Here is a 1,153,433-nt window from a genome sequence, read left to right as displayed (position 1 = left end):
GCCCGGCCAGGTAGAGTCTTAAACAATTCATAGACGGTAGAAGTGATCTGTTTTGCAGATCACGTGATACAATTCGACATAAAAATATGGTCTGGGCCTAGAGACAGGTGGAGGTGAGGATGGTTAGATGTTTGACTCCAAAATCAGGCACTTTGACAGCTTCACAAGTCTTCTCCCTCCTCTCATGTCATGTTGGAAACTTATAATTTTTTCCAGATAAAAGAAGTGTCCATTTTACATAAGTTTTCAGATTTGTTAGCATGAAATTACACATAATTATTCTTCCAATTTTTTAAGTCACTATTCTGTATTTAATTATGTCCTCTTTTTTTTCCCCATTTTTTTTTTAATCCTGTGCCTTCTCTCTTTGTTTTTAAGTCTTGCCAGACACTGGTCCTCCTTGTCCACTGAATTCATCTTTTAAAAAAACTGGCCTTTGCTTTTTGTTGATCACCTTTATTGTTCATTTTCCATTTCATTAATATTTGCCCTTATCTTTATTCTACTTTTTCTTCTTTCTACTTTCTTTGGGTACACTCTTTTGGGCTCATGACTTTTCTCTTGTTTTTCTTTTTGACTATATACACTTATGGTCACAGAACTCCCCTCTGAGTATCTATCTAGCTGTATTATACATGCTTTGGTTAATGTAAGAGAGATTGTTAGTTGTCCTCCTGATTTTCTACCCTTCATAAAATATACTCAAAATTTTAGATGAACAGATGTCTTTCCAAGTAAGGATCATATTTGTCAGCCTTTCTTGCAGTTAGGGTGGCTGTATGGTGAAAATATACATATGGTCCAGGTCTACTAAGGTGTTTGTTCCAGGGCTTTCCGAAGTCTAATTTGCAAGCAGTAATGTGTTACAGAGACTCCAGGCTGGTCAAGCGTACAGTCTGCCTCATCAGCTTTGAAACCTATTTGTCAGGCCGAGAAAGGCCTGAAAGTTTGTCAGGACAATGGATGTGGGGAATGCATTATTGGAAACAGAAAGGAAGAATGGATATTGGGAAACTGCTAGCACTGGCTGCTGTAACTCTACCCCAACACACAGGGAGGTGGCCAAGTGATGTCACTTTGGGTATGGGACAAAGGAACAGAAGTCATAGGTGCACCTTTTAGTTCATGTCTTTGGAGGATCTGAGCTGGCCCTTTGCTTGCCTTCTTCTCGTTCCGTCCTGGCTGAAGGTCAGCACAATGGCAGGAGCTGGAGTTTATGAATGAATGATCGTGAGATGAAATGAACATGTCAAGGATGGCAGAACAACAAGCTAAGAGGCTCCTAGAAAGATATGACACAGTTAGAGTCCTCCTGAAGAGCCTCCTTAGATGCTAGATGTTCCCAGCCTGAGAAAGTGATGCCAAGCGTGGCCAAGGCCAACCTCAGGGGCTGGTCATCCCAAAATAAGGTAGTCGTGGTAAGCAAAGCAAACTCGAGACTTCCCTGCAATGTTTCGTTTTCTTTCTATTTCATTTTCAGAAAATGACGTATGTAGGCATTGCTTGCAAAACAAGGAGTGATTTAAAAAATCTAAAAGTCATCAAAAAAGGGAACGGAAGAAAGATTTCGAAAGAAGCAGCTACTCCAAAGTCTGCCTGACAAACTTTGGTTGCACAAGAGGAAAACACGGTTTGCTGGATCATGGCATGGAGCTACAGGAGGAGGTTTGAGGGTTTCTCCAATGTTTCAGAGAGGGTAAGAGCTCTGACATACCTGAGTAGACCCTGCCTCGACTCTCCCCAGCTTTGAAATCCTTAGGGAAGCCTGTATGTTCCCTAACCCATAGAGATAGTCCGAAGTTTCAATGACATTGTGACTATGAAGTGCTTTATTGAGCCTGACACATAGTGAATACTCAATTAGTGCCAACTGATTTTATTTCCAGTACTTTATAACTCCTTCCCAGCTCTGCAGGCTTCTCTTTATCATGTCCTCACAAGCTCCTCAGCATTTTTCTTTTCTTTCTTTTTTTTCCCCCACTCTCTCTCAACATAAAAAGGGTTGACCCCTACTTGCTACTGAATTCTAACACTGTCAGAGGTTTATGAAGTTCAAGAATTCAGCTTCTATAAAAATAAATCAGTACCCTGTTTTATGGAAGCTTAAGGCTCACATTCTATAAAACGGGTTTACATTTAATGACAAGTTACCTACGCCATGAACGTGTCGTTGTGAATACGTGTTTCTATGGCCAACTGCACTCAACAGTAAGGTATTCAGACAAATAGTCTGATGTCATGGAGTAGGGGGGAAAAGCTTTATTTACTCTTCAATTCTTAACTCCAAATGCCCTTTGCCCCCTCCTTGCTCACTATTAGATCAGAGTAGTTATGATTACTGAAACATAAGGTTAGCATTTCCATCGTCACTGGGGTTAGAATTTGCATACCCCTGCATAATTCTTCTGCACAGCTGCTGTATCCTTCATCTTTCATCTTGGTGTGCTCCAGTCATCTGGAATTTCTTAAAACTGAACTATTCATAATAACAGCCTTGAAAGGACTTCGGGGGGAAGGTTGAGTTCAACGTTTTAGCAAGCATCTTTCCCATACATAGAAAGCTTCAGAGCCTCGCAAAGACATGAATGGTTCTGGCCGAAAAGTCTAATATTGACCACATGGGCTAAACGATTGCAGAACTAAATTTTTATTGCATTATAAATCTTCCAGGGACAACAACAAAAAAGGTCATCAGTCTCTTCCTTACTTACTTTTTGGAGATTTTTTTTTTAATTGCTCTCTTTACCTTCTCTGTTTCCCAAACAAAATTAGGGCACTCAACATTGTCATGACTTCCATTTGTCGATGACGTTTCTCTGATAAGCTGTTGAAACCCGTAGGCTAGAGGAGAGGAAATCACATGAAAACTGAAGCCATCTTTGAAAATCAAGATTGGCTGGAGGAATGAAGTAACTTCCACTTTCTAGCGGAATCAAAAGACATTGGCCAGCAGCCAATTATGTGAAATCAAGGAAAGGTAGCATAAGAGGGTAGCTCGAAAGGAAGAAGGCATGGATTCTAACCTTGACTTTACTTATTATAACTTGATGCATTTCCTTTAGCAAATCACTCGACTTTTCGGTAGATAGCCCTCTTGGTGGCAAGTGTCAGAATCCAGTACAATTGGCAAAAGGACAAGTGAAAGCAGAGGGAGGTCAGAACCACTTACTGGCTCCCATAAAAAGCCCAGGAGTGTATTTGGTCCAGTTGAGGCTGGATCTAGGCACTTCAATGATGTCACCAAGAAACATGTGCTCCTCATCCCTCAGCAGGTTGGCTCCACTCTCAGGCAGGCTTTTTTTGTGTGTGTGTGAGACAGAGCCTCACTCTATTGCCCAGGCTAGAGTGCCATGACGTCAGCCTAGCTCACAGCAACCTCAAACTTCTAGGCTCAAGCGATCCTCCTGCCTCAGCCTCCCAAGTAGCTGGGACTACAGGCATGCGACACCATGCCTGGCTAATTTTTTCTATATATATTTTTAGTTGGCCAATTAATTTCTTTCTATTTATAGTAGAGATGAGGTCTCGCTCTTGCTCAAGCTGGTTTCGAACTCCTGACCTTGAGCGATCCTCCCGCCTCGGCCTCCCAGAGTGCTAGGATTACAGGCATGAGGCACCGCGCCCGGCCATCAGACAGGCTTTCTACTTCCCATGAAAAGAGAGTTATTAGCGCTTTCTGTTTATGTCTATCAGTTTAGCTATCCCAGTGGGAAGAGAGCTCCCCCCTCCCAGTAGCTCCCATAAAAGACCTATGGTCTTTGGAGAACCCCTTCTGATCTCAGACTCCACCTTGAGCCAACGGAAGATATAGATTGCCCAGGTTTGGGCTGCATTCACCACATGTTACGTGGGCTGCCATTCGAGGGGGTTTTTGCCCAAAGGATAACCAGAGTAGCACTGCCAGAAAAAGTGGGAAATGGATGTGTGAAATGGTGGGCACGCAAAACCAATAAACGTCCACTCCAACCTCTCTTGGAGCTCAAAGCACTCAACAAAATGCAGAATTTGGAATTGATGACACTGGGGAGATTTTTACTCTAAGATTCAAACGACAATACCTTTAAGAAACTTTCGAGGAAGAAAGCTGAAACCCAATATCCCCTTCTCCTCCTCTATCTTTAGTAATGGAACCCTAATTCTATAGGGCACAGCTGCCCAGCAAAAGATTATTATTCGTGTGCTCCTAAGTAGCTAAATACGGCCATGACTGACGGGGTAGGCTGAATTATGGCCTCCACAGACATCCCGGTCTCGGTCCCTGGATACTAAGAATGTTACCGTACATAGTAACAGGGTCTTTGCAGGCCCCGTGACGCTGAGGATTTTGAGATGGGGAGATCATCCTGGATTATCCTGGGAGGCCTAACTGCAACCACAGATGCCCTCATAAGGAGGCAGAGGGAGATCAAATACGGGAGAGGAAGACACTACGTGACTACAGAGGCAGAGATTGGAGAGACGCCATCACAGCTGAGAAATGCCAGCGGCCACCGGAAGCAAAAGAGGCAAAAAGAAGATTTTCCTCCCCAGAGTCTCCAGAGGGGAACAGCCCTGCTAACATCTTGATGTCACTGGCGAAACTGAAAAAGGACTGCAAGAGAACGGATTTATGTTGCCTTAAGCCACTGAGTTTGTGATGGTTTGTTGCAGCAGCCATCGGGGGCTATTAACAATGCAACTGAGTTCCGGCAAATAAAATACGAGCAGAAGGAAGGCGGCTCACTTCCAGCTCATGCCCCTCAAGGGAAAGGTGATTCCCTCTTTTTGTTCAGCGGGCTGGAATGCAGGCGCAATGGAGGGAGATCTTGGCCCTCCACCCACCCATTATGTGAATAAATTCAGCCGTCCTTGCATTGCAGAGCAACAAGATAGAAGGAGCCTGGGCCCGGAACATCCAGTTTGCGCTTCCAATTTGAGACATACATAAAATCCTACCTTGTTTAAGTCACTGAATTTTGGAGTCTCTTATCTATATTCTAACAAAATATTACCATTTCTGTCTGCCATGAGACTGCACCCCAAAGACTTCCAATTACAGGGAGTGTCATTAACCAACAGTCAATGGCTACCATCTGAAATTTGCTACCACGTCTGTACCCAGTCCAATGCTTCCCACGAGCAGCTTCCCAGAAAATGACTGGGCATGGTGGAGAAACTAAAGCAAGGCTCTCCCATCCTTACCAGCTCCTGCCCCATTCTCTCTCTCCCAAGTGCTTCCTGTAATTAGATCCTTGCTCATTTCATCTCATTTTGTCATCTGCTTCTCAGACTCACATACCATCTTTTCTCAAAAATTCAAACACAATGAGATCTTCTGGCAAAGTAAGAAAAAAATAACAGGGATCTTATATCAAGCAGTGGAAGTGACTTGGTGTAAACATATTTTGTAAATACCCAAGGTACCGTTCCACGAAACCAAAGCGGAAGACTTGGCCATCTTAAACAACTTTATTTTTCCCCAAACAACCTCTTGCTTACTTCTAAATTCTCCTCTACCACTTGGAAATAAATTAGGAGGGCAATACAGCTTTCTGTCAAGATTTTGCAAACAATATGTTATTGGCTATTCTGAACAAGAGGATAGAAAGTAAAATTTCATCACTTATCCAGCTGCTTTATCTAAATTTCAAACACGTCGTTGGCAAATGCTAACCAAGTGAAGGATTCAGGGTGGCCGGATTTTTTCATTCATTCTCGACTTGATTAAACCTAGTGTAGATGCAGTTGGTTATCTCTGAGTCTCTGCATGTTTGTTCCTTTTTGTCTTGCTGGGTGCCGGTCCCTCATGCTGGTTTTACAAATGTCCACACGGTGTGAAGTTTGGCTTAACTCCTCCGCCTTGTGTACACACAACCGCTGTGTGTTAGTCGTCTTTGGGGAACGAAAATGGAGGGAAAACGACACACGGAGACAAAGATGGGCAGAAAGGATGGGGACCCCAATTGCTGGCAAGAGACGATTGAGATGCAAACCCCCTTTCCCCAAAGAAAGGGACTTCTTATGGGAACCAGGCAGTTCACACACGCTGACACGCGACGAGAGCCTACTTTCTCCTTGGTGGGCAATTGCAATTCACTTTTCCACACACAGGAAAAGTGGGTATGGCTTTTACTTTCACATTTCCCACCAAGGAAAACTCCCCCCGGCTACATTTTCCACTCTAAAAGCACTTGTTCTGCAAGTCACAACATTTGAGGAGTGAAAATATTCCATCATCCCTCCCTTCTACATGCGTTTTTCTCTTTTACCTGCGTCGGAACACAAATGCAACCTGGTCTTTGCCCGGCCTCACATTTGCCATGGAAACAGGCCCATGTGGAAGGCTGATTAATCCTCAAAGAAGCCATGGCAGAATCTGATGAAAGCCGAAATGTATCTTCACAGATGGTTGTGCTCTGATGTATGCGGTCTGAAAAATATCAAGCAAAGCGATATTCCATTTCTGTTTTATCTGTTCCCTGAAAGCAATTAGACATGAAAAGGTAGACAGGCAGGACACAGTTAACAAACAAAGACTAAAAGAGTTGTCATCGGGTTCGAAATGTTCTAGAAAATTAATGAGGGCCACTCGCCGATGTGACTGGAAAATACAGCCATGAAAAACCTATGTTGCGAACGTCCACATACTTACAGCCCACATCACAGTTCTGGGAAGCGGGAGATAAATGGGCCAACATTGATTGTTTCTGCAGGAATAGGACAATCCCCCAAAGAAGAGAAACAGAATGTCTCTCCCTTCACATAAAAAGCAAATTACAGATGGAAGAAAAAAAAAAAAAAAGAAAAGAAATTTCACTGCTTTCCAAGCAAGATTCAATTAAAAAAAGATGTCTGGCTTTGACAGGGCAAATTCCAGGCGTGGAGTATGTTCATAGACGTTGTTGGTCCTAAAGGAAAGATTTGAATGCTACAAAAAAAACCACAAAAAACTATGGAACTCTTCACAGCTTGTCGTAATTTTTTTTCTATTAATACTAAGGAAGGATTTCCTCCTCCTGACCTCGTATTTCCCCCCCTAGCTGACCCCGCAAGGTGGTGGTATGCGAGCAACAGTGCATTTCCTTCCTGAAAAAAATCACATCGTCTAATAGCTGCGACGCAGACATTGGACGGCGGTCAGCACTGCCTTACGGCAATGCCGTGACTGGAGGGCGCTTTACGGCGTAGTACGTGCGAACACGAGGAAAATGGCGGGCGGAAACTGCGGGGACGAGGGCCCGAGGCCTCTCGCCCTGCCTCCCCACGCCATACCGCGAGGACCGAACAGATGGCATTGTTGAATTAGAAGGCAGCTCGCACTCGGGGGATACCCACTCCCATCTGCAGGAATATTAGGCAGAAGCTGTCGCCTTGGCGCCGTTTCCAAGGTAAAAGCCAAGAACCGCCGGACGTCGCGCGATTTTCTTGTGAGTCGACACTTGCGCGCGCACGTTCCTCTCCGCCCCTGTCACCTTCCGTCCGCCCCGTGCAGGGCATCGTGAGGGGTTTTAGACGCCCTGCTCTGGATGTTGTTGCAATGCTCAGGACGCCTGTCAGGGGCAGGAATGGAGCTCCAAGAGTCAGGCCATAATATATACACCTGTTTGGGTGTTATCAGGTTGCCCCATTTGCCTTTTCTTTTCTTTTCTTTTATCTCAAATTCTGTGGGTACAAATATTGTTAAAGGTCACATATCTTGCCCCTGCCCCGCCTCCCCACCCCGCTCTGCGAGAGCTTCAAGGGTGCCCAGTCTCCAAGGGGTGCGCCCTGCACCCACCATGAAAGTGCGTGTCCTTCCCCTCCTCCCCCCTTCCACCTGTCCACCTCCCATCAACAAATTTTTTTTTTTTTTAGACATTTTGGTTGCAGTGTGTTTCTTTGCCTCTCTCTAAAAAGGGATAGAGGTAATCCTTTCCTCCCCCTTACAATGCTCATCACATCCTTAAGATGTGGGTCTCTCCCCCCCACTCACCCAGATCCCTGTTGAACACTACAGTTTTTTTTTGAGCACCATAGTTTTAGGCTGTCAGTACCTATTTGATGGCGAGTAGATGTGTGTAGCCCATTTTCCAGGTCTTGTGTCGTCTCGCTTTGTATGTTACAGGCTTAAGCTTAATCCAAGATAGCATAAACGGTGCTAGTTGACTATCGTTTCTTAGGATTGAGGAATATTCCATTGTGAGCATATACCACATTTTAGTTGTCCACTCATGAATCGACGGGCACTTGGGTAGTTTCCATGACCGTGCAACAGTGAATTGTGCTGCCATAAACATTCGGGTGCAGATGTCTTTAATAGAGTGACTTACGTTCTTTTGGGTAGACGGCCAACAATGCTATTGCTGGGTCGAATGGTATTTCTATTTCTAGTTGTTTGAGATATCTCCACATTCTTTTCCGCAGAGGTTGCACTAATTTGCAGTCCCACCAGCAGTGTAAGAGTGTTCCTGTCTCTCCACATCCTCGCCAGCATTTGTTGTTTGGGATTTCTTGATATGGGCCATTCTCACTGGGGTTAGGTGGTATCTCATTGTGGTTTTGATTTGCATTTCCATTTGCCTTGTCATGCCATTCCTCGGCTGACACCAGGACCCTTGAAAATCCAGAGAAAGCATTTTCCTAGTTCTGTCTCCATCAACCTCTGGGCAGCACGGGCTTCACTCTCTGTCCCCTCTCGCCCTTTGCAGATAATCGCCTACAAAGTTTTGGTGCCCATATTACATATGTTTCAACCTGTCCTCCGAACATTAACTGTTTGGGATTAAAAGAGTTTCTAAGAAGTACTTTCAGCCTTCACTTGAACTCCTGCCAAATCTACAGCTCTCCACACAGAAAGGAAAATGCTGAGCATTAAAAAAAAAAAAAAATGAGGATTAGTCAGAAACAGATAATAAATAGCACACTACTGCATGTGGCAGAAGGGAAAAAAAAAACACACAAAAACCCAAATTGTTTGTATTTTTAACAGTTTAACCATGACAACGGGTTGAGGTCTTAGTCAAGGTAAGAGGAATACAGGTCTGTGGCAGAAAGCAAGAAAAGAGAGAGGCTTTACCATGGAAACCATACCAGACTATTGATGTTGTTTATGCAGCCAGATGAAGAGAGTCTACTTAAAAACTCTCACAAGGCATTATTTGCAATGCAAATATTAATAGCAGTAATAAGCAATGTAATAAATCGTGGTGAGGATAATAACAAAACTAGGAGTTGGACTAAGGTCTACAGGACTATAGTTTTCTTACTATTATGCTAATAAAGGGGCGCATTGGCTCACACCTCTAATCCCAGCACTCTGGGAGGCCGAGATGGGAGGATAGCTCAAGGTCAGGAGTTCAAAACCAGCCTGAGTAAGAGCGAGACCGGGTCTCTACTAAAAAAAACAAATAGAAAGAAATTAATTGGCCAACTAAAAATACATAGAAAAATTAGCTGGGCATTGGTGGCACGTGCCTGTAGTCCCACCTACTCAGGAGGCTGAGGCAGGAGGATCACTTGAGCCCAGGAGTTGGAGGTTGCTGTGAGCGAGGCTGACACCACGGCACTCACTCTAGCCTGGGCAACAGAGTGAGACTCTGTCTCAGAAAAATAAAAAAATAAAAATAAAGGGGCAGGGCGAACTCCATGAGACCTTGGTCAGAGTCTCTGCAGGTTTGGTTGGAGAGTGGCCTGGCCACCACTTGAGAAGAAGAGAACTGCAGTGGTGACATCATAACAAACACCACCAGCACAACTTACGTATTCTTAAAAAAAGAAAAAGAAAAACCCAACCCCATTAAAATGAGAGCATCAAGGCCCAAAGAGAGGTTGAGCAACATGCCAAAGGTTACGCAGCTGATAGATGGTACCACAAAGATGTGAACCCATGCCGCACAGCTCAGCGAATCCCCACTTGACCCCCCCCCCCACTATCCTGCCAACATAGTGGCTCGGAGAGTTGCAACGTGTGTGTTCCATGTGTCACTACAGAAGTGGGCATTTACCCAGTGGCTTGCATATTTGGTCATGCATTCAACAACTACGTGTTGAGCACCTACGATGCGCCCGGCATTCATGCTAGAGTCTGGGGCTTTCGTGATAAACAAGCAGGTGAGCTCCCTGCTCTTTTGGAATTTACAGTCTCCTTAGGGAAATGGGTGGGGAAAAAATCAAACTACCTGCAGAGCTATGGCAGGAAATACTCTCAGGTAGTCCTAGAAGGTTGACATGCTTCAGAATTGCTTATTAAAATACAAACTGCTGGACCCACAGTTTCTGATGTAGCAAGGCTGTGTTTAAGCCCAAGAATTTGCATTTCTATCAATACCAAGTTCCCAGGTGACGCTGTTGGGCCAGGGACTGTCCTTTGAGCTCTGCTGTTCTCAAGGTCATTGGGTTGGGGGAGGAATACTTCTTTACGTTGTATTGCACATATCTTGGAGGCAATCCTGTGTTTAAGAAGAAGAGTCACTGACCTCTACAGGTATGAGTTGAGGCTTGCCAGCAAGTCTCTCACCCTGCCTTAAAATATCAACATGCTCCTGAGATGGGTCACATTCGGCCACCAGCTGCCACCGACATGGGGGATGTGACAGGCTGGGACGGGACAGGCAAGTCTGGATAACACAGTGCTGAAAGGAAAAGTAAGATGTGAGGCCTGGGTATGAAGTCTTGACTACATCATTGAGGAATCGGAAGGAAACAGTCAAGATATTGACACCCTAAGAGCTGGAAATGCTCATGGGAAGAAGAGAACCACTACGGGGGAATTTTTTTACTCATCAATCCAAAAAAAAATACATCTGATCTTTACAGGTAATGACGCCCTACCTAAGTTTAATCGACACGATGATTAAAATTTTCTCCAGTTTCCTGGGTCAGGGTCTGGTTCTAACACATGTTATAAATAAATAGATAAATAAATAAATAAAAAGGAAAAAGAGAAAAAGCCTGAGAATTTCTTGTTTTCCAGATTCATGGCCTTCGTGTGTATTGGGAATATACACAGCAAGAATGAAGGGCAGCACTGGGAAGGAGCCAATTTCTCTGAAATCTATATGCGGATATCCGTGGGAACAATACTATACATACACACACAGAGAATGATATTTTTTTCAGAAGCGAATTGCAGGCTGAATGCTACACCAGCGGTCCCCACCCTTTCTGGCACCAGGGATCGGTTTCATGGAAGACGGTTTTTCCATGGATTGGGGGGTGGGGGGTGGGGTGGAGGTGGAGCTCAGTGGTGATGCCAGCGGTTGGGACTGGCTGTATAAATGAAACTTCTCTCGCCTCCTGCCGTGCGGCCCCTGGTTCCTAGGTTTCATGGAAGACGGTTTTTCCATGGACCTGGGGGTGGCTGGGCTGCAGAGCTCTGCCGCCTGGGCCCGGCGAGGCCCTGCACCGATACAGCCCAAGGGTTGGGGACCGCAGTGCTACAGGACATGAGGGCTTGTCCTGCTGGGTTATAAAACCACGTGATGCAGAAAGGAGCGACTCAAGTGTCCGCAATCGGCCGGCCTTCCCTCTAGATCGAGCAGAGTGGATTTCTAACACCAAGATGTCATTTTGCTGTGCTCTCCAAATGGCCTTTCACCGGAGCCAAGAAAGAGCACATAACAAGTTGGACAAATAAACATCCAGCCTTAAAGACAAATGCAAGCGATTCGGAAAGTCATTTAGGAGGTGATCGTCTATGTCATCAGCTATCTAGATCACCTATTCCTTCTCCTGGCCCCGATAACTAAAAGCTTAACTAGATTTTTTTCAGTGACCAAGTTTCTAAGCTGATGGCCCACAGGCCAAATATCACATATAGATGTGATCTGTTTGACTTGCATATTTTTCTGCTTGTTCACATACTGTATTTCCCCAAAAATAAGACACGGTCTTATATTGATTTTTCCTCAAGAAGACACCCTAGGGCTTATTTTCAGGGGATGTGTTATTTTTTTTTTAAGTACGGTACAACCATCCACATTGATTCAAATACAGTTAAGTTGTCTTCTTCTGGAACATCATCATCACTCTCCAAACCCCGAATCCCATCCTGAATGTCTTGAGACTCTATTTCCTTTAGAACCACTGGCCTCAGTCTCTCATGTCGAGCACTAGAGCTCTCATGGGGCAGATGAGAAGGGCTGCTCGTCTTCTTTCCCACTCCCAGACGACATGCATGGGTTGTGCAGATGTGCTGCATAGCCACGCCCATCACTAGGGCTTATTTTCATAGCCACGCCCAGCACTGGGGCTTATTTTCATAGCCACGCCCAGCACTAGGGCTTATTTTCTGGGTAGGGCTTCTATTGTGCAAATGCTTAGAAATCCTGCTAGGGCTTATTTTATGGGTAGGTCTTATTTTCGGGGAAATACGGTACTTTTAAAGAGTGAACTTGAATGACTTAAATGGAGTACTTGGTCTCCTGTACACAACCTTGCCCACTGGTCTCCAATATCTTTTGCTTTGACTGAATGAAACCTTTAAGTTACTGGCCAACCCCCTGGAAAGATTTGCGGTTTTGACCTTTGCTATATAGTCTACAAAATTTCCAGTCAATTTCAGCATGAGCATTATGTTCCTATTAATTCTAACCACCTCATATTCTTTTTCTCATTTCACCAGCGAAAGATCAAGTTTTTCCATAAGAATTTTAATTGTTCCTGGGTGAGCGATATAATACTATACGAAACTTGGGAGGAAATAAATATCTCAGTGGAAGTACAGAATTACTTTGTTGCGTGGCTCTAAGCATGGTCGATATGGTTGACCTGTTTGGGTAGGCTTGAACAAATGAAACTGGGCAAGACTGGGAAGTGTCTTGATTTTTTTGGGAATACAAGACTGTCACCACCAGACCCAGATGAGCTCAGAGAATCCATTAAGTGTGAGGAGGTAGAGAAAGAGCTTTTTTCTTTTTTTTAACATGAAGAAGGCTTGGAGAATGTGAAGTGCCCCGAGGCATGTTCATTTTTATTCTGTAATGAATAGGAAATCTACTGCAGTAAAAGCAGAATTAATGATTCAAAAACAGCTGGAGAGATTGAAACAGAAATTAATCCTACTTACCTAACTCTTAAAAATGGTGAGAGGGCAAGGCGGGTCGAAAGCCAGCACCGGAAGGGAAGTGAAACGTTGATGTTAAAAATCGCTGGCTAGGCATTTGCAAGACAGTCACACACAGCTACAGCAAAGCCCCTAAGTGACAGATCTCACTAATTAGGGACAGCGGAGTGATGGTCACTCGGAAGCACTATAAAACTTGACGTGTGGGCACTCTCTAAGGACACATAGCGGTATTGCTCTCAAGGGCAGAGAATAACAGAAAATGACTTCCTAAGGACTAAAAGTTCCCCTGGAGCTGCCAAGAGATGGAAAATAATTTGTAATTGGCACCTTCCTTGTAGGCCAGGAACTGGTGCTCAGGTTGTACCCATCGCTTTAAAGCAATTTGATTTTAAAAAGCTATACATGTCTCCTGCTGTCTTATCTGTGCTGTTCATTTGACTGTTTTCTTCAACCATGATAGAAAAGTTTGCTTTAGCCCAAGCTCTTTCCCGAGTGACAAATTCACATTGGTAGTGTATGATGCATTGAAGCTGTCCCATTGATCTTAGACATTCTTACTGTCACAGTCAGGGATAAGGCCGAAAATTGAAATGCATGTATGTACATATGAACATGTGGGTGCATGTATGTGCATGTAAGGCCTATCATTGCCATCTTCTATGTTGCTTAATTTTTTTTTTTTTTTTATTGAACTCTTGGAGGCAAGTCTGCAAACCCAATGGTTCATTTTTGTGGTTTTCGTTTTTGAGTGTACTGAGACATTATGGGCATAATGACCAGGGCTTTTCTTCCCTAGTAAATTTGCTGGTAGCTTTGGACCAAATAGAGAATTCATCTGGCAGCTCTGTTCCCCCATCATATATATCCTCAGACCTATTCTGGGTGGGAAAACAGTGCTCACGTCCAAACCTACCTCAACATCAGCTCTTAAGCAAAAGAGGTCTTAATAGAATGTCTAAGTCCGAAGCACTTGTTTATTTCCATACCCAGTGACTTTCAGAAGAGAAGTGCCTGAGAAAAAAAACACACTAATTCAGGATGTTGGCAAACATCTTTATGCATTTGGGGGTCAGTGTACACAGGGCTTGCTCAGAGACGCTGGAGAATTCTTCCTGCGAAGTCTCTAATCTTCCTAAGAAAACCCTCTATGGAGGAAGGAAAAGAACTTGCATCAAGCATATTCTCAGTACTGGGCCCTGAACGATGAACCCTATGTTTGGAATATGCAAAATGTCATCTTCTCTGGCCGGACGCGGTGGCTCACACCTGTAATCCTAGCACTCTGGTAGGCCAAAGCAGAAGGATTGCTCAAGGTCAGGAGTTCGAAACCAGCCTGAGCAACAGCGAGACCCTGTCTCTACTAAAAATAGGAAGAAATTAATTGGCCAACTAAAAATATATATAGAGAAAAAATTAGCCGGGCATGGTGACGCATGCCTGTAGTCCCAGCTACTCAGGAGGCTAGGGCAGGAGGATCGCTTGAGCCCAGGAGTTTGAGGTTACTGTGAGCTAGGCTGACGCCACAGCACTCTAGCCTGGGCAACAAACAGAGTGAGAGTCTGTCTCAAAAAAAAAAAAAAAAAAAAAAAATTATGTTTGTAATCACTTGTCTAATACCTGGCTCAGTAATAAACAATTTTTTTTATATCACTGTATTTGTGCCACAGAGCACAGACCTAAATCACAAGAGAGGCTCAGAAAATATTAATATCTGTCAAATATGTGAATAAATACAAAGTGGACATGAACTGAAATTTCAGGTGAAGATTGAAATTCATTTAGTTTTTTTATGTCAAAATATTAAGGGGGTACAAATGTTTTTGTTACACGGGTATCTTTAATAATGCTTAAGTCAGGGCTTGAGTGTGCCCATCACCAAATAGTGTTCATTGTACCCAATGGGTAGTTTTTATTTTCCCTCCCCTCCTTCCCCCTGTCCCTCTTTGATATCCTGTGACTTTTATATCTCATTTATTTTTTAAATGAATAAAAAATACTCAAAACTCTTTTATTCAGTGACTTCTCCCCTTCTAAAGATAAAACCAATGTGTCAAAGTTTCTAATATTCCTTTGCATAATTATTCCACAATAACATGGGGAAATTCAAGCAATTGTGCAATGTATCCATTTATTATTTTCTTCTTCCACTAAACAGCTGCGTCTGTCTTGTACACTTTTACCTCCTTTTGCTTCTAGTTCTTCGTGGGTGCTTGGCAAGTCTGTGTGCAACAAATCAATGAAAAATACTGCTGATCAGCTGTTGCTGATAGTTTAATAAAAGTCAAAACGCTGGCATCTTTATAATCGCACATAAATCTTTTCACATAGATGTAAACTCAGAGATTTCCAGAGAGAGTTATTTTGTGACTTTATCACATTCAAGACACACCAGAACAACGTAAATCTGATTCAAGGAAGAAACTCTGTGGTCATGAACCAAGGCTAATGAGAAAAAGTCCTGCTGTTTTAGTTTGGTTTTTCCCAAACAAAGTCGGGAGGTAAACCTCAGCTTCTGACCACGTATTTAAACATTTGGAAAACTGGCTGAAATAGCTCACATATAAACAGCAAGAAATTAATGCTATGCTTTTCGAAACTGACTTTCATGAGTTCTGTGAGATTTCACCACATAAAACGTTAAAATGAGCCTCCCCAGAAATAAATAAGAGGAAAGTAAGAATTTATCGTATTCTTCCTTCCCCCTTTGCTCAGCCAAAAGCAAAACAGACAACACAAACAAAAAGCAAAAGGAAGAAGAATCTTGAAAGGAAAGAAGTGGCGATGAAGTCTAAGGATGTAGAAATGAGCTGGGAAGTGGGAAGAAAAGTATCTCGGTGAAATGCGAGGGAAATGCTGAATGAAAGATGGGAATACGGTGTCAGACAGAATCAAGGAATGGCAAGAGGCTGGACCCAGAAGTAGAAGAACCAAGCTCCAGGGTGGTGACTCAAATGCTGCTCTAATCCAACTTTAATTACACACGAGCCTCTTCTCTGCTATTTGTTTAATTTCATTCTCCTCTGCAAATACAGAAACAGCTGTTTCCCTTTTGACACAATTATCTTGGTCCAGAAGCTTTCGAAATGTCCCCTTTGAAAGGTTTGCAGAACTTGCAAGAAGCCCAAACATATTAAGTGACAGATATTTTGGATTTTAGACAAGGAAAGCATTGAATCTAAAAGCCAGAGGACCCAGAGTGAAGGAATAAAGCGTTCTGAATTGCAAAGCCAGGATAAATAGCAGCACTTATTTGACCCTGGAAGTCCACAACTGGACCATTAACTTGATTCTGTTATAAGTGACAAATTGACCCAGGGTGTCAATCCATTGGTTGGCCAGCAACCCATCGAGTTGTCTTTATTGAACTTATTTTGAACTAAGATATTCAGAATCTTTAGTCAATGGTTTATGGGCACCAGAACATACAGTCAAGTAGATTTAGGACTAGTGGTCCTATTGGGCCACATCATTCGAGACAGAAAGAGAAAACTGAGGAAGTCCATCGAGAGAGAAAAGTCTGAAAGGAAACAAAAGGACGAAAGGCTATGAAGGAGACAGAAAGAATCAGTGTGTAGCCCCAGAGATATGAAAGTGTTTTCCATTCCTACCAACCTTCCAGCTCTTGTCTCCACAAAGATAACGGTATCCAAACTTAGTATCCAGCCAACAAACACTGGCCAATATTATTGGGCACACACCCAAGGCACTGTGCATGCGCCGTTTCATTTCATCCTCAAACAACCCTATAAAGTAAGAACTATTATTATTATCCCCATTTTACAGGTGATACAACTGAGGCTTGGAGAGCTTAAGTAATCTGCCCTAACTGGTCTCATGGTTAGTGATTGGTAGCAATAGGATTCAGACTCAGTTCTGCCTTATTCCGAAGTTCACATTCTTACAGCTCTGCACTGCATGTTGTATCCTTAAATTACCTCCCTCTGTCCTTGAGCAAGCTTGAGCGTTTCTCTTAATAAAAATCAGCCATCCCTGATTAAGACAGAAATGAAACAGTTCAAGACGTTGGGCAAAGAGGGCGTCCTCGTTATTGAGGTTGTGAGGTAGTGGCAGTTCTGTAACTTAAAACTCCATTCCCTTTGGGTCTAAAGACTCAACTCGAAATATTTTTGTTTCCACTTGCCTTTCCTCCTCCTCTGGATTTGCACGTTCGGCGAGTGGATTGATATAAAACACACTTCTTGGTAGACGGAGCCTTCTGTCCCACTCCCCAGTGTTCTGGCACTTTTAAAACGATGTCCTTTAATACAATTTTTGAAACTGGGTAAGAGAAAGACACAGAGAAGAGTATGCTTTCAGTAATGAAGCATAAGAAGCTGGGGAAAGTTGGATGCTTATGTTTACTACCAAGTGTCAAAAGGACATTTAAATTTGCCAAATTCATTGCATGTGTCTCTTTAAGCTGTCCGGATGCATTAGAGCAGGGGTCCTCAAACTTTTTAAACAGGGGGCCAGGTCACTGTCCCTCAGACCGTTGGAGAGTGCGCACTGTGGGCCCGGGACGAGTCGGCTGCTAAGCAGGACAGGCAGCGGCGGCAAAATCACCTGGCGGGCCGGATAAATGTTCTCGGCAGCCCACATGTGGCCCGAGGGCCGTGGCGATGGTCATGCCCTGCTCTGTGCTTCCCTCCTGCACTTTGAATTGCCCGAATATAAACGAAGTCCAGGGCGTTCATTTAAATACTGGGTCTAATTAATTAACAATTAATTAATAACTAATTAAATAATTTTTTGAGTAAGCTGTCTAAAGACATATTCCTTTTCATCCACTGGATTTTTCCTCCTCTTTTCTTTGGCTGTTTTGGTTTTATGTTGTAAAGAAGTAAAGAGATATGAGAAGGGATTTTTCAGAATATTAGACTTGCTCCTGGAGTAGCCAACGGCTAGCTGTGGGACCTTGAGCCAGGTATTCACCTGGTGAGCCAGGCATTCACCTGGTGACGTTGACAACCATTATTATTTACATCAGGGTAAAGAAGGTAATAATAAGATTGTAACGGGGATAGAGATGTAAAGGGCCATCATGAGAGTCTTTAAATGTTTGTAGACTTTATTGGATGATTACCCAATAATTGAGTAATTATTATTACCCAATAATAATAATAATTGGACAATTGGATGGTTAACCAGGTAGAAATCATAGTTTCATTGTTTCAGTATCACATTCTTTTATTTTGTTTCTAACATCAAAGGCAAGTCTTTTATCACCTATTTATAGATACATACCCATTTTATATGAAAAATATTTTATAAAAGATTAATTTCTAGGCCGGGCTCCGTGGCTCACACCTGTCATCCTAGCACTCTGGGAGGTCGAGGTGGGAGGATTGCTCAAGGTCAGGAGTTTGAGACCAGCCTGAGCAAGAGTGAGACCCTGTCTCTACTAAAAACAATAGAAATTAATTGGCCAACTAAAAATATATAGAAAAAAATCAACCAGGCATGGTGGCGCATACGTGTAGTCCCTGCTACTCAGGAGGCTGAGGCAGGAGGATCGCTTGAGCCCAAGAATGTGAGGTTGCTGGGAGCTAGGCTGACGCCACGGCACTCTAACCCGGGCAACAGAGTGAGACTCTGTCTCAAAAAAAAAGATTACTTTCTAAACAAATGAGACTTTCACCAGAGAATGTGTAGATATTCAGTGTTCTCCTTCCTCCTAGCGCTAGCGAGTGGACGGGCTATTTCTAGGGAGGGCGCCCAGCTTGAGAATACCCATTGTCATCTGCGATCGTGAACTTCTCAAGAGCAGAAACACAGCCCCAAAGCCAGCTCGTGGTGTTTCAAAAACGAAAGCGGACGATTTTCTGGAATCAACAGAGTACGGGTGCGGAGAGCCAAGGAACAGACGCCAGCAGGGGCATCCAAAGCCGTCACTGGTCACGTCCCCGTGGCAAGACGGCCATGTGGGGAGTGGGAACCAAAGCAGTGTCAGAGCGGGCAGAGGAGCCCGAAGGTGGATGGGGGGTGCCGTGGCCAGCAGAGGGGTGACTACGGCGCCCGCCAGAGCTGGCGCAGTGCTGGTGACTCTGCGGCAGTCTGGCCCTAAAAGGCGACAACACATGGGAGTGGAGGAAGCTCGGGGCATCATACGGTCATACGGTCGGCGATAAATGCAGGAATGGGATGGGAGACAGGATAAAGGAGTAACCCAAGACGAACGCGGCCGTCGGATTTATCCTCCAGCCAAGGCAGGGACGGTTTCAGAAGTGAAACGGGGTGCTGTCAACAATGATACGAGGCGTCAACCGAGCTGTCTTGGCGACTCGGGACAGACGGGCTCTCTGTCGAGACCAGGCAATGCTTCGGCTGCATGTTGGCCCTCATCAAGCCGTGGAGGCCGGGAGTTAAGGCCCTGGGGTCATCCGCCCTGGTTCAGACACTGACGCTGCTGCCTGCTGACTGTTTGACATCGGGTGGGCTATTTAACCTCTCTGGGCTGAGTTTTCCTCACCTACCCATTTTACGGGGAGAACACCGAGGCCCTAGAGAGGTTTAGTGAATCACCCAAGGCCGTTGAGTTAGCAATCAAACGTATCTGGTCTTTTTTTTTTTTTTACTTTTCTCTCTCTTTTTTTTTTTTTTAATTTTAGCGTATTATGGGGATACAAGTGTTAAGGTTACGTATATTGCCCGTGCTCCCCTCCCCCGCCCCCCAGTCAGAGCTTCAAGCGTGCCCATCCCCCAGACGTTGCACATCTCTCTCGTTGTGTTTGTATACACTCCTCCCCCCCTCCCCCTCCCACCCGCCCGACACCCGATAAATGTTACTCCTATGTGTCCACTGAGGTGCTGATCCATTAATACCAGTTTGCTGGTGAGTGCATGTGGCGCTTGTTTTTCCATTCTTGGGATACTTCACTTAGTAGGATGGGCTCCAGCTCCATCCAGGAAAATACAAGAGGTGCCAGATCACCATTGTTTCTTAGAGCTGAGTAGTACTCCATGGTATACACATATACCACATTTTATTAATCCACTCATGAATTGATGCGCACTTGGGTTGTTTCCACAGCATTGCAATTGTGAATTGTGCTGCTATAAACATTCGAGTGCAGGTGTCTTTTTCATAAAGTGTCTTTTGATCTTTTGGGTAGATGCCCAGTAGTGGGATTGCTGGATCAAATGGTAGATGTACTTTTATCGCTTTGAGGTATCTCCATATTGCTCTCCACAGAGGTTGAACAGTTTTTCAGTCCCACCAGCAGCGTAGGAGTGTTCCTATCTCTCTGCATCCACGCCAGCATTTATTGTTTGGGGCGTTTCATAATCTGGTCTTAAACTCAGGCACTGAAGCCCCACCATAATAAATGAACACACAATTAGTTGTAGCCTTTGGATTCTCAGATTAATTCACTATGAGCAGTACTGGCCAGACCTGTGCAGGTTTTCACTATTTTCCTCCTGGACTGGTATTTTTGGTCTCACCAAACCTATCTCTGCCCCCAATTTTGTAAGGCCCTCAACCAATATCCCTTCCCTCCCAAATGCCCAGTTGAATCTCCCAGTGGAAGGTTTTACTCAAAATCGGCTATTCCTTCTATCGGTAATTCCCCTGCCTTACAGAATGTTCTCTCCCTGGCCTCAAAAAGAGAAGGTAGTACCTGTTTGGTTGTAATCGTTCTCCTTAGAATCCCAGCTTAAGGGGATACAGGTAAAAACAAGAAAAGGAATCAGCTGAAAAGACAAAGTTCTTGGCTCCAAATTAAAAACAATTCTGAACGCTCCAAATCTGAAAAACGTGCTAATGATTTCGGGGAGGGACTTGGAAGAGAGCTTGGCTCTTAACAGTCATCTGTCAACTGTCAGCCTCTTAGCACAGGCAGTTTAAAGACACACTGTTCTTGTTACAGAAGACATGTTCTTGAAGGTACATTTGCAGCAACTTAGGACTACTTCAAAATCAGTTGCAAGTTTCACCTCTGTTTGAAATCCAGCACTTATGTGTGTTTTAGGAGACATTTAAAATGATCTTAAGTGAAATAGTATGTACAAAAGCCAGTGAAAAGTTAAAAGCAGATTATAAATACAAGGTATTGTTATTATTGGAAAAACATGAGTTATGCAACGCATGTCAGCCTCTTAGCCAGTATTCTCCTGCAGAAATGGCTTATGCCTTTAAAGCTATTCCAGCAAATCTAACTTTAGATGAGAGACAGGCAGACATTATTTTCATATCTCTTGTTTCTCATTCTTTGAGTGTTGACATATTTCAAATCAATGAGTGACTCCATAAGGTGCTCAAAGAAGTAGTCTGGTCTTCTCACCCCAGAACACCAATGATCTAGAACACAGCTGACCAGGACAAGAAATGCAGAGCATAACTATTATAATATTACATGTATAACCTTTTCAGCTCAGGCCCCACTAATGCGGATATTTCAATTATTCAGCTGCTTCCGTGCTGAATTTTTTTCTTTCTGCTCTCTCTGATAAAAAACCAATTGCTAAGCCAATGGAAGTATAAATATAATAAGAGTTCAGGGGAGAAAGTTAAAGAATATTTTTTACATTCTAAATGCATCCCACATAAAAGAACAAGAAATGTGATGATTAAATATAGGTAATCACATATTACCCATAACTTTATGCCTCTTTAAAAGGACTTTATAGTGGTTGCCCTAGGGGTTACATCTTTAATTAACCAATCTACTTTCAAGTAATATTATACTGCTTCACCTGACATACGAGATGCCATGTGAATTGCTTTCCTTATTTAATAGATGGAAATGAAAATGCAATTAGAGGTATAATTCTCTACATTTTAGTCTATTTTTCATAATTCAGACTGACTACTCAATTTCTCTTCCTTTACTCTTAATTTACTCTTAGATTCTGGGGTACTGGAGATGTTCTATATCTTGATTTGGTTAATACATTGTTTCCCCGAAAATAAGACCTCCCTATAAAATAAGCCCTAGCAGGATTTCTAAGCATTTGTGCAATAGAAGCCCTACCCTGAAAATGAGCCCTAGTGCTGGGCGTGGCTACACAGCGCATCTGCACAACCCATGCATTTAGTTGCAGAGCGGGAAAGAAGATGAGCAGCCCTTCTCATCTGCCCCATGACAGCTCTATGGCTTGACAGGAGAGATCGGGGCCAATGGTTCTAAAGGAAATAGAGTCACAAGACATTCAGGATGGGATTCTGGGTTTGGAGAGTGAGGATGATGTTCCAGAAGAAGACGACTTCACTATATTTGAATCAATGTAGATGGTTGTACCGTACTTAAAAAAAATAACCCATCCCCTGAAAATAAGCCCTAGGGTGTCTTCTTGAGGAAAACTAAATATAAGACCCTGTCTTATTTTGGGGGAAACACGGTAGTTACATGGGTGGATTCACTGTGTATTTTATTTATATGTGTGTCATACTTTGATTTTTAAAATGTGATGCAGTTTAAACCTACATCGTTGTTCTCCCAGAAGGAGACCTTTCTGTGATGGCATTGTGTGTATTACAGAAAATATGAATGGAGCATATTTTGAAGGTCGTCTACACGCCTTGTGTCAGCATTCAAAGCCTCAAGAGACTGGAGTCTCTATTGATCAGTTATCATCACTCTGATTCTAGAATGCCTTTTCATGCCAGCCAGCCATCTTTCAGATACCATCTGTTGCCTAAAAAAGCCAAAGTCATATCAAAGAAGGTGTCTCTCATCCAATGAAACATTAATTTACAACCCTCATGCGACTGGTGGTTGATGGTAGATTTTTTTTTTTTTTTTTTTGTATTCCAGTCAGGTATCAAGAATGGCATCTTGTTAATGATGAGAAATTCCAGCAAACTGAGACTCATTCACATTCACTGATTCGTCAAGCATCTGTGAATGATTATTCATGCACTCATTTATTGTGTGCCCATTGTGTACCTGACTCTGTTCAGGAATGTACCCAGTCATTGTTTTTAGGAGCTCACTGTATTTGGAGATATAAAGGCAATTACAATGCAGCACAGTAGAAAATAATCTTAGAAATAATTTTAGATAATTCTAGAAAATTCTTGGCCATTCAAATATTGCTTCTTCCGTGTTCTTTATCTCTTCTCTTTCTGGGATTCCAATCACATGGTACATTAGACCGTTTGATATTGTTCCACGACTCTTGGATGCTGAATTCTATTTTCTTTTTTTATTCTTTTCTTTGGTTGTGTTTCAGATTGGGTAATTTCTTTTGGCCAATTTTCAGTTTCACTGATTCTTTCCTCAGATACATTACGTTTACAGATGAGCTTGTCAAAGGCAATTTTTAATCTGTTTTTCATTTTTAGCATTTCCCTTTGCTAAAGTTCATTATACAGTATTGCGTGTCGTCCATTTCTCTACTAGAACCTTTAACCTATTGACCATATTTATTTTAAATTCCATGCGTGATAGTTCCAACTGAAGGATATGGGTGGGGCTTCATGCCTTTGCCACACGGGTTGCTATTTCACTCCTCCATGCCTGGACCACGGGGGAGATTTCTTCCAGACTCTCACCTGCCTCTAATCCTTTTCATGAGTACCCAGTGAGATCCTTGAAGAAGAGCCTGTGAGTGGGTATCAAGTAACCTTGGGTTTGCAGCTCCCAAGGGGTTCTAGACTCTTACCTTAGCCACCTTCTGCTTTAGCTTGTTCATTAAAAATTTTCAGCTGAAATTCCTCTTAGAGCTTGTATGGAACATGTACTGCCTTTCCCTGAAGGCAGCTGTCTTTGCTTAGATTTCAGATTAGTTGGTTCCCCTGAGACACCAGCAATCTGAGGGATTCAAGAAAAGTTGTTTGTAGGCCTCTGGAAAGCTCCACTGTGAGCTCATGTGAAAAAGGAAAATAATATTTTGTTTATTATGAAAATAATGTTCACTTTGTATATTCTCTGGATAGTTTTGGCGACTTCCGGCAGGGTCTCCCACTGTCCTCCATGATCCAAGCTCCACCCACCTTCCTAACTTCACCGTCAAACACTAGCCTGCCTTCCTCACCGCACTCTGCCATACTGGTCTGTTAGTTCTGCCCACACACCTAGGTCTCTGATGACCTAGATTTTTGGCTGTATTTCCTCCACACAGAGTGCTATTTCCTGGATCTCAAATTTCAGCTTGAAAATATCTCCTCCAAGAATTCTTCCATGATCACCTTGGTCTAAAGAACCTACACACAGACACCCCACTCTACCATGTTTTCTATCACATCACACCATTTATTTTCCTTTATCAAAAAATTTTGGATTCTCAATATATTTATTTTCTATCTTCCTCCAGCTTTTCTGTTTGTTTCCTCCAATATCTAGAGGACCTAGAACAGCACCTGCTATATAGTAGTAGCTCTTCAAAACGTATATGAATAAGACGGTCTTAGACTATTTTAGTGACCAAATTGCATCAATTACTATCAAGCTAATTGTGGCTTTTAAAGTCACTTAAAAAAAAAAAAAAAAGACTCCCATGAGGTTGTTTCATCGGCCAGGTAGAGTTAGTACCTAGGTTTAAATGTGCTTTGGGCCGAACAGGTTTCTCATCAAGGCCCAAGTTGAACTCACATCAGAGGCAGGTTCAGCCTCAAGACACACGGAAACACGGCTGGGAATCTGGACTGTGATTTCAACACATGATAACGCAAGGTTGTTTCAGCATGGGAGGTGTGATTCCCTGAACAGCCAGCACTGGCTTTCCATAGCACACTACCTGGCAAAGCATTGTTTTCTTTTCAATAATCCTTGGCTTACCATCCTGGGGCAATGTGAGAAACTAAAAGAGAAATAGTCGGGCCAGGAGGCTGTCGGAAATCCCCTGGTTTTCATTTCTGCTCTACTTGGATCCCAGAATGATGTTTCCACAAATAAAGATGTCAGGAGTTAATGTAGACTCCAGAACCAGGCAGAAACCTGGTTAGATGCCTGATAAATCTCATGGGGCATTTCCCCCCTCCTTATGGAAGACTATAGAAAATGCAAAAAGAAGAACCGCAATTCTTTATTAATTTTGGATTATTTAGCAGCAAGTTAAATGCTGTTAATTTGGGGTTTATTCACAAATCGAGTAGATGTCTTAGAAACAAACTCTTACTCAATTCTCTTCCTATGATTGATGACTTTTCCCTCTGCTGATTTTAAATGTGTGTTACCAACTCGTTGAATCTTTTCTCGAAAGCTTTAATAAGGGCACATAGGGAAAGAAGGAAAAGGCCAGTGATCCGTGCCAGTCTTCAGTGATCTGAAAGTCCCTAATTCAGCCTTGCAGAAAGGGCAAAATATGGTGAAGAATGAGTAATAAGGGACCAAAATCTAAGTCATATTCATATATGTGTTTGTGTGTGTTCATTAATGCAACATAAATTATTGAGCCTCTGTCATGTAGCAGGTAGTATGCTAGGAGAACAACAGTGAGCAGGACAGATACAGCTTCTTCCTTAATAGGTTTCAGAGTCTAAAAAAAAAAAAAATGAAGATATAATTAGACATGCAATAACCAGCCAGGGCACAGTGGCTCATACTTGCAATCCCAGCACTCTGGGAGGCAAAGCAAGAGGATTGCTTGACACCAGGAGTTCAAGACCAGCCTGGGTAACATAGCAAGACTCTCCGACTCTACGCACAAATTGAAAATTAGCCAAGTGTGGTGGCACACTCCTGTAGCCCCAGCTGTGTGGAAGGCTGGGGCAGGAGGATCCCTTGAGACCAGGAGTTCGAGGCTGCAGTGAGCAGTGATCTCATCCTTGCACTCCAGCCTGGGCACCAGAGGGAGACTCCAACTTGAAAAGAAAACAAGAGAATAAGAGAAGAGGAAAGAGGAGGGAAGGGGAGGGAAGGGGAGGGGAAATACCTATATTATATAAAATAGAATATGCTATGAGGAAAATGAATAATTGGATATGTAAGACCAAAACTCAGAGGAGAGATTAATAATGGAGATAAAAATTGGGAGGAATCAACACACAGGTGTGAATTCTTAGGGCTATGATGCAAAGGTTGTTGATCTAGGGTAAGAGGAGAAAGAAAATAAATGCAAGACACAAAGAACACTATGATTCAGAGTGTGGCTCAGAGGTGGAGAAGCCAGAAAGTAAGGCTAATTTTTGAAAGGTAGGGGAAAACCCAAGAAAAAGCCACACTGCAGAAGCCAAGACAGTGGTTTCAAGGAGTGGATAGATAATGGTGTCACATGGAGTCAAGATGCTCAGTGAGGTGAGTAACTAAAACAGACGTTGAATTAGATGCCTGGATGTCAACAGCAATGTAAATAAGATCACTTTTATCGGTGCATTGGAAACAGAAACCAGATCAAAGCAAGTTGAAGAATAATGGGAACTGTTGGGGTCAAGCTGATGGACTGACCACGCATGTAACTGATTTTCTTTCAAAACCTCAGTAAGACAATAAAAAGTTGTTTGTTTGTTTGTTTGTTTGTTTAAAAAGGCATAAGCCTACAAGGATAGGGAGAACAGGAGAAAAGACAATAGCAGCAAAACTTCGGGAGCTCAAAAGCAGATGAATGAGTGGTAACTGGCTCAGCAGCCTGCTCCGCAGAGATGAGTTCCAAGCTAGCCCTGGGGAAACCAAAGCACAAACCAGTTTAGACCACAGAGTCCTCAAAAGACACAGGAATTATCATCACCCACAGGTTAACACCAGAACTGGGGGTTGGGGTGAAGACCTGGAGACTCTGCTAAAATGGAAAGAAAGGCCGTTAGATTTCCTACATTCCCTCCCCTGTTTCACCCTGGGGGGTAACTGTCCCTCCTGTACCACACCGAAGTCTAGAGGTGTATTCTCGAGTTGATAAAGTAGACGCCGTACTGAGAACAAGGAATAGCGATGACCACATGGCGTATTGGATGCTGACTGCAGAGACTCTATTCCCTCTTTTCCCACCTGGCTCCAAGATCGCAGGGATCCAGACCTTTCTCCTCGACGCAGGTGGTGGGGAGGACCTGGGAAACCTGATCGAGTCAAGGGAAATGAACCTAACGATACTTACGTGACCCCTTCCCCCCAGATGCCCCGAAGCCCTGAACCTCAGAGTTGACAAGCCCTGCCCACACGCTCAGCCCATCCAATCAGGTCAGCCCCTCACTTTTGATCAGGAGCACGTGACCAAGACATTGGGAAGAAAGTCTCTGACATGGGAGACGGAGGTCACCGAAATATAGTCACTCACCACTTAACCATGGGGCTGCATCTTGAAAATGTGTCATTGGGCGATTTCGTTGTTGTACACACATCCGCGTGCACTTACACAAACCCAGGTGGTATATAGCCTACTACACACCTGGGCTGCGGTGTAGCCTATTGCACCCAGGCTCCAAACCTGTACAGCACGCCTAGCACTGAACACTGCAGGCAACTGTAACACAATGATAAGTATTTGTGTATCCGGACATATCTAAACATGGAAAAGCTACACAAGAAATACAGTATAAAAAATAAAAAAATGATACACCTGTATAGGGCACTTACCATAAGTGGAGCTTGCAGGACTGGAAGTCGCTCTGGGTGTGAGTCAGTGAGTGAATGAGAAGGCCTAGGACATTCCAGTTTACTACTATAGACTTTTTAAAAACTGTATATTTTAGGCTACACTAAATTCATTTTAAAAATAAAGTGATTGTGCTACAATATTACAACAAGTTACAAGGTCACTAGGTGTTAGCCATTTTTTGGCGCTGTTATAATCGCCCGGGACCATCGTATCTGCAATCTACTGTTGACTGAAACGTCTTTATGCGGTACGTGCCTGTATCTCTAGCCAAAGTTATACCAGAGGATTCATGAATTAGCATCACAGATACTAGAAACAATCTGTTCACCGATGAAGTGAATGGAGTGGATTAAAAGTGGTATATAGGTGCCTCCTCGCCCTTGCAAAGACAGGGTAGAAGAATCTGGCGGTGGGCCCAACAGTAGCCTAAAACAGTGCTGCTGTTCAGTCTTGTGCAGGCCGACATCATGAGTATTTCTGCTGCCTGGTGCAATTAGGCTAGTTAATGCTACCTGAGATCACAGCCACGGTCACGGCCAAGTGACCCTTCCGTACAAGGTGTTAGCTGGAGAACCTAACAGAGCAGAGAGCAGAGTCAGCCACAGGATGATAGAGGAGGCTCGTAGATAAACGTTTGCAAGTCAGGCAGAAATGGGCTTGAGCTTTGCTCTCACAATGCCATAGCACTTGGTAGAAAAATTTACACACAGGAAAAAGAACATCTACTTCCCACGCAGTTCTCATTGTCAGAGGCTAGCAGTGTTTACTAAACGATCTTGGCAAATGTGACCAAACATACAAACTGGTTTTAGATGCGTTTGCAACCCTGGCCTGGCCCGCTCACTGGATAAACCATGCTTGGATTCAACTTTCTCTTTGGATTCGAGCCTTTCTTTTAGAGCCCTCTGCTCAAAATGTCCTGGCTTCTCTTACACACCAAGTGCACTCATCTTACTGGAACTGTTCAAATACCATGTTTCCCCGAAAATAAGACAGGGTCTTATATTTATTTTTCCTCCAGAAGACACCCTAGGGCTTATTTTCAGGGAATGTGTTATATTTTTAAGTACGGTACAACCATCTACATTGATTCAAATAGAGTGAAATCATCTTCTTCTGGAACATCATCCTCACTCTCCAAACCCCAAATTCCATCCTGAATGTCTTGCGACTCTATTTCCTTTAGAACCACTGGCCCCGATCTCTCCTGTGGAGCACTAGAGCTCTCACGGGGCAGATGAGAAGGGCTGCTCGTGTTCTTTCCTGCTCGGCGACAACATGCATGGGTTGTGCAGATGTGCTGCGTAGCCACGCCCATCACTAGGGCTTATTTTCATAGCCACGCCCATCACTAGGGCTTATTTTCATAGCCACGCCCACCACTAGGGCTTATTTTCATAGCCACGCCCATCACTAGGGCTTATTTTCATAGCCACACCCATCACTAGGGCTTATTTTCGGGGTAGGGCTTCTATTGTGCAAATGTTTAGACATCCTGCTAGGGCTTATTGTATGGGTAGGTCTTATTTTCTGGGAAACACGGTACCTAGTGAATTCGTATTGCAACAACTCTTGACAACTCAACTGTAAGCTCCCCAGTAGGAATTCTGTTGCTCAATTTTTATAGTAGTAACTATTATAATAATAAGAATCTTCCCCCTCCCTGGTACTTACAATGTGCCAGGCACATTGTGTTTAATATGAATTAACTTTTATAATTTTTACAGCAACCGGAAGTGGCAGGTACCCTCAATATCTGTATTTTACAGAAGGAGAAACTGAGTCAGAGAATAGTTCATTGAGTTGTCCAAAGTCACACAGTTGTCCTTCAAACTGAGCCAGGTGAGCTCTAAGACCCAAACTCTTGACCACTGTCATGAGACTTCTAACCTGCGGGACCATAAGATAATAAATTCATGCTGTTTTGAGTTACTGGGTTTGTCATCGTTTGTAGCAATAGCAATAGAACATGAAGGCAACTGTGCTATTCCCACATCCATTATTCAAGAATAATTCTTTGCATATTGTAATCTTTTAAGAGTAAAAATGTGAATGAATATGTATAATTTTAATTTATTACAACTATCAAAAGGACCTACGGATGTGGAAAAACAACAACAACAACAACAAAAATAGAGTTATAAGGAAAAATTGCATAATCATGAATTTCAAAGAAGTGGCAAGAAACCAGGGACCTTGATTCCAGACCAGATTGTGCACAGAAATGTCTGTGTGACTTGAACAAGTCTTTTAATTTCTCTGTTGAAGTTAAGGGAGTTGAACCGGGTCATCTTGGCCTTCTTCCTGGTATAAGAATGATATTCTAAGTATATTTTTCTTCCTTTCCATTTATTTGGATCAAATAATAATGGGCCCCAATATTTCCTCTGAGAGGGCCCAAAATACATCATCTCGGGCAGGGCTGATTATCAGATGCATGATGAAATGCCCAAGGAAATGCCCTGAGCTGACATTAAGGGGAACCATACAATATCACCTTGAGGTTCCCTCCTTCCACTTTCACTGATCCTTTTTAGTGGTCTGCCATTCATCACAGAAACCCATCACACAAACCACAAGGGCGTCCATCATATTTCTTGAGTCTATGCATTTGTATAACCTCATTGTCTCTATAAAGCGCACAGAATGAGAACTTCTGACAACGTCTCTTTCTCTGCTGCAAAATAATAGACATCTGTATTGGTCTTGATACTGGTCTTCTGATGGCCACGCAGGGGTTTATGGCTTCCAATAGAATATGCCTTTATGTATTGTTTTCCTAACAATACTGTCGCTATAAAATATAAGAGAGTGTGCTGAGGGGAAGGCAGAAGATAGGGGAGGGATAAGAGAGAGGAAGCAGAGGCCACAGTTGAGGAATGCTTGATGCTATTTGGCCTTCTGTCCACAATCGATAAAACCATTTCAATTATGAATTGCTCACCTCTAGCTAGAATTCAGCAGAGATGATTTAAAATAAATATATGAAAATTAGGTGCAGAGAACTGAGCAAAACAATCATTATATGCAGAAGATTAGAGGCCCACAGACCAGCCTTTGTTGCAAATCTTTGGGCAGATGACATAATTGGGCACAGTATATGTCTCTCCCAGCCAAGCCCATGAGAACGGAATATCCAAAGGGAAACCCTGGGAGCTAGATGAAATTCTTTCTCACCAAACAACGGGACTACATCCAGGGTAGTCTGTGCAAAGCCCAGCCAAGGCATTCTCCTTTCTTTGAGTATCTTAACATAATGAAGAGATAGGGACACAAGAGGGGGCAAAGAGCAGGAGAAAACTTCATTGTAGAGAAGGAAATATTGTTGGATGACTAGACAGAAACTAAGACATAGGTTATACAGATTTCCTAAGATGCAACGCTTGGAGAGAAAAAGAAGCAAAATCTAGGCTGGAAAGAAGACAAAAAGAAAAAGGAAATCAGGGTACTGTCAGGAAAGGAACGTAATGTTGGACAACGAGAATACAACCAATATTCACACAGGATTGATTCCCCGAGTTACTCTCGTCTTGCACTGAGCTCTGACCACTCACAACTTAATGAAGGGGGGCTGAAAAGCAGAGATGCTAAAAATAAGAAAATATATATATATATATATTCAAAGTTTCATAAAAGATGACGGAAAGATTTCCCTAAGCGTAGATCAGAAGCATACATAAAGGCTCACTGTAGCTTTCCTGTACTGTGAGTCTGTTGCAACAATAAAATCTCTAGATTAATTGAACTCTGACCTCTTAATATTTCCATTAAAAATATAAAAAATATTGTTTTATCATCCTTCGAAAATTAAAATGAGCTGTAACCTTCGGGCATTTTTATAGACTTTATATTTGTTTTCTTCACATTTTTTGCTGCCCCCCACTTTAAGAATTATTACTAGGTATCCTACATTTTATCTTTCTAGAAACAAATTGATGCTTTTCTATGCCATTTCCTAAAAGACAAGAGGCTGGGTGTTTTGTGGGGGTTTTTTCCCTGTTGGCTCATTATCTGTTGCATTCTTATTTTTTTTTTTTTAATCTGGAGAAAATTTCTTTTCAACAGTTTTTCCTTTGTGAAAATGCTGTTCAGCCTTCTCTGAACCTGTCGTGTTGTCCTGTTTTACATATAAAATTACACATAATTATTATAAACGCATTTGCAAACGAGTAAATGACACAGACTTGCAGGTGCATACTTGCAGACATGTATATATTCAATATTTACCTTATGCATAAATTTTGTCAGACTCCGCGTTAAGTAGGTGGTTATTAACAAGTCAAAATATGGCTCTCAGACCATGGTTTACAACTGCAGCAGAGTCGTTATGTACTGACAAGCACTGATGTCTAGAAATGTTAAGTGAAAAAAATAAGCCACAGATTATTATACGTGCTATGATCCTGTTGCATTTTTAAAAAAACACATAGCTATAGATGTATGTATCGGGTTATAATTGGTTTTGCTGTGGTAACTAATCCTGAAATCTTAGTAATTAAACACGATGAAGATAGATACGTTTTGCAAACGATGCATATATAACACAGATATGCAGGGTGAGAAAGGAACTCTAATCCACACAGTCACTCGGGGAACCAGGCTTCCATCGTTTTGTTTCTGCACCACTGAAAACAGAGAGCCTCCTCGGTCTGTGCAACAAATCAAGAAAGTTCACGGAGAGCTCGTTCTTGCTATTATATGTGTCAGCCCAGCAATGACACATGTCATTTCTGTTTACAGCATACGGGCCTAAGCTGGTCTCATGGTCCACCTGAGCTGCAAGGAAGCAGGCATTCAGAAGAGCACATGGGTATGCAGAGAGTGGTAATTGTTTCTGATACAACATGGATAGATGCAAAATGCAAATGAAAAGCTCAAGAAGGAAAAAAAAAGATTTCATAGGTACATTTCAGAAGGGAAGGGAGTTGAAAAGAACAAAGAAAAATTCCACTTTTTTATATCATATGCTCCCCAATCTTTTACATTTTAAAAATAAAATTCAGGTCCCACATTTGCTAATAAATAAAAATGTTTTAAAAACTCCTTATGAGCCATTCTGAGATAATCCAGTTAAAATAAAACCGGAAAGTAAGTGGTTAAAAGGCAACACAAAATAGTTTCCATCAATGGCTCAGCGTCAAGCCAGGGCATAGCTCTCAGGGATCAGCCCGGGCTCTCTGTGATTTAGTGGCTGTTGTTTGATCAATGGCCGGAATGATAGATTGGAGAGCCTGCTGATTAAGTTCACGGATAAAGCTATGTTAACTAAAACTTTGGGGGCCGTGATTAAGATCCAGCCCGGCCTGTCAGACGTGAGCTATGGCCGAGCGTGGGGTGTGAGTGTGCTTGGGAGGGAAGCATGAATCTCGGAAGACTGCAAGGGTCAGGCAAAAGTACTTTGGTGCCCCTGGATCCTGTGTAAATCACACGCCAGATGGAAGTCTGGAATAAATGGGGTTGCTTCAAGAAATGGAGCCCTCACTCCTCAGGCATCTCAAGTGTTAAGAGAAGACAGGAATGGGAGGAAAGGAAGATATATTCAGAGTTCAAGATTGTCAAAGCAAAAAAAAAAAAAAATTCACTGAACGGGATGGACTGTGCATCCGGTTGAGTGCTAAGGAGCAAATAAAGGAGACATTGGTGCTCTCTTTGTATCTGGGACTTATCTTCCCTGGTCTCTGGCTTGACCTTTCTTCTAAGTGCTTGCTCATCGAAGTGTGGTTCAAGCACCGGCAGCAACTGACCCTCCTGGGAGCTTATGGGAAATGCAGACTCACCGGATCGGAATCTGCCTTTTAACCAGGTCCCCCCCACCCCCCACCCCCGCAGTTCATGTTCAAATAGGGAAAGCACAGGTCTGGGTTATATCTGCCCCCCTCAGCCCCACCCACCCACTCTCTCCTCCTTACTTTGCAATCTCCTCGCCTTTGATTTGGTCTAACTTCGCAGAGGCAAGAAAGTTGAAAGAGATACGAGAGCCTCAAGCAGACACCCATCATGGAGAGGTGGATAGAGAGGGGAAATGCAAAGGCAAAAATCCAGGCAGGGGGAGTTGGTGGGTGAAGTTCAGGGAAAAGGAGAGACAGGAAGGAAAGAGAGATGAAGCACATTTGCAAATAAATGTAGAGAGAGATGGGAGATGCTTTGAAGAAGTATTGCTATACAATGTCTCCATCAGCCATTCTTTGAGAGCCTTCATAAAAGATTTAAATTGCTTTTTAACTATCTTTGGGTATCACAACTGATTTTTTCTTTATATGAAACTAGATGAGCTGAGGCTACTATGAACTCTGGCTTTATATTAGTTACATAGTTGCAGGCTTTCCTAATCCTTTTTTAGGTAGGAGGGTGGGGAAGGCAATAAAAAATTTAAGATAAGTCCTTCTATAATCTTAGAATATGCAGTTCCTATTCTATACGATTCCAAAAAAGAAAGACTTTTGTTCATGATTTCACAATGTTTCTGTTGACTCTCACAGATCTCTGCACTGAATTATTTAATGATGTGAAATTACAGCTAGATCCCCAAGTAGCTGTCATTTAGCAGTTACGCTAAAGAGGGATGGATCAGATAGAATGGCGTCCTCAAACTACAGCCCGCGGGCCACATGCCACCCGCCCAGGACATTTATCCGGCCCGCCAGGTGTTTTTGCAGCCGCTGCCTGTCCTGCTTAGCAGCCGACTCGTCCCGGGCCCACAGTGCATTCTCTCCAATGGTCTGGGGGACAGTGGACTGGCCCCCTGTTTACAAAGTTTGAGGACCCCTGAATAGATCTTGAAGCTCATTTTATTAATGCTTCTGATTCTCTATGACTAGTGTGAATGAAAAGAAAATGAAAATAATCTCCAATTTGTGGAACAACAGTAGAAGTAAGAATATTCCGCCCTTGGTTTTTAGCTACATGAATTGTTTCAGCATCAACAGCTGTTGTTCTTTCTATGTACGTAACAAAGAGTATTGATATTGTTTGGCTCTCATCTTTAATCCTAGCACTCCAGGAGGCTGAGGCAGGAGGATCACTCAAGGTCAGGAGTTCAAAACCAGCCTGAGCAAGAGTGAGACCCTGTCTCTACTATAAATAGAAAGAAATGAATTGGCCAACTAATAATATATAGAGAAAAACTTAGCTGGGCATGGTGGTGCATGCCTGTAGTCCCAGCTACTCAGGAGGCTGAGGCAGGAGGATCGCTAAAGCCCAGGAGTTGGAGGTTGCTGTGAGCGAGGATGACACCATGGCACTCTAGCCCAGGCAACAGAGTGAGACTCTGTCTCCAAAGAAAAAAAAAAGTATTGATTTTGGAGCCTAAACGAGTTAAGGTGATAGTAAAAAAGGGAATTCATAAACTAGTTGGTAGAATATAATAACCCCAGCACTTGTGATTGCTCTGCATAAACTGTGCATATAAAAAAATAATTACAAAACAACAAAAAAATACGCATCTTGAAAAATCTTGCGTGCTTACAGGAAATGAAGTGATGGTTCTCCTTAACTCTCCTAACATTTATTTTAAAAATAGTTTTCAGGTAAGGGGAGAAAAATCAGAAACTCTTCCTGGCTCTTTGTGGTGTTTGATTTGAGGATTCTTTTGACAACAAAAATAATTTTGCTTTAACTTAAGCGTAGCCTTTGATGCTACATTGCCTAGATGTACTTGACTTAGATACATTACCATGCATTCAACTTCAGAACAATTTCAAAGACTTCCAAGGAACCAGGTGCCCTTTCTCTCCAAGGTGGTATCTGATTAGCTCACATGCACACACAGAAGATGGTAGGGGGAAAAAAGTGTAAATTTCATCAAAATATGGTGCATGTACTCAATTTTTATAGGATTTGTCTCTAATTGAGGGTGTGGATATCACATCTGAATGCACTTTCTAGAGCATTTGTCAAGGCTGCAAGATTTCAAGTGTGTTGCAGACTGTCACACAAACATGGTGAAGGCAAGGAACTGTGTTGGGTTGATTACTTCCCTCAAAGGTCCCTATGTCACCTTCCAAAACCGGGGCGCCACACCTTTCAGTGGACTTGTAAGTCCTCGGGCCATTCTCCAGTCTCAGGGTGTTTTTCTGGCCTGGGGTGTCAGTATATGAGCTCTAATTACAGCTAAGACACTAATCCTAGGTCCTGATCTCCAATCTCTCAGCTGCCAAATCCACTGCAGAAATTGGCTGGAACTCAAGGACAGGGAGTTTTAAGGGAAAGTAAAGTGCTGAGAAGTGCAAGATGCTGTCTATCTCCTGCTTAAATGGTTTCTCACGGCTCTTGGGATTAAGGTCAAGATCGGTGGCGTGAATTACACAGGCCTGCACAGCCTGGCAGCTGCCTCGCTCCCTACAAGACATTTCCCCACTAGCTCGCCATACTCAGCCACACTGGCTCTCTGCCTCACCACGGGGCTTTTGCCCAGACCCCTGCCCCTCACCCCTGCCTTGCTAACTCTCTCCTCCCTCCATCCATCAACTCACAGTGTAAATGTCAAGGCCCCAAAAGAAGCCCACCTTCAACATTCAGACTCGATGTTGTGTTCCCTCTGCTGTGTGATCTCATGGGAACCTCAGCTCTTCCACGAGAACATATACCACCATTGCAATTTTATTGTTACATATGCAATTTTTTTTTGTCCTTGCCTCTTACCCTAGGTTTTAAGCCCCATATTTCTAATACCCTGTTTATCCAAAAATAAGACAGGGTCTTATATTTATTTTCCCTCAAGAAGACACCCTAGGGCTTATTTTCAGGGTTTGTGTTATTTTTTTTTTTTAAGTACGGTACAACCATCTACATTGATTCAAATAGAGTTAAGTCATCTTCTGGAACATCATCCTCACTCTCCAAATCCTGAATTCCATCCTGAATTTCTTGCGACTCTATTTCTTTTAGAACCATTGGCCCCAATCTCTCACGTCGAGCACTAGAGCTGTCATGGGGCAGATGAGAAGGGCTGCTCGTGTTCTTTCCGGCTCTGCGATGACATGCATGGGTTGTGCAGATGCGCTGCGTAGCCACGCCCATCACTAGGGCTGATTTTCATAACCACGCCCATCACTAGGGCTGATTTTCATAGCCACGCCCATCACTAGGGCTTATTTTCATAGCCACATGCATCACTAGGGCTTATTTTCATAGCCACGCCCATCACTAGGGCTTATTTTCATAGCCACGCCCATCACTAGGGCTTATTTTCATAGCCACGCCCATCACTAGGGCTTATTTTCATAGCCACGCCCATCACTAGGGCTTATTTTCATAGCCACGCCCATCACTAGGACTTATTTTCATAGCCACGCCCATCACTAGGGCTTATTTTTGGGGTAGGGCTTCTATTGCGCAAATGCTTAGGAATCCTGCTAGGGCTAATTTTATGGGTAGGTCTTATTTTTGGGGAAACATGGTAGTATCTGCTGGGCACATAGAGACTCCATAAATATTTGTTAGCTGAATCAATGAAGAAAATGGAGAAGAGATAGAGGTCAGATAGTCTCATTAGCCACCTTCATACTTCATCTGTGTATCTGTGAGAGTCCCCTTTATAAATATTGAAATTTCTCTTTTCAGAATCGGTCTCCCCCATTTAATTATATGACCTTCAGGTAGAAGAGGGTCTCTCACCAGGGGCTGGAATATATAAAGTGGCTCAAAGATAAAGTGCTTGGAAAAGAACAAGAGGAAGACATGGAAAGAGAAGATGAAGGAAGAAAGGAAGGAAGGAGGGAGGGAGGGAAGGTAGTAATGTGGTGGAGCGAGAGAAAGAAAGCAATCAGGGTAGAGTTAGTAAGTCTCTTAAACAAGTCAGATGGTATACAAGAGAAAATTCCTAATTAAAACCTTCCCTTTAGCCGGGCGCGGTGGCTCACGCCTGTAATCCTAGCTCTCTGGGAGGCTGAGGCGGGCGGATTGCTCGAGGTCGGGAGTTCGAAACCAGCCTGAGCAAGAGCGAGACCTCGTCTCTACTATAAATAGAAAGAAACTAATTGGCCAACTAATATATATAGAAAAAATTAGCCGGGCATTGTGGCACGTGCCTGTAGTCCCAGCTACTTGGGAGGCTGAGACAGAAGGATCGCTTGAGCCCAGGAGTTTGAGGTTGCTGTGAGCTAGGCTGACGCCACGGCACTCACTCTAGCCTAGGCAACAAAGCAAGACTCTGTCTCAAAAAAAAAAAAATAAAAAAAAAATAATAATAATAAAACCTTCCCTTTGTAAAAAGAAAGGCCTTCTGCAAACCTTTTTGGAGTGGATGCCAAACAAATGGGGTATGCTTACAGCATAGTATAAATAATACTGATTAAAAATTATTTTTATGAAGACAAACAGAACATTAAAATTCCTGCTGGTAAGACTCAAACTATTAATAATTTTGATTTCAGGTTAATACTTTTGTGGAGGGAAGATGAGAGGACTTCAGAGTGCATTTAAAATCATAAGAAGCTCATGTATTACCACTGGTATTAACAATCGTTGGGAAAATTCATGATGTCACTTGCTTTGAACAATATGAGGACCAGCTGTAAGTGGTACAGAATGAAGACTAATGACTGTTCACATGCAAAACTCAGTCTTGTTGAAGAGGACTTCTTAGGCAGCAACAGATTGTTAGGCTAAATTATTAGCTCATTTTAATTGAAAGTGTGAAAAGACAGTGCATTTTGCAAGATGGCACTCAGACAGCCATCTGATTCTTAGCTGAAAGAGCTTCACCCAAAGCAGCATCATAGATATGTTACTGTCCATAGTCTGTATTTTTATAATATGTGGTCAGATTGCATTTGGCTATACAGTATTCAATAAGTGCTCCATGCCAGAAAGTCTTTAATCATCTTATACTTTTCACACTTTGTACTTATATTTCAGTTATTCCATACAATGCATTTGTTCACCTAGCCTTCTAAAAGGAGTATTACTCATGTGTCTTAACTCCTTGGGCTTTTTGTGTGTGTTTTTTTTTTTTTAATTATTCCCAAGCCATATGTTTTGGTTGACAGTCTCATGCTCTGGAGAGCAAAAATGGAAACGATGAAGTTTTTTCTTAGGAAGTGCTTTATTCACTTTCAAATCGAAACAGTGCTCCTTCACTCTGGTGATTTGAAAGAGTCTCTTAAGTCAAGCCCAATAACTTTCCGACAGGTAGATTTTTTTTTTTTTTTTTTTTTTTTTTTTTTTTGCCAAAAACAGGAAAAAGCTAAGCTCTGCATGTAGAATCGGATGAGGACAATGAGCTGGACTTGGAACTGGCTCTGAAAGAGGCCACATTTACATCCTGCGTCGTAAGAAACGACACCTCGCACAGAAGCTGATAATTAGGAATCAACCCAGAGTCCTCTCTTCCCCTCACCTTTCCCGGGTCCGGGCCGACACCTGTTAATTTTGCTCCCAAAATACATTTTGGATCTGCCCACTCCCTACCATGTGAGCTACTACGGTGGTCTCCCCCGTGGGCTGCCTTTTCCCAGCCTTGGTTTCTCCAGTGAGTTGTCCGCATGGCAACCCACGTGATCTTGTAGAAACACAAATGTGATGAGTTCAGAACATCGATCATGCAGGGTGGTGACCGTAGTTGATAATAATGTTTTGCATACTTGAAAATCATGAAGAATAGACCTTAACTGTTCTGACAACAAAAAATAAGTATGTGAGATGACGGATATGTTCATTGGCTTGATTTAACCATTTTTACAATGTATACATGTATCAAAACACACCTTATAATGTGATTGCATTAATATATGCAATTTTTTTTTTTTGAGACAGAGTCTTGCTTTGTTGCCCAGGCTAGAGTGCCATGGCGTCAGCCTTGCTCACAGCAACCTCCAACTCCTGGGCTCAAGCAATCCTGCTGCCTCAGCCTCCCGAGTAGCTGGGACTACAGGCACACGCCACCATGCCCGGCTCATTTTTTCTATATATATTAGTTTGCCAATTAATTTCTTTCTATTTATAGTAGACAGGGTCTCACTCTTGCTCAGGCTGGTTTTGAACTCCCAACCTCAAGCAATCCACCCCTCTCGGCCTCCCAGAGTGCTAGGATTTCAGGCATGAGCCACCGCGCCCGGCCAATATATGCAATTTTTATTTGTCAACAGTACCTTAGCTTTTTTAAAAATAAAAGAGAGGCACTCCAAAAAAACCCCACACCAAACCATACCAAAAATCCACAGATGTGATCCTAATGCCCTTCTGCATAAACTATTCAGTGATTTCTCTTGCACTCAGGATAAAGCAAAACTCTTTGTCTTTATCTAAAATGCCTCGCCATTCTACCTGAACCCATCTTGTATTAATCTCCATCAGTCGGCTTCATATGTATTTTTACCTTAAAAGTTAAGGTTCTGTAGCACCAGTGCACACTCTCACGTGGGTGCCCCAGTCTTCCTGGGTCATTTGACGTGTAAGCTTGGCACCATTAGGGAATCCTACATCCTACATCCTCCCGTGTCCATCTGTGACCCTTGCAGTCGGAAGTGAGGACCACCGGCCACCTCCATGCTGGGTGCCAGCCAGGCCTACGCTCCTATTTCAGACAGAGTGCGTTTTATGATTAATCGTAATCCTCCTGCCTTCCGTGGGCGTGAATCACCTGAATGTTCTCCTCGGGGGAGGAGGGAAGAGATGGTAAATGATGTCTCCAAACATACCCTGTAAGCTTCTTTGGATGAAAGCAAACGTTGAAACCCACACATTCAAGCAGGAAGGAAAGGGTGGTAAACAGAGACCCAACTTCCGCCCACGAGCTCTTGGAGGTGACCCTGTGTCTGTCATCACAGAATGAAGGTCACAAAGGTTATAACCACAGGCAAGGTCTCTGCCCTCGTCCCTCATAGCCTCGTCCTTGCCTCCACTTATAGCCAGCAGGAGCGAGAAGCTGCCCAAGTCAAGCTGTGAGATTGCTGGGGTCTCTTCCACCTGAGTTCGTTCGTAAGCACCTTCTATTCCTTCTGCGAGCCTTGCTTTTTCACTCTCAACGCGATGCCTCTCTCTGATTTGCAAATCTCCTTCCAGAGTCTGACGACAGGGAAAGTTTTTTTTTTTTGATCGATAGCCTAGTCAAAGGTAGGCTCTGTATTCCCAACACCCGGTGCAGGCTGCCTCCCTGTTGACATTAATCTTCTGACTTTGCCGGGTCTAGACAATGCAGGTTGGAGAGTGTTAATCTAAAGATGCACGAGACACCGAGCCATAAATCTGCCCAGGGGTAGATAGACTTGTGGCATTTTCTATTTGCTCCTAAGACAACTCTGGGCTTGTGTGATCCTCCATCGCCTTTGCCCTGAAAGATTGAATTACCCACAACATCGAAATTTACTTCCTTCAAAGCATCTCACACCCAGAAAAGCACCATCCATTTGCTTCGGGAATTGAGTCAGAAAATCCAAGGGAAGACATTGTAGAGATATGATACTTAACTTTTATTTTTTGAGATGTTATTTCCCAATCGAGAAAAACAAGATGTGTCTCATTTTATTATATAATCATGTTTCCTCATGAGCATAACTGAGATTCTTCTAATTGCAGTAACCATGGGTGGTTGCTTTTTTTTTTTTCATAATCTAGGTCAGGGTGAAAGTTCTCAATTAAAACTCAGACTATAAGGTGTTTGTAAGAGAATACCACCAGTAAGCAGGATATTTGCAGTGCATTTTTCACAAAATCCAAATATTAAATAGCAAACCTGAAAAGTCTCCTGTATACAAAATGAAAGATTAGGCAATGGTGCCTGCAAAACCAAAGGCATCATTATATCTTGTCTGCATACAGAACTGATAAATGATTCAAAGAGTAATTTAGAATTTTTGTTTTGACTTTTGTTTCCCCTGAGATTAACTGGACTGTCAGCATATGTGGCTATAGACTTAAAGATCATTCTCTCTCTCTCTCTCTCTCTCTCTCTCGCATATGTGGCTATAGACTTAAAGATCATTCTCTCTCTCTCTCTCTCTCTCTCTCTCTCTCTCTCTCTCTCTCTCTCTCTCTCTCTCACACACACACACACACACACACACACACAGAAACCTTAGTCATAATAAATACGTTACATCTCTTAACCTTTTACTTGTTCTGGCTTAAGGGAACACATCTTTCTAGATGCTCGTGCTATGGATAAACTGACTAGTTGAGATACCTTCCAGTTAGAGAGCTTCGCAATCAGTAGATAATTCCTCGATTTAATTGAAAGTATTCTTTCTTGCATGTCTCCAGATTGAGTTGGGGCCCCTTTATACTCCTGCGATCAATCATAAGCTGGCATCACTTTAAATGAACGTGCCAATGTGTGCAGAAAAATAAGCTTCGTTTCATGTGTCAAGATGGAATTGGTAGTGGCTTCTTGGAGCTCTGTGTTTAGAAGGATTCTGAGGCTCCTTCCTTCATTAGCAGGAAAGAGTGCCAACAGCATCCGCTCTGACTGCTACGGAAATGGGAAGTTGAACAGTGGCACACGTTACCATGTTTCCTCGAAAATAAGACAGGGTCTTATACTTATTTTTCCTCAAGAAGACACCCCAGGGCTTATTTTCAGGGGATGTGTTATTTTCTTTAAGTACGGTACAACCATCTACATTGATTCAAATAGAGTTAAGTCGTCTTCTTCTGGAACATCATCATCACTCTCCAAACCCTGAATTCCATCCTTAATGTCTTGTGACTCTATTTCCTTTAGAACCACTGGCCCCAATCTCTCATGTGGAGCCATAGAGCTCTCACGGGGCAGATGAGAAGGGCTGCTCGTGTTCTTTCCCTCTCCGCGACGACATGCATGGGTTGTGCAGATGCGCTGCGTAGCCACGTCCATCACTAGGGCTTATTTTCATAGCCACGCCCATCACTAGGACTTATTTTCATAGCCACACCCACCACTAGGGCTTATTTTCATAGCCACGCCCACCACTAGGGCTTATTTTCATAGCCACGCCCAGCACTAGGGCTTATTTTCGGGGTAGGGCTTCTATTGCCCACATGCTTAGAAATCCTGCTAGGGCTTACTGTATGAGTAGGTCTTATTTTCAGGGAAACACGGTACCTTTTTACAATCTGTCCCGTCGTGTGTTTTCTATTGACAGACTTTATCTGGAGCTCTTACTTCGCCCCATCACCTGCTAGACTCTCTTAGCCAAATGTTTGGCTCCCACTGTGTCACCTTCCCTCTGCACGAGGGCATAAACCCTGGAGTGCCTCTTCAGTCTCCACTGACCTGTTTTAGACTAAGTGAGAAGGTCATAATGCATTATGCTTTCGAGATGATATATTTGCCTTTTAACTCCTGTTTCAGATTCTAAAAGGCATTAGGAATACACTTTTGCACACACAGACTTTGGGTGCTTTGCTGCAGCATTTCAGAATGGCCAGTCCCACCTTATTATGGCAGCTCAGGAATTGTATTCTAACTTTCTCTGCTCATGAAAGCAATGCTCAAAGAAGTCCGGTTGGCAAAGGACATGAACAGAAACTTTTCAAAAGAAGACAGAATAATGGCCAACAAACATATGGAAAAATGCTCAACATCTCTCGTCATCAGGGAAATGCAAATCAAAACCACAATGAGATATCACTTAACTCCAGTGAGAATGGCCTTTATCAAAAAGTCCCCAAAGAATAAATGTTGGTGTGGATGCGGAGAGAGAGGAACACTCCTACACTGCTGGTGGGACTGCAAACTAGTTCAACCTCTGTGGAAAGCAACATGGAGATACCTCAAAGCGATACAAGTGGATCTACCATTTGATCCAGCAATCCCACTACTGGGCATCTACCCAAAAGATCAAAAGTCACTTTATGAAAAAGACACCTGCACTCAAATGTTTATAGCAGCACAATTCACAATTGCAAAGCTGTGGAAACAACCCAAATGCCCATCCATTCATGAGTGGATTAATAAAATGTGGTACATGTATATATCATGGAGTACTATTCAGTTTTAAGAAACAACGGTATATTCCTGGATACAGCTGGAACCCATTCTACTAAGTGACGTGTCTCAAGAATGGAAAAACAAGCACCACATGGACTCACCAGCAAATTGGTGTTAACTGATCAGCACCTAAGTGGACATATAGGAATAACATTTATCAGGTGTCGGGCAGGTGGGAGGGGGGAGGAGGGGATGGGTGTATACAAACACAATGAGTAAGATGTGCAACGTTTGGGGGATGGACACGCTTGGAGCTCTGACTCGAGGGGGGAGAGAGGGCATGGGTAATATATGTAACCTTAACACTTGGACCCCCATAATATGCTAAAATAAAAAAAAATTAAAAATATAAAAAGTCCGGTTACCCCAGAATTAAGATCTTATATAAAAGTGAGCTATCAACCTATGCACAGAGGGGGCCAGGATCTTGTAAGCCCATGGCAAAGACTAGGGCTGCAATTTTTACTGTAGTGCAATTTGCCTATTAAAACGAACTCAACATTCCCCATTAATTACTCACGCAGATTTCAGCTCTTCCAAACATTGGTAACCAAGGAACACAGCTTAAGAAATAAACCACCTATACAAAAATAACCTGGGAGGAAGGCAAAATGGTCACATGTGTGGCAAATACCTATTTGTATAGGACTATAAATCACGAAACAGATTAATTATCCAGGAACATACAAAATTGTCCTCCAAGTTGTTCTCCTAATGTTATTAGGTCTCCACTGACTCATCACTAAGTTATTTGCCAGTGAATGAATTTTCTTTTCTTCAAATGCTTTTTGAGCTGGGAGGAGTTGGCAATGACAAAATGCTTTCTGAAAAGAGAGAGGTTGTATCCACAGAATTCTGAATCGAAGAATTCTGTCGAGCCACCAGAAAGTTTTCTCTTTGTGTAAACCAGTGGTTACCACCATTTATTTTGGGACGTCCTCTTCACTGTTCTGAAATAAAATTCACAGATACTATAACCTGCCCATATGCAACTTGAATAAATAAATAAGTATGCCCTAACTAATATAAAGGAAGTGGACAGCCAGACGGCCAGGTGCGGTGGCTCACGCCTGTCATCCTAGCACTCTGAGAGGCTGAGGCGGGAGGATTGCTTAAGGTCAGGAGTTCGAAACCAGCCTGAGCAAGAGCGAGACCCCCGTCTCTACTATAAAAATAGAAAGAAATTAATTGGCCAAATAATATATACAGAAAAAATGAGCCGGCCATGGTGGCACATGCCTGTAGTCCCAGCTACTTTGGAGGCTGAGGCAGGAGGATCGCTTGAGCCCAGGAGTTGGAGGTTGCTGTGAGCGAGGCTGACGCCACGGCACTCACTCTAGCCTGGGCAACAAAGTGAGACTCTGTCTCAAAAAAAAAAAAAAAAAAAAGCATAAGTTTTACCCTCTGGCATGTCCTTCTTAAATTACCCTGGAACAAAAAAATATCGGTTTGAATTTCTCTCGTGGTGAATCAGAGAGATGAAACAAAAGAAGTCAAAGCGCTTGAAAATGTCAACAGCCTGTTTCCTCCTCGGCTATGGACCTGTGATGAGATATCATGACTGCTAACAGCATCCTTGATATTTTGCATTCCTGGGGCACTTTAGAAGTGTCGCTGCACATTCCACGCACACTGTCCCGCTTGATCCTTTACAGCAAGGGGGGGAAAAGTCGGTGTTATTAACTTCATTTTAAAGCTGATGACTGGGAGGCTGAGACAAAAATAATTTTGTCTGAGGCCCCATGGCTGCCACGTGGCGGTTCAAAGAGAAGGATCCATGTACTGGGGCTAGGAATACTTGGTTCTTTTTCTCCCACTGCTCATTTGCAAGAAGATGCCGTTTCGCCCCTCAGATCATTTGCCTCTTGAAGATGGCAGATAATTTTCAGGATTGGCACCCCCCATGAAGAAGCAGGCAATAATAGCTAAGATTACAAAAAAAAAAAATAGCATAAGCCAAGTTCTAAACTTTCCATGTTGGAAGAACAGGGCAAGGACGTACACGGCTAACGTTGGGACCCAAGTTTGGCACGCAGCAGATTTCAGGAGAAGCAGGTGGCATCTAAGAGCACTGCCTGCAGTGGAGACATCACCATCTCTGACTCGCAGACCCCCACGTAAGAGCTTTTAGCTCAGGCTGGCCCTCCTCGCCGCCACACGATGGCTAACACACCGTTTCAGGCTTCCCGCGAGGCAGGAAAAGAAGAAACTGTCTCTTCCTGAGCTGATCTAGAATGTTCTTCTGGAAAAATTCTTTCTGAGAAGTTGCCCCAGCCAACCTCATTATTTTCACTGGTCGGAACTAGGTCTCTTGCCCACCCCTAAAAGAGATGGACCCTTTGGCTGAAGAGAGGGTCTTCCTCCCTGAAGAGGGAGATCTCTGGGGGTGAGGGTGGAGTTCTGTGGTAAAGGAAAATGGCGCCCACCTCTCTCTCTCTCCCTCTCCCTCTCTCTCTCTCCCCCCCTCCCTCTCTCTCCCTCTCTCTCTCCCCCTCCCTCTCTCTCCCTCCCTCTCTCTCTCTCTCTCTCCCCCCCTCCCTCTCTCTCTCCCTCCCCCTCTCCCTCTCTCTCCCTCCCCCCTCTCTCTCTCCCTCCCTCTCTCTCTCCCTCTCTCTCTCTCCCTCTCTCCCTCTCTCTCCCTCTCTCTCTCCCTCCCCCTCTCCCTCTCTCTCCCTCCCCCTCTCCCTCTCCCTCCCCCTCTCTCTCCCTCTCTCTCTCTCTCTCTCCCTCTCTCTCTCCCTCCCCCTCTCTCTCTCTCCCTCCCCCTCTCTCTCTCTCCCTCCCCCTCTCTCTCTCTCCCTCCCCCTCTCCCTCTCTCTCTCTCTCCCTCCCCCTCTCTCCCTCCCTCTCCCTCTCTCTCTCCCTCCCTCCCCCTCTCTCTCTCTCCCTTCCCCTCTCCCTCTCTCTCTCTCTCCCTCCCCCTCTCTCCCTCCCTCTCCCTCTCTCTCTCCCTCCCTCTCCCTCTCTCTCTCCCTCCCCCTCTCTCTCTCTCCCTCCCCCTCTCCCTCTCTCTCTCTCTCCCTCCCCCTCTCTCCCTCCCTCTCCCTCTCTCTCTCCCTCCCTCTCCCTCTCTCTCTCCCTCCCCCTCTCTCCCTCCCTCTCCCTCTCTCTCCCTCCCTCCCCCTCTCTCCCTCCCTCTTTCTCTCTCTCTCCCTTCCCGCCCCCTCTCTCTCTCTCTCTGGAAGAATACAAACAGTGTTGGCTGCTATATACAAGGATCTAAAAGCTACCAAAAATTTTCCATTTTTTTAAGTTTTCTTCTTTCGAAGCTCCTTCAAGCATTTCTTTTACACCTCACACCTTCCAGATCGTTTCCCGGGCTGCGTTCCCTCGCAGCTCTGTCGTTTGTAGAGACCTTCGCCCAACCGCCTCTTCTCTGAGGCTGCCAAGCCAGGGGATTGGGCCCGTGTCTAAGCTCGGTTCCATGGGAATCGGACTTTTAGAGAATTGGACTCAGAAATCTGAGAGACGAAAAATCTGAGGGTCTGTGGCCTCACGGTTTCATCGATGGCTGGCCCAATGGTGAGTCAAGCCAGGAAACAGAAATACCAACATCTGGTGTGTTAAAAAGAGTTCTTTCAGTTGCTAATCATTATTATTAATAAATTATTATTAAATAGAATATTTAATATTATTATATTTTAGTTATATTATTATAAATATATGTATATTATTTATATATTATATTATATATAATATATTATATATTTATTTATCTAATATTTATTTATATATTTATTAATATATTGATTTATTAATAATGTGTTGATTACTTATTAATATTTATTAATAATTTGTTGGGTTTTATTGATGGTTAAGTTAATTAATATTTAGTAGTGATTTATTAATATTTAGTAGTGATTTATTAATATATTATTTATATATTATTTATATATACTTATAAATAAATATATTTAATATTTATTATTTAATATATTTATTATTATTTAATATATTATTTATATATTATATTATAAATATATTTATATTATTATATTATTTATATATTAATAAATTTTAAAGTTGCCCTTTTACTGAGTATTTATTAGGCACCAGGCGTTGTGCTAAGTGTCCCACCTGCGTGGACTTCCTTAACTGTCACTTCGCCCTCAGAGGAGGGTGCTGTTCTTCTCCTTCTTCTGGGGCAGATGAAGAAAGCGAACTCAGAGAGGTTAAGGGACTTGCTCAAGGGCAAACAGCAAAGAGTGGCAGAGCAGGTCCTCAACCCCACGCTCTCCTCACCCTGCGGCCCACGCCCTTCCCCGCTGTTGTAACATCGTCTCTCAGATTAGAAGCCGTGTGAACCAGCGGATGCCACGATCGATCGGCTTTCCTGTTCCCGATGACTCACAGCCCTGGCCTCCGTCACGGCCCAGCGGGTGTAAACATCAGACAGTGATGCGAACCTCGATGGAAAGAAGCTCGCCCAATGAGGGAGAAGGGAGGCGGCGTGTCCATGGCAACAGGACCAGTCGGAGGCGGTGGGCGGGCCCCGCAGGCACAACTGGTACCCAAATGCTCCTTCCGCACCCTGCTTACAAGTCTCTCGTAACTCGCTCCAGTGAGAATGGCCCTTATCAAAAAGTCCCCAAACAACAAATGCTGGTGTGGATGCGGAGAGAGGGGAACACTCCTACACTGCTGGTGGGACTGCAAACTGGTTCAACCTCTGTGGAAAGCAACATGGAGCTACCTCAAAGCGAGACAAGTGGATCTACCATTTGATCCAGCAATCCCACTACTGGGCATCTACCCAAAAGATCCAATGACACTCTACAAAAAAGACACCTGCACTCGAATGTTTGTAGCAGCACAATTCATAATTGCAAAGCTGTGGAAACAACCCAAGCGCCCATCAATCCATGAGTGGATTAATAAAATGTGGTATATGTACACCATGGAGTACTATTCAGCTTTAAGAAACAACGGTGATCTAGCACCTCTTGTGTTTTCCTGGTTAGAGCTGGAACCCATTCTGCTAAGTGAAGTATCCCAAGAATGGAAACACAAGCACCACATGGACTCACCAGCAAATTGGTATTAACGGATCAACACCTCAGTGGACACATAGGAGTAACATTTATCGGGTGTCGGGCGGGTGGGAGGGGGAGGAGGGGAGGGGTGTATACAGACACAACAAGTGAGATGTGTAACGTTTGGGGGATGGTCATGCTTGAGGCTGCGTCTCAATGGGGGAGGGGAGACATGGGCAGTATATGTAACCTTAACACTTGTACCCACATAATATGCTAAAATTAAAAAAAAAAAAAAGAATAGAGAGAAGCAAGGGAGCTGGTTTCACTTTGTCGACAGGACGAGATTGCTGGTGCCACGTCTGACCCCGATCCTTCAAAAGAGCATCTTGTCCCCGTCAGCCCCAGGGAATCAGACAAAGTGTCGCCGGGGAAAAGGAGAAAACAAAGTCAGGAGAGATGAACCGTACATGCCAACTGTTGTAAGCGCGGCCTGCAGTCCAATAACAAAGTCTTAATTTCAGAGTGCGAAGGGAAGGGTGTCCTCCCAGGCAGGGCGAAGTGCAACTACTCTGTAGGAAAGGGGCCCACGCAAATTATTGCTTTCCCTTCCCAAGCATCCATCAGCCACTTTCCAAAAGGGCGAATCAGCGTTACCATGGGGTAAGGCCACTGCGCCAGTCTGCAGTCTATGATTTGCAAATGGAGCTTGGCAGGACGAACCACAGAGTCTGTCATCAAACAAAACACCAATGCACTTACCTCTGGTCACGGGTTCACATTCGGGGTAGCCTGCCCCTGTGGCTGGGGGGGAGAGGAAGACTTTGGTAAGTGTTAGGAGTGTAGGGGTGCAAGTTTAATAAGCCGATGTCCTTTGGATATCTCTCTGAGATTCCCCTTCTGCTATTTGTACGCTAGAGGATGTTTTGTGCAGTTAAGTCAGGCTACACAGGGTGGATCTTAGCGAACTGCACCACCATAGACCAGACCTTGACTTTCCACTCCTTTTCCCTGTCTAGGACCACACCAAGCCTTTCCTGAGGGACCCATGCCCATGACCCCAACTCCTCCAACATTGGGGACTGCATTTCAACATGAGATTCAGAGAGGGCAAAAACCCAAACTATATCAACAGAAAATAAAGGCCAAAAGAAGTCTATCAAATGAAAATGAGAGGATGCATAGCAATCTTTGGCTTATACCCCAAGAGCCCTCTCACTGGTTGTAAAATGAAGACCTGACTCTTTAACATGGCCCGCACAGTCCTGCATCATCTGAATCTCCCGCCCATCTCTCCAGCCTCATTCCACTCTCCTTCTCTTCCCTCCCTCTTCTGGCTCCAGCTGTCTTGACTTCCTTCAGTTTCCAGAACACTCTGGCCTCTCTGCAGGTTCTCTCCAACCTAACACACATGCTATTTATTCTGCTTGAAATGTGTTCTTCCCCCACTTTTTTTTATCTAGGCATTTCCTACTCTTACCTTCCTCCTTTTCTATCCATTTCCTAGAAAAGTACCCAGGACATAGGAGATGCTCAACAACTACTTCTTTTTTTTTTTTTTTCTTTTTTGAGACAGAGTCTCACTCTGTTGCCCAGGCTAGAGTCCCGTGCCATCAGCCTCGCTCACAGCAACCTCCACTCCTGGGCTCATGCAATCCTCCTGCCTCAGCCTCCAGAGTAGCTGGGACTACAGGCATGCGCCACCATGCCCGGCTAATTTTTTTTTCTATATAGCTTTAGTTGGCCAATTAATTTCTTTCTATTTATAGTAGAGACAAGGGTCTCGCTCTTGCTCAGGCTGGTTTCGAACTCCTAACCTTGAGCGATCCACCCACCTCGGCCTCCCAGAGTGCCAAGATTACAGGCGTGAGCCACCACCGCGCCCCAGCCAATAGCTACTTCTTAACTGACTGCACTTACACGTGTATTCCTTCTGGGAGGGTTCCGTGACTCTCCAGACTGAGAATTGGATCCCATATTGTATATTCCCACAGCGTCCCGGACTCTCCCCTTGTGACACCCGTTACTCTTAAATTATTGACTTGACTATTTAGAAGTAGTTGTTGGATGTCTGGGGAAAGGATTACATAAGTCTCATTCTCTGCTCTATGCCAGAGCCTGGCAAAGCATGCAGCACATAGTGGGTGCTTCATAAATATCTTCTGACTACGAATGAATGCCACAGTGCAAGCTGCTCTATGAAGCTTTAGGTGAGTCCATTCAAACACCCATTCTTTGTTCTCATGGAGAATGCTCTAAGAGGAACACATGGCCGTAGAGACACATTGAGGAAAAGTTCCTGCGATAACATTTGATCGAATTAAGCAGGCATTTAGTGAGCGCTTGCTTCGTGCCAAACAAGTAAAAGTACCGCCCCTCAGGGAGTTCACCGTGTAATGAGGAGTATAAATTGCTAATCATCCTGCGATGACTGTTTTCTCCTTTTCTCTGAGATAGAATCTCTACCACCAACTCCAGTGTTAGCAGGGAACATGGCTGCCTTGCTAAAATGTCTCCCTTTCCCAGTCTCCCTTTAATCAGGTCACATGATTAATGCGGTCACATGACCGGACACATGACCAAATCCGGCCCAGGGCATGCGAGCAGCATTGATGCGTGCAACTTCTAGATCTGATCGTATAAGACAAGCTGCCTACCCTCCACTCTCACCCTCCTCCCCCTCCCTGTGGCTAAGACAGTGACTCTGGACACTTCCTCGGGCCCAAAGAAAGATGCCCCACCTTTAGGACGGCACAGCCACTCTGGACTTTTCATCGATGAATTGTTCTGTAAGAGAGAAATAAAACTTGCATCTCATTTAATCCACTATATTTGGGAGTCTCTGTTATTATAATGTAACATATCCAAATAGAAGGATAAACAGACACAATACGGTATGTTGAATAAAATAACAACGGAATTATAGAGGTAGAGCCCAATCTTCCCAAGACATTGGGTCTATAGATAAAAATTTGGCATGATCTAAATTAAGCCACCCGGAAATCACAGTAATGGTCAGTGTTTTCTGTGGCCTTTACATGATTCTTCAGTGTAAATTCCTCCAGAATATCGGGGGAGTCTTAAGTACCTCCCAAGCAAGGTATGTGACGTCTCTGTTCGTGTTGGCAACACCCCTGGAATTGTTCGCTCGGTCTTCGTGTTTTGCTTTCCTTCCCTGCTAAATTTCACCCACTGCCTGTTTGCGAGCAAAGCCCCAGGTTTCTCCCCAGATATGTATACTTGAAGTCATTTAAGTCAGATGACACATCTAAGTCAGAGGGACACTGTGGAGGTGGCCCAGACGACTGAGCATTTAACTGTGTCTGGGGAGTGGAGCATGGGGGGACTTCAAAGAAGAGCTTTGTAGGATTTCACATGAAAGAAAAAAAAGTGAGTCTGTTCCTATCCACACTGTGACATGAGGTTCAAGGGGTCGAGCCTACTGGATTTACCAACGCTCTTATCTGATCCTCCCTGGGATGACGAATACTCATGGGATCCTCTTCAGAAGTTGCGACTCATCCCAGCCAACAAGGCCATGGGTGCACCTGCATGGAACGTGCCCACGTGTCTGGTCCGTGTCACACGCTGTTGACTCGGGTGTCACACGCGAAGAGCAGTGGACAAAAAATATCGCACATGGTCCAGAATAACCGATTACAAGAACCTTGGTCCGTTCCTGATGTGTCGGACAAATAAGCCTTTTTCAAGTAACAAATTCGCCTCTATGAGACTAATTCTTTATTTTTCTTGTGAATATATTTTATTTATTTATTTATTTATTTTTATTTTAGCATATTATGGGGGTACAAGTGTTAATGTTACTTGTATTGCCCATGCCCCCCTCCCCCCTCGAGTCAGATCTTCAAGCGTGACCATCCCCCAAACGTTGCACATCTCACTCGTTGTGGTTGTATACACCCATCCCCTCCTCCCACCCTCCGCACACCCGATAAATGTTACTCCTATATGTCCACTTAGGAACACTCCTACACTGCTGGTGGGACTGCAAACTAGTGCAACCTCTGTGGAAAACAACATGGAGATACCTCAAAGAGATACAAGTAGATCTACCATTTGATCCAGAAAATTCCACTACTGGGCATCTACCCAAAAGATCAAAAGTCACTTTATGAAAAAGACACCTGCACTCGAATGTTTATAGCAGCAGAATTCACAATTGCAAAGATGTGGAAACAACCCAAGGTGCCCATCAATTCATGAGTGGATTAATGAAATGTGGTACATGTATACCATAGAGTACTATTCAGCTCTAAGAAACAACGGTGATCTGGCACCTCTTATATTTTCCTGGATAGAGCTGGAGCCCATTCTACTAAGTGAAGTGTCCCAAGAATGGAAAAACAAGCACCACATGTACTCACCAGCAAATTGGTATTAACGGATCAAGACTAATTCTTTAAAGCCCTCATGGAAACTGAATTACAGTTGAGATGGTGATGAGGGAATTTGCTGTTTGGAGAAGCTTGGCACTGCCAGGGAATTCCCGCCCTGCTCCAAATCTGCACTTGGAGCAATCTCATTTCATGTCGGAATAGAACCCCATAGTCTACACCTCATTCTACTTTTCTCCTGCTAGCTCAGGAAGTGGTTGCGAGGATGCAGTGAGTCGGTATTATGAACTACCTCCCTCAACAACCCAGTGAGGAGGGATCATTCATCCTCCCTGTAGCGGACTGTCTGCAGAAATGGCCTCCCCAAATGTCACCCATGCGCCATTTCTCCCACCAAGAAGTGGAGTCTTTTTCTGGCCCCTCCACCTGAGCTAGCCTCATGACTCTCTTTGACCAATAAAATGCAGTAGAAAATGGGAAAATCTATGACAGGTCTACACCTTGAGAGACTTGGCAGGATCTGCTTTTGACCTCTTGGGATCCAGCCTCCCTGGCAAGAACCCTGGGCTAGATTATCGAGTGATGAGAGCTCACGTGGAGAGTGAGAAAGAAGGGTTCGGTGAGTCTCCTCCTGTTCCCTCTAGCCCAGCTGAGGCCCCAGGTGTGTGAGTAAGCCATCGTGCTTGCTCCATTATCAGCCAAGCTCTATCCACCCCTGGCCCCTGGCCCCGGCCCACCTGCCCAGCCAGCAACTCATGGAGCAGAGAGGATCTGCCCACGCCAAGCCCTGGCCAACTTGCAGAATTGCGTGCAACTAAACGGTTGTGATTGCTTTAAGCCACGAAGTCGTGGGTGGTTTGCTAATAGTCACTAGGACAGATGAGGAAATGGAATCACAGACGGCCAGCGAAGCCCATTGCGAGTAGCCAAGCTGGGATCTGAACCCAGGCAGCCCAGAATCAGAAACCACACCTTTAACCGCTGTTCTGTGTCGCCTGCTGAGCTCTAAACAAAACGCAAGGCAGAATGAGAAGGCAGATCAAAACCACAGTCTAAGAGGTGGGTACAAATAAAGGAAGGGAAAAGGACAATAAACAAAACCCAAAAAAGACCAGGGCAGGGATCCGAGGTAATGGGGACAGAAAACATGGTTTTCAACGTGTATTTTTGCCCTTTTACTGCTGCCTGAGGCAGGGTCCATGTTTGCCTGAACTTCGTGCACATGGTCTATCTTTTAGGGGTCCCCTGGGAGAGGCAGCAGTTGAGAGCTTCAATTCTGCAAGAGGCATCTCAAATCTCACCCCCCTTCCTCTTAGCTGTGTGCCTTTGCCTCATCCGGCTCAACTCTGAGCCTCAGTCCCTCCGTCTGTAAAATGGGCGCAAGCATTTGATCTAACTCATAAATTGTTATGAGGGCTAACTCAAATAATACGCTCATGGTTTAACCTCCGTTAATGGAAGTTAATATTTTGATGGAAACCTAGTCTGGCCCAGAGACCTTCGCTCCTGAGGTTTTCAGTATCATACTTCGATTTGGTTTTGTGTCTTCTAAAATCCATCTCTAAATCCATGTGACGTCTATCCTCTGCACGGCTGTAGGCTAATCCCTCTTTGTGCTGAACCGCCACACCTGCTTGCCCTACAGGTTCGAGAAACTCTCTTTTAAGCCCCTAACTGATTGCCAAATCTGAAACCCTCCCTTGAAACCCAGGAATCTCATTTTGCATCTCCTGCCACGGTAAGCGGTAAATAAATTACCTCCTGATCAAGGACGGCAAAAACCACTTTCAAAAAAGGCCCTTCCTTTTTCTTTCTTCTCTTAGCATCAATCTTTGTTGCTAGCCGGGTCATTTTTTTTAATGACATCTGAGCTCTCTGCTCCCGTGGTTATCCGATACAGTCCGCTCTCTACCAGCCTGCTATATACTGCAGTCCTCCCTCTTTTTTCCCATTATCTCAAATTCCCAGCCCACTAGGGTGATATCAACAAGCCAACAACTCACTTGGCCACCAGGCCCCTTCCAAGCGCTCATTAATCCGGCTGGGTCGAGCGTAACATGCCTCACTACCAGATGCAATTCCTGTTCCCTCGCTTTTAATTTTCCAGGCAAGGTGCCTGCATGTTGGAGTGGCCGTGATGGATTAGTTTCTACCTTAATTTATTCCAGCGTGCATAAAGAAAGCAGGAGGATTCCAATTTCCTTGATGGATGGATGTCCCATTCCATTCCGCAAGAGTCTTCATTTCTTGCTCCTAATCACTCTCAGAAAGATTCGCCCATGACAGGCGGATACTGGTAGCTACAACACTCCACCCAGGGGTTACTCTTCTTACCCACAGTTTCCTCAGACTCAACTTAGAGCTCCATCCAACTGAGCTGGGGCGTCTTGAAAACCATCCTTCACCTTCAGATCCGCCATCAATTTTGTACCCTTGCCTCCTTCTTGGGAATAGCATGAGCAACCTGAGTTTTAGAAGAAACACGGACCACGCTCTAAGAGAATCTGGTGCAATCCAATGACAATGGCTCCCATTTACTGTGGGGAGAGACCCCTTACAGCATAAAGAATCAGTGGCTTCTACCAAAAAAAATAATGGTAGCTCTTCAAGAGGGTTTCCATAGAGATAGAAAGAATATTTTCACTAAGGGAAAGAAAGGGGAACAAAGTCCAGTGACATTTGCTCGCTGTCTGGAAATGTGAAAAATAACAGATGAAAAGACAAATCAAAGGTCTTCTCACACATCTCTTCTCCTTAAATAGATGAGAGAGAGAGAGAGGAGCTCAGATAGAGCTAACCCAACCCTACCAGCTATCGGAGAATAACAAGGAGAGGAGATGAAAGCATCAGAAAAAAAAATATATAAAGATGATATTTTTGTTTCGAAGCCACTTTTCCATATTTTCATTGCAAGGTGTGCAAAAATTATAGAGTAGGTCTGGGGGCTGGGAGGAAAAGGCTTTCTCTGTTCGCTACACACCAGAAAGAACCAGTGAGAAATGTGAGCTGCTTCCTTCCTTTGGGATCTGGCACATGATAAGTGGGAGGAGAGAAGGGGGAGAGCCACGCGGGGACAGGGACCTGGTGACAATTGGGGTGCACCTTCGGTCTAGTTGCAGACAGACTTTTCCATCAGCAAGTTTTAAGGCTCGAGACACTTCCCTCGTGGGGATTCTCATCTCTGCCCCCTATCTGTTTCTGGTGGCCTGGCCCCGTATGCAGTTGCCCCCTTCACTTGTGACGTTTGTGATGGCTTGGGAACATGATTCATATTCATCCCTGATTTTCAATTCCCCACGTCTTCCCTTCTGACTACTGTCTATACCCCCCTGCAATCCCTTTTGTCCTGTGCAGCCAGTTCAGATGCACTCGGCATCTCCCCGAAGACCCCTCTGGGCTACATGCAGCTGCGATTTACTGCTCCCTCGTTGGAACCCTGTTGTCATTACCGTCATCGAAGCTAGCACTGGATGAAGGCTGGCTTTGGGATTTTTTTTTTCCTTTGTGTTCTATTATTCTGCAGATTTAGAGTGCATTTATTATGCACTAATAAGTACCTGTTGGTTTGTGGAGGGGGAGGTAGGGGTGAAGTGAAACTTCTGCTCTCTTGGAAATATCTACAGTGTTTCCCCGAAAATAAGACAGGCTCTTATATTTATTTTTCCTCAAGAAGACACCCTAGGGATTATTTTCAGGGGGTGTGTTGTTTTGTTTAAGGACGGTACAACCATCTACATTGATTCAAATAGAGTGAAGTCGTCTTCTTCTGGAACATCATCATCACTCTCCAAACCCCGAATTCCATCCTGAATGTCTTGCGACTCTATTTCCCTTAGAACCATTGGCCCCAATCTCTCCTGTGGAGCCATAGCGCTCTCACGGGGCAGATGAGAAGGGCTGCTCGTGTTCTTTCCCGCTCCGCGACAACATGCATGGGTTGTGCAGATGCGCCGGGTAGCCACGCCCAGCACTAGGGCTTATTTTCATAGCCACGCCCATCACTGGGGCTTATTTCCATAGCCACGCCCATCTCTAGGGCTTATTTTCATAGCCACGCCCAGCACTAGGGCTTATTTTCATAGCCACGCCCATCACTGGGGCTTATTTCCATAGCCACGCCCATCTCTAGGGCTTATTTTCATAGCCACACCCAGCACTAGGACTTATTTTCATAGCCACGCCCATCACTAGGGCTTATTTTCATAGCCACGCCCATCTCTAGGGCTTATTTTCATAGCCACACCCAGCACTAGGGCTTATTTTCGGGGTAGGGCTTCTACTGCGCACATGCTTAGACATCCTGCTAGGGCTCATTTTATGGGTAGGTCTTTTATGGGTAGGGGGAAACACAGTATAAGGCAAACTTAAATGCAAGAAGAGAAAGAACAAGGGACAAATCCACACACTTACTAGAAGTCTCAGTAATCAGCCTTCTCCTGCCTGTGGCTGTTATACCTTGCCTGATCAGGTAGCTGCCAGACACGTGTGACTTTATATTTCAATTAATGAAATGCAATGAGAATTTGCCACGTTTTAGTAGCCACATGTAGCTAGTGGCTACATCTTGGACGGTGCAGAATAGAACATTCTAGCACTGCGGAAAGTGCCATTGGATAGGAATGTCACCTCCTAGCTGCCTTAATACCCCAGGTAAGACTGCAGACACAGGAGCCAAATGCCAAGGGGGTGTTATTTTCCTTTCCTCGTATAAAGGATTTCCAAAGCTGCATTGGTAAAAGAACATTCTTAAAGATCCCTTTATCAGCAGTAAACATAAAAGTCAGCTCTTATCACAACTTCAGATAGAATGCAGAACGACTAAGAATTTTGTATCTGCAGTTGGAGATGCTAGAAGCCATGGATTGCAGTGTGTATTAATCATGTCAATACCAGGGTATGAATAACTTCTTTAGCAGTATCCACCAAAAAAAGAAAAAATGGAAAGGGCTTTGAATGCTGGAAACAAGAATTGGTACAAGCACATGTAAACCAAGCACCGAATTCACTCCAAATAAAGAGAAGACATTCTGCTGTAACATGTTGACCACACAAATAATATTTTTAAGTTTCGACACCTGGAATGGATTAAAAACCACATGGAGGACTGTAGCCAAAGCAGGGAACATACACATTAATAAGTGATAGAACAGAAATCAGAATGACAGAATAGTTTACAAGTTTCCAGTTAGACATCACTTAAAATGTTTTGTTCACCTTAAGTGGCTTATCGAGAAGGCATTATGCAATGAACAGTTCAAGAGACAGCCCGTGATGTCTCCAATGTTGGTGCAGTTTCCAGAAGGGGAAAGAATATAATCAGCAAGTCACTTCTGCCTCAATCAAGAGGGGGAAATCATGGTTTAAGAAAAAGAAAACAGGCCAGGTGCAGTGGCTCACGCCTGTAATCCTAGCACTCTGGGAGGCCGAGGCGGGAGGATGGCTCAAGGTCAGGAGTTTGAGACCAGCTTGAGCAAGAGTGAGATCCCGTCTCTACTAAACAAATAGAAAGAAATTAATTGGCCGACTAAAAATATATATAAAAAAATGAGCTGGGCATGGTGGCGCATGCCTGTAGTCCCAGCTACTCGGGAGGCTGAGGCAGGAGGATCGCTTGAGCCCAGGAGTTGGAGGTTGCTGTGAGCAAGGCTGATGCCACGGCACTCTAGCCCGGGCAACACGGTGAGACACTGTCTCAAAAAAGGAAAAGAAAAGAAAAAAAATAGAGAAATAAAGTTCAGTTTCCTACTAATCAGAGTAAAATTCGGAAGGACTATTGAACTTTTAGAAGACAGCCCCAAACGTCAAGGAAACCGTTTAACACCAGGCGTAAGTGGGCCATCGGGTGATGGTACTGCTGAGCAGGGGTGAGGACGAAATGGGGTGACGGTCCCCTCAAGCCTTTTACAGCTGAAGAAAGGCCTGGCCAATGAACGGGAGCGACCAGGCACATGGCGTTGGAAGTAAACAGGAAGAAGCCAGGCCTCTCTGAGGCTGCCTCTTTAGGCAGAGTCTCTACGATAAAGCAGAGGGACACGGGAGATACCATGAGTTCCATGTTATCTCGCCAAGATCTGAGCTCATGGTTCAAATCCTGGCTCCATCAGTTACGAGCTACACTGCCTTGGGCAACTCACTCAACTTCTTCTTCGCCATATTGTCATTGTTGACTGTAAAATGCAACTGTCATGACGTTTTGGGGCTCCCTCCCCCGTGACGTTGTGGGGGTCGTGATTTTTCACAGGGAGCCTGCTTGGTGGTATTCTCTTACACTTGACCCCCTGTTGACACTCTAGGTTTTCTACTACCCAGCTGTCCCTGAACGGTGGCACGGCACAGCCAAAGGGCATCCATGTGGGGGTACCAATCTGAGCCCTCAACCTAGCCCCCTTTTTTTTTTTCCCAAATCAAATCCTGGTTTAATAAAATAGAATGATAACGATGTAACTCTTATAGCTGCTGCATGGCTTTGGGGGCTATATGGAGGTGATGAAGGGAGGAAGGGATGGACTCTTTATTACCAGCGAGGGCCTCTGAGCACCCATACCTAACGCCTCTGACCCCGGTCATGGCTTAGCAGACGTAATGCCTTAAGAAGGCATTAAACTGGGGCCCCCAGATTGTCACCTACAAAAGGAGGGACTTGGAATAACCGTCTCCCGGTTTCCTCCCAGCTTTACGCTAAGATCACCCCATAACAGTTATGTCAAGGCTGGACTCGAGGTAACCGAAATGTGACTGTCGTGGAAAATTTAACATGCTCCTGTTAAAAACGAGGAAAGTTCCAGGATGCTGTCAGATATGGCATTCTCTTATATAAATGTGGCTGGAAAAAAAAAAAAAAAAGAAAAAAAAAACATGTAAGGGAGCAACCTCTCAGGAAGGTTTCCAGAAAGTTCTCTGAGGTAATATCCTGAGAGGATGCGGCTCCTCATCGAGAGGCCCTGCCCAACACAGCAGGAGGAGGAAGGATAAGCAACATGGCTCTCCTTGCGCTAGACCTGTGGGGTTTTTTTCCCTCCCTTGTTTCCGTCCCTTCCGTTTTTTTGTAAACTACTAATAGCTTCCCTGGGCTGGTGGCAAGCCCCATTGGTGATTTATAAAATGGATTTCAAAGCAATCTTTGTTTTGCTGGAAGCTGAGAAATTGGCTTGCTGTGCCCCGTGGCCTCTGGGTTCTGAGGCAGGCTTCGCCCGGGCAGAATATCACGTCTGGGTAAGGGACACAGAGTGGTCCCTGAGCTGCCACCACGATGGGTCCATGGTAGGAGGCCAGGAAATATGCTTTTGTTGCAGAAGCATTTTCAAGTCACCGCCCAGGCCCCTGCACAGGGGCGAGTGCCCGTCTGTCGTTATTTTCTCCCTGGCCTGTGGGTGGTGCAAAGACATGACCCCGTTCCGTGGGGACCCCGGCTTCAAACCATCCTGTCAAAGACACGAATGCAGGACGCCTGGCTGCACAGAACTCATTTTGAGCAGCGGCCCTGTTTTGTGAACCTGATCCCATCATCCATGCGAAAAGCAGGACGCTAGGTATGAACGGGCACGATCTCTCCCAGTCCAGAGAAATAAAGGAGTGGAAATGTTATTTTCTGAGCACTTTCTACTGGCCAAGCTTTAAATGCATTGTCAGATTAAATCCGCATAGGAACCCTGCAGGGGGCAGGGTGGGGGGTATTTCCTATTTCCTTTTCACAGGTTCTCAAGCAATTTGCTCAAGACCACTTGGCTACAAATAGCCGAGCTGGGATCCAAACCCAGGTCTGTTTGTCTGCAAAACCTGTGCTTGTTTTCCTTACCTCCAAAATGCCCCGATACCGTTCGATACAACGAGGGGAACGCATGCCCCATTTCCTAATTTCACATCGATGTACCTTATATGAAGTTTCCTATGGGATGAGCAGGGCTGTATTCGGTAGCATTTTTCATAATGCCCCCCACAAGGTGAAATTTTTCTCAATTAAAAAAAAAAAAAAAAAACTCCAGAATTTTAATAATCTTGCTTACTCTAAAAAGGCAGATTGCACATTGCATTCCAAACAAAATAGCTCCCCCTACAGTTTTCGTTCTATCCGCAGCCTCATCTTTGGCAAGCGGCGCTGAGAGCCCCCTACCTAGCTCAGATGATGGAAGGCAAGCAGAGAGGGGTGCATTTATTTTGCTCCTTATGCATGGGAAGGATCGTCAGCCCGTCTGCCTGGGGCAGACCAGGACCAGCGCCTGCTACCCGGGACAAGACGGCCCTTCAGTGTTTCTTTGGCGGTGGCAGCAGCTGGCAGGACAAATGTGCAGCTCAGCCCAGAGTCCTGCACGGGCTTTGACAGGCCCCGGGCTGCAGTGCAAGCGTGCATGGTTGCAGGCCTGGCTCCCTTGTGACTTGCGGGCCGTGTCTGGCAGGGGAGGACGCTGTCGGCCGGCCAAGTGCTGAGATTCCTCCGTGACGTCACCAGCCCCAGCCGGGCCCGGTGCCCGCTGCCTAACCCGGTACCCGGTGGGAGTCTTGCAAGGCCGTGCCTGCGTCAGCACCGGGTAAGGAAGTCAGCGCCAGCGTGCGCTCCCATGGGCCTGCGACAAGAGGCAGGGACCCGTGGGAACTTGCCCACAGCGGCGCGACACTCAGCGGCGGCCGTCAAGGACGGGGACTGGCCTGATGTCATTTGCTCCCATCGTTCGCCCGTCCAGCGGCAAGCGGTCTCGACCCCTCTGCGATCCGATCCCTTCTCCTGCAGTAATTCCCAGGGAGTGCTGGGGCGAAAGGGGAGAAGACCCTCCGTGTAGACGACGGGAACCCTACCTCCGTGGGTAAATCAAGTAAAATAGACGATGATCAGCCCTCCCCACTGGTGTTAACCCTTCGCACTCGGATGTCGAGTGTGGATGATGTCGAGTGGAAAATGAGTAAAAAGCAAGCCAGTGCAAGTAAGAATGATTAGATGAGAAGATGTAGCTACAAAGTACCCTGCAAACTTTTTTTTTTTTTTTTTTTTTTTGAGAAAGAGTCTCACTCTGTCACCCGGGCTAGAGTGAGTGCCGTGGCGTCAGCCTCGCTCACAGCAACCTCCAACTCCTGGGCTCAAGTGATCCTCCTGCCTCAGCCTCCCCAGTAGCTGGGACTACAGGCATGCGCCACCGTGCCCGGCTCATTTTTTCTGTATATTTTTACTTGGCCAATTAATTTCTTTCTGTTTTTTAGTAGAGACGGGGTCTTGCTCTTGCTCAGGCTGGTTTCGAACTCCTGACCTTGAGCAATCCTCCCTCCTCGGCCTCCCACACCACCGCACTCGCTCGGCCTTGTGGCTTTTTAAGCATTTCCACGCATGCCATTTTATTGGATCCTCCCTGTGATGCCACAAGAAACACAGGGCAGAAATTACTATCCCCGCTTCCTAGACAAAGGACCCGAGGAAGTGAAGTGACCTGGCCAAGGTCCCATCGTTTAAATAGGAGAGTCTCCTGATTCTCCGTTCACTGCTTTTTCTACTTTCCCCGAAATGCCCGGCTTGGGAACAGATGGTGACTTCAATCCTTCTGGCTCTTTCCCGAAGCAAGCCCCACCCTTCGGATCTGCCTTCCTCCTTCTCCATTCAAGACATAACTGTCCTTCCGCCCGAACACCTCCCTGCCTCCGGGGACAGGGCTAAGTCACTCACTTGCACTGACCCTCCCCTGCCTGCCAATATTTGATGGGTAACTTCTTCAGAAACTGCCCACGTTTTCTGGACCAGCTGTAAGAGGTGGCAATTTTGGAGGGAATAAAAAAAAGCAGGATGCATGAATGGGAGTTTGGCAGACTAAATAGAGTGGGGACAGTATTGTGGGTCTGATTATTACCCATGCAATATCCGTGGGGATGATATTGCCAAAATTGGCTAATTTATTTTAATCAAGCAGCTCAGTTAAAGCCATCCTTAGCTCTCCCGTGTCAACGCTATGGATGGAATGACCTCCTAAAATGTCCTGCTGCTCCCAGCCAACTCATTTGGATCAGGTTTTTTGTTGCTGTTTTTGTTGTTGTTGTTTTAGCAGCAAAGCCAGTGTCATCTTGCAAAAATGCAAGTCCCCTCTGCTTTAAGCCTTTCAAATGCCTCCCAGGGCTTTTAGGATTAAGACACCAAATCCTTGTAAGAACCTGGGACACTGGTCTACCTGTCCAAACTCGGCTCGGGTCACTACCCCGTATTTTGCCTTTCCCCTCTACCCGGTGTGTGAGAATTCCCTTCCCAACATACCAGACACTAACCCTCCACCCTGGGCTGGAGCAAGCTCAGGAGCAGCCTGGCAGGACAACCATTCCCCTTGCTAGACACATCGAATTATCATCGTTCCCTAGTTCTGTCCCAATCGGCTCCCTTATGACTTGGAGCCAGGCGTCTTGGAGATCTGGGTCCATGCTCCATTCCATTTACACGCTAGCTGTGTGAGCTCTAGCTCAAAGCCTCAGTTTCCCCACCTGAGAGACCGGCAACCTCATGAAGTTGTTGTAGCAATGAAATGAGAACATGTGTAATATGTTTCCAATAGAGCCTTAAACACAGTAAGCATGCAATAAATAAATACTAGTGCTCCTGCTCATCGTCACTTCTGCCACATGACTTCCTATCACCTGGCTACGCGTCCCAAGTTTCTCCCACCAATGCATAGTAGAATTAACTATTTAAAAATCAACTAACGTTGGCCGGGCGTGGTGGCTCAACACCCGTCATCCTAGCACTCTGGGAGGCCGAGGCGGGAGCATCGCTCAAGGTCAGGAGTTCGAAACCAGCTTGAGCAAGAGCGAGCCCCTGTCTCTACTAAAAGTAGAAAGAAATTAATTGGCCAACTAATATATATAGAAAAAATGAGCCAGGCATGGTGGCGCATGCCTGTAGTCCCAGATACTCGGGAGGCTGAGGCAGGAGGATCGCTTGAGCCCAGGAGTTTGAGGTTGCTGGGTACTCTAGCCAGGAGCAACAAGAGTGAGACTCTGTCTCCAAAAAAACAATAAATAAATAAATAAATAAATAAAAATCAACTAATGTTTATCAAGTCCCCAAAAGACATACACCCCAACGCCCTCTTGTTCATGGAGGAAAAAGTCCCGGATCGTGGTTAGATGTTCCCTGGCCTTGCTTCCAAGTTATAGGGGGGTGGGTTACTGAGCGGAACCACAAGTCACCTGCCACATTCCCCTCCGCTAAGCCACGCCCACACCTTATGCCCATGCATACACCTCAGAGAGCCTATTAATGTCTCGGCCCAGTGACCCTTGGAAACGGAGTTTTAATCTAGCTCGAGTCTATACCACTTCAGCACTTAAGGTCTACGGGAAATAGAAGAGGGAGGTGATGACAATCTAAGACCCGGGAGAACTGCACAAGGACTTTTCTTTTTAACAGGAAGATAGAGGGGAAAAAAAAATAGATAGCAAGGGAAAAAAAAAAAAAAAGCAACCTGATGTAGTGTTCTTATTCGTCCTTCAGGTTCACAGTGAAAAATCAATACGGTCTCCGTCTTCCCTTTCAAGAACTCAAACGCTTCCTACTTCAAAGCGTATCATCTCCTGAGTTACTGCCTCTCACAAAGACACAAAGTGAGACATTAATTTGTGCAGCATGAGCTGAATTTCCGAAGGAAATACATGGGAGGTGGATTTGGGGAGGGACTGTAGACGGCAAGGCAGGAAAACACGCCTCCCTGCGCTGGGCCAGGTCTGCAGACCACAAAGAAGTGTCACATTTTCTTTGCACCCACAGCCTCGTCTAGCCATAAAGAAATACCTAAGCAACTGACAAAACCTGTGGACCTGTATTTTTATTTTTTTTTTTTTACTCAAATGTAGCAATAGCAACTATAGTGATGCAATAGAAATAGAGGGAAGAAAGATCGCTCTTTGGAGCATACATTTGGATAATTCAAAATCAAATGACTATCCCAGGAACCCTGCTCTTCTTGCCTCACCCCCCCCCTCAGGAAAGTAGCCAGTTCCAGGCAAAGAGAAGACGTTAACTGCTCAGTTCTGGCTCTCTTTGTGATTGCCACCTCTGCTCACACCTTCGGCTCCTGCCCCAAGTGAATGGGGCTCTTGGGAAAACAATGCCTTCCCTCTCACTCCATCTGCACGGCCTTTCTCCCTGATCACAGGTGTCTGTCTATACCTTTCTGTCCTCAAAGCAGAACCTTGACTCATCAGGAATCCTTTGCTCACAATGTCAGAAACTAAACTGAAATGAGCCGAGCCAAGCTGGAATGCTTGGCTCAAATAATGGGGAACTTCCCAGGGTAAGCTGGCCCTGGGAAGCCCAGTGACTTGGATGATGCGATTACATGTTACCATCTCCCTCTGTCTCCCAGCTCAGGCTCTACCTGTGGTCCTCCTCCTTTTCTATAGATTAGCTTCTTCCTCGCAGCCAGGTAGGCTTTCGCCGTTCCTGCCTAGGGGAATACCAGAGCTTCTCTCCTCCATTGCGTCTCTCTATAAAATTGCAAGGAAGGACTCTGATTGGTCTGAAGTGGGTCACGTGCTCATCCCTGTGGCCATGGAAACGGGGCACTAGGACTGGCCAAGCCTACTTTGTGTGCCCATTTCCGAGGTGGCAGGGTTGAGTCCTCAGAACCAAGTGGAGCAGATTCTAAAAATAGGGTGTTTGCTATTCGGAGACGGTAGATTAAAAAGACAAAGAACGGCAGCTATTCACTGTAGCATCCCATTCTATCTTCATTTCTGGGATACTCACATTCTCTGACCCTCTTTCACCTTAACCCACGACCTCTGTTTCCCATTAACTATTTTCTATGATAACTCTCACAAACACAGGCTTTTTGGATTCCGCCTTAAAGTCTCACTTCATCTCATTTTCATATTTTAAAAAAATCTATCCCAGCAACCGTACGTAAATTTTAAAAAAAACACTTTAAATGTTTGCTTCAGTTTGACAAGAAAAAATGCCAATTCAAGAATTACTCTCATAGCACTCAGAAAAACGCTCGATCCCCCACTCTTCCCTCTTTCTCGAGCCCTACGGTGCATGAAGGCTGCTCTCACGGCCATTGTCTGCTCTGTTCAAACACCACGTTGCTCCACTTTTCAGTTCTCCTTTGATATTTCTATTCTTGTTCTCCAACCCTTTACTCTTTGACGTGTTTAGAGTAATGAGCTCGCAGCTCCAGACCTCTTACAGTGATGTGTAATAAACAGCAAGACATTGGTGATCAAGCCAGAAATCTACCTGGTGGACCAGGAGAGGTTGTGGTTTTTTTCCCCAGCAGTGAGGGAAGGAAGGGTCCATGAATACGCACATGCGGATGTGTTTTCCCGGCTAGGTCCCTTTCCAAGTCAAGTCCAGACAGTTTGCAAACATCCATTCCTTTCACAAGCTCATCCATGACGAGGCAGAGTTATCCAAAGCACGGGCCACGCTCTTGTAAAATGCTACCACGCAGTAAAGTGGTTTCTGGAGTCAAATACATCTGAGAATGTCTTCCTATGATTTCCCTCTATTTGAGATATGCAACGTACCTGAAAGACACTGACAAGTCCTGCAGTAAAGGGATGTCTTTCTCTTGTTTCACCTTGCATTTCAACAACTGACTTGTGCATTAAACTTTTCAAGTTAACACCCATTACAAGTCTTCGGAATATACTTTGAGGATTCTACCACCGAGAGATTTGTCGATGGTAATGGCACCTCTGGGAGAATTTTTGTCTTTTCTGAAGAGTTGCTCTAACATCAGCGCTGTACTGAAGTAGGTGTGGGGCGTGCAGCTGGCCTTCGGTGTGGGGTATTAGGCTGTTAAGCATGAAACGTCCGATTTCCTGAACTGCTAAATTTGACGGTTGCTACCTCTGACATTACACTCTGGCGCTTCTTGTTTTATGTTTACTGTGAAGGTACATTCTCAGTCTTTCAGATGCACATTTTGGCTTGTGCTTATCTTTCAAAATTTTTTTAGAGCAATTTTTGTGAGACCATGGATAGGTCAAAAATTCATGTTGTTTTCGAATATGAGTTCCGTCCTGGAACCAATGCAGCACACACAGCTTCAAATATCAACAAAGTGTTTTGGAAGGATGTGGCTCATGAACACATTGATGGTTTGAGAAGTTCCGTTCTGGTGATCTTCATCTTGAAAATGAGCCACGTGGGCAACCTGGGACCAGGGTGGGTAATGATTGAGCTGAAAGCTACAGTGGAAGCGAATCCATGTCAACCTGCACATGAATTAACGGAAAGGTTTGACATTGCTATTCCAACAGTATTGGACCATTTGAAACAACTTGGCAAGGTAAGGAAGCTGGACAGATGGGTTCCACGTGAATTAAACAAGCGTCAGAAGGAAAATCTTCTAGAAGCTTGCCTTTCTTTGCTGTCACGACATAAAGGGGAACCATTTCTACACCACACTGTTACATGTGATGAAAAATGTATTCTGTCTGACAATCACAAGTTTTCAGCACAATGGTTGGATAAAGACGAAGTGCCGAGACGCAGTCCAAAACCAAATATTCATCAGGAAAAGCTAATGGTGTCTGTTTGGTGGTCCAGCGCTGGTATTTTCTACTACAGCTTCATGAAACCTGGTCTGTAGATTCCAGAGGATGCCTACTGCAACCAATTGGATGAAATTATGAAGATGCTTGTGATTAACTAGCCAAGACTGGTCAATAGAGACAGGCCAATCCTCTTGCAAGACGTTTGACCACATGTCACACAAACAAGGTGGCTCTAACTACAGAGACTTGACTTGGAAACCCTCCGACATCCACCATATTCACCAGACTTGCAAGGACGACCGTTGGACACCTAGTCTTCCACTGCCGTTGTTTGGCTCGTAATTTCTCCCCATACCCACTGCTGAGTTACTGGGTGCCATAAATAAGAGGAGAATAATTCTGGTTCCATTGGAAAGTTTTCCCCTCCCAGTGTGGTGCTTTTATTGCTCCCGTTGCACCATGGGGCCATGAGCCAGTTTTCCTACCAAAAGGGCCAGGTGCTGTTTATCAGAGTTTCAGGCTGTTCCCTTTTTGGTCCTCTTGAATATGCTGCCTCCCCACCCCCCGCCGCCACTTCCTGCTACTTCTGGTTGAGAACATTTCACTTCAGATTGCGGGGGCCATCTCTCTGACTAGCCCCATTAGACTTGATGTTTTGTTTTAGAAATCCAGTTCCAACTCCAGATCTACTCTCATAAGCCCAAACTATGGGTCAAACTCACCCTATCAAATCCAGCTACCAGAATCCCAGCTCAGGGATGAGCTTTCAGCCCACACATTGATCTGCAAGGGAAAAAAAGAAGTTCTTCTTTTCAATGTCTCCAAAAATCGTAGCTCTTTCTTTTGTCAAACTTAGTGCCTCCTATGTGCATAAATGCCTTAAATCCTTCCCCACCCCCTTTGACATCTCAAGCATCCTAAGGACAAAAAAAAATCTTTATTTTTTCTCTGTATCTCCCCAAAACCCTGGTAAAGTCTTTGCATGGGATCAGCACTCAACGAATGTCTACTAATTCAATGAACAGGAGAATGAATGATCTTATACGGCATACGAAAAGACAATGTGTTTATAAACTTAATGCCTAAAAAGTAAGGCAGCATTACATCTTGTTAATTGAAGATTCCCTAATTCAAAAGCTATGTTGATTCCGAGAATTTGGTGATATTTCCTCGCTCCCCTGAGTTTATCTGGCAACGTCTAGAAGCATAGTTATTTGTCAAAACTGGGGTGAGGGGGCAGGGAGCAGAGCTACTGGCCTCTAGTGGGTTGAAGCCAAAAATGCTGCTAAACATCTTACAATGCACAGAACACCTTCCCAACAGCAAAGAATTACCTGACCCAAAATGTCAGTAGTGCCAACACCGAAAAACACTGCCACAGAGGTTGAGCAAAAGCCCACCTTTTCACTGCTCCAAAACAAAAGTTTACTAAAGAAATGGCCAACAAACATATGAAAAAATGCTCAACATCTCTAATCATCAGGGAAATTCGAATCAAAACTGCAATGAGATATCAACTATCTCCAGTAAGAATGGCCTTTATCAAAAAGTCCCCAAACAATAAATGTTGGCATGGATGCGGAGAGAGAGGAACACTCCTACACTGCTGGTGGGACTGCAAACTAATTCAACCTCTGTGGAAAGCAATATGGAGATACCTCAAAGTGATACAAGTAGATCTACCATTTGATCCAGCAATCCCACTACTGGGCATCTACCCAAAAGATCAAAAGTCACTTTATGAAAAAGACACCTGCACTCGAATGTTTATAGCAGCACAATTCATAATTGCAAAGCTGTGGAAACAACCCAAGTGCCCATCAATCCATGAGTGGATTAATAAAATGTGGTCTATGTACACCATGGAGTTACTACTCAGCTCTAAGAAACAACGGTGATCTAGCACCTCTTGTGTTTTCCTGGTTAGAGCTGGAGCCCATTCTACTAAGTGAAGTATCCCAAGAATGGAAAAACAAGCACCACGTGTACTCACCAGCAGATTGGTATTAACGGATCAACACCTAAGTGGACACATAGGAATAGCATTTATCGGGTGTCGGGCAGGTGGGAGGGGGCATGGGTATATACAACCACAATGAGTGAGATGTACAACATTTGGGGGATGGACATGCTTGAAGCTCTGACTCGAGGGGGGAGGGAGGCATGGGCAATATACGTAACCTTAACATTTGTACCCCCATGATATGCTGAAATAAATAAATAAATATTAAAAAAAATAATAAAAAAAGAAATGAATAGCCTTAAAAGATTGCAAGTAGAATTCGAGGTTTATCAAATGCTTAAAAGTCGCCTGGCTCTGTTTCCATCAAAGAGTGATCTCTGTCAGTGTGGTCACTACTCCCCTCTGTAATCACCCAGAATGCTTTGCTGGTGTGATGTGTTCCACCAATTGGTGAAGTGACTCGCTTAAATGCTTTCTCTTCCTGGTGATGCCTCTGTCTGTATCACAGGGTAGGGCACCAAATTTAATTCCCTCGTCTAGGACAAATATTTACCGCAAACAATAGCATTCCAACAGTTTGAATCCTTGACTGGCAGGGTGGCTTCTATAAAAGAAATTGTAAGCACAAATGTTCAGCTAGCATTTAAAAGCCCAATTGTCCAGAAGCCAGACAGCACATGCACAAATTACCGTTTTCTTCGCCTGACAACTGCTGTTTTTATCTTGACACATCCACTTAAAAATTATTTCTGACAAGAATCTTAACAGCTCTAAATCAGTCTAATTAAAGGTAATACGTTTTTTTTTTCCTAGAAAAGCGTTTGAAATTATACAGTGTTGCACGGTTCGCTTTTTCCAATCAAGTTACCCAGTGCATTAGCAAACGCCAAAAAAACACCTCCGCTGACATATGGTCTCCCTATCAAAGGAAAACGTTCGTAATATTCTTATGGAAGTTTCTAGTGGCAAAGTTGTAGGTAGCAAAAAAAAAAGAAAAAAAAGAAAAAAAATTCTTAGAGTTTTTCCGTAGCGTTTCAGTACCATGTCTAGAAGCATAGAAATATGCTGAAATAATTAATTAATTAATTAATTAATTAATTAAAAACCGTAAAAAAGAAATGAAAAGCCTAAAAAAGATTGCAAATAGAATTCGAGTTTTTTCAAATGTTTAAAAGTCTCCTGGTTTTGCTTCCATCAAAGAGTGATCTCCGTCACTGTGGTCATTACTCCCCTCTGTAATCACCCAGAGTGCTTTGCTACGTAGATGTGATCAGCAACTTTGACCGGGCTGCCAATGACCCCCCGAGTCGTGGTGCTCGGGGCCCCCTGGAACCCCCTTTCTTTAAGGGTGCACGGGGCCTACTATTTAGCTTAACGACACGGGTGACTTTCGAAAACACAATATTGAGAGCAAAAGGAATCAGGTACAAACGAGTAACTACTGCAGGATTCCATTGTGCGCGAAGCTTAAGAACTGACGCGACCCATCTGCGGTGACAGAAGTCATAAAAGGGGGTTTGTCTTAGGGGACAGGGGCTACAGACTGGGAAGGGGCATGAAGGAATCTTCTGGGGCATGGGATCTGAATATTCTATGCATTGATCTTGGTGGTGGTTATATAGGTGCATCCACATGTAAGAATTTCTTAAACTCTGTGCTGAATATTTGCGCACTGCAATGTGTGTACATACTATAGCGTTTTATAAAGGGGAAATGTAAGTGTCGGCCCAAACAAAACAACGATTATCTCAAACAGAAATGTGCCCATCTTCCTTGGACAATCAGCTAAAACTATAGCCACTTTTCAACATTTTTCCCATTTTTCTAGCAGTATTACAACAGAGGGGTTGCCCTCCTCCCGTAGGTAGGGAAGGGTAAAATGTAATGGAGGAAATGGCATGAAAGAAGAAAGAAAAATAGCAAAAATGTTTTCTGTCTCTTCAAAACTTCCCCCACTCCTTTCGGAGTACTAAAACCTGCACCCCGGCTTACACCTGTAATCCTAGCACTCTGGGAGGCCGAGGCAGGAGGATCACTCAAAGTCAGGAGTTTGAAACCAGCCTGAGCAAATGTGAGACCCCCGTCTCTACCATAAATAGAAAGAAATTAGCTGGACAACTAAATATATATATATAGAAAAATTAGCCGGGCATGGAGCATGGTGGCGCATGCCTGTAGTCCCAGCTACTCGGGAGGCTGAGGCAGGAGGATCGCTTGAGCCCAGGAGTTTGAGGTTGCTGTGAGTGAGGCTGACGCCACGGCACTCTAGCCCGGGTGACAGAGTGAGACTCTGTCTCAAAAAAAAAAAACCCAAAAACCTGCATCCCTACCTCAGGCCAGTGGTCGGGAGGGGCAGGGGAGTGCCCTTTGTTCTTTGTGCTCTAGGAGAGGGCTCAGCCAAACTGTCCCCCTGAGGTCCCTGTGAGGTCCCAAGGTTGTCTTCACTGGAGATGGGACGGATCGTAATCACCAACCGTACTTGAACAGCAGTTGCCTGGAGCTGAGCGGCCTCCCTTTAAACGCTCTGCATTTCTGCTTATGTTTAGGAAAATCGGCACTTTTAGACGGGAGTCTGCCATTTTCCTCATTTGCTGGCAAATGAATAAAAATCTCCTCTTCCCTTCCCCTCAAACCACATGTCCTCATTCTCCTGAAGCAGCCTCGGGGACAAGTGCTGAGCTTTTGGTGACAACACGTGCACCCCTACTCCTAAAGTATGGGGTTCATGTGCCAATGGGAAGAGAAGACACCTGTGCACGTGTCCACACTAGAAACGTCTGGCCACTTTCATTGCGGGTAATTCTCACATTCTCTCTTCTCTATTTGATTTTCTAAAATCAACATTGATTTTTTTTGTGTGTGGTAAGCGACAGAGGTTTTTTTTTTTTTTAATGCATTATAATTTATTGAAGAACAGGCTAAAAGAGAAAGGCAATGCAAAAAAGTGAGGTCGTATGCGCCGTAATCCTTAAGAGTATGGAAGGACAAAAAGGGGGGCAAAAGGGAACATCTTTTTTGAGGACCCACATGAGAGTGAAGATGGGCACAGGAGACCCATGAAGCAAAGGTGCCGTGTTAGAAGCAAGCTGAAAACGACCCAGGAGGAAGTGACAGTGCCTTCACATGGGAATGTCCCACTGGAAGGAACACAGCAGAACCGCTGACGCCCAGTTAGGGATTTCTGGCCAGACACAGGTGGTCCCAGCAGTAGGACTCTGATTTCTCACGAGGACGAAGGAGGGCCCAATCCTCCGACGGTGACAAGCTCTTCCTGGGGTGGCAGCCGCTGGCTGATGCTGCAGAGAAGACAGGCTGGAGAGACACAAAGCAAGAGAGCCGCGCAGCGCGGTCATTTCAGATGCCAGAGGACCGGGACCGCCAAGCACACTGGCCGGGAACACCCGGAGTCAGCCACAGCGGCGGGCAAATAAAGAAGGGGGTGAACATGTCAGATTCCGAAGGCTTCCAGATGCTCTTGACTCAGAGCCTGCTGCAATCATTTCACGACGATCAGACTATTTCCAGAGCCCCTCACGGGGAAACATCGTGTTGTCTGCCAGCGAGGTGCTGGGTTGTGAACCTCCAGGCCCAGCTGGGACAGCACGGAGGTTTCAGCGAAGAACTTTCGTAATAGGAGAGAAAAGAGTCTTTCCCTCCAAAGAACGCTGAACGCTCACAAAAAGAAAAAAAAAAAGCTTCATTTTTTTTTATCACCCAGTAGAAGCAAAAATAATCATAAAAACAAATAATTTAAGGATTTGTATGTGGGGAAGGCACGATGGCTGTGAAAGATGTCATTGGCCACCGTTGGAAGTAAAAATAGCCTTGGGATGGGAAACTCGGCTACTAGCTGCACGATCTTGGCGATTTACCTGTCTGCATAGCAGCTTCCTCTAGTATAAAGTGGGGAGAGCGACCACGCCCAACGCCTAGGCTGCTGTGAGGAGCAAATGCAAACAGCAGGTATTTAATAGTATGTGTGAGCTGGTGCAAGGCCTAGCATTTGCCGAGCACGTGCTGGTCTGTGTCACATGATCCACGCCGTTGTCATGGTTACGGGCAATTCCCACGATAGCCTCTTTCTAGACTTGGTTCCAACCTCATTCCGGCTGCAGTATCTTCCTCCCATGCCTCTTATTGCGTGCTTTCATTTCAAAGATAAGGTCTGGCTCTATAAAAAGTGTGCGTGGCATGGGCTGGCACAGTGAGGTCACAGTAAGTAGAGGTGGGTTATTATTAAGTCATCACAAACCCGGACGGAACAAAGCCTAGCGAAGACAGAACCGTGTTAAATCAGTTTACCTGGTTTTTCACTCTGTGCAGACGCTAGAATCTTTTATTGTGTGTTTTGAGACAGAGTCTCACTCTGTCGCCTGGGCTAGAGTGCCGTGACATCAGCCTCGCTCACAGCAACCTCCAACTCCTGGGCTCAAGCGATCCTCCTGCCTCAGCCTCCGGAGTAGCTGGGACTACAGGCATGCGCCACCACGCCCGGCTAATTTTTTCAATATATTTTTAGTTGGCCAATTAATTTGTTTCCATTTTTTAGTAGAGACGGGGTCTCGCTCTTGCTCAGGCTGGTTTCGAACTCCTGACCTCGAGCGATCCTCCCGCCTCGGCCTCCCAGAGTGCTAGGTTGACAGGCGTGAGCCACCGCGCCCGGCCTGCACCAGAATCTTGACACGTAAAGTTTGGTGTGATTTACTTCTCCAAGTCCCTACATAGGAGACTACCCCAACGTGTTCTTTAATCACAAACTCTGAGAAGCTCATAGAAAAATGATGGAGCCCGTATTCTATAAGGAAACCCGCATTTTGTAAAACTGGTATTAAATGACACATGGTCTTGCTGAGACCATAGTTGGTGAGGAAACAGAGTAGTCACCACTTCTAGAGACACAGAAATGTAAAATTGAGAGTGGGCAACATGTAACAGAGGGAAGAGCCTGGGGGAAAAGTGGCAAAAGATGTTTTCTATCTCTTTAAAACTTCCATCACTCCTTTGGAGAACTGAGGCTGGTATTCCTGCCTCAGGCCGGCCGTCGGAACAGGCAGGGGAATGGTTTTGTTCTTTGTTTCACGGGACACAGCTCAGCTGAAATGTCAGCCCCGTCCCAGGCCCAGGCGGACAGAGGTCTCGGGCTTTGTCTTCGGCAGAAATGGGCAGATTTAGAATCCTTAACTGTAGTTGAACACAACAACCCAGACCTGACGGCCCTCCCTTCAAGGCTCTGCAGAAGCTTACGTAAAAGAACTTGGATTCTGAGATGATAGTCTACCGTTTTCCTCCTCTGCCTGCAAAGTAATAAACGTCTCTTTCCTTCTCCGCACACTGCTCCTTCTCATTCTTGTGATGTGGCCTCCAGGACAAGTGTCAACCTTAGGTACCGTGTTTCCCCGAAAATAAGACAGGGTCTTATATTTGTCTTTCCTCCAGAAGACACCCTAGGGCTTATTTTCAGGGGATGTGGTTTTTTTTTTGTTTTGTTTTGTTTTTAAGTACGGTACAGCCATCTACATGGATTCAAATAGAGTGAAGTCGTCTTCTTCTGGAACATCATCCTCATACTCCAAACCCCGAATCCCATCCTGAATGTCTTGCGACTCTATTTCCTTTAGAACCACTGGCCCCAGTCTCTCATGTTGAGCACTAGAGCTCTTACGGGGCAGATGAGAAGGGCTGCTCGTGTTCTTTCCCACTCCACGACGACATGCATGGGTTGTGCAGATGCGCTGTGTAGCCACGCCCAGCACTAGGGCTTATTTTCATAGCCACGCCCATCACCAGGACTTATTTTCATAGCCACGCCCATCACTAGGGCTTATTTTCATAGCCACGCCCATCACTAGGGCTTATTTTCATAGCCACGCCCATCACTAGGGCTTATTTTCAGGGTAGGGCTTCTATTGCACACATGCTTAGACATCCTGCTAGGGCTTATTTTATGGGTAGGTCTTTTTTTTTTTTTTTTTTTGAGACAGAGTCTCACTTTGTTGCCTAGGCTAGAGTGAGTGCCGTGGCATCAGCCTCGCTCACAGCAACCTCCAACTCCTGGGCTCAAGCGATCCTCCTGCCTCAGTCTCCCGAGTAGCTGGGACTACAGGCATGCGCCACCATGCCTGGCTAATTTTTTCTATATGTATTAGTTGGCCAACTAATTTCTTTCTATTTATAGTAGAGATGGGGTCTCTCTCTTGCTCAGGCTGGTTTCGAACTTCTGAGCTGGCGCAATCCACCCATCTCAGCCTCCCAGAGTGCTAGGATGACAGGCGTGAGCCACCACACCTGGCCACAGTAGGTCTTATTTTCGGGGAAACACGGTAGCAGTGATGACCTCTAACCAAGGAACTTTAGCAAACTGCTTCTCATACTATATCTGGTAACAGAGACCTTTTACTTTCTGTTTAGGCATTTGCTAAAGTGTAGCATAGTTATAGCACAGCATGGTTATTATAAAAGAGTGGACTGTGAGAGCAGACTAAACCCTGTGGCGTATTTGCTAGATGGGTAAATTGGGTATGTTATTAACATCTCTGGGCCTCAATTTTATCAACAGTAAATGGAATTGATAATAGTACCTGTCTCAAAGAAATGGTTGTAAGCATTAAATCAATTTATTTATAATAAGGTAAAGCACTTAGTGTCTGACACACAGCAGGTAAATCTTCAGCCATTTTTTATTAATTCTTGACTAATGGATCACTTTTTATTAACTTTTTGCTTATATTCACTTTAGAAATGTCAAGGAAAAAACTAAAAGGGAGAACATTTTAAAACTTCTACTATTCTAAAACTTCTACTACTACCAGCCTCTCAAAAATAACCAATGTTGACATTTTAGAAAAATTTTCTTCTAGTTTTTTTTTTAAATAGACAATTTCAGCATTACTATCAAAGTATACGTGGTATTTTGCCATCTATTGTTTTTCCTACCTAATCATCAATTAAGGAGAAGAGGAATGTCATATTTTTTACTTAACCATATATCATGGGGAAAAAAAAATCCTTGTTGTTAAACATTTCTTCTACAACATTGTGCTTAACACAAAATATTGCATTGCATAGGAGTAATTATTTAACCATTCCCCTATTACTGGCTATTTTGAAGGGTTCCAAATTTTACTATTTTGTTGAAATGTCGAACACCCCTGGAGCTAAATGTTTGCACAGATCTCTGATCTTGTTTTCCTTAAGATAAATTCCTGGGAGTAGAATTTCCGATATCCAAAAAGAATAAACATTATTAACGATTTTGATTTATTTAATGGATTTCTATCGGAATGCATTGTTTCATCCAAAATGCTCTTTCCAAATCTGGCTGGGAATATGAGATGCTGCAGTTCTCTCTCTAACTGATAGGACCTTTTATCAGTTCCATTGTAAGATGCACATTCTTTTCTGTGTGGCCGTAGGAAGGGCTTTTAAAACTCTTTCTCATTAAAAAAAGAATCCACTGGGGTGTGGTGACATGTTCTTGGGGAGGATGAGGTGGGAGGATCCCTTGAGCCCAGGATTTGGAGTCCAGCTTGGGCAGACATTCTGTTTCTGGAAAGAAAGGAAAAAAATATTCTTTCCTCTTGCCTTGAAGCTGGAGTTGGATTATGCATAAATATGAAACCCACAATATTTGTTGTGCAACCTTTGGCAACAGCACCCCTGAGTTTTATCTTTTAATCACTTGAAGCTTCATATTTTGTGTGGTTTCTCTGTTTACCGGTTGGCTGCTCAACTCAAGTGGGCAGCTTCATGCTTCCTCTTGACCATTTCTCCATTTTTTTCCGCTTTCTGGACTGATATATTACTTTCTTTACAGGCAAAAACAAACAGACACACAAAATCCCCAGACTCTAACCCATTTACAGACTAACACACATGTCAAATTTCCTCTCGTGGCTTTTAAAACTCTTGCCATATGAAGAAATCTCAATGCTTTCCACTAACACGCAAAGCCATGGGCGATCGAGCCCCTGCCTACCAAACTATAGCCACAGCAAATTCTTCAGATTGCTGGACACTCCAAGCACCTTCTGACACTAGTCCAGGCATGAGCTGCTATTTCCTCTCCTGGGGATGCTTTTGTGCTCTTCCTTGTCATTCAGATCACCGTTCAAATGGCATCTCCTCACCGAGCTTCCCTGCCCACCTGATCCTAAGCTGCCTGTCACTTGCTGTCTTTGCAGTACACTTGTCATTCTCTGATCTTACATCATACCAGAGTCCTTGCACTGTTCTAGTCTCTGCTAGGAACAAGTTCTTGGCACGTAGTAGATGCTCGACAAGTAGTTATCAAAAACGTTTGTGGAATGGAATGAAACGTTCAACGTTGATTCCAACGTCAATGGAATGAAACGTGTCATTCAACGTTTGTTGAATGAAAAATTCGGTTGTTACATCCCGCTGAAAATTGCTAGCCACACTTCAGTTCTGGAAGGAGGGTTGGGAAGGTCACAATGAGCAGAAGCTGAACCTCTGTAAGAAGAACATCTATTGCACAACTAGCCTTACTTAGGAAACAACGTGTGAACAGAACTGTAGTTACTGGATAGGAACAGAGAAGTTCGGAGGCTTTAAAGTGGCAGAGGAATCTGCCAGTCCTTTCTGATTGTCAAAAAAGGGTGGAGGGAGAGAGAGAACAGGAGCCGGAGAGAAAGAGGGAGAGGAAAGGAAGGAAGAAACAAGGAAGGAAGGGAAAGAAGGAGGGAGGGAGACAAAGAGTGAATTCAAAGTGGGTCTTTGAAATGCTGGGTGGCTTAGATCTTGCAGAGGCAAAAGCCACAAGTCAGGGGCCTCCAAAAACAATGATAAAAATAGAAATAAAACAAAGAGAATGATATACAATAAGGCCAGGTAACCAAAGAGAGTTTCAAGGAGGAATGTGAAACTGAGCTTATAGAACTAGTGATTTTATTTTTCTAATAGAAAGAGAAGAAAAACAAAAACATAACAGAGCCTGAGCAAAAGCAAGAAGAAATAAAAGTACCTGGCTGGTCCAGAGAAATGGCAGGTCATTTTTTGGGGGGAGGGGGTGGCTGGTCTGTGAGTTATGGAGGGAGACGGGGAGGGAATCCTACCTGCTAGTACTTAGGTGTTGGCACATTCATTCCCCAAGAGCAATTGCAAGACCCAGCCATGCTGACTGGTGGCAACAAGAAAGATCAGTCTTATAACCCACCTTCTTACTGGTCTCCCCTCTCATTTATCTTTTTCTTTTTTTCTTAACATCTTTAATAAGGCACAGTTCGCATACCACCCAATGCACCCATTTACGTGAACGATTGAGGGGTTTTTAGTATTTTCACAGAGTTTTGCAACCACCACCACTAATTCCAGAACCATTTCGTCACCCCAGAAAGAACCCTGTGCTCATTAGCAGCCATCCCTCCTGCTCACCCATCAAGCCCTGCAAACTCTAACCTACCTTTTGTCTCTATGGATTTGCACATTCTAGACTTTTCATATACAAGGGGTTCTATGCTATGTGGCCTTTTCTGACTGGCTTCTTTTACTCAGAATAATGATTTCAAAATACATCCATGTAGCATATGCAAACTTCTTTCCTTTTATGCCTGAATAATCCATTGTATAGATATATCACAGGTAAGTGGATAGATAAAATGAGGTGTATCTACAGAATGAAACATTTGCATGTTTCATTTGGTTGATTTCCACTTTCTAGCTGTTACGGATAAGACTGCTATTCGCATTCATCTACAAGTGTTTCTGAGAACATGTGTTTTCATTTGTCCTTGGTATATACCTGCAGGTAGACTGCTAGGGTGTCATATGCTTAACCCTGTGTTTAACATTCAGAGGAATTGCCTGCTGCCCAAAGTGGCTGCACTATTTTGCATTCTCACCAGCAATTCCTCCACTTTCTTGCCAATACTCTATCTGTCATTTTGATTATAGTCTTCCCGGTGGATGTGAAGTGATATCTCACTGTGGTATCTCATTATAGTTTTGATTTGCTTTCTCTAATGACTAATGCCGTTCAGCCTCTTGTATCGTGCTTGCCGGCTATATCTATTCTGTCTAATCTATCCTTCACCCAGTAGCAAAATTACAGTCTTTAACCTATGCTGGGTCTCAATACTCTCTTGCCCAGAACTTTACAAAGCCTACCCTCTTCCACTTAGACTAAAATCCAAATCCCTCTCCCATACACCACAACTTGCGATTATTTTACTAATGTGCATGTTCCCCTGGGGTATACATGTCAGTCTTGCCCATCACAGTCTCCAAAGAGCCCTGTCTCTTGCTGTGATATTCTCTCAGCCAGCAAACTCACATCTGCATGCTGTACATTTCCTACTCAGCAATATTTGAAAAAAAAATAAATAAATAAATGTCAGGCAACAGGCCTACCATTGTGCAGGTTTATAATGCAGGTTTCATTGCACTTTCTGCTAACGAGGCATGTGCACGGGCCAGATGAAAGGGTCTCTAACTCCACTTCAAATCCATGTCTTAACACATCCCGTGGACGTTGTCATTCTCCCCTAAGCCAGCCTTTTGTTCAATAAAACATAAAAGTCATTTGGAACTGCGCTACAATGTTTAAGTTTCTTGGGGGTTACGAGGTTACTACTGCCACACTGTAAGAAATTAAAAGTGATTGGAAGTTAATAGAGAAAGAAATTACTAATGTGTTACTTAAAATGAAAATGTATCGGTTTCATGGCTTGTGATGTTTGGCATGGAAAACACCCTTTTTCCTTTGCATTTCTAAATGTCTGACGTTGGACATTAAAAGCAAAACAAAACAAGTGGTTTCTACCCAAACCTTGCTGAGCTAGTCCTTTCCAGAGCACGCTTTTCTACCTATTGGTCCCCAAAAAACTCATCTTGTTCTTTAATGACTTGATTTTTTTTTTTTTTTTTTTTTTTTGAGACAGAGTCTCGCTTTGTTGCCCAGGCTAGAGTGAGTGCCGTGGCGTCAGCCTAGCTCACAGCAACCTCAAACTCCTGGGCTCAAGCAATCCTCCTGCCTCAGCCTCCCAAGTAGCTGGGACTACAGGCATGCGCCACCATGCCCGGCTAATTTTTTGTATATATATTAGTTGGCCAATTAATTTGTTTCTATTTATAGTAGAGACGGGGTCTCGCTCTTGCTCAGGGTGGTTTCGAACTCCTGACCTTGAGCAATCGCCTCGGCCTCCCAGAGAGCTAGGATTACAGGCGTGAGCCACCGCGCCCGGCCTAATGACTTGAGTTTTAATCACCCCCATAAAGACTCTAATCAGTGCATTCTACCTTACCTTGAATTCACTTCTTTCCACCTCCTTTGTCACCACCATTGTCTGGGACACTCTCATGTCTTCCCTGGACGACTTCAGCCATGACCATGGCACTGTGCCCCCATGTCCACCTGAGTCCCCTCCGATCTGCTCTCCACCAGCAAGGCGGGTCATGTGATCCCTGTCTTTAGTGAACGAAAGAACCAGGGAATGAATGGTTACCCATGGAGGGAGGAGTAGCGATTCTAATCATCTTCTCCTGTGTATAAAGCTTTTGTTCATGTCCTCAAGCCAGCACTTTGATGGAGATCAGTGGGGAGTATTATTATTATCATTATTATTATTATTTACAAATGAAGAAACCAAGTCTGGAAGTATTATTATTACTATTTACAAATAAAGAAACCAAGTCTGGAAGTATTATTATTATTATTTACAAATGAAGAAACCAAGTCTGGAAGTATTATTATTATTATTTACAAATGAAGAAACCAAGTCTGGAAGTATTACTATTATTATTTACAAATAAAGAAACCAAGTTTGGAAGTATTATTATTACTATTTACAAATAAAGAAACCAAGTCTGGAAGTATTATTATTACTATTTACAAATAAAGAAACCAAGTCTGGAAGTATTACTATTATTATTTACAAATAAAGAAACCAAGTCTGGAAGTATTACTATTATTATTTACAAATGAAGAAACCAAGTCTGGAAGTATTATTATTATTATTTACAAATAAAGAAACCAAGTCTGGAAGTATTACTATTATTATTTACAAATAAAGAAACCAAGTCTGGAAGTATTATTATTATTATTTACAAATAAAGAAAGCAAGTCTGGAAGTATTATTATTATTTACAAATAAAGAAACCAAGTCTGAAAGTATTATTATTATTTACAAATAAAGAAACCAAGTCTGGAAGTATTATTATTATTATTTACAAATGAAGAAACCAAGTCTGGAAGTATTATTATTATTATTTACAAATGAAGAAACCAAGTCTGGAAGCATTATTATTATTATTTACAAATAAAGAAACCAAGTCTGGAAGTATTATTATTATTATTTACAAATAAAGAAACCAAGTCTGGAAGTATTATTATTACTATTTACAAATAAAGAAACCAAGTCTGGAAGTATTATTATTATTATTTACAAATGAAGAAACCAAGTCTGGAAGTATTATTATTATTATTTACAAATGAAGAAACCAAGTCTGGAAGTATTATTATTATTATTTACAAATGAAGAAACCAAGTCTGGAAGTGTTATTATTATTATTATTATTATTATTTACAAATGAAGAAACCAAGTCTGGAAGTATTATTATTATTATTATTATTTACAAAGGGAAGAAATCCAAGTGCTTGGATTATGTGGACGGTTTGGAGACAGACAGAGCCAAGATTCTAACTGGGAATTCCAAGTTCCGTGTGCAGAGCTCTCTGCAGAGCACGTGTTTCCCCTGACCCAAACACGCCACACGCTCTCACGTGCACCCCGGTTCAAAGGATCCAGGCTAGGGTGTCTCCTCTGTTCCTAAACAAACCCGAAAGCTATTTATGATTTTCCGTCTTCAGACGGGGAGAAGCAATTGCTTGAACATCTGCGATGGCAGGCGTGTGCAAGGGACAGATTATCTCATTTCTAAGATATAGCCGATCACGATTGTCACCAGAACCGCCCAAGAAGAAATCCCCCCGATCTCGGAACAGGCACACGACCAGAATTATCGGGAAAGCCGTTGAGATAAGAAATCCATGATCTCCTTTCTGAAAAGGTGCCTCACACTGATGTTCCGCCGAGTGTGTCTAGCAAACGGGAAAGATTAAAATGCTCCTAGACGCTTTGCTTCCTTTCGAGCGAGTTATTAAATGAGGCAGAGCTCTTTGGGAGGCCTGTTTTTCTTGCAGCCAAGAGAAAAGAACTCACAACCTGGTGAGACAGCACACTGATTAGCCAGCGCGAAAAAGCTGATGATTAAAAAGGGGGCTGGGGAAAAATGTTGAAAATAATAATAATTAAAAAAAAAAAGAATCATAGTACTCCTTTGTACCAAATGCACATTAGAACAGAAGGCAGGCAGGGTGCATGGCGCCACCAGACAATTTCACCGTGTCATCTTATTCCTTGGGACTCATCTTCATCTCCTTCCTGGTCTGGAAGAAGAAGGACAGCCTCTAGAAAGGACAACCAGGGGGGTACCAAGGACAGAACGCGTCTGCCGGTGACATGAAAATGCTGGCTACCATATGGGCACATTCCCTACGACTCTGGTCCAAGGGCAAGCTCAGGAACTAAGGGGAACTAAAGGGTAATGCAATAAAACAGCACCAGACCAAGGAGTCAAGTGCAGAAGATAAAAGAGATGAATCAAGGCTTGAGTCAGAAATAGGAAGTCAGGAAGTTGTTCTTGAGACCCGTGGTCCCCAATGCCCCAGGGTGGGGACCGGTACCGGTTTTCCGTGGCCTGTGAGGGACCAAGCCACAGAGCTGGAAAAACGGTCTTCCATGAAACTTGGAAAAGTGGGAGCGAGCTCAGCGGCGAAGCTTCGTCTGTATTTACAGCCGCTCCTCACCATGGAAACATTGTCTTCCATGAAGCCGGTCCCTAGTGCCAAAACAGGTTGGGGACCCATGCTTGAGACCACCCTCCTTGCTCCCACAGTCTGTAGCTTCCTCTTCCCTCTACAGTTTCCTCTTTGCTAGTGCCATGCCTCTTCCGGTTCAGTCCTCTTGTCTTTTTTGGGTTCTATGAAATGGGAAGAGGGGGTTAAAGGCAGCCTTCAGGTGCCCAGGTAAGTGAGCGCTGGTCTGCCAGGATGCCCCTAGCACCCCACTCCTGGCATGAGTCACTGTCCCCTGGCCCCCAACTTTCACTGGGTAAAAGGACATCGCTTTCAGTTCTTTCAACACTGCAATACCTTTGGTTTCCTGGGACCTCCAGAATTGCTTATTCCCTCCTCCTGAAATGTTTTCTTTTCCTTCTCATTGCCAACTAATCACTGAGGTCTCCACTTAAGCTGCTCTTCCCCGGGGGAACACCTGGGCGCCCACCTTGACCTTGACCCTCTGCCACAAGAGCAAATTAGCTCACATGGTACTTAGCACAGAAACAAAAATAACTAATGAAGCCACTATCATTATTCGTTGTCTGTCTAGACTGGGCACTGCAAGAGGGCAGGAACATGGTCCAACTTTCCCTACTATTGGAATCCCAACGCTTAACTGATTGCCTGGCACATAAGTGCTCAGTAAAAATTAGTTTCTTTTGCTGCTGGTCACCCTTCATAATCTCTGCACCCTTAGCTACTGGTCACCTTTGCTACTGGTCACCTTTCAAATCTCAAGTTGTGGCTCAGCACAGACTGACTTGGAAATGAAACACAGACCAACAGAGGGAGGCTGTCAAAGACTGATGGCCAAGGTGGGGCGGGATTGTCCCCACTTTGTAATAACCCATGTCTCTGCCCCATTCCACCATCCCTTCTAGAAATCTAGGAATCCTTCTTCTATTCTTGACACAGCCCTGACTGTCCTTCACGTTATACCTAACCATGACCTGCGACCGTCTGTTGTGTCTTTCGTCTATTGGCTCTGCCGACCACTCTCCTAGTTCCTGTCACCAAAGTAGTCCAAGCTCTTGTCCCCCCCCCAGTGACAGCCTTCTCCTGGTGGCCTCCCTGCCTCCCTCCTGCTCCCTTCCCCTCCGTTTTCCCCTTAGCAGCCAGAGTGTCCCTTATGAGACATCTGCCACGTCACGGCACCGCCTTCTGCTGATGTTCCTTCCATGACTTCACGTGGCTCTTAGGACAAAGAGCAAAAGCCTTCGTTGGCCGATGAGACCCCCATGGAGATGGCCACTGTGCGTGCACCCCACCGTCTCAGATGGAGGGATTCCATTCCCCATGTGCTCAGCTGCTCTGGCCATCTGACTGCCGGTGGCCACGCCACACCCCTGTTGTCACACGGCCTTGTGCTCACCGCCCCTCGGTCCACAGTGTCCTTTCATGCTCCTTCTTCAGATCCCAGCTCGGTTGTCCTGCTGGGAAGAGTTTTCTTTGGCCACGTTTCTTCCCCTGGTCTACAGTCAGTTTCATTCCTCTATGAGGAAACTTAAATATGTGTCTAAGTGTTACTAATTATGCATTCACTCACCAAGATTGCTGGAGTCATCCCTATCTTTTGCTCCAGACTCCAAATTCCCGGACAACAGACATTTTGGATAATTTGATGCTTGCCATTTCATCTTCAACATGTAACACAGTGCCAAGCATATAGAAGGCACTGAATAACCTATTGATGATGGTGGATGGGTGGATGGATGGATGGGTGGATGGGTGGGTGGATGGATGGGTAGATGGATGGATGGGTAAATCGATGGGTGGATGGATGGATGGGTGGATGGGGGATGGGTAGATGGATGGGTGGATGTGTGGATGGATGGAGGGATGGATGGATGCATGGATGCATAGGTGGATGGATGGGTGGATGGATGGGTGGATGGATGGATGGATGGATGGATGGATGGATGGATGGATTGATGGATGGATGGGTGGATGGGTGGATGGATGGATGGATGGATGGATGGATGGATGGATGGATAGATGGATGGATGGGTGGATGGATGGATAGATGGGTGGATGTGTGGATGGATGAATGAGTGGATGGATGGATGGGTGCATGGGTGGATGGGTGGGAGGGTGGATGGATGGATGGATGGATGGATGGATGGATGGATGGATGGATAGATGGATGGATGGGTGAATGGATGGGTGGGAGGGTGGATGGATGGATGGATGGGTGGATGGATGGATGGATGAATGGATGGATGGATAGATGTATGGATGGATGGGTGGATGGATGGATGGGTGGATGGATGGATGGGTGCATGGGTGGATGGATGTGTGGATGGATGGATGGATGGAGGGATGGATGGATGGATGGATGTGTGGATGGATGGATGGGTGGATGGATGGATGGGTGGATGAGTGGAGGGATCGATGGATAGATGGGTGGATGGATGCATGGATAGTCTGGGGTGCCATTTGTCTATTCTCTAAGCTGGACATTATAACACCCCCACGTAGACCAAGCAGGTAGAATAAATGAGTGGATTTTGCTGAGGATGAGTAAATATAAGTTGTCGAGAGTGTACATTGAAATTAGAAATTTTTCTGATACCCTAGGTTAGCCAACCAAAACATGTGCTCATTTTTTTTTTTGCAGCTTTTAATTTAGGCCTTTTAGAAGATTGTTCCAGGAAGCTATCCCCCCAAATCCCACCTGCTTAAAAACCTTTCAGAGAGAAAGGAGGGCTTGACAGCCAGCAGGTGACAACCACGTCTGTTCCTCAAGACCTCCCACTTCAGAAGGCATGCTCTGTTCACAGGGAGGAAAGGGTATGTGCACAAGTCCAAGTCCAACAAAGAGGGGCTGCCTCATGTCCTGGGGGCCAGGAACTGGAACCCCCTCATCCATTTGCTCCGATTCATTTCATGAAGTTTAAATGACTTTAAAAGAGGGCAAAAACTTCAACATGTGGCATAACCCCAGCAATTCATTTGTTCAAATAAGAGAAAAAAAGTTTAGCTTTGTAACAATAAGATGAACACAAAAACATTTCCTGGGAGCAAAAGAATTATCGCTTTGAAATTCTGAATCCTTTTATCTTCATGGGAAAAGCAAGAGCTTACAAGCTGAAAAAAATGAGCTGCTTCTCGGTAAACTCACAAGACCTTGGCTATTGCTTCCCCCAACCCTCAACTGCTTCTCGCTGATCCACGCACTCACCTCGCAGAAATGTTCAAATGGCAGCACGGGATCATTTTCACTTGTTTTTCTTATTATTGCACGCGAAGAGACTTTAATATAGTCTAAGTTTACACGTGACTCTGCTAGATATTTTTGCCATTAGGAATCCCTGTTTTCCTCCAACTGCAAACCACCTGATTCTGATTTTCCCTAACCATAAATCTGAATTTTTACTACATTTTATCTGAGAGGCATGAACAGATGGGCTATGGACCAAGAAAAATACAACGGGAGGAACGAAAAGATAGAATGATTGGGCAAGAAGTGCACGGAAGACGAAACAACTTTTCATAGCCACGCCCAGCACTAGGGCTTATTTTCATAGCAACGCCCGTCACTAGTGCTGATTTTCATAGCCACGCCCAGCACTAGGGCTTATTTTCATAGCCACGCCCATCACCAGGGCTTATTTTCATAGCCACGCCCAGCACTAGTGCTGATTTTCATAGCCACGTCCACCACTAGGGCTTATTTTCATAGCCACACCCATCACCAGGGCTTATTTTCATAGCCACACCCATCACCAGGGCTTATTTTCATAGCCACGCCCAGCACTAGTGCTGATTTTCATAGCCACGTCCACCACTAGGGCTTATTTTCATAGCCACGCCCATCACTAGGGCTGATTTTCATAGCCACGCCCAGCACTAGGGCTTATTTTCATAGCCACACCCATCACCAGGGCTTATTTTCATAGCCACGCCCAGCACTAGTGCTGATTTTCATAGCCACACCCATCACCAGGGCTTATTTTCATAGCCACGCCCAGCACTAGTGCTGATTTTCATAGCCACGCCCAGCACCAGGGCTTATTTTCATAGCCACGTCCACCACTAGGGCTTATTTTCATAGCCACACCCATCACCAGGGCTTATTTTCATAGCCACACCCATCACCAGGGCTTATTTTCATAGCCACGCCCAGCACTAGTGCTGATTTTCATAGCCACGTCCACCACTAGGGCTTATTTTCATAGCCACACCCATCACCAGGGCTTATTTTCATAGCCACACCCATCACCAGGGCTTATTTTCATAGCCACGCCCAGCACTAGTGCTGATTTTCATAGCCACGTCCACCACTAGGGCTTATTTTCATAGCCACGCCCATCACTAGGGCTGATTTTCATAGCCACGCCCAGCACTAGGGCTTATTTTCATAGCCACACCCATCACCAGGGCTTATTTTCATAGCCACGCCCAGCACTAGTGCTGATTTTCATAGCCACACCCATCACCAGGGCTTATTTTCATAGCCATGGCCAGCACTAGTGCTGATTTTCATAGCCACGCCCAGCACCAGGGCTTATTTTCATAGCCACGTCCACCACTAGGGCTTATTTTCATAGCCACACCCATCACCAGGGCTTATTTTCATAGCCACGCCCATCACTAGGGCTGATTTTCATAGCCACGCCCACCACTAGGGCTTATTTTCATAGCCACGCCCATCACTAGGGCTGATTTTCATAGCCACGCCCATCACTGGGGCTTATTTTCATAGCCACGCCCATCACTAGGGCTTATTTTCATAGCCACGCCCATCACTGGGGCTGATTTTCATAGCCACGCCCATCACTGGGGCTTATTTTCATAGCCACGCCCATCACTAGGGCTTATTTTCATAGCCACGCCCATCACTAGGGCTGATTTTCATAGCCATAGGACGGTGGACGAGGAGAATTAAGGAAACAAAACATGGTCTGACAACTAACTCTAAATGGAGGGAAACATTTTCTCAATAAAACTATAGAAACAGCAGCATTTTCCTTAAGTGTTGCCATAATTCAGAGGCAGCGAAGGTATCTTATCATTACGTCAACAATGTTTTTATATCCTAGCTTCAAGGATTCTTTCCACCGCCTTTGGACACTTCTCGGGTCATCAAAGAAGCCAACCGTTCTCAGTGACATCAAATTCACCAACTCCTGTGTATCTGACCCAACACTGCATTTTTCCCTGAGTCGAAACGCAGACATTTTTTTTATCATCCATACAAAAAAGACGTTATGAAAACCAGTGGCCACCCAACCCTGAGTGTATCCATCCAAGCATTCTAATGAGAGAATAGGTCGGGGAAGAGTCGACTGATGGAAGAAATGCCTACAACTTAAAAGGCTATGCTAAAACTCATGACTAAAGGCAGAAGAGCAATTTATATAGTACGATACAAAGTGTTTACATGGCAAAAGTTCAATTCATCGTGTTAGTGCTGTTATATCTACAAGATCACCACCAGATTACTTGAAAGTAACGCATTAAAACAGCTGTCTTCTCATTTCCCAGTTGCTATCTAATTTCTATAGGGTCCTGGCCCTTCAGTAGAAATTCAAGCTGTTGACTACTGGGATCTGATAGAAGAGTTCCATCTCTCCTGAGAAAAGAACTGAGAAAATCCAGCTTTCAATCAAAACCAAAATTTCCCTTCCAAAAATCTCTAAGACACAGGTTTCAGTAAACTTCAGAAAGACATTCAGACCAAATTTGGAGGTTTTGTTCATTTTTTTTTTTAGGAGGATTTATCCCTTTTATGTTAAAAGCTCTTTTGGTCACAAGTAACAGGAATTCATTGACTCTTGCTTTGGGGCAGGGGATGCACAAAGATCTACTATGGAACTCAAGGGTAGGAAATAGCTCAGCAAGGGTGGGACCCAAGCACTAGCAAGCCAGCGTAAACCAAGACATCCAGTCCCTGCATCTCCCCATCTCTCTGCTTGGTGGTCTCATGGCAGATGACCTTAGTCTTTTCTCTGTCGAACGGCTTTCTCTGCCACTGTAGATATGCATGATGGAAGCAGGCCATTCATTCCCACATCTCTCAAGATTGCAGGTCCCCAAGTCAAAAGAGTAGACGGACTGCCTTTGCTGACTCTAAATTTCCAGATGAACTCCAACTGACTCAGCTACTATCAGGTGTCCACCCCAGGCAACCAGAGAAACCTGCAGAGAGGCAAGTTTTCATAGAAGAGGGATCTGGAACTGCCGTGTTTCCCCCAAAATAAGACAGGGTCTTATATTTGTTTTTCCTCAAGAAGACACCCTAGGGCTTATTTTCAGGGGATCTGTTGATTTTCTTTAAGTACAGTACAACCATCTACATTGATTCAAACAGAGTGAAGTCGTCTTCTTCTGGAACATCATCATCACTCTCCAAACCCCGAATCCCATCATGAATGTCTTGCAACTCTATTTCCTTTAGAACCACTGGCCCCCGATCTCTCCTGTCGACAAGGGCTGCTCGTGTTCTTTCCCGGTCCATGACGACATGCATGGGTTGTGTAGATGCGCTGCATAGCCACGCCCATCATTAGGGCTTATTTTCATAGCCACGCCCATCACTAGGGCTTATTTCCATAGCCACGCCCATCACTAGGGCTTATTTTCATAGCCACGCCCATCACTAGGGCTTATTTCCATAGCCACGCCCAGCACTAGGGCTTATTTTCATAGCCACGCCCACCACCAGGGCTTATTTTCATAGCCACACCCATCACTAGGACTTATTTTCATAGCCACGCCCATCACTAGGACTTATTTTCATAGCCACGCCCATCACCAGGGCTGATTTTCGGGGTAGGGCTTCTATTGGACTCATGCTTAAACATCCTGCTAGGGCTTATTTTATGGGTAGGTCTTATTTTCGAGGAAACACGATACTCAGGCAAATGATATAATATATATACACACTTCCTACGTCCTAGCAATTCTACTCTTCTACTCCAGGGGAAATTTCACAAAGGTTTATAAAAAAGACAGGGGGATGCTCTTTGCACACCGTTTGTGGTGGCAAGAACTTGGATGTCGGTTGCTGGGAGAGGAGATTGGGTAATCGGGAGATGCACATCACAGAGTTTTACACAGCAGGTAGAAGCAAAGGGCCACACGCAGCGGCATGGAGTGCAGGGCTTTGTCGCATGCTTCGGAAACCTCAAATGGACAAGCTAGAAGTCCCGGGAAGAAGGGCTGCAGCAGGATGTTGGATGCTCAGCAGTTCTTGCCCACGGCATCCCACAGAGAGCTGCTCTTGGGCCCGAGTGCAGCCAAAGGTGTCACAGGCTGAACTCCAGGGAAGGGACTCGCAAGAGCCCTTGCAGAGGGACAGAACAGCCTGTGCTTGGGTGCTGGCCACTCAGAAGAGTTGCATGCTCATGCCGATGGCATCCAGAGAAACTTTCGTGAAAATGAGGCTGGGTGCATGCAGCCCATCTGATCGGGAGAGCCCAATCTCAGCCAGTGCATTTCCAGTTATTTGCAAGAGAACATGCCACTGACATCCTCTTGGCCAATGCAAATCTTAAATGCATAGTGCTTAGTGGGGAAAAAAGATATTAAATAGAAAAAAACATCTGTAAGATAATACATAGTAGCATTTGCACACATGGGAGTGCGGCATGTGCAAATAAAAGGAGTGAGCAATGAACAAACAGAACAAAAAGGGGGTCTTTTCAGGGAACAGGGAGATTACGTGGCAGCAACCGAAGAGAGCCATGAAGCTGAAGCCATTCTGCTGCAGATCCTAAAGCAACAACAAATTTTTAAAGATATATACGTAAAAGATTAATATGGCTACAGTTTGAGAGGGGCTGGGAAGACAGCTTCCAAGCTGTGCATGAAAACCTGTCGCTAATCATTTGCACAAACATTAAATGCTGATTCTGAACCGGGAATGGAGGTTGTTCCACCCTACAGCTGGAATGACCTTTCCTGAAACTTCATCTTTGCCACTAGGACATTTTTCACTTACGGGTGGACTGCTAGGAAATAAGATTAACTCTTCCTTTCTTTGAAGGTGGTAGTGATGGCGGGATCCAATATCCTCTTGACCTCAAAAATCACATAAATAACAACTCGGCAATGCAATGCATCATCGTTGTCAAGGAAAATCTTGTCCGCGAGCGGTTAAGCATTTGTAGAAGAAAAGGGGGAAAGAGTATCTGCAAACGTTTTAATAAATCACTACAGCTTAGAACTGTGTTTGAGGGCGCATGACACAAATTGATTTTTAGATTTCTTACCTTAAAGTCTGAGCATGCTCCGTAACTGCGAGAACATGTCTATTTCAACTCTCACCATTTTTTCGGATCGACTTAAAATGAGTCAAAGTGTGGACTGATGTCAAAGAACATCTTGGACTAATGTGGAACAGGACAAATTTCCCGTGTCAGAGGACAATTACACACCGATTTCTAAGGATGAACTTTCAATTATACACCAACTTACGTTTCCAACTTTTGCCTTGGATAAACAGGCTGGGGTTGCCAGAGGGAAGGGTGCAGGGGGGAAAATGCTGATTGAAGCCAAGCTGAGCTTGGGAAAAAAAACCTTGTTCTTTGCCCTGGAAATTCTTGGGCTCTCAGGAAACAGAGATAGTTGGATCTGCCATGGCCACCAACAGTCAAGTCGCAAGTGACCGGTTTAGTGATACACAATGTCAGGGTGACCCCTCCCGGGGGACTCAGGCCCCCCAATTTACAGTTCGGATGTTATGTGACCTGTAGGAGTTTATGGAGAGCCATTAGCGCTCATTAGAAGACCTTCTATTTACCCTAAGTTTTTTATTGTTCATCTCTAGGATTTTTACAAAGGGCTCCATGTTTATAAGATATCTCAACACGCAAGAACGTGGCTGAACCGAGGCCTCCCTGGGAAGTAGGGGACGTCAGTTTTTGTATATCAAACCTACCGTGTTTCCCCGAAAATGAGTCAGGGTCTTATATTTATTTTTCCTCAAGAAGACACCCTAGGGCTTATTTTCAGGGGATGTGTTATTTTTTTTTAAGTACGGTACAACCATCTACATTGATTCAAATAGAGTGAAGTCGTCTTCTTCTGGAACATCATCCTCACTCTCCAAACACCACATTCCATCCTGAATGTCTTGCAACTCTATTTCCTTTAGAACCACTGGCCCCGATCTCGCCTGTTGAGCACTAGAGCTGTCACGGGGCAGATTAGAAGGGCTGCTCGTGTTCTTTCCCGCTCCGGGACGACATGCATGGGTTGTGCAGATGCGCTGCGTAGCCACGCCCATCACTAGGGCTTATTTTCATAGCCACGCCCATCACTAGGGCTGATTTTCATAGCCACGCCCATCACCAGGGCTTATTTTCATAGCCACGCCCATCGCCAGGGCTTATTTTCATAGCCACGCCCATCACCAGGGCTTATTTTCATAGCCACGCCTGTCACCAGGGCTTATTTTCATAGCCACGCCCATCACTAGGGCTTATTTTCATAGCCACGCCCAGCACTAGGGCTTATTTTCAGGGTAGGGCTTCTATTGTGCAAATGCTTAGAAATCCTTGTAGGGCTTATTTTGTGGGTAGGTCTTATTTTGGGGGAAACGCGGTATTAGCGTTCTGTCCAGCGCTGCTCTGTTATTAAACTCTTCCCTCCCCAACTGGACAGCCAGCCACACACCCTTGGTCCTCAGATGCTCTAAACTGCCTCGTTTCCTCCCCTGACTTGGGGTTTTGCTAGGAGACTACTGACTGCAGCATGAATTCCCAGTGTAAGAGAATCAGCAGGTGCCAATGTCTTTATACTGAGATTCTCAGCGTTAGGGGCAGAGCAGCAAACAGACCTGGCATCAAGTAGTATCTGCTCTGCCACGTGGATCACTGGTCACTTTAACGTCGGCCCTGCTTATAGAGCTTATGCAAGCTACGTGTCCCATTTCTCCCCTTCCACCCAGTCGCTCTGTTCCCCTACCCCAGCCCAAGATTCTGTTGCCTGAAAAATGCCAAAGTGGTCACTGTGACTGATGAAGATGAACAGGTGTTTTGAAATAGAAAAAAAAAAATATCCAAAGACCGGAGCTGAAATTGTTACTGCAATAGTTCTCAATCCTGGTTGCAGATTAGAAAATTATATGGGAGAGTTTTTCCATCCTGATGCCCGGTCTACTTTAAGCCAATTAAATTATATTTCCTTGTGAATATTGCCTGGGGGTCAATAACTGTTTAAAGACTCTCCAAGTGATCCTAATATGCAGCCAAAGTTGATAGCCACCGGGTTGGCATTCCCTGATAAAATACCATATCTGGACTTCGAGTAGGGTTTAACCAAGGAAAATTTTGCAGAGGAATTTCGGGTACACTAGCTGGGTGGAAGGAATAGTTTGGATCAGTTTGGATATCACAGGATGCAATCAATTTCTTCTCCCATCTAGGCATGAGATGCCAACACTATGTCTTAAATTCTCATTGTATTTAACCAACGGAGAAATCACAAAGATCTAAGAGTCTGTCAAGGGGTGCTCTTGTACTCACTGGTGTGTGTCTGATGAAATTCTTCTCTAGGCAGTTACGTTCATGCATGGAACTATGAACTCCATAGCACTGGGCTATTGAGCACTAAAATTAAAAAAAAAAAAAAGAAAGAAGCAAAACCTATACCCTTAAGACTCTCCACCTCTTCATGCTTGATTTATTCTACTTAGGTTGAGTCCATACTGGCATTTCTATATTAAATTGTTTTTCCCCGCTGTCTTATATTTTAAAGCCCTTTGAAAAGTTCCGACGTCAAATTGGCCACACAATAGAAAAATTGGGAGAGGCAGACCCCCTGCCCCCCTCTTTTGTTGGCGTGATTGTTTTTGATTAAGTCAAGTCCAAAATGAAAACCGCAGGGGCCTTCCATCACGGACAGCCACCGTAAGCCACGGTGGAGGCGCTCTCCGAATTCTATCAGCAGCTCTGCTCGCGTGAACGCGGGGAAACTTGCTTGGAAACTCTGCCATCTCAGAAACTTCTGGAACGTCAGGTTAGGGCTGGAAGGACAAGCAAGTATCGTCAGGCTAACTGGCTCAAGATTAGAGCACCATCTCCCTGAAATAGCATTTTCGTCTAATTACAGTTTTTCCAAAATGCTATCGCCACGAAATCCAAGAGATGGTTGAATTTTTATTTTTTTATTTTTTATGAGTTTGGCTTTTCTTCTCCTCTGGGCTGCTTTTTTGTCTGTAGTTGTGACTATTTCCTATCTTGATTTCTTATTCCTCCCTACCAAAGATCACACACCACCCAGACGGCACAAGTTTTCCCCAGGGTGGATGGTAGTCAAGGGGGGGTTTATTGGACACAGAAACTGCCATCTATTTTCCTAACCACCTGCAGTAAACAGAATTCATGCAGCAGTCACTCGTTCTGCTTAGCACAGGTGCTCGCTGGCGGTGCGTGGTAAAAGGCTTAGCTGGTGCAGTCTAGCCCTGGCTATCTGTGCAACTAACCCTCTTTCAGTCTTACTGTGGGGCAGAAACGGTGCTCTGCGTTTTAAATCCACTGTTCTTGTTGAAGCGTCACCACAGGTGTTGCTTTCCTTGTTGGCCAACAAAGAGACAGAATTCATCGCAGTTAAGTCACTTGTTCAAGGCCAAACCGCCAGGACTCAGAAGACCCCAAGAATGGAGTTTATTTCACTCCAAAGCTTATTAGCTCTCCCCAACAACTCTACATTCCCTAGTGGGACAGAGACTATTAAACAACATCTAGCCCGGGCCCGGTGGCTCACGCCTGTAATCCCAGCACTCTGGGAGGCCAAGGCGGGAGGATCGCTCGAGGTCAGGAGTTCGAGACCAGCCTGAACCAAGCCCGAGACCCCATCTCTACTAAAAATTAGAAAGGAATTAATTGGCCAACTAAAAATACATAGAAAAAATTAAGCCAGGCATGGTGGCACATGCCTGTAGCCCCAGCTACTCGGGAGGCTGAGGCAGGAGGATCGCTTGAGCCCAGGAGTTTGAGGTTGCTGTGAGCTGGGCTGATGCCACGGCACTCACTCTAGCCTGGGCGACAAAGTGAGACTGTCTCAAAAAAAAAAAAAAAAAAAGTCTAATAGTAAAAGAGAGTGTATGCATATTTTCTATCCTGACTTCTTCCAAGGCCACGTTGAAGGATACTGAGGTGGGGGAGAATTGGAGGGCAAAGCTGGGGTCAGATCTCTTAAATAGAGCAAGGTTTGTCCACTTTTTTATTGCAGGTTTGCAGCAGGGTGAATTTTGCTCAGTCAAACGGTAGGGGGCGCTGTCCTGTGACTCACAGAATGTTCAGCATCCTTGACCTGCACCTCACTGCCTGCCAGCAGCCCCCTTCCAGTTGCAAAAACTAAAAGTGACCCAGACATAGTCACATGTCCTCTTAGGAGCAAAATCACCCCCGGTCGAGAACCAGTGACATAGACTAGAGTGAGAACAGAGAGTTTATGCAGGCAGAGCAGCCCTGCTCCACCCCTCCGGCTGCAAAAAGGCTCCAGATGAAGATGGAGATTCAGACAGAGCGAGTCACCTCTAAGGTGGATGGATGTCGCTAGGGGAACGGAGGGCTTTGGGGTCCCTAGAAAGCATGCATGCACCCATCGGATTGCCTAGCCCGGAGTGCGTGCCACTCCCAAAGTCAGGAAATCGTAATCACAGGTGGTCCCTGTTCACTGTCCTTCCGAGCAGCGGTCCTGCCGATGTCCCCTGCAGTGTCCGCTGCGTGTGGCACCCTGAAAGATCATTTCTGTTCTGCGCTGTGGTCCACATTTCCCATCTTTCAAGGGGAGAACAGAAGTGGAGGCGGTGAGCGAGTTGGCAGAGGTGAGATTCAAGGGCAACGAGCAAAGTCTTGCTACTTGCCGGTTTCCTTCACAGCGTATACATCACTCTTGCTCCACGAGATGTCGCGGTATCATACAGCCCAAGGACATTTGACTTAGCATAACGCAAACACTGGTCCCCCAACCCGCCAGAAAAAAAAAACAAAAAAAAACTAGGCAAAATAAACCAAAAATAAAAAAAAAACAAAGGCAGTTATTTAAATCTTGGAATGTTAGGCTCCAGTTGGAATTAAGACCCTGGGAGGCTCCGCGCAATGGATTTTAACCTGAGCACCAGGTCGTGTTAGCAAAACAGAGAAAACGCAGCCCAGATGTGGTTTGTCTGCTGGTCTCGGCGTGGTGATCGTCTTATCTCCCCAAGTGTTGGTCCTCGTGGACTTGCAGATACTTTCCACTCCGGTTCCAGCCACACCTGGGATGAATGCAAGAAGTCATCTCATGAACAGCTGATAACCAGGACCGAGGGAGGGGACGCAGGCATGCTCTAAGATTCCAAAGGCATTTGCTCTGGAGTGGCCCTCTGGCAAGTTCACCTGCGATTCATTTTCCGTTTCAAACAGGCTCGAGACAGAATCACACTCCACACGGGAAACGCTTTCTAGCTGGGGTCTTTTCAGGGTCCTTTTGCCTCTAGCCATCCCTGGATGTCGCAGGAGGTCTGGTCCCCCCTCGTTGTCATGGTAACAGGATGCTACTAGGTTGGCGGCCGGCCACTGGGTGCCTGGAAATAATATTCACTCCGCATGGACACTTCCCACCCCCTCACCCCCCGGCACTTTGGGGTCCCCAACGGAACCTGCTAGAATCAAGCGATTGCTGGGGTTTCCTTCTAGTGAGAGGCAGCCCAGACACCAGCTTGGCTTTGAAACCTCTCCCTGCCACGAGGCCAGAGCCGACAAAAAAAGAGTTATTTCAGGCAGAAGAGCCTCCTCTGAGCTCAGGACCTCTCTGCCTTTGCCAGATGACTCAAAGGATGAATGTGACTTTCCCTCCTCCTTGCTAATCTCCCTTCTGATGTCCAGGCCATGTGCGTGCCTCCCAAACGTTTTTACAAGAAGGAGAGCAAAGGAAGGAAAAACAGAGCAGCTCATTCTCCCACTCCGGCCTTCTTCTCAAAACCTTCTAGTACCGTGTTTCCCCGAAAATAAGCCCTCCCCATAAAATGAGCCCCAGGATGTCTAAGCATGTGCACAATAGAAGCCCCACCCCAAATATAAGACCCCCCCATTAAACAAGCCCTAGCAGTATGTCTAAGCATTTTCGCAATAGAAGCCCTACCCCGAAAATAAGCCCTAGTGCTGGGCGTGGCTATGAAAATAAGCCCTAGTGCTGGGCGTGGCTATGAAAATAAGACCTAGTGATGGGCGTGGCTATGAAAATAAGCCCTAGTACTGGGCGTGGCTATGAAAATAAGGCCTCGTGATGGGCGTGGATATGAAAATAAGACCTAGTGATGGGCGTGGCTATGAAAATAAGCCCTGGTGGTGGGTGTGGCTATGAAAATAAGCCCTAGTGCTGGGCGTGGCTATGAAAATAAGCCCTAGTACTGGGCGTGGCTATGAAAATAAGGCCTCGTGATGGGCGTGGATATGAAAATAAGACCTAGTGATGGGCGTGGCTATGAAAATCAGCCCTGGTGGTGGGTGTGGCTATGAAAATAAGCCCTAGTGATGGGCGTGGCTACGCAGTGCATCTGCACAACCCATGCATGTCATCGCGGAGCGGGAGAGAACACAAGCAGCCCTTCTCATCTGCCCCATGACAGCTCTAGTGCTCGACAGGAGAGATTGGGGCCAGTGGTTCTAAAGGAAATAGAGTCGCAAGACATTCAGGATGGGATTCGGGGTTTGGAGAGTGAGGATGATGTTCCAGAAGAAGACGACTTCACTCTATTTGAATCAATGTAGATGGTTGTACCGTGCTTAAAGAAAATAACACATCCCCTGAAAATAAGCCCTAGGGTGTCTTCTTGAGGAAAAATAAATAGAAGACCCTGTCTTGTTTTCGGGGAAACACGGTACATGGAACTGAAAAGTCATTGGCTGAAATAGGTGTAGCTGAAAACTTGCAACTTTTCCTTAGTCAGGAGTTTGCCACTTTTGGATTTGATCAATAACCATGGGCTGCCAAGCTGTTGCCCTGGTGCTTGGTGTTGTGGCCAATACATCAGGAACGCTCAATGCATGCGTAAACCAGAAGTGTCCAGCAAGGCCGGTCTTGCCAGAGTTGAGAGACCAGCTGTCGGTGGGACACAATTCAGAAATGAAAAGGGAATTCAAAGCACCTGCGCTCTTTACGCAAAGAAATGTCGAAGGAGGAGCCCCCTAACTGGTCTCTCTGCTTCCTTACTTAACCCCCTACGGTCTGTTTTCCAAAAAGCAACAGAATGATCGCAAGGAAGGTAGGCTATGAGAACATTCCACCTCCTTCGGTAAAAGCCAGAATTTTATCACACTTCCGTGATCCGGACCACGATCGGCTCTCTTGCTGATCAGATCTCTCGGTAACCCCAACCCAGCCCTCGGGCTTCCTTGCTTTTCTTTGAATGCACAGACCAGGCTCCTGCCCGCCCTTCTAATGTCAATTATGAGGGACACCTTTGCTGACCGGCCACTAGAGCCCTCTCCCAGCCTATTTTGTGGCCCTTTCCCTTAATTTCTTTCTTATCACACTAAACATTAAACATTAATCTACTTATTTGTCCCCCTCTGCAAGACCAGCTCAATGAGAAGCAGGAACTTCAGCAGCCGTGTGGCCAACCAAGGAAGGCTTCTCTGAGGAGGTGACATCTGGGCAGGCCCCTCCGTGATCCCTGAATGACACAAGGGATCAAGCTGGGGAAGAGAGCTCCTGTCAGGACAGAGGTGCAAGGACCCTGAGGTTGAACCCGGCTGGGCCGTGGCTGAGAACCAATAAAAGGAAAAGACTTAATCGATCATTTGTAAATGTTGGCTCCCTTTTTCTTACCCAGAAAACAAACAAGCTTCTCCTTGAGGTGCTGTTAATCTTATTACACAGTTAGATGAAGGCTTTTGGTTTCTACAAGCTTGAACATCCTCTGAGCACACACGTGGAGAGACTCATGGGGTCAACAGCAATTTTGTGAAAGACGGTGATTCCAGAGAAAAAGAATCCTGGTCTGTTACTTTGCCCCTTGTCTAATTCCCAGGAAGAATCTTTTGTTTGTTTGTTTGTTTGTTTGTTTGAAACAAAAGTCTCACTCCATTGCCCAGGCTAGAGTACCATGGCGTCAGCCTCGCTCACAGCAACCTCCAACTCCTGGGCTCAAGCGATCCTCCTGCCTCAGCCTCCAGAGTAGCTGGGACTACAGGCATGCGCCACCACGCCCGGCTCATTTTTTCCATATATTTTTAATTGACCAATGAATTTCTTTCTATTTATAGTAGAGATGGGGGTCTCGCTCTTGCTCAGGCTGGTTTCGAACTCCTGACCTTGAGCGATCCTCCCGCCTCGGCCTCCCAGAGTGCCAGGATGACAGGCGTGAGCCCCCAGGAAGAATCTTATCTGGGCTTTCAAAATGCCAGCCCACCTCTACCACCTGCAGAAAATTGAGATTAAGCAAATGAAGCGTCGTCTTAACCAGCACCGAAAATACCAGTGTACAGAGAAAACTGAAGTTCCTGCTTCTCACATGCGTAATTCTCGGGGGCAGGAGGGAAAAAGGACAACTCAGGGGCCCCTCCTGGGAGAGACCAAGTGCTAGTTCATGGTCACCCCAAGTCTCCACCTTAGGGATGCATTTCCTTCTGCTAGGGAGGGAGGGGAGGCGAGTTGTTGTGAATACTTAAGATTACATGAGATACCCGTATCAAAGCTGAGCTCGGAGCAAGGAATTACCCGGCAGGTAATATCTTTGGTGCAGAGGCGACAATGTAGGCTAGACATCTGTAATTCACTTGTGCCAACGATTTGGGTTAGTCATGTTTTTATATATAGCTTTGACCTCCTGCGTGCCTCTCAATAAGGATATTGGGGGTAAGGTGATAGCAGGCCTATCCACCTGTCACCGAGTGTCCAGAAAGGGACTTTATAAATGGTTTCACTCCAAGATGATGGCATTTTCATCTGCCACCTTCCCCACAGATCTCTGCATTACCATTTTGCTGAAAAACTTATTAAGCATCTGCTATGGACCAGGCTTCCTGTTCACTGACTAAGCTTGTCTTCTTCAATCATCCTTCATAGAGTAAGACTATTAGATTTAGATTTAGTGTGAAGGCAAAGGTAGCTTGATAAAATATGTATTTTTAATTAACCTATAATTTTTTTTTTTTTTTTTTTGAGACAGAGTCTCACTCTGTTGCCCGGGCTAGAGTGAGTGCCGTGGCGTCAGCCTAGCTCACAGCAACCTCAAACTCCTGGGCTCAAGCGATCCTCCTGCCTCAGCCTCCCGAGTAAGCTGGGACTACAGGCATGTGCCACCACCATGCCCGGCTCATTTTTTCCATATATTTTTAGTTGGCCAATTAATTAATTTATATTTTTAGTTGAGACGGGTTCTCGCTCTTGCTCAGGCTGGTCTCGAACTCATGACCTTGAGTGATCCTCCCGCCTCGGCCTGCCAGACTGCTAGGATGACAGGTGTGAGCCACTGCACCTGGCCCAATTAACCTATTATTTTCATGAGACATGCTATAAAAATGAAAGCTCCACCAAAAGCTTCTTGGCATGTGGGCTTGTGTCTACTGACCCCAGACCCTGAGCTTTAGTGACCTGCCCACACTCTTTGTCCCTCACCCCAGGGGTGGTGTGAGCTTCTGCTGTTGCTTCTATGTGGCTTGCCTCCATGACTCCTGTTGGCGTCTCAGTCTCTCTGCATCACCTGTATAATCAACCAGTCCTCTGCACGATGTCCCCTCAGTTGGAAATACACAGGGTGATTTCTGTTTTTCTGGTTGGATCCTGACTGATACAGAGAATACACATAACACTTCCAATGTCATACCTTTTTTCCCCAAAAATAAGACCCACCCATAAAATAAGCCCTAGCAGGATGTCTAAGCATGTGCGCAATAGAAGCCCCACCCTGAAAATGAGCCCTAGTGCTGGGCGTGGCTATGAAAATAAGCCCTAGTGGTGGGCGTGGCTATGCAAATAAGCCCTGGTGCTGGGCGTGGCTATGGAAATAAACCCTAGTGATGGGCGTGGCTATGAAAATAAGCCCTAGAGCTGGGCGTGGCTGTGAAAATAAGCCCTGGTGATGGGTGTGGCTATGAAAATAAGCCCTAGTGATGGGCATGGCTATGAAAATAAGCCCTAGTGATGGGCATTACTACACAGCGCATCTGCACAACCCATGCATGTCGTCGCGGAGTGGGAAAGAACACGAGCAGCCCTTCTCATCTGCCCCGTGACAGCTCTAGTGCTTGACTTGAGAGATCGGGGCCAATGCTTCTAAAGGAAATAGAGTCGCAAGACATTCAGGATGGGATTCGGGGTTTGGAGAGTGAGGATGATGTTCCAGAAGAAGATGACTTCACTCTATTTGAATCAATGTAGATTGTTGTACCGTACTTAAAAAAAATAACTCATCCCCTGAAAATAAGCCCTAGGGTGTCTTCTTGAGGAAAAATAAATATAAGACCCTGTCTTATTTTCGGGGAAACACAGTGGTTAAAAGAGGTCACCCTAGGAATGAAACTCAAATCTGTCCACATCTGACAGCTATACTCTTTCCACTACGTTTTGCTGCTTGGATAAATTAATTCATCCAATGAATATTTATTAGGCTCCTATTGTATGCTGAGTGTGCTGAGTGCTGTACCAGGAAGTAGACAAATGAGATTCTGAAAGCAAAGGCTTATTGCTGACCAGGATCTCGGAGGTGCCCCTGGTTTAGTCCTTTGTTTACAGATGAAAGACGTTAGAGTCAGCTTGGTTTGCTGCTCTGCGTGCATTTGTGGGCTCACTTGCTGTACCATCGGGAGAGGCAACTGTGCTCAGAAATGGTCATTGCATTGAACTCCAGAAGTCCCGCCACCCCCATTCACAAATATGTCCTGCTTGAGCACACTCTTGCATGCTCCTCTTTGGTTGAGTTCCCTGATCCATCCCTGCCTCCACCTCCCCATGGAGATACACCAGCCTGAGCACCAAAAGGCTGTCATAAAACTTGCATTTTGTTGTTTCTTGCACCTACAGCAGGTAATCTCAAACGATAGCATGAAATCCATCTCGTTTTTCCTCTTCTTCCTGTACCTTGCAAGTAGGGGGTTAAGGGTACCCTAAAACCCAGCTCGCGTCCCCCCTCTCTTCCTATGACTTCTCAGCAGGACAGGCGTGACGGCACGTGGCAGTGACACAGAGGTGGTGGGGAATTCCCCCTGCACGTGTCCATTTTAAGGTTTGTGGGATTTAGAAACATCCAGAAGGAATTTGGTGAGACACATACACAGGAGGGCTTTTGTTTCATGTGCATGAGGCTGAATGCCTCAGGTTTTAAGGTTTGTGGATTTAAATGCATGCTCCTGAATTCCTTAAACTCCATAACTAGAGTTATGTAACTCAGAGAAACTGAGGCACATAAACATGACACAACTTGCCCAAAGTCATAACCCAGGTTTGTTGCAAATAGAGTTGATAAAGCCAACCATTAAGGTTTTTCCCAGACAGAGAAGGATGGCTGCTCCCCTTGGCTTTGCTAATAAAACATTTTAAATCATTTATTTACACACACGTTTACAATTGTAAGTTTAGAAACCCTTCGGGAAATATACTACAAATAATGGCATGAAAAGAGATTAGATAAATTTACAGAGCAAAAAGCAATTCTACTGCTTGGAATATTTTTTCCTCAATAAAAAATGATGATTTGCCCAAGGAAATGAGCCCCTGAACATATCCAGAATCCTTTGTATGCATAAGACATACAATGATTTATAAATGAGCAACTACACCATCTTCCTCTCACCATGGGGACTGCTGAAGTTGGTAGAAGAACAAACAAACAAATATCTGCGTGTGTATAAATTCTCAGTATTGGATTGCATGTTTCACTGGGATTTGGAGTACTGATTAAGGAGATTAAGTTTAAAGTTTTTTCTAGTCCAGAAATTAAAACCCTCAATCTCTAGATTTCATGACTCTATCACCTGCCTCTGTCAAACACACTTGGGTCTTAGTCAACCCTTGACCTCACCAGGGAACGATTCATAATTACATGCTGGTTCAGAGGGGAAGAAAATAATTTTTAAAATTTGCTTGTGATGGTTTTGAAACATGCTCACAAATACTTTCATGCTCCCCTCGTCAAAAAGTGGAATATCATTTCACTCCCCTATATACGGCTCAGTTCTAGTTACTCTGTAAGTCCTATACGAGAGAGGTCATGTAGAGAGACAGGAGAGAGAAAGACAGATCGAGCGAGAGAAAGGGGGAAAGAGAGAGAGAAGGAATTTCCAGCTGTTTGAGTCTTCCTGGTCCAAGCACCAAATATACGTGAGGATGCCTTTGAGATGACTCAAAGCTCAGCCACCATTTGATTGCAACTGCCTTAATGCCCCTGAGTGGGAGCAATCTAGCTGATCCCATTGAACCCAGAAGACTATGAGAGATAATAATAATAATAATAAACAATTATTATTACTTTATGCCATTAAGTTTGGGGTGATTTTTATGTTGCAATAAATAACCGGATCATCCTAAGAAATAAATTCTCTTTCTACGTAGTGGATTTCTGGTACTTTTTAGCTGCCTGGGACCATTTTTCCATTTTAGGAACTCTTCCCCTCTCCAATTCCGTATGATTTTTTTGTCTGGAGTTGTCCTCCAGGTAACTCAGAGTCTTCTGCCTCATGGGCAGAGGTGTGGTCCAAGCTGGCCAATCAGAATATCTCAGCCCGGATCCAGTGATTGGTTCAAGGAAAGGGTCACATGATCCAGCAGAGTCAATCGGAAACTCCCAGGGATCAATGCACACTTTGGAGAAAGATGTTGCCCCTTTCTCTTGATTCTCTGTATGTGGGTATCATCTTTGCTGATGGGAAGAAGAGAGTTGGCCTGGGAAAAAAAGATACAACAAGAGAAGGCATGTGCAGAGATGAAGGCATAGGAAACAGGGATGGGGGAGAGTGGATATATAGAGAGAGTGATCAAGTCATGTATTTAACCCCCATTGAAGCCAGAATCCACCTTCTTGAACCTTTCATGCACATGAGTGAATAAAACCTCTTTCCTTAAGCTAGCTTGAGTTTCACTTCTTCCAATTGCAAAAAAAGAGTTATGTCTAATTCGATATGATTTTAGGAAAAAAGGGACCAAGAAAGAGTGAAAGACATAGCTATAATTTTAGCCAGAAAAAAATTACAATTATGATTATTAACACCAATGTGGAAAAACAAAATATGCGATTCCTTTTTAATGCACATAACATACTTAATCCAACTAGAAACAAAGGAATAAAGAGTGCAAAATTGAGGGGTCAGGAAAAGATTGAAATTTGTATCAGTAATTATAATTACTTTATAATCATTATGACTTTAGGATAAACATATTACTTTAAGGTCCAAAACTTAGTGGTTTGAGACACTTCTTATCTCACAGTTTCAGGGGGGGGGTCAGGTATCCAGGATCAGCTTAGCTGGGACCCCTGTCTCGGCATCTCTCACGCTACAACCAAAGTGCAAGCTGGGGCTGGGGTCTCATCCGAAAGCTCAGCTGGAGAAGGATCCACTTCCAAGCTTACTTGCATTATTGTTGGCAGGATCCGTACCCCTGTTGGTTATGGAATGCGAGTCTCACTTTCTCACTGGGGGCTAGCAAGAGGGTTCCCTCAGTTCCTTGCCACATGGACTTCTCTGAAGGGTAGATCACAGCATGACAGCTAGCTACCATCGGGACACACAAGTGAGACAGAATGAAAGAGAGAGAGAGAGAGAGAGAGAGAGCAAGACAGAAGCCACAGTCTTTTATGACCCAATCCAAGAGGTGACACCCCATCACCTCACCCTCTTCCTCAGAACCATGTCACTGGGTCCACCACTCTCCAGGGGACAGGACCACACAAGAACATGAAATAGCAGGAGGCAAGAATCATCATGAACTATTGTAGAAGCGGACTAAATTTCTCTCCAAGAACATTCTCACTTTGCAGAGGGTCTCCGAGACCAAGCTTAAAGCTGCAAGTGTCTTACAAACCGAGTTCTCGGTACAGAAGTGGATAGTGCAGGAAAATCTTAGAAATTTGAAGGGAAGGGTTTTCCGAAACCCAGGACACTATAGAATTTTCATATATTAGGGGATTGTGGTCAACGGTCTTAGAAGGCGAAAACCAGATTTGTCTTCCATTTGCATTTACCTGCGAAACACGTTCGTTTTACTTAGCTTGCTAGTGAGCAGTTGAGGGGTTTAGGCATGGTGGATGGAGAATATGATGATTTAGACATTTCCCAAACCCCAGGTGTGCTGGCATCAGAATTTTTTTGGGTCATGACACAAAAGCCATAACTTTCTTGCTCTAAAACAACAGTCCCCAACCGTTTTGGCACCAGGGACTGTTTTTATGGAAGGCAACTTTTCCATGTACCAGGGATTTGGGGGAGGATGGTTTTGAGATGATTCAAAGGGCATTGCATTTATTGTGCACTTTATTTCTATTATTATTACATTGTACTATATAATGAAATCATTATACAACTCGCCATAGGTCGGGGACCCCTGGTCTAAGAGGTGATTGACCTTGGACCCAGGTCTTCTTATCCAAGTCATTGAGCTCACTCTCACCTGGCACCTCTGCTTAGGAACATAAGGGCATTTGAGCCCATAGAAATGACAGCTCATGTTCAGATTGAGCAACTACGGTGGAATGGGAAGAACATTGCAAGCTATCCGCTTATCAGAGGTGCTCGGGTCCCTTCTATTTCAAAAATATGTTTGTGCTTGAATCTTTCTAACCACTAATTACTCCATAAAAATCCCGTTCGGCTATTGCAAACACGTGCTTGTAGCTAAATGAATCCATGAAGGCACGCAAACACCATCAGATCAGCTCTTTGTTAAGCTTCAGGAAGGGAATATCATTATTCAGAGTTGGCACGAGGAAAAAATCACTTGCATAAATACTATTGAATGTAGAATCTTTAGAAGAGGCTTCAGACTCCAGGATCTAAAGATAAATGGGTCATGGTAAAAATAGTTTCATGTTTTTAGAGAAGTATCTATAGAAGGATCTGTTATTTATCATTTTTTAGTTATTGTTTTCCCCACTAGAGAGGTACATTGTAGATTTTGCGTGTTGGCTCCTTATTTGTGAATAAGTGCCTCCACTTTCCTGTCTATATAAAAGGCAGCGTTGGTTGTCACTGGGGAACAACAGGAACTAGCAAATGGCCTGAAGATCTCCTCTGTGTGTTTGTTTCCCATGGGGAAGGCCAAGGTTAAGGTAGAGAGGAAAACAGCAATAGAGGATTGGTTCTGAAAACGTAAGAATTTTCTCAGTTGATTCAGGTTGTGTGCAAGACAAGTTCACTCAAGAACACAACATATAACCCGCCATCTAATTATTTAGCCAGGATATGCGATCTGCAGAGAAATAGTGCACGCCAGTAGAACTCTACTGCAAAAATGCTTCCCATCACCGAAATGCCAATATAAAATTGATGCTTCATGTTCAGGTTCTGACCTTCAAAATTGTAATCAACCTCCCTTAAAGTTATGTCCCAAGCTAGTTATGAACAACCTGAGCACAAGGTCTAAGGCTTGGAGTTTTCTGTGAGTAACATGCCCGTCTCTTTCTATTCGCTTCAAACCCAAAGGATGGAAGCAAGGTAGGAAGGGACAAGTATCCCCTCCCTGTTGTCTCAGTCGATATTGTCCATGAATCGTGGGGTGGGGCTGAACTCGTCGGAGCAGCCCTCAGGTTTTGTGACTAAAGGAATGACACCACGAGGACACACATCTAGGAACTCCAGGATGGAAATATTTCTCGAAGCCATTTTGAAGTGGCTTGCTTGAATATACAACTCAATTCGACATAATTTTGGCCAGGAGCATGAGAGCCAAAAGCTTGAAATAGTGGTCTTAATTGTCAGATCCTCCATCTTCCAGGATCCTTCCTGTCCCCATGGGAGCACCATAGCTGTCACCTGGGCCCCTACCATCATAAATGGTTCTTAGTTATGAACTACTGGAAACTTGATGCATGGACTCAAATTATTTTTAGTAGTTTTACCCAAAACTTTACCCTAGATTAGATATGGTGGTTCTCCTTAAATACTCCATTCCTACCCAATTGGGAAGCAGACTCACAGTTGGGGAAGCCAAACCTGACAACCAGGGCTCCCCCTCCAAGTGGGGGGTACTGAGCTTCTCAGCCTTGCTGTTACCATGGGGCAGGGGTCGGGCCTGGAGGCAGGGAGTCCAGGTGCTGGTGTTGGAGACTCAGTTCTAATCTTAGTTCTGCCTCTTACCCTCTCTCTGGCCTTCATTTCCCTCATCTCAAACAGTGGCGATAACAATGGTACCCTCCTCAAGGGGGTTTCTGGCGGAGGTCATGGGATTGTCTTCAGCGGAGATGGGACAAGCACAATCGTCAACTGTGGTTGGACAGCAATTGCCTGAAGCTGAGAACCCACCCTTTATAACGCTCCGTATTTTTGATTATCATTAGGATTATGGCATTTTTCAGACAGAAGTCTCCATCCTCCTCCTTTGCCGGTAAAGTAAACTTCTCTTTCCTTCTCTTCAAAAAAAATGGTACCCTCCTTAAATTCCTTAAAGGCATGTCGCGAGGGCTAAATGGGACCATCTGCATAAAATACTTTCAGCAGCACCTATAGGACGGATTCAAAACACGACGTAACAGGGATATTGTAGGGCTCAATGCAAGATAGCGGGTCTGATCCTTACGATCGTACTTGGTGATCGTGGTTATGAACAGGACTATGGTGAATCAGAGCAAAGTGGTAAAGTAGTTGTGTAAAAGGTGAGTCCTTCCTTGAATTCGGAGATTTCTGAGAGAACAGAGAGAGTAGCAAATTGTAAGGCTTCAAATGGGAGTGTACATGGCGGGTGGGAAAGAGAAAGGTTGGACAGGCAAGGATCTGGGGCACTTGGGTTGAGTGTCCCAGGGCTGGAGGGATGGGTGGGACAAGGAAAACACAATCTCATGGACCTGCCATGTCACTCTTCTACTCTTAGCCCAACCTCCGGGCGTCTGAAGAGGTCATGACCAAGTTCTGGTCCTGAGGTCATGGAAACTTAGAAGTATCAAGTCCAACCTTCTCATTTTTCAGATGGAGAAATGGACGGTCCGGTGAGGCAAAATGACTTGCCCAGGGTCACACCACTGGCTTGTGGTGGAAATAGTGATGTAATCAAGATTGCCTGCCAGCCAGACCAGCATTTTTTAACCCACCCACCAGATGTCTAATTGGCTTCTATTATAGTACTCTCGTGAAAGTATTGAAGGTATCTCCACCTACGAGACAACTTTATACTTGAGTTTAAGCTTTTACCATTGAGAAGGCACGTGTGGCACCATGAGTCCCTTTGCATCAAAGAATAGAAAGCGATTATTGTTATACTAACATTTTCAAGCCATTGAATCAGCAAATAGAATGCACTTGCATGAGGGAATCAGTCTGCACATAAAAGAAGAAACCACAGAACACAAACTGGGTGCAGGCAGATGGGGAAGGGTGGGGTGTTGATTAAGAAAAATGGCCCTAGATAAACCAGAAGAACTAGAAGTTTCTCTCGCTGTCTCAGATTTACCGCTTTGACCCTTACAACTGTCAATGAGAGCTGGGGCACAAAGACCCGAGTTTCAACTCCCCTCCACTTACGAGCTCCGTGAGCTGGGCCAGCTACTTAAGCCCTCAGGACTCCGGATTCTGCTTCGATAAACAGAAGATAATAACGTCTGACTCACAGGGCTGTTCTCACGGGGCATCAGAGAGAAATCGTGGATGGTGCAGGATCCCCAGTGCTTGGCATGGCCTCTCCCAATCCAGGTATATCCGAAGGGACTAATTTTCAGAAAAAGCAGTGATTATCTGTCATGCAGCGGGTCTCTCCTAATTGGCCTCTTGTTCTGTTTTGTTTTAATGATTTTTTTCCAAATTAAATAGAGAGCAGGGAGCTGGTTTAGATTACAGGGTCACTGCGAAATAACCGAGACAGTAGATACGACCTATTTTTTTAAGCTGCCACAGCATAATTGGGGATATTTTCTTTGTCTTGGGAAGGATCCAGAGCCATAAGCCCACTTTCCTCTGCTTTGTGTGTCTTATCAAGCAGGGAGCCACTCTGACAGCTCTGAAGCCCTGGCCCATGCTTGGGAGCTTCCCTTCCTCCCACCTTCCGGAGGTCTCGCCCCAGAAAGCTTGTTTTGCACACTCCTCAGCATTATTGAAATTTCCTCTCCTTCCATTACGGCTCCAAGCAAGGTCATTGGAAGTGCATTTATGATGCTATGGATGAAACCTCCAATGCCATCTGTTGGTGGCGCATAGTGTTGATGCGCTTCTGGTCCAAGTGCACGGCCTTATTGAATTCTATAGCAATTTGTGCCAGAATGCCTCCAACCACTGTCACCACTCCACTGTACAAAAAGCACTAATGGAAATTATTTAGGCTGCAAGAAAATAACCCCAGACAGTACTTCCAATCCTCATTAAAAAAAAAAAAAAAAAAAAAAGTGCACCAGTAAAGGTAATTATGTAATTACAATAGACAGTATGGATATGTCTTGTTTCTCCTCTGAACTGATTTGAAAAGCAATTGTACAAAGCATGTGGACATCACTGTATCGCTGTGGGCCTATGAGACATAGACGTGTAGAATAGTTGACAGTAAAGATGGTAGATGAAAACAAAGCCGTATTGGAAATAAGAAATGACCCTAGATGGTAACTTGAGTCCACAGAAACAAACGAGAAGAACCAGAAATGGCAAATAGAAAGGTTAATACAACAATTTCTCTCTCTCTCTCTCGATATATATATATATATATATATATATATATATATATATATAATTGCTCTCCTTTCTTTTTTTTCATTTCTTTTTTATTTCAGCATATTAGGGGGGTACAAATGTTGAGGTTATGTATATTGCCCTTGCCCTCCTCCCCCCTAGAGTCGGAGCTTCAAGCATGACCATCCCCCAGACGGTGCAAATCGCACTCATTACGTATGTATACACCCCTCCTCTCCTCCCCTACACCTGCCCGACACCCGATAAATGTTATTCCTATGTGTCCACTTAGGTGCTGATCAGTTAATACCAATTTGCTGGTGAGTCCATGTGATGCATGTTTTTCCATTCTTGAGATACTTCACTTAGCAGATGGGTTCCAGCTCTAGCCAGGAAAACACAAGAGGTGCTAGATCACCGTTGTTTCTTAGAGCTGAGTAGTACTCCGTGGTATACATGTACCACATTTTATTAATCCACTCATGAATTGATGGGCACTTGGGTTGTTTCCACATCTTTGCAATTGTGAACTGTGCTGCTATAAACATTCGAGTGCAGGTGTCTTTTTCATAAAGTGACTTTTGATCTTTTGGGTAGATGCCCAGTAGTGGGATTGCTGGATCAAATGGTAGAACTACTTGTATCACTTTGAGGTATCTCCATATTGCTTTCCACAGAAGTTGCACTAGTTTGCAGTCCCCCCAGCAGTGTAGGAGTGTTCCTCTCTCTCCGCATCCACGCCAGCATTTGTTGTTTGGGGACTTTTTGATAAGGGCCATTCTCACTGGAGCGAGTTACGAGAGACTTGTAAGCAGGGTGCGGAAGGAGCATTTGGGTACCAATTGGGCCTGCGGGGCCCGCCCACTGCCTCCGACTGGTCCTGTTGCCATGGACACGCCACCTCCCTTTTTTCTCTGTATTTTTAGCTGTCCAAGCAATTTCTTTCTATTTTTAGTAGAGACGGGGTCTTGCTCTTGCTCAGGCTGGTTTCGAACTCCTGAGCTTGAGCAATCCGCCCTCCTCGGCCTCCCAGAGTGCTAGGATTACAGGCGTGAGCCACCGTGCCCGGCCTCTTCTCCCCCTTTTTTAAAAAAAATTAGGCTGCCATCTCTAATATAGTTTTAATTTCAGGTTTTTCACCTAAGTATTTTATAAAAATCATGGGATAAACATTTTAGCTGGCTGGGTACTACATAGGAGAGGATGACAGCAGAGATTCTGGTTTTTGCTCTGGTTTGATCACCTTCCTTTGTTTCTTGGACAGACAAAAGCCTTGAGAAAACTCAAGGCAGCTGAGTCTTCGGGGTAGAGGTCCATTCTGGGCCATGAAACTAGAAATGCTGCCATGATAATGCTATGAAATTTTCCCCGAGGAGCCAGCTGGAGTATATTTTCCTGCTTAAGTTCCAAGTCAGCAACCACGTCCCTCTCCCGTCTCACAAATGATTTGAAGGCACCACGGATGACTCAGGGCCTTTATAAACCAAACTGATTGAAGGCCTCCAAAATGCTCATCTTCTTTTCAATTTGTGAGGAACTCATCTCTCCGCCCTCATGTTGTCTTTGTAGGCAGAAATGAGCTTTCTCTAACGCCAAGCCCCGCAATATTCCTTTATGTCCTTTCTTTTCCTAGTGAACAACATTGATTTTCTTTCTAGTTTTCACTTTGCTTTTAGCGAAAATATTCTGTTATCATAAATGCGATTGGTTGGCTTACAACTGGTTCCTGTCCATACTTATATTCTCTCTCTGTTCAATGGAATGACCCATTTGAGCTAGTTTGTCTTCATTGATGTAAAATGATACCATTTTCCAGGATTCAGGCTAAAAAAAAAAAAAAAAAAAAAAAAAAAAAAGGTACCTAAAATAAAATAGCTTGAGTTTTCACAAAGAGTGAAGAAACTTTTATATTCAAAAGAGAGATCACCTTTCCTCTTGGCATTTCACACCTTGGACCTAGAAGCAGCTATGTAAGAAAAAAAATCCCGGGGAAAAAGCTGCAGAATTAAATTTAAAACGCTCAGCCGTTTTTATTCGGTGAGTTTCCCAAACCCCATTTTGAAATCTTACTTTCACACCCTGAAGCTAGTGCTAGAGTTTGCCACAGAAACTAGTGATAAATGGCTTTGTTGGTTCTGTTTCAAAAATACTTCCTAATGAAATAATAAAGGTTTGCAAACAAGGATGGGCACACCAGCATTATTTATAGTGGTGACGTATTGCCAATTTACCTAAATAGTAAACAATAAAATATTGGAGCTACATATTATGTTTTCCTTATTTTTGCTTATATGGGATGTGTTTTTTCTATTTTTCCACCAAAAAATGTATATTTTTTGTTTAATTAGGAACATTCATGGGGTGTCAGGCAGGTTGAGGGGAGGGAATGGGTATATTCACACCTAATGAGTGTGGTGCTCACTGTCTGGGGGATGGACACACTTGAAGCTCTGACTTGGGTGGGGCAAAGGCAATATATGAAACCTACACATTTGTACCCCCATAATATGCTGAAATTTAAAAATTAAAATAAGATTATATTAATTTATCAATTCCAGGAGTCTCTTGGCAGAATCTTTGGGGTTTTGTAAATATAAAGTCATATTGTCAGCAAAGAGCAATAGCTTGATCTGTTCATTCCCCATTTGGATACCCTGGATTTCCTTCTCTTATCTGATTGCTCTGGCTAGGACTTCCAGCACTATGCTGTATAGAAAGGGAGACAGTGGGCAACCTTGTCTAGTTCCAGTTCTAAGTGAGAATGCCTTCAACTTTTCCCCATTCAGTATTATGTTGGCTGTTGGTTTGTCATATTAATATCTTGCTTTTATAATTTTTAGGTATGTTCCATCTAAGCCTATTTTCTTAAGAGTTCTTATCATAAAAGTGTGCTGAATTTTGTCAAATGCTTTTTCTGTGTCTATTGAGATGATCACATAGTCTGTTTTTGCTTCTGCTTATGTGGTGAATCACACTTGTGGATTTACTTAGATTGAACCATCCTTGCATCCCTGCAATAAAGCCCACTTGGTCATAGGGGATTATTTTTTTGATGTGCAGCTGAATTCAGTTTGCTAGAATTTTATTGAGAATTTTTGCGTCTATATTCATAAGGGGTATTGGTCTGTAGTTTTCTTTTTTTTGTTGTGTTCATTGCTGGCTTTAGATCAAGGTGATACTGGTTTTGTAGAATGAGTTGGGAAGAATTCCCTTCTTCTTGATGTTATGAAATAATTTCTGCAGTTAGGGTACCAATTCTTCTTTGTAGGTCTGGCAAAATTCAGCTGTGAAACCATCTGGTCCAGGACTTTTTTTTGTTGGAAGATATTTTTATTGCTCCTTCAATTTCATTACTCAATATTGGTCTGTTCAGGAATTCTATTTCTTCCTAATTAAGCCTAGAGAGGTTGTGTGTTTCCAAGAATTTGTCCATTTCCTCACCATTTTTTGTGTTTGTGTGCATAGAGATTTTTATAGTATTCAAAGAAGTTATTTTATATTTCTATTGTAATCATTTGTGGTATCTAGAAAACTCCAAAGATTCTGCCAAGAGATGCCTGGAATTGATAAATAAATTCAGCAAATTCTCAGGTTACAAAACCAATGTACACAAATTAGTAGCATTTCAATACACCAACAACAGTCAAGCTGAGAATCAAATCAAAGACTCAATATCTTTCACAGTATCAACAAAGAAAATAAAATGCCTAGAAATATAACTAACCAAGGAGGTAAAAGACCTCTATAAGGAGAAGTATGAATTACTGAGGAAGAAAATTACAGAGGATATAAACAAATAGAAAAACATATGCTCACAAATCCGCTAAAGCAACACAGTTAAAAGGTTTATAGTACCCAAAGTGATTTGCAGATTCATTGAAATCCCCATTAAAATATGAACATCAATTTTCACAGATCTAGAAAAAATAACTCTGAGCTTCGTATGGAACCAGAAAAGAGCCTGTATAGCCAAAGCAATCTTAAGCAAAAAGAACAAATCAGCAGACATCACTTTACTGGACATCAAGCTATACTACAAGGCTATAGTATCTAAAACAGCATGTTACTGGCACAAAAACAGAGACATAGACCAATGGAAGATAACAGAGAACCTAGATATAAAATCATCCTCATATTGCCATCTGATCTTTGACAAAGCAGACAACAATATACACTGGAGGAAAGAATGCCTATTCAATACATGGTGCTGGGAAAATTGGATAGCCACGTGTAGGAGATTGTAACAGGATCCTTGCCTCTCACCACTCACAAAAATTAATTCGAGATGGATAACATACTTAAACCTAAGGCAGGAAACTATAAGAATTCTAGAAGGAAATGTTGGGAAAAAAACATATTTCGGTTTACTCACAACCTTCTGTGGTAGGTGGCATAATACTCAGTTCCCATGTGAAATTCAAAATATTAAACAATGCCCAAGGTAACAACAATAGTGAGACGCAACACTGGGATTCAAAACCAAGTTTGTCCAATAGCGAAGTGTGCCTTTATTTTTTAACAACCTTATTAAAGAATAGTTGACATGAAACAAACTGCACGTATTTAAAGGGTATGATTTCGTGAATTTTGAAATATGTACATATCTGTGACATTATCACCACAATCGAGAAAATGACTATATCCATCTCCTCCAAAAGTTTCTCACACCCCTCTGCCACCCTTCCCTTCTTGTCTCCGCCCCATCCAGGTAGCCACTGATCTTTCTGTCATGTTACCTTAGTTTGCATTTTCTAGAGTTTTATGCAAATGGAATCATACACTGTGTACATTTTTGGCATCTTTCTTTTTTTCACAGCTCATTGATTTTGAGATTTATTCATGTTATTGGGTTTATCAATGGTTCATTCCTTTTTATTATTGAGTAATAGTCCATTACATGGATAAATCATAATTTGTTTGCCTATTTGCCTGTTGATGGACAATCAGATTGTTTCCAGTTTGGGACTATTAGACATAAAGATGCTGGGAGCATTCACGTAACGTCTTCGGGTGGACATAGGCTTTCATTTCTTTTGGGCAAACACCTAGGCGTGAAATGGCTGGGTCATATGGCAACTATATATAACTTTTTGAGGAGCTGCCAGACTGCTTTCCAAAGTGGCTGTACCATTTTACACGCCCGCACAGCCTTGCCAACACTTGGTAAGTGTCAGACTTTTTAATTCTAGCAATTCTAATGGATATGTAGCGATATTGTGGTTTTAATTTTCATTTCCCCCGGGGACTAATGATGTCGAACATCTTTTCATGTGCTTATTTGAAGTACAAGCTTTTACACTCAACATCCGTGTTTCCTAAATGTAGTATGATGCTTCTTAAATGAAAAAAATAAAAATAAAACCATACCAATCCCCCAACTTGATTTAAATAACTTTTATAATGCTATTTATTTTTATTATAACATGAGCAAAATACATAGCAACATAAAACGAGGCAGTTTGTTTTTTGACTTATAAACTTTACATGACTATAAAAAATTAAAAATGAAATCCAAACGAGACACTACCAATTCCCACGAATGTGAATAACCATATGGGATAGGGTGACATCAGCTGACCCCAAGTCACCACTTGTGAATTAACGTGAGCTGCTCATATAGTGTCCCATGGTATGTGGCCTTGGCAGGAATTGTCATTTACGTGTAAAGGGTGCCTTCTCTCCTGGCCTGTGGTAATCAAAGTAGTCGTTCTTGGCTCCGGGACAGCTGTAAACACCACTGCCAATGTGGGCACGGACATTGCATGGCAGTGCTGGCTTCTAAGCAGAACCAGATGACCCAGGACAGGCTTATATTGTTCTTGTTAGACTTTCATCACAATGAAAAACACAATATTGAAATACCCTCCTGGCAAACGAGCCACCCTCCGAAGAAGACAGGGCTAGAATTCCGGGCTTTTCAAACATGGCCTAGTTCGGAAAAGCTCCACTCCGCGATGTGTTGTCCTGTGCTATCTTTATTTGACCAAACACTTCCCCCACATCCAAAACTCTTTTTGCATTACCCCACAGTGCAAATGACTCTTCCAACAGTTCATATTTCATCATGTCCCTTGATTCCTCCCGGCTCCCAAAATCCTGCAAGCAAGGCACCGCACGAGCCTCAAGTGCAGATGAGGAAACTGAGGCTGACAACTCTCAGCGGTCCCTCCCCCCTAGTCTCATCCCAAAGCCTGGTGGGTTCGAGGGTCGGGTCTGATCTCCCAAGTCTGAGTGACATCTTTTTTCCCTCCATCACATGACTTCCTGGCATTATTTACTAGGAATAAATATTCTGGGGAACATGCAAACCTGGGACTTTTTAAAATAACTCTTCTTATGATCAAACAACCAAATGTTTTCCACCCACTTCATTCCCACTAATCCGAAACAGGCCCAGCGCCCTTTTCCCCGTAATTCATGTCTATTTTTCTTTGGTTGTCTCTTTGTGCTCCTCAATAGGAAACACAAAGCTCCGGGTGCACAAACGGGGATGACACAAGCTAGCTGCCACCCACCACCAAGCTACTGCCCATCATGCAAAAACGAGGACCCCCTCCGCCCTCCCTCCCTACCAGGGACGATCCCCTGGTGCACTTCCAATCACACCAGATTTCAGGAGTCTCAGCACAGTCACACATGCCCTTAAGGACGTGGCATTTCTTTCCCAGGTGGAACTCTTCAAATGCAGCTCTAACGACGATTACAACGCAGCCATGACACCTGCCATTCATCCAGCCTTTGTTTCCCGCCAGGCCTCACGCTGAGAGCTCACACGTGCCTCACCTGCGAGCCACAACCCTACGAAGCAGACACCGTCTTGCTCCCATTTTGGGGGACAGCCAGATGAGTTTAGAGAGTGTCACTTGCCCATTCTCACACAGCGAGTAACCGATGGCGCCAAGACTCAAAGGCCCTGGTCTTTTGGGTGCAGAAATGGACGCATTTAGTCGTTGGACCTCTGAGAAAGCATCTCTGATGCCCCAGCTGTGGGAAATAGCTCCCTCCCCTGAAACTGTGCAGCCCTCCCACTACACCCGTCTTCCCCTACTTAGCACTCCTGACTTTGCATTACCTTTATCTGTGAGTTCTGCATGCTCTTTTAATGGAAATACTTCTGCCCAACACTCCTTGGGAGTTTTACATAGAACTTAGCACACTGCCTTCACTGTAAATATAATAAAAGCTTTTAGTAAATGTCCTTTTTTTTTTTTTTGCTAGTTGGATGGGCTGGATGGATTGGATGGGTAAGTGAATGGACTCAGAGGGCCCTCTCGTCTTCACCTGCCCAGCATCCTTGCTTCTAGAACTGGTATCCACCACCGTGACTGCCTGTTCTAAGAGTGGTCAAGCATGGTGTCCACCCTGGTCACCTGGGAGAAATTATTTCCAATTTCCCTGCAACTGCGATTGATCGAGAAGGGACTTCTGCGAGAAGCTTTGTCGGCCTATCTGTGATTCTCCATGTTCGGTTCCCACTGCTGCAGTGATCACAGAAGTTTAGGTAGAGGCGAAATCTCCTTCAACCTGAGTCTCTGAGAGACTACAGGAGAACAGGGCTCAGACAAATCACCATGGACATGCATCCAGGGGAAAAAAAAATCATTTTTTGTTCAGCACCACCAAGATGTTGGGGTTGTTTGTTACAGCAGCAAAACCTACATCATCCTGACTGATATAGCATAGATGCTGTGCAAAAAAAAGAAAAAAGAAAACAATATCTCATCCTCTAAATTCCTGGAAGCTTTAACAATGCAGCCTCAACTCTACACGATTCTCAAATACGAGCTTTCAAGAACACACTCAGAGCAGGCCACTGTATTGATTTTCTTCTTCTTCTTCTTCTTCTTCTTCTTCTTCTTCTTCTTCTTCTTCTTCTTCTTCTTCTTCTTCTTCTTCTTCTTCTTCTTCTTCTTCTTCTTCTTCTCCTTCTCCTCCTCCTCCTCCTCCTCTTCTTCTTCTTCTTTTCCTCTTCCTCTTCTTCCTCTTCCTCCTCTTCCTCCTCTTCCTCTTCTTCCTCTTCTTCCTCTTCTTCCTCTTCTTCTTCTTCTTCTTCTTCTTCTTCTTCTCCTTCTCCTCCTCCTCCTCCTCCTCTTCTTCTTCTTCTTTTCCTCTTCCTCTTCCTCCTCTTCCTCCTCTTCCTCCTCTTCCTCCTCTTCCTCCTCTTCCTCTTCTTCCTCTTCTTCCTCTTCTTCCTCTTCTTCCTCTTCTTCTTCTTCTTCTTGTTTCAAAGGATCAGTTAAATTGTGGCCCAACATTAAACACGGCGTGCTCGCTCTCTTAAGATACCTTTGCTGTTAAATAGTATTGGGAAGACGATTCCGATTGCTATACGTCTTTCTTTCTGAACCACCAAGAATGTATTCTAGAATGGTGTCAGAGCTGTGGGCAAGAACCTTTACAAAGCTCCATGATCTGTCCCATCGCCCCGTTGCCTGTGAGTCAGAGGGAAGAAGAGCAGCCTGCACATTGCACAGCAGATCCCTGCCCATCAAAACAAATCTGTGAAACTGTGAGACAAAGAAAAAGGGAAAGTGTACCTGTCCTTAGGAAGTTTCAAGGAGAGGTTAGAATAGGTGAGTGGTCGTAGAGTGGATTCCTCGGCAGTACTGACCAGAGAAGCAAACAACTTCTCTTAACGACTAGAGAGAATCTTTCTCAACCCCACTCAGAGCCCTTCCCACCAGCTCCACGAGCATCTTCTGTTGTGGCAAGTGGCCCTTGATGGGCCAGTACCGGATTTTTTTTTTTTAGAAGTAGCTCAAGTGACCTCTCCAAAGAGAAATCATTTAAAAGTGGAGAAGTCGGCCGGGCGTGGTGACTCACGCCTGTAATCCCAGCACTCCGGGAGACCGAGGTGAGAGGATCGGTCGAGGTCAGGAGTTCGAGACCAGCCTGAGCAAGAGCGAGACCCCGTCTCTACTATAAATAGAAAGAAATTAATTGGCCAACTAATATATATAGAAAAAAATTAGCTGGGCATGGTGGCGCATGCCTGTAGTCCCAGCCACTCGGGAGGCTGAGGCAGGAGGATCGCTTGAGCCCAGGAGTCTGAGGTTGCTGTGAGCGAGGCTGATGCCAGGGCACTCACTCTAGGCTGGGCAACAAAGTGAGACTCTGTCTCAAAAAAAAAAAAAAAAAAAGTGGAGAAGTCACTATGAGTGCAAATTCAACCTGAAAAAAAAAAAAAAAAAAGATTCTCTGAGAACAGAGGAAGAATGGGTAGGTGGATTGATGGATAGGTCGGTATTTTTTGGAAGGAAAAACTCATGGAATCTCTGCTCAATGGCGGCTCCGTGCTAGCTGCAGTGTATGAGTGTCTGTTGCCCACTTTGGAGCCTCACTGCCTGTGTTATCTCTGAGCAAGTGCTCCAGCAGCTCTCTCTGAAACATTCAGTGCTGATCTGAATTGACGTAGTAGAGAAAGAATCTAAGTCAAGCTTCCCAAAATCTGTAACTCTCTCAGTTTCCCCATCTATAAAACAGGAGTAAGACCATTATAAAAATGAAAGGAAATAAAAATGTAAAGTGCTTAGCAAGTCCTAGCTTGCTAAGAGCTCGACAGTGTTCAGTTGTTATAATTACAGATTTTACGTCTTGCTTAGAAGGGTCCTGTCTTGGCCGGGCACGGTGGCTCACGCCTGTCATCCTAGCACTCTGGGAGGCCGAGGCGGGAGGATCGCTCGAGGTCAGGAGTTCGAGACCAGCCTGAGCAAGAGCAAGACCCCCATCTCTACTAAAAATAGAAAGAAATTAGCTGGACAACTAAAAAAATATATAAAAAATTAGCCGGGCATGGTGGCGCATGCCTGTCATCCCAGCCACTCGGGAGGAGGCTGAGGCAGGAGGATCGCTCGAGCCCAGGAGTTGGAGGTTGCTGTGAGCGAGGCTGACGCCACGACACTCACTCTAGCCCGGGCACCAGAGCGAGACCCTGTCTCAAAAAAAAAAAAAGAGTCCTGTCTTTATGTGCATCACCTGGCCTTTTCCTTTCTAACTCTTCAAGGGTTCAAGTCATTATTCTCTTTCCTCTTTAATTCCAGAATATTAAGCTGTGTGCCAGCGACTGTCCTCACGGTTGGTGACAATGACGGATGAGACAGAGCCCTTGTCCTGCATGGACCACACACACAGGAGGGTATGCAGTTGGTGCACCAGGGAGCCGCCCCAGAGGAGTGGCACCTGTGCGGGCTGGGTTCAGGAGTCCCCCCCCGAGAGGGTGACATTGAAGGGCATCTTCTCTGCAGGCCCAGCTCCATCCACAAAACCATCTGCAAATGCAACGGCACGGGATAATGCAATAATAATTGTATTGTCACTATGACACGAATGATGTTGAGAATGAGCTCGGCTTCCCTTTTTATCATTTGAAGATATTTTCAGAATCGAACACCCTTAAACTTAAAAACACAAAAATGTTGAGAGAGATTTCACCAAGATTAGGGGCCACCCCGTAAGTGTAATTTGTCATTCAAGCTGAGACACGGGAAACCGACGCGAAACCTCTCCACCCAGATCTGTCCCATGAGAGCTGACCTGGAGAAAAAGGTCCCCGGGAGGAGGAGAGCTTGCTATCTTAAGACACGGAGCTTAGGGGCTTGAGACAGTCACGTTTCCGTGGATTTTTTTTTTCCCTTGCATATGGGAGATTTTCACACCAGAAGCCCTAAGCATATAGGGCTTCTGTCCCAACAAACATTTCCCATCGCCTGCTTGCGTAAAAAAAAACGTTTCATTTGTCCATATCCCTGCATTTCCAATCCGAATTTATTGCTTCAGGAAAACCTGTGCCTTGCATTAGCGCGGCCATACATCCTGACTTGGCTAGAACAGTCCTGGGTTAGGCTGTAGCCCTGGTATAATTATTTCCAGCGTTGCCTTTCGCTTTCCAAGGTGTCTCGGCTTGAATGATAAATTACACTTATAGGGTCACCCTAATCTTGGTAAATCTCTCTAAACATTTTTTTTTTTAAGTTTGAGGGTATCTGAAAATATCTTCAAATCATGAAAAGGGAAGCTGAGCTCATTTTCAATGTCATTCGTGCCATAATAATAATAAAATTAAGTATCATTTATTAAAAAGCGCTTCTACCCTAATCGTTATAGCAGGCACTTTCCTCGTTTTGTTTCACGTACAAACACCATAGTTTCATTCTGGGGCATTTTTCCAGAGGCGGGCAAATGAAGGACAGGGAGTGGCTAGTCGGGGAACCGCCGGGGAGTGGATGGAAGGGTGCCCTGGAGGAAGGACACAGGTGTGGGGTCCAGGAGGGACAGCCAGACAGGGACAAAGGGAAGACAGACAGGGGACTTTGCTTCATTCAAGGAATCAGTCATTCTCCTTGGCTAGCACCTTGTTGGAACGTGAATGTTTCCTGGTTTTGTTGCTTGAGTGACAATGACATCTGCCCAGACGCTTACATGGAGTCCACTGACCCTGGACCATTGAGATACAAAGCTTTGCATGAATTAGTCTCCATCTCATCTCAACCATTTATAACCCATCCCCGTTCCTTGGCCCCATGCCATCTCTCGAGAGCTCTCTAGAGCAAGTAATACCAAATCATAAAGCTAAGCGAGACTTCTGAAACCCAAGGGTCATTCCAAGAATATTCTAGAATGGCCCGCAGAATCCCTGACGTGGCTCAGCTGCAGAACACTCACTTCCTATCTGGTCTCAGATCCCTGTCCACTGGCTAATGCCAGGAAGCAATGATCCACGGACCCGAGCCGGGGGACATAGGGCCCCGATCTCTCCTCTTCCGTTGTTGGTATTCTCACCGCCACTAGCAGAGACGTCTCGTTTCCAACATTATGATTCATCCAGTCCCTCCAAGTTTCCACCGCTAATCACGTCTTCAGAAAAAGTTTAATTTAACGTAATTTAACGTAACACTGCCCTCTGGTGCCTCCCCACTCACGGGGCCCTTGTGGGGAAAGATGCATTTTTTAATTTAAAAATAAAATGCACAATTTCTGCACCCGATTGAACGTTATCCTGGGAGAAAGGATCTATTTCTTGGTTTTTCTCCCTTCACCGTCGACCCTGGGCTTTTGTTGCATTGCTTTCCGTCGCTGATAGCTGCTGGCCGGGGAAACCAACCAGGAGGACCGACTGCAACATAAATCCACATGTGATTATTGCAAAGCAGCATATGGGCGGAAATAGCAAACAATGAATCCAGGCTGCCCCGGAATGAGGAGTGCCGGAGAAACTGAGTAAGAAATCAGGAAATGAAAAGAAAATTATTAAATAGGCTTGCCACAGCTGGCTTAGTGATTTCAATAGACTCGGCTAATGGGGAAAACAATCACAGAGAGCCCCTTAATTGCTTTTCTGTTGACTTCCTTCCTACATCTCCACGTTTGCAGAGATTAATTAGGAGTTCCAATCACAACCTAAAGCTAAACTTAATAAGACAGATCAGAGAATTGGTTTTTTTTTTTTTTTAAATGGTGGCATGCTCTGGAGACTTCTGAGCAGTGTGTATTATAAAATTGACAGTCACTGATTATGGTTAGCAAAAAAAAAAAATGTTTGTAAGAAATAAGTTATATAGGGGCAGAACTCTTTGTCAAATAATGCACAAATGGTCACCTTCTGAGCCTTATTCTTAGCTCAAAAATTGAATCTTGGCCAGGTACACTGGCTCACACCTATAACCCTAGCACTTTGGGAGGTTTAGACAAGAGAATTGCTTCAGCTCAGGAGTTCGAGACCATCCTGAGCAAGAGCAAGACCCTGTCTGCACTAAAAAAGAAAAGTTAGCCAGGCGTGGTGGCGCGTGCCTGTAGTCCCAGCTACTCGGGAGGCTGAGGCAGGAGGATCGCTTGAGCCCAGGAGTTGGAGGTTGCTGTGAGTCATGATTACCCCACAGCACTCTAGCTGGGGCCACAGAATGAGACTCTGTCTCAAAAAAAAAAAAAAAAAAGTGTTAGTCTTAGTATTTTTCTCTGTATTGGCCACTACTCAGCACTCTGGGCAAAAAAAATGGTGGGCAGGAAAACAATCCGGAAAACTTTGTTCTACAAATCACTAAAGCAGAAGCATGCAGGGAAGCTGAACTCTCCGGTAAGATGACAAAGACAGGAACTGCACAAGCTGTACCTCTGGAGGTGGCTTCTCACTGCTCTGGGGACAGAGGTTCTGGGAATTACTCCGTTTCCATTTGGTTTTCTTTGTCTGGACTCCATCTCTGCGATTATCTCAGAAGATGGACACTTCGGCCAGCGATGGATGTCCGAAGATTAGGTACACAGCAGGGGGTGCCTTTAGAAAAAAAAAAAAACAGTCCGTGAGTTTTTCTCCCTCCCTTTCTCAGCCCCTGTTAGGCCAGACTTTGCTTTCTGATGTGTTCTTTCTGCCAGAGCTACACATCTCAGCCTTGCCTGAGGCTCTGAAAATGTTTGATGTCTTGAATCCCTAAGAAGACTTCTTGGACAGAAATGATAGTATTTATCTTGGAAGAGCCACTGAAACAGCTTCCTTTTTCTTTCTTTCTTTCTTTCTTTCTTTCTTTCTTTCTTTCTTTCTTTCTTTCTTTCTTTCTTTCTTTCTCTTTCTTTCTTTCTTTCTTTCTTTCTTTCCTTTTTTTCTTTTTTTGGACTGTATTTACTAACCCTTCAGTAACGAACATGACATGCTTTTGCAATAAGAACAATAAGCATGCTTTTAAAATTTTAAATTAAAAAAACACAAACTTTTCATTCTTTGAAGACTTTTTTTTATGGATTTAGATCCTTGCGGATTTTTTTTATTTAAGAACTTTGAACCAGCCGGGCGCGGTGGCTCACGCCTGTAATCCTAGCTCTCTGGGAGGCTGAGGTGGGCGGATTGCTCGAGGTCAGGAGTTCGAAACCAGCCTGAGCAAGAGCGAGACCCCGTCTCTATTATAAATACAAATAAATTAATTGGCCAACTAATATATATATAGAAAAAATGAGCCGGGCGTGGTGGCGCATGCCTGTAGTCCCAGCTACTTGGGGAGGCTGAGGCAGGAGGATCGCTTGAGCCCAGGAGTTTGAGGTTGCTGTGAGCGAGGCTGACGCCACAGCACTCACTCTAGCCTGGGCAACGAAGTGAGACTCTGTCTCAAAAAAAAAAAAAAAAAAAGAACTTTGTACCAAATGTTGGATGCCAAAATCCGTCTCTTTCCCTTTTTGCATGTATAGGAGTGACATTTTTCTTTTGCGTCGTTTTTGCCCAATAAGTCATTACCTACGATGATGATGTAGAGCCCTGAGGTAGTCAATGCGCATGTGTCGGGAATCGGAGAAAGTCCAGAGATGGATGAGATAGAGTTTTAAATCCAGAAAGGGAGCCTGTCCACTGGTAACAATGTCACTAGGTAGAAAGTGCCAGTGCCACCAGAGGTAGGGCTCAGCGGCTCTTAGCCTCCTGTGCGTATCAGAATCACTTGGGGAGTTTTTAAAAACATGCAAATGCCTCTTCCTCACCCCAGAGCTCCTGATTCCGGCTGTCCGTGGCATGGCCCCGAATATCTGTGGGGTTTTAAAGGGTCCTCAAGTGATTCTGGTGCGTGGCCAGGTTTGAGAACTACTGGTACAGCTGGACAGACAGGGAGACTCAGAAAAGTATGAGATTATTTGCCCTGGAAAAGAAGGAGAGGGTGGCTTCGTGGAGGAGGTGACATGTTTTTATGCATATAGTTGTAATATGATCACTGTTATAACATATATGTTATATATTTATATATACACACATATATCCATATTCCCAGGTCCAGATAAGCATACAATTGTGGTTTTTCTTAACTAGAGAAGGGAGATAGACGTCTAGTTCTTAAATAATCTGGTTCTTAAGTAACCACCCAATGTGAGAGATTGGGGACACTGAAGGGCAATTATCAAACTCAAATGTGCAGGGAAGCATTTGACATTCCACCCACCCAGGGCAACGCACTGCTTGATGGAAAACAGAGAGGACTTAAATTGGTCGGAAGTTTGGAATGAGTACAGCTCTGCGGTTCTAGAACTATAAAACGGTAAAAATGTAAAAGCAGATGCTGTCGTTACCAGAAATGCTGCTTTCGGCCTTTCGGCTGAGGAGACGAAATGGGGCAAGCAGGCGGTGTGGACGGGGCAGGTGGGCGGTGTAGACGGGGTAACACTACTGACACGCACGCGCTGTTTCCCTGTGAGCTTCCCAAGGTGCATTATCGAGCTCTGCCTGCTTCTGGAAGCTTTTGCTCTGCTGGGAGGGGGAAACACAGGAGGAGGCAGCCAGACTCTGACAGCAAAAACAACCGTGTTTACATCACTATAAACATTTTACCTTTCTTGAAACTCAGCAAAGAAGCATCAAGATGAACCTTCCAAACCTGGCTTGCTTATCCAGAGTCCCTAATCTCAGCTAAGCAAGAAACACTAATTTTTATTTTTTTATTTTTTTTTTACTTATTTAAATCAAACTGTCTCATTCCCAGTGCCCAGCGAGCAGTGGGGTTGGGAAATTCTCAGTCATTTTGTTGGTGGTTTAAATTTCGGTTTAAATTTCTGGATCTCACCCCAGATTTACTTGTTCAGAATCTCGGTGGTGGGCCCTGGTGGCCGTACTTTTAAAGATGTATATTTATTTTTGAATGTGTGTGTATTGTATACATTTTAACAGGCTCCCCTGGTGGCTTCTATGCTCCGGAGTGTTTAGGACCCATTGCTCTGGGTTTACCCACGATTAACTGCCCAAATTATTTATTCCTTGCGTACCTCCCCCTTGCCTGCTCCCAGGCCTTTGCACAAACTGAGGATTCCTTCTCCGATCCTCTCACCCAGGATCATTCTGCACACTGCACCTGCAAGATTCCTACTGACCCTGCCGAAGCCTTCTTGGCCCACTGCCAGTCTGCAGCGGGTACCACTCCGTGCCTCTTTCGAGCAGAGAATACTTTGATCCTAACACTCTGTCTACTTGCATCTCTCCCTCGCAGCTTAGGAGTGGCCTGAGGGCAGGGAATCTTCACCATTTATACCCCCTGGACACGACTCAGTGCCAGGGACAGACGGATGGATGGACGGATGAATAGATGGATGATCAATGAGGCAGATGGTTGATTGACGGATTAACATGAATGAACCAAGTGCCGATCAGTGTTTTGATCCAGACACACACACAGAAGTTTAACTTGAATGGAATTCTTAGGAGTTGTTTCCATTGGATGACTGATTACCTGGCGGAGCAGTGATATTTTTCTGCATCGAGCTTCTGAGATCTCAGGACTAGCCTGGTGTCACAGCACGTATGACTGCTCAGCCTGATTAACGCAGCCAAATTGCTTGAGTGCTGAATCAACCAACCCCGAAGTCTTTTTCCCTCTAGAGGGCCTCTTATGGGACAGTACTTTACTTAATCTTTAAGGTCATTGGGGGAGGATATCTTTTTCTTATTTTCAGCCTAAAACATCTTAACAGGGTAATTCATATCTCTGCAGCTCCTACTTCCACAGGAAATCCATCTGGATGTTTACAAAACCAACACTGGCATGCACTTCCTTAGAGAAGATTATCAATGCATGCAAGAATTTCGTTAACACTCTCCAGGGGTGGCCTGGTCTCTAATCTTCGCCGTGTGTGATGCCGGCCCTGTATTGGGAAGACCTACTTCTGTGCTTATTTCTGCATGACAGTTCCAATGAATTTTCCTTAAGCAGCATGCCCCTCTCCAGCTAGCCAGGAAGTCTACAGAAAGTGGGGTTTAGGGGCCGGCATTCTGGGATGTCCCTCCAGATAAACCCACTGATAACTCCCAGAGCAGTGTCTCCTTAGATCTAGCAATACCTGAGATTTTTCTCCTGAGTTGTATCCTCTCTGCCTTGGTTCAATGGCTTCCGCTTTGGGGGGAGGAGGGTCTTTGAGTGATGAGACCCTCCTTCCCTCACGTGCCCATGGTGGAAGGGCCAACAGGGGTGACATTTGCCTCAATGCATTAGTTCCATCCTGCTCAGCCTGGTGGCTACATTATCCCACCTAGATTGATGCATCAACAGGACCTGCCTACATTTGAAGAGCTACCAGGCTACCTCAGTTGGTCCATGCATATATATACAACATATATACAACTATATACAACATATATGCAATATATATACAACTGAGGTAGCCTGGTAGCTACAATCCTATATATCCAACATATATACAACTATATACATCAATCCTCAGTTGGATTGATGCATCAACAGGACCTTGTATATGTTTAGTTGTATATATGCATTTGAAGAGCTACCAGGCTACCTCAGTTGGTCCGTGCATATATATACAACATATATACAACTATATACAACATATATACAATATATATACAACTGAGGTAGCCTGGTAGCTACAATCCTATATATCCAACATATATACAACTATATACGTCAATCCTCAGTTGGATTGATGCATCAACAGGACCTTGTATATGTTTAGTTGTATATATGCATTTGAAGAGCTACCAGGCTACCTCAGTTGGTCCTCCTGCAGCTCCCAAGGGATTCTGGGACATGCTAGGCAGATACAGGACATGCACAGAGGAAATAAAATATTTCCGACCAACAGGAGTTGCAGCACTATGGCTATGCACGCCAAGCATCTAGTCTCCCTCCTTGTTGCTATTTTCCCCTAAAAACTGAACAACTTTATCTGAGCTCCAAAGCCTTTTCTGAAACTCTTCTTGCTCCTTCCCACATTAGAACTCAGCACTCCTTCCTTTATGAACCTTGTCATGGTACCCGAGATTTGGAGCCTGGACTCGAGCTTCATTCCCAGTTCTAGCACCTAGTGGCTACGTAACCCTGGGTGAAGTAACCTCTCTGTGCCTCAGTTTCCACATCTGTAGAAGGGGAAAATAATAATAATAATACTGACTTCACTAGGTAGTGCATGAAATTCACTGAACCTGATTATAAAAGAGTACCTGGAACAGACTGAGTGCTTGATAAATATCCATGCACAGCTATGTGTGTTACCTGTCTGTCCCTGCTTTCTCGTAGATTCTAAGCTCCCTGCGGTGAAGAACAAAATCTTACCCATCTTTGTAACCCCAGAGTTAGGCCGTCAATAATGCTGGTGTTGGTTGCATGGATGGATGGTGAATGAATAAGAAATAAGTAACGGAATGGACTTCCAGGTGTGTCTATGGCTGACAAACAATCATTTGGAGATGGCCCCACGGAAAACCGTAGCTTTATTGCCAGAACATTCAGTCTTTGTGTCATTTGCCATAATAACCCACGCTAAGCTTGTTTTAGTTTCCCCTGCGTCTGTGAGCTTGCTTTTTGTTGTTGTTGTTGTTGTTGTTTGAGACAGAGTCTCAACTCTGTTACCTAGAGTGCCGTGGCGCCAGCCTCGCTCACAGCAACCTCAAACTCCTGGGCTCAAGCGATCCTCTTGCCTCAGCCTCCCGAGTAGATGGGACTACAGGCATGTGCCACCATGCCCGGCTAATTTTCTCTCTCTCTGTATATATATACATTTTTTTTTTGAGACAGAGTCTCACTTTGTTGCCCAGGCTAGAGTGAGTGCCGTGGTGTCAGACTCGCTCACAGCATCCTCAAACTCCTGGACTCAAGCGATCCTCCTGCCTCAGCTTCCCGAGTAGCTGGGACTACAGGCATGTGCCGCCACGCCAGGCTAATTTTTTGTATATATATTTTTAGTTGTCCAATTAATTTTTTTCTACTTTTAGTAGAGATGGGGTCTCGCTCTTGCTCGGTCTGGTCTCGAACTCCTAACCTTGAGCCATCCTCCTGCCTCGGCCTCCCAGAGTGCTAGGATTACAGGTGTGAGCCACCGCGACCAGCCTGCTTTCTTGATGCCAGTCTGGATGTTTCAGTTCTTTTTCTGCCCACACCCTCCCTACCCCACCCCCTCCCTGACCCAGGTGAAAACACCCTGCCTATCCAGCCACAAGGGAATGATTAAGCAAACTAATTATACTATGAGGCCATTAGAAAGATGGGCTAGAGCTCTCAGCCTTCTTCAGAAAGATGTTTGCAACAGACTTAAATAATAAAATCAGTTAATAAAACAGTATTCTCTATAGAATGCCCATTTTGGTAAAATATACATTTTGTGCATTAAATGTCTAGACCTGTGGCTTCGCCTATGACTACATGTTAGACCTTTAAGACTTATCTCTGCCCAGGCCCCTGCAGACCACCTGCAACTCTGATATCTGGGAGTGGGGGGCAGGCATTGATATTCCTCAAAAGCTCCCCAAGTAAAGATACAAACTGATACGTTATCACAGCTGTCTCTGCCTGGTGGAATTGTTGGTATTTTTATTTTCTTCCCTTTGATTACCTTTTTTTCCCCTCCTATAAACATGCATTGCTTTCGTGATAAGAAAAACACCACACATACAGTCAAAGTGCAAATGGGGAGGAGGGTAGAGTGGGGACAATTTTTTTTTTTTTTTGAGACAGAGCCTCACTGTGTTCCCCAGGCTAGAGTGTCATGGCATCAGCCTTGCTCACAGCAACCTCAACCTCCTGGGCCCAACCGATCCTCCTGCCTCAGCCTCTCGAGTAGCTGGGACTACAGGCATGCGCCACCATGCCTGGCTAATTTTTTCTATGTATTTTTAGTTGTCCAATTAATTTCTTTCTATTTTTAGTAGAGACGGGGTCTCGCTCTTGCTCAGGCTGGTCTCGAACTCCTGACCTTGAGCGATCCTCCCTCCTTGACCTCCCAGAGTGCTAGGATTACAGGCATGAGCCACCATGCCCAGCTAATTTCTTCTATATATTTTTAGTTGTCCAGTTAATTTCTTTCCATTTTTAGTAGAGACGGGGTCTCACTCTTGCTCAGGCTAGTTTTGAACTCCTGACCTTGAGTGATCCTCCCTCCTCGGCCTCCCAGAGTGCTAGGATGACAGGCGAGAGCCACCGCGCCCGGCTTGGGGACAATTCTGAACACCAGGTAGCCCCTTCCCGGAAGGCAGAGTGCATAGAACTTCCACGCCACACTGTCAAAACTGCAATTCCACAAGGATTTGTAGGGAGTGGGGTGCAAACACATCACGCCCTGTCGATCAATCGATGCCAACAAAAAAAGGAGACAGTTAAACGACGAACTGGCCAGCCCTAAAACACTGGACTCACTTTTGAGGTTTACTCACGTTCGTGTCAGTTAGTTAAAGCCCAGCTTTAATTGTCAACTGCCATCAGACCGTCGCCAAAAGAAGACACAGCGGGCACAGAAGCCCCCGGAAGTCCACAAAGCTGACTGATGACAAAGTAGAGGCCAATGACGCCCATGCGAACAAATCCAATCCCATCTGAGGCACCGAATTTGAAAATAATCTCAGTTGTCTCTAGAGCTCAGGATACTCATAATTTTAGGTGGTAATATAAGTGGCAGGGAGTTAGGCAGATTCAAGAAAGCCCTTCTATAACATTTGCAGGGCCCAGGGCACGGGTCCTCAAACTTTTTAAAACAGGGGGCCAGTCCACTGTCCCCCAGACCGTTGGAGAGTGCGCACTGTGGGCCCGGGACGCGTCGGCTGCTAAGCAGGACAGGCAGCGGTTGCAAAAACACCCGGCGGGCCGGATCAATGTGCTAGGCGGCCCCAGCTTGAGGACACCTGGCTAGGGCAAGAGTCCAAATGGAGACCCGTGTACTTACTATGTGTCTATTTTATAAATCAGGCCGATGAACTGTTAAAATACGTTCTATCACCCCACCTCGAGGAGTATGCCTTTCTCGAAGACAAAACGGAAAATACGTGCAAAACCATGCCCTTTAATGTGACCAAAAAAAAAAAAAAAAAAAATCAATGAAATACCAAAGAGGGTTGAATTTAAAGATGATTGTACAGATCCGGGCGTTCTGTAGATGGACCAGAAATATTTAGATGAGTAAATAATTAGAGTCAGATGTATTCAAAAATTCTTATATGTCTATTTTATAAACTTTATTTTTCTGGCAATTATTCCTGCAGAATCACAGTGCCTCCCATATGGTGGGCAGTGCATCTCGTGGAGTGGATTAATTAATTAAAGAAATTTCAACAGGATATCAGATTCCAAACATTGTACATAAACACACACGGGTGATATACAAAATAGTTTCAACCTGTAAATTTACAGACCAATCAAAATGGACTCTGCTGTAGAATTGGGACAGAGGGGCCTGAAGTCACCATTCAAGGGACAAGTGTCACCACTTAATGCTGGACAAAGGGGACACCTTGGGTTGGGTGCAGCAGGTAGCAAAGGGGAGCAGGTATTTACCGGGTGCCGTGGAAATACTTCACTATTTCATCAGCTGGTACAGTTGTGGTACAGTTGTGCTAGTGCACACTTGGTGATCGCCAGTTGTGTATCTATTTGTGTATATTTATATGTACGATATATTTGAAATATGCTGTAGTGAGACCCCGTCTCTACTAAAAATATAAATAAATTAATTGGCCAACTAAAAATATATATACAAAAAATAAGCCGGGCGTGGTGGCGCATGCCTGTAGTCCCAGCTACTCGGGAGGCTGAGGCAGGAGGATTGCTTGAGCCCAGGAATTTGAGGCTGCTGTGAGCTAGGCTGATGCCATGGCAGTCCAGCCAGGGCAATAGAGTGAGACTGTCTCAAATATGTACACACACACACACACACATACATATACACTGTATACACATATATGTATGAAATACAAGATTTCCATCAGTTGGCCTTTTACACATTCTCTTATCATAAAATTTCCAACAGTGTCCAGAAAGATTTCTGGGAAACGTGTCTCAGCTGGGAAAAAATACAATAACTCTCTTTCCCTTTGAACTCTCCATCAGAGAAGCATCAGCTCGGCCGGGCGCGGTGGCTCACGCCTGTCATCCCAGCACTCTGGGAGTCCGAGGCGGGAAGGATCGTTTGAGCTCAGGAGTTCGAGTCCAGCCTGAGCAAGAGCAAGACCCTGTCTCTACCAAAAATATAAAGAAATTAATCGGCCAACTAAAAATATATATACAAAAAATTAGCCGGGCATGGTGGTGCATGCCTGTAGTCCCAGCTACTCGGGAGGCTGAGGCAGGAGGATCGCTTGAGCCCAGGAGTTGGAGGTTGCTGTGAGCGAGGCTGACGCCACTGCATTCTAGCCCGGGCAACAGAATGAGACTCTGTCTCAAAAAAAAAAAAAAAAAAAAAGGAGAAGCAGCATTTTCTCTGACTTGAGTGCCCAAAGCAAGAGTCCCCAAACGATCTCTTTGAGACGGCTCAAAGACGAAGCTGTTCTCAGTGGCACCTGCTCCTCTTATAAACCGTCTGGCCTCCCAACAAACCTGCATTCACCTCCCAAGAGCGTTCAATACTCTCCTCTACAAAAGATGGGACAAACACTAGGAGTCTTAAGCCATCTGAGGGCCACCGGGGTTGGGGACCCTACAGGGAGGCCGATTTTGTATTCACAAAGAAGGAAACAGCGGCCAGGTCCTGGCAGTGGGTGAATTTACGACGTGTAATTCTTCCCAAATGAGATATGCAAATTAAATCAATTAAATCCTGCCCGCGCTTGGCCATCCCGGTGGGCACACTCGCCACCGCGTTAATTGAAGCGGCGCTGAAGGGGCCTTAAATTCCGGGTAATAAGTTGTGTCTGAGATGATGAACAGGCAACGCATTCGTGTGAGGGCTGAGCAGGAAGGGCAGGCTCTAAATCATTCCAGAATCCCAGCGCCGCATGCGACAGAGGCTGGTCACTGGGTGCAGGTGACCGCAAAGGAGCTCTGCTTTCCAATGCTGTTGACCAGAGGCACGGCACACCCAGAAGAGGAGCTGTCCCCACCCCCCTCTGGACACCAAGCAGGCATGACAAGTAAGGGGAAGAGACTCTGACTGAGACTCTGACTTTGCAAGCGCTGAAGGGATAAAACTCCAGCCAACGGGCCGGGCGCGGTGGCTCACGCCTGTCATCCCAGCACTCTGGGAGGCCGAGCAGGGAGGATCACTCAAGGTCAGGAGTTCCAAACCAGCCTGAGCAAGAGCAAGACCCCCGTCTCTACTAAAAATAGAAAGCAATTAATTGGCCAACTAAAAAATATATAGAAAAAATCAGCCGGGCGTGGTGGCACATGCTTGTGGTCCCAGCTACCAGGGAGGCTGAGGCAGGAGGATCACTTGAACCCAGGAGTTTGAGGTTGCTGTGAGCGAGGCTGACGCCACGGCACAGAGTGAGACTCTGTCTCAAAAAAAAAATAATAATAAAATAAAAAAACCGGGCCAATGGCTAGAAGTCAAACCCAGAAAATGACTGTTCCACACACCAGTGGTCTCTAGAGGGAGAAACTCGGGCATAACACTTCTGGTTCCTCAAAGACACCAAGCTCTTTCCTCTCTCAGAGTGTTTGCAATGCTGTTCCCTCTTCTTGGAGCATTCTTCCCTAGTCCCCCAAGCCTCGCCCTAACCTCTTTGTATATCTGGGTCCTTCTGATCTTCCTGGTCTCTCACCCTAAATATGTCACCCCTCAATGACCCTTTTCTGACCCCTCTACCCAGAGAGCATTCCTGTCCTCCTCCAAATCCCAACATCTGGGAACACCACCTCCCCTCCAAAAAAAGCTTATTACCTTCTCCTAGGGTTGTTTCATTCTTCACTTGCTGCAAGAGCCCAACAAACAAGAAAGCCCCTTTTCCACCCTGGCCGTCTGGATCCTGCAGATGCTGCCAGTCCCAGTGAGAGATTAAACGCTCGCAGATCTGCTCCCTGGCTACCCATTTCCTTTCTCAGCAGGCAAGCTCCGAAAGCATTGGCGGGAACCCACTTGAGCTGACTTGCTTCCAATCCGGTCAACAAGGCGCGGCAACGGAGCCTGGCATTTAGTGCCACTTGCTTTGCTAAGTGCATTCTAACAGAGTTTTAATGACCTAACCCAGGGAGCGCTCTATCTACATGTGAGTAAATTGGTGGAGAACTCTGATTTCCCCACTGGAAATCTCACCATTAATCCATGATTTATTAAGCCATTAGTCAAAGATCTCAACCCCCCCAAACGTGCTGTCATTAATACTGAAACTGCCTCCCTATCCCTCCCCCTCCTGTTCCGCTTCTTGGAATGACTTCCAGGGGGCCGTTGCCACTGGCAACGGCAGAAGCCACCGGCATGCCCGTCTCGCCACAGATTCTGCACACGGTCCCTGCAGCCTTGGACTCCGGATTACCCAAAGAGGCCGTGACGGAATCGCCACCGTAGTCTCAACCGACTTTCCTACTTTTTTTTTTTATATTTCGGCATATTATGGGGGTACAGATTTTAAGGTTTCAATAAATGCCCATTTCCCCCCCTCCCCCCAAAAGTCTGAGTCTCCAGCATGACCATCCCCCAGATGGTGCACATCTCACTCATTATGTATGTCTATACCCACCCCCCTCCCCCTCCCACCTGCCCAATACCCTATTACTGTAGTTCCTATGTGTCCACTTAGGTGCTGCTCAGTTAATACCAGTTTGCTGGTGAGTACATGTGGTGCTTGCTTTTCCATTCTTGGGATGCTTCACTTAGTAGAATGGGTTCCAGCTCTAACCAGGAAAATATAAGATGTGCTATATCACTGTTGTTTCTTAGAGCTGAATAGTACTCCATGGTATACATATACCACATTTTATTAATCCATTCTTGGATTGATGGGCACTTGGGCTGTTTCCACAGCCTTGACTTTCCTACTTTTAATTTGACTTCACCCATCTTGGCCCGGTAAGTGATTGTGATGTGCCCAGTGGCGGCATCCCATTTTTCTCAATGAAATAACCCACTTCAGTGAGGTTCGTGTTGTGCAAACTCACCCACTTTTGCAAATATGCTTGAGACTATGATGCAAAAGAAGCGTATGTCTTTCGCCCACTTTTGGATGGGGTTATTTGTTTTTTTCTTGCTGATGTGTGCAAGTTCGTTGTAGATTCTAGATATGAGCTCTTTGTTGGCTATATAGTTTGTGAATATTTTCTCCCATTCTGTAGGTTGTCTGTTTACACTGTTGATTATTTCCTTTGCTCTATGGAAACTTTTTAGTTTCATTAAGTCCTCAACATCACTAATTATCAGGGAAATGCAAATTAGAACCACAATGAGATACCACTTTACCTATGTCAATATTGCCCTTATTAAAAAGTCAAAAAAAAAAAAACCCAATAGATGTTTGCATGGATGTGGTGAAAACGGAAACTTATGTGCTGTTGGTGGGAATGTAAACTAGCACAACCACCATGGAAAACTGTATGAAGATTCCTCAAAGAGCTAAAAGTAGCCGGGCGCGGTGGCTCACGCCTGTAATCCTAGCACTTTGGGAGGCCGAGGCGGGCGGATTGCTCGAGGTCAGGAGTTTGAAACCAGCCTGAGCGAGACCCCGTCTCTACCAAAAATAGAAATAAATTAATTGACCAACTAAAAAATATATATACAAAAAAAATTAGCCGGGCATGGTGGCGAATGCCTGTAGTCCCAGCTACTCGGGAGGCTGAGGCAGGAGGATCGCTGAGCCCCGGAGATTGAGGTTGCTGTGAGCGAGGCTGACGCCACGGCACTCACTCTAGCCTGGGCAACAGAGTGAGACTCTGTCAAGAAAAAGAAAGAAAGAAAGAAAGAAAGAAAGAAAGAAAGAAAGAAAGAAAGAAAGAAAGAAAGAAAGAAAGAAAGAAAGAAAGAAAGAAAGAAAGAAAGAAAGAAAGAAAGAAAGAAAGAAAGAAAGAAAGAAAGAAAGAAAGAAAGAAAGAAAGAAAGAAAGAAAGAAAGAAAACCAAAGACTAACCAAGGAAACTATTTTCTCAGTCTCCTCTTGGCTGCTGCACTGTCTCCCGGTCTCTCCCTTCTGCTCCTCTCCCTGCACGTGTACTCCTTTCTCAGCCCCAGCTTTCCCTGCCTCTGCATAACGACAATCCAACCACGGCTGCCGGGGTGCTTTGCACCGCTGCCCGAGTTCCATGTGTCCAACTAGCTAGCTGGCATCCCTGCATCCCGGTTCCCTCTTCCCAGGTGAGAACATCTGATTGGCTGAGACCAGCCAATGGAGTGGCTCGCCGTCCTCAGCTGTCTCTCCTCATCCAATCCGCTGCAGTCATGGAGGAGACTAGGCAGGCGATGTCATCATGACTGCAGGGCTGTGCTTCTTTATCCCTGGAGAGAGCCAATTTCTCAGAAAATGGGCAGCCCCGGAGTAGCTACTGGAATAACCCTGGGTGTTCATGCATCTCCATTTATGCACCGTGACCGTCCATCCAAGCGAGACATGTGACCTCTACAGTGCCTCGGTCATGGGGGTGCACCACTCAGCTCTCCCTTCAAGAGAGATATTTGCACACCCGTGCTCCCTGTAGAATGAACATGGGACAAGCAGAGACGGAAGCACATGGCACATGGGAATGAACACGAATGAACATGGCACATCCCAGAGATAGAAGCAACCTAACTGTCCAGCAGCAGATACCTGGATAAAGAAAATTTGTATGGGCTGGGCGCAGTGGCTCACGCCTGTAGTCCTAGCTCTCTGGGAGGCTGAGGCGGGCGGATTGCTTGAGGTCAGGAGTTCGAAACCAGCCTGAGTAAGAGAGAGACCCCATCTCTACTATAAATAGAAAGAAATTAATTGGCCAACTAATATATATATACAAAAAATTAGCCGGGCGTGGTGGCACATGCCTGTAGTCCCAGCTACTTGGGAGGCTGAGGCAGGAGGATTGCTTGAGCCCAGGAGTAGGAGGTTGCTGTGAGCTAGGCTGACGCCACGGCACTCGCTCTAGCCTGGGCAACAAAGCGAGACTCTGTCTCAGAAAAAAAAAAAAAAAAAGAAAGAAAATTTGTATGTACATGCAATGGAATATTATTTAGCCTTAAAAAAAAAAAGAAGACAAAATCCTATAATTTGCTACAACCTATGGATGGATTTGAGGACATCATGTTAAATGAAATAAGCCAGTCCCAGCAAGACACACACGGCAGGATTCCCCTCACATGAGGCATCTAACGGGGGGTGGCCAGGGACTTGGGGGAGGGGGAAAAGGGCGGAGGTGTTCAAAGGATGCAGAGTTTCAGTCTTGCAAGATGGCAACGTCCTGGAGCTCTGTTAAGACGGCAATGTGCATATCGTTAACACTATTGTGCTAGAAACTCAAAAACGGTTATGACAGTAAATGTCATGGTATGTGTTTTTGACCACAATAAAGGAAGAAAAAAAAAAAGAGAAAGAGGGAGACAGACGCTGACTCAGGAAGGGTTGTAAGTTGTGGGTCTCCAGCGGTGGGAGCCTCCAAAATCTGCATCCATTTTTCAGCAAAGACCACCCAGTTCTCTCCGGAATGTTCCGGCCAATGACAGGGCTCCCCGACGTTAGATGGCTTCACAGGGTGCTCCCGCTCTCTCCCGCTCTATCTTTGGTAGGCATGACCCCCCCAAAAATCTCTTTGCTCTTCTGCCTCTACTGTGACGTCTGCTTCTCGAAAACCCCGAGTGTCATAACGCACTAAAACTGCACACATGCAAGTCCCCCCACGCACCCACGAGAGGAGACGGCATTTGCATGCGTGCAGAGCTGCGATGACATACACTCCAGCAGGATTCCCAACCCTGTGGTGAGTTGCATGACTGTTTCATTCCATATTACAACGTAATAGTAATTAATAGAAATAGTGCCCAATAAAATGTACTTGGGATGTACTTGGGATGGGATGTACTTGAATCATCCCATAAATCATCCACCCCCTTCCACGTCCCTCCCACTTAGTGCAAAAATTGTCTTCCATGAAAAACAAAACAGTCCCTGGTGCCAAAGAGGTTGGGGACCGCGGCCGTGATGAAGACCCCTCCCCCAAAAGCCAACCTGGCAAACGCGTATTGATTTCTGTATTCACAGCACCTGTCAGGGTAGCTAGCGGGTACGAACGCTCAGCAAACTTCTGGGGAAAGGAAGGAAGAGAGGCGTGAAGGAGGAAGGGCTGGAAGATTGCAGCACACAGCTGAGGTCCAGAAATGCTCAGCCACAGGCCAGCATGTGCCGTGTTTCCCCGAAAAATAAGACCTCCCCATAAAATAAGCCCTAGCAGGATGTCTAAGCATTTGTGCAATAGAAGCCCTACCCCGAAAATAGGACTCCCCCATAAAATCAGCCCTAGCAGGATGTCTAAGCATGTGGGCAATAGAAGCCCTACCCTGAAAATAAGCCCTAGTGCTGGGCGTGGCTATGAAAATAAGCCCCAGTGATGGGCGTGGCTATGAAAATAAGCCCTAGTGCTGGGCGTGGCTATGAAAATAAGCCCTAGTGATGGGCGTGGCTATGAAAATAAGCCCTAGTGCTGGGCGTGGCTATGAAAATAAGCCCTAGTGCTGGGCGTGGCTATGAAAATAAGCCCTAGTGCTGGGCGTGGCTATGAAAATAAGCCCTAGTGATGGGCGTGGCTATGAAAATAAGCCCTAGTGATGGGCGTGGCTATGAAAATAAGCCCTAGTGCTGGGCGTGGCTATGAAAATAAGCCCTAGTGCTGGGCGTGGCTATGAAAATAAGCCCTAGTGATGGGCGTGGCTATGAAAATAAGCCCTAGTGATGGGCGTGGCTATGAAAATAAGCCCTAGTGATGGGCGTGGCTACGCAGCGCATCTGCACAACCCATGCATGTCGTCGCGGAGCGGGAAAGAACACGAGCAGCCCTTCTCATCTGCCCCATGACAGCTCTAGTGCTCCACATGAGAGATCAGGGCCAGTGGTTCTAACGGAAATAGAGTCGCAAGACATTCAGGATGGGATTCGGGGTTTGGAGAGTGATGATGAAGTTCCAGAAGAAGACGACTTCACTCTATTTGAATCAATGTAGATGGTTGTACCGTACTTAAAAGAAATAACACGGCCCCTGAAAATAAGCCCTACTGGGGTGTCTTCTTGAGGAAAACTCAACATAAGGCCCTGTCTTATTTTGGGGGGAACACGGTATACAGCAGTCCGCCCTTTCCTGTGATCCACCGGACAGTTGACACACACATGCTGAGCGCTTGCTGTGTGCCAGGTGGAGAGCCGATGGGGAACTTGGTCACGTGGTCTCGTCCTGGGCGTTTGGTTCTGTTGTGCACAGTGGGGACCGTTTTCCCCTGCACCGTTTGGACAACGGAGCATCGCGTGCACACCGCAGAGTTTGACAAATGTGAGGAGGGGTGACGCCATGGCTCAGGAAGATGGGCACCGATGTCACTGGCCGTCCTCCCAGGATGGCACAGGGAAACATTCCACTCAGCGACTCATTAGTCATCGTCAGGTACGACCGAGCCTGCTCTTCGCTAATTACAATGACCTTTCCGGAGACAAAGATTTATACCTCGAGTATATTCCCTGTTTCAAAAAATCATGTGTTTGTAAATTCAGTGGTGCTGGGATGCCTGGTAGCCTTCCTTCCATTTGGAAAACCATCCCATTTAAGTCATTTAAGACTCTTAAAATAATTGCCCCAGCTATTTCAAAACCTTGGGGCTTTCTCGGAGAACAAATACTACTCTGCTAAATGCAACCCCAGTTTTAAGCCAATTTGTTTAGCATTTGTTTTGCTGACTCACCCTTGCTCCGGCTGGGTTTCTGAGTCCCAGCGTGGAGTGACCAGCAAAAGATGGAGATTGCTTCGATGCCTTGTCCCTTAGCAACCGTGATTTCACTTCCCTGTTGCCATAACAACTATAGCGAGAGCGCATCAAGGTCATCAAGCCCACAGAGCCTCTTTCGGGGAGCCGAGTCTCTCTCTCTCTCTCTCTCTCTCTCTCTCTCTCTCTCTCTCTCTGTCTTCTCTGTTTGCTCTCACCGGGGACGTTTTTTATAGAAAATGACACCTGCCTGTCCCTTCCTCCTCTCAGGTTACTTTAGAGAGCAATCTATGTAAATACGCAAGCTGTAATGATGGGAATGCAAAGACCTCACCTGGCAGGTTGATGGGGCCGCTGCTGCCAGGCGTTTAAACTGTGCTATGGTCTTCAAATGGGTCCGTTTTAAAAAGAATGGAGAGACCGCATGGCAGGGGGAAGGACTGCGACATTATGCGAGCCTTGGGTTCCAGTATGACCGTTGTCGCGATTCTTAGTACTCACTTAGGTTGTTTGGCTTGCGGTTTCTGGAAAAAGATGGGGGAGGCTGAATTTGATGGTCTCTGGGGTCCCATTCGGTTCTCGCACTCTGGGGGTCCACACCTTTCACAGGGCGAATTTTGCAAGGGCTTGCTCGTAAGCAGTAAACCAAAGGCAGCCCCTGCATAGCCTTGTCCTCATCACGTAAACCAATCAGCTTAGTGGAACCAAGGCCAAAGGCCCCTCTTGATGGTGGGCTCTTGTGGTCATTCTTACGTGCACATGCTAGAGTTGGCACTCCAGAAATGGTGAATTGCCGAGAGTAATTACACAGCAAGGAAACTTTCCCTTCTGTGTGTTCTCTTAAGACTTACAGACAGTCAACAGTAAGAACGGTTCTTCGCCTCAGCTCTCACCCAAACTTCCGGGGAATTAGCTAGATATCAAAATTTGGTGACAGCATCATTTTATAGCTCTATTAAGGCATGCAAATAAATCTCCCAGCAAAAGTTGGTCTACCTTTCGACTGGGAAAAAAAGGTCTGGTTAGGCTCTTACAAGACCTAAGTGATCCTTAGCACATCCCAGATAGACCCCACTTGCCAAACTTTCCCAGCCATCGTTGTCAACCACAACGATCTCCTGGAATTCTCGATGGTTGATCACACAATGGGGTGTTCAACGTGCAGAAATTTGACTTTAGGACATACGCATTATGCTCGTTAATTGAACTGAAGACCTTGTTTTGTTTTGTTTTGCTTTGCTTTTTTATCACTTTTTGTTGCTTGCTAAGTAAGCCATAAAATTCTTAAAATATACATATTTCAGGCCAGGCACAGTGTCTCATGCCTGTAATCCTAGCTGTCTGGAAGGTTGAAGCTGGAGAATCGCTTGAGGCCAGGGGTATGAGACCAGCCTGAAAAACCTAGCGAGACTCTATCTCTAAAAAAAATAAAGAGAGAAAAAAATTAGCCAGACATGGTAGCTTGAGCCCAGGAGTCTGAGGTTGCAGTGAGCTACAATGACACCAAAGCACCCTAGCCCAGGTGACAGAAGGAGACCTTGTCTGGAAAAAAAAAAAATAATATATATTTCATCAGTTGAGAATAGTTCTTACATTCAGTCTTGTGCTTAAGAGGTTGGTTTTGATGTTTTGATTTGCCAAAGTGTTTATGATATTGTTATATGGGTTTTTCTTTTCTTTTTTCCCAAAGAGCAGTACCGGCTGGGGTTTAGGTTTGGAATTCGCATCTGCCCGCTGGCTGGGTCTGCTGATCCTTCCTCACATCAAAGCCGCAGCGCTGGTGGATCGTGGCTTCCCTCCTTCGCCAACACGCACACCTTCGGAAGCTGCCCGCGGGAAACACAGCATTGAGAAGGCCACCTACATGCTTGAACGTTTGTTCTTTGGGGAAAGGAAGAGCATGGCCAGAAAGAAAGCCTGCTTCCCGGTTGCCTTTGCTTGTTCCATCGGGGTTTTCTCAGGAGCTAAAGCTGACTCTTGGCAAAAAAAAAAAAGGCGGGACACCCGGACACTTGTCAGTGACCTCCTCCCAGGGCCACAGAGATCTGGGCAGTGTAGAATCGGAAGAAGCTGACAGGCAGACAGCAAACCATACATTTAATTTTTTTATAAAAATGCAAACTCAAAGCTGGCATCTGGCACATAGTGGGCGTTTAATCAATTTCTCTAGAATGAATTCATGCAGGAATCCCAATATCAATTATTAGCGTGTACCGACTAGGGGTAGAATGCAATTGCAACTCGGTGTTGTTGAGAGAACGCGATTGCAACAGAGAGTTGCAACTGCATCTGCCTCTACTAGGTGTGTTGAAAATAGCTCCAGTGTTCTTTAAAGAAATAAGCTTCCATAGAGGCTTGCATTGGTCAAGCCCCACCCCCACCTACAACTTCTGTCATAAAGAATTAAATCGCATCGATCCGCTCATGGATGATCCACGGAATGGTGTCGTGCATTTATAGTGGATGTGGCATTGGTGCTTCTCGGGGCCCTGCCACACTCTCTTGTCACTCACAACAGCCCCGTGAGCAGAAAACTTTCCTGCTCCCATTTTATAAGTGAAGAAACCGAGACAGACATGAAATAACTTACTGAGCATCAATCTTGCTAACTGGCCACAGAACTGGGGTTCAGATTCAATTCTCCCGACTCCCAGCCCAGGGGCTTTATCTAAAGGTGGGAGTTTTTCTCCGAAGGGGGATGAATTTGGAATTAGAATTCTTTCCCTACAAAATACAGTTAAGCAATTAAAAAAAAAAAAACAAAACAAAACTAGATGCATCGGTTGGGATTCCCAGCTGCAAGAGAAAGCAACCGCAAGCACTTCTAGGGGGAAGGCTATAAAAGGGTTGGCCGCAATGGACGGCTCAAGGGAGGGAATTAGGAATAGCACGGTTCCAGGACCAAGCAGCACCATAACCACCTCCCTTTGGAAATAGTTGGGTCAGAATACTCCAGGTGACAATACTGTTGTCACTGCCAATGCCCAACTGCCGTGGAAATTCCTCCATGTCTTTTATGCTTCTGTCACCAGTCCAAGATTTAAAGTCCCAGGAGGGAGTGTCTGGTTGGCTGAGCTCAAGTCACAGATCCAGCTCCTGGCCAGGGGTGTAGACAGAGGAGGAATCTGCTCTCCCTCTCCCACCCTCACCCCCCAGATCTGTAGTAGGGTGCAGGTACACGAACCCCACCCTCGGTGGAGGAAGGGTAATTCTCTACCAGGGGGAAAAAAAAAAACTGTTAGAATTAAGCATTGGGAAGGTGACCGATTACTGAGCCGCCAATCAAAGCCAAGCGCCTGCTAGCCCGGGTTACAGATAAATCTATTTCCCAAGAGAATTTTACTGGGAAGTCAAAGGCTGAAGTAGAGAGCTGGGCCACCCACCATCCATGGGGATCCTTCTTGGGGTCTCCCAGGTAGGTTAGTGAAAACAGAAGCTTGAAGCACACACAGAACCCTAGAACACCTGGCTGATGTTGTGGGATGTGCTGGCCTCAGAGAAGAAGACGTCGCCTCTGTCCTTTAACGAAATAAGCTTCTACGAAGGCGTGCATTGGTGACGTCCACTCCCCAATGCGACATAGCACCTGATTCTATGACAGGGGACATCCCACCTCCTCTACTCTCTGACCACATTGTTCCGGTGGGTCCGACCACACCCTCCTTTGATCCCGTCTTGGGCATGGCCCAAATCCGGACAACTCGCATAATCCTTACTCTTGGCAAGAACGACTGGTTGAGGAAATGGGCACGATGCCCAAGTTGGACCAACGACACTCAAGTCTGGGACTTGTAATGGAAGAATCAAAGAAATGTTTTGACATTCCGATGACCAAAGTGTGAGGATGCCATCCTGCAGGGAGTGGCAGTCTATCCCCCACGAGGCAACAGAATGCGTAAGAATGACAGCAACAGAGAGGGGTGGAGAGACGTGAACTGCGACCCTCCCCGTGTGAGCATTCAGACGCAAGCACCCTGCACCCATTCCTGAATCTACGCCTGGATTTCCAATTCCGTGAGCCCACAAGTCCCTTCTCATGACTGAGCCCACTGGGGCTGTATTTCTGCCCATGCTTATTCTCCACAAATAGAAGAATAACACGTCCATTTGTTCATTCATCCATTCATTCAGCAAGTATTAACTGGGCATCTATCACGATGTGCCAGGCCCACCAACGGGCAGTGGGGGTGCTGTACCTACCGTGCAAAACAGACTCGATCTGGAGCCAGAGGGAGACACTAGACAAGCAAACACACGCACGGACAGGCTTGGAATCTCGTGATGAGTGCTAAGGAGGAAGATGCAGAGCTCTATCAGACTATAAAGCAGGCCTGTCCGAACACTTCGTGAGGACAAAAGGAGATTACGAAATGTCTGGAGGTAAAAGAGAACGTTGACATTACAGAGTCATCGTCAAAAGAGACCGAGCGGAGTGAGAGGCTGGCCAACCCAGCCCGGGTAGAGCAGGTGCAGGCCAGTTTCATTGGAGTCGCTTCCTTCTTAAGGATCCTCACCATGGACCAGAGATATGCTGAGAATAAGCAAAGTTAAGTCTTCCAGAGCAGGGAGCACGGCCTATTCTCTGAACAGCAAAAAACGTCAGAGAGAAAATCCTTAGCGAGCCCACACCTGGTCAGCCTGTTTCCAGCGAAGGACTCTCTGAGCGTCTGCCTGTGGCCTCTTGGCTGGGCAGGGCCCTGGGGGAGGTCAAAGGAGGACCACGGAACTTTGTCATTGTCCTGAAGACGCCCACAGCGTCTGGACAGAGGAGCGAGAGGAGGGACGCGTTCATCCCTGGGTACAGCGTGGGAAGCAGACCGATCTCTTGAAGGACGGTGACTTCCAGGAGAGAGAAAGGAGATGCAGGTATTTGAAAAACCATTCCACGCCAAACACGCACGCGCACACACACACACACACACACACACACGCACACGCACACATGCACACACACACACGCACACAATGGCAAATATTTTGCTGGAACAGAAACACGGAAGACAGTGAAAAGTACTAAGTAAACTTGGGTTTTATAAAAGTCTAGAAATTCTTCATCTAAAGCAAAGGCCCAGGGTGGGTGATAGAAAGTAGCACTCTTGGCCGGCGCGGTGGCTCACGCCTGTCATCCCAGCACTCTGGGAGGCCGAGGCGGGAGGATCGCTCGAGGTCAGGAGTTCAAGACCAGCCTGAGCAAGACCCCGTCTCTACTATAAATAGAAAGAAATTAATTGGTCAACTAATATATAGAGAAAAAATGAGCCGGGCATGGTGGCACATGCCTGTAGTCCCAGCTACTTGGGAGGCTGAGGCAGGAGGATCGCTTGAGCCCAGGAGTTGGAGGTTGCTGTGAGCTAGGCTGACGCCACGGCACTCACTCTAGCCTGGGCAATAAAGTGAGACTCTGTCTCAAAAAAATAAAAATAAAAAATAAATAAAAAAGAAAGTAGCACTCTTGAGTACAAGGGCTTTGAGGTTAGAAAGACCAGACTCCAAATGCCAGCACCACCCCTCATGAGCGGTAAGGGGTGGGACTCTGGGCATGTTCCTTCACCTTTCTGAGTGCCAGGCATCTCTTTTAAACAAAAGAGATAAACCAGACACGGTGGTTCACGCCTATAATCCCAGCACTTTGGGAAGCCAAGGTGGGAGGATTGCTTGAGCCCAGGAGTTCAAGACCAGCCTGGGCAACATAGCAAGACCCTGTCTCTACAAAAATAGAAAAATTAGCCAGGTGTGGTGGCTTGTATCTGTAGTCCCAGCTACTCGAGAGGCTGAGGCAGGAGGATTACTTGAGCCCAGGAGTTTAAGACCAGCCTGGGCAACATGAAAGACCCTGTCTCTACAAAAATAGAAAAATTACCCAGGTGTGGTGGCGTGCATCTGTAGTCCCAGCTACTCAGGAGGCTGAGGCAGGAGGATCGCTCGAGCCCAGGAGTTTGAGGCTGCTGTGAGCACACCACTGCGCTCCAGGCTAGGCGACAAAGTGAAACCTCGTATCTAAAAATAAAAAAAAAGAAAGAAAAGAAAAGAAATAATAACACTGCCTGATTTAGCGAGTAGCCGTGACGACAAGATGAGATAATAATTGGAAAGAACTTTGTGTTTCTGGTACACGACCAACACTCTTAGCTAGAGCCAGCACTGTCTTTGTTCTGGGTTTTGATGGATGGGGAAGGAGTGGATAGATTTGGCTCTTAAGGACTAACATTACCTTAATAGCCAAGTAACAGTTAGCTTCTATAGTGTGTTGATTGTGTGCACCAAGCTCCTCCTAACATTCATCCTCACTCACAGTGCAGTGGGAGTGGGGGGTTCTATTACCCCTACGGGACAGACAACAGCTCTGAAGTATAAACAAGTTGGGGGTTCTTATCATAAAAGGATGTTGAATTCTGTTGAATGCTTTCTCTGCATCTATTGAGAGGGTCATATGGTCTTTGTTTTTGCTTCTGTTTATATGGTGAATTACATTTATAGATTTGCATATGTTGAACCATCCCTGCATCCCTGGGATGAAGCCCACTGGTTGTGATGGATTATTTTCTTGGCAAGCACCTGGATTCGATTGGCTAGGATTTTGTTAAGAATTTTTGCATCTATATTCGTAAGGGATATTGGTCTGTAGTTTTCTTTTTTTGTTGTTGCATCCTTTCCTGGTTTTGGTATCAGGGTTATGTTCGCTTCATAAAATCTGTTGGGGAGGATTCCATCCTTCTCGATGTGGTGGAATAATTTCTGCAGCATAGGCACCAGTTCCTCCTTGTAGGTGTGGTAAAATTCGGGTGTGAAACCATCTGGTCCAGGACTTTTCTTTTTAGGAAGGTTTTTTATTGCTGCTTCAATTTCGGTCCTTGATATCGGTCTGTTCAAGAATTCTATTTCTTCCTGGTTGAGCCTTGGGAGGGCACGGGCGATATACGTAACCTTAACACTTGTACCCCCATAATTCACTAAAATAAAAAAATAATAATAAATAAGTAAATAAATAAAGCAAAGAAGTTAGGTTACTAGTTTAGGCTCATGCAGCTGACAAGCAACAGAGCAGGCTCTGACTCCACCTATTCCAGCTCAAAGTCCCTGCACTTTATCCTGAGATAGATTCCTGGGTCTGCCCAACCCCAGGGATCAGCCTGGAAGCTTTTCCAAATGCTTTATCTGCAAGTCCACACTCAGAGTCTCCCACACATCGAATCTCACAGGGAGCCCAGGAATCGGTATAGCTAAAGCTCTCCCGGGCATTCTGGAGATCAAAGTCATTCCGAAACCCCAAACCTTAGAAGACCATGTCCCTGGAAGGGCCGTGGGCTTCAGAGTAGACAGAGCCAGTTTCCCCCCAGTAAAGACTTGTTTTCCTGCAATACTAACTCATCTGCAACCAGGTATGACCCAGTAGGCAGGGACTCATTCCGGGTGCCAATTGTCTGTATTGCAGTTCAGAGTTTTCTTTGCCCAGACAGAAGCGTCACTCGAATACTGATCTCAGTTTCATTATAAGTCACCAGTTGTAGCTCGTGGCCACAGTCCTTTAAAATACCTTGAGCTTCCTCAACTCCTGAAGGCTGTCACTCAGCTCTCCCTCAACTCATGCCACTCCCTCCCAAAATGTCAGGCTGTCCATTAATAAATCATCCCTGGTCCCCCAGACCATAGTCAGGCCAAGGACATAAACAATATGCTCCATGCAATTCGAAGCCAGAAGAGCCCACCGTGACTCTCTGCGTGGGCTCGGAGCAGAGACGTGAACTGCTTAAGTGGTCTTGCTGCATGCTCAGCACAGACTCACCGCAACAAGTAAAAGCTCTATTGATTTTCCGGGAACACTTAGAATGAACTTTGCTCTCGGCAGGCAGCCTAACCGAGACTAGACATCGTTTACGTAGTCTGTAAAAACCACCAGGGCTGCGGGCTGCACGCGTGTAGCTGTCAGCTCAGTGCAAACGAAGCTATCAGTTTCACCACACGATCCCAGCAAGGCATTAAAGTTGCGTGGTACCAACGCCCATAGAATGAACTACCCAGCCAAACATGTCCAACAGCGTCCAAAGCCAATGGGCGCCAAGTGAATCCACGCCACCAATGTGTATGCAGGGGACCCATTCAACTGCTGAACTCATTCTCCCTTTCCCCAGATAAAATCCCAGCAGTCATTGCAGCCCCCTGCAGCAGCAATAAACCTTGTTTAGACAAGTGTTTGAAGCACATTGTTCACCCAACAATGGGAAGAGAGACACTGAGCAAAAGCTCCCGGCTTTGACTGATGTGTGATACAGCCTAAGGTGACATCTTATAAAATATTGAGTTGAAACAACGCACATAGCTGGGGCTCTTGTGCAAATATCAACACTAGCATGTGCGTGGCGATTTCTGCATTACCTGCTGGCGGTTTTTCTGTGCTGTTGCTTTTGTTCCATCCTCCTTGATAAGAGTACTTTCTGGAACTTCCCCCGCCCACTGTCCTGCGTGTTTAATATCGATTTTTAATCCTATTCGAGAAGTCTAGGGGCAATGCCCTTTGAAACCGGAAAAGGCTTATTTTCTGCACAATGGAAGGTCTGCGGGTGAGCAAAGCTATTTGGTGGCAACGTCACTCTGTGAGATGGGTCTCTTTGAGGAGGAAACTACCTTTCAGCTCCACTCCCCACCCCCTGCCCTATGATGTGTGTTTGCAGCACATTCTCGGCATGCTAAATATCCCATCCCTCGATTGACATAAACAAGCACACCCTGAAATTAAATATAAGCAGGTGAACTCGAAGCATGCCTACTCTAAGATTTTGCTGCCCCTGTTTCTGATTTCTCTCCCTAAATGTGTTAAATATAACTACACGTCCTAAACCTACGCTTGCGTGCTATTGGGGAAATGTATTCTCTTTTAGCAAGAGTTATTTACATATTTTTACGATTTATTCCTTGTCCCTCTTTTTCTTGGTTAATGGCACATCCAGGATTCACTTCACAGGGCCTGATTAATTGTCAGCGCAGCAGTGATTAAGCACATTCAAGCCACAAACACGTAGTGCTCAGATCCTCTGTGGAGAAGACACAGCCCCGACTCCTAAAAACCTAAAATCAAAGTAAGGTACGCACCTCCATCTTCCCTCCTTCTTCCAAAGGAGCATCCTGTCCCTCACGGCCATTACCAGATCATCTTTAGAGCGTTGCCATTTGGCCAGGGTATTGTGGCAACCTCCGGGTTATTGTCGTTTGTTTCTCTGTTTGTGCTACTGAACGCCAGCAGCAACCTGTGGGTTGCAGGCGAAGTCGGTCATGGGAATTAAAACCAGAATAACAGAGAAAGAGAAAGGGAGAGAAACGAGAGGACTATACGGATGGTGCTTTGACATGCTTCCTCCCTCCTCTTCCTCAGCAGGCTTCCACTTTCATTTAGAGACCCAGGTGGCTCTGGGCGGCTGATTCCACCCCAGACCCCATCAGTGCAGCACGTGAGCTCAGCTGAGCCCAGCCCCAATTCCACCCACCTGTCACAGCTCAGGGACAGGGACGTATATAAGAAAAGGTGTAGGTTTGGCCATCAATGGGACAGAGGGCCAAGAGGAAGAGCGGCTTAAACGAGATCAAGGTTTATTTCTCTATCAAATAAAACTCAAATTGGCTCTCTTGGAGTCATCGGCAGCCCGGGCTCCTTCTATCTTGTTGCTCTTCCATTCCTGGCGTGCTGCTCTCTTCTGGGTGGTCCCAAGGTTGCTTATGACTAAGAAAGCCGCCATGTTTTCTCCTCTTCACTGTAGGGGGGAAAAACACCAAAATCGCAGGCAATACTCTCACTTATATTGTGTTGGCTAGAATTTAGCTACATGGCCACACACTAGCAGCCAGGGCGGGTGGAAAATATAGTCTTTTTTCAAGCATCATAGACAGACCTGGCTAAAATCGCATTACTAGAAAAGAAGGGGGGAATAGCTTCTCCCAGGGGTGTGATCTAGACTATTCCAGAGCCTCATGTTTTGACGTGGTATCCAGAAAAACAGGTGCATCTTTTCCCTCTGGACACGTGGCTTGCTGAAGAGGGAACTCGAGTGACACTAGCCAATTTTGAGACCATAAGGAAACCAGTTTTAGGTCGAAGCTGACACCCAGAGGAAGACAGAGCCAAGGAAACCCCAGAGAAAAGTTCATAGACACAGGGATGATATCATGAACTTCTAGATCAAACCTAGATCCAAAACTCTCCCTATCTCTGGACTTTTCTCTATGTCGGCCAGAAAATTCTCCTTATTTTCTGAAGCAACTTGACTTAAGATTTTCCTATTTGCAATCAAAATGTCCTAAGATACAGAGTGAGAAAGGGACAGACAGAGAGAGAGAGAGATGAAGAGAGAGAATGAGAGAGAAGACAGAAAGATACCAGTTAGCCAGTAACCCAAAATCTTGACAAAAGCCACTTTGAGAGACACGAAGGGTGTAAACTATTTAAAACAGAGAAGCTAAATATTAACAGAAGCAGGGACTGGTCCAAATATTACCAAAACCCCTTAGGACAGAGAATAGATGACAAAGAATAATTGTATTGAGCAGCTAAGAAGCATGTGTTAAATAATTTTTTTTCCAAAAGTGCTAATACGAGTTGAACTCCATTGCAACAGGAACCCTTTTCCACCTGCTTCCATAGAAAAGACTTTGATGGGTAAGATAATGCCCCGAATATAAAATCCTCATTCGATTAACAATTCTTCTAGATCAAAGCTTTGGGTAGATGCCCTGGCCTTGATTCTTTAGCCAATTCTATTGTGGCGGTCAATGTGAGGTCTTGAAAACTAACTTTGTAACCGTCCAAATATTTAGTCTACGTCTCCTTCAACTTGTAGCCTTGGGGACAAGACCAAGCCATTACAACCCTTCTGGGTTTTATTCTTTTCTTAAGATCATCATCAGGAAGTTATTAAGCAAATTTTATAGTGTAAATGCAGATGAAATCGGCACAATTTTTAGAAAATGAAGTAAGGAGTTTGTTTTTACTATACCATAACTTAAAGCTGAGTAAGACAACGTGTTTGGAAAAACGAAAATTTAAGAGATGGAAAAAAAATAAGATGGAAGAGGTGGGTTGTGTTCTTCACAGTCACAAATGAATCAGAGGCAAAAGCAAAGAGCATCAGAATTCTTGAATTCTGAGCCCTGTCCAGCAATAAGCCCTCAGGCATTGATCAGCAATTGATTTATGTGGGGCTGAGGTATTTCCTGCTAATACTACAGGTTTGGTGGGGAGCATGAGGTTGACCAAGAAACACAATATATTGCATGGAAGTGCTTTCTAAATACCTATGTTTTATTATGTGGCTTCTATGTGAGAACACTATTACACAATGCACACTTTATTCTCATCGTATTTGAACCCCATCCATACAGGAGGTAATGCTGTCGCCATTTTATACCTGGGGAAAATGGAGACCGGAAGATACAGGCAGAAAATCATGGAACCAGAATTCCAATTTTGATCCATGGGGTTCTTTCCACCAGTGGCTTATTATTTTCAGTTCAGAATCCCTCTGTCTCTCTGTCTCTGTCTCTGTCTCTGTCTCTCTGTCTCTCTGTCTCTTTCACACACACACACACACAGGCCATTTGGGGGTCTTATAGTTTGGGGCGAACTATCAGAAAGTGAATAAAGTAACTGAGACAGAGATAAAATTTTTGAAAAGGGAATTAAATGACTGATCAAGACATTTAACTGAAGCTACAAGACTTTCAGAAACCAACACTCTTGGGACAGAGCAGCATATTGACATTTTTGATAGATATGGGAAATCAAAGACATTTGGAATTTTTTTCTCTTTTGGAAAATCAAAGACGTGGAAATTATAAAGAGAAAATGATTCTGCCTTTTAGAAACGGGGGGCAGGAGTGGGGCAAGAGCAGCCTAAGCTAAGGAACTAATGATAATAGGGCACAATAGAGAAAGTTCTTTGATACCCAGAAAACACCCCATTATAAAGTTAGAGATTTAATACTCGCACGTCCGTTGCAGATCGAGAATCTTTACCATGCTGGAAATAACTGAGAAACAGAGGCATGCAATTGACCACCTTCTCGCTTCTTTGATTTCTCCAGGCTGTTTGAAGAGTTGAATTCTGGAAAGGATTTGAGATCGGGGCATACCGACCCTAACCATCTAATTGCCAACGAAGAAGAATGAAGTACTTTGCAATTACATGAAAGATGAAACAGGTCCCAAGCGATCAATGCTAGCAGAAATTGTACTGGCATGGGATGAAAGCTTGGCTGGTGACAGCCCTGACTATTAAGGTACTGAGCCTGGGTTCAAAGGCAGGACAAGAGCCACTCTACATTTGGCAATCTCGAGACAAGGTCACCGTCCCCTCTACCAAGTACGTGCCAATGTATTCAGATCTGACCTTCCGTTTCACGTGTCCCTTCTTTACTCAGCAAAGAAAAAAAAGATGCTATCAGATTTGTTTCATTTACATGGACCTGTCCTTCCGTTTTGCATCCGAGCCATTATTTTGGCCATTGTGCACTGACATACACATTTGCGACGGAAGCACACGGATGGACTCACTGTTCTGCAGCCGTGGGTGGCTGGGCACCTCGTGGAACTCACTAGCACCAAGAGCCGACAGAGCCTGGAAACAGAGGTAGATTGCAAGCAGGTTTTGACGATTCTGGGACGGCAGATCGTAATGGGTTATCAAGGAAAAAAGAAGTCCAATGATCACATAGGAAATGCAAGGCACCCTATTACTTTTGAGTTTCAGATAAATAATGAATATTTAAGTATGTTCCATTCACTATTGGGGGCATACACTAAAAAAAAAAAGATATTGTTTGTCTGAAATTCAAATTTAGCTGGTCATCTGTTTACTTGTTTGCTTGCTTATCTGTCTGTTTTTGCTAACTCTGGCAACTCTAGCCTCTGTTGGTGTAACAGTGCATCTCACGTGGGGTTAGTTTCTTAGTTGGTAAAGAGGGAAAAAATTACCTATCTTAAAAATGATCGTGGAAAACCTCTTAATTCACTCAAGGTCACATCTGTCTGATTTTATGTCACTGTATTATCTCTCAATGATTTCAAAATAAATTCCTTTCCTTCAGTGTTGAAAAAAAAAATCTGTTTAACACCAAATGAAGTTTTTAAATGGTATGGAGAATACGCTATAAAATATAAAGTGCTGTGATAACAACATATGTTGTCTGCCTTTCTAAATTAATTTTAATGCTTATCAAAACAATATAATGCATTGTTTTATATTGTTTAAATATATCGAATAGTATACTAACTTAATGACACAATGAAAAATAGCATTTCTCTTTCCAACCTCTCTTTATACTTCAGATCAATTGTCCTTCCTAAGCAACAAGCCCTCAACCCTTCTAGCTGTGTTCTTTAATATTTACTTCCATATTCATAAATAATATGCTTTTCTTTTTTTTGCTTTTTTTCTGGTATGATGAAAATTTAGTTGTTTTTATTTAGATAACTGATATGAACAAAACACTTTAATGCCATTACAGTTAAAAGTTTTAAAGTTAACATTTTCCTAATACTAACTGGGAGATTTTCAACTGCCCTGTGAAGTTAAATTAAAGTGAACGCTCTCTTTTTTTTTTTTTGAATGGAGTACAGTGTAATATTTTGATACATGCATATAATGTGTAATGATCAAATCAGGATAATTAGCATACCTATCACCTCGAACATGTATTATTTCTTTGTGTTGAGAACATTCAAAATCCACTCTTGTAGATATTTAGAAACATACGATGAATTGCTATAGACTGTTGTCACCCTATAGTGCTATATAGATTGTGGTCCCCACACCCCAGGCTGTGGCCAGGTGCCATTCCACAGCCATTAGGAACTGGGCTGCCCGTCACCTGACCTCCACCCACCCATCCCATCCTGCGGAAAAGTTGTCTTCCATCAAATTGGTGCCTGGTGCCAAAAAGGTTGGGGACCCCTCCTATAGAATGCTAAACTTATTCCTCCTAGCTAGCGGCACTTTTGTACCCATTAAACAACACGTCTACTATTTGTTCTTAACAATTTTAGACTTTATCTACACATTTTGTGTTACTTTTGAGCCAATCTGTGTACCGTAACCATGTCTTCTTCCTTGGGCACTTCTTGATTTTTTTTTTTTTCCTGGAAGCAATCATTGCCTGGAGTTTTGGGTTTTGTTTTTTAATTTGCCTGGTTTTCTAAGCACAAATTGCTAATATTTTCCAAATGCTCCAACATCTCTGCCACTCACCTATGAATAATATTTTCCATGTACTCAAACACATCAGTTCCATTTTTTTTTCTCTCTGTCCCAATGACCTCTCTCCCAGAGCTTTGTATCCATTGGCTCCTTTCTGGAACTTTCCTTCTGGGCCTGCTATCCAAGTCTCCATCTGGGTCTTCTTCCCCTTTGCAATTCTCCTGTGTTGGAGGACCTGCTTCTGAATTCCCCGTTTGCTTTTGTTGTTGTTGTTTACCCCATTATGAAAGCACATCCTTCCAGAATCTTCCTCCAGAAGGCTGCCCTAAAGGGAAATATTTTGAACCCTCACAAGTATGACAATGTCATTTGTCTATTCTAAGTGGACCGACTGGATAGAATTTTAGCTTGAGAGTCATTTTCCCTCCGAATTTTCTTGCTCCATTGCTTCTTGTTTTCTGCGTTGCTGCTGCTGAGACAAAATTCCTGACAACTCATCCACGGCTTATTTTCTGCCCTCCTGAAGCTTGTAGAACTTGCTCTTCAATGTTTGGGTTCTGAAACATCACGAAGATGTGCTTCCATGCAAATCTGATCTCATCTGTCACCCTGAGTACATATGTTAGTTTCCTCGAGCGATCGTTAAAAAGTGCCACGAGCTGGGTGGCTTAAAGCAACAAAAATTTATTCTCTTACAGTTCTGGAGGGTGGATATCCAAAATCAAAGTGTCAACAGGCCTGGTTCTTTCTGGAAGCTCTGAGGAAATGCCTGTCCCCTGCTCTTCTTCTAGCTTCAGTCGTTGCTAACGATCCTTGATCATTAAAGTCATGTTACTCCTCCAATTTCTCTATGTTTTCTTTTTCTTTTCTTTTTCTTTTTTCTTTTTTTTTTTTGGAGACAGAGTCTCACTCTGTTGCCCAGGCTAGAGTGCCGTGGCGTCAGCCTAGCTCACAGCAACCTCAAACTCCTGGACTCAAGCGATCCTCCTGCCTCAGCCTCCCGAATAGCTGGGACTACAAGCATGCGCCACCATGCCCGGCTAGTTTTTGCTATATATTTTTAGTTGGCCAATTAATTTCTTTCTATTTTTAGTAGAGACGGGGGTCTCGCTCTTGCTCAGGCTGGTCTCGAACTCCTGACCTTGAGCGATCCTCCCACCTCGGCCTCCCAGAGTGCTGGGATGACAGGCGTGAGCCACCACGCCTGGCCTCTGCCTCTGTTTTTCCCTCTGCTGTCTCACTGTCAACAGCAGTCATTACAGAAGACTTCTGTGACCAAACATGGGGGACTTCTCCCCCCCCACAAACAGGCAATCAGTTCTGCAATGGACACCACCCGGATGTCCTCCAGCTCAAGTCTCTAGACACTGTCTACCTGGAGGCAGCCTCGGTTGCCACAGGTTGAGGGTTTGGTCCCACAAGATGCCCCTCATGTCCCCCCTGCCCCACTTCAGATATCAGTCCCAAATCTGAGCCTCCGGAACTTCTAACGGCTTCAAGTTGGGGTTCCCACGACCTTCTCTTTGGGTTTGACTACTTTGCTAGAGCAAGTCCCAGAATGCAGGGAAACGTGTTTGCTGGTTTATCATAGAGGAGATTGCAAAGGGGAAGGGATGCATGGGGGCATGCATGCATGTCCCTACCTGGGTAGGACACCCTCCAGGAAGTCGCAGGTGTTCAGCTGTCTGGAAGCTCTCCAAACCCTGTCCTTCTGGGGTGTTTTTGGTTTTGTTGTTTTTTTTTTTTTTTTTTGTAGTTTAAAGGTCTAATTTATTAGGAGATTAAGAGATGTATTATACATGGACGATAAATACTGCACAGCTGATGTTATTCACAGTCAAGATCAGAGATATAGGCAGTGCCAACCTATTTTGTGGATGCTCTTGTTCTTTTGTTCCAAGAAAAGTTTGCACCCTAAGACTTGGACTTGGGTTTTAGAACCTTCCTCTCTTCAATGTAATAGCTCCATCCATTTTTTCCAAGGCAGCTGCATCTTCTTCAGTACTAAAGGTTAGAACCATGTTGGACAAAGGATCCACCGTTGATACTCAACCCATCAAAGGATTTTCCCATCGCTCCCTGGTATCAAATTCCACCTTCCATGTCTTGGTCTTGGTTACCCCATGTTATTGCGAGCAGGAACAAAGATCCTGACTTTTCTAGTTTTGATGTGTTCCCCTGGAACAGCAGTTAAAGTAGTGACATCCAATTTTTCATCAGTTGGTATGAGTTGCGTGGCTTGAGTTTGGTCCTGAGCCAACCTCCATGGGGAAGTGCTCAATGACCTGGTGGGGACCCCGGAAATGGAATTAGCCGCTATAGCTACTGCCCTTTTGCACTGCAGAATCTGCTTCAGTGCCCTGACATTGAGACTCCTGCCATCTTCTGGGGTTTTATGGAAGCTTCATGACGCAGACATGATTGATTAAACCACTGGTGATCAACTTCACCTTCAGCCCTTCTCCCTTCCCCTTTAACTGCTGTTCCAGGAGAACATATCAAAACTAGAAAAGTCAGGATCTTTGCTCCTGCTCGCAATAACATGCAGTCGTCTGGGGTAAACAACACAAAGAAATGGAAGGTGGAATTTGATAACAGGGAGCGATGGGAAAATCCTTTGATGGGTTGGGCATCAATGGCGGGTCCTTTGGTCCAACACGGTTCTAACCTTCAGTACTAAAGAAGTTAGTCCTGTAATCCTGCCTTGGTCTTTCCCGTGACCAGCCCCCGTCCTGAAGCTGCCTACAGGGGGCCAGCCACCGGTCAACTCATTAGCATACACTAAGGCATCGCTTTGGAGATGCTAAGAGTTTTAGGAGTTGTATGCCCAGAAATGAGGTTGAAGACCCTACCAGTATATATTTCACAATATCACTCATTCTGAGGTTCTGGATCAAAGTAAATTCTGGGGGGATATTATTCAACTGACATTTAGTGTTCACGAATCCCTTTCGTTCTAGAACTCACTTCCTTTACTTCCAGATGTTTTTCTTGATTCATCGATGCTTCCCTTCCCTCTCTTTTCCCTAGTTTTGCTCTCTGAACTTTCTCTTCCTTGCACCCTGGACCTCCTGCGATTATCCTCTGATTTCCCTATCTTTGCTCTCTTGTCCATTTTCTTTATTTTTGTTATCCCCTTCTATGGAATTTTTAATTTCAGCCTTAGTTTCCATTTCCTTTCAGCTTTTAATTTCCAAAAGTCTTTTCTTTTTCTCAGATCCCCCCACCCCCCTTTTTTTTTTTATAGCCTTTAGTTATCATGTTGTGGATATTCTATCTTCTGACATCTATGAGGATATTAATTACTGGTTGTTGCCACTGCTGCTAAGTTGGGCTTTGTTTGTTTGTTTTTAAGTGTTCTTTTGTTCTTGCTTTGTCCCTGTTTCTTCTAGGAAAATAGAATTATCTCTATCTTTCAAGTCCAAGTCTCTCTTCAAATGTGTGTTGATCATTTGCCATCCTTAGTGCAAAGTATGGTGCTAAAAAAATCAAATGAGAAGCTCTGTGTGGATAAATGGGAGAATTTCACTCTACAGGGTTGGCACGCTAAGCTACTTCTCACATTCAATTTTTGGAAAGAAATATCTGGTCTCGATGGGTAGGGAAGGGGAGTCTATGCACAGAACAGAGTGGAACAGGGAATCTGGGCTTTAATAGCTCTCTCTCTATTTTTTTTTCAATGAGTCTCTCTGTTTCTTCAATCCCATTAATCACCCCTGCCCTTAGTAGTAACATGTTGGATGAATACGGAACAAAAAAAAAAAAAGAAAGAAAGCAATTTTTTAGAGTTTGCTGCGTACCAGGCACTTTGGCTGATTTTTTTAAGTTCCATGTCTAACATTTGAGGCTACAGTCAACCAGACCTTCTCCTTAAATATTGCCTCATGAATGGAGACGGACGACTCAGAACATTCGTATGGGTGCAAAGGAAGAGATGATGGCATTTGCTGATGACCCATCAGGGCTTTGCTAGAAAATTCTAGAACAGGTGTAGTAGGGTGGAGCTGAGAAATGCCTACCTGGCTAGGGCTGCAGTACCACTGGGAAGTAACGTTAGTGCTGGATGACACCGAAGGGCAGCAGGAGGCGTAGGGAGGGTGGCTGCCACCACGCTCCGGACACCTGCAGGGATTTGGTCTGCCAGGAACCTGAGCGCGGGTGCAGGCCGACATGTCTTCTCACCAACTCGGGCTCCCATTCCTGCCAACGCCGAGTTCCCCATCGCTGCTCCGAATCTCCCTCTTGCTCAAACTTTTCTGGAGAGTGGCAGGGCCACGTGGGTGCCACCCAACCCCTTCACCCCACGACACGCCCCAGACGAGAGGCTGGTAGATGAGCTGCCCCTCTACAGGTGGCTTAGAGAAGAGTGCCAGGCAGAGAGCAGAGGTGGAGGAGAGGAGATCGGCTGGGGATGGGACGTTGGCCATCCAGGACTTGTCAGTCATCGCTGTGTTGCTCTCTCTGATCCCTCCGCAATGGCCACTGGCCTTTAGTTGGCCTCTGGCCAGCCTTCTGGCCCCCAGAGCCCCCTGCCTCTGCCCCCAGTCACTCCTGAGAGCTCTCAAACTCACATCTTCATACGAGCAGAACTTACTTCTCTCGTTTCCGTTTCCTACCGTAAAGAAATCGCACAGGGGCCGAGATTTCATGGATAAACACATTTTGCTAATCCAAAAGGTATTTGGTCCACAAACAAATGGGACACAGACGTGGCTGCACATGCTTTTTAGTAAAGAACAGCAGGGGCCGGGCGCGGTGGCTCACGCCTGTCATCCCAGCACTCTGGGAGGCCGAGGCGGGAGGATCGCTCAAGGTCAGGAGTTCGAGACCAGCCTGAGCAAGAGTGAGACCCCCCGTCTCTACTATAAATAGAAAGAAATTACTTGGACAGCTAAAAATATAGAGAAAAAAATTAGCCAGGGATGGTGGCGCTTGCCTGTAGTCCCAGCTACTCGGGAGGCTGAGGCAGGAGGATTGCTTGGGCCCAGGAGTTTGAGGTTGCTGTGAGCGAGGCTGACACCACGGCACTCACTCCAGCCTGGGCAACAGAGCGAGAGCCTGTCGCTCAAAAAAAAAAAAAGAACAGCTTTGTTTTGCTCACATCTATGTATAGGGTGGTCACATTGTTGTAGATATATATGTATGGACACATACACACTTCATATACATGCATATATGTATGTACTACATATGCAACATATATATGCATAGATACATATATATTACGTATATAATCAAGCGTAGCTTAACGACAGGGACATGTTCCAAGGAATGCATCGTTAGGTGATCTCGTCGTTGTGTGAACATCATAGAGTGTACTTACACAAACCTGGATGGTGTAGCCTACTACACACCTAGGCTATATGGCAGGGGTCCTCAAGCTTTGTAAACAGGGGGCCAGTCCTCTGTCCCCCAGACCGTTGGAGAGTGCGCACTGTGGGCCCGGGACGCGTCGGCTGCTAAGCAGGACAGGCAGCGGTGGGCAAAAACACCCAGTGGGCCGGATGAATGTCCTAGGCGGGCGGCATGTGGCCTACGGGCCATAGTTTGAGGACACCTGCTACATGGCATAGCCTAGTCTGCAAACCTGCACAGCAGGTGACTGTCCTGACGCTGAAGGCAACTGTAACACAATGGCATGTGGATGGGCACCCTTGTAGCTCCGAATCGGGCGGGGCAAAGGCAATAGATGTAACCCAAACATTTGTAACCCTGTAATATTCTAAAATTAAAAAAAAATTGGAAAAGGTATAGTACAAATACGGCATAAGAGATTTTAAAAACATACACCTGTACAGGGCAATGACCATGAGTGGGCCGGGCGCGGTGGCTCACACCTGTAATCCTAGCACTTTGGGAGGCCGAGGCGGGTGGATTGCTCAAGGTCAGGAGTTCAAAACCAGCCTGAGCAAGAGCGAGGCCCCGTCTCTACTATAAATAGAAAGAAATTAATGGGCCAACTGATATATATATAAAAAATTAGCCGGGCATGGTGGCGCATGCCTGTAGTCCCAGCTACTCGGGAGGCTGAGGCAGGAGGATCGCTTGAGCCCAGGAGTTGGAGGTTGCTGTGAGCGAGGCTGACGCCACGGCACTCACTCTAGCCTGGGCAACAGAGTGAGACTCTGTCTCAAAAAAAAAAAATAAAAATGACCATGAGTGGAGCAGGACTGGAAGTTGCTCTGGGTGAGTCGGTGAGTGAGTGGTGAGTTATTATGAAGGCCTGGGACATTATCGTGAACTCCTGTAGACTTTAGAAACACTCTACACTTAGGCTACACTCAATTTATTTTTAAAAATTTATTTAATAATAAATTAAGAATTAAAATTAATTAATAATATTAATTTTTAAAATTAATAAATTAATAATTTTAATTTATTTAATAATAAATCAACCTTAGCTTACTCTATAACTGTTTTACTTTATAAACTATTTTTTTACTTTATAAACTATTTACTTTATAAACTATTTTTTACTTTATAAACTATTTTTGATCTTTTTTTTAACTTTTCGACTCTCTTGTAATAACATAACTTATTGTACAGCTGTACAAAAATATTTTTTTCTTTATAATCTTTGGTTTTTCTGCTTTTTACAGGGACATATCGCTCAAATAATGAGAAAATAAAAGCACAACTATTTCCATTTAGGAAAAAAGAAAGCAAATTGAGTATGTGTGAGATGAGTAATGAACATAAAACGTCTAAGGAGAAGCACAGAGAATTTTTAAAGGAAGGGAAAAAAAAAAGACATTTATAGTCGAGAGGGAGGGAGGAAACCATAATCTTAAAAAACTCATTAAACAGAAGGTAACACATCTTCTGTAACGTTTCCATAATAACAAAACTGGGGTCCTAAGTGCATTTTATGGAGCATGAAAAAATACAGCTACAGGTTAATGAAAAGCCTGAGTGAAGGCAGTTAGTTTTAAGACCTGCAAGATCTTTGCAGCCTGGAACCATGTTCATATTAAGGAAGCAGGTGTCTTATACTTCCCTTCCCAATTTACCTCTTCATGGCTACCTCTGCTTTTTCTGCCAGATTAATCCAGCTCAGATCTTTTTTCCTGGAAACATGTTAAGTAAGTTACATAAATTAGGCAATTTGGCCAATTTTACGGAAAAATGGTGGTTATGTATGCAGTCCCACATCCGGTATAGATTGGGACTAAAGGCCCACATTTCATCACAGTGGTTCCCAGTTGCTCACCTCATTTCCCCGTAGCATTCTGCAGTGGTTGGCGCCATCGGAAAAGATCCCAAGAAGTAAGAAATTATCTCAAAGAAAGAAAAAGAAAAAGAAGAAAGGAAGGAAGGAAGGAAGGAAGGAAGGAAGGAAGGAAGGAAGGAAGGAAGGAAGGAAGGAAGGAAGGAAGGAAGGAAGGAAGGAGAGAGAAAGAGAGAGAGAGAAAGAAAGAAAGAAAGAAAGAAAGAAAGAAAGAAAGAAAGAAAGAAAGAAAGAAAGAAAGAAAGAAAGAAAGAAGAAGAAGGAAGGAAGGAAGGAAGGAAGGAAGGAAGGAAGGAAGGAAGGAAGGAAGGAAGGAAGGAAGGAAGGAGGAAGAAGAGAAAGAGAGAGAGAGAGAAAGAAGAAAGAAAGAAAGAAAGAAAGAAAGAAAGAAAGAAAGAAAGAAAGAAAGAAAGAAAGAAAAGAAGAAGGAAGGAAGGAAGGAAGGAAGGAAGGAAGGAAGGAAGGAAGGAAGGAAGGAAGGAGGAAGGAGAGAAAGAGAGAGAGAGAGAAAGAAAGAGAGAAAGAAAGAGAGAAAGAAAGAAAAGAAAGAAAGAAAGAAAGAAAGAAAGAAAGAAAGAAAGAAAGAAAGAAAGAAAGAAAGAAAGAAAGAAAGAAAAGAAGGAAGGAAGGAAGGAAGGAAGGAAGGAAGGAAGGAAGGAAGGAAGGAAGGAAGGAAGAAAGAAAGAAAGAAAGAAAGAAAGAAAGAAAGAAAGAAAGAAAGAGAGAATAGAATAGAAGCCACATAAAGGAAAGAATAATCCCCTAATGTCTTTCTTTATAGTCAGAAAAAGTTATTATCATAGGAAAGAGTGATTAAAGATGATTCTTTTACAAGCTGACGAGTTGACCATGACAGACCAGGTTATTTGGACTAACCTCTCCCAGTGAAAAACAACTTAAACTGATGTATTAAACACTTTTAGCCTTTCGAACATCAAAGAGCTGGCAAAATGTTAATAGAAAGGAAATACCAAACAAGTACCAAAGAAGAGACGTAAATGGAAAACTTCAGAGTTGCGCTTTAGTTCCGAAGCCACTTGCCAATCCGAAGGAAACTAAGCTGTGTTTTTGACGGCCTCATGGCACGAGGGAAGCAGAAGTTAGAGGATGAGGCCCACTCGTCGCTGCCTGTCGGGTAAATCACCTCTTTCTACATCAGCCTGAGCAGTCAAAGGTATAGAACAGCTGGAAAAGATAGACCAGCAGCATATTCATTCATCTGCTTCCACCCCAGTGGGTGGCAGGGGGAGAGACCCCAGCCCTGGGCAGAGCGGGAGAAAAGATGTCAAGAGAAAGGAAGGAAAGAGGAAGCAAAGAAAAAAAACTGTTGCTGAAAAGATGAACCATGGGCAGTTTCTCTCAAGGATTTATGTCACCAATTTTGAGGCATTTTAGCATTCCAAAAAAATAGAAACTACGATTTTAACTTCAAATGGCTCTTCAGTCACCAGGAAGACCTCCACAAATAGTTACTTAGGAAAAGTGAACATCACACAAAGACAACAAAGTGCATAAGGAAATAATGCACCATGAGCGAAAACCAGCGGAAATAATGGACACCTAAGTATTTCAGATATTGCAATTATCAGACATGATAATTATCCACTCGACATCGAGTGCAAAGGGTTAAAAGATAGACTGCAGGCCGGTGGCTCACGCCTATCATCCTAGCACTCTGGGAGGCCGAGGCGGGAGGATTGCTCGAGGTCAGGAGTTCGAAACCAGCCTGAGCAAGAGCAAGACCCCATCTCTACTATAAAAATAGAAAGAAATTAATTGGCCAACTAATATATATATAAAATTAGCCGGGCATGGTGGCGCATGCCTGTAGTCCCAGCTACTCGGGAGGCTGAGGCAGGAGGATCGCTTGAGCCCAGGAGTTGGAGGTTGCTGTGAGCGAGGCTGACGCCACGGCACTCACTCTAGCCCGGGCAACAGAGTGAGACTCTGTCTCAAAAAAAAAGAAAAAATTAACTAATTGATGCTCAGAACACCTTGTGAAGTTTGTGTTATTATTTAACGCAAGGTGAGGCTTCAGTTGGTGGCTGAAACCTGAACGAAGCCACTTGGTAGGGAGAAGTAGCCCAGCTTCCTATGTGACCAAACTTAGGATGGCTTGTACACGTCACCAACTGTTTCTCCCGGAATCCTGTGTGTGATGACTGAGAAATTGAACACGCAGCTTCAGAAACTATCCGGAAAACATAAAAGGAAATTGTTGACCGAGATGCCCATTCAAATCAGCAAACTTGAAGGAATGCAGCCTTGTATCTAAAATGACATCTTCTGCGCAATGAAGATGTCAGTATTCTTTGAAATGCTTTTCTCCTTTGCAAGACCCCAGCAAATATCATTTTGCACAGAGCAGAGTTTGTCATCCTGGCAGGACTGACACTTTGGGCTAGAGAATTCTTTGTTGTGGGGACCGTCCCGTGCATGGTGGCATGTTTAGCAGCGTCTAACCTCTACCCACCAGATGCCAGTAACATACCACCCTGTTGCCCCAAGTTGTGACGATGAAAATGTCTTCAGATACTGCTAACTGTCCCCTAGGGCAGGGGCAAAATTGCCCCTGGGCAAGAACCACTGGCTTAGGCAAGAGGGCCGAGTATTTCTGTCCGGTGTTACACACATGTCCAGAGGGCCCCTCTGGATTTATCACCAAAAAAACAAAATTATTTTTTCTTCCTTGAGTCACTAGTTTTTGATGCAAACGAACACAGAAATTCACAGGTTTTCCGATGACTTAAGGGGACTTGGGTGAGATGCACCCGGAAGGTTCTTTAAACATACTCAGAACGGTGAATGTTGCATTTTGGTAACCAGAGGCAACTCATCCAAACAACTCTGTCTGTCTAGTGACTGGAAACAGAGCTGGGGGGTCCGCCTGTGGCCTGGAGCTTTTAAAATCTTTTCAGGCAATATGGAGGTACCTTAAAGCTGCAGAGATACCTTAAATATGGAGATACCTTAAAGCGATACAAGTGGATCTACCATTTGATCCAGCAATCCCACTACTGGGCATCTACCCAAAAGAACAAAAGACATTACATAAAAAAAGACACCTGCACTCGAATGTTTATAGCAGCACAGTTCACAATTGCAAAGCTGTGGAAACAACCCAAGCGCCCATCAATCCATGAGTGGATCAATAAAATGTGGTACATGTACACCATGGAGCACTATTCAGCTATAAGAAACAACGGTAACATGGCACCTCTTGTATTTTCCTGGATAGACCTGGAGCCCATTCTACTAAGTGAAGTATCCCAAGAATGGAAAAACAAGCACCACATGGACTCACCAGCAAACTGGTATTAATTGATCAATGCCTAAGTGGACAGATAGGAGTAACATTTATCAGGTGTCAGGCAGGTGGGGGGGAGGGGACGGGTGTATACACACATAACGAGTGAGATGTGCACCGTCTGGGGGATGGTCATGCTTGAAGCTCAGATATGTGGGGGAAGGGGGAGCAAGGGCATTATATGCAATCTTAAAATGTGTACCCCCATAATATGCTGAAATATTTTTAAAAAAAGTCTTCTCAGGCTCCCCACTGGCAATGCTAATTTTGAAGGACAGCTTGCAGCCCACGCAGGACATTTTTGGCCTTACCTGCCTCCTCCTCCTTTGCATCCTCAAATGCCAGATTCTCCCACTTTGCAGCTCAGCAGGGAGGGAAGCAGCTAAAAGCTCTGTGGGCTGCTGAGAATGAGTAACTGGGTAATAGCCTTTGAAAAAGCCATCTCTTGCTCCCTGTCCTTCCCTACCTCTATTTCCCCACTCCTGCCATACTCCCTCCTCCAGCCCCAGAGGTGGAGGAAACCTTGGTCACTTTTAGACCAAGGGACAAGGTCATGCTGTAGAGAAGCTTAATAAAAATGTAAAGGAATTTATCCCATAGCAGATAAAATTGAAAAGATTAAAGTATTGGCCAGGCGTGGTGGCTCACGCCTGTCATCCTAGCACTCTGGGAGGCCGAGGTGGGAGGATCCTTTGAGGTCAGGAGTTCGAGACCAGCCTGAGCAAGAGCGAGACCCCCGTCTCTACTACAAATAGAAAGAAATTAATTGGCCAACTAAAAATATGTAGAAAAGAAAATTAGCTGGGCATGGTGGCGCATGCCTGTAGTCCCAGCTACTGGGGAGGCTGAGGCAGGAGGATCGCTTGAGCCCAAGAGTTTGAGGTTGCTGTGAGCGAGGCTGACACTGCGGCACTCTAGCCTGGGCAACAAAGTGACACTGTGTCTAAAAAAAAAAAATAAAATAAGATTAAAGTATAAGATATATATACTATATGTTATGGACTGAACTGTGCACTCCCAAATTCATATGTTGAAGGTCTAACGCCCAGCGAGACTGTACTTGGAGATAGGACCTTTAAAGAGGTGATTATGATTAAGTGAGGTCATAACCACAGATCGAAAATATTTGGGGAAAAAATAGCATCCGTACGGGCCTATATAGACTTTTTTCTTGTCATTATTCCCTAAGCAATACAGCGTGACAATTATTTACATAGCATTTACATTGTATTGATATTAGGTATTATAAGTAATCTAGAGATGATTTAAAGTCTACAGCAGGATGACTGTAGGTTATAGGTCAATCCTACACCATTTGGTACCAGGGACTTGAGCATTTGAGGATTTGGGTATCTGCAGAGGGTCCTGTGGGAACCAATCCCACACAGATACAAAAGGATGGTTGTACTATTTAGCATTGTTATTATTTTTTTATTGCAGCATATTACGGGGGTACAAATGTTTAGGTTATGTATGTTGCCTTGCACCCTCTCTCCCCCCGGTCAGAACTTCAAGCATGTCCGTCCCCCCAGACGGTGCACACTGCACTCATTATGTATGTACATACCCCTCCCCACCTCCCCCCTCCCACCTGCCCAACACCCAATAAATGTTATTCCTATGTGTCCACTTAGGTGTTGATCCGTGAAACCAGTTTGCTGGTGAGTCCATGTGGTGCTAGTTTTTCCATTCTTGGGATATGCCACTTAGTAGAATGGGTTCCAGCTTTAACCAGGAAAATACAAGAGGTGCCAGATCACCGTTGTTTCTTAGAGCTGAATAGTGCTCCATGGTATACATATACCACATTTTATTAATCCACTCATGTGGATTAACCAAACTGATGGGCACTTGGGTTGTTTCGACAGCTTTGCAATTGTGAATTGTGCTGCTATAAACATTCGAGTGCAGGTGTCTTTCTTTTTTATGTAATGTCTTTTGTTCTTTTGGGTAGATGCCCAGTAGATAGCCAGTAGATACAAGTAGATCTACCACTTGATCCAGCAATCCCTGGATCAAGTGGTAGATCTACTTGTATCTCTTTGAGGTATCTCCATGTTGCTTTCCACAGAGGTTGAACTAGTTTGCAGTCCCACCAGCAGTGTAAGAGTGTTCCTCTCTCTCCACATCCACGCCAGCATTTATTGTTTTGGGACTTTTTTAAAAAAGGCCATTCTCACTGGAGATAAGTGATATCTCATTATGGTTTTGATTTGCATTTCCCTGATGATTAGAGATGTTGAGCATTTGTTCGTATGTTTGTTGGCCATTCTTCTGTCTTCTTTTGAAAAGTTTCTGTTCATATCCTTTGCCCACATTTTGGTAGGGTCGTTTGATTTTTCCTTGCTGATTTTCCTGAGTTCTAAATAGAGTCTAGTTATCAGCCATTTATTGGAGGTGTAGCTTACGAAAATTTTCTCCCATTCTGTGGGTTGTCTGTTTGCTCTCGTGACAGTTTCTTTGGCTGTGCAGAAGCTTTTTAATTTGATCAGGTCCCATTTATGTCTGTGAAAAATGATGATGGTATTTTAATAGGGATTGCGTTGAATCTGTAGGTCACTTTGGGTAGTATAGACATTTTAACAATGTTGATTCTGCTGACCCACGAGCATGGTATGATCTTCCACCTGTTTACGTCCTCTGCTATTTCCTTCCTCAGTGTTTCATAGTTCTCCCTGTAGAGGTCTTTTACCTCCTTAGTTAAATATATTCCTAGGTACTTTATTTTTTTGTTGCTGTTGTGCAGGGAATTAAGCATTATTTTGTTTAAAAGGCATGGATCTGGAATATGAAGTGAGTGGAAGAAAACTACATCACCAAACAATAGGTACATTCCCACGTGCTCATTATTTTAGAAATGCACAAAAATTACACACAGGGACACATATGTTTTTGTGCATTTGCATGCCCATAGTGCCGTGTCTGCGAAAAGAGCCCTAGTTTGACAACAGTGGTTAGCTCTGAGAGAAGACTGGGATTTAGGAGGGGAGTGGTCAAGAGGGGTTTTTATCTTGCAGTATTCTGGATTCATTTTTCAACGAAGTTAATGTAGTATGCATTGCTTGCATGCTAAAGCAAATTAAAAATTAAGATTTTTATCTCAACTGGTCTTCTTAGCCTTCTCAAAGCCTGAATCATGTTCCCGGTGATATCTACATCTGCCCTTGCTAAAAGTAGCATAAAATTGTAGAGAATATGGAATTCTTTCTGGTCTAAATTCTATCAACATGCCAGCAGATTTCCTACATTTTAGTGTAAGCATTCGCGATACAGTGGGAAAGAGGCACAAATAAAGAACAGTTACTTCAAAATCCAAATTAAAGTTCATTATCAGGAACAAAAACAGACATTTTTATTATCCAGGCATGTGCTGTTGGGATTTCTCATTCATTTCAGTGGAATCCAGGAAGAGAGAGGAAATAAATTCTTAATAATAAAAGTGAAGAATGAGATAAAAACCAATCCAGACAAAATACACCAAAGTAATAAAAACAAACCCCCATGAAATAGATGTCTGAAATAAACCCAAAATAGGTAGAGGGGAGAAAACATCTTAAGCCAGGCAAGGTGATTTCCCAGGGCTCACGATGGTGCTCAGTAATTTTGTCCACCTCTCTCCAGCCAAGAAATGTCTCCCTGTGTTACGGATTTCCAATAAGTTGAAAGAATGTGACTGGAAGCAAAGGTACCCCCAGCCCAAGCGTGCTTTCTAGAACCCAAGCGTGCTTTCTAGAACCCAATCGTTAGAAAGAATAAATAAAAGATTTTATCCTTTGTAAAAAGGAGACCAACGGATGATTTCCCTTTTCCATATTTTGTTATTAATCCAATAGAGTTTTTTTTTTTTTTTTTTGAGACAGAGTCTCACTTTGTTGCCCAGCTAGAGTGAGTGCCGTGGCGTCAGCCTCGCTCACAGCAACCTCCAACTCCTGGGCTCAAGCGATCCTCCTGCCTCAGCCTCCCGAGTAGCTGGGACTATAGGCATGCGCCACCATGCCTGGCTAATTTTTTCTATATATATTAGTTGGCCAATTAATTTCTTTCTATTTCTAGTAGAGACGGGGTCTCGCTCTTGCTCTGGCTGGTTTCGAACTCCTGACCTCGAGCGATCCTCCCACCTCGGCCTCCCAGAGAGCTAGGATGACAGGCGTGAGCCTCCGAGTCCGGCCTCCAATAGGTTTTGAGGTGACCCAGATGTTGACTGTGGGCTGTTCTTGTGGCTTTTTGTTGTGTGAGTTATTTTAGCAATGGGGGGGTTATATTGGCACTTGGTCCTCTGTAGATAGCTTTTTTTGGTCTCTCTTTTCTCCTCGTACTGTTACAGCACATGTCACAATGGGTGGTCCCGAGGACAAACCAAGTGGCACACGGAAAGTCGGAGAATCAAAGTTTATTTGCCCAGTGGGCTCAGAGGGGTCTCGCCACCAAATTCTGAGCCCTGTCTACCCGATTTTCCACACACTTTTATTAAGTTGGGGTGGCCCGAGGGGTGGGGTGCCAGGTGTAGGTTAGTTGATGTGTCAGCTAATAGGTTAGCATTCTGCTGATGCACCAGGTACTGGATTCGTTGATGGGCCAGGTAATGGGTTAATAATATGCTGATGTCGGGCTTCCATGAGGGGTGGGGGGGCCTCAGGTGCCTGATATGCCCCCAAGTAATAGATGAGGGTTGTCCTTATCATTCCACCCTTTGGTCCCCTTCCATGTCTACTCTAAGGCATCATTTCCCTGTGGGTGACAGCCTCGTAGGGCCATTACGCGAGCTGTTGCTCTCTGGGTTCCAGTTGTCTCTACGAATCTCATAGTAACCACGCTCAGTATGCAGGGACCTACAGTGACAAGGAGGAGAATAATAGTTATTAGCAGCCCGGCCAGAGGTAGTAGCCATGAAGTCCATTGCCCTAAGTGGAAACCCCAGGTTTGCTCTAATTCCTTGTTTCTTTTCTGGATTCTTTCTCCTCGCTCCCTGAGTTTTGTGGTTATGATTCTGGTGTATATGGTGGCAGCACTATTCCCCTGGAAATACACAAGTCCCCCCCACCCTTTTCAGCACTGAGTAGGTCTAAGGCCCGTCTACTCTGTACGGTCACACTGCTGGTGAGATCAGTTGACTCTGCAGGGCCAGCAGGGAACCTGCTCCTCGTTCCATGTCTCCATCCAGTTCTTGGGATAACTTCTGATAGATGCTCATGGATGGTTCTAGGCCTCCTACTCCGGCTCCCATGCCAGCAGTGATTCCTCCCCCTCTGAGGAACCATGCTAGGAAGGCCCCGTCTCTTCCGGGTGTTTGGGTGGGAGCTCAGTGCAGCTTCCGGTTGCTGGGTTTCAAAGACAGAAACATCTAGAAGGAGGAAGACCTGGGTGCAGGTCCCGGTCCAGTTTCTAGGGAGACAGAGTCAGGCAGCGTCTCCACAAAGAAAGAACCTGCCATCCCGGGGCAGGTGGCAGGTGGCCTTGCTGGGTAGGGTCTGGGTATTGGTGCAGAGTTCACCCGGTATGAATCCCAACGTTTCCTCCTCTTCGTGCATTAGTAATGCAAGTGACATTCACATGGGAAGTTGGGGCTAAGCAGACGTTGGATGCCACTGGGCCCACCAGGGACGTTTTGTTGGGGCCTGGGATCAAGATGCTGGAGTTCCAGCCTGTAGGCACGGGGACCCCAACATAGACTCGTTTCTGGAGGGGTGAACAGACCCGACGTGAGGAATGGTTGGGTAGGGCCTGGAGGGTCATACCGAGGAACCGGGTTTTTAGGGGAGAGGTGTCCAGGGGTTTAGGGATCTTTCATACGCCAGTAAGATCTGGCCTCTTATGAGTTGACTGTGTTCCTGGGGCCATCTTGACTAGCTGAGCTTTTGTGTCTTCGACCTGTTGGCCTCTAGCCTGGTCTTGGATTCCTCCCCAAGGAGGAGCCATCCCCAGTGGGTGTAGGAAGTCCAACAAGATGGTTTACCCCATGGGGCTATACAGGTTCAAATATCACCTCTAATGGTGCCAGCCTGGTATTTCTTTGCCCCGCTGCGGCACACCTGAGCCTCACTATGACATGTCTTTGGCGTGTAGGTGCAGACTGTGAAACCTCCCGTGGTCCAGAAGCCTCCAGCGATCCCGTTAGTGGAAGGAATCCAAGTCCTAGCATAGCAAGCCTCAGGGCAGGGTTTCTCTGTCCCAGTTGTTAGGGTTAGCGCCCCAACCAGGAGGAGGGTGGGGACTGAGGCAGGAGTAGACATCCAATAATGAGCCAAAATGCCACAGTTAGAGACGCCCTCTGCAGCCCAGCCCAATCGCCCAGAGCTACCAAGAAGAGTCCAATCTTTAATAAAGTCACTACAACCCCAATGAGGGCCAGGGCCAGCGGTCCCATTTAGTCCTGCTTGGTCCTAGGGGTGGCTGTTCTCTTTGGGAGACAGTTAAGCGGGGTCTTTAGTGGCTTCTGCTGGCCCCGGTGTGCAGCCCAGAGACCAGTTTCGTTGTCTGGTTCAGCCTTTTTCACCCGGGAGTGAGAGATCCACAGGGTGATACCTGCAACTTTAACAGCAGTGGGAGTACCTAGTATCACAATATGGGGACCCTTCCAGGTGGGCTCTAAGGGTGTCCTTTTCTAGTCCTTTACCCAGACTAGATCCCCTGGCTGGTGGGGTGGACAGGGAGACCCAGGGCGATAGAGTTTTCTTCTAGGACGGTGTGGTGGATATGATGCATAGTTTTGGCTAAGGCTTGGAGCTGTGTGCTTACATTCAATTCCCCTAGTTGTCTAATGTCTCCCCTTCATTGCTTGATGAGTCGGGGAGGTCTACGGAACAGGACTTCAAAGGGCTCTTCAAATATCCTGTGGGCCCCGGTGTGCACCTGACTCCAAACAGGGCCAGGCTTAGCGCCTCTGCCCAGGGTCTTTGTGCTTCCTGACATAGCTTCGCTGGGGTGGCCTTGAGGGTCTGGTTCACGTCTCTACTTCCCCTGAGCTCTGTGGCCTGTAGGCTGCGTGCAGTTTCCATTTGGTTCCTAGTGCCTTGGTGGGGGTTTGCATGACCTCTGCAGTCAAGCTCGGTCCCTTGTCACTGCCAAAGGAGAGTGGCAGATCGTACCTAGAGATGACTTCTGTCTCAATAGAAGCTTTGCCACCTCCCTAGCCTTTTCGGTCCGGGTAGGGCCTGCCTCAACCCAGCCTGGGAAGGTGCATATCACTACCAGCAGGTGTTTATAGCCCCGGCATGGCTTTACTTCTGTGAAATCAACTTCCGCATCCTTGAATGGGGACATTCCAGTGTGTCGAATTCCCGGGAAGGGTCTTGGCCTGACCACGCATTGTTTTTAGCCCAGGTCTGGCAGCGATGGATGGAAGTTTGGCCATAGGGTAGTACCAGGCGAGTGAAGCGACATGAGGGCTGTTTTCCCCACGTGAGTCAGGTTGGGATGTCGGGAGACAGTAGAGTATGCTAATTTATTGGGGATAACGATGTCATGGTTCTGTAGGTGCCACCAACCGTGTGCGTCCTTCTTGGCTTTCTCCTGCTCGGCCCACTGGCTCTCTTCTGGGGTATACTTCGGTTCTTTGGGCCACTCAGGTGCCAACAAGATTTGGCATTGGGTTGCAGTGTTGTCCTCGGAACATTCTCGTGTGGCTGCATCTTTGGCTGCTTGGTCCGCCCGGCGATTGCTGGTGGCAATTGGATCTGTGCCCTTTTGGTGCCCTTGACAGTGGATGACCCCAATTTCCTTTGGCTCCCAAACTGCCTCCAGCAGTTGGAGGATTTTGTCCCTATTTTTGATCTCTTTTCCACCTGTAAGTCAGCAGTCCCCTCTCCCTGTATATGGCCCCGTGGATATGCATCGTGGCAAAGGCATGCTTAGAGTCTGTGTGTATGTTTGCCTTCTTGCCCCGGGCACACCTGAGGGCTTGGATGAGGCCCAAAGCTCTGCCTTTGGTGCCCACCACCCTTGGGGCAAGGGAGCTGACACGATGACCCCAAAGTCATCGTGATTGCAAAGCCCACAAGGCATTTCCCATTCTGGACAAGACTACTGCCATCCGTGTAGAGTTCTAAATCCAGTGCCAACAGAGGACTGTCTTTCAGATCTGGCCAGCTGGCATAGACCTCCTGTCCCGCCTTGGTGCCATCATGGCCCGGGGGCCCTGCCTCAATGGGTAGCAGGGTGGCGTGATTCAAGGTCTGCAAAGTCTCCAGGGTGACCCTCAGATTTTCACATAGCTGTCCCTGGTATTGTGCTAACTGGTTGCTTGAGAGCCACTAGTGCCCTGAGTTGTTCATTAGGGACACTACTGAATGAGGGACTTGCACACGGAGATTTTGTCCCAGTGTGAGTTTCTCTGCTTCCCTAACTAGCAGGACAGTGGCCGCAGTTGGCCATCCTGCTGCTACCGGGTCCAACTGTTTTGACAAGCAAGCCACTGGTCTCTGCCACGGGCCCACAGTTTGAGCCAAAACCCCCAGAGCCACTTGTTTCTTCTCGTGTACAAACAGCTTATAGTCCTCGGTGAGGTCAGGTAGCCTTAGGGCAGGGGCTCTTTGTAGAAAGTCTTTTATTTCCTGGAAGGCCCTTTTCTGACTCTCAGCCCATTCCAATTCTTTGTTTCCAGGCCCGAGTAGGGCCTCGTACAGAGACTCGGCCTCCAGGGAGAACCTGGGATCCACATGTGGCAGAATCCAGCCGCTCCGAGGAATTCTCTGAGTTGTCTCCGGCTGGTCGGCCTGGGAATTGTACAGATGGCGTGTTTACACTCGTGTCCCGGTGTCCGGCGGCCCTGAGTGACGGGGAAACCCAGGTACGTCACCTGTCACCTGCAGATCTGTGCCTTTTCCTGGGAGACTTTGGATCCTGTGTCAGTGAGCAATTGGAGCAGGTACCGGGTTCCCCGGTGGCAGTCCTCTCTGGCTGGGCTTGCTAGAAGGACATCATCAATGCACTGTAGAAGCGTGCAGCGGGTTTCTTCTTGCAGAAAGAGATGGAGTCAGTGTCTGGAGCCTCCCCGAATAGAGTTGGTGGATTTCTAAATCCCTGTGGTAGCCGTGTCCAGGCCAGCTGGGCTCTCCTTCCAGTCTGAGGATCCTCCCAGTGGAAGGTGAACAGGGGCTGGCTCTTCGGAGCGAGCGGCGGGCACAAGGAAGCATCCTTCTAGCCCAGGCAGGAGAACCAGGCGGCATCAGGAGGAATGAGGCCCAGGAGGGCGTATGGATTTGGTACCACTGGGTGGAGAGTCACTGTGGCCTCATTAATCAGTCGCAGGTCTTGGACGGGCTGGTGTCCACCTCCGTTGGGTTTTGACTGGCAAGAGGGAATGTTCCATGGGGATTGACACGCCACCCAAATCCCCTCCTGCTTGAGCCTACCGATGTGTTCCGGAATTCCCTCTCCAGCCCCCCCCCCCCGGGATGGGGTACTGTCGTCTCCTGGTCGGTTGGGCTCCCGGTTTCATCTCAGTTCAGCAGTGCTGCGTGTTGGTGTGCAAGATGGGGGCTGGTTGTCCTCCGCCCAGAACAGTGGAAAATCCTGCCGGAAGTCAGGCAGGTTCTCTTCCACAAAATGGCGGGTTCTCTTCCACAAAATGGCAGTTGGTGCCCATTCATTTCTGTCGCCAAAGTCCTGCCTGTTGCTGAACCTGTCCCTGAACCAGTGGCTTTAAGAGGCCAGCACCACGGTTGGTTTTCCCAGTCAGGGAACCAAAATGTCACAGTGGGTGTCACAGCAAGGGGGGGGGGTCCTGAGGACAAACTGAGTGGCACACAGAGAGTCAGAGAATCAAAGTTTAGTGGCTGGCGGGCCCAGAGGGGCCTCACCACCAACTTCTGAGCCCCGCCTACCCGATTTTTCCCACTTTTGGAAAAGTGTGGAAAATATACCCTCCTGGGCCTCATTCCTCCTGATGCCGCCTGGTTCTCCTGCCTGGGCTAGAAGGATGCTTTCTTGTGCCCGCCGCTCGCTCCAAAGAGCCATTATTAAGTTGGGGTGGTCCCTGGGGTGGGGTATTAGGTGTAGGTTAGTCGATGTGTCAGGTAATACCGTGTTTCCTGAAAATAAGACAGGGTCTTATATTTATTTTTCCTCAAGAAGACACCCTAGGGCTTATTTTCAGGGGATGTGTTATTTTTTTTAAGTACGGTACAACCATCTACATTGATTCAAATAGAGTGAAGTCGTCTTCTTCTGGAACATCATCATCACTCTCCAAACCCCGAATCCCATCCTGAGTGTCTTGCGACTCTGTTTCCTTTAGAACCATTGGCCCCGATCTCTCATGTGGAGCCATAGAGCTGTCATGGGGCAGACGAGAAGGGCTGCTCGTGTTCTTTCCCGCTCTGCGACAACATGCATGGGTTGTGCAGATGCGCTGCATAGCCACGCCCAGCACTAGGGCTTATTTTCATAGCCACGCCCATCACTAGGGCTTATTTTCATAGCCATGCCCAGCACCAGGGCTTATTTTCAGAGCCACGCCCATCACTAGGGCTGATTTCCATAGCCACACCCATCACTAGGGCTGATTTCCATAGCCACGCCCATCACTAGGGCTTATTTTCATAGCCACGCCCATCACTAGGGCTGATTTCCATAGCCACGCCCATCACCAGGGCTTATTTTCATAGCCACGCCCAGCACTAGGGCTGATTTCCATAGCCACACTCATCACTAGGGCTTATTTTCATAGCCACGCCCACCACTAGGGCTGATTTTCATAGCCACGCCCAGCACTAGGGCTGATTTCCATAGCCACACCCAGCACTAGGGCTTATTTTCATAGCCACACCCAGCACTAGGGCTTATTTTCATAGCCACACCCAGCACTAGGGCTTATTTTCATAGCCACACCCAGCACTAGGGCTTATTTTCATAGCCACGCCCATCACTAGGGCTTATTTTCATAGCCACGCCCATCACTAGGGCTTATTTTCATAGCCACGCCCAGCACTAGGGCTTATTTTCATAGCCACGCCCAGCACTAGGGCTTATTTTCATAGCCACACCCAGCACTAGGGCTTATTTTCATAGCCACGCCCACCACTAGGGCTGATTTCCATAGCCACGCCCATCACTAGGGCTGATTTCCATAGCCACGCCCATCACTAGGGCTGATTTTCATAGCCACGCCCAGCACTAGGGCTTATTTTCTGGGTAGGGCTTCTATTGTGCACATGCTTAGACATCCCGCTGGGGCTTCTCTTATGGGGAGGTCTTATTTTTGGGGAAACACAGTAGTTGGTACTCAGTTCATGTCAGCACTCTATTTCTTAACAGCTGCGTATTCTGAAGTTGGACATGCAATTGCTATTATAGAAAGATGCCACAATGCACAACCTCACAACGTCAAGCCTTGGCACCCTCGAGTGGTTTGTTCAGATTCTCCCAAGGGATAAACTGTGCCTCCTAGTCCTCCTGTGTTTCTAGTGACAGTGACATGGAGAATTTGCTGCTTTTATCGGGAACAGCTGTTTTCAGCAAAGTGCTTGCAGGCCGTGGGATCTATTTCCCCACAGACTGAGTAGGATTGAAAGGCTCTGCTTTGCAGCTTTCTCTTCTCCTCATAGTGTGTCTACTCTTGCCTTTTTTTTTACGTTGCAATGGTACAGCAGCTCTCAAGAAAGACGGTTTCAGAGTATTTTCCCCAACTAAACTAAAACAATCTTCCTACTTGCATAAAGTTATTGGCCAAGTAGAAACATGGCGGGCATGCATCAATTGTGAATTCTGTCTTATATTCCTGTAACCGCCACATGGTTCATTAGTGAGGATAGTTGAGAGACTCCTACATTCTCAACAAGAAGAGGTCAGAAGCACCCTCATTAAACCAAGAGTTAGCGGAGTACGACTTTCACTTAATTTGAGCAATATTTTAATGCTCTTATTTAAATAGAACATGGGGTATGTTAAAACTGAACAAGAAAGAGAATGTTGAATAATTAGCCATTGGAAGTCATGGGGAGGGAACATTCTTTTCTAGCAAGTTCTTAGTTTTCCAATGTGTTTATGAGGCCTCTGCCCCATCCCTACCCACAGCTAATTTTAGCAGACAACTTTGGGGCTGAAAAATAATTGCGTTGTGACTGAACAAGTAGAGCATGGCATTCCCCGTGACCGAAATAACATACGAGCCTTAGAATTTGAGGGGAAAAATATTGGTGGGAGAATGTTACTGGCAATAAATGCCATTTACCTAGAAACTCTTGAATGAACGTAACAGACTCTAACATTGGCCCCGCCCAGGGGCCCGGAGACCAGACCACCACTGTTATGGCCAACCCCAACTTGGGACCAAGGGGAACTCAAGAATACATTTGAAATAGTCATGACATCTAGAATGGGGTAGTGTCCCTCTTTCACTGGCTGCTCAGTGTGGCAAGATGAGTGACAATGTCATGTCTCTCCAACTCATCCATTTGATAGGATTCCCGACAGCTTCCCCTTCCCGGAGGAATTTTGCGAGGCAAATTTTTCCACTTATCTTTGGGGAATTATACCTTGGATGATTTTTAACTCTTTCCATTATCTCCTAAAAATATAGCTTGGTCCCGAGCACTTTGCTAACAAATATGTACTGAGTACTCTTTCCCAAGCTTGGTGCACCCCAGCCTTCCTGAAGTTTGGAGTCTGGCAGGAAAGCCAGGCATTGGATAGTTGAGTTAAGTTGTGGTAAGGTCTATGGAGTGTATGGGTGTCTTGAGTGTCTATAACTGGGAGACTTAATCTGGATGGTGCAAAAAAAAAAAGCAAGAGGAAGGTAGATGTCTCCAAGAAGCAAGGAAGACCTAGGCAAAGGCCTCACCGCGGCAAGTGTTCAGCGTATTCCAAGAGTGGACGGAAGGAAGGCTGATGGGACTAAGGACCTACCATCTCAAGGGAGGAAAAAAATAAATGCAAGACCCAAAATGTGAGCCTTAGGGAAAAAGACCCACTGCCTAGTCCCATACTGATAAGGAAATTCCGCATCTATTACCTGACACTTCAGCCACCTGGGATCCCCACCCCTCATGGAAGACCCGCATCAGCATAATACTAACCTATTACCTGGCCCAGCAACTAGTCTATCACCTGGTGCATCGACTAACTTATTACCTGGTGCATCAGCATAACACTAAACCTACCGGGTTTCCCCAAAAGCAAGACCTCCCCATAAAATCAGCCCTAGCAGGATGTCTAAGCATGTGCGCAATAGAAGCCCTACCCCGAAAATAAGCCCTAGTGATGGGCGTGGCTATGAAAATCAGCCCTAGTGCTGGGCGTGGCTATGAAAATAAGCCCTGGTGGTGGGCGTGGCTATGAAAATAAGCCCCAGTGCTGGGCGTGGCTATGAAAATAAGCCCTAGTGATGGGCGTGGCTATGAAAATAAGCCCTGGTGGTGGGCGTGGCTACGCAGCCCATCTGCACAACCCATGCACGTCGTCGCGGAGCGGGAAAGAACACGAGCAGCCCTTCTCATCTGCCCCGTGACAGCTCTAGTGCTCGACAGGAGAGATCGGGGCCAGTGGTTCTAAAGGAAACAGAGTCGCAAGACATTCAGGATGGGATTTGGGGTTTGGAGAGTGATGATGATGTTCCAGAAGAAGACGACTTCACTCTATTTGAATCAATGTAGATGGTTGTACCGTACTTAAAAAAAATAACACATCCCCTGAAAATAAGCCCTACTATGGTGTCTTCTTGAGGAAAAATAAATAGAAGACCCTGTCTTATTTTCGGGGAAACACGGTATGTGCCTGGCAGCATTCCAGGAACTCAGAATTCATCGGGGTTCCCTACAATGATCCTTGCCCTGGGGAAGCATGTGTTCTAGACTAGGCCAGTGACATTGCTGGAAGGACCCAGTGCAGATTGAAAATGTGGGGCTCCTTGTTCAAACATTACTAAAAATTCGAGAATGTGACAGCCGAGCATTCAACCAAAGTCCTTCTAGGTGCGGAGCCCCATGTGCCTGTAGGTTGCATGTCAGTATCGCTGGCCCCATTAGGAGGGAGGCAGGTAATGAACAATAATGAGTGAGCGTGCAAATGACACAGCGGGGGAGAAGGCGGCTAGTGCTATGGAGGGGAAAAGAGTGGAACAGAGCAATCGAGTTGCAGTTTCAAGCAGGGTGCTCAGAGTACAATGCACTGGAAGAATGAGGATTGAGCAGGGATTTGAGCAAAGCGAGGGTGTCAGCTGTCTGGGGTCTGGGGAGACAGTGTTGCAGGCAGGTGGCTAGCCGGAGCAAAGCCCCAAGGCAAGCAGCGTGCAAGCGTGCTGCAGCAGAGAGTGGGAAAGCAGGCAGAGAGGAAAGGAGGGGGGTGCTCAGAGCCCACTGCAAGGACTTTGACCTTTCCCTTGACATTTTAAAAGCATTGCTTTGGCCACTACAGGCAGGAGAATCTGTGGGTGAGTTAAAGGCAAAGGTGGGGAGAACTGTAAGAAGCTACCGCAGTAATCCCAGAGAGGGGGAGAAGAGAGAATGGGAATGAATGACGTCTATGAGGTTTTATTTTCATGTGTGTGTATGTATATATCATGTATACATACATGCTCCTAACTTGGAAAGATATCCACACTCTACAAGATAAAGCAGCAGTTCATAAAACAGTAAGGACTTAATGGCCCTTACTACATATCTATATGTCTATATGTCTATATATGTGGAAAAGATCAGGAATGTCTACATATATACATATATGTAGACATATATACATATATGTATCTTCTACATATATATGCATGTAGAAAAGATCAGGAATGTCTCGAACCAAGCTGTTAATAATCGTTACTTCTGTGCATCGGCATTGACATGTGGTGAAGAATGCCACTTTTCATTGTCTAGTCTCCTGAAACGCTTGAGTCTTTTGTCACAAGCATGCATCTGTCTTGCAAATTAAAAACAAACCACCACTGCTCTTCAAGATGGGGCAGCCTGGGAGAGGCTCCTTTCTTCACACTTGAACATGGGGAAGGCCTGGCAGAGACTGGATGATGCCTAAATAGGCTTCTGGCGTTTAAGATGTGGGCAACCTCAAAAAAAAAAAAAAAAAGTGAAAATAAGACTACAAGGTTAGTGAGATGGGGATTTGCAAACGTGGAGAAAATCGGGTAAAACAGTAAATGATGGGCTGGGCGCGGTGGCTCTCACCTGTCGTCCTAGCTCTCTGGGAGGCCGAGGCGGGAGGATCGCTCGAGGTCGGGAGTTCGAAACCAGCCTGAGCAAGAGCGAGACCCCGTCTCTACTATAAAAAGAAAGAAACTAATAGGCCAACTAATATATATAGAAAAAATTAGCTGGGCATGGTGACACATGCCTGTAGTCCCAGCTACTTGGGAGGCTGAAACAGAAGGATTGCTTGAGCCCAGGAGTTGGAGGTTGCTGTGAGTGAGGCTGACGCCACGGCACTCACTCTAGCCTGGGCAACAAAGCGAGACTCTGTCTCAAAAAAAAAACAAAAAACAAACAAAAAAAACCCCAAACAAACAAAACAGTAAATGATGACCCTAATAGAAGCAATCCAGGTACAAAGTGTTTTGCGTGTATTAACCCTTTGCACTCAGATGTTGAGTGTGACTCGACACGGTTGGCATCGGTAGCAGCAAGAGAGAAAAGCCAGCGAGTGCCAAGGGTTATTAACAAAGGTATGGCAGAAAGAAGGATGATTTAGGTTGAGAAGCAAATGAACTCTTCTAGTAAGAGGATGGGAACCCCGGGCCAGTGGACTTCAGCACTATGAGAATTCGGGTGACCTAGGATGGGTTTTCAGGGTTAGGGCTGCAGCCTGGACGGCACCTGTGCCTAAGTGGGTTTCCTGCTGTCCGTGGTACTGAAGCCCAACCTTCTGCGAGCTGAGCTGGTCACCGCCACTGTCCCTAAGCACATACACACAGCTTGCTCTTCAGTGTTGTGCTGCTATTTTGAAGTCTAGAGTTTGGAAGGAACAAGGCTACCTTGGCCCTTTGTGGTGTGCAACCCTTCCATTTTGGACCACACGCCCTCGCAGCTGGGTCTGGCCCGGCCTGCACCGTGCTCCTTGTTTTTGTTTTTTTTTTTCTGGTTAACTCCTTCTCTTCCTGCTGGCCTCAGCTGAACGATAACCTTCCTCCTCCATCTGGCTAAGTCTCTAAATTACTATCACAGGATCCTGTGCCTCTGCTTGGTTTTGGTTTATATGCATTTGAGTATCAACCCCCAGCCAACCCTAAGCTCTTGAGACCAGGATCCCGGTATTTCTAGCCCTACCTACCATGTGCCTGGCACAGAGCTGGTCTTCGATAAATGTGTTGAGGAAATGAGTAACTGACAAGCAAGCCTTGCTTATTACACAAAATAACAGCCTTTCAGAGCTCTTTTCCCTTCAAATCTTCAATCCTGAGATCAAAGAGAATTTGTTGTCTGAGGGGTAAATGCCCCTAAAAGCACAGTGCTCGTAGGAGCGGTGTTTACAGCTTCCCTGCTTACAAGCTGTTACGAGGTGTGTTCCAAAATCTCTCGGATCTTACTGTGCTAGATATTCACAATGCTGATAGTTGTCGAGTCACTGTAAGAAAAATCACTTGGAGGAACTCGAAGGGCTTTTCCTTTCACAATTAGTGCAGGCAGGGCCCGGATTGCCCACCAGCAGGAAAAATCCTGATGGCTGTAACCGATTCTTAGCACATTTAGCGTGACTACTTATGGCAGGCAAAGAACTTGCATGACATGAGGGCTTTACAAACAACTTCGATAGTTGGCTAAGCCAGGGACCACTGTAAGGAAAGATACTAGGGGCCAGGCGCGGTGGCTCACGCCTGTCATCCTAGCATTCTGGGAGGCCGAGGCGGGAGGATCGCTCGAGGTCAGGAGTTCGAGACCAGCCTGAGCAAGAGCGAGACCCCGTCTCTACTATAAATAGAAAGAAATTAATTGGCCAACTAATATATATATATATATATATATATATATATATATATATATATATATAGAAAAAATGAGCCAGGCATGGTGGCGCCATGCCTGTAGTCCCAGCTACTCAGGAGGAGGCTGAGGCAGGAGGATCGCTTGAGCCCAGGAGATTGAGGTTGCTGTGAGCGAGGCTGACGACACGGCACTCACTCTAGCCAGGGCAACAGAGTGAGACTCTGTCTCAAAAAAAAAAAAGAAAAGGTTTGTGTCCTTTACTGAGGACACTTCTGATGGACTCTGAGATGGGCTAAAACACTCTGCACTTTTAGGCCCTTTACAGACAGGGGAAACTGAGGCTTCAGCAGAGGTTAAGGGTTTGCCCAAGAACCACACGGGAAATGAAGAAGCTCTGGGCTTGGCAGGGTTTGCTTGTCGGCAGGGTTCTATGCTATGCCGTGCTGCTCGAACTTCCCCGGGCGTGGGAATCGGCTGCGGATCCCGTTGGACGTTCTGCTCTGACTCTGGGCGTCTGCGGTGGGGCCTGCGGTTCTGCGTTTCTAGCCAGCCCCCCAGGGACGAGGAGGCAGCCGGTCCGCAGGCAGCACCGTGAGTAGCGAGCCCCCAGCCCGCTGCCAACGCACAGCCCCTTCCCTTTCAGCACCATAGTGTCGGGACGAGTGGAGTGAGGTGCCTTCAGCTGACCGCCTGACCCTGGGACATTTGGGACAACGGGGAGACGAGGAAGACACCAATCCAGAAGCAACCGTGGTTATGGAATGCATACACTTCCATGTATTTTGTACAGTAAAAATGCATTAAAAAATCTTTCACAAAAGAAACCTAAAAAATACAAGTAGGGTGTCGAGCCCCCCCACCCCACCCAACATTCTCTCAGGCATCCACTGCGTGATGGAGGGGAATCGGATTGATTTAAACGGTTTGATTTAATCATACAAAATACTCATCCATCATCTCTCACCAAGACATTTACATGAAGTGGGGGGTGGGAGGGGGAACGAGGAAAGTAGGCTCACAAGAATCAGTTTCCAACGCAAGGTTACAGTAGTTCGAATGAGACTAGATCGTTCTGCTCGATGCATGGTCCCTGCACAGCACGATACTGCCAAAGCAGACCCGGGGCGTGGCAATCCAGGTGAAACTGCCGGACCAAAAGTCTTCAAACAGAGACAAGCCTGGGTGGGTAGAACACGGATTTTTAAAATGTCAAATATCGTTTCTTACAAGAAAGATGTCAAGATGCTAACTTTAGGATGCAGTCCAAAGACCCACTCTGATCGCATTTATTTAAAACTCTGGACCGCCAAGGAGAGCATCAATCATTGAACATCACAGATTTTGCTAGAACTAGGGAGAAAAATCCTAGCAGAGGGGCCTTAGGAATAAAATCTCCAAGTTGGCTCTTAGGAATTTGATGCAAAATAGCGTCATAATTCAGTTGTATTCTTCCTCGGCCCTGATACACCACAGCTCAATGTATGCTTTGTATGGAAAACTTTAATAATAAAAATAGCATTCACAGACCCTTTCTGCTCCTTTTTAGCTACAGAATGTACAAATTGTGTCTTCTTCCAGGAAAGTAGCTTGTTTTATAAATGTCCACACAACTATAGCTACTCATTCTAATGTTATGTATAAACCCATAAGTCAAATAAAGCTATGAACAATGTAATATTTATATATGCATAGTGTTTTATAAAAAGATTGGCCCACATACTGCTTTTCATCAATACAGAAAGAGCATTAAGTCCATAGCACGCTGCAAGAAATAAATGAGTGAAGAACAGAGAATGCAAACAAGTGCTTAATAATTCACAAGCGTCTCACCATAGAAGAAATGATTCAAACCAACTAAAGCTTTAGAGAATTACTTATAGAGTCTCCCATTTTAAAACAACTTTACATACCTGATTTAGTTTACATTAAAATATATCCCCATGAATCAATTTGTTCCATATTCAGAAATATAAACACATATCACATTCCTCACAGCTAAATTTTTGTCATAAATTCTCTTTTATACAAGAAAAAAAGGCAACAGTTGTTTTTTTTTTTTTCCAACAGGCTCTGTTAGTTACAATTTTTAACTCTGTACACACAATGATTGGCTGGTTTTCTGTCTTTTTTTTTTTTCATTTTTTCTATCTTTTTTTTTTTTTTTTTTTTTTACAGTACCATGGGAATAACAGTGATTGACTTGCAAAGTTTTGTGTCGGTGTGGAAGGTGCAAAACAGTACTACGGAAATACACGACGCACTGTAAGCAGCGGTTTGCTGTAGTGGTCCAACAGGTACAAGCAAACGTTTTGGCTCAGCTAGGCAGTAATCCATTTCAACCGCAACCCGGGGCTGCGGCCGACCCAGCCACACCTCCTGCGGGATCAAAAAGAATGGGTCTTTGTAAAAAGAAAAACGGTTATGTTTTGTGCTGCTGTCCAAAGACTCCAAAGACGGCCAGGAGGCAGAAGTCTCCCAACCGGATCTAGAACCACTGGGATCGCTTCCTTCCTTCCTCTTCAAGCAACCTAGAGACCTCGATGATGGTTTCCAAGCCAAACTGGCATTTCTAAGAATGAGCACCCTGCCCCAACCCTCACTCCCTTAAATATCAACAGAAAGGTTCCTTCCGCCAAGGCTCATTCCCTCCTTCCCTCCTTCCCAGCTGGGCGAAGGGCAACCGTGGGCTTATGCCAAAAAGGGGGGACACACTTTCCATATAGGGACACCTGATGTGTCCCTCACATGAGCACCCTGTCCCCATTCCACCCAGTATTCAGCCTCAAATCAGACAACACAGGAGATGTTTGTTGTCCAGTTCCTTCTAGCAGGTGAGCAAAGCTGCGGTGGCCTTGCCTTAAATGAGATCTTACTACATGTTGGAGAACCTGTCTGTGCGTGGGCTGTTTGGGGGCGACAGTGGCCAACTGTCTTGTCTCTGTGCCTTCCTGGGCCAGGGCGAGCACAAACTGTCTTCTGAACCAACCAGAACTCAAGAACACCTCATTTCTTTGTGCTGTGTAGCTCAGCGATAAATACTCTTCACCTGCGATAGTAGTCTCGTCACACGGTTTGCTTCATTTCAGGGTCACTGGCGATCCTAATTCATCCCAAAGGGTCCTCGGCTTTCACAAACAGAACTTTTGCCTTTTTGCTCTTGGCTTTTAAGAAAAAACTCCTGACTACAGTATAGCACTACATCACTACATAACAGTCTCTATCAAATTAATTAAGCTTTTGATTTCCCTTCCTTAGAGAGAATGATCAACAGCCCCATTTAACCAGGAGAGGAAAAGATCGCCCAAAAAAAGGGAACCGTTTTTGACAACTCTACAGTTTACATAGAAACAAAATTTATATCCCTTTTGGGGCCAGCATTTGGCAAGTAATTTCCAAAAAAAGTATGCATTTAAAAATACTTTCTTTTACTATTATACATCAGGCACGACACTTTTTCATATATATATATTTTTTTTTTTTTCTTATAAGATTTCAAATGCATAAAGTGTTTGTTGCTATATTCATAGGGTCACCAGGTGTCAGACGCTTCGTTTAGGTAAGAAACTAAATAGTTATCCCGGGTTTGTGACCTTAGCCCGGTTGACACGGGTCCGGGCAGGACCGGTGTGACTGGGGGGTCTCAGATGCTAAGGTCAGTGCTACATTCTTTGTAAGGTCGCCTCCTGTGCTCCGGCGCGTGTCTGGAGCTCCTGCCGGCCTCGTGTCTCGGATGGGCGTCGTCCCTGTCCCTGTCCCGGGGGCCGGCTCTGTCCTCCCCGCCGCGTTTGTCCAGGGACCGCTCTCGCCTGCGGTCGCTGGACTTGGCCCTGCGCTCGGGGGACCGCGGGTCCGGTGGCCTCTCCAGGGACCGGCGCCGGCGGCCGGGCGAGCCGTCCCTGCGGCGGGTCGGGGACCGCTCGCGCCTCCGCTCGGGCCTGTCCCTCCTCTCCAGGGTGGTGTCTGCGCTGCGCGTGCCGTCCGCGCGCTTCTCCGGGGGCCGCCGCCCCGGCCCGGCGGTGGCCGTGCGCTCGGTGGCCCGCGCGTCCCTGCGCTCCGGGTCCCTGCGCTCGGTGGCCGTGCGCTCGGTGGCCGTGCGCTCGGTGGCCGTGCGCTCCGGGTCCCTGCACTCGGTGGCTGTGCGCTCCGGGTCTCTGCGCTCGGTGGCCGTGCGCTCCGGGTCCCTGCGCTCGGTGGCTGTGCGCTCCGGGTCCCTGCGCTCGGTGGCCGTGCGCTCTGCGTCCCTGCGCTCGGTGGCCGTGCGCTCCGGGTCCCTGCGCTCTGCGTCCCTGCGCGCCCCGCCGCCCGGCCGGCGACAGGCCCCGTTCCAGGTGTGGTGCTCCCGGCCGCCCCGCGCGTCCTTGCCGTGCGCCCGCCTGTCCCCACGCTGCGGGGACGCGCGGGGCTCGGGGGCACAGCCGGACTCCGGGGACGCGGGTCGCCGGCGGCCGCCCGGCGCGGCCCTCACTTCCGCAACGCCTGGTGGCCCGGCGGGGCCGCCGCGCTCGCTGCTGGGGTCTGCGGGAGAGAGACAGAGCAGACGTTGGTGCCAGGCCCCGCGCCCCGTCCCCGCGCCGCCCGCCGCCCCATTAGTCATGACACACAGTTAAACAGCAGTCAGAATCAGAGCCAACGCAACCTCGGTTAATAACTGCAACTAGTTACGGTTAACAACTAGTACTTGTTTGTGGCTTTCAGGATCCGGCTGACTCTAGACTCAAGACACAGATCCTTAATAAAGACCGTGCACGATCAGTCATGAGTTTAGCCTTTAAAATCACAACCCAAATAGTCTGTCTAGAAGCATCAAAACTCCCCCCCTCCCAACTCTCCCCTCTTCTCCCCTGCCCCTCTCCTCCCCCACCCCAACAAAGAAAATATTCCTTCCCCTAAAGGTTTGTTGTGCTTAAAAATAATCGGGGGTACTGGTCTGGAGGGGCAGGAGGAAGAGTCTGTGTCTCATGGGGTGGTGATTAAGTGGGCGTGCATGGAGGTGAGAAGTCTGCACTGTGTGCTCAGGATTTACGCTTTTTACTGTGTGCACGGTGGGCTGCTATTTTAAAACATAATCCAGGGTGGCCGGCACAGGGCCTTATGGAGGCGACACGCTGGCCGCTTGGTAATGACGGGCAGGTACGGTGACAGGGTCATTCAGCTGTCCTCTCTACTTCTGTGCGTGTCATTCAACTACTTTCTCTGCTTTCGTGTGAATTTACAAATAAGGAGCTGCCTGTAAAATGTGGCCCTTTCGGGGAGATCAAATGGAAGTTAGAGAGGTTGTTAGGCACACATTTGAAGTTAGATGGGGCTCAGATAAAATCCTTAAGCTTAGAGGGACTTCTCCTTTGACACACAAGGCTGCCATCATGGTATCTAGGAGCCTGGAGCCACTGGACTGAGGCTTATGGCCTCGAGCAGGGCAGCCCACGACGCCTTCTGTTTACCATTATTAAATTGTTCGAAATGACACTGCGCGTGTTTTAGGCCGCGTCCTGAATTCAGGAGAGCTCTCTTCAAAGCAGGGAGGCTTTGTGGCCGCTAAGCCTGACAAAGTCGCTCCCACGACACCATTCCGGGAAAGGCGCCTGAAATGATCATGTCCCAGTCTGGAGATCGGACTGGCGGGACAGTCAAAACGCAGGGGCCACTGCGGCTCTTTGAGGATCTTTCATGAGGCAACGAGATCCATATTTAGCGATTTATATGTTTCATGAGTGATCTCCCCAAACCTAGGGCAGGTTTTAACAAAAGCAAAAAAAAAAAAAAAAAAAAAAAAAAAAAAAAAAAAAGCCTAAAGTAGGGGTCAGCAATTTTTTTTCCAAAGGGAGAGAGTAAATATTTGGGGATTTTCGGGCCAAGTGGTGTCTGTTCGACTCTATGAGTGCAGCATAAAAACACAGGCAACACATAAAAGCAGTGGGTGTGGCTATGTGCCAATCAAACTTTACTTAAGAAAAAACAGGGTGTGGACAGGACTTGGTTTGTAGTTTGCAAAGAGATAGCTGAGCCACCAGGGAATCTCATCTTCCTATCTCCCTGGATGAGAGCTCTGTGATATTTCATTCTTTCTAAGTGGGCTACTAGCGTGGACAAGAACAGGTTCTTAATATGGGTCATCTGACGATGCGGGTGAGGGAAGGTACTTATGTCAGTATTGCAAATCTAATCTTGGATTCCTTTCCTACGCTTTTAAGACGAGGGAGAGCAACACTTCAACAGGGTCGGTGGTGTACTTACAATTCCAAGAACGCAGGGTGCTCAGAATGAATTGCCAAACATACCAAAATAGAGCTAAGCAGAAGCAATGAGGAAATTAGGCCACAGCACAGAAACACCTAGTATTGATTGAGCTACAAACCGTAGTTTGATTATGGCCCATAAGGTGGAAGCAAGCCTCCCCTGGCTTTTCAATTCTCATGCATGCAGCGATATTAGGAGGTATCATTGCTGTGGGAGGGCCCAGCACCAAGAACAGTCAGAGAGAAAGAGAAAGAGAGAAAGAGAAAAAGTTGAACATTTAGATTCCCTATAACAAAGAGGAAAGAAAAAAAAATCTGCATTTGTTAACATAGGGCAAAGAGAGTTTATTTGTCCAGTCAGACAGTCTAAGGCAACACTCAAATAAGGCTGCAGAGACCGAAATCAGAACAGTGACGTTTTTAGACAATGGATGCATCCTCTTTTTTTTTTGTTTGTTTGTTTTGCTTTGTTGTGTTTCAAACAACTGGAACAATGACAGGCTGGCATAGGAGAGCATTAACAATAAACGACCAAAGAACAGAGTCCCCCCCCCCCCAAGACCGCGGCAGTTAAATTAAGTACAAAAAACTCATTACAAAAATAGCCTCACAGAGAGGCAGGTTCCAATCAAGCCAGAAAAATATTGGAACTTAACATGTTATAACCCATTTGTGACTCTGATCAATAGAATGAGATTTAGTCCAAATGACGCATGGAGACATCATAGCAGCACAGCCCTGGCACGTTCCACCCTTCTTGGAAAACCGTGGATTTAATATGATCTTTATTTTTAGCCCAAAGAACATTTGTTAGTGTCGGATTTCCATCCTCAGTGCAACAGACACAGGTTTGGAGAAGGTACACAGGTTACTGATGATGACTCTCAAATGAAAGATCTCATCCGACAGGAGCAGAGGGAAGACAGAAAAGGGAGACAATGTTACACAGTTTCGGTGGCATCCATAACACCTAACGGCCAGAAGCTCAGCACGGTGCACGGCCATGGCATCTTAACGTTGTCGCAATGTTTCCCCCTGTGCTAGGCCGTGACTCAGGGGGCCTCGTTTGCTGCCTGCCCTCCCACCCGGTTCCTTGCACCCCTTGTACTTTGCACCTGTGCAAACCAACACGTGGGAAGGCTGCCCTTCCACTCAAGCTGCACCTGCATTAGGCATCTCATCAGACTCCAAATGCAACCGGGGCATTGTGCAGAATGACTTTTGGAAAAGCGGGTGATCAACAGGTAAATCCCGAATAAAGGGGACCAATGTATAATGGGGACCATTCCATCACAGTTTCTATAGAAACTTTTGTAGACCTTTGGTTGGGAAAAAAAAAAAAAAAAAAAAAAAAAAAGCCCTACATCTAGGGCATAGCTTCTTTTCTTTTTTTTTTCTTTTTTTTTACATTTTAAACAAGAATCTCGAATAAATAGGACATTGTTATAATATACAAAATTTTGCCATCAGAACACTAAGCTACGTAGAGACCACTGCTGTGTACTCAAGTCGAGCCTCGAGACAGGACGAAGGAGCTCTGTGCATAACCTGGCTTCCCTCGCGTTTCCCGCAAGATGAGCATCACCATCCAAAAACATATGGCTAACACAGCGACAGTTTTTGCTCGTTTGCTTGTTCGACAGTAGTGGGCTCGGGTGGTCTGATCTGGGGGAAGAGACCAGCCGTACACAGAGCATAAAGGAGGTGAGCAGAGCCCCCCGCCCCAAATCTCTCAAAACTCCACGCCTCTTAAAATAAAGAACATCAAAGTAACCAAAAAAGAGGAAAAAAAAAAAAAAGAAATTGTGCCTCGACATATCACTCAGGACACCTGCTTCCCTGCTTCGTGAAAGCAGTGTGTAGTCATATATATATATGTAATTTTTGTGCTAACAGTTGGATTGGAGAAAACAGTTTGGCACAGTTCGAACAAACATTCCTTCGCTCCTGGCCGGACTAGACAAAACGTTCTCTCTGATGACCAGAAAGGGGGGCTAGAGAGACCTCGTCTCGGGCCGCGCCCCGGTCCACGTAAGCAAGCAAAAGGATGAGATGTGGAGAGTTTTCGGGACAAGCGAGGCGGATGACCACACGGTGCGCGAGGCCGGTAAGACACTGGTGAACGGGGACAGGAGGGCTTGCCCGCTGCCACTGCAGGCGGGGTCACGGGGTCATGCCAGGGAAGGAAGGAGCGTTCTCATAGTTTGACCCACCGTATTCCGGGACCGAGCCGTCTCCTCGCATCAGGAACAGGCGGACCCTGCGGCCGCCGCTCTTGATCAGCTCTATGGCCCGCGAATGCTTCATGTTTTTTGTGGTCTCGCCGTTGATCTCCAGGATTTCATCGCCAATCTGCCAGAGCGAGGGAGAACAACATAAGGTTTGAAATTCACTTACTGGCCGGGCGCGGCGCAGCCCACGCCTGTCACCCTGGCACGCTGGGGAGGCCGAGGAGGGAGGATCGCTCGAGGTCAGGAGTTCGAGGCCAGCCTGAGCGAGAGCGAGACCCCTGTGTCTCTACTATAAATAGAAAGAAATTAATCGGGCAACTAAAAATATATAGACAAAATGAGCCGGGCACGGTGGCTCGTGCCTGCAGTCCCAGCTACTCGGGAGGCTGAGGCAGGATGATCGCTTGAGCCCAGGAGTTTGAGGTTGCTGTGAGCTAGGCTGACGCCACGGCACTCACTCTAGCCTGGGCAACAAAGCAAGACTCTGTCTCAAAAAAATAAATAAATAAAAATAAAAAAAATAAAATTCACTTACTGATTCACTGAATATTTATTAATAAGCATAAGCATGTTCTGGGAAATCTTCTATTGCTTTGGCAATCAGTGAAAAAAAATCCCTGCCCCTCATGGAGATTATATTCTAATGAGCAAAAAAAGAAAAAAAAAATTAACAAAAAAATTTGAAAAATACATTCATGCCAGTGTTAACTGCTACACAAGGAAAACAAAGCAGTGAGGGGATGGTAACTGTCGTGGGAAGGAAGATGCGGGGGGTTGCTTCCAGGATGGTACCCAGTGATTTCCGATTCACACCCTGTGCAGTCTTCCCTTTGAGTGTGGGACAGACCTGGTGACTTGTTTCTAGCAAGCAGAACATGGCAAACACGGTACGATGTCAGTTCGCAGACCACGTTACGAAACGGTTTGGCATCTGTCCGACTTGCTCTCTTTCACTCTCTTACAAGTTCACTTTGATGCATGCCATGGTCTGTCCCGTGGAGTCTCATGATAAGGACATGAGGGCGGGCTCCGGCCCACAGCCCAGTAGGCACTGAGTCCTGTCAATCACCACGGGCGGGAGCTTAGAAACAAACCCTTCCCCACGTGAGCCTTCAGATGAGACCGTAATCCTGGTCGACACATTGCCTGCAGCATTTACTCCGTGTCGGCCACCCCTCAAGGCTCTGGAGATAAAGGAGTGAAAGAGACAGGCCAGATCCCTACTCAAATGGAGCTTATATTCTATAAGGAAGGACAGGAAAAGCTCCGGCTTTGGGGTCTAAAGCCCTGAATTTGAATGAATCCTATCACTTGCTAGCTAAGCAATCTTGCTCAAAGTCCTTTGACTTCCTACAGCCCACTTTCACATCTACATCTGTAGAAAGGGATGATAAAGGGTTCAAACTGGATAATATATGTCAACATGTCCTGTGAGCCATATACACCCTTGTCCAAAATATCGTGATAACAATATTTCATTCAATTGTAAACTTTAAGTGATTAAAAAAGACAAGGAAAAATAAATCCCTTGTGTTGGAAATTCAAACAAAAGACAGATACACCAATGCAATCTTCCCTTGTATATGTACAAACTGTGCATATATATGCAAAAAGGAAGGACATAGAAGAAACTGATACACTGACACTGGAAACTGTATTTTTTACTATGCGCCATTTTTCACTGTTTAATTTTCTTAAACCACATTCACGGTCCACTTTCTTAATTAAAAGAAATGTTAATTCGGTCTGAAGAAAGTTAAAACATCTAGATTGTGGCGTACGCACACGTATTAAGTTCCTCGACCCTCGGTCAGTTTTCCCGTTTTGCTGCTCAATTTCATTCACTGTTTTCCTTTCCTGATCTGTCTTGATTTCTTTTACTTTGCTGCAAATGGCTCTCCCTGTGTAACAACTTAATCTATGTGACCTGTCTATGATGAGTAGATGATTTATCTTTTCTTAATCATCTAATCTGCCCCGGAGAAGAGCACGTTCATCTACAGTAAGAGGTATCAGACAGTGAAACAGAGCAGAGCAGACTTTTTGGGATGTATGTATGTAAAATTGGCAGCTTTGCCTGCTACAGTGCGACTCCGAATGTTCCCGCCGTGGAGCCTCCTGCCCTTTCCTGAGGCAGAGGGGGCTTGCTGTGGGAGGCTGGGGTGAGACAGCTGGGGACTGGCAAGAGAATGACTGCAGTTTGAGTTTGCCACCCAGAATGTGCAGAGCCACATGGCTCTCCTGATCTCTAAGTACTCTGGGATACCCCGGCATTCCTGTGACGTGATGTACCTGCCTCATGAAACCAATCGCAAGAACTGTGGAAATGGAATTTAGAAAATATCTACTTTTAATATGTTTAGAAGTCACTTGAATCTTTCATTCAACCCCAAAGAGTTGGAAGGCCTCAGCCAACGTTAGCAGCTACAACCAACCACGCTTTAGGGGGAAACATCCGGGAGGGTGGGAGTCACGCATTTAGAGTGTCTTGAAAGCGGCAGAAAATGTAATCCTCCCGAACAGGAACATTCTAACCATGCATGTCAAGGAGTCACGGCAGTTGGCTCACTTGCATCTACTGCGGACTCTTCTCCCTACTTACCCTCATCTTTCCACACCTTTCTGCAGGACCATCTTCTGCTAAGCGCAGAACATAGAGGTCCATGTTATACTCTCGGCCCCCTCGAAGACTGAAGCCAAATCCCTTGGCTCCTCTTTCCAGTTCCACAGTGTAAAAATCTTGCTCCTATTTGAAGAAACGAAATGCAGTCATTCTGGGAGAACTTGTAGCCACACGCATTACTCTCCTTCTCTTCCCAAACATTCTCTATTATGCTGATTTGCCAAAAGGGCACGGTCCCTATCCCCCTCTTGGTGACTCTTAATTATTTATTAATCATCTTGATTAATCTTCATTAATCTCAAGAGTTGGAGATCCAGAATTTGAAAACATTTATGAGCATGCCTATATACATAGATAGGCATGTTGTATATATATATAGGCATGCTGTATTTAATATAATCTGCATGCATTACAATTTAATCAGAGAGACTGCATTTCACATTTGGGGCAGGAAAATTCTTCATAACATGACACCATCCCACTGACTGCTGGATGTTCAGCCTCCCTGACCCATGTCTGATAAATGCTAGCAGCACCCTTATTAGGATACCAACAACAACCTCTACAGGTGTGGAGAATGGGTCTCCTCAAGGTCAAGGAGAATCACAAATAGACTACTAAAGGCCCTGAGACAGCTAGGAAAAAAGGGACCTAGCCAGGCACTGCCTGTAGTCCCAGGTACTAGGGAGACTGAGGCAAGAGAATCATTTGCACCCAGGAGTGTGAGTCCAACCTGGGCAACACAGTGAGAACCCTGTCTCTAGGGGGAGAAAAAACACACACATATAAAGAAAGGAATCTGTTTAGCTTTGCATTACCCAATGTTTCTCAAATTTGTTTCACCTATCATTATTTCCACACCCTCTTTTTACCATCCTGAGGGGCAGATATTTTGCTTTGTGAGTCTCACCTGAAATTCACAAGCCTGAGAAACATCTTATCAAAAAGACAACTTTTTAAGCAGAAACACATTTATGAGTGCTATGAGTAGAGATTAGCTACTCTGCTCTTTCTCTGATCACCGATCCTTGTGACAATTACAGGTTTTCATTTTCTTTGTTTTTTCCCCTTAAAAAAGGATGTCTAGGAGTATTTTTCAAAGGTAGTGAAATAAAATGTCATTTCCTTAAGCAATCACACAAGTATGTTATTTGGTAAATCCCCTCACAAAAGGATATTTCTTTTAAATCAACTTTGTTTTTAAAAATATCTTACAAAAATAGCTTCAGAAAGTTGGAAGGAAACCTGCAAAGTAGACAGAGAAAAAAAAAGAGGCATGACCCTCACCTGTGTTGATGCTTTGAACTCGAACTGAGATTCCTGCTTTGGTTTGGTGGTACTCCTGCCAAAGTGAGAGAAACAAATGTAAGGACAACCCATGGGGAAACTGAGGCAGAACCAAAGGCATCTACTGTCATGCTGGGAGTTACTCCCCCCACCTCCTTGAACGAAAGAAACCAAGGCCATGCCTGACCTCGTCTCCTGGGCCCCTTGTTGGGAAGGGGCGTGTGTGGTGGTGATGGTAGCAATCTTCTCCGCGTTGGTCAGCAAAGTGGCATTCGAGGACTCTGTAGGGAGGGACAGAGCATAAAGGAATGAAGGCCCTGAGGAAGACCCCAGCTAGGAGGCATGCAGAAGCCTTGTATATCTGAAGAATAAATAAGTCTGACTTCTCTGTCACCATTTCAACAGCTTGACTCAAATTCCTAAACAGGTGGGAGTCTGATAAACCATCCCAAGATCTTCTCTGATGTGGGCCAAATATGCCCCCGTGACCCTTACCTCCCCAAAAGACATCCCCACAAATGAAATAAAGAGTTTGCAAAAGAAAACACCACTCTAAAGTCGTGGCGAAGGCAGATGTCCCTCACTCCCCCCCTGCCCCCCCAAAACACAAGTCCCATCAAAACATGGCACCACACCAGAACTATCTTCCAGAATTTTACAGGCTGATAACCAACGTCTTAGCTAATGTTGCCTGCAATTTATCGGCAATATGTAGTGAGTCTGCTTGACTTCAAGTAAATATTAAAATCGGAAGTGTGCTAACATCTTGTTAAATGCACATACATTATATCCACTTTCTTATCCATTGGTTTTAATGAAGCACGACTGAAAATATGGAACTTTTGACAGATCTCGTCTAGTATCCTTCATGAAAGATTAATTCTAAAACTTGCATTATTCAGAGCCAGAGTTTGTCAATATAAGTTGCATAAATCATGAAGCCATCCTGATGTAATGAATATGATTATATTTCTATATAAATTGACTTTCTTCTTCACTAATAACATTCATAAGCAACTTCATTAATCTCCAGAAGTTTGGAGACCCAGAATCCGAAAACACTCTTGAATAAAAAACTATAGACTGCACACTACCTTGTATGCATTAAAATTGAATCATTCATATAGTAATGGTTATATATTCTTTACTAATAATTTCTCCATTTTAGATCAAGGCAGGCAGTAACCAACTGAGCACGTTGTATTTTAATTTTAGGTTGACTGGAACTTGGCATTTTCTAATAAAGACAATGCTAAATTTAGTGTTTAGCCTCTAAGATTAGCCTATAAATGCCCACTGAATTCATAAAACACCATGAAGTCTAGAAGTTTCCAGGAGACCTAGTTCATAGTAGACATACTGTTTGTCGAATACGTATATCTACCTGTCAAGTATAATAAGGTTTCTGTAGGAAAATATGTTAGGTACTCCAAACTGAGAAGCACATCTCTCTCCCCACTGGAGTCCTGAACAAAAGACATCCCACGAATCCCAACCAACTTGTGGTCTATCTTCCATTTTAATTTCCTAAGGATATTACTCAGCTTGGGTCTGGCTTCCTGTTATTTTTTTTTTTTCATTGCACGTAGTGGTTAAAAGAATGGGCTTGAGATTCAGACCTGGGCTCAAACCCCCTTTTCCTCCACTCATTAGCTACGTGCCTGATTTTTCTTATCTAGTTAAAGGGGATGATGACAATAATCTCCTTCTCATGGGTAAAAGTATATGAAATGTTTCATATAGTGCCTGCGATACAGTTAATAGTCAATACACACTTGCTATGGCCCTTGTCACTACTGTCACTTTTTATTTATTACTATGGCAATTTATATAAGTGGCTGAGACTTAAGCAAAGTTACTTAAACCTTCAGTAGCTCAGTTTTCTCATCTGCACACGGAGGATAAAACAGAATTATCTAAGGAAATCGGAACAAAGATTAAGAAGAATATGCATTTGGGATTGTACGTAAAAACTGCTCAAAAATGATTAGCATATTTTTGATAGCATGTATTATAATATTAACCCTTTGCACTCGCTTGCTTTTTTCTCCATTCCTTTATTCTACTTGGGATTTAATTTTTTAAATACCCCAGATTTTACAAAGCGTGGCAGTAGAATAAAAAACTGGAGTTCCTTTTCATACAAACTTATGTATTTGGATTTTTTTTTATATATTTCAAATTGTAGATACATTCAAAGAGTCATTTTAATCTCTATCATTTTTCACGGTGTGACATTTTTTGAAACATTCACCCACACGAAGACCTGGCTTACATGCACATGTTTCGCAAATACAGATCGTCTCTCTGCTTCCTCCTTTGATTTTTTCTGTTAGAGCAAACAACACGATCTTCGTGTTTTTTGTTAGGGTGGGGTGAGATTGTATGGAGCTTTCCATCTACACGTTGCTCTAAGTCAGTAGATAACAATCCACCCCTGGAAGTTAGTGGGCCATCTCTGAATTCTCCAACAAGATCATGTACTAGTTTCCTAATAAATTTCACATGCGTTATCGGTTTTTCATTTTTTTCTTTTTTGGCATTCTTTGGGGAAGAAAAATAGACAAAAATCCTCCCCTCCCCTCCACCGTGGTGACACTACGCATCCAGTGTGGCTCGATACGCGAGCTACTGCTGATGCCAACCGTGTCGGGTCACACTCGACATCTGAGTGCAAAGGGCTAAAAGCATGTTATAAGTACATTTTTAAGACTACCATTATAGTATAAATTAATTTTGTTTTTCAGAGCCTTGGGAGGGACACTATTTCCTTTATGTGAGTCCCATTCGAGGGCAGTTAACCAGCAGGACCAAGGTGGTGGATCTGAGTGGTACTTGATAAAGCGTGCCCACTGTGTCAGTAACTGTGTGACTCGCCAGAACTTTCATAAACACACGTGTTGGTCTTTTAACAAACTTCATCTTGCTCACTGTAACTAATTTTGTGGAGGCTCTCTGAGAAGTCACAAGGGTTGTTAGAAATCATAATCAGGATACTAAAAAGAATGTTACCTTGTTATTAAGGTGATTACAATTACTAAACCGTATGGAGGCTCCCCTTTGGTGTTCTGGCGTGTTGCTCTTAGCCAGAGTTTTCTAGGCAGGTCAGATCCTATTCTGAAACAGTTTTTGTCTTTCTTTTGCTTTTGTGATTTGATGAGATATGACAGATAATCACTCCACACACATATAGAATTCCTTATTATTAATTTTCCTCCTATCCTTTATTTGCTATTTTTCCATTTATATGAACTTTTCTTTGGGTTGAAGCTTAACTTTTTTTTTTTTTTTAATTTCAGCATATTATGGGGGTACAGATGTTTAGGTTATGTGTGTTGCCTTTCCCCCCCGCTTCCCCCCCCCCCCGGAGTCAGAGCTTCAAGCGTGTCCATCCCCCAGACGGTGCACATCTCACTCATTATGTGTGTATATATCCATCCCCCCTTCCCACCTTCCCGACACCCGATAGATGTTACTCCTATATGTCCACTTAGGTGTTGATCAGTGAAACCAGTTTGCTGGTGAGTGCATGTGGTGCTTGTTTTTCCATTCTTGGGATACTTCACTTAGTAGAATGGGCTCCAGCTCTATCCAGGAATATACAAGAGGTGCTAGATCACCGTTGTTTCTTATAGGTAAATAGTACTCCATGGTGTACATATACAACATTTTATTAATCCACTTATGTACTGATGGGCACTTGGGTTGTTTCCACATCTTTGCAATTGTGAATTGTGCTGCTATAAATATTCGAGTGCAGGTGTCTTTTTTATAGAGTGTCCTTTGTTCTTTTGGGTAGATGCCCAGCAATGGGATTGCTGGATCAAATGGTAGATCCACTTGTATCGCTTTGAGGTATCTCCATCTTGCTTTCCACAGAGGTTGAACTAGTTTGCAGTCCCACCAGCAGTGTAGGAGTATTCCTATCTCTCCGCATCCATGCCAACATTTATTGTTTTGGGACTTTTTTAAAAAAGGCCATTCTCACTGGAGGTAAGTGATACCTCATTATGGTTTAGATTTGCTTTTCCCTGATGATGAGAGATGTTGAGCATTTTTTCATATGTTTATTGGCCATTATTCTGTCTTCTTTTGAAAAGTTTCTGTTCAAGTCCTTTGCCCACTTTTTGATAGGGTTGTTTGATTTTTTCTTGCTGATTTTCCTGAGTTCTAACTAGTTTCTAGTTATTAGCCCTTTATTGTATGTGCAGCTTGCGAAATTTTCTCCCATTCTGTAGACTGTCTGTTTGCTCTCGTGACAGTTTCTTTGGCTGTGCAGAAGCTTTTTAATTTGATCAGGTCCCATTTATTTATTTTTGTTGATGCTGTGATTGCCTTTGAGGTCTTCTTCATAAATTCTTTGCCTAGGCCAATGTCTGGAAGAGTATTTCCAATGTTTTCCTCTGGAATTCCAATAGTTTCACACCTTAGGTTTAAGTCTGTTAACCAGTGTGTGTTGATTTTTGTGAGAGATGAAAGGTGTGGGTCCTGTTTGTCTTCTCCATGTGGCTATCTAGTTTTCACAGCACCATTGATTGAATAAGGATTCTTTTCCCCAGTGTATGTTTTTGTCTGTTTTGTCAAAGATTAGATGGCTATATGAGGATTATTTTATATCTGGATTCTCTGTTCTGTTCCACTGGTCAATGTCCCTGTTCTTGTGCCAGTTCAAAGTTGTTTTAATTACTATAGCCTTGTAGTATAGTTTGAAGTCTGGTAAATTGATATCTCCCATTTTGTTTTTATTGCCTAGGATTGCTTTTGCTATACAGGGTCTTCTCTGGTTCCATACGAAGCATAAAATTATTTTTTCTATATCTGTGAAAAATGATGATGGTATTTTAATAGGGATTGCGTTGACTCTATAGGTCACTTTGGGTAGTATAGACATTTTAACAATGTTGATTCTGTCGATCCATGAGCATGATATGGTCTTCTACTTGTTTACATCCTCTGCTATTTCCTTCTTCAGTGTTTCATAGTTCTCCCTGTAGAGGTCTTTTACCTCCTTAGTTAAATATATTCCTAGATACTTTATTTTCTTTGTTGCTATTTTGAAGGAAATTGAGTCTTTGATTTGGTTCTCAGTTTCACTGTTATTGGCGTATATGAATGCCTCTGATTTGTGTGTATTGATTTTGTATCTTGAGACTTTACTAAATTCATTTATCAATTCAAGGAGTCTCTTGGTTGAATCCTTGGGATTTTCTAGCTATAATATGTTGTCAGCAAAGAGTGAGAGTTTGATCTCTTCTGCCCCCATTTAGATGCCCATAATTTCGCTCTCTTGTCTGATTGCTATCCCAAGGACTTCCAGCATTACGCTGAATAGAAGTGGAGATAGTGGGCAACCTTGCCTTTTTCCAGTTCTAAGTGGCAATGAAGCTTGACTTTAAGCATTTTAAAAATTAACGTTTAACATGCAAATGTCTGGTTGAGGTTGCTGAATTTTCTTCCCTTCCTTGTTTTTCCTCTTTTATGAACCACCACCATTTAATGATCATTTACAATGTGCCAACCACTGTGCTAATAAGATCATCACCACACCTATTATTCCATTTGATTCTTACCACTCAATAAAATTAGGCGCAATTATTGCCCCCAGTTTACAGACGGAGAAACTGAGGCATAGCAAATGTTAGGTAACAGGTCCAAGGTCACCGAGGGAGCAAGTAGAGTTGCCTGGATTAAACCCAGGGCTCACCTGACAGCTAACATTTAGTCTTATTCTGTTTCTGTAGAAATTACGTGCTGGTATCAAAGAAATCATATTTAATTGATACATTTCTTTCAAATGAGAAACATTTTTATTTTACTGCATAAATACCACTAACTTCACTAAGCAGTAGCGTAGATTAATTAAAATACAAAATACCCTGCTTTGCCTGCTAGATTTCATGGGCCATCTTCAGGGTACCAAAATCATTTTTAGCATGCCCTAGATTTCCAGGATGATTTTATAGTATCAAGAATGTTATACCTGTTTTAAAAAAACTTTTAAGTCTTCATTTGGAATTAAACCAAGATTGTATCTGTTGAAATGCTCTCTGGCTTTTTAAAATACAGAGATGAAGCTCATGATCAAAAATTTATAGCTTTACCCTGAAGCCAAATTTGCCCCTTATAATATTAATAGAAAAAATTAAAAAGTGTCTGAAACAAGAACATGAGCCCCTCTGCCCTCCAGGAGCAGTTTCTAGGGAGGTGTCACTGTATTTGAGTTTTAAAACCGTAAGGCAGATGGACAGATTGGACATTTTCATGACAAATTCCAGAAAGCACTCTACACCCTTTATTAGACAGTGTTTATACCTACGTTGGCTCTCCCAGAGGAGTGGAAATGGATATTACTACACTTTCCAGAGCAATCAGGAATCAGGGAAAGCACACCCTAGCTCTCAAGACACTGCAGGGGGCTGTTCTAAATCACAGCACTTGCTCTTGTGACAGGAGTTTCCATCTTGGGTTTCAACCTATCAACGCGACAACTGATTACAATTCTAACCTTGTTCCCCCGTGTTAATATCCTTGGCCTCCCTTTAGGAATCCACATTGGAAAGCCAAGCAAATCAACAAAAGATGCACTCATTCCTTTCATAAATATTTTAATGCATAAACACACATGTAATAAGTATCTAAGGGCAGCACTGGAAAGACTGAATCCCATAAATATTTGAGAAGTTTTGGAAGCGTTTTTACTATTCTACGCCTTTCGCCAAGGGTAACAGCAATATCTGTGTTGCCAAGCTCTGCCTCCTACGTAAGCAAATTCTTTGAATCAGAGTGACCCGAAGTACAAATTTAAGACCGTAATAACTCAAATAGTCTATCTTTAAGCTCATCAATATTTCCATTCTCTTGAACTTGATTCAGTCTTATAGCTCCGTGTTAGTCTGGCTCTGTGCAGTTCTGCTCTGTCTGATTCACGTCTCACTCCCACTCCATGGGGCATTTCCATATAACGCAAACGCGGTTTGACTTCTCAACTTCCAGGTTCACATTCCGCACGTCCGGCGGTGCTCTGGGCGTTTCTGTGCTGCCATGATGTATTGATTGATACCTTGTGCACATCTCCTCGGAGAAAAGGTTCTGTGCTCATCCCACCTGCCACCCTGGGCCAAAGATACTCAAAGCAGAGAGGACTCCCCTGACCTTGGCCTGGCCAAGAACTGGGAAGGTAGACCTTTTAGCTGTACGACAATGCCAAGGAAAGGGGAGTCATGTTTTGGAGCTTTTGTTGGAGAGATGAGGGAGAAATGGGGAAAGCAGGTTCAGAGGGGATCTGAAATGACAGTATTTTCTCAAAGTGCTTCCTAGGGCTTCTGAGAATATCTAGGGGCTCAGAAACCACTCTGAGGAGCTAAGAACTTCAGCCCCTCTCCCTTGCAGATACCATGAAACAAAATGTCTTTGGCTACCTGATGATATAAATATTACAGTGAAAGATCTGAAGGAGACCAGAGGCCCCTAACAGCGAGAGAGCACCTCTCTTTCCCCCTAAATTCAGCCATGCCCAACACACTTTCACAGAGAGGAAGTGGATTCAGCATGGTTTTCTCCTAACAAACTATAATGCTCACTGGTTTCCAAGGTGTTTGCAAAATCCTCCTTTCCAGAAATCTAACTTCCCTGCCTCAACTTCTAAGACTATAATTTTTGTGGTTTTGTGTATTTTTTTTTTTTTGTCTTTGTTTGTTTCTTGTTTCTAGGGATAGAGACGGGGTCTCACTGTGCTCAGGCTGGTGTCAAACCCCTGAGCTGCAGCGATCCTCCTGTCTCGGCCTCCCAGAAAGCCAGGATTACTGAATCCAGTCTGGCAGAGGGTGAACGTGTGAGGCTCCTGTTTTAAAAAGGGAGCCTACTACAATTTTTAATCCCTTTTACCTGACACTTACAAAGCCATTGGTGAAGAGCTTATCATCATCATAGCAATGAATTCCTGAAATATCTCAAATGAAATCACATCCTCAGTGGAACATATGCTGCCTTACAAATATATCAATCCTTAACTACATTGTACCAATGTTATGTTTACTTGTTTCTAACCAAGGTAGCAAATGAGATGTCTATTTGAATTTTAGATTTTCTAAGTATTGACATTTTTAATTTGCCTTTTTTACTGCCAACTGTTATTGAATTACTCCACCTTGTATTAAGGTTTTTAAAAATTTTTTTCCATTGCACTTTATTAAATTAACACCTACTATGAGCACTGTAGTAGTTTAAGTGTCTTCTACATATTTATGTCTTTCCTGATTTCAAACTCTTTTTCTAAGCCCTTCCCACAAGCAGAACTTTCTCATCCTTCCTTCCTTCCATTTTTGGATGTTCTCATTCCCACATTAAGATTTACCAATTATAAACCCAGCAAGTCAATTCCTGTGTCCAGTTCTTTGGGATTCGTTTTTTTTTTTTTTTAGAATCTTTCCATGGCATGTAGAAAAACATGTCTAAATATATACACAGGCATACCTTTGAGATATTGTAAGTTCGGTTCTAGACAACCGCAATAGAGTAACACAACAAAGTGAGTCATGCAAATTTTTTGATTTTACCATATATATAAAAGTTATGTTTACACTATACTGTGGTCTATTAAGTGTGCAATAGCATTATGTCTAAAAAATGTATGTAACTTAATTTAAAAAGACCTTATTGCTTAAAAAATGGTGACAATCATCTGAGCCTTCAGCCAGTCGACATCTTTTGGCCGGTGGAGGGTCTTGCCTTGTTGCTGATGGCTGCTAAAGCTTGGGTGGCTTGGGCGACAATTTCTTAAAATCGGACAATGAAATGCATCAACTGACTCCTCCCTTCATGAAAGATTTCTCCGGAGCATGAACTGCTGTTGGATGGCATTTTATTCACAATGGGAACTTCTTTCAAAGCTGGAGTCAGTCCTCTCAAATCATACTGCTGCTGCTTTGTCAACTATGTTTATGGAATATTCTAGATCCTTTGCTGTCATTTCAACCATGTTAACAGCATCTTCACCCGGAGTAGATTCCACTCCAAGAAACCACTTTCTTTGCTCCTCTATAAGATGCAATTCCTCATGTGTTCCACTCCAAGAAACCACTTTCTTTGCTCCTCTATAAGATGCAATTCCTCATGTGTTCCACTCCAAGAAACCACTTTCTTTGCTCCTCTATAAGATGCAATTCCTCATGTTTACCATTGAGACTATAGCAATTCACATCTTCAGGCTCCGCTTTTGATTCTATTAATGGTTCTCTTGCTGTTTCCACCATATTTGCAGTTACTTCCTCCACTGAAGTCTTGAACCCCTCTTCCGGGTCATCTGTGAGGCTTGGGGTCAACTTACTCCAAATTCCTAAATGCTGACATTTTGACCTCCTCCCATGAATCATGCATGTTCTTAATGGCATTTACAATGGTGAGCCCTTTCCATAAGTTTTCAATTAACTTTTCCCAGGCCGGGCGCGGTGGCTCACGCCTGGAATCCTAGCACTCTGGGAGGCCGAGGCGGGAGGATCGCTCAAGGTCAGGAGTTCGAAACCAGCCTAACCAAGAGCAAGACCCTGTCTCTACTAAAAATAGAAAGAAAATTAATTGGCCAACTAATATATATAGAAAAAATGAGCCGGGCATGGTGGCGCATGCCTGTAGTCCCAGCTACTCGGGAGGCTGAAGAGGAGGATCACCTGAGCCCAGGAGTTGGGAGGTTGCTGTGAGCTAGGTTGACGCCACAGCACTCTAGCCCGGGCAACAGAGTGAGACTCTGTCTCCAAAAAAAAAAAAAACACACACACAAAAAAAATTAACTTTGCCCAGATCCATTAGAGGAATAAGGAATAATCACTACCTATGGCAGCTATCTCCTTACAAAATATATTTCTTAAAGGATAAGACTTAAAAGTCAGAATGGCTCCTTAATCCATGGGCTGCAGAATGGATATTATGTTAGTGGGCATGAAAGCATCATCCATCTCCTTATACATGCCCACCATCAGAGCTCTTGGGTGACCAGGTACATCGTCAAAGAGCTGTAATATTTTGAAAGAGATCCTTTTTTCTGAGCAGTAGGTGTCAACAGTGGGCTTACGATACTTAGTACACCATGATGTGAAAAGATGTGCTGTCATCCAGGCTTTGTTGTTCCATTTGTAGAACACAGAGTAGATTTAGCATGATTCTTAAAGGCCCTAGGATTTTCAGAATGGTAATGAGGACTGACTTCAACTTAAATCATGAGCTGCATTAGCCCCTTACAAGAGAGTCAGCCTGTCCTAATGAGGCTTTGAAGCTGGGCATTGATTTCTCCTCTCTAGCTATGAAAGGCCTAGATAGCATCTTCTTCCAATAGAAGACTGACACTCTCTCTCTTCTTTCTCTCTCTCTTCTTTCTTTCTCTCTCTTCTTTCTTTTTCTTTCTTCTTTCTTTCTATCTATCTTTCATTCTTTCTTTATGACAGAGTCTCACTCATCTTCTTCCAATAGAAGTCTCTCTCTCTCTCTCTCTCTCTCTCTCTCTCTCTCTCTCTCTCTCTCTCTCTCTCTCTCTCTCTCTCTCTCCTCAAACTCCTGCACTCAACCCATCCTCCTGCCTCAGCCTCCCAAGTACCTGGGAGTACAGGTATGCACCACCACGCCTGGCTAATTTTTTAAATTTTTAGTAGAGACAGGGTCTCACTCTTGCTCACGGTGGTCTTGAACTTCTGACCTCAAGTGATCTACCTGCCTTGGCCTCCCAGAGTGCTAAGATTACAGGCGTGAGCCACTGTGCCCGGCCAGAAGGCTATTTCATCTACACTGAAAATCTGTTACTTAGTGTAGTCACCTTTATCAATGATCCTAACTATATTTTCTGGATAACTTGCCGCAAGCTTTTACATTTGTATGTGATGCTTCACCATGAATTTTTATGTTATAGAGACAGATTCTTTCTTTAAACCTCTGCTAGCTTCCAATGATTCTTCTGCAGCTTCCTCACCTTTCCCAGCCTTCATACAATTACAGAGAGGGCCTTGCTCTGGAATAGGCTTTGGCTTGAAGGAATGTCGTGGCTGGTCTGGCTTTCCATCCAGATCACTCAAGCTTTCCCTTATCAGCAATAAGCCTGTTTTCACTTTCTTATCATTTGTGTGTTCCCTGGAGTAGCACTTCTAATTTCCTTTGAGAACTTTTCCTTTGCATTCACAACTTGGCTAACTGGTGCAAGAAGCCAAGCTTTTGGCCTGTCTCAGCTTTCAACATGCCTTCCCCACTGAGCTTCATCATTTCTAGCTTTTGATTTAAAGTGTGAGACAGGTGACTCTTTTACATGATCACTTGGAGGCTACTGCAGGGCCTAATTTTACTTTTGCTGCATCCTGGGGAATAGGGAGGGCCCCAGAAGGGAGATGAGGGGCAGCTGACTTGTGGAACAGTCAGAATACACACCACATTTATCAAGTAAGTTTGCCGTTTTAATCGCCATGCTTCATGCTACCCCAAAACAATGACAATGTTAGTATCAAAGATCACTGTTCATAAATCACCGTAACAGATACAGTAACAAAAAAAGCTTGAAATATCGTGAGAATCACCAAAATGTGGCCCAGAGTGAGAACACCCTGCTGGAAACCTGGCTCCTATGGAATGGCTCGACACAGGGTTGCCATAAACCTTCAATTCGAACAAAACCTAGTATCTGTGAAGCGCAATAAAGCAAAGCTCAACAAAACGAGGTGTGCCTGTACCACATTTGGCTCTCTCAATCACTTCTCACTTTAGTTTCTGGCTTCCTTCATCCTTTCCATTAGGAACCTATGTTCTGTCATCGTGTGACCACTTTCCCAAATTGCAATAGCTTTCCGGAGCGGCAAATTGGTGGAATGGACTCCAGACCAGATGGTAAATTACTAACCGTAACTAAGCATTTAGAAGGAGGCTGAAGTTGACCACTATTCAAGGAGCTAATTTTTTCCTCCACATTTGGCATAGGGTATTTTTGGTGCAGAGAAAGTAATCTGGGAATCGACAATTTTCAACTATTTACTGTTTGGTTTTACATTTACCTCTTCTATAAGGCACTGAATAAATACATCGCCTCAAATCTTGAATTACAAGGCTCACCTTCTAGTAATTAGTATAGAAAATGTTCATTTGGTGAATAACCTTCAGATAAAATCTCTAATCTGCTTATTTTACAGATCTGTAACACAGAATTTTTATCACACTGCCTTTATATAAAACCACATCTTCTCTTGAGAACTACTCACTGACTTTTAGAACGTGTATTTTATTTTATGACACGCATAGCAAGAATGAAAAAAGACATCTGAAACGTTCTGGAACAAGTCTCACTTGCCTCCCTGGGGCAGAGTCAGCTTAGAATGAAGTGGATATTCAGGACTTAATTCTCGAAAGAATCTATACTTACTGACATTAGTGTATCAATTTCATTTTTATTAAATATGACTGATAAAATGAATATTGATAGTTTGTGCTGGGTAACTTTTTATTGCGAGGGACTGTTTTGTGTAGTCCTGTAGGATGTTTAGAAGCATTCCTGACCCACTAGGTGCTACTAGCACTCAACACAGACAACGTCAAATGTTCCTGGGGAACAGAATTGCCACTTATACAGAAGAACCAAAGATTTAAATTTAACCAATCAAACAACCAACCAACCAACCAAGGCTAGGCCTAGTTTAATGCACATATAACCTATCAAAAATACAGATATTTTAATTTTCTTTATCCACACCCAAAAATTAGGGACAAATCAAGCAGGTATAAACCCTTAGATTCTCCTATTAAATCAAAATCAATCTTTGATACATTCACTTATTCTGGGGGGGGGGGGACAAACCATAGTATTGTCTCAGTATTGCCACCATGTAGGTTTTGTAATGTCACTATATTATACAGTTGAATTTCAGTAACTGTGCAGAAAACTTCATTAATGATCTCCAGATAAAAACACCAGGCGGATCTTTACCACCTGTATCAAAACCATTTTATGGTTTTGAAGACGAGGACGCCAAAACCGAAATAAATTGGGGGGGGGGGCATCTGAAGATTTTTCTGGAACTTTTATATAGGCAGTGAGACAGGATCGCAGGGCTAGAGGATTAATTAAACAAGAGGGTGAGTAACAATGGTCACATTTATTTAAAGGGGGTGTTCAGTTAGGGATGGATGAAGTTGCCTCTAAATCAACACTATTCAATTACATGGACACTAATAAGAGAGAGAGAAGAGAGAGAGAGAGAGATAGTAGGTATACTTTACCATCCCCAGGGATGATGCGGAGGGTCACCGTGTTTCCCGCTTCCTTGATTAGGTTGACGATATCTGAATGGGATTTGTTGGTGATGGAACATCCATTTACTGCCAAGATCCGGTCTCCCACTTTCAGCCTGCCGCAGCGGTCTGCAGGGCTCCTCTCAATAATCCGACCTATTTTGTGAGGCATAGCCGCGCATGCATTGCCTGCTTTTGGTATTGAGTTTCAATTTTTTTTTGTTTGTTTTTTTAAAGTTACGTGAGAACACAGCGAAGGGAGGAGAAAAAGGGTTGAAAAGGGAAAGAGAAGGTTAAGTGTTAATTAATTAATGCATTAAGCAAATGTTATTAAAGGAGAGCTCTGAGCTGATGGTCAAAACATGAGCAATATTGGGGGTGCTGGCTGCCCTGAAACTACAGTTCACTGCTGCCAGTCCCTTCCTGACTCAAAATTAAGGGAACACCCCCCCCAGCTTCCCTCCTTAAATCTATCATAAAATGCGGGATTTTTGGCAACTTCAAAGATTCTCAAGAGCCCCCCCCCCAAAAAAAAATAACTAGCCGTTGGCTTATTTGGGGACTGCAAATGTGAAACTCAGAGTTGGGATAATACTTTCTACTCATTCTGTATTCACATCACTTCACTTTTGCCAGCTGTTGTTTAAGCTTCTGCCAATGTTTGATTCTTTCTCCATTTAGAAAAACAATCACCAGGTTCTAGTGAGGCATGAGAGTCTGGTAGCACCAAAAAGATTCAATCGCAAAACACCTAATGAACAAACGCTTAGACTCTCTGCCTTCTACCAGGATGATGAAAGCTTCAGGAAAAGGGCATAATTATGAAGACATGAGCCAAGGGGCCACCCAACCTTGAAACTTCTGTTTTCCTTTTAGGATCTTCACTCAATCAGTCCATCCCATGTGCTTTTAGGGTAGGACCTGGCTCGTTAGCTCTGAAATCATCCTCCTGCTTCACAAAAATCCCCTCAAAGGAATATGAAAAAATCTACCACGTATTTGGGCTGAGGACAATGATCCAAAGGGAGGTTCAAGTCATCCCTTGATCCTTTTCCTTTAATTGTCTCCTTTCTCATCATCATCAGTTACTGCACATTCATAAGAAAAACCAGGACAAGTATGTCTGAAGAGGAAGGTTTCCTGTGCACTTCGAGGTGCTCCATGTCGCTGCCAACTTCCAGAGAGAGGTGGAAAATTGGCTTTAAGGCCGGGCTTTTCCATTATAATTTGGACCTTGAGGGTTTACATGCACTTTAATCCTTTGAATTTCTGGAGACTTGCCTGAGTTTGTGTCACAGGGTGTAACATCAAGATCAAAGAATTTTTTAAAAGGAAGTAAACAGTCTACTGGAATCCAACAGGCAGGTGTGGTGGAAAAGCGACCACAGTCAACGGCAAGGTTTTGATTAAGTTTAGCTCATTTCCAAGGATGAGCTGAATGGCAAAGGCTCAAACAGCAGGTATGAGGAAAGCGCTGCATAGCTCAGAAGTCTCATGCAAAGTATTAGGGAAAGTTTAATTTGTCGATTGCCAAAGAGCCCAAGGGAAACAATCAAAGACCAAACTGTGAGTGCGAATACGACATCCATTATATAACGCAGAGCCTGCCACTTGACATGTTTGCCGTTCCTTTCTAGAAAGTGAAAACTGACAACTCTGAAATAGCTGAGAACATCACAGGATGCATGAAGAAATAATACCGAAGAAAATAACTTGGGACTTTCCCCCCTTCTTCCTTTCTGTTTATTTTTATATGAAGCAGAAAAGTACCCAGAACTCATGAGAAAACAAAACTAAAAAAACCAAAAAAAAACAAAAACTGGCCTTGATGTCAGGCTATCCGTGCACGACACGCCGTGACACCTTTACGCATGTGGCTCACAAAAGCACTGTGAGTGATGGGCGGTTGTCACCGTGGCCACACGTGTGCAGACCTGGCTGAGCCACTGTCCCCTGCTGGACCTCGACCCCAGCGGGGACAGACAGCTGTGGCAGGAAGCAGCATTCCAAGACTAAGTGGACGCCAGGTGAATTCGACTGGATCAGAACAGCGGAAGGGCTGTAGCACCTGGCCCGCCCTGGCCAGCGTGCGGCCCACAGCCCTGGGCGTCACACGCCATGTGAGTAAGTCCTCGGGGGACAGAGCTGGGGCAGAGGAAAAGCCTGCACGGCCCTTCCCTTCTGTCGCTTTCCAGTCTCAGTAACAAACGTGCTTGGAGGACAAACTTTCTATCTAATCAGGGAGGCGGGGGCTCCTTTTTGGGGTGTCATCTATTATCCACTCTCACGGGAAACTGGTTCACAGATGACTAGTTCCTGGAATCCTGTCTCTGCCAGTGCACCCAGCAGAGAGTCACCTTTCCGAGAGGGTGACAGCTTTGCTCAAACCCCCAACGTCTGGATGAGACAGGAAAAAACCACACGACCCTTAACTCAGATTCTTAATCAACCAATAGTAAAACTATTTGAAATTAAAATTTCAAAGCAACTTCTGACGGTGATGCAGAACACAGATGAGGTGGGAAGAGGGTCTCACGCGGTGTTTTTACTCCTTATACCGCTACGGTTCCTAGAGCGTGTTGTCCACAATACTCTGGCTCCTTTCAAAAACCCTTAACACTTTGAGGTCCTGGCTGTCAAGGATACCCTACTCAGGAGCCCTCCAAAGTCATTCTCCAGCAAAAATGACTGTCAAGGGGTTCCAATGTCACACAAATTTCATGTAAGCTTAAAGTTGTGTGTATGTGATCACATGTTCTGGATGGAAGCTGAAAGCATTTTTTTTTTTTTTTTGAGACAGAGTCTCACTCTGTTGCCCAGGCTAGAGTGAGTGCCGTGGCGTCAGCCTCGCTCACAGCAACCTCCAACTCCTGGGCTCAAGCGATCCTCCTGCCTCAGCCTCCCGAGTAGCTGGGACTACTACAGGCATGCACCACCATGCCCAGCTCATTTTTTCTATATATTTTTAGTTGGCCAATTAATTTCTTTCTATTTTTAGTAGAGATGGGATCTTGCTCTTGCTCAGGCTGGTTTCGAACTCCTGACCTCAAGCCATCCTCCCGCCTCAGCCTCCCAAGTAGCTGGGACTACAGGCATGCGCCACCATGCCCAGCTAATTTTTTTAATATATATATATATATATATACACACACACACATATATATCTATACATACATATATATGTATATAGAAAGAAATTTAAAAATTAAATTTAATTAAAATTAAAATTTAAAAAAATAGAAAGAAATTAGTTTCCAGCTAATTTCTTTCTATTTTTTTTTTTAACAGAGACAGGGTCTTGCTCTTGCTCAGGCTGGTCTGGAACTCCTGAGCTCAAACAATCCTCCTGCCTCAGCCTCCCAGAGTGCTAGGATTACAGGCATGAGCCACCATGCCCAGCTAATTTTTTAAAAAAAATATATATACATATATTTTAGTTTTCCAGCTAATTTCTATTATTTATTTATTTATTTTTTAACAGAGACGGGGTCTCGCTCTTGCTCAGGCTGGTCTGAAACTCCTGAGCTCAAGCCATCCTCCCGCCTCGGCCTCCCAGAGTGCTGGGATGACAGGCCTGAGCCACTGCGCCCAGCCTAAAAGGGCTTTTTTTTAAAAAAGAACACTCCCTATCTTCAGAATGGAAAAAGCTCCCAGGTAAACTCCATCCCCAATGATGACTAGCGTCACCCCAAGCCAGACGGGGGCAGGACAGGATCTGTTACCCTTGGGACTGGGGCACCCTTGACCTGCAGGAGGTCCCCAGTGAAGACTAGCGTCACCCCAAGCCAGACGGGGGCAGGACAGGATCTGTTACCCTTGGGACTGGGCCACCGTGACCTGCAGGAGGTCCCCAGTGAAGACTAGCGTCACCCTGAGCCAGACGGGGGCAGGACAGGATCTCTGTCACCCTTGGGACTGGGCCACCCGTGACCTGCAGGAGGTCCCCAGTGAAGACTAGCGTCACCCGAGCCAGACGGGGGCAGGACAGGATCTGTTACCCTTGGGACTGGGCCATCCTTGACCTGCAGGAGGTCCCCAGTGAAGACTAGCGTCACCCGAGCCAGACGGGGGCAGGACAGGATCTCTGTTAACCTTGGGACTGGGCCATCCTTGACCTGCAGGAGGTCCCCAGTGAAGACTAGCGTCACCCGAGCCAGACAGGGGCAGGACGAGATCTGTTACCCTTGGGACTGGGGCACCCTTGACCTGCAGGAGGTCCCCAGTGAAGACTAGCGTCACCCGAGCCAGACGGGGGCAGGACAGGATCTGTTACCCTTGGGACTGGGGCACCCTTGACCTGCAGGAGGTCCCCAGTGAAGACTAGCGTCACCCCAAGCCAGACGGGGGCAGGACGGGATCTGTTACCCTTGGGACTGGGGCACCCTTGACCTGCAGGAGGTCCCCAGTGAAGACTAGCGTCACCCGAGCCAGACGGGGGCAGGACAGGATCTGTTACCCTTGGGACTGGGCCACCGTGACCTGCAGGAGGTCCCCAGTGAAGACTAGCGTCACCCGAGCCAGACGGGGGCAGGACAGGACAGGACCTCTGTTCCCCTGGGACCGGCCCCCCCTGACCCGCAGCAGGGGGCTCCCCACGCAGCAGCCCGGGGGCGCGCCGCCCGCTCACCGAAGGTCGTGCCGGCCTCGGGCCTGCTCACGGAGGACACGATGACGAAGCCGAAGCCCTCGCTGTCCCCGCGCCGGATGTCCACGTCGTAGGGCTGCACGAGGGCGGCGCTGACCACGCCGCTGCCGCCGCCGCCGCCGCTGCCGATGCCGCTGGTGCTGCCGCTGCCCGAGCTCACGGTGCTCAGCGAGTTCTGGCTGCCCTGCGGCGTGCGCTTGCCCTCGGCCAGCGACGCGGGCTGCGTGCCGCTGTGCTGCGACGACGCGGGCGACGGCGCCTCGCTCTCCGCCTTGGGCGCTGCGGGCGGGCGGGCGGACAGGCGTGAGCACGCGGGGACGCGCCCGCAGCCCGCGCCCCCAGGTTTTATTTTTGCAAATATAAAAAAATACAAACACAAATAAAATAAAATAAAAATAACAAATAAAAAATAAATAAAATAAATAAGAAATAAAATAAATAATAAAATAAAAAATAAAATATAAATAAAATAAAAAATTTTTATAAAATAAAAAAATTAAAATTGAAATTAAAAAATTAATAAAATAAAAATAATATAAATAAAAATAAATAAAATAAATAAAAAATAAAAATAAAATAAAATATAAATAAAATAAAAATAAAATAAATAAAAAATATTTATTTTTTATAAAATAAATAAAATAAATAAAATAAAAATAACTTAAATAAAATAAATAAAAAATAAAATAAAATAAAAATAAAATAAAATAATAAAAAATTAAAACAAACAAACAAAACGAGCGCAGGGCAGACAGCACTGGCCTCGCAGACGTACGGGCTGGAAGCACTGGGGGACACGGGGATTGCAAACCGCTTCTCCTGCTGGACACCTGTTAGCCGTTCGGGGCGCACAGACGTGATCCCAGCCTACACACCAAATGGGGCTCCCCAGGGGTGCGTGGTTTCTAGCACACTGGCGACACGCACGCTCAGGCGCGCGTTTGCACAGGCCGCGCCCGCTCTGAAGCACCGCCCGGCTGCGCAGAGGAGACAGCGGCGCGGCCCGCGAGGAAGGCCAAGCACGCACGCACCCTGGCTGCGCACGGACACTGCCATCACATTTCTGCCCAGCGTTTGCTCTTCCCACCGGGCAAGAGACTGTAAGGTGACAGTACCAGGAAGGCTGCCCGCCATATGAGGGATTTGGGACGACACCTGGGAGAGGTATGCACATGGAAGCTTCCAGATGTCAGCCTCTACTCTCATCGCAGAACTGGATGCATTAGCCTCCTCCTTTTTTTTTTTTTTTTTGAGACAGTCTCATTCTGTTGCCCAGGCTAGAGTGAGTGCCGTGGCGTGAACCTCGCTCACAGCAACCTCCAACTCCTGGGCTCCAGCAATCCTCCTGCCTCAGCCTCCCCAGTAGCTGGGACTACAGGCATGCGCCACCATGCCCAGCTAATTTTTTCTATTTTTAGTTGTTTGGCTAATTTCTTTCTATTTATAAGTAGAGACGAGGTCTCGCTCTTGCTCAGGCTGGTCTCGAACTCCTGATCTCAAGCAATCCGCCCACCTCAGCCTCCCAAAGTGCTAGGATTACAGGTGTGTGAGCCACCGCGCCCAGCCAACATTAGCCTCCTTCTGAAGTTCCTCACTACGCCAGTTCCATTGCTTTGCCAGGCAACAGGGTAAAGTAGCCCTAAATAGCCAATATACTAGTGGGACCAGCCATGGCAAAATCAAAATGTGTCATGTCCAAGTTTTGGATAAGACTAGATTAATTCCCCAAAGCTTCTCTTTTCATAGATTTTAATTGTGGAAAAATATGCACAACAAATTTTTAAGTGTACCCGTTGAGTGGCATTAAATAGATTAACTCCCCATTTCCCCCTCCTAGCCACTGGGAACCACCGTTCTACTTTGTCTCCATGAATTTGACTATCCTAGGTACCTCATATAAGGGGAATCGTACAATAGTTGTCCTTTTGTTACCCTAATAGCTTATTTCATTTAGCATCATGTCTCTTCACATATTTAACATGCTTTTTTACACAGAGCTAAAAACTCAAAAAAATTTAAGATTTTAAAAATAAACCTGAAACAAATTTTTAAAAATCACCTTGCGCCTTACTGTTTCTATTTGGGCCAGGGAAGTCAAATACTGTTTGCCTCGTTTCAAAAACCAATTCTATAATAGTTGATTGCTTTTAGCTGCATGGGATTCTATGTTAGGAAGGATTCTGAGGCTGTACATGAGCTCTAGGGACATAATCTATGGCTGATTAACACTGTTTTCCGTGGCTGCACTAGAATTTAACATCTTAATTCTATAATTAGTTATATACCATTTTTAATGGGCTATATGAGTTTTTTTTAACAAGGTACCAATTAATTTTGTCTGACAGGTATTTGTTTTGCTAATATTAATGCTATGGACAATTTATCATATTTCGTGTCACATTCCTTCAGTAATTTGGCTGATACTACACTTTATCTGCTGCTTCTGCGTTCTGGGTTCTGTCTTAATTTCGAGGTAGGGGCTCGAACAATCAAAGCCAAACGATCACGGTGTGTGCTTCCAGCAAGCTGGTAAGAAAACAGGAAGGACAGACTCTGGCACAATGAGCTATCTCCAAATGGCAGATTCTGATCCAGAAGTAAATCATGAGTCACAAGAATGGCAAGGAGGGAATGCTAAAATCTGAAGGCAGTGGGAGGAAGAAGGGAATTTCCAAGGGAGGAAGGTTATATTTGAGCTGAGCCTGAAAGGATATGTAGTATTTTGAGAACTAAAATTTCAAGTTTGCAGGCAGGAGGATGGAATCAAAAATGACTGAGAAATGGCCAGCTCTCACAACTTTCTTAAAGAAAGCAAACAAAAACCAACCCCCCCCCCAAAAAAAAAACACCAAAACCAACTTGGTTTAAAACATATGACAGTCAGCAACAGAGTAAGATACCATCAACTTTTATGGGCTTATTTTGCAGCCCCAATCTATTTTTTGCTCTCTTAATATAAAGCTACAACTCTTCTGACTTTTAAAATTACCTTTTTTTTTGTTAAGGATTATCACCAAATGGAGAGGACGGCTAAATTCTGGTTTGCAAGGGAATGGGAGGAAGGCAATATATATTCAACTAACCTTCTTCTAGAAGCCTTTGCTGAACATATGCAAATAGGACGTTAAAGTACTCCAGAATGACAGTAGTTTTGCAGGGTTTGAGAGAGAAGCAAGCCATCTGGAAATCTCTGAGCTTGATCACATTTGCAAACATTTGCTAAAATAGATGCTTGAGGAGGCAGACACAGGAAGGAGGGCTTTTCTGGGAATAAAGTGACGGTGCACTGTCTGAAGGATTGAATGAAGAACATACCCGCAAAAACCGCTTTGCGCCGCACGGTGAGATTGACGTGGCCTTGCTTGGCAGCTTGTTGCATGAGCTGGACCACAAGCTGGTGTGACTTCCCAATCACTGGTGTCCCGTCCACACAGATTAATTCGTCTCCGGACCTCAGGCGGCCGTCCGTGTCGGCCGCACCCAGCGGTACAATGTGACCGATATAAATCTGTTGAGTAATTGGATGATGATTAAAACATTGCCCTCTTGAGTTACTACTGCACCAAACAGGAAACCATCTCCTGGAACACTTCCATTCAGTCATTAAAGTCTGTCTGCACTCCACAAACATTTATGGAGCACCCACTGTGTGCACGGAATTCTGCTAGGTGCTGCGACGATTCTCAAGGGGTGGAAAGAATACCCATTTCTTGCTTGGTTCCTTGACGTTTTATCTGTAGCCTACTGATGACTCACTCTTTCTTTTTTCCTCCTCTGCAAAAAATAAGTCACATGGCTCCTCTATTTTGTAAAATCTTTTCTTCTTTCCCATCTTCCTAAGAATCCTCCTTTCATAAAACTCCGCTAATTAAAACATTAATATTACTTTTCTCTAAGGGTCCCGCGCTATGACTGACAATGAGGGAATGTGCAATGAATACTGTTAAACAAATGAATGGATTTTAAGAAAAGTCTGGTTTGATAGCCCCATTTCTGAGGTCTTCCAGCACCTAAAAGCAGACAGTTTTTCTGTTTAGCATCTTGCTGCTACAGTCACCATTCACTAAAAGTCAGCTAAAATATTTGTGCCTGCCTTGCCTTCTCAGCAGATAACAACGCTACAATTACCTTTATATGGCATTTATAATTTACAAAAAACTTTAGACAAAATAGTGGTTAAGAATATCGACTCTTTAACAGCACTGTGATCTTGGGCAAGTTAATTAACCTTTCTGTGTTTTTATTTTCTGATTTGGGAACTGAAGAGAAATTCATGAGTTTGATGGATCAAATGACAGAATGTATGTTAAAAGCCCTATTAGCATAGCACCTGGTACATAGTGAGCACTCCATGAATATTAGCTGTTATTATCACAAGGAAATTAACAATACTTTTCTCCTTCCAAAAGAACTCTATGATGTTAGACTAAATTTATTCTAAAGCTAAGGAAACTGAGGCCCAGGGAGGTTAAATGTCTCCTGACCCTTGTTCAGGGTTCTTTCTCTGCTTTTTGTAAAGATAGGGGTCCTACTTTCTCTACTCTCTCTGTCATAACACCTTGTGAAGTAGTCTCTGCCCACCAGGTGTTCAACACACAAAGCTCACTCTACCTGCTGGCAGACTGGTGAACTGGACAGAAGGATCAGGCCATTGTTTTATTAGTTGATGCCTATTCCTATTTTACTTTCTATTTTTCTTTCCCTTAGTGAAGAGGGGGTCAAATGCTGCAGCTGCCACTTTTCACAAACGCTAATACAAACTTTTTATAGAAAGAATCTCGTCCCTTCTTCCTGAAGACAAAGAGAGCTCCACAAAACCCAATGAAAAACCCACACTGCTCAAGATGAAAGAGTTGGTGTTGCAGCTAGCTAGACTCAAATCTTGGTGATTTGTCACTGCTGCCCATTTGCTTTGAAGTCTTAGGAAAAAACACTGGCGAAAGACTCACAGGTTCCCCTGGTTCATTTCCACCCAGAATCCTAAATCCAAATCCCGTCTCTTTCCTCCAGAGGAAGATGTCTTGTTCCTGGTAATCTGGAACTGCACGGAGGAGAGAAAGAAGAGAAAGATTATTTCACAGATAAAAGCAACAGTATTGCTAAGATGAGCACGATTACAGACAGGACCGAGGATGATGGCGCTTGAGTGGATGAAAGTTTCCGACACAGGCTGAGACACAATTATCTGGATGGTTGAAATAACGGACCACACGGGGTCAAAGTAAACGGTGGGGACAGTCCCTGAGCCCTAAAGTTCTTCAAAGGACTAACCACTGCTTGATAATTCCTAACCAAACTCTAGCCACTCCATCTCCAAGCATGTGGATGTTGGCCGTTAACCGCTCTACTCACTAGTCTTGCAAGAAACATTAAAATTATTCCCCAGAACAGAACTCATGCTAAGCCAGAGTGATCTCTGAAACAGAAGCTAGCTCTAAGGATTTCGAAGTCCTGTTCAATCACCAGATGTTTTATCAACTAGACGATGAGAGAAAAACAACTTGGTTTAAGAAGGGTTTCTAATTTTATTTTTAACTCACGTTTTTCTTCCTTAAAATAATTAACAGCAGCAATACTAATAATTTGATGTTAGATTATTTTTGCCAGCCAGATAACTCTCAAACATCCTAATACTTCCAAATATATACTCGGCCCTCCATTTCCTTGGGTTCTGCATCCTTGAATTCAACCAACCACGGATAGAAATTTTAGTTAGGCCTAGACTGGCTGCATCTGTGCTGAACATGCACAAACTTATTTTCTTGTCATTATTCCCTAAATAATACAGTATAACAACTAGTTACTTGGCATTGATATTAGGTGTCATGAGCAATCTAGAGATGATTTGAAGTGCATGGGAGGATGTGCATATATGTTAAGACTATGCCATTATATATAAGGGACTTGAACATCCATGGATTTTGACATCCTTGGGGGGTCATGGAACCGATCCACAGCAGATATCGATGGATGGCTGTACAAAGTTTACTAGGGTTTCAACATTATTACCAAAAAGTAGCCAGCCTTCCATATTTTTAAGATCAATGGGTGATGACAAAAAAGTTCTGTAGTAATGGACCGTATCTCATTGCTAAAATTAGGGCTTTACTCCAGAATTTGCCTATGATATTTCAACACTGTAAGTATTAATTTATTACCCAATAACTTGATATTTTGCTTTTAATACTCAGTAATGGTCCAGGGCTTTAAAATGAAAATCTCATTTTTTTAAAAGAAAGGTAATTTCCATAAGAAAATGCTTACTACACATGAAATTGGTCTATATACCACTCTGTTATTTCACTAAGGCAATAAAAAGGGTTATTTCTATTTAATTCTTATTTAGTATGTTAGCATATACATAGGGTGTTTTATGACCTTTAAAATGATCTATCTTTTATTTAAAGAGAAAAAAAAACATATAATTCAGTTGCAGTGAATCCTAAAGGAGATTTTTAAATGTTGTTCTGCACTTTCTGGTTTATTTAGTTAACTGAATTTTAGGCTAAAGGAGTGTGTGGCCCCGAGAATTTAATTCTTGTATTCCTCAATTTTGTACAATGGAATAGGGAAGAAGAAGGTGGATGTTTAGATTTCAAGTTGGCAGGAAATGTCCCTTTTTAGTGACTCACCCACAAGCTGAAAATGTATAGTGAATGAGTACACCAAGAGAGAAGAAACTAAATTAACGATAAGTACAAATCAGAGGAGTTGGAATCTGATATTTTCGCTTGAGCTGTCTCAACGCAATGGCTTTAAACGGGTGCTTTCTATCCATGGCTTTTTTTTTATTATTATTACAATTGCCAAGGCTAAGCTGCAAACCACCAAGGAACAGGGAGCTGAGCTGCAGCCTTGGATGCCCATAAACACAACTGGGAGAGAGATTTTTCTCCAGCACACGAAGGTAACAATATTTTCTTTCCATTTGAGTAGGTGGCTAAAAGGGTATTTGCTATAATAGCCTCATTGAAACAACAAATTAAATCAAGTTGTGTCTCCATCTTTGCTTCACTCAAGCAGGAAGACTGTTACCAAAATAGACGGCTGGCGCTTGCCAGCCAGCGCTGGGCTCCTGGCAGAGCCTGTTTTGGGTCTGCTGAGCGTGGGGGGTGGCCTTTCTGTGAATAACAAAAGGGCCTCTGCAGAGACCTCCAGCCCAGACCCATTTTCCCCCCAGCGTCATTTAACACCAGAACATTTGCCCATCCTACGGTGACACCAAATGTAGCAAGTCTCTGCCTTCTGTTGCTCATTTAGGTGAAGCCATCATGGTATGGGAGACTGTGGCCAAGAGACTTAGGCTTATCACACAGTTTAGTCCACAGGGGAGGGAGAAAAAAAGCATTTGGTGCCTTCTGAGAACCAGTGGGGAAAAAGTCAAATTTATTTTTAAAGTTTTCTGTTGAAAAGGAAGATGCCCAGGGACACCAGGAATGTTCAAGACACGGACGATGAGCCACGAAACACAGACACAAACATGGACACACGGACATGTTCCAAAGAAAGCCTTTGGGGACTTGAATTTTAAGCATTGTTAACAATTTTACTCTTCCAGCGACTAAATGCCATTTACCCAGATATATAACTTTGTGATAAATCAGTACTGAAACATATTGTGGGATTCTAAAATTCCTCTCCTCTGACATCACTTCTTCATAAAGGCTTTGAGGTTTCTAAGCCACTCGCCCCACATGGTTTGCTCTCCTCTTTATTCCAGGTTTTATTAAGTTTTTAGGAGAGTAGGGAAGCATCATTTTTCTGACATTAATATAACTTTTTTTTTTTTTGAGCGAGGCTAAATTAAATAGAGCTAAGAAAATCTTGTCCAGTTTTCTTCATTTTAAGCCTCTGCGTAGGGAACAATCTCTGCAGTTGACCCTTTGCGCTAGGATGCTGAGTGTGGCCTGACACGGTTAAGCAGAATAAAAGGAATGAGAAAAAAGCAGGCGAGCGCAAAGGGTTAATCTCCTACTGGCATTACCAAACTCAGTAAAGCAGTCCAAAGACTTCCTTTGATAGAGACGATGGAATCACCAGGTTTGCAGGGAAACCTCCTGGGGTAGCACAAGACCAGACGTGCTTATCACTTTTTATTCCGTCTTGTCTTTGGTTTGCATTTGGTCAACAAGGGTGCCCAAAGCACTCCCCTTAGAGCTGCTTTTTTTTTCTTCCCTCTGTTTTCGGAACTTCTCCCCAGACCCCCTGACCCCCAGACGGATGGGAACACCAAACAGGATGAATGATAATGGAGAAACACAAGTTTGCGGCAGGTCCTTACTCTGACATTCTCCAAAACTGGTGGAATTGACTTCTCTCTCTCTCTCACCCTTGCTCAATCCCGATGCAGGCGAAGGTGACATAGCTGGAACATTAATTTCATAATTTTGCAAAGCTCAACGTACGTTCTTTCTCTTAGTTCATTTTCATTTAGTTTTGATGGATAAGGAACAGGCAGTTCAATTTTCCCAATAAAGGTCATGGCTGCCAGGGATTTCAAAGGACTATGGTCTGGTCCCACTTTTTCTTTTTTTCCCACAGTGCTTTACTTGTCAAAAAGCTAGAATTTACAACTGTACCATCGAGGGTTTCCTATAACTCCCATTATCACCTTAAATTCTTCACATTTAATTATACCCTAACGTACACATTTTCAAATGGCCTTGTTTTAATCATGTCATGAAGGTTTGTCTAAACTCTCACTGTCTTTTGAAAAAATTCAAGTATGTTCATGCTACTGCTACTCCACAGCATTTATTTTATTTTTTGAGACAGAGTCTCACTTTGTTGCCCAGGCTACAGTGAGTGCCGTGGTGTCAGCCTCGCTCACAGCAACCTCCAACTCCTGGGCTCAAGCGATCCTCCTGCCTCCGCCTCCTGAGTAGCTGGGACTACAGGCATGCACCACCATACCTGGCTAATTTTTTCTATATATATTAGTTGGCCAATTAATTTCTTTTTATTTATAGTATAGCGGGGGGGGGGGGGTCTCGCTCTTGCTCAGGCTAGTTTTGAACTCCTGACCTTGAGCAATCCTCCCGCCTTGGCTTCCCAGAGCGCTAGGATTACAGTCGTGAGCCACCGCACCCGGCCCCACAGCATTTATTAATAAAAGGGTATCAAGTTCCTAATGGAATGCATTCTAGTACTAACAGCTGGTTGAGGTGAATTCTAGGCAGTTCAAACCAGAATGGTCTTATTTTTAGAGATGTCAATCATTGGATCTGTTCAAGATCTGAAAAAACACACAGATAGGAGCTTTCGTAATAGCTCTTAAAATAAGTACACCCAAGCTTCCTAAACTCACTATGATAACGGAAGCTCATTCACCCATTCCAAACTCGTCAGCAAGTCTCTCCAAAGCAGGACAGGTTTACAGAGTTGGTTGATATGACAGCTTTGAGCTTTTTTCTTTTCAAACTGTATTGTGAACAGGCAAAGTTTCAACTACAAGCTTTAGAATTTCTTTTGTACTAAACACTACTGGACACTAGCTTATTTTCCTGAACATTTACTACTAAGACTGCATCAAAGCCATTTTTAAAGACTTGCGCACAATTTCTGTGTTTCCCTAGAGAAAACACAAAACAGGCAACATGGCTTTTAAAGGACATGAATGCTTGTGTTTGTTTTTAATTAAACATTGAAACCATTCAAAGGAATTCATTAACATGTCTGCAATTCAGATCGGTTCATTCTGACACTGTTGTTTCGAGATGGCCATATCAAAAATATGGGTATTCTGCAAAACATTTTAGATCATGTGAAGGAAAGTGATCCGAGATGGTGTTCATCTTCACATTGCTCTTTACAACAAAATATAAGGAAAATATACTTTCAACACACGAAAATGTACAGTTATTGCTCTTGCTGATTTCAATTTTCCTATTTCTCCCCGAGTATTTTGATCATTTTACCATGTCTTGGGACAAAGGGCAGGGAGTCACATCTAATAAGGCTATGTACTTTTTTTTTTTTTTCCTTCTAAAAGACAAGATACAAAACCACCTGGGGAATGGCAGAAACCGATCTGGGATAAAGGAACATACTTATTTGAAGACCAGATTGATGCAGATTCATTCCTAGGTACTGTGAAAAGAAGAAAACCTGCGATAGATACCGAGTGATTATCGGGTAGGGAGGAGGGAAATCTCACCATTACCCTTAGTTAGTAGTAAGGAAGGGATCCAGGTGAATCTTAATCCACGAGGTCGCTACTCTCACTCAATTACAGAGCCTCCAATCACCAAAATGAAACTGATTCTCACTTGGGATGCTATATCCAATTTCTCAGATGTTACCAAAAAAAAAAGTGAAGCAACAAAAAACTGCCACCATTCCAGATATTTCAGCCTGGCTAGCACCTGAGCAATTTCAATGCTTTATAGCAGCTGGCTGTGATCACAGTACTTATTTCTCTTATTTGTTTTTTTTTTTTTCTGATAACATTTGAAATAATTGGATTAAACACCAAATTTGTAAGGAAGTCTGCTTCCACGAGGGTGAAAATGGCATTTGTGCGGCAGCCTCCTACGAAACATGTCCCCGTCAATCTGGGGTGCCCCACCGGCTCTTCAGAGCACGATTTATTTGATCACTAACAGATTACTACGTGGAAAACTCAATCATAAGTGTGCACTGCATTGAGGAACGCAGGGGCACAGTCGATAAAGCAATATCTCAACGGTGACTGGGCTGGGCCACTGGGTGGAGGGGCCGCACAGTCAGAGAAATGTGGAAGGAATGTGAAAACACTCCAGTCTGGAACACGGTTCTTCCATGGTTTTCTTCCGTGGAAATCACTACAATTCATGAGGAGACACAGTAAGGACAGAGCCCGGTTCCTGCTTAGCATCTACTATGTAACAGGGATTTCTGCAGATGCAATTTAAGCCCCTTGGCCTGGCCTCCAGGTACTTCAGGGGTGACTTTAGCTGGCTTCCGTCTGCAGGGTGAACTTTTAGCCAAAACAGCCTATTGGATTCCATGCTTTGTTGCAGTCAGAAGGTGATGGTATTTCGCCTTTGATGGGGAAACAGGTGGCAGGGAGCCCCAGTGACTTTTTGCCTTTGGTAATAGGCTCGCCTGCGCCCCCAAATTGCTGGGCTTTAACCCTGTGGAATGGGCAGCTTTCCTCCTGAGACAGGGTGTCCGGCCTCACTCCCCTGTTCTGTTGGGACTGTGGAAGACCTGAAGTCTCCCAACACACACTTCCCGCAACAAAGGAAACACAGCCCAGCTCAGCCCCAGTGGTGGGCAGGGGGCTGGGGTGTACCCCTCCAGCTCAACACAACTCACGACCCTCTCCATCACAACTCTTCGCAGGGTGACCATGGTTGTTGGTCACTAGGGAATGAAACCTGCGGTGCGGGGAGGCAGGGACCAGGAGCATGGGCACCACGACTCCTTTCTCTCTTCCGCTTTTCCTCAACCCTTCAACAAAGCCAACATCTCCCCCATCGTGATGCACAAACTCTATACCTGCGTCACCCTGACCAACTATACTCATGAGAAAACAACAGAAAACAAACATCAAAAAACAGCAATAGCCCCTACCCCAAAAAGCAGTTGGCATCCCCTAAAATGAAAGCATTTGGGGAACTTTCATTGGTAAGATGAACGAGTATCACACTTAGGGTGAAAACTCTTTGGAAATCATTTCAGGAGAAAAAGTAAGAAATTAAAAATGAAGGGCATACTTAGGCTTGCAAGAATCAAGAAGTTACAAAGGCTGCCCTCACCGGCTCCTATTTACAGAAACAGGTAAAGCCAATCAGTGTGCTTATCCACCGCATAAATAATTAAAGCATGAACCACTCACTCACTGTTGTTCTGTTCTTTTTGAGGGGAATGTTTAGAAAGACTGATAATGGTTTAAAAAAAAAATTAGCGGTGTTTAAAGAAAAAAAACCCAAGAGACCACCAAGAAAGCATTTAATTCCTTCTCATTGCCCCTATATAATCTGAACCCGTCATATTTATGCTCTACTGTAGGCCAGGTCTGTTTCACAAGACATGAGCTCAAAGCATGCCCCGATCCCCACTCAGGGCAGAATTAATGAGACAGCAGCTCTTATCTGCCACTTCTTTTAACTGAAGGGAGAAAAAAAAAATCCATTTTTATCCAGGACACTTATTTGATGGCCATCCACTTCCACCCTCTCCTTAAACTGAAGGGCTGAGGGAGCCTTGACGAATATCCGGCAGGGTCTACTCTACTCGCTCCGAGAAGCTTTTGCCTCTCTCTCTGGTTTCCCTCTATCCGGTTTACACGCTGAAACTCTTCTATTTTCCAGAAGCCTCAGGAGAAAGGAGTCCCGGGGAGGGGCCTGGGGGAGACAGGACCCGGGGTGTTACTCACGTCGGTTCTCGTACATGCTCCTGGACTGGGCCCAGATCTTAAAAGGATCCGGTTTTTTCTGCCCGGAGCTGTCCGTCTGATCTGCAGCGGGGGCCTCCGCAGGCGGGAAGGCGGGGAGCGCCTGCGTGCTGTGGCTGGGGGACGCCGTGTGCAGGCTCCGGTGGCTGGAGACACTGTGCTGGGAACTGTTCTGGCTGTCTTTCCTTTCCAGTGGTTGCTGAAAGTACACAAGCCAGGGGGGCAAGGAAAGCAGATTATTCCTGGTTTTCTGAGTGGGTGTTTTCCACCAGCTTGTCTCTGTAAAGCACTTCTGCACACACACACACACACACACACATAAATATATCAACAACACTCTGGCTCCCGCCTTTCTCCAGCTAATGCTGAATGCAGATAAATCCCCGGGTGATTGGCGGACAGACAGAGGGGCGGGCCAGACAGAAAGACATAATCACAAACCGTACTTGCTCTCTGGGCTGGAGCAGAAAACAAATCCAATTTTCATCACAGGTCCTCAGCTAAGACACAGAGCTCGTTTATTGCAAGGTGTATCCGTTTTTTGACAAAAATATGTGACACAAAGTACCATGAGTGGTTTAGCGGACAGGCTATAATAATATCCAGAAGAAATACAATCAGGGCTAAAAATGCCCCTTGGGACCCGATGTCTTGCATCTTTTAATAATAAAACACCTAACTCCTCTCTAAGGGTTTGCCGTTAGTCCTTCTAAACTCTAAGAAATAGAGGTCAGATCTTCTAAAAATCATGCCTAGCACTCCATGTGCACTGGCACTTACATGTACATAAATAACTATCATATGAAGAGCTTCCATAATTCCTAGCTAATCAATTCTGCAGGCATTGCATTTCACCTCTTGAACTGCCAACACTACTGCTGGTTGAACACCCGGATCAAACTTTATATATGGGTTGACCACTGAGGGGCTCAGCCTTCTTAGATTTGCAACTTGCCCAAAGTCCAAGCAATATTCAAAGTGGAAGAGTTCCACTTAACTTTCAGTAGAATGAGCAAGCCCCTGATCACTGAGAGCTGCTCATGAAAAACCCTTCCCATTTTATGAAATGTTCTTTGTTTGAATGGTGAATGAATGGAGAAGCAAAAACCTAGTGGGAGGAAAAATACGGGGTGGGAAATAAAATAATTTTAGTTCTTGTGTTTTCCAATGGAAGACTGTGGTCATTCCAGGTATTTAGTTTCTCCCATTCAAGATAAAAATCCTAGAGGCTGACTCCTATGTAGCAGTATAGACACCATGTCACTATGCTGCTCTGCTTAAGAGCTTGTGTAGGGTAGGGGACAGGAAGGGTCTCTCCATCCTCTCTTATAGATCCTGTAGGGCTCATGTTTTTAAAGTAGTTTAAAAGAACTTTGACCTCAAGCATTCCAGTTCCCTAAAGTTCCCTACAGCGCCCCAATCTTCCTCCAGGTGTTACCATCACTCCTATCATGACAGTTCCTCCTTGCTTTCTCCCCAGGAATCCTCATCTTTCAATCCCCTGGAATTCCACTGGAAATTTCCAAGGCCCTTTGCATTTAATCCTCAGGTCCCTCCACTTCTCCTTCCAGTCCCTGCTTTAAAAGAAGCATCTGAAGAAACCCCAAGGAAGACAAAAACTTCATTTTGCTCATGACTATCACCATAGACGACAGATCGGAATACAGGTTTTGGCAAAGATTCCAAGCTGAGAAAAACGGGGCGTGTATTTAATGATGGTAAGATAGAACATTTAAAATTGTGCTCGGTGCACCTGCGGGAGAAATGTGAGGACCATATTCTAAGCTAGCTCAGAGGTCTTGGGAAAACTGTTAGGAGAGGCCTAATTCACGCGGATTCAAGGGGAAAACATACACAGGTGAAGATGCCAGGAAAACACACTGATGTTTGGGCGGGGACAGACACCATCATCACCCCATGTCACCATGTTTCTCTTCTGAGGACCAAGTGCTCAGCTCAGGTCCAGACAGATGAGCATTCCAAAGACTTGAAATAGAAGCTGGCTCTGCCAACTTCCAACAGTGTCTTCCCTGTCGGGTATCTGGTCCTGCCCCACAAGTGCAATAATACCTGTCGCTTCCCTGGGCGACATGCTAAAGACTTCCAGAGTCAGAAAATGTTGATAGGAGAATCAATACCCATTCTGTTCTGCATGCACATGGGCATTGTTTTTTTTTTCCCTCTTTAATGTGGTCTTTACAAGGGTCTTATGTATAAACCACTATGTATAAAATCAGTCCATTTTTGGTGTGGACACACACTAGAATACATAGACAAACATGCCATTATGGTGGGTTTTCCCCTCTGACCTTTATACTTTCCTGTATTACTAGAATTAATGGTGACTGTTACTTTCTATTTTTTTTTTTACATTTTGCTGGTGTTTTGCTTTTGTTCACCTCTGACAGAGGGGAAGATATTTTAAATGCAAAAGCAAATAATTCAATATCGGACCTCCGAGTTTATCCTGAGTCACACGCCCCCCCTACCCTTCAAATGCCCACCTCTCTCTTGGTTCCTCAAAATGAGTAGCAGACGCCCAGTTGGAGGATCAATCCATCAACCCCAAATTCAGTTCACATTAAAGGCAGGCTCTAACCCTGGAAGCTCTAGTCTCCTTTGTGTTGAAACTGCTCTTCACAAGGCCCTTGCACGCTGCCATTACCTGAGAGAAGCTTCTTTAGTGAGGTTACTTCGCAGTCTCTATCCCATTGTCTTCTTGGGCAGTTACCCTGGAAACCTAACTCAAACCTCCCCCACTCTATCAGAGAAAAATAGAGTGGAAGAGGCTTCCTGAAATCAGAGAAAAATATCTTCCTGAATCAGAGAAAAATATCTTTCTGCCAACTCTGGACCACTAAGAGACTTTGGTAAAAGTCCTGGACCTTTCTCCAAAAGAAAATGTGTATGAGCTTTTACATACATACCCCCCACCCACACACACACACACACACACACACACGCACACAGATTCAGGATATCACCTAAGGTGTTTCTGAGACCCTCGAATGTCTGGCCTAGTGTAACAAATCTCTGAGATGGAGGATTCTAGATCTCTTAAGTTTAACTGGAGAGATGGCTTCACCATAAACAGAGGGTGCAAATGAAGTCTACTGGAAACACTTGGGCCATTTTTCAAATTATAACACTCCTTCTCACCTCCCCAATAAACGACTCATTTAGGTCCAATCTAATACAAAATGACAGATACAATCCGGAATGAGCTTGCAAAATTGCCTCAGTTCAACTACACCTCTGAGTCCCTTTTTAAATGCCACCTAAACTTTATCCCTCAATTTGGAAAATAAAAGCAAAGGAGCACCCTGAGGATGTGCTCTCAAAACTGTGCCACCAATAAACCACCACTAAATGGCACCTATAAATGGCATACTAATGGGCCAAACACACGACAGTCTGGAAGCTTTTTGGATTTTCCCCCGGTTAAGACTTAATCTCACTCTATGTTCCCTCTGGAGTTCAGTGAAGAAAATGCCTTCATTTGAAGATGCATTCTGTTCTGAATACGTCGTTGGCACTCTGGGTTGTTTGAAGCTATGCTCTGTTTGTGTATGCGTGAGGGGTGGGGGCAAGAGGAGTTCAAAAACTGCCTTTTTATTTTCTGTGAGCGTGCTAATTAGCTATGATGTTGTCCTTTATCTGTTTAGAGCCCTGGATTGTTCGGGAGAAAAGCTGTGTTTATATATCTCCCAAATTAAAGTCAACTTGCATGCCCTTTTGGCAGTCTGGATTACCTCCCAGAAGGCTTGGGCATGAGAATAAATTTACTTGTGAACTAGTTATAACACAGGCCCAGATTTACAGCTAATGCAACTGTCTTTCACTTCACTTTTCTAGGTGACACACTTGCCCAAAGACAAGCAGCTGCAGTTAACAGCACACTTTCAAGTGTGTTAAGAGAGCCCTAGGCCTGCTAAGAACAAGGATGATGGAAGCTCCTAGAACACCAATGTAGAACGTCCAGGCCAGGCTCTCCTGAGTGGACTACCTGCAATACGTTCACTCATTCACCCAGTAAATACATGTCAATAACCAACCGTGTGCCAGAAACTGAGGGATTCAAATAGTGTAACGAATGAGAAAGAGATGGTACCTGGGCTCTTGGAACTTACTCCTGAGTGTATATCTCTGTGTGTGTGTATGATAATAATCAAATATGCATAACATTAACAACAACATACTGTACTGTCCTTCAGACAGGTGGTGAAGAGAGGACTCAGGAAGAACACCCCACCGATGGAAAGAGGATGTGACGGGTCCCCAAGGAACAAATGAGCTGGACTGTGTGTGAAGAACAGAAAGGTTAGAGTGGTACAGCAAGCGGGTGGGACTACCGTGAGGAGTCTAGGTTTTATTCTTAGTTCAAGAGGGGGAATCTATTAATCAACTTCAAGCGCAGGTATGCGCCAAGAGCCAGTGAATTTCCAGAAAGTTTGGTCTGGCTATTGGGTGGTAAATGGATCAGTGGGGAAGAGGAGTCAAAGTGGAGAGGCCAGTCGGGAGGGGCCAGCTGCTGTCCCCGTGAGGTGGCCACAGTGACCAGGAGAGGAACAAGTGAGATCAAAAGACACCATGGTGCCAAATGCAATAGGCATTGCCGGACGATTGGATGAGGAGGAGGAGATAAGACTACCTAACCCTCAAAGTCTCCAACTTGAGTAACTGGCTGGGAGGGGGTGTCACTTACTGAGATGGATATTCCCAATGCTGTCACTATGCTGATAGTTTTGAAGTAAGAATTTTATGTGAGTATCAAATCACAGCCAATTAGAAAGGAGGAAATGGACTCAATTTTAAAAACTCCATAAAATGTCCTTTGGCCACACATTGGCCGTGAACCTGTACCACGAGACCTTTTATAATAAAACCCTACACCAAGCCCTCCCTGAAATGATGATTCCCTTACTGCTGCCGGGCCAGGGGCACTGGGAAGATGCAATGGTTTTTATAAATGGAAATGGGGGGATAAAAAAAAAAAAATCAGCTCACCAGTATTTCACAGAATGATTTCGAAATGCAGGTACTTATAAAGCGAACTGAAAATATTTGCTCGGAAGAACAAATGAATACAGATAGCACTTAGGAGCTTAAATGCTGAAAAGAATTCATGTGGCTTAAAAAATGACAAATCGATCCATTTTAAAGCAAAATTATTTACAGTTCACTTATCTGCCAAGACTGAAGGCTACTGCAGTGATTTACATGGACAACAGGAAAAACTCCAAGTGCTGATGAGGTATTAGGCCAATGTCATTAAAGGTTGTGTGAAAATCAGAGTCTCCAATCCAAGCCAAAGCAGAAGATGGGTCCTTCTTTCTGTCTGTTTATGGGTCTAAGCGAAATGATTTTTTTCTTGCAAAAAGGCAGGCAAGAGGAGTTAATGGAGAAGAAAAGGAAAGCATTGATTTGGCTATGGAAATAAATTCTGGTTCACGCTGGACGTTTAAGGAATCTAATACAATGGCAGAGTCTGTCTTCCAGAGCTCCAAAAGGCGGGGAACTTGAGTTGTCATGGAAGGCAGGAGACAAGGAGACAAACCTAAGTGACTCTGATTCCCTCCCCCATCTACTGTTACTCTCACTGCTGCTGCTTGTAGCCTGTAAAAGCTTTGACGGGATTGATTTTCGTACTGGTTGTTCAGGCAAGTGGCATCAGGGAAAAGTAGGAGGACAGGCAGGTGCCAGGCATGGGGAGAGTCTGAGAAAGGGGGCATAAAACTGAGTGACTCAGGCTGGAGCCACCCAGCACGCACATCATGTAAGAGGGGTCTCTCCCTTACATCTCTTAACGACTAGTTTGTGGCGATTTCCTCCAGTTCCCCTTGCAGGGGAAAGAGATGGGGGACTGTGGAATAAAAACCTGTCACTACTGCTGCCTTGCAGCTTGCTACATTTGCCATAAAGGGGTTGCTGAAGCGACTGTCTCGCCCACCATCCAGTGTCCCCCTACATGAAAACTTTGTGTAGGACTTTTGCAGTCACTAGGAAGGTTTTATCTCGTTAGTGAAACGGCACGATTTCTTTCATCTGACGAATAATAGCTAAGCATATAATGTGGTTTCCTGGGCTGCCTGGGAACTCCAAAGAATTCCACGGCACTTAACCCAACCTTGGGGCTTGGCATTGTATGAGGGCTTCCAGGACGTAAATAAGAGCCGGATGATTTCCATTATGTGTGTACTTGGTTCTCTGTTATATTTCTGCTTTTGTAACGTTTGAAAGCACATCCTCATCAGATTTTAGTCCCCATGAGGGGAGGGTCTGTACAGATCTGCCTGTTGATGGGGTTGCTATTTCTCTCCCCCATGAGCTCCACAAAGGCAAGAATGTCCTCTTAGTTCCTGGTGGACACCGGCACTGGGTCTGGGACACAGAAGGAACTCGACGAATTCTGGTGGAAAGAATACATGGACATCTTTGGTAATCTGTGATAATGAACCCTTTCTGTGGAAAGGAGCAGTCGAGAAACCCCGTGTATGCAAGCTGCAAGAAGAGAGGTGCCATGGCCATCTTATTTGTTCTAGTAATTCCAGTGCATCGCACCAAACCTGACTCTGAAGAGGCTCTCAAAATCAGTTTGGTAAATAAGTGGATGAGGCCGGGCGCGGTGGCTCACGCCTGCAATCCTAGCACTCTGGGAGGCCGAGGCAGGAGGATCGCTCGAAGTCAGGAGTTCGAAACCAGCCTGAGCTAGAGCGAGACCCCTGTCTCTACTAAAGATAGAAAGAAATTAATTGACCAACTAAAAAATATATATATACAAAAAATTAGCCGGGCATGGTGGCGCATGCCTGTAGTCCCAGCTACTCGGGAGGCTGAGGCAGGAGGATGGCTTGAGCCCAGGAGATTGAGGTTGCTGTGAGCGAGGCTGACGCCACAGCACTCACTCTAGCCTGGGCAACACAGTGAGACTCTGTCTCAAAATAAATAAATAAGTGGATGAGTGTATGCACGGATAGATGACTAGAAGAAAGATGAATGTATGGATGGACAGACGGACAAATGGACAGATGAAGAGAGGGAGAAAGGGAAGGAGTAGTTGGGAAATGAATTAGGAGGAAAGCACAGGTGGATAGTGACTTAAAATTCAGGGTTTGGTGTGACATTTACAGTTGTAAATTCTCATACACTAGATCCTTGTGTGTGATTTAGACTGAGAGTCTCAAGTTAAATAAGTTTTCGGTCAGGATGAAAAAGTTGGGCCACAGAATCAGTTTCCCAGAGAGGTCTGGAACCTGACAGCAAATATGTTTTATTTTTGTCTCTGCTATTTGGCAAAAAAAAAAAAAAAATCCCTAATGTAATGGAAGTCCAGGTATTAAATTAATAAAATTTTATTAATATACTGCCATGGTCCCCACTGAGTATATAAACCAGAAATACAACATTTAAACTAAATCTAGTAGGTGAAATTGCTTATTAAGGGTAAACTATAGGGACTACCCAGGAGGAGAAACAAGATAAAAAAGAAGTCCTTCTGTTCTAATAAAAACCCAACTACTTAATTATTGAAAACCTTAAAAAAAAAAAAAGGTACAAAGACAAACAGAAGCTGCTGGTCATATGAGACGCCAACAATGCCAATAGCTTCTAAGAAAAAAAAAAAGACAAAACAGAAAAACAAAACCCACGGTCCTGATTTGCAGAGAGCTGTTGCTAAGTTTCAGTGAATCACACTTAGGCGCAATCAGTGTGCTTTGAATTACGCATCCTGCATGACTGACCCTGTCATTACCTGAATGGCTTTTTAGTACCAGGACATCCAGCTTCCCCATGGATTCCCTCCAACCCTACAAAAAAAAAAAAAACAAAAAAAAACCCACCCTCATAATCATCTGTCTCTCTGGCAGGACATCATCAAAATTCAAACAGGGAAAGGAAAACAGCTTTCGACCCACCTGTACAGAGCTCTCACTGATCAAAGATGTGAGCAATGCTTTACTGCCAACAGCAGACCTTGGCTGAGAGCTTTCAGATTCTGTGCAGCAGCTGCCAGAGTGTGCCAGCCACACTGTGAAAACCATCATTCCTGTCCTGGCACAGAAATCAGGTAAGGACAAGCCCCACGCTGGGGGTCTTATTCTTTGCCGACCCAGCAACATACCATTTCTCTTAGCTCGCGGTAACTAACAGCCAGCAGACTGTAGGCAAAAGCAGCGGAGAGCTTTTTTCCTTAGGAATGCAGCCCGAGTAATTGGCTTGCTGCTTCCTAATGACATGGCTTCTACAAGAATTAACTGTCACAGGGAATTCTCTTCGCTGACTTGGTGAGCCGCTGGCTCCATACCTGTTGGCTGCCCTCTGAGTTCGCCAGGTAATTCTAGAACACTTTGGGGAAGAAGCAATGAAAGTGCATTGCAAAAATCCTTTTGCACACTAAGTTTAAATGGGATGCAAAGCAGAAAAGAACGCCTTGCTACTTGATGCCATGCTACCTGCGCAAAACTGCCGTATCTCTCCCCCGGTGTGCTTCTTGTCAGAACTCCACTCCATGTGGGGTGTATAAAATAAGTCCACGAGAAAAGGGCGGCTCATGCTAACTCAAGCTTATGAGGCACATCTTCCAGATTCGCTTCCATTTTTCTGAAGGCTGAATGGGCTACTATGGCCCAAGGATAAAGCGACACACATGCGCACATGCCACACACTTCGGCATCTCTGTGTCCTGATGTGGGCACCAACCAGCACGTTTCCGCCTAGACACTAACGCACACTGACAAGGGAAGCAGCCCTGAAGTCAATGTTCCAATCGCCATGGCGCTATGCCATCGGAATCACGTCAATTATTGCAGGTTTTTCTGTTTGGAGAACTTAGGAGTGGGCTTTAGGAATGCAGGGAGCTCGCTCTCTCATCTCCTTAATAAACTTCTGCCTCGTGCTGCCAGGCTCGGAGACAGGTGGAAAGAATTCAGCTGCAGCGCGTACAGCTGCAAAGTTTTAAATATTCTCCTTTCCCGGGTGGCAGAAAACTGTAAATATTCCCTCCCCTCAAATCTTCTAAGCCACAAGGAAGCATCCCTCTTTATCCTAATGTTAATGAATTGGGAAGCCCCTTCCACCCGGATCAATTTCTCAGGCACTGGGAGTTCCAGATTTTGAGTTTTTAAGTAGCATTTTAATCTGTCATTAGTGCCCGGGGAGCAAAAAACCCATACCACCAAGCAAAACACTATAGCCTCCAAGCTATTAGCTAACATGTCAACTAGGTAATGCATCTTCAGGGAAACCAGATTAGAAAGGACAGCAAAACATTGATTTTTTTTTTTTTTTTAAAGAATCCTATACCTGCAGCATAATGCTGCTAAAGCTAGCAAAACAACAAAGGACATTTCCACAGCAAGGAAATGTCTTATTCTCCCAGTGCTGGGGCAATGAACATTTTTCCATCTGGGCATGGTCATATATACAGGGCAGGGCAGAGCAATTCTTCCTTAAATATGCAGGGTTTTTAGTTTGTAAATAATTCATCCTCCCGTGCATAGGAAAGCTGAGCGAGAGAACGGGTAGCCATGTAAACGGCTGGGAACACCAGTTGAGAGCAATGCTACTCACGGAGCAGGTGGAAGCTTTTTTTTTCTCCCCCTCTTTCCAAAGGGAACAATAGCATTTTTTTTTATCAAGTTAAAACAGCTAAGAAACTCATCCATTTGAAGGTGAGTAGGGATGCATTTGTACAGAGAAGATTCCAAACATGCATTCTTTATTCTGGCTCCCGCAGGCAGCCCACAAATCACTACACAGTTAAAGACAAGCCCAAATGCCTTCTATACTAGACAGATCCCCAGAACTTAAGAAAATGAGCCCCAGCTCCTGGCTCTCTCCATCCACTCCAAAAACACATTTAGCGAAGTGAAGCTGGGACAACAAACCCTCCCCCTCCCCCAACCCCCCTGCCCCAGCCCCCAGCCCCAACCCCAACCCCAACCCCAACCAGCACCAAGTAGCTGACAAGTCCTTACCGACTTTGGGCTCTTCTTGGGAACTGGCAGCCCTGGAAAAAAAATGCAACAAGGAGGGGAGGGAGGGGGGAAGAAATCATTAGCATATAAATGTTACCTTTTCTTTAAAGAACAATCCCCAGGTATTCCATGGCAACCTAGCCATCTGCAGAGTTATGTCAGATTTCTCCCCAGCACCGGAGTTACCAGGCTGTTCATATCGAATCAAAGCAGAGGGAGGAGGAGAGCGAGAGGCAGATCTATCTGCATTAGCTATGCTGACTTGTACTGCAGCAGCCTGGAGGCTGGGAAAAGAAATTCACAGACCTCAGCGGCCTGGGAAATTGAACACTTGGACAGAATCTCAAATGCTCTTCTGGATTAAGAGAGACTTAACTTGCAATTAAGTCCGGGATATTTCCTTTCCACGCGATCCACTTGTCAATTGAAGCGGACCAATCAGGACAGAGGATGGGGTATATATTTAGTTTCAAAGGAGTGCATGGTTAAAATTAAATTTTTTTTTCCTTTTTATGTCTTTTTCTTTCTTTTTTTTTTTTTCTTTTCCTCTGCCTTTTCAGGAGAGGAAATGCCTTCTTTATTTGGATGAGCTCAACACCAAAACAAAGACGGATGCTCTGTTGCCAGTGCAGAACGATAAAGATAACGTGTGAACGCAGATCCAAGTTGGTCTAGGAACCCCCTCTGGATCCGTTCACGGCAGGCTCCATGCCTGCCAGTCATCCAAGCAACTGCCTATCGGGCTTGCTGGAAAGGACTAGAGCTCTGGCTCCAGAAAGCATTGTCGTTTGGGAGTGGAAAAGAAAAATTTCACAGAGCTCAGAGAAAAGATAATAATGGAGAAAGAGAAAGGCAAAGGTGGTCACGGAACCTAGCTGGCTCTTCCAAAACCCCGTCCGTCCCCGGTGGGAGGGCTGGGGCTGGAAGGGAGGGGGATGTCCTCACTTCTAGGAAAGGCAGCAGCAATCAGGGGCAGACTTATGGGAAATCCGCCACCAGGGGAGTGTGGGAAAAGGGAGGCGAGAAAGGAAAAAATGAAGCACATATTGGTGTTCCAAAAGTAATCATTCCTGCAAGCTGCTCGCGCTCTCTCTCTCTCTCTCTCTCTCTCTCTCTCTCTCTCTCTCTCTCTCTCTCTCTCTCTCTCTCTCTCTCTCTCTTTTTAAGCAAAAAAAAGGGGGGGTTAGAAAGCAAAATGCAGATTCCATCTGTATAAAGTGCGAAAGATAACACTTGGGATCTGGTGATTTTGCACTGGAAGATTTCAACCTGTTTTGGAAAGCGATTCCTATACAGCGTGATGATTTCAACTTTTTAGAAGCGACCTGTCAGACCAGGAGCCCTGGTGAGGTTGAGTGCAAATAACAGGAGGGGAGGGACGTGGGTGAGGGAGGAGGCGGCTGTCCAGGTGAGCACGGCTAATGTGCCCCCGCAGGTGAGGCGTGAGGACAGCCACTTGCCCTGGGGGGCGTGGGACACTCTCTGGCAAGGCTCCTCACATCACCAAAATGAGGTCACCATGATCTAGCAGAGTGGCTCACAGTGCGTAAGGAACACTCGGCAGGTTGCTAAAAATGCAGAATCCTAGGCTGGGGAACCTGCAGTATGAACAAGTATTCCAGGAGAGATTCTCATGCAGGGGGCTGAGGACCGTTATTCAAGGAAACGAGAATATAATAGAGTATTGGTCTTCCAAGCCAGGCAAACCCAGATAAGCAAGGTGCTTTAGAGCTGTCTCAGTTGACCCATTTAGGAAGTGGAAATGGGATAACTCACTTCACAAGATTGTTAAGATCATAAGAGAAAATGTTTGGAAGCCTCATAGACGGCACAGACTAGTTACTCGAGGTGAAACTCCACCCTTCACCCTCCTTGGCTCATTTATAATCATTCAAAAAGGAAGTGCTTATGGGTACCTGGCTCTAACTAGGGAAAAACCATTTGCTAAAGCATGTCAAAATACAAAAAAGATTGTAAGAGAGACATTTTACCTACAGATAAGAAAAACTGTGTTGAACAATTTCCATATGTCTTTATTCTTAAAAATAATTATAAAATATTATTAAATATAAACATTAAATTAATATTAAAATATTAAAAATAATTATTAATCATTAAAAATAACTATTAATTTTCTTGGTTCATTAATATGATTCTCTTAAGGGATTTTACCAGGTTACATTAGTGTGGGTCACTGCATAAACTTCAAAATTACATAATCTGACATGTTTAAGTTCGTATTTTCTCCTAATTCAGACTGACCTTAGTTAATTGAAATGAGCAATGTTTCACCTTAGTTATCTTTTTACTGGCTCTGCGAAGGATTCCAATGACCTGCTACAAAAACTTGTAAAGGATCCACAACCAGGTAAGGTAGAAATCCGGGGAAAGGGTTTCAAATCCACACTCTGCCAATCATTTCCAAGACCCTGGCCAATTTTCAAGTCTCTGTCTCTTAAGATCTTCATGTACAAAATAAAGGGCATTTTTCGCTGTCTAGCATAAAGAAACACTTGCACACATATTCAAAGGTGCATTCCCAAGGATGCTCATTGCAACACTGTTGGTATAAAGGAAAACTGGAAGCAACTGGAAGTTCTAAAAAGCCGTGGGGCAGCCAACCTATAAAGCAGTCTGCAGAGGTTAAAAGGAATGTGCTATCTCCACGGGTGACAGCATGGACGGTCTCCAAAACATAGTGTGGAGGGAAAACAGCAAGCTGCAGAATGGCAAGTACATGCTGGCGTTATACACAGGTGTTAAACACACTCAAACACACGTGTGGCTTTTGCCTTCCATGAATGTCCACACCAAACTGATAACGGATATTTCTGGTGGGGCAAAGAAAGGCAGGGATCACAAGGACTCAAGACTTTAGCTGCATTTAGAACATTTAGGCCGGGCATGGTGGCTCACGCCTGTCATCCTAGCACTCTGAGAGGCCAAGGCGGGCAGATCGCTCGAGGTCAAGAGTTCGAAACCAGCCTGAGCAAGAGCAAGACCCAGTCTCTACTAAAAATAGAAAGAAATTAATTGTCCAACTAAAATGTATAGAAAAAATGAGCCGGGCATGGTGGCACATGCCTGTAGTCCCAGCTACTCGGGAGGCTGAGGCAGGAGGATCGTTTGAGCCCAGGAGTTTGAGGTTGCTGTGAGCTAGGCTGATGCCAAGGCACTCACTCTAGCCCGGGCAAGAGAGTGAGACTCTGTCTCAAAAAAAAAAAAAAAAAAAAAAAAAAAAAAGAACATTTAGAATTCTTTTTCAAGAATGGCCATATTTACATCTCATGGAGGCACTAAAATGTTAATTTAAAAATAAACATTAATTGAATCACACTTCCATTGTTACCTGCACAGAGCCAACCAGTCTAAAGGATGTGGCGGTGACCAATTAAGTTCTGTTTCCTCCAAGGAAACAGTCCATGGAACATTCCAAAAGATCCCAACTCAATTGACACAACAAGCTATATATTACAACAAATAAGAAAATCTTTTGTTTTTAATTTAAAGAGGCATTAGTTCCTCTCTGCTAGCTAGATGCTGAAAACCTTTGTTTTGAAAAGCCACACCTTTTACAGGAGCCAACAGTGGGTTAAGACCACAAATTGATATTTAAGTAGTCGAAATCAAGAGACTCCACTTGATTGCTTTAAAAAAAAAAAAAGGAGAAATCAAAGATTTGTTTTTTAGGTCCATATGGTGACTAAATCTTAAAATCTAATAAATATGAATGCTGGAACAAACCTTATTACAATTTATAATTTATTTTAGCCCAAATCGGGTAGATTGAAAACAGCTGGGAGACCTAACGGAAAACACTCAAAAGGTCACTGCTTGACATGGTGGAATTCTCCGAGACTTAGAAATAGGATATAGGATATAGTTCTTAGGATATAGCTCTGGTCTAGCCAGTTCACTGCAGGTATTGGCTTACTGGCTGGCTTATGGGAAGTAGCACTGTCCTGCACTTGAAGTCATGTCAGTGGTTTTCCTTGGACACTTTGGGTTCCCTGGCAGCAGAAGGTTGTATCCTATAAGTCATGCTACGCATACTACGTATGAGACACGTGGGTAGAAATGGCACCAGTCTAGGGCTCATCTATCTGATCCACTCAAGGTTAGGAAAGGGGAGCTTTCAGAACAGGCAGAAGAAAAGAAAGAGTTCATGGCTGGCACCACCTGCTCCCTGGGTCTGGAAGGCAGCGAATGTGAGTTACTTCCAAGGGATCCCAGAAAACTTTGGCGGGCGAGCGTTAAGTTCAAAGCGTGGTTTCTAAGTGGGATCTATAGAAGCCAGGGAAGCTTGAGACCTGAATTTGTAAAGGTGCCCCCCTCGGAAAAAACAAATGGTAAATTCTCTTGCCAGTGACTGGGACCCAACCAATTAATGTGGGGAGGGGAAATCTGTTTTCCTTTAAATATCAAGGCCATCAACTGTGACTAAATGGCAGAATGTGATATACTTGGTGAGATTTTGTAACGGTTGTACGGGAACAGTTTAGATGAAAAAAATAAAGATATAACAGGATACATATGCATTTGGAAACAAAGAGTAGAAGGTTACACACCAAAACAGTATTTTCTTTGGCTCATAAGATCACAGGTCACTTTATTACCTGTTTTAGCATCTCTCCAACAAGGAAAGCTTTATTTATTTACAAACACTCACATATAGATACACAGATATCACAATAAACAGAATTCTATACTGCCTTTTAAAATAAGATAAATGCGGCAAATTTCAGAACACTTTATTGCACTTTTAAATCTCTAGAGCCACCACTGAGCTCTGTATCCTCCAAGAGTTGCTTAGTTTCCTCCAAAATGAATGTATATAGTTTCTTTTTTTTAAGTATTCTCTTTAGATTAAGACTTGTGCTTGTCCTATGGACTAAATGGAAACAAGGAAGAAACAAGAGAGCTGAGCTGGGCTGGCAGGGAAACCGAACAGAAGCCAAGCACTGCCATTTCCACACTGAGATTAACAAAACCGGGGTCGCTGGGAAAAGGAGTGGACTTCTCCGGACCTAATTTCCCCCGGGGATTAAAGGAAGTGAGAATGCCAACCAACCTCACTAACTGAAATAATCAACAAAAATTGTGCAAAGGGGTTTGAAAGGGTGAATTCTAAAGTCATGGTCACATACAAAGTGGATCTACAAATAACAAAAATGCACTATGTTGTTGATTTAAATTTCTTTCACTGTGATAGTCATTCCTCTTTGCACTTGGTCTCAAAATCTGAGCACTTTAATGGAAACGTTTTGGTTTCCTCCTAAGCATTCCAACAAATGCTGTATCACTACTCCGCATGTCATTGAACACGTGCTTCCTTAGGGTTTTGCAATGCAAAATGTTGCACTAAAAACTTTACTAGGGCTGAATCGGGTAATGCAATCTGCAAGGAGCAGGGAACTATGTATTTATTGAGAGAGGAGGGTTTGAGGGTGGGGGGAGAGAGGTCAAGATCCTAGGGACCACCGAAAGCCACTGAAAGGAAAAGACTGCAAGAAATGTGAGATCTTGGGAGAGCAGAGGGGCTAGGCTCAGGTACCAAAGAGGACAAGAGTCATTCCTGGGCTTTCTCTGTTATTCTAAAACCCATCAATGTGTAATCCTGAACCCTAAAATTACAGCTAATTCTAACTCGGTAAACTCATCATTAGGAGTCTGGGCTAAGGAAATAGCCAGAGTATCTTGCAAAGATTCATATAAAAAGATGTTCAACACAGCATTGCTTAAAAAGAAAAGGGACAATCTGAACTTCCAAGAACAGAGTACTGAGCAAACAGACTGTTGTGATACCAATAAAGATGAAAAATTATGGAACGATTAAAAATGAGTACAATGAAGAATATTTAGTCACAGGGGACAATAGCAACAATATAAGACATAAAAGCAGAGTAAAAACTACACATAGAATATATACACTTTGTTAAAAAGCAGATACACATATATATATTTGTACACCATACATCCAATGACTGAAGGGGATGTATTAAAACATTGTTTCTGAACATTAGGATTATAGAGTGACTGATATTCTTAAGTGTTTTCAAAGCTCTCTAGATCTTACATTCAAAGCAGCTACAATCATGAACAGCAAAGCATTATCAAACGCTGCAGCAAATACTCAGTGTGCTCGCGACAATGGTGCGTACTTACTGGCCCTAGTGCAGTGCTAGATTAAAAAACAACTGCGGTTTGCTCTGGCTCTCTCTGGCTCAGTGACTGCCACTCCTACTCCAGTGTCTATGCTGCTGAAGTATACTGGGGCATGGCCTTGGTGGAAAGTGTGATAAAAAGCTCTTGCAGCTTCTCCCAAGCAACGCTGCACAGATGCACAGAGTGTCTGAAACCTTGACCAGCGCCTCTCAGAAGCCCACTGCTGTCATCCTTGTACAAGCACGTGGCTATGGCGTTGGCAGCAACTCCCAGGGTGGGGTGCACGCTAGCTACGTTTTTACCTTCAGTAAGGGCAGCACATATAAAACCCTGTATCTGCAAATAGAGAGGACATGGAGGAGAATCAAGCAGAAAGGGAAAGCTGCACTGCCTGCTTCTCCTCCTTTCCTGGGAAGGTCTAAAAGACACGTCTTTAAAAAAAAAAAAATTAGGAGAGAAACTGCATTAAAGAACACGCCAGAATGCTAATGATTATCAGCAAAAATGCTGCTCCATGAAAAAAAAAAAATAATGTGCTTCCTAGGTGGTGCTTTTATTTGTGGGGGGCAGTATGACAAAGGGTCAAAGCAGCAGGAGATCACTGAGAGAGACACCCGTGGAAGGCACAGGGAAGACAAGCAAGAACAATCTGTGCCTGCCCCCGCCGATCCAAACTAATGCCTGTTTGACAGCAAACCAGCGGTTCTGAACGGTGGACACCAACAGCCAGCAACCCTTCTAAAAAAAGCCACCTGCATCATTTCCTGTCAACCAGGGTTTTTTTTGTTTGTTTTGTTTTCTTTAATACAGAATATATAAGCCATTGAAATAAATTTAAACTGCCCTCTCCTTACGGATAAAAATGCTAAGAACAGTCCAGAAAACAGGAAAAGGAAGGTACAGTCAGCCTTAACTTTTTTCCACTGAGGGCAGGAAGGAAAATCAGGAAAATTTCACTCATTCATTTAACCGAACTGTGCTGAAGGCCTATTATGGGCCCAGAAGTTGGCATGAAATGAGGCAACGAACAGAACCTACAAGGTCCTGCTTTTGCAGTGCTCATGTTCTGCGGAGAAGCAGAGAAGAAACAATGGAGCAAGTAATTGCAGAGAGCGATAACTTCCATGATAAAAGTGAAGCAGGGTAACAGAACACGCCTGGGACGCACAGCTATTGCATACTGGGTGATCGAGCAAGTCTTTCTAGAAGAGGCTGCATTTGAGCTGAGACCCGAATGAAGGATGAGAAGGAAGGAGACTCACTGAGCTCTGCCACGTGCCCAGCAAAGCATTACTGAAGAGATAAAGGTAAATCAGACATGGCCCCTTCCCTGGAGGACTTCACGGTCTGTTTTAAAAGACAAAAAGGCAATGCAACAATTCAGAGCGGTGAGTTCTACATGCCATGACAGAGGGAGCACCATCGCTCTTAGGAGTACAAAGGAATCTAATCCAGGATGTAGAAGGGAGCGGCTGAACCTCCAAGGACCCAAGGGCGGCCAGTGGCCAGCATGAATAATTAAACAGTCATGGGGTGGGAACAACATTCCATGATTGATGCTTGATTGAATAATGATGCTGACTTTTAAGTTTTTTTTTTGTTTTTTTTTTCCTTTAGGCTAAATCGGAGTACCAGCACAGCCTCAAGGCCAAGCTGAAAGTAGAGTACATTTTCACTGAAGGGACTTTACAAACACAATATATCACAAAACTGAATCCATAAAACAAAATGAAAAAAATGATCCTTGTTTGGACATGTTTGATTTTTTTTTTTTTCTCCTTCCTCTGGCCAAATACCATCGCCAACCCGGCGGTAATAATTTTTCAACGCAAATATGGTATTAGCTGCCAAGAACAGGAGCATCAGACCCCGATGTGTCCAAAAAGATGAAGACATTCTCTCCTTTGGGGACTTCAAAACGGTCACTGTGAAATATTGTGGCCATCATAATTTAGAGGGATGGTTGGACTTTGGATGTCTGGAATGAGTAGTTCCCAATGCGGCGTCGATGAAGAAGATTAAGAACATGGTTGTACAGCTACGGAGAAGTCTGCTTTAGTTACACACTACACGCAGCCCAACAAATATGTCCCCAGGAGGAACAAATAGCTTGCAGAGTTGGTGGCTGCTGGTGGCTGGTTCATGGAGCCTTTCACCTCAGAGTCAGAAGCCTTGAACTGGCCCAGGCGAGGGGAGTCCCCAAGTCACTAAAACCTTGGGCTGCTCAAAGACCTCGGCAAGATGAATGATCTGTCTCCATGCAATTCCTGAGAAATAAATGGTCACTTCAGAAATGGTGTCATTGAAATGACATCACACTAGTGTCGTTATTCTCAAAATCATGTGGACTACACCTAGAAGGCTTGAAAACTCGGCTTCTCTTCTCATTTCTAAATAAAAATGGGTCTTCGCAAGCAAGGGCTGGGTGAGTACAGAAATAACTAACAAGTCTTGAGAACCTATCTGGTTTTTTTTGAGACAGTGTCTCATTCTGTTGCCCAGGCTAGAGTGAGTGCCGTGGCGTCAGCCTCGCTCACAGCAACCTCAAACTCCTGGGCTCAAGCGATCCTCCTGCCTCAGCCTCCCGGGTAGCTGGGACTACAGGCATGAGCCACCATGCCCGGCTCATTTTTTCTCTATATATGTTAGTTGGCCAATTAATTTCTTTCTATTTATAGTAGAAACGGGGTTTCGCTCTTGCTCAGACTGGTTTCGAACTCCTGACCTCGAGCAATCTGTCTGCCTTGGCCTCCCAGAGTGCTAGGATTACAGGCGTGAGCCACCGCGCCCAGCCTTGAGAACCTATCTTTGACACACATTCATTCTTCATAACTGCTCTTCGAGGTCAGCAATACTATCACCTCTATTTTGCAGATGAGAAGACGGAGACATGGATGGTTAAATATTATGGCCAAGGTCACATGGTTGGGTGGACAGCTGGTGATTGGTCTATTGCCAAGCTTGTGCTTTCAAATACTGAACTGTACAGTCTCCTTCCAAGGTGCTCAAACTATTTTGAATTACAGCCCACTACGAAGGGATGAAAACTATAGTTTATACATACAAACTGCATTCGACAGGAAATTTCTCATACAGCTTCAATGGAGTACATGGACCTACCATGGACAACTAATAGATCAATGGGTCAAGGTATCTTGGATGCATAATTATGAAACAAATTTAGGAGGACAGTTTCTTCTCTACAGATGGCATGGCAGTGTACTCACAGTCAATTTCTTAACACCTCCCTGATATTCCAAGTCACAGTACCTAAATCACTGACCATTCAAGTCTATCCATGCTAGAAGTATGAGTCTCTGATTTGGGGCAACGAAGTCAAGTCTTTAAAGCTACACAACCAACAGGTTGGCCAGCCACCAGGCCTTACAAAATGCAGTTTCAAAAGTGGGAAAGAGCTTTTTGTGACTAGCAAATGTTTCTTGACACCACCTAATGAAAGGATTTTAAAAAAAAACAAAAACTGGGGTTAGGGAAAAGACAGAGTGGGTCAGAAGTAGAGTGAATTATGTATGGTATTGTCTCTCTAGAGGGGAAAGAAAAAGAACCATCAACGTAAAAAGACCACGAATTCACCAAGACCTACCATGAGACTAATCTTCTTCTCTAGGAAATATTCCCACCAAGATGTTCTTAACGGTAGGATTAAGCCGGTGTCTCATATGGTTCTAGGAAAGCTCTCCTGATCTATACAGGTTAAAAATATTTGTAATTAAGGGTGTTTGTCTGAAAATGTTTCCACTCTGAGGAAGACTTCTTCTCAACTGACTGGCAGCCTGATGTTGCTCCTACCTGTATTTCAAATTTGAATCGCTTTTTTATGCGAATGCTTATGGGTTGGCTCTGCCTCCCAGTCCTCTGATCAACAGTGAATGCACAGAGGTTTCCCTGGATGGGTGAGCCTGGAAACTCCTCAGCAGTTCCTCCAAATTTGAACGTTTGACTTTTAACTGCACAGGACGTCTAAGGAGGGGGTCATGAAACAATAGCTGAAAATAGCTTGCTGAAAGAGAGAACTGACAAGGGTTCCTTTTCTGGCTTGGCAAAACAGGACACTCTGCGGGGCCTTATTTTAAGGTCGCTGGCCCTGAAGGGGAACCTATCAACCGTAATTGGCTCTGAGAAGCTTCTGTGTTAAAAAAAAATACATGCCGGGACCCTTTTCTTCATTTCTGACTTGAGGTGGAGTCTTATGCTGACTGCTTATTTTTAGCAACGTAGGTTAGGCACAGGACCAAGACAGAGATCCGGGACGATACCCTGACTTTCATCCTTCCTTAAGGGCACTAAACCCCTGAAACGCAAGGCCCCTCTTGAGGCTTCTTTCTCTCTCCCATCACGTGACTCCAAAACTCCAAAACCCACCCCGAATCCATCTCCGTTGCTAAAATGCCTTTTCTTGCCCAGATGACCACGGGAGCCTGAAAACTGGTCTCTTTGCTTTACTCTTCACCCCCTGCAATCCACTGCCCACCTGGAGGCCCAAGACACCTTTTTACAGCATAAGTCAGACTACAAACTCTGTTTTCAGCGTCCCACACCAAGCCCTCCCGACTCTTTATTTTATCTCCTACCACTCTTCCTCCTGTGCGGGCACATTCCGGCCAGGCCAGCAGTCTCTGCCTCTGGTCTACCTGCTTGCAATCCTGCAGGCATTCCTGCTAGCTGCTCCCCTCTGTCTGGAACACGATGCCTGCAGCTCCATCTATGAAGGTGACATCTATGGAGGTACGTGGGTAACTTCTGGTCACCCAGTACCCTCCTCCTCCAAGAAGCCACCCAGCGACCCAGGCCATTTGCAAGTCCGGATGACCCTTTTTGGACACACTTTATTCAGGCAGCCTACTTCCTTTGCTTTCATAGAGCCAACAACTTCTAAAATCACCTGTGTGTTTACTTGTCTATTGTTTATGTTGTTTATTGTTGTTGTTGACCGTGTCTATTTCAGGGACCTGGTCTATGCCATCAGTCTATCCTTAGAGCAGGATCGGGTTCCCAGTTCTATCGATACCTGTATCTATGGCCGGGCACGGTGGCTCACTCCCTGTCATCCTAGCACTCTGGGAGGCTGAGGCAGGAGGATGGCTCAAGGTCAGGAGTTCGAAACCAGCCTGACCAAGAGCGATACCCTGTCTCTACTATAAATAGAAAGAAATTAATTGGCCAACTAATATATATAAAAAAAATTAGCCGGGCACGGTGGCGCATGCCTGTAGTCCCAGCTACTCGGGAGGCTGAGGCAGGAGGATCGCTTGAGTTCAGGAGTTTGAGGTTGCTGTGAGCGAGGCTGACGCCACAGCACTCACTCTAGCCTGGGCAACAAAGTGAGACTCTGTCTCAAAAAAAAAAAAAAAAAACCTGTATCTATGAACGTGTAAATGTGCAGAACTCAGAGGGCTGCAGGAGGTGCTAACGACCAAGGGAGAGGGGCTGCAGTGACTATTTAACAGCTGTGATCCTTGGTCTGCCCCTTGATGTATTGGCGAGCTGCCAGGCCCTCCCGTGCTCACTCAGAGCGGAGAACAAGGTTCCACTGTGCCACCTTGTGTCCTGACTTCCCATCACAACAGATGAGCTCTCTCCTCCTCTCAGAACAAACTGAAAGCTCAAAAAGAAACCCCAAGCCCCATCAGCTCCCAGCCCCAGCACACGGATGTGTTCCCAAGGATTCTTTGAGGTCTAAATAACGCTTCAGGGAAGGGTACCTTCCTGCCTTTACTTATAAAAGCAACTTTTACTATCACCCTGGGTCAAAAGGTTCCAAATGCCCCACCTTTCGCCCCAAAATGCAAACACACACACAGAAGAAAAACAGTTTTTTGAGCCCTTTTCTCCAGGTAAATCCATGAACCTCTTGAACCTCAGTTTTAACAGACTGACAGGTGTGATCATCACTTTTTTTTTTTTGTCACAATGTCCTTTTGCAAAAGAGGAGGGAAATTTTCCAGCTTGCTCTGTAAGGGCACATATTATTTGGCAATTTCAATTAACTTTATTACTGAACTGCTTAATTGCAACTGAGTCCATGCCTGGCACCGTCTCAGATTTTTACTCTAGTATCTTAAGTTTAAGAAACCACATTAGCCTTAGAAAGCACAGGTCGCGGTTAACAGCAGCAAGGCAATTGGACTCCGGAGTCCTGCAACACTGCATTATTCAAAGTGTTCACAAGTCCGACCTAAAGAAGCCAGTTACTGAGGGGTCAGGTTTTTCCAAAGAGCAAGGACGCAAGACAAGCAGCCCCATTTACCTCCCGTGGAGGTATTCAATGTCTTCAAAATCTTCCTGCTGGAACAATATCTGAACTGGTCTAAGTGTTCATGTGAATTACAGAGGGAAAAAAAAAAAGCCGTTTCCTTGACTATGACAACTTCTAATGAATTGCTGCCCCCAAGAGCCGTGAGGAGCAGAGATGCTTATGTTCTGTTCAGCTACTAGATTTCCGGTTTCAGTGAGTCAATGCTCATTATACCAATTGTATTTAAAAGCAGAGGACAAAAATCAGTTTCACCCACACAGAATCCTACTCAGGACAAGTATCCATTAGAAACAACTTTTATAGGTCAAGTGCATTTGAGATGCAGGGATAGTCCAAGGACTGCAAGGCCACTTAATGAAATATTTTAGCTGGGAACAAGATGTATAACAGAGCGCTGTATTTATGGCAGGGAAGAGTAAGTACCTTGGCAATGAAATACACGCTGACCCAGTAAGCATCTGAGTGAGTCAACGAGTTTCTCACTGTGGAGAACAAATGCTAGGATTCTTTTGTTTCCTCCCCTGCGTGATTTTGGCTGTTTCCTGTTTTTGGGGTGGGTGGGGTTCTTGGTCAATGAGGCTCCAGTCAGGCTTACAGCTGGAGAACTTAATGCAAGCACACACACTCGAAATGAATCTTTAAAAGCTGTTATGAAGTTTCTCAGAGTGCTTTTATATCCAAGAAAGTCAGCCATGGATATTTTGGGGTGCCCTGGCACGTTAAGTGTGTCTAGTTCACCCGATTTTTCTCTTGCTTTTGGATTGAACATTCTCTGCATGATCCTGAGAACATAGCAGAGGACAAAACAATTCCATAAAGGGGGTCTGACCAATAAATGTTGTATTACGTAAGAGTGACCAATCTAACCCTGGCCTTGAATTCAAACTTGGCTTCTCCCTAAATTAAGAACCGGTTAAGGCAATGGTAAGAGAAAAGCGGTAGTTCCTCTTGTCCTTCTGTGGTTTGCATTCCAGAGCCCCATTCACTCAAACTCACACACTCACACACACACAAAACACACAACTTCAGTGTGCCCCTCTCCTATCCTGTTCTATCCTCGACCTCCTTCGGGGCTCTGCCCCACAGCAGTGATTCTTGGCCTTAACATCTCATAAAACAGCAAATTTTCATCACACAGAATTGAGCAGCTGAGCTCCTCAGTTGCCAATTCCTTATTTTGTAGACTAAGAATATTAAAATGGGGGAGACTAATGACAATCAACTATGTTTTCATATGCAAAAAAAACCCAACATTTTTTTTTTAAGGGAGGAAGAACAGAATCTACAAAGGAGAGCTGTTCACACTGGGAAAACTTCACTTCATGGGAAACCTACTTCTCCACCCTAATTTTTCTAATTTGGTTGTTGACCGAAAGGCACACCTGTTCTGCCACTTTTTCCCTGAGGCTCCTCCTCCTTCCCTTCCCTTCCCTTTTCTCTCCCGCAGACAACCGAGTCAACAGTATTAAAAACGGTAGGACTGCCACATACAGCCTCTCTGCCACCTCCCTTCTCTTACGCCCCATCCAATGGGACAGAGCAATGGGCTGCAAGTGACAAGCCTCTGCCAAGGCAGGGCAGTCGCATTCCACGCTTAGGACTGGCTGAGAAGGGAGCAGTTCCACCCATATCTCAGATGACAATCTGGAGGCTCAGAGAGCTGCCCCAGGCTGGCTGGGGCTGCTGCCACCTAGGGGCAGAGCGGGGCACTGCTGGGAGCTGGTCACCACTGGCCAAGCTGCGGCTTCCATTACTGTGCAGGTTATGGAAGCAACGCTAAGAAGAAACGGGGGATTGGCAAATAAAATTGCTTCCCTTCGAAACCAACAAAAAAAAAAATCGAGAAACGGATTTCATTTGCACCTAAAAAAAAGAAAAATACAACACAGCATTTCCAATGTGCAGAAACAAGTGGGTGTCCAAGGAGCTAAAGGAGCAATTCTCAGTCGTGGCTGGTCTTGTCCTCTAGGGGACACTTGGCCATGTCATGACTGGGGGAGGGGGTGCTACGGCAGCTCGTGCTGGGTATAAAAAACAGCCTTTTATTTCTCCTTCGACTCCCAAAGTCTTACGTGGGAGCTGCTTTATGGGGCAGACGACCGACATAAACATAGAATCCCATTAATTCACGGGCAGCCCAGTTATTTTTCTAATGCAATCGTCTGCCGCTTCGCTAAGTGGTATCTATGGCAAAAGTAACTACAGAGACCGTAAGCCATTTTTAGATTTAGAAAGAAACCAAAATATCTAAGACACAGTGTAGACCTGATTTCAACTATCTCCAAATGGTTTTTAAAAACTGATTAGTGTTTATGCTAATTGCTATTAGGTTCATCATTCCAGGGCCTGTGAATACACCAACTGCCAAAAAATAAACGCCTAATTCAAATGTCGGGTTGCTGAATGAGGTGAGTTGATGGCCGATGCTGATGCCAAGGAAATAAAAGAATTCCCTGATGGCCGGGCGCGGTGGCTCACGCCTGTAATCCTAGCACTCTGGGAGGCCGAGGCGGGAGGATTGCTCGAGGTTGGGAGTTCGAAACCATCCTGAGCAAGACCCCGTCTCTACTAAAAATAGAAAGAAATTAATTGACCAACTAAAAATATAGATACAAAAAATGAGCCGGGCATGGTGGCGCATGCCTGTAGTCCCAGCTACTCGGGAGGCTGAGGCAAGAGGATCGCTTGAGCCCAGGAGTTGGAGGTTGCTGTGAGCTAGGCTGACGCCACGGCACTCACTCTAGCCAGGGCAACAAAAGTGAGACTCTGTCTCAAAAAAAAAAAAAAAAAAAAAAGAATTCCCCGAGAGTCACAGAGTCTCCTCTTGAAGCTTCCCTAGTATTATGGCTGCTACTCTATGATACAGTGCAAAAGGATCTTTTGAACAATCTTGCTTGAAATATGAAGATCACAAAAATGTTATGGTAGAATTGTTCATGGCAAAGGTGATATAGAAAATGAGGCTTCTAGAAAAAGATTTAAGCATGAGAAGAGGGGGAGGATGCAATTAACCACATTATATTTTAGATGTTTACTTGCATGTTACTCATCTGTAAGGAGAGACTAGCACAGGGCTGAAGTCTGTTGGATGAATAAATGAATAGCATTTATTACATATGGTGAGAAACCAAAAGTCTTGAGAACATTAGAAACACAAAAATGAACAACTATTAAGAGGAGTCTGAAAAAAGCCCAGGTTAACAGCTTGGCACAAAAAAAAAAAAAGGCATTTTCCATGTTGTCAGTGGAAATAAAATACTCTTAAGAATCCAATACTATTTTTGAAGGCATTGAGATTCTACCAACGAGATCTGTGAACCAAAAAGGATTATGTTCACAAACAGGGGACATGATTAATATCTGAGTAGAAATGCAAACAGAAGAAATACCAGGCAAAGTACAAGTTGGGGAAAATTTTTTAAATCTGCAGGTGACAATGCCAAGACAGACTCAATAAGTAGCGAGGCACATACTTAACTCCAGATGGTGGTAAGGAATGTGTGATTTAATTTAAGGGAAATGAAGGAAGGTGGGAAAATATTTGAAAATGCTCAGAACTGAAAAATGCTTACAACAGAGGGTGTAGCAAGATACCTTTTGCAATAAAGAGAAACTCAACAGAGTGAGGCTGCAAAACTAATAAAAGAGAAGACAGAAGCTATCATAATAACATTCCCCATAGTGGGGACCTTCCACGTGGAAAACATCACCCCAATTTTCATATGGAACCAAAGTAAGGGTAGAAAATACACTCTAAAATTAAGGAAAAAACTATCTGAAGATAGTTGGCTTGTTTTTTTGTTTGTTTTTTAAAGCGTAAGTTAAACCAAAAAGGAAGGAAAAGTAGCCAGTTAACTGAAATTTCGAGATGGTGATGGTGAAAAGAAATTCCTAGGAAGTGGGTTCGTAACCGGTCTGCAAATTCATGTATTCTATCCTTACTTTAGTGAATCCATGCATGCTGTCTTTGGGTCTCAAACTCAGCTGCCTGTGAGCAACAGACAGGTAATGCACAAGAGTAAGAACACATATAAAGAAATGGCAAGCCTGTGGCAAACTGGAATTGTTGGCTCCAGATAAATGCTTTCAACATTTAAAATAATTTTTTAAAAGACTGCTAAAAAATACATGAGTGGATCACGCCAAATACTGCCAACAGACCAGTTCTCAACTCTAAATCCTTCCTATACTTCAAAGCATTGCTTTAGTCTAGAAGTTCTCATCAGAGAGTGATTTTGTACCCTGGGGAACGTTTGCCAATGTCTAGAGACATTTTTGGTTGTCACAGTCGGGGAAAGGGGGCAGGTTTGCTACAGGTACCCGCTGGGTAGAGGCCAAGGATGCTGTGAAACATCCTACAATGCACACGATGGACTCCGGCAAAAAAGAATAACCTGGCCCTAAATGTCAAAAAGTGCAGAGGTTGAGATACTCTGTTCCAGTTCATACAGACTATGTTGTCACCCTCGTCCTTCCTGATTCAGCTTTTTTTTTTGAGACAGAGTCTCTCTTTGTTGCCAGGGCTAGAGTGCCGTGGCGTCAGCCTCACTCACAGCAACCTGGAACTCCTGGGCTCAAACGATCCTCCTGCCTCAGCCTCCCGAGTAGCTGGGACTACAGGGGCTTGCCACCACACCCAGCTAATTTTTTCTATTTTTAGTAGAGACAGGGTCTTGCTCTTGCTCAGGCTGGTCTCGAACTCCTGGCAAGCCTCCCACCTTGGCCTCCCAGAGTGCTAGGATTACAGGTGTTGAGCTACTGCACCTAGCTCCAATTTAACTCGTATCCAAATCTGCACAGCACAGACTAAGACCTGTTAGTCAAATTCACTTGTTAGTCTTGTCTCCCAAGTAGATTGTGAGTGCTAGTTTCTCTCTCCTCATTCCAGAGCTGTGCACAAGGAATGTCATCAGTCCTTGATTAAGGCCACGAATGGGTCAAATGGGAAGAGGTTAATCACACCTGTTAATAGGACAATGAAAACAAACAGCAAAGAAAAACAGCTCCAGTATAACCTCAATTGATTCTACTAAGCGAAATATATAGAAATTTCAATAGTTTACTTTTAGGGGAAAAAAAAGACTGATCTAGTCCCATTTTCTGCATAGTTTACCCTCTGCTGTCTCCTATATCTCCTCTCCCTTCTTAAAGACCTGCGAGTGAGTACAATCAATTCTCCTTTCTCCCCGATCACTAGTTTCTCCTGTCTTCTGAGTCACTCCTATCCACATGCAAGAATGCAACGGGAAGTCCCATCTTAAAAACCGAACCAACCCCCTCCTCTGCCTCCACTTCCCTCTCTAGCATACATTCTCTTGTTGGTTCCACTGCATGGCAAACCTCAAATGGCTTGTCCAAATCTCCATGCCACTCCCCCGCCCCGTACCACCTGCCCCCTCCAAGGTCTCCATGCCACAAGCAGCACCTCCACCCTCACCGGCCTCCACCTCTGCACCTACCAGCGCTGCTAGGATCTCCTGGAGACACTGTCTTCTCTTGGATTCCATGACACCACGCTTTCCTGCTCCTCCTCCCGTCTACACTGGCTGTTCCACCTTTACTGGGGCCTGCGGCTCACTCGGAGCCCTAAACGGTGACATGCCTTCGGGTTCTGTCTTGCTTTCCTCCTCTCCTTTGCACCCTTCCCCTCTCTCAGTAACCTCACTCGGATTCGTGGCTCTAATCACCATCCATATGGGTGTTTTGTGAACTTTTGTGAATATGGCCCACGATGAGAAGAAATACATCTTGGAACGTGTTCACCCTCGCGCCTAGATGTGGGTGCATGCGTGTGCACAGGCACAATAAACGTTCCATGAAGAGAAGACGCCTCTTTACTGAGTGTGACACACTCTGATACTTTCTGCTCTGTTTCACTTTCAGGAAAAGCACTGGCGGTGGCCCGACCCATTGATTTTCACGGCCGGATGATGGGTCACAGCCCACAGTTTGCAGAACTCTCACTGATACGATAATGGCCCACAAACGTACATTTCTCCTGCCCTGGCCTCACCCCACTAAACCCCGGATCCCAAACAACTGGCTGTGTTTCTGCCTCACCTGCATGACAGATGGTCACGCCACGATTAACGTGCGTGGGAAGGAACCTTGATTCCCAAGCTCGAGCCCTACCCACTGCCACCCCGGCGCTCAAACCTCAGCAAAGATTCTGCCCAGGTCAACAACTCAGGGGCTGTTTTTTGACTCCTCCTTTTTTCCTTTCCTTCAGCTGGGGGCAGCAAACTACAGCCTGCGAGCCACATAAAGTTCTAGAACACAACCGACACGTCTGTTTACATAGCACCTGCTACAAACAAGGGCAGAGCAAAGTGGTGGGGACAAAGACCGATGGCCCATAAAGCCTAAAGTGTCCACTGTCTGGCTCATTACAAGACAAAGTTCGATATTTGACGTACGGAGCCCCCTGTGACTCTCCTTAACATGTCCCCAACACCCTGTCATGACTACCGCTCTAGTCAAACACTTTTGCTCGAACCAACCACTGCAAGAGCTGCAATAAGGTCTCCCCCTTCTACTCCTGCTCCCCGAAAATATAGTCTTCACATACATGCCAGAGGGACTATCTGAGCATGTGACTGACAGCTTGTCCCTTGGTGTGTGGGACTGGACATCACACTAAAATGGAACCTGAACTCCGGATCCTGGTCTCGTCTCTGACCTCAGTCACCACCACTCTTGCTCACCTTTCTCCAGGCACCCTGGCCTCCCTTCCAGTTCTTTCTCGGGGTCTTTGCACTCACCATCCCTTCTTGCTGGAATATTCTTCCCTTCCCTGTAGTCACACCACGCCGCCTAATCTTAAAGAGCCCTCTCACCTCACCTGCTCACCGCACCTGGTTTGATTTGCTTCAGAGCACTTTCTTCTGGCTGATGCTTTCTTGTTCATCTGTTTAGTTTTGCCCTTTCCCCCCTTCCCCCAGAATAAAAGCTCCATGAAATGAGGAACCTGTTTGTTTCACTTGCTGATGATCCTGCCCTATTCCAGGTCTGCCAGAAAGGAACAACAAAGCAACTCTTTACATTCAAATTTAGCACTCAAGTAGAAGCACAAAATAGTAATTCCACAGCCTGCCAAGCCAAGCTGATGGAATTCTACCACCTTTCCCCAAAGGGGCGGGGCTGCTACCTGTCCTTAATGAGAATCCTGACTCACACGCACGCACACATTTATAATAAATAATGCATGTAAGCAAGGAACTTGGAGCATTAAGTGTAACTTCAAGGACAATGAGACATTGCCTTGTGGAAGAAAAAAAAAAAAGGTAAAAGTTTTAGGTGTGCCAACCACTTTGTATTATGAATACAACATGAATAAAACTCAAATCATCCAATAATGTTTGAAATTGCATATAAATGTTAGAATGAATAAGTGAAGCTTGCTTATGTTTCAAAACTATAAGGCCAAAAATCAATAAAGAAACCAGAGTTCCTCAAGATGTGAAAGTGAGGAGTAACTTTTTATGCATTACATAATGAAAGAACCAAAACAGAAACATTTTTATATTTGTCTCACCTCTTGCTGTAAGTCATCTCAAATACAAATGTGACCTACCACTCTAGAAAGAATTCTCAAATAAAATCCTTGATAACTTTAAACCATGGCAAATAAATCAAAATAGCAACTCAAAACTGCATTACTAATAAAGGCCAGAGGGCCCCTTAATAGCAAATTCGAATGCCATCCTGTTTAGCACCAGGGAAGTTAAGTGCTAGGGAGTTTGCTAATTTTAACTTGAACAACTTTTAACAGCTAGGAAGATCCGCACAGCATGCTGGATCTGACAAGAGCCCTCAACTTCTCAAATGGTTAGAAAAACCAAGTACCGCAAGTAAGCGGTGAGGTCAGTCAGTTTGAGACGCTGAATCGCTGAATCAGATAAACACACCTAGGAGACTTCAGCACCTTCCTTTTTAAATAGAGTTCTGACAAACTGCAACTTGCTGATACCCTCATGTGGCAGATTATACATATTTGATACATAAGAATTTTAGTCAAGTCTTCCCCGCATTTTCAAATTTCTTCCGCTTTTTGGATTAAAGGTACTTTAATAAAATAATTTAAATTAAGCTCCTTAAACAAATCAGTCCAGTATAAAAGCTGAGACGCTCCCCGGCCAGGAGGAGTGCTGTAATCCCTTTGAAAACTTGATGAGACCATGCCAGGATTGGGAGCTCGGAGACTGCTCCAAGCACTTAAACTTTAAAAGTCACAAATTCTCCGAGTCTCAATTTTTTTGCAGCCTTTTAGTATCTAGTTAACACACATAAAGAGCTCAGAGCAGCACCTCTGCAAGGAAGGAATTTAATAAACAGGACTTATTTTTATTACTATCTGGATAAAAAGAAATTAATTAGCCATGAAGTTACCTTCCATTCCATAATTTTCTTCTATTCAAAGGTATCAGAAAATAAGAGAAATGGTAAAATAAGGGATATTCGCTATCTCGCTTCTGAGGATAAAATAATTTTAAAATTGTTAGAACTGTGCTGTCCAACAGAACTTGCTGTGATGATGGAAATGTTCTCTACCTAGTCTGCAATTCAGCAGCTACCAGCCGCATGTGGCTACTGAGCACTTGAAATGTGGCCAGTTGGACTGAGGAACTGAATTGAGTTTTACTTTATTTTTTTTAGAGACAGGGTCTCACTCTGTCACCCAGGCTGGGGTACAGTGGCATGATCATAGCTCACTACAACCCGGGACTCCTGGCCTCAAGCGATCCTCCTGCCTCAACCTCCCAAAGTGCTGGATCAGATTACAGGAATGAGCCACCGTGCCTGACCTGAGTTTTAAATTTGAATTTTAATTCATCAGATAGCAGCTACCTTACTAGACGCCAGAGAACATGCTTTTGGACTTGCACGATTCGCTGGTGTGGGGTGCCAGTATCTTGGCCCATGGACACACTGATCAACGCATTTACTTGTCATTTAGGGCAGCTCCCAGAGGGCACCGGCTTTGCAAACAGAACCTGGGTTCAGATTCAGACTTTGTCAGCTTTGAGCTGTGTGATTTCCATCTCAGTTACCATGACAGCTCTTACACCTCCCAACGTTCTCTCGAGGCTGAGCATGTGTTGGGGACTGACATTATACTTTCCTGGTTTAAGAATTAAATTTTAGTGAGTAATGTACGTGCCCTGCCCAGAGCGTTTGAGAGTAATGTGTTCCGGACAGGGTCCCTGTGACAAACACGGTTGCTGCCTGGAGGCATAACAAAGGGCCTGAGTTTCTGCACTAAGGCAAGAGCTGCCCAGCCCCACGGCAGTAGGGGTCTAGAAGCCACATGATAAACACATTGTTCCTGTGATTGCTGCTTAGCCCCGTAAGATGGTTGGTTAGTCAATGACGGGTAAGAGTCCTCAGGCAAGAACAACCTAAGACAGGCAAAGCCTCCGGGGGCCAGCCTAGAGGAACTGGGGCCGGAAAATGTCCCCCGTGGCTGCCTTGCCTAACCTTGCTAATCTCAGTCTGTGGTCTATGCCTGGCGCCTATAGCAATCACCTGGAAACCCTGAGTCAGGGCACATCTGTGTCCTTAAGGCTATGTGTTCCGGAATTTATGGCCATTGCTGTAACGTGTGGGTGGTCACGTACAGGGAACTAACTTTAATTTTTTAGAGTATAAAAATAAACTGACCAGTGCATTGGGCACTGGAGTCTTGTACCGTCTTTGTGTGTGTCTGTGTGTTTCTTTGTGTTCTGTGTTCGTCCCCTGTCCTGCAAATGGGCCACGGCAAGCATGCATGAAAGCAAAGGGCCTGGCATTAACGCATTTTTGCATTCAATACCCATCATTTCCTGAATACCTACCATGTGCCAGGCACTGTTTTAGGCAGTGGGGATGGGCAGCAATTGGGACCAAGCCCCAATTCTTGTGAGCATCACAACTGGGCGTGAGAGCACGAGGGAGATCACAGGGCAGGTGGGGACGGTCGGGGACACTGCTGTGTTCTGCGTGGAGCAGACAGAGCAGGTTTCTCACATGAAAGGGGACGGAGGGGCCTCTGGGCAGAGGCCTGAGGGACGTCAGTGACGGGATCCTGGGGCTACATGGGAGAAGAAAGAGGCAGACAGAGGGAGAAGCAAGTGCCGGGGCCCTGACTCGGGACTTTGGAGTCTGCGCCCAGTGACGGCAGGCCATTTGGACACGAGCAGTGCCTTGATCCCATTATTCACTTTAAATCACTCGAGCCGGAGGAAGCGCCGAGCCCTGCCGCGAGGCCACTGCCAGGCCAGGCGCCACCTGATGGTTGGAAGAGGCGGGACGGGAGCTGGGTATGGACACGCTGAGGAGGGAGAGCTGTCAGTATCTGCTGATGCGAATACACAGGGCTCCAACACTGTTAGGACGTCACTCTGCGAACACCCCGGGCTCCCCTTTCTGAGGCCCTGCAGCTCAATCTGGGACATCCTGGCAGGCAGACACGTAAGCAGTGCAATTTGCAATTCATCCTCCAGTCCCAGAGCAGAGGACCAAAGAGAAGACGGGCACCTGATACCCAGGGTTTAACTCGTTGGTGCATGGCTCAGGGTGGCCCTAATCACGATGGGTTTGCATCATTTCAGAAGGAAAACACACACACATGAGCTAATGCTAATGGTGTGCTTAGATGATGAGATTAGATATTGCTTTTTCCCTGTTTGGATCAATCACAATTTAATGAACTAAATAAATATCATCAATAAATTCTGATGAGAATTAAGTGGCATCAATTTGCCCACAGACTTCGTTCATACTTTATTCGTTCCTTTATGCATAAGACGCACTCTTCAGCAGTCACGGTACGGAAGCGGTTCCTTGCCCATGAGCCGGGAGGCTGTCTGGCAGAGTGGCAAGCATCACCCAGAGCCAGCATGCCCGGGTTCAAATCCCAGCTTTGCCGCTCACCAGCTGCGTGATTTGGGGTAATTCACGGAAACCTTCTGTGTCTCAGCTCCCTCTTCTCTAAAATGGAGCCGAGAATGTACTTACCTCAGAGGGCTCCTCTCAATCATGACATGTGCAATGTTTAGAAACACGCCTGGCACATTGTAGAAGTGCTTATTTATGAGAAGTCTCATGCATGCTTTCCCAAACGAACCACAATTTTCTTCTTTGCTGTCTAGTAACCAAATTCAGTTGTGGGGTTTCAAGACCTAAAACAGAAACCTTTTCTTCCCCACTAGCATAGAAGCTAAAAATCAACACCTTCATTTCACAGAGGAGCACACACGTGGCAAATTGGCAGCAGTCCCAATGTGGTCGCCACGGTGAAGGGTTGAGAGATTTTATTTACATATGTGTGTGAGCATGTGTGTAGGTGTGCTGCAAATACCACGGTAACATGCCTGGCACACGGTAAGTACTCAGTAAATGATGGTAGTAACATTAGCATTATCATTGCTATCCATTAGTAATAATAGTAGTAACAATACTAACCATATTAATAGTAATACAATTAGCACTAATAGTACTACGGTCAGTACTAATAGTACTAATAGAACTATGATCAGTACTAATAGTACTACAATTAGTGCTAATCGTACTAATAGCACTAATAGTACGATTAGTACTAATAGCACTACGATTAGTACTAAGAGTACTAATAGTACTATGATTAGTACTAATAGTACAATTAGTAATAATTGTACTGATAGTACTATGATTAGTACTAAGAGTACTAATTGTACTAAGAATACTTCGATCAGCACTAAGAGTACTACTATTAGTACTAATAGTAAGTACTATAATTAGTACTTACTAATACTTACTAATACTAGTACTACTAATACTAATAGTAAGTACTACAATTAGTACTAATAGTACTAATCATATGATTAGTACCAATAACAGTACGATAGTACTATTACTAGTACTATTACTATTACTAACAGTACGATAGTACTATTACTATCATTACTATCCACTACCATTTTCATATCAAATTTTTGCTGTTTAACTCTTGCTGTCCAGAGTTATGAAGTGTGACCGTACAGCTCTCTGATTAATTTCCTGCCGTGACTTATGGATCAAGCTTAATTTATTCAGGGAGTATTTAGGGAGACCTTACCACTTGCCACGTTCCCCCACGAAGCACCAGGGAAACAGGAGTAAAAGTCAGTAACGGTCCTGCCCTCCGGGAATGTTAACATTTCATGACTTTGTAATAAGACCCTAAAATCGCTTAGTGAGCTGATAAAAAGGACTCAGTACATGGTCTGTGCAAACTGGGAAGCAAAGGCCCGTTCCGTACTGCGGCGACCAGGCAAGGCCGGCGGGAGACGGGGCTCGCAGGGAGCACGCCCAGTATGCAGCCCTCCCTCTGCTCTCCTCTCGCGTTGACAAATGGGGAACGTGGGAGCCGAAATGGGCCTTAGGGAAGACTGAGACATCTGCCGCTGAGAAAGTAGGCTTTAAAAGGAGAATACTGCGCCAAAATGAAAAAAAAATGTTTTATAAATAGCTTTACAAACTTATTTTTCCACATGTTGGATGTCATAGAATCAAAACTAGAAAGCACTGCGGAGGCATGCGCCTAACATCATTTGCAACTCTAGTTGTACATCAGAATCACCAGTGGAACTACTAAAAAAAAAATACAGATGCCCAAACATCATATATTAGAGCCTTTTTTTTTTTTTAAATAAAAAGTCATCCACATTCTACCGCTTCTGGTATTAGGCACTATCAGTAAAACACCACTGATTTATTAGGTCATTACCACTATGTCAGCGATTGGCACAAATGCTACCTTATTTAATCTACGTATACCGTATGCCCGTGCAAGGCAAGTATTATCATTCCTGTGTTTTTCAGAGGGTGAACTAAGCTCAGAGAAGGTAAGTGACTTGCCTAAAGTCACACAGCAAGCAAAGGAGCTGGGATCCAAACCTGCATCTTCTGGGTCCAGAATCTTGTGTTTTTTCCTCTGTACAACAAATAAAGCCATTCTTGGCATAAAAGTAGAGCCAGAAGGGGCTTCTCAAAAGACTTTCCAGTTCAAAACATCCATTTTTTTTTTTTTTAAATAAAAAATGAGCGTGTCAGGGCAGAAGTAGTAACCTGCTCAAGGGTATACAGCAGGTTAGAGTTTGAGGCCAGCTCCTGACACCTCTAGTCAAGTTTTCAATACATACTTTCTCTCGAAAGCAAAGCATATGTTGTCCACTTTTATAAGGTATTGACAAACCTTCTCCTGAACCAGTGTTCTGACTCAACACAAAATCACATTTAAAGAGTGTCACGCCACTAACATGTGGCAATTAGCTGAATATACAAAATATTTTACATAGAGGGGCACAGGTAGTTATGCTACCTAAATATTTCTTTTTTTAAAAAAGTAAAAACCTTTATGGGATAAATTTTGTATATTTTATTAATTTTTTTTTTTTTAAAAAAAAGCTCTTTAGTAATCACCTTCTAGCCTGATTTTTCCAAACACCTCAAACAAGTATCTAGATTCACACTGGTATCCGGTGGCTGGATTGCTAAAAGCAAATGCTGTGTTTAAAACAAAACAACAATCAGAACCCAGACAGTCGTTTTTGAAGTTGAAACCGGCATAGTAAGAAACATAGAAAAAATTACTATTAAAAAATTGGTTTTAGTATTTTCTGCTTCTCTTCCCTAAATCATCCTCCCCTACTTGCTTGACACATCTGTGTAAAGGAGTTTGTTTGTCACATGTTTTAACTTTACCTTGCCCCGTGTTATAGTACTGGCTGACATGTGTAAGACTGGATGTGTATATTTATTATGGTGTCTAAAAATCATGAAGTTCATCACTTTCCAGGAGCTTAGATAAAATCAAATTGGTAGTGCATCAGAGTTACTTTTCAGCGCACCATGACATCACTAAAATGAGTGCTATAATGCTGCAGGCTTTTCAGGTTTGTGAAAACATAACCATAAATTACACTGACGTCAGATATGAGTTGAGTATCTATAAAATATCACGTGTATCTCAAAATATTGGACTGCTGTTTTGATGACTGGATATTGCTGCATAATTTTCTTCTATTGCCCCATATCCTTTTAGAGAGAAAGATCAATGGGATTTGAAATGTGCAAGCCGTCTAAATAAGATGCAGTCAAATAAAGTATGGTTAAGTTGTGTTTGCAAAATAAATAAATAAAACAAAACAACAAAAAGCACTTTCCTGACCCAAATGCAGAGAGAGGAGGAGGGCGGGACACGCAGGATGGGAAGACAGGAGCCAGGCACAGGAAGAAGGCACCATGCTTTCAGCACCTGCGTGATGGACCAAAGGGCAGGGGGCTACTCTTGCAGATGAGACGTGCAGGCGAGTCAGGAATGGGCACGTGGAGGAACGCCCCCTGCAACTCCAAGCCTGACCCCAGAAATTTACAAATGGTATTTCAACCCCTGCTTGATTTCCGGATGGCGGGAGGGAGACTGACTAAAAACGCTAAAAATGAAACGTACTGGATCCTGACAAGCACCCACGTCAAAAATGGGCTCCGGAGATGAAGAATTAAAATAGATGCTACAAACACAGAGAGTTCTGCCCCCAAAGTAGGAAAAGCCATTCTTTAAGGCATAGAAAGCTTCATCCTCGAGGTAGGAGCTTCTGAGTAGGGTGAACCGTGTGTATGGGATGAGTTTACCAATCTGCTTACTAGCAGTTGCAACAGAAATGAGATTTGCTAAAAAGAATCAGTGAAGTGGCCATTTATTTATGTTCTCGTTTAACCTGGCAGTTGTCTTGTTCCTTCCTCAAACCTTCTCCTTATACCCCCTCCATGCAGGAGAGATGATCAAATGTCAGCCCTGATTCAAGCAACTAATGTATGGCAGAAACAAATATATTTATATGCTTTTGAGAATGATTAATAGTAGCTGGTGTCAGCCTGCCAGCTGCAGATGTACAAACTTTCTATCTTACACATAAATCAAACACAAGACACATGGTGTATTTTAAAGACTGCTGACGTTACGGTGATTTTTAAATTACTCAGGTACTGGAATAAACGATGTAGATGTTGACTAACGTGACAATATATTCTGGATCTTTCCATATGAATGCCATAAAATATAATAGCATTAATAAAAAGAAGGTCTTAGGAATTAAGAGATCACAACATATTTAAAATCAAGGAGTATGTTTCTACCATCAATTGTTTGCTGGTGTAGACAAATTCACTGCAGCATGGTTCCAGGCAGTATCGTAAGTTAGTAGGTTGTAATCAGACTTTCTATTTGGTCTCCTTCGAAGGGAATCTAATGGGATAGAAAAACTCAACACATGGATAGCAGAAGTGAAGGAGCAAATAGATGAAGTAGGAGAAAAGGGTGGTTTGTGGCTGTCAAATGAGCAGTGTCTGATGTACCAAGAACTATTGAAAAGTTTCCAGGTTGTTGGCCACTGTATTCGGCAATCATGTAAAAAATCAGTGCTATTCAGAGTTATTAAGTAGGGCAGAGCACTGGACTGGAAGCCACAGAGCAAGGGTGCACTTCTCAGTCCTCCTGTGGGCTGGACCTTCTATCTCCCAGGGAAGCAGCGAAGATCGGAGGAGAGGCACGTGCAGGGGTGAAAGTGCTCTGTAAATTGCCGGTTTGTCTGTAAGTGCCAGGCACCACCACCACCACCATCATCATCATCATTCTTATGTTCAAGTCATTTCCTACCACATCTTGGTCACTGTTTAAAAACCAATTAGCTGAGCAGTCGATTGACCCAGGTACAAGAAGAGACTTCAAAATTGTTTGGTGGAAATAACGTTCTTAAAAATAAAATCTGCCCAGTGCCTTTTTTTTTTTTTTTTTCTTTTGAGAGACAGAGTCTCGCTTTGCTGCCCAGGCTAGAGTGAGTGCCATGGCGTCAGCCTAGCTCACAGCAACCTCAAACTCCTGGGCTCAAGCGATCCTTCTGCCTCAGCCTCCCAAGTAGCTGGGACTACAGGCATGCACCACCATGCCTGGCTAATTTTTTGTATGTATTTTTAGTTGGCCAATTAATTTCTTTTCATTTATAAGTAGAGATGGGGTCTTGCTCTTGCTCAGGCTGGTTTTGAACTCCTGACCTCGAGCGATCCTCCCGCCTCGGCCTCCCAGAGTGCTAGGATGACAGGCGTGAGCCACTGTGCCCGGCCCCCAGTGGCTTTTATAATTGCTCACGAAGAAGGGTTGGTTGAGCATTTTGGTTCACATAGACAAGTTGCTCTGTAGTTTGGATTCCCTTCCAAGGACCCCCATCATTTCGATCACAGAACACGTGGCTGCTGTCACAGAAATGAGCCCCACTGTGGCAGCAGAACAAAGAAGAAATCAAAGTGTGGTTCTTGATCTCTTTTCAGAGGAGGGCCCAAGCATGTTGTGCATGAAATAAATCACACTGGCCAGGAATAGGGGAACAACCATTCTCAGGCCCACTGTGTGAAATGAGCAGTCAACACTAGCACAAGTACACATCCCAGGAGGAAGACATTTCATTATGGTGGAAAATATTTCTTAATGTGAGGTCGTGGGATTTCACGCAGAGGAGTGGCCGGCGGGGGTGCAGGCGAGGAGAAAGGAGAAAGCTTCATGTCTCAAGACTTAGAATTTCTCAGATCTCTTGAGATTCTCAAGCACTTGATTAAGATGTGGATATGGTGAAGGACATTTTTAATATAATTAGTGGAGCCACTGTTCCTGCCAAATAATATAAGCAATCACACACCTTCTCATTCATTCAATACCTAACACACCTATTCGTTCATGAACGCCTAGAAGGAGTCAGGTGTCGTGTTAAATGCTGGGGATGACAGCTGTCCACGTGCAGGCATGGGCCCTGGCTTTACGAAACTTATATTCTAGCGAGAGAGAGACAAAAATAAATAAATATACAAACTAAGACCTTGTGCTAACAGCAGTGATCATGATAAAGGCTAGGAAGAAACGGGGTGACGTGGTGAAGATTTCGTGGAGGTGCCAGGAGTCAGCTACTCTAGATAAAGCGATCAGAGAAGCCCTCTCTCGGGAGCCCTGCATGAGACTGAGCCAGCCGGGAAGAGCTGGGAACGGAGCATTCCAAGCAGAGGCGATAGCACGTGCAAAGGCCCTGAGACAGGAAACGGCTTGACACGTTAAAGGAACTCCAGAAAAGAAGCCAGAGTGGCCAAAGCACCCAAAGAAGAAGGGGAGGAGTGCGAGATGAGGTGGAGGAGTGGGGGCCAGAGCCACATTTTGTAGGTCGTAGGTCGAGCAGTCCAGGTTCAGGTTCAGGAGACTTAAAGGATACAGATTTCAAACCGCAACGGTTCCAGAAATCTGACTCATGTTTTAAAACATCGCTCTAATTGCGTATGTATAAATCACAGCCTTTTATATCAGGGGTCCTCAAACTTTTTAAACAGGGGGCCAGTCCACTGTCCCTTAGACAGTTGGAGAGTGCCCTCTGTGGGCCCGGGACAAGTAGGCTGCTAAGCAGGACAGGCAGCGGCTACTAAGCAGGACAGGCAGCCCTGGCAAAAACACCCTGTGGTGGGCCGGATAAATGTCCCCAACAGGCTGCATGTGGCCCTCGGGCCATAGTTTGAGGACACCTGGTTTATACGCTAAAGAGGCTATCAATTAGAGAAATCAGAAGGCATTTGGAATGCATTTCCAAACATTTAAATAAAAATGAATTCAACCCTTTCGCACTCACTTGCTTTTTTTCTCGATTCCTTTATTCTACTTGGGGCTTAATTTTTTTAAATGCCCCAGCATACTATAAATACTGGAGTTTCTTTTCACACAAACTTATCTATTTGGATTTTTTTTTGTTTCAAATTATCGATACGCTCAAAGAGTCATTTTAATCTCTGCAATTTTTCATGGCTTGAGCCGCTACCGATACTAACCCGTGTCGAGTCACACTGGACAAAGAGTCACCTGAAGACCAGTAAGTTAAGCAATGATTTGGGGGCTAAAAAAAAAAGAACAAACCCACGTACCTCCTCGTTGCACCAACAGCGTGACCTCGCTTCCCTTAGGGCACTCGATGAGCATGTCCACCACCTGGTTGTGCGTGAGCGCCTGCACGTTCTTCTTATTGACTTCCACTATAAGGTCCCCTTCTTTCAGGCCTCGGCACCTTGGGCTGTCAACAATCTGTTTCACTCTTTGGCCGCCGCCGCCGGGACTGTCTGCGATGGTGAAGCCGAAGCCCATCGGGCCCTTGACTATGTGCACAGTTATGAGTTCCGGCTGAGTGGCTATGGAGGAGGCCAAAGACACAGTGTCACTGGGGTAGCCGTGGGGGCCGTCCGGAGCCATGTCCGCGGGGCTGCTGGGCCGGGCGTCCTTGGTGCCGTTGGCCTTGCCCGTTTTGCTGCTGTGGCTGGCTGGCGAGTCATAGGTCTCTTGCCCGTTCACGATGATTGGCTCCTTGTCCGAAATGGCTACCGAGGTCACCAAACTGGTGTTGGGGTCGTCCGGGTCAAAAGGCAGCGGATAACCCCGGCAGAGTTCAAGGTCCACGCTGGCACCGATGGGAATGGACTGGAAGATTTTCACAACTTGAGCATGCGTGTGTCCCAGAACACAGGTGTCGTTCACGCTGACGATTACGTCCCCTGTAAAAGGTGAGAGTTGGGGGGGCGAGGTTTGAAAAAAACAGCACCTGGAAAAGTGGCACCGATACTGCAAAGTGACATTCTACTAATGCAAAGCTGAAATGAAACCGGATCTGCAGGTGATACGATTGGGCGTAAAGGGACTGCTTCTATTACTGATCTGTGAAAAATTTTTCATTCTTAATTATTATGGGTGCATAATAGTTGCATATATTTATAGAGTATAAGTGATATTATTTTTAAATATATTTTTAATATTATTTTTTTTCAATTTACATTTTTCAATTTTAAAGTTTTTAATTTTTAAAAATGTTATATACACTTTAATATTGATTTATTTTTCTTTCTTTTCCCTGAAGCATATAAAACTGAACTGTAAGATAAGTGATATTCTGACACAGGAATATTAATTAAACCAGGGTAATTGGCACAACCGTCACCTCTGGCATCTATCACTTGTGTTAGGAACAATTCAATTTCACTCTTTTAGCCATTCTGGCTGTTCATAAAGCATTCTTTCAGCGTCCAGTGTCTCCCCTGCTAATGAGAATGTAACAGTCACCGAAAGAACACTGCGGCTTTCCTTAAAAAAATATTCTCACAGCAGAAATCCAAGTTTAGAATTCATTTATTCAAGCAGGTCTACGTATCACTAAATTACTGCTTTACTATGCTCAAGAACACCCTAAGTTTCCCAAAGTTACAATGGCTTCCAAGGTTTTAACAAGCACCAAGGGATGGATTTATGCAGTGGAGGGGTCTGGCTCACTCTCAAGGTGCTGGAAGGACATAGATACACCTGTGCAGCCATGATGTTGCCTGTTCGTGTTCGAAGGCCGGGTAGAAGCCCCACCGCCCAGAACACGCTAAGGCCACGTGGGCTCTACCTGTCTCCATCTTGCCGTCCAGCGCGGCGGGACCATCGAGGACCAAGCTCTTGATCTGCAGAAACTCGTCCGGTTCGTCCCCTCCGACCACGGTGAAGCCAAAGCCACGGCTGCTTTTCCGCAGCTTCGTGTGAATGAACTTGCCTTTCAACTCGGAAGGGTTTCGTGTAAAAAAGGGTTTGCCTGGGTCAAAACAAGAGAAAAAGCACAAGGAACCATGAGTGAAAAGGTGAACTGAATAGAAAACACACAGATAACTCTCAGAGGGTGCGTGCTGGAGTCTCTGGGCATATTCATGTCTTGAGAAAGTCCTCTCTTGGCCGGGCGAGGTGGCTCACGTCTGTCATCCTGGCACTCTGGGAGGCCGAGGCGGGAGGATTGCTCGAGGTCAGGAGTTTGAGACCAGCCTGAGCAAGAGCGAGACCCCGTCTCTACTAGAAATAGAAAGAAATTAATTGGCCAACTAATATATATAGAAAAAATTAACCAGGCATGGTGGCGCATGCCTGTAGTCCCAGCTACTCGGGAGGCTGAGGCAGGACGATCTCGTGAGCCCAGGAGATTGAGGTTGCTGTGAGCGAGGCTGACGCCACGGCACTCACTCTAGCCTGGGCAACAAAGGAGACTCTGTCTCCAAAAAAAAAAAAAAGTCTGTCCTCTCTTGATTTCAGTAACAGGGGTGTCCCTAGGCACCACTGTTTTGGACAATGGTACCGTATTTAATACACAGGGTGTATCATCAACTGGAGGGTCCAGAAGAAAATACTAGAGAAGGATGTAACTGGTCCCAATTGTGTGACACACTTCTTAGGTACAGTTCACATCCAGCAACGGAGCTGTCATGTCACAAGCTCCTTCACAGATAATGGGATTGGTCTGTTTTGTGTCTTTTTTTGTTTTTGCAATATAGATTCCAATATGCTGCCTTGGGCTTGGCTTCCTCTTATAAAAGCAACGGAGCAAAACCTTTCGTTTTTATTATTATTATTTTTTTATTTATTTTTTTGAAACAGAGTCTTACTTTGTTGCCCAGGCTAGAGTGCCATGGTGTCAGCCTAGCTCACAGCAACCTCAAACTCCTGGGCTCAAGTGATCCTCTTGCCTCAGCCTCCTGAGTAGCTGGGACCACAGGCATACCATGCCCGGATGATTTTTGTATATGTATTTTTAGTTGGTCAATTAGTTTCTTTTGATTTTTTTAGTAGAGACGGGGTCTCGCTCAGGCTGGTTTCGAACTCCTGACCTCGAGCAATCCGCCCGCCTCGGCCTCCCAGAGTGCTAGGATCACAGGCGTGAGCCCCGCACCCGGCCAACCTTTAGTTTTTAATCAAACAGAAAACTCAGGCTGAAAATGCACAGACAATACCAGAAAATATATTATGGTCACAAAGAATAATGTCACAAAAATGCAGAATCACTATTTCAAAATTAAGGGTCATAACTTTAAACTCTAAATTCAATTGATTTTCCCTACTTATTGGCACTTTTTAATGATCTGTGAAATAGTCAACACATACCCACTGCTAATATTTACTGTTTTGAAAAGCTTAGGACATGTAGCTTAGGATATTAAAAAAGAAAGAAAAAAAAACAACAAAAAACCAAAAGCAAACCCCAACTAACCTAAGTAGTTACTAACAAGAGCCACACAGATCTAAATTCAGCTGTCTTATTTAAGATAAATTAACAGATATTTAGATAATACAGCTAAATAACTTCCAAACATGCTATCTAAAGTTTTATTGAGTTTTCTTGATACATTCAAAAATGACATTTTAGGCACAAATCAAAAAGTTTTGGGGGGAGGTTTTGTTAGATACTTCTCTGCAACTGAGAAACTCACGGGAATTGTTCCCATTATCCCAAGTAGTGGACCTAATTATTCCGCTAGCTGACTCTTCCCTCTCTCCTCATTTCACTTCCTATGTCCTGCTCTGGCTACAGTTTCCCCATCACCCCATCGGTTCTATTTCATTTCTATCAAATATGTTATAAAAAAAAAAAAAAAGGAGAGAGAAAAAGTAGTTCTCTCATATACCCCTGGCACCAGGAGCCTGGCACCCAGAAAGGAAGGTTATTTTTGGTTAGCTCTATCTAAAAAGGCCTTAAAAAGGTCTCTGGGCATGCACACAATTTTTAATTGCATATTTTAAGGGTTTCTGGCTCTTAAAAAGAAAGCTCTTTTAAATTGCCTGCAGTCAGAGGTCTGCTCACTACTACCTCTCTAGTGCAGTCGCAAAGCTTGCTGGAAGCTTGACAAACTACAGACCTGTCACGGCGGCTAAAGAAAGGCACGGCTTAGTAGGATTTGCCATGCAGAGTCACCTGCCAAGGCACCAGGAGGGTGATGTCACTTGCAACAAGGGCTTTGGGGACACGGCTGCCAAGACAATGACCAGACGGAAAACTGATGAGATTGGTGAGACAACCCCCCGACTTTACTTTGGGGGTGGGAGGTGAACGACCTGCACTCCTGCTGCAGCAGAAGCTGCTAGAAATTTCCGGAAGCTTGAAAAAAACCCATTTTGCAGTTATGCAGAGACGTCAACAGCCATTACCTTCTCCGTGAGACCTTTCCTAACCATGTTATTAAAAATTACAATTACAAATTACAAAAAAAAGAAAATTACAAAAAATTACAAATTACCTCCTTCCATTATTCCTGATCCCTGCTTTATTTTTGTCCTAACTACTTTCTACCTTCCCACAGGGTATACATCTAACTCACTGGTTTGGTTTCCTGTCGGACTGCCCCTCCCCCTCACGCACGGGGGCTCTGCGTGTGCACACACATAAACCCACTAGAACGTTCCACGAGGAGCTCTGTTTGCATATCCAGCGTCTAGAATACCGTCCAGCGCATTTATGCGCTTCTAAAATTTTTGTTGAGTGAATGAACAAACAGAAGCGCACAGAAATGAGATTGAACGTGTCTTTGAAAAGAGGTGTTTGAGTGTTGGCGCCTTTCATTCTTATTACCGGCAAAGTTAGAAAATGTGAAAATGTGTCTGGCAGTTTCTCTAATTTTTTAAGAAAATCCATTAGCATATTTTGTGCTTAGAATGTTTTCAACTTAATGCAGACGTGAGCAGAGCTTTGAAATTATATGACTGACTTCCCTTCCCAATGCTTATCTGGGGAGGGAAGATCAGAGAGTTTTCACGTTTATGCTCATTTCATTACTTTTCATGTATGGGTAGGTCATTAGTTAACGTATCTTTGGGGAAGAAATCCTTTTCTCCCCATTAGCAAGTGGAATTTAGAGCTCTCTGCTGCAGCCCTGTGGTGCAGGTAATTTTGGGGAGACCCCAACCTTTGTTGACTAGTCACAAGCTGTATGTAAGACCTGATTGTGTATAAAAATCAACTGAGTAGCTTTTTAACCCATGTTCATTTCTAGTTCCCATTCTAGACTCACTGAATCAGGACCTTCTGGGTCTTGGCCCAAACTTCTGCACGTGAGCAATCCTTCAGAGCTTCTTTCCCTGCCAGGCTGGCCCTATTCCTGACACCAGCGTTTGATTGAATACCCCAGACCGGTACCACCCAGCAGCACTTCCTGTGAGGGTGGAAATGCTCCATGCCTGCACTGTCCAATATGGCAGCCGCTACTCATAGGGAGCCATTCGGCCCTTGAAAAGTGGCTACTGGAATGGAGGAACTGAATTTTTAATTTTTTTTTTAACTGTAATTAACTTAAATTTAAATGGCAACATAAGAGTGGTTCCATACTGGACAGCACAGACTTAAGACTATGCAGTGATGGGTCCCACACAAAACCACCACAAAAATCCTTCCGCCAGAAGTTACAGCTATTCCTAATGAAAATGGGTGTTCAGATCTCAGCTCTACTACTTAACATGCGGCCTAGGGCAAGTTACTAAGCCTCTCTCTGCCTGGGTGTCACATGTGTACACAGAGGTGTGATGGTGACACCCTCCCTCACGTGACAGCTGTGAGGAATAACCCTGACAGATGTGTGCGTGAAGGGCTTAGGATGGTGCCTGGCGTGTAGCAAGAGCTCAGTCAGTGAGTTATGGCACCAATGAGTGGTGGTATGAGAAGGAGTACAGTGCAGAGGTAACTGCAAAGATCTCTCTCCAAGTGCAAGTTTGAAGCTGGAGAATTTTCCTAAGAGCACATCACTAAAATTATCATGTGCCGGGATGAGAACTTTAATCTTGGCCAGAGGAGAGTTGAGTTGAGCAGTGGAACTTAGCAAAATTCACACCAACCAATCTAAACAAGTTAACTGTATGGCTTCTTCCTGATAGTATTACCAACACTAAATACTACCCAAGACAAGAAAGACTAGATGGCTGATCAAGACCCTTAACCAGCAGGTAGTAACCTATAGTCAAAGCCAACAAGGCTACCATCTAAGTTGATATTGATCCCAATCGCAGCTTGGAGTCAAAGGGTATGGATTGTAACTGGTCTCTGTGATATTGACTAGATTCCAAAGATTATTATGTTTGAAAGACAAAGATCAACACGGAGACTATACAGAAGAGTTGTAAAAGTAAGTGAGTTGATCCCAGGGACAGTTCTGTGAACCTGAACTTTCCTAGACCACTACTAGATCCAAGAGGGATAAAAAAGAAGAAGAAGGAGAAGGAGAAGGAGAAGGAGAAGGAGAAGGAGAAGGAGAAGGAGAAGGAGAAGGAGAAGGAGAAGGAGAAGGAGAAGGAGAAGGAGAAGGAGAAGGAGAAGGAGAAGGAGAAGGAGAAGGAGAAGAAGAAGAAGAAGAAGAAGAAGAAGAAGAAGAAGAAGAAGAAGAAGAAGAAGAAGAAAGGCCTAGAAGACAGGAAAGTTAAGAATCTGAGACTAAGTTTCTAATACAGATAAACACCATCTGGACTCTTAGTTGGTACAGTAATATTTGGCAACCACAATCTGAAACTATAAAGCTTTAATTTATTTAAACTCTAAGACATACAGTATCTTACATTTCCAAAAAATAAAATAAAATTAAAAAACAAAACAAAACAAAAAAAACCCTCTAAGACAATAATTAAAGGAAGCCTGGCTATCCTATGTATATTTGTAGATGGATGGATAGATAGTGTTTCACGCAGGAATAATTTCAGCAGAAAGTAGGTATCGAAGCTTTATGCTTCGATTGAGGTTATCCCACAGTGGAGAGAGGGATCCAATAACCAAAAAACCATAGTCTCCTGCCTCCATGGCATTTAAAGTCTAAAGAGGAAACTATTGTTAAATAACGGAACACAAGTGAGTGTCAGTTGTAACCATAAAAATTCTATAAATGAGAAGTATAGGAGGCTTCAGAGTGACTATGATAGAGAAATCTCGCAAAGACCTGACATGAACAAGAGTTAGCAAAGCAGCCAGGCGCAGTGGCTCACGTCTGTCATCCTAGCACTCTGGGAGGCCGAGGCGGGCGAACTGCTCGAGGTCAGGAGTTCAGAACCACCCGGAGCAAGAGTGAGACTCCGTCTCTACTATAAATAGAAAGAAATTAATTGGCCAACTGATATATATATATATATATATATATATATATATATATAGAAAAAATTAGCCGGGCATGGTGGTGCATGCCTGTAGTCCCAGCTACTCAGGAGGCCGAGGCAGGAGGATGGCTTGAGCCCAGGAGTTGGAGGTTGCTGTGAGCGAGGCTGACGCCACGGCACTCACTCTAGCCTGGGCAACAAAGTGAGACTCTGTCTCAAAAAAAAAAAAAAAAGAGTTAGCAAAGTAAGGAGCAGAGGAAAAGACCACTGCAAAGGCTTAGAAGTGGCCCACAGTTCTGCAGGCTCAAGGAATTAAGAGGCTGGTGAAGCTGTGGACTGGGACAGGGGAGAAGGGACAAGTCTGCAGAAGGAATTTTATGTTTAAAAAATACTGAAGAGGCCACAGTCATGTTGATATTAATTAATATTTCATTATCTACTATGTCCTGTATTTATGAAAGCCATTATCACCATTAAAAATGTGTCTATTCTGGAAGAAGTTGTTTTATGTAAGTTGATATTAATACTAATCTTACGACAATGTTAGCTAGTAGAGAAATAATTTCTTTCGTAGGAAAAATACGGAGGAATCAGAATTAGAGAAAAGAGTTATTCTACCTATTAGATCTCTTTAAACATGTAGAGAGGATTTTAAAGTAGAGGCAAATTTTAGAGTGTTTTCAATGGTTCTGTATCATAAACATTCCCCGACTCCATCAAGCATGATGCTTATTTGATTTTTCTTATTTAAAAGAAAAAAAGAAAACTAAGTGAAAATAATTCCTATCATTTCAGACTAATGAGGCCTAAAGTTGTGAAGTTCCGGAGCTTCTGATTTTCAAGAATGACCCTCTCGAGAGGCCTCATGCAATGTATGAATGTGAATGAGTGCGGCCCACTGAAACATAAACGTGCATAAATGCTGAAACGCAGCAAGAATAGGGGTGAGAACTTAAGACGTAACATCTAACCATTTACACTTACAGGAAAATCTCTGTCAAAAGTAAATGTGTCCTCAAACTTCTTAAACAGGAAAATAAGAAAAATAAAAAATAAAAAAAAAAAAAAAAAAAAAAAAAAGTAAATGTGTTGGCTAGAATCCTGAAATATCTAAGGCTGAGTTTTCAATTTCTCTTACTTAACACAGGGTTAACTATTTGTGGTCTCTTACACTGATTCCCAGCTCTGGGATGTTTTTGCCCCCAGGGGCATCTGTCAATATCTGGGGACACTTTTGGTTGTCATGGTGGGGGTGAGAGGTGGGCTGTGCACTATGGCATCTCGCGGACAGGGTACATCCCACAATGCCTAGACAGCCCCACACGACAAGGAATGACCCAGCCAAAATGGTGGCAGTGCTGAGGTTGAGAGACCTGCGTTTCAATGATCATTTAACAAGCAGTCATTACTTTTAAAGTGTTACAAATAGTTGAAGAAATTTATTCCAGAAAGGATTCCGATTTTTTTTGATAGGTCTAATTAACGACGCATTTAGAATTCGCTTTCATTATTTACAGTTCTCACTATCAAAGGAACGATCTGGGAGTTTAAATGACTTTAAAAGTCATTTAAAGTCATTCACTATTTAAAGGACCTTTAAAAATTTAGAGTTTTGGTAAGGCAGGGGGTGGGGGGAGGAACGGCAGGGGCAGTATATGTAACCCTAACAATATTTGTACCCCCATAATATGATGAAATAAAATAAAATTGATAAAAAAACAACTTTAGATTTTGAGCTAAAACCATGACACCATTCTAAAAGCCACGTTACCCTGAAGTGGAGGTTCTCTGGCTGGCTCTGGATTGCTTGGGGGGTGGTTTGGAATAACAGGAGGCACAAGAGATGAATGCTCTTCTGTCCATTCTGAAAGAAAGAAGAGAAAACAGTTTCCCGTTTTTTCCTTCAAATGGCTGGTCGACTTCCTCACAGCTCACCTTCTTCTCAATCATACCCAAACCAATAAAACCAAGGGCACACAGCTTAGATTAAAAAGAAGTTGGTATCTGGCCTCACTCTGTCAAGATCTTTATCTCTTGTCTAAGACATTGGGGGAAAGAAATATTGTGATATAACCAATAAAAACTTCGGTTCTCTCTGACTGGACGGTGCAAACTGAGAGCAGGCAAAAAATGTCAGGGAAGATCTAGAGTTATGCAACCGGGGTGTGGGCTGGGCTGCCGCAACCTGCTTGTCTAAGGTGGAGAGGCGGATAAAGGAGGATTTCAGCAGTTTGCTAAGGTGCTGTCTCTGTCATCTATGAAATCCAAACAGGACTCATTACAAATACTCCTGGCTCCTAACTACAGCCTTATTCACCTGGGAGGCCCAGGAATAACTCACAGCAAGTGACCCTGGAGAGGTTCCCCTGAGTCTCTCTCCAGCTCAGTTACCATAATCGGCTGCACACTCCCATCCCCCAAACTGCACTTGCTAATGCTACCAAATGTCACCAGCTCAGAAAAAAAAAAAATATATTTTCAAAAGTTCTTTTTAGATCGAAAAGAGAGATCTTTTCCATGAATTACTATACAGACAAAATACACACACATTGTCTCTTTCTCTCTATATATATTACATAACCTAGGTCAGTGGTTGGCAAGCTACGGCCTACTGGCCAAGTTGGGCCCAACGCCTGTGAGCCAAGAGTTGTGTTTATATTTTCAACTGGCTGAAAAAAAGAAGAGTACTTTGTGACACATGAAAATTATATGAAGTGCAAATAAATGTTTTATTGGAATGCAGCCACACCTATTCATTTCTGTATTGTCTGTGGCTGTCTTCATTCTACAATGGCAGAGGTTGAGTAGTTCTAACAGAGATGATGTGAATCACAAAGGCTAAAATATTTACTATCTGGTCATTTACAGAAAAAGTTTGCCAACTGGTTGTCATTATATTCAATAGTATCATAACAGAAGTGTTACGTTTGATATTCACATATTATATTAAGGGGGTGTCACGTCTATTATTTTAAAAGATCACAGTGAAAAAGAAACTGGGGAAAAGTGTCTATTAATACGTGGATGGTTAAAGTGGAGACATAAAATGAAACGTTACGCAGCTATTAAAAATTATAAGCTAAATCTATATTAACTGACTCTGAAATATGCGTAAGAAATAAAAAGTGAGAAAAACAGGCCTCACACTCAAACTCTGTGTGTGTGTGTCTATATAAGTTATGATCAGATTTTGTTAAAATATGCATATCCGTGTATCCCTAGAAAATTTCTGCATAGTGTTTATTTCTGAGAATGGGAAGGGGGCATGCTGGGGAGAACTCAGTGTTCTACACTCCTGAATTATTTATATTTTTACAAAGAACATGAATCTGTAATTTTTAGAAAGCACTCAAAGCCACCAGCTCTTTCTGATTCTTGCATGAATGTTCCAAAAATTAAGCATTACTTTCGTGCCCAGTAACTCTACTTAAAGTAAAAAATACTAAGAGCGGTTTGGATTTAGATGCTAGTTGCAACACAAATGCTGCAGGGAAGGGGGGGGGCGGGGAAGAGAATTCCTTCACCATCAGAAAGACACTCTTTTCTAAATCGAAGTGGAGACTGGGGTGCCTGTGGATTAGCATCTCTGTTTCAGCTGTCCCCCTGTGACATGGAGAGGGGACTCCAGCAGCAGCTCTGTATTGCTCCCTGCAGGACGTGAGCTCCTCAGCCTGGCAGAGGACTTGGCTGCCGAGGCCAGCTCTGACCACACGGGGGTGTCAGCTGCCCTGCCCGAGAACAAGCCCAGAAAGAAGAGGCCAACCTTCTGTCTTCTGCTGCGGCTGAGGCTGCTGTGGCTGCTGCTGCTGCTTCTTCCGTTTGGCTTCTAGAACTGGGTTCTCATACTGCGTCTTCCTGTTGATGTGGCTGAGCAAGAAGGAAAACAATTAGGAAATGTCTTGTCCCGCCGGCAAAGTGCCAATCAGGCCACCTGCCCTGATGGAAAGTGAGCAGAGCAGGTGGCGGCCTGACACGCTGACCCTCAAGGGGTCAAAGTGGGCAGCTAGAAAGAGGACGTAAAAACGAAAAGCTTCTAGTCCCCACTGCTTGTATGTGCCAAGCGCTGTGCTGTTTGACATGCATTTTATTTTAAAGCCCTGAGCAAATGCCAGGAGGTGAGTCCTATTTTTATTCCTACCTTATGAAACAAGGAAAGTAAGTTTCTGAGCACACAAATAAAATGATTCACCTGGCACAAGACAGCCAGTCAGCAGTGAGCAGGCACGCAAGCTCAGGCTGGCCTGCTTTCGGATCCCAGGATGTTAACCACTCACTCTCCCCGCATGTCCACGATCTCACCCGACAGGAGAAGCTGCTTTAATTCAAGAAGCAGCAGACTATGGAATCATCGAAAAATGAGATCAAAGTGGAAAGGTGATGTTGTCTATAACATATGATGTCAGAACTGCTGTGTAACTTTCTGCAGTAGGGTTTACAAAAGCATCCACATTCACTCGAGGAATAAAGTTTAAAAAAAAAAAAGACCTCTACTAACATGTGTCAACTATTTGGATCAATAAACGTGGATTAAATATATAGGCCTTGGGCACAGAGACTCCAATATATTTAAACATGCCGATGTGATATGTTCAAAGTAACAAAGACACTGCCACTTTAGATGGCTACAAAACTAACGAGCTATGGCAAAAACAAAAATACACATACACACACACACACACGGGTGCATATGAATACATGTATATACATGTTTTTTAGCTACAACCTCATATTTAGTGTATAAGTGTATATGTATATATACATACACACCACACAAATATCACATCACACAGGCATATATACTTTATTCATATATGTGTGTGTGTGTATATATATATATTTTTTAATTCAAATTAATAGTTCATTTAAGTTTAGGAATATACTATTGTGATTATTTAGAACTCTAAATATTTTTTAAAGCCAGGCTTTATTTTTTAATATCAGGCTTGTCAAATAGGGTGGGGATAGATTGATTGCCCTTAATTTCTATTAAAGGCATGCATGTTTATTTACTAATTCTTACAGGCCATTTCTTTCTAAGAAATAGTCTACCACTAACAGGCAGGTGGATCTGAAAAGACGCAGGAAGGAGAACTGTACAGTAAGATAACAAATTGCCCCTTCAAATCAAGTCTCTTTATCCACCAAAGCTTGTGTTGCCTGTTTCTGTTCTTTCTTAATGCACAGACTAGTTGAGCGACAAAGGAAATTTATTTTATAAGGGTCAGAGAAACAGCCAGGCTTGCCTGTCTGATGCTCTAGATTGCCCATCCTTCTTGTTCGGTAAAGGGGAGGTAAAGTTAGTATTGGTCAAGGACACTTGCTATACTGAACTCAATATTTTACAGTAAGACACTGAGCATTTTATGGCCTGGCATTTTTGTATCATATGTTCCTATTAGCAGGTATTATACAAATGACTCTTCATTGCCAGCAATGCAAGTGAAGTGTGGCAGTTATCTGAACGCACAACATTTACATGACATCTGTTCCTTTTGAAGGATCTTTCATTAGTTCTCTCTCGTCTTTCTCAGAGGAAATGATATAAAGCCTATTTTTTCAATGCTCTAATCTTGGGTTTCTTTTCTTTCCTTTTCTTTTCGAATCATACCATTAATCAGTAGTTCCGATAAAAGGAAAAAGTGTGTGCCCCGATGCTAGAATAAAGCACACGCTAAAGAAGTCATGATGAAAATTTGAGACTTTTAAAAACAGGCTGGGTGTGGTGGGTGGCTCACGCCTGTAATCCTAGCGCTTTGGGAGGCCGAGGCGGGCGGATTGCTCGAGGTCAGGAGTTCAAAACCAGCCTGAGCAAGAGTGAGACCCCGTCTCTACTATAAATAGAAGGAAATTAATTGGCCAACTAATATATATACAAAAAATTAGCCAGGCATGGTGGTCATGCCTGTAGTCCCAGCTACTCGGGAGGCTGAGGCAGGAGGATCGCTTGAGCCCAGGAGATTGAGGTTGCTGTGAGCGAGGCTGACGCCACGGCACTCACTCTAGCCTGGGCAACAGAGGGAGACTCTGCCTCAAAAAAAAAACAACAAAAAAAAACAAAAAAACAGAAAACAAAAGCCATGTGCACGCTCCTCAGGCAAGGAGGCAGAAAGGCACAGGAAGTCCTGTAGCGTAGGCGGGTTCTCCACTTCCTCCCTGATCTTGGCAACATTTCATAAAGTATTAAGATCTGTCAGACTCTTTCAGAAAGCCTAAACAAATAAATAATGTATTGATAATTTCATAATTAATTAATTTTATTAATTAATTAATTAATAATTTATTATGATTAATTACTGAGATGTTCAGATCTGGGCAGGGCATAAAGTATTAACAGTCAAAACAGACACTCCTCCTAAAGGCTAAGTAGCCCCTCTTCATCTGGTCTACTGGATCCTGGATTCTCTCATTCATTCAACCAAAACTTATTAAGTAGCGGCCATAATGCCAGGACTATGTTGGGCCTTGGTGATACAGTGTAAACAAAACACACGGAGCCTCATGAATTTAATATTACGATTGACTATCCTGAGTCACTGATTTGTTTCTCATTCATTAAAATGTGCACACGTATTTTTATTATACAATTAACAGCATTAATACGTAGTTTGTATCTTGTAATGATGACAAGCTCTATTAACATAAATGTGCATCATTACAGAGGGGTAAGAACTAACTTGTGGATTGTGAAGAGGCACTTACTCTACATAGTAGATACCATAGACAGGGTCTTCAATCTTTTCCCAACCAGCAGGCAGTTCTGAAAAATAAAAAAAATGTTTAAAGCGAGAAGAGGAGCCTGGGAACTAAATCCAATTAAAACTGAGTACCCTAACCAAAATAAAGTATGTATTATTTTTATTTTATTAGTGTATTTTCCAACATGAAGAGCAATTCCTTATCCACTGGTATTGTACTCAAGCAAATAAAACATAATAAAATACAGCCCCAGACAGCTTGATTCTAAATCAACTATTAAATTAGATCTTAATAGAAAAATAGTTAAAACGTGCCTCGATGCCTAGTTTTGCCCTTAAATGTTTACAGTTTTCTCATTTTGTTTCTAGACTACCTTTATTTCACTACCAAAAGGGATGAAAATTAATGCTTCTTTTCATTTTCAAAACAATAATGCTGTTTTGCTCCCCTTGGACTAAAATCAAATCTGCGTCTTATTTTCTCCTTATTCCTAATTAAAATGGAGTTGCGTTTTTGAACTGCATGCATCTATCGCTCAGTTGCTGTATTTGGGCTGGCCCATGTTCCCCAGCAATTTTCCTATGAAAGCAGCAGCACACTCCTACTCGCAGAAAATGGACAAGGGATATTTCATCTCTTTAAACGTGGTGGTAAATGGCATTGGGGGTTGGATGGATCTGCCTTTCGGAAAACTCAACCATGCTCTATTAGACCTCATAAGGTTTCATAACCTCATAAGGTTTCATATCAAAGGCTGAAACTTTATTAAACAGGTAATAGTGAGTTCGGTTAGAACAAGAATCTATTGTGGAAAGGGCCAGTGTACCATATTATTTTACTTGGTGAAAGGAGCAAGGAGGTTGCGTTTTGTGTCATTAAACAGTCCCTTCAGGCAGAGCCGCAATTACTCGACTTAATTTTAAAGCTACCCTGATCTATGTGGTTAAGCCAAGCTTGTATAATACCATACTCAAAAGTGAATCATTATTCCCAGAAGCAACTATTAAGACCAACTAGAATGGAATACTACAAACACTTGAAATATCGCTTATTTTAAAACAGATTTTTTTTTTTAATTCAAAGAATTACGTGGTCACTATTTTCAAATAATGACCATGTCATTGGGGCAGAGGGCTTATGTATGCCACAAACAGTTCCAGACTGAGATGGAGGCAAGAGCATGCATACAAACACGCACAGACTAATTACTCAAAGTTTATGTTTTGTTCAGATTTGGCTGCACATCAAGAGACATTAATATCATGGTTTTTGCTCCACATATTACTTGTTTGCAAACAAAGAGACAGGTTTCCCCCTTCTTTTCTTCTAATTAAAAAAAAAAAAACACTTAGCAGGTTTTAAGGAAGTCTTTGAATTCTAGGAGACATAAGTTACTAATATGCAAGACAGGTCCAATTCGCAGATGTTGATACGACTTGGCGTTTTCATACACGGAGTCTTGCAGACCGATGCAAATTAAATGCCTGGGAAATGGTTTCCCCTTACAAAGCTGGAAATTACCATTTAAATGAAAATGAACCCGGGAAAATCTTTCCAAAAAGTCAGGAAATCGAAGATTAAAAAAATGCAAATTGGTGCAGTTATACATTTGCATGGGGCATAAGAGCGGGTGAGTGAGGAGACCACATTATGTTTAATTGAACCAAACCCTCCTACCAAAATCTGCAACCTTTAAATAGTAGGCCTGATTATCTTTAGATGAAATAGGGAAAATATTAAGCATCCAATTCACTCAATTATTCATTTGAGAGACATCTTTTGAGTGCCTACTGTTTGCGTGAGGATGTATTAGGCCTCAGGGACACAAAGATAAACGCAAGTACATCCCCTAAGCAGAGAATTCAAACACGTGGCGTGTGCTCTGGGGGAGGTCTGAGGAGGGGTCAAGAAAAGAAGCTACCCCTGACTTTTGTCCTGTTGCTTAGTGAACAAATCACTGTTCTAGAGTTGAAAAATGGGGCCAGTTCACTGGCATTGCTGGGCATGCCATCGATTTGAATACATCTTCTGGGAACAGATTAGCAAACGCTAGAATCTGTCCAGTTTTTCAAGTCGAAACTCATATTATATTGAAAAGACAGATTTCTCACTTCCAACGTGGTGATTAACTTAATAATAGAAATTAGTCTCCTAGCACCTAAAATAGAAATAGGTCATCGATTTAATTAAGGAAGATGTTTGTCCTAGAATTTGCCATTTGGTTCTAAAACACTGAAAATGGCAGAAAATATTTAAGCCCAGATGGTGATTACATTATAATTTTTCTTACCAAACATGCTGAGGAATCCTAAAGGGGCATCCCTCCGTGTCTAACCGCGGTCAGGGAGCAAACCAGACTGCATGAGCTACGGCAGAGATCCGAGGTGGCTGAAAGCCCTTTGGCACTGCCCAGATCTGGGATTGAGCCCTGGCTCTTCCACATAGCTCTACTGCTCTGTGGCCCTGGGCTACTTACTTAACATCTCTGAACCACATCGTTCTCCAGGGTTTACTTCAAAAGTCAACAGCAGATTAAATGAAGATGCTTGTAAAAACACTGAGCACTCAGTGCCTGGCACACAGCAAGAATTCAACAGATGGCAGGTGCTCCAGGAAAGCACAAAGGGCTAGGACAGATTTCTATGACCTGCATGCTTGCTACTACTGCCCCCGAAAATCTCATGCTGCACCGTGTTGTCAGCACAGAAGCAAATATCGAGCAGTCAAAGATTCTAAGTTCTTTCCAAAAGAGATTAGTCAGCGCACAGACTGAAAATCATGTTCAAAATCAGAGATGAAAAATCAAAACTGTGACTTAGTTTTGCTTGGGAGGGGAACTCATTTTTCCTGCCTCTGCCTCCCCTGGATGGTTTCAGCACGTGAACAGCCCCATAATTCCAAAAGGTTCTGCAGGTGCTTTTTGATTCTGGGGAGATGTCTGCAGAGGGTGTGATACATTCTAGAAACCCAAAGTGCATAATGGAGCTACTGACCCAGCTCAAACAACAGAGTTCAGAAATGACAAGTGTATAATCAAACGATCTGTGTCCAACGCCCAAGCCAACCACCCACGCCTCTCAGAGGCAGATCACAGAAAGGGTTTCTTTGTCACATCTGGAATTGCATTGTTCACCACAAACCCTGACAGCTGCTATTGTTTGAAATTAGGACCCTCTTATTAAGAAAATGAGCAGTGATCTTGTCAATAGAATCTGGAGGGAATACAACAGAGAACAGTGTGTGTGCGCTGGTAAAAAAAAAAAAAAAAAAAAAAAAATCAAGGGTTATATCTCTACCCTACCTACAAAGAACGCATGTGGGCCATTTCTACAGGACAGGATATGTTCCTGCCTTGTCCCCTGTTAAAAGGACAAAGTGCCAACAGGAAGTACTGCAAAGTTCAAGCAGAGGAAATTAGGTAATAATAAAACTCATAATAGGAACAACATACGTTGGTTACAGGGACAAATACTAAAACGTACTCTCACTAAGTGTTCTCCCAAGCACCATGAGAGCTCCTCTTTCAGCCCCTCTGTACAGATAAGGGAAGCTAAAAGAAGGCGATAACTTTGCCTACTGTCACATGGCCAGTAAGACAGGAGAACCAAGCACCCTGTTCTGACCACAGGGACAAGCACCACAAATGCACCAAACTGGCCCCGGAATGACAGCCGTGGCCACAGGAAGGCGCGCCATTGCAGCCGTTCGAACTCATTTTTTTAGAATCTTTAATGGCCTAAGGAAGTCCCCACGAAAATCAAAGTTAAACACAGAGAACCGTCTTTCCTGAAAATGTCAATATTCAAACTTTCCTAAAAGCAAGTGGGGCTGTGCGCCTGTGTACACGGCTGTGTCATCACCACTGGCCAACCGCAGACAGTGGAATGGCCACCCGCACGGTCATTCGGGTAGCAAGACTGACTGAAACCGGCTAAACAAATGGTTAAGGCACCTATTCTGCGTCTGGGAAACCTAGTTGTCTTTTTCAATCACTTTGTCTAATATCACTGAATCGATGAATTCTTTTTTTGATCAAATTAGTTTCGAATTATTCTATTACTCAGAGTGAACCTCAAGCCATTCCTAACACAAAGATCACAAAAACAACTTATTAAACATCTTTAAAAATAGATTTACCGATAGTTATTGACCACTGTTGGCATGTGCATCAATTACAACAGGCTATGTTCCAGATATTAAGAAAAATAGACCTAAATTCTATTATATCATAATTCTAGTCAACTATGATTATCTTTACCTATAGAACCAAATGAAAGCAATAACCTGTATTGAATATATTTTCATGTCTTAAAGTCAATCTCAAAAACTGACTGGGCACGGTGGCTCAAAGTGGTAATCCTAGCACTTTGGGGGGCTCGTAGTGGGAAGACTGCTTGAGGCCAGGAGTTAGAGACAACTCTGGGCAACACAGTGAGACCCTGTCTTCACAAAAAATTTAAAAATGAGCCTGTCATGGTGGTGCATGCCTGTAGTCCCAGCTACCAGGGAGGCTGAGGCATGAGGATCGCTTGAAACCAGGAGTCTAAGGTTGCTGTGAGCTATGATGACACCATTGTACTCTAGCATGGGCAACAGAGCAAGACTCTGTCTCAAAAAAAAAAAAAATGCAGGCAGATAATCTTAGGACAGTTCCATTCATGCTGATGTTAAACAGTTTTCTACTTAAAATAAAATTATTACCAATTTCAATAGCAAAGGCTTTTATCTGCAATTCAGATGAAGCTTGTGCTTTCCTATCTATCCATCAGAGGATACATCAAATGGAATGCAAACTCATTTTAATATTTTTCAAAGCTGAACAGAAAGCACTGAACTTAGCAGGAAACATAATTCAATATATTCCAACAGCAAATACAAGAGTTTGGCATTATCTGCTAATGTAAATTATTCGTAAACCACAATAGCTAGAATACTCAAGACTTAATTTACACTAATACACATACTCTAAGGAAAATAGCACATATAAACACCGCATCACTATATACACATGCCATTCACTATAATGACATGGTCAACATGTGGTGTGTGACTTAATAACAACATGATCCTAAGACTTAACTATGTAATTAATCATTGAATTTATTTTACTGTACCTACTCCTACAATGCTCCTTACCTTTGCCTTTGGGTCTTTGTTTGTTTTGCTTTTGTGCATTACCCAAATAACCACCCGCACTAAACATATAAAGAAATAAGGCCAGAACAGGTTACATGAAAGTTCAAGGAACACGGCAAGCATCTTTTCAGGTCTTTCCCAATCCTCAAGTTACAAGACCACCTATCACCGATTTGCTGACTCTGGTTCTAGTTTCCACTGGCTCAGAACTCTTTGTAGACGCAATGCATTACAACCCTGCCTGATGCTTGCAGTCAGACACAGGATTGTAAGATTGACCGTTCGTGGATAAACTAGAATGAAAATCATAATTGGAGAAGTGCAAACTGAAAAGGAACAGAGGGATGAAGCAATTCACTGGAGACAAAACCATGCAGGGCAATCACGCAGCAGCAGTAGCAGTGGGCAGGCAGGGTTTACCTAGTTCACTGTCCAGCTCCTCGGTGTGTACCCCTTCTTCTCCAAGGGAATAGCAGGAATGAGACAGAAAAGAGAGAAAGCAAAATTCAGACACCAGCACCAAGACGGAAACTCCCCTTAGAAAAACAGCAGCAAACACGTCGATTTAGTTTGGCCTTACCTGCATTGTGGCTTATTTCACTGGCGTGGCTAGTAAACTCACGACCTCAGTGGAAATTGCAAAACGGTTAAGAGCTGATATTGGCAAAAGAATTCTATGGCTCATTTCCTTGCATGTCAAAATCAGATTTGATTGGTTGTAAAAGATGACAAACACCTTGGCGGTTTGAATGTTCTTAAAGTGGGAAGTCGCTTATTACAGATCTTACTGGGAGTAAACAAAGCTGTTAGACCTTTCAATATCAGTCCTTTTAATTCTTCAATAATCCTCTAATCAGTGAGGCAATTACACTGGCAATTAAAGCATTATTTAACTTACAAGTGATACTGCTGCTTGGAACATGGAAAGTGAGGTCAACTTGAGAATGCAGACTGTACAGTGAGTTACACTCCAATGCCTTTCGAAGAGGAGCCAGAAAGATGCACTATGTCATGATGATGTGCAACAAGGAGGCAAGCCTTGAAGGCTGCCCAGGAGGAGTACTGGGAGGCAGAGCTTATTGGCCTTTTGTTTATATGTGTGTAAGTTTTCTGAGTCAAACAGCTCAGAAATATGAGAATGAAAAATAATCTCAAAAATTTCAGTGAGCAAAACAAGTCAAAATCCTTTGCATTCTTGACCTCCTCCTCTTGCTATCAGGAAAACATTTCATTATGAATGAGAACACAGGACAACATGCAAAAAATCATTTCATACCTAAAGTTTTCAGGGCTACAGGGCAGGTGGCCATACCACCCCTCCTCCACTTTAAGCTCCACAAACACAGGGAAAATAGGGATTCAAGCCTGTTTTTACCATCCCATCATGCTCAGTGCCCAGTGTGGTTTCTGGTACATGTTAGGCACTAAGTGTTTCTTGAATGAATGAATGAATGAATCAATCAATCAATCAATTATTCAGTTAAGTAACCAACATAGCCCTCCACACCCTGTAACTCTTGATTTAAAAAGATCCCATTGCCAATAGTAAATGTTGACTGGCATTGTTTATTAAAAGGGGAAGCTGGCCAGGCACCCTGGTTCACACCTGTAATCCCAACACTCTGGGAGGCTGAGGCAGGAGGATCACTTGAGCCCAGAAGTTTGAGGTTGCAGAGAGCTATGGTGACGCCACTGTACTCTGGCCGGGGCAACAGAGCAAGATCCTGCCTCAAAAAAAAAGGTAGGGTGGGGGGATCTGATTTACACAAAATCATCCATGAATATGCCCATTTGGATACTACCTAATCATGTCGTTGGGAACATTCGTTTGTTTCTTTATTGTGCCAGTCACTGTAACAGGTGACAGAGATATATATCACAATGAGCTCCATGAGACATATCTCCGTCCTTCTAGAACAGGAGACAAGTCCAAAGCTCCTATAAATAAAACTAGAATTAAAACTGTGATAAATTCTCTACAGGGTAAGGTACATAATAGTGTGACCTAATTGCATCTGGGGGCAAAGTTTATGAAAAAGTCCCTGAGCCATAATCTGAAGAATAAACAGAAAAATGACAAAAAAGACTTTGGGGGAAAAAGGACTAGAATTTAAGCTCTACGAGAACAGGGCTTTTCGCCTGTTGTGTTAACTGAGAAATGTGAAATGTGAAATGAACACATTTGACATGCAGAAGGTATTCAATGACCGGCTGCGAGGTGGAAGAGGATTCTAGAAGACAGAGCTGCACATGTAACTGACATGAAGCAGGAACTCAATGAGGACAGGTGAGGATGAAGGGCAGGGAGGGGGAGGGAGGGAAAACCGAAGAGGCAGAGAGAAACAGGCTGTGGACCTGACATTTCCAGAGCAGCCCACCGCTTTTACCCTTTAGCAGACTGCTCAGAGTGCAGCTAACGAGGAGAGCAGGCAAGACTGCACGAAGGATGATCATGACCCTGAACAGACAAGCATGGCAGAAATGGTGGAAAAAAATAGTGAATGGATCTAGAGCTATTTAGAAGACCAAAGTGAATCCAGCTGGTTCATAGGTTTCAAATGGGTGTAAAGAAAAGTGACAGATTGAAGGGGTCTCTCTCTTGAGTATGCATGAATTGACCCTAAACTGAGACAGGGAACACTTGGAGAAGACCAGATTTTGGAGAGAATGATCATGAGTTTGGTTCTAATCAGAATGAGTTTGAAGTCTCTTCGAGACAACAGTTAGTGTTATGAACCAGGTGGATTGAAATATTGGCTTGGAGCTCAAAGCCCAAGTCAAAGGTTTCTGCTTGAATTAGACACAGCAATGACAGAAGGAGTTAGTCACTAAGATCAAAATCCCAAACTAGTTTTTCACTTTTTTGGGATAGGAAATAAAAAATACAAAATCTTTACAATAATTAGGTAGGATGCTATACTGTTATACTCCATGTATATGTGAGCTATATAGAGAATCGAGTAGAAAGAAATAGAGGAACAATATTTGTGACCAATATGTTTTTCTGCTTTGTGTCATAATATAAACAATAACACAGGTAGCTTTATGTTAACTGGCAACAGAAAATGCGAACTGATGCTTGTCACAGCCTGATTATATATTTTATGCCGTTTGTGTGTACAGGCACATAAACATATATATACTTTCTATTAAAAATAGGATATATTGATCTTAATGTTGAAGGGATAATTACTAAACTAATTGCATTTGGCATAAATAGACACTTGTTCCAAAGGAAATGTTAATGCAAATAAGAAGAATTAATAATTACTAGATCTGGTAACAAAAATGTTCAATAATTCTACTCAATACTTACAGTTTTTCAGTAAAACCTATTGCAGAATTCTATCATTTATAAAATTATATTATCAGGTATTTTCATACATTCCCAAGATAATTACAATGGATATTGACATTGAAGATCTTATGGTAGTAAGAGTGCCTAAATTGCCTTCAAAATCATCAAGTATCAAATAAAGATTAAATTTTGTTCCATGAAGTTCTATGGTTGAATGTGTTTTAGGTTCTGATCTTTGAAAACTGGTTACCTATGTACAGGCTGAATATTCCTTCTCTGAAATTCTTGGAACCTGAAGTGTTTCAGATTTTAGATGTTTTCGGATTTTTAGAATATTTGCATTAAATACTCCAATTCAGCATCCCTGATCCAAAAATCCAAAATCTAAAATGTTCTAATGAGCATTTCCCTTTGAGCATGATCATGTTGGCATTCAAAAAGTTTTGGATTTTGAAGCATTTTGGATTTTCAAACCAGGGATACTCAACCTGTATTATATATTAAACAGATATTTAAGTAATTCAGACAGTCCATTATCCCCCAAGCATACAAAATACCAGTGCTGACATCACCTGTTCCATTCCCTTTTCGGGAACAAGACCAAGCAACCAAAATAAAACAAGCATCTCAGCCATGCCTCCTAAATTAGAAGGACTTGTACTTCCACTTGAAGTCACTCAGATGAACATGGACACACAATTCTAAGTTCACTTCATGTAACCTGCAAACCATGCATAAGGAAAAATCACGGAGTACAGGTTTCAATAATATACTTTAAAATACTGGCTTGCATTTTCAAAAAATCCTCAAGTTCATATATACAACGATTCTGCACTATATAGGACAAATTAATAAAGTTTTGTTATATCACTGTAAAAATGTATTCAATGATTATACTGATTCAAATGCCAGAATTAAATAGTGAGGACCACGGCAAATCATTTCCCTTTTCATTCATCCAGGCAGGTCAAAAAGTAATTTTGGTAGAACTTGGGAGAGACTTCGGTGTACCTAAAAGGGACACACTCGTTCTGTCTGAATTTTTCTTCTCATTTGGGAGAATTCCAAAGCCCTAAAATCTTTTTCAGCCAAAACTCTTACAGCCAGTTAGTCTGTTTCTGAGATTAAAGGGGAGAGTGAGGCTCTATGTTAACACCTCATTGTCTTCAGGAAAGAACACACTTTTCAGGTATTTGGGGTGTACTCTAAGTGACACAGAGATTCCCAAATGTGTCAAGATCTGCTTCTCCTACCCCCCAAGACTGGGCAAGTGACAGATAGAGTTATAAAGCATGTAGAGTTCAAGAAAGGCTCCTGATTTTTTTTTCCCTCCCAACATAAGGTCTCATAACGTAGTGTCAGGGTTCACTAGGTGTGTGTGACCAGAGCTACTTTGGTTTCTATATTCCTAGAGACTTTCTGGAGTCTTCTCCAAGTTCCTGAAGGCAGAGGATGTTCTTGAACAGTTTCTGACTGTGCTGAAGTTCAGTTTCTAATGGAGTTATTAGTATGCATGTACCTCTGTATGAAAACAAATCTTTCTTTTGAAACGAATCTACTGACCTTCCTCCTGCTTTTGTAAACCACAGCACAATTTGGATTACCTTTTAAAAGCACACTGTTAAAACCAATTGACCTTGCTTGAACTGTTTAAAATCTGCACATGTGAATGAGCCCCAACTCACTTAACCCAAGACCTTCCTGTTCCCTTACCATCATCTTCACACTCTTCCAGAGGCTTCTGCTGCTTGTTCAGGCACCGAGGGTCTAACCAAGATGTTGTTTTTGTGTTATGGCTGCAACCCAGAAACAAAAAAAAGAATTTTTTTGAAAAGAAAAAATGCAAAAAGCCCAATAACAGAATTATACACTCTTGAATATTTGCACCCCAACCAAAGCAAAGATACTTTTTAACAGCAAACATAGGGACCAAAGGCCCCTGGCCCCCTAAAGGTTTGCTGAAAAAACACTGACACGAGGCCTTGATTAATAGGAGAAAAAGACAAATAAATTTATTTAGCATGTTTACATGGGCACCTTCAGAATCAAGACCCCAAAATAGAGCATCTATTTTTATGCTTAGATTCAACAAAGTATGAACTTTGTAGAAATATGATTGGACCACAAAAGGGTATGATCTAATGCTAGCAGACTGAGTGGGAAAACCCAGCAAGGCCTGTCTAGATTCTCCTTGGCCTCTCTGAGCTGCATCCCTTCTTCTGGATACGGGCAGAGCCTGTCTGGAATGCGGGTCTTAACATCTACAGTCCAACAAGGTAGGTCAGGTCATTTCTTAACAGCCAGTTTTTACACAGAATACTTTTAGGTTTTACGGATGGCTTTTGGGGAGATGGGGTTCTGGCTTTCATGATTTGCTCTGGAGAAGAGGGATGCTAGTTTCTACAGCTAGCCTCAGGGAAGAATGGGACTCAGAGGCAGGACGACAGGACAGGAGAAGGTAAAGAAAAACGTGCTTCTGAGGCCTTCGTTTTGGGGTACTGGCTTTCTGAGGCTCATCAAAACCCAAACCAGAAGAGAGCCTGAGAATAGAATGACAAAATGGCTTGGGGAGTGTCTTAGGCAGGCTTTTTACTTACTTAAGATATAATCATTCAATTACTGAAAGCTTAAAATGTAATACCAGTTTTATTTTTGCAAAATGAGTTATAAATGACACCCCTTGCCTATACTGTCTAAACTTGTCTAGACTTATTCTAGTCTTCACATTTGTCAAAGAGCAAATTCCAATTCATTTTAAATTTATCTATGACTTAAATCTTGGATGCTGGAATTCACAAAGAAGGTTGTTATTTCACTCATTAGATTACATAAGATTTCTCATGACAGCGTGAAAACCACCTCAATTCACATAAATGACTCAAAACTACTAGTACACATCATTAATCACAGGGTCCTAAAGCATGCTTTGGACAGACTGAAGGCAACCCCAATTTACCTATCATAAATAGAACCTGGGCCAAGAAAAAGCTAGGATAGGCTAACCATGTCACCCAACTGCCTTCCTGAGGGCATGGTTTAATTCTAGATGAAGTATTTCAACAGACAGTAACTGGGCCTTGAAGACTGAAAGTGTACAGAGACATTCCCAAGGATATTGCTCTTCAATCATGTTAGAAATGTCACCAGAATGTCTAAAAGCATTCAGACTTCCCAAAGCAGTGTCTGGCACAAGATTCTGCTCTGCTTGAGCCCTTCATCCACTATGCAGCTAAGTGGGTGGAGTACAAAAACACTCCAAGTCCAGTAGTTTTGGCTACAAACCAGACATGAAAACAAGAAATTAAAAAAAAAAAAAAGTTTTTTTTTTTTTGAAGTTTAGACTGTAAATACAGGAGGTGGGAGGATTGCCAAAGGTCTTTATTTTAGAGTCAAAGGTTGTTAGTCGGCAAAGAAAAAATATTATGGCTTCAGTGAAAAACAATGTGCAAATGTATACACGCCATCTCAATCGTATTAAAAGAAAAATAACAAATAAAAGGTAATATAGCAATCACCACCACCACTACTTAACTACTTACAACTATCAGAATCTATCCTAAGTCTTTTACAAATATATTACAATTTGTTTAATCCTTACAAAAACCCCATGAGGGAAGTATTATTAGCATTAAAATTATTAGTTTCGGCCGGGCATGGTGACTCACATCTGTAATTCTAGCACTCTGGGAGGCCAAGGTGGGCGGATTGCTCAAGGTCAGGAGTTCGAAACCAGCCTGAGCAAGAGCGACACCCTGTCTCTACTATAAAGAAATTAATTGGCCAACTAATATATATAGAAAAAATTAGCCGGGCATGGTGGCGCATGCCTGTAGTCCCAGCTACTCGGGAGGCTGAGGCAGGAGGATTGCTTGAGCCCAGGAGTCTGAGGTTGCTGTGAGCTAGGCTGACGCCACGACACTCACTCTAGCCCAGGCAACAAAGTGAGACTCTGTCTCAAAAAAAAAAAAAATAAACAAAAATTATTAGTCTCACTTTACAAATGAGAGAAGTAAGGCCAGGGAGGTGAGAAAATTTGCCCAAGAACACTCTGTTGATACACAGCAAAACTGGGAATCGAACCTAGGGAGTTTTGCACTAGAATTCATGGTCTACACTATGTCTACACAGTAAGATAGAAATAACTATTTATTTTGAAATAACTGTAGATTCACAGTTGTAAGAAATAATACAGAGAGACCCACTCGTTCTTTACCTAGATACTATCAATGGTAACATCTTGCAAAAAACACTGTGATAATGAGGACACTGTCATCAATACGGCCAATATACAAAACATTTCTCTCATGTTACCTTTTATGATCACATCTGGTTCCCTTTCAACCATTCCCCTCAACCTTCTTCTTAACCCCTAGCAACCACTAATTTGTTCTCCATTTTCATAATTTTGTCACTTTCAGAATGTTATATAAATGGAATGGTAGTATGTCATATTTTGGGGTTGGTGTTTTCACTCAGTAAAATTCTCATCAAGATTGTTGCATAAATTGGCTGGGTGCGGTGGCTCACACCTGTAATCCTAGCACTCTGGGAGGCCGAAGCAGGAGGAATCGTTTGAGGTCAGGAGTTCCAGACCAGCCTGAGCAAGAGCGAAACCCTGTCTCTACTAAAAATAGAAAAAAAACATTAGCCAGGGGTAGTGGCGGATGCCTGTAGTCCCAGCTACTCGGGAGGCTGAGGCAGGAGGATCACTTGAGCTTAGGAGTTTGAGGTTGCTGTGAGTTAGGCTGACACCACAGCACTCTAGCATGGGCAAAAGAGCAAGACTCTGTCTCAAAAACAAACAAACCCCCAACAAAAACAACAACAACAACAACAAAAAACTAAAAAAATTCTGAGCCTTCTAATCCATGAATAGCGTATATCTCTCCATTTATTAAGGCCTTCTTTGATCTCTTTTATCAGCATTTTGTAGTTCACAGCATAGAAAATACATGTTTTGTTAGATTGATGCCTGTGTTATTTTTTTGAGCAACTTTACATTATATTCTCTTTTTAATATTGGTGTCTGAGTGTTCATTGCTAATATCTAGATGTATTAATACAATCTATTCGTATGCTCATTTTTATCTTGCAATCTTGCTGAATTGACTTATCACAGAGTTTTTTTTGAGGGGGGTACATTTCTTGTGATGTTCTACATAGATAATCATGTAATCTGCAAGGACAGGTAGTTTTATTTCTTCTTTTCCAACCTACATGGTTTTTATTTCCTTTTCTAGCCTAATAAACATGGCTAGACCCTTCCAGCATGATTGAGTAACAGTGGTGAGAGCTGACATCCCTGGCTCGCTCCAAAACTTGAAGGGGAGACATTTCATCTCTCACTAGTAAGTATACTGTTGTGCTGAATTTTGTCAAATGCTTTTCCTGCATCTTAATATGATCATGTGATTCTTTTTCTTTAGCCTTTTAACGTGGTGGGTTATGCTGATTTTTCTGAACACTGAGCCAGTTTGCATCCCTGGAATAATTCCCACTTAATCACAGAAGAGTCTACATTGCTGAATACTATTTGCCAATATTTTGTTGATGATTTTTGTATCTGTATCATTTTTGTATTGCTTTGTTTAGTTTTGGTATCAAGGTAATACTAGCTTATACAAATAATTGGAGAGTGGTCCTCCTCTTCTATTTTCTGGAAAAGATTATGTAGAAATAGTATTAAATCTTCTTTGAAGTGTTGGTAGAATTCGCCAGAGAAACCATAAGGGCGTGGAGATTCCTTTTTCAGCCTTTAAATTACAAATTCGTTTTCCTTAATAGTTATAGGGTTATTTTAATTACTAATTTCATATTAGACAAATTATGACAGTTTGTGATTCTTGAGGTCCATTTCATCTAAATTGTCAAATTTATGTATGTCGATTCATTGGGAGCATTCCTTTATTATCTTTTAGATGCCTTTAGGGTCTGCAGTAATTCTCTGTTTAATTCCTAATATCGATAATTTGCATATTTTCTCATTTTTTCTTTGTCAGTCTTGCTAAAGGTTCTTCAATATTATATAATCTTTTTGAAGAACATGCCATTTGTTTCATTGATTTTTTTCTATTATTTTAGTGCTCCCGATTTTACTGATTTCTGCTTTCATCTGTATTATTTCCTTCTATCTGTTTGAGTTTAATTTACTCTTCTTTTTCTAGGTTCTTGAGTTGGGAGTTTAAATTGTTGATTCGAGACTTTTCCTCTTTTCTCATATAAATGTTTAGTGCTATAAATTTACCTCTCATCGCTGCTTTAGCTGTGTCCCGCCTATTTTGATATGCTTTATTTTCATTTTCTTTCAGTTAAATTGATTTACTTCTTCTTTATTTCCCTTGAGACTTTCTCTTTGACCTATGGATTATTTAGAAATGTGTTGTTTATTAAGTGGGGATTTTCCTACTTTATCTTCTATTGATAATACAACTCTTGTTGTCTTCTGATTAAAGTTTGCAAGATATATTTTTCCATCTCTCTACTTTCAACATACTTACTATATTGTTATATTTGAAAATAAGTTTTTATAGATAGCATACAGTTGAGTCATGTTTTTGTAATCCACTTTGCCATTTTCCATCTTTCAATTGCTGAATTTAGTTCACTTCATTTAATATAGTTATTGATATGTTAGGGCTTAAGTCTTCCATTTTCTTTATTGCTTTTTTTTTGTTCTATTTTCCTTTTCTCTGTTTTATTTTTCCAGTCTTTCTGTGGGCTGCATGCATATTTTAGAATTCTGTTCTATCTACAGTACTTTTGAGTATATCTCTTTGTGTAGTTTTATAAATGGTTGCTTTAGGTATTATATAATATTACATATACACTAATTATATGTTATTTATAAATATATTTTTACATATATCTTATCACAATCTCCTAGTGTAATTATTTTACCAATTGACATATAGAAACCTTATCTCCTTTTATATGCCTTTTTCCTCCCTTAATAAATTATCTTAAATATTCTCTTTGCATACCTTTAGAAACATATTAAACTGTGTTATTTTCACTTCAACCCTCAACTCTAACTTAGAAAACTCAAGAGGTGACAATTATACCTCAGTAAAACTGGGGGAAAAAAAAGAAAACCAAAAAGTGAATAAAAATGTATTTCATTTACCTATCTTTTTACTCTTTCCATTCTTCTTCTTTCCTGTTGTTCTAAGATTTTATTTTTCATTTTCTTTTTGTTTAGAAGATATTTTTTAGCCATTTACTTAGAGTAGGCCTGCTGGCAACACATTTTCTTACTTTTCTTTCATCTAAGAATATCCTGACTTCCCCTTCATTTCTAAAGAATATTTTCACTGGGGTAGAATTCTGGGATAATTCCTCTTTTTTTTTTTTTTAGCACTAGAAAAATGCTGCCCCACTTCCTTCTGGCCCCTGTGGTTTCGCTTGAATTGTTTTTACCCACATACATAAAATATCATTTCTCTTGTTGCTTTCAAGATTTTTCTATTTTTAGTTTCAGAAATTTGACTATGATGTATCTCAGTAGTTTTCCTTGGGTTTACTCTGTTTGGGTTCACTCAGCTTCTTGTTTGGGTTCACTCAGCTTCTTGAATCTTTAGGTTTATTTCTTTTGCCAAATTCAGGAAATTTCCAGCCTTTAGTTCTTCAAGTACTTTTTAGTCCTACCCGCTTTTTCTTCTCTTGGGATTCTGATGACATAAATGCTAGATCCTTTGTTATTGTTCCAAAAGCCCTGAAGCTCTGCTCATTTTTCCCCCAGTCAGTTTTCTGTCTGCTGTTAAGATTGGACAATTTCTATTTTCATGTTCACTAATTTTTTCCTCTCCCCACTTCATTCTGCTATTGAATTCCTCTACTAAGCTTGTTATTTTGGCTACTGTATTTTTCAGTTCAAAATCTCCTACTTTTTGTACTTTCTATTGCTTTACTGAGACTTTTTAATTTTTGCTGAAACTTTCCATTTTTTCCATCTGTGCTAGGTAATATTAACACTAACAACCCTGTCATCCTAGTGTTGGTATCTACTGATTGCCTTTTGTCAATCAATCTGAGAAACATAATGAGTGAGATGTGCAATGTTTGGGGGATGGTCACGCTTGAAGCTTTGACTCGAGGGGGTAGGGGGGAAGGGGCAATATACATGACCTTAATATTTGTACCCCCATAATATGCTGAAATAATAAAAAAAAAAGAAGTGATTTTCTGATTAATCTGGACATTTTGGGTATTACGTTATAGGAGTCTGGATCTTATTTAAACTTTCTAATGGCTTTTCCTGATACTGCTCAAAGAGAGGAAAGGGAGGTACTATATATTACTTCTAGGGAGGGTCCCCACTTGGCTTCTGTTGATACCAGTGGGGGGATGGGCACTCTGTCACTGCTGGGTGAGGAGGCAGTATCTCACCAATGCTCCTAACCTGGCCTCACCGGCTCCACAGGGAGAGGCCGGACCCTCCAACTGCGGAATTGTAAGGGACTGACATATATCTTCCTAGTCTAAGAATTAAAGTTAGTGAGTAATGTAGGTGGTTCTGCCCAGAGTGTTTGAAAGTAATCTGTTCTGGACAGGGTCCCTGTGATAAACAAGGCTGTTGCCTAGAGGCATAACAAAGGACCTGAGCTGTGAGTAGCAAGAGCTACCCCACCCCACAGCATTGGGGGTCTGGAGGCCACACGATAAACATATTGTTCCTGTGGTTGCTGCGTACGCCCCATAAGATGGCTGGTTAGTCAATGACGGGTAAGACCCCTCAAGGGAGGGGCGACCTAAGCCAGGTACAGCCACCAGGGTTCAGCTGAAGATCTTAGGGGGTCACCTAAGAGAAGCTGGGGATGAGAAATGTCCCCTGTGGCTCATCTTGCCCATCCTTGCTAATCTCAGTCCTTTATCTATGCCTAGTGCCTAGAGCAACCACCTTGAAATTCTGAGTCAGGGGATATCTGCTTCCCTAAGGCTATGCATTCCGGGAATTTATGGCTATCATTGCCAAGCCTGGGTGATTATGTACAAGGAACTAACTTTAATCTTTCAGAGTATAAAAATAAAACGGACCCGGTGTAATATTACTTGAGTCAACCATTTGTACGTGTGTCTGTGTTTTTCTTTGTGTTCTGCGCGTTTGTGTTTTGTGTTCTGTGTTCATCCTCCGTCTTGTAAACGGGCCACAACACTGAATGGTGGTGAAAATCCTCAGTCTCCTCTAAACCTCCTCTAATACCACCCCAGTGGTGGTGGAGAAGGCTGCCTCATTACCTCCAGGTGGGGATGGAAGTCCAGACTCCCCTGAACGTGGTCTGCACAGAATCCATGCAGGCAAAGGGGGGATACTGCTTACTGCCTAGCTGCATCAACATGCTGGTTCTACACTTAGCTTTTTCTGACACCCACCCTGGCAGGCAGGGTTGGGCTCCTAGTCACAGCCTGTGGAGGTCTAACCTCCCCAGCTGACCACTGATGGAGGGGGGTGGGTGTGGGACCACAGGTTTTTCTATGTTGTCGGCTAAAGTAGAATGGTTGTTGAATAAAAGCTCTCTGTCTCATGGGATATGCTTTTCCTGATCCTTTGGCTAGAGAGAGCAGGCTTTTATTTGTCGCCATCCATTGGTGTTTCTGGGTTGCTGGCTTCTTCAGTCCACGTCTGGGATAAATGGAGTAAAAGAGAAAAACTCAGGGAACTCACCACCGATTGTTCCTTTCATCCCAAGCTCCCTAGCCAGTGTGTCTTATTTGCTCCTCCTTTCAAAGTCTTATGTTCGTTTTCTTCTATACAATGTCCAGAGTTTATAAATCCATGCTTGATTTTTTTAAATGTTCATTTACATTTCCAGTATTTCCTAAAATTCCCTCAAACTATAATATATATATATACATACACACATATATATATAATGCATAAAACAAAGCAGATCCAATTCTAATGAAATTTAACTTGCTATTCCATGTAAAATACTCTAAGAAGTTTTTCAGAATGAAAGATAAATAAAAACTCAGTTACGGGGATATATAACTGAGGCTAAAATATAAACGGTATGTATCCAATCACTTAATTTCTATAGAATTTGACAGTTGCAGACCAAATCTCATAGTTGTCATAAGCCACATTTTTCTATAATTTTCTATTAAACACTAGGATAGTAAAATATTTGCCTTACCTCAGCTAAAAGCTAAGTTATGAAAAGTAGGTGAATCACTGTCTTCTCCTCTTGCCAGTCACAGTTTGGGGGCCTAGCATTCCATAACCATCAACATATCAAACTTTGTTTTCAAATTTGTCAAGTCAGTCTTGATTGAGAAAAATTACGGATACATTCTTTTCCAAGAATTTCAACTGCACACATTACTCTGTACCAAGAACGCCTCTATTATCCTTTCCTTTTCACAGTGCAATTCTTCTTTACTAATGGACATAATTCCAAAGGCTACTTATTGCAAAATCTAGGTACAAAATCCTGAGCTCTAGCTGGAATCCATTTTTATCACAATGTTTAAACTCCTCTTGTAATGCCCACAGATGATGATGATGATGAAAATGGAAACAACAACAGTTATCACTAATTAGTACTAGCCCAGGGACTTTACATTCACTACCTCCTCTAACTTTCACAGCAGTCTGACAAGGGAAGTACGACCCATAAAATTCATGTCCTCCTTATACAGATATGAAAAATTGAGATGCAAAGAGGTAAACTCAAGTTCCTGAGGTCACACAACTAGTCAGAGATGGAAGCAACAGGACCTTTTAGATGAGCTGACTCCCAGGAAAAGACTACATCTTTTATCCCTTTCTTTAACAAGAATTTGTCATTAACATGAAGACAGGAAAATGGAATGTCCCCTCCCTCTTGTTGGAAAACAACACAGCAGCTCTGGATTATTTGTCTCAAACCTCTTCCTAGCTAAGTTCTCAAAGAGGGTGTTCTGAGATTCAAGCCTTTTCCCTCACTCCTGTGTCTTTAGGAAAATTATACTTTATTATCATCATTGCTTTTTCTTGTTACATAATATGCACCAAGTATGAAAATTTCAAACCCCACAGAAACGTATAATGTGGTTAGGAAGTAAATTCCTAACTTAACTCAAACCTAATTGTTAATAGATACTTGTAGAATTTTTCTATATATAGAACTATATCTACATATTCACAGAAATAAATATACATACAGTATATGTATGTATACACACATACATTTCACAAAAGTGAGATACTTCATATATTCTTCCCCAATGCCCTCATTTGTTATTGTTCACTTAATAGCAGAACTTCAATTTTAATCTATGTGACCATAATAGATTAATCAGGGCTTTTATTTTTTTTATAGTATATTTGGCCATTTTATTTTTCCTTCTTAGTGTACATAAAAACATGGTGAATCTCAAGGGCAGGGTAATAGAGTTAAAGAACTACCTTTAAAAATTGACTACAGTTGGTTAGGAAAATCATATTAGCTCAGATTTTCCAAAAGGATTCCAAATGTTTCTTTTCAGAAAATGTTACTTATGAAAGTTTTAACTATACAGGATTTAAGATTTTATATAATTCTTTTTTTTTTTAATTTTAGCGACAGGGTCTCACTCTGTCACCTGGGCTGGAGTGCAGTGGCATGATCACAGCTGACTGCAGCTTCAAACTCCTGGGCTCACAATCCCCCTGCTTTAGCCTCCCAAGTAGCTGGGACTATAGGCACAAATCACCATATCCAGCAATTTTCATAATTTTGAAAGACTTTCTCATCTATATATTCTCAAACTTGATCCGTACACTTTTGCACCATGTAAAAAAAACAAAAAACAAAAAAACTAACTTAAAATGGATCACAGACCTAATGAATTGTAAAACTACAAAACTTCTAAAAGAAAGTTTCTTTTAGAAACTTCTAAAAGACTTCTAAAAGAAACTTTCTTTTAGAAACTTCTAAAAGAAACTTTCTTTTAGAAACTTCTAAAAGAAATTTTAGAAGTTTAGAAACTTCTAAAATCATAAGGAAAATCTTTATGATTTGGGGTTAGGCAAAGATTTCTTAACTGCTACAGCACAAGCACAATCTACAAAAGAAAACTGATAAATCAGGCTTCATCAAAATTAAGAGCTTCTGTTCTTTGAAAAACATATTAGGATAATGAAAAGAAAAGCTGGACTTGGAGAAAATGCACACAAATCACAAATATGATAAGGGAATTATACCCAGAATATACAAAGAAGTCTTAAAATGCAACATTAAACTTTTAAGATAGCCAATTAAGAAAAAATAAACAATGAGTGTACTGTTTTTAATGGCTAATTATTTATATATTATACCATAATTTCTATATGCCATAATTTAGCTATCTAAAACCTTAGGAAATTATTAACCTTATGCTTCCTGGAACTCTCCAGACTCAGTAAGTAGGATGAGTTGGGCTAATTACCTTTTTAATACAAAGCTTGTTAAACCTTATTCAAAAATACCATCAGTGGGTCATCAATGATCATTCCTTCTAGATTTAATTTTGTATCCGTAGCTGCTAGACAGACAGAAAGAAGGGGAAAGAGAGGGAGAAATTTAGGTAGATATATGGTATACTTTACTCTATAAAATAGACTTCTCCATTTTCGGTATAGGCCATCTCCCAGTTCTCAGGTAGAGGACCTAAATTATCCTCTGCAGAAAGAGGTAGGTATTGAGGGAACTTCTGAGAAGGGTCCGTGATGGGAGCGGCGAGGATGCTACTATTCGCAGGCGGTAGTGCTGTTTCCTGGAGCGTGTGCTCGTCTTGTTCACCAGAATCGGCTGCTTAATCATGGGGGGTGGGGAGGAAAGGAGAGAGAGAAAAAAAAAGGCATTCAGCAATCATACCCCAAACCTCAGAAGTACACTGCTGGACACACCTATGTTCCTAAAAGTACTATCCTTTCCTAATTTCCAGACACTGACTATGGCTTCTTTTTTATTCAGATGAAGGTTCCTTAAATAGGAAGCATCAATGTGAACAACAAAACTTATTTTACTTAAAAAGAAGAGGATCCCACTACTGGGTATCTACCCAAAGGGAAAAAAATTATTTAAAAAAAAAGGACACCTGCACTCAAATGTTTATTGCAGCACAATTCACAAAGACGCAGAATCAACCCAAGTGCCCATCAATTCATGAGTGGATTAACAACATGTGGTATAGGTATACCGTGGAGTACTACTCAGCCCTAAAAAGGGATGAATTAATGCTTTCTGCAGCAATTTGGGAGGAACTGGAGATCATTATTTTAAATAAAGTATCTCAAGAATGGAAAAAAACGCACCACATGTACTCTCTAATAAAACTGGAACTAACCAATGGGCCCACAAGTGCACAGAGGGAAGTAAAAATCACAGGAAATCAAACAGCAGGAGGGAGGAGGAGGAGAGGGGCAAAAACCTCACCTAACAGACACAATGAACACTATCCAGGTGATGGGCACATTTACAGCCCTGACCCACGCCATGTACCCCCTTAATATTTTGAAATAAAAATAAATAAAAATAAAAAATAAATAAAATAAAAAAGTTATAAGTAAATATTTAAAAAAAAGGAGAGAAGGAGAAAAAACATGCCCAAATAATGGATTGCTCATAATCTTGGAAACGTCAAAGAAGAAATCAATTCATGACTCAAACCCTAAAGTCTCTTAAACTAAGAAGGCCATCAAAACAGTGATCTGTACCCTCATTCCACAGGAATCATTTGGTTTCATGATTCAGAAGATATCTGAGGGCAAAACAAGTGTCCATGCCAAAAGCACAGGTAGAGTGACATTATTACTCATTTTTGTGTAAATTATTTTAAACATTTTTGGTAGCTACTGGCAAAGATCAAAGGCTGGTAAATTAAGCTGAAAAGATTACAAAAGTTTAGAGTATGGAGACGGCTACACCCATGAGTCAGATTTGAGCCTCTTTAGGAAAAGTAAAGAGAATGTTCCCATGAAAAATAAGACAGTTATTACCCCTAGAATGGTATTGTATCATATAGGTGGGCTGATTTGACTTGGGTCTTAAATGAAGGCTTGGGGTATACAAGTCTTCTTCCCTTCTTACTAACTAGAAACTTCAGGGGTGATGTCATCGGAGTGTCCACAAATGGCATTGTTGACATTCTAGTTGAATTTTTATAGGAGCCGATGATATTAAATGTGAGTCTCTATGGGGCTTTAAACATAATAATCAAGGCATGGAGTGGATTTCTATCTCCCACAATAATTCTCCTGCAGACATTTCTAATTTAGTGAGAGCAGTCTAAAGAGTAATAAAAGGCTGTTTTCAACGCCTTCTCTGATGAGCACCTCCCAACGACACACATGGGAATGAAGGAAATACAAAAGTTGGATGAGGGCATGCCAAGCCTCTGTCACAATCAGCCACCACCAAGGAGGCTGCCTGCAGGCTCTCCCTGCCCTGCACCTATTCCCTCTGCTTTTGGCACTGCCTCTCAGATCTCCTTTGCAAACCACCCTCTCCATTCCGGGGCCAGGTGAGGACTCAAAACGACTCCTGGCTCCAAAGTCACAATCTCTGCCAATCAGGAGTTTTCTTCTACCCTTTTTGCCCTTTGTGATTAGTTCAGGAATAGGTGCACGATCCAAGGCAAACCGATGAATGTCAGGCAGTGAAGTTCTGCCAGAACTACCACGCAAAAGGTGCCCTCAGGATGCTCGGGTTATTTAGCTGATAGGTTCTCACGCTGTAGGTACCAGTGGCTCTCTTGATGTAGTTTGGCAATGCTTACTGGAGAATTAAACCCACACAGAGGAAAGCAGAGATGAAACATGGAGAGAGTGGCTTACTATCCCTGACGGAGACTCGGATTTGATGTCTGAAATCGAGGCTACCCTTGGTTCCTTTGATTGCGTGAGCCCCCAAATTCACTTCCTGCTTAAACCAATCTGAGCTGGATTTATGACTCACATCCAACAGTGCAGATTAATGGAACCACTATAAGTTTGAAAGGACAGGAAAGAAATAAAAGCACCATGGGGGAAAAAAAAAACACTTTGAAATTAATAATCAGTAACAAAATAAATTCAAAACCAAGCAAGAATTAAAAGATTCACCCTTAACTCGCTAGGAGCCAAGATATATACATTTCTGGCATATCTCCGTGTACTTTTCACACTTAGGATATTTAAGAATCACCCAGAGAGATTGTTAAAATGCCTATTTCAGGCTCCATACTCTAGAGAATAGATTCGGGTGAGGTTCCAAAATGTACATTTTAATTTTATTTATTTTTTTTTTTCAGTTTTGGTAAGGAACCAGGCAGACTTCTCTTTATTTAGTTTTCATTGTTTAAGGCAGAAAAATGAAGGACTATTTTTATCCTTTATTATTTCTATTATGTTTACTTAAAAAGTAAAAAAATCAAAAAAAGGAAAACTATAAACAATTACAAGCTAGTTTAATAATACATAATTTTAAAATTTGAATATATCTTTTAATTGATTTTTGTGAAATATAATATTGCCTAATATGAGCATCTATTTTATTTTTTAAATTTTTTTGAGAGACAGGCTCTGACTCTGTTGCCCAGGTTGGAATGTAGTGGCCCAATCATAGCTTACTGTAACCTCAAACTCTTGGGCTCACGTGATCCTCCTGCCTTGGCCTTCTGAGTAGCCTGGACTAGAGGTGTGCACTACCACACCTGGCTAAGTTTTTTAGTTTTTACGTTTTTGTAGAGACAGGGTCTTGCTATGTTGCCCAGGCTGCTCTCGAACTCCTGGCCTCAAACGATCCTCCCGCCTTGGCCTCCCAAATTGCTGGGATTACAGGTGTGAGCCATCGTGCCTGGCCAAAATGTACATTTTTAAAGTACCCAGGTGATGGAGAGTCAGGGAGTATAAGAACCACACTTTGAGGACACAGATACAAAGAGATCTCCAAAGAAAGGAAAGAAAAAAGTGAGGGGAAAAATCAGTTGTTTAGAAAGTCCTAATGTCACTTGGGGTTCACTCCTCTCTGCATTAGAAGAACCTGCCACGTTCCAGAATCGCTAGACCCTCTGGCTCCTGGGAGAGGTGTTGTCCTGCACCAACGGGCCAGGGGTGAGAGAATGGCTCATCCTCAGGCTGCTGAGTCCTCTGCCCACCAGGCTGAAGACACAGCGAGACGTGCGTACAGACGCACAGAAGGCGTCTCCAAACAGCCTGAAGGGAGCCGGGGCCTCGGTTCCAGACAGTTAGTGGACTCAGGGTTGCCAGACACCTGATTTTTCAAGAGAAGATGGAAATCTGCATTTCTGTGCAAACTACCCCAGTTTTTCAACCCTAATTCCCTTAAAAAATAATGCGGCATGGCACAAGGAAAAACGTGAAAGGTAGTGACTACAAGCACTGACTCACTCCGGAGGCACGCAGAGTTTAAATCCTGGCTTTATTAATGTGGGCAAAGGTACTGGACCTCCGTGTGCCTTCACTTCCTCATCTGTAGAATGGGGCAATAACAGGACGCAGCTCATAGTGTTGTGGGGAGATTAAATGGGTCATGCACGTAAGGCACTCAGGACAGTGTCTAGCACACAGCAAATACTATTCAAGGGTCAGCAACCAGGAGCATCGGCACCCTCTGCGTCCAAATTATGATTAATTTTCGTCTTCAGTCCGGGTCTGGCCCCGGGCTGCCAACATTACCGACAGGTAGAAAAAGGATAAGTTAAGATACTGGACCAGAAACCAAATCCTAGTTCTGTTTCCAGCTGTGCAGCTTTGGAAGGGACTTTACCTTTCTGAGCATGTGACTCTTGATCTGTAAAATGGGCATAAAGCACATGCCACAAGAACACAATGACTTTTTTTTTTTTTTTTTTGGAGACAGAGTCTCGCTTTGTTGCCCAGGCTAGAGTGAGTGCCGTGGCATCAGCCTAGCTCACAGCAACCTCAGTCTCCTGGGCTCAAGCAATCCTCCTGCCTCAGCCTCCCGAGTAGCTGGGGCTACAGGCATGTGCCACCGTGCCCGGCTAATTTTTTCTGTATATATTAGTTGGCCAATTAATTTTTTTCTATTTATAGTAGAGACGGGGTCTCGCTCTTGCTCAGGCTGGTTTCAAACTCCTGACCTCGAGCAATCAGCCCGCCTCGGCCTCCCAGAGAGCTAGGATTAAGGCATGAGCCACCGCGCCCAGCCCAGAATGACTTTAATACATGTAGAGTGCTTGGAAAAGTGCCAGGCACACCCAGTCCCAAAATGCTTGGGACTAGGACCTCTTATTAGAAACACAAAGGTCCAAAGTCAGTGACTTTCTTTAAACATAACAGTTAAGAAGTGTCAAACAGCCAGGAGAATGGGAGACATTAATATTTTCATCTAAAAATTTTCATTAACCTATTTTAATAGAAACTGAATAAGAAAAGGGCAGTGGTAATGGGTGAGCCACTACAATTAAAATGAAGGACACACTCAGTTTAACATTAAGGGTATACATGTTTTACAAAAGCCCTGCCAGTGTTCTAAAACACTATATAAAGGGAACATTAGCTTGCTGAGAAAATATCTCAAGTAATCTTAATTTCCCAGAGGGGGAAAAATCCCTCCAGCAATTAGACTTTATTTAAAATTACCTAAATATTTGTTTTATTTTATATGCTTTTCATGTCTTCTTCCCAGCTCAACACAACCTTAAACAATCTCATCCTCTGAAAGAAAACGCAAGGTCCAAAGATTCTCATCTTTGCAGCAGACACAGGGCAGGCTCAAGAATTCATAGTTTCAGTCATGGCTTTGACTTTCACACACGTTCAGATTTTAACCCTTTGCACTCGGATGTCGAGTGTGGATAATGAGAAAAAAGCAAGCGAGTGCAAAGGGTTAAAAATTCTCCCATTTAATTTACTTAACACTTGGTAGTCCTGTTATTGCTTTCTTACTAAAAGTTGCCAATGAATCCAAAGAGGACGGGTAGAATGGAATATTGGAACCAGACTGGAAGGGGCGGAAGGGGGCTTGGCTCTCCCATTACTCACTGGTTCAACATGTGCTTGTCCTTCAGAGTTTTGATCTGCAAAACTGGGAGGGTAACATCTGTGTTACTCATCTCTCAAGATTTCCAGGAAGTTTACCGGATATATGTGAAGATGGTTTGTAAACCATAAACAAACATGCATGACATTTTTATTCATAGGGTTAACCAGAAGCTTCCAAGAACTTATGAGCATGTGCACACCTACATACACACATTTAACATACTCTTGGGGATTTCAGGAGGTGACTTCAAGAACCTGAGTTCACGTCAAAAAAAAAAAAATTTCCAAAGCTTATTTTAAATTATACATGCTTTTAGTTTTGTGTGCATCTCTCACTGTGCAAAACCACTCTGCATCTTGGAAGTTTTCACAGAGCTGATGAACTTGATTTAAAATGCAAATGGCACAGTAGATGTACGCGCAGGTTTTGGAGTCATACTTTTTGGGGTTGGAATGGCAGACTTGACACTCACTGGCTTTGTGATATTGGACAAGCTATGTGACCTCCCTAGTATATTCACAAAAAGTTTAGCAAAACGCCTGCCACAGTCTGCACTTGAGAAGCATTAACTCTTGCAGAAATTCTCTCGACATTCCAAAGCAATGCTTGATCACTGCCTAACAGTAAAAAGGAAGTGTCAGAATCCAGTATGTGACAATAGGGGACTTTTCTGGGGGGAAAGAACCCTAGAAACACAATTAAATAACTTCTTAATGTCTCTTGGAGGTGTTCATTGATGAACCAGCTATTTTTTAGTTGTGGTGGTTTGTTATATACCTTCTAAGTTGTCTGTAATGAACAAAATATTTTCACAAAAGCTTTTATTTGTATAGATCACTATGTGCTTTGGTCAACAATCTAACTCTACTTTTCATTAAGCTCACATAAGAAGTGTTTTCTCTCAGGGGCTCTCTGTTTAGGTCCATAATTTAGGCACAATTTGTAGAAGACTGCCCTTTGTGCTCAGCTACTGCCTCAATCCTTCCCAGGATGCTTTTGGCCACTGGGCTCTCTGTCTTTTGCCTCCAAACATTCCCAGTGTTATTCCGGCAGGTTGTTGAGACACGTCTCCTTCAAAAGACTCAAGCAAAAGGCAGCTAAAAGAGCAGCCACAGCAGGTGAATAAAAATATCCTGGAAAATATAATTTTTATTGGCTCCATGGTATTCCTGCATCTCAATATGACGCCCATGCCTTTATCACTGTTGGCCCGACCGGAAGTCAAGACCTCATTATGCTATTGTCACTCTGTGCTCCAAGTGGATTGCTACTGAAACTGATTCAGGGTACAAAATGCTGTGACACCCCTAGTTTTAAATACTTATCATGAACTGGGTAGTGACAATTACTTGAAAGAATCAGAATGAGTCAGTGCATGCCAGATTGTCAGCTGTCATGGGATACTTCTGTAGGTGAGGGGACATTCAACATACTCTGTACACAGTAAGGAGGTCCCATCACATGAATATCTCAAGGACACTTCTTTCCCAGTGCATCCTACTGGCCTTCTTGGTGTTAAGTCAGGAACTGGAGGACTTGACATCATCGGCTGCCACCTGGCTTTCTGTTTTGCGCAGAAACTAATAATCAGAGTGACTTTAGCAATGATGACCTGGGCCCAGGCATTATTCTACGGTGCCAGGATTTCAAGTGAGGATTTCAGGGGGTCGGATTTTCTGGGGCATGTCTTCTAGACACAGAGATTTATAGTAGTTAGAAATCGGAAATGCATCAAGACCTACACTCAACTACCTCTACTTCGTTTTTGCTTTCTACCAAGAAATCTACTTAATATGTGGAGGATAAACAATGGCACACGAGTTTCTTGGGGACAACCCAATCTTCGGGACAGGGTTGTGCTGCTGCACTTCGTCCACAAGGTCTTTGGTTTCTGTGACCACAGAAACAGGGTTTCTGAGTTGTATCATGGTTTCGTATTTTTATTTATAAAAAATATCAAGACATTAAAGTGTAAGTTTTTTTTTAAAAGAAATGTTAACACTTTTTCACAATCTGTTTTCATTTCAGTAACGATTACTATAAATGGATGAAATATTCCTGAGTGGGTGAAATCAGCTGATTTCAATAAAAGCACATGTAAAAGATTACAAATTTCTTCTAGATGTTACAACTGTTAAGTCAGCCACTGGCCTAATTGAGAAAATGGGATTTTCATGGAATCGAATTCTTATGGCTAGAGGGGAAACTCAGAAATGATCTAATCCTAGCCAGTCATTTCACAGATGAATGAGGACAGGCATAATGGTCACAAAAAGACCACTACCAAGAGCCAAGCCAGGGTAACAAATCTCCTCTTTCTTTACCCAACACTTCTTGCATAAGGGTTGGGCTATGCTATTCCTGTGACAACAAAGTCATCAAAAAAACTTTTGTTACCACCCTGATCAAATTTAGGCTTCTGAACTTAGTTAATGAATGCTAAAACTCCAAAGAGGCCCATATAGGCTGTAGACAGCATTCGACAACGACAAACTTTTTCCTAAAATTTAAAGGAAAATAGAGTCCCCTAGTCTCCCCCTTCACTTGGGCTGACTCTTATCAAGTCATGACCAAAGTACGGTCAATGAGCGAGAGGTCACCATGAGACAGGATGATATCCAATGTCGAAAATGGGTAACTTGTCCATAGCTACAACTCTAAAACATTAAAGAAAATATTTGAGTACAGAAAAAAATAGAAGAAACAAGATGTTCTTCTAAGTCACAACATTATAGGCTGAAGTTACATCTTATTCGGCTGTTAAATTTTGAGATACTATGTAAGGTCAAACCCTCATACAGGGAAAAATATTTTTAAACAGTTCTGGGTCACTGTATTAACCCAAGGAGCACGATTTACAGCCTCTGTGAATGGTGCTTCCCTGGAATTTTACAATGTCCAACCTGTATGGCCTCACCCAGGGGACCTGTCCTTGAAAAGCCCCTTAATGATATGGCATATCTAAGGTTGAGGATAGCCCTGAACACAGATATGAATATACAATTCAATCAGTAATATATGCTGTATAATGTAGGATGCATATGCAACATATAATCTTAGAATTTGACTTTTCCATCTTTTCTCCTTTTAGGGCATATAGTAAAAATATACAAACGTTAGTTAATTGTACACATAATATACTTTCTATTTACAAAGGTATAACAGGATGCTGCTAGCTTTCTATACAGCATCAACCGAAATTAAACTAATAAAACACATTTTCATTTTTTGCTTCACAGCAATCAACCATAATGATGGAGATGTTGCCAAAAAAATAAAGAATAAAATAAAAGCAATGAGTAAAATACAAATATTTTTATATATGTCATTTTGAAGAGAAACAAACCATGCTGGTTATTCCTGACTCTCTTCCTCACACATTTACCCCCAGCTCCTTTAAGATACTTGGGTGAAGTCAAACTATTCCAGGTAGGTAAGGAGTATGAAAAGGAGACCAGGGAGAAAGGACCACCTCTTCCCCGAGCAGTATGTGGTCCAAGTTCGAATTCTGACGACTGACTTCCTCTTGAGAACAGCATCCTTCTCAAGACTCTTTGCAAAAGCCTCCCTTGCTGCCCCCTCTCCCCACATCCACTGAGGGGGACGTGGCCTGGCCTTTACCTGTAAAGCTGCTGTTCATCTCAGGGACGTCATCCTCCTCCTCATTCTCCGCAGGGACTACGCCAGCATTTTGCATGTCATTGTAGGACTTGGTTCGCTTCGGGGTCGCCTGCTTGGAGCCAGACTGAAGGCTTTGCAAGGCATCCGTGGTGATCACTTTCCCACTGACTGGCTGGTTAGGAGGTTTGGGTGTCCCATAATAGTTTCCTAGGAGACGAAGAGACACATTTGCATGTTTCAAAAGGAATACTTTGTGGTGTTGTTTTTTTTTTTTTTTTGCAAGACTTCACATCCAAATCTCTAGGCACATTAAAAAAAAAATTAAACTGGAAAACCAAAACAAACTGCATTTCATGTCTGGAACGGGTTGGCAAAGATGTCTATCCTATCCAGCTAGATACCGAGATTTCAGAAGGGAAGCGGGAAGCTGTATTGTTTCAGTGCTAAGAACTTACCAGGGCTAAAAACAAAGGAGGTTGTACTGAACAGCAAACCTTCCTCCTCATTGCATCTGAATGTCAATTGGTCATCTTTTTACATATATGCACCAGCACAATGCTGAATTCCACTTAGAGTGAGCCTCACAGAGAATAAAAAATTCATTACTGCCGGCATCCTTACAGGCCTAAAACGTGGAGGTCGCCTTCTCTTAATAAGGGGACTCTTGAAAAAGGAAGCAGGACAATATTTAAAAAGGAGGACACTGAACGCCACGTGGAGCCTCTTCAACTGAATGGCAGGCGCGACTCTTAGGGTCGTGCGGGGTGGGTAGGAACCCTTGCCAAGTTGTAATAGAAACCCCTGTGCCAATGGTGCCCCCCTTATGGGTCACTAGCCCCGCCGTGGCCCGTGTGCACGTTCAGCCACTATTCCCAAAGTTTGGTTAAGGGCCCACTGCAGTGTGCTATGCGATTCTCAACGGTACATAAATGGATTTTTTGCATACTTGCTTTTAAATTTTAGTAGATGTGTATATTTTTAATATGCAATAGAGAAATCTCACTAGAGAGCTATGGTAGTGACATCAAGTTTGCCTTTAAAACTTAAGAAAAAAACAATTCTTTAAAAAGTGGACTTATGTTTAAAGTCTTAAAAGGTAGCTCTATATAATAAGAAATTATTTAATAATCAATTGAATAAATAATAGCGATGACAGTGATAAGAGTTCCCTTTTGAAAACTTAAGTTAAAAAGTTATTTTTAAAAAGCAATATAAGTAACCTTAACATTTGTACCCCCATAATATGCTAAAATAAAAAAAAATGTAAGGAAAATGCTAAATAAATGATACCAAAAAACATAAATAAATAAAAAAATAAAAAGCTGTATTAAAGAAAACATTACATAAATAATAGATGTGTTCTGATACAAACATTATAAAGGTAATTCATGAATGATCAAAATTTAAAGAACACAGTTTATATCAATAATATTCAGTGACTACACCATAAAAGATGTCAATGTTAGACTGCTATGACTGCTATTGATCCATTCGCCATTTGGTATCTTTTAGAGTAAGGCCAGGAAGACAGGAAATGATGTAGAGTCTGCAAAAAAACCCTAACCAGTATTTGTAATTCTATGCTTAGTAAAGCAGAATTTGTAAATTATAATAGATTCTGTATACACTGTTTCTTCCCAACGATGCAAACTCATTGTTTAACCACAGTACGCAGTTACATAACACACATTTTATTATACATGCACCAAAAGACGTGCAAAAGGAGACTACTATATTAGTCTTCATGAGACATACAGATGTTTTCATGAAGCTCTATCCTTATAATTAAGATTTCTTTTTTAAGATAAGAGGGTTTCATATTATTTAACATGCTTGTTTGAATCATCAAATTTATGAATGTACACACTCACTTTCTTGGAGAGAGGTGTAATAATAGAGTGTATCAGCAGGGGAATGCTGAACACACAGACTTGTAAAAACACATCGATTAAACGGTACCACATTGAAATTTGAAGAATCCCAGGTAGAAATCTGATAAGCCCATTCTGATGGCTTGCACTGTACTCAATGGTTAAAGTTTTTTCACGGAAGATGGTCTACCAATTTCTTCAAAAGACTTCTTCATAAGGTTTCATACTTAAAGGCATAAGAATACAGCAGAACCAGCTTGGTAGCTTTCTAATTAACTGAGGACTATTTATGTAGTTAAGTTTAGGAAAGTAAGATAATTAACTATTTAGAAAATAATCTCCACACTGAGCCAAAAAAAAAAAAAAAAAGGGAGAGAGAGAGAGACAAAGCTGTACTGAATTAATTAATGTAGGTTTTTTGAAGGTACTCTGTAAACTACTGGGTGTTATAAATATGAGTTGGTGTCATTATTCTTTCCAGTATTTCTTATTTCCCATACTGTAACCCACAGCCTTTACAGAAAAGCTTCTATCGAGTGGTTTTCTAACTGCAGAGGGTTCAAACTTTCCTTCATAAATATGTTTTGGGAGATTTTTTTGGTTGTTGTTGTTGTTTTTTTTTTTTTTCTACACATTGCTTTACAATAATTTGATTTCATGAGCAACATCTAAAAGTGGAATGTTTCCAATTAAAATCTGGATTCTCGGTGCCACTTGTTGAACTTCCAAGGTGTGGTCCCAGGGACTCCATCTCTTATGGGCAATGCTGACAATAAGCAAGAATGTGTCTATAGTCAGCTCATATGAATCCGCTCACCGAGTCAAAGAATTCTGCAGAGAAGTTTTTGCTCCTACTTTTGGTTCTGCCCCAGGCCCTGCCAAACACCCCCAGTCCAGAGCAGCGAGTGCCCAAAGGCTGAACGCAGGGACATGGACAGAGGCATGAGTAGGAATGTGAAAAAAAATCTCTAACTTCAAACAATCCTCGATAACTCACAAATCAGTCTTTGAGTGAGTTGATTTTTGGTGAATCTGCATGTGGCCATGGGCTTTTGGCCGATTGGGTATTCTGCTGTGAGCTGTCCTTACTGCCCAGCAACAGGCGGTTGGTCACCCTCTCTCCAGTTTGCCACGGTCACCACTGGTCCCCACTGCCTTTCCCCAGCCTATTATCGCTCTTACACAACCTGTCTGGCCCCTTGGACATTTGAGCTCATGACCCCAACCTTCCAGAAAACTCCAGGCCCCTTGGACACTTGAGCTCATGACCCCAACCCTCCAGAAACCTCTGGGCCCCTTGGACATTTGAGCTCATGACCCCAAGCTTCCAGAAAACTCCAGGCCCCTTGGACATTTGAGCTCATGACCCCAAGCTTCCAGAAAACTCTGGGCCCCTTGGGCATTTGAGCTCATGACCCCAACCTTCCAGAAAACTCCAGGCCCCTTGGACATTTGAGCTCATGACCCCAACCCTCCAGAAACCTCTGGGCCCCTTGGACATTTGAGCTCATGACCCCAAGCTTCTAGAAAACTCCAGGCCCCTTGGACATTTGAGCTCATGACCCCAACCTTCCAGAAAACTCTCCACCTTACCAATAGTCCCCGCTCTGTTCATAATCAAGCGAAGTGTAGCCACGGCAGAAACACTAACCTTACAGAGAGTATGCACCATGCACGAGAGACTCCAAAGGGAAGAATATATGGATTATTTAATGGTACTAAATAAAAATCATTTAAAGAATTATAAATGGTTAAAAAATTAATTGGGGTTATCATTGGCAGGCAGCACAGCGCCTAGGAGCCACGAGCCTGACTGTCCCACAGGCTCTGCATCCCGACACAAGCTTCCTGGGATGGCCTGGCTGCCTCCCAAGCGGGAACACGTTCCTCTCTGCTGCTATTTTCAGAACTGGCTCTACAACAAAGCTCAACAGGGAAGGCGGCCAGGGAGGGAAGCGGAGGGCAAAGGAGGACTTCAGAGGAAGCTACTGCTGGCCTTAATTAACACGCACAATCTCTGGCCACGACAAAGCCAAAGAAAATATTTTCTGACACACATTTAAAAATTAATAGGGACTGCAAATCAATTTTTAGAGCTTTATAAAATATTTAAGGGGGACCGTGACCCTGGATTTTAGGCCAGAATGAATCAAATCTGCATGGCCTCTCAAACGTGTACAAATTTAGTATTCAGTCATTCATTACCCTACAGAGAACGTGTTTAATGCCAGGTACGGCACTAGGCACTGGGGGGAAAAACATGAAAATGGAACTGAACCGTGATCTTCACAAACATTCTATATGGCATATGTCGGTTTTCTAGAACTTCCATGCGCAAACAACTGAATTGTATTACATGAAGATTCTGATTCAGATGGTCCAGGGTGGGCCTAAGAGTCTGAGTTTCTAACAAGTTCTCGAGTGATGCTGAAATCAGTTGGTCCACGGATCACCCTTTGCACAGCAAATGTGCAGAGAACAGAGAAAATTCTTCTTCTTTTGCAGATGAGGGACATGGAGGCCCAGAACAGCAGAAACGCCTGTCTTAGGGCCACATGGCTGGTCCAGGGCAAATGGGGGAGTGGGACACTTGTCTGTCTTCTTCCTACAGGACAAGCAGGAGACCAGGATGGCAGTGGCACCGCTGGGAATGCAGAGCACACCTACTCAGCCGGGCTGCATCACCCTCTAGGGGCAAAAATGGTTTTGTTTTGTTTTTTTTATCCGTATGGGGGCAGGGATGGGCATAAAAACCTGACTCTCTTCATGTGTAAAGTACAGATGTGCATACAGTCCTGGAAGACACAGACATCCAGCACTCCTGATTTTGCTTTGGCCTCAAGGCCCTGAGTAGTCTGATCCTTGTCTACTCTCTGGGCACCTGTTCCATTCCAGTTCCCTTCGCCTTGTTCTTTCTGCTCTGGCCTCACTGGTCTTCCTTCAGCCCCCACAAGTAAACTGTGCCCCCTCCTCCTCTTGCAGCTCTTGTACACACTGTCCCCTCGCCCCTCTGCTCCTCACCCTGGCACTGCCTGCTCGGGCTCAGAGGCAGCATTCCTGATGCCACAGGCCACATCGGAGCCATCCTCATCAGTTCTTCTATGTACTCAAGGCTCCGTGCACCTCTCCTTCTTTGCAGCATGCGCCAGACTGTGCAATAATCAGTATCTGTCTCCCCCCAGCCCTGCTCCACGAGGGCAGTGCTTTTGTGCACCACTCTGTCCCCATGCCTGACACCGTGCCGGGCACGTAAACATCGCTCAGGGGTGTGATGCAGGAGGAGTAAACGAACAAGTGGCAACAGTGCCCGTGAGTTCCAGCCTGGGACCCTCCCAAATGCCTGGATCGTGGATCCGGTTTTTAATAACATGACTCATGGCAGCTTCTTGCCAGTTACATCAGTTACATCTCAATTACCACTGCACTTGGCCACTCACTTGCTCAATACACGATGGCGTCATTCATAAAACTGCGAGCACTTTCTCTTTACTCTTTCCGCCCGCCCCACCCTGCAAACACATAATATAATATGATGGGCATGCACAGAAGGACAATAAGCCAGTGTCCTATAATTAGAAGTCTGTCCCTGACAGTGCCATTTGGCGTCCACTCTAAGACCAAAAGGACAATGTAAGTTAACAGTTTAATGACCTGGGCAAGGCAAGGGACGTCTCTCTTTTCAGCCTTTGTTCCCACAGTATGAAGCCAAGATGAAAACAGTACCTACCTAATCGGGTTTTTGTCAAGATCAAATTAGATAATGGATGTAAAGCACTCAGCACTGTGCTTTGCGCGATGCTAGCATATAATAAACCCTTGCAGCCTTCAGTCATGCCTGATATTGTGGACAGACAATAAATAGCCTCAACATGTGGAAGAGTGTACTATCAAAATACACATTGAAAGATCAATATTTGAAAAGTTACCTTTGTTGTTCACCTCTTAAATGCTACTTCTTGGCTAGGCGTGGTGGCTCACACTTATAATCCTAGCACTCTGGGAGGCCGAGGCGGGCGGATTGCTCGAGGTCAGGAGTTTGAAACCAGCCTGAACAAGAGCGAGACCCTGTCTCTACTATAAATAGAAAGAAATTAAATGGCCAACTAATATATATAGAAAAAAAAAATTAGCCGGGCATGGTGGTGCATGCCTGTAGTCCCAGCTACTCGGGAGGCTGAGGCAGAAGGATTGCTTGGGCCCAGGAGTTTGAGGTTGCTGTGAGGTAGGCTGATGCCATGGCACTCTAGCCTGGGCAACAGAGCGAGACTCTGTCTCAAAAAAAAATGCTACTTCTCATACATTCACTTACTCTAACCTTACAAAGAAGCACCAATATTCCCACTTTCAGAGGAAGAAACTGAGATTGGCACAATTTATAAATGATGATTGGCTTTTAAACACAGATTGTCTATTTCCAAACATCTATGTTCTTAACTCCAGGAGTCTCTGAGGATCCCGGAACAGGAAAGTAAGCAAAACTTCCCGGGCCCCAGGACCCCCATCTTCATATGCAGAAGAACAGCCAATCACAGCACAGATTTCACCTGGTCACTTCCATCATCAACAGAGAACATTCCACGGCAGAGTCTGCCAGCAGAGCTTATCACAGCAGACTGCTTCCCAGGGCCTGCCAAAGAATGGGACTCCAGACAGTCTCGCTTTCTCCAATGACCAAGCAAGAATTCTCTTCACCCCTGTTGTATCTCTGTACCCCCAAAAAGTATACTGTTGGCAGCTGCTTTTTTGTAGACCTTCTAGGACGCAAAACAATAATATTATTGAATGCCGACATCCCCTTCCTAATTAACATGCAGAGATATGCAACCCATAACTCCAATCTGAAATGTCACCCTGGCGCTGAAGGAAACCTTTGCAAGGCTCGAAGTGTATAATTAGCCTCTTCTACCCAGAGGCATTTGTAAAACAGGCAATGTTGGGGGCCACCCCCCCCAATAGTTCATCCCTTGTAAACTCTCCTCTTGAGAAGTCCCAAGGGCTGGCTGAAGCAGCAAGCTGTCTTACAGAGCGAAAATGTCAACAGAAAAAAAAAAAAAGGAAAGCAAGGCAAAGGGGAGATGGTTCAGCTGATTTATTTTAAGCATGATATCAAATAAATTAGCTCAGTGCCGTAGTTAGGAAGTTGGTCTAAGGAGGAAAGACAAGTCCATTCTTGTCTTCTTTGCCTTGCTTTGATGCTGATTCTGTCCAGTGACAGAATGCGGAATTGGTTCAAATTGCAAAGTAGAAATCAATGACAAACTCAACCGATGACTTCCATTCCCTGTGAGGGATGACAGTCAGGTTGCTTCTGCAGCCAGGAAGGGGCTCTACTTTATTGGGGGTACACGCAGCTGTCGGTACTACAGCTGGTAGAGGGTGGAAAGTTTCATGATGAGACTCCTGCCCCCACCCGCAAGCCGGCCTCATGACAGCCTTTCTTATTTTAGCAAATTGCACCACTACCTATCCGGTTATAGAAGACAGAAACAAGGAGTCATCCTAGGATTATCATCACCTGTTTCTGTCCTAGGTCTCTCTTACAATAACCAATGCATTACCAAATCCAGCTTTTTGATCACATAAGTATCTCCAGATTAAGTTGACTCTTCAACTACCGACCACCACCAATGCAGCCCACAGTTAAATCCAACTGTGGGCTGGATTGACAAAATGCAAATAAAATGCAACACAGAAAGGTTCCTTGTGTTTTTATTTGCTAAATCTAGCAACCTAATTCCAACTTACAAATCAGATTTCACGTCAACTACTACTTCTACGGGGACTGCTTTTCCCAACCCAGTTCCAGAGACATTCAGTCTGCCCATGTTATGGTTTCCTTTAAAGACCTTCACACATTTACAGTGTGTATACTTGCTAATATTTGTCTGATTATCTGAATAATGCATCTTGTCCACTAGACAGTAAGACCCATAAAGACAAAGGCCATAACTGCTTTTGTCCTGCATTTTATCTTTAATGAATAAATGAATGAAGGCACAAACTAAGAAACTGAGGCTAACAAAAGAAGTATCAGTTTTCAGGCAGCAGGGAAATAAATAGCATCCCAGTTCTGCCAGAGACATGTCCCGGGCCTGGACACTTGGCCAGGCTTTGTTCCCAATTCTCTGTAGAATTGGTCTACAGGAGATTGGTCTTAGACCAATCTCTCCCTGGATCTCAGTTCTGTCATCTGCAGAGAAGAAATTTACCGCGTTTCTAGCTCTAAAATCCTACAATCCTGCCTGTCTAAGCCTCAAACAAACATTGGGCCTGAAAGAAAATTCTGAAGGTCACTGGGCCTTGGGGTTTTATTGGTTCAGTCTACTTCTCTGCCGTCTCTGTGTCACAGGATGTATCCACAAAAGAAGATCACCGCTCCTCTAACTATCCTCTTTGGGAGGATTCAAAATGATGATTTTTTTTTTCTTTTTAAAGGAGCTTAACTCTTAAGACAGGCTTAGCTTTGTGAAGTCGGCTCGTGAGAAGGGAGATCTTGCTGAGCAGGTCCTCGCCCTTTCTTTCAGAAGCTCTATTCTAAAACCACACTGTAAAACATGGCAGCCACCAGCCATGTGCGGCTACTTAAACTTTAATGAGTTTATATTAAATTAAAATTAGTTTAAAATTCAGTTTCGCAGTCACAAGAGCTGTATGAGGTGAGTAGCTACCAGCGTGGGCGGCTCGGAATACCGGACATTTCCAGCACGGAAGGAAGTTCTGCCTGGATAACAGGGGCTCAAGGAAGCAGGCAGTGGCTGCCTCTCCTCCCTTTCTAGAAGCCACCCTTCGAGCCACCTCTTGGTTCATCACGCTCACTTTCTCTGGGTTCGGGCCTCGTGGCCCATGCTGACTACTCCAACACCCTGACTTGGCCTGACGTAACCCTTCCACATCTTCTCTTCCTCTAGGAGGGTTTCCTGACACTAGACTAGATGGAGCACCCTCCTTCTAGGCTCCTCTCAGAACACTCATCACTTTCCTTAAAATTGTTTGCATTTCATTTGCCTCACAAGGCTGAGGGGCAGTAGACCCTAGAGCCGAAGGGCCTCAGTTTGAAGCCCCGCTCTCTCTCTCTGGCTTAGCATGCAAACTCAGAATAGATCATCAGCATCTCTGGGGCTCATACTTCTCCTTCTGTGAAATGGACACAAATGGCACCTGCCTTACACGGTTGTTAGGAAGATTTAATGAGTCGGTACCTAAGACGCACTTTGAAGAACGCCCAGCAAAGGTAGTATGCACTGCACAGATGTTATCGAAAATAAATAACTAAAGAGCACAAGCGCCTTCAGAGGCCTGTACATTCTGTCCTGTACGTCGTGTCTCTTGCCTTGGGACAATGTTTGACTTAAAATAAATGCTCAATATATACTTGATGAAATTAAATATATATGAATAAAAGGGCTTGCTTTAAAACTCCACTACCAGAAACTTACCCTGCAGTTATACTAGCCCATCGAGATATTCCCCAGAAATTCACTACAGTTATACTAGTGCATGGAGATATTCACCAGAAACTCACCCTACAGTTATACTAGCGCATTGAGATATTCACCAGAACAGTTATACTAGTGCATCAAGATGTTCACCAAAAAGTCACCCTACAGTTTTACTAGTGCATCAAGATATTCACCAGAAACTCACCCTACAGTTATAACAGTGCATCGAGATATTCCCCAGAAACTCACTACAGTTATACTAGTGCATGGAGATATTCACCAAAAACTCACCCTACAGTTTTACTAGTGCATCAAGATATTCACCAGAAACTCACCCTACAGTTATACTAGTGCATTGAGAAATTCACCAGAAACTCGCCCTACAGTTATAATAGCCCATCGAGATATTTGCACAAGGATGCATCACTGGAGTGCTGTTTATACCACCACCAACAAAAAAAGGGGAGGGGGAGATGAGCTAGGGGACCATCTGAAATGTCCATCCACAAAGGGTTAAATAAATTATGTCTATTCATACACCAGAATTCTGTGCAGCATTTTAAAAGAATAAAGCAGAACTGTATCAGGTAATGTGGAAAGATCTCCAAGGTATGTTAAGTGCCAAGGGCAAGAATAGAGAGAAATACATAAGAATACACATCTACGCTGTTTATACATAAGTTTTATGAACATTCACACTAGATTCTTTAACAATGGTTACCTGTAGGGAAAAGGGGAAGCAATTTGATCTTAGATATTTTTAAGTTCTTCACTATAAGAATTACTCCGCCATGTACACTTATTATTTTTACTTAAAAAAATTTAAAGGCTCCTGCTTTAAAGAGTGCTTTTGTGTTGTGGTGATATACATTTCCTTATTGGAACCAGTAGAGGCCAAAAGAAAGAAATTGGAGGAGGGAAATAAAGATGGAACAAAAGAGTACTTTAACTGGCAAATCTGCTGGTTTTCTGACTACTAGAGGGGGAGGGAATGCAGGAGGGTGGCGATTTCGGACTAGTTGTGCGTGTGTAAATGCAAGAGCTAATGCTGACGGAGAGCTTACATGTGTCACAGACTCTGCTAAGCCCTTTCCAATTATTGTCTCATTCAGCCCTACCTCTGAGGAAGCACTATTACTATCCTCATTTCACCAAAGGGAAAATGGAAATATGGAGCGTTAAGTAACTTGCCAGAGGGTGCAGAACTCGACAGCAGAGGGGCAGAGAAGACAGACAGCAACCACCACCAAGGGACTCATGGAGAGCGGGGGCCAAAGACAGGGGAATCTTTCTAAAGAACTCTCCAGCCCTATTCCTATAACGATATCTGGCATTTAATAAAAATTCCATTTTGCACTCAGCTTGTAAGAGTCAACATAATATGCTCCAGTTGGTTCCAAGAAATTATGAGCCATCTCCTATGGCCGGGGAAATTTCACTGCCGAAAGGTCAAAGGCTGAAGAACGCTGTACAGTCAAATGGATTAAAAGGAGAAAGGATTAATCTCGAGCATAAGAAAATTCGAACTCCAAAATGACCAAGTTGCATTCACAAAACCATCGCTTTATGACAGACATTTTCTGAAAAACGTTTCCCTATAGCTACACACCAGGAAGTTTGGTTACAGTACTGATGGGTTATTTTCCATAATTTTATAGTTACATCCAAGATATTCTTCTTGGGGTTTTCAGGAAACATCTAAAGGGACAAACTGAGCTGGGTTTGGTTCCTGTTCCAGTATTCTAGAACTGGCTGTACAACCTTGAAAAAGTTATTTAATGCCTCTTGGCCTCAGCACCCCCATCTAAAAATTTGGTGATGATAATAACTACCTCTGTCACGATGATAAAATTAAATGAGAAAAAGAACAGACTCATTTCCCACATAAATATCTGAGTAAGGTGAGTTTAGTTTCCACATTCCAAGTTAATCACAAGCTTTTCCTGTTCAACCCAATAATCTTTTGCTTTGGTATCATACAATCACTCCCACCGCTAACCTCTCCAAAAATGCAAACGAATGTTTTGCACATCAGGGGACTCAAGCTTCCCAGATGGGCATAATATTAATAACTGATTTCAGATAAAGACCATTCACTCTCTGCAAACCAAAGAGGACTCACACTTGCTCTGTTCACTGCTGCTGACTTTTCAGGTCAATTCACACGAACAACATGTGTAGGTAACATGTTGTCAACATGCTGAAGAAACTCTTTGTACATACCTTCAGCCCCCGCCTCCCCACACTCCTACCCCTTAATCGTTCTTGGATCTCACCCAGCCCCCTGGCCACCCAGTTACATCCCAACACATACTTCCAGGAAACTAAGCCAACTGATAATTGGGAATACTAAAAAAAAAAAAAAAAATCCTGAGTTCAAAGGCAGGAATTTGATTAGCATCTAAACACTGCCCAATGCATATTCACAATTTGGAAATGAGCAGCAGGTACAAAGATAATAAAAGCACCCTCCCTTCTAAAGAATATCAAACCAGAAACTGCATACCCAAGATCCATGATCATCGCTTGACTGTTAGCCAGCGCCTGTCACCGGGGCTATTATCGTGTCAAAGCTGTAACGTCTCTGAAGTGCCCAGGAGACAAGCATATTCATGGCCTTGTGCAGGTAAGCTCACCTTCATAGGTTCCGACTTCCAGAAGAGTCCCACTTTGCTCGAGGTCCAAGAACTCCTTCACAGTCAGAAAGTTATAATCCACGCCAGGGACTTCTCCTTCTCTCGGGGATCGGGTTGTGCCTGAACCAGAAAAGACAAAGGTACCAGAAACCATCAGTCAACTAAAACAGGAAGTTCCACATCCAGTCGTAATTAAAATAACCTGTTCAGTAAGCTGGCGTACCTGAGTGTCTGCCAACTCATCTGTCCAGATAAAGACACATTAAAAGCCATTTCCTTCTAACAGAATAGCATCCTCACTTCCACCCTCCAGTGCCTGGGACCCTCAAGTGAAAGAAAGAGAAAACCAAGCACACAGCTCAGGTAATCTAGAGAGAGTGTCACTATTTCTCAAAATGCACTGAATAAAAAAGGTGAACTGGATTTTACACAGACAACAGTCATAATCAGCAGCTTTTAGGACTCCAGTAAATGCTAAAAAGTTATCCACCTTAAGCTCAGAGCCTGAGGGGTTTATATTTTTTATCACAGGCCTCAAAATTCTTGTGCTCCTCCATACCTCCAGCAAGTTCTGATGTAATAAGCCCTTTGAAGAAAATGACACCCACTGCGTCAACACGCCACTGGAGAAATGCGATTGCCCAAGATCTGTGGTTGGACATCTCCCAGGAATTCAAATGCTGCTGCTCTTCATGTAATTAATATGTTTGGTAAAAAGAGGCCACCCATGAGTTCTGACTAGAGAGAGAGGATGGTGCAGTGCATTTGCTAGAAAATTCTCCCTCTGAATTTCAGGTCGTCTTCTCAATGGCTAATAACTGTAACAATTCATCTTCTGAAATAACACAGGACCTCCAGAGTAAGAAAGTAGCCCAGAGCAGAAGCTAGGCTGTGGACCTATCATTTTAGCCCAGTGTCAACCAAAAGCATAGAAGCCATGAGCAGAAAAGGTGGTTTACACACAAACCAAGAAAAGAAAGTAAACTAAGAAGCAAGCATGTAGCACGTACTAGGAGCCTATGTTAAATATTATGGGAGACTGAAAAACGTGATTTCTACTCCTACATTCAAGTTAGGGGGTGTGATCAAGATAGCTTAGTTTGCAAAGCATCGTTATCAATGGTGGTGGTTTAAAGGTCAACCTTTTCCTATATAATAAGGAACAATTTTTTCCCTATGCCTAGGATCTCTTTGTTGAACTTTAATGCAATCGAATAACCAACTGCACATACCTAGTGGCTCCAATGCTCCTAGCACTGAGAAGTCTCTGATCACTTACTTGCCTATGGGTGTGGCCACGCCCAGACATCTACATTGGATACCCATAATTCCCAAAAGTCAAGAAACTCAACACATGTTGCATGTACTTTACTCAGGCTGAATACATTTTTAAATGCACCCCATTTTTCTAATATTTTTTTTTATTTTATGATCTGCAAAGGAATAACTTTGTCAAATTTTTCTAATATTAATATATAAAATCTGAGTCTTTTAAATAGCTGCGAATTGTCCACAGAATGGTTATATTACACAAGTTTGCTTCTCACACTCATCATACCAGGGCTTTCTGGTTAAAGAAACCTGCTACTGTATTGTCCAAAACTCTACTCTTAAATAGTTTCCTAATTTGTTCCTATTTCTGCCACCCTGGGCAGAGGATGACAAATCCCTGGAGGTTGTTCACAACTTTTAAATTTACATCTCAGGTGTCAGGCACAGGAAACATAAAGATAGTATCATGCACTGTTGCAGAGCAGCGATCTGGAGGGGGAATAATGGGTTCATGGTCTGGCTCTCCGGTTTGTGTTCCCAGACCAGGAGTCCAAGCTTCCTCAGCTGCTGTTATTTCCCAGGGTACTTGTTTGCACAACAGGGATAATAACAGTTCCTGACCCATAAGTTTGTTGTGTGTATTAAATGAGATACTACTTTCAGAGGGCTTAGCTCAATTATTGTTAGTAGATTTCATAGTTTATGTTATTGTTAGAATAAAGTGGATCGCTCAAGGTCAGGAGTTCGGGATCAGCCTGAGCAAGAGCGAGACCCCGTCTCTACTATAAATGGAAAGAAATTAATTGGCCAACTAAAATATATATTTATATATAAAAAATTAGCCGGGCATGGTGGCACATGCCTGTAGTCCCAGCGACTTGGGAGGCTGAGGCAGGAGGATCGCTTGAGTCTAGGAGATTGAGGTTGCTGTGAGCGAGGCTGATGCCACGGCACTCACTCTAGCCTGGGCAACAGAGTGAGACTCTATCTCAAAAAAAGAAAAAGCATAAAGTGAGTTGATAGAATCTTAGAGTTGAAATCCCACTACAATAATCTGATATCATATACATAAGTATATGTATATCATATATATCATCTATAAGTAGATGTATATCATATACATCATATACCTATCATATACATCTATATGTGTGTGCATGTATGTCATTATATGTGGTATTTATTTACTAAATATTTACAGAGGCCCTAACACTTGCCAGACGCTAATCTAGGTAGGAGAGAAACACTGGTAAACAAAACAAAGCTCCTGTCCTAGTGGAATTTGTATTTTACTGTGAGATGCAGAAAATAAATACGTATGGTGAGTACACAGAGCATATAATTTCAGGTAGAAATAACTCTTCAGTAGGTTAAAGGATTAGAAAGTATCAGAGCAATGTAGGTTAAAGGGTTAGAAGGTGCCTGGGAGGAAGGAAGCAAGGTGAGGAGTTGGGAAGCTTTTTAGACAGGCCATCAAGAAATGCCTGGCTAGAGCACAGGTGACGAGGAATGTGTCCCCAGCAGAGGGAAAGGCCAAAGGCTCGGATGTGGGAATTGATCTGGCATTGGAGGAGGGCAGAAGGCAAGCGTAACTGCAGCAGCAGGGTGATAAAGAAGAGGCTGGAAAGGAGAGCGAGAGGCCAGAGTAGGCAGGCCACAGAAAACACTTCGTATTTTATTCCAAGGACGACAAGAAGTCATCCTTACTTAGAATGGGTTTTGAGCAAGGTGGTGCCTGGATTCGATTTCCATTTTTAAAAGATCTTTGGCTTTATGGAGAACAGGCTGTGGGCACCGTAGGGCAGGACACGTGGGCAAGAAGAGAAGCAAGGAGACCCGTGAGGAGGCTATTACAGAGTCCAGGTGAGCGATCCTCAGGGCGTGGACTTGAGTAGCAGGACGGGAGTGGTCAGAAGGGGTCCGATGCTATTACAAGGCATGAATATTTTAAATAGCTATGATAGCATAGAGGTATTCAAAGTACGTCAACTCATCACACCACACCAGGCCTATGTTTTCAAGACAGAACTAACAGAACTTGCTGATGGACGGGATGTAGAACGCAAGACAGACAGAAGAATAAAGACGGAAATGCGTATTGTCTGACTTGGGCAGATGGCTTGCGCCACTCGCAGAGTCGGAGAAGAGTGGGGCGTAATCTGGGGCCGGGGGAAATGAAGAGTTTACTTCTCGGTGTGTTATGTTTGAGATGCCTGGTAGGTAGATATCCAGGTGCAGGGAGCTGGGGGACAGCTGACCCATTCACCCTTTCGAACTCGCTTGCTTTTTTCTCGATTCCTTTATTCTACTCGGGATTTAATCTTTTAAATACCCCAGATTTTACGAAAACTGGAGTTTCTTTGCATACAAACTTATTTGGATTTTTTTAAATGTTTCAAATTATTGATACATTCAAAGAGTAATTCTAATCTCTACACTTTTTCATGGCGTGAGCTGCTACCCATGCTAACCGTGTCGAGTCACACTCCACATCCGGGTGCAAAGGGTTAAGTCTGAATGAAGGTCAGAGTGGAGGGTGGAACATAAACTTAGTGACACTAGGGGTGAGCAGTGGATCAGTAAACCAATGGCATTTGAAGGCAAGATAAAGAGAAGATCTAGGAAGACAGGGTAGAGAGAAAAGAAGCCAAGAAGTTTGGACTGAACACTAAGACCTTCCGACTTTGAGAAGCTGGGAAGAAAGAGGCAGCAGACCCGCCAAGCAGACTTCAGACGCCACAGCACCAAGGCAGAGGCAAAGGAGGAGGGTGCCATGTCTTGGAGCCAAGAGAAAAAGCTGTTCTGCCAGCTCCTTGCAAAGCACGAATGGTCTACACCACACTGGGGAATCCCAGTGCGGGGCAAGAATCGAATCTCTTTGAAACTTGCTGGGAGAGGGTCTGCCCTAAATATGTGCTATATGGCAGCTCTCACACACAGCCTCATACCCAGGTTTCCACTAACTCAATCCGTTAAAAAACAAATGAGGATTAAATAAGGCCAAACGAACAAACAAACGAAAAATTCCTTGGGTTTTGCAAGTCTTCCTAAACCAGGAAATGTTGGATATTTTTTTCCCTCCCCCTGGAGTCATCTCTATCTCTGCCATTTCTTTCGACAGTGTTTTCAGAACCAATTTGTCAGATTTTCTACGAAGATGACAATCATCCCCGGGGTCTTAATTTCCTAGAAGGATACAAAATAATCAAGGAGCTCGAAAATGCTCGATTTGAGAGGAAAAATCAAACAAGCAGATACCATTTTCCCATGTCAATAAAAAAAATACTTAAAATGGCCTCTGATTGAGCTGCAGGGGCAGGGGGTGGCTGGGTGGGTAGATGGGTCTCCACTCACAAACCCCCTGGGGTTTATCACCCAGACAAAACCTTTCCACGCTGCAGGCTAGCAAGAGGTTTATTCCTGGTTATCCTCCCAGCAACCCGCCCTGGGCCTGAGCCAACCTGACCAGGCTCCACTGAGCAACGCCGTGGAGAAAAAGGATGCAGGGGGGGAGAAAAGGACGCAGGGAGGGGACCCCGCCTTCTCTTTTCTTGCAGCAGAATGACGGGCTGCCGGCTGGACACACGCCTGGCAGATGGCATTTCAAAGGGTTTTCAGGAGCCATCTGGGGTGGGTACAATTATTACAAACCAGGCTTCTAACAAAGCCAGAAGGGTTACTTCCTGACAGAAGAAGAGTAAAACAAATTCTACCATGTTTCTCAGAGACAGCATATTAAAAAAAAAAAAAGCCACTAGGCTGACAAACTGGAGTTTTCTTCAGCCTACAATACTGCCTTCTGTTTGTCTAGAAATTGGGCCAACAATATCCTGCAGTTGTTAGCTTTCAGCTAATAAACCCAGTGCCTTCCCCCACCCTCCACCTTGCAAAAGAAAAAAATAAATAAAGATTATCAAACATTGGGAAAATAATAATAGCTTCCATTTCTTGGATGTTTACTTATGTCCCAGGCAAGATGTTAAACACTTAATCAACACGATGGCATTCAATCTTCACGAGAAACACAGAAATAAGAATTATGACCACTCTCATTTTATTGAGGAGGAAGCTCAGACTCAGAGAGGTAAAGTAACCTGCCCAAGGTCACACAGCAAGTAGGCTGGGCATAGCCATGAGCTGAATGCAGTCTGACTGTAGCATTCCTTGTTCTAAACCATTGTTGTTCAATAGAACTAACGGCCCTGACGGAAATGTTCCGTTATCTGTGCTGCCTGGCCACATGTGGCTGTTGAAAAGTGGCCAGTATGATTATGAAACCGAATTTTAAGTTTTATTTAATTTTAATTACTTTAAATTTAAATAGCTACAACATGGCTAGTGGCAACGGGGTTGGCTGGTACAGCTCTAAACCATGGGAGCATTTGAATTGCTGCTTCACACTATGTTCAGTACCACGCCCCAAAGCACTCTTAGCTCTCAAAATAAAAACAAGAAACATCTATTAAACAACAAGACATCTTGAACTGATACAAGAAAACCTTCCTCTTAAACAGACAAACAAAAAAAAACAACCCTCGCCTGCTTTGGAAATGATCTACTCAAACTCTACGCTTTGTCCTAAAAATTCTATTTGCTTCCTACCGGCTGTGGTCTCTTGGGAAAAAAATCTCTTTAGATACGTGTGGAAGCATGGTTTGTAGCAAACAAAACGAGACCACAACAAAAGCAGCCCTCCAACACACAGAAAATCAATGTCCATGAATATGAGAATGATTGAATGAAATTTGGGCCACCCACCCTCGGGAGAATGTCTTAGTTATGTAATGGTAAATGGTAAAGAATGATTAGATCTGCGTCCCAATACCAGAATGAATGCCTATAACGTGCACTGAAGTGATGCAAACAAGTTAAAAAATAAGATATCAATGATCACTGCATTTCATCGAAAAATAGAAAAGGGAAGCCCTATGTGTGCTGCATGTTTTATGACTTCATATTCACAGAGTTCAATGGGTGGAATGATACTAAACCCTTAAAAGAGGTAACCTCAGGAAGGTGGCTTCAGAAATAAGAAGAGATGAAATGACCATTTCCTTCTTTAAATACCACTCATATTCTGAATTGCTGGATTGTACCAACAGGCATGTAGTTGCTTTGGCAGTTTATAAACTGAATACAATAACAATGTAAGAAATATTTTAAGACCTGATTCTTGGGCATTCTACTCAAATATCTTCAATATTAACTTAGTTCTGGCAAAAACATGCATTTCATGTTCTATGATCTCACAGTAAGCCAGCATCAAGGTCAATAACAGTTGCCTTTAGCTAGAAATAGGAATATATATATACTACAAGGGGAGAAGGTGGTAATATTTTTCCACTTGATTTTGTATTTAAACATCAAACTGTTCATCACTTAAATAGAGTCTTTTTCAAGTGTTGAAGTACCTATAAGATTTGCACCAGAATAGTAAATACTATCAACTCTTTCCACCCCTAGATCATAACTTAATTAATCTGAGCTATGCCCTACTAAATGTCTCAGAATGAATTAGCAGTGCCCGCAAAGTTTGCCCAGCAAAGCCTGAGTGGCTACTTGCTTCTTATGCACATTTTATGGTTCATAAACTTTTAGTGTACCTGGCTTCAGTGACCCTGGCTGAGGAAATCAGAAAGTGACCTTCCTTATCATCAAACTCCACAAATCATAGCTAGAAAAGGAAACTGGACTGGACTGGGAGCTCATTTTCTCTCCTTATTCTAGAAATTCTCTTGAAATCCAGTTGAGGCAGCAAAAGCATCTTAGTGGTGAAAAACAGATGAGCCATTTGCTCCTGCCTCATGTCCCCACACCATCGGGATTCAAGACAAGTCATCTACGTTGAGATCTCACTCAGCAACTGTCCACATGGTCTCAAGGCCAGATTGCTAATAAGGAAATCATCACCACACTAAGATTAAATTGTCAATGCCCAGTGAGAGCGCCTGCTGTTAAATTAATCTAGGTCCTGCTTATCAAAATCTAACAGGACTTCAAAAAATTATAGTCGCTGCAACTACCGTGTTTCCCCGAAAATAAGACCTACCCATAAAACAAGCCCCAGCGGGATTTCTAAGCATGTGTGCAATAGAAGCCCTACCCCGAAAATAAGCCCTAGTGATGGGCGTGGCTATGAAAATCAGCCCCAGTGGCGGGCGTGGCTATGAAAATAAGCCCTAGTGGTGGGCGTGGCCATGAAAATAAGCCCTAGTGATGGGCGTGGTTATGAAAATAAGCCCTAGTGATGGGCGTGGCTATGAAAATAAGCCCTAGTGATGGGCGTGGTTATGAAAATAAGCCCTAGTGATGGCCGTGGCTATGAAAATAAGCCCTAGTGATGGGCGTGGCTATGAAAATAAGCCCTAGTGATGGCCGTGGCTATGAAAATAAGCCCTAGTGATGGCCGTGGCTATGAAAATAAGCCCTAGTGATGGGCGTGGCTATGAAAATAAGCCCTAGTGATGGGCGTGGCTATGAAAATAAGCCCTAGTGATGGCCGTGGCTATGAAAATAAGCCCTAGTGATGGGCGTGGCTACGTAGTGCATCTGCACAACCCACGCATTTCGACAGGGAGCGGGGGGGGGGGGGGGGGGGGGGGGGGGGGGGGGGGGGGGGGAACAGGAGCAGCCCTTCTCATCTGCCCCATTGTGACAGCTACTATTCCAGAGGTGACCAGAAGGGTGCGGGCAGCCCCACCAACAAGATCGGCTCCCCCTGTCAGGTCCTGGCCATCCTGTGCATGCAACAAGCTGAGGCTTTGAGGGGAAAATAACACATCCCCTGAAAATAAGCCCTAGGGTGTCTTCTTGAGGAAAAATAAATATAAGACCCTGTCTTCTTTTCGGGAAAACACGGTACCTCTATGTTAAGGACAGATCATCATTTTCTACTGTAACCCAATCATCTGCATTTGGTACCCATCCAGGAGGGGCTCGTGCTGTTGTTTCTTTAGTTGTTGGAGAGGAGGGACAGTAGCACGTGCTGGCCCCCAAATTCATCTAGCTACCCACCTCTCACTCAATGTTTGCCATTATCTGAGGACCCGTAATACTATTCACTTAACATCTTTCCCAAACTGCTTTAAAAAAAATTAAATATATTAATGTAAAGAGGAAATTCTATTTTATTTACAGTAATTATAGTAATTAACAATTATTTACAGTATTAATATAATTTACATATAATAATAATAATAATTTACAGTATTAACCTATTAGAATGGCTTAAACATTTTTTTTTTTTACAATACCAAATGCTGGCAAAAACATGGAGCAACCAGAACTTTCATACCTTGTTTGTAAGAATGCAAAATGGTACGACCACTTGGGAAAAGAGTTTGGCAATTGGTTAAAAAAAAAAAAAAGAAATATATCAGATGACTTAGTAATCATACATATATATATATATATATATATATATATATATATACACACATATATGTGTGAAAACTTACGTTCACACAAAACCCTGTACACAAATGTGTATAACAGCTTTATGGATCATCTCCCCCAAATGCGGAGAAAACCCTAAATGCAGCTCAACTGGTGAATGGATGAATGGTGGTACGAGCCAACAAGGAACTACCTACCACTCAGCAAAACTACAGATTCACCACAACGGGGACAGATCTCAAATACGCTATGGTAAGCGAAAGAAAAGCCAGACTCCCTAGGCTGCCATGTGTGTGACATTCTACAGGAGGCAAAACTACCATAGGGAGGGAGGGTCAAGCAGTGGCTGCCAGGCACAGGGGACAGGGGTTGACCACAAAGAGGCAGCACCAGGGAGCTGGGGGAAGAGGAGACAGAACTGTTTTGTGTCCTGATGGCCGTGGTGGTGACTGAACAACTAAGCCTTTGCCAAAACCCACAGCACATGCCACAGACGGTGAATGTTACTGCTTATAATTTTTTTTAAAGGAAATATTTAGCATTATCTCAAATGAAGAATCAGTTTCGTCCTGTCTTACACAGTCACTAAAAAATCAATGCAACAAAAATAAAATAAAGCCATTTCATTTTATCTGGGACCCAGGGCTCTGAGCTTGAGGTCCGAATTCTCTAATTATTACAAAGAGAGATTAACAAATATTAGAGGGCCAGGCGCAGTGGCACACGCCTGTAATCCTAGCACTCTAGGAGGCCAAGGCGGGAGGATAGTTTGAGCTCGGGAGTTCGAGACCAGCCTGAGCAAGAGTGAGACCCCATTTCTACTAAAATAGAAAGAAATTAATCGGCCAACTAATATATATATAGAAAAAATTAGCCGGGCATGGTGGCGCATGCCTGTAGTCCCAGCTACTCGGGAGGCTGAGGCAGGAGGATCGCTTGAGCCCAGGAATCTGAGGTTGCTGTGAGCTAGGCTGACGCCACGGCACTCGCTCTAGCCTGGGCAACAAAGCAAGACTGTTTCAATCAATCAATCAATAACAAATATTAGAAAGGTATTAGAGACCTATTAGTACCACATGGAGACTTTTTCCTTAACATAATTATAAGGGTTTGTCTTAGTCAGTTTGGGTGGCTAGAACAGAATATAATAAACTGTGTGCCTTAAACAGCAACATTTATTGCTCGCAGTTCTAGACGCCAGCAAGTCCAAGATCAAGGCTTTGGCAGATTTGTTGTCTGGTGGGGGCCTTCTCCCAGGTTTGCAGATAACTGCCTTTTTTGATGCATCCTTGCATGGCAGAAAGTGAGAGCTCTCATGTCTCTTCCTCTTTTTACAGGGGCATGAATTCCACCCTGAGGGACCTACCTGACTGTAATTACCTCTGCAAAGGCCCCACCTCCAAATGCCACCACAGTGGGGTCAGGGACACAGAGGGGAGAGAGAGAAGGCAGTGTGGAAGTGGAAACAACGCCAATGGGATGAGGAGAGCTGGGCAAGGGGGTCATGGTGCCACGGAAGGGGTTGGAAGAAATCTGTGTCTCAGTCTCAGATTACCTGGGGGAGGAGGAGAGAACAGGAAAAAAAAAAAAACAGTGGAGAGGAGGAGTGAAAATCCATGACACTGGTGGTCCCAGACACAACAGCTCGGCAGACTCAGTACAGTCACCAGAGCAAATGTGATTCCAATGGCCAGTTGGTGTCACCGAGCAACACGCACACACACGCACGCGCGCACACACACACGTGAGTACTGTGGTCCGTGTCTTCAGAACAGCTTGGAATCTGACTGCATCTGGGTGGAATCTGAATTGATGCGCCTTTATACAGGGGAAAGACACTTAAAGAAGGGACTGGACTGATGATCATCCTTACAGCACATTGTGCAATGCACAGGAAGGGAAGTCAGCCTAACCCTAGGGGATAAGGGGAAGTTGCTGAGTTATTTAACGCTCCATACGTGATCAACAAATCCCTCCTGCACTGCACAAGGAAGCCCAGCAAGGAAGGACGCTCACTCGGGGCACCGTGAACGGATCCTGTCTGGAGCACCATGCTGACCAATGGGGCATTCTCTCTCTCTCTCTCTCTCTCTCATTTTCTTTCTCTCTCATTGTCTCTCTCTCATTCTCTTTCTCTCTCATTGTCTCTTTCTCATTCTCTTTCCCTCTCATTATATCTCTCTCTCATTGTATCTCTCTCTCTCATTCTCTCTCATTCCCCCTCATTCCCTCTCACTGTCTCTCTCATTGTCTCTTGCTCATTCTCTCTCTCTTTGTCTCTCTCTCATTCCTCTCTCTCTCATTGTCTCTCTTTCTCTCATTGTCTCACTCTCTCATTGTCTCTCTCTCATTGTCTCTCTTTCTCTCATTGTCTCTCTCATTTTCTCATTCTCTCTCTCTCATGGTCTCTCTCTCATTCTCACTCATTCTCTCTCTCTCATTGTCTCTCTCATTTTCTCATTCTCTCTCTCATTCTCTCTCATGGTCTCTCTCATTCTCACTCATTCTCTCTCTCTCATTTTCTCATTGTCTCTCTCTCTCTCTCATTATCTCTCTCTCATCCCGTCTCTCTCTCTCTCCACACCTCACGACCATGACAACAAAGACCACAAGCAGTAGCCTCATTTTTTCTATCCCAGATCCTAACACAGAATAGTCAGTAATTACGTCTCAAACGGAACACTGCCAAGCTACTCAGCAGCAGGTGTGTAAAGACAATTACTTCGTTCCAGCGACAGCGCCCAGGCTTGGGACCAGCCGACACTCCCAGGTTCCATCTTGCATGTGGGCACACCGTGACACCAGGGCACAGGAATCTTATTCGTAAGTCACACCTAAAACACTTGGCATCAATAAGGACTCGGCATTTATTCCAATTTGCTGATGATTTAGAAGAGTGGTCCAGACACCAGAGATGGAAAGCATCCGATCTGGTTTTTATGATCCTATTTCTAGCTCCTCTCTCTACAATTGTGACTTGGGATGAAAGGGGGAAAAAAGAAGTTTTAAGTGCTGAATTTATGTAGTTCAACAGGAACTACTCAAACTGCCCATATGTTCTTTTCACGGAGACCAGTTGCCTTCAGTGAAGTCTGAACGTGTTATCTTTCAAGGAGACCCACATATGTCAAGGAAGATGTGGTCCCTGTAGACTGCTGGGTGAATCGCATCATGGCACAAAAGGAAGGTATACATCTGCCTACGGCAAGCAAATGGCTCCCAGCCATAAACAAAGTAAACAGCTCAAAAGGAAGGAGTTGGTATGAGAAGAACCAGTCTGGTTCTAGCTCTGCCACTAAATTAATTATGTGACTGACCTTAGGCGATTCTTTTTTATGCAATCAGTGTCCTTATCTATCTGTAAAATAGAAAGGGTACCCATGGCTCTCACTATATCCCAGAATGATTGTGAGATATAAATCAACCCATGCACAAGGATGCAAATTCCCCAGCAAATTGAAGGCATTTAAAAATCATGTCAGGATGGGCGCAGTGGCTCCAGCCTGTAATCCTAGCACTCTGGGAGGCTGAGGCGGGAGGATTGCTTGAGGTCAGGAGTTCAAAACCACCCGGAGCAAGAGCGAGACCCTGTCTCTACTATAAACAGAAAGAAATTAACTGGCCAACTAATATATATAGAAAAAATTAGCCGGGTGTGCTGGCGCATGCCTGTAGTCCCAGCTACTCGGGAGGCTGAGGCAGGAGGATCGCTTGAGGCCTGGAGTTGGAGGTTGTTGTGAGCTAGGCTGACGCCACGGCACTCTAGCCTGGGCAACAAAGTGAATTCTGCCTCAAAAATAAAAAATAAAATAAAAAATAAAAATCACGTACATTAAAAAACCCATTTTAGGCCAATATTTATACTTCATATGAATGATCTCATTTAAGCCTGCAGCAGCCCTATGAAGTAGATAATCCTATCCCCACACCACAGATGAAAAAACATGCACAGAGAATTATGTGATTTGCCAAAACCGACACAGCTGGTAAGTGACAGGGGCAGGATTCGAATCCAGGATTTTAGTGCCACGGAGCAGGGAGAATTTCTGCACACGAAGGAGACACGGGGAGGGGGTGTGAGGACAAACAGGCGGTGGGGACGGGCAGCTGAGCTTGCACAGCCGTTCACCAAGGTTCAGTAAATGAGCACTGCTCTCAGCAAGGAAAAGCAACAGGGAGCTGACAGAATGGAGGGTGGGGGAGAAGAAAAAGGGTAAAGGCCTCCCCCATAACTGTCGTGATCCCACACCTGAGCTCTCGGGAACTACGTCTTACTGTCTCTTAACCAGAATACTGAGATTACTGGAGCAGAAATCGCTCCATAGGACAGTGAAGTAATAACCTGATCCTGCACATTACCCAGGCTTCCTCTCTTCGTGGGGAAGAGAACTCTGGCAGGTATAAACTCGTGGAAACCCTACATTCATCGAAAAACAAGAACGTGAAAATTCTCAAGCTGTCACTGATCCATTTCAAACAGTATTTAAAAGCACTCAGGAAAGAATGGGTAAGAATCTTCGACGTTACATACACGCTGAGCAGGAATCAACTAATGAGGATTACCTTGATGCATTTTTGTTCCAAGAGGAGCACGGGAAATCAGTAATGGCTAGCCCAGCACTAAAGGCTGTCTATGATAAAAGGGGATTAGAGCAAAGAGACTTTTTTCTCCATTACTACAGGTAATACGTTAACTTTCTCTGAATTAATTACAGCAATTGCTTGTATAAAATGGAATGAACTAATTCCAATGATTTCAACCAGATAATTGTCAGAAGCATGTTAAAGAAAATGATTATTTTGGTGAAAAGTTGTGATTACTTAAAAATATCAAGTTTCCACAAATTAGGTGATTTTGTGTGCTCAATAGTGAATGCTGAATGTTTCTAATATTTGACAATTTTTTTTTAGTTAAAAAAATAATTGGGAGTGACTGCTAATGGCCACATGGTTTCTTTTGGGAATAATGAAAATGTTCTAAGATTAGATAGCTGCAGTGGTTGTGCAGTTCTATGGATATAATAAAACCCAATGAATTGTACACTTTAAAGGGGTGAATTTCATGGTTGTAAACTGTGCATCAATAAAGCTGTTAAAAATGATATTATACTATGCAGAGGCAGAGATAGGCACAAAGTGGCCTCTGCCCTCACAGATATTATAATGTAGTAGACCAGCTGTTACAGTTCCATAAATAATAATACACAGTATAAGTCATTCCTCACCAGTTTAACAGCTGCTTCCTTTAGTCCTCCCAATATAAGAAACCAGAGCAAATGTGAGATCAGAAATCACTGACGATGTTACATCGTTCTCCTAAAAATTGCAGGGTTCGTTCTAGAGTTCTTCCAGAATGGCAGTATAGGAAAATTATTAAAACATCGAAAACCAGACTTGGTGAGTTCACACCTCAGCTCTGGTATTTACAAACTATGCAACCATAGCCAAGTCAAACACTGTGGGCCTTGATTTCCTCAACTCTAAAATGGGAAGGATAACAACACACGCCTCCTAAGATTGTGTGAGGATTACATAAGAGGACACGTGTGACATGCTCAGCTTGGGCATAAGATGCAATTTCTCCAAAGAAGACAGAATAATGGCCTGCAAACATATTTAAAAATGCTCAACATCTCTAATCATCAGAGAAATGCAAATCAAAACCACAATGAGATACCATCTAACACCAGTGAGAATGGCCTGTATCAAGAAATTCCAAAACAACAAATGCTGGCGAGGATGTGGAGAGACAGGAACACTCCTACATTGCTGGTGGGACTGCAAATTAGTGCAACCTCTGTGGAAAAGAATTTGGAGATACCCCAAACAGCTAGATACAGAAATACCATTTGACCCAGCAATAGCATTGTTGGGCATCTACCCAAAAGAGCATAAGACATTCTACTATAAAGACATCTGCACCCGAATGTTTATGGCAGCACAATTCACTATTGCAAGATCATGGCAACAACCCAAGTGCCTGTCAATTCATGAGTGGATAATTAAAATTTGGTACATGCTCACAATGGTATACTACTCAATTCTAAGAAATGACAGTGAGCTAGCACCGTTTATGCTATCCTGCATTAAGCTTAAGCCCGTTATCCAAAGTGAGGTGACGACACAAGATCAAGAAAATGGGCTCCACATCTACTCGCCATCAGATTGGTACTGACTGATTAACACTATGGTGCTCAAATGGTGACAGTGCCCACCAGGGTTTGGGGGAGGGGGAGATACACATCTTAGGGTTGTGGCAAGCATTGTGGGAGGGGTGGGGGAGGGAATACCTCTAACCCTTCCTAGGGAAAGGCAAAGATATGTAAGCCAAAGGTCAAAAAAAGAAAAAACAAACAAACTTTTATGGGGTGGCGGCAGATGGGAGGGGGGAGGAGGGGAAGAATTTACTTACAAAATAGGTGCTATGCACACCACCTGGGGGTAGGACACGCTTGATGATTTGGTAAGGCAGGGGGTGGGGGGAGGAATGGCAGGGGTAATATAAGTAACCCTAACAATATTTGTACCCCCATAATATGATAAAATTAAATTAAATTTTAAAAAATGCAATCAGTAAGAATCAGCCATAACAACAAGAACGTGAGCCCCTCACCACAACGTGCTCCGTGCTTTTAAAGGGCAATGATTATGGAAAAACGAAAAGAACCTCACTATTGACCATTTACTAAGGGACCCCACAAAGAACACAGGCTTTCTATATGTAATGCCTAATTTAATTCTTCCAAGATGGGTATATTTTTCCTGCTATTTAACAACATTTTCCATCCTTTATCACCATTTCTCAAAGTCTCTCACAAAAATGTACGTAACTCCTGACCACAACTCTTTGGATCATTTTTCAATAATAAATCACGAAATCAACACAGTCTGTAAGTAACATTGTTTTGCTTCATCGTTTGTCATTAAGCACTTGCATCTATCCATAAGAAAACGCCTATGTATTGGAATATAATGTCTAAATTTGAGGACCTGAATTACCCTAATTCCATATTAACCATGTTATTCTTCACACGATCAAATTTTTCTAATTGCATGAATGTAATACTTATTTATTAAATAAATACCATACAACCGGATATAAAGAGAGAAATCAAGTTTATATCTAGAACCAAGACAGAGCAACTCAAGCTGGGCGAGGTGGCTCCTGCTTGTAGTCCCAGCTACTTGGGAGCCAGGGTAGGAAAATCACTTGAGCCCAGGAATTCAAGGCCAGCCTGGGCAACCCAGTAACACCCCATCTCTAAAACATAAAATAAATCAAATATAAAATAAGAGTAATTCAAAATGGATACAAAAAAAAAAAAAAAGGAATTTATGTATTTATAAATACATTGGTTCCCAGCGGACCTAGGCATGATAGTTCTTACAGTGCATTCAAGTGCATACAGCCAAATATTCACGAACATGTAAATTTTATTTTGGCGTTCATCATGTATACACATGGCTGTGTCAAAGTAAACAAAAGAGAATATTGTATAGAGTGGGATATAACATGCTGAAACAATAAAGAAGAGTTGGGTACAATATTAACCTTAAACCCAAGAAAAGTGTACCACATGCGTATGGCCTTTATAGTATAAAAGAAATCACAGTAGGAACAGCAAAATTGCTACCCAGACAGAAGCGTAGAGCTGAAGAAGTGCTACAGAGTGAACAGTGTAAAATCCGAGTATTTCTTTTCATTTTTTTTAACACGGGCTTTTTTTCCCCTCTTATTTATACCGGTATTTAACTTGAAAAGGTTTTAAATTTGGCACCAAAAACTCTCAACATTCAAAAGGTGTCTCATGAGCAAAGACTGAGAAACATGAGCATGTGAACATCGCATAAAGGTGGGTTCCCAGGCAGCTGAATTCACTCTTGGGACTCTCTGCCCGGGTTCGCAACCCACTTACATGTTTCCCCCCCATAAATGATAAGACCAGCAGATTCCCAGAAAACTGAATTACAGCCTTGACTCCCTGCCCTCATCCATTACCTTACCTAGCGCTTGCCAATGATATCTGTAACTATAAATCACAATCCAAAAATATACGGGCTTGGCACGACTGCAAAATGATCTAGACATAGCCGATTAACCCTTACTGCCCTCATCTCAATTAGCTCATGTCTCAATGAGCAATTATATCCTCACATTATGTAGTACTTCTCTGTCCACGACTATAGGTCATTTTACATTATAGACTATACTCCCTAGATAGATGAGTCATAAAAATTATTATTTTTCACTCTTGCTGTTAAGCCAAATTAGGTAGCTATTAGAAGTGAAATTAAAAAAAAAAAACCCAATTACTAATGCTTCTAAACATTTGCATGGAAAACGTAGGCAGTGCAGAACGGAAACCCGTGCTGACTTGATTAAACAAAATTCTGATCTTCACCCACACTGACTTTTAAAAAGTTCTCTCACTGAAATACTACGTGAGGCATCAAAGGTATTATCGGAAAATTTGTGGCCCGTTTTTAAAAACTAAAATCAAGCAGAAGTCTTTATTATTATAAGTTACTTTGCATAATTACTGCATAAAGACAATGAATTCTTCTATAGATTCTAAGAGAAACTGGTCCTTTTCAAATAAGCCTTATATCCGAAATGTCTGGTGAGTGCTTTGCCTTCTAAGATGGTCACATCATTTTAAGCCTACAGGGTTCTCAGTAACCCAGGAATGCGAACTACACACTTGTCATCTATACAATTTGCCTTAATGTGAGCCCAGACAAAACCCAACTGATGATCAAATCGATTCATTAAAAGGTACTGGAGACTTGTGTTGGGAGATGTAAATAAGCTGCTCTTACAGAAAAAATTGGGGAGTTTTGTGTTTTGTGTCACACTTATTAATTAAGTGTAGTATCACCCAACACATGCTGGCTCTCACTTAGGGTCTCAGCTGATCCGTCACTCTTGTCAAAAGCACCTGCTGACCAAGGGCAAAGAGAAGGCAAAGGCCGTCTTCATTTCTTCACTGAGCAGCAGGGTACAGCTGCCATGAGCTCCCGGTCAGTCGCTGAGGACCTGGAGCTCTTAGGAGAAGTTTTCACCAAACACCTGCTTCTTAACCTACTTACCTAGCAGTGATGCGCTCGTCCTCTGGGAAACCCAAAATTTTTGCCCAGAGGGAAGTAAAGAGTCAAAATCTTTAATACATCTAGAAGCTGCTGCCATTGCCTTCCATGGGCTCAGCTTTTCAAAACAAACAAACAAAAAGGTATTTAAATGAACCAGCTGGGAAATCCACAGACTTCCAATCTCAACATTAAGTAAATATATGGTACATCTGAAAAGAGTAAGAAATAAGAAATTCAAGTTGGTAATTTTAAAAGTTAACCACTTCACAAAATGTCATGTAAGAAATATTTTTTGTTTGCTTTACGTAAGTAAAACAGAGAACAAGACATCTAAGAAAAAAGAAGTGGTGTTCAAAGTGCTTAAGTGAACACCAACCCATGTCAGTTAATGGTATTTATACCAAAAGCAAGCCAAGGAAAATATAAAAAAATCACAAAGTCGGACCTGGTCAAATTTTTGATAGAAGTCTCTGATTTCTCTTTTCAGATATAAAAAGTACATGCTGTAGGAAATATAGATTCTGGCCAGGCGCAGTGGCTCACACCTATAATCCTAGCACTCTTGGGAGGCTGAGGCTGGAGGATTGCTTGAGGTCAGGAGTTCAAGACCAGCCTTAGCAAGAGTGAGGTCCCCTCTCTATTAAAAATAGAAAAAATTAGCCAGGCGTTGTGGGCATGCCTGTAGTACCCACTTGGGAGGCTGAAACAGGAGGATCGCTTGAGTCCAGGAGTTGGAGATTGCAGTGAGCTATGACAACACCAGTGGGCTCTAGCGCAGGTGACAGAGCAAGACTGTATTTAAAAAAAAAAAAAAAAAAGTATAACCATAAGCCACGTGCAGTGGCACATGCCTGTAGTCCCACCCACTTCAGAGGCTGGGGCAAGAGGATCAACTGAGCCCGAGAATTCAAGTCCACGCTGGACAACATAGCAAGACCCTGTCTTTTTAAAAAAAGTTAACAATAGTAATAAAAAAAATAGCAGGTGTTCAATTAATAATAGAGGCCTATTATTATCATCCTATCACCATAAAATAGTTATAAAGCACTTACTCTATGTCAGGCATGGTGTGAGCACTTTAGATTCCTTTTTTCCCCTCAAAATCTCATGAAAACCATGAGCACAATACTAATAATGCCCACTTGTTGAATGAGAAAATGGAGGATTTGGCAAGAATATATTATTTGCCCCCTCTATAAGGGGGCTAAACTGGGATTACAGCCCGGGATTTCCTGATTCTGGAGGCTAAGCTCTGAAGTTTTATACCACAGGGCTTCGTGTCCCATTCTGTGTCAGCCACCTTGCGTTCTCGTTCCTGGAACGCTGCAGGGAGAATCCTGCCTCAGGGTCCTTACACCTGCCATGTGTCACAAGGCGGCCTCATGGTTGCTCCCAAACCTCCCTCCAGAATTTGTTCAAATGTCACCTTCTTGGTAAAAGTTCCCTAATGCTTTATTGCAAATGGCAACCTCCTCCTCCCACTCCTGAAATACCTCTCCTGCTCTATCTTTCCCCTTAGTGCATATCGCCATCTGTGCAGGTTATCAAAGTCGTCTCTTGGCTCCAAATCCACCTGCCAGCGCTCAGCTCTGCGATGCTGAAGTTACGAGTCTACCAACTGTATTCCCAGCATTCTCGTGCAATCAGGAAAAACTGAGGGAGATGGAGTGGGAGGGGAGGAGGCAGGACTTGCTACTTCCTGTCTGTCTGCTGCTCCTGCCAGGGCACCTCCAGCAGGAGCCCTGCACCCTGGGTGGGGCTCCCAGCACCAGCCTCATGGCACCCCAAGAGGGAACAGGGCCGCCTCCTCAGACACCTGAGCTCTCAGCCACAGGTTTCCCCCCTCTGAGCTCTGAGAGGCAAATAACTCCAACTCTTCATTCTGATCCTCCCACCCAAAGCGTGCAAGCTGCTTCCTGAACTTCTTCCCTTGTATGATCTCAGAGCTCTCCTTATGCTTTTTCAGACCCCCAATGCCAATTTCCTGTAAAAGATTCCCTCTGTTGAAATACCTAGTGTGATCTTTGCTTACCTCACTGGACTCTGAATGATAGACTGAATATAGTATAATTTTAGATTCATAAGCAACATTTAGAAATTAATATTCCATTCTAGCATGTAAGCTCCATGAGAACAGAGGGTTTTTCTGGCTTCTTACCGTTGAAACCCTCCCTAAGAACCTGGAATGGTGTCTGGTCCCTGGTAGGTGCTAAAGAATATGGCCCTCTAGTTAATAGCTTAAAACTAACCAGGAGCCTAAAGAACACCTTGACCCCAAAGCCTTCCTTGACCCTGTCTATACCAGGTTTCCCCCAGTTTTACCTTGCAGATCACTGTATGTTTCTTTCATAGACCCTTTCGTGATCTGTAAAATCACCTTCTGCATCTGTATATTTATGTGTTATCTTTATTGTTCACTGTAACATGAACACCACTAAGGATCAGGGTTGTGTCTATCCTACCATAGCCTCAGTGTTGAGCGTGGGCTGGGCACACAGTAGCTGCACAGTTATTTGTGGAAATAAAGGCACAGAAGGGCGTGGATAACTTCACAAGAGAAGGGGCCCTATGAATGTTTCATTGCCTTCCAGAAAGAAAAGGTAGGAGGAGATGGGAATTAGTCCAACCCTGTACTCTGAACTCCTCGATGTGACTTGGAATCCCAAATGGCTATTTGTTAAACCAAATTTGATCTGGTAGATGAGACATTAAGTTATATTCACAAATTAAAATACTTCATAAACATCAATACTATAAACAATCAAAACCTGCACTGACATTCTCCACGATTTCAAAAAATATTTTCTGAACACATACAGTGTTTTCCCCCAAAATAAGACCTACCCATAAAATAAGCCCCGGCAGGATGTCTAAGCATGTGTGCAATAGAAGCCCTACCCAGAAAATAAGCCCTTGTGATGGGCGTGGCTATGAAAATAAGCCCTAGTGATGGGCGTGGCTATGAAAATAAGCCCTGGTGCTGGGTGTGGCTATGGAAATAAGCCCTAGTGATGGGCGTGGCTACGCAGCGCATCTGCACAACCCATGCATGTCGTCGCAGAGCAGGAAAGAACATGAGCAGCCCTTCTCATCTGCCCCATGAGAGCTCTAGTGCTCGACATGAGAGATCGGGGCTGATGCTCCTAAAGGAAATAGAGTCGCAAGACATTCAGGATGGGATTCGGGGTTTGGAGAGTGATGATGATGTTCCAGAAGACGATGACTTCACTCTATTTGAATAAATATAGATTGTTGTACCGTACTTAAAAAAAGTAACACATCCCCTGAAAATAAGCCCTAGGGTGTCTTCTTGAGGAAAACTAAATATAAGACCATGTCTTATTTTCGGGGAAACATGGTACTATGTGCCAGGTACTGTTTAAAATGGAGGGATACAGCAAATAAAAAACTACAAGTCTTGTCTTCACGGAGTTTATATTCTAATGAGTGGAGGTACACAATAAATAAACTAATAACTATGTAATACATCACTCAATGTAAGGAAAGAAAGGCAGTAGAGAATTCTCAGTGGTCGAGGTCAATCTACAGTTTTACATCGTCAATATGCACATTAGACTAAAGGCAACAAGCTTAGAAGCCATAAAGAAAACCCGAAAGAGTGTTCTCGCACAGCACGCTACACCAAGCGTGAGTGCCCTAGGCAGGGACCAGCTAGGTGTGTGAACTAGCACTGCAAAGAGCAGAGGGGGTAAGAGTAAGATGTGACATCAGAGACGTAACAAGGACCTTACACCACAGGGACATGGGGCAGTCGTGAGGACTTGGGGTCTCAGGAGGAAGATGGGAAGCCACTGGAGGGTTCTCATCACAGGTGTGTGTCATGCTCTAACTTAGATTTTAAAGAGATCGTTCCATCTACCAAATGGGGAACAAACTCCACGATAAACTAGAGCAGAAAGAGGGACAGATAGGAGGTTATCACAGTGATCGAGGATGCAGATGGTAGCTTCTTGATGGGAAGAATCTGTAACCTTGAACCTGTGCTGACCTTAGTGACTTGCTCGACTGAGAGAATATGGCAGTTGTGATGCTGTGTCACTTCCACGGGGAAAGTCAAGGAACATCTGAAGCTTCTGCTTTGGTCTCGTGGCACATAACGGCTACGCAGGGAGGAAGCTGGAGAGACCCACGTGGAGAGGAACCGAGGCTACCAGCCAGCCAGCACAACTCTGCAGCGACAAGGGTCTGCTATCTTAGCAGCGGACTGGCTAGCTCCACTTGAACCACCTTACCTACTCTTCCTGGAACACACAAAAGCCACCCCACTGAGCCCTAGCCAAATTGCGGATGCATGAACAACATAAATGCTTGTTATGGCTTCAAGCCACTAGGTTTTGGAGTGGTTTGTGACATAGCAGTAGATGACCAAAACAGAACTCATGAAGGAGCAGACCAGCCATAAGGGAAAAGATAAGTTCCTAAGCACTTATTTGGAAGATCCTATATTAATATGGTTAAGAGCTAGGAGTTTCAGAATTAGGAAGACTGATATTTGAACATGGCTACACCAACTTAACAAGGTGACACTTGGCAAATTAATTTTGTAAGCCTCAGTTCCCTCATCTGTAATTGGGAATAATAATAGGGCCTACTTTCTTGAGATGTTGTGAGGTTACGTTGAGATAATGTATGTAAAATGCTTTGCCCTGCGCCTGACACTCAATGAGTATTCAAAAAAAGAAAAAAGTGAGCTATTAATAGCATTGATTTTTTTTCACCTTTTAAAAAATGGAACCATACCATTAAACCTCAAAACCTTCAGGGGCATGACTTCCTGATTTCCATTATATAAAGCCCAGATGCAAAAAGAGTTGGTCCCAAGAGAAACAAGATTCACAGGTGACTAGCCAACTTCTAGGCATCAATGGTGTTTATTAAGATGTCGTATGATTGTCTGCAAACCACCTTCCAGAAGCCTCTTGTGAGTGTTATGAAGCATGGCGGTCTTGGAAGGAGCTATTAATTACATAGTACCAACCTTCAGCTTAATGTTTTCCCAGAATTTTAACATTATCACATCTATTTTGACAAAGACTTTAGCCAACTCAGCGGAGAGCAAACTATTATGCCACAAATTTATGAGATTCTGCAAATTCAGGGGTAAAAGGGCATGATTTTGTCATTCCACCCTAAACCTTGCTGCTGACAATTAGTGCAAACCCTGTATAAAAGCCTATATGTGAGATATGATATCTACCACTGAGAGTGGAAAAGATTTCAAACAGAAGGATCACTTTACCACTTTATTAACCTGAGCTCGATAACAGATCACTGTTTGAGATACTCACATCCCATTTCCACTTTATTACAGAGATTACACTGAATAGAGAGCTGATTTTAACAATAAAAGTCTTTCTGTGGCCTTTAGCCAGAAGCAGTAAAATTTTGACCTAACAGCTACAGCAAAACAGAGAACCCTCCTGCCATATATCTCTAGATAAAAACAGCCAGCCTTCAAGATGCATCATTGGAAAGACAATGGAAAGAAAAGCTACTTTAAAAACATCAATAACCCACAATTTAGGAGCAACTACAACAGATATTTAGAATTGGTTTAATAAATAAATATATATGCAACATGACGTTAGTTTGTGCAATACAGATTTCAGAAAATACTGACTTGAGCCCTATATTACTTACTGAATAAATATATAGTACAATACAATGAATATTCATGAACAAAGAAAATTCACTATTTTAAAGTAAATGTGCATATCTGAGTTCCTCAATGATTTAGTTTCCTATTAGGTGGCTGTTAGATGATGATATATGTTATACTCTTTATGATATGTTAATTAGTCATTTTAGGTACAAGAGCTTTATGAAAAGTCGAGTCTTATGTAGAAATGCTTTAGAAAGTCATTACAGTCTCACAGGCAGAAAACTCATTTTTACAAAGAAGCCACCATTTCTCTGCTGATGCATAAACCAAAGATTTGTTATTTTAAAAACGTATGATGGGTATTAGCCTTACTGCTTATTTCAATGGGATTCGGTATAAGAGGATGTGTTCCTCTCGCATTGCCATCATTCTTCTTTGTAGCTACATGAGCTTACGGTAGCAATGTGTTCTCAAATCGCTCTTTATTACAACCGAAAGTTAGCAACAGAGAGGAAATACCAGATGAAGAAAAAAACCCCAAATAGAATTTTAGACCCTCCTTCACTCTCACCATGGCCTTCACCAAGAGCAGCATTTTCTCCTACATCATGGACTACAAGTGTTATATCCTCAGCAAAAATGCGATATGAGTGAAATAATGTTGAAAAGCACTAGGTCCAATCTGATTAAACAGAATTCTTCAACTGCGAGACTTATCAAAGATCCTTGATATGCAGATATTAATTGACAGTTTCCAAAAAGGATAAACCATGCTCTGTTTGCCCAACGGACCATTTCACAGGACCAGCGTTCCTTGGCACACACTTTGGGAAACACAAACACAGACTGGTGCTGTTTGAGAACCACTTTCCCTAATCCCATAGGTAGCTCACTCATATTTCTCAAGGGAGTCCATATCAAGAAAAGATTCTTGTCCTTATCTTCTTCCCCACATAAAGCCAAGTTTAGGATGGAATCTCCCCTTGATACATGCGATGGGGCGCACTTTCTAGAACCAGGAGACGAGAGCAACAAAGTCAAACCTAGTTACATCTTTCACCTGTGTCAAGTCCTCCACAGCTTCCCAAAGTCTACAAGGTAAAATTTTTGAAAGTTCTTCCAAAACCTGCTCATCTTTTCCTCCCCAGTCATAGCTATCAGCACTCGGAACCCCAACTGGGGCATTTCCTGCTCCCAACAAGCCCCTCCAAAATAAATGCTTCAAAGGCAGAGAAGTCTCCGCTAATTTAGCTGTACATGGCACATACTATGATCGTCTGCACTCAGAGACCTTATGCCTGTGATTCCTCTACCAGAAAACACTTAACACCACCAATTCCTGCTGGGGTCTACGTATGGTCTTTTGTAGACATCACTTCCTCAAGGAACTTGGCCTGATGCACAAAGGCTGGGCTGGGTATCATGACTATGGGTTCTCATGGCGTTCATTCCTTCCCTGCTCTCCGCCAAAATGACCGGTCTACTTGTCTCCTCAACCAGAATACATACTCCCTGAGGGCTCAAGGTGGGGTCTGGGCACACACATCCTCTCTAACAGGGGCTTTTACACCACAGCAAACCACTACAGTATATGCAGTCTTAGTGTGTATGACACTCCGTACTGGCCACTTGAACTATTGTTCAACCAATGCAACACCGCCACTTATCTCAAGAGTAGAACACTCTACTTCAGATGCTACGAATGGTGAATGGGGCAATGCTCTATCTAGTCTACACAGCTGTGAAGGTGCAAGAGAGGGTCAGTAGGGTCATTATAAACATCATTTAACATGGGCAACCTTAATATGAGCGAGTTCAGAAATTTTAAAAAAAGGAAGGGAGGGAGAGATGAAGTGGTGGAGGAAAGAGAAAACAAAGAACACAAGAGAAAGAAGCAAGGTGAACGGTGGTGTTCTTTCTCCATTTAAATGAACTTCTGATGGAGTGACCATCAGATGGCAGGCCATGCTCCCACTGGTCTTTTGTTCCACGTGCTCCTCAAAGTGAGCGTCTTGCCCCGTGGAGTGTTAGTCATTGCCCAAATTAAGAGAATTTCAAGGGAAATCTCGACCTTAAGCAATTTTGTTTGCCTCATGCGCTTAGAAACTGACCTATATATAAGTGAGAACTCAACCGCATAAGCATTCTGAGAAAGAGTTCTCCCAGAGTTGGAAAGAACTGGAAATAGTGGTTAGACCCGAAATACAAACAGGAATTAGCTACAGGAATTAAAATACCCTTTCCACAATTTTGAATCATTCAGGATAACAAGCACAAGCACTTCCAGAGTACAAGTCCCAGGGGCCTCACCTGACACCGACAGAAACCCAAATTTAAAGATCACGAAAAGCACAGACCTCAAGGAAGTAGTGTCTGTTCCAAAGCAAATGCTCAAGGGAACTTTGAAAAAGGAAGGGAGGAAATGAGAAAGGGAAGGAAAGCAAAAAGGAGAGAAAAAAGGAAAAAGGGGGCTGGGGAATGGAAAAATGAAGGAGAGAAGAAAGGGGAGAAGGAAGAAAGAAAAGCGGGTTTTAGTCTTTCCAATTATTTGGAATTAACAAATAATTTTGTTATTCCATAGCAACCTTTCACAAACAGCATTTTATTCCACACTCTCAAACCACGACACCTGGTGTACAATGCAAATAGATAATACCATCCAAAATATCCGATGTGTTCTACGATCCTACAGGTTCCGTGAAAAGAAAAAAAAAGTGCCACAGGTCAAGTAAAAGTATTTATTTCTAATCAAGCCCCTAAAATTGCTGTACGAATTCTATCAGATAATAAATAGAAAGTGGCTCTTACACAGGGCTTGGTATTTCATAGTGCTTAATAAATGTTAGCTTCCAGTTCTATTACCCGGCTTTTGCTATAGAAAAATGACAGGCATGTAGGGTGGCCGGACTGCCTTGTCAAATTCCAGAAGCAAATTTGGAGAGTTTCAGGACATGATTCAATTCCACAGCTGACCACGTGAGAACTTGAATGGGACCAGGTAAAGACGGGGCTGTTGTAGAAACAGCGACCAAATGCAGCCCGGTGGGCAAAGTGTCAACATGTCCTATTCTTCTGCCCTGGTGGGTGAGTCTGAAAACACTGGACAATACTGAATTGTGTACACACCTTGGCAGGAGATCCAAGAGGAGCTAAACAAGAAATCACAACAGGTGGATACCTGATAAATCAGGCCATGTAGAATTCCTTGTGGTCACTCACATTCTAACTCCCTCAGCTCCATGGGGCTCTCGCTGGAGGCTGGAGAGTATCCAGAAGGTTCTGGCCGTGATCCAGAAATATGTAATAGGAAAACTGGCAAAGCTCCTGGCCCGGCCTATTAATGACCTGCAAACGGTGCCCTTCAGATCAAGCACTCAAGCCACAGGACGTGGAGGTGCAGCCTCGTGTATGTCTTCCAGAAGCAATTATTTGACAATGGAGGTCCACCTGTGCTGTTTGCTAGACCTCACTCTCCTCTCCCCTCAGTCCTACATTCCCCTCAGTCAAAACAGTAAACATCTGTTTGGAACTGCACCCCCAACATTCTCATCTCCCTGCAATGAGTCTGGGGTCCCCTTTCCAGCTCACTGCCATCATTAAGCAAGACCTCCAGACACTGCTACCCCCTTACCCCAATGTCAAAGCCACTTCGACTGTGGATAACCTTTCCAGAAGAATTCCAAGCCACCCTTCTATGGACAGACACATGCTGAGAAGAATGCCTTCCTCCTATCTGTAACTCCAAAATTATCCTCGCCAACCCCCATCGACCCTCTGTAAGTTTTTCTTTTCTCTCTTCTCCCTTGGAGTATTTATGACCAAGCACATTTATCTGCTGTACTGAGATAATCTGCAGAGAAACAACGGACTGATCTTTGGAATGCTTTTCAAATCTGCAGGACTATGATAAACACATGGCACCCAAAGATTTTTCATTCTAAGGAATCAGCAGTAATATGAGAGACGTTAAATATTCTGTTTAGAACGCTGACTTTTCAAGTCCACTAGCATAGCTTCTAAAAAGGTAAAACGAAATGGCATCGTTGCTTTCACCGTGTGTTCCCGTCTGGAATAACACTATATTATCCCCGGAGATTACCATCATGTGGTATTCCAGTTACAGTTACAGAGAGCCCTCTGAGCTGTAAAAATTTATGAAAAACAAAAAACAAAAGGAGAACACTCATCTTGTCATTAATATAGTGGTAGGATGTGCCTAACTCTTAACATCCTCAGGTTCAACTGTGGGAAGCCACTTACTCACTATACAAGTATTTCCCGAGCACCTACTGTGTTCGATCAGCGTGCCCAAGCAGGGTGGCACACAGACATAGTCCCTTGTCCCCACTACTTATTGTGCTGGGGACTTCGGTCACTTCGCTGAATCACAGTCAGGGCAAATCACAATTTACAGAAAATTTGTGCAGAAGGCAGCTTCCTAATCTTTCCAAAAACAACAAATAATATTTTGTTACATATAATTAGCTTTTAAGGAACTCATTTTACATTCTCCAGTTCCATCATAATTCATATTACCTAATTAACGAGACCTACAAGTGAAAAATATTTATTGTGCTTTTCTACTCCAATGGCAGGGTGGAATATTTGATTGCCCCCCCCCCATGTTCACTTCACTGTGAAGGGTGAAGGTGTTGTGGACATCTTTGCCATTTTTTTTTTTGCCAAAATGACTGCTCAAATTAAGGTAACTTGGGAAGTTATTGCCTGTAAAACAAATGGGGCGTCACTGAAATGGCTACTTCTTGCTTGTATTTCATCTGAAATTTAACAAAGTCAGGGAGATGGGTCCCATGAGCACACCTCTAGTAAAAAGCTCCAGCTCTCGTGAGCAATGCATGGGATGCGGTAATTATGCTACCAAGCTGTCCGGGATTCTTTATCTGCATGCAAATTAGTTCATATGTACTACAGCTGCTATTATGACAGTATGAAAGCAAGAATTTGATAATGAAACTACCCTCTTTATGGAAACACAGTTCAATTACTTTAGTAACACATTGGCTCTACCTGCAATTGCTCACCATTTGAAAAGCCCAAGTCTCTACTCACATGCCCAGGTCACTGCACTTGAGCTACCCTCTCACTGCTTTAAATGAATGCAAGAACAACCGAGAGGGAACTTTCTGGGCTACCTTCTACAGACCTGACTTATACAATGCTATGACAGGCACATTCCCTCAACTGGCAGTGTGGGTAATTGGGTAATTAAATATCCCACAATCCTCTAAAGGTTAAAAAACTAAATGGCCATCCAACCCCACAGCTGTTAGCGGCACCCGGCTTTGACATCAATCATTAATATTATGTCCTGGGACCTTCAAAAAGCAGGCAGGAGTGAGGAAGGAAAAAAGAATATCAAGTCCTTAATTCTAGGCCTAAAATACACGCATAAAGCTAAGAATGCAGACTTAAAAAAAAAAAATCAGAATGGTTATCATATTGCAGGAAGGCTTAATAACAGTCATACAAACTCTCTTCCTCCTCTGGTAATTTTTTAGATTTCTCAAACAGCTATCCTAAATCACAGCTTTTTGGCTGAAATTGCAGAGGAGAAGCGACAGCTATTCTGTCTCGCCAGCAGCCCAGCTTTGGGAAGCAAAGTCTCAACCCTCAGTGCTGGCACTTCCTCGGCTTCATGAGCTTGGGACGCTGCCACAAGGGCACCGACTCTCACACTTCGACCATGATGTTTTCAAAGTCAATTCTATTTCAGGGAAGAGAGCGAGCATAAGTACCAACTGGCAATTTTACAAAAAAGTGGCGAGTATTGATCTTTACATAAAATATTTTTCAAGACTATCCTTTTTTGTCAACTGAAAGAATATAAAGATTTGAAGAGTACCTTAAGTTAACTAAAAACTGCTTATTAATTGCGCCTTGCTCCACTGCTACCATTTACATCAAGGAAAAACTGAAACACCTTGAAAAAAGTGGTCTTGAAGCTTGGACTTTGTGAAACTAAACGGAAGTACCATATATTCATTCCCATCGCTTTTGTTTTACTCTACGCCAATTGATACAAATTTCTCTAACGCTGGAAAATTTATCCAATAGCACAAAACTCACCTAGGGTTTTCTCAGAACTGTAATAATTTTTTCAATGCAGCGCGATGGCCTTCAACCACCATGCGACCATACATTGCTGCAGTATTTCATCCATTCACTGAACAGACTCAACAGGTACACATACAGGACAGGAACAGGGACTAGGGCCTCAGGCCACCACCAATACACAAGGGGGTGCCTGCCCCCATGGAGTGGAAAATCCAGGGACCCTGGCACTCACAGAGAGTAAGGAGAAGACACTGGGTAGCTAACAGAGCCACCTGCATCTCAGTTGCTGAATCTGCAACATGAAGAAAATGTCACCCACCACAAAGGGCTGTGACAATAATTTAAACATGATAATTCAGTTAAGCACTTTGCACAGTGCCTGGCAGAGAGCAAATACTCAGCAAATGTCAATTCCCATTTCTTTCCCTCCTTCTCAAGGTAAAAATTGGCCACTGTGCCAGTACGTTATTTTGCCATTCAAAATAGCACCACTGGCCGGGCGCGGTGGCTCACACCTGACATCCTAGCACTCTGGGAGGCCGAGGTGGGAGGATAGCACGAGGTCAGGAGTTCAAAACCAGCCTGAGCAAGAGCAAGACCCCGTCTCTACTAAAAATAGAAATAAATTAATTGGCCAACTAAAAATATATAGAAAAAATTAGCCGGGCATGGTGGCGCAGGCCTGTAATCCCAGCTACTCGGGAGGCTGAGGCAGGAGGATCGCTTGAGCCCAGGAATTTGAGGTTGCTGTGAGCGAGGCTGACGCCACAGCACTCACTCTAGCCTGGGCAACAGAGTGAGACTCTGTCTCAAAAAAAACCAAAAAACCAAAGTAGCACCACTAATGTCTAATTGGAATATATTCTTTTTTTATTTTTAACAACAATAAAAAAATAACCTTGGAATTTCTGCTCCTGGTTTAAAAGAAAAAGATTTTGAATACTTTTTAAATTGTGGTAAAATATGCACAGCATAAAAGCTACCATTTGCACCAATTCGGCGGCAGTTAGTATGTCCACAACATTGTCCAAACATCACTGCTGTCTAGTTCCAGAACATTTCATCGCCAAAACAGAAACTCCATACCCATGAAGTAGTAACCCCTCTCCTCCCAGCTCCTGGCAACCACTGTAAATTGTCCTATTCCGGATATTCGTATAAATGGAATCATACAACATGCAGCCTTTTGTGTCTGGCCCACAGCGTAGTGTGCATCAGTATTTCATCCCTGTTGATGGCTGAATAGCATTCTGTGTGGACGTTCCATATTTCCTTTATCCATTCATCAGCTGATGGACTCTAGGCTGTTTCCCACCTAGTGCACTGTGAACAGTGTGCTGCCATGAACATCCATGTAGGAGTTTGTGTTTGAACACCTTTCTCAATTCTTCTGAGTACGTTTATGACTGGAAACGCTTTTGGATATTTGAGCATATGTACATATATAGACACATACATAACACACACAAACATGTATATACATATATGCCTACATATAATATACACATAGAGATCACTGATAGGTAGTTAACACTGGACGCAAATGCACATACACACAGCAGCTAATTTCTACAGCTGTATTTGTTTGGTGAAGGCCTTTTCCTCTTCCCTTTCCCCATCATTAGCTGATCTTGACCTCTCTCACTTTTACATATATATATAGGTATATATGTGTGTGCGTGTGTGTGTATAGATAGACAGATTTTTTTTTTTTAAACTAGATGGCGTCTCACAATGCTGCCCAGGCATGCACAGTAGCTATTCACAGGCATAATCACAGCACACTACAGCCTTGAACTCCTGGCCTCAAGCCATCCTCCTGCCTCAGCCTCCCGAGTAGCTGAACCCACAGGCACTCGCCACCACGCTGGGCTTCACCTTCACATCTGAAATCTCTGCAATGACTTTAAGTGCTCTCCTTATGCACCCCCCCACCTCATGTTTACTTACCAACCATATGTCTGAGAGCACACCTAATGTGTATTAGGCATTCAGTAAATGTTTATTGAATAGATGAATGAGTGGATGAATGAAACACCACCTCCTTGAATATAGCACAAATAGAGTGAGCACCTGCAGCAAGATCAACTCCAAAATCATATCCAAGGGTAAAACAGAAAAGGTCATCCTTCAGTATGCTACTTTGAATGTCACTTACTAAATACCTGTCGTCAATGTCACTCACGTTGTTGAATTAGGCGAGAGCTAAGTCCGACCTTGACTTCCCTTTTCCGTCACAAAAGTCCTCCAGGATGGTCTAGCACAGCGGTTAAAAATACAGGTTTACAGGCAGACAAGACAGTGTTGGAATTCCTGCTGGCCGTGTTAGTATTTGCCATTCCTCTAAGTTGCTATTTGTCCTTCTCAAAAATAAGGACAATAATCTCCATGTCTTCAAGCTGCTATGAGAACTGAATGACATAACTCACGTGACAAAGTGTCTGCCACATACGTAGGGCAATTAATAGCACCTCTTGTGATTAATTAAGTGGGTTCCAGGCATAAATGCAATCAGTCTCTCTTCTTACATTACATTTTCTCAGGATACATAAAAATCTCTGGGAAAAAAAAACACCAACTGCAAATGCTCCAATCCAGACCCATAACTTTATAGCAACATCAATTTACATCTCAAATTCATAATTAGGGTTGCCGTCTGAGCTACAGACTTGCCTATTATGCAACTGCCTATGTGAAATCTCCCCTTAGATCTCTAAGAGACATCTTAGAATTAACACAACGCATACCTGAGAGATTACCACGGGGCAAGCTGGGGGAAGGGATCACAGAAACTCTCTTTAAGGTCTCTGCAACTTTGCATGAGCCAAACTATTTTAAAATTATACATAAACAACAATATTGATTTATAATAAAAGTTATAATACTTATAACAGTTTGTAGTTATAGTGTTTATTTATAATAATAAAAAGATTAACAGGGCCCAAACTGAGCTACTCTGGATTTGTTCTCCAGCTCCCATTTCCCCATCAGTCTCAGTCACCAAGCCACCGTCCCCGGAAGTGCTCAGGGAAAGCACTCGGACATCACCCTTGGATGGTACGGAGAAGAATTCTTAATAAGAACGTGTGCGCTGGTGCCAGCCTGCTGGGTTTGAATCAGGGCTCCTCTCGTTTCCAGCCGTGTAACCTTGGGCAAGGTACTTGACCTGCCCACACTTCAGTTTCCTCATCTATACGATGAGAATAAATAGCGCCTACTGCACAGAGTTACTATGCGGATTAAATGAGTGAGTCAATACACCAAAGCGCTTCAAGTGGTGCACTGCTCATTGCAAGCTTTCAATGAAAAATCAGCTGTTGTTATTATTAATTTCCCTTAACTTTACACCTACATCCGACATGTATTTTAAACCTTCTCACTCTGTCTACTGCCAACGACTCTAGTGTAATACAATCCACCACCACCACCACCGATTCTCATAAATCTGCACATGCTCCCGTCACATGTCTCTGCTCCCAATCTTCCCCGCTAGAGTTCATTTTCCATAGCAGTCAGAGAAAACTTCCTAAATCCTAAATCAAGTCATCTTATCTTCCACTCCGATGGTTTCTATTCAATGCTCCAGTGGGTTTCCACTGAGAACAAAATTAAAAAAAAAAAAAAAACAACTCCTAATAATGGCCTTAAAATGCTATATGATCTCTCCCCTGCTTTCCTCTTTCATGGCTTTGAACAAGTTCATGGCCGCAAACACATCAAAGCTTTTGCACTTGCTGTTTGTGCCATGGACTGCCACTCAATCTCCAACATCCATTACCTCCCATCCCCTTCTTAGTAATAGAACTCCCAATTTCTCGGGGCCACAGGGTGTCCTGGACCTGCCTTACAGCTATACGTTACCAAGGGATTACATTCTAGCCAAGGGATCAAAGCAGAAAGACAGAGTGTGACTTTCAGGAAAAGACCTAGAATAAATAGAGAAGACACACCTCTCTCTAGCTCTTCCCGTGTCTGACTGGCCACTGTGCAAATACGGCAGCTCAAGCTCGGAATGTGAGTTGGGAAAACAGCAAACCAACAAGACAGAAGGGAAAAGCTGGGGAGGGCAAGGCAAAAACACAGACGGACTCTGAGTGTGGGTGATGGTCAAGCTGCATTATCAGCTGCAGGTTACTCAGCTCTGTGAAGGGGAAACAGACAACATCTTGTATAAGCTGCTTTAGTTTGAGATCGTGCCCCCTTTCTTTGCAGAACAATTGTCCCCACGGGTACCTGCATGGCGACCTCCTTCTCACTGGCCAAGTCTCCCTTCCGATGGCCCCACCTTGGGGTGCCACCGGTTCAGTAGGACCCTTCTCTCTTCCACGTGGCTCAATGCTTTCTTCTTTGTAGCATGCAATCGCGCGATGAACTAGTTATCTACTTCTTTAATGTCTGTTTCCTTACACAAAAAGGTAAGCTCTTTGGGGGTCCCCTGTACCCCCAGCCCTTAGAACTCCTGGCTCACAAAAGGCATGGAATCCTTATTTTTTTGACTGGCTGACTTAGGATATGTGTGAATGGCATGGTTTTCTGTTTCCCCCCAATATTGGGTAGTTTTCTTTCTCTTCTCAAATGGATGGATTTAATTCAGCCCAACATTTATTAAGCACCTACTCTGTGGAGAGACTGTGGGAGACACTGGAGAAACAAGAAGGATGTAGGGTCACTGCCTTGAGGGGCTTCATAGTATAATGACACTGCATTCCACTTCTCGGAACAGCATTAAATATCCAAGGAGGAAAGGACAAGTTGATGGTGACTTCTGTCCTGGGTATACTTAGAAAGCAGCTCGATCTTTACCTTAGTTTTCATTTCTGGATCCACTTTTGAAACACACTGCAATCGTTAGTGTTTTGACTATCATAAAATATAAACATCTTCCAAAATGCAAAATGTCATTAAACACTGAATTGTTGAAAAATTCTATCATTGCACCACCATCCCCTCAAAATCAAAGACTGTGACTACCCTCTGAGATTAACAAGTAGGATTCTACCAAAATCATACACAAAGTTACCTACACAGTCCTTTTAACAAGACCAAATATTCCCCAAAGAGGCAGCTCCTAAAAGATCTCCTCTATCAAAACATTCTCTGAACATTTGAATATGGAATTATCCATGTGGTTAATATGGTTAATATGAATATGGAATTATCCATGTGCTTAAGGTGGAAGGTCTGAAAATTGAACCTGCAAAGTCTTGTGAAATCATCCCAGATATTACATCCGTCCAATCCAAAATTCTCTGCTGCTGCCTAAGATTACCTGTGAGAACTTACAGTGCTTGTGTGGATTCCAGACTTGGCATGTTTCATAAAAAGCACAACCGCTAGGTTAGAAGGGAATTCTCTGGCCAAAGTCAGCTTTGGGATGACTGAAGCCTGACAGCTCGATGGCAAGCTTGTGAGAGAGGGAATGAGCCAGAACCACCCAGAGCTAAGCTCCTCCTGGACTCCAGACCCTCAGAAACACTGTGAGATAATAAATGGGGTGTGTGTGTGTGTGTTAGTTAACAGACAGGGATCTTTGTGATTTTTTTAAAGCATAATCACTGGCAGTGCTACTTCCAGATTATGTGATATCGCGGGATACAGTTTAAAAGCACAACTTAATATTCATTTTGGATAATGTTTCAGAGCTAGAAGGCATCGTTGGCTAAGAGTATGGGATCTGGAAAGAGAGAGAACAGAGTTTGAGACTGGCCCACGCCATGTGACTTGGTTAAGTGTCTTCATCACAATTCCAAGCCACAGCTCCCTGAGAGCGAACGTGACGAATAAATGAGATGAGGAAATGAGATCGCCGTGCCTGGCATACAGCAAGCACTCGATAAATGTTCGCTGGGACGTCAGTGAGAACATTGACAATGACGGCAAGAGTGAGTCGGGATCTGAACCCAGGTCTGGCTGAGTCCAAACTCCCATCTCATTGCATTATTTCTTGCTCAACTTTTTTCATTCCCCATCTACAATCTCTAGGGCATCTAGAGGAGGCTTCGGCTCTGATTTTTAAGGCGTGGAAGCTTCAAAGCCTCTAGGGTAGGGGGTGAGTGTGTTCAGCCCCATCACCGTGGCAGGTAATCTGTGCAACGGAAAGGACAGGATTGAATGGAGAGGAAGTGCCAACTCTCCACGTGGGGGACAAGGCACCGTATGGCCTTGCAATTAAGGAGGAAGAAGACTGCCAAGGACAAAAATAACCCTGGCAGAATCCGACACGGCTGGTGGGAGAAGTCAGCCCGGGTCAGATGCTCGTTGGGGTTGTCCCTCTTCCCCAAGGGACTCTCCTGTCACTCCTTCCCATTGAGTTTGAAAAGGGTTCGCAGGATGAAAAGGAAGTCTGATGATAGTGGATATTTCTAATACTGGGTCATTAAAACAATTTTCCCCTTTCCTAAAAGCCTGGTGCATGAACAGCTCTTCAAAGGGAAGATCTGCTTCAAGAGAAAGATTACTGTTAACTTTGAAGACGTGTAACAACCTCACTCTCCTTGTCGCCAAAAGAAGGCAGGTAAACTAGATGAGATGCCTTGTCGCTTGCTGCTCTGACATTAAGCTTCTGACTGCAGCCAAGAAGCCAGGGGGGAAAGGGGTGGGGGCAGGGAAGGAAGCCATACAGACACAACCCTACCCAGTCCCTGCTAGTGAGGTCTGTGTTCTAGGAAAAGAGCAGGGAACAGGCACTAAACTGAATTTCTCCAAGTACACAGGTAACGCTTCACACCAGGAAAACAATGAACACGGTCATCTTTTAAATCTGGAGAGCAATCCAAATGTTCAGATTAGTTTCCTCTAATGGAATGAAACTATCAATGACATTGGAGTACCGTCATTCATTCAACCGAAAGCTATTTTATGCACTTGACTACGGGGGGATGCTTTAAAGAAGAAAAGGTAAAAAAAAGTCTGTATTTTGGCAAAGGGAAAATTAATATTTCTTAAAATAGAGATCAGTTAGGTAATCTCTATCTTAATTATGACACCTCAATATTTTTTCTTGACAGCTTACAGTCAAAATCACCCTTGACTGCTTGCTGCTTCTTTGGTTAAACAGCAACTGAGGAAGTTGGCTTGAACTCAAGGACCATGTTGAATTTTTTTAAATACATAATAAAGCAACAGAATCACACCCTCTTGGCGAGATGCTCACAAACCGAGAGGGGCACATGGAAAACGAAAACAAATGGGAAAAGCTGACTCACGCCTGAACTCTTTCTCACTCTGGGACCTTCGCCCACCATGTGGAAAGGCGGCTGGCACGGAGCGCAGTGTCTACATGCTTTTCTCTGACCCTTCTGCCAGCACATACTGTTGATTTTGTGTCTGCTACACGCATATATACTAATGTGTCACTACATATTATTATTATTATTTTGGTTCTAATCTTATCTCCCTTACCAAGCTGTAAGTTCTGCGTAGACCGGATATATATATATATATATATATATATTTTTTTTTTTTTTTTATCATAACTCCTAACGTATTGTAGGTTCCTGCCTTCTAGAGCTTCCCACATAGAAGGGTCTTGGGGAACTTGCATGGGATAATATGAATGAAAAATAAAAGTGATCCGCATACATACAACTCTCTCTCCCTGAAAATACTGCCAGAGCTTACCCTTGCTGGGGGTTTCTACAAAAAGACTGTGAGCCTTCTGGCTGGCCCCTTTGCAATAGGTATAAAGGTAAAAGGAAGCAAAAAAGAATCTCAGTGTCTTTTCAAAGGAATCAATGTTTTTAATAGGATGGAGTATCATTTTTACTGGAAATGTACTGTTTTCGTCTATCTAGTGGTTTTTGTGGTTTTTTTTGAGACAGAGTCTCACTTTGTTGCCCAGGCTAGAGTGAGTGTCGTGGCATCAGCCCAGCTCACAGCAATCTCAATCTCCTGGGCTCAAGCGATCCTCCTGCCTCAGCCTCCCGAGTAGCTGGGACTACATGCATGCACCACCATGCCTGGCTAATTTTAGATAGATAGATAGATAGATAGATAGATAGATAGATAGATAGATAGATAGATAGATAGATAGATAGATAGATATTAGTTGGCCAATTAATTTCTTTCTATTTATAGTAGAGACGGGGTCTTGCTCTTGCTCAGGCTGGTTTCTAACTCCTGACCTTGAGCGATCCTCCCGCCTCGGCCTCCCAGAGTGCTAGGATGACAGGCGTGAGCCACCGCGCCCGGCCCTATCTAGTCTTTATTACCCATTTTCCTGCAAGAAGCTCCCGGCTCCACAGGGGCATGTGATGCTGACCTTGCTCATCAGCACAGCCCATTCTCAAGTCCAAGTGTTTAGGGATGAGCGTACGACCCAGGTTCATAGGGGTCTCACTGGATTCAATCTTTGGCTGTGACCACTAAGAAAAAGAAAGTCATTTTTCAGGCAGGTTGCTAGGCTGCAAGGATGCAAGTCTAACACTGCTAGGAATAATCTCGCTCCCACCAGAGATGAGACTAAGAATGACACCAACACAGCAGAAGGCAGATCAGAGATGGAGCGACAGATTCCTAACATGCCTGGGGCACTTGGTCCAGCCATGCATGGAGGCAGCATACTCTTGGACTTTCCCATTAGGTAAACCAATAAATCCTCTTTTCTGTTTGAGTCAGTTTGAATGCACATTCCGGATGTGGCGATGGAAAGAGTTCTAAGTGAAACACAGGTGTTGCTGTGGACTGCACAGGTTTCCAATGCTCAGGTCCTTCACAAGATACCCCAACCTACTGTCTCTAATCTCATCGGCCGGCATACCTCATCCATGATGTGAATCTAAGTTCTAAATGCACTCCATCATATACTGTCCATGAACAGACCAAACACATTTATGCCAACATGCCTTTGCTCATGCTGTTACTGTTACTCTCTCTGAGATCCTCCTTTCTCTGCCCAGCAAACTCCTATTGATACTACAAAGCCCATTTTCCTGTGGAAGCCATACCCAACACTTATAAGCAGGAAAAACCACTCCTTCCCTCCATGTTCTCCCCATGATTTATGGCACCCTATGGCATTTGCCATGTTTGTTTACGGTTATTTCTTCATGAGTCTATTCCCAAACTATAAGGTATTCACCTTTGTCTCCTCATAGCTTAATGTTCAATAAATGAGAAGAAGGAAAGGATTGGGGTGGGGGAACAGACAAGAAGAGTGGATTCTGAACAAGAATTTCTAGAACCTGGCTATAACCTTGTGTAAAAAAAAAAAAAAAAAGCAAAAAAGGGAAAATCATTATTGGATTCAAGCATTTCCAAAATAACCTTCCAACCTTCTGCCTTCCACTGAAGAACTACTGTGGTATTAAGTGAATACAACAGAAAAACAATCACTGTTTAATAGTCAAATTAGGGCGGGCTCGGTGGCTCACACCTGTAATCCTAGCACTCTGGGAGGCTGAGGTGGGCAAATTGTTCGAGGTCAAGAGTTCGAAACCAGCCTGAGCAAGAGCGAGACCCCGTCTCTATTATAAATAGAAAGAAGTTAATTGGCCAACTAATATATATAGAAAAAATTAGCCAGGCATGGTGCCGCATGCCTGTAGTCCCAGCTACTCGGGAGGCTGAGGCAGAAGGATCGCTTGAGCCCAGGAGTCTGAGGTTGCTGTGAGCTGGGCTGACGCCATGGCACTCACTCTAGCCTGGGCAACAAAGCGAGACTCTGTCTCAAAAAAAAAAAAAAAAAAAAAAAAAAAAAGGTAAAATTAGGATTCCATGCTCTCCCCAGTCCCCAAAAATTATATATTTGAAGAGACAGATCATGAAGTTAATGATCTTTTAAATGTAAACAAAATTGTTTCTCTTTCTCTGCCTTTTTCACTATCCTAGAGGTTGCAGTATAAGGATAAAATCAGAAGGCATCACTACAAAGAATCAGAGAAGCAATGGCGTCAAGACTTCCAAATTCTCAATATAGACCAAAACAAACAAACAAACAAACAAACAAACAAACAAAACCCACAGCTAAGAATAATGCTTTAAGTAGGACTCAGGGGATATTCTTTGGCCAGACTAGAAGGTACACATCACCCTTCGGTGTGGTGATGAAACACCAATATCTATCTATTTTTCTCTCTCATCCAAAAATATTTCTTATGTGTTAAGAATTTTCTGAAAGAGATAACTACCCAGAAATCAATCCCCGATAGATAAAGTCATAGCACGTTAGGCTGGGTTTAACTGTAATATTACTAAAGCTCTTAGAAATCCAGCAAATAAAATATTACAGTTATCACATAACTGGGCTGAAAAATCAGTTGTAGCCTCAACGTGATTCTCTTCCATCGGGAAGATCTGCTAGACGCTGTGCTCACATCTGACCCTGCAGGGCAAGGTTCACCTCCAGGCCAGATGACAGGGAGGGCCACAGTTGAACCCAGAGCAGCCACTTTCTCTCCACTTGTCCCTGGACTCTTTTCTTTTGCGAAATAAGTACCAATCACCATCAAAAAGGAAACACCCTTCCCCACAATACCTCCAAGGGGCCATCTGAAAGGAATCCCATTCCCCAGGGAACAAGAACGACAACAGAAAAGATGCCGCGTGACTGTGACCGAGCATATGTGTGCAATGTCCAGAGTGTCAGCAAGCACGCTGCATCAAGAGCAGGCAAGGCTGTCTCTGGCATAGCCTGCTCCCCCTGCACTTCAGCAGACTGTGGCAACTAGGTAGCATATGTAGAGAGTCCTGGGCCTGGCCCCACTTTTCTGGAAACAAAAGCAGTCTGTCCTCAGTATAAATACAGTTTACATACTAATGGTTTCTAATTAACCTTTCTTTCCCCAGTAGTTTGGACCACAAGTGCATTTTCCTTCTTAGCCTCAGGAACCTAGGGAAGCACTAGCCCTAGACTTCTTAGCCCTCGCTAATGTCAGGTTTAGAGGGGCTTTAGACAGAGCCTGGACGTGAGTGTTGGCTCTGCCACTTGCGAACTGTGTAGACGTAGGCAAGGAACTGAACCTCTCTCCCTCCCTGTACACTGGCTTCCGCAGAAAAGGCATAACAGCTTTCTCATGAGATCAGTGGCAGCTTTGTGAAATATTCGACAAATATTTGAAAATGGTAATGATTCATCAGAGTGTGCCCCTAAAACGGTTTTTGGTGCATGCACGCTGGGTTGCATTCTCAGTGCACGATCATTCTTCCTTCACTCCTAGCTGCCCCTTCGCCCTTCTTCCTTATGGTGACCACAAATGCAGCCACGCCGGTAACATGTAATAACCAGTCTGCTGGGAGAAGGAAGTAAGCAGACAGATGCCCCAGGAAGAGCAGTGAGGCTGAGAGAGGGCTTTAGGTTCCCCCAGGAGCAGCAAGCCCCAGGGGCCCCAACTGTGACTAAATCCAGATGGTCTCCCCAGCAAAAAAAAAAAAAAATTTTTAATTATCAAGCAATATACCTTAAGACCTTTTCAAAGAGGACCTATATCCTGGCCGGGCGTGGTGGCTCACGCCTGTAATCATAGCACTCTGGGAGGCTGAGGTGGGAGGATCGCTGGAGGTCAGGAGTTCGAAACCAGCCTGAGCAAGAGCGAGACCACGTCTCTACTATAAATACAAAGAAATTAATTGGCTAACTAATATATAGAGAAAAAAAAATTAGCCGGGCATGGTGGTGCATGCCTGTAGTCCCAGCTACTCGGGAGGCTGAGGCAGGAGGATCGCTTGAGCCCAGGAGTTTGAGGTTGCTGTGAGCGAGGCTGACGCCACGGCACTCACTCTAGCCTGGTAACAAAGTGAGACTCTGTCTCAAAAAAAAAACCAAAACAAAGAGTATATCCTTTTCTAGGGAACTATAAAGAAATAATCAGAAATCTGAACATATATGAAAACATGAAGATGTTTATTACAGCTATTTTAACAGATTGATCATTTGATAGAATAATTAATGAGCAGATTTCTATTCTCATAGGACAAGAGACTATTTAACAGTTAAAAATATATACTTGAGGAAAGCCAGATTATATAAGGAAATAGTCACAATATCATGTTAGATGAAAACTGCAGGATACAAAACTGTATATACAGTAAAGTAGCAATTAACACCAATTATCTATGCCTTGTGTGTTTGACCCTGTGTGTGTGTGTGTATGTGTGGGTGTATAATGCGGGGGAGAGACATGTAGATATTGTAAAGGAGATATATTCAAATGTTCAACATGATTATTCCTGGATTACGGAATTAATAAGAAATTTTCTTTTATTCTTGATACCTTTTTTTTTTTGGAGACAGTGTCACTCTGTCACTCAGGCTAGAGTACAGTGGTGTCATCATGGCTCACTGCAACCTCAAACTCCTGGGCTCAAGCGATCCTCCTGCCTCACCCTAACTAGTAGCTGGACAACAGGTGTGTACCACTGCACCTGGTTAGTTTTTCTGTTTTCTTTTCTTTTTTTTTTTTTGAGACAGAGTCTCGCTTTGTTGCCCAGGCTAGTGTGAGTGCCGTGGCATCAGCCTAGCTCACAGCAACCTCAAACTCCTGGGCTCGAGCGATCCGTCTCAGCCTCCCGAGTAGCTGGGACTACAGGCATGCGCCACCATGCCCGGCTAATTTTTTATATATATATCAGTTGGCCAATTAGTTTCTTTCTATTTATAGTAGAGACGGGGTCTTGCTCTTGCTCAGGTTGGTTTTGAACTCCTGACCTTGAGCAATCCGCCCGCCTTGGCCTCCCAGAGAGCTAGGATTACAGGCGTGAGCCACCACGCCTGGCCAGTTTTTCTGTTTTCTGAAAAGATAGGGCCTCCCTCCCTGTTGCCCAGGCTGGTCTCAAACTCCTAGGCTCCAGTGATCGTCCTGCCTCAGCCTCCCAAAGTGCTATGATTACAAGCGTGAGCCACCATACTTGGCCCAATTCTTGGTATCATTTTTTGTGTTTTACAGATTCTCTATAATGAGTAATTACTGTTTTATTTTCAAATGTGGTATTCTATCTTAAAATATTACTCAAAGGCTTCTGGAAAGTTCTTCCGTTTGTGAACAACTAAATAGAAAATGCATAGAGATGATTAGGAACATGCTTGCAGTGGAACTAGCTGATTTATTGCTCACCGCGACAGGAGAACGCACGCCACGGAGAACCGTGTGGGGTGTCAGTAAGAGGGTGCTGCAAAGGACTTTTATAAGATTTGGGCAAGAAAATCAGCAAGAAAAAAATCAAATAACCCTATTAAAAAGTGGGCAAATGACTTGAACATTAACTTTTCTAAAGAAGACAGAAGAATGGCCAACAAACATATGAAAAAACGCTCAACATCTCTAATCATCAGGGAAATGCAAATTGAAACCACAATGAGGTATCACTTAACCCCAGTGAGAATGGCCTTTATCAAAAAGTCTCCAAACAATAATGCTGGCGTGAATGCGGAGAGAGGAACACTCCTACACTGCTGGTGGGACTGCAAACTAGTCCAACCTCTGTGGAAAGCAATATGGAGATACCTTAAAGCGATACAAGTGGATCTACCATTGGATCCAGCAATCCCATTGCTGGGCATCTACCCAAATGATCCAATGACACTCTACAAAAAAGACACCTGCACTCGAATGTTTATAGCAGCACAATTCATAATTGCAAGGCTGGGGAAGCAGCCCAAGTGCCCATCAATCCAAGAATGGATTAATGACATGTGGTATATGTATACCATGGAGTACTATTCAGCTCTAAGAAACAACGGTGATATAGCACATCTTATATTTTCCTGGTTAGAGCTGGAACCCATACTACTAAGTGAAGTATCCCAAGAATGGAAAAACAAGCACCAGATATATTCTCCAGCAAACTGGTATTAACTGAGCAGCACCTAAGTGGACACATAGGTACTACAGTAATAGGGTACTGGGCAGGGGGGAGGGGGGAGGGGGCGGGTATATACATATATAATGAGTGAGATGTGCACCATCTGGGGGATGGTCATGCCGGAGACTCAGACTTGTTGGGGGAGGGAGGGAATGGGCATTTATTGAAACCTTAAAATCTGTACCCCCATAATATGCCGAAAAAAAAAAAAAGATTTGGGCAAGTGTTGGGTAACTTTAGGTGATCTGGGCTCCAATAAGCAGGGCGTTGTTCTGGCCTGCACGCTGTGAAGAAGGAAGGTAACTCCATGGCTGCGTATGCTAACCTGCCTTATCAGAATGCAGGAGGAACTAAGCGATGCTATAATAGTTGAAGCAGCGGCAATCACTCATAATAGGCAGAACGGGAGAGTGTCTGGTCATTTTTGTGGTCTGGACAATTTTTGTGTTTTGTCTATGTTAAGACACGATTATGAGTTGTGTCATTTTTGCCCTAATCCATCAACAAGCTACTAGCAACACCAATGCCTAAACGATAGTACCCGTGGATTGGAGACAGACTGGTGTGTGAGGCAGAAAAAGGTTTTGCCTGCAGGGAACTAATACTGTTGGGCGAGGTGGCTCACGCCTGTAATCCTAGCTCTCTGGAAGGCAGAGGCGGGAGGATTGCTCGAGGTCAGGAGTTCGAAACCAGCCTGAGCAAGAGAGAGACCCCGTCTCTACTATAAATAGAAAGAAATTAATTGGCCAACTAATATATATAGAAAAAAAATTAGCCGGGCACGGTGGCACATGCCTGTAGTCCCAGCTACTCGGGAGGCTGAGGCAGCAGGATTGCTTGAGCCCAGGAGTTTGAGGTTGCTGTGAGCTAGGCTGACGCCACGGCACTCACTCTAGCCTAGGCAACAAAGCGAGACTCTGTCTCAAAAAAAAAAAAAATACATATGGTGCCAGAAATATTGAGAAACAAGTAGTGCGATTAGTGTTACCTCTGGTTACAAACATAACGTAAACCTGATGGGGTTACTTTGTAGATTAAGTAATACTTTGGAGTGTGACTTATAAGTTATGATCTGCTATACACGTGTTACCACAATGCTAATATTTTTGCCATCGTTGCCATTTATTAATATTTCAATCCCATCTAGTACAAAAGAATCTGTCTTTGGGAAGGGCTATAACAGAAACTTGAACAGCAGTGCTTTAGTTTGCTGAGACAGTAAAGGATGATGAAAATTAGGACTCAAAGGCTTAGAAAAGAACACATACTAAAAATGCAGACACAACTCTGAAAATATACATCCCTTCACAACTATAGCATGCTACTACTGACAAATCCATAAGAAAGAACAAGACTAATTCCTACCCCAAAATACAGTAACCTCAAAGAAACTTAAGAAATATAAAAACTGGGCAAAGGTAAAGTGAAATAATGTCAACACCTGACTTTCAATAGTTCAGCCAAAAACATAACAAAAAAGAAGAAGAGCAAATATGGCATAATAGTAACATCCGCGGTATATATGATATTAAAAAGGTAACATTTACATAGAACTCCTGGCAGTTTCTTTCTGTGTTCTCATGGGTCCTTCTGTACTTTGAGGACCACTTCCCTAAATGACCTAATTATAAGAGGTCAGAATTCTGGAACTGCATGTAAGAAGTGTCTCAAAGGCCAGGAGGTACTCATTTTGAAGCAAAAACTGCTTAACTTTGGGACTGGCCTTCACTGGGATGAAATTACAAATTCTTAGATGACTCATATTCTAGCTGTCTGGTTCACTGCAAAGTATCTATGGGGTTCTCGAGAGGGACGAGTTCTGAATAAGGTGTCAGTGGTCTATGAAGACTGCCCCCAAGGTCTCCCTAATGAGCAATCTCCTAGGACAAGATGATGTACCATTTATTATATAGGAATTCCATCCAGGGTACACCTGCCTCCTGTACAGACAACCCCCCCCCACTCCCCGAAGAACGTGCTTATCATCCCACGAAAAGGTGGCAGGTACTTTGCCAAGGCAAGAGTATTAAGAAGCCTATACTAAAAGGGTCACAGAAAGGGCAGGTATGCAAATGAAAAAACAATAAGACCAACAGGAGTTCAAGACCAGCCTGAGCAAGAATGAGACCCCGTCTCTACAAAAAACTAGAAAAAATTTAGCCAGGCATGGTAGCACACACCTGTAGTCCCAGCTACTCGGGAGGCTGAGGCAGGAGGATCGCTTGAGCCCAGGAGTTTCAGATTGCAGTGAGCAATGATGATGTTATTGTACTATGGGCAGCAGAATGAGATTCTGTCTCAAAAAAGAAAGAAAGAAAGCAAAGAAAGCAAAGAAAGAAAAGAAAGAAAGAAAGAAGGAAAGAAAGAAAGAAGCAAAGAAGGAAAGAAAGAAGGAAAGAAGGAAAGAAGGAAAGAAAGAAAGAAAGAAAGAAAGAAAGAAAGAAAGAAAGAAAGAAAGAAAGAAAGAGAAAGAAAGAAAGAAAGAAAGAAAGAAAGAAAGAAAGAAAGAAAGAAAGAAAGAAGAAAGAAAAAGAAAAGGAAGACCAAACTAAGAGGAAGCAGGTCCTCTGAACTCTTTTGCTTTTAATTAGTACATGCCCATAGTGGAATATGATGTCAAAAAACTCCCAAACAAACAAAAAAACCAAATCTCCCTCCCACGCCTAGCCCTCTAGTCCGTTCCCAGAGACAACCAAATGTTTTCTATACGCATGCACACCTGCACACATATCCATTTAAAAACACAAATAGCAACTATAGATAATGTTAAATACTTCATTTTGTTCTCAATGAACCATACTCATTCATTCAATCTTTCATTGAGCAACTAATGAACAGCAAGTATTATACTATTCTAGGAGCCACTCAAGAGGTGATCAAAACAGACAAAAAAATTCTTGCCCTAAAGGAGCAATGGACCTCAGTGGTCCTTCCATGTGAGCATATAAACAACACCTCATTATTTTATTTTATTTTTTTAATTTTTTTTTCAGAGTCTCGCTCTATTGCTCCATCACAGCTCACTGCAATCTCAAACTCCTGGGCTCGAACGATTCTCTACCTCAGCCTCCCCATTAGCTGGGACTACAAGCACACACCACCACACCCCGGCTAATTTTTCTATTTTTAGTAGAGATGGGTCTTTTTCTTGGTCAGGCTGGTCTCGAACTCCTGGGCTCAAGTGATCTTCCTGCCTCGGCCTCCCAGAGTGTTAGCATTACAGGTATGAGCCATTGCACCCAGCCCACCTCATTATTTGAATAACTGCCTATTCACTCCATTGTAGGTATATGGTACAATTTATAGTCCCTTACTGATGGGCATTTAGTTTGTTTTCCACTTAACACATTCTTTTTTATAAACAACATTGGTCTTACAGCATCCTCATTTTTTATAAACAAATATTCTGGCCAAACTCCGAACAGCTGTTTAAAATGTGCTAAAATATGTCAATTGTATTTTGACAATGTTTCAATGACTTATTTTTCACTTACTAACATCTATAGCCACATCAGAGAAGATACTCATTCTAGAATTCTTTAACTATGTTAAGATTCTAGTTGATTATTTATAACAGTTTAGCAGATTATATTACAGTTTTTGAGAGTCTATGAAGAAAGTAAATGTCATAATCAATTCATTTTGTTTCCTTACAACTGTTGGGTGTGATACTAATTCTCCCAGCTGGTTTTCAGACAGCTTTAAGATTAACTTTGAAGTTTCCCTAACACTTAAAAAAGTCAGTGATTACTTTGCCAAGAGAAACAGAGCCCTTACTGAACAAGCCAGAACTTACTAGGTTCTTATCATTTCAAATGCAGATTTTCTGGGCTTTCTGTGCATATGAGTGTATGTGAACATGTATGTGCAAATATATATGTACATAAGCTAACATTCATAAAGGGTCTATGATGTACTGCAGCCAAAGCAGTAATGCTGAACCACTGTTACACTAACCCATATTACAAAATAAAAACATATGCAATAAAGGAGCCCCTACTTATTTACAAAACAATAACCCCAACATTTCTTGAGCACTTAATGTGTGCGCCAGGCCTTGTGTTGTTTTAAGTGCATCCCCTATGTGCAAAACAACTGGATGTGAAAACTAAGGTCCTTTGCCAAGTTCATTCAACCTCTAAGTGATACAGTTGAATGTCAATGTATACAGCCTCTGCTTTAAAATCCATAACTGACAGGGCACTGTGCTTTGTAACTCCAAATACCCCTGATAATACCCGCTTATAAATTATGTGCTGGCATTTTATATCTATTACTGTGGAATAACATATCATGTAAGATTTATAGAGGTTCACCTGTGAATTTTCTAAGTGTAGGATCCAAGAGTCAACCCACGTGTACCAGACTCCACAGTTAGTATTCTTTTTTTCTACCCTAAGGTACTCCAGAATGATGAAGCCACGGAGAAGTTCTACTGTCTACTTTCTGCTAAGGCACGAGCTCTGGAGTGCTACTGTCTGCATCCCAACCCCAGCATAGTCACACAGTAGCCTGTACACTGGACAAATGCCACTGTGCCTCAGTTTATCTGTGAAGAGGGGACGACATCCTTGGTGGCTGTGTGTAAAGACCTGAAAACAGCGTCTGGCCTATGTTTAGGTTCTCCAGGGTTATCTGCTCATAGTCACTCCATATGAGAATTACAATCACCTATGTTCTAACCCCCCCCCACACACACACACACAAGATCTCAGAGCACAGCCTGGAGTTCAAACACACCACATATTCTAGAAAAGGTCAACTATGAAGCTTCATTATGAGCAGAAAAGTAACGACAATGCTCAACCAAGAAGTGACTGAGGAATTCATATCTCTCATCCAAGAGCTCCTCAAGCATTCTGGCCTCCAATAACCTCCCAGGCCAGACTGGGACCCAGGCAGCCGCTGATGTGGATCCACCCTGCCTGGAGGAGGAAGCTCTGCTCGGGGCAGAGACAAGCAGGAGTGGCAAGAGTTACGTTTCCTGCCGGCGGGCAGGGAAGTCATGGAAACGGGAGCCGCTGAGGATTCAGGGCATCCCAGGTGAAATGCAGCCCTCTCGGGTTCTGAGCAGCCTTCTGCTCACAGATGAAGAATCGCAATGGGGAGAAGAGGGGGGCAGGGGCGCACAGCAGGCCAAGGCAGCCCGGGGGACCCTACCGTCCCCTCCTCCGGTACTGGGGACCCCCAGAGGCCCAGGACCAGGGGAGAGAGAGATGGCTCTGCAATAGAGCCTCACACAAAAGGGCCTCCCCCTCCCAGGCCCTCTCCATTTTCTCCAGCCGGGCTTTATGCAAACCGCATTCTTAGAGAGGCCCAAAATGCAGGGAGCAGCGGGGGAGCCAACAGTTCACCGAGTGGCAGCCGGCCAGCGGGGAAGTGGGGACGGCAGGCAGCAAGGGGGAGGGAGGGGACCCCGGCTCTGCAGCCACTGGGGCTGTTGTCAGCTGTCCCGCAACGGCCCGGCCCGGCCGGCCGGGAGCAGAGCGAGCCGCGCGGGCAGACGGGCCCGCTGCTCTCCTTCCACCTGCGCCCGCGCCGCAGCCCAGACTGTCCCCGCGCGGGTCCGCGGGAGAGATGCTCGCCTGGAAAACATGGCTGGCGGGAGCGTCCCGGCGCGGGCGCGGCTCGCGGGGATGCGGGGCTCGCGGGGCGCGGAGGGACGCGGGGCGCAGTGCCAGCCCTGGAGCTGGGGAGCCCGGACTTGCACCTCCGGGCTGGAGGCAAATGCAGCTGCTTCCTTCCTCCCTCCCTTCCTTTTCCTTTCTCTCTCTCCTGCTTTTCCCCTCTGCCCAGCCTCCCCCCCGCCTCCTCTCTGCCCAGCCTCCCCCTGCCTCCTCCCTGCCCAGCCTCCCCCTGCCTCCTCCCTGCCCAGCCTCTCCCCTGCCTCCTCCCAGCCCAGCCTCCCCCCTGCCCAGCCTACCCCCTGCCTCCCAGACCCCCGCCCTCCCTCTCCCTGCCGTCACCCACAAGCCCAAGGACGACACGGTTACCTGCAGCCCGCCTGGGTCACCAACCGGTCCCGCGCGCTCCCCGCGGGCCGCCCGCCTGGTCCCTGCCCCGCGTCTGAGCGCCCGGCCAGGCGGCAGCTGCTCCTTTTATGGGGCGTGCTGCGCGGGCAGAAGGCACAGCCCGGGTGTCCCCAGCCCGCCCCCGTGGTGGCGGCAGTGGCACCAACGCGCGCTATTCACACTCCGGGTCTGGGCCGATGCGCCCCCCGCGCACGCACCCCCGCCCAGGGAGAGCGCGCGCGGCTGCCCGCCTGCCTCCATCTGCGTGGCCTTGGGGGAGGGGGGCGACACGCGTGGCTTCCAGGGCACCCACCAGGGGTAGAGGGACACGTTGGCCCGGCCCAGGGTAGCCAGGCAATATACAGGGCCCACTGATGGCTGCCACAGCCTTGAAAGAGACGTGAAGCCCTGTGTCCAACCCGCGGGGCTGTCGGGTTCACTTTGAAATAAGGCAGGAATAAAGCCAAACCCATCATCATCATCATCACTGTTTTACTTACAGTAATAACTATTAAATAGCACCTGCCAATTTTAGTAAGTGATTACTGTGAGCCAAAAAACTCTGTTCTGGTGCAGACCATTTGGAAAGCAGCGTGCTGCTCCCATCCGCCACCCCCTACTTTGGTTAACACAGATCCGCTCACACGCTCACTATTATTCCTGGTGGGAACCCAAGCTGGCCACCCCAACAGGAGAAAACCTAACCACCTCAACCCAGTACTCAAGGGCCGGTACATTTCTTTCCTGGCCTGGCTCTCCAGCCCCAAAGCTGATGCCTCTCACCTTCATCCAAGCCCAGGAAGGGGTTAACGATTTGCCTCTCCTTTTATAGATGAGAAGATGAAAAGGTTAAGTAACTGCCAAAGGTCACTCAGCTAAGAAATGCTGCTGCCATGCCCAGGTCTGTTCAAAGTTCAAAGTCTTGGATCTTGGGCTCCCCAGGCTACTGACTTTTGTAAACTTTTAAGGCCAAGAGGACAGCTCACCCTTTTGAGTGTTGGAAGCTATTTCACCTCTTCATTAGCAAGAATAAAACTTGAAAAAAATTGCACTGCCTAGGCCAAGTAAAGAAATCCCCCCAAAGCCCCCTTTGAACCTGTAACCCCGGCCAGCTCTTCCTTTTGATTCATAGATAATTTTAGCTCTAATTTTGGACGGCAATAGTGAGTGGGGAGAAATAATCAAGTTCACTAAATTGGGACTGGCCCCCAGCATGCTCATATCCCTGCCCGGAATGGCAAATCATCTCCCAAGAAGAAAGCCAAAAAGCAATTGTTTGTTGTACTTCACTTAATATTAAAATGACTGCTCCATGTGATTTTTAGAAGCAGGGGACAACAAAATCCACATGGAGCATCTGAGGTAGGCTTCCTTTCAAGGATGTGGAAATACATTAGCTCAGAGAGCAACACCACATTTACTCCCATGTCTTTTTTTTTTTTTTAAGCAGCCAGAGGAAGGGTTTGACACGAGGGGTTCCCCAAATGAAAGCTGGTACAATCTCCCTATGTGCATCTCATCAAAGGACCAGATAAGCCTGATTCTGATAAGATGCAGAAAAGGAATGTGTAAGTGAGTAACTCCACGGGGGGGCTGGGGAGAGGCGGTGAGATATTCCTGTCGGAGTGAAAGTGACTTTCAATTTCGAATAATTATATTAGGTCATTCAGTGCAGGAATGGAGTGTCTGTAGTACATGGCATTCCTGCTGAGAGGGTTCTCAAAGGCTGAGTGTTAGAGGTAGAAAGCCTGTAATTAGAAGCCCTGAAGTACCCACCCTCTCGGGCAAAGAGGATAGGAGAACATCCTGCCCAGGTAATAGGGCTCTGTGAGTGCGCACTCGTGCACAAATGCATGTGTTTATGTCATGAGTCCCCATTTCCTATCTGTCCCTATATCTCCCAACATTAACATCTAACTGTTAATGGAAAAGGAGAATTAAAAAGCGAAGGGAAACAAAAACTTTAGGGGACTCTAAAAAATGTGAGTTAGAGAAAGATATTTGAACCCACATCCAAAAGAAGCTTGCATTTTAACATGGGGGTGGAGAGGGTGGCTTACCCTTGGAAGCAGCCAGCGAAACACTAACCACTCTCAGATTGTGAGCTAAACAACTTTCTGGTTTCATTTGGAGTTGTGGTAGATTTTCTTAGAAGCCCTCACAAGGCTACGGGTAAATGCCACCGGGAACAAGAAAATGAGACCGTATTGGTGATGTCACCATCCTGTTGTATTTATCCACTCATATATATGAAAACGGGCTTTCAAATTAACTCCAAATTAAGTCATGCATTTGGAGTTTGAATAGCTAGAGGCAGTTTGCACATCAAACTCAGCTGGCCACCCAGAACTTACTTTCTCTGCGGTAGGTATGAAACTTGTCCTGTATTTTGGTTGTTTTGTGTTTACTTTTTTTTTTAAGTGCAAAACATTATAGCTCTGACATCAAACAGAATGAATTCAGTTTGGCTTTGAATTTTTTTCCTTAAAATATAATATCCTTTTTCCTATATTCATTCAACACATATTTTTAAGTACTTCCTATGCGTTGCATTGTTTCAGACAATGGAAATACAACAGTGAACAGATAAAAGCCTTTGGCTTCACGCTGATGATATACCTGTTCCTGATGAGAATCCTAACATCAATATTATGAACATACATAGAGTTGACCCACAATTATCAACCCTAATGATGGTAGTACAACAGGAAATACTAATGATGCAACAGGCCCAGAGTTTCTCCTTGGTTTTATAATATGCTATATATTTTTTCTATTGTCTTCCTAATTGGTTTTTAATATGAATAAGGTTACAAACTGGCAGGGATGAACAATATTTAGACCTTGTACTGTGGAATCTGCCTGACCTCAACACTTATTCAAAAGTGTCAAGGTCATGAAAGAAAAGGAAAGAGAAAGGAACTGTCCCAGCTTGGAGATGCGACAACTAAATGCAATGTGGGGCCGGGTGTGGTGGCTCACGCCTGTAATCCCAGCACTCTGGGAGGCCGAGGCGGGAGGATTGCTAGAGGTCAGGAGTTCAAGATCAGCCTGAGCAAGAGCGAGGCCACGTCTCTACTAAAAACAGAAACAAATTAATTGGCCAGCTAAAAATATATAGAAAAAATTAGCCGGGCATGGTGGCGCATGCCTGTAGTCCCAGCTACTCGGGAGGCTGAGGCAGGAGGATCGCTTGAGCCCAGGAGTTTGAGGTTGCTGTGAGCCAGGCTGACGCCAGGGCGCTCTAGCCTGGGCAACAGAGTGAGACTCTGTCTCAAAAAAATAAATAAATAAAAATAAAAAATAAAATAAATAAATGCAATGTGGGATCCTGGATTGGATCCTGCAACAGAAAAAAAAATGACATGAGTGGGAGTGAGAATGGTCAAATCCAAATAGTCCATAGTTTAGATCAGCCGTCCCCAACCTTCTTGGCACCAGGGACCAGTTTCATGGAAGACAATTTTTCCACAGACGGCGAGTGGGGGTGGGGGGTGGTTTGGGGGTGATCCTTTGCATGCGCTGTTTACAGTAGGGCTCGCATTCTTATGTGTATCTAATGCCACCACGGCTGATCTGACAGGAGGTGGAGCTTATGTAGTGATTCCAGCAATGGGGAGTGGCTGTAAATACAGATGAAGCTTTGCTTGCTGGCCTGCCTGTCGCTCACTTCCTGCTGTGTGGCCCAGTTCTTAACAGGCCACAGACCAATACTAGTCCTCGGCCTAGGTAGACTATTTTGCCAATGCTAATTTCCTGGTTTTGACCACTGTACCATGGTTATGTAATTATCACCATTAGGGAAGGCTGGGAGGAGAATAGGTAAAAGAACTCTCCATACTATTTTTGCAACTTTTTTTCAAGTCTAAATTATTTCAAAATTAAAAGTGTTTTAAAAAATGGTGATTTGCTCTTCAATCCTTTTAACAAATATGTGTTAAGGGCTAGGCCCTTCTAGAAGCTTGGGAATCGGTGATTAACAAAAGATGATGAAAGCTCTAACATCATGGATAACATTGTATTCTAAGGATGTGTTCCTCCTCAGAGTAGCTAAGGGGCAATACCTTCTGCACCTTGTCCTGTCTCCTACTGCCATGACAAGTTCATATACACCTGTCACCTCTGCCCACAGCAGGGGTAAGTTTAGTTTCTCACACGCAGGACATGGCTCTTGTTCTCTTTCACTCAGGGGAGCAGAAATGGAGAGGAGAGCTCTTAAGTTCACTGCCTGGCATGCATCGCTGGCCTAGAGCACTGCTTTGTACATGCTAGATCTTTGATAGCTAAGAGGAGCTGCCATTTAAAAAAAATGCAAATGCTCTTGACACAGAGCCTGGTACAAAGTAGGTGTTCAATTAACAAGTTTCTTGCCTAGAATGCAAGAATGATCAGCTGTTGGTCCTTGTGAACTCTCAAATGCTGTAATTTTATGACATGCCATGCTTAATTCTTTGACAAGAGTGTATGTGTGTTTGTGTGTGAGCGAGAGAGAGAGGAGGAGAGAGAGAATATGTGTGAGAGCGTTAGTGAATGAGTTTGGAGGCAGTGAGAAGGAGGGATAGAGATCTGAACTAATACACCCTACCACTTCAAAAAATAAGCTGGGATTTAAAAAAGATTTCATCAACTCACTTTAAAAGACAAGAATGATCGTCAAAAGAGAAGCACCAAGAATTCTCTGTCATACTTTGCCAGACCTTAGCTATTCACACATACATTCAAGCAAAAAACAAAACCTGTTGTATGGTTTTAAATATGCAATGTGCTTTTGTGAATCACGGTGGAATTACATTTTTCTTGGCAAATATCTCCCTGCTTATCCGCATACCTTCAACCACCTGAGACATTTTGCTCAGCGAATGCAATGATATCTCAAATTTCAGAATCACTTCTGATCCTTGTCCAGGGCTCCCTTTATCAGTGAGTGTCCCCTCTATCCATCCTACCCTAAAAGCCAGAGCCTGAGAGATCACCCTGGACAATTCCTTCACTGCATCTCTAAATTCTGACAAATTTTCCTCCTAAATATATTTCACGTCCATCCACCTACAGGTCTACTGCCAACGTTCTCCTCCACCATGATGTCTTGCCTGGAGTACTGTAACAGCTTTCACGCTGGCTTCCCTACGTATGATCCACAGTGCTTGCAGAAGGCAGAGAGATCTTTTTTTTTTCCTTTTTTAAAGAATAAATCTTATTATGTCATTCCCAAGCTTAAGTCTCCAAAGAACAAAACCCTTAATTTGACCTCAAAAGACATGCGTGCTCTGGCCCCTGCTGACCTCTTCAGCATCATCTCTGAACAGATGATTCCAGACTCTTTCTGCTCTAGCTACACTGGCATTCCTTCACCATTGTTAAAACACTCCATGCTCTGACCAGCTGGGAGAGGCTCCTCACCAAACCACCCCTCACTCCACCGTCTCATCCTTTATATGTCTCAGCTTGAGCGGTACCCTTTCAGAAGAGCCTTCCAACAAGCCCCGAGACTGGGTGTATTGGTGACCTCCAAGATGGCGCTCAAGGAGCCCCATTTCCTGGTATGCAGGAATACAGGAGAAGTTATGGACTGTCACTCCCAAGATGAGGTTATGAGACACCATCACTCCCACCTTGGTGGTGTGCATACTCTCTATCTCCCCGTCGGACTGTCTGCTTTGGGGCAGGCCGGCTGCCATGTCTTGGGCTGACCTCTGGGTGACCCCACACAGTGAGGAACTGAAGCCTCCTGCCCACAGCCACGTAAGCCACCTTCAGAGTCCCTCCTTCAGCCCCGGTCACACTTCTGGATGACTGCAGCCCTCACCACCAGCCTGACCGCATCCTCATTTTTAGAGTTCCTGAGCCAGGACCACGCAGCTCTACCACTCCTGTATTCCTGACCCTCCAAAACTGCGTGAGATGATAGAAGTGGGCTGTTTTAAGCTGCTGAGTCTGAGGGCAATTTCTCACGTAGCAACAGACAATGAGCACGCTTGGTGAGATGCCACTGCCATAACTTCTCGAAGGATCTTGTTCCTCTCCTTCCAGGCATCTCACGTAGCAACTGTATATTTGTCGAATTACACTGATCAAATGTCAGTGACCTCGTCTCTTTTGTCTCACAGTCTCGCCACAGTATTTCCAGAACTTTGTGACAGTCAAAAAGCAGGCCCTCAAAAACATCAGGTGGTTGAATGGATTGTCATATCCCGACACCTGGAAGACGATCCATCAATAACGTAATCACCTTACCGAGCGTGCTTCCAGTAGGGAGCTAACGTGTAACGCGAGCCCTAAAACATCAGCCAGTAATTAATACGAGATAACCGTGGAGAGAAGCCCCCCAGTCACAGCCTCATCCACCATTAATGTCACTCTGCAGTACGGCTTTAATAGAGAACACTGGTGCCAACCTGCCTTCCACCAGAGAGTCAATTAATGACAATAAAGTAGGATCTGATGCAGGTCTGGCCAGACTGCAGTCTCTCTACTGTCACTGTCTTGCAGATCTATGAAAGTACAGGGCACTAACAAGCCTTTTCACCCTTGAAGGATAACTATCATCTTTCCCATGTTACGTACAATGTCTTGCTAAATACTAGAGGTAAACACCATCAATGCCCAATCAGGGGAACAAGTGCCCCCTACGTGTGTCTGGAAGTTTCCATTTTTAACTGGTTGAGTTTTATTTCTCACGAGTGACAGATATTTTGTGGGCCTCCCCTCTGAACTGTTATGACTGTTCATTGCAAGTGATATCATGTTTTAAGTAAAATACAGCCAGTAGTGCCACAGAGAGAGTTGACAGGCCATCAACACACCATGTTTAATCAACACGGATGACACATTTTATTGTCTTCCCATACCATTCTCTGTCATCCACTCCCCCAAATTCAGGTACTATGGTTACAGAAGGCCCACGTTTCACTTCCAAAAAACACATGAGTTTTAGCCAGCTCTTCCAAAGGGTGTCCCAGTCTTACTCGAATATAGATTTTCAACTGAGTACTTGAAAAAAAAAAAAAAATTCTGATTTAGGACCCCCAACCTGGGCTACTGACTCAGAATTTCCAGAGGAATAGCCCAGAAATTTATCATTTTAACCAATAACTCAAGAAATGGACTGTATTACCAGGCATAAAAGCTCACAGATGACCTAAAACCACTTCCACTATAATGGGCTACAAATGACAAATACTTGCTCTCATACAAATGACAGAAAACCGAGGAGAGTAATAAACTTCCTAAGCAAAAAAAACTTGAGAAACTTCATACTCAAGTACTACTATTCTGCTAGATTAGGCTTCTTACAAAGGAACCACAAGGGCCAAATGACACACATTGTACACTAGACATGCTTAAACCCTTTTCACAACAGGTATAGGGTTTTAAAAAAATGCCTTACACCAATGAAAATAACAATATCATTCTCGGAGTTTACCTTGCTTTTCCTCAGTGAATTCACAAATAAGGAACCCACTTAATCTCTCTTTGAGAATATCCATTTCTGAAGGTGAACATTTAAGGAAAATTACCGGAAAGATTTTTTTTTTCATGTCACTTTTCTTTATATATAAAAAAGAAATTACGTTCCAAAGCAGAGGACTAAATAATCTTTACACTTTTCTCAGCCACGCTTTCTTACCCTGTGATGTGTCATGAAGAAGTGGGTTTTGACCACAAAACTTCCAAACTACTTTTAATCCAACGTATCTGAAACCTTAAGCCATCTTTCCCCATGACTGAATGACTGTGCAATGTTTTCAGTTCCTGAAATGCCCATTATCTACACGAAAATATTTATGCACATACTACTTTAAATTTACTTTAATTTTTCCCTTTGCTATTGAAATTATGTTTATCTCTAATATTTCTTTTTTCTAATATTCTCATTTTCCTGCACTGCACTATGTGATTTAATCCATTACTTCTTTTAATCTGCCCCAAACTCCTATAAAGTAAGGATTGTTACTCCCTTTTTAAAGATCAGAAAACAAAGGCTCAGAGAGGTTCTAAAACTTGTCTAAGTTCATTCGGCTCATGGGTGATGAACTAAGAGGATTAAAACAAATCTGACTTCAAAGCTTGTTATTTTAGCAAAATACCAAATTCCATGAAGAATAAAATAATACAATCTCATAGTGATGTTACAAAATTGTCTTAAGACAAATATACAGGGTATTGCCTGGTACACATCACCGTTGATTTTCTATCACTTTTGTGAAAGTGACACACTCTTGCCACTAAATCAGTCTCTTTTAAATTCAAAGTGTCAATTATGATGATGCAATGAAAATGTACTACTATCACTTATTCTGTCCTTTGCTAAGGAGAGACTATATATAACTGCTAGAACAAATTCTCTACACTATTTTGGGCTCCAGAGAAGCCAGCCACCTGCAATTAATTTAATTTTCCCAACAAAACCAGTAAGGCAGGTACTTAAAGATAAAAAACAAGCTGTTCAAGGTACTTAAACGTTAGACCTCAGTGCCTTCCCTATTTTTCTAATTAACTGTACCTGAGATTTTGGGGTAGACTTTGTACAAGAAAGATCTGCACAATCACGGATCTCCAAACACTACTAAGAAAACTTGGAAAGTATAACAATGATTTTCTTTTTTTCTATCAACAACTCTTCTCTATGTGTCAGAGCTATGAGTTATAGAGAAAAGAGCATTTCATTAAAGTATTTTGACAACTATTGTTTCCCCTCCATACTTGTATTATATTCTCTCCCTTACCCTCAGCAACAGGGCACCCACTTAGAGTATCCACGGCTGAGCCAAATGAAAGTAAGGACTCCAGCAGAGGTTAATTAGCAAAGGTTTGAGCTCTAGGGAGCAATCCATAAACTCAGAATGCAAAAAGTTCTACTTGCATATCTTTACAAAGAAAAAAAAAAAAAACACCACACAGAAAAAAAAAACCAAACTCAGGAAGCAAAATTCAAGGTGCATAACTTGAGTTCAAAGGATCTGGAGAAGTTCAGGAACAAGCTTGGGGAGCCTACGAACCCCCTAAAGTTACAGGCAAACTTTAGGAACAGGCCCCTCACAGGCACTGTTAATTGGAGAGGGTTGATGAATTTCATCTCCTTATAAAGCACATCTGAGACCACGCCCCAACAGATTACGAATTAAGTCCTCTCCCCTCCCCTAGAAAAGGCTGGGAATCTCAGTATATACAAACTAAACGGGACTTTGGAAATAACTCACATCATTTCTCTTATTTTTACACATGAGAAAACTGAGGCAACACAGATTTAAAGGAAATCATTTAAAGACAACCAAATATGAGTTTCTCACTTTTTAAATCAAGCCATTGCTTTGTAAAACTTCATTAATAAACTGAGACGGAGTCAGCCAAACCCACAGCTAGGCAGAAATACCCAATTCAAGTCTAACAAACCTGCAACTTGCATGCATTTAACATTCAGCAGTCCTCGCAACCCAGTTTCACCTTCCATGGTTTGTTACCCACAATCGTAGTTCAAAAACAGGTTAGTACTTTACAGTAATGTATTTTGAGAGAGAGAGAGAGAGAGAGAGAGAGAGAGAGAAACTACACTCGCATAACTCTTATTACAGTATAATGTTATAGAATTATTCTATTTGATTATTATTCATATCTTACTGTGCTTAATTTATAAATTAAACTTTATCATAGGTATGTACATATGGGAAAAACAGAGCATATACAGGGGCTTAAGTACTGTCTGCGATTTCAGGAATCTACAGGGTGTCATGAAACGTATCCCCATAGATAAGGAGGCCTAATGTATTTTCTAGAAAACAAAATCATAAAACATACCATGTTTTATTAAATCTAAGGCAACCATGAAAATTTATGAGGCAATAAGGGAGAAAAAATACTGCCAATTAAATTATAAAACACCACTCATCATAGAATGCATTTTGATTTCTGAAACATTAAAATGTAGAAAACTATGCATCTTAAAATTGATAGCTACGGTGCTGCAAAAAAGTAATGCCTTGATTTCTATGACTCTAGGAAGAACAGAATGTGGTAAACTTCCTTTTTAAATAATTAACAAGAAAGAACCTATGGGACATCTTGTACATTGAAAGCCCACTTTCTAACACATTTCAGACCAGCATATGACGAGCTAATCAAGATTCTTGCACGAAGCAAGATATACAAAATAATCCATACATTCTATATATCTTTAAAGCATTTTATTAACACATACACACATAGTGTTCATTCTTTCATCTATCTTTTAAAGTATATTGCAAACTTTTTTTTGAATCTAGGGTCCCTGTTTAGGATGCTATAGTATCTTTCTTGGCATTAACCATACTTAGGCTAATAATTCAGTGTCTATGACTTCCAATTTGGGTTTATTTGAAATGGAGTGATAACGTAAAGACTCCTGCAAAGCAATTTGAGTGCTTTAGGTTTTTTATGACTTCCCTTTTTATTTTACAGTCCTTACCTACATCTAATTTAACAGCAATTTTTAAGCAACAGGCCTTTATCAAGTCTACCTAATGGATTCAAGTAAGTTTTCGAGGAAATGGCAGCTCTCTTCCCCCCTCCCCCTTACATTTCACTGGTTTACATAATATTTAATTAAATTATATTATTATATAATAACAGATAAAAGCAGGATTGGGAGCAAACGACAGAGACTACTGGACAGCATGCAACTCACACTGGGAACATCAGTGTGTAGATAGACAACAGCTTTCGTTTTTTTTTTTAGACACAGAGCCTCGCTTTGTTGCCCAGGCTAGAGCGAGTGCCGTGGCATCAGCCTCACTCACAGCAACCTCAAACTCCTGGGCTCAAGCGATCCTCCTGCCTCAGCCTCCCGAGTAGCTGGGACTACAGGCATGCACCACCATGCCCGGCTCATTTTTTGCATATATTTTTAGTTGACCAATTAAATTCTTTCTATTGATAGTAGAGACGGGGCCTCGCTCTTGCTCAGGCTGGTTTCGGACTCCTGACCTCGAGCAATCCGCTCGCCTTGGCCTCCCAGATTGCTAGGATTACAGGCGTGAGCCACCGCGCCCGGCCTGACAAGAGCTTTCAAGATGACACCGGGTGATTCCTGGCTCCAGGTATCTGAGCTCTGGGGTAGGTCCCTAATACAGGAAGAGGGCTGGCCTGGCAGTGCAGAAATGATGGAGTGTGGTTTCTGAAGTGAGGTCATAAAAGATAATTATAACTCCAACTTGCTCCCTCTTTGGTACCTCACTCTGGGGAAGCCAGCTGTCATGTCATGAGGTCAGTCAAGCAACCCTATAAAGAAGTCCACATGGTCTCCTGCCAACACCCAGTGTGGACGGACCAGGCGTGTGACACGCCTTGGAGAGGCATCAAAGGGTGTCACATCAAGCCTTTAGACAACTGCGGCAATCCTGGCTAACGCCTCCACTGCACTGTCACGACAGATTCCGCCCCAGAGCCCCCTGCTAAGCCACCCCCATGTTCACGATCTACAGAAACCGTGTGAGGGAACAAGTGTACCACTTTAAATCCCAATTATTTGGGATAGTTTGTCATATTGTTGTCAATACCACAAGGGGGTTTCAGTCTGGATCCAATTGCTCATCACACAATGATCCAGTGACTGAGACACTGAGGATTGATTGCCAAGAAAAAAGGAACTTTTAATGTGAAGAAGTCTTGCTGGGAGATCCAGAGAAGCTGCCTCAAATCCATCTCTCCGACAAAGGGAGATTGTGCATGGACTTTTAAAGGTGGGGCCACGTGCCTTTGGCAGGTCACGACGTAACTAACAAGGGCTACCTGCATTGGGACGGGTCACGTGCATTGGGGGCAGGTTGTTGGGCACAGTGACTCTTGGCATCAGGGATCTTGCTCAGGGGCCTTCGGAATCTCAACTCCTTTGTCTTGCAGAAAAATCCACCATCTCTAGGAAATAACTCGAAAAAGCCCAAGTAGTTGGTAAAGGGAAGAGATCATAAAAAAAAAAATAGAGAGGTCATTGAAGTTTGCTCAGTGGGGGACCGGTTACAGCACAGGAGGACATTAAGGAGCACAGCAGACTGCCCCAGCCACGTGCAGGAACGTGTCAGAATGAAGGGCAAGTCGGCTAAGTCCAGGTTCCTTAATAAGAGGCACTCTGGGTTTCTTTACTGCTGGGCGTTACTAAACATCCCTCTATATGAGAGACTCTCTCTCCTTTCCTAATTCCCTAGTAAGGCACTAATCCAGGGGTCCTCAAACTTTGTAAACAGGGGGCCAGTTCACTGTCCCCCAGACCGTTGGAGAGTGCGCACTGTGGGCCCGGGACGAGTCGGCTGCTAAGCAGGACAGGCAGTGGTGGCAAAAACACCTGGCGGGCCGGATAAATGTCCTCGGCGGGCCACATGTGGCCCGCGGGCCGTAGTTTGAGGACCCCTGCACGAAACTAAAGAGAAGTAATAAATTAAGAGAGTATGATCATGGCACCAGGAAGCATCAGGGCTGGGTTAAAGATGAGTGAGCCTTGTCCACAAATGGAACCTGGGAAGAAAGGTGAACATGGGAACATCAAACCCACCCTTGGACTTGCAGCCTTCGTGATGGGCAACCAGCGCCCTCAGCCAGACATTTTGCTGCCACACCGACAAGTGGGTTCGGCTTTCCCCTCTCCTTGCACTGCATGGCAACTTCAAAAGTCTACACTGGTTGGTGATCAGTCTTAGGATTAGTCAGGCTTGAAGGAGGGGGTCTCTGAAGCCCCCCTGGCAATCTGATCACAACAAAACCAAACCAGGAGGTAGGGGGCAGGGAGGAGGTGGCGTGGCGCAGAAGAACCAAGGAAAAAATGATCCAGAAAATGTCTACGTTTCAAAACATCCAATCCTCCCAGTCCATCTTTACATGCAAAGTGAATCAGTCAGTGGAATCTATCAACATTCTATTCAAATCTCCTGGTGAAGGCTTTAGCTAAATAAATCTGCTTTGTAAAGCACAAAAGCAGGCTCGAGTATTTTATGAGCACGGGTTGGGTGGAGCAGGCCTTTAAGACCGCTAAAGTCACACCAGGGCAAGGTTGGGTTTTGACTCGCAGGAGCAGAAATGGATGTCATGGTTGTGATGTAGCCGACATATGCTTTTTTCTTACGACTACTCTATAAAGTGACATTATCATCCCAATTTTACAGACAGGGAAACAGAGGTGGTGCAGATTAAGAATTTATCCAAAATTCCATAGTCGGCCTGACTCTGGACACCCACTTATTCTGCCACCCCCTAAGAAGGGCAGCTGGTGCGTGAACACTGCTGTCCCCTCTGCCTCTGGCACCTGAGAGCCGGGCGTGCGAGCTGCTGGCTCCCTGGGATGGCAGTAGAGTCCCTCTAACCATCGCCTACTTGGCTGGGTGTCAGGAGGGGAGAGACAGAAGGCTGCAGGGAGAAATCAGAGCTGAACTCCGGCTCAAAATCAGCAGCCTGATTTAGGTAAGAACACAGACCATCCGAATTAAAAACTCAGCCCAAGTGACCTCGGGTAAGTCACGCAAGACCAACATCATAAAGATGAAACAAGAATACCAATAAAGTAGCCACGAATTGCAAGCACCCATTCAAAAAATGGCGCCCATTGCTAATATTTTTGGTGCTTCTGAGCAGAACTTTTGTAATCAGATCCACCTGAGCTGGAACCCAGACTTAGTAGCTGGTTAAGCCTGGGGGAGGTATTATTCCATTCCCTCAGAGTCCATGTTCTCATCAGCAAAATGCAGTCGACAATTATGCTGATTTATTGGGTTGCCGTCAACAGAAAATATAAATATTGCTAGCAACTAAATGTTACTGAGTGCTTAACTTGTAGAAGACGACTATGCCAAGCCTTGATATTCATATTCATATTATCACCATGGTGGTAAGCCTTAATAGGCCTTACCTTCTCTTTGACCAGGGTAGATACTGGTGAATGGCACTCAGGAAGCGCTTAATAAATGCAGCTTCCAGCAACAGCACATATATCATCATTTAAGCTCTCATGCAACTGGAAGCTGGGCTCCTGGGGAACAAGACACAGATCCCTGCTGGCCAAATGGGCTGCCTGAGCTCCTGCCATTACCCTTGTCCTCTGCTCCGCTCCTCTCAAAGCTGCCCTCCTAGCAGGTCAGGAAAAACCAACTGGAATAGAATGCATGCCTGGCAAGTGACCTCAAGAAGCCAGGACCAGCTCTCCTGCCTTAGACAAGCCTACAGAAATGCATAACAAATCTTTTGAGGAAAAAAAAAAGGCAGAACAAATTTATTTTAAAGGTTCTTCCCTTCCTTTTTTTTTTACAATCGCAATGTGCTTCACAAGTGCCTTGATTTTGATTTTTCCACTGTCATCTTCAGCCCCTGTTTTTGGCCTCCTTCCACATCTAATTCTGATTTTTCTTGTTGGCTGAATAGATCTAGCCAAGGCACAGAGACAATTAGATGGCATAAGAATAAATGAGATTTAAAAAAAAAAAAAAGATCTCTTATAAATAACTCCCTGCAGAAGTCTTGAAATAACTGTGGACAAAGAATTGTCATCCAATTTACAATACTAACATGAAGACGCCGCCTCCCCCCAAAATAAATAAAAATAGTGGGCTATGCAATGGCTATTCCTGAATCCACTGGGAAATTAAAAATAGGCACAGCCTCATCTCATGTTCAATAGCAACCTAAAGGTTTATTTGCTTAACATTTTGATGTCCTAACAGTATTCTAACCTGCAGCCAGGGTCCTCAGCAGACAGACTACTTGTCAAACGTGCTCTTAAACGGCATCAGTAATGTTTTATCCTCACTGAATGCCTGTGAGAGAATAAGTTAACTGGCCCCTCACTGCCCACCATCAATGACAGAAACGCGGTATTGTTTCCAAAGGCTTTAGACCAAGTAAGAAGACAACAACTTAAAAACAGAGATGAGCCAGCAGGCTTCAAATCCAGGGTACTGGTTCTCCAGAGAACATAAAAACAATATACCTTCAGGAGAGGGCAGCTGAGATAAAACATAGAGACTGCTGTCTTCTTCCCAAACCCGGATACTACCAACAGGCCACCAACACAAGCTTGCACTCACAGGTGTGTGTGTGCACAAGCAATTCATTGAAGGGTTAAATACATCTAACCGAGCAAAAGAAAAAAGGTGCATGATTTTTCCCAGTCCTTTTTTCTCATTAGCAGATGCCATACAGCCTCTAGCAGATATAGGCTAACTCCAAAACAAAATGTAAATTAAGTAATTTTACCAATGGTCTATCACAGTCGTTGTTAATCCACAACATGTAGCCAAACCTGGCATGTCCATACTAATCAGAAAGTATGTACGAACACTCGTGGCCAGCAAATATTTTAAGACTGCTAAGGAATTGAAAAAAAAAAAAAAAGAAGGCAGTAGCATTTGCATTTATGGTTAAGTTTAAAGTGTTTTGGTTAACTTAACTTCTCAGACCCTCACTTTCTCCAGTGTGCCAATGTGGGTCAGTTTGGGCGGCATCACTCTCATTAAGAAACACTGCTCAGGCCGGGCGCGGTGGCTCACGCCTGTAATCCTAGCACTCTGGGAGGCCGAGGCGGGCGGATTGCTCAAGGTCAGGAGTTCGAAACCAGCCTGAGCAAGAGCGAGACCCCATCTCTACTATAAATAGAAAGAAATTAATTGGCCAACTAATATACATAGAAAAAATTAGCTGGGCATGGTGGTGCATGCCTGTAGTCCCAGCTACTTGGGAGGCTGAGGCAGGAGGATCGCTTGAGCCCAGGAGTTGGAGGTTGCTGTGAGCGAGGCTGACGCCACGGCACTCACTCTAGCCTGGGCAACAAAGTGAAACTCTGTCTCAAAAAAAAAAAAAAGAAAAAGAAAAAAAGAAACACTGCTCAGAACAACCTACATGCCTTAAAGTACGGCATTATGGCAGTTACCTTTCCAACACAGTAGGTTTGGAGGAAGTCTTTACCAATTACACAGCAATTATATAAACTGTCAGAGAAAAATATCATGATATTTTAAGTTGAAAAAAAAAGAATGTAAAGCAAGTTTGATTAATGTAGGTGTACATGTTACTTATCTACCTTGTCAACAACTATATACTCATGGAAAAAAAACACGAAAGACATGAATGCTATCAATATCAGAACCTTAATAGTAACTAAGTAGTGGGATTCAAGGTGATTTTTACGTCCTTGGTTTTGTTTACCTGTGTTTTCTTTCCAAAGTTAACACAAATGATAGTCACATTAACTGTCAATGGCAGCAAAGGCAAAAAGTATACACTTCACACTAATATCCTAGGGAAGTTTGTTTCTAGAGTTACTTAAGACTTTGGCTAAGGCGGCTTGCTAACTCAGGGGTCAGTTTTCCCAAGCCCATGATACCGGGTATTTGTTTACTGTTTTAGAATATGGATCGTATACTTGTGCTCAAGAGTTTAGACATTTAGCAAAAAGCAACCCAAAATATCATACAGGTATTTGTAATTAGCAGTCCTTCTATAAAATCAGGGAAAAACTGGCAGGGTCTCTGAGATCTTTGAAATATGTGAGAAGAGGCCCAGGACACTGAAAATGTTTAAGGTTTCTAGCAATCCTAGCACTATGGGAGGCCGAGGCAAGAGGATCATTCAAGGTCAGGAGCTCGAGACCAGCCTGAGCAAGAGCAAGACCTGGTGTCTACTAAAAATAGAAAGAAATTAGCAGGACAACTAAGAAATATATATATAGAAAAAACTAGCCAGGCATGGTGGCACATGCCTGTAGTCCCAGCTACTTAGGAGGCTGAGGCAGGAGGATCGCTTGAGCCCAGGAGTTTGAGTTTGCCATGAGCTAGGCTGATGCCACGGCACTCTAGCCCGGGCAAAAGATCGAGTCTCTGTCTCAAAAAAAAAAAAAAAAAAAAGTTTAAGGCTTCTAGTACAAGATATCAAAACAGGGTTATAAAAGTTGTGGCATTATCTTTAGAGATATTCATTAAAATCTTGTGAATGTATCTATGTGGCTGTACATCAGCCTTCATTTGCAGATAAAGATAAAAAATTTGAGGCCACTCCTACTCCCTACACGCCCACTTCTGACCCTAAGGACAGTGTGACAAGGAAGGCCCCCAAATGCCCCTGGAAAGAAAAAAAAAAAAACCACACAGGCAAGGCTAATGGGTAAAAAAGACTCGAAAATGCCTTTTACGCGGACAACTACTAAAATTAAAAAAAAACAACAAAAAAGTCCTGGTGGAAAAAGCACTGGTGGGAAGCCCTATAATTGTGTCCCTAACCATCTCATCAAAACTAACTGACTGATTTAGAAAAGGAAGAGGAAGAGGAGGAGGAGGAGGAGAAGCAGCAGCAAGCAATCTTCACACACTGCTGTAACATATACCAGTGGCGTGTTGTATTTACATTTAATTTAGGCTGAACAAGACTCCGCAGATCTCTTTAGCAGCTAAACGTTTCCTTCAAAAGGATGTGGGGACATAAATCCGAATGTCAGCGTCCATGTCAACACCAGCACAGAAACCTTTCAAAGCTGAGCCCCAAGAGAACCTATTTACCAGGGAAAGGACACAGCCAGAGAGCAATTAATATGACAGCCTGGTTAAGGGCCAACCAGCCACCTTCAGACCCACTCTCCATTAATTCTTCGCTGTCTGTGCAAGGAGCGAGCGCTGTGCTTGTTGGCAGAGAAGCAGGAACTGCTTCCCCACCTCCCCGGCTCATATCCCACACTTTGCAGTAATAAAAATAATATTTGCCTGGACAAACGCACATTTTTTTTCTTTTGGTTGTGCATAGGAGCTTAGAGAGCCTTTGTTATACCCATCCAAGCAATGCGAGTGATTCCTTGGTGTGGCTTAGCATGCAAGTCCTTAACCATAATGACATCAGGGCACATGGCGGAGTCACCTTTGTGAAGCGCTGAGTCGGGGAGTCACAGCACACGGGCAAGGAGCTTTGACTCGATTCTACCCGTGCTCTGCTCAGGTTGGCTGAGTTTCCAGTGGATTTAATTTCCATGGCGGTGTCTTGGATAACAAAGGCTGCACACGCTCAGGTCTGAAGCGTGCTCATTCATTCTACACTTGTTGAGCGCCTGCTTTGGGCAAAGCCCTGTGCAAGGTGGTGTGTGCTGGTCCCCAAGTGAGAAGGATTGCCGCCAAGTCTGCTTTAGGGTTTTGGCTACGTTGAGCATTAAAACATAAGTACAGGGTGTCACGAAAAGTCTGATAATGCTCCACAAACTTCTAATTAGTCAACCTCTACGTAGAAGGAGGTCTCTCCTTTGAGTGTGATTTCTAGGGTTCCTTTATCTTCTGCATTGCCAAGGTTTCTATGACCCATAGCAGTGAGTTAATAATAACAACCCCATGGAATTTAATTTTTTGTATAGGGCAGTTGACATCAAATAGCAAACCACCTGCTAAATCTACCCAGGTGAGAAAATTTTTGTTTGGCTCACACAGTCCATTAATTTTTTTTTTTTTTTTTTTTTTTGAGACAGAGTCATGGCTCACTCCAACCTCAAACTGCAGGGTTCAAGTGATCCTCCTGCCTTAGCATCCCAGGTAGCTGGGACTAGACGTGCACACCACCATGCCCTGCTAATTTTTCTGTATTTTTATATAGACAGGGTCTCACTCTTGCTCAGGCTAGTCTTGAATGCCTGACTTCAAGCAATCCTTCCTCCTCGGCCTCCCCAAATGCTAGAATTTTACAGGCACGAGCCACCATGTAAAAGAATGTAAATTCTTTTACAAAATTAGCTGCCAACCAACACAAGCGTCTATCGATGGATGAGTGGATAAATAAAATGTGGTATATACAGTGGATGAACCTTGAGAACACTATGCTAAATGAAACAGTCCAGACACTAAGAGACAAATATTATATGATTTCTCTCATATGAAGTACCTAGGAGAGTAAAATTCAGGGACAGAAAGGAGAATTGTAGTTATCAGGAGCTACAGGGAGGAGGAAGTAGGGAACTGCTGTTTAATGAGGCCATGGTTTCAGTTTAAGATGATGAAAAAGTTCTTAAGTTAGATCTTGGTGCAGGTGTCAAGTATGAATGTACTCCACTTGACAAATGTACCCTTAAAAATGGTTAAAATGGTAAATTTCATGTTTTGTATATCCTACAATAAAAACAGCTTTAAAATCTTTCCCCATTTATAAAAATGAATATACACATATATGCACATTGTGGACATAAAAAATGTAGATAAATTAAAATCCTTCCACAACTTTTAAGGAGGCTTTATGATTTAAAATGTTTAAGAAAACATTGGCGAATGTTTTTACTGAAATACTCAGTGGAAGCAAGGCAAGGAGGACTTCATAGCATCAGGAGGAAGGAGAGAAGGAATACTCTGAACAATGAGCTGAGTGCTTTCCATTTTTACTATGTTTCTTAAAGAAAACCTGTTTAATCAGCTCAGATTGAAAACGTAACAACAAAAGAAAATATATATGTAGCTTAGAAATCAAGAGTTGTACTAAAATATAAAGAATATCCAACATGAGGAATGTCCTTTATTTTTAAGGCTTATAAATCAGATCAAACTTACTGAAATGTTTACAAATGAAATTACATGACATTCAGGATTTGCTTCAAAATAATCCAGTGACAGGGGGAATAAACAGAATGGAGATACAGATGAAATAAGATAGTCTGAGAGTCAGCCATCATTCAAGCTACGTGATGGGTCTCTAGATTCATTACATCATTTTTTCTACTTTTATATAAAAAAATAGAAAGCAGAATAAGAAACAAAGATTAAAGTCTTTTTCCCACTACCCCCACCCCATGTCAGGCTGTCTGGTTGTGTGGGATCTCTTTTAAACTCAATGGTTCAAAAGAACTGCTAAGAAAAAAATCAAGCACACCAAGCTGTCAACTACTGAATAACAAATTCCATTTTGCCAACTGTCTCTGTAGAAAGTAGGTTTAAATGTTTTTATTTTTAGAAAACCTCAAAAATCAGATGCATTTTTGCCACCTTGAAGAGGACAGGAAGGTCATCTCTTTTTCCAAAACCTATAAACCAGTCTGCTTTTGTTTTTCATTAAAATTTTAAACATGAAATATGTTCTGGCAAATGAAAAAACCAAATGCACCTGCCCACATTAGAGATTAACTTCTTGGAAAATTCCATTTTAAAAACTGCAGTGGACGGAAACTAAGAGGCATTTCCACCCTTTACTTAATTTTCCATCCACGCAACATAATATATAAATTTTTCCTCAAATTTTGAGATTTAGAAAATACAGAAGAAACAAGTGCTTTTAAAATCGTTAAATGCATGTAATGAAGGCCTAACACTCAAAGAAAATGGCATAGTATTATTTATAAGAACATCCAAATGATCTTCAGTTGAATCCCTAGCTAAAACTTCAGAAGACTAACAAATCTTTCTATTTAATAAGTTCATTAAAGGTATCCTGCAAAAGCAAGTAATGAATACTAGAACATACCATGGATTTATCCAGAAAAAGGCATAACCAACCAACTTCTCTAAGTAATTTATTATAGATGATAGGTCAAAGAATGCAGCAATGGGTAACTGGATTCCATAAAGACATCTGGTAGAGTTTCCCTATGATAGCCCTGATAAGACAGGAGCCATGGGCAACTAGACAAGCCCACCTAACGGGTACTGATTCATGGGTCCATTTTGAGAGATGTCACCAGCCTCCAAGTCTGATTTTTTTCCCCATTCAGTGATATACTATAGTAATAAATGAAAACACAAATGGCATGCTGACCAAAATAGCTCCTTCGAATTGGTTATGCAGAAGAAAGAGGCCACCTGTCCAACACAGAGACAGTACTCAGGCACTGAGTGTGAAGTTGAACTAGAGACTTTGAACTTCTTTGATCCTCTAAGTAGAAGCAGCCATAGTAGTGGCACTAAGAAATTACTATTTATTATATGCATTGCATTATACACTATTTTCCTTTATCACCCTTTATAATAATACTGTCTGATAAGTATGATTATGCCCATTTTAAATACAGGGGAATCAAAGGCCCATAGCAAGTCCAAGATTCATGATCAGATCTGTTTAATTATAAAAAACCATGCCCACTACTACACTATTTTCCTTCCCAAAGTAACAACCAGAACATACTAACATTTAATTTGTTCAACAGTTTTTTGGAAAGGTCACACTCTGGCCAAAAAACAGACTGCTTCTCTCCAACTTTCACAGTTCCCAGAGGTGTAGCCTACCTAAAAAATTTAATTTAGACTTGTACATTTTATTTCAGTATATTATGGGGGTACAAATTTTAAGGTTTCAAATAATGCCCTTGCCCCTTCTCCCCTCACAAGTCCGAGCTTCAAGTGTGTCCATCCCCCAGATGGTGCACATCTCACTCATTATGTGTGTATATACCTGCCCCCTCCTCCCCCTCCCACCTGCCCAATACCCAATTAATGCAATTCCTATGTGTCCACTTAGGTGCTGATTCATTAATACCAATTTGCTGGTGAGTGCATGTGGTGCTTGTTTTTCCATTCTTGGGATACTTCACTTAGTAGAATGGGTTCCAGCCCTATCCAGGAAAATACAAGAGGTGCTCTATCACCGTTGTTTCTTAGAGCTGAATAGTACTCCATGGTATACATGTACCACATTTCATTAATCCACTCATGAATGGATGGGCACTTGGGGTGTTTCCACAGCTTTGCAATTGTGAATTGTGCTGCTATAAACATTTGAGTGCAGGTTTGCTATAAACATTTGAGTGCTATAAACGTTTGAGTGCACTCTTTTTTGAAGAGTGTAATTTGATCTTTTGGGTGGATGCCCAGTAGTGGAATTGCTGGATCAAATGGTAGACCTACTTGTATCGCTTTAAGGTATCTCCATATTGCTTTCCATAGAGACTTGCACATTTTTTTTCAAGTAAAAAGAAAAAGTTATAGAGATATTAAGACAAAATTAACCATCATATATGCCTGAAATAACTAATGCTATTATTCCAGTGTTTGATATTCATTCCTTCCACAAAAACTATATATACATGTCTATATATAGTTTTATTATATATGTAACTATAGGGTTAATTTATTTTAATCAAAATAGAATCAAACTGTACATATGACACGACTTAATTCTGCACTTAAGATTATAGACATATTTAAAAGTCATTAGAACAAAAAAACTGTAAACCAATACTTCACACAAACACAGATGCAAAAATTCTAAATAAAATTCCAACAAGTTCAATACAACAATAAATAAAACGGATAATACATCATAAGCAAGTAGGGTTTACCCCAGTAATGTAAGATTGGTTTAACATCAAAAAATCTGTCAATAATATAATTCACCATACTAATACACTAAAAAAGAAAACCCATGTACTCATCTCAATAGGCACAGAAAAAGCATTTGAGAAAGTACATCATAGACTGCTGATAAAAACTTTTGGCAAACTGTAAATAGCAGGGATCTTCTTCAATCTGGTAAAAGGCATTTGTAAGACAAGAAATATCTGCTCTCCCTACTTCTACCTAACATTTTATTAGAGGCTGTAGCCAGAGCAATAAAGCAAGGAAAGAAAATAAAAGTCATCCAGATCAGAAAAAGAAAATGTAAAAGTGTTATTTTTTTTTTTCCTAGATGGCTCGGTTATCTCTGTCAGGGGGTGGGAAACTGTAGCAATTTTTATAATTAAGTTTTGTCAGAACATAATCACCCCGACTTAATGTGCTAGCTATGGCTGCTTTCACCCTACAACAGGCAGTTGAGTAAATGCCACAAAAACCATATAACCCACCAGCTTAAAATATGCACAATCTGGCCTTGTAAGAAAAAGTTCACTGATCCATGATCTATGTAAAAAAATCTGATAAAATCTACAATGAAACTATTAAAATCAATAAACAAATGTGGATATACTACAGAATATAAGATCAACATACAGAAATCAATTATATTTCTATCTACTCACAATTTGTTATCAGAAATAGAAATTTTAACACAGCATTTATAATAGCATAAAATATATATATGAAATACCCAGAACAAATTTGACTACAGATGTGACCAACCTGTATAAAAACTACAAAAATTTACTGAGAGATATTTTACAAGGTCTACCTTGTCCATGGGCAATACTTTTAAAATGACAATTCTCCCCAAATTGATCTGTTTCTGTTAACAGATATTCAATGCAATTTCAACCAAAATCCCACCATACATTTTGTAGAAATGGACAAAGTGATTCTAAAATTCCCAAGGACCAGACTAGCCAAAACAAATTTGAAAATGAAGAATAAACTTGGAGGACTAATACTACCTAATTTCAAGACTCATTATAAATCTCCAATAATCAAAACAGTATTATTGTGCTGGTATAAAGTCAGGTGAATAGACCAATGGAACGGAATAGAGAATTCAGAAATATGCTCTTATGTGGAAACAACCCAAGTGCCCATCAATACATGAGTGGATTAATAAAATGTGGTATAAGTATACGATGGAGTTCTACTCAGTCACAAAAAAACAATGGTGCTCTAGCACCTCTTATATTATCCTGGATAGAGCTGGAGCCCATTCTACTCAGTGAAGTATCAGAAAAAAGGAAAAAACAAGCACCACATGTACTCAACCATCGAATTGGTACTAACTGATCAACACTTATGTGTACACATACCAGTAGCATTCTCTGGGCGTCGGGCAGGTGGAAGGGGGACGAGGGGATACTATATTCACACCTATTGCGTGTTGCACACCTTCTGGGTGATAAGCACGCTTGAAGCTCCGACTCAGGTGGGGGCAAAGGCAATATATGTAACCTAAACATCTGTACCCCCGTTATATGCTGAAATTAAAAAAAAAAAGGAATATGCCCTCACATATATGGACAACTAATTACTGACAAACATGCAAAGGCAATTCAGTGGGGAAAGGAAATTTTTTCAACAAATTATGCTAAAACTATTGGACTTCCATGTTAAAAAAAAAATCAACTCAACTCAAAATAGATCATATATAAAGTAAAAACAAAAACCATAAAATTTATATAAGGAAACAGAGGAAAAAACTTTTATGACCTTATATTAGGTCACCTTAGATTAGGTGAAAACATCTTGGGTATGACAGCAAATGCAAAACGCATAGAAGAAAGAACTGGTGATTTGGATTGAATCAAAGTTAAATTAAAACTTCTCCAAAAGACACTGTGTGAAGAGAATGAAAACACACGGCACACGCTGGGAAAAAATATGCCTAAATTACATATACCTGATGAATTCCAATAACTCAATATGATAATAAGACGCCAAATAAAAAGGGAATAAAATACCTGAATAAACACTTTAACACAGAAGACATATGGATAGCAAATGACCACATGAAAAACTCAACATTGTTAGTCATTTTAGAAATGAAAATTAAAACCATAATGAGATACCACATATGCTATTAGAAAGGTTAATATTAAAAAGACTGACCAAACCAAGGATTGGTGAAAATGTGGAAGAATTGCAATTCTCATACGCTGCTGGCTGGGAATGTAAAATGATACAACCATCTGGGAAAGTGGGTAGGTTTCTTAAAAAGTTGAGATGAACATATGACCCAGTCATTCCACCCTTGATATTTACCTAAGAGAAATGAAAGCATACATCCATACAAAGACTTATACACAAATGAGCACTGCAGCTTCACCTGTAATAAACAGCCCCAAACCGGAAACAACCCAAATGTCCATCAGTGGGTGAATGGATAAACAAACTGTGGTCCATGCATACAATGAGGTAATACTGAGCAACTCAAGTAATGGATTACTGCTGTACGGTGTAACATGAATGGATCTCAAAAAATTACGCTAATGAATGAAGCATAATTCACTATTATGCCGTAAATGAAGCCAGACACCTCCCCCACAAAGAGAACACACATGATTTCATTCATGCAGAATTCTAGGAAAAGCAATCTAACATGCAGTGACAGAAAACATAGCATTGGTGGACTATTGTCCAGGCCATAAAACAAAAAAATAAAAAAATAAAAATCTGTCATTGGGAATGGGGAAGGTATAGAGTGGTTGGGAGTGATTACGAAGGGGTTTAAGGAAATAAGTGTGGGGGGCTAACGGCCTAATTCTACCACAATAAACATGTTTTAAGATTAGATATCCATCTAATTTTGTTTTCTAATTGCTGTCTGCATATATATATATATATATACACACACACAGATTTTATAAAACTGTATTTATAGCATGCACGCTCAACATTTTTAGCTCGAGTTTTCTGCTTTCCTTGTATGTTTGCTTCTTCCTCCCACTCTCCCATCAGTCGAGCAGCACCTATTAATAACCTGTTCAACAGTAATCCTAGCAGTGGCCCTCTAAAAATTCAGCTCAGGGCACTGGGACCATCAGCACGGTGACACCAATATCATGACGTGTGACACAAAGCAGCATGAAATGTGGGGTGATCCTTGTCAGTTCCACAGAGACAATGCTAAACAACCGCTGCAGTCTTCCTCTCTGAGCCTGGATAACTGATTTCAGTTCCAACAGATGGGAGTAGCTGGTAGAGAAGGCAAACCTGCTCCACCATTCCAGAAACCTAGTAGATTCCACCAAGTGAAATAGGTCCACACTTTGTTACCGTCATCTTTTTACGTGGGCTCCTCTGTGCCATCTTCTTGCTTTGCTAAAAATCAAGGAAAATGGGTATTGTATTGCTGCCTCCATTTAGTCCTGCATTTAAACAACGCTTTCCTTTACAAGCCAATTTAGGACGAAAATATTCCAGGAAGACTGCTATTGACTAAAGCACAGGTCATGATAAACTTGACTTTTTTCTGAATCCTTTCAACACCGCCTTCTGTGCTAGACAATGCCACGCCTGGTTACCTGCTGTCAGGATTATCCTCTCTCTGAGTCTCACTTTTCTCACCTGTAAAATGGTGAAACTGGTATCTTTATTGCAGAGTAGATTCCGGGACTAGAGAGGATCCAGGTTTGTAAGCTCCACCAATACAAGGATTTTGCCTAGTCTGTATAACCTCAGCACCCAGAATAGACCCAGCCACACAGTGTTAAATAATTAGTGAATGAATATGCAAATAGCCTATTAAATGAATGAATGAATGCATATGCAAATAGCCTCCTGATATCCTAGCACATAAAAAGGAGTTCAACCTGCATAGACTGAATAGTTAATATTCTATAAGAACTGACCTCCTTGAAGACAGTCACCCTGGATGGTCTTTCTGTCTCCTGGAATTGTATCTTATTCAGGGTTTCTAAAGTTAAAGGTCAAGGCAAATATCATGGGCAGAGCTGGACCAGGGTGAAACAAATGAAGCATGAGCCTGGGGCATACATTTTAACCCTTTGCACTCGGATGTCGAGTGTGACTCGACATGGTTAGCAAAAAAATTAGAGAGATTAAAATTACTCTTTTAATGTATCAATAATTTGAAATAGAAAAAAAATCCAAATAAATAAATTTATATGAAAAGAAACTCCAGTTTTTTATTCTACTGCCTCAATTTGTAAAATCTGGGGTATTTAAAAAATTAAATCCCGAGTAGAATAAAGGAATCGAGAAAAAAGCAAGCGAGTGCAAAGGGTTAAGGGTGTGCCAAAAAAAAAAAAAAAACTCAGAAAATGAAAGACACAGCATTTCATGAAAATATATTTAAAAATCAAAAATAATGCAAAGAATCCATGAAGAACCAAGTATTGGTTTTGAACAAGGGCAAAATCAGTCGCAGTGCATGAGGAGCCGTACTAAAAAGCAAGCTGCAAAAGGAAAAAATCAGTAACAGCAATCCTACTAAAAAACAGTGACATCGCTAAAAAACAGCGATCTTTACTAAAAAAAAAAAATTTTTTTTTTTTTTTTTTAGAGACAGAGTCTCGCTTTTTTGCCCACGCTAGATTGAGTGCCGTGGCGTCAGCCTCGCTCACAGCAACCTCCAACTCCTGGGCTCAAGCGATCCTCCTGCCTCAGCCTCCCGAGTAGCTGGGACTACAGGCATGCCCCACCATGCCCGGCTAATATTTTTGTATATATATTTTTAGTTGGCCAATTAATTTCTTTCTATTTTTAGTAGAGACGGGGTCTCGCTCAGGCTGGATTCAAACTCCTGACCTTGAGCAATCCACCTGCCTCAGCCTCCCAGAGTTAAAAAAAAATTTGGATATTTTTCAAAGTATTACATTAAAATATTACTTATCTTAAGCACCCCCTTATCTTGATAAATATTATTTATCTTTAGCACCCCCTTAAAATGTGTGCCCAAGGTAGGTTCCTCCCTCGTATCACCCCAATCCCAACCCTGCACAGGGATCGAACCGGGTCTTGAAGACTCCCCCTTGAACGATCCATAAGATACAGTGCTCGGTTCTCAATCAATTCAACGCGGCCAGTCTGTGTCCAGGGCTGGAACGGCGCGACATTTCTCCTGGCTGGAGGAGCTGGCTTGAGTTAAAAGAGCTGCAAGATGCTGATGCTGCCACTGGCCCTTGGGGACTGACAACAAGCAGGGTCACCTCTCCCAGCCCACCTTTGACTTCAGGCACAGGGGCCAAGGCAGAGGGCTCAGTCACATGGGTTTGTCTTTCTTGTTTGTGTTCTGAGTCTCTGTCTGTCTGTCTGTCTCTCTCACACGCGCACACACACACGACCTGTGCAATCTGCATGAATAAATACTGTCGCCCCCCTCCCAGAAGGCAATACCCCCTCCCCCTGGCAGATCCCCCCTCCCCCAACCAGCACACCTGTCGGGTTCTGACTCCAGCCCCAGGAGCCTCAGTTTCCCCGACTCACTTAAGCGAGTGTGCCTTGAGCCGCCAAGACAAAGGCGACTCTGGCAGCCGGCTGTGTATTCCTTTTGCTTTCCCTAAGTACCCATACCATGTTGCTTCCCATAAATTCACAGTTTTATCCTGAGACGCAATCGCACCATTTCTGCCAGGAATCACACACAGAAACATGGTTCTGTTTTGTTTCTGGACATACTGTATTTGATAAAATTAGAAGGAAGTCACCATACCAACATTTTCACACAGAAGAAAGAGGAGGGGAAAGAAAAAAAAAAAGAGAGAGAGAGTAAAAATCAACCAGCTATGAGATCCAGTAGAGAGAGGATAGAAGAAAACATTGTTGGCAGGCTCCAAATTTTGAGGCATAAAATATCCTTTCCTGTCCCTCTTTGTCGCCACTTGTGGCATCGAGCCAGTCACCAACAAGCACAAGAGCAGGATGCCAGTTCCATTAAACAAATTTAAACCTACAGGAGAGAGAGTCAGGAGGGAAACGAAGTCTCCCTGGCTCCGGTAAGAACAGACATTCCCTGCAAATCAGTTAATCATTTTCCTAAATTGGCTGCATTTTTTTTTTTGGGGGGTCACTGATACAAAACATCGACTTAGCAGTCAGCCTCCCAAGACAGAAAGAAGGCTGGATAATTATGTTTTTATAAATATCCATGAGGCGAATGTTCTTGAAGTTGAGATCACACTGTCCAGCTCTGCCACTGCGTAAATCTTGGAGTCAGAGAGTGTCACATTCTACCAGTTCACCCCAGGCAGTTTCCAGATGAGCTGACACAGACTTGGCAAGGCCAGGTGACTCGTTTTGCTGAGGTCATGACCACAGCAGGTGAGACCCTCCACCCAGGCTTCTGACAAGGAACCACGATGCCTCCTGCTGCCTTGGGGGAGGGACGATTTTAGCTCAAGGCTGGTTCATGTGTAAGCCTATGCAGTTCCACTTGGTGGTGAGTGGAGTGGGACCCTACTTCCCATTGCCACAAGGTTCATTCACCACACTGCACAGGTGGCTTCTCAAATGCAGCCAGGAGTCAGGTAGCCACAAATGTCTACTCCTGAGGCAGTAACAGGGAGAAAGGTGGGTGGAGAGTGACTCATAAAGAGCTCACTCAGTATTGGTATATTCAAAAAGCCAATGAAACTAGACAAGTTCATTTGCACTCTTTCTTCACTAATGTGTCGTTTTTCTGAGTAAAAAAAAAAAAAAGCTATCATGATCTTACAATACTATTTTTTTTCTGAGACAGAGTCTCGCTTAGTTGCCCAGGCTAGAGTGAGTGCCGTGGTGTCAGCCTAGCTCATAGCAACCTCCAACTCCTGGGCTCAAGCGATCCTCCTGCCTCAGCCTCCCAAGTAGCTGGGACTACAGGCATGTTCCACCACGCCCGGCTAATTTTTTCTATATATATTAGTTGACCAATTAATTTCTTTCTATTTATAGTAGAGACGGGGTCTCGCTCTTGCTCAGGCTGGTTTCGAACTCCTGACCTTGAGCAATCCTCCCACCTCGGCCTCCCAGAGTGCTGGGATTACAGGCGTGAGCCACCGCGCCCGGCCCCAACAGTATTAGTTCCCTGCAGGCAAAACCTTTTTCTGCCTCACTCACCAGTCTGTCTCCAATCCACGTATGAATCTAATACTGAATAAACATTTCCTGAGTAATTTTTTAAAAGAGAAATATATTTGTTCATCCCCCAAACATGGAAAAATTATTTAAAACGAAGCAAAACTCTCCCATCACTTGATGACACAGAGATAGCTAATGTCACTGTTTTAGCATATTCTTTCCAGAATGTACTCTATCCACGTACATACGAGTTTTCAACCTCATAGGAGATTAGACCATATACAGAATTTTATATCTTTTTTTTTTTTTTTTTGGTCTACAAACATCACATCTTGCTTTAAATTTTAACCTTCTCTTCAGTTCTCTCTTCTTCACTGGCAACTACAGGCACCAGAAATGAGCAAAGACACAGTGACCAAAAGCCAAACAGAATACACGATGACCAAAAGTCAAACACCAAAAGTTCTTCCTGGAGTTAACCAACCTTGGTGGAATAGAGTCCCACCGAACCAGCTCTTCCTCACTCCTGCTACAAGTCATTTTTTCCCATTAACAAGTCAAGGAAACACCACAATTAGGGCTATATTGAACTTTGTAGTATTCTCTGCATACAAAGGAAATGCATCTTTTTACCAAAGAATGGATAAAGAAGTGAATTGAAGAACCGTAAGAAAAGATTTGGCAGGCAAGAATCTTGGGTGTCCCACTGCTCAAGCACCTCAGAATGCTACAGACTGACAAGTAGTTCCTATGAGAACCACAGATTTTGTTTCCAACTGTTTCTCTCACAATGTGCACCTTGGTGTTTACACATTAATGTGTGTGTTTCAATTCAGCAGAACTCCCTGTGGACATCTCTGCCTGGATGTCTAACAGGTATTTGGACTCAAAGTGTCCAGAGTTGAACAATAATCCTCTCCTTCAAATTGGCTCCACCGGCAGCCTGTCCCATCTCAGTAAATGACAGCTCCAATCTTCCTTTGGGCTCAGGGCCAAAGTCAATGAGGTCATCCTTTTCTCCTCCCTTCCTCTCACACCTCCCCCATCAAACGTCTACCCTCAGAACAGACCCAGGATGTGACGACTTCTTGCAAACCCTGGGCAAGCTCCCATCCCCGCTCGTCCTGCTGGCCCCACAAACCTCCAGCCTGGCCGTCTGCGGCCACGCCTGCCCCTCTGCAGTCCACGATTCACAGAACATCCAGAATCATCCTTTGAAATGCTAAGTCAAAAAAGAGGCGACACAGGGAGCTTTTCCGGAGTGGCAGAATGACTTCGTATCTTCAACCGTGATGGTGGTTACAAGACTGCGCGTTGTAAATGCTCACAGAACTGTATACCAATAAGAGAGGATTTTATTCTAGGTTAAAAAATTCAAAAAAAAAACAAAAAAAAAACGAAAAACAACTACTTAAAAAGAGGTCAGAAATTCTCTGCTCAAAAACTTGTAATAGCTAAAGTTCCCACGTGGACTCAATTCCTTATTACCTCTTTGACTCCATCTTCTAGTACTTTCTCTCCCATTGCTCACTTTGGCCCTGCCACACCTTTCCCCCACCCCCACCCCCACTGCTCCTCAAACAAGTTAGGGTCTCCCTACCTAAGTGACTCAGGCTGTTCCATTTACCTGAATGTCCGTCCCTCCCATGTGCAAATTAACACTCACACAAGTATCACCTTCCCAATCAGGCTCTATTTACAACTGCCACTCACCTCCCATCAGCATGCCCTTGTTTGTTGAACTATGCCTTTATTACATTTTTGTTCCACTTTTCCTTTTCGTTTCATAGTTGTTATCAATTTCAGACATACCGTACAGCTTACTAGTCTTCCATGGTCATTGTCTAACTCTCCCTTACTCACCTCCAGCTGGAATCTAAACTCCCTGCAAACAGCAATCTTTCTTCCATTTATCAATATATTCCCAATACTTAGAAAAGTGCCCAGAGAACACAGTAGGTGTCTAATAAATCTCTCTTGAATAAATGAGCATGCACAATTGGTGTCTACTATGTGTGAGGCATTGCACTGGCCCCTGTGGTAGACTCAACATGCAAAATGACAGTTACTCTGTTAAATACATGGGTTGGTCTACATAATCCCCAAGTCCCTCTCTAGCTCAGAAATTCATTCCAGGTAGGTGTTATAAACTATATTATAGGCTCTACCCGAATGTGAGCTCCCTAAAGGCAGGGATTTTAGTCTGCTTTCCCCTCCCCTAGGAAAGTACATGGCGCATAGTAAGCACTCAATATTCAGTGGATGAATACGCTCCCTGTGGACAAGGAGAAAAGCTCTTGGATGTTGTTGAGTTTCTGATTCTACCCAGCACGCAGGAGAACCTCAGGCCTGGGTAAGCTCTACTCTCCTGACAGTTGGCTCAGAACATCACCTTGACAGCCATACACACAGGCCTCCCTCAACACTCCTGGAATATTAGCAAAAAGGACGATTTTAAACATGCTACATAAGCCTTCAACTTCAGGTGGTGGCCCTTTGGGATCCCAATTAGGTACATCACATCACAGATAGGCTCCCTGATGTCAACGTGCTTGAGGATTCTGAGCACGAAATTGAGGTCAAAGAAGAGGCCTGTGGGAAAGTAGGCTTCTCCAGAGAAATGGCTGGGATTTCCCTTCCCATTCCAGCTTTGTTATTTCATTTCCCTGACTTGAACTTCACACCGAGGCCACCGTGAGCCCCAAAATCCACAGATGGCAGCTCAAACCATCACCATCTCCACACCCCTCTGACCTTCCCTGACCCTCAAAAGCTTTGCTTCCACACATGTGAGCTTTCCAAGGATACACTTCGTCAGCAAATGAACACTGGCGTGAGATGTGACTTCAACTCTACAACATTTGGAATCACGGGTGTCACTGTCAACCAGTCTCTCAGCACCGTGCAATAAAGACATGACGCAAGCCACATATATAATCTTAAAATACACAGACAACATTAAAAATAAGTCAAACCAAATTTAATTAAACCAAACTGAAATTAATAATATATTCAAACTACTCTAATTTCGACATGAAACCAATATAAAAATTATTAATGAGATAGTTTACCTTTTTCCCCCTCCCATACTAAGTCTTCAAAATCAAGAGTCTTTTTTACACTGACAGCAAATCTCAAACCGGATGCACCATATCTGCAATGCTGCAAGAGTTGCATGTGGCTAGTGGCTTTGGGCCTGCACAGCTTGAATGTCAGTATCAAGCATCCTCTTTTTCAAGACGCTATTGCTACTCTCGCAGTCCCATTAGTTAAAGATCTTGGACCTGATTTTAAAATGTCTTCTAACCGATAGAAGAATGGCCAACAAACATATGAAAAATTGCTCAACATCTCTAATCATCAGGGAAATGCAAATAAAACCACAATGAGGTATCACTTAACTCCAGTGAGAATGGCCTTTATCAAAAAGTCTCCAAACAATAGATGCTGGCGTGGATGCGGAGAGAGGGGAACACTCCTACACTGCTGGTGGGACTGCAAACTAGTTTAACCTCTGTGGAAAGCAACATGGAGATACCTTAAAGTGATACAAGTAGATCTACCATTTGATCCAGCAATCCCATTGCTGGGCATCTACCCAAAAGATCCAATGACACTCTACAAAAAAGACACCTGCACTCGAATGTTTATAGCAGCACAATTCATAATTGCACGGCTGTGGAAACAGCCCAAGTGCCCATCAATCCAAGAATGAATTAATAAAATGTGGTATATGTGTACCATGGAGTACTACTCAGCTCTAAGAAACAACGGTGATAGAGCACATCTTATATTTTCCTGGTTAGAGCTGGAACCCATACTACTAAGTGAAGTATCCCAAGAATGGAAAAACAAGCACCACATGTACTCACCAGCAAACTGGTATTAACTGAGCAGCACCTAAGTGGACACATAGGTACTACAGTAATAGGGTATTGGGCAGGTGGGAGGGGGGAGGGGGGCGGGTATATACATACATAATGAGTGAGATGTGCACCATCTGGGGGATGGTCATGCCGGAGACTCAGACTTGTGGGGGGATGGGGGGAAAGGGCATTTATTGAAACCTTAAAATCTGTACCCCCATAATATGCCGAAATAAAAAATAAATGTCTTCTAACCTATGACGACGTCACGTTCATTATTCTCTGCTCTAAAACATGCTTCTTGTAACAAAGGAGGCAATGTTACGGGGGAAAGGGCTGCTAAGAATGGTAAAGTTAGCTTGGCTGTGTGGCTTGTAAATAATATGTGTTTCTCTGACCTCTAACTTGAACCCGTTTCACTGAATTCCAATGGCTTCCCTAAGTTTCCAAGAGCGGTGTGTGTGTTTTATGGATGCAAGGTTTCTTGACACGGCTACGCCAACACCATCGAAAGATTAAACCAGCAGCAAGGGAAAGGAGACTGGAAGCAGGAGAAAGTTCAAGTGCACCCCTGCTGGCCAGCTCTTAGTCTTCTAATAGGAATAACCACCACGATGAGGCTTAAGAAGAAAAGGGCTCTTTATGGACTCAGAGGAGTGTTCTAACCAAGCTTTTAATGAAAAGCAACTAAAAAACACATCCAGGTTGGGTGGCAATTCACCAGGTGAGAGTTGCTTTGAAAATCTGTCCCTAGAAGAGCTCTGTCATTTTCTCCCTGAAGGTGAGATGATTGCCTCCACCAGCCTCTAAAAGGTGAAATGGATCACCAGACTGTGAGAGGCAGTTCAATTTGGAGAACTTTCCAGAACGACAGAGGTGTGAAAATTTCGTAGCGATAAAATAATAATTAACACATCACAGAGCACCCAGACTCTGACATTCTCTACTCCTCTTTCCACTACCCAGGGCCTCAAAAATCTACGTTTGCAGCAAAAGAAAGCAAAGTGGCTTAAAGCTAACTTTCTTCCTTCAGTTGGAAGGTTGGTTTCAAGTACTGCTCGGCCTACAGAATGAGCTACACTGGCCTAGTTCTGGCAGCTGACTCAGCAGGGACTAGTTGGAACAATGGTTTTCGGGAGGCCAAGGCTGGAACTGGCGAGGCTCTGACAGCACTCTGCCAAAGTCAGCAATTTCTTAAAAATGAGGTCAGATTAGAGGAACCCAGATGCTGTATCTACTGGCCCTGTCTCTTGGAGAAAGAAAATACCAGACTATAATACACACACTGTCCTAAAATCAGCCAAGAAGCAACTGGCAGCAACCTCGGTAGTAGACCTGAGTGATACAGCAAGATTTGGCAAGGAGCTGGGAAACCATTGATTCAGTCTGCAATTACTCCTAGATTTCATGTTCACGTGGAGGAGAATCGCAGCTCTTTTGGCCTTTAAGAAAGCATCTGCGAGAAGAAGGAAGTACACCACATCTCCAAGACCTTATGCCCCCAACCTCCCTAAAACTAAATTCAAAGTGTGTGAAAAAAAGTTATCCATGATTACAGCACTAGAAGAAATGGAAAATGTAATAAAGGCATATAGTTCAACCAACACTCCTAAATGCAGGACAGTGCCTACCAAAACTACATTTGTGATATTTTTGCTGAGTCAAGCAGAAACAGGGCTCCTTCTTTAATTCATTCATTTATCCGCCCAACCAGCTCACTCAAGCCTTTGACGCACTGGGTGCTATTCTAGCACTGGTAAAGTGAATCCAACAAGGAACTGCATTCAGGGACCTAGCCATTGTGAGGAGGACAGACAAGACAAATAAATTCACCTAAGTCAGTAACACCTGTAATAAGAACAATCATTTAGCTAATGCTTAGTATGTTCGGGTTCTATGCAAGGCATTCATTTAATCCTAATAAATGCCAGCAATTAAGCATTCAGATCATTTACAAATGAGGCAAGAGAGCCACACCGCAGTCAATTTGCCAAGATCATCCAGACAGTCAAGGACAGAGCCAGGAGATAAGCCCAATTCCTATCATAAGATTAATGTCTGAAAATAAGATACCACCTTTATATTTAAAAAAAAAAATCACACAGGCCAATGATGAGCTGGAATGACTGCCAGTTTGTGCACTGCATTAAAATGTGTAATCACAAACAATCCAATTTAAAAACATGGATAAAACATTTGAACAGACATTTCACCAAAGAAGATATACCTATACGATGGCGAAAAGCACGTGAAAACATGTTCAACGTCTCAATTATCTGCAAAAGGCAAGTTAAAAAAATCACAATTAAATACCACCACACTATTACAAAGGCTAAGAAATTTTTTTTTTTTTTTTTTTTTTTACTTAAGACAGTACCAAGTGCTAGTCAAAAATGCAGGGCTACTGGAACTCTTCCTTACATGTTGCTGGGGATAATGAAAGATGGTATGGCCACTTTGGGAAAAGTTTGACAGTTTCTTAAGAAGTTAGACACATACTCTGTATATCTGTGTAGCCCATGGCGCAAAGATATCACTCCTCAGTAGTTACCAAGCACAAGGAAAATCTATGGTGACAAAAACACCTCTGCACTACAAATTTAGTTCTTTCCCTAGGCCTCTGAATCTATTCCCTAGCTTTCTTTGAAGGTTCCTTTAACAACTTTTATTCATAATCCCCCAAACTGAAAACAATTCAACTGTCCTTTAACTGGTGAATGGACAAACATACTGCAGTGCATTCATACAATGGAATAATACGCAACACAAAGGAAAAAAATAATGCTATAAGCAACGACACAGATGAATCTTAAATCCATTTTATTAAACGAGAGAAGCTAAATCTAATACCTTTATACTAGGTTATTCCATTTATGTGGCATTAAGAAAAAGGCAAAATTATTAGGAACAGAAAACAGATATGGTTGCCTGAGGTTGGGAGAAGGGGTTGACGACAAAAGGAAGATAGGCAGGGATTTTCAGGGGTGATAGTACTATTTTGTATCTTGAATGGAGTGGTAGCTCCATGGCTACGTGCAACTGCCAAAACTCAGAGCAGTGCACCTCAAAAGGGGTGACATTCATTGTAAGTAAATTTTAAAAGTGAATAAAATTTCTTTCCAAAACAGTGATGTTTTTCTTTTGTTTTTTATTTCAGCATATTATGGAGGTACAAATATTAAGGTTACATATATTGCCCATGCCCCCATCCCCATCGAATCAGAGCTTCAAGCGTGTCCATCCCCCAGATGGTGCATATCTCGCTCATTATGGATGTAAATGCCCATCTCCTCCTCCCCCCTCCTCCCTGCCCAACACCCGATAAATGCTATTCCTATATGTCCACTTAGGTGCTGATCAGTTAATAACAATTGGATGGTGAGTGCATGTGGTGCTTGTTTTTCCATTCTTGGGATAGATACTTCACTTAGTAGAATGGGTTCTAGCTCTATCTGTGAAAATACAAGAGGTGCTAGATCACCATTGTTTCTTACAGCTGAATAGTACTCCATGGTATACATATACCACATTTCATTAATCCACTCATGTATTGATGAGCAGTTGGGTTGTTTCTACAACTCTGCAATTGTGAATTGTGCTGCTATAAACATTCGAGTGCAGATGTCCTTTTTGTAGAGTGTCATTGGATCTTTTGGGTACATGCCTAGTAGTGAGATTGTGGGATCAAATGGTAGATCTACTTGTATGGCTTTAAGGTATTTCCACTTTAACATTGGACATTAAACACCTGTCAATGATACACAAAAATACTAAAAAATTTGCCTAGATTAAAGCCAAAACAAGAAGTTTTCTTAATGAAAAAATGTTGGAACAGGCATATTTTCAAACTGTCATGCAACGGACTTTTTTTTTTTTTTTTTTAACACTTTCTCACTGCTTGGCAAGGGGAACGGTTAGCTCCAACACCTTCATTCTGCATTCTGGAAAATGTAAACGTGGCGCAGGGAAAGCTTTGGGATAGGAGATGTGGGTTTCTCCTCTGCTTGTAATAAGCCACAAAAGCTTGTGCAGATTCAGAACATACGTCTTTGCAGAGGAGAAGCTAAAATGTCCCAAAGGCTTGCTGCTTTCCCATTAAGGAATATGCACCGTGAGTCCACCTTCATCTGCTGTTCAGTAAGTGCTTTAAGGTCGGGGTTTGATATCTTATTGACAATCTTACTGATATATTTCCCAAGGAGATATTGCTGGACAACCCAAAACCTTGTTTTTGTTTTGTTTTGTTTTGTTACTGTCATTGGAATACAGACACTCTTCCACTTAAACCCACTGAAAATTGAAAGTGTGCCTAACCTACATCATAGCTTAGCCTTGTCTGCCTCAAATGTGCTCTGAATACACAAAGCAGCCTACAGCCGGGCAAAATCATTGAACACGAAGCCTATCTAACAATGAAGTTTTGAATATCTCATGCGATTTATGGAACGCTGTACCAAAAGTAAAAAACAGAAGGCTTGTATGGGTACTGGAAGTATGGTTTCTACTAAATGTGTATGGCTTTCACTCCATCGTAGAGGCAAACCATAATTGATATTCACCACACCCTCCGCCCACTTCTTTGCATTATATGTTACAGTACAGGGAAACCAACCAGCAGAAGCACTCTATCAGCCAGTAATTTTACAAAGAGTCTGGCAAGCGGGAGAGAAGCTCACCTCCCCAGCGTTTGGGGAGCAACGCATCTAGATCTATTCTCCAGCTCACATTTGGTTCTTTCCCCAGCCTCTAGAGCCTATTCTCTCCCTTCCCTGAACAGCCCCAAAGCTCTGGCTCATCTGCCTACCAAAGGCTCGCTAAAAACCCATATTACAAGCAATTCAAAGCATGAAATGAAAATTGATGCTTTCAACTCCTGTAAAGATGAAAACGGGGAAGCTGCCAGAACGCTGTGTTCCTTCATTTTCCACATCAGTTTTCAAGAATACAGATAGCAGCATGTCATATGAGATAAGAATGTGCAATAATGGTGATGCATTCCTCCCTAAATTTCACCCATTAAGGCAGAGCTTTTGCATTAAAAGGAAAGTCTGCTAAGGGCTGTATTTTAATAACAACAACAACAACAACAAATGCAACCTTCAGAATCAACACTGACCAGAGTAAAGATGACAAATGACTCCCTCGTATGTAAAAGGCACACTAAAACAATGAGTAACTGCACCCCTCAGCGGGAATCAAATCACACTGTTTGATCTGGACAACACAGATGAAAGTCTATGCAACATCTATAAAATGAGACGATTAAGCAAAAATAAAATCTTAGAGTTCTTTTGCAATATTATGTTCTATAGCTCTAGGACTTAGAAAAGTACAGGGTGCTATTGTATTGTCATCCTTTATTAAAATATTAACATAAGTTTTCTTCTGAGGGCAAGAAATGTTTACCATTGTACCCTTGGTACCTTGCAGAGTGCTTGGCATATGCAACGTGCTCAATAAATTTCTGATGAATGACAGCAGGGCAAGTTTGCCTTTTTCCATCACTTGACTATCAGGATCCAAATGCAAGAAATATTTATATACCTAAATTGTGATTTCATAGTAGACCCAGGTAGGCAAACAAAAATGTCTGAGACATTTTTGTCTCTTAAACTAACTTACATTCTTAAACTTACATGAACTTAAACTTACATTCTAAATAGAAATATAAGAAATGTTTGCTTGAGGCCGGGCGCGGTGGCTCACGCCTGTCATCCTAGCACTCTGGGAGACCGAGACGGGCGGATTGCTCGAGGTCAGGAGTTCGAAACTAGCCTGAGCAAGAGCGGGACCCTGTCTCTACTATAAATAGAAATTAATTGGCCAACTAGTATATATATATAGAAAAAATGAACCAGGCATGGTGGCGCGTGCCTGTAGTCCCAGCTACTCAGGAGGCTGAGGCAGGAGGATCGCTTGAGCCCAGGAGTTGGAGGTTGCTGTGAGCCAGGCTGACACCACGGCACTCACTCTAGCCTAGGCAACAAAGCCGAGACTCTGTCTCAAAAAAAAAAATAAATCATATAGGCTTTGGAGGCTATACAGTCTCAGCCATAACTACTCAACCTCCCACTGCAGCACAAAAGGAGCCAAACACAATACATCAACCAATGACTGTGTTCTGATAAAATTTTATTTATAAAAACAGGTTGAGGGGAGGGGCCCAAATTTGGCCTGAGGACCATAGTTTGGTGATCCTTACCTTAGATGGCTGCCAGAGTGGTTTGCAAAAAAATACAAATAGCAACATGTTACCCCTGCCTAAACTCTTCCAAGACTCCCACTGCCCTTAGGATAAGCTCCAGGCTCCTTGGAGGATCATACAGGCATCTGTGTGGGCATCTTTCATGCCTGTCCTTCACAACTCATGCACGTACACATTCAACAATCGATGACTTGACTCTTCCCAGAAACGCCAGCCTCTCGTGCCTCGATTTGCACGTGCTGGAGCCTGCTTCCAGCACGGTCTCTAGCTGTCCCCTGGCAAACTCCTGCCTGGTCTTTAAAACCCATCACCAGTGTTTGCTCTGCCATTAAACCTTCCCTGACCTGCATTCTAGGCACAGTCAGGCAGGTCTCTCTGTTCCCCCAACCACCACCTTTACAGCCTAAGCAACACGGAGAACCATCGGCCATGTGTGTCTCCCCCAGCCACCGCCAACTCCACTGGACCTGTGTGAGGGTGAAGCTGTGTTGTGTACATCACATCCATGCGCCTTGAGGATTTAGCAGAACGTCCAGCTCACGGACATAGTTCAATCACAACGACTTCCTTTAATGAGTAAAAAAAAAAAAAAAATCATAAAAATTTCAACTTGGTGACCATTTGACCTTGCATAACTTTAAAGAAATCTCAACTCACTCACAGCTCTTAATTATCTTGGTTGTGCCAACTGCTTTAATTCGGCACTTGCTATTAAAACTTATCCAAATGTCGGAATGAACTGTTCTTTCTGAGGATGATATAATTCAAAATTTCCCCTTTCAAAGGAGATGTACTTTAGAACTGCTACTTAGCTGTCTCCCCATTAGTCTTTAATTAGCTGCTTGAACAATGCTGAATGTGTTACATTTCCTTACAGAGAGCGCACTGGTCCTCAAGCAATTAGTCTGTCCTACCAAATATGACCTACATCACACGACTGTGCCCATGGTAGGCCAACGTTCACAGAACAGGGCAAATCCCTACCTCTCCCAGAACCTGGACACATGAGCTCATAGTAAGGACTATAAAAAGCACATGGCTCTTCACCTAGCAAACCAGAAAAGCTTTAAAAAGACTGACTATGCTTGGTTTTAGCAAAGATGAAGGGAAACAAATACTCTTGCACACACTGATGGGAATGTAAATTATACAATTCTGTTAGTAGAGTAATTTGGAAGTATTTCTAATTCTAAAAGGTGCATACACTGTCTTTAACTCAGTGATACCACTTTCAGGAATTTAACCCACAGAAAGATTCACAGTTGGGCACGGATTGTGCAAAGACGTTCTTTTCAGCATTGTTTTTAACATTCAAAAACGAGGAAATGATGGGCTAAATCACGGTACAGCAAAGTCACGAATGTCACACTCTGTGACCATAGCCTTCCTGACAGTCCATTTCCATTTCTAACAGAGAGCTCAAGCTCACCAAGTCCAAATGAAACTCCTGACCCTAAACCAAAAAATAACTCCCTCCCCCGAGCTCCCTCTATCCAGCAGATAGTAACTCCGTCCTTCCAACTGTAAAGGTTAAAAAAACCAACCAACCCACCCTGGTCATTCTTGACTTGTCTCTTTTTTGTCAAACTCTTTATCTAACCCAACAAGGCAATCCTTTCAGGTCTACTTTCAAAATATATCCAACAACTTTGTATTCCTCCACTGCTATTACTCTGGTCTGGCCACCAATATCTCATACCAGGATTATAATAACAGCCTCCTGGCTGTGCTCTCTGCTTCCACTCCTACAGCAACCTCATCACGTTACCTGTAGTTAATTACCTCACGTTAATTAGAGCATGCCATTACTCGGTCAAGACCCTGCAATGAATCTTATTTCACTGAGTAGTACAGTTATGCCCAGCATGATCTGTCTTCCTTTCCTCACACTCCGACCTCTCCTCCCACAATTCTACCCTTGTCCTCTCTATTCCAACTACTATGGCCACCTTGCTGTTCCTCAGAAAACACAGGTACCACTTCTGCCACAGGGCCTTTGCACTGGATTGGCTTCCACCCAGATATGCATGTGGCTCATTCCTTTACTTATTCAAGTTTCTTCTTGAACGCTGCTTTCTCAGAGAGGTCTACCCTGACACACCAACAACTCTGTTTAAAATTGCAACATGGGCCGGGTGCAGTGGCTCACACCTGTAATCCCAGCACTCTGAGAGGCTGAGGCTGGATGATGGCTTGGGGCCAGGAATTCAAGATCAGCCTGGACAACATAACAAGACCCCGTCTCTACAAAAAATAGAAAAACTAGCCTGGTGTGGTGGCACGTGCCTGTAGTCCCAGCTAGTTGGGAGGCTGAGGCTGGAGCATCGCTTGAGCCCAGGAGTTCGAGGCTGCAGTGAGCTATGACTGCACCACTGCACTCCCACCTAGGCAACAGAGAAAGACCCTATCTCCAAAAAAAAAAAAAAAGGACAACATGCTCATGCTCAATATTCACACTCTTGATCTCCTTACTCCTCTCTGCTTTTCCCCCCATATTATTTACCACCTTCTACCATACTGAACAATTTATTTATTTATTACATGTACTGTTTATTGCCTGTCTCCTCTGACTAGAACATAAGCCCGAGGAGGGCTCGTCCCTTGTGTTGACTGATCATACATCCCAAGCAACCAGAACAGTTCCTAGCATGCACAGGTTGCTAAATAAATATTTGCTGAATGAATACCTTAGAGTTTCTATGAGGGCTACATCAGCCAGCCCTGCACACAGCAACCTAATAAATGTAGGTCCCAGTTATTGTTAGAAAGAATGAAGTAGGCATACAGGTAGTGACATGGAAAGTTGCCCGGATGTAATGGCAGTAAGAAAAACCAAGCTGAACTAGTGAGCCAAGATAGTTATCACAACATGGTATGAGTAATAATGGAACAGGGGAAAACAACCTAAAGTCTCACCATCAGGGTGGTTAAATAAATGATACTACCCTCCACCCCTACTTTGGAGCACGAGGTAGTTGTCACCAAGAGTTAGGTAAGAGAGTATTTGTAGTATCATATTAAGATGTCAATTTCAGGTGGGGAAAAAAGTGACTGAATATGATGTACGGCGTAATATCATTTTCTTTGAATGAAAAAGCTGTGTGTGATATATTAATGCAGAGAGGTTAGAAAAAAACACACACACATACACACAGTTGCATTTGGGGATGGGAACTTCAGAGCGAACGAGGGCTAGTGTATCATTTTATATGGTATTGGTCCATTGCACTTGAGTTTTTGTAAGCAATCAAGCCAACTTTTCTGTTTTGCCACCCACAGTAACTTTTAGGAACAAACTTCTCCCGGCTGAAAGATTTCACTTTGACTAATCATTTCTACCTTATTCCCTATTCCCTATTATCCGGAACACACTGACATGGGTTCTGATACAAGCCCCAGGAGGGTAGGGGAATTTTCACTGTTTTGTTCATGGAGCACCCCCAATGCTTAAAAAGTGCCTAGCACACAGCAGGCACTCAAATATAAAATAAGTTATCCTCAATATGAGATCACCTCCAGGTAAAACTGTAAGCAGTGAATTAAAGGGTCCAAAAAGCTAAAAAGAAAAATAGCAAAGGCCTCCATAAACTGGAGTGTCGAACCTCATAAAAAGGAGTTAAAACGTTTACAGACTGGGTTCCCTTTTGGGTCTCTATAAGTACATATTTTTAAAGCAACTCTCTTTGGCATGGCTCCACAATTAATAAGAAAATCGTCGTACTCACTGTCTTACGGGCAAGTTATTTCATCCAGCTATTGTCAAATGTGTAGATCCCCACTGATCTAACCTTTATCACAGCAAAGAAACATACCCAGTACGATCGTTGGGACCCAAGGCCTATTGGAGTGTGAAGGGGAGCAGGGTAGAGGAAATTCTTTAATCAGGAGATCAGCATCAACTTTTAAGATCAATTAAACAGTGAGCAGAACTCTAAACGATTTTTTATTTCCAAGAGAACATAGGACAAACTATCTGGTTTGTGGAACAGAATATATATCATTAAATACAAGCAAACCGGTGTTTCCTTTTCTATTTTTAAAATGATTTTTCATGGAGTTGTACTTTTTGGCTTTGTTTTGGTATCAGCAATAACCCTCTAGAAAATAACTCAAACTTGCTAATGACTGCTCAAAGTTGTTGATTCGCCCATTCATTCATACATATGTGCTAAATTGTACTTAGAACTGGGATATAGACAGAGAAATAGCAAAACCCTTCACAAACAAGAATGTTATAGAATAGCATTAAATGCAATATGCTTTTTTCTGTCCTTTGAGGTCAGATAACCACAGACAGTAAGCTTTTATCATCTTTTCATTCAAGAACGTTCAGTCTAGCGAGTCACTTTCAAGCTCAAGACCTCCCCCTTGGCTTCAGCGCCTAAAATCTTCTTTTGCAAACATCTTAGTAAAAGTTTTGGTAACATTTTACCCATTCTGTTTTTGTTCTTGAATCTGACAGTCTATTGAAACTTTAAAGATGTCAACCTCCATGCAAGACGAAATAAAAATCTGCAACAGCAGCTCAAGGATTGTATTACAAAACAAAACAAATCCAGAAATCTAGATGGCAGTCAGTCATCAATTTGCTAGAATTGCAAAGCAGATTTAGTGCCACTTTTATCAATATGGAACCACTTGTCAAATAGATTTACCAATGAAAACTGGCACATGACACTATTCAAAGGCACTATTTAGGCAAAATCTTCCTGACTGTGGGCATCCCAAATTAATCAAGTAGATGTGCTGGAGGCCAACAATGGCACAAACTCACCAACAAGACCCAGGAAAGCAAGGGAAGGCAACAGCTTTGCAGTTAGTGTTTACAACAACTCAAAAAGCTTAAAAGTCATCAGCAGCCGATCTGCTGTCAGAGAGATCTGTAGAATTACCGAATTAATGGCTGGCATTGTTGCCTTTTCTTCCCACCAGACATCTCAGAAAATGCTATGACAGTTTTTCTGGTGCCAGAGGGTGTCAGAATGACTGCAAGGGATGTGCTTACATTCAAATATTTGGAGTCTGATTATCAACACATAGTTTTTTTTTTTTTTAAAGGAAGAAACAACCAAGCTGATAAAATGGTGATTACCAAACCCACAGGATTTCCATGAAAATATAGTTGCAAAAACAAACAAAAAAAACTGGAGGTTTTTTGATGGGAGTAGGTCTTTTGATTTAGCTTTTTCTAGTATGATCATCTCTGTATTTACTTTTAACTTCGGAAATCCTTTCACCTGTAGTTATAGGTGTCTCCCAAATTCTGTTCTCTACAACAAGTCTAAAAGCCAACATCAGAAACATGCATGGGTCTATATACTTAGTGGAATTATTAAATAGGCACTGGTTTAACATAGCTTACTTTATATGATACAACACAGGGTCAAAGAGAAATTGCAATTTAATTTTTCCATAACTGTTGTCAATTAATCACGGTGTTTAGCTCTTTTGTAAGTATGGAGATCACATTCCCTCTCTCCTCTTTTTCCTCTCCTCTACCACCATCCATTTGCCAAGAGTGAATGCAAAACAAGGGGAGAGGAGAGGGTGTCCCATGGCAAGATTCTGCTAGACATGCCTTAGTACTATCAGCTATAGTCATTACTTATAAGGTGCTGCTAACTCACAGGTACAGTTTCTGTTCCTATATACACAGAGTGTCAAAAGAGCTATAACTGTTGATCACAAAAGCAGTCTTAGCTATCAAAAAATACATAGTGGCTTAAGGGGCTCCTTTCTGTTAATAAAGCCCATATAAAACTGTTATCCCAAAGCTTTTAGAGAACATGGGCTCAATAGCTTGGTAACTCCAGCGAATACACACATATCATGGGCCACATCACAAACTGCCTCTTCTGGTCAGTTAACCTGAGAGGCAGTGAGCCTTTAGTCTCCCCTGGGGGAGGTTCCAGAACAAATCCAACTGCCCATGCTTCTGCTCAGCAAGGACCAGCAGGTAAGCCTTAAGTCTAAAGGTAACAACAGACCCATTTAAGAGCTGTAATGCAAAGAATAACAGAGCAATTCCACATCTCTCCAGCACACACACAACAAACACAAACACCAAACCTCAAACATCTTGTTAAACACTCCCACAGAAATACAACTTGAAATATGCAGCCTAACAAAGAAACTACATAGAGAAGCAAACCTGTAACCTGCAGGACTTAACTCCAAGGGGTGAGATGAGGTAGGGTGGGGGCGAGGGGCGAGAGAGGAGTGTTCTCAGCAGGAATCCTTTCTCTTGGCCCCACACCCTTTCCCAAAACCAAGAGGAAAGGCACAGAAGGAAGAGGCAGGGGCAGATTGCTTTGGTTTGCTCAGTTGAGAAATGGAGGAATCAAGTGTCTGTTGATACCATTAATCTGCTAAAGCTTTCAACAGCACTAAAATTCACTGGCAAGTGATGAGCCGTGCCTTGTTGACGAGCTACGGTGCAAGTTAAATCATGAAAAGAATCCAAAAGCATATCCAATTAATACGGGCTTCAAAGTTACCACAAGACACCAATTTTCAGAAAGTATTAGCCTTATGGATGGATAAAAGACAAGCCTTTCTCAGCTAAGAAATGCACTTATTTTCCCAGAACACAAAAGACAGTATGTTATTCTGGGGGTTACCATGTGCATAATATAGTTTTTACGTTTTTCAATATAAGTCACAAGACCCTCATGCAAAAGCCCCCAGTTTTATTCGAACCCCCAGCAAATACGTCTGAACCTTTTGAAAGCACTGGACACCCACTGAAGAAGAGGAGTAAAACAAACAACAAAACACAGCCATGGTTATTCTGCCAGTACACGCTCACAAGCAGTCTCCTAACCGATTCTGCATTGACAGGGCCCTGAACATGGTAAACTTTGGGAAAGAAGGCGGCACACAGCATACCTAATCCTTACAAATAAGCTATGCATACCCTCAAATAATTTAGTTCAGGCACAAATCCACTGCTTTTGTGTGCGAGGCAAAGTCTGTGTACCAACACTGTGGACAAGACAGCTTCCTTATATACTCCACTGCCCCTTGGTACCCAGGTCACTTAGACTTAGGACTTAGGAGGAGGAAGGGAGGGATAGCCCTCCTGACTCTTAAAAAAATAAAATAAAATACCCCAGCCTTCCTGGCTTGGTCCACTCACTCACTAGCACGAGACAGGGAGAACAGCCTCTCAGCTCGCAAGCACTCAGCAAGGCAGGCTCGAGGATGGCTATTTTCTGACGCCCACAGACATGCATACCTTACCTAGACAAGACAGCCTCTGGCATGTACATATGAATTTCCAGGAAGCAAACTTACAAAGCCTTCTGCATGTGCATTCTTCCTTTTAAAAAATACGGGAGAGGGGGAGAAGGGAACCGCAGTTCTTTCCTTTTTTATTTCCTCCCGGGGAGCCTGCAAAGCCCTCCAAAGCGCAAAGGCATTAGCCCACCGCGCTTGCAGGGGAGAGGCAGCTCTCTCCCCCTCTCCCCCTCCCCCGCCCGGCCGGAGGGCGCAGGAACAATGCGGGGACATACATTCACCAACACCTGCTGGAGCCTATGAATATGCACGGGGACGTATCGATTTTTCCCGCTCCCTCCCTCTGCCCTGCACACTGAGCAGGCTTTCATCTCCTCCTTTGCCATCCATCCATCAGGAACTCGCTCCGCTGGCCCCCTCCCCCCTCCGGCCCCCAGTCCCCATTCAGCCGAGCCCCGAGCCCCCCAAAGCCAGCCCGGGCAGGCTGACGAGCACGCTTAGGAATGCACTTCATTAAAATGTAGCTGCCCGGCTGCAACCTGCAATGCGGAGGAGGCGACACAAAGCGCGCGCCACACTTCCTCCGCTACCCCTTCAAAAGCCCCATTGTTCGCGCCAGGCATCTGCTCGGGAGCCCGGCCTCTCCCAGCCCACTGACCCCTGATTTTTTTTTCTCCCCCCTTCCCTCCCTCTTGCACCCAGCCAGGCCTAGCCGGTGCGTTAGGACGCAGCCGCCGCGGCCATCTGGCCCTCCCTCCCGGGCTGGCCGGTCCCCGCGCCCTGCTCCCGGTGCACCGGGGCGCAGGCAGCGTCCCCTCCGCGCACGTCCCCGCCGCCGCCCGGCGCAAACCTCGGTGGTGGCCCGGCGCCTCTGCACGTCCCCAGCTTCCTCCCGCGGCCGGGCGCTTGGATGCACAGGGTGCAGGGGTGGCGGGGGCGATCACGGCCCCCTCGTACTTGCCTGCAAGCCCCAGCCCAGCCGCCAAGATTAATCCTTCCCTTGGAGAGCCTGAAAGAGCCTCTTGCCGCCGCCACCACGCAGGTCCTGGGCTCCGCAGCGGCTGCACCGAGAGGCGGGGGTGGGGTGGGATCCGAACCCCTTTCCCCGGCGAGCTGGGGGCGCCCGGGCCACCTGACCACGGCGCGGCTGGGCGCGGAGGGCCGGGGCCCGCTGGCAGCAGGAGCAGCTGGCGGTGCGAGGAGGAAGAGAGACGATGCCCAGGATTGCGCCTTTTATATCACTGGCGACATTTCCAACGCATGACAACAATTTCCATCTGTATTTAAGCCGGGAGTGTGAAAAAAGAGCATTACATCACTGAGCCCGGGCTCCTAGAGGCTGCCGGATATCTAGGCCGGGGGGATTAGGGCCCGGGCAAGCCTCTCCCAGCTGGGCGTGCCAGGGCCCTGTCACCTGGTGGCCCTGGGGGAAGCCAGTGGCCAAGGAAAGGCGGGAAATGGGGCTGCCCCCGTTTGCAACCAGATGGAGGCTGGGTGGGTGGGAGCCTGAGGGAGGGAGAGTGGTGGCCCCCTTTCTTGGTTAGAGAAGCGACCCTGACTTCCTAAGAGCAAGGGGCAGAAGCCTCCCGAGTCCCCTTCTGGTGGGACTGACTTCTGCCCTCCTACCTCTTCCCCAACTTTGGAAGGAATGTCACAGATAACTCTAACGCTTGAGATAACTGTTTTCCTTGGAGTTACAAATGAAGAGGATGGAGTGACTTAGAATAAGAATTTGAAGAATCCACATCCAAGGAACTGACACTTCAAGAAGGAAGGGGAGAATCGGGTTCAGACTCAAGCTGTTTCTTTACTGTTCCTCTCTATGGCATTCAAACTCACTCTTTAAAAGGTTCTAAAAGAGCCAGTGGTATAATCTCCATCCCATTTCTTAGGGGGGGCATCCTGCCTCACCAGCCCCCTGAGTGAGAAAGCTTTAGTGAGAGACATGTAGTTTTGGAAAGGTAAATTTTCTCTGTTGTTACTCATTGGCTCACTCAATGGTGAGCCATTGGACCACTCAATGGTCACTCATTGGCAAGGGAGCAAGACAGTGAACTGTCAAAGGAAGGAGGATGTCCCTGCCTGCCTTCCCATAATCCGGGTGTTACAGAGTCATGTGCAGGCATCCTCCAAGAATTAATTACTACAATTTGGACTAGAGGGAATAAAGAGGCTAAAAGATATTCTGAGATGAAGAATGACAACAGGGAAAGCAGGTAAAGGAAGCAAAGGGCATTCCTTTTTCTGAAGTGTAGTAAGGGGAAGAACCTAGATTACAAAGGGGTGGGTCGCAGGATGGCAAAGCAGTCTTAAGGATGAGAGAAGGCCCAGCACAGTGGCTCACGCCTGTAATCCTAGCACTCTGGGAGGCAGAGGCGGAAGGATCACTTGAAGTCAGGAGTTCGAAACCAGCCTGAGCAAGAGCGAGATCCCGTCTCTACTATAAATAGAAAGAAATTAATTGGCCAACTAATATATATATAGAAAAAATGAGCCGGGCATGGTGGCGAATGCCTGTAGTCCCAGCTACTCAGGAGGCTGAGGCAGGAGGATCACTTGAGCCCAGGAGATTGAGGCTGCTGTGAGCTAGGCTGATGCCAGGGCACTCACTCTAGCCTGGGCAACAAAGTCAGACTCTGTCTCAAAAAAAAAAGAAGGATGAGGGAGAAAGGAGGTAAGGTGGCAGGGCCATTCAGGTAACAAAGTGACACGGATCTACAGAACTTTCCTTCCAACACAGCATCAGCTGGATTTCACAGCAGATGAGAAAACAAAACTTGTTCCTTCACATTTGCTACCCAGTAAACGTGTGTGTATACACCCGCAAACTCCGGGGTGTGGAAGGCCTGCATTTCTAGTGCTCCTCTTCCTTCTGGTCACTCCCGATGGTCAACAAAAGACTCAACAATGGAGCCAGACTCACCGGGTTCCAAAACCCCAGCTCTCCACTTTCCATCTACATGGTTGCAGATAAATTCCTCCAGCGTACAAAATGAAACAAAAACTATCTGCTTGTTGTGAGGGCAGTACATACAAAGTACCTGGCACAGTTTGCCATACGTAACAGGTGCTCGCTGTAACCTGCTATTACTGTCCTTAGGATGACGTCATTTCTATGTAAAGCATCTCAACAAACCGAAAGCGCTCATCCTCAGCTTCCCAGGCAACCTGCAAAACGGAGCAACTCCCAAAGCTCCAATTAGCAAAATGCAGACACCAGGAACCTCCAAATCACTAGACCTGCGTCAGAAAAAAGTGAACGAGATGCCTTTGGAAGAAAAACAGACTCGTCTGCATCATTCTTGACTCACAGCCACTTTTGGGGAGGTGAAAAGGCCTTGAGAGTTAAATGCAAAGTGTTCATTTTGGTTTGAGAGAAGCAAAAAACTTATGGGAATATAGTTTCTTTATCAACCATGTACATAATACATGGGAGCATTTACATCATTTCCCCCCCTCAATCATCATCAAAAAAAAAAAAAAGAGAGAGAGGAAAAGCAGATACTACATAAAACTTTAAAAAGCCTTTAGCCACAACCTAATGCTTAAAAATGCAATTTGTATTTTATTAGTTTTCCACAAGAAAATGATTGTATAGCACAAATTAAATTGCTCTTTCGCAAGGAAGCTGCATAGAGACTGCACTGAAGGGGACAGAAATACAAAAGGCACTCTCTTTATGAAAGAAAGAAGGGAACTTTTATTCAATAAGTATTCAAGGATGTAGCTTTCCAATCTTCAATAGGGGGAGAAAAACAGCTGTCATTTGGTTTGGAAATATCCCTAACAATAACAAATTATTTTCAATCAGAGCTCTAAAGACCAGGTTTCTTTATGCACGAGAGAAGCACAAGGAAAAGAAGGGTCCATGAAAATCTCCTCAGTTTTTATCAGAGACTACATACTCGATCTCAGAAACCAAGGCTCTCTGAGCTTGTGTGGCCTCCAGCATAAGCCAGGAGAGACGCTTCTTAATTGCATTGCTTCTGAAGTCTCTTTTGTCACATGCAAAAAAAAAAAAAAATTAAAACCAGTAGGTCTTGGGCTAGCCTTCCTTCATGTGTGCCTGACTTCTAGGGCTCAAGGGCACAGTGTAGAGAAGCAGTGAAGTGTAGACTCTTCTCTACCAGCAATTCTTAAGAAATAACTGTGAGAAAAAGGCCAAGAATGTCCCTCACTGAACACACGCAGAGTAATTAGAGAAATCTTTAGGAAGCAGATGAAATGCTGCAGAAAAGCGACCGCTTGGGAGGTAGCAGAGCATACTGGTTATGAGAGTGGGACTAACCTAACCCTAACCCTAACCCTAACCCCAGCTCTGGATCTTTCTTAGGGTGAATCACTGGGGAATCAACTTTACCTTGCAACTCCTCTGCTTTCTCACCTGTACAATGGGAGTAAAGAGAGTTCCTGCCTCATGGAATTTTTATGAAAACTAAGTAGCTGAAGACGGGACAAAGGCCTTAGATGAGTGCTCAGTATTATTCCTGGAACATCAATCCCTGCGAGCTCTTGGGCGTGGATTTCCTCTAAGCTCCTGCTCTGCATATGTCTTTCTGGAAATATGTACTGATTCACACGAAGCACATAGCTCTGTTGGCTATAATAAACAGCTATATAAGACATCTATGGGGCTGGTAAAGGGCTTTATAGTTATTTTTTTAATAGAAATGTCCTTTGGATAAAATTATATTAAACTCACATAATACAGGGCTGCATTTTGCTGAGTAAAATGCAATAAAAATAAGCATTAGCAGTCAAAAAGAAAGCAAAAAATGAACAATCATAATAAAATAAAATCTGTGGGCTAGAGCAGCAATCCCCAGCCCTTTGGGGATCAGGGACTGGTTTCATGGAAGATAATTTTTCCATGGACTGGGGGTGGAGGAGGGTGGGGACGGTTTCAGGATGATTCTAGCACACTACATTTATTGTGCAGTCAACCAACCTCTCTGCTAAGGATTATTTGTCTTTGCAGCCACTCCCCAGTGCTGGTATCACCGCCTCAGATCATCAGGCATTAGATTCTCACGAGGAGCGTGCAACCTAGATCATGTGCAGTTGACAGTACTGTTTGGTCTCCTATGCAAATTCAATGCCACCTGCTGATCCAACAGGAGGCGGAGCTTATGCAGTGATGTGAGTGATGGAGGAGGTCTATAAATGCAGATGGAGCTTAGCTTCTTGGAGGCTGCTCACCTCCTGCTACGTGGCTGGTCCCCAACAGACCACGGACCAGTCTAGGGCCTGGGCTTGGGGACCACAGGGATATACCCAAATCCCTACACAAAAGGGAATTATAGCCTTAAATGCATTTATTAGAGAATTTGAAAGAGACACAAAATAAATGAATTATGCTTTCTACTCATAATGCTATAAAAATAAAAAGGAAAAAACTTCTAAAAAAAAAGTAGAAAATTCAACATTGTTGGGACAACTGGATATCCACATGCAAAAGAATGAAGTTGGACCCCTTACGTCACATGAAACACAAGGATTAATTCGAAACAAATCACAGACATGATGTGAGACCTAAAATTATAAAACTCTTAAAAGATAACAAAGGAATAAATCTTTATGATACTGGGTTACGCAATGACACTAAAAGCAGAAACAACAGGAGAAAAATTGGATAAATCAGACTACATCAAAATTTAAAAGCATTGTGCTAAAAACGATAATACCAAGTTAGTGAAAAGACGACCCATAGAAAATATTTGTGAATCATATATCTGATAAGGGACTTGTATGAAGAACACATGAAGAACTCCTACAACTAAACAGTAAAAAGATCAAATGACCCAATTAAAAACAGGCAAAGAACTTGAATAGATATTTCTCCAAAGATGATACACAGGTGGCCAACAAGCATATAAGAAGATACTCAACATCATTACTCAATAAGAAAACACAAATCAAAACCACAGTGAGATACCATTTCATACCCATTAAGACGGCTATAATCAAAAAGACGATTATTAGAAAAGTACGTGGAAAAACTGGAACTGTCAATACATGGAAATATTAAATGGTGCACCCATTTTGGAACACACTTTGGCAGTTCCTCGGAAAGTTAAAAGTTGTGATATGATCCAACAATTTCACTACTAGGTATACAACCAAGAGAAACTGAAACACATGCATCTACACAAAAACTTTTGCTTGGGCCAGGCACTGAGGCTCATGCCTGTAATCCTGGCACTTTGGAGGCCAAGGCGGCAAGGATCGCTTGAGGACAGGAGGAGTTTAAGATCAGCCTGGGGAACATGGTGTGAGACCTCGTGTCTACAAAAAATAGAAAAAATTAGCCAGGCATGGTGGTGCGTGCCCACAGTCCCAGCTACTCAGCAGGCAAAGGTGGAAGGGTTGCTTGGGCTTAGAAAGTTTGAGGTTGTAATGAGCTCTGATGGTGCCACTGCATTCTAGTCTGGGCGACAGAGCAAGAGCTTGTCTCAAATAACAAATAAACAAAACAAAAACTTGTACATGAATGTTCATAACAGCATTATTATTTATAATAGCCAAAAAGTGGCAACAACTCAAATGTCCACTAACTAATGAATGCACAAAATGGCGCGCGACCATGTAATAGATTGTTGGGCAATATAAAAGGAATGAAATACTGATATGATACATGCTACAACATGGCTGAACCTTGAAAACATTACACTAATTAAAAGAAACCAAACACAAAATGCCATGTGTTATGTAATTCCATTTATATGAAATGTACACAATAGGCAAATGTATAGAGACAGAAAGATTAGAAGTTACCTAGACCTGTGGGAGTTGGAAGGAAATGGGTTACGACTATTAATGGATACAGAGCTTTTTTTCTTGAGGTGATAAAAAAAATCCTAAAATTAGATCGTGATGACAGTTGTACAAACTTGTGAATAAACTAAAAAGCAATTAATTTCTTAACACAAATGGGTGAATTGTTTAGTACGTGAATTATATTTCAATAAAAGCGTTTTTAAAATGTAGAAAGAAAGAATAATGAAATTAGGTAGAAATATAGATGGGAAATTATAGTCAATAAAGAAAAAAAAATTAACCCTTTGCACTCACTTGCTTTTTTCTCAATTCCTTTATTCTACTAGGGATTTAATTTTTTAAATACCCCAGATTTTACAAAGCACGGCAGAAGAATAAAAAACTGGAGTTTCTTTTCATACAAACTTATTTATTTGGATTTTTTTAATATTTCAAGTTATTGATACATTCAAAGAGTAATTTTAATCTCTATAATTTTTGCTAACCGTGTCGAGTCACACTCGATATCCAAGTGCAAAGGGTTAAGAGAAAAAATTATTTCTATAAAAACACTAATAAAATAGAAAAACCTTTGGCAAATAGCACCATGAGTAAGGGAAGGATAAATCATATATCATCACCTTTGGGAACCAAAAAAGGCACTAATACAAACATAAAAAAGATTTATTTTCATGTATAAACGAATACCATGTAAACTTTACACCAATTAATTTGAAAATTTAGTCAGAATGGATCATTTTCTAGGATAAAAAAGTAATGAAATTGTCTTAAAAAGTAGGAGAAAACCTGAGTAGAGGAACGACTGTAATTAAAATGAAGCGAAGTTAAAGAACTACCTCTTCCCAGCCACTACAATGAAAAACACCAATACCAACCAGAGTATTTTTGCGGGCAGATTTTACAAGACTTCAAAGAAGACCACAGCACCCTTTAGGTAAACCCAGTTACATATAGTCTCTCATTATGTATTTTCTATCGGTTCATACATATTTATGAATGATTAAAAAACATCACAGCAGAGTATTTTTAAATGATGATCTGTGGTTACCAGACAAAGAAAATAGCATGGTGCTGAGATGGTCAAAGGGAATATTGAAATTTACTGGGCTGCTTCTATTTTTAATAAAAAAATTTCATATGTATTGCTTACATAACAAAAAAAGTAATCTGACAATTACTTCAAATGAAAAAAATGAAGCTCTTATTTGGAAACATGTTTTGGATTTTCTGCCTGGTTGACTGAACCTTGGAGGGCAGATGAGAAGGAGGCATTATAGCCTTCCAATGGCAACTTAGTCTATTCATAATTGCAGGCAAAATCTCTAAGGAACTAAAGCCTCCCATACGCTGGACTTGAAAGACTGGTCATAAATTTAAAGCAGAAGTAATAAAAAGGAATAGCCTTGGATCTTAGTCCATTTGTGCTGCTTTAACAAAATACCTGAGACTGGGTAATTTTGTAAAGAACAGAAATGTATTTCTCCTAGTTCTGGAGGCTGGGAATTCAAGGCACCAGGCAGCCTCTGGTGAGAGCCTGGTTTCCCACTCCAAGACAGCACTCTGCTCTAACATTCCCTGGAGGGGACGAAAGCAGGGGCCTCTTATGGCGGAGAAGTGGAAGGGAAGGAACCCACTGTCTCAAACTCTCTTTACAAGGGCCCTAGTCCCATCCATGAAGATTCCCTCCCTGACTTAATCACCTCCTACAAGCCCAACCTCTTAACACTATCATGTTGGCCATTAAGAGTCTTGCCCCCAGCCCCCCTCCCCCAGGCCATGCTATCCTTCAGAAATGAAAGCCACTAACTGTCAACACATGAATTTGGGGGGGAGGGGGACATATGCAGACCACAGCACCTTGTAATGCTCACAGTACCAAAATGTCCTTGGTTCTAAAGATGTCATTGATTACAAGATGCATCTTTCAATGAACAGCTTTTCAGGAAAAAGGAAAATTAGCACATTAAATATTCACATCTAAGCACCACATGGACTCACAAAGCAAATTGGTATTAACTGATCAACACCTAAGTGGACATATAGGAATAATATTTATCAGTTGTCAGGCAGGTGGGGGGGGAGGGGTATGTACATACATAAAGAGTGAGATGTGCACTGTTTGGGGGATGGACGCGCTTGAAGCTCTGACTCGAGGGGGGGGCAAGGGAAATATATGTAACCTTAACATTTGTACCCTCATAATATGCTGGGAAATAAAATATGCATATCTATGTTTAAAAACAGCCAAATGTAAAAAAATATATCTGAGAATCAAGAAATATTGGTATTACGTGACAAAGGAGACACGGATGAAAATGAAAAACTCCCCCCAAATGACAACATTTTGAGCTGTGTTCTTGGGATCCTGCAGCAAATTGTGCCTGTTTGGTTAGATATTGACATTAATGTATGATGATTATTTAAGAAATAACAAATACAGCTGGGGAAAGGGAAGTGAAATGAAAAAAGTGCCTCAATTTATCCGATGCCTTTTAAATTGGCTAAGGGCCTAATTATAATATCAACATATAACAAAGAAGGGATATCAGGGTTGCTATTGTTGATGTTTTTTCCAGGATTATGGAATATAAGGACTTTCATATAATGCCAATGAAGAATAATAAATCACAGTTATTTATATGTCCATAGAGATGTGCGTTTTCCTTATACTAACCTTTGATTTCTTTTTTTGAGACAGGGTCTCACTTTGTTGCCCAGGCTAGAGTGAGTGCCGTGGCGTCAGCCTCGCTCACAGCAGCCTCCAACTCCTGGGCTCAAGCGATCCTCCTTCCTCAGCCTTCCTAGTAGCTGGGACTACAGGCATGCGCCACCATGCCCGGCTAATTTTTTCTATATATATTAGTTGGCCAATTAATTTCTTTCTATTTATAATAGAGACGGGGGTCTCGCTCTTTCTCAGGCTGGTTTTGAACCCCTGATCTTGAGCAATCCTCCCGCCTCCGCCTCCCAGAGAGCTAGGATTACAGGAGTGAGCCACCGCGCCTGGCCCCTAGCCTTTGATTTCTGCCGTAAAACAGAAATAAACCAAAAGATCAGCTTGAAATGCTATTTTTTCATCTGTATTTCAACTTGAATTGCCACGAATGTGTGAGGAAGTGGCCCCTTATAAAACGCAATTCCACTGAAAACTCTCTGGCTTTTGTTAGTCAACTGGGGAACCAAACAGAAAACGGAGAATGAACAGAATTCCTATGACTGTAAATTTCAAGAAGAAATGGAAACAGAACAGACATGGACCATTTCCCTGAAAGTGTCACTTTTCTAGTATTGCTTCTCTCCAAGGTGCAAAAGATGACCATCTTCTTGAGTGGTACTCAAATGACCTTTTTTACAGCTTTCCAAGAAAACATAGAAGTGGCAAACTTCCAGTTGTTATGCCCCAAACATCCCATGCAATGAAAATATGCAACTTAAGGTAGCTAATGAGAAAAGAACAATTCTACAATGGCTCTATCAAAGATAAATGATCCAGAAACTTCAAACCTGTATTACACAAGGGATGTTGTCAAAACTGATGCTTTAAATTTATATGACTAAGGCCTGCCCAGGGCTCACGCATAAAATCCAAGCACTTTTGGCATGTGGGAGGCTGAGGCAGGAGGATAGCTTGAGGTCAAGAGCTGAAGACCAGCCTGAGCAAGCAAGAGGAAGAGCCCATCTCTACAAAAAATAGAAAAATCAGCCGGGTGTGGTGGCATGTGCCTGCAGTCCCAGCTACTCGGGAGGCTGAGGCAGGAGGATCGCTTGAGCCCAGGAATTTGAGGCTGAAGTGAGCTATGATCATGCCCCTGCACTCTAGCCCTGGCAACTGAGCAAGAGGCTGTCACTAGAAAAAAAAAAAAAAGTATGACTAGACCTTACTACAAAGGATACCAAAAAATCACATCCCCCCATCCTTAAAACTAATGTACGACCTACTTTGAACCTCCGGTCATGTCGTCCTTGTCTTTTGTGCCGTGACTCTCCATGGCTTCAGAACACAAATTAGGGCTCTCAGCATAATTTTCACCACGTGCATATTAGAGCTTGTCACCTGTAGAACTTCACACTTATACTCACAAGCCAAATGAGCTCCTGAATAAATCTGCCATGACAAATAAATAAAGGGGGCAGAAAACAGAGCTCTGATACCGGGTGAGGAGCATGATGTGAAAGGCTATCGTGTTTCAGGGGGACCCAGGTGTCACTGTAGGAAGAGCTCTCTTCTTGCAGACGGACAAAGACTCGGTGATGGAGAGAGCCCAAGAGTTGGCAATAAAAGCAAAAAACAGTCCTCACAGGACGACCAGACCCTTCTAGAGAGCCTGACCTACTTTTAGAGCATGCTGAAGGGCTTTCAGCAGATCAGAGTTAATGAAGGGGAGAGAAAAAATAAGTCCACAATATCACACTCAGCATTTTAATGTGCCCATCAGTGTACCTTATGTTAGTAAATTATAAATTGTGTGACTTTGGCTTGATAGTAGATTTGTTATCCAGTAGACTTACCTCAACTGCAATTGCTCTAGCAAATACCAAGCATTTGGGGAGCAGTAAGACAGAACCGAATTCTGAAATAAAGCCTACTTTTTTACCCACAACACAGAGCTGAGGTCCAGCAAGGCCTACTGTGGGGCAGGGTAGTTACATTTAAGAGACCCCACTTCCTTCCTCCTTCACATCCGCTCAGGGTTAGGGTTAGGGTTAGGGTTAGGGTTAGGGTTAGGGTTAGGGTTAGGGTTAACAAATCTACTATCAAGCCAAAGTCACACAATTTATAATTTACTAACATAAGGTACACTGATGGGCACATTAAAATGCTGAGCGGATGTGAAGTACACTTCTACTCATCAGAGATACATGGATAGGCCAGGCACGGTGGCTCATCTGGGCTGACCAGAACCCAGATCTGGTCAACACTGATCTGGGTTCTTAAGGCAAGTTCTAGTAACTGCCTATGCCACCATGATTTGTTTTCCACCCTGATTGTTTTTTTCTATATATTGTGGAAATCCTAGCTCTCTGGGAGGCCAAGGGGGGCAGATTGCTCAAGGTCAGGAGTTCGAAACCAGCCTGAGCAAGAGCGAGACCCCATCTCTACTATAAAATAGAAAGAAATTAATTGGCCAACTAATATATATATAGAAAAAATGAGCCGGGCATGGTGGTGCATGCCTGTAGTCCCAGCTACTCGGGAGGCTGAGGCAGGAGGATTACTTGAGCCCAGGAGTTGGAGGTTGCTGTGAGCGAGGCTGACGCCACAGCACTCACTCTAGCCTGGGCAACAGAGGGAGACTCTGCCTCAAAAAAAAAAAAAAAAAAAAGATACATGGATATAGTTCTGCAGTTTGCTCACCTACTATGCACAAGGGCCTCTCTTGGTCTTCTCATGTATTATGTTAATTAACCCTCCCTGCAAGTCTATAGGGATAATACTATTGTCCCACTTTTTTAAATTAGGAGACCTCAGCGAAGTAACTTATGCAAGATCAAAAATCCAGAGAACAGAGGGGCTGTTGAGTCAAACACTTATCTGTCCACACCCAAAACCCATGTTTGCTCAGCAACCACAAGACCGCCTTGCCATGCCCAGAAAGCTGAAGAGGGCGCTTTCCCCCAACAATGACCTTGAATCTCCCTTCTGGTCAACACTGATCCGGGTTCTTAAGGCAAGTTCCAGTGACTGCCTATGCCACCATGATTTGTTTGCCACCCTGGTTTGTTTTTTCTATATATTTTGGAAATACACACATCAATCACTGTGACATAACTCACTGTCATTAGGTTTGAGATGCCCGGGTCATCACCAGCATAGAGGAGAGAGAAGAATCTCGCTGTCAGACTGTCGGCACCCACGCTGGGTCCTCCCAGAGCACAGGATCCTTTTCTCCTTGCTGACCTTCCACCCTTCCTGCTGCAAGTCACACCGCTAACACGCGGTGTCTTCCCCAGTGCTCGCTCTCCCCATGACCACTGTCCATCAAAGCAGTCCCCACGTATGTGAAGTGCTTTCGGGAGTCCAAGCCCTGGGCTACACCTCACTCCAACCCTGGAAGAGAGACACCGCTATCCCTACTTTGTAAGATGAGGAAACTGAGTCTCTGAGAAGCTAACCGACAAGGTAGGGAGAGGCAATCAAAGGCGAAGCCCAGTTAGTGCTCCTGTGTGTGACTGGGGCAGGGAGATCTCTTTACTTGGGTCCTATGTCTACATTTTATTTTATTCTCTCCTTTTCATAAACTCACTTCTGGTTTTCACGTCCCATTTGCAGAGACGAAATTCTTAGGCGAATTAATATGACCTCTAGCGCTCCTTTGTAAAAATCCGTTGCTTTATCCTATTGAGTATTATGCACGCAGTCACTATCTTTCCTTTTGTACTACAAGTATAGGGAAAAAAAAAAGAAGAGCACAAAAGGAAAGAGAAGGAAGAAAAAATGTTAGACTATCTTAATGGGCTGTTCGTCTGATATGAGAATATTTTATAAGTTGTTTTTTAAATTTAGATACTACTCACCCATGTCTTCCTTGTGACTGGAATTATGCTAGAGATGAAGATGTCATTCTTGTCACAACCTATAAAGCAGGTATCACCAGCCCCATTCTATAGGTGAAGTTCAGAAAGGTTAGGCAACCCGTGCAAGCACAGCTAACAACCAACAAAGTCAGAATTGAAAGCCCAGTTCTTTCTATAAATCAGAAAGAAAAAGACAATACCATTAAAAAGAAAAACGAGAAAGGACTTGAACAGGATATCCAAAGAGACAATAAGCATTTGAAAAGGCGTTCATATCATCCTACATCACAAAAATACGAATTAAAATCACAGTGAAGGGCCATCGTACATTTGCAAAGGTGACAAAAAAATCAAAAAAAGACTCATAACCCCAAATGCCTGTGATGATGAGAAGCAATTGGAACTCTTGCACAGTGTAGTTATGAGTGCAAATTGACACAACTACTTTGGAAACCGTTCGGCAATATTTATTACAGCTGAACATATGTCTGCACTGTGATCCAGCAATCCTACTCCTAGAATTGAGCACATATGTCCACATGTATAAAAATGTTCACTGCAGTAGCTAAAAACTGGAGACAATTCAAATCCAATCCAAGAATGGATAAACAGACCACGGTATAGTAATACAATGAAAGACTGCAGAGCAATAAAAAAAAAAAATCAAACAACATGTACAAATCTCATAGAACAATGTTAGCAAAAGAAGTTAGAACAAAAGAATGCATGCTTCATGATTCCGTTTATATGAAATTCAAGAACAGGCAAAACAATCTAGGGTGACAGCATCAGAATCATGGCTACTTTGGGGACCGAAGGGAAGCGTACAACAGGGGGAGACACGAAGGAGCTACTGGAATCTTGTTGTTTCATGTATTGATCTGAGTAACAATTATGTGGATGGATGTATATGCAAAAATTTACCAAACCATACGCTTTAGATTTATATACTTACTATCTGTATTTTACGCCTAAACTTTTATTTTAAAAGGTCTCTGTTAGAACCCAAATATACCTAGCACCAGTAAACTAGTCACAACCTTCACACTCTTCTGCCAGAATCTGGAATAAGGGAAAGAAATGGACCAGTGGGAGGTGGAAAAAGAGAGAGGAGAGGAGAGGAGAGGAGGGGAGGGGAGGGGAGGGGAGGGGAGGGGAGGAGACGGGAGGGGAGGAAGGAAAAGAGAGAAGAGAAAGAGAGAAGAGAGGAAAAGGGAGAGAGAGAAGAGAGAGAAGAGAGAGAGAAGGAGAGAGACAGAGAGAGGAGAGAGAGAGAGACAGAGAGAGAGAGAGGAGAGAGAGAGAGAAGGAGAGAGGAGAGTGAGAGAGAGAGGAGACAGAGAGAGAAACAGAGGGAGAGAGAGAGGAGAGAGAGAGAGAAACAGAGGGAGAGAATGAGATATCTAATGTACCACAACAGGCCAGTGCTCTAAAGCACATATAATATAATATAAATTCAGAACAAAACAGCAAATATGACATCAACAAGCTATTTTTTTGTCAACTCCTCCATGTTCCTTAGAGATAGCCTATGTTTTAGCTCTAGTTGAACATTCCTCGATTTGTAAATGATCCACTCTACAGTAAACTAAGAAGGTAAGAAATTCCCCCACAGGATCCCTGACCAAAGTAGCTTTGTATGAGGTGCAAAATTCTAAGGAATGCAGGAGGCTGAATGCCCCACCTTTCAACAGGTGGCCGCCTTTGGGAGGGCTAGAATTGAGCGGCAGACACAGAACTCAATCATATCTTCCATCCACTGGGGGAAAAAGCCATGTAGCTCCCCAGATTTAGCCAGGGTCACTCAGAAAACAACTTCAGTCCCCCTAACAGTTTCACATGATCTCTCGTTTTCAAAGTCAGAGCACACTCTGAAAGAACGCTGTACAACTCACCCAACATTTTTTTTCAAAATTCCACCAAAACAAGTATGTATATTTTTTTCCCCAAGTCACTAATTAAATCGAGACTGCATAAAACCATTTGGAGATGGAAATAGGGGCTGTGTATTCCTTAAATCGACTGAATACTAGGAATACAGAAACTGGCAACTCCAATAATCCTGAAAGGTCTGTTTGTAAAATGATCTTATCCTATGAGATGGGAAAGCAGAAAAATGTCAAGTTCATTTATGTACAGCAACTATGATCAGAAAGCCAAAGTAATAAATCTTAACAGGTCAGCAGCTTGGTGCCCTTGGAAATGATTTCATTTCTAGTATAACCAAATTTTGTCTCACTTTTCAAAGCAAGGCATTTAAGACAGTAATAGAACAGCCTCGCTCTTAATAGGCAGGTCATAGGAGGAGAGATGCCCCAACTTCAAATATGGCAGAAGAAACGTTCCAAGGAACAAAGTTTTCCTTCTGATGATGGAAGAAGGGCAGTGAGAAGCCTGAGCCCTAGTAAAAGCCTGGGGCTCAGCCAGCAAGCCTGTCTCACTTGCTTGGACTGTCCTTGGAGACTTGTCCCCAAGGCTTCTTTCCTTAACAAGTTTTGAAGCTGGGTCTGAAGCAGCCAAGCGTTGGTCCAAAGGAGACACTCCACTGCACCCCACAACTATCAAGGGTGCCACGGAGCGGTAGGGGCAAAGGGGGTCATTGGCTCAAATTCTCCTCTTCAAGAAGGGCCTCAAATTTAAACTTTTATTGTTCTCTTTCAGTTATGTCTGCAGTACAAAGACACACTAGAAGGAATGAAAGATATTTAAACTTGGGGAGCATCACCACACTATACTGTCTTTACTGTATTTTGAGTTAATGTTTTCTGCATGATACAATTAGAGAACAGCACAATTATACTACATTGCTGTGTGTGTTTAAAAACATTAATTAAATATAACCATTAAAAAAAAAAAACATGTCCTAACTTTTGTTGTAGCACTGTTTTTCTGTTTTTCAATATTTCTGAAGTCTCAAAAACAGAAGTGGTCCGTCAAGACTTAAGAGGTTGAAGTCTTAAGGCCGGGCGCCGTGGCTCACGCCTGTAATCCTAGCACTCTGGGAGGCCGAGGCGGGTGGACTGCTCTAGGTCAGGAGTTCGAGACCAGCCTGAGAGCAAGACCCCGTTTCTACTATAAATAGAAAGAAATTAATTGGCCAACTAATATATATAGAGAAAAAATTAGCCAGGCATGGTAGCGCATGCCTGTAGTCCCAGCTACTCGGGAGGCTGAGGCAGGAGGATTGCTTGAGCCCAGGAGTTTGAGGTTGCTGTGAGCAAGGCTGATGCCACGGCACTCACTCTAGCCTGGGCAACAAAGCGAGACTCTGTCTCATTCATTCATGAATGAATGAATGAATGAATGAATGAATGAATGCATTAATTAAATATAACCATTAAAAAAAACATGTCCTGACTTTCGTTGTAGCACTGTCTTTCTGTTTTTCAATATTTCTGAAGTCTCCAAAACAGAAGTGGTCCGTCAACACTTAAGAGGTGGAGGTCTTAAGGCGCAAACCCCTCGCACAGGACTACCCTATATCTTGGGTCTGGGCCTGGGAGCTGAGGATGCTCAGTGTGTCTGCTGCTCCCTTAATAAATAGATTCCTCTGTAAAGAGGAAATAGAGGTGTTCAGTGGAGACCCACTCCCATGGTCACATAAGTAGATGTTTCCTGATTCTCCCTAGGAAAGAGGTTCTACTGTTTGCTTTTGTCTCCCCTCTTGGTATTTATTTCACTTTTTGGGAAAGAGATGCAGTGGTCTCGAGACTGAGCTTGGTGGCCCTCCTTGCATGGCATATTCTCCTGGCCTCATCCCGTCACGGGATGGACCACACTCTATTGTCACTGCCTTTTATTTTTCTGCCCACTGCAACTGTAAGCTCCTCAGAGCAGGACATGTACGCAGCTTACCGCCAAATGCTGACCACCCAACACTGCCACCTGCTCGGAGTGGCATTCAATATGTGTTTGTTCGATGGGCAGAGAAGTGGATTAATAGAGAAAGGTTGAATGAGTAGATGGATCAACTGATGGATGGATGGGAAACAGAAAGAAAGTATAGCCTCTACCCAGTAAGATCCAATTCTAATACTTTCACCATCCTCTAAAGAGCTGAATTAAGAATGGAGAGATCTTGTAACTAGATTGGGTTAGGTTTCTGGTCAAGTATCCAGTAGATATTACCTTCAGTGGAATAAGGTACTCCTTAACCCTACTTGGAAAGCATGGTTGAGAAACATACCCTCTAAATGAATGGCGATTTGATTCCATTCATCCTTCAGGTTTTATATCTAGCTGTGTGTCTGCTAATTGGAACTTGGCCACTGCATAAGGCCAGGCAGTCAGGGCCCTGCCGGTACCATTCACACAGATTACGAACTGAATACTGCCCCCTGGAGTTGTGCAATGTGGTGGTTTTGATGGGATCTACGACTAGGAAAATAAATATATTAGGGAAGAGAGAATAAAAAAATGACACCCCTTCCCCCAAGAAAAAAAATGTGTTTAATTACTTATTCTTTTTCCTCTAAGTCTTTATATTCTCTAGAGCTATAAATAAGAGGCAGTATGAGCCAATGATTAAGAGTAAAATTCCAGGCCGTGCGTGGTGGTTCACACCTGTAATCCTAGCACTCTGGGAGGCCAAGGCGGGTGGATTGCTCAAGGTCAGGAGTTCGAAACCAGCCTGAGCAAGAACGAGACCCCGTCTCTACTATAAATAGAAAGAAATTAATTGGCCAACTAATATATATAGAAAAAAAACAAAAAACAGCTGGGCATGGTGGCGCATGCCTGTAGTCCCAGCTACTCGGGAGGCTGAGGCAGGAGGATCACTTGAGCCCAGGAGTTTGAGGTTGCTGTGAGCTAGGCTGATGCCATGGCACTCACTCTAGCCTGGGCAACAAACTGAGACTCTGTCTCAAAAAAAAAAAAAAAAAAAAAAAAAAAAGAGTAAAATTCCAGAATGGCACAGCACAGACCTTAGCTGTGATATCTTAAGTTATTTTACCTTCTGGGCTCTGGTTTCCATGAATGTGGAGAAGAAAAGCATCTCCATCATAGAATCATTGTGAGGGTTAAATGAGATATTCTGCTATTATAGAATAAAAGCCAGCACATGGCAAGTACTCAATATATGTTAATAACAATTATTAATAAAAATGAATGACTTTAATATTCATGTAGAATCCCCTTAGCGGATACTTAGGATCCACTGAAAATCACTTTTCCCAACTTACTTTCTAAATATATTCGTGGATGCATATATGTGGCTATACTTATATATATATATGCACACACATATACAGTCTGATCAAAGAAACCATGGTGGTTACTACATGGGAGTTCTAGTGTCCAACTGGACTACCTGGGTTCTAGTCCTGTTCCATAATTGTAAGGCAAGTCACTTAACTTGACTAGCCTCAGTTTCCTCATCTGTAAATGAAGATAACAGCAGTAATTACTTTCTTCCTAAGATTTCCACAAGTTTTAAATGAGAAACTATAATTAAAACACTTAGCATAAACTTGATATTCTGTGTTAGATATTTGTTTTAATATATGCACAACACTTTCCAGGCTAGTCTCTCTATAACTTAATGAACACAATTTATCAAGATACCAATAAAAATCTCAATTCTATGCTAAAAACATTGCTATAAATAAGGGCAGGAGGGAAAGGGCATAATATTCACCTATAGCCCCCTTCCTCCAAAACTGTAATTGCTTGCTTTTTTTCTTGGTATAGGATGATTTTCCTTTTTCAATTTTTAAAAACATTTGGAAATAACTTCAAGTTTACAGAAAGTTGAAAGAGTAAGAACAGCAAAAATAACATCAGATACCCTTCACCCAGGCTTACCTATTATTAACATTTTAACCTGCTGGGTAGTCATTTGTTCTCTCTCTCCCTCTTCCCACACAAACTATATTTTTAACCACTTTTATGGCCCTTTACCCCTAAATATTTTAGTGTATGTTTCCTAAAAATAGGGTTGTGTCATGGGTTAACTTTAAATGCAAGAGGAAAACATGTCATTGAATCTTTAAAAAGTCTACTTTATTCATATTGTGGTAGAAATAACACAACCGACATTTTCTTGTTTAAACTTAAAGCAACCATTTTGGGCATTTGGTAAGCCAATCAGCCAGTGAAGTGCCCTTACTTAGAACACAGCATAAATGCACACGGTCCATTAGAGAAGCCAGAGCATTCACTCGCACTTATTTTTATTGAACACATTTGATACAAGGAGATTTTTTTTAAATATATATACTGTAAAGCTTGAACCCATACTATTAAGTGAAGTTTCCCAAGAATGGAAAAACAAGCACCACATATACTCACCAGCAAACTGGTATTAACTGAGCAGCACCTAAGTGGACACATAGGAACTACAGTAATAGGGTACTGGGCAGGTGGGAGGGGGGAGGGGGGCGGGTATATACATACATAATGAGTGAGATGTGCACCATCTGGGGGATGGTCATGCTGGAGACTCAGACTTATGGGGGGAGGGAGGTAAATGGGCATTTATTAAAACCTTAAAATCTGTACCCCCATAATATGCCGAAATAAATTTAAAAAAAATAAAAAAAATAAATATATATATTGTATTTCATTCTCTTGACTTAAATGATTCTTGGGAAACTAAAATATGGTAAAAACCTTTCCTTAAAATAAATAATAGATGGTAAGAATACTGTGAAAACTTCCATATACCTTCATAAATCGCTGTGGAAATTGCTTTATAATTGCAACAAATCTTGATGAAAAATGTCAGCTAAAATTATAAAGCAATTAAATAAATTAACACGGCTGCCAAATAGATATATTAGTATCCTACACCCGGCCAAGGACTAATCCATATGTTATTAAGAGAAGACTCTTTTTAAAATTTAATGTGCTAATTTTTAAAACAGTCTGTAAGGTGACTGCAGGCAGAAAAATAAACCAAGAGCTTAGACTCTGGTGGTGGGAAGAACTGGGATTGAATCTGAGTTCTATCATTAGTAAGCCATGTCCTTAGGCAAGCCACTGATCTGAGCTCTCCACAGTCACATGCCACACTCATAATACATAACACAGACTACAAGAATGATAACACTGTCCCCCTGGCTTCAGAGAGGGTTAAAAGACACAAAGCTTGTAAATTACTTAGCACAGTGCCTGGTGCATACAGTAAGCACTCAATTAATGATAGATGTTATTATTAAGTGGTGAGGCCTAGTCTAACGTGTTTTCATAAGAAGATTATAAATTACAGCAACTCTAATTAAACTTAATCTAAACTCCTATTATGGCTTTCCCTTTTTCTATACCCCTGAGAACCTCAGAATAAAGACCACCAGCACAACCATGTTTATCTGAATCTATTAACAGTCACATATAAATCAAGCCCAGTGTTATGAGCTTCTAACGTTTGTAATTTTTTTTTCCATTTTTTTCTGCAATATGACTCTATCCGTTCAGCAACTATACAACAGCAATTAGGGTTAACAACATATAATAAGAAATACAAAGAAAAAGAACATTGGGGAATTAGCTGATGCTGGGAATACGCAGAGAATGTGCTGTTTCAAGCATGTTTATTATTGGCTAAATCATCCAATTATTAATCTTCACTATATCCTTGCCTAGCATTTGGTGTTAGGTGGTTACTCAACAAATGTTGGGAAATCATTTTTTTTTTAAACTTAACTTGTTAAAAACAACAACAACAACAACAAAGAATCTTTATATAAATAAGGCCCAAAGCCTAAAAGGAACTTGAAAAGAGAAAGGAAGAATGCTGGGCTTGGAAAATCATGTTAGAAAGGGAAGGGGGCTGGGTGCCGTGGCTCACGCCTGTAATCCTGGCACTCTGGGGAAGATGAGGTAGGAGGTTTGCTTGAGTCCATGAGTTTGAGACCAGCCTGGGCAACATAGCAAGACCCTGACACTACAAAAAATTTAAAAAATTAGCCAAGCATGGTGGCACACACCTGTAGTCCCAGCTACTCGGGAGGCTGAGGCAGGAGGATCGCTTGAGCCCAGGAGTTCGAGGCTGCAGTGAGCCGTCATTAGGCTACTGTATTCCAGGCTGGGTGACAGAGTGAGATCCTGTCTCTAAAACACACGTACAGCAAAAAAGAAAGAAAAAAAAGAAAGGGAAGGGAAAGGGGCAAGGAAGGAGGAGGGCTGATGGAAACAGCGGGCCCATGGAGAGCCAGGTTCACAGTCAGGTGCACATGTTCTCCTACATGCCAATAAAGATGACAAGGAAATGGGACACCAGAAAGCCAATCAAACTGGTAAATGGAAAAGCCTGCTGGCCTCCCAGGTCCACCATCCCTAAAAGCCCATCACACCGGAACTTTCTAGACCCGACACCTCACGCACCAGTGACACACAGAGGCAGAGAGCGAGTCCACGTGAACCGAGCTGAATGGGCTCGAAAGGGTAGCTAGCCTGCGGGTGACGGAACGACCTTTCCGATGGTGTCCCTTGCCGTGCCATACTGCATTTTGCTAAAGCAAACTAACAGTAGCAATGGCCACGAAAATGCAATGGTTTAAGATAATGACTTGGGCATCTATCAGATTAGAATGAGCTCAACACTGTAAGGATATGAACTTGAGCCTCTCTAAGTCTCATTTTCTTCATTGGAAAATGGTTATAATGATGGCTTACGCTTCAAAAGATTAAGAGGATTAAAGGAAATAATATAAGTGTTTTAATAGAGTTCCTGACTCATTGGGGATACTTAATAAACAGAATTTGGTTTTTTTTATTATTATTAATTTTTAACTTTTAAAACATGGTATTGGGTGAGTTACTCAGCCTCTCTGCTCCCCTTTTACTGGATATATAATGACAGGGACACCCACCCCTGGCATCATGCTACAACTAACCAAGTGAGACTTAGCAGTGCTTGGCTTCTCTGTTAGCACAGAGTGATCAATGACAGCCGTCTGTCAAGCACAGAATTTAGAACCTCAGAGTAGATCTCGAAGCTTAAAGAAAAAAAAAAAATCAGTCTAGATACCCACCGAGGAGGACTGATAAAATACATTAGGAAGGAAAAAGAAATAAAAAGGTAAATAAGAGAGAGTATCAACAGAACTCACTGACAAGGACTGGAATAAACAATGCCTTGTGACGAACAGCACGACAACTTCGCCGATCAAACTATCACTTTTATTACTGATAAAAGTTACCTTGGAGGAAACAGTTTTAGATGTTTGCTAACAATGGGCTTGTTATAATAATAAATCTCCCCCAAATTAAACTCACCAACCCATTCCTGGGTGGACCTCGCGAACACAATCTTTCCAGTTATTCCTGCCCAAATGAAGTCGCTCTCATGGAGGGACAGGAAGGTGGCACGCTTCCCTGAGGGCAGGCAGAGCTCCACGGAGAAGACACATTATCAGAATTAGCAACATCCAGATCCTTCTCATAAACTAACTGATCGGAGAGCTCACCTCTTTCCTGGTAAGAAGTAAAGAGAGATTCCACATCGCTGCCTCCTCCAAAGCTCTTAAAGGGATGCTTTAGAAATATAAAGCGGTGTTTTGTTCCAGGTTGTCATAAATATGGGGTGTGACATTTATCAGGCCAGCTCCAGGGACGCTAACGAATGACAAAGTCCAGAGCAACAAAGAACCTTCCTGCTTCCTTCTCAACCGTCCAATGAGCCCCCAGACAGGTGAGGGGATGGAAATTTGTTTATAGTTATCTGATCCCAGACTCTCGCTCCAGATCACATCTAAACAGAAAGTATTTTTTTCCCAGTGACTTTTTAATTTGGCACAAAACTTGCTTAGACTATTAAACTGCTTTGGGAAACACAAATCATATCTCACCTCACACGTGGTGAGATGGAAACCGTGTATGAGAAGCAATACAGCAAGCAGAGGCGAAAATACCCTACACACGCAGTCTCGTGTTTTGAGTGTTTTGTGACGTTACAAAAAGCATCAAAACAATTCAAACGCTTAAGAATTCATTGCTACCCACAATTTGCCTTTGTTAGAACATCCTATCACATAGGGTGTTTGCAGCAGAACCTCATTCATTCATTCATTCATTCACTGAGACAGAGTCTCGCTTTGTTGCCCAAGGCTAGAGTGAGTGCTGTGGCATCAGCCTCGCTCACAGCAACCTCAATCTCCTGGGCTCAAGCGATCCTCCTGCCTCACCCTCCCAAGTAGCTGAGACTACAGGCATGCACCACCACGCCCACCTCATTTTTTCTATATATCTATTAGTTGGCCAATTAATTTCTTTCTATTATAGTAGAGGCGGGGTCTCACTCTTCCTCAGGCTGGTTTCGAACTCCTGACCTCGAGTGATCCTCCCGCCTCGGCCTCCCAGAGTGTTGGGATGACAGGCGTGAGCCACCGCGCCCAGCCCAGAACCACATTTAAAGTCACTTGTCAAAATGTACAAATTATGTAGGATGGGGAACCCTATATATGAACCGTTCACTTCTTTGTTCTAATTCTTGGTTTCTTAAAGGAAGCCCAATAGCAAACCGACGCACAGCAAGTAAGTTGTGATGGAGAAGGAAGGAGAGGCCAGGTGTGAGCAGTAAGGGGATACAACAGAGGACAGGAGGGGTCCACAGACCACAGAGATGCTAGGGGCACATGGGAAAATACAATAGTGATGGGTAGAAGGGAAGGGAAGAGAAAGAGTTGAGGACTGATGAAGAGAAATACTGACTGCATTGCAGGCAAGAAGCATTTGTGATTAAATAGGAAAAAGGCAGGGTTTAAGAGGCAAATGGGCTTGAGTTCAGATCCTTAAGCATCCGTGAGCCCTAGATGAAGCCAAAGTTAGGGACGACATGACAGGTAGGTCAGCAGGTGGACAGACAGAGATAGATATACATAGTAGATCATCGCAGAGTACCTGGTACACAGTAGGTATCCAAAACCTAGAGCGCTATTATTACTGCTCCTAGTCACAGTTTGGCCACAGGCTTGGCTTTGTGAAGGCTAAAGCAATCCTTTTAATTTTAGACAGCACTTACTTTGGCTAGAGAACAAGGGCAATAAGAACAGTGGGAGCATCTCCAGCAACCTTTACTGTTCAGTCCTACGGCTGCTTGCAGCACTCTGCAGTTCGGGAATTACAACCGGAAGTCTTCCAATAGTAACAAACACAACCTGAAATCAGGGATGCACATCCTAGCAGACAAGCTATTTTCCAACATCTACGTCTGTAATGCTGGCCTCTTGCTGGTGCATGTCCTCAGTTCCAACTGCTAAAGACCACGGCAGAATGGACTGATGCTAGGCAAGCTGTACTGGAAACAACTGTCCACAAGAGAAAATAATAGGTTGAAGTAGGGCAGACAGACAAGTATGGCCCAGTCAAAATAATAAACACCGCCAAATGTCAGCAGACGCAACTGTATCAATAACGCCCAGCATCATCGATGATTACCATATCCGATTTAAAATGTCTTGTAGATCAAGCACTTTTAATCCTTTTGTAAACTCCTTTAAGTCACTGATCAATACCTCTTAGACAGGTAAGTTACAGCAGCAGCCTCAGAATCAGGCGGAGGCTTGATCAACAAAGTGTTAAGCCACAGAGCTAAACCGACTCATCCTCTCCTCTTTCAGGTGACCTTTGCTCGAAAAGACAGATGAGTTCCGGAGAGTTGAGTGGAAGAAGGGACTCTCGGCACTCGGAGAGCAGGCACCACCGGCTGAGCCGTGTCTCGTTTTGACAGCAACAGTGCAGCAAATGACAGGCGCTGTCAGGTAACACGTTCATCTCCATGGGAAAAGCGGCCATGCCACAAAGCAAGGATCTCGGGTGTTGTCGCATCAGCCGGGACAAGAAGTCACAAAATGACTATCGATGCAGGAGGCACGGCGATATCTAGACTGCGATTAGGAGGAGGCGTAAACGGGTGCTCCCGTCCAAAGCTCAGAGGAGCCTTGACACTTTCCCTCCGTGCTTGGATTCCTGGCCAAGGAACGAGTGAAGTCCTTATCAACCACCTGTGACCCTTCTTGGGGCCCAAACCTCTGAGATACACCTTTAATTCGGGAAGCCTCGTGGCAAAAGCAACTTTACTGAGTAACCAAAAAAAAAAAAAAGAAAATGAAGGGCATTTTTTTTCCCATTTCTTCATTTGTTCATTCATTCAACAAACATTTCTCCTGTGGTCCAGGCACTGAGCTAGGTGCGGGCTGACCCTGAAGCAGACTCTGGCAGGACAGGCAGACACGCAGCCAACGGTACAATCAGGAACAGAAATGTGCTCAAAGGAGGTTACAGAGGGTGGATCAGGAAGCAGGGAGGAGGGCAACAGGCCCAATCTGTGGCAGCCATGGAGGACTTCCTGGAGGAAGCAGCATCTGGCTAAAACTTAAAAAAAAAAAAAACCATAGGGCCTGGCACGGTGGCTCACACCTGTAATCCTAGCACTCTGGGAGGCCGAGGCGGGAGGATTACTCGAGGTCAGGAGTTCGAGACCAGCCTGAGCAAGAGCGAGACCCAGTCTCTACTATAAATAGAAAGAAATTAATTGGCCAACTAATATATATAGAAAAAATTAGCCGGGCATGGTGGCACGTGCCTGTAGTCTCAGCTACTCAGGAGGCTGAGGCAGGAGGATCGCTTCAGCCCAGAAGTTTGAGGTTGCTGTGAGCGAGGCTGATGCCACGGCACTCACTCTAGCCTGGGCAACAAAGTGAGACTGTGTCTCAAAAAAAACCCAAAACAAACAAACAAAAAAAAAACGCAGAGGGGTCAGGTGGAAAGGTAGGGAAAACAGGAGGAAATAATATGTGTCCAGTTACAAGAAGATGGAACGAGGCTTGTCAGGCGGAAACACGCAGCAGAAATGGGTTGAGAATGTGGACAAAACCAGAGGTGAAAGGAGACAGGAATATTATCCACATGGTTCTAAGGAACGAGAGAAGCGAGCACATTTACACACATTTCAAACCCATTTATCTATAGGTAGTTTTCCATGGGCATGCAAAGAAAAGATCGAATGGGAAATAAGATAAACCTAGATATCCTAATTTTAAAAATCTGAATAAATCATTAACTATGAACATTCTACTGAACACACCAGAGTATGTCTTGAAAATCAGAGAGAATATTCTCATTTTTAAGGTATTGTGCTTTACATTACTCTTACTCTGAAGCCATAAAACCTCATCGTTTTAAACAGCTGAAACTGTAACTTCAGCAATGAGAAACACTGTTTCTTTTTTCTTTTACTCTCAATGGTCTCCTTCTATGTTCCTCTAATCAGGCTATTGTCAATCACACCCAAGTGGGGAGTTAAAGCAATCTGGTGTAACCCTGACCATGCTACTTGCTGTGTGACCTTAGGCAAGGTATCAACCACTCTGAGCCTCTGTCTCCACTAAGGAGACCCATCTCAAAGGGCCGCTGTGTGTCTCTGGCGAGACAGTGGCTGAGCAGGTACGACTATTTCCATTTTACTAAAGAGAGAGTGAGACTCAGAGAGGCGTCGTGACTTACGCCAGGCCACATACCCAGCAGGGCAGCCCTCAGACTTCACGCCGAGACTTCTGACTCACTCTGCATCTGGTTCTCTTTTCCCTCATAATTTTTTTTTTTTTTGGTGATGCTTTTCAATGGTAAATATAATTAAATTCCAACTAAGATGACCTTTCTTCATACCGTAGAAATAATAAGAGTTCTGGAATAAAGGGGAAATAAAAGGGGAGTGGAGAATAATAATTAACTGTAACAAAAATAGCACTGAATGGACACTTTAAATGGGTAAATTGCATAGTACGTGAATTATATCTCAAATAAAAAAATAAAAATAGCAGTGGATGAGATGTGAGTCACGTGGCGTTTAGAAGTGATATGATTTTGAGGAAGTTAAAGTTTGCTGCTTCATCTTCTTATCAGTTAAACAGGGGTGCTGTTACATGCATTACCTTTGCCAAAGAATTAGGGTAAAACTTGACCCCTAAGTGGAAAAGATGCGCATATAGCTCTATTGCATTGCAATGACACTAGAAACAATTTGAGAATGAAGGAGCTTTTTTATCTCTTCGTTGCTAATAACCCATGAGCCTCCTGAAATGTACAGAAAAAGTCTACCCTCAACTGCAAGCACCTGTTCATGAGGTCATCCCTTCTCAAAATGCTGAAGTCACTGAAATATCAGTGGCAGGAAGTTCTGGAATATACAGATTCCACGAGCGAGTTTCCCGGCGGCCCCTGTTACAGCATAATCAGGACGATCCATTCTCCAAATCGGGGCTCCCTGATCCAGAAAGCACGGAGAGCTCTCCTGCACCAGGCCACAGGCCAGAGAATCAAAATAAACACAAATGTGCCCAGAGTAACCCAAGCCCGCAACAGAATCCCAGGCGAGCCCTGGTCTGCTCACGTTCAAAGGCGCACACACACACCAGACCCGGAAACAGACCTCTCCTGAATTTCCTTCCCATTTTATGAAGGAAACGTAAAATGAATTGTTACCTGTTTTCTCTTTCAGCAGGAACAACACTTCTGTTTTCCAAACTCCTGGGTTTACTGGTTTCGTGGAAACAAAATGCCAATACCCAGGGCTTTATACAAGCAAAGGCAAACGTGGTTTTTTTTTTTCCAGTGTTTTTTAAAAGACAGAAGTCATTTTTGCCCTAATGCCTACATAGTAGTAAGCTTAAAAATCAAGCCATTTAGCTCACAGTCAGGTCCAATAAATCAGTGGGAAAAATAAATGGGCGAGCTTGCCAAAAACGTAGCCATGGTAACACCACAGATGCACCAAGAAATGGTGTGCTCATTTGCTTCATCCCCATTTCTTAAATTGGAATTTAAGTAGGGGAAAAATTGCAGAGAGAACAATCATGATTCTGCAATTACTGAATTGTGCAAAATTGCATTCAACCTGCCGTACTATAACTTCTGAGGCAGCCACGATGCAGCCACAGGAACAGCCCTAGGTGGCTCAGGAGTTCAAAAGACCAGGATCTGCCACTTACTGGTTACTTAATCCCTGTGGCTCTGTTCTCCCACCTGTAAAATGGGTGTTAAAAGACCCCCAACTTCACCGGGTAACTGTAAGAATAAAACTCGACACTGTGGCAGAGGCAGGGAACTGGCAGACTCAGGAGACCTGACACCTTGGTCACCTTTAGCCTAGATTTTATTTATTAGCTTACCTCAGTGTCTCAGTTTCCCGATCTGTAAAAGGGGGATAATCCTGCCCCCCCCATCCATGCGATTAGCATTAGGAATTATTATTAATCCAAAATATAAGGAATTGCGGTGAGGATGTTATTAGGATTACAGTTTTCAGCTCCAATCCTGAAAGACTAAAAGAACCAAGGGCCACAAATTCACGTTAACACGGGATCACCACTTTTTCTCCGTCAAAGGCTGTCCCACTCCGGAGTCGGACACAACCCTGGGGCCCTGTCCCAAGTGACTTACAGGAAATCTCTTCTCCTCTCAGTTTTATTAATGAGTAAAGTAGAAGAATGGGGGCTGTTTTAGAACCTCTTTTCTCCAAGTCACAGGTTAGACTCTAGACTTACAGTCTAACTCACTAGATGAGTTCCACTTGCTGTTTTCACAGTAATATCTGGAAACATTAGCATTCTATCATATCACTTGCAAGATATTATTGTTTTTTTAAGAGAATCCTTTGTTGCAAAGAAATCACAACAATAAGCAGAGTACCTTGAATATTAAATTATTGCTCCTTTCTTTTGCTGGTTAAAAAATGGTACTTCTTAAAAAAAAAATTTTTGTTTGCAATCTCTGAAAGACCAGATAATAGACAGGAAAAAGAAAAATTCCAAGTAATAAAATCAGAATCATTCTTTCCTCATAGGAAAGAAATTAAACCCACCACACATCCTCCCAGGATCCATCCCTTATGTTTAGCTGTACATGAACACCGTGCGGCAGGACACAATGACACTTCTCCACAGTTGAGCTGCCACTTTTATCTACCTGTAGACAGACAGACAGACAGACAGACTGACTGTCTGGCTGCCTTTAACTCAAAAACTCCGCTTTCAGAATTCCTATGTTCTGTGCCTTGCTTTCTAGGATTTGGTCTAATCCAGTAGTTTGGGGGATTTGGGTTTTTTTTTTACTCTGCAGACAATATTTCCTCAAACAAAATCGGACACGGAATCGTGATTTATGAATCCGATAAAGTTGGCCGAAAGGAGGAGAGGCCTGGGAAGGAAGGGAGAGCCCTGAGGTTTGCCCCTCACCAAGGGGCTGCCAGCACCCGCTGGTCTCCACAGAGGCCGGTCTAAAGGCCCCTGGCCTGGGCCACCCATCAGTAATGGTGACAGTTAACATGTACAGAGACTCGCTCCAGGCCAACACGTTCCAGAACGCCTTGAGTACCTCATCCCATCATCTCCTCCCAGCAGTTCCATGAAGCTCATGTTACTGACACGGCCTTTCCACCAATGTGGCAAGAGTGGACCTCACAAAGGGCCAGTCATTTGCATGTCACAGGCATGACAAACCATAAGCAACAGCACTGGGACCAAAACCCACGCACACCACGACGCTGTGCTGTCTGTCCCACTTGTCATGTATGACCCTCCCTAACTTTTACTGAGTCGCGTGGTGGGCAAGCCACCAAGTGTCCCAGAGCCAGCACCGAGCTCTTCCTTCTCCCCTGGACATTTCACACCCACCCACCCACCCAGCGGTGACACGCCGAAGCTGAGTTACTCACAAGGCACAGCGTGGCGGTAAAGGTTATCCCGTATGGTCTGCTGCAGCTCGTGATCAGGAGACCCTTTCTGGAACCGCTGACTGAGGAAATGTCGCAGGTCCTTGTTCAGCCTTCCTCCTGCAGGAAATACCATAAAATAGACAGAGCACATCAACAACGGGGCCTCCTAGACACTGAGCAGCTCATAGCGGGGAGCGAGAAAGCCACGCAAGGCAATTCTAGTCCTCCACCCACAGCAACTACGAGTGTGCACTTATGGACTTTGGATTTTCCTCTGCAGGGATCAAGGCAAGCAAGAATGTATTAATATTAATAATAAAGATGAAACGGCATTGAAATAGCATTAACGTGGGGGTCCTATCTCGCATAATACTGGAAGGCCAAAATAATAAAGAAATTAAACTAGGCTATTACATTTAAAATACGTGCCACAGACACATGTAGACACTATTACTGCAAGAATAATGAAGACAATCCGGCAATAACTGTCAGATTATACGATGTTCTTTGACCAGGGATTCAACTGGCAGGAATTTACCCTGCAGACAGACTTATAAAGGTCTGCTCAAACGTCCAGGATTGTTTATTATAGCATTTTTTTAATAACAGTAAATAAATAAGAACAAAAACCTGAAAACAACCAAAAGGGATCAATGGAGCATAATCCGCTCATATCATAACTATTCTGACCTTCATGGGCTTATATAGAGGGGAAATATATGGAATTGTACATGATGTCTGATTCCTTTTATGTGAAAAAGAATTCAGAAAAGGACAGACTTTGTATTAATAGAGGGAATAATAAGAAAATTTAACAGAAATTTCCTTTAGGGAAAAGGAAGTGGCAAAATAGAGGAGACTATTTACTCTTCTTTATACAGACAAACAGATACACATGTACACACACACACACACACACACATCTCCCACCCTGTGTTGCTTTGCACACACGAGATACATATTGCTTTTTAAATTTGTTGTTGCTGTTTAAATCATAGTTATCTAAGTGAGTCTATGTGTTTATTTCTTTGCAATTCTCCACGCTGAATAAAAGAAAAGCTAAAAATATTACATTGTTACAAAAATGCGTCATAGAAAAGAGATGTTTTATAAAATCATAATCATAAATTATAGTCTACAGGATCAACAGAAGGCTTGCAGATCAACGTAGCTAGCTGACGGAGAAAGATGCTTCGATGGCAGGCAAAAATAACAAGGCTGAGATTGTCCTTCCATTTTTAGACAAGACACAAACTAGGTGAGAGCATTTTCAGCCTCAGAGAAACAATGGAGCAACCTAGTGACCACGTGAGCCACAAAACTCGTGTCTTCAGATGGCAACTTCCCCATGGTCAAAAAGAGTAAATCATGAGGATGACAATGATGGCTAAGATGATATTTCCTACCTAGGGCAGAAAACTACTGCTCTTTATTTTAATATCATGTTCAAAATAATATCCCCTGCTATAGCTGCTCATTTTGGAATGTGCTAATAAAATCCAATTTAAACCATTTTACTTGGGTTGTATTATCCCCAAGGTTTCAACTGGCCAAAGGAAAATACATATATGGGAGTCAATCTTAAGTCATTCAATCACTCGTCAAGTTATCTATGGAATAAAAACATCCACCCACCCCACATATGGGCACAAGGTTTGAACAGATAGTTCACAAAGGAATATATACGTGACTGGCCATTAAACACATGAAAAAGTGTTAGATATCACATAGTCATCAGGGAAATACAACTTAAAATCGCAATGAGATCCCACTACATGCCCAACAGAATAACAAAAAATGGAAAATTCCAATAATATCAAGTGTTAACAAGGTTGTAGAGGAACAGGAACTCTTACAAACAGCTAGTGAGCATACAAAGTGGTTCATTGATCCTCTTGGGAAAACAATTCGGCAATATCTTACAAAGTTATACCTTCGCTAGCCAAGTGATCCGACAATTATACTCACATTTACATGATGGGGAATGAAAACAAGTCCCCCCCAAAAAAGAAAAAAACCTGTATATAAATCTTCACAATAACAGTATTCACAAATAGCCCAAAATTAGAAACACCCCAAATGTCTGTCGGAAGGTGAACCGATGAGCAAACTGTGGTATATTCAAACGATGGGATGCTATACCGTAATTAAAAGGAACAAACTAGTAACACAGGCAATAACACTGGTGAATCTCAAACACATAATGTTGAACAAAAGGAGACAGACACAAAAGAGAAAATACTGCACAATGCCATTTATATATAAAGTTTTGCAATAGGCTAAACTAACTCATAGTGACAGAAAGCAGTTCAGTGGTTACCTGGAGCTGAGGACAAAGACTAACTGCAACGGGGCAGGATGGCATGACATCTATGGAGCATAGAATGCTGCCATGGAGGAAACCAGGTCAGGGGTACACAGGGCCTCTATACTATTTTTTACAACAACCTGTGAGTATATAATATTTTCAAAATATATTTTTAAAAACGAGGAACAGGCCGGGCGCGGTGGTTCACGCCTGTCATCCTAGCACTCTGGGAGGCCAAGGCGGGTGGATTGCTCGAGGTCAGGAGTTCAAAACCAGCCTGAGCAAGAGCAGGACCCCGTCTCTACTATAAATAGAAAGAAATTAATTGGCCACCTAAAAATATATACAAAAAATTAGCCGGGCATGGTGGTGCATGCCTGTAGTCCCAGCTACTCGGGAGGCTGAAGCAGGAGGATTGCTTGAGCCCAGGAGTTTGAGGTTGCTGTGAGCTAGGCTGACACCATGGCACTCACTCTAGCCTGGGCAACAAAGCAAGACTCTGTCTCTAAATAAATAAATAAATAAATAAATAAATAAATAAATAAATAAATAAATAAATAAATCGAACACAAGAGAACTTTTGGGAGGAGATACTAATATAGTATTTCTTGATTATAGTAGTAACAATGTGGGCTTATGTATTTATCCAAACTCACAGCACTGTGTACATTAAAGGAGTGCGTTTTTTATATATAAATTGCATTACAATAAAACTGATTTCAAAACTGTAAAATACACATAAGGACTGAATGAGGACTACTTGCTAGGCAATGTCTAGATCAGGCGTCCTCAAACTGCAGCCCTCGCGCCACATGCAGCCCACGGAGCACATGTATCCGGCCCACCGGGTGTCTTTGCCACCGCTGCCTGTCCTGCTTAGCAGCCGACTCGTCCCGGGCCCACAGTGCGCACTCTCCAACGGTCTGAGGGACAGTGAGCTGGCCCCCTGTTTACAAAGTTAGAGGAGCCCTGGTCTAGTTCCTTAGTTCTATTTCCCATTAGAAAGTTGAGCCAACTGAAAGGACAAGAGTTAATACTGGCAGTTAAGACAGACCGGCTAGCACACCTGAGCACAGGGCTTCATCTCTCAACCTGACTTTCCTCATCTGTAAAAACAGAACAACTGATACAATAGTAGCTCCGGCACAAAACTGTTGTGGGATCCCATTAAATGGGATGATCCATTTGGCCAGTGCTTTACAAAAAGAAATCACTCAATGGAAAATGGAAATAATAATTATAATGTCGAATGGGCAATTATCGAGATAAGTGAGGAAAGACCTAAAATCAATCCCCACTGCGAACTGTTAATCTTTAAAAAAAAAAAAAAATGCACATAAACATAGAATCTATCCTGTTGGTTTAGAAATAGCCAGGAACAAAATACAAGCCTAAGGAGATTTGAATTAAAGGCTATTTCTAGTGTTTCTAGAAGCGAATAAAAGTCTACTTGTGCTAAAATGGAGCAGGCATATGGAAACTTGCTAATAAACATTTAGTGTGGGGTTAATATATTCCAGGCACTGTGCTGGAGCTCAGTTCAGGAAACAAAATCAACTGGTAAATCACTGATATTGGACAGTCGTACCTGGTAACTCTAGCTTGAGGTACAAGGCACTCTAGAATTTGATTCAAAAGATAACAATGTTCACCAACAAAATTCCCATTGCCTCTAATCTAGGATTTGATACTCTCCTTAAGAGACAACAGTTCTTGACATTAAAAAGACACTGACAGGCCGGGCGCTGTGGCTCACGCCTGTAATCCTAGCTCTTGGGAGGCTGAGGCGGGCGGATTGCTCAAGGTCAGGAGTTCAAAACCAGCCTGAGCAAGAGCGAGACCCTGTCTTTACTATAAACAGAAAGAAATTAATTGGCCAACTGATATATATATAAAAAAAATTAGCCGGGCATGGTGGCGCATGCCTGTAGTCGCAGCTACTCGGGAGGCTGAGGCAGAAGGATCACTCGAGCCCAGGAGTTGGAGGTTGCTGTGAGCTAGGCTGACGCCACGGCACTCACTCTAGCCTGGACAACAAAGTGAGACTCTGTCTCAAAAAAAAGACACTGACAGCTATCAGTTGAGTGGCAAAGATGTCCATGATACCCAAATATATGGCCTGAGTCAAAAGAAAAATCCCAAAGGAGATTCAGGATACGGTATCTCTTTATCCCCATATACAACGTAGACTCGTACATCCTTGTGATTCACATGCAGTAAATGTCAGGATAAATCAGGGGAATGTAGATTGGAAGGCATTCTTAAGTGTAAGCCCAAGAATGGTTTGCACTTGAGCTCTGTGTTCAAACTACCCAAGCTAGCTAAGGGCTTATGATCACCAAACTAAAACTCCTCTCTGCCGCAGATATGCAAAAGGGCAGGCTTACCTATGCCGCCGGTTAACATTTACTCCGCGTTCTGTGACATTTGGAAGTAAAAAGCCTCAGCCTTCACATTCCATTAAGAACACTGTACTTTTTGGCATCCAATCTCAAATTAATTGCCAATTATTCAGGAGACATGTCTCTAAATCTTATCCTAATTGTCAAGGGCAGTGAGCCAATGAAACAATAAATTGCAAGACAGTCTGTCATGGCATCTTCACTTTCTTTGAAATTCAAGATTTGTTTTGTAAATGGGAAAGAGAACACAGGTCGGGAATACAGTTACGCCAAGCATAATCAATCCTTGATGGTGGACCATACATACAACAGCGGTGCCATCAAATTATATACTGTATTTTTACTGTACCTTTTCTATGTTTAGATACATGAATACTTACCATCGTGTTGCCTACAATATTCAGGACAGTCCCATTCCATACAGGTTTATAGCCTACAAGCAACAGGCTATACCACACAGCCTAGGTGAACAGGGCATACCATCCAGGTTTTGCACAAATATGTATCTATGATGTTTACACAATGACAAAACTGCCTAAGGCCACAGTCCTCAGAATATATCCCTGTCATTAAGGGATGCATGACTATACGCAGAACTTTTACCAAGAAAAGGGTTCAGAGCTTACCGTGAGACAATTTTATAATTTAACGAGAGAAAAATGGGGCTTAGATTCTATCTGGATTTGAAATTATTTTATATTTCTGTATCTTTATATTTCTGTAATTCTGTCTCTTAAACTTATACTAATATACCTCTGCTTTTTTCACTCATTATTTTGTAGAATTTTAACCATGTCTGATTGATGTAATTTCTGTTATTTTAAATGTTGTATCATATCCAATTTTAAAAATTGAATAACTACTGAAATTATTTCCCCTTTACGGAAAATTCAACTATTTCCAATATAAACAATATTCCTACAAATGTTACTGTAATGCCTTTTTATTAGATCCTTTTATTACACAAATGTGAGGTTTTTTTCCCTCTAGAAATGGACACAGACATCTTCAATTTATCTTGTTATTACTGAATTCATCTCCAAAAAGGTGGTGACAGTTTTGGAGGTCCTGTTTCCCTGAACCGAGGCCAACATTTGCTGTTGTCACTGTATTGTGGGCCCCCAAGACCCCTCTAGATTTAATGAATCACCAGGAAGATTCAGAAAAATCAGTACATATTAGTAGTTGTACTCACAGCTGTAATTTATTGCAACACAAGGACAGAAAGCAAAATCAGCAAAGGGAAAAGGCTCATGGGGCAAAGTCCAGAGGAAATCAGGTGGAAGTTTCCAGGAGTCCTCTCCCAAAGAAGTCACACTTCCATCCCTCAGGAACATGTGTGAAAAGCTGCCCACCAACCAGAGAAGCTCCTTGGACGTTCAGGGCCCAGGGCTTTCACTAATAGTTGGTTGCATAGGTTGCTTCTGCCTTAGCACAAAACGGAACTCCACACTCTCAGGGGAAAAAGCATAAACAATAGCATTTGGATGGACAGTTCAGAAACAGTGGTGAACCACTCTTATCACTTCCAGGAATACAAGAAATCCCCCAAAATCCAAGTTGCCAGATGCCAGCCAAGTGCCAACTTTACCTTCAAACCAGCTGCCACTAACTCTTTTCTGCACAGTCCAACTTTGTAAATGCTTCCCATTCTAATAAAGATAAAATGATACGTGGGCATTACATTAATTCACAACTAGTAAGATTAAGCATTCTATTACACTTTAAAAATTGTCTTTCCAGGCCGGGCGCAGTGGCTCACGCCGCTCACGCCTGTAATCCTGGCACTCTGGGAGGCCGAGGCGGGCGGATTGCTCGAGGTCAGGAGTTCAAAACCAGCCTGAGCAAGAGCGAGACCCCATCTCTACTATAAATAGAAAGAAATTAATTGGCCAACTAATATATATAGAAAAAAATTAGCTGGGCATGGTGGCGAATGCCTGTAGTCCCAGCTACTTGGGAGGCTAAGGCAGGAGGATTGCTTGAGCCCAGGAGTCTGAGGTTGCTGTGAGCGAGGCTGACGCCACGGCACTCACTCTAGCCTGGGCAACAAAGCAAGACTCTGTCTAAAAATAAAAAATAAATAAAAATTGTCTTTTCTGTTTCCTTTTCTGTGATTTGCCTATTCATATTTTTGTGCATTTTCCTAATGGACTGTCTTCATATTCTTGATAAAAATGTTTTTTATATGTTCTAGAAAGGGTTGCTTTATCACTTATTTATGTTGTGAATTATGCTCGTCACTATTTAAACATGAAATGATCCCCTAATATAATTGAGCTGTATAAAGTTTCTCTAACTTTTCTTCTCCCATGCTATAAAGTTTTCTGCCAATACTACCAGAAGCATCATTTTTAAAGTGATAGATTATGCGGGCACCTTGCTTGGAGTGATCTCTATCTCCTAGGATATAGATCCTAAAAGGAATGTGAGTCAACAGAAATAATCTTCCTGGTCAAGAAACTAGGTTTCCCAAAAGACCACTTTGAATCCTTTTAATTCACCCATTTCTGATGTAGAGGGCAAAATGCAATTCTCTTCATGTACATCTACATCCGCATCTAGAAGGTCAAAGAACAGGGTTCCATTACAATGAGAACTGACACTTTAATACATTTCAAATTTTCAATGCTGAGGGAAACCTGCATAAGGATATTTAAACTAATCACACTTCCAGGTGATTCTGCCTTAGCACACAATTTCTTCAAGGAATGATTACAGTTGTGGGAAAGGTCCATTTATTAAGGCAACACAAATGGTTTGCACTGCAGTGGAGCTATTACAGCAAAAAAAAATCTGTCCGTTCAGCACTTTAGGTTTATAAAGAATAGGACCTTTTTTTTTAAACACAAAACTATAAATTGAAAAACAAATTAACTTGTTTTACAGTCACACTTATAATCCGAAATTCATTTAAGTGAAATTTGTCTGAAAAAAGATGTTTGCTACTTGTTTTCTTTTCTTTCTTTCTTTTTTTTTTTTTTTTTTTTTTTGCCCAGGCTAGAGTGAGTGCCGTGGCGTCAGCCTCGCTCACAGCAACCTCAAACTCCTGGGCTCAAGCAATCCTCCTGCCTCAGCCTCCCGAGTAGCTGGGACTACAGGCATGCACCACCATGCCCGGCTAATTTTTTTCTATATATGTATTAGTTGGCCAATTAATTTCTTTCTATTTATAGTAGAGACGGGATCTCGCTCTTGCTTAGGCTGGTTTCGAATTCCTGACGTTGAGCAATCCGCCCGCCTGGCCTCCCAGAGTGCTGGGATTACAAGCGTGAGCCACCGCGCCCGGCCATTGTTTTCTTTCTAATATATTTTTTCTAACATTGTTCCTAACATTCATAAGTTACTGGGGAGTTACTGTTTAATGGGGACAGACTTTCAGTTGGGAATGACAAAGAAGTTCTGGAGCTAGACATCAGTGATGATTACACAACAATGTGAATATGCATAATGCCACAGAAACGCATAGAACTTAAAAGCAGCGAAAGTTATAAATTTTTATGTTATGTATATTTCACCACAATAAAAAAGAAACACAAATTACAAGATTTGAAAAATGAACGATAGCACAACAAAGAAAGTTAAGTCACCTGTAACTTCATTTGCAGCACAATGAATATTTTGATACTGGATGCCCAGTGTAGGCATACATATGTACACACATGTACAGTAATTATACACTTATGCACACGGGGAGGTTCATTTACTCATTCAACAAGTATCATATTAAGTACCTACAGCCAAGGATACTACAAGGACAATACAGAGCCCCAAGCAGGAGGTGACATGCCCATGTTGGGAAGAATGAAGAAGGGGATGGCCTTGGGGCATGGGCAATTGTTAAGATGAAAACTAAAGGAGATTAAGAAGCTAGTTTGCTCTGCAAAGTGTCAGAGGAGGAATGTTCCAGGCGGAGGGAACAGCATGTGCAAAAGGTTCGGAAGTAGGAAAGAGGTTAGCATGCTAGAGAGGTAGCATGAAGCTACAACAAAGGGTGGCATAGGTTGGGGATAAAAAGAGAAGCAGGGGCTAGACAAATTTGGGTCTTGTGGGCCACCATAAGGAGCTTGTATTTTGTTCCAAGCACAGGAGGAATGCGCTGAAGAGGTTTTTAGCCATGGAGGTGGAAGGTGTGGTCTAAATTCTGAGGTTACCTTCAGTTGTTAGGTTACTTGAGCTGTGCAGTGGGGTGCAAGCTGTTACAGGTTGAGGTTACTTGAGCTGTGCAGTGGGGTCGCATGTAGAGGCAGGCAATGGGAAGAAGCCAGGAGAGGTGATTGTACAAGACCTGGAGTGGCCTGGACTAAAGGAAGAGCTGGGACGAAGGGCAGGGAAGGACAGAGAGGAGATGTAATTTAAAGCTGGAACTGATTCAGTTTGTCAGTATGTTGGGGGAAGATACCAACTGCAAGGGAGGAGTCAAAAATGGTTCCAATGTTTGTGCTTAGCTGGTGGTGAACAGGTCTGAGTGGAATACGGAGTTCCATTAGGAACCTATGAAACATACAGAATCACTGACTTTGGGAGGGAGGCAGGAGGATTGCTTGAAGCCAGGAGTTTACGAACAGCCTGAGCAAGATCAAGACCCTCTCTCTACCAAAAATGGAAAAATTTAGCCAGATGTGGTGGCACATGCCTGTAGTCCCAGCTACTCGGGAGGCTGAGGCAGGAGGATTGCTTGAGCCCAGGAGTTTGAGGTTGCTGTGAGCGAGGCTAACGCCACGGCACTCTAGCCGGGGCAACAGAGTGAGACTCTGTCTCAAAAATAAAATAAAAAGTTACTCTTTTACCAAGGATCATCACAACGCAGCACACGTGAGCTGGACTGGATCCTGAATGTAAAACAGTAAAAACACGAGGAAAGACATTCCTGGTTCACACGGGGTAACGTTGAGGACGGACTGGAAGTCTGATGATGTTACTGAAAGAATGCTGAGATGTGACAACCGTCTCATGGCTTGTAGGAAAATGTCGTCATTTTGGGGCAATGTTACTTATTTAGGAACGGAGTGTGACATCAACAGCCTAAATTCAGATGATCTGGCAAAACGGAAATATGCGCACATACAGAGAGATGGAATGAGTGTGGCAAGATGTTAGCAGCTGGTGAGTCTTGGTGATGGCGTATACGTTATGCTGTTCTTCCGATGTTACTATCTTTCAATGTTAGTATGGCTTTGAGAGTTTTTTCAAAATAAAAACAATTCACCATTTTTCTAGAACAGTCACACTGACTACGATACTAGAAAACACCTATGTGAATCTCAATGTGAAAACCAAAGACTGACTTCCCTTCTCAACTGCCCCGTCTTAAAGCTGTGCCAATGTTCCTCTCGATGCTGACCATACCGAGAGACCGGGAAGGTGACACCTGAATGACACTGGCTTCCAGAGAACGCACCGCCTGGGCTTCCCCCAGGAGCCAGCACCCAGGATTATTACAGCCTTGCACTCTAGGGTTTTGGGAATCTGAGGACAGGTAGGATGTTTTAAGTGTTTTTATGCAAATGCAACTGAGATCTCATTGGTATTCCATAGCCTCAAACATCCGTAGTAATTAACACAGCTGTTCCTCTACCCGCCCAGCCTCACCCAGTGTATTCTCAGACAGGGATAGATAATACGGGTTGCAAACTCTTCCCCAAACATGGTCTGTTTTCATTCGTGCAACAGTTGGCTGGGGCCGGAGTTCAAGGTGGGACATCTCACACGAACATGCTGCAGTGCCGCGTGCCACTTCCATGTCTACTGGACCATGAGAGCAAGGGCCAGCAGTGACACCCACGTCATTTGATGGTTCTGGAAAAAGTGCTACTGTTTCCCATCCACAGATCGCCCCTGTGAGTCTATTCTCTGCACGGCACCCCTCTTTAAACACGTTTCAAAGTGGGAAACACAAGAGAGCGCCACTAGTAATTGCTACAGTCGCAGGAGGGAGGTGGAGAGACAGGACCTATTTTATATGAATTGTGGCTGCATGCAGGTTTCCTCTAGTTATTTTATAGGCTGCAAACCCATTACGTCAAAAATTATTAACCCATTAAGATTTATCTCCGCAACTGATCACAGCTCTCATTTTTAAAGGCTGTGGTACATAGTGTACCTGTTTAAAAAATATTTAGGGGAGCGAGTTCTAGGCTGATCATCAGATATTCCTAATCTCCATAATTCCATAAACGGTTATAATTTTCACACTCGACTACTGTCTCTCCACCTCACTGTAGTGTTCCAGCTGCTATTCAAAAGTGATTATAAATAATGGGGCTATAAAAGCCAATCAGTAATTAGGACACTCACTGGCCATATGCCAGCCCCCACGACGGAAGGTGATTTACGGCAAGACAACCGCGTCACATCTGCCAGCCTGGCTCCCCCTCCCGCTGGCTCTCCGGTTGCAGGTCAACGTTGCGATTCACAGACTTTTTTTCCTTGACTGGAGAGAAGACTGGCAACCCAAAGGGCCACAGCTTTTTAAACTTTATATAGCAAAAAAAAAAAAAAAGAAAGAAAGAAGGAGGAAGAAGGAGGAGGAGGAAGAAGAAGGAGGAGGAAGAAGGAGAGAGGAGGAAGGAGGAGGAGGAGGAAGAAGGAGGAGGAGGAAGAAGAAGGAGGAGGAAAAAGGAGGAGGAGGAGAAAGAAGGAGGAGGAGGAGGAGGAAGAAGAAAGAAGAAGAAAGAAGAAGGAAGAGGAGGAAGAAGGAAGGAGGAGGAAGGGGGGAGGAAGAGGGGGAGGTAGGAGGGGGGAGGAGGGGGAGGAGGAAGAAGAGGAAGAGGAGGAGAAAAGCAAGAAAGGGGGGGGGAAACCCAGATCAGCTTTTTCTGGTCTTGCTAATTTCACATATCCAGAGGAAGAAGGAAAAAAAACAGAACAAAATACACTGGGAGCAGGTCAAAGTCCTGGCCTTTGCCATAGACTGGGAAAGAACGAAATGAAATCCAAGGTCAAAACCCTCCAAACCTCATCCCCTCGGCACAAGAGGCTTCGACACACGTAAGCCTACGCCCACCGTGTGCCTCAACCAGCATTGCTCAATAGGAATGCCACTGTCATCTTGGCCAGGGCGAGTCTTTGGTACTGTGAGTTTGTCCCACGAACCTCTGGACATTCAGCATCCCTGTTCTTGGCAGCTCCACGCTAAATGCTGGGTCATTGCCACGACCCCCGAGGGCCAGTCCAACCCCAGAGATGGGGGAATGGAAAGAAACCACGGACAGTTACACTGAACCACCCTGTAACACATACGACGAATCTTCTTTGTTATTTGTCTTTTAAACCCAAGAGCAGGCCGGGCGTGGTGGCTCACGCCTGTCATCCTACCACTCTGGGAGGCCGAGGCGGGAGGAGCGTTCAAGGTCAGGAGTTCGAAACCAGCCTGAGCAAGAGCGAGACCCCGTCTCTACTATAAATAGAAAGAAATTAATCAGCCAACTAATATATATATGAAAAATTAGCCGGGCATGGTGGCACATGCCTGTAGTCCCAGCTACTCGGGAGGCTGAGGCAGGAGGATCGCTTGAGCCCAGGAGTTGGAGGTTGCTGTGAGCTAGTCTGACGCCACGGCACTCACTCTAGCCCGGGCAACAGAGTGAGACTCTGTCTCAAAAAAATAAAAATAAAAATAAAAAAATAAAAAATAAACCCAAGAGCATACCAGAAAAGAATACTGCAAAAGGGCCCATTATTCAGGATGGTTCCTAATTGCAAAGATCATATTGGACACGCACTTGCTTAAACACACATACACATCTTCCAACACCGGCCTGCTGACAGGGCAGCAGCGGAGCTCAGTGCTGGGAACACAGGTTTGAGGCCATGCCCACCACGAGGGCCGGCACAGGCCCTCCCTGACAGCCCTCTCTAAAGGACACTGCTCCACCAGTGTCAATTCTGTCACTCCAGTTTATTGTGTCCATAGCCGTTACCATGTCTAGACATTCTCTTACTTTCCTTTTTGTTGTTTATCATCTGCCAACCTCCTACCGCCCAAGGAGTGTTTTCTATGAGATCTGAGGCCCCTCAGCCTAGAAGAGACCCTCTTGGCCTAGAGGAGTAGCTGGCATAGCCTAAGTGACAGATTCAGGGGTCCTCAAACTTTGTAAACAGGGGGCCAGGTCACTATCCCTCAGACCATTGGAGAGTGCGCACTGTGGGCCCGGGACGCGTTGGCTGCTAAGGACAGGCAGCGGCAGCAAAAACACCCGGCGGGCTGGATAAATGTCCTCGGTGGGCCGCATGCGGCCCACCGGCCACAGTTTGAGGACCCCTGGAAGTGAATGCATTTAGGATGATAACAATAATGAAAACACCACAAGCAGTGACTAGCCCAACCAGAACCAAGCAGACCTATAACCCCATCCTGACTTTGCCATTTGCTACTTCTTTTTTTATTTTTTTGAGACAGAGTCTCACTCTGTTGCCCGGGCTAGAGTGACTGTGTGGTGTCAGCCTCGCTCACAGCAACCTCAAACTCCTGGGCTCAAGCGATCCTCCTGCCTCAGCCTCCCGAGTAGCTGGGACTACAGGCATGCGCCACCATGCCCGGCTAATTTTTTCTATATATACTAGTTGGCCAATTAAGTTCTATTTTTAGTAGAGACGGGGTCTCGCTCTTGCTCAGGCTGGTTTTGAACTCCTGACCTTGAGCGATCCTCCCGCCTCGGCCTCCCAGAGTGCTAGGATTACAGGCGTGAGCCACTGCGCCCTGCTGCCATTTGCTACTTCTGTGTGCTCTTGGGCAGGTTCACTGTATCACTCAGGGTCTCGATTTCCTCGTTAGTGACACAGGGATAACAGCAGCAGCCACCTGACGGGGCTGTCGCGCGGACTAAACGAGCATGCGCGACACAATGCTCACTAAAAGTGGGCCACACTTCCCGCTCATCATCTGACTCCAAAGTAACGTGCTTCCAAAACACATTGTGTAAAATTTTCTTCTCCAAGGAGAGAATGCTTTTTTTTTTTCCAGATTCATGATGATGATATAATGTATGAAACAAAGAAGTTGAACAAGCCACTCTTTCCGTGTCTCCAGACTGCAAAGTAATTAAAACCGATGTGTTATCAGCAGATTGCATTCACACACCCACTTCTGTTCGGAGCAGGCTGCGTAGACGAAGGTGTGCAAGTGGAAACAGGATTACCTGCGAGGTCCGTGTGAGCTGTGATTTTGCCCTAACGACCAACATGCCGAATATCTCGTCAAGCGCTAATGAAGTGTCTTTTCATCTATGAAGTTTCTACTCAAATTGTTTGCTAACTTATGTGAGGTGGTCCTCCTCATACTGACTTGTAAGAATCCCTTCTATACCCTGGGTACCAGTCCTTTGCAGAAATACGTTTTCCAAATATTCTCTCCCAGTCTGTGGTTGACAATTCCTTGTCTTAATGATGCTTTTTGGCAAGTGGAAGTTTTTAATATCTAATTTATCAGCTTTATGGAGTTTTTTTTTTCATTTTTTTACGGACAATCAGAAAATAGCATAATGAAATAGAAGAACTCTGGGCAAAGATCACGAGACCTGGATTTGTGACCTAAATCTGCGTGGGTATCTGTGTTTGGGAAAGTCAAGTGTGAGCATTAATTTTATGTGTTAACTTGACTGGGCCACAGGGTGCCCAGATATTCGGTCAAGCAGTGTTCTGGGAGTTTCTGTGAGGGTGTTCTTGGATGAGACTACCATTTAAACTGGCAGACTAAGTAAAGCAGATTGGCCCTCCCTGACATGGTGGGCCTCATTCAATCAGTTGAAGGCCTGAATAGAACAAAAGGGCTCACCCTTCCTCGAATAAAAGAAAATACTCCCGCCTGACTGCTTTGAGCTGGGAATCGGTGTTTTCCTGCCCTTTGACTAGAACTGAAACATGGGCTCCTCCAGGTCTGCAGCTCGCCAAGTGCAGGTCTTGGCATGTGTCAGCCCCCATGACTGTGTGAGCCAATTCCTTCTAATAAATCTCTGTCTCTCTCTGTATATATACATGCTATTAGTCCTGTTTCTCTAGAGAACCCTAATAAATCATCTACCTCCTTTTGCTCCAACACGGCACGAAGCATTCTACTCGGTGCTGAATGAACGTCGCTGGAATCTTCCAATAAATTCGTCCTAATTCACATATCTGGAAGCGGACAGGTTGGATTCGACAACCCCACAGGTCTCTCCCACTCTAAAACATTTGGTCTCCCTTTTCCCATCCTTCGCCACCTTTTCCCTCGGGTGCTCTCTACCAAAATTAATCCGGCTGTGCCTCTCAGAAAAAGTGAGAAAGCCCCCTCCATAGCTAATCAGCTCAGAAGGAATTCTCTAGGCTACTGCTACGCAATGCCCCCGTTCTGGCTTGCTTGCCTACCTTTTTGGAAGCAATGCAAGAGTTCAAACAATTCAAAGTTGTTTCACTTCCTCAAATGACCCTTACTCTCGAGAAAGACTGCAGGAGACGAATGCTCCCAGCTTCTCCTGTGTATGTTACATGCAGACACGTTTGCCACACTGCTAAAATAAAACTCCTGCAAAGATGCCAAATGCACCAATAAACCCACCCACTGAGTGCTCCTACCAGGCAAGCAGGTCCCTGACACCCCAGGGTCACCAAAACATAGAAGAGGATCAAACGCTCATCAGAGGAACAAACCGAAACACGTCCACACCTCAGCCTTTGGGAACTGCGACACCTTCTTTTTTGTCGCTTGCTTCCAGACCAGTTGTTATGAGAGAGGAATTTATCTGCAGAAATTAAAATGACCCTAAAGAAATTCTGCAATGCCCTTGTGGGACCAGCTCACATCCTGGGGAGATGCCAAACCACAACTGAGAATTTTTGCTGTATAATAAGCCTATTGGTTGTGGACCTACCAGTAAGAGCACAGAGCTGCTCTGTCCTGGGGTTCAGAGGGTGTTCTAATAACACGGCACCAGTCACTCAGGTGACTGGACATCGTGACCGCTAAGACAGGGGCCTGAACCTCAGTGAACAATAGAATCACCTGGGGCACGTCTAAAATAATACCAATGCCTATGATGACTCCAGCTCATACCAATTAAGAAAGAATCTGCCAGAAGGACCAGGCACTGGTATTTTTCCTCATCTGCACTAGTGGTCCCAGGGTATACATAGCCAGAGTCCCAAGCCTGGCCTACTTCTCAGATTCTAAATCCACAGCAGATTCACTAATTGTCACAGTATCTGTGCAGAACCTTCTGTGTACAGAGCAGCCCGCCCTGTGATCTTCTAAGATGAAATGCCCTTAGCTTCAGAGAAGACATGCAAGACTCTGAACCAGGTGCAGAGTAGGACGGGAGTGAAAAACATCAAGGAGACAAGGGAGAGAAGAAATCCTAACACCCTCTCAAGAATCACAGCCCCGGGGAATTTAAATTGCGGTTTTGCCTGCCCCAGCTAGGAAGGAAAACTCAAATTAGCTTTGTGGAAATTTTGTCTCAAAGGACCAGGAGCCTCTGAGCGACCTGTACTTTGATGTCCCTCTCTGCGGCTCAGCCACACTCCCCACTTTCACACCAACTCCTGGGAAAAGTCCTGTGTTACTTGTAGTGTGAAGAATGGAGATCAGATGTAAAGGGTGGGCCTGGGGCTGGGGGGACCGAGGCTTCCGCCTGGCTCTGATGGATGGCGAAGAGCAAGGTGCCAAGTCCCTGCTGGGAGCACACGCGTGGGGCTTTCCCACGCCTGCAATTGTCATGATGATGTCTTAGAAGCTGCATAATGATGTCTTAGAAGCTGCAACTCAGAAGTTGCACAGGGTGACTTCTGAAGCTGCACGAAGCACCAACACGTTTAGAAAGAGCTAGAGAAGATGAAAGAACACACAGAGGCTACCCCAAATTAACCATAGCTCAATGTGCACACATGCTGCGACCCAGGCAGCCACCCCACGGATGGATCCTGCACTCAAGCCAACACTGAACCACGAGCTGCCTCAAAAGGCTTCCTCAAGCACTGGCACCCATGAATGAATGAATGCTTGCAGCATTCATTCCTATTCCGACCAAGCCCGCCAGTGTGCACAGGAATAATCAATTTCCTTTAATGAGTCTGCCACTGGTGGAAGACACAGGTGCTATGACAATCGTGCGCTCTGTCCAAAAGGCTCCCAGGGAATGAAAAGGATTCGGGAATTTTCCAACAGCAAACCAAAACTCTTTAAGCCTAACAGAAAACCAGACTTCTTCATCCAGACTCCAAAATGTTGCCTGAAGGGTTTTTATACTGGCTTACCTAGACAATGACCCTATCTAGTACCTTGCTACGTAAGCTCTATTTATACATTTCGAAGTCACCCGGCATCTTAAAAGTTCAAGCAAAATCAAATTGTAAAAGTAAACCAGTTACACTTTCTTTCCCTTTTTCTTGATAAAAGAAGGCTAGCTTAACATTTGCTTTTCTCCCCATAATTAGAAAGATTCTGAAAGGAGAAAATGTAGTCAAACAGGCTTGAGCAGAAAATAGCTTTTAAAAAAAAAAAGTCCCCTATATAAAAGAATAACAAGGAATAAAGCTCCATCTCTCATTTGATAGGTATTACCTGCCTGGAAATTAAATCATACTTAGTGCTTTCTCTAGAGAGGACTTCTGTTCCAAAACGAGGGTCTAATGTTTTGAGTTGTGCAAGCCAAACCAGCTTGAAGAAACAGAAGGCTCTGCTAAGCTTTAGCAGAACAAGCCCTAACATAATATGCCAGGGAACACGTTTGACAAAACAGAAGTAGAAAAATATTTTCAAAATCGGCTCTTGGCTTAAATATAGCATTTGGCACCTCAAGTAAACACAGAGAAGAAGATAGAGCTTGGCAGCGAGCGCCATGTGACTTTCTGAACTGCTGCAGGCCAGATGGTGGGATCCGTTATTCATTTCTCAGCTACTCACCGTCTCTGCCCTTCCATGAATGACTTCTCAGCTCAGGGACCCTTAGAAGGGCTGGAGAGAAAAGGACTGGATAAATGCAGAGAACTAGTTTTTTCTCAGAAATTATTATCTCCTTTAAGATGATGTGACTAGCAAACAGCTCATGCCAACTCAACAGCCCCCATCATTAAGTATTCTGGATTACACGGCCAAGTCCACGTCTCACCTGCTGTCGACAAAAAGGAAAGGAGTGATACTTCCCCTCCTGGGAAGATCTGGCAGATTTACATTTCCCTACTCCTCCCACTTAGTACAGCTATAGACCTTGGATCTATAATCCAAACAAGAAGACTCTGAAATGTAAAGAGAAGAAAACAGACCTTGAGACAGACCTCAACAGAGAGATTATTTTCTCGGGTTTTCTTTATGTCTCATATATCCCCGAATTAGAGCTGAAGAAGCCAGCAAGAGGTTAAAAAAAAAACAAAAAAAACCAATGAAACGAATAAACAAAAATGCCCAACAAAAGCCTGCTGTTTCTAGCTAAGGAATCAGGAAATTCACAGATCGGGAAAAAAAGAAAAATTTTAGACAGTGACTGCTCTACTTCAGCCGAACACCACAGAAAAAAAAAAAAAAAAAAAAAAAAACTATTGTTCCACTACCACCCAAGCCAACAATGACTGAGGATGGTGCCTGGACTTCCCCGCTTTCCAGGATGTAATGGGGTACCCGGACGTCTGTTCCCCACTCCAGTGTTGTCAGAGAAGACTCAGTACAGAGTTAGGATTTTCAACCCCACTGTGTAGAAACTCTTTTCTTCCCATATCTTTGGGGACCCCATAGGAATTCAGAGTTCCTGCCCCACCCGGCAGTAATATGAAGCCACTCCCCCCCACTGACTGTCAATGGAAGAAGCAGAGTGGGGAACCTGGACTTTTACCCCCAGTTGTAACAAGGGGTCATCCCCCCACCTTCCCTTGCCAACGTGGTGCCAAACAAAACCATCTAAAAAAGAAGGTGTGAGTAATATTCAGAGAATCATAACATAATATCCTAAATGCCTGGATCTTAATTGAAAATCACTCATCATACCAAGAATTCTAAAAATATCTCAAACAGAATAAAAAAGACAATCAATAGGCCGGGCACAGTGGCTCGCGCCTGTGATCCTAGCACTCTGGGAGGCCAAGGCAGGAGGATCGCTCGAGGTTAGGAGTTCGAAACCAGCCTGAGCAAGAGTGAGACCCCGTCTCTACTAAAAATAGAAAGAAATTAATTGACCAACTAAAGCTATATATACAAAAAAATTAGCAGGGCATGGTGGCCCATGCCTGTAGTCCCAGCTACTCGGGAGGCTGAGGCAGGAGGATCACTTGAGCCCAGGAGTTTGAGGTTGCTGTGAGCTAGGCTGACACCACAGCACTCTAGCCCAGGCAACAAAGTAAGACTCTGTCTCAAAAGAAAAAAAAAGACAATCAACAGATACCAACATTGAGATGACAGAATTATCTGACAAGGACTCTGAAAAAGTCATTATAAAAATCATTCAAGGGGCAACTATTGAACACACTTGAGACAAATAGAGTATTAAGTCTCAGAAAAGAAATAGAAGATACACTCCAGGAGGCCGAGGCAGGAGGATCGCTTGAGGTCAGGAGTTTGAGACCAGCCTGAGCAATAGGGAGATCACATCTCTACAAAAAATAGAAAAATTAGCCAGGAGTGGCATCATACACCTGTAGTCTCAGCTATATGAGAGACTGAGGCAGGAGGATCACTTGAGCCCAGGAGTTTGAGGTTGCTGTGAGCTAGGCTGACGCCACAGCACTCTAGCCTGGGCAACAGAGCAAGACTTTGTCTCAGAAAAAGAAAACAGAAACAGAAGACATAAAAATAAAAAAACATAGAAATTTTAGAACTATAAATTATATATGAACTAAAAACCCAACTGATGAATTAAAAACCCAGCATAGTGGAGGGGAGAAAAAAAAAATCACTCAACTTGAAGGTAAAATATCAAACATTATCAAACTGAAAAACAGAAAATGACTGGGAGGGAAAAAAAATAAAACAGAGCCTCAGGGACCTGTGGGACTATAACAATAGGTGTTAACACTTGTGTCACTGGAGTTCTAAAGAAAGGAGAAAGAGAGCAGAGCTAAAAATTTCCTTGAAGAGATAATGACTAGAAATTTCTCAAACTTAGCAAAAGATATAAACATACAGATTCAAGAATGTGAGCAAACTGAAAACAGTATAAATTTCCTAAAAATCCACCCCAAATGACATCATACTCAAATTTTTGAAAATCTAAATGGAAAGAAAAAAATCTTGAAAGTAGTAAGAGAAATGACACCTTACATAAAGGAGAAAAATAAAATGACTGAATTTTTCACCAGAAACCATGGAAAGCAAAAAGAAAAGGGTACAGCATTTTTCAAGTGCTGAGAAAAAACAACTGTCAGCCCAGAATTCTATATTCAGTGAAAATATTCTTCAGGAATGAAGGGAAAATCAAGATATTTTCACATAAAGGAAAAATAACAGACTTTGTTTACAGCAAATGTACACTAAAGCGATATCTAAAGAAGTTCTCTGAAGAAAAGAGCTTATAAAAATAGGAATTTGGGAACAAAAAGAAGAAAGAAAAACAATGGAAAGCAAAAATATAGGTAAATACATTATTCTTCTTCTCTTAAGTTTTCTAAATTAGATGGTCAAAAACAAAACACTGTAATGGGTACCCCAATGTCTTAACACTGTCAGATGTGGTTCTAATTGTACACAGAGGAAATGTTTCAGACAATGACATTATAAATAGGGATAAAAAGGGAGGTAAGGTTTCAACAATTCATCCTAGCAGTAAAATGACCACAACAGTAGACTATGATATGTGTGTGTATACACATAAAGTGTAATACCTGCAGCAATTACTAAAAAGCCTACAAAAAGAGATAGGCTCAAAAATACTTGAAATAAATCAAAATAGAATGCTAATAAATGCTAGATCTACAGGAAGGAAGAAAATGTGTAAGAGAGAATAAAAAAGAAAAAAGAAAAAGACAAACTTAAGCTCTACTATGTCAATTACATTAAATGTAAATGATCTATAGAAATCAATCAAAACACATTAGCAGAATTAAAAACATAACCCAACTATATTCTGTCTACAAGAAACTCATTTCAACTGTAACACTGTAGGCATGGTGAACATTAATCAAAAGAAAACAAAAATACTGTATTAATATCAGACAATATATACTTTCAGAGCAAAGAAACTTAACACAGAGAGCCATTATGTATTGATAAAAGGGTCAAACAGCCAAGAAGACACAGTAATCCTAAATGTGTATGCCTCAAACAGCACAGCTGCAAAATAAAGAAATACTGATAGACCTCAAAGAAGACAAAAATCCACAATTACAGTTGGAGGCTTCAACATCCCTCTCTTATTAATAGAATTTGACAGAAAATTACCAAGACGTAGAAAAATTCAACATCTTCAAACAACAGACTCAACAGACATTTAGAGAACACTCCACCCAACAAGAGCACAATGTACACTTTTTCAAGTGCCCATGTACTAAATGCCATGCACTAACACAGACCAGATTGTGCATGATAAAACAAACCTCAATAAATTTAAAAGAATTGAAAGCACACAGAATGGGTTCCCTAACCACAAGGTAGTCAAACTAAAAATCAAAAAAATAAAATTCAGAGGAAAACCTCCAAATTCTTGAAAACGAACACGTCTCAAAAACAAAACAAAACTCATGTGTAAAATAGAAAGTCTCAAGTAAAATTTTAAAAAATACACTGTACTGAATAAAAATAAAAATACAACTGAAAAATAAAAATATGAATTTTAGATGTCTGTCCCCTCCAAATCTCATGCTGAAACTTGTTCCCCACACCTGCCCCCCCTTCACCTTCTGCCTTGATTCAAAGCTCCATGAAACCCTCACCAAAAGCAGATGCTGGTGCCATGTGTCTTGTACAGCCCACAGAACCACGAGCCACCTAAAACTCTTCTGTTTGTAAATTACCCAGCCTCAGGTGTTCCTTAATAGCAGTGCAAAACAGGTGAGCTCACCCAGCAAGAATCCAGCCTTCACCTGTAGCTTCAGAATAAGCTCAATGGGGTGAGCAATTCTATGCTTTTTTTCTTCCCCAATGGAAATATTCATTAGAGTCAAAACTAGAGGAGGAAGAAAGACCACCTTCTTATACCTGAAAGTCTCCTCTGACTCCCTCCATCTCTATATCCCTCACAGCAAATCAGCTGCCCAGTTCTTCCAATTCCACCTGTGTAGCTCCTATAAGGGCCCACTTCTTCCCAATACACCTTCCATGGCCGGACTGTTACAGGTGGCACCTACCTTCCACTCTGGGCTCTCCCACTGGACATGAAGAAATCTTTCTAAAGCACAAATCTGTTTGCTCTTCTCCACCTTGTATTTCTTCATGGGCTTCCCAGTGTGCTTAGAATGAAATGCAAACACCTGGGAGCTTCTGCCTTCTCAGGACCATGACTGAAGGTACGGGGTGGGGGATGGGAGCACAGAACACAATGTCATGTGGGATGGCACAGCACTCATGCAGGGTTTGGTACTAAAGGAGTTTAAGAAGCCCAAACCACTGATAATACAAATTACCTCTAAAAATTCCCTAAACTGCTAGAACCTGGGCTTGTGGAAGCTCAAAAAGCCAAGAATCAACCTCACCAGTTTCTCTTTTTTTTTTGAGACAGTGTCTCACTTTGTTGCCCAGGCTAGAGTGAGTGCCGTGGCCTCAGCCTAGCTCACAGCAACCTCAATCTCCTGGGTTCAAGCGATCCTCCTGCCTCAGCCTCCTGAGTAACTGGGACTACATGCACACACCCCATGCCCGGCTAATATTTTCTATATATTTTTAGTTGGCCAATTAATTTCTTTCTATTTTTGTTTTAGTAGAGATGGGCTTTCGCTCTTGCTCAGGCTGGTTTTGAACCCCTGACCTTGAGTGATCCTCCCGCCTCGGCCTCCCGAGTAGCTGGGACTACAGGCATGCGCCACCATACCCGGCTAATTTTTTCTATATATACTAGTTGGCCAATTAGTTTCTATTTATAGTAGAGATGGGGTCTCACTCTTGCTCAGGCTGGTCTCGAACTCCTGACCTTGAGCGATCCGCCCACCTAGGCCTCCCAGAGTGCTAGGATGATAGACGTGAGCCACCGTGCCCGGCCTCCAGTTTCTTGGCACTTCTGTTGTGCCCTTCCTTTCCTAAAGACAGGGAAAGGAAGCTAAGCCAAGGTTATTTTAAATCTTGCAGGGGTGGGAGTTGGTGAAGAATAGGGGTAATTAAAGGAATTTCACTTTCTCTTTCCTTTCAGAAAGTGTTTTAGTTACATTGGTGGAGTCTAGCTGCACTTGTGATGTGACTCCAGTATATAAAACACAACTCCAACTATGTTCAAAATATGCACACACACAGATGTTACATTTCTGTTGGGAGGGAGACGGGGTTACTACACGCAGTGATATATGCAAGGTGAATGAACTAGAAATACAGCCGCATGTTAACAGGAATATCACTGGAAGATGAAATTAGAGATGGCTAATATTACTCTCAATACTTCCAAGTATTTTCCACTACCGATAATGGAATTTTTTTAAAACTCTAAAAGGTTACTTTAAAAAAATAAATCTTTAGGCCAGGCGCAGTGGCTCAGGCCTGTAATCCTAGCTCTCTGGGAGGCTGAGGCGGGTGGATTGCTCGAGGTCGGGAGTTTGAAACCAGCCTGAGCAAGAGCGAGACCCCGTCTCTACTATAAATAGAAAGAAACTAATAGGTCAACTAATATATATAAAAAAATTAGCCGGGCATGGTGGCTCATGCCTGTAGTCCCAGCTACTTGGGAGGCTGAGACAGAAGGATCGCTTGAGCCCAGGAGTTTGAGGTTGCTGTGAGCTAGGCTGACGCCATGGCACTCACTCTAGCCTAGGCAACAAAGCGAGACTCTGTCTCAAAAAAAAAAAAAAACTTTATATACAGACCTGGATATAGAACAGATGGCAAAGGTAACATCGAATTGTTTTAGAACGGAGAGATTGCTCAACTGTCCCTATTCTTATAAGACACAAATCTTAATGCCCAGAAAATGAGCCCCAGAATGGAAATAGTTGTTATTTGGTATTTTCACAAGTTATCTCCAAAATCAATTATCACTAAGGTTTTTAACACACACACTTACAAAGATATGCAAAACTGAGGGCATAGAAATTTCCAGTAAAACTGTTAAATAGCTGCAGTGGAGTATTAGCACATGTGTAAAGTGCTTTGGAATGGTCACCTATCTTGAATGTAAACAAAGAGAGAGAACAGTTATGAAGTATGGCAGCCTTATAACAATCAGAGAAAGGTTCTCTGCCAGCACTTTCAAATCGAAGGTTCCATGAATATTAAAAGCTTCCAATCCAAATCTTCATTCAACATACACTACTGAGTCTCCTGTGTGCTAGTGACACATGAGTAATGACTATTTTTTGCACTGAAGAATATCTTTTTCATTATAGGTATGACATGATGGGTGTGATTATATACCCATTTGCCAAATTTTACATACCATCCCCTCTACTTTCCCAAAAGCGACAGCATGAATCTTGGTTAGGGCATGAAGGGGACATTTGTATGTTGCCTACTGACCTCTCTGTTTCCTGCCCACTGCATTTCTTTTACTAAATTTCTGAGCGCCAGGCCCAGAACACAAGCTACATTGACTTTATTGCCCAGTTGTTAGAGAAATGTGAAATTTTAAGCACAGACTGCATATGGAATTATTATATGTATTTTGCAACCATCAAATAATTTAAATGTAAATATGAAAATGCCTCTTGTCATTATCCTGTCTCTTTCTTATCAATTTCAAAAGGTGAAAACTGTCTCCTGCCTTGGGGCATCAAGTCCAGTTGCAATCATTCCAGGAAACTTCACAAGCTCCCTTTATTAAACAGCGCATCTTCCAACGAGGCTGGGGGGGGGTCTCATTCCACTCCCCAGCCTCCTAGCATTGTGACAGTGTGACAACTGGGAGGACACACAGAGTACAGAGGGGAAAAAACAGCATCTCACCACCTGTAGTCCCAGATGGCAGCGGAAGACACTTCACTGCAAACCCATAAAGGCTTAAAGAAAACACATAAAGCAATGCACTAATTAAAAGGAAAAAAATCTACATCCAGCCACACACAGTTATGGTACAGATTATTACACACACAGTCAACTGTGACTCCTGAAGCATAATCGAATCGAACTCCTGCAAAACACAGATGACAAAATAAAGAGCTCTTCTGTTCTTCTTTGCACTGACCGCACAATGGAACTCATACAGATTCATCAATCCAAAGAGTTTTTTTCCATTTTTGCTCCATCTGACATGTAGAGGAGAATTCCTGTGTTGTCAGCATGCATCACCACGGATGTCTACAATGTATTGCAGGACTATGCTAAGTGCTTGCATACATTATTTAATTCAACCCTCCACACTCTTGGAAATGGGAGCTCTCATGATCTCTGCTATAAAGAGAAACTGAAGAACAGACAAGTTGAGAAAATTGCCCAAGTTCACAGAGCTTAGAGCTAGAAACTGGATTTGAACTTAGGCAGCTGAATTCCAGTTCCCAGCCTCTGCCACGCTTTTTGTGAAAAGTCATATTATTCAACAGAGAAATCATCTTTCAAGGTTTTTTTTTTGTTTGTTTGTTTGTTTTTCCTTTTCAGTCTGTTCTCAAAGCTTGGCTATGCCTTGAGCTCACTGACAACCCAGAAAGCTCTTGTGTCAAAGATATGAGCGCTGTCTATGCATAAAGGTGTGGGTCTCCTCACTAACCTTTCCAAATTTTAGTTTTGTAATAAAAACATAATCCTCTAATGTCATCAAGTCTGCAACAGGGGAAGGGAAATGAAGTTTCAGAAGTGCTAAATTAAAAAAAAAAAAAAATAGTTTCCCTCAATATCACCATGGAAATTCTGGGGCATACAATGAGAAAATTCGTTCTTCTTAATCAAAAGTTTGAAAACTTGCAGCCACCCGAAAGCCCCTTTGCCTCTGATGCACCTGTCTCTTTGACTCCCCATGGCAGGGACACGCCAAGGGTCTGCGCCATTTGTGTTTTCTGCCTGGCCTCCCCGAAGGCGAAATGTTGGAGATCCGGTGAAGTCTGCTGTCAGCGTTCTAAGTGTGTCTCGGATTCAGGGGAAACCAACTTCTATACACCAAAACCATCATTAGATACAGAACAATATACATGTTTTTGGCATGTTTAAATTCCAAATATAATGCATATGAAATGTTATGGAACATAGCATAAAAGAGGTTTAATGGAATTAAGACAACCAAATGAAAAAGGACTCTTGAAATTTTTTAGTATAAACTTCTTATTCTGGGGGTGGGGGGAATATCAAGAAAGGCCATCTTTCTTGTAAGCTTGCATTCTGGGCCCAACACTCAGAAATTTAGTGAAAGAAATGCAGTGGGCAGAAACAGAGTGGTCAGTGGGCTCTATACAACTGTCGCCTTCATGCCCTAACAAAGACGGGAATAAATTTAAAAATGTCTATTATACACCGCAACAGACATAAGATGAGGAGGTATCAAAAAGAAAAAAAAAAAAAAGACACAATAGCAAAAATGATGATCATATCAATAACTAATATTTATAAAATGCCTACTATGTGCCAAGTATTGGGCTAAGAAATTTATATCTTATTTATTGATTGATCAATTGATCGATTGCAACAGAGCCCCCCCCTCCCCGTCTCTTGGGCTATAGGTGCAAGCCACCATACCCAGCTAAATCTTTTTATTTTTAATAAAGACAGGGTCTCGATCTTGCTCAAGCTGGTCTCACACTCCTGACCTCAGGGGATCCTCCTGCCTCAGCCTCCCAGAATGCTACGATTACAGAAGTGAGCCACCACGCCTAGCCCCACATCCCTACCACGAATCACCACAAAGTCCCCAGAAGGTATTCTTATCCCTAATTTAGAGATAAGGAAATAGAGGCAGAGGCAGGCAAAGTGTCTTGCCCGAGGAGATACAATAAGTGCAGGACTCGGATTCAGACCCCAGAGCCAGTGCAGATATTGCCTCCCAGGTAGAACAAATAGAAACTCTGTCTTTGAATTAAGAAGGGTGGGAGAAAGTGCCCTGTATTTTGTTCATGCAACAGCAAGCAACTTGGAAAAGCACAGGAAGCTACTTACTTAGGGAGCCAATTGTACTCGTTGTCCAATAAACGCCTCTATTGAAGGGGTAAGGCAAATAAATCCCTGAGCAACTGGGGAATGACAGTGCAGTGAAACGAACCCTGCCTGAACAGCCTGGCTGAACTTTGGTTTCTTTTAAAATCTCTACTTGGCTGCATTCTAATCTGAGCTCTGTGCAGCCACAGCCTGGTAGTTATGAAACTGGCTCTCGAGTCTGGAGCAAAGTCCAATAAAAAAAAATCAAACCACCCTGCATGACCGCTCCCAGTGGAAGTAACAGAGCTATGACCTGGTTTAAATCTTAAGTCTGCTACTGAATAGCTACATGATACTGGGAAGGTCGCTTATGTTCATGGAGGGTCATTTTCTCATCTGTCAAACTAGCACAACAATACTTTTCTTAGAGGGTCATTGATAATAGAAATAATGCATGTGAAACAGTTTGCAAAATGCCTGGTGTAATTACCAATGAATCATTAAGTGTGCACACAGAAAATAATCTGGGGTTTAACATTAATTCAATATGCTAGGACCTTAAAATGATGTATAAGTCACACCAAGGAAAACCATGGACTTTTATCACATGTTCTCTGGGGAAAGAGATTTACTGCTGAAAAGAACAATTTGTATTAAGACGATAGAAGGAGGTGTTGATTAAAATTAACTGATTTTTTTTTGGGGGGGGGGCTCAAATTCACTTAAAGTTCCTTTTGGGCTCTAGAGAATTTTAGAGTTCTCTTTATGAATATCACTACTGACCTTTAGTAAGGACATGACAGACCAAATATCAAGCATGTCAGTGCAAGAACAAAAGCCCCAGTTTGCTATCCAGATAAAACCTAAAGATCTGGTAAAATGCTGCAATTTTAACAGTCCAGTTTAATTTTTTCTTTTCCAGTTTAACTTTTAAAAGCTATTGGGCTGCTCTTTTCTCGAACACAACATATAAACACCAAGATTCCAGTTGCTGGTAACCAAATTTAGATACTGAACAAATGAATTCCTTAGGCCAGCTCTGAGGCAGGAGGACTGGCTTGAGTTCTGAAATTCTGCATTTCTAACCTGCTGCTGGGCCAGAGAACACATCTGAGAGCAGTAAGGCTGTGCGACACAAGTCATCTCTCTACTTCCCTTTTTTATTTAGTCTATTTTTTGCCCTCCTACCTTAGAAGAAGTTTCTGTCCAATGCCGAAAGCAAATAAAATACCAGCAAAGCACAAAATTGTGTCCCGACTAAATATGAGGGTTTTCTTGCCCTATACTTTGATATCCCCAGATTAGGATGAAGTGACGCATAATAATTACTAGAAATCAGCCAGAACCTTCTCCACACCTCCTTTCCTTATGGAATAATGACGGCTGCTCCCTTTTTATGTGCTTCCTGCCAGTCCTTTATGTAAATTTTTTCAAATTTTGTTTCTACCCTCATCCTCTACGTGATGGTACCTTTATGTAAATGTAACGCTTACAACTGGCAGGTGTCATTTTTATTCCTGTTCCATGGAAGAGAAAGGGAGTCTCAGGCAGATTAAATAACTTGCCCATGCTCACCCAGATGGAAGTACAGAGTCTGTCTCCCAAGACCATGGTCTTAACCATATGTTATGAAGTAAAATTACCCCAGAACTTCCAATTGTGTTTCTAAAGACAAAGGGAGCCACACTACTCCCTGTGTCTTAGCAATGTTGGCCCTGGGCTCCACATTGCTCACCCCCTGAATCTCCAAGTGAGTGGATGGCAGAAAGAACAGGTTCCCGGGGCCTGGCTGCAGTCTCTCCACGTGCCACATCAAGCTCCTGCCTTATGACCAGCCCAGAACAATCCTGAAAAGACGCAAATTATAAATCGGCCACATAGAAAGCACTCACTTATTCACTTTATCTGGTATTTACAAAATGTCCCCACCATGCCCGTTGTTACATATTGTGGGGCAAACACAAGAAAGGGGAGGCTAGGCCCGGCACGATGACTCACACCTAAAATCCTAGCCCTTTGGGAGGTTAAGGTGGAAGGATTACTTGAGGCCAGGAGTTCGAGACCAGCCTGAGGAATCATGAGATCCCAGCTCCACAAAAAATAGAAAAATTAGCCAGGCATGGTGGCACATACCTGTAGTCCCAGATACTTGGGAGGCTGAGGCAGGAGGATCGCTTGAGCCCAGGAGTTTGATACTACAGTGAGTTAAGATGACACCATTGTACTCTAGCCCAGGGAATAGAGCGAGATCCTGTCTAAAAAACAAAGGAAGAAAACAAGAAAGGAAGGAGAAAGGAAGGGGAAAGGGGGAAAGAGAAAGGAAAGGAAAAGGAAGGCATTCCTTTTCAGTTTCAGCCTCCAAGGGAATCACTGTTTTTGGCCAGGTAAAAGTTCTTTGACTTATTGATTCATTTATTCCACAAATATTCACTAAGTGACTGCCCCATGTCATGTACTCTGTAGGGCATTAAGGCCATGAAAGTGAAGATGTCACGTGGGTTTTACCCTCTCTGAGTTTATAGTCAAAAAGGAGATAAGACATTAAATGCATAAATATACAAATAAACACAATGGTGGCGAGTGCCACAAGGGTCAAATACAAGATGCTCTGTGAGACTTGGCCCTGTCTAGGGGCACAGACAATGTACCCCTGGAACATTCACACGATGTTAAGATAAGTACTCAAGCACCCACACTTGTTAAACTTTTTTTTGGACGTGGAGAGTCTAGCCTCACAAAGTGACCTTTCCCTGGACAACTCCGAAATCGACACATTCACTGGAAACAAAGAACATTATTGTCTTTTGAAAAGGTTTCCAGATCTCATTAGAAATTAGAAGAAAACGGGCCAGATTTCTGCTCTTATCATAGGATTACTTCAAACCATGGCTAAAAAAAAAAATCACAGAAAGCTGATGTGTCCGGAAGTTTTTCTGACGTCTGTCCTGTCTTCTAATGCTTCTCTGCACTTTCGGAGTAAACAAATTTTGCTATAACGAAACAAAATGAACAGGGAACATGCTCTCCATGGGGGGCCACCCTGTCTAGTCTTCCATAACGAGCCATTACCACATTTTGGGATCATCTGCACAATGCCAAAGGACCAATTATTATAGACTCTTAATTCTGGGAACAAGATTGATAGGGGAAAATGCACCACACTCAAACAAAAATGCATTCATCAAACTGGCACCGCACAGGCACATCAAACAAAACACTAAACTATACCCCAGGATTCCAACAGGAATGCTCAGTTTGTCAAGTAAATTAGTCACACTTCAGGACACAGACCCATCTTTCTAGATATCATTTTAGAGCTCGAAAAAGCAAAAAACAAATTAAAAAGCCCTGGCCAGGTGCATTGCCTCACACTTGTAATCCTAGCACTCTTGGGGGTGCCGAGGTGGGAGGATAGCTTGAGGTCAGGAATTTGGGACCAGCCTGAGCAAGAGTGAGACGCCAGCTACAAAAAAATAGAAAACTTAGCCAGGCATGGTGGCACATGCCTGTAGTCCCAGGTACTCGGGAGGCTGAGGCAGGAGGATCCCTCGAGCCCAGGAGTTTGAAGTTGCTGTGAGCTATGATGATGCCACTCACTGTACTGTAGCCAGGGGTGACAGAGCAGGCAAGACTCTGTCTCAAAAAAAAAGAAAAAGCCCCAAATGTATATTCTTATGCATATTTGCTCAGGGGTTGGTTTAGAACTAGATTAATTGTGAGTATATATCCCCCAGGGGGTAGAACCAGCCTTTTGAGATCGCCAGTCTAGAATCTAGAATGAGTGGAGAGAAAAGCAAATTCCAAGCAATACTTCCATTATCATATGTAAATTACAGAATAAATTATTCCCTGTCAACAAAATGAATTCTGTATGTTGTTTGGGAAGTGGCATCTTATTAAACATACAAGTCATTTTCATAATTAAACAAGGACAAATTCAGAGGGAAGAAGCCATTTAAAATGGCATTTTGGTTTTCAGGAGGGGAAAAAAAGGCTGAAAATTAACATTCTAAAATGTAAGGTTCAAAATAGACCATAGCAACATATCAATAATCTACAAGCCATGCTGCACAACTGTAAAAGTCTGAGACTTAAGTCAAGATATTCGAGTTGGAAACTTGGTTCTGTGCCTTCTAAGCCAAGACACCTTGAGCAAGCTGCTTCTCATTTCTAAGTCTCGGTTTCCTCATTGGAAAATAGAGGATGATAAACTTACTGTGATATGAAGCATATTAAGTTCATGCCAAAGGACCAATTGGCCTAGCAGCTGGTATTAATAATTGTCACCTGTTTTTACTTTTTTTTTTTTTGAGACAGGGTCTTGCTATGTTGCCCAGGCTGAACTCGAACTCCCAGTCTCAAACAATCATCCCACGTAGCTGGGACTACAGGCATGTGCCATTGTGCTTGGCCTGTTTTTACTATTACTATAATCATCTTTGTATTTCTGTATTATTGCCACCAAGAAAAAACACAGGAAGTGCCAAGAACTCTACCAACAAATTCAGGATAGAAGCTAAATCAGAACAAACCAAAAGGTGAACGAAAGGAGAAAAAAAATAATCAGAAGAATGGGGTACGCTCTGCCCCCTCTCTCTCTCCCCTAAATAAACAAGACCTACTCAGGCCATGGAGAAGCCAAATTGTTTTACACCTGACATTCAAATGAGCATTCTGGCCTGTTTTTTTTTTTTTTTTTTAAAGTACTCATCTAAATTAGGGATCAGCAAACTTCATTTCTATAAAATGCCAGAGAGTAATTATTTCAGGCTTTGCAAACCACGCGGTCTCTAGAGCAACTACTTCATTCTGCCATTTCGCATTTCACATGGGAGACAATATGTGTAGCCAAACAGGCATAGCTATGTTCCAATAAAACTTCACTGGAACAGGTGCGGTTTACCAATCGCTGATCTAAATAGAAGTTTGAGAGGTCAGTCTCGTAGCTATGTTTTTTGTTTGTATTTCTTAATGATGTTTCTTTTTTTTTTTTTTTTTTTTTTGGGACAGAGTCTTACTCTTTTGCCTGGGCTAGAGTGCCGTGGCATCAGGCTAGCTCATAGCAACCTCAAATTCCTGGGCTCAAGCAATCCTCCTGCCTCAGCCTCCCAAGTAGCTGGGACTACAGGCATGCGCCACCATGCCTGGCTAATTTTTTCCATATATTTCTAGTTGGCCAATTAATTTCTTTCTATTTTTAGTAGAGACAGGGGTCTCACTCTTACTCAGGCTGGTTTCGAACTCCTGACCTTGAGCGATCCTCCCGCCTTGGCCTCCCAGAGTGCTAAGATTATAGGCGTGAGCCACTGTGCCCAGCCTGATGTTTCTTATTTTAATTGTATAAATATAAGGTATACAACATGATGCTTTGATATAGTTATATATAGTGATTAATACAGTCAAGCAAATTAATATACCCATCATTTCACATAATTATTTTTCTCTTTCTTTTTTTTTTTTTTTTGTGGTAAGAGTCCCTAAAATCTACTCTCTTGGCAAATTTCCAGCCTATAATATACTGTTATTGACTACAGTCCTTCATGGTGTACATTAGATCTCTATACTTATTGGTCCTACGTGAGAACAACTTCGTAGTTTTGAACCTAAGTCTCCGGTTTCCCCCACCCCGGCCCTGGTAACCACCTTTCTACTGAGAGACATGATTTTGGTCACTGTTTTCCTAACCAACAGTTCTGTCCACCTCCTGAGATTCCATCTTCAGTTGCAGACAGGGGTAGATGGTGGAGCAGAGCTGGGGTGCTGAGCAAGGCAACAGAGGACTGGTGTCAGAGGAGGGGCACCTATCTACCTGCGCCCACCAGCACCTCCTGGGACCTCAATAAATATGCCCATAATATTGCATCTCTTTAAAAGAGGACAAAATCGAAAAGGAGATACAAGCAAGTAGTTAACACAGCAAAATCTCAACATCCGTGAAATCTGAGAAGTGGGAATCTGAATGTTGGTTATCTGTGCTTCTGAAACTACCAGGGCTTTAAATTTCTGCACTGCTGCAGACCGATACTTAACGGATATATAACAGAAAGGTCACGGCGTTGGCCAATTGCTACAAAAATGCCTGAAATCTTGCTCTTGATTTCTCTTCTGGCCTCCTTGTGGACTGCTAACAGTCTTGAGAGTAGCACGAGTCCACGGACCACAGTCTGAGCACCGCTTATGCTGTTTTTGCCTTATGTTTGAAATATAGCACGGTTAACATTTTAAAAATAAGAAGAAGAGAAGAGTCAAATATTGAATCCTAAAATTCAGAGGTCATGGAGCCAATCGGTGGAAATGCCAAACCAAAAGGCTAAGTGTGTTCACAGCTTCCTTCATTCAAGAGCTAGCTATTGAGGGCCCACTGGGTGTCCATTTGGCGTCAGGCTGCAGAACAGTGAGCGAGCCACGGTGCCCGTCCTCAGGGAGATCTGAGTAAGATCAGGGGTTTTTCACCCTTGGCACTAATGACATTTTGGGCTGAACAGTGCTTTCCTGTGGGGACTGCCTTGTGCTTTGTAGGAGGCTGAGCAGTTATCTTTGACCTCTACCTATCAGATTGATTGCTAGTAGCACCTCCCCACAGTTGTGACAACCAAAAATGTCTCCAGACATTGGCAAATGTCCCTTGGGGATCAAAATTACCCCCCACTGTGAAACAGTGACCTTAAGCAATGATAATTACAGTTAATAAGAACTATAATATGCCAAGTACAGTGGACAGAGCTTTAACCCCAAAATGTTAAATGCTCATGCAAAACTAATGCCCATTATAAAGTGTATATCCCTATTTTCATTAGGAAAATGGCAGGCTACATTCATATTGCACCACGATATTGCAACAGCTTCCAACTCCTGCTGTGGTGGGTTTTCAGAGCTGACCAAATTCTGTCACCTATGAGAGTTCATGGAATGCTTACAACAGCTCTGCCAAGAAATTATTACAGTATGTATCGCATGAAATAGAAAACAAGAGATCCAGAAAAATCAAGCCATTTGTCTAAGGTAGCCCAGACAGACACTAACTCAGTTTATCTGTCTCCAAGTCTATCATTATTACTACCAATAACAAAGGGTGATAACATTTATTCAGTGAATATGCACATGTATAAACTATTGTTCTAAGCCCATTATTTCATTTACTGCTCATAACAACCCTATAAGGTAGCTTCTGATATTGCCACATTTTAAAGATGAAAAAATCAAGGCTAAAAGACATTAAATAACTTATTCAAATTCACACCACCATTAAGTGGTGAAGGGGGGGGGGTTGGAGGTGGTATTTGAACTCTACCGCACCAATGGTTCCTCTTTCTATTAATAGTTTCATATGGAGAAATGCAGTCAATCCCCACTATTGATGGATTGCATATTTGCGAATTTGCCTGCTCACTAAATTTTATTTATAACCTCGAAACCAACACTCGTGGCGCTTTTCTGGTCATTCACACACATGTGCAGAGAGGTGAAAAATCTCAGCACCCAACGTGCATGTTCTCAGCAGAGATAATCAAGACAATGCCCTGTCCTCCTGCTTCAGCTCTCGTGCTGTAAATAAGTGTCCTGTTCATGGTCTACTTAGTGCCATGTTTTCGTACTTTTGGTTGGTGATTTTTCTGTTTAAAATGACCCCCACTTGTAGTGCTTAGCGTCTGTACAGCGTTTCTAAGTGCAAGAAAGCTATGAAGTATCTTACGGAGATAACGCTGAGTTAGACAAGCTTTGTTCTTCATGAATGACGGTGCTGCTCGCTGGCTGCGAGTTCAATGTTAATTCAATCGACGACAAGGTATGTCCAGAAAAAGCAAGGGGGAATTCACCGATCTGAGATCACACCACAAATTGCTAAAGTAACAGTTATAGTGCATGTTGAGGCTATGGAAAAAAAAAAATAGAAAATAGGCTAAATTTAGGGGCTTACAAGATAATAACCGATTTGAAAGAGCACGGTGAACAGCACTATTGTGAGGCCGAAAGCCAAAGAAATTCACTCGCATTGCCCAGGGTCAGGAGAATGTTCGCCCCTTCTCAGTGACATTTTGTTATAAAGAAATACTGCACAAATGATTTAAGAAATACGTATTAGAATGTCTTTAAATGTAAATACAGTACAAATAAAAAAAAACAAACAGATTATGCATTCATCAGTTGGTAAAAATGTCACCAGAGACTCCCAGGAACCGACTCCTGAATTTCCCTTAGGAGCAATGGCTCAGTATTTGCTAATTCAACGTTCATGGTGATTTCACAGGACCTAACATCCATGAAAAACAGAACTGACTGTAGTATCTGGGCCGTGCTTAGAAAATAACGTATTTCTGGGCTTCACTTCAACTTCCTGAATTAAAATGCTCAGCAGTGGGGCCCAGAAATCTGAATGGTTTAAAAGCTCCTCATCCCCTATAGGTAGGTGGGTAGGTAGGTAGGAAGGAAGGAAGGAAGGAGGAAGGAAGGAAGAGAGGGAGGGAGGGAGGGAGGGAGGGAGGGAGGGAGGGAGGGAGGGAGGGAGGGAGGATCCAGAAAAGAAAAATCCAGAGAGAGAAAACAGATTAGAGGCTGCAAAAGGCTGGGAGTAGGGGGAGAGGCGAGGGAATGGGAAGAAACTACCTAATGGGTAAGGGGCTTTATCTTGGAGTGATGGGAATACCTGTAACTAAACAGAGGTGGTTATACACATTGTGAATGCACTAAATGCTAAGGAATTGTTCACTTCAAAATGTTTAATTTTATTATGTCAACTTCACTTCAATAAACTTTAAAAACCATTTCAATTTAAAAGAAATCAATCAATCAATAAATAGAAGCTCCTCATCCACAGACTTGTGTTTAGGAATCGCTACAACTACAACAAAAAACCAATAGAACTTGGTTAAAAAAAAAAAAAAAAAAGATTCTTTCTAGCTTTTGACATCTGTGACATCACGCTGATTTGATCCGTATGCTACAGAGTGCCCTACTGCTGCGGTCCCCACGCCCCAGGTGGGAGATAGGTCCCAGTCCGTGGCCTGTTAGGAACCAGGCCACACAGCAGGAGCTGAGCCGCAGGCCAGCCAGCGAAGCTTCATCTGTGTTTACAGCCGCTCCCCGAGGCTCACAGCATCACGTAAGTCCGCCTCCCGTCAGATCAGCAGCGGGATTAGATTCGCATAGGAGTGCAAACCCTGCTGTAAACTGCGCATGCGAGGGGTCTAGGCTGCACGCTCCTTATGAGAGTCTAGTGCCTGACGATCGAGGTGAGGCTGGGGCGGTGATGCTGGCGCTGGGGAGCGGCTGCAAACACAGACGACCATTAGCAGAGAGGTCTGACTGCACGGTAAATATAACGCACTTGCATTGACACGGAAAATGTCGGGCGCCGGGACGCGGGCGCTTGCCGCCTCCCCGACTCTCCACATCTCTTGGGCCAGCGCTGCTCGAGGCCAGTTGGAAGGCACGCTGCTGGGGCTGGGGCAGAGAGCCGCTGGGGCCCCACCAGCTGGAATGCAGCCAGGCCCACGTGCTGCCGCCTGTTTCCGGCTGCGCTGCTTGCATGATCCTGATTGGGTAATATTTGAATCCCACTGTTTTTGATTGGATATTAAAGCTTGTTGTTGATTGGATGTTAAAGCTTGATGTTGATTGGATGTTAAAGCTTGTAGTTGATTGGATGTTAAAGCTTGATGTTGGATATTAAAGCTTGATGTTGACTGGATGTTAAAGCTTGATGTTGATTGGATGTTAAAGCTTGTTGTTGATTAGATGTTAAAGCTTGCTGCTGATTGGATGTTAAAGCTTGCTGCTGATTGGATGTTAAAGCTTGTTGCTGATTGGATGTTAAAGCTTGTTGTTGATTAGATGTTAAAGTTTGTTGCTGATTGGATGTTAAAGCTTGATGCTGATTGGATGTTAAAGCTTGTAGTTGATTGGACGCTTTTTGAGCCCTACCAAGGGTATAAAAGCAGGAAGAGACCGAGGAAGCAGAGGCAGAAGGTCAGAAGATAGGAAGAGTGCTGTAACACATGCTGTGCTGAGTCTGCCAGAGGAATAAAGGCTGTTCTCCGACTCTTCGCTTGCCGCTTGGTTCTCTCCCCAGTCAAGAGCTGTACACTTGCCGCAACAGCAGTATCCCCAAACCACCCTCCCCCAACCCTGACCGTAGAAAAAATTGTCTTCCATGAAACTGGTCCCTGGTGCCAAAAAGATTGGGGACCCCTGACCTACAGTTACACAGGGCTCATGCTGTGAAACTGTTTGGCCTGTATCGTTGCTTCCAAGGCAGCATCTACACTAAATCATTAAGGGGAAAAAATAAAATAAACTTCAAACCCCTTCCACGTGGTCACTGAAAAAGTAACCCCACACAAAATTCTAGCCAGAATTCTACCCACTGAGGCAGAAGCCTTTCTGCGCTACTCACAGATACACTGACTCCTGTTGGTCAACACGTGGCAGCAATTCACCATCAACCCCTGTCACGCTCAGCAAATTCCCTACCTCTTTAAAACTTCCCATCTGTACGTGTGCATTCGCTATGTGCTATTATATGAAGACCAGGGCAACGTACAGATAGCATTAAAAGATACCCAGAATTACCGACATAACTACAAATAGTGACTTGGAAATTATACTTCCTCAGGAGAACGACGGCAGACTCTCGCTCAGGGTGGGTTTTATGGTCATCCCCAAATGCCCAACAATCTTTCTCTCCAATATTCAATTCCCCAAAGGCTGGTCCACTGAACACAAGTCAAACACACTGCTTTGAGGACAAAGGATTCTGTGGTGGGTGAGTTTGGAAAATGGCCATTATAAAGCCTTGCAGACGCTCGAGCACACATTAGCATGGCAAAAGCTCCAAGAAGCCCGGAAGGAAAGACTGGAATGAAAACATGTATAAAATATATTTCAGTGAGCAGTTCCCAGGCTTATCTGAACCTGGGTTTCCTTTAATGGCCTGTAAATTCCAGGGGACGATGTTGAGAAATGTTATTTTAATATCTTGGTGGTAGAGGCCACAGAAAAAGATGAAAGCACCCACCACTCAGGGCCTTTTCCACACTGTTGTTTCAACCCCCCGTTACTCCTGACTGCTACGCTTCGGGGGGAAGGACTCGGCACGGGCCAGTCACGGAGACAGCTTCGGGCTCCTTAAGAGACTCACCAGCGGCACGACCACGGCCAAGGCCCGCCGTTGGGAGGTGGTAATAGGCACCAGGCTTCACTGCCCTTCTCTACCTGCTGATATCCATCCCAAACTGCTGATATGGCCCAGGCTAAGCCTTCAGAAACACCTGCAATCACCCCATCGGGAGACGTGAGCATGCAAAGAGAAGGTTCCCGTGCAAGAAAAATGGCATGTCCTCCTTATTCACAGCGAGTGAAAATGGCATTCCTTCTGCCCAGAACGAGAACAGAAGGGGAAAAAGGTCTTCAAATTAAGACATTTTCATTTGCAAAAGGCATTCATCTAAATTATTCGGCGACATCAGGAGGGCTCCCACAAAGAAAGAAGAAAGCAACGAGTTGGGCCTGAGGGACAATTCAAACACAGACAAGTGGGACTAGTGTGTGGGTGTATGAATTGGGGGTGGGGAGGGGCAGGATGGCACAGGGAGCTTTCAGATTGGCTTAAATAGAACAAACACACGTAACGCAGAGAAGTTTGGTTCATCAGGATTCCACGATGGCCAATTCCTGCGAGAAAGGCAGCCAGAAGGTAAAACTTAATTATACTCTCCAAGGCCGTCAGAGACGCTTGGCATGACGTGCACTTGGCACAGGCAAGGGAAGGACGGGCTGCACCTGTGGGAGAGAAGAGAGAGCCAGGAGGAAGGAGGAGCTTCTCATGAATGATTCTGGACTCTTAAAGCAGCAGCCAATTTGCTAAGACATCCCCTCCCCACCAGCAGCTACATGTGAATGGGAGCGTGCAAGAGATTTTCATCCAGTTTATGCATGTACTAAGAGCTTGCTTCCTGTATGCCTTTTTTTCTTTAACTTAAGGAAAATTCAAATTAGTAACATTAAATTTTTCTGGGAGATAACAGTACAATGTTGAGGCCTGGGCCACATGTCCCATGCATTTCCAAATAGCCCCCATTTGAGAACCACTGGCTATAACTTAAGAGAAACGGAACAGAAGAACTCTTAAACCTGGCTACATGTGAGAAGTGCTGAGGAGATATTTTTATAAATGAGATTAATAATGCACATACTGGCCCTTATCACTGATCCAGAGAATCAGAGTCTACTCCAGGGGTCCAAGAAAAGAGTCCAGGAAAAATTATTAGAGTAGTCATTTACCACTGATTGATCATGTCATCTTGGGAAATTCATTTGTACTCTCTGTGCCTCAGATTCCTAAAATTCCAATTTTCAGAGGTACAGCTAGACTACGTGTCAGACTTTCCCTAACCGTCCAGCCTGAGAATTCCCCCAGACACCATCTCTCCACTCCTGACAGGCTTCTTTCTGCACTGCACAAGGCCGGCCCAATGCCCAGAGGAAAATAGTCTGCACAACTCCAATCTTCATGAAACTACGAGGAAATGTGGCCAAAGACAGACTCCTAGATAGAAATACAATCAATTCACCGTAGATACAACACTGGGCAGGATTAGTGCTAGAAAAAGGTTGCTTTCCACTTCACATCCGAGGTACATAAAAATTGAATCCCAAATTGCAGGTGCAATTTACCCATTATGCAAAGTGGCTGTCATGTCCCTGGGAGGGCAAAAACGTCCCCCAAACCAGGACTGCCGTAAGCTGCAGTCACTAGAAATCCGGACTCACTGGGGAATGTGCTCGTGCTTTCAGATTCATAAAATCCTTTCATGACATTTATGCAGTCAAATGCTGAAGAAAAAAGTAGGGATTAGCCTATAGACATGCAGACTTTGGTCTTCAAATCCCAGATTCCATCCCCAGCCCCACAAAAATTCATTCCGTGGCAAGAAAGTCCTTTAGGGAATCAGTCTTTGCCATAACTGTGTATGCTAATTAAGCCCCAAAGGAAAAAATTGCTGAAGATACTGATTGCTTACAAATAAGCAATTTTTCTCTGCTTTTACCAATTTGTGAATATCTACAGGTTATATCAGTTTAGGCCAAGTTTACTTTATGATCCTATGTGTAGAAATAGAACAAAAATGGTTACATTTGAAAGTGCCTGGGGTTGTTAAAGTGAAAGTAAGAATAACAATTCTTCAGCTAGGAAGAAGAAAAAAAAAATCCTACAAGAATGCTGAATAGCAGGGGATCTTTAATGGGTAGAGAAGAAGATTTCCTGGATTATGAGACCGTAATACAATTCTGCTCAGAAATCGCACATTATCAATGAAGAGATGATCAGATACCAACAAATCAATTTACTAGATACTGATCTCAGAAGAAGCAGATTTATAACTATAATTCAAATCCATTCCTTTAGAACATGCACTACCAATACACCCGACCCCATCAGGGGCAGGCCCTACCCGCTATTAAAGTGCTAAAATGAAACATTCCAATGTTCTTGATGAGTATGAAATTACAGAAGGGAATCAGTTGATCTTAAGTGATATGCCACCAGGCCATGATCCAATATGATAAATTGCTTTCTCCTACCCTGGTTTCCAATATAGATTCTGAAAAGCTGAGCGTGAAAAGATGCTTATTCCCCAAACCAAAAGGGCATCACATAAACGACCACTGGCGCCATCTGTTGGTGGTACACGGAGCTGCCGCACTCCTGCTCAGGCTTGTGACTTTCTTTGCTCACCTGAGTCAAGACCCCTTGACCTCAGTTTTACATGCGAGAGAGCATCTTTATAGTATTATAAGTGGCGTAGTGCGGAAGCTCTTAAAACACTTCTCCTGATGTATATACCCTTTATATAGCCGAGGAATGGATTTCTACTAATGATCTGCAGGTCAAACCTAAAGCTACCGCCTCAAATTCCCCAGTGTCTCGTATTTTATCTTAAAAATCTCATATGAATTTTGTGCTGTACACCAGAGTAATCAGTGTCTGTGTTTAAGTAAAAATATTTTAAAATTACTTATACTTCAACGGCTTAACTTTTATTGCCACATATTCAGTTTACATGGATGATTCTCGTTTGTACCATGTTTAGTCCTTGGTTTCACATATAGCAACTCTAGGTATTTATTTACAATCTCCAGAGATACTCGTCCCCTCGTTTGAGAAGAACAAGTAGGATCTCAGCTCAGCCTGGCTGCAGGCCTACTGTGTGCCCACACTGGGCCTCAGTTTCCTTATCTGTAAGGTAAGGACCACGCTGCTGCCCGCTCTGCCAGTCTCTGAAACAACCGTCACTCAGATCTTCAGACACACGCCTGGCTCCTCTCTCTGCTGGTGAGCCCTGTGTGCACATTCTTATCAAATACGGGCGCAGAAAACTGTAATAATTCTATTATTTTATATAGTATAACTAACGTCATAAATACTATAAGGAGACATTTCCAATTTCATGTATAGTCCTAAAAGCTTACGTGGTCAAGCTGGCAGAATAAAAGCTTTTTCTCCCTCATTCTGCTCATTAGCAAAACGGGGAAATAAACGCCTTTTATGTGGGATCGCCTCATATTGGAGCATACGCAGTAACTCAATAAGAATGAGCCCACAAGGGTGGGACAAAATGTGACCTAAAGACGTAAGCAGAGACCGTATCCAAAGAGGTCTCAAAAATGATGTTAACAGCCTATGCAAGAGCGAGACCCTCCCTCTACAAAAAAATTAGAAAGTTAGCCGGGCATGGTGCCTCATGACTATAGTCCCAGCTACTTGGGAGACTGAGGCAGGAGGATCATTTGAGGCCAGGAGTTGGAGGTTGCAGTGAGGCATGATGACGCCACTGCACTCTAGCCTGGGTGACAAAGCAAGACCCTGCCTTCCAAAAAAAAAAAAAACAACAACATTAAGTAGCTTAGCCATCTCCCTGTGATGGCCTGAGGATACAGCAAGCAAGGCCAACAAGATACTGCCCCAGCACAGAAAAGCCGATCTCGGCGTGATCAGCAGGAAGCCTCCAGCCCAGGTTTTCGCCAAAGCTGAAGACATCCAAGCCCTCAAATGTATTTTCAAGAACAAAATCAGTCATTTTGTATCTCCCCACAATCACGGACCTTCCTAAGCCCATGAGGTGCCTGTGAAGCTCCACGTGTGGGAAGTATATTTTTAGGAAAGAGGCTGGCTATCAGAGGCCATTATGCCTCACAAGGACAATTCCTTCTCTCTCTCTCTTTTACTGACACAATTCAGCCTTCTCTAGTTTCTCGCAGCAGCTATTTCCAAGGCTTTTTTTTTTTTTTTTTTTTTTTTGAGACCGAGTCTCACTCTGTTGCCCAGGCTACAGTGCCATGGCATCAGCCTCGCTCACAGCAACCTCAAACTCCTGGGCTCAAGCGATCCTCCTGCCTCAGCCTCCCGAGTAGCTGGGACTACAGGCATGCACCACCATGCCCAGGTAATTTTTTCTATATATTTTTAGTTGTCCAGCTAATTCCTTTCCATTTTTAGTAGACACGAGGTCTTGCTCTTGCTCAGGCTGGTCTCGAACTCCTGAGCTCAAACAATACTCCCGCTTCGGCCTCCCAGAGTGCTAGGATTACAGGCGTGAGCCACCGTGCCTGGCCAAGGCTTTATGTTCTTAAACAAGTGTTGCAAACACTGTCTTTCCCCTTAAAGTCATTACCAAAATAAGAAAAAAAAAATTTGCCATGTTCCTTTCGCCTTTTCAGCACTTTTACTCTGGCCCAGCTCCGGGTGTTTTCTGGTTTTAAGGTTGCCCACTACACAACCTGCTACGGAATTCAGACCCTGTACACCTCTCCCAAGCACGTCAGTAGTCCAAATTTGTACTACAGCAAAAGCTTCAAGTGATTCATCAGTTACAAATCAAATATTAAAAATGAGGATTAATCTCATCACTGCAGTCTGACAGATGCATTTAAGTGTTAATAAATAAACTTCAAGCTTCCTGCAGATGCTATGAAGTGCATTCCCAATTCGCTTTTGCTCCTGATTTCTAATAGACAGGCAGAGCTCCATTGATATTCTAGGGCTGCACGCCCCAAGTATTCAAGCAGCCAGCTCTGCTGTTATCTCCTAAGAAAAAAGAATCAGAAATTAGAGGGGGAGACACGTTCTGACCCGACGCTCTCTGATCTCCCCAACGAAACTTCAATCGCACAGCCTGTCTCCATCACAACGTGTGGGCGCTGAGATTCACGGGGCCAAACGCAAATAAAATTACGATCTTCGTTTGTGTGGGTGACGGAAGGGTGGATGAAAAGCTCCATATGTTCGGAGTTTCAAGTATAATTTGAAACAGCAACATATCAGCCTTAAAAACAGAACTCCCATGGCCTCTAAATTTCGAGAATAGCGGAAGATGCCTGCTCAGAATAAATCAATTTGGAAAGCCACAGTCATCAACCTCAAAGCAATTTCAGCCAAAGCACAAAGGGCGATTTGAAGATGAAGGGGGGAGGGGTAAAGTGCCAGAAAAAATACCACTTGAAAGTTTTATTAATAGTAATAGTCTATTATAGTAAAAAAAAAATAACAAAATTATTTATTAGGGAATTTGTGAAGGAGATTTATGAAATTGGGGTGTATCTATACAAAGAAATTCTACGTAACCATTAAAGAAAAAGGAGGCACACTCACATAATGACAAGAAAAGATGCAAACTGATGAAAGCTATGATCTCATTGTTATCAAAGCCATAATATGTACATATGCATGTGTTGTGTTTTTTTTTTTTTGGGAGGTGGGAGACAGAGTCTTGCTCTGTTGCACTGGGTCTAGTGCAGTGGAGTCATCATAGCTCACTGCAACCACAACCTCCTGGCCTCAAGTGATCCTCCTGCCTTAGCCTCTCCCGTAACTGGGACTACAGGCGTGAGCCACCAGGCCCGCCTAATTTTTTTCCATCCTTAGTAGAGACGGGGTCTCGCTCTTGCTCAGGCTGGTCTCGAACTCCTAAACTCCAGTGATCCTTCCTCCTCAGCTTCCCAGAGTGCTAGGATTACAGGCGTGAGCCGCCGCACCCGGCCAGTGTCTATATTTAAAGTATAAAAACACGAAAATATATATACATCAAACCATTAATAGTTAGCTCTGTAGAAAGTAACTGGAAGGCCGGGTGTGGTGGCTCACACCTGTAATCCTAGCACTCTGGGAGGCCAAGGTGGGAGGATCGCTCGAGGTCAGGAGTTTAAAACCAGCTTGAGCGAGTCCCCGTCTCTACTAGAAAGAAATTAATTGGCCAACTAAAAATATATACACAAAAAATGAGCCGGGCATGGTGGCGCATGCCTGTAGTCCCAGCTACTCGAGAGGCTGAGGCAGGAGGATTGCTTGAGCCCAGGAGACTGAGGTTGCTGTGAGCGGGGCTGATGCCATCCATGGCACTCACTCTAGCCTGGGCAACAGAGTGAGACTCTGTCTCAAAAAAAAGAAAGAAAGTAACTGGACCACTGGAGCACAGGGGGTGGGTGCACTTTTTATTTCATAAATTCACGAAATCTCAGAATGTTTAAACGTATGTACTTCTTTTGTAACTTAAAAATAATAAAAATAAATCTGGAGAATAAGGAGGAAAAAAAAATCCCTGAATTAAAAACACAGAATTGGACCAGGCCAGAGAGGTCACCCAGAAAAGGCTAGGTCCACCGTTGCCCTCCAAGGAGACAGTCCTTTTTGTTAAGACTCCAGGGAAGAGTTTCGCAGAGTTCCTGAGCAATCCAATCTATGGTGAGATGGTTATACAACCTGAGGAGTGGAAAAATGCTCCTTTTTATCTACCCCCTTCTCTCTGCATTCTCCGCTGGAAGCCCAATCCTTTTGTTCTTTCCTCAGGAGCTATAGGAAACAGATGGTCGCGCCATCCTTTGAATCTGTCAATGAATCACACGGGAAACCAGCAGTGCTTTTCTGGAGGGACAATATTGTGTTCCACAATACAGAATGACACGTCCCAGTTTGCTCCCGACACACACAAGCCTACCAGACTCCACTGCTAATGAGACAAAGGAATTTTACCAGATGTATTTAATTTAATCCAACAAGTATTAATCCAGTGTCTCCCATGTTCTTGGTGTTTTATTATGAGCTGTGGAGGGCCTCTTAGAAATTTAAGATTTTAATGGTGACGCGGGAGGCACATGCTTATAAAGAAGTGAACCATTCAGGGCACTTTAAGATCAACTAGGAGAATGTGCACACATTATTGTTTTAGAAGCACTAACAAGATCTTTAGGGTTGACACCAGGCTAAAAAAGAGTAAGGAGAAAAAACATTTATGACTTCAAAATTCACTTTCCTGGTTGCTATTTTTACATTTTATCTTGTATTCCTTTCTTTTGTTTATTTAAATAAGTCTCTTAATGTTTACTATTTGCCAGCCAGGGTTAGCCCAGGAATAACAGCAAGGTGGAGGCAGGAAGATTCAACAGTCGCCAAGAAAGAAGCACAGACAAAAGGGACACTTGGCCTGACTCAGGGACAGACTGGCACGTTTGGGTCTCAGGACAAAAGGGGGTTTTCATGTAACCCACAGGAACAATGAAGAAGCATGCTAGATTTGAGGAGGGCGCAGAATCTCAGCACACAGAAAACAGGAAGGCAGTTTAAAAAGTCAACATTGGACCCAGATTTAACGGGTACAAGAGAATCTCCACTTTGTGCTGCCTCTTCACTCTCTACACCTCACAGCTCGCTGTGGTGAGGACGAGTTCAGTGGCAACTTCCCATTTTCTCTCACTCTTCTGTATCCATGTTCAAGGCAGAACTCACTCCTCACATGCCAAGCGAACCAGCTCCGCCCAACCCCAATCTATAAAGAAGTGCATGAAATAATAGAGCACATGCCACTGACAGGGACAGAAACCCAACACCAGATTAATCACTGGCAGGTTGTACTTCTTTCCTTAAAAAGAATTACCTACTTCTACCGCAAAGCTATAGTATTATTGCATTTTCCTTAGATATCTACTCTGCAAGTGAAGAAATTAAGTCAAACTTCATCGCTGCCAAAACAGAAGTGTTACTTGAGATCAAGTAAAAAATGCAACGGGATTAAGGGAAACATACAGACGTCCTTTGGTCCTAAGTAGAGGGAACAGATGAGGTCCGGGAAGAGGTATCTGACACTTCCTCACTTCGACTGTACATTCTTGCACTTTATAAAGTCACATGGGAACACGTTCATATCTGGCCGCTCTGACACACTAACCCACAGCTCACTTTGCTAAATGCAGGAAGCCCAGAGCTACCTTCTCATTTTTCCCTTTTGTTCATCAGCACTCTTCTTTTCAAATGTCGTCAGCCTGTTGGGCTCTCGCTCCCTGAACAAGAAAATTGTCAACTCCTGTGACATCTCTCTCCTACCCTGAAACTCAACAGGCTCCCGAAAACCTGCAAAATTCCACACATGCTTATTTTCTGGATTTGAAAAACGTCTTACTCATTTCAATTCATCCTTCTTCTAAGATAGTTATTTTTCTATTCTCATAGACACTCAAATAATTACGCATCATCCAATCTTCCAACTTGAATAATGAGCTTTAAATAGCGACAGAACCCTTTTTATTTCTGTGTTCCACGTGCTTTGGTTTTTTCCTCCTCGATCATGTTTAATTTCTTGTTGGCTACGCTTATCTTTGGACTAACAAAAGCAGTTTTCCTCCACAGTGTTGTTATTTCTACAGTGAAGCTTTTGTTTACCTGCCGACTTCCTCTAGCACAAAAACATGAATGTACCATAACACTCAACTGCCATGCGTATTCTGAACTTTCACTGTGTTTGATACATGAATTACATACAGTGAGCAGGTCTTAAAATCTAGTGACTGCTTTATCTGAGGACCATTCCTTTACAGGTACCCATGGGGATAGGAACTATAGCTGACATTTCCTAGGAATTCTTTGATAAATCTCACCATTTCCTTAACAACAATCCTATGCCCTAATCAAAGCACCCCTGGGCCACTCAGAAAGACCACCAAGAAGAAAAGAGAACAGGTCCAAAGAACATGACCAGAGGTAGAACCTTCCAGAAGGCTCTGCATGCTACCTGTGACTCAAGGGACACAAATGAGTAACGTCTCCTCTTTTGTTCAGCAGCAATCAAACTCACTGTCTTCAGACAAGAGTGGAGGAAACGTCACAAGACATTTTTAGTAATCAAGGGTTCTGGGTTGCAAACTTATTTCCTATTTTCCCTACAAACTAGAATGAATTTCTAGTATCAATAAACTTGAATTTGGAGCATATTTATCTAAAAAAAGGTACTCTCAGACTTGAATGCTGATACGTCTTGAGTAAATGAGAAATGTATGAATTTGTAACTAAAATTTCAAATCACACATAGCTCTTATTTATGTCGGAACCAATAGTCACAAATACTTCCTAATGGAATTTTTAAGATGTCAATTTAATAATTTTTAATTTGTTTTTTTTTTTTTTTTGCTTCTAAAATATTTTTTGACATTGTGATATTTGAATTGCTGGTATCTTTTATTTATGTAGTTAAAAAAATAATGCAAAAAAGTCTGTAACAAAAAAAGGTAGAAGTAACAATGCCACTCTAATCTTGTTTTGCCTGTAGGAATGGCAAACATTCCTGAAGGGCAGTAGAATGACCAAGGCTACTCACCAAAAGTACGAGGTACTTGTGGCTTTTAAGAAAATGCCTCACTTCTTTCACCTTTATTCTCTAGAAAGAAGGGTACTGGCCAGGCGCGGTGGCTCACACCTGTCATCCTAGCACTCTGGGAGGCCGAGGCAGGCGGATTGATCGAGGTTAGGAGTTCAAAACCAGCCTGAGCAAGAGTGAGACCCCATTTCTACTATAAATACAAAGAAATTAATTAGCCAACTAATATATATAGAAAAAATGAGCCGGGCATGGAGGTGCATGCCTGTAGTCCCAGCTACTCGGGAGGCTGAGGCAGGAGGATCGCTTGAGGCCAGGAGTTGGAGGTTGCTGTGAGCTAGGCTGACGCCACGGCACTCACTCTAGCCTGGGCAACAAAGCAAGACTCTGTCTCAAAAAAAAAAAAAAAAAAAAAAAGAAGGGTACTGCAATGGCTGGATATTTTACTGCTATCCATGACTCCGTGGGGTTTCAGGGCTTGTTAGGAGTTTGAGTGCATGGGATTGCAGAATCACTCACATCTGTCTAGTCTCCATGAAGCTGGCTTTGGCAGTGACAAGCGCTAAGATTCCTGTAGGATGAGGGCATGCCCAAACAATGCTTATCTTTTGGGCTTCTTTCTTCTCTTGCCAAAGACAGATGAAGGCATACAGAGTTCTACTTAGAAGGCAGAAAAACCAGTTCTCTTTCCCCTTGATACCAAAACTTTTTCCCAGTACAGAGATAAGAAAGGCAGAAGAACATCCTATAGAAAAAGACCTTACATCTCAAGCTTTTTGCTTTGTATACTTTCTATTCTTCCATGAAAGTAGGTAGTACAGGTCTGGCATCTCCCTTGGGTTCCCATGCCCTCCCCCATCCTCACCTTTGCCAAGACCTGCCAATGTACACCAACCTACAGCAGGTCTCTTCCCAAAGCATGCTGCCATTCATGCCTTCCTTTAGATCTGTCTCTGATTTGAGTGTGAGGGGTTACCATATCATTTATCATTCAAACAGGAACACTCTTGAGAGTAAAAGGGGGCACTTGAAATAATATAATGATATTTTAATAATTATTAAAATAATAATGATAATAATTATGGGACACACCAGGCATATATACTAGAACTGTCCCAAGCAAACCAGAAAAAGATGGTGTAAGTTTTTTTCATAATGGAATGGAAAGACTGGATATTTGAATGTGAGCTTCGGGGAAGATGAAGGATTGGTTTTGGCCCACTTTAGTTTTTAAGCCATTCTGGCAAAGAAGTTCTCCACGAGTGCATGGATCCAGACCTACTTAATCAGGACCTGCAGTAGGGCTAGGGACAAAGCATCGATATTCTTGTCCTTTGATTTATCAGTTGTGCATCAATATCTAAGAGACTTCGAAAACAGGACTTCAGTACTACTCCTTGGCCTACTGGCTAGAAACACCATTATAGACACTTAAAAACAGCCATTCCATTATTTATAACACTAACGGTAATTCTAAATCCTTTCTCCCTGAATTTATCCCTTCTCTCTTCCAAAGACCTGGGTCTCATTCACAGACCACAATCTAAAAACATCTGCCCCAAGGAAGCTATTCCTTTAATTCCATTTATCACAAGATTCCCTGAAAAGTAACAAAGTACCCTATATGATACTGAAAGATAAAATTATTTTATCTTGCCATTATTTAGAATGTGGGTTATAGCATTTTCACTCTAAATGAATAACTCAAACATTTTTAAGAAAAACTCTTCATATGTTTACATATCCAACTAGGACAGACATTACAATTTATACTGTCGTTTTGCTGCCACATTGGCTGCAAACATTTTCTACAGAAGATAACACCCCCCCTCCAAAACTTTCTGTTTAAATAAACACTAAGTAGACCCAGTGCACTTATATTTACACTCAAGTTTGCTGAACTCAGTGCAAAGCCATCTTTCTTCAGAGCAAAGCACCGGTACAGCAAGTGAGTAATTTCCATCTCTTCTCATTCTCAATCACGTAACTAAATCTGAACAAAACAGAAAGAACTTGAGAACTAGACGTCCGTGTGAGTAGACTAAGACAAAAGCAGAAAAAGTTCACAGCAAGGATGTGTAAGAGTTTAGAAGGGTTAAGTGTGCATAAATAAAATCATTCATGTGTTCACATGTTTTAACTTTTAGGATACTCAGAGATAAAAAAAAAAAGAAAGAAAGAAAGACAGGATCCCCTAGAAAAGAGGGAATCATTTTACTAATGATCTAAAACGTTTAGATCATTAGTAAAAAATTTACTACAACATCCCTTTAGTAAAACACCCTCTGGAGAGAAAACCAAAAATTGAGTCCAGGATTAAAAATTAACATCGTGGGTGGGCAAAAGCAGAAAAGGGACCCAGTGAAAATAAGCAGCCCAGCCCCAGACTAGCTGAAACAATCCAAACAAAGAAAAATAAAGTGGGAGGGATCACTCTATCCAATATTAAGGCTCATTATATGGCTACAATAATCAAAATTGTCATATAGGCAGAGGGAGAGATACACAGACGAAGAGAACAGAACACAGAACCCAGAAATAGATGTAGAATAAGCCCAGCTGATTTGATAAAGGTATAAAAAGCATCCAAGAAAGGAAGGAAGGAGAGAGCCTTTCAACAAACGGTGCTAGAGCAAGTGGACATTCATTGGCCAAAAAACAAACTTGCCTCTTACACCTTATAAGAAAATTTACTTGGGGGGCTGGATCATGGACATAAATATAAAACATAAACTATAAAACTTTTGGGGGAAAATTAAAACAAAAAACATTAGCGGCAGCTTTAGGACACAAGGCCAGAGAAGGAGTTACTAGGTGCGACACCGAAAGCATGATCCACCAAAGAAAAACTAATAATCTGAACCTAATCCAAATTTAAAACTCTTGCTTTGTTAAAGCCCATGTGGAGACAATGAAAAACACAACTAACAGAGGGGTTTTGGGGCGGTGAAAATACTGTTTATGATACTACAATGGTGGGTACATATCATTGCACAATTTTCTAAATGCAGAGAATGAATATCACCGAGAGTCAACACCAACGCAGACCGCGGACTTTGGGTGGTAAGGGTGTGCCAGTGTAGGCTCATCAGCTGTCACCAAAGCACCACCGTGGTGGGCATGTTGACAGTGGGGCAGTACACAGGATATCTCTGTACCTCCCTCTCCATTTTGCTGCGAACCTAAAACTGCTCTAAAAAAAATAAAGGTTTTAAAATTGAAAAAAAAAAAAATAAAGACAAGTTATTGACTAGGAGAAAATGTAGGTAACAACAAACTAGTATCTAGAACATGTAAAGAACTCTCAAAAGTCAATGCTAAATAAACAAACAATCCAATTAGAAAATGGGCAAAAGTAGCCGGGCGCATTGGCTCATGCCTGTTATCCCAGCACTTTGGGAGACCGAGGTAGGAGAACTGCTTTAGGCTTTGAGTTTGAGACCAGCCTGGGCAATATAGCAAGACTCCATCTCCACAAAACATTTAAAAATTATCCAGGTGTGGTGGAGTGCATCTGTGGTCCCAGCTACTCGGGAGGCTAAGGTGGGAGGATTGCTTGAGCCCAGCAGTTCAAGGCTGCAGTGAGCTATGATCATGCCACAGCACTCCAGCCTGGGCGACACAGCAAGACTCCTGCTCTACGAAAAATGTTAAAATTATCCAGGCATGATGGCACGTACCTATAGTCCCAGCGACTTGGGAGGCTAAGGCAGGAGGATCGCTTGAATCCAGGAGTTCAAGGCTGCAGTGAGCTATGGACATGCCACTGAACTCCAGCCTAGGCAACAGAGCAAGACGTTGTCTCAAAAAAAAATAAGAAAATGGGCAAAAGACCCAAATAGACATTCGACTGAAGACAACATACAGATGGCAAGTACATGAAAAGATGTTCAACATCATTAGGCATTAAGATAATGCAATTCAAACCACAATGAGATCATTTCACACCTAATAGAAAAGATAAAATGAAAACAGTGACAACAGTAAATGCTGGTGAGCATGTAAAAAATGTGGATTACACTCACATATTGCTGGTGGGAATGTACAATGGTACAGCCACTCCGGCAAACAGTTAACACGTTTCTTACACAACTTAACATTCAACCAACAATTGCACTCTTGGGCATTTATTGCCAAAAAAGAAAAACTTACATTTAAAAAACCGTAACCATTTATACACCACTGTTCGCAGCGGCTTTATCTGCAACAGGTAAAAAGTGGAATCAGCCAAGATGTCCTTAATTTAACAGGTAAGTTGTTAAACTGTGGTATCTACATGTCATGATATACACGACTTAGCGATCAAAACGTTACACTCCAGGAACGTAAGATGCCTGAAATGACAACATTTTAGAAGTCGTAGTCATGTTGAATTTAGAAGTGGTAATCCCTTGAATATAAATAATACACTCTTTTGACTCAAATAAATAATAAAAACTCAAAAAAAAATAATAAAACCAAAAAAAAATAAAATAAAAACTCAAAAAAATAATAAAACCCACTCTACGTATTGCTATTTTCATTCGGTCCATTCCATCAGTTGCTATTTTAGCAATGATAAGTCTTTAAGTTAGGACTGTAAGGTGCAAACAGAGAGCTTAGAGGGTCTCTCTGGCTCTTGCAGGGCTGGGAGAACGCCAGTGGTCTCTTATTCTGGAACTCCAGGGTGACTGGGGGGAACAGAAAGCAAGCTGGAAACACACAATTCAGTCTACGGTTACCAGGAAGGGAGACATTCTTATTTTTCCCCCCCAAAATTATCTCCATTTGCTCAGGATTCTTCACAGGCCTACATCTAACACCCTCGCGCAGAACGGTGCAAAACAAATCTGTCGGCTGCAAATATGGCCATAACGACTTTCTCCCAATTACTAGGGGAACAAAGTGAACAGCAGGGAAAACACTTCCAGAAAGACCATCCCGCCCTGCTGTCACGTTCCGGGAAATGACCGTGACTCTCCACTTGACACTCTTCGGGCCCCGGCTCGAATGGGATGCTCTGCCTGGATAAACTAGGGGCAGTCCTGAGACACCTAGAACCCCCTGTGGCCTCCTCCCATGCATCGGCCTTTGGGTTCAGGGGTTCTTGGCAGATGGTACCCCCTCCTGTTGAGAGGCATTTTGGAAATGTGTATGTGGGGGGTGTTTTCTGAAGGCAGAGAGGAAAAGGATTGTCAGAGCAATTAGAAAGCAAAACTGGGACTGGGTAGGCAGGGTCTCAAAGAATCATGCCATGGCTATGCTTGACTTGGGTCCGTCCCAGCTCACAGTGAAAGAAATGCCAGGAACCCAAGCCAAGAACTTTCCTTCATGTCACATATAAATGCAAAGTATATTTCTACAGTTCTAACACACACAGCATGCTAAATTGTGTGAATTTAGAGAAAACTATTACTTTGTTTTGTTTGCAATTTTACTAAGGTTACCATTTCAGAAAGCTGCATCGCCCAAAGCCCAAAGGCCATTCTATGAGCCTGTAGCACATTTACAGCTGAGCTACAATTCAAAGTGATTCTGGGTACAGGTAGAAGCATCTGACCACTTCACTAAGTCTTCTAGAACCTTGCTATTCAAAGTGTGGTCCCAGGCCAGGTGCAGTGGCTCACGCCTGTAATCCTAGCACTCTGGGAGGCCGAGGCGGGCGGATTGCTAGAAATCAGGAGTTCGAAACCAGACTGAGCAAGAGCGAGACCCCGTCTCTACTATAAATAGAAAGAAATTAATCGGCCAACTAAAAATATACAGAAAAAATTAGCCAGGCATGATGGCGCATGCCTGTAGTCCCAGCTACTCGGGAGGCTGAGGCAGGAGGATCACTTGAGCCCAGGAGTTTGAGGTTGCTGTGAGCGAGGCTGACGCCAGGGCACTGACTCTAGTCTGGCCAACAAAGCGAGACTCTGTCTCAAAAAATAAAAATAAAAAAACTTTTAGAAAAAAAGTGTGGTCCCAGATGAGCAGGACTGCCATCACCTGGGCACCTGTGAGACATGCACACCCCACGCCCAAGACCAGAGCTGCCGAATGAGCACCTGCCTTTTAACACAGTCCCCAGGGAAAGCGTTCTACTGAACTTGTCCCCACGCACGCACGACACACACAGCACCTGCATCATCGCTTATGTTACTTTCATTTTATTTTTATTTTCTATAGGTTCTAAGTGAGTCACTATATAATTTTAAACATTAGGCATATTAATAGCACGCATTATCTATTAATTTCATTCTAGGATAACCAAGGGAAAAGATTTAAATATTTATCGTAAAACAGAGAGGCACTGAGTTGAGAACTACTGAATGAGATACTCTTCGCACGGCCAGCTCTGTCTGTAGCTTTGTTTTTCTACACTAGCCCTGGCTCTAGAAAAACAGATGAACTGCAGATGACTGCACAGGAAATAAATGTGAATTTTCCTTGATGACTATTTTTGTGCCCCAAATTGTCCCCATTGAGGCAATGTGATGTTATGTCACCAAAACATGGCATCGAATGCAATTTGCTGCTCACAAATGGAAACATTTGGAAACACATAATCCTCTGAGCCGCAGACAGCAGGGTCTTCAAGAGAAAACAAATGCCCCACTAACAATTCTCTCCAACAGTCCTTTTACGTGATAAAGCATTCCACCTACTGTCACTCACAAAGAAATATACCTTCGCTTTTATCAAAGAAAGTTTTGTTTTGAACTGAAGACAAGATTGGATTTTCCCAGGATATAATGAAATGGACCTGGATCCCATACTCCCAACTGCCAAATTCTACCAAAATGTCCCACCAGCAGCTCAAATGCATTTCGCCTTCCAATTCACACTCGGCATCTTCTCTCCTAGATCTACTTTTTCTCCTTTGTTCCCTTATTTCAATTAATGATCCCTTCCACCACACCACCCTCAGAAGGGGAAGGGGAAGGAGAGAGGGGAGAGGGGGGAGGGGGGAGGAAAGGAGAAAGGAAAGAGAAGGGGAAAGGAGAGGGAAGGGGAAGGAGAGGGAAGGGAAAAGGAGAGAGAAGGGGGAAGGAGAGGGAAGGGGGAAGGAAAGGGAAGGAAAGGAGAGAGAAGGGGGAAGGGAAGAGGAAGGGGGAAGGGGAAGGAGAAAGGAAGGGGAAAGAAAAGGAAAGGAAAAAGGAAAGGAAAGGAAAGGAAAGGAAAGGAAAGGAAAGGAAAGGAAAGGAAAGGAAAGGAAAGGAAAGGAAAGGAAAGGAAAGGAAAGGAAAGGAAAGGGGAGAGGAAAGAGGAAAGGGGAGAGGAGAGGGGGGAGGAGAGGAGAGGGGGGAGGAGAGGAGAGGAGAGAGGGGAGGGGAGGGGAGGGGGGAGGAGAGGAGAAATCCAGCCCAACTTCCTAATTCTACAACAATAAAATACCATTGAGAATTAATTATATGACAGGCCACGGTGACAGCAAGGCAAAAGAGACAGGCCCCTGGTGGGGAAGCTCACAGGAGGCAAGGGAAACTCCTAGGCTAGTCACATAGTCTGGAATAAAGTCATCCTTGAATTCCCCCTCTCATTTGCTTCCCAACTTGAATTGTCAGGACCTGTTGAGTTCATTTTTGAGACATGCACCCATCAAGTTTGCTCCATCAGCACCTAGTTAGTTACCTAACAGACGTAATTAGCTGCCGCTTCACTGACTGGAAGGTGGATTAACCGAAATCTTTTTCAATCCATTTTCAGGAAAGGAGGTTCTTACGGGCTGAGAAGCTAAGGGCAGGTGCACGGGATACAGGCACACATTTACCTGCCAGGCACACGTTTCTGCTGCTTCGAGCCACAGCATCCCTACTTTTCTCCCGGAATCCGTACCCCACCCCCTTCCTTAGCCAAGCACATGCGGTGTCAACGAGGCTGACCCCACAAACTTGGCACAAGACATGGCGCACAATCCAAGCCTTGCCTATCACGGTGACAAGAGGGCTTGAGAGGAAGGGAGTCCCAGGCCCCAAACCAGGCCAATGAGATTTAAATCTGGGACTTCGTTGGAAAAATGTTAAAGAAAATTTCGATTCCACTGCGAATGCAGAGTAGACCCGATGGTGTCTATTAGCTTACATGCGCAAAGATCTTCATTGAGAATCAAATGAATACAGAAGAAGAGAAAACCTAGAGACAGAGAGGGGCTGAGTCCTGGGGTAACACACTCTTAGTTTAAAAATCCTTCTGTCCGGGTGCAGTGGCTAATACCTGTAATCCCAGCACTGTGGGAGGCCAAGGCAGGAGGATTGCTTTGAGGTTAGGAGCTCAAAACCAGCCTGAGCAAGAATGAGACCCCCATCTCTACAAAAAATAGAAAAATCAGCCAGCCATGGTGCCATGCACCTATAGTCCCAGCTACTCGGGAGGCTGAGGCAGGAGGATCACTGGAGCCCAGGAGTTTGAGGTTGCAGTGAGCTATAATGATACCACTGCACTCTATCCTAGGCAACAGAGTGATACCCTGTCTCAAAAAAAATTTAAAAATACATAAATAAAAATCCTTCTCTTGACAAATTTCCACTGTTTTTTTTTTTTTTGCTTTAGCCAGTGCGAGTTGGCCTTCTGACACTTTCAACGAAAGTCTTAACACAGATGTTCTGAAGTTCTTTTAAAATTGCTAAGTTTTTACATATATGCGTGCGTGTGTGTGTGTGTGTGTGTGTGTATTTATATATTAGAGCCATATCTGCAAACTTTAACCACTATAATGGTCTATGTTAAAAATTGATATTTGGGCCAGGCATGGTGGCTCATGTCTATAATCCCAACACTTTGGGAGGCCTACTTGAGGGAGAACTACTTGAGAAACCAGGAGTTCAGAACTAGCCTGAGCAACACAGTGAGACTTTGTCTCTATAAAAAAATAAGAAAAATTAGCCAGGTGTGGTGGTGCATACCAATAATCCCAAATACTCAGGAGGCTGAGGCAGGAGGATCGCGGGAGCCCAGGAGTTTGAGGCTGTAGTGAGCTATGATTATGCCACTGTACTCTAGCCTGGGAGACAGAGCAAGTCCCTGTCTCAAAAAAAAAAAAAAAAAAAAAAAAATTGGTATTTAGAATGATGCCTATGGAATACCATGATGTAATTAATACTATGATATCCTGAATAGTAAAAGACAAAATACTGATCAATATACACCAACTTACCAAGCTAGCAAAATATATGCCTAATTTTATACTGCCTGGAGCAACCATCCGGAGGGTATTTCTCAGAATGATGGTGCCTTAAAACAAAAAGAGTTTGGGGAGCAAATGTATGCGGCAAAGTCTGCATACCATATTCCCTTCTTCGAAAACCAAAATGTACATTAATATATTAAGGGATCTCTCACACTCTACATTTAAGAAACCTACTTTCCGTCTTTAACCACATAACTTTCCTTTACAATTATTTTGTATTGATTTATTTTTAAATCAATTTATTTTTTAAATCAAAAAAACAGCTAATGGAACATTACATTTGGGAAAACACTGAACTCAAGAGCCCACCAGCTCTGCCTTGAACACACTTCTGCGGTTGGTTCCCTCAGTTTGTTGCTGTATTGAGAAAAATGTAAGAACCTTGATTTTCCAAATCTAATGGAATTTAAATCTCGCCACCCCTGCATATCCCAAAATGATATACTCCCAGAAGTTGTACTGTCAGCACACGTTACATTTCTCAATTTTGTATTTGAGACTGCTGTGGGTACCTGAGTTTACATCTGGATAAAAAGAATAAAGTTATGCATAACTGGACTGAAATCATTCCAGGAAAATAGGTGCTTAAATCAGTTCCAACCTAATTAGCTTCTCATAGAAACTAAAATGCTGCTTTATGCAACCAAATAGCTATTATTAAATCAAAGTCCAAGTGCTGCATTTCAGAACAGAATAAAATTCAAGTTGTACCTAATTACTCCAGAGTTGAAATTTACATATTCTGTATTTGTGATTTAATTACATGACTCTAGCGCTACTTAAGCTGAATCACGTAGACAAGCGTTAAGTACATGAGATTTTTTTTTTTTTAATGTGATCTGGACATTCCTAGATCAAGAGTTAGAGGCCAGGCGCAGTGGCTCACGCCTGTCATCCTAGCACTCTGGGAGGCCGAGGCGGGCGGATTGCTCGAGATCAAGAGTTCGAGACCAGCCTGAACAAGAGCGAGACCCCCGTCTCTACTATAAATAGAAAGAAATTAATTGGCCAACTGATATATATAGAAAAAATGAGCCGGGAACGGTGGCGCATGCCTGTAGTCCCAGCTACTCGGGAGGCTGAGGCAGGAGGATCACTGGAGCCCAGGAGATTGAGGTTGCTGTGAGCGAGGCTGACACCACGGCACTCACTCTAGCCTAGGCAACAAAGCGAGACTCTGTCTCAAAACAAACAAAAGAAGAGTAACTTAGGCACAGTGAAACATACAGCTCAAGGAGTAAGTGCTCACTGAGATCTCTAAATGTGAGAACACGACATACAAACCCATGTTCTAAAAGTTTCAACTGTCAGCATATTATGGTGTTATTCATTCATTCATTCTTGCTTGCTTGCTTGCATCAATGTATTCACTTATCAAACATTTATTGATGGCATGCTTTGGGCGAGAGTTATGCCTGGTGATGGGAACCGTGTGGTAGGCAAACTTCTTCCCTCCCCTCATGTCTTGAGTGCAATTCTGGTCCCCAAAACTTGTATGCTGAAGTCTTAGCCCCAAGCACTTCAGAACGTGACTGTATTAAAGAGACAGGGTCTTTGTAGAGGTAATTAAGTTAAAAATGAGGTTATCAGAGTGGGCCCTCATCCAGTAGGAATGGTGTCCCAAAAAGAAGTGGAGGCTGGGACACAGGCACGCAGAGAGGGAAGGCCACGTGAAGACACAGGAGGAAGACAGCCACCTGCAGGCAAAGGAACAAGGGGACAGTGTTGGAAGAAACCAACCCTGCCGACACCTTGACCTGAGACTTCCAGCCTCCAGAATGGTAGGAAAGATTAATTTCTGGTGTTTGAGCCACCTGGTCTGTGACACTTTGTCAAGGCGGCCCAAGCAAACTGATAGACTCATAAAGCTTAAGCTCCGCTCGGACAGGCAGACTTTGACCAAAGAGCCACACACATCAACACAGCCCTGTGGCTCTGAGTGTGGGGCACTGAGACCCAACAACGAGTGCTGGAAGAGAAGAGAGTGACCTCGTAGGGGAGGTCAGGAAGGTCACCCTTAGGAAAGTGACACTTGATCTGAGATGGGAAGGAGAAGAGTGGACACGAGGTGAGAAGGGATGGGAAGCACCAGCATGTGCAAAGGCCCTGTGGAGGAGAACACGCAGGACCAAGAGTAAGCAGTGCGGCGGGGGAGGAGACAGCCTGGAGTGTGGGGGTGATGTAACAGAGGCCAGGGCCACAGAGGTCAACACAACGAAGGATTATTATGAAGATCACATTCCAAGGGTCTGAGGACATCGATGAAAAAAATTACATACTTATTTTCACTAACCTTTAACTGAAATCCAGCATTTCCTTTCATTGTGATTGTGGGCAACAAATCACAAGCAATATCTGCAACTTTTCAACCAACAGAAATGAAAGGTATTTTCTTACCATGTTAAGGTTTGTGCAGATACCTTAAAATTCACTGTGCTGATCACTACTTTGAAATTAGAGCAGGTATCTCTCTTACCTGTAGATCTTTTTTTTTTTTTTGCATTTAAAGAAGCTCATGTATTACTTCTATGATCCATATTTTACAAATTCGTTTAAAATGCCTTGCTAACTGTATCTAAATATAATTGTTTCCTTCATAATGCTATGCATTTTATTTTATGCATTTAAAAATAGTATTCTGAGATGGTTTCCCTAGATTTCACCAGAGAGGTCTAAGAACAAAAAAAGGTTAGGAATCCTTAAGAACCTTGTTTTGCCTTTATTCTCAGATTAATTGTCATCACTTGGGCAAGTGACTTCATGTCTCTAAGTCTCAGTTTCCTTGTCGTAAAATGGGGATTCATAACACAATCTAACAAACAGAGGATGAAACGAGTTAACACATAGAATGCTTAGAATGGTGCTAGAACATAGTAACGCTCAGTAAATAGTAGATATTGTTTTTATTTTTGATGGGAATCCATCGTGATGTTTTCAGTAGAGGGAGTGACATGAGAGTTAGGCTTTTACTTAAAAAGATCATTCTGGCTCTGACAGGGAGAATGTCTGCAAGGGGCCAGAGACGAGACCAAAATAGGAGACTACCACAGCAATGCTCCATTTGAAACACTGGTAAATCAAATACTAAGCTATTTAGTGGGGGAAACCCCATTCTTTAAATCAGATCTTAAGCAGAAGCCAAGATACATAAACCAGATGGGAGCAGGAGCCACTTGGACTGAAGTTGGGTGTCGTGTCGCAGCCCATTGTCACGTGAGCTTAGCACTGCTCTCCTCTCCCAGAAAATCAATTGTGACACTTATAAGAAAGCCCCAAATCTACAAAGACCATAATGGGAAACATCTATATAGCCATGATATTGCAGCTGGTGACCGCATCTTACGAGTTGAAATCATAGCCTAATAACCAACGACATACTAGACTTGCTCCCTGAATTTCTTACACCTCATGAACTTTTCTTTTATTATAACATTTGTTGCTCTTTAAACAAAATACATCCTCCCATTTGCTTATCCTAACTTTATTTTAAATGCCCCCTTCACAGTGATCCCTTCTGTTTTCCAATTTTTCTCTCTCCTCCTAATATGTTTTTTGTGCTTCTTACTCTTCAGAAAACATCCTTCCTGTCTCTTCCACTTCCAGCCAGACAACCAGCTCAGGACCTCCTGCTGAAATAGCACGGCAGACACCTCCATCTTCGATCTATCCACAGTGTTCTCGGAAAACCCACCAACTCTGATCCCTGCCCTAGAAGACGAAAATCGTATTTAAATTCCTAGGCACAAAGGGACCGAATGGGAAAGAAAGTTCTATGAGAGTAAGCTCTATGCATCTGTTTTGTTCACTGTTATACACCCAGAGTGCACAAGGGTATCAGGTCAAAGTAGTACTCGAAGTTGAGGGGAAGGATGGATGGATGAATGGATGGATAGATAGATCGATGAATGGATGGATAGATAGATGGATGGATGGATAGATAGATGGATGAATGGATGGATAGATGGATGAATGGATGGATGGATAAATGGGTGAATGGATGGATAGATAGATGAGTGAATGGATGGATAGATGGATGGGTGGATGGATGGATGGATGGATGGATGGATGGATGGATGGATGGATGGATGGATGGATGGCTAAATGGATGGATGGCTAAATGGATGGATGGATGAATGGATGGATAGATAGATGGGTGAATGGATGGATAGATAGATGGGTGAATGGATGGATAGATAGATGGATGAATGGATGGACAGATGGACAGAAGCAAAGAATGGAAGGAAGGAGAAGACAAGGAAGGTGGAGGAACATTGTGAGGCAAACTAGGGAAAAATGGAACATATAGGAAAGTTGTATGGAAAAGTAGAACATATAGGAAATATGGAAAAGTAGAACATATAGGAAATAAGACATATTATTTGAGAGGAGGAATAAAAGCCTATAGTGGCCTTGACTTGCCCTAGATATTAATAGTTTATGTTAACCACATAACCTTGTAAGATAGCTAGATCATCAACATCATCACCACAATCCCCATTTTGTAGTTAAGGAGGTTACTATGATTTGAATGTGTACCCCCAAAGTTACAAAAGTTCATGTGTTAGAAACTTATTCCACAATGCAGCAGTGTTGAGGTGGGACCTCCAAGAGGTGATTATGTCATGAGGACTCTGCACATATGAATGGATTAAGAGATTAATGGATTAATGGCTTATGGAGGGAGGGAGGTAGTGATGAGGAGAGTGAGCCTGTCATAAAAGCCAGTTTGGCTGTGTCTTATGAGCCCCCTGGCCTTGTGATGCCCTGCACCACCCCGAGACTCTGCAGAGAGTCCCCACCAGCAAGAAGGCCCTCCCCAGATGCAGCCCCACTAGACCTTGGACTTCCCAGTCTCCACTGCAGAACTGTAAGAAATAAATTTATTTTCTTTATTAGTTGCCCACTCTCAGGTATTCAATTTATAGCAACAGAAAACGGACTAAGACAGAAGCTAATACTCAAAAAGGTTGAAATACTCTCCTAAGATCATGCAGCCTCTAAATGCAGAGCCAGAACTTGGACCCTTGTCTTCACTGCCCCACACGACCGGGTTTCAAGGCACCTGGAGCATAAAATACAGCACAAGAATGGGCCACGTTTTCAAGAAGGGCAAGCGAGATTCTGAAGACACCAAAAATCGGAAGAAGTGAGGGGAATGCCCATAATCATAATTTCCTGGAGGACCTTTAATGCCTTATTTGAAAGTCTACCATCCTGTCATCAAAGTGGAATTGAGGTGACCCTCCTTGGACATACCAAGAAGACCCGATCCAAGAGGACTGGCAGAGGCTGAGCTTTGACAGGTTACCCATATTCAGAACACTTACAGGAGAAGAAGAAATGGGTAAAAAATTAAAACAGGGGTTTTTTTCCCCCTAATCAGCAAGGAACAATAAAGATGAAAATTAGCGCTGTGAAATGCAACCAGATAACTAACTAAACAAACAGAAAACAAGAGGCCTTGAGAATCTGACCTCCTACACTCTGTAATATATTCCAGCAACTTCTTAAAAATAAAAAGAAAAGGTTAAATCCAAGCCATAACAGCTACAGTTATTACCTTTGTATTAATAAACACTTAATATGTGTCAGACATTGCACTTAACAGTGGCCTTTGAGCAAACCACTTAACCTTTCCGAGCCACAGTTTACTCCACAGAACAAGGGAGTGACAGTTTCTATGTCACCAGGCTGTCGTGCAGATGAACCGAAACAGTCTATGTAACGTGATTTGAAAAATGCCTGTCGGGTGGTAAGTGCCCCAAAATGTGAACTGTTCTCATCGCCGCCACCCCCGGTTCATTCTCAGAGCCACACCAGAGGGTGGCTTCAGTCAAGCCCATCTCACAAATGAGCACACCAAAGCCTTGGTGAGCCATCCTCAGGGGTCAGAGAGCAAAACGGACTCGCCAAAGTCACTCAATCAAGACAGCAGCCTCAACACCAACAGCGGATTCTTGCTGAGCCATTGGCTCCTCTCCAGCCATACCTGGAAACTTTTTTTTTTTTCCCCTTGAGATAGGGTCTTGCTCTGTCACCCAGGCCACAGTGCAGTAGCATCCTTATAGCTCACTGCAACCTCCAACTCCTGGGCTCAAATGATCCTCCCGTCTCAACCTCCTGAGGACTCCCGACCTCCCTGGGACTACAGGTATGCACCACCATGCCAGGTTAATTTCTCAAAAATTTTTTTTTGTAGAGACAGGGTCTCACTGTTGCTTAGGCTGGTCTGGAACTCCTGGCCTCAAGCAATCCTCCCACCTCAGCCTCCCAAAGTGTTAGGATTACAGGCGTGAGATACCACGCCCGGCCTACCTGGAAACTCTTCTGCTGTAAAGAGCAGGTGCCCTGACACTTCCCCTGATTGTGTTACTGTGACTAATCCCTGAGCTGCACTTCTCAAAGCAAAGCCCTCTAAGGGATAATAAAACAAATGTACTAAAAAGCAGAAATCTATTACTTACAACCAAAGACTTCCATAATAAAATACTACAATTACTACTCACTACTCTGGCTGGGCTTGTCTCTTTGAACAGGCTGAGATAATTGGTTTTCTTTATATTTTATTTTTCCTACTGAATGACTTTTTTTTTTTTTTTGCATGGGCATAGTTTCGCAACTACTACAATAGGGTACAAAATGAGAAATTTCTTTTGTATGTAAGGTTGCTCATGCTCAAGGGAATGTTCGGTAAATTAGATGGGCATTTATTACAAAAAAAATTATGTAAGGAAAATAAGAGAGAAGAAGGTCCCCAAACTAATAATCTTACTAACACATAAATTCCATGCGAAGTGCATTCCCATATATTCCCTGGAACGATCTTCTCCAACGGAGGCAACTGGTGAGATGGAAAAAAGGAGAGTCAGATAAGAAATGAATCAGAGGAAGAAAAACAAAATGGAAATGAGTACAGGAGGAGAGAGGTGTTTGGGGTGGGAGACTCATTCAGGCATCCCCCCCACCAGATGATCCGGAGATTTGCCAATCTTGTCCTAGGGAGACAGGATGGCAGAGCTCCCCCTGATGGAAGCAAGACCTGAACCGAGGGAAGGCAGGAAGGATGTCCCCTTTCGGGCCTCCTGGCTGCAGGGACCTTGTACCCCTAGTCCCTGCTAGCTCTGGATCCAACCCTGGCCCGCCCTGGGTCTTTACAGGGCCAACTCCTCACTTCCCAGTTCTCAACCACATCCGATTTCCTCCAGGAACTTATGATCTGAAATGACCAGGCTTATTTCTTTATGGACTTTCTTTTCCAGAGCTCACCAGGTTATCACTGATGGATGAACGAATGAATTTGGACCAGATGCCTAGACCATCCTGCAAGGCTAGATAAAGCATTATTAGAAAGCCGTTCAATTCAACACATGGACTGCTGGGACAGACATAAGGAGGTTTTTGTTTCCTGTGCAGACTCCAAGGGCTCAGGTCTAGCTGCCCGCTGGGTTGGGGAGTTGTCCCAGTCAACACCCAGGCCACCATGAAAAAGAACACTGCGCTAGATTTGTGATGCCTGCCATGACTTTGGCCACCAGCGACAGTGGTGGCCATGCATTCACTCTGTATTCACCCCGCATCACTGAGGGCTTTTCTTGTCCCCACCCTTCACAAGCAGCCGGACTGATCCTTCCAAAGGCACAGTCTCAAAACCCTCCGATGGCTCCTTCTCTTAATCACAAGAAAATCCAGTGGACAGTCACCGTCCCCCTTCTCCTCCCTCCCAAGGGGCTGCCGCTGCACGGGCCTCCTTCCTCTTCTCCAAATACAGCAAGCCCGCCCCGGCCTCCCTACCTTGGAAGCATTTTCCATCAGCAACACCTGCCTCCACCAAACATCTCCGTGCATATCACATCCTTCTCGGTCTGCAGCACCCGCTCAACTGTCTCCTCATCGGGGAGGCCTCCTTTGCTCACCCGATGTGAAACAACCTTCCCTCATCAGCACTTCCTGCCGTTTCGCCCTGTTCTAGCCTTCCTGGTAACACTTCAGTTACATTTTATCATCCACGTCCTCCTTCCGCTCTTCCCAGCCTCCGTCCAATACGTAAAATCCAGCAGGGAAGGACTTTTTATTCATGTTATGTTAGGAGTAGCCCTAACATTTAGCACTTGATACATAAAAAGTACTTGATACATTTAGTACTTATACATACGGTACTTGATACATAAAAAGTCCCAAATAATTATTGAACGAATAAATATATTTCCACTTATAATTAAAATGACTAAGGCCATTTTCATCCAAAGCACTGCTTATCCGCCCATTAAAATATGTCCACAAATCTGATTATTTTGCATTCTCCTACCAGATACCATAAACTGAATTTCCCATTTGGAAACATTGGTGGTAAAAAGCCACCTAAAAATACATTTAGATTCAACAAAAATCAATGTGTCTCGCCACAAAACACATGTAATAAAGCAATGAGAGTAGGGGAAAAGCTCTCCTTGCATAAATCCCCATAAATTTTCCCTAAAGCAGGGGTTCTCACAATGTGATTCCTGGACTTAGCATCCAGTAATGCAAGTTCTTGGGTCTAGCCCCACACCTGCTGAACCCAAAACTCTGAAGGGAAAGCGCTAGAAATTTGTGTTTTCACAAACCCTCCAAAGGATGCTGATTGCACACTCAAGCTTGAAAACTACTGCCCTGAATTGAAATGTGAGAGTTTAGAAATTTATTTTAACAGGGAACAATTTTGATATTGGAGCTCAGAAATTAAAAACATGATCCCTTATAAAACGGTTGAGAGAGACTTTAAATAATAAATAGCAAATTTTATGTTATCATCTTACTGTCATTTGGAATAGCAACTATATGCGAACTGATCTATTCATGTTTTAAATACTTTTCTAAAACCAAGTTTTGTATTCCATGGCTGCCCTGGATCCAATTATAAATAAAACTGAACCACCACATCTAATTTCATCCTAATGTTGTGATTTTTCAGGTAGCCATTCTTTTTTTATTATTATTTTAGCGTATTATGGGGGTCCAAGTGTTAAGGTTACATATATTGTTCATGCCCCCCTCCCCACTCGAGTAAGAGCTTCAAGCGTGACCATCCCCCAAATGTTGCGCATTTACTTGTGGTTGTATATACGCATCCCCTCGTCCCCCCCTCCCACCTGCCCGACACCCGATAAATGTTATTCCTGTATATCCACTCAGGTATTGATCCGTTAATACCAATTTGCTGGTGAGTACATGTGGTGCTTATTTTTCCATTCTTGGGATACTTCACTTAGTAGAATGGGTTCCAGCTCTATCCAGGAAAATACAAGAGGTGCTGGATCACCATTGTTTCCTAAAGCTGAATAGTACTCCATGGTATACATATACCACATTTTATTAATCCACTCATGAATTGATGGGCACTTGGGTTGTTTCCACAGCTTTGCAATTGTGAACTGTGCTGCTATAAACACTCGAGTGCAGGTGTCTTTTTCATAAAGTGACTTTTGATCTTTTGGGTGGATGCCCAGTAGTGGAATTGCTGGATCCAATGGTAGATCTACTTATATTGCTTTGAGGGTAGCCATTCTGATAATTAGCAGGAATCAACAAATTATAAATGACTACAACACGGCATGTAAGAAAGCCTCAAAAGGACAGAGAACATGAAAGTCTAACACCCTAGCGTCCAGAAATTTCACAAACTGTCTTTACCTGAAGCTGTTTCTTTAATTGCTTCTACCAAAGTCAATGCATGTGTTAATCAAATATTAAGTGCAGATGTGAGCACTACTAAGATGCAGCTCTTAAGATTACCAAAAGTCTCACATCACCCCCCAACCCTACAGAACGTGAGCGCCGAGACCCCCAAATCACTCGCTCAATGGCCGGTTCTTCATGTACTGAGGCCACCTCCATCAGTAGGACTGTTACCAACTTGGAGAGACAAAAACTGCACCCACAATACTGCTTAAGGGCAGTTTATAATAAAAACAGGTTTAGCAATATTAATTGCTGGCCTTGCACTAAGTGTTGTTCACTTATTATGTAATTTTCATAATAGCTCTACGGGGTTTTCATTTACCCTCGGTTGACTACTGAAAAAAACTGAGGTCCCAATAAACTAATTTACCTCAAATTGCACAATTCATAAGAAAAAGCCTGAACTTAAATCCAAGTAGCTTTCAATGCAAGGTTCACTTTTTCTTTTTCTCTTTTCCCCGTAACACATAGGGCTCCCTTGGGCTTCCAAGACAGGCCCCAAATAAAGGCCTGTCTTTAGTGTAGAACTGAGAAAGATGAGACTAGGAAGAACTGGAATAAGAACTTCATTTGCCAAAAAAATGGTCTCCGGTGGACCCAGAATTTTCCCTTTTTTTCTTCACTGATGCTCAGAATCACAGCTGTACATTTCTAACAAAAAGATATATGAATCGGAGACAGCCAGTATGAGCAAAAGAATAAAACAGAGGGGGGAAACAGCAAGAAATGCCTGCACTGGTAGCCGTGATAAAATTTTAATTTGAACATTTTCTGAGAGCAGATTTCAGCTTATCAAGCGCTATGCAAATCACATGCAAATCCCACACGATGCCTGCGCAGACTCTCCCACGCCTGTTTTATTTTACTTTATTGTTATTATTATTATTTTTTTTTTTTTTTTTTTGCTTTCCCTACGATATGGCCCCTTGGGAAATGCAAGCAGAAAGAGAGGCACTCTGATCACCCCCTTGGTTCAGTGCTCTGGATGGAACGTTTGCTGCACTAGAGATGACAAATCCGAAGGGGGGTTCTGATCAGTATTCGGGACCTAAATTCGCGAGCACCCCCCCCCCATTCCCTGCAACCGCAGCGTTAAATGCAAACGTCAGAAGGAATCTGTGTACATATATTTTTGCAGGTGTCAGCTTACAAGGCCTCAGCCCAGTTACAGGCAGTCTTTACCCACCCTGCTTCTTTAAAAATCAAAGCACAACAACTAATATATATAGAAAAAATTAGCCGGGCGTGGTGGCGCGTGCCTGTAGTCCCAGCTACTCGGGAGGCTGAGGCAGGAGGATCGCTTGAGCCCAGGAGTTTGAGGTTGCTGTGAGCAAGGCTGACGCCACGGCACTCGCTCTAGCCTGGGCAACAGAGTGAGACTCTGTCTCAAAAAAAAAAAAAAAAAAAAAAATCAAGGCACAAGCGCAACAAACCACCTTTTGGATGGACTCACTGGGCAGAATGACTCATAGTGCAGCCCGAAGCTGCCATAACCTTTTGGGTTAATGCCGTAATTTATGAGAGGGCAACTGCAGGTGGCCCTGGGGGGCATCCCTCACAAAGCACAGGTGAGACACACTGCAGTAAGGTGTGAATTTTAAAACACACTTGCAGAATCCTGACCAGAGAGTCTTGCTAGCCACCTCTCACTTCCTAGAACCAGCAAGCCCTCTCCGGCCTTGGCTTATACACTATTTTTTAACTGCTCTTGACTCTCCATCTATCCCCTTTGCATCCTTCGGGGCTCAGCCTCAAGGGCCCCTTCTCTGGGAGGCCTTCCTTCGCTAAAGAAGATAACCCAATTATTTTCTATCAGAGTACAACCACCTGTAATTATTTTATTTATTTTACCTTTTTTTTTTTATCTCTTTCAGAATCTGAACTCCTTGTAAGTAGGAACCTCATTAGTCTTGGCAACCAGGGCATCTCTAAAGCCTTAAGGCACACTTATCAAAGAAATGAATCAACAAGCAGCTGCCCCTTTTTTAAAATTTCTACTCCTAAAAGCTTGGGGGAAACTTTCTTCCTTAGATCTCTGAGATGCAAGACTTCCATCCTGCTAAGAACGATGGGAGGGACCTGCCTTCTTAGAATACTCACAGGCAGAATCTGCAGCAAAGACACGCACTGGAACTGGGAGTGGCAGCCCACCCTCCAAGCTCAGGAGCAGTCTGCCTCATTTGGCCTCCAAGGCATGATGTGCCCTACTGTTTTTGTTGGTGTAGGGGTGGCACGGGAGAGCTGGCTTTCAGTCTTTGCTGCTATGCGTGCTTCCTAACCTCCAAACCAGAAGATGAGCAAATCAGACAAACTGCTCCAATCTCAGCTGTGAGATTAACTCGGGTAACGAACACCACGAGGGCATTTGCTGGACCCAGCAGAAGGATGTACAGTGAGGACACGAGTCCATTATCTATTCGAATGCTAGCAAGACTGCCCTCCACAACTTTTCTCACTGCTTAGAATAAAGACCCAAGAAAAATTAGTCTAGGAAAATTTAAATAAACTCCAGGTGCCCTTTCTCATTTCATTAGATGCATTGCCCTGAGGCAATCCCATCCAAGCCCAAGGCTGTCAACTTCTCTCTCCCTGCCGATGAGTCTGCTGGCCTGGACCTTTCTCCTGAGCTCCGCCCACAAATCCAGCTGCCTTTTAGACACTGTTACTTGGATTATCTTGCAGGCATCTCAAACTCAAAATGTGCAAAACTTGCTTAAGGTCGCGCTGATAGAAAGTGGCAGGTTAATTTCAGGTTTGGGGGACACCAAAGAATATACTGCTTCCCCCTGTTTGATGGGGGTGCCTATGGGAGAGGGGGACTGGGTGCTGTACCGGCTTGCTTGGGAAAATGAGTTCTAGATCGGTAATGGCATTGAGGACTGTCAATAAAATGCGACCCAACCAACCTCGCACTAACTCTGGGAATCGTGAACTTCAGCGCTAGCTGGGGGATTTCTTGTACACCAATGGGCTTAAAATTGTTTCAAGAAATTCGCTCACTTAGAACTCAGTGGGTTTTGGGGGGGAAGCTGGTACAATCTCAACTGCCCCTTTTATTGCTTACTTTGCTTTTTAAGGGTCTCAACTAATGAAGCAGCTCCTAGCACAGGAGGTGAGGTGAGGAGAGGAGGAAGAAGGCAAGGCATTACCAATCCACTGTTCTCTTTTAACAATCCTCGTAGGAAAATACCATTTCTTGAGCAATATTCTACAAGTCCAGCTGGCCATCTGTTCTGCCTCATTTCTTTTACGTTTCAGCTCACGAACACAAATAGGCTTCGTTATCCTCGGTCCCGAGCTGAACTCTGTGGTCCTTAGGAGACACTTCACTTGCAATTCGTTTCCAAGTTGCAACTCATTCCGATGTTCTTAGACACAGGTGTCGTCACCAAACGGGCCCCAGGCCCAGGTATCCATCAACTCTGCTTCCGTGGAGGGAAGACCATCTACCCATCCCAGTGGGAAGCTCACTTGAGCCTGGCTGTCCTACATTGCCTCACTTCCTTGGGATTTTTGGACACTACCATTTGCCAGGTTTCTTCTGCCCTTGATCTTTTCTGTTTCAATTATCTCTGTTGACACAGAGTATTTTGAATTTTTTTTTTTTTTAAGAGACAAAGTCTTGCTCTGCCACCCAGGCTGGAGTACAGTGTCACCATAACAGCTCACTGCGGACTCGAATTTGTGGGCTCAAGTCATCCTCCCACCTAGCCTCCAAAATACTGGGACTATAGGTATATGCCGACACACCTGGCTAATTTTTTTTTTCTTTTTTTTTTTAGAGATAGGGTCTTGCTATGTGAATTGGAGGTTGGTGAATTGGAATTTTTTTTTCCTTTGTCATCTGACTTGGCACCAAGAACTGTTGACACAAGAGTCAATGGGGCTTATGAGGTTTTTTAAAATTTAAGAAAGCTACTGTACTCACTTCAATTTTCTTTTTCAATAATCATGTTAATCAGTTCCTGCAAATCTCTGTGCATTTGAGTGCATGACTACAGAAAGATTCATTTTCTTTAAATGGCGTAAGTAGCTAACATTGCGTACAGAGATGCACCTATATGGTGAGCTAAATATTTCTCCTCCTTTTCAGACATCAACTAGACCCCATCTTGTTCCATTCTGAAGTAAACGTGCACTTTGAGCTACTTCTCATATTTACCTACCCTTCCCAATAATCCTTACTTTCCTTCTAGACTCAAAACATGGCTTTCTACTGCTGTACAAACTCCTCAGGGGCTTTCCCAAATCCCCAACCAATTAAAAATGGCTCTGCCTGGCTGAATTTCTGGAGACCTTTGCTGAGGTTAAGGATCAGTCACAATTCATCTTATATTACCTTCACACAAACACTAGGCAGGACAGCGATGCGGAGAATTTCGGGAGATTTTATAAAAACTTTCATTCTTATGGTTTTAAGTCAAGCTATGTTCTTATCAAGATCTATTTGAAGTAAGGAAAAAATGACTTCTGAGCTTGCATTTGGATAATAAAGTGTTATTTTAAGTAACTTCATGTTTTTAGAGTCTGTTAGCTTAACCAAATATTTTCTCTACCCTATAAAATTTCACAAAACAGCGCTCAGTGGCACACCAAGACCAAAATGATGATGTGCTTCCGGAATTTACTGAAATTTTAATTACATACAGAGTGTCTTAATAAACCCTCAAGAGGAGCAATACCAACAATATAGCTCAGCCCTTAAAAAGCAACTGTGAGGCTGGGGGTGGTGGCTCATGCCTGTAACCCCAGCACTTTGGGAGGCCAAGGCTGGAGGATAGTTTAAGGCCAGGCGTTTGAGACCAGCCTAGGCAACATCTCAAGATCCCATAACTCCAAGAAGAAAAAATTAACCAGGCCTGATGGCATATGCCTGTAGTCCCAGCTACTCGGGAGGCTAAGGCAGGAGGATCGCTTGAACCCAAGAGTTTGAGGTTGCAGTGAGCTATGATCACACCACTGCACTCCAGCCTGGGCAACAGAATAAGACTCTGTCTCTAAAAAATAAAATTTAAATAAATATACTGTGTGTGTATACTGAAATTTTACACTTCAAAAATTAAATTTTATGTTAAATGTGAATTTTCCCCTACTTTTCACAAAAAGCAATTATACAAGGTGCAAGGTGCAAATCAGTCTAAATAACCTCTGATGATAACACTTCTTTGTGCAGGTGGAGATCAGCCCACGACTATCATATTCAGTGGCAGAACCTCCAATTTATGGCCTTGAATAATTCTCAAATGCTAAATCATAGTAGATTTTGGATATCTTCACATAGCCCAAGATTATCAGACCTTAATGTGCCCCATTCTAAAGAACGCCTGAGTGTGGAAAAGAAATTTCAAAATCAAATCACTACTAAACTTTGAGCTCACTGATGTGAAACAAACGTTCAAGTTTCTTGTTCAGACAGGGCAATGTAAAGTTTTGGAGCTAACTGTCCTCTCAACAGAGAATCTAATGGTACGTTGGCACTGATATTCTTATTAACAAAGGAAAATTCGTATGGTGGAGAGAGATTTCCTTATCTGCAGTATATTTCTGTGGATGTAATATGGTTTTGCATAAATCCCTATCCTGAGTCTGCAAATAACAAATACTTCTCTAGCATACAAACTCTGTACGTGTAAGAACATGCCTTTCGGCACTTTCTATTCAACAGTTCAGCCAACTAAGTTCTCCATTTAATTTTTTTCTTAATCAATGTAATGAAAATATTAGCACTTCTATGTCGTGTTAGGAAAACCACTAGTAGATGGCACACTGGTAAGTTTAAATTTCACCTTGCTTTACAAATGGAATTTAAAACAAAATAATCTTAACTTTACCAAACTGATGCTTCTCTCTGAAAGGACCAAAATTTAGGTTTTAAAAAAATGCTCTGGGCCAGGCCTGGTAGCTCACACCTGTCATCCTAGCACTCTGGGAGGCCAAGGCGGGAGGATCGCTCAAGGTCAGGAGTTCAAAACCAGCCTGAGCAAGAGTGAGACCCCCGTCTCTACCATAAATAGAAAGAAATTAATCAACCAACTAAAAATCTATAGAGAAAAAATTAGCCAGGCATGGTGGCGCGTGCCTGTAGTCCCAGCTACTCGGGAGGCTGAGGCAGGAGGATGGCTTGAGCCCAGGAGTTTGAGGTTGCTGTGAGCTAGGCTGACGCCACGGCACTCACTCTAGCCTGGGCAACAAAGCGAGACTCTGTCTCCAAAAAAAAAAATTAAAAAAAAAATAAATAAATGCTCTGAAATAGCAAACCATGGCAACTGTTGACGTGAATGAGCAAAATCTGAGCAGAACTCTCAAAAGCTTCGCTGGAATACTTAGTGAATATTCCAGAAAGGATAAGGAGCCATCCCGTGGCCTCTGCCTTCCCTGAAACTACACAGGCTCCCTTCTCTGACTTACCAAACGTGCACTGAGCACCTGCAGGGTGCCAGGCAGAGTGCTCTGGATGGGGAACTGTCACAGGTGAGCCAAGGTCCCCTCTTCTCCATGAGCTGGGAAACAGCGTCACAAATGAGAAAGACAGGGGAAAGTCTGGAACGTGAGCAGCCCAGAGCAGGCTGCAGAGAGGGACAGATGAGAAGGACCCAGGCACAGGAAGAGAAGGGAAAGCGATCTGGGAAGGAAAACGGAGATACGGAGCCCCTGCGACACAGTGAGTCTGAGGGTACCATGCATTCCTGTTGGCCGCCGTGCGATGGATGGGTGGGTGTGGGGAACAGCATGGGATGGAACTGGACAAGCAGGCAGGGGCCAGGACCACAGGACCCTCTGGGCCATGCTAACAGGTTTCAGCGTTTTATTTTCATTGCAGCAGGAAGCCACCGAAAGCCTTTATTCAGGACGTTCCACTGGCTTCAAATCCAGTCCTACCATTCCGTCTTTGCAAGGCATAAACAAAAAATCCCCACACCCAAACCACCTCTGGGTTTCATTTATCATTGCAAGCGAACCACTGTCTTGGCATGGCAGCAGGATGCAACTAAAACTTGGCAAAAGATTCCGAGGGATGGCAGCTCACTGATCAAACGTGAACGTGTTTGCCGTAGTTACTGCAGATGGATGGTGTAGAAACTTCTATTCCCAAAGTCCTGCCGAACCTTGGATGTAGCTAGGCAACTCTCCTTCAGTACTGACTGGCAGGGCTCCTCAGGTGTAACGGAAATTGCCATTTCACACTTCCAAATTAAATATTTCTCTACTCATATGTTTCAGGGTCGATGCTACACCACACAGAGGCACTTTGTGAATAAATCAAAATATGCTATCGAGATGGCAAAAGAATTCCTGGAGAAGAGAGAGTCATTAAGCCACAAAGATAAAAGACATTTTGCCAGCCGTGAATTTCAAACTTCCCTCTCAAGTTTTTTTTTCTAGTAGAGCCTTTAAACTATGTTGATAGCTGAACCAGAGGAAAGCAACTCGATAAAATATTGACAATTAAGAGGCTTTTAAAAACCCAAAGTCACAGCCATGCCGGTCCAGCCTGGGGCTGTGACTATGTGAAGAATATAAAACTGGACAGACATAAAGAGTGAAACATCATTTGGTGGAGCCTCAATGTCAACATATTAAAAATGCATTTCATCACCAAAGAGTACGGACCCGGACATAGGTCTACATATGTTCTGTTTACTAAAAGAGTCACCCCTATAAATGTAACCCACTTTCTACCTGTTGAAATATAATCGTCACAATCAGCCTTACAAAACCAACACTTCTCTTATAACTAAACTTTCTCCAACCTGAAGTTCAAGTTCGCTCCAGAAATTTACAGAGGGGACCCGACCTGTCTTTTCTCCCCTTTAAAAAAAAAAATCAGTGGCATTCATATATGGAAGTGGATTTTAGAACCATGAACCAAATGCAACAAAGAGAAGGCCAGCTGTTTTGGGGGTAAGCGTCCCCTGCTCTCTTGCAATTCCAAGAGGAGCCCGGGCTGGGCCCCTCTGTGCCCACAGAAAGAGATAGGACAGGCTCAGAGGGGCATTCTCTCGCTGATGGAGGTGAGACCACCATCAGAGCGGCAGAGACTCGAGGGGAGATGCCACTGCCTCATCAATCCAGAACATCGTATCTTCCCAAAGCTGAATTCAGGGAAAAAGCATTCTATCACTTATTACCTCCAATTAGGACCTGGGGGCAGTGAGGTGGGCAAGTGGGCTACTGACGGTGGGAGGAGAGAAAAAGGAGGATGATAAAAGGAGAAAGGAGGGGGAAAGAGTAGAAGGGTAGGAGTAGAGAAGAAAGCAAAGGAAGAAAGAAGGGGAAGGGAAAGAGAAAGAAGAGGCAGGGGCTAGCATTCCAGTTCTTCTGGCAGTTTCCAAAGAGACCTTGCCATTCTTCTCGGTCCACCCTCCCCTTCTTTTCTCTTGTTCCCCACCAAATTTCAGGATATCTCAGGAGGTAAAGGATATGAGGGGTGAGAAGGAAGGGTAAATCCACCCACAAAGGGAGGAGTAGTTTCCAACTCTATCAACCCATCTCCCAAAGCTTCTTAAGTTCTCCGACCTTAGAGGAAAGAATCTGAGGTTTCCTAAGGGCTAACAAGTTGTTCTAATTTACCTGGACCTCAGAACAGGGGACAGACCCTCCACACACCTGGGCTCTGGGGTGATATAAATTAGGCTTACAACTAGTCACTCATTTTAATTAGAGACAAATATGAGCCAGGTGCAGTGGCTCACTCACACCTGTAATCCCAGCTCTTTGGAATGCCTCGGCAAGGGGATCGCTTGAGGCCAGGAGTTCAGGAGCAGCCTGGGCAACATAGCCAGACTGTGTCTCTACAAAAAAAATTTTTTTTTTTAAATTACCCAGGCGTGGTGGCATAATCCTGTAGTCCCAGCTACTGGGGAGACTGAGGCAAGAGGATCGCTTGAGACTAGGGGTTCTAGGCTATGGTGAGCTATGATTGCAACACTATACACCAGTCTCTGTGACAAAGCAAGACAGAAGGAGAAAGGAAAGAGAGGGAGAGAGAGAGAGAAAGAAAGATAGATAAATAAATATGTATACATAATACATCTCTGCAGTCTCTGGAGTGACAGAAATGGGCTCTCCATTCACATCACTCTTGGTTTTGTCCAAGTATGAAAAGGGGCCAGGAAGAAAATCTGCAGCCTGAAACATTTCCTGAACCAATCACCAAGGCAGAAGCAGTTAACAACATACCAGAAATGAAATCCCTCTCTTTGTTTCCAGTCCTATGCTTAGCACACTGGATTACAAAGCCTTCAAAAGTTTCAAGACAACTATCTTTGAAGCTCTGTCTTTTGCCAAGTCTCTGTCGTTAAAAGTGAGTTGACTCACCCACCTCTATTAATATTTCTGAGGTCTCTCCACGTCGTCAAGAGCCACTGAAAGAGCAAGATTGGATGCCAAACTATTTAAACCTCTCTTAGAAATATCATGGATGAGTTTTGGGAAAACAAAGATGCAAAATTAGAGACAATGAAAAGACGTCAGCGATCTTACAGCACTTTCTTTTGCCAAGGTGATCTCTTAGTAAGATCACATGCCTGTAGTACCTGCCTTGCCATATCTTATCCATGAGAGGTGTGTTTAAGCACAATGACATCCAATTGTGCCACTTTAATCAGGGGATGAGAAGAGTGCTCACTGCACATGTTGCATCTGACAGGTTACAAATGGAAGATATGCTTTTGTCAAGCAATTTGAAAAGAATTTGAATAGCTCTAACTGACCTACAGAACTAGCCTCTGTATTAATTGAAACATAAACTATAATTGGTATAAATCAGGTCATGCTCAATACACTCTTGCTTAGAAGTATCTGGTAAGATTTAAGTCATGAGGAATACCTTACAATCAAAGCTCCTCCCAAAAGCCTGCTTGATGAGAAAATCATGAAATGTGACACATAAAAGCTCAAGCTTTTGACTTTTCAAAGTTGTCTTTTGTAGAAAACCTTGCTGTCAAAGAAAGTATGCTAAGAGGTTATTCCCCCAAGTTTTTACAAGCCTTTTGATGCATGGTTTTAAAAAAGCAAAATATTGTAATATGGCACAATGGAAGGGAGACAATTAAGGCATCATTTAAAAGACAGGGTCAAACCAGGTAAGTTTAGAAGATTCTTGATTTGGGAAATCATCTTTTCCCCCTTATTTTTCTAAAGCACTTAGAAGTTTCTAGATTTGGGCTGGGTGCAGTGGCTCTAACCTGTAACCCTAGCACTTCGGGAGGCCATGGCAGAGAGACTGCTTGCGGCCAGGAATTGGAAACCAGACTGAGCAAGAGCAAGATCTGTCTCTATAAAAAAACAGAAAAATTAGGCAGGCATGGTGGCACGTGCCTGTAGTCCTAGCTACTCAGGAAGCTGAGGCAGGAGGATCGCTTGAACCCAAGAGTTTGAGGTTGCTGTGAGCTGCGATGACATCACCGCACTCTAGCCTGGGCAACAGAGCAAGACCTTGTTTCCAAAAAAAAGAAACAAAAGTTTCTAGATTTCCTTTAAAACTATCAACTCTTTTGCAGCTCCCACAGGCTATGAGGTAGGTGATGCAAATAGATACAGTTATTCCCATTTCAGATATGAAGAAACTGATCTTCAGAGAGACTAATTTGCCCAAGGTCACAAAACAATCAACAGTAGAAGCAAAACTTGAACCAATATCCCCTCATTTCCAGTTCAGCACTTTCAACAAGGCACTTCTTGACTAATGGGTCCATCTTGAGTATTTTCTTTCTCAACACCCATGGACATAGACCTTCTTAGAGTCCCGCCTCCCTGCCATTTCTCCAACTGTTCCTTTTTCACTCTGTCCATTCTCCATGCTCTCTCCCCTACACACAGATCTTCTACCTTTTGCCTTTTCTTTTTATATATTCATTTTACTAGATGTTCCTATCCATTTTCATGGCCTCTGTGTCGTTGAATCCAACATCTACTGGTTCCAATCCATACACTAAACTCCAGTATCACACCTTCACTCAACAACCATTCACCAAATGCCAACGACATCCTAGACACAATGTTTAGGTTTCCAGAGATGATGCTATGAACAAGAGAATAAAAGTTCCTGCTCTCATGAAGCTTGCAGTCTACCAGAAATAATTATTAGGAGGAAGCAATTATCATACAATCTATTATGACACGATCGCTGGACACAATAGATTCTTCCTGAGTATACAGCCAGCATCAATCAGATGAGCAGTTCCAGAGGAAACAAGGTTGAAGTTTGAAAGCTACATTTCCTTGAATACACTTTCAGATTTTACTTTGGAACCATGTAAACATTTTATGCAAACACAAAGAATTTTTAAATAAAAAGAGGGATCTCTAAAAACAGAGACTAGCCCAAATAATTTAAAACTCAGCAATTTGAGTTTATATCCCTAGCAAGATATATCCATAGATGGAAAAGCCTGCAAAAACAAACAAAAAATCTTTGGTCAAATCCCTGTTATGAGCTTTAACTGTGTCTCCTCAAAATTCTTATGTTGAACTCCTAAACCCCAGTACCTCAGAATATGGCTGTTTTGGGACACAGGACCTTTAAAGAGAGAACTAAGGTAAAATGAGGTCATATGGGTGGCCTTCATCCAGTATGAGTGGTGTTCTGGTAGAAACGGAAGACTGGGCAAGGACATGCACACGCACAGAGAAAAAACCACGGGAAAACACAGCAAGCAGGCAAAAAGGTCTGCAAACAAGTAGAAGGGTCTCACAAGGAACCAAACCTACTGACACCTTGATCTTGGACTTCCAGCCACCAGAACTGAGAGAAAATAAATTTCTGTTGTCTAAGCCACTTGGTCTATGGTACTTCGTTATGGTAGTCCTAACAGATCGGATCATGTGCCTCTCATGGCCCTTACCATATTGAAATTTACCTTTTATTTTTGTGATTTTATATTGGCATCTACCTCCCAGGCTACACACTCCATGAGGACAGAAAGCGTGTTTCTCTCAAGAGCCTAGCACATAGTTGGCTCTTATGGTGGTTTAAAAACACGGCCTGTATCCAAAGGAAAAGAAGTCATTTTATCGGGGGGGGGGGGGGGGGAAACACCTGCACCTGAATGTGTGTATGTTTATTGCAGCATGATTCATAACTGCAAAGATGTGGAATCAACCCAAGTTCCCACCAATTCATGAGTGGATTAGCAAAAAGTGATGTTGTGTGTATGTATATATGTACACACACACACACACACACACACACACACATACACACACACACACAGCATGGATTACTAGTCAGTCATAAAAAGGAATGAATTAATGTCTTTTCCAATAATTTGGATGGAACTGGAGACCATTCTCCTAAGTGAAGTATCTCAAGAATGGAAAACCATCTATAAACTGGCTCAAGTCTAAAAAAGAAAAAAAAAAAAAAAAAAAAAAAAAAGAATGGAAAACCAAACACCATATGTACTCCCTAATAATTTGGAACTAATAGATGGGCATGCATGGGCACAGAAAGAAGTCAAAATCACTGGAAATCAAGCAAGAGGGGACGGGGGGGGGGGTAGGGGAAGGGTAAAACCTACCTAACGGGTACAATGAACAAAATGCAGGTAATGAGCACACTGACAAACAGTCCTGACTAAAGCATCATAAAGCTATCCATGTAACAAAAAACATTTGTACTCTCTTAATATTTTGAAATAAACAAATAATTAAAAAATAAAAAATGAATAAAAAACACAGCCTGAAAATTCTTTGATGTGTCTTCCATGGGAAGTTAGGGTCTGTGTGCAGTCTTCTTTAATTTGGGCTCTCAAACTTGACCAACAGGATGTGGTACAAGTGATTTTTTTGCCAGTTTCTAGGTCAAGGGCTTAAGAAACTTCCAGTTCCTCTCTCTTGGAGATTCACTCTTGGAACCCATCCACATGCTGTGAGGAAACCAGGACACACAGAGAAGGGCACGTGTAGGGGTTCTGGCTGACAGTCCCAGTTGAAGTCCCAAATAACGCCAGCAAATCTGCCAGGCACGTGAGTTAGGAAACCTGCAAGATGAATCTGGCCATAGCTACCCTCTGGCTGCAACCACGTGAGACACTCCAAGCCTGAAACACTCCCAAACCATGCGAAATCATAAAATTGTTTTAAGCCACTATATTTTGGGTAGTTTGTTATACATGGAAGAGATTACCTGACCAGTATTCTATATATATATATATTTTTTTTTTTTTGGCTTGGTGAAATGCTTTCTGGGATATTTCTACAAATTTTCTCCTAAGTGCCTTGAGATATCTCTGGGAACCTCAGCAGGTGACCAGTGTTCTACCTTTATGCTCTCACTGGTAGCCTCTCCAACTATTCATTCGGGAAAGTCATAGTTAGAAAAATAACCCTTCTGTTAATTTTTGACCCCAAATGTAGTAAGCTAATTGCTCAAACATGCAACAAGGACAGAAAGTTCCACAAACAGAATAGCTTTGCAGGACCCCTTTCTTCCGCTCTTGAGCCACTTTCTGTCCATTGTCATTTGCACCAGCCCCTACTGATTGTGGGCATAAAGAATTCTGGTTGCTGGAATGATGCAAAATCACTCAGCCTTCTGCCTCCTCTCCCTGCCATCCAGCTTTATCAAAGCTGCAGCCATCACCATGGAAACTAGCCTGGGAAGAAACTGAACATTCTTGGTCAAACCCTCTATGCTGTCACCCACAGGGAGCTCTAGAAAGGGAGCCTTGTATTTCAGCAAAAATGCTTCTTTCAGATTCTGGGAGGTATGCATTGTTTTCTTCCTATCAAGCTGCAAGAAAGATTCAAAAAAATCTAAATAAATGAAACTGTTTCATTACCAATCGCATTCCAAAATAATACTGACTGCCTACCTTATGGGAACTAAAACAAGTCAGACAGAACCCTAAGCCTCAAGGATTTTTGAACACTGGGCTGATTCTACCACTCACTGAGAAGGGCAGAGATTAATAATAGTCCAATACAAGGCTGAAGAGCACAGAGAGACCTCAGTTCAAGTCCTGGCTCCACCCTTCAGTACCTGAGCAAGTTCATTCAGTCAACAAGTATTTTGTGTGCACCTACTAGGTCCCCAAGCACTTTGGTGACACTGAGACTTTGGGTACAAAACAGATACAGTCCCTAAATATTTACCCCATGCCTACCACTCACAACCAGGTACTGATCTAGCAGCTGGAAAAACAAAAGTGAACAAAAATGAAGTCCTTGACTGTAAAGAGCTTCTGTTCCAGTGGTAGAAACAGAGAAAAAAACAAATTAAAATGGCATTATTACAGGAACCGTGAAAGACGCATGCAAGGAGCTCACACAGAAAATATTAGAAAGAGCCTCGTTTTAGGGCTGTGGTCAGAGCAGGCAATGTTGTTTAAACTCTTTAAGTCTCGGTGTCTCCATTTGTAAAACAGGCATGCCACTACTGCAAGGATTAAAATTCACACGTGTAGAGCACTGAAACAGTGCTCGCGCGCAGAGGCGCTCGGTAAATGGCAGCTGTTGTTATTATTAATGTAACATGCAAGTACCTTGAGGGACTCCTCTTGGGAGAGGCAGTCAGCCATGCACCCTGCCCCCTGCCTGTCCCTGCGAAGATTGCTAAGCCCCCAGTGCTCTCTGCCTGGACCATTGCTCAGGCTCGCGTCTCAGTGAACAATCTTGAGGGATGAGGTAACGTCTCTACCCAGGGCAGAGAGCAGGCTTGCAATAAAAGAGGCAGATTCCCTGAGCTCAGGGTTCCTCAGCCGTGAAGCAAGCTCAGTGCACACGATCTCCACCTGGGCCCCTTCAAATGGCTTCCCCCCCCCTCCTCAGGATTTGGGGAGCATGGGAGCCTACAGAAACATGAGGCCCATGCTGCTTGCTGTGCTGTGAGTGATAAAGACTTTCATCTCTCACCCTAGCATCTCATGTTTGTTGCCAGTATGCATGAAACTCTAACAGGCACGATTATTAGCGTAGAAGTAGGGTAAAATCCCAGATTCTGACAGTATCCCTTAAGAATCATCAAGAATCCTTAACTTTGTTTTCTACAGATAAATCAAGTCCTCTGTCATTTCTTCCCTGACATCACAGTCTCTTTTAATGATAGTTGTCAGGTGCCATCGTCATGAAATAAACACACACACACACACACACACACACACACAGTCCCCATGATGCCAAGCAAATCACCCCAAATTTCTGTTTACTACCACCACCAAGCATGGCAATTTCGGTTCCTCACTACTGTAGAAAAATTACTGGTATTAACGATGGTGTTTTGTTCTCCCCAAAACTCATAAAGAGTAGGGACCAAAGACACAGCTTTAGAATCAGCACACAGGACGAGAACGAAGATATAGTCAGAAAGACAGAGGGAGGGACAGAGTGAAGGAGAGACAGAGCCCACACAAGAATCATAAAAAGAAAGAAAGTGAGAAATCTGCAAATGTGGTGTAGCGCATAGATTTGCTCTCAAGTGGAGACCTACTTAGGAAGAAAAATGATCTTAGACACTTTCATCAGCAATGCCCTGCGAAAAGGCATTTCATCAAGGCCGTATCACTTTTATCAGATGGTAAAATGGTGCAACACTCTTCTGTATCCCACAACAAAGTAAAAAACGCACAGAGAGCAATTATAATGTTTGCAAGTCATAAAGATTTTCTTGATGCCCTTATAGCATTTTCTTCCTTCTCTCAGCTCCGCCCCCCTTTTAAGCATAAGGATGTAAGTTCAATTTGCTAATTCTTGCTATATATGCCTACAGCTCAGAATTTGAAATGCATTTTTAATTAAGAACACTGCTGGGAGTTTAGAAATTCCAATCGGACCAGCAATTGTCTGCTTCATCTTGACTGCAAGCTCAACACTGCTCTTCCCCCTCTCGTGGCCACTTGCTCTGAGTGGTCACGTGGAAGTCCCAGGGAACGACATGGCAGGTACAGGCAGACATGTACACACAAGAACCACAGCTTCAGACACACATTTTGTTTGTTTAGAAAAGAAATCACTTGGGGAAAGGAAGCAGATTTATCACTTCTCCCAGGCACTAGCCATGCTTCGGAATTATTTCACGTCAAAGATAATTGCATCAATGAAATATTTATGTGCACTCGTTATATGAAAACACTCCATTCCATAACCAAAATTTTGTGCTACTTAAGTAAAAAAAAAAAAAAAAAAAGCAAGTAGAGTTTAGGTTGTAGATTTCATCCTGCTTAGGATTCGTAAATTTAGTAAACCAAAGGCAAGTCAGCTGTACATCTCAGCTGTCATTAGAAGTCCCTTTGAACAACCAGAGGTGTTGGAAGCAGTCTGTTAGAGCAGAATGTTCAAGAAGTTCACGTTATAATGGAAGATATGTGAAGTGCAAGTCTCTCTGTTCTAGAGGTCTCTGGAAACAAAAAATTAGACTCCAAGAAAGCATTTATCTATACTCAACTAAACCATTCGGGCTCCCTTGGATTGTTTGAAACTAAATGCATCCTCTTGTCCTCATCTTTGAGGCTGCTGCATCACACGCCGGCTCCACAGGGGTGAGGCCCTGCGTCTGATGCAGGCCCAGCCTGAGGATGTGGGACAGTTTCCGAGGACATAAACGGTGTTGCCGGGACTGCAGGATGTGCAACGGGCCAGTGAACTGTAACCCCAAAGGGATTTGTGTCATCTCCCTGTTAGAAAACCCACAGACCCCAGAATACACAGGGCTGAGGACATAAATTTATTTCCTCCTGAGATACTGCCCTGCAAAGGAAAATGAAAATAATAAATTCTTCTCCACCCGGGATGGATTTCTCAGTCACTTACCTCAAGGTGTGCAATGCACAAAAATGAAGGGAAGGGGAGAGCAGCAATTAGGCCAAGACAGAGGCAGAACAGTGGGGGGCTGCAGTTCCCTCCTTGCAACCTGGCTCTGAAATCCCCAGCTCTTTAAAATCCCTAATTGCTTCCCTTTGCAAGGCTTGTTTACTCCCTGTCTCAGCATTTTCTGTCTCAGAACCCTGCCTAACAATCCATGTGGCAAAGTTTCTAATAATTCTTCTTCAAGGGACCCAACATGCAGGGGGATACTCAGCCCTGCCTTCACTGAGTGTACATGGAAGGCCTGCCCCGTGTATGCCAGGCTTTGTGTTTTAAGTGCTGAGAGTTTGGTTTTTTGTATGTTTTTTTTTTTTTTTAATCTGATTCTATCAATTGTAGCATGATTTCGTTTTTCTGATTTTGTTTGGTTGGTTTTTTTTGTTGTTGTTGTTTTTGAGATGGGGGTCTCACTATGTTGCCCAGGCTGGTCTCGAACTCTTGGCCTCAAGTGATCTTCCCACCTCAGCCCCCCAAGAAGCCTGGATTACAGGCATGCAGCACCGAGTCTGGCTCCTGTAGCATGATTTAAAAAGTGGTTTTCCAAACCGTGTTACAAATATTTTATCACTAACTACTGGCTGCAGTAACTGAAAGTCAAATCAACTAGCTCAAGCAAAAAAGAAATACATTGGTGGATGCAGTAGGAAGAATAATGCCTCCCCAGATATGCCCTGCTCCTTGGAACTTGTGACTATGTCACCCAAAAGGGACTGTTCAGGTGTGATTAAGTAAAGAACCTCAAGACGGGGACACTATCCTGGATTTTCTGGGTGGGCCAAATCATATCGATCTTTAAAAGGGAACACCCTTTCCTGGCTTTGGTCAGAGAAAGACATATGACGACAGGAGCAGGGTCACAGAGATGATGGTAATAGAAAACAAATACAGGACAAATAACTGAAAAGGCAATGAGCTGTCTTCAAACCCAGTTACATCCAGTTGTTTCAACCAGTGGTTCCCAGGTGAAGACAAATTTGTCCCCCAGGGGATATTTGACAATGCCTAAACACAGGTCTGGTGATTACAGCTGGGGTGGGGTCTATTAGAATCTGGTAGGTAGAGGCCCAGAGATGCTTGTCAACATCCTGATATCCCCCTACATACAGCTTCAAGACTGCAACTTCCAATCCCAGAAATTCCTTCTTTGATAGGCCTGGCGAAAGTCCTTGGACTGATTCTGATTGGCCCGGTGTGGATCATTCTCTGCTTCCTGAATTAACCACACTGACCAGGAGGATGGAGCACTATCCTGACCAGCCAACCTGGGTCCCCTGCCCCCCAACCCCCGGGGGGGGGGGGGGCCAAAAGGGCAGAGTCAGCTCCCCAGCTCCATATAAACCAGAATATAATAGCCGAGGGTGGCCACCAAAAGGACGCAATGTAAGAAAGATCCTCTGTTTCAAGGGTCTGCTACCCTAGCAGATTCTGTCTAACCGAGTGGACGGAGTAATTGTGGAGAGGAACATTCTGTGACATCTTCCACCCACAAGTCTCTGTACCTCCACTCAGGTCTTCGAATTGACTGGTCTGTGACTCTAACCCCTGATCAAGATGTTGTGCAAGGTCACAATGACACACAACTGACGGTCTGTGTTCTTTGTGGTTAATGAGACAACCACTCTGGTCAATGCAAACTTTTTTTTTTTTTTTTAAAGAAAGCCCTGACCAGGCACTCTAACAGTGCAAGTAAGTTATACAGCATTGCCAGAAGCATTTTGGCTGCGAAAAAAAGGATCACTCTGAGAACTTGATGCAATTCTCTTCACAGCACATGTTTCCAGCACCAATGGGGATGAACCGATCTTTGATCAGTCCAACCAATGGACAAGAGAGACAGCAATGACCTCCATGCCCCGGTGCAAATCCTACAACGTTGTGCCTTTGCTTTTTCTTCTCCAATCTACTTCTATCACACCTCTTCTCTCTGCAAAGCATAGGCGGTTCACTTAACTTACATACTAGTGATGCACCTTGCCCTTAAATTTCTTCACATTTTCATGACTGGTATAAACAGTCAAAATAGGCTGTGATGAAAGAAGACAAAGATTTCTGAGCACATTCTAAGGTCGGATTATTATAGGATTCAACTATACAACTATGGTAGATGGACCCAGAAATTGCTATAATGCTAAGGAAGACCATATAAAAAACTGAGATAAATAAAATCCTCTTTTTGTCATATGAATCTTCCAGAAACAATGTATTTGTCATGTTTGAAATCGCATTTCCCCCACTCAGGTCCCTTTATAGATTCACCAATTTCCATATAGTCTTTCAAGCTGGGCAGTATTTTCCCTTCTTTTATTTGTTTCCTTCCTCCCTTTCTCCTTTCCTTCCAAAAAGCACTGAAAGACATCGTCAATCTCTCCCCCTGCCCTCTCTCTTTTCCCCTCCCTGGCTTACACGTGGTCTTTCAGATCTTCTGCCAGGAACACACAGTCCTACAAAGAAATGGACACAAAGCAGATACCCTAAATTGGTGCATACTAAAAGTAAGAAATAAGTCATCTGAAAAACTTCTTTAGCCAAAACATTATATATTCATAACAAAAACATCAGAAGACACAGATAAATACAAAGAGATCCACAAACAGCAGTCTAACTACATAAAGATAACCAGTGTAAACACAGTGCTATAGATTTGCTCAAACTGTGCACATATGTATACATATTATATAACACATATGTACACATATATATATCTGGGCTTGCTATATATAATTCCATTGTCATTAAATATAGTTTACTAAACATATACTATGTTTAGTAAACATAGTATACTATGTTTAATACTAAACATATGTTTAATGTACATATTACATAGTTTTAATTAAAAATCAGTATTATGTGTTTTATAACTTACTGTCTACAATTCACACCATACATTGTGAACACTGCTTTGTATCAACATGCATCTATGATATCATGAATATTTTACTTAAGGAGTACCATAATTCACCTACCCAATCCCTTATCTTGTATATTTAGGTTTTTGCTAATTTTACGATAGAAGTGTCTAATTTTAAAATGCTACCATTCAGATGGGCAAAACTAAATGCAGCTTCTTAACTTTCTATACTTTATTTAACCTTCCTTAAGAGCTTGTCCGCTCTCTGGTAGTGAAAGAGCACTAATTCATTATTAACAGAATCTCAACGTCTTGCGGTTTAAAAGGGGTCCTTGGGTAATGCCACTGGAATGTGAGCTCTACTAGGGCAGGGACTGTCATCAGTTTTGTTTCCTGCCATATCCCCAGTGTCTACAGTAGTCCCCAGCACAGGGTAAGTGCTCGGTTAACACATTTTAAATGAAAGAATTCATCTCAGTTTTTTAAGTGAATGCAAGTCCCCCGTCCTACTTGTTCTGTCCCTGCCAATCCCGAAGATAACATCCTGGTGTAGGAGAGGCTCTTGTAATCTCGTGGCAGTGGGGAGAAAGGATCTATGCTGGTCTTCTGCTCTCTGGGTCCTCTGTTCTCTGCTGCAAAGTCCCTAATCTGCCAGGTTGTACTGTGTCCCACTGGCATTTGACATGCATGTCTGCCCCGGGTGACCGGGCTCTGTTCTCCCTGCCCACCTCCATCCTACTGTGACCCTCTCAAATTCTGATGAGTTGCCTGGCCTCGGTCCCATCCTCCAACCAATCCTTGACATGTCCTATCTCCCTGTACCCTGCAGGATGTGACCTCATGAATGGCGGCCCCTATGGCAAGTCCACTGGCTCTCTCCTCGGGACCTTATATACACACCCAAGAAATACGTACAACTTCCTTCATACCAGGAGGGAGCCTGCAAGCTCCGGAGTGACAGATCTCTCAGGCCCTCTCTCTGCCTCATCCTGATATACTGCTGTTCTCACCGAGCTATCTTGGCATGGGATGACCCTGCACCATGTCCTTCCAGAGTGACAGAGGTAGTGACAAGACCCTGTTGCTTTCAGCTATTATGTCCACCACCCCGGCCCCAACACACAATGGGATTCTGAGTCCAGGGTATAAGATAACACACGTGCTATATTTAAGGCACTTCCCTCCCCCTCCATCTTCCTTCTCCTCTCCTACACTCTACGGGCCTGAAGGGTTGGGCTCCAACTCACTCCTTCTCCTCTAGGGTAGGGACTTCCCTTATCTGTAATCTATCCTTCAAACCAGCTTGCAGCTGGGAGCAAAGAGGGTGCTACTGAAAATTAGGTCAGGACAATGTGCATGAACTGGAGCTGTCCCGGGCAAGCTAGTGAGTGTGGTCATCCTAGTTACATTAATATTAAACTTGACATTCAAGTTCACAGGGCCTAGTTCTTGATATGCTAATGGGGGCTTAGGGGATTTAGAAAATCTTATTTCGGTAGACAAAAGCCAAGCACTGACTCTTTCTTGCCATCCTGCTTTAAGAATCCTAATCCCTTGAGGCAATGGGTGCCCCTGGGTGATGGGAAAGAAGGTCACATACAGGGAAATGCAAAAGAAAAACCATATTAATATGCTCAAAAGTATTACTCCTCTTATTAATGCTAAAAAAGAGGCAGTGGACATTCACGGCGTTAAATCATTGCACACTGCCTCAGTTATTTTCTTATGGCTGTCAGTGGGTTTTTTTTGGCTTTTTTCTTCAAATAGGCTTCCAAAGACTCAATGGCTGATTTTGGAGGCGTACTAAGGAATCCGTAGTTCCCTACTTGCCATGGTGTTTCTCAACTCGGGGCCTTTGTTCACGCTGTTTCTTCTTCTGGGAATGTTCTCCTACCTTCTCACTGTTGACCTCCACCGTGAAGTCTTTACTTACTGTCCTCCCTGCCACCCCCAGTGCTCCTGCTCTTGGCCAGCTCCTCCTTCCACTGTACTCCCATGGTGCGACATAATGAGAGTTCCTTCCACGAGTGAAGAATGGAGCCAACCAACTTCTGCAGCGATCTGGAGAGGCAGCTGCAGCACCCCCACCTTGCAGGTCAGGAAACTGAACTCATCATGCCATGGCATACGCATCCTAGCCAAGGCTCACTCATCATTGCCCACCTCACCTGGTTTTGATTGCTTCAGGACTCAATGGCCTAGTGGATATAAAACTCCGGGAAACAGTACAGGAGCTGGACAGACAATACAAGGAATTACTTTGGGTCCGTCTTCTTTCCAGCTGCACGTTTAACTCCATGATAACAAAGACTAGATTTTGTCTAAATTATAAAACTTTAACATGACACGAAAGCCTCAGGAAATTCTGAATATGTGTTAGCGGAAGTCTCGCCTGGGCAAACTCAGCCCTCCCCGGGTCTGTATTTCTGGCAAAGGAAGAAGAGCATTCAACATGTGAGTTTCCAGCCTCTTCTGTTTCTAGAAGTGGATATTTGGGGACTGGGGTCAGGAGGATGTGGATGGTGTCTTTGATTCTTATAGATATGAGCGGTCGATATCCATGGTTCTAAAGGAAAGTCATCAATGGGAATTTGGAGCTCAAAGACGGCTGAGAAGGAACAATGATATTAGGACTGACATCAGAAAGGATGTCAGGAAGGTCCAGGGGAAACCCACCTTAGAGCCTGGACCAGAGACCAGTGCTTGACAGAACCCGGATGGACTGAGAAAAGAGACAGCTCAGGACAGAGTGCGGCTAATACTAAAACCCCCTGTGGCCACTGCAAGTACACCTGGGACGGCAGCGTGTCTGTGTGTGTGCATAACAGAGAGCTACATGAGCAGAACGCCTTCACGCTGCACCTCTCGAGCCTGATGCCCAGCATGTGGAAGGTGTTAAGAGTTCCCCCACCCCCAGGTGGCTCCAAAGGAAAGCTGAGAATTCCCGGATGCAGAAGCAGCATCTTGGCACCTGTGGCTGGGCAATCTCCAAGAGCAGCAGTCCTCAAGGTGTCAGCACCCCTGTCCTTTCCCTCTCCAAAATGATTCTTCCAAGCCGTTTTCCCTGCTCACTGTGTTTGTCACAAACGGGCCTGGATTCTATCGGTGCTATATTGGTGGCAGATCCAGCAACTTTGGGCAATGTAGATAATAAACTGGGGTCTCTGTCTCCTCCAACACACAGCCTCCTCTTTAAATAACTACTTGCTCATTAATTTTAGAAAGTGAACGACAACAGACGACAGAATTAGCGATTTTGACACGTAACATGCGCATAATAATCACAGTTTTGGTAGCAAACTTATGCTAAAGTGAGAGTAACAATCCTAATCACATAGGAGGGCCTCATTAGAACCTCGAGGATTTAATCTTTAGGGAGAGTGAGCAGAAGTGCCAGAAACTCTGGGTGAAATATAGTGTGTTTTCGGCTTAGAGAAAGTGAGGATTTGCCAGGCGTGCCTGTGACCGACCACATACATTTCAAAAATCCTATAGATTGCACACACACCGGCATTTTAAATAAAGCAATTTGATATGCCAAGAAAAGCATTCACAAATGTAATAAGCCTGTGCAGACTGAATTAGCCCAAACACTGTGTAATTTTGCAAAAGACAATTCGTGCATTATTACAGCTTTTTTCTACCCCAACCAGGCTTTCTAAAAAGCACATGGGTTTGTATATAAACTCACACTGTCCTGTCAAAATGATAATGGAGCGGCAGCAAAGGATGCTAAGAGAAGTGGTTACCATAGCAACAACAAAAAAAGCACCACCACACTAAAGATGTCTGAGTGGTTCTGTCTCATCTCTCAAGGTTCTTGTCAGAACGACTTGCTCGAGTTATCCTTCGGCTGTCCAGAGGAAAGTCCCTTGGGCATAGAACTACCGCTGTCCTCAATCACCTGAGGATGGTCAGGACTACAAAGTCTTTGGGTAGCAAAGTGACAGCACACCTGCACTGGACCAGCCAGAACTGCCCACTGGGATGCATCTTACCTGGCAGGAGGGATGTTCCCCACTCTGTTCATTGGTGAACCCCCTTTACCTAGGACAATACCTGGCACATAACTGGTGCTTAACCCTTTGCACTCCCTTGTTGTTTTCTCGATTCCTTTATTCTACTCGGGATTTCATTTTTTAAATACCCCAGATTTTACAAAGCACGGCAGTAGAGTTAAAAACTGGAGTTTCTTTTCATGCAAACTTATTTGGATTTTTTTTATGTTTCAAATTATTGATACATTCAAAGAGTCATTTTAATCTCTATCGTTTTTCATGGCGTGCTATTTTTTGAAACATTCACCCACATGAAGACCTGGTTTACATTCACGTGTTTTGTAAATATAAATTGTCTCTCTGCTTCCTCCTTTGACTTTTCTGTTAGAACAAACGACACAATCTTGCTGTTTTTGGTTAGGGTGAGGTGTGGTTGTATGGAGCTTTCCATCTAGCGTTGCTCTAAGTTAGTGGATAACAATCTACCCCTGGAAGTTAGTGGACCATCTCTGAATTCTCCAACAAGATCATGTACTAGTTTCCTAATACATTTCACATGCCTTATCGGTTTTTCATTTTTTCTATTTTTGGCATTCTTTGTACAATATATAGGAATTTACAACACTGACCTTAAGCCCCCAGAAAAACAATGTACGCCACCATTTTAGAGTCAAAAAGCTCAAAAAGGCATGATGCCACGACTCATGCCCTGGACCCTCCTACTCAAGACTGCTGCCCATGCAAAAGAGAAGCTTAGGTGGTGGCACCAGCTGAGACGGCATTTACATTTTACTTGTCCTTTCATGCTAATGAAAACAAGAAAAGATACTGGAAAAATAGACAAAAATCCCCCTGCCCCCCAGCGGTGACACTACGTGTCGAGTGTGGCTCGACATATGAGCTGCTACCAATGCCAACCGTGTCCAGTCACACTTGATATCCCAGTGCAAAGGGTTAAGACTTGTTAGGTAGGTGAATAATCACCACGAAGAACACAACACAAACCACAGCTCAGATTCCCCTACTTCATTTTCAAAATCACAAGGCCCAGGATTTGGGTCAAAAGAACTCCATTTTTCAATCTGCTCAGAAGGAAACAACTCCACGAAAGATTCCTACGCAACAGTTTGACTCTTTATCCCTTGCAGTTGTCAGGAGGTCATTCGATCGAAGCAGGAGAGTACAGTGCAGGTTACGTGCATGGGCTCTGGAAGCCTGTCTGGGTTTGAAACCTGGCTCTGTCACCTCATGACCTTGAAGGGCCCACTTAACCTCTGTGTGTCCCAGTGTGTCCCCCTGAAAATAGGGAGAGTAATGGGACCTACCTCCAATTACAATTTGAGCACACGCTGTAAATACAAAGATAAAGAAAAGCGCCCTCAAGTTCTTATTACAGCACCACCACATGGTTATTATATATCCTGTTACAAGTCTAACAAGACAACAGGAAGACAATCGTCCGCTGCCTTCCATTGTCTCAATTCTGCCAAATGCTGGTGGCAGGGGCTTGACAACCTGGTCACTCAGAAACTAAAGCTGGAAGGCCAGGTGTGGTGACTCACGCCCGTAATCCTAGCACTCTGGGAAGCCGAGGCAGGAGAATCACTTGAGCCCAGGAGTCTGAGGTTGCAGTGAGCTATAACGACACCACTGCACTCTAGCCAGGGTGACAGACCGAGACTCTGTCTCAAAAGGAAGAAAGAAAAAAAAAAAAGACAACTAAGGCTGGCATGCGGCTATGTGGGCTAGGTGATTAATCCTCTTCGGCTCAGCATGGAAAAGAAGGAATGCAAGCGACAAGGGACTTGAGTAAGACCAAGCTAAAGGTGGTGAAAAACAGGAATTAGTGCATCTCCTCCTTCACTCTTGGCCCAGATCCTGGAGTAAGTGCAGCACATTTCATTCCAGCCAACTTAAAATGGGAGCAGCACGGCCTTAGCCAGGGATCACAGACAAAAGATCTGAAGGTTGGGATTCCAAGACTCTCCAAGCTGGTTGCTCCAACTTCAGAAAAGTCTGCGTATAATAGGAAAAACACAGAAACTCAACCTCTCAGAACACCTGATTCCAGGTAATTTAATTAGTAATAAAAATAAAAGAAAGAAGAGGACAAGAGAAATTATTATTTAAAGGGTTAATAGTCTAGTTGCTTCTCAAATATTTTCTGATGCCAGTTTAGCAGGGGAAAAGTAATTTACATGAACATATTCTTGGCAAAGTATGGTAAAGAAATATAAAATTATGCAAAGACTTGTTGAGATTAAATGAATTACTGCTGCATATGAATCAGTCTTTTTAAAAGAAGTTATATAGTATAAAATAGACATAGTCTTATAGTTGATTAGATTTTACATCTCCATCTTAATTTAAGCTACACCACCTGGAGAATAAGATAATTCAATGCTTTTTATATAAAACACCTTGGCTTAATATTTCACAATGAGAAATCTTGATTTTGAATTAAATTATGTCAAAAATGGAAGTCTAGGAGAATAGAATATTCAGCATGTGGCATGCTAACCATTCGATCCGGTAAAGATATTGAGTCTCTGACAGTAGATAACTATTGTAATGTACGTTTTTCTACAACTGAGAAGCAGATTTAGAAATTCTCCCAAATCTTTGAAATTATACCACAAGGCAGGCGCATACTGCCCTGGTGTTGGTGACTTTGTCGGGACACCAAGGTTCTGCAGCATTCGCAAAGCTCAGAAATCTCTAAATAGTGCCATTGTCAGTTCACAGATACCTTAAAAATGGCTAGGGAGAATTACAGTCTCTCATACAGGCGGATCTGAAAGAAGGCCGTAATTTCTCTAGACCACCATCCACAGATGTGCTATAAAGCATAACTTTCCAACCAGGGTTTTCCTAGAAACACTGATACCCTCAGCTCTTGGGGGCCTGGGGGTGGGGCTTCAGGCAGCTGGGGACCTCAGGATGTTCCCCTGATTCCCTGAGTATCCTGACAGAGCTCCGAATCCCCTCCAGAAGAACAGGCAAGGGTCACTGTCATCGATCACAGCCAGGCATGCAAAGGGCAAGAGGCAGAGTGGAAAGGACACACGAGGTGAGTATTTTTAATCTGAAAATTCAAAATCCAAAATGCTCCAAAATCTGAAACAAATCCAAAATCCGAAACACTCCTGGTCCCAAGCATTCAAGGTAAGGGATGCTCAAGCTGTAATTTCACATAATTTAGGAGAAAACAAAATTTAACAAGAATTTAGGAGAAAACAAAATATATGAGATCAAGAAAATTCTGTGGCCAAGTATGTAGAGCGAAAAGGGAGACAGAGTAATAGAAATTTCTTCACTACAGGATTTATAAGAATTATTTAATATGCCGATGGCATGTATTGTAAGACTATGATACTGCTGCAGTTCACCAACTTATTAATATTTGACAGCATACTCATTTTAATGGAGTTTCACCAGAGTTAAAAATACTAGAACACAGTTTGAGAACCACTTCCGTAAACATTTAATTTGTATTACTTGATAAGAGAACTTCAACAAACATGAGTTACATTTGAATAATTTTTTAAACAAACAAATTAAAAAGGGGGAGTGATTCCAAATAGAGCTGCCAATGAAGTATTAATAAATGTTTTATGATAAACCAAATGTAACCAGGGAGAACTGAATCATATATTTGGAGGGCCTAAATTGATTCTGTCATTTTACTTCTAAAATATTCCAGTTGCACTTACACATTGTTTGTCTCCCTTCCTTTTGTTTCACTCAAGGAGTAATCATGAGTGCCTCAGTGTGTGCCCCAGGCACTGGGCATCTGGTCTCTCTTGTAGAGACAGGCAAGATGGAACGTCCATTTTCACAGAGGCAGACAGGCCACAGAAATGCAAACGCATAAAATTCAGAAGTGAAAATTACGCTACACTTTTAAGTACGATATGTCAACCAAGCGATGGAGAATGCCTGCATGTGGGGATGGGGGGGACGTGACTTTAGACTGTTTAAGGAGGCTGGAAGGCCACTCTAGGGAGATGGCGTAGGAGCCGAGTTTGGGACTAGGAAGAGGAGACAGCCAAGCAAAGATCTGGGAGAAGAGATTTCCATACCAGGCAAACCACAGGTGCAAATTGCTTTTCGAGAGCAATGAGCTCGGGGGAAATGAAGAGCAACTGGAGCTAGAGCACTGTGTGGGTGACAGAAGGTGGCATGAGGGGAGGCTGGAGACCAGGAGGGACAGGTCAGGTGGGACCCTAGACCCCAAGATATGGGATTTGGATCTTAATCTGCGGGCAGGAAAATGCCAGGACATGATTTTTGTGGTTAAAAACAGCTGCTGCTGGCCGGGCGTGGTGGCTCACGCCTGTCATCCTAGCACTCTGGGAGGCCGAGGTGGGAAGATTGCTCGAGGTCAGGAGTTCTAAACCAGCCTGAGCAAGAGTGAAAGAAAGAAATTAATTGGCCAACTAATATATATAGAAAAAATTAGCCGGGCATGGTGGCACATGCCTGTAGTCCCAGCTACTCGGGAGGCTGAGGCAGGAGGATCGCTTGAGCCCAGGAGTCTGAGGTTGCTGTGAGCGAGGCTGACGCCACGGCACTCACACTAGCCTGGGCAACAAAGTGAGACTCTGTCTCAAAAAAAAAAAAAAAAACCAAAACAGCTGCTGCTGAGTGGTATGAAATAGCAGGAGGAAAGGCTACAGAAATGAAGAGAACTCACTCACCTCTAAACATAGTAGGTTACTTCCTCAAACCCCAGGGCCTAAAATTCCAAATCCTCCAGAAATGAGTCAAACTTGGTGGTCACCCAGCTAAGCAAAGAACAGACATTCTTCTGTCGCATGGTTCAATGTTTACTCTTCAAACAGTGTTGTCAGAAGAGACAAAATCATCCCAAAGAAATGATGCAAAGAAATAACACATTTGCTTTAATACTAGGGCACCATTATTCTTAACAACCTTCTTCTGACTCTTAAAGAAAAAAAAACTTCAGGCTAAAACTTTTTTAACTGCATAAGCACTATTCCTCTACTAGAACTTGAGTATATCGAAGTCAATTATTTTTTTAAAATAGTAAGGCTTTCCTCTTGATTCCTAATCAATACCCGCATGACCTCTCCTTACAAAATGATAATTTACTGTGTTTAATAATGCTTGAGATTAAAAAGCAATGACATATAGTAAAAATCGGATTATTTCTGACCTGAATAAATCAGGTTTTGTAAAAATTTGGACCTGGGGTGGTCTGAATCTGTGTTCTGCTTTAATCAATTAAAAAAAAAATCTGTTCTAGAAATTAGCAATTAAAGAATAGGGTGTGGAGGTCAGTATTCACTCTAAAAAGAACAAGCTATATAGAAATGTACTTACATAGAACACACTAATTACAAACTGCTTATCTATTCATTATAGCAAGTCAAAAATATCTATCACATTACGCTAGCTTACTGTGAAGTTGCTTGCAATCATAATCAGTAAATAAACTATCTTCATTTAAAAAGATTTCTTAGTTGACAGCTTTCGATGATTCCTGCTAACGTTACTATACAGTTAGTACGAAAGTTTGAAGTTGGCTCAAATCATGTGAAATCAATATTAATATTCTGGGTATAACACTGTGCACAGTAAAAAAAAAAAAAAAAAAAAAAACCACAGACATATTTTATACAGTCACTTACAGATTTGGTTTTATCTGAATTTGTAAGTGGCCTAACCTCCTGCCAAAGGTTTGGAAACAATGCTGAATCTAACCCACAGAGAAGCCATCTTGCTTTACCTAAACATTATAAGCCATCACCTAGCAAGGCCAAATTCCTCGAGCAAATCTGAGCTTGCCGTCCCTGGAACCCACCTTTGAGGTTCCCCATCACTAATGAAAGTGAACTCTACCCCCTGACATTTTCAGCGGCTCTGGGAATCTGGCCGTAACCACAGTCCCCCGAGAGAACCTCTGAGTCAGTCTAGTGTAAATATAGCACTGCAGTCTAAGCAGCAGACTGGACTAGATTTTAAAGCAAAGTGGTTAAGAACAAAAGACAGCATCACTGAAATCACCATGTAATATAATCCTGCCACCTCTGATCTTTGGTTATACAGCAGTTTAGAGTGATTATATTAAATAAGAAATGGCTCGATTATTTTTCTTTCTTTCTGTTGCCAAACACTTCGGGGCCTCATGTTCAATTAAAAATTAAAATTTGGCCACCCATACCAACAGTCTAATTACATTTCTCAACATCTGCCTTTCTTTCCAGGCCAAAAGAAAATAATATTTACAGAAGAGCAGATTGAGACAAAATATTAATATACTGCCGTCTTTTCATCTAGTTGAATCGGTGAGTATCTCCATGACATCATCATTTGTCTTTTAGGTGGTTTATCTTGAGGAATGCTTTTGGCTGCAAATAAGAGAATCCCTGAATGAATAACAGTGGCTTAAATAGCTAGCGGCTTATTTATCTCACAGAAATCTGGAGGGAGGAGGTCCTTGGGGTTGATTCAGCTATTCCCCAAGCTGTCAAAGACACAGCTTTCTTCTATCCCACCATACCCATGTTAAGTTTTCTTCCTCAAGGCTGTCATCTCATTTTTACTAGACAGTTGCTGCATTTCCAAGCAACATACCCTCAGTGAAAGCAGGAGAGAGGGGCAACATGATTTATCTTCACAAATGTCTGTCATTTTTACTAAGGAAGGGAATCTCTCCCACTTCCCCCCATGTCTCCACTGGCCAGAGTTGGGGCACGTGCACAACTCTAGACCAATCACTGTTGAAGCAGAATGGGCTGACCAGACTGGCTTAGACCAATCACGATGGATGGAGCAAGACTGGGGACAGGGTGGCTTTGCCTGAGATCGAGGAACTGAGCCGACTAAACATAAAGCCAGGGTTCTGTTAGTCAGAACAAGGGCAGGCAGCTGCTGAGTAGACAGGGACAAAAGTGTAGCCCCCAAGTGTTTCCTAGGATGGGAGCATCTATGAATAAACAGATGAACAAATGGCCATTAAAGGAGGAAAATTATAGCACATCTTCTGTTTCCCCTAACACCTGAATATGGTGAGAAGCCAAAGTGTTGTCAGAGCTGTAGAAGAGAATGAGTTATTATCTAACTCTTCCCCTTGGATTTTTTTTTTCTGCTTTTTAATAAGAAAAACGGTCACCTCTCTGTTGCAAGTTTTACCATAATCAATGAAAAGCAGCAGGAAGAATCGAGTTACATCCGGAAATATCTTCTAGCCCCCAGATTTAGGGATTGGGTAACTCAAAAAGTAATCACAAAGCAACCAGGCATTTCTTTCAGTCCCCCTAGAGGGTGACTTAAATGTCCATTTAAAACATATAACCCATAACCCATAATGATTTAATGAGTGATATAGAAAGGAAAGGCTGAACTCACAAATATTCTCAGGAAAGAAACCCTGTCCCCAAAGTTTCACAGCTCTGGAACACATACAAGAATGTCTGCTGGCCAAGTCAGCCTCACAAAGAAGTAATTTCCATGTTGTGGCTAAAAACACCATTACAGCCAACCTTAAAATTTGGCTGCAGTTTGGCCAAAACTGAATTTTAGATGCATATAAAAAAATTTACATTATCGTGCAAAACTTAGCGATTTTTAGTGCATTAAATAGTAAACAGTGCTTCTTAAAATGCAGCTAATAAGCAAACTGCACTTATTTATCTCCAGGATTCAAGGGCTGATACTAAGAAGAACATTAAATGTTGACAGTAGCCAGAATTGATGTAAGTGTAATCCCCATTCTCGCTAAGTGTACAAACAAGCACAGGGCAGAATGGGTCTCTAAATTCAGAAACTGCCATATGTAATACTCTTGGCAGTGATTATTTGTGGCTGGGATATAATATCAGGATGATAATAAAATGTCACAATTAAATGATTCTATTTTCGCTCTTGCGAAAAACTTTCCGTTGTAAGTTACATTGCTTCCTGGTAGGAAATATTCGTGCAAATCAATTCAATGTAGCAGATTAGCTCCCACTAACCTGTTCAGGGACAAAATGCATTCAGTGCTGGCCTAAAGAAGATGAGACCACAGACCTCAAAGAGACAAGAGAATCAAGAGAGGAAAAGCTCCTGCCTTTCTTTTCCATGCCTCTGTGCTCGGATCGCAGTCCAGCTGTCTGGCACTGAGCAGCCAAACAAAATGCACAAGGAGGTGGGATTTGGCTGTCCTGATTTAAAACACACAAAAACGAGCAAATATTTTCTATACACACACTCACATTTCTCATTTGACTGATTCTTAGGGATACCAATCAACAGTGTATAGTAAAGAGTGCAACTTTCATCCTTCTTCTCACATTTTCCAAAAGCTCCCTGTACTCTCAGGATTTGCTACGCCGGGAAGACAGAGAAAGAAAAGGTTTCTGAATTGGTTTCCGAATTATTTCAAACCAGCAGCCTTCCTGCCCTAGACATTCTAACATCAGGCTGCTCTCTATTGCCCTCTACAGGACCTCAATATTACAGCAGGAAAAGAAGAAATCAATACTGCTAAAACTCTCAAACACCTTTGCATACTTATACACTTATTTCTGATAACTTAGAAAAGAAGAATGTGACAAATAAAAGAAATGAGGATTTCTTGAATATAACACACAGAACTCTTCTGAGACTTATGTTTGTACATTTTAACTATCATAAGAAAATCATGCAAAAATCTCGCCACAAATTATACATCATCATTAAGCATAATTAATGCATACTTTCTCTCTTCCCCCAGGTCCGGTCCACTTCCTGGAGTTTGCACTAACTGAAGACATTAGACGCTATGCTAACAGTGTCTCTGAAGTCTAAAAAATTCTATGTCTCTGTGATTCTTTAATTAAAGAATTCACAGGTCAGACACTCAGATGAGAGAAACGAGCCAGGTGCAAAGTATCAGGGAATGGTAAGGACTGTGGGGAACAGTACATCTCATGCCCCATTAAAGGGGTAAGAATCTACTCAGTTTTCGCTGATTGTCAGGGTTGCAAGACCACCTGTTTTGTTTGTTGTGGTCACAGGCTTTTGTTTGTTTGCAGAAAAGCAAGCAAAATAATTGCATGTCAAATCTCCGTATTTTCGATGTTTGAACGACCTCAAGACACTGTACTGGGAAAAAGAAATCAAGGCACTATATTGTATTTAGCCCACTAGAGCAGACATTTCTACTGTAAGATCCTCTGTCGATGACAACTGCAATCCAAGAAGAAAATCAGAGAAGGAACCTCATCCATCTCTCCTACAATGAGATTCATCCTATCAGAAAACCATCTGGTTTATAGGACAGATGTCGCAGATGTGGTAATTGGGAGACTGCTTAAATCTTCAGCCAGCCCCTTCCTTGGGTGTTTCATCTTCATTCTGAAACAAAGTGGCTTTATATGGCATATTAAAGCCCAGATAAATCACTGCAACGGTCTGGGCTATTTCTTCCGCTGCCTGCTCAGTCCAGACACCCAGAAGATAGATGGTCAGATGGACAGTCCCAAGCAGGGGATGAGGCAATGAAGCTGCAGTCACATGTTCGTACGAGGCCATGTCACCACTGCTGTCACTAATCCTCTCCCAGGGAAGGGCAATGCAGGTTTGCTGTTTAATATAGAAGTTCCCACTCCAATTCTGAGTGTGACTTTTCCCCATTTGGGGTCCGATTTGAACTCCAATCAACTCTTCCCATGAGCATAATATCCCTTTCTTAGGTCCATTTATCTTTTTTCAAAAATAAGGACATATTCTCAGTCCATTTTTTCCCTAGCTGACAAAGGGTTGGGGAACAGATTTAGCAGATGAGAATGAGCTGGCGAGATGCCAATTCGTTTTCATTTGCAGGTTAAAATACATGGTCTCATCTATATAACCTTCACTGGCATTAGTCAAATCTCTATCATCAACAGCACTGAAAACTCCTTAGTGACTGTTTCCAGCTCAAATACATGAACAATGAACACTCCTGGAGGAAAGAGAATTCCTAAAATCTCATAAAAGGACTCAATCCCCTTGAATATTATTAGAAATTTCTAATGGGGAATAAATCCAGTATCGTGTCTGAAAGAACAGGTATGGAATAAAGAAAAGGGAGAAAGAAAAGAAGGAAAGGCAGAAAGAAAAAGAAAGGAAGAAAGGACGGCAGGGAGTCTGGCCAACCCGCCTAAAATCATCCTACTGGATCATTACAATTCACACGAAAACTTCTCTTCCTTGGGTGTTTCATCTTAATTCTGAAACAAAGTAGCTTTAGATGGCATATTAAAGCCTAGATAAATCACTGCAACCGTCTGGCCTATTTCTTCCGCTGCCTGCTCAGTCCGGACGCCCAGAAGATAGATGGTCAGATGGACAGTCCCAAGTAGGGGATGAGGCAATGAAACTGCAGTCACATGTTCGTACAAGGCCATGTCACCACGGCTGTCACCAATCCTCTCCCAGAGAAGGGCAAAGCAGGTTTGCTATGTAACATAACTTTACAAAAGTTGTTTACACTATACTGTAGTCTATTAAGTGTGTGATAACATTATGTTGCAAAAAACAACGTGCATACTTTATTTAAAAAATGCTTTATCACTAAAAAACACTAAAAATCATCTGAACGTTCAGTAAGTCAATCTTTTTCTGGTGGAGGGTCTTGCCTCGTTGTTAATGGCTGCTGAATGATCGGGGTCGTGGCTACCAAAGAAATTGCCATGGCCACCCCAACCTTAACGTAACACAACAATGAAGTCTGTGGCATCACTCCTTCCTTTCATGAAAGATTTCTCTGTAGCATGCAATGTTATTTGATCGCATTTTACCAATTCCTTTCAAAACTGTAGTAAATTCTCGCAAAGCCTGCTGCTGCCTTATCAACTATGTTTATGCACTATTCTAAGTCCTTTACTGTCATTTTGACAATTTTCATGGCATCTTCACCAGCAGTAGCTCCCATCTCAAGAAACTACTTTCTTTGCTCATCCATACAAGCGACTCTTCATGGGTTCAAGTTCTATCATGAGATTGCAGAAATTCGATCACATCTTCATGCTCCACTTCTAATTCGGGTTCCCCTTTCTATTTCCACCAGATCTGCAGTGACTTCCTCCACTGAAGTCCTGAACCCTCAAAGTCAACAAGGTTGGAATCAACTTCTTCTACACTGCTGTTCATGTTGCTGCTTTGATATCCTCCCATGCACTGTAAATGTTCTTAATGGCACCTAGAATGGTGAATCTTTTCCAGGAGGTGTTCAACTTACTTCACCCAGATCCAGCAGAAGAATAATCCCTATGGCAGCTACAGCCTTACAAAATGTATTTCTGAAATAATAAGACTTGAAAGTTCAATCTACTCCTTGATGCATGGGCTACAGAATAGATAACTGTATCAGCAGGCATGAAAACAACAATAATCTCCTTGTACGTCGCAGTTAGAGTTCTTGGGTGACCAGGTGCATTGCCAATGAGCAATAGTATTTTGAAAGAAATGTTTTTTTCCAAGTAGTAAGTCTGAAGAGTAGGCTTAACCCTTCGCACTCAGATGTCGAGTGTGACTCAACACGGCTAGCAAAAATTATAGAGATTAAAATGACTCTTTGAATGTATCAATAATTTGAAATATAAAAAAATCAAAATAAATAAGTCTGTATGAAAAGAAACTCCAGTTTTTTATTCTATTGCTGCACTTTGTAAAATCTGGGGTATTTAAAAAATTAAATCCCGAGTAGAATAAAGGAATCAAGAAAAAAGCAAGTGCAAAAGGTTAAAATATTCAGTAAACCAGCTGGGCATGGTGGCTGACGCCTATAATCCTAGCACTCTGGGAGGCTGAGGCAGGGGGATCGTTTGAGCTCAGGAGTTCGAGACCAGCCTGAGCAAGAGCAAGACCCCATCTCTACTAAAAAAATTGAAATAAATTAGCTGGACAACTAATATATATATATATATATATATATATATATATATATATATATATATACACACACACACACACACACACACACACACATATAAAATTAGCCGGGCATGGTGGCGCATGCCTGTAGTCCGAGCTACTCGGGAGGCTGAGACAGGAGGATCGCTTGAGCCCAGGAGTTTGAGGTTGCTGTGAGCGAGCCTGACACCACGGCACTCATTCTAGCCCGAGCAACAGAGTGAGAAAAAAAAAAAATATATATATATATTCAGTAAACCATGATGTAAAGAGATGTGCTGTCATCCAGGTTCTGTTTTTCCACTTATAGAGCACAAGTAGGAGAGATTTAGCAAGACTGCTAAGGGCCCTAGGATTTTCAGGATGGCCCATCAGCATTGGCTTCAACTTAAACTCACCAGCTGCATTAGCCCGTGTCCTCTGAAGTTTTGAAGACAGGCACTGACTTCTCCTCTTTAGCTAGAAAAGTCCTAGATGGCTTCTCCCTTCATCCAACAGAAGGCTGTTTGTCTCTGTTGAAAATCTGTTGCTTAGTGTAGCCACCTTTACTGATGATCTCAGCAGGATCTTCTAGATAACTCGCTGCAGCTTCTCCATTAGCACTTGCAACTTTCACCTTGTACTTTTGTGCTACAGAGACAGCTTCTCTCCTTAAACCTCATGAATCAACCTTCATTAGCATCCAACTTTTCTTCTGTAGGTTCCTCACCTCTCTCAGCCTTCACAGAACTGAAGAGGGTTAGGGCCTTGCTCTGGATTAGGTTTGGGCTCAAGGGAATGTGGCCGCTTTGATCTTCTATCCAGACTGCTCAAACTCTCCGTTATCAGCAATAATGCTGTTCAGCTTTCTTATCATTCATGAGTTTGCAGGAGTAGCACTTCTAATTTCCATCAAGAACTTCTCCTTTGCATTTGCAACTTGACTATTTGGCACAAGAGGACTAGCTTTTGATGCATCTGGAATTTCCACGCGCCTTCCTAAGTTTAATTTCTAGCTTTTAATTAAAAGTGAGAGACATGAGACTCTCGCTTTCTCTTGAACAATTAGAGGCCACTGTAGGGTTATTCACAGGCCTCATTTCAATACTGTTGTATCTCAGGGAATAGGAGAGGGCCTGGGGGAGGGAGAGGGGAGAGGAGGGGGGGGGAGAGGGGAGAAGGGAGAGGGGAGAGGGGAGAGGGGAGAGGAGAGAGGAGAGGGGAGAGGAGAGAGGAGAGGAGAGGAGAGGGACAGGGAACTGCTACCCAGCAGAGCAGCCAGAACGCACGCGACATTTACTGATAAATTCATCATCGTATGTGGGTACAGTGGGGGTGATATCCCAAAATCACAGTAGTAACACCAAAGACCACTGATCACAAATCACCATAACAGATATAGTAATAATAATAATAATAAAAAGCCTGAAATATCAAGAGAATTACCAACATGAGACAAAGAGATAGAAAGTGGGCACACGCTGTTGGAAAAATGGCACTGTTGGACTTGCTTGGCGAAGGGTCGCCCCAAACCTCCAGGTTGTGAAAAACGAGGCATCTACAGAGCACAACAAAGCAAAAGCACAGTAAAATGAGGTGTCATCATCAATGGCTTTCGCGTGCTAGTTTTTCCGAAGCCTCCGATAGCAATGCACCTTCAGTGCACCAGGCACCTCCTCCGTGCCCCCCAAACATAACACACACAGAAATATGACAACCCATATGTGTATTTCTGCCAGGAAACACCATAGATCAACTTCCAGCAGAGGTGCCATTTCAGTTTTTGTAATGACCAACTGGACTGACAACGATGCTAATAATGTTTCCTGAGTGCCAGACATTATATAGGCATTGCATACAGCACCCCATTTAATTAAACCTCACATTAATCCAAGGAGGTCAGACAGTGACTGTCCCCATCGCACAGGTGCAGAAAGCACAGCTTAGCATTGTTGATGAGCGTGCGGAAGGTCACACACCCAGTAAATCGAGACGCTGGGACCTGAACCGAGAAAGCCCGAATCCAAACCCCGTGTTTCTATCAGAGAAGGCGGGTAGGGCACTGGTAAAGGTTTCTAGTTGTGGGGCCACACATGTCCTGTGTACTGTTACTCAGGGTCTCAGCAAAACCCCGGAGGTGGCAGGGAGGACGGATGGAAAATTTAATTGCTGTTAATTACTTTGTATCCGTGAAGAAATAATCTTCTCTTGGCCATTACTAGTAGACATTTTGAAAACCTCAGTAAACATGTACTTTTGTAAAATTGTTGCTTTAAGCCACTAAAGTCAGGTCATGAAAAACATATTAACGTGGAAAAGTTGCAGGTACATATTGCTAATAAAGATGCAGTTACAAATATATGATCCCATTTTTGTATGCATTATGTCCACGAACACCAGAAAATATACACAAAAATGTTCCCTCATTATCTCTGAGATTACTGTTTTTCCTTCATTATGCTCTTCTACCACTAAGTGTTGCAGATTTACAGTTTTTGTAATGGGGGAAGCATGTTTAAATGACAGCTTTGGGGGCATAGTGAAAACTTTAATACCATTTGGGCTGCTTCTGAAATGCATATTTTTGAGGCTCCTTCTGTAATGATTCAAAAAAAAAAAAAAAAAAGGAAAGACCATAGTTATGACCAGACAGACCTTATATTTCTGATCAACTGTGGAATGTGCAGTCCTACCAAAATAAAAGCGGTTGCTATCTTTGCTTCATTTATTAAGCTACAACATTTGATGATCACATTTGATGCGAAAGTACTCAGAAACTTAAGCTTCAGCTCTTGTGCTGATACTTAAAATTTACAAAAGAACTTGAAAACCTACTATGGGGTAGTTCTATCTTCCTTGAGCTACAATTTGAGGAGTTTTAAGGAAGTCACGTTGAGAAGACCCATTGTACACCAGGGCTCTGTACTGAACCAAGGTAATGGTTTCAATGCTGAGGGACATTCCCTAGGATCACTCCACGTCACAGAAGTCAAATGGTGTGTTCATTTGTGAATGGAATTTATTACACATTGGCAGAAAGCTTTCAACAAGGAGATTCACACTCCAGAAAAATATACACACAATGAGACTCTATCCAAGCTGTAGGCAGCTAATGCCCATGACCTATTTCAACCATCCATTCACTCAACAAATATCTGCTAAGTGCCAGATCCTGAACTAGGTTTAAACTATCAGGTATAGCATAGGGGAGATGCCTATCCTTCACCAAATAGGATATTCAGAATTTACTGGAATAAAGTCTAGAAAATGGATACTAACAGGATCACCTTGCACAGCTTTCATTGCCTTTGTCATTCATGTATGGTGACATGACATTTAAATATGTTTATATCAAAATGCTTAGAATTCCACAATATTTACCACTATATTGCAGTGCAAGAGGAACAAAGGCTGTTGTTCTTCAAAGGCTTCTGTTGTTGCATATCAATAACAAAAACAATAATAATAATAATAGGCATTACCTAGGAAGCACTTTCAATGCATCAGGTACCAAATATTTCACATTATGATTTAATTTTGAGAGAGAGAATTTTGAGAATCCCTGTGCCCCTGTTTTGAGACAATGCAAGCACTTTCTTTTTCTGTTTTGAAAATCCACTACAACACAGAGAGTGCTTCTCATTTCAGTAAGGCCTTTTATAGAGAGAGCAAGTTGGGGCTTCGGAGCCTGACACTTCAGGATGTGATTTAGGGTCCCCCCGAACATGTTGTGTGGACTTTGGCAAGTACTCTGGTCTCTTAGCTTCTCTGTCCTCATCCCCGAAATGAAGATCCCAGTTTCCTTTCCCAGAAGGTTTCAGAGTATTAATGAAGACACTACGTGTGCACTGTCCAGTACCTGATGAGGGGTATACACAACCTGACCTTATTCAAGTTACAACCTACAACCAGCGCTCTCAACCTTTTCCCGAATCCCATTTTATAAGAATTGTACTAAGACTCATTATCTGATTTCCACTGGATTCTGCTGAGCTGGTAAACTTCTCTCTCCCTGCATCTGTGAAAACCTATGTAGCATTTGTCACATAGTCAATCGGAAGGTAGAAAACAGGCTTAAGAGGCGGCTGTTAATTGCAGAAGCCTGCTGATCGACAATATGTCTGGGAAATGTTTGTAAACAAACTCTGAAACATCTGCCCACATAAAAGTCTGGAAACAGATACGAAAATCAGCTTTTGAAGAAAGGGGGTAAATGAATGAGAGGCAGGGTAAAATAAACCTCATTTTATCAACTGCTGGGAGAAAAGAGACCCTACCTGTTTTCTGTACACAAAAGTATCTGCACGTTTTCCTGGATGCTCGATACAAACAGGCATTCTGATCCACAACACACCATCCTGTTATTATCACTCTTGAGATGACATGTTAAAGTGAATAATATATGCTTATTCCTGTGGTGATAATATTCATATCCCAGTGTAAAGAATTCTGCCTGTTTGAATCCATTCATTCACTCAACTATATATCAAGTCTCTACTGTGTGCCTGGTACTATCCTCATAGTATCCTATCCTCTCCTCAGACAGTCTAGAAGATTCCTAAGAGTTTGTCTGCCCAGTTCTTCATATTCCGTCTAATTCAACCAAGAAAAGATAATTCTAAAGCAGTCCTAGTCTCTGTCAGTATTTTAAAAGTCTAAAAAAACTTTCCACTCATCTCATTAAGTCTTTTGTTAAAATAAAGAGTTTTCTTCTGTATCTGGGGTATATGTAATATATATTCATTTTTTTGTGCTGGTTTTCAAATCTTGAGTGGGAGATATTTTAATACAAGAAAAGAAAGTCTGAAGAAAATTAATTTACACATAAGGAAGATACATATTCACGGAGACATCACTGTGTGTGAGCTTTGTCCTTCCACTACTTTAAAAAAAATGAGACTTCACACTCCTTCATCACAATTCTAATAAGGGGATGCACTTGGGTGTTGTTATTGTTGTTTTTGCCAATGATAATTTCAAATGGTTCATTATATCACAAACCAGTCTTTAGGAGAGGCCAAAAGCATCTTGGGTATTTCACTGACAACAGAGATAAGAATGAAAGCTGACTTCAGAAAACGCTTATGATAGTTTGTTCATGGCTGGATGGCTTTCAGATGGTTATCAGAACCAGATGCCCCATAAAGGGAATTGTAACATCAGAATAATGGTATAGAATCTACCGGTCATACAGCCCAGTGTCTCCCAAATACAGCACACAGAACGAGTCTGCTTAGGTAAATGATAAGACCCCATGGCTTAAACCCCATCCCTGGCTTCTACCCGCCTGCGAGAGCCCAACAGGGTAAATGGCACATAGTATGTGCTCAATAAAAATCCGCCGATTGAATGAAATAGAGAAGTCAGCATAAACAGGGATAGGCTGAGAAAGGTCATGGTGGCACTTGGTCTTTAATAAATGCATCTGATTAGAATGAAACCTCAAGCAACTGACCACATTGATGCAAAGGCCCCAATGGTATGAAAAAGATGCGTAAGGAGGAAGGCTGAATTAAGGAAAGTGAGACTGTCTTATACTAGATGATCTTAACTTCAATAGTAAGAAAGACTATCAGGGAATATATTTTTTAAAGCAAGGAAATATGCCAAAGTATCAACAGTAAAATTTCTGAGGGGTGGGATTATGGGTGACTGATGGTTTTCTTTTTTTTAAAATTATGTAAAAATATATAAAATATAAAATGTAGCATTTTAAGTGTATAAGTGAGGGGCATTCATTACCCTCACAACACTGTACAACTATCACCACTATCTATCTTTTTTATTACCTCCAAGAGAAATTCTGTAACTATTAAGCAATAATTCCCCATTCCTTCCCTCCCTCCAGCCCGTGGTAACCTCTAGCCTACTTTCTTTCTTTACGAATTTGCCCATTCTAGACATTCCACGCCAGTGGAATCATACAATGTTGGTCCTTTTGTGTCTGGCATATTTCGCTTAGCATCATTTTTTCAAGGTTCATGCACAACTGATATTTTTTTTTAAAAAATATTTTTGTCTATTTTTTTTTTTTTTTACAATAGAAATGTTACATACAGGAAACTGGAATTATGTTTTAAATAGTGAGTAGGATACAGTGAAGCAGACAGAGAAGGCATCCCAACAGGAGGAATGAGACAGGCAAAGGGACACCAGGCAGAGGCTGGGTAGTGCTTCTAGAATGGCGCAGGGAGTGGCAATTAGTGGCAATTAGTTAACAATTAGTGGTCAGTAAGCCAGACTGCTGCTCTGAAATCAACCTAAAACAGAGAACACGTGAGCAATAACCCGGAGCATCCTGCATGGCTCTTACCGCAAGATCCACTCCACTGACAACAATATAGAGCATATTACTTACAATCGGAAGCCCTAATTTTGCAGTCGAGCATATTTTACATCACATGGCAGGTTACAAATGAACACGAGAAGACAGCATCTGTCAAGTCCCTCAGGAAACCAGGCAGAACCAAATGTAATTCCTTACCTGAAAAACACAAACGCATAACGCATATTAAAATTCAATAGGCACACAATTTTATCCCTTCCTTAGTAGTTTAAGCCACATGTTTAATCAATTATTTCTTCTTCTCATGGCAGGCTGGCCACGGCAAGGGGGTCTTAAATTCTTAATTCAACACACATTTTTCCCTGATTTGAGACAGTTTTGATGTAAACATTCCTATCTGGGATGTACGTTTAACACACGCTCCTAATGCATAAGTATGTGAAATTACTGTATCAAACATGACACCAAGTCCAAGTTGATGGCATTATTAACAGTATAACCAGTCATTTCCAAGGGCATGGTCATCACATAATCAAATGTACCCTTAATTCCCACTTGAAATCCCATCCAACCCATGAATCCAACTATTCACTTGTTCAATATCCGTCCATTCCCTCGACATATCTATTAAGCGATAAAATATGTCTGTTGATGATAAAGAGGGAAAAAGCATGATTCCAGCCATTAAAGACTTTAAAACCTAGTGCAAAACTGAACTATGTTCAAGCCTCTTCCCTCTTTACCAGTGAATTACCAGAAAATAATTATATTAGTTTACACTTCTTTTGCCTAGTCAATCACTGATTCACTAAGTATATTCAGTGCATTTCCCTGTGCTAGTGTTATGCAGCAAAGCAGTAAAGCCCCAGTTTCTGCCCTTAGGAACTTAAAGTCTAGTAGCAAATACAGACATTCTAGCATAAGCATAACAAATGCAAGGGCCAAACAGGGCGGTCTAGACTGGGCTAGAAGACACCTCAGTGATGAGATGCGTTTAAACTGAGACCTACAGAATGACTAGAAGTTCAAGGAGGCATCAAGGTATGTGGAAGTGGCTTTCAAAATGTGGTCAGGGGACCCCCAAGGATTCCTGAGACCTTTTCAGGGGACAAATTAGCTCAAAACCATTTCCTAATCATGCAAAGACATACATGGCCTTTTCACTCTCATTTTCTTACGAGTGCACAGTTTTGTTTTCCAAAAGCTACCACGACAGACTCAAGGCAGAAGCAGTTGTGAGAATCCAGCTGGCTTCCATTAAACCAGACCGTCAAGAGACTGGCAAAAATGTAGAGATGCTACTCTTCTCACCAAATATTTTGTTCTGAAAAATATTTCTTTAAAAGAAAAAAAACAACATTATGGCTCAAGTTTGTAATCCTAGCACTCTGGGAGGCCAAGATGAGAGGATCACTTGAGGCCAAGAGTTTGAGACCAGCCTGAGTAAGAGTGAGACCCCATCTCTACAAAAAAATAAATAAATAGAAAAATTAGCTGGGCGTGGTGGTGCACACCTATAGTCCCAGCTACTCAGGAGGCTGAGGCAGGAGGATCACTGGAGCCCAGGAGTTTGAGGTTGCAGTGAGTTATGATGGTGGTCTCAAAAAAAATGTTATTTATGTTAACATGTAATGGGTATATTACTGTGATTTTTACTTTTAATTTCTCCATTTCAATTTCTAAAAAGGTAAATACACAAGAAACAAAAAATCTTTGGTGTTCTCAAATATATTTAAGAGCATAAAGAAATAAACTATGGACTTCAGGTAAATGACATATTGATACTGGTTCATCAACTGTAATAATGCAAGATGGTAACAAGAAAAAGTGGGGATGGGAGGAGAAAGTATTTGGAAACTCTCAGTACTTTCTATGCAATTTTCCTATAGACCCAAAACTGCTCTTAAAAAGTCTATCTTAAAAAAAAGAAAAGAAAAGAAAAAGAGAGAAAATAACAGAATGCCAAGACCATAAAGTTTGGGAACCAATGACCTACAGAAAAGCACAAGGGAAGCCATTGGGTGAGCCAGGGATGGTGAGCAGAGAAACCACTGCGTCAAATGTTGGATAGCCAAGATGCATGGTGGTGGTAATTAGTACTGGGAAGTGGCTCTAAAGTGAGTTTTTTAAAAAAGATAATATTTGACAGTATTGCTGCCAGAAACAGGACTCCTCATCTCTCCTACAATGATGACAGCTAAGAGAGACCAAGAAAAGAGTCTCAGACACAATCAAACTCCAAGCAAGGGCCACGTGTAACAAAATTTGGACATCAAGACTTTTCAGGTTTGCTCTCATCGAGACTAGGAGAATTAAGGTTTTCTTGTTGTTGTCTTAACATACACAAGGTAAACTGAAAATTGCCCTCAAAGAGTTCCTGATAACAGTGGCATTAACATAGCCCCATGTCCCCTAAAGTTACTTTCTCCTGTGGCAAGGAGGAAATGAAAACTGTGAGCCACAGGGACAGTCTGCTTCCCAAGTTCAAGTCTTTTGCAGAAGATTAATATAAAGCCCAGGAAAGGTATGAGACTTTAGATCTTCAGGCTTTATACTGGGTTAGGATTTTTTAAAAACTGAGCAGTAGCCCCTTAGAGAGTCCAGGATATAAGGGGAAATATGATCGTGTATGTTTTCAGACATAGGATGATAAGAATTTGTAGCTGCTGCTTTGTATTGCTACACAGCGTGGGGTAGGCTAAGTTCACCTGTCCATTCATTGTTTCAACTGGTACTTATTAAACACCTACTGTGTACCAGACTCAATATCAAGGGCCTGGTGACTGAGTTGAAGGAACTGATTTGAAAAAAAAAAAAAAAAAAAACACAAGACCACCATTATAGAGCTTGGCGTATGTTACCAGAGAGAGAAAGAAAGGATGTTGTGGGTGACCAAAGGACGGATGTGAGGGACACATCCTTCTAGAGAAAGTGTCATCAAGATTGAGGCCTGGTGGGCAAGTAACATCTGGCCAGGTTAAAAGCAGAGAGTGAGGTCTACTGCAGAGTTGAGACTGGAGGAGCCACAGGTACAAAAAAGTAGAAGCAACCAGAGATCCCAAAGCAGCTCTGGGAAGGGGAAAAACCAGAGGCAAGGGAGTTGACAGGGCTGGGGGTGGTGGTCCAGATGGCATCTTCAACTGGGCCAGCAGCAGGAGGGTTGGGAGGGTAGGCGTGCTAACAATGGCAGAGCTCTGGGAATAGCGTAATCGGATATATGAGAGGGAAGAGGACTTGGCACAGATAGCCACGTCTCTGCAGCGGGAGAGCCCCTGGGTTTCCAAGAATTGGTCACACAGAGTGGAAGACGCTCAGCGGCAGCCAGCAAGCCCCAGAGATGGTGGCGGTGAGGATTAAATAAGAGAATACCCAATGCCTGCAATTGCCTAATAAATGCAATTCATAATAGGGGTTGTTACGACTATTATCATAGCTGTCCTTACAAATGAGCACCTGAGCACATAAATAAGATGAATTTGATTTGATCCTATGTAAAATGTGTGCAAAGCCAGTTGCAAAGCTATGCCGTCGGACAGTCACCTGTTACAATGGTGAATTTGAGGATCACAGAGATAATATTACTGAATCAAATGTTAGCCAAGCAACCAAAGAGGCGGGCCTCAAGTTATGTTCCGGAAGTAAATTACAGAAGTAGGGACGGGATCTTTAATATCGCTTCTCAAGCAGAAACACAGCTCCCTCTGAGACAGAATCTACCATTAACAATCAAATCGACAAACTAGATGGATTCTAGGAATGTGTTCATAAAGTTTATGAAAGACCTCACACGACACAGTTCCTCTAAATAGTGATTCGATTTACTTAACAAATACTGGTTTACACATATTTCTGAAGCATGGGCAATGTAACTAGTGACTATGAGAATTCAAAATGGGGTGTGCACATCAGAATTTCTCCAAATACGGTCAATGGACAGACAGACAGCCTGTGTTGCCCTCACTTAGGTAAAATGCATACTTTAGCGTCCAACCACAGTTCTATAACGTTCGAATCTCAGGTATCAAGGATGTGTATTTTTCATGAGCTCCTCTCGAGGCATTTCACATGCACCAAAACTTTTTTTTTCTTTTTTTTTAATAAAGACAAGAGTCTCGCTCTGTCACCTGGGCTAGAGTGCCGTGGCATCAGCCTAGCTCGCAGCAACCTCCAACTTCTGGGCTCAAGCGATCCTCCTGCCTCAGCCTCCCGAGTAGCTGGGATACAGGCACAGGCCACCACGCTCACCTAATTTTTTTCTATTTTCAATGGACATGGGGTCTCGCTCTTGCTCAGGCTGGTCTTGAACTCCTGACCTCAAGACATCCTCCCAGAATGTTAGAATTACAGGCATGAGCCATCCCGCCCACGCTGAAACTTGAAAGCCACCAAGGGAAACCAGGACTTTTACATATTCGATTGTTCTCAATCAACGAGAAGCAAAAGATCCACAAACCATCCCAGTAAGATTAGAATGAACAGTCCCTGGGGGAAGAGCACACCATACCCCAACGTGACATTTCTGACCTCATTGTCCATATCCCAATAAAAACAAATTCTCACTCAACAAAGAAAGAATATTGTGACTAGGGGAGGAGCCATTAGTCACTGAAATAAAGTTACTAAAGAAGCTTTTAAAAATCTCTGAAACTTCCTCGATACACAATGCAGTGGGCAGGTTAGTTAACCTCTCTGAACCTCATTTTCCTCATCTTTAAAATGGGAATTAAAAATAGTTCCATAAATTTGTTATGAGGATTGACCCAGCTGATGTGTTTACTATGTGCACAAGTACCTCGCACAAAGTACCTGATGACCATAAGCTGTAATTATTTGGGGAAAACATCTTGGTATAACAAGTCCTGCATTCAAACAATGGAAAGGGTAGCAATTACACTTCTGCCCTTAAATTTGCCCTTGCTCAGGCTCAGAGCCTGAAATAAATGTAGAGATCCTTCAGCTGGACGCTTCTCATAGGGAAAGAAAAAACCATCCTGCCCCCTCCTGGGCGACTGAGCATTAACAAAGAGAAAGTGCCCAGAGAACATTCTAGCATCGCACTCAGGCGGCAGCATCCCCGTTGTGTGGCAGGGTCAGCTTCAAAGAGCAAACAGTGTCTGCCTTTGTCTACTTTGATGTCTCCTTTCAATCTAAGACGATGCTGGCTGCTGACCTTTACACAGAAGGTACCGATAAGCCGCTTTCTAAAAAATCACTTCCTGGATGCTAGCAGTATGTACTTCTTACTCAGGGGACAAGACGATGATCTTGTCATTTAATAGTGGCCTCGGGAAAGAGAGATGACAAAGGCAATTTCCAAATGTCACTGAAAAACGGCCTTTGCAAGTGTCACTGAGTCAAACGTGGGCAGCATGTGTGTAAAGATGTATATATGTGTGCATTTACACATGCATGTGCCTATCACATACTTTTTCTCTCCCTCACTAAAATGCATAAGAATTCTACACTCCAGTTCATTTAACAGTTCCATAGCTTAGAAGATGTGTAATACTTAAAGTCAAAAGACTTGGTCTACCCAATTTTTTTTTTTTTTTTGAGACAGAGTCTCACTTTGTTGCCCAGGCTAGAGTGAGTGCCGTGGCGTCAGCCTAGCTCACAGCAACCTCAAACTCCTGGGCTCAAGTGATCCTCCTGCCTCAGCCTCCCGAGTAGCTGGGACTACAGGCATGTGCCACCTAATGCCCGCCTAATTTTTTGTATATATATTTTTAGTTGGTTGATTCATTTCTTTCTATTTTTAGTAGAGACAGGGTCTTGCTCAGGCTGGTTTTGAACTCCTAACCTGGAGCGATCCACCCACCTCAGCCTCCCAGAGTGCTAGGATTACCAGCGTGAGCCACCACGCCCGGCTCTACCCAATTTTTTTTTAAAAAAAATCCTTCTTTATTCTGTTTTGTCTTTTACAAACACAGAGTTCCTTATGAAAGAACTTTTTAAAAAATATTTATTAGCCAGGGGGGGGTGGTACATTCCTGTAGTCCCAGTTACTCAGGAGGCTGAGGCAGGAGGATCACTTGAGCCCAGGAGTTTAAGGCTGCTGTGAGCTATGATTGCACCATTGCACTGCACTGCACTCCAGCCTGGGTGACAAAGCAAGACCCTGTCTCCATCTCTTACCAAAAAAAAAAAAATGCCTACTTAGGTTTATTGCAAGGAATAAATGAAATAATGTATAGAAAAGTGCTTTATAAATGGTAACCAATCAAATAAATGTAATTTAATCAATAACATAATTAATCCAAAACGGTTGCTCTCCACAAAATTTTAGAAACGATCTTACAAAATTACAGTTGTAATCCCAGAGGTACGATTCCTGCACACACAGAAGCAAGCTACCATGGTTCTGGTGCCATGCGGGCATATATTTTGGGTGGCGCACAGAGCCTTGATGTGTGCTGACAAAGACTCTCTTCTAGACCAAACTTTAGACAGGTTCCTATGAGCTCTGGACCTTGAGCCCTGTCCCGTCCTGTCCCTGGCCTGCCCAGCCAGTCTTAGCAAAGAATCCTACTAAGTCATCCCCCAACCCTTGGTAGCCAATCATCTTGGCCTGCCTTCAGCAAGAATCCTGTTAGGTCAGGTGAGCCACTATACGCCTGGCTTTGGGGTCTCCCATTAGTAATTTTCCACCCACTGACCCTCCTCCCACCCTGCTCGTTGGCTATAATCCCCATTTGTCCCTACTGTATTCAGAATTACCCCTATCTCTCTCCTCTATTGTAACAGTCTTGAATAAATTCCTCCTGATCATTTTAACAAGCACCAGAATAGTTTTTTCTTCAACTGTGTGTAAAAGGGAAATGGGGACAGAAGGAGGAAGCTTGTGTCATAATGCAACCCCAAAAGACGGCAGAAACGGACAGAAGAAAATCAGGAAAGGTCCATATATCCTGACTTTAAATTGAGCATCTGAGAACCACAGGGAAGCATGTGCAAATACACTCAGTTGACTCACTCAGCCCTAAACTGTCCCAGCTTATCAGACTTTGTGGTGTCAGAGACTCACTGCCACCTCCAACCCAATGAGAAGAAACAGGGGAAAAAACTAATATGATGCATTCTTACATGTATTATCTCATTGAATCTTCACCAAAAAAACCCATGAACTGGGTATGATTATTATCCCCATTGTACTGATAAAGTAACTAATAGTTAGAAAGGTAATCTGTTCCAAGTTATGCAGCTAGCAAGTGGCATAGTCTAGACCAAGCATCCTCAAACTACGGCCCGCGGGCCATATGCGGCCCACCAAGGACATTTATTTGGCCCACCAGGTGTTTTTGCTGCCTGTCCTGCTTTAGCAGCCGCCGACTCATCCCAGGACCACAGTGCGCACTCTCCAACAGTCTGAGGGACAGTGACCTGGCCCCCTGTTTAAAAAGTTTGAGGAGCCCTTGTAGACTCAAGCCCAGGCAGGTTGATTCCAAAACCCATTCTTTTAACAGCCACACAAAACTGGCTCTGAGTGAGCAACAGCCAGGATAAAGGAGGAAAAATGAAGGTGAACTTCTAGGGAAAGCAGTAGGGCCCAGAAGTAGAGAACCAGTCACCCTCCAGATCACAGGCACGGGAAACGAACTCATGGCTGCAGGCCACACACGGCTGAATGGACACACTGTCTAACAGAAATGAATAACAGCGTGTGCCCACCAAATCAGGTATAATCACAAAAAAACAAAAATCATCCTTCTCATTGATCTTTAGTTCTCTTCCCTGTCCCATTTTCTGTTCACTTGAAATCTATCACACATCACAGATATTGCTGTAAAACAGTAACTTCTTGCCAATTATTTTAAAGCATAAATGCAAAATTCACAATTCCTTTTTATCACTAAGAGACAGAATTATAACCACCACAAAGAGTAAATCAAGCAAGTACTCCAGGATCTGATGCAAAAACAATGGCGCATTCAAAATTAATTTCCGTCCCCATTCAACTGACAGTTGCAAAAGAGGGAAAGAAATGAGCTAATTACTGAAGAAAAAAAAATTAACTATTTAAAACATATATCAATGACTTATGGGGCACATGAAAACCACAATCACCTAATTTTATGTTCACTCACTTGTTTCGGTCTTCAGATTTTTACACACAACATCATTTTTCAAGAGCCAAGAAAGTGATTCCACGAGCAACAAGCATTTCATTAGATGTATTTTAGGATTCACTTTTTGATGCTGTCGAGCCTTGTCTTTTTATCAATGCCATTTGGAAAGGCAACATCTTAAGGAAAACAGTTTCATGTAAACAAGGCTTTCCTTAAAGGGAGTATTAATTCTAGGTGGCCAAAAGAATTAAACCTTTGGAAAAGAACCACTGGACTTCAAATATAATTTCAAACCAAATATGCCAAGTTACCCATAAACTTGGAAACTTTTTAGCCAACCAATTTGGACAGTAGGTATCTTGGAGGCTAAACCTATTTGGAGTAAAATACCAGCTAGTTGCCATTTTGCATGCTTAAAAAGGAAATCTTCTATATAAAGGGAAGGTGGAAAGGAACCAGCCAATTACACCAGTATTGCACCTCAAACGGTGTAATTACATTATCTGAATTAATGCTTACAACAATTCACCTAAGGAGGTAGTTATCTCCTCTTGACAAAGAGAAAAAACTTAGAAAGGTTGAGTCATTTGGACAGGTTAATAGTCCTAACTGACCAGGTCCAGCCTGTACTCTTTGCTTTATACCTGTGGTCTCCAGTATTAGCATAATCGTTCAAGCATGTGGCAATTTATTTGAAATAAAAATCACCATTTTGTACAGACTAGTGCAGGAGACAGGGAGAGTGTGGGTGGTAATCAGAATTCATTTCTTCTAGACAGTCTGCGACAAGGATTCAGCATGAAGTGGTAAAAATTTACATATAGGCATATAAAATGAATAAGTCTTCTAAGAAAATGTAAATGAGGCCCAAGGATACAACTATATATATTTATGACCTTCAGGAAGATTAGCGTAATGTCTTAATATTCTCTCATGTGAATAATGAATTAACTTACCCATCATCAAGCCAGTCTCAAAAAAATTAAGGCAAACAGCTCTTCCGCAAAGTTACCAATAATTATTAAAATAAAATCTCATTATCTCTGTGCCAACTTATTTCAGATAGGACCAATTTGAGAAAACCGCTACCCTAAAGGCAACTTTATGCCTTATCATGCTGTAATACAAACACTGAATAATCTAAACCTAGATAATTCAAAAATCTGTCGTTTCTGATCTCTTACATTTCAAATTCATACAGTTTTACCATTCTCCCTTCTCCACTTCCGAATAAGCTCTCTAAGTCTTCAAAATAATTTCAACTTTCACCATGAAAGATTACAAATATATTCTAAATCAGGGAACAACTATACAATGTTCATGAAGTTAAAAGTTAAGGGGGCAGGGGCAGGACATCTCTTTCTCAACTTAGTTTCTCCTCCCTGATTGCGCCTCCCACCAAACTTGCTGAAAAGTAAAAGAACAATCTGATGTAGTTTTCTACTGGTGAGTGAACCCCTGAGAAAAAAAATAGAGTTAGAATGGAAGCTGGGAAAAGATGGACAGTTGGGGTGAAATCGTGCACATTTTTTCACAGCATAAATAAGAAAGTGAAGTGGTGGTACATGCATGATGGTGTGAATGAGAACAAAGTTCTCAAGTGATAAAGAGCTACAGGAGAGAGAAGCCGGAAGATTCCAGTAAGAGTTGCACGTCCTGTATTTCCCCGAAAATAAGACAGGGTCTTATTTATTTTTCCTCAAGAAGACACCCTAGGGGATGTGTTATTTTTTTTAAGTACGGTACAACTATCTACATTGATTCAAATAGAGTTAAGTCATCATCTTCTGGAACATCATCCTCACTCTCCAAACCCCGAATTCCATCCTGAACGTCTTGTGACTCTATTTCCTTTAGAACCACTGGCCCCGATCTCTCATGTGGAGCACTAGAGCTGTCACAGGGCAGATGAGAAGGGCTGCTCATCTTCTTTCCCACTCTGAGATGAAATGCATGGGTTGTGCAGATGCGCTGCGTAGCCATGCCCAGCACTAGGTCTTTTTTTCCAGGGTAGGGCTTCTATTGCACAAATGCTTGGAAATCCTGCTAGGGCTTATTTTATGGGTAGGTCTTATTTTTAGGGAAACATGGTAGTGGTAAATTTAGAACACTAAATATCTCATAAAAGCATGAGTGAAGACCATAATTCTCCCTGGGACCATGCTTCTTTAAATTCAACTCTATTCCAGGATTGAACAAGAACATGGCTTTATAAATGTCACCCCTCTAACCTGGCCTCCAGCCCCTGGGGTCCGCAGGGGACTTTGTGATGACAAGTCTCTCATAAGCATCTCTGCACATCCTGAGATAAGTCTTTTGCCAGCTGTACACACTCTGAAGTGAATTACAGTCTCTTCCTGTAAACTACCTCTATGAAAAATTATGGTCATACTCCCAAATGACACATTTCTGAAGTCATCAGGAGATTGTCTTATCTTTCTTCAATACCAAGTATTCAGAGAACAGACCTAAAATGAAAGCTATAGAAAACAGCATCTATGCTCTAGTTTTAACTAAAACAAAACAATATCCACATACACAAACACACCATCACACAAGTCGGACTCTTAACTCTATTACCCATCCTTGATGAAAAACAGAATGCCCTTGGAATGAGGAGCTTATTTCTGAACCCATACATGAAATGCCAAATTTTAAAGCATTTTAGTTCGAGAAAATAACTCGAAAACCACACTGAAATAATTCTATTCACTTAAAGAAAACATACTTCAGAATGTCAGAATCTATCACAGCTTTGCATTGCTACCTTTCTCCATGCAAAGTTTATAAATCACTTCAGAGCCCTTCTCAAATTATGTAGCTTACCATTTCCTACTTCTTAACAGTAACTTGGAGAGAAAAACATATTTGATTGTCTATGCTGACTTAATTTTTACTGAGTTTAGGGGTACAAGCGTTAACTTACAACCATTATAGAGGACCAAAGCTGGGCCAAGAGAGAAGGCTTTTACAGGAAAGCGATTTTCGGAAATTTGAAAACTCTACTATACCTACCTATATAATCAGTTTTTCTTAAATGTACTATAAATTAAATTCTATAAATGAAATCATGCCCTCCTAGTGACTTAAACCATCTCCTTAGAAGTATTTCACATTACACAGGGGCCACTAACTTCTTCAACTGTTAGGTTTCCCTGCCACCTGATCTAAGAAAAGAGGAACCCTGAAATAAACTGTTTTAGATAGGAAAGAATCAAACAGTCTTTTATGCTTTCTCTAATTTGTAAGTGGAGATCTTCATCTTTTGATATGGAAAGCAAGACATATTTCAATTTTAACTAACTGCATCACCTAATTTCACTTGAAAAAGACAGATACATAATCTGCTCTAGGGGACGACTTCAGAGATTTCTTCTCTTTCCAGAAACTTCTTTCGGCAGGACTGGCTCGAGAGGCCCATTTATGTGATGGCTCGTCACGTTACACACACAGAGCTTTAAGGCACCTAAAATCCTAGGGTCAAATTAAGTGGGTTATAACAACAACAACAACAAAACCACTAGCTGACTTGAAGAGTTTATTGATTCTTGAAGGATAAATCTTCTAGTTCTAGTTGAGTCTTTTCAGAGAGGCACAGAAAAGGCCACCTAAAATGGAATTGTTGAATCAATCATCCTTGCATGGAAAGAAAACAAAGTGGAGCACCTCAAGAGACAGGAAAGGTTACTCATCCTTTTCAAAGATGCTTACGCTATTGATTTCATCACCTTCAAAACTACCCACATATCAGACGTCCAGTCTGTCTCACTGCTTTTTTTCTTTTAATCACTTGGAGCTCATTTCTGAGAATGGCTCTCTTGAAGTACCCGGGGGAAAATGTCCTCTTGCCCACAGTGAGTCAGCATTGCAAACTACCCACATGGGTCCACTATCACATTTTACCCAGCCTACAGTATATTTATTTTTAAGTAAGTTAATTGCCAATATATATTCCCAGAGCAGTGCTTCTCACCTGGGGGTGACATCACACCCCAGGGGACACTTGGCAATACCTGGAGACATTGGTTGTCACAACTCAGGGGATGCTATTGACACCTAGCGGGTGGATACTGCTAATTATCCTATAAGACACAGGACAGTCATCCACATCCGGGATGAACTGGCCTAAAATATCTACAGTGTCAAGGCTGAGAGACCTTGAGAGATCAATTTATAGTATTTTCGTCGTCTTTATTCACTGAGAGCAATGTTTCTCAAAAAGGTAAACTTTCTAACTCAAACTCATCATTGGCTCCAAAGTACGCCTCCAAGAATTCTGAAAAATAGGCAAATATTTACTTGTTGCCCACATTTTAAAAATAAGACACGCAATGAACACACATGCTTGTGAACATTAAATTTCAAATTTTAAATCTATGTAATCCTTTCAAGCTTTCTCATACATGATCTCATACATGTGTACTTTTCCACAACCCCAGAAGGGGAGAACTGTCATGCCCCTTGTGAAGAAAAGGAAATTGAGCTTGAAGGAAGCAAAGCAACTTTTCTGGATTTTCCCAGTGGGTGAGAGCAGGAGAGCAAGGAATTGAACCGAGTCCCTAATTTTGGTTTCTTCCTCTTATAACGTGATACTCTCCTCTAGGTCAATTTTTAAAAATACTGAACTGAGCTACTAAAAGTGTAACCATGTCATCCAATGTCAAACATTCACAGATGTCACACTTTACCTTTCTCCAAGTCTCAGTTTCCTTTTCCATGAAATGGGGACGTGTTATTATGAGGACTAGACAATGTTCCATAGGTCTGTGCTTAACACAAGGGAGCTCCGGACAAGAACAAGCAGCTGCTATTGTCATTCGTGTTAGTGGGATCCCAGGCCAACCCGATATGTGTAACCATAACTGACTATAATATCTGAGCCAGCAACCAAGAGGGTGGAATACAAAACCCAACACAAAAAAAAACATCCGTTGCAAAATACTATCTGAGCTGACAGCAAAAGAGTGGTGGATGGGGGTCTGAAGAGGCTAATTTCAGGTTATAAGAAGCACAAAACAGAAGTCTTTGGCATTTGCTTTTATTTTATTTTCTGTTATTAAAGGCACAAAAGAAAAGTCTTGATTTCAAAGTCATGGGGCAATGCTAGGGCTAACAAATGGACATTTGTGAGTAAAATTGATTGAGTCTATTCCTCTTTATTTAAAGGGATAGATGAAAAGGACTCAAAATGGAGCCCATTTATATTTGATTGATACGGCACTGAAATTAAGACCCAGGGCTCTAGAATTAGCCTGGATTCAAATCTTGGCTTTACCATGTACTAGCTCCAACTAGTAGAAACCCACAGAAGCTTTTTTTTCTTTTTTCTTCTTTTTATAAATTATTACATACATTTCTTTTTCTTTTTTTGTTTTTAAAAGCTAGAAATTATTAAGCTTAGCGACCTACAGAAGCTTTCTAACTTTCAGTTTCCTTGGCAAAATTGGAGAGGAAAACAGTACCTCCCTCCAATGAACTGCATTGAGAGTCAAATGATACAATGCACGTCAAACTCTGAACACAGGGTCTGCCATACTGCACATGCAGAATAAACGCTAACCATCACTACCGTTATTGCTGTTGTGATCATTCTGTTCCTTCTCCTCCTCTAGCCCTCCCTTCGTTCCTGATGTCCAGCTACAGATCTATCTAGCTCACAGCAGGTTCATCGCGGTAAATGCCTTGGATCTCAGACTTCATGGCCATCCAATTTGATCATCTGATGGCAGACCCAAATAAAGAACAATAATTATTAGAGACAATATAGAAACAGGAGACTCCTGCCCTGTACAGCTAGCTGGAGAAGCCAAATGGCGTCAAATTAGCAACACCGTTAGACATTTTTCACTAGGAATCAATTGTATTTCCAAGAGACCTGGTACTAGGCTTGTCAATTAAGAGACTCTTAAGAACTACAGCAAAAAACGCCAAATTCCAACACTGTTAAGCCATTTCCTATGGTAATTACATGAGCTTTCATTTCTAACCTCTCAAAAACGCTTTCAAGTCTGTGTCTTTTCTAAGGGCAAAGGCAGGGAGGTTAAGAGGAACAAGCCATTTTGTTTCAAACAAGCCACAAACCGAATGCACCATGCCACAAAAAAAAAAAGAAGTCTTTATTCCCTCAGCCAGCGGGTTGCTCATTAAGCAGCCAAGAATGAGCCTGGAATGCACAATTTTGCGTTAATCACAGAAAACAGATGCCGGTGGTGGCTGTAGGTAAAACGGATTGCTTCTGCCTCTTAGGACCAATGTTTCATCTCCACCCTCCTCCCTCAAGGACTGCTGCACCCCCAGTGCTCGTGAGAACGAGTCAGGTGTGGGAACAAAATCATGAGAGATGGGACACAGGCTTGGCACAGGGAAAAGCTGCATTTTCCATCTTCTTCTTAAATGCACCTGGACAGACCCAAAATGAGGGTTACTGCGTAAGCCCTCCAGCCCAGCGCCTCAATAGACAAACTGGGTTAAGAGCCCAGAAAGTTTCTGGGAGGTGGTGGGAACTGCCCCGTTTTTTCTGTACAGTAACTTACTATCATTTATCCAGGGCTTAGGAATACTCCAGAATGATTGCATTTCACCAGGTAAAAGCCACTTCCAACACCCAGGGCCTTTCAGGAAGGCAGTCTGTGAACAATCACAGCTCAAGTGGCTCCTTTTTTTCCCCCTCTCTAACAAGCAGCACAAATGCATGTAGCCTGAGAGGGGGCGTCTACTGACGGCTCCTTCAACATCCATTTCTCCCTCCTGAGAATTTGAAAGTCTGAACAGTGGCTGGGGACTGCTGATGAGACAGAGAGACACATGCCGCAGAGGTGACTCCCAGGCCTGGCCTCTCTCAGGAATCTCATTACTGCACAGCAGGTGTACAAGGGAAGTACAGAGAGTGGGAAGGGGGACAAAAGCCAGGAAGCAAAAACACACAGAGCTCAGAGGAATGCCATCATTATTTTACTTTATCATGATCCCAAAAGGAGGCTGAACCACTACTCACTGTCCATGTATTCATTCACTGGACAAGCCCCAGCACAGCCCTGGGGAAGCAAAAATGTTATTCGGAACCATAATGACTTTGTTTCTCTCTGTTTCTTTAGTCACATCACATCTGGTGTGTCATTACGGGATAATAACACATATTATCCCATATGCAAAGCATTGGGATTTTACATCGGGATTTTTACATTGGGATCATTACAAAGGGGAACAAAGAGCTAGGTGAGATGACAATGAAGGGTGGGAGAAATATGCCACCCCAAAAACATGCCACCTTGGCATAAGGATTATTTTGAACTAAAGGCATTTAAAACATCAGGTGCAAGAGCTCTCTGCCCCTCCCCTTGTTTTCCTGAAAGCAGGGGACAAAATCCCCATATGGAAGGTGTCCTCCCTATACCCATATGCAAAGCGTATGGGATAAGCATTTAGGACTCTGCTAAATGCTTTGCACACTTTTCCCATTTAATTCTTACAACCACCCACTGAGGTAGGTACTACTGTTTCCCTCATTTTGCAGATGAGAAAACTGAGCCCCACTCCCCCCAACCCCAAGGTCAAACAGCTAGTAAATGGCTGCGATGGGACTGAAACTCTGGTCTGCACTCAGAAAATGAAATAGAGCAGCATTCTCCACACGGTAATTCACGCACAAGTCGCTCTCCCACTTCCAGAACGCGGTCTAAACGCAGGCAGAACCGTGAGGACAAGGATATCTACTGCGGGCACAATTTGGGGAGGGGGCAGATGGAAACATGTATTCCCCAATGTAGGGATGGTTCCAGAAATGACGGTACAGCCATACCTGGGAATACATGCGGCCTTTACAAAAGGGAGCAAGGAGCTAGGTGAGATGACAATGAAGGGTGGGAGAAATATGCCACCCCAAAACATGCCACGTTGGCATAAGGATTATTTTGAACTAAAGGCATTTAAAACATCAGGTGCAAGAAGAGCTCTCTGCCCCTCCCCTTTTTTTTCCTGAAAGCAGGGGATAAAATCCCCATATGGAAGGTGTCCTCCTTGTACTGGAAGGAAAGTCACATTCTTATCATCAAGGATGGAAAGTTGAGGCCAAGAGAATTCCGTACAGACTTTGTTAAAATAATTTTTATCTTCCTTTACCCTCCCCACATAGGTTAGCTACTTTCCCACAAATGCCTGCCTTGGTTCAACCAATTATAAGGGCATCTAGGTTTTGCCACTTCTTTGGGTCATTTCCTTATGAGGCCTCCTTTGTCACATAAAGCTGACATTAAATAAATTGGCATGCTTTTCTCCTGTTAATCTGTCACTCGTCAGTCTAATTCTCAGGCCCAGCAGAAAAAAAAGATAAAAACCCTAGGACGATAAGGTAAAAATTTGCCTCCCCTATAATAATACCAACAGTTACACTGTACTCGTGGCTTGTCAAGCACTTTTTATACAGTAACTCATCTAATCCTCACAAGCACCCCAGAACACTGAGGCACAGAGAAATAACATTACTCTCCCAAGGCACAGAGCTGCTAAATTCAAGAGCTAGAAATCGACCCAGGCTGTCTGGCTTTAGCTTCTACACTCTTAAGCATTTCCTTACACTAATGGAAATAAAACAATACAATCTCCTTGTTGTATGTGTACACAAATTTCATATCATTCATATGCTTTTTAAAAAAAATCCTGGTTTTCTCTTGTTAGGTTTTTTTATTGTTTCTTTTTTGTTGTTTTTGTTTTTTGAGCACCTGTCACCCAGGCTGGTGACAGTGGCGTGATCACAGGTCACTACAACCTCCAACTCCCAGGCACGAATGATCCTCTTGCCTCAGCCTTCTGAGTAGCTAGGACTACAGGCACGCACCACCATGCCAGACTAATCTTTTTATTTTTTGTAGAGACAGGGGTCTCACTATGTTGCCCAGGCTGGTCTCAAACTCCTGGCCTCCAGCGATCCTCCTGCCTTGGCCTCTCAGAGTGCTAAGATTACAGGCATGAACCACTGTGCCTAGCCCAATCCTGGTTATTAACAAGGGTTACAGCTGGGTATTAAGATGGTCTTTTTTTTTTTATGATGAACAAAAAATACTTAAACACAGTTAGTGGAATTTCTAGCTTCGTGCCCATCCTACCTCCACCATAAAAAAGAACAGAGTTGTGAAAATGGTATGATACTTAATTATCAAGAGATTCGCAGGTAAAAATGTAATGCAAGCCAGTATAACGCTACTTACTGTTGTGATTCATTCTCTGGCTGCTTCGCTCCCTTTTCCCCTTCTTCCCCTCTTCCCCTCCCTATTCAAACAGGAAAGGCAATCTGAATGTCTAGCTTTGACATTCCAAGGATTGCAACTGCTGATATACTATTTTACTATGTTTGCTATGTTTTCGAAATAACCGACATTTTAAAAGAAGCAAAGGAAAAGCAGTTTATTTAATTTGATTCTTCACTTTTTACTCTAAATCAAAGTTCAACTTACCTTAAAGTTTCAAAAGAAGGGCTCACAACTGAGGCCTTTTGGAAAGATCACCTAACTCAACAGGATGCTTGGGGGAAAAATTCATCAAAAGCCCTACATTTTTCAGACAACAGACATCTACCATAAACAGCTGTGTTTTTTTGTTTTTTTTAAATCATCCTCTTTAGAATATCCTGTGAAGATAGTATCATTTAACATGACTTTCTGAAAGGAATTTCAGAAATTACTTAAGTTTCCGGAATCGGCACACGTGCACACACCAGCTTTGGTAAATGCGTGGGGCCTGTTGGTTCCTTCTAGACGTTTAAAAACAGCACCTCTTGTTTTGTCCTTTTTCTCTTGGTTCACAAAGCGACATAGGAACAGGCTGTGTACTAACTCCTTGGGGTTTCAGCACCGAGCCAAGAAGATGGCAGAAAAGTGAGTACTTAATCATCGAGGAAACTGTAAGAACTAAATTAACTCAACCAACCAGTTGCCATAGAGCGGCTGTATCCCTAGGTAAGCAATGCACCCTTTCCACTGTTGGAGGTCAACAGAGGACCCTCAATGTTGGCATCCCCAGTGCTATAAAATTTAGTGACTAACATTATCGCCTGTTCTCATTAAAATGTAGCATACGCAACTGGGAGCCGTAGCTCAAACCAATCATCCCAGCACTTTGGGAGGCCAAGGTGGAGGATCGCTTGAGGCCAGGAGTTCAAATCCAGCCTGGACAACATAGTGAGACCCTGTCTCTACAAAAAAAAATTAAAAGTTAGCCTGGTGTGGTGGTATGTGTCTGTAGTCCTAGCTACTTGGGAGCCTGAGGAAGGAGGATCACTCAACCCAGGTGATCGAGATTGCAGTGAGCTAGGATGATGCCACTACACTCCAGCATGGGTGACAAGGCAAGATTCTAGCCCCCCCCCCCAAAAAAAGAGAGTATAACATATGCAATCAACTCCCATAGAATAAAATCCTTTGGCAAATACAACAAATCTCATAAGTCTGTCAAAAATGAACTAAAATCAAAAGGAAAGTCTACCCATTTTGTAACAGGCTGCTATTAGGGACCTTAATTTTTTTTTTTGAGACAGAGTCTCCCTTTGTTGCCCAGGCTAGAGTGAGTGCTGTGGCGTCAGCCTCGCTCACAGCAACCTCCAACTCCTGGGCTCAAGCGATCCTCCTGCCTCAGCCTCCCGAGTAGCTGGGACTACAGGCATGCGCCACCATGCCCGGCTAATTTTTTCTATATATATTAGTTGGCCAATTAATTTCTTTCTATTTATAGTAGGGACAGGGTCTCGCTCTTGCTCAGGCTGGTCTCAAACTCCTGACCTCGAGTGATCCTCCTGCCTCGGCCTCCCAGAGTGCTAGGATCACAGGCGTGAGCCACCGCGCCCAGCCAGGGACCTTAATTTTTATTTGAGATAGAGCTAAGCATTTGGTGCTGACAAGTGTAAATAAACCAATATTCAACTACTCATTAAGCACCTGAGTTCCATTAATGCTCCTAACAACCTTAGGAGGGATATATTAATTCTTCCATATAATAAATAACATTGAATATTAAAGTTTTGAAGTCATTAATCCAAAGCCATTAAGCTAAAGACTTGGAACAATCAGGATTCAGGGCCAGGACAACATAACACCAAATCCATTAAGCTTGGTGCCTTTCTTCCATCCTCAAGTTGTCTCGAAAAGACTTGAGCTCTTGCTCTTTCGAAATGCTCAACCAGAGCCTGCATAGCCTTTTGGAATTCATTCTGTGGAGGGAATTTAAACACTGGCTGGGGAATGCCAAGCGATTCCTCCCCCATGAAATCAATTCATTTTTCCATTATGCAAGTCACTGGGCAATCTTGAACACGGGGTGCCGTTTTCGGATTTCTCTGTCCTTCCCAACTTTGTTTCTACGCAAGGCAATGATTCTTCCTGTACAACATTCACGTTTCTGTAATATCTGCTTAAATTGTTAATATATTTGTGAACTCTGCAAATATAACCAAAATATTTATTGCCCTTAACTAATTTGATCTGACCATCGCAACCCTTGATCCCATCTGTGGCTTTCTTCTTGCTACTTATTAAATGGAGACGAATAGGGAGGACTGAACCATGCCTAACATTTTCCTGCTTAATTAACAGCAATGGATATTTACATTTGCCTTCCTAGCACGTGTAATACTAATTAAACTGCACAGATGTAGTACAGCTCTTTCTACAAGGCATGGCACAAACTGACAAATTAATCTTCAGAAAAACTTCCTTCAGGTAAGTGGGGAATACCTGCTTCAACTCAGAAATAGAGATTTTAATAAGCTTTTATTGCATTCAATGTAGTGTATTACCTAGAACAAGGAAGAAAAAGTCTTGACGTGATGAGCTAAACTACACTCAAGCTATTGTGGTCCCTTCTGGGTGCCATATTTTAAGGGGAACACAAACTGGATTATAGTCAAAGGAGATGTGGAGGAAAGAAATTTGAAACCAAGTTGCAAGGGGTTCCATGGCATATCTCACGCAGTATTGTTAGGTACATATCTAAAGCAGTGTCCCTTAAATCGGCCCAAAACATGAGTTTAATGGAATGTACAGAAAGCAAGGGGCAGGGGTGTGGAGCTCTTGTAGTCAACCAGTTTCAAATTATATGAGGTCAACCTCTTGGGGTTTAAAAATTACTAGTGCTCTAATGAATTATGTTTAAGAAATAGATGCTAGAGTTTATTCATGTTCTCTAGACATCTACGACCTAACCCCAGTTATATACCATAATTGGCAAACGCTGATCAGCAGCAAGGAGTTCAAAGCATCAGAAAATGATAACCTGGAGAGCTCTTGATAAAATGGAAAGTATGTGGAGTGTGGCCTGCTGAAATCAAAGAACAAGCATCACTGTAATCATTTACTGTCATGGATTAAGAGAAAACACACCAGCCTGAGGGAAAAGATGGTTGGGTTGTGGTCCCAATTTGGTTGGTAACAGACCACCACCTTGGGCAGGTCGTATCTCTCTCCCTGAGTTTCAGTTTCTCTCTCTCTCCCCTCTTATGAGTGCTTGGGTCTAGATTACACAGCCGGGATGGCAGAATCACAACCTGTAAAATCAATCCACTGGAATGTTCTGTGTGGCCAGCATGCACTCTGGCCACCCTGGCCACCTCTCCATCTTATCAATAATCACCTAGTCAAACATTTAACCTTCCTGCCTGACCCTAGCAAGTATGTGGCTCCCCCAAGTTCTAGATTTTTTTCCAGACCCCAAAATACATATGCTATCTCTTTCTGAATCATCCATACTTTTGTTTGCTTTATAATAAAGACTTTGCTTTGTCAAAGCATTTACAAACTTCTCATCATGATAAATTGAAGAATATTTTTATAATATTTAGAAAGCTCAATCCCATCTACTCCTCCTACCAACAAAATAACTCCCCCAGAATGAATCGCTGACAATAATTAAACACAATTTATGGGAGGGCCATTGTTTTGGACTGCTCTCCTGCACCAATGGAACAGACCAAACCAAAATGGAGTCACTCGTGGCAAAGTTGCACATGAACAAAACAAAGCTGAGTTGTTTATCTGACCTTAGAAGAAATCAGGAGAGAGATGACAGACAAATCCCCAAACAGGCCAGTTTTAGCTGGCAGGATAAGGAGGTTCCCTCTGCTTTAACCCTTACAAGAAAAGTAACCTGAAATAGCTCGATGTTAGCCAAACCGCTTTTAGTATTAAGCTGTTTCCTTGTTCCTGCTCAAGCTACTATAGAAAAACTGACTGTTCTGCCACGCCATGCCTAATGGAGGTGTCTTTTCTAAGTTTTTTGATGAGACGCTCCCCAATTCATGAATTGCTCATAAAAGCCAATTAGATCCTTAAGCTAGATTTGTTGACATTTTGTGTTTTAATACAACTGAAATAGGCAAAGCATCCTATTTCTACTGGAAACCATTTTAAAAAGTTGCTGAGATTATTATTTAAGGCTATCGGTTCCACCATATCCATTCCAAGAACTAGTGAAGCAAAGGTCACTAGCCTCAATCAAGGTTTTTTTTTTTTTTTACTAAAATAAAAAAATAAAAATCTATAGAACTTAAACAGCATAAAGTTAGAATGCTTTCTGAAAAACTAATCACTCCTGCAAGGCTCACATAATAACAGCCTGCTGTGGAGTAGAATGCCTTTATTCACATCTATTAATAAATGGCAAAGATGAAACGCAGCAATGGAGGCTCACATTTTCCAGTCGAGGTGGAAAACACCAGAATCTGAGTTTGAACCTTACTATGATTTAATTTTTAATATCTCTGGCTTTAGAAAATACTACAGTGGCATTACTTTAAAGAAATCATTATCTTTTGGAAAATGTGAGAAACGTGTTTAAAAAGATTTTAAAAAAAAACACCTGCTCCACATAGAGAATAATATTTTCCCCTCTAAACTCCAGGGACAAAGCGAGTTTTTCAGTGTCATCTCACTGCAGCCCACCAGGATTCTGACAAAGCAAACTTAATACTAAGAGCTCTCTAAACTTAAAACCAGCAGACAGCCTCTTTCTTGGTCACTTAAATAGATGAATTTCAACTACAAAGCCGACATGCCTTAATAAGACGTGGCCCTCAAAAACATTTCTGCAAAACCTGAACTCAGTATTTTGCTTCATCGTGAAAGAAAAGTAATAGGACGATATTCTTTAAAAGTTGTCAGTCTTTTTTCCTATGACAAATGGGCTCGCATTATACGTGCACTTTGTCCTTGCTACTAAAGAAGTCATCTGCAGTCACAGTTTACTAGAAACAAACAACCCCAGGCCCCACCCAGGTACCAGCTGCACGGATTTCAAGGTGACTGGCATGCAAATGAAAAGTGAAGTAGCCCTGGGCTTTGAGACACTTTCTAAAGCACCATCCGATATTTATTTGTCGTTGATGAGAAGATCCAGATCGTCGCATACCTCTGGACACCAAAGAAATAAGTATCTGCCCTGGTGTAAACGTGTGGTCGCTATCTTTATGCAACAGTGCCTGTTAAAAGGCAGTGAAGTCAAAAGGCCCCTTCAAGTTCAGGTTTTGGAGGCGGAGAATGGCTGGGAAGAGCTTACCCAGGTTGCATCACTTTTGTAATCAACTTGAACATCACCAATGAGAGGGCCTCTCCTGTCACAACCGCGGAACAAGTCATTGCATGCAATGGGGCCCAGGAGTAGAGATGTTCATTTCCAAAATCCATCACGAAAGTCTCAACTTGCAGTTTTACTCGCCACCTAGGAGGACTGCAATGTGGGGCCCGTGCCACTATTACTGCTGTCATGCACCTTCTCATTGCGGGTGCAAGAAAGATGAAGGAGGCAGAGGAAAATGGATCACTGGGTTGAAACCGCTTTGCCTGCTTACCAAGGGTTTGTTCCAAACTCCTGCCTGCAGAGATGCAACCTCTGTTGCCATTCAACGCTTCCCAGAGACTCTATACTGTCTTGTAGTTCCAAAGAAGATTGTGTTACAGCCTTCCCAGGTTTATTGCCCGCCGCTGCTCAAGCAGCAGCCAATACAGCGAGATAGCAGGGATTCCAGCAGAGAAAGACTGTAACATCACAGGTGCCAAGAGAGGGGACAGTGGGAAGTTCTCAAACCCATCTCCCTGAGAATTTGGAAGAAAGGGTTTTTAAAGACAGTTTGTCAGGCAAAGGACTAGGCAATTGGGTCTGCTAATTGGCTCAGTTCGGGCCGAACCACAGGGGTACAAATTGTCTTCTTTGCTGCATCAGTTCTTGGGTAGGGGTCACAAGACCAGTTGGCTCAGTTCCTCAGTATGGACCACCGGTCTGGGTGGGTCAGCCCTTCCACTGGCATGCAGGACCCAGAAATACCTCAAAACACTAGCCTTAAATTTCACCAGGGTAATGTTATCTATGGGAGCAATGAAGAAAGCTAAGAATCTTTATAACCATCAGCTACATGACTCCTGAGTAGTAAGAAATTATAGGAAAGCAAGTTAGGGGACAATGGCTGGAGATATATAGATATACATCACAGTTCCCGTTATTAATTTTATTAATATTTATTAATTTTACAAAATATAAAATTAATTTTATTAATTTTATAAAAGGAGGTCTCAATTGCCTCGTGGAAAACGGGAATCAGGATTCCCAGTCCTTTCATCAAAACTGGTCAAGCACTATTTACTTTTATTCATGTGAACAATGCCCACATCCATTCGTCACTACTCTGTAGCCGTAGGACACTGCCTGGTCAATTTAATCTCCAATCCATCTTGCAAAATGCAAAAAGAAACCACTGGAAAGAAGTCTGCTGGTCAGTCCTTGCTCCCATTATTCCCAGCAGCCCTCCACAAGGGCAAGTCACTCCACGTGCCTCAGTTTACTCTTGTATAAATAACTCTGTGCCTCAAGTGTTTCTCAAAATGTGATTCACGTTCTGGGTGCGGCCTGAGGGGCAGGTATGAAAGATGCTTTTAACAGTTAATGAGCATTAGAAAAATATTGGTTGTTCATATTACAAAAGTACGTTTTTGGGGGTTTTTTTAGGAAATTATTTTTAAGGAAATCAATTTCTAAAGAACGTTATTAAGCAAATGCCAGCTCAGATGGCAGGTGAATTTTGGGGGGAAATGCTGAAGGTGTCCCTCAGAATTTTCGGGTGGCAGAGCACCTGGCGGTGAGTATCTTTGCATACAACACAGGGAAACACGGAGCTATTTTATTTCATCATAAATATAAAAAATTTTACAACTGTGTAATATAAAATCACAACATTCAGTTCATGTGCCTGCAATTTAAAAAAACAAAAAACAAAAAACTAGCTATCAAAACAAGGCCTAACCAGCCTGCTCCAAATGTGTTGATTAATAGTTATTTGCTATTAGCGCTTATTGTTTTTTTTTTTTCTGCTAGCATTCCAAAGCAAACAAGCTGGAGTCAGCACCAGCAATTCGAAAACCTTTCATAAAAGACAAGACTTAATGAATTTCTTTTTTTTCTATCCAATAAGACTATCATTGTTTTACTCTTGTTCAGCCCAAGTCAGGAATCCGCAGTGCTGTTTGGAGCATGCCATGGGAAATCAGGGACAAGCTGGTTCCAAGTCCATTTTGCAACTCTGTATCGTGTAAGATCTTAATTTATGGCTGTCAATCTCTTAAAAGAATGGAACTTACTAGGCCCAAGCACTTCCCTGTGAGAGTCAATTTCCTCTTTCCCTATCAAAGCAGAGACATTATGATCCCCCGTCTAAACCCGTCCCCGTGTCAGACTTCCAGGGGAAAAGGTATCCTTGTCCCTTGTGCATGATCCCCTGGGATTCCGGCACAGCTGTCCCTCGTGGGACCCACCACAGGGGTGGCCACAGGGCCCAGCATGGCTGATCCACACCAATGCGGGCAAAAAAAAAAAAAAAAAAAGTCCCAAGGGAGCCAGGTGAGCACTTGTCAGAGAGTGGTAACAAAGCCAGAAGCAGGTGAGCCTGCTTCCTCAGATCAGGAGCCCCGAGAACGAGGTGAGCCGGGAGCTGCCACGTGGAGACACTTCCTGAGACTGATGCAAACAGGGAGCCGAGAAAAGGAAAAGGGGACAGCCTAAGGACGAAGCCTCACACACCGGGAAGCCAGCAGACTCCAGGCAAACCAGGGTCAGGGTTAGGATTAGGCTTAGGGTTAGCAAATGAGTCTGTAACGTCAGCGAATGACGTCTGTAAATGAGTCAGTGTTTGGCGAAACACACATTTCCACGGACCTGGCTGGGTTATCCATGAGTGAGTCAGTTTTTCGTGTCCATAAAGGAATACCTGAGGCTGGATGATTTACAAAGAAAAGTGGTTCACTTGGCTCACACTTCTGCAGACTGTATAGGAATCGTGCTGGCACTATCTGCTCATTGTGGGGACTTCAGGGAGCTTCCAATCAAGATGGCAGGAGAAGCGGGAGCAAGAGAAGGAGGAGGGGATGCCAGGCTCCTTTAAATAATCAGTTCTCATAGAGCCCTTACTAGTTCTTACTAATTATCTGTTATTATGCTAATAAAGTTCTTATTATACTAATAAAGTTTTTTGGTTTTTTTTTTTGGAGACAGAGTCTCGCTTTGTTGCCCAGGCTAGAGTGAGTGCTGTGGCATCAGCCTAGCTCACAGTAACCTCAAACTGGGCTCAAGCAATCCTCCTGCCTCAGCCTCCCCAGTAGCTGGGGCTACAGGCATGTGCCACCATGCCTGGCTCATTTTTTCTATATATATATTAGTTGGCCAATTAATTTCTTTCTATTTATATTAGAGACAGGGTCTCGCTCTTGCTCAGGCTGGTTTTGAACTCCTGACCTTGAGCAATCCGCCCGCCTCAGCCTCCCAGAGTGCTAGGATGACAGGCGTGAGCCACCATGCCTGGCCATAAAGTTCTTACTAATTATCCTGGGGAGGGCACCAAGCCAGGCATGAGGGATCTGCCCCCTTGACCCAAATACCTCCCCTAAGGCCCCACTTCCAACACTGGGGATCCAATTTCCATGTGAGATTTGGAGGAGCCAAACATCCAAACCACACCAACCCAGTTCTTGATTACTGAACAGGACAGTGAGCATTTCTTGCCTTCAAGATTGACAGAGAAGATGCACAGAACACAGTTAATAGCATGAGAATTTAAGTAAAAGTAACAATAGAAGTTGGGAACTGAAAGACTACCAAAGGGGTGAGGGTCATGATGTTTGCATAACCAAGTGAAGATCCAGAGCCCCCCTCCTAGCAGCCCCCCTACTTTGCAGCAGTTCTCTGACCTTTCTGGGCCTACCTTCCTCATCTGTTCAACAGGGAAACTCCACCTGCCCGGCAGGGCTGTTGTAAGAAATAAATGAAATCACGTGTATACAGTATTCAGAAAAGTACCAGAGTAGTTCTCCATAAATATTAGCTATGATTACTTTCACCCTCATAAAATGTAAAGTTTAAAAATAAAAAAGGGGCTGGGAGGCGGGCGGATTGCTCGAGGTTAGGAGTTCGAAACCAGCCTGAGGGAGACCCCATCTCTACTAAAAATAGAAAGAAATTAATTGACCAACTAAAAATATATATACAAAAATATTAGCCGGGCATGGTGGCGCATGCCTGTAGTCCCAGCTACTCAGGAGGCTGAGGCAGGAGGATCGCTTGAGCCCAGGAGTTTGAGGTTGCTGTGAGCTAGGCTGACGCCACGGCACTCACTCTAGCCAGGGCAACAAAAAGTCTCATTTTTTGAGACTCTGTCTCAAAAAATAAAAAAAATAAAATAAAAAAGAACTCTCAAGCTCTCACCAACCCTAATTTACTATAATAACCAAGGAATAACATATCAAGACAACAGCCAGCACCCCCAAAAGAGCCATGGCTTGAGCAAGAGTGGGATGGCCTGCAGATAAACTCAGAATATTCTGGCACCAGGTGGATCCACGCCACTCTGATTCTGAACTTTTCACAGAGATGAATTTCTGGGTCTGACATAGAATTCCAGCTAAACCAAAATTCTCCCTGGCCTGGCCTTGGAATTCTAAGTTGCATTCCCCCTTGACCTTGTACATGGTCTACAAGTTCACAAGCCTGCTTTCTGGAGAATACGGTGAATTCAGAAGGAAAGTGTAACTGTATTCTAACGTGCTTTCCCCACGTCTCAGACTGCCTTGACTCGCCTGCTTATGCCTTAATTATACTTAAGTCATTAATTTTAATGACTTTTTTGGTAATTAGATACAGAGATTAGAATTTTTATATCCCATTGTGTTTTCCTTTTAATACAAATTACTTTGTGGTTGCTGAACGAGCTACAAATTAGAATAATTTCTTCCGGGGAACAAATGCAAAGGAGAACTCACAGGAAGAGAGAAAATTCCAAAAGGGTAAATAGTTCTGTTGCAGAAATTCCACACTACAGACGCCCAGAACGTTAAGGGACCCAGTCACTAAGTGGCACGTGGACATTTGTTTTCAGAGCCCCAGATTATCTTGCTAATAAAAGAATTAATAAGTTGGTAATCATTAAATGTTGTTCTAACATTGCACAAAACTTTCCATTGTTACAAATTTCTATCCCTGACGCACAATTCCAGCTAGACCCCAAATTCTGTTTTTCACAAGCACAGAAGTCCTAAACAGGGTGAAACGGCAGCTAACACCTTTAATGTTGCTTTCAAAGGCATGGAAGATGTTTACTGCAATACTACTGTTGCCTCGACCCTCTCCCTGTGACTTTTTTTTTCACCCATGAATTTACTGATAATCTGTTTGAAATGAGCAAATTTTTTCTCCTGTATTCCTTTTGGATTTGTATCCCTTTTGGATGATTTCTGAAGTCCAAATCTTTCCTATAATTAAAAACTTCTTGGGGGCAAAATCCTTCTCGTTTTCAATGTCCAGGTTTTGGCCAGGCGCAGTGGCTCACGCCTGTAATCCTAGCACTCTGGGAGGCCGAGGCGGGAGGATTGCTGGAGGTCAGGAGTTCGAAACCAGCAAGAGCAAGAGCGAGACCCCGTCTCTACTATAAATAGAAAGAAATTAATTGGCCAACTAATATATATATAGAAAAAATGAGCCGGGCATGGTGGCGCATGCCTGTAGTCCCAGCTACTCGGGAGGCTGAGGCAGGAGGATTGCTTGAGCCCAGGAAGTTGGAGGTTGCTGTGAGCTAGGCTGATGCCACGGCACTCGCTCTAGTCTGGGCAACAAATCGAGACTGTCTCAAAAGAAAAAAAAAAAAAAAATTTCCAGGTTTTGGTGGAAAAGAATTCATGATAAGTGCTGGCATACTTTCCTTGTAACCCCATTGGCTTGTGTCCCCTAAAAACTCAGAGCCCATGAAGCTTTTGTTCGCAGTTTATGGACACACTGTGCACCCATTCCCAACTTTTTTTTTTTTTTGAGACAGAGTCTCGCTTTGATGCCCAGACTAGAGCGAGTGCCGTGGCATCAGCCTCGCTCACAGCAACCTCAGACTCCTCGGCTCAAGCGATCCTCCTGCCTCAGCCTCCCGAGTAGCTGGGACTACAGGCATGTGCCACCACGCCCGGCTAATTTTTTCTATATATATTAGTCGGCCAATTAATTTCTTTCTATTTATAGTAGAGATGGGGTCTCGCTCTTGCTCAGGCTGGTTTCGAACTCCTGACCTCAAGCAATCTGCCCGCCTCGGCCTCCAAGAGTGCTAGGACCATTCCCAACTTTGACATTCATCTCCTCCACTAAGAGAAACGGCAAACTCAAAATCTTTCCCCCTCTCAGTGATGAATGAGTACAAGAAACATAAAGATCACAAGTGATCTTAAAGTAAGAGACAACCAAGATATTCAAACAGTCAAATAACACTCGGTATATGTTCTGTGCCTAACACAGGGTTCTAACATCCACCAACTCACCTCTGGAACCAGAAAGGCCGAGGTTTGATTTCTGTTTTTGCTACTGATAGCTACATGAGGAGAGTTACTTAGCCATTTGAAGCTTCAGTTACCTCATTTACAAAATCAGGATAAAAATATTATCAACTTCACAGGACATTAGTAAAAATTTATATGAAGTACAGAGTGCCTAGCACATAGTAAAAGCTCAATAAATTAGCTACAACTTTTATCAACATTATTCTTATCATCCAAAACAGCGATATTAATATAACATAAACATAGATTGATCTCTAATGCATTTTTTATTCTAAAATTTCTAATATAAAAAAGTTTTGTCTCCTCTTACTGACTCTGCAAAAAAAAAAAAAAAACCTGCTACATGCTTTGGTGAACAATACACATTATAACAGACAGAATCTTATATTAAAGAAAACATAGTCTATATGTCAATAGATATACGAAGAAAAAATGTGCAGTTAACATAAAGTACTCATTGTGGTTATAAGTGGTAAGACAACAGGTCTCTTTAATAGCATTTTCTAATTGTCCTTTGATAAACTTACATTATTTGTAAAATCAAGAAATTCGTTGCCATGAAAGAAAACATAAACCCCCAAATTAATTAAAGTACCCAAAATCTAGTCAAATAAATGATGACACAAATGCATTTTCTGGTCACCCTTACTATTCAGTTTGCAGTTTCTGCCCATTCTCTTGAAATACAAATACTCATTCCATAGGTGGTACAGAAAGAGTTAAAAAAAAAAAAAATCAATGCAGCCTTCTTTACTGCTTGCTCCATGAAACACTATTGGCAAATAGCTGTTTTTTTTTTAATGCCTTCTAAATGTTTTACCTTCCATTAATTAAACCCTAGTCGCAATTAAAAAAAAAAAAAAAAGCCACACAAATATTAATGCCAAAAAAAGTGATGAAAGAACAGAAGATACATTTCCAAAAATTTTTTCATGATCCCAGAGTCTCAGGAAACATAATTTTCTTAAAAAAAAAAACCAAAAAAAAACAGTGACCCCTATTTAAACACTCAATAAAAAAGATCTCCTTGTCAAACTTTTAATAAGTTTATTAAGGTTTATTTATTATTATAAATCGGACATCAGTTTTGTTAAGGCTGACTTCTAAATTCTAACAGAACACATCTGGGGCGATTTTTCTGGCTCTCCTCAAATATTTGGTTTTCTTGGCAGCTACAGGAAATCTCTGGGCAGACACGCTGCGGTGATAATTAATGCCAGCTTTCAGGCATCACCATGAAAAAAAAAATCATGACAGCAACAAAAAACGGTACCCCACCACCACGCCAATAACCACGGATTTAATGTAAAACATGAATCTCCGGGCCTCCAGCCTGGAGCAGCTGAAAGGCATCTGTGTGATTCATGAACAAAGAGGCGTTCCATCTCCTCCATCAGATCTTTTCTGCATCTCGGCCACTTTTGTTTCCACACGTCACTGGCTGCTCCATTCGCATGCCGGTTACACCCGTGCAGAACAGGGCTCCCCATTCCCACTACGGGTTCCAGCACCGAGCCGCCTTCTACCTTCTCCCAGCTTTAATCTTCCTAGGGCCTCTCAAGGAACCCAGAGCCTAGTGCAGTGCCTGGAACATAGTAAATGCTCAACAAACGGCTGTGGATAGATGGATGGACTGTAGCGTGGGTGAGCGTGTGAATGGATGAAGAATGTATGAACAAAACACATCTCAAAAATAAATGCAAGGAGGGGGGCCGGGCGCGGTGGCTCACGCCTGTAATCCTAGCACCCTGGGAGGCCAAGGCGGGCGGATTGCTGGAGGTCAGGAGTTCAAAACCAGCCTGAGCAAGAGCGAGACCCCATCTTTACTATAAATAGAAAGAAATTAATTGGCCAACTAATATATATATATAAAAATTAGCCGGGCATGGTGGCACGTGCCTGTAGTCCCAGCTACTCGGGAGGCTAAGGCAGGAGGATCGCTTGAGCCCAGGAGTTTGAGGTTGGTGTGAGCGAGGCTAATGCCACGGCACTCACTCTAGCCTGGGCAACAAAGTAAGATGCTGTCTCAAAAAAAAAAAAAACAAAAAAAACAAAAAAACTGAGACTTTGTCCCAAACCTAAATAAAATAATAAAATAAAATATTAAAAAATTAAAATAATAAAAAATAAAGACTAATTCTAAAATTTTGAGAAATGTAGGAAGGGATATGCCAGGCCCCAAAGAAGGCCCTTTACATAAGCAACCTGTGTCCTCACCACACATCAAGAGGACGGAGAACATTACTCCAACTGCCCAGGTGAGGGAAACAGACTAAGCAACTTGCCAAGGCCACTCAAGTCAAAGAGCAAGAATTCCAACTCGGATCTACCCGACTTTATGATTTTGTGTGCCCATCGTAATATCTGCCAAACAGAAGAATATAGAGATGAACAAAGCCAGTCAAAAACTGCCCTCATTTTTAGTAACTTTAAAAAAAAAAACAACCAGCTCTCTTCTCAGATCAAGTGCCTATTAAGAAGTTTCTGAAAATTCCAATATGTTCCGGAGATCCTCAACCAGGGACAATGACGCCCCACAGGGGACATTTGGCAATGTCCAGAGACATTCGTGTTTGTCACAACTAAGCAGGTGCTACTGTTATCCAGGGGTAGTTATCCAGGGGTAGAGACCTGGGGTAGAGACCAGGGGTAGAAATATCGCTTAGCATTCTACAATGCACAGAACAGCTATCTATCCCACCCGCCCCCAAATGACGAATTATCCAGTCCAAGATGGCAACAGAAGAAGACCTGAATTAACAAACGAAATGAACATTTTTTGACTTCCAAAAGAGTTGTACTATGCTTAGTCATGCTCGAGGATTCCACACGAATAGCCACTTAGCCTTGCTCATTTTTTTCTCCACTATCAAGTTTATGCTTCAGCGCCCGTTACTGCCAATCAGACCTCTTTCATCACAGCCTACACCCGGCCAGCATTTAATGTCAGGCCTTCTTCTGCATGTGGGTGTGCACAAACGGACATATTCTGGTCTCACGTGGACATCTGAAGGCCCCCAATTAGCATTGGAAGGGCTCAAACTCAAGTTAAGAGGACCACGACAGGATTATTTCAGATGCCATATACTGAGCAGCTCGACGTTTTTCCAGTGATAATACATCTTCAGCCCAGAAATGCAGTTTTCTTTGCCCATGCTTTCTGGCACAAGGAACTGTGACATGATTTAAAACTAAACTTTAGAAAGGTGAAGTTGAATCTGCTTTCAAAGACCAAGAATCACACGATCACCTGATAGATTTACCCCTTAATTTGATAGCCTCTGCCCCTTCCTAGGAAAAATTCAACTGAAGATTTGTAGGTCTCCTGCAATGAACAGTTTTCTCCTGTGGGAACACAAGCCTCTTTTACAGTCACAGTGTAATGAATTTTATTCACACCAGGAAGGGAAAAAGATCTTGATTCCTTAATGTCTCCAAGAAAGATCTCTCTTTTCAAAGTGACAAGTATGTAGGTAAGGAAAAGCAGTAGCAATGAACTCTAACTTTTATCTTACTAGCTAGCTTTATTATCGATTATATGTGATGGGAGCACTTATTATCAAGCAAAAGGAAAAAAAACAATGACACTTGTAACACAGTCTTTCATTTCCTAGCACATTTGAAAAACTTGAGAAAGGAGTGGCTCCAATGTTTTTGAGACTATGCTGTCATTTTAATATGCCACAAGAGGTGGCAGAAAGAGGAAAACAAGGTTTACTCACCACCAAACATGCCAGAGACAAACATGTTTCCCTCTCAAACATATATGGATTAATTTAAGTAAATATTTACAGCTAAACTTACTAACTTGCCCTAAAGACTTGCAAAGCACCAAGGAAGGTTTAAAGCAGTTCTACAACCATGGCACTAAAGAGATTCAAAGACCAACAACCAGACCTGAAACTATTCAAAAAGGACACTCCGGACAAACGTGCACATTTATTCCCAGAAAGTTTTAATACTCCTGATTACACAGGGTCAGAGACTGTTAACAGCTGAGTTAGAGTTTTCTCCTCCAGAATCTGTTTTTTAATAAAAGGTTCTAACATTTAAAATAAATCAAAACTTTGATGCAGTAGATGAATAAGCCCACCGTATAGTTGGAGATCATGCTCAGACTTGCTTGTAAAAACTTAGAAAAATGAAGGAAGGATGGGGACCAAATTATTAACAGTGGTTCACAGAAGGGGGTTGAAAGGAGAAGAATTCAGCCCACACAGGGCAGAAGATACATGCACTGCTTATTTTGTTCTATAAAATAAGCGCTGTGCCCAGGGGTGATTTTTTCCATTTTTATGTTCCTTCACTCTCCATATTTTACTTTTTAAAAAGTTTGGAAGGAAAACAGAATGGTGCCTGCACAGCAGCCTCAAAAACAGACAATAATGGCATGTTACTGGATCTCTTACAGAATTCATTGAGCACTCGTGTGTGCCAGGCACCAGGCTGAGGGCTTCATCTGATCATCTGAGATTCGATTATTTCATCTTCACAACAGCCTTACCTACCTTGATCAGGAAACGGAGTACTTTTTTTTTTTTTCTAACTAAATACAGTAGTTTGTGTCCCAGAAATAGGTTCATTAAAAAAAAAAAAAAAAAAAAAAAATTAGGCCGGGCGCTGTGGCTCACGCCTGTAATCCTAGCTCTTGGGAGGCCGAGACGGGCGGATTGCTCAAGGTCAGGAGTTCAAAACCAGCCTGAGCAAGAGCGAGACCCCGTCTCTACTATAAATAGAAAGAAATTAATTGGCCAACTGATATATATATAAAAAAATTAGCCGGGCATGGTGGCACATGCCTGTAGTCCCAGCTACCCGGGAGGCTGAGGCAGAAGGATCACTCGAGCCCAGGAGTTTGAGGTTGCTGTGAGCTAGGCTGACGCCACGGCACTCACTCTAGCCTGGGCAACAAAGCGAGACTCTGTCTCAAAAAAAAAAAAAAAAAAAAAAAAAAATTATTCTGCAAAATACATAGCAATTGCCACTTTTCAAAGAGCAAGGATATAATGAAACACACTTCACATTAAACTCATATAGATAATTCAGTATTTATCTAACGACTGGATCACAAACAGCTTCCAGCTGATACTAGCAACACCTATAGTAATACCCACCACGGAAGGGACTTGCTAAAGGCTTTAACTCAATCCTCTCATTCATCTCTATCACCCTGCTTCTCTGAAACTGCAAAAGAGAGTTTGCAACGGAGAGTTTGGGTAGCTTTCCCTGAAGTCAGAGTCGGCAGGATCCAGAACCATATGATGGGAGAGCCCCTCACTGTAGACATAAGATTTTTCTGTAAAAATAGCATCCTGGGGAGCCTGGTAGATTTCACCGTCCCATAGAGTTTGGGGATGGGATGCATTTCAGCTCAGTTCGTCACATGTCCCAAGTCTAGAACCCCTGACTGTCAAAGGGGAAGTATTCCTCAACCACAGCTGGCAGAAATTATAATCAGTAAGTGTGGCGGGCATAACAATCACCCCCAAAGACGTCCACATCCTAATCCCCAGAACCTCCGAATGTGTTACATGGCAAAGGGGAATTAAGGTCACTGTTTAAGGTGACCTGAAATTGGGATCTTCTGGCTGGGCCCAAGGTAATCACAAGGGTCCTTAAAAGTAGAGCACGGAGAAGAGTCGGTGGGTGATGGGAGGATGGAAGAAAGGCACAGAAAGAGGCAACTGAGCTGGCTTTGAAGATGGAAGAAAGGATTCTCTAGAAGATACGGATTCTCCTCCTAAGCCTCCAGAAAGGAACACAGCCCTGATGACAACTTGATTTTAGTACCGCATCACCCTGTCAAAACTGCAAGGTAATAAATCCGTATGCTTTGAGGCACTAAATTTGTGCTGATTTGTTATAGCAGCAAATAAAGAATTAACACAGGAAGTGACTGCCGAGCTCTTCCCTAAACCTTTTGGGGAAAAAAGGGAAAATAAAAACTATTTTTAAAAAATAGTTTTTGAAAACTAAATATTTTTTAAAACTATTTTTAAAAGAATTATATGGATTGTTTTTTTTTTTCAGGCAAAAATAAAAGATCAAAAGTTAAGATGCAAGGTTCACTTTATCATGATTGTTTCCCTCAAGACATCTGCCTTCTACAGTAGCTGATTTTTAACACTGAAGTCGAGGGCATAATCTTGACAGCTTGAAGGGCTCTATTTCGGCTAAGGTGATTTGTTTTCAGGCTCAATAACCACGACGATAAACATTTATTGAATGTTTTTTAGTATGTTTGAGATAAGTGTTGTCTCATTAAGTCCTCACGACAACCTGTGAGGCAGATACTGCTATCACTTGGGCCACTGGCGAAAAGTGATTTAATGGATCATAAGCCTAAATGTAAAAAATAACTTTCAGCCGGGCGCGGTGGCTCACACCTGTAATCCTAGCACTCTGGGAGGCTGAGGCTGGCAGATTGCTCGAGGTCAGGAATTCGAAACCAGCCTGAGCAAGAGCAAGACCCTGTCTCTACTATAAAGAGAAAGAAATTAATTGGCCAACTAATATATATATATATAAAAAAAAAAATTAGCCGGGCATGGTGGCACATGCCTGTAGTCCCAGCTACTCGGGAGGCTGAGGCAGAAGGATTGCTTGAGCCCAGGAGTTGGAGGTTGCTGTGAACTAGGCTGACGCCACGGCACTCACTCTAGCCTGGGCAACAAGCGAGACTCTGTCTCAAAAAAAATAAAATAAAATAAAATAACTTTCAGAGGCAGTCTCAAAGTAAAAAAAAAAACTATAAAACTCTTAATGGAAAACATAGAAGTCAACTCCATGGCATCAAGTCAAACAACGGTTTCTTAGATATAACACCAAAGCACAGGCAAGTAAAGAAAAAAAAAACAAAAAACACAGATATACTGGATTACATCAAAATTTAAATCTTTTGTGCTGTAAACAATACCACCAAGAAAACAAAAAACTCCACAGAATGAGAAAAATATTTGCAAATCAAGGCCCATTATCCAGGATGTATTAAAAAAAAAAAAACCTTACAACTCAACAACAAAAAGACAATTCAATGAAAGAACAGGACAAGAATGTTAACAGACATTTCTTCAAAGAAGATATACAAGCAGATGCTCGGCATCATTATGCATTAGGTACATGCAAATCAAAATTACAAGGAGTCACCTCTTTGCACCCACCAGGACGGCTAAAATCAAAAAGGCTCAATAACAAGTGCTGGTGAGCATAGAGAGAAACCGGACCCCTCACACACTGCTGAAAAGAATGCAAAATGGCAAGGCTACTTTGGAAAACAGCCTTGGGGGTTCTTCAAAAAGTTGAACAAAGAGTCACCACACTGCCAGGAGGAATTCCACTCCTAGGTGTAGATGCAAGAGAAATAAAACTATATTGTCCATAAAGACACTTGCACGTGAATGTTCATAGCAGCGTTATCCACAGCAGGTCAGAAGGTGGAAATAATCCAAACAATCAACTGATGAATGGATAAAATGTGGCATAGTCAATAGAATATTTATTCGGCAAAAAAATCAATGAAGGATTTTACAACATGTAAAAGAAGATAAGCTGAAGTAGCAAATCACAAAAGACCACATAGTATACAATTCCCTTTATAGGAAATGTACACAATAGGCAAGTCTATGAGAGATAGAAAGTGGATCTGTGATCACCTGAAGCTTGAGGAGGTGGGGGGTGGAGAAGGGAGTGACTTCTAACAGATACAGGATTCCTTTTGGAAGGGACAGAAATGTTCTAAAATTAGATTATAGTAACAGTTGTACAGTCCTGTGTATCTATTAAAAACATTAAACTGTGCATGTTACATGAGTATATTGCATGATAAATTAGTTATATTTTAATGTGGTTTAAAATGGGATTTACCTTCTGTAGCCCACAGGTATTCACAAATGACTGTATGATTTTTATTTCAAGAAGCAGGTATTTAAGAAATCATTTCACAGTCAACCACAAGAGGGCGCATTCTTCATAGCTACAGAGAAAGGGGATTCTGAACTACCTGAGTATAATTTACCAACTTGATGTCATTCCTCCCCTTTTTTGAAAGAGATGGGGTATCCATATGTTTCATGGAATACAAGTAAGCCAACAGTGTGACCAAGTTGGTGACAGGTTGGAAATGACTTAGATATAGATAAAAAGTAAATGTTTAAATTAAACTTCAATAACCAACTACAGATACGGCTGCATTGCACTCATTTCCTTCCCTTCTGGTCATGCGAGAGATTATACAAAGTTATTTATTTAGGATAAAATTCATCAGGATAATATAAATTATTATGAGAAATGAAACATGTTATAAATTCTTGGTCTCTGCCTCTCTGCTCAATTCCTAGCCCTTGGAACAATGTCTGACATAATTGGAACTCGATAAATATTTATTGAATGAATGAGATAAATGAATGAATGGGTGACATCAACATTTCTTAAATTTCACCTGCCTTGGAGACCAGGTCAAAACATTTCTTTATTCATCCATACTACGAATGAATAAAAACATCACATTCATTTTCACTGAGTAATATCCCTCAGACAAGTTCGTGGAGATGCTCTATGATAGTAAGTATAATTCCTTTGGCCAAGAATCCTTTAATGTTGACTGACGCCTCTCTCACTGTGTTATCTTTAGTTTTCCTACTTAAAAGTTTTTCCATCGATGCACCTATTAACCCTTTGCACTTGGATGCCATGACTCCACATGGTTAGCAAAAATTTTAGAGATTAAAATTACTCTTTGAATGTACCAATAATTTGAAATATAAAAAAATCCAAATAAATAAGTTTGTATAAAAAGAAACTCCAGTTTTTTTATTCCACTGCCGCGCTTTGTAAAATCAGGGGTATTTAAAAAATTAAATCCCGAGTAGAATAAAGGAATTGAGAAAAAAGCAAGTGAGTGCAAAGGGTTATTAATAAACCACCAGCGCAGAACATGTCATTAGAGGAAACTAGATTCTTCTCCTACCTCGTATTTCAAGTGGTTTGCTGTCAGCATGGTGTCTGGAGCAACAAGAAAACAGGCCCTATTTCCTCCCCAGCAGCCAAACTCAGCTGCAAAAATTCTGTTTTACTCTAAGTTCAGCTGCAGTAAAAAGCAGGCATGGAAAGGCAATCTCTGACAGGTCTTTCCCTGGGGACAGGCAGAAGGGGTGAATGACAAGCTGCTGCAGACACAAGCCTCAGTCGTCTTGAAGACACCTTGCGTTTATTATAAGCCACTGGTGCATTTTCCTAGCAAGGTGCTCCAAAAGAAACCGGATCACCAAACAATAAACTCAACTCGAAAAGTCTTCCTTCTGCCATTTTTTAGCGAACAAGCTACTGTCAAAACAGAGACGTTATGTTTAGCCGGTTCTAGGCAGCCCAGAAACTTTAAATAGAATGCTAAAACAAACACATTGCACTTGAGCGACCAGGAAACTAACTCTCACAACATCACTCACTCGCACACCTAAAAACGATTCCCTCTAACTAAAGGACAATACTAGATGCTGGAAATGACACCAAATGGGACACACTCCCTGCCCTCCACGACTGCACAGCCCTGTAGATCAGACAGCCAGATAAATGGATAATTACAAAAAGGAGGAGCCGGTCAGGGACAAGTACATGGTGTTATGGGGACCCAGGGGTGGACAGCTAATTAGCCTTGCGTGGTTAATAATAACCATAAAATCAATGTGATAGAACAGCTGAAAAGTTAGGAGCAGGAGTTAACCATTAAAATATGGGTCGAAAGGCCTATTGGCCAGGCAGAAAGAATAGCCTGTGAAAAGGCCTGAAGGAGGCATGATAGCTTAGCAAATTCAAGAAATAAGACAGGGTTCAGTAGGCTTGAAACCAAGTGTGGAGACTAACAGAGGTTAAAGAAGTTAAGTTTTTAGTCCTTGGAGAGTCATCCCTGCAACGGCCTGCAAGTCTTGAGGTTGCATGCATCCTCCCGTCCCACCCCTACATTTTCTAGAACCTTCTAAATGTCCTCGTGGTCAAACTAGAAATCTTAAAAAAAGCATAAAGCTTTTTAGGTGTGTGGGGGGAGTACTATGTAACACACATTTTTACTCAACGATACTCAAGTAAACTCATATAAAACCAATCATGAGAATTCTCCAAAAGTCCATTTGGGCGGGTCTGGCAAGTCACACGTATGTCAAAAGTGCTTTAAGGTTTTGGAAAGGGTTTCCAAATGGAGTTTTTCCTGGGAATACAGCCATCAGATGAGGTGGGTGCTCTCTTCTCAATCTTTCAAACACCAGTGAGGTTCAGAAAGGAGAACAGACTAGCGAAGTTCATGGATTCAGTAACAGGACCCTGGACTCCAACTCCGGTCTGTCTTACTCCAAAATTCTGTCTGTTTGCCATCCTCACGGCTGCTGGCCTCTGGAAGCAAACTGCTAGCACGAACATAAGTTACGACCATTTCCCCCCATGCATTTTGGATGATTCATCTTGAGCTATTTCTAGGGAACTGCTTCTGCAGCTTGCTCTGCCCAAGTTCACTCCCGAGGAGCCCCGCAACCAGCTGTGCTGCAGAGGTCGGTCCATGGACCGCTGAGACAGATTTCCAAATCTGGCTTACACTCAAGACCCTCCACTGCAATGAAATCAACTCTACGGGAGCTCTCCCTAAATTACTTTCAGTTCCCATTCTTCTTTGGACTGCAACCCACACCCAACTGAGGTGGCTCAGAAAGTAAATCCGCGGTCAGAGAAATGAAGCATCCTCAAAGGGAAATAGTATTAGCCCAATATTAGCCATGAATCAATAGCTACATGGGAGGGGGGATTGCTCAGCAAGAATAAAAGGGAAATTTAGAGAAGTTTATTTATTCCCAATGCACCAAACTCAAACAAGAAACAAAAAATTAAAAATAAATAATGACTCGAATGTCCTGTCAGTGGGGTAGGAACAAAAGCAAGTAGGTCCAGCAGTCCTGTGGAATTCTTTCCTCCTTGTCACTGTCAAAGGATGCTTAACATTCCTCAGTCAAGAGCTCCCACAGGATGTAACAAAAGCCCTTGAAAATCTCAGTGAGGTGGCCAAGAGATTGGCAGCGATCCTGGAATTCCCTGCCACGTTCTAGAGTCTTGATTTGCAGAATATTTTGCTTGGCTGTAAACGCCCTTCAGTTCAGGAAATTACTGAGTATCATTTCATCCTTCAGCCAATCCAGAGAGATTTAAGTAAAAGTAAGCCCCGTTTTACACTTGAGGCAGATGATCATCAGAGAGGTTAGGTAAGTTAAAGTCAACCAGCCAGTCTAAGGAAAATTCAGAAATAAAACCGAAGTCAAGGCTGGGAGAGGTGGCTCACACCTGTAATCCTAGTGCTCTGAGAGGCTGAGTCCGGAGGATCACTTGAGCTCAGGAGTTCAAGACTAGCCTGAGCAGGCTAGGCGTGGTGGCTCACGCCTGTAATCCTAGCACTCTGGGAGGCTGAGGCGGGCAGATTGCTTGAGGTCAGGAGTTCGAAACCAACCTGAGAAAGAGCGAGACCCCGTCTCTACCATAAATAGAAAGAAATTAATTGGCCAACTGATATATATAGAAACAATTAGCTGGGCATGGTGGCACGTACCTGTAGTCCCAGCTACTCGGGAGGCTGAGACAGGAGGATCTCTTGAGCCCAGGAGTTTGAGGTTGCTGTGAGCTAGGCTGATGCCACTCTAGCCTGGGCAACAAAGCAAGACTCTGTCTCAAAAAAAAATTAAAAAATTAAAAAAAAAAAAAAAAAAGACTAGCCTGAGCAAAAGTGAGATCCAGTCTCTACCAAAAATAGAGAAAATTAGCCAGATGTGGTGGTGCACACCTGTAGTCCCAGCTACTCGGGAGGCTGAGGCAGGAGGATCACTTGAGCCCAGGAGTTGGAGGTTGCAGTGAGCTGTAAAGATGCCACTGCATGCAGCCAGGGCGAGACTCTGCTTCTCCCGCAAAACACCAAAAAACCCAAGTCTTTGAGCCCAAACTATCAAGCCACTTCTGTCAGTTTGAATAAGAGCTGCCTCCACTCTTTTAATTCCAGCAGTTCACATAAATGGGGTGCTCTCCACTCTCTCAGGCCTCTATAGAAAACCTTTTTCTTAGATGGCCCCCGAAAGTACTCGCTGGGCCCATTAAAGATTAAGCAATAGAATGCAAACACCTCGAGAGTCTGATTTCCCATCATTTCCCTCCCAGGATCCAACTGCTGTAATTAACAGCCCCCAATTGATGAGGACGATGTGGGATTTATGAAGGACTTTCCAAATAGAAACGGATCAAAAAACTAAGTTTGTTTTTCAAAAGTTCTTGAACAATGTGCGATCTCAATAACTTGGACAAATTTTCCTGTCTTTGTTCTGTTTTCCACAAAAAGGAAGGATCTTGCACACAAACAAAAATCTCAAAGTCCATTAAAGTTCTTGCCCAGAGTGCTCAGAACAAGAAATATTATTATAAGTATAATCATGCAATGAATATGTTGCATATCTTTTATTTAAACACTTGCAGACCTAACGATGATACAAAGATTTTCTTCTTAAAGACCAAACAAGTATCTAGGGAGAAAACTACTTCTATGCTTTCTTAAGTAGGAGCCTAAGCAAGCTTATGCTAACCCCCAGTTTCACCAAACAAAGCCAACATTTAAAAAGCAAGATGCAATATTCAAAATTAAGAAAACTCTAAGACCACTGGATCACGCAGTAAGAAAAAGAGGAAAACGAAAGATAAAATATTTTGCCCTTTTGATCTAATTGCCTTCTTAATTCCAGCAGTTCACATAATCAGGGAGGAAAGAACAAAAAGGACATGGAAGTCCACTGAGGCCTCCTTGGAAAATATTTGTCCAGCAAAGCTCTGCCTAAATTAATCTTTTATTAACCCAGACTCACAAGTTCTTAATCCAGTCCCTTTGAAGTCTAGTTGGGGTCCTTCTTCTGCCTAAAAGCCAAATTGGGTGGCCATTTTAAGGGTTAATGCTCATGAATAGTGAGGCAGAAGAGAAAAAGACAGCCCTATTTTTTCCCACCATCCCACAGAGTTAGATCTTGATATTAAAATACCAGGTTATTAGTCCTGTAGAGTTAGCTACCGAATTTTAAAAAAAAGTTAAGCCTAAACTAATAAAGCGAGAAAGGACAGCCTGGATCCATAGTACCATCACATTTCAACTAACAACTTAAACCTCCTAGGAAAACACGGTTTCCCCTTTCAATTCTACGGTAGCAAGATATTGGTACAATAAAGAATGTTCCAATCAACATGTCTCATACATATGATCCTCACAGTGTTTGCTGTCTACGTCTCCATTAATGTCAACTTGTCCTCACTCCACGCCCCCAGTGATTGGTGCAAACCCAGCCTCCATGGGATGAACATGAAACAAAAGGGACACAAATTCTAGATAGAGTCAGCCCTGTCTGCAGGCTCTGTATCCAAGAATTCAATCAACCACAGATGGAGAATATTCAGAAACAAAATTAAAATTAATACAATAAAAATAATACAAATTTTATAAACAGTATGTTTACACAGCATACACCTTATATTAGGTATTATAGGTAATGTAGATGATTTAAAGTATACAGGAGGGTGTGCATAGGCTATATGCAAATACTACACCATCTTTATCAGAGGCTTAAGCATCTGTGGATTTGGGTACCTTTGGGAACCAAAGGACAACTGTAAGTGGTTGTAGGCCTGCTGTCGAAATGTCCCGGAGGGGCAATGACCATTTCTCTACCATGCAGAAAGGAACACAGAGAAAGCTGGTTTGCAGGGGAGAAAAATGGAGAAGATCCAATAAGAGATGAAAGAAAAGTAAAAAAAAAAAAATCAAGGAAAGACAAAGTGGAACTCTGGTTACTGAATTTCTGGCCAACCGGCTCAAGTTCCCCACACTGAGGCTCAGATCTTTCTCTTGCTCTTAGGTTCTAGGAGCTTGGGTCTCTGTGTCCTTCAATACATTTCCTTTAGGGTTTCAGCTAGTTTGAACAGGTTCCTCTGCTCCTTAAAACACCCTTTGATCTGATAACTTCTACATTGATGTAGAAATTCTACCTCGAGGTACGATTTTCTCAAGAAACTGGTTAGATAAATATGCAAATACATACATGTATACAAGTATGTTCCCTGAGCTGTTACAGTAACAAAAATTGGAGAAGAACTTAAACAACAAGCTATATGAGACTGGTTAAGCAAATTATGATTCATATATTCTCATGTTGTTCAATAGCTATCTATTTATTTACCATCTCTTAGGGGAAACTTTGCAGGCACTGGGCTCAGCCGTGAACAAAATGAGCTCGCTGCCTCCATGGAGCCTACAGCCTAGTGACAGAATGATAGGCAGCAATTTAATAGTACACTGTTGAAAAAATACTAATATTAGAAAATATTTAAGGGACATTAAGTGGAAGATGGTTACAAATGAGAATTTCTCTCATTTGGGTATACTGTTAGCTATTTTAAACACAGCAGGGAGAGAGGGAAGGAGGAGACATAAGGAAAGGAGAGAAGAGAGAGTCCTTCAGGAATAAAATCTATACCACATATTACCCTCCAGCCCAAATTTAATTAACGAGGTAAACACTCTTACCGGTAGCTTATGGGCAGTGTTTACTCTCTTTCCTGTGCTTTTCTCCACTTGCCAGATTTTCTATATCGAAGACACATTACTGTCACAGTAGGAAAACAATTCGAATATAAGCATGCATGTTCTTGCCATTTCTTTAAAGCTTCCGCCAAAAGGACACATTGAGCAGGGACCACAGGCCACAGAACTGCCTATGGGGATCTTTTCAAAACAGAGTTCTGATCCCCATCTGAATCCTTTCACGGGAGTCCCTCCTTATCTGAAGGGGACATGTCCCAACTTCCCCAGTGGATGCCTGAAACCGCAGATCATACAGAAACCTCATATAACCTATGTCTTTTCCTGCACGTACATAACGATGGAAACGTCTAATTTATAAATTAGACACAGAAAGAGATGAACAACAGCTAATAACAAAACAGAGCAATTATAACAAAACACACTGTCATAAAAGCAAAACATGGGGCTTTGAGATTTCATCACATTACTCGGAATGGCACGTGACTTAAAACACACGAATTGTTTATTTCTAGAACTTTCCATGCAATACTTTCAGACCACAGCCTACACGTGTAACTGATCCCGTGGAAAGCAAAACCGAGGATCAGGGAGGAGTCCTGTAAATCAGAACCTCTAAGGTGAGGCCCTGGCTTTGCGATTTAAGTCCCTCAGTGAATCTCAAGCACAGCAGAGTAGCAAAATGACTGCATTTTTGCAAACTCAAGTTTGAAAGATGAGTTATTTATGAGGCTACATTCTGACCCTGAAGTTTTCTCTTGGTAATCGGCTAAGTTGCATATGTTTCTTTTCTTGCTAAAAAGCCCTTGGAAAACGGTCTCTGGGGAAGCCAAGCTCAGGAAGACAAGGCCATAGGAAGGCACTGAGAGGGGACCCCAGGTGGCAACTGCTGACAGGACTCCATCACATTTAATCAGGTGTGTACCATGCAGCCACTCTTGGGCTTAGCTGAGGGGAAGAAGCTAGTTTAGGGAGGAAGGATGGAATAGGAAATGACACTACCTGTGACCACCTTCATAAAGTTATTCAGGCCCCAGCAAAAGATAAAATGACTGATACATAAATTGGTCAGCTACAGACAATGGTAGCTAGTGAAATAAATTCTCAACCCCAGAGGCTGGGGTGATTCGATGAATTCCTTACTACCACTGTGAATGCCAGAAACTCAGAATGCTGAAGGTGGACAGGAACTTAGAAACCATCCAAACCCCTGGCCTTTGACCACAAGAAAAGCACTACCACTGAGGCATGGAGCTGCAAGCTTCACCATTCAAAGTACTGAGCGGCGGTGAAAAGACACCATGAATAAATAAGTCAAGAAATTAGAATAACCATTGAATCTACTTTAAGGGTTTAGCCTAAAAATGTGTGATGAGATAATGATGAAAGTAGCTGAGAAAACACCTGATCTGGGTGAAGCAGCTCGAGGCCTGTGCCTGGCAGAACTGCATTCCCAGGGGCAGCCTGTCCCGGGGCCCTCCCTTTGGTTTGCCACCTCTAAACCCTGAAGGAGAATCAGGTTGAGGAAAACATACAGAAAACACATGAATGGCTGTATCCCTGCACCAACACCACATAAATAAAAACAACTCCATTTTTCTGCCACTTGATGCTAGTCCTCTGTAGACAAACAAGTTGCTTAACGTTTCCGTTGTCTGAGAATCATCCAACCTTCTCCCCAGGCGTTGACTCGCCACCGTGACCCTGCTAACGCCACCTCAAACCGTTCCCCTTCTTTTCTCCTAACCAAGGGGTTGGCAAATGGCCACACAATACCTGACATTTATTGCACTTCCTCCATGCAAAGCATGACTGCGGTCCCAAGTCTCTTCCTGGACCACATGCTACGTCTAGAAGATGCCAATGACAGTAAAAGGATGACATGAGAACCACGGCCAGAATCCACATCCGTCATAATCCAGATCCAGAATGGCCAACATGCCCTATCTAAAAGGAAAACTGGTAAACTGCACCTGACCAAAATGGAAAACTTTTGCTCTGCGGAAAGAGGATAAAATCAGAGAACTACAGACTTGGGAGGGCAAGCCACGTACCCAACAAAAGGCTAGGATCTAGAATATGAAAAGAAACTCTCAAAACCCACCACCACCTTTTTTCTCAGCTGCTGCTAAGCCATATCTGGTCCTGCGGAGAAAGGGCAGGCCATGTTGGGACGTGGCCCTCTCTGCATCCGGGGACTAACACTGCGCTGGCAGCCACCTCCCCGGCACTCTCCTGCACCACAGCCTCCATCTCTGAGCTCACCCGCATCCACGTGGCCCTCACCCTGCATGGTGGTGAGGTGACAGTCATAGGGATAAAAAGCAACACCCTCCCTAAAGCAGCCAGTGTCGATGGTGACCCTTCCTGGCCTGGCCTGGTCAGAAAAGCCCTGCCCAACATTGACATCAGAGATGGAGAGGATGTTAGCGACTGCCGGACGTCTGCCATCTCCCACACAGGGAACTATGTGAGTGCTCTGTGAGCCCAGCACCAGGCCACCCTCCAGACAGGGCAAATGTAGAGCATGGCGGCTAGAAGACATGTCAGACGATGGCTGGTAGTGGCAGAAGCAGGCTACCACGGGACTGGGAACTCTCACCTGGTTCCTATCGATACATGCTTTACATGCAACCCTTGACAATCCTCACAGCAGCCACTCGAGATGGATCCCAGTATCCCCGAGTTACAGTTAAGAAAACCGAGAGAGACTGAATAAATGATTCAAGGTCACATAGCTGACGTGCCTGATGGAGCCAAGATTTGAAATGAGACTGGTCTGACTGCTGAGCTGAAATTGCTTAGAGTACAATGATTTTATAGGTCAAGGCACAATGATGATGTAAATAGCCACTGTGCTATCAGCAGCAACTCACACCGGCTAGGTACCCTTGGGACCCAGTGCGTGGTGAGACCTTCCTAAGACCAATAGAACTCCGGCCTCACGCTCCATCTGCCTCACAAACTGGGGACCAACTGCTCTCCCGTCACTTAAGATGACATGCTCTGGGCTCACTCAAGACCTATATAGGTCTCACCTTTTTATATCTCGTTTTAAGTGGAACCAGATTTTTCAAAATGCATTATTTCCTTACAAGAACATTAATTAACCTCACAGCTAAAGCTCAGCCGGGACGTCTGAGGTATAGCAATGAGGCGTCTCATGGATAATCTAAACGGGAAAGGAAATAAGGGGAGATTTATGCTGGGAAAATAAGAGCAATACTCAGGGTGGGAATAATCTAAAGTACAGATATTTAATCTGAGAGAAATATTTGGATATGGGGAATTGCAAGGGAAAACTGAGCCCACGATTATGGTGCAGGGGCCCACGGGCTGGTCATTAAGAAATGCATTTACACTGAAATACTACGCTACACATACATACCCCGGAGCAGTGTAAAAAATACTGTTTGAGGTTTCACACAGCATTCCCCTCGCAGACAGTGATGATATGCTCTAATAGCTGGGATAATTGACCACACTGGGACCCTCAGCCTGTTTCCGGACATTTCGGCAGGTCAAACGTAGAAGATAAATTTAAGGCCGTCAGGGACGCAGTAACAGTTGTCACCGTTTCCAGGGGGAGGGTGAATAAGTAGGTGAGAGAGTTTTATGTAAACCTTTACCAGGATCACAGAAATCCAATTCTCAGGTGCCATCCATTTCAAGTTCCCTTGCAATATGGAAAAAATACAGCTTATGCAAGTCAAATGGTTCAAGCCAGTAAAGGTGAGAGAGAGAGAGATGTCAATGGGGTGGGAAAGAATGTCGTCAGTCATGGGTCTTTCGGAAATAGTTTCCATTCACTCCCACCATCCTGCAGAAATCCTGAACAACCAAAACACTTTCAGCTGTGATAGGGAAAGAGCCAACTCAAACTGAGGCTGGGACGTTTGCCTTTGCAGACTTTGTCACTTTCCCAGCACTAGAGCCCTGAAGCCAGGCGAGGCCACAGGCCATGGAGAGGGTCTGCCACCCACTTTACAAAGTAAGGAGGAGTGGATGTCATGCAGATTAAACAGAGACAGTGGGAATTCAGTTTTGTCATGTGCACACCACAGTGAATATTGCACAGTTCCCCTCTCTGGAAGAGTTCTCAGTCTTCAAAACCCACCTGTGCTTCCTCCCTCCTGTGTACACATCATCAATCTCTCTCTCTCTCTCACCCTTCTCTCTCATTTTCCTTCATTTCAGTATCTTATTTAAGCATCTCGTGATTTCAGTATGGCAAAAACATGAGCCAGAACATATTTATTCGTTAAAAGGTTCTACCAATATCTTCCTTGCCTCTCAAGCCAGATGTTAGGTAAAGCTATTGTAACTCGAAGGAATGCATGCTAATGGTGGGTTTTTAGATACTGTGGCACTTTGGGGGGAGACCAAGAGTAAATTTCTTCCCAATGGCCTTCAAATCATGCCGCAGAGACAGACTGCCTCTGAAGTCTAGCCAGCAGGAAGCCTCTCTCTATCTTATCCAATCTCCACCCCATACACCTAAAAGGCCAATTAGCATGGCAGTAATGCCTCTACCCAGAAAAGTAATTCAGTACTTCCAAAAGGTTATTTCAAGACAGACTGTTAAACGAAACATGAGTAATTCCATTACAGTGTTGATTAGGAACACAAGTCAGAAACTGCTCCAGACAAGAAACTAGTAACCACCACAACAAATGGAATACGAGCTCCAACTTGGCTCCCTGGAGAGAACAGAATGAACTGATGGGTATTTTCCTTCTCTAATTTCCAAGAATCCAGTAAAGGTTTCACCTCTATCACTGATGTTAGAAAGTCTGTCTCCGGGGAAGAAGATGTCAGCCCTCTGTTGGAACTCTTGCATTTCTGCAATCAGCAAGAAAGGAAAGCCCAACCTCCCATAAGGCAAGATGTAGACTCCCTTCCCAGGTCCCCCGACTCTCAACCCCAGCAACCTATTTATGTCCTTCATGGCACCTACACCTTGCAATTATGTTTGTTTTGTCAGTAGTGCTCCATAAGACAGTATGTTTTAGGAGGGCTCCAGGCATGACCTTCAATACTTTGCAAGTATATGGCATATAGTAGGCACTTAACACGTATTTGTTGGGATAATTAAGCCACCAGTTTTAACCAGGGGGTTGATAAATTATTGAATGAATGATTACACGTGGACAAAGGAAAGCAGGCTTTTCTTCTCAATGGGGTATCAAATTTTAGGATCTGGAAACTAAATGCAGAAATCGTTCTACAGTATCAAAGCTGTATATAAAAAAGCAAAATGTTACCATGCGGGCTTCATTATTTTTCCCTAGGCAATTTCATAGAACAATCTTTGCATCTTGGCTCTTCAACATTTGAACAGTATCTAATGTTGTGGTAACAGTTTCCCTCAGTCTTATCCTTCAGCTCCTACTGGCATGGACAAAGACTACAGTCACTAACATTTCCTGCTAAGAGGCTAAGAGATGAGTGTCTAAAACTTGGGTTGCTTTTTTCTTATTGTTATTAGACATCTTTTGGAATGTCTGCCAACTCTCTTCCTAGGAAGCTTCCCACCAGATGTCTCCATGGGGAGTCCCGGGTGGCCATATTTGGACTGGGGGGTCCAAGCTACACTCATTGGCCAAGAGCGGTCACCTGACCCACGCTTGGCAAAGCAGGGTCTCTTTCCAGGGAATGTGGAGCCATGACTGAGAGCCAGCTAGTCATTCTCTGTGGGTGGCTGCAACTGCAGAAAGAGCTAAGGGTTATTCATGTTCTCTTCCACAAGAAAGATGGGCTGCATAGAAAAAGAGAATGTAGCAAAAACAAAAAAGCAGAGCCAAGTGGGAGACAGGAAGTCCTGATAATGTTCCAGATCTAGACTCAGTGTCATTTTCAAGTACCAGCTCATGCCTGCCCCTGAGTGGCGTGAGCTAACCCTGTGTCTTTATTATAAAAGAATCCCCCCTTTTCTTCTTTGACTTAAGCTAGTCATTGCCAGCTAGTTCACTATAATATATGTATTCTAATATCCTGAGAATCTGAAAGTCTTTTGTATATTTATATACACATGCACGTACACACACAGCTATAACACAAAACTATTTCTTTTGTGTGCAAACTCCCACAGAAGCTTGGGAGGGGGAGAGGTAATCTCATGGTCTCTGAATTAATCCAGCCTGAAACTGTTCTGTGTCTTTCCGTAACTCAAAGCCAAGCTATCTAAATAACTTTCAGGAAGAATTTTTTTTTTCCCTAGACACAAAACATATGATAAATATCAACAAATTTCTTAAGTGTAAGGGGAGAAGAATAATGTACCACCAAGCTGGCTATTCTTACCACGTTTCTGACTTAGTACGGATGCAGTAGAAAAGCTGGCATAAAATAGATTGTTCTAAAAATGTTACCTGTTGTTATTGTTCACCTGCTCCTAACCCAGTAATCCTCACACAGTGCTATGACCTTCAGTCCATAAGAACACCTTCTCCGAGCAAGGACTGAATAAAATTCTAGGAGCTAGCCATGACATTTGGCATTCTATTAATACGTTCCAAAGAAATGCTAGAGTACACAAAATTAATGATAGACACTAATAAGTTAAAAATTGGTTTTACATTTTTTAGAAGAAAAAAGTCTCTTTTTTTTTGACCAAATCTCACACCTCCATGCTGCCCACCTTGCTCACAGATCTAGCATGGGCTAGGGTGAGACCTGTGACAACTGAGGCTCCTTTTATTCTTCACTCCTTACCTGGCTGCTCCAAGAAATCCTACAGCATGGCACAACCACCCTCAAGGAAAAGCTGATGGAAGCCAATCTGGGGCAAAAGAGGGAAAACAAGGAAACTAGAAGGCGGTGAGATTTATGAAAAAAAAAATGACCACTAACAATCAAACAAATCAAATGGACACAGTGAGATTCTATTTGGGGCCTGTCAAATTAGCAGCTATTATGGCCTGGCACGGTGGCTCACACCTGTAACCCTAGCACTCTGGGAGGCCGAGGCGGACGTATTGCTCAAGGTAAGGAGTTCGAAACCAGCCTGAGCAAGAGCGAGACCCCCCATCTCTACTATAAATAGAAAGAAATTAATTGGCCAACTAAAAATATATAGAAAAAATTAGCCGGGCAAGGTGGCGCATGCCTGTAGTCCCAGCTGCTCGGGAGGCTGAGGCAGGAGGATTGCTTGAGCTCAGGAGTTTGAGGTTGCTGTCAGCGAGGCTGATGCCACGGCACTCTAGCCTGGGTAACAAAGTGAGACTCTGTCTAAAAAAAAAATGAGGAGCTATTAGGAAAAGATACATCCCACATAGCCCTGGTGGGAATATAGAAAAAGAGCAGCATGAGGGTTGATGAGTGGGTGAGAAACTTCCTTCAACTTTTCTGGAGGGAGTTTTGGCAGTGCACATGTTTTTGCCCAGCCACTGCACTTCTAGAAACTTATCCTACAGGAATGAGAAACACAGATGTTCAGAACGCCGAAGACCATAAAATGGTATTTATGATAGGGAGAAAATGGCACCACAATAGTGCAGCAGTTCCATGAAATATAGCACATATAATTCAGCCCATGCCTCTTCAAACTTTGTTCTGAAAAACTCAAGGAGTTGCTGGGATGTATCTAAAGGTACCCAGCAGGAGTAACCAAAAAAATTCCAGCATGTGGGTCTCTTCCCCATTCACTGCAGACTGAACCAAGGTGAACCTGCATTATATATTAGCCATCCCCCTAAAACGATGTGTAATAAAATGATTCTCGGCTCATGTCTCTAATCCTAGCACTCTGGGAGGCCAAGGCAGGCAGATCATTTGAGCTCAAGGAGTTCGAGACCAGCCTGAGCAAAAGCGAGACCCTGTCTCTACTAAAAAAAAAATAGGAAGAAGTTAGTTGGACAACTAAAAATCTATAGAAAAAATTAGCCGGGCATGGCGGCGCATGCCTGTAGTCCCAGCTACTTAGGAGGCTGAGGCAGGAGGATCACTTGAGCCCAGGAGTTGGAGGTTGCTGTGAGCTAGGCTGGTACCACAGCACTCTAGCCTGGGCAACAGAGCGAGACTTTCTCAAAAAAATATATAAATAAATCAAATGATTCTACTGCTTAAGAAACAAAAAAATGGTTGGATACCAAAGACTATGACACAGCTGGTATAAATCATGTTATATAAAAATATACACAGACTAAAAAGAGTGGATATCTCCCCAGTATCTAATAGGTTTCAGCAGAAGACAGGTCTTTAGTACCAACTAGTTAATGGAATAGACCTCCCTGCTAGACACCAGAATTTTCATCTCCAATAAACTCTTAATAATAGTATATTCTTCTTTTATATTCATCTGCATCAGGCAATAATGATAAAAATCTCACTCTTAAGGGGGTAGTAAAAATTACTTGAGATGATGCATGTAACAGTGTTTACCTGAGAGGTACACAATATTCCATAATAGAAGTTCTTCTGATGTGTATCAACCTAGGGCTCAGAATCTCACATTTACCAGTATTTATCCCTCACCTCTCATTCATGTAGCACTGGAAACCATCATCAGTTCAGACCTGCCAGAAGGCGCCCAAGCAAGTCTTTTACAGAGTCAAAAATTACTTCTCTTGTCCAAAGGACTCCCATCTTTGAACTGTGCAATTTGAGTTTTTGGTTTCATTTTTCAGCTAAGGTAGCAAGCACTCCATTTCTCGAGCAACTGCACATCCTCACCCACAACCCCAGCCGGTCACCTCTCCCACAACCACAGGGCCACTCAAAGAACACGCAGAGCATCACAGAATGATACAGGAGCCTTTTAAGGAGAAAAATATGGCTGTCGTGTTTTTATGTCTGTGGGAAATGACAATAATTCAGGACTCATTTCAAATAGTGGTTTGATCATTTTAAAACACAGACATAAAATGGTTCATTTATATAACCAGTTGCTAAGAGCCTTGGCACTATAATGGGCGGCTTATGAAAACATACCTTTTTAAAGAAAATACTAGTGTCTACAAGGAGGAAAGGGACAGATGAAGCTCATAAAATTTAACTGCATTTTAGTTTTGATCTGGGAAAGCTGCAAGATCATCCACTTGGGAGATGCAGACCACAAATCCAAAGAATAATGTATTTCTAGGTCCTACCTGTGGAGTTCCCAGGCAACTGCCCCCAGGAGAGCCCTCCCCTACAGGGCCCCAGGGGCCAGCAGCATTCCGATCTGCCTCTGTCTCCCCACCTGTCCTTCCAACCGTTTGAAAGTCTCAATGATTCTAGAAACTGGAAAGGAGTTTCTCTCCTAAAAGAAGTCTGACAATTCTGGGCCCCATGGTCTGGGAATGAAACGATCTGTCCTAATAATCCAGGCTAAGGCCACAGCCTGGTTGCTGACTGCTTTAAAGAATGAAGGTACTGCCAGCCCTGGTCTCAAGAGAAAACACCTGCTAAGGGCATTTAACACATTGACTGCCATGTGAGTTGTATTTAACTCAGGCTAGTTTTGAGGCCGGGGCCTCATGAAGCAAAACCCTGCAGTTGGCTCATGGAAAACCTTACTTGTTGATGTTCTTAATGCTACCATGAATATTGACAATTTAATTCAATTTAATTCAAATTCAATTCAAAACGTGGATTGTATTGCATCTAACTCACACACACAGAAAACAATTTAAAAAACAACAAATTAGAAAGGATCGTTTTGTTTTTAATAAAACACCATGGCGGGGGGGGGGGGATTTTTTCTTTTTTCTCACGTGGTAGTCAATACCAACTAGTTTAATACCAACTAGTTAATGGTACAGACCTCCCTACCAGACACCAGTCATTCTGACTGAGCAGTTTCACGGTGTTAACCAAGAAAGCAGAGTGAGTAACTTCTGGCAGATACAGCAGACTCCGTAATTCCTTCCTGCCCCAAATATTTCCCCATTCATTTGACAAGATTGCCTAAATTCCCACCTCAATTTGCCATAGGACATGTTAAGGAAAATATTTAAAAGTTCCCTGACAGAGAATGCAAAATCCATTAAGACAAATCATATGTTGTATTATCGTAGCAAGAATGTTATTTTATATTATTTTACTTGTTATATGAAATATCTTAAATATTATAAAATATATTTTTATTAGGGGCTATGTGCCAAGGATTGGCACCAGGGTTTTATATACTACATCTTAATTAATCCTCGCACGTTCAGGGCAGGTACTATATAGCGTACATTTTACACATGATGTCCCAAAAGCTTAGATTGAGTTAAGCAACTGACCCTAAGTTACTCAGCCAGTAAGAGGCAGAACCGACTCCCAAATTTCACCTCCAAAACTATACTCTTCTGCCTCTCTCTCCCCAAGAGTCAAAGGATAAAGACAGTAATAGGTACCAAGTTCAGGAGACAATGATTTATATGTGAAAAAAATAACGTGTTATTGTCTACAGCGGTGGTTGCTAAGTGTTGGCAGCTGACTGGAATCACTGGGGGAATTTTTTTTTAAATAGTGAAGCCCAGGCCCCCACCCCCTCCCAATTCTTTCTGATTCTAATTGGCTTGAACACCAGAATTTTCAAAGGCTCCCCCAGGTGACCTTAATGTGGAGTCCAGGTTGGAAACCACCATCTGGAAGGGTTTGGTGTAGAACTTAAACGTTAAACAGAGGACGCTCAGTTAACAAATGAAGTTCTGGAGATCTCTAGAACAGCAATATCCCGAAAAATACCTTCAGTGATGACAACAGTCTGTAATCTTCGCTGTCCAGCGTGGTAGCCGATGGTCACAAAGGCTAGTGTGTGTCCCCACGTGGGATGACCAAACTGGACAGCACAGCTCTAGAGACTTGGGCAGGTGCCTCCGGTTTGTTGGTTTGAAGTGCGTTAAGTAACACGCTGATTGTACACAAAGAGACAAAGGAGACGAGCTCTTAAGGTCCATATCAATCACCTGACAGTCCAAAACGGAGCTTTGTTGCCAATTCCCCCTCGCTGAGTAGCCATCAGAGGGGGGAAATGATCAATGCCATCGAAAATATATCATATACGTTCTGCAAAATATGACTTAAGGGTATACAGCTCTTCAGGCACCTTAATGTGGTAGCTAAAATGCAAGAACCAATTACTAGCCATGGCTTTCATAAACACCGTGCCATCACAATAATGCAAAACAGGGAAGGGAATTTAGGGATGTGAGGTATTGTGTCCAGTATTAATTTTACTGTCAGTCAAAAAAAAAAAAAAAAGTTTTATTTCATCTTCCTATTGTCCATGGCTTACTCAATAATTTAATGGTAGAGCAATAATAGAGCATTTATCCATTATCTCACATATTTTAGCTAATCATACATAAGGAATATAGGGCTTAGACAGTCTAAGTTACCGTCTATAGAAATTACAATAATACAATATCACTTTTATTTCAATAAAATTTTTTAAATTCTTAGGTATATAAAATATGCCTCTGTGCCAAGTTATTACATGTTCCTTAATTTTTGTTTGTTTTTGTTTTGAGACAGAGTCTCCCTCTGTTACCTGGGCTGGAATGCATCATCATAGCTCACTGCAACCTCAAACTCCTGGGTTCAAGTGATCCTCCTGCCTCAGCCTCCCAAATGGCTGGTAATACAGATGCCTACAACCGCACTCAGCTAATCTTTTTATTTTTTGTAGAGTTGGAGTCTTGCTCTTGCTCAGGCTGGTCTCAAACTCCTGAGTTCAAGTGATCCTCCTGCCTCGGCCTCCCAAAGTGCTAGGATTATAGGCATGAGCCACAGTGCCCAGCCCACATTCCTTAATTTGAACTACAAGACTACATATGTCAGAGTGGACTATCATAATTCTGGAAATGTCCATATTCCTCTAAATTTTGCCATAAGATATGCTTTTATTTAGAAGCCTCAAATTATTTGAATTTTGCATCTCAAATGTTGTCATATTATATAATCTGAATTTAATTTAATCTAGAGATACTTTGCAGTCAATTATACTCAGCTAATTGTATGTGTGAATGCCTCCACAGTTAAAAAGGATTTATTATATTCTGAACGGAGCTTGCAAAATGGAAACATCATCTATGGCTCTGAATTTACCTTTACAACGCAATAATGCTAAAACCCGAGCCCCGTACTAATCTAAAACAAGAGCTTCACCTCGTAAATTAAATTGTCTGGAGATAAAAGGCAAAAAGTATATTGATACACTTCTTGTTAACCCAATAATATACTTGGCACTTCCTCTCATTTTCCAAAATGAAGCCAGATTAACAACTGAGCAGTGTTAGAAAAGAGAGAGGGAGGGTGATTAATGGCACTGAAAATGTGTCAAATGTGCACAATTCACAGTAGCTTTGAGGACAACTCTTTTGGACCATTCCTATTCTGTTCTATGTCATCTAAGTCATAAGTACCGCTCTGGCCTTGGTAAATATCATTTTTATGACAGTAATGAAGAGTTTTGCCTGTGTTGCTAAGCTAATGACATTGCAAATGTAACAGAACAAAACACAATGGTCTAATACAAAAGCAAATCCTAAAAGAAATTTGGACAATGATAATGGCTTAACACAGTCAATTCCAATTCAAGAGATCATGGTATCTCTTAATTGTTCCTTTCTAGTTACACTTTGGAAGCCAGAAGACTTACTACATTAACTGCAGTTAAAGAACTAAGTGAAATTGAGTGTCTCTCTCTCTCTTCGACTTTCTTTTTTTTAAATAGAATTTTTTTTAAACCCATAGTCCTAAACAAAAAACAAAACAGACAAAAAATCCCCACAGAATGTTCCATATTATTCAGACACTGAACCAGCCTAGACAATGTCAGTTACTTAGCCCTCTTGGAACTATCTCTTACATTTTTCTAGCAAGCATTCACCGCACTATTTTGTAGTTAGTTTGCGCATCTATTTCAATTTAATTCAACATTTAACTCAACAAATATTTACTGAGGCTTCATTTGCCAAGCACTGCAGCAGGTGCAGGAGATCTGATAACAAACGTGACAAGTTTCCTGGCCGGAGGGAAGAACATACAGATTTGGGGTGGAATGAGGGCTGGGGTAAGTGCTGGGTACAGCCAGAACCCACAGAAGAGTGTCAGCCCAGGCGTGGCAGGGAGGAAGGGCTTCCCAGAAGATGTGGCCTGAACAGTAGGTCCCAGTTAGAAGCTGCGGCAGGGCCCAGGGAAAGGAAAGTTAAGAGCATTGCTGGAAGGCCAGGTGCAGTGGCTCATTCCTGTGATCCCAGCACTCTGGGAGGCCGAGGCGGGCGGATCACTGGAGGTCAGGAGTTCGAAACCAGCCTGAGCAAGAGCGAGACCCCGTCTCTACTATAAATAGAAAGAAATTAATTGGCCAACTAATATATATAGAAAAAACTAGCCAGGCATGGTGGCGCATGCCTGTAGTCCCAGCTACTCGGGAGGCTGAGGCAGGAGGATCGCTTGAGCCCAGGAGTTTGAGGTTGCTGTGAGTGAGGCTGATGCCACGGCACTCACTCTAGCTGGGCAACAAAGTGAGACTCTGTCTCAAAAAAAAAAAAAAAGCATTGCTGGCCTGAGAAATGACAAGTACGACTGCTCAGCGGGGGGCAGAAGGCATAGGAAGGAGGAGCCAGTGTTTACTGAGCTCAAAGGGGACAGGAAGGGGTTCAACATGAGGCCGGCCAGAGAACAAGCAGGAGGTAATCACTGCAGGACTGGCACATCCTATTAAAGAGTGTCAGCTTTCATCCTGAGAGCACTGGGGCACCACATTTGAGTTCTATAGGACAATTGTCACGGCAGCCTTGGAAAGAGGGGAGAGGAGGGTGAAGGAAGCCAGACTGCAAAAGACCACTAGGAGACCACCTCCCAGGATGTAGTTTATCATGGTTCAATCCACCATCAGCAACGTTAACTAGACTTCAGTTTTACTGGAAAACAGATCCACTGCCCTGTTCCCTCAGAAAAATTTATATTTCTACCCTGCTTTGTTAACAACGCATACGCTCTCCCAACGATAGGATAGGGAAGGGATTCGAACTGTTTTACTGTCCTAAATTTTATGCCCTGTACATCCCTCCCTCCACCCACCCACACACACGCTGGTCCTCGTGGACACAACGACACAGCAGCAGGACACAGTTAGAGGTGGAGAGACCTTCCTCTGAACCAACTTAAAGCGTTTCTTTGCAACTTCTGACTGCATCAACCTAATGCTGAATCCGCCCCATCATCAGGGCAATAAAAAGCAAGGCTGGGGAATAAAGGCTGCTTGGGTCAACAGAGCTTATCCATTCAGAAATCGGTGAGCGGAATTATACACGTGCATGTTAAGCAAATTCACTACACATCGCCAGAGTCATCCCACTGCACCAAGCCGGGCACTGTCCCAGCAATTTATTAATCAGTTCATTGACCTTCATATAGACTTACTAGACTCTGTGACAATCAGCACCCAAACAGAAACAAATCTTTACTGCTGCACAAGCCAAGTATTTCAAAGTGAGAACAAAAAAATAATAATAACCACCACCACATTTGAAGGTAGTATTAATTTACGGTGGCAATTTTTTTTTTTCTGCCTTTCAGCTTCCACTGCATGAAATTTCCATTTTCTGGGAGATCCTCAGAGATGAGCCCTTGGTGCTCCTGTCACAGGAGGGGACAGTTTTGCAAGCTCGCTTGTTATCATTTGAGACTCATCCAGGATTTCTCACTGTTCACGGCCCGTCTGCGGGGGGGGGGGGGGGGCAGGGGGTCATACCCGGTCTTCAGTGCCATCGGTAGTGTCACCCTCCACGTCAGGGGCTGACGCAGGCAAAGGGGTAGTGATCGCTTGCATTTAAGTCAAGGAATGCTGCTGCCACTCTAACTTGGAAACATCTACATCAGGGGGCCTTAACCTTTTGGGGCCACAGACCTATGGGGTCATGACACCTCTGAATCACAAAATCTTGAAGCCAATTCGTGGGCACCCAAATGCATCTAGATCAGCTAGGATTCTTCAACTTCCAAGAAACGGGTAATCTAAGTCAAACTGACTCACGCGGTCCACATCCCCGGGACCCCACCGTCTTGGGTAAACAGCACGACTTTAGGCACAGTGTCATTCAGGAGTACGACGTGCATCACCAAGGCAGTCTCTCGCATCTCTGTGCACATCAATCTCGGGTCCCTGTGAAGCACCACAGTGGCCCACTGCTCCGGGCCAACAGCATCCAAGTGCAAAGGAAAGGAGATGGTACCCTTTTCCCTGCCATACCCACAAAACTCATGATGATAGCTCTAATTTATTCTGTGTGCCCAATCTTGGCCACGTGCCTACCACAGGAGCTAAGAATCCAATCAGCAGAGGAGGTGGGGAGGGGGTTTTTTTTTGGGGGGGGAGATGGTGCAAAGTAAATACTATGAGGCTCTTGCTAGAAGACAGGGAAGTAGGCACTGGTTACAAACTCCTGATCCACACAGTGAACTGAGATAGACTGAGCCTTTGCATTACAATCTTAGAATGGTGGGATCAAAGAAACTCAAGGAAACAGAGTGATCTAAACCAGCCATTCTCAAAATATAAAGCAGAGTCCCTGTAGGTCCTGAGACCTCTGGACTCCCCAGGAAGGAATCATTCCCCTGCACTGTTTCAGGCCCGGAAGGTTCCTGAACTTTTGCCATGGTGTGTCTGTTTACAGGACTGGCGCCCTACACACTATAAGCCCCATGTAATTAATGTCCATGTTGGTATCTCTCCCCACTGTCTGTCCACATCTGGCCCCTGGAAGTCCCCAAGTGTCTCCTGAATGAGAAAATGAACAAATTTAAAAATAAAAACACAACCACAATACCTGGGTATTTTCCTTGGATCTTCATTCGTGAATGCTCTTTCTTACCAAACACACCACTGAAGATTTTGTCAATCCAATCTACTCAGTGGCCAAAGATGTTACAAAAGCAAAAAGGCCTGATTCTTATCCACCAGCTCGAAGCACAAACAGGTTGTCACTGCATGAATGGGAATCACTTACACCCTACAGCAAACGCCAAACCAAAGGAAGCAACATAATCCCAATCCAGTCAATCCACAATTTACTTGGCCAAAGGGCTGTGACTTAACGCATTCAGACGGGGGCAAAATTTAAGACGAGCAGCTAAGATACAACAGAGGACAAAGGCTGAGAGGATAGTGACAGTGAGACAACTCAAACCCTAACAAGGCAGCCAACTGGGGAGCCATGGCTTAGATAAGCTAGAAAACCCTGAGACAAATACACTTTTTCAAAACATCTTTCCTACACTTCAGGGTAACCATGTTGACCAAATCGTTCCTGTTTTCATCCATACAAAGAAGAAGCTATCAAGGGCCTCTATTCAACTAGAGGGCAGAGGAACATGTAAACTAACACCACAAGGATGGGATCGTGGGAAACCACGGGGCAAACCATCTAGTTTCTTCAAAAATAAATCGGGGAGGAGAAGGAAAAGAAAGGAATGGAGAAGAAATTTAACAGGTAAAAAGAAACATAAAAGACCAACCAAAAGCAAAGTGTGAACATTACTTATACCTTTATTCAAACAAAGAGGAAAAAAAAAAACACTGCATAACATTTGGCAATTAGTTATTTGAACACTGATGGGATGATAATTTGATGACTAAGGTATTACAGTTCAATTTTTTTTTAACTTCAAATTGTATTAATTACCTATTTTTTTAAAAAATCCCTCTCTTTTAGAAGTATGTACTAAAGTAAGTGTATAAAGGGATATGACATCCAGGCATCATTTCAAAATAAAATAGGCAGGCTGAAGTGAGTAGGGCTGGGCAGAATTAAGAAGCGTTTTGGGGAGTGGGTGATGGCACAATGAGGGTGTGTTACATTATTCTGTCTACCTTCCCATGTTCCACCATGTTTGCCAGAGAAAAAGGAAAAGAGAAGCCTCGAATGCAGGCATCTTAGCTATCCTGTTCTCTGTTATATTCCAGCACCGTTTCCCATACACAGTAGGGACTCAATAAGTATTTGTTAAATGAAGGAGAGCACATTTCTTATTGACTCTCTAGTCCAGGGGTCCTCAAACTTTTTAAACAGGGGGCCAGTTCACTGTGTCCCTCAGAGCGTTAGAGGGCCGGACTATAGTTTAAAAAAAAAAAACTAGGAACAAATTCCTATGCACACTGCACATATCTTATTTTGAAGTAAAAAAAAACAAACGGGCAAGAACACCCGCATGTGGCCCGCGGACCGTAGTCTGAGGACGCCTGCGTTAGTCTGCGGCTAGTGGGAGCAAATGTGGAATGCCATAGAAACCTTCCGCAGCCCGATTCTACTAGCATACAACACACACACACACCGTTGTCAACCGCATCTTTTTACCCTGTGTCACCGCTCTTACGACTCCAGGTGGTTTCTCCTGCAGCAGTGACAGCTTTTGGAGATAATCTCCATTTTTTGTAGGAATGCAATAAAAATGAGAAAAACCCTACTCAAGGCAATCACATTTTTTAAGAATGGATATTTACTGAGCCTGTACTATGTGCCACAACTGACCTTGGCAGTGAAGAAACTTCCAGAAGCTTGCATTTTTAATGACGGACACATGCCTCCTTCCCCAACTGCACCATATAAGAGGCAGTAGTTCATATTGGGCTCTAGAATTTAAGAAGCTGGGTATGAATCTTGGTTTTGTCACTTGCCAGATGATGGGACATGGGACAAATTATTTAAACTTTGCCTTCCTGTCGTCACTGGTAAAACGGAGACACTTTTAAATCTACTTCCTAGAGTTGCTAGAATTAAACATAAAGGGCTTATTAGCACAACGTCCTAGCTCAAAAGAATCGATAGTTACCGATTGTTATATCAGTTTTTTTCCTTAGGAAAACTTTAAGAATTAGCTTTTTTTTTTTTTTTTAATTAAAAGAGGACTAAAAGATATTTGGCCAAGCCACCTGCGCCTACCCAATGTCCCTGCAAATTTGGAGTTTGGCATCGTTGCAGGAATCCCTGCTCTGCCTTTTCCCTAAGCCTTTGTGGGATCTTGGAGGACAGATATAACTAACCGCCAAAGATGTGCAAATAGCAGGACTTGTTTGCACATCCCATCTGGCCTCCTTTCCAATTCCTAGGTGGCCGAGAGCAATTTACAGGTTCCAAAGCAAGATGTCTTCTTTGCACCCTTGCCCCCCAGGGTAGATGAACATATACCACTGCGTGGGCGGACGTGACCAAGGGGCCCAGCAGGTGTAAGGCTCTGGGTTAATTTCCCAAACTGTAGCTGTACCAGAACATGTGAACGGTGCTGGAGACCTTCAGAAAGCTGCACATACCAGCCAACTAGGTTGTAAAAAGGGTTCAGCGTTAAGTGTCATCATCCTCAAAAATAAATCTGTCCTCTGCTTTCAGTTGACCCAACCTCTTTCCAACATTAGTGAATCCATGATCAAAGAAACAGACACAATAGCCCTCTATTTCCTCCTGAAGTTGGCTGCCTAAACGCCTGTCCCATCTAGGGCAGCATTCAGAGCTTGGGGTTTTTACCCAGGAAGGCAATGGTACTAGAAGCCAAGGCTAGTCTCTTGCCTATCAATAATTCAACCTCTTAGCAATTTAGAAGAAATATTTCCTTACTGAAAAATGCCATGTTTCTTTATGTCTCCATCTCTTTTGCTACCAGCCCCCAAGTCATTCATTCAAAAATGCTGAGTATGCAAAACTAGAAGATTAAAGGTATACTGAACATTTAAAAATGCTTCCTGGGAGAGGAAGGGTCCGCACTCCCTGCCCTCGACCAACAAACATCCCCACACAAATGGCTTAAGGTAAGACAGCCATGAAGCCAGGAAGAGGGAAGAGCAACTGATCTTCAAAAGCACAGAGAGAAATCTATTAACCACTCTTAAGGAGCATATTGGTCTGAGATGTCTTAAAAATTTATCTTTGAAAATCTAAGCCTGCGGTTAACTTTTGGGAAAAGTAATTTAAGCAGAGAAAAGGAAACGAGCTTATAGCTTATCAATGCAACATTTTGGCCAATGGCATGTTCTTTTTTTGCCCTAGCTGGCAGGGTCTCTTATCATCTGTAGGGTCTGTCTTGCATTTGAACAATACTTCTCTTAGAACCAATTGTTTCAGTATTTTAACCTAAGCATTGGTGTGCTGACGCTGGCTCACAAAGTAGAACCTCTTCCCAACTCCCATTCAACTGTCCAATGACATTGTATCTGTAGCCTGCAAACCACGGAAATCAGCAAGTGCTAGAAGTCAGGGCTCTTTCTTCCCTACAGACCCAGCTGTTAAACACTTACGGGCACTACTGAAGCTAAATGCCCACCGAATGGGAAATGTTAGTTATGGTACATACAATGGATTTCTAAAACATTTGGAAAGGTAACCTAAAGCTATATATTTATCAAAAAGGAAAGATATCCACAGGATTTTCATGTTAAAATTATACATAATTTAAAAGTTATGTATGCATATGTATTTTTACATGTATGATCCCATTTTATTAACAAGATATATGGACGTGTGTGTACATATACATGCACACATATATATAGGAAAAAAATCTGGAAAAATATACACTGAATGGTAAAAACACATAATCAGTAAGTGGTAAGATTATGATGGAATTCTATTTTTTCATGTTTACCTTTCTGAGTTTTCCAAAGTTTTTTGACTAAGTAGATACTATATTTCATACTGGGTAGGGGGCCACGCTAAAACTTAAATAAGGAGACTATTATTACACTAGCATAAGCATATGCATTTCAATGATAGCATTACGAGCTACTTTATGTGATCATTATGAGTACTTATATGTGATCAAGCCAGCATTATGAACTACTTACATGTGGAGTAAGAAGTACAGAGGAGCATTATTTTAAAACTCATGCTGAAATCAATTAGATACCAGCATTCTGCGCAAATTCTCGCCAGTTATTTTTGCCCAAATGAGCCTTTCGTCTGCTTCTGGGCTGATTAAGTACAGCTACTCAGCCTGATGAAACACTGAGAAAAAATCAATACTGAGAAGAATATTTTTCTTAGTAGCCTTCCCTGTTATGACATACACTGATCTACCTCGCTCAACACTTGGTACATTTCGCACCCAACTTAGGAGACCAGACCAACCTGACATTTATCAGCATCAGGATTTTTTTTAAAAAAAATTCATTACATTAAAGGCACTGAGATATCAACACTTTTGCAATAATTAGGATATTCTAACCATTTCAGATCCTCCAGAAACCCCTTGTGGTAGGTATTGTGGCTTTGTTTTTTAAGAGACAGGGTCTCACTCTGTCACTCAGGCTGGAGTGCAGTGACAAAATCACAGCTTACTGCAGCCCCCATCTGACTCCTGGGCTCAAGCAATCCTTCCACCTCACCCTCCTGAGTGGCTGGGACTACAGGCCTGTGCCACCATGCCCGGTTATTTTTATTTTTATTTTTTTTTTTTAGACAAAGTTAACTAAAGAGCCAAATTGCCTCACTCCAAAGCGCTTTCTCTTAAGTAAGATACTGTATTACATCCAGGGTCTAAGCCTTAAAATGGGCTGGGCACAGTGGCTCTCACCTGTAACCCCAGCACTTTGGGAGGCCAGGGTGGGAGGATTTCTTGAGCCCAGGAGTTGGAGTTTGCTGTGAGCGAGGCTGACGCCACGGCACTCACTCTAGCCTGGGCAACAAAGTGAGACTCTGTCTCAAAAAAAAAAAAAAACAGAACCACAAGGAACTCAATTTTGCCAACAACCCGCATAAACGAGGAAAGGGCCCTTCCCCTAGAACCTCCAAAAAGGCATGTAAGCCCTGCCAACACCTTAATTTTAGCCCAAGATGAGCCATGTCAGGCTTCTGACCTTCAGAAATATAAAATAAGAAATTTGTGTTGTTTTAGCCACTAAGTTTGTGGTAATTTTATTACAGCAACAACAGAAAACGGATATATAGGTTCAGGCAAAATGAACCACATTTCTGAACTTCTTAGGCTCTCAGTCTTCAAATTCAAAAGGAATCAATTGCACAGTGCTACGGTCTGAATGCTGGTATCCCCCCTGAAATTTCTGCATTAGAATCTAATATCCAGTGTGGTAGTATTAAGAGGTGGGGCCTTTGGGAAAAAATGAAGTCCTGAGGGCTCCTCTCTCAAATGGGATTAGTGCCCTTGTATGAAGGCTCCTGGGAGCTCCCTTCCACCCTTTCTTCCACACTACGATGCACAGATCGGCTGGCACCTTGATCTTGGACTTTCTGGCCTCCAGAAGTGTGAGACATAAATTTCTGTTGCTTATGAACTACCCAGTCGAAAGTATTTTGTTATAGCAGCCTTAAAGGACTAAGACATAGTATATTGCTTCCAAATGTTTTTGATAGGCATGAGAGTTGCCCCAAACCATATTTGCAATGCCAAAGATAGCTGCAATGTTGGGGGAAATCTCTGAAAGATTGCTACCAAAGATAGTAAATCATTGCAAACTATTATGAAAGGCAAAGATAATTAGGTTTGATCAAAAATTCCAATTTTTTTCAAGTATAATATGCTTTTATAATGGCAAAAATATGGCAGGGACCCTTACATGAACAATGGTGCTTTCATTAAGTGTTGATTAATAAAATGCACAATCTCCCAATTCTACTCTGGATTCATCAATGTCTGTCAATGAATTATCTTAGTAATCACAACAGTATCTACATACAGTTGAAAAACTATATTCCAGACACAAGTAAAATCATCACGTATGTGGACAGAGCCTGGTACATACCTGGGTAGAAAGACCCTTCTGAGTTCTGACCCCCAGCACCGCCCAGATCCGTAATATTAATAGTGTCACAGCCAGGCTCATGCCTGTAATCCTAGCACTCTGGGAGGACAAGGTGGGAAGATCGCTTAAGCTCAGGAGCTCAAAACCAGCCTCAATAAGAGCCAAAACCCATCTCTACTAAAAACAGAAAAAATTAGCCGGGCATGGTGGCACATGCCTGTAGTCCCAGCTACTTGGGAGGCCAAGGCAGGAGGATCCCCTGAGCCCAGGAGTTTGAGGTTGCTGTGAGCTAGGCTGACACCACTGCACTCTAGCCTGGGCAACAGAGCGAGACTGTCTCAAAAAAAAAAACAAAACAAAAAAACAAAACAAAACCAGTGTTATGGACTGAACAGGACCACAGTGTCTTGGCAATACTGTGTCAGTGGGAATCTCTGCTGGAGGCATCAAAGTTTTTCTAATTTCCATCTTAAAGATTCATCTGATTGTTGAATAATCACAAGTCTTCCCGAGGCTACTTGTATACTGCTAAAACCACACCTGGGAATAATATTGCCTGTAATCCTAGCTCTTGGGAGGCCGAGGCGGGCGGATTGCTCAAGGTCAGGAGTTCAAAACCAGCCTGAGCAAGAGCGAGACCCCGTCTCTACTATAAATAGAAAGAAATTAATTGGCCAACTGATATATATATAAAAAAAAAAATTAGCCGGGCATGGTGGCGCATGCCTGTAGTCCCAGCTACCCGGGAGGCTGAGGCAGAAGGATCACTCGAGCCCAGGAGTTTGAGGTTGCTGTGAGCTAGGACGCCACGGCACTCACTCTAGCCTGGGCAACAAAGCGAGACTCTGTCTCAAAAAAAAAAAAAAAAGAAATGTCTATCAGAAAAAAAAATTTAAAAAAGGAGTTCACTTTCAAATAAAGATACAGGGTAGCAGTAGCTGGCATGGTCAGGGTTATCACCAACCACTAACTGGGGTTCAACTACGGCTGCAATAAAAGCTCTCCAGGAAGGCACAAAGTAAGTTTTAAACCAGTGCTAATGTGCTGCCACGACCCACTTCCTCCCGGCAGACGTCACCACGATTCCCACAGCCAGATTCCAAACCAGCCACCGCCAACTGATCACACAAGGCTGACATACTTTTGCGACCAATTTCCAATGTCATATTTATGATTAACAGTATCATGTTATGCAATCTATTAAAAATAATCGCAAGCGTCCAAGTGCTTAAACACTGGAGTGCTTGTCCAAACATTATCAAGCCTGTCATGTCCCCAATATTCTGGGGAAGTTAAATATAAAGAGACAATGATACCTCTACTGTTTATCAGGGATCCCACTTGTGATATCTGGTAATACAGATGGAAAGGTTTATAGGACTGGATTGAAGCAAACAAGCACGCCAAACTGTGCAGAGGAGGGCACTGGATGGCTTTAGGAAGATTATATGGCATCTTGAAGACAAACATTCACCTGGCATTTAGACTCTGCCAATAATCAGCTGAGTACTTCTAGGCAAGTAACTGGACCTCTCTCTGAGCTTATGGGATTTTCCCTTTCATCTGTGACATGAGGAGACTGGTCTGCATGTCATCCTGCATTCTGAATTCATGAATGCTGCCTGGATTAGCAGTGTCCCTAACAGCGACCTTCTCCCCCTCACCTCGACCCGTAAGGCAGAAGCCAGCACTCATCTCTGAACCCTGCCCCGGACCTGAAGGACAACTTCAAGCAAGGGTCACTTCCCCAGCAAACCTCAGCTTTTCCTCTGCTAAAAGCTTCTCTTCTAATAATCAGGAGGAAGAAGAATAGGGCAATTTGGGGAGAAATTTCTATATAATCCAACCAGCAGCATTGCTGTTTACAAAAACGAAAATCAAGCACAGACTAAAACCCAAAGCTAGTGAGTTCAGATTCCTCTATACTTTTAAGAATGGGGTGTGTGGAGGGGAGAAGTATAGACATAAACCATCTCGTTGTAACCAAGTACATGGCTGGACTTGACTGTTCTTCCAAAGTATACAAAATAGAATGCTAAATCCACAAAGTAGATTTGAAGATTGGCTTCTAACCCTCGACAGTTGACATGCAACCACAATAAAAAAAAAAAAAAAAAGTCAAGTTTTTGAACAAAAAGGTAAAGAACTAAATGACTCTTGGTCTTAAGATTCAGGCAGGAAGACCAGGCGCGGTGGCTCACGCCTGTCATCCTAGCACTCTGGGAGGCCAAGGCGGGCAGATTGCTCGAGGTCAGGAGTTCGAAACCAGCCTGAGCAAGAGCGAGACCCCATCTCTACTATAAATAGAAAGAAATTAATTGGCCAAATAATATATATAGAAAAAATTAGCCGGGTGTGGTGGCGCATGCCTGTAGTCCCAGCTACTCGGGAGGCTGAAGCAGCAGAATTGCTTGAGCCCAGGAGTTTGAGGTTGCTGTGAGCGAGGCTGATGCCACAGCACTCTCTAGCCTGGGCAACAAAGCAAGACTCTGTCTCAAAAAAAAAAAAGATTCAGGCAGGAAATACATGAAGCCAAAACAACAACAAAAAAAATCCACAAAGGCTTTATGTAATTGAGTACTTAAAAAGTACCTACTGGGGAAAATATACTTGTGCAAATCAGAGTTTTAGATAAAATGCCCATTTATTTGAAACACACTGACTTTTTTTTAAGGTGGCAGTCTCTACTGCGGAATTGAAAAGGGCAAACCTGAAATGTGCCACCACACATGTGAGACACGAGGTTACAGGGAGAACACGGCCAGAGTGGCGATTTACATACTTGGGATTTTGCAGATGCTGAGTAATAATTATAGAAGCCTTGCTTTTCATATTGTGCCAATACTCTCTCTCAGGAGACCACAGACTCCCATTTATCAGGAGATCTTTAACATTTCATTGTCATCATTCAAGAGTGCCTTTGGGTTTCTGATATTTCCACCCACCATGCCTCTTTTTGCGAGCGCCTCTCTCTCTCATCTGCCCATAGATGAATGCTTAATCTCAGCTGGCGTGGGAGCAACTGCACAGCCATCAGCATAAATCACGCTACAGACCCGCTAACCACCGCATTCAACTGGCAGAACTGATGCCGCCTACATCGGTGCCCGCAAACGCAGCTGGTTCTGTACAGCCCCGTGCCTTCTAATGTGGTTGAGCCCTTTACAAATGACGCCCAGGGAGGAGCTAGGAGAGATTCTTCAAAACAATAGTGAAAGACTGTCAGTGGGTTTTTAGCACATATAAAAACGAAAACACATTGAAAATAAAACTCCTACAGATGGTAAGTCACAAAAGAACACAAAGCTCCCAGGCAATTCTTAATAAGCAAACTGCCAGCACTTCTCTGAATGGGACATGCTGTTCCATGCCTGTCTGCTTTGCCCTTCTCTGTGCCACAACTGGAAGTTGAAACTTCCGTTCCAACAATAACTACCTATTTGTTAGCCATTCAGTTTTCTTTTTCTGTCTTCCTTTTTTTTTTCCAAAGATCACATTTTAATGGGAGATATAAACATAACATAGTAATAAATTATTTATATATTAGAAGAAGACCAGCACTCCTGCTATGAGAGGAGTCACAATTATACATAAAGTGAAAGGTAACATCTGAGAAAATCTTCAAAGGAAAGGCTGATGCCTGAGGAAAACATTGCAAGCAAAAGCAATAGCAAATGCAAAGACTACTGTAGGCAACTGGGATGGAAGCAGAGTCAGCAAAAGGAATAAAAGGAGAAAATAAAGTCTAAAAGGTAATAGGACGTAGTAGGACTTTGGCTTTTGACCGGAGAGAAACAGGGAACCACTGGAAGGTTCTGGGCTGGGTTGAGATTTAAAGAGAATACTTTGGCTGCTGTCTGAGCAAAGACTGTAGAGAGGCAAAGGTGACCATCTCTCTCAGAAGACCCACGCTTCTTGTTTATTTCTATACCTCCACAGCCTAAGGCAGCCCCAGACATACAAGAGATACTTAATATCTACTGAAATGGCTACCAACCAGGCAAAGCATCTGCCTTAAATGTGACCATCCTGGTCTCCATTTGCTTTGGTGAAAATGGCACACCACTGTGGATGCCATTTGGTTTTCAAGTCCAGTTACCGTTATAAAGAGCTTGAACTCACTGCTTTCACCCAGTATATGATAGCATCAGGGGAACAGATTAAAACATGCATTATTATTGTATTTATATTTCATTTCAATCCTTGCAACAACTCTACCATGGTGCAATTATACTCCCATAGGGCTTGGGAAAGAAAATAAATGAATTTTCCAACATCTCCCAGCAAAACAGTGAGAGAGGGCAAGGCATGGGACTAGATCTACCCAAGTTACCCAACACCATGCACAATTCCAGTTCAAAACAGACCTGAGGACAACTTTTCACTGAATGTGGTTGTATATGTTCGAATATCTATTTAATATGGTAACCAATAATCACTTACCCATTTGCATGTCTTTTGCTAATATAGAGAATATTAATTTTACAGTTCCAGGCTTTACGAGATTTTTCTGATTATGACTGACTTTGAGGAACCACTAGCTTTTTTCCACAAGTTAAGCTGGTAGGCTTCCGTATGCTTTTGAGTATATTCGACCCACTGAAATATGAGCTCCCATGAGAGTACTCTTAGCTGCGTACACAGTTACACGAAACAAAAGGTGAGCTGAAAAGAGAGGGGCTAGATCTCTCTTTCATTGGCATGTAGGAAAAAGTTGGTTTACAGACTTTCACAAGCTCCCTAGTGGCTTACCTGTGCCAGTGAGAGTATCTTCAGATTACTAGTACACATCACTAACTATGGAGGAGAAATCTACAGTCCGTCCACAAATTCTAACTCAGCCCTGTGTGCTGGAGATACTGGCGTGAACATGTAAATCCTGCATTTCTGGAGCTGATATTCTTGCGCCTAGCATCGGCCAATATATAAACCAAAAAGGTAACTTTCAATTTTGTAAGTGCTAAGCAGAAAATGACAAGGAAATATGAGCGAGAGAGAGCGTGGAACTGGAAGGGAGGAGCTGTGTTGAGATTGAGTCATTTCAGCAGTTCCTGAGAAGGTCCTGAATTTAAAGCCCAGAATGAGTGAGCCAGGAGAAAAATCTAGGGGTTTCCATACAGAAACCTTGCACAGTGTGAAATGAGCTCAATGTGTTTAGGTAACAATACAGGAAGCCCAAGCAGCTGAGGCTTGTCCTCTTATTGATTTCTACTTTGATTCAACTATAGTTGGAGAATACACTCTGGATGGTTTCAGTTCTTTTAAATTTCATGAGGTTTGTTTTGCGGCCCAGGACATGGTCTATTTTGGTATGTGACTGAGAGGAGCTTGGAAAGAGTGTGATTCTACTTGTATTGAGTGGAATGTTCAACCAATGCCAATTAGATGCTGTTGGCTGACGGTGTTGCTGAGTTCTCCCACATTTTTGCTGATTTTCTCTCTAGTTGTTTTATCAATTGTTGAGAGAGGGGCGATGAAACCTACAACTACAATTAGAAAGGTCTACATCGGTTCCGCTTCACATACCCCGTAGCTCTCCTGTTTGGTGCAGAAGCATTTAAAATTGCGATGTCAACTTGGTGGGATGACCCTTTTATGATTAGAAAATGTCCCTAATAATTTTATTTGCTCTGAAGTCTGTTTTATCTGATATTAATATAGCCACGCCTGCTTTCTTTTGATTAATGTTTGCATGATATACCTTTTTCCATCCTTATACTTTGAACCTGCCTATATCATTTCATTTGAAGTGGGTTTCTTCAAGACAGCATACAGTTGGGTTATGTTTTAGTCCACTCTGCCAATCTCTGCCTTCACACTGATGTAGTTAGACCATTTGCTTTTAATAAAATTATTAAGCTGTTAGGGCTTAAGGCTAGCACTCTATTTTTTGTTTTCTATTTGTCCTCTGTTTTTCTTCTCTCCTATTTCTTTTTTCTGCCTTCCTGTGAGTTACTTGAACATTTTTTTTTAAATTCCATTTTTGTCTGTCTAAAGTATTTTTTAGTACTTCCCTGGTATATTTATTTTATTTTACCTAGGGACTTCCTGTGTGCTGATACTATGTAACTACTTTACTCACATCAAGGAAACAAGAAATTATGGTTATAAGGACATTAAAAAACTCATTTAAAAAATTCACTGGTTCAGACATGTCTGACAGGAAGAGAAAACAGTATCAAAGGGGCCACTTAATAGCAATGACAAAGGAGCATAGCAAACAATTAGAGAAAAGATTCACTTTTAACCCAAAGCCAATGCATTTTTTAATCTCATACACTTCCATTTCCTGGGTTTCTGACTCTTGCCACATTAACACATACAACTAGTAAGTATTATAAAGGCCATTCATGATAAGCCAATGCTTGAGATGAAATGACTGTGTACGAAAAATTAATAACTCTGGTGTATTTACCTCCATTGTCAAGTAAGATTTGCATTAATATTACAGTTTTATAGTGAAATCTAAGAAATCTAAACTATTTAAATGTAAGTGAGAAGATTCTTATTTGACACTAAGAATTTACAGACCATTATTTGGCAGATTTAAGAATTTATCTTTACAATTTTAGCACCCACTGCACCACTTATAGACTCTCCCGCCCTGTGCTTGAAACCAGAACGCAGCCCTTCTGTTCAACTGCTGTTTCTCTCTCGCAGATTACATTACGCTTCTTGTTTATTCCCGCCTCGATTATGAAATTGGTACCCCAGATAAGAGATGGGAGCAGAAATGAAGTCCATATCTCCACAGGCAAGCTGGGCGTTACCTGCTCAACTAAGGACCCAGGATCAGGACGCTGGCTCGGTGGCTTGTTGCATGTCACCTACTTTATCTCAGGTGCATACTGTCACCGTGTCATCTACCAGCTCGACATTGCATTGAGCAGGTTGTCATTCAGAGGGTGGAAGGGAAGCACATCTAGTCCCGAGTAAGAGGTAAAAAGGTACAGCACACAACATCGCAAAGCCAAAGACAGATGACACAGTCGCTAAAAAATGTGAACACTTTGCTCCATGAATACATACATGAGAGATCTGAGTCAGAAAAGTAAACCACTTTACTTAGTGACATGCTGGATGAAATAAAGGAATAAATCTAATTCTGCAGGTGCAGTGTAATGGCCCGTCAGTTTTTCTAGCCTCTTAAAGAATCTCTAGAACATAAAGAGATTAAGGCTTAGTGACAAGGATGGCAAAGAAAGGAGAAGACATGGAAGTTCAGGACAAAGACAGGATCGTAAACAGGAAATAGGACGGTTGTCTGAAGAAAGAGAAAAGAGTTGTACTTTCCAAGAAGTCATCACTTTCGTAAATGTCTCCTGCCACAAACACCACACCTACATGTACGTCATTTACCCTGACTCACTGTGCCTGACACTATTAAACTGTAATGCGAGGTGTTGTAATAACAAAAATAATGCCACCGTCTTACATTAACACAGGGATTGCCTGTTTGGATTCCTATGACCTTTGCTCACTGATGGGTCCTGAACGTGGCACCTGTTCGAAAACGTTCCTGTGAAATAACTACCAATGAATCAAAACGAGAGAACATGAATCATTATGACATCTCAGCTCCAAGGAGACACAGGTGGGATAAATGGGAGTCGCTTCCTGCTAGAAATAATCGGGGCAAAGTGCAGTTCCCCAGGCAGAGCCCATCCCTGCTGGCTCTGTCTGCTGTCTCTGAAACAGCTGTCGGGACAGCCCCGTTGGCTCCTGCCACACACAGCTGCCCTGCCTGCTAAGGGGAGACAAAGTATGACATCAAAATGGGGACATGGGAGCAGGGAAGACACAACGACCTCCCAGAGGCAGGAGGACAGGGCTCCTAGAATCCTCCAGTGCCAACACCTGCAAAGTGCAAAGTGAGACCACCGTTATTATGTCCCTCCAGCCCGCCATAAGGCAGCACCACGCCCAGCAGGTGCCTTCGCCCTCCGTGTGACAAAATACACAGCCACTGCAGCGAGCTGCTCACCTGAGATGCAGCCAACCGCCAGATGATGCTTGGTCACCATGAGCATCTTCTCCACGGTATAAAAACTACATATGGGCCAGGCGCGGTGGCACACGCCTGTCATCCTAGCACTCTGGGAGGCCGAGGCAAGCAGACTACTCGAGGTCACAAGTTCGAAACCAGCCTGAGCAAGAGCGAGACCCCCATCTCTACTATAAATAATAGAAAGAAATTAATTGGGCAACTAACATATAGAGAAAAAATGAGCCAGGCATGGTGGTGCATGCCTGTAGTCCCAGCTACTCGGGAGGCTGAGGCAGGAGGATCGCTTGAGCCCATGAGTTGGAGGTTGCTGTGAGCTAGGCTGACGCCACAGCACTCACTCTAGCCTGGGCAACAAAGCGAGACTCTGTATCAAAAAAAAAAACCTACATATGAGTGTGTAGCACAAAATAACCCAACTTTGCCACTTTCCTTCTTTTGTGCTATACGTTTTTCTCTGGAGTGGTGCCGGTTAGCATTTTGACCTATGTCGACCTGCTTTGCTCACCCTATCATGCCCTGTTTGATATTGTTTTCTGGTTCCTTAAATGTACAACTTCAAATTTCACACTTCCTTAAACACAGGGTTCCTCAAACCCAGACTTTCTGACATCTAAAGCTAGATACTTCCTTATCGTGGTGGCTGTGCCACATACGACAGGACGTTTACCAGCATCCCTGTCCTCGACGTGTAGCAACCCCCTTTCCCACCAGTTGTGACAACTAAAAAAACTCTCTAGACACAGTAAAATGCACCTGGGATCGGGGGGAGGAGTGGGTAAAATTTCCTGCATTAAGGATCACCCATCTTGTATAATGTCTGGCCAACGAGGAAACCCATGAAGGTCTCATTTTTAAATATTTTATGTTGAAAGATTTTACATTCACAGAAAGTGGTTAAGATAAAACAGAGAAGTCCTGTGTACCCTTCACTCAGTTTCCCCCATTGGCTGCATCTTATATAACTATAGTATGATTCTAAAGCCAGCAAAATGGCACTGGTGTACATATATTGGTGTATGCATTTTCTGTTATTGTATCACGTGTAGATTTGTGTAACCACCACCCCAATCAAGCTACACAACTATTCCATCACTACAAAGACCCCCACCAAGCTACCACTTTAAAGTATACACACACACACACACACACACATGCACTTCTCCAAAACAAGATCCTGGCAACCTTATATGCAACCTTATCTTCAACTCTATAATTTATTTCAAGAATATCATTTAAATGGAATCATACATACAACATATGACCTTCAGAGACTGGCTTTTTTTCACTCAGCATAATGCCTTTGAAATCTATCCAAGATACTGTACCAATAGTTGGTTCGTTTTTATTGCTGAATAGTTAAGTATTCCGTGGCATGGACGTACCACTGTTCGCTTAACCATTCACCTGTCGCAGGACATTTCGACTGTTTCCAGTTTTTGCTCTTTTTTTTTTGAGACAGAGTCTCACTTTGTTGCCCAGCCTAGAGTGAGTACTGAGGCGTCAGCCTAGCTCACAGCAACCTCAATCACCTGGGCTCAAGCGATCCTACTGCCTCAGCCTCCCGAGTAGCTGGGACTACAGGCATGGGCCACTATGCCCAGCTCATTTTTTCTATATATATTAGTTGGCCAATTAATTTCTTTCTATTTTTAGTAGAGACAGGGTCTTGCTCTTGCTCAGGCTTATTTCGAACTCCTGACCTCGAGCAATCCACCTGCCTCAGCCCCCGAGAGTGCTAGGATTACAGGCGTGGGCCACCATGCCCGGCCTCCAGTTTTTGTTTTGTACAAATAAAGTTGCTAAGAAGAATCACACATATGATTTTTGTGGACATAAGTTTCCATTTCTGTAGGATGAATGCCCAAGAGCGTGATTGCTGGGGTCCTGTTCTAAATGTATGTTTAATTAAGAAATCAACAAATCATTTTCCAGTAGGGCTGTACCATTTTACATTCCCACCAACAACGTTCAGGACATTGAGTCTCTCTGCATCCTCACCAGCACTTTGGTGTTGTCACCATCTATAATTTTAGCTGTTCTGTGTGTGGTGACAACTCATCACAGTCTTAATCTGCATCCCCCTAATGGCTGGTAATGCTGAACATCCTTTTAAGTGCTTATTTGCCATCTGCATATTTTCTCTGATGATACATGTGTTCACGTCTTTTGCCCATTTTATAACTGAATTGCTTGATTTATTTTTTTATGTTCAGTTTTGAGAATCTTTTACAAATTCTAGAAGAGTCCTTTATTAGATACACTCATGCCCTGCAAAACAATATTTCGGTCAAGGACAAATCAAATATATGACAGCAGTCCATAAAATTATAACAGACATGAAAAATTCCTATGGCCCTAGTGACATCGTAGCTGACGTAACATTCAAGCACAAGGCACAGAACTCATGTGTTTGTGGTGATGCTCGTAGACACAAACCCACTGCTCTGCCGGTCATATAAAAGTCTAGCACGCACAGTTATGTATAGCACATAATACTTGATAATGATAATAAACAAATATGTTACTGGACTAGGTATTTAATATATTATACTTATCATTATTTTTGAGTATGCTCCTTCTACTTATTAAAAAAAGGTAACCACGAAAAACAGCCTCAGGCAGGTCCTTCAGGAAGAGGGCACTATTATCATGGCAGATGACAGCTCCATGCGTGTTACTGCCCCTGAAGACCTTCCACTGGGACAAGTTGTGGAAGGGGAAGACAGTGATACTGATGATCCTGACTCTGCGTGGGCCTACACTAATGTGTGTGTTTGTGTCTTAGTTTTTAACAAAACAAGTTTTACAAAGTAAAAAAGACTAAAAAATCTTAAAGACAGATAAAAGCTTACAGAGTGATGTAAAGAAGGAAACCATTGTTATACAGCTGCATAATTTCTCCCAGAAAACAGAAGAGGAAGCAATAATCTCAAGTCATTTATGACTTATTACACTGATGCCAAAACTAGACCAAGAATACAGAAAAAGAGAACTACAGAACAATACTCCTCATGAATACAGACAAAAACTCCTTGAAACATATTACCAAATCGAATTCAGCAATATATAAAAGATTTCTACAACAGGACCAAGTGGGAATGCAAGGCTGGTTCAATATTTAGAAATCAATCAAGGTAATCCATCTTACTAATAGGCTAAAGAAGAAAAAAAAATCACATGATCCTATCAACTGATGCAGAAAAATTACTTGATAAAATTTAACACTTGTCCATGATAAAATCTCTTAGAAAAGTATGAATAGAAGGAAACTTCTTTAACTTGATTTGGGACATCTACCAAAACCTTCAGCTACCATTGTATGTCATGGTGCGAGTTTAAATGCCTTCTGCCTAAGGCAGTGAGCAAGGCAAACATGTCTTTTTTCCACTGCTCTTCAGTGTAATACTGGAAGTTCTAGCCAGAGTAATAAGACAAGACAAGGAAATAAAAAGCATATGCATTGGAAAGGAAGAAATAAACCACATGCTTCCAGATGACATGTTTATCACCACTGAAAATCCCAAGGAATCTCTCTATATATAAACAAAAAATCCTAGGGCTTATAAGTGAATTCAGCAGTGAATTCACAGAATACAAGGTAAACATGTAAAAATCAGTGGTATTTCTGGCAATGTACTGTACTGGCAACGACCACATGGATACTGAATTTAAAATACATAACATTTATAGCTGTACAAAAAATATATATACCTAGATATAAGTCTAACAAAACACCTACCAGATTAGTATGCTGAAAACTAAAAAATGTTAATGAGAACAAATCAAACGAGCTCTAAATAAATGGAGAGATGTATCATTTCATATATCGAAGACTCAACATAGTAAACATGTTATATAGTATGATAAAAACTCCCCAAGTCAATATATAGTGACACAGTGAAACCATTTGGGTCTAGAGACTGGAAGCGGTAGTTAAATTACAAATCCAATTTCGTTAATATTTATAGAGCTATTCAAATTATCCATTTCATATTTAGTCAGCTGTGGTATCTTGTGCTTTTGAAGAAATTGGTCCATCTCAGTCATGTAATGTATGTGTATAGGGTTATTCACTGTATTATTATTCCCCTAGACATTTTTTATACCTAAATGGTGGCCATTAACACTGATAGGCTGGTTCATTTTTGATAGTAGTAATTTGTGTGTCTTCTCTTTCCTATTTGTCAGTCTTGCTAGATGTTTGTCAGTTTTATTGCTCTTTTCAAAGAACTTCATTTTTGTTTAATTAATTTTCTCTACTGTTTTCTGTTTTCAATTTCATTGATTTGTTATCTTTATTTCATTCCTTCTGTTTACCTTGGATTTATTTTGCTCCCCTTCTGTTTTCTTGAGATAGGAGCTTAGATTTCTTTTTTATTTGAAATTTCCTCTTTTTTAATGTAAGCATTTAGTGTCATAAATTCCCCTCCTCCAGCCTTGTCGAGCCAACACAGGGTTCATGAGAACCTAACCACATCCCCTGGCACCAGGTCCCCAAATCTGAAGAACAAAGGACCCCATATTACAACTGGTCTGACACAGGCCAACTCAAAATGCCTAAGGGACATCTGAAGGTTCGTTTCAAAAACAGGGTCATTATCTAGTTTGAGAATACATTAATACACAAGAAGGAAGCCAATCCCAGTAATAAAATATTTAAAAGAATTAATGACTAAATAATTAAAGACTTAAATGCTGGTTTGAGCATTTTTATCAGTCCACCCTTCAAGTTCCTGCTCCAGAGCTCTACCACATGAAGGATTTTGCCTCGATCACATTTTTATTGCCCTTTCCCTAACATCAAAACAGATGTCACAGCCCTGAGTTATGGAACAGTTTCTAGAGAGCAGGAAGGAGCTGATTTTCCCTCCTGGGTGTCTCAAGAGATAGCAAGTCAACAATACCACCTTTCTGTAACACTATCATCCATACTCTAGTAGGGCAGGAAGCATAAAAGATTATTTAATCAAGTAAAGAAACACATCTGTTTTCTCTTTTTTCAGTTCTGTGTTCCCTTGAATTTTATAAATGTGTAGTTTTAACCTAAAATTGTTTCCTGCTGGAAGAAATATTTGGACCACAGCAAAATGCTTCTCTGTAACTCCTCCCTTCTCCCTACTAAGCTTCAGAGCCCACGGGTTCCCAGAGGCCAAAGTGCTGGCGACCAACTGTTCCCTGTTCAGTTCTACATGTGCCTTAATCTTCTCTGCTTACTCTGGGACCCTGAAATATGACCCTCACGATGGGAGACAGTAGCTTTTTTGTTACATTGTTCTCTGTCTCTTCGCTATAGATGAAAATTGAAACATGTCTCCCCTACCAAGAAAACTCTATCTCTTTTTCTACATCTGTGACAAGGAGCCACCACAATGGTCCTACATGACCCCCACCTCCTGGTATTTATGTCCCTGAATAATCTTCTCCCAGGAGTGTGGTACATGTAGACTTACTGACTCTATTCTAGCGAAAGGAATTAATTGGGCAGAAGTGATGAGATGTCACTCCCAAGGTAAGATTATAACAAGCCTGTGTCTTTTCTGTCTTAGTGCGCGCTCTCTCTCTCTCCTCTCTCTTCCCCTTCTCCTCTCTCCTCCCTCCTCTCTTTCTCCCCTCTCCCCTCTCTTCTCTCTCCTCTCTCCCCCCTCTCTCTTCTCTCCCCCTCTCTCTTCTCTTCTCTCTCCCCCCTCTCTCTTCTCTTCTCTCTCCTCTCCCTCCTCTCTCTTCTCTTCTCACTCCTTTCTTCTCTCTCTCTCCCCCTTCTTCTCTTCTCTCTCCTCTCTCCCCCCTCTCTTCTCCTCTCTCCCTCCTCTCTCCTCCTCTTTCTCCCCTCTCTCCCCTCTCTTCTCTCTCCTCTCTCCCCCCTCTCTTCTCTTCTCTCTCCTCTCCCCCCTCTCTTCTCTTCTCTCTCCTCTCTCCCCCCTCTCTTCTCTTCTCTCTCCTCTCTCCCCCCTCTCTCTTCTCTTCTCTCCTCTCTCCCCCCTCTCTTCTCTCTCCTCTCTCCCCCCCTCTTCTCTTCTCTCTCCTCTCTCCCCCCCTCTTCTCTTCTCTCTCCCCCTCTCTCTCTTCTCTTCTCTCTCCTCTCTCCCCCCTCTTCTCTTCTCTCTCCTCTCTCCCCCTCTCTCTCTTCTCTTCTCTCTCCTCTCTCCCCCCTCTCTTCTCTCTCCTCTCTCCCCCCCTCTTCTCTTCCCTCTCCTTTCTCCCCCCCTCTCTTCTCTTCCCTCTCCCTCTCCTCCTCCCCCTCCCCCCCCTTTCCTGGATCCCTCTCCCTGGGAGAAGCCAGATGCCACATTATGTGTGCAGACCCACGTAAGGAGGGATCAAGGCCTGCCAACCAGGAAAGTGAGCTCAGAAAGCAATTCACATGACACCCTGGTCAAGTCTTCAGATGAGACCGCAGCCCCTCTGACAGTCTGACTGTAAGTTCATCAGAAACCACTAGGGCTCAAGGTACCAGGTTAAGCCATGCTCAGATTACTAATTCACAGAAACTATCAAATACTAAATGTCTATTGCTGTAAGCTAATAAATCGTGGGGTAATTTGTTACACAGCAATAGATAACTAATATACCTCAGCTAGAGACCTCTACAAGTCTCTAGCTCTCTAGTCTCTACAAGTCTCTAGTCTCTAACCAAGATAAGACTTAGTCACCTGTCACTTAATTCATGCATTTCCAAAGATGCCTCTGATCCCAAAAGACCTTCTTCATTCCAACTCTATTCATTAGGTTCCTGGCGTAGGGAAATAAGTCACCATCATGACTTAAATGGCGTGGAGTAGTTTTTTTTACACTGAAACAATCAAACAGAAGTAACAGAAAGCAAAGTTCAAACTTTTAGTCTATTTCCAACACCTAATCTCAAAGAAGCTCTGAGAAAAGACAGCTTCATGGTCAAGTATGTTGAAGGAACACTACAAGCTGTGTCCTCTTCTTGAGGAACCCCTAAGGTTTCTTAGCATATTGGAAGTTCTGATCCTGCCGAAGGAATTCTGCTTAACTTCAGTATACCCTCCACGTGCACAAGTGTGTGCCATTGCGATTTTACTGAACTAGCATTCTAAACAGCACACTCTGGGCAAGGGCAGCAGTTCTCAAAGTGCAGCCTAAAATGATGAGCAAAAATCCAATTCACAGACGTCCTAGGTCTCACTTTATGATGTGTTTTCCAGTGCAGATCAGATCCAGCCTAAACACATAAAAAACTGAATCTGAGTGAAGTGATACTGATTTTTATTTACCAATCTTCCACCAAAGAACAGGCCAGGGAGCCGTAAGTCTACTCTAGCTGCAGATTAAAAGTTTAGGAACACATCGGCATTCTTTGTAGCCATGCACACAGTCCCTCAGCCCTTTTCCACCTAAGTATTCCTTCTGCCCGTTGAAATTCTTGGGAGCACACACTGTAGCAGTTAGGAAGACGGGCCTGGAGTAACTCTGAACTTGGTATCTGACCATTGCTTACAACACATGCCAACTAACCTCACTGAGCTTCACCACCTTTATCTGTAAACTAACGATGATAACAATAATAATATCTATTCATACCGCATTGGAATACATGAGATAATCCATGTCTAGTTCCGGCACAGTGTCTTGCAAACAGCAAGCACTGAATAAATGCCACCTACTGCTACTGTTTTCATCATCCAATGCAGATCTTATCTTAACCAATTTTAATTTCCAGAAGAGTCCTAACATCTCAGTATGTTTCCACCACATCACTCATTCACAGATGCACAGATTTCACGTCTTTGCTACCCCCCTGCCTGTGTGTCAGGGTGAAGCGTCTGGCGTTTTAAGTGCATTCCCACGTGGCGGCTCTCAGCTCCTCATCCCTGGCTGTGTTCCAGCCGCACCTGTCCCGACCGTGCCTGGTTCCAAACAAGAACCTCAATTTTAGACGTCTCCCAGTCTTTTACAAGAGGTAAGCTTTGCTTTTTTGCTCCCAACATCATCCACGATGCCGGCCAATATTTTGCTGGCCTTATGATGCAGCCGACAGGTTAACTTACGGACTCTATTCAGATGCTTCTGTCCTTCTTGTCTGCTTCAAAGACATAAAAAAAAAAAAAAAAAGCAAGTAGATGGCCAGGCTAAAAAAAAGTGTATATCTTTTCTTTCGTAAGATTTGGGAATCAGAGCTACAAACCAGTAGTGACACTGCCACACTCAACACTTCATCACGCAAGGTCAGGAGCTGCAGAAAATGACCTTGTGCACAGGTGTGCATGCACAGAGCAAAGGTGCAGGGACCAGGCAGCCACGACTGCAGCACCTGCAGTCCCCACGAACAGACGGCAGTGATCCTGCAGAAGTATGACGTTCAAGATCCTCACGAGAATCTCTGAAGAAAGACTCCTAAAGCTGCCTAGATAGAGCCTGCCTGAAAACTAGTTGCATTTGGAAGGCAAGCTCTGATGAGAAGTGGTCTCACGTGGGTAACGGCTGAAAAGGAAGACTTCACCCCCGACTTCACAACCCTGCAAATCTAGGGCAGGCACTGGAAGCAGCTTGGCCTTTGAGTGGCCTTAGTAAGTCACTTAACTACACCGACCACGCTTGCTCATTTGTAAAATGGGGGTCATGGTCTAGATCTTCCAGGTTGTTAGAGTTAAATGATGCTCTGCCACCAGGTCACAGAGGGTCCTTATAATTAAACCTAGGTAGCAACTACCTCAAAGTATCAACATTCATGATCACCCATACGCTGTGATCACTTTATTCTGCAAATACATGCGCTTCGTGTTTTCAGCCTTGTAACAACCCGTAAGTAGGTTCTGCTGTTTTCACCACCACAGACAGAACAGCTGTAGGTCTAAGAAGTAACTCAACCAACGCAGCTAGGAACTGTGGAGCTAGGATTCAAATCCAGCCAGTCTGACTCCAGAACCTTCAATCTTAGCCATCATAACACGCTGCCCCCTTGAAGAAGCATCTAATACATACTTGAAAGGATGGATGGGTTGACAAATACAATTCTCTGGTGTTTTAATCCTCTGGGGTTTCCCCCTCAAACAAAAGGAAAAGAAACATTGACTTTTTCTTACAAAGAGTAGCAGCATTATTCCAAAAAAAAAAAATATTAAAGCACCTTTGTTTATACCAATTTTAAGACAATTATTTCCTGAACCAAATTTCTGCCACCCTGAGGGTGGGCACTCATTTAAACACCGCCACATAATGAAATGACCCGTGCAAAAAGCAACAGCTGATCCCTGGCAGCAGTTTTTTGCTTTGTAAACACAAAAATCCTATCAGCTAGAAGAATGCAGCATGACAAATCACAAATCAGACACGCAGTCACCTACGTGAGGATTTAAAGCTCAAGAATTTCAATGTACTTAATAACATTAAGTCTGAGGCAGATGGCTGAATGCCTTAGAAATCCCAAATTGTGAGGGGTATCTGAGTGGAAATTCCCTAGCTGGGTTTGTGTTTCTTCTCGTGGATCAGAAAATGGCTGGCACCACCTGGTGGTTCTTTTTCTTCTAAAATGTGAGATCCCATGAGCCATAAAAATTAAGGTCTGGACAGCATTCTTGCTGTCAAAGTGATCCAGATAAGACATCTTTAACAGTATTGTTCATATAATCTAATTAAAGTGTTAAACAAATTCAGTTTTTATCCATATGAATATTGGGTAAGATATTCTCATTTCTAGAGCATTTTCTTAAATATGCTTGATATATATGACGAGTATCAAAATACACAAATTCAAAATGCCCAGGGCTCATACTCAGCACAGTGTGAGCACTCGTGAGCTCACATGGCATGGGGAGCCACTCACACCATTCAACTGTTAGTCATTCATTCACTCAATCATTCATTCGTTTATGCTGAGGCTGTAGAGATGATTTTGTGCAAGTGAATTGTGGGGTTTTGGGTGACGCACCTCCACTGGGTACTGGGCTTGTCACCATTTCACAGATGAGGACACTGAGGCTCCGTGTCATTAAGGAACCTGTCCCAAGTCACAGAACTAGTAAGTGGCGGAGCTGGGATTTAAATGCAGTTTTGCCTGTTCTCATAGCCCTCCCTGCTATTCTGTGATTTGCTTTATCCTCATGACTATGAAGCTGATCAACCCTAACATATCTGCATGAAAATGGGACAGGCCTACGGAACTTCCAAATCCCAAGAACTAAGTGCAGTTATGCTGCAACTCTCCTCCACGGGCAATCCCAATAAGTCAAAGAAAGTACAGTTGTGCCAGGCACATGACAGGCGGTCAAACATTTACTGATGAGTTTAAAAGTTCAGCTGAGCTTGGAAAGCTCAAAAGGGCTAAATAAATACCCTTCACCGGTGGGTGCGCAAAAGAGAAAATCGGACGACAAGAATTACCCAAAGGACAGGAAAAATACATTTGTCAGATTTATTGCCACGATCGGGAAGGAGAAGAAGTTAGAAGAAACCCACTTTGTCAGACCACGTGTCCCTGTCTGGGTTACTGTAAGGAGGGTGAGTGTGGGAACTGCGTATTATCCTAAATGAAATTTCAAATTTAAAAAAAAAAAACAGAAAAACCAAATGGGAAACATATGGGAAAGTTAAAGAGGTGGGCTAAGCGAAACAAAGCGAAGCAACCTAGAATGTTTCAAATCCCATGCTGGTTCTTGAAAGTCTTAACAACATGCTCAGGTTGACACCCTCTGGCCTGGGAACGCACTTCAGCACTTAGGTACACAGACTCCTGGCTCCTTGGACCCATTATTATTCAGCTTGCAATAACACAACACTTACAAGGAGCTGACAGGCAATCTTTAATTAAAATACATTGAAAAATGGCCGGGTGCAGTGGCTCACGCCTGTAATTCTAGCATTCTGGGAGGCCGAGGCGGGCGGATTGCTCAAGGTCAGGAGTTCGAAACCAGCCTGAGCAAGAACCTGTCTCTACTAAAAACAGAAAGAAATTAATTGACCAACTAAAAATATATATAGAAAAAATTAGCCGGGCGTGGTGGCACATGCCTGTAGTCTCAGCCACTTGGGAAGCTGAGGCAGGAGGATCCCTTGAGCCCAGGAGATTGAGGTTGCTATGAGCGAGGCTGATGCACTCACTCTAGCCTGGGCAACAAAGTGAGACTCTGTCTCTAAATACATACATACATACATAAAATACACTGAAAATAACTTGAGGCAAGGTTTGCAGAGAGAAAACTATTTGTTCTCTTAGTAGCAAAGTTACTCAACTTATGTTATACATTCTATTTTCTTTTTTGTACTTTCTTTCTAAGCTGAAAGTTTCCATTGGAAGGAAGAAACCGATCTTACAATTTACTGAGAGAGGAAAAATCTATAAAGGTGGGGGGGGGAGGAATGTCAACAGTGCAGTTTAGTGTTCAAAGCTTGGGTGCTAGACCCAGATAGTCCTGAGTTTGAGCCAGTCACCTGCAAGCTCAATGCTGTTGATCAACTCTCTTAGCCTCAGGCTCCTCACGTTCAAATGGAGAAGACACCCTGCTATGGCAGACATCAGAGCAGCTCAAGGGATATTTGCAGCTCTCTGCTGTTAAGGGTTAACACTTCCCGGCCTCCTGGCTTGAGGGTGGGTGGGGCCATGTGATTGGTTCTGGCCAGTGAGTTGTGTGCAGAAATGAAGCATGTCACTTCCAGTCCAAACACAACTCCAGCTCAAGACCATCTAGGACATTCTTTTACCTTCTGCATATCAACCAGCAATGCCAGGTGGCTTCTCTGTCAATCCCAGTGACTGTGATGAGCAGAGTCCCCTACCCTACTGCTAGCCCATTTGATGCATAAGCATCCTGAGCTAGAAACAAACCTTTATTTATTATTTGTTTGTTTTTACAACACTGGGATTTGGGGGTTGACTGTCTATTAGTGTTAGTTGTTTAATAATGACTTATAGACTTTCATAAGCTGGCCATAAGGACTACATGAAATAACACCTAATACCATGCCTGTAAAGTGTTCAAGAAATGACCTCATTGTTAAGGAACAAGCATTTCTTCCATTGAGGCACAAAATGTTTAGACTGTATATTTTTCATCACACCTAATGGAGAAAGTGCTTAACTGACTTAAAATATAAATCTATAAACATTTTCTCCTTTGCTTTTTTTCCAGGTTCCACTAAAGCTTTGATGTCCGTGTTTAGGAACCTGTAAAAGTTTAACCCCAGCAAAACCATCTCTCCCTCTGTAGACTCAGCTCTAAACTGGAGAATTTCCCTGCAATGCAGATAAGTTACTTTACTAATTTGGCACAAAGCAGAAATACACAGCTAAAATTAATTTATCAATTATGTACTATTATGATTTAGGGCCACATCACTTTTCTCTTCTAAATAACTGATACTAGAAGTGAAATAAAATATTACTAACCAAACTCATTTGAATACACTGTTCCTTTATAAATAAAGAATGTTGGCCGGGTGCAGTGGCTCACGCCTGTAATCCTAGCACTCTGGGAGGCCGAGGCGGGAGGATCACTCGAGGTCAGGAGTTTGAAACCAGCCTGAGAAAAAGTGAGACCCCGTCTCTACTATAAAGAAAGAAATTAATTGGCCAACTAATATATATATATAGAAAAAATTAGCCGGGCATGGTGGCGCATGCCTATAGTCCCAGCTACTCGGGAGGCTGAGGCAGGAAGATCGCTTGAGCCCAGGAGTCTGAGGTTGCTGTGAGCTAGGCTGACGCCACGGCACTCAGTCTAGCCTGGGCAACAGAGTGAGACTCTGTCTCAAAAAAAAAAAAAAAAAAAAAAAAAGAATGTTAAATGTACTCTTTTGGAGGAATGAGCTAAGATTTTTGAACCCACGTATTGTGCTTTGAATGTAGGGCCATTCCTTTGGCTACATGCAAACTGGGCTGAATAACTAGTCACAATTCACCTGGGACTTGACCCATTTTAGCACTGAAAGTCCTGCAAACCCAAGAAACCCCTCAGTCCGAGACAAACTCAGTCCCAGTTTGCCCAGCACTGTCCAGGATTTATAACTCGAAGTCCGGCATCCCTAGAACACCCTCAATCTACAGCCGTCCTAATGCAGAGACGTCCCTGAAGTGTCAAGATAAGCAAGATCCATCTTCCTGGAGTGTCAAGATGCAAGGGAGGGACATTCCATCATCTGAAAGAGTTTTCCATTAAAACAAAGATACGTAACAGAATACGGTGTAAACTCTGGATGAACTTTTTAGGAGAGAACTCAAGCTGTCAGAGCAACGTTGAGCTTTCTGTCCTCTGCTTTTATAGGGGTACGCTAAAGGGGAGACTGATAAAGCAAGACTGTAGCAGAAAAGCCACCGACGTAGAAACAACTACTGCGCAAGGTTTGCTCCTTCCCCGACTTCCTCCGTGAGTTTAGACCGGTCACTTAACTCCTCCGGGCCTCGATCGTACTGCTTTTATTTGACAAACACTCAGGATTCGAAGGCAGGGGTTTTGCTCTGTTCGCTGCTACAAGTCTGGTGCCTACAGCTTTCCTAAATGAGTGGCTAAATCTCTCAGCCAGCAATAAAACTAGTATCTATGGCAGGATTATTGAGGCTACCAAAAAAGATCATATAAGTAAAAGTGCTTTGCATATTAATAAGAGCTGACTGAAAAGTGATTTCCATTATTTTACAAATCTCTTTTTTTTTTTTTTTTGAGACAGAGTCTCGCTTTGTTCCCCAGGCTAGAGTGAGTGCCATGGCATCAACCTAGCTCACAGCAACGTCAAACTCCTGGCCTCAAGCGATCCCCCTGCCTCAGCCTCCCTAGTAGCTGGGACTACAAATATCTTTATTATCTTATTTTCTCCCATGCAGTGACCTACTGAATTGTGAGTACCATGTTTGTTCCCTCATTTGGATCTGGATGGGTGGTAATGAAGCGTAACCTTGCAAACTAAGTTGGGGAAAATCTGTTTTAGGCTGAGTACAGACACATATGTGTTTAATATGTTATACGTACATACATACAAATATATACTCATATGGTCACCTATGTTTGAAAATATTTTCTAAAATGTATAGGCAGAAATGAAATGTTTATATTCAATATTATAAAACAAAGTTTAATCAAAAAAGTTGGAAGATAAGAAGAAAGAGATTGCACAGTTCTGATCTACGAAAGAGGAAGGAATGGGGGATGAAGTTGAAAGGAATCTGTATAAAGGCCAAAAGCTGAATCCTACGGGGAAGGTTTTTAAGTAGGAATAAAAGAGAATATATTCGCCTGTAATCCTAGCACTACTAAAAATAGAAACGAATTAATTGGCCAACTAATATATATAGAAAAAAATTTAGCTGGACATGGTGGCACATGCCTGTAGTCCCAGCTATTCTGGAGGCTGAGGCAGGAGGATTGCTTGAGCCCAGGAGATTGAGGTTGCTGTGAGCGAGGCTGACGCCACGGCACTCACTCTAGCCTGGGCAACAAAGTGAGACTCTGTCTCAAAAAGAGAATACATTGGTTGGGCATGGTGGCTCACGTACGTAATCCCAGCACTTTGGGAGGCCGAGTCAGGAGGATTGCTTAAGGTCAGGAGTTTGAGACCAGCCTGAGCAACACAGCAAGACCTCATCTCTACAAAAATTACAAAAAGGAGTAGGTGGTACACCCCTGTAGTCCCAGCTACTCAGGAGACTGAGGCAGGAGGATCACTTGGGCCCAGAAGGTTGATGCTGCAGTTAGCTATGATCATGCCCCTGCCCTCATGCCCAGGCAACAAAGCAAGACCCTGTCTCTTAAAAAATAAAGTAAAATAAAATAAAATACATTGAGCTGGGGGTGCCAAGGCTTGAGAGCATCTTGGGCCCAAGGCAAACCTGTCATTTTTCCACTCGATGGGACTATGAACAGCCTAAATACCAAGTGAGTTCCTGGATCAATGCTATCTACTTCTGACCTTCTCTTTGGCCCTATCATACGGGAGAAATCCTGGCCACGGTCAACCTCCCTGATGGCTTCCACAGGTGCACAGGAAGCTAGTGACAAGAGCAGCACTGATGTCTTGGATGGCCCCCCTGGCTCTTGCCAGACCCAGGGTTGAGCCTGCCCAGAAAGGCAGAGGAGGAGTGAGCAAACATCTTACTTGTTACCACTGCCCCAATAACGTGTTTTGGGTGGTAGAACAAAATGTGAAACTCTACCTAACAAACACTAGACTTGTGTGTACACATGCTTCTACTAGCGTTTAAAAAATGCTCTTAGACATACCTAACATCCAGATTTTAAGTAATTGGCAAAGTATTAGAAAATATATGTGGTTGCTACTCTGAGACACCACCAGCATCCTTTGTTGACTCATAACTCAAGGTTTTAAAAAGTCTTCATGTTAGTGACACCCTCCAGACAGCCCAACCCAACATGAGGCAATAAATAGCTCAAAAGAACCCGTAAATATTCATAAATATTACCTTGTTTGTGTGATATGAATATTTCTACAAGTATGTGTCTAATGCACTGATAAGGAGTTCCTAGGATGGGGGCCAGATCTTAGCTCATTCTTTTATGCAAACCCCGTGCCGATAAAATTTTGAACACAAGTTTCATCCCTTAAATGCTTCAGTATCAAAAGTCTAAAACACAGGCTACACTGTTCTCAGCTGCTGCGAAGTTCTGGTGCATCAAAAATGTATTACTGGCCGGGTGCGGTGGCTCACGCCTGTCATCCTAGCACTCTGGGAGGCCGAGGTGGGCGGATTGCTTGAGGTCAGGAGTTCGAAACCAGCTTGAGCAAGAGCAAGACCCCGTCTCTACTATAAATAGAAAGAAATTAATTGGCCAACTAATATATAGAGAAAATATTAGCCAGGCATGGTGGTGCATGCCTCTAGTCCCAGCTACTCGGGAGGCTGAGACAGGAGGATTGCTTGAGCTCAGGAGTTGGAGGTTGCTGTGAGCTAGGCTGATGCCATGGCACTCACTCTAGCCTGGGCAACAAAGTGAGACTGTCTCAAAAAAAAAAAAAAATGTATTATTCATTTCTCTGTTCTGCCCACAGTGTCCTCCCCACTATCTTAAATACAGGGTGAACTTCTAGAACAATAAATAAATCTGAAGATGTCCCCCAAAAGGGGCAAAGGAATGCAAAAAAAATAAAAGTAGTTTCTATCTACATGAGATCATATTTTATTAAACAGTTTTAAAATGTTTCCCTCTGCTTGATACATTTTGTTGCTAACACTATAAATGGAAACATTCCTGGGAGAAAATACCCATCTCAATCAAGAACTATGAGAGATACCCTGATAAACATAGGTTGGTTGTGTGAAAATTCTAACCTCTTAATTTTTTTTATTTTTAAGCAGAAACAAACAAGGAAACATGAGTGAATACAACACACTTTCTCCTTTTCACCCAAGGATTTTGCTACCCCAGTAACTTAGTGCTTTGTACATACAAGACAGCTAATCTTTGAATGAATGCGTGCATGAGGCAATGGTGTGCATTTATCTCTCTGTTCTCAAAAGCTCAGGAATTCCCATGCCAGTGTTTCTACAATCACCATTTCCATGATTAAAATAAATAGCCCACCAGAAAAATAAAAGTGGTTTCAAAGGCCAGACTTCGAAGAACCACTTCTGCAAATTAGTAACTCCCAACATATTCATGGAAAAGCTCAACACACCCGTCTTACAAATTCCACTCCAGAAAGTTCCGTTTGGGGGAATTTGCATAAAAAGTCCTACCAGAGGGTGCTCGGCCAGTGGGTTTTGCCAATGAGGCACACAGCTAAAAACAAAGCTAGTCTCTTGTCACCAAAACAGGTTGTCGTAGCTTGGCTCACCTGGTCACACCGAGATTCACAGATGCCAAAAACCTCCCAGGGTACCAAGCCATGACAGATGGTCACATTACTTGAAAGGGAAATGCCTACTAAAAGCCCACAACTGAAGGGAGAAGTGTGGCACCTTGGAGACGTGAACAGCAATCTCTGGACAAGGGTTGCAAACGCAAACGTCTACAGGGCCCGGGAAGGTAACACAGAGAAGCACATACAGCATCTGCTGGGTATGAACCAGAGGGCACCGTGCTGGCTGCAGCTGCAGCGGTTGTGCCAGACCTGGAGAATAAAAATCATTACTTAAACCCTGGGCTGATAAAACACAACTGCCCGAATCCATGGGGTGTGAGTTTGCAACCGGCAGCACTTAGCAAACCTAGCGAGCACACAGGATGCACTGTGTAAAAGACGCCATTCTGAGCAGGAACCCGGCTGAGCCCACAAGCGGGAAAGGGGCTTGTAAAATGTTTGCTTTGGGACCCGAAGAAAGAGATCAACACTGCTAAAGAAATGGGAGGAAATATAATTAAATAAACGAAATTAGAAAGGGGTAGATGGCACACAAACTTTTGTTTGTTTGTTTGTTTTTGAGACAGAGTCTCACTCTGTTGCCCAGGCTAGAGTGCCGTGGCGTCAGCCTCGCTCACAGCAACCTCCAACTCCTGGGCTCAAGCGATCCTCCTGCCTCAGCTTCCCGAGTATCTGGGACCGCAGGCATGCGCCACCATGCCCGGCTCATTTTTTCTATATATATTAGTTGGCCAATTAATTTCTTTCTATTTATAGTAGAGATGGGGTCTCGCTCTTGCTCAAGCTGGTTTCGAACCCCTGACCTCGAGCAATCCACTTGCCTCAGCTTCCCAGAGTGCTAGGATTACAGGCATGAGCCACCGCGCCTGGCCCACACATAAGCTTTCTTAAGGCTAGAGCCTGGATAGCCATTTCCCGCCATGGAGACACTGGCTTGGGTGAGGAAAGGTTCAGGGCCAACCTAAGCAAACACAGAATGCAAGCCCTTCATTCGTTTGTTCACGGATAGCCACTCACCGGCCTTCCACTCACTCCTGCAACTAATGCTCACTGGAAGCTTCTCATGCACTAGGCACCCCAGGCCCTGCCCTGAGGACATGATGTTGGGGACACACACACACACAGAAACACACATGTATACACACAGAAGGCTTTGCTCTTCCAGAGTTTGCTGTCTTTAGCACTGCCCCGCAGAAATGTCTGTGAAGATGGAAATCTTTTAGACCTGCATTGTCCTATATGGTAGCTACATGTGGCTGTAGATTGCTTGAAATATGTCTATTGCAACTGAGGGTTTTCTTTACTGTATTTCACTTTAACTAATTTATATTTAAATTTAAATAGTCTCTTATGGCTAATGGCTACCACACTGGATAGTGCAGGTCTAGGCAGGGTGTCCTGGTGAAGCCCTCAGATTAGAGAGAAGAGAAAGAAAAGCAAGAGGAGTGGAAGATTCCAGAAATATGGAAAGCAGGTCTTCCCTGAATGCCTCTCTCTATACTCACAACTCTCTACACCGATCCAGTGCTCCGTGTTCCCATTCCTACCCCCCCCAGCCCTGTAACATGCCCTCCCAGGAAAAAGTTAGAAATGCATGGCAGAGGGTGACACACACTTTGTTGTCATCACCCTATGATGGTTTGTTCAACAACGCAAGACCAGAGCACAGAGCCGACAGACTCAGGCACCCAATCCGCTGCGATCCCAACTGCAGCTACTTAACGCTGTGCCCTTCCCTCACATCCCTGCATGGAGAATGACACGGTCCCCTTTGTGTTGGGTGACACAGATGCTGCCATGTGAAAGAAAACGAGGATTCTAAGACAACACGCCAGGCTCTGCTCCCTGCATTACGACACATTTCTGATGAACAAACGAGGACATCATGACCTGTATCCCTCACTTTTCAAGAGGCCAGCTTGTCCCCTGTGCATTGATGCCCGGGGCGCAGAAGTTGGGAGCTGATGGTGTCAACCCCTTCTGCAAAACTGCAGCAGCCTCCTGGCTCCCACCAGCAGCATGAAAATAAGATTAGGTCTCAAAGGCAGTTCCCGTGCAGGCTCAAGTTCACGGGATGCCTAGTGGAAGGGGAACTCAAATCGCCCGTAGATCTAGACTTCCTTTTCTCTTAATCCAGTGACATACTAGAAATTGCCAATGAGCCTACCAAAAACACAGGAATCCCATGAAAACCAATATGCCCCGACTCCCCTGTTTGCTTGGCAGGAGCTGGCAGGCCCAAACAGAGGTAATGGGGCTCAGCGGGGCTCACGGCCGCTGCACAGGCACAGGCCACGCCTGGCAGAAAGGCAGCCCTTCCTTCTGGCAGGACTTGGCCTCTGCTCATAAGGCCAGCTGCCAGAGTCACGTCAGAAACATCCAGAACAGGAAACAGGCCTAGTCTTTACGAGGACTGGCAGGCAGTTTCCTGGAGGCGAGAAACACGAGAGAGAGCACTGCACAAAATCTGAGAGTGGCTTAGGTTTCACGAACCATCAAAACACAGAGACGCTGCCAAGTCATCTGACGGCAGATATGTCCGATTTTTCACACTGCAAGAACTTAAAAACTGATGGCGTTTTGTTATTATCACCCTATGATGGTTTGCAAATGAGAACACTCCCACAGCTCGTCTCTAATTTACACCTGCTAATCCTCGGGTTACTACAGGCAGAGCAGGTACCGTCGCCCCCAAAGCACATTGGGGAAAACAAGAGTGAAGAAGGGTCCCGTGGGGCCCCAACTTCCCTAGCAGAGAACTGTGTCACCGTAGCAAGGTGGTCAGACCAGGCTGTGATTTTAGCTCTTCCGCCTAGCATTTCCCTCTAGAAGACTCTAAAAAGGTATAAAGCTCAGAGGCTGTCTTTGGTGAAATTCTGAAAACTGCTATGCACTAGGAAGTGAGTTAGGTGGTGCTGTAGTCTGCCACCCACTAGGACGGGACAGACACCAGGAGGCCTGCTTTAACCTGTGTGACACTCTTTTTGGGAGGGACATGCTGAAAACACCCCTTCGGCATTTACAAAGAGATAGGAAGGGAAGAAGGGAGGGAACAGACGGGTCTAACTTGACAACATTCAGGCGAGTATGCAGAGATTCATGAAAACTTAGTGTTTTCAATAGTACTGATTCTAAAATGGTGATAAGTGTAATATTTTAACATCAGCCTGAGCATAAATGTCAACATTACCGCCGAACCAAAAATACATGACAAGCAGAAGTTTCCAGATGACTTAGAACTCACTGCTCCATGTTGACATAAGATGAAGTGATGTTGTCATTTGCAGAGCTAAACAGTGTGATTAGGAAAAAGAGCTCTGCCTCCCATCCGTGACACAAGTCAGTTGTTAGAGAGACAACACATCCCAGGGTCTCTGCGGCATTCAGCTAATTTTTCATCTTGTAGATTTGTGACTCTGCTTGGCTGCGTAATGCTATTAATAAATTGCAAACGATGAGAACCAGGATTTTCGAAGTTCTAATAAGGGATAACTAAATCTCTGCTGCTCACCAGCAGGAATTAAAAATTCCTTTACCTTTAATTCCATTACTCTCGTTATCTCATCATGGGATCTAATTGTGACTATCTCCGTCCCCGGGGAGAGAGATGGACCCGAGAGCAGAAATCTCTGCTTTTTAAAACCCACTAAGGGCCTTGTCATCTCTGCAGAAAACTCCTCATCTGTGATGACCCATGGTGAAACCACGCTGCAATTTTCAAAAATCATTTCATGCAAATATGGATGCCCCGACTGCATCTAAATTAAAGTAGCAATAAATCAAACCCTATTTTCTCGTTGACTTGTATTATTATTTCACAGTCAATTCCTCTTCCTTTCCGAATAAGCTACCACCACGTTTCTCTGTAGCCGCCACAAACATCACTGGAGCCGTCAAACATACACAGAGCAAGAAATTCTGACCATGGGCCAGGACGGGTGAGAACAAGGAGGCATGAATGTAGGTTATGTGCCAGCCATCATGCCATGTGCTTCGAATCTGTTAAACGGATAAAAAAAATCCATTAAACAGTAAAAAAAAAAATGCATGGGAGGTTGCTGTTTGGGACTGGGCTCCACAGGAGGCCCCCACCGAGCAGACCGAACCAAACTGAAGTCACTCACGGTAAATGCCACATTGTCAAACTGCAACTTTAAGGAAGCAGACAGGTCCCAAAGCAGGTCACTCACTCTTATAAACAGGAGACTCCAGTCTACCAGAGTCAAAGTGGTGACAAGTAGATCTCTCTGCTTTAACCCTTACAAGAAAGTAACCTGATATGAACCAGTCAAGGTTTATTTTCCCCCGTTATTCCGTTTCCTTGTTCCCATTCTGCCACCTCCCAATGGGAGCTCTCGTAGGTCCCTAACGAAAGTTCTTGTGATTCTGTCTTTTGACAAGTATGTGGTTTTATTCAACACTTCTACCAGAACCGCAGACAAGCTCACTGACAGACGGAGACAGGAAGGGGAAGAGTACATCGGGGCCGGTGGCAGAAGCCACAGAGCCGGGCAGGGTGAGTGTCGTGCAAGTGGCCCCACAGCTCACATGCTTGCTGCCCCGCCAAGCCAACCCCAGAGGAGGATGAGCCCTTGAGGTGGGCTACAGGGACCTCTGGACACGTGGCTAGCAGAGCCCTGCGGACCTGCCGTGGCAATGGCATCTTCAGCCCGGTGCTGCAGGAAGGTCCCTTTGGATCGTGCCACCAAACCGAATCCTCGGGGGAGAAAGGCGGGGGGTGGGTGGCAGGCTCACAGTGAGGAATGTCCCTCTTCTTCCATTCCCACCAGCTCCTATGAGAAGGGAGACTGTCCTTGATACACTGAAACCGGGTCTGACACGACAAATATATCCGTCAAACCATTTCAAAGTAACAGACGATAATCACTACTCCCCCGCCCCACTTCCCCTTTACTAACAGGGGGGCACACAGAATTCATGTAAGAAGGGCACAGGTAGGCCAGGTGCGGTAATCCTAACACTCCGGGAGGCCAAGGCGGGAGGATCGTTTGAGCTCAGGAGTTTGAGACCAGCCTGAGCAAGGGTGAGACCCCGTCTCTACCAAAAATAGAAAAAATTAGCCGGGCGTGGTGGCTTGTACCTGTAGTCCCAGCTACTCGGGAGGCCGAGGCAGGAGGATCGCTTGAGCCCAGGAGTTTGAAGTTGCTGTGAGCTAGGCTGATGCCACGGCACTCACTCTAGCCTGGGCAACAGAGCGAGACTCTGTCTCAAAAAAAAAAAAAAAAAGGAAGAAGAAGAAATAAATTTCTAGCAGATTAAGGCACAGAGGTTCTGAAGTTTATCTGTTACAGACGCTAACATTACTCTACTCTCTCCATTCCTAAAGCTTTTGCTATATTCCAACTACCTACAGAATAAAACCCAACCTCCCCAGCATGGCATTCGAAGTCTCCCCCAATCCAGCCCCAGCTACTGTCCAAGCCCCTTTCTCACCATGAAGCCAGTACTGTGCCCACTATTTTCCATATTTACCAGGACCTGACAGACCTTCTCAATCCTTTGAAATCTTCGCCCTTAGAGTTCCTTCTATCAGAAGGTACTAAATCCCTTAATAATTGACAAAATTCCGATCAGCCTTCCAGAGCAGTTCAAGTACCACCTCCTCTGAGAAGCTCCCGTGACGCTGGCCACCCTGTCCTCTGGCTACCAGAACAGACCGGGTTCACTCCTTTACTACAAGAGCACTATTTATGATACTACATTTTTAAAAGTCTCTGTATTTTCACACTACTGTGTGCTTCTCTGGAGGGCAGAGGCTAAGAGCCCTTCAACTTTATATTCTCAACCCTTACACACTAGCTGGAATGAGTAGGGACGACGTAACTGTTACATGAGAAAAGTAATAAGTACATAGAGAAATAAAAGCATATTCCATTTACTGTTAGATAGTATGCCCAGGTATGACTACTTGGCCTCAAAAACACAACAGTGAGACCACTTTCTTAGTGTAATTTTTTTTGCAGGTCAATGACCTTTGTCTGCAATCCAGACTGAGATTTGCAATCTGGATCACTGGACACAAGAAAGCCACGTAAGAGTGTTGGTAAATTCAGGCAAACCCATTCCACTGCTAGACCAAGGGTTCAAAGTCTCTAATCCACCCATCAAAATAGACAAAACGGAGGAAACATCAGCAATAATCTAAAGGCTTCCCCAAATGACTTGATACATAGCTATAAAAATGAAAACAGTCCCCTCTTTTACTCTCCCAATTCTACCCTCCACATCTTAGTCTTCAGATTATAGCTGAAGTGTCAGTTCCCTAAGAATCAGTCCTGTCTGCTAAGCTACTGGCAGAATAACTTTCCTTCAGAGCTCGTTGATGTTCATTGGCATGACTGATTGCTGTCTGTCTTTCCATTTCCTGTTAAATGAATGACAGTGGAAAGAATATTTATCTTTTAAATTTTTTAAAGAGGTGAGTGAAGGAATGGCTGAATAGTCAACAGAATATGAAATGACATGAAAAAACATACTTGTAAATGAAAAAAAAAATTAGAATACAAAACAGCAAGTACAAGGCGGGGCACAGTGGCTCACGCCTGTCATCCTAGCACTCTGGGAGGCCGAGGCGGGCAGATTGCTCAAGGTCAGGAGTTCGAAACCAGCTTGAGCAAGAGCAAGACCCTCGTCTCTACTATAAATAGAAATAAATTAACTGGCCAACTAATATATATAGAAAAAATTAGCCGGGCATGGTGGCGCATGCCTGTAGTCCCAGCTACTCGGGAGGCTGAGGCAGGAGGATTGCTTGAGCCCAGGAGTCTGAGGTTGCTGTGAGCTAGGCTGACGCCACAGCACTCTAGCCGGGGCAACAAAGCAAGACTCTGTCTCTAAAAAAAAAACAAACAACAACAAAAAAAAACCCAGCAAGTATGCATAACCCTATTTTGTTAAGAAAGAATATTCTACCCACCTGTCAACCTAAATGCACACAGAGACAACAGAGAAGAACATCTGGAAGGTTCTTCACCAAAATGTCAGCAATGGATTTTTTTCTAGCCACGGTTAAAAGAATCCATGTGGGGCGATCATGACTCATTCAGAAGAATCGAGGCATTTCTTTCTCCCCAGCCACACACAGAGCAGGGCAGCCTCCTACCAAGTGACGGGTGGAATGGACGGCCTCCATGGGCAGGTGGACAGGAGCCTGCTTCCTGCTTTGCTCGCCAACCCCGAGGACAGCAGCTGTGATGGGCGAGTCTGGACCGTGGAGGCCACCCGCCAGCCCCTGCGAGATGGCAGGCTCCCAGGCACGCGTGGAGTGGCTATCCCAGCCACATCCAGCCCTGCACAGCTGCATGGCAGCATTGGAGAAAACAGCGCTTTCCACTCCAGTTCCCAGCTTGAGCTGGCTTGCCATGGAGGGGAGGGGAGGGGAGAGGAGGGGAGGGGAGCGGGAAGCGTGGAAGGGGCAAAAACACTTTGCACAGCCCTTCCCTGCCACTTGCCTCCCGGCTGCTTGGAGGAACACCAGGTGGCCTTTCGTGGCTAGTCACCAGAAATACTGGACTCATGTGAGCATCCTGCCTGCTCCCCCTGCCACTGTCCAAATCCAACTGCAGTCACAAAATGGAGAGTGTACTGAGGCTGCAGATATTGGGAAAATGAAGGTTTTTATAGAAAAGGCTGGCAGGGATAAAGGAATGTATGCAAATGTTCCGCATAATCATGATGACAGACACTCAGCAGCACTTACCTGCGACATTAGAGATATGTACACCTGTAACTAGGCCACACATACATACGAGCACACATACGTAGGGCATGTGGAATATATGGTAATGTTTATTTAAAAAATCAGAAGGAGGGGAAACTAAGTCAGCATAAACTCATATTCTCTGCCCTTTGATGGTATCATTTTCTCCCAGATATTTACCAAATAAACATTCTAAATGTGTGCCAATATGCAAAATCAGAAAACTTAAAACCACAAATGCCAAGCAACTGACACAGAATGATGTTCATGACATGTTACTGAGAGAACAGATTTCAAAACACCACATATTGTTTGATTCAGTATTTGCAAACATTCCCTTTGCATATATAAACATATACTGTATATGAACATAGTAAATACATAAATACAATATGGAATACAAAACAGATAAAGAAACACTATATATATGGGGAAAGTAATTGTAGCTGGAAGGGACTGTTGATATCTGCTGTCTTCAATTTTTTTCCCTGTATTTTCTACTTTTTTTTTTTTTAAATGAAATGTGCATTTAAAAGAAAAGAAAAAGGCAGTAACAAAAGAAAGCAAACTAAAAAGGGAAAGGGAAACGGGAATCCTAGACTGAGATTTAGAAGAGCTGGTGGATCCAGGAGCTCAGCAGGACGCCCTGAGCAACTGTTCACAATCCCACCCACCCAGCCCCACGGTCTCCTCCCAGCACAGAATGGCCAGGCGATGATGGAACAACCTCTGCAACATGAACTCTAGAACGGAAGCACTAAAGAGATGGAGCACCTTATAGAGGCATGTACCGAGCCAAACTAGGAATTCCACCGGGCGTGTTGCCTACTAAACCTTCCCTACATATTCCTGCTCCCCTCCTCTCATCCCAGAGGTCTAGACTTCTCTGTCTTCTAAGGTTGAGTTTCCTAATGCAGGAGCACTACCACGGTTGAGCAAACAAACTAGAATGACAACGTAACGTGCAGACGACAGGCGCCAGGCGCTCGGTGAACGCAGAGGAGGGGGCAAGGTGTCCCAGAACAGTCGCCGGGGCCCGCTGTGGCCAGCCAGGTGCCACAGCCGCCACTCAACTGCCACTGCCTGTCCCGGGCAGGACACGAACTTCTGTCCCAACCTAGTTTCACACCTTTTTGAATAGAAGCTGAAAACCCAGACGTCCGTGAAATCTCCCTATTTTTTTTTTTGGTGTCAACCACAGCATGAGCACACCCTTGCGTGAGCTGCTCAACCTCTCCTGGGCCCAGCTTCCTGATCTGGAAATAGAGATGATGACAATGCCTTATCTCTCGGGGCGACTGTGAAGTTTAAATGTGCCAATTCACCCAGGGTTCTAGAAAGTACCGAGGCCAGAGGTAAGCACTCGGCATCCATCATCATCATCATCATCCAACCAGCACCATTCACAGGGCACCAGTTTGCAGTCCCTGGGTCACTGCGACCTAAGGGCCAAAGGCCACCAAGCGCAGGGCTGTTCCCGGCGCCCCCAGACCTTTCTCCGTCCACTCCTGGTGCAGCGGCCGCCACACGGCAGGCAGCAGAGTTTTCTGAACGCCTGAATCACTCGTGGAACGATTCCAGAAGAGCTAAGTTCCACGAAGCCCTTCTGGAACAAGGAGTGAGAGAGTTACACAGCAAGCAGCCCCCATAAGACCGCCCACACCCTGCTCCCCAAGGACCCCTGCCATTTACTGGCGTATTCTGAGTTCCACTCTGTCGTGGCAGGTCTGGGGAGGATGGGGACAGATGGCCGTCCCGGGGGTGCCTCCTTGTAACCACTGATCTATGAGGAATCCGCAAGCCACTTCCCCCTGCCCTGTCATTTGCTTACAAGTCTGCCTGCTGGGAAAAATCCCCGTGAGCTCTTGCAGTCCATATGCTGTTCTGGAAAAGCTGGCCCTGTGTCGGTGGGGAAAAGTAGGAAGCTCCGGCGCTTTCCTGCCACAGGCGTAGGTTCCAGAACCCGGGGAGAGATGAGCCGCCAGCACGCCCACCTTGCCTCAAGGCTGACCCTGGGACAAAACCCCAAGTCACCCTGCAGACTGAGCCGGGATGGACTACAATGATGACTGTCACACAGCGAATACTCGGCAGGTGTCGAAGCCCAGACAACAATCCCTACATCAACTTTTGTGAGCTAAGTGTCAATATTCCCATTTCCCGGAGGAGGAAAGCAAATCTCCAAGAGGTGATATGACATGACAGAGGTTGAACAGTGGAGCTCAGATCCAAAAGGTGGCTGGGCCGGATGCAGGGCCTGCCACGACTTGGCCACCAAACCTCCCAGACAGGCTCCCTGCACCCTGGAAAAACGTCTCAGCAGCCCCCCCATATCAGTCACGGGGCCTCAAATGCAGCACGTGGGACCACACTGCCATCCTGCCTCTCCTCCTCTGAACCCCACTGGAAATCTGCCAGCACCGTTCCCTTGAGCACCTAATCTTTTCGGGGGGACAAAGTAACTTCCCTCAAAAAACTATAGGCCATTAGGGAGCAAAGATGATAGGAAGCATTCCTGCATTACCCAGCCCAGAAAGACTTGCTAAACGAGCGCAGCTAGGTCCTAGGACAAAGTCCTCTTTTTCAACATTTCTGCGTATTTTTCTCAATTATTGACTTCTCGAAGAAGTCCACCCCGACTACCACATGTAATTAGTCTGCTGCAGCCCACAAGCCTTTTCAGTCCCCTGACCTGCCCCAGTATTTCTGTTACCCGTAGCCCTTACCGACTGCTAACATACTTCATAATTTACTAGCAGATTATGTTCCCAGAGTGTCGCCTGTCCTGCCTCCCTGCCACCCCCGCTAGAACGTGCAAAGGCAAGACTCCGTTTTCTAACTGATGCATTCCGAATAGTTACCAGAGCCTGGCATGCTGTAGGCACTCCATAAATACTCCTAAGTGAAGATCCTCCAGGCTTGGTGTCTCACATCCCTTGTCTGCAATTTTATTTTTTTATTTTAGCGTATTATGGGGGTATAAGTGTTAAGGTTATATATATTGCCCATGCCCCCCTGCCCCCTCGAGTCAGAGCTTCAAGCGTGTCCATCCCTCAAACGTTGCACATCTCACTCGTTGTGTTTGTATATACCCATCCCCACCTCCCCCCTCCCACCCTCTGGACACCCAATAAATGTTACTGCTATGTGTCCACTGAGGTGTTGATCCGTTAATACCAATTTGCTGGTGAGTCCATGTGGTGCTGGGTTTTCTATTCTTGAGATACTTCACTTAGTAGAATGGGTTCCAGTTCTATCCGGTCTTGTCTGCAATTAAGTGGCCCTAGTGATGGTCACTTCATGCACTGCCATGAAAATGAGGAGACAGAAGGTAAGTGTGGAGCATGTACCCAGTGCTGGAATGCAGTGAGCGTTCAGGGCATCTTCCCTACACTCAACCCAAAAATGAATTCTGCATTGTATTCTACACCTGGCTTCGGAGCTTAAGCCATTGATCGCTGCCCTTACAATGGATCGAGCTGTTTCTGAAGCTGGGAGAGCCATTTTTCATTAAATGCAATTCCTCTCAGGAAGAGCAATTTATTCTACATGGATGCTGAACATTTATTTCTACCATAGACAGGAGCCTATAATGTTGACAAATGTCTGTAATGACTGGTAAACAAACAAGGGAAGGGTAGAGATTGGACTTAATTTAATAGGCTGCCTAAGCACTGGGATACTTTTTTTTTTTCCCAGGACCCCAGGTCAACTCAGTACTGGAAGCCTGGGCCTTATAAGGAAATGTGGAGCCTGGGCCTTATAAGGAAATGTGGAGGATTGTCCAAATGAGAGGAAAAAACCTGTGTAGCAATTAGTTATCCACATCCTGATTTCCCCAGAGGACCTTCCTCTCCTCTGTCTTATGCATCTTTATACCCATCCCGGGGCCCCAGCTCCAGGACTGAACCAAAGCAGCAACTCACTGAAATGAGAGGAAGAGGGAAAAAGGGAGGAAGGCAGAAAGGGAGAGGGTAAGGAACAGTAAGGTCAAGCAGGGAAGGAGGAAAGAGGAAGAGAGGGATAAAAGGAGTGAAGAAAGATGAGTGAGGAGAGACAGTGAAAAAGGGAAAGAAAAGAAGGATGGAGGGGAGGGAAGAAAGGTCTATGTTCAGAGTAAGCCTTTATCATTTTAGTTAAAAAAATAAAGAAAAAAATGTAGAACAGACTATGGTCTTTATGTTTTTATATGTTCCTACAGCTGGGAAAAGATATTCGACACGGTAACACTGGACGCCTGGGGTGGGGGTGAGAAGAGTTGGAAACGAGGGTGGGAGCATGCATCCACCTGTTCTCCACGCTCCCCTGTAGCAGGCGGCCTGCTGCAGGACTGGGACGGTGCGACCGCAGCAGGGCCAGCCAGCTGACAGCACGGCACAGAGAGAAGAGAACTTGGTAACAACTGAGGGAAAGGGGAGGAAAATAATCATGGAACTCTGAGCACTTCCCAGGAGGCCAGAGCTACAACTCAGAGGCCACAGCGATCGACAGTCAAGAGAGCGTGTACAGCTGGTAAGACAGTGAACGGAGTGAGGTGGCGGCGGGAGGAACATGGAAGACACTTTGAGCTAGAAGCAGACCCGTGGATCCGACTTCAGAAAGAGCAGACTGAGGGACCTCAGATGAGAGTGATGAGAGATCTCAGCTATTCAGCACTACCTCTATGCAAAGTTCCTACTCAATGCTGGGAAAGAAACTCAAAATCTTGCCCTAGAGATAAAGCTACATACTAGAGAAAAAGACTTCTCACCTTTCCTTTCTCCTTCTCCCCATGCAGTCATTGGTCCTTCTTTTGGACCAGCCCAGAAAACCCTGGATGGATCACTGGCTGGCATGCTAACCCACCCGTGTCAGTGATTGCTCTCTATCCGTCCCTGTCTGTAAACAAGGACGTCCTTTCTTGTGTGTCTGCCTCCTGTAGTCTTCTGCAATCGATACACTGATGTCAAGCTACCAGAATTCCTGCTGTGCTAGCTTACCAAGTTGCACATTACTGAGCCTCTCAAACCTTCACCATCCTAATTCAGAAAACTGTGGAAACTGACGGTACATAGCTCATAGGGTTGTTGGAAAGATCAAATTGGATAATTCCAATAGCATATTAACCAGCAATAGAAGGCCCTCAATAAATACGAGCTGTTACTTTTAAGCAGTGCTTCATAACTGTTCACGGTCCCTATAATGTAAGTGCTTGTTATCAGACCCATTTCACAGGTGAGGAAACTTTTCCCCCCAGGTGAAGCTTCCCAAAGTTAAACAGCTAGTAAATGGCAGAGCTAGAATTTAAATCTGTTTTAAAAACTTGTGCACCGAACTAATAATTATACCATCTCCTATTCTCTCTCTCGACCGTCTTCCCTATCTTTCTTTAATACTCATTACCTGTCCCCTTTCTCCAATTTTCATTAATCAATTTTTCTTCCTCTCTCCTGTCCCTAACCCACAAACGCTTCACGCCACAAACACAGACTCTGAGCACAGAGCTGGGAGAGAGATGGAAACGGGAGAAGACCATAAAAAATCAGAGCCCATTGGCAGTATCTTCTAAAGCCAAACACACAGCTACCATAAGGCCCAGCTCTCCCGTGCCTACGTAAATGCACAAAAGGAGTGTTTATGTCTAACAAAACACTGAGATAAGAATAAACGGATACTCTTCATTGAAAATAGCCCAAAACTACAAACTGCCCAGATACCTATGAATAAAAGAATAAATATATTATGGTATGGTCAAGCAATAGGATATTATACAACCAATAAAAATGAATTACTGATACACATGACAAAACAGATGTATCTCCCAAACATATGGAACAAATTAAGCCAGACATGAAAGAGTACATACCACAGTTTTTATTTATTGCAAATTCATGAGCAGGCAAAACAAATGTATGATAAAAGAAGCCAGAACATAGCTCTCTGGGAGGCCGAGGCGGGCGGATTGCTCGAGGTCAGGAGTTCGAAACCAGCCTGAGCAAGAGCGAGACCCCGTCTCTACTATAAATAGAAAGAAATTAATTGGCCAACTAATATATACAAAAAATTAGCCGGGCATGGTGGCGAATGCCTGTAGTCCCAGCTACTCGGGAGGCTGAGGCAGGAGGATTGCTTGAGCCAGGAGTTTGAGGTTGCTGTGAGCTAGGCTGACGCCACGGCACTCACTCTAGCCTTTGGGCAACAAAGCGAGACTCTGTCTCAAAAAAAAAAGAAGCCAGAACAATGCTGACCACTTTGGGAAGGGGGTTCTGAGTGGGAAAGGGCAGAAGGGAACCTTCAGGAGTACATTCAGTGTTCCATCTATTTTCTTTTCTTTTTTTTTTTTTTTTTTTTTTTTTTTTGAGACAGAGTCTCACTCTGTTGCCTGGGCTAGAGTACCATGGCATCAGCCTAGCTCACAGGAACCTCAAACTCCTGAGCTCAAGCAATCTTCCTGCCTCAGTCTCCCAAGTAGCTGGGACTACAGAGGCATGTACCACCATGCCTGGCTAATTTTTTCTATATGTGTTTTTAGTTTTCCAAATAATTCCTATTTTTAATAGAGATGGGGTCTTGCTCTTGCTCAGGCTGGTCTTGAACTCCTGACCTTGAGCAATCCTCCTGCCTCGGCCTCCCAGAGAGTGCTAGGATGACAGGCGTGAACCACCGCGCCTGGCCAGTGTTCTTTATCTTAATCTGGTCATGACTATACAAGAATACACAGATTAAAAGGTCAACAGGCCACACTTGATATCAATGAACTTTATGTACTTTATGTATTCTAGACTCTAATAAGAAAAAGAACAAAGCAGTAATAAAAATAACAGGATCCATTCCACTGCAGAGATTTCCAAGGTCCCGGGGCCAGGGCCAAGATGGCGGGCTTTGGCGCTGTCCACAGGTAAAGTGCTGACTCGTCTCCTGGTGGAGACCTGAAACAACCTTGTACGTGGGCGCAGACCAGGACACATCCAGTGGAGTCACAGCCAAGTGCATCTGCTGCTCTCTGGTCTCTCAGCAAGCTCTCAGGCCTGCAGAGGTTTGCAGCAAAAGCTGAAGAACAGCTCGTCCACAGCCGAGCTGCTTGTGCTTATTTTACAGAGTGTTCCTGTGACAGCCCTCAAAATGAATTCCCATCCCATATTTTCTGGCACATTTGACAGTCCTTGGTTGGTACATTGCGGTACTTTGGTTCTCTATCTTCCCCTTATCTAAGCAGAAACGCATCCCTCCAAGATGTTTATTCCCTCTGGTCACAAAGAGGGATTGCTGGAATCTATTCTCTTTATTACCAGGTCCATTATTATGACATTAGGTGCCCACACTTTGTGGGAAAGAAGGAAGGCATATGCTGAGACTGGACAATGACAGTGTCAAAACCCCTGCACATTTGATTTCTGCGAAGGTGCCAAGAACAAGTCACTAGGAAAAGAGTTGTTTTTTTCAACAAATCGTGCTGGGGCAACATCATATCTACATGCAAGAAAAATGAGGTTGGAACTCTTTTCTCATGCCATACACAAAATTAACTCAAAATGGATAATAAACCTAAATATAAGATCTAAAACTATAAAAGTCTTATAAGAAGATATAAATCTCCCATCCAAGTACCAACCAGGCCCGACCCTGCTTAGCTTTTGAGATCAGATGAGATCGGGCACGTTTAGGGTGGTATGGCCATAGACAAGAAGATATGAATCTTGATGATTTGGGGTTAGGCAAAGCCTTCCTTGATATGAAGGAACAAAAGAAAAAAACTGATAAAACTTTTGTAGTACAAATGATACCATCAAAAAGATAAAAAGATAGCCCACAGGATGGCAAAATTATTTGCAAATCACACATCTGATAAGGAATTTGTATCCATAACATATAAAGGACTATTACAACTCAAAGCCATGCACAGTAGCCCGTGCCTCCCAGCTACTGAGGAGGCTGGGAGTTTGAGCCCAGGAGTTTCAAGACCAGCCTAATGTAAGGAAACCGGTAATGTAAGGAGACCAGGTAATGTAAGGAGACCCTGTCTCTAAAAAAAGAAATAAAAGTAAAGAAATATTACGACAATAATAAAAAACAAATAATACTATTTAAAAATAAGCAAAAGGCTGGGCACAATGGCTCATACCTATAATCCTAGCACTCTGGGAGGCCGAGGGAGGAGACTCGCTTGAGCTCAGAAGTTCGAGACCAGCCTGAGCAAGAGAGAGACCTCATCTCTACTAAAAATAGAAAAACTTAGCTGGGCAACTAAAAATAGAAGAAAATAAAATTAGCTGGGCATGGTTATGTGCACCTATAGTCCCAGCTACTCGGGAAACTGAGGCAGGAGGACTGTTTGAGCCCAGGAGTTTGTGGTTGCAGTGAGCTATGATGATGTCACTGCACTCTAGCCTGGACAACAGATCAAGACCCTGTCTCAAAAAAAAAAAAAAAATAGGCAAAGTATCTGAATACACCCTTTCCCAAAGGTGATGCACAAAGAGATAAATACACACATGAAGAGACATTCAGCATCATTAGCTTCAGAGAAATACAAATAAAGCACAGTGAGATATCACTTCATATATCCTAGACTGGTCTATGAAGACAAGTAACAAGTGCCGGTGATGATGTGAAGAAACTGGATCCTTCATATACTGCTGGTAGGAATGTAAAATAGTGCAGCTGCTTTGGAAATCAGTCTGGCAGTTCCTGAAAAGCTAAACATAGAGTTTCCATTTTAACTAGCGATTCTATTTCTAAGTACATACCCAGTAGAAATGAAATGAAAACATATGTCCACAAAAAATTGTATATGAATATTCATAGCAGTATTATTCATAATGGCCAAAAAGTGAAAACAACCTAAATGTCCATCAACTGAAGAATGGAAAAAAAAATTTGTATCTATATAATAGAACATTATTTAAAACCACTAAAAGAAATGTGGTACTGATACCTGCTACAACACAAATGAATCTTGAAAATATCATGCTAAGTTAAACTAAGTCAGTCATAAAAGACCTCATACTGCAAGTTCCATTTATATGAAGTGTCCAGAATAGACAAATCTATAAAGACGGAAAGTAGATTAGTAGTAGCCTAGGGTTGCGGGCAAGGAGAGTGATAGCTAAAGGGTGTGCAGTTTCTTTTTGAGATGATGAAAATGTTAAGTTAGATTTTGGTGATGGCTACACAATTCTGAATATGTTAAAACCATTGAATCATAAACTTTAAATGAGTGATTTGTATGACACCCAAATTATATCTCAATAAAGCTGTTATATATTTCAAAAAAAGGGGCTGTATCAACCAGCCTCATGACCACGGTAAAGACAATGATCTCCTATAGGCCTCTCTGAAAAGGAAAGACTACAACAGACCACATCTTAGTTTTCTTCCAGCTCTACTATGTATTTATTTTTAGAAGCGTTACAGATTAGTGATCATTGCCTAACATAGTAACGAAGAGGAGAAGGAGAAGAAAGAAGAAAAACAGCAGCTAATACTGACAGAGCTCTTACTTCATGGCACTGTATATATGTTTTAGCTCATTAAATTCTCACAATACCTCCCTAAGATAGATCTTATCCCAAATGTGCAGATGAGTAACTGAGAGAGGACAAGAAACATTCACTCTCAAGTATATTATGAAGGGAAATTACAGGATGACAGCTATGAAATGAACGTAGAAAGCAATTAGTCCACATTAAAGCAGGGGGACAGGAAACAACATGAGGCAGGAAACCAAGAATTTGTTTGTAAGGGACTAATGGATTCTTTTATCACTCTGGCTATGCTAGGAGGTTTGTTTATTTTTATTTGTTTTCTTTCAGTTCTGCTGGAGAGGTTGGGGAAGAATTAGAGATGGGCACAAAGAAAATAAAGCAAAAAAAAAAAGCATTTTATTAATGTCATTTAAAAAAAGAGCAATATAATTATAGTACACTATGTGGCTCAGCTGTGAAAATTTTCTGAAAAATGCTGATACACTGATACTGATATGTAGTGATACACTGATATTGATATGTGATATGTAGGAGGGTAGAAGAAGGAAAGTGTAGGTTTGGGGCAGTCTAAGAAAATTAAATCCTCAACTTTCTTACTACGAATGATAATAGATAACAATAGATAATACCTAAATTGAAAGTGCAAGAAATAGAAATACACAAATATGGTTTATATGGTTTTTAAGTATGGAAAGAAATGCCAGAAGGAACAGCTTATAGAGTGAAAGGTTGTACCCTCTGAGACCTCACATGAAAGAACAAGAATGGGGAGGCAGTGATGTTGGAGATTGGTATTTTTTGTGATAAATGTTAAAGTGCTTTCAAAATTCTTAAAATTGTCTATATGTATTACTTTGGTTTTTAAATAAAAATATTAAAACAAAACAAAAACACCTTATCCAAGTTTAGGCTTGGACTCAAATGGAGGTCTGAGTCCATTTTCCATGCTGTGATCAACACACTCTGTAGCCTAACTTCTGGGACCTTTGTCCATGAGGGGTTTATCTAAAATGCTCTTGGTTCTATAAGGATGCAGACCTTAAAAAAACAAACAAATAAAAAGATAAAATGCTCTTGGAGATGCCTAAGAAAACATCTTTACACAAACCCAGTGGTTTCTGACATACTCACCAATATGAGTCAATTCACTGAGGAGAAAAGATGGAACCCTTTAAGACACTACTCACTCTCTACCAATAAACACTTAACTGGGATGAGTAACACTAATAATTAAGGCATGGACATAAATGCTGGCAGCCTCCCTGTAAGTATGAGCAGCTCTCAAATGCCCACAGATACTTTAATGTGTTTTTCTCCACGTCTACCCATGGGGACAGGTTCCCCATGGGATGACCTCAGTTTGAATTCAGCAGCAGAGAACAGGCCTCATTGTTGGAGAAACTGTCTTAGCTCTCAGACACAGAGGCAGTAAGGTGAGAGGAAGGTGGAGAAATATTTTCCCACCCAAACAATCACCTGTATTTTCAGTGGACTATTATTCAGCAGCTTTCCGATCATCACAAAAGAACCTGATCACCTGCAAGAACAGAACAGCGCATGACAAAACAAGAACATGGGACATCACAAAACCGTCCTGGGCTTTGGGTGACATCCTCACCTAGCAGGGTTTTCAGGCTTCAAGTCACAAGTCTGGACATAGGAATGCAGCTCCATTCTTTATTTAAAGAAAAAATAAATTATCATCCCCTCCCATCCTCAAGTATTTATTATACCGCAAGATTAGAAGGAATAAATAAAAGTAAAAGATAAAGCACACCAGTGACAAAATGGATGGGTTTCCCACCATGATTGCACATTACGTTTGTGACAGTTTAAATATTGCACTTTGCTTCCATGCTGTCAGCCCGTTTACAAATAGCCCAGAGCCCCACTCCCGACCACAGCTCGAAGGCAGGCTGCCTGGACTGATTTAATGACCAGCTCTGACCAGAAGCTGCCTCCAATTTATCTATGAAACAGGTGGGCACGGCAAGAGCAGAGGTGAAAAGAGTTTTCTGCACTGGGCAGATTCCTTTTCCAAGGCCCCCCATCATTCAGCCCACCTGACCCCTTGTCACCTGCCCCTGCTACCAGAGCTCCAGCTGGAGTTGCAGGGATCAAAGTCAATAGAGGTCACACTTTGAATGGCTTCCATGCCATCAATCCACCTTCAAAAAACAACAACAAAGAGAAGAAAAAAAGATAGCCTGCTCCTCGGTAAACAAGAGTATCCCCACCAGGCAGGCCCACACCCTAATTGGGGTTAGTCAGATAGCTCTCAAGGCACCAGGGACTTGGGCTCCTTGAAAATTTCTCAACTTGTTGATACAAAGCCAGACATTAAGGTGGAGGCAGAGAGGAAACAGAGGAATTTAAGTTTCGGTGGGAGCCTCAGGATCCACTGTTAAACCCCTGAAAAGCAACCATTCTGCACTTGCTAGGGACAGTGGAATATACCAGGCCCAACTCCCGCAGCAGGCAGAATTTGAAAACGGGAGCAAAGGCTCCAGGCAGAGAGAAGTCAGGGCTATCTATCTCTATCAGGGAAGAAGTAGGTCTCTTTGACAATTAAAGCCTCGCTTATGATATTGATGTTACACTCGGAATAAATGTCACAGTGCACTCAGTGACACCATGCTCAAAGCTGCACATATTGTAACAACCCTGGGCAACCAGACCTCCTGTATCCCAATCCCAGCCCCACTATGTGCTGGCTGTGTCTTCACGGGCAAAGTCCTCAACCTGTCTGTGCTCAGAACCATCTGTAAATTGGGCATAATCATGAGTCCTACAACTCAAAGGAGAGCTAGAAGGTTTGAAGCAGTCCAGGTAAAATGCCTAATACACAGGAAGAAGTCAAATGGTGGCAGCATCACTGTACCGTGGTTGTTATTATTCCCATTTTACAGATAAGGAAGCCAACCTTAGAACAGACCATAAATTTGTCTATAGTCGCACAGCTGGCAGAACTGGGTCTGATGGATGCTGAAGGTCACGCTCTGGTGACTTAGTACAGTCTCTGCTCTCCCTTGTACCTTTTCCCCTCATCACCCGTGGACGGACACATAACATCAGTTATTAGATGTCTACGTGATTAAAACGTCTTGGAAGAAATTTCCCTTCAAAATCCATCCAATGGTAATAATGATAACAGAAGTAATAGCGGGAGTCCTGATGGCTGTTGTCATCGTCACTAGTTAATAGTAGTAGTTAGTGACCCTTGGCACACCACCGGGGGCTAAGGTGTGCATATCCAACTTCTCATCTCCACTGTCAGGACAAACTCCATGTGTCACAGTTCTGGCTAAAACACCAAGGATTTGGAAGTGGTTTCCCAGAAGGACAGCTATGTCTTGGCAGGACAACCCTGAACAAGAAGTATCGCTGCGGCCAGGCGAAGTGGCTCACGCCTGTCACCCTAGCACTCTGGGAGGCCAAGGCGGGAGGATTGTTTGAGCTCAGGAGTCCGAGACCAGCCTGAGCAAGAACGAGACCCCGTCTCTACTAAACATAGAAAGAAATTAATTGGCCAACTAAAAATATATAGACAAAAAAAAAAAAATTAGCCGGGCATGGGGGCGCATGCCTGTAGTCCCAGCTACCCGAGAGGCTGAGGCAGGAGGATCACTTGAATCCAGGAGTTTGAGGTTGCTGTGAGCTAGGCTGACGCCATGGCACTCCAGCCCGGATAAGAGTGAGACTCTGTCTCAAAAAAAAAAGAAATATTGCTTAACGGTCCCAAAATAAGTATCTTTATGACAGATGGGGTGGGAGGATCAGCATATCAAATGGCCATGTCATAAAAGCAAGCGCCCCACGCCTCCTGTGTGAGGAGATGATGAACGGCCGACAGCTACACATCACAGCAGCAAAGGCAGGAAAGAAACGCCCTAAATTTTTATCCACTTATTTCCACTGCACTGAGGATAAAATTCAAAGAAATAGTTGCAACCTCCTAAATCAAAGATGAAGATGGTACTACTGGCCTGGGACCCATCTCAACAATGCCTCATCCCCTTTCATCCTCTTCCACATTTTCATGGGAAAAGAAAAACATATCTGGCTTCTAGTTTTAGCTCCTCTTCTGCACCCTGAGATTAAAGCAAGCACTGGGCCTTGTTCTCTGCTGTACACCCAATATTTAAGAGTGCCTGGTACTCGCAGGTAGATGAGAAACATCTGCTGAATGCATAAATGCTGCATCTAAATCTCTCACGAGGACTTACTAAAACACTCGATAAAAATAAATAAATGGTAACTGATTATCTTTTTTTAAAATAATATTTATCTAGGGAAGGGTTGATCTATTTCTTTGGATCTCTACAATGCTAATTAATGCAAAGTGTTTGATGAATAAACAAAGAAAAATGATGAATAAGTCACTCTTTTGCCTCTAACCATTTCACAAACAGGTCCCTGCTACCATAAGTGAATGTCTTAAACTAAACACACATGTATAAACCCTGCAATTTATTGTGTGTCTATCGAATACTTCCTTCCCAGAGAAGACAGAATTCACACAGCAGAAAAGGTGATTAAGCAGAAGGGATCATTCTTTTCTCAGCCTCCAAGTTCATCAATGTTGATTCCTCTCTTTCAATCAGAACTCAAGCTCTTTGAGGGAAAAAGTAGATTGCTTCTCCTTTTGGCCAGAGGCAGATGAATCCTAAGGATGAGATTTAGATTTTAAAGTTTACTAAACACTTTATTTGAGGGGAGAAATAATGATATTTTAATAAGAAGGAGATGCTTCTCCAAGTTTTTCTGTTACATACTCCTCCCTACTTCTAGCTTCATTAAAAAATTCATAGAATTTCATAACTAAAAGAAATATCTGGTTGGGCGCAATGGCCTGCACCTGTAGCCCCAGCTATTTGGGAGGCTGGGGGGGGGGGGGGTCACTTGAGCCCAGGAGTTCAAGATTGCAATGAGCTGTGGTTAGGCTCCTGCACTCCAGCCTAGGCAACAGACTGAGACCCTGCCTATTGGGGGGGGGGGGGAGGAGACTGAAGGAGACATTCCCCAATGAGGAAAAAAAGAAGGAGAGGGAGGGAAAGACAAAAGGCAATCAGAAAAAGGAAAAAAAAAGTTCATGCAGAAAACGCACACATTCCACCATAATCAGTCAGGTTATCTAAATGCCCCATACCAGTGGCCATATCACAACTTAACACAATCACTTATCCTCCCAATTGCTTTTAAAATCCCACTTATTTTGTGACCTGAGCTACAGAAAAAAGGATGAAGTCACACAGGTCTGGAAACACAACGGACTCATGCAAAGAACATAGTCAAAAAGCATTTGTTAAAAATGACCCCAAAAAAGTCAGCGAATGGCATTTAAAAAAGATCCAGGTGTTAGTAAAACCTCTATGGAAAACATTAGGGAAACTCCTCAAAGAAGTAAATGTAGACTCACCATTTGATGCAACAATCCCATAACTGGATATCTACTCCAAAGAAAATAAGTCATTTTATCAAAAAAACACCTGAATGTTCATCGCAGCACAATTCACAACATTCACAAAAGATGTGGAATCAACCTAAGCACCCATCAATTCACGAGTGGATATAGAAAATGTGGTGTATAAACAATGGAGTACTACTCAGCCATAAAAATGAATGAAATAATGTCTTTTGCAGCAACTTGGATGGAACTGGAGACCATTATCCTAAGGCAAGTATCTCAGCAATGAAAAACCAAACATTATATGTTCTCATCAGTAAGTGGGAGCTAAACAATGGGTACAGACACACACAAAGAGAGATAAATGACATTGGAAACCAAGAAAGGGGAAGGGTAGGGAGGGGGGAGGGATAAAAATGTACCTATCAGGTACAATGAACACTATTCTGGTGACAGGCATGCTAAAAGCCCTGACTTAAGCATTACACAAGGTATTCATGTGACAAAAACATTTGTACTCCCTTAATATTTTGAAATAAGAAAATAAAAAAATAAAAATGAATATCGTACAAGTATATCTGCAAAGTCAAGAATCACAGGGAGCTGCTAGGTAGCTAATATGCTGTTGTTTTCCTGTTTCTTCACTTGGTAGGATGAAGGGTGAAGACTCAGACTTACGGTTCTCACTGATTCCTGTGCTCACCCCTTTCCTGCCTTAAAGTTCGCCAAATAATTAACAAATAAAATCAAAAGAGAAGGGAACAACAACAAAACCACTAGTTTTAAACCCTAAAAGGCAATACATATCAATAGCACCCAATCTAAATTATCTTTTGAAGACTAACATGCCAAATGTTATAATGAAAAGATAATTGACTCCTCAAATAAAAACTGATATATACATATGTGAACATAAGTCCAATAGACTTTTATTTTAGTTTTCTTTTAGAAACAGGGTCTCACTCTGTCATCCAGGCTGGAGTGCAGTGTCATGACCATAGCTCACTGCAGCTTTGAACTCCTGGGCTCAAGTGATCCTCCCCCTTCGGCCTCCCCAGTAGCTGGGGGCGGGAGGAAGGATTACAGGACAGTTATTGAAGTTGGGCTTTGTGTTACCTAAACAAGCTGGAAATAATATTTCACAAAATCCTCCCATGCTTAAGTTGCACTAGTGACTTTTCATCTAAAAGAAGTAAAATCAAATAATTCTGAAAAATGACCTTCAAGAATGAACAAGTGTATATATTTTTTAGGCAGGGTGGGTCACAGTAAGGAAGAATTTAATGTTAGGCAAATAATTCTTTGCAACAATTACAACAAAGACTTATTTCTGGAATTCTACGGAAACTGGCAACTTGCTAAGAGACTCTACTGCAGGAAGACCACCCAGTTTAAATGGAATGTGCCAATTAATGAATTATAAATATTCACAGTTTTCAAAAGATAGTCTATGAAAGAGATTTGTTCCTTTAAACACTGGAATTAGACTATCCAGTTGTGAGACAAATGACACATTCCTGAATCGTCGCTGGGTTTCCCACTGTCCTAACGCTCTCCTTAGTCCATCTCTCACCCTCAGACAGGAGGAGGCAGGATGGCTGCAGCAATAACAACTGTTTATCTTGGGTTTTATATACACATGAATCGCCCATGGGCATTTTGTAAAACGTGACTTGCCCGAAATAAACTGCTGGGGCCAGTACATTTCCTGTTCATCAGGAAGAAATAAGCTTTTCAGTCTTAATTCTCCCAGCAGAAAGAAAAAAAAGAAAGGAATTCTTTCAGAATCATTCCCTAAGCAGGCAAAAAAAAAAAAAAAAAAAGCCAGAAAAAAGGAAAATGAGACTCTAGTAGAAAAGCAAGCTAGAATGCACCTATCTTAAAGGGAAAGAATGAAAAGAGTAAGGTACAAAGGTTTTATTAAAGGAATCTCAAGGCAAAGGTCAACTAATTAGATTCCAGAATTCACATTATAATAGACAGAAAAACATGTGGAATAAAGCCTATGAACGCCCTCCTCCCACCCCTGCCTCTCCTTAGATACAACAGGCGGCTGTAGACAGTACCTGCAGAGCATGAGGTATCCAAGTGCAGGCTCATTATCCATATGAAAGGATACACTATACCACAAGTGGTACAAGAACAAAGGGAGAACCAGCCCAACCTCCAGTCTAGACACACACAAAACAGGTGAACAATGGCCAAAAAGTACTTCCCTCAAATACAAAAGGACATAGCTTCAAAATATGGAAAAAAATTAAGGAAGAGTAAATTTAAGACAACTTGAACCCATTTTCTAACTACTAAAATACTGAGCTATCAAACAACTAATTTTGGTATCAGATGAACAAAGATTTTTTTTTTTAATTTTAGCATATTATGGGGGTACATGTGTTAAGGTTACATATATTGCCCATGCTCCCCTGCCCCCTCGAGTAAGAGCTTCAAGCATGTCCATCCCCCAAATGTTGCACATCTCACTCGTGGTTGTATGTAACCCTCCTCCCCTCCCAACACCCGATAGATGTTACTCCTATATGTCCACTTAGGTGTTGATCCATTAATACCAATTTTCTGGTGAGTACCTGTGGTGCTGGTTTTTCCATTCTTGAGATACTTCACTTAGTAGAATGGGTTCCAGCTGTATCCAGGAATATACAAGAGGTGCAAGATCACCATTGTTTCTTAAAGCTGAGTAGTATAGATGAACAAAGATTTAAGTGAAAGATAAAATTCCTGGATTCAGCAGAGCACAAGGAAATTTCTACTAGCAAGATGTGTATCAACACCATTAAAAAAGGATAAATTCCATCACCAAACAATTCTACATGTAATATTTGCTTAATGCGGCCAAAGCACGATGGCTCATGCTTGTAATCCCAGCACTCTGGGAGGCCAAGGCAGGAGGGTTGCTTGATCCCAGGAGTTAAAGACCAGCCTGGGCAATAAGCAAAGATCCTAACTCTACAAAAAATAGAAAAATCAACCCGGGGTGGTGGCGCCAGCCTGCAGTCCCATCTACTGGGGAGGCTGAGGCAGGAGGATCGCCTGAACCCAGAAGTTTGAGGTTGCAGTGAGCTGTGCTGGCACCACGGCACTCTAGCCTAGGTGACAGAGCAGGACCTTGTCCCAAGAAGAAGAAGAACAACAGTAATAATATTTGCCTTAAGGAAATATTCAGAGAAATATATAAGACTGTGTATACAAAATTGTTCATCACATCATTGTTTATGAAAGCAGAAGTTCAGGAACAACATAAATATTCATCAAAATACACATATTAAATAAATCAGAAAACATCCACAAAATGGATATCTGGATAGTGATGAAAAATAATCTTTTTACATGTATTTTGAAGATCATTTCCTATCAAGTATATATAATATGGAGGAAAAAACTCAGGCTACAAAATAGTTACAAACTATGTAAGAAATGTTCATGTACTTACAGGCAATATATGTATGTGTACGTACACATATACAACTCATATATTACAGAATGCTATTTTTAAAAATCAAATTTGGTGGTTATTTCTGAGTAGAGACATTGCAATTTCATCTATATTTTCTAATTACAGCAAATAAGTTTGATAGGTTAAGCAAAAATCACTTTACAAGCATATAGTATAATAGGCTATACACTTAAGTAAAATCAACTGTGATGTCCAATCTTTCATTGGATTGAAAATGAACTGTTATATTCCATCTCCCTTTTTTACATGGTTTCACTACCTAATAAAATCTTGCTTCACACCTATCTGCATAGAACATTCATATAATATTAATATCCTATTATTAGCAAAAATAATGTAATATTTTTGACAGTCTAACATAAATGAATGAGAACAAGAAAATCTGAATAGCAAATTGTTTTTTAAATTTACATTTGGTACATCAATGGGATTGTTCATTTAATCTCAAATAAGTGTGTCTCCAGGTTCCCTCTGAACAAAGTGATGAAGTTATACTCTTCAGCAAAGACTGTGCCTCCTAAAATGTATTTTCTGCTCCCTCCAAATTCTCAGTTGAGCATATAGTTGCCCTAATTAAAGGCTTTCCTTGCAGCTGGGTATAGTCATAGGTCAAGGTCTGGCTTATGAGATGTGAGCAGAAAAGTGGTATGTAATTTCCAAGTCATTTCTACAATGAGAAGAGAACTTCCTTTCCTTTCTCTCTGTCCCACCAGCCAGAATTCACATGAGGTCAGTACCTTGGCAATGTCAGAGCAATACATGAGACGGAATCCAAGTCCCCAACTCTGCAGAATCACAGTAGTCATGGATTGTCCAATGGCTAGACCATTACATGAGACAGAAATGAACTTCTACTATAGTGAAGCCACTGTGAGTTGAAGGTATCTGCTAATGCAGCCAAACCTGTATGTTGGCGGATACACAGAAAACTTGACCGCAACAGAACTAGTTAGCTATTTAATTCCTACAAGCTGATCCTGCATATCTCTTCTTTGAAAAATATTTCAGAATGGGTATATGCCACTTGTATAAAAATTTAAGAATTATATATTAACTATATGTAACTTAATAATTCTATACTTAATTATATATTAGTATATATAACTTAATAATTTTATACTAAATTATATATTAAGTATATGTAACTTAATAATTCTATACTTAATTATATATTAGTATATATAACTTAATAATTTAAGAAAATAAAATACTTAGTAATGTCAAAAGCTTCTGTGTAAACACAAACTACAAAGTACACTTAAAATACCAAGGATAGTCTAAATTGAAATCAAGACTCTCAGACATGAGTAAAACAAGTATACCTGCCATGCAGATAAAAGATTCCAAAGATTATATGCATATTTTTATATGTACAGGAAAAATATTTTTAAAATATATCTCAAGCTGGTTACCTCTGGAGGATTAGAATTTTAGGTTGGGGACAGAGGGAGGTAACAGGGAAAATTTATTTTTCCACTTTTATATATGTGTTTCATTTGAATTTTTGCAATAAACATGTATTACTTTAATAATACACAAAAACTATCCCCAAAAAGCATGTACTAGAACTCTATAAGGTATATTGGTACAAAAAAAGGTAGGGGCAAAGGCAAGCAATGAAATTTCCATCTACAAATAAAACCACAGCCTTCTGAATTCAATAATGTAAATTCATAAACCTGTAACATCCACTGTACATAAAAAACTATAACATGCCATAAAACTTGAATATATTTCTTTTAACTTCCTTGCCTTTAATGGATACCACAATTTCTCTTAGAGACAGTAAAGAAAAAGAAAGAAAGAAAAAGAAAACTCATGAAAAATTTAAGGGACAGAAAAATAAACATTCTATGTCTGGTTAAGACATTAATAAGCTCACAATCACAGGATACCACTGCCTATGTAAGGCATGATGTTTTCAATTTGGGTGAAGTCAGGTCATTTTTGAGTTTCAATCAATGTTTTATGGCTATCAAGACCATATGAGAACAGGGTGGGCTGCCCATTATCAAACCCATGGATGGATTTATTATTCATTGTAAAGTACTTACTGCCACACAAGAACATCATGGATACACTATCCTGAATGATCATACACATCAAATACACATTAATGCCATACACTCTGAAGGTTAGCAACTATTAGAACCTTTATAATATGCTCTCAATAACCAACTATATCATTCAAGCTGCCATTACTTCAATATGGCAGATTGTGTTTCAGGAAAAACCCATGACCAAACTAACATTTTTTGGAGATCAGCAACACTCAATCTTAAAAAAAATGTGTCCAGATGATCAGCTAAATTACCTTCTCACTACAGTAAAAACAATTCCCACTTCCCAACTGATAGTAAGAGAACAGCCACATAACTGTGTGTGAAGACCAGAAACTACTGTTCCTAATCTTTAAGGAATTTTCAATCTTAGGAGCCATATTAAGCATCTAGAATCTATCTCAATAACTTTTCAAGGCCGGGCGCGGTGGCTCACACCTGTAATCCTAGCACTCTGGGAGGCCCAGGTGGGCAGATTGCTCGAGGTCAGGAGTTCAAAACCAGCCTGAGCAAGAGAGAGACCCTGTCTCTACTATAAATAGAAATTATTTGGCCAACTAACATATATATAGAAAAAATTAGCCGGGCATAGTGGCGCATGCCTGTAGTCCCAGCTACTCGGGAGGCTGAGGCAGGGGGATCGCTTGAGCCCAGGAGTTTGAGGTTGCTGTAAGCTAGGCTGACTCCACGGCACTCACTCTAGCCTGGGCAACGAAGTGAGACTCTGTCTCAAAAAATAAATAAATAAATGAATAAAAATAACTTTTCCGAAGCACAAGGATATTCACGGAGAGGTTGAGAAGGGAAGACTATTATCTTTCATCTCCAGGACCAGAACAAAGGAAAGTACTGAGCAGAGACTTTGTATATATCTAATGCTGGGAACCAAGAATTCAAGAGACCCATTATAACCCTCCACATCCAAAAGAACTCCTATGAGGCTAAGTTGAGTGGAAAAAAAGGTTGAAGAACACTGCTAGTTACCACTGGCAGAAGTTACAAAAATAAAATTACTCAAGTAGTAAATGGGATAAAATTTCTAATGAAATTAGAAATGAAAGCAGATTTAGAAACTACCAAAACCAGAAACTTCATTCACAACAGTCTTAAATACACACATACACACAAGCACACAAACACACACGCTAAAAGAATCTTAAGATTAAAAAAAAAAAACCTCAGAAATAAAATCTCTAAAACTGATTTTAGAGAACTAAAAGCTTTAATTTCTGCTATCTAAAAGAAATAAGAAAGAAGATTGTCCAGAATGACCAAGACATTCCTATGCTCCCACAAACCATGGGCCACAAAATCTGGCAGATGGAAAACATTTATCTAAGAATTTTTGGATCCTACGTGCATATTGGGAATTATCTCTACACTAAATGAATAATATGATTAAAATATAAGTACTTCCTATAACATACATAAATGCCATATATGTATGTATGTGTATGCATAAATATATGCATTTATGTATGTGTATATGTATATATGCAACACATGCAATACTACATAGATGTAATATATAATAACCTATATACACTATTACTAATTCATGATCAGATTCATAGATTTTCTAAAACCAAGAGATCCTAAAAGTAAACTACTAAGTGAGTATCTGTGAAATTTTTTGAAATATAGATATTAAAAGAATGGAGCCACCACCCTAACCTAGAGTGGTCTTCCAAGTGACCTGGATAATATCATGTCTGTAGATGGAGATGCTATCCAAATTAGCCCTGGGTCAGGGTGAGATGGCTGAATTAACTAAGCAAAAAAGCAATCATCTGGTAAGTAGGAGGAAATGTGCGAAAGGAGAAGGGAAAGATCCATCACTTTAGAAATACAAGAACCCCTTTTGTTTCCAGGAGACTTTTCAGAAGCTCAATTGCTGCTGTGTACTTCAGATCGGCACAGGCCATTCTCTTCTGGGCTTAGCAATACACTCAACGTTTTCTGCCCAGAATCATGATTCTCTGTTCTCTCAGCCGTTCAGCTACATGATGAGTCATGGTAATGACTATCCTTCAATATCAATGGTGACGTTCAAAAACTTCTAAGCGTATGCCAACCAACTTACAAACATCTGTGAGGCAGGGGAGAGGCATTCGCCAAGGAGCTGCAACTAGAAATGAGCATCTGTATTTCAATGTCAAAGCAACACTAGAGTTTAGCTTGAGAGCCCTTCAAATAACAATAATTAAAATAATGCAAAAATTTGTACTAAGGAGGAAAATAAAAGTAATGCTGGCAGAGACCATCTATTGAGAGCTACCATATTGAATAAATTTATACTCACTGATTGGGGGCAGGGTGAGTGGTTGCCAGGTAAGGCTCCCTGAAGGGGGGGCCACCTGAGCCGATACCAAAAGGATGTTGCACAGAATCTATTGGTATGTGTTCACAAGAGATATGGATGAAGATGGTCACGTATGCATGAAGAGGGTCACTGCAGTGGCCTTTATAAACGTCAAAACATAGAAGTAAGTTTTATATCCTTCAATAGGTTGTCACCTTAATGTCCATCTCCAGCTGTTCATAGAAAAAAACATAAAAGTTGGCAACTCTGAGTCAGTTCCCAGGCCCATATGACATTTAAAACTCACTATAGGCCAGGCGCAGTGGCTCACGCCAGTAATCCTAGCACTCTGGGAGGCCAAGGCGGGAGGATCGATCAAGGTCAGGAGTTCGAAACCAGCCTGAGCAAGACCCCGTCTCTACTAAAAAATAGAAATAAACTAATTAACCAACTAAAACTATACATACAAAAAATTAGCCAAGCATGGTGGTGCATGCCTATAGTCCCAGCTACTCGGGAAGCTGAGGCAGAAGGATTGCTTGAGCCCAGGAGATTGAGGTTGCTGTGAGCTAGGCTGACGACGCCATGGCACTCACTCTAGCCTGAGCAACAAAGTGAGACTCTGTCTCAAAAAATAAAAAAATAAAAACTCATAAAAATTTTTTTTTTTATATTAAGTGCTGATTTTTTTAGAGGCACTTGTTTTATTTATTCCTTCGTCCTTCCCTCCATGGTGAAAGTAAAATCTCTAGCTCCAAACTCAGGTGGCTTTAGCATGCTCAATACACAGGTAAGTGCTTAGCAAACCAGTGGATGTCGGAGCTACAAGCGATCATAAAAGTCCCCTTTACAGATGAGAAAACTGAGGCCCAGAGGGGCTGTGTCACCAGCTAGTTTGTAGCCAGAGTGGGGGCCAAAACTCACATTTCTCAACATCCAGACTGTGGGAATTCATTTAAAAAGAGTCAACATAAAAATGTTGATAGCACGAGGCAACATCTGATTTCTGAGAGTCCAATACCTTCCATGGTGTTCATGTATGCAGGACACACAGGCGTTAGCGCGTGCGTGTCCATGTCCGACTGTGTGTGGAGTTGTTGGTTTCAATGGATATATTAGCTAGATTTGATTTTTCCCTTTACACTACCAGGAAGGAAATAGATGTGAATGTTTCGAAATGAGGATGGCAGGAAGACAAGTTTTCCAGATTTCAGAAATGACTCTGCCCTTTGTTTGGCAAGACTGGCCAGTCTCAAGCAAAAGAACTCATCAGGGGGCTCAGCTGTTCTCCGGGCAGGAATTCAGATTTGCCCCTTTGCTTCTTGAGCCAGTTGCCTTCAGACACACACTCACACTTTCTCAAGGAGAGAGAGACAGAGACAGACACAGAGAGAAGGATCAGAAACACATGCCGGTGTATCCAACTTCAGAATATTAAGCTTTATAAAAATCAAGAATGCTTTTCTTATTTTTCTCATTTCATATCTGAGCGGGGCCTAGCACGGACCCAAGAACCTTTACTTGAGAAACAACTTTCCAAAGGACTTGGAAGAACATTCCACCTTCAACACTACATCCAACCCAAACACTTCTTCAAAAGAACAAGTGGATTCATGCAGCCGAGAACTTGTGAGTTGAACAAATCACAAACTATCGAGCCATCCATTTGTAGAGGTGCAAGCTACGGACCACTATGGCTTCACAAACTTGCCCAAGGCCAGTCATATAGGTAGAACTACAGCCCAGATCCCAGTTTTAGACCTCAATAAGCTACACTGATTGAACTCCTCCCATTATATCTGTTAAGAGCCAGATGAAACAGCACCAAAAAAAAAAAAAAAAAAAATGAACTTGGAAAGAAAAAAAAAAAGAATGAAATTGATCACCTCATTTGTTTAGACAATAAAACCTACTCTAATGGGTTTATAACTTGGACAATTACTTGTTCTTTAAAGAATGAGACCAATAATTATAATGGCAAGAAATAATTTATTGAGCTCCCACTGTAAACCTGGCAATATGCCAGGTCCTACGATGCACCACCAGCCAACCACTGAGCTAGGCCTTAGGTATAAGTATAATCAATAAAACCATTATAGCACAAACTGTAAGAGGAGCCTAGGCTGCCAGTGTACTAAGACCCAATAAATTAAAATGTTAGGTTAAAGGAAAGACAGATTCCCTGTTTTATAAGTTAATTATATAATACCAAGGTTATTTTTCTCCATTACTTTGCAGGAGTCATCGTGTGATACACAATGTAACCAAGGGGGACAAAAGCAATCACACTTCAAAGTTGTCAGCAAGATACTTGACAAACAACATGTCATGCACAACAGCCCCATGGAGGTGGAAGACTTGGATGCACACCTATGTTGGTCCAGTTCCAATTTGTGACGAGTAACCAGTTATAATAGGAGTACGCTGTACGATGGGATACATCCACACATACATTGCTTTAAACAGATACTTTATATAGAAAATTCATTATAAATTCAGGTACCTATTACATAGAAAACACACTGTCTTTAATTAGAGCCACCAATGTAGCTATTCTCCATCCCTAATTATCAGGCAGCACACAACAGGAAGACTTCTAGTCACAGTTGGACGGGCAGCCAGTGGGTAAATTTTCTCAGGGTTTAGTGACCCTAACTGCAAAGCTATTTCTCTTTAATTATGTTACAGAAATAGATGTGTCTTTCTATGGTCCTCCTAACCCTCAAGAGGTTTGGTTGGTTGAGAGGAAACTCATACACTTACTTATGATAGTTGATACTCCAGAAACAAAAAAGAGCAAGCTATGTGTTTTCTGATGGCTATAAAATAATAGCGAGAAAAAGATTTTTATTTAAGTGGTTTAGCAACATTTGTAGGCATTCTGGAGTTTATTTTTCACGAATTGTCAAAAACTGCAGAAATTAATTTAAAGGAAATAGTAACTTAAAAGAACTTACCTAAAACATTAAATTATGATAAGTATAATAACAGCTAACATTTATTTATTAAGTCTTAACCAATAGACTTTACATGCATTGCCTTGGTGTCTCCCAAATCAGCCTGACCACAAAACTTACCTGGACACTCAACCACAGAATGCCTAAAAATTCTCATTCTGTAGCTCTGGGTGGGGTCCCATGATTTTAACTAATGCTTTATGGTGATTCTTATGATCCAGCAAGGTTGGAAAATAGATTCTCGTGGAATCTTCCTAACAACCCTAGTAAGTAGGAAACACTCTTTTGGCATCTGAAGAAACCAAGGTTTAGAGAGGTCACAAAGCTACTCAAGGGTCAGAGGCAGAAACGAACCTAGAACTAGGAGCTCAGACCTGCTGCTTTTAGCCTGGAAGCAAAACTGCAGTTGCTGTTCCTCTTTCCCCATTGTAGTACAATAGAGAAGGACACTAACAAACTCAATTTCAGGGACAATAAAAAGTTAGTAACAATCCATTCTTTTCTCATTATCTGCCTTAGTGTATGTAAGATGACTACACTGGCAAAAGCCTCTAGTGCAGCTACTGGTACATAAGATGCTTAAAATAAGATTCCCTTTGCAGCCCTATCCTTTTTCCCTCTTCTACTGACATCCTCTAATTGAGTCATTATGCCTCTTTCTATCAAGCAAAGCCAAAGTTTCCCAGACATAAACAGCCTTAGCAAATTACATGAAATAGATGTTTGGTGGTTACTAATATCAGATTTCTTTTTAATTTTTTTTTTTTTTCATTTCGTGAGAATTGCATTCAAACTGGTTCTTGCCTAGAGAAAGGCACTTAAAATTTGCATAACTCCTTTAACAATCAAAGTACAACTGACAGCAAGTCTCTCCATGCATTCTCAAACTCCAACAATACATAATAGAAAATAATAACAACTAACATTTACTGAGCATCTCATAAGTATTAAGTCACTAATTCTCATAAGAAATCCAGAGTGAGGTATAGTTAGCCCTATTCACAGTTAAGAAAATAAACACAAAGAAGTTAAACATCTTGCCCAAGGTCAGACAGCTGAAGGTATTCAAACCTACAAGGAGAACTACTGTTTCTTTGTATCTCACAGTATCTTTATTCCAATTATCTGCTGTGTAACAAATCACCCCAAGACATAATGGCTTAAACTGACAACCAGCATTCTGTTATCTTTCAAAATGATTCTTTGTTATGCTTCAAAATATATCTTTGTACGTTTCTGTGAGTCAGGAAGTTGTACAAAGCGCAGTTGAAATGTCCTATCTCCACACCCTGGGAAGACTGAAGGTGACTCAATTGCCCAGGGCTGGAATCATGTGAAAGCTCAGCTGGGTTTCACCTCCACAGAAACACCTAGATGTGGCCTCTCACAGCCTACTGGCTGGATTCCAAAATCTAGTGTCCCAAAAGAATCAGGTGGAAGATACATCACCTTTTACGGACCTATCTTGGAATCCTCATTGCACTGCTTCACCATAATCACGCCCCTCTCCCCATTCAAAGAAAAGGAACCGAACACCCACCTCGTGGAGAAAGCAATGTCAAAGAAAGCCACACTGTAAGGACAGCGCGATTTCCGCCACATCCCCTAAAAGACAATGAATATTGTTGATCCTACCTAACAGTGAGAAAATGAAATTTCAGAGAGGCCACATGACTTGCCCAAGGCCACACAACAGATAAATAATGACACTAAGATGGCAACACAAAATCCCCAACAATCCCCATTACATCACACTTGTAAAACATTCCACAGAAACTGCAAGGCTCACTGGTTGAAGCTAGGGCAGATTTATGCGTAAAATAAATAAATACAGTAAAACACTCCTCCAAAAGCATGCTAAAAGGATATCCAAATATCAATTAATCAGATTTGGAAAAGTAGCAAATGGAAACCCTATTACAGAGTATCCTTACTTCATCAGTGCTGTAGAACGTTAGGGTCTTTGTTGTTATTATTGAGGATTAGTGTAAGAAAAGAGAAATGAAATACCAAGAGTATCCTGCAAGGACAGTTCTTGAGAAGGACCGGAACCACCTACGACAGGGATGCGAACCATCCAATTAAGTCTAATAGGACCGCATTCAGGCAACACAATGAAGCCAATGAGCCACAAACTCAGGCTGGGGCCAAGTCAGAAAGGGGAGCTATCACTCATCACCATCAACGGCTTTTAAAAGGGCCGATCCCAGCTATGAGTGTCTCCTCTGGCATGGGGAATTTCGCAACACATCTTTATTGCAGGCCGAGGCCTCTTGCATCATCCAGATTTATTGCCTTATGAAAACTCGCAATATGAATGTTTACTGTTGTCATGGAACTGTCGCATGAGGTCAAAATAACACACACCCATCACTGTGGCACTTCCACACGGGGCTGGATGACAACAAGGATCGGAAATGGAGGTGATAACAAATGTTATGGATTGAAACAAATCAAACTTCTCCTTTCCTTAGGTATCTGAGATGTTCGGGGAGATTTGGCAAGATGTGCGTGGTCGTGCATAATATGGTAATAAACCCATCAGTCCTTTATTCTGCCACTGGTGGACTAAAATGCCAGGCATAAAAGGGACTATATCTCTTTAACAAATGTGTCCGATTGTAAGTAGACAGTGTCAGCACTTGCTCCCTGGATGGGTTCACAGAATGCCTCATTTGAAAATTCAGCATCTCTTTTCCAGCCCCTTTTCTCTACACTCAATGCCCTGACGGGGGACATTAAAGAACACAATATATGAAATACACAGGTTTTGCGTTGATACCTTAGGGTTTCAGAAACTAAATTTCCATCTCGGAGCAAAAGACCCTAATTCCCAAAATTACTATAATGCATTCCAGAAGGTAAGGCCCAGCAGACACCATCTTTGTCTTCAAAGAGTAATCAACTCTTTGTCTTTCCAAATTCCTGCAAAGAATCTTGATAGGATTAATGACCAGCTATCCTCCAGCTTTCTTTATCAAAGGGAATAACTTAACCTAAATTCATTATAGTTTGAATTGCCAAGTGCACAGTGAAAAAATGAAAATGGCAAAAATGAAAATGAAGTCATTTACATGGTGAAGCCTCATCGAAACTTATGCCAATTACTCTCCATGTTAATGCTGAAAGACATCTATCTATACCATCAATACACTCATTTCTAAACATCTACCCTCTGAAAGGATTCTTCCATAATGAAACTATCATTGGCATTAAGCCCAAAAGAATATCCAACCACAGCAATTAATGCCTCCCTGGGAATCTATTAATTATTCAGCATTCTTTAGCTGCCTAGAAGCAGACAGATACTCTGGTTGTTCTTCCTGGGAACCGCTCAGCACTCCCCCAGTTTGGAGAGGCATACAGACTGACTCACTGTCATTGCATCCTGTAACACTCAAGAAGATGCTGAAAGGGCATCAGATCAACACCCAACAGCCTTGCTGGGGTGGGGAAGCCCCAGCCAGGGGTGGGGAACCTGCAGCCTTCTGATTTCAAGATTGTTCCTTTTTTAAGCACCAACGGAGGCAAGAAAAGCTTTACCATTCTCTACTGCACGCCTTCTGATAAAAGGATTTTTTCTGTAAAATTTGGATACAAAGGGCCACACTTAAGGACCTAGAAGACCACATGTGGCCTTAAGTCTGCAGGTTCCGCAAATGTTGCAACTGATCTTAAATTCAGGCATAAGTAACAGACTTGGGCAAAGAAGAAACCAAAGTCCCAGTCAAAACTGAAACTACCAGGATACAAATAAGTATTATTATTAATTACTTCTACTAACAAAAGTAGTCACAACAATAAAAGTACAAGCATGCCCAGGGCTGAAAGGAATATCAATGGAGAACAATTCGGTTATATGTGATTAAAAAAAAAAAAAAAAGCTTTGAAATCATCAAAACCTTGGACTCGCCAATTTCCATATCTGGCTGGGGAGCTTGTGCAAGATACTTACTAATCATACAAAGACTATACTTTCAAGGATTATTTTTATAATTTGTTACTATTATGCGGATAAACAATTAGCTGATGTTCATCACGGAGTTATTTAAAACATGAAAAACTGGAAACAACCTAGATACCCAACAATAGTTACATGGATAGTATAGCCATGGAATGGAATACTAAGCAAACCTTAAAAATGACAGTTTAAAATCATGTGGGTTTTTGTGACATGACAACATGTTCGTGATTTAATAGGAAGTGAAAATGCAAGTAACAAAACATATACGTCAATATAAATTTATTTTATATATCTATACACATCTGGAATAATACAGCTGTCCCTCAGTGTCACAGGGATTGATTCCAGGACCCTTAAGAATATGAAAATCCATGGATGCACAAGTCCCTTATGGAAAACGGCACAGTAATTGCATATAACCTAACCTACATCCTCCCGTGTACTTTAAATCATCTCCAGATTACTTACAATAGCCACTAATACAATGTGAATGCTATGTAAATTATTGTTATACTGTATTTTTAAATTTCTATTATTTATAAATTCTTAAAATATTTTTGACACACAGTTGGTTGTGGAACCTGCAGATTGGGAGGGTCAACTATATATACCAAAAGGATAACATAGGTCATATTTGATTGGTGGGATCATAATTGATTTTTTTCTAATAGTTGTATAATAAAGATGTACCACCCTTTCGCATTAGAAAATTAGTAGAAAACACTTAAACATTTCAACAACATTCTGCCATTTGGATCACTTTTTAAAGCATATTGTTTTCAGAGAAGGCAGATATTTGTTCCCTAAAATTAACTTACAGCCCAAATCCAAATATTTAACTAAAGATACAGTCTTAAATAGCTTTCTCTCTGTAGAATTAAGCATAAATGATTAAAACCGACCACTAGCCAAAGAGTTGGATATACAAATTAATGATTGTTTCCACAAAATCCCTGATCAAAAAGACTCTTCTCAATTTGTTTATTTCTGTTTCCTATATCTGTCTCACCCAGAAATCTAACCTTTCTTTGACATAACATCAAATCTTTATTCTTTCCTAATAATGGTACATTGACAACTTTAAATAAAAGGTGGGGGGGGTAGGTAAATTGGGAATAAGGTACTTTTGTCTATTTTTTTGAGACAGAGTCTTGCTCTGTTGCCCGGGCTAGCGTGCTGTAGAGTCAGCTTAGCTCGCAGCAACCTCAAACTCCTGGGCTCAAGTGATCCTCCTGCCTCAGCCTCTCAAGTAGCTAGGACTATCAGGTGTGAGCCACCACGCCCAGCTAAATTTTTTTTTTTCTAATTTTAGCTGACCAGCTAATTTCTTTCTATTTTTAGTAGAGACAGGGTCTCACTCTTGCTGAGGTTGGTCTCCAACTCCTGACCTCAAGCAATCCTCCCACTACGGCCTCCCAGAGTGCTAGGATTATAGGCATGAGCCACCACGCCCAGCCCATAAAGTACTACTGTGTTTAGAGTGGTATTATATAAAGTAAGCATGTACATGTAAAAATTAAATATACATATGTGTGTTTGCTTGTATGTATACATGTGTGTATGTGTGCAAAATTATTTAAACACAAAACAAAACAACCTGAAATTCAAATTGCTTTAAAGTACAGAAAAGAGGAGTAAGTTGATGGCTCATCAATTTGTATGATTCATGTCACAAAAGTTCCCCTTATTTTCAAACTGCTTAATACACAAAGTCCTTCAAAATATAATCATACAAAAAAAAAAAAGAATATGCTGATACAGAACAACGAATGAAAACAACAGCAAGAGAAGACAAAAGTAATACATTCTAAATGGATTCCTAAATGGAAAGAGAAAATGCATTCACAGTATAAAAACTAAGCCACGAGGATTCAGCTCCATGAAAATAGTCATTAGAGGAAGGAAGTTCATAATTACTCCGTCCCATTTTCTCTCTGTAATTCTTATTAATAATACGTACCTTTATGATCATTCCACTGAAGAAATCAGGCCTATCATGAAATGAAAAGATCACAGGAAGGCAGGGGAGGAAATGTCAACCTCAGAAAAAACTGGGATCATCTCAGAGGTGTTGACAGATAATGGAAATGTCACCATGGCCAAACACTATGATCCCTTTTTGACGTGACTGGGTTAAAACCCCTTACAGACAACAATACCAGAGGAATACGGTTAAGAGGACTGGAAACAGAAAGAACAATTATGAGCTGTCCTCATTTTTTTATGCTGGAAAATAAATTCACAGAAGGACCCTGGTGTCAATGCTAATTCTCCATATATATGCCAAACCCCCAAAGAGATTTTTAATGTAGTTTCAAATGTACTTTGTCTAACTTGCTTACGTTTTGAATTGGACATGCAAAGGGGGATTAAAGTTAAACTGGATTAAGGAACACAAATTAAAATAAACCCTTTCTGAGGCATTAATTTTCCAGATACCATAGAAGTCTTGGTCAAGTTTAAGATGAGAGTGCTAAAATGGCCTAAAAACCACAGAAATCCAGATCTTGCTTCCAAAGAAGAGGGGAAAGGAACGTTTTTCATAGATTTCGCAGTTAATCACTTGCATGCTTACATCAAAGAGAATAAAGTTCCAAAAGAATTTCAGATTAGTTTTCACATTATCACATGTCCCATAAATTACAATTACCAGGACCAAAAATGTAATGAGCTTTCGATCCTACTGGGCTGTGTCTTTGGGACAGGTGATGGACAATATACACCCCATCATGATTTGGAAGTAACTGCAAGGACATACACAATACCTTATCTTTCATGTCAGGCCTTCTTGGACTCAACTTTTAAAAATCTCATCCATTACCCAGGACATAAAAAGTATTAACTCACAACCTCACTAACCAACCTTCAAAATAACTTCTCACTCACTGCAATGAACATGAAAAACACAGGGTTATAATTGGGAAGAGGTAATAAAGGTATAGAGGAAAATTAAATGAGTCAGGTATTTTTCATTTAGTATTAGATTTGAAACAGGGCTTAGCATACAGTAGGCACTCAATAAATGCTCACTTAGTAATAATGGACTAGCACACAATTACGCCCTGTCTGTGTATCCAACGCCACGCATATAACTACTTACCATTATCTGACTAGGTTTTGATGAACTTGAAATTGGGGAGGAGAGGGTGTTAACGAGAAGTCCCACAAAACATAAAATACCAACTGTGGCAAACACTATTGGGTTGCCAGCCCCACAGGAAAACTTGATAACGCTGAAAGTCCTTAGTCCCAGGGTGTTTCTAAGGATTGACTACATGGGGAAACCCCTACCTTGGGTAGCTCTCAAATACCCTATACCCCGAAAATATACACCCTCTTTTTAGTTTCACTCAAGAACATTATACTTACTGCTAAGTGTAAAATGCAGACTCCCACACAAAGACTATTCCTCTCTAACCTAACAATCAACAGACAAGGAGGTTAAAGAAAAAAATGAGGCCACACAAAGGATTGGGCAAATAAGCCAGGGTGGTCCTTGAAAAGATGAGGACCCCACCGCAAGAGCCCAGAACGGAGACACAGGAGCTCGGAGAAAGTGTCTGAAAGACATTTCTGTTCATCCTCGGTGGAACGGTGAGAGTGATGTGGTGAGGAATTGGCTGGAGATATCAGCGTTGTTTTTACAATGTTTTAGTAGCTGTGAATACCACATTCTTTTCCTTTCTTGTGCAGTCTTGTTTCAAACTCTGGCAAAATGCGGCATCGGGGAAGCAATTGAAAGTTGGCTGAGATGAAGTTCTGTGATTTCAATTAAAAACATTCTCTCACTTGCTGCTTGCTACCACTGTGGAAAATAAAGAACTGCAATGGCAAGTTTTTTGGTTTTTTTTTTCCTATTGAAAATATTTCTGTTAAGCTTCAGAATGGTGAAGATCATTCATCTGCATATAGACATAACTTCTGTTCAAGCTATACCAAGGCTGGGGTCCGATCCCCAGGTTCTACGCAAAAGGCAAATTTTGTACAGACTGATTTCTACTGTTTTCATTTCCTCAACACCCTCCACAATTTTGCATTTATACATCTAAGAATGCCTAAAACACTCTTAAAAAATGCCTGGGATCCCTCACTGATCCAATAATTATCACTTTTACTAGTACATGATTATTCTGCTTCAGAAGATACCAGGTTTAAAAATCCATTTTATTTTTATTTATTTATTTAAGACAATCTCACTCTGTTGGCCAGGGTAGAGTGCCATGCCATCAGCCTAGCTCACAGCTACCTCAAACTCCTCTCAAGCAATCCTCCTGCCTCAGCCTCCCGAGTAGTTGGGACTACAGGCATGCACCACCATGCCTGGCTAATTTCTTCTATATATTTTTAGTTGGCCAATTAATTTCTGTTTTTAGTAGAGACACGGTCTCGCTCTTGCTCAGGCTGGTTTCAAACCCCTGACCTTGAGCGATCTGCCTACCTCAGCCTCCCAGAGTGCTAGGATGACAGGCATAACCCACCACGCCCGGCCCCATTATTATTTTTTTTTAAACCACTTTCTTTACCATACAAAAAGAATTGCCAAGACTGTTCTCCTGAAAAGAACAACCTATCTCTTATTTTTCCAGATGAAATTTATTAAACACCAAAGAATGCAAAAAATAGCATGGCTTTTCGAGAGTTCTCTGACATGGATTAACAATAATTTCTAATATAGCAATAGCAGGGAGTAAGTACCTGGATTTGCTTCTTTGTGATGAATAATAATCTTAGGGGTTGGCATTTTACTACTCTACAATTTCAAGGGAGGCAAACAAGCAAAGCTGCAGGAGAAAGAACTTACACATCTCTGAGTTATATCTCCCCAGAGAATCAGTCTCCATCTCCGATGTATCTGACGAGAGAAGCCACAGACTGCCACCAGTCTGAATGCAAGCCCAACCTCCAATAGCAAAATACAAACAAGATGAGCCAAGATGGCTCCTAAACAATAAAATTACCAGCAACCTAGGAAGACAGCATCCCACAGACACCGTCTTAAGAAAGCAGTGGATAGCCCAGCCGGAGCCCCTTCAATATCCAAATGTTAACCCCCATATGGACTCATTCCTTCCTGAAGGAAGCAGCCATGGCCCTCCTAGAGTCACAAGTACAAGGGCTGAGTCTCAGCTGTGAAAAGACAGATGCAGCTCAAGCTCTCTTACCTGTACCAACCTGCGGCTCCCCTCCCCCTTATTCCAATTTGGGACAGGGAGCCAGGGCTCTTCCTGCCACTCTGGAACCGGGCGGGACCTCCCGAGTTTCTGCAGTACCTGAGTCCAGGAAACTGAGCATGCTCACGCATCTGGGAGCCAGACACACGCCCTTATTATCTCGAGCTTGTGAGTAAGACCAGACCTGCAGCATGGCCCAGCCAACCTCACTAACAGCCCCAGTAAACAGAAGGAAAAGCGCCTTAAGGAGCTTTAACAGAAAGCAGAAATTAAGGATCAAAAGGGAGAGAAGGAAAGAGGTCAAAGGTGTCACTAAATGGCTGCAATGGGCCAATCTGGTAAAAGTCATTCAGAGGTTCCCAGCTTGAAGTCCTGATTCAGGGCAGGAGTGGTGAGTAGCCTGGGCGTGAGTACTGGCTCTGCCATTTCTTACTCGGGCGTGACCATGGGCAAGTCCCTTCTACTCTCTAGGGTTCAGTTTCCTCATCTACAAAATAGGGATAATAACAGTGCCTACCTCATAGGGCAGTGTGAGAATTCAATTCCTGGCACACAGAAAGTACTCATGAAATGTCACTGTCAATCCAAGAGAATCTACAAAACATGCACACACGCCCCTTTTGCAGAGATCAGTTTCCTTAAAAGAGAGGGAAAGAAAGTACCTCCTGAAAGGTTTTGTTTTCATCCTTGCAGGTCAGTTGTTTTCATCAAAGTTCCTAAGTGCTTTCATAAATGGCACTGTCTTCAATTTTACTAAAATCCAGCACAGAAAACAATTCTAAATTCCCCCAAAGCCATATAAATCTACCAAATGAGAAAGGAGCAGAGAACGCTTCATCTTTGAGAAAGCTGTAGAGATTGTACGATAACTTTTTGTCAGTTTTCACCTTTCCAACTAATTATAAGACAGTGCAGAGACATTACCACGCTGAGAGCTGATATTGCCACAAATACGCAGTAAGGAGAGCCAGGGAAGGCCGGAATGTCCTGGACTAACCAACCCTGCTTTATTTTGTATTTCGCCTATTTGATCTCAAACTGCACACTCTCAGGATAAGAGGCTGTGATAAGATCAGCTGGTCTCAACCCACCAACCCATTCAGTTCACACACACCATCGGCCAAATGGTAAATTAAGGGTTTACTTGTTGACAGCCTACCTCCTTACCCTGCCTGGCCTGGAAACTCCCGACAGGGGGCAGGGCTGTGTGCTGATCACCACGTGGACGCAGAACCTGCCACGTGGCAAGGGTGACCGGGCATATGTGGTAGTGACCACCCCCTGAGGCTGCTATCTCCTCTTTGGACACCATTTTGAGACAAAGCTTAAGCAGGTAACAGGAAACAGAAAGGCCTCAGCCTGGAGACTTTCCATCTTTTGGGGAAATCATCACGTATTCACAAACATCCCTGCAAAATTAGGCACTCCATATAAAGGATCTCAACCATATCCCTGCCTTACAATACCTGAGGCAGCTTAAAAACAACACTAAAATAATAGTAACACTGATGCCTATGCTATAGCCACAAGATTCTGATTTAACTGACATTAAATCAGTTCAATTGGATTTATCTGATTTAAATAATACACTATTCAGCCAGAGTTGAAAACTACTGCTTTAGAGCACTGCTGCTCAGACCATTTGTGGGAAAGAACCAGCTGTTTCTTATTTCCAAAAGTATCAGAGTACCATAAAAATTAATTGCTGGAAGTAAAAAACATAAAATTCAAGGCCCAAAATTTTTGTATGGAAATTACATATATGATTGCTCTGTGCAATTACTATTAAATTTCTAAATGCTGTCAATTTCTGTATTTACACCATTGTGTACAGTAACAAAAACACAGTTTGCAGAGCACTGTCTACAGCAGACATTCAAAGTCGCACTACTCAGAGAGTACAGAAAAAGGACAAAATGTTGTCTATCGGCCAGGTGTGGTGGTGGCTCACACCTGTAATCCTAGGACTCTGGGAAACCAAGGTGGGAGGATCATTGAAGGTCTGGAGTTCCAGACCAGCCTCAACAACAGTGAGACCCCATCTCTACTAAAAACAAAAGTAAATTAGCTAGACAACTAAAAATATATAGAAAAAAATTAGCCAGGCATGGTGGTGCATGCCTGTAGTCCCAGCTACTCGGGAGGCTGAGGCAGGAGGATCGCTTGAGCCCAGGAGTTGGATGCTGCTGTGAGCTAGGCTGAGGCTAGGGCACTCTAGCCCAGGCAAGAGAGTGAGACTCTGTCTCAAAAAAAAAAAAAAAAGAAAAAGAAAAAAATGCTGTCTATCAACTTAGTCAAGGACAGCACCACTGGAATTACTCCACACATTAGTAAATACTACAGATCTAGACAGGAACACATCATATAAATCAGAATAGACTGGTCATCTGACAGATTTCTGTGCTACTTCCGGATATAAGGAACAATTCTCTGAAATGTTTATGGAATGCTGCAATGAAAGAATTTCTGGAATGGTTTATGTATAATTAAGGCATTCTCTTTCTAAAAACACAACCTTGCTTTTTGCTCACTTGTTTTTTTTAACATCTCTATATACCTATTAACATAGAAGTGTGCCATTCTTCTCCCTGAAAATATGCTATTACCATGAAGGCACGTCTTGAAAATGAGAACATCTAATAATGAAAAGAACATATTACCTGAAGTAGGACTAAACTGGGAAAGGGAGACTCATGGCCTTAAGTGAATTCAAGGATGGGAGAGACCAAGGTAGGTAGGAGTAGCAAGCAAAGGCTTCATGAAGAAGGACACAGCTGGGCTGGGGGGGTGAGGCAGGCAGGGAAGTAGGGAAGGAATGTCAGCCCAGTCTGAAGGACAGAAAGGAGGCTGATTAGCTGTCGCTCAAGGGCTGAACCCTAACCCCGGACAGACGCAGTGGACAGGCTTCTTTTCCCAGAAGGGATCCTTCCTCCCCCCCACACACACCTCCCAGGCCCATTCCTACCATCCTCAGTATCCACAAGTCACTGCTTTCATTAAACCCTCAAGGGAAATACCAAAGACAAAGTTTGAATATGATCTAAGCCAAAAGCCATAGTCATCCTAGAAAGTTTCAAAAAAGGAGAACTTGATAATGTACTTGTGCACCTGAACAGTAGTGACAGAAATGAAATTTCCCTAGTGTCTCTAGCACTTATCCACAAATTCAGTGAAAAACACTTGCCTGTTGTTTACTTAAAAAAAAGAAAAAGAAAAAAAGCTAGAACAAGCTCCACTTGGTAAAAGCTAAGGATTTTTTTTTTTTTTTGAGACAGAGTCTGGCTCTGTTGCACTAGCTAGAGAGCACAGTGGTGTCTTCGTAGCTCACTGCAACCTCAATCTCCTGGGCTCAAGTGATCCTCCTGCCTCAGCCTCCTGAGTAGCTGGGACTACAGGCAAGAGCCACGGCACCCAGCTATTTTTTTTTCTTTAGTAGAGATGAGGGTCTCGCTCTTGCTCAGGCTGGTCTCCAACTCCTGAGCTCAAAAGATCCTCCCACCTCGACCTCCCAGAGTGCTAGGAGTACAGGCGTGAACCATGGCACCAGGCAAGGCTAAGTATTTTTAAAAAGAAATGGCTTGATGACAAAACTAACATTAGTTCTACTCTACTGACTAAAGAGAGCTCTTAGATTTTCCAAACTGCTAAGAATATTACTGCCTAACTCCCTTTGGTTTTAACTACGACATGATGCATAATATTACTGATAATAAACACTTTATGTTATTCCCAGGCGTCCTTCAGATAACCCTAGGAGGTGGATGTGATTATCCTTTCCACAGACTGAGACCAAGTAACTTGCTTAAAGTCCCACAGCTAGTCACTGACAAAACCAAGACTCAAACCCAGGTCTCTGGTGCCAAATCCTTTGAATGTCACCACATGTAAAGTGCCTTCACCCCCACTGCCTGCCTAGACCTCATAACAACTCAGCCAGTCAAGCTTCGGCCATTGAAATATAAGCAACTTTGGAAGCGAAGTGGGCACATTAAAAGCAAAAGCACAGTTTGGTTTAAAATCCAGGAACACTCTGTTCTTTGGAAAGGGACCACCAAAAGGCTATGTGCACTTCTCAGGTTGAAATCTTCAGCAGACCTGGTGTTTCCTGTTGCCCAGTCCTGAATCCTTACTTACAGTCACCCTGCCACCTGGGGAACTTCAGTTTAGTGTCCTTTAAGCCTATTTCAGGCTATTCCTTCTCCACCCCAATTACCTTCCGCAAACACCCAATGATCTTTGCTGTCTCAGGGCCTCGACACTTGGCATTTGCTTTTTGGGAAACACTCTCATCCCCAATATCCATATGCCTGACTTGGTCCCATATTTGTGTCTCAACTCAAAATGTCACCTCTGCCAGGCAACAGGCTCACTAGGAATTCCCCTGTCACATGTTACCCTCACTCTACCACTCTCTGTCAGATTTCTCTGTTTTACTTTCCCTCCAAGTTCTTATCCTTATCTGAAATTATTATTACTCGTGGGACATGCAAACTCCAGATGAGCGCAACTTTAAAAAGAGAGAGACAAACTGAACACAGAAAAAACAAACCAGATGCCACATGTAAACAAACACGCCCTAAAGGAAAACTTCTTGTAAATAAATTCAAAATAACAGAAGAGACCAAATATTGACTATTTTGCCAGCTCATGTCTAGCACACAATAAAAAACACTGAAAGGTGGTATATACAGAAAATCTACCCAATGACAAAACACCCACCTCTTCTTCCTGCTGTTTAACACTCTTCCCTCTGCCAATATTGTCCATGATAATCTTTTAATATTTCTAAAATGAACAACTCCTGTACTTTTCCCTCTATGAAACAGGCTAGGTTGCAAAAATCAGCTGAGAAAAAAACTGATAATCTAAGCTGTTCAATATAAAGCATACTAGGATGCCCTGGCCAACCTCCCCCTCTAGAAAACGTAGATCAGTCTTCCCAACAGAGTCCTCAGAACTTTCCGGAATGCCTCACCATCAGAGGATTCTCTTGGCCATTAACCATGATCGCCACTCCCGGGCTACGTTCCCACCTACAACACAGTGGAGCTCAAACTCAGAGGTATGCTCATTTCCGTTATGCTGACGCAGATCAATTTTTTTAATCAAAAGTAGAAGATTTACAGTTTTAAAATAGAGGATGACCTCCAGCTGTGTGACCCATGTTGTAGGGATGGCCTTTTATGACGCCAGTTCCATGCACAATTGGGAATCAAGTGGAAGTGTGTCTATGTCTCATTACAAAAAGCCTTCCGATCACAGTGCCTCGCCCTGAGCCTGCCCTCAGACTGTACCCAGGTAGATGAAATCTCTCTTCCTCTCCTGACACGATCAGTGACGTGCTGGTGTCCAAGTTGTTTTCTGTAGACCATTTCTTAAAGTAGCTGCTGCCAACTTTATTTCAGGGATTTGGGGATTCCAAGCAAGATAAGCAAACCCAGATAATATCTACACAATGCTCACTAGCTCTTAGCCATATGTCTATGTTTGGATAAAATTACCTTAGGTAACTGAATATAAAATGATTAATTTTTTTAAGTAGTTTTGGCTGTTGAAGAAAAGATTTAAGGAGTAACTACCTTTCTTTAGTAAATAGGCATAACTATGAATGTCGAATCTGGGGGAAAATCTTTTACCCCCCCATGAAAATATATACCAGTTATCACAAATAAAAAATATATATATATTTTTTTAATTTTCTTTCTTTTTTTTTTCTTTAATGAACCCGGGCCACGGCCGTGAGAGCGCCGAAGTCTAACCACTAGACCACCAGGGAAGGAAAATATATTTTAAAATGAGAATACACACACTGCCGTATTGTTGACAATATACAACTCTTTCAAATGCTCAGTCCGGAGAAAAACCAAGCACACTTGAAAATAAATCACTGAAAAACCACCAATAAAGTCTGCCACCATTGTTAACATAATAATCAAAGTGGTTGCTGCCAAACAATGACAGGATGGGGGTCATGGAGGCATGAGGTACCTAGGAAAGGGATAATCAAATCTGAGGAAAGAGTACCGCTTTTTCAAGAACTACCTATTTAAAGTATCTTGCTGCAAAAAATCAAGAAGTAACCCTCGGCTTCCATCAGAATCCTACAGAAGGATGGCCCACATGGCCATCTGGGCAGACTCTCTCACCTCTCCAAACTTCCTTCCAACATCTTCTGACACAAGGGACCTGACCCAGTCAAATCTCTGCTCGTCACCCCTCCAACCCCACGGGTAGATGTTGACCTCGTGGCCTCTTACAGACGTGGATTTCTGCGGTCCAGCATCTATCTCCCGAAACCTGCTCCTGAGAGAAGCAATTCCATTTTGTCGAAAGAAACCAGCTTATCCCCACGGGCTATGCTTTAGGGGGACCACCAGTCAAGGTGCTCTGTGTGGGCACCTTACCCAAGCTGGGACACTTAGACATTTGTTCATGGAACTGGAATCTTGAGCAGGAAAAGACTGAGAAGGGCTGGAGGGTGCTCACCCTCCCAGGAGGCTGTGCAAGGTGGTGCACCCAGGTCCCTCTACCAGCAGCCTGGGGGCCCAGACTCTTACCTTTCTGACCCCCGTTTTTCAAGTGTTCCTCAGATTCTATAAGCCACTCCATGCCTCTTGTTTCTTTTTAACAAATTTACCTTCTGCTTAACACACTGACAGCCACAGTAGGAAAAAAAAATTTTTCCTTGGGGCCACGGTGTTTTTCTATTTTTTTGTAGAGATGGGGGGGGTGTCTCGCTCTTGCTCAGGCTGGTCTCGAACTCCTGGCCTCAAACGATCCTCCCACCTCGGCCTCTCAGAGTGCTAGGATTACAGGCCTGCCCCTGAACATTCTTGGTAATTTAGAAAACACTCACATACAGCCAGAAAGCAATCAGCCTAAAGCCGGAGAATTAATTAGCAAGGAAGGGAGGCAAGGAGGGAAGGAAAGAAAAAAGGATCACAGACTTTCCCCCCCAACTTTTTTCCTCTAATGTTTATTGACAACGAATCTGCTTTCATTTTTTTCATTAGATTTAGCCTTATGATCAAAATCACTTCAGGGCATGTTATAATCAACCAAGCACGGGCCTTGAGGAGATGCACCCTAATGACTACAGCCACAGGTCAGCAGGCAGACACTCAGCAAGCATAAAACAGGCAGGGAATTCTACCAACAGAGAGCCTTCTGTCTGTGGAAAACATTAAAAGTGAATTGGTAATAAAGTCAACTCACTGTTTTATATTGAGTAATGTAAGCACCAGCAATGTTTACTTCGGAGCAAAACTCGATCAGTTAATGTTAATTAATCTAAATCCACAGATGAACACATTCTCATGGAAATACTTCCTGGTTTCCTGGTTTCTGCCATCACAAAGTCAAATGCCACCAGGAGCCATGCAGACACTTCACTCCTTAAGGAGTGAAGCAGGGACATTAGAACACAGGGAATTACAGGAACTACGGGGGAACTTGAGAGTTTACGCCAAGCCTCAAGGCATTCATGCTCAATTCATTTCAAACACCAAGCTAACTCCAGCTCCCACCAGACAAAACAAAACAAAACAGGTGCATTCCAAATTCAGCCCGCAGGCTACCGGTTTGAGACCTCAGAGAGAGCTACCATCCTTAAGGGGACTTGAACCTAATGTTCTACAAATGCCTAATGAGCATATTAAATTTACAAATCGTAGCCGGGCATGGTGGCGCATGCCTGTAGTCCCAGCTACTCGGGAGGCTGAGGCAGAAGGATCACTCAAGCCCAGGAGTTTGAGGTTGCTGTGAGCTAGGCTGACGCCATGGCACTCACTCTAGCCTAGGCAAGAAAGCGAGACTCTGTCTCAAAAAAAAAAAAAATAAAAAAAAAATAAAAAAATAAATTTACAAATCACCAAGCTGAGAATAGTGTCAACCGAAATGTGTCAAACTAATTCCCTTATGGTGGTCGGATATTTGCAGGGTGCATGTACAAAAAAATACAAAGGCTTTTGGCATTGTACCACCGAGTTCAGTGCCTTACAGTAACCTGTTGAGTGACTCTGGGTAAGGTGTGTCACCTCTCTGAGCCTCAGCTTCCCCATCTATAAAATGAAGATGGCAATACCAGCCCCTTGGGATAGGAGTGAGGGTTACACAGGAATAAATTAGTAAAGCTCTTAGCATAAAGTAGGCACTCAATAAATGGTATTAAATAATTTTTATTACAAGTATGTTTAGGTTAGTATTATAATCCAGGTTTAGAACAATTCATGTGAGGACAGAGTGAATCTCATAGGCAAATTGTTTGGTAAATGATGATCAGTCCCTTAGAGGAAGCTGCTGATTGTGTGACCAGTCCCAGCCCCTTACCAGGCAGAAATCATGAAAAGATGCTGGTGCCATTTCATGGAATCACTCAGAGCCCAAAGGAGATAAAAAATACATATATATATATATATATATATATATATATATATATATATACATACATACATACACACACACACACACACACACACACACCAGTACTGTTCACATCTGAACAGCTTGCCCACATTTAGCATTAATTCCATTAAATATTTTTAAACACTCAATGGAAAAGTGCAACTCCAAACACACACGGAATGCTAATACATACCTCCTTGCCAAACAGCCTGCAATGTGCACAGTCATTTGCCCTCCACAATTCACACTCCTTAGAGTTACTATTCCCACCTTGTCTTCCAGCAGATGATCCGTGTACACTTGCCCTTTTTTTAGGCACTGAATGCTATCCCCTACTGAAAATTTAAATTCCAGCTTCTTGGATCTTTTTTCTTATTTTTAAGTCCCTGAAGAGACTGGACTGGGAAGAGGAAAAACGATGAAGTAATGACACACAGGTGCTTCCTACCTAATTAAAAGAGAAGTTTACAGCTGCACTGGTGGTGAATCATCCCTGCGGGTTATCCACGTGTATCCTTCAAGTGGCACGTAGTTCCGTCAAGAGCCATATTCCACATGTTTTCCCAAAGACTGCCTTCTCTTTGCTTGGTAAAATGATGACTATCAGGTAACTAATGGTATTTTCTGCTTCCCAGCTTTCCTCCCTATAGACAATCAAGTTCATCTGTGTTTTCCTTAATTCTAAAAATAAATAACCCTGAAAAAAAGACGATAAGAGCTTAGTAAATGAAGCTTTGATTTATAATGAATCAAAGTGTACCATCAGTGGGAAAAAGACGCAAATTTATGTATATGTTATCATTTCTGTATGTGTAAGAAACATATTTATATTACATAAATATATGAGTATACCTATATAATATGCATAAATGTTAATATTTAAATGTTTACATAATTTATAACAGTACATAAAATATACATCATACAAACACACACACAACCTGTCAATGCCTCCAGAGAAACCAAATAATAGAATTACGAGGGTGGGGGTATGCCAGCTATTTGGGGTAGGACCCACTCTTCTCACTGTATACTGTTTTAATCTTTGATAATTATACACCTGATGAATATATTAGTGGTCCTAAAAAGTAATCTGACTTCTTTTAAAATTTATCTAGACTACCAACTGTTTTCTTATATTTTAAGTTTATAATGTCAAAGGTGAATTAATCTGTTTTTAGTGCTTAAAACAGACATTTCCATTTTTTTTGCATATGACTAGAAAGACCATTTTTTGTTGTTTTGGTTTTTTTGCACACAGAGTCTCCCTCTGTCACCCAGGCTAGAGTCCAGTGGTATCCTCATAGCTCACAGCAACCTCACACTCTTAGGCTCCAGGGATCCTCCTGCCTCAGCCACCTGAATAGCTGGTACTACAGGTGCACACCACCACACCTGGCTAGTTTTTCTATTTTTAGTAGAGATAGGCCTCACCCCTTCTCAGGCTTGTCTGCAACTCCTGACTTCAAGCGATCCTCCCAGAGTACTAGGAATATAGGTGTGAGCCACCACACCTGGCCAGCCATTAACCCTTAAGGATGAGGAATTACCTAGGGGCTAGAGATTTTGCTTTCTCCTCCATTAGAAATTGAAAAATGAAACGAGATACCTCTACACACATATCAGAATGGCCAAGATCCAGAACACTGACACCACCAAATGCTGACAAGGATGTGGAGCAACAGGAACTCTCATTCACTGCTGTTGGGAATGCAAAATGGTACAGCATGGAAGACAGTTGGGCAATTTCCTGCAAAAGTAAACATAATCAAATGATCTAGCAATCACGTTCCTTGGTATTTATCCAATGGAGGTGAAAACTTATGTCCACACAAAAACCTGTGCATCAAAGTTTATAGAAACTTTATTAATAATGACCAAGACCTCCTTTAGTAAGTGAATGGATAAATGAACCATGGTACATCCAAACAATGGAAGATTATTCAGTGCCTAAAAGAAATCAGCCATTAAGTTGAAGATCTATTAGTATCATCTAGCTCCATAACATTTTTTTTTTTTGCACTGTTGATCATGATTTGGCAACAAATGAGCTGTCTTCATCCTATTGCTTGGTGGCTAAGCATGTCAGCTTAAAATTATTGTTTGCTTAAATTCAGAGAACTTAAAACATTCTTCCCTTCAAATTGTCCCACCAACAAGTAAATGTAAGATAAGAAGAATGCTTATAAAAAAGAGTTCAATTTACTGCAGAGAGATTTGTATGTCTTAAGGAAGGATAATAATCCTCATTTTCATTAAAAAAAAAAAAAATGAAAACTAGCCAAAAGGATATAAAATTGAGACTCATACTGTTCGGTCAGACAACAATGGTATGTCCACAAGGTCATCAATGCACAAGAAACTAAATTAGATGGTAAACATTTATTTATGAAGACTGAAGACTATCGGTTTTCGTGATCCATGCACTCAACAAAATTTCAATGATTTTTTCCTTTGGAGAACACTGAATTATTTTCATTGAATTTTGAGTGACTTCCCCAAACCCCCAGGAGATGAAATGCTGACCTCTCATTCTGAAATTATAAATGTCAGAACAACCTGGTTTTCCATTCCTTAACCTCCAAAATGCTTACACAAGATGTGTCAAAGAGGTAACTTGGATATATTATCATTGTCATATTTGTTCTATCTCTCTCTCTCATTGTGTCAAGTTAGAAAAAGGCAATTTTAGGCCGGGCGCGGTGGCTCACACCTGTAATCCTAGCACTCTGGGAGGCCAAGGCAGGCGGATTGCTTGAGGTCAGGAGTTCAAAACCAGCCTGAGCAAGAGTGAGACCTCGTCTCTACTATAAATAGAAGCAAATTAATTGGCCAACTAATATATATAGAAAAAATTAGCCAGGCATGGTGGCACATGCCTGTAGCCCTAGCTACTCGGGAGGCTGAGGCTGGAGGATCGCTTGAGCCCAGGAGTTTGAGGTTGCTGTGAGCTAGGCTGATGCCACGGCACTCACTCTAGCCTGTGCAACAAAGCGAGACTCTGTCTCAAAAAAAAGAAAAAGGCAATTTTTCCCCATCTGAGGTTTTGTTACCAATGAACCATTATATACTACTGGAATGATTTCCCTCTTTAGCCTCTTCCCTAATAACCAGCTACTGCTTTGAACATTAAAACTCTAATTTTTGGCCAAATATCTCAGACCTTCAATCATCTTTGCCCCCTTTTAACTTTTTTCAATCTTGTCCCAATTGTTCATAAACTTAAGATTCCTGGAAACCCAGGAATGAAAGAAATCTAAATGGTCACCTGGTCCAACTTCTGACCCAATGTTTGGGTCCATGCACGACTTATTGGGGTACTCCAGTCTAGGCTTGAAGAGCTCAGAGGCAGTGAACAAACCACATTTCTAGGCAGCTGTGCTCAGCTGTGATCAACAAAATACCCCATGGTGCTGTTCACATCTTTTAGGGCCACAGGAAACAACGTGAACCTCACGTACATACATTAGCCCTCCACCCATTTAAACTGTTGGTCTCTACCTCCAACCTGCTGTATTTTATTCTTCCAATTAAACACCTCATCTATGCCCTCAATTTCTCTAAGACCCCCCTGTGACAGTCATTAAAGACAGTGATATTAAAAAACATGATTCTAAAAAAGCGCTGTAGAACAAAACATATTGCATCTTCCATCAAATTCTGATAGTCACACACAAACACCCTATGAATTTCTAATCTTGAATCATTTCTTTTTAAGGTTATCATACATGTGTGTCAGGTGAAAACCTAATCTCGCTTCTCCTAGAATCAATCACCTCGAGGCGTTCCATATTTATAAGTTCCATCCTCTCCTGGGACTGGATATTTTTAAAACAATCCAGCATAATTAAATTTAGTCCATTTTGTCCCCTCTCAGAGATTTTTTTTTCTTTAAACTTTTATCCATTCATTCTCCCCAGTAGCTTTTATTGCCACTCAACAGAACTCTCCTCCCCTCTCCCATAACCTGTTTTCCAAAGATAGTATACAAGGCTTCTGAACCCCGCTGGGGAGGGATAATCACTCTTCTGTGTACACATTAGTAAATTTGGTACACCTTTTCTCCAATTAATCTGCCTTTTGTGCATTGATTTTTCAGCAAACCTTCACAGGGTGAAGGGGAAGTTTTTCCTTGGCCTCTACAACGGATATTCCAAAATTGCTATCCTTTTCTTATTGGGAAGGGATTGTAATTTGATCCTTAGAATTTTTTTTTTTTTTTGGACACGGGGTCTCACTATGCTGCCCAAGCCAAGGTGCAGCAGCAATGTCAGAACTCAGAGCAACCTCAAACTCCTTGGCTCAAGCAACCCTCCTGCCTCAGCCTCCTGAGCAGCTGAGACTACAGGCCAATACAGAATTTTTTTTAACACCGAAAACATGTTTCAACATTAACCCAAAAAGTAACTGCTGGCTGGGCTGCCCGGTGGCTCACACCTGTAATCCTAGCTCTCTGGGAGGCCGAGGCGGGCGGATCCTTTGAGCTCAGGAGTTCGAAACCAACCTGAGCAAGAGCGAGACCCCGTCTCTACTATAAACAGAAAGACATTAATTGGCCAACTAATATATATATAGAAAAAATTAGCCGGGCATGGTGGCGCATGCCTGTAGTCCCAGCTACTCGGGAGGCTGAGGCAGGAGGATCGCTTGAGCCCAGGAGTTGGAGGTTGCTGTGAGCGAGGCTGACTCCACGGCACTCACTCTAGCCTGGGCGACAAAGTGAGACTCTGTCTCAAAAAAAAAAAGAAAGAAAGAAAAAGAAAGTAACTGCTTAGCAAGAGAAACTTCTGGGTGGAGAACGTTTCAGTCACAGAAATGTGTTTGAATATATACTTTATTGTATTTGAAAGCTTTGAAACGTTCACAGCTACTTAATCCCTGAGTGAGTCTCTGTCCCAAACTGGTTTTAGTAAGACTCTCGTACTTGTTAAAAACAAGGAAGCGAGGGGTACTGGGAGCAAAAGACAAAACCGTGAGACACAAGTTAGATCCTACAGGGCGGCAAATCCAAGGCACTAAGGAGGTGGGGCAAACCAAATTCACATTATTAAAAGACCAATCGTAGAAAACTATAGACAGGAGCAGCAAAAAGCAAGGAAGCCTCTTGCAAATACTCACTTTACCAGGTGCTCAACATTTGTTTATTGCTACTAGAAAACGACCAACTTTAGGATTCAGATTATTTACAATCAGTGGAGCTAAATCAACAATTATGTTCGTTAAATAAGCTGAATAAATTCTTACGGACTGTTTTACGATTTTGCCACTGCAGTAACTAGGATCCGCCAACCGAGATACCAAAATTAAGAAAAATCGTTATGCTTGATCTACCTGAGACAGCAGGAAACGGGCAAAAATCAAAGACGAAGCTCCAGCTAACAGGTGCAAAGGGAGGGGAAAGAGAAAACCTGGCGTGCGCGCTTTTTTGTGAATTTAAGGACACATCTTAAGAAATGACATGCCCATCACTTCCTTGAGAGAGGGAAGTTAAAAAAAAAAAAAAAAGGAAAAAAAAATTAAGAAATGACATGACGAGAAGGCATCTGGTGCGATTTTTAAAAACATAACCCTTTCACTCTGGGCTGGGCAACAGAGCAAGACTCTGTCTCAAAATAAATAAGTAAATAAAAAATAAAAATAAAATAAATTAAAAAATTAAAAATAAATAAAATATTGACAGTAGTTATCTGAGGTTGGTGGTTGGGACTAACTCGCATAAAGATAATGGTCATTCTTTTCTTTGTGCTTCTTTTGTACAGATTTTTTTCCAATGAGCATATATTATTCTTATAATTGTTTTAAAAATCATTAAAGAAATATGGTTCCCACCCACCCCCACAAAAAAAAACAAAAAAACATAACCCTTGCTCTGAACTTTCCAGGAACGAAAATAAAAAAAAAATTAAAATTTTTAAAAAAAAGTAAAATAAAATTTAAAAAATTAATAAATAAAACCATAACCCCTAACACTTGCCGATAAGGACTAGACGGAATAAGGACAGCAAGCAGTGAGCACCGGGGTCTGGGGCGGAATTCCCACTCAGAACCCACAGAACTTCACACAGAACTTTCTAGAAGTGCCTGTTCACGCTCACCCCGAGGGCGAGCCGGCCCCGAGGGGACGAGGGGACTCGGCGACAACCGACAACCGCCCCAAGGGAAGGCTCCCTCCTGGAGCTAGGGAGCGGGCCGGTCTGAGGGCGCGCACGCCGCGGCTTTTACCTCAGGAGAAGAGGTGGCGGGGCGCCCCTCACCTCGAGAGACCGGGCAGCCGCGGCCTCGCCGCCACCCCCTTTGCCCTGTGGGCATGCCGACTGCCACGCCACAATCTTGCCGCTGGGGCCGGACCCCTGCTCCCTCTCACTCTGCCAAGCCCGAGAGCCTCGCCTCTCTCCGCTGAAAGACTACCGGGCTCGCGTTCCCGCCACGGCGGCCAAACTCCATGCGGACACCGCCCACTTCCGGGAGAAAGCGGAAGTCCACTCGCCGCGCAGGCGCAGTGGCCGCAAAGAGATTCTCAGCAACATTTATTTAATTTCACATTTCAGAAGAAAATGAAAATTAAGATTAAACTGACTAAATTTGACTGGCTTTAAAAAAAAAAAAAAAAGATTAAACTGAATTGCCCTCCCCCCCATGGGTTATAATTTATATGACAGCATTTACATTGGTGAGAACAAAATACAGTTATAATCGATTCCACTGCCAAACTGAGGCTGAGTTCAGATTATAACTGCAAAGAAAATGCAAACATGTGATTTTGACTTTTATTGCCATTTCAACCCATGGCAGAATTATTTAACATTGTTTTTTGCCTTGTTGGAAGAGCCCTACCACAAGATGTTTTTGCTCAAGCCAACAAGTAATCAAACAAACCCGATTTCACAAAAGGTTGTCCCTAAAGTCAGCCTGTATTTTAGCACTGACTTACGGTTTTCTTAAAAACTAAAACAGAGGCTCTTTACCCCCCTCGTAATCCGTTCCTCCTCAAGGAGTGGTCATTCCACAAAATTAATCAAAAGGAAAAATTAATCAAAAGGACTGGTCACTGGCTATAGTCTACAAGCAAAAGTTAAAGGAGCACAGAAAAAAAAATTAGATAAAAAGCAATTAGAAAACACATTTAGGTTCAGGGGGGTTAGGTATGAAATAAAAGAATAATAATAATAGGGTATATATCAAGTGCATCTATGTGGTAGCTATGTATTAACATGGTTTATCTGCATCAGCTCATTTTATCCTCAAAAGCTCCTAAAATACGGGTACTATTATTAGGTCCCTTTTCCAGAAACTGCAGCTCAAGAGAGGAAATCACACGCACGAGGTCACACAAACAGCAGCAGGGACTAGACCTAAACTCATAGATTAGCAGTCGACGTAGAGTTGGAACCTGACAGTCTAAGTTGAATGGTGTCTCCCCAAAATTTATACCCACCTGGAGCCTCGGGTGACCTCATTTAGAAACAGGATCTTTGCAAATATAATTGGTTAAGATGAGATCATAATGGATGAGAGGGCCCTAAAACCAATATGACTAGTGTCCCTTTAAAAGAGGGGACCCCTTTAAAAGAGGGGAGTACACTCAGAAACAAAGACACAGGCAGAGGGAAGACACACATGTGACATGGCCACAGGGCAAGGAATGCCAAGGATTGCTGGCAACCATTAGAACCTAGGCAAAAACAAGGAAGGTTTCTTCCCTAGATCCGTCAAAGGAAGCATGGTTGATTTCAGACTTCCAGCTTCCAAAACAGTGAGAGAATAAATGTCTGTTGTTTCAAGTCACCCAGTTTGTGATACATTATTACAGCAACCCTGGGAAACTATGACACCTGGGACGAGAATGTAATGAACCCAGCATTGCGATGCCAGCACCCCATCCCCAGAGAGAATCTGTGCGCAGAAAGCAGAGACAGTAACAGAAACCAGCCAGTCCGAAGATCAGCAGGTTAGTATCAAATAACAACGACAGGTGTATATCCAGTCCCTTCCAACAGCCACTGGAAGGCCCAGCATGCAACTGTGTCTGTGAAGAGCTCCAGTATAACTACACATAATGGGGAAACATAACATTTTTTCTTGATAACAGGAACATCTGGCTATGTTAAACACAAGAGAGATTCACAACAGAAGGGATTTGCAAATTATAGCCAGGGCTCAGAAGTACTTAGATAAAATTTTGATTATTCCGTACCAGCCTGCAAGTTTCACTCCAAGATCCCAGGGTCATGTGCCCCTTGGCAAAAGATTTCTAATGCTTCTTCTTTTTTTTTTTTTTTTTTTGAGTCAGAGTCTCACTCTGTTGCCCAGGCTAGAGTGCCGTGGCATCAGCCTAGCTCACAGCAACCTCAAAGTCCTGCCTCAGCCTCCCTAGTAGCTGGGACTACAGGCATGCGTCACCATGTCCAACTATCTAATTCTTCAATGTAACACCTATTCTTCCTCTATCCATTCAATATGTATCCACACACACACTCATGCACAAAAATGTACTCAATAGACATCAGAAAGAACCTACTAGGTACGTGGCATTGTGTTTGTCTTTAGAGATACAGTGGTGAACATGACAAATACAGACCCCTCCCTTAGGGCGGCGGTCCCCAACCTTTTTGGCAACAGGGACTGTTGACATGGAAGACAATTTTTTCACAGACCAGGGAGATGGGAATGGTTTCAGGATGATTCAAGTGCATTACATTTATTGTGTACTTTATTTCTATTACTATTACATTGTAACATATAATGAAATAATTACACAACTCACCATAGATTTAGGGAGTCTACCATCTAGGAAGAATGAGGGACATTCAACAAGTAATTTCAAGTGAGATGAGAACTACCAAGGAGACAGAAAGGGTGCAATGGGAGACACGAGACCAGGCTGGCCAGTGCTGCGTACCACACTAGGGCACCTGGCCAAGGAACACACTGGGGCTAAATAAAGGACAGCCCTGTTCACATGCACAGCCTGACCAAACGAGTGCTGTTTGTTCATCACCTCAAAGAAGCAATTCCTACTAAGATCAGCTCTGAAGCCCTGCAGGGCAGGGGCCTGATCTTAAAGGCAGCATCAATGAATCTAGATTTTATATTAAGAGTAATGGGGGCCAGGCGCAGTAGCTCACACCTGTAATCCTAGCACTCTGGGAGGCCGAGGCGGGCAGATCACTCTAGGTCAGGAGTTCGAAACCAGCCTGAGCAAGAGCAAGACCCCATCTCTACTAAAAAACTAGAAAGAAATTAATTGGCCAACTAAAAATATATAGAAAAAGTGAGCCGGGCATGGTGGCACATGCCTTAGTCCCAGCTACTCGGGAGGCTGAGGCAGAAGGATTGCTTGAGCCCAGGAGTTTGAGGTTGCTGTGAGCGAGGCTGACACCACGGCACTCACTCTAGCCTGGGCAACAGAGTGAGACTCTGTCTAAAAAAAAAAAGAGTAATGGGAATAATTGAAAAGTTTTTAAAGTATTAGACTCAGCTGTCCACGGGAGCAAAAACAGTAATTTATCCAACATGATTTCATCACTTGTGTAATACTGAAATAATTCAAGGAGATGTATAAATAATTGAAGCTAAGACCATCTGTAAAAAAAAAAAAAAAAATGCCATTTGGGCTCTTTACCAACTGACATGCATTTAAAGCCTCGATGAAAAAGGTAGCTTTTTCTATCCTTTTTAACTTTAGGAGGATTTAAATGATTTATTAATCAAGTGCTCTTTCACTAAAGTAGGATCACAAGCCCTATTCAAAGCTGTCTTCCCTTTCCACATATCAAATTCTTGCCTTCAAGAGAAGCTACTGAAATGCCCAAAATAAGAAGGGTCGGAATGCAGACGAGAGATTGGATCTCCCCGTCTGGGAGACTGTAAAACTGGAGAATTAAACTTGTCACTCTAAGACATACGAATCCCACTACAAGAATTTCTAGCATCGAATCAAGCAAGACTATCCGTGGGAGACAAATCTATGTAACCCAGGGATTCTAAGAGAAGCCATCATTTCTGGGACAGAAATCAGGATGCCTAACAACATGAGGTTATAGTGAGGCCATCCTACCACCAAAATCATCCCCCAGTAAGTCACAGTTTGCTTACTTGTGAGAGCAGGGTTCCCACAGTCGTTTTGGGGGGGCCCTGATTAAAGAATATGCAACACAAACCTGCCTCTGGGCAGGCGAGTTTACAAAACCTCACATTCTATGTTGCCCGTCCCTGCTCCCTGCTTTGATGGAGTTTCCTCCTACATCAAATGGGAATAAAGTAACAGGGCCATGGCCTGGGGGTTGGGGACCGCAGAGTTCATGCTTGTGAAGCGCTCAGAATCATACCTGGCACATAGTAAGTGCTAATTAAAAAGTAACTATTGTGGCTGGGCGCGGTGGCTCACGCCTGTAATCCTAGCTCTCTGGGAGGCCGAGGCGGGCGGATTGCTCAAGGTCAGGAGTTCAAAACCAGCCTGAGCAAGAGCGAGACCCCGTCTCTACTATAAATAGAAAGAAATTAATTGGCCAACTGATATATATATAAAAAAAATTAGCCGGGCATGGTGGCGCATGCCTGTAGTCCCAGCTACTCGGGAGGCTGAGGCAGTAGGATTGCTGAGCCCAGGAGTTGGAGGTTGCTGTGAGCTAGGCTGACGCCACGGCACTCACTCTAGCCTGGGCAGCAAAGCAAGACTCTGTCTCAAAAAAAAAAAAAAAAAAAAAAAAGTAACTATTGTTATTTTCGTTTTGGAGGCCTCTTAATGAATTTCTGTCCCTAAAACCCACTGAGAAGTCATGCAAATAAATAAATCTGTTGAGCTTTAAATAGTCTAGTCGTAACCAAATCTGGCTGGCCACAGGATCCTTTTATCTCCCTGAGAAACACTTTTTTTTTTTTTGAGACAGAGTCTCACTTTGTTGCCCAGGCTAGATAGAGTGAGTGCCGTGGCGTCAGCCTCGCTCACAGCAACCTCCAACTCCTGGGCTCAAGCGATCCTCCTGCCTCAGCCTCCCGAGTAGCTGGGACTACAGGCATACGCCACCATGCCCGGCTAATTTTTTCTATATATTTTTAGTTGGCCAATTAATTTCTTTCTATTTATAGTAGAGACCGGGTCTTGCTCTTGCTCAGGCTGGTTTCGAACTCCTGACCTTGAGCGATCCGCCCGCCTCGGCCTCCCAGAGTGCCCGGATGACAGGTGTGAAAAACACTTTCTGTCGCTAGGGGAGCTCCAGCCCTACAGGGCTCGCTGTGGGACGCCCCGCTCCAAGGCTGAGTCTCTGCCCCATTTACTTCCATCGCTCCTCCGGAAATTGAGACTTTATCACTTAAATCGTGAGATGGCAGAAGAAGAAAAACAGACCCCTGTTTAAGCCACTTTTAAATGTCCAGTCCCTTGCCTACTGGTCGTCCCTGATGGTTCTTTTGGAATTTAATTCAAAGTAATAAAAGGCCTCAGTACAGGTGGTGTTTTTATGTATTTATACATAAACAATTGGCCGAAAGGTCAAATGAAACGACAATGAAGGGCACCTTGCCCAGACTTGGTGTAAAAAAGCCCACCTTGACCCAACAAGGACAATTATAAACAACCCAAGGACAGTAACCTCGCAATTGCCCAATGCAGAGCTGGGAGGAAAAACAATGCAAACTTTGTTCACCGTATTCGCACAACACAGATAATTCCTCTTTCGATTTCTTTTTTTTTTCCGGGAGCCGGTCTCACTCGGTCACCTAGCTAGAGTGCAGTGGCATCATTATAGTTCATTGCAACCTCAACTTCGTAGGCTCAAGTGATCCTCCTGCCTCAGCCTCCTGAGTAGCTGGGACAATAGCTGTGCACCACCATGCCCAACTTATTTTTTCTATATTTTTTTTTTAGTAGAGACTGTGTCTTACTGTTGCTCGGGCTGGTCCTGAACTCCTGGCCCCAAGATATCCTCCCTCCTCAGCCACCCAGAGTGCTAGGATTACAGGCATGAGCCACCGTGCCCAGCCCCTCTTTCTATTTAAGTAACATTCCTTTAAAATTAGAATATGTTAGATTGATAAAACTGAAGAACCCCTATTCTCTCAAAATAAATAAATAAACAAATAATGGCTCATGCTCATATAACCTCAACTATTATCCTTAATGTACTTGCCTACTTACCCCTCACAAATACCCTTTGCCGTAAATACTTTTATCCCCATTTTGCAGACATGTAAACTGAGCCACCAAGCATTAAGTGCCTTACTCAGCATCACACAACAGTAAAAAAAAAAAAAAAAGTACTCAAATCAAAACCACCTGTTATTTATTTAACATTTCTTTAAATTCATTCATTTTTTTTTTAACTGGACAAGATTAAATTTGAAAGGAAATTTTGTTTCATGATTGGGAGAGGAAAATCAGCATCGCTTACCCCACACAGAAAGTAGCCCTAAAGATAAATACAACGTAAGTAAAAGAATGTTATTAATTTCTAGCTAAAAACTGTCATCTGCAGAGGATCTGTGACTGAAGTCAGTGTGTGTGTATGCCTCTCTCTCCCCCTCCCTCCCCTGAAAAGGTAGATTTGCAAATGCCAAAAAAGTATTAAAGACTCACTGGCACCAAAATGACACTTTCTCCCGGACATTGAAAGGAAACTATGAGAAAGGGTGTGACTATCTGGTCCAATGCCAGTGGGAAATGCTTCCACGCCCCTCACCTATCTAGGGTGGTCCCACCCTTTGGAAAAACACCGCTTCAAGGAGCATTAAGAACTAGGCATATCACAAATGCAGAATTGCTTTGCCAATAAATCAAGCTGCCCCTGCAGGTCTTTTACATAATGAGAAACCGCAGAGATGAATGCTTCTAGGTTCAATCAATCAGCGGTAAAATGATACGATGAGGGAAACCTGGCCCGGCTGGCAGGTGTTCTTGTGGCGAGGGACTTGTGGTTTTTGGCTGACCACAGGATCAACACCAGCTAGGAGTGTGACAAGGGTTCAAGTAGAGAGCAGGGACTCTTAGGCTCATTCCCAACCCATTAGGGGCCGAATCAATGGAAGGGAGATAGATCCTGTCTGCACAGTGAGCCAAGCAGACCACACCTGGTGCTCAGGAAACTCAACTACTTAACACAGCATGTCCCTTTTTCAGAAAAAGCAATCAGGAACGGAGAAGTATCTGAAAATTAAGCCATTTGCGGAATACGATCAGCCTATTTAAAATTACAACCCAAAGTGTTTCCAATATACATAATCCTCCTTACTGTGTTCTATTTTTTCATAGCATTTTTTTTTCCCACCGGCGAATGTGCAACATAAATTGCTTTTGCATGGATTTATTGCCTGTACTTCCTCCAAGAGCACTAGGATTTTTTTTTTTTTTCCGATTTTGCTCACTGAGGCACCACTGGCATTCAGAGCAATGCCTGACACACGCTGACACCGGTAGGCCAATGGGTGTGCAGCTCTTCTCAACTCTGTGTTCAGTGACTTCAAATGGGTCACTTAATGTGGGCGTTAGTGGGAGTATTTACATAATGGGAACTGGCAAACTCTACAAAATCAGTGCCCCCTGCCCACAGCTGGTTAACCATTAACCAGCACGCCAGCGACGACACCCCCTAACCAGGTGTGAGGCAACAACAAGGTAAGAACAGTCTTAAAAGTAAGAGAGTATTTTGGATTGAACCAACAAGCATTTGTTGGTGCGACAGAATCTGGGTGGCGTCACTTGTCGGGAGTACATGAAACCAAACCAGCGCGTTGTTTTCTCCCTGGACTCAAATCTCAGCTGCCCACATCTCTGCATTTCAAGACTGCCACAGTGGCAAAGCTGTATGCAATTGTTTCCTTCCACCTGAAAGACTCTAATACTCTATAGTACGTGCCAAACTACATTAAGTCTGATTTCCCTGGCTCTAATCGCTACAGAAAATGGGTCAATACCTTCTTTTGAATATGAAAGGTGTAGTGTCTCCTTTTCAAACCCACCTTTTCAAATAAAAATGCAACCACAATGGGAGCTGTAACATAAAGAAAACTTTGCACTATGCAGGGTACCTATTATTCCGGCCTCTAGGCAACACAATGAAATCTTTTCTGCTCTTCAAATGGACCCTGAAAATGACTAAAGCAGTTTTAATTAAAGACGCGATTAGCATGAGTTTTTTTGAGATACAAGGATGCTGGGTGGGTGGGACTTAAGAAGTTATCTCTGATGCTTTCAATGTATTTAATGAAAACCACCTATGACAATGAGCCTCAGGTGGGGTAGACCAGGGGTCCTCAAACTTTTTAAACAGGGGGCCAGGTCACTGTCCCCCAGACCGCTGGAGAGTGCGCACTGTGGGCCCGGGACGAGTCGGCTGCTAAGCAGGACAGGCAGCGGCGGCAAAAACACCTGGCAGGCCAGATAAATGTCCTAGGTGGGTGGCATGTGGCCCGCAGGCTGTAGTTTGAGAATGCCTGGTGTAGACCATCTGTCCTCCAATCTATCTATATACTTCATTCATCCTTTCTCCTCCATCTAACTCAAAGTTCATTTCTTGCAGTAGCCCCTCCCAAACTGATGAAAACCCAGTCATCAAGCAGGTAGAGATCAAAGACGGAATCAAAAAAGTTTTCTATCAAGAATTCAATGCAATCCATGTAAGATACTAGATAGTTCTACCTTGAGTAACTCGAGACCCTTTCGGGCCGCAAAAGCCATGCAGGTTTAAAACTACAAAACATGCCCCCAAATGAGATACCACAAGCCACAAACTAAAGGGCCTTGCAGAGCAATCCACAGAGGGTAAGGATTCAGGGTAAGAAGGCGAGGGGTGCACCAAAGAAAGGGTGTAGGATACAAAGTGGATTGGGCAGAAACCCTGGGTTCTGGTCCATTCCGATTTCCTAATCGTCATGTGACTCTGGGCAAGTCACTTAAACTAAGTTGTAGTTTCCTTTACTGGCCAAAGGATACACTTCCCCTACGTATCTCACAGCTTTCCTAGAAGGATAAATCACACACAAAATTATACTTCTAGCTAAAGGAAAAACCAACTTCTTCCCATTGCGTCTCAGCCTTTACTCACAGCTGCTCAGAGTCAGAAAGACATGTGTTCATCGAAAAGTCCATTCACAGTCGTGTACACTCTTCAACTTCTTTTCAAATTATATGACAGGGTTAAAAAACAGGTTAGCCATGATTACTCCAGGGCACATTAAAACCTGCCATTATGTCTGGATTTGAACCCAATTCGGTTACTGCACATTGAAAATCCCCATCTGCGTTTTCACACCACTGACTACCGTATTTTCACACCACTGACTTTTCCTTGCCCTGTAACTAGAGTAAATGTGAACACAAAACGCACAGAAAAGCTTGATGACACTAAGCCATGTGTTTCAAAATACTCCCCACTGGAATGCCATCACACTTTAAAATGCCGCACTGAAACTTGGAATTCCCAAATATTCCAGAATATAAAGCACAAGAGACATATCAAGAGATTAGAATCCAAGCATTTTGCAATAGAAAGAAATCAAACTTCCTTTTTGTGGAAACAAATGCTTACAAACATTTCAAAAGATTTCACTGAACTATTTTACTTTTTAGTGAAGCACACCTTGAATTTGCACTTTCATGATCTGATTTGTATATTATTTTATTTCTTTATATATATATATATTTTTATTTTAACGTATCATGGGGGTACAAGTGTTAAGGTTACATATATTGCCCATGCCCCCCTCCTCCCTCGAGTAAGAGCTTCAAGCGTGTCCATCCCCCAAACTGATTTGTATATTATTTTCTTGCTCATTTTCTCTTCCTCTAGGCTTAAAATAATGCAAAGAAGGCCTCTTTTGGAGACCTATAGATGATGCTGTATTTAAATGACTTCATTCTATTGTGCTAGGAGGAAGTAGTTCAGATATCCTCACCCTAAGTGGTAGGTGGCAAATAAGAACATTAGAGTTGCCATCGTTGGCAGGGTATGGTGGCTCACGCCTGTCATCCTAGCACTCTGGGAGGCCGAGGAGGGAGGATCACTTGAGCTCAGGAGTTCGAGATCAGCCTGAGCAAGGGCGAGACCCGTCTCTACTAAACATAGGAAAATTAGCTGGGCATGGTGGCATGCACCTGTAGTCCCAGCTACTCAAGAGGCTGCAACAGGAGGATCACTTGAGTCCAGGAGTTTGAGGTTGCAGTGAGCTACGTTGACACCATTGCACTCTAGGCAGGGCAACAGTGTGAGAAAAAAAAAAAAAAAAGTCCAGCAAAATTTGAATCAAACCTTTTTTTTTTTTTAAATGTCTACCTAATTTTCTCTAGAGACAGTATCTTTCCCCCCGATGATGAGCAGATCTACACAGCTAACCAAAAACCCAGCTCAACCAGAGAGAGAACCTCAGCAGGAAGGTAAACAGGCAAAAAAGGCAGGGAGGCCTGTATTCTGTGATCCAAACTCCAACCGCGTCTTATTACCTCCAGGGATTTCCAAGAGCAGTCAAAAGAATGGCAGACAGACAGACAGACGACTAGAAAATGCTAGCAACCTACCTGCAGAGCTGGGCGGGCCCCTCCCTCTCCCTTCTCTCTCGCCCTTTCGCCTCCGATTTCCAAGGCTCCCTGGCCTTGTCTGTTTTGAATGGCCATGCTCGGTGTCCGGCTAGGGAAATCCTCTCCTTCCCCAGCTGGCTCACCAGGAAATTGTCTAGAAGGCAGCTTTTTCCAGGAGGTGGCCGGCCTGCCCATGCCGAGAGAGAGAGCTTGTGGCCGGGGCTCCTGTGGCCGGCCAATTTGCAGAGCATGGTCTGACCACGGGGCCACAGGCGGCCTCCATGGCTTGCTTTGGATAAGCACCACCACTCACCACGCCCCACCTGCTAAATAGAACTTTTAAGCCACATCTTTCATTTTTTATTTTGTGCATTTTTTTTTTTTAACTTACAACTTCATTAACTTCTGACAAACAAGAGAGCCACCGCAGAGAGTGATGCTTGAGACAGAAGAGGGAAGAGACAGATAATGAAATTATACCAAAACTAAGTAAGATTTTTACCCAAGGGACATTGTTCTTTTAGATGATCGCTTTAGGCTCAGAAGAGTTACCAATAGGTGAAGTCAAGCTATCATTCCACTTATGGGAACTAAAATACAGCAATTATTTTAATTTTTTTTTGGGGGCCGCCCAAAGAACTTGGCAATATCTTTTATTATTTTTTTATTTTATTTTTTACTGTTTTATTTTTTTTAATTTTGGCATATTATGGGGGTACAGATTTTAAGGTTTCAATAAATGCCCTTTCCCCCCTTTAATTTTTAATATACTTAAAAAAAAAAAAACAGCAGTTGCCAGAACCAAGAGAATATGGACAAAATAATGCTATTTTAAGGAATAAATGTTTGACCAGATACTTTGACCTTCAGAATATATGTGCCAATACAATCATCCTTCCTACAAGGTTCAAATACATACAAGGAAGACAAACTTTACTGAGAACGTTTGTCATTTATCTAAGCTACAAATGAAAATGGAGCTTCCATGAGAAGTAAAGAATTTTATCAGTAGATAGGAACAAATTCTTTCAATTTAACAAAAATGTGATTTGGTGGGGGGAATTTGAAATGTGCTTGTTTAGGGGACCTGGAACAATGAGCTCTGTTGGAGGTAATTCAAGTGCTACCTGCAGGCTGGGGGGATGGACAAGGTGACTAACCTCTGAGTGTCCCCTTGGGTCTTAGGATGACATCGTGTGGGACTTGATGCTTTTTCCTTTTCTGCATTGCGACAGGACAATTTAAAGCGCAGAATAAAATAAAATAATTTAAAATATCTAGCATGCACTTCTTTTTTTTTTTGAGGCAGAGTCTCACTCTGTTGCCCGGGCTAGAGTGCCGTGGCATCAGCCTAGCTCACAGCAACCTCCAACTCCTGGGCTCAAGCGATCCTCCTGCCTCAGCCTCCCGAGTAGCTGGGACGACAGGCATGCGCCACCATGCCTGGCTCATTTTTTCTATATATATATTAGTTGGCCAACTAATTTCTTTCTATTTTTAGTAGAAACGGGGTCTCGCTCTTGCTCAGGCTGGTCTCGAACTCCTGACCTCGATTGATCCTCCTGCCTCGGCCTCCCAGAGTGCTAGGATGACGGGCGTGAGCCACCGTGCCAGGCCCAGCATACACTTCTTGAATGAAAACCTCTTGTAATAAACCCAGGTGGGACATCCTAACCATCCAAGGCTTGAAGATGTCCTTGTGCATTGGTGTACCAATGACATAAGATTTATTTATAGTTTTCCTGCGACTCATCAGACATTTCTTGCAATGAGACCACGTCACTGAAATCCCTTTACGATGATAGGCTGGCGGAGCACAAGGGGAAAACTGTCCTCAAAGACAAAAGAACGAGGTTCTGGCTGGCAGGCGTCTTTGCAGCAGAAGGCAGTACGTATTTTTTTAGTGAGGATGCAACCATTGTAGGTAAACAGCAGGAACTCTCCTCTCATGCTGCATCCTGTCCTGTTGAACTCATTAATTGAAGAGACCCTAAGCCACTAGAGCAAAAACACTAGCAATGCTTTTGTGACTCCACCCTAAAGCCATTTTATTATGACTATGTAATTGAAGAGAAAAACACACCAGTCTACTTTTATTTTAAACTAACATAGACCATGCACTAAATGGGCTACTCAGATCATCAATGAAATATACTCTTTTGAACTTACTGTGGCCCCACAGTCGTCCATGAAAAGCCTTTTTATTTATTTATTTCCCTATTTAATTGCCTTACACATTTATAATTTCTGCAAGTTTCCACATGTCCACCACTATGAGCAGGAAGACCAAGACAGCCAAACTGCCTGACGCTAATTATTGAAAAACATACAAGCTACATTTCAACCAACGAGATTGCTATTTTATAGTCTTTTGTGTTTACACTGTGAGGAATAGAAAAATCAATAACCCAGTGCTAATTCCAGACAAATTATAATCAGCTAAACGGAAATGACTGCACTTGATCTTGAATCACTCATTAACAGAATAATAAAAAAGTATCCCAAAGATACATTGTCGAACAAACCCTGAAGATGGTTCGTTTTCTAACTTCACAGAAGATAATTTCGATGGCAAAAGTTCAATTTGCCATGATTACCTAAATCATGATGTAGGAGTGACATGGGCTATATATAAAACTCCAGCCCCTCTGATCTTCCTCGGAATGTGTCATTTGCATCTAAAAACCTTTTGGAAAGGAAAGAGGGATTGATTTGGGGAGTGAAAAGACACAAGCAGTCATGGCATCCAGTCTAATGAGGGTTTGGAAGCGGAGCTGACATTCCTCCTAGTCTTTGAAGCCTAGAGTAAGTAAGAGCATTGCAGCCACTTGATAAACGGTTGTCCCTAATATTACTAAGCTTTGGGATCATTTTATGGTCCCCGGAGATCAAGGAAGAATAAAACAAGAAAGAAGAATGTTAAGTGACAACAATGAAAAAAAAAAAAAAATGAAAGAAGAATCTTGAACTATCCATGTGGCAGAGACAGTAAACTGCCTGTTGTCCGTACTAGCCCCTTGTCCCTTAGTAACAGAACGGGTACATCATTGGCAGCCACATGCCAGCAGCTGGGCCAGGTGACCATTCGGGAGGAAAAGCCTTAAAGCATCAGAGTGACACGCAGGAGGTTGCTCACCAAACCCCACTGCTCATTCCAAGCGAAGCAGAGCTTGCAAGCAAAGCGACACCAGGAATGGTCACTCTCTTTACACCTAAGGGGAGCCAGTCAGTCAATCCAAGCTGCTATAACAAAGAACCATAGACTGGGGAAGCTGATAAACTACAGAAATTTACTTCTCACAGTTCTGTAGGGTGGAAGTCCAAGATCAGGGTTCCGGCATGACCGGATTCCGGTGAGGACCCTCTTGTGGGCAGCAGAGTGTGACTGTCTCATTGTGTCTTCACGTGGGGCTGAAAAGGACTTGAGGGAGCTCTCTGGGGTCTCTATAAGGCCACTAATCTCATTCACGAGGGCTCCACCTTCATGACTTAATTACCTCCCAAAATTCCCAAAGGTCTCACCTGCCAATACTATCACATCGTGGGCTAGGATTTCAACATGGAAATTTGGGGGCAACACAAAGATTCAGTCTATAACAGGAGTACCAGCCTTTCCTACTAAGGTTGTTTCCTCATCTTTAAAATTGGTAACATTTCAGCTGGGCAGGGTGGCTCACGCCTGTGATCCTAGCACTCTGGGAGGCCGAGGCGGGAGGATCGCTTGAGGTCAGGAGTTCAAGACCAGCCTGAGCAAGAGTGAGACCCTGTCTCTACTAAAAATAGAAATTGGCTTGTTTAGTTAAAAAATATATAGAAAAAATTAGCCAGGCATGGTGGTGCGTGCCTGTAGTCCCAGCTACTCAGGAGGCTGAGGCTGAGGCAGGAGGATTGCTTGAGCCCAGGGGTTGGAGGTTGCTGTGAGCTAGGCTGATGCCACAGCACTCTAGCCCAGAACACAGCGAGACTGTCTCAAAAAATAAGTAAATAAAATTGGTAACATTTTGAATTTTATTGGACTGTTATGAGTAAACAAAATAACATTTGCAAAGCACTTATCAGAAGTATTAACCATGGTTTATTCACAGCACATGGTTCAGTGGAAGGTCTCTCAACGCCACACAAATCCCAAACCTCAAACAGCCCCTTTTAAAGTTCAACACTTAGAGAAACTCTAAGAGGTACTACAATGTTCCCGGCAACTGATACCATTTTTTACTTCTTCCCTCTGCCGTCCCTCCCCACAAATTCATAATTTGGCACAAAACAGTGTTCAAGAAAAAAAAATTGTTAATGGAATTAAGGTACAAAGAATTAGAATTCCATGACCCCTAGTTCAAACCAAGAGAGTTCCCTAAAACAGGCTTGCATCAAATTGCTCCAGAGCCAGTTTGCTGAACACTGCAACTATGGATGTTTAAGGCTAGACATTTCTTGGTTACCAGGATTGCTCTGTGCATTGCAGGATGTCTAAGCAGTACCCCTTGGCCTCCACCCTCCGGGTGCCAACAGCACCCTCTCAGCTGTGATCACCAACAACATGTCCACGCAGTGCCAACTGTCCCCTGGGGGACACCATGACCCCCCTTTTTGAGAACCATTGCCACTTGACCACCACCAAAATGAGAACCCAATTCTAAAGTCCAAAGCTCTTGGGTTTGACTTCTCTCCTAAATGCAGAAAATAACCTCTTCAGGAATAAGAAGTGTCTCCCAATGGCTTTGGGGTAATAAAGGAAGAAAAGAGTATTCACTTTCTTAGAGAACGCCACATTCTTCTTGACTCAGCCTAAAAATGTGCCTATCTGTGCCTAACTCAAGGTAAGTGCTTCAGAATCCTGCAACTCCCTTAAGCACTTTTGCAATTTCTTAGCAAAATGTAATGAAAAGTGACCTTGAGTTGTTTTTCTCTTAAAAGGCAATGTACTTGTTAAGCATGCAAGACAGCTGAGATGGAAAGTGCTATATAAATGCTAATAGCTTTCCAATTCCTTTTTTGTAAAGAAGAAAGAAAAAAAGAAAAGAAAAGAAAAGAAAAGAAAAGAAAAGAAAAGAAAAGAAAAGAAAAGAAAAGAAAAGAAAAGAGAAAAGAAAGGAGAAGAGAAGAGAAGAGAAGAGAAGAGAAGAGAAGAGAAGAGAAGAGAAGAGAGAAGAGAAAGAAGAAGAAAGGAAAGGAGAAAGGAAAGGAAAGGAAAGGAAAGGAAAGGAAAGGAAAGGAAAGGAAAGGAAAGGAAAGGAAAGGAAAGGAAAGGAGAAAGGAAAGGAGAAAGGAAAGGAGAAAGGAAAGGAGAAAGGAAAGGAGAAAGGAAAGGAGAAAGGAAAGGAGAAAGGAAAGGAGAAAGGAAAGGAGAAAGGAAAGGAGAAAGGAAAGGAGAAAGGAAAGGAGAAAGGAAAGGAGAAAGGAAAGGAGAAAGGAAAGGAGAAAGGAAAGGAGAAAGGAAAGGAGAAAGGAAAGGAGAAAGGAAAGGAAAGGAAAGGAAAGGAAAGGAAAGGAAAGGAAAGGAAAGGAAAGGAAAGGAAAGGAAAGGAAAGGAAAGGAAAGGAAAGGAGAAAAGAAAACAAAGCAAAGCAAAGAAGAGAAAGAAGAAGAAAGAAAAGAAAAGAAAAGAAAAGAAAAGAAAAGAAAAGAAAAGAAAAGAAAAGAAAAGAAAAGAAAAGAAAAGAAAAGAAAAGGGAGCCCTTTGGATATTATAGCTCCTCTGCCCAAGAAACTTCTAGAAAGAAACCCCAGCTCACCAAGGAAATAGCTAAAAGAGTTATATGCCAATCTATTGTCTTGTTTAGCTTAAAAAACTAAACACGTTATATGCCTAAATGGCTTACTCTTTGCAACATTACAGAATAAGAGAAGATGGGGGTAATCCCACAACAAGGGGGTGGTTAGGTAACAAAGAAGAATGCCAATTTTGTTGGACAGCACAGAAATGTATAAGAGCTAGGCAGAGATTCATCATGTAGTATTCGCACCATGCATCATACTGAGGATGATCATTATATGGTATTGCCGGGGTGGGATGGGAAACATGGAACAGAGAATACAAACTAAACTCTTCATGTTATACACGAAAAGCAACAGGGAAACTGGTATGTCATTAATTCAACAGCACTCAAATTTGACAGCACCGATGACAGACCTACTGGGGAGGCCTATTACAAAATGCAGATTCTGAGGCCAGTCCCCAAAACATTCTGATTCTGAAGGACTCGGCGTGCCCAGGAATCTGCATTTGTAATGACCGCCCAGGAGATTCTGAGCCCAGTGACCTGTGGACCATACATTCATCCCATAACAATTTATTGGGTGTCCCGTATCTGCCAAGTCCTGTTCTAGGAGCTAGAGGCAGAGCAGTGAATAAAAGCCACACTTGAGAAACAAGCGCGAGGGTGGTAATAATTCCTTTAAAATTCTTTAATATTAAAATAGTATTTCTCAAATAAATTCCACCCCTGCCAAAAACAATTCACGAGCCAAAATTTCCCTGCTCACCAGCTTATTTTTCACTTAAGAGGAAAAGCACATGAGACAGCTCTCTGGGGCTTGACCCTAAGGCCAGCCCCCAACGTGGACATGGAGGGCATGGAACTGGCTAGCAGAGAGGGAGAACAGCCACCTGGGGTGGCAATCCAAAGGAGACTCAGGAATTTCCTGCCAGCCCTGCAAGCTCTCCAGACCACCGAGGGCCATGAATGGGAATCAGAAAAGGTGATAATGGAGGAGGAAAAAAATATGTGTTACTTCATTTCACAAGACGCACAAGTGAGAAAGAACTTCTGGAAACTCCAAGCCCTGGTCATCTGCATCTTGCTGGCTGCAGACACTGACCTCCCAACTCACAGCCAGGTAGAATCTGCTCCCTGCCTTTTCTGCATTTCATCCCTTGTTCCCTGGTTGGGAACAGCAAAACTTCACTGCATCCTGTTTTGGTCCTTTGCCCTACCCCACCCATCTGGGGTAAAAATTTCAGCAAGCTTCTCCAGGTCTGAAAAAAGCAGAGTCAAGGGTGGCGATGAAATTGCACACAGACCAGAGCAGCCACGGAGAGGTGGCTTGGCCCTGTTTGCCTTGGCAATGGCATTCAGTAAGCTGTTGGTCATGTCATCTGCCCACAAGTAGGCCTGGCTGTTTTGCTGTCATCCTTTTCCCAAAAGTGGCATCCTGACACCAACACACACACACACACATACATACACACGTGGACCAGCCTGCCCCACCACCAGACACGGTCACCATGGACAAGGAAAGGGAAAACAGAAAGGATCCAATCCACGTGGAACCAAACACATAAGAACTTTACATACTAAAAACATTTCTCACCTACAGAGTAAGAAAGTGCAGGAAAAAGTGGGCAGGTGGAGAACTATTATCCAGCTAATGAGTTTACACAACACATTTCTGAAGTTAAATCTAAAATGACAAAATAATGAAAGCTAAGCAGTTACCCCCTAAATTCTATAACTCAAGTGTTTCATCTCAGGTATTTTATATGAATTAATTTCAATTTACAGCTAAACGTCAAGGAAAACTGGTTTGGTTTCTTTGGTGCCTTCAGGTGCTGAGAAACTTATAAATAAATAACATTTTATCCTTATTGTTATGTAAAATAATTCCCCCAGCCTGTGCTTCCTTTAAGTTCTTAAAGGAAAGAAAATCCTGGGATTGCAAGTGAGTTGGGCCTATAAGCTGTGCAGCAAGCAGCTCCTAAAAGCAAAAGAGCAAAAAACCAACAGGCCTCTGTCCTTCTGTATTTATGGTTTTATCTCTACTACCTCGGGGATGAGAATTTGTAAAACCCCAAACAGAACACGCAAGGTACAAATACACACTAAATATAATGCAACACGTGGAAAAATTATATGATCAGCGTAAGATGGGGGGAAAGAGGGAAAAAAAACATGCCTCTTAATTCCAACTTAAGATACATCATAAGGATGAAAATGCCTGTATTTGTATCTTAAGATCATCAAATAAATACAGTGAGATAAATTATAATGGAATTTAAGGTTCAACTTACACTAATTATATAAACTGTACATTTCAGATTAACTGGTGAGAGTTTCAATATTTCTATCTTGGCCGGGCGCGGTGGCTCACGCCTGTAATCCTAGCTCTCTGGGAGGCCGAGGCGGGCCGATTGCTCGAGTTCAGGAGTTCGAGACCAGCCTGAGCAAGAGCGAGACCCCGCCTCTACTATAAATAGAAAGAAATTCATTGGCCAACTAAAAATATATATACAAAAAATTAGCTGGGCGTGGTGGTGCATGCCTGTAGTCCCAGCTACTGGGGAGGCTGAGGCAGGAGGATCGCTTGAGCCCAGGAGTTTGAGGTTGCTGTGAGCGAGGCTGACGCCACGGCACTCACTCTAGCCTGGGCAACAAAGCGAGACTCTGTCTCAAAAAAAAAAATATTTCTATCTTTTCAAAAATAATTTGTAATGTCTACCCTGACAGTGTTATATTTTATCTGTGCCCTGTGATCGAGGAACACAGCCCTGTTCAAGGCATGCCCACCTTGTTTTATGATCCTTTTGTACAGAGAAAAAAAGACTAATGGACATCAATGGACCACTGTGCCCTGGAATATTCTAAGGCAAGACCCACCCACCTCTACTCTTCCTAAATGGCTCCCTTGTTTTATAAGACCTCAAATTTTCTCCCTCTCCTTTGAGACTTTCCTCATTAATGAAAGTTCTCCCTGTTGTACAAGGGTGAATAAAATGCCCAGTACATCTGACCTTTCATTATAATGGAATCCAGACAGCCCAAGTAGAGCTTAAGGTAACTTTGAAACAAGATGACAAATTACTTGGCCAGCCTCATTACACTAGAGTTTGAGTTAGGCCCAGAACCCTGACAATTCTTGGAAAGTTTACTCCAGTTAACCCCAAAAAAAGAAAACATCTAAATCCAGCTTCAAATTTTGGAAATCTTTTCTTTAAAAGAGAAAAAGACAGGCCGGGCGCGGTGGCTCACGCCTGTAATCCTAGCTCTCTGGGAGGCCAAGGCGGGCGGATTGCTCGAGGTCAGGAGTTCGAAACCAGCCTGAGCAAGAGTGAGACCCCGTCTCTACTATAAATAGAAAGAAATTAATTGGCCAACTAATATATATATACAAAAAATTAACCGGGCATGGTGGCGAATGCCTGTAGCCCCAGCTACTTGGGAGGCTGAGGCAGGAGGATCGCTTGAGCCCAGGAGTTGGAGGTTGCTGTGAGCGAGGCTGACGCCACGGCACTCACTCTAGCCTGGGCAACAAAGCAAGACTCTGTCTCAAAAAAAAAAAAAAAAAAGAGAGAAAGACAGAATTCGAACTGGCTCAGCTTGTTTACTATATTTGTAAAACAAATCACTATGGCCCAAGCAAAGACATCTACCACAGGTTTAAAAAGCTACCCATGTCTAGAAATAATATTTAAGCTACTGTTCAAATCTGTTATGACTTTAGCATCATAAAAATCCCCTGGCAGTCATTTAAAAAGCAAATCCGATGGGGCATGAAGAAGATGCCACGAATACACTACCCATGAATCATGCAGCTCCATTTTATGTCCCAAAGCACAAGGACGGAAGTGAATTAGCCACAGTCTCTTCCAACCGCCCAGTAACCAGTCTAAGAAGGTGACAAGAGCAGAAGGAATGAAGCACAGAGAAAAAGACATGCAAAGCAGGTGGCTGTCATCAGACATGTCACTTCCGTATTCCTCAAACCACGTATCACTTTCTGAGCCTACTTCCCTTGCAGCGAAGACAATGACATTTGCCTGTAAATTTCCGTTCACTCAGCTCATTAAAATGCAAGTGCCACGGTCCAGTGCATGTCACATCGGTGACACTCCCAGCACCTGCAGGATATACCTGACGCAAGCTCTACGTCTCCATCTCTTGTGTCACTGGATTCTAGAAGGATGCTCGACAGACTCAGCACCCGCTAAACATGCTTGGATGAGTCCTGAAATTTTGCCAACTGCTGTTTCCGTTAGGTGCAGACTTAAAAATCAAAACAAAACAGGTAGCCCCCGGTTCTCTCCAGGCCTTGCAGAACTGGCGGCCCAATGGGAATCCCAGAGTCAAGAAGATCTAACACTTCTAGGTCAACTTCAGAAGTGTACAAGGTCTGGGAGGCCTGGAAGTCTTTCACCAGAGCTTCATACCCTGCCTTACAGAAAGAAAGAGAGAAAGAGAGAAAGAGAGAAAGAGAGAGAGAGAGAGAGAGAGAGAGAGAGAGAGAGAGAGAGAGAGAGAGAGAGAGAGAAAAAGAGAGAAAGAGAGAGAGAGAAAGAGAGAGAGAGAGAAGAGAGAGAGAGAGAGAGAGAGAGAGAGAGAGAGAGAGAGAGAAAGAGAGAAAGAGAGAAAGAGAGAAAGAGAGAAAGAGAGAAAGAGAGAAAGAGAGAAAGAGAGAAAGAGAGAAAGAGAGAAAGAAAGAAAGAAAGAAAGAAAGAAAGAAAGAAAGAAAGAAAGAAAGAAAGAAAGAAAGAAAGAAAGAAAGAATCCACTGACACATGTACCTTCTGTCTCAGTCATCATTTAGGCTTGTTCAAGTTTACAACTTCATTTTGCCAAGACTACACACAACTCCTCAAGAGCAAGCAGTGCACTTTTTATTCTCTTTTACAAGCCTTAGCACATTATAGTATTCAACAAACAGGTCCAGCACTCGGCTAAAATCGGCGACATGCTTCCAGGTTTCTAAGCCCCCAAAGAGGCCAACTTTCTCTCTACAGTATCGAGAAACACGGCCAGAGCCCACTTACACTGTTAAGTGTCTAAACTTAAATTTCGATATCTACCTAAACCCCAAGTTTCTAAACTTTTATGCCTAAAGAAAAAGTTTTCTTGAACTTTTCTAAGGTCCAGTTTTTAGATTTAAACTCGATCAGGACCAGCAATATTACTGGTTCACAATTTTTTTTAATATATAGCTTGTCAATTTTAATCAAAAGAAAAAAAGAAAGCCACATTCAGTATTAAAGTAAGACCAACAAGTTAGGAGATGAAAGTCGAGCAAGACCGCCCAAGTGGATAACTTAGTACTGGCTGAGATTATCTAGCTTAAGTTCAGAGACCACTTCTGGAAAGGAAAAGACATTTCTAACAACTTTAGCCAGGGGTCTGGGAGCATGAGGCCTCAAGGAACCTTCTGGTAAGGATCCTATAATATGTGGATTTGCATACCCTCCCAAGCCCCCCAAAAAACTCAAAATCCAGCTAGAGCTGTAGAATGATAAACAAAAAAAAAAGGGCACTGTGAATGCATGAATTAAGAACCCATTTAAAAGACTCAACTGTGTCCTGCAACTTATCTGAAAGACACTACAAGTGAAAAAAACAAATACTACAAACCAAGTACTAAAAATCCCTATGTAAATTAAATTCCATTATTATGCCAAGGATTGTTTAAGGAGGGGAAAAAAAAAAACAACACTAAAATCTTTCCTCTCCAAGAATTTGCAAATCCCTCTTTAACTCCAAGGAATGGAAATTGCAAAATTCCATCTGCCACTGACCTGCAAAAGCCACCACTTAAAGAGGAAATCTTTTCCCTAGAATCACAAAAAGCCCCAGAGGGAGCTCAGGGCTGTATGTTGTCACCTCCAAGCCAATACATCAGGGGGCCCAGGCAGGGACAGGCAGAATGGGGGGATACCTTAAGGAGGGGACCCCAACAAGCACCTGTTTCCCTAAACAAATCAAAGTAACAAAAGAGCATGAGCTCTGTCAGTGCAATCTCTCCGAGGGCCAGTCGGAACCACGGCGCTCTCCTTCCAGAAGGTACCGTGTGGAGCCAGGCTCTGGGGCTGAGTGGTCTAACAGGGTCACCCCCAGCCCCATGCAGCCTCTGAGGACTCGTAATGTGGCCCTTGAGGCTGAGGAACTGAATTTCTCATTTTATTTCATCTTCGCTGATCTCAATTTAAATTACTTAATGTGGTTAATGGAAAACTTTTTCATGGTGCTTAGAACCGCCTGGAATCTGCTTTTCCAACACGATTTTGTTCAATGTAACTACAGATCAGGTATTTCCAATGAACCATTGGCATCCCAGCTGAGATGCAGTCTGAACATGAAACGCACACTTGATTCAAAGACTTAGCATGCAAAAAAGTCAAATATCTCATAACTTTTGATATTCACCACCTGTTGAAATGATATTATTTTAAATATAACCAGTTGAATAAAGTATATTATTAAAATTAATTTCACCTTCTCCTTTTTAAAGTAGCAACTAGAAAATGGTATCTTACAGATGCTTCACATTATATTTCTACAAAGCTCTAGAGATTCAAATCAGCTTAAACCTTCAGCTTTCAAACTCCATCTTTTTGGTGCCTGGACTCTGTTGCCAGTCTGGTGAAGACTATTCTTATCTCTGAATAATGTTCATAAATGAAAAAAATAAAATGTGTACAAGTACAAAGAGAATCAATTATACGGACATACAGCTACAACAATATCTGAAAAACAAATTTATGATATGATACTTTTTCTTAATTATGGAACTGAAGAATAAATAGTGGTGAATCTAATAACTGCTGTAATTGATAAGTAGCAATAAGCACAAATGAAACTGCAATGCAATATTAAAACATCTGAGATTCCTGCCGATGACAAAGTCAAGAGTATTGCTCATGCCACTGTGGTTTGGTGCCTACATTCATAATTGAAGGAAATGCTCAAGTTCAGTTAGGGGTTAGTAAAAATGTGGATGTAACTTTTCCCCTCCCCCAATGTATGGATACCCTGATTTCTGTCCATAGGCCTCTTGGGGGGTCCATGGACTTCAAGGTTAAGTATGTTGTTTTAGGCCGGGCGCTGTGGCTCACGCCTGTAATCCCAGCAATCTGGGAGACCAAGGCGGGCGGATCGCTCGAGGTCAGGAGTTCGAAACCAGCCTGAGAAAGAGCGAGACCCCATCTCTACTAAAAATAGAAAGAAATTAATTGGCCAACTAATATATATATAGAAAAAATGAGCCAGGCATGGTGGCGCATGCCTGGAGTCCCAGCTACTCGGGAGGCTGAGGCAGGAGGATCGCTTGAGCCCAGGAGTTGGAGGTTGCTGTGAGCGAGGCTGACGCCACGGCACTCACTCTAGGCTGGGCCACAGAGTGAGACTCTGTCTTAAAAAAAAAAACAAAAAACAAAAACATTGTTTTAATATCTGATGAATTTGTGTGTCTGTTTGTCAGAGATGACCCTCATCCTTAGGATGTCGTTTCACCTTGGCTTATTCCTGTAAATTTGGTGTCCATGACTCACAATTCCTGTTTTTGACCACAACCAAACCAGTATTACAAGGAAACGCTTGCACTTGTTTTTTCCCCCAATACTTTTGCTCTGCAAAAGGAACAGGAAGAACAGCAAGGAGTGTAAATTTAAAAGAAGAAAAAAAAAAACACAACCCTAACAACGGAGGAGGAAAAAAACAATTCTTTTGATCGAATGATTGATTTGCATGTGTTAGAACATTCAGTAACCAGAAAGACCACAGTGGCTCTTCATATAACTGACCGTACAAAGTATTTCCCATTGTTTATTTTCACTTGCAAATGCTTCTATAACACTCAGCTTGCCCAAGTACTAAGTACTGCAAATATTAACTACTTAATCCTCAGTACAACTCTACGAGTTGAGTACTGCTAGTATTATTCCCCTTTTACAGATGAGACAACTGAGGCTCCCAGAGAGGTTAAGTAACTTGCCCGAGGTCACACAGCTGAGATCCCAACACCAAACCAAAACAGACAACCCCAAGCCTCTGCTCGTTACAAGCCGAGCAAAGGTTTTTATTGCCATTCCTGCTTCCAAATCTCTCCCTGAGAAATTAAAACTGGATGGAGGGAGGTAAGGAAGCCTGGCCCGTTCGTAGGCAGGTTTCCAAATTAAGCTGAACGCCTTTCTCTGGGAGGAAGAATAAAGCTCCTCTGTATCTCGGGGCAGCTAATGCTGGCTCTGGCATTTTGCCACTCTTATCTGAACTATGCCGCAGCCCGGTGATAAGCCAAGTTTCGCCTTCAGCACGCTGGCTTCAGGGAGATTGCACACATACTTGGGATTTAACCAGCAAGAGGAGGACACAGAAGCCTTGGTCCCCTTGGAGTCTGGTCCCTGTTGACACACTGTTGCCCTTGCCAAGCAAGAGCTCAGCGCCGAGTTTGCTCTGCAGGGAATCCAGCCCTACAGGTGTGACCAGGAAGGCAGGTACACACACAAGGCCACATTCTTTCCTGCCCTGAACAAATGAGGGTTTGTCTCCCTGCAGAGCCGGGCTCCCAGGCCCAGATAAGCTTCCCCAAGATAATAGTCTCAGCACAGAAACTCTGCAGCCTGCTGCCACTCAGCAGCACCGAAACTAAAACGGTTTTCCAAATGCCAACCACTAAAATCGAGAGGCAAATACTGCCACAATGACATTCATCTGGGAAGAGGACGCTCGTTAGGGAAAATGTAACTCCAGTGACAATCTTCAGGGCAGGTGCCTGGCTCAGAAAACCCAAGCTACCTTTGAAAGGTTCTCTTGGACTTATTTTTAAAAGCTTCGTCCTGCCTGGCCGTGTGAACTGGCAAGGACAAGAGTCCCAGTGGTAGCTCTAATACGAAATCAAATGACTTCATTTCCTCCAGAGGAATATTTCCACCTCAGCCCCCACAGGCCGGCAATACCAGGGGAGGGTGCAGAAAGTCAGGCCTGTGAGGCCTAGAAGGTTCTCAGATTAACAACCTCGGGGTGAAATATTTTCAAGATTTCGGGTAATAACATTTCGGGGCCAGATGAAATTCGTTAAGAGTTTTGCACTTTTGTTTCTGAAAAACCTCTGAAGTCATTTGTTTCCCACAGTTTTTTGTTTCTTTTTTTTTTTTTTCTCTCAGAAGCTATTTTGTGGGAAAGCAGGCCGGGTCCTCGGCAGGGAGCCAGGGAGAACCGGCCGGCCCGCCACTAAATGGCTGACCGGGCAGCTCTTGCCAAGGTGGTTAATGTTTTACCTGGGGGAGAGCTGGAGGGGCTGACAAGGGACATATCTGTGACAAGGAGTGACACAAGCAAGACACACAGACAGTGGACTGTAGGATGCCCAGGCCTGTTGCTTCAAACAGCACAGGAAGTCAGGCCAGACTGTCAAATGGTTCCCTCTGGAGAGAAGACAGCCGAGGGGTGGGGTGGGACGGGCTGTTAGGAGGGACAGTAGTGACAGAGGACACACACTCTGGACCAAAGCGCCTCTTGCATCCAAATCTCAGCTCTGCCGCTTGTCACCAGAGCAGTCTCAGTTGACTAAGCCTTCTCTGCCTCAGTTTCCTTACATGTAAACTAGAGCCCCCTCCCCCTCCCAACCCACAGGGATGTCGTGAGGGTTAAAAGGATTGATACACGCCTGGCACTGAGTGCTAAGGGAGGCAGGTGTGGTGATTTTTGCGACTCTCACATTTGTCCTTCTCAGCCCTCATGACAAATGGGGTCCTTGTCTCTGCTGAGAGATGAAAGAATTGAGACTTTTAGAGAAATTAAGGAACTTGTCCCAAATCATGCAGTTAATGAGAGCCTACCTAGAGGGAGGTGTTCCTGTCCTGTGAATTCAGAGCCCAGGAGTCTTAACCTGTCACTTACCTGCTTTTCTTCCCTTCCCTACTCTCTGAAAGACAGAGACAGAGAGACATAAAGAGAGAGAGAGAGAGAGAAGGAGGGAGGGAGGGAGACAGAGAGAGAGGGGGAGAAAAGGAGGTGTGGGGGCAGGGGAAAAGAGAAGGCAGGCAGAAAAAGACAAGAAAACGTACTAGGGACATAATTGTTTTAGCTATTAAAAAATAACCTTGGCCAGGCACCATGGCTCACGCCTGTCATCCTGGCACTCTGGGAGGCCAAGGCGGGAGGATCACCCAAGGTCAGGAGTTCAACACCAGCCTGAGCAAGAAAGTGAGACCCCGTCTCTACTGAAAAATAGAAAGAAATTAATTGGCCAACTAAAAATATATATAGAAAAAATTTGCTGGGTATGGTGGCACATGCCTGTAGTCCCAGCTACTCTGGAGGCTGAGGTAGGAGGATTACTTGATTCCAGGAGTTGGAGGTTGCTGTGAGTTAGGCTGATGCCACAGCGCTCTAGTCCGGGCAACAGAGTGAGACTATGTATGAATGAATGAATGAATGAATGAATGAATGAATGAATGAATGCATGCTTAACTAATTGCAAATGAAATTCCACCACCAGGTCAAACTGTGGGCAGCTCCCTTAAAACAGGCTACTCTTCTCCCAGCCTCCTGGCCCTCGATTCTAGCCGGGTCCTACTGGGCAGGACAGATGAAGTCCAGGGAAGGGACAAAATCATCCACCTGCAACGACATCCCCTCTCGGGCCCCGGAGTGGCGGCATGACAAATGTGGGCGCCAGGGGGGGAAATGCAAACCCAGCCACCTCCTTCCCACGCTCTCCTCCTTAAAATGCCCCACAGTTACCCTCAAAGAAAAATGCATCTTTCGGTTCTTATTTTGCTTTATACCGCTTTTTCCTTTCTGGGATTGCTACGGTTCTCTTCCAAATATCAGGGTGGCAGCCGCTGCAGTCTGATCTTTCACGACGCCACCCTGGGTCCCCAAAGCAATCGCAGAGAGGGAAGAACAGCAAGGCGGGGGCTGCCATGGTCACAATATTTACCCACGCTGCAGTGTCTTGTTTGTTTTCGGTGGAGGACGCAGGGAGCTGACAAAGGAAAAACAAAACTCCCCAGTGTCAAAACACAAGCTGAAGATGATTTCCTTCCCTGCCCCCGCCCTCATGTCAAATGCACACAAATCCAGAGCGGCCCAGGGCCCGGGGAGTGTTTATGGCTCAGCGGAGCCATAAACACGCCACCCTTCAAACCACACGGAGACATCCGAACATCAAACAAACAAGGGAGTTCCAGTAAAAGATCTATTGGCCTTGGACGTCCTATGCTCCCAGTGCAATAACTTTGTTTCCCCTAAAAATAGATAAACTAAAATAAATACAGGAGGGTTCCAAAGCCATGCAGCCAGCCACTTCTTCTTGTGACTCAGAGTGACCTCATAACTTTTATATATATATATATATATTTAATGACTATGGGCCAGGAACTCAGTGCTTTTTGGTGGAATGACTGATAACGCTCTTCATACCGACTCTGCGAGGAATTATTTGAAATAATTCCCATTTTGCAGAGGAGGAGACTGAGGCTCAAAGATGTCGCATAACTGCGTAGGTTTGCACAGTGTGACGATGGCATACATGGGATTGTGGAGCACAAGGTGTAAGAAGACAGCCCCCCATTCAGTTCAGGCTTCCCAGAATGGTTACCCAGAGGCCCTTCAAACCAGGGTTCAAGCTAAACTCATTCAGCGTCCTGGGCTCCAAATCGCAGACCCATTTCTTTTCAACAAACCACATCGATTTGTAAAATTAAAAGTAGGCATATTTTTAGACGGCCAAAATTAAACTAGTGTCAATACCAAGTGCTGACAAGGATGGTAAGTAATAGAAACCCATAGTAGACTGCTGGTGGGGAGGTAAACTGGAATAATCTTAGAACACTGTTTGCAATTATCTATTGGAATTACAAAAATGCACAGACTATGAACCGATACTACGATTCCACTCCGGGGCAAGCCCCAAAGAAATGAAAGTACATGTGTACCAAAAGGCACGTATGGCCATAATCACAGAAACGTTATTCACGATAGTCTCAATCTACAAGTAACACAAATGTCAACCAAAGTAGAACATGTGCGTAAATATAGATACGTGCATGCTATAACGCTACACAGAAATCGAACTGAACTAACTATGGCTCCATGCAACCTGGACAAACCACAACACAATGCTGAGAAAATGAAGCCAAGCACAAAAGAATTCACGGTGAGTGAATTCACTGATGCAAAGTTCCCAAAGAAGCAAAATTCGTGAGTGGGGACAGAGGTCAGGAACATGGTTATCTTTGGGAGAACAGAGCGAGCCCACGAGGGGACTCCTGGTGGCTACAGAGTCCTAGTTCTAGAGTGAGCTGGTGTTAGCAAGGAGGGTTGACTTTGGGATAACTCCCTCACTGTGGTTTAAGTTTCTCTGTCACATGATCTTCCCTTTCCTCTCTCAAAAAAAAAAAAAAAAACAAGGAAGGACGTGCATAAAACCCTGAGGTCTAAACCAAGTTTTTGAGACTTGCACAGGAAAAAATAGGTACAACATAAGAGACCCTGAACTTAGCTCAATATTAACAGCCTCCAAAGCTCAACCCAGCAGCATGTTCAACTATGTTTACCTTCAATAAAGACCTATTTATTGTGTCATCAAAGAGACACACAACCCATCTCAAGAAGACGCTGCTATGCACAGTGCCTAGGGTTTATGATAATGGAAAAGTCATTTAGCGTCTTGACACATAATATAGCCTGACACTGGGTAAAACCTGAGCATTCTCTGCAGTGGCCACTAAGAAAAGCAGGGGTTACTAGTCTGGTCTTTAATGTCCTTCCCCACGTGGTAGACTTCTTTCCAACAGTCACACAGAAGATGACAGATCTGGGTAACACAACCCACATACCTGGGGTAAAGAGCTGATACCCGTCTTAGTGAGCAAAATTACACACTTTATCCCTCGGCCACTGCAGAAAGAATTCTAGTGTTTTGCACAACTGCCAAAGCACAAATACGTCTCAATCCTTCTGGAAGTTCTCTGAAGGGCACGGGGTAGCTCCAAAACTTGCAAACCCCGGGTCTCTGAACTAGCTTAGCTTGCTCTGCCAACACCTTTATGAGGTTAAATTTTTCAAATATCTCAGACTCCCCTGAAGCTCACAGTGTTCAAACTTTCCCTGATCTCCCCTTCCGCTGTGTTGGGTCCACACCTCTTCTACTCCCTTAGATGGTTGCTCCTTTCCTACAAGCCCTTTACTCGGCTTGCCATACCTGTATGGCATCATGCATACACAGAACATCACCTTTCTGGCCCATCATCGATTCCCCAGGGCAAGGCACAATGTCTGTGCCAAGTAGGTGCTTAACAAAGTATATATATATATATATATATATATATATATATATATATTTTTTTTTTTTTTTTGAGATAGAGTCTCACTCTGTCGCCCGAGCTAGAGTGCCGTGGCACCAGCCCAGCTCACAGCAACCTCCAACTCCTGGGCTCCAGCGATCCTCCTGCCTCAGCCTCCTGAGTAGCTGGGACTAACAGGCATGCGCCACCACGCCCGGCTAATATTTTTTTCCTATATACTTTAGTTGGCCTATTAATTTCTTTCTATTGTTTTTTTTTTTAGTACAGTCGGGGTCTCGCTCTTGCTCAGGCTGGTCTCGAACTCCTGACCTTGAGCCATCCTCCCGCCTCGGCCTCCCAGAGTGCTAGGATGACAGGCGTGAACCACCATGCCTGGCCCTTAACAAAGTCTTAATGGACAAATGAATACATTCTCTTTTAATGCCAACAATAACAAGAGAGGCGAGCATCTTTCTGTTCTTCTCAAAACAATGACTACAGCCCTGTACGTTTCAGGGAGGGATCTGAGCTCGCCCCAGAGGGGGTTTTAGCCAGTCACACGGATTTGCCTTTGAGCCTGGATTCCTCGTGGAAAAGCTCCCAGAAAGGCTTGACTACATAAGGAAAAAGTGATGTCTAGACGATTCCGCTTTAGCCTTCCACTGGGAAAACCTCCAGCTATTTCGCAGAGCCTCATCTAACCAAGTCATAGTTCATATTTCACAGATTCCTCACCAGGCTTTTCACATCCTGGGAGAAGAGAGCTGGGGGAAGGCTGGGCAGACGTCTGTCTACACAGCGACTTCTCACAAACCGGTAAGTACAAACAGTTCCAAGAAGTCCAGGCTGTCACTGGTCCCTGTGATCACCCAAGGAAAAGGAGATCTATCCAATGGAAGGACATCAAAGCGGGCCAGGATAATTTAATTGCAATATTTATTTCTAAAATGAGAGAGGAGAAAAATCATTCACGTTTGAAGCTGGGATTATAAATCTCATTGTCCACACAAATATACACAAGATCTCCCTTGAGCAGAACTGGCGAGAATCCCAGCAGAACTGGGCAGCTCACTCTGTTGCCCAGTCTGGAGTGCAGTGGCGTCCTATAGCTGCTGCTAGCCCACAGCGGCCTCAAACTCCTGGGCTCAAGCCATCCTTCCGCCTCAGCCTCCTGAGCAGCTGGGATTATGGGCATGCACCACAACACCTGGCTATTTTTACATATATATATATATATACACACACACACACATATATACACACACACATATATATATATATACACACACATTTTGGAGAAATGAGGTCTCACTATGTTGCTCAGGCTGGTCTCAAACTCCGGGCCTCCAGAGATCCTCCCGCCTTGGCCTCCCAATGTGCTAAGATTACAGGCATGAGCCACCCTGCCCAGCCTAACTCTCCCATTTCTCCTTGCAATTTTCCCACCTTTGTTTCCATCTAATGTCCCCATCTTTGCTGCTATGTGGCCACCAGGGGGAAAAAAAACCTCTGAAAAATGAGTTTAAATGCCCCAGTTACATGGATTCCTTCCTAGTCAATTAAAAACACATCACTCTTATTATTGGCTCTGAGATCGTCTGTCTCTTCTTGCTACAGAGAGCACAGAGCACAAGGCAGCCTCACTCGGCAGGCATGCAAATATTGACAGGCAAAATGGATAAATGAGTGAATTAGTTTCCTTTTATGCTTTGAACCAACATGAAATCCCAGAATAACCTTCTTAACTTCCATAATACCATGCTTCTAGGGACAAGAAGTGGAGGAGGAAGGGGCATTCTTGCTTTGGATCTGGTATGCCCCTCCAAAAGGCTATTTCCACCTGCTAAGATGCATTAGACGTCCGGGCGCGGTGGCTCACGCCTGTAATCCTAGCACTCTGGGAGGCTGAGGCGGGAGGATCGCTGAAGGTCAGGAGTTCGAAACCAGCCTAAGCAAGAGCAAGACCCCCGTCTCTACTATAAATAGAAAGAAACTAATTGACCAAATAAAAATATATATAAAAAAAATTAGCCGGGCATGGTGCAGCATGCCTGTAGTCCCAGCTACTCGGGAGGCTGAGGCAGGAGGATCGCTTGAGCCCAGGAGTTGGAGGTTGCCGTGAGCGAGGCTGACGCCACGGCACTCACTCTAGCCTGGGCAACAGAGTGAGACTGTCTCAAAAAAAATAAAAATTAAAAATAAAAAGAGAACAAAGTCAGAAGCTGAACTGCTATCACTGGACGATATCCATTGGTGTCAGTTTACATGTTTCAAAAAAACAAGTTTTCCAATAAAGACAGATTCCGTTCCTCTTCTCCTGACCTTCCTGTCGGCCTTCCCCTATTAAGCTCCTGCCAGATAAACATCATGAACATTCCACAGAAGCACCTGAGCCATCAGTTAAGTGGTTTGGAAAAAGTTATTTCTCCATTTGGGATAGTTTCTTTTTTCCTTTTTTTTTTGAGACAGAGTCTCACTCTGTTGCCCGGGCTGGAGTGAGTGCCATGGCATCAGCCTCGCTCACAGCAACCTCAGACTCCTGGGCTCAAGCGATCCTCCTGCCTCAGCCTCCCAAGTGGGACTACAGGCATGCGCCACCATGCCCGGCTCATTTTTTCTATATATATTAGTTGGCCAATTAATTTCCTTCTATTTATAGTAGAGACGGGGTCTTGCTCTTGCTCAGGCTGGTCTTGAACTCCTGACCTTGAGCAATCCTCCCGCCTCAGCCTCCCAGAGAGCTAGAATGACAGGCTTGAGCCACCATGCCCGGCCCATAAATTCTTTACAATTTTAAAAGAGCCCTAGGCCATCGGCTTTTACTTAAATCTCACAATTCTAAAAGAGAGGGGAAATCTCCACAAGGACAGAGAGAGCTTGGCTTGTGTCACAGATCTATTTATCTCAAGATCGGCAGGATGCCAGGGACAGAGTAAGCACTTAGTAAATCTGTCGGCTGAAGGTCGACACTTCTTCATACGTCAGACACACGCAGGGCAGACAAACAGTGACGACACTGGTCCTAGACCTCAGGGCTGGCAGGTGGCTGGGCCAGGCTCCCGGAGAAGAGTCACATTCCTGAATCCTGGCATGTAACCACCCGTAAGTCTGGTCCTTCTAGTATTCTGTTCCTTTTTTTTTTTTTTTGAGACAGAGTCTCACTCTGTCACCTGGGCTAGACTGAGTGCCGTGATGTCAGCCTAACTCACAGCAACCTCCAACTCCTGGGCTCAAGCGATCCTCCTGCCTCAGCCTCCCGAGTAGCTGGAACTACAGGCATGCGCCACCATGCCCGGCTAATTTTTTCTATATATTTTTAGTTGGCCAATTAATTTCTTTCTATTTTTAGTAAAGACTGGGTCTAGCTCTTGCTCAGGCTGGTTTCGAACTCCTGACCCCAAGCAATCCACCCGCCTCGGCCTCCCAGAGTGCTAGGATGACAGGCGTGAGCCACCGTGCCCGGCCAGATCAGTGAGTGCCATGACGTCAGCCTAGCTCACAGCAACCTCCAACTCCTGGGCTCAAGCGATCCTCCTGCCTCAGCCTCCCTGCTGAGTAGCTGTGACTACAGGCATGCGCCACCATGCCCGGCTCATTTTTTCTACATATTTTTAGTTGGCCAACTAATTTCTTTCTATTTTTAGTAGTGCAAGCGACTCGCTCTTGCTCAGGCTGGTTTTGAACTCCTGACCTCCAGCGATCCTCCCTCCTCAGCCTCCCAGAGTGCTAGGATGACAGGCGTGAGCCACCGCGCCCGGCCCATACAGACTTTTTGAGCAGCTGCTCGCCTTCATCTCCCCGAACGGAATCTCTAGGCATCATGCAAATCCTCAGGCTTATTCAGGATTTACTTTTAGGGGATTCTCTGAGGGTGCCCCTTTTTGATGTTCCCCAGCCTTGTGAAGCCACGCCCAAGCACGACAGATACACGTGGCTGTCCAAGCCACGTAAGAAATGGAAAGAATTTCCGGGAGAAACTCTTCTGGAAGCCACGAGCATCCGACTCCCCGAGTCCTGGGTGCGGATGACAGCAGGGAGCACTGCGGAGAGACGGGCGAGCTCGCCCGAAGCCCCAAGGCATAACTCGCCTTGCTCCAGGACCTTCCAAAGAGGCCAGAGTCCGCTGCATTTATTTTTCTTAGGCAAGAAACAGATGCAGAGTGAGGATGCTTTTCCACTGAGCACCCCCAAAACAGATGCGACTGGGCAGCAAATGTTCACGCTGCCCGGAGCACCCCCTGTCAGTAGAGAGCAGACAGACAAACTCCCAGGACCATTTAGCTCTGTGTTCCAAAAAAAAACAACACAAAACACGCCCATCATGTGTAACCCTGCCTCTCGGTACCACTTCTACCATTCTACCCCAGCCCTTTTTTTGAAAACACTTCCTTTTTTTCTTTCTCTTATTCTCTTCTTCTCTTTTTTCTTTTCTGGGTATCACTTCTACTATTCTACCCTAGCCCTTTTTTTTTTAAACATTTCCTTTTTTTCTCTCTCTCTTTTTTCTCTTCTTTTTTTTTTTTTTTTTTTTTATGGGATGCTCACCATGTGCCTGATTTTTTTTTTTTTTTCCGGCATAGGGGGTACAGATTTTAAGGTTTCAATAATCATCTTCTCCTCTTTTTTTTCTTTTCTGGGTATCACTTCTGCTGCTCTACCTTAGCCCCTTTTTTTTGAAAACACTTCCTTTTTTTCTTTCTTTTTTCTCCTCTTCTCTTCTCTTTTTTCTTTTCTGAGTATTACTTCTACTATTCTACCTTAGCCCCTTTTTTTTGAAAACACTTCCTTTTTTTCTCTCTTTCTTTTTTCTCTTCTTCTCTTCTCTTCTTTTTTTTCTTTTTTGGGTACCACTTCTACTACTCTACCTTAGTCCTTTTATTTGAAAATGCTTCCTTTCTTCTCTCTTTTTTCTTTTCTCTTCTTTCTTTTATTTTCTTTTCTTTTTTCACAATAGGGTCTCTCTGTGTTGGCCAGGCTAGAGTACACTGTCGTCATCATAGCTCACTGCAACCTCAAACTCCTGGGCCCAAGCGATCCTCCTGCCTCAGCCTCCCGAGTAGCTGGGACTAAAGGCGCATGCCACCAAGCCCAGCTAATTTTTCTATTTTTGGTAAAGATGGAGTCTTGCTCTTGTTCAAGCTGGTCTCAAACTCCTGGCCTCAAGTGATCCTCCTGCCTCAGCCTCCTGAGTAGGTAGAAATAAAGGCACATGCCACCAACCCCAGCTAATTTTTCTATTTTTGGTAAAGATGGAGTCTTGCTCCTATTCAAGCTGGTCTCAAACTCCTGGCCTCAAGCGAGCCTCCTGCCTCAGCCTCCCAAACTGCTAGGATTACAGGGGTGAGCCACCATGCCCAGCCTAAATGTGTTTTAAACAGAAACTTGGCATCACCCCGGTGAGTAGACATACAGAACCAGCTGCTATAAAAAGAAGGCAACTCTAAAAGCAAATACAATGAAAGCAAAATGATGTCACTAAAAACTATGGCATCCCAGTTAAAAAGGGAGTTCAACAAATGTTAGGGGGTGTTAAAGACAGACTGGCAGCTAAGAGCAACTTCTGTGACGTTAATCTCAAGAACTGAGAAGGATTAATGAAAAAGGGACAGAGAACTGAATTTGAATTGAGCTGGGAATTCAAATGAGAAAACAAATTCTGAATCCTCTGTTTGACCCTCTTCTTTATAACCTGCGGTCTGTGTGTGACACCGTTTACTGTAGGCTACTTCTCAGAGACACAGGATGGTGACAAGGCCACAACTTTTACCCTAAATGACCAACGAGGGTGTGGCTTCACCTCCAATCACAGCATAGAGTCAATAGTCACATTTACTTTTTTATTTACTGTTATTTTTTTGAGACAGACTCTCACTTTGTTGCCCGGGCTAGAGTGAGTGCCGTGGCGTCAGCCTCGCTCACAGCAACCTCCAACTCCTGGGCTCAAGCGATCCTCCTGCCTCAGCCTCCCGAGTAGCTGGGACTACAGGCATGCGCCACCATGCCCGGCTAATTTTTTCTATATATTTCTAGTTGGCCAATTAATTTCTTTCTATTTTTAGTAGAGACGGGGTCTCACTCTTGCTCAGGCTGGTTTCGAACTCCTGACCTTGAGCGATCCTCCAGCCTCAGCCTCCCAGAGTGCTAGGATGACAGGCGTGAGCCACCATGCCCGGCCCACACTTACTTCTATTTTCTTTCTTCCCACAAAAGATTTTGCACAGTGAACTAGGGGTAACTTTCTAGCATCTCAGATGCTATAAACAGTTGACAAATGATGGCACTACCCAAATACCCCGTGGTGATTTCTGTCGCACTAGGGCAGGCAGGGCCCAGACAACAAGAGGACCCTGAACTTGAAATGCTCATGGAAGAGAAAACATCTTAACAAGACACAAGAAAAAGGAAGGTTTTCTCTCTCCTGCAAGATCGACCTCCAATAGCTCAAGTCGCACCAACGTAATCAAACCTTAGGCGCTTCGGCCTGTTTTCCAGAATTCAGATGAAGAATTTTTTTTCAACCACAGAAGTCTCTGTCTCCTTACAGAATCCTGAAATTTCTGCATCTTGTGACTAAAAGAGAAAGGGCAGAGATAAAAACGAAAAGAGAAAGGCCTGGAGACAGAGGAAGACAGATTTGTGATCAAACCCCACTGCTGCCAATTACTAGGTTATCAGTTTGCTCATCTGCAAAATGGGAGTAATTTGCTTAAGGTGGTTTCGAAGATCCACGTACGAGGCCACGTACATGAAATGTCTGGTACAGAACCACGCATACAGGTGCTTCTCCCTAAAATCCATGACACCCGTTAAATTCGTTTTTTAAAATCCTTGACATTACTATTAGTGTAGCATTTACTACACTAATGTACCAAATGGTTAACATGCAGTAGCGTCTGTTTTAAATGTTGCCTATGTACTCAGTCATTTAATTTCACAAAACCATACGAAGTTGGCACTATCATTATGCCCATTATACAGATGACAACACTGAGATACAAAGAGGTTCAGCAACTTGTCCAAAGTCACAGGCTTAGTAAGCAGCAGAGCCAGGATTCGAACCCAGGCAATCTGGCTCCACAGTTTGCTATCAAAAGTGGAGTTTGCTATCTAATTCTTTCAACTTTGCGGAATGTTCATATTTTGTCATAGTAAAACATTGGGAGAGGCCAAGCGCGGTGGCTCACGTCAGTAACACTAGCACTCTGGGAGGCTGAAGCAGGAGGATCGCTGGAGCTCAGGAGTTCGAGACCAGCCTGAGCAAGAGCGAGACCCTGTCTCTACTAAAAATAGAAAGAAATTAGCCAAACAACTAAAATATAGAGAAAAATTAGCCGGGCGTGGTAGCTCATGCCTGTAGTCCCAGCTACTCGGGAGGCTGAGGCAGGAGGATCGCTTGAGCCCAGGGGGCTGAGGTTGCTGTGAGCGAGGCTGACGCCACGGCACTCACTCTAGTCCGGGCAACAGAGTGATAAAATAAAATAAAAATAAAAATAAAAATAAAACAAAAAAACATTGGGAGTATCAGGCACATGGCTCATGACTGTAATCCCAGCACTTTGGGAGGCTGAGAAGGGAGGATCACTTGAATACAAGACCAGCCTAAGTAAGAGCGAGACCCTGTCTCGAAAAAAAAAAAAAAAAAACTGAAAAATTAGCTGGGTATGGTATTTGGGAGTTTGAGGTTGCTGTGAGCTGTGATGACCCCACTGTGCTCTACCAGGGTGACAGAGCAGGATTCAGTCTCTAAAAAAAAAAAAAAAAAAGATGGGGAGAGCAAAGCAAGGAAGAGCCCAGAATGTCATTTTCTCTCAAAAATGGAAGAGCACCAAAGACAGCACATACCAACAATGTAAGGGTAAAAGGATTTCCCCACCCCAGCCAACTACTCTCAAAAAGTACCCCAGCTAGGCCGGGCGCGGTGGCTCACGCCTGTCATCCTAGCACTCTGGGAGGCCGAGGCAGGTGGATTGCTCAAGGTCAGGAGTTCGAAAACAGCCTGAGCAAGAGCGAGACCCCGTCTCTACTATAAATAGAAAGAAATTAATTGGCCAACTAATATATATAGAAAAAATGACCCGGGCATGGTGGCGCATGCCTGTAGTCCCAGCTACTCGGGAGGCTGAGGCAGGAGGATCGCTTGAGCCCAGGAGTTGGAGGTTGCTGTGAGCGAGGCTGACGCCACGGCACTCACTCTAGCCTGGGCCACAGAGTGAGACTCTGTCTTAAAAAAAAAAAAAAAAAAGGGACCCCAGCTAAACACTATAGGCAGGGGAATCCAGTTACAGATTGCCCCAACTGGAGTCCACGGCTGGGAGAGAGAGAGAAGTAAATGGGCTGTGAAACTGGGGCTGCTGCCAGCTAAAGAAACCCTCTCCCCACTGCAAGTGTTAATGGAAATGCCAGGCCGAGCCAGTCAACTGGAAACCACTTCTTGACACCATGCATGCAAACTGACACAGGTCCTCTCTCCGGAATGGTGAAGAATGCAGTGGTCCCACCAGGCTTATCTGTAAGCACTGGCAGGGGCCCAAGACAAGTTAGCAGAGTCCAACTTCTAGGGCTCTGCAGATTCCAACTGCTAGGGCTCTGCAGACGGGTACCAGCTCTTAAAAGCCTGCCTGGGAACGAGAGGGAGGAAAGAGAGAGGAATGGGGTGTCAGGCAGATGAAGCTGAGCCAGCCAGGAAGGGGGAGGTGGCGTGACACCCCCCCACCCCCAGAGGCCAAGGAGGAAGCCTGGAGGCCCTGTTCTCAAAGGGGACAGGTTTGTGTCTTTCAAAAACTTTCCTGTGGCCAATATTCTACAGGCTTTGCTAAAGATAATCCTTTGAATCCAAGGCTTGACAGCTTCTAGACTGGGCCCAGGGGTAGGAAGGGAAGTTAGAGAGAGAAAGGGGAAGGAAAAGATGGCGAGAAAATAAGGGGATTAAATTTTAGGAATGTTCATATACAGTTGGTAAAAGTGGAAAAACGGTGCCTCCTTTTTAAAAGGGCCATTCTGCAAGATCTAATAGAAACGTGAAATGTGCACAAACTCCACTACTGGGATTTTATTTTATAAATACAATTATACATGCATAAAGACCACAGTATAGGTTACGTGACTCATTGCAGCATTATTTGTAAAAAAAAAAAAAAAAAAAAAAAAAAAAAAACGCTAGAAAGAACCTTAATGCTGATCAGCAGAGAACAGTTAAATGAACTGTTAATGGAACATTGATTCAAAAGTAAACTCCAAGTCATTGAAAACAATGAAGTCAACTTTGGTGCTGATGGAAAAGGAGCTCTAAAATATACCATAATTCCCTGAAAATAAGACCTACCCATAAAATAAGCCCTAGCAGGATGTCTAAGCATGTACACAATAGAAGCCCTACCCCAAAATAAGCCCTAGTGCTGGGCGTGGCTATGAAAATAAGCCCTAGTGGTGGGCGTGGTTATGAAAATAAGCCCTAGTGATGGGCATGGCTATGAAAATTAGCCCTAGTGATGGGCGTGGCTATGAAAATAAGCCCTGGTGGTGGGCGTGGTTATGGAAATAAGCCCTAGTGCTGGGCGTGGCTATGAAAATAAGCCCTAGTGCTGGGCGTGGCTACGCAGCACATCTGCACAACCCATGCATGTCGTCATGGAGCGGAAAGAACACGAGCAGCCTTTCTCATCTGCCCCGTGAGAGCTCTAGTGCTCCACAGGAGAGATCGGGGCCAGTGGTTCTAAAGGAAATAGAGTCGCAAGACATTCAGGATGGGATTTGGGGTTTGGAGAGTGATGATGATGTTCCAGAAGAAGATGACTTCACTCTATTTGAATCAATGGAGATGGTTGTACCGTACTTAAAAAAAATAACACATCCCCTGAAAATAAGCCCTAGGGTGTCTTCTGGAGGAAAAATAAATATAAAACCCTGTCTTATTTTCGGGAAAACATGGTAGTATTTTCTATTCCTTTTTTTAGCTTCAGCACCTTTGTAAGGAAGTAGAAAAAAGTTCTTTTGGGTTGCACAGGATTCGAAAAGATATTCCATTTAAAGTTCTGACTCTCAGTGACCCCATGACACTCTGATACGAATTTAGCCAGACCAGGCTTTAAGGGCTCTGTGGAATGAATGTCTCCCGTCCCAGCTATAAACTCCGGAAGGCTGCACTGTGCTGAGTGTGGCATGCAAGAATTTACAGAAATGCTCAACAGAGCAGCTAAGAGCTTCAGATCCAGGTTTGAAATTCACCTCCAACTTACTGATCTTTGGACTTTGTGGACTTTGTGCTAATTAACCATTCTAGATCTTAGTTTCGTTATTCATAAAACAGAGATAATAATCATGATACCTTTGGGGGATTAACAGAAGAAATGCACATAAATTGCATGGCACAGAATTTGGAAGAGAGAAAAGCACTCCCATCAATATTAGCACTTATTATTGATTTGGCTCAAGTCTCATTTTCTTTCTCAAATCCCTTAGTACTCTTTTAGTTTCAGAACAATTCATATAATCAGGGGGAAAAATATATAAACAATAAAGATAAATAACCCACTTAAAGCTTGATATGATTTATAAATACTGATGCCATAAAACATAATTTACATTAATTTCATCTAAAACTTCATTTTATAGCATATACCAAATATGGTTTCAACTAATGCTGACTGTTCCTTTTCCAGAATTAGCACAAGGAATATAAAAAAGGAAAGGTATGGAAAGATAAAAATCTATCTTTCTTTAGATACTTATTTCTAAAAGTCAAGTTTAATCCTAGGAAAGTGACGAGGTAGAATTCAACTCCAGCTTTACCAGGGAAAACTAGTCGTCGCAAGCATGGATGGTGGCAATCATCTGAGCATCCTAGTCACCAAGCACTGCTGCTGGGATAAAGTCCCTCAACCCTTTGTTGAAAGCATGAAGGAGACTGACAGGGAGGGAGACATGCATGGATGAATTGATCGACCTTATGTTGCCAGTTTGTATCAGTTACACCTTGCTGCGTAACAAATTATCCCGGTCTTATTGCTGGAAGATATCCTTCTATGCTTACCCACAGCCCCTCACAATGTGACCTTCTGCACAGAGCTGCTCATAATACAGCTCCCCCAAGAGTAAAGGGATCCAAGAGAACAGGGAAGAGAAAAAAACGCCTAGGACACAAGGCAGACATATAAGCTACTCTCAGAAGTGACATGCCATCAATGTGCTATTGGGCACACAGACCAATCCTGGCACGGTATGGGAACAGACCCACAGAGGGGTCCATACTGGGAGGCAGAGGTCATTGATAGCCACCTGGGAGGCTGTAGAGTTCAAAACCATCAAATCTTCTAAGTCCTGAAATGAAGCTCAAGACAGTGACAAACTGTCTAGCACAGCACCATAGGCAGGGGTTATTTTTGCACAGTTGCAAAAACTTACACAAATCATTCATATGATTTTGCAAAGATAAAAATGGAAGCATCTATTTAAAAAAAAAAAAAAACAGTAAATATCCAAGACAAATATCAACTTGAATTTTCTTCCTAACCCAAAATATGACTGACAAGTTCTTGCCGCCCAACTTGCGACTCCTGGCAATAGCTATTTTGATTCTAAAAATTCAGGACTACACTCAGCAAAATACATCAGTGCCCAGGGAGAGTAAATTTACGAAACCGCATCTCTCTCCTTCTGGAGCACAGGCTAGACCTAAAATGAAACAGAGTTGTAGACCACAAAATGACCTGTCCCTTGCGGCTCTCAAACTGGCACGCTGGAATGGCTGGGTCTCCCGCATCTTGCGTAAGGCATAAAATATTTAACAGAAGAAAACAATTTCTAGAATGCCTTATTACTCAAGTCTGCATTGGAGGATGATTTTTTACATCACCAAAGGCGTTGCACTGATTTCTCTCGATTTCTTCGTTTGTAATCAAATGTCACTCCGATTTGGACAAAAAATAAGTCATAACTGATGGATTCTGACTCTCCTGAGTTTGAGCTCTTCTCTAACGGTTCCAAGCCCCGGGTGCACTTATTATGCACCTTCTTCCTTATTTAAGACGTTTCCAGAGGAGGGTGGCTGTGGCCAACATGCATTAATACCAGGTACTCCAAATTGTGCTTCTGAGCTGGGAATTAAAGAGGAAGCAAATGCCAGGCTGAACTCAGTTGCCACTGAATGATGAAAAGTCTCTGTCCCACAGGGCAGTCTTTATTTCTGGCTGCTTCCTAGCCTGGTGCCTTCGAAACTGCCCTTTGCAAATGTTTCAGCACAAATTCTACCCCAAGTGCAAAGAAGCCGGAAGCATCTGGTGAACTCAACCGTGTCTCTCTGCCCTGGTTAGGATCTGACACTGCCCCTCCCTAGACAGCCCACATGTGACACGAGATGACACTGTAAGAGCTGCTGAGTCACAAGATGTTCATAAATAAAGCAAACCATCACCAACATGTAAATGTGGTTTACTTTATTTTTTAAAAAGGTGTGGGTGGTATTAAAACATAGGCCATACGGCCGGCTGTGGTGGCTCACGCCTGTCATCCTAGCACTCTGGGAGGCCGAGGCGGGAGGATCGCTCGAGGTCAGGAGTTCGAGACCAGCCTGAGCAAGAGCGAGACCCCGTCTCTACTAAAAGTAGAAAGAAATTAACTGGACAACTAAAAATATATAGAAAAAAAATTAGCCGGGCATGGTGGTGCGTGCCTGTAGTCCCAGCTACTCGGGAGGCTGAGGCAGGAGGATCGCTTGAGCCCAGGAGGTTGAGGCTGCTGTGAGCTAGGCTGACGCCACGGCACTCACTCTAGCCTGAGCAACAAAGACTCTGTCTCAAAAAACAAACAAACAAAAAAAAAAACACCTATTATCTGCCATGCACATATACAGCAGACGGTAAGGTCTACAATAACAGCAGTTAATAAAAACTAAGGCTTACATTGTACAGAGGACCCACTGTGTGCCAGGCAACAGTACGCACTTAGGTTCTAACGACAGTTTCTAAGCACTTTAGTTGTCACAGCAACCCTAGAAGGCAAGTGACAGCGTTATCCTCACTCATCTTGTAAATGAGAAAACTAAAGCACAGAGAGCTCAAGTAACTTGCCCAAGACACACAGCAACCAACTGGTAAAGCTGGGATCCAGACCTGGGTGTGCGTGGCTCTAGAATCCATGCTCTTAAGCGGGACATTCTGTCACTCCCCACTTCCCATCAGACCACGGACCTGCTCTGTCCTGCCCACAGCTGAATCCCCTCCACCCTCCCAGCCTAGAATGCTGGGAACAAAGGGCTATGGGGAGGGAGCTGACCTGTCCCCTCCCCACGTCCTTCTCTGTCATACCCAATCCTTCCAACTCTGGGATGCCATCTCCCACCCCCACCGGTATGTATACTCGGTTCTTTCCTTACAAGTCTCATTTGGAATCATGTAACGGGGGCGACTCTGCTCCGAATCTCTTCATGCACAGAGCAATGACTTTAAGGATCCAGGAAGCATCTTTTCATTCAAGGAGCCCAACTCTCCACCTCACTCACTCATGCCTTTTTTTTAAATTCCAGAAAAAGGAATCAAGCCAGAGAGAACAGCCAAGTGGTTTTTTTTGTTGTTGTTGTTTTGGTTTGGTTTTTGGCCACAGCTACCCACAGAGATGTCAAGATCTCTAGAACAATAAAAAAAAAAAAGAAGAAGAAGAATTGAACACTAAACCCAACCCAATGTTCTTGCAGTAATTTATCAACGAAGGCACAACCTCATCCCGCAAGTCCTTCCTGCCACTCCAGCTTCTATTTGGGTCGTAATCTTTCTATCTTCCAAAGATCGCATTCCCAGGGCTTGGAAACAGCCCATTGCTTCATCAAAACGCCACCCAACAAAAGCCACTAGCGGTTAAATTCCATTTCCTGCGGGAGCAGTTGGCTGAGAGCTCACTGGGCCATGTGGTTGCAGCTAGTCTGACTCTTCAGGGTAGCGCTGTTTCTCCTCAAAGTAGCCCTGCCACCCCAAGGAAGTCTGATTAACTTCTTTGGGGACATGCGTGTAAATTTCACTGCCCTCCTGGCTCCAGGGGATTTTAATGACACCACTTCTGTTCCACTAGAACCTCAAAATACCCCCCCCAAAAAAATATGAGCAAAAATAGATGCCTTAAATTTGACTGGCTTTTAAAAAATTTTTTTTAATTTAAGTTTATTTAGGTCACAGAATATCCTAAAGTATCACTTAGTTACATTTTTCAGTCAGTGAAGACTGGGTGGGAATGTCAGGGAATTGGTTTGAATGTACTACGGCAATTCACAGGTCTAGCCAAATATTGAAATAGGAGTTTAGGATTTAATTTGCCATGTGATGTTCGGCATCCACTGTTTATACTTTAAACTAAGGTTATATTTTAAGCTATTCGGGATTGCTAGATTTGTGGAGGAATTAGTCACAAGTGACCTTAGAAAATACTGTCATATAGTTCATTTCATCATTTTCTGTTGCAGGAAGCCACTCCACCACAGAATGCTAATATGCCAGTGGTACCTAGTACCTCTTGTATAGAGGTTATTGCAAATATTGTTCTGAAATACTTAACTTCAGAATTGCATTTTTTTTAAAGTAAATAATTGTTTTAAATCTATTTTATAAAGACATAAAGTACAATAGAATCTCTGGAGAACAAATTAAACTATTTGCACTAACACACGTGATGTGCATGATTTAATAAAATAACTTTACTCTCCCTACCAAAAAAAAAATTTAAATAAAAAATAAAAAAAAAAAAAGGACACCTCTCTCAGGATATTCTCTTTGTTCCTCACTTTGTTTTCAGAACACAGGAACTCTGCCTTACCTTGCATAGCGACTTTGATAAACTTGGCGGTTTGGGCTCCAAAGGGGTTTGCTTTTTTGGCTGTTTGTTTGAGGCAGGGTCTTGCTCTGCTGTCCAGGCTAGACTGCATCACGGCTCACAGCAACCTCAAATTCCCGGGATCAAGTGTTCACGTGGCTAATTATTTTTATTTTTTCATTTATTTGTTTATTTATTTTACCAATATTTATTTTTTTTATTTTGTAGAGGCAGCAGGGTCTCACTAAATTGCTCAGGCTGGCCTCGAACTCCCGGCCTCAAGCGATCCTCCTGCCTCAGCTTCCAAAGGGGTTCTTACCAACTGAAAAGCATGTGTGTTCACAGGACGTGCCAATTACTCCAATGTCTGGGGCTGCAACAGCTTAGGTGGTTCTAGCACCAGGCCCCAAGACCAAAAATGCAGAATCAGAGTCCTTAATAAATGGAGCCTGGCAATATTCCAACGTTAAGCTGCACTCTTGACCCCAGAGAGTCACTTTTTTTTAATTTTTTTTTTTTTTTTTTTTTTGAGACAGAGTCTTAGGGTTAGGGTTAGGGTTAGGTCACTCTAGCCCGGGCAACAGAGTGAGAGTCTGTCAAAAAAAATAAAATAAAAATAAAAAAAACAAAATAAAAAATCTTCTTTAGCCGGGCACGGTGGTTCACGCCTGTAATCCTGGCACTCTGGGAGGCCGAGGCGGGAGGATTGCTCGAGGTCAGGAGTTCAAAACCAGCCTGAGCAAGAGTGAGACCCTGTCTCTACTAAAAATAGAAAGAAATTAATTGGCCAACTAATATATATAGAAAAAAAAAAAAATGAGCCGGGCATGGTGGCGCATGCCTGTAGTCCCAGCTACTCGGGAGGCTGAGGCAGGAGGATCGCTTGAGCCCAGGAGTTGGAGGTTGCTGTGAGCTAGGCTGACGACGCCATGGCACTCACTCTAGCCTGGGCAACAAAGCGAGACTCTGTCTCAAAAAAAAAAAAAAAAAAAAAAAAAAAAAAAAAAAAAAAAAAAACCTTCTTTAAATGCACTACCTACCTTCACTTGAAAAGAAAGGGCAGGTCATAGAAACATTAGTCTTGAAGGACCAGCCCAAAAACCGCTTGTAAGAAGACTGTTGGACAATCGCAAGCTAAACGCAAGTAATGTAACCCCTTATCCTTAAAAGAACAGTTAAGCAAACAAGATTCCAAAGTTCCAACTGACATTTCCACTAGATTAACACACCATGGGAGAAAACGATCTCAGCTGCCCGACCTGAGCCAGAGCCAGACTAGCAGAAATGCTGGGACTGCAGACACACACCTTAGAAAAGGAAATCAAACACATCAAGGGCAAAAGGCTCGGGTTGTGTGCATTTGCACCCAGGGAGCAGGAAAGCAAGAGCTAATTTTAGGATTGGCTGGCCCGCTCCATCCCTTTATCTTAATTACAGACTTCTGCTAACAGAGCTTAGCGACTGGCCCCGATTCAGAAGCAAGAGAGGAATTCAGGTGCACAGCCCGACGCATCTAAGGATAAAATTAGTCTAGGTTGTAAATGTATTTATAGAATCTATTTCTTCAGCTGAGCTAAAAAATGTCTATGAAGATAACTTAAGATAACTTTTTAAAAAAAAAAACTTAATCTGTATAGATAAAATCCAAAGCACATCCACAGAAAAACACAATGTAAGATATCAGGAATGGTACGTACAGGGTTCATTGCACGTGCCAATTCAGAGAAATGGAGAATGACATTGAAAATACATCAATGCTTGGTGGTAAGAGGTGCCAGGATCCATCAGCATGGGGCAGGAAATGACCACAGATAGGTAGCCTTTTTTTTTTTTTTTTTTTTTTGAGACAGAGTCTCGCTTTGTTGCCCAGGCTAGAGTGAGTGCCGTGGCATCAGCCTAGCTCACAGCAACCTCAATCTCCTGGGCTCAAGCAATCCTCCTGCCTCAGCCTCCCAAGTAGCTGGGACTACAGGCATTCGCCACCATGCCCGGCTAATTTTTTGTATATATATTAGTTGGCCAATTAATTTCTTTCTATTTATAGTAGAGACGGGGTCTCGCTCTTGCTCAGGCTGGTTTCGAACTCCTGACCTCGAGCAATCCGCCCGCCTCGGCCTCCCAGAGAGCTAGGATTACAGGCGTGAGCCACCGCGCCCGGCAGATAGGTAGCCTTTTGCTGCCTCTATCTTCTACTCTTGCCCTTGCTTGAGCTGATTATCCAAAAGCCAATGGAAGGCAGAGAATCTATCAGCTAGGGTAGAAGTCTTTACAAATGTTTGCAGCACCTAACACATTCTTCTTGACCTGACAGTTCTAAATCAACTCACTGAGCACGTTCAACATGGGCACTATTTTAACTGCTTTAGTTTCAAGATTTCCATTTTCCATCTCCAAGTCTCTTGGCCTTTCTGCAATGCCCAAGTTCACCTGAATGCAGAGATGCAAAAAAATGCGGACCAAACTGGGTCCGTCCCAACTCAGCATCTGAACTCCTCGTCCTCTTGGGCCCACGGCTTCCATTGTTCGGAGACAGTATGACATTTCCCCCAAACAGGTGGCTAGTAAACAAAACGATCAAATACTGGAAATGAAGTTTGCTTTAGGTTCTCAAAGTACCAGTGGAAAAAAAATGCAAGAGATTCCTACTCGATACGGTCTATTAGTCTTGTACTCCAACGATCTTCAATTCCACTTAACCCGTGGGAATGTGACACCTAAAGGAATTGTCGGTTCGAGTTGGACCAGATGCATTTCAAAACTCTTCTCAAGTGATCAGTGTGTACATTTCCAACAAGGCAGAGCCTTATATAACTCTCAGTGCCCACTGAGAACGTCCCTGCCTATGACCAAAATGATCAGGGTATCAAACTGGCCACTGTGACCATGCTAGAAGACATTAAATCCATGAACAAGGTCTCATCTTAAATGCTTCTTCTACAAAAAGCCTTCCTTGACCAGCTGCCCCCATGCAGATGATGGGAAGAATAACCTCTCTCGTGTTTCCAGAAAACTTTAAACTTCTCCATCCAAAATTCAGCATGTTTCTAACAACATGGTCGGGGTAAAGCCATGGCCACCTTGTTGCTCATAGAAACCAAGAAACCAACATAGCCTTTTCAAATCACGCATGCTCGATGAGGACACGCTGGGGTTGCCCCCAATACCAAAGGTGGGGGCAGAAGGCCCACTGCAGAGGGCTGGACTGAGAGGAGGCCCATTCCACACCTAACTTTAGGCAACACCTTCAAATATCTGTCATCAAGTTGCTTCATCTGTAGAGCTAAGGGAAAACTTCCCCTGTCTCCATGGCCCCAAATTAATTTAAGAAATAAAACAGTATTATTATTATTTTATTTTGCTTTGTTTTTTGAGACAGAGTCTCACCTTGTTGCCCAGGCTAGAGTGAGTGCCGTGGCGTCAGCCTCGCTCACAGCAACCTCCAACTCCTGGGCTCAAGCGATCCTCCTGCCTCGGCCTCCGGAATAGCTAGGACTACAGGCATGTGCCACCATGCCCGGCTAATTTTTTCTATATATATTAGTTGGCCAATTAATTTCTTTCTGTTTATGGTAGAGACGGGGTCTCGCTCTTGCTCAGGATGGTTTCGAACTCCTGACCTGGAGCAATCCTCCCAGAGTGCTAGGATGACAGGCGTGAGCCACCACGCCCGGCCCAGAATGGTATTATTTTGAAAAAACAATTTTTTTTAATTTTTTTTATTTTCATGAAGGGAGGGATGAGAGTTCAATTTCCCTTTTTATTTTTTGAGAGAGAGTCTCACTCTGTCACCCAGGCTAGAGTGAGTGCCGTGGCGTCAGCCTCGCTCACAGCAACCTCAATCAAACTCCTGGGCTCAAGCGATCCTCCTGCCTCAGCCTCCAAAGTAGCTGGGACTACAGGCATGCGCCACTGCACCCAGCTAAGTTTTCTATTTTTAGTAGAGACCGGGTCTGCTCTTGCTTAGGCTGGTTTCGAGCTCCCCAGAGTACAAGCAATCCTCTAGCCTCGGCCTCCCAGAGTGCTAGAATGAAAGGCGTGAGACACAGTGCCCATTGTCACTAAACCCTTTAACTCATATTTTTTTTTTTAATGTAAAAACAGGCGGGGCACGGTGGCTCACACCTGTAATCCTAGCACTTTGGGAGGCGGAGGCGGGAGCTAAAGGTCAGGAGTTTGAAAGCAGCCTGAGCAAGAGCGAGACCCCTGTCTCTACTAAAAAGAGAAAGAAATTAATTGGCCAACTAATATATACATATATATATATATATATATATATATATATATATATATATATATATATATATATACACACACACAAAAAAAAAAAAAAAATTAGCCGGGCACGGTGGCGCATGCCTGTAGTCCCAGCTACTGGGGAGGCTGAGTCAGGAGGATTGCTTGAGCCCAGGAGTTTGAGGTTGCTGTGATTGAGGCTGACGCCATGGCACTCACTCTAGCCTGGGCAACAAAGCGAGACTCTGTCTCAAAAAAAAAAAATGTAAAAACAATATTTATCTAAAAACAAAATGTATTTAAAGAAAAGCATTTAAATATGCAGTTATGCTATCTAAATCTCATTGTCTGTTCAAATTCTTTTAACCCAAACTATGTGAGCCAATCACAAAAGAGAGAAAAGTCCAGCATTAAAATGCTCACCATTGTTTTTTTATTATTATTTTACTTTTTTTTTAGCTGTCCAATTAACTTCTTTCTATTTTTTTGGTAGAGACGGACGGGGTCTCACTCTTGCTCGGGCTGGTCTCGAACTCCTGAGCTCAAACAATCCTCCCTCCTCGGCCTCCCAGAGCGCTAGGATTACAGGCGTGAGCCACCATGCCCGGCCTCACCACTGGTTTTTTTCTTTTTTTTTTTAAATATAATTTTGTATTTATTCTCTTATATTTATTGTTTTTTTTTCTTTTTAAATCAAACGTTCTCAGATCAAAGATCACCATTGTTTTTTTTTTATAGTTTTTTTTTTTTCGGCATATTATGGGGGTACAGATTTTAAGGTTTCAATAAATGCCCTTTCCCCCCCCCCCCCACAAGTCTGAGTCTCACCATTGGTTTTTAAAGTTATTTCCCAGAAAGGCCTCGGAGAAGCCCAATGTACTGTGCAGTATTCAGATAAAAGGACTTCACTTAATTTCCACCACTTCAAAGGGGAGCACTACTAAACAGTGGTCTGTAAATCAGTAACTACCAAGGCAGAAAGCAAGACCAGAGAAATAAATAGTAAGTCCACATAAAGAAAAGAGAAGCAAATATTTATGTCAGAAAGCAAACACGTGTTTACTTTATGATATGTCCTGAATTCTTCCTCTTCTCTAAGAAACCCCATGCATTAAAATATCTATGTTCCTCACTGTTAAAAAAAAAAAAAAGCAAACAAATTTTGAAAATAAGGTAGAAGTTGCATTCACAGGGCCTAACCTGAGAGCTTTCGGTCCTGGGGCTGGCGAGTCACCTGGGGCTGCAATCTGAGACTTGTGACACTGGATCCTACTGATCTGAGATATACAGTCACTACAATCCACTAATCGGACAGAAATTGCACTGCAATCATCACAATGTTACACCCGAGCCCTGTTAGCAGACCACACACTCTACAAGACATCGATAATTAATATTTTTTATGAAACCATAATTATCTCATAACATCAGTCACTCCACATGGCCTATTATGCATGCATTAAAAGCACTGATTTATTGGGCATAAATATTTAAACTATACCGTCACTTTTGACAGCTGCGTTTTGGCATTTCTTCCCTTTTGAAATGCACCGTGGGGGCTGCCGAGGTGACTCTGGGCATCTGCCCAAGACCCAGGATGGGATGAAGCATTTTTCTGGAAAGGAGGCAAAGGGAAGGAACAGGGCTCTCTGCCTTTTTTCTGGAAGCAGCAGATTAGGATCAAGAACCAGAGGAAGGGCGTGTGGCTTGCAGGGACGTTCTCAGTGGGCACTGCGAGCTGTTAGCAGGTGCACGGGCTCTGCCTTGTTGGAGATGGACAGACCGATCACTTGAGAAAAACTGAAATGCATCTGGTCCAAGTCTGGCTGGAAATTCCTTTAGGTATCACATTCCAACGGGCCGAGAGATAAGCAGAGGCTGGGAGCTAAAACCCCAGGCCAGTCACAGGTTCGAGTGGTCATGGAAACCCTCTTCCCAAGACCTGTCCCCAAAGCCACCAGGAAAGGGCCAGATGCCCAGGGTACAAAGCCAAGAGGCCATGAGATTCAATCCAGCTCTGGTCAAAACAGCACTGCAGGGAAAACAGTCCTTCACTTTTTTATTGTCAATTACACAAGCAAAGTCTCCCATCCTGCAAGGTTAGAAAGTGTTTTAAGAGCTTGGCCTCTGGAGGCACACAGATGTCCCCAGTCACAAGACCTGGTGCAAGTGACACACTGTATGTAAAATGCATGCCATCTTCTGAGCACACAGTACTAACCGGCTCGCACACACATAACACAATAGCTCCTAGGACATTTACAAGCCCATGAGGGGCTATCATTATACCAACGTTACAGATATCAAATTCAAGTTCAAGGAGGCTGAGCTGTTTGCTCAATGTCAGTCAGTTACGATTAGAGAAACCAGGACCAGAAACCCAAGTAACTCCATAACTCCAAAGATCATATTTTATTTACCAACTCCCCAAAAGAGCCAAAGTGGGGGCCATAAGGCTCACCCACAGCACGGTCCGCTAGAACTTTCCGTGACGTTTGAAATGTTCTAAGGCTGAGTTATCCAACATAGTGCCCAGTAGCCAGTTATGGCCACTGAGCTCTTGAAATGTGCTAGCATGACTACGGCGTTAAATTTATAATCTTATTTCATTGCAATTCATTTCATTGTAATTATTTAGCTTTATGTGGCATGAACACTGGACAGAACAAGCTCTAGGGCCAAGGCAGAGCTGGCACTAATGAGTGAGCACTCCGACTCTCAAGCCAGTGCTCTTTCCACAATACCAAACGTTAGGAGTCCCGTGTACCTTCACCCACGCCCATCACTTAGCCAGTCTGAACCTCAGCGACTAATTAGCAACTCTGTACTAAGTCGCAATGGCTTCTGTACGTTACCCATTTATGTCTCATGCACTCATGGGTGCTATATTCCTAACAGTCTCCAAAAGCGTGGCTCAGAGAGGCTAATTCACCCAATGACACACAGCTAATAAGTGGCACAAGCCAGGATTTAAAGCACCCATTTCCAGGCCAGGCACGGTGGCTCACGCCTGTCATCCTAGCACTCTGGGAGGCCGAGGCAGGAGGATCGCTCGAAGTCAGGAGTTCGAAACCAGCCTGAGCAAGAGCGAGACCCCGTCTCTACTAAAAATAGAAAGAAATTAATTGGCCAACTAAAAATATATAGAAGAAAAAAGGCAGCCGGGCACGGTGGTACATGCCTGTAGTCCCAGCTACTTGGGAGGCCGAGGCAGGAGGATCGCTCAAGGTCAGGAGTTCGAAACTAGCCTGAGCAAGAGCAAGACCCTGTCTCTACTAAAAATAGAAAGAAATTAACTGGCCAACTAAAAATATATAGAAAAAATTAGCCGGGCATGGTGGCGCATGCCTGTAGTCCCAGCTACTTGGGAGGCTGAGGCAGGAGGATCGCTTGAGCCTCGGAATTTGAGGTTGCTGTGAGCGAGGCTGACGCCACGGCACTTTAGCCTGGGCAACAGAGCAAGACTCTGTCTCAAAACAAACAAACAAACAAAAAAAAAAAAAACACTGAGATACAGTGTAAGAAAGTCTAAGCTCTAGCTACCATGATAAGACCAGCCTGTAGTTTTTGCTTTCGCCGAAATTAGCAGCTGTTGTTCAGTTCAAGCATTAAGACAAGCCCAACTGCCTCATTCTGAACACAATCAAAGATCCGGGAACAAAAAATAAGCAGTAGGTTCTTGTCATTATAATTAGCAAGAAGTCATTTTTTAAAATGATCACCACTAACGTGAAATACTTGCTCCTCATACTCCATTTTTTATCTTCCCCCAGACTTGTTAATTAACAATATTTATATGCCCAGATGCCCTTAAGACAGTTACCAGAGCATTTTTTTTTTTTTGAGACAGAGTCTCGCTTTGTTGCCCAGGCTAGAGTGAGTGCCGTGGCGTCAGCCTAGCTCACAGCAACCTCAGACTCCTGGGCTCGAGTGATCCTTCTGCTTCAGCCTCCCGGGTAGCTGGGACTACAGGCATGCGCCACCATGCCCGGCTAATTTTTTTATATATATATCAGTTGGCCAATTAATTTCTTTCTATTTATAGTAGAGACGGGGTCTCGCTCTTGCTCAGGCTGGTTTTGAACTCCTGACCTCGAGCAATCCGCCCGCCTCGGCCTCCCAAGAGCTAGGATTACAGGCGTGAGCCACAGCGCCCGGCCTACCAGAGCATTTTAAAAGTGCATTTTCTCCACTGACCCTTCCTCAACTCTGGGAGACATGCCCGGTAAGGATCAGTCTCTCCATTGGACAGTTGACTTAAAAGGCTCAGAAAGATGCAGGCAATTAATTGCCTGTAATCCTCAAATTCATCAGCGGCAGAACTGAGCTTGGAAGCTAACTGTGCTCAGTTTCACTCCAAGGTTCTATCACAAAATCATATACTTAAAATGCTGCCTGTGCCGACAATATTCAGAGCACTGTAATTGTTCCTGTGCAGCCAGTAAGTCCCAAAAACGGCAATTTTTAAGAGGATGAATATAGAAATAATGTAAAACATGGATTTGAGCAAGTAGAGAGTAAAAATAGTAAGGATATTTGACCACATTCTAGGCTGAAGTGTTTTTCAATGTTGGCTGAATACAAGGCTAGACTCACCCAAGGAACTTTCTAGAAAAAACTAACCTGTGCCCCATGCCCAGAAGTTTGGTGTAGAATCTCTCTTTTTCTCACCGAGCTTCTGCCCTAAAAGGCATGCTGGGATCAGTTTAACACGTCAACTGCCATGTGAGTTATATTTAACTCATGGTAGTTTTAAGCCCTGTGGCCCTCGTGAAGCAAAACCCGGGCAAAACCCTGCAGCTGGTTCCTGAAAATCTTACTTGTTGATGTTCTTCTTCTGGTTATAATTAATATGGACAAATTAATTCTAAAAATGTGGATTAAATGAATGGAAGTCAATCGATTTCATTTTTCATTAAATTAGAAAGGATCATTTTGTTTTCAAACATTTTATTCTATTTTCATAATAAAACACCATGGCCCCCATGAAAAAATATTCTTTTCCAGTGCGGCAGTCAATGTGTTAAAAAATAAATTTTAGCCAGGCGCGGTGGCTCACGCCTGTCATCCTAGCACTCTGGGAGGCCGAGGCGGGAGGATTGCTCAAGGTCAGGAGTTTGAAACCAGCCTGAGCAAGAGCAAGACACCGTCTCTACTAAAAAAATAGAAAGAAATTAATTGGCCAACTAAAAATATATAGAAAAAACGAGCTGGGCGGTGGTGGTGCATGCCTGTAGTCCCAGCTACTCTGAAGGCTGAGACAGGAGGATTGCTTGAGCCCAAAAGTTTGAGGTTGCCGTGAGCTAGGCTGATGCCACGGCACTCCAGCCCGGGCAACAGAGTGAGACCCTGTCATCCATCCATCCATCCATCCATCCATCCATCCATCCATCAATAAATAAATATGAAAGCCATGTCAATCAATCAATAAATATGAAAGCCATGTCAATCAATCAATAAATATGAAAGCCATGTCAATCAATCAATAAATATGAAAGCCATGTCAATCAATCAATAAATATGAAAGCCATGTCAATCAATCAATAAATATGAAAGCCATGTCAATCAATCAATAAATAAATATGAAAGCCATGTCAATCAATAAATAAATATGAAAGCCATGTCAATCAATAAATAAATCTGAAAGCCATGAGGAAGAAGCATGCAGGAAGATGGCATGGAAGGGCTTGGTTGCCAAAGAGATGTGGAGTTTGATCATGGCCAAGTAAATTAATCTCACGAAACCACGTCCTCATGAAGTTGCAAGAGGATCAGATGAAATAACACCCAGAAGGCTGCCTCATACACTAACTGGTATACAAGAGGCGCTTCATAAATGTCACCTCTCTTTTCTTGCATAACCCAGAAAATTGCGAATCTCAGGAAAAAGGGCCTCACCAACGTGGTGACAAAGACGTCCCTCCTAGGAACAGCGCAGCACCAGCATTCACCCGCCCTCCAGATCCCTGAGGACAATCCTTCCATCCCTGCGATGAAACAATGTGGATCGGATACCGTCCACACTGCAGTAAACCTGGGTGAGAAACCGGGAGCAGGCGTGCAGTCGCTGTGCCTTGCCTGCACGCAGAATTTTTCCTTGCATTTCCAGCACTTTGCCTTCCTTCCCTCCAAGCCCAGGACCCTCTAACCAAAATGCCCCCCACCCCCTTTCCCTTCCAAGGGGGTCTTGCCAAAATGCAGATTCTCATCTGACAGGCCTGAGACTCTGCATTTAGTAAGCCCCCAGGAGAGGCTGAAGCTGGCGGCTGGCCCGCGGGCCACATCTGGAGTCATGAGACCTTCAACGCCACCAATGCCCCCGAGATCCCTGGGAGGGAGGACAGGAGGAGAAAGGGCCATAGACCTTATCACATTCTCCCAAATTCCCTTCTCTTTCCAAGAGTCTAGGTATCATTTCAGCTTCATTTCCAGTTGCTCCAGACGGGAAACGAAATATCCAACAGAGCACCCCATTTTTTTTATTTCAGCATATTATGGGGGTACAAATTTTAAGGTTTCAAATAATGCCCTTGCCCCCCCACCCCACAAATCTGAGCTTCAAGTGTGACCATCCCCCAAACAGTGCACATCTCACTCATTATGTATGTATATACCCGCCCCCTCCCACCCGCCCAGTACCCCATTAATGTAGTTCTTATATGTCCACTTAGGTGTTGATCCGTTAATACCAGTTTGCTGGTGAGTCCATGTGGTGCTTGTTTTTCCATTCTTGAGATACTTCGCTTAGTAGAATGGGTTCCAGCTCTAGCCAGGAAAACACAAGAGGTGCTAGATCACCGTTGTTTCTTAGAGCTGAGTAGTACTCCATGGTGTACATAGACCACATTTTATTAATCCACTCATGTATTGATGGGCACTTGGGTTGTTTCCACAGCTTTGCAATTGTCAATTGTGCTGCTATAAACATTCGAGTGCAGGTGTCTTTTTTATAGAGTGTCATTTGATCTTTTGGGTGGATGCCCAGTAGTGGAATTGCTGGATCCAATGGTAGATCTACTTGTATCTCTTTGAGGTATCTCCATGTTGCTTTCCACAGAGGTTGAACTAGTTTGCAGTCCCACCAGCAGTGTAGGAGTGTTCCTCTCTCTCCGCATCCACGCCAGCATCTATTGTTTTGGGACTTCTTGATAAAGGCCATTCTTACTAGAGATAAATTATATCTCACTATAGTTTTGATTTGCATTTCCCTGATGATTCAAGATGTTGAAGATTTTTTTCATGTTTGTTGGCCATTATTCTGTCTTCTTTTGAAAAGTTTCTGTTCGTGTCCTTTGCCCACTTTTTGATAGGGTTGTTTGATTTTTTTTTTTCTTGCTGATTTTTGAGAGTTCTAAGTAGATTCCAGTTATTCTAGATGTGCAGGATGCAAAAACTTTCTCCCATTCTGTGGGTTGTCTGTTTGCTCTCGTGACAGTTTCTTCGGCTGTGCAGAAGCTTTTTAGTTTGATCAGGTCCCATTTATTTATTTTTGTTGCTGCTGTGATTGCCTTTGGGGTTGTCTTCATAAATTCTTTGCCTAGGCCAATGTCTAGGAGAGCAGAGAACCCCACTTGACCCAACAAGCCCCACGGAGCTGGTGACAATGACATATTACTCATCTGCTTGCTCTGACATGACGTTACCAACAACCAGTCCGATGCCAGCCTCCCTACGACACTTCCACGTCCCTGCCTCACTTATCCCTCGGGCCGTGGACCTCTGCTGGCAGAACTAGCAGCCACAGTGTAGCCACACGCCAGAGATTCGCTGCAGGAATCCACTGGCAACTTGAAGCACCAGCAAGCCCTTAACGAACACCTCCGGAACAAGAATGACACGCAGAGAAATGCACTTGACACAACAGTCATTCACCCAACAAACATTTATGGGGCACCAACTGTATGCCAACCACTGTTCCGGGCCCCAGGGACTAAACCCCAAAACTTGTAGCATTTCCACCCTTGGTGGACACTTCATTTTTATTTTTATTTTTGATCAAATTAAAAGAAATTTGATCACAACAAGTGAGTTAGGCGGCTCAAGTGCTATCTCATCAGACACTGGGTGTTACATCGCCCTACCTCATTTTCAGACTCCAAGAGGTAAGCGTGGAGTAGTTAAGATCTCTCTCTTGTACACACTCACACACACATGCTCTCTCACACACACACACACACACACACACACACACACACACACACACACACGGCTTGGGTCATTAAGTAAGCTTCTCCCAGCTAACACAGCTAATAAAGGCCAACACTCTAGAAACAAAATAAAATCCCACCTCGTTGCAAGAACCACGCTCTTAACCTGTGGTCTATGCATCTATGTTTCCTTCTTGGAGGAGAAAAACAATTGCCTCCCTGCCCCTCAAGAAGTTTATCATCTCAGGAAAAAGGAGAGCACAACCCACAGCCGGGAGGCACCAAAACAAACTTACAAAAAACAGCAAATGACTAAAACACCCTAGTGAATCGGTTTCAAGGCAAAACACTCTAGGACTCAGCAAGAAACTCACTGCCTCTCCCACTTGGAAATGCTTAGTAAACTTCTTTCTTTTATTTATTTATTTATTTATCTTTTTGAGACAGAGTCTCACTCTGTTGCCCAGGCTAGAGTGAGTGCCGTGGCGTCAGCCTAGCTCACAGCAACCTCAGACTCCTGGGCTCAAGCGATCCTCCTGCCTCAGCCTCCCGAGTAGCTGGGACTATAGGCATGTGCCACCATGCCTGGCTAATTTTTTCTATATATGTTTTTAGTTGGCCAATTAATTTCTTTCTATTTTTAGTAGAGACGGGGGTCTTGCTCTTGCTCAGGCTGGTCTCAAACTCCTGAGCTCAAACGATCCTCCCGCCTCGGCCTCCCAGAGTGCTAGGATGACAGGCGTGAGCCACCGCGCCCGGCCAGTAAACACCTTTCTTGCTACTCACACTCTAAGCACTCTGGGGTACAGACACTAGCCCAGTGACAAGCCCACCCTAGGTGCTGGCGAAATATTTCTTGAATTTATTTGTTTCGATCATCGACTGTTTCATACCAAACTACCCATAAACGTAGTGGGGCTCGGAACCAACCACCGTGTCCTGTTTGTCACAATCCTGTCCATTCAGAATTTGGAAAAGGGGACATCAGGCTGTCCTGTCTCACCTCCCCCAGCTGCCTGGGGGCCTCTGCAGCCACAAGTGGGGGGTCCCAGCGAGAATGGCCCAGACAGCCGGGGGGGGGGGACTGGCTAGAGTCGCTCAGCTGGAGTTGCACAGGATCATCCCCTGCCACGCTTGGCAAAGCAGTGCACCAGCCCTCCCTGCCTTCAACGGGAGGGGACTCTCTAAGCGTGTATCACCTGCATGCAGGTGGCGCTCACAGGGGGCCATCTAGCTAGCAGCGCCCCCGTAACTCACAGGCACGAATGAACAAATGAATGAGCCACAGCCACTGCTGTCCTCCATGAAGATGAGTCATCTGCACAGGCAGGAAATTAACTCATCATTTCCCCGGGTGATGTCACAGGAAAGGGAACAAAGGGTTAAACGGCCAGGTGCTAAACATAAAGGACAACCAACACCCCACCTATAAGCGTCTTGGGGACCAGGACACTGTCTGCTTCCCATAGATGCTTAACGCCCGCCCCTGTCACAGGCCCGGGACAGGCGAGGAAGGAAGCGTGACTCTCCGATGACTCACAGAGCCTGCCCTGGCGTCTCCCTGGGGCGTTTCCAGAAAGGTGCAGGGCAATCAGCAGCCCAAGTAACAAATGCAACCCACTCTGGGGACGGATTCTTCGCCCCACAGTGCTGTCCAGAGGGGCTTGGTGACAACCAATAATGACAGTGAGTCGCTGGGAGGTTAAGAGGCTCACTCACACTGTCCCAACACCGGGGAGCCCAGGAAGAATAAGACAGACAGACACAGTCGCTCCCACTGAAACCTCAAGTTAGTTAGAAATTTAAGGTAGTTTTTAAATGGCAGAGCTGATAGAGATAAGAGGACACAGACTTGTCACCTGTTTTCCCCAGGGGGGTATACAGCTTTTTTTTTTTTTTGAGACAAAGTCTCACTGTGTTGCCCAGGCTAGAGTGAGTGTCGTGGTGTCAGCCTCCCTCACAGCAACCTCCAACTCCTGGGCTCAAGCGATCCTCCTGCCTCAGCCTCCCGAGTAGCTGGGACTACAGGCATGCACCACCACGCCCGGCTAATTTTTCTCTATATTTTAGTTGTTTGGCTAATTTCTTTCTATTTATAGTAGAAACGGGGTCTCACTCTTGCTCAGGCTGGTCTCCAACTCCTGAGCTCAAGCGATCCTCCCGCCTCGGCCTCCCAGAGTGCTGGGATGACAGGCGTGAGCCACCGCGCCCGGCCAGGTTTTTTGTTTTTGTTTCTTTTTTTCTTTTTTTTGAGAAAGAGTGTCTCACTTTCTTGCCTAGGCTAGAGTGAGTGCCGTGGCGTCAGCCTCGCTCACAGCAATCTCCAACTCCTGGGCTCAAGCGATCCTCCTGCCTCAGCCTCCCAAGTAGCTGGGACTACAGGCATGCGCCACTATGCCCGGCTAATTTATATATATATATGTGTATATATATAATATATATATATTATATATATATATATATAATCAGTTGGCCAATTAATTTCTTTCTATTTTTTATAGTAGAGACGGGGTCTCACTCAGGCTGGTTTTGAACTCCTGACCTTGAGCAATTCGCCCGCCTCGGCCTCCCAGAGTGCTAGGATTACAAGTGTGAGCCACCGCACCCGGCCTGTTTCTTTTTTTTCTTTTTTGAGATAAGGGTCAGATCCAAAGTGTGTCACCAGGCGCCAAGCAGCGAATTCGAATCCTACTCAGGTAACGAGGGGGAATGACAGAACCAGCAAGCAGAGTCCTCAGGTAGCAAATGCCACAGCTTCCCAGGGTCTCTCCCTCTGTCCCCTGCTGGCCCCATCTGCAGTCACCCGGGGCGCTTCTTTCCACAGGACCCAGCGCCGACCCAAGTCTGCTCCCTGCAATCCTGGAATGGATCCTTTCAGGCAAGACCATGTGCAGCAATTACAGAAGATCTTTCTACGCTTTCTAAAAAAACAAATAACCAGAGTTCTCAGAACTTGGATCCCAAAGCCTACACACGTGCATTAGAACCTAGAAGCCACCACTCATTAGCTTAGATAACCGTGGGCAACTAGCCAACCTTTCTGAGCCTCAGTTAACTCATCTATAATATGGGCGTAATGATAGCACCCCTCTCATAGGGGGTTACGAGGATTTTTTTAAAAAAGGAAAGGTATCATGAATGTCCAGTTCTGCACACACAACACGGTACACAGTAAACTCTCAATAATAGCTAGTTACTATTATAATTTGTCTTTTTTTTATTAAGACAGAGTCTCACTCTGTTGCCCAGGCTAGAGTGAGCACCGTGGTGTCACCCTCTATCACAGCAACCTCAAACTCCTGGGCTCAAGCGATCCTCCTGCCTCAGCCTCCTTAGTAAGCTGGGACTCCAGGCATGCGCCACCATGCCCGGCTAATTTTTTCTATATATTTTTAGTTGGCCAATTAAGTTCTATTTTTAGTAGAGACAGGATCTCGCTCTTGCTCAGGCTGGTCTCGAACTCCTGACCTTGAGCGATCCTCCCACCTCAGCCTCCCAGAGTGCTAGGATACCAGGCGTGAGCCACCGCGCCCGGCCTAGTCAACTTTTCTGAACCTCAGTTCCCTCATCTATAATATGGGTGTAACGACAGCAACCCTCTCATAGGGAGTTAGGAGAATTTTTTTTTAAAAAAAGGTATCATGTATGTCAAGCTATGCACACACAACACAGCACACAGTAAGCTCTCAATAATAGCTAGTTACTATTATAACTTGCCTTTTTATACTGCACCTAACCCTAAATTAACCGTGCAACACTTCATTTTTTTTTAAGCCTCATAATTCCACCCCATTCAATCTAACTGAATTTTAAAATATACACCAAAAACTAAAAAAGAGATACAGGCACAGCTGCCAAATGGCAAGTAAAAAGCCGTAATTTTCCATCATTGAAATATATTTAGTAATAACTATAAATGAAAAACTAAAGGGGAGAAAAAAAAAAAAGCCCCCACTTAAAGCCATCCTCCCAGTCTGACAGTCTGAAAACCAAAAATGAAGTTAGACTTCCGCTAAGCTTCGCTGCTTTCCACTCCCGTCTGTCAAAGCAGGGTGGAGAACACCCACATTTTCCTGTTTGAGCCGGGAGCTCTCTGCCAGACAAAGCAAGAGACGCCCAGGCTTGTGTGTGGGGCAGCTGGAACCACAGGGGGCCGGGCACTGAGGAAACGTCCTGTGGTTCTTTCTAGGTTAGTCCCGATGCTATCAGCACCCTGAACTGCCCGAGGGCTCCCTGGTGGCCAGGGCGAAAGCTGAAATTATCAAAGACTGGCATACTTGCAACTTAACAAGTACCTCTTGATGCTGTCATACACAAATGATCAAATGACATCATCCCAAACACACACCTTGTCAGGTGTTCTCAACTTCTAGTCTCACCTGCTGCCTTCCCAAGTCTCCTTAGTAGAGGCAGAAATTTAATTAGAATCTATGTGGTTCTTTATTTTCTTTTGCTCCCTAGAACAGCAGAGCAGAGTTCTTTTTCTTTCTTTCTTTCTTTTTTTTAATTTTTATTTATTTATTTACTTATTTATTTTGGCCTTCCCAGAAATCTAGATATCCAAGTACAGAGAAGAGTTTCGGTCCATGGTAGGGAGAATTTCAAAACATGTCTCTGTACACACCCTGGCCCCAGTGGTCACTGTCACGCAGTACCTGCCCAGGTACACTGGCCAGCACTGTGTGGGACTTCACTCGAGATCCAAACCGGTGAAACCTCCACCGACTTGTCCACCCACCAAAGTTCAGATGTGCCAAGCTTTATAAAGCGACAGCAATGTCCTGCTAGCAAGAAAAGAATCTCAGCCCTAAAGAAGTCAATAAATAGACCAGGGTTGGTGAGGGTGATAAGAAAAAAATAAAAAAAGAAAAGAAAAAATATTCAATCAATAAATAAATAAATGAGAAGTCAATAAAAATGAAGAAAATATCACGCACGGGACTAAATGTCACTGAGCTCTGTTCTACGGCATCACCGTGTCCACCTTTGGAAATCGACCTGCTCCCCTGTTTGCTTTTGTGTTTTCTGTCTTTTCCCGCCACCCTGTCCCCCCATGACAAGAACATAAGATCACGACAGCCAGGACTTTATCGGTCCTGTTGGCCGCCTGTCACTCCAGCCTCACAAGATGCGGCAAACAGCAGTCGTGGTGGATTCAGTTGTTTCTTGGCAAATATTCTGTCCCTCCTTCTCGCCCGATCCCCATGGGAGGACAGTATTTCCCTGATTTGCTCCGGATGTGAGCTGAAATGACAGAGTGCCCTGGCAGGCCCAAGCCCAGGCTGCAGAATGGGACACCCAGAGTACAGTCTCCAGTCAACCTGCAGGCCTGGGAGCGTGAGAACAAAGACTTAATGTCGGCCGGGCACGGTGGCTCACATCTGTAATCCCAGCACTCTGGGAGGCCGAGGCAGGAGGATCGCTCGAGGTCAGGAGTTCGAAACCAGCCTGAGCATGAGCAAAACCCCATCTCTACTAAAAACAGAAAATTAATTAGCCAACTAAAAATATATAGAAAAAATTAGCTGGGCATGGTGGCGCGTGCCTGTAGTCCCAGCTACCTGGGAGGCTGAGGCAGGAGGATCACTTGAGCCCAGGAGTTTGAGGTTGCTGTGAGCGAGGCTGACGCCACGGCACTCACTCTAGCCTGGGCAACAGAGTGAGACTCTGTCTCAAAAAAAAAAAAAAAAAAAAAGACTTAATGTTGAATGCCAGAGTTCAGGGTGATTTGTTACACAGTGTTTTTGTGCCCAGAGCTGACTGAGACAGCAGGCTATCAACAAACATTTATTTAAGTAACAAATAAAAAATTTCATTCCAGTTAGTACTTCCAAAAATCCATTGATTATTATAGTCATTCTAAGCCTGCTTTTTGCTCTCGGATATACTCCTTTAATAAAGAATACATGTTTAGAAATTAAGACTTAAGGGACCAAGACTAATCTGTTAGGTCTTCCTTATTTAACCAGAGCCAAAAGATAATAACCACTTATACCATTTGTGGATTGTACTCTGACACCATTTGATTTTTTTTTTTTACCCTCTCTTTTCCTGAAATGCTGGTGAAAGCTTCAAGCCCATAAGATACCAATATTTACAGGGTAGTATTCCTTTCATCTAGTGCAAAAAGCCTTGAAGCTCATAAATCGAGGCTATAAACTTTTAGGCCACATAGCTACGTAGGGTTGGTGCTGATGTATTTCTATTACTTGGAACATTTAATGGAAGTAGTCTTACAGTTCACTTACATATTGTGTTTACAATTACTTCGTTTCTTAACAGAAAATAGAATCACATCTAAATGGGGATAAAAACCACGTTACATTTTATGAGTACCTTTTCATTCCGACCCTTAATCGCTCAAGGCAACGGCTATAAAAGAGTCTCTTTTCAATGAAATCACAATTTAGGGGGCAGGAAGAGGACAGACAGACAGAAAGCAGACAGGACCCATAAAATCGGAGCCCAATATGCCTCCCCATCTACTGATATGCTGATTTTCAAGGTGCCAGGCATCTGAAACACCAAAATTCCCTATGTGCGTGTGATTATCATATAGTAATACCTTTCCCCCCACCCCTCAGGTGTGAACAAAATACAGAAGGAGCACCTAACAGAGGACCCAGGCCTTATGGCAAATATATGGTGAAATACTCTGTGACTCAAACGAGTCTATTTTAACCTATGTTTTAATGACCGAAAATTCAGATTAATTCCAAATGTTTCCCATGCCACCTTGGGAAGTCCACTGTTTTGTCCCCGTTGGGACGCCCAAGTCGCTTTCTGACACATGGTATTCATGTTGATTCAGGCCTTTCTTTTATTATCTGGCTGCTAAGTTGCCTTTTAAGCCATGAGAGCATGCATTCCCAGCGATGCACAATCGTTCTGCCATCAGGAATGAACTGCATGGTGTTTCACGAACACAGCCCAGTTTGGGAGCAGCCTGAGCTGCCCAGTGCAATTAGGAGGTCAAGAGCAACCCCCCTGCTCCGGACAGGCCCCATGTAACCTCACAGAGTGGAGACCATGCCTTCTACAAATAAAGAAACTTGACATGTCAGTTAACCCAGGTAACCACAGCTTTAGAAAATGTACTCTTATTCATCATGTCTGTCTTTTAATGACCCATCAGCTTGAGATTCCTTCCCCAAATGGCTTTTAAGGACTCCAAATGCACTCAGTAACCAGGCTGGAAACCAACGTTAAGTTTTAATCCCAATTTCCATTTTTTTTTTTTTTTTTTTTTTTTTTTTTGAGACAGAGTATCACTCTGTTGCCTGGGCTAGAGTGCCGAGGCATCAGCCTCGCTCACAGCAACCTCCAACTCCTGGGCTCAAGCGATCCTCCTGCCTCAGCCTCCCGAGTAGCTGGGACTACAGGCACGCGCCACCATGCCCGGCTCATTTTTGCTATATATACTTTTAGTTGGCCAATTAATTTCTTTCTATTTTTTTAGTAGAGACGGGGTTTCGCTCTTGCTCTGGTTTCGAACTCCTGACTTTGAGGGATCCTCCTGCCTCGGCCTCCCAGAGTGCTAGGATGACAGGCGTGAGCCACCACGCCTGGCCCATCTGAAGCTTATTGTGATTACTACCTGCCAGGCACTGCCATGAACCACTTGACAGACAAGATCTCTCTTAATCCTCACAACAACTGGAAGAGGTGGGTCCTATAATTATCGTTAAATTTACAGAGGAGGAAACCGTGGCTCAGAGAGGTTAAATAATGCCACTTAAAAATCACGTGACAGCTGGACTGGGCAGCTCACGCCTGTCATCCCAGCACTTTGGGAGGCCGAGGTGGGAAAAGACAGCTTGAGGCCAGGAGTTTGAGGTCAGCCTGGGCAACACAGCAAGACTCCAGCGCTACAAAAGATTTTAAGACTCAGCCAGGCATGGTGGTGTGCACCTGTAGTCCCAGTTACTTGGGAGGCTGAGGAAGGAGGATCGTGTGAGCCCAAGAGTTCAAGGTTGCAGTGAGCTGTGATGATTCCACTGCATACCAGCCTGGGCAACAGAGTAAGACCCTATCTCTTAAAAAAACAAAAACAAAAAAATCGCAGGACAAGTAGATCACGGTTCAGACTCCATTGCTATATAACACAGAAATCAACATGATTGTAGCCCGAGTGTCACACGGTGAGTCTCATAAACAACACAAATGCCCAGCACAGAAACCTCTTGCCCGTCAAGTGACTTGCATTAGTTCTCCTGAGACAGAGCATCCAATTCAATACTTAGCTTAGAGAAATAAGGTGTTTTTAATTAGCATTTTTTTTAGAAACTAAGGGCAAATTTGCAGACATGAAAAAAAAAAGGCATCTTGATCAGGTAGGGGAAATCTCACAATGCTAAATGTCTCTATAATAAAGAATTCCCTAAGCTCCCAATTTCAATCACTTGACATTTTGTTTCCTTTTAATGCAAATATACAGAAGCCAGGCACGGCAAGCTACAAATTTGATTAGTAAACACACAGCTCTTAGGCAGGACTTAGAGGCTATTTTTTCAAGACATTTTAGAGGAGGAAAGAAGAGCTGTCTTTTCTGAAATGACTTGGTATTGCCTAAGCCTCATCTGTCCCACGGGGTCTATTTTTCAAAAATAGAGCTTGTGATGCCTCACACTTCAAAGTTGGCCTCCCTGATATATTAAGGGACAACGGGCACAGGAAGGGCAATTTGCCCAGGCAGGTAAATTACATCTAAAGATTGATATTAACAGGAGAATTAGCGCAGAGTTGGAATTTCTTTTTGTTTTTTTTTTTTTTTTTTGAGACAGAGTCTCACTCTGTTGCCCAGGCTAGAGTGAGTGCCGTGGCATCAGCCTCGCTCACAGCAGCCTCAAACTCCTGGGCTCAATAGATCCTCCTATCTCGGCCTCCCAAGTAGCTGGGACTCCAGGCATGCACCCCCATGCCCGGCTCATTTTTTCTATATATTTTTAGTTGTCCATCTAATTTCTTTCCTTTTTTTTTTTTTTTTTTTTTTTTTTAGTAGAAACTGGTCTTGAACTCCTGACCTTGAGCGATCCTCCCACCTCGGCCTCCCGGAGTGCTAGGATTACAGGCTTCAGCCAGTGCTCCCGGGCCCAGATACAACTTTTAAAATGCATTTACTTATTTACACACCAGAAAAGACAGGAAGGTATTAAGTGCCAGGACCTCCCGTGCGAATGCAAACACGCTTTACTGACACACAGTCCGGGCTCAGGGGAGTCCCGGCTTAAAGGACAGTGTGACCTCCCAGGAAAGTGCTCACCTGCAAACTAAGAGGCCAGAGCCACGTGCTAGCCGGGGGACCTCAGGCAAGTCACTTGTCCCTGGGCATTGGTGTCCGTGAGACAGAGGCAAAGATGAGGTGACCCCAGGATTCCCTCCCAGAAAATATGCTACCAAATACTGATCAAGCCTGGCAAGGAAAGGTCCCCACGGGCAGGAAGCCAAGAAGGAAGATAACTCAACACCAGGAACACAACAGGTCTATGGGATGTCACAAAACCAAATGCTTTCAAGAGCCAAGTTAGGAAGAAACCTCAACCGCTTTTAAGGCTAATCTGGTGACGGCCTGGGACAAATTCTCACTTTTTTGCTTATTTGTCTTTAGCAATGGAACAGCACCAAGGGAAGCTTGAGTTCATTGCAACAATCTACCCCCATTCCCTGTATAAACTCACCGTGCTACCTCCCTTGTGGCTGGGAGGGGACCTCACCCAGTTCGTAAGGTGATGCTTCATGCTCCCAAAAACATACATGGAGAAAAAAATCCCACTGACATTTCATTAGGATGTAATGTCTTTCCCCAGTCTCTCTCTCTGGTTACTAATGCTCCAAAATAAGGCATCCCAAAACTTTGTGGTTAAAAAAAACACACAAAAAAACACCATTTGATTATGTTTATGGCTCTGTGGTTCGAGAAGTCACATAAGAACATAGTGGAGACCAGGCGCGGTGGCTCATGCCTGTCATCCTAGCACTCTGGGAGGCCGAGGCGGGCGGACTGCTTGAGGTCAGGAGTTCGAAACCAGCCTGAGCAAGAGCGAGACCCTGTCTCTACCATAAATAGAAAGAAATTAATTGGACAACTATAAATATATAGAAAAAATTAATTGGCCAACTAAAAATATATAGAAAAAATTAGCCGGGCATGGTGGCGCGTGCCTGCAGTCCCAGCTACTTGGGGAGGCTGAGGCAGGAGGATTGCTTGAGCCCAGGAGTTTGAGGTTGCTGTGAGCGAGGCTGACACCAGGGAACTCCAGTCCAGGCAACAGAGTGAGACTCTGATTCAAAAAAAAAAAAAGAACATAGTGGAGATAGTTTGACCCTCCCTAGTGTCTGGAGCCTCAGCTGGGGGTGACTTGACAGCTGGGCACAGGAGTGTCCGGAGGCTGACACTGGCTGCCGGGCGGACCACCTACCTGCAGGGGGCCTCTCTGCATGGGCTGGTTGGGCTTCCCTGCAGCATGGCGGCTGGGCTCCAAGAACAAGCATCCCAACGGCAGCAAGACGGAAGGAAGCACACGGCATCTTTCCGGTCTAGCCTCGAACGTCACACGAGGTGACTTTCTGCCATACGCTGTCGGTCCGGCTAATCACCAAGGTCTGCCCAGGTTTAAGAGGAGAGCACACAGACACACCTCCGCCAGCCCCACGGAAGGGCAAAATCTCGCCGTCGTATGTGGGTTCGGAGATATTTTCGCAGCCGTCTTTGGAAAGATGGAATCTGGTGGGAGAATCCCACACACAAGGTAAGCCTAAAACTTCTGGGTCTCAGGCATCCTTGACCGTTGCAGATTTAAAGCAAACACTTCAACAGGCAAAAGATCACAGGAGAGAGCTCGAGGCATGGGACGTCAGCCACGGACGCCCACCAAGGGGCCTTTGAGGCCGTGATTACAAACACTACCGAGTTTCCCCCAAAATAATCCCTCCCCATAAAATAAGCCCTATCAGGATTTTTAAGCATGTGCACAATAGAAGCCCCACCCAGAAAATAAGCCCTGGTGATGGGCGTGGCTATGAAAATAAGCCCTGGTTGTGGGCGTGGCTATGAAAATAAGCCCTAGTGGTGGGCGTGGCTATGAAAATAAGCCCTGGTTATGGGCGTAGCTATGAAAATAAGCCCTGGTGATGGACGTGGCTGTGAAAATAAGCCCTGGTGATGGGCGTGGCTATGAAAATAAGCCCTAGTGATGGGGCGTGGCTATGAAAATAAGCCCTTGTGATGGGCGTGGCTATGAAAATAAGCCCTAGTGATGGGCGTGGCTGTGAAAATAAGCCCTTGTGATGGGCGTGGCTATGAAAATAAGCCCTAGTGATGGGGCGTGGCTATGAAAATAAGTCCTAGTGATGGGCGTGGCTATGAAAATAAGCCCTAGTGATGGGCGTGGCTATGAAAATAAGCCCTAGTGCTGGGCGTGGCTATGAAAATAAGTCCTAGTGACGGGCGTGGCTGCGCGCATCTGCACAACCCATGCATGTCGTCGTGGAGCGGGAAAGAACACAAGCAGCCCTTCTCATCCGCCCCGTGACAGCTCTAGTGCTCCACAGGAGAGATCGAGGCCAGTGGCTCTAAAGGAAATAGAGCCGCAAGACATTCAGGATGGGATTCGGGGTTTGGAGAGTGATGATGATGTTCCAGAAGAAGACGACTTCATTCCATTTGAATCAATGTAGATGGTTGTACCGCACTTAAAAAAACCAACACATCCTCTGAAAATAAACCCTTAGGGTGTCTTCTTAAGGAAACGTAAATATAAGAACCTGCCTTATTTTCGGGGAAACACGGTAGTCCTGGTGACAGTTAATGGGTCCCCAATGTGTATCGCTCTATGTACCTTTGCTTTGTCACTGTGGCTCCATTCCTTCTGTAGCCCACTGACATTTGATTGAAATGTACAAGAGCATTAAAACATCTGCTGAACTGAAATTCCAAAGTTCAGATGGCATCAAGATGAAATCTATGAGTCTGCCATGTTAAAGAGCATTTTTGGTTTTTGTGGAACACAGAGAGCAGCTGTTTTGAGAGCAGCCCCATGTGCAACGCTGCGGGTTGGGTTTAACTCGGAGCTGATGTGAACCTAGAGATCTTTGGATGTGATGCAAGGGAGACCCCAGTCTTCAATAATGTCGCCTCTCCCTGCAGGCTGCTCTGGGGAGAGCAAGGAGGGGTGGGGGGAGGGGATCTGCAGCGAGTGGCCCACGCCCTGATTTTCGGCATCTTTCCTCCCAACCTAAGAACCAGTCTCCAGGGTTCTTCCCTCGTTTTTTGTTTATTTGAGTCAGAGTCTCACTCTGTCACCCGGGCTAGAGTGTCAGGGCATCAGCCTCGCTCACAGCAACCTCAAACTCCTGGGCTCAAGCGATCCTCCTGCCTCAGCCTCCCGAGTAGCTGGGACGACAGGCATGCGCCACCATGCCTGGATCATTTTTTCTATATATTTTTAGTTGGCCAGTTAATTTCTTTCTATTTTTAGTAGAGACGGGGTCTAGCTCTTGCTCAGACTGGTCTCGAACTCCTGACCTTGAACGATCCTCCCACCTCGGCCTCCCAAAGTGCTGGGATGACAGGCGTGAGCCACCGCGCCCGGCCTCGTCCTTTGTTTGAAGGACAGAACAGGCTCACCTTCCAGACTTGCGGTTACATCACTAAGCACCTCTGTATTATAAGTAAAGCGCCACCCCCAGCTGTTCAGCGATCAATATTCACAGCCTCTCTGCCTCTCCTCGTCTGCTAAGAAAATCTTCGGCACCTCCCACTCAACACTCACCCCATTCCTGAATCTCCCACCGCTTCCCTTTGGTGCCTTCCTATCCATCTTGAGGCCATCGCCGGGTACGAATGGAAACGGAGAATCCAAGGGAGAGAAGAAAATAGCAGCTGAAGGACAGGGACAAAGACAGAGAATGGCACAAAGAGGAACAGCAACATCACGTCAGGGGAAGATCTGGTGGGGAAGACCAGTCGCATGGAGAAGGACCATGCGACAAGGAGACCTCCCAGGTACCCGCCAGGTCTCTAGAACTGGACCGAAGTCAAGCATGCAGAAAAGGAAAGGGCACTTAAGAAGTGCTGTAGAGGCCGGGCGCGGTGGCTGACGCCTGTCATCCTAGCACTCTGGGAGGCCCAGGCAGGAGGATCACTCAAGGTCAGGAGTTCGAGACCAGCCTGAGCAAGAGCGAGACCCCGTCTCTACTAAAAATAGAAAGAAATTAGCTGGACAACTAAAAAATATATATAGAAAAAATTAGAGGGGCATGGTGGCGCATGCCTGTAGTCCCAGCTACTCGGGAGGCTGAGGCAGGAGGATCACTTGAGGTCAGGAGTTCGAGACCAGCCTGAGCAAGAGCGAGACCCTGTCTCTACTAAAAATAGAAAGATATTAATTGGCCAACTAGAAATATATAGAAAAAATCAGCCAGGCGTGGTGGCACATGCCTGTAGTCCCAGCTACTCGGGAGGCTGAGGCAGGAGGATCGCGTGAGCCCAGGAGTTGGAGGTTGCTGTGAGTGAGGCTGACACCACGGCACTCACTCTAGCCTGGGCAACAGAGTGAGACTCTGCCTCAAAAAAAAAAAAACTTCTAAAAGTAAAAAATATCTGAATTCAAGACCTGGTTCCACCACTGACTGCCTGGACAAGGTAACTTCTCTGAGCCTCCATCGATTAAACAGGAATAAGAATACCTACATAATAAGGGTCCCGAGAGGATCAAACAGTAGAGTCTACCAAGCCCTGAGCATGACAATCACACACAGCAGGTGTTTAATAAAAGATACACTATCTTTACCCAGCACTGTGGTTCTCAGCCTGCCCTCATGAGCACATTAACTCTTGAAGCTAAAAAAAAAAAAAAAAAATTGTTTCTTTATCCAAAAATAATTATGATTGACATGTAGCAAATGCTTACTATGCACAACACTAAGCAACCCGTATATTATTAAGCCATCGCAATTAATGCTATCAAGTGGGTGCTGCTATTATTTAACTCTGTTTTACGAAAAAGCACAGAGAGAGCGGGTCTTGGCTGGGCTCCCAGTGGACGTGACCCTGGGCGGTAATTTGGGCAATTCACGAGGGCTTCCCTCACTCACTCCTGGCCTCCTTGAAGCATGGGACTCTCAGTCAACATGACAGTCTCTGGCACCCAACGAGGCCTGGCGCCCTCACATGACAGGCTGAGCGACAGACGCTGCCTCCCAAAAGAACCCCAACCTCCGACCAGGGTGGAGACAGGTGGACGGTGACAAAGGCGGAAGGCAAGTGCACTTCCAAATGGTCCCCACTCGCTCCTGTCCAGCGACAAGACGCTTCCTGTGGCTTGGCTGCACTCCGGTGTCATTAGTAAAGGCAGTTTCCTGAAAACCCCTAAGGACTGTATTTTGGTAAAATGTCACTTTATACGTTCCAGAAAACTCCAGGTTTGCGGCATTCAGAGGAGCCGCCTGACTCCTACTTTATCTCAACCGTGAACTTGAACCCTGCTTAGTTTCAAATTGTTCTGCACTCGAGTCACCACTAAGCTGGTGTTTACAGGGCACCTTTGCCCTGGGGAATCTCCAGGCAGTGATCAAAGCACAGAGCAAATATTTTAAGGCTGGTCTTGTCCTAGTGTCGTGGAGTGGGGGGGACAGAGAATGCCAGCCAGCTGCAAACACAGGAGCAGGACTCTTGAAAGCTTTCTGCGGGAGGAAGCCAAGTGTCACCGGTGGTATTTAATCGGTAAGGGGCCCCTGAGTCAAGTGCTTCCCCCAGGGAAGTGGAGGGACACCCGTTTGCTCAAAGTCACCCCTGGGTTGGGGACATAACACAGGGCTTGAGTTCAGACCTTCCCTCCCGCTGATGATTCATCGAGGACAAATGAATGTACCTTTCCTTCCGACTTCCCATGACAAAAGGCTGCAGACGCCGGAGACAGCCAATCCAGCCACCCTCAAGACTGTCCCCCACGGCGGCACAAGTGCAAAACGAAAGGGACTGACCGCCCCGAGCATGCTTTCCTGGGCAGCCAACACTGCGACAGCCACAGAGCAGCACAAATGTGAGTTTGGGAACCAGTGGAACGTGAGTTCAAATCCAAGCACATCGGTTTCCCAGACGTGTGCCCGTGGGCAGCGTGCTGAGTAAAGGGACACTTATTATTAAGTCAGTTACACGCAGACACACCCCTAGGTGACATGCTCACGGGCGGTGAATGCCATTGCCGTACTATGCCACCGGGCTCCAGTGTCCCCCTGCGGGACTTGTCTAAGGTCACGTGCCCTGCCTAGAGCAGACCCTCCAACCCGGGCTGACACGGGTGTAGACAAGCCCAACAGGACAATGCTGAAGACCTGTCTCGACTTCAGAGCTTCCTGTGGGGCCACCGAGGCCTGGCGGCCACTGTCCCACAACCTAGCCGCCCCTCCCTCAGCCCAATTCCTCCCCCGGGGCTTGAACCCATGCACATTCCCTAACAAATGCCCTAGACGGTAGCAGTCCGTGAGCTTCCCTTCCAAGAAGCCAAACAAATGCATGATTCACAACAAAACGAGGACTGGAAGGAGAGCTAGTGAACCAGGACCAGGTAACAGTACTAAATTAGCTGATTTGTCACTTCGCCAAGGTCAAGCAAAATGCAAATATAAAAAAACAAAAAAATCTGACTTTTTTAAAGGGCTGATACGATACCCAATAGATTCTCAACATTCCCTTTCTCCATAGTTCTAACTCTCGCTACATCACATGAACTTGTCTAAATCAGAAGATCCGCTTTGGTTTGTGTTAATTAGGATGAGCAGCAAAATGAGTATACGAAAGTTACATCCTTTAAATTCAAAAGAATACCAGACACTGAAATATGCTATAGTCACTGAACCTGAAACATGCAACTTTAAAATGCATATAGGTTTTAATCTGTCAAATTTTTAAGTAAGCCGGGCGTGGTGGCTCACGCCTGTCATCCTAGCACTCTGGGAGGCCGAGGCGGGAGGATTGCTCGAGGTCAGGAGTTCAAAACCAGCCTGAGCGAGACCCCGTCTCTACTAAAAAATAGAAAGAAATTAATTGACCAACTAAAAATATATATACAAAAAATTAGCCGGGCATGGTGGCGCATGCCTGTAGTCCCAGCTACTCAGGAGGCTGAGGCAGGAGGATCGCTTGAGCCCAGGAGTTGGAGGTTGCTGTGAGCGAGGCTGACGCCACGGCACTCACTCTAGCCTGGGCAACAAAGTGAGACTCTGTCTCAAAAAAAAAAAAAAAAAAAAAAAAAATTTTAAGTAAAACTCTGCTTGGACAACTCATCAAGCAATAAGTATCTCAGCAATTATTTATTTTAGCAGAGGTCAATAAGAGGGATTACACCATGATCCACTCAACTCGATACTTTACCCAGTAAACATTCGTTCCAAGTTTTTCTTATAAGTAAAAATATAAAGATGGGGAGAGAGAGTATGATAAGTTTCCCACCAACCTTGAAACACAAAACAAAGATATGAAGGCTCAGTAATAACCAGCCAATTACAGAAAAGCAGAGGTGGAAATGGATGAGAAGGCCGGGCATGGTGGCTCACACCTGTAATCCCAGCACTCTGGGAGGCTGAGGCAGGAGGATCGCTTGAGATCAGGAGTTCGAGACCAGCCTGAGCAAGAGCCAGACCCCGTCTCTACTAAAAAAAATAGAAAGAAATCAATAGTTGCACACCTCTAAGCTGGGAGTAAATTAAAAAAAAAAAAAAGAAAGAAAATTAATTGACCAACTAAAAATATAGAGAAAAAACGAGCCGGGCATGGTGGCGCATGCCTGTAGTCCCAGCTACTCGGGAGGCTGAGGCAGGAGGATCGCTTGACCCCAGGAGATTGAGGTTGCTGTGAGCTAGGCTGATGCACGGAACTCACTCTAGCCTAGGCAACAGAGCAAGACTCTGTGTCAAAAAATGAAATGAAATGAAATGAAATGAAATGAAATGAAATGAAATGAAATGAAATAAATAAAATGAAATAAATTAAAAAAATAAAATAAAATAAAATGAAATGAAATGAAATAAATGAAATGAAATGAAATGAAATAAAATAAAATAAAAATGAAATGAAATAAAATAAAATAAAATAAATAAAATGAAATGAAATAATTGAAATGAAATGAAATAAAATAAAATAAAATAAAATAAAATAAAATAAAATAAAATAATGCAGAGGTTAAGAAACTAGTGGAGTGGAGTGAGCATTAAAATTCCAAACCAGCTGTGGCTCACGCCTGTAATCCTAGCTCTTGGGAGGCCGAGGCGGGCGGATTGCTCAAGGTCAGGAGTTCAAAACCAGCCTGAGCAAGAGCGAGACCCCGTCTCTACTATAAATAGAAAGAAATTAATTGGCCAACTGATATATATATAAAAAAAAATTAGCCGGGCATGGTGGCGCATGCCTGTAGTCCCAGCTACTTGGGAGGCTGAGGCAGGAGAATCGCTTGAGCCCAGGAGTTTGAGGTTGCTGTGAGCTAGGCTGACGCCACGGCACTCACTCTAGCCTGGACAACAAAGTGAGACTCTGTCTCAAAAAAAAAAAAAAAAAAAAAAAAAAAAAAAAAAAAATTCCAAACCAAAAGGAGCCTCATTTGAATCTCGCGTACTTGTGGCAGGTACTCAGCTACTCTGAGCCTCAGATTCCGTAGACAGAAAATGGGAATTTATCCTCCTAGACAGTTTCGGGAAAGAATAAATGAGGCGACAGATGTGAAGTCGCCTAGCACAGTGCCTGGCATGTTCAAAGTGCCCCGTGACGTCCGGCAACTCTGAATCACTGCTATTTTTTAACTCCAGCTATTATTTCCCACCCGGCCCCACTTCCTCTGGGGTAGCAAAGAAAAGAGGAATCCAGCCAACTGAGAATGAAGCCCACTCCAGGTCAACAGTTTGCACGCAGCTCATTTAATGATTCTGATTCCTATTGTGTCTAAATTTACGTCTGAGGAACCAGGGGGTGGGGAAGTTCACAATCTTTACGTTTTCCAGAAAGGTGTGTTGTTTTTTCCAAAGAAGAACTTCAGTTCAACCAGCTAGAAGCCAAACCAAAGATGGAAATCCCCACTAGGTATCTGAAAAAGCATGCTAGTGGCAACCGCTACACACTTTTTTTTGGACAATGAAATCTTCACCCATTTAATTGAAGGCTTACTTAAGTAGAGCAAATGAACCACTATGGAATGTACTAGAGCCAGTTGTAATGACAGTCGGCTTCCCGTTTCCCGTGCCCCGTGCTCCGATCCTCAGAGCAAGGTAAGGTAACCATATAACTCACCACCCAAAGCAAGACACCAAAGGCTGAAAGAGGGCACTATAAATAATTACACCAAGACAACAGGTGCAAACCAGATATTTCTCAAACAAACCGGACATATGGTCACCCTACTGAGAGGTGGCCGTGGGTAACAGATCCACATTGTTCTAGACCTTTTCTTTTCTTTTTTTTTTTTTTTGAGACAGAGTCTCACTCCTTTGCCTGGGCTAAAGCCTAGCTCACAGCAACCTCCAACTCCTGGGCTCAAGCGATCCTCCTGCCTCAGCCTCCCAGGTAGCTGGGACTACAGGCATGAGCCACCATGCCCGGCTAATTTTTTTTATATATGTTAGTTGGCCAGTTAATTTCTTTCTATTTATAGTAGAGACAGGGATCTTGCTCTTGCTCAGGCTGGTCTCAAACTCCTGACTTCGAGCAATCCGCCTGCCTGGGCCTCCCAGAGTGCTAGGATTACAGGCGTGAGCCACCTCGCCTGGCCCCACCTCATTTTTTAATGGACTATACAATATGCCCCCATAGGGAAGTGCCATATAATTTTTCAACCACCTGCAACACGTGTAAGTCAACTCAAATTGCTGTCTTTACAAGCAATGCTATAGAGAACACAGCCCTAAATATATCTTTGATGGGTTTGATTATTTACAGAGGATAGGTTTCTAGTAGTGGAAAAAGATAGGTCAAATGTTAGCATTTTTAATGTCTTCTTCTCGAATCCTCTCCAAAAAAAAGGCTTTGTCAAATCATTTCAAGACCAAGAGTTAATGAAATTCCGCCAATCTGGTAAAGGACACGAGCTCTCTCATTCCATTCCTTCCTTACATGTTCTCCCAATTCCAGATGCTCTGGGTCCGGGGAACACTTGGGATTTTCCTGCCTCTGGGCCTTTGCACCTGCTCTTTAGGATGACATTGCACCCCATCCCTACAAATATCCTACTAATGACAAACACTACCTCTTCTGTAAGGCTGGTTGTGACCCTCACTGAGGACAAGCCGTCTTCACAGCACAGTTTCGTCCTGGGAATGCCAGCGTCACTGTTTAATCCACTCCACCCGCCCCACGACCCAACGCAGAGTCTATAGCCAACCTGAAATTATGGGGACCTAGAGACAAGTGGCTGCACGCAGGAGGCCCAGGCACAGAGTCACAGAGACCTAGAAGAGTTCATGTAAACCTTTTCTGGCAAAGCGTGGCACACAGTAAGGGCTGGCTATGTAAATGCTAGATATTAGATAGCTATTACTTATAATCACGATTAAACGAGAAAAAAAGGATACCACCAAATGTATAAGCAACAAACGTCCAGTGGCTTCATTTTCATCTCATTCAGAGCTGGGACGATCAGTAGAAAGAAAAACTGACCAAGACAGGCAATGACCCTGAAGATAAAGTTTATTTGGAAATGTCTGCATGCATTCTCTACCCTGGCTTTACATCAGTCATTCTAGAACACTAAAGACTCAGGGATCATTTCGTTGCTCTATAATCACTCGCAGCTCCCCACAGAGAGTGGTGACTAAATTCAGACTTCAAGAGATCTCAGGGAAATAACACGAGGACGTAAAAGACAGTATACTTAGAATGTGTTTCTATCAAATATGCTCCACACAATTTGGTCCAACAAATTCGGCTCCATGAAATCTGAGAGGAGGTGGCAGTGCCAGGGAAGAAAAAGAAAAAAAAAAAAAAACCCAGAGTGTTAAACAGAAGTGTTTTGAGTCAATTACGTAGTCAATTCAGCGCCTCCACAAACCTAAAATCAAGTTATCAGATCAAAGGAGGGAAAGTGACAAACTTAATATGATAATAACCATCAGCGGCTCAGTGTTGCCTCTGCTCTGCGTCCCAGGCTGAGAGCTCGCCGTGTCATTTCCTTTAATCCTAGCAGCGACCCTACAGGTATGTGTTCCTATCACGGCCACTTCCCAGAAATAAAGTCCTGCACCCAAGGTCACGTGGCAAGGAAGCGGCAGGAGACCCGATTTGCACCTGGAATGCTTGAAATCCAAACCCCGTGCACCTAACTGCTGAGCACACGGCCCGCACCCCAGAAGGGTGCAAACGTCGAGTGGCAGGACGGGAGGCCAGGTGACCCAGAGGCACACCCTTTGCAAAGATGCAACAAGGCCAGGCTGCTGGCAAGGCTCTGCCCTGGCGGGATGCCCCCAAATCCAGAGCTGGAGACAATTAGGTGCTCCCGAGAGACCTGGGAAAGCAAAGCAAAGCTGAGAAAAGAAGAAAAGCAGAAGGAAAGAGGCCAAGACATCAAGAAAAATCTAACTACCTCTGCTTTGAGGGCAGTGGGAGGGCAAGAGGCCAACAGAAACAGGTGGACCATGCACAGACGAATGGATGCACAAACTGCTGTGCAAATGCACACAAAAGAGCACGATTCCGCCTTGAGGAAGGAAATTCCCACACTTGCTGCAACACGGATGAACCTCCAGGACATTGTGCTAAGTGGGATGAGCACAAGCACAAAAGAGCAAACACTGCAGGATTCCCGGGGTACCCAGAGTAGCAGACGTCACTGACACAGAAACTTTTAACACAGGTGTTACCAGGGGCTGGGAGGACAGGGGGATGGGAAGTTCCCAACGGGGACAGTTGGGGACGATGAAAGCATTCCGGAGACGGATGGTGGCGACAATCGCAAAACAGCGCGAGTTTTACTTAAAGCCACTGAACTGTGCGCTTAAAAGGGTCAAGTTTATGCTATGCGTATTTTGCATACACATTTGTAATTTGCATACACATCTGTAATTTGCATGCACATTTGTAATTTGCATACACATCTGTAATTTGTATACACATCTGTAATTTGCATGCACATCTGTAATTTGCATGCACATTTGTAATTTGCATACACATCTGTAATTTGCATGCACATTTGTAATTTGCATACACATCTGTAATTTGTATACACATCTGTAATTTGCATGCACATCTGTAATTTGCATACACATTTGTAATTTGCATACACATCTGTAATTTGCATGCACATTTGTAATTTGCATACACATCTGTAATTTGTATACACATCTGTAATTTGCATGCACATCTGTAATTTGCATACACATCTGTAATTTGCCACATTAAAAAAAAAAGTTGCATAGACCCCTGTTATGTGCATGAAGTGCAAGTTCACTACCTGCAACCCCAAGAAAGCGGGCACTGGTTGGCACTGGAAGACGCCAGCACCTGTCGTCTAGACACGTGCAGGGCACGGCCACAGACCAGCAGACAGACGGCTCTGTCCTGCCACCCGCGTGCCAGGCTCTCCAGGAAACCGCCACCGAGGCAGAGACACTTCCCAAGCGAGCAAGCGAGGGTGCAAGCACGGTGAGGGGCCCCAGTTCCCTCCGACGTGACTCCAGGGGGTCCCCCGCCCTGGGTGCACACAAAGGTGCAGTGGCAGCCCTAAGGGGACGGCGCTGCCTCCCATGCAGTCATAATGCCACGCGTGGAGGGGTCCACGCTGGAGGACACCCATTGCTGTCACCCGCTTGGCCGGGAAGCCTCAGGCACTCAACGACTTCTCCAGGCTCCGCGTTCTGTCGTCCGGACTAGGGGACAGCATGTACACGCCACGACGCGCACACGCGTGACAGCTCATGCTGAGGGTTAAGGATGGCGCACGTGCGGCCCCAGAGCACAGCCCGAGCCGGGAGGCGCTAAATCGAGCTCTGCTATTGTTGTCACCGTCCGTATGGCTCCTCTCGCCCCAGCCCCCACGCTCCCACGCGGAGCCCAACAGGCAGGTGACGGTGACAGGACAAAGGGGGCCAGGTGACAGCTGGATGGCTTCCCGCCTTTGGGAAGAAACACGAGTGAGGCAGAGAAAGCCACTACAGCAAGCCCAGCAAGGAGGATGCATAGAAGCAACATGACAGAAGAAAAAGCAAACAGCTTTACTCTTTTTTGGAGAATCGGTGTCCGTAAATTGCTTTCTCTTGCATTCATCTCTTTTTCCGCTTTGATCCTGGTCTGAGATGGGTCCCTAGTTACTGCTGGTTGTGCTTCCCGTGTGTACACACGCACGACCGAGAGACAAAGATAAGGTAGCATGCTCTGGGGTGCGGGGGGCTTTGCACGTGCACATTTAATGTTGTTTTCTTTTGCAAACCTTCCCTACACACCCCACCCCCGCAGGATGCATACATGAACAGAATGCATACATGTACAGAATGCATACATGTACAGAATGCATACATGAACAGAATGCATACATGTACAGAATGCATACATGAACAGAATGCATACATGAACAGAATGCATACATGAACAGAATGCATACATGTACAGAATGCGTACATGAACAGAATGCGTACATGAACAGAATGCGTACATGAACAGAATGCGTACATGAACAGAATGCATACATGAACAGAATGCATACATGAACAGCCCCTGCGTATGTTTCACTTTTAACTTGCTGCAACCAACAGGATAAAGGCAGACGATCTTCCTCCAAAGACTGTGCTACCGATTAACAGTATTTGGTCACTCTCTCTTCCCAATACAGGCTCATCACGCCTGTGATCCTTGCACTCTGGGAGGCCGAGGCGGGAGGATCGCTCAAGGTCAGGAGTTCGAGACCAGCCTGAGCAAGAGCAAGACCCCGTCTCTACTAAAAATAGAAAGAAATTAATTGCCTAACTGAAAACATATATAGAAAAAATCAGCCGGGCGTGGTGGTGCATGCCTGTCGTCCCAGCTACTTGGGAGGCTGAGGCAGGAGGATCGCTTGAGCCCAGGAGTTTGAGGTTGCTGTGAGCAAGGCTGACGCCACGGCACTCCAGCCCGGGCAACAGACAGAGACTCTGTCTCATTCATTCATTCATTCATTGAGAGAGAGAGAGAGAGAGAGAGAGAGAGAGAGATGAGCATGGTACCCAAGGAAAAGGAAAAGGCCCCTCTCAATTACCAGACCGATGCTAGCACCATGAAGCATGAAAATGACCTTACACACACACACACACACACACACACACACACACACACGTGTGCACCCAGCATTTGCCCCCTATAAGAACTAGCAGCTCAAATCACTCCACTTGCCTTTCTACCCCTGATCCCCTCCCCTAACCAGGGTTCAGTCAAGTGCACAGCAGGGTCTGCTTCTATCAGGGGTTAGGTAACTGCAATTGACCAGGCCAGGACCTGAGAACCTGCAGCCTCCAACTTTGCACACCCCCCCCCCCCCCCCCGGTCAGCCAGAACTTCTTTAAAGGCAGTGGATCCACCTAAGATTCTGGTCCCGTAAGGTCTGGGCTGGGGTCCAGTGACCCCCCGACGGTTCCAACTCAGTGGCTATCTGGGGACCATGCTTTGCAGTTGGGGCACAGGGACTGCTGAGCAGGGACGCCTGAGTCAGAATCACTAACGGAGCCAGCCCCAGACGACCTGTAACTTGAAAACTCTCCCAAGTAATTCTGATGTACCCCAAATCCAGTGTGTGGGCCCCTGTTTCCGAAGCTGATCAATTTCTTCTTTTTTTTTTTTTTGAGACAGACTCTCACTGTATTGCTCGGGCTAAAGTGCTGTGGCATCAGCCTCGCTCACAGCAACCTCCAACTCCTGAGCTCAAGCGATCCTCCTGCCTCAGCCTCCTCCCGAGTAGCTGGGACTACAGGCACACGCCACCATGCCCGGCTAATTTTTTCTATATATATATATTTAGTTAGCCAATTAATTTCTTTCTATTTTTAGTAGAGACAGGGTCTCATTCTTGCTCGGGCTGGTTTGGAACTCCTGACCTTGAGCGATCCTCCCGCCTCGGCCTCCCAGAGTGCTAGGATGACAGGCGTGAGCCACCGTGCCCGGCCTACAAAGCTGATCATTTTCTTCAAGCAGCTCTGCCTGCAATCTGTTAGCAGCCATCAGGTGAATATAAGTGCCTGGGAACAGGTGCACAGGACCACAAATCTCCCCTGCACCCTTTTCCCCAAATGTGTCTCTTCCCTCCGGAATTCAAGCAACAGGGTGACTCACCATGTTTGTTAAGCCTTCCACCAAAAAAGCCTCCCATCATAATGACCAGCTATCACATTGCCAGTAATGGCTTCTCCTTACAATTATCTTTAAGATAATTCATTGCACAGAGAATAGCTTGAGCTCACATTTTTAGATAAAATGTCACAGAAACAGATTCCCATTGCTTAAGCAAGCCAGGGCCTTTCTTCTGTACGGCAGTATTTTCCCACAGTTAAAAACACATAAATAGGCAATGGCTACATGAATTCTTCCTTTGCTTGGGCACTCTACTTCCCTGACTCATCTCTTGCAAATAATGATATGTGTATAATATATCAATACTGAGATAACACCCTGCACTTTCAACACCCTGAGTTTTCCTTTTTAAAAATTAAAAGGAAAAATAAATGTGTTGGAACAATAAATGAGGCCCACAGGTTCAAACAGGCAGAAGCAAGGGCATATTCTTGGATGCAAGTATCAGAAACACCAGTTGCATCTGACGGTCTTCAGTTGGAATGAATGATTCTTGATTTACTTTTCCCATCTTTGCATAAACTCAAGATTTAAAGTCCAAAATTGGGCCAGGTGCGGTGGCTCGTGCCTGTAATCCTAACACTCTGGGAGGCCAAGGCAGGAGGACCGCTCAAGGTCAGGAGTTTGAAACCAGCCTGAGCAAGAGCAAGATCCCGTCTCTACTAAAAATAGAAAGCAATTAATTGGCCAACTAAAAATATATAGAAAAAATTAGCCGGGCATGGTGGCGCATGCCTGTAGTCCCAACTACTCGGGAGGAGGCTGAGGCAGGAGGATCGCTTGAGCTCAGGAGTTGGAGGTTGCCCTGAGCTAGGCTGACGCCACAGCACTCTACCCTGAGTAACAGAGTGAGACTCTGTCTCAAAAAATAATAATAATAAAATAAAAAATAAATTAAAAAAAGAAACAACAGTTGCATCTGCAATTCTTCAGTTGCAATGAATGACTGTTGATTTTTGTTTCTTTCCATCTTTGCATAAACTCAAGATTTAAAGTCCCGCATGGACCCAGTTTTGGGTCAAGTGTCAGCAATTCACACAGGGAATCCCACTGCCTCAGTTACCTACTGTCATCATAATGCCGGTTGATAAACAACCGTGAAACTGCAGTGACGTTCAGCAGTAAGCATGCATGACGCATGCGCCTAGGGTTCACTCGGGGTCAACTAGCGAGCCCTGCTCATCTTAGCTGCAATTTCAAAGTTTTCAGATGCACTGTGAACGTGCTTAACTGTGACGCACTGTGGCATGGCTAGACTACTTTTTAACAAAGACCAAAGCACAGAAACTTTACCAGGGATCGCCCAGCCTAAAACACCATGGGACATATACCTTCTGTGCAACATCTTACCACTGAGCATTTTATTTTATTTTATTTTATTTTATTTTATTTTATTTTATTTTATTTTATTTGAGACAGAGTCTCACTCTGTTTCCCAGGCTAGAGTGCCGTGGCATCAGCCTCGCTCACAGCAACCTCAATCTCCTGGGCTCAAGCCATCCTCCTGCCTCAGCCTCCCCAGTAGCTGGGACTACAGGCATGGCCACCATGCCCGGCTAATTTTTTCTATATATTTTTAGTTGGCCAATTAATTTCTTTCTATTTATAGTAGAGACGGGGGTCTTGCTCTTGCTCAGGCTGGTTTCGAACTCCTGACCTTGAGGGATCCTCCTGCCTCGGCCTCCCAGAGTGCTGGGATGACAGGCGTGAGCCACCGCGCAAGGCCTCATTGAGCATTTTATAGCAGCAGACAGAAGCCAAATTTCATGCCAAGCTGGGGGGCTCCCAGGGGCCCCAAAAGTAGTTATCGTAACGAAAGAAGTGGATCAGGGCACACAGTAGTCTAAACTTGAAAATTCTCCTTAGTTTTGTCTCACATCTGAAATCCTGGATTATGTACAGCATATTCTATGTAAAATTTGAATTCCTAGACAGCCTATGGGAATGTTCCATTCGGATATGGGAATGGAGGGGAAAGGGGACAGGAGAAAGAGGGAAGAGACACACAATCCAACATCTGAACCCAGCAAAATTTTAACTCCATGAGTTGGGCTTTTGTGGACAACCTTATAGTTTCCATTTTGCGAAGGCCCTTCCTTGCTTGGCTCCTTGATAGAAAAACTGCATCGACTAAACTTCTCATCTGAATTACCTGAGTCCCTTTTCTAATCCTGGTGCGGCAAACCTGGTGCCGGGCATGAATTATGCAATGCACAGCAATCCATTATGCAGGCAGGAAAGCCAGGAGGGCTGGCTGCACTGTTTTCAAAAAAAAAAAACACAAAATTCCACCACGTTAACACTGGCATCAAAGAACAGATGCCTGTTCCTCTTAATGATCTGACAGCAGCCACTCTTGGAGGGAAGGTTAGGGTCCTAATTATACATAGGATGCCCAAACGAGTTGTGTTATGTGGCACTTTCCTGCCATACCTAAAACGTCCCTAAGTGGTATATGTAAAATGCATCCATTCTTTTATTTGTAAAGCCATGCATTTCACAATAAAATCACTTCAGAGAAGAGAATGGATGGCATCCATGTACTGAGAATTCATACCCATATGCACATGGGTTTCAAGATGTGATTTAGCACCCATTCTACAACCCAGCAGGCTGGGGGGATAGGGCGTGCGGGGGGGGGGGGGGGGGGCCAAGACGAAATATTCCAATTGTGATCAGCTGTCAAAATGCACACTCTCTCCAGCTCTCCGTAACTAGAATCAGGGACCTGTCACCAGCCGGGCCTCTAGTGAACCTACAAAGACCACCAGTGCCAAACGAAACCACTTCCAGAACATACTATTCACGTGAACACGTACCTCTTGGCCCATTTTTTGGGGGAGCCGGTCACTATTGTGGGCCCCGAGAACACAGACGTGAGTCATGCTCTTGGAGTGATGGAGTGAGAGACACAAATACATCCACAGGAGGTCCCAAGCTTGTCGCCTGAGGCCCAAATGTGGCTCCCAGCTGTGTTTTGCTGGCTTCACCCATATTTCTGAAAGAACTTGCAACCAACATTTTGAAACTGACAAAGTTCATTTAAAAAAAAAAAAAAAATTTCCAAGCTTCTGGGTTGTCTTGAAAACCTGAAAGATCTAGCAAGGCCAAGCCAATGTTCCTATAGGGCTGCAACAGGCCAAAGAAGAATGGCAACTTTCCCCTTGGAACAAGATAAACCCTTCTAGTTCGCCCCAGTCCCCACTGCTCCCTATTGTCCTTTAAGATAGCTACTTCGGTATTTGAGTTTGTAATGACTGTTTATTAGAAATAAACAATGCCCATGGAAGGTGTTGCCTCTACAAGTGAGACAAGAACTACAGGACTCTGGTATACATGGGGCAAGGGCATACAAGTTGATATATTCTCTGGAAGGTAACATGATGGTGGTGGTGGATATTTAAAGTCTTAAAAAGATATAATGCACGTGAGCCAACAGCTTTACTTTGAGACATCAATTTGAATTAAAATATCTGAAGATGTTCACTACAGTGTATATACAACGATATCCATCAATATGCTGAATAAAACAGGGAACAACTGAAAACAAGCTAAACGTTCATTCTCAAAGCATGCCTTGATAGACGATGAAGCAACCAAAAATAGGTTTTGCAGGCACTGAAATAGTAAACTTGATCTATACGTAGTATAAAAAGAAAGTCCATGATATACTATTAGGCACAAAGAAAAATCCCACCAAAAGAGATGTAGTGTAGAGTCCTATTTTCATAAGAAAAAGACCCCCCCACAAATCTACATACACACACATATATATTTATATATATATACGTATGTGTATATATATATATATATATGATATATATGGTATGTGTATATACATTTGTATGTCTAGATAAAATACATTGTTAACAAATGTATTTCACCGGGGTGGGGTTATGGGCAATGTGGACACATTTTTCTTCTGTATTAACATCTTTCTGCATTGTATACATTTTTTTTAACCTAAATCTAATGCCAAACATTGTTTAAATGAGAAAAAAAAAATTGTTACTTTCACCAGGAAAACACATAAACTGTGGAAGCGCAGATCAACTTTGGATTGTGACTGGTGGTCAAACAAGGTCCCAATAGTATTTAAATTTTTTAACAATCAGAGACCAAAAATCTATTTGTTTATTATTATTTATATATATATATATATATTTTTTTTTTTTTTTTTTTTTTTGAGACAGAGTCTCACTTTGTTGCCCAGGCTAGAGTGAGTGCCGTGGCGTCAGCCTCGCTCACAGCAACCTCAATCTCCGGGGCTCAGCAATCCTCCTGCCTCAGCCTCCCGAGTAGCTGGGACTTACAGGCATGCGCCACCATGCCCGGCTAATTTTTTGTATATATATTTTTAGTTGGTCAATTAATTTATTTCTATTTTGGGTAGAGACGGGGTCTCGCTCAGGCTGGTTTCGAACTCCTGACCTTGAGCGATCCTCCCGCCTCGGCCTCCCAAAGTGCTAGGATTACAGGCGTGAGCCACCACGCCTGGCCTATTATTTCTATATTTTTAATATAATTTATTTTTCATATTTTTTTAGCACACAACACACCTGGGAAAGAGACCCCCAAAAATCTAGATGCCTCTGCTTTTTATAAACACACACACACACACACACACACACACACACACTCTCCAACACCAGAGAAAGTTATTTTTTAACAACTTGATCTTGAGTTCTGAATTCTTTACCGAATCACACAGGCTTAAACAGGCTGATAGCTGGAGGAGGAAATGAACATGCTCTCCCTATCAGATGTAAATTCTAACTGCTTCGCCAAGAATCCAGGTGGTTAAGATACTGACTCTATTTAAATCAGGCCAAGGTGGTACATTCCACAAGCCACACTGCACAAACAACAGGCTCAACCACTGTGCACACATCTGGCCAGAATAAAGTCCCTCTAAGACCTTCGACACAATTAACTCAATATTTTCTCTATAGTTCAAAATGCCACAACAACTGGCAGAGAACCATCTTACATCATCACGGGAAAGAAAGACATATGGCTAAGTATATTTAATATGCCTTAAAAATAAGACGCAGATTTTTCTAGCCAACAAGATCTTAGGCAAAAAAAAAATGTTGTTTTTTTTTTAAATTATGCCTACTCGTTACCCTCAAAAAGAATTCAATTCAACAGATATTCCTGAGCACCTACAGAGGCCAGAGATTGCAAAGATCCAGAAAACGAGTATGCTGTCTTCAAGAAACACACAATCAGTCCGGGCGCGGTGGTTCACGCCTGTGATCCTAGCACTCTGGGAGGCCGAGGCGGGAGGATCGCTCAAGGTCAGGAGTTCGAAACCAGCCTGAGCAAGAGCTCTATTAAAAATAGAAAGAAATTAATTGGCTAATTGAAAATATATATAGAAAACAATGAGCCAGGCATGGTGGCACGTGCCTGTAGTCCCAGCTACTCGGGAAGAGGCTGAGGCAGGAGGATCACTGGAGCCCAGGAGTTGGAGGTTGCTGTGAGCGAGGCTGACGCCACGGCACTCACTCTAGCCTGGGCAACAGAGTGAGACTCTGTCTCAAAAAAAAAAAAAAAAAAAAAAATCCCCCTTCCCCCTGTGGTGACACTACGTATTGAGTGTGGCTCCACATACGAGCTGCTACCTGTGCCAACCGTGTGGGGTCACACTCGACATCCGAGTGCAAAGGGTTAATCCTCACAACCACCCTGCGACGTAAGTATAATTCCCCTTTTCAACTGGGAGAATTGATGGTCTGGGCCAGTGGTCCTCAAATTTTTTAAACAGGGGGCCAGGTCACTGTCCCCCAGACCATTGGAGAGTGTGCACTGTGGGCCCGGGACAATGCAGCTGCAAAGCAGGACAGGCAGAGGTGGCAAAAAACACTGGGTGGGCCGGATAAATGTCCTAGGTGGGCCACATGTGGCCCACAGGCCGTAGTTTGAGCACCCCTGGGGTCTGGGAGGTTCGCCTGGCCCATGGTCTCTCAGCTGGGAAGTGGCAGAGTGTGGATTTGAACCCAAGCAGTCTTGACTCCAAACACGTATAACCACTAAGCCTCACTGCTTCCCCAGCCATTCATTCCTGATGAATGTCCGGGCGCCTGGACATGGTCCCAGGAAGATGAGAGGACCACAGAATGACATTCTCCAGCATCATTGTTGCTTGGGACACCCAAGGACTCTCCCTCCCTCCACACCTGACCGCCACCTGGGACCTAAGGACCGTCATTACAACCAACCCATCACCGGTGACAGCGTGGGAGAACATAAGAGCACCAGGCAGCTCATGTCACGTGGTCTGCTCACAGCTCCTCATCCTATTCCTCTATCTGCCCTAGAAAGTAGGGTACCATTATTACCCCCATTTTCAGAGGGGGGACAACCTGGCTCAAAGAGGCGACGTATTCTGCCCCAGGTCACCCGGCGAGCCAATGGAAAAGCCCGCCTTCCCACCTGGGCTAGCCTGAGCCCAAAATCTGAATCAACGACATATCAATCATTTGATATTTGTTGTGGATTATTTAATAAGCATTACAGTCCTGTTGACACTGCACATAGCGATAATTTTGAAACACGGCTTATGATCAAGGTGTGATCGCCTTCTAATTGCACCATCATGCCACTGTCCATGAAGACAGCTCCAAGATTAGCCTTATGGTGGGAACATCACCATTAAAAGCACACACAAACGCCTCCATCTGCAATAATGATGGGGTAGATGCCTTAGCCGGGACAGTGTAATTCTCTTATGTATGTAGCTCATTCTCATGACGGAGATGGTAACAGGACACGTCTACACCCACGGCCAAGAAGAACCTCTCAACAGTCTGTTTGAGGGTGACGTTGCAAAGCTCCGTGACACCCTGAATATTTTCCCCACAGTGGTGACCTGCTCTTTAGACACCTCTGTTGGCCTCTTTTGACACCCACGTCTCATTTCTCCCTTCTGGTGCTTCCTGGGAGCATCTCCCAAATAAGCCACTTGCTCTCAAATCCTCATATGGAGTCTGTAGCTAGAGAGTCAACCTAAGAGGCAAGGGTGTTGGTGGCAGGCTGCAGGACTGAAAGTGGACTGCTTGGTGTCAACGACTTGCCCAGGTAAGGGCACAGACCCGCTCCTAACTCAACGAGGTCCTCATGGGGACTCAAGTAGCCTCAACTCCCCTGTTTGGATCGACTACTTGGTAACCCTTGTCACTGCCATATCCCAAATCCAAGTAACCCCGGGAATCAGGACACTCAATTGCTCTTAAAGGACCTTGTTCATGCAGGGAACTAAAACTGGATGCACAAGTTAAATGTGACCTTCTCTCTTGACTCCAAAGAGACACTCATGGATTCTTCCCTCTTCTTCTTGACAGGAGACCAAGGATCTTACAGGCAAACCCGTACTATGAAGACCAGTTGAAGCAGGCCAGCAATGCTCACTGTCTTCAAGAATACTCCAGGATTCTTGGAGTATCCTGTCACGCCTGTCATCCCAGCACTCTGGGAGGCCAAGGCAGGCAGATCGCTCAAGGTCAGGAGTTCAAAACCAGCCTGAGCAAGAGCGAGACCACGTCTCTACTATAAATAGAAAGAAATTAATTGGCCAGCTAAAAATATATAGAAATAAAAATTAGCCAAGCATGGTGGCGCATGCCTGTAGTCCCAGCTACTCAGGAGGCTGAGGCAGGAGGATCGCTGGAGGTTGCTGTGAGCGAGGCTGACGCCACGGCACTCACTCTAGCCCGGGCGGCAGAGTGAGACTATCTCAAAAAATAAATAAATTCCGGCTTCTGGGTCACTGACCTCCACGGGGTTCAGCTGTGAATTCACAAGAACTGCCACCTCGATGCCAACATCCAGAGAGGCACAACAGAGCAAAGTTCTGGTATTTTCCAGGTATTTTTTTTTTTTTTTGCAAGGTTACAGATCTCACCCACGAGCTGCACGAAGACAGGCAGGCACGAGGTAACCTACTTTTCTCGGAGGTGAATGTCAGCCCTTAACGAATCTGACAGCCTTTGTGCTCAGTGTATACAAAAATCAGTATATCCTGTTACGCGTATACCCAAACTCAAGGGAAGGACCGCTAACATCAGAGGGTGATGTTTTGCATTAAATAACCATCGTTTACAAAGCAACATCCTTCATGTAAACCCTTGTGGGGAGAAGATGTCAGAATGTTTTCTCTTACAAAAACCACTTCATCCCCCTTGGTGGGTATCATCGATCCTGCCATCCAAAACTAGCTGGGCAAGGAATGCCAACAAATGCAGTGAGCCAACTGCATGCCATCGCCTCAGAAGGTCAAGCTAATCTATTTTTTTTTTTTTTTTTTTTTTTTTAAGACAGAGTCTCACTTTATTGCCCAGGCTAGAGTGAGTGCCGTGGCGTCAGTCTAGCTCACAGCAACCTCAAACTCCTGGCTCAAGCAATCCTCCTGCCTCAGCCTCCCAAGTAGCTGGGACTACAGGCATTCGCCACCATGCCCGGCTAATTTTTTGTATATATATATTAGTTGGCCAATTAATTTCTTTCTATTTATAGTAGAGACGGGGTCTCGCTTTTGCTCAGGCTGGTTTGGAACTCCTGACCTTGAGCGATTCTCCCGCCTCGGCCTCCCAGAGAGCTAGGATGACAGGCGTGAGCCACCGCGCCCGGCCAAGTTAATCTATTTTTAAATAGCTCAGCCAATGGCAAAGAGTGGCCACCGGAAACAATGGACAAGTTCGTTGGGTTGTGCATCCTTGCATTATTTTTTGCAAAAGCTGTAGAGTGTTCCCACAGCGTGACCTTAAAATATCGCTCTGAGAGTGGTCTTTTGGCACCAAGAACAAAAACAGATTGATTTTTGCAAGTTTAAGTTTAAAAAAAAAAAAAAAAAAGATACATAAACACAAACACAATGTAGGAGACAGTGAGGGCTGGAATCGGACGGTTTCCTGCAGCAAAGATGCAACCTGCTCAGTTGGCTAGAGAGACGGTCCCCAAGGACAACGCTGTAAGGACACGGAGGGAAAGTGTCATTCTCAGAGAGGCTGACACTAAGCAGGTACCCCCCCATCAAGAGAAAACACACACCCCCCTCATGTCCTGCCTGCCCAACATCCGAAATTTCCCATTTGGAGAATCACGTGTTAACACCGCAGTTGCAGCCGACAGTCACAGATACTTGAATTCGCTAAGCTTTGCCATTCGTTTGCAGCCAGCATAAACCGGTAGGCAAGGGGAGTCACCAAGTGAACACATGAGGACCCTAAACAAGCAGCAGTAAAAGATGAGCAGGAAGAAAGGGAGGAAAGGCGTGGCATCGTGCTTGCCTTCTGAAACAATGGGAAATTCATTCTCACAGCCAGCAAATTTTAGTGAGCACCTACTATGGGCTGGGCATTATGTCAGACACTGGGCAATGGACGGATGAACAAAAGAGATGAGTTTCTTTCTTTTTTTTTTTTCTGAGACAGAGTCTCACTCTGTTGCCTGGACTAGAGTGTCGTGGTGTCAGCCTCGCTCACAGCAACCTCCAACTCCTGGGCTCAAGCGATCCTCCTGCCTCAGCCTCCTAAATAGCTGGGACTACAGGCACATGCCACTGTGCCCGGCTAATTTTTTCTATATATTTTTAGTTGGCCAATTAATTTCTTTCTCTTTTTAGTAGAGACAGGGTCTCACTCTTGCTCAGCCTGGTCTCGAACTCCTGACCTCAAGCGATCCTCCCACCTCGGCCTCCCAGAGTGCTAGGATTACAGGCATGAGCCACTTTGCCAGGCCAAGAGATGAGTTTCTTGTTTCCGTGGAATTTCCACTCTAGTGGTAGGGGAGATCGTATATTCCAATTGGTCAACACACACACACACACACAACATCAAAACAAAACAACAACAAAAAAAAACGCACAAAAATACTATGCCCAACTGGATGTGGTCACAATTCCCTCATTACGGTGAGGGGGAAGGGACTGGCAGTGGTTTTCTGGTTTTTAAAAAATTGTGTCTTATTTATTGTCTCCATTCTGCCAAAAAAAAAAAAAAAAAAGAAAGTGGAAGGACAGTTTCTGTTCCTAAGGAATTTAAAAACCTCAAAATCCACCTATAAAAACATGTAAGCACGAGCTATAACACACCAGTCTGGAAAACTATAATCACACCCTTTTAAACCTCTGGCGTCTGGGTTATTCGTGGAAGCGCAGTGTTTCAAGCCTGCAGAGGCGCACCCACTTATTTTTGGCATGAAGAAATGCAGAGGGCGACTTCCAAGGCATGACAGCACCACCTGGCAGAGCTTGTTCTAGAACTCACATCACCTGCCTCATTTGATGCCATCTCCGGTTCAGTCTATACCCCAGGGCGATGGTTCTGATGGTTCTCAAAACTCAGCAGCAGAATTACCTGAGGACTTGTTGAAACCTCCCACGGGTGCGACCCCCAAACTTTCTGAATCAGCAGGGGGAAGGTTGAGGCCTGGGAATCTGCATTTCTAGCCGGTTTGCAGGTCATGCCAATGCAACTGGGCTGGAGACCCGCTGTGCCAGGAATTACGAGTGTGGGCTTTGGCATCAGATACAGCCGAGTTCCAGCTCTACCTCTGCCACCTGTTTTGTGACCCTTGGAAAAGTGACCCAAACTCTCTAAACTTTGTTTCTGACATCTGAGTCCAGTTGTGAGGACTGAAAACAAAAATTATCATAATGCATCAGCTAAGCCAAGCGCCTGGCATATTCTAAGGCAAGAGCTTAATAAATACTAGCTACACCCTGTATCAAAGTTTTCTTTGATATATTTTGCCCTCCTAGAATATACTAGAATGGCTAAAATTCAACAGACAAAATCAAAGATTGGCAAACAAGTAAAGCAACTGAAACATTTACGACAGCTTTATTTATAATAGCCCGAAATGGTAAACGGTCCAAATGTCTATCAACAAGCAAAAGGACAAACTGATAGGTGTATGCAATGTAATACCACGAAACAATAAAAAAGAACCAAATAAATTATATACACGATAATGTGAAATCTCCAATTTCACTTTGTAGAGTGAAAAAAAGCCAGACACAAAAGAGTACAAAACTGCATTATTTCATTTTTATAAAGTTTAAGAAAAAGAGAAATCTAATCTAATCTAGTCTCAGGACTAATCTCTGTCCTGAGGCAGGAGGATCGCTTGAAGCCAGTTTAACATTGCAATGAGCTATGATTGCACTCCAGCCTGGGCAATAGAGCGAGATCCCATCTCTAAAGAAAGAAAGATCCCATCTCTAAAGAAAGAAAGAAAAAAAAAACTTATCTATAACTATGGCAAAAGAAATCAAACAGGCTTTGCCTCTGCAAGGAGTGAGAGAAATTTCTGGGGTGATGCAAAATGTTCTGTATCTTGATTTGAGTGATGATAACATGAGCATGAGTTGTCAAAAACCGTCAAATTACTCGAATGTTTATAGCAGCACAATTCATAATTGCAAGGCTGTGGAAACAGCCCAAGTGCCCATCAATCCAAGAATGGATTAATAAAATGTGGTCTATGTATACCATGGAGTACTATTCAGCTCTAAGAAACAACGATGATAGAGCACATCTATCCCATACTACTAAGTGAAGTATCCCAAGAATGGAAAAACAAGCACCACATGGACTCACCAGCAAACTGGTATTAACTGAGCAGCACCTAAGTGGACACATAGGTACTACAGTAATAGGGTACTGGGCAGGGGGGAGGGGGCGGGTATAGACATACATAATGAGTGAGACGTGCACCATCTGGGGGATGGTCATGCTGGAGACTCAGACTTTTGGGGGGAGGGGGAAAATGGGCATTTATTGAAACCTTAAAATCTGTACCCCCATAATATGCCGAAATAAAAAAAAAACCGTCAAATTATAGATTTAAGATCTGTGCATTTTACTATAGGTAAACGATACCTTAATATGCATATACAATGACATACTCTATAAATTTGTTTAGGCATTTGTAACAAAGGCCTGTCTTCTCCATTTAAAAATGAACTAACTCCAACCTGGTAGATCCATTTACTTCGATTCCTTCACAATCCAGTCCTGCTTCACATAATACCATTTGCTGCAGACTATTTTGGTCCATGCATCTTTCCAGAGAAGTGCCACGAAATAGAAACAGCAGAATCTTCCCCCACGAGAAGATCGTGACATTTCCATACAGACAGTACCCAGAGTTAACCCTTGTCCCTAGGAGAGTGGCTAACCCGGGCTGTAACCAACACAACAAGTAATATTTTTCTTTAACCATATCCCAAGCATGAGCCTACCTGATAGGATTAAGAAGGGACACACCGACAAAGACACAGTAAAAAAACAACACTGGCATGCAATTTAAATCGTATTCTCAACAGGAAAGAGGGAAGAGAAGATGGGTGCAATGGTTTGTTTCTAGGGCCATCTTTACTGGCGATGACAATGTCAGTAGATGCAACTGTGTCATGATTAGATGAAATCATAGCTTTCACCTTGCAGTGGGTTCCAGGCCATTCAAGTTTCCCAATCAAGCATCTTTTTTTTCTACAAGTACATTCACACACACACACACACACATTTGCCCAGCAGCGAACATTCCTGTGCACAGAAGGGAATTAATACTTGGACACACGACAGTCTCCTTTGAGTCCTGGGGTGTCTGATGCCAAACCCACTGGATTATCTCACCCTCCAGGGTGGTTCCAGGCTGGGGCAACCCCAAGACCATGCCTCCTGGCTCTCGGGTAACTGGGGGAAGGAGGCAGCTCAGCCACCTGGGCCTTCTTGCACACTGCAAACAAGCCACCGTTCAGGACCTGCGAGATGCCACCAGACACCCCAACAGAAGGCAGGTACTCCTGCCTGTCACCCCTCCACCCTTCCTCCAAATCGGCCTTCCACTGAGTCCTGCAGCTGCTCCCATCAAATGCCTCCAGACAGTATTTTTAAAATAGTTCTCGATAGTTCTACCAAGTCATAATCCAGGTTCCTGACATTAAATTCAAAACCCGGGTTCCTGAACCCTGTTCTAGTCTTGGAAATAAATAACTGCTCGATTTCGATTCAAACATAAAGCTAATCTTGAATGAGGGCTTACTGCGTACCAGCACGGCTTGGTGCACTTTCTGAGCAGCACCTTATGTAATACCCACAAGAAAGCCAGGTTTCAGATAAGGACACTTTGTCGTTGTCCTGCCAGGCAAGGTTTGGAGCCCCAAGCAAAGCCGGGGAGATACGCAGTGAATGAGGCCCAGTCTCTACCTTTAATGAGCTTACTCCCCTGAAAGGGAGTAAGGAAACAGAGACCTAACCACGCACGGTTCAGAGTAAGTGAAAAACCACAGGCTATAAACGAAGGGAGCTGAGAGGAGGAAGAATTTGTTCATCCTGGCAGGATGCCGGAGGGCTTCCCGGAGGAGGCGTCCAAGTGGAGAATGGAGTCATCAATAAATGAATGGAACTTTCCACAGCTGCCAAGCCCCTTCGGCTCTCAAAGCTACCAGAAGGCCAAGCTATTCCCCCTGACCCCTTCCCTCCCTGTCACCTGGAACATGCCTGTTTCTGAGAGGGGACCGGCTTGCCCCAGGCCAGGACTTGTCTTCCACACCTTCCTCCTGCCTGTCCTTATGGGAACTTTTCACCACGTCCAACTTTGCCACCTCCTTTGGTGCAACGTGGCACTTGGTAGCACAAGTGACCCCTTTAAGGCCTCCTTTACTGGCCTGACACAGGGACAGCCCCGAGCCTGCACCCAGCTGAGGAGCGAGGGACCTGCCACCCCGGGCAGCCATCAAATGCGTCTTTTCAGCGGCCACCCCTCTTTGTCTACAGACTTCCCAGGTAGGAATCAGCCCCTCCAGTCCCCTCGGGTCATCCCCCCTCCCTTCCTCCTCCTCCTCCTCCTCCAGAGCTTAACCTCTGCAGCCAGGGCTCAAACGCTCAGTGACCTTGGGCAAGTCACCTAGCCAACGTCAAAGTCTCAGTTTCCTCATCTGTAATATGGAATTCACAAGAACAACCGGATCCCAGCACTGCCGTGGATCGGAATGCGAAATCGTGCAAGCGAAGCACTTTACACGGAGCCCGGGACGGAGCAAACTAACGGAGAATAGCGGCTGTCATTATCATCAAACATAATGACGGTGGCAGTGGCGGCAGGGTAAACTTGGGACTCGATTTGCGCTAAAAGCAAACAGCCCCTCCCCCTCCCCGCCCTCACCCCACCTGCACCCCTGCTGGCGGCAGGGCCGCTCGGTGGAGACACCTGCGTCACCCAGCCCAGGGGTGCACGCAGCTCTCCCGGCCGGCCGCGGGCTCGGGGACCGCCCCAGCGCGCCTAAAGGGGTCGCGGGGTGAGACCCACTTCCTGATGGAGGGGGTGCCACAAACCCCGGACCCCGGTCTCCCGCGCGCCCACCCGCCCGGTCTGGAAACTCACTAGTGGCAAAAGGCCGCCGGCAGCGCCGGCCAGCTGCAAGCCCGCGCCCCCAAGGAGCCAGGGAGCGCGTTCACCTCGCCCCTGCCTCAGTTTCCCCACTCTCCTGCAGACGCCAGCGAAGCTGCGCGCGCTGCACCTGGGGGCCGAGGGAACAGGTTGGCAGACCGGGGCCCGGGACACGTTGTCCCCGCGTCCCCCTGCGCAAAAAAAAAAACCAAGTCCCCTCTCGCAGACGCAGGTTTGGGCAGGCAACACGCGACCTCACGACAACTTGGCGCGCGTGTCGCCGCCCCGGGGCGCACGGCCTCGACTTCTCCTCCCCGCGCGCGCTCCAAGGAGGAGGAAAGCGGGAGCCGGGGCCGCGCGGGGACACCCCGGGCACCGGCCCCCCGGCGCAGGGGCGCGCGCCCCGTCCTACCTTGTCGGACGGCCTTGAAGGTGACGGCGTCCCCGCAGCTGCCGAGGACGCCCAGCACGTCGTAGCGGGGCAGGCCGGACACGCGGACGCCCTGCACCTCCAGCAGCAGCTCGCCCTCGCCCAGCCCCGCCGCCCGCGCCGCCGCCTCGGCCGCGCCGACGAACGCGAACTCGCCGTGCTCCGCGCCCCCCAGCACGGCCAGCCCCAGCTCGCCGCGGGGGCCCCGCCGCACCGTGCACTCGCGCACGCGGCCGGTCCAGTGGCTCTTCTTCTGGATCACTTTCGACATGACGCCCGCTCGCGCCCTTCCTCCTCCTCCTCCTCCTCCAAAAAAAAAAAAAGAAAAAAAAAAAGAAAAAGTCCAAAGAGAGAGACAGGTGCCCCCGCCGCGCGCCCCGCGGGTCCCGGAGGCGCCGCGCCCCGCACGGCCCGCGCACTCAGGCCATCGCCGCCAACAAACTTTGCGGGCTCCCCCGCGAGCCGTGCGCGGCGCCCGCGAGCTTTGTCTGCGCCCCGGTGCGCCCGCCCGCCGGCTGCGCTCCCTCGCCCTCCTGCTCCTCCTCGCCGCGCGCCCGCCCGCCCGGCCCGGCTCGGCTGTGCCCGCGGGCGAGGGGAGCCCGTCCGGCCGGCCGCCGGAGCCCCGGGCACGCGGGGCGGCGCGGGCGCGGGGGACGCGGGGCGCAGCGCGCGGCCCCTTTAAGCCGATACAAAGGCCCGGCTTGTTTTGTTACAGTTCATTCTATCCCCGCCGCCGCCGGCCCGGGGAGACGCGCGCGCATGCGCCCCGCGGCCGCCCGCCCGCCGGCCCCGCCCCCGCGCCCCGCCCCCCGCGGGCGAGACTCCGGCGCGCTTCCCGCTGGGTCCTAAAGCCGGCCGCCGCTCCCCGGGAGCCGCCGAGTCGCCGGTGCTCCCTGCACGCCGGCCCCGCCACCCCGGGCGTGCCTCCTCCCTCCCGCGCCTCGGGTGGCCCCGACTCCGCGGGAGCCCTCCGCGGGCGGCCGGCGGCGCGGGGGGCGCGCGCGTGCTTGGCGCCTACTGTTTGCAACTTTCGAGACGCGGGCGGGCCCGGCTCCGGGCGTCTTAAAAGCCAGTCTCAAACAGGTGGGGGGTGGGGAGCGCGCACGCGCACGTGCGCGCGCGCGCGCGCGCGCCGGCCCGAGCCCGCAGGCCGCCCTCCGCCAGTGGCCGGCCGAGCTGTCGGTCACGCGGCCGCGTTCCCCTCTACCCCGGGACCGGCCCCCGGGCGCGCGCCCGCCCTGCGCCCCTGCCACCCCGGGGAGGCGCGGTGGGGACCCCGGGACACCCTGCCGGGGTCCCTGCCACCCTGGGGAGGGGCGGTGGGGACGTGGGGTCGCCCCTGCCCTGCGCCCCTGCCGCCTGGGAAGGGCGCGGTGGGGACCCGGGGACGCCCCTGCCCTGCGCCCCTGCCGCCTGGGGAGGGCGCGGTGGGGACCCGGGGACACCCCGCCGGGGTCCCTGCCACCCTGGGGAGGGGCGGTGGGGACGCCCCTGCCCTGCGCCCCTGCCACCTGGGGAGGGGAGGTGGGGACCCGGGGACGCCCCTGCCCTGCGCCCCTGCCGCCTGGGGAGGGCGTGGTGGGGACCCGGGGACACCCCGCCGGGGTCCCTGCCACCCTGGGGAGGGCGCGGTGGGGACCCGGGGACGCCCCGCCGGGGTCCCTGCCACCCTGGGGAGGGGCGGTGGGGACGTGGGGTCGCCCCTGCCCTGCGCCCCTGCCGCCTGGGGAGGGGCGGTGGGGACCCGGGGACGCCCGGCCGGGGTCCCTGAGCGCGTTGCGCGCGCCCTGAAACTTTGCGGCCAACTTTGCAGGACGCGGGGGAGCGACAGGCGAGGGACGGCAGCCACAGGACCGGCGCGGGGCCGGGTCCCCAAATGCGGGAGAGCGGCTGGCTCTTAGCCGTCCTGCCAGCAAAGGCTGCTGGCCCGGCACCTGCCCCGCACTGGCGTTCCTGGCGGCGCCGGGGAGCCTGGCCCCCTGCCCGGCCGGGAGGTAAGGTCGCCCGGGTAGGGGACGGGCCACGCGTCCTGGCGCCCGCGGGGACGTGCGCGCCGGGGCCACCGCGGGATTCGCAGCCGGAGGACGGGCGGGACGGGCGGAGCTGTCGCCTGCGGCGCCGCCCGGGGTGGCTGTCGAGTCAGCTTCTGTCCCGGTGAGGTTGGGGACAAGAAGAATATTCTAGACTGGGAAGGCTGCCCTTCCCAAATCAACCCCACATCGGCCTGCTTGATCGTCCCCCAGGCAGTCTCTTTTCCTGCTTGGTGATGTGTCAGTTCTGTTCGTTTTTTTGGGTCGCAGGGGAGATTCCAAGAAATAAAGGGAGGTGAGTTGGAGCGACTCGGAGAGGATGCGGTGCCACCGCGGTGCGGGACGCACGGAACCCCCACCCCGTGTCACCCCGAGCAAGCCCCGTTCCTTCTCCAAGCCTCCTTTTCTCGCAGGTTAGACGAGTGCAACACTAGCTCTCAGGGTTCTCGAAAGTACTACATGGGAGGACACTGATAAACTGAATTCTTGTGAAGTGGCATATCATAAAAAGTTATTTATGGTAGCATTAGTGCATGGGAAGCGAATAGGAAATCATTTGGGGTTTCAGATTAGGTGATGATGAATAAGTCCCCTCTTTTCTAGAACTTAAAAAAAATATGTGTACATTTATATATGCTTTTAAAACACTGCTTGCAGGGTACTATTCTAAGCCAATAAAAATAAGGGGAGAATGTTGATGCTTTCTAGAACTGAAAGTCCCATTGCTTTGTAGTATTTCTGAAAGAAAGAGGTGACCAATTATCTTGGTGATAGGAACTTCAGCTTCTTTCTTCAGAAAAGAAATCGTCTTAATCCCATAACAAGACCCAGTCTCTACAAAAAAGAAGAAAAATTAGCTGGGTGTGGTGGCGTGCACCTGTAGCCCCAGTTACTTGGGAGACTGAGGCAGACGGATCGCTTGAGCCCAGGGGTTCGAGGCTGCAGTGAGCAATGAATCCCACTGCTGTGCTCCAGCCTGGGCAACAAAGCAAGACCCTGTCTCCAAAAAAAGGAAAAAAAAAAAAATGGGCAGGCACTTCAAAATGTAGATAACCAAACCAAACGCAGATCCAGCCAGTTGGAATCTCAAGGGTAGGTTCTAGCACCATCTGGACTTTTTTAAGGTTCCCCTTAAGTAGTGCTGGAAAATAAAACTGCGAACCACATCTCTTTGCGGAATATAAGCTCAAGGAGGGCAGGGAACATAATATCCCCCCGTTCTTAGAACAGTGGCTGGTACCTAGTAATGCTCAAATGAATCTTCCCATAGAAATGTACATTTTTTTTCATAGCATCTTAGGGGGGGGGCTCACAGATTCCCCTACGAATCACTAGTAAGTTTGACCTTGTGTTTCCCAACTTTGCCAAGCCATATTCTAGTAAAGTCTAATTATTTGCCAAGAATACCCCTAACCGACCTTGAATTAGTGGTCCCCCACCTTTCCACCTGACTCTCACTCCTGCCTGGGAGAGCCCAAGAGATGGGCGAGGCCATCTGTGATTCCTTCCAAAGCAGCAATGCCCTCCTGTCCCAGGAGTCCAGGTGTCCCTACCGCAGCTAAGAAGGCAGAAAGGACTTGGGATTTTTAGCAAACCTCAAGGTTTTAGATGTGGAATAGTCCCAAGAGAAGAAGGAGAGCAGGTGGGTACAGAAGGAAAAACAAATAGAGATGTTATTATAATCCAAGAAAATAAAAGAAAGAAAATTTGAAATGTCATCAAAGCAGCCAAGAATGCCAAGTTCCAGACACTAAGTTTGGGATGTTCTGTCTGCTCCTTTCTCTCTACTGTGTCACCTTATCTAGTGCCTGTGTCTGTCCCAGACTGGAAACAAATTTCAGGGCAGAAATCCTATGTTTCCAATGTAACCTTTCAAAGCCCAGTGCCAAAAGCCGCGGCTTGTTTGCAGTGTGTAACATGCACAGCTGTTGAACGAATGCATGCATGAATGGACGAAGTGTGAGATGAAATTGACATACGACCTTTGAACCCAAAGCCAATTTCGGTTGGGTGGCTAGAACCATGTATTTTTGGTTTTCTTGAAAGCACTTGCAGTTCTCTCATTTTGAAGTAGATTGTTCTCGAAGAGATGTCAAGTGGGATCCTTGTGTTCTGACTTCTCTCGTTTATGCTGTGAACGTGGCAGTCCGTTCTAAAGGGATGAATAATAAAGCTAAACTTTGAAGCTCACCGTGCATGCCAGGTATATAGTTACATGAGTGATTTTATGCAATCATCACAACAACTGGGTGAGGCTGGAATTATCAGGGACGACCTTGATTTTACAACTGAGGAAAGTGAAGAAACTTGCCCAAGAGCTTAGAAAGTAACAAAGCCCAGAAGTGACCCAGAGGCATGACCCCAAACCTATGTTTCCTATGCAACCTTTCAAACCTCAGTACCAAAAGCCATGGCTTATTTGTAGTGTGTAACATACACAGCTGTTGAACGGATGCATGAATGAATGGATGAAGTGTGATGTGAAATTGACATATGACCTTTGAACCCAAAGCCAATTTAGGCTGGGTGGCTAAAACGCTCAGAGCAACTGTGCTACGCCGGTAATGCGACCATTTAGCATACTTGGGGCTCTTGAATCTGCCACGTGGTATGTGCGCAGTAATTAAGTCCCTTTCCTCTCCATCTCTTCCCTTAAATCTGAAATAATCCAGTGTTCCACTCCAGAATCCAATCTTTGGGCTCTCAAGCTCGAATAATTTACAAGAATGTAAGGGGGATCGATTTGCAAACGTTCGTACAGTGCTTGGGCTGGAGTACAGGTGGCGTGCCAAACATCCTAATATTGTTGTCATGTAAACATTTCAACGATGAGCTCTTAATAAACAACAGTAGATCTGGCAGAGATTTCAACTGGAACACAATAAACTCTCAACAAATTGAGAGCTTAGAGTTCTGCTAGAGGAAAAAAAAAAAACACCCCACAAATGTGAAAGGTGCATTTCTTCTGCTCCCAAATACATTTCTTCCCAAATTTTTCCAGTTGTGATTAAAAGAATTTTACAGTTACAATGGTAATTATAGTCTAAAGTGGTATTTTTCTTCATTTTTCTGAAAATGTGAGGTTGGTCAGCTCTGGGGCAAAGGAGGACATATAAATTGTTGTCTTTTAATTTCTTTTTTTAAATTTTCAAATATATTACTTATTTTTCTTTTCTTTTTTCTTTCAAAGCTTTAAGAACTCTTCCTGTGTCATCTTTTTTTTTTTTTTTTTTTTTTTTTAAGACAGAGTCTCACTCTGTTGCCCGGGCTAGAGTGAGTGCCGTGGTGTCAGCCTCGTTCACAGCAACCTTCAACTCCAGGGCTCAAGCAATCCTCCTGCCTCAGCCACCTCCCAAGTAGCTGGGACTACAGGCATGCACCACCATGCCCGGCTAATTTTTTCTATGTATTTTTAGTTGGCCAATTAAGTTGTTTCTAATTTTAGTAGAGACGGGGGTCTCCCTCTTGCTCAGGCTGGTTTCGAACTCCTGACCTTGAGCGATCCTCCCGCCTCGGCCTCCCAGAGTGCTAGGATTACATGGCCATCTTTTAATTTCTAAATAAAGCCATCAGAAGGTGTGCATGGGAGATGTCACTGTAACCATGTTGTATTCAGTAAGGCAACTGACTCCAAACTGGTGCCTTAGAGCAAAAGACCAGTGGGGAGATTGAAGCCATTGGGGCAGGTGACAGATGGCAGGGGGGACCATATTCCTGGTCATCTCATGGAGGCATCTTTGTGGCTTCCTTGATAACTTGTTCTCTTCCTCATCAGGGAGGCAGATGGACAGTTTCCTCTGACCATGGTCTTCCTCCCTTTAGTACTTTCAGCTAAGCAAGAATAAATAAAATATTACTTTTTGTGACCTTTCAAGATATCATATACGACCTATTATTTTAATACCCCAGAGAAGAAAGTCCAGGAAGAGGGTTTAAATCCTGGCTACTGTTCTAGTTCACTTACATGCAAAAAAAATGAATAATGGGAACTGGAAGATTTGAAGTTAGACGGCAGATCAGAGGAACCAAGAGAAACTGGAAAATTTATCATTAGTAACTCTCCTAAAAATTCCCAAATGGTTCAGCTATGTAAAACACTAAGTATCTCAAATTAGCATATCATCCTCCGTAATTCCACTGAAAATATACCTGATGATATTGCTGATTTCTTTGAGAACAGGAAACTTTTTTTTTTGAGAACAGACATTTATGTATCTCTTTTATTCCATCTCCCACCAACTCTGTAAAAGTATGGCAATTTGAACATAGTAGATGCTTAAATAAAACAACATTTTATTATTGAAGGTGTTTGCCCTATGATATTTCTTCCTTATTGTGTGTCTTTATCAATTTACTACACCAAAAAAGAACTGAAAAGGGAAGGAGGAAAATATGCATTGAAACCAAGGATGGAATGTCCATGTTTTTAAAAATACCCTATTGCCAAGTACAGTGGCCCACGCCTGTAGTCCCAGTTACTCCAGAGGCTGAGGTGGGCGGATCACTTGAGCCCAGGAGTTCAAGGCTGCAGGGCACTAGGATCTCGACTGTGAATAGCCACAGCACTCCAGCCTGGGCAAGATGGTGAGACCCTGTCTCTTTAAAAAAAAAAAAAAAAAAAAACCTGGCAATATGTTTTTGCAGGACAATTTTTAACATATATAAGTAAAAAGACAGCATTAAATCAGTCATTCACAATCTTACTACCAATAATTAACCACTTTTTAAATTTGGGCATGCACATACTCTTGAAGTTCATCTCTCTGTTTCCATTTGGGATTTATAGTTAGTTTATGGAGTAAAGTAATCCACTTTTAATCCACTTTAACCTTTTTCCCCAACATGTTAATTTTTTATTTGTAAACATAGACCTACGTTTATCATTTTGAATAGCTGAATGATATTCCATTCTTTGAAGGTTTCAAAATGTATTTAACCAATGTCCTATTGATGATCATTTAGGATTCTGAAGAAGGCTGAAATAACAGCTTGTATTGGGATGGTTTTGGCTGCCAGTGACAGAAAGCCAGTGTAACTATCTTAAGTGGAAAAGGAAATATTTTACTTGGTGTAACCGGCAAGACCAGAGATGCAGCTAGTTTCCAATATGCCTGGATGAAGAAGTTCAAGCCATGTCCTCAGCTTCCTCTCTGTCCATCTCTTGGTTCTGTTTTCCCTTATCTGTGCCCTCATCTTCTACTCCCTACAGCTTGGCCTTCCCCACCCAGCCAGGAAAGATAGTTGGCTGCTAGCAGCTTAAACGGTGCACGTCTAGCAATCCCAGCTTGAAAGGAGATTTTCACTAACAGGGGGGGAAAAGAAATCAGAGAAACTTCAGTCTCTAACAAAGTCATTTTAATAGTTGAGAGTAGAGGTATAAGTAGAGGCTGCTGCTAACTTTTCAGTGGCCTTGACAATAAACTGCAGGTGTGGCCAGGCGCGGTGGCTCACGCCAGTCATCCTAGCACTCCAGGAGGCCAAGGTGGGTGGATCGTTCAAGGTCAGGAGTTCGAAACCAGCCTGAGCAAGAGCAAGACCCCGTCTCTGCTAAAAAATAATAGAAAGAAATTAATTGGTCTGGCCGTGGTAGCTCATGTCTATGATCCTCACCCTCTGGGAAGCCAAGGTGGGAGGATCACTGGAGGCCAGGAGTTCGAGACCAGCCTGAGCAAGAGCAAGACTCCATCTCTAAAAAAAATAAAAAATAAAATAAATAAACAGATTGGCCAGTGGCCCATGAGTTTCTAAAAAAAAAAAAATACAAATTAATTGGTCAACTAAAAATATATAGAAAAAATGAGCCGGGCATGGGCACATGCCTGTAGTCCCAGCTACTTGGGAGGCTGAGACAGGAGGATCGCTTGAGCCCAGGAGTTGGAGGTTGCTGTGAGCGAGGCTGATGCCACAGCACTCTAGCCTGAGCAACAGTGAGACTCTTGTCTCAAAAAAAAAAAAAAAAAAACCACCAACAACAACAAAAAAAACGCAGTGCGTCAAAAAACATCATCACCAGCCTGCTGGAGCCTGGCAGAGACAGTATGTGTAGACTTGGGACTATCTAGGGAAACCCCATCAAAGTGGGTCCCTCTGCAGACTCTTATCAGGGTCACCTTTTATACAGTTACCTAAAAATTCCAAGGATTCAAATATAATGGGAGTTTGATTTCAATCAAAGCTGCCGTGGTTGGCCCATATTTTTTATCGGTCTTTTAAAACTATTCTAAAGCTGGCAACAGGGCGGGATTGAACCCCTTTTACAATGGGAGCGAGTCAAGTATTATTCTTGTTTAATACAGATGGCTTGTTAAAATACATAACATCAATTGCAAAAGTTCCAAAATGAGTCTTGAGTTGCTCTGAGGATGAGCTGAAAAAGACAATATTCCAAGATCACGCGAGACAGTTGGTAGATTGTTTTTATTCATTCATTCGTTTATTCAACAAATATTTGATAAATACTCATTTTGTCAATTCCTAGTAGACACGGATGGTACAGAACTAAAAGACACACTTCTTTTCTTTTTTTTGAGACAGAGTCTCACTGTGTTGCCCAGGCTAGAGTGAGTGCCGTGGCGTCAGCCTCGCTCACAGCAACCTCCAACTCCTGGGCTCAAGCGATCCTCCTGCCTCAGCCTCCCGAGTAGCTGGGACTACAGGCATGCGCCACCATGCCCGGCTCATTTTTTCTATATATTTTTAGTTGGCCAATTAATTTCTTTCTATTTATAGTAGAGACGGGGTCTCGCTCTTGCTCAGGCTGGTTTCGAACTCCTGACCTTGAGCAATCCTCCCACCTTGGCCTCCCAGAATGCTACAGCATGACAGGTGTGAGCCACCACGCCCAGCCTAAGATATGCTTCTTTTTTTTCTAGTAGAAACCTACCTCCTGATTTGGTACTCAAGACAAGAAAAAAGACCAATGTTTGGTAAATTCAATGACAGGAAAACCCAGGAGTCCTGTTTTTTGACGCATCTGCATTTTTTTTTTGTTGTTGTTGTTTTGGTTTTGTTTTGTTTTTTTTTAATTTTATTTTAATTTTTTTTTTTTTTGAGACAGAGTCTCACTCTGTTGCCCGGGCTAGAGTGAGTGCCGTGGCATCAGCCTCGCTCACAGCAACCTCAGACTCCTGGGCTCAAGCGTTCTTGGAGAACATGTTTTGGGGGAGGATTTTAATTTCTAGACGTGGCTTTAGAAATTACAAGTGCCATTGCTAGGAGAATTTCTTGCCTCTTCCTCTCTCATTTATTTTTAATAGTATTTTAAGAAGTGAAAGAGGAAGTCCAGTTTTATGATCACATAATGGGTCTCAAAGGTGTGTTTTATGGAGGCATTCCTAGAGTTCTCAGGTGGTTGACCCTGCCCGTACTGAGCCCATGACAGTGTGACTACCCACAGCGTGCACGGTTGCATAAAGACTTTATCTGGCCCCAGAGCTGACCCTGCAACTACTAGGTGGGGCTTTGGGAAATGACTCAGAATAAGGAAGCAATCTGGAGGCTGAGCAACCTTGCTCCTTGAACCGTGCCATCCCTGGAAAATTGTCCCCCACCAAATCGTGTAGCCAGATGAACGAGGACTCCAAAAAATGTATTATTATACACACTTTCCAGATTTAGCAAGTTCCTAGAATTTGAAACTCGTTTTTTATGGGCTGCTGCCCACGTGACGGGAGGCTTAGCCAAACCCAGAGAGGTTATGAACAACATCCCCCAGGGAACCAGCGCCCAAATTTGGAGTCCTTGTATCCTGAGCACTCCTGCCACTCCTGGCTGAGAAATTCCGCCTGCCCGAGTTTGAGTACCCCAAGGATTTTGGAGGCAGCTGAGGACTGCTGAATTAAGCCACGTGTTGGAAGATACTGCTGTTTTAATTATTAAGTTAGCCCTCCACTTTAGTGAATGCACAAGCTGGCATCTGCTTGCGAATGCGTCTGCCTCCAGACTCACAGCATCTGCATTTTTCAGATGTTTGACCTTGATCTTGTGACCTTGCCTCTAAAACTCTGAGAGCACTGGGAAAACTCGCAGCTGAGGGATGGGAGCAAAAACTAGACAGATAGCAATCCTCTCTTTTTTCTTTTTTCTTTCTTCTTTCTCCTTTTTTTTTTTTTTTTTTTTTTGTTCACTTAAACCAGGGTTGCCCTGTTTCAGACTAGGCTCAACTTCCTTCATTTATCAATTTGATTTTAACATACAGTCTCAGTATGACTTTACTTTTTGAATTGACACCACTAAAGCCTAAAACTATTAAAGCCATGCAATCTGCTTGCTAAGGCAAGCTGGCATTTCCTGACACTGCTCTCTGGACAGCCGAGAACCTTCTCTAGGTTCATGTTTTTCAAACTTTTGTGATTGCTGTTCACAATGGGAAATGTGGTTTTTTTTGTTGTTTGTTTGTTTTTATCACTATCTAGCGCACACATACACGTACAGGTAGGATTGAAACCTTTGCCTGAAGGTTTCATGAAGCTATACTTATCCTTTCTGTGTGTGACACGTCATGGCAGGAATGACAGCCTGCAGCCAATGCATTCCTCAACCTGTCTTGTCCCTGCATGACTCATAAGCTAAGAATGGCTTTACGCTTTTAAATGGCTAAAAAACAAATCAAAAGAATATTATTTATATGGAGACATTTACATTTACATGGCATGCACTGCTCTACATCTTTGCATTTATTGTCTCGTTAAATCTTTACAATAATTTTTCTTTGTCTCAGTCAAAATCATGACCATAATAGCAATGGCAGCTAACGTTTTTTTGAGTGAGTGCTCATTGTGCTGAGCACTTTGGTCAGTACTTTACATGACGCATTTATTTCATCCTCTGCACTTTTTATAAGGCAGGGAGGACGAGTATTCCCATTTTACAGGTGAGAAAACAGAGGCTTGACTAGGCTGTGTCACTTGTACAGGGTCCTATGCCCAGGAAGTGGCTGTGGGATTTGATCCTAGCTTTGTCTGCTTCCGGGTCAATGATACTGACTATTATTCACCTTGGTAGCTCTTTGCCCACAACTTGACATGTAGCGTGTGCTCGGTGCATATTTGAAGAATGAATGGATATATGCAGGCATGCATGAAGGAAGGAAATTGAGATGGAATGATAGTCTCTCGGGGATTCTAACCAACTAGGTGGACACAGACAAATTAGGTGATTGCTCTGTGCTTTCTAATGCAACCAAACAAACAAACATCTCATTTATTGAATGTTTACAATATGCCAAACACTGCCTGTATTTTCTTTTTCTTTCTTTCTTTCTTTCTTTTTTTTTTTTTTTTGAGACACTTTGTTGCCCAGGCTAGAGTACCATGGCATCAGCCTAGCTCACAGCAACCTCCAACTCCTGGGCTCAAGCGATCCTCCAGCCTCAGCCTCCCGAGTAGCTGGGACTACAGGCATGCGCCACCATGCCCTGCTAATTTTTTCTATATATTTTTAGCTGTCCAATTAACTTCTTTCTATTTTTAGTAGAGATGGGGTCTTGCTCTTGCCCACGCTGGTCTTGAACTCCTGAGCTCAAACGATCCACCTGCCTCAGCCTCCCAGAGTGCTAGGATTACAGGCGTGAGCCACCGCGCAGGGCCAGCATGCATTTTCAATATGCTTTCTCATTTGATCCTCATAATGACCCTATGAGGTAGATGCTATTGCTGTTTTACAGATGAAGAGAAAGGTTCAGAAAAGTTGAGTGTCTTGTTTAAGAAGACCCAACCAATATTCAGACGTGGTGTCGCTGAGACTAAGACCAAAACCATGTTCCCAACCACTTTACTTCCATTTATTAATTTCTAACATCACTGTAATATTGTCTACCCTACAGTTGTGTAGGCAAAGAAAGCAATATCATAGAGCCTTCCTCAATAACTATAATGTGCTTCAGTGATATATTTCTCTATCGAAAAGGTTAAAACTCAAGGTGGCAAAAATAGAGGAGGCACAGGGACACCTTCTAGCACATTCTCTATGGGGATGATGTTACTAAAATATTATTATGTAATCTTTGCAGGTTTTCTGTAAACCTAAAAATATTCTAAACTTAAAGTTTATCTTTAAAAAACACTCTGAGGCACAGGAAAATATGTGCTGCATCATTAGTCATTAGGGATATGCAAATCTAAACCACCATAAGATGCCATTACACATCTACCGGGGTGAGTATACTTCTTTAAAAATGGAAAATAACAAATGTTGGTGAGAATGTGAGGAAATTGGAACCTTTATACATTGCTGGTGAGACTATAAAATGGTATAGCTGATATGGAAAAAGGTTCGGCAATCCCTCAATAAATCAAACATAGAACTACTACATAACCCAGCAATGCTACTCCTAGGAATATATACCCCAAAGAATTAAAAACGGTTGTGCAAACAAAAACTTGTTCCCAGTGTTCATAGACATAATATTGACAATAGCCAAAAGGTGCAAACAACCTAAATGTCCATCAATGGATGAAGGAATAAATTAAATGTGGTATATTCATACAATGGAACATTATTTAACTGCAAAAAGGAATGAAATGTACTGATAGCTGCTAAAACATGGAAGAACCTTGAAAACATGATGTTAAGTGAAAGAAGGAAAACACAAAAAGATCACATATTGTAAGATTGCATTTGTATAAAATGTCTAGAATTGGCAAATCCATAGAAACAGGAAATAGATTAATGGTTACCAGGAGCTAGGGGGAAGGGAGAGGCAGAAATGCTGATTAATGGTTTTGAGATTTCTTCTGGGGGGGGCAGGGATGAAAAGATTCTGGAACTAGATAGTGGTGATGGTTACACAACAGTACGAATATATTAAGTGCCACTGACTTGTATAGTGTAAAACGATTAAAAGGGAAACTTTATTTTAGGTGAATTTTACCAATTTTTTTAAACCAATTTTTTATTTAAAAACAACTCTGACACTATTGAAAATGATGATATACTAAAATAATGTGGAATGTGCTGTATAATGTAACTTATAAATCAAATAATGAAATATGACAAGAAATACCAGTGCTTAGTATACAGCCTCTTGATTTACAGCATGGACTTTTATAACTGGAACCAAAGTGGTGTTTTGACACATAATGGCTAGATGTCCCCAGACAAATTTTATGACCTATCTGAGCGCCACTGTTTTCGATCATAAAATGTGTGTGGTTACTATTAGTTATCACGAAACACTTTTCCCATGAAGTTGTCATCTAGCCTAACTATAATAATGAGGATGGTTAATATATACTTCATTCTTTTTTTTTTTTCTTTGTATATAAATTGGGTATTGCTAATCTTCCTAGTGATCATTACATTCAAAGCAAACTGATCTGTTTTTTGGGGGGAGATAACAATCACATTTTGAATGGCTTTTTATCTCCATGTGAGGATTTCTGCAGCCTGGGAAAATATTCTGTGCACAGCTCTTTAAAGTAGTTTCCAAAGGAGTATACAATCCACTATAATGATTATGCAGGATTATGTTGAAATTTAGGCTAAATTGCTATCACTAAAATTTCTAGTCTGGTCCCAGCCTGTTACCATGTAAGAACAGACATGGAATCTAGGAATTAAGGGGAAAGACTTTATTAAGGAAAAACATACCTATTTCTCCTTCCCTTCCCCTTAAGGGTAACTAAGCTGTCACCATGAATACCAAGACTGCTATTTCTTCTCGAATTTGCATTTGGCATCCTCCCAGGTAATTTCTGGAGCACATCCTGACCCAGCTCCGGAAGAAACCATATAGCTCCTTTAGTATCATTAGTAACTAAAAAGACCAAAATGTTTAAAGGCAGAGGAAATTCATCTCCAAAAAGGAGTCATGCACAGAACTCTCTGCTCTGTACCACACACGATTTCTCTACCCACACAAGCCAGCCATCGTAGGAAAGAGAACGAGACTTCTAGAACCCTGCCCTCTAACCTCTGCTTTTCTTTTCTTTTTTTTTTTTTTTTTTTTCCCCCTCTCTGCTTCTCCTGGGAGTTGAGGAATTCTGGAAAATTGCTGCAGGCTTTAGCTTCCAGTTGGTCCACCGCGATGCTGATTTATCTATGGGACATTTTCCATCTCTATTCTTGGCAAGAAACTGCAGAATTGCACAAGCTGTCACCTGAACGAAAGTATGTCGAAGAGCAAGGGGGTGGGAGAGATGGAAATTTGTGAAGTCAGGGTCTAACAGGGTTCCATGCCTGCTTGTACATCTTAGCCCCCCCCCACCAGCTGTAAGAAAGTTCGATTGACGTTTGACCTGTTGGGCTCACAAAAGCAAAAGGGCTGAAAATCTCTTTCTTATTCTGTATAACTTACGAGACTCCTCCAACTGTGCAAAACTCCTCCCAAATGCCCCGTGTTTGTTTCAGTAGCACCTGTCCTTCCTTATCAGCCATTCATTCATTCCAAAATATTTATGGAGTGGCTACAGTGTGCGAGACCATCTGCAAAGCCTGAGTTACTGATTCATCCTTTTATTCGATAAATATTTACTGAGCAGCCAAGACACATCAGGTACTTGATGAGTCAGTGGGGGAAAAGCAGTCAACTAAATGGGCAAAGGCTTTGTTCCCATGGAGCTTACATTCCAGTGGGGAAAAACACGAATGAGAAACAGAGGCTTTGAAGACAGGTGCAATGATCCTAGCACTCTGGGAGGCCGAGGCGGGAGGATCGCTCAAGGTCAGGAGTTCGAGACCAGCCTGAGCAAGAGCGAGACCCCGTCTCTACTAAAAATAGAAAGAAATTAGCTAGGCAATTAAAAATATATAGAAAAAATCAGCCAAGCATGGTGGCGCATGCCTGTAGGCCCAGCTACTCGGGAGGCTGAGGCAGGAGGATCGCTTGAGCCCAGGAGTTGGAGGTTGCTGTGAGCGAGGCTGACGCCACTGCACCCTAGCCCAGACAACAGAGTCAAACTCTGTCTCAAAAAAAAAAAAAAACAAACTGAAAATAATATGCAAATGCTCTTACCCTCATGGGGCATAGAGTCTCTGGAGGCCAGAGCTGGGAGACAAACAGTAATCAAACATCTCCCTAAGAGGTGTCTAATTCCAAAGAGGCTGGTAGGTGCCAAGAGGGAAACGCAGGTGAAGCTGGAAGACCCTATAAAGACATCTGATCGAATCTGAGGGAAGGATTTATCGGGAAAAGTAGTCAAAGTAAAACCAGAAGGGTAGAGGCTGACGTGGAGAAGGGGAACGAGACTGGGGAGGCGTGGGCAGGACATTTTTTTTTTTAATAAAGGGACCGGTGTGTGTTCGAAGGGGAGAAAGAGAACTAGATCTAAGAACTAAAAGATCCAGGCTTGCAGAGGATGAGGGAGAAGGCATCCTCAATAAGCTGCAAGACAGGCCGGGCGCGGTGGCTCACGCCTGTAATCCTAGCTCTTGGGAGGCCGAGGCGGGCGGATTGCTCAAGGTCAGGAGTTCGAAACCAGCCTGAGCAAGAGCGAGACCCCGTCTCTACTATAAATAGAAAGAAATTAATTGGCCAACTAATATATATATAAAAAAATTAGCCGGGCATGGTGGCGCATGCCTGTAGTCCCAGCTACTTGGGAGGCTGAGGCAGGAGGATTGCTTGAGCCCAGGAGTTTGAGGTTGCTGTGAGCTAGGCTGACGCCACGGCACTCACTCTAGCCTGGGCAACAAAGTGAGACTCTGTCTCAAAAAAAAAAAAAAAATAATAAGCTGCAAGACAGCAGCTAGGGGCAAATCCCATAGACCCTTCCACAGTTTTGAATTCACTTAGCTGTCTAAATAAACAGGTGCACTATCTGCCTTCCCCGATAGACCAAGCTGCAGCGGGGAGGGGTGGGGGGCCAGGACCCTGTCCCGTTCCCCTGCTGTAGCCCCAGTACCCACCAGAACGTGGCACACAGCAAGGGCGCACAGTTTGTGTTTATTGACTGGCTGTTTAACGACTCAAACAATCTGACACGACCATCTGAAAGCCTCCATGGTGAAGATGCAGCTTGCGCTTGGTTCTGCCAGACTCTGGGTTTAGAAAAGGCTAGCAGACTCGGCAGTATTCAAAGCTGTGATTTCTCTGTTCCAAAACCACAGAAGTCTTTGTATTCAAAGTAAAATGGGCGGGGCGCAGTGGCTCAGGCCTGTAATCCCAGCACTTTAGGAGGCTGAGGCAGGAGGATCGCTTGAGGCCAGGTATTTGAGACCAGCCAGGGCAAGACAGCAAGATTGTGTGGCTAAAAAAAAATGTTTTAAAAATTAGCCAGGCTCAGTGGCATGCACCTGTAGTCCCAAGCTACTCAGGAGGCTGAGGGAGGAGGATCGCTTAAGGCCAGGAGTTCAAGGCTGCAGTGAGCTATGATAGCACCACGACACTCTGGCCTAGACAACAGAGCAAGACCGTGCCTCTAATAAAAAGTAAGGCTGGCCGGGCGCGGTGGCTCACGCCTGTAATCCTAGCACTCTGGGAGGCCGAGGCGGGAGGATCGCTCAAGGTCAGGAGTTCGAAACCAGCCTGAGCAAGAGCGAGACCCTGTCTCTACTATAAATAGAAAGAAATTAATTGGCCAACTAAAAATATATGCAAAAAATTAGCCAGGCATGGTGGCACATGCCTATAGTCCCAGCTACTCGGGAGGCTGAGGCAGGAGGATCGCCTGAAGTTAGGAGTTCAAGACCAGCCTGAGGCAAGAGCAAGAACATATAGTCCTAGCTACTTGGGAGGCTGAGGCAGGAGGATCTCTTGAGCCTCGGAGTTTGAGGCTGCTGTGAGCTAGGCTGACGCCACGGCACTCACTCTAGCCTGGGCAACAGAGTGAGACTCTGTCTCAAAAAAAAAAAAAAAAAAGTAAGGCTGGGCGCTGTGGCTGACACCTGTAAATCCTAGCACTCGAGGAGGCTGGGGAGGGAGGATTGCTTGTGCCAGGAGTTCAAGGCCAGCCTGAGCAAGAGTGAGACCCCTGTCTCTACAAAAAAAAAAAAAAATTAGCCAGGCATAGTGGCCAGTGCTTGCAGTCCCAGCTACTTGGGAGGCTGAGGCAGGAGGATGGCTCAAACCCAGGAGTTGGAGGTTGCTGTGAGCTATGATGACGCCACGGCACTCTAGCCTGGGCAACAGAGTGAGATCTTGTCTCAAAAAAAAAAAAAATTAAAAAGTAAAATGAGGCCGGGCGCTGTGGCTCACGCCTGTAATCCTAGCTCTTGGGAGGCCGAGGCGGGCGGATTGCTCAAGGTCAGGAGTTCAAAACCAGCCTGAGCAAGAGCGAGACCCCGTCTCTACTATAAATAGAAAGAAATTAATTGGCCAACTGATATATATATATAAAAAATTAGCTGGGCATGGTGGCGCATGCCTGTAGTCCCAGCTACTCGGGAGGCTGAGGCAGAAGGATCACTCAAGCCCAGGAGTTTGAGGTTGCTGTGAGCTAGGCTGACGCCACGGCACTCACTCTAGCCTGGACAACAAAGTGAGACTCTGTCTCAAAAAAAAAAAAAAAAAAAAAGTAAAATGATCAGATCATTTTTGATCTGATCAAACAACATCATCAGATCATGATCAGATCCGATCATTTTGATCTGATCTGATCAAAATGATCGGATGATCATTTTTTGATCAAAATGATCGGATGATCATCTTTTTGATGAAAAAGATGATCAACATCATCTTTTTATTTTGAGCACATGTGGGGTGTTACCCAAGATATCACTGTTATCCACCCGGCAGACTGATTGTCAAGGCATCTTCACCAGGAGAAAAAAGGTATGTAACTTTGGGACAAAGCGCAGAGATTTAGCCAAGCGTTCTCATTGTGGTGAGCCTGAAGATCAACGTTGTGAAGCCAATTCTGTGCATTTACCTTTGGGGTTGCTGGAACGGGTTTGGTGCCTGCCTCCCTGCCCTCCTTCCCGCAGCCCTCATTGTGCACGAGAGGAGACCGGGGGTCCTGGGCAGGTGGATTTGGCCCAGGACAGGAGCAGGCAACCCCAGGTGCAGCCAATGCGCACGTTTGGTTCACGTGGCCGCAGTTCCCGATTCAGCTGCAAATCTAAAACAGGCTGTTCCTTGCTCCTTAGAGTGAATCTCTCGTGTTGTAATTGGAGTGTGAGACCTCTGTCTTCATTCTGCAAAGCGTGCTGAGGTTGCAGATCCAGGGCCTGGAATGGGGGGTGGCCATTTTTTGGCCACCAACTGGATACGCCTGCATGTGGCCAGTGCTAATTTGCAGGAGGTCACAGTTGAGAGGATTGAAGGGTAACAGAGGTGGAGCCTGGAATCAACCGCACCTGAAGCAGGCTCTACTTCCGGACTCCTCTGCGAAGTAAGTCCATGCATTCCGTTTGTTGTTTAAATTGGGATTTCTGTAATCGGTGGTCAAGTTGTCCTAGCTGGTAAGGGCGATAGAAATTCAGAAACAACTTTGTGCTCTTTAAAAATATAGCAGCAGCAGCATGGAGGCCGGGCACGGTGGCTCACACCTGTCATCCTAGCACTCTGGGAGGCCGAGGTAGGAGGATCCTTTGAGCTCAGGAGTTCAAGACCAGACTAAGCAAGAGTGAGATGCTGTCTCTACTAAACAAAAAAAAAAAGAAATTAGCTGGACAACTAAAAATATATAGAAAAAATGAGCCGGGCGTGGTGGCGCATGCCTGTAGTCCCAGCTACTTGGGAGGCTGAGGCAGGAGGATCGCTTGAGCCCAGGAGTTGGAGGTTGCTGTGAGCAAGGCTGACGCCACGGCACTCACTCTAGCCTGGGCAACAAAGCGAGACTCTGTCTCAAAATAAATAAATAAATAAATGATACAGCAGCATGCAGAGAAAATTAGAATGAGGGTGGAATAGCTCCAAAATCCATCTTCTTTTAACTTGTTTTTCTTTTTTTTAAGTGAAATCTTCCCAGAGTTAATGCCTTAAATATATAAGTGATCTTTGGAATAAGTAAAAATGTATTTTTTTAAAAATGCCAACAGTACAAAGAGGTGTACAGTGAGAAGTGTCCATACCACTCTTCTCAATTCCTTTCCCCAAAGACAACATTTTTTGCACAGTTCCTCGCATATAGTTTCTACAATATTTTGTGCATAGGTTTTTTGTTTTTTTTTTTTAATTTTTTTTTTTTTTTTGAGAAAGAGTCTCACTTTGTTGCCCAGGCTAGAGTGAGTGTCCTGGCGTCAGCCTAGCTCACAGCAACCTCAGACTCCTGGGCTCAAGCGATCCTCCTGCCTCAGCCTCCCGAGTAGCTGGGACTACAGGCATGTGCCACCATGCCCGGCTAATTTTTTCTGTATATATTAGTTGGCCAATTAATTTCTTTCTATTTATAGTAGAGACGGGGTCTCGCTCTTGCTCAGGCTGGTTTTGAACTCCTGACCTTGAGCGATCCTCCCACCTCGCCCTCCCAGAGTGCTAGGATTACAGGCGTGAGCCACCGCGCCCAGCCTGTGCATAGGTTTTTTAATTTATACCAATGGTACTATACCCTGTCGGCCCCTTGCTTTTTTTTTTTTGCTTAGAAATATATCTTAGAGGTTGTTCCATATCAGTAAATATTCCCGCTGCTGCTTAAATATGGCAACATGGCTAGAAGTTTTTCATTCTTCATTTTATTGCTACGAACTCTACCTGCAAATGGGGGTGAGTGGATTAGTTTATTTAATCAGTGAAATGAAGCAACAGCAGCATACACTTTCCCAGGTGTCTGAAATTCATTTAAAATTGTTAAACAGCTGCAAACTATTTCATTTTTTGGGTTCCGTAACTTATTTAACCAAGCTCCTGCAGAAAATCATTTCGGCTGGGACCTTTAGCTGCCTTACACAAAGCTGAAGCAAATGCGTATGCTGCTTTGCTTGAAAGCTATATAGAATGTTCTGGACGACAGCCTAGGCCAGGGGTCCTGACACTTTTTAAACAGGGGGCCAGTCCGCTGTCCCTCGGACCGTTGGAGGGCCGGACTACCATTTAAAAAAAAAACTATGGGCCGGGCGCGGTGGCTCACGCCTGTCATCCCAGCACTCTGGAAGGCCGAGGTGGGCGGATTGCTCGAGGTCAGGAGTTCGAAACCAGCCTGAGCAAGAGCGAGACCCCGTCTCTACTATAAATAGAAAGAAATTAATTGGCCAATACATATATATGTGTGTGTGTATATATATATATATATATATATATATATATATATATATATATATATATATATATATAAAAAAATAGCCGGGCATGGTGGCGCATGCCTGTAGTCCCAGCTACTCGGGAGGCTGAGGCAGGAGGATCTCTTGAGCCCAGGAGATTGATTGAGGTTGCTGTGAGCTAGGCTGACGCCACGGTACTCACTCTAGCCTGGGCAACAAAGTGAGACTGTCTCAAAAAAAAAAAAAACAAAAAAACTATGAACAAATTCCTATGCACACTGCACATACCTTATTTTGAAGTAAAAAAAACAAACAGGCAAAAACACCCTCATGTGGCCCCCGGGCCGTAGTTTGGGGACGCCTGGCCTAGCAAACACAGGCTGGTGAACCAAAACTTTTGAATTTGAGATGCTGAGCAAAAGAATTCCAGAACTGTTTCTTGTTGGTTTGTTTTTGGCATGTAACAAATAGATTCCTTTTTCTTTTCCCCTACAAAGAGATTCCTTTTTCTCACTCATGGATCCATCCATTCATTTATTCAGCAAATATTCGGGGGCACTCAGTAAGTGCCAGGGAATATTTTGGGGTGCTGATCCTTGCCTCCGGCGCCTAGCCTTACATGCTCATTTGAGAAGCAGGTGATGGGTACAATGACTGCCCAGTTGTCTGTGGTTATTTATTTATTTATTTATTATTGAGACAGAGTCTCACTCTGTTGCCCAGGCTAGAGTGAGTGCCGTGGCGTCAGCCTCGCTCACAGCAACCTCCAACTCCTGGGCTCAAGCGATCCTCCTGCCTCAGCCTCCCGAGTAAGCTGGGACTACAGGCATGCGCCACTGTGCCCGGCTGAATTTTTTTGTATATATATATATATATATATTTTTTTTTAGTTGGTCAATTAGTTTCTTTTTATTTTTAGTAGAGGCGGGGTCTCGCTCAGGCTGGTTTCGAACTCCTGACCTTGAGCGATCCTCCCGCCTCAGCCTCCCAGAGTGCTGGGGTGACAGGTGTGAGCCACCGCCGCACCCGGCCTGACCTGTGGGTATTTAGGCCAGTCCCCAACCCTTGGGCTGAGGACCCAAGGTACCGGTCTGTGGCCTGTTAGGACCCCCCCCCCCCCGACAAACAGCAGGAGGTGAGCAGCTGGCAAACGAGGGAAACTTCATCTGTGTTTACAGCCGCTCCTGGTTGCTCACATCACCGCCTAAGCCCTGCCTCCGCCAGCTCCAAGCAGCCGCAGGAAAACGAGCTCAGGACTCCCACCGATTTTGCAGTATGGTGAGTTGTGTAATTATTTCACTATGTGTTACAATGTAACAGTAATGGAAAGAAAGTGCACGATATGTGTGATACACTTGAATCACCCTGAAACCATCTCCCCCACCCCCCACCTGCCCTGGAAAAATTGTCTTCCATGAAACTGGTCCCTGGTGCCAAAAAGGTTGGGGACTGCTGATTTAGACACAGTTTTGCAGTCATGTGCTTTGTCAACACCAACAATGCCAACCACGAACCACCTACATGGTCCCAGGAGATGACCAAACCATATTTTTACTGCGTCTTTTCTATGTTCAGATATATTTAGACACACAAATACTTGCCATTGAGTTACAGTTGCCTACAGTATTCAGGCCAGTAACGTGCTGTGAGTATTTCTGCCCTGGGAGCAATAGCTACAAACCATATAGGTGCATAGAAGGCTACAACATCTAGGTTTGGGTAAAGTCCACAACACATGTCTCGGAATGTACCACCATCATTATGTGACAAATGGCCTTACTTAAAAGACTTTGGTTATAAGAACTTTCCAGTTATTTCTATACGAACCAACTCAGTCTTGGATTTGTATCAAAGAGGTCATTTCTATGTTGGATCATTCAATGTTTCTTTCTGTTTTTTTTTTTTTTTTTTTTTTGAGATAGAGTCTCACTTCTGTTGCCTGGCCTAGAGTGCCGTGGCGTCAGCCTCGCTCACAGCAACCTCCAACTCCTGGGCTCAAGCGATCCTCCTGCCTCAGCCTCCCCAGTAGCTGGGACTACAGGCATGCACCTCCATGCCCAGCTAATTTTTTCTATATATTTTTAGTTGGCCAATTCATTTCTTTCTATTTATAGTAGAGACGGGGTCTCAATCTTGCTCAGGCTGGTTTCGAACTCCTGACCTCGAGCAATCCTCCTGCCTCGGCCTCCCGGATTGCTGGGATTATAGGCGTGAGCCACCTCGCCCGGCCAGATCATTCAATGTTTCTAAGTGAAAAAGGCAATATGAGCCTAACAAATAGAACATAGTAACAGGCATCATTTATGGAGCCTTTGCTTTATTAGGGATAGAAACAAATTTAATAACTAGCTAGATGTTATCTCAGGAATGGCAATGAGTCTTGCAGTGTGTTCCTAAATTCATTACTGTAATATTGTTTATTCTGTGCTTTTAAAGAATATTTAATTTCCTCTTGATTTTTACCATCAAGTATGTAGGAACCAATTCTGGCTCAGTATTTGCAGTTTTTTCTACAGTTGCAATATTTCATTGTACCATACAATCCTCAAAAATATTAAAACACTGAGAAAATGAGAAGTGTTGCCAAGAAAATGAAGCTGAACTCTTCCTGCAGCCTAGATTCGCTGTTGTTGACGAATTAGTGCAGTACTAAAATGACGTAACTGTGAGGAAATTCGTGATCACATTCATTACAATCAGAACTGGAAAGCTCTGTTAGAAGTATTTTATTTTATTTTATTTTATTTATTTATTTTTGAGACAGAGTCTCACTCTGTTGCCCAGGCTGGAGTGCCAGACTCCTGGGCTCAAGCGATCCTCCTGCCTCAGCCTCCCCAGTAGCTGGGACTACAGGCATGCGCCACCATGCCCGGCTAATTTTATATATATATATATATATATATATGTGTATATATATATATATGTATATATATATGTACATACACATATATATATAATTTTAGTTGTCCAGATAATTTATTTTTAGTAGACAGGGGTCTCCCTCTTGCTCAGGCTGGTCTTGAACTCCTGACCTTGAGCAATTCTCCCGCCTCGGCCTCCCAGAGTGCTAGGATGACAGGCGTGAGCCACCGAGCCCGGCCTAAAATTAAATATTCATTGTTTGATTATTTCTCATGTTTCTCCTCCACTGCACCCTGACCTTCATGATATCAGTGACTGGGTCTATTTGTGTATCAGTTTTCTCAGTGTCTAACACAGATAGGTGCTCAATTTGGTGGAATTGAATTTATTTGGTGGAATTGAATTTATTTGGCCATGTGCTTATTATCCAAATGGACTAAGGCAAGAGTAGCTTGTAGAATCAAATTAAAAATAATAAGGCCAGGCGTGGTGGCTCACACCTGTCATCCTAGCACTCTGGGAGGCCGAGGCGGGAGGATCCCTCAAGGTCAGGAGTTCGAGACCAGCCTGAGCAAGAGCGAGACCCCGTCTCTACTATAAATAGAAAGAAATTAATTGGCCAACTAATATATATAGAAAACATCAGCCAGGCATGATGGCGCATGCCTGTAGTCCCAGCTACTCGGGAGGCTGAGGCAGGAGGATGGCTTGAGCCCAGGAGGTTGAGGTTGCTGTGAGCTAGGCTGATGCCACGGCACTCAGTGTAGCCTGGACAACAAAACGAGACTCTGTCTCAAAATTAATAATAATAATAAGAAGAAAAAATTCAAATGAAACAATCAATTGAAAATAAAATAGCTCATTAATCAACTAGTGAAAATGAAGCAACAAGGCTAGGCATAGGAATTTCTTTTATTGTTTGTTTCGTTGATAGGAACCCTGTCTATGGCCAAGGGCAAGTAAATTCTTTTAATTGTTGAAATGAGGCAACCACCTTCATAGGCTTCTGTGGAAATAGTCTAAAATGAACATGCTCTACATACTTTCAAAGAAATGTAGGAGAACTTGTAATAAAAATGACAGAGTGACACACCCAAGTGACCCCTTTTATCTCAAGACCTTGAGACACTGTACAAATGGTAATTAGCTCTGACATCATCCCTCTGAGGTAAGAATTTTTTTTTCCCTCCATTTATAACTGAGCCTCCATAAAATTATTTCTCCCGTAGTCTCAAGTCTGGTGTCTGAATACTTCACCTCCTAAGATATATGTGTGAGTTAGCCCATAAATCATCATGTTAAGAAAAATTTTAAATCGGGGCACAGTGGTGTTTGGGCTATCAAGAGACTAAGCTCATTGGGGAATTCAGATTTAAAGCAAAAATTCCCCTGTCATCAGTGGAAATAGGAAAGAACTGGAGGAATTTTAAGATAACAGTCTGTTTAGTTCTATTTCATATTTTAATGACACTTCCAATATTTGGATGGCCTAAGAGCTGAACTGACCTCAAAGCACATTCTGAAATGGCAGGTGACCGAAGCCAAAAGAAAGACCGTCTGACCAGGCATTCATTCCCAGGGAAATGATAATAAAATCCTAGGCTGGGAGAATGTTTCATTTTATTGCCCAAATCCATGGAAATTCACCATGGCGGATCGAACTTTTAATATCTGGTCACAACAGGACGCCATGCTTAATGGCAGCCAGCTGCAGAGATTATGTGCTTGGACTTTTCATCCCTACGTTTGTGCTATGATAGATCCTGCATTTTAAACTTGCACAATTTGCAAACTTTTCTTTGCAAATAATTACAAGTGTCAAGAGAAATTACAAGAATAGTACAAAAAAAACTCCCACATACCTTTTTTGCTAGATTCGCCAATCATGAACGGGCTGCCCCATTTATTATACTTTGTCATTTGTCATCTGAAAACAATTTTGCATGCATCCTGCCGCCTTGCCCTTGAATTCTTGAGTGTGTATTTCCTAAGAGCAAGGACATCCTCTTACATAACCACCATAGTTATCTTCTTCAGGTAATTAAACGTCGATCGATACTTTATGAATCTACTGTCCATAGTCCAATTTTCTTGAGCGACACAATAGGGACTTTCATTGCATTTTTTTTCCCTCCAGAACTAGATTATTATATTTTGTGATTGTCTCCTTTAGTTTTAATCAGTTCCTCAGCTTTTCTTTCTCTTTCATGACAATGACATTTTTGAAAAAAAGCCCATTTTTAAATGGTTTACATAGAAATCTTTTTGAGAAACCTAGGTTTTATGGTTGTTGGTCTTTTCTAATGAACAGCTTTTTTTTTTTGAGACAGAGTCTCACTCTGTTGCCCAGGCTAGAGTGAGTGCCGTGGCGTCAGCCTCGCTCACAGCAACCTCCAACTCCTGGGCTCAAGCGATCCTCCTGCCTCAGCCTCCTCCCGAGTAGCTGGGACTACAGGCATGCGCCACCACGCCCGGCTCATTTTTTCTATATATTTTTAGTTGTCCAGCTAATTTCTTTCTATTTTTTTTTTTTAGTAGAGACAGGGTCTCTCTCTTGCTCAGGCTGATCTTGAACTCCTGAGCTCAAAGGATCCACTTGCCTCGGCCTCCCAGAGTGCTAGGATTACAGGTGTGAGCCACTGTGCCTGGCCCCCAAATTTTTTAAATCCACTGACATGGTGTGTGTTCTGTTATCTTTTTCCTTAGATCATTTTATATATATATATATATATATATATATATATATATATATATATATATATATATATATATATAAATATAAATAAAAGTTTCTTTCCTTATTTGTTCATTCCTTCTCTCCACACTATAGGATACCAAAAGCTCAAGTTGGATTCTTCTAAATTAAAATTGGTGGAGTTTTTTTATTAATTAAATTAAATTTTATTACTTAATTACATCTCTGTAACTTTGTGAACATCATTCACACTTGATTACATTTAAATTTGAAAAATTCTTTATGTTCTTTTGTCCACAAATTATAATTGTAATCACATAAATTATTAGATAATATAATTGATTTGTTCTCTCAAAGTTGACATTTATCCTACAAATGGTATATTTTTTATTTATTTTTTATTTTTATTATTTTTTTTACCTCAAAGATCAAGATCATTGAGTAACAAATGGTATAGTTTTAAAATTATTATTGTCTGCTTTTTTCCCTTTACTTCCTTTTTTTAATTATATATCGTGTTTCCCCCAAAATAAGACAGAGTCTTATATTTATTTTTCTTCAAGAAGACACCCAAGGGCTTATTTTCAGGGACTTTTTGGAGTTTTCGAAAAGGTTTTTGGCACCTGAACGTGCTAAGCAAAAAACAATTATATATATATATATATATATATATATTTATATTTATATTTATATATTTATATATATATTTAATATATATAAATATATTTTTATATATTTAATATATATAAATATATATTTTTATATATATATATAAATATATATATTTTTTGTTTTTTTTTTAAGAGACAGAAGTCTTGCTATGTTGCCCAGACTGAAGCCAAAGTAAAGACTATCTGACCAGGCATTCATTCCTAGGGGAATGATAATAAAATCCTAGCCTTGAGAATGTTTCATTTTATTGCCCAAATCCATGGAAATTCACCGTGGCGGATCGAACTTTTAATATCTGGTCACAACTCGAACTCCTAACTCCTGGGGTCAGGCCATCCTCCCATCTCAGCCTCCTGCATGCCACTGTGCCCAGCTGCTAAGCAAATTTTGAAAACGAAAAGATTAGTAAGGGTACCAGGCTACTCTACTTAAGGAAGTCAGTAGGGCTTTGCTTAGGTGCCATTTGTATACAAGTGTTGGGTTAATTGCAAATAGTTGCTTGCTGTTATTTAGTGACCACTTAGGGGACACGTAGTGTGTTTCAGCTTACCTGCTAGAACCCCCACACAACCACGTTTCAACCACAGACAGGTAACTGATGTTCCGAGGGAAATATTATAACTAGCCCAAGGTCATGGCGCCGGTAAGTGGCTCAGCTGGGATTTGCATTCAGGCCACCCAGTTGCACCTTTGTCACCCTGCTCTGTACCAGACTAGTTTGGTGTGGGTAGATTTCTACGGTCTTGCATCTCTGTTAGGCAGAATAAAAGTGTGATTAGGTACCAGCAAAGCAATTTCACCCCCCCAAAAAAAACCCATTTTTTAAAGAATTAATAAATATTAATTAATTAATGGCATTAATTAATATATGCCATTTCAGGAAAATCAACTAGGTAGCATTTGCAGGAAAACTAAAAAACTTCAGCCTTCTTTTTCCCTTATTTAAGGCTGTTTTTATTTTAAAATACAAGGTAGGGTATGGAAATGGCCCTCAGAAACTCTTCAGTCTTTACAGCCCCCTGAAGCCCTAACTCCAGCCCCGGGTCCTTTAAAAATAATAAAACAGCGTTTCATTTAAAGATATTCTTTTTCATTACTCTAGAGAAAGCTTCGCTTACGTTGAGTTGATGAGCTTTTCCTGCAAAATTCGGTTGTGAGATTTTGCTTTTGAATTACCCGAGTTGGAGCACATTCTGAGCAATTAGAACAGCTCTTGAGATAAAAAAAAAAAAGTGATCACTTGGTAGAAAACACCCACATTTGTGTTGGGGGGCAGTTGCAATGCAGATTTCGGGCGCAGCAGTACTTTGACTTTTTATTATTTATATTTGGTCAGCTAAGGATTAACTTCTTCATATTCTGATAAAATGCCCATCTGAATACTTAATAGCCCAATCTACAGATAGGTGATTTCTTTAAAAATTCTTTTGCTTTTTTTTTTTTTTTTTTTTGAGACAGAGTCTCACTTTGTTGCCCAGGCTAGAGTGAGTGCCGTGGCGTCAGCCTAGCTCACAGCAACCTCAAACTCCTGGGCTCAAGCGATCCTCCTGCCTCAGCCTCCCGAGTAGCTGGGACTACAGGCATGAGCCACCATGCCCGGCTAAGTTTTTGTGTATATATATATATTAGTTGACCAATTAATTTCTTTCTATTTATAGTAGAGACGGGGGTCTCGCTCTTGCTCAGGCTGGTTTCGAACTCCTGACCTCGAGCGATCCTCCCGCCTCGGCCTCCCAGAGTGCTAGGATGACAGGCGTGAGCCACCATGCCTGGTCTAGATTCATTCTTGATTCCTTCCTCTCTCTCTCCCCCTCTCTCTCCCTCTCTACCTTGTATATCCTATTGATTGCTAAATCCTAATGGTTTTACTCCTCCATATTTCTATATTAGGGTTTTTGTTTTTCCCTCTGCGTTAGTTCCCTATGACTACTGTAAAAAAAAAAAAGAAAGAAAGAAAGAAAAGAAACAGACACTTAGTGGTTTTGCAGGACACAAATGTATCCTCTTACAGTTCTGGAGGTGAAAAAGCTGAAATGAGTCCACAGGTCTAAAATCAAGCAAGGGGTCAGCAGGAGACTCTAGAAGAGAATCTGTTTCCTTGTCTTTTCTAGTTTCTAGAAGCCGCCTATACCCCTTGGCTTGTGGCCCCTTCCTCATACCACATTACCTCTTCTGTCCCTGCTTTTGTTGTCCTGTGGCCTCCTTCCTCTTCTGTAGCTGAATCTCCTCCCTCTGCCTCCCTCTTATAAGGACAAGTATAATTACATTTTGGGCCTGCTCAGATAATCCAGAGTCATTCCTCCCTCCCAAAGTCCTTAACTTCATCATAGCTACAGAGTCCTCTTGTCCATATATGGTAATATTCACATGTCCCAGAATTAGGACGTGGATATCTTCAGGGGGCTGGTTTTCAGCCTACCACAGCCTCTTAGCCTGGCTCACACCCTCCAGATCTCTTACCTCCTAGCTGGTTTTCCAGCCTTTAGTCTAATTCATCCTTCCTCCCTCTACCCGTGACTTAGAGCACTGGGTCCCAAAAGCAGGCCCATAAAGTGAACCCGTGGGAGGTTGTTAAAAATGTAGGTGCCTGGCCTCTATCTCTGGAGATTCTGATTGAGAAAGTCTAGTGGATCTATATTTTATTTCTTTCTTTATTTTTAAGACAGAGTCTCACTCTTTTGTCCTGGCTAGAGTGCCGTGGCGTCAGCCTAGCTCACAGCAACCTCAAACTCCTGGGCTCAAGCGATCCTCCTGCCTCAGCCTCCCAGGTAGCTGGGACTACAGGCATGCACCACCATGCCCAGCTAATTTTTTCTATTTTTAGTTGTCTGGCTAATTTCTTTCTATTTTTAGTAGAGACGGGGTCTCGCTCTTGATCGGGCTGGTCTCGAACTCCTGAGCTCAATCAATCAACCCGCCTCGGCCTCCCAGAGTGCTAGGATTACAGGCATGAGCCACTGCACCCAGCCTCTATGTTTTATAAATCTACCACCATGCTGATTGAAGTAAATAAAATGAACAAATAAAACTTTATGCCATGATGACAGCTCCAACATTTTTATATAGGGAAAACTCGGGACAGGAGTTCGGGGCAGTGACGCCATAGGGGAATTGCCTTGTAACTCTGTTTGCATAGCAAGCATTACATTCACTGAATGTTACATCATGAAAAGAGCAATTTCCCATTGCTAAGAAGCATTTATTCATATATTACATTAGTTGTTAAACAGTTCTGCTTTGTTTTGTTTTATTTGAGACAGGATCTCATTCTGTCACCATGGGTAGAGTGCAGTGGCATCACCATAGTTCATTGCAACCTCAAACTCCTGGGCTCAAGTAATCCTCCTGCCTCAGCCTCCCGAGTAGCTGGGACTACAGGCACGTGCCACCATGTCCAGCTAATTTTTCACTTTTTAGTAGAGATGAGGTCTCACTATGTTGCCCACACTGGCCTCCAACTCCTGACCTCAGGCAATCCTCCCACCTCAGCCTCCCAAAGTGCTGGGATTACAGGTGTGAGCCACCACACCCAGAGGTACTTGTTTTTAAACTAGAAGTCACTTTATGGGATTGATGGAAACTGTTGGGAAAAGGGGGAGAATGCTAAAACCTTCCTTCCCGACACCCCACCCTTTCACCCTGCTGTTTCTCCGGGTCATTCTGATGCCCCGTGAGCTTTGAGAACCTCTGATTCTGACCATGAACTTCTTGAGGACAGAGATTGTGTCTTGTCCTCTATTTCACCCCCAGCACCTATGGCTCTATCTGGCACATGGTTGGCATTCAGTTAACGTGTATTCAATAAATGATGCAATGAATCGATGAACAGATTAATGGAATAAATGCTAGCACAAAAGGATTTGTCAAATTGTTGATAAAAACAGCCTACAGGCCGGGCGCTGTGGCTCACGCCTGTAATCCTAGCTCTTGGGAGGCCGAGGCGGGCGGATTGCTCAAGGTCAGGAGTTCAAAACCACCCTGAGCAAGAGCGAGACCCCGTCTCTACTATAAATAGAAAGAAATTAATTGGCCAACTAACATATATATAAAAAAAAAAATTAGCCGGGCATGGTGGCGCATGCCTGTAGTCCCAGCTACCCGGGAGGCTGAGGCAGAAGGATCACTCGAGCCCAGGAGTTTGAGGTTGCTGTGAGCTAGGCTGACGCTACGGCACTCACTCTAGCCTGGGCAACAAAGCGAGACTCTGTTTCAAAAAAAAAAAAAAAAAAAAAAAAAAACAGCCTACAACAATAAGGAACTGAGGTGAGGGATTAAAGGAACTGTTGGAAGAAGCATAAACAACCAGATTGTTCAGAGGTCAGTGTGAGTGTTTATTGTTGCAGAGTGTTACTGAGGCGGCTTGGTAGTGACTTGTGTCTAGTGTGGGCACAAACGTTTCCGGGCACTGGACAGCCAAGCAGGTGCACATTGCTTTGTATCCGTCTAGATATGGGATCTACTGACAATGGTGAACACCCAAGAAATAGTTACAGGCCGGGCAAGGTGGCTCACACCTGTAATCCCAACACTCTGGGAGGCAGAGGCGGGAGGATCGTTTGAGATCAGGAGTTCGAGACCAGCCTGAGCAAGGGCAAGACCCTGTCTCTACTAAAAAATAGAAAAAAATTAGCTGGACAACTAAAAAAAAAAAAAAAGAAAAGAAATATATATATATATATATAATTAGCCAGGCATAGTGGCGCATGCCTATATTCCCAGCTACTCGGGAGGCTGAGGCAGGAGGATCGCTTGAGCCCAGGAGTTGGAGGTTGCTGTGAGCGAGGCTGACGCCAGGGCACTCACTCTAGCCTGGGCGACACAGTGAGACTCTGTCTCAAAAAAGAAAAGAAAAAAAAAGAAATACTTTCAATGAGTTAGATACTGTTCCAGGCACTGCGTGTATATTAACATATATGTGTATCATCTCATTTAATTCTCACAAGAACCTTAACATCACACAAAAACTCCATTTTCTCATGATGAAAAAGTGTAATTGTATAACATGCCCATGGTCATAGAGCTAGGAAGTGGATTAAAACCCGGGGAGCCCGGTTCCAGAGTTCTTACCCACTGCACTGCAAGGCCCAGAGACCTGTACCCCATAGCCAGGCAAAGAACAAGAGAGACAGAGAATAGGCCCTGAATGCATGATCTGTTAGGCTGAAGGAACACAGCATCTATGGCATTTTGGGACTAGGGGCAAGTAGTTTAATAATGCAAATGCACCTGTACCCTAAAGTCTTAGAGACTTACATAGGACAAGTGACTTGTCCAAGGTCGTGCTAGGAAAAGGCACAGCCAGGACTAGAACCCAGCTCTGTCTGAGACCAGGTTGAAGTGCTTTAAAATAATAATGAGAATTTCTAAATTGGGTGCCAAGGGAATGCATACCCAAGGCATTTTATTTAATCTTGGGCCAAAAAAAAAAAACAAAAACAAAAACAAAAACCTGGCCTCATTATTATGGTTTATTGTATAATGCAATGATTTTGATTAAATGTATTGAGTTGTATCATTATCACCACGATCCAAAGTAGAATATTGTCATTACCCTAATAAGATCCCACATGCCCATTTAGTTAAACCCTGTTCCCACCTCCAGTCAGAGAAAACCACTCATCTACCTTGGGTCTCTATAAATTGCTTTCCCTTAGCTGGCAGAAAAGATTCAGACCCATGAATGTGTCTTAGATTCATCCATGCTGTGGCAGGTGTCAGCATTTCTTTCCTTTTTATGGCTGAGTACTATTCCACTGTGTGACTAGGCTACATTCTGTTTACCCAGTCACCAGTTGACGAATATTTCACTTTTTGGCTATCATGGCTAATATCGATATGAAGATATGAATGTTTGTGTGCTTTGCATGGACAGGTGTTTCCATTTCTCTTGGGATAAATATACCTAGAAATGGAATTGCTCCGTTGTACGGTAACTTTGTTTACTTTTGCTTATGTTTAATTTCAAAGAAACCATGGCCCGGCATTGAAGCCAAGATCTGAAGGCTGAGGAAAGAAAGAACCAAGGGGAGAGGGGAAGGGAAAATGTTCTGGGTAGTGACAAAAGCACTAGTTTCTTTGTTTCACATGAAATATCTAAAAGGAAATAATTATCACATTTTGTATCTAAAACCCAAGGCAGAATAGTGTTATCAAAGGACATTTGTCAATTTCTTGAAGGTGATAAATGTCCTGCATCACAACACAGTTGCCTTTTCCTAGTTCGAATTGAAACATTCTATGAGAATTCACTTAAAAAAAAAAAAAAAAGCAAAAAAACCCTCCAAACTAATTAAAACAAGACAAAGCAAGCAAACAAACAGAAACCCAAACTCCTGGGCCTGATAATCTGATATGAGAGGGGTGTTTGCCACAAAATCCAAGGCTATTCCTCCTGTTTCTCTTTTTTCTGTGTCTCAGCAAGTTAAGCACCCCAACGCATAGCAATAATATTTAAAGAGTCTGAAAGCCACCATTCTGTTTGCATTTCTTCCCGGAAGACAAATGGTGTTCAGCAAAATGCAGGAAAAAAATAATCATACCCAAGCCATGTTTTTGCAATATGCATTCTCCCCTTTTTGTTAAATTTTGTTAAAGGGGTGTGTGTGTGTGTGTGTGTGTGTGTGTGTGTGTGTGTGTGTGTGTGTGTGTGTGTGTGTGTGTTTTCCCTTTCTATGTACTTTTCAGCACAAGACAGAGCGAGTATTCATGACTGCAAGCAGTTCAGCCAATCAGTTGTGTACACAATACACTGGTCGTTAATCCAAGGTGACCTGCAGGTTTAAACTTCGTTTGCAAAGGCAGCTACAGTATAACCACAGAGGCAATTACGGCATTACAAACCATGGGCATAGAGTCAGAGAGATGATTTCTAGAAGACCCCAAAGAGAGTTTTTCCTTCCTAGGCTTATGACCAGAAAGAAGTTCATGGCACATTAAGTTTTCCGTCTGAAAGCTAGGACAATCACTTGCCACGGCCTTTCCTAATTTCTAAAAGTGATAGGAGGTACAGCTGCTTGTTCTTTTTCAAAAATAAATAAATAAAAAATAAAAGTGATAGGAGAGACAAAAATGTCAGAATTTCTCTCTATGAAAAGCATTCTCCAAGTACGGTGACACTCCAGCTTCTTTTCGGGACTTCTAAGACTGAATCGAGGGAGGGGTTAGTGGTCTACACGGTGCTATAGTTTGGATATGGCGTGTCCCAGCCAAAGCTGCTGTTGAAATTTGCTTGCTGTGTGCTGGTGCTGGGAGGTGTTTGGGTCACTCAGACCCGCAGAACAGTCTTGCTCTCTCGGGAATGGATTCATTCCTGCCAGAGTGGGTTGTTATAGAGCCCTTGGTCCCTCTTGCCATGTGCCCATTTCCTCTTTGACCTTCTCCTCCATGTTTCTTTCTTTTTTTTTAATATTTTTTTAATTTATTTTTTTCAGCATATTATGGGGGTACAAATGTTAAGATCACGTATATTGCCCTTGCCCCCCTCCCCCCTTGAGTCAGAGCTTCAAGCGTGTCCATCCCCCAGATGGTGCACATTGCACTCATTATGTGTGTATACACCCGTCCCCTCCTCCCCACCTGCCCGACACCCAATAAATGTGATTCCTATGTGTCCACTTAGGTGCTCATCAGTTAATACCAATTTGCTGGTGAGTCCATGTGGTGCTTATTTTTCCATTCTTGGGATGCTTCACTTAGTAGAATGGGCTCCAGCTCTAGCCAGGAAAACACAAGAGGTGCTGGATCACCGTTGTTTCTTGTAGCTGAGTAGTACTCCATGGTGTACACATACCACATTTTATTAATCCATGTTTTGATGTAGCACAAAAGCCCTCAGCAGAAGCCAAGCAGGTGCCAGCACCACGCTTCCTACACAGCCTGCAGAGCTCTGTGCCAAATAAACCTTTTTTTCTTTATAAATTATCCAGTCTCAGGTGTTCCTTTGTAGCAACACACAAAAAAGACAAAGGCCTCTGGTTAGAGGTCACTCACCAGGGGCTGTCGTGTTCATCCTCTACTTAAAATTATGGTCCCTAACTTTTAGAAATGGCTCCTCGATTTTTCCTTTGTGCAATGCCCCCATTCTCAAGTGCGTGTGCTTTGCTGGGTCTGACCCCACCAACACCATGCACGAGGGGTAGACACGGGACCCAGACCGAACAACTGGAGCCAGGCATGTCCCTGTTCGCAGTGAGACCCATTTCTGGGGTAATGAGATGCCTGGAGCTTTTGCCGAGATAGTCAGCGAAGAGGCAGGTACCCTCTCCCCTGTGGGCTGTTAGGCTGGAAGAATTTAAGTCTAGAGTTGCTGATAAATATTTTCCCCGGCTTCAAGGAGGCGTCCTGTCTACAACAGGACAGAATAAAGCCACCAGAGAGCCATCATCTCAGGATCTAGAACCAGAGCTGCTGAAACCTACTGAGCCCTTGGCCAGGGGTCCTCAAACTACAGCCCGAGGGCCACATGCGGCCCACCAAGGACATTTATCCGGCCTGCCGGGTGTTTTTGCCACCGCTGCCTGTCCTGCTTAGCAGCCGACTCGTCCCGGGCCCACAGTGCGCACTCCCCAACGGTCTGAGGGACAGTGACCTGGCCCCCTGTTTAAAGAGTTTGAGGACCCCTGCTTGGACTATTTAAGTTTAAGCCAGTAATTTCTTTCGTGAGCGTTTGCATGGTAGGAGGTTCTGTTACTGGCAACCTAAAAAATTCTGACTGATTTAGGGGCCACCCAAAGCTGTGTTGTTTCATGCTGGAAGAAAATGGGCTTCTCCCCTCCTTTTTAAGCCCCGGCTCTGAATCAACATAGAAATTCCAAAATAATCGCATCACGTGAAGTTGGCGTCACCGTGCTTTTGCTTTTATTTTTATACAGGTGCCATGCGTGAACATCTCAGCAGGTTAAAAGTGGAGAAATCCCAGAAGATTGGAGCCCTAAAAAGGTAAAGTGACTGTCCAGGGGCACGTGCTGTGGTATGAAGGAAGTGTCATGGTGTTGGAGTCTTCTACTGTCTTTCGATACCTTTTGGTGGAATGCATTTCAAAATTTAAGATCCTGCGGAGAGGTGGATTGTAAAATCGAGCATTGTCAACGTTGGCTAGTGATCAGCTTTTTTTAAAAAAAAATGTGAGATAGAAGCCGGGCGCGGTGGCTCACGCCTGTCATCCTAGCACTCTGGGAGGCCGAGGCGGGAGGATCGCTCAAGGTCAGGAGTTCGAGACCAGCCTGAGCAGGAGCGAGGCCCTGTCTCTACTAGAAATAGAAATTAATTGGCCAACTAAAAATACATAGAAAAATTAGCCAGGCATGGTGGCGCATGCCTGTAGTCCCAGAAGGATCGATTGAGCCCAGCAGTTCGAGGTGGCTGTGAGCGAGGCTGATGCCACGACACTCTAGCCCGGGCGACAGAGTGAGAGACTGTCTCAAAAAAAAAAAAAAAATGTGAAATAGAATCGATAACATGAGAATGCACGACACATCGATTCTCTGCCTCATGGCTAAGGTCAAAAGCAGGATACATCACATACAATAACGGTAAGAAATATTTTGCAAAGTTTTGTTTCTGTTGCATATAAAAATCAATGTCTATCCACGAATACATAGTTATTGATGCAGTGAGTCTGATATGCACTGTGTATTTTTTATTTTTTTTATTTTAGCGATGCACCGTGTATTTTTTTTCTTTTCTTTTTTTTATTTTGGTGTATTATAGGGGTACAGATTTTAATGTTTCAATAAATGCCCATTTCCCCCCTCTCCCCCCACTGTGTATTTTTTACTGTAGTTCATAGTCAAAATTTGAAAGCTGCTTTAGTGCATACTTGGGTTTCCTTATGAGCATGTTTTCACCTGGAAGGGAAAAAAAAAGTACATTTTTCATAACAGTAAAGGGCCCCTGGCATCCCAGCCAAGCTGGCCCATGTGGATGGCCTGGATTCTAAGGAAGCTTCTGACCCTGAGTTATGAACACAGCATTTTTCTGTTTGCCTTCCGCCTCGCTGGGGCTACCGGCAGCAAGAGTGAACTTTTGGAATGCATCTGGGATTCTTTGGAGGGTGAAAGCGCCGCATAAAGTTGAGTCTGGTCTGGATGTGATTCGCTGTGCCCAGAGATCAGGCCGTGCAAGGCGGTCTGAATTGCACCGCATCTGATTTTCATTAACTGCCCGCGATTTCCCCTCCCCCGGATCCGGTCTGTCTGCCCGCTCTGAATTGCTGTGCACGTGGCCGGCTCCCACAGATTGCTCAGCCCTGGTTGTCTGCAGCCGGGTCCGCTGCTCTGTTAGAACCCGGGCTGCAATCGGACTGGGCTCGTGTCTGGCGCGTTTTAGACATAAAAATTCTGTCTAGTGGTGAAAGAAACTCCCCTAAGCTAAATGCTGCTGCTTTAGAGAGTTTATTACCAAATACTGTGGAAAAGGGGGAGATTTGATTTCTGAGGCCTAGAGAATGACAACTGTACAATAAATGTTTATTACCAAAATTTGTATGGTGCTATTGCCTGAATTGTGTCCCCCTAAAATGCATACTTTTTTTTTTTTTGAGACAGAGTCTCACTCTGTTGCCCGGGCTAGAGTGCCATAGCGTCAGCCTCGCTCACAGCAACCTCAAACTCCTGGGCTCAAGCCATCCTCCTGCCTCAGCCTCCCGAGTAGCTGGGACTACAGGCATGCGCCACCATGCCCGGCTAATTTTTTCTACATATATATTTTTAGTTGGTCAATTAATTTCTTTCTATTTATACTAGAGATGGGGTCTCGCTCTTGCTCAGGCTGGTTTTGAACTCCTGACCTCAAGCGATCCTCCTGCCTCGGCCTCCCAGAGTGCTAGGATTACAGGCGTGAGCCACCTTGTCCAGCCTAAAACACACATATTAAAGCACTAACCCCTAATGTGATTGTATTTGGAGAGGGGGCTTTTAAGCAGTAACTAAGCTTATATGAGGCCATAAGGTTGGGGTCCTAATTCAATAGGGTTTGGGGCCTTATCAGAACAGAAAGAGAGAGATCTCACTCCTTTTTCGGGTGTACACTGCATACACCCAAGGAAAGGCAAGGTGAGCACACGGAAGGTGGCCATCTGCTCACCAAGGAAAGGGCCCTCACCATAACCTGGCCACGCTGGTAGCCTGACCTTGGGCTTCGAGCCTCCAGAACTGTGAGAAAATGGGAGTCTATTGTTTAAGTCTATGCTCTTTTGTTATAGCTGCCCAAGCTGACTCATACGGCTAGGAAGCATTGACCTATCTCAATTCCTTTTTAGTATCAAGACAGTATTGCAGGCCAGGCATGGTGGCTCATGCCTGTAATCCCAGCACTCTGGGAGGCCGAGGTGGGCAGATTGTTCAAGGTCAGGAGTTCGAGACCAGCCTGAGCAAGAGCGAGACCCCATCTCTACTATAAATAGAAAGAAATTAATTGGCCAACTAATATAGATAGAAAAAATTAGCCGGGCATGGTGGTGCATGCCTGTAGTCCCAGCTACTCGGGAGGCTGAGGCAGGAGGATCGCTTGAGCCCAGGAGTTTGAGGTTGCTGTGAGCGAGGCTGACGCCACGGCACTCGCTCTAGCCTGGGCAACAAAGTGAAACTCTGTCTCAAAAAAAAAAAAAAATTAAAAAAAAACAGTATTGCAGGCCGAGCATGCTGGCTCACGCCTGTCATCCCAGCATTCTGGGAGGCCGAGGCGGGAGGATCGCTTAAGGTCAGGAATTCAAAATCAGCCTGAGCAGAAGCGAGACTCCGTCTCTACTGTAAATAGAAAGAAATTAATTGGCCAACTAAAAATATATAGAAAAAATTAGCCGGGCGTGGTGGCGCATGCCTGTAGTTCCAGCTACATGGGAGACTGAGGCAGGAGGATGGCTTGAGCCCAGGAGTTGGAGGTTGCTGTGAGCCAGGCTGATGCCACAGCACTCTAGCCCGGGGAATAGAGTGAGATTCTGTCTCAAAAAACAACAACGATAACAACAACAACAGTATTGCAGACTTTTTCTTAACCTAATAAATACTTAGGTAGTGTCAGGCATGTTCTAAATTGTTAGCAGTCCTTAACTCATGCAGTCTTCATAGCTCTCAGTCAGGGTCAGCTAAGTTATGCCGCAGTAACAACCAACTCCAAAATTGCAATTGCAAAGCAATTGCAAAAGCAATTGCAAAATTGCTTGTTGCAAAGCGCAAGTGTGGATTTCTTCCTCACACTTGTGTCCTCCTTTGGTCTGGTCGGGGGAAGGCAGGAGAGGGGACTCTCTGGAAGTGACACATCCCTCCATTCATTTTTCATCGACTATAGCAAGTCACAGACTTTTCCCTGAACTTCAGGAGGACATGGAAGTGCTCTCCTGCCATCTTTCTGGAAGGAAGAGAACCAGGCATATTTGCTGAACAGCAGAAATGACTACTGCACCCGGAATATTCTTTCATATTCCCATTTTACAGATGAGAAAACAGAGACACAGAGAGTTTATATAACTTACTGTAGATCACAAAACTGGTAAATGCAGTAGGGTTACCAAGCTTAACAAACCAAAACACAGGACATCTAGTAAAAATTTGAATTTCAGATAAACAACAATTTTTTCGTATAAATATATCCCATATGCAGATTTGAGACATTTTTCTGCTAAAAATGTATTTGTTGTTTATCTGAAATTCAAATGTAACTGGCTGTCCTGTATTTTATCTGGCAACCCTAAACCAGGCAAATCGTCATCAGCCAGGATTTTTTATTCAATTGTTTTTTTTTTTTATTTTTTGAGTAATTATTCCTTCACTACCAAGTCAGCCAGGATTTGAACCTGAGTAATTTTGCTGCAGAAAAGAATATTCTATTCAGTACCATTGTCTTGTGTCTCTGATCTTTTTTTTATTCTTCTTCCAGTGTTAATTTCATATCTGCTCCTTAGCCATATGAATAGGGCCGAAAGCAAATTTGGGGACTTCTCTGTCAGAGGGGGCAAAAAGAACTTTGCAAATGTTTTCTCACTGCATGTTTTCTCAGGCAGAGTCCTGGGAGCTGGGGCGTTCAGGAGGCTGGAGGAATAGGAGGAAAGGGAATCTCTGGTGCAAACATGAATCGTGCACTTTCAGACCTGTCTGGTGACCTGCCCCCTCCTGCTTCTTAGCCAGTGGAAGCAGATAATCAAAGTGACAGTTAATCCCCCAAACTTTCCCCTGTGACTTGGAGATGCGGAGTGTTTGCTTTTACGATCATGCAGTGCTTAGGCTGATAATAAAATTAGCTTGCGTGCTCTGACCATAGTATGCAGGCTTGAGAAGTTGGTTCTATACCACTGGTAGACAGTGGGCGCATAATTATGTACGTGGGTGAGGATTTGAGCTTGAGAGAGGGAGTGTAAAGCCAGCTGAAGACTCAAACTTTTTCAGATACTCTCCCACAGGGTGGATGGCAGACATGCAAATAATTAAGTGTCGATAATGATAATAGCTGATACATGATTAACATTTAATAAATACTTATTAATTACTTGGCTCAGAGCCTGGCGTAAAGCGGGAATTAAATATTTGTTGCATCAAGGAGTGATTGATACCCTGTAAGGGAGATACCATCATTTGCCCTAGTTTGCAAATGAGGAAATGGAAGTCAGAGAGGCTAAGTGACCATCTGATTAAAATCAGGCCATCTGATTAAAGTCAGAAGAGCTTTGAGTCCAGGCAAGAATGCTGATTTGTCCAAGCATTGGTTTGAAGAGCTCCTCATTACTACTTCCCTTGATTCCACTTGGCCTTCGAAGACCTTCCATCAGCCGGCTGAAGCGGGTGACTCATCACCCCTATTAATAGGGATAATGGCTAACGAATAATTAGGAAGAATGATCAACATGCCTGAGCCCCTGGATAAAAAGATAACCAAGTACAGAAGATTAGCATTTTTGTCATTTCTATGTGGCCTAAAGTTCCACTGCTTAATTCCCTGCAAAAGGAGACCAAACTTTTCCCAAGGCAAGGTTTTAAAGCCAAGTACAGCTGTCCCTGGAGGAGTGGGTTCAGGACACCTGTGGGTATCAAAATCTTAGAATGATCCCTCATATAAAGTGGTGCAGTGTTTGCGTAGAACTTACACACATCCTCTGCGCCTTAAAATCATCTCTAGATTACTTGCAATATCTAATACAGTGTGACTGCTTCATAAATAACAGTCACATGCCGATTAACATCGGGGATATGTTCTAAGAAACGTTCTTAGGTGATTTTGTCATTGTGCAAACATCACGGAGTGCAAAATCTAGATGGTATGGCCTATTGTCCCTGTGGTATTGCCTAAGCCAGTGGTCCCCAACCTTTTTGGTGCCAGGGACCGGTTTCATGGAAGACAATCTTTCCCATGGATGGTGGGGGGATGGCAAGCAGTAGTGGCTATAAATACCGATGACACTTCACTTGCTTGCCTCTCTCCCACCTCCTGCTGTGAGCCTGTCCCTACAACAGGCCAAGGACCAGCATTTGTCCTCGGCTGCGGGGACCGCAGGCCTAGGCTATGTGGAATAAATAGCCCTTTGCTCCTAGGCTACAAACCTGTGCAGCGTGTGATTGCAGAGAACACTGTAGACAATCGCAATACAATGGTTAAGTATTGATGTATGTAAATATAGGGAAAGTACAAGAAAAATATAGTATAAACGATAAAAAATGGTATGCCCGTACACAGTACTTATTATGAATGGAATCTGCAGGAATGGAAGTTGCTCTGGGTGAGTCAGTGAGTGAGTAGTGAGTGGATGTGAAGGCCCAGGACATTGTAGACTTCAGAAACACGATGCACTTAGGCTACACTCAATTTATAAAAAATATTTTTCTCACACCTGTAATCCTAGCACTCTGGGGGGCTGAGGCGGGTGGATCGTTTGAGCTCGAGGAGTTCGAGACCAGCCTGAGCAAGAGCGAGACCCCGTCTCTACTATAAATAGAAAGAAGTTACTTGGACAGGTAGAAAATATATAGGAAAAATTAGCCAGGCATGGTGGCGCATGCCTGTAGTCCCAGCTACTCGGGAGGAGGCTGAGGCAGGAGGATTGCTTGAGCCCAGGAGTTTGAGGTTGCTGTGAGGGAGGCTGATGCCACGGCACTCTAGCCCGGGCAACAGAGGGAGACTCTGTCTCAAATATATATATATAAAAAATAAAAATAAAAAATATTTTTCTTTAATAATAAATTAACCTTAGCTTCCTGTAACTTTTTACATTATAAACCTTTAAAATTTTTAAAACTTCTTAACTCTTATAATAACATTTAGCTTAAATCACAAGCACATTGCTCAGCTGTACAGAGAATATTTGCTCTGTATCCTTATTCTAGAGCATTTTTTATGTTTAATAATTTTAATTTTTTTAAACTGTTTAACTTTTTTTTGTTAAAAACAAAGACACAAACACACACATTAGCCTAGGCCCACACAGGGTCAGGATGATCAATGTCACTGTCCTCTACCTCCACATCTCGTCCCCCCGGAAGGTCTTCAGGGGTAATGACACGAATGGAGCTGTCATCTCTTATGGTAACAATGCCTTCTTCTGGAACACTTCCGGAAAGAACTGCCTGGGGCTGTTTTGCAGTTAAATTTTCTTTTAATAAGTAAGAATAAGGCCAGGCACAGAGGCTCACACCTGTCATCCTAGCACTCTGGGAGGCCGAGGCAGGCAGATTGTTCAAGGTCAGGAGTTCGAGACCAGCCTGAGCAAGAGCGAGACCCCGTCTCTACTAAAAACAGAAAGAAATTAATTGCCCAACTAAAAATATATATACAAAAAATTAGCCGGGCGTGGTGGCGCATGCCTGTCGTCCCAGCTACTCGGGAGGCTGAGGCAGGAGGATCGCTTGAGGCCAGGAGTTGGAGGTTGTCTGTGAGCGAGGCTGACGCCACGGCACTCACTCTAGCCTGGGCAACAAAGCTAGGCTCTGTCTCAAAAAATAAAAAATAAAATAAAATAACAATTAAAAATATAATAATATCTAAACTAGTAACATAGTGATTTATCATCACGATCACGTTTTCTGTGCTGTGCATAGCTGTACGTGCTAAACTTTCACACGGCTGGCAGCGTGGCATATGTGTTTACCCCTAGTGTCACCTGGGTAACGCATTGCACTGTGACATTAAGACAGGAACAATATCACCCGACTATAGGAATTTTCAGCTCCGTTATAATCTTATAGGGTCACTGTTGCACATGCAGCTCATCATTGTCCTAAATGTCACTATGTAGGGCGCGACTGTAGTTGTTGTGCTGTTTAGGGAATAATGACAAGGGGAACAAAGTGCATACGAGTTCAGCACAGATATAAGGTTCACAGGCCTCACTACATACATCTGCGGCTGGTTGAACCTGCCGACGTAGACGTCAGCCACACTCCTTTGCTGATCCAGCAGCTGAACTGCCTTTCTTTAGATTTTTGTCTTGCAGAGACACAACCTGAGTGTTGTCTGTTCCAGGAATAACTGCTGTATGCAAAAGGACCCGGGGTGCTTTGTTTCAATCCTTGTACCTGGCTGAGTTCAAAGAAACTACCTTTCTCTGGGGGGGCCTGTGCAGACTAATTTCAGATATTAGCGTTGGATTTCCCTTAGCATCCTCCTAGTGGGAGAATTGGTGCAAAGGCCAAGCAAATGCAAGTCTGAAGAAGTTGTTCTTGGTCAAGAAGCTGCTCAACATTGATGTGTTTCTTTGGCTATTAAATAGATCCGGGCTACTCACTATGGATATATTAATAAGCTAGACATGCATACCCCATAGATTTCAATAGTGTAGCAGCAAATAACACTCCGTATTAACTATTTTTATTTAGTTATTATTATATCCCAAGTCCTGTCCTAAGTTTTTTTTTTTGTTTTGTTTTTGTTTTTTTGAGACACAGTCTCACTCTGTTGCCCAGGCTAGAGTGAGTGCCGTGGCGTCAGCCTCGCTCACAGCAACCTCCAACTCCTGGGCTCAAGCGACCCTCCTGCCTCAGCCTCCCAAGTAGCTGGGACTACAGGCATGTGCCACCATGCCTGGCTAATTTTTTCTATATGTATTAGTTGGCCAATTAATTTCTTTCTATTTATAGTAGAGACGGGCTCTCGCTCTTGCTCAGGCTGGTCTCGAACTTCTGACCTTGAGCTATCCTCCTGCCTTGGCCTCCCAGAGTGCTAGGATTATAGGCGTGAGCCACCGCGCCCGGCCCTGTCCTAAGTTCTTTATCATGATTTTTTTTTTTTCTTGAGACAGTCTCATTCTGTTGCCCGGGCTAGAGTGCCATGGCATCAGCCTCACTCACAGCAACCTCAAACTCCTGGGCTCAAGTGATCCTCTTGCCTCAGCCTCCCGAGTAGCTGGAACTACAGGCATGCGCCACCATACCCGGATAATTTTTTTCTATATATTTTTAGTCGTCCACCTAATTCCTTTCTATTTTTCATAGAGACAGGGTCTCGTTCTTGCTCAGGCTGGTCTCGAACTCCTGACCTTGAGCGATCCTCCTGCCTCGGCCTCCCAGAGTGCTAGGATACCAGGCGTGAGCCACTGCGCCCGGCCAGGATCTCTACTGTGTTGTTGAGGATCTCGAAGCTTTTCAGAGATGCCCAAACCCAGATCCACTGGAGTCCAGTGTGCTCTGCCGTCTACACTGTAACCTGTTCCTCCCGATGAATGGTCAGGCATTAAAAACAGCCCCTGGCCGGGCGCTGTGGCTCACGCCTGTAATCCTAGCTCTTGGGAGGCCGAGGCGGGCGGATTGCTCAAGGTCAGGAGTTCAAAACCAGCCTGAGCAAGAGCGAGACCCCGTCTCTACTATAAATAGAAAGAAATTAATTGGCCAACTGATATATATATAAAAAATTAGCCGGGCATGGTGGCGCATGCCTGTAGTCCCGGCTACTCAGGAGGCTGAGGCAGAAGGATCACTCAAGCCCAGGAGTTTGAGGTTGCTGTGAGCTAGGCTGACGCCACGGCACTCACTCTAGCCTGGACAACAAAATGAGACTCTGTCTCAAAAAAAAAAAAAAAAAAAAAAAAAAAAAAAAAAAAAACAGCCCCTTTGTGGTGCTACTTTTGGTGAAACACAGACCCAAAAAAAAAAAAAAAAGAGAGAGACAAAAGAAGAAAAAAGGAAGTTATTAGTAACTCTCTAGAATGAATCAGACCTTTGAGATGTGTCATTTCGATCGTCCAGGGGACCCTGGTACTAACTGCAGTTCTGTACTGGTACAATGAGTGACATCTGATAACTGTGTCCAAGGCCATTGTCCGTTGCTGCCCACTGCCACTCCCTTTCTGGGGACCAGCAACAATTGTATCTACTGCAGAGTCTGACTTTTCCCCCTCCTGTCACCAGCTGAGAAGGAAGGACCAGCGAGATAAAGAAGGATAAGAAATCTCCAAGGTCTGTTTGTTCAGGAGAAAGCGTCCATTAGACCAGCACTTTCTTTACAAAACAGAACAAACGTGCAAACCAAGATAGTGACTGTGGTCTTTTAAAGATTACCAATATGGCCGGGCGCGGTGGCTCAGGCCTGTCATCCTAGCAGTTTGGGAGGCCAAGGCAGGAGGATCGCTCAAGGTCAGGAGTTGGAAACCAGCCTGAGCAAGAGCGAGGAGACCCCTGTCTCTACTATAAATAAAAAGAAATTAATTGGACAGCTAAAAATATATAGAAAAAATTAGCCGGGCATGGTGGCACATGCCTGTAGTCCCAGCTACTCGGGAGGCTGAGGCAGGAGGATCGCTTGAGCCCAGGAGTTGGAGGTTGCTGTGAACGAGGCTGATGCCACGGCACTCTAGCCTGGGCAACAGAGTGAGACTCTGTTTCAAAACATAAAAATCAGCCGGGCATGGTGGCGCATGCCTGTAGTCCCAGCTACTCGGGAGGCTGAGGCAGGAGGATTGCTTGAGCCCAGGAGTTGGAGGTTGCTGTGAGCGAGGCTGACGCCACGGCACTCATTCTAGCCTAGGCAAGAAAGCGAGACTCTGTCTCAAAAAAAAAAAAAACAAAAACATAAAAATAAAATAAAATAAAATAAAGATTACCAATATAATGTGCAGAATCAAACAACTTCAGAAATTAAAAACCTAAATGTATGCAGATGTAGGAGAGGTCTAAAAAAAAAGAAAAAAAAGAAAAAGAAAAAAAAAAACCCTAAACGTGAACAGACTCTCTTCCCTAAAAATACCCACTGTTAACTCTTGAGCATGTCTTGTCTTTCCTTTTTTTTTTTTTAATTGTCATCCATTTGAACTAAAAAAAAAAAAAACAGTGGAAAGTTACAAAAAACCAGAATTGTGTGGAATGTTGGCACACTTTATCTAAAACGGTATTGTCCAATATTGTAGCCAAATGTGGCTACTAAGTAGTTGAAACACGATTGGTCTAAATTGAGATGTAAAATACACAGAGGATTTCAAAGTAGGAGAAAAATTATGTAAATATCTCAGTGATATTATATTGGTTATATGATAAAATGATAATTTTTGGACATACTGGGTTAAACATAATAAGGTATATGACTCGATTACTAGAATTTATACAATTTTATCTGTGACTCATATTTTTACTGGATGGGCTAATCTGGCATATTGCTTGGCCTTCATAAAAAGATACAGAGGAAAACACAAGGGCTTTAATTTCATGGCATCATTCTTTGTCTTTTGATAATCTTTTTTTCTGATTATAAATGTATCAGAACATAGTAAAAAAAAATTGGAAACACAGAAAAGCATAGATTAGAAGGCAAAAGCTATCCCATAATCTGAATTATCATTTTTTATTAACGATACAGTTTATATTCTTATGAACTATATATACACCTACATACTGTATGTAGCTCTTGCTACACAAACTTTTTTTTGGCTAAATCTATCATGGACTTCTTTCTATAATAACATATAGGTGGATATTTCACTATATTAAATGTACTTTGTTTATCCAATCTGTTATTGATTTAGGTTGAAATTTTTTCCTTTCTTATGAAAACTGCTATTGCTTTTGATGACCCTCTAGTCTATATACATCTTTTGGTATTTGTTCAATTCTTTCCTTAGAATCCATTCCTAGAAGTATTGTTCTTGGGTCAAAGAACAGAGATGATAAATTTCAGATTCGAACACTTCCTTGTTTATCGTTTGTGTTTTACTCTTAATAATAATAAGTTCCCAGGCTTAGGGGTTATTTATTTTTGGTATAATTCACCCTTGCATGTTTATGGGCAGGGGTCAGCTTTGTTGGTTCCCCCATTCCCAGACCCCTATCCCCTTTTCAGCTTTTGAACAAGTTGAGGCTAAAAGATCATTTAGGTTTTGATTGATTGCAAAAGAAGTTGGTTGGGTGCCCTTGGGGAAAAATCTAACTGACATAACTCTGTAATTCTTGGTACTAAATCATGACCTAGGGCACTGTCTAGCTTACAGATCGGTTTTAGTCACCCTTGAGCAGAGTGGTGGAGTCCCACATGGCCCAAAAGTGCAACCCAAGTGTAAGGGTACCTTCAAAGAGGGTGATAGCGAGACAGGCACTGACACTAGCTTGTCTGGTGAAGTCCCTTTGACCAGGACAATAGAAAGCAAAATTCGTAATGGGGTCCCAAGGTCATTTTCCCTGTAGTTGCAAATGTTAAAGACTGTTTAGTGCAAGAGATGTCTCATTGCAGCCCAGACCGATGGTTTCAACCTCCTTGCCAAGTGCTTGGGGTTTGATATCCACTCAAGGACTTCTATTACGTTGAACTGACTTTGAAGAGATAACAAACGTCGAGTAGCCCAACTGTGGCCCTGGCAGCATGAGAGCCACCCTGTGCCGTGTCTAGTCACTCCACATTCTGGGAATGTGCTTCAGTCCCACCCACGAACAACCTTGGGATTCAAAAACCACAAGATTAATGTTCTATGTGATGCATTTTTTTCCCCCCACTGGGAAAAGAATGAAAATGTCACCTAATAGAGTTTCTAATAGTACTTTCATCATGAATGCATAGCAATTTTAGTGTGCTAACTCTTGAAGGAGTGCCTGGAAATTAGTAGGTGCTCAGTTGCAATAACTAACTGAATTGGATGCCAGGTACCTAGCCATTATGCCAGGAGACTCAGTGTCCAGTTTCTTAGAAACATAAAACCATTCTGTATTCTGGAAACCTCCCTTTGGACCACAAATGCACCTCTCTAGGGATTGAAGACCCATAGATTAACATTCTTTACAGTCTTCCACGAGATTCTTTTATCATCAAAATGGCACCCACGGAAGCATAATGGCGACATTCTACAAGAGCTATGTGGAAAAACCTAAAGGTCAGAGGTTAATGGGACCGTCCTCATGGCTAAGTAGGCAGAGTGGGCTGTGAGCCACAAGCGTGGCACTGCTGGCCTTGTTTTGATCTCTTTGAAGACCCCCACTCTGAGGGAGAGTGTGGCAGTATGGGCTGTGCCACCAGGGCAGGCCGGGAGGGGACACACAAGCAGGCAGTGACAGAGCGCATTAACTAAGGAAACAGGGCACCATCAGAAGTCCCTCGTGTTGCCATGGGGAGGGACCAGTGAGTCTCCAAAGAACCTATGAAACTGCCCCGAAAGAGAAGGAGCCCACGTTTGAGATTTTATGTCACTGGTTCAGTAAGACCATATTGTTCCCTTCCACAAGCTCTTCTAACCCCCTCCACTGCAATCCTGTGGGGTCCAGAAGTAAGGCCGGGTGGGGTGGCTCACGCCTCCTAACACTCTGGGAGGCTGAGGCAGGAGGATCGCTCAAGGTCAGGAGTTCGAAACCAGCCTGAGCAACAGGGAGACCCTGTCTCTCCTAAAAATAGAAAGAAATTAATTGGCCAACTAATATATATAGAAACAGTTAGCCGGGCATGGTGGTGCATGCCTGTAGTCCCAGCTACTCGGGAGGCTGAGGCAGGAGGATCGCTTGAGCCCAGGAGTTGGAGGTTGCTGTGAGCTAGGCTGACGCCATGGCACTCACTCTAGCCTGGACAACAAAGCAAGACTCTGTCTCAAAAAAAAAAAAAAAAAAAAAAAGAGTACATTAGCTAAGGAAACAGGGCACCATCAGAAGTCCCTAGTTTTGCCATGGGGAGGGACCAGTGAGTCTCCAAAGAACCCATGAAACTGCCCCGAAAGAGAAGGAGCCCACGTTTGAGATTTTATGTCACCAGTTCAGTAAGACCATATTGTTCCCTTCCACAAGCTCTTCTAACCCCCTCCACCGCAATCCTGTGGGGTCCAGAGGTAACCGAAAGTGGTTAAAAGAGGAGACAGAACAAAGAGGGAAAGAACAAATCCCTCTTGCTTTCCTGCCTGGTCTCGGGTCTGAGCTGCTGGGGAGAAAAGCTTGAATTGAGTAAGAAACTGAAGTTCTGATACGATCCTACACTGGGCATTTGGGTGCCTGACAATGGGACTGTTGACGCTTGAATGTCTTGCAGAATATTCATGGAATCTGCCCTGGATATTAATGGGGGTTAGGGAAGGAAAACACAACAGAGAGAATTCGAAGAGAGCAATGGGGGTAAATGCATTTGCTTTCTTCTGTGCCTTGTCAAATCCAACCCACTTAATGAGCCAGTTCCTCCCAGTAAACCTTCATACTGTGTAAACCGGATCTCAGTTGTATGCAACCTGAGATAAGTAGATTGGCAGGGGGTCAGATGTGACTGGTTCGTTAGAAAACCGAGGAAGATCAGCATCACCTTTCTTTCCAAAAAGAAAGAAAAAAAAAAAAAAAAAAGAAAAAAAAGAAAACCGAGGAAGACACTCTGCTAGAACCAGATGGAGCTGCTAGTCCTGCAGCCTCCCTAGTCCCATCCTAGACCCCCAGGATGAGAATCTGTATCTTAGCAAGGCCCGCAGGGACTCATACCCACAGTACGGCTTCAAAAGCGTTGATTAGAGAACTCAGAATGTTCTAGATTGTCCGCCAGGCAGGAAAGTCCTCATTTCGATCTCAGCATCGTGGGATGCGGAATGAGAAGCAGCTCAGAATCATAACCTGGACCCTAGCTGTGTCATCTCGGTCCAGTCATTTCTAGGACTTTGCTTCTGTTTTCTCACTGTTGTTTGATCAGATAAATGGCCCAGTCTGGCTCTGGCGTTCTGTACTTGTAAGAAATTTCAGTTGAATCAAAAGAAAAAAATACAGGCCGGGGCGTGGTGGCTCACGCCTGTCATCCCAGCACTCTGGGAGGCCGAGGCGGGAGGCTCGCTTAAGGTCAGGAGTTCGAGACCAGCCTGAGCAAGAGTGAGACCTCCGTCTCTACTAAAAAAAAAATAGAAAGAAATTAATTGGCCAACTAAAAAATATATAGAAAAATTTAGACACTTAAACACAAGACTGTTGATACTTGAATGTTCCTGCAGAACATTCATGAAATCTGCCCTGGATATTAACAGCATGCCCTGGACTATGGGCATGGTGGTGCATGCCTGTAGTCCCAGCTACTCGGGAGGCTGAGGCAGGAGGATCGCTTGAGCCCAGGAGTTGGAGGTTGCTCTGAGCGAGGCTGATGCCACAGCACTCTAGCCTGGGCAACAGAGTGAGACTCTGTCTCAAAAAAAAAAAAAAAAAAAAGAAAGAAAAAATACAGCCTGGTTGAAATTTAATAAACATGGTAATATATTGATTAAAGGGTCACTGTGCTTCACCATGTCACCGTACAACCATGACAAAGGCCCTGTCCAGACACTCCATCCATCCAAGCTTGTTGTGTGGTCCTTTGGGTTAGCCCAGATGAAAAGTAATTTCCTGTTTAATAATAATTATCCCTCCTGCATTGAGAAGAATGCGTATTTGATTTAAAAAAAAAAAGATATTTGCTAAAACAAAATGACATTTGGGGTGGCAGGCTGCCACGAGCTTCTGGGTTATTTGTATCGGAATGATTAGTGAATTCTTTATTTGAAAAGCATGGCTAATTGGGATGATTTTGGTATGTAAGGATTTTTTTTTTTTTTTTAAGAAAAGATGAATTGCCCTGTTGAAAAACAAGACAAAAACAACACACCTGTAAGAAATTGATACTTGAACTTTTGAATGCAAGTCCTGTAATGGTGTGGACAAGAGAATACTAAGGTCTAGTACTAGGTATGGTGAGGTGGCTCATGCCTGTAATCCCTGCACTGTAGGAGGCCAAGGCAGGAGGATCACTTGAGGCCAAGAGTTCCAAACCAGCCTGGGCATCATAGCAAGACACAGTCTCTACAAAAATTTTTTTAAAATGAGTGGGGCAGGCTGGGCGGGGTGGCTCACGCCTGTAATCCCAGCTCTCTGGGAGGCCGAGGCGGGCGGATTGCTCGAGGTCAGGAGTTCGAAACCAGCCTGAGCAAGAGTGAGACCCCGTCTCTACTATAAACAGAAAGAAATTAATTGGCCAACTGATATATATATATAGAAAAATTAGCCGGGCTTGGTGGCGCATGCCTGTAGTCCCAGCTACTCAGGAGGCTGAGGCAGGAGGATCACTTGAGCCCAGGAGTTTGAGGTTGCTGTGAGCAAGGCTGACGCCACGGAACTCACTCTAGCCCGGGCAACAAAGCAAGACTCTGTCTCAAAAAAACCCCCACAAGACCAAATGCAATCCTCAAAAGGAAACTGGATTAAAGTACTTGGTAGAGTTCAGAAAAAGAGTACATTTATAGTTGAGGTTTGTTTTTTTTCTTTTCTGTCATTGAATTCTTTTTTTTTTTTTTTTTTTGAGACCAAGTCTCACTCTGTTGCCTGGGCTAGAGTGCCATGGTGTCGGCCTTGCTTACAGCAACCTCAAACTCCTGGGCTCAAGCGATCCTCCTGCCTCAGCCTCCCTAGTAGCTGGGACTACAGGCATGCGCCACCATGCCCGGCTAAATTTTTCTATATATATTAGTTGGCCAATTAATTTCTTTCTATTTTTAGTAGAGACAGGGGTCTCGCTCTTGCTCAGGCTGGTTTCGAACTCCTGACCTCGAGGGATCCTCCTGCCTCGGCCTCCCAGAGTGCTAGGATTGCAGGCGTGAGCCACCGTGCCCAGCCTAAACATCTTTTTATATGGTTAAGAGACATTTTTATTTCTTTTTCTGTGACCTGTCAACATTTCTTGCTTATATTTCTGTTGCTCTGTTGACAGCTTTTTTTCTTCATAATTTCTAGGAGGAAAATTTACTCTTTTTCATGAACATTTACTCTAAGGATCTAAGCTAAGTTACCTGCCCCCCACTCCTTTTTTTTTTTTTTTTTTTTTTAAATAGCTGGGGTCTCACTATGTTTCCTAAACTAGACTCAAACTTCTGGGCTCAAGCGAGCCTCCCATGTCAGCCTCCTGAGTTTAAGCTAAATCCTTTATGTGTGAACATTCATTTAGCCCTCGGCAAGCCCGGGAGTTGGGTATTGCCAGTCCATTTTAAAAATGAAAAAACAGTGGGTCGTGGTGGCTCCCACCTGTAATCCTAGCAATCTAGGAGGATCCCTTGAGCTCAGGAGTTCGAGACCGGCCTGAGCAAGAGCGAGACCCTGTCTCTACTAAAAATAGAAAAAACTTAGCTGAACAACTAAAAATATACACAGAAAAAATTATCCAGTCCTCATGGCGCATGCCTGTAGTCCCAGCTACTCGGGAGGCTGAGGCAGGAGGATCGCTTGAGCCCAGGAGTTTGAGGTTGCTGTGAGTTATGATGACACTACTGCACTGTACCTGGGGCGGCAACAGAGTAAGACTCTGTCTCAAAAAGATAAAAATAGAAGAAAAAACAGAGGGTCAGAGTAGCAGAGTGACTGTAGGCCACACGGCCAGGAAAAGGCAAAACTGGTGTTCAGAACCAAGCTGGTCTTACTCTTAACTGCCCACCGTTACTGTCTTTCTTAGGCCGAGGCCGGAGGTAGCTCATGCAAGCTGATTTTCGTTTCCCAAGCACACAAGGTGGCGGGCCAGCATGTCGCTGAGCTCATGCAGCGTGTCGCCCAACTGGGATTAGAACATGCCATGCATGATCCACCCGGCGACTGACCCCCGGGGAGATGGATCGTACGACCCACCCAGGCAGAGTCTTATGATGGTGCCACTGAAGCCAAGAGGGAACAGAAGTGACAAGTGTCTGTGACATAGCACAGGAAAGGGATCGTACCGAGTGAGGCAGGCATCGTAACAGCGCGTGCATGGCCCCTGCCAACCGAGCACGTAAACCAAGCTGCAGCAAGAGTGGCTTCCCACGAGGAGCCCAGAAAATTTTTAAACATTGCAGCGATTACTGTGGCTGCTGCCTTAAAGGAGGTTTCAGGGGGGCCGGGCGCGGTGGCTCACGCCTGTCATCCCAGCACTCTGGGAGGCCGGGGCGGGAGGATCGCTCAAGGTCAGGAGTTCGAGACCAGCCTGAGCAAGAGCGAGACCCCCGTCTCTACTAAAAAAAAATAGAAAGAAATTAACTGGGCAACTAAAAAATCCACATAGAAAAAATGAGCCGGGCATGGTTGCGCGTGCCTGTAGTCCCAGCTACTCGGGAGGCTGAGGCAGGAGGATCGCTTGAGCCCAGGAGTTGGAGGCTGCTGTGAGCGAGGCTGACTCCACGGCACTCACTCTAGCCCGGGCAACAGAGTGAGACTCTGTCTGAAAAAAAAAAAAAAAAGGAGGTTTCAGGGAAAAGCAGGTGATAGGTATTGTCTGAAGTCCCTCACCAACTTTCTAAACAGCATGGCCCAGCTCCTGGAGACGCAGGAGTTCTTGGGGAGGACGGTTTCTCTTCCCAGGTGTCCTCGCTATTAAAAGTTGCTCATGCTGAGGTTGAAAAATTGAGCTGGCCCCCCAAAGAGCAAGACAGATAAAATTGTGTTTCCTTTGTGGCTTTTGACAGATCTGCAAGATTCCTCGCAAGTGCATTGCCAAATGATTAAAACCCCAAGTTCTCCCCCCTGGGAGTAAATGTATAAGCATGTTATATTACTCCTGAATAATGTAATCTCTGCAGTTTTCTGCCAGTTTAAAAATATGGCCAAGATGCCCTTTTTCACTCTATTTACCCATTATGTCCTAAAAGCCATGCTTGTCATAGCAAGTTTCCCCATTTTCTTTCACTCTAGATTATTCTGATTTAATAAAATTTGAATCCAGTGGATTTAAACTTAATTAAAGCTACAGCCATTTTTTTTTTTTTTTTTTGAGACAGAATCTCACTCTGTTGCCCGAGTTAGAGTGCCGTGGCATCAGCCTCGCTCACAGCAACCTCAACCTCCTGGGCTCAAGCGATCCTCCTGCCTCAGCCTCCAGAGTAGCTGGGACTACAGGCATGCACCACCGTGCTCAGCTAATGTTTTCTATATATTTTTAGTTGGTCAATTTCTTTCTATTTTTAGTAGAGACGGGGTCTCGCTCTTGCTCAGGCTGGCTTCGAACTCCTGACCTTGGGCGATCCTCCCACCTCGGCCTCCTAGAGTGCTAGGATGACAGGCGTGAGCCACCACGCCTGGCCTGGGCATTTTTTTTTAAATAGAGTACAGTGAGATATGATCATAGCACAGATTTTTAACAATGATAGCTATATAAAATAACTTGGAATTCATTTTTTAGAGAAGCAAGTAAAAATCTTCTGCTTTGAGGCAGTGTGGATAGCAGGACTGGACTTTAGGAGTCAGATGCAGCCAACTTTGAATTGTTGCTTTGTCAGTTTCTGGCTGGATGGCTAACGTCTTCTCATTTCTCTGGGACTGGGTTTCCAAGTCTTTTTTTAAGTACTAAAATTTCCTGTGCTAGGATGAATCAATGGCATAAAATCACCTGAGAGAGTATGCATCAATTATAAGCACCCTTTATTTTTATTTTTTATTTATTTATTTTTTTTGAGACAGAGTCTTGCTTTGTTGCCCAGGCTAGAGTGAGTGCCGTGGCGTCAGCCTCGCTCACAGCAACCTCAGACTCCTGGGCTCAAGCAATCCTCCTGCCTCAGCCTCCCGAGTAGCTGGGACTACAGGCATGCGCCACCACGCCCGGCTAATTTTCTATATATATTAGTTGGCCAATTAATTTCTTTCTATTTATAGTAGAGACGGGGTCTTGCTCTTGCTCAGGCTGGTTTCAAACTCCTGACCTCGAGCAATCCGCCGGCCTCGGCCTCCCAAAGTGCTAGGATGACAGGCGTGAGCCACCGCGCCCGGCCTATAAGCACTCTTTAAATGCTGGATTGGGCTGTGACATTTGCTCTCTCCACTGGGGACTTGCTATATTTATTGACAGCATCATGGTGACAAACAATACATCCTGGACTTTTATTACGATCCTAGCCCAGTGTAAAAATCACTGAGCTTACTCTTTACTTGGCCAAAGTAGATCTGTGGTTTTTTTTTTTTTTTAGCACTTAAAAAAAAATTCAGGAATAACATATCTGCAGCAAAGCGAATAAATCTTAAGTGTTCCCTGCTCGGTGGAATTTAAATATGTATGCACCCACCCACCCACCTCCAATCCAGATCATCTCATGATTCAGAATATTTCCAACACCCGGGTTTCCTCATGCCCTTCTTAGTTGGTACTTGCTCCAAGAGTAACTAGTATTTTCATTCTTTTTTTAACTTTTCATTTGGAAATAATTTCGGCCTTACAAAAATATTGCAAAGCGGAAGAAAGGGTCCCTGCCTGCCCTCCAGCCATTTTTCCCAAGTCACCGGACAATTATCAAAACAGGGAAACTGACCTTGATACGATTCTATTACCTGTTGTACTAGTAACTTTATCCCCGTTTCACTAATTAGTCCACTAATGTCTTTTTTTTTTCCTGGTCTGGGATCCATGCCAGGTTCACACATTGTATCCTGTTGTCCTGTCTCGTTAGTTATTCCAACCTGGGACTGTGCCTTTGTCCTTCCTGTCTTTCATGACATTTTAAAAGAGACTGGTCAGTTATTTTACACGATGTCCCTCCGTTTGGGTTGGTGTGATGTTTCCTCGTGATTAAATCCAGGCTACACATTTTTGGCCACGATGTAACAGAAGCAATCTTGTGTCCTTAGTGCATACTATCTAGAGGTACGTGACAATGTCTCATTATTGGTGACATTAGCCTCGATCACAGGATGAAGGAGTTACCTGCCAGATCTCTCAAGTTAACATAGTATTTCTCCCTTTCTAATTAATAACTATCTTTTTTTTTTTTTCCAAGACAGAGTCTCTCTCTGTTGCCCCGGCTAGAGTGCCGTGGCGTCAGCCTCGCTCACAGCAACCTCAATCTCCTGGCCTCAAGCAATCCTCCTGCCTCAGCCTCCCGAGTAGCTGGGACTATAGGCATGCGCCACTTTGCCCAGCCAATTTTTTTCTATTTTTAGTTGTTTGGCTAATTTTTATTTATAGTAGAGATGGGGTCTCGAACTCTTGAGCTCAAAAGATCCGCCCACCTCGGCCTCCCAGAGTGCTGGGATTACAGGCATGAGCCACTGCACCCGGCCGATAAATATCTTGTTGGGAGATATTTTGAGACCAGGCAAATATCTTATTACTTATCATACATTTACCCGATAATTTCAGCACTTGTTATTATTATTTGCCAAATTGTGGTTCTCTCTCTTTTTTTTTATCATTCCTTCTACATTTATGAATTGGCATTCTACTGTAAGAAAGAGATGTCTTTTCCCATTTATTTCTTTATTCAATTGTTTATCAACTTTTAACACATTAAATTTTATTTAGTAAACATTTTAAGAAATAAATTTGTAATTTTTAAATGATCAGTTATACTCTTTATATGTATTTATTGATTATTTTTTTAGAATCAGCATGTGTTCATGGATATTTCCTTTTACTCTATATGTTACAATTCATTGCTGCCAGTATTTTATTGCTCAGATTGTCCCAGCTTTGGTCATTGGGAGTCCCTTCATTCAATTTGGCTTCTGTGTCTTTTAAATGTACGCCACATTAAAAAAAAAATTTTTTTTTTCTCTAACTTTTTCTAACCATGGGATGTTCCAGGCTTGTCTTGTGCTTCTTTAAGAAGCTCTTCGGGCTTCCATCGAGAAATGGCATGGAGACCGAGATGTGGGCTCTGCACACGATTGTCACTGCCAAGGTGTCACTGCTTTCATTGCTTCTGGGTCCCCTGGGCAGAAAGCACTGGGAGATATACAAGGATGCACTAAATCACAGCGCACACGCACCTGCTTCTATTTCTATGTATCTGTGTAGACATGTGTAGGTAAGCATGGTTCCATACTGATAACTCCAACTCCAGTTTAACATCACATCTTTTATTCTAGTCTTCCTCCTTTTCTTTTCTTTCTTTCTTTTTTTTTTAGACAGAGTCTCACTCTGTCACCCAGGATAGAGTGCCATGGTGTCAGCGTTGCTCATACCAATCTCAAATTCCTGGGCTCAAGCGATCCTCCAGCCTCAGCCTCCCGAGTAGCTGGGACTACAGGCATGCACCACCGTGCCTGGCTCATTTTTTCTCTATATTTTTAGTTGGCCAATTAATTTCTTTCTATTTTTTTAGTAGAGACGGGGTCTCGCTCTTGCTCAGGCTGGTTTCGAACTCCTGACCTTGAGCGATCCTCTTGCCTCGGCCTCCCAGAGTGCTAGGATGACAGGCGTGAGCCACCTCGCCCGGCCTCGTTTTCTTATATGTAATTTTTTTTTCTAATGGGGAGAAACCTGTATCTCATTCATAATATATTCACCAACTTGCTCAATCTTTGTTTTTTTTGTTTTTTATAAGTTACAGCCTCAATAAACTTGCTCAATCTTTGATTATGCATAACATAGCTTCCAAATTGCTAATCCACGGCTGGGAGTGGTGGCTCACACCTGTAATGTTAGCACTTTGGGAGGCAAAGAGTGAAACCCTGTCTCTACAAAAAATAGAAAAATTAGCTGGGCATGGTGGTGGCACATGCCTGTAGTCTCATCTACTTGGGAGGCTGAGGCAGGAGGATCACTTGAGTCCTAGAGTTTGAGGTTGTTCTGAGCTGTGATGATGCCACTGCACTCTAGCCCAGGCAATAGAACGAGACCCTGTCTCAAAAACAAAACAAGAGGCCGGGCATGGTGGCTCACTCCTGTAATCCTAGCACTCTGGGAGGCTGAGGCTGGAGGATCCCCTGAGGTCAGGAATTCGAGATCAGCCTGAGCAAACGTGAGACCCCGTCTCTACTAAAACTAGAAAGAAATTAGCTGGACAACTAAAAATATATAGAAAAAATGAGCCGGGCATGGTGGCGCATGCCTGTAGTCCCAGCTACTCGGGAGGCTGAGGCAGGAGGATCGCTTAAGTCCAGGAGTTGGAGGTTGCTGTGAGCAAGGCTGACGCCACGGCACTCTAGCCTGTGCAACTCAGTGAGACTCTGTCTCAAAAAAATAAAAATACAAATTGCTAATCCAGGCCCCTCTGAAAATTAATTTAACTAGAATACACTATTTGGATACAGTTCTTTAGTCTTGCAATATATGGTAAAAAATGCTGTGCTCTGAACTTAAGTTAGTTTTCCAACCCAACCCCTTTCAGTGATTATGTTACACTCGAGTTGTGTCACAGGTTTGTTTGTTGTTTGTGTTCTGTTTGGTTTCCCCTACATCCTGGTTGATTTCAACTACATATTGATTTTTCAAGTGTGTAAAACATCACCGCAGTTCTAAAACCTAGAACCATGCCGGGAAATGTCACTCTCATGTCATTCTTCCTCTCCACCTCTGTTTCCCCATTCTTTCCGCCCCATATCCGTTTTCTGTCGTCCATTTCTCTTGTGGGTTCCCATTTTATCTGTCACACGTATATCTTCTCATATCCCCTTCTTTCTTGCATGAAAAGTGGCATACAAGAGATACTCTGTTTTTTCTTTTTTTTTTTTTTTTCACTGAAAGCATACTATCGGAAATTACTTTGTACCAGTTCATCGAGAACTTCCTCATTCCTTTTTGACTGCAGCATAGTACTCCATTGTGTATGCACCCGAGTTTATCCACCTGTCTCCTACGTGTGGGCATATAGGTGATTTCCAATATGATGCCATGACCAACAACGGTAGAATTACTTGCGTGTGTGTGTTTTTGTATTGTTGGAAATGTATCTTCCTAGAAAGACAATTGCTGGGCCAGCAGGTAAGTTGGCATGCAGTTTTTTGTTAGATAATCCCAAATTCCCCTCTGCAAGGATTACAGTCTTGCTATCAGAATGACTCGTCATGCTTTTTAATTTTTACAATGCTGGCAGGTGAGAAATGGTATTTCACTGTTGTTTTCATTTACATTTATCTAGTTGGGAGGGAGTTTGAACATCTTTTTTTTTTTTGAGACAGAGTCTCACTCTGTTGCCCAGGCTAGAGTGAGTGCCGTGGCGTCAGCCTCGCTCACAGCAACCTCCAACTCCTGGCCTCAAGCGATCCTCCTGCCTCAGCCTTCCAAGTAGCTGGGACTACAGGCATGCGCCACCATGCCCGGCTAATTTTTTCTATATATATATTAGTTGGCCAATTAATTTCTTTCTATTTTTAGTAGAGACGGGGTCTCGCTATTGCTCAGGCTGGTTTCGAACTCCTGACCTCGAGCGATCCTCCTGCCTTGGCCTCCCCGAGTGCTAGGATTACAGGAGTTTGAACATCTTGTCTTCAGTTTAAGAACCATTTGTATATACGTGTTTTCCGTGGCAAATTGTCCATATGTCTTTCTCCTGCTTTTATTAGGTTTTTAAATGTTCTTTATGTATTAGAGATATTAGTTATTATACATGACATTTTCCCAACCTACATACCTTCAGTGAATATGTTATATGCGAGTTGTATCACAGGTTTATTTGTTGTTTGTGTTCTGTTTGGTTTTCCCTACATCCCAGTTGGTTCATTAATATCTCTAATACATAAAGAACATTTAAAAACCCAATAAAAGGAGAAAGACATCATGTATAATATTAGACATTATACTTGACACATGTTGCAAATATTTTTTTCTCAGTCCACTTGTCTTTTGTCTTTGTTCATGGTGTAGTTTTGTTATGCAAAATTTTTAACATTCTGCAGTCGAATTCATCACTTTTTTATTGCTTCAGGAATTTTGAGTCATTATTATAAAGTCATTCCCTACATTAAGGTTAATGAGGAATTCACTTATGTTTTCTCTTAGTACTTGTATGATCTTATTTTTTTCCATTTTCCATTTATGTTCCTTGATCCATCTGGAGCTTATTCTTGTGGATGTGGGAAGTATGCATTTAATTTTATTTTTTTGCAATTGGCTATCCAGTTATCTCAGCACCATTTAGTAAATATCTTTGCTCTAGTGAATTGACATGCCATCTTTATTGTATGCTAAATTATCATATCTGCTTGGGTCTATTTTTGGGCATTTTATTTCATGAGTCTATTTGTCTTTTCTTTTGTAAATACTACACTGTTTTTTGTTTGTTTTTTTCTTTAAGATAGAGTCTCACTCTGTCACCCAGGCTAGAATGAGTGCTGTGGCGTCAGCCTCGCTCACAGCAACCTCAATCTCCTGGGCTCAAGCGATCCTCCTGCCTCAGCCTCCCGAGTAGCTGGGACTACAGGCATGCGCCACCATGCCTGGCTAATTTTTTCTATATATTTTTAGTTGGCCAATTAATTTCTTTCTATTTATAGTAGAGATGGGGTCTTGCTCTTGCTCAGGCTGGTTTCGAACTCCTGGCCTTGAGCAATCCGCCCGCCTTGGCCTCCCAGAGAGCTAGGATTACAGGCATGAGCCACCGCGCCCGGCCTACACTGTTTTGGTTATAAAGGCTGTTTGGTAAGGGAAGACCGCCCTTGAACTTTTTACTTTTTTTTTTTTTTTTTCCTGGACATTGTCTCACTCTGTTGCCTGGGCTAGAGTGCTGTGGCATCAGCCTCGCTCACAGCAACCTCAAACTCCTGGGCTCAAACAATCCTCCTGCCTCAGCCTCCCAAGTAGCTGGGACTACAGGCATGCACCACCATGCCCGGCTAATTTTTCCATATATTTTTAGTTGGCCAATTAATTTGTTTCTATTTATAGTAGAGATGGGGGTCTCGCTCTTGCTCAGGCGGGTCTTGAACTCCTGACCTTGAGCGATCCTCCCGCCTCGGCCTCCCAGAGTGCTAGGATTACAAGCGTGAGCCACCACGCCCGGTCATAAAACTTATATTAAATAAATGTATATGCTTTTTTTTCTCTTGTTAGTCTGTCTTTTGTCATGGGACCTTGGCCATGAACTTGTGATAGGTGAGGAACCGCTCTTACATTTTTTTTTCTCCTATAGCTGCTCTGGACATTTTAGTACATGAGTTTTGGTGTACGTGTGTCTCCATTTCTTTTGGGTCGCGATGCAGTTGTTTTTGCCTGTGAATCTGTTAACTTGGTCATACATGTTCAAAACCGTTGCTTCCATGACATTTTGCCCATCGTTGAAACAATACAGGTTGAGCTTAATGGAGGGTCTGGGATACTTCTGGAATTCCACTCTAAAATGATTATATCCACAGCTTTTGGGGATACAGAGGCAAAGTAGCAGGGTGCAATGGATGCAACGTTGTAACAGATGTTCACTCAAGGAGGAGTGACATGGATTCCTCCAAATGTTTTGTGGAAAAGGCCTAAGAAAACAGATAACACTCGCAGAGATGAACCTGCCAGTCGCACTTGAGTTCATGCCATCTCTCATATATGTGCAAAAACATTTCCCATCATGTGTCAAGCTGTACGGCTGATGACAGGAGAAACACACAAATTCCTGGGACCGGATGAAAGACATTTCAAAGCAGCGAAGACCCGATGCGTGACATTCGTGTGTCGTGCAGGCCTGCCATGAAAGGCCTTGGGTCACAGTTTAATTGACAGCATTTTAATTATTTTCCTTGGAGGTGGATGAATAATGCATTTACTAAGAACGCTGTCTGATGGTGGATGAAATATGATAATTAGAGTGATAATATCAAAGCTGTAACTTATTGGTCCAAGCCTTGTGCTCAGCAGTTTACAAACATTCTTTCCCTGAATTTAAGCTTCACAGCAGCCCTAGACGGTGGGTCATATTTTTAGCCCTGGAGACATTGGGCACCTTGTGCAAAGTGACACTGGTAGTAAGTGACAGAGCCCAGACCCTGCCCTAAGTATGTCATTTACGGAATGCTGATGCTACCCAGCGCTGGAGGTTTGAGGTTTTCCAGCTGTTCTCTTGGGGGATAAATTCAACCGAGGTGGCCAGAGACAGGAAGATCCTTCTGGCATCCTGTCTAGACAGTGACCTTCACTCCAGGGGTGCCAGCCATAGAGCTGCCGCTCTGGCCCAAGTTCTTGTCATCTGTTGCCCACATTAGTTGTCATAGTGTCATAGTTCCCTTGGAAGTCCCTCTGCCTCCAAGTTATCCCCCCACCATCTGTTCTAGCACAAAAGGTAGAGTGAGCATCTAAAATACAAGTCAGGGCCGGGCACGGTGGCTCACGCCTGTCATCCTGGCACTCTGGGAGGCCAAGGCGGGAGGATCGCTCAAGGTCAGGAGTTCGAAACCAGCCTGAGCAAGAGCGAGACCCCTGTCTCTACTAAATATAGAAATTAATTGGCCAACTAAAAACATATAGAAAAAATTAGCCGGGCGTGGTGGCGCATGCCTGTAGTCCCAGCTACTCGGGAGGCTGAGGCAGGAGGATTGCTTGAGCCCAGGAGTTTGAAGTTGCTGTGAGCGAGGCTGATGCCACGGCACTCTAGCCCGGGCGACAGAGTGAGACTGTGCCTCAAAAAAATAAAACAGGCTAGGCGCGGTGGGTCACGCCTGTAATCCTAGCACATTGTTGCCCGCCTCGGCCTCCCTCTGGGGGAGGCGCCCACTGCGGGCCTGCAGATACGCTGTTCCCCTTGCCTGGAACTTTCTTCGCTTTCAGAGCTACGCCCAGTTGGCTGCTCAGGTAGGCCTTTTCTGATTCCCTTCCCCAAATTACTCCCCAACTCCCAACACACACGTGTTGTTGTCGTTTTGAGACAGAGTCTCGCTCTGTCGCCCAGGCTAGAGTGCCGTGGTGTCAGCCTCGCTCACAGCAACCTCAGACTCCTGGGCTCAAGCGATCCTCCTGCCTCAGCCTCCCGAGTAGCTGGGACTACAGGCATGCGCCACCATGCCCGGCTAATTTTTCCTATATATATTGAGTTGTCCAGCTAATTTCTTTCTATTTTTAGTAGAGACGGGGTCTCGCTCTTGCTCAGGCTGGTCTCGAACTCCTGACCTCAATCGATCCTCCCATCTCAGCCTCCCAGAGTGCTAGGATTACAGGCGTGAGCCACCGCGCCTGGTCACATGTGTTTTGTTTATTCTCTTTCTTCCTCTACTAAATAGAGACACCAGGAGGGCAGGAATTTTGGTCTGCTATGTTCCCTGCTTTATCCCCGATATCTAGCATGGTGTCTGGTTACATAGTAGGAGTTCCGTAAATATTGAATGAATGAATGAAAGTTCATTTAAAAAAATCTCTTCTTTGAGGCTGGGTGTGCTGGCTCACTCCTGTAATCCTACCATTCTAGGAGGCCAAAGCAGGAGGATTGCTTGAGCTCAGGAGTTCGAGACCAGCCTGAGCAAGAGCGAGACCCCATCCCTACAAAAAAGTTAGCTGGGCATGGTGACACACGCCTGTAGTCCCAGGTACTCCAGAGGTTGAGGCAGGAGGATCGCTGGAGCCCAGGAATTTGAGGCTGCAGTGAGCTACAATGATGCCACTGCACCGTAGCCAGGGTGACAGGGCAAGACTGTCTCAAAAAAAAAAACCAAACAAAAAAATCTGTCATTTGTCTCCTGTGTCTATTTGTCAATTGGCTTGCAATTGTTAAGAATGAAGAATATGGGCCGGGCGCTGTGGCTCACGCCTGTAATCCTAGCTCTTGGGAGGCCGAGGCGGGCGGATTGCTCAAGGTCAGGAGTTCAAAACCAGCCTGAGCAAGAGCGAGACCCCGTCTCTACTATAAATAGAAAGAAATTAATTGGCCAACTGATATATATATAAAAAATTAGCCGGGCATGGTGGTGCATGCCTGTAGTCCCAGCTACTCGGGAGGCTGGGGCAGGAGGATTGCTTGAGCCCAGGAGACTGAGGTTGCTGTGAGCTAGGCTGACGCCACGGCACTCACTCTAGCCTGGGCAACAAAGCGAGACTCTGTCTCAAAAAAAAAAAAAAAAAAAAAAGAATGAAGAATATGATTAACTGGCATCTGCAAACTGTAGCACACACCTATTATATTAGGGCCTGATTGTGAGTGGCCTTAAATGCCACCCCACCTTCCCCAAATGCTGAACATCTACCCTGCGCCAGGCACTGTTTAAAGTACTAGGAATAATACTATGATATGTCAGCTGCAAATGACTTGGCAGGAAGTGACAGGCACACCAAACGCCATGGCTCACACCAAATAAGGGTTTTATTTTCCTCCTGTAATTAGGAGTCTAGACTTAGGCAGTGGCTGCACGGGGCCACCAGGGACCAGGTCTGCCTCTACCTTCTCCTCGTGGCCCCCAGCTTGCCGAACTTCCTCCAGCCAAGTCCGCATTCCAGGCGGGAAGGGGAGAACGGAAAGAATAAAACGCACGTTCCAGAAGATTCCACCCCCTGCAATGCTTTCCTGAAAAACTCCACCCGGCAATTTCTGGTTGTGCCTCCTTGCCCATCTTGTGGCCACTGCCAGCGGGAAAGGAGCTAAGAAAAGTAGCTTTTGTTTGTCCTTGTTTGCTTTGATGCGCTCCTTGTTTCTGTAAATAAATTTGGGAGGAAGGGTGCAATTAAATGCATCCTGAGTTGGTGGCTGGCAATATCTACCGTGTAAGACTAATAAGAACCGTGGTCTCTTGACATTGTCACCGCAGTGCAGGCGACAAGAAAATAAGAAAACAAACATACACCCACTGAGACATACACACCCACTTGCAAAAATGCCAAAGAGCCACAAAGTGCCGTGCAGGGTAGTAAAATCAGGGGGAGTTAGAAGGTGACTCCACTTGTGCATTATAAGTGGAAATCGAGGCAGCAGCTCTCCAAAGAAATGTCGCCGGAACTGAATTCTGAATGATGGGGCAGAGGCCACCTTGCCAAGATCAAATGCAATTTTTTCTGATCCTTTATTGGTTATAACTTAATATCCCGGTCAAGAAAGCAGCCTATAAAATCCAGCCTTCAAGATGTGGGACAAGTCATCCTTATTTTTCCGAACCGTTCGCTGTCCTCTCAAAGCTGTGACATGAATCCTTTTCTCCTTCTGGCCCTCTTCTCATTCTCTTCTCTCCTCTCCCACAGCAAAAATTGAGATTGTTCCTTGACAATAGTGGTAAATGATCGTGGGGTGGTAGGAGGGAGGGAGTTTGTGTTTGTTGTTGTTTTTTTTTTTGTCTTGTTTTTTTGTTGTTTTTTTTTTCTTTGTTTGTTTTTTTTGAGACAGAGTCTCGCTTTGTTGCCCAGGCTAGAGTGAGTGCCGTGGCATCAGCCTCGCTCACAGCAACCTCCAACTCCTGGGCTCAAGCGATCCTCCTGCCTCAGCCTCCCGAGTAGCTGGGACTACAGGCATGCGCCACCATGCCCGGCTAATTTTTTTTCTGTATATATTAGTTGGCCAATTAATTTCTTTCTATTTATAGTAGAGACAGGGTCTCGCTCTTGCTCAGGTTGGTTTCGAACTCCTGAACTCAAACGATCCGCCCGGCTCGGCCTCCCAGAGTGCTAGGATGACAGGCGTGAGCCACCGCGCCCGGCCTGTTGTTGTTTTTTAATCTAGCAAAGCATAGTGCCAGAAAAAATATCACAGGGAAGTAAGCCAGATGCGGGCAATTTACAAGAGACGGAGTAATTCTAGGAAAATTCTGCTTAACCCATGAGACAGTCTGGGGGATGTAGGTGTTATTAAAGAAAATGCAGGCCGGGCGCGTTGGCTCACGCCTGTCATCCTAGCACTCTGGGAGGCCAAGGCGGGAGGATCGCTCGAGGTCAGGAGTTCGAATGCAGCCTGAGCAAGAGCAAGACCCCGTCTCTACTATAAATAGAAAGAAATTAATTGGCCAACTAAAAATATATAGAAAAAATTAGCCGGGCATGGTGGCGCATGCCTGTAGTCCCAGCTACTAGGGAGGCTGAGGCAGGAGGATCGCTGGAGCCCAGGAGTTGGAGGTTGCTGTGAGTGAGGCTGATGCCATGGCACTCTAGCCTGGGTGACAGAGTGAGACTCTGTCTGAAAAAAGGAAAGGAGAGGAAAGGAGAGGAAAAGGAGAGGAGAGGAGAGGAAAGAGAAAAAGAAAAGAAAAGAGAAAAGAGAAAAGAAAAGAAAAGAAAAGAAAAGAAAAGAAAAGAAAAGAAAAGAAAAAAAGAAAGAAAAGAAAAGAAAAAAATGTATTCTGCAAGTTCGATGTTTTAGCTTTAAGAGTCAATCCGTGGCATTGGCATTGGGCGAAACTTTGTTACATTCTCATGACCTACAGCCTTAGAGGCGCTCTCACCTGCTTAAGTACTGTAAGTCAGTAATAATGGAGAAATGTGGTTTTTACATATGGAAGGTTTTGCTGGTCACTATTAGGGATTCAAGGGTAACTGAACTGATTTCTTCTCGAAACTCTGCTGCTCTATGGTTTCTTTTTTTTTTTTTTTTTTTTTTTTGAGACAGAGTCTCACTTTGTTGCCCAGGCTAGAGTGAGTGCCGTGGCGTCAGCCTGGCTCACAGCAACCTCAAACTCCTGGGCTCAAGCGATCCTCCTGCCTCAGCCTCCCGAGTAGCTGGGACTACAGGCATGCACCACCATGCCCGGCTAATTTTTTGTATATATATTTTTAGTTGGTCAATTAATTTCTTTCTATTTTTGGTAGAGACGGGGTCTCGCTCAGGCTGGTTTCGAACTCCTGACCTTGAGCAATCCGCCCGCCTCGGCCTCCCAAAGTGCTAGGATTACAGGCGTGAGCCACCTCGCCCGGCCTGCTCTATGGTTTCTTGCTGCGAATTATTTTCTCCCAGTGTTTAATGCTATAATTAGGTACCCTTTATCTAATATATGCTACAGACAGAAACACTTTTGTACAAATGGGGAGCTATAGCTCCTATAAAATCCTGGCTAGACCAAAGTCAGCAGGTGCATTCAAATCCACGTTCAAGAGAATCAACAGGGAGGAAGGTCAGCGAACATCGTGGATATATCACCTTACGTTACAGGTACCAGTGACTTTTTATGCTTCATGTAGAAATGTTCAAAACATTTCTCATTGCATTTCATTTTTAGGTTGAAGTATTGTCATCATGTTTTTCCTCTTGTACTTGGAAGCTTAAGTACTCTTTTACCCCAGATATTAAAAATATTGTATAGACGATTCAGAACTTCTACAAAACTGCCATATCCAGCTTATTTTTCATCTTGTTTATCATTTTTCATTCTTTATCTGGATATCTTGGCATCGTGTAAATGCTGCCTAAATGGGAACATTTTCTTTTTAATTGTAACCAGTATTATGGTGGGTTCAGATACATTGATATCTTTACTGCACATAACTCTTTTTTTGGTAATGATTTTTCTCTACATAGGAAGTCTCTGATCTTTATCCCATTGCATTAGGAACTGCTGATAATAAAACCCTATATTCCTCATTTCTGATTTGCATGACTTGCACATGCAATAATTCCACTTATGGAATAAATATCTGAGATGAAAGATTTTGATAACCAAAATTTTTTAAAATATTACTGGGATCATTTAAATGAACTAATAAGGGCCGGGCGCGGTGGCTCACGCCTGTAATCCTAGAACTCTGGGAGGCGGAGGCAGGTGGATTACTTGAGGTCAGGAGTTTGAAACTAGCCTGAGCAAGAGCGAGACCCAGTCTTTACTAAAAATAGAAAGAAATTAGTTGGCCAACTAAAAATATATAGAAAAAATTAGCCAGGCATGGTGGCACATGCCTGTAGTCCCAGCTACTCGGGAGGAGGCTGAGGCAGGAGGATTGTTTGAGCCCAGGAGTTTGAGGTTGCTGTGAGCTAGGCTGATGCCATGGCACTCTAGCCTCTGTCTCAAAAAAAAAAAAAGCTTATGGAGTAAAGAAGTTACAGTTCCTTATTATTGCAGAAGGAAATTAAAAAATAATAAGTTTAGTGTAGCCTAAGTGTCCAGTGTTTATTTTATTTTATTTTTTTTGAGACAGAGTCTCACTTCGTTGGCCAGGCTAGAGTGAGTGCCGTGGCGTCAGCCTCGCTCACAGCAACCTCCAACTCCTGGGCTCAAGCCATCCGCCTGCCTCAGCCTCCCGAGTAGCTGGGACTACAAGCATGCGCCACCATGCCCGGCTAATTTTTTCTATATATATGTTAGTTGGCCAATTAATTTCTTTCTATTTTTAGTAGAGACGGGGTCTTGCTCTTGCTCCGGCTGGTTTCGAACTCCTGACTTTAAGCAATCCACCCGCCTCGGCCTCCCAGAGTGCTGGGATTACAGGTGTGAGCCACTGCGCCCGGCCAGTGTGCAGTGTTTATAAAGTCTACAGTTGTGCACTGTAGTGTCCTGGGCTTCACATTCCGTCACCACTCACTCACTGACTCACCCAGAGCAACTTCCAGTCCTGCACGCTCCACTCATGGTCAGTGCCCTGTACAGGTGGACCATTTGTTATCTCTTATACTGCATTTTTTACTGTACATTTTCTATGTTTAGATCTATACATATTTACCGTTGTGTTACAATTGCCTACAGCATTTAATACAGTGATGTGCTGTGCAGGTTTGTAGCTTACGAGCAATAGGCTATTCCATATAGCCTAGATGTCTAGGTAGTAGGCTGTACTGTGTAGGTTTGTGTAGCACACTCTGTGACATTCACACAAGGGCACGGTTGCCTAACGACACATTTCTCAGAAGAGCATCGTCATTGTCAAGCCATGCATGACTGTGTATGTCTGCATCTATAAGCCCAGGGAGAGAACTAAGGGGTTTTCCAAAAGCCGTGTGTTTTTCAATAAACATAAAGATGAAGGGTTGAGATGACGGTTGTTAGAATTACGATGAGAAGATGAGAGCGAAATCCGTGAGAAGGCAAAGTCATGAGATGAAATGCACAGAGAAGGTGGCTCAAGTGGACGCCTGATAAGGTCTGCCCTCATCAGCTGGACATCAACACAGGCTCATCGCCCCTGTTTCCAGATTGCTTCTAGAGCCTTGTTCTGTAAGACAGGAATGCAAATGCATGCTACATACAGATCATAAGAAGATATAAGAGAAATACTGCACATCTCCCCTGTTTCCAGATTGCTTCTAGAACCTTCTAGCTGCCCTTGTTCTGTAAGACAGGAATGCAAATGCATGCTACATACGGATCATAAGAAGATATAAGAGAAATACTGCACATCTCCCCTGTTTCCAGATTGCTTCTAGAACCTTCTAGAACCTTCTAGCTGCCCTTGTTCTGTAAGACAGGAATGCAAATGCATGCTACATACGGATCATAAGAAGATATAAGAGAAATACTGCACATCTCCCCTGTTTCCAGATTGCTTCTAGAACCTTCTAGAACCTTCTAGCTGCCCTTGTTCTGTAAGACAGGAATGCAAATGCATGCTACATACGGATCATAAGAAGATATAAGAGAAAAAATACTGCACATCTCAGGTACTCAATTAGAGTTACGTTTTTATTATATTCACTGTCACCCACAATTGGAAGGAAAGAAGGGCTAGAACACTAAAATTACCATTTGTGCTGAGACTGCAGCGTGAGATGTTTAGAAGTCTATTTTAGCAGACTTCCCTCCAGCTGGAAAGCAAAACAGGGATAACTGGCTTGACTGTGTCCCTTTATCTCTTTCCATTTAAACACAGATATCCTGTTGTGATAACCTCTGACACTTTATTACACAGGCCATGGTAAATAATAACCGCCCCTATTTTGTAATGCCATCCCTGGTTAGACAGTGCCATTAATTATTGAACATAAAAGTTGAAGTTTTTGTGAATAGAAGGAAATGTCATTCGAATGCCTTTGTTGTGTTCACTAAATGTCCTGGACAGCTTGGGTGGTTTAAATGGCTGAGAGAGAATCGTTGAGTTGTCGGTTTGTCATAGAGAATTGCCCCACTACCATAAATAAGAACCAGCCAATCTGGAGCCAGTGGGAAAATGTTCAGAAACTCACAGGACTTCGTCGGAAACCTGTGTTTGTGTCTCCATGAAATTAAGAAATAAACTTCCAAACATCCTCAAATTACCTTAATTGCTTAGGAAATGGACCTCAAGTGGCCTTTTTTTACTGTATAAAATGATGCTTTTTGTTATTGAAACAGTGTTTCAGGACTTGCAAAGGGATGAGTTAAAAAGTCACTAAAAAATCATTATGTACATCACTTTGAAGAAAGTCTTGCAAATTGTGTTGCCATCAATTTCTCTATCAAGACACTGAGTCAGAGATTTTGTCACTTTTCGACTTTGATAGTTGTCATTTTCAGTATTTCTTAAATAAGGAAAAGCCTGGCTTTACATAATTCAAATTTTACCGGAAGTTGTTTCCATTTTGTTTTTCTATTATCAACTTTTATTTTTAATTACATTTAAATTTCAGAAATATTTTTCATCTTTGTTTCGGGTTGATTTTCAATTTACTCCTCACCTCTTTGAAACTTAGGTTCAGTAAGATATGAACAAACATTGTAACATGCTAGGTGACAGGATACTACAATTTTACAATTGGAAGGGGCCTTAAAGTTCATCTATTCCATATTTTCCATTAGTTATGTAATTATAGTACAATAGAATCATTGGTGATATTTTAATGCCACCTATTATTAATTGTGAACAGTTGTTTTCTACTTGATGCATTTTTGATTGTAAATATGCTATTTTTAAAAAATAGGCCAAGTGCAGTGGCTCATGCCTATAATCCCAGCACTCTTAGAGGCCGAGGCAGGAGGATAGATTGAGGCCAGGAGTTCAAGACCAGCTTCAGCAAGAGCAAGACCCCATTTCTACAAAAAGTAGAAAAAACAATTTGCTGGGTATAGTGGCATGTGCCTGTAGTCCCAGCTACTTGGGAGGCTGAGGCAGGAGGATGGCTTGAGCCCAGGAATGTGAGGTTGCAGTGAGCTATGATGACGCCATTGCACTCTAGCCAGGGTGACAGAGCAAGACTCTGTCTCAAAAAAAAAAAAAAAAAAAAAAAAAAATGGTGGTCACTTCTTTGTATCAGGTCTTAACATAAGTGAAAGGCAAAATTTAAGACTTTGGAATAAACAGATGAAGTGATTGGATCGTCTTTCAGTGGAATACCTAAGTCTCCGGGGATCATGTAATCTCACAGGGAATATACATCTTTAGATTTCTGTATTGACCAAAACAATTCAGAAGTTGAGAATGAAACTAATAGTAATGCAAATAATTCTTGTCCATAGTCGTGGCAAGGAAATGCTGTCCTGTGGACAATTAATTGATTTCCCTCACCCATTGCAGAAGAAGATAGTTTTGTGTCCATTTGCAAATTCTTTTCAGCATCCCTGTCTATATATGTCTCTGCTCTTTGATTTCTCCTCTGGCTTTTTTTTTTTTTTTTAATTATTTTTATTTTGGAGACAGAGTCCCACTCTGTTGCCCAGCCTGGGGTCCCCTGGTACACAATCCTAGCTCACTGCAGCCTTGCACAGAGCAATACATTTTTAGTCTTAAAAAAAAATGGCTTTTCCTTTCCTATTGCAGTTGATGCTTATATTTCCAAAATAACTATGACTTGTTATCCGAAAAACTGATAATCCCTTAACCTGGAGAGTCATGGTTATGAAATTTGATTTATGTATTCTTTCACCTAAGCCTTGTCTTTCTGCTGCTACATTTGTCTGTTCTGCTCTGGCTGGGATATTTTCTCTTGGCTTTGCACCAAACAGGACTTTGTTTCTCAAAGCCCCAGTTGGTGTCATTTATAGTATGCATTAAATTGCATACAAAGCTGTTGCCATCTAGGATTTGCCCAGACCTTCTGATTATGTCAGGAAGATGAGGTGATAGCGTGGTTTTAACACCTCTCTCATACTTGCTACTCTTCCTTCAGTCTTCTTCTAAAACATGTGCATCAAAGATTACAGACCCTTGGCCGGGCACGGTGGCTCACGCCTGTCATCCTAGCACTCTGGGAGGCCGAGGTGGGAGGATCGCTCGAGGTCAGGAGTTCGAGACAAGCCTGAGCAAGAGCCAGACCCCATCTCTAATAAAAATAGACAGAAATTAATTGGCCAACTAAAAATATATAGAAAAAATTAGCCGGGCATGGTGGCGCATGCCTGTAGTCCCAGCTACTTGGGAGGCTGAGGCAGGAGGATGGCTTGAGCCCAGGAGTTTTGAGGTTGCTGTGAGCGAGGCTGATGCCACGGCACTCTAGCCCGGGTGACAGAGTGAGACTCTGTCTCAAAAAAAAAAAAAAAAAAAAAAAAAAAAAAAAAACAAGATTACAGACTCTCCCATTCATTAAAGTAGAGCCATTTTAATTCCAGGTTAGAAGCGTTCAGACATGATCTTTCTTTTAATAGGATGTTTCAGTCAAAAGTATTCAAACTGATATTTTACTTTCATTAAAATCGTTGGCACAAAAAATTTAAAAAATAAGATCATTGCTATAAAAAATTAAAAAAGGGAAATTCCTGAGCAATAGTATATAATTTTTTAAAATTATGCTCATTTAATAGTTATCTTTTATTTTATGGAAAATAATTCTGATTTGAGTTGATAGTAGCATGAAGCTTCTTGTAAAATATGTTTCATTTCAAAATCAATTGAGATAAAAGAAAGTGGTAATTAAATCGCTCACGTAATAATTATGAGCTGGGAAATGGCAAAAATCGTAACTCTTACTGAAACTTGGGAAGGGGACAAGGTTTTAGAGACGAAAATCAACTATACTCTGTCCGGCCATGGAATAGCTAAGTGGCCCCCGTCACTCACTCATACAAATTTATCTGTTAGCCGGGCGTGGTGGCGCACACCTGTAGTCCCAGCTACTCGGGAGGCTGAGGCAGGAGGATCGCTTGAGCCCAGGGGTTCTGGGCTGTCGTGCTTTATGCCGATGGGGTGTCTGCACCAAGTCCAGAATAGATATGCTGACCTTCTGGAAGGGGGGACCTTAGGCAATTGTCCACCAATTGCCTAAGAAGGCGTGAACTGGCCCAGGTCAGAAACAGAGCGACTCAGAGCTCCTGTGCTAACCTTAGTGGGATGGTGCTGGTAAATAGCTTCTGCACTCCAGCCTGGGCACCATAGCAAGATCCCATCTCTTAAATAAATAAGTATATTTTTAAGAGACCCAAATGTATCTGTAAAACTCAGGACACTACTACCTACCTCACTGCTGTGGTCTCAACGTGTCCCCCGAAAATCCATGTGTTGGAACTCAATGGCAACGTGATGGTGTTAAGACCTAGGGACTTTAGGAGGTCACCGAGTCACGAGTGTGGAGCCCTCATGAACGGGCTCAGTGTACTTACAAAAGATGGGTATGTAAGGGGACATTCGTCCCTCTTGCCCCCTCTCCCCCCCCCCTTTTTTTTTTGAGACAGAGTCTCACTTTGTTGCCCAGGCTAGAGTGAGTGCCGTGGCGTCAGCCTCGCTCACAGCAACGTCAAACTCCTGGGCTCAAGCGATCCTCCTGCCCCAGCCTCCCGAGTAGCTGGGACTTCAGGCATGTGTCACCATGCCCGGCTAATTTTTTGTATATATATTTTTAGTAGGTCAATTAATTTCTTTCTTTTTTTTTATTAGAGACTGGGTCTCGCTCTTGCTCAGGGTGGTTTCGAACTCCTGAGCTCAAGCAATCCACCCACCTGGGCCTCCCAGAGTGCTAGGATTACAGGCGTGAGCCACCGCGCCCGGCCGCTCTTGCCCCTTTATCTCTTCTGCCACGTGACGACACAGTGCTTGTCCCTTCTGCCTTTTCTACCAGGTGACGCTGCTGCCACTGTGTGACAAATGGCCGTCTATGGACAGTCCTTATCAGACACCAGATCTGCTCATGCTGTGGTCTTGGACTTCCCAGCCTCCAGAACTGTAAGAAACAAATTTCTATTGTTGATAAATGACCCAGCCTGGGGTATTTTGTTATGGCAGCAGGAATAGACTAAGCCACTCGTAGAGTCATTGTGAGAAGGAACTAAGATGACGAGTGTAACCATAAGCTTCCCGAGGTCAGAGTGTGTCTAACTTAGCCTGCTATTCCCCTGCTGCTAATACTGTCCCTGGTACCTAGGACTCAAGAGCTCATTTTCTTTTCTTTCTTTTTTTTTTTTTTTATGTCCCCAAGAGCTCATTTTCTTCTTTGCTTCTGTGTTGCTAATTAGTATGGTCGCATGGACATTTTCTATGGCATTATTAAACAGAGTATTACATATGAACATATAAAATGCACACAAGCATTTACAATGTTTCATTTTTCCCTATGATGATCAAAGCCTATTGACTAACTGTATACATTGTATACATTGAGTGTGCACAATGTATATACGTTTGAAGTAGGGAAATACATAATGAAGCAAGAAAAAAATCATCTCTCAAATCCTACCCACCTCCAAACACATCACACTCTAGAGAAACAACTCTTAATTTGACACATTTCTGTTCTTTTTTTCCCCCTATGATTAAAAAAAATTGGCCAGCCTCGGTGGCTCATGCCTGTAATCCTAGCTCTCTGGGAGGCCGAGGCAGGAGGATTGCTCGAGCTCAGGAGTTTGAGACCAGCCTGAGCAAGAGCAAGACCTGGTCTCTACTAAAAATAGAAAGAAATTAATTGGCCAACTAAAAATATATAGAAAAAATGAGCTGGGCATGGTGGCGCATGCCTGTAGTCCCAGCTACTCGGGAGGAGGCTGAGGCAGGAGGATTGCTTGAACCCAGGAGTTCGAGACCAGCCTGAGAAAGAGCAAACCCTGGTCTCTACTAAAAATAGGAAGAAATTAATTGACCAACTAAAAATATATAGAAAAAATGAGCTGGGCATGGTGGCGTATGCCTGTAGTCCCAGCTACTCGGGAGGCTGAGGCGGGAGGATCGCTTGAGCTCAGGAGTTCAAGACCAGCCTGAGCAAGAGCGAGACCTCGTTTCTACTAATAGACAAAATAGCTAGGGTATCATGGTGTGTGCCTGTCATCCCAGCTACTCGGGAGGCTGAGGCAGGAGGATCGCTTGAGCCCAAGAGTTGGAGGTTGCTGTGAGCGAGGCTGACGCCACGGCACTCACTCTAGCCCGGGCAACAGAGTGAGACTCTGTCTCAAAAAAAAAAAAAATCATCATGTATTTGAGATCCTACTGTAGACACGATTTTGCAACCTATTATTTTTGCTTAGTATCATATCACAAGCATGTTTGCTTGGCATTCAAAATTCTTTGATTTCAGCATGATTTTAAATGTTTGGCCCACGTTGGGGCCTGCCTTTCCTGTCCATCGTGAGCAGCTGCCAGAATGCCAACCTGGGATCCCTGTGGTTAAAATGCTTCCAAATGTTTCCCGATCAGAGGGTGTGGGTGGGGCGGCGGGGGCTGTTTTGGGGACAGGGTGGGGAAAGGGGGAGAGGAAGGGAGGTTGGTAGAGAAGGGGACTTGGAGAAAGCGAGGTTCACCTTGCAAACTAGACTGGGGAGTCCTGCTAAGGGAGCCCTCGGTGGAGCTTGCAACCCTCCCATTAACCTTGCGCTCCCTCTGCTGGCCTCGACACGCTTGTCCAGAGAGAGTGGCTAGTGGGAACGGCCACCACAGTGCACCTGGGGCCGCTCAAATCACCTGCGATGGCCAGGCAAGAGAAAAAGCCACTCTTTTTGCCATTTTTATAACATCGGAGTTCCCATCAACTTGAGCAGATGGAGTGACTGTACTTATTCAGATGGAACAAATTCCAACTCCTGCCTCCTCCCTACCCTTTTTCTCTGCCCCAGGGCAATGAATGACATCCTAAAGGCCTCAGCTTTTTTTTTTTTTTTTTTCAGGATTTCTTACAATTCTCCTGCCTGGTCCCTCGCTGATGGTTGTTTCTCTTAACTGCGTCTCATGCGGTTGCTTTTCTCTCCTTTTCCCCCCTCCCGCCCCTTGCTGGTACCATTTGCAAAGCAAAAAAAAAAATCACGGTGAAAACCTTCTTGCAAAAGCAGGGCTCCATTAGCTGCTGTAATTATGCAGCCTCTTATTTCTCCATTTGTGCTTAATTCAAAGTTGTAAAAAGCTTTTCAAAATAGGTGTACGCTCTGCTTGACAGTTGTGATAAAACAATGCCTCCCCTAAAGAGAAAGCAAGACACATTTGCAATTTCCTTTCCCATAATTTATGGTGATTTAGCTACCCACCCCCCACCCCCCCAAATCAGGAGATAAGAATTTCGGTGGGAACAATTTTCTTTTAATAGCGCCATCTGAAGCAGCACACGTTTCTTTTGCAGTCATTAGAGCGCCTAGCCTACCAAACAGTGACTCGAGATTGAATTAGAATTTAGAGGGAGGCTGCCTGTATCACATAAATAAACAATGAGGGCCCGAGCTATTTCATTACAGAGCTTAAATAAGCAGTACGGATGGCCAGATGCAGCATTGCACATGCATAACCTATTTAAAAGACGACATCCTGGGGTCAGAAACATTAATGTGCTCGCAGTACCACTCATTTGCTCTACTGGAGCTGCTTCTTTTACACTAAGAACCAAAGCCGAGGGTCAGGCTGATTATTGCAGGCAGTAACGGAGACAGATGAGATGATAAGAGAATTGTTGAATGATGAGAGCACGAATGCTAAATTAGCTTAAGGATTTATGGCCCCAAGCTTAACCTGATAGATGCTATTTGCTATTGATCCTTCTCATGGAGTTGCAAGTGACAAAAAATTTAAAAATAGCTCATTCATTTAAGCACACACATGAGAAGGTAATTCATTTACTAGTTTATTGGCTCATGTAGCTGAGTAGTTCAGAGCTTCAGGTACAGCTGGTTCTAGGTGCTCACGTGGGGCTGTCAGATGTACTGTCTTCCACGTTGGCTCCATTTACAGCATACTGTCATTGCTAGTGTTCAGATGTTCCATGCCTATACATCAACACCTGCAAGTCCAGGAGAAAGAGTTTCTTTGTTCTAATCTTTCTAGCAAAAAAGTGTCAGGGATTGCATCTCTTTTGACCCATTTTAGATAATGCATTTTCTGAACCAATGAAAGAATGGAAGAATGTGGAAGAATGAAATGTGTTGATTGAGTCATGTGTCCTTTCTGTGAGCCATGAGTGGGGGGAGGTGTGGGTAGGGTTTGTGGATAGCACCACCAAGACAGCTGGATTAGGAGAGGGCATGAATGGCTCCCCAAAGGAAAATCTACGTGCTATTAGCACAAGAAGGTCTGGTGGAAGCCAAGTAGGCAAAGAGATCTCTAATCCTTCAACCAATGCACTTTTTTTTTTTTTTTTCAGACAGAGTCTCTCTCTCTCTGTTCCCTAGGCTAGAGTGCCATGGCGTCAGCCTCGCTCACAGCAACCTCAAACTCCTGGGTTCAAGCGATCCTCCTGCCTCAGCCGAGTGCCTGGGACTACGGATGTGTGCTGCCGTGCTTGGCTAATTTTTTCTATTTTTAGTAGAGATGGGGTCTCGCTCTTGCTCAGGCCGGTCTTGAGCTCCAGTAATCCTCCCACTTCGGTCTCCCAAAGTGCTAGGATTATAGGCGTGAGCCACCGTGCTCAGCCTCCAGTGTACTTTATTTTTATTTATTTTTTTTGGGGGGGGACTGAGTCTAGCTTTGTTGCCCAGGCTAGAGTGAGTGCTGTGGGGTCAGCCTAGCTCACAGCAATCTCCAACTCCTGGGCTCAAGCAATCCTCCTGCCTCAGCCTCCCAAGTAGCTGAGACTACAGGCATGCGCCACCACGCCCGGCTAATTTTTTCTATATGTAGTAGTTGGCCAATTAATTTCTTTCTATTTATAGTAGAGACGGGGTCTCGCTCTTGCTCAGGCTGGTTTTGAACTCCTGACCTTGAACAATCTGCCCACCTCGGCCTCCCAGAGTGCTAGGATTACAGGCGTGAGCCACCGCGCCCGGCCTCCAGTGCACTTTAGAATGGAACATTCGCTAGAGCCTTCAAGTGAATTAAACTAACACACGAGATGAACCCTACAGTAAATGCTGGAAAATGCCCTCAAGTCTGTTAATTCACCTGTGTAAAGTTTTTCAGCGGTGAAAGAAACGGACAGAGAGAGAGAGAGAGAAAGAGTGGGGGCCAAACCACGTGGCTTTATTTAGCGCTCCCGGGCGAGGTTCTAGGGTCCCAAGAGAGGAAAGCTCAAGAAGTCACATCCGTTTGAAGGCGCTGAGGCTTTTTATACCGTTTGGGCCGGGCTAGGGGCTTTTGGCGGGAAGAGCTGGGGATTTTCCACTGTGACCTTGGGTGGTCATTGAGAAATAGGAGGGGCTGGTGGTATTTGTGGAACCCCAGAGCCGAAACATTCTTATCGGGGTGGACATCTGGGTGTGGTTCTTCTCAGCGGGGCCTGGGAGTTTATCCTTGGCAGGTCTGGTCTTGTGAGCCTTTTATTTTTGATCTAGGGAAGAAGGGGTGGCCGCCACCAGCCTTACAGCCTGAGAGTGTCTACTGGGATATACAGAGAATGTGGGTTTCTGAGAGCAGAGTCTTGGAAGGGCTGAACAGAGGCCAGGAGAATAGAGTGGCCATAGTGCACACCCTCACCTTCCCCAGCAGACCTTGTCAAACTGGAGTAGACCCTGCTTTGCAATCACTGCTGGTGGGTTTAGTGCCTTTGCATCTCTTTAGGCGTGCCTTCAAAAGCTCTGATAATCATAAAGTTCTGGAAAACCGTGGAGATCATGTCTCTAGACCACATTTACAAGAACTGCGTAGGAGAAAGAGTCAGACGTCTGGCTGACTCAGCAGTTCTCCTTGCAACTGGGGAAGGAAGACCAGGCCAGAGGAGGGAGGTTTACATCCAAGCCAAGACTTTTTCAGAGCCATGAGGGAGTGGCGGGTGAGCCAGAGAACAGATGCATGCCGGGGGAAATCCCTTAGAAATTACTGTAAAAAATAAATGATTTAGAAAACTGAATTAATGGGGTTGTGTTAATGAAGACGGTGTTTTCGCAAGATGGGAGGAAAAATCTATGTTATTCTTGTCTTAGAAACTATGAGAAAGGAACAGTGGACACATGAGAAAGTGAAGATACTAGATCACATACATGATTGCATAGGAATCTGAATGGCCCATAAGGTTTGCATGAGTGAATGTCTTTCCCAGTTCATTTTGGTGGATGAATACTTTGTTATCTTAGATCAGTCTGGATCACTTGGGCCTGTAAACGAGAGCACACTCATTTCAAAGCACACCATATCAGGTTCTGAAGTAGCCTTCATATTTATTGTATTTGTAGAACTGCCAATTGGTGAGAACAGCATTTGTGATTGGTTTCAGCCTAATTCTTGGTTAGGACACAGGGTCCCAAATCCTTCTGCCTTGTTTAAAAGGCATTGCTGAATCAAATTCCATTCTGATTGTGCAAAACATAGCTTTTGTGTGTTTTGAAATACTCACTCACCAGTACTTGGAAAGTTTTTTTTTATTCTTTTAAAGTAAAGTGCCTAGGGAAAATGCTATATTCTCATTCAGAGCTAAATATATACCTACAGATAGAAATAGAAATTAGAAAATGTTCCAACTCATTTCAGTTTTCTGCCTTTTTTCCTTTTTATTATGACAGACAAAGAAAGTCACTGAAAACCAGTCAAATCCAAAAATATTCCTCACACATATTTTTCCTGACCTGAGTAAACTCTGAAAGTCACTTGCTTATAAGTGAGAACTCTGAACATGGTTATTTTGTAATTGTTTTGAAAAAAATGAAGTTATTATAACAATAGTAATGTTCTATAAGTATAACATTAATTTTTATATGATTAAAATCTAACCTGCAAATAATACCTTTCTATTACATGTTTTAGCAGGGGAAGTAGACTATATATTCTACACATTTTTACTTTTGAGAACTTTCCATTTAAAAACATAATCATTCCACTTTTGTTGAAAAAAAAAAACCCTGTATGTATATGTATTTACATGCAAAGAATAAAATATGGAAAATTATATCCCAAGGTGTAACAATGTAATTGTATCATCTAGGGGTAAGATTAAATATGATGCTTCTTTTTTCATTTTGTATTTTCACATTTTTTCTATGCTAATATGTATTATTTGTATAACATAGTGGGGTGGAGGGAAGGAAAACTAATGTAGGCAAATCATATTCATTTTCTAATGTAATTCCATTTGTATTAATTATAATTAGAATTTGTTACATTAATTCTAATTAGTGCAATGGGTCAGAGTCTTGGCTTTGAGCAGATGGCACACTAAAGAGTTTAACAAAGGAGAGTCAGGCCGGGCATGGTGGTCACGCTTATAATCCTAGCACTCTGGGAGGCCCAGGCGGGTGACTCACTTGACGTCAGGAGTTCGAAATCAGCCTGAGCAAGAGCGAGAGCCGGTCACTATTAAAAATAGAAAGAAACTAATTGGCCAACAAAACAATATATAGAAAAAGTTAGCTGGGCATGGTGGTGCATGCCTGTAATTCCAGCTACTTGGGAGGCTGAGGCAGGAGGATCGCTTGAGCCCAGGAGTCTGAGGTTGCTGTGAGGGAGGCTGACGCCACGGCACTCACTCTAGCCTGGGCAACAAAGCGAGACTCTGTCTCAAAAAAAAAAAAAAAAAAGAACATGCATTCAAGTCAACAAAGGTTCTGAGGATGCCTCCCATGTGCTAGGATTTTGCAGTTAGGAATTATTTGCTTGCAAGAAATAGAAACCTAACCAAACCGACATGAGCTGAAAGAAACAGCCACCCGTGGAAGTGTAGCCGGGCACTGGTGCAGAGCTGAGAACTCAGCACACTCAAATCGGCAAGTTCACTTGCCCGGACCCTCCCTCCCCCCGCCCTCCTCCCTGTCTCCTCTCCTCTCCTCACTTCCTCTCTGCAGTTGCTTTGATTCTCCTGTTTGGCTGCACGCAGGCTTTTCTGCTTTGATCCCCCTTGAGACCGGACCACCCAGCCTCTCATTTTAAGCACCGACTTTTACTTGTGAACCGGAATCTCTGAGTCCCAAGTTCAAATTTCTAAGAAATGATGAATGCCTTAGTGCATGGGAGGCGTCAACACCAGGGCCAGGTAAATGATGCTGGGTGGTGGAGAGAGTCTCTGGCCTCCCCCCACCCCCTGGCCATGGGGGGGGGGGCCCAGAGGCAGAGGCTCAGAGGCAGGGCATGGGCGGGTGTTCCCAGAAGGGAGGTCGTCGGTAGAGGCCCGTCAGCAACAAGGCCCTGTGCTGAGCGCTGGGGTGCCACTCCCTCCTTCCAGAAGTATTCCCGGGACCCCTATGACATGCCAGGCACCGTTCCAAGTGCTGGAGATACAGCAGTAATCAGGAACACAAGTGGCCGGGCTTGGTGGCTCACGCCTGTCATCCTAGCACTCTGGGAGGCCGAGGCGGGAGGATCGCTCAAGGTCAGGAGTTCGAAACCAGCCTGAGCAAGAGCGAGACCCCGTCTGTACTAAAAATAGAAATTAATTGGCCAACTAATATATATAGAAAAAATGAGCCGGGCGTGGTGGCGCATGCCTGTAGTCCCAGCCCTGGGTGTATATATATATATATATATATATATATATATATATATATATATATGCGAGTGAGACTAAAACATATGTCCACACGGAAATTTGCACATGAATGTTCATAGCAGTGTTATTCATAACAGCCCCAAGTGAAAGCAAATATCCATCAACTGAGGAATGGGTAAATAAGGTAGTGTATAAGCATGCAATAAAATATTCTTATGCTGTAAAAAAGAATTAAGTACTGATACAAACACATGCTACAACATAGATGAGTCTTAAACATATTATGCAAGTGAAAGCAGCAAGATATAAAGGCCACATACTGTCTGATTCCATTTATAGGAAACTTCCAGAACAGGCAAATTCATGGAGACAGAAAGTAGATGGGTAGTTACTAGGGGTATGGGGTATACAAGGAATAGGGGTATGGGGTATACAAGGAATAGGGCAATAGGGTATGGGGTATAGGATATGGGGTATAGGAGGAATGGGGAATGACTGCTAATGGGTAGTCTTTGAGGTTTTAAGTTTTTTTAATTTATTTTTTCTAACTTTATTGAGGTTTGATTGACAAAAATTGCATGTATTTAAGGCGTTCAACATAATGTTTTGATATATGTATACGCTGCAAAATGATTACCACAGTTAAACTAAGTTGGGTCTTTTTGGGGTGAAGAATATGTTTTGGAATTAGTGGTGATGGTTAAGCAGCTCTGTGAATATACTATACCTGAAAGGGTTCAGTTTTATGGTATGTGAATTATATCTCAATTTAAAAAAAAAAAATTTTTTTAAGTAAGAAATAGGGGAAAAGAATGAGCGCTCTAATTCCTTCTAGCAAAAGCAGGGTTGGCCTAGGCTGATGCATTCCACTACGCTTACCAAGGATTGCAGCAAAGTTGCAAGTATTAGAAAGGCTGCCCTACCCTCAAATACCTCCCCACCTACTCGCTGAAGCCTGAGATTCCACTGTGGACTTGCATTCTTGCCTAAGTATTTTAATACTTTGCTCTCACCCTCCACATTCACGGGGTAATCTCTGGGACCAATCTCGTCTCTAAATGAAGACAAGCATAACACAGTATTTTTTGCCTTCAAGGAATGCTGGATGATAATGGTTTGGTGGAAAGGTTGCAAAACAAACAAACACATGAAATCTGCATTTGACCTGAAATCAGAGGTTTTTTACTTTCTTTTTTCTGTATTTCAGTAGGAAGTTTGAAAGAAATCAGGCATGCAACTTATTTATAGACAATTCAATGGAACTAGTAAGTGTGATTTAGTTATTTATTTGTTCTGGCTGGGGGCAGTAGCTCACACCTGTAAGCTTAGCACTTTGGGAGGCTGAGGCAGATGGATCTCTTGAGCTCAGGAGTTCAAGACCACCCTGAGCAAGAGACCCCATGTCTATAAAAAATAGAAGACTTAGCTGGGCATGGTGGCGGGTGTCTGTAGTCCCAGCTACTCAGGAGGCTAAAGCAGGAGGATCACTTAAGCCCAGGAGCTCGAGATTGCAATAAGCTACGATGATACCATTGTACTCTAGCTTGGGCAACAGAGCAAGATCCTGTTTAAAAAAAAAAATTCAATAATTACTTTTTTTTTTTTTTTTTTTTTGAGACAGAGTCTCGCTTTGTTGTCCAGGCTAGAGTGAGTGCCATGGCGTCAGCCTGGCTCACAGCAACCTCAAACTCCTGGGCTCCAGCGATCCTTCTGCCTCAGCCTCCCAAGTAGCTGGGACTACAGGCATGCGCCACCATGCCCGGCTAATTTTTTATATACATATCAGTTGGCCAATTAATTTCTTTCTATTTATAGTAGAGACGGGGTCTCGCTCTTGCTCAGGCTGGTTTTGAACTCCTGACCTTGAGCAATCCGCCCGCCTCGGCCTCCCAGAGAGCTAGGATTACAGGCGTGAGCCACCGCGCCCGGCCTAATAATTACTTTTATGGAAGCCCTCTGTGTACCAGAGTCAAGGTTCTGAGGAGAGGACATTATTATTAAAAAAACAAAACAAAACAAACAAAATACCACCATGGATCTTGGAGCTGAAACGCCTATATTTGAAGTCCAGTTCTATCACATGACTTTGAGCAAGCTAAGCAAGCTTTCTGTTCTACTTCCTCACCAGTAAAATGAGGATAATAATAGCACCTACCTCCCAGTATAGTTGTGGAGATTAAATGAATTAATACATGCAGAGATTTTATTTATTTATTTATTTATTTATTTATTTATTTATTTTTTGAGACAGAGTCTCACTCTGTTGCCCAGGCTAGAGTGCCGTGGCATCAGCCTCGCTCACAGCAACCTCCAACTCCTGTGCTCAAGCGATCCTCCTGCCTCAGCCTCCCGAGTAGCTGGGACTACAGGCATGCGCCACCACGCCCGGCTCATTTTTTCTATATATATTAGTTGGCCAATTAATTTCTATTTTTAGTACAGACGGGGTCTTGCTCTTGTTCAGGCTGGTCTTGAACTCCTGACCTTGAGCAATCCTCCGGCCTCGGCCTCCCAGAGTGCTGGGATGACACGCGTGAGCCACCAAGCCCGGCCACTTGTGTTCCTGATTACTGCTACATCCCTGGCACTTGGAACAGTGCCTGGCATGTCATAGGGGTCCCGGGAATACTTCTAGAAGGAGGGAGTGGCACCCCAGCGCTCAGCACAGGGCCTTGTTGCTGATGGGCCTCTACCGACGACCTCCCTTCTGGGAACACCCGCCCATGCCCTGCCTCTGAGCCTCAGCCTCTGGGGCCCCCCATGGCCAGGGGGTGGGGGCAGGCCAGAGACTCTCTCCACCGCCCAGCATCATTTACCTGGCCCTGGTGTTGACGCCTCCCATGCACTAATGCATTCATCATTTCTTAGAAATTTGAACTTGGGACTCAGAGATTCCGGTTCACAAGTAAAAGTCGGTGCTTAAAATGAGAGGCTGGGGTGGTCCGGTCTCAAGGGGGATCAAAGCAGAAAAGCCTGCGTGCAGCCAAACAGGAGAATCAAAGCAACTGCAGAGAGGAAGTGAGGAGAGGAGAGGAGACAGGGAGGAGGGCGGGGGGAGGGAGGGTCCGGGCAAGTGAACTTGCCGATTTGAGTGTGCCGAGTTCTCAGCTCTGCACCAGTGCCCGGCTACACTTCCACGGGTGGCTGTTTCTTTCAGCTCATGTCGGTTTGGTTAGGTTTCTATTTCTTGCAAGCAAATAATTCCTAACTGCAAAATCCTAGCACATGGGAGGCATCCTCAGAACCTTTGTTGACTTGAATGCATGTTCTTTTTTTTTTTTTTTTTTGAGACAGAGTCTCGCTTTGTTGCCCAGGCTAGAGTGAGTGCCGTGGCGTCAGCCTCGCTCACAGCAACCTCAAACTCCTGGGCTCGAGCGATCCTCCTGCCTCAGCCTCCCAAGTAGCTGGAATTACAGGCATGCACCACCATGCCCAGCTAACTTTTTCTATATATTGTTTTGTTGGCCAATTAGTTTCTTTCTATTTTTAATAGTGACCGGCTCTCGCTCTTGCTCAGGCTGGTTTCGAACTCCTGACGTCAAGTGAGTCACCCGCCTGGGCCTCCCAGAGTGCTAGGATTATAAGCGTGACCACCATGCCTGGCCTGAGTCTCCTTTGTTAAACTCTTTAGTGTGCCATCTGCTCAAAGCCAAGACTCTGACCCATTGCACTAATTAGAATTAATGTAACAAATTCTAATTATAATTAATACAAATGGAATTACATTAGAAAATGAATATGATTTGCCTACATTAGTTTTCCTTCCCTCCACCCCACTATGTTATACAAATAATACATATTAGCATAGAAAAAATGTGAAAATACAAAATGAAAAAAGAAACATCATATTTAATCTTACCCCTAGATGATACAATTACATTGTTACACCTTGGGATATAATTTTCCATATTTTATTCTTTGCATGTAAATACATATACATACAGGGTTTTCTTTTTTTCAACAAAAGTGGAATGATTATGTTTTTAAATGGAAAGTTCTCAAAAGTAAAAATGTGTAGAATATATAGTCTACTTCCCCTGCTAAAACATGTAATAGAAAGGTATTATTTGCAGGTTAGATTTTAATCATATAAAAATTAATGTTATGCTCTGTAAGGTGGCTTTTGTTTCATTGGCAGAAGGGAAATAAGGATTTATGGATCTGTTTGCGGAAGGGCAGAGAGAAGAAGGAAGAGATGAGGACACCGGAGAGTTTTGCCACCCAGCTTTGTCTGATGAATTGGTCTTGAGTCTCAGAGAAGAGCAGAGACAGAGGGAAGAGCCAAGAAGTCCCCAAAAGACCCGGTAAGACGCTGCGCACAGCGCGGCGCTTGGGGACCCGAGTGACCAGGTGCAACAGTGCAGGGGGCCTTCTCCCACGGGGATGCAGAAATGTGGGGCAGCATGGGGCACAGGGGTGCTGAGAGATGCCAGCATGGCAGTGACAGAGCTGCCACATGCTCCCAGAAGCAGGGGGAGGCTGTAGAGTCTGGGATTCCTCCTCAAATAGCTTCGAAGAGGAGGCCAGGATGAGGGACATATTTAGTGTGACCCGGCAAGGCCCAAGTCCTGCTTTAGGAAGCAGAGTCAGCAGGATTGTGGGGTGAACCTTTGGCCCACGGGCAGACAAACACCTGACCCATGTACGTAGACCTTAAAGGCCCTGTGCAAACCAGTTTTTGTGTGTGTGTGTGTGATTTTTTTTTCCTTCTAGAAGATTCTAAGCCTGACAATTAAATGGAACTTTTACCCTAATGAAGAAAGGGAATATGTCAGCACCCATGACCTTTCAAATCCTCATTTTTCTACCAAGCCTGGTGTTTCTCATTACTGTTTTACAGACTGGAAGAAAATAGGTTTTGTGCCGCGTAAATTACGTGGAGTTTATGGTCTCTGGCAGGAAAGGCAGGGCCGATTCCTCAGAGCATGTTTTATGCCAGTCCATTAGAGTGGGCTCCTTATTGATGAGCCATTAAAGCATGCCCTGCAACGGGACCCCCTGATTCATAGTTGATATTCAGGTAAAGCACTGCCCCATAAATCAGATTTTCCTCCCCTGGTAATTGGGGTTTAATTTCTATCTTATTAGCCAGGATTGGCAAATCTTGGGAGATGCTGGCCCCAGGCATTTCCTCCAAGAGGCTTCTGGATCCTTCTGTGTTTGTAAGTGAATGGCGCCTTTCAGTAAACAGGGAGACCTGAGATATCCCCACTTTGGGTGCGTTTTAAACCCTAAGAAGCCCTGCCACCCCCTCATTTGGGTCCCCAGGCAACGCTGAAAAGGTAGGGTCAGACAGGGATCTCTCATGACGCCCCATTTCAACAGATGAGGAAACTGAGGCTTGAGAAAGGCAGGAAATGGCAAAAATGGGTCTTGACCCCGATTTGCTCAACTCTAAGCGAGTTCTTTGCGGCATTCATAAAATATTAATAGGGAAACTTGTCAGGTGGCTTTATGGGTTTGTCCAATCAGTTCTGTCCCCCATTTTTTCTACCATTCCGAAGAGCCAGTGGGCTCGAATATGACTTCAGAAGGTAACGCTCAGAGCCAGAACACCGCCAGGATGATGGATCCTTCAGTGCAAATATCGTCCTGCTCGAGCCGAGACAGTTTTAAAAATCAGACAGGAATAGGTAAGGGGAGGCCCTTAGCCCCAATACGCCTGGCCTCTCCCCCCCTGCAGTCCTGCAAAATGCATTTACTCTCTGCACACCACAATCTGCGACAGGACTTGAATCCACACACTGGGTTAATACACGATTATGAAAGTCAGTAGTAATTCAAGGGAACACCCAGCTGACAAAGTTGACAAAAGCGAATGTATTCGAGAGCTTTCTTCGTTTTCTTTTTCTCCCTAAATGTTTCCTCCGGCTGTCGCAGCTTTCGATGGTTTGTTCTCCAAACATCAAATAAACTGATCTAGTCGAGGTGTTATTGGGTGTTTTCAATTATTAGAAGGATAGACTGGGATTCCCTTAAAAAACAAAAAGGACTTTTCTAATCTTGGACCTGGGCCAGGCGCGGTGGCTCAGGCCTGTCATCCCAGCACTCTGGGAGGCCGAGGTGGGAGGATCGTTGAGGTCAGGAGTTTGAGACCAGCTTGAGCAAGAGCGAGACCCTGTCTCTATTTTTTTTTTTTTTTTTTTTTTTTGAGACAGAGTCTCGCTTTGTTGCCCAGGCTAGAGTGAGTGCCATGGCGTCAGCCTCGCTCACAGCAACCTCCAACTCCTGGGCTCAAGCCATCCTCCTGCCTCAGCCTCCCCAAGTAGCTGGGACTACAGGCATGCGCCACCATGGCCGGCTAATTTTTTCTATATATATTAGTTGGCCAATTAATTTCTTTGTATTTATAGTAGAGACGGGGTCTCGCTCTTGCTCAGGCTGGTTTCGAACTCCTGACCTCGAGCAATCTGCCCGCCTCAGCCTCCCAGAGAGCTAGGATGACAGGCGTTCTATTTTTTTATTTTTTAAATAATGATGTTGGACTTGTTCCTTTAAACGTTGTCAATTTGCTCTATGATGGATGGCCGCGTGGAAAGTGGTGACCAACTTCTTTCCCAAGGAATCAGCATAAACGGATTTGAGTCACAGCAAGAGGGACAACGGGGACGCTTGAAATGTTCCCGGTCGTGGAGTGCTAGATTATATGGAGAATCTCCTTTCCATTTTCTTCCATCTTCCCTCCCCCCTGTCATGGACCCTGTGATATAGAAACGTCAAGCCACAGAACCAACAGAAATCATGGAAAAGCCATCAGAATTTTTTCTTTGACTACTAATGATTATAGGGTCAAGTCTGGGAAATGTTTGGAATCTGTTCCAGTGGCAGGGCTTGCTTCACTAAGGCCACAAAGCTCGCAAGGGGCCAGCCCGCATCTGAACCCTGGTGGCCTGTCTCACCTTTTGGTCCCTGGCTCTTTCTAGGAAATCCACCTTTTTTTTTTTTTCTGAGTAGCGAACTACATTCTCCATCCAGCTTGTCTTCCAAGAAGCCCCGAAGTGCATATTGCTCCCAACATCCTTGTTCAAATGCTCACTCTTTTTAGGGGGAAAAAAAAAGCTGTTATTTGAGAGGCATTTTGCTGTCACAATTACAGCCACCGTTTGGTGAAGCTGAGTGAGAAAACCCGAGTGACTTAAAAGACAAACCACGTTCCATATGCCACAATCTGTCGGGGGCCAGCATTTGACAGGAAACAGTTTGATAAAAACTTGTCTCTAGTCAGTTCAAAAGAGACGGGCACCCGTGGCCATGAACCGCTCTGAAACATTGATACACTTTTCTCATTATTGGGTTGTGTTTTCCCAGCCACTTTCGTGTGCCGTCTTCTGATCTTTTTTCCCCTTTTATCATAACCTTTCTCCCAAAAAGTTACAGGCTCTTTGGACTCTGAATACCATTAGCAAGAAGATCACATTTCTTTCTTTTCATCTTTGTCGCCTGACCCTCTGTGGTCCTCTCTCTGGGCCCGGCCACCCTGACACAGAGCTGAGATTCCTACAGTGGGCACCTCCCTCCTCTTCGTTGGTCTTCGGGGTTCCATCTCACCCTCTCAACATACCCCTTGTCTCCAAGGCCTTGATCAAACTCTGCCTGAACCCCACGCTGACTCTGCGGTTTTGCGTCAGAAGTAATTTGCACTAGAAGTTCCTAATAACATCCATGGCTGGGCGTGGGGGCTCGCACCTGTAATCCCAGCTCTTTGGGAGGCCGTTGCGGGAGGATCGCTTGAGGTCAGGAGTTCGAGACCAGCCTGGGCAACATCTCAAGATGCCATCTCTAAAAAAAATTTTTTTTAAATTAGCTAGGTGTGGTGGCACATGTCTGTAGTCCCAGCTACTCAGGAGGCTGAGGCAGGAGGATCGCTTGAGTGCAGGAGTTTGAGGTTGCAATGAGCTGTGATGTTGCCATGACACTCTAGCCCAGACAACAGAGCAAGACCCTGTCTCAAAAAAAAAAAAAATTCCTAATAATCATTCATTTAGACCAGTGATTCTCAACCAGGCATGATTTTGTTCCCCCAAGAGACATTTGGAAACATCTGGAAATGTTTTGTTCCATCCTGGGGGAAGAGATGTGAGTAACATCTAGTGGGTAGAGGCCAGGGACGCTGCTAAACATCCTACAATGCACAGGACAGCCCCTAGAACAAAGAATTATCTGGCCCAAATCTCAATAGTGCTGGGGTTGAGAAACTCTGATTTAGACAACTGATACTTAATACTTATTTCTGTGTCAGGCCTTATTATAGAAATAAAGGAGTCTGTGATAAACAGGACCTTTGCTCTCTAAGAGTTCACTATCTAGAGGGGGTATATTAGAATTATTTTTAGCTGCAAGTTGAAAGACAACCAGAGAATGTCTTCAAGATGCTTTGAAATTTCCTCATGTAACCAAAGTTGGAAAGCACGTTGTTTTAGGATTGTCCAATTGAACAACTCAGCAAGGTAGATATCTGGGCAATCTTTCCCATGATGTTTTTGGCTTTCTCCTCATGGTTGCAAAATAGCTGCTGCATCTCCATTGTCACCAAACAACTCCCAAGGCAGAGTGGATGGAAGGCATCAGGGATCTTCTCTGATGCATCCATTTCTTTTCTTATGAGGGAGAAAAGTCCTTTCCAGAAGTTCCCCAATGCCCCATATGCTTTCTATTTTATGCTACAGGCCAGATTGGGACACCTGCCCATTCTCGAGCCCTTCGGGCAAAGTTCAGAATGGGAATACCCTCAGTGACTGGGGCTAGAGGTCAGCAAACTTTTTATGTAAAGGGCCACATAGCAAATATTTCAGGCTTTGTGTGCAATATATGGTCTAGGTTGCACATTGTTCTTTCCACTTTTACAACCTTAAAAATGTAAAAACTAGGCTGGGCACGGTGGCTCATGCCTGTAATCCTAGCTCTCTGGGAGGCTGAGGCTGGAGGATCACTCAAGGTCAGGAGTTCGAGACCAGCCTGAGCAAGAGCGAGACCCCGTCTCTACTATAAATAGAAAGAAATTAATTGGCCAACTAATATATATATATAGAAAAAATTAGCCGGGCATGGTGGCGCAAGCCTGTAGTCCCAGCTACTTGGGAGGCTGAGGCGGGAGGATCGCTTGAGCCCAGGAGTTGGAGGTTGCTGTGAGCGAGGCTGATGCCACGGCACTCACTCTAGCCTGGGCAATAGAGCGAGACTCTGTCTCAGAAAAAACAAAAATGTAAAAACAATGTTTATCTCGTGGGCTATAGAAAAACAATCCACAGGCCATCCATTTGTTGACCTCTGGCAAAAGGGCTTTTGAATACCTGGACAAAATCAGAGTTCTGTTAGCAAGGAAAATGATGGTAATGGTAACTGGGCCGGCCACAGAGTGGTGCACAAGTAAAAGGCAATTATAACACAGTAGGGACAAGTGTCATGATAAGGATGCATGGAAGAGGCCATAGTAGCCAGCCTTTGCGATGGCCCCCAGTGACCCAGGCTCTAGTGTACATGCCCTTGTGTTGAGTTGGTTTCTTACACCAGTAGAAGTGGCAGTATGTGACGTCAGAGACTGTATCATGGAGACATTGCCAGTTCTTCCTCAGTCTCATGGATTGCCCATTGTAGGGGCAGCCAGGCGCCCTGGTTTGATGAAATTCAAGTAGCCAGTGGAGAGGCCCGTATAGTGAGGAATAGACTGAAGCCTCCCACCCCTCCCAGCTCCAGCTAGCCAGCTATGTGAGCGAGCTATTCTGGAAGCAGACTCCCCAGCCCCGGACAAGCCTTCCATTGGCTGAGGGTGTTGGCTGATCTTGACTGCAGCCTCATGAGAAGCCCTGACTCTGAACTTCTAAGCCAAGCTGCTTGCAATATTCCTGACCCACAGGAACTGCTAGATAATGCATGCCTATTGTTTGAAGTCCCTTAGTTTTGGAGTGATTCGTTACGCAGCCATAGATAACCAATACAGCAGTTTGTAAGGAGGTGGGGATGCCTCAGTCTCCAGAATTTTGGAATGCCATCTTCAGATACCAGGGAGACAGTGAGGGGGGAGTGGTGACGGTGGTGGCTATGGTCGTGGGGAACAGACTGTGATTCAGAAAACCACAAATGGCCACTAGTTCATGTGTAGACTTAGAGCAATCGAATTCACTTCTTTGGACATCATAAATGAGTTCTGGGGAGGAGAGGGTGAATAATTGTCAGAAAAATGACAGAGCTATCAAAAGTATATGGAATAACCTGCATATTGTGATATAGGTCTCAGTTCTATTTTCTCTGAGGTGGTATATAACTTACATGATTTCCCTGTCAGTCTTGAAAAGCAAAATGCAGAAAAAACCTATAGTGTCCAGAGAGCTTGGACAGGAGTCTAAATGCCCAGCGTTAGGAAAAGCAACTATGCATGGAGTGGTGATTCAGGACCAAGGACAGCACCCTAGATACCCCTGTCCCCAACCCCCACCACCCCAACCTAGGGAAAATTTTGGGCTTGGTATGTATTTTCTGGCACCCATTCGCTGATATATAAAATTAGAGGAGTTGAATCATAGGATATTTAAAACTCAGCTCTGATATTCTATAAATGTAAGATTCCAGGTTATTTGCCCTGCTGTCAAACACTTCCGGTTTCTGCCAATGCAAAAGGTCATTCTTGTCTGTAGATGGACACAGCATTGAGGGTGACACACTGAACTCACGCCAATTTACCAGGGAAAGGGGACACACAAAGGGTGCTGATTTATTTCTCTTTTTTTTTTTTTTATTTTATTTTATTTTTTTTAATTTTTCTTTTTTTTACTTTTCTTGCTCCTAAAGACTTCACTGAATGATTTATTTCTCTTTATTGGGCTCGCTTCGTGAATGTGTGCTATCATTTGCCAAGCCCCCCAGGGGATAGAGGGAGGGAAGTCGCAGAATTTTTCTTCAAAAAATTTGCAGTCTAGAGGAGGAATAACACAGACTCAAATAACTCTCCTTACTGCATTTCCCTTTCCTCCTTTAAATCTATACTACACTTGCCCCCTAAATCAGCCTGACTCTCAGAGAAGAATCTAGAAACAGTTTTACTTTGATGTGAGTTTAATTCATTGTGTTACTGTGCATTTAAAACCTCATCTATTTTATGGAATGGAAGGCTTAATCTCTCAAAAGAACGTTGAAGCTATCATCAAACAGGCATTTTTTTAATTTGGTTACATTCACCGTTAAAGATTCTTCATCTGCAAAATGGGGCTAACAGAGTTGGCACTGCCTGTTTGCAGTTTTATGTCAGCTTACCACTCATCTTTCCATTGCTGAACTAGTGTCCCCAACTTTCAATTCCATGTGTTGGGACCGGTAATCTTATCTGCTGCTTGGCCGATGTGATGGCCATAGACCTGAGCCTGGTCAACGGTGGTAAACTAACTGTTCCACTGTTGGCAGAGATTCGTTCAAGGAAGGGCATAGGGCCCTGGGAGGCCAGCTGGGCTCTTGCCACAGGATTTGGTTTCCACTTCATTTGGAATTGCAATCTACAGGGATGATGTAAACTTTAGCTGCCTGCAGGAAGTCATTTGCAACAAGAGAATATGACACTAACATGTTAAATTAAAAAAAAAAATAGTGGGCCGGGCGCGGTGACTCACACCTGTAATCCTAGCACTCTGGGAGGCCGAGGCGGGAGGATCGCTCAAGGTCAGGAGTTCGAAACCAGCCTGAGCAAGAGTGAGACCCCGTCTCTACTTAAAATAGAAAGAAATTAATTGGACAACTAAAAATATATAGAAAAAAAATGAGCCGGGCATGGTGGCGCATGCCTGTAGTCCCAGCTACTCGGGAGGCTGAGGCAGGAGGATCGCTTGAGCCCAGGAGTTTGAGGTTGCTGTGAGCGAGGCTGATGCCATGACACTCACTCTAGCCAGGGCAACAGAGTGAGACTCTGTCTCAAAAAATTAAAAAAAAGTGAAGCCAAGATACAGAAGGGGAAGGAGAAAGAAAGAATGAGAGAGAATAATATGAGAGAGGTAAAGAGAGTGGTAGTTTGATCTCTGGATCCAGCCAGGCCTGAATGCAGCTCTCTTTATATAAGCCAATAAATTCCCTTATATGCTTATGCATGCTTAAGAATGCCTCTTTCATTTACAACCTAAAAGACTAATACATAACTTTGAGAGAACCAAGTAGAATAAGATTTTTGCAAGCCCTTTGTCAAACGCTACACAAAAGGTGCAGCAGGGGGGGAAATGGGCATTTATTGAAACCTTCAAATCTGTACCCCCATGATATGCCGAAATAAAAAAAAAAGTGATAAAAGATTAAAATAAATAAATAAATAAATAAAAATAAAACATATTCAGACAGGGAAAAAAAAAAAGCTGCAGCAATGTTCTCTGGGAGCTAACCCTTCAATCTCTCCCCATGTCTCTGAGTGCTTAATACATATTATTCCGTTCAGTCCTGTCCTACAGACTTCATGCCAAGGAGAAAACCTTCCATTTTCCTTCCTTTAATATTAAGCTAATGTGTTTCATCTATTAAATTTGTTCTTTCAATGTGGGTTAAAATGTATAGCTGCTCAAAGTTAAGTGCCACCAGCCTTTTGCATCACTTTATAACAAGAACCTTCAGGGAACCGCCACTCTTGTGATGTTTTGCTTAAATGGCAGTAAAATAGCTGCTGTTTGGGCCGGGCGTGGTGGCTCACGCCTGTCATCCTAGCTCTCTGGGAGGCCGAGGCGGGAGGATCGCTCGAGGAGGTCGGGAGTTTGAAACCAGCCTGAGCAAAAGCGAGACCCCGTCTCTACCATAAATAGAAAGAAACTAATTGGCCAACTAATATATATAGAAAAAATTAGCCGGGCATGGTGGCGCATGCCTGTAGTCCCAGCTACTTGGGAGGCTGAGGCAGGAGGATCGCTTGAGCCCAGGAGTTGGAGGTTGCTGTGAGCTAGGCTGACACCACAGCACTCACTCTAGCCTAAGCAACAAAGTGAGACTCTGTCTCAAAAAAAAAAAAAAATAAAGAAAGAAATAAAGAAATAGCTGCTGTTTGGGGATAATAGAAAACTCTACTGTTGCAGCCCTTGCTTTCATCTGTATTAAGACGAATCCATGACAGCAACATTCCTGAAATTCTGAGGCAGGACAGAAACTTTCGCAGATGTTTTTTTCTCAAGTTCATTTCTCTCTTCTGTCTGGTTCTCTCGAAAGTCTTCCCTTCCTAAAGTATTTTTTGCAAGTCTTTTTAGAGCTTTGACTTACAGTCAGAACCACACTTTTATTTTATTTTTTTTTACCCCCAAATTGAAATGTGTCTCCTGGAAGGATGTGACTTTGTTTTTTTCTCCGAAAGTAGCCGTGTGTTTGGAATACAGTTTACAGATGTTGGAGATTCAAGGCTTTAAGTGAAAGTAGAAGCTGAGGCAGGGTCTAAAAGTTTGGTGCGTATACACTTCCGGCTGAGAGAAGTAGTTTGGGGACCTTGCTCAAGGAGCCACTTGGCTCAGACATTCCTAAAATATTGCTCTTTGGCCTCACAGGTCTTCCTAATAAGGTATTTAATAATTGAGAACATTCTGGTCCATTCTCGAATTTTTACTTTTGGTTTCCTTGATTTTATTTCCTTTTCTTTTCTTTTCTTTTCTTTTTCTTTCTTTCTTTTTTTTTTTTTTTTGAGATAGAGTCTCACTCTCTTGCTTAGGTAGAGTGCTGTGGCATCAGCCTAGCTCACAGCAACCTCCAACTCCTGGGCTCAAGCGATCCTCCTGCCTCAGTCTCCCAAGTAGCTGGGACGACAGGCATGCGCCACCATGCCCGGCTAATTTTTTCTATTTTTAGTTGTTTGGCCAATTTCTTTCTATTTTTAGTAGAGATGGGGTCTCGCTCTTGCTCAGGCTGGTCTCGAACTCCTGAGCTCAAACGATCCTCCTGCCTCGGCCTCCCAGAGTGCTAGGATTACAGGTGTGAGCCACTGTGCCCGGCCCCTTGATTTTCATTATTACACATAACCAGAGTCTATTCTTAAAAATTTATTAAGTACAGCCGGGCACGGTGGCTCACGCCTGTCATCCTAGCACTCTGGGAGGCCGAGGCGGGCGGATTGCTCGAGGTCAGGAGTTCGAAACCAGCCTGAGCAAGAGCAAGACCCCCGTCTTTACTATAAATAGAAAGAAATTAATTGGACAACTAAAAATATATAGAAAAAATTAGCCGGGCATGGCGGCGCATGCCTGTAGTCCCAGCTACTCGGGAGGCTGAGGCAGGAGGATCGCTTGAGTCCAGGAGATTGAGGTTGCTGTGAGCGAGGCTGACGCCACGGCACTCACTCTAGCCTGGGCAACAGAGTGAGACCCTGTCTCAAAAAAAAAAAAAAATCTATTAAGTAGTTATTAATGCTTACTCAAATTCCATATCCAGAAACTAAATGCAGTGCACTATTAGATTTCCTGAGGCCCCAAATTCAGAATTATTAACAATGCTTTGTGTGCCAGCCGTGCAGGTCCTGTCTCTGTTCTTGAGTAGCAGCAAACTGCTAACCAACCCATGAGGCCTTCGCGCTTGCTGCGTCCTTGGCTTGGTCAAGCAGCTGCCTAGTGCTTACACACTTGGCTCCTGGGAGTCATTCGAACTGACGTAAGTGCCACCTGGGTGCCAAGGTGGAGCCAAGTGTCTGAGGCACCGAGAAACTGCACAAAACTGTACGGCAAGGAAAGGACAGCAGGTGCAAAGGCCCTGGGGCAGGGAAGGAATTTGGTCTTACTCAGGAAAGATGACCCCCCGCCCCCACCTCCGGGCTGCCTTCCCTGCCCTGCCCCATCTGTTATAAATTAGCCGCCCGTCATCCTTGGTTGCCTTACCCTGTTTTATGTCGTGTATTGCCTTTTGGTATTTACTGGTGTCAGTCTCACCCCTAGAATCTCAGCTCCAGGACAGCAAGGGCGTGGTGTGTCTTATTGCAATCCGTATCACCGGCTTCTAGAAACAATGCCACAGGCACCATGGGTGCTGGGTGAAGGTTTGCCGGATGGAAAACATGTGGCCGTCACGCAGCCTCACGTGCTGGCGTGCAGACGCGAGGGTCCTGCCGGGCCTTGGCAGCAGGTAGCACAGGTGCACCGTGGTGCGTGTCGCCAAGCTGAAAAAGAATTGCAGATTTTTTTTTTTTTGAGACAGAGTCTCGCTTTCTTGCCTAGGCTAGAGTGAGTGCCGTGGCGTCAGCCTAGCTCACAGCAACCTCCAACTCCTGGGCTCAAGCGATCCTCCTGCCTCAGCCTCCCGAGTAGCTGGGACTACAGGCATGCGCCACCATGCCCGGCTGATTTTTATATTATATATATTAGTTGGCCAATTAATTTCTTTCTATTTATAGTAGAGACGGGGTCTCGCTCTTGCTCAGGCTGGTTTTGAACTCCTGACCTCGAGCAATCCGCCCGCCTCGGCCTCCCAGAGTGCTAGGATTACAGGCGTGAGCCACCGCGCCCGGCCAGAATTGCAGATTTTTTAAAAAAAGTTTCAGGGTCACTAATGAAGAAGAGAAGGGTTCTACGGAGCGGCACACGGAGAGTTGGGGAGAGTGAGCTTTATTTTGCTGGTGGCCTCGGAGAGGCATATATGTCACCAAACTCTTGCTCCTCTTTCGGGGGCCTTAGGAGTGAGGGGTCAAGCAAAACCCAGCCAGCAGCCTGCCCAGCTGGATCCTTTTTTTTTCCCCCTCCCTTTGGGTTACCCTGGAGAGGCTTGACCCAGCCAAGTCTCAGGCTTTGTGGTCCTGAAGGTGAGATGTCCCCTGGGACTTTGGGTTGTTTGAGAAGGCTGCCCTAGCAGCTTCTGCAGGGAGGTAGCAAAGGCAGCTGCTACTCTTCGAGGGTAGTTTGGTGTCTGAGACGTCCGGCTCTGTCCTGTCTTCGTCACCAGCATGTCTGTTTGTTTGGTGTGTCTGTGTTTTAGGTGCAGAAATAAATGAGCAGCCGCTAAGACCGACCGACTGGTGACAGACGACTTGTTTGGGTTGTGTGTGTGTGCGTGTGTGTGTGTGTGTGTGTTTCCTCCTGTTCCAGCTTGGTGTGCATTTGTCAATACAACGGAGTATTGACACGACACACAACCACGGGACAGAGCCCAGAGCCTTGATCCCTGAGCCCCTGGGGGCTCGCCCTGGACCTCAATAGTGGTCCCCTAAGTTTGCCCAAAAACTGTTTTTCTCGTCAATGTCGTATTGTAGGAGAGGAAAATTACCAGGTAGACAATACCTATTATGGGATGGCAGGGGGGAAGGGTAGTTAAGGGGAAGGGGAGTTCAGTGGAAATGATCTGCGAAAAACAAAATGCTCTGCAAGAGAATGTAACTAATCGCCAATTAATCTCTCTCTATTTTTAGTAGAGACGGGGTCTCGCTCTTGCTCAGGCTGGTTTCAAACTCCTGAGCTTGAGTGATCCTCCCGGCTCGGCCTCCCAGAGTGCCAGGATCACAGGCGTGAGTGTTCTAGCTATTTTTATATATTAGCTTCAGTTTAATATAATCCTCATCAGAATCTATAAGTCATCTGAAAACCACCGCTATTCTACGAGGATGCCAAAATCATTGCTGTTTTACAAATTGAGAAATTGAGTCACTGAGGAGGTCAGCAGTTTGACAAAAGACACAGAGCTGTTAAATATCCGTGCAGAATTCAAATGGCTGCCCCATCCATCTGCAATCCCAGGGTGCCTAACACAGGGGGTACAGAGCCGAGCACAGGGCAAGCATCTGGTAGAGGTTGTTATTGTTTCATTGAAAAAAAGTTACTTAATGTTGGAACAGTTGCTAGCAGAGCTACTCTCAGTATTGTCCCATCCCTGAGGACATTGTGAATATTCTATCTTCCTGGGCCGGAGTGTAGCATGGGTAAACCATGCTTGGACGGCAAAGTTTTTGTAATACATTTCTCTTGGTCCTCAGTGGCAGTGACAACCGCAGCCCAAACTGTGAAGGGCAGCACTCAAGGGCAGCGGCAGTGGGCTCCTCATATCTAGCCTTGTGGCATGATTTTGGTCATGATCCTGGTGGCTTGTTCTAGCCCGGTCATCCTCCAGTCATCCCTAGCAGTCATTTGGTTTCTTTGACATCCTTCTAATAAACCCTCCTCCACCACTTTGTTTTCTTTTTTTTTTTTTTCTTTTGAGACAGAGTCTCGCTTTGTTGTCCAGGCTAGAGTGAGTGCCGTGGCATCAGCCTAGCTCACAGCAACCTCAAACTCCTGGGCTCAAGCGATCCTCCTGCCTCAGCCTCCTGAGTAGCTGGGACTACAGGCATGCGCCACCATGCCTGGCTAACTTTTTCTCTATATATATTAGTTGGCCAATTAATTTCTTTCTATTTATAGTAGAGATGGGGTCTCACTTTTGCTCAGGCTGGTTTCGAACTCCTGACCTCGAGCAATCCACCCACCTCGGCCTCCCAGAGTGCTAGGATGACAGGTGTGAGCCACCACGCCCGGCCTCCACTTTGTTTTCTTAAATATCTTCTATTGCTTGCAACCGAGAACCCTGAGACTGTCATTTCATTTAGTCATCAAATATTTATGGAGTGGAGCCCTGAAGATACAGCAGGGAACCACATAGAAAATGTCCCGGCCAGGCTCGGTGGCTCACGCCTGTAGTCCTAGCACTCTGGGAGGCCGAGGCAGGAGGATCGCTCGAGGTCAGGAGTTCGAAACCAGCCTGAGCAAGAGTGAGACCTCATCTCTACTATAAATAGAAAGAAATTAATTGGCCAACTAATATATATAGAAAAAATTAGCCGGGCATGGTGGTGCATGCCTGTAGTCCCAGCTACTGGGGAGGCTGAGGCAGGAGGATCGCTTGAGCCTGGGAGTTGGAGGTTGCTGTGAGCGAGGCTAACGCCATGGCACTCACTCTAGCCTGGGCAACAAACCGAGACTGTGTCTCACAAAAAAAAAAAAAAAGAAAGAAAATGTCCCTACTGTCATGCAGCTTATGTGATAATGACACTTCTTTTCCATTACTCATTAAATACCCTGGGCATGGTGGCGCATGCCTGTAGTCCCAGCTACTCGGGAGGCTGAGGCAGGAGGACCTTTCCTAGGTGACACCATTGTGTCCCGTCACCATCCTAACCCTTCCCTGTCCTGGTGCTCTGTAGGCTGATGGAGTGTTTGCGAGGAATCTTTTGTAGCAAGTGCTAGAAGCTCAATCAAATTGGACTAAGTAGGAAGAAAAAAAAAATGATTGGTTCAGGAAACTAAAGATTCTAGGTGAGTCACCCTCAGGCAAGACCGATCAGGGCCCTATATTAGTGCTAGGGCGGCCACAGCAGGGTGCCACAGACTGGTGGCTTGAACAACAGAGATGTGTTGTCTCCCAGTTCTGGAGCCGGGAAGTCTGAGATAAAGGTGTCGGTAGGGTTGGTTCCTTTTGTGGCTGTGAGGGGAATCTGTTCTGCCTCTTGTCCTCGGTGACAATCTTTGGTGTCCCTTGGCGTGTAGAAGCATCACTCCAATCTCTGCCTTCGTGTCCACATGGCGTTCTTCTTGTAGGCATGTCTCTGTCCAAATTCCCCTTTTTATAAGGACGCCAATCATAATGGATTAGTGGGCCACCCTAGTGACCTTGTCTTAACTAATGACATCTACAAGGACCCTATTTCCAAATAAGGTCACATCCTGAGGTACCTGAGGTGAGGGCTTCAACATATGAATTTGGGGGTGGGGGGACACACTTCAACCCCTAACATGTTCCAACTGTGTCACCCACAATCTTTCCCTCCGTCTCTTGGCTCTGTTGTCTGTTTACTTCATCCTCGTTCATGGTCTCTCCAAGTTGTGAAGACACGGATCTTGACATCTTCACGATTGGAAAGGAGTACTTTTGTGCAGGTGTTAAGAGAAATAAAAAGTCCCAGAATGGCCTGGGGTTGGCCGGACTTGGGTCACGTACCGTCACCAACCCGGTGCCTGGCTGGGAGGATGCGGGTTTGCCAGGGCTGGCTTTCCCCTGGAAGTGGGGTTTAGGTTGGCTCTATCTGGCCAACGTGGATTGAGAGGGGAGGTGAGGCTGGGGGGGGGTCCCCGAAGAAGAATAGGGCACTGTTAGCAGCAGAGGCCTCGAGTAAGTGGGCCTCTAGAGCTGACTACTACAGTCCTGCAGGTGACACCATTCGGCTAGCTTTGCACCATCTGGGTTCCTAAACCTGGAGTTGATGTTTAAGCATTTTAGGCTTCCCTTTTCTTTTTTCTTTTTTCTTTTTTCCTGAGACAGAGTCTCACTCTGTTGCCCAGGCTAGAGTGCCGTGGCATCAGCCTAGCTCACAGCAACCTCAAACTCCCAGGCTCAAGCGATCCTCCTGCCTCAGCCTCCCCAGTAGCTGGGACTACAGGCATGCACCACCATGCCCGGCTAATTTTTTTCTATATATGTTTTTGGTTGGCCAATTAATTTCTTTGTGTTTTTAGTAGAGACGGGATCTCGCTCTTGCTCAGGCTGGTTTCGAACTCCTGACCTTGAGCGATCCTCCTGTCTCGGCCTCTGGCTTCCCTTTTCTTCACTTACTTGAACTTACATAATCTGTAAGGTACCTTGCAGATGTGAAATTTTATGATTCCCTTTGGCAATGTACTTAAACTCCTTTTCCCGTTCGAGCAGCATTTGATCCAAATAAGGACCAATTCTGTAAAAGAACAGAATTTCCTTTTGTTCAAATGGAGGAGTGAGCTTTATTGGATTTTGATTTGTAAGCTCCATACTGACACAGTGTTCACTATCTGGCATTATGGGGTCTGATAAAAGTAACACGAAAGCCTAACACAGCCGTTGGTAGAATGGGCTTGCTTAAAATGTTAAGTAGAGGCCGGGCGCGGTGGCCCACGCCTGTAATCCTAGCACTCTGGGAGGCCGAGGCGGGAGGATCGTTTGAGCTCACGAGTTGGCGACCAGCCCTGAGCAAGAGTGAGAGCCTGTCTCTACTAAAAAAAATAGAAAAAAATTAATTGGCCAACTAAAAATATATAGAAAAAATTAGCCATTAGGCATGGTGGCGCATGTCTGTAGTCCCAGCTACTTGGGAGGCTGAGGCAGGAGGATCGCTTGAGCCCAGGAGTTTGAGGTTGCTGTGAGCTAGGCTGATGCCACGGCACTCCCTCTAGCCTGGGCAACAGAGTGAGACTCTGTCTGAAACAAAACAAAACAAAACAAAAACCCAGTAACTATTGTTAAGTTAAAAAAAACACAAACTTTTTCCTTTAATAATCAGAAAAACATAAGTGCACTTGTTCATTTCGCTTGCACATGACGTTTGGATAAATGGAATCCTTGAGAAACCGCATCCGGCTGATGCTTTTTAATCTCGAAAGAGGTGCCCTACCAAATTGCAAAGAGAGTGTTCCATTGTGTGTTTAGTCTGCAGCGCAAGAACAAGTTACGCCTCTAAGGAAGTGTTTTGGAAAACTGTCGATGCATATATACAGCGCTGAGTTCTTTAAGAAAAAAACTGGAGCAAATATTCCGGTGTCTTCCGTTGAACTTGAGAAAGGTGTTGAGATGTTATATAAGCGCAGAGAGCTAGGAATGATGGACGCTCTCACGGCCCGCAGGGGAAAACGCGGAGGGAGTGTGTGGAAGGTGACATCCTTTACAAGGGACAGTCCTTGTTTCCTGTAATCTGCGGCTCTAATATGAATTCAGTGCATGGCATGGAGCCTAGTAAATCAAAACTACATTTGAACCTTATTGATTAAATAAAAAAGTCAAATCGGTCTTCTCCTGAAAGCTATTTGCAGTTACAGGATAGTACCTGAAATCTGAGACGATGGAGGGGGTAAAAAAAAAATGCCAGCCAAAAGAAAGCAGAGTGTTAAAATTGAGAAGGTCTCAGACTTTTGTATTTAATTGATCCACAGTTTCAGAGTCTAACGTCAGATTGTATCATACAGAGCCAATAAAACAGACAATATTATTTATGGACAGGAATTAAAGGATGCCTTATATTTATTGTTCTTTCTTCCTCATGACTTTTAGGGTCTGATTGGGGATTTCACTTCTGGTTGCCTTAATTGGGGAAGGGGTGGAAGGTGGTGAGACGCAGGGGAGAGGCTGAGAGCTCTACCCCCACGCCACCCCCATTCCCAGACAGCATGAAAGGCTAGAGGCATCTGGTCTCTATTCCTACCAGATAATTGAGCCTATTACCCTGATGATAAATGCCTCCTTCTAGCCCTATAATTTTGTAATTCCAAGAACAAAGGCTCCCTCTAGCTACCAAGGCAATTAAGGTAAGGATCACACTTAGGCCCAAGTGAGATTGTAGACGAAGTCATCCAGACACTAGCTATCGTCCTCTGCTTGTCTTTGGCACTGGTATGTTTAATCAGAAGAAGGGCCGTCTAGATTGAGTGGATGGACAGTTAATGGCATTCCCTGAGAACTGCAGATTCTCTGGGTACCTCCGTGAAGTCAGCTGGTGTGTTCTCTGCCCTGCAGACTTTTGGAAGTGCCGAGATACGAATAGTTGGGCTGACCACGGCAGATCGTCACATAGGGTTAGGCAATCGGAGTGATAACGACAAGTAACAAGAAGGCTCTGAACAAAGATTAGTTATCCTAAAGAGCACTGGTATCAATGGCCTTTTGCACATAAGGAGAACTGCAGCCGACTCCTAGCAAAATTGGGAATGCAGAGAAAGTTTTCATCAGGAATTCAACAGTGCCTCCCAGTTTCACCCTCTCACCCCCTGAGCTACTGACCTCTCCTTTACCAGCTCCTCTGTCCCCTCTAACTCATGTTCAGTTGCCACTGTTGCTTTTTGCCCCGTGTAGGACCAACACCACGAGCCCCTTTGTTTTGCACAACATAACTATCCTCGGCCCTGTGATGGCCCAGGGGATGGTAGAGAGTGAGATAAATGGGCGATCTAGGTGCCATATGGAATCTTCTCAGGTTATAGACTCATCCCTTGAAGAGCAACGCTTAGCCAAGCCAGCATTGTGGGCACGAGGTGGCGTCAACACTCCGCGATGCAGTTACTGGGCATCCACCAGGTGCTGGGGCTTTAGAAAGAGCTGTGGCTCCTTCCCGTTCGTTAACCATGATCCAGCATGGGACAGCCAGGAAGAAGGTGCCGACGTCTTCACGCTACCGGGCAGCTGCTCTTTCCATTCCACTTCTGGGCAGGAAAGTGGTGGGGTGAGTGGCCTAAACTTAATCGACTTGGTGTGTTTGTTTGGGGCCTGTAAGAGCTAGGCGACTTCAAAGGTGGCCACCCCTTGTTTGGAATCTTCTGAGACAGCCCGTGAGCATCAGAAAACTTGCCTTCCCTGTCATTTGTTGAATTTGAGGAAACGGGGCAGGGCCACTCTGCAGCCAAACTGGATTCTTCTGGAAGGGAGACAGAGGCCCGCCATTGTCTGCTGCCCGGCTTTGATGCCCCAGCCAGAGGTCAGGGTTCAGATGGCCCGGCAGTTCTGGGTGACCCTGGGTGACCCTGGGTGACCAAGCCCCACTGAAGTGTACAATGTGCATCTTTCTTGTGGTTCGAGGTGTGGCCTACGGAAGGTATAGCCCAAAGTGTGGGGACATCAATACCCTGGGGCCATCTTCAACCAAGGAGGAAGAGGATGATGCAGAGGAATGTTCCATCTCCCCTGCCTCTTAGACGATTCCGGGCAATGCCTCACGTGCTTTCCAAGAGGTCCTGGTAGAATGAACCCTTTATTGCCTCTGCCCACTGGCAATTCCAGTACTGCACTGTCTTAGCTCAGTTTGTGTTGCTATGAAAGAAATAACTGGGATCGGGTATAAAGAAAAGAAGTTTGGGCCAGGCGTGGGGTCTCACGCCTTTGGGAGGCCGAGGCGGGAGGATCGCTTGAGCTCAGGAGTTTGAGAGCAGCCTGAGCAAGAGTGAGACCCCGTCTGTACTATAAATAGAAAGAAATTGATTGGCCAACTAATATAGATAGAAAAAATTAGCCGGGCATGGTGGCGCATGCCTGTAGTCCCAGCTACTCGGGAGGCTGAGGCAGGAGGATCACTTGAGCCCAGGAGTCTGAGGTTGCTGTGAGCGAGGCTGATGCCACGGCACTTGCCATAGCCTGGGCAACAGAGCGAGACTCTGTCTCAAAAAACAACAACAACAAAAAAAACCACGAAAAAAAAAAAAAGGAAAAAAAAGAAAAGAGGTTTGTTTGGTTTGTGGTTCTGTAGGCTGCACTAGAAGGATGATACCAGGATCTGTTTCTGGTGAGAGCTTCAGAGAGTTTACAGTAATGGCAAAGGTGAGCAAGTGTGTTGAGAGAGAGAGAGAGAGGGAAGGGAAGGGAAGGGAAGGGAAGGGAAGGGAAGGGAAGGGAAGGGAAGGGAAGGGAAGGGAAGGGAAGGGAAGGGAAGGGAGGGAAGGGAAGGGAAGGGAAGGGAAGGGAAGGGAAGGGAAGGGAAGGGAAGGGAAGGGAAGGGAAGGGAGGGAAGGGAAGGGAAGGGAAGGGAAGGGAAGGAAGGGAAGAAGGAAAGGAAGAAGGAAAGGAAAGGAAGAAGGGAGGAAGGAAGGAAGGAAAGATGGAAGGAAGGGAGGGAAGAGAGGAAGGAAGGGAAGGAAGGAGGGAGAGAAGAAGAGAGGGGGGAAGGGAGGCTTCAAGCCCCAAGCAGTAGCCAATATTGCCAATTTGAGATATATATTCCTCTGGATGTTTCTATTTTTCTTTTCTACCTTAATGTTTGTTGACTTGAAATGCAACTGGGTCTTACCGTGTCTTAAGAAACCCTTAACTTTTATTATCGATCATGTCAATTGGAGAGGAAGCCTTGGTAACAGACAAATTTTTAAAAAATATCTAATTTATTTTCCAGAAAATGTGAGATTAGCACCATGAAAGTTAAATATCCGGTGTGACTTAGGTTACGGTCATATAGACAAGGTTTTCAAGGTAAACAGTATCTGTTCTTATCAATCCAGAATTTTTACTGGGAATAAATCAAGTTCAACCATGTTTCTATCTTTCCTCTACCATCCATTTATAAAAACTAACAACATACCAGCTTTCTTCTATCTTCTATGAGAACTTCTGGTTGCTGGGATTTTTTTTTTTCTTTTTATGATTATAAATAGCCTTCATTAAATTTGCAAACTAAACCCACAGTTCGGAATCTTGTGCATGGCTGCAACTTGGTATTATTCAGTATTATTAATATATGTGCTGAGAGACAAGAGAACATTTTGATAAATACTCATGAAATGTGCCAAATCGATGCATATTTACAGTATCTATTTGCACAGAGCAATGCCATGAACATAGGACTCACAAGTTTTGAAGTCTGATACTGCTAGATAGATTGATGCCCGTAATTTATCATGTGCCGCTAGCAGCAGCGAGATGAATTGTAAAACCTTTTAATGGCTTCTAGCATCCATGCAACGAACCCCTCTGGCCTTTCTCTCTTTGCCCTCAGACTCATCAGCATCTCAGTGAAGTAGGATTCAAGCATGAAGTCAACAGAAAACTTTTTCTCTAGGTTTTCAGGAACAGACCAGAAAAAAAAAAAAAAAAAAAAGACAACCCTGCAGGGAAACACAACCACAAAGGATTTTCCTCTCAGGCTTTTGAAAAAGGACCTGCAGTTTTGCATGCTGCAAATTTTTCTTTCTCTTTGTCTCCCTTTTTACCCCAACCTCTACTACATGGGAACCAGGAATAATAGTTTCTAATGGCCTAAAAGAAGGGGGAGGGGGTGGAAAGAGAGCCACAAAGCAAAGGAAGGGATTTAGAAACTCTTAACTCTTTCATACCCACCAGCACCAGAATCCATGAATAGAAGTGTCTGGCAAGAGGGGAAGAAGGGAAAGTTCTTTTCACTCGCTTCAGAATGCTCTTGAGCAGGAGGGAGAGAGCAGGGTTATATTAAATGTTTTGCACAAAAACTCTCCTCATTTTCTTTGCAGCGGCGCTGCTGGGCATCATGGGAGAGTAGTTTTCTCTGAAAAATTTTGCTGCAGTGGCTGTTCTTGGTCTGATGGGAGTTTTAAGAAATCCCTCCTTGGTGGGAAAAAGTAGACAAACTTTCTCCTCTTTGGAGAATTTGTCTATTACATGTCCATTATGGAATGGAATGTGTCCCTGTCAAATTCATAGGCTGAAGCCCTGAACCCCAGTGTGACTGTCATTGGAGACAGGGACCTTAAGGAGGTTCTTGAAGGTTAAATGACGTCCTAAGGGTGGGCTCAGATCCAACAGGGCTAGCGTCCTTGTAAGAGGAGGAGGAGACAGCAGGAGTGCGTGCACACAGAGGAAAGGCCATGTGGGGACAGGGACAGGGTGGCCATCGGCCAGCCGGGAGGAGAGCCCTCCCCAGAGACCAACCCTGCCGCAGCCACCTTGATCTTGAACTTCTGGCTTCCAGAACCGCGAAAAAAATAAATCTGGATTGTTTAAGCCGCCCAGTCTGGTAGTGTTCTGGGATGGCAGTCCTAGCAAACTGGCAGAGCATGTCTTTTAATACCAAAAGGCAGAATTTTCTTTCCTTTGCAATGCGAGGAGGAAGGAGAGCGGTTGGAAGAATTGGCTGCAGGCCTGGTTCACATCCCAGCTGGTCACTTTCTAGTGGGGTGACCTCCAGCGAGGCACTCCCCCTCTTTATGTCTCCTTACCTGTAGAAGAATCATGAGGGTTTATACCTGCGAGATGGAGATCATTGTGAGGTTGAACACCTCAGTGTACGTAGAGCATGTGACAGTTCCTGGCACTCTGAAAAGGGCTAGCTAGCCTTGACAAGGACGCTGGCAGCCTCATTTGTCTGTCGTATTTTCAGCTGACAAAATATCTCCATAGCCATTATTTCCTTCCATTTTTACAGCGATCTTATGAGATTAGTTTGGGAAGGAAAAACTGACACCCACTAGGAGGGGGGGGGAGGAGACTAAAATGTAGAGAGGGCAAGAAACTTGTCCAAGCTCAAATTTCTAATAAATGTGGAGCCAGGCTTCCAATGAAGGTCCCCTGACTCCAAGTTCAGTGCTTTCCTCACTAAATTTGCAGACTCTCTGCATTCCTCCCTCCCACGGACCCTCACTCCTTGTCTTTTTTTTTCCCCCCTCCCGCCCCCACCAAACACTTACTGAGTTTCTATCATGTTGTAGGCATTTCCTTTTCTTTCCCAGGCCCTGTGTTGTGTGTGTGTACATGGGCATGCCTGTGTGCCCGCACTCCTGCACCCAGGACTGTCATTCTCACCGGGGGGTGACCTCCCGCCTGGAGTCTCCTCTTCTTCTTACCTGCCAGTTTTTTCAGCTCCAAGAAATTGACACTGGGCATTGAAGGACGCCTTATAAATAGAGCCTCAACAGCACTCTCTTTGGTTATCTGAAAACTGACACAAAGCACAGGCAGCCAGGATGAAAAGAAAGAGCGCAGGGTCCCTGGTGGAGCAGATAATCGATATCTTTATATGATTTGAGAGCAGAGATTCCCAAGGGAGAAGTGAGAAGAGACGTGACAATGACAGCCTGTGACAGCTGGTTGGGATCTCCTAAGGACAGAGGGGTGGGGAGAGGGGGGGCTTTGAAAAAGCAGATTTCATATTGCAATGTTTATATTTGGAAAAATGTCCCCCAAACTCTTGTTCTCATAGCACAAACTACAGAAATGCAAGCTCTCCAGAGTCTCCTTGACCCATGGAGCCAAGTAGGAGTCTCAGAAGTTCCCAAAGGGACAGGAGGCAGGTTCTGAATTGGGAGAGGTGAGATCGTCACCATGTGTCCTTTGGCCATTACGGACATGAATCGAAAGAACCGAGAGACACACTGCTCCATGGAGTCTTCAGAAGAGAAGCAGGGCCTGAAAGGTGGAAGGAGTCAGAGTCTGGAAGCTTCCTGCAGAGTCTGAGAAGGCCACCAAAGCCAATGCCCCTATTTTACAGATGAGGCAATGGAGGCAGAGAGAGAAGCCACTGGCATGATGAGGTCTGAATGCTTACAACCGGACTTGCTGAGCCCAGCACTTGCCCAACCTGCCTGCAGTGGCAGATCCATCAGTGGAAAAGATCAGGGACTCTTCAACAAGCCAATCTTCCACTCCTAATAAAGACAATTAATATTATGCCTTTAGGAGGTTGGGACCAACTGGGGCCACTGGCTTAACAGGCCTGAAGGATGCATCTGGGAAGGCTGGGAACACAAAAGCAGGGGCTCCTGCCGTTCTAGAAGGGTTCCTAAGAGTCCAGTGTCCTTTAGGTAGGTCTCTCTGCGGACTGGAAGTAGTGAGCTGGATAGCAAGGGACGTGTAGCCATTGGTTTTCTGTGCATATAGATAATGCCCCGCTGAGGGGTAGGGTGTGTCCCGGTTGTTTATTCTGCACAAAAAATCGCCCCAAATGTGTTGGTGACCCTCACCCTCACACTTTCCCTGACTCTGACCCCTACCCTGAATTTGACCTGACCCTGAATTTGACCTGACCCTTATGCTTTCTCTGACCCTCACAGTGAACCTGAACTTCACGAGGCCTGATTTTGAGTCTTGAGTTGGACCATCCCCTCAACCTGACTTTTACCCTGACCCAGGGCGGGATCTTGACCCTCACCCTGTTCTGACACTGCTGTGACCCCCGGCAGATGCTGGCCCAGTCTCTGAGCTGAGGCTCGCTCTGGTTCTCACCCTCACACTGTCCTGATGCAGACTCCAAACCCAGGGCTGCCCCTGAATGTGATCCTAATCTTGACCCTGAAACCCACCTGACCCCTACCTTCACCCTGACCCTTACCACGTCTCTGACCCTCACTGCGGCCTCACACTGACCCTGAGGCCGACACTGACCTCTATCTTGATGGTGACCCTGGGCATTTTCCTCACACTCTGAATTTGACCTTAATCCTCACCCTGATGCTCATATGGACTTGGATCCTGAACGTGACCTTCACGATCATCTCGACCCGACCTTGACCCAGACGTTCAACATGACTCTCTTCCTGACCGGACTCTGACCTTCAACTTGAACCTCACAGTGACCTTGACTCTCACCATGACCCTGAACTTAGTGCTGAATAAGCTCCTGACCCTGAACCTGACCCTTGCCCTGAACTTTGACCCTGACCTTCACTTTGTCCCTGAACCTTAATTTGAACCTGACCCAGATCCTGACCCAAATACTGATCCTAACCCTTACCATAATCCTAAAGCTCATTGTCATCATGACCTTGACCCTCAACCTCACCCTATGACCCTCACTCTGACCCTCATCATGACCCTGACCCTCATCATGAGACTGACCCTACTAATGACCTCACCATCACCTGGTGGAATTTGAGCATGCAATTGTATATACTCACATGCTAGTTTCACCTAGATTTTTTTATCATTTGCAACAAGAACGTGCTTTTGAGAAATATGAACTTGCTCATACAGGTACTGCCTGTTTTCAGATACGGTGCTCTGATTTGTGTTAATATGGTCCACCTCAAAGTGAGACAGTGCAGTGGGGGAGAATTTGTGGTTCTCACTGATTTGCCACAGATAAAGCATGGGTTTACTCTGCAGCTAATAAGAATTTTCTTTAGACACCAATGTCTGATTTCTTCTTTACTGCTAGTCTGTTCACTAAATCCAATTTTCTATGATATTTGCTTTCACTTACAAAAAGTTACAGTTGAGAAACGTGTAAATATGAACTCATTTTTACATATATAGCTTAGATTCCTCTTATCGTGTTCTAACTCACAGAAAGAAATTGTAATTGAGATGAAGGTGAGTTTCTGAGTTGTTTTTTATTATATACATTTTATACAGATCTTGGTTTAGGCGAACAGAAGTAGTATCGAAAAGAAATCTGTCTGAGTGCAAATGAGCTTGGTCTCAGGCATTCCTCTCAAAAGAAACTCCTATTACTTCTTGGAATAACCCGAGGTGAATATATAAGCACAGATGGATACGTGTCATTCAACTCAAAGGCATATCCTTACTGTGAGGTACGACAGATGAGGAAGGGCCTAAGCAATAGTACTGAAAAAAAATCTGTGTTCGTATTCTTTTATTTTAATTTTTATTTTTTTTGAGACAGAGTCTCACTCTGTTGCCCGGGCTAGAATGCTGTGGCGTCAGCCTCGCTCACAGCAACCTCAAACTCCTGGGCTCAAGCAATCCTCCTGCCTCAGCCTCCCGAGTAGCTGGGGCTACAGGAATGCGCCACCATGCCCGGCTCATTTTTTTTTTCTATATATGTTTTTTAGTTGGCCAATTAATTTCTTTCTATTTATAGTAGAGACGGGGTCTCGCTCTTGCTCAGGCTGGTTTCGAACTCCTGACCTCGAGCGATCCTCCTGCCTCGGCCTCCCAGAGTGCTAGGATGACAGGCGTGAGCCACCGCGCCTGGCCAAAAATCTGTGTTAGTATAAACAAACTCAGTTTCAGACAGCCCTCTCAAGAACATCTTTTTATTGCTTCCTGCAGTGACCAGAGCTGAATGTAAGAGAAGCAGCACACACCCATCGAAGACGCTTGTCCTTCCTTCGAGGTAGGTGTAATGGACTGAATGTTTGTGTCTTCCCCACAATCCAGGTGTGGGGGTCCTAACTCCCGATCTCATGGTAGTAGGAGGTGGAGTCTGAGGTACTGAGAGCAGAGCCTTCATGAATGGGATTAGTCCTATAAGAAGAGTCCAGAAGCTTGCTCCCTCTTGCTGCTTTCCATCCTGTGAGGATATAGGAACCCAGTCATGTGCAAACCAGGAAGAGGGTCCCCACCAGACACCAGATCTGTCAGAGCCTTGATCTAGGGCTTCCCAGCGTCTAGAACCATGAGAAATAAACGCTTGTGGTTTAAGCTGCCCAGTCTATGGTACTCTGTTACAGCAGCCCAAGCTAAGGCAACTGGAGAAATTAGAGTGAATCTAAGCAGTAACATTGGCCGGGCGCGGTGGCTCACGCCTGTCATCCTAGCACTCTGGGAGGCCGAGGCGGGAGGATCGCTTGAGGTCAGGAGTTCAAGACCGGCATCTCATCTGGTCTCAGAGCAAGAGCAAGACCTAATGTCTATTAAAAACAGAAAGAGGCCAGGCACGGTGGCTCACACCTGTAATCCTAGCACTCTGGGAGGCCGAGTCGAGCGGATTGCTCGAGGTCTGGAGTTCGAAACCAGCCTGAGCAAGAGCGAGACCCCGTCTCTACTATAAATAGAAAGAAATTAATTGGCCAACTAATATATATATATATATATATATTTAGCCAGGCATGGTGGCACATGCCTGTAGTCCCAGCTACTCGGGAGGCTGAGGCAGGAGGATCGCTTGAGCCCAGGAATTTGAGGTTGCTGTGAGCTGGGCTGCGGCCACGGCACTCTAGCCTGGGCAACAGAGTAAAACTCTGTCTCAAAAAAAAAAAAAAAAAAACAACCGAAAAACAAAAATCAAACTAAGTAGTCACATTGAAAAGGGCTTGTATTAGTGTAGTCAAACTCAGTCTCAGACATCCCTCTCAAAAGTCCTGCGTATTGCTTTTCGTAGTAAAGCAAGATAAATGTAAGGACAGCAAAACACAAAGACACAGTCTTCCTAAAAAGAAAAAAAAAAACAACAAAAAAAATATACTTCTTACTAAACATAATTTTAATTTGCTCTTCGTTCTTAAAATGTCAGTGGATTAACAAAATATATCAATGCATTTGGATAATAATACATATTTATTTGTATTTGTTTTCTTAAAGCTTTTAATTAGCATGGGATAAAGGTTCATAAAAAATTACCTGAGTGGTTTTTAACTTTCTGTCCTCTAGGTGTCTCCTATGTCTACAGGAAAAAAAAGAAAAGAATTATTACTTTAATTAAAGATAGTAATTGACAAAGATAGCTAGTTATATTGGGTACCAGGATTGCAGAAACATATAGATACTTGTACAAGATGTGATTTTTCTGTTTGTGTATTTTTAAAAGTGCAGTTCATTCACATAATAAATTTAATGTGACACATACTGTTTTGTTTAATATACTGATAATTACACTTTCTTTAAAGCTATAGTTTAAATCTTTATCACATATCTATGTTTGCATATCTATGTCTTTCTCGATGCATACAAAAAGAGGTATATATCCTTTACTACAATTTGTTATGTAAATAATATACCAGAAGAATAAAATTAGAATTTAGGACTTTTGTGTAAAATGACTTATTTTATGCCCAGATCAAGAGGAGTTCCATTTTTGTCACCAGATTATTCTAATGCTCATGCTTTTTTTTTTTTTTTGAGACAGAGTCTCGCTTTGTTGTCCAGGCTAGAGTGAGTGCCGTGTGGCATCAGCCTCACTCACAGCAACCTCAAACTCCTGGGCTCGAGCGATCCTCCTGCCTCAGCCTCCCGAGTAGCTGGGACTACAGGCATGCGCCACCATGCCCGGCTAATTTTTTCTCTATATATCAGTTGGCCAATTAATTTCTTTTTATTTATAGTAGAGACGGGTCTCGCTCTTGCTCAGGCTGGTTTTGAACTCCTGACCTCGAGCAATCCGCCCGCCTCAGCCTCCCAGAGAGCTAGGATTACAGGCATGAGCCACCACGCCCGGCTAATGCTCATGCTTTTTGCATAGTCTTCAACTATTCTCTTAGAGAGTTTCTTTGATAGTTTTCAGCTATTATAATTTTATTTGTTCAATGTCAAAGATGCTAAATTCACAGTGTTAAATTCACCCTTAAAACATACACAACTTCCAAAAATTAAGTCAGTTCATATAACTATCGTCATTGTCCTCACCCTGGCTTGACAGCAAGAAAAAAAATAAAAACCTAAATATTCATACCGATAGTAAATGTGTTTTGTGGGTAGCCCACAAATTCGGAATTATTTAGAAACAAAGGTGTTTCTAACTTTGAAAAAAAACCTGTACGAATTGGATGACGAGTTAAAGAACTTTCAGATGCTTTGCTATTACCTAAGAAAATAGCTATCAAAAAAAAATACAGCCATTGAAAAGCCAAGACCTAGAAACTCATGGTAATGCTTTGGCCGACCACTATGCTACATAAACAGTGTTAACCTAGACAAACACTCCTATAATCCCACAGACAAGAAAAGTCTTGGAGGCCAGGCTTGGTGGCTCACGCCTGTGATCCTAGCACTCTGGGAGGCCGAGGCGGGAGGATTGCTCCAGGTCAGGAGTTCGAGACCAGCCTGAGCAAGAGTGAGACCCATCTCCACTATAAATAGAAAAAAATTAATCGGCCAACTAATATATATAGAAAAAATTAGCCGAGAATGGTGGTGCATGCCTATAGTCCCAGCTACTCGGGAGGCTGAGGCAGGAGGATCGCTTGAGCCCAGGAGTTGGAGGTTGCTGTGAGCTAGGCTGACGCCATGGCACTCACTCTAGCCTGGGCAACAAAGCGTCTCAAAAAAAGAAAAGAAAAGAAAAGAGAAAAGAAAAGAAAAGAAAAGAAAAGAAGGAAAGGAAAGGAAAGGAAAGGAAAGGAAAGGAAAGGAAAGGAAAGGAAAGGAAAGGAAAGGAAAGGAAGGGAAGAAAGAAAGAAAGAAAGAAAGAAAGAAAGAAAGAAAGAAAGAAAGAAAAGAAAGAAAGAAAGAAAAGAAAGAAAGAAAAGAAAAGAAAAGAAAAGAAAAGAAAAGAAAAGTCTTGGAGAAATTCAAAAGAGACTGTTTACTAACTGTCAGAAACAAGTCCCTAATTCAGTTTAGGATGGTCATTACATCTCAAGATGGCCAAGTGATCATGCCAGAGCACTTGAGAATGGAGTTCAACAAAAATTCTTCATGATATACCCATAGAGCATCGAATGATACATTGGCCACAACATTAGACCAACACTGGCGGCCTAATTCTGGACGTAGGTGCCAAGGATGTGTTCCAAAGGCTGTCCTACCTGCCAGTGACACCCTGATAAAACCATCAATGTGGGTCATGGACAGGATTCAAGGCCCCCTAGGGTCCTTTAAACACCTCCAAATGGACTTCATACAAATATCACTTGCAATGATATTATAAATAATGTTTTGCTAATTGTGCATTTATTCTCAGGGTCATGGCGGAGTGAGATGATGGCCTGGCATTGTTTTCCCACCTGGGGAATTCTCACTTACCTCTCTAGTGACAGTGGCCCATTTTACTAGTACTGCTCTTAAGTAGTTTTACACAGAAACTTCACTGTCCTGTCACCTGCAGTCCTCAAGATGAATAGAGAGAACGAATGGAATTTTTTCTTTGAGACAGAGTCTCACTTTGTTGCCTGGGCTAGTGTGAGTGCCATGGCGTCAGCCTGGCTCACAGCAACCTCCAACTCCTGGGCTCAAGCGATCCTCCTGCCTCAGCCTCCTCCCAAGTAGCTGGGACTACAAGGCATGCGCCACCATGCCCGGCTAATTTTTTCTATATAGATATTAGTTGGCCAATTAATTTCTTTCTATTTATAGTAGAGACGGGGGTCTCGCTTTTGCTCAGGCTGGTCTCGAACTCCTGACCTGGAGCAATCCTCCCGCCTCGGCCTCCTAGAGTGCTAGGATTACAGGTGTGAACCACCAGTGCCCAGCCAAATTAGTGGAATTTTAAAACAAAAAATTAATAAAGCTTCCAGAAGCTCCCAAACTTCCATGGCCCGAAGCATTGCAGTTAGCTTTGCTGCCTATAAGCCCAACCCCTTCTTTCCTGGGACCCAGGGGCATTCCCTCCTTATTTTGCAAGGGGGGAACTTTCCTAAAGCAACAGGTGGCTGGACCCGTGACCAGACTTGGGGTTCTCTCCCATTTCCCCCCATGGGGGACTGCAGGGAGCGGCTACAGATCTCCCTGCCTGCCCCACCCCCACCTCCTTTACCACTGACCCAGTCCCGGGTTGCAAGGTGAATGCGCCCAGAACCCTTCTGCAAACTAGTGCTTTTGATGCAAGTCACCCTCCTCCTGCTTCCCAAGGCCAGTGTGCAGGGCAACCCTCCTTGGTAAAGTTTGCAAACTTTGCAAGTTTGCAAAGTTTGCAAACGCTGCCCTCCTCCCTCTCCCCCCTGCCCAGAGCCTGGAGCAGGCGGGACTCACGGTTGCCAGGGAAACGCCCTCCTTCATCCCGTAGCCCTGGCAGTGTGCCGGCCTTCGGGGCAAAGCACCCCACCTGGCCACTGAGCGCGCACATACCGTTCCAGGTGCAGCGCACCCACCGTTCCAGGTGCAGCGCACCCACCGTTCCAGGTGCAGCTGCAGCTAAGCTGCAGGTCCTGAGCAGGCAGCGCTAGGGGCCAGGGCAGCCCCAGCAGGCAGGCTGGGAAAGATCGGGGATTTGCAAGAACCGTTGCATGCCCCTCCATCTGCAAAAGGAAGAATGATGCAGGAGGCAGGGTCCGAGCCCCAGCTAACAGCCAGATTCCAGCCGTCTGTCTCTTCAAGCAAGTGCGCTTGCGCGGGGCAGGGTGCGCGCGCTCAGCGCCTCCACCTGCTGGTAGCGCGCTCCGTGTTCAGGGGTAAGGTCTGTGCCTGCGTTTTAAAATATGAGCCAGTAAAATTAGGCCAGGACTATTGCAAGGGAGGGCGGGGGGTTGTCCTCCAAAAATTTTTTTTGAAGAGTATGCAAAAAAGCATTGAGCATTAACAGAATGATTTGGTGACAAAAGGAGCCTTTATTCATCTGGGCATAAAACAGTGGTTTTACATGGAAGACCTAAATTCTAATTTATTCCTTTGGCACATTATTCATGCAACAAATCATAGTAAAGGATCTATTGATAGCCATCGATTTGTATGCATTTAGGCATGCATACATATACAAACATAAAAATAGTTCCTGACTCTAGCTTTAAAATACAATTATCCTATGCATGGACCTGTTACCTCCACAATCCTTTTTTTTCCCTTTTTTCTTCTTTTTTAAATTCACTATTCTTTTTTTTTTTTCTTTTGGAATGGGATAGGAACAAGGACACCTCCACAGTCCTTATACCCAGTACAATCAACCTCTCCATTAATTTCTGTCTTTAATTAAGTAATCAATCTTTTTTTTTCTCTCTCTAGACATAAGGAACGCCCAGGGGACAGAAAGTTTAAAGTCATCCAGCGTATTTGTTTATGAGAATTTATCTCCTGTTATTTTAAAAAAATTGAAAAGGCAAAAACAAGGGATCCAACCCTGGCCAAACTGACTCCACAACCCTGTGGCTATTTATGCATTTGGCTTGTCAATCAATGTTCTTGAGTCAAAGACTCCTTGCCCGGGGAGCATACCTGGAGATGAATAAGTTGGGCTTATTATGGGTTGCATAACAATGCACACCCCTGGGAACCACAGGGTGACTCAGAAAGAAGGTGTCAGAAAGTGCCTATTATAGAATTTAATCTTTTTTTGGGGTGATTTGATTGAGGGGCTCAGGAAATGAGGGGTTTGCTCTGGTGATGTTAGAAAGTCGGGCTAATTCTATGATTTGGTACTTTGTAGCTATACAACGAACAATTAGGTAGTAATTTGAGGTTTTTAAGGATAGCTTTAAAATATAATTTAAGTGTTAGTACATTAAAGAAAGCAATGTATCACATTTATTATATGAATGAACTGCAGCAACTTTTTAAAATAAACAAATAGAAAATCAAGTATAAACTCTCTGTAATTCTTGTACCTAATATAATCGAGCAATCCACAATGATTATTATCTTGAAGTAATCTCTTTTCTTTCTTTTTCTGCAGACATAAGTGACCCCTAGAGGACAGAAAGTTAAAAACCATCTGGGTCATTTTTTTATAAGCACTATCTCATATACAAACATATATAATCATCCAAGACATTTGCGTATTTTCTTAATTCACTGATATTTTAGGAAATTAGGGTCAATTCAAATTATGGCTTATAAACATATATATGAGGACTGAACTCTAATTTTTTGCTAAAAACTCTGTCCTAAGGAGGCCAGCTGGGTTAGGCTGGCAAATGGTAAGGAGGCCAGCAGGGTTAGGCTGACAAACAGTAAATTCCCACTAAGCGGCTTTTGTTAACCAAACGAAGCAGTGGTTTACTTCTTGACCTGATTCTGGTATGGCATTAACATCACCTAAAAGATAAGAAGCCCCTGTCTTAACTCAAGCATCCTAGCAGATGCCTATTCTTAAATTTAAACCATCTTAAAACATCCTAGCAGGCGCCTATTGTAAATTTAAAGTGTCCTCCTGTCTGGACCTCCCAGCGTGCTCATACCCTTATCTTAAAGTAAGCATATCCTTTCTGGTCTTCTAGATAAAGACTAACTCTCTCAGCCAATTGCCAGCCAAAGAATCTCTAAACCCACCTATAACCTGTAAGCCCCCGCTTCGAGATGTCCCACCTTTTTTGGGCCAAACCAATGTATGCCTCTCATGTATTGATTTGTGACTTTGCCTGTAACCCCTGCCTCTCTGAAAATGTATAAAACTGAACTGTAGCCCAGCCACAGCGAGTCCACTTGCCCAAGGCCTCTTGGCAGTGGCTCCGGGTCATGGTCCTCAAATTTGGCTCAGAATAAATCTCTTTAAAATTATTTTACAGAGTTTGGCTTTTTTCCGTCGACAATTTTGGCGTAGCCGGCAGGATCTCAGAGAAGACTCAGGACCGCCTAAGGAGCAGCGCGGACTCGGCGCCAGGTACCGGCACGGCCCTTTTAGGCCTCCGACTCCGAGCTTCTCCTTCGGCGGGACTGGTAAGTCCTCCTGAGATCCGGACCTCCCGCTTTTGGTTGATGGTCTTGGTTTATTCTGAGCTGGTTCTTTTCCTAGGAATTGTTGTTTGGGATCCTAATTTAGGTTTGGAGGTGCACTCTAAAGAGCTTTCTCCGTTGCCTTTTTTTTTTCCTCTCAAAACTAGTTTCAATTGGCTTGTCTGCGCATTTGGCAAGGAACCCAACTGTCCTATTTGTAGATAGATGAGAGACTGAGTTTCTCAGCTCTGAAGAAAAGGGGCAGCTTACTCCTCCCAGACCTAAGGCAGCTCTGGGTGGCCAGGGCCCTGAATGGGAGTTGCCTGGGGCGATTCCCCAAGGCGCGAGTAGCCCCACAGGGAACCCCCTAACAAATTAATTAAAAGAAGGCTCGTTCAGGAAACGCACATAAGAGCTGATCACTCAGCGTTTTGAGCCCTCTCGGAGGTACTAGACCCCCGAGAGAGAAACTGAGACACGTAAGAGGGTGGGACCGACTCAATGGTGAAACATTGAGGAGCCCCACCCACAAGCAGCACACTGTGATCCACAACACCAAACCCTAGACCACAGTTCGGTTCCTTGAAGAAAAAAAAAAAAAAAAAAGAGGAAGGGCAAGGAAAATGACTCTTTTGGGGGCACCCCAGTTGGTTTGTGGTACCTCTACTTGCAAGTATTTTTGTAAACGAAAAGATTCAAAGGCATGCCAGGTTTTCTAGGGCTCCAGCTGGTTATAGCTAATTCTTGTGCACAAGGTTTTAAGAAAGGGCAAAATTACATCAAGAAAAATTCAGAGCTGAAATGGTCGACCCCCCACTATTAAAATGTCTCAAGCTATCTCTCTTCCTTTCTGGCTACTCTAAAATCTGCTAACTTTTTCTAGTGATGTTAAGATAACTCTTTGTTTGTGGTATTTACAATTGAAAGGCTGCCTGGAGACCTTGCAGCCAGTTCTAGCTAAAATGCTAACATAGAAAACTCATTTTGCACTGAAGAAAAAAAATCAAACTGCCATAGAAACTGCTTTACCCAAAACTTTGATCCACAGGTCTAATTAAGTTACCTATCAGGTCAACTAAAGTTTGCCAGGTGTACAAGTTCCAGTCTCATCAGAAGAAATTTAGATCCAGCTTTCTTTTACAGACTGGTGAGTTTGTGTTACCATTTCATGGCTAACATTCTAAGGTAAAATTTATCAGAACTTTGTGTGTATGTATGCGTCTGAGAGAGTGTATATGTTTGGGTATGTTTTATGTCTGTCCATGTATCACATGTTTGTGCTTATAGGTTTCAGACTGTTTTAAAATTAAGGAAGCGCTCATAAATTAAACCCAAATGCTTCATGTGAATTTAGTAACTGTTGGTAAATAAGCTGTGTTATTATTAATAAATAAGGTGTTATTAGTAAAGTAATAGTAAAAATGCTTTCAAACTGTCAGCATACATTTGTTTTTGCCTGGCTTTTACTGGACATTTTTAAGTTCTTGAGGTGTAAAGGTTTGATAAAAATGTAATGGGTGATTTTTGTTAAGTACATTTAATATTTGGTCAAATGATATTAACTGAATCTGGGTTACCAACAAAAATACTTATGTGTTTAACTTTAAGGTAAAAATGCAAATGTACCTGAGTCAACAAATTAGAATAAATAAAACACCAAGTAGAGGAAAAAAAATCCAAATTTAATCGTTAAAGGTATATAAAAAAAAACATTTTGGTTTTGGTCTTTTAATCCTAACTGCAGAAATAGTTTACCTCTACTCATTCAATGCCTGTAGAGAGGTGCACAAGGTGTGTTCAACTCATTTAACAGTACTGTTAGGAATTCAAAGTTGTCCTGAAAGTTGTAAAGAACTTAAATTGAAAGCTTTAGTTTTACCTTGGTCTTGTCCATTTTTGTCCTACTCTTTACAATCTAGCTGGTTATGATTACATTGTGTTACTGTAATAGAGTTTTTGCCTAAAAAAAAAATTCTAAATTATTAATTTTTATATAGCAATTTAAGATAAAAAGTGAATGATGGTTAAAATCCATGAGACTCTCAAAGTAATCTTACTCTATAAATGTGCTCAAGTTTATGCACTAAACATTGTTTTGAGACCATTTAGATAGTTTGTTTTTTTTTAACAGCTTAATCTTGAACCTCATGTAAAAAGCATGTTACCACTTTGTATCATTGTTTGAGGTGCTAACAAATGGTGCTGAAAGTTTTTTCCTCAGTCTACAGCCAGGAGATCTTATGTTGATGGGATTAAAAAAAAAAAAAAAAACTAGCTTAAAATAAAGGCTTCAGAAGCAAAATTTTCTGACCTTGCTCACCTCTTGTGCCAATTCTTCCCTAAAGCTAGCCATAAAACCTAAAATTATTCATGTAAAATGCCCATAAAGCAATTATCTGACCTACTTTGTTTTTACTTTGTTTTACTGTAAAACCCCATGCCAGAAAGGGCTTTGTCCTACACCCAAAAGGGAAAAATGCACACTCAAGAGGCCAAGCAAAATCTAAATATAAAATGCCTTGCTGGTTCTGCCACTAAGCCTGTTAGAATTAGCTCATATCCTTTTTGTCCAATCATCTTTCTACACAGCTGTCCATACTTTAAACATGAAAAATGGACAATTTCCCCTGCATCTTTGTGTTCATTCTAAAAACGTCCATGTATAAGTTTTAAGTCCTTCTCTTATTAATCCTATTACTTTTAATGTCAGTAGATTTTCAGCAAGCCTTTAGGAGAACAGTGGCCTTTGCTCCCAAACTTTGGGTGCCAGAGACATTCCCCTATGATGCCAATAGATTTTGTTTTGGGATGTGATGTTTTGGAAGGATCTAATTAGCAAATACCTTTAAACAAGATATTCTAAAATGACTACTATGTTTACAAAATTTAGAAGTGATGTTATATTTTGTTTAAAATAACAAGTCTTATTTAAATGCTTATTGTTTCTGATAAGATTTGAGTTTGTATTTTAATCCGTGTTCTGTTATATATATCTAATTTACAGGGTATAAAAATGGTTAATAAAGTAACATAAACTTTTAATAGCTAGGATCTAAGTAAGCTGCTAATATAGATGAATTAGGTAAATACAAATGCAATAAATACAAATAAATCTTAAAGTCATGTTAAGTTAAAAAATAATCATAAAATGTCATTATATGTCCCTTAGAAATGGGTCATTTATAAGGTAAAATACTAGAACATCAGTTCTTAAATATAAGTTTAAGTTTATACCTTCATAGCCTTATATTTAGAAATACTAATACAATTGGTGACTAATAGTTCAAAGTTAATTTAACTTCCTAAGTTTTTCTAAGAGTTGACATTATGATTAGTACGTGTAATTAAAACTTCTAGATAAAAGAAGAACAACTCTGTACAAAAATTCTTTTAATAAAATGTTATAGACTATAGAAGAAGACTGAGACCATCACCAACTGTCTTTTCCCACCCCACCCCCGCCTTTGTTATACCTTCCCTTTGCTGTGACAATGGGTCCCGTTGTCATCTGTGGCATATGTATCATGCTCTGTAAACCTATATCTTGCTCTTGCCCTATAATCCTAGCTTTCTCTCCTCAATAAACCTAATTTTCATGCTTGCCTTAAAAAAAATAATAAATAAATAAATAAATAAATAAAATGTTATACAGCATAAGTATTAGTTTGTTAAAAGATAATTTTGTTTATAGGCATTTATGGAAACAAACTTTCCTCTCAGGACTGCTTTAGCTGTGTCCCACAGGTTTTGACAACTTGTGTTTGATAACTTGTGTTAAAAAAAAAAAAAAATCTTTTGATTTCCATCTTGATTTCCTCATTTATGAAGTGATCATTTAGTAGAAGGTTGTTTAGTTTCCATGATTTTGTGTAAAAATGAGAGTTCCTGTTAGGGTTGATCTCTACATTTACTCCATTGTGATCTGAAAAAAGACACGGTATAATTTCTATTTAAAAAAAAAAAAATTGTTTGAGATATGCTTTGTCCTAGGATATGGGTCAATCTTAGAGAATGGCCTATGAGTTGATGAGAAGAATGTGTATTCAGTGGTTTTGAGGTAGAATGTCCTATAAAATGTAAGTCAGGCCCAATTGTTCTAGAGTTCTGTTTAAGTCCATTATTTTGTTTAATTGGTTTTTTGAAACTACTTATCCAATATGTAAATGATCATTAAAAATTAAGTGGATATAAAAGTTAAAGGTTATAAAAGGTTTATAAAAGTCTTATAGTCTTATAGGTTAAAATTAGATTGATTTGTTTATAAGATTTTATTAAAATTAACTTTGATGATTAGTACACTAACACAATGAAATTTGGTTTTCTCTTTTAAACTAGATTGTCATATGATATTAATAGGAATAACAAGATTTTTTATTCATCTTTTAATAAACTGCAAAAAAGACACAGATTCAGCTTCCTTATTAACTTGTACTGCAGTCTGTCTATTTAGGTCTTATACTTGTTTGAGACACTGAGTCTCCTTTCTCTAAAAAAAAATAGGATTTTGGTACTTAAAAAATATATATATATATTCGAATTATTAATTTGGCTATAATTTTACAGTAACCTACAATCTTGTTTCATGACAAGTGTCTTAGGATAAACAATTCATGACTTCCTACTTTTTAAAATTTTCACTAAAATTTAAAGTTACTAAAAATAAAAATTCTAGTCATTGTATGTAATTCTACATATAAGGTGTACCAAAGAATATAAAACAGAATGTTCTTATTAAAATGTGTAACTTTGTCTAATAAGGGCTAAATCAAAATAAATTTAGAAAGAAAATACAAAATTCCACTTGTGTAAGAAAAAGATGTAAAGGGACAATGAATATAGAAATATATTTTGGTAAGAAAGGTTAAACAGAAAGAATAATGTAAAGAAAGGATCTTGCATGAAATTTTTGTCCTAAAATGAATGGTTATTTAGAAAAAGGGAATGTTAGGACAAAATCGAAAGTTTTAAGGTATGTTTTGTAAATGGTTTGTGGTACGTGCAGGTGAGGATGAAGTTTATAAAAAATTTATTAAAAAATTTTGGCTAAAACAAAGATTTCTGTCAATATTAATTTACTCTTAATGAAATAACATGATGTGTACTCATTTTGATTTTATAACATGTTTTTTTTTCCTTTTAATATAAAAGGTAGTGTAGTACAAAAGGTTTTTGTTTAATTTTGGTAATTGGCATTTTATGCTTTGGTAAAACATTTTATACTTTGTCAGATAATCCCTGTGCTCTCTTTATTAGGTTTTGACTAACTAGAAAAACTAAAAAAGGGTTAAGATTTGTATCCATATAACTTTATCACCTTTAAATTTATTTGATATCTATCTCTTTGTTAAATTATTTTATAGTGGTTTGTGATTATATGTGCACAAATGCTTTAAGCCTTTGATATTTGACAACCTTTCCAAAACTTAAATTCTAAATCCAGCCTTTTGACCTTAAACTAGCTTTTTACACATTAGGATCACCAAAAGTCTAAGACAGACTTTAGATTTATTTTAATGTGTCAAAACTATCCAGGGAACATTGTCAAATATAAAATGGTGTTTAACTTTCTTTGGGCTGTACTTATAAGTATATTATTAATATACTAGTATTGTAAAATATTGACATGTCTTGGTATGTGTTATCAGTAATGATTATGGTTATTAGGTAAATTGCTATATGTCACAAAATAACCAATTTGGACTCTGTAACCATGGCTGGTCAAGTTTTATCTTTTAAGTTATTATTTTACTTTGATTCATCTCAGAAAATGATTCTTTCTGGCTAAGTCTAAAATTGGCTTCTTCAAGTAAAGGCCATGGAAAGGACTGACAAATCCACTTAAATACTGGTTTCTAATAACTTTGGAGATTATGTATGCCACTGGACTAAAAGAAAACGAAGTTCCAAGACTTTAATTAAAAATCTGATATGACCATGAGTATAGCTAATTCGAACCTCATGAGACGAAACTAAATTTTCATATAAAGACTCTTTATTTAAAACATTACTAATTCTTTTATTTTGTTTTCCAGAGTCCTGACAAATTTTAAGTAATTAGCAAGTTTACCTGATCTCTGGGACCTTAAAACCATAGAATCTGCCAAAGCCCTGTTCAAATGTCCTCCCTCTAAGCCCAGGGAATATCGCGGAAGAGGGGGCGTGCCAGATTGTAAGGGCCAATTCTGAGGGATGGAATTAGTTTAGACCCTCCAGATGAAGGAGGGACACACAAAAGCCTAAAGGAATACTAAATAAGATACTCCGTCATTTCAGGCCACATGCTGCAGATAGCCATCCCAATCATAAAAGTCTGTCTCTGCTTCCTATAGACTTAGAACTTACTAAGTATAATTTTTATCAGTTATGGATTTATCCAAAAGGAAATATAATGAGTAATTTATCAGCCACCTTACTATAAATTACTAAATTTCCTCCTTAACTTAATTGTTAATAATGCTTATATTTTGCTACAAGTTGTAGGTAAATTAGTTTTATAACTTTGCCTTTAAAATATTAAAGATCAAATGTTTCTCAAGTTTAATTTATGCCCTCCTCAGGATGTTATACCTATGGAGACTAATTGTCCAGAAGAAAAATTAAATTTATTAGATTCTGAATTGGTATCAGTTTTGTAATCCTCAAATAAAATTTACCATAAAGTTCAATTGACTGTTGATACAGAGGGTAAATGCATTGTAAGTCTGATTAAAAAAATATGATGATGCATGCAAAGGATTTTTTGGCTGGTTAGGCTGCTTGTTACCTTCTGATTCTACCTATGACTCTTATTAAGTTTCCTGTAAATGCTATACCAGATACAGGAAAAGGAAAAAAATCAATCAAAGGCCCAGATCATGATAGCTCGCAAAACAGATCTGGTTCAAGATGTTTTTTTTTCAGAGTAGGCCAGAGGCCTGACTCTATCTGGCCCCCTTTAACAATTGGCTATTAAATCAAGTGGAGTCATGTCCCCCCCCTAAGATATAACACCGCCTATTTCACAACACCATGCGACCAGATAGACAACTCTAGGAATGAGCCTTCCTAGCACCGTGGGACCTCATGCTAGTTATTGGCCTACATATGCATTCCATGGAATGATCTTTGGCCAACAGGGGGAACTGAGGACTGAACTCTAATTTTTTGCTAAAAACTCTGTCCTAAGGAGGCCAGCTGGGTTAGGCTGGCAAATGGTAAGGAGGCCAGCAGGGTTAGGCTGACAAACAGTAAATTCCCACTAAGCGGCTTTTGTTAACCAAACGAAGCAGTGGTTTACTTCTTGACCTGATTCTGGTATGGCATTAACATCACCTAAAAGATAAGAAGCCCCTGTCTTAACTCAAGCATCCTAGCAGATGCCTATTCTTAAATTTAAACCATCTTAAAACATCCTAGCAGGCGCCTATTGTAAATTTAAAGTGTCCTCCTGTCTGGACCTCCCAGAGTGCTCATACCCTTATCTTAAAGTAAGCATATCCTTTCTGGTCTTCTAGATAAAGACTAACTCTCTCAGCCAATTGCCAGCCAAAGAATCTTTAAACCCACCTATAACCTGTAAGCCCCCGCTTCGAGATGTCCCACCTTTTTGGGCCAAACCAATGTATGCCTCTCATGTATTGATTTGTGACTTTGCCTGTAACCCCTGCCTCTCTGAAAATGTATAAAACTGAACTGTAACCCAGCCACAGCGAGTCCACTTGCCCAAGGCCTCTTGGCAGTGGCTCCGGGTCATGGTCCTCAAATTTGGCTCAGAATAAATCTCTTTAAAATTATTTTACAGAGTTTGGCTTTTTTCCGTCGACATATATATATTATATTTTTATTTTTATTTTTTTTTTGAGACAGAGTCTTACTCTGTTGCCCGGGCTAGAGTGCCCTGGCATCAGCCTCACTCACAAGAACCTCAAACTCCTGGGCTCAAGCGATCCTCCTGCCTCAGCCTCCCAAGTAGCTGGGACTACAGGCATGCACCACCATGCCCGGCTAATTTTTTCTATATATTTTTAGTTGGCCAATTAATTTCTTTCTATTTATGGTAGAGATGGGGTCTCGGTCTTGCTCAGGCTGGTTTCGAACTCCTGAGCTCAAACAATCCTCCCTCCTCAGCCTCCCAGAGTGCTAGGATTATAGGTATGAGCCACCGTGCCCCGCCTCCAGACTTGTTTTAATGGCAGAACTTGGTTGAGCCCAAGTTTGATATTAACATTTTACTCATAATATTCTATATAAATTTTGATGAATGAGAACACGCTCCTTACCAAACGATGGACTTTATCTCTAAATGCCTGCACAAAACCATTGACAAATGCTATAAAGTCTCATATAAACAAAGGCAAAGTTAAAACCAAGTTTTTCCCCCTTATCACAAATCTTTCTCATTGTTAATTGAGAATATTTGGGGAAAAAGATAGGCACACAATGTGTATTTAGAAAGGTATTTCTCAACTTAATTCTAAATCTTTATCGTACACCTGTGCCAATATTCTTGTCCATCTAATCTTTCTTTCAGAGGACTGTTGTAGAAGTTGAGAAATAGAGGTGGAAAAGAAACATGGCATAATAGACCATCTGCTATTGCTATTGATAAATTGTTGAAACAGTGTATCAAGAAGAAAAAGGCAATGTTTCCATTTATTAAATATCCATTATAAGTAAGCATAAAGCAAGTACCCTGTGAGTACTTGTACAAGCATAGTACTCCCTGAGTACTAATTAGTGGAACTTACATATTGCATGGGAAAAGATTTTATAGTTAAAACACTGCGGAAAAATTACTCTGTTTCAGATGGATTAGTTAACTGTATTTTTACTTTTTGGAAACTTTTATATTTAATCATTCTTTTTCAGACTTTACTAAAATGAAAATCTAGCTTCTGTTTTTGGTCTTCCTGTTTTATCTCTGAAGCACCCTATAGTCTCATCGCTCATCATAATGACTTTTAAAAAGAGAGCTGATTTCTTGCTCTTGCGAAAGGGCCGATCTATTGCCAACTGGGTCACAACAGAAATGATTCTCATTGCCCTGGTTGGAATCAGTTATATCTCTGAGACAGCCCATGTTTTTTGAAAGGAAATCTTGGCAGGCCAATGCCAGTGAACTCTGGGAGGGGCCGGGGATCAGGGAAATTAGGAAAGAGATTGCTCCATGGGTTCCAATTGCTCTCTTGCCAGAAAAACATATTGCAAATTGACAACCTTTGTTTTCCAACTGTCAAAAAATATAGGAGCAATAGTTTTCTGGGGGAAAGAACACCCTGAACATGCCGATAGCAACACAAACCCTCTAGCATAGATCCCTAAGAGTCTTGGATGCCTTCTGGAACTTCTCAATGCACATTGGCTTTGTTACGAGTTACAGATGAGACTGTGTACCATCTCCTTCATTCCCTTCCTCTCTTCCTTCCTCCTCCTCTCCTGTCTTCTCTTCATCCCAACTATTGAGCCCAGACTACCATGTTTCCTTGAAAATAAGACAGGGTCTTATATTTATTTTTCCTCAAAAAGACACCCTAGGGCTTATTTTCAGGGGATGTGTTATTTTTTTTTTTTAAGTACAGCACAACAATCTACATTTATTCAAATAGAGTGACGTTGTCTTCTTCTGGAACATCATCATCACTCTCCAAACCCCGAATCCCATCCTGAATGTCTTGCGACTCTGTTTCCTTTAGAACCACTGGCCTTGATCTCTCCTGTCGAGCACTAGAGCTGTCATGGGGCAGATGAGAAGTGCTGCTCGTGTTCTTTCCCGCTCCTCGACGACATGCATGGGTTGTGCAGATGCGCTGTGCAGCCACGCCCATCAGTAGGGCTTATTTTCATAGCCACGCCCACACTAGGGCTTATTTTCATAACCACGCCCACACTAGGGCTTATTTTCATAGCCACGCCCATAACTAGGGCTTATTTTCATAGCCACGCCCAGCACTAGAGCTTATTTTCATAGCCACGCCCATCACTAGGGCTTATTTTCATAGCCACGCCCATCACTAGGGCTTATTTTCATAGCCACGCCCAGCACTAGAGCTTATTTTCATAGCCACGCCCATCACTAGGGCTTATTTTTGGGGTTGAGCTTCTAATACTCAAATGCTTAGAAACCCTGCGAGGGCTTATTTTATGGGTAGGGCTTATTTTCAAGGAAACATGGTATGCATCTGGCAGTAAGTATTCAGTGGTGAACTTGATAGACATTGTTTCCGACTTCATGCATTTTTATAGTCTAGTGGGGGAGACAGATGTTAAGCAAATGGGCACACAAATAGAGAATTACAAATTGCAATCAGTGCGGGTGAAAAAAAATACGATGCTATAGGAAAAAACTGGTGGGAGCGTGGAGAATGTGAAGAAGGAAGGTTTCCTCAAGGAAACCCCATTAAATTGAACCCTCAGCAGGAGTTGAGAAAGAAGGAGGAATGTGGGAGGAGGGGGTCCGGCATGTGCAAAGGGCCTGAGGTTAAGGTGTGGACAAGATCGACTCATCTGAGCGAGTGCTGCTAAAGTTTTGCTGGCGAAGAAAGGTGACTAGTGACCCCTGAAGTTGAAGCAATCGTCCGGGGGGGCCAGCTCAGCCAGGCTGAAGGCAAAACCATAAAATGTCTGTTGAGAAATGAAACCTGCAAAAAGGAACAAAACTAAAAATTAACAGAGGCTGTGGGGCCGCACCTGAGTGACACCTTGCCTATTACGGTATTCGCTCACCTTTTGCAAGTGATCCTTTGGACCGATCAAGAAGATTTATGCTGGGCCTGTAGCATTAAGCCTAACGTGTTCATTTGGGACGAGTGCTGGCAGCTCAGGAGAATAAAAGGCCCTTTTGAATGGAGGCCTGCTGCTGGTTTGGCAGAAGGTGATAAATGAAAAGAGCACAGGGCCCCAGAGCGCTTTGGAAGGTTTGCAATGAGGAAGGTGAAAAATGGCAAACTGGGCCCGGGAGAGGCACTAACGATCAAGTAACAACTGGCAACCTCTCATTCTTCTAAACTTGCCATATCGGTGGCTTGTCTGGGGTCTTCTGGCTCTTAATGGAGCCCCCCGCTTATTGCTGTCACCCTCTCTCCCTCCCTCGAGCAGCTCTGCCTTATGAAGGGGGGAGACTTTCATTATTTGTTGATGAATAAACATCGCATGTGTCAGTTTTTTGTGAGTCTGAGAAGCATTTCATCTTTGAACTTCAAGACTTTAACGTGTTCCATCTCCTCTGAAGAAGTATCTTTACTTATTGTGATAAAATAAAACATAACACGAAATGACCATTTGAATCATTTTTTTTTGTTTGTTTTTGAGACAGGGTCTCGCTCTGTCACCCAGGTTGGAGTGCAGTGGTGTCATCATAACTTACTGCAGCCTCAAACTCCCAGGCTCAAGGGATCCTCCTGCTTCAGCCTCCCAAGTAGCTGGGACTACAGGCATGTGCCACCACAGCCAGCGAAGTTTCTTATTTTTTGTAGAGATGGGGTCTTGCTATGTTGCCCAGGCTGGCCTCGAACTCCTAGGCTCAAGTGATCCTCCCACCTCAGCCCTCCTAAGTACTGGGATTATAAGAGTGAGCCACCACGCCCAACCTCATTTAAACCATTTTTAAGCGTACAGTTCAGCAGTACATGCACATTGCTGGGCAGCCAACAATATCATCCATCTCAAGAATTTTTCATCTTCCCCAACAAAAACTCTGTACAGGAATCCTCCCTTATCTGTGGGTTCACTTTCTGAGGTTTCAGTTACCTGTGGTCAATCAGGTAACTGGAAAATATTAAGATATTTTTTGAGAGACAGCAAGACAGAGAGAGACCATATTCATATAACTTTTGTTATTGTTATTATAATTATTGTTATATTTTTATTATTCTATTATATATTAATATAATTATTATAATTATTGTTATTATAATTGTTCTATTTTATTATTAGTTGCTGTTACTTTCTTTTTTTTTTTTTTTTTTTTTTTTTTTTTTTTTTCCACTTTCCCAAACTTTATTAAGGAAAAAAGCAGTGGTGGTAAATCTCTAGAACATTGTCAATTTTCTAGGATTCCTCCCTGGAAAATGTGACATTTGATTTCCAAACACATGCCAGAAGTGTACGTGGTTCCCAACTGTACTAAGTAGGTGAGAAGCTGAAATCTTAGTGGTTCATCTTCCAACTTTCCCCAGTCTGTGGTCTGTCTTTGGATCAGCAATAATTGCCTGAACAGCTACTATGGCTTCATTAATTTTTGTCTGTAGCTCTCTGAGCTCTTCTATATGCAGCAATCGTAGAATTTGAGCAGCTTCATTAAGAACTGCATCTCCTGTGTCAAAACCAAGAATATGTTTGTCTAAAGCAACAGGCAAGCCCTCTTTTGTTTGATTTGCTTTAGCAACTGCATCCTGTGTCAGGCGCTCCTGAACCAAAATGCGAATTGCCTTAAGCATTACCAGGTAATCATCATGACGTTGAATTTGAAGGAGATTAGCCAAAGCCATCACACCAGCCTTGAAATCAGGATTATTTACATCCAAATTGATCAATGGCTCTGCATTTTTAGTTGCACTGTCAGCATTTTTTGCGTTATCAGGTACTAAGTCCTTGTATTTTTCAGCATTATCTCCATGTTCAAGTCTAACAGCTAAACCAAGAAGCCAGTCAATTGCTTCTTGTCGATCTTGAATCTTGAAAGGACAGTTAACATCTCTGAGATACTTTTCAAAGAACTTGGGCCAGTCACTGCTGTGGATATTTCTTAAATTACCTCTGTCTTCAATCTTGTAGTGTCTGATTTTCTGGTCTTCTAGCCAAACAATAAAGTTTCTAAATTCTGTTTCATCCTTGCAGTTGAAGCCGGCAGGGTTGTGGTAGTCGAGAGCCGTCAGCTTGCGTCGGAACATGGTCCCCGCTTCTCGCCCTGGACCCCCGGGCCTCGGCCGGGAGACTGCTGTTACTTTCTTATTGTGTCTGATTTATAAAGTAAACTTTATCATTGGCGTGTATATACAGGAAAAAGCAAAGTATACATAAGGTTCAGTACTTTCCCGGGTTTTAGGCATCGACTGTGGGTCTTGGAATATATGCTCTGTGGATTAGGGGGTGGCTACTGTGTCTATTAAACGATAATTCACCGTTTTTCACAATAATTCACAGTAATAATTCACAATAATTCACTGAGGAATTAAACAATAATTCCTTGGCCCCTGGCAACCACCATGCCACTTTCTCTATGAATTTCGATACTCTGGGTACCTCATCTAAATGGAATCATGTAATATTTGTCTCTTGTGACTGTTTTATCTCAGCGCAATGTCTTCAAGTTTCATCCACGTCGTAGCATGTGTCAGAATTTTCTTCTTTTTCAAGGATGGATATTCCATCGGATGTATAAATGTATATTGGCACATTTTGTTTACCCATTCATCTGTCAGTGGACATTTGGGTTGTAGAGAAAGTATCTTTCAAACATGGAGCAGAGACATGATCTTTTCCATTTCTTATATCTTACTTTTCTTTTTTTCCTTTTGCTGTCCTTTCTTTCCTTCTCTCCCTCTTTCCTCTCTGCCTCCTCTCTCTCCCTGGATAGAAGAAGGGTAAAATTTGACCGAGGCTTGTTACCATTGCGAATCTCAAGGACTAATAAAATGACTTCCTTTTCTTTAAAAAAAAAAAAAAAAAAGAATATATATATATATACATATATATATATATAACAGACTTTCTTTTCTTTTCTCTTTTCTTTTCTTTTCCTTTCCTTTCCTTTCCTTTCCTTTCCTTTCCTTTCCTTTCTTTTCTTTTCTTTTCTTTTCTTTTCTTTGACCGAGTCTCACTCTGTTGCCTGGGCTAGAGTGCTGTGGCATCAGCCTAACTCCCAGCAACCTCAAACTCCTGGGCTCAAGCGATCCTCCTGCCTCAGCCTCCCGAGAAGCTGGGACTACAGACGTGTGCCACCATACCTGGCTAATTTCTTCTATATATTTCCAGTTGGCCAATTAAATTCTTTCTATCTTTTAGTAGAGATGGGGGTCTCCCTCTTGCTCAGGCTGGTTTCGAACTCCTGACCTTGAGCGATCCTCCCACCTCGGCCTCCCAGAGTGCTAGGATGACAGGCGTGAGCCACCGCGCCTGGCCACAGACTTTATTTTTTTAGAGCAGTTTTAAGTTTGCAGCAAAATTGAGCTGAAAGTATGGATGTTTCTCGTACACTCCCTGTACCTACATATAGACAACTTCCCCTATTATCAATATTCCTTACCGGAGGGGACATTTGTTACAATCAATGCACATACATTGAAACATCGTCACCCCAAATCCATAGTTTACATTAGGCAAACCACCCTTGGTATTGTACATAATCATGCGTGTTATTGTACATAATCATGTGTGTCCCCTCTTATGGCATCATGCAGAATAGTCCCACTGCCCTAAATGTCCCTGCTGCCCTGCCTATTCAATTCCTCCCTCCTCCTAACACCTGGTAATCACTGATATTTTTACTGCCTCCTTAGTTTTTTCTTTCCCAGGATGTCATATAGTTGGAAACATACGCTATATGGCCTTTCAGATTTGGCTTTTTTCGCTTGATAATGTGCATTTAAATTCCCTCCATGTCTTTTTATGGCTTGATAGCTCATTTCAGCATTGAATACTTTTTCCCTTGTCTGATGTACCCCAGTTGATTTATCGGTTCCCCTACTGAAGGACATAGTGGTTGCCTCCAAGGTTTGGCAGTTAATGATAAAAGCTGTACTATAAACATCCACGTGCAGGTTTTTGTGTGGACATAAACCCTCGGCTCACTTGGGTGAATACCAAGGATCACGATTGCTGAATTGCACTATATCTAGTTTTGTTAAGAAATTGCCAAACTGTCTTCCAAAGTGTCAGTGATTTGCTTCTGAGTTTTATTGGTTTCCTTTCAGAAACTAGGAGTCTAGGCTCCATTGTTACACTTAAGCCAGAGGGTGGCAGTGTAGACTAAAAAAGAGAAAGTGAACAGGGTCTGAAGGTTAGTCCCCTGCATGGGGCTTGACATCAGTGGTTGTAATTTCTCTGACCCACGACGTGGAGGTGTCCAGGTGAACTGAGAATGGGGATATGGAGTCACAGAGGTTTTCTGTGACTGTTTTAGCCATTGAGTCATTATTTTGGGAAGCCTACCAAGGTGTTTTGCAGAGCAAAAGGATAGGAGAGTGTCCCTGAAGGGTTAGGTGATGATTTGGGCATCTGGGATAAATAAGAAGTTGGACAAGAGCCAGGTTTCTTTTTTTTTTTTTTTTGAGACAGAGTCTCGCTTTATTGCCCAGGCTAGAGTGAGTGCCGTGGCGTCAGCCTCGCTCACAGCAACCTCCAACTCCTGGGCTCGAGTGATCCTTCTGCCTCAGCCTCCCGAGTAGCTGGGACTGCAGGCATGTGCCACCATGCCCGGCTAATTTTTTGTATATATATTTTTAGTTGGTCAATTAATTTATTTCTATTTTTGGTTGAGATGGGGGTCTCGCTCAGGCTGGTTTCGAACTCCTTGAGCAATCCGCCCGCCTTGGCCTCCCAAAGTGCCAGGATGACAGGCGTGAGCCACCACGCCCGGCCAAGAGCCAGGTTTCTTAACTGAGCCACTAGAAGGACTATGGGACATGATAAAAAAAAAAAGCAAGCCAGGAGGCTGAGATGTTTATAAAGAGAAAGGCCCACGTGAACACACAACTGGCACTGAGCACTTGCTGATGGAATTAATTTGGAGAATAATAGAAGCTGTTCTTCTGACCTAGCTGGAAGGCTATGATCTAGCGGTGGCTATTTTTCTTTGAAGTTGTTTAAATGATGAATAGGAGATTTATAAACCCCATTTGTGTTTTCCCATTATTTCCAGTACCACAAATTAAAAAACATCTCCAGTTGTCCTTGAAGACAACAGAAGGCAGAGGCTGAGAAAAATCATTTGTTGTCAGCATCTGTGTCAGTAAGTGTCACAGGGTGACCTTTAATTACCCATTGCCACTTCAATAGAGGGGGACACTTATAGCAAGGGGACTTCTGTGTCATATTTCAATGCGACAGACTTGCAGACCTGATGGGCAGTCAATGCACAAGGCGTAAGGTTTTAGGATAATTTCCCCACCCAATAGCGCGGAGATCTTTGTCAGAGAATGTGCAAATCAACTGAGCAACATCTAATCCTGATTATTTTTATAGATGTCTTGGAAACCTAGCCAGAGCTTCATCTTGGGTCAAATATTCAAGAAAAACCAATTACGGAAGATAATTAACTCTATATAGAGTGCAGGCAGGTGCATTTCTACTTGCTCACAGAGAAGGTTGAGGAATTAAACAGTATCACGTGAGTGGCTGTCAGCTAGGTAGGTCAGCAGCAAAAGATTTATATGATGATAATATATAGTAGTGGTAATTATTCATTTAAGATGATCAATAATGCAAAAAAAAAAAGAAACAAAACCCAATTTTTAACATACCCAGAGATAACTAGTCATTGTATAGATCTTTTCCGTGTATTTGTATATATCGCCTCTAAGATTACCCCCAGTGATTCCTGCTGCCTTGTCTTTCATGCCCTTGTCTAATCTACTCCCTCTGAGTGTGGGCTGGCAGAAATGATGGGATGTCACCTCGGAGATTATGCTACAAAAGACGGTCGTTTTTTATCGTGGACGTTCGCTCACTCTTTCTCGTTCTCTTGCTGTGATGGAAGCAGGTGCCATGTTGCCAGCTCCAAGGTGGAGATGCCCACGTGCAAAAGAACTGAGCGAGGGCTTCGGTCAGTAGACAGTGGGGAACGGAGCCCCTCAATCCAACATCTTGGGAGGAACTGATTCCTGCCAACGCTCACACTAGCGGATCCTCCCTCATTCGAGCCTTCAGATGAGACTGCAGCCCCAGCTGACAGCATGGCTGCAGCCTCCTGAGAGACTTTGAGCCAGCAGGACCCAGCTAAGCCTCATCCAGATTTCCGACCCACAGAAACTATGATGTAATAAACGTGTGTCGTTTTATTTATTTATTTATTTTTTGAGACAGAGTCTCACTCTGTTGCCCAGGCCAAAGTGAGTGCCGTGGCGTCAGCCTCACTCACAGCAACCTCCATCTCCTGAGCTCAAGCGATCCTCCTGCCTCAGCCTCCAGAGTAGCTGGGACTACAGGCATGCGCCACCATGCCCGGCTAATTTTATATATATATATATATATATATTTGTAGTTGGTCAATTAATTTCTTTCTATTTTCAGTAGAGACGGGGTCTCGCTCTTGCTCAGGATGGTTTCTAACTCCTGACCTTGAGCAATCCTCCCGCCTCGGCCTCCCAGAGTGCTAGGATGACAGGCATGAGCCACCGCGCCCGGCCTTGTGTGTCGTTTTGAGCTGCTAGAGTTGGGGTAGTTTGTCATGTAGCAATAGGTGACTAATACGTATATATTTACAAAAGTTGGATTGTATTGTCTTTTGTCAGCCAGAATTTTAGCAGTAAACAGAAGGCACTCAACTAGGATTCTGGAGAGAACTGTGGGCAGCAGGAAGAAAATTAACAAGGAATGAAAAGGACGCCAGAGCTTCCAACAGTGGAAAGCCATTGTCATCGCTAGAACTGAAGCAGAGACAGAAGGAAAAGGTGTTACCAGAGGCCAGAGAGAGGTGAGCCACAGAGGGGGAGACTATTGCAGGACACAACCCCTGTCAGAACTGACTGCAGGCAGGGAGGGAGCAGAGAAGAAAGAAATACCTTGACCTCTTTCTCCCCCAATCCTCAGATCTGCCCATGACTTTCACTGGCCAAACCCAACTGTAACCTAGAGACTCTTTCCTAAGGAAGAGAACAAGGCAGAGAAAGTAGAGAACAGGTTTGCTGGGGCATGACGAGAAAATTCAGCACAATCATATGCTCCTGAGTAACTGTTTTTATGCTTAACATCTTTCTAGATTCTTCTGCATCATGGTTTTAAATAACTACAAATGAACACTAGAATCTAATTATATCCATCACATACTGATGAACATATTTGATTGCATATATTCTTATTTTTGCATGATAAACAGTGAAATGAATATCCTTATAGCCATAGTTCTATGGAGTTTCTTAAATAGTACCCCAGAGTACAATGTAAGAAGTAGAATTGTTGAGGACAAATCAGATTTTTTAGGATTTTGTTGCATCTTGCCGTATTGTTCACCAAAGAAGTTGCTTTAACTCTATCTCTCAAGAAAACCGTTTCCCATTTGATATGTTTAAATATATATTGTATTGTTGTTTTAATTTTCCTTTTAGTATTATTCATGAGTTTAACACATTAATTGCCATGTGAGGTTTTTTTTTTATTTTTTTTTAAATTTTTTTACAAAGCTAGTCAAGCGTGGTTGTGGGGGGAGACAATGTTAAATCAGCTTAACAATAACCCACAACCCTCGGACCAACTTACCATGTGAGTTGTATTTAACTCACGCTAGTTTTGAGCCTGAGGCCTCATGAAGCACATGTAGCTCACATGCCTCTTCACCTTGGGAGCTGCAAGAATTTTTTTTCAAGTTACATATAACTCATGCACAGAAAACAATAAAAAATAACAAATTTTTCATTAAATTAGAAAGGATTGTTTTGTTTTCAAAGTTTTTATTCTATTTTCATAATAAAACATTGTGGCCCCCAGGAAAACAAGTTTTTTCTAGTGTGGTAGTCAGTGTGTTAAAAATATTTTTCACATGCTCCTTAGCTATATGTATTTCTTCTTTTGGGACACTTGCCCATTTTTTTTTTCTATTGGTATTAGCATAGTAGTGTTTCTCTTATAGATTTATGGGAGCTAGTTGCACATTAAAAATTTGATATTATCATATACACTGCACATATTTTTCCCAGTTTAAAAAATTTCATGCATAGAACTTGTTTCTTGACCTTGAGAATTGTAAAATGTTTACCTTTTTCTTCTAGTATTATTTTAATAGTTTAATCGTGTCAATTAAAAAATTTAGAACTGTTTTTGAAGGCAAAGTATAAGATGGAGATCAAACCTTATTTTCTTCTATATGGTTAGCTGACTGTCCCCAAACAATCTACTGAATCATCTTTTTTTGTCTCACTAATTTGAAAGGCAAACATAAAGCCACATGAAAAGTACACCCTTGATTCTATCACTTAAAGGAAAACTGGCTTTTCAGACAGGCCTGGAGGAAGTAAACTAGTGTGTTTTTGGGAGGGTGTATTGAGAGTTCCCCATGGCAGACAGGAGAGGACTGATGTATAGGCACACAGGGAAAAGCATTCTGGGCAGAGGGAACAACATGGGCAAAGTGAGGAGGCTTGGAAGTGTATAGTGCATCTGTCTGTGAGTAGTCCAGCCAGTGGCAAGAGTGACAGGAGACACCAGCTGAGGTGTGCATCATGCTAAGATCTGGACTCTCTGCCATGGCCACCAGAGGGGAGTTGTTTTCAGCAGGGAAGTGACAGCACTATCATCTATAAAGAGTACTTCCTATTAGCCAGGAACTAGGCTGAGAACTTGAATTTATTATCTTATTTAATCTATTATATAATAGTCCCACCTGAAGCAGTTACTAGCAACCTCACTTTACAGGGGAGGAAACTCAATCTCAGAGAAGATTATGTTATGACCAAACTCAGTTAAGTGGTAGCTCAGAATTTGAATCCCATCAAACACCTAAGGTTACTCTGCTAATCATTTCTAGATCATTTTCTCTAGAAGAGAGTGAGAATAGTTCTAACAATAATTCTAGTAGTGTCCCACAGAAAATGGATTGAAGAGAGCCTAGGCAACAAGCCTGCTAAGGCTATTGCTGGGGTTTTGATGAAAGATGCTGAGGGCATGAAGGAAATTTTCAATGCTTGCTCTGCTGCGTTCGTTGCAGCTTTGAGTTTTGGTTACTTAACTCGTTGGAGCAACAGGATCCTCTGTAAAGTGAGGACGGTAGTGGTGCTGACATCGCAGGGTTTGTGTAAGGATCAAATGAGAAAATATCTGTCAGTCACCTAGCACCACGTCTGAGATGCAGTTGGTCCTTATCATATATAGAAGGCTAGAAGATATTTAAAAACATAAACACAGGTCCACTCTGTCAATGGTAAAAAGCCAAACTCTGTAAAATAATTTTAAAGAGATTTATTCTGAGCCAAATTTGAGGACCATGACCCGGAGCCACTGCCAAGAGAGAGAGAGGCCTTGGGCAAGTAGATGGGCTGGGTTACAGTTTGGTTTTTATACATTTCAGGGAGACAGGGGTTACAGGTAAAGTCATAAATCAATATGTGGGAGGCATACATTGTGGTTTGGCCCAAAAAGGTGGGCCATCTTGAAGGGGGGGAGGTGCTTAAAGTTTATAGGTGGGTTTAAAGAGTCTTTGGATTGTAATTGGTTAGACATGAAGCTTTGTCTAAAGGATTGGAATGTTTTACCATAAGGACCTGTTGTCAGAGATAAGCCACAGGTCATAGATTTGTGGTGTAAACTGAGGACCTGTAGGTTTGTCTTGCACACCCTTAGGCCTGTTAATGGGTTATGAAGGAAGTGCCCAATAAGGGAGTGGGGCATGATGAGGCCTGTCTGACCTCCCTCCTCCTGGCAATTTAATTTTAAGATATTCCTTTGGCCATGAGAGGGTCCATTCAGTCAGCCGGTGGGGGTTGAGCCTTAAAATTATACTTTAGTTCACACCTCCAAGAAACTTTTACTAATGTGAACTAAAATGCTCACCCCCCCCCCCCAACCAGCTGACTGAATGGACCCCCTCGTGGCCAGAGGAATATTCCAGGGCAAAGTTGCCTGCCAGGAGGAGGGAGGTCAGACAGGCCTTGTCATGCCCCCCTCCCTTCCTAGAGACTTCCTTTGTAACCCATTGACAGGCCTAAGGGTATGCAAGACACACCTGCAGGCCCTCAATTTATGCAACAAATGGTGGCTTATCTCTGGTAAACAGTTTATGTGAAAACATTCCAGGTCTTTAGACAAAGCTTCCTGTCTTTAGCCAATTACAATCTAAAGAATCTTTAAACCCACCTATAACCCGGAAGCCCCCCCCCCCCCTTTGAGATGGCCCTCCTTTTTGGGCCAAACCAATGTATGCCTCCCACACACTGATTGATGGCTTTAGCCTTAACCCTTGTCTCTAAAATGTATAAAAACCAAACTGTGACCCGGCCACGGCGAGTCCACTTGCCCAAGGCCTCTTGGCAGTGGCTCCGGGTCATGGTCCTCAAATTTGGCTCAGAATAAATCTCTTTAAAATTATTTTGCAGACTTTGGCTTTTTTCCCGTTGACACTAAGCACTTAACGTGTGCTTCCAGGTGTCCACACCGGGGAACAAGACAAGCAAGTAAATAACTGAACAAGCAAACAATTCTGGGTGCAATAAGTGCCTGTAAGGATAAGTGGAGGATGCTAACTTTTAGCTCAAAGAAGGAAACTTTAGGAGTATTTTTCTATATCTTTATTTAATAGCCTTCTGAAAATGAGTTATTTAATGGAAATTCAGACAAAATTTGTACTTTCAAAACCAAGAGATTAAACCAAAACGAAATAACCCATTTGGAGTCTGAATAATAACAAAGCACAGGCCTGGCCCCTTGAGGCTAGCCCCGCCCCTCCCCGCTCTTCCTTCCGGTGTTTGCCATTTAAAATCACCCAATCCACCCTGCGGAGCTTCCCGCGGGACCCCAGCCACGCCCATTTGCTCGCGAGAGTTCCTCCATCGGGGCAGCTGCAGGAAACGGGGGCAGAGAAGAGCCGCGAGACTTAGCTTGACCACACCCCTCCCCGTAAACCCCGCCCCTCCTCGAGGCGGAACTCCCGGCGCAGCGCCCCCCGGGCTTGCACGTGCAGTTGTTGTGGTCCGACGTCACGTGGTCCCGGAAGTACGGGCACGCACAGGCTCCGCCTCCAAGATGGCGGCGCCCACAGCGCACGGGGACGTGACCGGCGCCTGCTAGGTCTCGGCTTGTATGTAGCCTTGGCTCGGCCTGCTGGGCCATGGACCGGCCGGGGTTCGTGGCCTCGCTGGTGGTGAGTGCAGGGCGGTGGGGTGGGCTGCTCGGAGTTCCGGGATCCGGCGCTGGAGCCCGTGGGGGCTTCTCTGCGCTCGCTGGCGCTTCCTTCCGGTTTCGCGCGCCGGGCTGTCCCCGGGTCACTGGCGTGCAGGTGCGGGAGGGACGCGGGGCTCCCAGCACGCCGCCTGGCCCGGCGCGAGAGAGACGGGGGCCAGGGGCCCCTGACTCCTTGTTTTCCGCAGCTTCCACGACTCCCTGTCATCACCCTTCCCGTTGTACACTACAGTCGCTCCAGAGGACTTGGGAATCAAGGAAGTACATGCAACAAAACAAAATAGTCTTTGCTCAGGGCGCTCGCAGCTCCTCTGTCCGAGGCTACGGTTGTCTCTTTGCTGTACTTTTTCCCAGTTTAGAACATGATATGTTATCATTGGTACATAATCTGCTTTTTCTGCTCCAAACCTAGGCTTTGGGGAAATCATGATGAGTACAAATAGCTCATCAATAATGCCACGGAGTCAGTAGACAGGCTTATTATTTAATTCCGTAGAAAACTGAGAATCAACATGTTTTAGCGTCAAAACCCAAAAAAACAAGGATTAAAAAAAAAAAATCCTTTACCAAATATTTTGGAGTCTGTGTTATGGTAGGCCCAGTAGAGAATACTACAATATACAGCCGTGAACAAAATAGAGATTGGCTGCTTACATTTTCATTGTGGGGGACTTGGCAGAGGCAGACAATATGCAAATATTTTTTTAAAATGCCACTTATATAAAAAAAAAAGACAAAAAATGCCACTTATAGGGGAAATGGAGGGCCAGAGGTATTTATCCACGTAATTATCCAGTGTTTGGTGTTACAGGTGTTGGAGATAACATGGTGAAGAAGACAGCCTGCTCACAAGGGTCAGGTGTTGGTGACAGAATAGTGAAATGATTGTTGGGATAAATAACGGGCGGCCTAGGTGCAGGGTGTTATGGGAATAGGTGGGAGGAAGCAGTGCCTTAGCCAGACTTGTAGGATGAAGGCTTTAAAGCTAGATTTGTTGAGACTGATATAAGCTAGATCTTAGAGATATAAAGAAATATAGTTACCACTTTTCAGGCGCTTTCCTGTCTAACTGGTGAGATAGCAGTAGTTTTGTCAACTAAGATTCCTGTGCCGGGAACTGGGGTAATCGCTTTACTTACGTTATTCCATTTAATTCTCACAAACAATTGAAGTTTTACCCTGCTTTTTCAAGTGAGGGAACTGGGCTATAGAGAGGTTAGATAACGTGTCCAAAGTCACACAAGTGAGATCCATTTTGTGAGTGTGCTGGAGATCGTATTCTCACTCAGGTGGTATAACCGGGGAGTCCATACCTTTAACTGCTGCTTGAAACTAGCTCTGATGTCAGCAACAGTAGCAGCTGCTAAAAAACAGGTGAATGGCCAGGTGTGGTGGCTCACGCCTGTAATACTAGCACTCTGGGAGGCCGAGGTGGGAGGATCGCTCAAGGTCAGGAGTTCAAAACCAGCCTGAGCAAGAGCAAGACCCCGTCTCTACTATAAATAGAAAGAAATTAATTGGCCAACTAAAAATATATAGAAAAAAAATGAGCCGGGCATGGTGGTGCATGCCTGTAGTCCCAGCTACTCTGGAGGCTGAGGCAGGAGGATCGCTTGAGCCCAGGAGTCTGAGGTTGCTGTGAGCGAGGCTGACGCCACGGCACTCACTCTAGCCTGGGCAACACAGTGAGACTCTGTCACAAACAAACAAACAAAAAAACAGGTGAATGCTAGAGTTAGCAAAAGAGTGGTTTTAAAATGTACTTTATTAAAGTATGGTACACAGACAGTATTCTTTTTTCCAATGCGTTTATGCAGGGTAAAATTGAGATCAATATGTGGAAGTTTCAAGAAATTAGATTTCATTCCAGCTCAAGGAAAAATATATTCTGCTTACATGGCAAATAAACCATGTGCTAAATGAGATACACTGTATCTCCCATGGAGATACAGTGGCAAACCAATTCCCATCTCAAGTAGGGGGAGAAAAGCCAACAAATAAAACAGAGAGGTAGCACATGGTGAGTACTATGAAAGAAGTGAAGTGCAGGTAGGGAAATATCGGCGAACCTATTTTAGATGGAGTGAACAGGGAAGACCATGAAGAGGTAACCTTTAAGGTAAGACCTAGAAGATGGGAAGAAGGGGCTAGACATTTTGATGAGTAGACGGAGGAGAGTTTAGTCAAGGGGAGCAGCATATTAGGATCCTCAGGCAGAGATGGCTCAGAATGTTCGAGTGGTGGCCGAGGCCTGGTAGGGAAGGGTTGTGTGGCAGAGGACGGTATTGGAGAGGTAGGCAAAGCCAGCCGAGTGAGGCTTTGTGGGCCAGGGAAAAGAATTTGGATTTTATTTGAAGTGTAATGGAAGCCGTTGGGAGGATTTATTATCAAAGTAGTCCAGAAATGGAGTGGCTACTTTTTAAGGTCTGGAGCAGCAGTCCCCAACCTTTTTGGCACCGGGGACCGGCTTCATGGAAAACAGTTTTTCCATGGAGTGGGGCGGGGTGTCATGTCGGGGGGGACGAGGGTGGTGTGGAGCTCAGGTGGTGGTGCTCAGCCTGTTTCCTAACAGGCCACAGACGGGTGCCAGGCTGCGGCTGGGGGTTGGGGACTGCAGGTCTGGAGTGCCTTTGAGACAGAGTGACAGCTCCTGAGTGAGTTTTTTTTTTTTTTTTTTTTTGAGACAGAGTCTCACTTTGTTGCCCAGGCTAGAGTGAGTACCATCAGCCTAGCTCACAGCAACCTCCAACTCCTGGGCTCAAGCGATCCTCCTGCTTCAGCCTCCCGAGTAGCTGGGACTACAGGCATGCGCCACCATGCCCGGCTAATTTTCTATATATATTAGTTGGCCAATTAATTTCCTTCTATTTTATAGTAGAGACGGGGTCTCGCTCTTGCTCAGGCTGGTTTCGAACTCCTGACCTCCAGCAATCCGCCTGCCTCGGCCTCCCAGAGTGCTAGGATGACAGGCGTGAGCCACCGCGCCCGGCTCCTATCTCTATTAATAAAAAAAAAAACCCAGTGCTTGTGAAGGGAATCTACTATAATTACATGGAAAATGCTTTTGAGATAAAATTAAGAGAACAAACAAAACATTGTGTATATATATATGTTTGTGTATATATATATTAGTATTATTATATATTGTGTATATATATGTTTTGTGTATATATATATTAGTATGTTTGTGACTAATTAAAGCTATGTAAAAAAAAATACTATACCGTGCATTAAAAAAAAGTGGGATTGAAATTCCCCAAAATAACACCACGTGTTTTTGATAGTATAATTACATTTTCTAATTTTTTTAATACAAAAAAAACTTAAGGTTTTTGTTTTGTTTTGTTTTAAATAGCACACCCTTCAATCAATTCTCTTTCTCTGCTGGTTTTTGTTTTGTTTTGTTTTTAAATAGCACACCCTTCAATCACATCTCTTTCTCTGCCGGTTTTTGTTTTGTTTTGTTTTTAAATAGCACACCCTTCAATCAATTCTCTTTCTCTGCTGCCTGATTGTCTTTTCCTGTTTAGTACTTCACTCTTTCATTGACACTGTTATTCATTTATTCCCCTGGCTTTTGACTTAAAACAAAAACATTCCTGCTGCAGTTGACTTTTAGCACAAGGTTACAGGTAAAAAATATAAATAAAAAATAAAAAAGATTTGGCAGTGTGGGTGGTATGCAATGCAACGTATAGGCAGTCCTTGATTTGCATCGTAGTGTTAGGACTATAAAAATGACTAAGCTTGCCGAAATAAAAAAAAAAAAAAAAAGACTAAGCTGAAACTACAGAATGATCTTAATAATTGATTGGAAAAATTTTTTCATAACCTTAATTTTTGTCAAAACATTAAAAACACTCTTAGTATTGATGGTAAATATGTAGGGGAAAATTGTAAAGGTAATATTAGTACACTGATTGAAAACATTAGAAACATTAAGAGCTTATTTTTTTAAAACTTATCAAAGTTGTTCAAACATTACTTGCCTTTTTCTCATGGAAGCTATGATACAGAACAAGTATCTTTTTATGCCTTGGCAAGTTGTCCTACTGCTTTCTCAGTCTGGATGGACTTCCAGCATTTTATTTTTTGTGGTTTTAGTCTTGTGAAATGTCTCTGAGAGTTCCTTTGATGTGAAGATTTTTTGCTGGCATAACTTCTTCCGGGACATCTTCATTTTTTTTTTTTTTAATCACAACTGCTTTCCTCATTTATGTTGCTAAGTTTGCTTTCACCTGTTTCCCCTGGTTGTGTAGTTAAATTAGCGACAGTGGTGTCAACTATTTCATGGTCAGCTGTTTCTTCTGTAAGACCATTTATGTTCAGTTTAATTTCGCTTTCAGTCTTACCACCTTTAATTTCTTTGCTGCACTTCCATCTTTGTCAGCTCTCTCTTGCTTATCCATGTTTGCAGAATGTCACATGGCTCTGGGAATCTGGCAGGTAACAGCAACACGCTTTGCCGTTCACGCACGAACTGAGTCACAGATAGGCGGTGACTTCAGTTCCTTGCATTGTGATTTGTGGACTGAGGGCAAGGGGCGGTGAGGTTTGTACTTTCTGCAGATAATCACGGTTATTGTACTGTGGAAACTGAAAATGGATCCATGTTGTTGGGCGATCTGTGTTATTTCAGCAAACTGTTGCAACTGAAATTCACGTGTGTTGGCACCGTGTGAAGTGGAGGCCACTTACAGTTTTAATTGTTTTCCATGGGTGGTTTTGCAAAGGCTGGGTGGCGATGTCACCTGGGGAGCTTTTCATAATACTCTTGTCCCGCCCGACTCCTCCCTCCGCACCTGCCCTTCTGCTGAGAGCCGCTGGCCTGGCCAGGGAGCCTTGAGGGCAACAGTGTGGGTGTCCTGCCACGGGAGCTTTTCTGTTTTGTCTTTGCCTCAGTGCTTTTCTGGATAGTGCCCTCCTACTTTTCATTTTGAAATAAAGGGAAGCTATTAATAGTATCTGATGAGAACGCTTTGTTCCAAATGCATCAGAAATTGGAAACTAGGCTCCCCTTTCTCAGGGTTGCTTTGTGTGCCTTGTTTCTTTTCGGCATTTATGTCGGAGTGAGCAAGTCTCCCTTTTTTGCTTGCTTTGTGTTGAGCAGGAAATTATTGAAACACAGGTATATTCCAGATTATGATCAGCCAGGTGGAGCATGCAAGGCACCCTTGGAGACCACCAGTTGGTCGTCTGAGGACCACGATTGGGAACCTGCGATGGAGGCATTTGTAGTGCATCTCCAGTACCACGAGGTGGCGCTACCTTTCCTTTCTCATTTTGCTTTCAATTTAGGAGATACTTGGCTGGGTGGGTGGCTCACACCTGTAATCCTAGCACTCTAGGAGGCTGAGGCAGGAGGATTGCTTGAGGTCAGGAGTTCCAAACCAACCTGGGCAATAGTGAGACTTTGTATCTACAAAAAGAAAAAAAAATTAGCCAGACATGGTGGCATGTGCCTGAAGTCCCAGCTACTTGGGAAACTGAGGCAGGAGGATCATTTGAGCCCAGGAGTTGGAGGTTGCAGTGGGCTATGATGACACCACCGCACTCTAGCCTGGGCAAAAGAGTGAGACTCTGTCTCTAGAAAAATAATAAAAAAAAAGATACTCCGAAAGTTTTAGTATTTGATAATTTAGCTGTGGATGACTTTTAATGTGCTTTTTTTCTTCTTTTTTTTTTTATTCAGACTTGAGCCAGTTTATATTAACGTGCTTTTGTTACCGCTTCCAAATCTTAATACTACATGTTGCAAGTGGCTTTAAATATTAAATTTTTTATTTTACAGACAAAATTTGAGTAGCATTAATGAAATGCCAAATAAAGGAAAGGTAAAAGTTACACCCCCCAGTTATCCTGCTTCCTCAAATCACTTATCTTCTACCTCTTTAACCAGATATATTTGTTGGCCTTTGCTCTGGTATTTGGCATAAAATAACCTCAAAAGATACAGCCCCTGCCCTTATGAGTTTATAATATAGTAAGAGGCAGATGTTAAACAATGAAAGAAACAAAAATTAACTGTGGAATTTCGAACAGTGATAAACCTTAACTGTTTACTGAGCACTTTGACATGTGATTCTGCAACTTTTTCATAGCTGAAGTCATATAGGTACTATTTGTAATCTTTAAAAAAAAATTAACACATAAGCTCAAATACAAGGATCACAAAGCAATTTGAACACTATTTCTTCTCTTAAGTTTTTGAAGCTGCTGCTCAGTTGTTCCTGCCATGCATGGCATGATTTGCTTTTCTGTAGAGTCTGTCCATGGGTGATTCTTATCCAGGAGCAGAATTTGAGGAGAGCTTTTTAGTTCATCATTGCTAATGAAAAACTTGAATTTATAGATTTTAATATATGAATTTATTAATTGAGTTTGATATATGAATTAATATTCAGTCTGGTAAAGTACTCCTTAGTCTTTTATATGGTTTCTAATACTAGCATATTAATATGGGCATCAGCAAACTTTGAAGGATATTTATAGTAACATATTAATAATTCTAAAAATAATAGTTCATATTTATTGATAATTGATTAAGGGCCAGACATTTTGCTAAGTGTGTAATAGGCTCATCTTATTGTATTTAGTTCTCATTTAATTTATTTTTCAAAAACTTTATGAAGTATAAGCCCTGTTTTCCCCTTTTGCATGCATGAGGAAATACAGGCTGAGAGAGGTGACATAGTTTTCCTAAGGAGACTGAGATGGAAGCCAGGTCTCTCTGATACCGAAGCTATGTTCTTAGGCAATATTTAATCTGAAAGAATTTCTGGTGAAATTAAGTAGTAGTCAAGTCAAATTCCAGAACCATTTATTGCATTCCCGAGAGTAGCTTTACTAAACAGAAGTGAACCTGCACAGGCCTTTCCATTAGGAGGTGATGATCAGCAGAGGATTTCTGGAGAAGTCGCTAGACCCACAGGGCTGGCAGTGTGGCTGGGAATGCTGAGAACAGCAGCAGACGGATAACACTGGCTTTTGGCTGTCAGAGTTGCTGTTGCAAACCAGAGCAGGGACAATTAAACAGGGTTGTACTGTCATTTTTCTTCTGAACAATTAATTTTTAAAGAAATGTTGTTTCGTATTCTATTTGAGAAGCCCTGCCATGTATGAATGAGGCCACGGGTGAGATACTTAGGAGATGAAGATGACTGACCTGGCTTCTGCTCTGAGGAGTCTTAATGTCAGACGTGATGGTTAGCACGATAAGTGAAATACCGTGTTTCCCCAAAAATAAACCCTCCCCATAAAATAAGCCATAGCAGGATGTCTAAGCATGTGCACAATAGAAGCCCCACCCCTAAAATAAGCCCTAGTGCTGGGTGTGGCTATGAAAATAAGCCCTAGTGCTGGGCGTGGCTATGAAAATAAGCCCTGGTGATGGGCGTGGCTATGGAAATAAGCCCTGGTGATGGGCGTGGCTATGGAAATAAGCCCCAGTGATGGGTGTGGCTCTGGAAATAAGCCCTAGTGCTGGGCGTGGCTGCGCAGCGCATCTGCACAAACCCATGCATGCCATCGTGGAGTGGGAAAGAACACGAGCAGCCCTTCTCATCTGCCCCATGACAGCTCTATGGCTCCACATGAGAGATTGGGACCAGTGGTTCTAAAGGAAATAGAGTCACAAGACATTCAGGATGGGATTCGGGGTTTGGAGAGTGATGATGATGTTCCAGAAGAAGACGACTTCACTGACTCCATTTGAATCAATGTAGATGGTTGTATCGCACTTAAAAAAAATAACACATCCCCTGAAAATAAGCCCTAGGGTGTCTTCTTGAGGAAAAATAAATATAAACCCCTGTCTTATTTTGGGGGAAACAAGGTAGAAACATTGTATGGTGGAGTCAGGGAAGTAGCATTTAATTTTGACTTGGAGATTGGAAAAGGCCTTATAAGGAGTGGTATTTGGTTGCAGCCTTAAGAATGAAGAGGACTTTGGCGGGGTGGGTGGGTGGGTGGGTGTGTGTGTGTGCGTGCGCGCGTGTGCGCGCGTGTGTGTGTGTGTGTGTGTGTGTGTGCGCGTGCGCGCGTGTGTGTGTGGTGCCAGGATGGGGAAGTGGCCTGCTGACTGCAAGAGGCAGGAGACAGGGAGATAAGGAGAACATTCCAGGCTGAAGAGAAACCTAAGCAGAAGCACAGAAATGCGAAGTTTCAGGACACGTGTGGGAAGCAGAGTAGTCGTATTGGATGAAGCTCTGAGGTCTCTAGGAGTGTGCAGCACTGCACACTGAATGACTTATATATTTGTAATATTCATCACAAAACTCGAGCAATATAAAAATTAACAAGGTGGTAATAATGTTCCTTATCCTGAGTCTCTTTGCATAGAGGTAATAACTTCTATCAATTTATTGCGTGTGCTTCCAGGCTTCTGATTATGCAAACGTAAATAGTTGCACATTTTTTAAAAAGGTGGGATCAGATAGCTAGCATATATTCTATGGTTTACTTGATTAATTTAAGAAAACAATACATGTTTCTATGCCAGTAAGTACAGATCAACCTGATCCTTTTAAAGGCTTTGTAGCAATCCATTATTTGGGCATAACTTAATTTATTTAACAAGACCCCAATGGATGGACTTTTAGGTTGTTTTGGTTTTTTACTATTGCAAACATGCTGTAGTACAAATTCTTGTATATTCGTGTACTTATTTCTGTGAGAGAGATGTTTAGACATGACATAACTGGATCAAAGTGTTTGATAATTTAAAATGTTCTTTTTGCCAAATTGTCCTCCAGTGGATTATAGTAAAGTTTCCATTAACAGTGCCCGTAACTATTCTTCATATTTTAAATGTTTTCTAATTTAGTAGGGGCAATATTTTAATTTGCTTTTATTTGATCATTACTGGTAGAGTGGCATATTTTCCTATTTTTGTTGGCCATTTGTATTTTTCTTTTGGGAATTACTTGATCCTGATCCAATATATACTTGATATATATATATATATATATATATATTTTTTTTTTTTTTTTTTTTTTTTTTTTTGAGACAGAGTCTCACTTTGTTGTCCAGGCTAGAGTGAGTGCCGTGGCGTCAGCCTAGCTCACAGCAACCTCCAACTCCTGGGCTCAAGCGATCCTCCTGCCTCAGCCTCCCGAGTAGCTGGGACTACAGGCATGCGCCACCATGCCCGGCTAATTTTTTATATATATATCAGTTGGCCAATTAATTTCTTTCTATTTATAGTAGAGACGGGGTCTCGCTCTTGCTCAGGCTGGTTTCGAACTCCTGACCTTGAGCAATCCGCCCGCCTCGGCCTCCCAAGAGCTAGGATTACAGGTGTGAGCCACAGCGCCCGGCCTGATATATATATTTTTAATTAAGTGTACCTTTTTTTGGTCAATTTGTAGTGCCTTCTAAAATATGGATAGTAAACCCTTTATTATAGCCTTTGAGTGCCACCTGTGTGCTAGTACTGGGAAAATATTGGTAAACAAAACAGATGGAGGTGGAGATTTTGCAGTCTAGTTGGACAGACATTGAACAAATGGACAGATGCTCAATGTGTCATTAAAATCTTGTTCAGTGCTTGGAAACAGCACGAGGATCTAACCCTGAACTGGGGATTTGGGAGCGTCTGTACAGAGTCCCGAAATAAGGAAGATCAGATGAATTGGAGAAGAGAGGTCTGGGTGTTGAGCAAAGGGCAAGTAGTGGGAGTTTCGGAATGTTTCCCCTGCAAAGCCATGTTTAATATTGTGGCGGGTTCTTCTTAGCATTTGTTTGGGCTAGTGGCCCGTGTTGATTTTGCTTGGTTAAATTACACAGGTGATTTTTTTCTTTTTTGTTACTGGAGTTGAGTAGCAATGCTTTTTTTTTTTTTTTTTTTTTCTGCTGCTGCTGTTGTCCCTGCCTCCTTTTGAGAAAAAAAGGTTTTTACAGCATGTAATTCTGACCTTTTCAGGTCCCAGAGTAATTACAGAACACTAATTAGGCACTTCCTCTCTGCAGCCTGCCCGCACTTTGTACATTTATTAACTTAAGGTAGAGACATGTATTTTATCTGCATGATATTGAGGTTTCCTGTTGTGCTGTAGCAAGGCTTGCTGGTTATCTGGGTTAGGTCCTGTTTCTTTGGATTTTGTCTAGTTTTTAGAATTTTTCAGTGTAAGCTACCATCTTGAAACTTAATCATTTGCCCATAAACTTTTTTGACAAATGATTATAACAAAAATCTCAGGCTAAAGAACAAAATAATTTGATAGAGATTTTTATAATTTAGTTGATGTTGGCTTGTATAGTTTGTACGTAATTATGTATAAAACGATATTGATGTAAAATGATAGACATTCCTTATTAAAGTTTTTGTTTAAATCTTAAATATGTTGGTGTGGCTATATAGGTGTTCTTATTCCTCAGGTTCTCTGTTAGCTGATTTTTTTTTTTTTCAGTCTCATGAATTTAAATGACATTTCGAGTTATAGAAGTTTGAAATCCACAGAAGCAATTAGTAACTTTTGATTCATGTTTTACTAGATAAGTAGATTGAGTCTGGTCATTTTATTCTCAGAAGATAAGAATTGTGATGAAAGAAGGGTTAGAGAATCAATGTATGTAAAGTAGCCAACTAGATTAAAAGAGTAATTACCTTATTGATTAAAATTTAGCAGTAGATAGCAGGCACTTCTCTGAACCTTCTCCTAAGATTAAAGAGAAAATTAGAGTGAAGTGCAGCATGTTTTTAAAGAATCGAGTCATATCAGAATTCTTACCAGGATTTTATTCTATGTCGCGAGAAAATGAAGAGTCAGGCAAAATATTTTATTTACTTACTGGATTATTATTATTTTTAGAGGCGGGGTGTCACTGTGTTGCCCAGTTGGGAGTACAGTGGCTGTTCACGGGTGCAATTGTAGCTACTGCAGCCTCGATTTCCTGGGCTCAAGCCATCCTCCTGCCTCAGCCTCAAGAGTAGCTGGGACTACAGGTGTGTGCCACTGTACACCGGCTCTCCTTACTGCATTTCATAAAAATGCTTAATAAATAAGAGTATTGAAAGAGTTGGCTTTTTTTTTTTTTTTTTTTTGACACAGAGTCTCACTTTGTTGCCCAGGCTAGAGTGAGTGCCGTGGCGTCAGCCTAGCTCACAGCAACCTCAAACTCCTGGGCTCGAGCGATCCTCCTGCCTCAGCCTCCGAGTAGCTGGGACTACAGGCATGTGCCACCATGCCCGGCTAATTTTTTTTATATATATATCAGTTGGCCAATTAATTTCTTTCTATTTATAGTAGAGACGGGGTCTTGCTCTTGCTCAAGCTGGTATTGAACTCCTGACCTTGAGCAATCCGCCCGCCTCGGCCTCCCAAGAGCTAGGATTACAGGCGTGAGCCACCGCGCCCGGCCTGAAAGAGTTGGCTTTTAAAATTTCCTATATTACTTATGAACTTTTCCCCATGACTTAGGCCACCTTTATATCCAGAAAGAAATCCCGCATTCTAGCTTATTCTCCCAGTACCACTTGTGGTTCTCGACTGTCACATCTCTGTGCCCTTTTGGTGACATCTTTTTAGGTGATTTGCGGAGTATACCTTCATGGTCTTTGGGCTTCTTTCATGTCTTTCAGGCTAATCATGTAGTATGTATTAATATTTATGGTAATGTCCTTTTCTAGTATAAACTAATTTTTAATAATTTACCTATGCTAGTTAATTTAAAAATAAGCATTATTGGCCGGGCGCGGTGGCTCACGCCTGTAATCCTAGCTCTCTGGGAGGCCGAGACGGGCGGATTGCTCAAGGTCAGGAGTTCAAAACCAGCCTGAGCAAGAGTGAGACCCCGTCTCTACTATAAATACAAAGAAATTAATTGGCCAACTAATATATATATAGGAAAAATGAGCCGGGCATGGTGGCACACGCCTGTAGTCCCAGCTACTCGGGAGGCTGAGGCAGGAGGATCGCTTGAACCCAAGAGTTTGAGGTTGCTGTGAGCTAGGCTGACGCCACGGCACTCTAGCCTGGGCAAACAAGTGAGACTCTGTCTCAAAAAAAAAATAAAAATAAGCATTATTGAATTTCTCATCAGGGTATTTCATTTTCCCAGTTAACTCTTGTAGTGGTTTTTATGATGAGTTGCAAGGAAAGCACATAGTATTTGCTGAGTACCAAGTTTTGTAGTACCTGAATGTTTTGTAAACTCAAAGGATCGAAACAATCGATCCATTTGAACTTTGCCTGTATGTTTGAATAATACTGATTCTTTTTTTTCTGTGTCATGAAATGTGTGGGTTTTTAAAGTATATGTTTACTTTTCGAATAGGTAATATATTCACGTTTCAGAATTCAAAATAGAGGAAAAATTAGCAGTTAAAAAATTACTATGGGCTGGGCGCGGTGGTTTGCGCCTGTAATCCTGGCACTCTGGGAGGCCGAGGCAGGAGGAGTGCTTGAGCTCAGGAGTTCAAGACCAGCCTGAACAAGAGTGAGTTCCCGTCTCTACTATAAATAGGAAGAAATTAGCCAAACAACTAAAAATAGAAAAAATTAGCCGGGCATGGTGGCACGTGCCTGTAGTCCCAGCTACTCGGGAGGCTAAGGCAGGAGGATCGCTTGAGCCCAGGAGTTGGAGGTTGCTGTGAGCTAGGCTGACGCCACGGCACTCACTCTAGCCCGGGTGACAGAGTGAGACTGGGTCTCAACAACAACAAAAAAAAAAAAAAAAGGAAAAAGAAAATTTAAAATTCAAAAATATGGCCTAACACTGGTTATTTTTCACAGAAAATCTTTAGATTTAGGTTGGAGTTCCTTCAACTATGCTAAAGATGACTGTGGACTGAAAATAATAAGAAATATGCTTTAAAGATTACCCGCCTCCAAATGGCAGAGAGCTTATTTTTTTTTTCTTTTTTTTTTTTTTTTTTGAGACAGAGTCTCGCTTATTGCCCAGGCTAGAGTGAGTGCCGTGGCGTCAGCCTCGCTCACAGCAACCTCAATCTCCTGGGCTCAAGCGATCCTCCTGCCTCAGCCTCCCGAGTAGCTGGGACTACAGGCATGCGCCACCATGCCCGGCTAATTTTTTTATATATATATATATATATATTAGTTGGCCAATTAGTTTCTTTCTATTTGTAGTAGAGACGGGTCTCGCTCTTGCTCAGGCTGGTTTGGAACTCCTGACCTCGAGCAATCCTCCCGCCTCGGCCTCCCATACTGCTGGGATTACAGGCGTGAGCCACCGCGCCCGGCTCAGAGAGCTTATTTTATTGTAACCTCCTTTTCCCCCCTTTCTCTCTCTTGTTTTCTAAGGCTGGTGGGGTAGCAGGTGTTTCTGTCGACTTGATATTGTTTCCTCTGGACACCATCAAGACCAGGCTGCAGAGTCCCCAGGGATTTAACAAGGCTGGCGGTTTCCATGGGATTTACGCTGGTGTCCCTTCTGCTGCTATCGGATCCTTCCCTAATGGTAACAGTTATATTGATCTTCTCACTGCTCTAAAGCCGAGATAATGGGATTTATTTTCAGAACGGTATATGGTCTCACCCCACATCAAATTCCTTGCGTGTTATAACTTACCTTCTGAATTTTTCTCTTTTTTAACCCATTATTTTTGAAGCAGCTGGTGCTATAGATTCCATTCCAGTATATTTGTAATAGAAAAAAAAAAAAGAGCAATCTTTTAAAAGTGGTTTTTTTTTTTTTTTTTTTGAGACAGAGTCTCGCTTTGTTGCCCAGGCTAGAGTGAGTGCCGTGGCGTCAGCCTCACTCACAGCAACCTCAAACTCCTGGGCTCAAGCGATCCTCCTGCCTCAGCCTCCTGAGTAGCTGGGACTACAGGCATGCGCCACCATGCCCGGCTAATTTTTTCTATATGTATTAGTTGGCCAATTAATTTCTTTCTATTTATAGTAGAGACGGGGTCTCGCTCTTGCTCAGGCTGGTTTGGAACTCCTGACCTCGAGCGATCCGCCCGCCTCGGCCTCCCAGAGTGCTAGGATTACAGGCATGAGCCACCGCGCCCGGCCTAAAAGTGGTTTTTGTTGTTTTAAAAATTCCTAGTTAGAATCCTTAAAGTGTTAAATTAGCATCGATCATGATTTCTCGGAGCAATGGTTCTCATCCTTGCCTGCATATTGGAATCTCTCTGGAAGCTTTAAAAAATACTGATAACCTGTGTGTCACGCCAAGAGACTTAGTTGGTCTAGGCTTTGACTGGGTGTCAGGAGTTTTAATATGTCCCCAGGTGATTCCAGTGTGAAGCCGAGTTTGATAACTGCCTTGGAGCAAGTCTTGTGCAGCAGGTGAACTCAAGAATCATTAAGTATTTGTCTTGACTAAATTACTCTCAGATGACACAAGTGTTTCTCAGGAACTTCCTCTTGGACACTCCTCTTTCCTTGTCTTCTGTTTCGGTTCTGAAGTCATGTGACTTACGTCTCTCTCATTCTGTAGTCAATATTATCTATTTTGTCCAGTCCTCTTCTTGGTATACTTGTTCCCCAGAAATATTTTAGTTGTTTACTGATGGATGCTTCTAGTGGCACTCAAATGTAAACTAAGGCAACAAACAAAAAATCACCACCCACAAAACACACCCACGGAACCTCTGCTCTTAGGCCGGGCGCGGTGGCTCACACCTGTAATCCTAGCACTCTGGGAGGCCGAGGAGGGAGGATTGTTCGAGCTCAGCAGTTCAAGACCAGCCGGAGCAAGAGTGAGACACCATGTCTACTAAAAAATAGAAAAAATTAGCGCATGCCTGTAGTCCCAGCTACTCGGGAGGCTGAGGCAGGAGGATCACCTGAGCTCAGGAGTTTGAGTTTGCTGTGAGCTAAGTTGATGCCACGGCACTCTAACCCAGGCAAACAGGGTGAGACTTTGTCTCAAAGCAAAAACAAAAACCACTGCTCTAGGAGATTCTTAAATTTTGGGGTATGCTTTCTTTTTTCTTGGAACAATTCATGAGAAATTCTTTATCTTATGTCTCTTAAATGCCCGGCCTGTGAGCACAGCTTTCACATAAAGATTTGTAGTGCAAAGAGAAAAATAGTGTTTCCATCCTTTTTATTCCTTTCCTTCTTTCTCCTCCCCCTAATAGTCATTAGAACAGCACACTGTTTGGGGGTTATCCTTGAACTTTGGTATGTCTTAATACTTTGAGTAATTGACTGTAACAAGTTGCTATTGAGTGTCCACTCCATGCCCAGCATAGCTACAAGTGTTAGGGAGACACATGGGTTCCCACAAGTGTTAGGGAGACACATGGGTTCCCACATTGGAATCGCTCTGGGGAGCAACCCCCTGAGCAGCTGAAAATCCACATATAATTTTTGACTCCCCCCAAAACCTTTGCTACTAACGGCCTACTGTTGACCAGAAGCTTTACCAACAGCATAGCCAATGAACACATATTTTGTATGCATTATGCATTATATACTGTATTTTTTTTTTTTTTTTTTTTGAGACAGAGTCTCGCTTTGTTGCCCAGGCTAGAGTGAGTGCCGTGGCGTCAGCCTAGCTCACAGCAACCTCCAACTCCTGGGCTCAAGCCATCCTCCTGCCTCAGCCTCCCGAGTAGCTGGGACTACAGGCATGTGCCACCATGCCCGGCTAATTTTTTTTTTATATATATATCAGTTGGCCAATTAATTTCTTTCTATTTATAGTAGAGACAGGGTCTCGCTCTTGCTCAGGCTGGTTTTGAACTCCTGACCTTGAGCAATCCGCCCGCCTCGGCCTCCCAGAGAGCTAGGATTACAGGCGTGAGCCACCGCGCCCGGCTATATACTGTATTTTTAAAATCAAGTAAGCTAGAAAGAAGATAGTGACATAAAGAAATTCATAAGGAAGAGGAAGTACATTTACTATTAAGTGGACTTGGATCATCATAAAGGTCTTCAGCCCTGTTGTCCTCAGGTTGAGTAGACTGAGGAGGAGGAGGAGGGGTTGGTCTTGCTGTCTCAGGGGTGGCGGAGGTGGAGGAAGTGTCCGTAACTTTACGGACATACGTGGTCATTTCTCTCTGACTTTTTTGCTTTTTCATTTCTCTGAAAATGTCTCTGCATGCTGCCAGTCCTCCCACTGTTTGCTTTAGGTTCAGTGCCCATGTCAGAGAAGGGTCTTTGTCATAGGAGAAGTCAGAAGCAGCGTTGAGTAGTTGGAACCTTTCCGCGAGATGGTCTGATGTCAGTTTGTTTTCTGGCACTGTTCTTTCTACGTCTTCCTCCTCCTCATCTGGCCCTGGGTTGGAAGCACCCGTCTCCATCAAGTCCTCTTCCATTAATTCCTCTAGTGTGCTCTCTGTTAGTTCTTGCATTTCTCTGAAACCCGTATCTTGAAACCCTCAGACCCCGTCCCCTTTTTTTTTCGCCATATCCACAGTCTCTTTCACGATTCCCTTGGTTGGCTGCACTGTACGTACAGCACCTGGACACACAGCTCTCTCCAGCAGGAGTTACCGTTTGGGGCTCGATGGCTTTTACTGCTTTTTCAACAACCGTGGCATTCTCAGTGGTGTCATCCTGCCAGACTTTCATGATATTCTCTTTTTTTTTTTTTTTTTGAGACAGAGTCTCGCTTTGTTGCCCAGGCTAGAGTGAGTGCCGTGGCGTCAGCCTCGCTCACAGCAACCTCAATCTCCTGGGCTCAAACAATCCTTCTGCCTCAGCCTCCCAAGTAGCTGGGACTACAGGCATGTGCCACCATGCCCGGCTAATTTTTTCTATATATATTAGTTGGCCAATTAATTTCTTTCTATTTATAGTAGAGACGGGGTCTCACTCTTGCTCAGGCTGGTTTCGAACTCCTGACCTCGAGCAATCCGCCCGCCTCGGCCTCCCAGAGAGCTAGGATGACAGGCGTGAGCCACCGCGCCCGGCATATTCTCTTAATTGAGGTTTTCTTCCGTAGCACTGACAGCCCTTTCCAAAGAGCACTGTGTGTGGTGACCCTTAGAGATCCTCATGTCCCCCGGTATAGAGGCTGAATTAGAGACCTTGTGTTTGGGGGCAAGTAGAGGACTTGGACGTCTTCAGCATTAAACTCAGGGGGTTTGGGGTGGCCAGGGGCATTGTCTAATACCAAAAGATCATTAAAAGGCAGCCCCTTACTGGCAAGACACTTACTGACTTCAGGAAAAAAGCATTGATGGAACCCAATCCGGAAAAAGGGTTCTTTTTTTATCTAGACCTCCTCATTGTGCAATCCAAGAGACTAAGTTTTATTTTTTCCTTTCAGGGCTTGGGATTTAGCAGCTTTATAGATAAGGACAGTCCTGGTCATAAACCCAACTGCATTTGCACAAAATTTACCTAAGGAGCATGTCACTAAGTTCCTGTCTTTTGGTCGCCAGGTTTTATGGTGTCTCCTTCATTTAGACTCATTGTTCTAAGATCTTTTTCTTTTACATAAGGACTGTTGTGCATAAGGACTGTTGCGTAGGTGTAATATTAATTGTAGTGTGTAGGGCAGGGGTCCTCAAACTTTTGAAACAGGGGGCCAGTTCACTGTCCCTCAGACCGTTGGAGGGCCGGACTATAGTTTAAAAAAAAAAAAAAACTATGAACAAATTCCTATGCACACTGCACACATCTTATTTTGAAGTAAAAAAACCAAACGGGCAAAAACACCCGCATGTGGCCCGCGGGCCATAGTTTGAGGACGCCTGGTGTAGGGTATGGAATTTTTCGTGAGTGTGTTCTGTAGGGGTGAGGGGTTGGGCTGGACGGGATTGAAGAGTGAAAGAGAAGACTTGCGTTTGGGAGCCTTACTCCCTGTTTAGAAGGGCATGTCGAGAAAGCATAGGGTGTTTTCTTTTGTTTTTTAAGTGCTAGAAGAGACTGTAGGTATGAGGTGGCCCAGAGCCTCTTCTTTGCTGTAACTTTCTCTGACGCTCACTTGGAACCTCACTGTGCCAACGTTTCCAATTAGGTAGAGACCTTCTTGGGCACCACCTAGGGGTCAGGGAGAGGTTTGGAACTTAAATTTTTAAAGGACTTTGTACATCACGAAAGTAGCCATAAAGTCAGACAAGGGTGAGTGGGTTAACCGTGGAATGAAGGAAGTCGAGCACTTTCTCTGTCTGTCTGTCCCAGGGAGTGGGGGTGGCTTGGGGGTGGAGGAGGTGGGTTAGAGAGGGGAAGGAATGCTGCATGGAGAGACAGCTGCACATTTAGCAAGGAGGCCCAAGAGGAAAAAGCAGTGTGAGGAACCACAAGCGGGAGTGGACCTGGGTTAGCCGTGTGAAACTGCTGGGACTGGTCGTTACTCATCTGTGGACAGCGTTGCCTACTCATGTCACCTGGTGTCGGTTTGTTAGCAGCCCCAGGATCCTTTGCAAGCTCCTTGACTTTGGAGAACTGCTTTTCACTGTCAGCCTGTTTTCCTGAGAGTTTCAGACTCGACTGTGACGTGTTCAGATGTCCTTCAACAGATGAACTTGTGATTCCTTTATCTTTTGTGCCCTGTCTTTTATGGAACTGATAAACATCTTTCGATTAACAGTACATGGCAAGTTTTAAAGCCCTTCTGTGCAACTGTGATTAGTTGATGGTGGCAGGGGTAGCTTTTTAGAGATTTTGATTTCCAGTTTTAATTAAATGGTGGATTGTTTCCTTGATGTAAAGGTGAATTGGTGTAGTAAAAAGTAGCCATGCTTATTCTGAGTAACCAGCAATCAAACATCATAGGATAGAGATTTAAGTTAAGGTATGAGTTTGCAATTTTAACCTGTCTGTAAATCAATGTAGCTGATTGTTTTATGACCAGATGTAATATGAATATTTTGAATCATAGAAACCCATATCCTTTTCTGAAGTTGACTTAAAAAATGCTAATTTGTCAGTACAGCATGGTATTACTAGGTTAGCTGTTAGGCTCCTTCTGAATAGGCATCGTATTTTCTGCATTTTCGTAAGTCCAGGATCAGACATGTAACATAGCCTTAATAAATTCCGAAAGAGTGAGGGTAGAAGAAAAGGAATGTGTTTAACTCTCACCTTTATCTGTCATATTATAGTTTAATAATTATTGTCATACTTTTATGAGAGATGTATGTATTCCTTAACCCTTTGAATGTGTATTTAAACTTTGTGAAAGACTGGCTTGCTTTACATTTCAGCTGCTGCATTTTTTATCACCTACGAGTATGTGAAATGGCTTTTGCACACGGATTCATCTTCGTACTTGATGCCCGGGAAGCATATGTTGGCAGCCTCTGGCGGAGAAGTGGTGAGTGCCAAGTTGTATGTGTAAACACTTCCGATATGCAAATCGTGGATATATCGTCAGTTCAGATATTACTTCATTTCCTTTTTAAAACACAGTTTTTAAAATTATGAAAGTCATAAACCCAATAAATACAAGTGGATTAAACATGGCAGTTGAAAGATAGTGTGGACTGTCGGGCAGGGGGTGGGGTGGGGTAGGTCGACTTTAGAATTGGGGAACAAGTATCTGTAAGACGAGACACACAGTTCTAGAACATTCTTATCCCTGTTGTGTCTCTTAGGGATAAGAAGGTTCTGTGGTCCCTGAGGTGGTAAGGCCTAATGTCGAACACCTGTTTGCAGTTTCCGTGATTCTTGGAGAACCTTAAGAGGAGATTTGATCAGCAGTGGGCGCATAGATTGAGGACTTCACACATGAAACATTTCTTGATGTTGACTTTTAATTGATTTTAAATTCAGTTACAGTTTAGTACGCCGAAGAGTTTGCCAAATTTATGAAGTTTCTGGAAATATTGGTTCTGATGCTTTAATAATCTTTGAACTTTCTTAAGAACTTCCTGAAGCCATTCAGTGTCAGTTTCCTCAGTAAATTCTTGAGAAGTACATGTATCATCTCCTTTCTGTTGCAGTAACTTGTTTCAGTTTCTTAGAGCCTAAACTTACGGTTTCAGATTCCTACAAATACAGTTGCCAAAAATCCGAGAGAGAAACAGGTGAATTTCGCCAAAATAAATTTTTATACATAAAATAAAAAGGAATAGGAAACAAAAACATTTATAGAAAGGAAAACAAAAACATTTATAGCTGTCAGTGGTCAGAAAGGTACCTAGAGATAATAATAAATAGTTCAGTGCGGTCATCATTCTGTAACATAATTGCTTCGATATAAGATTGTTATGTTGCAAACCGATTGCTTAGAAACAATAACATATTTGTTGGTATTGGATATATCCACGCTTGTTTTGTTGTAGTGACTATGAAGGAAACTTAGAAACAAAAGAATACTACCAAAATAATAACCATTCCCTGTAGCAGCAACTTGATTAAAACTTAATGATGAATCAATGAAACTATAATTACAACCTTCTACCTTGCGTTTGCCATTTGGAATACAGTAAAATCGATCAAATAAGATTTAATATGTAACAACAGCAAGAAGATTCCCATTTGTGCCATTTTTATTAGGAAGTTTGCGGTGCCAAATCTCTAAATCCCTACCTCAATTATCGTACAGCTCGGCTTCCATCACACACAGAAAAAGCTCTGGGACGTAGAATCTATAATTAGATGAGAGGTCGGGGCAGGTTTACTTGCAGGTGCTGTAACACAGTGGTGGTGACTTTTTTTTTTAAGGTTTTAAGATTTGACTTTTGTTGTGTCTTATCCTACTTTTGGCTCAGTTCATGTTGTCAGAAATGAAAGAATGTCGAAATTTCTCTTTGCAGCTAACAGCAGCCACTGTGAATTTTATGTGTGTGTTGGTGTGACGTGTAGCTGCCCTCACGCACACAGGCGCAGGTAGATTGTCCTTTTAAAGTGTCCTTTTCAGTCTCCTTCTCACTCGAGATGGAGAAAGCCAGGAGATAAAATTTTATCGTGTTTTGTAAAAAAGGCTTCTCTGATGGCCTCTAAACTGTACTTCTCCAAGTGTGGCCAGAGGGGCGCCCGCCTGCTTTACAATCAATCGCTTGGGCAGCTCGTTACAAATGAAGACTTTTGGAAATGGCACCCGGAGCCCTGTATTTTAAATGCGATTTCCAGATGATTCTGCTGCAACTCACTGATATTTAAGTACCACTAATCCTAGGCTTATGAAAAATCTTAATTGACACCCTAGTAGTAAATATTAACACTTTCGCTGAATTGGCTCGGCAGTCCCCGACGTAAGAATATTTTAGTAGGTGCAGAACGCTAGGAGTGCCACACGCAGACCAAACATGTCCTTCCTTTTGTTCTCAAAATGACGCATTTTAGACCTGCTGAGAAGCCTAGTTTAATAAACTTGGTATTTTAGAGGGTGTACATTTTATTGAAGTTAGAGTGTTATAACTCACTGAAGTTCTCTCCAAGGCCCATGCTGTTGTAGAGCCTTGTAGGTGAAAATGACTTGTGTTAAGTAAGGTTTAGCTCCTCTAGCAACTAACTAACAAGGTCAGCAGGCCTACCTTGCAGGGGTGTGGGGGGAGCGTAGGGGGAGTCTCCTTAGGATTAGAAACATTGGTGCTGTAAAGTGTTTGTCAGCTACAGAGCCAGGTTTTTTTTTTTCCCTAGTGAGGGCTTAAGCTATCTTGTTTATACTTTTAATAATCATGTTTCAAAAGGAATATATATATATAGTGTTCTTCATGATCCTCATTGGCTTTTTCTAAGAAGAACCACTGCGCAAGACCGTAGAAAAAAGGTTGACAACTTTTGGAATGCGTTTTACCTTTTAAGTGAATCATGATAGAGTTTGAAATATTCAGGAATTAATAAAGATTAACTCATTTGCAATTGCAATATCTTGCTAATAAGCACACGCACAATTGCGTAGCTGAGTCGTGGGGGATAGGTTGAGTGGAAAATCAGATGGCCGCCCCAGGGCAACGGAGAAGCGTAGTTGCTAGAACGGAAAGCGCTCGCAGTGACGGTGCAGGTGGAAATTGCTTGTCTATAAAGATGGACGGGGGCACAGTGTGTGGATATTTACAGATTACCAGGAAATTTGTCATACAGTTGGAAGCTGAAACAGCTGTCAGACACCTGACCACACTCAGAGAACCACTTCTCTTCATGCATCTACGCCCAGGCATGTGCCAAGAGGACCTTTTACCCTGTTTTCCTGTCCGTTTGCTTTCGCTGTGCCTGAGGACCTTTTTTCACTTTAGGGCATTAAATACATAACGCAGACAGACTTTTTTTTTTTTTTTTTTTTTTATTTCGGCATATTATGGGGGTACAGATTTTAAGGTTTCAATAAATGCCCATTCCCCCCCTCCCCCCACAAGTCTGAGTCTCCAGCATGACCATCCCCCAGATGGTGCACATCTCACTCATTATGTATGTCTATACCCGCCCCCCTCCCCCCTTCCCCCTGCCCAACACCCTATTACTGTAGTACCTGTGTGTCCACTTAGGTGCTGCTCAGTTAGTACCAGTTTGCTGGTGAGTCCATGTGGTGCTTGTTTTCCCATTCTTGGGATACTTCACTTAGTAGTATGGGTTCCAGCTCTAACCAGGAAAATATAAGATGTGCTATATCACCGTTGTTTCTTAGAGCTGAATAGTGCTCCATGGTATACATAGACCACATTTTATTAATCCATTCTTGGATTGATGGCAGACAGTCGTTTTAAAATTCCTTCTTAGGAACCCTAAACCATGAGAATTACACAGAAAATAATCTCAGCTGTATAAAAATACCCTGCTTTCCATTGCTTTTCCTTTTATATTCTTTTCTCACTTGGACCTTTTTTTTTTTTTTGAGACAGAGTCTCGCTCTGTTGCCCAGGCTAGAGTGAGTGCCGTGGCGTCAGCCTAGCTCACAGCAACCTCAGACTCCTGGGCTCGAGTGATCCTTCTGCCTCAGCCTCCCGAGTAGCTGGGACTACAGGCATGCACCACCATGCCCGGCTAATTTTTTATATATATATCAGTTGGCCAATTAATTTCTTTCTATTTATAGTAGAGACGGGGTCTCACTCTTGCTCAGGCTGGTTTTGAACTCCTGACCTTGAGCAATCCGCCCGCCTCGGCCTCCCAAGAGCTAGGATTACAGGCGTGAGCCACAGCGCCCGGCCACTTGGACCTTTTTGATTCCTTTTTTGTAGGCTGCTTTTGTTCAGCTCAGCCTAGTTTCTTCTGCTGCTTTTGTTGTCCTTATCTGGCAGTGTGGATTTAGATCCGAAGTTCTTAATGTGTCCTATGTGTTGAGGATAGACTGACAAGAGGATAGACTGACAAGATAAGACCCTGCCTTGTAGAGGCTTGCTGTCTAGAAATGGAAATGGACATGTGGGTGCACTAAAGTTTTACAGGCATTTTAAGAAAAGGAACCATGGGCGGTCCGTGACTTAACGATGGTTTGACTTACAACTTTAGGGTGGTGTGAGAGTGAAATGCACTCGGTGGAAACCGGAGCTTGAATTTTTTTTTTTTGAGACAGAGTCTCGCTGTTGCCCAGGCTAGAGTGAGTGCCGTGGCGTCAGCCTCGCTCACAGCAACCTCCAACTCCTGGGCTCAAGCGATCCTCCTCCCTCAGCCTCCCAAGTAGCTGGGACCACAGGCATGCGTCACCACGCCCGGCTAATTTTTTCTATAAATTTTTAGTTGTCCAATTAATTTCTTTCTATTTTTAGTAGAGATGGAGTCTCGCTCTTGCTCAGGCTGGTTTTCAACTCCTGACCTCGAGCGATCCTCCTGCCTCGGCCTCCCAGAGTGCTAGGATTACACTCGTGAGCCACCGCGCCCGGCTGGTACCTTGAATTCTGAATTTTGATCTTTTCCCGGGCGGGTGATACCAGCGAGATACTTTGTCATGACACTGGGCGGTCAGCTCCCAGTCACCCGCACTGTGTTGGTGAGCGGGTAGGGCAGACAGGGCTAAGCTGTAAGGTCCAGTGGGTTAGATGTGTTAAATGCATTTCCAACTTACAATGGGTTTATTGGGGTGCAACCCCATCGTGAGCAGGGGAGCATGTGTACAGGTAGAGGGAGAGCCGGAAGGGGAGGAATGGTGATTTTCTCTGGATTGGGATGGTGGATGGATATCAATTCAGGGAAGCCTTCATCAGATAGGCAGTCTTTGAGCTACGTTTAATTAATTTTTTTTTTTAAAAGTGTGTGTATTTAAGACATACAACATGGCGTTATGGGATACTTACCATAGTAACTATAGTAAAATGGTTACTATAGCGAAGCAAGGTAGCATAGCCATCATTTCACATAGTTACTCATTTTTTTTATTTTTGTGGCAAAGAGCAGCTAAAATCTATTTGTTGAGCAGAAATCTCGGTTACAGAACAGCTTTGCTGCATCGCATCTGAGAATATGATGGCCTGGCGGGTGGGTGCTAGGAGGGGTATCGGTGCTCGTAAAAGCCCCTGTTGTGCACCGTCAAGTTCCAGATGGTTGGAGCATGGGGTGACAGGGTCCTCCCGGGGTGAGGCAGGGCTCTTGCCTGCTGCGGTAAGGGGTTTGCCCTTTGTCCTCTGAAGGGCTGAGCTCAGACGGACAGCTCTGATGGGATGTGTGATTCTAAGAAGGCCGTCTGGCAGCTGCGCGGAGGTGAGGCGACAATTGCAGTAGTCACCAGGCCAGGGCAGAGCCATGCTCAGGGAGGAAATGAGTTCCTGAGAAGTCAAAGAGGTAGAGCCAGCACAAGGATGGCGGTTCTTTCGGAAGCCTTCCAGCAGCATTCCTTCAGTGCGTTTTTAATTTTTTTTGTCTCACATGCCTTTGCTCGTCTGTGGTGTCTGTGTGTGTTGTACACCGGCTTGAATCCTCCAGCCGAGTCTCCTGAGCTAAGTCCCCTAAGCACACCCGTCCTCCCCGCAGTGCCCGGCATCTGCGGCTGCAGAGTAGGGAGGAAGAGGAAGGCGGGAAAGGGACAGGACAGGACAGGCTCGGCATGGTCTGTGTGTGGCGGTGGCCCTGCTGGTCCGTGTGCATTTATAGCGCACGTGTGAGCGTGCTGGAGAGATTGCTCAGGGAGCCCCTTACGAGGGACAGCCCACCCCACCCGCCCCCAGTCCCTGACGACTTCCCTATCCACACATTGCACATCGCGCTCTTGTGTTTTGGGCTTTCTTTTCTTTTCCTAATACGGTATGCCGCGTTGGTTCAGGTGGTATTGATTCATGATCCAGGGAGTGTATCGTATCGATCATATTATTTAGTTACTGGACGAGAGGGAAGGGAAGCTGTGTTGGCTTTTTATTTAAGAGCAGTCTCATTTGATAGAGTCCAACTAAATTAAGTTCAGCCTTATAGAAACAGTACGATTTTCATATGGGATGATGAAGTTGAAGGAACCGTCTTAAGCCACAAGAGTATAATTTGGTCAGTTATTGCCTCTCCATTACAAATGACAAAACCGAATAGGCCTCTCAAAGGACCACAGCACTAAAGGAAGTGAGGATTAGCCACCTCCGTGTGAGCCCGAACTTCATCAGTGACAAACCTTTATTTTTAAAAATATTGCCGTCAGAGTCCTGCAATGAATTAAATGCCACTGTTAGAAGTTTGTTTTGGTTTGTGATTGTGTGCTTTTCAATATTCGAGTGCTCATTGTATATCTAACCCTATGATGCATGCTAAGAGACCCAGAATAAGACATTTTGATCCCAGGGCTTGAGGAGTGTATAAATAAGTTGGATATGTTTATTAAACAACTAGGGGCTGTTTTGAGGACCTCTGTAAGGAGGCAGCGTGGTATGCATCATGGACTGTCAGGTGACACAGATTGGGGTCTGCATTGGTCACTTGTCACATATTTGTTGTATGTTTCTAGGCCGTTTAGGTGAGCTCACTGGGCTCCTTTTTTTTCTCGTCTTGAAAAACAGGGTTAGTGCAACTGCATTCATGTAAGGCAAAAGGGGCTAAGTTATGATGTGATTAAGTGAAGGGTCTTGAGGTGGGAGGAGTTTTTGGATCCTGCAAGGTGGGCCCAGTCTAACCCCAGGGCCATTCATTATAAAAGGAGAGGAGAGTCAGAGAGATTTGAAGATGGTTTGTGGCTGGCCTGAGGGTGGGGCAAGGCCCACACACCAGAGAACGCAGGAAGCTTCTAGAAAAAAAGGAAACTGAGGCTCCCTGAGGGCCTCCCGCTGGTATGCTGCCCGATTGACACCTTGGTTTTAGCTCGGTAAGACCCATTTTGGAATTCATACCTTCCAGAATCAGAATAATTTGAGGAGTTTTAAAGCCACTAAGTCTATGGTAGTTGTTACAGCAGCAAGAGGAAATTAATGCAGTTGCCATTGCAGCCGCCTCCGTTTTCAGATTTGTTACCTTGGTAGAAATCTGTAAAATCTGCTCATGGGGCTTTTGTCACCTGTGAAATCTTGGCTCATTTCTGTTACTAAAAAGTACAAAAGTGAAAATGCCATTTGGGGCTTAATTCTCGGGTTGTATAGAATTCTGTGACCGATTTTGAGGCACAGGGCCTAGAAGTCGATACAGTTATTTTTGTTGAGAAGACTTGACTTCGCAGCGTCCGGATTGTTTATCAGGGACGATAGCCTTGTCAGGCAAGAGAAGCCCCGTACCTACAAAGATTTAACATTTTTCTTATAAAGCCTCTTGGCTATTTGTGTAATTGGAAAGAGTCTTGTAAGGAATAAAGGTTTGATGAGCTTATATTCCACTCTAAGTGGGTAAAATTTAAGCTCTAAGGAGTGTAAATTAGGATTTTAGAAATTGCCGTTTGCTTTGTCAACAGCTGTAAGTCCCTTTGTAACCACAAGATGGCAGACTTGACACACAAATGAACTGTTGTGGGTTTTTTAATTTATTTTTTATTTTTTTTATTTTTTTATTTGTAAGTGGTGCTGTCGAGAGATGTGTTATGCATTCTTATTAATATTTGGATATTTCCTTTCGAAAGAGAATTTAGGGAATTACAGAGAGAATGTGGAGTAAAACACAAGTATTTAAACTGCAGTTTCAAAAATCTTCAGAAAGTCATGAGGTGTGTCCCTGGCCCTGCTCTCAATAATTGGTCACATCCAGTTTGCTCTGCGGAGTCCAGAGTAGCTTTTGCTTTGAATATGGGTGAGCTTTGATTGGCCGTATTCTTTTTTTTTTTGAGACAGAGTCTCGCTTTGTTGCCCAGGCTAGAGTGAGTGCCGTGGCGTCAGCCTAGCTCACAGCAACCTCAAACTCCTGGGCTCGAGCGATCCTCCTGCCTCAGCCTCCCAAGTAGCTGGGACTACAGGCATGTGCCACCATGCCCGGCTAATTTTTTATATATATATCAGTTGGCCAATTAATTTCTTTCTATTTATAGTAGAGATGGGGTCTCGCTCTTGCTCAGGCTGGTTTCGAACTCCTGACCTTGAGCAATCCGCCCGCCTCGGCCTCCCAAGAGCTAGGATTACAGGCTTGAGCCACCGCGCCCGGCCTGATTGGCCGTATTCTGCATGTTAAGTTTCTATTGGATTTATTAGAGTTGCCTGTTCCGAAGCATGCAGAATTAGCTGAAATTAAACCTTGAGACTTCAAGTTCATGAAACGTGTGTACATACGCTGTACCTTTAGTGAAGAATAATTCCGGAGATGGCAGTCAGAAGATTCGGGTTCCACTCGTGCTTCCCGGGCCTAGCAGTTCTCTGCCCGTCGGGAACTTCTATCATCTCAGATGGATTTGCATATAAAACGCTGGCATGATTAGCTCCTAATATCGGAGGAATGGTTATAGGTTGTCGATTGAGTTTCTTAGAGAAAAATCTTAAATCGGGTAAGTTTTTGTGAGCTCTGTTGAAATAGTTGCAGAAAGATACAGCGTTAATACTGCTGGTGATGCTCGGTGATTTTGAAGGGCATTTCCAGAGGGAGAGAACAAAAGTGGGATTGCGAAACCTGGCAGGTGTGTGTCGGAGGTGAGAAGCTTGGCTGGGGCAAGGTAAGAGCCAGCGTGTGTAGCTGCGACCATCTCTCTCCCTCCGCTCTTTACTGATGTGAGGCTAAAGCATGCTGTAAGTTTTTCACGTTCAAATCATAATCTTATGATTTGTAGTTTTACATCTCGGTGCTTTTCTTTTTCTTTCTTCTTTTTTTTTTTTTTTTTGATTTTAGAATGGGCGTTTAGCTATGTTGCCCAGGCTGGCCTCGAACTCGTGGCCTGAAGTGATCGCCTCGCCCCAGCCTCCTGAGCAGCTGGAACTGCAGGCGTGTGCGCCCAGCTCTTGTGTTTTATTTAGTTATACTAAAAGGAAACGTTCAGCTCTCCATGGCAGTAATCGATCAAAAACGTATCAGAGAAGTTTTATATTTATGTCAAGGGAAAAAATCTGCATAGCAGCATCATTGTTTAATCTTTTTAATCCAAGGTTTCATCATACAATTTGGTATGTTTAATTCTAACGAGGCCAGCATTGCATTTTAATGTTGATGAAAGATGGGGGGGAGGGTGTGTCTTGTCTTTATGGAAAACCTCAGCTGTCTTGTTTTTTTGACAGAACTTTAACATATAAAACATTCTTGGGTTTAGTGAAAATGCCACCATTCCTGTGTCACGGATTCGTGCTGACCCTCAGATTCCCGAGCAAAAGGATGCTCTGCAGAGTGGATTTACCAAGAGACCCATAGATGAGATGACTTTTATTTCTTTTCGCAGAACCACAGTACCGTAAGACGTTTTTGTTCTTGTGCAGTGAAATGCTCTGTCGTGGCTCAGATTCAAATCTAAGAAAGATCAGAGTTAATAGAAAACCCAATGGAAGGCCCAGGAGGAAATGGAAGCATTGCTTTGTAGCTTCTGTCTCACACCGAAATTGCCAGGGAAGTCAGGAGGCCGCGCTGGGGACTTTGGACCCCTTCGGTTCGTTAGATTGTCTGTTGTCCGAGAACCTTTTCAAAGTTTTCCTTCTGCTTCTGCGTTTTTAAGAAATGAAAATATAATGTAAGAACATGGAGGGTTTTGAAGCATGAAGTTCCATAAATATTTATGCCAAACCACAGAAGTAGACAATTCCTATTTTCTTGACATATTGGGGTCGTGTTCCGCTCTTGACCTCTGGAATTGAAAAATACAAGGAGTTAGTATACCCTTTTCTTTGCTCTTATTTATTTATTTTCATTTCTTTAAATGAGTTTTAGATGCCGGGAGTTGTCCTGCCGGGTTCATGTAGGTTTTGGTGAACTTTATTTTCTGTCCTAGTTGATGTTTCTAAAAGTTTATACTGTTATCAAAAGAAACATAAGTTATACCCAATTTTAGGCCTCACTTGTAAGCTCATTAATCTGTTTTTGAGTTTATTGTCACTAAATTGAAAACAAATGTTTTTTTGTCAAGACTAATAAGTAGGTTTGCATCTGAAAGCATATCTTAAATTAGCCCTTTCATTTTATTTTCTCCCTCACTTACAATCTTTGGTCCATAACAAATATTTTTATCCTTTGAAATTATGTTTAAAAACCTTATTAAGTAATAATAAATGTCAATTGTAGAGAATTTAGAAAGTATAGGTAGGCAGAAAAGAAGAAACATCACCTATAATCTTATGTTCTTTTTTCCTGATCTTTATGTAAGTATAGGCAGTCTATTTAGTATAAAGAAAAACTATATTTAAAATATTCTAAAGTACTGGTAAAGTCATTTCTGTGGAAATGATTGGTTTTTGTTTGTATTTGGTGTTTTTTTCCCCCTCTGGGCAGTTTCTTTTGCTTCTATTTAAAATAACACATCAGTTGATCAGTAAGGCTGGGTGTACTGTCTTCTTGTTCTCAGGGTGCTAATGGTTTAGTAGAAGAGAAAATAATATATTTGAAAAACCATGTGGTTTAAGTTAATAAGTACAAGATGTCAGATAAGATAGCTTATTTGGGAATTAAGAATGAGGAGAGAATCTTTTAAGGTACAGAAGAGAAGGTATGATTTTGGAAAATTAAGAATTATAGGAATAAGGACCTAAAAAATACACCATAAAGGTTTCTGGTCCAAGTCAAGTAAGAAAAATTGTACATACATATAATCGCATAAACATATGCATTTTGATTTGTTAATTAAAAATAACTGAAATTTCAAAACTTAAAACAATTCTAGACGGCGAGGAGAATGCTTGAGAGTTCACTCCAAGAGCCGGGGCCGCAGCTGGGGTCTGAGGACCTCAGCCAGACCACTGCTCCTCCTTCCTGGGGTTGAGCCCCGAGTGGAGGTGCAGTTTGGAGGCAGGAGTGGCCCCTGAGGCCACGGGGTGGCCGGGCAGGGGGCAGTCACAGACGGGTGGCGTGGGCTGGGGCCGGGCAGGGGGCAGTCACAGATGGGTGGCATGGGCTGGGGCCGGGCAGGGGGCAGTCACAGACGGGTGGCGTGGGCTGGGGCCGGGTGAGGGGGCAGTCACAGAGGGGTGGTGTGGGCTAGGGCCGGGCAGGGGGCAGTCACAGACGGGTGGCGTGGGCTGGGGCTGGGCAGGGGGCAGTCACAGAGGGGTGGCGTGGGCTGGGGCTGGGCAGGGGGCAGTCACAGACGGGTGGCGTGGGCTAGGGCCGGGCAGGGGGCAGTCACAGAGGGATGGTGTGGGCTAGGGCCCGGTGGGGGCAGTCACAGACGGGTGGCGTGGGCTGGGGCTGGGCAGGGGGCAGTCACAGACGGGTGGCGTGGGCTAGGGCCGGGCGGGGGCAGTCACAGACGAGTGGCGTGGGCTGGGGCCGGCAGGGGGCAGTCACAGACGGGTGGCGTGGGCTAGGGCCGGGCAGGGGGCACCATGCCCAGCGAATTTTTTCTATATATTTTTAGTTGTCCAGCTAATTTCTTTCTATTTTTAGTAGAGATGGCGTCTCGCTCTTGCTCAGGCTGGTCTTGAACTCTTGACCTCAAACGATCCTCCCGCCTCGGCCTCCCAAAGTGCTGGGATCACAGGCGTGAGCCACCGTGCATGGCCCGTGTGTGCATTTCTTGGCTGGACGTAGCCCCTTAGCTGTTCCACAGACTTCCACTCAGCATTCCCCGGCCTGAACTTCTCTTCTTCCCTCCAAACCTGCTCCTCCTCCGCTGGCCCCTAGTCTCATGGGATGGGACCGCCGTGTACCCATGGTCCAAACCAGAAGCTCAGGGGCATCTTGCTCTCTCCCCACCTCTGCACTCTGACCTCCAGTCGGTGCCAGCTCCGGTGCCTTTCATTCTTCACTTTTCCATCAGGTGTGACCCTCCCTCTTCTCTGAGCCCCGTTTGTTTCTTTGCATCTTTCATAGGTCTGCTGCAGGGTCTCGTAGCTCGCCTCCCGCGGTCTGGCTTACCCCTGCCCCTTTGCTGCTTCCCCTTCTCTTCTTCCCTTCCCACAGGTACTCCGCGCACTGCGGCGGAGTGGAGCGTGTGCGTGCACTTTCCTTTTCTCCTTTCCTCTCCCAGGCTGCCCTTCCCCCTCCTCGCCAGCTCATTGGGCTTATTTGGAAGGTTCTGTGAAGGTACAAGTCTTTGGCAGTTTTTCTTGAGTCTGAAATTTGGAGCAAATACCCCTCTTTTCCTATTTCCCATGACCTTTGCTTATGCCCCTTTTATTTTTTATTTATTTATTGATTGATTGATTGATTGATTGATTTATTTATTTATTTATTTATTTATTTATTTAATAGAGACGGGGTCTCGCTATGTTGCCCAGGCTGGAGTGCAGTGGCTATTCACAGGCGCGATCCCACTACTGATCAGCACGGGAGTTTTGACCTGCTCCGTTTCCCACCTGGGCCAGTTCACCCCTCCTTAGGCAACCTGGTGGTCCCCCGCTCCCGGGAGGTCACCATATTGATGCCGAACTTAGTGCGGACACCCGATCGGCATAGCGCACTACAGCCCAGAACTCCTGGGCTCAAGCGATCCTCCTGCCTCAGCGCCCCTTTTATTTTTAAAGCCATATTTTATTGAAGTGGTCTGTGTGTGTCTACGGGTTATTTGAGGCCGGGGCCTTGCTCCTTACCGCGGAGCGTCTTGTGTAGTGTCTGGCTCGGTGTATTCTTCTTGAACTGAATTCGGTAAGTGTGAAGGGAGAGGCTGGTTGGAAGGGTATGTTGGCCCAAATTGCGGACACCTTTGTGCGTGATAAACACGCAGATACTCGATGCACGAACAAATGGAAATCGGATTATTGTTTTGTAAATGTTGCCAGTTTAGGTAGAAAAATAACGTCAGGTAGCGACTCCTTTGTTGTCATTAGCATGGCTGTTGTCGTGGTGCCTCAGCAGGACAGCGTTGCAACCTGTTAGCCTTCAAAGGGGTGACACGCCCGTGCCAGCCGACCTCGTGACATCTCGGATCACATCACGTGTCCTCTCTGTCCCGGCCTCCTGGGCTCACGTCTGTCCGTGACTAATCTGCTCGCCAAGGCCGGTACCAGGGGAGAAGTTGCCAGTGTTTATGCCTACAGCAGGGGGTGGCAAGCTGTCGCCTGTTCTTGTAAATAAAGTTTTTAAATTGGAGCACAGCCAAACCACTTATTCACCTGTTATCTATGGCTGCTTCTGTGCTAAAACAGCATAGGTGGCTCACGCCTGTAATCCTAGCACTTTGGGAGGTAAAGGCGGGGAGGGTTGCTTGAAGCCAGGAGTTCAAGCCCAGCCTGGGCAATAGCAAGAGCCCGCTTTACAAAAAGTGAAATCAGCCGGGCGTGGTGGCGCATGCCCGTAGTCCCAGCTACTCGGGAGGCTGAGGCAGGAGGATCGCTTGAGCCCAGGAGTTGGAGGCTGCTGTGAGCTAGGCTGATGCCACGGCACTCACTCTAGCCCAGGCAACAGAGTGAGACTCTGTCTCAAAAAACAAAATAACAACAAAAAAAAACCAACCAAAAAACCCCCAAACATTTTGACATCTTACACTGGATCTATGTATTATGTGTCCTTACTGTAGTTTTTGCTTATGAAAAAATTTTAATTTTTATGGCAGTTATTTTCTTTTTAGGATATTCGACCAATTTTGTTTGTTTTAGGTTGCCTGCCTGATCCGAGTTCCATCTGAAGTGGTTAAGCAGAGGGCACAGGTATCTGCTTCCTCGAGAACATTTCAGATTTTCTCCAACATCTTATATGAAGAGGTGAGATCTGTTTTTCAGCTCTCTCTTTTGGTTATTGAGAAAGATTTTATAGTAGCTAATATGAGCACTGTGGGCCTCATCCCAGGAGCCTTAGAGAAAGCCTCAGAGCTAAATTTAATGTCCAATTATAGTTAACTCTTGTGCTGAGATTATCTTTGCCTTTATTTGTTTTTGATGTTTATTTTCATTTTTATTTCTTTTTCAAATTTCTAAACAAGCATATTGAGTGCCACTACTGTGTATGTGTCCTGAATTGTAATCTTCCTACAGTTGTTCTGGAATCAGACGTGGAACAAATTGTAAATCTGTAAAGTGAATGAAGATAGTATCTTAAAACATCACTACAGAATTTGAGGGCCCCTGGAAGAGAAATATAGTAATGCACTGTGACAGTGACCAAAGTCATAGTGCTTATATCAAAATGTAATTCCTCTACCACTGATTAATGTTAAGCTGTGGGTCAGAAATTTCTTCCAGAAATTGTTCTTCCAGAAATTTCTTCCAGAAATTATTCTTCCTGGCCATGTGACCAGGGAGAATTTAGCTGTTTTCTTTTGTAATTTTTACAGAAGATTGCCTTTTTAAAAAAATGGGAATCAATTACATGGAAGTTTCAATGAGTCTTGGTTTTAGACAAGTTATTCTTAATGGTCTGTCACCTACATGAGCAGACATCAAATTCCTAATTTTATAGATGAGCTCAATCTAATACAGGGTCTCCATGTAACCATGTGGATGGTGACATTAAAAAAAAAAATCAAACTTTGGGAATATTTACTACTTTATTGAGAGATTATTAATGAATTCCTGGTGTTTGAATCTATGGAATATAATTTTGTTTTTATGAAAGGATAATTGGCATTTGCGTGCATTTGCTTTTGAAAATACATTTAAAGCATCTCAGATGTTCTTTTCCAAAGAAAAAAATGTTATAGCAGCTAAGTACTAAATAACATTATTTAGTACTTAGTAGAATAATAGCAGCTAAAACAAAATTAATGTGCAGTCGGTTTTATGATTAGAGATGTTCCCGTTTTGAAGGGAGCTAACCTGAGCTTTCTGTGTACCTGGGGCCAGTTTAGAACCTTTAACCTGTCACAGAACTGTGCTACGTGGGATCGTTTTGGAACTTAAACTTTGGAGCGGAAAAAAAAAAAAAAAAAAAATCCATTTTCTGCAGGCAAATAAAAAAAAAAAAAAAAAAACAACTTTGGAGCGGGCAAACGTGCTGTACTCAGAATGTCACTCTGAAACCTCCTCTGCTATTCCAGCTCTCAGAGCTCCTGGCTTTTGTTTGTTTCAGGGCATCCGGGGTCTGTATCGAGGCTATAAGAGCACAGTTTTAAGAGAGGTAAGTCACTTAATTTCCGATATTGATGTGCAAAAGAGTGATGTGGTTTTTGTTCGGTAAATTTATACTTAACAATCAGAAATATACCTGGAGAATCTTGGTTCAAAAAATCAAATGGAAATTATGTTCACTCTTTTAGGCACCATTCATTTAGTCTCATCTCGGTTGTTCTCACATCTAAGGGAAGGGGCAGAGTGGCTTTGCTGGGAGAGCAGGCCCAGCGACAGAGTGGCCCGTCGTGTGGCTTCCTTGTTGTTCTGTGGTGGCTAAAGTCTCCCGCAGCGGAAAGGCTAAGAAATAACTGCTAAGGGTAAGATATCAGGTTAATTATCACAATATGGAGAGCTAATGAAAAATTGGTAGCGAAAGAGGCACCGTAAGAGACAGGTGTCCCCAAAGTCTGTTCTGGCAGGTAGCTCTTGGCTTCCTGATGACAAAATCAGTCGTGAGCTGGGAAGTTCAGTCTAGGCTGGGGTCCTGGCTCTGCAGGTGGCTTGCAGCGCAGAGTCCCAGGGCGGCCACGTCACCTCCCTGTGCCTTCTAACTCGAATTCCTGTGATTCAACATGTGGGAAACTAACTAACTAACTTTCTTTCTTTCTTTCTTTCTTTCTTTCTTTCTTTCTTTCTTTCTTTCTTTCTTTCTTTCTTTCTTTCTTTCTTTCTTTCTCTCTCTCTCTCTCTCTCTCTCTCTCTCTCTCTCTCTCTCTCTCTCTCTCTCTCCCCCCCCTCCCCTCCCCTCCCCTCCCCTCCCCTCCCCTCCCCTCCCCTTTCCTTTCTTCCCTTCCTTCCTTCCTTCCTTCCTTCCTTCCTTCCTTCCTTCCTTCCTTCCTTCCTTCCTTCCTTCCTTCCTTCCTTCCTTCCTTTCCCTTTCTTCCTCCCTTTCTTCCTCCCTCCCTCCCTCCCTCCTTTCTTTTCTTTTCTTTTCTTTTCTTTTCTTTTCTTTTCTTTTCTTTTCTTTTCTTTTCTTTTCTTTTCTTTTCTTTTCTTTCTTCTTTTCTGCAAAACTTTACCGTCAATAAATGATTTTAGTAAATTACTGCAGGCAGCATGTTTTAATCTTTGCCTCCCATAGGAGGGAGACTGTCTCGAAGTTGAAAAGCTGGTTTTTAGATAGGTGAGATACACGAGAGGCCTTTCATTTGGGACATCATGTTTTATCAAAGGAAACACAAGTGTGGACCTGCGTGTATCTGCTCTGTGTCCGTGTTTTCTATTTGGAGATCCCAGGAAACTGGAACATGGTATTTAAATCAATGTTGTCATATCTGGCAGAATATTGAAATTCTTTGAAATCCTTCATTTTATTCCCAGGTGGCTTTTTGTTTCTAACTGTGGATTACAATCATCTTTATGACTCACCAATACTGTTACGTGTGATTTAAAGCTTTGGTTTCCACAAGATGCCAGTCTGTGTTGTAGATCTTTGAAGAACTTCCTTTGAAGGCAAACTCGGTGTTTCAAAGTTAATTATTTGTGTGAAGATGACTTCTGACTTTCAGAAATATTGCCTGCACTATATCTTCGCTCTGTACTTATTTTCTGATTCACTAAACATGTGTTACTTAGATTCTACCTGGGTGCAGGAAGAAAAGAGGCAATAAACCTTTTCTATTTTTCTGAGAGATGCTGAATAAATGAATATATTTACATGCTAGAGAATACTGGTTTTGCATGCAAACAGATAAAACACATGGTTACAACTGCATTCTATTCTTTTAAAAATTTGTTTTGACATGTGTCATGCCAGTAATTAATTCCTAGGCTGCAATTCTTGCAAATATTGTCACCTTACTGAGATGCCTTCGTTTATTCAAAATGGCAGTGCTTTGTTGGAAATTTAATTGGGGTCTCCCGAGTTATGCGTGTTCATAAAAGATCCTTCAGAATCGATTTTAGTTGAAGTATTGCTTTTGTACAGATTCTCTGATAGAATGAGAGAAGAATTACTGCTGAATGAAACATAGCTTCTTTTCAAAATGAGCAAAATAAGAAGTGATGTATCTGCTTTAAGCAAAATTTTTTGCATTATAGTTTCGGTTCTTACATTATTCTGGCGCCAATATAAAATCTCTTTGCCAAGAGCTTGTTTGATTGTTTCAATAAGAAAATACACTGAAGCTTTTGTGAGAATCACTGGTAAACTCATATGTTTATTCTGTGTGCAATTTTTTCTTTGAAATAGTTTCATCTCCCTGGTAGTAGCCCATTAGAATGAGATTGAAGTTTGAATCCATGCATCGTGAGATAGATTATGCGTGTTCTTTTAGGGTTTGTGAATGCTGTCACACATTATTTACTGCATTTGGATGTTTGTGGAGATTGCACACTTACCCCTCATGTTCTCTTACATTGTTTTAGTTACTGTGAATTTTAGACCGAGTCTGAGCAAGGTCAACAGATTATACTATTTGCCTCACCCTTTCAGTATTCATTTTTCTCGTGATCTTGGCCAAATTAGATGTGGCCAAACATTGTGATACAGTGGTGTTATTTATTTATTATTTTTTTTAACTTTCTGCAACCATTTATTTACATACATTTTAAACAGTTAATACAAGAAAAATATGAAATGAATAGTTCATGACACAAGGTGTCTTTTTTTTTTTTTTTTTTTTTTGAGGCAGAGTCTCACTCTATTGCCCGGGCTAGAGTGCCGTGGCATCAGCCTCGCTCACAGCAACCTCCAACTCCTGGGCTCAAGTGATCCTCCTGCCTCAGCCTCCCAAGTAGCTGGGACTACAGGCATGCGCCACCATGCCCGGCTAATTTTTTCTGTATGTTTTTAGTTGGCCAATTAATTTCTTTCTATTTTTAGTAGAGACGGGGGTCTCACTCTTGCTCAGGCTGGTTTCAAACTCCTGACCTCGAAGGATCCTACCGCCTCGGCCTCCCAGAGTGCTGGGATTACAGGCGTGAGCCAGACACAGGGGATTTTAAAAAGCAAATCTGGGAATTGAAGTCCCTTCTGACTCCAGGGCTCTAGTTAAAATGCCTGTTTTCCTGTTGGTGTTGTTTCCATTTTATTTTACCGATGTGCTCTTGAGAGCCAGAAAAGTGGCTTTAGCAACTCTATGAAAATCAGTAGTTCCTGGAGACCGTCGATGAGAGAGGCAGGCAGTTTTCCACAAGGAACCGGCTTCCGCCAGCTTCCCTCGCTCCCTGGGGTAGCAGGCAGGTGCTGTCGTCTCCTCCACGTGACCTTTAGTCCTTGCTCTCAGGGGTGTCTTTAGCCAGATGGGCCCCGGCTCTGGGCTGCTAGCAGCAGTAGTCTGAAGGGAGCAGCTTGGAAGGCTGTTTTCCTTCTGGTCGGGGGGCGGGGGGGGGCAGCTTCTTCCTTGACAGAAGAGGACTCTGGGGTCTGGGTGTCAGGAGGAATGAACACATAAGGTGTAAACTCTGAAGTGCATGTACCGACAGGTCCCAGCAGCTTTGAGGACTGAGCACTGGAACTAAGGGTCCTCTGGAATTGGCCTTTTCTGGTTGATCGGGGCACCCCTTGATGATAAGGGGGTCTCCGGTGTCTCGCAAATGGAAGAGGATCGTGGACTCTCAAAGGTGGGGCACCTGCCCAGTGTGAGTGATGGGAAGCCAGGGTGACCCGTGGCGGTGTTTGGCACCCTCCAGCGGCTGATGGTGGAATAGCAGCTGGGCTTTCTGGGACCCTGGGGAGGCATCAACAGGTGAACTGGTGACCACATGATGCTGTTTGTCTTCAGGCTGCAAAATAGGCTCCAATTGGAACCCATGCCCGCCCGGCAAGGCCCGGCTGCCACTCCTGTCGGGGCACGGATCATTCGAGCCTGGAACCGCGAGACAAAGGCTGGGGCCGAATCTGCGGTGGTTGGTGGCATTGCAATAAGACGGTCGTGGGAAGCAGAATCATTGCTGCTTTCATAGCTAGGAAGATTTCAGATGGCCCATTGGCCTGAGAATTCCGCAGAGAGCAGCCTCATTCCCTTGGACGTGAATTATTAAATAGAAGGACCTCTGTATGCAAAGGAAACAGAGGCAGGGTGTTTCAAAAGAAGGAGGAATAAGCTCAGCAGATGTCTGTCACCCACAGATCGTACTCAGCAGTCGTTTTCAAAGTGCCTACTGTGCGTTGGGCGCCGCACGGGGCATTGCTGCCCCAGGGGATTCAGGTTCCGGTGGGGACGCAAGCAGGGCAGTAGACGCGGCTCAGTGCCGCATCGTACGTGCTGGGTGGCGATCCGTACGTGCAGGGGACAGCTGTAATCTAGAAGCAGCGGCGCCTGAGCGGAGCCCAGTCAGCATTTGTTACGTTGACAAACGTGAGTCTTGACTTAACTCTGGAAGGAGTGGCCGTTAGAAGCAGGCAAGGAGGCAGGCGGCTGTGACAGCGGGAGCAAAGGCACAGGGTGTGACTCGCTTAGCCGAGCAGAATCGGGGTTTTCCTGCCCGTTAAAGTGTGAGTCCCCCGGACCCCCGCCGCAGGCCAAGTGAGGGTGTTTCAAGAGAGCACGAGCAGGTGGGTGTCAGGGCCCAGGCTGGACGTCTGCAGGGCCTGGAGCAGAGCTCGTGGCGAAAGCCCTTGGGAAAGCCTGACTTGTGTCACCGGAGTCGGAGGACAGATCACTGGCGTCCGAGTCTCGCTGGCAGAAACCGGAAGGCGAGTAGTTGATTGGAGCCGTGAGTAATCATCCAGCCTGTTCAGTGAGTTCACGGAAGCCCCTAATCTCTAGGTGCAGAAGTTGCAGGCCAGGCCCAGTGGCTCACGCTTGTAATCCTGGCACTCTGGGAGGCCGAGGCGGGAGGATCGGGAGGCTGAGGCAGGAGGATGGCTTGAGCCCAGGAGATCGAGGTTGCTGTGAGCTAGGCTGACGCCACGGCACTCACTCTAGCCTGAGCAACAAAGCGAGACTCTGTGTCAAAAAAAAAAAAGAAGTCACCACTCCGAATAGTTCACTCAAAAGTGGCTGTAGCAGCTTTGCAAACTCGGTTACCCCTGCCGTCCACTTGAGGCGATGAGGACCCCCCCCCCAAACCGGTGGCTGGACAGAGGACCCTTTGGGGGCCAGGCCTCAAGGATTGTCCTTCACAGTCTCCTTTCCAGCTCCATGGTCTGCCCACTCACTGCCTCTTCCCCAAAACCGGTTATAGAAGATTCTCGTGTGTTTTTCCAGAGACGCTCTCTCTATCCGAGGCGTCCTGTACCCTGTTGCTTTTGACCTAATATACTTTGGAGGTCATTTTATATCACTTCATTTTTTTATGATTGTCTAGTACTTCGTTGTACAAATTAACTATTGCTTGTTCAACAGTTCCCCGTTGGTGGACATTATAAATATGCTGCCGTGAATAAAAACATTCCTGTGTCATTTTGTGCAGGGTCGAGAGTGTGTGTAGGCTACATGCCAAGCAGGAGAATTACTTGGTTAAAGGTGTGGGCATTTGTGATGTTGGTAGGTGACAACGCCAAGTCGCCCTTCCTAGACGTACTCTTGACGCTTGCCAAGAACAAAGGAGCTCTCTGGTTTTCCCTGCCTCAACTTACCATGATACCAGCAGCCTAAAAGATGAAAAACAACGTTATTGTAGTTTTAATTTTAATTACAAATAAGGCTGGGCATATACTATCATGTATCTGAGAACTATTATATTTCCTTCACCGTGAACTGATTATTTGGATTGTAAGATTCTTGTGAGCATTAAGTGAGCAGATCCGTGGGAAGTGCTTTTTACGGCGTCTGTCAGCAGTCTGTGTTCAGGCAACCTTAGCTGTGGTTACCAGTGCTCTTGGCGACTGAGCCTTTGACAGGAAGGGACACCCAAGTGTGAGAACGCGGCTCTGCCCCTTACCTGCTGTCTGCTCTTGGCGAGTCACTTAACCTTTGTGTTAGGAACTTTTCCAGAGACTGTTCTCATTTTTGCTATCTTAGCAGTAGGGCTGTGAGGTAGGTATTGTGACAGTACAGCCTGCTAGGAGACTCAGAAGTTAAACCTGCCCCTCGGTTGTCAGGCTCTTGACCAGGGATGCAGCCTTCATCTGTCTGCAGTTAGACGGGTGAATGTCTTGTCCAGTGAATATCTTGTCGGGTGAATATCTTGTAATGCTATTGAGTAGCGATAGCTGTGTTGGACCGAGGGGCCAGACAACCTTGATTGCTTGCAAAGCTTCTCAGCTGCAATCTGAGAGTGTTTTATCCAGATGTCTCAGAGAGAGGAATTTCTATAATTGTTACAAATTGGCAACATGCAACTGATACTTATTGGATACTTCTGTAGGAAAAACAGCAGATTGGTATAGTAATACCCTAATTGATGATTGAGCTGGTCAAAATTACCAGTACAAGTGAGTTGGGAAATTTTAGGATTATTCTTTTTGGGGGTCAATTTGATAATTTACTAGAATTTATTTTTCTGATAAGATTACCCATTTACAGGACGACTTTCTTACTGAGATTGCAGCACTTGAATGTTTTCCATTGAAAAATGTTATGAAGCAACTATAGCTAGAATTTCTATTACTTATTTACTGTCCCTCAAGTATGTATATTATTCATGCTTCCTACTTGCACGATAATAAAAAGAAAAAAAATGTCTTATCTGAAAGGAGAGGATTTTTTTTTATTCCTAGTAGCAGTGTTATGTGTGTCTCTGTTTGCAAGAATTCATTTACGTCTTTCTCTTTTGACTTGTCCTTATGGTTCAGTTGTGTCTTATCTTCCAGATAGCATGTAAGTTCCTCTTGAAAACAGCTCTTGGATTTTTTACTTCTTTGTAGCATGCCACAGGCCCTAGCACAATACCTTCCGCACAGTGGGCACTCAGTAAAATTTTTTTGGTTTTCTTCATTCCTTTACTTTTCATTCATTTTTGTTCAGATGCTATCTGACACCACGATCATCTCGAAGGGGGCTTGGAATTATGCAGGGTAGTGAGTCAGCCTTTTGATGTGCTCTATTACTGTGATCTTTGCATGAGATACACGATGAATACCAACAAGCGCATACTTTTCTAAGATTTCAGTCTTCTCAAACCCCGAAACAGTAGTTTTTATAAGTCTGGTCTTATTGGAAAAGTAGTGAGTGCCGTCAATTATTCATTTATTTTCCACATCTTAGTAATTCTGCTGACAAGGGAGAAAAATGATTAGCAATCTTTCCAAACTTTTAATGTGAAGTTGTTTTTCAGTTAAAAATCCAATGCAAACATATTGAACCCTGTTTTAATCCTACATAATTCATTTTATGAACTATGACCACATAGAACATCTGTTAAAATTCCATAATGTTAGCTTCATGGGAAAAGAAAAAACTCCCTGTTTGCTCTTGGAATCTGTCCATTGTTTTCTTGTTCGGGCTTTCAGTAAATGTGTAATGAGACATTCTTATTAATGGGAATATTAAACAAATGAAAATGATATTTCCCCTTTAATCATAGAGGTTTATGAAATGAGTCGCTTAATTGCATTTACATTATAATGTTACCGTAGAGAAGTTCTATGAAAAATGATAGTTCATTCTTTAATTCAAGAACCTAAAATAATCGCTCCTCAAATATGCATTTTAGCCTACAGTTTTTCATCTCCTAAATAAACATTTTTAGGAAGAACATTTCAATAAAATTATTTTAATGTAGAAAAATTACTTTAGCTCTTTAGTGCATATTTTCTCATGTTTTGTTTGTATGAAACCAGCTGCTATTTACTTTTCTCATTCCTTGGACAAATTTTGTTTGCACTGTAGTTTTGAAAACACTACACATTTCCATTGCAGCACGTTGGCCGTATTGTTTTGAAGGGGGCACCAGTTCCTGTGTGTATGGTTTATTGGCCTGTACTTGCAATAACATGACTCTTTAGTGTAACCATGAAAGAAAGCTGTTGGATAAAGGTGGAAATTATCTCTTAATTATTCTAATGGTACAGCCATAAACCATAGTGTTTAAGTAGCTGTATCTTTGTTATTCCTTTGTGTTTTTCATCCCGCGTGAGATAGCCTCTTCCTTCATCTTTTTGAGTCAGTTTTGCATTTTGGGCTGCAAATAACAGAAGATCTGACTACAGTGGTTTCTCCAAATAAAGGTTTTCTTTCTTTTTCTTTTTTTTTATTTCGGCATATTATGGGGGTACAGATTTTAAGGTTTCAATAAATGCCCATTTCCCCCGCTCCCCCCAAAAGTCTGAGTCTCCAGCATGACCACCCCCTAGATGGTGCACATCTCACTCATTGTGTATGTATATACCCGCCCCCTCCCCCCTCCCCCTGCCCAATACCCTATTACTGTAGTTCCTATGTGCCCACTTAGGTGCTGCTCAGTTAATACCAGTTTGCTGGTGAGTCCATGTGGTGCTTGTTTTTCCATTCTTGGGAAACTTCACTTAGTAGTATGGGTTCCAGCTCTAACCAGGAAAATATAAGATGTGCTAGATCACCGTTGTTTCTTAGAGCTGAATAGTACTCCATGGTATACATATACCACATTTTATTAATCCATTCTTGGATTGATGGGCACTTGGGCAGTTTCCACAGCCTCGCAATTGTGAATTGTGCTGCTATAAACATTCGAGTGCAGGTGTCTTTTTTGTTTTTTTCTTCTTTTGTTAGAAGAAATCTGAAGTGGCCAATCTAAGGCTGGTGTACAGGCCATGTGAGGGCAAGAAGGACCCAGTCTCCTTCATTCTGCTTGGCCAACCCTACTGCCCTGGCACGCTGCCTCATGGTCACAAAATGGCTGCTGCACCTTCAGGTATCGTGACTCAGTTCCAAGCATGAAGAAAGGGAAGGGCAGGAGGCAGTACTAGCTCTATCTGCCCTTTTGTTTATCTGGGAAACATAAGCTCTCCTGGGACCACCAGGAGACCAAGAGACCACCACATTACTTGGTGGTCTCTCTGAAATTTTATTTGGAAGACATGAGTTTACTTTGAAGTTAATATTTTTTGGTACAGTTTTGATGCATACAAACGCTTCCCTTAAATATGTACATCGCAGTCTAAATAGAAATAACAGCTTATGTTTACTGAATGCTCACGGTGTTCCAGTGACTGCTAGGTTTTTTACATACGTCATTTCAGATCCTCACAATAGCCCAAAACATGATTCCTACTTTGTAAAAACTGAAGCTCCGGCAGGGTTGTGGTTGGCCCCGGTTCTCACCGGCAGCAAAGGAGAGAACCAAGGACTCCAGAGCCCATGATCCTCAGCCATATGCAGATGAATTTTTCTGGGGAGGAATATATGTACATTTAAGATAAATAGTCCATATTTATGCAGGGGCCCTCAAACTTTGTAAACAGGGGGCCAGTCCACTGTCCCCCAGACCGTTGGAGAGTGCGCACCGTGGGCCCGGGATGAGTCGACTGCTAAGCAGGACAGGCAGCGACAGCAAAAACACCTGGTGGGCCGGATAAATGTGGTAGGTAGGCCGCAGGTGGCCCATGGGCCGTAGTTTGAGGACCCCTGCGTCTTGGGTCTTTTTTTTTTTTTTTTTTTTTATTGGGGATATTTGTTTTTTTTTTTTTTTTTTTAATTATTATTTTTATTTTGGCATATTATGGGGGTACAGATTTTAAGGTTTCAATAAATGCCCGTTTCCCCCCCTCCCCCCAAAAGTCTGAGTCTCCATCATGACCATCCCCCAGATGGTGCACATCTCACTCACTATGTATGTATATACCCGCCCCCCTCCCCCCTCCCACCTGCCCAATACCCTATTACTGTAGCACCTATGTGTCCACTTAGGTGCTACTCAGTTAATACCAGTTTGCTGGAGAATATATCTGGTGCTTGTTTTTCCATTCTTGGGATACTTCACTTAGTAGTATGGGTTCCAGCTCTAACCAGGAAAATATAAGGTGTCGTCTTGGGTCTTTAAACCTGTAGATAGGCATTAGAGCCAGGAGTTTGGGGAAAATGAGTTCTCAGCAACTGAAAGTCTTATACATGATATTAAAAACAAATTGGAGGAAATAAACGCAGAAAATCTGCTTTGATAGAAATGCTCACGAACAGTGGCTTTGTAAGTGCGTGTTATCCTGTGTCTGTATGATTTCCTCTTGTCACCTAGGCTTGTGTGCCCCTTCTTCTGAGGGGCCTCCTGTGGCCACTGTAGCTAAAATAGGCACACACCCCTAACCCTGATCAGTCTCCCGTTACCCTAGCCTGCACCAGTAGCTGAAGTCGTCTCCGTTTCTTGTTTACAAATTTATTGCCTGCTCTCCTCCCTTCGCTAGAATGTCCACGTCAGGAGGGCAGGTGGCCGCCTCCGGTGGATTTTGTTCTCTGCTCTTGCACTGGCTCCTAGGAGCATGTCAGACACAGCACACTCAGAAGGCATTCGATGAACAAACTCGTAATTTAATCACACTCGCTTCTTAGAAGTAGACCAGCTCTCGGTAGGACTGAGATATTTAAGGTCACTAGATACATGTGCCAAGACTTATAGCTCCCTCAATTAATTCCCAGGCAAATTAATGGTTTTCTGCCAAATAAACTTTCTGCACTTCCAGTGAGGTTAATTTTCTTCTTGTCTTTTCTTGTTGTATTTCCTGCCTTCCACAAATTGCCCTTATTTTGATTCTGTCATTTTTAGTTAAAGTTATTCCTGTGAATATTTTGTACATGCAAAACAGTTTTGGAATAACACCTGAAACTAGTAAAGAACTGATTCATGCGGAGAAGATCCTTCATCAGGCGTATGCAGACTAGATTGAGTGAACACTATGTGTCAAATTACTTTTGAGCAGGTGTCCTCAAACTACAGCCCGAGGGCCACATGCGGGTGTTTTTGCCTGTTTGTTTTTTTGCTTCAAAGTAAGATATGTGCAGTGCGCATAGGAATTTGTTCATAGTTTTTTTTTTTTTTTTTTTTTTGAGACAGAGTCTTGCTTTGTTGCCTAGGCTAGAGTGAGTGCCGTGGCGTCAGCCTAACTCACAGCAACCTCAAACTCCTGGGCTCAAGCGATCCTTCTGTCTCAGCCTCCCAAGTAGCTGGGACTACAGGCATGTGCCACAATGCCCGGCTAATTTTTTCTATATATATTAGTTGGCCAATTAGTTTCTTTCTATTTATAGTAGAGACGGGGTCTCGCTCTTGCTCAGGCTGGTTTCGAACTCCCGACCTCGAGCAATCCGCCCGCCTCAGCCTCCCAGAGAGCTAGGATTACAGGCGTGAGCCACCGCGCCCGGCCTTGTTCATAGTTTTTTATAAACTATAGTCCGGCCCTCCAATGGTCTAAGGGACTGTAAACTGGCCCCCTGTTTAAAAAGTCTGAGGACCCCTGCTCTTGAGGTTCTTAGCTCTGTGTACCATCTTATTGTCTGAATAAGCACCATCTCGTAAGGAGTAAGGAAACTGTATATAAAAAAACAAAAAAAACCAAACAAACAAAAAAAAACAATTGAAGGTCAAATCTAGAATTTTTTTTCTGTCTTTTTAGAGATGGGATCTTGCTTTGTCACCCAGGCTGGGGTGCTGTGGCACGGTTGTAGCTCCTGAGTAGCTGGGACTCCAAGCACGTGCCACTCAACCTGGTGAATTTTTAAATATTTTTTTGTAGAGATGGGGTCTAGTTATGTTGCCCAGATTGGTCTTGAACTCCTGGTCTCACCCGATCCTCCCACCTCAGCCTCCCCTCGACGTGCTGGGACTACAGGCATGAGCCGCGGCGTCCAGCCTAGAATTTTTAGTGCATAATTCAAGGACAGTGGTTGAAGGCAGTCATTTGAAGGAATTTAAATGTTTGTCTCTAAGTTTGAGCACTGGCTGCAGATTACCTTAGGATCATATAATGAAAATAGTTAAAATTTGAATACGAATTATGATGACTTCGCGTACATTGTTCTAATCCTTAAACTCTGAGACACTAACCTGCTTTTTTCAGATCATAAGCGGAGGCTTAGAAAAATGAAGTAGTATAGCTAGGAAGTGGCCGGACTGGAACATGAAGTCAAGCCTGTGTGATTGCAAAGCTGGTGTTTCTTGTTACACTTTGCTTTCAGCTCTCATCTTACGGATAAACTCACTGATTATTCCTCTAAGAAATTTTCAGTAAATCCTGGGACAATAAAGCGATGGGGGACCAGTAAGACTCAAACCAAATCTGTTTGACCTGAAAGCAAAAGCATATTTTCTGAGTTTTAGAGGATTCCAGGCGATAGCAATGGAACCATTTACGTGGGCAGAACACAATGAGATGCTTCTAAATCAGCCACTGATACTGATTTTGATATCCTCCTTCACCCAGCCTTTATTACTAAGGCTGCTTAAAAATGTTTTGACCGATTCGAGTCTTTTGTCCTCTTTTCTTTCCTGAAGGAAAGATGTTTGGAGTATGTTTGGCGTATGTTTGTAGACACAGCACACTTAAGTGGGAAAAAGTTGATGATCATCGGCATTGAAATGGTTTTGCTGCATATTCGGGTAATTAGCAGAGAACTTACTGACTACTGGAGAAGCAGAAATTGGTGAAAGGGAAGGATGTTTCTTTCATTTTTGAATATACTCTGCTTTTTGTTATTGAACTTGTCAATGCACGAGCCGTGTTACAGAGTAACACTAGAGGGCGCCCAATGCCTGTGCTTTAAATGTTGGCGGCAGGAACCCCGCTGGGTGTGGACCTGGCAGCTCCTGAGTTGCATGCTTTTGGCACCGTTAAAAACGGTTCAAATTAAAAAATGAAAACCCAAACATAATAAGTAGTGTTTTCTGATCCAGGGTGTCTGGATGAATGAATTTATGTGATCTTTTGGCACACACGTGCACAGAGTTTATTTGGGCTCTAATTTTTAAAAACTTTTTTTCACGGAAAAATCTAAATATACACAAAAATAGATTAGTTAAATGCTTCCCTGTAGCCCCATCACTCAGCTTCAGCAGTTACCAGCTCTTGACCAATATTGTCCCTTCTGTACCCAGAACTACTTCCTGTATTCTGTGTTATTTTGAAGCAAAACACCAGGCATTATCTGATTTCAACCAGAAATAATACACTGTGTATCTCTAGCAGATAAGAACTGCTAAGTATATTTAATTTGTCAAAAATGAATGTCATGTGAGAATGGCCTTTATCAAAAAGTCCCCAAACAACAAATGTTGGCGTGGATGCGGAGAGAGGGGAACACTCCTACACTGCTGGTGGGACTGCAAACTAGTTCAGCCTCTGTGGAAAGCAATATGGAGATACCTCAAAGCGATACAAGTGGATCTACCATTTGATCCAGCAATCCCAGTGCTGGGCATCTACCCAAATGATCCAATGACACTCTACAAAAAAGACACCTGCACTCGAATGTTTATAGCAGCACAATTCATAATTGCAAGGCTGTGGAAACAGCCCAAGTGCCCATCAATCCAAGAATGGATTAATAAAATGTGGTATATGTATACCATGGAGTACTATTCAGCTCTAAGACACAACGGTGATATAGCACATCTTATATTTTCCTGGTTAGAGCTGGAACCCATACTACTAAGTGAAGTTTCCCAAGAATGGAAAAACAAGCACCACATATACTCACCAGCAAACTGGTATTAACTGAGCAGCACCTAAGTGGACACACAGGTACTACAGTAATAGGGTATTGGGCAGGGGGGAGGGGGGCGGGTATAGACATACATAATGAGTGAGATGTGCACCATCTGGGGGTGGTCACGCTGGAGACTCAGACTTGGGGGGGAGGGGGGGAAATGGGCATTTATTGAAACCTTAAAATCTGTACCCCCATAATATGCCGGGAAAAAAAAATGGATGTCATTACAGAAAGACAAATGCTGTGTGATCCCTCTTATGTGTGAAATCTCATAGAAGTAGAGAGTAGAATGGTGGTTCCTGGGAATGGGGGTGGGGCGGATGAGGAGGTGTTGGTCAAAGGGTACAAACTTTGCGTTATAAGGTGAACGGCTTCCAGGTACTAAGGTACAGCGTGGGCGGTGTGGCTGCGTTGATTGATTTGATTGTGGTAATCATTATACAGTGTATACATAAATCATCGCATTGTACACCTCGAATATATGGTCTTTGTCAATTTTTAAAAAATGAGTATCATAGTCTCAAAGTAATTCCTCCAAGCTATTTATCAATTAAAAGGAAAAAAATGATTTTATAGTTGGAAAAACTGGCAGACACCGTCTTATCCAAGCGACCAAGGTTCACGTCACCCGTTATAAGATGTGTTGACACGACACCCTGCCAGTACGGTGCACCAGGAAGGACACAGTGCCACTTCTTTGGTCTTCTTGCCAAAAGACGCACAATCTCACTGTGATCGTGAGACAATATCTGACAAACCCGGAATTGTCAAGGTCATGGAAAATACAGGCAGATGCAAGAACTGTCACAGATAGGAGGAGACTAGGGAGATACAACAAGTAAATTCCGTGTGGGATCCTGGATTCGGTCCTGGAACAGAAAAAAGACATTAGGGTGGGCCGGGCGCGGTGGCTCACGCCTGTAATCCTAGCTCTTGGGAGGCCGAGGCGGGCGGATTGCTCAAGGTCAGGAGTTCAAAACCAGCCTGAGCAACAGCGAGACCCCGTCTCTACTATAAATAGAAAGAAATTAATTGGCCAACTGATATATATATAAAAAATTAGCCGGGCATGGTGGCGCATGCCGTAGTCCCAGCAACTCGGGAGGCTGAGGCAGGAGGATCGCTTGAGCCCAGGAGTTGGAGGTTGCTGTGAGCGAGGCTGACGCCACGGCACTCACTCTAGCCTGGGCAACAAAGCGAGACTCTGTCTCAAAAAAAAAAAAAAAAAGACATTAGGGTGAAAACTGGTAAAATTCAAGCAAGGTGTGTAACGTAGCTATTAGCATTGCGGCAATACTGGTAGCTGTTTTTGATAATTGTACTCTGGTTGACTTATTAACGTTAGGGAACAGTAGGGTGTATGTGAACTCTTTATAAAAGTTTTAGCGCTTTTATGGAAGTCTATAAATTATTTTTAAAAATAAAAAGCTAAAGATATGCCAGATTTGGATAGCATATGAAATACTTATTTTTAAAGCGATCTTCTAAAATACGGACAAATTAAAAACTCAGTTTTTATTTGTAATTTACATCGAAGTAATACATGCAGTCAGGAAAAACTCAAATAATATAAAAGAACCCTCTCCTGCCCTTCCATCCCCATTCTGGTCCACTCTCTAGAGGTAACCCCTTTTAAACTGTTGCTGTTTTTAGTTCTTCTGATTACGTCCATAATTCTGGGCGATACATTTAAACTTCTGTTCCGTAATTGTCAACGTTAGATCCAGTCTAACGGGTCTTTGGGATGGAAGATGTGATTTTGCTCGTGTGAGGCTCCTCCCCAGCCCTGTCTCATCCTGGCATTCCAGTTACGTGAACTTGATTCCTCTGGTCATTTTAGAAACTTTAAGTCCTATACTTGTGTCTTGGTTTCTCACCCAGCAAACTTTCAGCATCTTAGAACTTTCTCTTCATACCATGAAGCTGCTGCTTCCTTGTTCTCGGTCATCTGCAAGTTCTGCTTTCTAGAATGGCTTTCCATCAGCTGTCTTTCCATCCTACATTTTCAAGGTGGTTGACAGATTCATCCTGTCTTTTTTCCCCACAATCACTGCTTCCAGGATTTTTCTGTATCGGTTCTAAAAGTTGAGTAACCATTGAACTAGCGCTTGTGTTACTGGGACTTCGTGAATGATCTCAGCAGGCCGAGTAGTGGGCTAGGGTTATATTTCCTTTTGTATCGGTCCTGCCTCATCCTAAAAAGAGATGTTTTTCAGCATCAGAGTCAAATAGACTCTTTCCTTGTGTTCTATCACTTGCTAAAATTTAATCCTATGATTTAATTTCCTGAACATTTGGGACGTGAACTTATATTTTTTTCCCTTGGAGTTTCTAATTGTTTTTTTATTGGGGGCATCGTTTGCCCTTTGAAGTGTGACACCCTTGGAAACATACTGTCTTTTGTACTGAGTCTGTTTTTCCCTTGGGAATCTTGGGATCATCCGTCTTCGCGTTCTAATCTGTTGTGATCCTTCGTTGTATCCGGGCTTCTCTTCGCTGCCTTCCTGGGTTGGATTTGTGGCTTCCTGGAGGCTGCAGGGTGTGGTGGGTCAGACCGTGGGCTCTGCAGCCAGGCGGCCTGGGCTCCAGCCACGGTCCTGCCTCCACGAGGCTTTTGCCTCTGATGCCTTGCTGTCCTCAGTGGATGAAAATGCTTTACGGCATGAAAAATATAAGGATATAGCCCATTTGTTTCAAGGCCTCTATTTTATTCTTCTTCTTTTTTTTTTTTTGTCAGATAATTGTCTTTCTCTGGTGCCTAATATAAAAAAAAAATTTACAAATCTCTTATTAAAGACACCTGATGATAACCATTTATAATGATTCTTTGGCCTCAAATATTTCATTTTTTTTTTGAAGTAGGAAGGAATTATATTAATATCATGATTCTTAGAGAAACATTTTGATCTTATCACTTCAGTGTGCATTCTAATTATGTTTGGGAAATAAGTGATTCAAGTGATCGGATCTGTAGGGGTCTTATAAAAGGATTATCAAGTTTTTTTTTTTTTTTTTTTTTTGAGACAGAGTCTCACTTTGTTGTCCAGGCTAGAGTGAGTGCCGTGGCGTCAGCCTCGCTCACAGCAACCTCCAACTCCTGGGCTCGAGCGATCCTCCTGCCTCAGCCTCCCGAGTAGCTGGGACTACAGGCATGCGCCACCATGCCCGGCTAATTTTTTTATATATATATCAGTTAGCCAATTAATTTCTTTCTATTTATAGTAGAGACGGGGTCTCGCTCTTGCTCAGGCTGGTTTCGAACTCCTGACCTTGAGCAATCCGCCCGCCTCGGCCTCCCAAGAGCTAGGATTATAGGCGTGAGCCACCACACCCGGCCAATTATCAAGTTTTGATAGAGCTCATCTATACCTTGATGCACATACTGTCCTGTCTATCCGTGAATTATTCTGTAATTCTGTTTTGGGAAATGGAATGGTGGCCAAATTGAAGATCACTTTGGGATGAAGTTTATTATCCTTCATCGGGTAAATTGAGTATGTCATTTGCCTGGTAGAAGACACCAATGATGTCTGTGTTCGCAGGAGACCATGCTATATGTCTTTGTTGTTGTTTTTTTGAGACAGAGTCTCACTCTGTTTCCCTGGCTAGAAGTGCCGTGGCATCAGCCTAGCTCACAGCAACTCCTGGGCTCAAGGATCCTCCTGCCTCAGCCTCCTGAGTAGCTGGGACTACAGGCACGTGCCACTGTGCCTGGCTAATTTTTCCTACTTTTAGTTGTTTGGCTAATTTCTTTCTATGTATAGTAGAGACGGGGTCTCGCTCTTGCTCAGGCTGGTCTCGAACCCCTGAGCTCAAGCAATCCTCCCACCTCAGCATCCCAAAGTGCTAGGATTACAGGCGTGAGCCACCTGGCCCGGCCCATGCTATATGTCTTATGTTGACTAACAAAGATCTTGTGAGAATTACACACTCTGCTGATTTATCTTTTGGTTCACACAATCATTTACCAAGGTTTTTTCTTTATTCTTATTTATTTAATATGAATTTGCAAAAGTGTTGGTAGTGCAAACAACACATCTCAACCATTACGTGTTTTTTTTTTTTTTTTTTTTTGAGACAGAGTCTCACTCTGTTGCCCAGGCTAGAGTGAGTGCCATGGCGTCAGCCTGGCTCACAGCAACCTCAATCTCCTGGGCTCAGCGATCCTCCTGCCTCAGCCTCCCGAGTAGCTGGGACTACAGGCATGCACCACCACGCCCAGCTAATTTTTTCTATATATATTAGTTGGCCAATTAATTTCTTTCTATTATAGTAGAGACGGGGTCTCACTCTTGCTCAGGCTGGTTTCGAACTCCTGACCTCGAGCAATCCGCCCTCCTCGGCCTCCCAGAGTGCTAGGGTTACAGGCGTGAGCCACCGCGCCCGGCAACCATTAAGTTTTGATTAAGGACACCAAAGGGTGTGGTGCATAGTCCCCTCTTGAAAACTGGCAAGTTTGTGTCACATATTTTTCTGTGTTTGAAGGAGGAAGTAGATTGAATTTATCCCATATGCTGGGGTAGGTACCTTTTGTGTGTTTTTTTCATTTTGTCTTCACAATAATCCTCAAAGACTCATTATTGCCAACCGACTGATTGGAGAGTATGCACTCCCTACATATCTAGTCAAGATTCCCAACCACTCAGTAATGTACATCTGCCTTGTAAACTATTTTACATGCTGGCAGGTACCTCTCTATTTAATACCAATGAGAAAACTCACCCTCGGTGATATAACTTGTTCTAACTAAAATAACACTGTTTTTTTTTTTTTTTTTTTGAGACAGAGTCTCGCTTTGTTGCCCAGGCTAGAGTGAGTGCCGTGGCGTCAGCCTAGCTCACAGCAACCTCAAACTCCTGGGCTCAAGTGATCCTCCTGCTTCAGCCTCCCGGGTAGCTGGGACTACAGGCATGCGCCACCATGCCCGGCTAATTTTTTATATATATATCAGTTGGCCAATTAATTTCTTTGTATTTATAGTAGAGACGGGGTCTCGCTCTTGCTCAGGCTGGTTTTGAACTCCTGACCTTGAGCAATCCGCCCGCCTCGGCCTCCCAAGAGCTAGGATTACAGGCGTGAGCCACCACGCCCGGCCAAAATAACACTGTTAATAGCAGAATTGGGCTCTGAATTCTTTGAACTCTTGTTCTTTTCACAACAGTATAGGTATTTTCTCTGTTGGGGGTATGAGTGAGGAGGTTTTAAAGTGAGTAGTAGCACCTTCTTTTTCTTTTTTTCCTCCCTCTCCAACTTAAAAGTTAAAACATACTAACAAATCTTTTCCCCCAATTCCCCAATTAACATTTTGCTTCCTCTGCCTTATCCTTCTGTTTCCCTAAACATTTTAAGTAAGTAACATCCTGACACTTAATCCTTCAGTATTTCAGCATGTCTCCTAAGAAGGAAGTCCTACCTCTCACAACTACAATACCATTATCATGCCCAAGAACTTTAACCTCAGTACTTTAATGTTATCCAATATATGGACAGTTTTCCCTATAGTCCCGATAATAAAAGCCTTGTCACTTTCTTCTGTCCCTAGGATTCTGTATAGGATCACACTTTGCATTTGGTCGTTTGGGTTCCATTCAACCCCCGTCCCCCACTCCCAGGCCAATGACATTAACATTCTGGTAGAGCCCTGAGCACTTGTCCTGTGGACTGTCCCGTAGTCTGCATTATCTGATTTCCTTATGATTAGATTCAAGTTAATTTTTTTTGTTGTTTTCTTTTTTGCATGGATACTACCCTAAGTATCGTTGAGTATTTCATGTTGCATTATTCCTGCAGGCATATGATGTCCTATCCTTGGTGAGCTAAGTTTAATCATTTGCTTAAGCTGGTATTCTCCAGTTTTCTGTATGCTAAAGGTTCAGTTCTCCATTGTTACTGAGCTGTGGAGTAGTAGTGTGAGACCATGTGATTATCCTGTTCCCCAATAATCTTTCACCTAATGGCTTTAACATCTGTGGATGCTTCTTGTCCGAAGTGTTTATTACATTGGTGATTGCAAAATGGTGCTTTTCCTAATACTGTCATTTTTCTATGAGTTTATTAGTTGGCATTCTTCAGTAAAGAAGAGTTTCCTCCCTATGCCCCAGATTCTTTGTTTAGTATCCCTACGGACTCATGGATTTTTTTTTTTTTTAAAACAGCTTTATTGGGAGATAATTCACGTACCAGACAATTTCCCCATTTAAAGTGACAGATCGGCGGGTTTTGGCATGTCGCAGATATAAGTACAACCATCACCACGGTCATGGATTCTTTTTTATTCATTAATCATAGTCCATCACCGTTATTATTATTTTGACACTTAAACTGTCCCAAATGTAGCCAGTGGGAGCCTCTTCAGATTACTTCTCTGCTCTTGTGACATTTCCCCTTTAGTCTTTGAGACCCTCCTTACTGGCATAACAAGGTGTCCCAGTCCTGCAGTCAGCACCTCCCAAGGAGCCCTTGATTCCTTTTGGTGGGGAGAAACCAAGATCTGGGCTCTGGGTGTAGCACTGCATCTAGGCACTCTTATTGGGGAGAAAAAAGAAATTTAAATACATTGTATGTTCTTCCTTCCACGCATTTATCTCAGGCAAGAACACATAATCATGATGTATTTCAAAAATTATCATACTGGAAACTTCTTTTCTGGTGTGCAGTGTGCTATGTGTGCTATTTTAGCACACACATAGATTCATAGAACCACCATCACAATCGGGATATGGAACATTCCCATCACCCCCCCAAATTCCCTTGGGTTGTTGCTTTGTGGTCATACCCTTTTCCTGCTTCTTACCAGGGAGGGGCAACCACTCATCTATTCTTTTTTTTTTTTTTTATCTTTTTAAATTTTTATTTTATTTTATTTTTTATTTTTCTTTATTTTTTTTCTTTCGGCATATTATGGGGGTACAGATTTTAAGGTTTCAATAAATGCCCATTCCCCCTCTCCCCCACAAGTCTGAGTCTCCAGCATGACCATCCCCAGGTGGTGCACATCTCACTCATTATGTATGTATATACCCGCCCCCCCCCTCCCACCTGCCCAATACCCTATTACTGTAGTACCTATGTGTCCACTTAGGTGCTGCTCAGTTAGTACCAGTTTGCTGGTGAGTACATGTGGTGCTTGTTTTTCCATTCTTGGGAAACTTCACTTAGTAGTATGGGTTCCAGCTCTAACCAGGAAAATATAAGATGTGCTATATCACCGTTGTTTCTTAGAGCTGAATAGTACTCCATGGTATACATATACCACATTTTATTAATCCATTCTTGGATTGATGGGCACTTGGGCTGTTTCCACAGCCTTGCAATTATGAATTGTGCTGCTGTAAACATTCGAGTGCAGGTGTCTTTTTTGTAGAGTATCATTGGATCTTTTGGGTAGATGCCCAGTAATGGGATTGCTGGATCCAATGGTAGATCCACTTGTATAGCTTTAAGGTATCTCCATATTGCTTTCCACAGAGGCTGAACTAGTTTGCAGTCCCACCAGCAGTGTAGGAGTGTTCCTCTCTCTACTGATCTATTCTTGATAACTATAGTTTTTTCTTTTTGAGAATGTCATTTAAATGGCATCACATGATAGACAGTCTTTTGAGACTACTTTCTATCACACAGCGTAATGCCTTTGAGATTCATCTCAGTCATTGCATGCATCAGTAATTTCTTTTTATTGCAGAGTAGAATTTTTTTGGATATACAGTGGAATACTAGTAAAAGGGATGATTATTTATCTGCTCACCCATTGAAGGACATTTGAGTTCTTTCCAGTTTGGGGTCATTATAAAGAGAATTGCTGTCAATAGTCTTGTACAAGTTTTTGTGTGGACATAGGTTTTCATTTCTCTGGGGTAGATGCTCAGGAATGGGATTCCTGGGCCATATGCTAAGTGTGTGTTTGACTTTGCGAGTAACTGCCAAGCTCTTTTTTTGTTGTACTATAACAGCTGTATAATTTTGCAGTCTCACCATCAGTGTGTGCTCAGCACTTGGTATCCTCAGGATTTTTTTTTTTTTATTTTAGCCATTCTAGGAGTTAAGTTACAATATCCCCCCATAGTGGTTTTGATTTTCACTTCCTTAATGGCTAATGATGTCGAATGATGTTTTCATATGCCTGTTTTGCCGCCCTTGCATCTTTTTTGGTGAAGTATCTATATAAGGAAATAATACAACCTATACTCCAGATCGAAGTAGATGAAGAACTGATCTTCTAACCCCCTAATATATGCATATTAACAGCACAGTAATGCAAGAGAAAATAGGCATACTTCGAAAAAGGGAGTAAAAAAAGCTGAAAGACACCTAAGTTTTGGAATGTATTTTTTAGTCAGTCCTTTCTATTATCTAAAAAAAAAGAAGAACAAAAACAACTAAGAGATGTTTGGAGGTGGGAATGGAAGACACATAAAATTTGAGATTTTTTTTTTAGACATCCATCATATATCAGTTAAAAAAAAAACAAACACAGGGAAATGTCTTAGAAAAACCAAAACACCATCTTTCAAGACTGGTATGTTCAAAAATATGAAAACAATACCCGAGTAGTTAAAGAAAAACAAAGACATTGCTTTTTCTGCTTTAAGAATGCTTTTTTAGGGAAAAAAGAGAAAATAAATAAATAATGAAAAATAAATAAATAAAGACACTGCTTGGCACATAGTAAGGAACCCATATATATGTGTTCCAGATTGCAATTAAAAAATAAAGAGTTAACCTCTTATCGGGAACACTTGACTGCAATTCCTTATGTTGAAATAAAATTAGATACATGCTGAATCTCATAAGTATTGGACACAGAAAAAAAAGTTGAATTAATCTCGTTCAAATGGAAACCCCCAAATAATTTACAATTCCTTTCATAGTTTAGAGCATATTAAATAGATATTATTCATGTTTTGGGGCTTTTTGAGGGATTATTCAATATATGTGACTTTATCAATTTGGACTGGACTTTGCATTTTCTCAAATTTGCTTCTATGTGTGCTTTTAAAACTATTTTTTACATTCCATTTCTTAAAGAATTGGAGCCATCAAAGTTGGCAGGCGTTAAGCATGCTAATTAGTTCAACATACTGACCAGTTCTCTGAATTATTAGTTCAAAGAAGCATGTGGACAGGGATGAAATTAAATTTGGGCGTTTTTCACTCTAGTTGTTTTAGAATGCTCAGGTTTGCTTTGATCTGTAAATAACAGATGCTTTTTCATGCATGGTTTAGGTTACATCAAACATGTTCAAAACTGTGTCTCAGATTTAGGACTCATCATTCTTATCCTGAATTGGATATGCACATTTTAAACTATAGCTATTTTAGAAAAAACTTTGACTTGGTGTTTGATACTTAAAGCTATTTTATTTTCCTGATATGCATACATTAGCTTTTTTTTTTAAAAAACTGGCACAAAATAGTTACAAGGCAATGCATAAAATTTAATTTACTGATTGCTAAAATATATTGACTTATTTGAATATCAGTTTTAAAAGCAAAAGCTTATGTAGCTATGAAACCATAAATAGTATGTATTTATATGTGTGTATATGCATATACACATATATAACTACTTATAGGTATAAATGTGCACACATACAGTTATATACTTCTGGATATCTATGCGGTGAAGATAAACGTGTCTGCTTTGTTTTTATTAGCTAAGTATGCTGATCTAACTTTAATAATTATTTAACATTTAGAATGAAGATCAAACCTGGTAGACTGCACAAAAACATTGTTTTTACTTTAAGCTTCGCCAGCTTGGATTTGTCTCTTATGTGGGAACATTTCAGTGTTGGGAAGAATTCTTGTAAGGAATGGCATCCAGTGGATGGCAGATGGGGCGAAGGACCAAGAGGGTGAGGACTGAGAAATCCTGAATCCCCGTTTCCCACACCCTGCTCCACTCCGCGCAGGACGCTGGGAAGCCACGCGACAGGCGTCCGGACTGGCCACTGCGTCAGCCTCCCGTGTAGAAGTAATATTGGAAATACTGATGTCTTGCATTAATTCTGGAACCGAGATAACTATTTTGTTTATTAGCAAAGTCGTTTTTTTCCTTTTGGCCATTCAACTGCATGAGGCTCTGCAGTGCCTTCCTTCCGTTCGTGACTTTTCTTATCAAAATATTGCTGTGACAGTGGCTTCGTTAGCACACGAGACATCAGGATCCCGAAGTTCTAGCTGTACTTAATGCCACCGACTCCCTCGTGCCTTTCGAAGCTGTTTCGATCTCCCCGGGCATCGATTTCCTCATTTTTAAAATGGTTGGTAAACTTCGACTTGGGGGCCAAAGCCAGACTGCAGCCTGTTTTCGTAATAAAAATCCGCTGGCAGGCGGCCACCTCCTTTCACTTGGGCATTGTCTGTGTGCCTCGACACTACAATGGCAGAGCCGAGTGGCTGTGACAGAGACTGTATGGCCCACAAAGCCGGAACTATTTATCTGGCTCTTCGTGAAAAAGTGTGTTGACTCCCAGACTCTTGTCATCTCTGAGGCCCGTGCTCTGACCATCAACTTCTCTCTAAAGCTCCGAAAGTCCTTATTCCTGTTAAGGATAATAGTGTATATACCATTTTCTCACTGCCAACTTTGCTAATTATCAAGGGAAAGAAAATGCTGACCAGATCGTCGGTTCTGCAGGCGTGGTCTCTGGATTACCTGGCAGCTTGTTGGAAATACAGAATTTAAGGCCCCATCCCAGACCTTGCAAATCAGAAACTCTGGGGTAAAGAACCAAGATTTGTGTTTTCCATCCTGTGGGTGATTATGATGTACACTGAACTTCAGTTAAAAAGTTTTCTCGTTCTGTTTTGAAATGAAGCAAAACTTAAATACTGTAACCATTTGTTAGATATATTAGGAGGAAAACGAAATGTTGGATATTATTACAGAAACTAGTGAAATTAATACTTTCTCTTTTTTTTTTTCCTCCAGTAAAACCTTTGTCATAAATGGGAAATAATTTTTTTTTAATATAACAAAAAATTCCTGAGGATAATGTGTGTCACACCTTCAGCAAATTTTTAATGGACAAAAAGAAAAGTAAACAGTATGATTGATTTCTTCCTGTGGTTTTCTTTTTTTGGTGGGAGATTACTTTGAATTGTTTGAAACTGGTTTGTAATAAACAGTTTTCAGAATAAGAGAATTACATTAAGAATTCTTTTGCTTGTAAAGAAGATGCTTTACAAAAAGAGCATTTAAGTGTTACAACAGCCTGTCTGCTATGGCTGGAATTCTTACCCATTTTAAGTGAGATCAGTGTTGAATTGACTTTTTCCCTCAGTGCTAAAAGCTACCAGAAATGAGCACCACACTACTCTTCTCTTTTGGGAAAGATCACAGACACAGTGGTTTGTATTAAATCTCAAAAAGAGGAATAGCAAAACTGCACATGTCAAGGAAGCATTACAAGATGACGTCGTTATTTGGAGAATTGCTTTCATCTTTGAGATATCTCACACCTGCTTCATTTGGCAGAGCGTGTTTCCATTCCATGAAAACCAGAATTTCCCTCCCCCAAATCCCAAGGAATATAAATACAGTGTGGTGACAAGGGAAAAGTTTTGATATAAAATGTCAAGGTATATAAACCAAGTTAACTAACTTTTTTTTTGGTTGAAAAGGGTTCCTTGGTTTATGTGTGTGTGTGATACATACATATATAAGTATTACTATATGCCTACACATTTACATGTGCAGTTTATTTGATATGTGTATGCATGTGTTTGCACCCATTTCCATATATATGTGTATTTAAGACAATGCATATAACTTGTATGTGTGTGTATATATATAATCTTCTAATACTACTTTTTGTTTTTTTTGTTTGTTTGTTTTGTTTTGTTTTTGAGACAGAGTCTCGCTTTGTTGCCCAGGCTAGAGTGAGTGCCGTGGCGTCAGCCTAGCTCACAGCAACCTCAATCTCCGGGCTCAAGCAATCCTGCTGCCTCAGCCTCCCGAGTAGCTGGGACTACAGGCATGCACCACCACGCCCGGCTATGTTTTTCTATATATATTAGTTGGCCAATTAATTTCTTTCTATTTTTAGTAGAGACGGGGTCTCGCTCTTGCTCAGGCTGGTTTTGAACTCCTGACCTGGAGCAATCCGCCCGCCTCGGCCTCCCAGGATTACAGGGGTGAGCCACCGCGCCTGGCCCTAATACTACTTTTTAACTGCATCTAAAATCTGTGTTAACCTTCTGTAACTAACACAGTTCTGCAGGCCATATTAGTGTGCTGGTTCTTTTAGTTTTCTCCTTTTTTTTTTGAGACAGAGTCTCACTCTGTTGCCCAGGCTAGAGTGCTGTGGTGTCAGCCTCGCTCACAGCAACCTCCAACTCCTGGGGTTCAAGCGATCCTCCTGCCTCAGCCTCCCGAGTAGCTGGGACTACAGGCATGCGCCACCAAGCCTGGCTTATTTTTTTTTTTTTCTATATATTTTAGTTGGCCAATTAATTTTCTTTCTATTTTTAGTAGAGACAGGGTTCTCGCTCTTGCTCAGGCTGGTCTCGAACTCCTGACCTCGAGCAATCCACCCTCCTCGGCCTCCCAGAGAGCTAGGATTAGAGGCGTGAGCCACCGCGCCCAGCCTAGTTTTCTCTTTTTTTAATATGCAAAAACTATAATGTGATTCAAGGGGTATAAGCGTGTGTGTGTGTTTGTGTGTGTAGTTGTGTGTGTGTTTACAGAGTAAGAGTTAAATGTCTCCAGATAATGCTGTGTTCAGTTCTGTGAAGTCTGCTTTTCTTCAGAGAAACTGGTTTGGATTTTTAGGGTATAGGTGTTTTTTTGTTTTGGTTTATTTATTAAGCATCATAATTGTTTGGTTGTCGTCATGGCTGTTTGTATCCTTGAGAAGCTTCCTCAAGCTGGCAGTTTTTGAAAAAGGGAATATTTTATTCGTTTTAGTTTTCAGAGAGTATGCCAGACTTATTTCTCACATTTTGTGGATGACACGTCTGGCTGTCCCTGGGCAAAATCCAGTTAGAAATAATAGTATTTAATATTTAATAAACTACCAGGCTTTTGAACCATCTGGGACTTTATTTTCTTTGCAAGCGGCATCTGAGTTTCAGCTGTTAGCATTTCTCCTTTGCTCTGGGAAGGGTCAATTGCTTTTAAAGTCTTTGATGCTTGCTGTGTCAGCCCTTTTCATATTTTCAAAATGCCCGTGTAAAAGGGCTTTTCATCCATTCATGCTGATAATTCTTTTGAACTTGAGGTTTGAACCAAACTAATCAAATTTAATTATAGCTCAAATCCCGTTACAGTGAACTCTAGTAGACTTCCAGGCTAGATTTTTTTTCTTTTTTCTTTTTTCTTTTTTTCGTTATACTGGAATTTAGGCCATTGCCATTATTACTTGAGGTGAGTGGGCCATTGATTGCGTTCTGGGAGACCTTTTGGTAATGGCTAAATTTTTGTTTTGTTGACATTGGTAATATGATTTGAACTTTATTCTTATGAGTAAAATTTCTCTTTCTTTGCATATATTTCAGGTGGTCTTTTTCTGTTCCTCTTTAACAATCTGAACAGTCAAAAATCTAAAAACTATTTTCTTAAAGGCTCTTTTGGTTTTGTTGTTGCTAATGGTGGTTTTGGGTTTGTTTTTAAGATCCAAAACTGAATGAGGATTTATATACATCTGGGAATACCATTGTGGTTTATGTTTATTTGCCTGCCATTCTGAGATTGTATTTTTTCCCTTTTGCTTCATTAAAAAAAAAAAGTTTGTACAGCATTATTTCCCGGAGAGAAAGTAGGAAATATAAACGTTTTAAACTGCAGCATATATTAAAGAAAGGTGGACTAGCACTGATATTTTTAGTGCTTTCTTCAAAATGATTGCTAACATGTGTATTATATTTTAGTATCTTGTTAAGTTCACTTGTTAATCTGTATTTATGGTTTTGTATGTGCAAGAGTGTTTTTTTTTCCCAATAGAGTTTAAAATTCTATTTTTTTTTTTTTTATTTTTTTATTTTTTTTTTTTTTTGAGACAGAGTCTCGCTTTGTTGCCCAGGCTAGAGTGAGTGCCGTGGCGTCAGCCTAGCTCACAGCAACCTCAAACTCCTGGGCTCGAGCGATCCTTCTGCCTCAGCCTCCCGAGTAGCTGGGACTACAGGCATGAGCCACCATGCCCGGCTAATTTTTTATATATATATCAGTTGGCCAATTAATTTCTTTCTATTTATAGTAGAGACGGGGTCTCGCTGTTGCTCAGGCTGGTTTTGAACTCCTGACCTTGAGCAATCCGCCCGCCTCGGCCTCCCAAGAGCTAGGATTACAGGCGTGAGCCACAGCGCCCGGCCTAAAATTCTATTTTTAAAATAGATTTTGTTTGGATTCCTAAGCAGATTTGTGAGTAATGGCATTTAAAATACTTTAAGTTCCTCTGAGTCTCTAAATAAAGTCTGTACATTTTTGTAATAATTGTAGCAATTTTTGACCTGCAAGAATAAAATGATAGAACTCCCTCTGTCCTCAGAATATCTGATTCTGGAATGGAAAACTGGGCTTAGAAAGAAGAGCAAATAGCAGAGCTCCTATTAAAGGTGAAAATTGGCTTTTTTCAAAAAATACAACTCAGGATTCCCACTTTCCCTGAATTTGTTGTAACAAAGCCTCTTGTTTTAAAATGAAATAAAATGCAAAGTTAATTTACATACCAGTTTCTTTGGAGTATAACTTTGCTTGCCAAGTCATTATGAATTTTGAATATACACGTTTAAAGGAATTTTGGTGGTAATACTGCCACAATGTGTAGGACAAGTTCACACATACATCTTTGGTGGGCTTTAGAATCGTTTGCCGCAGTTCTCACTCTGGTCAGAGGGCACGGCCGATGCTTGTACGCCTTTTAACTTGAATGCCAGGGAGGGCGGCATCTGCCTCTGTTTGCTAGTGTTCTTATGTCAGCAGAAGCCCAAAATATCTTTAGGAAAGTAAAACTTCAGCTAACCGGAAGGCCCGAATCCTGCTAGGCCAACATAATTTCTAGAGAGCAGGGGCCAAGATTTTCATTTAGGAAAAATGTTGCCACTCTCATGCGTGTTTAGACAGAGGACCGTGAGCATTGTTTCTCGTCTTTTCTTATCTAAGTGTTGCCTCTAAGAACTTAGGTTGATGAAACACATTTTATCTATAGCTCCAGATGGTGAGAGATACCGAACCAACCGCCTGCAGACATCAGCGCAGATGAAGGCACCTGTCTAGGTTCGCATCTCAGCTCCACTGCATGCTAGCTGCGTGGCCTTAGGCGAGTTATTTTAAACTCTCTTATCTCCCTTTCTTTATCTGTAAGATGAAAGTAATACTCTAATGCCTACCTCAGAGGGTTGTTGAAAAGATTACTTAACATTCATCCATACCAAGTGCTTAGGACAGTGCCTGAAATCGAGTCCCGCATAAATCTCATGCTCTGTTGGTGACCCTGTGATGATATTTCCAGTGCCCCCTTCAAACCTGCTGGCCTCATCCAAGGCCTTACCATTTCGCTCTGTCCTGATCGTTTCTAGTATTCCATCTGATGTGTGCGGCACACCCTGGACATAGCCCCGGATCCGGCCCATCTCGACCCTCTTCATTTGCCCTGTAATTTCTGGACCGGACATTTCAAGGAGGTAGTCCAGAGCGTCGGCCGAATGCCTGGCAGTCCTGGGCCTACACCGACGCCTTCCTCACCCCAGCCATTTATACCATTTGCTCGGGGCGTGCGATCTTTATTTGCCGGGGGTTGGTTTGGACCAACCTTTTTGGCACCAGGGACCGGTTTCACGGAAGACGAGTTTTCCATAGACGGGGCGGGAGGATGGTGTCAGGATGGTTCAAGCACATTGCATTTATCGCGCAGCCAGCCTCTCTGCTAACGCTGGTCTGTGTTGGCAGCTGCTCCCCAGCGCTAGAGTCACCGCCCCAGCCCCACCTCCGATCGTCGGGCGTTAGACTGTAAGGACCGTGCAGTCTAGATCCCTCCCAGGGTCGTGCTCCTGTGAGAATCTCACGCTGATGCTGATTGACAGGAGGCGGAGCTTATGCGGTGACGCCGGTGCCGGGAGCGGCTGAGAGCACAGATGCAGCCTTGCTTGCTCAGCTGCCACTCACCTGCTGCGCAGCCAGGTCCTAAGAGGCCCCGGACCAGTGCTGGTCCAAGGCCGGGGGATTGGGGACACGGGACCCGTGCTGGTCCAAGGCCGGGGGACTGGGGACACGGGACCCGTGCTGGTCCAAAGCCAGGGGGATTGGGGACACGGGACCCGTGCTGGTCCAAGGCCGGGGGGATTGGGGACACGGGACCCGTGCTAGTCCAAGGCCAGGGGGACTGGGGACACGGGACCGGTGCTGGTCCAAGGCCGGGGGACTGGGGACACGGGACCCGTGCTGGTCCATGGCCAGGGGGACTGGGGACACGGGACCCGTGCTGGTCCAAGGCCGGGGGACTGGGGACCGCAGGTTGGACTGCGTAGGGCTCTCAGCTGTGCGATCTCTTTAGGGAGGGGCCAGGCCCTGTAAGGACTTACCTTGAACTCATGCTCACGGGCCCCTCGCTGGTAGGCCGCCAGATTTTGATCAATGTATAAAGTGTATTTGTTAAAATCAAACGTGCACGATAGTGGGTTTGTTTTTCCCATCAGGAGGAGCCTCGGGCCGGGCGGCCGCGTCTGCGCCGTCAGAGCCAGATCCGGCTTGGTGGGAAGTAGGAGGTGAAACACTTTGCTCACATTTTAGGTTCAAACCAGAGAAAAGCGATTAAAGCCCAAGACAAAGAAAATTGAGATTTGGGGGAGCTTTGCCTCCTGAGCGTGCAAGAGCGCGGCGGCAAGCCACGCCGCCGAGTGTCGCAGGCTGAGTAAGGGTCAGCGAGGAGCAGGAGGGATGAGCCCTGTGAGTGCGGGTTGGGGGCCGGTGGCTCCGTGCAGGGACTCCGCCGTGCGTGGCAGGACGCAGCGCGCCTGGCCTCTAGCCAGCAGGTGTCGGCAGCACCTTAGATGTCCCCGGGGGTGGAAAGACGTGGAAGATGTCATTATCGAATATAATGTAGTGATTATTGTGCTCTGGTCACCATGGACACGTTTAGTGCCGCTTTCTGTCCCTGCGTCTTTTCAGATGCCTGCTTCAAACCCCGCTTTTCTCCAGCACGCGGCGTCTGTCTCAAAAGCAGGGTTTCGCTGCAGTAGCAGAGGGAGATTTTCTTCCCCTGTCCCCTCCCCAGCCGAGCCCAGCCGCCGGTGCCTTTGAGCAGAGGCCGCCCCGCGGGTTTCTGAGGGTCTGCACCCCTGCCCTGCCGCCATTCGCCCCGTGGGCCTGCGAGCCCAGCCCCCTCTGGCGTCCTGGCTAGAAAATCAGGTGGCGTGGTCGCATCAGCAAAATGCCTTCTAGGGACAATTTGGGCAGCGAGTCAGAAAATACCGGGGGATTCCTGAAACTTTTTTTTTAAATTTTATCTATCTGTCTGTCTGTCTGTCTGTCTGTCTGTCTGTCTGTCTGTCTATCTATCTATCTATCTATCTATCTATCTATCTATCTATCTATCTATCTATCTATCTATCTATCCATCCATCCATCCATCTATTTATCTATTTATCTGTATCTATCTATTTATCTATTGATCGATTGATTGATTGATTGATTGAGACAGAGTCTCTCTCTGTTGCCCAGGCTAGAGTGAGTGCCGTGGCGTCAGCCTCGCTCACAGCAACCTCAGACTCCTGGGCTCAAGCGATCCTCCTGCCTCAGCCTCCCGAGTAGCTGGGACTACAGGCATGGACCACCATGCCTAATGGCTAATTTTTTTCTATATATATATTAGTCGGCCAATTAATTTCTTTGTATTTATAGTAGAGACGGGGTCTCGCTCTTGCTCAGGCTGGTCTCGAACTCCTGACCTCGAGCTGTCCTCCCGCCTGTGCCTCCCAGAGTGCAAGGGTGACAGGCGTTGTGAGCCCCCGCGCCCGGCCTCCTGAAACTTGCAACGCTAGTCAAGGTCCCTTAACTGCAGCACCCCACGTTTTTCACTCTGTTGAAATGAGTGAGGTCCTGCGAGATCGGGGCCGTTCGGGGGACATCTGGAGGTGCTTCCGCGACCGCACTGGGGTTCCGTTGCTGTGTCAGGAGCGACGGCCGTCGCGGTGGCTGAGAACCCTTACAATGTCACAGGGACCGCGAGGCTGGGTTCCCTGCTCAGCGTGTCACACGGCGGACGTTGGCAGGGACTGCCGTCTCACCTGGGGCCCCAGATCCTCTTCCGGTCTCTCGGGGATGTCGGCCAATGTCCTGTCCTTGCGGCAGCATGACTAAGGTGTGTTTTCTCGTCGGTCGCAGGTAGGGTGGGGACCACACTCAGCTTCAGGGCTGCCCCGGGACCTTGCCACGCGGCCCCTCCATCACCCCCCCCCGAAGCACGCAGCTCACCTCTTCCGAGCCAGCAAGAGGCTGTCTCACTTCAGATCTCTTTAGGAAGGGGCCGGTCCTTCTCAGGACTTTCCTAGAACCCAGGGCCATCTCCCTTTAGATGGACTGAGAGCCCACTGCTCGGGGCCTCGGCTGTATCTGCAGAGTCCTTTCACTTTGGTCACCAAGTGTCACCTGGTCTCAGGACTCTGCTCCGGTTACCCCCAGTCCCACCCTTGATGAACCTGTGTAGGTGGCAATCTTGGGTGATTTGTTGCTGGCGGGGAGAGGACCGTGCAGGGCGTGTGTGCCAGGGGCAGGAATCTCTGGGGCCATCTTAAAATCCTGCCTGCCCACAGTGGCTTTTGACCGAAAAAGGTTGCGGAGCCTACCTTGTCTTAGATCTTACGACTTAATATTCAAACTCATCTTTTCTGCTGAGCCGTGTCTGTCCATTTTCGTGTTTTTCTTCTACTTTCACAGGAGGAGGATGAGGCAGAGGCGTGGGGTGGCTTCTGAGCTTTGGCTGGGTGTTTCGAGTCGCTAACGGGGATGCCATTGCACCGGCATGCTCAGTCGTAATCCCTGACTGCTGAGCCCGCGGGCAAATACTCGCAGCATTGCACACTGGTGCTTTCGAGAGCCATTGAGCTGTAAAGTGTTCAGGGTTCTTTAGTCACTGATACAGTTTTAAAAATGCGTTTAGGATCATTATATCCAGACTTCTTAACTGTACGCGGAACTGATTGAACCTGTGCAGATGGAAACCTTGGGTAATTTGTTGCTGCACGCAGAACTTGCAGTCTTCAGTACTTTGCAGAATTCTTCCATTTACCAGCTGAACTGTGCTAAAAATTTATATATTAAATATAAAGATGACGATTTATGACATTTATTATGACTTATAGGGTCAAGAAAACCTGATAAACTTACTGCCATGTTACTCCGTAATGTTAAGAAACTTGAAAGATTTTTGTCACCAAAAAGTACATCTTGCAGTTTTTATGACACAGTAGTATCACTTGTTAAAATTCTGGGATTCTTTATTAAGCAACCGACAGTGTTCTAGGAACTAAATTTTTACGCTTGAAGCTGCCGGAAGCCAAAAACTATTTCCAATGATCTCCATCCCACTCCCTCCATATAATTTGCAAGTTCACTGAGTTTGTTGCTTTCTCACAATTGTGAGAAGTTCGAACAAGCGGTGTCTAAACGTAGGAAGAGTGAAGTTCTTTTCCATTAATACGTGTTTTGCTCTAATTTAAAAACAGAGGAGAGCCTGCCCTTTTTTTCTCAAGTGGATCTGCATATTTTTCTTCTAAGGTGGTTCTCTAAGAGTATTATGATTACATGATGTAATCGATGGTGTAAAAACTGGAACTCTTGATTAGGATGCTAAACAGCGATGTTAGCAGATACCAAGTTTATATATTAAGGGTAGAAAGATTTTTAAAAGTACAAATTTGAGTGATCCCTTCCCCTGTGTAACTTATGGTACACTTACAGACTTCCACTTGACACTAATATCTTCTCTGTTAATAAATGTCAGAGGCTACGCTATAAAGAGTAAAGGTAGAGAACCATGGTGAAGTAGAGAAGTATATAGGATGCTATATCTTACTCCAAATTCCCTGTATGTAAGGAGCCTATATATAATTTGGGTCTAATTAATGTAGTTGTTTATTTTCTTTCTTCTTTGTTTTTATTTTTTATTTTTTATTTTTTTTTTTTTTGAGACAGAGTCTCACTTTGTTGTCCAGGCTAGAGTGAGTGCCGTGGCGTCAGCCTAGCTCACAGCAACCTCAAACTCCTGGGCTCAAGCGATCCTCCTGCCTCAGCCTCCCGAGTAGCTGGGACTACAGGCATGCGCCACCATGCCCGGCTAATTTTATATATATATATCAGTTGGCCAATTAATTTCTTTCTATTTATAGTAGAGACGGGGTCTCGCTCTTGCTCAGGCTGGTTTTGAACTCCTGACCTTGAGCAATCCGCCCGCCTCGGCCTCCCAAGAGCTAGGATTACAGACGTGAGCCACAGCGCCCGGCCTTCTTCTTTGTTTTTAAATATGCAAAATATCAAAGGTTGAGAGGCGCTAGAAGCAAGTGAGACCATATATGTTGGGAAAACTCGCATTTTGGCTAAGGAAGTGAAAATTATAGGCAAAGATAACTTACCAGTATATGATGCGTCCTGTTGGTCTGTTCTATTTCATCAAAAAACTTCCTGTGCTTTCATTAGGTGGCTCATGTTTCATATGATTAGGGGGAAATGAAGTTAGATAATTTCTCTTTGAAACAGACTTGCTTTTCTAGCATTTTCATACCTTCCTGGTCTGTCATTAATGAGCTAGTTCTCACGACTGTTTCTTTCACAGTTGTTTTGACTAAATTTGGTTAAAACTACGAGCAGGTTTTGTTTGTGAGCATGCAAACACTGTGGATGAAACAGGATCAGTATGACGTGTCTTCATAACTTCCAGGTTCAGCTCAACTGAAATCAAAGTCCTGGTGACAGCAGTGTAATCTTGAGTGGGCTTTCAGATAAATAGTTGAGATTAAACTTTTAATTAGATTACTTTAAACTTGAACTTTTTTGGTGATAAAATATATATAACACAAAATTTGCCATTTTGGGCCGGGCGCTGTGGCTCACGCCTGTAATCCTAGCTCTTGGGAGGCCGAGGCGGGCGGATTGCTCAAGGTCAGGAGTTCAAAACCAGCCTGAGCAAGAGCGAGACCCCGTCTCTACTATAAATAGAAAGAAATTAATTGGCCAACTGATATATATATAAAAAAATTAGCCGGGCATGGTGGCGCATGCCTGTAGTCCCAGCTACCCGGGAGGCTGAGGCAGAAGGATCACTCGAGCCCAGGAGTTTGAGGTTGCTGTGAGCTAGGCTGACGCCACGGCACTCACTCTAGCCTGGGCAACAAAGTGAGACTCTGTCTCAAAAAAAAAAAAAAAAAAAAAAAAAAAAAAAAAAGAATTAAAAAAAAAAAAAAATTTGCCATTTTGACCATTAAAGTGTGTAATTCAGTAGCATTAATTACATTCATGGTGTTGTGCAAACCATTACCACTATCCGTTTCTCAAACATTTTCATCACCCCAAACACAAACTCTGCAACCGTTAGGCAATTTCCCCTTTCTCCCCTGCCCCAGCCCCTGGTAACTTCTTATCTACTTCTGTCGCTATGAATTTGCCTGCTCTAGATATTTTGTGAAAGTGCATCATGAAATATTTATCCCATATCTGGCACAAGGTTTTCAAGGTTTATCCACATTGCAGTTTATAAAATTTTATCAGAACTCCGTTCCCTTTTATGGCTGAATAATATTACGTTGTGTTGATACACCACATTTTAAGGGAGAGGATGAAGAGGGTAGGAGTAGAGAGGAGGAGGGGGGAGGGATTAATTATTTCAGTTGACGAAAATTGCAAGGATTTGTCAAGGATAACATGGGGTTTTGAAATACGCATGCATTGTGGAATGGCTAAATTGAGCTAATTAACCTATGCATACTTATCTTTATTTGTGGTTAAAAACACTTAAAATCTACTCTTCTAGAGATTTTTCAAGGATACAGTGTGTTGTCATTAACTGTGGTCGCCATGTTGTGCAGTGGGCCTCTCGAACTTACAGCTCCCATCCAACTGAAATTTGGTATTCTTTGACCAGCGTCTCCCCAATACACCCCACCCCGCTCTGCACCCCCCAAGCTCTTGGTAGCCACCATTCTTCTACTCTCTGCTTCTGTGACTTTAACTTTTCCAGATTCCATATGTAAGTGAGATCCTGCGGTTTTTCTTTCTGTCCCTGTCTTATTTGACTTTGTAATGTCCTCCAGGTTCGTCACATTGTTGCAAATGACAGGATTCCCCCTCCTCTTTTCAGGCTGAGTAGCACTGTGTTATGTACCAGGGCTCTTGGGAAAGTACCCGGCCACTGTCGATGCAAGGAGAGCATGTTACATGGCTGGATACTTTGGGGACAGCCTTGCATACATATTGCATTTCCTTTGTCCATTCATCCGTTGATAGACTGGTAGGCTGATATTCCGTGTCTTGTCTGTTGTGAGCATGCTACAGTGAACATGGAAGTGCAGGCATCTCTTTGAAATACGGATTTCATGTTCTTTGGCTAGAAACCCAGTAGAGGGATTGCTGGATCCTATGGTAGTTCTGTTTTTTAATTTTCTGAGGAACCTCCATACTGTTTTCCACGATGGCTGTACTAATTTACATTCCCACCAACAGTGTGCGAGTGTTCCTGTCTCTTCTCCAACACTTACCATTGTCTTTTCTTTTCTTTTCTTTTTTTTTTTTTTTGAGGCAGAGTCTCACTTTGTTGCCCAGGCTAGAGTGAGTGCCGTGGCGTCAGCCTGGCTCACAGCAACCTCAATCTCCTGGGCTCAGCGATCCTCCTGCCTCAGCCTCCCGAGTAGCTGGGACTACAGGCATGCGCCACCATGCCTGGCTAATTTTTTGTATATATATTAGTTGGCCAATTAATTTCTTTTCTATTTATAGTAGAGACGGGGTCTTGCTCTTGCTCAGGCTGGTTTCGAACTCCTGACCTCGAGCAATCCGCCCGCCTCGGCCTCCGAGAGTGCTAGGGTTACAGGCATGAGCCACCGCGCCTGGTCTACCATTGTCTTTTTTTTTTTTTTTTTTGAGACAGAGTCTCGCTTTGTTGCCCAGGCTAGAGTGAGTGCTGTGGCATCAGCCTCGCTCACAGCAACCTCCAACTCCTGGGCTCAAGCGATCCTTCTGCCTCAGCCTCCCGAGTAGCTGGGACCACAGGCATGAGCCACCATGCCCGGCTAATTTTTTATATATATATATATCAGTTGGCCAATCAATTTCTTTCTATTTATAGTAGGGACGGGGTCTCGCTCTTGCTCAGGCTGGTTTTGAACTCCTGACCTTGAGCAATCCGCCCGCCTCGGCCTCCCAAGAGCTAGGATTACAGGCGTGAGCCACCGCGCCCGGCCTACCATTGTCTTTTGATAATGGCCATCCTAACGTGTGAGATGATAACTCACTGTGGTTTCAACACACTAACTGCCGTGTGAGTTGTATGTAACTCACACTGGTTTTGAGCCTGGGGCCTCGTGAAGCACATGTAGCTCACAGGTGTCTTCACCTTGGGAGCCGCAAGAACTATTTTTCAAGTTACATATAACTCATGCACAGAAAACAATAAAAAATTTTTCATGAAATTAGGATCATTTTGTTTTAGAAGTTTTTATTCTATTTTCATAATAAAACGCTGTGGACCCAGGGGGAAAAAGTTGTTTTTTTTTTTTTTCTAGTGTGGTAGTCAGTGTGTTAATTTGCATTTCTGTGATTAGTGATATTGAACATTTTTTCATGTATCTGTTGGCCATTTGGTTTTTTGTTTTGTTTTGTTTTGTTTTTGAGACAGAGTCTCACTCTATCACCTGGACTAGAGTGCCGTGGCGTCAGCCTCGCTCACAGCAACCTCAAACTCCTGGGCTCAAGCGATCCTCCTGCCTCAGCCTCCTGAGCAGCTGGGACTACAGGCATGCGCCACCACGCCCGGCTAATTTTTTCTATTTTCAGTAGAGACGGGGTTTCACTCTTGCTCAGGATGCTCTCGAACTCCTGACCTCAAGTGATCCTCCTGCCTCAGCCTCCCAGAGTGCTATTATTACAGTATTATTACAGTATTAATTACAGTATTAATTACAGTATTACAGGCATGAGCCACCGTGCCCGGCCTGCTGGCCATTTGTGTATCATCTTTGAGAAATGTCTATTCAGGTCCTTTGCCCAGTTTTTTAATCAGGCTATTTGTTTTCTGGTTATTGAGTTGTTTGAATTTTTTATTTATTTTGGGCATTAATTCCTTACCAGATGTGTGGTTTGCAAATATTTTTGCCCATTCCGTACGTAGTTTGTCTTGTTCATTCTGTTGATTTTTTTTCCTTGTTGTATGAAAGGCTTTTAGTTTGGTCGATACCGTTTTGCCTGTGTCCACTTTTGTTGCCTGTGCCTTTGGGGCCTTTAATTCTTCTGTATGTTAACATTGGTCATTTTTATCCCAGTAGTCATGACCTTTAAAATGAGTGTAGCCCAACTTAAAAGAAAAAAAAGAGGAAACTAATGTAATGGGGAACTTACTATAAATTAATGCCAATCTGTGCTCCAGCCATAGGGAAAATTACTAGGATTCTCCAAACAGGCCACGCCAATCTGCCTGCACCTGTAGTTCTCAAGGTGTCGTCCCTGGATCGAGAGTGTCAGCGTCACCAGGGAATTGGATGTTGATGCAAAGTCTCAGGCCCCGCCTAAATAGGAAGTCTGGGGATAGGGCCTAGAATCTGTGTTTAACAAGCGCTCCAGATTGTGATGCATGCTAAGGTGTATACCGCTCTATTTATTTGTCTTGACTTTCATAGCGTTATGAGAATCTGTGCATCTTCGCTTAGCTGTGGTGGTGTCCTGTTTGGTAAGGGACACCCCAGCCCCCAACCTCTGGTTCTGTGCTCTCAGAATGCAAGTACTGTGGAGTGCTGGCAGTCTGTTGGATATTCCTTCCAGTTTGAGAATCTCTTTAGTGTAGGGATTTGATTCTCTTTCACTTATTTTTTTTATTTTTTTTTTTGAGACAGAGTCTTGCTTTGTTGCCCAGGCTAGAGCGAGTGCCGTGGCATCAGCCTAGCTCACAGCAACCTCAGACTCCTGGGCTCAAGCAATCCTCCTGCCTCAGCCTCCCGAGTAGCTGGGACTACAGGCACGCGCCACCACGCCCGGCTAATTTTTTCTATATATATTAGTTGGCTAATTAATTTCTTTCTATTTATAGTAGAGACATGGTCTCGCTCCTTGCTCGGGCTGGTTTCGAACTCCTGACCTTGAGCAATCCTCCCTCCTCGGCCTCCCAGAGTGCTAGGATGACAGGCGTGAGCCACCGCGCCCGGCCTCACTTCTTTACAAATAATAATGTTTAACAAATCGTAGAGGTCTTTTAAAGGTTTGCGAATTTGAATGGTGTGCCCAGTGGGCTGGGGGGACAGGGTACATAGAATTATTACAGGGAAGAGGAGATGAAGCAGGTTGTTTTGATTTGTAGGGCAGTGGAAAAAAATGGCAAAAGTTGGGTTTATATTTTTTTAAAAAAATTTTCTTGGGAGATGTTATACCATCTTGTTACTTAGCTTTCTGCCTGCTTTTTGTCATATTTTAAGAGTGGTATGCTCTTAATATTTAGATTCAGAATTATCAGGAGGAATTTTGTCTTTAGTCTGTTTTGTGCTGCTGTGACAGAAAACCATAGACAGGGCAGTTTATAGTGAACAGAAATTTATTTCTCACAGTCCTGGAGGCTGGGGATCCCAGGATTAAGGGGCCAGTGTCTGGCAAGGGCCTTCTTGTGGCGTCATTCTGTGGCAGAGGATGAAGGATGAAGGGGGAGAGAGAGGAAGAGAAAGCACGGGCAACCTCATCCTTTTATAAGGAACCCAGTCCTGAGATAACTGTATCAATCCGTTCTCTCAACACCACCACATTTGGGGATCAAGTTTCCGGCACATGAACTTTGGGGGGACACCTTCAAACCATAGCAAACTCGCTTTAAAATACAAGGTTGTCTGAAAAGAACTTTGAAGATAATTATATGGGTGGGAGTGGGGATTCTTCGATGATTCTGGTTTTGCCTTTAGGGTATAAGCAAAGTGTCTTTCAAGGAAGGAGTCCTTTGTGTTAATATTATTTCACTAGTTTGATACATGCTTTTGGTTTTTAAAAATAGGATGCTTTTACCCTACAAAATTTAAATGTACGACTAGTCGAAGATAGGTAGCATTTAAAGTTTGGGCACACATTTTCTCATTAAACAAGTAATGGGATCCACATTTTTCCAGTTAATGGGATGAAAATAAAAACTTGATCGGTGATTGCTACAGTTTTAATCCCATTACAGCTGCAGTGGAATTTTCTTATTAAGACAAACCTCTTTTCAACCACAGATATACTTCTTAGCTCAGGCGTCATAAAGCTTCATAACCGAGGTTGTGTTGGCATAGAGTATCTTGCCTGTAACAGACTTCTAGCGCTCTATTTGTTTCCCACAATTTTCTGCATGTTTGTCTCAAATGAACCATAAAATGATTCAGTGCCAACATGTGGTTTTAATAACAAACAAGCATGGGCAAATGAATGTTGACTTAGAATTGAAGTTTCATACATATGCCATGACTTTAACCTCTAAGTAAATTTATAGCTTAGCACTCAGTGTTAAACATATTATCAGTTATTATAGAATTTTCATTCCAGGCATCGATTATTTGGGGTGTCTGATACTGAAAACCACACTGTTGATAAAAAAAATTTTTTTTGCAAGTTTTTCAGAGTACATTTCTAGTTGGGTTTTATGAGCAAGTGGTAACAAATTCCCCCAGAGCTCTTATTTACCTTCTTAGTTTTTACTTATTATTATTATGGTTTATATTGCTTCAAAATGACAATTTTAAGATAATAAAAAATGGTGTCAAGAGACTCTTTTATAAAAGTTCCTATTGAAAAGGAGACTTTTGAAGTAGGAATTTACTATACTCTGAGCATATCAGCATTAGGTGTAACTAGAGAGTCCTTCTTTCTTTCCTCTCTGGTGGAAACAGCACGAGGGAGCTGGTGTGTGTAAGTGTGTGCGTCCCGCAGGTGGGTGGGGGAGACGGGGTGGGTGCTCGAGGAGGTGACGTGAGAGAGAGAGAGAGTCCCAATTCTCTACGCTTCCAGTCCCATGTGTGTGCTTTTTAATTATTTTTCTTGCTTTACTCCAGTGGCTAGGTCCACCCACAGAATGTTGTCTCCAAGTGGTGGCCCTGGGCATCCTCACTGCTTCCCTGTTTTGGGGAAAAGGCACAGTCTTTTGCCATTAAGTATGGCGTTAGCTGTGGGCTTCTTACAGATGTTCTTTGCCAAGTTGGAAAAAGTTCCCTACTATTTCTAGTTTGCTAATTTTTTATTTAGTTACAACGGATGTTTAATCTTTCAAAGCGCCTTTTTTTTTTTTGGTATCTGTTGAGATGATCATATGATTTGTCTTTATTCTGTTAATATGGCAAATTTTATTGACTTCAGACTGGTGAAGCAACGTTTTGGATTCCTGGGATACATCTCACTGCTCATGATGGATTATCTCAGGAATCCAAAGTTGCTTCACCAGTCTGAAGTGGCTAGAGTTGGCTTCTGGATTCAACTTGCTAATATTTTGTTAAGGCTTTTTTTTTTCTTTATCATTTTCTTTTTCCTACTGCTTTGGATTTACTTGGCTGTTCCCCTGCCAGCTTCTTCAATTATAAGCTTAGATTATTTATTTGTAGACCTTTTTCTTTTCTTATCTCATGTAAACATTTAAATTTCCAAATTTTCCTCTAAGTACCTGATTAGCTATATCCCCCAAACTCTGATATGTTGTGTTTTCATTTCACAATATTTCCTGAAGTGCCTTTTTTCACTTAGGATATATAAAGCCATAGGAAGAAAAAAACAGATAATATATAAAATCATAGTTCTTTTTTTTTTTTTTTTGAGTAGATAACTGAGCAGAGGTTGCAAAGCAGCCAGGTGAGCTGAATGACAAAGGGTCACAAGCCCCTCCAAGAAGAGACAGAAGTGTTTCAGCTTTGGCAGGGAGTTAGAGGTGCCGTAAAAGTAGGCAGGGGCAGGAGGCCTGGGAGAGGCCCCTCAGGGGGCACAGTTGGAGGGTGGGGCAGGAGATCCCAGGGAAGCTCATCTGTCCTTGTGTCTGTCCTTGCGGCTTGCGTGAGTGAATGCATGGTTTTGATCAGCCGTCCCCGGAAAACACAACTCACCCCCATCCCAGAACCTTCACTGAGCTAAAGCATAAATCACCTGCCGGAGGAGGGACGGGTAACTCTCCCCTCCACCCCAATCCCAGGCGCAGGTCCTCCCTCGGGCTCGTCCTTACGCTAGGAAAATGCCATCTGCCACAAGGGGAGGGCCAGAAAATAAAACCAAAGTGTCTTCTTATTTGTCATGAGGGAGGTGACTGGTGCTGTGTAGATAGGGCAACTGGCGGACTTCTGGCTGTGATTTGGGGTCTCTGTTGCAAGACGTACTGACGTAGATTTACTCACCTGAGATTATTCAGGGTCAAGCCAGAGTATTTATTAGTGTTTCTCTTGAGAGCTGCCCGTTGACATCTTTTTGCTAATTTTATATTTGCGGGGTACTTACTCCTGTGTGTACTTAGATCGTGAGGTATATATATATTTAGGATGTTAAGCTGTTACCATGTACGCTGTCAATATATACCTAGTTGTGAGTCAGTTACCTTTTAATTTTCTACAAGACCTTTAAGTTTCACGGGCAAGTTTTACACAGTTTTTATACAGACGAATCTATGCTTTACCCCTCTGTGGTTACTTCCTGACTTTGCTCTATGGAAAGTCCTGTACTGATTTTTTTTTTTCCCTAAGGTGCAGTTTACATATTCTGAAATGCACCAATCTTAAGTGTCCAGAGAGGTGCCTTTGCACACATGTGTATATCCCTGTAACCACCACTGTGATCAAGATACAGAACTGTTTCATCACTCAGGGGCTCTCGGGCCCCTTCCCATTTCCTGTTCACACCCCCCTCCCCAAAAATTAACCACTGTTGTGACTGTCAGCACCGCAGATGAGTTTTATCTGTTTCTGACCTTTATATAAACAGAATCGCACACTGTGTGTTCTTTTATGCCTGCCTTCTTTCACGCTGAGATTCAGCCACGTATGGATAGCAGTTCTTTTTTTTTTTTTGAGACAGAGTCTCACTTTTGTTGCCCAGGCTAGAGTGAGTGCCGTGGCGTCAGCCTCGCTCACAGCAACCTCCAACTCCTCCTGGGCTCAAGCGATCCTCCTGCCTCAGCCTCCCAAGTAGCTACAGGCATGCACTACAGGCATGCACCACCATGTCCGGCTAATTTTTTGTGTATATATTTTTAGTTGGTCAATTAATTTCTTAGTAGAGACGGGGTCTCGCTCAGGCTGGTTTCGAACTCCCAACCTCGAGCAATCCGCCTGCCTCGGCCTCCCAGAGTGCTAGGATTACAGGCGTGAGCCACCGCGCCCGGCCGATAGCAGTTTTTTATTGCTTTCCTTTATAATATTCCATCGTATAATATACCGCAATTTGTATATCGGCTCTCTTGTTGACAGATATTTGGGTTGTTGTTAGTTTGTGGCTATTGTGGGTAAAACTTTGTTTTGAATACTCTTGTACATGTTCTTTTGTGAGTTTAGTCACTCAGTTCTCTTGGGTGTGTATACAGGGGCAGAATTGCTATGTCAGAGGGTAAGATGGATATTTATCTTAATAGATACTGCAAAACTCTTGTCCAAAGTGTAAACTCTTGACCAGTTTACACTTTCAGAAAAGGTGTATGCTCAGTATTTTTCTCTTGTTGCAGAGATCCTTTTTTGCTTTACTTATTTTTAGCAAAAATTCTATTGTAGTTTATCTTCAACCTATAGCATCTGGTGTGAGAAATACTATTTTGTATAATCAGCAAGACACAGCTCCGTGGAATATGGCAGCAGGTCAAGGCCTGGTCCCCCACAGATCTCAGGATTCCTAAAATGCTGTCGTTTAGCAAAAGCAGTCCCTCTGTCTCATGGCCAGTGCGTCTGTTAAACAGCTTCAGGTAAGCTCGTATAAATTCTTAAGGTCAGCAGAGGCTTTCGTCTGGGAAAATTTTGTGGTTTACTTAAGTATTCTGGCTTAGAGGGTACTTGTGTATCTCATTTGATTATATTTAAATGAAAAACAAAAAAAAATGGTTTACCCTTTAAGGGTATGGGAGAATAGTAGTCTGTTGTTAAGAAATTCCTTTTTTATGTGGAAATCTGGAAATCCCATCCTTACTGTACTTGATATGCTCAAGATCATTCGAGTCTTCTGACCCCTCTAAGGAAGGCCGTTCGTGTGCTCACATCATGGGTACGTGGCTTGATGAGAGAAATGGAGTTAGATTAAGGAGAATTGTTTAGCAAATGACATTGACACAGGGAAAGGGGGGTGGATGTTATTGCCCGTAGAATAGTGTAAGTGCTTAGAATGTCCTTGAAATCAAGTAATATAAAGAACACAGGATCCTCCAAAGATGGGCTCACTGTCTGAGTTACTGACTGTAAATAGTTGGGCCCCACCAGAGGGATCAGTCCCAGGCCCTGGGTTTGCTCAGTGGCGTCTGTGATTTTACCCTTATGCTCGTGGCCATTGCGTGCGGAAATGTCTCATTTTCCCTCCCCTCCTTGCCGTTGGGGGTGCTGGCACTGCCGACCTGCACCAGGTGAGCCTCAAGAAGGTGCAGACTTCCCGTCACTGTCGCGCACGGTCCCCACGTCCACCCGGCCCGTAACACAGATGCTGCCCACAGACCCAGACTTTGCCAGGGCTCTTCTTCATTTAGTGCCTTAATTTCTGGCAAGAAGTCCTGCTACCACAGAGGATCGTTATGTGGTCTTTCAACTTACCCGCAGACCTCCGGCGCCTAACGCCACGTGAGATGGGACCCCGTTGGGAGGTTCCAAAGGCCTGGGGGGCCTGGCTCTTTCGTGTGGCCGCAGGAAGAGATGCCAGCCTGGACAGACAGGAAGCAATCGATTGAGTTCCTTTTTGCAGCTTTCCGAAGAACAACGTGTGTGTGGTTTTGATCTAGCAAGCCATGTGTTTAAATCCCACACCTACTATGTGCTAGAACATTCCACACACAGGAATTTATTGCATAACAGCATATATGTATCCATGAGCATCTATTAAGGTTAAGGGGGCTTCCTGGTACAGAAAAATGAGGTAAGCCCTACAGCCAAGCGGGCCACTTTAGATTACTGTTAGGTCTTCCTTTCAGATGGGAATTTGACAGCATCTTTAGACAGAATGGTTTGAATACCTACAGATCTGTGTGTTGCTTTGTTCTTCACTGTGTTTTAACGTAGTAATTCTCAAACCTGAGTGTGCGTAAGTTACTCTGTAAGTTGTGTATGGAAGGCCAGGTAGCCTACACTTTAAGGGAAATTTATGGAAATTTTGAGCTGACTGTGCATCACTACTCAGCTTGCTAGTCGGCTCCCCACGGCTCCCCTGCAACTGGATTTTTCTTTTTCTCTGTGTTGGAGGATTGATTGCCTTATCTTGGTCTCCTTTGATGTTGCCACGATCCCAGTAAGCGCATTTCTCTCAGAGCATTCTCGTCGCGGGGAACTTAATGCATCTATTCAACAAAGAAAAGAGAACCAGAATAAAAGTCAAAAATTCTAAAGACAGTTGAGGTGAGGCGCCCCTGCCCAGGTTGTATATCAGCAAAGTGAGGTTTTACGAATCAATGGGTGGCTGGGTAGGCAGGTGGTCAGCTCATCGGTTCATCTGCAAGTGCGCACTGAGTCTTTCGTGTCTGCAGGGCACTGTGCGTGGGGGACTGTCAGCTAACACGGTCACTCCCGCTCCGGCCCTTCCCTCTCCCAAGCTCACCGTCTGGTGGGTGAAGCAGACGTGGTTTGAGTTGAACTTGACGAGTGCTTTGCAGGCACCGCTGAGATGTCAGGGCGGTTTTGTTCCTGCAGCAAAGCTGGCTGATAAAATCTGGCTTCATTTCCTGCCCCTCCTGTAGTTAGCTAATATTTATTTTTTCCACCATCTTTTAAAATCCGGTACCATGCATTCTATTTCCTGTCCTAATTTGCCCCCTAATCGGCCGATGCGAATGAGCTGTTGTAGTGAGGGTCAAACGCTGATTACCTGTGGTAGAGTGTTTACAGGTTGTAGGATGGTTCCAACCCGTGTGACAACTGAGGAAAAGATAACCAGTGCATCGCAGGCAGTGGCTTGTGGCAGTTTATTACCCATTTATCTAATGCCCTGCTGCGTGGCTTCTCTCTGAATGCATAGAGCAGTTTATTTATCCATGTCTACACTAGGCTTTAGTGCCATTTTCTATTATCATACATAAGAGTTAATTGGAAAAGCATTCTGGAGGGGCTTTTGCAAAGCTGGAATTTCCTGAGATGTGTATGTGTATACATGTTTATCTGGCCATTGGCGTAACTGACCAACAAATACAGAGAATGGGATTATTTTTGCATTGTAGCCCTTTTGTATGTAATTGATATTTGCCTTTTTTTTTTTTTTTTTTTTTTTTGAGACAGAGTCTCAAGTTGCTGCCCAGACTCAAGTGAGTGCCGTGGCGTCAGCCTAGCTCACAGCAACCTCAAACTCAATCGCTCAAATGATCCTCCTGCCTCAGCCTCCCGAGTAGCTGGGACTACAGGCATGCCCCACCATGCTTGGCTGATTTTTTTCTATATGTATTAGTTGGCCAATTAATTCCTTCTATTTATAGTAGAGATGGGGTCTCGATCTTGCTCAGGCTGGTTTCGAACTCCTGACCTCGAGCAATCCGAACTCCTGACCTCGGCCTCCCAGAGTGCTAGGATGACAGGCATGAGCCACCTCGCCCGGCCTGATACTCACTTTTCTTATTATTCTGCTCTCAAAACATTGTTCTAACAAATATTTGGAAATGAGCAGCTGCTGAGTGGGAAAGAGCTTTCCTGGACTGTGAGCCGAACACCTGGGTTCTGCCCTAACCCTGCCACCAGCCTTACCCCTCGTCCCCTCCCCCACTGGCTCTTTCTTCCCTTTTCCTCTGTTCATTCACGTAATAACCGTTTACGGAGGGCTCTGGTACGCAGGAATCTGGCTGTGATGGGAAGGAAGCCAGACAGCTCCCTGCCTGCCCTCACCAGGCTCCCGCCCTCTCTTCTGCTCCCCTAACCCCCTGTCTTGGCCATCCAGGCCTGTGAGTTGGGCAGGGCTGCATCACTGCTTACCCTCCTTGTTGCCATTTTATATTAATGGGGCTGCTGTCAAAAGTGCTTTTAATACCACTTGACTGTTCTGGAGAAGCTGGGCGTGGTGCTGAGGGAGGGAGGGAGGGAGGCAGGTAGACAGGGAGGGAGGAGGGAGGAGGGAGGGAGGCAGGCAGGGAGACAGGGAGGGAGGAGGGAGGAGGGAGGGAGGGAGGCAGGTAGACAGGGAGGGAGGGAGGGAGGGAGGGGGGAGGGAGGGAGGGAGGCAGGTAGACAGGGAGGGAGGGAGGCAGGCAGGTAGACAGGGAGGGAGGAGGGAGGGAGGGAGGGAGGCAGGCAGGTAGACAGGGAGGGAAGAGGGAGGGAGGGAGGCAGGCAGGCAGGCAGGGAGGGAGGAGGGAGGGAGGGAGGAGGGAGGGAGGGAGGGAGGAGGGAGGGAGGGAGGCAGGCAGGTAGACAGGGAGGGAGGAGGGAGGGAGGGAGGGAGGCAGGCAGGTAGACAGGGAGGGAGGAGGGAGGGAGGGAGGAGGGAGGGGGGAGGGAGGGAGGGGGGCAGGTAGACAGGGAGGGAGGGAGGCAGGCAGGTAGACAGGGAGGGAGGAGGGAGGGAGGGAGGGAGGGGGGAGGGAGGGAGGGAGGCAGGTAGACAGGGAGGGAGGGAGGCAGGCAGATAGACAGGGAGGGAGGAGGGAGGGAGGGAGGGAGGCAGGCAGGTAGACAGGGAGGGAGGAGGGAGGGAGGGAGGCAGGCAGGCAGGCAGGGAGGGAGGAGGGAGGGAGGGAGGAGGGAGGGAGGGAGGGAGGCAGGCAGGTAGACAGGGAGGGAGGAGGGAGGGAGGCAGGCAGGTAGACAGGGAGGGAGGAGGGAGGGAGGGAGGCAGGCAGGTAGACAGGGAGGGAGGAGGGAGGAGGGAGGGAGGAGGGAGGGGAGGCAGGCAGGTAGACAGGGAGGGAGGAGGGAGGGAGGGAGGAGGGAGGGGGGAGGGAGGGAGGGAGGCAGGTAGACAGGGAGGGAGGGAGGCAGGCAGGTAGACAGGGAGGGAGGAGGGAGGGAGGCAGGCAGGCAGGGAGGGAGGAGGGAGGGAGGGAGGAGGGAGGGAGGGAGGAGGGAGGGAGGGAGGCAGGCAGGTAGACAGGGAGGGAGGAGGGAGGGAGGCAGGCAGGTAGACAGGGAGGGAGGAGGGAGGGAGGGAGGAGGGAGGGAGGGAGGCAGGCAGGTAGACAGGGAGGGAGGAGGGAGGAGGGAGGGAGGAGGGAGGGAGGAGGGAGGGAGGAGGGAGGGGAGGCAGGCAGGTAGACAGGGAGGGAGGAGGGAGGGAGGGAGGAGGGAGGGAGGGAGGCAGGGAGCTCTCTGTCATGGGGCCTCACCACTCCGACACACCTGTTTTTATTTTTCATGACTCTTTTCAAGTTGTCATTTCGCATGAATGCACAGAGGACATTTCTATACACAGGATTTGAATATTAGGTGAGAACTTTTATTGCTCTTGGCTAGTCTTTACAATTTTATTTTTGCTTTTAGAATTTGGGAACCTGTCGATTAGAACATCTTTATTACTGGAAAAATTGCTCAGAAGTGGGGAAAACCTGGTTAAATAAGCATGTGCCTTTGTTAACAAGGACATTGCAGAGAATGATAAGTAAAACAATCTACTTTTTATGGGAGAATCCCGTGAGGGGTTGGTTACTCATTTTCCTCTCCCCTCTTCATTGCTGAGTAAAAAGATGCTAAAATGTGCTGTTGGCAGAGAAGGAAGCCTGTGCGTGCTGATGCCATTCTCGAGTGCAGGAAAAAATCTTAAGACAACCTGACTATTTTATTTTGTAAGGGATTAAACCTGCATGCGAATTCCGACCGAAAACGTCTGTTTCCTGACTCTGTACCATCTTGACGGGAATTCTGGTTTTGAAATGTCTGAGGCTTAAGCACCTCCCTCAGCTATTGCCTGCTAAGTCTTGGAGGACTTAAGTCAGCATTGCTTAACATACTGGAACTAACTCGGAAGAACTGCAAACTCACTCCTTCATTTGCTTCTTATATCCCAGAAGACAATTTTTCAGGTTGCGTGAGCAAGAGCTATCCTGATTGCTGAGTGACTATTTCAACAATTGTGGGGTGATCCACAGTTCATTCCAGGAAGCCAGTGAAAATAAATGGATCACTGAAGGTATATGTGTGTATGTATGTCTATGTGTGTGTGTATATTAATAGATTTTTTGTTAAACTTTTTTTAGTGTTTCTAATTTTGTTTCATAAGAATCCCAGCCATCTAAAATAGTTCCTTTAAACTGCAAACTAGTGCAAGCTCTGTGGAAAGCAATATGGAGGTACCTCAAAGAGATACAAGTAGATCTACCGTTTGATCCAGCAATCCCATTACTGGGCATCTACCCAAAAAGAACAAAAGACACTCTATAAAAAAGACATCTGCACTCAAATGTCTATAGCAGCACAGTTCACAATTGCAAAGCTGTGGAAACAACCCAAGTGCCCATCAGTACATGAGTATTAAATTAATAAAATGTGGTGTATACACACCATGGAGTACTATTCAGCTATGAGAAACAGCGGTGATCTGGCACCTCTTGTATTTTCCTGGCTAGAGCTGGAACCCATTCTACTAAGTGAAGTATCCCAAGAATGGAAAAACCAGCACCACATGGACTCACCAGCAGATTGGTATTAACGGATCAGCACCTCAGTGGACATATAGGAATAACATTTATCAGGCAGATGGGAGGGGGAGGACTGGGTATATACACACATAATGAGTGAGATGCACACCGTCTGGGGCAGGTGTCCTCAAACTATGGCCCGAGGGCCACATGCCGTCCGCCGAGGACATTTATCCGGCCGCTGGGTGATTTTGCCGCCGCTGCCTGTCCTGCTTAGCAGCCGACTCGTCCTGGGCCCACAGTGCGCACTCTCCAACCGTCTGAGGGACAGAGGACTGGCCCCCTGTTTACAAAGTTTGAGGACCCCTGGTCTGGGGGATGGACACGCTTGAAACTCTGATGGGGGAGGGGGGGCAAGGGCAATATACTTAACTTAAATATTTGTTCCCCCATAATATGGTGAAATAAAAAAAAATAGTTCCTTTACAAATTTTTTTTTAATTTTTAGGTAGGCCACACCTGTATGTATTTGTGACATCATGGTTGTATTCTGCTAAGTCAGGCATATGTTGGTAATTTTTGATGCGGTAATTGCACTACTTAAATAATGCTCATAGACTCCCGGAAGTGGGCTGGAATCTTAAAGCAAGAAGCAAGTATTGAGCACTAGCTAGGGAGTCAGTTAATACTGAGTTTGGCATTGGAACCACTCACCTGAAGTGTGAAAGGCAGCACGATATGATTTTCATTATTATTGATTTGTTAAATTAAACTTGATACCTAGAATATTTCTTTGTACTCTGATATACCTAAATATTAACACCGGGCATTTTCTAAGGATGTTTGTGCAAAGGAAGGATTAATGCCGGGCCTTAGCCTACCATGTTACTGTTCAGAAATATGTTCAGAAATATTTACAGTCTGTATGATACAGCTAGAGTGTCCTACACATTAGAAATTATTGATTAAGTAAAAATAATGTTTTATGAGGAAGAAAATTGGCAATAAGCCGTCACTGAGGGTCAGTTAAATATTATAAAGTATTTTGCAGTGGTCAGAAAGAATGACAGCCCTGTATTCAACATGGAAATATCTCTAAGACATTGTGTAGGGGGAAAATCATTAGTGGGTCATAGCACCTCATCGTGGTTTTTTGAAAAATATTTAAAAAGTTGTGGGAAAATAGATATAACAGAAAATTTGCCATTTAAAAAAAATTTTTTTTTTTTGAGACAGAGTCTTGCTTGTTGCCCAGGCTACAGAGAGTGCCGTGGCGTCAGCCTCGCTCACAGCAACCTCCAACTCCTGGGCTCAAGCGATCCTCCTGCCTCAGCCTCCCGAGTAGCTGGGACTACAGGCATGCGCCACCATGCCCTGCTAATTTTATATATATATATATGCCAATTAATTTCTTTCTATTTTTATAGTAGAGACGGGGGTCCCACTCTTGCTCAGGCTGGTTTCGAACTCCTGACCTTGAGCAATCCGCCCGCCTCGGCCTCCCAGAGAGCTAGGATGACAGGCGTGAGCCACCGCGCCAGGCCCAAAATATTTAAAGTATACAATGCAGTGTCATTAATTACATTCACAGTGTTGTGCAAACCGTCACCACTCTGTATCCCCAAATCCTTTTCGTCACCTTAGACAGAAATTCTGTACTTGTTAAGCAGTAGCTCCCCACTCTCCTCTCCCCCCACCCCTGCCTGGTAACCTCTTGGCTAGTTCCTGTCTCTATTAATAACTTACCTATTCTAGATATTTCATTTAAGTATAATCATACAATATTTGTCCTTTGCTGTCTGGCTTATTTGACCTGGTTTGATGTTTTCAGAGTTCATCCATAGCGTGGCATGTATCAGAATTTCTTTCCTTTTCATGGCCGAATAATATTCCATTGTTATGTATAGACCACGTTTTGTTTATCCGTTCGTCTGTTGATGGATTTGGGTTGTTGTTCTACTGTGACTTATGTTACAATGAGGATTTGGATATGAGTGTCTGTCTGAGTCTGTCTTCAGTTTTTTGGCTATATATGCCTAGGAGTAGGATTGCTGGGTCAATGTGGTGATTGTGTGTTTATCTTTTTTAGGAACCACCAAACTTGTTTTCTCAATGGATTTTATTTAGCATTTCCCTGATGACTAATGATGGTTAATATCTTTTCAGCTGCTTGTATTAGTGATTTGTATATCTTCCTTTGTGAAGTGCTTATCCAAGTCTTTTGCACATTTAAAAAAATTGGGTGGTTTTTCTTGTTAAATTTTGAAAGTTGTTTATATTCTAAATACAAGTTCTCTGTCAGATATTTCTTCCAGTCTGTGGCTTGTCTTTTTACTGGGTATATCTACCCAGAGGTGGAATTGCTGGATCCTATGATAATTCTATTTTTAATTTTTTGAGAAATAAAAAATCGAGCAGCTGCACCATTCACATTCCCACTAACAGTGAACAAGGATTTCATTTTCTCGGTGTCCTTGCCAGCACTTGTTATTTTCTGTTTTTGTTGCTAATAGCCTTCCCGATGGGTGTGAACTGATATTTCATTGTCGTTTCTATTTGGGTTTCCCTAATGATTAGTGACGTTGAACATCTTTTTATATGTTTGTTGTCTATTTGTATATCTTCTCTAGAAAAATATCTTTATTCAAGTCCTTTGCCCTTTTTAAAATTGAGTTGTTTTGTTGTTGAGTTCTTCATACATTCTGCATACTAACTCCTTATCAGATACATGATTTGGAAATATTTTCTAGGTTGCCTTTTCATTCTGTTGATTGTGTTCCATTGATACACACAAGTTTTTTAATTTTGATGTAGTCCCATGTGTCTATTTTTGCTTTTATTGCCTGTGCTTTTGGTGTCATATCCAAGAAATCACTGCCAAACCGAATGTTAGGAACTTTTCCCTATGTTTTCTTTCAAGGGTTTTATGGTTTTAGGTCTTCTATTTAGGTCTTTCATCCATTTTGAGTTAAGTTTTATATACCATGTAAGGTGAGGGCCCAGCTTCATTCTTTTGCGCGTGGATATCCAGTTTTCCCAGCACCATTTGTTGAAAAGATTGTTCTTTCCCCATGGAATGGTCTTGGCACCCTCATTGAAAATTGTTTAACCGTATATGTGAGGTTTTATTTACGGGCTTTCTGTTCCGTTAGTCTGTATGTCTGTCTTGGTACTACTGCCACCCCATTTTGCTCTCGGTAGCTTTATGGTAACTTTTGAAATCCGGACGTGTGAGACCTCCAAGTTTGTCTTATTTTCGAGATCATTTTGACTATCGAGGTACCTTGAGATTCCAAATGAAATTTTGGGTAGATTCTTCTATTTCTTCAAAATACGCTGTTGGGCTTTTTCTTAACGCAGAGCCTTTTGATGAGCAGAAGTTTTAAAATTTGATGTAGTTTAACTTTTCAAAATTGTTTTCTCTTATGGTTCTTGCTTCTGGTGGTCTGAGAAATTTCCTCCTACCTCTAGGTCACCAATCTGGTCTATTTTTTTTTTTTTTTTATTTTCTAAAAGCTTTATAGATTGAGCTTTCAGCTTAGGTTTATGACCCATCTTTCATTAATTTTTGTGCGTGGTTTGAGGTTGGGGTCTGCATGTGGATAGCCAGTTGTTTTAGTACCATTTATTGAAAATACTGTTTTTGAACTCTGTATTTGATTGTTTTATTTATCTATGCCTATTGTCCTGATTACTACAGTTTACTGTACTATTATAGAATTAAGTAGTACTATAGTACTACTCACTATAGTAAGTCTTGAAATTAAATATTGTTAGTACTCCAGCTTTATATAAATATATTTTTTTCAGGATTAATTGTTTATTCTAGGTCCTTGGCTTTTTCAGGTAAATCAGCTTATCAATCTGTTTTTTTTTTTGAGACAGAGTCTCACTTTGTTGCCCAGGCTAGAGTGAGTGCCGTGGCGTCAGCCTGGCTCACAGCAACCTCAATCTCCAGGGCTCAGTGATCCTCCTGCCTCAGCCTCCCGAGTAGCTGGGACTACAGGCATGTACCACCATGCCCGGCTAATTTTTTGTATATATATTTTTAGTTGGTGAATTAATTTATTTCTATTTTTGGTAGAGACGGGGTCTTGCTCAGGCTGGTCTCGAACTCCTGACCTTGAGCAATCCTCCCGCCTCGGCCTCCCAAAGTGCTAGGATTACAGACGTGAGCCACAACGCCCGGCCATCAATCTGTATTTTTAAAATAGAAAGAGAAGCCTGCTTGGATTATGATTGGGGTTGCATTGAAATGACGGGTTACTTTGGGGAGAAATGACATTTTAGCAATACTGAGTTTTCTAGTTAATTAATATCATGTCCTCTATTTAGGTCTTCTTTAATTTCTATTAATGATGTTTTGTAACTTTCAGTACAGAGCCTATACGTCTTTGTTAACTTTATTCCTAGATATTAATAGTTTATGTTATTTTGATGCTATTGTAAGTAGAACTGGGTTTTTTTTAATAAGTTGCTTTTCTTGTATTTACTTCTAGTGTTTAGAAATTCTGTTGGTTTTTATTTTGTGTGTGTATGTGCGCCTATTAATTCCTTAGGATTTTCAGCACTAATAATCATGTCATTTGCGAATAAGGACAATTCTACTACTTTTCTTTGTTTTTAGTTGTTTATATTTTGCCTGTTTGCACTGACTAGAAGCTCCAGGCCAATGTTGAATAGAAATGGTGAGAACAGACATCTTTGCCTTATTCATGATCTTAAGGGGAAAGCATTTGGTCTCTTTCATCATTAAGAATATTAGCTATCAGACTGAGGAAGTTCCCTTCTGTTCTTACTTTGAGGAGCATTTTTATCATGAGTGGGTATGAAATACTTACATACCGTTTAAAAACAGTGAAACTTGGTTTTTAGGACTTCAGTGTAGAGAATTACAGAATACTTTGACATTGCCATTACCTTCCTTGCAAGATAGTGTCACATAACTGGCACTAACATGTAATCGATCTGCTAGGAGCAGCTTCCACCTGGACAGAATTACTGTGATGATTCTATAGAATGCAGAGAAAGAAAATCTAATCATTGCCTTCAGTGATCACATTTATTAGCATTTCCTGTGTCCAATGCACTGAGTAATTAACCGTACTCCCAGTGCCCCGCCCCTGAAGTCTAAAGGATTTCCTGAAGAATCCACCTGCTCACACCCGTTTCCTTTTTCTCTGTTAGTTTCTGTTACTCATGTGTCCATTTGGTGCATTCTTTGGAAAGATGCTTTCGGAATTTTAGTTATGTCTTATTAACCTAAGGAGTAATTGGCTTTACATTTTTCTTCCTTTTAGGTTAATTTCCTTTATTAGCTACTTATGCAATGCAAATAAATGGGTTGTAGTTGTTAAATTAAAAAGTGAAAATGTATTTACTAATAGGATACCTCCTGGTATGTTAAATACTAACAGACTAACTTTGAATGGTTCTCACTTTTTTGTTGTTTTTAAAGAATGATGGTCCCTTCGGGGCCAGGAGGTTTTAGGTCGTCAACCTCATTTGTCCTTGGCTACCACTGGGGTTGAATGGGAAAAGGCCCGGAGTATCTAACAGAAGAATGGCTTTGTTATCTACGGGACTTGAGAATGGAAATCTCAGACTCTTGCTCTGCAATTTGGAAACTGTCCTGCAACAAAAAGGAGACCCTCCTGTGCATCACTTGTAGGACCCCTTGAAAACTAGAAGGGGCCAGTCCTTGGACCCGCTGCGGCGTGCATGGCAGGCCTACTGAGTCTGTGCAGTTTTTCAAACCCCCTGTACCTGGAGGTCTTGCGCATGGTTTCTGTGTAGCTTTTTTTTTTTTTAATCCTCTTGCTAGAGTGTATTTTGCTTATTTCTGCCAAGGGTGATAGCTTTCACAGCTTTTTAAATGTGCTTGTTCCTTGGGCTTCCTAGATCGCTCATGGCAGCATTGTGTTCATTGCAGCTTGCAGTCAAGTCTTGTTTTTAAAGCTGCACTGATATTCTGTTGTGATTGTTCCATTGAAAAATAGAATTTCAGAGCCCAACGATACCTTAGAAACCATATCTTCACATTCTCTCCAGTTATATTATAAATCACTTCACTATTTATTTATTTATTTTATTTTTATTTATTTATTTATTTTGAGACAGAGTCTCGCTTTGTTGCCCAGGCTAGAGTGAGTGCCGTGGCGTCAGCCTCGCTCACAGCAACCTCAAACTCCTGGGCTCAAGCGATCCTCCTGCCTCAGCCTCCCGAGTAGCTGGGACTACAGGCATGCGCCACCATGCCCGGCTAATTTTTTCTATATATATTTTTAGTTGGTCAATTAATTTCTTTCTATTTTTGGTAGAGACGGGGTCTCGCTCAGGCTGGTTTTGAACTCCTGACCTTGAGCAATCCTCCCGCCTCGGCCTCCCAAAGTGCTAGGATTACAGGCGTGAGCCACCGCGCCCGGCCTCTTCACTATTTATTAAAAGACCATTAGGTTACAGACATTTATTTTAAGATCACAGGGGTTAGACTCTTCAAGGTTAATTCTCATTGTCCAGTGCTTTGGGATGGGTAAAGCGTGCGCATAATCTAATGTTGTGTTGTTTATTAGTGACGCCCAGTGCTTCCTCCCCCGTTTACCACACCCAGATTTCATTTTGTCTGCCTCACCTGGAATCCTCACATGCCCCCTTGCATAGAATTATTGCTCTGTTTATTACCGAGTGGAATCGCGTTGAATTCCAGCAGGTCTCCCCTCCCACCTTGCCTCTTTGATGGTAGCCGGGTTTACGGCCACTCCCTCATTAGTGCCCTGGGCCTTACTCAACAGCCTCATTCTAACCACACGTCTGCAATGCAGGCATGAAACGGGGCGCAACAGTGAGCCCTTTTGTAGCTTTTGGTGCAATAAAATGGGCGTGCAGTGTTTTGGGGACGTGAGATCTCTGAGTGCAGCTATTCATTTTCTCCATCTATAAAACATCTTAGAATAACAGCGCACATCTGTTTGGGGCCTAAAATCGCACGTTTTGAAGACACGTCGCTGTTATGTGACCCCATGTGGCTGGCAGGCCTTCCCCACATGTGTGCAGCACGTTTTCATTATTATTCCTTCATATCATAAATGACAGTACGTGGGCGATAATGGCTTTGACTCGAAGAATATTTGAAACTCTTTCACAGCGTACTAGGAGTTCACCTTATCAGGGACAGTTCTCTACTAGAAGTCGGAAATAAATTTATTTACACATTTATAGCACTTTTTTTTTTTTTTTTTTTTTTTGAGACAGAGTCTCACTCTGTTGCCCGGGCTAGAGTGCCGTAGCTCACAGCAACCTCCAACTCCTGGCCTCAAGCGATCCTCCTGCCTCAGCCTCCTCCCGAGTAGCTGGGACTACAGGCATGCGCCACCACGCCCGGCTAATTTTTTCTATATATTTTTAGTTGGCCAATTAATTTCTTTCTATTTATAGTAGAGACAGGTCTCTACTATAAATAGGTCACGCCTGTAATCCTAGCACTCTGGGAGGCCAAAGAAGCAGGAGGATTGCCCAAGGTCAGGTTCTGGCATTACTGTGTGAACCTGTAATTATTGTTTATGCACGTTATTTCATTTGATCAGACATGATTTCATTTGTTCAAATGCTGATGTTTCTTGTTGAATGTATTTGATTTTTTTTTTTTTCTTTCTTTCTTCAGATTCCTTTCTCTTTGGTCCAGTTCCCCTTATGGGAGTCCTTAAAGGTAAGCTTTTCAATCTTCATATAAGATTTGCCTGTGATTATCACAGGCACGCAACAGTCCGAGTGTGGAAGAGGAGTAGGATATAATGTCGACTAGGGGCTTAAAAACTCAAAAGCATTAGCGGCTGAAAATGCTGCTTACGTGTGCTTCATTTGCGAGGTCAGCCTCTAAAAACCTGCTCAGGTGGCCGAGACAGGAGGCAGCGCTGAGTCCCCACGTCCGCTTTGCTTTCCCCCGTGTCGCACTTGCTCGCCACCCGGCGGAACCGTGTTTCACTTTAGGGGCAGAGTGCGGTGAAGTGTGAGCCAGTGTCGGGGCGGGTCACCCGTCTGTTCACAGCCAACAACGTTTTGAGAGCCGGTGTTCCAGGCATGCAGGGCTGTTGCATTAGGTTTTCACCTGCTGAGGCAGTGATTTGGAAACTGTGGGTCATGGTATGACTCGTGTGGGTCTTCGCCAGCATTGCTAAAGATCATAATAAAAAAAAATGTTAGCATCTTACGTGGTAAGGATAAGTATTGTTTTGTAAAATGTCAGTGTTGTGTCTGCATGTGCGTGTGCACATCTTTACTGGGTTGCAATGTAAAATGTAGTTTTTCAAGCACCAGATATATTCTCCAGCAAACTGGTATTAACTGAGCAGCACCTAAGTGGTCACATAGGTGCTACAGTAATAGGGTGTTGGGTAGGGGGGAGGGGGGAGGGGGGCGGGTATATACATACATAATGAGTGAGATGTGCACCATCTGGGGGATGGTCATGATGGAGACTCAGACTTTTGGGGGGATGGGGGGAAATGGGCATTTATAGAAACCTTAAAATCTGTACCCCCATAATATGCCGAAATAAAAAAAAAAAAAAAGGGAAAAAAAAATAAAATGTAGTTTTTGCTGTGGATAATGGTCAGAAAAAAACCTTTGAAAGCTCTTGTTCAAGTGAAAATGTTTCATAAAGGACCAAACTGAAATCTCTAGGTGGGTATTAGACAATACAAGAATAAAGAAATTACCCCATAATTTTAGTCACTGATCATGGATTACTCATATAAAATATCTTTTGAAGAATATAATAGACAGCATTTAAACTCTGAAATAAATTCTGTTGGAGTTACATACTAAAGGATAATAAATTAAGACAAAATATTCTCTTAAAATAGAGGATCTCTCTCTATTTTAAATAAACTCTGGAACATTAAGTGTTGGGAAGTACTTCTTCTGAGTGATCTGATTTTTAAGGAGCAGTACTGCTCATTTAATATAGTTGTTTGGGTTATAGTTTTTTGTTGTTTCGTTATTATTTTTACCAGTTCCCACATGGCTCATGGTGCAAATAGATTTCTCGGACAGTGTTTCAGGGCATGATGTAACAGGTCTCCAATGAGAAGCTCAAATTCCTTTAGCACAACAACTCTCTTTTTTAGTGTGTGACAAAAGGACAATGAAGCCAACAGCTGTCCAGCAAACAAGACCCACTTTATTAGTGTCTCAGTAACTGGTATTCACGCACATTCTGCATGCTCACGCCATAGCTCTGCACAGGAATGTTTTGAGGCCCGAACAAGGAAAGAGCATGGGGTTTATCTCTTTTCAATAGTAAGAACATCTGTAGAGTTCTAGCTAGTTAAGAAGCATCTAGAAGTTTTCAGAGTAACCACAGATAACGATGCTATGCTTTAAAAATTTTCTTTGAGCAAATGTTGAGATGGTATAGTTTTTTGTTTCTGTTTTTTAGGTCGGGTTTCTTGAGGAATAATTTACATACAGTAAAATTCGCCCTTTATAAATGTGCATCTTTATGAGTTCTGACAAATGTTTGTAACCGCCACCATAACTAACGTAGAGAATGTTACCGTCGTTCCAGAAAGTTCCCTCACGCCCCTCTGTCGTCGGTGCCCTCCCTCTGTCCCCAGCCCCTGCCACCTGCTGTTCTGGTAGTTTTTCCTTTTCCAGAATATCACATAAACAGAGGATGCTAATCAGCATTTTGTGCCTTGCTGCTTTCGTTTAATGCTTCTGAGATTCGTTCATGTTGTTGCTTGTGCCAATAGTTTGTTCCTTTTCGTCACCTTGTATTATTCTGTGGCCGTGAGGCTGGACCGCAGTTTGTCTGTTCCCTAGCTGATGCACGTTTGAGTTGTTTCCAGTTTTCGATGATTGTGAACAAAGCTGCTGTAAACATCGGCACGTAGTATTTGTAGGGACATGGGTTTTTCTCTCTCTTGGGTAAGTGCCTAGGAGTGGCACTGCTGGCTCATAAGGAAAGTCTATGTTTAATTTTTTTATAAGAAACTGTCAAAGTGTTTTCCAAAGTGGCTGTGTACCCTTTTGCATTCCCACCATCAGTGTACGAGAGAGTTCCAGTTGCTCTACATCCGTGTCATTACTTGCTGTCATTAAATTAAAAAAATGTCCAGCCATTCTAATAGTTGTGGACGGGCATCTCGTTGTGGTTTTAATTCGCAGCTCCCTCACAACTAAATAACGCCAGGCGTTTTTTCGTGTAGTGTTTTTGTAGCGTCTGCGTGTGAAGTCGGTGCTTTTTGTAGAAGTAGACGGTTTTTGGCACGTCTGTTATTTTTTGTGTCGACGATTTGAACTTGCTTTTGCAACCGAAGAGGGGGGCCGTGTTGTGCGGGGATTTCTCTGCTGTGTTTCTGCAGGAACACTGCTCGGGAATCGTTCTCAGCCAAGGCCGCAGCCGATTGCACACCAGTCATCGTCGTCACGTGTCTCCTTCCTGCTGTCCCCCACCCGTCTCTGTTAGTCACTGTTCTCCCGGCCACCTGGTCTCAGACCCCAGATTAAAATCCGGTTCTCTTGTTTCTTTGTCGGGTCACAGAGACCGTGAAATCTACCACGTGTCCCTTCTTGCTGAGCTGCCGGAAAGTTCCAAAGTAAACAAACGTAAATCTTTTTTTTTTTTTTTTTTTTTGTTGCAAAGTTAAGGTATTAAACAAACGTAAATCTTAAAGGGAAATTATCTTCTCTGAGGTCCTGGATATGGCAATTCTACCCTTTTTTCTCTCCCTCCTCTTTAGGATGTCTCACCTTTGTTCATCTAAAACACGTTTTTGAGGCCGGGCGCGGTGGCTCACGCCTGTCATCCTAGCACTCTGGGAGGCCGAGGCGGGAGGATCTCTCAAGGTCTCTCAAGCGATCCTCCTGCCTCGGCCTCCCGAGTAGCTGGGACTGCAGGCATGCGCCACCACGCCCGGCTAATTTTTCCCATATATATTTTTAGTTGGCCAACTAATTTCTTTCTATTTTTGGTAGACACGGGGTCTCGCTCTTGCTCAGGCTGGTCTCGAACTCCTGACCTTGAGCGATCGGCCTCCCAGAGTGCTAGGATGAAATTTCCTGTAACTGTGTCAAATTTTTTTCTATTGTCTCAATACGCAGCATCGTTTTACAGTGCAGTGTGGAGAGTTGCTGAGAATACCGTCAGGTATTCTGTGTGGGTGCTGTTCTAGGCCAACACCAAAGAATACTGTCCGGTCTAAATAGTCTTGCTTACAGCTACGAGGCGTTGCAAAGTAACACAGCAATAACTGTGTAAGAGATGCAAGATTTGAGCTAAGCAACACTTGAAGCAAAAAGAAAGTAAAATCAGTTTGATTTTGTGAAGACAGTGACATGCCGATGATTTTCTAAGATGAAGTCAAAGCTTTGTAATAGAAACCAGGGGCCAGTGGATTATCACTTCCCTTATTTTATGTGTAAAATAATTACTTAGATTTCTCTTTTGGCTTACAAATATTTTAAACATGCAGCACTGTATAAAAACTTTTCAAGTTGGAGAATAAACAACTTATTTTTTCTTGTTGATTCTTACTTCAGTAATAGTTTAAAATGTCTATCAGCGTCGCACTTAGAACAAACTCCTCCTACACTTGTAGTAACGTAAACAAAATAATAACAATTAGAGGTTGCTCAGTGTTTGGGGTCTCCACTTACACCACATTTCATGAGACTGGGAGAATCTGGTGTCTGCAGTAGACACATTTGCCCAGAACACAGGTCCCAGTAAAGGCATGTTAAACACTGAAAGGGAACAGAAACAGAAAAAATGCGTGTACACGCACGTGTCTGTAATTCTTACCACACTAAGCTAATATCCAAAATCAAACACAACACGCCAGTATGGAAGAAAACCACCTGAAAATAAGAACAGAGTACCTATTGTACTTCCAGATTACCACTCAAACCAGAGCCCAAGATGCTCATTAAGATTATAGCAAAATCACATTCCAATGAAGCGGACATCCTTTAATAATTCAAATACTTGAAGACAGCTTGAATTCTTAATTGTTATCTTAGAAAATATGGGATACTTTGTGGAAAAAGAAAAAATAATTAGAACTCCCTAGCATCCTTTTGTTCAAGTTATCTACTGAGAGATCATATAAGGAATGCAGGGCCGGCTAGGTGGCTCACGCCTCTAATCCTGGCACTCCGGGAGGCCGAGGGGGTAGGGCCGTTTGAGCTCAGGAGTTCTAGAACAGCCTGAGCAAGAGTGAGATGCCGTCTCTACTAAAAATAAAAGAATTAGCCTGGTAACTAAAAATAGAAAAGTTTAGCCGGGCGTGGTGGCGCGTGCCTGTAGTCCCAGCTACTCGGGAGGCTGAGGCAGGAGGATCGCTTGAGCCCAGGAGTTGGAGGCTGCTGTGAGCTGGGCTGCACTCTAGCCCAAGCAGCAGAGTAAGAGTCTATAGTCTCCGGAAAAAAAAAAAAAAAAAATAGAAACCCAGTTTAAAAAGCACACCAGAATTCTTCCTTTGTCCTCTTTCTTTTAGACAGTTTTCTCCTATTTATGTAAGTTTGTGACTAAAACGAGGTAAATGTGATCCATCGAGATAGGAGATTCCCATGATGAGTCATGTTAACTTTCTCTGGCTTAGTGCGAGAAAAGAAGGGAGTTTCCCGCACTTCGGTTTAATCAGATTATCAGACATAAATAAATAGAAAGCATTTTTTAAAAATGCCTGGTTCCTTTGCAAAATACAAGACCCTGCCAGGATTTGATTTTGTGGGACCCATCTATGCATTCACATGTAACCCTCTTTTTAAAAATGGGAAAAAGGAGTGTGTTAGCTTCGCTTTTGTGTGTTTTTTTAGACTTCCTTACTCATTATTTGCTAGCATTTTGGGGGGTGATTCGGTATACATGGGTTTTGTTGTGTTTTTTGGTGTTGTTTGAGACAGGGTCTCACTCTGTTGTCAGTGCAGGAGTGCAGTGGCGCAACCCTAGCTCACAGCACCCTCAGACTCCTGGGCGCAAGCGATGGGATCCCCCACCCCTTCCCTTACACCCCCCACCCCTTCCCTTACACCCCCCACCCCCAGCCTCCTGAGCAGCCGGGACTACAGGTGCGTGCCACCATGCCCGGCTAATTTTTTCTATGTTTTTTGTAGAGATGGGGTCTCACTACATTGCTCAGGCTGGTCTCGAGTCCCTGAGCTTAAGCAATCCTCCTGCCTTGGCCTCCCCAAGTGTTAGGATTATAGGCGTGAGCCACCGCGCCTGACCCATTTTGGCCTTTTTAGCCACTTGATCATATTGCTGCAGTCGTGGTGTAGCAGAATTGAGAACCTAATTGTCATTCCTAGTTATATGTGATATTTTTTTTCCAGCTTCTAGACTTTGTTTTGGAAATCTCATTTTTTTAAATATACCAGTGTCTGAGTACTTCACGGGGAGGTGGCTCATCCGATTGAATAATAAAACTACGAGTAGTTGTTGCTTTAATTGTTTTTAAAGTATATGTGCCAAAGCGACATACTGAGCTTGATCAGCTACAGTATGGAGAGCATTTGCATGAGAATAATCATCTGCTGTCTTTTGAGTGCTGTAAAATTCAGGAGGTGGATCCCAGCAGTGAGACCTACACAGAGGAGGATATTGAGAGCAAGTCTGGGCTTGGAAAAAACTAAGCATTGTCCTTTCTGTTATCCTAAATAAACAGTCGTCTGAGGTTATTAATTTGGAATTGAGTAGATGGCTCTCTAGGCATACCTGCTGCTGTTCCATAAAAAGCATGTGCTAGTACAATTTCATATTCTTGCAAAATTGGAAGCCACATAACAGCTGAAGAAGTCCAAAGTATAAGTTTTCCTGCACTGGGGCCAAGTAAGGCACTTACTGTCAATTTGTTGTTCGTAAGCAAGCGGCGTTCGCTTGGGTGGGTCTTTTAAAGTGTGGGGGGAATAGCTCTCTCTCCATGTCATGCGTTAATAGCAGACGCCTGGCCCAGGCTGGGACTCCTGGCCATTTCCGGGTATGGTGCTGGGGTCTGCGTGCTGTCCCGTGAGCACTGGCGCTGATCTTGGGGTGGGGCGAGGCCGGGTTACTCCTCGTGCTCTTCCTCGGACAGGCCCAGGGCAGTGAGTGCAGAACCACCTGGCTGCTCTCGCGGCAACACCACTGGGTACCCTGACGGATGATAGAAATACCATTGACTGAAAAATCAGGCTGATGTTTAAAAAGTGCATGCCTTTGAACAGCAGTTACTATGGGGAGACTGAGTCAAGGTCAGTAGCTTAGTGAGTTCCTGTCTCGTGCTTTGATAATTGTTCTAGGTATGCAAGCCGGGGGGTGGCTATTCGGGAACTCTACGGTTTTTGTAACTCTTCTGGAAATCTAAATGTATTTCAAAATCGATTTTTTATGTCAGCTATTCATCAACCTATGTTCAGGAAGTTTTACTTAAGAAAAACCCACAGAAGCAAAATTAAGAACCTTTCTCTGACTGCCGGCCTTGCTACTTAAACTTGAAACTTAATATACACAAATGTCCATGGATTCATCTGAAAATTTTATTCATATTTGAAAAGAATAATACTCAAGGGTCCATGGATTCATCTGAAAATTTCATTTATATTTGAAAAGAAAAAGGAAATGGGACATTGAATTGGGATTAAAAAAAAAAAGCAGACACCAGGGGAAATATGGCCACCTGCTGTTTAAAAATTCTTATTTTTATTTTGGTGCACGATCTCCGTCAGCACAGTTGGGATCCCGACGCTGCTTGGGGTCTGGTTTTTCCAATTAATGGCATTTCTGTCACCCATTAGGGTGCTCGGTTGGGCCACTTTTGTGCCCGTCTCCCTACTGGTTCTTCTGCCCCGACAGAAACGATGCCACACCTCTGTAGCAACGAAATTACTTAGGTTGAGAAATTATGGAAATTTACACAATTTTTGGTGTTCAGACAAATCCTTAAAAAAAAAAAAAATCCAAAGCCCTATTATACATCCACATTATTTAAATATTAATATATTTTATTGACACCAAAATACTTTCTCCGATAAATTGTATGTTATAATGCCGTTCCATTAGAAGCTGAGCTCCGAGTGGTCGGGAGGGATCTCATTGTGCCGCGTGTGATTCTGTCTGTCTGCAAGACACACGGCCTTGTGTGGAGCAGGACAGACCAGCCTCAGTTTCCCCACTCACTGTCATGAGCATCTTTAGTCTTCCTGTAAATAACTTCCTGTCCTCCCAGCCAGTTTGTTTATCACAGTCGGTCCTGTTCCGCAAATATATGAGCAAATAATTTCAAAATATTATCATAAATTATATACAGTATTTTTTTTTAACACCAGCTAGAGTCTTGTCATTTTATGTGTTTAGAGTTGTACCCAAATAAATAATTTGTAAATAACTAATCCTTTTAGATTGGTCTGAATATTACTTTTTTCAAGTTCTATATTCAAACAATCCCTCATTTTGAAAAATCATTTCAAATTCCTATTAAGCAAGTTGTTTTGGACATCGACATAGTTTGTTCATTCGCTTGGATGTTTTAATGTCATCCCAGTAGCAACTGTGTGTGGAAATGCAGTGTCTCGGAGATACCATTCTAGGCCCTATCAAGACAGTTACAACCTGTAGATCCAAATCCAGGGGTTTTTATGCTTCACACACCAGAGTGTTCCATTCAGATCCCAGTTGGGCACTAACTGTGTCAGCTTTGACATCTCTGAGCCTCAACTTTCTTGTCTAAAAATGGCAAAATCACAAGAATTACATGTACCTCATAAGGCTTGGGTGAGGATTACATGAGTCAATGTGTGTAAAGTGTCGAGGGCCTGGAAGACACGGACTTCTACGTAAGCATGTATCGTGGCAGCTGTTACAGTGTTTATGTCATGCTTTGTGTTTGCCACTGAATGTCTCACTTTAAACCTTTTGGTTCTTCTAGGGTTTTTTTGTTTAAGGTATTTATTAGTGTCCATGTCAAATACAAAATTATTTCTATCTTCTTAGACTCTTCTGGCCAGCTGATAGTGAAAAGTTATGCCTGTCTGTGGAGATTCTATTTTTAAACCATGTCTTCAGCCATCTGAGTCTATTTGGATTGTGTTTTTTCCCCCTTGGCAACCAAAGTCGTCCCCCCCCACCCCCAGATCACAGCAAGCACCTCTGGAAGCCGCCTCCATCACCTCTCTTCTTTTATATCTTCTTCTGCCCCACCACGCCCTCCTCAAATGTGAGACCTAGCGACTGTCCTTATATGTATTTTTTCTTGACTCTATGGGTGCCCAACACCTAGCAGGTGCTTAGTAAATGTTTGCTGAATTTGTGAATTACGTAGCGCCTTTGATTTCTTCCTCCTGTACGACAAGATGTGATTCACATCATTTATTTACTATTGCCTATCAACTCAGCGTTATTACTAGTGTTTTAAATGTTTGGAGTAAACTGCTCTTTGGAACCCTTGACGGTAATCAGTAGATGAAGCGAAGGTAACCTTCAGTTGTCAGGAAAAGTCAAATTTATGTTTCACGTTTCTTTTCCAGTAAGTTGGTGTAAAGTATGTAATGGTGCCAAAACTGGCATTAGGCTGATAAAATACACATTTTGCCACTTTGAAAGTGAAAAGATGTTGTTCTGCTGTCTTGCTGCTTATTGTTTCTCCAGTGCTTACAAGAGCTCTGGGAAAAACAATGCTCACTACAAAAGCACACAGATTTGTTCGCAGACTTAGAGCATTTACTGAAAATGTGCCCCAAATCTGTATAGAATCTTTTTTTTTTTTGAACTTACCTACTTTTACAAGGTTATTAAAATTGAATAAAAATAAGTACACTTTCAGGGAATCATTCTCACTGGTATGGATGGAAGGAAATGTTGGAGACCTCAGAAACCACACCTATTACGTATCTAATTTGTTAGACAGTTAACATGGGCGTCTGACTTAAAAGTTGTTAAAACTGATGCAGTAAACAGGACCATGCGTCTTATTTATACGGCATCTTCTTCATCTTCTTAGCGGCCTTCTTAACCTTCCGGATACGTTTGTCAGGGGGGAAGTATTGGGAGTGGGAGATTAGTGCTAACTTTACTGTTATTCTCTCAGTTGTGGTGTTTTGATTATCCCTAAAAATGTCCCACTATGCTGAGTCAGTCATTATACTATTCTAACCATTTACATTAGTACATTCAAGAGGTATTTTGGTAATATTTGTGGTTATTGCAGTGAATACCATTTTGCTAAAGGTCCTACCCTTTTTTCTTGCCTGTCTTAGGCAAGAAAAAGAAATAAAACATATCCCAGTTGGAAAGGAAGAAGTAAAACTGTCTTATTCACAGTTGATATGATTATCTACGTAGAAAATTTGATGGACTCCACAAAAAAGCTGTAAGAGCTGATAGGCATGTGGCCCTAAGGCTACAGGTCCCACCGTGGGCTCAGTAAGTTGGACACTAGACAACCCAGTAAAAATGTGCAGAGCGTTTGAACAGATACTTCACCAAAGAAGTTATAATGAATGCCGAATAAGTACATGATAAGGGAGCTCGACATCATTTGTCATTAGGGAAATACAGATGAAAACCACAATGAAATAGAACTATGCACCTATTCGAATGGTCACAATTTTGCAATGGTGACAATACTAAGCGTTGGGAAGAATGTAGAGAAACTGGGGCGAGTGGGAATGTAAAATGATACAACCACTTTGGAAAACAGTTTGGCAGTTCTTGAAAAGTTAAATATATACCTGCCACGTGATCTAACTGTTCCACTCCTAGGTATTTCCCCAAGAGAGAGAAATTCATGTGTCCATTGAAGATTGGTGTACAAACGTTCATAGCAGCTTTATTTGTAATAGCCCCAAATTAGAAAAATCCCAGATTTCCAACAGGTCGACACGTAAATTATCGTATAACCAATGGAATCTTACCTGCCAACAAAAAAGGAATGAACTGTTGATATCTGCTTGACACGGATGAATCGTAAAATAATTCTGAATGAAAGAAACCAACTTTTTAAAAACAATTAATGTATGATTACATTTATATAAAAATCTAGAAAGGGCAAACTAATATAGAAGGACAGATTGCTGGGGGGCGGTGAGGAAGGGCCGGAAGGGGTTACATAGGGGTACAGGCAAACTTTTATTTCATGGATAAGTTCATTGTCTTAATTGTGATCGTGTGTGTGTGTGTGTGTGTGTGTGTGTGTGTGTGTCACACATATTCCCTGAAAATTGTTTCCTGTGCACACGCCGGTGTAGCTGTCACCCTGTTCCTTTGACTTATTTTAGAATGCGGTTAAGTCCTTGGGAAAGGTTCGTGTCATCAGTGAAGAATGCCACCAAAATAGCTTCTCACTTAAGTTCCCATCCCCAGAGCTAGCCCGCAGGAGGTTGCAGTGAGTTCAGATGTTTAATGACTCGTATTTCCTTCCTCCCTCACCCAGGCCCTGTGGTCCCGCAGGCAGGGCCGCGCGGCGGAGTCCTGGCAGTCGGCCGTGTGCGGGGCCCTCGCAGGTGAGGGGGTCACGCGGTGCCGGGAGGGACGAGAGCGGGGAGAAGACTGCGAAAATACGAGCTATGCCACAACAGCATTCTTTAGACATTCCAGATTGCTGAGACGAGGGGAGCTCCAGGAGTCGTTTGAGAAAAGAACATGTCTTAGGGGGGAGAAAAGAAAAACCTGCTCAAAACGTGTCTGCCCGAAAGACAGGCGGCCAATTTGTTTTTGACAAATTTTCCTTTTGCGTGTCATCTTTATTGAGGCCTTCACCCAGGCCCTGGCATGATCTCAGAGATGGTTTATGGAGTCCCGTGTGGGAAGCGTCCGCCCCCCAGAGTCGCTTTGGGGTGTGAGGGATTCCGCAGCGGGCCACGAGTCACGGTCCGGGGGTCGTGGGTGACACACGGGGGACGCACCCCAGATTAACCAGTGTGGGGAGCCCGGCCCCCTGCAGCTCGCCCAACACCAGAAAACAGGCAGCCGCACATCTGGGCACTTTCGGGACATAAAAGCAAGAGCAAAGCGACAGCACGCGATGTCGCGTTACCCGTCACCCAGCCACGGGAATGTTCCAGTGAGCTTTTAATGAGAACGCAGGTGCTTGAAAGAATCTAATAAGTGATACGTTTAAAAGCCCAAAGAGAGACATCTGTTTTGCTGTTTTAAAATAAAGGTAAGTTAGAGTTGTAGTCGAAATAAAGTAAAGTGTAAATTTGCCAGAAAATTCTGAACTTTTTTTAGTTTTAGATGTGAAACTAGTAAATGGATAGACGGGCCGAGTTCAGGGTGTCCGTTGTATCGGAAAGTAATTCTTTTTCCATTTGTTCGGTGGTTGCCGGATTGGTTTTTTTGTTGTGTCAGTGATCGGGAAAACAAAACGCACTGTATAGGATTCATCACCAATAATGAGACGCGCTCGACGTGCAGAACTGATAATCAGTTAGGAACCTCGCCCCTAACACGAGACCAGCCGGGTGGGCCGTGCTGTGATCGTTTCCACGTGGCAGGTCGTCGCCAGCTGGGTGGACTATAAGTAGGTGGCCTCGATTCATTTCCCAGAGGTCAGGGGACCCTAAGAGCAACGGGCCATTTTGGTGACTCCCTCGTGGGCCCTTGGGGACAAAGTGAGTTATGGAGACTTGGTCGTCCTGGATGAGGAAGGCCACTTCTTTATTTTATTTTTATTTTTTTGAGACAGAGTCTCGCTCTGTTGCCCAGGCTAGAGTGAGTGCCGTGGTGTCAGCCTCGCTCACAGCAACCTCCAACTCCCGGGCTCAAGCGATCCTCCTGCCTCAGCCTCCCGAGTAGCTGGGACTACAGGCATGCGCCACCATATCCGGGTAATTTTTTCTATATATATTAGTTGGCCAGTTAATTTCTTTCTATTTATAGTAGAGACAGGGTCTCGCTCTTGCTCAGGCTGGTTTCGAACTCCTGACCTTGAGCAATCCGCCTGCCTCGGCCTCCCAGAGTGCCAGGATGACAGGCGTGAGCCGCCGCGCCCAGCCAGGAAGGCCACTGCTTAAAGTTAGGGAGACTCTAGAACCTTCCGTGTGTTGAGGGAAGAGGTGCTCGTTCTCTGGCCCGTTCCCTAAGTGCCCGATTCGCAGATGGGCCTGCGGACGCCTTGCTGCTACGGGAGAAATCTGCGTCCGTCTCAGTTTCCCTTTCCGAATGGCGCCCCGTGAGAGGCCGGGCGGCGGGAGGAGGGAGGGCAGGAGACTGTCTCAGGGTTCTGCGTGGCAGGGGCTGCCATCGGGCCCTTCCAGCTAGGGCGGGCCGCGGGAGGGGTGGCAGCCCGGCGGTGCTCCAGGGACGGCTGCAGACACTGGGAGGTGGAGGAGGCGGTGAGGTGACAGCCTCGCAACGCTGTCCAGTCTCCTCTGTCCCCAAGTCAGGAGACCTGGGGCCTTCCCGAGCACCGGTCCCTCGCCCGTCTGGTAGAAGCCGCCATTCCCGCCCTAGTTAGCCTCAGTGGCCCACACAGCGGCCGTGCTCATTTGTCATCCGTAGAGTGGGACAGGTGTGGGGGCTGTCACCGTTTCAACAAGAACGGCCAACACCCAGGAGGTGAAAAGCTATCCTCGCAATAATCTGTCTTCTCCATTGATCGAAGGAATGATGACATTAATAAGTTAACTTTATCAGTGTTTAATATCATTTAAGAAATCTCAACGAAGTTGCCATAAAGAACAATCTTATCTGATGGCTTGCATATTTTAAAATTCCTCCAATACAAGCATCTTATTTTTTCAGCTGAGGCTCTGGTAAGTGAAGGACTCTGTCCAAGGCCTGCAAAAAACCCCGTCGTCAGAGTAGATGCACGTACATTTAGCAAAAGATAAATACGTTTCTTATTTACATCTTTGTTTTGAGATTTTGTGGCACAAATGTGGAGCCCCAGACACAAGGTTGCTGTCACTATTTCAAAGCCTTGCTCGCCCGCCGTGCAGGGACACTTGGCCCCAACGTGGCCAGCGGCGGTGACAACACTGGCCTTCGAGTCAGAAAGCAGAGCCCCAGCCCAGGGCTCGCCCAGGTGCGGCCAGGCAGGACCACGGCAGACAGGCTGTCACTCTGCGCGCCCTCCCTGCCCTGGCGCTGCTTGGCGAGGACTCAGGAATGAGTCTCCATGTCGGAGGTGGCCATGGCTGTCCCGCTCGGAAACTGCCTTGGCTCCTGGGCGGGGGGTAAGCTAGGGGAAAAACTAGGACTCTGGCTGGGCGCGGTGGCTCATGCCTGTCATCCTGGCACTCTGGGAGGCCGAGGCGGGAGGATCGCTCGAGGTCAGGAGTTCGAGACCAGCCTGAGCAAGAGCCAGACCCCAACTCTACTATAAATAGAAAGAAATTAATTGGCCAACTAAAAATATATAGAAAAAATGAGCCGGGCCTGGTGGCACATGTCTGTAGTCCCAGCTACTCGGAGGCGGAGGCAGGAGGATCGCTTGAGCCCAGGAGATTGAGGTTGCTGTGAGTGAGCTAGGCTGACACCACGGCACTCACTCTAGCCTGGGCGACACAGGGAGACTCTGTCTCAAAACAAACAAAAAATGATTTGGGCGAGGTTGTGAGGAATTATAAAATACAGACTCTGAGGCTGCCACGCACAGCGTGCAGCGTGTCACCCGTGTGTCATGTGTGTTTTCTCACGCACAGGTGGGTTTGCGGCCGCCGTCACCACGCCTCTGGATGTGGCCAAGACGAGGATCATGCTGGCCAAGGTAGGTGGCCAGATAACCTGGGAGGCACGGCAGGTGCTTGTGTGTGGGCGCTGGGACTGGCGGGCGTAGAACGTGAGTGACAGCACCTTGGGCTGGTGGAGCCGCCGGTGGTCCCGGCTCGGGCAGGACAGTGCGCAGGGGGGTCACCGGGACCGATGTCTGTGCCGGGTTTCGCCGTTTCCAGACCGTCCTCACCTGCATGGTGCAGGCAGCAGCGCTGACAGGGCCACTGTCGCGTGCCGCTGCTTCCGGACACGCTGTTTCTGCTGGCAACACGCCTGCGGCTCGGGACGGTCAGTGTCTCGCCCGCAGCAAGACAGTTGTCGTGATGGGTTTAGGAAAGGCGGTTAAGGGGAAAAATTGCTTAAAAATAATAAAAGCTAGACTGAGACTTGAAGGACCGCCGTGCGTGGACGTGACCAAGACAACGCATGCCCTGTCTTCGCGGAGGAGGGGACAGACGGGCAGGTTCCAGGACCCCGTCCTGTAGGGACAGCCTAGGAACAGCCACCACGGCTCAGCCTCTCGCTAAACGTGCCGCGGGCTGCGGAGCCGAGTGGCGTGGTCGTACCGGTCGCCCTGGTGACTCGTGTCCTGCAGGTCGCCGCGCCCAGCCCTGTCCCCGTAGATGGCTGAGGGTGGCAGTGGCGCTCAGCACAGCGGCCCCCGGGAGGCCGGGCCACAGCCCTGCCGCGGGCGCGAGTGGCACTGCCGGCCAGACGCCCTCGGTCCGATGGGCGCTCTGTCCCGGCAGGGCGGCTGTCCCCGAGCCGCTGGGCGTCGGGCCGTGGAGGGTAACAGCTGTCCCTTGTCTGTCCTGCAGGCCGGCTCCAGCAGTGCCAGCGGGAACGTGCTCTCGGCCCTGCACGGGGTGTGGCGGTCGCAGGGGCTGACCGGGTAAGGACAAGAGCGCGCTGCCCCGCCCCGTGTGTGCCGGCCGCGCTCGCTCTCTGTGTCTCACAGAATGTGTTTGAGGTCGCGCGTGGGCATGGCATGGCATGGCATGGCATGGCATGGCATGGCATGGCATGGCATGGCATGGCATGGCATGGCATGGCATGGCATGGCATGGCATGGCCAGGCCACGGGCAGAGCCGAGGGTGTCACGGGCAGAGCAGGGGGTCCCCCAAGTAAAAGTGCCACGTGCCCGTCCGTCTGTGGCCGCAGAGCAGGTGGGGCTGCCCCATCCGATCGCCACTTTTCTCGACTGCGGCTGTGCTAGTGGACTGAGTTGTCACTGGGCGAAACCGTGACCTGCCGCCCGCAGGGGCAGAACCGGGCCGGAGGTGTTTAAGGGACCAACCGCGGTGACAAGGAGCTGCCCGCTCCCAGCGGGGCCCACGCGGCTTCACACCCTCAGGCAGATGGAGAAAGGGAGCCCGGCGGCCGCGGGGCTGGGGTTCCTGGTGGCGGCACCCCCTTTGCGGGTCTCTGAGGACAAAAGTGACCGAGCAGCACAGTCGCCCAGCAGTGTCTCCACTGGCCGGACCCCCCTCGGACTCGGCCCCTGGACTCCTTTCTGTAAAAGTTGGTTTCACCATCTCTCAAAGGAAAAAGTGGTGTGAGAGCTAGCGAGAACTACTGTTGGGACCGTTGTCGCTTGATTGTTCCCAGCACGCTGTCTGGTGTTGGCCAGCAAGCGGCCGCGGCGGGATGCAGCCCGTTTCAGTGCGCGTGAGGCTGGGCAAGCTGCGGCTGCAGCCTTGTGTTTTTTTGCACAGATTCTAAAACCCTGTCCCCGTGCTGTCCCCAGGTTGTTCGCCGGCGTCGTCCCCCGCGTGGCAGCCATCAGCCTGGGCGGCTTCATCTTCCTGGGGGCCTACGACAAGACGCGCAGCTTCCTGCTGGGAGTCGGCGCGGGGAGACCGTGAGGCGCCGGCGTCCAGTCCTGGCGACACCAGCCTTGACAACGTGCCGTGGCGGCAGGAAGGGACGGCGGCCACGCGTGCTGTGAGCCGCGTCTCGGATCCCGCAATAAAGGAGCCTGGCGACACGGGCCGCCGCGGAGCCCCGGGCCGCCGCGGAGCCCCCGTCCGCCCGCGTCTGAGCTTTCACTTCCCGCCGCCGAGGGTGGCGCGGTCTGCGGAGCGGCCAGCCCGGGGAGGAGGACCGCGCTCCCGCCGGGTCTCCTGTCGCCAGCCGCGTCTGAGGAGCGCTGTGCATCCTTCCGGGGGGCCAGGCCGCTGTTGCTCATTACCTTCCGGTCTCACAAAAACACACGGCTGTGTTGTCGTAGAGAAGTGTCCAGCGACCCGCGTGGCGTGTGGCTAGGCGGGGTCCCCCGGGCAGCCGCCCCCTGCACTGTCCTCCGTTCCAGGTGAGCTGTCGCGCCTCGAGTCGTAAGGTGGGGGGAGGTCCCCTGCGCCGGGCTGTCAGAGCTTGACCGACCGGCTCCAGGGGTGGAAGACTTGAGGGAGGAAGCCGGGAACCCGGCACTGCCGTCTTCCCCGGGGCGGCAGCGTGCGACTCTGCTTTGCCTCAACTTTGTCCTCGAGGAGAAAAGGAAGGCAGAACGCCTGCAGCTGTGGGGACCTTCTGGAATCGAGGGGGACGGGAGACGCCGGGGAACAGACGTGGAATGACCCCAGCCGCACGCTGAACGTTTATAAATGACCCTTTATTAAAGACACTCCAAGGCCGTTTGTTAGACACTTCAATATTTTACATGGTTTTCAATGTACATTGTACCAAAATCTCTATAAATAAATAACTTTGTACATAAAAGTAACACCTCCTCTTTCACATTGCCTCTCGGAAGCAGCAAATTCACATATTTTGTGGAAGCAACAATCGGGTCACGCCGGGAACACAATTCTACATGTGCTTACCTTTTGGGACAGTGGTGACAGCGGACAGTGACATGTGACCGAGGCAACAGCCACTCTGTCAACACCCCCCTCAGCTTTTCAGCCAAAGGGACTTGCTTTCTGAGATTCTAAGGGCCTTGTTTGTCTCGAGGTCACTCGTGCTGACCCTCCCATCGGCACTCACGCGCGGGGCAGGGGTGCAAAGTGCAGAACGCCCGGAACCCAGGGCGGCGCCCGCAGTCTCGCAGGAATGAGCTAGCCCTGAACCTAACGACTCGATCCTGTTTAGCCCCCAAGGCCACTCTGTAATATTAATTATTGGCAGAACTAAAACGTTACTGAAAAAAATCCACAGGTACCGCCACCAGCAGCCTTTACCGTAATGCAAAGCCTCAGGCAGAAGCAGAGGACACCGAGACCAGGTGCGGGTCCCGTCGGCGCCTCGCAGGAGGGACACAGGCAGGCGCGGCGCCGTCCGAGCAGTCGCGTGGGACAGCCCCGTCCTCCTCTGGGAAACAACTCTCACACGAGCCAGCCCCGCACGGGAGCCGCACCTCGGGGCTGTCCGGGCGGCCGCTGCCCACATCCACACCGGCCACGCTGGTGTGAAGTCACTTCCCACGCACACGACTGCTCGGCCGGCCGGCAGCCCGCGGGTCTGTCCCCCCCCAACCCCTGGGAGCAGGCGTGGTCGCGGGCTGTGATCCCAGCCGCGCATTAAGGCACCAGAGCTATTCCCCGCCCTCTCCACAATTAAACAGCAACCTGATATGAAAAATAATATGGTCAGAATTGTATGATTCTGTTGTTAACCATGCACTAAAGATTAAAATAGCCTCTGTAAAAGATATATAATATATAGGAAATCTCTGAAAACTCTTATGTACAACGGTATCAAACACTTTTCCCGCCTTTTGTACAGGAACAGCCTCCGCGTTTCTGTGCTTCAACGCGTCCGGCCGCGCCCTGCGCGCGGAGGCTGCGGCCACGTGCAGACGCGGGACCGGCTCCCACGGCCGCCCGCGCAGCCGCGCCACCCGCGCTGAGGTAGACGGCCTAGCTCCGCGGTGCCGGCGGGGACGCCCTCCACTTCCCGGGGAGCTGTCCTGCCAGTGCCGCGGGCTGGGAACCCGAGTCACACGCCTGGGGCGGGCGGCCGTTGGCGACGAGCAAGCGCTGGGCTTCGCTGGGCGCGGCGGGGCGGCCCGGGGCGGCCTCCGTGAGCTCCGTGTCACCCGCAGCCGGTGGCGACGCAGGGGGCAGGTCCGCGGACTGCGGCTCGCACAGCCCGGCCAACGTCCAGGAAGGGTCCCCTGGGGAGAGAGGCGCGTCAGGCCAGGCCTGGGCACCGAGGTGGCTCCGCCCCTGCTGGGGACGCCAAAGGGGCGTAAAACGTTACCTTTCGCGTCTAGAGGTGCCGCTGGCTTTCTCTTCAAGGCCGCCAGCATTCTGTCGTGGTTACTGGGGTACAGAGACCCCCTGTAGTCGGTGCCAGCCCCGTCCACGTTCCCACTGCTCTGCCGAGGTGGAGAATGTTCTCGCTCGCTCCCGCCGGGCTCCCGGGCCGCGGGCGTGCTCGGCTGGGCGCGCGGGGCCTGCTCCGTGGGGCCGCCGTCACCGCGCGCGGGCGGGCCGCCGGGTTCTGCGGGACAGGGCGAGGCGGGTGAGAACGAGGCCGCCCGTCTCCACCCACACCAGGAGCGGCAGCTGCGGGCGAGACCCGTGTGCCGCAGCAGAGGAACGCCGCTGCCCCCGAGCGCGGACCAAGCACTGAGGAAGAGCGGGCCTTCCACCGCGTGTCCCGGACTCTGCGCTGTGCGACTGCGACTGCAGGGAGAGGAACTCCCGAGTCTGGGACGACGCAGCGTGAAGAGTCCTCCGAGGATTAGGGACGCGGCCTCCAAAGGGCTCTGGTGGCAAGGTGCCGTCTGGGCTCTGCCCGGGAGGCCGTGGTCAGACTCGCCGCCCCGGACTTGCTCTGGGGACGCATGCTGCCGTCAAGAGGCGGCCGGAGCGTCCCGCTTTGGGCCGACACCAGATTTGGGGATAGTGGCAGCCCAAGAACGGGTTTTCCCTCCTCCGTCTAGTGTCCGGACCACCCGCACTTCCGTCTCGGAGAGCAGCCACCTTTCCCGCGGAGCCCCTCCTACCCGTCCTCCGTGGCGCGGGCGTCCCGGCCGCCTTCGCCGTCGCGCTCCAGGGCTCCCGGGCGGCGCAGGGCCGCGGCTGCCGGCACGGGAGGGCCGCGTCTCGCGGGCAGGCGCCTGCAAGGGCGCGCGCGTTCAGATCCCGGCCGCGGCGTCCCGGCGCGCCCCGTGCCCGCAGCCTCGCCCGCTCCCCCTCGTCATTTCTAAACCACGCTCCTCACAGCGCGGGCCGCCAGGCCAACCGGGGACCCGCGAGGAGCGTGCCTCCTGCCACGACCTCCCCGGCGGGCCGAGGGACACTGGGAGCCGTGTAAACGCGCGGCCCCGTGGGGGAGAAACCCCACGGCCCTGGGCCAGGGCTCCGCGTCCCCGCTGGGGGAGGGGCCGCCCCGGCGAGGCGGTGCCGACGCGAGGCGGGGACGCAGGGCAGACGCTCCCCACGCGGGGACGGCCGGCTCCGCGCCCGGTGCTGTCCTTTGCGGCCGCTGCTCCAGGCAGCCCCTCCCCCAACCGGGCGGGGCTGAGCCCGGCGCGGGTCTTCCCGGGGACAGGACTTCAGGGCCTTGCGGAGCTCTCACGCGGGGTCACTGGGTCCCACACCAAACAGCAGCAGCCCCGGCGTCCCTGTCGCTGAGGCCTTACCGTTGCTCTCGATGTGCCCGTTGGCCTGGTGGCCGCCCTCCGTCCTGACCACAGCGTCCTGTCGCTCGGACAGGGTCCCCTGAGAAGAAAGGTAGCTGGGAACATCTGGTGGCACGATGGTTTCATCTGCAAGGAGACGGGACAGGAGCCACAGTGAGAAGTTCACGGCCAGGCCCAGACACAGGGTGTCCCCGGCGGCGACCATCAAGGCCGCGCACGCAGCGTGGAGCCGCGCGTGTGACGCGCTCTCCCGGAACCGCCGACCCGTGCACGCAGGCTGAAAAACACGGCCGTCAGAGGCCCGGGTCCACACGGGACCGAGGACAGCGGTGGGACGGGAGAGGGGACTAACAGAGGAATGGCACCATGAGGCCGTATTGGGAATGACCCGTCACTGGGGAGCGAGGCACCTCCGAGTCACCGTGGAGGCACCGCGCACGGACGATTCGCGAGCGCCCCCGCTCGCTGTTGCGCCCCGGACGGACGTTAGCCGGCGCCCCGGCCGTCCACAGTGACGCCACAGTCCCCAGGGCTCTGCCTCTGCTCTGCCAGAGCCTCTGGCCCCGCCTCCAGCCCCGCCCCCGCCGCCCCGCCCCGGAACCGGCGCCGACCTGTGTTGGTGACGCTGTACTCCTCGCCCTTCCTGCGCGTCTGGTAGATGACGCACACCCACGCCAGCGACGTCAGCACCACGCTGCACACCACGGCGATGGTGAACACGCCCACGGTGGTCCCGTCCTTCCTGCAGCCGGGCGCTGGCAGGACGCTGAGCTGGCTGTGCGCGCGCTCGGTGCCCAGCGTGTTGGACATCTCGCAGGTGTAGCGGCCCGCGTCCTCCGCCACCACGTCCTGCACGACGAGCAGCTGGTTGCCGGGCGTGAAGTGGTGCCGCTCCGAGAGGCCCAGCGGGCGGCCGCCCTTCAGCCAGGTGATGCGGGGCAGGGGGCTGCCCGCCGCCTTGCACTGCAGGGCCACCGTCTCCCCCACCGCCACCACGCGGTCTTCCAGCGGCACGGCCAGCGACGGCGTCTCTGCAAGGAGCCAGCGGAGGCCTCAGTCACCCCCTGGGCCGCGGCGGCTGCGCCCTGTCACCCGGGCGACTCTGACCAGGAGAAGGAACTCGTCTCTGGCCACCAAGCCCCCGCTGTCCCTGCCTGTCCCGTGACCGGCCTGCGGCCTATTCTTGCCCAGGACCACACTCGTCCCGCGCGACTCAGGGCGTTCTCGAGTGGTTTGTGTCTACCCCTGTGAAGACTCTTGATTCGCTATCAATTTTTTTTAAAGAGATGAACCACTTGTTTAAGAAAAACTTTAGGAAGTAGCCCCAAATTTCAAACGTGGTGGCAACAGCCCACTACACTCACCCACCCGGCGCCCAGAGCTTGCCAGCTCGCCCGGCACCTGTGACATTTGAGACACACACGCGCCCCCCGCGCGCAGCGAGAGCCGCACCTAGGACGCTCAGGGTGGCGCTGGCCGAGATGGCGCCGGCCGAGTTCTGGGCGGTGCAGCTGTAGACCCCGGTGTCGTCCGCCTTCACGTCGGTGATGAAGAACACGTCGTCGTCGGGCATGACGTGCATGCGGCGCTCGCGCGCAGCGGGGAAGTCCGTGCCTCCATCCTTCTGCCAGGCGATCTGGGGGTTGGGGTGGCCGGTGGCGGCACACTCGAGGCGGGCCATCGTGCCGGTCCGGATGGCGATGTCCTGAGGCGTTTTGGTGAAGGACGGCAACACTGGAAAACAGGCGCAGGGTCACAACACAGCGGGGCACAGAGCCGGATCCACTCCAGCCGGCACACCTCCTGTGCCAGTGCCCGGGGCCACTGCTGCCACCTGCAAATTGGGAGCCGCCCGCCTCCCCGCCCCCCCTTGCGCACCCTTGGCAGGCTTAATGCCCTTAAAGGTAAAGACGTTTACCTTCCTATACCTCGTAAGGGAATCGTGTGCTCGAGGGCCCCGTAAGTGTCAGGGCCTGGCGCTTAACTGCCCGGGGAACACAACACCTCCTGCGTGGAGACGCGGCCACAGAGCGAGCGGGCGGGCCTCTGCTTGGGGCAGAGCGGGCGGGCCTCAGCGGCTGGCTCCTCCCTTGGCTGAAACCCGGCAGGACGGGCACAGGAGCCCCCGGCTCGCTGGTGTGCTGAGCCCGCAGCCACATCCTGGCGGGAGCAGCAGCCTGTGACAGGCATCGCCTCCCGCCCTGCCAGGGTCACTCTGGTGGAGCACCTGGCAGTTCACTGAGTCTTCTAGAAGCAGTGCGGGGTTGCTCAGAGCGGGGCGCGACAACCCTAAGTGTGTGGAAGGCACTTCCCTGCGGACCCAGCACTTCCAGGACCACAGGCCAGCTCCTGTTAAGTGGAGGTTTAATGACCAGGAGAATCTCGCGCTGGCCGGGGCCGGGGCGGTTAGCCACTCCGGCTGTCTGCCACAAACCACCGCCACAAACGGCAGAGCTGGGGAAAGCCACCGACAAGCTCTGAGGCTGGAAAAAGAGCCTTGTCAGGCCCTGCCCAGCCGCGGACTCTCAGGACGGTGCTCACGTCAGCCCTGCTCGCCCGGCCGCTTGGGAAGTGGGGCCTGCCCCACGCAGGGCGGCCCCCGCTGCGGGGCTGGCCACCCGCTCAAAGCAGCGGCTTCCCAGGCTGGGGCTGCCGGAACCTGGAGACCAGGCGCCGTGGCTTCCGGAAGCTGGTGAATGGCTATAAATACAAGGCTCAGCGCCACAATGCCACCAAACACAACTACTAGATTTCAAAAAGCCACTAAAACCAAAGAACCCGCTGAGAACAGCCTTCAGCTCTGCAAAACCGGCTCTGGGCAAACCCACGTGACGACGCGATTTAGGGTGTCCCAGAGTCAAGGGCGTGTCTCCTGTCTTGGTCATCTCTACGTGGAAAGCTATCTGAAAGAACAGCGTGGCCTGGGAGTCTGGCGCTGGAACACAGACAGACAGACGGACAGACAGACGGACAGACGGCGTTTCCATACCGTTCACGGTGAGCCGCGCCTTGTGCGAGTAGGTGGAGCCGAAGTGGTTGGTGATGACGCACTGGTAGCGGCCCTCGTGCCCGAAGGTGACCTGGCGCAGGTGCAGGATGGTGGTGTACTCCATGACCTCCCCGTCCTGCGCGCGCACGTGGGCGAAGTTCTCCGTGTCCGCGTCGGCCAGCACCTCGTTGTCCTTCTTCCAGGCGAAGGTCATGGGCGAGCTGCTGCTGCTGGCGGCCGAGCACACGAACCGGATGTCCTTGCCCATCACGGCCACGGTCGTCTCCGGCTGGGTGACGATCTGCGGCTTCGGGAAGTCGTCTGGGGACACAAGGGCCCGCGCGTGAGGCACCGCGAGCCCCGGCACCGGGCGGGAAGCGGGCCTTCGCGGTGCCCCTGCGTCCTCGGCCTGCCAGATGCCACGGGGGCCGCGCCGCGATACCTGCCTCCGCCCAGGTGATCACCTCTGATCACCCCGCGAGCAGGATCGCCTCTGTGGCCGCGCTCCTCGACTAGAAATCAACCCCCCGGCACGCGGTCATCAAAGCAGCCAGCCAGCGGTTTCCCTGAGAAGACTGCCGTCGGCGTCGCTTACTCTCACACAGATCAGAGCCAGGGGCCGCCGGCCAGGCTGCGACCTTGCCCACACACCTTACTCCAAAAGGAGGGACGTGAAGCACTCCCAGCATGTCAGAATGAGGACTTCCAAAAATCTGCACCTCTGCTAACACCAGGAAAGTGGTCAAAATCTACTTTTTTGGAATTCTGGAAAAACCAAAGGCTGACAACAATCCATGGAGTGTTGATTCAAGAAAACAGCCAGACCTCAGTAAGGAAAGTGAGCTCGGGGTGTTTTATCCTAAGCCTCATTCCTCTCTCCCCTGCTCCACGGCAGCCTTGAAACTAGCAGCCTAGCAACCATAGAGGGGGCAGAATGTGTTTGGAGCGCCCCCGAGTCCCCATCCTCGGAGAACTGTCCCCGTGAGACCTGCCAGCAACCCGCATCTAGAAAGGCGCGGAGGGGGGGCTGCTGCTCACATCCACGTCCGCGGTGGCAGCAGCCGCTGACTCGGCAGAGGCCGCGCGGACCAGAAGGCGGCGGCACGCACGCACAAAGTGCTGGAAGGAAGAACGGAGAATTCTATGTCCAGCAATATTACCCCTCAAAAATGGAGAAATTAAAATACTCCTGGATTTAAAGAACCAACAAAAAACCAAGAGAATTCATCGCTACCAGACCTATCCTACTAGAAACACTAAATACTAAATGACTACATTGAAAGAACATCAGACAGTAATTCAAATCCACACAAAGAAATTAAAAAACCACCATTATAGGTAAGTACAAAAGACAGTATAAATGTATTTTTGTTTGGAACTCTCTTCTTCTGATTTAAAAAGCAACTACATAAAGCAACAATTATAAAACTGTCTATGAGCTTTTGTTATATTAACATGTGTATGACAACAACACAAATGAGGGAGAGTGGATCTTAACAGGAGAAAACTTTCTGCATACTGTCACGGTTAACTAGATAATTTTAAGATGCTAATTTTAATCCCCATAGCAAACACTAAGAAAATACTAAACACATATACATATGTATAGTAACACAAACAAGGGAATTACAATGGCATACCAGAACATGTATTCAATATAAAACTAGTCAGTAATGGAGGAATAAAGAAACAAAAAGATAAAACATATAGAACAAAGAGCAAGCAGCAAACTCTACCTTATTATTAATTGCATTAAAAGAAAGCAGATTAAACACTCCATTTAAAAAGCAAGGATTGCCATAACGGATAAAGTCATGACCCAGCTATGTGCTGTCTACAAGAGACATCTTAGATTCCAACACACAAATAGTCACTAAAACAGACCTAGAATGTCCACCCTAATCACACACAAAACAGACTTCAAGACAGAAGTTTTTACTAGAAAGAATGTTTTATAACATAAAAGGGTCCATCCATCAGGAAGACCTAAAATTTATAAACATATACGCACCTAACAGACTTTTGCAAAACATAAAATCTGACAGAATTGAAGAGAGAAATAGAGAATGCAAAAATAATAGTTTGTAGACTTGGATATTCCACTTTCAACAATGGATAGAATGACGAGGCAGACCACCAGGGGAAACGACGACTTAGCACCACCAACAGGCAGCCCTGACGGACACGGATGGAACACGTCCCCCAGCGACAGCGGAGTGAACACTCCTGACGTCTACACGGACATTCTCCAGCACAGTTTGTGTATGCAAGTGTTCTCGATTCTCTTGCTTATATACCTGGACGTGCACTTGCTGGATCATGTCGTATTAAATAACTGTGTTTCACACACTGACTGCCACACTGGAAAAAAAAATTTCCCTGGGACCACAGTGTTTTATTATGAAAATAGAATGAAAACTTGGAAAACAAAATGATCCTTTCTAATTCAGTGAAAAATTTGTTATTTTTTATTGTTTTCTGTGCACGAGTTATATGCAACTTGAAAAATAGTTCACATGGCTCAAGGTGAAGAGACGTGTGAGCTACATGTGCTACACAGGCCCCAGGCTCAAAACTAGTGTGAGTTAAATACAACTCACATGGCAGTTAATATGTTAATTGAGGAACTGCCAAGACTGTCTTCCAAAGTGGCTGCGCCATTTTACACGCCCGCAAGCAGCATGGGGGTTCAGATTTCTCCCTGTCCTCAGCAACACTTGCTGTTATCCGACTTTTGGACTCCAGCTATCCTAGTGGGTGTAAAGTGATTACGTTTCAGTTTTGTTAAAAAGGAGTGGGAGACTCCCACGGAGCTTGAAACTGTAGCACCTCATGGTGTTTGCGGGGAGGCCCAGCTACGACGCGGGGGAGGAGTCCAGGGCCACCTGCTAGGTGCAGCAGGTGAGAGTTCTACGTGGCTCATCCAAAAGGAGAGCTCAGCCTGTGGCAGGGAAGGGGGAGGAAGGGAGCTCTATTAATAATGTCCCTGCTCATTAGGGACTTGACGAACGACGTCACGCAGCCATTCTGTGCCTGGAGAGCAGTGCTGTGTGCAGCTCGGGTTCCACTCGGAAGGCCCCACAGGACTGATCATTAAGAAAAGCCCAGTTTGGAGGGGTGCTGCCATGTGAGTGGGATGTTTAACACTCCTCCCTGGGCTGGATCCAGAGGAGGTTCTGGAAGCCTGTTTTCAGAAGTGGTGGGGCTGGACGTGTGGAAGTAGGACACTTGCACCTCGTCTCCCGCAGGCTGCTGGCACTGCTATGGCCAGAGAGCGGCACGCCGCAGGGATCCCCATCCCGCCAGGTGAGCCCCCGGTGAGCCCCCCCACCGTGGGGGATGACGAGGCCGGAGGGATCCGCACCTGCCCGCCGTTCCAGTCAGGCCTGGGACTCCACTCCCCTCCTGCTCAGAGCAAAACCAGGATCGACTCAAAACTCGGCTCATCCTTTGACCACATCTTCCTGACCGAAAAGAGCGTGTGCGTGCGTGCGTAGCCGACCACCCCTGCTCAGAAAGCAGCCAGGCCGCGTCCCAGCCATCAGAAGGCAAAAAGAATTGAAAGTTGCAAGTGCAGGTTTCAGTGGCTTGGAGAAACAGCAAGAGCGCAAGACTCCATCAAGGAATCATCTTTACTACAGCAACTGTTCTCCTGAGACTTGCTCCTTCCTGCATTTAACCTCTCATTCCTGGGGCTGGAAAGAAACACACATTAAAAACCCCAGCCTCATACACCGAGTAATTCGCAGCTAACCCGGGCACCAGAGCCCTGTGGAAACACACAACCATCCTCCTGTAACGGATCTGTAATTGCACCAACTCACGCTCCTCCCGATTAAAGGCACGTGCTCCAAGAACCACGTAAGGAGACAACTGCATGGTGACTGCTGTGCGTGGTTTCACTGGGAAATCAATTGCACCCAGCAGCTGGTCTGGGGGACTGATCGCAGGACTCACTCCCATACCGAAGAGCGGGGAAAAGAAAAAGTCACAAAGCCGGTCTTACCGCACACGAAGCTGTCCGGCGACACAGAGAAGATGCTCCGGCCCTTCAGTGACTCCGGGTGGGCACAGGTGGCCGTCACGAAGGGCTGCAGTGTCCTGCCCGCCAGCCACGGGGGCAGCCACTTCAGCTGACAGTCACACAGGAAGCTATCACTGCTGATGTGGCTGAAAGAAAAAGAAGAGTGGGCGCTGAAGTGTGACCGCCGCGGGGGCACTCGCTGAGCACCTGGAAGGACTGATGGCCTCGCTCAGCTTCTCCGGTGGACAGCAGCAAGTGGGAGGGGTGACCTCCTCACGGTTCTCCGGGGAGCCAGGGCAGGCGTGTGGCCCACCTGGAGACTCTGATGAAGGCGGCTCCTGGCTCAGCAGCAGAGCCCAGGACTCCGCACGTCCCGCAGCTCCTGGCTGATGCTGGCGTCGCCGGTCCCGGGCCACACCTGGAGTTGACCCGTTCTAAGACGAACCTTGCTCCTGTGTGGCCCTGGGGACACCTCTCGTCTTCCCTGGCCTCTGATGCACCCCATGGTGGTAAGCTCCCACCGTCCCTCCTCTGGTTTTTCCTGCCTTCCCCATAAGCTACTTAGAGTTTCCAAATTCAACCTGGATTTCAATTCCGTACCAAGTCCTGAGAAGGCTCTTTTCCTACGTGGCTGCTGTCTTTCGACCTGGCAAAGCCGCGTGTTTCCTTGCTTCCAAATGTGAGCGTCGCCAACACGCCGCCCTCGTGTGTGCGTGTGCACGCATGTGCGCGCATGTGCACGGCACTACCCGGGCGGGGCAGGATTCGCCCCTCCCCCAACAGCGCCTGCTGGGTAACCGCCACTGCCAGCGAGCACGAGCACGCACAAGTTTGGTTTTGCGAGGCTCCAACCCAAACAGACGGTTATTTTCCCTTTCATTTCGCAGCAAGTGTGGGTGAGCTTTTTAAGCAGAAATCGGACTCGCCATCCCGGTGGACATTCCCTCCTGCGGAGTCAACCAGAGAATCCAGCTGCCCGGCTCCTGGAGGGCCCCGGGCTGTGAGCTGAAGACCGACACCTGGCACGCCACGAGGGAGACCCAGGAAATGGCGGCTTCCCCTCCACAAGCCGGCTCCAGTGCACAGTGACGAAAAGGGGGCGCAGGTGTGCTCAGAAATGTCACAGACCCTCACGCAGGCAACGGCACGGCAACAGCTGCCGCCTCCGTGCACTCGCCGCTGTCCCCGCACAAGCACAGAGCCAAACAGACTGGCCGCGCTGCCTTCGGTTTCGCTCCGGCGTGTGATGGGCAGAGAAGCCGTCAGGCTGCTGAGCGGCAAGGGCATGAGATTTCCGCCAGACACCCCAAGGCTGACTACGTTAAGTAAAATCTGCCCCCCCCCCACTCCAAGACGGTCTGGGCATCTTCGTAAAATAATTCTGGAAAGAGATTTCCCAAAGACTGAGCCAGCACCTCAAAGGCACGACGACCGGGCTGCTGCCCCGCGGCAGAGCTCGGCGCCGCACGAGACCGCGGCTTGACGGGCGGGCGGAGTTCTGCTGAGAGCGGTCTGGAGGGCGGTCCCCCGAGAGCCACTCTAGGTGGCACAAGGTGGCCATGAGGGTCCACCAGGAGAAAATGGCCGTGCGGAGGGAGCACGGTGGCTGGGAGGCCGCGCCAGGGACTCCTCGGCCTCCCTCGGGAGCGCCGCCAGCCCCGCCAAGAGGGCGTTTCCACGCGGTCAGGCAGAACGGCGAGGACACTATGCAGACGCCTAGAGGCAGACAAGACGCTGGACCACCACCGTGGGACTTCAGGCACTTACGTGGAAGCCAGGGACATACTTAAATTTGAGCCACAGGAACAACTCGGGGAAGACAGATTTGACATTTGTCCTTGATCAGACACGTGGGGGGAAGGGGTAAGCCTCGCAGCGCACATTCGGTGGCCTGGGGGGGGGGTTGGCACCTGAGAGGATTTGCTGCCTCCTCCGCAAGGAACCCACCTCCAGAGGCGGCCAGGCCCCAGAAAGACAGCTGGCACCCGGGCTGGAGAGAGGTGTCCTACAGGACAGACGGGAAGGGGCTGCGGCCAGACGGCAGTGAGGACACCGGCCTGACACCCACACGCTACGTAAAGCCAGGCAGGGGCAGCCCAGGCCCCGCACGCGGCTCCCTCCTGCAGCCGTCCCCGCCCACCTCCGCTGGCTCACGGCGCGTCTTCGTGAGTCCGGCTCAGAGCACGTTCTAATCGCCGCTTGTGGAAATTTACCCCGAGATGACTAAGTGCACAGCACAACCTGCCTCGGTCCGACGGGGAAGAAAATGGCCACGTGGCATCGACCGCTTCTCCCGCCCGAGGACCGGGCCCGCGGCCAGCCCAGCTGGCACGTGCGGCGGCTGATGGGAAACCCCGGCGGGGACCCACGCTTCATGGAAAGGTCCAGTTCTTCCCAACTCGAAAACGGTCTCATAAGAGGCCGTAAGGAAAATCTTTCTCCCCTCCTTTCGTCAAAATACTGTCTTCCCGCTTTATCAGATAATTTTTACTCCCAACATCGTATTGAAAGTTTCAAAGACAGGAAGGTTGCAGGAACCGTACAAGAACACTCGCAAGCCCGCCGCTTGTCTTTCGCAAGTAACGTCTTACTCTACTTGCTTCATCACATCCCACCCGGCCTTCTGAAGTGGTCTGGACTCATCTCCTCCCTTCCCTGGAACCCCTTCCTCACGGTACAAACCGCCGAGGCCGAGCGAGGGCCGGCGGAACAGAGCAGCTGCCCGCGGAGCCCCAGGCTCCCCCACGCCCGTTCTCACACCCGGCCCTTCCACGGCAGGCCACCCGCCCGCAGGCTTGGGTCTCCCGGCCAGCCAGTCATGAGGCAAGCGTCCAGACACCCCGCTCAGAGAACGCCACCGGCCCGCCTAGGTCCTCAGCTACGGGGACTGCACCCCATTTCCCCATTCCTGCCCTCCCTGCCCAATGGAGGGTCTACCAGCAGTGGCCTCAGCATGGGGGTGAGGTCAGTGCACAAAGATGACCATCCTGTGGCCTCTGCCATTTGGACAGCACATCTAGAAGCCAAAGTCACACCATTAGGGAACCGACACTAGAACGTAACGGCTGCAGAATCAGATTCGTGTACAGGAAAAAGAAAGGAAACGTGGGCGTGGCTACCTGCGTGCCTGGACTAGCTCCTCTCCCAGGGACTGGGACACAGGCAGGCTCTTCCACCCCTTGTCACCCAGAGCCCCTGGCTAATGCTCGTGGTGGCACCACTACCTGTTCCGAGGGCCCTGCAGAGGGTGCGGGCTGGGCACCCCACGCTGAGCACTCCTGGCCTCCACCAAGGCAGGGCCTTCACTTTAGGCAAACTCAAAAGACGAAAGCTTGTCCTTGGCGTGATGAAAGCGATGATTATCCACTTTATAGGAGAGAGTTTGTTTCACACTACCTAGAACAGTGGTTAACAAGCCACCTGTTTTTGTCCATATGAATTACGGGCACAGAGCCACACCTGCGTGCTCACTATTCATGGTTGCCTTCTGCTACACACCACAGCTGAGTATCACGACAGAGACCCTGTGGCCTACAAAGTCCAGAACATTCACTGCGTGGCCCTTTAAAGAGACATTTGCTGACTCCTGAACCAGAACGAACCCACAGGGCATCTTTTTTAAGGCCGACACTTACGCACGCCTCCAAGCGGTCACAGGCCTCACGGGAGGTGAGAACCGTGCGGATACAGGTGCTTCCCACCCACCGTCTCGCTCACGCTAGCCAAAGCCGGGAGTCAGGTACTTACAGCTCCTTGAGATTCTTCATCTTGGCAAAGGCGTCATACTGCACAGACCTGATGGCGTTCTCTCCGAGGTTCCTGAAAGACAGCATTGCTCACAGAAGCGCCAGGCACAACTTAGGACAGCCTGGTTCCACGACGACCCACGGGCGCTGGCCCTGACCCCGCTGCAGGTGCCTGCTGTTTCGCCCACACTGACAGACCCGGGCACGACTCTGGACCCGCCCGGCCTTCAGGGCAGCATCAGTGCTGGGCTGAGGCCTGTGCAGCGAGTCAGCAAGCAGATCCTCCGCGACCGAATTAAGGTCGAACTTGATTCGAGGAGGAAATAAACCAAGCATCACAGACTAGAGGCATCTGCCCCAGACGGCAAGGACGTGGCCGTCTCAGGGCTGGCTCTGTCCCCTCCTCCCAGGGCCTCGGGAGCAAGCACACCTGCAGGAAAGCCGCGGTGAGCCCAGTGTGTGTGTGGTGGTGTTAACCTGCTTGTGGGGCTGGCGGGCTTGGCCAGGAGGAAGCGCCCTGTGGGAGCGGCCATGAGACCAGGGGCCCAGGAAGGAGCCCGGTGCAGGGGTGAGGCCGCACGGCGGGCGGGCGGGAGGGAGGGAGGTGTTTATCCACAGACCAGTTGCATTAACTGGGAACACGCTAACCGGCCATATGTTCCGTAACTGTTCCTGGCATAGGCAGAATAAAGGCCAGAGTTGAAGCTGACTTGTAACGAGAAGGAAGCAGCTGGCCTTTCCAAATAGCCTGTTTCTCGGTTTACAAAGATGCGATTAAATTGCTAGCAGGCTTCCCGCGGCCGCGCTGGCAGGCCTGCGTGTCGGGCGGGGCCTGGCGAGATACTCACAGGTGCTCCAGGCCTTCCAGCCCCGAGAATGCTCGCTTAGCCACGGACTTGATCTTGTTTCCAAACAGAGTGCTGCGGTTCCCAAACATCCAGAAATCGGGGGGCGGTGGGGGAGAGGGAGGGTTGGAGAAAGAGAACACACAATCAGGGCAGTGCCGCCTGGCAAGTCTCCGCGGCCAGGCGGGAGAGCTGGCCCGTGCGGGAGAGCGCGAGGAGCGCAGGCCTCCGCTTTTCTGAAACAAGACACTGTTATCTCCGTTAGAACTTAATGGCGATGACAGGCTGGGACTGCACGCACCGTCTGGCCTAAAAAGGAGCCCTTGCAGCGTGAAGCGGGAAGCCACCTTGTGCAGCCTGGGCTGCCTCTCTCCGAGGACCACCCACGGGGAGTGGCGGGTGGTGTGGCGGCCTCCTCGCAGGAGACACGGGACTGGTGACTGGTTGGTTGAGAGGAAGCAGAGTCAAAGACGACACTGAAAACTATGCGAAACCACCACCTACTTCTGAGAACTACATCCTGGGGACAGACGTTCCCAAAGGAGGCAGGGGGAGGACAGGAGGACCAGCACCGACCAGGACGGCTCGGCAGCCGGCGCACAGCTGTGGCGAGCTGCATCCCTGCAGGATCTTACGCACTGTCGGGGGGCCGAGGCTCATTAACTCCTGCAATGGCAGGTCCTCAAAGGGCACCCTCCGAGGTTATTCAGTGCCCGTCCCCCACGAGCAGGGGCTCCAACCCCAGCCGTGACTGGCAGAGTTTTCTCAGAAACCAGTCTGTCCGCGGCGCTGCACGGGGAAGGAACGAGTGCTGCTTCTGGGGCTGTGTGACCCCAGGGAGGTTTGTCTCCACACGGGGAGCCCCAGAGCGTGCCGGCTGCTGGGCATGAACAGTCGGGTTTCCCTCCTTGTGTCCAGGTTCTCCGAGAGCCCACCAGAGGCGTCCCTGTAGTCTGGCTGGCACAGGAAGCCACCTGCCCCCTAGGGAACCGCCCTGTGATGCTCATCGTCAGCTGTGCGGCCTCGCCAGCGCTAAGGCCCGGCAGGGCCGTTTGGGGCTTGCTGAGACCACCCCTGCCGGCAGCGGCAGGCCGAGTGCGGGAAGCACGTGAGCCCTGAAGGAGACAGAGCACGGCAGGGCTGCCTGCGTCCGGCTTGCCACACTGCCAGCCCACTCGGCCACCTCACCGCAGGACTTCCTGGCCCCCAGTTCCAGCAGAAACAGCCTCCTTTCTGGGGCCCGCTGAGCAGCCCCCCACGGAACCCCGAGTCCGGCCTCAGACAGAGCCGGCTCTGGCTCCCGTCTCCGCAGGGCGAAGGGGCGCCCCTCGGCCTTTGCTTTCTCTGGGAGGCAAACGGTCTCGTCCTGAAAGGCTTCCTGCAGCCTCTCTCCATCTGAACACTTATTTTAAGACAAAGGAACCAAACCCTCAGAAAACCCAGCGGCCGTGCGAACTCGGGCTCCTCGGCCACAGCGCCAGCCAGCGACTCGCAGCTCACGGGCATCAAGCCCCGGCGCTTCGGGGCGCTGCCAACTTCCACACTTCATCAGACCCCGGGCCGAGGCGCGGCGGGCTCCGGGTCCCAGTGGGGACGTATTGAACTGTTTAGCGAAACCCCCGTAAACCAGATCCAGGAAAAAGCTGTGCTTTATTTCACCCATTAAATATTAGTCACGTTGACCCCTTTTACAATGGGGGCACGCTGTTATTCCTAATGGTGACAATAGCAATAAAACAAATTCTCAAATTCTCAATTACGCAGGGGCTAATAATCATCCTGCTGGTGGACTAGACGGGTCCTTACCCTCCCCTGCCGACATCTGGGGCCGGGGGAGGCCAGCGGGCCGGCGGGCTGGGATGGCTCTAATAAAGGGCTGCTGGGAGGAGAGAGCAGAGCGGCAGCTGTGGGCCGGGAGGACGCGATTTCGGCCCCGTAGCCGGGCTCCCAGGGAGGGACAGCCGGCCTGGCCTCCCCAGCATCACCCTGGAGCAGGCAGGAGAGGGGAGTCACCGCAGGTTGTCCCGTCCACCCCCGCCAGCCCAGCCGGGGGCTCCCAGGCCTGCTGGCGCGTGCCGACACGGGGTGGCAGGCACCGGGCAGGGCTGAGGTGGACGCGTGCAAAGCCCCCGTGAATCCCATCTGCGGGCCCAGCCGCGCCCAGGCGGGAGTCCAGGGGCTTTGCCCCCTCGTGCAGTTCTGCGCGTTTCCCAAACATAGACACGCTCTGCACACTGAGGCAAGCTGGGACCACATCGTGGGCACGTGCAAACGCAAGTCGCTGGGTGCTCCTCTCTGCCTGTCCCTTGGGCTTCAGAATCCTCCCTTCCTCCTCACACACTGACTGGGGGACCCCGAACCACCCTGAGACAGGGCCCTGGGGCAGGTGAGAGTAACATCACAGGCCCAGGCAAGGCAGGAAGGCGGGCGGGCACCGGAGAGCAGGAACAGCCTCGTCCTGCCAGGAAGCTGCAGTCTGCTGGTCCTCCCTAGCGCCACCCAGTCCTCGGAGGGGCCTCTGTGGCTCACTTTCTCCTTTCCCGGGGACACTGCGACTTAGGGCCGGCTTCTTACATGGTGCAAGGGCCCCAGGTCCTTGAATAAGTCCGTGATGGCGAGAGTCTCCTTCTCAGGAGGCAGGGCCTGACACCAGCCCCACTCCGGCCCAGAGTCAGGCCACCGACTGCCACCTCCCCAGGACGGCCCTCGCCACTGGCGCGGCAGCCCTTCTCTCCGCGCTAACACCTGCCCTTGCCCGGCAGATCCCAGACTGCGCACCGGGCCGCCGACACGGGGTGACGCCGTGTGGTGGCCGTGGCACAGAGCTTTCCCAGCAATGCTGGGGGCCGGGAGGGGAAGAGCAGCGCCGGGCCTCCCTGTCTCCCGCAGACCTACTGCACGGCTGAGGGAAGGGGAGTCGTTTTAGGGATGAGAAGGGGAAGAAAAACTGGTAAGCATTTCTGACATGCGTCAGAGCACAGGGTACTCAAGAAGAAATGCAATCCTCAGAGAGCCAGAACAGCTTATTCCTGATCAATACCTTTCAGGTATAAAAGGCGAGAAAAGCCACACTTTTTAAAACAAATCAGAAGCATTTACTGCACAGAAAGACTGTCCCCATTACGGGCTTTCCTAAGTCCTCCGCGCCAGCAGGGCTCCCAAAATGTTCCTCGACACCTGCACTCTGCTCAGCTCCCTGGGACGGGGGACTGAGTGGGGATGGCCTCGTCTGTCCTGTCCTCCAACCCACTGGCAAACAGCAGTGACTGCCCAGACCCCCCCACACACACGTCCCTAGGCGGCGTCTACGGAAAGTGCTGGGGAGATGCAGGGACAGCAGGGCAGGCAGGCCAAGGGCCAGAGGACGTGGACTCCAGAGCCAGAGGGCCGAATGCTGGCCCTGCCGCCGGCCGGCTGGGTCCTCTTGGGCGAACGCCTCTGCTTTTCCTCCCCGATAGAAACGCTGCACAAGACAGGCCGCCCTCGGGAGCCCGGGAGGCACCACACACGCACCGACGCACTCACACTCCGGCAGGAAGAACCGGCAGGTTCCAGGAGCTAGGGAAAGAAGACCCCAAACCTTAAACTCAAAATGGCTATTACTGTCGCCCTTGGTGATAACTGTTTCCACTTGAGATCATGACTGACAACAAAAATACTGAGGGGCCTCAAAGCCATCAAAAGTTACTCAGCTAATTTACACGCGTCACACAACTTCTAGAAACCGTATGTAAAGGTTGTGTACAAAGGAGTCTTCTAGGGCAAGACTCCTTTGTTTAAAGGACAAAAAAAAAAATTTAGCAGTTTTTACATCATTTGCAAACTGAGCCCAAGCAAAGCTCCGCTAGGCCACCGAACGCCTGGTCTTGACCCTGAAGGCCCCAGCGTCCAAGGCAGTGGGGAGGCCCCGGGCCTGCAAGGAGCTGAGCTGTCCCCTACTCTCATTGTCACTGTCCTCCCCCAACAAAAGACCTACACGGAGCCAGCTCTGCTCGGCTGGGCCTGGACGGGCATGGGGCTGCGCCGGGATACTCACAGCTTGCTGAGGCTGTCCAGCCCCGTGAAGGCGCCGCTGGTGTCCTCTATCGTGCCCGAGATCTCGTTATGGTCCAGATCCCTGGGGAGGGGACAGAAAGCAAGCTCGCTCACCGCCCAGCGTGAGCACGAAGCGGAGAGCAGGCTCCCACCCACCTGCCCCTCGGAAGCTGCAGTCACCAGGTGCAGCTGGAGGCCTGGCTGCAATACAGAGAGAAGGGACGGTGGCCCTGGGCCGGAAGCCCTGCTCCGCACACCTCGCAGGGCCACATGCCTGTCGCAGGCTTTCGGCAGAGCTCACTCGAGCCCAAGCACGAGGCCTCTGCACCGAGGGCCACGCTCAAGGGAAGGGAGGCCGAGCGGACAGCCCCGTCTGTGTTCCGCCCCCAGAGAGCAGACATCTGGCCCTTGGCACAGAGAACCAGCCCGGAAGTTTCCTTGGGAGTTCCTGTCTGCTCTCACACCAACCAGAGTCCCTTTCCCGGACCTGACCAAGAAACTGCGAAAAGCGCGTGGTGGAAACGAACGATGGCGAAGACAGGGGCCCCTCGGAGCCGGCCGGCGGGTCTGGAGCCCGAAGCCCGTCCCCTCCCGAGGCCTGCTCGGCACTGAGTCTGAGCCAGCAGGGACATCTGGGTGCTGAGTCAGACCTGCGGCCCACTCGCCAGCACCAGGGAGACGGGCCAACGCCTCGGCCCAGGCCGTCCCGTGACGAGGACCCCACGGCCGATGAATCAGCAGCCTCCCGGCTTCCAAGGGCGGGTCGCGGTGCCGGGCGAGACATCGCACCTGGCGACCAGGCCCCCATTCTGCTGCTCCAGCTTTCCACAAGGTTCCTACACTTTCCTGTCTCGAGCTGCTACAGACAGGGGCCAGGAACAGAAGGGATGCTGCCCCTGGCCCCGTGAGAACCTTCCCAGGGAACCGAGGCTGCCAGCAGGGAGGGAGGGAGCTCTGCCTGAAGAGTGACATGCTTGCTGTGACCTTTCTTTTACAGCAGGAAGCCCAAAGAGCCGATTCTGCTTCTGGAAGGGGCTTCTTTCAATGGGTTCCTCCCTATTATCTTCCCACTGAAAAAACCAGGGGCGCAGGGCTGCGGCTTTGTGTGCCTGTCTCCCTGTTCCTGGCCCTGGCTGCCAAAGCTTTCCTCCTCTTTCTGGCCAGCTCAGTCCGAGCGCTCCCAGCCTTGTCATTCAGGCCTCGCCAGGGTTCCCGGCTGACCTTCCTTGAATGGCTCGGCTCCGGCCCTTTCACACGCCCCACAATGGCTCTGCTCCGCGGCCGACTGCCAGGTGCAAGTGCGGTGGCCCTGCTCCCGGTTGTCACATGCCTGGGGAGGGGGCCTCCGAGCCACTGCCACCGTCTCCACTGCCTCTGCGGGGCTTTCCGCTGGTACGTGCTTGCAAGTTCTCTGAGGTCAACAATGGAAAAGTTTTATCAAAGTCCCAGAGAAGCACCCTGCAGCAACTTCTGGCAACCTCACCTAACCAGGAACTCGGAGGGACACGGCACCGTCACCTCCACTTTGTTAAATGACTCCCCTAATGAGGTGCAAGGAGAAAGACTTAGGACTCCCTAAGTAGCTCTCTTGGAACATGGCATCCTAGACACAGAGTATGCGAAGACTGAGAGGTGAGCTGCAGGATCCAGTTGGCTTGGAGAAAAAGTACTGGGACTTAAAAATGGAAGTCACAACTGGAGGCTCCAGACTGGACAAACTGCCCCACGCTGCTATTCCCAGGCCGCTCGGGGCCCTCAGGGTGGGGAAAGCTTTTCCCAACAACAGGACCACAGCGACCTGCCAGGCACAACGTGGGAATCCCTGCTTGGTGACAGTGTACCGTGCACCCTCCTGGGGGAATGCGAGAGATTGTTCTGTTCAACCTGCTACTTTTCAATTGATCATATTAAAAGTTTGAGACTTTGCACACACGAGTCAGCGTTGGACCCCATTCTGACTCGAAGCCACTGAGAATGGAATCCAGCAAAGCAGCTGGCCTGTCCCACCCCCGTCCTGTCGAGAGTGAAATACATACAAGACTCGCAGGTTCTTGAGTCCCTTGAAGGCGCCTTCCGCAATGTGGCTGATGGCATTGTGGCTGAGGCGGAGGACACTCAGGCTGCTCAGCTCTGCCAGGCTCTCCTCGTCCAGCCGTGTCAGGTTGTTGAAGGACAGGACCCTGGCGGGGTGGGGGAGGAATGTCACCAGCAGGCCACGTGCAGCTGCCCTCCCTCTCTTTTCCTGAACACGGAGCTGCAGCTGGCCGGATCTCAGTGGGAAAGGACACACACACACACACACACACACACACACACACACACACACACACACACACACGTGTTCATGGCCGCAGAAATATCAAAGGAGTAAGTGGCCACTCAGCCAGAAACTCATCAGGGCCCACATCCATCTAGTCTGACTCGTAGACTGGGGCGCAGGTCAGACACCAAGCTGTCCTTTCAACTGTGAGGACTACGCAAGGCCACGTGACACAGCGACTCTCAAGGCTTGACCCCTTCCTGCTGGTGTCCACGGCTGGTCTTGGTTCGGGCTACAGAGACCTCGGGCAGGACCCCGGCAGGTTCTGACAGGGAGCCCGTCACTCCCGGCAGTGGCCGGCAGAGGGCGCCACTGGCCACTGCCTCGGAAGCCGCGGCTGCACCTCGGCGGGGACGGCGGGTTCCGTCCCAGTCACCTGAGTGTCAGAATCCAACCTCCCTCCCGGCACTGCCACGCTTGACACAGCCCTGGCCGATTACTTGATAGATATAATGGTCACCTATCGCTGAGAAACGGGGAATGCCGGCTGGGGCAGGAAGGAGGAAAATAAATGCAGAGAAGATTAGCGAGTTTTTAAAGGTGACGGGAGGAACATTCTTTCTCTCCTGGACAAATGAGTCACAGTGTCTGTCAGTCTCAAAGAGCTGGCAGGAGATCAAAGTCACATCCTCACCTGCAATTGAAGAATTTAGCTTACGGGAGGGGCGGGGAACACGCTGGAAAGAGCCTGGACATGGGGCAAGCTGCAGAGACCGGGCAGGACACCCTTCCGTGACCTTCCCCGCACCTTCTGAAGGGCACGGAAGACGGCTTGGTGTTGTCCACCAGCCAGAGAGGGGGACGTGGGAAGCCCAAGGCCCACTTGGGGAGGGAGGACACCTTCCCGTGGACTCACACCCCCTCTGGCGGCCACAGAGGCTGCTCCGGGGCTGGCTCGGGCCTGGGGCACTCAGAGGACGGCTCCTGCTCCCCAGCTCCCAGCCCTGGCGGCACCAGGGGTCCTTGGAGCTCGCTGGTGGGGTCACAGCCCGAGGACAGAGCTTCTCAGAAGCCCCCCAACACCAGCTGAGATGTACAACTCCAGTGGCCTGACGCTGACCCCAGAGGGTTCACACGGACACACAGGAAACCCAAGGGCAGTGCACAAGGACAGGGACAGAACTACTGCACTTTGCACCAGATAACGAGGGATTCATGGAAATATAACATCCAGGCCAGTGTGGGGTGCGTGAGAGAGAGAGACAGAAGGAAGGAGGGAGCGAGGGACAGAACACAGAAGACCAGATAAAAACCCGGTCTGTAAGGATCCACAGTCAGGTCAAGCACCCTGTCGAGTCTGCCTGGGGAGGCCGGGAGGGGACAGGCTGGGGTGAGGCCCGGCACCTGTAACCACTGCTCACTTCAGCAGGTGAATCTTTGTCTATAGCAAAGCTTAGAAAAGGAAGAAAAAAAGAGAAAACCCACCAGACTCTCTTGAAAAAGAAAGAAACCTATTGGACTAATCTGGAATACATCAAACTGAAAGAATAAACTTAGTGGAAAACTGTTTTCTTCCTCCCCAAACACCCGGTCTTTGCAACACGGGACAGAAGCAGAGGGCGAAAGTGTGTCCCCTAAGCCTCGGCAACACTGCGCTCACTGTCGGTCACCTGCCCTGGCCAGAGGCACAGCCACGGCCCCGGCCCCACCCCGGAAACTGTCACCACCGGTCCCAGAACCTTAGGCGCCGAGAGCTGGGGAGCTCTCAGGCCCGACCTGGGCGTCCCCCAAAACCTCCGAAGGAGCTGGGGGCCGTGCTTCCTGCACACCCAGGACCTCGGGCGCCGCCACGACCTGGCCGCCGGAATGCAAAGCGGGGGTGGGGACGGTGCCCAGAGCACGGCAGCGTGTCTCCGGGAAGAGGAGCGTGTGGCCATCTCTCCGTTCCACGGACTTTCTCAAACGTGCCTTTCTGTTTGGGCCCAAACAGCCCCTTCCACTAAAGAAGTGCGTGCGGCCTGGTGTGGCATTAGCGCACCGTCAAGACGGCTACGGTGGGGACACTTCTGTGGCTGCCCTTTCCCAAGAAAGCCCTCCACCTCAGGAACTCTCAAGCCGAGAGGCCTGCGGGGCGGAGGCTCCCTGCCTCTGGGGGGCTGCTGCTGCTGCCGTGGCCCTGCCGATGGGAGGCAGAGGGGAGAGCGGCAAGGGCTCCAGCCCAAGTCACGGAGCGTCCTGCTCTGGGGTCCACCTTCTGTCCAGCACGGGGCTACTGATTGGCCTGCTTCCCTCTGAGCTACCCCGACCCTGAACCCGCTCCTGGCCAGGGTGCGGCGGGTGAGCCAGGACCAGAGCTCTCCGGTTTTGGGAGAACGCACCCACGGCGGCGTCTCAGAAGCCCGCCACAGCCCACCGCCCAAAGCCCACCGCCACAGCCCACCGCCCACAGCCCACCGCCACAGCCCACCGCCCACAGCCCACCGCCCCCAGCCCAAAGCCTACTGCCCACAGCCACAGCCCACCGCCCACAGCCCACTGCCCCCAGCCCACAGCCCACCGCCCACAGCCCACCGCCCACAGCCCACCGCCCACAGCCCACTGCCCCCAGCCCAGGCACTTACAGCTCGTGCAGCTTCCGGCAGAAGCTCCAGCCGTTGCGGTGGATGCGGGAGATGGCGTTGCTGCCCAGGTGCAGCTGGTGCAGGGCCGACAGGCCGTACAGCGAGCCGCTGTTCACTTCCTGCAGGCTGTTGTGCTCCAGGTGCCTGCAGGGACAGCCACGTGCAGGATGAACAGGGGACTGTCACTCGTTCACTCCACAGACAGCAGAGCAGCAACGCGCCACACGCAGGATGAACGGGGGACTGTCACTCGTTCACTCCACAGACAGCAGAGCAGCAACGCGCCACACGCAGGATGAACGGGGGACTGTCACTCGTTCACTCCACACACAGCAGAGCAGCAACGCGCCACACGCAGGATGAACGGGGGACTGTCACTCGTTCACTCCACACACAGCAGAGCAGCAAGGCACTACACGCAGGATGAACGGGGGACTGTCACTCGTTCACTCCACACACAGCAGAGCAGCAACGCGCCACACGCAGGATGAACGGGGGACTGTCACTCGTTCACTCCACACACAGCAGAGCAGCAAGGCACCACGCGCAGGATGAATGGGGAACTGTCACTCGTTCACTCCACAGACAGCAGAGCAGCAACGCACCACGCGCAGGATGAACGGGGGACTGTCACTCGTTCACTCCACACACAGCAGAGCAGCAACGCACCACACGCAGGATGAACGGGGGACTGTCACTCGTTCACTCCACAGACAGCAGAGCGGCAACGCACCACAGGCAGGATGAACGGGGGACTGTCACTCGTTCACTCCACAGACAGCAGAGCGGCAACGCACCACACGCAGGATGAACGGGGACTGTCACTCGTTCACTCCACAGACAGCAGAGCGGCAACGCGCCACACGCAGGATGAACGGGGGACTGTCACTCGTTCACTCCACAGACAGCAGAGCAGCAACGCGCCACACGCAGGATGAACGGGGGACTGTCACTCGTTCACTCCACAGACAGCAGAGTGGCAATGCGCCACACGCAGGATGAATGGGGGACTGTCACTCGTTCACTCCACACACAGCAGAGCAGCAACGCGCCACACGCAGGATGAACGGGGGACTGTCACTCGTTCACACCACAGACAGCAGAGCGGCAACGCACCACACGCAGGATGAACGGGGACTGTCACTTGTTCACTCCACAGACAGCAGAGCAGCAACGCACCACACGCAGGATGAACGGGGGACTGTCACTCGTTCACTCCACACACAGCAGAGCAGCAACGCACCACACGCAGGATGAACGGGGGACTGTCACTCGTTCACTCCACACACAGCAGAGCGGCAACGCACCACACGCAGGATGAACGGGGGACTGTCACTCGTTCACTCCACAGACAGCAGAGCGGCAACGCACCACACGCAGGATGAACGGGGGACTGTCACTCGTTCACTCCACAGACAGCAGAGCAGCAACGCACCACACGCAGGATGAACGGGGGACTGTCACTCGTTCACTCCACACACAGCAGAGCAGCAAGGCACCACACGCAGGATGAACGGGGGACTGTCACTCGTTCACTCCACAGACAGCAGAGCAGCAAGGCACCACACGCAGGATGAACGGGGGACTGTCACTCGTTCACTCCACAGACAGCAGAGCAGCAACGCACCACACGCAGGATGAACGGGGGACTGTCACTCGTTCACTCCACACACAGCAGAGCAGCAAGGCACCACACGCAGGATGAACGGGGGACTGTCACTCGTTCACTCCACAGACAGCAGAGCAGCAAGGCACCACACGCAGGATGAACGGGGACTGTCACTCGTTCACTCCACAGACAGCAGAGCGGCAACGCACCATGCGCAGGATGAACGGGGGACTGTCACTCGTTCACACCACAGACAGCAGAGCGGCAACGCGCCACACGAAGGATGAACGGGGACTGTCACTCGTTCACTCCACAGACAGCAGAGCGGCAACGCACCACACGCAGGATGAACGGGGGACTGTCACTCGTTCACACCACAGACAGCAGAGCGGCAACGCGCCACACGAAGGATGAACGGGGGACTGTCACTCGTTCACTCCACAGACAGCAGAGCGGCAACGCACCACACGCAGGATGAACGGGGGACTGTCACTCGTTCACTCCACAGACAGCAGAGCGGCAACACACCACACGCAGGATGAACGGGGGACTGTCACTCGTTCACTCCACACACAGCAGAGCAGCAACGCGCCACACGCAGGATGAACGGGGGACTGTCACTCGTTCACTCCACAGACGGCAGAGCAGCAACGCGCCACGCAGGATGAACGGGGGACTGTCACTCGTTCACTCCACAGACGGCAGAGCGGCAACGCGCCACGCAGGATGAACGGGGGACTGTCACTCGTTCACTCCACAGACGGCAGAGCGGCAACGCGCCACACGCAGGATGAATAGGGGACTGTCACTCGTTCACTCCACAGACAGGAAAGGGGCAACCACTCCCTCGGACACTGCGGTCAGCACCGAGGACGGAACAGTGCACAGTAGAACCGGAGTGTGTGCGTGTGCACTTAATTTATAAATAACCTCTAAGGCAACTCATCACACACTCCTAATTTGTACAAAAGCGTTCAACATAAAATCCAAATGGGTGCCTGGCACAGTGGTTCACGCCTGTTATCTCAGCACTTTGGGAGGCCGAGGCAGGAGGATCGTTTCAGGCCAGGAATTCGAGGCCAGCCTGGGCAACATAGCAAGACCTCACATCTACTAAAAATGAGAAAAACTAGCCAGGTGTGGTGGCATGCACCCATAGTCCCAGCTACTTAGGAGGCTGAGGTGGGGGGATTTCTTGAGCCCAGGAATTCAAGGTTACAGTGAACTATGAGGGTGCCACTGCACTCCAGCCTGGGTGACAGAACAGATCCTGTCTCTTTTAAAAACAAAACAAAACCCCAAATGGCAGGTGCTCCATCTTCTTCTGAGAATTCTTTTAATCTCGTCCTCCTACCCAGCACGTGACCACCTGGATTTTCAAAGTCCACAATGACGGTTTTAAGGATTTCAAGTTAAGGTGTCTCGAGTACGTAAGAGCAGAGCCCGGCTGGCGCCTCAGGGAGGAGCAGCGAGGGCAGCCTGGCGGGAGCTCCCGTCCTTGCGGCACAGGGTGTGCGTGGGAAGGGTGGCCGCCTGCAGACACCCGGGCAGCGAGCACAGCACGGCACGCGCGTGGACCTGGGCCTAGCTGGCTTCCGGCACGGAGACAGCCAGTAAAGCATGTAAAAGCCATGATGCCATTTGCACGGACTGCAGGGGCGACATGGCTGCTGTCGTGAGCAAGTTAAATCCCTGACTCCAAAGCAGGGAATCTCAAGCTGACAAGTCAAGGCCGGGGCATGTGCGGAAGGACCCGGGAGTCAGCACCAGCCAGACTAAAGACGGAAAACCCAAAGGAGAAACGCTCCGGCGGGCCCGCCTGCCTCCTGGGAGAAGAGCTGGAATTAAGAGGGAACGAGGGGTGGGGCAGACAGCGACGGCTTTTCTTTACTTTCTGATTTTATTTAACTACGAGGATGCATTACTTTGGATTAGATATAAACACATCTTAATGTTTAGAAAGAGAAGATTAGTAACCGCCTTTCCGTACGCGTCTTTGCGGCTGTTCCGCGTGACACGGGCAGGCGAGCGCGCCCTGCTGCCGCACACATCTGGCTTGGAGAGAAGGCTCCCCTGAGAAAGCTGAACATCTGCACCCAGGGCCTTGATTAGCTCACCAGACAGAAATAAATCTCCTAGGATGAGCTACACATTTCTGGCCTGCCTGCACATCAGGAAAGACTGTCAAACCCGGAATGGGGACAGGAGGAACTTCCTGCGGTGTGTGGGAGTGGAGAGGACGGGGGTGTGTCCTGTGGCCCTGTGCTCACAGGGGAGTGGGGGGGGCAGGTGTGGCTGGCGTGGGTGGGGTGGAGAGGACGGGGGTGTGTCCTGTGGCCCTGTGCTCACAGGGGAGCGGGGGGGCTGGTGTGGCTGGCGTGGGTGGGGTGGAGAGGACGGGGGTGTGTCCTGTGGCCCTGTGCTCACAGGGGAGTGGGGGGGCAGGTGTGGGTGGTGTGGGTGGGGTGGAGAGGACGGGGGTCTGTCTTGTGGCCCTGTGCTCACAGGGGAGCGGGGTGGGGGGGGCAGGTGTGGGTGGGGTGGAGAGGACGGGGGTCTGTCCTGTGGCCCCCCACTCACAGAGGAGTGGGGGGGGCTGGTGTGGCTGGCGTGGGTGGGGTGGAGAGGACAGGGGTGTGTCCTGTGGCCCTGTGCTCACAGGGGAGTGGGGGGGCAGGTGTGGCTGGCGTGGGTGGGGTGGAGAGGACGGGGGTGTGTCCTGTGGCCCTGTGCTCACAGGGGAGTGGGGGGGGGCAGGTGTGGCTGGCGTGGGTGGGGTGGAGAGGACAGGGGTGTGTCCTGTGGCCCTGTGCTCACAGGGGAGTGGGGGGGCAGGTGTGGCTGGCGTGGGTGGGGTGGAGAGGACAGGGGTGTGTCCTGTGGCCCTGTGCTCACAGGGGAGTGGGGGGGGGCAGGTGTGGCTGGCGTGGGTGGGGTGGAGAGGACGGGGGTGTGTCCTGTGGCCCTGTGCTCACAGGGGAGTGGGGGGGGGCAGGTGTGGCTGGCGTGGGTGGGGTGGAGAGGACAGGGGTGTGTCCTGTGGCCCTGTGCTCACAGGGGAGTGGGGGGGCAGGTGTGGCTGGCGTGGGTGGGGTGGAGAGGACGGGGGTGTGTCCTGTGGCCCTGTGCTCACAGGGGAGCGGGGGGGCAGGTGTGGCTGGCGTGGGTGGGGTGGAGAGGACGGGGGTGTGTCCTGTGGCCCCGTGCTCACAGGGGAGTAGGGGGGCAGGTGTGGCTGGCGTGGGTGGGGTGGACAGGATGGGGGTGTGTCCTGTGGCCCTGTGCTCACAGGGGAGTGGGGGGGGGCAGGTGTGGGTGGGGTGGAGAGGACGGGGGTGTGTCCTGTGGCCCTGTGCTCACAGGGGAGTGGGGGGGGGCAGGTGTGGGTGGGGTGGAGAGGACGGGGGTGTGTCCTGTGGCCCCGTGCTCACAGGGGAGTGGGGGGGGCAGGTGTGGGTGGGGTGGAGAGGACAGGGGTGTGTCCTGTGGCCCCACCCTCACAGGGGAGTGGGGGGGCAGGCATGGGTGGGGGTGGGCCCAGCACGAGCTCCCTCTTCCACCTCTGTCAACCTCGTGGGCGACTGTTTCCAGGGATGCTTCCCCCAAGAGACTTCCGTGTCTGCTGGGTAAGCACCCTGAGACCTGGCTGGGTCCCCAAAGACAGCAGGGCCCAGCTGAAGTCCCACAGGGCAGGGACTGGGTGCCCTACTCCGTGCCCAGTGCTAAGCTGAAGGGGCGCACGCACACGCACACAGATACACACACGCACATGCACACACACGCGTGGTGCACGAACAGGCCTCTCGAGGCACCCCACCCCAGTGCTCAGCTGAAGGGGCACACGCGCACACGCGGCGCACGAACAGGCCTCGAGAGGCACTCCCCCCAGCGCAGAGCCCCCGGGCCTGGCGCACTCACAGCACGAGCATCCTGGACAGGCCCCAGAAGGCCCCGTCCGTCAGGTTGCTGATGTTGTTCCGCTGCAGCTTCAGCACCTCCAAGCTGTCAAGCCCCTGGAACGTGAGGCCCTCGACCAGCCGAATCCGGTTCCGGTTGAGATCCCTAAGGAGACGAGGGGTCAGGGCGGCTCAGGCACAGGCCCTCCCACAGCCACCCCCAGGCGGCCTGCTGGGTTTCCGAGCCGGAGGAGGAACCCTGGGGAGGGTCCCCGGGGAGCCGGGACACCCCAGGGGAGCCCACGGCAGGGCTCGCCCGCCACAGCTGTGCTCATGCTGCCGCCCACGGCTGATGCGGGAAAGAGGGGAACGGGGAGCCCCCACAGCCGCTCCAAGAGCCGTGTGAGCCTGCGGTCCTCCCTGAGCTGCTGGCGCCGTGCACCCGTGACTCTGCAGCGAAGACGGGGCTGGGACTCGGGAGGGGCGTCTTAGGTGAGGAGTCGTGAGCTCAGCAACCGAGATCACACCTGCTGCCTCGGCCCAGGAAAGCCCTAACTAGCCGCTGTGCCTCGAGTGGCAATGACGAGTTCCACTCGGGGCATCCCACACGGTCTCCACGTGTCGAGGGAGCTGTGGCACGTGGGGGAGGGTGGGATGGGGAGGGACACCCCAGGAAGCACACATGTTTGGCTCCTAGCCCCTCCTAGCCCCGCATGACGGAGCTCCAGTGAACCACGAGATGGCAGGAATCGGGGTGGGCTGGACCCTCAGCAACCCTGGGGAAGGCCAGGGGGAACACACGGCTAACCAGAAAGCCCTCGGTTTTCCCCAAATATTTCTGCACTGTGTCATGACCCCGCCCCACACAGCCTCCTCGGTGTCAGCGAGCCCTTCTCCTCCGCAGACTGCAAAGACAGAGCCCGGGATTCAGCCCCGGGAGGAGCAGCACAGGTGGGGGGGCCGGGGTGCCTTGCTGCCGGCTTGGCCTGCAACAACTGCTTTGTTCTGTTTAAACCAAGTTCCCCATATTGGCTTATTTTCCTGAAATACACTCTTCCGCTAAAAAGAGGATACAAAACAAAAAACTGGGGCTGGGGGGAGACTCTCATAAGATTCTGGTTCCTGGAGCACCTCTTGAATCCAAAGCTCTGAGTGTCTAGGCGGGCACACGGCCCCGACCACCAAAACATTAAGTAAATCCTTTAAAGAAAATATCATGTATCTTGGGAATGACAGGAGGAGGAAAAATATAAAAAATAAAATAAAATGATAAATCAACTACAGGATTTAGGAGAGGAAGACAAAGGCCCATCTCTCGCTTGCTGCCTCTGGCTACACTAACCTCTCAAACTGCTCAAAGAAGAGTCAGATATCACCATGTCCAAGGAACAGACCTTATGGGTCCCTTTCAAAAATGCACTAAACCACTAAGACACCAACTCCACGCAGCCTAAGCACGAGCCGGCATCGGCTAACTAGCAGGATTCCTCGTCTCACTCTGGAAAATGGCTAGGAAGCCCGGCGTGCACAAACTAGTGGATCCTTTTCTCTCTGGCGCAGCCCACGGGCACCAGACCCAGCTCCTAATTTGCTTTTATTAGGTGTTGCCGTAGGGCCGTTAACGATAGTTTGTGCTGAGCTTTACCAAGGGGGAACAAGGAAGGGGGCGCATTTGGTACGAGGTCCATGGGGAAATCTGGCCCCCATAAAGTCTGGCTAGCCGTAATTAAAGCGCGGGTTTCTGTACTCACAGCTGTGTCAGCCGGGGTAGCTTGAATGCTTTTACAGGAAGCCGGGTGATCCTGTTCTTGCTCAGGCGGAGAGTCAGCAGCGACCGTGACAGGCCATCAAATGCTCCGGACTCCAGGGTGCCGATCCGGTTGCTCGCCAGGTTGCTGGGATGGTTCAGGAAAGAAAGCGCCGTGGTCCGGAGGAGGCCTTCCTCGTTTCGTTACAGACACCAGACCCAGCCGGGTCTCCGGTGGGAAAACAAGGAAAGACACACCCAGAGGGACAGGTCTCCAATGAGATGTGTATCGTCACGAGGCTTCCAGATGGAGAGCCAGAGCAGCGCAGGCCTCAGGACTGTCCCACCGAGGCCGCGGGCAAGCCTCCGTGCAGCCTGGAGCACCCCGTCCTCGTGGCCGGGGGGCCACCCCGAGAGGGTGGCGTGGACATCAAATACCTCCGTGCCCAGCCCCCCTACACACCAGGAGCCTCCTGCACGGCCCCTCCCGCACCACTCTGCCCACGGCCGAGGAGGAAGGCCCTAGAAAGCAGGAGGTCAGCCGAGAGCCAGGTTGGAGTCAACTGAATAATGTGGGGAAACGGACTTTAATTTTGAACTGGGTCTCCCCGAAGAGAATTACACAATACATGTGCGTAGGTCAATTCATTGTGATGATTTTAAATGCCCCAGAGAAACACTCTAGCTGGAGAGCTGCACAGAGTCTCTGGAGAAAACGAGCAACACTTCCGATGTGCCCACGCTTAGGGGGTGATGCACGTCAGGGCACCCACTGCCACAGCACAGAAAACACAGACTGTCCCCAGCGTCTGATCTGTGCTTCTCACTGCATGCAAATTATGAGAAAAAGAAAAGAGAAGAACAATACGGTATTCCTGGGAGAAGTTACCTCCCCGCCAACACCTCTCCTCCTGTCTCACCCAGACAAATAATACTTTTTTTTCTCTCTCTCTTTTTTTTTTTTTTTGGCCTACATGGAAAGGCGAAAGGCCAGGGAGAATTCTCCAGCACAGGGAGTGGAGAGGCGCGAGGCCCTTTCGTCTCTCCACCAGGCAGTGGCCCAGGACAGGGCACATGAGGGCTCTTCGCAGATGGGGCTGGACTGTTTGTTCTTCACACTCGAGATTAGAGGAGAACAGCCTGAGTGATGAAGACACACTGCCCGCAGCTGCCAAAACAGAGTCCCTCCTGCTTTCTCGCAGGGAGAAGGTCAGTGCAGCTCGGCCGAGCAGCTGCGGTTTCTCGTCCCAAGCAAGCAGGTGGCAGCTGGGGACACCTTTCGAAAGACCCTACTGGGGGCTTTGCCATGGCCAAGGCCTCCTGTTCCCGAATTCTGGAGTCTTGGTGCAGCCTAAGAAAGAAACCACTCCTCTCCTTGGGGATCTTTACTTGGAAAATCTGTGTGCCAAGCCCCATCATCCTCCCTGAAAAGACAGGTCACGATGACCCCCAAATGAGCCTTGAAAAGGATTTCCAAACTTGCTCTGAAACGGTAATAATATGGGGAATAAAAACTACCTGTAGGTGGAAAATGTCTCTTTAGCCTGAATTTTCAGTTTCTTTCCCAAAGCAGTACTTCCCTACCAACAAGTAGTGTATTAAGCAGGTTTTAACGTTTTTCCTTCTTGTCTACCATCCATTGTGTGTGAGGTGGGGCATTAACATGGGTAAGACAGAAACAGACCAAAAAAAATCTAAAAAGTGCTAAAAGTCTACAGACTAGAGCAACGGCCCTCCCCCAGAACCTAGCGACTTGCTTTCACAGCGCAGGGTAAGCACTGGCACGCTGAGCCTTGTCAGAGCCTCCCCCCGCAGGACCCTGCCTGCCCTCCAGCCCTCTCTGGAAGCTTTCCTGGGAGGCAGTCTGGGGAACGGGAAAGCAAGCAAGCTCTGTGGTCAGGACAGACCGCATCTGAATCCCAGACCGTCCTCTCTGAGTGGCGAGTCCCTTGGACAGGCTGATTCACCTCCCCCTGCCTCAGCTTCCTCATCTGTCTGTAAGCGGGGAGTGGCGCTGCGGGATTTGGAAATGCTGCATCAACAGGCACACGGAAGGAGACAGGTCACGGGCCCCTGCCCCCTGCCCTCTGCCCTGCGGAGGCAGCCAAGGCCTGCGGCTTCCCCAGCGACTCAGCCAGGCCACGGCTGAGCAGAGAAGGAACCGTGCGCGCTGCATCCAGACCTGGGTGCTGGGGAAGCCGCCACCCTGCCCGGAAGCAGAGGGACAGACAGCGGAGCACAGGTACTTACAGCTCCTTTAGGGGCAGCCCGTGTGGAAAGCAGGAACTCCGGACCTCTGTGATGTTGTTTGAACTCAGATCCAACACCTCCAAGGAAAGGAAAGCTTTCAGCCGGGTCCCCTCCACGCTGCGAATCTTATTGTGTTGTCTGAAACACACCGAGGGAAGCAGCTCAAGCATTTCGTTCTGCAAAGTGACTACAAGAAACTATTATTTCCCTCCTCATCCACCAGTTCTTTTAGATACTTTCTTCCTAGTTGTTTTGCTTCTTCATAAAACTACAAATGCAGTGATGCTTTTAAAATGGCATCTCCTGTTCATGTTCCCATCGAGTCATTACCCGCTGGCTGGGTGCTGGGTAGAATATGTTGCATTTTCGTGCCTGAGACAAGTGTGCCTGTCAAGGTTCTGCGAGGCCTAGGCCGCTCTTCTCAAGGGCAAGGGCGCAGTGGTGACACGAAAGACCACGCGAGACCAGCATGACGCGACCAGACCCCCCGATGCGTGTACCACAAAGGGTGAGCCCAGCGCAGCCAGACAGCTCCGATCCGACTTTCACATAGAACCTTCGGGGCCTGGGCCAGCCCTGTCACCTCCGAGAATGTAGGCACCTGAGCCCAGAGTTCACGTTCATCCAACTTAACACGTCACTTTGCACATTTCACCGACGCTTACCACATAGCAGGCACAGAGACAGACACGAAGGATTTAAAAAAAAAAAAAGAAAAAGATGACAAAATCCTAACAATCTACAAAGGCAGAGTGGAGCTCACTGCTGGGTCTAATTGGAATCGAATCCCCTAAACCTTCTTACTCTAGCCCTAATTGCCTCGGTTTTCTCATCTGGGAGATGGGGTCACAACCCTTAATTTCGGGGCATGGATGATCCAACCTCAAGCCTCGCTGAAGTGCCGGCAGACGTGCGGTGTGTTTACCACCCCTCCTGCCGAGAAAGCACCTTTAATCCTGTCTGCAGAACCCACAGTCTAACCCACCAACCAGTAGTTATTAGTCAGGAGAGGGACAACAAATGCCACCCCAGGCTGGAGGTAGCTCACACCACCCTGCTGTGGGTTTTGCTCTGCCCGGCAGGGTCAAACCACCACAGCCCTGACTCCGACATTAGCCACTTAGCAATCTGCTGGGTGGTGGCGCTAGGCCGCTGGGTCCCTGGCCCTCACACTCGGGCCAGTTCTGAGTCAACAGTGTCAGCATCTCCGGCCAATCAAAGCATTCTCGAATGCAGCACAAGTAAGCCGGGCGTCGCTTACCAAGTGGCATCTCCTTTAAACAAACACTTGACCGAATCAGTTCCAACAGGCATAAACAAGGACCTCTTTCCCAGAAGCTCTGGGGCTTTTCGGGGACTCCTTTGTTTTTTTTTTCACAAGTCTCCCAGGCCCTGAACTCAAAAATCCACTTACAAGGGCACAACTCTGCACACAGAGAACTCTCCCTAGAATGAAAGGACCCTCTCCCGTCACCTCTCCTCCCCTCCCCTCCAGAGCCACTTCCTTTGAGTTCTTTATTAAGGTCTTTAATAAAGATAGTCTCTTCAGTTTTCTGACTCCAAAAGAAAAAGAAAAGAGAAGAAAACCTTTATTATGTAAAGTATGGGAAGAAAAAGAACAAAAAATAAAGGCGACAGAGCTGAGCCTTATCCGGGAACTCTCAATACTGTGCCAGGGAGACAGGAAAGGGGTCTGCAGACAGAGGGACGGCACCCTGGCCCAAGCAGCACAAAGAGTCTCTGGTGTGGCCAGGACTTCGCTGCAGGCCGTGGGACAGCTGCAAACCCCAACACTGCCCCCGCCCCCACCCCATCTCCCTCGTCTTCCCCACCTCCCTCCTCTTTGGTCTTATACCTTTCGCTTCTTTCTTGCCAGTCTATTTATCCACTGAGCCAGCACATCCTAGGCCTCCCACTCTGGATAAAGGACGCTGTGCGGAAGACAAGCCTCTTTCATGGCTGGAGAAGGTTCCCACTTGGCCAGAGCAGCAGCCACGGAGATGGGAACAAGGGTGTGTGGGAGTGAGGGCCACAGCGGCAGGGTCCGAGAAAGGAGCCAGGGGCCTTCAGTCCTGCCTGGGAGAAGATGTGGGGCAGGTATCTGAGGGTGGGATGCTGGGCCTGGGAGGGGACAGGCGGGGACAGGCCAGGAGCCTGGACCAGACGGCGGAGCTGGTGGGGCAGGCAGGACCACCTCAGAAAATGCCTTCCAGTCAAGCTGCGGACATCACAGTGGGCCAGGTAAGAGACGGGGTGATATGGACACAGGCACAGGGGAACAGTAACAGGACTACAGGCCACAAGAGCCGGAGGTGACAGCCGGGGGTGCACTGACAGCGATCCATCATTTTCCAGTTTGGAAGTGGAAGATAACCAGGTTAGTGGGCTGCTGCCCATATCTTCCATCCTGGCCCACTTGCGGTCCATCCCTGACCCGGCAGCCGGAGAGACCCTGCTAAAAACAGTCAGCTCAGGTGTCCTACTGAATAGGAGGAAACATGTTGAGTCATATATCTGAGAAGGGGCTAACATCCTGAATGCGCAAAGAACCCCTACAACGCAACAACACAAAACAAGCAATCCAATTTGAAAAAAGGAGCAAAGAACTTGAATAAACATTTCTTCAAGGAAAACATACAAATGGCCAACAAGAATATGAAAAGATGCTCAGCATCATTATTAGGGAAATGCCAATCAAAAACGCAATGAGGCATCATCAGGATGGCTACTGTTAAAAAAGCAAAACAACGAACGTGAGTGCAGATGTGGAGAGAGTGGACTGTTCCCCGGGCACTGTGCATGGGAACGTAAGATGCTGCAGCTGCTGAAGACGACAGTGTGGTGATTCCTCAAAAATTAAACTCAGAATCACCATATGATCCAGTGATTCCACTTCTGAGTACTGAAAGAACTGAAAGCAGATCTAAGAGACATCCGTACAGCCCTGTTCACAGAAGCATCACTCACAACAGGCAAAAGGTAAAGCAACCCAAACGTTAATCAACAGATGAATGGACAAAATGTGGCATGTACCCACAATGGAATATTATTCAGCCTTAAACTTAAACAGAAGAGAGATTTTTGACACATGCCACCGAGTGGATGAGCCCTGAAGATATTACACTAAATGAAACATGTCAGTCACAAAAAGACAATTGCCGCATGACTCCACTGACACGGGGTGTCTAAAGCAGTCAGACTGAGAGACAGAAAGCAGCACGGCAGCAGCATGGCAGAGTGGGGGCAGGGGGAAATGAAGCTGTCGTCTAACGGGTATGGAGTTTTAGTTTTGCAAGATGAAGAAAGTTCCAGAGATCCATTGCACAACATGCACGCGCTGAACACTGTTGAACTCTACACTTGATAACATGATGAGGATAGCAAATTTTATGTTATGTGTATTTTACCACAATTTAAAAATAAAACACAAGTCAGCTCACAGCACTCTTCTGCCGAATCCCAAACGATGACTCTTGCGTGTCACTCAGGAGTGAGTCCTCATGGTGACCCCCAAGGCCCACAGGGTCTGGCACTCACCTGCCTCACCTCCTCCTCCTCCCCCCACACCCCACCCCGCACAAGCACGCCAAGCCTCGGACAGTCACACCTGTGGTCCCACTGCTTAGAATGCTGTCCCCAGAGATATCCTCGTGTCTCATGCCCTCACTGCCTTCCCAACGCTATCCAAATGTCACCTTCTCAATGAGGCCCTCCCTGGCCACCTTCTCAAAAACCACAAGCCCCGTATGTGTGTGTGTGTGTGTCTCTCTCTCTCTCTCTCACACACACACACACACACACACTCTCCACCCCCTTGCCTGCTTAATTTTTCTAAAGTCCTAATTATCATCTAATATCCTCAGTATTTGCTTGTTTCTAATTCATCGTCTCCCCCGGCCCCCATGTGGCTCCCCCAAGGCAGAGAGATGTTTCCTCTGTTCACTCTTAGCTTCTCCAGCCGCAGGGCAGGGCCCACAGTCCGTGCTCAGTAACACCCGCTGACTGAACCGCAACGCGTGCACTCAGGTTGAATTCAGAAGGGCTGAGGCTGGACACAGATTTCGGACGCGCCAGCACTTCCCCAGAAGAAACCATGCGAGTAGCTGCGTCCGATGAGCACGCAGGAACATGGGGAGACGAGAGTGTGCCAGGGCCCCGTGACACCGCTGCCCAGGCACAAGCTGCGCCCGCGGCAGCTCCAGAGGCCCTCAGGGCTCCAACACTTTCATCCCCAGCTGTTGGGGACACATATGCCACCTTTCCCCCGACCCTCGTCAGTCTCTCTGCTCTAGACTGCAGCCCAGGACCCTGCCCAAACCCTTCCTGAATGCCCCATACGCACGACAGCTGACTTCGAAGCTCCGGCCCCCGGAACTCTGCACCCTTTCCTCCCCAGGAAGCAGGGCCCCGGCTGCACTGGCTGAGCCTGTGCCCCTGGCAGTCCCACCCACGGCCAGGCGGTCCTTGCCTGTCTGGAGCAGCGTGCACCAGTATGCCGTGTCGCTCTGCCCAAGTTCAGATCCCAGCGACGCCACCACGGGCGTGAGCCTGGGAGGAGCCCATGTGCAGAGCGGGGTGTCAAGTCCCTGTGTCCCACGGGCTGATGCGACCTGAAACGTAGCAGTTGCTCAAGAAAATGAACTCTCATGTTCAGTAGTCATGTTGTGCCCTCAGAGCCAGGCCCAGGGTCTAGTGTGTAGAAGGTGCTGGAAAGAGAATGAATAAAATTAATGAATGACTGGTTCTTATCTACTCCTCTGCCGCATTTCAGTGCAAACAAGCAGGCCCGGCTCCCCTCTTGGGCTGACTCAGAGCTCTTACTCTGAGCTCCACGCGTGAGACAGGCTTGCTGCTCTAGCCAGAGTGTCACACCTGGCCACTGGGAAGACCAGGCTGTCTCGGGGAGCCATGCTTCAAAGCAAATCCCAGACTGTAGCTTCTGTGGGACTCAGGCTGGCCAGAGACCCGCCAGATCCCCAGCCAGCCAGACGGCAGCCCCTTCCTCACTCCAGTGGCGGACCCGGCTCACGGAAGCCCACCACTCCCGGGGTAGCCTGCCAGTCCAAGCCATCCCCTCAGGGCCCCTTCTATCAGGGCTGAGGACACAGCAAGTGCTCAGACCCGCGGGGGCCCTCCTGCTTCCTGCCTGAGCGTCCACGGCGGTGGCAAGCTGTCTGCTGCCCAGGCTGACGCCGGCATTCCATTTTCAGGAAACGGTTTTTAAGTCCACCTGCAAGCACAGGTGGACATCATGCCCTTCCTTTAACGTGACTGTGCAGGTCCCAAGAACTCCTCTTATAACCGCTGAATAGCTGATCTGTAATGAACATCTATCGTGTATACAGCAGGCCCTGGGCAAAACATCAATGAAATCATGAAGCAATCAAACAAGGTAGGCACTACTTTTATTATCTCTACTGGTGGTCCCCCACTCACAATGGTTCGACTCAACAATTGTCTGACTTCACCATGTACAGTCGGTAGAAACCATAAGCTATACGATCATTCTGTTTTTCACTTTCAGTACAGTAGTCAATAAATTGCATGAGATACGCAACACGGTATTATAAAATAGGATTTCTGTTACATGTTTTTGCCCAACTGTAGGCTGACGTAAGTGTTCGAAGCACGTTTAAGGGAGGCGAGGCTAAGCTATACGTTCAGTAGGTTAGGAGTATTAAATGCATTTTCGACTTGCGGCATTTTCAATTCCGACGGGTTTATCAGGACGTGATGCCACCCAACGTCAGGCAGCGTCCGTACTTAGATGCTTGAAGCAATGGAGGCGCAGGGATCTGCAGGAACTTGCCTGCGGTCGCACAGCTGGGACGCCAGAGGAGCATGACGCTTTATCCAGCCGAGACGCTCTCCTGGCAGAATTTTAAGGGAACTACCCCAGATTCCACCCAGAAGCCTTCAGCAGAGCTGGCTCTTTCTTGGTCACCTCGGCCAGGTGGCCCAGCTTTTGTACTGGTGTCCCAGAGTGCTGCGTGGGTAGCAAATACACACAAGGCTGTGCGTGACCAACCTCAGCAAAGAAGGCAGAGAAAATGAAAGTTCTTACTCTGAGGTTCTGGATGGAAAGAACAGAAGAGTTTCTCTGAGATCTTAGCAGACCTGAATTTGAGGGAGGAACTGCAAAGGGATCCATTTAAGTTTACGAAAAAGCGTGAGGATGGTGCGGGGTGAGAGGAGAGTGTCGTGCTAGGAATACTTCTTATTGGCCTCGTCAAACGAACAGTCCAGCCTTTCTCTGCAACCACACAAAACTAGTGACTCTGCAATTACAGGGACCGGGGGAAGTGTGTGGTGGCCAGGTCACGTGGCATGCGTGTCAGTTTACCCCCTGGGCTGCCCTCCGGAGCGAGGAGAACTTAATACAGCAGAAGTCTATTAAACCAACACCTGTTAAAGTCTTCAAAAATAAAATCGGTCTTCAAAGGCAGAGAGCAGGCAAGATAAGCTCTCCCCACTTGGCTACATTTTCAGAGCCAATGTTAAATTAGACAGTGAAACAGATGGAGGCATTTGAAACCAACATTTAAAACTTTTTATCATAAGCGATTGTTCCACCACCGTTCTGGGAAAGCCTGGTTCACAAGGTATTCCCGTTAGTGGGAGAAAAGATCTCATGTCACAGATAACAGCCAGGAAGAAAGGGCAAGATCAAAGGCACAGGGCCAAGGTGGGTCAAGTGGGTAACCAGAGTTCCTGAAATTATGCACCTACTGTCTATACCAGGGGCCAGGAAACTTATTCTATAATGGACCAGATGGTAAATATTTTAAGCTTTGTGGGTCCTACAGTCTCAGTCATTACCGCTCAGCTTTGTTGCTGTAGGGTAAAAGTGGCTACAGATAATATGTAAATGAATAAGTGTGTCTCTGTTCCAATAAAACTTTACTTATAAAAACAAGTAGTGGGCCTAGATTTGGCCCCTTGCCTGTAATTTGCTGACCCTGTCAACACTATGGCAACGGGTTTGGGTTTCTAGGGCCAGGGACCTAGATTCTAATTCCAGCTCTGATGCAACTTTGGAACTGTATACAAATCACTTTCTCTGCCTGGTCTAACCACCTGCAAAACGAGGCTCAGTACCTCTCCAATGCAGAGCAAGCCCCCCCATTCTCCCTCCAGAGCCACGTCACACATCACTAATCACAATTTCTGCCAACGTCTTTCCTACCTCTTCAGAAGGTGAAATGGAACGTGAGTCTACATCACTATCATGTTCCTCAAAAGATGAGCCAGGTTCCTTGCTGGAGTCTGTGAAAACAGGGTTACCTTACAGAAGACACAGGACCCACACTGCATGTCCTTCCTCTCTGTGGTTCTGCCAGTTAGTCTGAAGCAGACTGGAGCCGGCCAACTCACTCCTAGGTCTAAGCAGGTCTGCCTCCGTCCTCCCAGGCTCCCACGTGACGCACGGAAGGCCACACTGGCAGCTCCTCGAGTGTGGACACCCACCAGAATCAGCAACTCTTCCGTGATTTTACTTCAAGATCAAACTTTTGACATGCCTTACTTAACAGATCAACAAAATCCAAATTATAGCTCTTTGCCTGCCCGGATCCTCCGGCTAACAGGCAGTCTCAGCTCGCCCTGGAACGGGAAGAGACTGTGACCCGCCACCCAACTCCGCACCCTCGGGCTCTGAGCACCCGCAGCACCGCGCCCACCCTGGTGCCACTCTGGAGTTCCCGCACAAGCTCTGCCCTGCACACCCGACCGTTCTGCCCACGCACGGCGGACACGCAAAGGCCTGATGGAGACGAATGCAGGCACGTGCAAATGCACACGTGCCATCTAAGGCTACGGTGTAGCTTAACATGCCATGCGTGGACGCATACAACGTGAGACTGTGTGAGCTCCTGACATTATTTAATTAATTAATTTATTATTTATTTGTTTATTTATTTATTTATTTTTGAGACAGAGTCTCACTTTGTTGCCCAGGCTAGAGTGCCGTGGCGTCAGCCTCGCTCACGGCAACCTCAATGAACTCCTGGGCTCAAGCGATCCTGCTGCCTCAGCCTCCTGAGTAGCTGGGACTACAGGCATGCGCCACCATGCCCGGCTAATTTTTACTATTTTTAGTTGTTTGGCTAATTTCTTTCTATTTTTAGTAGAGACAGGGTCTCGCTCTTGCTCAGGCTGGCCTTGAACTCCTGAGCTCAAGTGATCCTCCTGCCTTGGCCTCCCAGAGTGCTAGGATTACAGATGTGAACCACCTCGCCCGGCCCCCAAGATATTATTAATTATGAAATTCAGCGCAGGGCACAGCAGCCCTGACCTAAGGAGGTATATTGTACTACTGTATGTGCCAAAAAGTGCTAACCATTTCAAAAACATCCATGAAGATGATGATTTGATGATTTCTCCTTTGTCAAAATCCACAGCACTACCGGACAGGCCCTATGGCCAAGTGCTGGCAGTTGTTTTGTTTATAAACATTTTTATTGCAATATAACAGTTATACCGAGAAGTGCATAAATGATGAGTATAGAGCTCAATGCATTTGTACAAACTGTGCACCCATGTAACCACCTCTCAGGTCAAGACAGAGGACATTTTCAGCACCCCAGAAGCCTCTGTCCTCTTGTCATTTTCCTTGCTGTTATTCTTCCCAAAGGAGACCTCTAAGTTTTGCCACTCATGATTTTGTCTGATTTTGTTTATTTTTGTGCCGTATGGACACAAAATTGTTCTATATATACTCTTCTGTAACTAGCTACTTTCACTCAGCATTGTTAGTTCCACCCGGGTTGTTGCATTAGCAGTAGTCACTTCTTTTTTTTTATTATTTTTATTTTTTCCCTTTAAGCTCTGTTGGACTTGAAGTAGTTAATTCTTTTCTGCCACTGTATAATATTTCTATTGAAGGAACACAGCAATTTATTTGTTCTTTCTATTACTGATAGACAGAGTTATTTTAGTTCAGGCTACTGCAAAAGTCACAGCTATGAACATGGACATGTCCTCTGAGCGTGTCTTTGGCATGTATCTGCATGCATTCTGGCAGGCATCCAACATCCAGGCATGGGGCTACTACACAGGTCATCAAGTGTTCGTATGTTCAGCCCGTAGAGACTGCTAGGTTTCTTTCAAACCAAATCCCCCAGGGCTGAAATGAACCTGAAAACCAACTGACCCAAGTGAGCCATATTCTCAGATGCTACTGCCCTCGTGGGTCCCTTCCTGCACCCCTTCCCACAAGACAAATGAGGAATACAGCCTGGGGCCACAGAACATGGCCAGGCTAGATCTAATCTTGTTCAGGTGTCAAACAGAATTATTGTAATATTTTTTAAAAAATAAGTCAGGGCCTAATAAGCACCAAAAAAGAAAAAAAAATAGAATAATTCTAAGTCCCTAATTGGCAAGAAACATGAACGCACCCAGTGCTAGGACCAGTGCCCATATGCAACTTGAAAATGAGGATGAGATTTTTCAAAGAACAAGGGAGTGCAGAAGAGCTTTCCTAAGCCAACTTGAAGAAAAGTCTCCCTTCTCAGAACGACCCAAAAGCGTCGCCCTCTCACTAGCCTGCTTTACGTCCATCTTCTTAAAAACAAAAACCAAAATCATCTGTTCTGTTGCATAAATTGATCGTTTGCCCGAAGAAACTGCTATCTCGTAAGAAACGGCCCAGCCTGGGTTGTTTGCTGGACAGGAAATGAGAATCGGAATGAGCAGGTCTCTCTCTCACTCGCTCGCTCCCTCTTCCCCCTGCTGCTGGTGAATCACCAGTTCCCGGGGGAATTTTGGCAGATTCTCAGCCTGGCTGCAGATGACGTTCCGGATCTGTTTATTCAGGTGGAGATGGGATAAAAAACAAGAGCAGCCCAGTGGCGGGATAAACAGCCAGGCAAGGTCAACCCCTTTGAAGGCAGGACTGGGCTGTGTCAACCAAGCTCCCAACCGTTCACTTCCTGGAGGGCCACTCTTCCCTTGGGGTCTTCAACGAACAGTCTCCATTAACTCCTTGCAAAGAAGACCTGGTGTCCCACCCCATGACACTGCATGGCATGGCTGCAGGGACCTGGCTGCAGCAGACCCCACTTGGTTGTCCTACCCATCAGCTCACACCCATCGAGCTGAAAACCCTGGATGTAAAACAAAGAGATCTAGGGACAATCGAGAGCCAGTCACCACTGTTCTGACGAGGGTGACCCAACCCAGGCATGACTGGTCATCAGGATCCAATCCTGAACCATCGGAATGTCCTGCGTTTCATTTTAAGATGCACAAATAAAAAACAGTAACCATGAAAAGACCTCCTAAGGAAATGCACATTGTTTCGTGAAAGAAAGCCATCTGAAAAGACAACCTACTGGACAACTGGATTCCAAACGTATGGCCTTCTGAGAAGGACAGATCTATGGAGACAGTGAGAAGATCCGTGGCTGCGAGGGGTTGGAAAGAGGGAAGGATGAAGAGTTGGAGGAGGAATGTCCTGGCAGTGGCACTAGTTTCTGTCATCCTGTAACAGTGGACACATGTCACTATATTTTTGTCAAAACCCACAGAATGTACAACACCAAGAGTGAACGCTAAGGCAGACTATGGACTTTAGTTAGCAATAATGTCAAAATAATATCAAAATACTGACTCATCAATTCTAACAAATGTACCACACTAGCACAAGATATTAATAATAGGGGATGGGGGGAGGGCACATGGGAACTCTCTGTACTTTCCACTCAATTTTTCTGTAAACTCGAAATTGCTCCAAAAGTCTACTAATTAAAAACAAAACAAAACAAAACCTCCTAAAGTATTAAGTGGTCCTGAGGTCTTGACATGAGTAGAATGTAAGCTGCACTCGGACTAGAATTTTTTAGCCTTATTTACTGCTATATCCTCGGCACCCAAAACTATGCTTATAACATAAAAGGTGCTCAATCAGTATTTGTTGAATAAACAAATGAATTACAACTTCATTTCCATCTCTTGCATTGACCACAATAAAACCGAAGCAAGGAATGCTACTCAGGAAAAAAAAAAAAAACACTCTGAAGCAGGACCATGCAATTACAAATTTTTTAAAAGGAAAAAATTAAAGGTATAATGTACGGTTAAAATATTTTTAAGGTAGAGAAGCTGATAGAGCTATTTAAAAGTGTCAAATAGAATGGACTTTCAAATAGAAAGGATTTTGGAGTTCCTGGTGCATTTCCTGTGCTCGATGTAACCCCAAACACCGGCATTCGCTGACTAACCAGGGCAGGCGACGGCTGGCAACTGTTCTCGCCCTAAGCTGGCTGACAGCCCCCTCGCCCCACCCGGCTGCAGCTGTGCCGGAGAGCAGCAGGGAGGAGCGGCCCAGGCCCGGTCTGCACACCCCCCCACACACCTCCTCCGGGAGCCCCCGCCAGACACTGCGCCCCAGGAAGCTGTGCAGGCCACATCTGGACTGCACTGCCGGGGAGAAGGGCTGTGCCATCCTGACACGGGCAGCGACCTCCCGTGAGGACGTGAGAAGTGGGTTCCGTGTCTACAGGGAGATACTCTGTCCTGGCATCTGGGCAGGGCACAGCGGTAACAGTCAGGCCAGGAGGAAAAGCTGGGAACACTGAGTCCCTTCCCCCAGAACTCCCACCCACAAAGGGGCACCTCTGGGTCATAAAATCCAGTGTTTCTCTCTTCAGGCCACATGTACTCTGTTACACCTGTCAAGATAGGTGTGTCCCTGTGGTTCAGCTCTGCGCCCTGCAGGGCGGGGGGACGAAGGCCAGGACACAGACCATGAGTGGAGAGTGTGGCTTCGCCAGGCCCTGAGGGGCTGAGCTAGTTTCTGGCCAAGAAAACTGGAAACGGTGGAGAGACGGCAACGATCTTGAGGGATGCGAGTAACCCTTAAGGCCATGGATGAACCCCAGAAATTGTAACCAAGGAATGTGTCCGTCCATGCCACCCCCCTTGGAGGACGTGAAGAAGCTGCCGTGAGTAGTTTTCCTCCGAGGAGGGCCACACCGGTAGGGTCGGCTGGGAAGGGCCCAGCCCCAGGAGTGTGAAGTGACAGAGCCAAGCGAGGCCACACCCCCGCCAGCTTCCCGAACCGGTGGTCAGCGGCTGGGGGAGGGGCCACCCAGGAGTGGAGTCCAGGACCGACGGGCTCTGCCATTAGCTAACGTGGTCTCTGTCCTTCCGACCTCACCAAGCAGGACCTGAACAAACAGAGCCACCGAGGAGAAACGAAGCGGTGACCTCACTCGGAATTCCCGCAGGGAACACAGCCTCCTCCTCACGGCTGCCCTCCCGTGTCAGGCTCAGACGGGGAGCGGGCTGCACTGCTCCCGCGCCGGGAGACCGTCCACGCCACCACGCTAAACCAAACCCTGGGCACACGGCTCATCAGGTCACGTGACTGCCGCTCTATAAAAGACACAGGCGGGCAAAAGGGAGCAAACTCGACACGTTGCTCTCGGATCTGATGCTAATGGAATTTCTCCCCGCCCTCTATTTTGCATGTTACTTTAAGGTACTTGTCAATTACGTGACTATTTCATATTTACGAAGCAGGGAAAGCAAACTTAGAGGCCGAAATTTGGACCCTAACCCTCAGGTGTGGAAAGGCCTCCGCCGCGTGGTGGAGCGCTTTCTGGGGTGGGGACGGCTCAGGGCAGCCTAGGCGGCTCAGCCACCCCTTCCCCGGGCGCCAGGAGGGCCTCGCATGCAGAGCCCGCGCCCGAAGCCCCTGCGCCCTCGCACTCCCAGGGCACATAGCCTGTTCCGGGGGGTGGCAGCTTCGAAGGGCCTTGGTCGCTGGAGCCTGGGGCTCTGGAGCCTCCAGGAAACAATCCCGTTCCAATCCGGTTCCGACTCTGCAGTCGGCTGCGCGGGGCGGTGTGTCTCCCAGGGAGCTTCTCCTGCGCCCGCCACGGAGGCGGCCCCGCCACGTGCGCCCTCTCCCTCAGTACAAGGGGAAGCCACAGGAGCAGTGGCACGACAGCAGGGACAGAGAGCAAGTCTGGCGCTGTTGGTGCCCACGGCTCCGGCTTCACTCGCCATGGCTGCCCTCATTAACCCCTGCGACAGCCCCAGAGGTGGCGGCTGTCCCCAGCCCAGCGCACAGATGGGGGTGCTGAGGCGGGGAGGGCGGCTGTCCCCAGCCCACCGCACAGAAGGGGGTGCTGAGGCGGGGAGGGCGGCTGTCCCCAGCCCACCGCACAGATGGGGGTGCCGAGGCGGGGAGGGCGGCCGTCCCCAGCCCACCACACAGAAGGGGATGCTGAGGCGGGGAGGGAGGCTGTCCCCAGCCCAGCGCACAGATGGGGATGCTGAGGCGGGGAGGGCGGTTGTCCCCAGCCCACCGCACAGATGGGGTGCTGAGGCGGGGAGGGCGGCCGTCCCCAGCCCACCGCACAGATGAGGGTGCTGAGGCGGGGAGGGCGGCTGTCCCCAGCCCACCGCACAGAAGGGGTGCTGAGGCGGGGAGGGCGGCTGTCCCCAGCCCACCGCACAGATGGGGGTGCTGAGGCGGGGAGGGCGGCTCGCTCGCTGCGGGCCACGTGGCAGGAGCTGCGCAGCTGTGACGTGTCCCCACTCCCACCGAGGTCGTGCAGCTGCCTCCTAACGGGAGCAGGCGGGAGAGTCGCTGGGGAGGAGAGCTTCTCTGGACAGCACCCCACCTCCCCCTCGTCTCTGCGTGGACCAGGGAGGGGGGGCACCCGCTGGGGCCACACCATGGGAAGACAGCAGAGGTGGCACATCCCAGCACTAGCCGCTGCACATCCTCCCCCACACCGGGGGCCCACACACCTCCACACCGCCCAGGCCCTCACGGTTGCCGCAGAGCCCAGCCAGACCACCCGTTTATATCTTAGGTGGCTGGCGCAGTCGGCTTCCCCATCCCTAAACAGGTGGGTGACAGGGACTCTATTTCCGCAGGCATTCTCCAGAGAGCAGGGGGAACCTGCTCACCTACTGCTCTCCGCCGTGCCAGAGAAGGCACCTCTACCCCACACTCGGAGAGACTAAGTCCCTGGTCTGGAGTCGCCGGCTCACTAGCACGGCGGCAGCCCGGTGTCCTCCAACTCCAGGCCGTGCTGCTCTAAAGCAACAGAGGCCAGAGCAGCGGGACCGGGCAGCCCTGTGGCTGGAACGCAGAGGGAGCGCTGTGGGTGCTGGGACGCTCAGGTTGCCTCGGAGGCCACAGCAGGGCCGCTCACCTCTGCCAGCCACTGGCACATGCCCCGAGGCCCGCGTGCCAGCTTCCTGACAGCTCTGCGCTTCCAAGCAAAGAAGGACGCTGTTTCAGCACTTGGCGCGGCCTCCAAGGCGAGACCCTCCCCTCTCTGGGGAGCGACGCCACTGATGTGCCTTTAAAAATAAAACCAGGCCTGCTGCCCGCCCCTCCGAAAGGCTTTGATCCCCCAGTCATGTGATCTAAGATATCTCTCACCACCAGTTTCCCAAGCACTTCGCATATGATCTAAATGCACTCTGGGCGGGGTGAGGATGTGGACGGGCGGGATTAAGGAGTTGGCCTTTTACTGCAGCCTTCTGATCCACCCGGAGACGATAAGGCCTGCTGCAACATCAAAGTGGCACTTGTCTCCAGCAGCGCCGCTCCGCGCCAGAGCCGCCGTCCCCTCGCCGCGCCTGTCCCGCGTTCCCGCAGCAGCCAATACTTGCTGCTTCTTTCTCGGAACCACAAACTTCGTGCCTCTTGTTTCAGGCTTTTAAAAATATCTCTTCACGGACTTATATGCAACGTGTAAAATTACAGAACGTCTAGAAAAAACAGAGAAGATGCTTGAGATCTGGCGCTAGACAGAGTTCTTAGACCAGACATTAAAAGCACAATCCATAAATGGAAAGAATCAACAAACTGGACTTTGTCGAAATTGAAGATGTTTGTCCTGTGAAAGACCCTGTTAAGATGACAAGGCAAGCCACAGACTGGGAGAAAATATTTTCAAACTATGCATCCAACAAAAAACTAGTATCTAGAACGTATAAAGAACTCGCAAAACTCAAGAGCCAAACAAAACAGAACAACATACAACGAGCAACACAATTAGGAAATGGGCAAAAGGAATGGATAGGCATTTTACCAAGACATTGACAGATGGCAAGTAAACTCGTGAAAAGATGCTCAACCTCACTGACCATCAGGGAAATGCAAAGTTAAGTCACACTGAGGTATCAAAAATACAGTATCAAATACCGGTCAGAACACAGAGAAACTCGTCACCCACACATTGCTGGCAGGAACGTAAAATGATACAGCCATCCTGGAAGAGTCTGGCAGTTTTTTTAAAAAACATGCGACTACCATACAACCTGTTGATTGCACTCCTGGGCATTTATCCAAGAGAAATGGAAATTTATGTTCACACAAAAACCCATACATGAATGTTCAAAGCAGCTTCATTTGTAACAGCCCAAACCTGGAGACACCCGGGTGTGCTTCACTGGCGGATGGTTAAGCAGAGTGGGGCACATCGGTGCCACGGATACAACTCTGTGACGAAAAGGACTGAACTCCTGACACACGCAACAGCCTCCTACGATGCATCTCCAGAGAATTATGCTCAGTGAAAAAAGCCAATCCCAAAAGGTGATGCCATACTGCCCGATTCCATTTATTTAAGACCATTTAAATGAAAAAGCTGTAAATGTGGAGAGCAGATTAGAGGGTGTGGGGACAGGAAGGAAGGTGTGTGGTCACAAAAGGGTGACATGAAGGCTCCGCGTTCCACACCCTGACTGCATCAGTGTCGATATCCTGGTTATGAAAAGTTTTGCAACATGTCACCACTGAGGGGGACTTGGGTTAAGGGCATATGGGGGACCTCGCTACATTAGTTTTCACAACTGCATATGAATCAACAATTATCTCAGAGTAAAAAGCTTAATTAAAACAACGACGCAAAAATGTCGTGCCACTCAGGGTGGAATGGGACCTGTCTGGTGGACTCCCAGTGGAGCCAGACAGCCCTCCTGCTGCTGTTCTACCTGGTCTCCAGCCTTCCTCCACGCCAGCAGAAACTTCCGCAGCCTGACTCAGTCCTCAGAGCCAGGTACCACGGAATGCTGAACTCTGGGGTGTCTGAAATGTCGGCGTATGTGCAAACTGTTTAATTACCTTCCACTGTGCAGGAAAGGGCCGAGGGTTTTGGACTCCTAGAGACAAAAGTGTTGCTGACAAAGCTTGGGACAGCTGGCATGGCCTTGCCTGGCATCAGGGGCTGTCATCAAGCCCTGTGTCCTCCCCCAGCACTACCTGGCCAAGGAGGAGAGCTTGCTGGACCCCCACATCCAGGAAGTGGCAGGCATAGGCTGCCAGACACCAGATCCCCCAAGTGTCATCCTCGAATTCTAGACTTGGGAGGGGTTCCACGAAAAGGATTCCAGGCCCGATCACATTTGGGAACAGATGCAAATATCCTCCCACCCCGCCTTGCAAACTCCCCCAGCAGGTCCGCAAGGGAAGGAGCTGAGAGCACACACACGGCGACACCTTTCATTCTGCTCGACTTGGCGTTTGCTAAACTGACATGACCACAGGATCCGTCTGTCATGAGACGACTGTTAGCATCCCACAGAACGAGCGCGCTAGGTGGCTCACTGCACGCGGGAAACGCCACATCTCGCGCTCTCGTTAGAGGTCAAAAGGCAGACGATGCAGAACCCAAGGAGTCCGGTGCCAGCCCGCAGAGGGACCCAAACTGTGACACATCTGCACAGGAAGCACTGAAGGGGAAGCTGGAGGAATGCTTGGCCACGGTAACCAAGTTTAAAATTCACTGCATGCATTTAGAGACAGGGAAGCAGCGCTCTTCCCAGCCAGGGGCGTGAGGAGTGGAGTTCGTCATTCTCTAGCTAAGCATCTCTCACTCCTGAAATCCACCCCGCCTCCCCTCCTCTGGAAGAAAATGAGAAACTGACTGCGCTATGACGCAATGATCTTAGGAGGAGCTGCCCTGCTTCTCCCTGGGGACTCAGAATGAACATCAGGGATGTAAAGGCTCTGACATGTCCTGCAGCTAAGAAAGGTGCTCACCTTCAACTCCGGGGTTTCCGACCTCCCTGCCTACAGAACACTTTTTTCCTCTCGGGGCATCCACAGACACGTGCAGACCCCAAACTCCTCCGGCAATCTTTCACCCAGGCTGCTGCTCTCCCCTCGTTTTCCTCTCGTCTCTCTGGGACCTTGGGGGGGGGGAAAGTGGGGCGTCTTCCGGCATGGGCTGGGTGCCCCCGGGGATGCCCAGCAACTCTCCATCTTCGCTTTGCAGAAAGCCTTCCCCAAACCACCCGCTGGCCCTGCAAACAAGCGAGCAGAGACTGGGCGAGCCCTTCCCGGACGCACCCTCGCCGGGTAAGAGCGGTTTCTTACCTAAGCAGACCGAGGCTTGGAAAGCTGCAGAGCTGGGACTCAAACCCAGACAAGACCCTGGGGACTGCACTGCTCCCGAGCCATGCAGCCTCTCGGGGCAGTTTCCACTGCTACTCTTTCCCTACGCCACTCTGCCTGGCTCTTCAGTAAATCAAGGCAAGTCCTGCCTGTTGGCTGAAGGGCCACCCACGCCCTCCGGGATCCCCAGCAGCCGCGGCTGTTATCGCCCATCCCTAGCTCGTCCCCTCATCTTGAATGAATGTCCATGGCCGCCCAACTAGAGTCTACCCCACACTCCACGATGGCCGTCTCTTGAGATCACCCGCTCGCCTGGCCCCCACTGACCCGTCACCCACACGCACGCACGGGACGCCTGTTACGTGCAGCTGCTGCGAGGGGAAAGTGGGTGTGGTCCCCATGCCGTCAGCCCCTCTCCCACCCGTCCCTGGAGGAGACAGAGGGAGAAGCAGATGTGACGGGTGCGCCGCCAGAGGGGACAGGACGTCTTGGGGGGAGGTGGTCAGGAAAGGGACAGCCGTTCCAGACCAAGGTAACAAGCTGAACAGGGCACAGCGCTGGGACACGGCCAGGGTGGGCTTTCGTCACACACGGTTCTGTGTGAAGTTCAAGGCAGGGAGTGGTGACAGACCGGGAAGAAATGGCGTGGGGCCAACTCTGAAAGAGCTGGGGCTCTACCCCACAGGTGAGGGGAGCCATGGAGGAGTCCTTCACTCATGTCGTCATCAAACGCACGCGGACCCTGGGGCAGCCGAGCACCAGGCACTCCACGGGCAGAGTGGGGAGGATGAGGTTAGACGGGCCCTCCGGGGTGGGGGACTGCGGAGAGGGGGAGCAGGGCCACATCTGGACACTTGGGGCCGAGGCCCTGGGGCGCCCCCTTTAAAGATGAGCTGCATGGCTCCGAGTGGGCGGAGGACCAGAGGGCTGGCCAGGATGCTCGCCCCGCTTCCATCCGGGCAGACCGCTGAGCTCCGGGCGCACGGCTCGGCTGGCCCCTCAGTGGGTTCCCCAGCAAGCGAGCCTCTGCCAGGAACGCGGGGGCCCACGATAGCGGGTCCCCTGCAATAGCAGCTCTCAACCAGAAATGTGAGTTTATTTCAAAGGACATACACCCCAGGCTAAGGAAGGGAAGCAGCCCTGTGTGTCCCTAGCCTGGTGGAGTGTGGCGACACGAGACCAGCCCCCTCCTTCTAGACACGGGGAAGAGCAGCCCAGAGAGGCGTGTTTTGTGGGAGAGCCTATGATGGGGTCTCTGGGAGGAGTGCTTTGTGGGAGAGCCTATGATGGGGTCTCTGAGAGGCGTGCTTTGTGGGAGAGCCTATGATGGGGTCTCTGAGAGGCGTGCTTTGTGGGAGAGCCTATGATGGGGTCTCTGAGAGGCGTGCTTTGTGGGAGAGCCTATGATGGGGTCTCTGAGAGGCGTGCTTTGTGGGAGAGCCTATGATGGGGTCTCCGGCACGGTGAGCACTAGAAGCCGGTGGCCGGACGCTCGTTCCCGTCGGAACACTGGCACTCACGCGGAGGAGGCCGCGTGCGCTCCGGGAAGGGACGTTTCCGCCCCATTCCCAGGGGACCCGGCATCCCACAGCCCTGCAGAACGACCCACATTCGAGACCGAAGACGAGCCTTGTTGGGTCACGTCCTGCAAGAGGACAGCGAGGGGGCTGCTCCTGCCGGCAGAGACACCACTCTGGACGTCCCGGCATCCAGCTGGAGCTGAGCACAGGGTGGCCGACGTGCCCCACCACAACGCCACCGAGGAGCGGCTGGAAGAGGGGGGCTGGGTCCTCACCACCGCGCCAGCTCCCCAAGCCTCTTGGTAGGCTCTCCGCAGAGATGACCCATGTGGCCACCAAAGCAGGGAACGCACTTCTAATCCACTCCCTTTGATGGCATATTGAATCTCCCAGGAGCGCTTTCTCACGGAGTGGGGGAAAGCGGAGACAGGCACTGGACTGCTGCTTGGAACCATGTAATTGCTCCAGAATCACCAAACCAGGGCTCTTGTTAACACACACTAGACAACAGGGACAGGGAGGCAGAGGCCAGCCCGGCGCATGAGGAAAGCCAGGTGGCGAAAGGGTCTGTCGCGGCTGTCGGCAAGGCCATGTGGAAGGGACCCCCGGAAAGTGTGCTGGGGCCTCCCCCAGCCCCGAAGCCCACACTGGCTTTCTCAGCAGGCCAGCCCTCATTCCGTCTGAAAATAACCAAACAACAATTATGAGGCAGAAAAACTTTGCTATGTACCCTGATAGCCACTGTTTTTCCACTTATTAAAAAATATACTTGATTTGGAGAAAAAGTCACATTCTAGAAAGTCCACGGGGAATTTTTTTCTCATTTCCAAAGTTCCACTCTTTGCAACTTAATCTAAGCCTCCGACTCCAAACACAGCCCTCACAAAATCCCATCACACAACTACCCAACTTGATTCTAGCACTAGAATTTTGTTATATTAGAAAACACAGTTTTGGGGTGGGATCCTTTACTTTCTATGTCATTTATTAATTTTTTTTTTTTTTGAGACAGAGTCTCGCTTTGTTGCCCAGGCTAGAGTGAGTGCCCTGGCGTCAGCCTAGCTCACAGCAACCTCAAACTCCTGGGCTCGAGTGATCCTACTGCCTCAGCCTCCCGGGTAGCTGGGACTACAGGCATGCACCACCATGCCCGGCTAATTTTTTATATATATATCAGTTGGCCAATTAATTTCTTTCTATTTATAGTAGAGACGGGGTCTCACTCTTGCTCAGGCTGGTTTCGAACTCCTGACCTTGAGCAATCCGCCCGCCTCGGCCTCCCAAGAGCTAGGATTACAGGCGTGAGCCACAGCGCCCGGCCCTATGTCATTTATTTACATATCCCCTTTTGTTTTTTTAAGTAAGAGGCAAGTCTTACTTTTGGAATTATAAAGAAAAAGTGTTTAAAGAGCTTGGAATAATTAAGTTTTGCCTATTGTTTTACTCCAAAGAGGGTGTTTTCCACTATCATAACGGGACATGTCTGACTTACAGGTAGAAGGCAAATGAGGGATGGGTGGGCCGTCAGGGGAAGGAAATGACCCAGATAAGGGGGAAAACCCATAGTCAGATTCTGTGGTCCCCAAATGAAGAGGCCAGGTTTAATCAGACCAAAGACGCTCTCACATAAACCACAAAAGCAATTTCCTACTTATTCCAAGTGGCTAACTGCATACCGTCTTCAAATTAAATCAATGTTGAAAGAGGCAACTAAAACCTTTAATAGGGATCCCCAGAATTGTAAGTGCTAAACTGAAGGCCAGCACTTATAATTATTTCCCCTCTACCTGGTGAGAAAAAGGGGGGGAAATGTGGAGGGCGGGGGTGGGGGGTGGGTGAGCCTGGGTATCTTAAATCACAGGTACGAGAGGGAAGGAGAGACGAGGAAGAACAATACCTTTCACTTGCAATTACGCAGCATGTGGCTTATTAAAACTTTTGGCTGCACACTGCAATGACCTAGAGAGATTTAAAAAAAAAACCCACGGTGATGCCTGAGCCCAACACCCCCCCCACCAACAGCCCCCCTAACTCAAGGCTTTGATTTAAATGCCCTGACAGGTAGACATCTAGATTTTTTTAGAGCTCCGAAGCTCATTCTGCTGTGCAGCCAAGGATGAGAGCCGCTGCTCAAACATTTTCTTAGCGCTTTGTTGCCGGTGACACCTACCTCAGGTAGAAAAATAGGTGTCGGGCAAATCAACTTTACTGCTGTGCTCGACAGCTCCCACAAGAGGAATGAATATATTAACACCAAGAAAGCTAAGGACTTACACACGCACACTCCCACTGGTTCACAAGTGAGCCACGATGGACGTCTGCAGGTGAGATCCATTTGCAGGGTGTGTAAACAGACTCCATGCCAGGCCTCCTGGGCTCAGTGCAGAGAACAGCAAAACCCAAGCAGGCCTGCCTCGCCCACAACCCCAAAGGTGCTCGACGCAAGCTCGTCAGGGACACCGGGGGCGTCTAACACCGGCGCACATTCGGTGTACAGCAGGCAGTCCTGAGGACAGGCACTGTGTAGTCGACCATGACCGCCACCTGATCCACAAACTCCATTGCATGAGTGAGAAAACCGAGGCCTGAGAGAACCTTCCAGGGGTACGGCAAGGGTGAGGCAGGCAGGACTGAGAGGCAGACCCAGTCGATGGCTTCTTCCCCGCCACGAGGCCGCCCCTCTCTCTAAGCCCCGACACAGGAATCGGTGGCGGAAGGCAGAGAACCACGCGGACCGCCTTTGTCCGACAGCCGCCCTCGGAGGGAACCTGGTGCTCACAAGCTAATTTCGCGGCAGCCTCCCCGGGATGAAGAGCTCCCCAGCCCCTGCAGAGACGCCCCGAGCAGGCGCTGGTGGCCCCGAGACGCCACACCCACGAGTGCCCGGGTGCGCCCTTCACAGCACGTGCTTCCACCTCCCCGCTGAAGGGGTGAGGAGGGGAAAACCACAAATTGGCACCTTTATTTCAGCTGTTTGGGTTTGAAAGGCATCCAGGAAGTGAGGAGACCGTAGAGGAATTCGCCTTGAAGCGCTGTCTTGGAGGGCAGATGGCGGCTCTCCGAGAACCCGCTGGCACGGGCACTGCCGAGGCCTAACGACAGGTCACCCCTCACTGGGCTCTTGCCAGCGGCCGGTCAGGACCTGCTGGGAAGAGCCGGCTGTGCGAGACTCCGGGGACGGAAAGGGGCCGTCGGCCTGATCTTCAGGGCGGGAGGAGGACTTCCTGTTGCTTGGTGTCAGGTAATAAAAATCATAGGTGGCTCAAAGTAAGTTCACCTGAGGCCACGGAGAGGCTTCTGGAGCCAGGGCGCTGCGGAGGCGTGGGGCTCCGCTGTGCTGGGGGCGCCCGCAGCCCCGGCCGGGCAGGGCCTCTCACTGCACACCCCAGAGACTCCCGCGCCTAACGCAACGTGATGTGTCAGCACTTAAAACGACAAGACCCTCCCAGGCTCCCAGACCACGCGCTTCCCAGTACACAGGCAGGAGAAGCCCCACAGGTGGGAGAGCAATGAGACCAGGGTCTGCCCTTGACGCTTCTTAGCTCTGTGGCTTTAAGCAAGTTGCTTGCCCGCTCTGTGCGTCAGGTGCCTCACCTGCTAACTGTGCTTCAGAACAGACCCTGTGTCTCATAGGGCTGCAGAGGTTGAATAAGATTGCCTGCATTTAGCCATCACTGAACTACAGAAGTGGCAACTCTGCAGGACTCGGCATACGAGTGAACTATTCTGTCTCTAAAACGCCTGCCTTTGAACAAGCAGGGGCAACCTCACAGCCCCTACGAACGGCCCAGCAATCACGGGGCTACGAAAGACACGCACACATTTCTGCCACTTGGGCTTTAAAAGCCGAAAACGGCCCCCAGGTGTGAGCAGACACACGGGCCCTGCCTTCCCGCAAGGTCGCGGCGCGGGTCAAAGTCAAGCCGGGTTTCTGGGTGAGGTGCGCATGCCCGCGAGGCTGCCCCAGCGGTAACTGGATTACAGAAGCCACCTGCAGGAAGTGAGGAGGGGAGGAGGAGGAGGAACCAGTCCCAGTTGGAAGGAGGCTGTTGATATGGGCGGGAGCGGCCCCTTGCACGGGAGGTTGTGCAATGACGCTTCCCGGCTCCTCTTCACGTGGCCCTGGGGGGTTCGCCACCCGCTGCTGGGAGGGGAGGCACTTCCCACCTCCCGGCATCTCCACTGTCAGGAGCGGCCCGTGCCCCCACTGGATCTTGGGCTATATTTAAAGCTTATTCAGTCATCAGGGGGAGGGAGGGAGAGAGAGAGGGGACAAAGAGAGGAGAGACAGAGAGGAGAGAGAGGAGGGGGGTGCGAGAGGGAGGAAGGAGTGAGAAAGCCAAACATCCAACAAAAGTCAATTCTCAGCAACAGAACTTAAGCTACTGACTTTCAAAAAAGGCAGCGGCCTGCAGGACCAAGTTCCGATCCCACCAGCGCTCCCCTCCTCAGCTCTCCCAACCCACAGCTGCTGTCCCTGCACTTCCTCAGCAAATGACTCGCAGATGTCCCGCACCGCCCCCACTCTCAAAGAAAGGGGGGAAAACAGAAAAGAGAAGGACAATGACCAGTCATGACTGTGTGTGATTTGGCAGGCTCGCTTAGACTGGGGCAAGAGGCAGTCTGCGCTGCAGAACCCCGGGAAGTTTCCGGGACAGAGCTGCTTTCTTTGTAAACTGCGTGTTTAACTTTCTATTTTGAGGCTCACTGGTGGCGTCCAGCATCTGAAGAGGCTGGGTTCTAAGAGCCTTGGTCTTGCCCTGCCTTCCAACAGAAGCTTCTGGCTCTTCCTAACAGCCTGCCTTTTGACAAAGAAAAAGGCGTGGGGGTGGGGTGTGCAAACTGGCCTAGAAATGGCACCAGCCAGGTCCCTTTAGTATCCAAGTACCCAGCGTGCTGGCCGAACATTCGGGGTGTCCCATCCGGCGCCTATAACTTAAACTCATCTGCAGGGCTGAGAAAGGAGGGCCGCAGACCAGGGAGCCTCAGATGAAATGCTGCTTCCCCTGGGAAGCTTCCCTGCCACGCGCCCCCTGGGTGACGAGCGAGGTACCCCCTGGAGAGCCCTGGGCCCTGCAGGACAAGTGTCTGCTCACCCAGCTTCCTTGCAGCTGGACCGCCTGTTCACGAAGAGCAGCAGCGCCAGCCCTGGGCCCGGCCTGTTTGCTCATGGGTGGCAGGTGGGCACCTGCGGGCACACTCCCAGCAGCCTCGGCGGCCTTGCAGATGGCAGTGGGCTGCCTCGGCTTTCATCTTTACCCACTGGGACCAGGAGCACAGCCTCCCAAGGCAGACGGCTGGGAACGGGAAGAGAAACCCCGCCATAACCAAGGCGGGGGCTGGGAAGCGGCAACAGGGCAGGTGTGGAGCCCACCAGGGCAGGGGAGAATCACCGTCAGGGGAGAGTGAGAGTCCCTGTAACTTCCACCGGGAACAAGGAGGTACTATTCTCAGGTGCGAGTCTCAGGCAAGGACAAAGATTTATCAGGTACCAGCGACTGATAAGCACTGGAAGGCAAGTGCGCCAACACGGACTCCAGGCAGGGGAGGTGTGGTCGTAGTGGAGCTGCCACCCACACGCTGAGACAGTACCAACCGAGACTGCTCGCAAAGCGCTCTCGCCGCTGCAGCAGCTGGCGACGGTCTGCAAGGGGACCTGCTTGGTCACCGCCCCCGGCAAGCAGCAAATTAAGCAGGAACACATCTGTGACAGCCGTGGGCCTCAGACCCCAAGCCGCAGCCAGGTCTGCTCTGGGCATGGTCCTGGTGCTCACCCAGCGCCCCTGGGGCCTTTCTCGGAAGCGATCACCAGGGCTGCTGAGTCCCACTTTCCCAAACAGATGCCTGTCGCTACACTGGTGACGGCAGGAACTGGTCTAAATAATTCACTGTCCACCAAAGCTCGGCAGCTTGGTAAGGACTTGGCACGTGAGCCTTGGGCTTCCCCGGCAGCCCCACGTAGCCGAGGAAGTGGTTCTCAGAACAGGCGCCCAGGCCGCAGCAGCAGCAGCTGGGGACTCAGGAGCAACGCAGATTCTCTGGTCCCACCCTGACCTGCAAACATCCTGTGTCTCAGCAAGCCCTGCGGGTGGCCTACCAGTGAGGGACACCACCGTCTCCCAAGGGCAGGGGTATGAGATTTTATCCGGAAGAATAGGTGCACACTAACAAAAATCTGGGCAAATAGGGCAGAAAGTGAGAACATCTGTGAAGACTCAGAAGAGGAACTGTGTTATATGTATAAAATTATATATGTATACACACATACACACACACATATTTCTCTGCTGTACTGTTTTTTAACTAGGGCTGTATCTTACCTTTATCATCTGGGAACTGAAACAGCTTGGACTGCTAAATAAACAAGAGACATTCACTTAAACTCGACCTGGGCCTTTTTAACACACCGGCTGCCATACTGGAAAAACACATTTTCCTTGGGGCCACAGTGTTTTATTACGAAAACAGAATTAAAACTTCAAAAACGAAACAATCCTTTCTCATTTAATGAAAAATTTGTTATTTCTTATTGTTTTCTGTGCGTGAGTTATACCCAACTTGAAAAAACAGTTCTCGTGGCTCCCAAGGTGAAGAGACGTGTGAGCTACATGTGCTTCACAGGCCCCAGGCTCAAAACTAGCGTGAGTTAAATACAACTCACAAGGCAGTTAATACGTTAAACACAGGTTTGCCCACGGTTTCTCCCTAAAGTGGCTGGAGTCACTCACTATTAACTCCACACCCTTGATGTGGAGTGCATTTTATTGCAAGGGCAAATAAAACACCAACAGCTCAGGTAACGTTTACTTTCACACTGACACCCAAACGGACTGGCCTTCCTTCAACAGCAAGACTAAATGAAGTTCCTATGTAGGGAAGCCTAAGTAGAATGGGGGCACATCTCCCAGGTTCCGTATTTTCTAACACGCCCGATTAGGTCCACTCTTACTCTGATGATTGGGGGATGGTCCAGCAGATAATTCCTCCACAGGGAGGTCGCGGTGATCCTTGACCTAGAGAAATCGCTACCTCCGCCTCCACTGTACATACACCTGTAATGCCCACGGGTCCAGCTAGGAAGCGACACACAGAGAGCTCCACCAGATTACCATTCACCTTTTCAAGACAAACCATTATTTCACATCTCCAGGGATAAACGTCCTGTGCAAAAGAGGATTTTCACATCAGTTCTTTATTCTGTCCGCAAAGGATGATCTTCTTTCAGGTGATGCGATTTAGAGAAAGTTTTAAGGGCAGCTAGTGAAGAGAAAGGAAAGAGGCCCCAGCCCGACTCCTCCAGTGGAGGACAACCCCCCTCCCTCCCCGCACGCACACACAGTTGCGGGAACGCAAGCCCGCTGTTTGTCACTCGGAATAATATCACCTGTGCTTCCAGCTGCAGTATCAACAGCCTTCGCTCAGGTCCTGAGACCGAACCTAATTTTCCGAAGTTGAGTTCCAGGCCCCTTCCTCCCTTGCTTCCAGCTCCGGCCCTGAGCGGCAGCAGATCGTGGCTGCCTCCCCGCTGAGGCTCACCCTTTAATTACGCTTTAACGTGAATTGATCTTTGCATTAATGAGCCCGTAAAGAAGATTGATTCCACCCCTCTCTTCTCCAGAGGCTTTGCTAGGTGCTCTGGGAGTTAAGCATTCCCACTGATTTCACTCCTCCAGCAGACCCGGCCAAGAGGAGGACTCAGGCCTCCACTGCCTCTGACCCCCAAGCTCCACCCAGGGCTCCTCCCACCCTCCCACCCTCGCTCCAAGTGGGGCTGCAGACAGAACACCATGCATGCTGCTCTCCTGCCAGGTTTTATTCTCCAGAACAGGGGTCCTCAAACTGTGTAAACAGGGGACCAGTTCACTGTCCCCCAGACCGTTGAGGGCCGTTGGAGAGTGCGGCGCACATTCCACACATGCGCACTGTGGGCCCGGGACGAGTCGGCTGCTAAGCAGGACAGGCAACGGGGGCAAAAACACCCGGCAGGCAGGATAAATGTCCTCGGCGGGCCACATGTGGCCCTCGGGCCGTAGTTTGAGGACACCTGCTCCAGAGCGTACAACAGATAGATAGATGTTAAACATCCCATCCCTTTTATTTATGTACTTTTTCTTTAGCTAAGCAGATGCAGCAAAATATAGCTGTCAAAATCACCTGAGACATTTCCATTTACTCATATTCTAAGTCTTCCAGGTACATTTGTTAACATGAGAGAAAAATACTTTCCTCAAAAAAAAAAAAAAATTAGTTTTTAGATAAGTGGTTGCCAGGGGCTGGAGGGAGGGCGGCGATACATGAAAAGTGACTGCTTGCGGGGTACGGCATTTCTTTGGGGGCTGATGGGAATGTTCTGGAATCACAGCTGATGGCTGCCCAACACTGAGGATGTGTTAAAAGTGGCTGAACTGAACCATTTAAAATGGTTAAAATGGTGGTTTATGGTATGTTAATTTTATTTCCGTAAAAAATACTTTCTAAAAAAAATTTTTTTTTTCAAGGTTAGAAGTAAAAGGTATTTATTTCAACGTGTTTTCGAATTCAGGATAAACCTAAGGAATTTTAACTGCAGTATTACAAAGTCCCAGGTAATTGGGTGCACCTAGTTTTCGCCTAGATCTCCCACGTGACCCAGGAGGCAGGCTGGGGTAGCGCAGTAACAAGGCCCAGCTGAAGCATAAGGTGTAAAATACCCTTCCAACTGGAAAAGAAGAAGAAGGGGGGCAGAGCCAGGGGCCACGTGGGAAACATACTGCAGCCTGCGTCCAGGAGCGACAGCTACAGCCAATTCTACACAAGCGTTTTTTACTCCGAGGACTGAAAAAAATCAAACCGTTTCCACTGCAACCAATCTGCTCAATGAGACAAGTGCAGTAATGCCACAGGAAAAGCGGAAATTTTTCTTCAACAGAAACACCGTGTATGCATCAGACAAAATTACTGTTGCCGTGGGAATCGTAACTTGAGTTTCCTGGACTTCCAGTTAAAGGAAAATATCTCAACCTAAAAATCTACTGGCAGATTCTGCCCCTATTTAACAAAAAGTCTGTTGCTTTTTCTGAGAACTATTTTATGAAATTAGTTCCCTCCCTGCAACTCAATCTTATTAAAAGCTAGCTTTCCCTGAGTTTTATGCTTTCTGCTATTAAGGACAAATGGCTTCAGCAGTAACCTCAGAATGTGATGCAAATAAATCTGTTAATTGACAAATACTTTAATTGAATTCGATTCCTTTAATCAGAAAGTATTAACCAACTGAAATTTTGCTACATGACTCTAGTTCCCAAAACTCTGGAACTCTCCTTTGAAGCCCTGATATTAAAGCCAGGCACAAAGCCTCTTCCCACGAGGCCTCCCAACCGGGGTGCCCAGCTGAGGAGGGCCCTGGCGTCTGGGAAGTCAGAGCACTGCCACGTAAGCAAAAGAAACAGAGAGGAAGAGCCAACCCCCAGAGGCGCAAGTCCACAATCACAAGTGTCCGAGACGAAAATCACAAACCTGCTACTGCTGTTAAAACTGCAATCCCAACCCCCAGGCCAAGGACCGGTGCTAGTCCGTGGCCTGTTAGGAACCAGTCTACACAGCAGGAGGTGAGCACCCGCAAGCCAGCGAAGCTTCATCCGTATTTGCAGCGGCTCCCCGTGACTCGCATCTCTGCCTGAGCTCCTGTCACATCAGCAGCGGGATTAGAGTCTCAGAGGAGTGCAAATCCTACTGTAAACTGCGCATGCGAGGGGTCTAGGTTGTGGCTCCTTCTGAGAGTCTAATGCCTGGTGGTCTGAGGTGGGGCTGGGGCGGAGGGGAGCGGCTGCAAACAGACCATCATTAGCAGAGAGGTCTGACTGCACGATAAATGTAACGCACTTAAATCATCCTGAAACCCTCCCCTACCCACCCCCACCCCATGAAACTCGTCCCTGATGCCAAAAAGGTTGGGGACCGCTGTGTTAGAAGACATAAAGCAGCAGTGGCGGTTATTGGACAGAAGGGTGACTGTATCTTCTGTGACATTACTACCCCCACTGTGGAATTCCAGGTCACAGAAGGAATACAAAAGCTGCGAGGGTTCTTCTACCACCTGTTTCAACAAATGAGAAGCAAACAACTTATCCCAGTGACAACTGCACCCAAGACAGAACAGGACACACCCTGGGGCCCACCCTTCTGTTGCGCCTGCCTATAAACTTGTCCCCAGAAATGTGTCCTGGCTCCTCTAACTCACGTGGCCTCGGCTGACATCTGCCCTATTCCCTTTGCACATCTTGATTATTTTTCTCATCCTCCGCCTAAAAAGGAGAATGAGAATTTGGAGATTAAGGACTCTAAGCATCTGTTAACTGCCACATTTTCAGACAACACGTTGGGCCTTCCGCGCCACCTCGGGATGGCCTCTGGACCCAACTGCAGGGGCACAGAGGGACCTGCGAAGTATTTACGGAACACACGACACCTTTTAGTTCTGCAAAGTAACAGACATCAGCAAAACACGCTCTTCGAAGCCCGGACAACAGAAGCACGTGTGGATGGAGCTGCTAAGCCCTCTGCCTTCGCCAGTCAGGGCGGGAAAGGTGGTCCTTTGGCTGTAAAGTGACGTTCATCTGCCACCTGCTCCATTATCTTCTCCCTCGTCCTCTGCACAGTCCACTTGGGAAATACAGAAACAGTGGCGTGAAGGATGATAGCAAAATTTTCAACGATCCTGCTGCCCAGGATAACTTTTGCAGGCACCGAATCCAGGCATCCCAGTCTAAGAACTGGGAACACAGCCGCCTCAGAGAAGACCGAGATAAAGACCCTCCAGTTCCTGCAGTTTCAGAGGAATCATTGACCAAGTCAGATGGAGACCAACCTCAGGCCAAAGAGGTGACTGCCAATACTAACCTGCATTTTCCAAACTGAATCAAAACAGGGAGGGAGTCTTTTTTTTTTCACTTGCTTTACATATTTCAACGCTGTCTAATGGAATAGCAGGAACAAGGCCAAACAGCCCCACTTCTCTTGGCACTTGGGCCAGGGAACAGAAATGTATTTTTAGTCAGTGGAGCAAGGCGCGATTCAAAGTACCACAGGCCCACGGGACAAGCCGGGCCCCGCCTGCCTCTGGCACGGCGCCGCTCAGAGTCACCTGCCGCGCTCCTGCTGAGCGTAGGGGGTGGATGAGGGCGCAGTGCATGGGCACTTGTGTCCGGTCTCAGCTCTTCCTCTCACGTCTGCAACTTATGAGACCTTGAGGGAGCCTCGGTTTCTTCTTTAGCAACACAGAGCTGTCTTCTGTGGCCTTGGCTTCCTCCCCAGGTGAGGAACAAGAGGAGTTAAATCAGCATTTCTCAAACTTTAATGTATGCACTAATGGCCAGGGAGTTTGCCAGATGAAGCTTCTGATCCAGCAGGGCAGGGATGAGGCCTGCGAGTCTGCATTCCTAGCAGGCTCAGAGCTGATACGACCCTGTGCTTGAAGCAGCGAGGAGTTACAAGCATGTTCAAGTGCTTTGCTCTATGAATGCAAAAGGAGTTATCACAGCCCTGATTATCCTCACACAAGGGTAACTCATTTAATTTAGCCAACAATTAAACACCTTCCAGATGCCGGACACACGGGCCAAGTGGACACTAAAAAAAAAGTTACACTTCTGCCTACCCATCCAGGGAACAAAGGGCCCAACCTTTACTGCAGTACTTCGCAGTAAGGACGGCCTCACAAAGCCTGCAGCCCTGAAGGTGAGATCTTGCCAAGGCCCAAGCAGCTACGTGACAACTTGCCACCCGCCAGAAGCAGCAGCCACCACTTGTCAAACGCATACTTTGTGACCCGCAGGACGCCAGGAGCTTCACATACATTACACTCCCCGCTCACCCTGGCCTCGCTCTCCCTGCATACAAAATGGGTCAAGAACACATTCTGCAGATGAGGGAAACTAGATTCAGAAAGAGTAAGTGCTCTGTGCAGAACACAGACTTTTAACCCCTAGGATCCCCTGCAACCCCACGATGCCACGGAAGGGCATGTGTGAGCTCCAGACCTGTGTCATGGGGACACAGCACCTCCTGAACCTTGGTGTCAAGAAGAGACACATACAGGTGAGCAAACGAATTAGGACACCCCCCCCCACCATCAAACTAAAATACAAATAAGCAAGGCTGGAGTGGAAACAGGAAATTCGGCGTGAAGAGGGAGGTGCTCTGCCAATAAAATCTGCCTGAGAAAACTGCTGGACTCACAGCTGGTTTATCTGGAAAGACCTCTGGGTGAGTTTACGACACGCATGTGCGTCCACCTGACTGCTCAAGAAATGGGGGCAAGGCCAGTGCTCTGTTCTCTAGCAAAGACTTTTTCCAGCTCAAATGATAACATCCGTATGGCTTCCTTCCTTTCCTTTTCAGTTAAGGCCCTTTACACCCTTTTGCATTTCCAGCGTGTTGTCTATGATAATATACAGGTTGCATTTTGTCTAACATTTGACCATGACAACTCATTCCTTACGTTTATGTTGGTTTCAGAGGTCTGGGGGCACTTTCTTTTTTTTAAAGCCATAAAAATAAAACTAAGTCACATTACCAAATTCAGTGGCACAAAGAAGAGCTTGCTGTCTTAGAATCGACACACCTTCCTTTAACTCCAGTTTATTCACCAAACTTGCAGCTTAACCACCAGGAGCAAGAAACCTAGCTCCATGTACCTCTGGGTATTAAAAAAGACCCATTTCCTCCCAAATCCAGAAATGAGGCAAAACTTCCAGCTTTTAATACTGCAAACCCCCAAACAGCAAGCATTTGCCATGATCACCAGGGGCACCGGGAAAAGGCCATTCTCCGCCAGTGAGCGCGTGAACTCAAGTTCTGCCACAACCCCCACAGCCTCCCCACTCAGCCCAGGGCTGCCCGAACGGCCCCACTCACAGAAAGAGAGAGACGACATGTGACGAGGCGGCACCCAGGGACGGGATGGTTGTCAGCTCGTTATTGCTGAGGTACCTGCAACGACAACAAGAAGAAATCGGTCATTTAAAGCATTTAAATTAGTAGTCTGGAATCATACACATACAAGGAAAATAATAATAATAAAAAAACACTGCTGAGTAAGCCATAATAAAACTATATTCCAAGGTTGGGTAAGAAATAAAGAATGTAGGAGTTTTTAAAGGGAGACAAGTGGGGTCACAAAAAATAACCATGTATCACACCTGTGGTTACAAATAAACACTAAGGAGAAACATCTCCTGTCACCCACCCTCCCGTCTTTTCATGATGCTCAGAAATCTATAGGAACAGACAAAGAACGGCGAGAAAAGGCCAGGATGCAGGTTCCAGACAAAAGTGTCCCCAAGACCCTTGCCTTGACAAGAGTGGTCCCTGCAGGCTGAAACCTACCCTTGCCAGAGGGCCAGAGACTCACTCTCCCTGGCTTGCCTGCAGTTCTGAGGGGTTTGTGACACCAGGGACAATTATGTCAATGCCTCATCTGTGAAATAACAAGGGAGCTGGACTCAGAGACTCTCATCCATTTGAGGTTCCAGCTTCTCTGGGCTCTGACAAAGGCTCTGGTCTTGTCTTCCAGGAAAAACGAACGCATATATACACACTTTTGCACACAGACATTTTGAACCTTCTCTGCAGATAAGATTTGCTCTCCAAGCTCCCTACCTGCTCAAACATCCTAAATCTGTATTTCCACAGTTAACATCTCTCAATGGAAGGGAAAGCCCATGAACCAAAGCACAGCTCGCCGGGTCTGCCCCCAGAGGCTGTGTAAGCTGGCCTCCTTACATGGACATGTATTTCTAAATCTGGAAAGAGAATCCAAAATCAGACTTGCAAAGTGAGCCTAAAAATCTTTAAGGAAGCCAAAGCACAGTGTTCAAGCTTTCTGCCGAGCGATGGGCTAGAAAGAAATTGTAGCTGGGATGCAAAGTCAAGGGTGTAAAACTGGGTTATCTTATTCTCTATGCCTTAAGGGAGGTGTGTCTCGCACAGCATCTTGTTACTGTTTGAAGACAAGGCCACTGAAATGACAGCTGTATTCACACAAACATACAGCTAGCATTTGCTTGAATAATCTGGGTGTCTGCCATCTTTTATAGAATGAATAGGAGGGGAGGGGGTGAAAGGAAAGGCCTTGAATTATCCCATTTGCTTTCTTTGGTGCCAAAGCCAGTTAGGGGTGAAGCTGGGCAATTAGTGGGCTGTGGGACACAGAATGCCTGCTGCAATAGCTTCATGACTGAAGCATCTGGCAGAGAGAAAGCAGATCCGTATCATGTGGCAAATCCTTTCTCCACTTAAAGGGCCCTTGTTTGTGTGTTGAAATAGACAATTAATTACGTTAACAGTCTCTTATCTGACTGCCCCCTAAATCAGATTGTTTCTGCTTCACCTTTTATCTGCTCCAACCCTGCTGTGATCCACTTCCCACGGTGGTGCAGGGATACTGAAAAACCCCCATCAGTCTTAATCTCTACTAATAAATTTTCACAGTACTCATCAATGCACTTATTACAAGAGACCCTCAGGTTTTAACAGAGCAAGAAAAACTAAGATCAGAGGTCTGCTGCCACTCAGGCAGCTTGTCTAAGACGCTCCCTCTCCCCTTTCTTTTTTCTTTTTTTTTGAGACAGGGTCTCACACTGTTGCCCTGGGTAGAGTGCAATGGCATCATCATAACTCACTGCAGTCTCAAACTCCTAGGCTCAACCAATCCTCCTGCCTCAGACTCCCAAATAGCTAGGACTACAGGCATTCGCCACCATGCCCAGCTAATTTTTTCTATTTCTGACAGAGATAGGTCTTGCTCTTGCTCAGGCTGGTCTTGAACTCCTGAGCTCAAGCAAACAGCCTTGGCCTCCCTGAGTGCTAGGATGATAGGCGTGAGCCACCATGCTCAGCAGAACTCTTCATTTCTCAGAGATTTATTCTGAAACACAGAGGGTGGTGGTAATAAGAGTAACCGCTGCAAGTAACTGAATGAAAGCTTCCTATGTGCCAGGCCTGGATCTAAGCACTTTTCAGTGTATTAACTCATCTTTAGAGCCCGGGAAGTAGGTCCCAGGAACATTTCCACGACACCGACAAGGAAACTGAAACACTGAGATGTTAAGCAATCTGACCAAGGTCACCAGCGATAAGTGGCCAGTGGCCCAAGGGTGTCTAGCCCCGAAGTCTAGGTTCTTCGCCATTACCCTCTATTTCTTTATAATTGCGGCAGAAACTCTGCATGCCTATGTCATTTCACCATCACCACAGCTTTGAGTTAGGTACCAGGTACTTCAATTGTTCCCTACTTTACAGGTAAGTTCTCTAAGCCAGTTTTAGTAACTAGGGAGGACACAGCCAAGAGCTGAACAATGTATGACTGCAAATCAGAGGAGAGCAACAAGCTAAAAGACCAGTAAGCACAGGGCAAGCCGGAAAGCTCATAATGCCTTAGGTAACATAGCAGTTGTTTTTCAGCCTGCTTTACAATCTGACTTGATTTTAAACCTGAAACAAAGCATATGGACTTCTCTGCCAGGGAACTTTGGCTGACGAGCTTGGTTTCAGGCCAGCCATACTATACATATGACAGACTGCTCCACCCAATTTCACAGAAATAAACAAACAGGGAAAAGGGGCATAATAATATTTCCAATCTTGAAAGAACTGCTGGAAGTGGAGGATACAGGGGTAGTGGACCAGTGGAGATTATTAGCAAGGCGTTGTAAGCCAAGATGAGCCCAAGTCAATGGCCTCAGGCAGAAACAGCAGGCTCTAATCTCAATAGGGCTGCCTGGTTTAGGAAGAAGACAGTTGGAGCCCAAAGGAGAGGCACTGCACAGAGAGCTTACTTCTAGATCGTTTCTACTTAAAAAAGAACCACTGGCTAAATATAAGTCTGTTCACTCCACCACCACTGGCTGCTGCTTTGTTCCGTCTAGCCCCCGTTGAAAAGAGAACACTACCTCCAAAAGGCAGTAGAGGCCCAACGCGCTGTGAGATGCAATGAACTTCTTGCCAGACTGCAAGAGAGACGTTTCAAAAATAGCACAGCTAGAGCGCTGAGGGAAAAGGCACTCGGGGAGTGTAGCGGAGTCTCTATGAACAAGGAAATTTTAGGAATTAAAGACCGTGTGTGATGAAATGTTTTGCATTTCCAGAGCTGTGAAGTCTTCCACCCCTCACACCTTCCCAGTCTACTCTCCTCCAAAATTTACTTCCACTCAAGGCCTTAAAAATCTTTCTGAAACGTCTGGCTTCTGCAACGAAACCTGGCGTTGATGATTCAGGATTAAGAAGGGCCTCAGATGCACCAGGCCATGACTCACGGCCAGACCCTGGAGCTGGGGAGGGCGCAAGTGAGGTGCGTGGGTTGTCTGAGCCCAGGGCGAAAGCCGGGGGTGGGACCTTTCAGAACACCATCCGGAAGGTCAGCTTGGACTTTCTGGCCCCTCAACTTTCTCCCCAAATGTCCATTTATTTGGCTAGGTTAAAGGAAGTTCTACAGTTTGCAATATGCAAAATGTTATAAAGGATACTTCACAGTATACCACCACCACCACCACCACCACCACCATCTAATCAAATTTGCCTTCAATAAACACTGCAAAACCAACCAAGGAGTAATTTTCAGCTTTCGCACTGTTTCTTACCTTCTTTCTTTCTTTCTTTCTTTCTTTATTGAATAGTTAATCTTAATATTCAGTAAAATTTTCAAAACATTTCAAAAAAGAATATGGGAGTTTAAAGTGAAAAATAAAGCTTCCTTGTACTTCAGGCATCTGGTCTGTCTCCAAGGGGAATCTCCTGCTACTAGCTACCAGAGAGGGACATATGTTTTTCTTCTGCACAAACGCCTATGTATTATACAGATTGTTCTGCACTGCTGTTTTTCCCCTTAGTGATATGTCTTGGAGCTCTCTACAATTCTTTTAAGCAGCTGCTGGGCAGTCCTCTCCTGGTATGAATGAGCCATAATTTATTTAGCCAATCCAATACTGATAGACTTAGCAGCTATTTTTTGGTTGCTTCCAAACACAGAGCTGCAATTAATAACAGTCGAAATTGGGCAGGGGGTTGGAACTTGGTTGGTCTTGTTTCTTAAAAGAGAGAAAACCATCGGGAGCAGGGAAGAGCACAGATTCGGGAGTCCAAAATAATAAGTTAATTAATAGCTTATTATGCTTTAGTTGCTTGAGAATAACACACACTAAATAATTGCCCCAGCAAGATTTTATGATATGTAGTTTCTATACCAGATGGCCCGATAAAGTTATTTAGTATAATGATATAGGATATAGTTAATTTAACAATTATAAACAATAACATAAGTAATAAGGTTGAACACCTACTATGTGCCAAGCCCTGTCCTAAATTCTTTATGTGTAGTATCTCACTGAATGATATGGCAACCCTTTGAGAAAGGTACTAAATTATCACCTCACCTTAAAAGAAGAAACTGAGGCAGAGCTACTGAGCAGCAGAGCAGGGATCATTAGCACCGGATGTTAAAATCAGGTCTGCTGTTCCTGCAACCACAACTCCACCCCTCACCAATCCAGCGCTAAGCATGTGACTTAACCTTGCTGTGCCTTAGTTTCCTCTTCCGAAAAATGTTATTTAATAAATACAAAGACGAGATTTGGAGGGATTATGGCAGGATCCAGCCGAAATAATTAAACCTAAGCGCTTAGCATATAGCCAGATATATGGGACATGCTTAGGAGATGGCAGTAATTCATAGCCAAAAAGCAGTGTCTCAAAACAACAGCCCTCCCTGTTCCCCTCTGCCTAAACACACCACCGCCATGCCCGCTACACACACCGGGGGACAGCGGCCTGGCACAGAGCAGGGGGGCCACAGACACCCGATGGCAGGCATACTCCAGGCCTCCTCACCACCCTGAGGAACATTTTAGGTCAGTGGCCCTGGCAGGCGCATAGCGGCACCCACAGCAAGCACTGGCAGGCCAGGTGGCAGTAACGCGATCCCGGGCAGTTTCCACGGAGTGCTGTATAAATAGCCCCTCCTATTAATAGAGCAGCCTTGCCGTCCAGGCCCCGGCTGGAGGCACTCCCCGGTGGGCTTTCCTCAGGGCTGTGGGCAGTGAAGACCGTGTGGCTTGGAAGCAGCTGCACAAGTGTCCGTGTGTCCTCCAGGGGCCTCCAAGGGCTTGCCGTCTTTCTCCAATCGGCCCGAGATGTTCTGTGGTTCTGGGGCCTCCAAACCAAAACCACTGCTAAACCACCGCCCGCTGCTCCGCCGGCCTGTGGCTCCTGCCCTGCCCAGGACTCGGGGCTCTGAGGTCTCTGCGGCGCTTGGGAGAACTGACAGCCCCTGGCACATGCTCAGCTCAATTACTTTTGAAGCAATGGTGTGTCAGCTACAATGTTCTTCTCTTTAATGTCCTTCCCCGCCCTCACTCCTGACAGCCGCTTTCTGTCTGCACAACATAATAGAATTCCCCAAGGGAAAGGCCTGGATATTTATCAGTGAGAGGTTCTGCTCCTCTGGGCACCAGTGAACTCGTCTTATCCATCCCACAGGACAGGAAGTGACACCAGAGACAGGATATGGGCACAGTGGTAGGAGGTTCAACCTGCCAGCTCTCAAGGACTTGTCTCTAAACAATACACCAAGCTGGGGGGAGCGGTGCTGGAAGGTTCCAAAAAGCAGAAGGGAAATACATTCAGTGAGCCTTCCCCATGTGCAAAGCGCTATACGTCGCCTTCAATAAATAACTATAATAATGCTGATAATGTGTTGTGATGTCAGTATTTTAGAAGGCAAGGAGACACTGAGAAATTCCTTGTCTAGGGACGCAGACCTGGTAAGAGGCAGAACCAGAACTCAAACTCAGGTCTGTTTACTACCGAAATGAACACTTTTCCCCTTGCACCATACTGAATCCATAAGACACGATCTCTGTCTTTATACCACCCATACTCAGGAAGGTAGTGCTGCCACGGAGTGTGACCAGGAGTTAGACTGGGGGCACAGGCCCACGGCCCATGCCCCAGTGCCTTCGACTCTCTGAAGCTGGAAGGGAGAATAAGGAGCGCTTGGCACGGCGGCTAGTCACGGCCAATGTCCATGAATGCACTGGCAGAAGGAGGGAAAGAATTCACACACAAAACAGAAAGAGCACAGGACAGGGCTTGAAATACTTTACATGATAAAGTATTTAAAAATGTAAGGGTAAGTAGGCAGGAAAGATGTAAAGCCATAATATAGTCTGATTCTAAGATGATGTGCGTACAAGTATATACTTTTCACTGAGTGTTACAATGGCCATGCCTGGGTGATAATACTGGTGGTTTTCATTCTTCACACATTTCTATAGTTGCCAATTTTCCTGCAGTATGCATGCATGACTTTCATGAACATTCCTAGTAAAATCGCTAAGGAGCTAAACCTCCTGATAATCCCAACATCCATGTCAAAAGCTGAGTTCTTTACATTAAAAAGGACACTGCAGTCTGATTTAAAGGGCACTGCAAGCAGCAGCAAGCCTAGAGCCCCAAAGGCAGTAATGCCCAGCTCTGTTTGTGGAGGGGAAAAGACAAGCCTCTCTTGTCTACCCTTCTACACGCCTGTTTCCTGGGAAACAGAGGGGGGGGCTGGCATCGCACACCACTGTTGAGTGGGCTGTTCGACCTTCCTGGGAACTGTTGAGAAAGTACCAGCCCAGGTGTGTTACCCTGGGGACTTGGCTATACACCCACTGTGTACCCATCATTTCCAGGAACTCTGTGCCTACTGGATCGTAACACACCCTTCTAGCATTGCCTAGGAAGGAGAGAGAAGCGGCAGCAATGGAGAGTTAAGGAAGTAGCACGGTCCGTCACCAACAGCCTGTACATAAATGGTCCTCCCCACAAGTTTAGCCTGCTGCTCTAGAGAAGCCAACAACGCTGCCATAGGAGAGGACACTCCCAAAGAGCACGCGCCCCTCCACCCGCAGGGGCTTGGGGGAAGCACTCACACTTCCTGCAGATTCGGCAAGTCCTCAAAGCCAGCAGGGTCGATCTCAGAGAGTTTGTTGTAGCTCAGGTTTCTGGTAAAGGGAGGAAAAAGATAAAAAAAGTGAACCAACACTTGGCATCACACGCAAGATGCAGGAATCTTCTGCCCCACTTCACCACCAATAAAATCTAAACCCTCTGCCCCTCATAATTACCCGTTTCATGCATTATTTTAAGTAACCCACTGATACCACAGAGATTTATAGATACACCTCTCCCCCGGTTCCATCCATAAACAAGGCACTCCAAGCAATCCTGTGAGGATCCACATCACCTGAGGCTGGCTAAACCCAAATGGATTCCAACCGATACCGTCTCATTACTCGACATTTAACCACTTCGTGTGGCGCTCACCGGCCGCAAAACCTTGCCCACAGCCGGCACTCACGGTCCGCACGACGGTTTGGGTTGTGCATGGACGACGCATCCGTTTTGCTCGTGTGATGAGGAAACCTTTAAAGCACTGAAAGCTTGTTTTACTTTACAGGCAGCTTTACTTGTAATGTAAATCAGAACGGGTAACATATACATATGTTACCATATGTTACCATATGTAACACATGTTACCACATGTAACATATATATAACATATACATACGTTATTTTTAAATGTTCACAATTTTATTTTGATAAATGAAAAATTAGAAAAGTCTTATCACGGCTGTCGGCTAAAGTCGCTGTGCACGTTCATCTGTGACTGTCGACTGTAGTCGACGCTCGTACCAAAGTGGTTAAAGAAATTCTAAAGTGAGCCAGTCTTCCATCTACGTTAAAGTGCTATGGTCCAAACACTTTGCATCATATCAAGCCCAAGGCTATTCTTAATGACGCTTTTTTTTTAAATTAATGTTTTAGTAAAGCATCAACATTAAGCAGTAGTAAAGGAAAAGGGAAAAGGGGGAGAGGGGACCCTTCAGAATCTAAACCAGTAGTTCTCAACCAGCAATGACTTTGCCTCCCAGGGGACATCTGAGACAGTCTAGAGATATTTTTGGTCATCATACCTGGGGGGGAATGGTGTTACTGGTATCTGGTGGGTAAAACCCAAGTATACTGTGTTTGCTTTGGCAGCACATGTACTAAAAGCCAAGGATACTGCTACACATCTCACAATGGGGGGCAGGCAGTCCCCACAACAGAGAATGACCCACCACCCAATGTCACCATTAGCATTCAGAGCTTGAGAACCCCGGTCTCACCAAGAACTTAAGACTAAAACTTGCTCAGATGTGCAGTCAAAGCTCAAGTGACTGTAGGAAAGCGAGCACTGTTAAGATCCTGAATCATCAGGCTACTCAGGAACACGGTATTCCTACCAGTGAGGAATACACTGCGAGTAAGAGTCGCACGCAAGACAGGGGCCGGCTACTGGACATTCACGTTGGTGTTAACAACGCAGGGAAAGCCTCTTGTGAACAGCCTTCCCAAGATGACAGTGTCTGTCTCAGTTGTTCAGAATTCCACCTCTCACGTGATCATCCAGCCACACCCTGACAGGCAGACCCAGAGCAAGCCGGGCAACATTCGCTCAGCTCTCTGAACCCAGTGTCACCCCAGACCAGCCTCTTCTTTCAGGAGAAGCAGCCACAAAGAGGTGATCCAAACGGGCCCTAACTTATTTTGCACTGTAATCTTGCTCCCAGCCACCCAAGTCCACCTAGCCTTGTGCATGCCAGAGAGCTTAACGTTTTTCATCTCGGCTATTAAGTCCACTGACATTACTGCCAATTAACAGTACTACTAATCATGAGTTTAAAGTCTGTCTCTTAAAGTGCCACATAAGTGGCAACTGCCTTTTAAGTTTACTCCAGAGACATTTCAATCAATACTAATTCAGAGCTGATAGCCATTTCCCTGTGAACTCAAAGACATTCATCTAAATAAAAGTCAAACTACACTTGAAACTAATGGTGCATCTGTATTCATGGCACAGCCTGATTAAAAGTAATTTGTTCGGAGATTATGTTACTGTAAAGGCTGAAGGTGGTAATTTTTTAAACCACATATTGAGGTCAAGTGTGAACTTGTCTATGCTTGGGGGTATTTACTGATGGATACACAGAAATTCCAAGTCAGACTTGGGAAAGAAAACCCACAAATTGAAACAATTCTCCCACATCAGAAAAAGAACTGGACAGACCAAGAGTTCCTATTATTTTGGGCAGGTTATCATAAAAGGAGGAATGGAAATATTGTTTCTGGGTATAAAGATACCGTAAGCTTGGAAGGGCAAGCAAGTAACGCAGCGGTGACCCTGCCCCGTTTGGAATGAGGCACATGCCCACCCGCCCACCTAAAGGGGCCTTTATTTCTCATCTCCTGAAACAAGCGCCAGTATGGACCAATCTTCTCGGTTTTCCAGAGGAGCTCAAAATCCAAATTCTTATGTGAAATCTTTTATTTAAAAAAAAAAAAAGTAACCACTGATAGCCAAACAAAACATATCTGCAGGCCACATTTGGCCTAAGGACTGCCAGTTTTCGCCTCTGATCTAGGCCACTGCCTCTCGGGGCTATTAGTTCAAAGGGAACGGCTTGTTTCTGGCTCACACATGTGGCCGGGGTGGGGCTAGGGCTCACCGGGTCTTACGCAATCTGCTGATGGCTCCGCTTTGAACCATCTGAAATGAGATCACTTTCCTCAACCCCCACCCAGCAAGTGTCCATAGTCTTCAGCAATTTGGAATAAAACCATTTGATGGCACAACACCTTTTGGTTTGCCTTTCCATTAAAGAGTAGAAAAAAATGTATTCAGGTGTCAAATGTATAAATTCCACTTTTTCTATCAGGCTACCTAAGAAAAGGGTCTTCCATATTATCAAGAAGCCAAGTGGTGTCAGGACTTGACACTGGGAGGTCAAAAAGTGGCAATACATATGAAGACACTCACTTATAAGTTGAAACTTAAGTTTTCACTGGGTCAGCCTGGATGCAGTGACTTTTAGAGTTTCAGTGAGCTAGAAAAGCCACGTGTCAACAAACAAGTGGCAGGGTACTGCCTACAAAGGGTGACTCTCCTCTCAGAGCACCTGTTGCCAATACAGAGAGAAGACAGCACCGAAGCTCACGTCCCTTGGAACAGTTTCTGCTGTGGACACAGAGCCGCTCCAGCTTTTGAGTCTGAGAAGTGGTCTGGAAAGAGCCGCTGACTGAAAATGAGGAAAATATTTATTATATTCTCCCTGACAAAGATAGCATGAAATAAAATCCTCAGAGACACTTTTTTGTTGGCCCATTTTAGGAAGACAAACTCTTGGCATGCTTTCTTCTTTATTGTGGTGAAATATACATAATATAAAATTTACTATTTTAACCATTTCAAGTGGACTGTTCAGTGGGTGTTAAGTACATTCTCACTGCTGTGTGACCATTACCCACTATCCACCTCCAGAACTTTCTCAACATCCCAAACTGAAACCCTGTACCCACTGAATACTAACTCCCCACTCCCCTCTGCCCCAGCCCCTGGCAACCACCATTCCTCTTGTGTCTCCACGCATCTGACTACTCCAGGTACCTCACGGAAGTAGAATCACACGGTGTTTGGGTGACTTCTGTGACTCCTATTTCACTTCCGTTATTTCACTTAACATAATGTCTTCGAGTTTATCCATGCTGCCGTATTTGTCCGGATTCCATTTCTTTCTAAGGCTGAGTAATATTCCATTGTATGTGTAGACCTCATTTTGTGCAACCATCTGTCTGTCAACAGACATTTGGGTCGTTTCTACTTTTGACTATTGTGAATAACATTGCTATGAACATTGGTGTGCTTTTTTTCTAAATTTTTAGTTTTTAAGCAAAGCGTTTTTGGTTTTTTTTAATCTCTTTCTTATGCTTACTGACAGCACTCATTTCTCAATGATCAAGGAAATCTTACTCAGACCAAGAAAGGGGTGTGAATTCTCATCTCAGATCCTAGGAACAATCAAAGGGTTAACCAGCGAAAACCTTAACGAGGGCTTTCAGGTGGCAGCTGACATGCACACACATCTAAAGCATCCCACTCATTTCTGTGAACACGAGCGCCCCTCACCAGGCCTGACATCTGAATGTGTCTTCAGTTGAAGGTTTTGGATTCTCCTGTCAAAACAATTCATCTGTCAGCGGGACAGATGCTGTCAAAAGCATTCCTGTACCTTTCAGTAGCAAAGGAGAGAGGAAAAGAAACCTCAGGGAATTTAGTTACTGCCAATTGCAGTTTTCATTAAACATTTTGTCAGCCATTGTCATAACACAAATTTTCCCTGTTCCTGCACAAAGCGTGCGCAGATCTTTGAACGGCTGAGCCCGGCCATAGATATTCTTTCAGCTAATCTGCTGAAAGGTGACCGCACAGCCCGCTGTTTGCAGAACACACAGGAGGCACCTCTGCAGCGAGCGGCTCAGGTTTTATGCAGGCGTGTCTGAAAAGCACACTGTTTAACAGTAAGAGGCAACAGTCTGCCAGTGGAGCGTGTCTTCTGACAAGCCCTCCTACCCCAGCCCCAAAGAATTCGGAAAGCTCAAGTCTTCCAATAGCTGAGAAATCCCCACCACCATCTAAACCTGCATTGTCCAATTTGGTAGCCACTAGCCATGTGGCTATTTACATTTATATTTAAACTAAATTAAAATCACATAAAATTAGGAATTCACTTCTTTGGTCACACTTGCCATCGTTCGAGTTTCAACAGTCACACGGGGCTAGTGGCTACCAAATCGCACAATGCAGACAGAAGACGTTTCTATCAAGTAATCAACAAATATGTTTGAATCATGAAATAATCCATAAATATTTCAAGTGAAATGGTACCTATAGAAGAAACTTTGATTTTAAAAATAAATCTCAGTTTCCCAATAATTCAAGAGCTTTGTAGAAAAACACGGTGAGAGCTGGACGATGACATTAACTCAAGTCCTTTAAGCACACCAAGTTCTGGACCGATCCCCACAGGGGAAGGGACAGGGCCTTTGAACACGGAAGTCACTAGGAAGGCACCATTCATTAAAAGTGCCTTCGGAGTGTAATGCTATGGAGCCTTTGCATAATCTGACCAGCACCTTCCTGGATTACAACCAGAGCCACATATTACAAACTTGGCACATGCTATTCAAAGCTGGCGAACAATAATCCATTGACTCCCTGGAAATTGAGGGATAAAAAGTTCCGTTTGCTTTTGAGTAAGCTGTGGTGAGGAAATAGCCCCACTCTGTTAGACAACATAATTAATGCTTCATCCCCCAAAGCAAGCACTGCTCACAGACCACTGGCAACACTCTCTTGCTATCAGAGTGGCACAGCGCATGGCTCCGTCTTTCAACATTAACACCACGATGATCTGAAGTGGAGGGAACTGGTCCCAAATCTGCACAAGCATTCCCCGAGGAACGAGGTTTTCATATTCGGTCTGGTTTTCAGGCTAGCCTATTTCCCATTACTCAACCCCGTCTGGACTCCCGAAGGTCACAGTATTTTGCATATTTTAAGCGTTCAGATGTTTGCTAAACTGAATAACACAGCTGGAAGGAACCGTGGGAGGCAATCCAAAGCCCCAGTCCTGAGCACCAGTGGGGCACCCAGGGCTGCCTGGGAACCGGGGCTCCAGCCACCCGTCTCCTGCTCGGCCTCTAACTGCGCTGTTCGCCGCGGAAGGGAATCATCCGCTTAGGGCTAACGGGGGAAACATGACTGGCCCTTTCAAGATTTCAAGGGGTGCGAGTGAGGAAGAACATGCGACGTGTTAAAGTTATTTAATCCCTTAAGCTTTTAAGGCTGTTTCTGCTGCGTTTTCACTTTCTGAGGAATTACGTTGGTACACATCAAGTTCCAATGAAATCACCACATTGTGTTCCCAGGTTGTTTTATGAGAATGAGAGATTTTTTACAAATCCTAGAATATCAGATCTTCTTATCTTTTTTCCTATTGTGATGTTTTCCCCCCCGTTAATCAAAACCCAGTAACTGAACAATCCGATAATACACATTAAAGGCTTAAATCAAGAATGCTAAAACTGCATCATGAACTAGAATCCCTGCTCTGGTGTCTTCACCCAGAGCCCTTCCGTGCTTGCTGCCGTCCTTCCATAAGCCAAGCAGCCGCGTGTTCCCACAGCTGAGGCTTGGCAAAGAAACGCCTTCTGCAAGTCGAGTGAAAAAGCACTCGCATCTCAACACAGTACATACAGCTCATTTCATAAGCTTTTGGTCAGTTCCATTTCACAAAGTCAGTAATGCATCACAATTAATTACATTTTTGAGAATGTTACATAGACCACTATCTACACAAATGAGGCAGGCCTATGGGCAATTCGAAAGGAGAGATAACACACACACAATATACATAAAGCCGGTGAGGAACCAGAGTCAGTGACTACTTTTATTCCTTAAAATCAGCTCTGTTAATTAGCATGGGCCTCTGCACGCTAATGCTCATGGCACGAGCTGCGAGGGTCACTCTGCCTGCCTCTATGATCCCACAAGGTCTTACCCATGCTTCTCGACCTTACTGGTCCGCTCTGACCTGTGTTTAATTTGAGCACAGGTCTATGTCATTTTCCTCTCGCACCCAACCCATGCCCAATTCAACAAGTATCTATTGTTTACCTACAATGTGTATACTGCACTGTGATAAATTCTGATAACAAATTAGGCTAAGATCGGCTCTGTGACCTGAAGGAGTATATAAACCTACTCGTCAGAGAAGACTCCTGACCACGTAACCAAAGCCAAAGGCCCTCACATCGCAAGCGTCCTGTGATGGTAAACCAGAGTTGCCAACTGGTAGCTCTTGGGCCAAAGCTGGGCTGCAGGGAAACTTGTTTGTTCGTTTGTGACTGAATAGTGTGTGCAGAAACCTTAAGTTCTCACCAAAAAAATAAGCTTGAGCTTCTCTTGAAAATAATCACGGATCCAGCATTCCTGACAGCAACAATCAGCTACATGCATCAACAAGCACACCACTGACCACAGACCTCACCACTCCTTACTGTCTCACCCAGGCCCTCTTTACTCATTGGCGGTATCCACCTGGCCCCTGTGAGCATGAGTTTGTCATCCTGAGGCAGATAACACTGAGTCCAGATGGCATCTGGAGCAGGAAAGATTCGTTGTGATGAGAAAGGTTTATCAGAAAACATAAGACCTCAGCTAAGCCTGGAAGAAGAGAAGAAAAAGAGCACATTTTGGGAGGGAGAGTGCTGGGAAATGAGGCCAGGAGAGTAAAAGAAGGCTTGGAAGGTATGGAGCAAAACAAACAAAAAGGCCAAGAAGTCAGGACCTCCTAGAAAGGAAAGTGGCAAGACATAAATGATTTAGGGCAAAGTCCTAAAGAGCAGCCCCATCTGCCAGACCCATAACCCACCAAGCGGCTAAGTCAAGGGTTATATAAACCTTAGCAAACTCCAGCGCCAGGGCCCTCATGAACATTAATCTACACAGTGATTAAAGTTGATTTCCATAGGAACATAATATCTCCTGTGCCTCTACTTAGAAGTTTTGAATTAAGTAATTAAGAGTGCCATATCAGTATTGAAATTTAAAATAAATAGAAAATCAACAGGCCCAAAATGTTTTCCACAGCACAGGAGAGTCTGGGATCTGCTTTTCCTACCAAAATCTTAGCTCGGCCAAAGAGAGGCAAAGTAATTAGGCATAATGTGGTTTCTTTCTTTTCTTATTTTATTTAAGCAGTCTCATGCTGGATGGAGGTTAATGCTAGTGGAAGCCCACAAGTTTCCCATAGCAGTCGCTCGTTAATGTGGTACGTGCATCATTAACCCCTAAAGATTAATTAATTTAATTAAGAAGAGGCGCTCCAGCACGCCAGCTCTGCGGTTGGCGGGGACTTTACAAGCAAAAGGAATCCGAGCAGGGAACCGCTGCTGCCACTGGCCTGACCCTCCCACAGACCTGCCACAAAGGGACCGTCACCATGACCACCCCAGCAGGGGAGAGGGGCCTGCGGCCACCATTTGGTTTTGCTATTAGGAAAGTGCATTGCAGAGACTTGGAGATGGGGAGGGGCAGGACAGGGGTCAGGAGTCTGGTCACTCAGGACTGCCCATTCTCTGCTTTGGCATCTCAAATGCACCCTTCCGGAGAGTCCTCAGGCTCTGCAGGACTTTCCAGACTCATCACCCGCACGACAGGCCCCCGCCGCCCTCGCCCGGCACACAGTGACACAGCTGCATCTGCACCTTCCTGGACCCCAGCCGGTCTGCAGAGAGAGGGTGGCTGGGGCCTCAGGGCCAGGGGCCCTCACAGCCTGAGGGCCAGTTGCTCCAGGGAGAGCCAGGCTCACCCATCCTGACCAGAAGGGATGAAGGGTGCAGCCGGAATATTTGCTCACCCCAGGCCACACACCTAGAGCCCAGAGGTTCTCCCAGAAAAACGACTGGGGAAGACTTCTCCTAAATGAAAATCATGTTCTACCGAAGCAAGAACCTGAGACTTTTGCTTCTGGAGTAGTGAAAACAAGGCAGGCAGAAAGGACAGGAAGGGAGGATGGGTGAGGCTGAGAAAAAGGACACATTAATCCAGTGGATAAGTTCGGAATCCCAGGTTCACCAAATGCTTGGTCAAGTCCACCGATGGCCTGTGGTCACAGATTACTGTTTTCCTTTCCTGACACATCCACTGTTACCCCTCTGCCCCCATGAATATCCACTTTCAGGAGATTAGCTTCCTATGGAACCACCAGTGCAAAATACAGGGTGTTTCTTAAAATGTGCTGCAACTTTGAAATGCATTAACTTTGGGTGCACACAGGAAAGACACAAATTAGCAACACTTCATGAACACTCCATGCACCTGTCACGCGAGAGAATTTAAGTGTGCAAACTTTGGCACAATCACCATCTATAACTGATGCTGTGATCAATTTCCTTTTCCAACACACTGCAATGATTCTCCACTTAAATGCTGACTGATTTCACACACCAAAGGGCCCTGAGAGGAATATGCTATCAAAGAGAAAAATAACTATTTTAACATAGGCTCACAAAAAGTCCTCCTGGTCACAAGAACAGGGTGGCCAAATTCTAAGCCTGTATTTCTGGCAGAAGGTACAACCAAGGATTTCACTGGGATAAAGGGATAAGGAAATTCTATACCAGTGACTCTTAATTCTTTAAGAATGAAACCTCCAATAATATATGACTTCCTCTAAGTGCAAGACACAGATTAAAATATCAAAACAAACAAACAAGAAGAAAAACCTCCTTCCCTCCATTTGAGTCACTACACACCACTCTAAACACTCTTGTCCAGGACTTCCCTAGAACTAGGAAAGGATTAAGGCATTTTGTACCTTTTTAACCCTCATTTCTAACAATTCACTCTCTAACATCATCGAATCAATAAAAATCTTAGTACAAAAACCGCACGTTACAGAAATGTATGTCAAAAGATAAAACATAAAATTCAGTCGTGACTCACTTCTGGGCAGGTAACGGTCAGGAGTTGCTGTTTTTAAAGAAAGTATTTAGAAGAGCAATTTTAGGCAAATACCCTTCTGGGTTCCAAAGTAGCAATGTACAATAAGTTGCCTATTTGTCCCCGCTAACAAGGAAGAAGGAAATGAAAGTGGTTTGTTTTAAACAAATACATCTGTACAAACAACAGCGTACCTTAGTGTTATCAGCATCTCTTTCCTCCGCCACCCACACACACAAGATTTTAAGGGGCAGATGACATAAGTGGGTGTGGCTACCTTCCCAGGCTCAAGCAGCCCACGAGGAAAACCCTTTCCGGGAAGCGCGAAGTTCCTGGGAGTGTGCTCTCAGGTGCCCTATCAGCTTCCACTGCAACTTCCACGTCCTTTATTGTTCAACTGCTCACTAACGACCGACTCTGTGATGTCCCTTCCTGCCTGTGCGAAGCCCAAAATCTAGAAAGCTAATATAAAAACGCACGTTTACTTGCATTTACCACGACGCTTTGAATTTCAAACGGATTAAGTGCAGGGTTTCTTCAAATATTATTTTCTGGGTTGATCCTCCTTTCCTGTCCTGGCTACCTCAAAACTTAAAAATAAAGCTCACTCAAATACAGAGAGCAGATCCCTGGTATTAAACCAGCCAAATTAGAAAACTGAAATTACTCACAACCAAGAACACATCCGCTGTATTCCAGGGAGGCACGCGAACATCTCTAGCTAAGTATTTTAAAGAAAACACACAGTTTTAAAAGGTCAGCCGCCTGGCCAACAGTTAAGTTGCTGACTTTATTAGCTAGCTTATCGACTCAGGATCTTGTTCTGTCCATCTTTCCATGAGGCTTTTCAATGTTTATGTATGTCATGAAATGCTTAGCTGAAGCCAAAAGGCAAAGTTTTTCTTTCTACAATACTAAGACGTCATGAAACACTCTAAACTTAAAAGACCAGCCACTTCATCACTTTCCCGGCTTTAGAGGCACCCGGGCAGCAACGATTTCTCTGGTTCTGGTTGCTGAAGTGGCTGAGAAGATATGAAGTGAAGGTCCAACAACCACAGAATATTCCAGCATGCACTCGTGTACACCGACTGCTTTCTGCTGCTAAAGCGTGGAACCTGCTTTTCACTGACATCACAAGCACGAACGAGCAGATGATGCATGCGCCCCCATCCTTAAACACATCAAAATGTTACCATATCAAATGGAAAACTGGCTGTGAAAACAACTAAGCCACAACACACTTTTGTGGTTTTATTTTTTTCAATGCTTCTAGAAAAAGATGCCTCGTGTCTTCCACATGGTCCATCCACACTGGATGAGGCTCGGGGCCTCATGCCCCCTTCCGCCACCCAAGCGTGCAGTGCCAGGTCATGTACTCCCAAAGGGTGTGTCTTCAAGGGTGGATCCTAGCAGTAGATTCAACTCGCTAAACTGTACCTCAACCAAATAACCAATACTGGGTACCCCATGTTTTTAAAGCAAATCACCAGGAAAGGCGATTAAAAGCGTTATGATTAAAAGTTTCAATCATAAGTTACTCTTTTTGAAGTCTCAATTATGGGCAGAAACCTAGGAAACAGCATGTGTACTTCTAGATACTCCATACACTCTCTGTGCGCTAGGGAGAGACGAGAGCCACTCAAACCACAGGGCATCTTCACATGGGAGCGGGAAACCCAAGCTCAGATGTCACACGAACCCGGATATCCCCAAGATCAGCCGCATTGAGGCAGCCGCCCTATGGACAGCTAGGACTGCTCTGCCGAACACTTGCTACACAATGAACGCACAATCTCCCAGGCTCTCCCAGTCACTGCTTTTTAAAGACGATGTGATCAAATCCAAGTCTGTCAAAGTCTCTGCTCAGCTTGTCCTACATCAAGTGACTCCATCACGACTTCCCTTCAAGAGGCAAACACCCTGCAGGAGGTGGAACAAGAGAGACTAACTTGCTTCTGCATACTGCACACTAACAAAACTAGGCTGATTCTCTTCCATGCCCTGAGATATAAAGGATCCAACAAAGCGTGGCTGCAACCGTTTGCTGGAAAAGGCAGGCATTCGGCTATCAGACTCAACTTGTACCCCAGCCAAGTCCCCCCAGCCCCCAGCCCAGGCTCTCCTTTCTCCTCACTCCTCCACACTCAGTCCTAAAATGCCATCAAAGTAAATAAAAGGTGCTCTAATCCCAGGTCTGATCTGCATGGCCACACAAGCATGACTCTGCAAAACTGCGCTGGCAACTACATTCACTTGCGGCAGAGTCAACCGTGATCAATAATCCAAAGCAGGTTTACATTCTGCTGGGTTTAAGCTTGCACAAGCACAATGAGAAAACCACCCACTTGCAAAGCCAAAGAACTGGTGCAAAGAGCACCTGCACAAACTCGTCAGGATGGTTTATAAGGTCATGAGGCCTGAGAAAAGATCTTTTATTTGTAGGGGCATGAGACAAATGGTAGGCCTGTCACCCTGCTGGTGTCAATATTTATCTAAGACCTGGGTACTCATGATGGTATAAACCAGGCACCTTTTCAATTCACTCATTCACATAATTTGCCATTACAAAGCCCCAAAACAGAGATTCATTTACAGCTTGGATTTCTTTTCTTCCACTTCTACACACAGGAGGCTGGCTGCAGGACCACGGTCTATGTCAGCAATAATCCCAGCAGCCTGAGAATAAAGCATCCAGTGTGCTGTAGCGCCGCCCGTATCAAATGGCATTGCACCTGAGGACAATGAAGAGGTGGGGAAGGGGGAGCAGCACCTGCTTCCTTCTCTCCCGCGGCATGGACGGTCTCTGCGCTGGAAATGAGCAAAGCTTAGACCTTGCAGTAAAGTAACAGAGCCTCAAGAATCACACGCAGGCATTTGTGAGTGCAACTTACTCACATGGCAGGATTAATCCAGCAACCAATACCCAAAGGTATGTGAAGCTCAAAGGAAGACCTGTGTTATTAAATATCCCCTGTTTGGCCAACTCCAAGTCCCCCAAATTCCTTCCTCCTTGCACCCCTTATTCCCTTAGCCTCTCCCTGCCCTCCCAATAAATAAAGGCCTAATCACAATTCCCCTTACCAGGTAAAAGTCAGAATAAATAACTAGTCCATTAATATCAACTTTAGGAGGCCCTGGGGACCCCTGAAAATAGCTGTGCACTGTGTACACACACCAAGCTCACAAACGGATTGCTCCACGTCTCCTGTCGTCACTCACAGTCCTCAAATCCCCCTTCTCCGACAGACGCCACGCTGCACGTAGTGCCCCCAGCCGCACCTGCGGGCCTCCTCCAAGAAGACACGCTGCTGTGGAAATGGAAGTACTAGGGAAAGGTGACAAATTAAAGAAAGAACCTGGCCGGGCGCGGTGGCTCACGCCTGTAATCCTAGCACACTCTGGGAGGCTGAGGCGGGCGGATTGCTTGAGGTCAGGAGTTCAAAACCAGCCTGAGCAAGAGCGAGACCCCATCTCTACTATAAATAGAAAGAAATTAATTGGCCAACTAATACATATAGAAAAAAGTAGCCAGGCATGGTGGCGCATGCCTGTAGTCCCAGCTACTTGGGAGGCTGAGGCAGCAGGATCGCTTGAGCCCAGGAGTTTGAGGTTGCTGTGAGCGAGGCTGACGCCACGGCACTCACTCTAGCCTGGGCAACACAGTGAGACTGTCTCAAAAAAAAAAAAAAAAGAAAAAAGAAAGAACGAACGAACCTGCCTCAAAACCCTCTTACAAGGTTGCTGGCAAGGGACCGACTCAGGCTTCTCAAGCCAGCTTCCTGCGATCCACCTAACCTAGTTGTCTGGTCCCATACACGATTCTTCCCAGCGAGACGGCTATCCAGCCCTCTCACTGGGATTCTCCATACTTGATGCGGCCTGATAAGGATTGTCATACTTGTGTATCCCAGCAGGCTGCAAAACACTCCCGCGCCCCTCTGAGCAAAACTGCAATGGCAACGGACGCAGCACACGTGGCCAGCGAGAAGCCGGCACTCCTACCTCTGCTCTACGGGTGCCTGCTGAGCAGAGCAGGGAAGCACGACGCCCAGAATGGGAGCAGCTGAGGGTGTGGCCAGTTTCATTTTTTCTTACATAAAAATATACTTAAGGGGCCAGTATTTCCTCACGCACACTGAAGTTAATAATTCACAAACCAACTAGCATTCATCAAGGATCAGAAAATTTAAAGGCTGTTTGTGCAAACACTCCTGTTCTTGCTCTTACTTAACAGCTGGTTTATTTAACTAATGGCTTCTGTTGCCACTGGGGGCAGGTAGGACTTCAAAATGTTATTTGTGGAGCCAGACGCACCACTAGCCGGGGCGCCTGGCCTCCGGATGCCGCAGTATCCAAACTCCTGTGTCACCTTGCATCTCGGATGGAACAGTTAGATAATTCCAGTAAGGCAAAAATACAAGACAAAATAATCCTAGTTTGCTGATAAGATGTTACTGTGAACATGCTCCTCCATTTCTAATCTGGCCCCTCCAAATGGACAGTCCCCAAAGATGCCAAGGCATAACAAAGCCGCAAGTACGGCTGAATTAACCCTCACCCAAGAGGCAAGCTGCCTGGACCTCCGGCCCGAATGTCTTACTGCACGGGGAAGGTGTGTCTCCATACCTCAGTCACCCCCCCAAAACAGGAAGGCCCGATTCCCTCTCCCCTCAAACCTTATTTTCTCCACCTTTCTTTCTCAATCACACTTGACTTCACTCTCTCTCATTTTTTAAGGAGATGTTGCGGCCAGAACAAGAAACCTAAAATCGTGCACAGGTGTGCTGGTGACGGGAGAAGGCACACATGATCTCATAAAGCCTCCTCCAGCCACTGTTTGAGTCTCCAACAGTTGCTGGTGGTTGTTTCAACCAAAGGAAATTAAACCTTGGGGGCATGAGTTAGCCGCAAAGCCCTGGACTCACTGCAAACACATGACACACAGCGCGGGTTTATGAATCTGTAATAGCTGCAAGGCCACAGAAACGTCCACATAAGCCTTGTTAAAGAGGTTACACATTAACCACCACACATCTCAAGGAGGATCCTATCGCTGCCACCATCTCTGCACCTTTTATAATAGCCCACCTTTGAAAGGACTTTCTGGAAGTTGCTACCATGGAGTTTGAAACAAATGGAGACGAGTCCCGTTCTGGGGTTCGTTTTTAAGACACGACTAATTTCAGTGGGTGCAGGTGGGCCAGAAAAGGCAATGAGTTAACCCCAGTGGGGCAGAAAGTAACAGTTAACCCGAAAGGCAGATGTGCAGGACGGCCAACCTGTGGTTATTTCAACAGGCGGGTGTTGGCAGGAGTTCCAGGGACATGAGAAAACAGTGCCCCAGATCCCGCCGAGGCAGAAAAGCCCATGGCCACTCACAGCGGGGGACGCACGCACACACAGACGTTTACAAAGCTAGACCCTAGGACCACACAGGGCCCAGGCGGGCTCTGCCCTCGGGGAGCGTGCAGTCAGGAGACGAAACCGAGCGAGTGAGCACAGGCACTCCAAGGGCTCTCCTGACACAGGATGGTGGCCACCCTCGCCTAGGTGTCCTGGAAAAGCCCTCTCTAGGAGGACCTGAAGGAGAACTGCGAGGCACACTGAGAAAAGCACAGGCAGAGGCCCTGATGGAGGAAAAGGTGTGGCTGCTGAAGGAACTTACAGTCCTTTGGGGCCAGAGCCCAGAAAGCCCCTGGTATCAAGCGACTACAGAAGGGGGATGAGGGGGGCAGCGATGCGAGGACTCCAAACCACAGGGACTTGCAGCCCTCCCCCTTAAGACTCCAAAGCAATGTCGCCCGCAGCAGCTTAAAATGCAGGTCCCCAGGCTGTGACCCCCTAAATTCTAACTAGAGGACTAACAGCGGCTGCCGTGTAATTACCACCTCGCCTGTCTAGAGAGCTCAGCTCAGCCCCACCTGCCTGGCAGGTCAGCACAGCGCGTCCCACTGAGCCTTCTCTCGAGCTTGCGGCCACCACCCAGAATCCCCCTCTATCCACTCGGCCCATCTAGGCTGGGACTAAGGAGGAGGAAATTAAAAACAAAATCCAAAGGACCTGACCCTCTCAGAAGGCCAGAGAGGTCCTAAATGCTTGCAGAGATTCAGTACTAATCCCCAGAGCCACTTTCCCTCTGGTTTCTAGCTTAAAAGTAAACTGCCTCAAGGCCTGGGCGCCCTTTCCCTTTAAAAGCCACCAGGGCTGTGGGTTTCAATTAGCTCTGTCAGCTCACCACCCCGCAGCTGCCCAAGTTCAATGCCTCTTCCCTTCTCCCTGCTTCTGCTCTCCACCAAGCCCTTCACACCTCCCTATTGTAAACCTGTCCAGAGCAATTACCCCGCCTGCGTCCGGACAGCCCCAGTCCTGCACCTCTGTCTAATTTATAGCTGTAAAGCTCCACGGGCAAAGGCAGGCTTGCCCCGGAGCAGAGGAAATGCAGAGAAAACGGTCAGCCCCCCGCAGTAAATGCACAGCACAGCAAATTTCCTTAGGTTACAGGAGAGCAAATCCCCCCCTTCTCCCAGGGACACTGTGGTTAAGCTCCCCAAGAGAGCCAAATCTGGACTCACTATGAGAAATTCATGACTACCACTGCTCTCTTCTGCCACATTTCCTACTTCCCTCGGGATTACAAACGGGGACAAGTTTACAAAAAAGAAAAAAAAAGTCCTGCCGCCTGTCCTAGCAGCCAGGCAAGAACTGTCCATTTTAAGATCTGAAGTCTTAAAGCGAAAAACTCTTTTAAAGATAAAATAGAAAGGAGTACCTACCTGGGGAATACCCTGAACTGAAACTGTACTACTTGTCTCGTTCTAAAATATGCTCTACTTACATACAACTCAACAAGAAAAAGACAAAGGACCCAATTATTAATAAAATATGGGCAAAGAATCTGAATAGACATTTCTCAGAGAAGATATACAAATGGTCAATAAGCATAAGAAAAGATGTTCAGTGCCATTAGTCATTAGGAAAATGCAAATCAAAATCACAATGAGATACCACTACACACCCACTAGGGTGGCTAAAAAAAAAAAGATAATAACAAATATTTGCAAGGTTGTGGAGAAATGGAACTCTTCGTGTGCTGGTGAAAGTGCCAAATGGTACCCAAAGAAGTGTTCCCAAAGAAGCCTCTTTGAGAAAGTCTAGCAGATCCTCAGAAAGTTAAACATAGAGTTACCACAGGATCCAGGAATTCCATTCCTAAGTACACGCATATACCCAAGAGAAGTGAAAACATATCTTCACCCAAAAACTTATACACAGATGTTCACAGCAGCATTATTTGTAGTAGCCAAAAGGCGGAAACAACCCAAATGTCCACCAATTAATAAATGGATAAACAAAATGTGGTCTATCCACATAATGGAGTATTATTCAGCCATAAAAATGAAACACTGATACACACTACACCATGGAAGAACCATGAAAACATGCTAAGTAAAAGCAGCCAGACATAAGAGGCCACATACTATATTATTCCATTTACATGAAATTTCCAGAGCAGGCAAATCCACAGAGATAGAAAGTAGATGTTGCCAGGGTATGAGAGGAAAGAAGAATGGAGAGGGACTGCTAATAGGTACAGGGTTTTGTTTTGTGATGATGAAAATGTTCTAGAATTAGTGGTCAATGTTGCATAATTCTATGAATACACTAAAAACCCAGAATCCCATAATTTAAAAGGCTGGCTTTTGTGGTGTTTGAATTATAGCTCAATAAAGCTATTAAAAAAAAAAAAAGTCCTACTGCCTTAGCAGCCTCTCAAAATTCCAGACTGAAAATGCCACCTAGCTACTTCTGTACCACAAAAATGCAGAAATAAATGTTCCTCCAAGTGCCAGAAGACAAATGAAGGAGGGACCAGGTAAAATATCCACATGTAGGATGGTAGAGCACCTTCAAAATACCACCTTCAAATATCCCTCCCGCCCAATCACTCCTCTCTGCCTCCCAAATCGTACTGCACTCACTACCAGGCTCTGCCCACGAGTCTATCAGATACGGAAAACCTCAGCTGGAGTTCATCCTCTCATAAGAAAGCAAATTCTTGGTGTTTCGAAAGAGCCATTTTTTTTCTTCTTTTGAATTATGATTTAATAAGGCCGAGGAAAGCAGGGCTCCCAGTGGCCAGCCATTCAAAAATTAAGCACAAGCCAGAAGGCAGGAGGAAATGTCACCACAATGGAGAGAAAATAAATTAGTTAGATTAAGATTAAGATCTAACCCCTTTCTGTGGCTGGGGCGAGCAGGTTTTAGAATAATAGCATGCTATTTCTGGAAAAGTCCAAGCAGAGGAGAAGTTTGGAGGGTGGGGGCTGTGAGACTATATGTCTCAGTGTTGTATTAAAATTTGCTGAAGTTGCTTGAAAACAGACATAAATGGCCAACAGTCTCCCCACCCCCACCCCCAGGTATGCTGGTCCTTTGCGACCAAAAGCAGGTCTCTCTATGCCTAAGGTACCACACCTGGCGCTGCCCTTGCCAGCAAAGATGCGGTTAACTGGGAAGGCGCCAAGTCTGGGGGGGCCGGGATGCTGACCAACATCAAAGAGATTCCAGTTGCTCCCCTTGTGCAATAAACTCCTTTCACCCAACATCATTCACACTCTCCCAGTGCAAAGTTCACTCTGATATTGGTGGCTTTCTCACTTTGTAGCTTTTTTGGCAAGTGCCCCTTGGCCTGGTTGTTCATTAATATATGATCAGAACATTAAAAGCATTGTTTTGCCTTCTGGGGAGACTGTGGCCAATTTAATAAAGCCGACATTGTCCCTAGGGTGGGGAAACCACCTTGAAACTGGCAGAGAATTCAAAGATGCACAAACCGTAGGGTGTACACGTACACGTACACGTACACACACACCACATGCACGCACGCACACACAGAGTTAAGTATTTCACAAGATGGTTTTGATATTCCCCAAGGCAAAGGGGCAAAATTAAAATGTTTATCTCACCAAAGAAACTGAGCTGGCATTTCTTTCCCTTAATCCTTTCAGCACCAAATTGCTCCTTACCTTCAAACCCTTTACAGGAAGTAGCGATCTCTGTGGCAGGAAGACAAATGAACAAGAAGGGACGTCTTAAACTCCAACAAAACTGTCTATGAGAATGCTAGCTCGGTGCACTACTTTTACTTTTCAAGTCACATGCACACAACGACAAGTCACTTTCGAGACCATGTTTACTTTGACGAAAGCCACATTCTAAACACGGGCTCGTTTGTAGGAGGGAAGCAGCTTACAGTCCAACCTTGTTTATGCTCCAAGTAGGTTTGACAGAAAAACCACATCAATTTGTTTTAAAATAATTTCCATTTGCTGGAAGCTGTTCCTGAAGGGTTCTCAGCCACGCTAATCTGCTCTGATTCCTACCAGCTGTAGGTACCAGGCACGCTGGGCGCACAAGGGCGGCCTGCGCCCAGGCAGGCCGGCTCTGCGGAGGACAGTACGGGACCCACAAAGCCACTGCAACACTCCTTTCCAGAACACACGGGCAATCGGTCTAAGAAGAGCCCAAAACCATGTCCAGGTTCAGAGTCCAACTGGTAGCACGCCTCCTTGGGACACAGTTTTCTATACAGCTACACCTGCACTCTCGCACACACACCGTCTCTAGGACCAGAGAAAAGTGCCTGAGCTCAGACCCAAAGCACACAGTTGAGGACACCAAGATGATTTTTTTTACTGGGCTGAGCATCAAAAAGGAAGGAAACTCAAAAAGGAAATGTCTGTGAGTAACCCATGAAAAGTCTTCAGCTTCACCATCCAAAGAAATGCAGATTAGATAATCCAAGGCAATTTTCATGTATTAAACCGGCATAGGATTACAGAAACAAACAGTAGTATCTAATGTTCTTGAGGCTGTGGGAAGACGAGCACAAGTTCACACATAAACTGGCAGCTTCATTCTTAGGTGCCGTGGCGCACAAAAATCTTGAGAATTTGCATATCTAGGGCAATTTGGATTTGGTAACTCATCCCAAGGTAATAAGAAATAAACATTTATTTATTCATAAGGATTATCCCCCAAAGTTTAGGAAAAACCCCTAAATGTCCAATATCAGGGCAAGTTTAATTATGAGTTTTATAGTAAGTTTTATAATCTGTTATAAAACATTAAACTATATTTTTTAAGTAGTTAAAAATCAGAGAAAATATTGATATTAACTCAAAGTATTTAACCTCAGACGTTACTGGAAATTTATGCACCAAAGTGGTATCAGAGGATAATGAGATCAAGTATTCTTTTTTCTTTTCTAGTGTCTTCTTTATTCAACAAATACCTAACATTTGTCACCGGGAAATTAAAAGTAATTAAAGACATGGCAACTAGGCTAACAGGTCAATAGCAACCCCCCCCCCCCAGCCTGCAACCCTCTCCCCACCCCCACCCCCGACTATTCCGGCTCACTGGGGACAAAAAGCTTCCCTACGGTATCACAGCCCAAGCCATTAAAATAGACACGCGAGGCCGAGTTCGCCAGGCAGAGCTCAGCTCCCCTTGCCTCTCGGGACCATCTCTGGGACTGCCCAGAGAGGAGCCACGCTAGCTGCGTTAGCAATGGTCCCTCTGCCGCGTGGGGGCCACGCCGCACATCTGCGGCTCACACTGACACAGGCCAGACGTAGAAGCCTATCTGCCCAGAGTCTCCCGCCGCAGAAGCTTCCATCCATCTACGCTGCTGCTTTGGCTCGGTCCACGGAGGGCACGGTGACCTGCCCTTAGTGTTCTTACAACTCCCTCTGGTCAAGAAAAGCAGTCTGCTTCTCTGCCAGCAGCAAAGAGGGAAGCTACCTTGGCCAGGTCGTCCCTTTGGTCAGAGCAGAGGCCTCGGCAAAGTAACCGAGAGCCCGAAAGACCCAAGCCAGCTGCCTGGCGAGGGCTCAGCACAAACCCAGCGGAATAACCACAAGGGGAAGGGTGTCTAGACAGCCTCGGTCCATGTAAGAAGCCACCCTGCCCTGAAGTGTCAACTCTGGAAAAGCAGACTCCAAAGCTCAGCGGCAGCAAGAGCAGACGAGAGACCATGTCAACAGCTGGGAAGGGCGCCGTGGACGTCCTCGCCAACCGCAGCACGGAGGAGAACCGCCAAGTCTGGCCCACCTGCCAAGGATAGCCACCAGAGATCCAGCAGGGACCCGACGCCCAGGGGGCCCATGTGGGAGACAGCTCGTTTCAGTGTTTAAACCAAAAAGCAACTTCAGTGACAATACTTGCATATGGGATTTAAAAGCCACCTTCCCAAGATTCGGGGGGACTAAAAGGACTGCCAATTCTTAGCAAGGCAGGTAAACAGCCTACCTGTCACCTTTTCAACTCCGGTTCTGTTTGTTTCATCTTCCTTTCCATCCTTCTAAGTTTCTCAACACTGATATTTTGGTGGGGCATGGAGGAAACTAAATATACCAAATAGGCAAGGTATATTTAGGACGTGCACAGACAGAGGAGCTGTGGGAGGTCTAAGTGACTCCACTTGTCTGGCAAAGGTATTTCCATAGGATGACAGGGCTATAAAGATGAACACCAGCATCTGTATCTACATCAGTATCTGTATTGAGCTTTTAATGTCTTCCGGGCTCCGTGCTGGATTCCAGGAATGCAACGGGGTCAGAAACAAAGCCGGGGCCCGCTTTCGGGGGCTTGCAGATTAACACAGGTGTTGGGCATCATCGAATATTCAGATGAAACTTCTGAATAAAGTACTGCAGGACCCTCAAGATGGGAATCTAACTTAAAGGGATGTCAGCTATGGTTTCTAGGGGAAAAACATTGAAGATGGACGAGTAGGAGTCTGCACGGCAAAGCGGGAAGAACCTTTCTCCCGGCAGAGGAACAGTGGGAAAGTGCAAGCAGTGGCTGGAGGGGAGGAAGCCAGGCAGGAGGGCGCAATGAAGCTGGAGGGGCGGGTGCTTTAAGCAACAGAATTCATGTGCCCCGATCTGGGACTCTGCAGAGACCCCCGAGCTGGGGTGAGGGGCGGTACAGAACAGGCGTGAGCAAAAAGCTCTCTGCTCCCCCTGAAGTCTGCGTAACACAGTGAAATAGTATAAAAGTTTAACATAAACTGGTCACACAAAATCACGGGCAAATCCCGCCTCTCTCCCTTCCATCTCTGCTGCATTCCTGTTTTCTAAATGACGGGCGGGGCCGGGTGTCCCTCGTGGTCACAGCAGCCTCCCAGAGCCACACGCATCTCAGTGCCACACAACCCCAGGCATGCCAGAGTCTGGGCTCCACAGCAGGCTAAACTGTTTATACGCTCCTGAGTTAAAAATACACCCCTCGGGTCCACACTGACACCAGGGCTTTATCGCCAAGGCCGGCTGGGAGCTGGTCCCACAAGGCCGGACTGCGACTGGCCCGTCCCTTAGACGTGCCCCAATCTGCCAGTGGTCTGACCATACATCAGTGAGATTATAACAAAGCCGCCAAATACACACGCATTTGCGAAAAACACTTTCCAAACCCAAGGATACTTTACTGTTTATAAATAGTTTACTTTTTTTGATCCCTGAGCATATAATATTCGCAGTTGCTCCAGAAACCAAAGAAACATGGAACAGGAACACAAACCACAGCCCAACAGAAACAACAAACAACAGATGGCAAGACATATGCGCAGGCTACCACCCCTCTCGCCAAAGAGGCAAACCAAAAACGGATTTTGACACACAAGCCTACCAAGGAAGAAGCATGCTCTTCAAGATCACATTCACGACGCCATTTATAGGGCACCAGCTGGGTGGCAGGAACTGTGCTAGGTGCTTCAAGCCACCAAAGAGAGGACCAATCACTGGCCTCAAGGAATTCATAGACGGGAAAGGAAGGAAAGCAAGCAGGAAGTCCTGGTCACGGTGTTCTTTTTAGATATCAGCACAGGGATGCAGGTTTGGGTTCTAACTCTGGCAAGAGACCCTGGACAAGTCATTCAACTACTCTGGGCCTTGTGTATAAAACAGAGGCAACAGATTATACTTCGTAGGGTTAAAATGATGATAAAATTAGTTAACACAGATGTATCCTGCTACAAAAAATGTAAACTATTACCATTATAGTTATAGGAAAAATAGCTGACCCCCTCAAGCTTCTGCTATGTGTTAGGCCCCATTCTAAAATGGTTATTTGATTTTTGTCCTCATAACAAGCTTAGTGAGGTAGGCACAACAATTATCCTCATTTCATGTAAGAGAAAACTGAGGCATAGTAACGTGCCAAGGTTACCCAGGCAGCAAGCGCCGCCTCTAATCACTGCGTCACCTAACGACAAGGCTGCTCTGTCCCCACAGCCACACACCAGGAACGAGGACTTTGCACAAGACCCCGAGACACCACGCTGCTCTGCACTTTCCAACGCTGGGCAGGGCCTGCACTTCTTTCAAGAGCTTAAGACAAATGTTCAAATAAATTCTGACTGTCCAGTCATATGTGCATCAACTAGTGATGCTGATTGATGTTTGTGACATTTAAAAAAAAAACTGTCATCTGTCCCAAAACAAAGGAGAAGGGTCCCAGTACATAGTGTGGTGGTGATCATACTGCTGTCCATATATGGACATGTCTATTTCAGTATCACAGTCTCATGTCCAATCACTCTGCCAATTTCACCTCCATGCTAATATTTTAAAACTCTGACTAGAATTTTCCAACTACACTGTAACTTTAAGCTTTTGTGTTTCTTCTACATTTAAAAAGAATGCCATTTCCCAATATATAACTCCCAGATGTAGAATTCACAGATGATTCATCTCACAGAACAAGTGTTCTGAGACATCAGCTCCAAATAGAGGAAAAACTTGGAATTCCCTTCTCCCTCAAAGTAAAAACTCGCCTCAATCTGCTTTGCTCAACAAAGTTTGTTTTCAATTATATTTCCAAATTCTTTTAACAATAACTGCATGGCGTCTGGCACCAACACATCTGATTCTTTGAAGTGGTTCTCAAGCAGAAAGTAGAAAATAAAGAGAAATAGCAGAGAAAGGGAGGGCCATCCATAATTCTTGTTTTAGGTCAAATATTCTCTCCAAAAGTTCTGACATATAAAATCAGACAAACCACAAGCTACATCTTCTTATTGAGGGTCCACACTGCAAGGAGCCCCAGCAATTGAATTTACCCCTTTACCCATCAGCTGGCTCTTGAGGGAAAATAGATCCCCAGCACAAAGCAAATGGACTTTTACTTCTTCCATCTAAATTCCAAAAACGATTCTGCTAAGTCCTCCGCACAGGCCAGTTATGAATAATCACACTTTAGGGGTAAACCTCAGAACCCCTCTGAGAAACAATGAGACCCTGGGATCCTTTCTGCCCTGAAAGAATGTACCAAGCTCCAAGAAAGAAGGTGTAAGGCAATAAACAAATAATTACCAAGGGACTCCTAGGTACATGAAACTGAACCATCCTTGCTGCTTTCAAGTCTAAGTGGAGAAAAAAAAGACAAGGGTGTGTGAAAAGTTACCTAATCAGACAGACTCAGAGAATCCCCGGGGAGAGGACAAGACATAAATTACAAATTCACCAGAACGAGATCAAGTGAGTAACAGAACATCTGACACTGACATAGCTTGAGGAAGGGTGGGAAGATCATTTGGCCTATTTTGATCTCAGAAAGCACAGTGGAAAAGGTCATCTTTGGGTCTTAAAGGGAGAATGGTTTTTTTAAAGTCTAGTTTTTTGGACCATTTCCATTAGTCCTAAAGTAGTTCCTAATTCTTGTTAAACTTCTGTCAAGAAGTTCCAAACCACTAATTGCACCTCCAACTTCACTGCATTTTAGTTGTATCCCCCAACAAAGCTCCAAATTCCAAGAAATTGTTCTGAAGAAAAAAACAGGAAAAAAGAAAAACAACCAAAGGTCCTATGAAAATGCACATGATAAGGAATGAATGGAAGGATGAAAAAAGCCCAAGAATTTTCACTGAAGGCACTAACAAATTCCATGTGGAAGAAAGGTGGATATTCAGAACAGGGGAAATAAACATTTCTAGATGCTACATGATAAATAAAATATTTTAAGGAATCCAACTACTGTCATAATTGTCAAGATTTTCAAAAACAGTGTTTAACCAGAGGAAGCCAATACAAACCTAGGTAGATGGGTAAATTTGATATGAACCTGACCAAAAACAGAGACTTCAAAACTGGAGAAAGAAGCCACCGGTCTGTACATAGTAGGCTGCTGAGCTTTTGCCTGGTAAAAGGGTTGACGGCTACTCCGATGGCAAGCTGGCTCACAAAGGACAGACGACATGGTGGTGGCTGCCCTTCCTGTGGCTGCTGCTACTGACAGCTACAGACAGGCCATCTGGTCTTCACAGCACTTTATCAGCACTGCCCACAACTTCACTCATCCCAGCTATTCGCTGAAGGCCTGCTTGAGAGAGACGTCACCTGTGGTGGCCCTAAGAAAATGACCGTTTGGAAGAGCATGCAATTAATTTATTTGCCTTTTTTTTTTAAATTAATTTCTTAAAAAGCTAAATCAAAGATCTAAAGTGGATCTGCACCAGCTTCCATAGTTTTCTTTGGGCCAGAGGGGAAAGAAAGGCAATAATCAAAGAAATGACTCTCTTTGTAGCCTATTTGATCCCTTTCAATAGCATCCAAAGGGCCACAAATGGGGCCCTCATGGAGAGACTCCCTCTCTCCCATGCACATCCTTTTTCTTCTCCCTTTGCTGCTCCTGGTACCCATTTGAGGGTTTCACCTAGAAGTACCAAACATGCAAAGAGCAATTTTAAGTAAGTAGTCTAGACACAGATCAATGTATTCATTCTTACCATTCCAGTGAGCTATAAAGTTTATTCTCTCTTTGCATCAATTAGGATAAAATCATAAACCTGAAAATGAAGAGTCTTAGAAGTTATATGTCCCTTTATAGACAGGAAATTAAGTGACAAGCCCAAGGTGACACTGCCAATCAATGGCAGAGCAGGGACAAAACCCCAAGGTGGCCTGAGGCCCAGTCTTGGGCTAGTTTCCCATTCTACCACATCCCTGCCTTTGTAGCTTTAAGAAAATTGATTTTTTTTCCCTTTATTTAGGTCAAAAGTTTTTAAATTCCTCTTTAATCCAGACCCTTTTAAGGAACCTCATGAAAATATGGGTTCTTTTCTGCCCAGAAAGATATTCTGGGCATGAAGAGTTCACATACAATAAAAAAGTTCCCCTGACCCCCAAGTAAATAACAATTGATGTCAGTCACTAGTTTACGGCAGTCCAGAATTGGATATAATTCAATCACTTCTAAGTATTGTTTCAATGAACTTATGAAAGAATCTAACCATCTCCGTAGAAGTGCTCCTGATTTTTCTATTGGTAAAAGCACAGCCCTGGGTGAGGCCAAACCACCCATGGCTAAGAGTCCTACACAGACTCGAAACCTGAGAAAACGGTCAGAGGAATTTGGGATGAGGCAGACTTAAGAGCTACAGAACACGTCAGTTGGCTTTCTGGACTCCTCTCCTCCAAAATGGGCTGCAGCCTCTGCATCCATCACTTCGTTGCATCAACAACCCACTTCCTGGAAGCAACAAGCTCTTCTGGCTGTTTATAAGTTTTGCAAGCACTGGGAGCTTGTGTGCCAGAAACTCACATCAGCCCAGGTGGAGGAAGGAAATCACAGACACACACACAAATTCTTTTCAATTAAAAATAAAATGGAAGCTAAGATGTCGGCATGATGCTAGACTGAGGTACTGTGCAGCTGAAATCGGATGAAAGAATGAAGTTCTCCCAAATTGCAAAATAGAACCTAAATTTGTAGTCAGAATGTCTCAACTGTAGGTTTTTCTCCCGAATACACTTTTCTTAAACCCTTTGGAGTGCACTGCCACTTTTCTAAACCCACTGTAAATGGTATCTAATCAAAGTTATAAATTTAATTAAGCTTCCTAGACCCACAAGTTTAACTTATGTTAGACAGCTTTTAAAAACACTGCACACTCCATGATCTACCTGGAATTAGATTTTCACAGGTAGAGTATGAAAAAATCATTCTATAAACCATGATAAAGTGAATGAAACTTGGAGGACTAGTAACCCCCATTCGGATTCCTAATTAAGGTACAGCCAGGACCAATTCTATTCTAACGGAATCCCCTAACCAACAAAGTAGCTGAGGGGAAATTAAACTATGGACTTCTACACAACACAACAAACCATTCAGCAGCTTCTTTGGACAAGCGTTTTTGAATCTGTGTGAAGTTTAAATCAAGCAGAGAGGGTTCCAGGAACCTATTTCTTTGCTTTTTGAGGATTTTCTTACAGGGTGCCTCCAACTCTATTTAAAGCAGCCTCAAGTAGCCACAGCTGGAGGGTCAGGCTTTGCAAAGTAAACAATAGTTAACTCAATTCAGACTCTTGACTTAACTATAACCAATGGCTAATTATCCCTCTATTAAACAACAATATGTAAAATATCACTTTTTAAATGATCCATTCCATTCATAATTATGTATGTTCAGTAATGGATTCTAACCAACAATTAACAGCTTGATAGAAACCTCCCAATTTAAAAACTATTCTGAGAGAAAAGAAAGCTAATCGGAACTGCCCATTGCTCTAGGACAAAAGAACTTTGTAAGTACCTTCCACAAAAGAAAAAACAAAAAAACAAAAACGCCTGTATTTTGAGAACATATAAATGAGAGTTCACGCAGTACGTGCCCAATAAACATTCTGTAAATATACAGCTTACCAAAATTCCCTTTGGAAAACGGTTAAGATAAATGTCAACCTTTTTTTTTTAATTTTTTTTTTTTTTTGAAATTCACTTTTCTTAAAACCACCCTACAGTGAATAGTATGGCATGTGGATGACATTTCAATAAAGCTGTTTTTAAAAAAAAAAAAAGGCCTATATACATCTGTAGATGAAATGATACGCCTTAGACTGACTTCCAAAAAACTTGGAGGAGAAGTGTATTGGGGCACAGATCAAACAAGACAGGCCCCATGTTGATGGCTGTTGGCGGTGGGTGACAGGGACAAAGAGTTCTTACATTATTCTGTTTGTGCAGATGCTTGCCTAGCTCCAGAATAAAAAGATAAGAAAAAATACCTCATACCAACAGAAGTGAGTTAGTTTATTTAGAGTACATGACTGCATATCAAATGTTCCCTTAATTCAGAATGTTTTAAAAAAAAAAATCAAATCTCACAAGAAAAAAGAAGCTGTATCTGCAACAGCCTCCTTCCCAATCGGTGGGGAGCTCTCACTAGCAGAGCCCAGCCTGACAATTCCTTGTCCTCCAGCCCAAAGTGCCACTGCTTGAGGTACAAATGCTTTCAGACAAAGAGCACTGGAACTACAAGATCGGGAACCAGAGCAAGATTATCGGCCACCTCCCCGCCTGCAGTTCAGAAGTGCTCAATCCTTCTCGTTGTATCTAACAAACTATCATCAAGTAGGTAATCCAGGAGAAAGAATTTAGGAGTGCAATATATGCTCTGATCAGGATAAGCAGTAAATTATTTGAACAGTAAATTATAAATTGGTGGAAGGAGCAAAGAGGGGAGGGATGGGGGGCGGGGGTGGAGACACTTGCTAAATGCTGCATAAAGGAGCCTTAGAAAATAAAGTTGAGGGGTTATCAGCTAAAAAAAAGAAGAAGAAGAAGAAACCCCTGTTTTCTCCACCTTGTTTCTCAACATCCAGTTAATTTTGCATGGGGGAGAGACCCTCACTCATTTCATTCATTTTCTTCCTAATAATGTGAGACCTTGAGAAAACACCTGCAGATCATAAAAGATTAGAGACCTGCGCACCACAAAATCATAAAGAATAATAAATGCAAAGCACTTAAAAAGAGACAGGCCATGCTATCTTTAGGCCCTCTGAGTGCCACCTTTTGCCAAAACAAACTGACCAAGTAGTGATTGGGACCTGCATCCTGGTTCATAAGGAAACCGAGATGTATTAGGACTTGCAGAGATGAACGGATTGGTTGTTCGCACAATGGGCCTTACCGGTTATGCTAGATTAAATAGTAATAAAGACGCGAACAATCGTAGCTGTTCATGTGGGCAAGGCTGTGAATCGTGGCCTTTCACTGGGGAAGGAACTCAGGTACAGGTGCACAAGGAGCAACAGCAAACGGTAAACGGCTTTTCAGGTGGCATGCTTGCCAAATTCCTCAAATGACCCTGTGTTCACTGCCCGTGTCCTCCGCAAAGTTACCATATGATTGTAAACAGATCAAAACAAATGAAAAATGTTCTCTGCACACAACTCAACTATTGTCTCCCCTCCCTCCTCCACCTCCTCCCTCAAGTCCTTCCAAAGAGAAGTGGGTACAGTGGAGGATTCAGCCAGCCCTAAACTCTGAAACCTAACCCTGCTTGGAAGAGCGCACCTGCGTTTTTCCGAGCTATTGACTGAGAGGTGCTACCTGCTTCTTGGTAGGGCTCAATTTCAATGAAACCCAGGGAAATAATAGGATAAAATGATTAGTTTAAGGGCCTCTCATTTCCCTGCCTCCTTCTCATACCCCACTACCTCCCAAAAGGATAATGCTAAATAGGCAGAAGTTATTTGTACAACTGGAATAGATTTGTAAACTAACTCAATAATTTCTGCTAATTATATAATTTGCTGCAACTGTTCATAGCTTCCCTCCTGTTCATCTGAGATTTCCAAGGTCACATGAAGTTTCATGGGCTGCACTTTATACATATTACCAAAAGGCTTACAGGAGAAGGCTGCCCATCCTTCCACCCCAAGAGACTCCTTCATATGACAAATGTAAACGTTTCCCAGGAAAGCCCTTGTCCCCAAGAAACCTGACTTGGAGGGACTGGCTGTGAGAGAGGATGCAAAATTTGAGTTACCGAGGCCTTAACCTTCCAACTGTGCCCTGGAATCTTCACCAAGATGGTGGACCCACATGGAGGAACTCGGCTAAACACAGGCATCATCTAACTTTGTTCTCACACATGCAGCTGGCAAAGGTGCCAGGAATGGACCGCAGAAGTAACTTTCAGCCCCTTTCCCACACCAAGGGTGTGGGCGGGTGTGACCACAAGAGATGAGGGCCCCTGGATACTGAACAGAGGAAAAGTGAGGGAAGCTTCATCCTCAGCCACCCTTTCCTCCAATCAATAATCCAAACAGAGACCACGGGACAGTTGGGTAGCAAACGCCTATGCAGAGAATCTAAAGAACTAAAGGAAGGAAACGGAGAGTATAAATCTCATGGAAATGAAAAAAGAGCTTTTAAAAAAATGGAATGTATTCTTTTTTGTTTGTTTGTTTTGTTTTGTTTTTCGTTTTTTTTTTTGAGACAGAGTCTCGCTTTGTTGTCCAGGCTAGAGTGAGTGCTGTGGCGTCAGCCTAGCTCACAGCAACCTCAAACTCCTGGGTTCAAGTGATCCTCCTGCCTCAGCCTCCCGAGTAGCTGGGACTACAGGCATGCGCCACCACACCTGGCTAATTTTTTGTATATATTTTTAGTTGGCAAATTAATTTCTTTCCATTTATAGTAGAGACGGGGTCTCGCTCTTGCTCAGGCTGGTTTCGAACTCCTGACCTCAAGCAATCCGCCAGCCTCGGCCTCCCAGAGAGCTAGGATTACAGGCGTGAGCCACTGCACCCGGCCTCTTTTTTTTTTTTTTGAGACGAGGGTCTTGCTATGTTGCCTAGGTTGGAATGCAGTGCCTATCCATAGCCCACTGCAGCCTCGAACTCCTGGCCTCAAGCCATCCTCCTGCCTCAGCCTCCCAAGCAGCTGGGACTAGCTCTGGGATGACCTTTATAAGCAGACTGAGTTTATAATTTGTGTTTAAGAAGATTATGCATAAAGTGCTTGGATAAAAAACACAGATACGGTTATTAAATTATGTAACAGTATAGAAACATAAAGCATACAAAGTCTTTGGATAGGTTCAGAAGCATATTTGCCCTGCAAAAAAGTGACACAAATTGGCAACTTCCAATTAGACCATCTACAAACTGCAATTTTAATGTTTTTCTGCAAACTTTCTTGCTTCATCCATTCATTTTGCTTAATAACAACAATGGCCATGTATCAAGTTCTTCAGAAAATTTCTCAGCCCCAGTCATAATTGACCAATTAATTAGTCAGTCTGAACTGCTAGTCTATAAACTCTGCAACTATATAAAATTCTTTTGAGCAAAAAGTAAACACAGGTTCCAGAGGATAAACTACGGTTAAAAAAAAAAAAAAAAAAAAGTTTAACCTCTGGTTTTCAAAGTCCTCTATTTCTTTGCAGAGGAGATAAGAACAGATCTGAGTTTTTTACTGACTGCCGCATTTTAACTTGAAACAAAAGGAAAGATAATCACATGTCTGACACACAACAACTGAAGCCCTGAAGCAGATGGAATGAACCCCACTGGCTCAATGTCATGCTTAAGTCATGAAAAATAACACTAACGGTCCCCAAATTTCCCACAGGCTGGTGAACATTCAAGATTTTTAGATATTTCCCCTCCTCTGCCTGGGAATTTTTCCTCCACCCCTCCTCCCTGTCTCAAGACAATGCCTTCTGCCTTTGAAACTGCATCCATTATAAGCAGCTCTGAATATTAACACAGCCCACAGCCCTGTTCGCTTTTAAAAAGACCCCCAGGGTTTCAAATTGCAGCCACTGAGGAGGGGGAAAGTCCCCAGTGAGTAAATGTCACCAAGTTTATTCAAAAGGAGTTGAAAGTTAGGTTTGCTTGGGGAAACTTAAAGTCCTTCTACCTATGGGGTGAGTCAGAGGAATCCCTTTTATGTTTTAAACAAATGAGGAAAAGAAAAAAGACCCTGGTACAACCAACATCCATTACTGCTTATAGCAATTTTCAGTTCAATGAATCCCTTCTCTCGTTTGCCCTCTCCTGTGGGTGTCACTTTTAAAATAGCCATTGGCTATTTTAAACACCCTCCATCTAAGCCCTCCCGTCTATTAATAACAAACCTCCAGGGCCTTAGCAGGTGCACGACACTGGGCCAGGTGCACTGTGAAGGCACACAACACCCGAGTGTGCTCTCCCGCATTCCTGTCCTCCCGAAAGAGAGGAGGCTGAAAAGACTCTGCACCAAGGAGACACCCCTGCAGAATGGGGGAGAGGCCCTTTTATTGTGAGCATGGAGTCTGGGGGAGAGAGAGGTCAGCCAGCGGCCGTGCCCACATGCTCGGGGAAACTGCAAGGGGAACCCAGGCAAAGTAATTAACGCGGGAGGGAGGGAGGGAAATGTTCAGCCCTCCGTGTGGAGCAGCGGAGCCAGCCCACCGGGACATTCACCAAGAGCCAGCAATCATCACACTGCACCGAATCACAGAATTTTCTTCATATTTTTGAAGACATTCGCAGGCATTACTGCCGATAACACATTCAAAAAATCCAAAGTTTGTGAAATCTAGTCACCAAATGTAGTTATGCAAAGAGACGAACATATTACTTTTTACAACAGTCCCTCGAAAAGGAGGGCAGGCACAGGTCTGGCATATCCCAAAGGCAAGAGGGACACCGCATGTCAACACAGAATTAATTTATATTAGTCCCTGAGGGGTCTCTGGACACACCCTAATTTTCACACCACTCAAAAGTTAGATTTTATGGCCATAATCTCACATCAGCAAAGACTTAAACAGTGTGCCTTTCTCTCAAGGCTACCAATATTATTTGCCAGAAGCCTCCTCTTACTCAAAAAAGGTATCAGAGAACTGGCAACAGACACATTCTTCACCATCAAGAGGGAAGTGAGGCCTGTCTTCTGATATCTTTTGCAAAGAAAAGGACTCTGAGCTCAAGCTAAAGCTCCCTAAAACCCTGAGAGCACTTGCACTTTTCAGATTTTCTTCTTGGCCACTACCCTGTGTTTAAAACACTCCCTTATTCCAAACAACCCCTTGCCCTTCCCACAAATCGGAAGATGTTGAAGGTCTGTTCAGTTGGCCTTCAGTGATATAGTGACACAGAGGAAAATGGGAAGAAAGGAATATTTCAGGACCATCCATACAACAACCTACTTCTTTAAAAAAAAAAAACAACAAAAAAACCCACAAATCGAATCTCAGTTTAGTTCTCAAACAATCTGGTCATGTGCACTTCCAAATTAATTTGCATAAACAGGATGGGAAGTATTTTCCAAACCCTTAATTCACAACACCCTACACACCTGGGCCTTCAAGCACAGCTGTAAAATTTGAAAGACAAAGGCCCTCTTGCTTCACAACTAGAATGGCAACCACAGTTTGTGTTTATTTTCTAATGTAATCATAAGCACCACTTCTGTGGCAAAACTGGCAGGGTTAGATCCAAGCTACTGGATTTGGTATTGTAAACGCATAGCACAAAAACTCTCCAATCAATAAACTCATCTTCATGTGGCTTGGGATAACACATCTGGTGTCCTTTTGTGAATGTCCTTGCTTTTGAATGGCCTGTCATCTTTCCCTCCACACTGAGAACAAAAAGCAAGGTTTGTTCTTCCTCCCTTCCCAGTCCCAATCAGCTATCAGAACTTTTAAACTACAATATTTTATGACTAAACACTGTGCTGAAATTTATGCCACAGGTAAGAGTCTACCGTAGCTTGCATTCAATGCTTCTTAGCTTCTGAAACCATGTTCTCAAAAATAATTTCAAACATCTGAGTTCAACTTCTTCTAAGGTTCTGGGAAGTTGGAACAAGGCTTGGCAATGGCTCGGTGCTATTTATGAATGTGCTGGTTGGGCTGTGCCAATCTCACCTACGTAATGGGATGGAAGACTGAGTTATGGCTTGACTGCTACAGCTGTAAGTTATTGTGCTGAATAAGTTATCTTCTAGCCCCTAGAATGAAACAATATTCCCCTCTATCCACTCCATTCTGTTTCTTCTATTCACAATGCATTTACATTCACTATTTAAAATTTTGCTTTGTTAGGCCCAGTAGCAACTTCAAAAGTAGATGCACTGTTTACAAAAGCAAAAAAAAAAAAAAAAAAAAAAAAAAGGCAGGGTGTGGTGGCTCACACCTGTAATCCCAGCAACCTGGGAGGCAGGAGGATGGATGGCTTGAGCTCAGTGAGTTTGAGGCCAGCCTGAACAATAGCAAGACCCTATCTCTACTAAAAACAGAAAAATTAGCCAGGCATGGTGGTGCGAGCCTGTAGTGCTAGCTACTCGGGAGGCTGAAGCAGGAGGATCGCTGGAGCCCAGGAGTTGGAGGTTGCTGTGAGCTATGATAATGCCATTGCACTCTACCCAGGGCAACACAGCAAGGCTCGCTCTAAAAAAAAAAAAAAAGTCCCATAAAGCCACAAGTCCCATGCTATCTCAAACCCACAGCCTGAAATTGTTTGAACTAGCTGCAATAAATCTAGTTCATAGGATTATAAACTAGCTCAAAGCATTTTCTAGATACAATGGACTTAGAGGGTGTAAACTTGGTGAAACTTCAAGATATTTTATTATATTACATGCAGAGAATTTCTCCCCTAAAGTCTTACTGAATCGCAGGCAGGAATATAAGCAGTATAAATATTCTTATGGAAATCTCAGAATAAGACTAGTGGTTTAAATTGAGAAATCTTAAGTCTAGGGGGAAAAAGCCACATTTGCTTGATTTTTCCTTAATCAGAAATAACTTCACAAATGCTTTTGAAAGAATGGCTATGTTGTATTATACACCGTGTTGCCACATACTAACCAGACATTGCACTGCTCACATCTTAAAATCTAATCAGTTAACATCATAATCAGTATAATTAAGTCTAGTAAGGCTCAAAATACTTAGTTTGGGGCCGGGCGCTGTGGCTCACGCCTGTAATCCTAGCTCTTGGGAGGCCGAGGCGGGCGGATTGCTCAAGGTCAGGAGTTCAAAACCAGCCTGAGCAAGAGCGAGACCCCGTCTCTACTATAAATAGAAAGAAATTAATTGGCCAACTGATATATATATAAAAAATTAGCCGGGCATGGTGGCGCATGCCTGTAGTCCCAGCTACCTGGGAGGCTGAGGCAGAAGGATCACTCGAGCCCAGGAGTTTGAGGTTGCTGTGAGCTAGGCTGACGCCACGGCACTCACTCTAGCCTGGGCAACAAAGCGAGACTCTGTCTCAAAAAAAAAAAAAAAAAAAAAATACTTAGTTTGGTATTTATTGATCATCAAATGTGTGAGTAAAAGAGAAAGATTGCAAGTTTAAAGGTATGTCATTCCTGGACAACAAAAAGCATTAAAAAAAAAAAAAAAAAAAAGACCAGTATGTTTTGCTCCAAAAATTAAAGGGCAAGGCAAAGTCAATCTTGTGACCACGGGAAAGTGCAAATAAGAGGACACCTTGTCCTCTCTGGGAAGTCACCGCTTCAGAACTAAGTGCCTTCCAGACAAAGCCACTGACACATGGCACTGGGAGTCTGTCTTCCAACAGGTGAACACTTAAGATGTTAATCTGATTTTGCTCACATAATTCTATCTAAAAAAAAAAAAAAAAAACTACCTTGAGAATGTAAACGGGAAAAAAAAAAAAAAGAGTTGCAAAACCCCAGACTGCCTCAGCTAAACAAAACACTACCTAGAGCAATACTGGGCTCTGTCTCCCGGTACTGAACACAGCTACTGCCTGGGCTGAAACTCACCACGGATTTTCACCGTCAGTGAATTAATTCCCCGGAAGAGGAAAGCCAACCTAACTCCAAAGGGCCCTGGCAGGCTTCAGAACCCCAGCACCTGCTCGTGGGCCGTGTGTCTCTCTGCGGGACCCTGTAAAAGACCCACGCACGCCCCCATTGCCAGGGGCACGGTCAGAAAGGAATCAACTTTCCCTCCTGCCCCTGGCAGCAGCCGGACAACCAGCCAGACAGACCACGTTTCCTTCCACCGGGGGCCACGAGAGTGTTGATTAAAAAACTCGCGCGGCCAGTTTTGATTCTCTTTTTTTTTTAAGCAGCCAGTCTGCCATGCCTGAGGTCAGGACTGTCCCCCTTGAGTGTTCTAGGAAGGACGGCCAGCTACCCAGCCGGGAAGCCGACGACCCGCTCGGGCCAGGCCCGTTTCTAGAAGGCGCGGAGCAGCTCTGCAGAGACGCCGACCACTGACGGACAGACAGCGCGTCAGGATCTGACGCCTGGGCCAGACTTTTCCAGAAGCAGAAGAAGGCGGCCACCCTATTCTACCACGCTTGCAGAACGCTGGTGTCTTTTTTTTTAATTTTTTTTTAATTTTTTCCTGCCAAATCTGCCGTTAAGAAGTGTCCCATGCAGTCCTAAGGGGCCCAAACCGCGACAGCGGAGGAGAGAGCCCCTTCCCGGAGAAACAAACTCCGGCTTCCCCCGGCCGGGGCCCTGGACCCCGTCTCCCCGGGCTCCAGCACCCCGAAACTCGCTCGCACCGCTCACGGCGGGGAGAGGGGGCAGACAGGAAGGACAGGAAGGGGCTGGCACACACAGCTCCCTGAAATGCCAACCGGAGGGGAAAGGACGACCCCCGCGCCCCGCACCGAGACCCGCACCCGTCCAGGGACCGCCGCGCCCGCTGGTAAATAGCGTGAGCGCGAGCCGCGAGTCCCTTCAGACGAGGGCTGGACGCCAAAGAGTAGGGTCCCAGGAGAGGGCAAAGGTCGCGCGGACCCCAGACCCCCACGGCGACTTCCTCACGCGCGCCCCCAGACGTGTCCCTCGCACCCACAGAAACACTGTCACCTCCAGATGCCACTCACGAACTAACCCCAGGTCGCCCTACCGCGCGCGACTCCGGACCCCCGAGGGGCGACTCAAATCCCCCTTGGCGCGACTCCGGTCCCCTGAGGGGCAACTCAAGTCCCCCGAGGGGCCACTCCGGACCCCCGAGGCGCCACTCCGGTCCCCCGAGGGGCCACTCCGGACCCCCGAGGCGCCACTCCGGACCCCCGAGGCGCGACTCCGGACCCCCGAAGGGCGACTCCCGACCCCCGAGGCGCCACTCCGGACCCCCGAGGCGCGACTCCGGACCCCTGAAGGGCGACTCCCGACCCCCGAGGCCCGACTCCCGACCCCTGAAGGGCGACTCCGGACCCCCGAGGCCCGACTCCCGACCCCTGAAGGGCGACTCCCGACCCCCGAGGCGCCACTCCGGTCCCCCAGGCGCGACTCCGGACCCCCGAGGCGCCACTCCGGACCCCCGCAGCCCCCACGTCCCCCCTCTGTCGCCCGGGCCCGCACGGTGTCGCCTCGGCCACCCCGCGACTCCTCACACACACACACGCACGCACGCACGCAGCCCGCCCGCCCGCACCTCCCGCGGGCGAGACCCGCCACCCGGACCCCGGGCCGGAAAGGGAGGCGGCACTCACAGGCTCCGCGTCCAGGACGGCAGGTCCCCGGGCAGCGCCGCCAGCCCGCGCCCGCCGCAGTCCAGGGAGTCCCCGGCGCAAGTGCAGGCGGCCGCGCAGGGCGCCCGCGGGCCGGGCACAGCCGCCGCCGGCGCGGGCCGCAGCAGCAGCAGCAGCGGCAGCAACAGCGGCAGCGGCGGCGGCGGCGGCCACAGGAGCAGCGGGCCGGGCGGGCGGCGCGGGGCCCCGAGCGTCCCCCGGGCCGGCCGCGCCATCTTGTGTGCAGCGCGCCGCGGATCCGGGCGCGGGGCCGGCGGGTCCCGGGCGGCCGCGCTCGCTCTAGGCTCCGCGCCGCGGCATGGCCGCCCGCGCAGGTCCGCTCAGCGGGCCGCCCCGCAGCCGCCGGCCGGGCCCATCCGCGCCGCCCGCCCGCGCTCGCTGCGAACCCCTCAGGCCCGGGCCGGCGCCCCTCGTCCTCCCGCCGCCGCCGGCCGAGGGCAGTGCGGCCCCGCTGAGGGAAGGCAGGCGCTCAGCCCCGCGGCCCGAGCCCGGCGCCCACGGGCATCGTCCTCACGGCTCGGAGCGCAGAGCGGCGGAGCGCGGGCGGGCGGGCCGGCGCGGCCAGCCCCGAGCGCCTCGCTGTCCCGGGGTGGCGAGGGCAGAGCGCGCGCAGTGCCGGGGCCGCTCGGCTCCTCAGCGCAGCGAGAACCCCGCCGACCTCGCGGCCGAACAATCAGCCGCTCGCTGCGAGCCTCCCCGCCGCCCAGCCCGGGCCGGTCCCCCAGGCCCCGCCCCCGGCCGCGCGGCCTCACACACCCCCTGGGCTCCGCGCGCCGCGGCCGCCCGCCGGCCCACGTTGGATGCTTTGCAACAGCGCCCCGCCACGCCCCCCGCCGGCTGCCCATTGGCTGCCGAAGTCCAGCCTCGAGGGCCATTGGAGCGCTCGCGGGGGATCCCGCCCCTCCCGCGGCGCCGGCCACCCCGCCCCCACACTCTTTTCCCACCCGAGGTGTGAAGGGCGGGGGACTGGGAGGAGAGAGGGAGGGGCGGCCCCCGCCTCTTAAAGGGGACGTAGCGCTGTGGGTGGAGAAGGGCGACTCGGGCCGGGAAAGGAGGCGAGTAGCTGTGCCCGCTGCGTCTGCAAGCGGCGAGAAAGTTGGTTAAGAGAGTAACGCCCCGCGTTGGAACTGTCTGGCCCCGACGGGGTTTTTTTTCCCCCCCTCCTTTCCTGGCTGCAAGGAGGGCCGCAGATTTGCAGCGAATTTGCCAGGTGCCTTGCGGGAGCAAAGGCACAGGTTTAAATCCTGACGCTCTCCTCCTGGTCGGGGCGTTGGTTGCTTCTTTGGGGCCGGCCCGGTCTCCTCCCGCAGCCGGGGGCTCCTTTCTGCTCCTCCCCCGAGCTTGCAGGCTGCAGTCCATCAGGGTGTCCCTGATTACCAAAATGCATGGTGCATGCATGGTGCATGGGTGAATGCAGACGCCAAAGGTGTAGCG

The 1,153,433-nt window shown here is 44.4% G+C and overlaps 3 protein-coding genes, 1 long non-coding RNA gene and 2 pseudogenes across 24 annotated transcripts; 1 reads left to right on the top strand and 5 right to left on the bottom strand.

The window, feature by feature from the left end:
* Window positions 1–5,691: 5,691 nt before the first annotated feature.
* LOC142865604 (uncharacterized) lies at window positions 5,692–6,719 on the bottom strand. Its single transcript, XR_012915804.1, has 3 exons — window positions 6,632–6,719; window positions 6,249–6,409; window positions 5,692–5,871 (listed from the first exon to the last, which is right to left on the bottom strand). It is a non-coding gene; the product is annotated as an uncharacterized LOC142865604 (long non-coding RNA).
* Window positions 6,720–155,322: 148,603 nt separating this feature from the next.
* On the bottom strand, window positions 155,323–157,678 carry LOC105879139 (NADH dehydrogenase [ubiquinone] iron-sulfur protein 4, mitochondrial pseudogene; annotated as a pseudogene).
* Window positions 157,679–181,599: 23,921 nt separating this feature from the next.
* MAGI1 (membrane associated guanylate kinase, WW and PDZ domain containing 1) lies at window positions 181,600–796,408 on the bottom strand. 20 transcript variants are annotated; one of them, XM_020284669.2, is made up of 25 exons: window positions 796,064–796,407; window positions 445,342–445,458; window positions 319,498–319,617; window positions 307,552–307,758; window positions 298,530–298,734; window positions 287,696–287,778; window positions 283,105–283,143; window positions 277,552–277,609; window positions 274,616–274,719; window positions 272,624–272,716; window positions 265,376–265,558; window positions 263,868–264,488; window positions 233,480–233,511; window positions 223,485–223,701; window positions 219,405–219,488; window positions 216,073–216,164; window positions 214,439–214,631; window positions 211,106–211,402; window positions 206,467–206,670; window positions 193,415–193,508; window positions 193,228–193,282; window positions 191,920–192,063; window positions 189,300–189,438; window positions 187,206–187,294; window positions 185,165–185,365 (listed from the first exon to the last, which is right to left on the bottom strand). In XM_020284669.2, the coding sequence occupies exons 1-25, from the start codon at window positions 796,350–796,352 to the stop codon at window positions 185,312–185,314; spliced, it is 3,813 nt and encodes a 1,270-aa protein (XP_020140258.2). In that variant the 5' UTR covers window positions 796,353–796,407; the 3' UTR covers window positions 185,165–185,311. The 20 variants fall into 20 exon arrangements, with proteins under 20 accessions (XP_020140238.2, XP_020140241.2, XP_020140243.2 ...); XM_075998817.1 differs by having other exon boundaries at window positions 283,105–283,140; XM_075998818.1 differs by having other exon boundaries at window positions 206,467–206,667; window positions 283,105–283,140.
* Window positions 796,409–925,402: 128,994 nt separating this feature from the next.
* Window positions 925,403–926,374, bottom strand: LOC105862323 (RNA transcription, translation and transport factor protein pseudogene; annotated as a pseudogene).
* Window positions 926,375–935,293: 8,919 nt separating this feature from the next.
* Window positions 935,294–1,043,499, top strand: SLC25A26 (solute carrier family 25 member 26). Its single transcript, XM_075998785.1, has 10 exons — window positions 935,294–935,451; window positions 948,752–948,908; window positions 954,562–954,671; window positions 968,287–968,391; window positions 969,695–969,742; window positions 1,026,750–1,026,794; window positions 1,037,497–1,037,566; window positions 1,040,711–1,040,775; window positions 1,041,599–1,041,672; window positions 1,042,529–1,043,499. The coding sequence occupies exons 1-10, from the start codon at window positions 935,419–935,421 to the stop codon at window positions 1,042,644–1,042,646; spliced, it is 825 nt and encodes a 274-aa protein (XP_075854900.1). The 5' UTR covers window positions 935,294–935,418; the 3' UTR covers window positions 1,042,647–1,043,499.
* LRIG1 (leucine rich repeats and immunoglobulin like domains 1) lies at window positions 1,043,374–1,152,229 on the bottom strand. Of its 2 annotated transcripts, XM_075998783.1 has the most exons (19): window positions 1,151,961–1,152,229; window positions 1,115,231–1,115,302; window positions 1,108,176–1,108,250; window positions 1,076,394–1,076,531; window positions 1,074,148–1,074,291; window positions 1,072,419–1,072,562; window positions 1,066,892–1,067,035; window positions 1,064,047–1,064,190; window positions 1,062,012–1,062,092; window positions 1,057,979–1,058,050; window positions 1,057,132–1,057,203; window positions 1,053,367–1,053,530; window positions 1,049,361–1,049,681; window positions 1,047,824–1,048,105; window positions 1,046,983–1,047,402; window positions 1,046,372–1,046,497; window positions 1,045,733–1,045,846; window positions 1,044,982–1,045,224; window positions 1,043,374–1,044,895 (listed from the first exon to the last, which is right to left on the bottom strand). In XM_075998783.1, exons 1-19 carry the CDS (start codon window positions 1,152,212–1,152,214, stop codon window positions 1,044,639–1,044,641), a joined length of 3,267 nt encoding a protein of 1,088 aa, XP_075854898.1. In that variant the 5' UTR covers window positions 1,152,215–1,152,229; the 3' UTR covers window positions 1,043,374–1,044,638. The 2 variants fall into 2 exon arrangements, with proteins under 2 accessions (XP_075854898.1, XP_020140944.2); XM_020285355.2 differs by lacking the exon at window positions 1,045,733–1,045,846.
* Window positions 1,152,230–1,153,433: the final 1,204 nt, after the last annotated feature.

The sequence above is a fragment of the Microcebus murinus genome, chromosome 30 (assembly GCF_040939455.1).
Source record: "Microcebus murinus isolate Inina chromosome 30, M.murinus_Inina_mat1.0, whole genome shotgun sequence".
NCBI lineage: Eukaryota > Metazoa > Chordata > Mammalia > Primates > Cheirogaleidae > Microcebus > Microcebus murinus.
Note: the sequence above shows the minus strand (reverse complement) of the source record. Positions and strands in the feature narration are given on the sequence as shown.

Excerpts from the sequence above, each read along its gene's own strand:
- MAGI1 (XM_020284649.2), bottom strand. The coding sequence starts at position 796,352 with ATGTCGAAAGTGATCCAGAAGAAGAGCCACTGGACCGGCCGCGTGCGC. Across the intron at positions 214,632-216,072 it reads GAAATGAACCAGGGGAACCT|ATTTATATCGGTCACATTGT; the intron begins GTGAGTCTTTCG and ends ATTACTCAACAG. Across the intron at positions 193,283-193,414 it reads CAAGGGGCCCAGGAGACGAG|GAGTACCACCAAACCAAAGC; the intron begins GTCAGGCATGGC and ends TCACTTTGGCAG.
- SLC25A26 (XM_075998785.1), top strand. The coding sequence starts at position 935,419 with ATGGACCGGCCGGGGTTCGTGGCCTCGCTGGTG. Across the intron at positions 968,392-969,694 it reads CCAACATCTTATATGAAGAG|GGCATCCGGGGTCTGTATCG; the intron begins GTGAGATCTGTT and ends TGTTTGTTTCAG. Across the intron at positions 969,743-1,026,749 it reads AGAGCACAGTTTTAAGAGAG|ATTCCTTTCTCTTTGGTCCA; the intron begins GTAAGTCACTTA and ends TTCTTTCTTCAG.
- LRIG1 (XM_075998783.1), bottom strand. The coding sequence starts at position 1,152,214 with ATGGCGCGGCCGGCCCGGGGGACGCTCGGGGCCCCGCGCCGCCCGCCC. Across the intron at positions 1,074,292-1,076,393 it reads GGGCTGCCCCTAAAGGAGCT|CAACCTGGCGAGCAACCGGA; the intron begins GTAAGTACCTGT and ends GAACCATCCCAG. Across the intron at positions 1,058,051-1,062,011 it reads CTGGACAGCCTCAGCAAGCT|CACTCTGTTTGGAAACAAGA; the intron begins GTGAGTATCCCG and ends TGGGAACCGCAG.